The 1153433-nt window shown below is 36.2% G+C and overlaps 4 protein-coding genes, 2 non-coding genes and 1 pseudogene across 9 annotated transcripts; 3 read left to right on the top strand and 4 right to left on the bottom strand.

Moving 5' to 3' along the window:
• Positions 1 to 6787: 6787 nt before the first annotated feature.
• On the bottom strand, positions 6788 to 73774 carry IFIH1 (interferon induced with helicase C domain 1). 2 transcript variants are annotated; one of them, XM_053597772.1, is made up of 17 exons: positions 73484 to 73773; positions 72930 to 73261; positions 66023 to 66191; positions 60409 to 60555; positions 47392 to 47496; positions 41531 to 41751; positions 35604 to 35814; positions 34527 to 34744; positions 33266 to 33382; positions 31099 to 31222; positions 30302 to 30577; positions 29230 to 29489; positions 27508 to 27657; positions 24439 to 24600; positions 7778 to 7968; positions 7177 to 7267; positions 6788 to 7085 (listed from the first exon to the last, which is right to left on the bottom strand). In XM_053597772.1, exons 2-17 carry the CDS (start codon positions 73215 to 73217, stop codon positions 6906 to 6908), a joined length of 2910 nt encoding a protein of 969 aa, XP_053453747.1. In that variant the 5' UTR covers positions 73218 to 73261; positions 73484 to 73773; the 3' UTR covers positions 6788 to 6905. The 2 variants fall into 2 exon arrangements, with proteins under 2 accessions (XP_053453747.1, XP_053453746.1); XM_053597771.1 differs by having other exon boundaries at positions 72930 to 73774.
• A 24634-nt stretch (positions 73775 to 98408) lies between these two features.
• Positions 98409 to 122556, top strand: GCA (grancalcin). Of its 2 annotated transcripts, XM_053598071.1 has the most exons (8): positions 98409 to 98552; positions 101854 to 102027; positions 115328 to 115397; positions 116367 to 116410; positions 116687 to 116834; positions 121186 to 121299; positions 121628 to 121686; positions 122347 to 122556. In XM_053598071.1, exons 1-8 carry the CDS (start codon positions 98526 to 98528, stop codon positions 122371 to 122373), a joined length of 663 nt encoding a protein of 220 aa, XP_053454046.1. In that variant the 5' UTR covers positions 98409 to 98525; the 3' UTR covers positions 122374 to 122556. The 2 variants fall into 2 exon arrangements, with proteins under 2 accessions (XP_053454046.1, XP_053454047.1); XM_053598072.1 differs by lacking the exon at positions 101854 to 102027 and having other exon boundaries at positions 98414 to 98552.
• An 11011-nt stretch (positions 122557 to 133567) lies between these two features.
• KCNH7 (potassium voltage-gated channel subfamily H member 7) lies at positions 133568 to 675913 on the bottom strand. 2 transcript variants are annotated; one of them, XM_053597374.1, is made up of 16 exons: positions 675482 to 675913; positions 673586 to 673816; positions 324057 to 324212; positions 278791 to 279219; positions 274171 to 274191; positions 265839 to 266053; positions 219146 to 219571; positions 208385 to 208784; positions 190495 to 190694; positions 165303 to 165555; positions 161479 to 161684; positions 159207 to 159306; positions 148235 to 148489; positions 142589 to 142766; positions 135543 to 135735; positions 133568 to 134253 (listed from the first exon to the last, which is right to left on the bottom strand). In XM_053597374.1, exons 1-16 carry the CDS (start codon positions 675555 to 675557, stop codon positions 133987 to 133989), a joined length of 3606 nt encoding a protein of 1201 aa, XP_053453349.1. In that variant the 5' UTR covers positions 675558 to 675913; the 3' UTR covers positions 133568 to 133986. The 2 variants fall into 2 exon arrangements, with proteins under 2 accessions (XP_053453349.1, XP_053453350.1); XM_053597375.1 differs by lacking the exons at positions 133568 to 134253; positions 135543 to 135735; positions 142589 to 142766; ... (3 more) ...; positions 165303 to 165555; positions 274171 to 274191 and having other exon boundaries at positions 190411 to 190694.
• On the bottom strand, positions 453404 to 457417 carry LOC128590161 (importin subunit beta-1-like). The gene is given in 4 exon segments (XM_053597376.1): positions 453404 to 456545; positions 456548 to 456970; positions 456973 to 457032; positions 457035 to 457417. Coding segments are annotated over 4 exon segments (2607 nt in total). The 5' UTR covers positions 457117 to 457417; the 3' UTR covers positions 453404 to 454503.
• Positions 662079 to 662185, top strand: LOC128590921 (U6 spliceosomal RNA). Its single transcript, XR_008381383.1, has one exon. It is a non-coding gene; the product is annotated as a U6 spliceosomal RNA (small nuclear RNA).
• A 304429-nt stretch (positions 675914 to 980342) lies between the features above and the next one.
• Positions 980343 to 980467, top strand: LOC128590898 (uncharacterized; annotated as a pseudogene).
• Positions 980468 to 1014008: 33541 nt separating this feature from the next.
• On the bottom strand, positions 1014009 to 1014128 carry LOC128591064 (small nucleolar RNA SNORA32). The gene has a single exon (XR_008381500.1). It is a non-coding gene; the product is annotated as a small nucleolar RNA SNORA32 (small nucleolar RNA).
• Positions 1014129 to 1153433: the final 139305 nt, after the last annotated feature.

Raw genomic sequence — 1153433 nt, forward strand, 5'->3', positions numbered from 1 at the left:
TAATGCAATTCCTATTAAAGCTCCATTGTCAGACTTTAAAGATCTTGAAAAAATAATACTTCGTTTTATATGGAATCAGAAAAAAACCTCGAATAGCCAAAACATTACTGAGCAATAAAAACAAAGTAGGAGGAATCACACTACCAGACCTGAGACTGTACTATAAATCCATAGTGATCAAAACAGCATGGTGCTGGCACAAAAGCAGAGAAGTAGATGTCTGGAACAGAATAGAGAACCAAGAGATGGATCCAGCTACTTACCGTTATTTGATCTTTGACAAGCCAATTAAAAACATTCAGTGGGGAAAAGATTCCCTATTTAACAAATGGTGCTGGGTAAACTGGCTGGCAACCTGTAGAAGATTGAAACTGGACCCACACCTTTCACCATTAACTAAGATAGACTCTCACTGGATAAAAGATTTAAATTTAAAACATGAAACTATAAAAGTACTTGAAGAAAGTGCAGGGAAAACTCTTGAAGGAATCGGCCTGGGTGAATATTTTATGAGGAGGACTCCCCAGGCAATTGAAGCAGTATCAAAAATACACTACTGGGACCTGATCAAACTAAAAAGCTTCTGCACAGCCAAGAACATAGTAAGTAAAGCAAGCAGACGGCCCTCAGAATGGGAGAAAATATTTGCAGGTTATACCTCCCATAAAGGTCTAATAACCAGAATCCACAGAGAACTCAAACATATAAGCAAGAAAAGAACAAGTGATCCCATCTCAGGGTGGGCAAGGGACTTGAAGAGAAACTTCTCTAAAGAAGCCGGACGCAAGATCTACAAACACATGAAAAAAAGCTCATCATTCTTAATCATCAGAGAAATGCAAATCAAAACTACTCTGAGATATCACCTAAGCCAGTAAGAGTAGCCCACATAACAAAATCACAAAACCATAAATGTTGGCATGGATGTGGAGGAAATGCCCACTAATACGTTTCTTCTGGAAGGATGTTTGGAGAATACTTAGAGACCTAAAAATAGACCTGCCATTCAATCCTATAATTCCTTTACTAGGTTTATACCCAGAAGACCAAAAGTCACAATATAACAAAGACATCTGTACCAGAATGTTTATTGCAGCCCAATTTATAATTGCTAAGTCATGGAAGAAGCCCAAGTGCCCATCGACCCACCAATGGACTAACAAATTGTGGTACATGTATACCATGGAATACTATGCAGCCTTAAAGAAAGATGGAGACTTTACCTCTTTCATGTTTACATGGATGGAGCTGGAACATATTCTTCTTAGCAAAGTATCTCAGGAAAGGAAGTAAAAGTATCCAATGTACTCAGCCCTAGTATGAAGCTAAATTATAGCTTTCACATGAAGACTATAACCCAACTATAGCACAAGACTATGGGGAAAGGGCCAAGGAAGGGGAAGGGAGGGGGGAGGTTTTGGTGGAGGGAGAGTAATGGGTGGGGCCACATCTATGGTGCATCTTAGAATGGGTACAGGTGATTGCACTAATGTACACAGCTATGATTTAACAATAAAAAAATAAAATTATGAACTAATATATGGGGCTCACCACTGCCCACATTTTATCTTCAAATGAGATGCTTATACAATGATTAATTTCCTGTAAAGAGGAATTTGGTAATACTTTGTGTGAAAATTTCTAAAAATTATAAATATCTGCAGTGCTTTCTATTTTGTTTTTATTTTATAATCTATGACTTGAGAAAAAAACTTTAGAGATTTAGAAACAAATAAAATACAACATCATTTGTGCTGGACAAAAATTAGTACTGATATGCTATAACCCAGGTTTTCATTCTCTCTCACTCTCTTTCTCTTGTAGGTGATGACTGGGTCAGTAGAATAGCATATTACATTTTTCTGGAAGATTATCACAGGGTTTATTAAAATGGTGTTTTATATTTTTATAATAGACCTACTTAAGTACCCTAGCCACTTGATGAATAAATATTTATATTTATGTTGATACTTGTCTTTTTGATATGCCCATAGATGGTCTGACCATTGAATTCTGCTGGTAACTACTGAATAGTGTATGCATAGCAATAAAAGTTTATTACAGGTGCTATGTACTTCTTGGGAGAAGTCCTCTAGGCTAACCATTGATGGAAGTCAGGGGCAGAGGAACTCTGTATATATCCTACTTAAATCTTAAACATAGATTTAAAATTTACCATTATTTTGCTATACTTAGAACTGCAGCTACTGCAGCTGCTCCTGCTCTTCCAGCAACTCCTGCTACTGCACAATGTCTGACAATTAAGTTCACAAACTTGCCATCATGTCCTTACATTGGCAGCACTGTATAAACAATTCAGTAAGGTTTCATAACTTTGGTATATTGGTGTCTTGCAGTTGTGCTCGTATTATCATGTGGCAGTGTCTTGGTGAGTGGCATTTATTATTGCTTTTGCATGTTTTTTGCACTATCATTGAGATTGTTGGACCTTGAATTAGAGTAAACAAACATTTGTAAATTTCTTGTTAAACTTGGCAAGAGAGGAAGCAAAATGAGAGCCATGTTAGTCTAAATTTATGGGGATAATGCCATGAAGAAAAGGGCAGTCTACAAATGGATTAAACGTTTTCTGACAGGAAGGAAATCGTCATTGATGAAAAGCAGTCCGGGAAGCCAATAACGAGCAGAACTGATGACAACATTGCAAATTTTATCAAATTGCATGTTAGCAGTGTTGGCTACTGTGAGAAGCATAGAAGACCAGTAAACATCAATAGAGAATCAGGAAAATCTTAACTGAAAGTCTTGGCCAACAACTTATGCCTCTTGTATCAACTTACACAGCACTGTCCATGTGGGAGTTTTTAGACAGTAAATAAATAACTGTTATAACACCCTCCCTACTCACCTGATATGGCTCCCAGTGACTTTTTCTTTACCCAAATATAAAAGAAATATTAAAATGAAGACATTATGATAAAATTCAGGACATCAAGGGTAATACAGTGACAGCTTTGATGGCCATTCCAGGAAAAACAGTTCCAAAATTGCTTTGATGGGTGGACTAGGAGCTAGCAGCATCAGTGCATAGCTTCCCAAGGGGAGTATTTTGAAAGAGACCATGGTGATATTCAGTATGAAATATATAGCACCTTTTGTAGGATGAGTTCATGAGCTTAATTATCTAAATTTGTATTCTACACATTAACTCCTACAATGTGCTGATTACTATGTTCAATACAATATCCAAATATTTTCATGATATGGTATTTCAAGGTTGGTATTAATTCCCTATGGTTTTAGAAAGATTAAGTGACTTGCCCAAGTCACAAAGTTAGTAAGGATCCAAATTTAAGTCTGTCTCATTCCACCCTGTCCCCATTAAAACAAAGAGATAAACTCATGTATCAAGTAAGTCTAATTAAATAGAAACATGCAAACTGAAGAATGCAGAGACAGTTTACGGTCATTTCAAATTAACTTCATAACTCTTAGAAGTAAATAAAATAATTTTCTTGTTTTTATTTTATCATTATGACTCACATAATTGTTAACCAGAATGTGGAAGTGAGTGAATAACACTCTTCTTACATTTTGTCTCTATTCCAGTTTTGAAAATGTGAACTGAGTTAGATTCTGGAAAGTGATGTTTGAATTTCGACTTTGAAGACCATACTGGATATTGAGCTGGAGAACAACTGTTAATCATACACAAAGGCACACATTTGAAAAAGGATAAGAATGGCCACAGGAAACGGTAGCAAAAGTATTTGGTACAAAGTGTCAGCAATACCCCAATGAACAATTTACTTTGGAGTTGGACAATTTTATCACTCTCTATTGTTCCTCTCCATCAGCACATGTTTGTTTGAACCTCTTATGTCTTTTCTCCTCCCTCCTTTCTTCCAAGACAGGCTCTTGCTTTGTCACTCAGGCTGCAGTGTAGTGGTGCTATCATAGCTCACAGAAGCCTCTAACTCCTGGACTCAAGTGATCCTTCTGCCTCAGACTCCCAAGTAGCTAGGACTACAGGCATATCTAACTAAATTTTTATTTTATTTTATTTTTTAAATATCTAGTAGAGATGAGGTCTCATTGTGTTGCCATGTTGCTCAGGCTGGCTTGGCCTCAAACCCCTGGCCTCATGCAATCCTCTGGTCTCGGCTTCCCAAAGTGCTGGGATTACAGGCATGAACCACTGCCCACAGGAAGCCTCTTGCACCTTAAGCGCAAGAATGGAAAAGAGAAACTCCAATCTGCCTTGGCTTTATGTTCTACTGAAATGAACAAAATACCCCAAACTTTAATTTTCTAAAGCATAACTCTCCACTCAAGACTATACAATTGCAGTGAGGAAAATACCACTCTTAGGAGACAATAGCATGTTTCACTTTCAAATGTTACATATGACATGCACTGATCAATTCTTCTTTGGGGAACCATTTCTCAGGCGGGTTTCTCTTGCCTCAATGAATGCCTTACATTCAAGATATTCGCACAAACTTTAAACTACTGTATTTAATTTCAAATGATCTGAAATGATCTCAGACTTTGGGTTTATGCTTCATATTTCTTATCCACAAGTTCCGCCAATGGTCTGTTACCTCAGAAATGCTTGTTCTAAAATATCCTAACATTTTGGGGCCTGTTGAACCTACCTCCAGTAATATGACTCCAAGAGGGTACCTGTTGTGTGAGATGCTGACAATGTGCTTTTATAGACATAAGCTACATTCAAACGTGTGATGTATTCAGCAAGTATTTAGCTCATAGCTGCTGTCATTGCAAGTCATTAGACAAGGTCTTAAAATGAAATCAGCCTGGGAGCCCAGAAGCTTGGACTAAGAGAATGCTTTAGTTGTAAGAGACCTTTGATACCATTTAATCCAACCTCTCAGTTTCCAGGGGGAAGAAATAGAAGTTGCTCAAAGTCATCTAACCAGCTGAAGGTCTTATGGATGCCAAAACCTAGGCCTTCTAACTCCCAGGTTGATGTCTATGTGTCATGAGCATATTCTGTAAGGGACTCTGAAATAATCACACCGACCTGCTTAGTAATAATCACCTGAAATATTACAACAATTACAATTACTTTTTGAATAAAATGTATGCACCTGAAAAATGTATTATAAAACTTTAATTGAAAAAAGTTAGTGGAAAACAGAGATGAAAAAAACCTGATATTTGTTGACACCTCAAAAACAGTCTACATATGTTACAGTAGTACATTTAGCTATTTTATGCCTTTGCTTTCTTGCATAGTTTCCAAAACATTCTACAAGTCAGCTGGAGTTTTAAAAAGTATTTTAAGAAAACCACCATCTTCTTTTGTTCTCTTGCATATTCAAGATATCTGAATGGTTAATATTCATTTTTGCTTCAGTCTTATCAAAAGAAGGTTCAAAATTACTATAAGGTGAATTCAATTAACCTATTGAATTTGCAGAAGAATTTTCTTTTTACATCTTCCAACATTTTGTTTCTCCTCAGTCACAGGAAATAACTGTTGCTGTGGAGCAAACCATCTGTGAGAGCTGGTTAGTGTCGGTTATGATAAAATGGTCAGTTGCGTTTTTTTATCTCAATTATGTGGCTCTTCCATGTCAAAGACGCTGGTCTTCTATTGGGAGGATGCCCTGTAGTGCAGACTTCTGGCCTGTGTTCATCTCCAAATGATCACACTTCCTTCAAAAACACCAAAATGTCACAGCCACAGAGAGGTTGCTCTTCTGCCTGGGTCTGGGAAGGCGCAGCTACAGCATTTTCTCTTTAATAACACCCAGCAAGGTTCACAGGATGGTGAGCTTCTCTCCAGGGACACAGGTAATCTTGGAGGTATTCATATCTAGTCCGGATTTATTCACCACTCTGTCTTTAGGTAGTTTCTTGCATAACGTTGTTTGTGGAAGATAAGGCTAAGGAAGTATGCCTTAGATTAGATGAGGCTGCTTCTTAATCATACCATGTCTTTCAAGGTGCTTTGTGTTTTTTAAAGTGCTTTCCTATGGACACATATGTCATTTCATCACAAAGATTGGGCAAGCACTGTGGGAGGCAGAATTCTCAGATGCTCCTAAGATTCCCACCTGCTGGTGTGAGGCCCTGCATAATACCTACACCTTGAGTGTGGGCAGCACCCATGGATGTGATGGGATTGCCACTTCTGTGATTACAATGAAGTCATATAAGACTATCTGAGCAGACTTCAGAGAGAGATTCTCCTGCTGGCCTTGAAGAATTAACTATCTGTGCTGGGAAAGTGCCTTGAGCAGGCCCTATGGTAAGGGCGTTGAGGGGCTGAGAGAGACTGCCAGTGGACAGCCAGCAGGAAAACAGATGGGAGGAGACAAATCCTGCCAACAATCTCAGTGATCTCAGACACAGGTTCTTCTCCCAGTGCCTCTGGGTGAGAACACAGTCTGGCTGACACCTTGATTTTAGCATTGGGAGAACCTGAGCAGAGGAGCCTGCCAAGCCTTCTGACCTATAGAACATGCACTATAAAAAAAATGGGTATTGTTTTAAGCCACTAAACACGTGGCAGTTTCCTATGCAGCAATAGAAAATTAATAAAATGCGAAGGCAGACAGTATTATAACCATTTCAAGAATTAAGAGACTGGTTCAGAAAGAGGAACTGCTTTGCCCAGTTTTATTCTGAAAATTAGAATAGAACTATGATTGGTACCTTGGATTCTTATTACATTTCAGCATTCTTTCCACAGAACTATAATGTTCTTCACTAATGAGCATTATTGGTGGATTTCCTTTACCCCTGCCCACCAAAAAGATGGATAATTGCAAGCATAATATATTGTGTTCCTATACAGATTAAAGCAATGGTTTTATTAACTTGCCCATCACTTCTGTAGTATCATAAAACATTAGTCATAATCATGTCAAATACTAAATTGATAGTATTTTAAAAGAATCTTCATTCAAATGCTAATCTTCATCACTAAGCAAACAACACTGAGAGTAATCAAGATCGGGAAATCTTATAGGCAGTTCAGCCCACTTTTCGTATTGCTTCTTTGTTGGATTATTTTTGAAAGCCACTACAAAATTTCTTATTTTGAGGCAAGGCAAATCTAAGCCTTTGTGTACCATCATTGTTCCCCAAGCCTGGAAAACAAAAGAGAGAGGAAGAGGAAAAATTAAATGCATATCTAATAATCAAACATTCCTTTTAACCAAAGTAAAGGAATTTACTCACTTGGCCACATTTGCAGATAATCTCTTCATTTGTTTGATAGTCGGGAAACTTCTTTTTCAGTGCTTTGTTTTCTCTCATGATGTAGAGTTCCCTAAAATTATCAAGGAAAAAGAAACATCACTGAGAACCAGCAAAATACCATTATGCAGCCCTTGGGCTGTTGGACATGAGCTCATCCATATGCAGGCATTGTCCCACGCCTCATTCCTTCCCTCCCTCCAGCTTCCCGGGATCATCACAGCAAATTAGACAGATGTTCCCTTTCTACACACACCTCTTAAGGGGCACGTTGCCTTTTGTGACCTCTTTCAAGTCTGTTGGTTACTTTAACTTGACTCTAGTTCTTCAAAATTTTGAGAACAAATATGAGCACGCAGGAATTATGTGCCTTAGACCAACATGGCTTTGCTTCTTACCCTGCTCCTTTCCTACCTCAGGATTGTTCATTTAAAACTTAGACATTGGAAATGGGGATATAATATAAAAGGAGGGAAAATTGTGAAAAAGGATCTTATTTTTACTGTGTTTTGTAGAACATTTACAATACATCCTGCTGTAACTCTTGCAGAGAAATTTAAACGATGGGTTTTTCTGGACTCACTTGAATTCTGGTGTCATATTGACATGATGCATCTTCTCAATTATGTGGATATCTTCCCCAGAACAGGCTTCCACACCGCAGTTTTTGCAAAGGAAAGTTATCAGCGATGGGTTTTGCTTATAATGCTTTGCGATACTTCTCTTGATTTTCATTTTCTTTTCCATTATACTTTGCATCTGTAATTCCAAAATCTGCATATAGAAAGGAAAGATTAATGTTTCCCCCCACACACACAATTTCATCAAAGTCTCCTGAAATGTGGAAATCTTAGATAGTTGTGAAAATATACACTTTGTTCATGGTCTAGGAAATAAGAATAATGAGGCAATATAGTCCTAAAAGAATTTAGTATATAACTGTCCCCTGTAATCATGAAAATGTAGAACCCTCAGGTGTTCAAAAACCAGACCATTTAATCTAGAAAAGTTCTATTTTGAGAAAGTCCTTAGCAATATTCAATAACAACAACAACAAAAAAACTCTCCCTCTAGCACAGGCACTAGTTTTAATTCGGTCACATAAACAGGTCTAAACTTCCTTCCACACAGAATTTCTTTAAAGAAATCTACATCGCTATTATCCATAGTCTTCTTTAATTTTTGCTAAGCACGCCAGTTCCTTTAGCCTTTCTTCACACATATTTTCAGACCCTTTACCATCAGCCATTGAAATGTATGAAGGGATTGAGTATAATGCCCAGCAAGTCTTCTTAAAAATTAGAAAGCAAGTAAGTATACCTTTTTCCATTTCTGTCTCCTTATTTCCCTGCTAAAATGAGAACATGGAAGTTGAAATTATAAAACCCATCTTTGACCTTAAGAATCAAAGTCCAAGTATTCTCCAAACATCCTTCCAGAAGGAACTATTAGTGTGCATTCCCACCAGCAGTGTAGAAGTGTGCCCTTTTCTCCACATCCACGCCAACATCTCTGGTTTGGGGATTTTGTTATGTGGGCTAATCTTACTGGGGTTAGGTGATATCTCAAAGTAGTTTTTTTTTTTTTATTGTTGGGGATTCATTGAGGGTACAATAAGCCAGGTTACACTGATTGCAATTGTTAGGTAAAGTCCCTCTTGCAATCATGTCTTGCCCCCATAAAGTGTGACACACACCAAGGCCCCACCCACCTCCCTCCTTCCCTCTTTCTGTTTCCCCCCATAACCATAATTCTCATTAATTGTCCTCATATCAAAATTGAGTACATAGGATTCATGCTTCTCCATTCTTGTGATGCTTTACTAAGAATAATGTCTTCCGCCTCCATCCAGGTTAATATGAAGGATGTAAAGTCTCCATTTTTCTTAATGGCTGAATAGTATTCCATGGTGTACATATACCACAGCTTGTTAATCCATTCCTGGGTTGGTGGGCATTTAGGCTGTTTCCACATTTTGGCGATTGTAAATTGAGCTGCAATAAACAGTCTAGTACAAGTGTCCTTATGATAAAAGGATTTCTTTCCTTCTGGGTAGATGCCCAGTAATGGGATTGCAGGATCAAATGGGAGGTCTAGCTTGAGTGCTTTGAGGTTTCTCCATACTTCCTTCCAGAAAGGTTGTACTAGTTTGCAGTCCCACCAGCAGTGTAAAAGTGTTCCCTTCTCTCCACATCCACGCCAGCATCTGCAGTTTTGAGATTTTGTGATGTGGGCCATTCTCACTGGGGTTAGATGTTATCTCAGGGTTGTTTTGATTTGCATTTCTCTAATGTATAGAGATAATGAACATTTTTTCATGTGTTTCTTAGCCATTCGTCTGTCATCTTTAGAGAAAGTTCTATTCATGTCTCTTGCCCATTGATATAAGGGATTGTTGGCTTTTTTCATGTGGATTAATTTGAGTTCTCTATAGATCCTAGCTATCAAGCTTTTGTCTGATTGAAAATATGCAAATATCCTTTCCCATTGTGTAGGTTGTCTCTTTGCTTTGGTTATTGTCTCCTTAGCTGTACAGAAGCTTTTCAGTTTAATGAAGTCCCATTTGTTGATTTTTGTTGTTGTTGCAATTGCCATGGCAGTCTTCTTCATGAAGTCTTCCCCCAGGCCAATATCTTCCAGTGTTTTTCCTATGCTTTCTTGGAGGATTTTTATTGTTTCATGCCTTAAGTTTAAGTCCTTTATCCATCTTGAATCAATTTTTGTGAGTGGGGAAAGGTGTGGGTCCAGTTTCAGTCTTTTACATGTAGACATCCAGTTCTCCCAACACCATTTATTGAATAGGGAGTCTTTCCCCCAAGGTATGTTCTTGTTTGGTTCATCAAAGATTAGGTGGTTGTAAAATGTTAGTTTCATTTCTTGGTTTTCAATTCGATTCCAAGTGTCTATGTCTCTGTTTTTGTGCCAGTACCATGCTGTCTTGAGCACTATGGCTTTGTAGTACAGACTAAAATCTGGTATGCTGATGCCCCCAGCTTTATTTATGTTACAGAGAACTGCCTTAGCTATACGGGTTTTTTTCTGGTTCCATACAAAACGCAGAATCATTTTTTCCAAATCTTGAAAGTACGATGTTGGTATTTTGATAGGAATGGCATTGAATAGGTAGATTGCTTTGGGAAGTATAGACATTTCAACAATGTTGATTCTTCCAAGCCATGAGCATGGTATGTTCTTCCATTTGTTAATATCCTCTGCTATTTCCTTTCTGAGGAGTTCATAGTTTTCTTTATAGAGGTCCTTCACCTCCTTCATTAGGTATATTCCTAGGTATTTCATTTTCTTTGAGACTATGGTGAAGGGAGTTGTGTCCTTAATTAGCTTCTCATCTTGACTGTTATTGGCGTATACAAAGGCTACTGACTTGTGGACATTGATTTTATATCCTGAAACATTACTGTATTTTTTGATGACTTCTAGGAGTCTTGTGGTTGAGTCTTTGGGGTTCTCTAAGTATAAGATGATGTCGTCAGCAAAAAGGGAGAGTTTGACCTCCTCTGCTCCCATATGGATACGCTTTATTTCCTTGTCTTACCTAATTGTATTGGCTAGAACTTCCAGCACTACGTTGAATAGTAAAGGTGACAGAGGACAACCTTGTCTGGTTCCAGTTCTAAGAGGAAAAGCTTTGAGTTTTACTCCATTCAGTAAAATATTGGCTGTGGGTTTGTCATAGATAGCTTCAATCAGTTTTAGAAATGTGCCACCTATGCCTATACTCTTCAGTGTTCTAATTAGAAAAGGATGCTGGATTTTATCAAATGCTTTTTCTGCATCTATTGAGAGGATCATGTGATCTTTATTTTTGCCTCTGTTAATATGATGGATAACGTTTATAGACTTGTGTATGTTAAACCAGCCTTGCATCCCTGGGATGAAGCCTACTTGATCATGATGAATGACTTTTTTGATGATAAGCTGTAATCTATTGGCTAGGATTTTGTTGAGAATTTTTGTGTCTATGTTCATGAGTGAGATTGGTCTGAAATTCTCCTTTTTCTTTGGGTCTTTTCCTGGTTTTGGTATCAGGGTGATGTTTGCTTCATAGAATGTGTTGGGGAAGATCCCTTCTTCCTCAATTTTTTGGAATAATTTCTGCAGTACAGGAATAAGCTCTTCCTTGAAGGTTTGATAGAATTCTGGAGTGAAGCCATCTGGACCAGGGCATTTTTTGTTTGGAAGATTTTTTATTGTTTCTTTGATCTCAGTGCTTGAAATTGGTCTGTTCAGGAGCTCTATTTCTTCCTGGCTGAGTCTAGGGAGAGGGTGTGATTCCAAATATTGATCCATTTCTTTCACATTGTCAAATTTCTGGGCATAGAGTTTCTGGTAGTATTCAGAGATGATCTCTTGTATCTCTGTGGGATCAGTTGTTATTTCCCCTTTATCATATCCCATTGAGGTTACTAGAGATTTTACTTTTCTATTCCTCGTTAGTCTGGCCAATGGTTTATCTATTTTATTTATTTTTTCAAAAAACCAACTCCATGTTTCATTAATTTTCTGAATGATTCTTTTGTTTTCAATTTCATCGATCTCTGATTTGATTTTGGATATTTCTTTTCTTCTACTGAGTTAAGGCTTAGATTGTTCTTCTTTTTCCAATTCCATAAGATCTCTTGTGAGATTGTTGATGTGCCCTCTTTCTGTTTTTCGAATGTAGGAATCTAAAGCAATGAATTTTCCACTCAAAACTGCTTTTGCAGTATCCCACAGGTTTTGGTAGCTTGTGTCTTCATTGTTGTTATGCTCAAGGAAGTTAATGATTTCCTGTTTTATTTCTTCCTTCACCCATCTGCTATTCAACAGAAGATTGTTTAATTTCCATGCCTTTGGGTGGGGTCGAGCATTTTTGTTAGAGTTGAGTTCCACCTTTAGTGCCTTATGGTCTGAGAAGATACAAGGTAAAATTTCAATTCTTTTGATTCTGTTGATATTTGTTTTGTGTCCCAGGATATGATCAATTTTGGAGAATGTTCCATGGGGTGATGAGAAGAAAGTATATTCTTTATCTTTGGGATGGAGTGTTTTATATGCGTCTATCAAGCACAGTTGTTCTAGGGTCTCATTTAAGTCTCTTATATCCTTGTTTAATTTCTGTTTAGAGGATCTGTCCAGCTCTGTAAGAGGAGTGTTAAGGTCCCCTGTTATTATGGTATTATCAGATATCATATTGCTCAGACTCAGTAAGGTCTGTTTCAAGAATCTGGGAGCATTTAAATTGGGTGCATAGATATTTAGAATTGAAATGTCTTCTTGTTCTATTTTTCCCTTGACCAATATAAAGTGACCATCTTTGTCTTTTTTGACTTTAGTTGCTTTAAATCCACATGTATCTGAAAATAAGATTGCAACTCCTCTTTCCTTCTGAATGCCATTTGCCTGAAAAATTGTCTTCCAACCCTTGACTCGGAGCTTTAATTTGTCTTTTGAAGCCAGGTGTGTTTCTTGCAGACAGCAAATGGATGGCTTGTGTTTTTTAATCCAGTCAACCAATCTATGTCTCTTCAGTGGGGAATTCAAGCCATTAACATTTATTGAGATAATTGATAAGTGTGGTCGTATTCTATTCGTCTTATTTTGTGAGAGTCCATTGCTTAGTTTTATCTTTTGCATCAGTGTGGAGGTTTGGTTCTGTCCTTTAATTTCTGAGTTCTTACTTTGCTGCTGATCCATTGTGGTGGTCAGTGTGCAGAACAGGTTGAAGTATTTCCTGTAGAGGTGGTCTTATTGTGGCAAATTTCCTCAGTGTTTGTATATCCGTAAATGATTTGATTTCTCCGTCAATTTTGAAGCTTAGCTTAGCAGGGTACAGAATTCTGGGCTGGAAATTATTCTGTTTAAGTAGATTAAAGGTAGATGACCATTGTCTTCTTGCTTGGAAAGTTTCATTAGAGAAGTCTGCGGTCACTCTGATGGATTTGCCCCTGTAGGTCAACTGGCACTTACTCTTGGCAGCTTGCAGAATCTTTTCTTTTGTCTTGACTTTGGACAGGTTCATCACAATGTGTCTTGGAGAAGCTCGGTTAGAGTTGAGGCGACCTGGGGTCCGATATCCCTCTGAAAGCAGTGTGTCAGAATCTTTGGTGATATTTGGGAAATTTTCTTTTATAATATTCTCTACTATGGCTTCCATTCCCCTGGGGCATTCTTCTTTCCCTTCTGGGATTCCTATAACTCCGATGTTGGAACGCTTCATAAAGTCCCATAATTCTGACAGTGAACATTTTGCTTTCTCTCTCTTCTTTTCTGCCTCTTTTACTGTCTGAGTTATCTCAAGAACTTTGTCTTCTACCTCTGAAATTCTTTCTTCTGCATGGTCTAACCTGTTGCTGATACTTTCCATTACATCTTTAAGTTCCCTGATTGACTGTTTCATTTCCTTTAGCTCTGCTATATCCTTTTTATATTCATATCGTTCATCTCTGATTTTATTCTGTTTTTGGATTTCCTTTTGGTTATTTTCCACTTTATTAGCAGTTTCCTTCATTGTTTCCATCATTTCTTTCATTGTTTTCAACATGTGTATTCTAAATTCCCTTTCTGTCATTCCTAACATTTCTGTATAGGTGGAATCCTCTGCAGTAGCTACCTCATGGTCCCTTGGCGGGGTTGTTCTGGACTGGTGCTTCATGTTGCCTGGAGTTTTCTGCTGATTCTTCCTCATGGGTGATTTCTTTTATCTGTTTCCTTGCCCTAATTTTCCTTTCACTTCCTCTTGCTCTTTAAGTTCTCGTGCCTGTGGACCAAGGGGTACAGGACCAGAAGGGTGAGATGATTTAAGAGCAAAAAAGGGAATGAAAGGAAGGAGGACCGAGTGGTAAGAAAAAAAAAAAGAGAAAAATAGAGAAAGGAGAGGGGGTGGGTAAAAGGATATTGACAAAAAGAAGAGAGGCACAGAAAGAGGGAGACAGAGCAATATAGGTGTACAGTAGGGTACTTTGATACAACCTTAAAAAAAAAAACACCTTCTGGGGGTGCCCAGTTGGGTGGTTCCCTTGAGGTCAGCAGCTCTTTGCTAACCTGATCAGACACAGTATCCCACCTCCACCAAGTAGAGAGGAAAGACAAAAATGCTATAAATGAAACCAAAACAAGCAAACAGAAAACTTTGTGGGATAAAATTGGCTGGAAAAACCAAATAATAGCGGTAGAAACACTGACAAAAATGAAGTTCTAATAATTGAAATAGGCAGCAATGTGAAAGTATAATTAAACCAGAAAAATTGAGAAAGAAAAAGGATCTGTATGGAAAAGGTTGAACTTAGAAAACAAAACAACAATCCACAACATCAAAATAAAGAAAAAAAACAACCAAACCAAAAAAAAAAAAAAAACAAACACAACCAAAAACAAAGCAGTATGTATATGTTATTGAATATTGTCTGGGCAACACGTGGTCTTCTGGGGTATGAGATGTTAATCACAGTTCTGATATGACTGGAGGCTGCTAGTTTCTCAAACCCCAGCAGGTAGACACCCTAAATCTCTCTTCAGCCCACTTAAAAGGCACTTTGAACTTGTTCACTTACTGAGCAGAAGCTTTCTCAGGGAAGTGCTTGTCGCTGGAATCACTGCTGAAGTGGCTATCCACTTACCCTGTGTGTCAAAACTGGTCTCCCTCTGCCCCCGAGGGTTAGGGCTGCAAGGCGGCTCAGACCCCGCCCTTAGGCTCCTTGGTTGCTGGGTTACCAGCTCCCACCCAATTGCAGCTCTGCGACCCTGATGGCAGAGCTTGCCGGGGCAGAATGCTCACAATGTCTGCCTGTGACCCAGAGCCAAACACTATTAGCTCCGTCTGGCTCAGCGGCTCAAACTGGGGCCCTAGACAAAGGCCAAAGTTCTCCGCACTCCTGCTCAGGCTCTCCCCAAGGCAGTTCAGCTGAGTGCCAAGTCCAAAGACACCAAAACAGTTCACAGGTAAGGCCTTTCTGGTTTGCAGTCTCGCTGTTACTGAACTTACAGTTGCGGGCAGCTTTAGACGGATTGAACACACGCAACCACTTGCTGGTTTTCCACTGTTTTAGTCCTCCTCTTGAGGTGCAGAAGTCTCTCGCTGACTCCCTCTATCCTTGCAGGGGTGATGATAGGCAGATCCCACCAGCCAGAGATGCCTGGAGTCCTGTATCCCCAGACTCACGGTGCCCAGATGCAAGGAAGCTGTTACTCGGCTGCCATCTTGCTCCGCCTCCTCAAAGTAGTTTTGATTTGCATTTCTCTGATGATTAAGGATGATGAGCTTTTTTCTCATGTGTCTGTAGATCGTGCGTATGTCTTCTTTAGAGAAATTTCTCTTCAAGTCCCTTGCCCACCCTGAGATGGGATCATGTGTTCTTTTCTTGCTAATACGTTTGAGTTCTCTGTAGATTCTGGTTTTAGACCTTTATCAGAGGTATAACCTGCAAATATTTTCTCCCATTCGGAGGGCCGTCTGCTTGCTTTACTTACTATGTTCTTGGATGTGCAGAAGCTTTTTAGTTTGATCAGGTCCCAGTAGTGTATTTTTGATACTGCTTCAATTGCCTGGGGCGTCTTCCTCATAAAATATTCACCCAGGCCTAGTCCTTCAGGAATTTTCCCTGTACTTTCTTCAAGTATTTTTATAGTTTCATGTCTTAAGTTTAAATCTTTAATCCAATGAGAGTCTATCTTAGTTAATGGTGAAAGGTGTGGGTCCAGTTTCAGTATTCTACAGGGTTCTCTCTGGGAACTCAAGACAGCTTCTCTTCTGCAGAGGAATTTAGCAGGGTCAGAAACAAATTCCCACAAAGTTGTTCTGTTCTGTTAGTAACATCAACCAGGGGTGGGGCTGGAACTGAGTAAACACTCCCCAGCCTCTATCAAACACCCAAGGTTGTCAGGCCTCACTTCCCCCTGCTGGATAGAGGCAGAGCACAGCAGCCTGGCTGAGCAGAAATAGATTTCCTTGTGATTCAGGAAGGTGCAAAGACCTGGAGTATCTGTTCATTAGAGGCAACTGGATTGCCTCTAGTGAACCCTGCGGGGCTATCAGGGACTGGATGTGACAGAGGTGCAAGGTGGGGAATGAGGCATCAACCTTCCCAGACAAATCTATTTGCTGGGTGGGTCCTCCTGACTCCACGGAGCACTGGAGCAAGCCATATCTGAGTTGTCACCAGATCCCTGTGATCCGGGTGCCAAAGACCTTTTAAACTCTCCCACCTGAGACAGATGCTGACTGAGATAATTGATTTGGACCTTTTGAACTAAGCCAATCCCCGGGGACTATTCAAGTGGTGCCCTGGGTGTGTGGTTGTAGGAAGGTTTGTTCCTTTTCCAATTGTTGCCTATAGGGGGCAGGGTGACTTAATTGCTGGTATTTCTCCACAGCTGAGACTTCAACCCAGAGTAACTGTTTCACTAGGGTCAGACAGAGACCAGCTGAAAACAAGACAGAATCACTTAGCCCCACCACACAAAACAGGTCCCCAGTTTCTCAACCATAGCACTGTACGGGTCCTCAACAAAGCTTCAGGGGAAAAATCAAATGGTGTAAAACAATCCTGGGGCAGAATCAGTGGAAAAACTCTGGTAACATGAATAACCAGAATAGATCAACCCACCCACAAGGAAAGATATGGCAGATGTAACTGAAGATCTCATTCATAAACAGATGGCCAAGATGTCAGAAATTGAATTCAGAATTTGGATTGCAAACAAGATTAATAGAATGGAGGAAAATTTGGAATTAGAAATTCGAGGAGCAATTCAAAAGTCAGAATTAGAAATTCAAGGAGAAATTCAAAAATTGTCTCAAGAATTTAGCGAATTTAAAGACAAAACCACGAAAGATTCTGACATACTGAAGCAAGAATTTGCAGCCCTCCAAGATCTGAAAAATACAGTACAATCCCTCAGTAACAGAGTGGAGCAAGCAGAAAAAAGGATTTTTGACATTGATGACAAAGCCTTTGAACGCTTCCAAACTCTCAAAGAGGAAGAGAAATGGAGAGCAAAAACAGATCATTCTCTCATAGTGCTCTGAGATATTTCAAAGAAGGCTAATATCCACCTCATTGGAATCCTGAAACTGATGAAATGGCCCCTCGCTGGGCACAGAGGCCCTTCTCCATGAAATTATGAAAGAGAATTTTCCAGACATGCCAAGAGATTCCGAAATTCAGATAGCAGACAGTTTCAGAACCCCAGTATGACTCAAACCCAGTAAGATATCCCCTAGGCATATCATAATTAACTTCACTAAAGTTAATATGAAGGAGAAAATTCTGAAAGCAGCCAGGAGAAAGAAAACCATTACCTACAAAGGGAAGAATATTAGAATGACTGCAGATCTCTCTGCCGAATCTTTTCAAGCCAGAAGAGGGTGGTCATCGACTTTTAATCTCCTAAAGCAAAATAACTTTCAACCCTGATCCTGCATCCAGCTAAACTGAGTTTCATTTATGATGGAGAAATTAAATACTTTAATGACACTCATATGTTGATGAAATTTGCCCATAACCAAACCAGCTCTTCAGGATATTCTCAGACCTATCCTCCATAATGATCATCCCAATCCTCTACCACAAAAGAAAACTCACTCAGAAACTTTTGATCAAACTCCAACTTCCACACTGGCGAAAGGATTAAAAATGTCCACTGGACTTTCAAAAAACTCAATACCCCAAATTTTACCAGACTTATCAATATTCTCCATTAATGTGAACAGCTTAAACTGTCCTCTAAAGAGGCACAGGTTAGCTGACTGGATACAAAAACTCAGGCCAGATATTTGCTGCATACAAGAGTCACATCTTACCTTAGAAGATAAATATAGACTCAGGGTGAAAGGATCGTCATCCATATTTCAGGCAAATGGTAATCAGAAAAAAGCAGGTTGCAATTCTATTTGCAGACACAATAGGCTTTAAACCAACAAAAGTAAGGAAGGATAAGAATGCTCACTTCATATTTGTTAAGGTTAATACTCAATATGATGAGATTTCAATTATTAATATGTATGCACCCAACCAAAATGCTCCTCAATTTATAAGAGAAACTCTAACAGACATGAGCAACTTGATTTCCTCCAGCTCCATAATAGTTGGAGATTTCAACACTCCTTTGGCAGTCTTGGATCAATCCTCCAATAAGAAGTTGAGGAAAGAAATCTTAGATTTAAACCTAACGATCCAACATTTGGATTTAGCAGACAACTATAGAACATTTCATCCCAACAAAACTGAATACACATACTTCTCATCAGCCCACGGAACATACTCCGAAATCGATGACATCTTAGGTCACAAGTCTAAACTCAGTAAAGTTAAAGGGATAGAAATTATTCCTTGCATCTTCTTGGACCACCATGGAATAAAAGTTGAGCTCAGTAACAACCGGAATCTGCATACTCATACAAAAACATGGAAGTTAAATAACCTTATGCTGAATGATAGCTGGGTCAGAGATGAGATTAAGAAAGAAAATTGCCAAATTTTTGGAACAAAATGACAATGAAGATACAAATTATCAGAACCTCTGGGATACCGCAAAAGCAGTCCTAAGAGGGAAATTTATAGCACTGGAAGCCTTCCTCAAAAGAACGGAAAGAGAGGAAGTTAGCAACTTAATGGGACATCTCAAGCAACTGGAAAAGGAAGAACATTCCAACCCCAAACCCAGTAGAAGAAAAGAAATAACCAAAATTAGAGCAGAATTAAATGAAATTGAAAACAAGGGCGGCACCTGTGGCTCAAGGAGTGAGGCACTGACCCCATATACCGGGGATAGGGGGTTCAAGCCCAGCCCCAGCCAAATTGCAAAAAAAAAAGAATTATACAACAGATAAATAAATTAAAAAGTTTGTGGCTCAGTGAGCAGGGCGCCGGCCCCATATGCCGAGGGTGGCAGATTCAAACCCAGCCCCGGCCAAACTGCAACAAAAAAATTGCCGGGCATTGTGGCAGGCGCCTGTAGTCCCAGCTACTCGGGAGACTGAGGCAAGAGAATCGCGTAAGCCCAAGAGTTAGAGGTTGCTGTGAGCCGCGTGACGCCACAGCACTCTACCCAGGGCGGTACAGTGAGACTCTGTCTCTACAAAAAAAAAAAAAAGTTGGTTTTTATCAGTGTAACCTGGCTTATTATACCCTCAATGAATCCCCAACAATAAAAAAAAGAAAAAAAAAGTTGGTTTTTTGAAAAGGTCAATAAAATAGATAAACCTTTGGCTAACTTAACCAGGAAAAAAAGAGTAAAATCTCTAATCTCATCAATCAGAAATGACAAAGATGAAATAACAACAGACTCCTCAGAAATTCAAAAAATCCTTAATGAATATTACAAGAAACTTTATTCTCAGAAATATGAAAATCTGAAGGAAATTGACCAATACTTGGAAGCACGTCACCTTCTAAGATTTAGCCAGAATCAAGTGGAAATGTTGAACAGGCCCATATCAAGTTCTGAAATAGCATCAACCACACGAAACCTCCCTAAAAAGAAAGTTCTGAAATAGCATCAACCATACAAAACCTCCCTAAAAAGAAAAGCCCAGGACCAGATGGCTTCACGTCAGAGTTCTACCAAACCTTTAAAGAGGAATTAGTACCTATATTACTCAACCTGTTCCAAAAGGTAGAAAAAGAAGGAAGACTACCCAACACGTTCTAGAAGCAAACATCACCCTGATCCCCAAACCAGGAAAAGACCCAATACGAAAAGAAAATTGTACACCAATATCACTAATGAATATAGATGCAAAAATATTCAACAAGATTCTAACAAACAGAATCCAGCAACACACCAAACAAATTATACATCATGACCAACTCGGTTTTATCCCAGGGTCTCAAGGCTGGTTCAATATACGTAAATCTATAAGTATAATTCAGTTCATAAACAAATTGAAAAACAAAGACCATATTATTCTCTCAATTGATGCAGAAAAAGCTTTTGATAATATCCAGCATCCCTTCATGATCAGAACACTTAAGAAAATTGGTATAGAAGGGACATTTCTTAAACTGATAGAGGCCATCTACAGCAAACCCACAGCTAATATCGTATTGAATGGAGTTAAATTGAAATCATTTCCACTCAGATCAGGAACCAGACAAGGCTGCCCATTGTCTCCACTGCTGTTTAACATTGTAATGCAAGTTTTAGCCATCACAATTAGGGAAGAAAAGGTGATCAAGGGTATCCATATAGGGTCAGAAGAGATCAAACTTTCGCTCTTTGCAGATGACATGATTGTATACCTGGAAAACACCAGGGATTCTACTACAAAACTCTTGAGAAGTGATCAAGGAATACAGCAGCGTCTCAGGTTACAAAATCAACATTCATAAATTGGTAGCCTTTATATATACCAACAATTGTCAAGCTAAAAAACAGTTAAGGACTCTATTCCATTCACAGTAGTGCCAAAGAAGATGAAATATTTGGGAGTTTATCTAACAAAGGACATGAAAGATCTCTATAAAGAGAACTATGAAACTCTAAGAAAAGAAATAGCTGAAAATGTTAACAAATGGAAAAACATACCATGCTCATGGCTGGGAAGAATCAACATTGTTAAAATGTCCATACTACCCAAAGCAATATACAATTTTAATGCAATCCCTATTAAAGGTCCACTGTCATACTTTAAAGATCCTGAAAAAACAATACTTTGTTTTATATGGAATCAGAAAAAACCTTGAATAGCCAAGACATTACTCAGAAATAAAAACAAAGCAGGAGAAATCAAGCTACCAGACCTCAGACTATACTACAAATCGATAGCTATCAAAACAGCATGGTATTGGCACAAAAACAGAGAAGTAGATGTCTGGAACAGAGTAGAGAACCAAGAGAGGAATCCAGCTACTTACTGTTATTTGATCTTTGACAAGCCAATTAAAAACATTCAGTGGGGGAAAAGATTCCCTATTTAACAAATGGTGCTAGGTGAACTAGCTAGAAACCTGTAGAAAACTGAAACTGGACCCACACCTTTCACCATTAACTAAGATAGACTGTCACTGGATTAAAGATTTAAACTTATGACATGAAACTATAAAAATACTAGAAGAGAGTGCAAGGAAAACCCTTGAAGGAATCGGTCTGGGCAAGTATTTTATGAGGAGGACCCCCCAGGCTATTGAAGCAGCTTCAAAAATACACTATTGGGACCTGATCAAACTAAAAAACTTCTGCACAGCCAAGAACACAGTAAGTAAAGCAAGCAAACAGCCCTAAGAATGGAAGAAGATATTTTCACGTTATGTCTCCGACAAAGGTTTAATAACTAGAATCCACAGAGAACTCAAACATATAAGCAAGAAAAGAACAAGTGATTCCATCACAGGCTGGGCAAGGGACTTGAAGAGAAACTTCTCTGAAGAAGACAGGCACACGACCTACAGACATATGAAAAAATGCTCATCATCTTTAATCATCAGAGAAATGCAAATCAAAACTACTTTGAGATATCATCTAACTCCAGTAAGATTAGCCTATATCACAAAATCCTAAGACCAGAGATGTTGGTGTGGATGTGGAGAAAAGGGAACACTTCTACACTGCTGGTGGGAATGCAAATTAATACATTCCTTTTGGAAAGATGTTTGGAGAACACTTAGAGATCTAAAAGTAGATCTGCCATTCAATCCTATAATTCCTCTACTAGGCATATACCCAGAAGACCAAAAATCACATCATAACAAAGATATTTGTACCAGAATGTTTATTGCAGCCCTATTCATAATCACTAAGTCATGGAAAAAGCCCAAGTGCCCATAGATCCACAAATGGATTAATAAATTGTGGTATAAGTATACCGTGGAATATTATGCAGCCTTAAAGAAAGATGGAGACTTTACTTCTTTCATGTTTACATGGATGGAGCTGGAACATATTCTTCTTAGCAAAGTATCTCAAGAATGGAACATAAAGTAACTAATGTACTCAGCCCTACTATGAAACTAATTTATGGCTTTCACATGAAAGCTATAACCCAGTTATAACCCAAGAATAGGGGGAAAGGGGAAAGGGAGAGGGGCAGAAGGAGGGTGATTGGTGGGATTATACCTGCGGTGCATCTTACAAGGGTATATGTGAAACTTAGTAAATGTAGAATATAAATGTCTTAACACAATAACTAAGAAAATGCCAGGAAGACTATGTTAACCAGTGTGATGAAAATGTGTCAAACTGTCTATAAAACCAGTGTATGTGCCCCATGATTGCATTAATATACACAGCTATGATTTAATAAAAAAGAAAAGGTAATCTTTTAGGGGACTACATACATGTGGACAATTAAGAAATAAATACCTATAAGAGAGGCAGAAACATAATAAAATCGATTTCATTGTATAGGTATGTAATCAGGACATCAGAAGCTAAATGAATAGCTCTAAAATACTAACAGACTATGAAATAATTAGAAGGGCAGACAAAATAATCATAATATATGTATATGGGAGGCACAGTTATAGTCAACCTAAGCCCATATAAAATTTAATAATATAGCTAAACTTATTGAACCAGTGTTAAGGAAAATGTTTAAGATCCTCAACTTGCGGGTGGCACCTTTGGCTCAGTGAGTAGGGCGCCAGCCCCATATGCTGATGGTGGTGGGTTCAAACCCAGCCCCCGCCAAACTGTAACCAAAAAATAGCCGGGCATTGTGGCGGTCGCCTGTAGTTCCAGCTGCTTGGGAGGCTGAGGCAAGAGAATCGCGTAAGATCCTCAATTCGCTCCTTGAATTGTGATTTGATTTTAAGAAACTCTCTGTAATGTATAAACTCTATACGTGACATGGAGAAAAGATTTCATCGTATATGTCACTTCTCACCCATTTGTTAGAGGCTACTTGAAGATCATGTTGAGGATTCTGAAATCGGAAGAAAGGAGACATCCTCCTAGTAGTTGTGAACTGGTAGCAATGTTTGCTAGGGGCTTTGAACAGATTGCTGGGGGAATGTTCCCCACTTCATTGCCATTCCTGCTTCATCTGGAGTAGTTTCAGGAGGGCAGATCACTTATTCAAAGGAAACCTAAAAAGACAGTCCATTCTGGGGTCCCCAAAGAAACTACATTATTCGAAAGATTTTCTGGAAAAGTTTAACCCATAATCTCTAGAGATTGACCCAGAGTTTATGCCAAACAATAAGTCTTAAAACATCAGTCTTTGTAAACATCTACTTGTGAGGCAGTAACTTTCCAGTGGCATTATTTGGTGACAAAAGATTAATTTGATACTCCAAAATGTTTGCTTTGCATTGTATTAAAAGGGGTTTTAAAATAAAAGTTGGTGTAGAAACCTGGCCAGAAAACCCTGGAGTTGGTAATAGCAATGCACACCAATTTGAAAGCATCCCTTTCATGAAACTCTATTTAGGGGAGAGCCAATTCCAATGTTAAGAAACTAACATTCACACCCATATGCAAGGGTGTGAATTTTCTTCTAAATGGATTGTTTGCTATTATAGCAGTTACAGTCTTTAATTCAGTGGTATGGGGGATTTCCTGAAATACTGTAGAAATACATTCTTCCCTCACTGCATTCCTTCACACAACTCAAATAACCTCATGTTAGTAAACTGAGATGTTGCTATATGGCATATTTTGTATTTTCTCACAATTCACATTCAGCCTCAACGTCACTTCCTCCAAGGCACCTTCCTCAAACACCCAATCTAAAGTACCCACCTAGAGACTTATTTCATATCGTCCTATACTAATTCTCCAGCATTTATCTCTGTGTGATGCATTTCTTGCTTCTTTATTTTTTTTCTATTACTATTTCTCTTCTCCAAACCTCACACACTAGAATGTAAACTTCATACAGCAAGAAGTATCTGTGTTACTTGCCACCATGTTGGCTGTTTCCATAACACTGTGTGGCACACAACAGGTATTTCATAAATATTTCTGGAATAAAAATTGTGAACGTATATATGGATTGTATCAAACCAAAATTACTATGTTGTGTGGAACTGGTAAGTGATGCTCATCTTTCTGGATCAAGGCAGCCTAAAACTATGTTATTAAAGTTTATGGTTGGTTTCATTGGAATTAGTAGTGGCTCCCTGACAATCTCCTGCTCACCATGGATTGTGATTCTTCGTATATGAATGTGGACTAAGCACAGCTATTAAACTCAAACTGATAATTCAGCACAATTTCTGTCTGCAGACAGCCACAGAAATATCAATGGCAACCATATGCAGTCAGTTTTAAATGAAAACCAAATTCAGAAGTGGCCAAAAACAATACCTTGTGAGCATACTCTTCTGCTTTCATATTTTGAACATGGTCTATAGCTTTATACATCATCTTCTCTCGGAAAGCATTAACTGTCTCACGTTCAATAACTCCTGAACTACTAGGAGCAAGCAGAACATAGGTGCTCTCCTCAGCTCTGGCTCGACCACGGGCCTGAGAATGGAAAAAAGAAATAAAGTAAATGAAAAGTTATGACTTGCTACAGACTCTCCTGGTTTTGACCTGGAATGATATTCATTGCTCAGTATGGAATAATTTTGGTTGTCAAGCATGTCAGCCTTCAAAGAAGCTCCCCATACTCAGTAACGTTAGCTATTATCTCTTCAGTTCTTTGGAACTTAAAATGCCCTGTAATACAGAAGCAATGTATGAAGTTATTAAGTAAGAAATGTCCAATTTCCTTAAATACTAGGTTCGACAGTTGATATTTCTGACATTTCACTTTAACACTTCTTTTTTTTTGCTTTTCATTGTGAAGGTACAGCCTCATTCTTTCAAATGATGTTTGGGCACGTGATTGTCTTTGCAAAAAAAAAAAAAATTAGAGCAACTTTTTTGAAACCATTGATAAGTCAAAAATTTGTGTTATTTTTGAATATGAGTTGCATCCTGGAACAAGGCAGTGCAGATAGCTGAAATAGCAACGAAGTATTTGGGAAGGATGTGGCTAACAAATGCACAGGGACACTGATTTGGCTTTAGAAGTTCCGTTCTGTGATTTTAATCTTGAAAATGAGGCACATGAGCGACTTGAGACCAAGGTGGATAATGATGAGCTGAAAGCTATAGTGGAGGTGAATCTATCACAACCTACGGGCACCAAGGTTTGACACTACTATTCGAACAATATTGGACCATTTGAAACAAACTGGCAAGGTAAAGACGCTGGATAGATGGGATCTGCACAAAATCAGTGAGCCTCAGAAGAGAAGTTGTGTCTAAGCTTGCCTTTCTTTGCTGTCATAACATAAAGGTGAACAATTTCTACACCATATTTTTACGTGTGATGAAAATAAACTCTTTTTAACAATCGTAAGGGTTCAGTACTATGGCTGGACAACAAGGAAGTGCCAAAACATAGTCCAGAACGGAATATTCATCAAAAAAAACTAATGGTGTCTGTCGGCTATGTGAAACCTTATCAGTTGACTACAGCGGATGTCTAGGGCAGCCAATTGGATAAAATGATGAGGATGCTTGTGATTAAGCAGCTGAGACTGGTCAACAGAGACAGGACAATCCTTCCTCTTGTAAGACAACACTAGATCACGTTACACAAACAATGCTGCTCAAACTATAGAGGCTGGCCTTGGAAACTCTGTCATCCACAAAATTCACCAGACCGTGCAGCAATTGACTACTACTTCTTCCAGGCTTTGACCACTTCTTTCAAGGAAAAATATTCATTTCTCAGTAAACTGTGGAAAATGCCTTTCATGATTCCATTGCCCCTTACTCTTCAGGCATCTTTGCTACTGGGGTACACAGGCTACTGCTAAGAGGATACAACCGTCAGCAGTTTAGGTGCCTACTTTGATTAGTTGTATGTATTAAATGAGACAAAATAAACTAAATTTTTGATTTGAAACTGGACATTTTATATTTAAGGATCTAATACTAGAGTGATGGTGGTTAGGTCCATACCAGCCACCAAAGGCCTCAGTAGTATAGTACCATCCTGTCTACCATCTCGTCTCTAGAGCTTCTCTCTCAGACTATGAGAACCATGATCAATGCCTTGAACTGGGGTTCCCTCTTGTCTGGTAGAGGGTAGAAAGGATGAACGAGGAGAAGAAAAATCTCTGATCTTGACACCAGGGTTGGTAGATGAGCGTCTGTTTCTGGTACCCCACATTGGATTTGTAGTATATTTTCTCACAAAAACATGTTCAGTATGATGATAACTTCTTATAGGCCTCTTAATAAAGTGATATTCAGGTACATTTTGAGTAAAATAAACTTTTATGGCCTAACCCAAGAGCCTAACTATCAGATCTAATGTTATCCTCAAGGAAACATGCCTTCTGAGTGATAAACCACTGACTTACAGATGAACTGAAATAAAATTACTTCCTAATTTGAAGGCTGTCTGGTTATCTTAGTTTTCTATAACTCGCCTTCCACCCAAGGATGCAATTTAATGTGTATTTTTTAAAAAAAAAAAACTTTACTTAATTTTTTAAAAATAATATTATATCTATTAATCAGCATAACTTCTGTACATATGCAACAGAAAGTTACAATAATACCATTAACACAGGTGGGTGAGAGAAAAGGTGAAATTTAAATGGAAACTGGAGCATGGGACTCTTTTTTATTTTTCCCTTTGCAAATCCACTCTCACCCAACTTTTAATACTGAAAAATTTTAAAAAATGCAGACGAGTTGAAAAGAATAAAGGAGGAAAACGCAGAAACAGAAGGCTCCCTAAGGTTTGAGAACATTACTCTGTCAGACACTTGTGGGACCATGAGCTTCAGATCCCTGGTCCAGCCATGGGCTCATGGACATCCTAGGAATGAGGAGGCCTCTTTTGATTCTTTTTTTTGAGACAGAGTCTCAAGCTGGGTAGAGTTCCGTGGCATCATAGCTCACAGCAACCTCCAACTCTTGGGCTCAAGCAATCCTCTTGCTTCAGTTTTTCTATTTTTAGTAGAGACAGGGGTCTCACTTTTGCTCAGGCTGGTGCTCAAACTCGTGAGCTCAAGCATTCCACCTGCATCGGCCTCCCAGAGTGCTAGGATTACAGGTGTGAGCCAGCATGCCGGGTTTCTTTTGATTCTTAAAATGGGGCCAGCATCATGGTTCTGGAAAACCTTAGGACACAGACATAACTATCAAAGAACAGTTACTTAAAAATATAATAGTTATCTGTCTGGTTGTCACATGAATTACCAGCAATATCAAAGGGAGCTCTTTAAAATTCCTTTTTTAGCAGGGAAGGGGATCTATTTTTAAAACTAAAGAGGGTGTTTTTTGCTGTTTCGCTAAAACAAAACAATTAAAACAGGAACACAGAAATAAAAATGAACATCGTAAGTAGTGGTTACTTGAATGTACCTGGAGCATGGCTATTTCATTTGTGACGAGGCCATAACGGATGACAATATTACATTCTTTGATATCCAGCCCTTCTTCTGCCACTGTGGTAGCGATAAGCAGATTTATTTTTCCAGTGCGAAATTTACTAATGACTTCTTTTTGTTCATTCTGTAGAAACATTTTAATAAATTAAATTTTGTGATGCTAAACACATTAACATCTTCTAATTAGGAGAAGAAATAATAAATTGCAACTGGTCAGTGTAAATCAAAGGATTAGATCATACATAGATTTGCTGCCATCTGTTTTTGGCATTGAACAAAGACATAATGGTGAGACAACATTTGATTTCCAATCTGGGATTACCACACAATAATAAAAATATTTCCATCCTCCAGTCTGGAGGTGGGAAGACTATCATTGATGCCAAGGAAACAAATTGATGGGTGACTTGGGGAGAAGGAATGAAGAGCTGTCAGTTGAGAAGAAGATATGGCAATGGAATGCAAACATGGGATTTTTATTTTACTCCATTAACTTCAGAATCTTTAATATTCAGGGAATAAGATGCAGTGATGCTTTTATTATAGATTGTTGAGTTTTGATTCACAGAGAAAATGCACATTGTGTAATGTATTTGGTCACTTTAAGAATCATTCAAGCAAGGAAAGTATGGAATATTCCTGAAAGGACACTAGAAACTGCAAACTTTGGCTGCCCCCAGAGGGGAGCTGAAAGACAAGGCCAATAGTCATAACACTAAAGCTATATAACAGAAATGGAAAAACAGGATCCAAAATAAAAGAGTATAGATGCATTATTTGCAAAGATGAACACAGAGGCTATGAGACCAAATTTCAGTTTTGTTTGCAAGCTGCCTGGACACTAGGGCAAAAGGGAAAAAACACATGAAGTAAACCAGCTCTCATCAAAAAATAACGAAGCAAACTTGTTACTCAAGCAAAACAGAGCTTTCTCTGGCATTAATTTTAGTGACACTCTTAATGACTGAATATAGAAGGTATTCAAGAGTTATAGTGAACAATTTTAAGAGTTTTTTCCCAGCAAACGTTAAAATAGATTTCATTCGATCCACTGTCCTGAAAGATGGTAACCACAACAGAATTGAAGTATCCCCTTGTCCAGCAAGACTCCAGGTCAATATGATGCTAGCCTTCAGAAAAATATTTTATTTTAACAACACATCCTTATGTCATGCATGCTTATAATGTCTACAAGTGCCTTTTCTTCTCTACTGAGTGTTTTCCACTGTGTACACAATAAGTAGTATGAAGAAACAAAACAAAGAACAAAACAAAAATCCTTGCAAAGAAACAGAAAACCTCTCACAATCCCGAATCCCTTGCACATCAAATTCTTTACAGGTTTCATTCGATGCAAACATATTTGGCATCGTTCTAATTATAATGCACACATTTTTCTGGGGGATTGATTTTTCTACTTGATATTATATTGCAATGATTTCTCCACTTTGTATTAAGTTTAAATGTTGCTAATTCTTCTAAGTATGTCGGGGGAAAAAAATGACTCCTAAAACAATGCTTTACCTATGAATACCAGAGATTAGACTGCTATCAAACTGAAACTTTATTTCAAGAAAAAGTGTTTTATTCTGTAAATGTACTTGTGAATGGTGAGAGAATTGATGAAAAAAGACTAAAAATAATTTGAGAAGAGTAATAACGGCATGAGAAAAGAAGTCCAAAAGGTTGTCTGTACCTGTGTCATGGGCTTGAACTCACTGCTGTGCCCCGCTCCTATTAGATGGTGGGCTTTGACTCCCACTTCGGCAAATTTTTCATTTTCAGTAATCCACTGGGAAAGAGCAAATGCGCTCTGGCGTGTTTTTGTGAAGATTATTCCTCGTGCTGATTCCTCAGTGCTAGTATATTGTTCCATGATAGTATTTCTTAAATTGGTCAGCTTTTGATTTTCATGTTGGGGGTTTTTAGCTAGCATTTTCAACCTTTTATTGTTTTCTTTAAGAAATAATTGTAATGAAAAAAAAAAAATAAAAAAAAAAAAAAAGAAATAATTGTAATGGATATGTTAATTAGCTTGATTCAGTCATTCTACGAAGTATACATTATGAAAACATCATTTTGTACACTAAAAATATAAAGAATTTTTACATCAAAAAAATTAATTTTTTTTTGAAACAGAGTCTCACTCTGTCACCCCCCTGGTAGAGTGCTGTGGCATTGTAGCTCACAGCAACCTCGAACTCTTGGGCCTTAGTGATCTTCTTGCCTCAGCCTCCTGAGCAGCTGGGACCACAGGCACCTGCCACAATGCCCAGTTACTTTTTTAGAGACAGGGTCTCGCTCTTGCTCAGGCTGCTCTGAAACTCATGAGCTCAAGTAATCCACCCGCCTCAGCCTCCCAGAGTGCTAGGATTATAGGTGTGAGCCACTGCCCCTGCCCTAAATAAATTAATTTTTAAAAAATGATTAAAAAGAAGTAATTAGTTGAAGCTAGTAAAATATACAAATAATTATACCAGAAGTTTTATGTAATAATGAACTAAGATATGATCATCTATAGTTAATTGTGTGATATACACATCTAATAATCAGGATGGTTTAATAAATTCATTGCCATGATCTTGACAATAAAATTGAATGACCAGATGATTGATTGTGATCATACCCTTCTAATTTGTTCATATCAATTAGAAGTAGCTCCAATCTTATTAGGATTTCTTCTTTCAAAATGATATTTCTCCTTATGGAGAGATTATGACAAGCAGTTCATGTTGAAAAGGCAAATCATGAGATCAATTGAATCTTACCAAAAAATAAAGTTATAAGGAATCTATCTGTCTCATCCAGTTTCATGATTTTCTTTAAATTATCCCCATCTTCATCACCATCACAATCATCATTGTCAACACTTTCATCACTGTCTTCTTGGGCTGCAAACTTCTTTTCTTTTACATCATTATAAAAAGTTTCCAGGTGATTATATGCGTCAATCATTCGAATTGTGTCATTAATTTGTAGGGCCTCATTGTACTTCCTTAAATGCTCTGCACAAACACGGTCTTTCCGATTTCCTTCTCTTGCAGCTATGAAAAAATATATTATGTAAATGAAATAATGAGTTTATAGAGACCCCCAAAATTGTGCTGTGGACTACAATATATCTAGGATATTAACTTCATAACAGGCTTTACTTTGGTTCTGAAATGGGCAAGTTAAGGCTGAAAATGGGTCATGAGCTCTACAAGGGGACAACTTTTCCAGGTTCTAGACATGCTGCTTGAGCTTTGCCTCAGCAAGAACATGCAACTGACACACGGAGGAATGGCATGAAATTATATTAGTTGAGTTTGCCTTTGGAGACAGAGCTGTCAATATTTATCTTAATGCTATAAATGTAGAATCAATGAAAATCTTTGCAGATAAGGAAAAAAATGGATAAATTGAAACCTCTTCCTTTAGATATAAGAGCATGCTTATGTTTCTCCTTCCAGGGACATAAAAATTCTATTCGAGACCACATTTGCTTGAGGATATGTGATATAGTCTTCTAAAATCGTGGGATAAACATGGGATAAAATAAGTGTTTCATTACAACCCAAATTACCTCCTTTTTCCATATGGATTGCCCATTGTTCATAGGATTGAGTTCCAAAATCTGACATTGGACTCACTTGGCAGTAAGTTTGAATCTTTGTCATTATTTCTATAAGTTTCTCTTCAAATGGATCCTAAAAATAAAGTATATACTTGATCTTATCTATTTATATTGTTAAAGAAATAACATCTACATTTGTTAAAGTAATTTCCGTTATAATAAATTTGATTCAGAACCTTTGTTTAGATAAATTTAATATCTGATCACTTCTTTGTACATTTATTTTTGTCAGCTTCTCTTTTACTTCTCCCATTAAGCCACACTCACACCAATGGTACCAACGTACCCAAAGTAAAGTTAATGAAGGATATAAACCTTAAATGTTAAAGGTAATTAAAAAGAACACATATTGAATTAATGTGAGCTAATATTACCATTTTTAAGAAGGTTTACAGTTTTAATTAAGAAACGTTCCCCTTTGATTAACTGGTTTCAATATTATTTCTACCAAAATAAAAAGTTGAGGTAGAGGGGCGGCACCTGTGGCTCAAAGGAGTAGAGTACCGGCCCCATATTCCAGAGGTGGCGGGTTCAAACCTGGCCCCGGCCAAAAAAAAGTTGAGGTAGAGTTTGCAAAAAGCCAGACGCAAAAGAATGCATGCTGGGGCGGCACCTGTGTCTCAGTGGTTAGGTTGCTGGCTCCATATACTGAGAGTGGCAGGCTCAAACCCGGCCCTGCCAAACCCGGACCAGCCATACTGCAACAAAAAAATAGCCAGGCTTTGTGGCGGTGCCTGTAGTCCCCGCTACTCAGGAGGCCGAGGCAAGAGAATCGCCTAAGCCTACGAGTTGGAGGTTGCTGTGAGCTGTGTGACTCCACGGCACTCTCCGGAGGGTGACAAAGTGAGACTCTGTCTCTACAAAAAAAAAAAAAAAATAGAACGCATGCTGTATGATTCCATTTATATAAAGTCCCAAAGCGGTCAAAACTCATTTTGGATTTTCAAAATGGGGATAGTAGCTCTCCATGTGGGTGGGACTGCCACCTGCAAGGAGAATGAAGCTGAGGGGTGGGGAACCTGTGGTCTTCTGATATCAAGATCATTCTTTTTCAAGCACCGAAGGAGGCAAAAAAAAAAAAAAAAACACCTTTCATCTTCATCTTTCTTTGCTGCACCCCTTTCAATAAAAGAATCTTTTATATAAAATTTGGATTTAGTCAAAAGGCCACACACTTAAGGATCAGGAAGCCCACAGGTTCTCCATCCCTAGGAAATGTGATTTTTTTTAAACAATTGGGTAGAAATATGCATTTAAATTTATCGGATAAAAATGAATAAGGAACAACAAAGTGAAGGTAAATAAAGCATATTCAAATGTGCTAGTGCAGCTGGAATAAATAGTAATTTTTTTTCAGAATTTCAAAAGAAAAAGTATCTATGGCGGTTGGTCACTATCATTGGTTTAGTTTTGGCTACATTTCAAACACTGTATTAACTACTGCGGGTATCTCACATCATTTCATACCAGCAACATTATTTTCAGTGGTATTATTAAGTACATATGGCTAAAATTTACCAGGCTTTCTAGATTTTACAAACGACATAATTTACTGGTTATAATGTCCAAATTATCTCTGAGTTGATTTTTGTAATCAGTAAAAATATTCCTTAGAAAAATATTATTAAATTAAATATTTCACTTTTTTACTTTGGCAGCATCCTCCTAAGAAAGTAAATATGCAAATATGCAAAGTAGGTAGAATTCTCGTTATCATTGCCAATCGTAATTTGATAGTAACAAAATGGCTCTGTGGGATGTCAGAAAACAGAGCCTGGAATTCACTGAGAAATTACAAAAAGATAAAATGAACTGTCATAATCCCTCTAGTTTAGCTATACATCCCTTCCTACTCCCCACCCCTTCATGGCTGATTGTGTAGCCAAACAATTATAGAGATATTCTTCTTATAAATTAGAAAATGAAAAGAAGAATAGAGGAGAAAATTCACAGTAGTGTTTTGCTGCCTAACATTAAAAAAAAAAAAAAACCTATAACTTTTTTGCTAAAATTTTAAAACAATATTGCTTAGACAGTCAATATAAAATAGCCTTTGTCATCTTTTAATTGAGTATGGTATTGTCAATAAAATACATATGAAACATTCGGCACATACTTCCCTGGTATCATCTGCGATTGCAATCTTCTTGCATGGCTCCTTCATATGGTCTCGGAGTTGATCAAGATTTTCTTTCACAGTTTTAATAGTAAATGCATCAAGATTGGCACAAAGCTAGAAAAGAGACGTTTTTCAATATTCAGACAATTACTTTTCCCTTTCAATTGAGTCAGTGTAGAACTCTTTGTCATGTAAGAAATAAATAGCATGTAATTTATAGCATGAAATTTCATAAAAGTAAAACATAGCATTACTTGCTAAATATAGCATTTTAGTATTGTTTTACTATAGAACTCATTAAGCAATAAGCAATAATACCCCTATCCTGAAAAGGCGTTTCTAAATTAAGTTGGTGAATAATTCCAGAAAAGAAGTATATGTATTTTAATTCCTTAAATCCCACTTTCCAGGTGGTAAAACTCACATGGAAAGAGTATAGCAACTCACAGAGCTTTGAGATAACCATAGTATGTGAGGCATGAGGATCCTGGACATCCAAGGATCATATTACGGCCCCCAACATACATACAACATACAGGGAAGTGCAAAGCCGGGAGCAGGTTTAGTCCATATGCCTGGATTATGAGATTGGAGGTATTCCTTAATCCTAGTAATTAATTATATTTGGGAGCCAATAATGTCGTGTCTATTCTTTACGATTTCTACAGAATTCAACTTAAAGTAAGGGATTTACAGTTCAAATGCAATTGCCTTGGTGCCAACATACTTCTTGGGCTACTCTGCTTCTTCTACTTGAGGTCAATGGGAGCACCTTACGTGGTATTACCATTTTATGGCAGCTGACAACTTCACCTTTAATCAAGATCCTCATATGGATAGTTCCCATTTTATTTTAATTATCTGGATGCCTAGAATCACATGTAACAAAAAAGACACAAAAAACATGCAGTTTTGGAAGTCATATGTGAGAATTAGAAACGTTCAGAGTTTATACATGTTTCTGTGTCAAATAGATTGTTAAGTTTAGTTAGGGGTAGATGCTCAAAAGAAGGCATTCTGTGTATCTCAACTTTTCATTAATTATATTGCTTTCCATAATTTTTATGATATTTTGATATTTATTAAGACATATTACTGTTTTGTAGAAGACTGAATATACTAACTGCAGTAAAGCAAACAGATTTCACTTAATGGATGGTCATGGCACTTGAACTCAACTGTGCTAAGAAAGCCCAAGAAGTACTGGCATTTATTTTAGCTTTGCTTTTATTGGTTATACATAAAGTCAATGACTTACTTTTAAAATGTGTTCGTCGGCTTTGGCTTGCTTTGTGGCCCCTCCAACACCAGGTGAAGCTGTTAGTCCCAGTATCTGAGGCAGGGGAGCTGCTGGTTTGTTTTCTTTCACGAGTCTACAGTTTTTCAACTTCTGTTTCACATAACGCCTCATAATGTTGTTGTAGACTGCTTCTTTGTTGGTGTGATGACATTCATCAATGATAATGAGGGAAAAGTCTTAAAAGAAAATGCAAATAGTGAATTTGTCTATACCAGCAAAAGCCAGTGAGAGAAGTTACTTCACACTATTGAACTGAGCTGCTAGAGGGATGCCCTTTCTTGGGTAGGACGCAGGAGCAGCCCTCTTTCACTTTTCAGAAGGGAAATCTAACTAGGCACTTGTACACACAGAAATTCATGTATTCTAATCGTGAAACTATTTCTGTTAGATAATATTCTCATTTAACAGATGAGAGTCAGAAAATTTATAGAACTAAAAAGTGTTAGGGAAAAAAAAAAAAAGTGTTAGGGATGGAATTCATTCCCAGGCTTATACCAAAACAACGTCAGTATTACACTTTTGCTCTTTAATAAAATATTTAATTTTAGGTTTGTGAATTTTATTTTTATTACATCAAATAAAAATCACACTATTTAAAGAGGGATAATTTTGCCTGTTTTAACATTCCATTTAATTATTATAAATTATTTCTACTTATTTTTCTTTCTTCTTCCTTCTGATTCTATCTCTCCCCACATCTCCACCCCATAGATTAGAAAAGATTGCATTTTTATTCCATGGAGAAGAAGGCCAACCTAAAAAAGAACTTGTCAGAAGTAAAGAGAAAGTCCAATAAGTACTTGATTTAACAGTGGTATTTTTAAGCAGAATAAAATGATCTAATCAAAAGCTTTTTGTTTCCTCCAGGAAGTAGGAGGGATTTAAAGAAAGCTTCAAACAATGAAAAAAATTCTAAACCAAGGTTGATTTTTTTTAATCAGCATTTTAAAAATTATTTAACAAATACAGCCTCAGTTACTATCATTAATATTACTACTAATTTCTCTTTTTCTAAAAATAAACACTTTAACCAACCTGAAAACTGTACACCAGCATCTTCTTCATTTTCTGAGTTTAAAAGAGAATTTTCAAGGATTTGAGCTGTACTGATAATAACATCATGGGATTCGACAACTTCTGGAAATGATATCTTCATTTGGGTATCACCACTTAATCCAGTAACACGATACCATTTCTTCAAAAATGGTTTGAACTCTTTGAGGAAGAGCTGTTCAACTAATAGTACCTTAAAAATGTGAAGATTTAAAAAAAAGAAGAAGTACAGACAAAGTAAAAGGAATATTGATCAATAGCCTACTATGTGACAAGCATTAAAAAAGCTGTTTATATTATTAATATAGGCATGACAACCTATCCATCATTCCTTCCCATTTTTCTGTCAATAATAACTACTGCATATTTGTTAGTCTTAGATATTGTGTCTGTCACCCAAACACATTTAAAATACGGTTGCCAAGTTTGAAGAACTCAAGTTTCACTGACCACACAGACCAAGACTAAACAAAAAAACAAAAGAAATGAATAAAGCACAATGTAATAATGGTCCCCTAGAAACTCATACAAAGTGACAGTAAAGAATTTAAAAGGAATTTGAATCTAGTAATCCATGTGTCAGCGAAGAGAGAAGTGGAAAGTAGACTGCATAAGAAATATATTTTTAATTTGTAGAGCTATGGCCAGGCTATAAAGAGCAATGAATACCAAGTGGAGTATTTTACATTTGGTAGAATAGCTCACAGGACCTCTTCCTACAAGTTGTATTGTAGAGGTGATTTATTCCTGCTGTTTGTTTTGGGATCAGGCCAGAAACAACAAGCCCACAGGACAGGAAGAAGCGGGAAACTATAAAAGAGGAGTTACACAGCATGGACTGGACTGGGAGAAACTACGTGACCTGGAGGAGTGGACTGCTAGAATAGCTTTAGTGGCTGAGCAAGAACAAAAGAGCAAATAGGTTTGGCAAAAGAAGTGGAAACTTTGGTTCTTTTCAGCTGACTCTGTTATGTTGTAATGTCTGCCGAAGATGGCAGGGTTGACATTTCTGTGCTATACATTACTAGTCACTCAGAATAACTCCTGGATTATTCTGAATAATAGCCAGGCTATTTTGAAGGTCATCTCCTAGGAGGATTTATACATGGAGGCCCAGCGGTGTACAGTGAGTTAGCAGGAAGAGTTTCAAGAGCAAGTCTTAAAGAAGGTACATTATATTCTTCATTATGTCATTACCTGACATGGAAATCAGTGGTTTTCTTTCCATTCATCTGCAGGGTAACCATTATTCATCTTTTACTTGCTGGAAGCCCCACTTATGTATTAAATAAGGGATGGCTGATCCCTTTGGCTGAGGAGAACAGCTTAGGAAGAACACTGCTTTGCATTATTCTTTGGTAGAAATGATGAAGGCTTCTAAGAGTGGATGTGTGGAGAGGAAGGGAAGGAGTAAAATGGAATCCATGAATTCCAAGGGAACAAAGTGGACTTAAAATCAATAATCAAGATTGGAAAGTGAAAGAACATTACTACAGGGTGGAAAGAATAAAAAGAAACTTTTGTTTAGTGTTTTATGTTTTGCTTATTCTCCCCCCCCCCCCCCATGTAAAGTCTCTCAGGTCTATCTGTCACAAAATCACTTGAAAGATTTGGAAAAGAAAAGAAATCTACTCAAACCCTACTCAAAAACTCCTGAATCTAGGGACCATCTCTGGGGCAGACTCTTGAAACCTTCACTTTAATGAAGTCTCTCATGTGACAGTAAGGCTTTAAAATTTGAAAACCATGGATCTCCTTTCTTCCACAAATCCATTCCTGATTCATTTCACCAGAAGTATTCTTTCCATTCCACTTGGGCGAGACAGAGGGAATAATCTGAGATGGAAGTAAGAAGGACAGATTTTCCTTGAGAAAGGGCATAGAAATTAAATTTTGTGGGAAGAGATAGGAAGATGATGAAGAAAAAAAGTCAGCCCAGACACTTGTTTGTTGTGATCCTTGGACAAGGTCTGAATCTTCTCAATCATCTCAATTCCCAGGTTACTAAAATGAGGATAATGTCAGCCTATTACAGCAATGTGAAAGTTAAACAACACATTAGGAGTATTCAGAAAACCTCCTTGATATTTCATCTGTCTTTTTATTCTAAAAGTTAAGGTATTATGGAAAAGGAGGATCAGTTGACTTCGGAAGATTAAAAATGCAACTCTGATTCTTCTTGGCTGGATGACTGATCCCTGACAGGCCAGTTAAAGTCTTAGAGCCTCAGTTTTCTGATTCTAACAGGAGAATAAAAATGACTGCCTCATAAAATTGGCTGTGCAGATTTAATGAGATAATGTATCTGGAAGAGCTTTATAAAATATAATAAAATATTAATTATTATGTTATCAATATCCATCTCTCCCATCTCCCTTCTAGACTGTAGATTCCTTGAGGACAAGATCTACATTTCATTTTTCTTTAAATACACTCATGCTGAATGATTTAATTAAGAATCTCTGATATGGCAATGCAAAATTCTGCCCATAAAAGGTGAGTCAAAACCTTCCACAGAAGCAGCATCCTTTGATCTACAGAACAAAAAGTTGTCATAGGAGATAGCAGGTGTTGGAAATCCTGATACTTGTCACTCTGGGTGGTGTTGATTTCCTACTGAAGGACACAGGGAAAGCCAGATGCAAGTCTGACATGGCTAATTGGGAGGTGTGTGGTCCTCTTGGAGCCTTTTCCTGAGATGTGACAGCGTGTCTGCCAAGACTAATCAAACCCAACTGCTACCCACTCCTGCTGAATCATATGGGGCTGCATCACAGCATCTGAAGGAACCTGGGATTTATCTCTCATGATGTTGAAGCCCTAGATAGGAAATAAAAAGTCTGGGAACACAGGTGGTGTTTTCATTTCTCCCTGCATTGGAAGGCTATAACTTTGGAAAGGGCGGAGGAAGGGAGATGAAAGTAAATGGTGTTAGGAAACAGGATTTCCCTTTTCTAGATCAAGGGTTACAATACCTAGTGCTGTTGGGCTAAACATAGTATGCAAGTTATGTAGACTTTCTGGGCCAGAGGCTTTCTGACTCAATAAAAAAAAAAAAAAAAATTAAACCCGAAATTACTATAAATTTTTAAAAAATGGGATAATAAACAATTATGGCATAGGTGGAAGAAATAGTGGAGGGATTTCTAGTAATTCTGAGGAGAAAAACAACGGCGAAGCAGATCAGGAATTAGAATCGTGTCGTCCACACAACAATGCAGCAAATGTGAATGAGGATAAAGTAACATTTAAACACGGCCATAAATATGCATTCACAAGAATCACCTAGACCCAGTGGGATGAAAGAGTCCTGACTAGAACACAGCACTGAGAGGAGACAGAAATTATTGGAGAAGGAAGGTCCATTAGGCACATATAAAACCAGGAGACCTGAAACAACCAGCAGGAATATGTGAAGAGATAAACCTAAGTATTTGCATTTGGGCTCAAAATTAACAGAGAGAGAGAAAGAGGAGAGAGCGAGAGATCTGCTTTAATAGATTTTAAAATAAAAAGGAACTGAGAATTTTAAGTTTATGGCAAGGTCCAGATTAAGTCTGTGGCTGCTAAAGGCAAATCTAGTCATGAGATGAGAAGCATCACTTCTCATCTCTCCTACACTCCGGGCTGCTAAGATCCTATCTATTGTTTTCTGCCTAGCTCTGGATGCTGCGTTTTAAGAGGGTCCAAAGTGAATGTCTGGAAGAGTATGAGCACTAAGAAGGATGAAAGGTCAGGAAACCATGTTATACGAAGAACAGTTAAAAGAACAATGGACAAATCCCAGGGACAAAAAGAAAATTGGCTTGGGAGCCCCACGACGCTGCCTTCTCTATGTGAAGGGCTGTCGTGAGGAAAGAGAATTAGCACTTACTCTGTATAATTACCAAGGAAAGAATTCTACCCCTTAAGTGTGGGTTCCAGAGAAACAGATTTGGCTGAATATATCTAGGGCTTTCTAACACTGTCTATTGTTCAAAGAATGTCTGGGGCTGTCTTGTTAAAAGGGAGAACTCCTCGACATTGGAAGTCACCCATCTGAAGTGAGAGAGCCACTCTGTAAAGGAAGAAAGCTGAATCGTGAAGCCTCTTTCAATCTAATAGTCTGTGACCCTGTAATATAAAGGAAGTAGGTGAATCAAAAATAACTCCTAGGTTTTGAGGCTACATGCAGTGGAGGAGGAGGAGGCCTAACTATCAAAGAGCCAGATAGATGGGGAAGGAGAGCCCTTTGGGAGGGCAGATAGTGAGCTGAATTTGAGGGGATAACAATGGTCAAATGGTTTCAAAAACATCAGTTTAAGTAGCTTTGAATCCAATTAACTTTGTTCTTGTCTCTGGGCCTGATATGTAAGATCCTGCTCTCTGGTTAAGTTATTCAATTTCTTTAGTTATAAAGGTGAAGAGAGGGCCTGGGCAAAAGAGCTTATATTTAGGAATAGAAGCAAGAGTCATTTCTAGACCCTATAATCAGATTTAAACTTCAGAATAGAGTAGTCATTTTGGTTTACTTTACTGATGAGAACATTAAAGTTAAAGAAATTGCTGATTTGTCTAATTTTAAACTACTGGTTAGTAGAAATAGAAGTCAAACCTACCTTCTTGTAAATATAGTATCTTTTATAAAAGGAATACATGAAAGGCTATGAACAAATAAATTCTAATGTATTACCATTAGTAGCAAAATAAATAAAAGTGTTTTAATAATGGGGGTATAAACATGAAGAAGAGTTTCAAATACATATAGTATGTATCTGATAAGCATTAAAATTGTAATGTTCATTTTATACCAGTAACAAAAGATGAATATAAGTCACAATGAGCACATCTAGTAACTGCAGAAGTCAACATGCTTGAGTATTACAAATTTAATACAATTTTCCCTTCTTAAAATATGTAAATACATAATATACTGTATACATATTGAACATATTTTGTCATTTATTTAACTTGATAGAGATAAATCAAATATTCACTTAATTTTCTCTTTCTCTTCAAACAACAGTATATATATGCCGGATTAAGAGCACTTGCTGTCTTTGACTAAGGGTCAGCAGTTAAAGACTCTAAAAAACAAAGTTTGGTCCAAGATTCCTAGATTCCTAGATTTGGAGTCATTCAGGTTCACAGGCAATGATAAATTAGCCCCACTTAATCTTTAGCTTCTCTGTGCCACATTGAAAGAAGAGCTGTTGGTTTGGTGCCAACACCACAGTAGTTATGCCACCAGTCTCATACACGGAGGGTGTCAGGTTCGAACCCGACCTGGGCCAACTAAACAACTGCAACAAAAAAGTAGCCGGGCATTGTGGCGGGTACCTGTAGTCCCAGCTACTTGGGAGGCTGAGGCAAAAGAATCGCTTAAGCCCAAGAGTTTGAGGTTGCTGTGAGCTGTGACGCCACAGCACCCTACCCAGGGCAACAGCTTGAGATTCTGCCTCAAAAAAAAAAAAAAAAGAAAGAAAGAAAAAGAAAGAAAGAAGAGCTGTCTTGGGCCACACATTAAACACAGAAGTACTAAGGAAAGCTGATGAGCAAAAAAAAAGCATGGTGCACAATTTTTGTGATATCCGAAACAAACAACAGATAAGCAAAAAAGTCCTTGCACCATCTGTATGCAGCCCACAGGCTGCAGGTTGGGCTCCTTTGCCTAGCCTTCATACAATACGTAGTAGCTATTTGATGTAATGTTCTGGTTATATGGAAAAAATTCCATTTCAAGGCTTATCACTTACATATACCCAAATATTACATATTCTTAGAAAAGTAAAGGTTAAAAATAAAAGGCTTATTTTGATATTACTTCTAATTAAACTAAATCTGTGCAATTCATCGCTACAAATGTCATTCTATAAAAGCTTAAAAATAATAAAATGAAAATGAACAAATAATGTTATGTGTTTGAATACCTTATTGACAAGAACTATAACTTTTCCAGGAACAGATGCTTTTTTCTTCTTGTCCAAGTGATCCTTGGCAATGTAAACAGCCACTCTGGTTTTCCCACTCCCTGTAGGAAGGCATATGATAATATTCTTCCCTTCCAAGGCTGGTTGGGCAACTTCCATTTGGTAAGGTCTGAGCTGGAGTTCTGGCTCAGGGGATACTCTTGCTGTCACATTCTCTTCATCTGAAGGAAGTTAAAGAAGAAAAACAATAAAGGAGGCAACAAGATAATTAAGACTGGGAAGCCTGAAACTGAACATAGGCTTTCCACAGTTTAAATTCCTTTTCAAGAGTGGTCCAAAGCAATTCATTTTCTATTTTCTGTACCAGTCAGTGTCAGCTCTCCACATTTGCAGAATTCAACCCAAGCTCTTTACTATGGCAGTGCCTGAAGGATGAGGATGCAGGGTGAATGAATTAGCAGAATAGAGGACTGAGAGGGAGCTATATGGGGGGTGTTTTCACTGAGTGGGCCAAGCCAAGGGCATTTACAGATAGGGCGGTGGGTGTGCAGGATTGGCAGCAAGGGTGTCAGGCCACCAGACTTCTCACTTCTGTGAGCCTTGTCATATGCCTACTTGACGCTCTGAGGCCTCCCCCTACAAAATCAAGAGGAACTAGGAAAGTAAGAATCAATAGTCCTCCTTGTTCTGTCTTTCCCCTTATTTTTTATTATAAAGAAGGCATTACAGCTGATACCACTTTCCTTCATTTGTAAAAACTTTAACAACAAAATACCAAAAAGCATATATAAAATATACATGTGTAGAAGTAAATCCATGTATAATACCTATTGATCTGTCTATCTATTTTTCTCTCTCAGGTCCCTTGTCCCATTTGAAGCAACCAGGTTTTACAGAAATGATATTTAGGGAGTAGGTGAAAACCTTCTTCTTTTTGAGACAGAGTCTCACTCTGTTCCCAGGCTAGCATACCGTGGTGAGCTCACAGCAACCTCAAACTCCTGGGCTCAAACAATCCTCTGCCTTGGCCTGTTAAATAGCTGTGATCATAGATGTTCACCACCACACGGGGCTAACCTGGCTAATTTTTTCTATTTTATGTAGAGACGGAGAGTCTTGCTCTTGCTCAGACTTGTCTCAAACTCCTAAGCTCAAGAGTTCTTTTGCCTTGGCCTCCCAGAGGGCTAAGGTTATAGGGGTGAGCCACCATGCTTGGCCTCATAGTAACCTTTATGTGGTAGATATTTGTTAAAAGGTAAAAAATAACTTCAATGGTTTAACCTAAATTGTGACTAATTTTGCTATTTAATTTTGAATTATAATCATTATTACTTCTTTATGTGTATGTCTCTACGTATTTATACTGTTCCTGAAACCCAAAGCACTATATATTAAAAATATTTCTAATTAACATAGATTTTTAAAGTTAAACTACTGATAAAGTAGGTACTAACATACATTAATTATATGAACATTAAAATAAAATTATTATAACGTATCTTGATTTACAGATATATTGAGAAGTGACCATATTTATCCATATCAGCCAGGTGGGGAAGATCTAAAAATGCATAGTTTATAATGTGAAATGAAGTAAGATGACTATTACAACTATTTAAAAGCCCATCTTATGCTTTATATTATCACAAGAAAAAAATGAAATGACAGTGCTTATCAGTATTTCATCACACATGATATAGGTGTTCTTTCTCTTATCAATGATTGCAATAAAACTCAACTAACATAATCCCATTAACTTCAAAAAACTTGCTGATGGCTTCATTTCAGTGACTGGAAAATTCTATTTAAGTGGGTTTTACCTTGTTGTGATAGTACTATCTGGACAGGTAGGAAAATTCACACCAAATACCACTTAGAATCATCTATTAACCTGGCAGGAAATTTGCCTTCTGTATGGATGAGTAAAGACAGATGCGGTACATTTAAGCTGTCATTGGATCATCTGCTGATTCATTTAGTATGATTTTCATGAAAATCTCATTGAAGGTCACCAGCACTTAAAAAATACATTTACCAGTTTTCTTTCCGTGCTTATTTTGAATTCTACAGTATTTTAATAGTTCATCTTCTATTACGTTTTTGTAATGTTCAGATTTATTTAAGAACATTACCTGCTAAATGACTTCTATAGATTATCAATATCCTAACATTGTTACCTATATTAAGAGCATGCATCACCTAACTTTTCCAAAAGAGCCAGAATATTTGAATAGAAAGATGTACTTGAAACAACATCTACGAAGATGCAGGAATTTAATTTTGCTAAACTGATATTTGATCTAGAAAGTTGTTAAAAGATATCAATAAATTATCTTTGTTTAATTTCACTCTAGGTACAATTTTCTGTCGATTTTAAAAATAATAATAAAATGCTGCTTCCCTCATAATAGTTGCATATACTTTTTACTAATCATTTTCCCCTTTTGTTTTTCATACTTATTACTAGATCCTTGGGTAACATATATTTAAAAAGAGAAATAAAGCAATTTCCTAATTCTCTTCCCCTAGAATCTAGAGCCAAATGAGTAAAAAACTAAAATCACTCATGCGTATTAGATATTTATTGTACTAATACATTTAAGAAGAGTTAGAATTTCAAAGGGCTATTGTAGGTGTTACCGCTATTTAACTGGTATATAGTAGTTTATTCTGTAGACAGCACTGACCAGGCACCTATTATATGCCATGCACTCCCAAAAATACAGATGTTGCCCTTAAGACTTCACAGTCTAGGGCACTATCCTTGTCACTACAAGTATCTGACTAAATAGACAGGTGGCTCAATAATCTTTCATATTTTTGAGTCAAGACTAGGAAATTTGATGGGTGGTCTTAAGTTTAAAAGAGAAAAACCACAGAATGGATATGGAAAAAATCAGAATTGGATTTAATGTGAGAATAGCATCCAAAGAAAAAAAGCTGGGTGAGTGCTAAATATTCAGCCTGATTCTTGCCTTATCACATCCTCTGACATGGGGATGGAAGAATTTATCCACAGAAGCAATGAAAAGAGAATTTTCTCTTCTCTGCCACCAGAAGGAGAGAACCGGGCTGGTATCAATGAGCCAGGAGCCAATTTCTTTTATAAAAGAAATGTTTGGGTTTTTGTTTGTTTGTTTGTTTTGGCTCTCTCTCAATGGTGTAATCAGTTAAATGAAGATGCCATTTAAAATATGCACAGGCTTTGAATATCATTGCGCCCTCCCTCTATAGCAAATATTGATTGAACACCTTCAAATTATATTATTATATTAAATGGTCAAAAAAGAAAATCAAATATGGTTTAAATAATAATATTCTATTGGAACTACACCATGTGGCAAATTTCATTCTCACATTGATTTTGACAGCTGAGTTATTCTTGGAGAGAAAAGGTCTGTCACTGCATGTGTTTGAAATCGACAAAGTATTCCTTTACCTATAGTATGTAACCACAGAAAAATACACCATTCCAGCTGGACAAATATTAATAGGCGTTACCTCGAAATAGTACGAAAACACTTTCTACATATCAGGCCAAAGTGTATTGCCAAAAACATTGTCACTTTTTGAGAAGCGGTATATCTCTCTGAAAATGGGAAACAGACAAAAAAGCCTTTCATAATATAATTAGAATATGTATACTTCAAAAATACCAGTAATTATGTTTTATGTAACATTTTCAAAAGGGAACACAATGTGATTATATTGGGTCTTACTCATGATCCTAATAGCCCATTAATAAGACCTTCAAAGGAGGACAAAAAGTAAACCTCAAAGGTTAAAAATGTAATGGCAAATATTGTAATACTTTTCAGTGTCTCACTGTGTGCTATAGTTCATCAATTTATCTAAAATCTTTTCAATTGATTTCTATGTCACCTTTACACCATGTGCCTGAGAGTAAAAAATTTCATAATGTTATCATTTCAGAATTCAACTTTCCACTATGCAAATTCTTTCTCCTAAGACTCATCTAGAGTACTGACTCATCTAGAACTCAAGGTGTGTCTGTTGAAAATGTGTTTGTCTTCAAAAATGTATTTGCCTTTGAAAATGTATTTGCTTTTCAAAAGTAGGTTGAGTTCAGATTTATCGTGTCTTTCATGCCACATTGAGGACTAAAAATTAGCAAATACATTTGCTAACGGCTCTAAATAGGCAAAAATGCCCTGTACATAGAAGATACACATTAAATATTTATTGAATGAATGACGATTGTTGAAAAGCCCTTACTTAGACAAATAAAAATTAGGAGGATGTCCAAAAGCTTAAAACAACCCATAAAGATGTTAAATATTAGCTATAGTATATTTTGAGTCCAACATCGATAGCATGTCGTAGAAATGTTAATTATTAAATTTAACAATTTTATGACAGGGATAGGAAAAAACAAATACAATCTACAGAAACGAGCACATGGCAAGAACTTAATAAACACTGACTGTATTGAACAGAAAATGAATGAACCCTTTTAAAGTAAGATTAAAGTTACGACTGACATTTGGTGTATTGGGTTTTCTCAAACTAATTTGTTATAAGGAATTTAGGAGTATGATTGTGAAAAAAGGATATATAAATAAAAGACGTGGTACAATCAATTTGGAAAGCTTTTAGGACAGATGATCATCTTTATATAAACTATTTTATACTTTTAGGCCTATTGTAGATCTAAATTTTTGTAATTTTTCTGACAATGCAAAATAATCTGAATTATACAATACTTTCTCAGTGGAAACAACACAGTCTCAAATTAAGAATAAAGTAATCTGTTTCTTAATTTGTCAGTTTTCCACTGCTTCTTAGGTGGCTACATTGCAAGGCATTTTCTTTTTGTTTGTAATTTGTTAATTTTAATAATGAAATATTTCAAAAATATACACAAATATAGAAAGGTATAGACACCGAATAACTCATCACCCACACTTAAAGAAGTTAACAGTTTATAGCTCAGTAGTAATCATGAAAATACACATTCGAAGAACAGAAAGAAACAATTTGAAGTCAAATTGTCAAATTGACAAATTAGGAAGTCTGATGGCAGGAAGTATTAATAGAATTATGGGAACAGACATGCTGGTGAGATATACAACCAATATGGAGAGCAATTTGAGAAACACCTAATAAGGTTTTCAATTAGTGACCAAAATATTTTGCAAACTCTACTTCTATTCAAGAGATAGTCACACAAATTGAAGTGCTTTTAACTATATGTGTAATTTCTTTCTTTTTTTTTGAGACAGCGTCTCAAGCTGTTGCCTTGGGTAGAGTGCTGTGGCATCACAGCTCACAGCAACCTCCAACTCTTGGGCTTAAGCAATTATCTTGCCTCAGCCTCCCAAGTAGCTGGGACTATAGGTGCCCACCACAATGCTCAGCTATTTTTTGGTCGTAGTTGTATAATTTCTAGTTCTTCACTGTGAGGGGTACCCTTTTTATCTGCCATTATCTACAGAATCACATTCCTCTTATTGATAGTACTCATTTTTTTATTCAAAATACATTTTAAAAATATGGTTTGGGAAAAAATAAATGTACCAAATTGGACACAAAATTTAAATGCATTCAAATTAATTGAAACAGATTTCATAAATAAAATAAATGACATGACTCTATGGAATGTGGCATATGCCAGACCAAAAAGATGTGCACTGTATCAAAATTAGAGTTTGAATCTAAGACTTTTGTAAGTTGTACTCTTAAAGAAAGTGAATGGCAAAGTTCCAAAATGACTTCACTATAGAAAAGAATTGCTTTAATTACATAAATACATTAGGGAGGGTATGAACAGCCCCCATGCTTTCCACTATATGGCGTCTTATTTCACACTTTTTAAGGTTTACACAACAGTTAGGCAGTACCTGAATCACTTCCCATGGTGCCTGAATCACTGCCCATGTTGCTGTTATGTCCAAGACTTTCATCTAAGCAGCTGACACTTCCTTCTGCCAAACTTGTGTCTGATTCTGCAAAGGAAAACATTTTAAAATATTTTAAAAATATTTCTGAGAATAAACGTATTTTAACTGCACACCTCTACAGCACACAGTACATACAGTTCAATGCAAGTGGGGAAGGCACACCCAGACAATTATGAATAAAAGGTAAGAGTTTCTGGCAGGCTACATTAAAAAAAAATCCACTATGGATGAGCAGCTGCTGGGTAGGGAATCAAATACATATTACCTACTTAAAGTACCCTGTGTCTAATAGGAGACTAATGCAAATTCCTGAGGATTTATAACTTTGGTCATCTCTCTACATGGAAATTTTGCTCAAAAAAAGAATACCTAGGCCTGATAATGTCTTTAAACAGAGTGTATTGTATAGATACTATTGAACTATTTTCATGAAAAATGAAAGAGAATAAAGTATACAAAATTAACAAAGTGCATAGGCCTACTGATCAGTCATGAGAACAATTCAGTAATAAAAATAAATTTAAAATCTCTAAAAGAATTCGCTCAAAAAGAGTATCAATAAATGTTGGCATCACAGTTGTACTAGAAGCTTATGTGAGGTCGGAGATAAATGTTTTCTTCACTGTAATTAAACTAAGCTTCTACCAAAGAGTGATGGTAAGTATGAATGGAAAATGCAACCCTTCATTTGTCAATCCTGATTTTCTGCTTCCAGCATTCAATATTTATTCGTTTGGAACATCTTCTTTCCCTCAAAGGAAGAATTCCTTCCTTCTAGTCTGTTTCCAAAGGCTTCTGCAGTCTTATCCTCAACGACCTGAACTGTGGTTAAACTGATTAAAACAAACAAATGGTAGTTACCACTGTTGGCTTTGGAATCAGAAGGGCTTACGAGGTTTATTATTGACTTTTTCCTGAGCCTAAGTTCCTCTTATTTGACATGGAGCTAATGCCATTTATCTCACAAGATTCCATGCCAGTCAATAATATTAGATACAAAAAGCTGTTGGCACAGTAGCTTAATTTGTAGATTAGAAAATAAAATTAAAATCAAGTAGCTGGTTTATCATTAGGAAAGGAATTTCACTTAATGGTGTTCTTCTTTTAATTAATATTTCCTAATAGTATTTATACTTGTTATATAATTATTATTTCACATTAAAGCTTCTCGATATATTCATAAGTTATACTAAAGTAGCCTTTAGCTATGTTAAACTAGTCTGAGAGTGTGTGGCTGGTTACCTCAGTTGGTTAGAGTGTGGTCCTAATAAAAGTAATCGTAGTATCATATATTTAGGACTGGGAACAGAAGTGGAGGAAAAATAGACACACAGCATACTTTAATAAAACTTCTCTGAAAAGAGATGATCTACAACTGTTCAGAATTACAAGTATCTTCTTCTGAGCCAGTTAATTTTTTCAAGTCACATGTATGGAGGTATAATTTATATACTCCCAAATCACTCCTTTTGGGTATATATTAATACTTTGATGAGTTTGACAAATATATACAGATTTGTAACCATCACCACAATTAAGTTATTTCCATCACCTCAAAAGTCCCCGCAAGCCCTTTTGTAGTCAATCCCCTCTGCCATCCCCTGGCAACCGCCGATCTGGTTTCTGTCCCTGTAATTTTGCCTTTTCCAGAATGTTATATAAATGAATTCCTGCAATATTCAACCTGTATTGAGATTAATTTAAGATGTCTGAGATTCGTCCATGTTGTTATGCATAGCAGGAATTTGTTCCTTTTTACTGCTGACTAGTTTTCCTCTGAGAATCTGTTTATGACATTTCCCTTTGGATTTGAATAAGCTAGTTAGCTGGGGAGACAGAATGGAATTACAGCCAATGCCAATCAAGTACATAAGACATCTTTCTTTAAAAAGTAAAGAAAGCAGATGATAAATTTGTAGAAAAATCCTCAGCGGACATACATAACTGTTTAAGTATATTAGTACAACATAAATATACTAATGTGAAAATACTGTGCTTATCAGTTGTCAGAGATTAGCTCCAAAACTCAGATTTGAGGAGTCGCTAATGATCACACGGGAAAACCTGTATATCTCACTGAGAGCTTTTAAATATGGCACTTTGCAATTCCCACAGGTATGCCTTGTTAGAAGCTTAGAGGCGAGTGTGGGATAGAACTGTCAGAAGAGGAGCATTCTGGGCAGATGTACTGATGAAAAGAGAATATGATTCGTAAGGAAAAGGCAAGGTGTAAAACGAGATGAGGAAAATGTCATTGCAAGGATAATTCTACATCTAGAAATATAGGCCAAGATTTTTGAGGCATAAAAGTGAATTTTGACATACTTCTCATTTGTTGTTTTAAATGTTGCATGGCGAGCTGAAGAAAATAGCAAAAGTACTGAAAAATACTAAAACTGAAAAATGGCTCATTACATTTTCCACCAAGTGTAACAGAAATGAAAATGATATTTGACTTTCACTTCATTTTATAACCACTACTCATTAAGCCCGTGGTTGTCAACCTTCCTTATGCCGGGGCCCTTTAATACAGTTCCTGTGGGTCGCGACCCACAGGTTGAGAACCACTGGGTTAAGCCATAATCTTAAACTTACTTCATGTATATGTAAACTCAAGATTTTCCCAAAGCTTTGTTCTGCCATACTTAAGTTTTAAGAGAGCTATTTATGCAATATGCAAAAATAATATCTGAATAGTTTTAAAGTTGCTATCTCAAATGAGGTATTATTACTTAAGTTCATTATCTAGATTATTTTAATCTAACCAACAAATCCATAATGTATTAGGAAGACACTGAGCTCAGTTTTCACAGATGTAATGTCTACAACATCCTATGTGGTGTATAACAATAACACTTGTTATCGCCTCAAATCCAGTGAGAAACCAAGGCTCAGAGAGGTTAAAAGATTTACCCAAATCATACAGCTAGAACGGAACAGAGCTCCCATTTCTGAATCCAACTCCAGCCAGTGCTTTGTGCCCAACACCAAACATGGCTGATAATTCCTATGAAGATTTATAAACAGGCAATCCTGTCTCTATAATGTTAAGTGAAATGAAAGAAGTGGGGTTTTTTTAATAGCAACAGACATTTTTATTGCAATGTCAAATTTTCTATCAATCCTGAAAGAACTTACATTTTTAAGAAAAGAAGTAGAAAAATGATTTTACTTTGCTAACACTTCCAATTTCATTGATAGACTTTTATTAACTTTACATTTTAGCAACCACATTTATTTTTAAACTTTTTCTGCACACGAATAAAAAAGGAACACTTCTGTCCTTCTTGTACAAAATTAATTGCAATAATTCTGGAAGAGATTACTATTAAAATGAAAGTGAATATATAGAGCTCTGTTTCTTTGTCATTTTAGGGTATATAAATCTCTAGTTTCTCCACACAAAAATAATTTTGTTTCCTAGGCAGCAAATTTTTATGCATTTTGATATTTTTTTCTTTCATAGAAGTACAACTACTAAAGGAAATAAATTTAATAATAAAAGGAAATAATAGTATTTCCCATAACATGGAGAATGCCTTCCCCAGAGATTTGCCTCCTACATTAACTTTTAAAAAGCGCATTACACATATATAAAAAAGCATACTACACATTAACTTTCTAAAAAGCACATAACACGTACACACACAGTTGAGATCAAGAAAGTGCTTTTGGGATGCCAAAATTGAACTAACCTATTGAGTTTAAATGCCAAGAATTCCTGAAATTGTTTTATTTGGGATTATCTTGTTTCATTCTTTGTATTTTTTAAAGTATGTCAATCTGGGCTTAACTCCTGATGAATAAAGTCATGTGTTTATGATTTTAAAGTAGATCATGTAAAAAGGAGTCAATTGGAGGCGGGTGTTGCCATGAAAAGAATTTGTGTTTTGGAGCCCAACAGATTGGTCTCCAGATATCAACTCAGCCACTGCTGACAAGTGACTTAACCTCTTTTGAAAAAATAATATAAATAGCAGTTTCCTATTTATTGTGAGAATGATTCTATTATATAAAAAAAAATCTTGAAAAGAAACAAATCACAAATTATCATAAAATAGCTGTTTAAGGGGGCTTTGAATATTGGAGCTAAAATGTATAATAAGTTTAGTTAACTTTTTTATAGGTGTCATTTCCTCTAGGGAAAATATCAAAGCTAGCTATGAAACAGATTTAGAAAATGGTGGTAATTTCTAACTGTTAAAGAAAAGCAGTTATTCATATCAAACTCTACTGGAAGGAAAGGAAATTATAACCATCCAGTTAAGAGAGATAGGATTTTCTGTAATAATTCTGTAAACAGCGCAAAAAAGAACAGCTTTGCTTACAATGACAGAACGTGTCTAAGACCAGTCCACAGGCCATGGGGAAAAATTTTCCTCATTTTGCAATCACATCTTGAGTATTTTGCTAATAAGGCAGATATATTAACTGGAATCCAAGAATTTCATATTTAACATACTGTAGACCTTAAATACTTTAAAATATTTTTAAACCATTTAGAAACCAAAAATATTGAAGTTAAAAAAAAATTCAAACAAAAACCCTTCTTGGTGGAAAGCCTTTTTAGGTCTATTTCAATGTCAAGTCTGCCCTCTGCTGGAAAATGCTATTAGAACAAGTAGTGGACCAGTAGACAGGAATTGTTTATTCAAGGAGTTAAGCTTCGCCAGGTAAAATACAAACTGGACTTTACTTCTATTCCTACCAGGTAATATCCCTCCTATTTTCAGCTTAGAAACATTTCTCACCCCATAAAATATCTCTCCTTTATTTCCCCTCGCGTCAGTCTGTCAGACCTTCTCTTTCCCGAAAACTGGTTTTTGCATTATGGCCGGAAACGATGCACAGAGGAAAGGGCTCTGCGCACACTGAGAAAGGAACACGACTAACTGCTCCTGTTCTCTCCAGAGTTAGTGTTTACAAGGTCTAATTTCACCTGTTTATTCTACTTCTGACCTTGCGATGAATTTCAGCTTCACCTCTTTAGCTACCCCTCTCCCCCATCCAGTTTCATAATCCGCACAGCCTGGACTGTCCAAGCCCCGAGAATCTGAACCACACGTGCTGGGCCGCACACACCAGGACTGTGCGGGCTTCTCAGGTGGCTTTACTGCCATACTACTAACAATATCTATTTCCTTTTCTTTTGAAATAACAATCTTTTTCTGAGAGGAAATAGATTACTTTTATTTTCAGCTCTATGTATGTGGATACACACACACACACACACACACTCACATTTTGGTCTGTCAGATTTTGCTCTCTGTGCCAAGGAACATGTGTTCCCGCAGAATGGAGAGAAGCCACCTCCACCCACCTTGCATATTCTCTCCTGGATCCAAGCTTCTAGGAAATGAGTTCCCCAAAGAGAAAAATCACTCTCCTGGAGCCACGGGCCCACATGGCTATCCACGGAACTCTACTCCTGTTTATAGAATTTCTACTGCTGAAAATTTTCAGCCGGAATTAAATTTGAATTATGTGTGATGATGTTGGCTTAAATTGTGTCATCTATACCCTTTTGCCATCGGACTTGGATTCTACTATAGAAAGGCAGTTATTTAAGTGCAGAGTTGTGAGAATAACCACACCCACCAGAATGACCTACTCATTTGCTGCCGGTCCGTAATTCAGTCAGAAAGCCCCAGAGTCGGGTCAGTCATGGATAATAAGCCATATGGTCACATGGGGCGCAAGTCTTTGCATAACAAGATTGGGGTGGCAAAGTAGTCGGTGAATTGGAAACTTCTTCAGCTGGTAAACACCTTTCCGGAAAGGCTATGGCCGGTAAACAGAGGCAAGCAAGAAAGTATGGGGGGGATACATTTAAGGTATTCTGGTAAATGTTCAAAAATTATACTTTGGAGCAAGGGGAATATGATTTGAAAGTGTTTGCCAGTTTCCACGGTATAAATATTCCCACCCTGGCCAATTTCAAGCTCCCAGCATGATGTCACTGAGCGGAGCTGGGAAGGGATGTGCACACACGTATTACAAGCCAAGAAGAGCCGTCCCACTACCCCACTAGATATATTTCCCTAACTAAGGACCTTCCTACAAACATCATCCGAGATGAATATGCATTCATTGTGTTGCCGTTTCATAATTATTCAAATAATAAATGGTATCCTTCAGAAAAAATGTGTTTGTGTTAAGAAAAGCATTTTCAAAAAAATTACAGTGAGAGCAACCCATTCACTCTCGACCTCAGAAATCTTCAGTCACCACCCTTCTCTGCAAATATTCTCCTCTCACAGAACAGTGCCTCTCACCACGTTTTGAGCTTTCCTGTGTCTGTGCTTTTGCTCTTGGTGTTCATGCAGCCTGAAATGTGGCCTGCCACCTCTGTTTACAAATCCAGCATGGGACTGTTAGGGCGCTGTTGTAAATGTCTGGCCTTCTCCTCTGGTCAGCCTTCTCCCTCCCGGCTTCCTTCTTCTACCCTCATCCTTTAATATGTAGATCTTGTGTCTCTTTTGCTACAGAAAGATTATTGTTTCTCTTCGGAGGCATGTAACTCATTTTCATAAATTAGATTATAATAGGTTTTAGGGTGAGCACAGGCTTCAGGGCTTGGTCCTCCTATAATACTGTGTTACCTGACCTTCACCTCTCTATTCCCACTACTCTGGCTTCTAGTCCTCATTCATGTCCCAAAATAGTGAAGGCAAGGTCTAATACTCAAATTAAAATCATCGCTTTTGTTAAACACTGCTAAAAAGCTTTCAGTTTGCAGCTATAAATAAATGAACGTCATGGAAATAAATTCAGAATGTATTTATTAACTGCTCACTAGGGAGATTTCTTTCTGTCACAATACCTATGTCCTTTTCCCTGAAGTCTGTTAAACAGCAATCCTCCTACAACTATTATGCAATTATAAGTCATATAATTGACCCAGATAGCTCACGATAGGTTCCAAATAAAACACAAACCTATATAATCCTTAACTAGCATCAAGATTAACATCAGCATATCTATCTCTCTCTCTCCTCCCCCTCCCCCAGCTCAAATTAATATCTGCTTTTTTGGATTGCCTCAGCAGTACTGCTAGTTCTCAGCAATTAATTAAATCTAGAAAAATATAGAAATAATTCAAACCAATTCTGAAAGTGTGGTGATCATGATACCATAGTATTGTATGCTACTGTATCAATTATCTTTTCCACTTAGGTCTCAAATGCTATGGTATTTATTTCTAGAGATTCTAAAAATCTCTAGATTTCTAGAGGTTAGTGCTATAGAACATTATTCTGGTCCTCAAGTGCAAGGATAAATTTCGTGGCACTTTTACAGAAATTAGTATAGACCAAATCTAAGATTGGACTTTGGTCTATAAAAAGGCAAAACAAAACAACAACAAAAAAAAGTGCTGTAACAGATTGGGCCAGGGAGAAGAAGGCTGTTCTATAAAGGTCAATTTTTAAACCCCTCCTACAGAACATGATCTATGCAAAATATATCCACAATATATTCCAAAGCATAATGTCACCGGATAAACCTAAGGAGTGGAACATATGGGGGAATATGAAAAAGAAGGTATTAAAGTCTGAAAACAAGCAGGTTGGTAAGCTCATTAGCTGGGGTGGAATTTTAAAATCTTCACGTGAACGAATATATAAATCAAAATATACACATGCATCCATAGTCATGCGCACTGTATATTCACACATGGCACACTCTACAGTTACATTATAATCTTTCACACCGGAACAGTGAAATTCCATTCGCTTTATAAATGTGAAAGCGCCCTCTGCTGGCCAACCTATGGTATTTGCGTTTTCTAGTTTCACAGGGAAGCATGCTGAAGTTTACTTTTAAATCTAATTTCTTTCATTTCATTATACAGCATTAATTCCTAAAATAGCCTAATAAAAAGTTTAATGTAAAATAACTACCCCCTTGTTTTGACAAATCAACAGTAGCAATTAAAAATGTTTGTACATTGGGCGGTGCCTGTGGCTCAGTCGTTAAGACGCCGGCCCCATATACCGAGGGTGGCAGGTTCAAACCCGGCCCTGGCCAAACTGCAACCAAAAAATAGCCGGGCGTTGTGGTGGGCGCCTGTAGTCCCAGCTACTCGGGAGGCTGAGGCAAGAGAATCGCTTAAGCCCAGGAGTTGGAGGTTGCTGTGAGCTGTGTGAGGCCACGGCACTCTACAGAGGGCCATAAAGTGAGACTCTGTCTCTACAAAAAAAAAAAAAAAAAAAAGTTTGTACATCGATTTTACTATAAGCTTATAAAATTCAAATAATCCAGATAATTGTTTATTTTCTATAATTAAAAAATTTAAATAGAAGAAAATGAATGTAGGCTTTGCATCTCTTTGTTGTTTTCTAGGGATGTGTAGTCTAAACACCAAAGTTCTGCAATATCTTCGTGTTATAAGATGACCAGTGACTTGAAGCAGAATATAACATCCAGCATTAAATTCCTATTACTAGCTGGGGAACTGTCCCCACGCTATTTAGAAATCTGGCAAATCTGGAAAGTGGCAAATTAAAAATAAATAACTTTTTGGTATATTTTAATTAATAGCACTTTTTAATAGGAAGCAGTTGATTGTCAACAGAGGTGCTAGAAGGAAGGAAGAAGAAATACCTTGGACCCCTAAGTGTGCAGACGTGACAAAACCGCTCTCCACAGCTATTCACCTGAGAATTTGAATCTATCATCCTTAGGGTAAAAATGATATATATTTTAAATTAGTTTCAGGGTGGGCCATTGTTACTAATGGTAGATGTCTTAAGGAGTAAAAGTTGCTAAATATACATAAAGAATCTTCTCAGTAAAGCTATAAATAATTAACAGCATCTACATGTCTCAAGCCCACTGTGCCCTGAAAAATAACAATATTTTAGAAACTGATTTAGAAATAATTATTATAAAAGTCTAAATTTGAAATTAGAATTAATTTATCACATTTTTTTCTTTCTATACATAAGAAAATTCCTTTTTACAGAAGGTGTGCAGCTTAAGTAAGTTGTTTCTTGCAGTGCTACTTTGGCATCTGCCTGAAAGTTTAACCTAATACAATGGAATTCAAAATACCAATACTACATTATCAATATCAAAAACATACACAGAAAAAAATCAGACGAATGCCTAGTAAACACTATGGAATACCTTCTTCACATTTATTTTTAATTCTGTTAATTCTGTCAAAGAATGCCTGCATAGGTAAAACCTGTCTATCATAAATTGTGTGACAAAAACTTCAGTCAAAAGAACTCCCATAATTTCTCTGGGCTAAGGGTACTTTACAAATTACTCATGTCAGTAATTGCTAGTTCTTAAGAATGATAAGAAGATGAATACACTTGGGATGATCTGTAGTCTCTATCAACAGCAGTGTCTAAGGCACAGGCCTAAAGCAAAGGCACTACATTTCCATAAAAAAAGTTACCCTTTGTTAACGCCCCAGAAAGAACCAGAACATATTAGACTAACCCACTCTCAAATCTACCTGAGAAATCCAGGCATCATACAGATCCTGTGGACTAGAAAACTAGTAAAATGTTGTGGACTGGATGGGATCCTCAGACTTCCACACGGTTTGCTGCACTCGCACATGCTCTCAGACTGTAATATATTACTCCGTACTTTCCTTTAAAGCAGTGGCTGCAAGTGTAGCTGTATGCTTACTACTGTTTGTCTGGCTCCCCCATCAGTGGAAAGCTCCCTGAGGGCCAAAGTCATTTGTTATATTCCTGACTTATTCACACTACTGAACAAAGTGTCTGGCACATGATAGGAATTTGATAAATATTTGTTAAACGAAAAAAAAGAAAGGAAGAGAGGGAAGGAAGTTATACAAGAAGAGAAGAAGGGAGATAGATCGGAGGGAAGGAAACCTAACAGGAAAAAAACAAAATGTTTCTGTCCCTGAAGCCATTATTAAGATCCAGATTTTTTTCACGAGATGCATCTTTATGTTTTATATTAAGGAGTAAAAATAGAAAAACTTTTAAAACTTTTGCTTTTGATTTTTGCTCACTTTGAAACTCACAGTAGATTAACTATAAGCTAATGAGATGCATTAGGCTGGCAACCTTTGATGAAAAACCCTTATTTAAGATGCAAGATCACCTCCCAGCTTCACCTGTGTCTTCGGTTCTTTCTAGTAGGGATTTAAAAACTATGTGGTAACTCACAGAGATGTCAGATAGTGTATAAAGAAGGTTTATTAAAACATGAAAACTCAACATCTAAAATAGTGTATTTTGGCATGTCTACAGAAATTTCTGAAGGAAAGTGCAGCTGCTCAAATGAAAAAGAAATCCTCTAAAATTAAAGTTTAAAAGCTTTGATATTCTGTACATTAAAACCTTGCACTCAAATTGTGGTCCAGGACCAGAAAGGGGAGCATCACTTGAGCCTGTGAGAAAGGTGGACTCTCAGGCCTCTCTGAATATCTGCGGAATCATAATCTGCATATCAGTGAGACTCTCTCATCCTCATTGTTCCCTTGAACATTAAAGACTCAGAAGCATTACATTAAAAATAAAAAGGCAGGCCAGGCAAGGAGTGGTGGCCCATGCCTGTAATCCTAGCACTCTGGGAGGCTGGTGGATTCCTTGGGCTCAGGACTTGGAGACCAGCCTGAGCAAGAGTAAGACCGTGTTTCCCTGAAAATAGAGAAAACTAGCTGAGAGTTGTGGTGAATGCCTGTAATCCCAACTACTCAGGAGGCTGAGTTAGGAGACTCGCTTGAACCCCAGGAATTTGAGGTTATATGAACTGTGATGCAGAGCACTCTACCAAGAGCAACAGAGTTAGACTCTATCTATCTAGAGTCTATATAAAAAAACAAAAAATAAGACTAAAATAAAAAAAAATAAAAAGGCACCCAAAACAGGATAAAAAGCAAGTAAATTTAAAAAGTTAGTATTATTTATGACAAAGAATTGATATCCTATATATTTAGATAATTCATACAAACTAGCAAGAAGTTAAGTACCTTAATAGAAAAATGTTTTGTTAATTAGCAAGACAAGTGGAATAATCTTACAAAAAATTTTTTCAATGGAAATAAGAAATTCAAATAACAAAATACCATTTGTAATAGCAACCAAATTGGCAAATATTGAAAATAGTGATATTAGTTACTCTTGTAAGAGAGAATTCAGAGAAACAGGCATTCTCCCATACTGCTAGAGAACATGTAAATTGGTACAAGTTCCTGGAGTGAAATTTGACAGTAAGTATCAAATGTGTTAAAGTTATATAAATCATTTGACTAAGAAATTCTAATTATGTAATGTGTTTTTAAGATGCAAACTTCAACATAAGTACAGAGAGAGCTATTGAGGCATTATTCATGACAGTGGTAGAAATTTGGAAACATTCTAAATGTTCAGTGATTGGCTAATTATATTGCATTAAAATGATGAAACTATTATTCAGCCATTAAAAACCTTGCTATAAAAGAATATCTAATGAACACAGGAGAAATGCCATTATATATACACATTCAGGTATGTAAAATACCAGGAAGGACAAAAGCCCAAGTTAAGTGTTAACATCTAAACTGTGGGAACGTGGATGACTTCTTTGTGTATTTCTACGTTTTCCAAATTTCCTGCAATGCAACTCTATCACTTTTCTAAGTGGAATATAATAAACTTTGGATTGATGTAGAGTTAGTTTATACTGGCACACAAGAGCCAATTGCTAAATTTTCAGGAATCTTGTAAACCAAATGTTATGCACAGTCATTAAAAAAATCAAATCTTATAAACTGATAGCTAATTAAATTATATTTAAAAAGACAATGAATACTCAAAACTCACCACATCTTAATCATTTTGCTATATTTTACTATTATCTTTGATCTTGACACTATTCACATATATCACATCTTAATGGTAGAAATGCTATACAGTGACGCACTGTTGCACATCTTTGCCCAACTTTGGGTCCAGTGACCACATGTTGGAGCCTAAATGGAAATATTTACACCACAGATATGGACAAATGCTACATATCATGGCTTTTTTTTTTTCTGCAAAAAGCTACTTGTTACATTTATTAGCATTATCACAGATTTAAAGTGACTACTCATGAAAATAGAATGGAGAGAAAAGAAGAGGAAACTTCTCTCATGGGGAAAATAGTTAAATTAATTTTGTTCTTCTAGGGCTATTTCAGTACCAAAAAGGTGGGCATAGTGGTATTTAGTCCTCACATCAATAAGTTATTGCAATTCAAGCCAATCCCAGTGTAGCATCAGTTCATCTTCCTATTTACAGACTTAGTTTTGGTCTAAACCTGAGATACCCCAGTCTGCAAAACAAGAACAAAAGTAATGGCATTAATTTAGGTTTTTGGATGATTCAAACTGGTTAATGTATTTGAAAGTACTTTGAAAAGCATGAAATATAGGGTGCACTTACGATGTTTACCACATTACAATGAGGGTGGGTTCATTATAAAGCAAAATTAGAAGCAAATATGTTCAGATTTACACCTTCATACTGGATTAGTTCTAAAGAATTTTAGCCAAAGGACAATTATTTAAATTTAATTGTCCCTAAAAATATTGTTTTAACAAAAATGTTCATAAACCTTAATGCCTATGGGCAGTGCCTGTGACTCAGTGAGTAAGGGCGTCAGCCCCATATACCGAGGGTGGCGGGTTCAAACCTGGCCTGGGCTAAACTGCAACAAACAATAGCAGGGTGTTGTGGCAGGCACCTGTTAGTCCCAGCTACTCAGGAGGCTAAGACAAGAGGATTGCCTAAGCCCAAGAGCTGGAGGTTGCTGTGAGCTGTGACGCTACAGCAATCTACTGGGGGTGACAAAGTGAGACTCTGTCTCTACAAAAAAAAAAAAAAAACCTTAATGCCTAAATTTTCTCCCATTGATTAATAGAACATGATGTCATCATCGGTGTACTGGTTTATTTTTTGGAAGCAGTAATAGTGTATTAAAGTATGTATGTGCGTCAAGTACCTGAAATTACAAAAGAATCTGCAAAAGATGATTCTGAAGAATTATTCTCCATGCCCCAGGCCTCTTTCTCTGGACTTGGCTGATCTGAGGCTAAAGAAAGTGGCTCTTCAACTTCAGGACCACCTTCTTGGGATGAATTCTCCATCTCTGTGAATATAAGTATTAGAATGTCAACAATAGTACAATGCAAGTTTTTATACAATATATAAAAGTTATGGTTATTTTGAAAACAAACTTGGGTTCTCTCCAAAAGAGGTTATCTAGATATACTTAAATGCTGTGAAATCTAATTAAATTGCATTACAATGCAAGTTTTTGTATCACATAAATAGCTATTATTTTTATTATTTTACAAACAAAAGTGGGGGGCTCTAGTAGAGATTTGCTTTAATATATTTCAGCACTTTGACATTTTGAAAGGATTTGACCATGTTTTGTGTTATGACACAGTATTTTCACTTTTAATATGGAAATGATAGTAATTCTTTGTCATGGTCTAATTTTATTTAAGAAGACAATATAGTAAGTACTATACTAATCATAAGAAAAGGGATTTCTTATCTGACCATCACCTTTAGGAAGTAAGCCACTTATTCAGTGATACCAAGTTACATTTTAGGCTGAATTAATGAAAATGCAAATTTGGTAGTTTTCTTTAGCTTGTGCTCTTGCCATTTTGTTCCCTCACTGTGTGTTCCGCACGAGATGTACATCTGCTTTAATGTCAACCTAAATTCATGTATTCTGCATTTCTCAGGATTTTTTAAATTCAATGAAATATTCTATATTTTTCCTTTCTCCTTTCCTCCATTTCTCCCTTATGGCTTTTCTTCCTTCAACCAACCTGTATTGGGTGTTTTATTAAGGGCCTGTGTGTACTGGAAAAGAAAACAAGACTTTCTGTCCTTTTGTAGCTACAATCTGTCAGAAACAACTGATGTCTTAAAGAAAATTTTAAAATATCATTTTAGATTATCCCATCTTAAAAAATAAGGGGAAAACATGCCCAACTTTATATGGAGAGTTCCCTGAAGACAACTGGTTGTGACTTTGGGTAAGAAGCCACCTTGACAATGTTTGCAGCTAGATATTAAGTATTTTTGGATTAATTATTATAATACAGTAGTTAACAGTTTTGTGCTTTCCTTATAAGCACTTTTTACATACTAAATTGTTTCATCTTTAGAAAACATAGGTAATAAGTAATATTATTATCCCCATTTTACAGAAGGATAAATAAACTGAGGCAAGGGAGAGAAAGTACCTGGCCCAGGTCACACAACAGGGATGGAGCCGTGATGTGATGTGAGGAGCATCAGGACCCAGAGCCTGGGTTCCTGCAGGTCTCTGTTCATGCTGACATAGACCGGGTGGCTTAAACAACAGAAATATCTTTTCTCAAAGTTCTGGACACTAAGTTCAAGATCAAGATGCCAAAAGAGCCAATGACGGGGCTTTTTTTTTTGTTTTAACTTTATAGATGGTCACCATCTCACTGTGCCATCACATGATCATATTGCAAAAAATGCGAATGTTTTAAAAAAAAGTAAGGGAGAGAAATGTTCCTTTTCTTTCTTCCTTTTCTTCTAAGGCTATAATCCTACAGGATAAAAGTTTCACCCTTAAGACTTCATTTACTACTTGGGAGTCTGAGGCAAGGGACTGGCCTAAGCATAGGAGTTGGAGGTTGCTGTGAGCTGTGTGATGCCACAGCACTCTACTGTGGGTGATAAAGTGAAACTCTATCTCTACAAAAAAAAAAAAAAGACTTCATTTAATCTTAATTATCTCGTAACAACACTGTCTCCAGAGAGAGTCATATAAAGGTCCAAGATAAAAACTTTGGGTGGACACAATTACATCTACACCATTTCACTGTTGCGTCCCCCCATTCATATTCGCACTGCATGAAAATATACTCATTCCATCTCATCAGTCCACATATCTTAACTCATTAGAGTATCAACTTTAAAGTTAAAAGTCTCATCTAATTATTATCTAAATCACATAGGAATGAGACTCAAGTTGCAATTCATAAGGCAAATTCTCCACCAACTATTAACCTGTTAAACCAGCTGAATTGAGCATGACACAGTGGCTCACACCTATAATTCTAGCACTATGGGAGACTGAGGCAAGTAGATTGCCTGAACTCATGGTTTGGAGACCAGCTTGAGCAAGAGCTAGAACCCCGTCTCTAAAAATAGCCAGGCGTTGTAGTGGGAGCCTGTCCTCCTAGCTACTCAGGAGGCTGAGACAAGAGAATCACTTGAGCCCAAGAGTTTGAGGTTGCTGTGAGCTATGACATGACAGTACTCTACAAAGGATAACAAAGTGAGACTCTGTCTAAATAAATAAATAAACAAATAAATAAATAATAAATAAATAAAACAACCCAGCTGAATTATGTGCTTCCAAAATACCATGGTGGGATAGGCACAGGCTGGACCTCCTATTGCTAAAGGAAAAAATAGGAAAGAAGGAAAGGTGATAGGTCCTAGGCAGTCCAAAACCCAGTAAAACAAATTCCATCAGATCATAAGGATTAAAAATAATTTTCTTTAGTTTGATGCTCTGGCTTGCAGGCACACTGGAAAGGCAGCTTTACCGCCAGGGCATTGCAGGGCAGCCTCACTCCCGCTCACTTTCAGGGCCCTTCCACAGCTCTGTGAGGGTAGCCCCACCTCTGAGGCACTGGGCAGGGTCATCCTGCTCCACCAAAACCAGAGAGGCAGCCCCTCCCCAGAACCAAAAAGGAAACAGCCTTGCTGCAAGGGCCTATAGTGAGAGCAGAAGAGTTGATGATCTCTGAATTGCCTTTCAGGTTATACTTTTCTGTCTTTGAAAAATAGTACATGTTCACAGTCAAATAGCCTTGGGGTTGGGGTCTGCAGTCTAAGAAGTCCAATGAGCTTTTTTCATTCTGTCCTGCTTCCTCTGTTCCCTTCATCTTAAACTACACATGTGTTTGTTGGTATAATACTATATCTATTCCTGGCTTCTGCTGACATGGCAGATTAAGTCCATGAATTGCACCCATGATCAAATGGTTGTTCGGTCACACTCTCACTTTTTTAAAAACACTTTCTCATTGTTTGCAATATGAATTGGTTGAGAATTTTCCAAATTGTCAAATTCTGTTTTTTTAATTCAACAATTCCCCTTTTAATTATCCTTCCTCTTTTTTTTTTTTTTTTTTTTGCAGTTTTTGGCCGGGGCTGGGTTTGAACCTGCCACCTCAGGCATATGGGGCCAGTGCCCTACGCCTTTGAGCCACAGGTGCCACCCTCCTTCCTGTTTTGTATTTTACTATAAGCAGTCAAGAGAAACCAAGATGTTCCCCCAACCTGTTACTTAGAAATCTCCTCAGCCAAATATCCATTTTCATCACTTGCAAGATCTTCCGTCAAATTGTTTGCCATTTTATATCAAGAATCCCCTTTCTTCCAGTTTTCAATCAGTTTTTCTTCATTTCCTTTTGAGACTTTATAGGATCACCCTTAACATTCATATTTCTATCACTCACCTCAAAACTCTTCCAGGTTCCATTCACCACCCAGTTCTAAAAGCCACTTCCATAGGTTTAGATATTTGTTACAACAGCACCTCACTTTTTAGTACCAAAATTTGCATTAGTTAGTTTTGGTCACCAGAACAAAATTATAATGATTATAATGTTTATTATTAATTAACAGTTAACTTTTTATTTTTTTTACATATACTTTTTAAAATATACGATACTTGCTATAAAAAGAAAAATAAGGTGGCAGATTAAATTAGATCAAACCAGAGTGGCAAATAAAAGACAGATGTGTTGTTAATTCAACATTACGTGGAGATTTTGTTTTTCTTATACAATTTAGGCAGTCCTAGGTAAAATAAAAACATACGAATATTTCATGCTAATCTCAGTTTACAATGAAAAAAGAGAGTAAGAGTTTTTTGTTTTTTTTTTTAAACAAAACTACTTTACCCTAAACTTTGGGCCACAGCCCTCATTATATTATTTCTTAAGGCAGATAAAATTTAGCTAAATCTAGCATAGTTGGCCAAAAATCCCTTAAGGAATTCTACAAATTGGCTTAGCTACAGGAGTGCTCCTATCAACTATACAGTAATTAACCCAAATGACTTTTAGATCAGATGACTTAGGTAATTCTTTAATGAATAAGCTGGTTTAAAAATCACTAGTAAAATGAAAATATAAATGTCTTCAAACTTGTCAGGATACATTTTTGCCTGGGTTGATTTGTTAGACATTTTTATATTTATCTCTGCTAGGTCTTGAAGCAAAAAACTCAAAAACAGAATGATCTTTGTGTAACTATCTGATAAGGAGGACTAATTCAATATTATGATATTAATATAATAAAAGTAGCTATGTCTTTCTGGGGAATTGGCAAAATACCTGCCTATTTAACTTTAAGGTTCTTACTTAGATGAATACCCAATATTCACTATAAATGTGCTATAAAAGCGGGTAACATACAAATAATTTGAAACTAGCTTTGTCTAATATCTCAGTTTTCATAAGTAATCTAGGTAAATTGTTACAAATAAATATATCAGGTAAATGTAAATAGGATAAAACTTTATAAATGTACTTTTCATGTAATTGATAATTATAAAGTTATATTACGTTAAATTAATTAACAAATGTGCCTTAATTTCCAAATATAATAAAATATAAAAACTGAAACAAACTGGTGAACAAAAATAAATAAATAAATAAAACATACAATATTTGCTATAAAAAGAAAAATAAGGTGGCAGATTAAATTAGATTTATAAATATATATGTGAAAGAGCTATAAAATGTTATTTTATCGCTATATTGAATAATTTTGAAAACTCACATTAAGTAATGTTGATGTATGTTGGCAATTGCAGTCCTTTTATCAAATGCTTAATAAACTACCTAAAAATTTATTAAAATATCCAGAATACGCAGCAGAGTTGTAATACCACTAAAATATTTCCTCCATACTGATATATGTCTATTCAATGCTAAATTATCTTGATAAAAAATTTCAGGCAATCATCCTTTTCCAACATAAGATAGATAAACAAGGCTTGGCACCCTTTGCTCAGTGGTTAGGGTGCCGGCCACATACACCAGGGCTGGCGGGTTCGAACCCAGCCTAGGCCTGGTAAACGAAAGTGACGATTACAACAACAAAATAGCTGGGCATTGTGGCGGGCGCCTGTAGTCCCAGCTACTCGGGAGGCTGAGGCAAGAGAATCGCTTAAGCCCAGGAGTTGGAGGTTGCTGTAAGCTGTAACACCACAGCATTCTACTCAGGGTGACATAGTAAGATTCTGTCTCAAAAAAAAAAAAAAAAAAAAAAGACAAACAATACAGTGTTTGGACTAGAGGTCAACTGCCAATATACTAGCTGAGCTTGCCAAGTTGTGATCTTTGATAAGTTGATCTATTCATGGGCGTCAGTTTCCTCATTTGTAAAGGAGATAAAAGAGATGATTTATCAAATCCTTTCTACCCTTAAACTTTTGATTGTAAAAATCTTAATGTTTGGTATTTTGGCTATAAGTTTTAAAACTTTAAATCACTTGGCAAAATGTGCAAAATCTTCCTTAGTAAAATTAGAAATACCTGCATTGCTTTCTGAGCAATCAGTGCCTGTCAGTTTTTGGGCAAGGTTATCATTTCCTGTTTGACGAAGAATATTCAGGAATGTAGAAAACCAGTTCTCTTTCAGCACGATCCTTCTTAGTAGCTCCCTTACACCTGATTCATTTCCATTATTTTCTGCAGCAGATATCTATTTTAAGAGAAAAGTGGAATAGGTAAGATCAAACATCTTGTGAATAAATTTAAACAGAAATTATCTTTTAGGAAAATTGAACAATTAAACATGAGTATTAATAAAGGCTTATACACAAGTACTAAGGAAACAGCAATACTAACATTTCTGGATTCTACAGGGCAAAAGCAAAATCTGTGGACTGAGCATCCTTTTCAATTTTTTTTTTTTTTTTTTTTTGTAGAGACAGAGTCTCACTTTATGGCCCTCGGTAGAGTGCCGTGGCCTCACACAGCTCACAGCAACCTCCAACTCCTGGGCTTAAGCGATTCTCTTGCCTCAGCCTCCCCAGTAGCTGGGACTACAGGCGCCTGCCACAACGCCTGGCTATTTTTTGGTTGCAGTTTGGCCGGGGCTGGGTTTGAACCCGTCACCCTTGGTATATGGGGTCGGCGTCTTACCGACTGAGCTACAGGCGCCGCCCCCTTTTCAATATTTTAAAAGCTATTTTTCATTTGATTTGTTTGTGTTATCAGTGATTTTTTTTTCATTAGTGTTTCATAGTTTCCCTTCTAGAGATCTTTCACTTGTTGGGTAAGTATATTATTAAGTATATTTTATTTTCTTTGTAGTTATAGTGAATGATATTGAGTCTTGATTTGACTCTCAGCTTGACTGGGATTAGTATTTAGAAATGATTTGCGTACTTGATTTTAAAACTAAAGACTTTACCTCCCTGCCAATAGGTGATTTTAGTCCATCTCCCCCCACAGTATTTTCTAAAAAGATTATTGCTCATTTCTTACCTTTTCTCTAACTTTATTAATACCCTAATAGAAATCTTTGTCTTCTTTGGTGTTTATAACATCTTTATTATCACTTGCTATTTTAATAAGTAATTTCTATAAATGTAAGACTGGTTTCAGCAACTTCTTTTAACTCAATTGTTCTCAGTTTTTTTTTAAACCCTATCTTTTAATCAGCTTTAAACATATCTGACAGAAGTAATCAGAAAATATTTCTCTAATAAGAATGAGTGAGGGCTTGGTGCCCATAGCACAGTAGTTATAGCACCAGCCACATACACTGAGGCTGGCGAGTTGGAACCCAGCCTGGGCCAACTAAACAACAATGACAACTGCAACAACAACAACAGAAAAAATAGCCGGGCATTGTGGCTGGGTGCCTGTAGTCCCAGCTGCTTGGGAGGCTGAGGCAAGAGAATCACTTAAGTCTAAGAGTTTGTGGTTGCGGTGAGCTGTGACACCACAGCACTCTAGCAAGGGCACTGTAGTGACTCTGTCTCAAAAAGAAAAAAAAAAAGAATGAGTGAGGTACTGTAATGATATTTTTGTTAAAAACTCCAAAGCTTATTCTATTGACTAAATACTCTTCAATCTGTTAAGTTGATTTTTACTGTATAATCACATTTGTCAATCTTTTCTTGCCCTATTGAGTCCAGGCATTTGAGGATCATGTTATCATTTATCCTATAAGTATTCTTATTACTTAAATGTGTATCTACATATAATATCTATGCAATTTTAGCAGCCTCATCAAGATTTTGAATTTTTAATTAATCTTCCTGGTTTTGGTGCTAGAAAGTTTATCAATTCCATTTGAAACAATTATATAATTTTTTAAACTTAATCTGTTCTCCTTAAACAATGTAAAAATATTAGATCCCAACATATCTATAGAAATTCATGGTAGGCGAATATTTAGACTTGAGATTGCAACAAGCCATAAAATAATTCCCACTCTGCCCATTCCTCACTGGAAGTGTTCTCTGCACATGGAATTAAAAGTGGATGGATGTTTTCATGACTATGAAGTCTATAATTACCTAATTAATGCAATACAAAATAAAATGAATTTTTTAATAAAACAACTTAATGCTTTCATATTCTAAATTCTTAGATATGTTTTTTTTTTTTTTCCCCCAGTAGAAACCAGTGGATAAACCAATGGTATTTTCATAAAGCACTGGCTTAACAACACAATGGCACAGTTTAATAAAAAAGCTTTCTTCCCTTTGTAATAATCTTATATAAGTAGTTAAATATTACTATGATTTTTTAAATCAGTAGAGTTTAACTCTATGATAATAGTAAATTAAGAAGCAAAACTCATGTTAAAAACAGAGTTTTAAAAACATTCCAAGTTTCCCACAAGCACATTAATATCTTAACCAAGTAAGTATTAGTCACACTGACATAACTAATTTCTTATTTGTACTTTTTGTTTTTGCTAATAACGTTCCCATCCTTCCTGATTTTCCAGACAATACAACATGCTGGGAGAAACCAACTTGGGTACTCAACTTCATGTCGGGAGAACTGGACTCAAGTTTCCAACTGCATTAAGTCATGGTATCTCTGGTCCCTTAGGTAAATAAGTGTATGGTGTCCCCAGGACTATGGTTGTTTAATGCTTTGAACTATGTAGGGCTGAATCATGCACCTCTCTTCAGCTATCCAAATTGATGTTAAGACATTATGGAAGGCCAGGCATGGTGGCTCATGCCTGTGATCCTAGCACTCCAGGAGGCCAAAGTGAGTGGATTGCCTGAGCAATCAAGACTAGCCTGAGCAAGAGCAAGACTCCATCTCTAAAAAATTTTCAGTGGTGGGTACCTGTAGTCCCAGCTACTTGGGAGGCTGAGGCAAGAGGACTACATGAACACTCTACCAAGAGCAACAAAGTGAGACACTGTCTCAAAAAAAAGACATTATGGAAATGTTTGGATAATCATTTCTGCTCCAGAGGTTGTGATTATGTAAGTTTATGGATGTGCCCAGTTTTCAGAAAGCATCCTAAAAGATACAGGGCAGTAAAGGACACTCACTCATTGTTATTATTATAATGATCTCTAAAATGACTAATTTATCGCTGACTCTCTAATACAATGTTTTTCAACCTTTGTTATCACACAACACACTTAAACCTGTATTTAAACTTCTGTGGCATCCTTAAATTATGTTAATCAAAAAAGAGAGACTAAAAACAGAATACACTTGGGCAGCACCTGTGGCTCAAGGAGTAGAACATTGGCCCCATGTACCAGAGGTGGTGGGTTCAAACCCGGCCCTGGCCAATAAACTGCAAAAGAAAAAAAAAAAACAAAACAGAATATACTTTACCGTGCTTTGAACTTCTTTTGACAATAATTTAATTAATGCTCTTTAAAAGTTTTCGGTGCACCTCTAAGATCCTCTCATGGCACAACAGTTCAAAATCACTGCCCTTTTATTTAGAACAGTGCCTATAGCAGGCATTTTTAACCTGTTTGTCAGAAGAATGACACAGTGTCCGTGATTTGCTGTTAACTTTTGACCACTAGCATAGCTTCTTACAAAGATGCCAATCAATAAACTCAAACCAGGGTGGTAGCTGTGGCTCAGTGAGTAGGACGCAGGCCCCATATACAAAGGGTGGTGGGTTCAAACCCGCCCCCGGCCGAACTGCAACAAAAAAATAGCCTGGCATTGCGACGGGTGCCTATAGTCCCAGCTACTTGGGAGGCCAAGGCAAGAGAATCACCTAAGCCCAGGAGTTGGAGGTTGCTGTGAGATGTGACGCCTCGGCACTCTACTGAGGGCAACAAAGTTTATTACAAAAAATAAATAAATAAATTCAAACCAAATAAATGAATAAATTAATACATTACACAAGTTCTTTAGGCACTTGGCTGGACACAAAACTAAGTATAAAATCATTTTCAGAAGCTTTATTGTAATCAATGGCAAAGGAGATGAGAATGGGAATCTTAAATTAAAATACCAGATGAAATAGAAAATGTCTACTGGCAAATAGAAAAAGATGAAAATGAAAGATTATTTTCTAGAGATCCTGATTACTCAGTTAAATGCTATTTTAAGTTGTCAAAAAAGCAAATTTGGAGATATTATGCTTATTATCCATGTATTCTCCAATTCCTAGAAAGGTAATCCAATACTCATATATTTTCAATTCCTATTCCAGAAAACTATTTAGAAATAAATCCCAAATCAGCCAATTAATCAAATAATCAACACATGTTAAACATCAATCTTATACTTAGTCCTGACTAAATTCTGGGAGCTTAAAGATGCAAGACACAGTTTCTCCTTCAAATTGTTTTAATCTAGGGATTTTAAGAAGCAGATCTCAATTACAACATGGACTCTGAAACTTTAAATTTACAAGGAAATGCAACCAGATAAATGGTAATAAAAGTCAGCATTATCATCATATCAAATTAGCTTTTTACTATTTTTGCTCTTTTACAAATGCCATTTTTCATTTCATGTTGACTAAAATACCGCAAGAAGATAAATTATTGTGATACCAGTTTTCATGAGCGAACTAATCAAGGAGCTTAAATAATTTGCCCCAAAGTTACACAAAGAAAAAAGAGCAAAGATAGACCTCAAATCTGTGCCTTCCCCTTCTAAGTTCCTATGATTTTCCAATCATGCCTTGCTGCTGTAAGATAAACATTTCTTCAATGACCAACACATCACTATAGATTCTCTCATACATAGCGCTTCCTTTCCATCATCTGCCATAGCTTGTTTTTGGAACTGATAATATATGTAAAATGATGCAAATGTGAAATATTCTAGACTCTTACAGAGACACTATTGCTCCTTAGAAAATCTCAAATATGTAGTTCCCCAATCTTTCAGGGCCTCCTTTGAAATGTGAATCTGAGGGAGAATTTAGGCTGCGTTGGCCTTAATTGCTACCAGCACACAAAAGTCCCTTTACTCTGTATCTTCTTTGTGTCAAATCCTTTGCATTACTGCTAGCTGCCTCCAAGCTTGCCAGAATCAAGAACTTGGATAAAATCTAGCTGGCGGAAATTCAATCCAGGCAAGACAAAAGTGATGCTGATAGGCAGAAGTATTTAGAGTAAATAAGGAGAAGTGCTGTTTCGCTGGCAATCGGGACATCATACCCACCAAACATAAACAGCTTTGTGGTGTTACTGGACTCTGTTGCTTCTGGACTTCCTAACAGCTACTGTGGCTGGAAATGCCATCTTCCATCTCCAGCTGGCTTGAAGGCTGCATACTTTCTTCCAAATTAAGATTCTGCCACAGTGATGTACACATTTGTCATATCCAGCTGGACTACTATAATGCGTTCTAGCTGGTTCTCAATACACAAAACGACATAAACATTGCAGACAACAGTGTAAAGTAATTTACTTGTTGGGAAAACTGGCCATTGAAATTGGATGCATGTTTGGATCTTTAGACAAGGCCCTGTGGCTTTTAAGTTTACAAAAGATCATCAACTTGAGTCACTAAAGACCGAGTCACTGAAGACCAAGTCACATCAGCTATAGCCAATCAATCAAATGCCCAGAACTTTGTAGTGATGATATCAAATAACTGATTCATCAAAAAGAGAGAAAGAAAATGTCAAAATCATATAGACGAAGCCTTCCATTTACCTACATGTCTTTCAAAACACGACTTTCAACTTATAACCCTGAATAAGTCAGGTTCAAATAGGTCAGCACTTACATACTTCACAGTATGGATTTCCACTCATTGAGAAACAATTAACATCACATTAAGCGTAAAGTTATTTGTAAAATTTACCCTGTCAAAATGCCAACTTAACAAAAATCCACTATTCCTTCATTAATATGAAAAACTGCAACTAGCAACATGTTTTTTGTTGAACTTTCTCTAAATGTTGATTCCCAGAGAATATAGAAATTTGAATAAAGAAAAAAAGTGTGTGTGATTGTAATTTCCCCATTTGAACTAAGACTAAATGGCATAATATAAGGCAGAGATTGGAAACCTTTTTCTCCAAGGAGCAAAATAACAAATATTTTCAGCATTGCAGCCCATACCATCTCTGTCCAACTGCCCTTGGAGCAAAAAAAGCAGCCATAGACATTATGTGAGCATGACTGTGTTCCAATTCTTCATCAACACTGAATCCAATTGCAAAACCCATTGCAAGATGGATTTATTTAGCCCATGGGCCATAATTTTCTGATCCCACCTCCCATTGAACTACATTGAATAGGAGATGAAATAACACCATCAAGACCTCAATTCTGATCTCTGCTACTGTTCTTCCCGGGAGACCGTGAGCAAATTATTTAACCTGCCTCAGTTTCCTTATTTGTAAAATGCAGTTAACAACATTAGAACTCTCAGTGGGTTATTTCCAAGATGCACTGTAATAATACATTCAGAAAACGATACTAACTGCACAGAGTAAGTGTTCAATAAACACTACATATTCCTCTACATCACTATTCTAAAATAACTCTTCTTTTGTTTATTTCAGCTAAAGTATTAGAAAATTAGCTCCTTTTTGTTAACATTTCAAAATTATATTTGTAAGTGCTTCTTTTTTTTTTTTTTTTTTTTTTGTAGAGACAGAGTCTCACTGTACCGCCCTCAGGTAGAGTGCCGTGGCGTCACACGGCTCACAGCAACCTCTTAACTCTTGGGCTTACGCGATTCTCTTGCCTCAGCCTCCCGAGCAGCTGGGACTACAGGCGCCCGCCACAACGCCCGGCTATTTTTTGGTTGCAGTTTGGCCGGGGCTGGGTTTGAACCCGCCACCCTCGGCATATGGGGCTGGCGCCCTACTCACTGAGCCACAGGCGCCGCCCTAGATGTTCTCTTTTCAAAGAATGAGGGAGCCAGATTTGCCCAAAGACGTCAAACCACATTTAGAATGGGGCAAACGTACAAGCAACCTCGCTTTACAAAACTTGCCATGTGAACTGACACCTACCCGATTTCTGTCTTCAGGTGTCAACAGTTGCTTCTCCATGCATTTATCCAAGACATCGCTAACCAGCAGCTCCTCCACCAGAGTGGGCAGAAGGAGGGTCAGCAATTGGAGACATTCATCATGAGCGTTCTCGGATGATGGAGAGGGCAAGTCGGTGAGCTGAGGGTTCACGTAGCGGGCAGCTAAGGGGCTTCCGGCTCTCCTGAGAGCTTCTACAAATTCCTGAGTCCAACCAGGTTGCCAGACCTCCTTCTCCAAGGTGTTGAGAAGCAGTTCAACGGCGCGCATGTTCCCGGAGGTGACGACCACCCTCTGAATCTGCTCCTTCACGTCTGCAGACAGAAAGGTTAAGTAGTCCAGCACAGGCTCCACTTGGATGTACATTTTCAACCTAGGCCTGAAACATGCGATGAGATAGCGGAAACTAATGTCTTTAGAACACCCATTCGACATCTTTCCTTCTCAGAAGGGAGGATTCTCCCAGGTAGGTGGTCGGTCAGGTTGATGTCCGGGGAGTGGACGGGTGGAATGTGTGTGCTGCGCCCGCTGCTTACCTGGAGGAGCAGGGTCTGCTCACTGTATCTGACCGAGATGAGGCTGCCGCAGGGTCTCCCGGCCGAGCGCGGGGCTGCGGTCGCACCTGGACAAGAGGGCACCGAGCGCAGCGCGCGCGTCCCGGGAATGTAGCCGTGGCAGGTGCCACCTGGTGGGCGCGGTCCTTTGGACTCTGAGGTACGCGCAGGGGCCGGGGCGACACCTCTGACTCTCCGGTGGGAGCTGAGTCCAGCTGCAGGCCGGGAAGTTTTTATAGTTTTCCTGACTCTAGTTTCTGTTTCGATTCTCTTCCGGGGACTTAGCAATCCTAATCAGCTGGGCGGGGAGTGTGTTTGGTCTGGGAGGAGCCACCTTTTGGTCCGGGCTGGTGAGTAGAGGCCTTTGGTGGAAATGGAAAAGGAAAGCGAATTCTCTCTGGCACAAAGACATCAACGCTCTAGCAACGCTCTTTCCGCGGGTATTTTGTCTTCCCAGGGGGTTTCTGCCTCAACAATCGGACCCATCGTCGGCTACAACGTGCAGGGCGTGGAGACATGTGATCTGGGACTTCCCATGGAGAAGCTAAGAAATGCCACAGACCCCGACCTGCAGAGGAAGGAGTTACCCTCCGCTGGTGAGTGCAAGCAGGTCTGACTGACCCAGCCAGGGTCGTGAAGCTGAAAAGGACACGAGAGATAAAGCTAAGGAGGTATCTTTCCAGAGATGCGGAGAACCCCAGCAGGAGGTCACTCTGCACACTTTCTAAAATTAACCTTGACCCTGTGGGTTCCCAAGAACTAACTTGTTCCTCTGGGAATTTGGGGATGGGTATGCAAAGGTGAGCAATGATCAACACTTAACTTTATTACCTCATGCTTAGATTGCTGATATTTAGACAGCTTTGACCAGAACCGGGTGACAAGTGCAGAGGGGCTTCAACTACTCAGCTTAGGGGGAAGCCAAGACTGAAAGTTTCCTATCTCCCAGTATGTAAGTTCCTTAAATTCTGTAATATACAACTTTCCTTTAATAAAACAAAACAAAACAAAACAAAATCCTCAACAACTTATTTTTGATATAGTTGCCATTCTTTTCTTGGATTCAATACAGCAAGTTTTGGCTGAAGCAGCTAGGAACTTAATTAGCAACTAATGTACCAACTTGTAGTAAACATCAACATTTGTCTATGTCATGAGAGGAAAAAACATTCACACTGAAAAATGGCAGCTTCATTTCAGTACAGAAGCCACATAAATGTGAGTCTTTAAGTTTGCTACTTACTAAAAGCATTCTGCAGCCCTGGCTGATTGTGATGGTAAGCGTATAAGCAACATAATTGGAACTTCAAAGTCCAGAATTATACAAAGGATGGAGGGATCACTTAGGTTCTGAAAAAGATATATTTAGGAAAAGTAATCTGTTAGCAAAGAATATTTAATTGAGTCTGTACAAGCCAGGGGAACCAGGTGGTGCTTTGGACTGATAATACAAGTACAGAGTCTTGGTGAGTGTTTGCTGGGGGCATAGAGAATATGAGCACTTTATCACGTGGTATGTTATTTTATTCTCTGATTATATTTGTAGTTAGGCCTTTTTCTACTGCAAAGGATTGCAAGCTATTTGAAGAAGGGACACATTTTCATTGTAACTGGTACAAAACTCCCAACTAACAGGCCCTTGGTGATTTCTCTCCTGGGAGTTTTATCTGAGTGGACTCTAGTTGCTAACTTGACATTAGTATCAAATGTATAGTGGAAGTTGTTGAAGTAAATAGAGCCTTGGCCTTGCAGGTAGACCTGATTCACACTATTCTTCTGTTTCTTCATAGAACACAACTAATTTTTTTACTTAATTGGGAGAATTGACCTTGTGCCCAGATAGAAGAAAATCAAATTATATGTTTCCACAAAAATATTCAAATTATTAATTTTAGGTATTAGGTCTATGGAGATATATTTTAGAGGTATTGTATAAGCATACCCCAACCCTCAGCTGCCTGTGGGTTATATTCAACATGTTAAAGAATGGGCCACCAACCAGAAAATATTGTTTTCTGGCACCAGTCTTTCTGTCCTTTGGTTTCAAATACTGGGCAATGAGAAGGGAATTGCTGACTAAATAAGAAGAAACACTGTCATTTCATTAACACCACATAATTGCTGTCCTAGAAGAGGAAGGGTCAAATGTTTAGTATTTGACCAAACATGTTCAACTATTTGGCATTCAAATTATATCATACATCTTTCAGTCATTTAAAAAATATTGATTAAGTATCTATTAAAAGAAAAACACTATTGTAAGTATAGTTAATAAAATGAATAAAGATTGTGGCACCTGTGGCTCAGTGCGTAGGGTGCTGGCCTCATATCAAGGGTGGCAGGTTCAAACCCAGCCCTGGCCAAACTGCAACAAAAAAATAGCTGGGCGTTGTGGCGGGCGCCTGTAGTCCCAGCTGCTCCGGAGGCTGAGGCAGGAGAATCACGTAAGCCCAAGAGCTGGAGGTTGCTGTGAGTCCTGTGACATCATGGCACTCTACCCAGGACGGTAAAGTGAGACTCTGTCTCTACAAAAAAAAAAAAAAAAAGAATGAACAAAGATTCTATGTTTGCAGAGCTCACATTCTAATGAGAGTGGGAAGACAGATATTAAATAATAAGAAAGGAATACTGAATGTGCCAGGTGAAGATACATGCTAGGAAGGCCATGGTAAATCTAGATAATAATGTATGTTACAAGTTGATTTTCCAAGTATCACACTCATCTAACCCTCCTTGTTAGCATCACATTACACCCATCAATAACAATTTATATTTTTTCTCAAGTAAAAGAATTCTCTTGGATGAGGTCTGAGTGGTAGGGATTGAACACGGGTGGAGGTGTCTGAGAGAAAATAGAAAGGAACTTCTTAGGAACCTTCCATAATATTAACAGGACACTTTTTGGAGAAAATAAAGCAAGTCACACTCTCTCAAAATGTAACCATCTTTCTCCATTTATATCTGCATTCTGATAGTCTGTTTTTCATTTGGACAGCTGTTTTTTTTTGTGTGTGTGTGAAGTGTTTTTCTAAGAGGTTTCATTTCATCTTCTTCATTGTTTCTTAAATGTCAAGTTTCTGTTTTCTTTCTTCTTTGAAGTAGGAGAACCTACTGAATTATATCTTTTCCCATTGTTATGCAACTTTTCATTTGTGTTTTCTATATTTAAGAGGTACATTTGACTGGCTTAAAGAAAAAAACAAAGTGGTATAATCATAGCTGCCATTACAACTTAATGGCCATACGCAGCAATAATGTCTTTTTCAAAGAATAGTGCCAATAGATTTAGTTTAATCAGAAAATCCTGAAATTTCTCTGTTTGTTCATTTGCTTGCTGAATTTTATCAATAAAGAGCCTACTCTGTGTAATTTAAAGTACTAGATGGTCTTAATCTAGCAGTATAGAGCATGGTAAGCACAGGCTTTGGGTTCACCTCACAGTATTCCCTCTTAATTGCTCTGTGACTGGGAAAACTACATCAAATATATCAGTCATAAAATGAGAATGATTCCAGTGCTGTGTCATAAGGTTGTTTCTAAAGATGAATTGTAAAGCCCTAGCACCAGCCTGGTGTGTTCATATGCCCAATAAGGGACAGCATGCTTAGGCAAACAAGTCATCAAAAACTGCACAATTTAAAAAGGAAATGCCTTAGTTATGTTTATAAATGCTATATAATAGCTAGCCTTTTACCTGGGACTTTAATCAAGATCCTTTTATAAGAAACTGATAGGCTGGCGCCTGTGGCTCAGTCGGTAGGGCGCCGGCCCCATATGCGAGGGTGGCGGGTTCAAACTCGGCCCGGCCAAACTGCAACCAAAAAAATACCCGGGCGTTGTGGCGGGCGCCTGTAGTCCCACCTACTGGGGAGGCTGAGGCAAGAGAATCCCCTAAGCCCAGGAGTTGGAGGTTGCTGTGAGCTGTGTGAAGCCACGGCACTCTACCGAGGGCCATAAAGTGAGACTCTGTCTCTACATTAAAAAAAAAAGAAACTGATAGGCTGATTTAGCAGGAAAGTTCATTAAAGGATACTATGATAGTTTTATATTTCAAAAACATTAGCTGGCCCAGATTAGAAAAATAAATTCTGACTAAGTTTACTAGATCTTGATAACTATTCCCCAATTGCTTCTACCAATTCAAGTGCTGGTTTTAAGTGTGTACACATAGAAGCTTTTCTACATAACACACACAAAAATCACATCAATGGATAATTTTCCAAATATTCATTTTTCAAATGCTTCTTCCATAGTTTGTTGTTTCAAAAACACTTATTTGCACAAGTCTTTCTTAAAGTACTACTTTACCTTAAAGTCATAGGTCGTGCTTCTTTACTTAAAAATAAATGCTAAGAGCAAACTACAGTCATATGTAATTAGACTGCCTTTGCCCTTACTTTGCAATCAAGATTGACATTTACCTGATAGTCACATTGGGTTAGATGTCCTGGCCTGTGTCCATTCTGATTGAGGGATGCCTATTCTAATTGCTTATCACCCATTTCAAAGAAATTGTTTGAATATTTTTATTTCACCTCTGTTTATATTGTAACTCACAAAGCCTTCAAGTAGTAGTGATACTGGAATTTCGGGTTCTTGGTCGCAGCGAATTGACGAATAAATCAATGGACCACAGGATCAGTGGTAAGTCAGTATTTATTCACAGAAACAAAAATTACAACAACTTCAAAAATCAAACCTCCTGGCAGAGAGAACCCAGGAGGGGAACAAGCTCTCCTGCTCTCTTTTGGAGGTCTGCCTTTGGGCTCTCTGCTCAGGGGTTTATATAGTGGCAGTGGGGTTGTTCTGCTAGGGTGTGAGTCCTGTCAGTTATAGCCAGCTGTCCAATGAACTCTCAGGCCTTGGAAACTGACAGAAAATCCACCAGTCAGAAGTGGAGGAGGAGACAGCAAGGCGCCATCCATGAAACTGACCAGGCAGAAGTGCCTGTGGAGGAGACAGCATGGTGCCAGCATCTCCCCCGCAGGTGTCCAGCCCTTGTAGCAAGCTGGTTCCTGTTCCTCTGTCCCCAGGAGCATCAACACCTCCAGGGCTAAGGCAGCAGGTCATGGTGCTGCCTTGTCCTGCGTCAGTAGGGCTATAAAATGAGTTATTGGAATCAAAAATTGAGATTAATTGAACCAAACTTTTGAATTGCTAAATCACAAATGATTAAACTAAGATTCAATAAAAACAATGAAGTCTTGTCAATTAGAAAATAATTTTATGAACGCATCAGATTGTATAAATTATACCTAAAAATCTTCATTCATTCATCTGATTCCTTATTTTTTAGCTTCTGTTGTATTTTATGACATAGTTGTACATGTAAAAACTTTATAAATAAATATATACTTTCATTGGGGTTCACATCAAATACTTTCAATGATAGGGGTCAAAAAATTCTGATTTTTAATAAGTAAGGCAATGTCATAGGAGCTCAAGTCATTTTATTTGAGTACCAAAATAAAAAGACCCAAAGAATGCTCAAAAACTTGTTTTCCAGTAGCTTTACCTACCTAAATACACACTGACCTTGAAGAACATCCCCACTAGGAAGTAGCAAACCACCCTTTCTAAAGTGAGGCAGGTTACCATCTAAGAAGTTCTATTGTCTATCTTCAGGTTAGACCCACATAGAAAGACCTGCTAAATTATCCATTACCTCAGAGTCTCCATGATTGGAACATTAATGTCAGTTATTTTTCCTTTCAATCCCACTTGTGATTCTACTCTAGCTAGAGGTTAAAACTAGGGACTAGGGCCTTTGCTAGCCTAGAACCAACTAAAGATACAGTTGATTTTCTTTTCTTTTCTTTCTTTCCTTTTTCTTTCCTTCCTTTTTCTTTCTTTCTTCCTTTCCTTCCTTTTCTTTCTTTTCTTTCTTCCTTTCTTTCTTCTTGAATCTTATTATGTTGCCCTCGGTAGAGTGCCTCGGCGTCACAGCTCACAGCTTCCTCCAACTCTTGGGCTTAAGTGATTCTCTTGCCTCACCCTCCCAAGTAGCTGGGACTACAGGCGCCCACCACAACACCAAGCTATTTTTTTGTTGTTGTCGTTGCAGTTGTCATTGTTGTTTAGCATGCCCAGGCTGGGTTCAAACCCACCAGCCTTGGTGTATGTGGTCGGTGCTCTAACCACTGTACTACAGGCACCAAGTCTTGATTTTCATTTTTTGTGGTAATCATCTTATATAAAATCTTCATGAGCACTGAACTAGTGAATACTGAACCATTGTTTGTATAGGAAATGCAGGATTAGATTCCTTCTAGTCTCTGGTTACATTTTCATTGATCAATACATACCTTGTTTTGTGGGTATTTATGTTTAAAGACAACTTACTTAATACATACACTAGAGCCTCCATAGTTGAGCATCTCTCTACATTGACCATTTCCTTAAGTAGACCTAATTTTCATAGATTTTCACAGACCAGACATGCGCCACATGCACTTACCAGTGTAGTGTAGGTCTAGTTCCTTCTCAGTGTAGTGTAGTAGGCCTCGTTCCTTATGTTGACCACCTTTGTATGTTAACTGGTTTGTTACCGTCCTTTGGGTGGTTGAATTAAACAGGTTCTACTGTAGTAATTCAGAAACTAGCTTCTTCCATGTAGTAAACAAACCCACAGATATGTTGGTGCAGCATTTTTACACTAGTGGCTAGACTCATAGATAGATAGAGAAGATGCTGATACAAACGCAAGAACATGAAAAAATCAGGACAGCCAGAGCCAAGAATTTTACAACGAAAAGATTAGCTGAAGCCTTTCATCTCGCTGAAGCAGAATTTCCTAAGCTTGAGGAGAAAGATCTAACCTTAAGGGGTTCACAATGGTTTACCATGCAGTTAGTGAGAATAGCAGCTGCTACATGCCATTTATGATGACAAAAAGAGAAAGGCTGCGCAAACAACCCTACACACCTTTGTGAAGAAACTGACTTCAGTAGTAAGCTCCTCTCCTCCCCCAACAAATTCAAAACCCGATTCTCCAGCACCCACTTCATCCTCTCCAGCACTGTCTCTGTCATGATCTTCCTACCTCCCTGCCCTACCTTGAAAATGCCCCAGTAAGCAAGTCATTGATACAACATTAAGTGAGTGTTGTTAATATTAGTTTAATATTAGTTTTTGAAATTTCTCCTATCTCCTTTTCAAACTTCTTGTATGAAATTTTTATGTTCTGCTTGTTTTAATTTAAAAAAAGCACAATAGTTTCTCTAACTTTTTATTGAGAGTAACAGAGGTTATTATTATTATAGTATTACACTGTATTATTATTCCCACAGATGAGCCATTATAGTATTATTGTTATTACTATTATTATTCTGGTGTATTCACTGTTCAGGGATCTGAGGTGCACACCAATCCAACCTAAAGATGTTCTCAGGAACATATAGTTCCCTGGCCTAACCAAAAGAATTTGGAAACTGGATTATGCCTTGTAGACATATTCCTGAATCATTCATAATAATTCAGTTAGGCTAAAGCTATGCTATAAATGGACACTTAGTTTCAAAAATTTATTAAGGGACATGTTGTACTTTGGAACATTCATCTGCCAGATCCATTGAGCATTGTCATATAATTGCTCAGAACAAATCAGACCTAGTATGTATTATAAAATATATACCAGACAGTAGTACTTTGGACATTTCAGAGCATAAATGCCTAGCTAGTATTTGGCATTTGGACCACATATGAATTCAACTGAAAAGATAACCTAATGTTTATAAAATTAGAGAGACAATAGCAAGTGCAGGAAATCTGATTCAGAGTTACTTTGAAACATTATTTGCTTATCTAATGCCTATTACCTAGGCCTGAGGTGCCCAACCCCCTTAACATCCAGGCCCCAGAGCCCTACCTGCTCCCAAACCCCCAACCATGGAAAAATTGTCTTCCATGAAACTTAGGAATAGACCACACATTAGGAGGTGAATGACAGGCAATGGAGGGAAGCAGCTTCATCTGTATTTGTAGCTGTTCCTTATTGCTCAGATCACCACCTAAGCTACACTTCCCCCATCACCTAATGTCCATACAAAAATTGTTTTACATGAAACCCATCCATGCTGCCAAAAGTGATGGGAAACACTGACCTAGGCCTTTGGCAGTTCTTCAATGTACTGTTTCAGAAAAACAGTTTTTTCATTAAAAAACAAAACAAAAACAGTCTTGCTATATGGTTGTCTTATACTGTTAACCATAGTAAGTAACCATAGTTTCTTATACTGTTACCAATCATGAACAGGGAAGTCAGGGAGATTATCAGGAAATTCAACTTCCACACAGAAATAATGCATAGCTACTTTTATTACAGGCCTATGATGTTCTAGGTGACTAGTATTTAAACTGAGAGGACATTGTGTGACTTAGTAATACATCACTAAGAGGGTGATGGAGAGAGGCTCAGTGGGAAAGCTCTCGGCCCCATCCCAGCTCCAGAGATGAAATCTTTTGTTTTATATTTTGGAGTTATATATTTTTCGAAAGGTGTCTGAAAATCTCTGCTGAGAGATGAAAACATGATGAATGGAGAATTATTACAAAAATAGAAATATGTATTATTATCTTCCTAGACTACCTTATGTTTATTTGCACCCAACATACAGCAATATGAATTCACATGAAGCAGCTGCCTTTACCATCAGTTTCAAATAGAATCAAGTATTAGAAAAGTTGAGCAAGCTCTGCAACCTGTATACCATTTTTCTGATGGAGGGAAAGAGACTTCAATTATATTATGCTGCTACTGTTATAAAAGAAAGAATGGATGAAATGAAGTCAGTAAATGAATGAAAAGATGATTTTTTTTTACCAAAGTCACAAATTATACTACATTTTATAACATAAAATTTCACTGCATTATCAAATATATTTTCTGATTATTTCCAGAATAATTCATTTTTTCTCCTCTGAATTTTTAATTAATAGTGTGTGTGTATGTATGTTACATTTGCCTTTTTATTTGAGTATTTATGTTGAGGGTATATAGATTTAGCAATGCAAGGGTAGCTTGCATAGTCCTTCATCCTTAAACATTTTCAAAATTTTAGAATTTATTTATTAATTTTTTTTTTTTGAGACAGAGTCTCACTATGTCACCCTGGGTAGAGTGCTGTGGTATTACAGCTCACAGTAACCTCAAACTCTTGGGCTTAAGTGATTCTCTTGCCTCAGCCTCCCAACCAGCTGGGACTACAGGCACCCTCCATAAGGCCCGGCTATCAAAATTTTAGGATTTATTTATTAGCACAGATGATTTCTTGGCCCCATATGCCGGAGGTGGCAGGTTCAAACCCAGCCCCGGCCAAAACTGCAAAAAAAAAAAAAAAAAAAAAAAAATTAAGCACAGATGATTTCTTTCTTTCTTTCTTTCTTTCTTTAAAAACCTCAAGAGGGACATATTTATACTATATGACAGATTTTTCTCTATTTATAGAGTGGCCCAAATAATTTATTACCCCAAATAATCTGTTTAAACATTTTTCAAGATGAAGGATTTATGATTTAAATAGACCGACAAAAGTAAGTAAATAAGGCTGCATTCAAAGACTATGAGTGATATCTGCTAGACATGTTAGAAATGCTTTGTTTCAAGAACAGACTATTTACGTTCTCATAAATGTGCAGCATGCTGTTAATTAAGAATTAAAACTAATAACTAACACTTAATATTTATGGAACACTCACAAAAACATGTAGAGAAAACCTGAAACTTCAGAAAAGGACCTAGATATTGTCATTTCCATGCCATTCTCAGAAAGGTTGTGCGTGGGAAGGCACTCCTTGCTTCCTGCTTGAGGCTTCCCTGTGTCACTGCTCATAGATGGTGTTTCCTCTGCCGCCACCTTGTGGCATTTTAACTAACAAATCTTCACAGCACTGGAACAGATAAGCTGATTGATATCAATTAAACAAGTGTTTATATGCACAATGACAGTTTTTGAGGCAGTTAATAGAAAAGGGAGGTAACCTGTGTTTCTTAACGGGAAGATAAAAACCATGACTACAAAGACAGAGAAGGTAACTTTCTGATTCATTACCTGTATGGTCCAATCTTGGGGGGAAAAAGTCATTTAAAATTGAGCTGCTCAGAGCCTAGGGTAGTATTGAGACAGAATCAGAGGACAAGCAATGTAAACATCTTTGGCAAGGGATGGCATGTCATGTATTGAGGCTGTTTGTAGGTATATTTTTCATGATGATACCTACCTTACATTTCCCTGCAACTTCCTTTTGTGGTCCCATTTCATCCTGAGCTTACCTCTAAGCACAGCGCTCACCTCACTTTGCTGCAATTGCATTTTGACTTAACTGCCATTCCTAGTAAGCTGTGAGTTCGACAAGGACAGGCAATGTCTCTTCATTCTTTATTAATCTTATTATGTTCCCATACAGAGCCTGGCACATAGGAGGCATTCCACAAATATTTGGTGAACAAATATCAAATGTCTGCCATGTTCTAAGAGCTGAAATATTTTCTGGAGCTTTCTATATGTTGCCACATTTAATCTTCCCACCTCTATGAGTCTGTGAATGGACCTGATGTTGTGTATTGCTCAGTATTCATTCATTCTGTTTTTTGGTAAAACCGCTCCCAGATTTTCTCTTGGAGAAACCACTCCTCTCTCCATCTTTAAACCATCTTTAGGTGGGACCGACCCCTTTCCCAACTATAAGGCCGGACCTGGATTAATTTAAGCTAATCAACATATCCCATCCTCTAGTTGTAGTGATTAAGTAAGAGATAGGCATGTAACCTAATTAGAACCAGAGAGATGAAAATAGAAATTTCCTGTAGGTATTTATAACAGGGACTGTTGCTGGGTCAAGCATTGGGAGAGGGTCTTTCTCTATATCAGTGATTTTCAATCAGTGTGCCATGAGAATTTTTAAAGATCATTAATTATTTTTTAAAGAAGTCCAAAGCACAGCAAATATATGCTTTTCTTTACTCTTTTTATCAGCATAATTTAAGTATGCTACAAAAGGTTAACTATAGGTTCAAGTATGCTGTGAGATAAAAAAGGTTGAAAACACTGCTCTATGTCTTAAGAATGGGGGCAGAAGAGACAGCAGGCAAAATATGGATCCTTGGCAAAACTGTTGATGAAACCTAATCTGAAGCCAGTGCTGAACTTTGAGTTCCATATGCCAACAAATTCTTTTGTTTAGATATATTAAGTTGGATTTTCTACTACAACATAAAGAGGACTAATTGATCTTCTAATAGGGAATATATCCATTTTGCAAAGGAAAATTGATATTGAAAGTCCACACATTATGTTTGGCTGTGTCACACTGCTAACAAATGAACTTGTAACCCCTAAAATATTTATTCCAGTTTCTTCAAGAGTTAGTATGGATAATAGGGACTCGAACCAATTAATCTATTGTCTTGAGATCAGAGTGTGTGTGTGAATGAATAAAATCAGTATTAATACAATTAAAAACAGAGTTAATAAAGAGAAACTCTTGTGGCTCTGACATTGGTATTAATGTATTATCTATATGAAGTGGTTAGCTGATAGACAGTTTTCTATATGGACATTTTGTAAATATTAATAAGGGGAAATATAAAAATTTAAGATCCAAATATCAGCTGATTTTTTTCATTATTGAAATACTATGGTAGACTCATAAGCCTGGAACTACATATTGTGCTTAGTTATTATAATAGTTCAAGGCTGAATTCATAATCATTTAATTTCTCAATTTTGTATTGAAAGAGCTATATTTGAGGCACATGCCTTTCCAACAGAAATTAGTTTTGTTTCCTTCTAAGCACTTTTCAAGTGATGTTTAGATTCATTTAATATAAAGTACATAAAGATATTTTACATGGGAAATTTTACTTAACTATATGATCTTTCTTACTGTCAATGTTTTCCATGTCTCCACCCAGCCCTTTTTTGTACTTCCTTTTCAATTAATTATGTTTTTCATATCAGTAACTATCCTTTTCTTAGACAATTTATGAGCTAACTCTTGCCTCAAGAGTCTGTTGCTAGTAACATCCTCTTTTCTGCTCCCCACCTCCCTTTCCTTTCTTTCATCACTGCTCTTTGCACAATGGGTGTCTCAAGTCCTTACTGTAGTCATGGTGGCTGAAGAAGAACCTAGGTTTGTTTCTCTCTCTCTCTTCCCTATAGCCTAGTTGTTCAGTCAAATATTTTTATTTAATTAAAGATGGATTCATCATTCAATATAATTATTCTATAAATATTTACTTTATGCAATTTATCTGGACTTTCGATTCACCTTAAAGAAAAATTTCATGGTCCAGTCCCTGATTGAAGAGTTGTTAAATATGGGCAGGGTTTTGAAATTTGGAATTTCTTTTTCTTTAGTATGCTTGACACTTTCCACTTGCCTCTGAAGATCCACTCTTCACTCTTCTCTAAATTGCTGTGGCCTTGGAAGGCTGACCTTTGTGGACTGCATCAATGAACTCTCTTTTCCTCTGGCTTCTGATCAGATATAGCCAATGGAAGCTCTGGCAGGAACTCAAAAGTGGGAGAAGTGTGAGGATTTGGTATTGACTCCCTCAGCTACCCTTCATTCAGGTCATGGTACTTTCCACTGCTAATGGTCTCATGTTCGAGGCCCTCTCCATATAGGAACTCTCTCCAAGTTTCAGAACTTCTTCCTTGCCTTTTATCTTCTGCCTAAGGGGGTGGGTGGGTTATGGGGGCCCTCTGTTACTTGCACTGGGAAGCTACATCTGCCCTGTTTGGTATTTCCTACCAATGTCAACACCTTTGTAAATAGTGACTTTATTATAATCTTTTTTTGTTTTTTTATTATTATTATAATCTTTTAATTACTATATTTGAGTGCGCCATCTGCTCATTTTTTGGTGTAAGTGGCAGCAACTCAGAATCATAGCAAAAAGGCAGAAAATAAGGTAAGTGGGCAAAGTAAGTTGAGTTAAGCAGATCTTAAGAGGGGCATTAACTGAGCTCCTTAAACACACCCAGGTTGTTCCTGATACCATAACTGATCGTGGCTCCTCATCTACATTAGTATATATCACAATTCTTACCCTCCTTGGTACAAGGAGAGCACTGAGTGTTTAAGTTTTAACTTCAGTTTCTAATTTTGGATTACTCAACAATAAAGTGTCTTATAGCTTGATCCTTGGATTTTAAATAACAGAGCTCTAAGAATGGGACTTCATTAACTCATTCATTCATTAAAAATTACAGAAGCACTGGTGGTTGTCATTTTCTGAACATGAAAATTAATCAGGTCATATCTTATTTTAAAACTATTTTTCAACTGTTTTGATCTGTGTCTACACGGACAGTGTGACTAATTACTGCTTAAGTTTCCTCTTAAAATGTAATTGATGCTACTTTTTTTCATAAGATTATTGTGAAGGTCAAACATGATAATGTGCAAAATAGCTCTGAAAAGCATCATGTGCTATGTAAATAAATAGATGGCAATTTTTAAAACCAGGTCTTATTTGCACCAATAGTTTTATTAGGTTGGCGCAAAAGTAATTGAGGTTTTGGACCATGAATTAGAAATCATTATAGCACATCTTTATTAAAATCCTTTCCAATCCAATTTTTCTGCCACCTGCATATTCCCCAGCTCTTATTTGGTGCAGGAAAGATGTTTTGGAATATTTATAATGATCCTACATTTTAAAAGAAAAAAACATAAATATGAACTCATCTGATGATTTTATTATCTATTTTAGGTTACATAAAATAAGTAAAGTGTTTTGTTTATATTTTTTGAGTGTGATGCTTCTTTTTTTTTTAACTAAGCTGATTTTATTTAAGTTCAGTACAGCAATAAAAAGACAAAAAATGAATATAAAATGTGTCATGTGCTCTTTAGGTTATAGCACACATTTCTTTTAAACTGTACAGGAGTGTGATGCTTCTTAAAGCAATATCCAGGATCAAGTCCAGGTTTCTTCTTGTGTGTCTCACAGTAGAAAATGGTTTCTATCCTTCTACCTTTCTCATTTTTTTTCTGCAGCAAACTATGCAATCCTTCATTGATTTTTTTTGGCATTATAAAATGCATATTCCCATTTAGCCTTTCCTTAGTGTCAGAAGATGATGTTCTTGCCCTCTTTCTTGAATTTCTCTTCCTCACATTGCTTACAAGTTGAGTGATGAGATTTCTCCCATATAAAAAGTGTGTCTGCACTTTTTCTCCTCTCCTTCTTATCTAATGAGTAAATGGTGAGCTGTTCACAACTGCAATTTCCATCATCCAGAAGAATAATGTTTTCCACCATTCATGGGACCTCCTTGTAAATCCATAACATCCACAGCCCTGATCAGCACTGTCCACTATTCCCATAAACTCTGATAACAGTTGGTTTTGCAAACTGAACAGGCTGTTTCTTCCAATACCCAGAGGGCCAGAGAATGTACTCAGTATTGTCAGTAACTTCTTATGACTGAATGAGAGGCATATCATGTTCATATCACATTGATAGGCACATAATTCATATTCCTGAAGTTTCTCCTTTTCCAGATCACTTGGAAAATCCTTCCCGGGAGCCATAACTATTCCTGTTTTATGTATTTTCATTTATGTAATTCCCGAGCAAGTTGAGGGCTTGTGTAGAACCTGTCAGTGTGGATGTGACAGCATGAACCACTTAGAAGTGCTTGCAAAACTTGTACCAAATGTTAATCATTGTTCGAGATGTAAATGGAAAATCAGGATGAATAAGACTTTTCTGTTGTTAACTTTACATAATAGAGAATGTGAAAAAACACATAACTATTTTCTGAATCACACAGGCAAAAAATCTGCAGGCCCCACTTTGTGAGTTTCTTTGGATTGTAGCACTTGAATTGAATCCTTTCTTTGAAACCTACTGTTTTCTCATCTATAGCCTGTACATAAAGTTCTTTGCATTTATTGTCAACGTACTCACTAATATTCTTCACCTTGATCCGTCAGGTACACACACCCTTGAGCTGCAACAGGAGGAACTAAATGAAGCATCCAAAATATGTGGAAGGAAGGGAGATGAGAGAAAACAACCTGAAAGATGGGGTTTGTTCTGGCCAATCTTGGTAAAATAGTCAACCAACTGCACCCTCAAATTCAGTATTACACCAAAGAATGCCTTCATTTCTTCTGATGAAACATACTTCCATGAGTGCCACATTGAGTATTTTGTTAATGGAGTCACTTTCTATATTTTTTCCCTTGCAGATATGTTTGTTGCACTCACAATTTCACCAATAAGATCATCTAAGGAAAAAAGCTGGAAATATTCAAATTCAGTTTTCAGCTGAGCACTTTAGAGGAAGTATGAATCCCTCTTCTGTGACAGAGTACAGGAACTTTGTAAGATCACCATCACCACCACAGTAAATCTTTCAGCTACTCGTTACTGGCTGCACATCACTGTCACTTTCTTCATTATCACTTCAGATTCGCTGGAACTAATATCACTGCATACAAGAAGAGTTTCTTCATGCTCAACTTTCATAACGAAACTCTCCTTCAACCTCACTGTCCTCAAAAATCCATGTTGCAATAGTGTTACTTACATATTCCTTCTCCCTGCCATTTTCCTACAAGCACTTCCGCATGAATACAACACATGAGTGCCTGTTCATATCAAAACACATTGTAGGGGTGGATATCAAAACACATTGTAGGGGTGGAGCCTGTGGCTCAGTGAGTAGGGTGCCTGTCCCATATACCGAGGGTGGCGGGTTCAAACCCGGCCCCAGCCAAACTGCAACAAAAAAGTAGCCGGGCATTGTGGCAGGAGCCTGTAGTCCCAGCTACTCAGGAGGCTGAAGCAAGAGAATCACCTAAGCCCAAGAGCTGGAGGTTGCTTTGAGCTGTGATGCTACGGCACTCTACCGTGGGTGACAAAGTGAACTTTGTCTCTTAAAAAAAAAAAAAAAAAACCACATTGTAGGGGAAACTGAGCCCTGATCTTTAGCATAACACTCACTTCCTGCTTGACAGAGACCTGGAGAATCGTGAGAATAGCATGTGAGTTGTGTGCATGAAGGAGATCAGAAAACTGGTCTCCAAGGGAGAATATGTATGTGAGGTGTGGCAAAAATAATTACAGTAAAGATTCTCTAGGTTCCAAAGGTCTCTTGTTGCTGGAGGCAGAGGTTGTGCTCAAGGTCTGCGATTTTGCAAAAACAAAGGTGGATACATTCTATCTGACCTTCCCCATGTCCTCCCTAATCAGTGCTAATGTGGGCAAGCAGGTTTTGTCTACTTCTTCCTGTTTTATGGTAATAAACATGGACCCGAGGTTTACTGGAGAGGGCTCCTCCCGTAGTTCCTCAGTCTCCTTCACAGAGTGTGTCAAGCCTCTTCATTTCTCAAGCCGAGTCCCCCTCATCTGGTGATTCCAGACCCCTTCAACACATGGCCTGTCGAGACAGAAAGAATACAACCTATACTATCTGTTGGCTGGAGTCCGTACTACAGGAGGAAATGTGTCAGACAGGCCCCAACAGCAGAGCAGGTGAATAAATGTAACAACAACAAAAGTGGTGGACATCTTCCAACATTAGAGAGGAACAAGAAAAATCACTATGTTGGAGATCAGATCTGACACAGGATCTGAAAGGGTAAATCAAAATAGGCAACATTACAATCAACCCATTGTTGCCAAGGAGAAGTGAGCTTTTCCTTCCTGTTGTGTAAAAATCTATGCTGTAGGATTCCACAAACTTTTGGAAAGCATTTTCTGCATCCTGCTGGTTGTGGAAGTGTTCTCTCTGCAAGATGCTGAAATGTGTGAAGTGGTAGTTGGTTGGCGAGAGGTCAGATGTATGGCAATTGAGGGAAAACTTTGTAGCCCTGTTCGTTGGAGGCATTGGTTGTGCAAAGTACAGTGGAGTGTTGTTATGGAGGAGGACTGGGCTCTTTGTGCTGACCAATGCCAGCAGCAGGCATTGCAGTTCTTGGTACATTTCATTGATTTGCTGAGCATACTTGTCAGCTACAATGGTTTCTCTGGGATTCAGAAAACTGTAGAGATCAGTTCCGCAGCAGACCACCAAACAGTGACCTTGACCTTTTTTTTAGTGCCAATTTGGCTTCAGGAAGTGCTTTGGAGATTCTTCTCCATCCAGTCACCATGCTGATCATCACTGGTTGTCACATAAAATCCTCTCTTGACATCCACTCAAAATGTCACATACCACAATCCAATAGAGAAATGGTTCATTGTTGTTGCATAGAATAAGAGAAGACAACACTTGAAAACAATAATTGCTCTGATTTTTAGCTCAAGAGGCATCTGCTTATCAAGCTTTTTAACCTTTTCAATTTGCTTCAAATTCCCATTGACTGCAGAGGGGTCCATGTTGAGTTTTTCAGCAACTTCTCATGTAGTTGTCAAAGGATCAGCTTTGATGATTGCTCTCAATTGGTCTTTGTCAATTTTCTATGGCAGGCTGCTATGCTCCTTATCTTCAAGGGTCTCCTGTCCCTTGTAAAACTTTTTGAATGACCTACTGTATGTTTGTTAGCAGATTCTAGGCCGAATGCATTGTTGATGTTGTGAGTTGTCTCTGCTGCTTTAAAACCCATTTTGAACTCCTCTAAGAAAATCGGTCAAATTTGGTTTTTGTCTAATATTATTTCCATAGTCTAAAATAAATATAAAATAAATAGCAAGTAGTAAGTCATTAGCAAAAAAACATAAAGTCATAAATGTTCATTAAAATGTTGTCTAACATAGCCGTATCATTAAGAACACAGTCCAGTATCAAACAGCAAATTTCAACAATACAAAAACTGCAATTACCTTTGCACAAACTTACATAAGGTTTGGAGGGAAATCTTATTTCACACATATACAAAACTCCTCTGGATTAGTGTGGAAATTAGAATACCTCAGCTTTTAGCCAGTCCATAATTAATTTAAGAATTGAACTTCTTTTATGGTTTCAATGAAAATTATCTTTAATTTTTTGTAATAGGACTATGATGATTTAACTCATGTAAGCAAGTTACTAACCAAAGGGATAAGCACTGGCATAAAAGGATTCAATCAACATGTTTAACTTATTTTTTTCTTTCTTTTTTTTTTTTTTTGTAGAGACAGAGTCTCACTATTGCCCTCGGTAGGGTGCCGTGGCATCACACAGCTGAATAACATTCCATAGTATACATATAACACAGCTTACCAATCCATTCCTGGGTTGAAGGACATTTAGGCTGTTTCTACATTTTAGCGAGTATAAATTGGGCTGCGATAAACAGCCTAGTACAAGTGTCTTTATAATAAAAGGTATTTTTTCCTTCTGGGTAGATGCCCAGTAATGGGATTGCAGGATCAAATGGGAGGTCTAGCTTAAATTCTTTAAGTTTTCTCCATACTTCTATATGAATAATTTTTTGCATAAAATAAATAGAATCCCAAGATTAATCCAGTATGACAACATAATAGTGGACATAAGGATTAAGGGTCTCTTCTTTAACTTTCAGTTTTGCGTGCTGCTGTGGACTGAATTGTGTCCCTCCGCAAGTTTGCGTGCTGAAACCCTAACACTCAGTGGGTTGTTATTTGGAGATGAGGCCTTTAAGAGATTATTTGGTTCAGTTGAAGTCACGAGGGTGTGCGTCTCACGATAGGATTAGTGTAAGAAGAGACAAGAGCGAGCTTATGTCCTCTCCCTCTGTGTCCTCACATATTGAGCAAAGCCCACATGACAATGCTGGGAGAAGGCAGCTGTCTGAAACCAACCAGAAGGCCCTCCCCAGCCACCAGTCCCGTAGACACCTTGGTCTTGGGCTTCTGTATCCAGAACTACAAGAAATAAATTCCTGTTTAAGCCATCCAGCTCATGACAGTTTGTTATGGCAGCCTGAGCTGACTGAGACCTTTTGTATGTACTTTCTCAAGTGCTACATGGATTTAGAAGTTTGCAAAAATTATTCTGTATATGTAATGGCCTGTACCTTTAATATATCAGGTTAATGATGCTGAAGAGACATTAATTGATCAGGCTCCTTTCACTTTCTTTACTAACATTAGCAATTAGTTTTCATTTTAGGGACTTTTTTCTTTTTCTTTTTTTTTTTTTTTTTGTAGAGACAGAGTTTCACTTTATGGCCCTTGGTAGAGTGCCGTGGCGTCACACAGCTCACAGCAACCTCCAACTCCTGGGCTTAGGCGATTCTCCTGCCTCAGCCTCCCGAGTAGCTGGGACCACAGGCGCCCGCCACAACGCCTGGCCATTTTTTTGTTGCAGTTTGGCCGGGGCCGGGTATGAACCCGCCACCCTCGGTATATGGGGCCGGCGCCCTGCTCACTAAGCCACAGGCGCTGCCCCATTTTAGGGACATTTTTTAGGAGCGTCCCTTACCCCAGTAAATTCTTCACCACTTCTCAACAGTTGCAGCATGAGAATAACAAGGTTTTAAGGCCCATAGTTGGCGGACACCCTCACCAGGTAAGCTGTTCATTCCATGATGCCTCTTAGAGCAACAACATACCTGATATAGGTTGAATTTTGTTCTCCTATAGGCTCCCCTTGCTCCAAAGTCCCACAGGGTAAGTCTAATAGGTATCTCAAATTTACCATGTCCAGCATTGACACTTGATTTGGCCCAATCTCAGATGGCTCCTCCTCCTGACTTCACCAGGTCATTAAAGGGCAAATCCAAAACAGCAGTAAATCCTGCTGGCTGTATTTTAAAAATTGAACAATAATCTAACTACTTCTCACCATCTCAACTGCTATATTCTGTGTCCCCTCATCTGTAGAATATCAACAGATCCCCTTGGTTCTACACTAACTTCCTTCCCTCTATTGTCAACACAGCTGAAAGAGTGATCCTTTCTAAGTCATATCATGTCTCACGTAGGCTCCCAACTCTTCAGTGGCTCTCCATGTCACCCAGAGTATAGAAGAAAGTCCTTACAATGTTCTTTAAGGCCCCATATGATCTGCCCAAATGTTCCTGCTCTGTAACGGCCACTACTTCTTTCCCTCTGACTCAGTCTACTCCAGACTCACTAGCCTCTGTGCTCTTCAGACAGGTCAGACAGGCTCTGCTTTAGGGCCTTAGCCCTACTTCTTCCTGAAATACTCTTTGTACAGATATCTCCATATCTAACTTGCTCATGTCCTCGAGGTGTTTGTTCAAATCCAACCTCTCAATGAAGCTACATCAGTGCTCCATTTAGAACTGCAACCTACTCTGTCATTGCCCTATTCTTAACCTTGCTTTCATTTTCCTTTTTTCCCCAGTACCACTTTTCCCTTTCCAACATGCTATATATAATTTGCTCACTCATCTTCTTTACTTATTACTGTCTGTCTTCCCTGGTAGTGAGAAAGCTCACAAGGACATTCATTCCACCTCCCATTGATGTATTTTTCCCCCATCTAAAATCGTGTTACGTTTTATATGTTTGATAAATTATTGTTGAATAAATGAATTATTCTATCTAAATGAAATTTCTTAGTGAGTAAAATAAACGTCATTAATGTTGGCTTTCATTAGCTGGTATGTCTTATTTACAGTGTTTACTGCATGAATGATCAATATGATGGAAATTGGCTCTGGCTCTGTGACTGAAGTTTCCTGAGGAGCAGTAATATCTGTACTTTTGTGGGTCTCTACCCTATTCAAATAGTGGCAACAGATATGAAAGGAAACCAGAATTAATTAATTGTTTATTTTGTACTGGTCAGTGTACTGGTTAATTGGATATTCAAGCTTATGATAAGACAAAAATTCACCAATATTTGGAAGAAATTCCATAGGTAGATATAATCATATGAACTTCATGGTTATAAGAAAGCATGTATCCTGTATAGGAAAAGTAATTAGATTGACTAACATTGGTCAGAACAATGTATTTTTCTGGGCTGTTTCTCAGGTTATCTTTTCTACTGTAACTTTTTAACCTCTTTATATATTGAATTATAGTACTATGGTTGGCAGGAGGTATGGAAGGGGAAATGCATTATTTAGGAGACCAAATCTGCAACCAAACTTCCTGGGTTCTGATCTCAGCTTTGCTACTAACTACATAACTGTGGGTAGGTGAAATACAATTCTCCACTTATTGTTCACATTTGTAAAATGTGAAAATTAAACATATAAAAATTTTACTATATATTCTATATATATATATATCTGCAATAGGATTGTTTTGGGGAATACGACACACAGTTCCTACTGGATAGTACTTACTCTATAAATAGCTATTTTTATAGAATAATGAGGTATTTTATTAAAAGAAAAATGTATGATTTAAAATTATTTTTATATACTGTATTTTCATCAAATGCTACATTTATACAATATTGACTGAATCGTGGAGGCAAATTATCATTTCTATTATTTAAAAAAATTCTCCATGGCTCACTTGAATTTTTTTATATAACTTATAATTTGAAATATTAGCTGTAGGGAGAGAGATACTACATGCTGTGTTGTTCATGGCCCTCTGTATCTTCATGGTGGGCACTTTCCTGGGTAGTCCTTTCTTTAAGAAAGAGATATATCAGGGGCTCAGCGATTGACACAGTGGTTACAGTGTCAGCTACATACACCGGGGCTGGTGGGTTTGGCTGGTGGGTTCAAACCCAGCCGGGGCCAGCTAAACAATAATGACAACTGCAACAGAAAAACAGCTGGTGTTGTGGCAGGTGCCTGTAGTCCCAGCTACTTGGGAGGCTGAGGCCAGAGAATCACTTAAGCCCAAGAGTTTGAGGTTGCTGTGAGCTGTGACACCATAGCACTCTACCTAAGATGACATAGTGAGACTCTGTCTCAAAAAAAAAAAAAAAGATATGTCAGCAATTGTGAAGGATCTGATATTTTACTCAAGTACAAGCTAACATGTAGCCTATTACAGTTTCATAGAAGTTAGCAGAAGGCATGGGATTTCTAGGTCAGAGACAAGGGACTTCATTACTCAAAAGCCCAATAGGCAGCATGAATTTCATATTGCTATAGACTCCCCTTGCTCCAAAGTCCCACAAGGTAAAGTGGAACTTCGAGGGAGGTTCTGCACATGCTTTGAATTTGCTATCAGACAAGAGGAGCTCCATACTTAGAAAAGTCCTATCTTCTTCTTTTTTTTTTTCGAGACAGAGTCTCACTATGTCACCCTCCTTAGAGTAGCTCACAGCAACTTCAAACCCTTGGGCTTAAGTGATTCTCTTGCCTCAGCCTCCCAAGTAGCTGGGAATACAGGCATCTGCCGTAACACCTGGCTATTTTTCTGTTGTAGTTGTTGTTTAGCAGGTCTGGCTGGGTTTGAACATGCCAGCCCAGGTGATAACAGAATTTCATCTTCAGTAGGTTAGTGCCCTTGAAGAATGAATCCACGGACCACAGATCAGTGATAAGACAGGATTTATTTATACAATAGAATACAGAAACACCAGAGCTCCTGGCAGAGAGAAACAAACCAAGTTGGAGGAGGGTGGGGGGAGTTCCGTCTGTCTCAGTAGGCTCCTTGTCCAGGGGTATATATAATTGCATGGGATCCTCTGTAGCTACATTTAGCTGGGCTGGGTAGTTACATTTAGCGTGCACTGGGCCTCTGTAGTTACATTTAGCGGGGCTGGGTAGTTACATTTAGGGAGCACTGGCCCTCTTCAGTTACATTTAGCCTGGCTGAGTGGCAAATGAATGGCTACAGTCCTTTTCATTCCCAAGCCTAGGAAAGTTGGATGAAATTGACCAGGCCTAGGAAATGGGGCGAGGGTGGGGGGTTCCCTGTTCAGGCGCAAGTGCAAGGGGAGTGAAACCTACGGTGCTGGTGTCTTCCCAGCAGTTGTCTGGCCCCTCGGACTACTGGAGCCTCCTGGGGCGGGGAGGGGGGCCTGCCTACTCTCCAGACCGCTGGTTTCTCTGCTTGCTGCCATGTCACCAACACTGCCAAGGAGGAGGCAGCCGTATGCCCACCTCCCGCCCCTAGCTCCACCGAGCTGGCTGGGGCGCCCCCTGTCCAGCATCACCCTGTATGTGGCCAGCACCCTAACCACTGAGCCAAAAGTCTTGTGTTTTAAAAGGGCTGCTAAGCAAACCTAGCCAAACTTTGCCTTGGAGGGAAATTTATTAGGTGTGTAGAAATGCAAGAGACCCATGACTCCCAACATACACAAGTGCAATGTTATCAGCAAGCTTCTTTTGATGAAAAGAAGATGCACAAAAGTTTTGATCATAAGAGTTAGATTAACCCTGTAAATGTAAACACTCAAACTTTTCTAATCATTTCTTTGAATATGCATTCCATTGGAATGAAAGTTTGTTCTGCTTTCTAATGCTTTATCACTTGATGCCCTAAATAATCCTATGTTCTTTCCTCTTATCAAGCAGGTTTTCCCATTCCCCTCTATGTATTTATTTATGCCAACAATCTAACCTCATTGGCTAATGTATTTCTTACTGTATTAGAGGAACTAATGAACACTTTCTCAAGAGTAGCTTCTACATTAGCTTCTTTCTTTGCTTATTCCTGGTATATGTTTCACAAGATCCAGCAAGTTCCTCTCCGTAGTGTAGCTGAGCAATAGCTGCTCAGTTCTTCCAGGCTGATTTCCTCTGCTAATAGTTAGACCGTTTGGATAAAATTATTTTTAAGAAACACGTTAGCCTTTGTCTTCTTCAAGGATAACGTAATATCATCCTGGGGCCGAAGCGGTAACTCACGCCTGGAATCCTTGCACTCTGGAAGGTCCAGGTAGATGGGATCACCTGAGCTCACAGGTTCTAGACCAGCCTGAGTCAGAGCCAGAGCCAGACCTCATCTCTAAAAAATAGCAGGGCGTTGTGGTGGGCGCCTGTAGTTCAAGCTACTCGGGAAGTTAAGGCAAGAAAATCTCTTGAACCCATGGAGTTGGAGGTTGCTGTGAGTTATGACGCTAAGGCACTCTACCAGGGGGACAAAGTGAGACTCTGTATCAAAAAAATAAATAAAAATAAATCATCCTGGTATTTTTGTTTTTAAGTTGAAAACTAGAGCTGTCTTTTCCTTTTAAAAGCTCCAAAGCGCCAAAATTCATTTGAGTTCCAGAGAAAAGCATACTTGTCAATTGCTGTTAATTAATAAACCAAAGTAAATGAACATTTAACTTTTCACCGAAATGATAAAAACCACGCTGTTCCTCTCAGTATATTTAAGTAGGAGGCACCTCTTAATAGTTTGCCAAAAGGTTGAGTCATAATAAGGGTGTCAGATAACATGCAGATGCCTTCTATGTTATCAACTTGTGAACAAATAATTTTTTAGTGTAAGTACAGATCCTGTGCAATATTTGGGCCATAACTACACTTTAAAAATACTGTGTATTTGAAAATAAAATATAACTAGACAGCATGTATTTCGATTTACTGAACCTTAAAATTCACTTCACCATTTATCTACCAAAAAGACTGCAAATAACCTTTTAGTAAAATTTGTCGACCCCTGGGTTTTGGCCCATAAGCAATCCTCGGGGCATATGTCGACCCCTGGGTTTTGGCCCATAAGCACTCCTCGGGGCATAAGGGTGGTTACGTTTTCAAAGTTTTGATGCGACATCAACTCTACACAAAAATAATGTAATCATGCAAACTTTGAAATTCACACATGTGTTTTGTAAGAAATGGAAATAGCTAAACAAGGTCACAGGTTTGCCTCTTCGGGGTTTCTTGGAAGAAACGAAACTTAAAGGACTAGTTTACCACCGTGAAGACCCCAGCAGAAGTTACAGCGAAAGGGTTCTAAAGAGCTTAAAGGGAGAGCGCGCGAGAACTTGAGCAAGCCAATAAGAGCCCGAGGCCAGGCTCCGAGGTACGGGAGACGGCCAATCAGAGCCGAGAAGGATGGGACTAGCCTCAGGGAAGGGGAGGGCCGCAGTTCGGAGTGCTCAGAAGAGCAGTGCTCAGCCAATCATAACCGGGAAGGGTGTGGCTGGCCTATGCGAGGGGGCGGCCTTGGAGGACCGAACATCGAGGTTTGGGAGTCTTTCAGCTTCACCTGCTCCAGCGCCTGTGCTTTTCTCTCAGCCCGGCGGACGCGCTCGCTCCATTTGTCATGGCCTACCCGGGATATGGAGGAGGGGTGAGTCTTGGTCGCACCGCTGTGACCGTCGCCCTGGCGGGGTGTGGCGCGCGTGGGGGTGGTGCCCAGGTACCGGGTCCGCCCGCCCCGGCTTCTGCTTTCCGCGCCCGCGCCTGGTCCTGGGCGACACCGGGACTCCGCGGGATGTTGGGCTCCGGGCGGGGATCAAGCGCCACTAAGGCTGGGCTAAACGTGGAGCGGCAGGTGTTTCGGTCTTTGAGGGCCCCTAAGGATCGTCCGTGTGGACCCGAGGAAGTGATGTGTGTTTAGACATTGATTTCCCTGAAAGAAGGAACAAACTCCTTTTCTAGTTGTAGTAATCTTTTGTGGTCCAGCCTCTATCCGAGTCAGTTTTGCTGGAGATCCTCTATGGATTTTTTTAAGCACTACTTGTTTTTTTTGTTTGTTTGTTTGTTTTAGTTGTTACCGAATACGTTGATGTATTCTAAGCGTCTCCAAAACTTTACTCTTATATCAGAAGCAATCTGCTTTTCTATACTTTTTTTTAAATGTGAGAGGGTTACTATTTCTTAAATATTTACTCTTTATGTTGCATCACTTTTGGGAGTTGGAAGTTGTAAAAGAAGTATCCTGGTGGCTAGCCTCTTTTTTGTAGGAAAGGACCCAAACCTTTAGTGTTGGTGTCAGCGCTTTCCAAAGTGGGTGAGCAGACTTTGTGTTAACAAAATGGGAATGCGGAGAGATCCATTGGTGTGTGGGTAGAAGCCAGCATTTTGTATTTGTTTCTGTTTGTTTTTACCCAAAAAGAGAAAAGTGCTTTACTACTTTTAACATACAACATTTGCTTATGGTTGTGGTCTTCAAACGAGTTACACCTTATCTCTGGGAGTACGTGGGATTTTTTTTTTTTTTTTGTAAAGACAGAGTCTCACTGTACGGCCCTCGGGTAGAGTGCCATGAGGTTACACGGCTCACAGCAACCTCTAACTCTTGGGCTTACGCGATTCTCTTGCCTCAGCCTCCCGAGCAGCTGGGACTACAGGCGCCCGCCCACAACGCCCGGCTATTTTTTTGTTGCAGTTTGGCCGGGGCTGGGTTTGAACCCGCCACCCTCGGCATATGGGGCCGGCGCCCTACTCACTGAGCCTCAGGCGCCGCCCGGGATTGATTGATTGATTGATTTTAAGATAATGTAAATTGATTTGCTTGAAAATTTGCCTGAATTTCTCTGGCATCTGCCACTTTTTAAAGTCTACTCATCAGTTTGTAAATTTACTAAGTTCAAAGTGCCTAAGGAAGATAACGCCTCCTTCAAAGATTAGTCAAGATAGCATAAGTGCGTGAGGCTTTAAAAATTTGCTTACCTTCTATATATTTCAATTTGGTTGAAGCTTGCTTTAGAAATGTGTTTTTACTACTTTTGGGATGCTGTGAATTCAGATATATGGTAGAGTGGTTAAAGTAGTAAATTTTCATTCAGTAAAAGAATTTGCTACTTCCTTACCTACTTCCACTTTTATCAAAAAGTGCTGTATTTGATGGAGCGTTTCACAAGAGAATAAAGAAAACATCTATCTGTATGTGTTTTGAACATTTGTAATAAATACTGTTTTCTGTTTAAACATAAGCATCTCTTTTTGACTGGTTTCCTCATCATAAGTGACTGGAAAGAAAAGTACCATCAAATAGCTCAAGCAACTGATTTTTTTTTTTTTTTTTTTTTTTGCGACAGAGTCTCCTTTGTCACCCTCGTTAGAGTGCTGTAGCATCACAGTTCACAGCAACTTCAAACTGTTGGGCTTAAGCGATTCCCTTGCCTCCACCTCCCAAGCAGCTGGGACTGCTGGCGCCGGCCACAACGCCCGGCTATTTTTTTGTTGTAGTTACCATTGTTTGGCAGGCCCTGGCTGGTTTCCAACCTGCCAGCCCCTGTGTATGTGGCTGGCGCCCTAGCCGCTGAGCTACAGGCGCCAAACCAAGACTGATTTTTTAAAATGAATATACTTTTAAGGTACATTGGATAAAATTTAGGGGATAAAACTTCACATGATTTCCTTACTTGGAGTTAATGACATGGTTAAAACTTAGATAAATCCTATTAATTACAGTCAATCCGTACCTTTTTGTTTCTTTTATATCTTTTAATAAGATATAAAACATTAGCTGCTAGACCTATTTGTTTTGATAGTGTACTCGTATCCAATTAAGTAGGCAATTGATCTTTTAAAAGAAGCATTTCTGACAAATTTTTACTTTCTTTAATGTTTATCAAAATTATTTTATTTTTTACTAATTGTATACAAATAAAATTATAACTCAATCTTATTTTCTTTGTTTCTCACTTTGGTTACAGGAAATAAAATTTAAAATTTTATTTTATCTGTGTATTTTTTATTGAGCATGTGTTATCAGTATTTTCAAGCCTCTTCTGCTTCTAGACTCATAGAAATGCTGAGTAAAATACCATTCTAAGGTGTTAAAAGTGTGTGCCAAGTGTCAAAATGAAGAGAGAAAAAATAGCCATAGCAAGAAATAAATAAGTGTATAGCCTCTGAGGTCAGACTGTTTGAATACGTGGTCTACTACTTACTAGCTATTTGACCTTGATCAATACAGGAAACCTCTTAAAGTTTCAGGTCCTCAACCGCAAAATGAGGTAATACTTTGATACTTCAATTGTTATAAAATTCCTATGCCTAGAATTGTTGGAAAATCAAATAATAGTATTTAGAATAGTGCTTGAAATGGAAAAAGCCCTCAACAAATACTTATTATATACTACTTATAATCATTGTTATTCTTACTAGTTTTAAAGAGGACTGTGGTTGGAATTATCACTTCATTGATCTTTTCGTAGTCATCTTGCTTTTTTAAAAATAAATTTTTTCTGGTGGAGAGAGTGTTTCAGCTCTATTATTTTCCAATGATGGGTCGTAACTTCATTGTATTTACCATATAGTCTTCTAAGTTTGTGTCTTGAGGTTTATTTCATAGTTTTACTATAGGTAAAATCTTGCTATTTTTTGCTTTTTATTTATTTCAATGATGATGGTAAACACTTTTTAAAATTGTGCCTCCTGTTCACTTAGTATAAGTTTTTAGAGGCCGGAGATTTTTCTTTTTCTCTTATAATTCCTTTAATGCTGGATAACATGTTAATGAATTTAGTTATGTCTTAATGTAAATCATCTAGTGCTTTGTAGTTAAACCTTTTGTAATAGGTTTGAAAACTTTCAGTTAACTATTTTTATTTTCTACTTTTCAATGGACTTCTGATAACTTTAATAATGATAATAGGTGCTATTTATATTATTAACCTTCTCCTTTTACACTCCCATAGTTCGGAAATTTTAGCAGTCAAATGCCAGGAAAGCAGATGCCAATGGGATACCCACTGCCCGGAACAAGTGCAAGCATGCTTCCTGGTGGATACCCTGGATACCCAGCATATTCACACAGCTATCCCTCTGCTGGTGACCCCATGTGGACTTACTTCACTGCTATTGCTGGACAAGTGAGATGCTTAATTTATTGCACAAATAATAAGTTTAAAAAATTACTGTTATTTAAAATAAATGTTAACTGTTTTACTTAGTATATCATTGTAAATGTATATAAAATTTATATTTTAAACTTACTTAGACTAATTTTTTTCCTGAGATCAAAGATGAGGATTGTCATAATTATTCCGTTCTTAAAAGTCTATTAGGGCTCAGCACCTGTAGCTCAGCAGCTAGGGCACTGGCCACATACACTGGGGCTGGGGCTGGGGCTGGGCACCTGGCACTGGCCACATACACTGGCTGGCCAGACAACAATGACAACTATAACAAAAAAATAGCCGGGCGCTGTGGCTGGCACCTGTAGTCCCAGCTACTTGGAAGGCTAAGGCAAGAGAGTGGCTTAAGCCCAAGAGTTTGAGGTTGCTGTGAGCTGTGACACCATGGCACTCTATGGAGGGCGACATAATGAGACTCTATCTCAAAAAAAAAAAAAAAGTCTAATAGGCCAGGTGCTGTGCACACACCTGTAATCCTGGGAGGCTAAAGTGGGAAGATTGCTTGGGGCCAGGAGTTGAAGACCAGGCTGAGAAACATGACAAGACCCCATCTCTTTAAAAAGAAAAAAAAAAAAATAGATAAATTATCCAGGTGTGATGGTATACTCCTATAGTCCCAGTTACTTGGGAGGCTGCAGCAGGAGGATCACTTGAGCCTAGGAGTTTGAGGTTGCTGTAAGCTGTGATGCACTGCACTCTAGTCTGGGCAACAGAACAAAAAATCTTGTCGCTAAAAAAGTCTGTTAGTATGCTGATGTCTGCCATATTGTTGATTTGAATAAAAGAGGAAAATATTTTTTTTATAATGGGAAAATATGATTTTTTTCTTAGCTAGTATGCTTCCCTCACAGAATTTCTCCCGTAAGGTCCTCCCTTTATTAGTAATCAAATACTCCATCAAAACTCAATATTTTCTTCTTTTGAATTATTTTTTCTTGTCACTTAAATCTTTTTATTTCCTTTACTGTGTTTGACCTTTAGAAACATCCTGGTCTTATTGACTAACTGTTAATGCAAAGCTAAGTATATTTAATCTGAAGGTCATTGATGAGTATTGGAAATATGAGGGAGGTAAGAGATTTTTTGAAAATTGGTATTCCAAGGAACTATATTTTTTGTAGGCATCAATCCCATTAAAAAAAAGTCTTAGTTGGGCGGCGCCTGTGGCTCAGTCGGTAGGGCGCTGGCCCCATATGCCGAGGGTGGCGGGTTCAAACCCGCCCCGGCCAAACTGCAAAACCAAAAAATAGCCGGGCGTTGTGGCGGGCGCCTATAGTCCCAGCTACTCGGGAGGCTGAGGCAAGAGAATCGCTTAAGCCCAGGAGTTGGAGGTTGCTGTGAGCTGTGTGAGGCCATGGCACTCTACCAAGGGCCATAAAGTGAGACTCTGTCTCTACAAAAAAAAAAGTCTTAGTGAAGGGCAGCACCTGTGGCTCAAGGAGTAGGGCACTGACCCCATATGCCGGGGGTGGCAGGTTCAAACCCAGCCCCCGCCAAAAACTGCCAAAAAAGAAAAAAAGTCTTAGTTAAAACCTAAGTATATTAAACACTACAATGGGAAATCATTTCAAAACATTATACATTTGAGAGATTATATTTTTTCACACAGAAGTTATATCATTTATAGTAATACTGATTTTTATATGGCTGGTAAATTTTCTGAACAGACTATCAAAATAATCATGTTGGGGCTCGGTGCCTGTAGCTTAGCGGCTAGGGCACCAGCCACATACACCAGAGCTGGTGGGTTCAAACCCAGCTCAGACCTGCCAAACAACAATGTCAACTACAACCAAAAACTAGCCGGGTACTGTGGTGGGGTGCCTGTAGAGTCCTAGATACTTGGGAAGCTGAGGCAAGAGAATTGCTTAAGCCCAAGAGTTTTGAGGTTGCTGTGAGTTGTGATGCCATAGCACCTACTGAGGGCACCATAGTGAGACTCTATCTCAAAAAAAAAAAAATAAATAAATAATAAATCATGTTGGGTATTATTTTTAATTAAAAGTTAAAGGAAACATTATATGGATGACCTGGTATGTATTTGCGTGCTATTCATTTCTAATAAACTCAAAGAAATATTTAAAAGGCTGACTTTTTTATGACCTCCAGGAAAGTATGACTGCCAGTTCAGGTACATGAATTCTGTGGGTGAATTGTTAATGATGATATGTGATTACTGTGGTCAGTTGAAATTTTTCCTTTTTCTCACAGCAACCTCCAACTTGGGCTCAAGCGATCCTCTTGCCTCAGTTTTTCTATTTTTAGTAGAGATGGGGTTTCGCTTTTGCCCAGGCTGGTCTCAAACTTGTGAGCTCAAGCAATCCACTGCGCCCAGCCAAGTGAAGTTTTTTCTTTTGCTCCTACATAACTAACAATAAATTGGACAATTTATTCTTTTTAACACAATTTTATATATATTATTTTATGTGAAACTGCAAGTGAAATGAAGTAAATAGGGTATGTATTATACTCATTTGTGTGAGTTATTAGTTGGATTTGACATAAAAGAAGCATATGAGTAAATATTCAAGATCGGAAAGAATACAGTATTATAAGATAACAATTCTTTCCAAATTAATTAATAAAATATGTAGTATTGTATGAATCAAATTCCTAAAATTTTTTTTTTTTTTGGCACTTGCTGAAATAATATCAAAGTTAATCTGGTAGACTGGGTCATTGAGAATAAAAATTAAATCATAAATATAAATGAATAATAATTATAACAGTGTGGTCCTAATGAAAAATAAATATATCATACGGAGGAGCAGGTAGTCCAGAAACTTGCCCCTATAGCATTTTGCATGCATGGAGAAAGAATGGTTTCCTAAATTGACTATCTTGAAATGATTAATAATTTATTTAAAAATAAATTTATTCATTTTTTAGTGACATAGAATAGTTAATATATATATTGGGGTACATGTGATAATTTGATACATTCATCTAATCAAATCAGAGTAATTAGGATATCCATTATCTTAAATATTTATCTTTTCTTTGTATTAGGAACACTCAGATTATATGATTCTAGCTATTTTGAAATGTTCGATCAATTAATGTTAACTACGATCATCCCACTGATTTATTGAATACTGGGCCTTGTTTCTCCTATCTAAGTGTATATTTGTACCTGTCAATCAGCCTCTCTTCATGATTTCTTCTCCCTTACCTTTCTTGGCCTGTTTGGTATTAATTAATCTTCTTGTACCTGGATATATATATCTTTTTCAAATTTTGGAAAGTTCTTGTTATTATTTGTTTGAATAAGATTTATACCTCGTGGTCTTTTTTAGCTTTTTCTTGAACACCAGTAAGTCTTAGATTTGGTCTTTTGAAGTTCTTTTTTTTTTTTGTAGAGACAGAGTCTCACTTCATTGCCCTTGGTAGAGTGCTATGCCATTACAGCTCACAGCAACCTCCAGCTCCTGGGCTTAGGCGATTCTCCTGGGACCACAGGCGCCTGCCACAATGCCCGGCTATTTTTTGTTGCAGTTTGGCGGGGGCTGGGTTTGAACCCACCACCTCGGTATATGGGTCAGCGCCCTACTCACTGAGCCACAGGTGCTGCCCTTGAAGTTATTTTCTATATCTTATTAGGACATTGTTTCTTTTTATTCTTTTTTCTTCTCTGTGTATTTTTTTTCCCTTAAGTCATATACACATAGATCATGAATACATTTATGCATTTGTGGGGTACATTGTGTTGATTTTTTTGTACAATTTGGAGTGCTTACATCAAACTAATCAACAGTTTGTCTTTGAGATAATTGATGCTTTCCTCTGGTTGATCTATTCTATTAAAATCCTCTAATGAATTTTTCAGTTCAGGAAACAGTTACTGGTTACATAATTTTTTTTTTTTTTTTTTTTTTTTGTAGAGACAGAGTCTCACTGTACTGCCCTTGGGTAGAGTGCTGTGACGTCATACGGCTCACAGCAACCTCTAACTCTTGGGCTTACACGATTCTCTTGCCTTGGCTCAGTTGGTTACATAATTTTTAAACAGATTTCCACCTCATTGTTAAATTTTTCTGATAATTTTAATACTTATTTGTGTTATTTTGGAGATGACCAAGTTTCCTTAAAACTGGTATTATGAATTCTTGGTCAGAGAGCTCATATATCACTGTCTTGCTTCTTGCTAGGGTCGAGCACTGGTTTCTTGCTTTGGTGAGATCATGGTTCCCTGTTTGTTGTTGTTGCTTGTGAATTATGTCTGTGTCTTCACTTTGAAGGATCAGTTTTTTGTTTTGTTTTGTTTTTTGAGACAGTCTCACTTTTGTCACCGCAGTAGAGTGCAATGCTGTCATAGCTCACAACAACCTCAAACTCCTGGCTTAAGCGATTCTCTTGCCTTAGCCTCCCAAGTAGTTGGTGCCCTCTATGATGCCTGGCTATTTTTAGAGAGGGGGTATCGCTCTGGCTCATGCTGGTCTGGAACCTGTGAGCTCAGGCAGTTCACCCCCTTTGGCCTCCCAAGTGCTGGGATTACAGGAGTGAGCTATTGGGCCCAGTTGAAGGATTAGGGGTATTTTTGTTTTGTTTTGTTTTGTTTTTTTGCAGTTTTTGGCTGGGGCTGGGGCTGGGTTTGAACCCACCACCTCTGGCATAAGGGACTGGCACCCTACTCTTTTGAGCCACAGGCACCGCCCTGAATGATTAGTTTTTTATTCCTGTGCTCTCTGTCTAGTTTGTTTTGCTTATTATTGGGTTTGTTTGCATAGAAATTCTTTGTAATTTACCTGCTGAACTTTTTTTTTTTTTTTTTTTTTTTGCTGGGAGGTCACTTCTTCCTTTTCGCCACTAGATGGTGGGTTAAACCCAGGTTTGCCTCAGCTGTTGTATTGGGGCACTGCCTGTCCCAATGGGAGAGGTTCCAAAGGGGATACCCAGTAATGTGGAAAGCCCGGCTAGGAGTTCATGTCCAGAGAACTTGTGGGACATACCTTTTATTGCTGTTAAACAGCCACTCTGATTTGACATTTCTATTGAGTGAGTTATAGAGCGGAGTTTCTGGGGCTGGGAATGTTAATCCCCCCTCCTCTCTTTGTCTCTGGCTGTTTTCAAAGATATTTCTTCCTCTGCTACACATGAATGCTTCCTTCCTTACCAGGGGTCTCAAGATGGTGGAGAAGCAGTTTGTCCATGATCTCATGTTTTCCAGTATGAAAAATGAAAATCAGGGGAAATTTTCCTGATGCTTGGTGCTGGGCAGATTAGGAAAAATTTTACAAAGGGGTGGGCAAGATGTAGAGAATATTTTGTAAATAACTGTATTTTGCAAAATTTTATAATGAGTATTTTATAGATAGAAGTACATTTAGCTTCAATTTCCCATTTTTCCTACGTATGGCAACTTTATGGGCAACCTTTGGGATACCCTGTATTTCATTAATATGTTTAAAAATTTAGGGAGGAAAAACGAAAGCTTTTCTGTCTGTGGAATACAGCAGGTTTGGTGCCTGGAAGCTGTGGGCCAGAGAGGATTTGTAAAAAGAGATCTGTATGTAAATCACCTTGAGGAAGTTGGGGCAGAATATCAAAAAGGAGATTTGTAATTTGTGGATGGTTCTGGAAGAGGCTTGAAGGTAAAACATTAGGGAAAGGTAAATAAAACAGTAAAATGAAGGTCCAAATACCAGAGTAATGGACGGAGATAGAAATTTACTCTTGATTTTACTTATAGTCTACCTCTCTTTTATAATGGTCAAGAAGGATTTACTGAACTTAGAATGTTGGTAACATTTTTCATTCAGTATTCCTTTACTTGAGTAGTCACTATGTTACCAGAATTTCTTTCTTCAGTAGATCCTTGGTCTTGGGAATTCGAAGAATGAACCCACAGACCACAGATCAATCATAAGATAGGATTTTATTAGACAGAAAAGAATAGAGAAGGAGTAAAAAAAGCACCAGAGCTTCTGGCAAAGGAGAAGACCCAAGATGGAAGTCTCCTACATGGGCCCTTTGTCTAGGAGTATAGATTACATTTTGGCAAGAACTTCGTAGATGGAAAAAAACATCATTACAATTTAATAAGTATATTAACAAATGAATGAATGCAGTCCCTCCCCTGGGGCAAGGTTTTTAGGTCTTTGCAGTTTTTGTCTCAGGGAAGGGATTAGGGTGTGCTCCCTGCTCTAGGTGAAACCACCTAAGACTTTTCAGGCTGCTTTGTTCCTGACCTTGCTAGAGCCCAGAGGGTGTGGCCTGGAAAGGGCTGCCTGATTGTGCTCTAATTTCTGAGCTCACCTGGGGGAGGGCGGTTCCTATCCAGCCTTGAGTAGGAGAATCCTGTATCAACTAGGTCTTATGTGCTTTTATAGGAATAGAGGATAAGCACTGAATTATTATACAGGGTGTCTGTAAAGTTCATGTGCAATTTAAAATAGTTTCACAGGCTCAGCACCTGTGGCTCAAGGCTCAAGCGACTAACGCTCCAGCCACCTACACCTGAGCTGGCAGGTTCGAATCCAGCCTGGGTCTGCCAAAGAACAATGACGGCTGCAACCAAATTAAAAAAAAAAAGCTGCGCGGGTGGCGGGTGCCTGTAGTCCCAGCTATTTGGGGGGCAGAGGCAGGAGAATTGCTTGAGCCCAGGAGCTGGAGGTTGCTGTGAGCTGTGACAGCTTGAGGCTCTGTCTCAAAAAAAAAAAAAAAGCCAGGGGTGTTGTGGCAGGTGCATGTAATCCCAGCTACTTGGGAGGCTGAGGCCGGAGGAGGCGGGAGAATCGCTTGAGCCCAGGAGTTGGAGGTTGCTGTGAGCTCTGTGATGCCATGGCACTCTACCCAGGGTGACAGCTTGAGGCTCTGTCTCAAAAAATAATAATAATTATAATAAAATAAAATAGTTTTACACTGTAAATTGCACAGGAACTTTATGGACACCCTGGATGTGGCAACAATCTCTTTGATGGCCCTAATTCCATTTATAACCTCTTTCACTTTTCTTCTGTGGTGAATGTCGGAAAACTATAATACTCAACCATCTGACATAGTCATGTGCCATAGGACCAACCATTGATACCTATGTACAGTTTCTTTGGGATCCCTTTCTTTTCTAAATATGAAACATCTTGCTGGGAACAAGCAAGCCTAGGCTTATTTTGCTCCTTCATTCTCCTTGCCTGGAAAGGGGACTTGAGATGTGGAGGTACAGCAGCCTATGACTTTGAGGCAATAAACTTGAGATAAAGGCCTATGGATAGAGAATGTAGAATAACGTAAAGATTGATAGCTTCTTTAAGTTGTCTTATAGTCCTGTTCTGCCTAGCCCTGGACTTCTTGTATAGAACAATAAACTCTCATTGATTTCAGCCTCTTTAGTATTATTTTCTGTTTTTCCTCAGTTATAAGCAATCCTATTACATTCTTTTTGACATTCTTATTGTTAGAAATTCTTAAATGCCATAATACTAGAATAAGTTGGTTATCTCTATTTGCCTCCATTTTATAAAATTATAGTTTCAAACATGAAATGGTCATATAGATTTGGAGACTTTTTTACTTATTTATTATTTGATAGTTTCCTTAAATTTTCTAGTCTTGTGTTTTTGAATAACGAAACTTCTTGTCATATTCTCTCTTACCTGTCAAATAAGTATTAAGATTGGGACTATAGGCGCCCACCACAACACCCAGCTATTTTTTGTTGTGATTTGGCCAGGGCTGGGTTCAAACCCACCACCCTCGGCATATGGGCCGGCACCCTTCTCACTGAGCCATAGGCGCCACCCTTGTTTTTTGTTTTTTGAGACAATCTCACTATGTCATCCTTGGTAGAGTGCAGTCGCATCACAGTTCACAGCAACCTCAAACTCTTGGGCTTAAGTGATTCCCTTGCCTCAGCCTCCCAGTAGCTGGGACTACAGGCCCCCGCCACAACGCCTGGTATATTTTTGTTGTTGTTCTTATTGTTGTCATTGTTGTTTAGCAGGCCCTGGCCAGGTTGGAATGCACTGGCCTTAGTGCATGTAGCAGGTGCCCTAACCACTAAGCTACGGTGCCTTTCTTGTAAATACTGTGTCTAGTGCCTGGTAATATTCAGACGCTGACTTAGATCTCCCCAGTTGGGGATATCAGACACATGAGAAATGATAATAATACAGGGGAAGAAGTGCTAAAAGTGAATAGATAAAGATTATAACAACACCGAGAGTGTCTTCTGAACTTTGTACTTAATCTCTTTACCTAGAACAGTGTTGTCCACAGTAAATATAACGCAAACCCCAAATGCAAACTACATACATATTTTTAAAGTCTCAAGTAGCATATTTTAAAAAGTGAAAAGAAATACTGAAATTAATTTTAATAAAATATTTTATTTAACCCAGTATATAAAAAATACATTTCATTCAATGCAATCAACATAAAATTATTGTTTTTTACTTTTATTGTAACTAAATATTTGAAATCTAAGTATATTTTATTCTTACATAACAATTTAGACTAGCTACGTTTCAAGTGTTCCATAGAATATATGGCTAATGTATGGAATAGATGAAGTCTAGAACATTCTTCCCTCAGATGCCGGCGTAGCTTTCTCCTTTGCTTTCTTCAGATCTTTCTCAACTTTATCTCATCAATGAGGTTTTCTTCATAACATCTATGACATAGCGTTTGCCTCCTCACCCTCCTCTACAACGCTTGAATAAATGTTAGATCAGAGACTTTCTTTTTCTTGAGTGGATATTATTTATTCAGCTATCACTCTACATTTTTTTACATATTTATTGTAATGACTGCTCTATAAAATTATTTTTTTCTTATATGAATTTGTTCTAAAATGATTGACTTTTATTTTTTGAACATTCGATTTTCCCATCAACTATGGAATTCTGGTTTGTAAAGTTATTTTAGGTAGAGTTTTTGTTAATTTTCTCTTTCCCTCTTTCGGTTCCCTTCTATGTCATCTCTCCCTCTCCCCAAGCCACCCTTCACTGTCTGATGGTTTCGTGATCATTCCTACCTAGATTGTGTGTTCAGGACAGATTGCGTGATAGCTCGGGGCTTCTGCCCAATGTTGACATGGCAGTTCCCTTCGGCAAGTGAGGAGCAACTTAGTTTAACATTTAGGTTCTGCTTTCTAAGCCTTCTCAGCGGTGAGGTGTTTAAGCAGATGTTACCAGTATATTTTGTTAGTTTCATTTGGTCTGGTTTTGTTTCCTTTAAGTACAGAGCCCCATCCCACTGCCTGGATTTAAGCCACGAGACACATCCCAGTGTCACATGAAGTCCTCAGAAGCAAATTCTTCCCCTATTGCAGATCTGCTCTCCCTTTACTTCCTAGTTTTTGTTTTTACATAAGATACTCAAATACACTGTGGGCTTACAATTTCATGTAAATAATTTAGCTTCATATATTTTTAAAAGTAGAAACTGCTAATAAACCAAAATGGGCTTCTGGCATATTTAGAGAAATAAATACTTATTTTTTATTATTATTTTCTTTTAGTTGCCATTGAAGATCCACTAACCTAAACTCTTGGTATAAACCTTTAGGTGCTGTAATATTGCTAAATGTCTTAAGGTCAGGCTGGAGTAAGGCAAGTGGGAGGCTTGCCTTGGATGTAAAATTTAAGATGATTTTTAAAAACTCAGTATTCACTGAGACAAGTAGTACTCAGTGAATCCTGAGTACTATCACTCAGTATGTGACATTTTGAAAAATCAAAATTAATATAAAAATCAGTGATATCAGTATATTCAGTGTTTAAGTAAAGATAGGGTCTGACTCTGAGCTTGTACCCCTCACCTTGTTTGGCTCACATTGACATCAACTCCAATTAAGTTTGTAAAAAGGCCGTTCATCTTAGGTGATTCTTACACTTTGTAGCATATTAAAATATGGACCAGTTTCTTATCATATTTTAGTCTGGTTGTTTTTAGAAGGTAAACCCAAGTAATGAAGAGGAAGATTTTATATTTCAGTGATTTGACATTTATTTTAAAAGCTTTAAAAAAAAGGTGAAGGATTTATAAAAGATCAACATTTAAATTGCTCCGAGACCTTTTGTGGAGTTTCATGAAAAATTTCTTGAGTTTTACAGCTTTATAGCGTTTACTACTGAACTCTGATAAAATAAGAAACTTAGTTTTTCATATGAAAAATACACACTTTTTTTTTTTTTTTGTAGAGACAGAGTTTCACTTTATTGCCCTCAGTAGAGTGCCGTGGCGTCACACAGCTCACAGCAACCTCCAACTCCTGGGCTTAGACGATTCTCCTGCCTCAGCCTCCCGAGTAGCTGGGACTACAGGCACCTGCCACAATGCCCGGCTATTTTTTTGTTGCAGTTTGGCCGGGGCTGGGTTTGAACCTGCCACCCTCGGTATATGGGGCCGGCGCCCTGCTCACTGAGCCACAGGTGCCGCCCTTTTTTGTTTTTTTTTTTTGTTTTTGATACAGAGTCTCACTGTGTCACCCTTGGTAGAGTGCCATGATGTCACAGCTCACAGCAACCTCCAACTCTTGGGCTTAAGTGATTTTCTTGCCTCAGCTTCCCAAGTAGCTGGGACTACAGGCACCCACCATAACGCCCGGCTATTTGTTGTCGTCGTTGTTGTTGTTGTTTAGCAGGCCTGGTCCAGGTTCAAACCCGCCAGCCCCAGTGAAGACTGAGGCTGGTGCCCTAACCACTGAGTTACAGGCACCAAGCCATATTTACTTATGAAGCGTATGACAACACCTTGTACCTATTCCATGCAGAGTAGCCAGTAGAGGAAGCATGAGCCATTGCAGGTAAATGAGCAGGTGGAAATTTGACCCATGGGGTTTAAAGTTCTGTTTTATTTTATGGGAGAAGAGATGTAAGATGTGTTCATTAGTTTCTGTTCAGTTCAAAGAGAATTAGGGAAGACTCTAAAATGATTCTTAATATTCTTTATCTCAAGTTCATAATGACTTTTTTTGTGTATTCTTTGAGCTAGCAATTTTTTCAACTTTGCTTTTTCTGTAAACTTTTGTTCTTTCTCTACAAAAGAGCCTCTGTATCCTTCAAGGTTTCTTCTGTGTCTTTCTAGAAGTATAGAATTGAAAGAAAAGTTTGCCTTGAGCTAAGTGTATTGTATAAAATGTTACAGAAGAAGCTTATACTTGAGCAGAAAGTATCAGACCACTGTGCATGATTGATTTCCCTTCATTTTAAAGGGATTGGTCTAGTTTTAGTAAATCCAAATTTCTCTTTTCTAAAAAGTTTTAAGTTTGAGGCTGTTGTCTAAACAACGCATTATTATTATTATTATTATTATTTTATTTATTTATTTTTGTAGAGACAAGAGTCTCACTTTATGGCCCTCAGTAGAGTGCTGTGGCCTCACAGCTCACAGCAACCTCCAACTCCTGGGCTTAAGCGATTCTCTTGCCTCAGCCTCCCGAGTAGCTGGGACTACAGGCGCCCGCCACAACACCCGGCTATATTATTATTATTTTTAAGACAGTCTCACTTTGTCATCCTCAGTAGAGTGCTGTGGCATCACAGCTCACAGCAACCTCTAACTCCTGGGCTTATGCAATTCTCTTGCCTCAGCCTCCCAAGTAGCTGGGACTACAGGCGCCCGCCACGCCGGCTACTTTTTGTTGCCGTTTGGCCAGGCCAGGTTTGAACCTGCCACCCTTGGTACATGGGGATGGCGCCCTACCCACAGAGCCACAGGCACCACCCACAATGCATTAATTTTATAAATGAGAATAAAAGGGTAAAGCTTAGTAATTCTTATTAATTTAATCTTTAGATAGAATACCATTTCTGCACTTAAAGAGTAAAGAAAAAAATCATTTATAATCATATTACCTTCAGTGTACTAGAGGGCATTTTTAAATTAAAAAGAGGAAAAAAAAACATTTCCTACCTTTGCTTCCATTTTAAAAAATCCGTAAAAGATTATCTTTTAAAATCTAGTCTGACAACATCTGGCATTTGTGTTCATCATTTCATTGAGATGGATATTGACAGTGGCAGCTGTCAGACTTAATAGATAGGGTTGTGGATTTCTGCTTGGGACGAGTTAGAAGTGTATTCATAGTTTTTAAACGAGTCCTGAAATATAATAATGGTTTGAAATACTTGCTTTAGGACTTATAATATAGAGGTAGGTAATTGTTGGTTAAATAAAACATGCTAAAATATCCTTCTAAAATCTTTATAATTTAAGAAAAAAATGTCTAACTTATCCCTCAATCTAAAAATATGGCTACTTTTTTTAAAGTATAATTTTCTAAATGTAGAATTTGAAATTTAGTAAGAAGGTCTCAAAAATATATGTGACAGGGAAAGGAGCATTTAAAGGCTTTTCAGTAAGGAATACAGAAGGATGATTCTCCATATTTTTCTTTTTGTTTGTTTTGTTTTGTTTAGGAGGCCCAGGCCAGGTTCAAACCTGGCCATCCCTGGTGCACGAGGCCAGCGCTCTAACCACTGAGCTATGGGCGCCCAGCCTCTCAGTATTTTTTAATTCCTGTTAGACATTACAGTTTTTTTAAGAGGTTCCTTACCAAAGATGCATTAGAGTATGAGTGTTGGTAATATTTCTTCAAAGTAGTTTGCACAGGTATTCGTTTCTCGAGTTTCTTATGAAGAATATGTTTTAAATTTGCCTCCTTGACCTTCTTCATAGCTGCTGTTTAGCATTTATGCCATGAATGTGATATTTCCAAGTGAATTACTTTGTGTTTTTGTAGAAATCAGGATGCAGTACCAAAACATAAAGAGAATACTCAATCTATTTCATTTCCATGTGACATCTAGTTTGCATTAAAAAATTTATTTCCCATATTAAGTTCCAACAAGAATGAGCAAAAATTAGAAGAATAGCAACAAAATGCAGGGGTTTTCTGAAATATTGCTGAGGTGATGGTGGAGGGGGAAAAGATATTTTCCACTTCTAGTTAAAACTTTAGTATTCTTTATAAATCATCCAAAAGTGGCATGAGTGGGGAAGTTCAAGACTTGTGAACACATTTTAGGCATTTCTCTATTTTATATAGAGGTACAGTGACTTTCACAAGATAGTATTTTGAACTACCGGGGAATAGGGTGATTATGCTATTTTTCAGAAGTGGAAGACATTCATGTTGTATGATATTTTATAATTTGCTTTTGTTAATATTCTTACCTCTACACTTCTGTAGTTGATTATAGAGTAATATTTTAAAGAATGCGTATTTCCAGATGGGCCTAGAATAGTCATCTAACATTTGAATATGCTTTTATACAACTGAGCATTAAATCAGGTTACAATTATTTTTAAACAGGATGGTGAAGTGGATGCTGAAGAACTTCAGATATGTTTGACACAGTCTGGAATTAGTGGAACTTATTCTCGTGAGTTTGTTTTGCCTCCTGTGAAATTGGAGTAGGCAATTCATTTTCTAACTTCTTTATTCACATACTTAAAATGTTAAAGAAAGTATCACAGTTACACATTCACATAAAGAGTCAAGTACATCTATAAGATTTGTTATAAAAATCACTATTCATTGTATATTCATGTCTCCCCAACTCAAACTGTAGAGGAGACCTTTCTCAACTCTTTAGCTGATTCTTTTGAAATTTTCTTCTACATTTTAAGATAGCATGCTTTTATCATTAATGATTTTCAGTTTTAATGGTTATCAATTGATATCTTACTATTGAAGGTGAGGATTTAACTTTCTTTGAACTTTAAATTCACCCCATCCATGAACTCCACATGGAAATACTTCACACCTCCCATCTTTTCTATGTAGTTATATAGTCCTACCTAGTCCCTGAGGTAACAAACATCTGACTGACATCCGACTCACACTCATGAACGGATGCTATTGTAGGTAATAGGTAAATGTACCTGTTCTGACTTGCACACAAATTCAACTTAAGAGCAAACCTATAGAACCTATGTCATTCATAACCCAGGGACTGTCTGGAGTTTTGGTTAGGAATATCAGTCTTCGTTTTATTGTGCTATCTAAATGTTGTTCATAGCTGGTATTATGGTAAAGTATGATTACTTTTACTTTTCATTTAACCTTTTGCCTTTACTGAAGTTAATAATCATCAGATATTCTTTCTCATCATCCTGAAGCTTGTTAAATTACCTTAATCCCCTCACTAGTTATGAATACTTTGAAGATAATGATTTCTTTTAGTCATTTTTTAAACAATAAAGTAAGAATTCAATAAAAATTTGTTGATTGTGGTGCTTTGTGTGTTATGGGGATTTTTAAAAATTTTTTGTTTTGAAAATAGATATTGTAAATTTCAGGTAAATAAAATAGAGTAGACTGCATTTCAAATATTGAATATCTTTTACAGCCTTCAGTTTGGAAACCTGCAGAATTATGATTGCCATGTTGGATGTATCCTTGGATAAAAATTAAAAATACCAAAGTATAGAGTAATTGCTTTCTATCTATTAAGTCAGATTAGTTTTAAATAACCGTAGTAAACTAGTGTCTTTAAAAAGACTTTAAGATCCTGTTTGAATTCCTTATGTTTTTATTTTTACACAGTAATTTGTTCATAGGCTGAGTGTGATTAACTTCAGAGGCACACTTAAATTTTAGTCAATAATTGGGAGTTTTGAGTCAGATTTCTCAGGTTTCAAAATTTATTTTTGTTAATAAAACTATTAGAGAGATTACACCGGGAAAATGGGATTTAATGAATTCAAAGAGCTTTGGGCTGCTCTTAATGCCTGGAAGCAAAACTTCATGACCATTGATAACGACCAAAGCGGCACAGTAGAACATCATGAATTGGGTCACGCCATTGCTCTTATGGGTAAGAATATTAAAATTCTATAGACTACACAAAGCTCGTCTTTGTTCTTTGATTAATCTCATTTGCTTCAGTTTATTCAGTAATAAAAGGATATATTTTTTCACCAGCATTTCCCTAGTTTGGGTTCAAGATTATCAATTCAACAAAACCTATTTTAGTTATAATTTTTTCAAAAGATGGTGTTCCATACATGCATGTATTCTGACTTTCCTCTATTGAGTAAAATTAAATTCATTTCTCTAGTTGTTAGTACTCAACACTTTTATTGTGTTTCTTCATAACTTAGTGGGATCCACGTCTACTTGGGGAGCAAAAGCTTAATCAGTCACAGATCTCGATACAAGCTTTTCAGCAGTAAAAAAACATGTTTTGAGTTTTTCTTTTTTTTACTTGTATAGTACAGAAGACATAGACATAATAGGTACAAAAATACCTCACAATGGAAAATTTGCATTTTAGACTATTTTAAAGACTGTAACTTGGCCGGGCATGGTGGCGCATGTCTGTAACCCTAGCACTCTGGTAGGCCGAGGTGGGTGGACTGTTGGAGCTCAGGACTTTGAGACCAGCCTGAGCAAGAGCGAGACCCTGTCTGTACTAAAAGTAGACTAGCCTGGTGGTGTGGCTGAGTGCCAGTAGTCCCAACTACTTGGGAGGCTGAGGTAAGAGGATCACTTGAGCCCTAGAGTTTGAGGTTGTGATGAGCTGTGATGCCACAGCACTCTACCCAGGGTGACAGAGTGACACTTTTATCTCCAAAAAAGAAAAGTAACTTTATTTTCAACATGAGTCTGATAAGCTAATGTCCTTGGTGTACTTTCTTTCAAAATAAAAATATACAGTGGTGGTTAATTTGCTTACAGTTAATGCAATTTTAGGTAGCTTAATTGTTTTTACCCTTGTGATTTTAGTTACATGGATTTTTTTTTTTTTTTTTTTTTTAGACAAGAGTCTCAACCTGTGGCCTTGGGTAGAGTGCTGTGGCATCATAGCTCACAGCAACCTCCAATTTGGGCTCAAATGGTCCGCTTGCCTCAGTTTTTTTTTTCTGTTTTTTTTTTTTTTTTGTAGAGACAGAGTCTCACTTTATGGCCCTCCGTAGAGTGCCGTGGCCTCACCCAGCTCACAGCAACCTCCAACTCCTGGGCCCAAGCGATTCTCTTGCCTCAGCCTCCCGAGTAGCTGGGACTACAGGCGCCCGCCACAACGCCCGGCTATTTTTTTTTGGTTGCAGTTTGGCCGGGGCTGGGTTTGAACCCGCCACCTTCGGTATATGGGGCCGGCGCCCTACCGACTGAGCTACAGGTGCCGCCCTTTTTTTCTGTTTTTAGTAGGGACGGGGTCTCGCTTTTGTTCAGGTTGGTCTCGAACTTGTGAGCTCAAGCAATCCACCTGCCTCGGCCTCCCAGAGTGCTAGGATTATAGGCGTGAGTGAGCCACCACGCCCAGCCAGTTACATTGATTTTTTTTTTTTTTTTGAGACAGAGTCTTACTCTGTTGCCCTCAGTAGAGTACTATGGCGTCACAGCTCACAGTAACCTCAAACTCTTGGGCTTAAGGGATTCTCTTGCCTCAGCCTCCCAAGTGATTTTTATTTTAATACGATTTAATTTTTTTTTTTTTTTTTTCTAGAGACAGAGTCTCACTGTACCGCCCTCGTTAGAGTGCCGTGGCATCACACGGCTCACAGCAACCTCTAACTCTTGGGCTTACGCGATTCTCTTGTCTCAGCCTCCCAAGCAGCTGGGACTACAGGTGCCTGCCACAACGCCCGGCTATTTTTTTGTTGCAGTTTGGCCGGGGCTGGGTTTGAACCCGCCACCCTCGGCATATGGGGCCGGCGCCCTACTCACTGAGCCACAGGTGCCGCCCAATTTTTTTTTTTTTTTTTTTTTTTTTTTGAGACAGAATCTCACTTTGTCACCGTTGGTAGAGTGCTGTGGCATCATAGCTCACAGTAGCCCCAAACTCTTGGGCTTAAGAGATTCTCTTGCCTTAGCCTCCCAAGTAGGTAGGACTAAAGGCACCTGCCATAACACCCAGCTATTTTTTAGAGAGGAGGTCATGCTCTGGCTCAGGCTGGTCTCGAACCTGTGAACTCAGGCAATCTACCCGCCACAGCCTCCCATGTGCTGGGATTACAGGTGTGAGCCACCACGCCCGGCCAATTAACATTGATTTTTAACAAAATAACATTTGTATAAAAATCAGTTTTTTGAAAGTTAAAATCTGAACTCAACGCAAGTAGGTGTATCTCAAATTACAATTTGAAGAAGTTGAATTAATGAAATTTTTTTATTTTGTTTTACACTACTACAGGTAAGTAGTTAGGAAAAATCCTAGCCATATAAACATGTATAGTTCAGTTATAGATAGACCCTCACTGCCCAATGGATTAAACTTGATATTTCATTCAATCTAATGTTGGAAAAGTAACATAATCTTTTTGCAAAGAATTTAGATGGGCAGTTTAATGTAAAATGGATGTATCCCAGTTATTCAAACTTAAGATCTTTAGATATATTTACAAAAATTTAAATTATTGAGAATACTATGGGACGATCTTAGGAATTTTATTAACACAACATCTGAAGCAGAATTCTCTAAAAGGAAGTTCACAGTGTATTTGTATATAAACTACATTAGTTCACGTTTTACTACACACTAAATTGTACTTTGCTTTACTTCTAGCAAGTTTACTAAGTTACATTATAACTACACATACAATTTTCTCTTTTTGCATTTATTTTTCTTGTTTTTTACTGTTGAATGGATTAATGTTATTTGTCCAAATCTATGAATCAGAAATATATAGGTAATAATACTAGGTCAGTATTCTCCATAGTAAAGTGTACACGTGTCATTAAATGTCTAGGGCTATCTATAAAGGTGTAGAAAATACTAATTTATATTTCTATTATTTTTATCTCATTCTTTTTAAATTTCAGATTTTATGTGTAGTTTAAAATTAAATAAACCCTGAAACATGTATAGAACTTAAAACTAACTTAAAACATGTATACTGAAAGTGGATAATCAGAAACTTACTACTAATAAGTAAACATCAAAGAAATTTGGAGATGACATGTCTACAACAAGGAACCAAGGGAATTAGTGAAATAAGGAAGCTGTGGTTATAATTACAGTATGTGAAAAAATGGAATAAGGACTATAGGACAAAAAGGAATAACATTTTTCTATTCTTCTTTTGAATAAACCATATTAATCCTCAAATTGTCTTTAGTTATAAGAGACACTTTTGGGCGGCGCCTGTGGCTCAGTCGGTAGGGCGCCGGCCCCATATACCGAGGGTGGCGGGTTCAAACCCGGCCCCGGCCAAACTGCAACCAAAAAATAGCCGAGCGTCGTGGCGGGCGCCTGTAGTCCCAGCTACTCGGGAGGCTGAGGCAAGAGAATCGCTTAAGCCCAGGAGTTGGAGGTTGCTGTGAGCTGTGTGATGCCACGGCACTCTACCGAGGGCCATAAAGTGAGACTCTGTCTCTACAAAAAAAAAAAAAAAAAAAAGACACTTTGAAGTAATATATTCAGTAGGAAATATAGGACTCTATGAGAGCATATCACGGCTTGGTGCCTGTAGCTCAGCAGCTAGGGCACCAGCCACGTACACCAGAGCTGGCAGGTTCGAACCCGGCAGGGGCTGCCAAACAGCAGTGACAACTACAATCAAAAAATGGCCAGGTGTTGTGGCAGGAGCCTGTAGTCCCAGCTACTTGGGAGGCTGAGGCAAGAGCTTGAACCCAAGAGTTTGAGGTTTCTATAAGCTGTTACACCATGGCACTCTGCCAAGGGCAACAAAGTGAGACTCTGTCTCAAAAAAAAAAAAAAAATTTTTTTTTTTGTTTTCTTTTCTTTTTTTTTTTTTTTTTAGAGACAGAGTCTCACTTTATGGCCCTTGGTAGAGTGCCATGGCCTCACCCAGCTCACAGCAACCTCCAACTCCTGGGCCCAAGCGATTCTCTTGCCTCAGCCTCCCGAGTAGCTGGGACTACAGGCGCCCGCCACAACGCCCGGCTATTTTTTGGTTGCAGTTTTGGCGGGGCAGGGTTTGAACCAGCCACCCACGGTATATGGGGCCGGCGCCCTACCGACTGAGCCACAGGCGCCGCCCTTTTTTTTTCTTTTCTTTAGCTTAAGCTAGAATTGTGATAATTTGTGTGTCACGTAACAGTGTTAATGAAACCCTTGATCAGTTTCAACATTAATGTATTTTGTTTCTAATACATGTTTTTAGAATGTATTTTGAAAGTTTATTTTACAACTTCATTAATGAGAAAGCAATCTTGCAGTGTTACAGTATTTGGAGTTTTAATTTATCAATATCTTTTTTTAGGTTATAGATTGAGTCCTCAGACATTAACTGCTATTGTTAAACGTTATAGCAAGAATGGCAGAATCTTCTTTGATGATTATGTTGCTTGCTGTGTAAAGCTTCGAGCATTAACAGGTATTGACCATTTGAGGCTGGGTATAGTATTACATTATTATGAATAGTGCCGCTTATTATCCTTTTGCAAATTTAAAGTGTTTTTCTTTCCTTTTTTCATTATTAAATTTAATTAGTTTTGAGGCTTTAAAAATTTAGGAATACAAATAATGAAAAATTGTTCCATCTCAGTTTTGGCAATTTTTCTTCATATCTCCGTTACCTGGGATAGTAAAGCATTTAAGATTTAATTGAATGTGAAATTGTTAATTTTTTTGTATGTGGGGACTCCAAATATTTGAAACCTAATATTTTAAATTATAGTAAAAAGTAATTTCTTTGTTTTAAGATTTCTTTAGGAGAAGAGACCACTTACAGCAAGGGTTTGTGAATTTCATGTATGATGATGTAAGTATTCAGCTTCACATTTCAGATGCTTACATGTGTTCTAGAAATGTTCTTAGTTAATCAAAAAATATTGAGTGATTTCAGGTACCAGAACTAGAAATAATTTATTTTATAGACCATATTCTTTTTCTGTATTTCTTATATTAATGCAAATATAACATTAAGTATTGGCACAAATACCAAACCAATTTGATTTTATTTTCAATCTAAATATATTTTAAAATTTTATTAAAGGTGTTTTTGGCACTTGATCTTTTATATCATCTTTAAGAGCCCAAACTACCTTATTTTGATAAAGGGTAATTTACTTGTGGTGCTTTTCTCTAAGAGAGAGAAAATTTTAATCTGTGGCAGATTATGAAGCTGTTCATTTCTCATTTTAAATGGTTGTTATTAACCTCATTCTAGGTTTTTTTTTTTTAGTTGAAGCCATATTTTATGTATATTTTAGTGTTTCAATGTTTTTGATATGTGTATTGATGAAAGTTCTTTATCTTAGGTCAACATTACCCTAACAGTATGGATTGGCCTGAATTATAAACCTTAAAATTTCTTAAATAAATTTCCCATATTATGAAGATGCTTTTATGGACTATAATTAATTAAAAACAACTAAAAGCCATTTTATTGTTGTTGATGATAATTGCACTTATATATTAGTTTTTGCAGGGTACTATGGCAATTTGAATGTCTAGAATTCAAAAGCTGAAGAAATACTGTGAATTCTTCTGTTCGGAAGAAATGAACTGGACTATTTCAAATTAAAACTATTGGGGCTTTTCCATGTTTTTCCTGCCTGTTACACCTCTTCCCATTCTATGGGCTTTCACTGTGCTACATAGTTCAATAAAAGATTTTTTTTTTAATTTGGGATATTACTGCTTTTGGAAAGTCGTCATCTTACAAGTATCTGCATATTGTCATAAAATATCAGTATATGATTAATTGATATGAGTACTTCTTAGCTTTAATTATTAACAGTGTAAACCAGAGGAATGTACTTAAAAGATCGATTTTATAAGCTGTATTATGAAAGCCTATATAAAACTAATTTATATTTACCTGAAGGTTACAAATTATCCTTTAATGTTTTTTTGGTTGTTGGTATTTGAGGGTCAGTTAGAAAGGAAAGCCAGGATTTTGTGCCATGTTTGTATATTACAGTTTGTTCCTTGATCACATAATCGGAGATCAGAAACTTACTGTTCTTTGCCTGTGAAAAAAATGCAGTTCTGGTTTGTCCTTAGTTGAATCTGTAGTGAAGTAAGACTTCAGAAGGCATTGTTTTTCCTTATTTATGTTTTTGTAATTATGTATTTTTCTTCTGTATGTTTTACTGTCTTCGCTGAAAAAAAATCTTTTAAGAATAATAGCTTTTCAGTCTGCATTTTATTTCATTAGTAAAGACATAGTTAACTTAAAATGGCATCTTCCTCTAAATCTACATTTTTTTGAAAATAACATTTTTAATTTAACATTTAAATTTGTTACTTTTATGTTGTTTATATGTAATCTCAAGTGTTTACAAAGTTAAAAAATTAAGTACTCAACCATTCTACTTAAATGTTCAGAAATTTTGCATTTGAATTATTTGTGTTAGCTGGTGGCTTTGGCATTAGTAAAGCAATAACCATGTTGAATGAATTTGTGTAATGGGGAATGTTGAGCATGGTAGGCCCCACAGCAACATTTCTGAGTCAAATGTAGAGTTAAATCATCAGCTCCTTATTGTTTAAGGTCCCTGCCGTAAGATGTTGAAGAATTTAGCTGCTTTTTTTGTTTGTTTGTTTTTGAGACACAGTCTCACTTTGTCTCCCTCAGTAGAGTCTCCTTCAGCCTCCCAAGTAACTGGGACTACAGACACTCGCCACAATGCCCAGTTAGTTTTTTGTTTGTTTATTTAGGCTGGGGCTGTGTTTGAACCAACCAGCCCTGGAGCATGTGGCTGGCGCCCTAACCACTGCGCACCGGCACCCGAATTTAGCTTCTTCCTTAGAAATTACTCCAAGGTTTTCTTGAAGAAACTTAATAAACCACATATTAATATTTCTTACACTTCAACTGAAGTATCTTCTAGCCTAAAGGTGAATGATATAATTTTAGTGTGACTAGTGACCAAGATTTTTTTAAAGAAATCCTGTATTTTTTTTTTTTTTTTTTTGAGACAGAGTCTCACCTTGTCACCCTCAGTAAAGTGCTGTGGCGTCACAGCAACCTCAGACTCTTTGAGCTTAAGCGATTCTCTTGCCTCATCCTCCCAAGTAGCTGGGACTCTGGTGTAAAATCCCGTATTTCTTGATGGAGGACAGATGGCAGTATCTTGAAGAAAACATTTTATAAACTTACAGAATTTTAAATCAGCTTTCACTTTAAAAATTCCTGATTAGAAAGTAATATATATTCATTTTGACATTGATAATTTTAAATAACTTCCTGTCAAATTCACTTGCTAGTTTTATAAGAATGTGTGAATAAATAATACTATTTTGTCCTCTGGCTGGATTTTTTTTCATGAATATACATTTTGATAATTTGAGAAAACTAACTGAACTGTTTATAAAAACAGAATTCTATTAATAATTAGAAGTGGTGTAGGAAAAAGCAAATGCAAACACTCTGTGTCATTCTTGTCAAATAATGGTGATAATGTGACTCAGCAACTTGGAATCTTAACTCCAGATTTCAGGTGATCAAGCTACTGAACTACTCTGAGGTCAGTTATGATAATCTCCCTTACTTGGAGGCTTACAGTTGAGGTAAAACTTTAAAAATTACAAATGATATTATTCATATGTCACTGTCAGATGACATTTTGTATTAGAGTTCTTTTCACACTTCTCTAAATCAATTCTTTTTTGAAGATGTTCCTTTAGGAGGCCTATCAAGAAGGGAGTTTCCATGGCCAAACATGTTTAGAAATTTCCAACTTCTTAGAGTGAGCTTGATAATGTGTGTTAGTATGTGAAAGACTAAGGTTCATAAAATCATGTTTAATTTTATTTGACCCAGTGTTCTTCAGACTTTTTGACCACAAAACCCCTTTTCCTAGCAAAACTAGCATTCCTTGCTGAAGTAACTTAATTGTCAGGTAGTTCTTTGTTAGTTTACGTTAAATAGGCTATGCCTATTAGGCATAGAGAATATTTTGCCAGAATTTTTATACCGAAGCACAGTTTATCTTTTTGATGCTTTAAAATTGATGTAAACAGACATTTGTAAAGATTGAATAGTTTTATGATGACTATGACTGCAATATGAATATAGTGTGGTAGTTTATGTTGGTTAATTCATTCTTCAGTTTCCTTACAATGTAATTTATTGAATGATGTACACTTGTAATGTATAAGTGCTTTTATTTACACAGTAAACATGTTTCCATGTCATTTTGAGAATTTTTAATAAACATTCAAACAGCTTGCTGTAAAGTTTTGTATCATACAAAATTTGTTACATATACATTGTGAGATGCTTCGGTTCAAATAACAGTGCAGTAATTCACCTATACTGTGAAAGACTGCCATATGATTAAATGTCAGGTATTGCACTTCTGTTTTGAGTGGCAGTTTACACATTTTAAATTCTGTCAAGGTGAAATCAATACCGTGGGAATCTTAATTTGGTCCACCTTACATGTAATTTCAAGGACTGTTCATTTGACCCGTTTCACCATGCATCTAGGAAAAAGTAGTCAGCTCATGTTTTGTTTTGTTTTTTTCCAAAAATGCATTTTTCCTAGAAAAAATAGGGTTTACTAATGTAGGTTAAAATCTGTGCAATAAAAAATAACAAAAAAATCAATCTGTGAATAAGTAAAATATACAAATCAAGTTCATTTGTAATCTGTGGCATTACTGAACTGGACAAACAAATGCTATTTGTCAGAAACGTGCTTTTCTTTGTTCTTTTATGTTTGAGAAACTCATAAATGATATGTTTTCCTTGACTTTATAGAAATTTTCTTGGAAATTCATAGGAATAAATTTATAAATATCTGGTAAATTAAATCTCTTGAGTAAAATCCAAGACTTCTTTCAGGTTAGCATATTTTTTCTTTTAAACTCTAAAATGCTACCATTGTTGTTTTATAAAATAACTTTCATACTGTATTAAAGACCCTGATTTTTGCCTTAATTCCATCATTTACATCATGAATTAAACACTTTCAAATAAATACATAATGCTAAAGTATCATTGAAGAGTATGTCTAGAGTTTACATATAGTATTAGATGTAAATACCTAAAACTTTTGTTATTATAGTGACCAGTGTCGTCATAATTTAAGTGAATACTGCTTGGGAGAGCTGTAGTCTAGAATAAGGTCATAATGTCACATAAATCCATACATTAAACCCTTCCTGTAATGTAGAGTACTGACCATAATACTAGTTCCAGAAAAACATTGGGAAACTTATCAAAAATTTCTTTCTGACTACGAGCTCATTTGAATGCTGGGTAATCTGTGCTTTTTATCATTTCCTCCAATTGTTTTTTAAAATACATATTTTTAGACATAATAAAGAGTCTTAAATACTTAACATTTCTTTTATCCACGTAATACGCAGCCTGTGTGCTATTTCGCAAGTATTCAAGACTCAGGTGTGCTGCTCTGCATCTGAATATATAGTAGCTAGACATTGGCAACACTTCTGTATCACTGTTATGTGCCATACCTTTAGAGGATGAGTAGGGTTTTTGCCTGTGTTTTAGTTGTTTTTTCAGGTATACCCCCTTTCCTAACATCAGAGATATTGGCAATTGGGAAAGCCTACAGTGAGTGAGAATCGCTTTATAGCTGTGTCCAAAGACATATGCCAGGAATGATTAGTTCTTAATTCTGATACATTATGGGGGATCTCAATCTTTAAAACATAAATGTGTATGGATACATGCATACAGTCATTTGCATTTTAGTTGACTATATTATTCACATTTTATTTTGCTTTGATTACTGAAATTTCAAAGGATAACCTGAACAGTGCTAGTATGTTTCAGAAACATACCAATTAAAGATTCATGTGTTTTTGAAAGTTATAGGCCATTTTTAAATAATTTTAGGATTTGCTGAACTTTTAGATACATATTTAATTTCTCATAGATATCTAAATATAGTACCCTTAGATTTACCTTATAACGAGATCATTTATCTAGTGGCAAATTTAAAAATACTTAGGGTTTTCATACTTACTCTAATTTTCTAATTGGCTTCACTGACACCAATACAATTTTTCATTTATAACATCGGGAAATGTTCTCTTGCTTTTTTAAATCTTAGAAGTGAAGGATGGGAAGTATAAGTTCCTAAACAGACTATAAACAGTCCTTGGTTTAGTATATGCCACATTACCATCAACAAATTTTATTTAAAAGTTTTCTTTGAAAATTGTTTGATTTTTTTTTTTTTTTTCCCCCTTCAAATGGTAGAGAAGCAACTGGGGGAAAATTAAGAAAGTGAGAAACTTAGGCAAAAGAAAGTAGTATATGGATATTTTCCTTCTAAGTTAATAAAAGGAATTAAGCATGTTTTATAAACAGTTATTTTGCACGTAAGTTGAAGCCTGTTTAGCCATCAGAAATTTTAAGTAAGCAGTACAGGTATTAGTCAATAACTGTTGTGGTCTTGACAGGCAATAAGTCAACTGTTTTTATGTTTCTTTAATTTAATGCTTTTTACCACTCAGTCCAGCTTACTACTATCCTGATAGAACTCAGTAAAAACGTAGCACTGTTACAATTATGTGATTTCATGAAATACATCAGCACCACCATACCATACCTAGTACTGTACCTAGTAAAACGTTGGAAATAGTAGGCTTCTCTAGTAAAAGTATCCTAGCTAGCTAATGAGATTTACTTTCTTTTTCCCCAAAATAATTTTTTATAAATTCTTGAATTTTTCATGTATAAATAGATCAGAAATTATATGCTTCATTCTTAAATTATGTATATATACTATATTTTCAATACAACTTGTACATTTCTTTGAGCTACCAAAAGTTTGCAACCATTTTTACATGAAATTTACATTTTTTTTTATTTACAGTTATCGGTAGGTTATTGCAAAACTAGTTGTGCAAGTAGATTACACTGTCAATACCACATACCAATCTTTGAAGAAAATATTTGCTAAAAAATAAATATTTCTACACAGAATATTTCAAAAGCATCATGATTTCATGCTACATTATGTGCATAAAGACTAGGAAGTAGTATGTGTTTTGGTAGATTGTTTCATTTTGTTTAAAGCATTCCAAGGTACTACTTAGCCAGATGTGAGTGAGCTGCTATGTATCAGATGACTGACATTTTCAAGTGATTACACATGTTCTTTTTTTTTTTTGAAATATATTAAACTTTAACTGGCAAACATTCTGATACAATTTCCCATCAAAATTGTAGAATGCAAATGTCAGCTAAAAAGAGGTAATGCCCCTTCAACTGAAATCCATAGGTGCCTAAATCCATAGGAGATAAAAACTAGGGATTCTTCTTCCTCAATATTTTTGTCTTATATCTTTAACATTCAGAGGAAGGGTATCATACCATTTCACTGCTATTACAATTATAGTGGCATTTGAGGAGTCTACATAGGAGAGTTAATTAAAGGATTACTAATCCTTGAATTTTACTCCTAAATAAGGATGATAAAAATGGTGTCGAATTTTCTTACATACTCAGATTTAACACATCAATACAAAAATAATAACATCGAAACGCTAACATTTGTGATTATTTTCAATATAAAACAACATAAAAATGTACAAGAGGAAGTACAAAGAATATAGGTTAAACATAGTGCTTTGGAACCACAGGTGTACTAAATTATTTCACATCTTATACAAATTAACTAATTGAATTTACAGATGTCATGACTACAATTAGGGGTTCATCTTATTTTTGACATTAGCTTTTCAAATGATAACATTGCCACTTGTCAAAATAATATTTTCTTGGGAGCATTTGTATGCTAATTAAACTTGCTGTTCTCATTTAAAACCTTGATTATAATTGACAGGACAATAGAAATTGGTCAATTGATCGTATGGTTCTTTGTTCTTAACTTTGCATTTCTATAGATGTTTTATTCTATTTTAAATAACTTGTTAGTCATGCCTCTCAACTTTCACTTAATAGTTTATATAAATAAGCCTTGTAATTTCTTTTTATGTTTTTAATTATTAATAATTCAAGTCTTCCTGTGAATTTTTTGTATTTGATATTAAAGCAAAGTGTATTTGTACCACAAGAGCATATGATGAATTAATTTTTCTAAGTTTGGGCACTGAACATTCACAATACCTAATACTTTGCACTTAAGACATGACCTTTTAGTTTGTAAAAGTTTAACATCACTTCATTTTAAGTTAAGTGGAACCACAAGAAAATAGCTTTGAGTGAGAATACTTGAGTGAGAGTGAGGGAGGAGCTATTGCATACTTAGAAAACAACTGTAATGTAAATGTATAATTTTATGGATGTTGAACAAAGGCAACATTTGACTAATATTAGGATGCTGTAGCAGGGAAGCTTCCTGTTTAACAGTGGCATACTCCTGTTCTGAGAACTAGATCTTTGGGACGTATGTGAAAAACACTATAGGTTTTTGTTAACAGATTGTCAAAGTGGTGAGGGTTGGACAAAACAACGGTACAACTGTGCTAACCACCATAACACTTCTATCTGTGATAGTGCATAATCACACAATGATCTTACAGATTCATTGTGCTTTATGGTCTACAAAGCAATTCTACATGTATCTTTCAGAGGATCCTCAACACAACCCTTTATGTTATGTCAGATGTTACTTCCGTTTTTATGATTTTGGATACTGGGGCTTACTGAGAAAATGGAGAAGGTAGGATTTGAATTCAGGTTTACCACATTGAGTGCCTCGTCATTTCCACCATTGCACACAAGCACTTAGACCTGTATAATGTCTCTGTGCGATAAAGGAGTGGTCTGGGAGTCTTCATTGAATCTTTACACCTGTAAAATCCTATTTTCTGTAAATATAGAAGGTGAACTTACTTTCAAAATTGTATTTTGTAAATGTACTTTTCAAATATCCATCTGGGGACAATACACACACATATATCACAGATCTAAAGAGGGTCTTCCACAGTGAGCCAGCCATTAGTGAATACATTCTAGTAGTACTGAATTCCACAGGTTACCTTTGTGTACTTGGTATTTAACATCAATTCAGAATAGATACGTTTGTATAAAGTGATTTATACTCTCACTTTTATCACTGTGAATAGTATTACTTTAAAGCTATAAACCAAATAGTGCAAAATACAACTAAGATAAAACACAGCTACACTTAGCTTTTGCTGAATCAAAAAATTCAGTCTTGATAACACATATTTAGTTGGAGACACGGCACATTGTGCAATAGCTAAATTGTGGGAAATCCTGTTTTCCTGATTGTTTTTAATACTCTGTTCCTGAATGAGAAACAAAGAATCTAGCATTTTTGAGTACCTACTATATACCAGGCACTTTACTATATTTTATATCATTTCCTCCTCACGCATCTGTGAGTCAGAAAACATTCTCATTTTTACAGATTCAGGGAAAAGACTCAGGGAGTTCATTATCTTGCTTGGGGTCTCAAAGCCGTGAAGGAAAGAACTCTTTCTTGTGTTAGGGCAAGTCCTGATTGTAAAACATAAGCTTGCTTTTCTATGGTGATTCTCAAATTTTTAGTGCGCATAAGAATCAAGAAGGGCTTATTGGTCTCACCCCCAAAGTTTCTGATTTAGTAGATTGGGTGGGGCCCCAAAGTAGGCATTTCTTACCAGTTCCCAGGTGATGCTAGTACTCTTAGTTTGAGCACTAGGACCTCTTTCCTACATCATGCAGTCTTCCAAATGCATATTTGAACTCAGGATACACACATTTGTTTTACTATAAAAATATGATTAGAAACCTAATAACATTTGATTTTTTGGTAATTTATAAAAATGTTGGTTTGTAATGAAAAATCTATTTGTAAATAGATCTACTTTGGGTTTTAACCATGGACAAGCAATTTAAAGACTCCACTATTAAGTTACAACTTAGTCGATGTTGCAATTCATTTGCAAGGACTGATTTACTGAGTTCCTTTAAAAGAATGAGAAACATTCAGAGGAAAGATACTGTTGTTAAATAATAATTTTAGATACGCTGATAGGTCAATTAATTTTATCCTTAGAATATAAATAATGGGATTTGGATAAGGACATTGTTCTTCTAGGCATTTTGAAACCATTGCTAAAGATCAGTGGTCACAAAAAAACCTTATAAGCAACATATTAAACCTGACTGCAAACGCCAGATTTCCCTGGCCTAGTCCTTATCTTCTGACTAAAAGAGTGGTGAAGTTCAGCTCTGAGAACCAACATATTATAATGGACTTAAGAGATTATGTTGTCCCAGAGCTACCCTCTGCCTTCCCTTGTGGGTTCAATGAGTGATTATTAATTTAAAAACCCTGAAAGAACATTGCTTCAGCATTTTTTTTTTAGTTCTGGTTTTCTCAAGTAATTAAAGGATGTGATTCCCCTACAGGGTGAAATTCTAAGTCTTAAGTTTTTTAGCTCTTTGTCCAGCAATTAATAATAGCAGGAGATCATCTAATACAAACAAACTTCAGATTTTAGATGACATTTTATTTAGGCCAGGGGACCATATAACATTTTTATGAGGAGAGCAAAAGGTGTTAAGCTAGTGCTTTGATTTCCTATGAGGAAAGCATTTGCTATGCTGCAGTTACGATTGTCTGCAGCAGTTAGACCTGGCCCTCAGCAGGCTTCCTAGATGGAGGGGTTTCACAGTTGTTGCTGTAGCAAGTAGGGAGGGTGATGGTGCTTTCAGGCATTAGATCTTTGGCTAGGGCACGGGGATGAATTTTATACATCAGGATAATTGCTTTGGTCACCTATAAGTCAGTTTAACCATTGATTCTTCTGACATTTATGCCTGTGTCTTTATATTGCTTAGGCTCTTTTAAAGCTAATACCCTGGAGGAAGGAGCCTTCCTAATCCTGTCCAATTCTCTGAGAATTAAGATTTTAATATCAAGCAATTATTTTGTGTCAAGGAATTAAGAACGAAAAAAGGTTGTGTTGTGCTAGAATTTATACAAACTGGATGCTTGTGCACCATTCTCTATCTTTTCATTCCTTCATCCTCAGTTTTTGCTAAGAAGTATAAATGGAAAAAAAAAAGAAGTATAACTGGAAGCTTTATGTGGAAAGCTGAATTTTATGCATGTCATACCAAATGTTGCAGCTGAGGCATTCACTAATAAAACAATCAGATTTCAATTCCTCACCTGCCAAATTCTCTCTCCCTACAAATCAACAGCCTCTGGTGAATTCATTCTGAATGTTCCTGGAATTTAGGCTGGCAATCCTTGTGAAATTTGTTGCAGCTGCAAAAATGTGTCCCCATATGGAAATAAAATCCCTAAATAGTCCTCTGAATTTGAATTAGCCATTTATGGGACTCTCTCCCCTGCTGGGCACCCATTAAATGTTTGTTGAACAAGGAAGTGAAAGCATGAGTTAACTCCTGGATTTATATCTTCATGACCCTAAATGGTTTGGGAAGCTGGTTTTAATATTATTACACTTTTGTTGAATTGAGTGGCGCTTGAGCACTCATGTTTTGGTTTTTAAAAAATTAAGCAGGAATAAAAATATGACCAGGTTTACGGATTGCCTTCCACATAGATTATCAATGTATGTGACTGTTTAAAAATATTTAGGGAGCAATTTAAGGTCACTTTAATCACATCGTAAGGGGTGCAGTAGTTTTTTTAAATTTAAATAAATTGCTTGCATTTGAAGTTGATTTAATAGATTAAGAGATAAAGGGCAAAGCAATAGATTGTATTTCTATCCTGAAGGGATAAAAATTAACCCATTTAATAATGTGCACAGATAAAATGTTTCTTTAAAACAATATGTGAATGTAAGAATTACTAACAGACTAAGGAGCTTTCAATAAATTTTAAAATTTTTGTTGACAGGAAAAGGTAATAGATCAGTTCATAATTTTAAAATTGTACATGAAAAATAACTTTTTAATGAGAACTTGACTAATCAGCATCTTAAATTAACTTGTAATATTTTTCTTCACCCTAATTTTCTAAGAATTCCCTCTTTAAAAAAACAAAACCCTAACAGTTGAATTGATGACATTTTAATTGGAAGACACATTCCATTGTATCCTGGAGTCAATATTTTCCTCCCAACTGATACATGAAAGATTTGCACTTAATCTTTGATTAGCAAAAGTCTTTGAATAACTAAATAAAACTGAAATGTTACTGCTGGTTGTGCATTTCCATTGTAGGCATATGTTTTTCTACAGCTGGGAATTAAAACCATAGAACATATACTTAATGGAAGATGGAGATAGTTTTGCCCTGCAAACCCACTGAAATTGCACATTTTTTAAAAACTATGTGCCCCCTGTTTTGACCAATCCAAATCAGGATTGGTCTAAAATACGAATCAGAAGATAGCTGTAGAAATCAGTTTAACTTTATCAGTTCTTAAGGAGACCATGCCTTGCTCCCCAGGAAAAAAAGCAAAATGAGATAAACTTTTTTTTTTTAAACCTTCAAGGAAATGTGTCAGTGGGAAATATTTTAGATGGTTTATGAATGCAATTAGTGACAGTTTTATCTCGAAAGACATTTTGTTTTCATTAATGTTCACATATTTGGAGATGGCTTCCTATACTGTCGGGATTTTTATAGTTCTTAAACTTTGTATTTTATTTTTTTCATTGTTGAGGAAAGAATGTAATTAACTATAAACATCTCAATACAGAAGGATTTCTGTTCTCAAAAGTGACTAAGTTCCCTTTATTCCTCTTAAACTTCCACGAGTTGAGGATCATCTGAATCTGAGTTACATCCATGAACAGTTTTATTCCTTGGTTTCTATGTGCTTGGAAGGCATTTTCACAACAAAGTATGGTTTAGTAAAAGCAATAAATAGGAGTCTCCATGCAAGAGAAATTGGAGTTTCCTAACATGCACATGGTTTAAAAAATAAAAATAAAAAATAAGGTGCCTTGAGATGCTGGCAGTTTTAACATTTGGAACTAAAAGTTCTTAACATATATTTACATCCTAACTGCTTAATTTTACCTTACAAGCTTCAATTTAGGAAAATATACAGTACTTTTGCATATAATGGTACCTTGTGAGCCCCTGAGTCAAGTAGAGAGGATTTAAATACAAAAAGGAAAACAGCCATTAAAAGCACTTACATTGTATGTGGAATAAATAGTACAAAATGATTATTTCCCGGGAAGACCCGGATCAGAAACATGCCTATGAAGACCCAAGACTCCTACAGGGCTTAGGGATGAATCTGGCAAAGAAGGGTGCCTGATTGGATGAAGGGAAGTTTTTCTTTGCCGAGGATGAAGCTCTAAAGAGAGATCACTGTCTTGTTTTAAAAGTGAAGTCAAGTTGTCTTCCGAAGCTGTGTTCAGATGCACCCCACTTGAGAGGGATTCTTTGGATTTAAGTTTAGATTTTTCAAGGTCTAGAAATTCAGGACACTGACAGAAAGAAAAGAAAACAGGTTTTTATAATTCATCTTAATAGTCATTGAAAATTATACTCATGAAATCTGTATGTTTTTTCTTTCCCCATTAATCTGTATTAGTGGTATTAACTAACCATGGATGAGTCCAGATATTGCAGATCAGTTATTAGTTTAGATAATCCTAAACAACCATTCCAAAAACTTTTATCCTGAAGCTGGATTTTTAAGATCAAATTTTAAAAATACTATTTTACATTTAGTTTTCCAAGTAAGTTTTAATTCAAACTTAATATAAAACTGGGGAGAGAAATGTGATCACTTGATCAGTAAGGGATATAAGGAGAGAAGAAAAGAAAAAAAGAAAGGAAGCATAATCTGCTATTTCTGGTCAGATAATGCTATCTAAATCACAGCAAATTACTTGTTTTCACCTGTTTCCAAGCCATTGAAAACTAGTTAAAGACAAATTAATTTCTACTTTTAAATTTCAGAAGATCATATTTTTTTCTAGTATATTCTCTACTGTTAACTAATGTAGTTTCATTTCCCAAAATGTTTTGCATTAAATTTCCAAACATTTAAAAAAGTTTTATAAAACTATTCTAGAAATCCTTATTTAAATCATCCTTCATATGTCCAATTTGGTCATAATGTTTATGTAATTAAGACTACTGCCCAAAACAGAATTCCAAGGAAGCTAGACTAGTCATATTCACTAATTCTAAAAGGTCATCTTAAAGGGGTTTGAAGGCAGAATAAAGAACACTTTTTAATTCCTTCTCTTATGTGTAGCATCCAAATTAAAAAAAAAGAAAATTAGAGACCTCTGATGACAGGTGAGGCACAGTTCAGATCACTGGCCTGCCAGCATTTGAATCTCAACTCTAATCTGGCCAGAGTGCTTCTCTGCTTCCTTTCTCTCACAGACTTTGTCACTGCAGCAAATTACAGATTTTGGGGTTTTTTCTGAAGCACTTTTTGGATTCAGAACTATTCTTTCAAAGTTCTACTGTATATAAATGTAATATATTAATTCTGGATAAAAAGGATTTTTTTGAAAAAATTGCTAGCGTTTAAAATCATTCTTCTATGCTCATTGTTCTCAAATTTTAAATCAGCATAAGAATCAGTGGCGAGCTTGTTTAAAATGCAGATTCCAGGGTGCATTTCCAGAAATTTTAAGTAGAAACAGATTGAGGCAGAAATATGTATTTTCTAAAGTACTCCAGCTGATTCTGTTTCAGATGATCTCTGGAAACACACCCTGGGAGATGCCCTTGGTCGTACAATAGCTACACTCACTTTTGAGGATGGGCTGAAACTTCGATCAGTCTTGATAGATGCTGCAGGATGACTAGTTCTCATCAGGCGGAGGACAGGTCTCTGATACTCGGCTCCCGCAGTTACCATACTATAGGCTGGGGGGACCACCGCTGTTTGTTTCTGCAGCAACTGTAGGATGGTCTGGATGTCAGCTGTCATTTGAGATTCAAGTCTGCAGGACAGACAGAAGTAGGGAAAGACAGTCCTAAAATCATCCAAGATTGGAAGCAAGTTGTGAAAATTTCATCACTTCCAGCGTTAGAATTATTGCCCTGCTTTAAACAAGAAGGACAGGAGAGGGAGCACAGAGATTCTTTCCTGACTGATACTCGCTGTATCATAATAATGATCCTGATAAAGACCATTCCTTTTTCGGCTTATGTTAGGAATTAATAGAAAAGGAGACAAATGGAATGGACTTCACTTTTATTAGCCTTTATTGGTTTCAAAACATAACACACACTGAAAACTTACTGTTAATCAGTAATTGTCTTTGCTTTTTAATTAGCCCTTACTCAGTTTCTTTTAGTAACTGCGAACATATTTTTTAGTCTTTAAAAAATAGATTGGTAACATATTTCTTTCACAGTTGCAGCATCCCAGGATAATTTCTTACGTGTTTTAAATTTATATTATTATTTTACCTTGTCTCTTTCCTATTCAATATAAGTATTTTACATTATTCACTGTATTCTTTCTTTAATGATAAATGCTGTTAATTGCTAAACTTCTTTTTTACCTATAGGTTAGGGCCTTTGGTATTTAAGTCACAGATCAAAACTTAAAAATTCACTTGCTTCTCTGACCCATCTGGCCTACAAAATACTAGTCTGATCATTTTTTCCTCAAAATTCACAGGTCATCTACTGGCCTGTTAATTTCATTCTCTCATTTTAAATTAAAATTTAAGGAAAAATAACAAAATACTATTGGTCAGATTCCCTTTCTTTGTGAGTGTTAACAAGAGCACTAAATACATAGGGAATTTTGTGAACAAAAGAACAAAAAATTTGGACCATATGCCTCTTTAGAAAATTCTTCTAACTCTTCAATTATTTGTGCTGTTTTGCCTCTAAATAACAATGCAAAGAAAAAGTAAATCTTACCAAAATTTTAAAATTATAGAAATAATTTTGCTCAATTAAATACATGCCATATTTGTGGAATTTAAAGTAGAAAGAAATTAGTCTTTCATTTGCTAAAAAACATAGTAAACCTGGAAAACATGAGAGAGAAAAGATCATTTTTTTCTTTTTAGTTTTTGACATTAACACCGCAAGTCTTCCTCCTAAGAATCACAGTAACACATTATTCTCACAGATTTTCTGTAGTTAGTAAAGATAGTCATATAACTTAGTGCTTTCTAAACCAATGCCTATAAATTATACATGGCTTTGCAAACGTCATTTTTGCAAATGTCAAAGACACAAACTGAAAAGAGAAAATTCAAAATATTATCAACTGGTTTGTTTATCTACTTCTTACCTTAAGGTCTTATCTAATTTTTATGGTACCAACTAAACTGGGCAGACCCCTGGCTTTATTCTTACATTAGTTTTCTCCTTTTACTCTTTAAGACCTAGCTTAAATTTTATCTCTCCCTCAAAATCTTCCCTTATTTAACCTATTCATAATTTCTTTTCTCTCCGAGTCTACAGAAAAAATTTTACATCCAGACTTTATCAGACATATTTCTGTACAAATTTATCCCATCATTAAGAGCAGCATTTAGTTGTGGGTAGCTTACACAATGTTTATTACATTGAATGTTTAAAGGATTGAAATAAAACTTCATTCACAGAGGAAGTCAAGTCCCAGCAGAGTCAAAAATTACAATGTTTTTGAGTCCTGTAAAACCTTTTGTCAAGTACTGATTTCTCTGAGAAACAGGATGTCTTTATCAAGAGTTTTACCTATTTGAGTGGTCTCTATGAGGGAAAAATCTATTGGAAGCTGAGGCTTCAGCACCCATATGTCCAATAATTGCAATATGGTGCCAGAAGAGGGATTCTTAACCAACATCGTGCACAGGGGAAGTGCTCAGTACAGGGTGTGAACAGAGACTTTTTGTGTCAATATAACTTAGATAAGAGCATAGCAACTCTAATAATGACTTAGTTGTTTGTTCCTGAAAACTTTCCCTGGGAAGAATAAAACAACCAGTAAATAACTTTAGTCCTATGAAGAGGTTTGGGGGTCACCTGATGAGGGGGTCTTGGCACAAAGTCTATGTCGGGGGACTGAGGAACTCTGGGACGAGCTCTCCTGAGTAAACCTTGTGATCTGTATTGTCACAAAACGGGAAGAAGTAGATAAAAGCAGCTTGCCCAACACCAGCACTGATAAGGGAGGACGTGGGGAATGTCAGGTAGAATGTCTCCACCTTTGCTTTTGCAAAACCAGACCTTGAGCACAACCTCTGCCTCCAGCATCAAGAGACCTTTGGAATCTAGAGAATCTTTACCGTAAGTATTAGGCCTGGTATTGCCACACCTCACATGCACATTCTCCCTTGGAGGCCAGTTTTCTGGTCTGCACATACACAGCTCATATGCCATTCTCATGATGCTCCAGGTCTCTCAAGCAGGAAGTGAGTCTTATACTAATCAGGGCTCAGCTCAGTTTCCCCTACACTCTTAGTTCTTCAGGAAATTTCTACAGATTGACTCACTGAAGGCAGCAGTCTGCTCATCCGAACAAACTTATTAATCAAACTTTATCTATCAAGACTTGTTTTGAGATCCAGACTCACGGCATTAATCCTGAAGTAGTATATCATGAATTTTTCCCACTTCCAATCAACTTTCCACCTTGAAAGGCCTAGACTCCAAAGTCTTATAAATATTCTACTTCTCACTTCCCCTTATCAGATATCACTAGATTATGTGCAGAAGGGACTCTCCCTTCTTGCAATAACTTGGACTATTTAATTTTGTTTTATTAATTGGTGGTTTGATATCACGAGCAGTTCAACAAAGAAAAGAGTTAGTGAGAAGCTTCTTTACTATGCACAGGGTTGTATTTTCATGTTTTATGACTAGGGTTGGCTTAATTAGAAGGCACTCCTCTGAGATTGATTACCAGCTTTACTCAGGAGGAGTTACCGAAATTTAAAAGAAGTTCATCTTGGTTTTTAAAACAGAAAATAAGTTTGGGAACTTTTTTGTCAACATAGTTATAAACCTGTGTAAAACAAATATTCTATTCACTGTATCAGGCACAGAGTTGATAGAAAGGTGAGAGAACAGGGTGACGAATAAATATGAATCTGATCTCGCTGGCTGATTGGAGCTGACCTTTTAGGAAAAGTGTAGGAAGGGCATAAATTACACAAATAACTAAAACACTGCTCCATGCCATGCTCCAGGTGTACAGATAAATAGCTCTGAGTGTTCTGCAACAAAAGGAGTCATTACTAACAGTTATTTTCTAGGGACTTCCTACTGAAGGTGTGGTCCTTAGACCAGCAACATTGAGCTTTGCTGGTAGCTTGTTAGAATGTGGAATCTCTGCCAACTCCAGACCTACTGACTTAGAATACACATTTTAACAAGATCCCCAAGTGATTCAAATGCACATTAAAGTTTAAGGAGGATTGCTGTAGGATCAAGTGTTAATGATTTACCTAAATACATCAACCTGAAGGCATAAGATATAAATAGATAAGAACATTTCTAATGTAAACCTATAACCCTACGCATATTTTAGTCAGTTATTAAAGCAGAAAAGTCTCAGCAGAAAGGACCATTTGAGCCAGATCATCTATATTTGTTTTTATTGCATTGTGTACATGAATTGTGTATTTGAATGATACAAGGGCGGTAGGGACTCGTAGTTCTATATTTGAGCAAATGCTCAAAGGCAAACAGGGTAGACTCAACTCTAGAAAGTGTCCCAGGATCCTCACTCTGCAAAGTCTGAGTTGAGGTGCCCTGTTCAAACTTCCATACTTTTATTTTCTGGTATAAAGTGAAGAAAATATACTGCTAGAGATGGCAGTAGAGTAAAAATGTGATTTTGGATTTTAAATCAAAAATAAAGCTGAGTTAGGCAATAAAATGTCTGTAAAAATATCAGAGGTAATGAGAAGAAATTGTCAAAGGAGAAGTATTAATGGCAGCATCCACCTGAATACCCAGTGGAGAAGCTGGCCAAGAGAAGGCGATGTTTGTTCAGGAATAGGGCTGTGCAACGGGAATACATGTGCCCTGGGAAACTGTGTTCTCATACAGGGAAGTAAATGAAGGAAGACGCCTTTAAAGGGAAAATGAGAAGGATTACAGAACTGTTCTGCGATGACTATTTTTAGCTACAGAGATCAATAGCAAGAGTGACGCCAGTCTGAGGTCTGAGGCAGTTGCTGGGAAGTAGCCTTGCAGAAATATTTTTTGGTAAAGGTTGTGATGGCCTTTGTGTAAGGTTGTGTTTTTTGCACAATCTTTGTGATGGTTTTTGTTATCGGGAATATAAGCATGAGTACACCCTCGTCAGTAAACTTGCCCGGCTCTGTCTGTCAGGGTTTTTCTAACACAAATGACTGCATTTTGATTTTGACACCTTTCACAGTAGTAATTCAGAACGTCTTCAGAAAGCACACACAGATGCTGGGAGTACGTCAAAAGAGATTTAACCGCACCTATACGGTGGAAAAATTTAATATGATAATTACAATGTTCTAATGTAATAAAATAGCAATAATAATCATTATTACTATCGGGTGGTTGCAAGACAAATGGGCCTAGAGGAACATACCCTTAAAAGTGTAAACTTTTTAGCCTCTGGACATATCAGAAAACAGTATGACTTATCCCAGCAGCAATGGTTGGTACCCGTCTTAGAACAACAAGGGTATACTAAAAATCTCAATTTTAGTCCTGAAGAAAGGTCCAAACCAGGAAATTCATATAAATTAGGAGAATACACTCAAACAAACCAGTAATAGAAGTGAAGTTCATTGCTAATCAATTATGCCTAGCTACAAGTACATCTTTCATTTTGTAAAGTATATATGTATAGTCTCCACGTATATTGTTTTAATCCTTACAGCAGCCTTGCGGTAGGTATGAGTCAAAGGAGGAAACGGAGGCTAGAGAATTTTAAATGACTGGAACCAATAATCCTTTAAGTCGTTAAGTAGCAGAGTTAGGACTTTTACCTTGGCTATCCAATTTCAAGGACAGGGCTAGTACTATTCTACAGAAAGCATACCTGCCCCTGTCTTATCATTCACTCAGTTTTTCAACAACAGCAGCAAATGGCATGGACAAAAGGCATAAGCTATATTAAGCATAGATAGTAACCCGTAACTAATGTGTTACTGTAAGGGGAGGAACAACCTCAACCCCCCTTATGGCTGTGAAAGTTACTTAATGATTTAACTAGTTATCGGACAGTCACGTCCGCCAGCCCTCTCCTGGTTCCAGTGCCATGAAGGCCATCATGACCTGAGCTGAAGATAGAACAACAGATGGAAAATGTATAGTTTAGGATTGTGACAAACACTGGTAGGAGTCCTGCAGCTTGAGATAAGAGGATTTAATGATGTACAGCTAAAAATAGTAACTTTGGGGGAAGGTATAAGAACTCCGTAGATTTCTCTCAAAGTAAGACAGGCTTTGAGAACAATCTTCTTCCTGGGATTCTGAATCTTGAATAAAGGACAACTTGAACCTACATGGGTGTTTGAACTCCTGGTTCCGTCACCCGGTTTATATTTGGTGACTCATGGAACCAGCTCGGAGGTTTCTGGCATTGGTATCTCTTACTTGTAACTCTCTGGGGGGTTGGGACAGAGGGACCTCAAGAAATCTGCCTTGGAATCTAGGCAAATATCCAAATGAAACACAACTAAAGCAGCTGTATTATACTCAACTGTCAACATTTTTTTCTGAATCTTTTTGACTACTTAAAGAAATTATACAGACTCGGATGAAAGGGTTACCTCCTCTCTAAAACCAAAATTTAGTCCTCATATTTACCAAATGGTTAAGATCAAAGGTGAAAGAGAAATGAAGAGGATCTGGGATTTAACTCTGTACCATTTTCGATTCAATTCTAGACAAGTTGACTTGACTGAATCCACATTTAAATTACTTTGCTGGTATTTTTTTTTTTTTTTTTTGCAGTTTTTGGCCAGGGCTGGGTTTGAACCCGCCACCTCTGGCATCTGGGGCTGGTGCCCTACCCCTTTGAGCCACAGGCACCGCTCCACTTTGCTGGTATTTTTAAAATGACATAACACATAACTGAATTACTAGAAACATCCTAGTAAAAGGAGGGTGCTGAACAAGTGAAATATGAATTAATTTGAGAAAATAAAAGGAATTTTCTAAGGTAGCCAGTGCTAGTGAAATACTATATGGCAGTAAAGAAAAAATAGGATTTATGCTGCCAGCATTATGAAATATACCAAATAAATGCTCCTTGCAACACAAATTAATAATTCTGTCAAATTCTAGGGTGACGCCTGTGGCTCAAGGAGTAGGGCGCCAGTCCCATAGAGGTGGCGGGTTCAAACCCAGCCCTGGCCAAAAAAAAAAAAAAAAAAAAACCCCACAAATTCTAGTCTTAATTTCTTTGATCTTATTTTTTTTAGAGATGAGGTTTCACTGTCATCCAGGTTGGAGTGCAGTAGTTATCATAGCTCACTGCAACTTCAAACTCGGGCTCAGGGATCTGTCCTCATAGCTAGGAGTATAAGAGCACCCTCATACCTGCCTAACTTTTCTTTTCTTTTTTCTTTCTTTCTTTCTTTTTTTTTTTTTTGAGACAGCACCTTGCTGTGTTGCCCAGGCTGGTCTTGAACCCCTGGACTTAAGCTTTCCTCCTCCCTCAGCCTCCCAGAGTGCTAGGATTATAGGCATGCAGGCATAAGCCACTGCACCTGTCCCGAGTCTCATTTTAAATTAACAAGTGTATAGGGAAAACATGGGTTTATGGCAAGAGGATTTGCTGTTCAAAGGAGTAAGCCTGGACTGATCCAAGGTTTGGGTTATGTTTTCCTTTAGCCCCACTTCCGTTTATACCTGTTAAGTTGTTCTTGAAGCAGATCTAATCTTTGCTCCACTTCCCCGTAGGTGAGGTCACTTTCAGTTTCAGAGATCCCCCAGGCAGCTCGCTGAAGTGCTGAAGGACTGGACTCTTCAGGCCGCTCAGGCCGCGCCTGGGCATTTTCTCGTTCCCAGCTTTGCATGTCAGTGACATCTGTGGAAAACAGCAAGGTGGATGTCAGCTTCTCTGGGTGCTTCTCTGTATCAGTGACACCCAGATAGCCACGTGGAAAGCTGGAAGGGATCTCGGAGTGTAACCCAAGTGAGAGACAGAGAACCAAAGAGGGGCTGCAACCAACAGGTGGCAGATCTCACCCAAATGGTCTTACTGTGCCCCCACCCCGGTCCATTTCCATACAAATAAAAACAAGTAGGGGATCCTAAATCTTGATTAAATTTTGTCATCTTTTTGTTTGTGCTAAGAGAAGATATGGATATCTTCACATTGTCCTAACTAAAACAGATTAGAGACCAGTGAGTTTGTGCTTATATATTATGGAGACAATGTAATTTTTTGTTTGTACTGCTTTACCAAGAGGTTTTAAAATTTCTAGGGCTCTTTCCCACAAAATAATTTGCATGCTTTCCTACTGAAAGTGGGCACAAGAAGGAGCCTTCAGGAGAGTGCTGGTCTTCAGGGGGATTGGGTTAGACCAGACGTTCTCAACTTTCCTAATGCTACGGCCCATTAGTTCAGTTCCTGTGGGTCATGACCCACAGCTTGAGATCTGCTGGGTTAGACCAACCCCACTCAAACAGAGCGATAAAGCTGTGTATGATAAAGGATGAGAAGAGTCCATGAAAATCCTCTAGTCCTAAACTACCACCTCAAGTTTTTTGCTTCCTTCCTGTCCCTTCCACACTGTCCCCTTCTATGCTGTCCTTTAATATAATAACCCTCTGATTTTGAATATTTTACTATCAAACAAATTGCTTATCTGTTCAAGTCTACTTTTCAAATGTTCTACTAAGTGTCTCTTATGTGCCAGATGCTCTGCTAAATATGGACAAATCAAAAATGAAGGAGACATAGGCCTTGAACTTGAAGAATTCAGTCTAGCAGGATTGCAGTCATTTTTTAATATAGAGATTCATTTTCTGAACTTCTTTTAATTTACTGTTTTTCCTGCAAACTATATTTTCAAGCTGTCAATATTTGGGGACAAATGTATCCTGCTTTCTCCCTCATTTTTGTCATGTACTTTTGATGCTTTTCCTATGCTTTCTTTGCCTCTACAAAGTGATTAAGGGAAAACGAAACTTATGAAAAAATACCATTAGAATTGGGGGTTTATTTCAGAGAAAAAGAAAAAGAAACATTTTTTCCTCCCAGGGAGAGCTGGTAGGAAGGAAAGTATCTGAAGCTGGTCTGCATTTTCACATAGAAATAGATTTGAATTTTGGAAAGTGATTTTGGTTTGATAGAAAGGCTTAAAAAAAAACTTGACAAGAAGCTATGATTAAACACTGAGAAAAGTTATTATGTAAAGTTATGGAATTTACATCCTTGGCTATTTTAGAAAATTGGACAGAAAGTAACGGAATTGGGCAGGATTAGTTATGATTTTAGAAATGGAGAACAAGATCAACCATTGGCCTTCTCAGAGTTCCTTCCTTTCTTGCAGTTTCTCCAAAAGTACAATTATGAGGCTCAAATGCCTCGTCTTCTTCCAAGAAGAGGAAATTTCTGTATTCTTCATGGTTTTTCTCTTGCCCAATATTTATTATCATTAGTACACAGCAATTTCTCTAATGAGGTACCTACAATTTCTGCCTAAGTAGGGTGAGGCTGTTATAAAGGAATTAGCACTGCAGTCCACAACTTCTAGGGCTGCTCTGTGGCCTCTGAGGAACCAGGCTGTACAGCAGAAGGCGAGCAGTGGGAAGGTCAGTGGGCTAGTGCGGCTTCTGTATTTACAGCCGCTCCCCAACTTTGGTATCTGAGCTCCACCTCCTGTCAGATAAGCAGTAGCAGGAGGGTGAACCCTACTATAGGGTTAGAGTCTCACAGGTGGGTGAACCCTACTATAAACTGAGCATATGATAGCTCTAGCTCGTGTGCTCCTTATGAGAATCCAAGGCCTGAGGATCTGAAGTGGAGAGGTGATGTGCTTGAATCATTCCGAAACCACCTGTCACCCAGGCCTGTGGAAAAATTGTCTTCCATGAAACCAGTCCCTGGTGCCAAAAAGGTTGGGGACCCCTGAATAAGTATATTCAAAACAACATTTGAAAAACACAAAAACAGAGCTCCTTGTTCTGTGGAACCAGCTAACAGATCTTGGAGAGCTTGCTGTGAATTCCAGACAGGCTCTTTCTGGTATGGCTTCCTTACTCTATGGGATCCTTGTGTTTGGTTTCATTTTTTTAAAGTGACAGTTTATCATTTCTTTTGGTATTTTGCCAAATACAAACAAATGTAAATGATGGTGCTAGTTTTTTGAGATATTTATCAGCAGGTTTTCACTGAGAAGTATGATTTATTGTCCACAGACACTTGAACCTATTTAAAAAGTAAAATGATAATGTACTATCTTAGTAAACTAGATTTTCAACTTTGGACCAGAAATGCAACACAAATGTTCAGAATACATATATACGTGATTTGATGATATTGATGCTTGTTCTTGTCTAGTTTCCTGATAGCCAGTTAATGTAGGAAACACTTTTCAAGAAGATAACAAGAGCTAATAGGACCAAAGTTTCATGTTATACTGATGAATTTTGTGCCAAGAAAGCTTAGAGAATTTCTGCCTGTGTTTAAATGCTCTCTCATTTCCAAATCATGTAAAATGAATTGATTTTTAAATGACAATGGTGAATCTCATGCAATAAATTATAAAGGATTACATTTTTTCTTCAGGCTCAAGAAATAATGATTATCATAGTAAAAATGAATAAAATGTATACATAGATACAGAGGCTTTGATGATTATAATTTAGTCTTTTATTAAAATCTGGAAATATGTGATTAGCTTGTTTTAATGGCAATTTAAAAACTGATGAGTTCAAAGGGGGAAAATCTTGGTTAGTGGTCTTAATCAAATGAACGTCCTTGTAGACATTTTCTAAATATAGTTCAGAAAGACTTTGCACTTGGTTGCCTTGGAAAATGTTGCTATAGTTGCAAGACACATTTCTGGAAATGGATGAACAGAAAGTAAACTTTCACTTTGCTCTGAATACACAATTTTCCTAGAGTCAACTTTTGACCTCAATCTAAGTAGGATCAGAGTCTAATTTTTTTTTCCATTATATTTTCACCTAAATGTGCTTCTCTGTTGGATTCAGCATGAAAAATGCCAGGAATATGAGTGAGTGACATTTTCTATTGATGATGAAATGAAAATTTGTGGAGAATTAGTAGTTCAAACAGCAGCGGTTACAGTTATATCTTAAGTGCTATTCAAGTTTTTTTTTTTTGTAGAGACAGAGTCTCACTTTATGGCCCTTGTAGAGTGCTGTGGCCTCACACAGCTCACAGCAACCTCCAACTGCTGGGCTTAAGCGATTCTCTTGCCTCAGCCTCCCGAGAAGCTGGGACTACAGGCGCCCGCCACAACGCCCGGCTATTTTTTGGTTGCAGTTTGGCCGGGGCCGGGTTTGAACCCGCCACCCTCGGTATATGGGGCCGGCGCCTTACCGACTGAGCCACAGGCGCCGCCCGCTATTCAAGTTCTTGAACATTACACAGTACTTCATCTTTAAAAAGGGAATGAAATTTTTAGTGCGCAAAGTTCTAGAATTATCCATTGGTTAATGATATTAATTTAATAGGGTATTACATGCTTCACTGATTGAAGCTATTTGACATCATTTATGTTTATTCCATTGACATGCATATTTAGCTATACATTAAAGATAATTTTTAAATTTATATAGGGATTGCCTTGTATATTTTTAAAATTAAAAATTCATACATCTTATAATTGTTAAAAAATACTGTTTTTTTACTGTATATGAAAAATAGCTAATTAAAAATAATTGGAAGAAGTGACAAAGAAAAATGTATGATGACAAGCATGAGAATTCATTGTCAGTGAGAGTTATTATAAAGTCAAATAAAATCCCCAAAATATATTTTTAATAACTTGTCACTTGAAACTCTAAGACTCAAGAGGAAAACAACAACAGCACTTCTTGTTTTTTAAATCAGGCCTACATTTTGCTGACTTTTGGAGATAGTAGAGATGGTATAGCAAGCTCTTCAGAACTTCTGATTTTCGTGATACAACCTGTTTCTATTTTAGCACTTCTCAGAATCCATTTTCATAAATAACTAAAATGGGACATTTGGTAATCACATTTAATATTCCATTCTTCCATTGTGATAAATGAGGTACTATTTTCATTCACTTCATCAAGATTTTAGATTGTCCAGAGAACAGTTCATATATTCTTAGCTTACTTCAATGTGGGGTCATGGAAAAAGATGATTTTTACATGATGGGGAAAGCAACTCTGGAAAAATATAAAGCTTAAACACCTTAGATTCAATAAACCTTTTGTTGTTGGGTAGGATCCTGTGGAACGATGGTGATGATGATAGGTAATATTAGTTTACTCTGCCACAATTTTGCAATCCTGCTGGGCCAAGAGCACCCATCTTTCCTTGTTTTTGTTATATTCTTTTGATGTTTGGTATGCCTTTTTAATGTTTTTCATATATCCAGGTTATAGTAAATGATTAAAGTTTTGAAAAATGAAGTGTTAATGAGAAAATATTAAATAGAGTGGAGATTTTATTTCAGAGTAAGTAATTTACACATTATCTTGTTTAATAACCACAAACCTACTAGTTGAAGAGATAATATTTTTCTTATTTTAAAGATACACAGACTGAATTTTAGTGGATTTGGTGGAGTCAGTTACCCAAAGCCTTAATGGGAGCAAGGAATAGAGCTGAGCTTGGCACCCAAGCATCCTCACACACACCTTTTATTGCTACTATTTAATGGCTTGATCTATAGATGCTAAAATAATTGTTCTTTCAGGTGACAGGTCAAGTTTCCTGAGTTTTCTATTCTTTAGCATAATATCTGCATATAATCAAGGGTTATTAGCCAACTCATACATATTTTATACAATAAAACCCATACATTTGAGTATTTCTTTTGTAGGAATGTTCAATAAATGAATTAGATCAAGAACATACTGTATTTCAGGACATTTCTCCACTTTTTCTCATATTCCTAGAAAAATGAAATTCTCTTTGGCATGTATTATAGTGTGATAGCATTGACCTTCCTGTGGTAACACTGTAGGGTTGGGGTAAGGAATAGGTACAGTGGACGCATATAAAAATCAATTGGCTACCGTGCTGTTTCTCTTCCCACTGAGTCACTACGGACTTTCCCACAGTTTTCTACTTGGCATCATGTTAAGTCTGTTGGCCACAGAACCTCTCACACTATAATCGTTTGGAAATAGTTACTGCTTGTTTGACAATAGTGCAAACACTTCATAAATTGATCTGAGATCTGATCTATTTGCAGATATTTCATGAAATTTAAAAAGGTTAAATTCACATGTAACCGTTCATGATTCTTAATTTGTGAAAAGTCACTATTTTATAGTAGCCCTGAAGAGTGCCAACCTGCCTGATTCCTGATTCTTGATTACCTTTGCAAGAGTGACTTCTTTTATCTATGTGAATTCTTCTTGAGTTGGGCAGTGTTTCTTCAAAATTGAGCCCAGATGCTTTCCCCATTGTTGCAGGAGAAGAATCCACTATTCCTGAGAAGAGCGGTTTCTGTTCATCATCAATGGAGGAGATGAAAGATGATGATCTGCTTTTTTTCTCTTCAAAGTGTCTTTTGGAACTACAATAATGTCTTATGGTATCTGCAGAGTCTTCTGGATCATTTGTACTGTTTTCTTTGCCAAAATCTATAAAAAAGTTATTTTATAGCAAATAATCAAATGTGAGACTGTACACATATTATAATTCTATGTGCATATTGTCCTGTATCTATATATAAGTTACCTTTTTCCTATTGAAGATGTAGTTAGAGACTATTTTTTTTTTTTTAGAGACGTGGTCTCACTTTATCCCCCTTGGTAGAGTGCTGTGGCATCACAGCTCACAGCAACCTCCAACTGCTGGGCGTAGGCAATTCTCTTGCCTCAGCCTCCTGAGTAGCTGAGACTACAGGCGCCTGCCACAAGAGTTATTAGATTATCTTAATGAAATGAATTATACATTTCAAAATGAAAAGGATATTTACAATTGTAGTAATGTCTCAGGGGAAAAACTGCAGGACAACTTCCAAACTTATTTATACATGCTTGATAGTCATTCATATTTGTAGAATCTGTGCTCTCTTTAGGGAAATTAAAAAGACAAGGGAAAACGTGTCCCAATTTTAAAATATCAGCGTCATGTAGTTTATTATTCGTTTGCTTTAAACCTCCATAACCTATCATCTGTTGTATCTATTTACATATTGCAAAGTTCAAAATCAGAAGCCTCCTTGTTGTTCAGGTTGGCAGGATGAATTTCAACTGATAATGCTTGTACTGGCCTTGACATTCCAGGCAGTTTGGTCATGGAGCATATTACAAAATATATAAAGCTTAAATCCGGTAATTAAGGTAGGCTTTACCTAATTACATTAAAGCTGGTAGTGCATGTTGGCTGTTTTATGCTGAAATGTCAGGATAATTTCAGCCCTGAAGGTTGTGTTAGAACATATTTCAGTAGGAAAAACTCAAAGAGACAAATCCCAGAACTTGTTTCTATTAGTGTCCTGGGGAGACAGTATAATTCTCCATCTGGTTCCTGCTAATAACTAACCAGCAAAACTCCAGAAGGTATATTATTTTGTGGAGAATTGTTGGAGACAGTGTCCCTGGATCTACTCTACGCCTGGGTGTGCTTACTTGTTTATTTATAGAAGGCCAAATGAACCGATTGAAGGCCATTCCAGAGAAACTTCCAACTGTTTTTAAAAATTCCCATATGGCATAGAGAAATTCAACAAAGATTTTTTCCCTTTATATTTTTTAAAATCATAATTTAAAATATGAGAAGACAGAAAGCGGCCCAAGGTAAAAAACGGATAGAGTTTAAAAATCAGCTGTATGTGAAATTGTTATTGAAGAGTTTATGTTCTGTCAATTAAAGTTAAATCTAGCAAAAGCAGATTGCTTAATTTATTTTCTTTAAGATTTCACATTTGCTCAGTGATTTCATCATTAGTGGGAAAACCACAGAACTTTCCAATCTCCAGCATTCTAGACACCACTGATGACTCAGTGTTACCTCCATGTCTCCATTCAAGGGCTAATCTAACTGGTTAGAAATATTTACATCAGTTCTTCTTATAAAATCTGTTTTCTCCTCAGTGTCATTGGCATAGCCCTCCTTAAATTTCTAAACTTTATTCGCCTTCTTCTTCCTTACTTTCTTTGCCTTTAACTTCTTCTCCCCATAGCATTCTGAAAATTCACTCAATAGTCTTACCTTTTGAACCTATCATTTTATTCCTGAAAAAATAATAGTTACAAATTGTAAGCTAGTAAAAGTTACAAATTGTAAGCTAGTAAATATGATAAAAAAATTAATAAATTCCATTTTCTAAACTATAGTCTTATCTGCTTAGTGAATTGCATTGGTTTGTTCCTCCTCAACAAACCTTTTTATAGTCTCTAACTTGAGTATTGATGGGATTTAAATCAGCTCAGGCTTCTCGTTTCCCCCCAACTGTTTTTCTTTTAAACACTTTCATGGAGTCTTTCCCAGCAGAATCATTTGTTAACTGAATTAACTATAAATACATATTCCTTCAATGTAAGTCTGGGTAATGGGTACATGGACACTTGTAATGGAGGCTCAACAGAAATTAATAAACCATTTTGTGTCTTTGGCTTGAGAGGTCTTGGATGTTCTCTGTAGATTTTTAAATCCTTACACGCGTAGAATGTTCTGCTCCACCTACAGCTTCAGGGGGCTCAGTCTTATGTTAAATTATGGCTTGATTTTTAGTCTTTACGAATAAGACTCATCAGTTCACATAAAGTGTTAAGTGGAATTATAACTTAATTGATTTCCATTCAGGACAAGTATTCACAAAATTAGTTGAATGAGGAATCACTATTATTTAGTTTTATAGTAAAATGAAGCACATTTCTACTTATATATAAGATCTAAGTCCTTTAGGAAAAATTCGAAGTAAAAGCAGAATCAGGCAAATGAAGAAGAGAATGTTTGGTATCGTTAATTTTTTTTCAATTTGTAAGGAGAAAAACTCAACTTTATTTCTGTGTTTGCTGCTATTGTACTATCACCTTGATTGTATGATTCGGCCCCACTGAAACATTTTTCTATTCCATATTAGATAAATTAAAGCTTCATTTTCTGCCATATAGAATGAAAGTTGAAATGACAATCTATTTGTTGATGGAAAATGGAAAGTGTTCAGGTTTTGACTGGAAATTGGCTAAAGTGTTGATGTAATACCCACAATGAAATTGGGCAGCTGAAGTGCATTATATGATAATTAGCCTCCAGGTACTTCTAAATTTTGACGAACTGTTCCATTTTTGCCTCCTTCCAGTTAAGCTGAATTATTTGGTAGAAATTAAATACTAGTAGGTACTATTTTTTTCTGAATGCTATTTATAGTCTACATAGAAATAATTTTCTGAGAGCAGGAATCTGAGGGAGTTTTGCATTTTTCCCTTTGCTGAAAGTGAGACTGAATAACCATTTTTTGTCATCATTTTACAAAAAGGACATTGTTCCTGTTTATCTCCTCCCCTTTTCTCATAGGACATGATTTTAAAGCATTTGTGATTTGTCTCTGGGTTCAGAATAAGTTCAAGGCATAGAATAAAAGTGTACTGATGGAGTAGCTGACCCATTCAACTTAGGGATGATAATATAAAATGCTTCCACTTCAAAAAAACTTGGAACAAATATTTGTTCTCTATCTTTCATGGAGTGTTCTTTTCAAATTAATTATCATTTTTATTTGTCAGACTCAACAGGGAGACATAACCTTTGGTCAAAGAGAGTCATTTAAAGGTGCTCTCTCAGTGTTAGCGTTTTAGATTTCCCACTGATGACAATTTAGAGATAAGCTCAGTAATTTCCAGTATGATGTCTTAGAAAATGTGAGTCTTAAAATAAATTTCTTCATTTGAGATCAAGTACCTAAGGCCCTCTGTAGCTTTAAAGGCTATTGAATGGGGACTAAGTGGTTATTTTTCTATAAAAAAATAAGATTGAATGTCTTTAAAAATTAAAATAAAAAACAGGTGAATTTGGGGAAGTATTGATCAAAGAATACAAAGTTTCATATATGCAAAATGAATACATTCTGGAGTTCCTTTATACATAATTGGTATATACTTGAAAATTGCTAAGAAAGTAAATATTAACTATTGTCTACACATATACACACACAAAATTAACTGTGTAAGGTGAAGAAGTATGTTCATTACCTTAATTGTGGTAATCATTTCACAATATGTGCATATCAGTATAAATATAGTAAACCATAAATATCTATAACTTTTATTTTTAATTATACATATCACTAAAATGGATAAGAAAGAGTTAATCAGATGTGTTCCTGGGGAAGACATTCTAAAGAAATACCAAAATATAATATCTACATATTTAAATAATTAATTTAATAAAATTAGAATCAAATAATTATTTTATAAAAGTAAGTTTGCCAGTGCATGTATCTATCCTTTGGAAGGCAATGCAAAAACCACTAAACCAATATTACACAGAGATATTGTTTGAAATGCAAGTTATCATGAGCTCAAGACTCTTTTGCCCTATTTTCTAGAACACTGGATTTTTCTAGTTGAATATATATAGAAATCTCATTTTAATAAAAATTTATGGATAGAGAAATGTGTAAATTTCAGTTTCTCTATCCTTCTCTTAGGATGTATATATCTCTTTCTCTTCTCTACTCTTAGGATGTATATATTTCTTATTTGTTATCATTATGTATAGAACAACCTAAACCCAGTGAAAAGAACATGCTGAATGTTCTTTCTTTATTTCTATCCATTTAGTTGGTACAGGTACACCTTTAACAGTTTTAATTTTTTCCCCTTGTATTTATTATTGTTTTTTTATTTTTGTGCTTGGCAGTTTATTTTTCTTTAGAATCGAGTTTATTATCATAATCTTTTGCCAATAGTAATAGGGTTTTCTGAGCTCTGAGAATTGTTTTCTATGTGTTAGAATCAAGAGAGTAAAAATATTTCTAGATTAGGAAGGACAAGCTCAGCATTCTTTAACTTTCAGATCAAAGTCCATTTTGCTAAGAACATCTGTTTTCTTTCTGGGCAAGTGAATTTTCCAAGCACTAATTAATTGAGGCTACTGGACTACTTTGGTCTTGAATTTTACATTTTTGTAAAAATAATGGGAAAAAATATAGAGAAGGGATGGTCAGAAGACGTGGGTCAGACACTAGAGGTCTGATGAGGAATAAGGGTCAAAGGAACCTGCCATATCTGTGCCTTGAGGAGACTTTCTGCACTTGTGAGCTCAGGTGACCTCTTTCTTGTAGTTAAAAAAAGTACCAGATACATACTGATGGGATTTTTCTTAAAACGTATAACATCAGCAGTCCGTGACATGATATTTCACAATATTTGAGCAACTTCCAGCAATAAAACCAATTAAGAGTAAAAAGGTTCAGTTTTTCAAATTCTCTTTTTTTCTTCTCATTAAAAAAGTAAAACTAATTTATGTAGAGTTTGGTAGAAATCTTAATCCTTCCTGATATCTAGAAACTGTTACAAAAGTTGAAGAGGATAGGTATGTAGACGCTAACTACAATTTATAAGAAATCTCTGTTTACTCATTAACAAAGAAGAGTTTTCTCCAAAAAGCAGAGACAAACTTTCAAAAAGTGAAGTAGAAATAAAGATTAAAAAAAATCGTAGAAGCACCTACCACACAGTGGGTTCTCAGTAACAGTGGGCACCAAATCTACAGGTGATTGGTTTGGGTCTGCTACATTGCTGTCCTCATTGGATTATACAGTGCTGAAAAAAATCACTGGTCCCCCCCTAGGCAGCCCTACTACTTTGGTACTTTATTTTCTGACCATAGAAAGACTTGAGCAGATTGATCAGAAAAGCTCCATCAGCAAAAATACAAATCTGTGTATATGTGAATGATGGCACATGTAGATATGTACACACATATCTACATATTTTATAATCTATAGAGTATATATACATACGTGTATCTCCTATGTCATTATATATGCCCTTTTACTAATATATTCTATATATTATAAAATATATACAATATGCAATTTTAAAAGAATTATCATAACCATGACCCAACAGATCATTTTGGTACAACACACTGAGGTAAGCACAATGCAACTTTGATTTAAGTAGAAACTATTTTCTAGAATTTTCCTCATTTCCTTCTATTTTGACTAGCCATCTTTTTTGTTTTTTTGTAGAGACAGAGTCTCACTGTACCCTCGGGTAGAGTGCCGTGGCATCACACAGCTCACAGCAACCTCTAACTCTTGGGCTTACGCGATTCTCTTGCCTCAGCCTCCCAAGGAGCTGGGACTACAGGCGCCCACCACAACGCCAGGCTATTTTTTTTGTTGTTGTTGTAGTTTGTCCGCGGCTGGGTTTGAACCCGCCACCCCCGGCATATGGGGCTGGCGCCCTACTCACTGAGCCACAGGTGTCGCCCTTGACTAGCCTTTTTTTTTTTTTTTTTTGTAGAGACAGAGTCTCACTTTATGGCCCTCGGTAGAGTGCCGTGGCCTCGCACAGCTCACAGCAACCTCCAGCTCCTGGGCTTAAGCCATTCTCTTGCCTCAGCCTCCCGAGTAGCTGGAACTACAGGCGCCCGCCACAGCACCCGGCTATTTTTTTGTTGCAGTTTGGCCGGGGCTGGGTTTGAACCCGCCACCCTCGGCATATGGGGCCGGCGCCCTACTCACTGAGCCACAGGCGCCGCCTCCTTGACTAGCCATCTTAATAATGCTCATGGCCACTGACTAGGTCACAAGAAGGATCATTATCATTCCTCACTTTCTGTCACAAGTACATCTTACTTTCAGCTCCAGACCTGTGACACCTGTTCCTATGATGGTCCTAGTCATACTGGGAAGTCCTGGGCACCTCCATGATAGAATTTTGAGAAGGAAAGAGAAAAAGTCAGCTTGAAGATGCCTTCAAAATATATAAAGTGTCCTCAAATTTGTATCTGAACTCACACCTCTCTCCCCTGGGAAAATGGGGTTTTTCCTTAAGAAAAAAAAAAAGTGAAGTTCCAGAAAACTAACTACCTTTATCAACAAATGCAAATATGTTTAAGTATCTGTTTTGTTCAAATCAGCTTGCTAGAGTTTCTACAGGTCACTTTTTTTTTTTTTTTTTGTAGAGACAGAGTCTCACTGTACCGTCCTCGGGTAGAGTGCCGTGGCGTCACACGGCTCACAGCAACCTCTACTCTTGGGCTTACGCGATTCTCTTGCCTCAGCCTCCCCAGCAGCTGGGACTACAGGCGCCCGCCACAACGCCCGGCTATTTTTTTTTTTTATTGCAGTTTGGCCGGGGCTGGGTTTGAACTCGCCACCCTCGGCATATGGGGCCAGCGCCCTACTCACTGAGCCACAGGCGCTGCCCCAGGTCACTTCTTTTTTTTTTTTTTTTTTTTTTTTTGTAGAGACAGAGTCTCACTTTATGGCCCTCCGTAGAGTGCCGTGGCCTCACCCAGCTCACAGCAACCTCCAACTCCTGGGCCCAAGTGATTCTCTTGCCTCAGCCTCCCAAGTAGCTGGGACTACAGGCGCCCGCCACAACGCCCGGCTATTTTCAGGTCACTTCTTTTTAAAATATATCTTTTTGAATGTGAGCTCTTTAGCACCATGTGGTAGGCCTCATTGGAAAGAGGGTGTCAGACGGCTGATGGCTGAAGCCTGAAAAGTTCCAGTGTCCTGTTGAGTGGGCGCTGAGTGGCACTGCAGTATTCAACTTCTGTCTTCCTCCACATGGTCTTCCCTCTGCTTCCGGAGGCCTCTGCTGACCGATCCACAGACATCAGCACTGTGGATATCTCCTTCAAGGTTTCCTTTCTTATGAGCAGAACACTAACACTAAAATAAATAGTGCACTTTGCAGGAAGATTTCATTTTATGTATCCACATATTTAGTATCACTGATCCCTTGAAAGTTCTATTCTTTATACTTACATGTGTTTTTCTCCTAGATGTTAATTCCATGTCAAGAACAATAGAATGAATGGTCACCTTAAGAGCATTAGAATGGAGTGACAGGGACTAAATTGCTTTCAGCAAATTTTATACTTGCTTGAAAACATGCTGGAAGTCATAAATACTTTGGCAAAGGCTCTTAGGCTCTGGCTAACTGCAGTTAATTGTGTTTCACATTGAGCAACTCACAGTAACTCACTGGCACATCAGGAAACTTCAAAAACCACAGGCAGGAAAATCCTTTAACATCTATACTTTATATAAAATTGGTCTCATAAGCTAAGCCTGTGATTAAAGGAAACATTCGAAATCAACAGAAATGTTTAGTTGCATGAGCACAATATAAATTGTGACTTGCTCAGAGATTCTCATCAAGAGATTAAAAACATTAGATTTATCTTAAGAATGAGGAAAAGGAATAAGATTGAAAGATTTAATAAATCTTTAACTGTATGGAGGACATTTTTATATAGACAACATTGTTAACCTGTTCTTCATTTCCAGTGAGATAAAAATAAGAGATTAACTTCAGGATTTAGGGACTTAGATTAACTCTGGGGAAGAATAACTGAATGGCAGTGGTTCTGCTTTTAGAAAAAGAGAATAATGAAAGCCATTGTAGAAAAAATTATCAATTATCTATGAGTGGTTTATTGTTCTGCAATTGGCTAGAGAATTCAATCACCTGCCCAATTCAACAAATATTTATCAAAATTGTTTCTTAAAGGAATCCACAGTTCGGCAGAGAAAAAGGAAAAATACAGTAGTAACCACTGTACAGGGAAGATTTTGACAATAATGTAAGAAGTAAGTGTTTTGATAATTCATAAGAGAAAGAACATTAACATTTGGGATCAAGAAATAGTTTACATTTAACATATCTTGGAAATTGACCTTGATAAAGAAATGTAATTTTAGTGGATGAAACAGTGGTGTGTGTGTGTTTGATGTGTGTTTGAGGACAGGGAGGCAAATTCTAACTAAGAGAATGATATAAGCCAAAACATAGAAATAATTTACATTGTTTCCAAAGAGAGGGTAGTTTGGTTTACTTGAAATGTAGAGCAAAATAATGCTAGAAGATGATTTCCACTAGGGAGAGGATTCATAGAGAAGAGGAGAAGAGTCAAGAAAGGAACTTGAATTCAGAAGGCAAAAGGAGGAAGAGATCCAGAAGGAAGATGCTCCAATTCTATTTCACTCATTCGCTCAACCGATATTCGTTGAGCACCTGCTATGCAGCAGGTGATAAAGCTGCAGGGGACCAAATATTTCCCAGTTCTACGGAGTTTATGATCTCAAGGTAGATGACACTGATTAAATAATGATGCCAATAAACCTACAAGTACAAGTGAAGGGAATGTTGCAGAGGAAATGCTGACAGGGGAAGGAGAGGAGCGAATGGGGTTAGTTAAGGGAAAGATGATACAAAACCGAAGGGCTAGGTTTGGGAGATTGGAAGTCCTTAAAGGGCTTTGAATAGAGAGGGAAGGGGGGAGAGGGGTGGGGCCTTGGTGTGTGTCACACCTTCTGGGGGCAAGACATGATTGCAAGAGGGACTTTACCTAACAAATGCAATCATTGTAACCTGGCTTATTGTACCCTCAGTGAATCCCCAACAATAAAATAATAATAACAATAATAATAATAATAATAATAATCCCCACTGGTCCAGTGTGAAATAGATGAGAGAGGGGCAAGCTGCATGTGGAAAGGTGAGTTGGACGGCTGTTTCAGTATTCCAAATGGCAGATTATGGTAGCTCGGTCCAGAATTGCAGGTAAGGAGATATGAAGAAAAGTGAACCAAAGGGTGACCTAGTTTGAAGACTAGATGGAGATGTATTAGAGGTGGTGATATCAGGACTTGTTGCCAGAGTTGCTGGAGATCTTTGTAGGCGGTTGATGTCTGGATACCTGGCTTGGGGGGCACGACTTACAGAGGCATGGAAACTGAAGGAGAGACAGGTTTCCAGGGAGCACCCTGACTTCAATGATGTTGAGCTGCCTTTGAGATTTCAAGTAGATGGTTTACTAGACAGTTGGATATGTGGAATTAAAGCTCAGATGGTCTGGGATTAAGATGTATGTCTCCTAGGTGAGGGTATATGAAATGATGGCCATCAGTGAGATCACTTAGGGGAAGAGTATGATATAGAATGAGAAGAGGGCCTAGGATGATGCTTTGAGAAACCCTAAACTAAAACTGGCATAGAAGATAATGATCCTGAAATTATCTTCAGGGAAACAGTGGGAGTAGGAGAAAAACAGGAAGAGCAAAATGTCACAGATGCCAAGAAAAGAACATTCAAGAAAAATAGAGTTGGTTCATGGTGAAAGATGCTGCTATGAGGTTGAATAACATGGATCAGCACTGGGCAAGAGTGGAGGCTTCTTGGGGAAGGCCTTCTCCCACCTGCTCAGGCACAATTACGTGCACCTGCATCTGGGTGCACCAGATGAGTGTTATTCTTGTTATACCACTCCCTCCCCAGGTGTGTCCATCTCCCTCCCCAGGGAAGATAAGGGCCATTTTGCACAATTTATTCCTTAGAATATTGAGTAGCTCTTTAAAATGTGAAATGTTAAATCAATATTTGTTGAATATATAAGTAAAATACAGAGAACAGTCAGAGGGTCAGAAAAACCCAGAGAGGATAAGAAATAGAAAGTACCACAGAGTTTGAAAATGATGAGGACTAACAAACGTGGCCTTCATCCGCATCATATGCTCATGTGAGCTATGTGGGGTAACTGAGGTCTTGGCTTGAAATGAGAGCCCCTCTTTAAGAATACTCCTCTTAGAAATCTCAGATATACTCAGTCAACTGTTATTAACTGGTCTCCTTTTTAAAACCAATCCACTCTCTTTATCCATGATGTCCTTGTAGATACCAGATTGCTTTGTTGAATGACACTGTTAAGAGTTATCAATGAGAAACCAGAGACCAGATTATTAGCTACTGGAGAAAGTAGTAGAAAGTCCTCCTAGAGCCTGAATGAAATTTACTTTTGAAATCACAAATACGAGTTTTTTAATTAGACGAGCTAATAATCACATGATCTACATTTAGTATTTATTTAGAATGAGTCTCACTTTGTCACCTTCAGTAGAATACTATGACTTCATTGCTTTTAGCAACCTCAAACTCTTGGGCTCAAACAATTCTCTTGCCTCAGTCTCCCCAGTAGCTGGGACCACAGATGCCCTCCTTGATGCCCGGCTGTATTTAGAGATGAGGTCTTGTTTTTGCTCAGGCTGGTCTCAAACTTATGAGCTCAGGTGATCCACCTGCCTCGGCCTCCCAGAGTGGTAGGAGTATTTCAGATTGAACTCTACCTTTAACCCCTAGAAATGGAATGAATTACCTCTCTCTCCTTCACTTTCAAATGACAATTTCCTTCTTCGTAGTTTACAGTTGTCTCTTTCAGAATCATTCATGGACTGTGATCGTAGTAAGATATCAGCCTTTGTTAATGGAACATAAAAATAAAATGGAAGATTACCCAATTTGAATATAATGTGTTATCAGTAAACTACTTACTTCATATCATTTCAACCACCTTGTGACTCAATTATTAGGTTGCAGGCAAACAGCTTACAATACTTTGCTTAATGGTTATCTCTAAATTATAGAGCAGTCAGCTAGGATAATTCTAGTAGTTTCACCATCTGATGGGGAAATCATAGTTGTAAAAATCACTTATTAAAATATTTGATGTCATCATTTAGAGACAAAATATTCCTTTATTTGGCATGTGTTTTATGTAGCTTGGTAAAGTTAAAATAAAAAAAAAAAGTTGACTTTCAAACAACTCAAGTTTGAGCTATGGTAGGTCCACTTATTTGCAAATTTTCTTCTGCCTAAGAGAGCAAGACCCACCCAACTCTTCCTCCTCTTTCTCTGCTGTTCCTCCTCTTTCTCTGTTTGTTCCTCAGGAAAGACCTTTATGATGATCTACGTCCACTTAATGAATGGTAAATAGAGTTTCTCTTTCTTGGATTTTCCTAATAACATTTTCTGTTCTCTAGGTTACTTTACTATAAGAATAAAACATATAATATGTAAAACATTCAAAATATGTGTTAATCAACTGTTTATGTTATCAGTAGGGCTTCCATTCATTAGTAGACTAATAGTAGTTAAGCTTTCAGTGAGTCAAAAATTATATGTACATTATCGACTGTGCAGAGGTCAGTTCCCTTAACCTCCACATTGTTCAAGGGCCAACTGCAGCAATATTAAAAACTTTGTAGAATCTGTATTACTACGGAGAAAATTGTGTACACTAATTATAATTAGTGATGATACTTAAATGATAAGGTCATGATTACCAAGTTAAATTTCACAACAATAAATATAAGGTTGAAATCAATAAACACTATGCTTTGAACCCTTTAACAGTCTGTTTCTAGCTCCCCCTTCCTTCCTCTCAGATCACATATTATCAATCTCGTAAGTAAAAATGAAAGTTCCTGTTTCACTTATTTGGGTATGTACTAAATTTTTACATAAAGAAATTACCTGTTGTTTTTCAAAGCATTACTGAATTAAACCCATTATATATATTAAAAAAGCATACTCTAAATAACTGGAACCTTTTAGCCCCCTAAATATTTTGTCACTTTCCAGTGTTTTGTAAAGAAGCACTTATCTAAGCTGGTGCATCAGGATATTAAATGGCACTCCAGTGACCTTAAAAATTTCCCTTTCTCTCACAGGGCCTGGGAATGACACCAACTCCAGGGAATATTAAACCTTTTGCCTCCCCATTGACTTGGGGTCTTTTTTCCAAAGAATATATTAGCATAGAAATACACTAGCAAGTATCAAACACTAGTGTTTGATTTATGATAAAAAATTATTTAGACTTGGAGTGGTATTTGTAGATTTTGGGGTCTGGAGGAGGACATGGAGAAGGATTAACCTGGTAGTAAATTTTGGGGTACAAACACATGTTCTCTATCCACACAATAGTAGTGAGTCATAAAGACACATTTTCACAGGGGAAGAGTGAGAGGCACAGGGCTACACTCTCAAAACTCATTCTAGGTTAACATATATGTAGAATTATTTAAAATATTATTACTATTAGACCACATATTATTCATTCTACAGCACAAATGTTGAATTAATTGTAAAACCTGATAATTTACAATTCTGTGATTTGGAAATTATACATATCAAATAGGGACCTAAACTTGAAGGGTTAAATTTTCATTATTTTTGATAAGGCATTGATACCTAATGTGTATTACAAATAATAGCCATGAGAGTATTTTAATCTTTGTATAAGGGAAGATCTTTTAAGGGATTTTAAATAGCATAAAATCACCCATTTCTTACAAATAATTGGCACAATAGAAACCACAGTTATTTAAAATCAACTATGTCACGTAAGGGTCCTTAGAATCTGAAACCTAATTGACCTACTTAAAATTATTCAACATATTTGAAAGTAATTAGACTGAATTTCTTTCCCATAATTTAAACATGTCAATATTCACCTGACCCTTTTCAAATACACAGAATTGGTAAAGTTTTGCTAAAGTATTTTTCTTGGTTTTTCAGACATATATGTGCAATATAAGAGTAAAATAAAAATGTCAGAAATACAAAAATAAGCCAATAGCATATACCTTTGCACTTTCATGCCTTAGGTTGAAAGTCAACTCTAGGTTTGTTAGAAAGTGATCAGAAAACTCAGGATACATATCCAAAACCTCTAGCAAGTCTTCTCTCTGAATCTTGTGCAAGTCACAGTAAGTGAGAGCTCTGACATCTGCATTAGATTTTCCAGGTTTGGCATAAAGATGAACCATTTCTCCAAATATATCATTTTTTCCTAAAGAAGAGAAAAAAGTAAAGAAAAAAAAGAAATGGGGGAGGGAGTAAGAAACAGATTCGAAACTTAATGTTTTCCTTCTAAAAGTAAAAGGGAACCACTGACCAGTTGACCAATCTCTGAACCAAAGACTTCAAATGAAGCCAACACTTACTTGGGCAGAAAAGTTCTAGCAACTAGTTGACTGCCCCAGCCCACACTTGTTGAATGGAACTTTGCTTCTAAAGGTACTGGTCCTGGTGTAATCTTTTTCATTTTTTTGTTTTGGTTATTTGCTGAGCATCTAGACCGAAGCAAACATATCTACAGTCTGGTGTGCCCTACTTTGACAGCAAAGGGTCTTGCCATTGAGTATTTCAAAGGTACTTTCAGGTAGGTGTGTTCTGATTTTGTCAGTCTAAGAATATAGGAAAGGACAGAATCAGATTCGTGATCTTTCTGCCTCAGGATATTCTCTGGAGTGATGCGTGGCAATGGGTTATGGTAGAGCTTTCTTAACATTGAGAGGCTTGATGGAGCAATTTGAACACTTCTTGTGTCCTTTGATAACTACTTTTGAATTTGCCCTTAATGAATTTGTCCAATTGTTTAATAAATACATTTTCTCCAACATAATGTAGTCATGCTTTTCGTTATATGGCCTTTGTTCTGAAAGTCTGTCCTCCTTGTTTTCCTGCAGAACAGGGTATTCGTTCAGTGTCCTTCTGATGGGCCCTCCCCAAACCACTGCCCAGCCACATGCGACCTGCTTTTCAAGGTCTTGTTCAATGATCCAGATAAGGACAGCAACAACAGAAATGTTCACTGAGGACTTAGAGGTGTCAGGCCCTATGTTTAATGCGTAGGTGCATCATTTTATCCCTAAAATAACTTCATGAAAGAACTGTCGATTATTGTCCCAATTTTATGATTCAGAAAGACAATTAAAGGGAGGACTGATTGGGCCAAGTTTACCTCCTTCACTGAGTGAAGTGGAAGTGGGGAGAGAATAGCCAGAATCCTGTGCATTCTGACTCCAGAGTCAAAGCCCTCACACACTCTAGGCTGCATGTCTAATCTCCTCTCTGTATTTTCCCTGAATGGCCACTTAGATTTTTTTGTTTCTGACCATCAAAGCACCTATAGATTGTACCTGTGGTATATGTACTTAATAAATACAGATGAACTACCTGATGATACAACTTTTAAAGATTGTCAATGACAGTATAAAACACTACTCTGTTATATCTATCTTGAAGGTTCTGTTCCAATTTAGAAAACATTTCCTGCAAGTGTTATTTTAATTTTTGGCAGACAACTTAATGTATCTGAAACAATAAAGCTTAAATTAATAAGATAAATGCTATATTGTTTCTGTTTTAAATAAGAATAAATTGAGAGATATAAAATACTAAAATACAAGAAAAATTGACATTGGGGAGGATATATTAATTATATTTTAAATAAATAGTTACCAGTCTTTCAAAAACAGAACAAGTAATCATAATTTGTGAGGGATTTAGCAACTGACATACACAGGAATAGAGAGAGAAAAAGAAGATCTCTTTAAATGCTTCATATTGAATTTTATATAGATAGAAGGTTCTATATTCACATACACCCAATAGAACCTCTGTGACCACCCAAGGAATTGTAATAAATTAGTGAACATATAGAGGTTGTTAACATAAGGATCTAGGCCTACAGTACTGATATGTGACATGGACATGTGGTTCATGTCCAGTCTATGAAAATTAGGTCAGTGTAAGGAGGTAGTCATTGTAGGGAGGTGGTCAATTATGGAGGTTCTACTGTATTTAAAAGAAAAATCTCTGGATTAAATTAAGCATGGGCTTTGTATTTTAATTAGTTTACATGACTTTAAATGAGCAAGGAGTAAGCTAGTCCATGTGTATAGCTTAGAAATGCTCTAAAATTATTTTTTTATAAGCCACAAAGACTCATTGCCTTCCTTAAAGAAGCTAGGACTACCCAACTTGAAGATCATGAATGCAACGAAGCATGTTCCTTTTCTGGCAACATACCAGGGCAAACTGTCAAGCACAAATCTAAAACCTAACTGGATTGTGTGGTCTTCACACACTTGATCTTAGCCAAAAGGCCGAGAAACAATGGATTGTGTGGTTTTGAAATAATGTAGAATATGTGCTTATTCTTCACTTACTGAATTGAAAACTAAAATATACACCTTGATCAATTTGGGGGAATTTTAAAAGAAAATATAATCATAATAAAATTTCAAAGTTTATAGGAAATCATTCAAAACCTTCCATTCACGTGTTTGCGTTCTGTGCTATGCCATACACTGCTTCTACATAGCAGCCAGAAAAACAGACAAAAAAAAAAACAGCCAAAAAAACCCTGTTCTTTGGGAGTTAACAGTCGTATGTATGAACCTCAAAAGTCAACACACAGAAAATCATTTAATCACATGTCCATTATTTTAGTGGAGCTGGAGTTTACCCACAGAGAAAAAAAAGTTTCATAGATTCCAGGGTAGGTGTTACTGTGGGGAGAGTGAGGCTTAAATCTATCAGCTAGGTGGAAGGAGAGGAGAACTGACTGTTTCCTTGTTCTGCCCTGCTGTGCTAACATCCCAAAGAAATCCTATAAGTTCACATGGCCTACATTTATTTTAAGGGGACAGATTAAACGTAGACTTCTTTTTGCACCCAAACCCAATGAATTTATTGCTAATTTACCCCTATTCCTGGTTGTCACATTCATAGGTCTATACTGCCTAGTCAAGGACTCATATAATTCCATTTAATGGGGTACAGCAGGTAAAAGTGTACAGTGAATAAATAAAATTCATCTAAACAGAAACCCAGCTCATGATGGGGCACTGGTACACACTAGCAAGTATGTCTATAGCATATATGTTTTATTTTAAGGTGTTAAGGGGTCAAACATGAAGCTAAGAGTTTCTTTTCCCCTTCCTTCCTTCCTTCCTTCCTTCTTTCCTTCCTTCCTTTCTTCCTTCCTTCCTTCCTTCCTTTCTTCCTTCCTTTCTTCCTTCCTTTCTAACAGAGTTTCACTCTATTGCCCTGGATAGAGTGTTCTGGCATCATTATAGCTCACAGCAACTCAAACTCTTGGGCTAAGCAATTCTCTTGCCTCAGTCTCCTTAGTAGCTGGGACTATAGGTGCCAGCCGTGACATCTGGCTACTTTTTCTATTTTTAGTAGAGACGGGGTCTCCCTCTTGCTTAGGCTAGTTTCGAACTCCTGAGCACAAGTAATCCTCCCACCTTGGCTTCCCAGAGTGCTAGGCTTACAGGCATGAGCCACTGTGCCCGGCAAAGCTAAGAGCGTCTTGCATAAAAAAAGAAAATACTGACTATTTCCATATATTTGGCCTCCAATGTCTAAGTGCCTAAGAACTGAGGAGAATTATGGAAACATTTACACATCAGAGAAAAAGTGAGAAAGTCAAGAAAACATATTTTTGCAAGGTGAATTTGATTTGAATTGAATTTTAAGTAAAGCTTTCAAATTACTCACCAGTCTTAAACAGTCATCATAAATGAACAGATCTATCGTTTCCACTATCATTTTAAACTATGCACTGCAAGAGATAGTAACTGAATCTATAATAATTCAGTTATAAAATACTCACCCAGAATAGCCACCACAATGTCATCTTTCAGAATTTCGATGGAGCCTCTGGATAAGAAATAAAGAGCAGTGAGGACATCCCCACAGTGAACCAAGGTGTCTCCTGGAGGTGCATGGGTAGTCTTGAACTTCATTGCCAAAGCTCTAAGGCAACCTTTACTTGCCCCCCGAAAGGCTTTGCAATTTTGCAGCAAAGTCTGGTTGAGATGTAGACAAATGTCAGCTTGTAAGCATTCTGGGAAACCCTTTAGGACCTGGAGGAGAAAAATAAAGAGTTTCATACTACCAGAGCACTGGGTACCTTAAGTTGAAATACAGTCTATTTCTTGCTCACAGCACCACAAGTGTAGTTATTGTCATACAGTAGTTCCTACAGGGCTCTACCTCACCTACTTTAATGAATACTTGGTTTGCTAAACATGTCAGAATTTTTAACTCAAATACTTGTTCTCTGAATTAACTGCAGGCATTCAGACTCGACACAATCTGCCTCATTAAAATGTAATGCCCACTTTTCACACAGCTTCTCTTTCCCTGCATTATGCTATGTGGTATCATCCTAGGCACAGATATAATGCAATGTGACAATTAATAAGACATAACTAATGAGAGGCGGTACAACTAGAAAGACAATCAACCTTTTGAAGGAATCTCCAGTCAATTTAGATTGCCATCTCTGGAAGACATCTTAGTTATAATTAGTAAAAATGTTGATCCTAAAATAGCCATGGTATTTGTAAATGTCACACCAGAGAGCGCTCTTACCAATACAGTTAACTATATTTGGAATATGTATTTTTCAAATGCACATTATTAATACTAAATATTTTGATAAGTACTGAAAATAGGGAAAGGAAAGGAGAAGAGCAAACATACTTTACAAGTGTAGTTCAATATTCAGAAATGGAAATTGCACCAGTTTACAGTGCATGCATAAGTTTCTAAAGAGCTTCTGTTTTGACAACCTATTCAGGGGCTAATTTAAAACTTGGCAAATAGATTAAACAATAGCTTGTAACAACTGCAACTCAATTTGAATTGAATGAAATTTTATGTTATTTTTATAAAATTTTCAGTGTACAGTGGATCAAAGGCACTCAACTCTTGCTTCTCTGTGTCTTGCTATTTTGGGTGTTTTCTGTAGATTTTAATTTTTATGTTGACTTTGCCATGCCAGTACCAGTAGACTCATTTAAATTTTCTTTGGGGTGGAGGGAAAGAACATTAGATAGTGCAATTTATGGGGCAATAATGCAAGGGCAAAACTTTTGCCCTTGTTTTCTTCAATTTGATTATTATATTCTTTGGATCAACCTTGGTATGCTATCCAGTATAACTAAGAGTAAGCATGGATTATTTGTAAAGCAATTCAATGTATTTGGCCATAGAGAAACTTCAAATTAAGTCATGTTTGAATGAACTTACAATTATCACTATTTTAAATATTCGGGAAGCTACAAGGCTCCCGCTTCTGTAGGACAATTGTGTGGTGAAATTGGTCGGGCTGACTGTGGTATAATATGAAAGGATCAATAAGAGACCTATGGCACAGCAGACAAAACTTTTGTCCTTGTTTTCTTCACTGTATATAATCACCTGCAAAAATCAGTAGAGAGTGCTTTAGGAGAAAATCAATAAAATTGAATTCTGATCATGAATTTGCCACAGGTTGACTCTTGTGCAAGTCACTTCACTCATCTGTATTTCTTTGCCATAGAATGAAAACCTTCACAATTTTGAAAATAGCCATAATTTCAATAAGTTATCAATAAATAATGTGCCAATTGTCAGAAACTACTCATGCAGCCCCCTGCGGCTGTAGGGACTCATATTTTCATCTTAAAGATTCTGTAATACCTGGCTCATGTCTGAAAGAAATGAATCTCCCTCTATTATAAGTTCCTGGGCACAGCTTATCTGCAGTCTCTCCTGTCAATTGTAATTTTTAAGCTTGGCCTATGTGACTGGACTTCTGGCAGGTTCTCTGCTTGGACTGAGAACCTCTCCAATACGGTAACTTACAGCATTTGCATATTTCTGCCTCTGGGAGTTGAAGGTTGTTTTCCTACTCTTTGTTAGGACCCTCTATCAACTCATCATCTTCCATGAGACCAACTCTCTGTGTCATTGGTCTTTTCTACTGTTTAACCCATTGTATTGAATTCTTCGGCAAGTAATGTCAAATGAAACTGAGCTAAGTTTGGATACTGTTCTCCTAAATGAGGGATACATATACCCCAGTTTACTGGTCTCTACTTATAACTTTCTTTTTTTTATTTTTTATTTTTTTTTTTTTGTAGAGACAGAGTCTCACTTTATGGCCCTCAGTAGAGTGCTGTGGCCTCACACAGCTCACAGCAACCTCTAACTCCTGGGCTTAGGCGATTCTCTTGCCTCAGCCTCCCGAGTAGCTGGGACTACAGGCGCCCGCCACAACGCCCGGCTATCTACTTGTAACTTTCTTTACTGTGAAGTCCACCGTTGTGGTCTTAGCATAACTAACAAGTTACCCCATACATGCAGAGATGTATAGAGCTTTACCCCAAGTAACAAATTAGATATGCCTATCTTTCTCTTAAGGCGTAAATGGTACAAGAAGGCATTTTATATTTACATGAATAAGGGAGATATTGCTACCATTGTAGTAGTTGAAATGAGAGTAGTGAGCTTGGAGCTGTTATTTCTGGCATTTTCCCTGAAGCATCTCTGAGTAAAGCCTGGTTACAGAAGAGAAAATTGTGTGTGTGTGTGTGTGTGTGTGTGTCTGTGCATGTTGTGAGTTGTAAGACCGAGATGAAATAGAGATGGGCTTTTCCACTTCTTTGAGTGTGTTCTATGAGCTATGGAGTCAGACAGGCGTGAACCGAAGGACTAGCTCCATCATTTACTTGTTGTGACTTTGGTCAAGTTACTTAACTTTTCTGAGATTCGTTTTCTTCTTTTGTATAATCAAATTAATAATATCTACTTCATAGAGTTGTGATCACAACTAAATAGGATAATGTAAGCCATTTCATGCACAAAAGATTTTTAATATGCAATTGACTTCTGACTGCCTTTATTTTTTGGTCAGGCCTGTCTATTGTTTCTGAAGAATTGGTATGTTCTTTTTAGTTAGAGACAGAAAAGACTATTGTGTTTTCTCTTTGGTCTGCCTGGTAGGAAATTTTCTACTAAGTTTTGTGTTCTATTGCCTCTGCAGAGTTTAAATATTGTGTGTCTCTGTGTGTGTGATTTTATCATCAGTTTAAGAACTCTTTTTTCCTGCATCTCTCTTTAACTTGTTTCTTGTTTCTGTCTGGTTAAATGTTCAGGCTTACTAAATGTACCAAAGTTTTTACTCTGAGTTGCCTTAAATCCTTTTTGAAAGTATGCAGTTACTAAAATTAATTTATAATGTGTTCTCAGAAATTCAATAGTTTTGGAATCACCCACGAAGTTTAAAGGGCACTTAAGAAAATTTTCAATGTCATCAGTCCCCAGTGTCCTCAGTCCCCAGTGTTCATCCTACTAGATGGGACACACATTGCAAAGATTAACAAGTTGGAGGTGGCATAGAGCCTTTATTTTTATGTGGAGAAGATAGCTGGATGTTGGCATGAACTTGCCTAGATTAAAGAATTCTCATGTGGTGTTAGTGCTTCCTTAACATTCTTGTCAGCCACACAAATTATGCAAGTAAAATTCAATAAAGGTTAAGACTCAGTTGTTGAATTTCTTACTAGCTTAATAATTTGGATGTCCCAAATAGGGTAGCAATTTATGGTTATACCTAAGGAAAGGAATTTTAAATGGGAGAGTTAAAAGAGAGGTTAAGTGCAATGAAATACAGTTAGAAGTACATTGAAAAATGGGAAATAAGAGCTGAGTTTAAGTAGATATTTATCCATCCTCTTTATTGGTCCCAGCTATGTTGCTGTCTCTGCTTCCTACTCGTTGTACTATGTATTCCCCCCTCACCCCCCACAGCTCTGGTTCACCTGCTAAACTCCCTGAAATAGAATCTTCTCATTTTCCACTCAGTTATTGGCATTTTACCAGGCCTAGAAGATCTGGCTGTGCCAAGTGCACAAGTACAAACCAAGACACAAGCTGGTTTGGCGATTGTTACATTCATTTCCATTACACTAGACACAGCCTTCTTTTCTGTCAAGTCCTGAAACTGTAAAGGTGTATAACACCTTGCATTGTGCATCTAGAGCCATTGTTTTATTGAGTCAGTCTAATTTTAAATACCAAGAAGCATCACCAGAATCAGTTTTATGGTTTACAGCTTGGAATGGCAGTTTGCATTCTTTTAACAAATATTTATTAGGTATCTGTTATATGCCAAGCACTACGTGAAACATGAGGGCATAATGATGATTAAAGATGCTCTGAAAATATACCTTGCCTTTGAGCATTCCAAACACCAACTTAAAAAAAATTATAAGAATAGTCAGAATTCCCTACACTCCATTTTCCATGCCATATTTGGACATTTATAATGTACATTTATAATACTAATAGTTGTTCAAATGAACTCTCAAGGTAACAAGTAATTTGAAGCAAGTAAAAAGCTTTTATTTAATTTTTCTTACCCTGGTTGGTAGGAGGCTAGATTTTTAAAAGTTCTTAAAGTTTCAGAAAATTTTTTTCCAAGGCTGGTAACAATCCCTATGTTTATTAGGCTATAAGGTCACTTAACTATCTTATACCTACAAGATTAATTTCCCTTTACTTGAATTCATGTGAATAAGATTTTTGGGAACTTTAAAAGTCAAATTATAAGTTATAAATGAGAATTTTATTTTTTTTATTTTTTTTTTGTAGAGACAGGGTCTCACTTTATGGCCCTTGGTAGAGTGCCGTGGCCTCACACAGCTCACAGCAACCTCCAACTCCTGGGCTTAAGCGATTCTCTTGCCTCAGCCTCCCGAGCAGCTGGGACTACAGGCGCCTGCCACAACGCCCGGCTATTTTTTGGTTGCAGTTTGGCCGGGGCCGGGTTTGAACCCGCCACCCTCGGTATATGGGGCCGGCGGCATACCGACTGAGCCACAGGCGCCGCCCTATAAATGAGAATTTTAAAAATGAGTATGAAATGGTTTCTGAGATTGTTAAAACAAATCAACCCTATACTTCAGTTCTAGAAGACCCATAATTTAAAGATATCTGCACTTGAATGTTTATAGCAGCCCAAGTCAGAATTGCAAAGATTTGGAAACAACCCAAGTGCCCTTCAACACATGAATGGATAAATAAATTGTGGTCTATATACACCATGGAATACTATACAGGCATAAAACAGGTGGAGATTTTTGTATCTTTTGTGACAACTGAATGAATTTGGAGAATGGGAAAACAAGCATCACATGTACTCAATTCTAAATGGAAACTAGTAGATTAACAACTACCTGCCCACATGAAAGAAAACTCAATTGAAATCAATAAAGGGGGATGGGCCGAAGGGGGGTTCAGCAGGTTCTCACCCAGTGGGAACAATGCATGGGTCTACAGTATACTTCTGGGTGAAGGACACACTATAATTAGACTTTACCTTACAAATGCAAACAATGTAAGCTAATTGCATGTACCCTCATATTAATCTCAAAACAAAATAAAGTTACAAAAATAAAGACATTCAAGCACAAACAATCCAACAACAAAAGAAAATGGCATCATTAAATGAACGCTAATCTCACTTAATAAATCACCCATCACAGAGAAAAAAACAAAAATAACTATTGCACAACGGCTGTCATATATGATCAGACATTAACTCAGAAGTATTCAGACCTATGTTAAACTTCCCTAAAATGTACTTATGCTGACACAGACTTATGATATAAAATCACAACATTGTTGATAATTGTAATTACATAGTGTGTAAATTCAAATTTCCTCTGTTCTGACAGAGGAATGAATGCAAAATTTAGAAATGAATGGATGCTGACGTTCATACAAACCTGAAACTTCTGATTTAAGTTCTCATCAAAATAACATTAGTCTCATTCACTTTTTAAAGTAAATTCCTCAGTTTAAACTTAAAGATTTATACTAGTAAAACAACTTTAATATCTATTTTGTGAAGTGTGGCACAAGTGAAAAAGAAGTTGGCCCAAGCCTGTGACAGATCATAATTAAAGAAATATGTCCTGGGCTTTGGTCAGTGGAGTGTGAGCAAAGGAATATGTAGAAAAACTTCTAATTAATGAGGTTTTTTTTTTTCCTTTTTCTGATATGTCACTTTTCTATCACCTTTTAAGAAGAAAGGAGAGGTATTTATTCCCTCAATAAAATTTTGCCTGGCTGCTGATAGATAAATATTTCCAAATTAAGTTAAATATTCACAATATAATTGACAATAAATGATTACTCTTTCCTTAGAATTAAAGCACAAAATTGAATATTTCACGTTTCAAAGCCTGAATTGTACAAAACTTTCTCATGGTGAGTACACTTCCCAGATTCTATTTGAAAAAGTGTCAATAATTGAGCTTTTTTAAAAATCAAAATTCTCTCCAGACTCTTTAAATAAGGTTTTAAACCCCTGTATTTACTTTCTGAAAAAAATCAAACTGTTTTCTCCAATATTAATAGATACCTCATATAATATCCAGAGAGTATTGGAAGGTTGATCTATGTTGTAATGAATGGTTTTGGGGGAACATTCCCAAAGGCAGGCTGGATAAGGGACGTTTAGAAAGACAGTCTGAGTGTGGCAAATGGCTCCTCTAACAGATTAATCATATGGACAACTTTGGTAGCTGTGATAAGTGACATTAGGAAATTTTCTAGGGAAATTCTCTAAGTCATTAAATATACTTAAATCTTGAGAAATTAGGATTAATTAAAACACAAATTAACACTCCCCATGAAACACTAAACCTCAAGCTTGATTAGTAAATAGATAAGTAATATATTACATCTTAAGTCTCTACCCTAGATTGTAGCTTTAACATTTTATAGCATCTCCTGATTCTGATAGAATTATTGTTTTCAATGTTGTCGTTCAGCTTTTGACAAATCTTTAGCACATGTAAAATAGTAAATCTTACTTTTAGTTGTTTCTAATGTCTTAACGGGTTCTGTAATTTATAGGTCATTTCAGATTGTATTATTTCTATCATTTAGTCATCAAGAAATAGGGAGCACATACTTTTCTTGTTTCTTTGGTGATTACATAATACTGCATTTTTACCACTGATCATGATAAGAGGACTCTTTTAGTTGTTTTAACCATTGCCCTTGTCTGATGCCCAAATTGCTTCGTCATCTTCTTTCTTATTTTACCGTCACATGGCTGACAAAATAAGAAGCGATTTTATTGCATAAGGCCCTCATATCTGGCCAGATTGCTGACAAAGCAGACCATTATGGAATTAATGATTGTAGGGATATTTGTAAGCATTGGGAGAACAATTTTCTGCATGTAACTTTCCAATATTTAGCATGTGATTCATATCACCTTGGAAAAAAATATGGACAGAATGAAAGCTTTTCACATATAGACAACGTTGCAAATTCTCAACCAGTTTTGGTAATAGTAATTTTCCTTGAAAAATGAAACAGAAGCTTCCTGCTCTACATTTTCCCTTTCCTGCTCCTACAACTCTAGTTAACAGCATAGCTATAAGATTTGCTCACATGATTTCAGAAGAAAACTTAAACTTTATGCTGATCCAAGTTGTGTTAGGGCCAAGAATGGGCTGGGGTGTGGATGTGCAGGGAGAGGGAGTTTATTGCTTTTACACAGATGCCCTTGTTACCCTGGCTCTGGAGTCCTTCTGCTAATTCAGCAAGAGCCTGATTTAAAAAGGGTGCCTCAGGATTTCAGAAATGAGATCTCAGGGGAAACCATGGAACCCATTAGGGTTTCTAAGGGCAGCAGGAAGGATCTTCATCCATTTTCAGGACTTCCCCTCCTTCTCCCTGCTCAATTATTTGATAGAGCAGTGGGGGAAGGGGTGAACAGAATATAACCATAGCGAGTTCTGTAGGATGCTCTAAAGAAGTAGTTCTCCCCAGAAGGATTGATTGTGGATGACCCGAGCTTATTTACAAAGTAAGGGAAAGGGAGATATAGTCTGCCAGGTAATGAAAAGAGTGATATAAAATACCACTTTGTACTTAGAATATTACCTTGAACTTGAATCAAGTTTTATGGTTTTAAAAACATTTATCATGTGTCATATTTTAGAATCAAAAATTTTAATTGAATTTTCAACAGTATGTGAGGAATAAAGAGGAATATAGAGTGGTGATCATTTTTCAAATGTGAAAGCTGAGACAGTGCATTAAGACTCTTATTTGTGGAAGAACTAAGACTCTACACTTAGTCCAGTTTTCTTGCAACTGTTTGTGCTTGCCATACCTGTTTATTGAATTGGATTTCTAAAGTTACTAACAGAATAGCTATGGTGAGGTATAAAATATTTCCCATTCTTTTCATTTCTGATAAAGGATAGAAATCTAGCATAGATGGCCTTTTTATTCCTTCCCAAGTATTTATTCCTTAGAAATTTTAAGGCTGACAACAAAGCAATTGTTGATGGCTGCATTTTTTTTTTTTTTTTTTTAAGAAAATGAGGACAAGTGCAATGCCTATATTTGTGGCAGACTTTCTTGTTGTATGTGTGATATTCCACATTGCCAGTGCACAGGAATCAATCATTATCCAAAAAAACGACAAATCATATGGGTCTTTGATTACAAAATGCTGCCAAAGCTATTAGTTCAGTAAAATGAAGGTTATACTGAATGCCTTCTGAGGTCAGTTCTAACTGTCCAAAAGTCTTTTAGAGGAATGTGTTTCCTTGTTATGATTTTTTTTTAATTTCAAATCAATAGGAGTGCATAGAGTTTTATACTACACTGTTTTTAATACTAAGGCAAAGTTCAAGTTGTAGTTGAGCCCCTCACCCAGCAGGGCATGCTGAATACCCTCATATTGTGTGCATATAGGTGAGGTCCCACCAATTGCCCTTCCTTCTCCTAATAATCACCCAAATTTTGCAAAATAGTAGATTTTTTAAAAGAGTAAATATTCTCTTCCTCCATCTAACAAATTCCTCTCCTGTAAAATGTGTTGACTTTACCTAGCATTCTGAATGTTCCATGTACTTTTGTAACTGCCCATTTCTGCTTCTGCCTCTTGCATCATAAACCAGCTGTGTATGTTCTAAAACCTATTAATTCCAGCTATAATTGTTAGTGGAATTATGTAATTCAATCATATATAAGACATAAAAGAATGAAATTTTGTGTAAAGGAGAGCAGTACACCTTCTATATTATAAAAATATATTATATCCATATTATAAAAATAAAGCTGAATGCTTTGGAAAACATTTATAAAGGTGAACTATTAAAATTATCCTTTCTTTTTTTTTTTTTTTTGTAGAGACAGAGTCTCACTTTATGGCCCTCAGTAGAGTGCCGTGGCGTCACACAGCTCACAGCAACCTCCAACTCCTGGGCTTAAGCAATTCTCTTGCCTCAGCCTCCTGAGTAGTTGGGACTACAGGCGCCCACCACAACGCCCGGCTATTTTTTTTTTTTGGTTGCAGTTTGGCCGGGGCCGGGTTTGAACCCGCCACCCTCGGTATATGGGGCCGGCGCCTTACCGACTGAGCCACAGGCGCCGCCCACGTGAACTATTAAAATTAAATACAATTGAATTAGATGTGAGGTCTTACATGTCTGAAAATTAGATTTTCTTTTTAAAGACAGATTCTCTTCCTGTCACCCAGGCTAGAGTGCAATGATGTCATCATACCTCACTGCACCCTCAAGATCTTGGGTTCAAACAATCCTCTTGCCTCAGCCTCCCCAAAGTTAAAAATGTTAGAGTCCATGAACTTTGATTATAACCTAAAAATGTAAGACAAAATAATTTTAAAACGAACATAGAATTAGAAGTACATGGAAGTTAAGAACCATAGTCTACGATAACTTTTGGATAAAAGAAGAAATAATTTAGAATGTGATAAAATGAGAATATTTCATATCAAAACCCATGGAGGTACAGAAAACATGACTTCAGAGAAATGATATATTCTTAATGCCTTCATTTTAAAAAAGAAAGACTCAAACAACAAAAGACCGTAACACAAATGTTAAGAACTGTAGAACTATCAAAAAAATACAAAATAGAATCAATGAAGACACAAGTTCCCAAGACCTGTGGGACACTGCAAAAACAGTTCTATGAGGGAAATTTATCGCATTAGATGCCTACATCCAAAAAACAGAAAGAGAACAGTTGCACAACCTAATGAATTATCTTAAAGAAATGGAAAAGGAAGAGCAATCCAATCCCAAACTTAGCAGAGGAAAATAAATAAACAAAATTAAATCAGAAATAAATGAAATTGAAAATAAAAGAATCATTCAGGAAATTAATGAAACGAAAAGTTGGTTCTTTGAAAAGATAAATAAAATTGATAAACCATTGGCCAGATTAACCAGAAATAGAAAAGTAAAATCTTTAATAACTTCAATCAGAAACAAAAAGGGGAAAATAACAACTGGTTCCACAGAGATACAAGAGATTATTTCTGACTAGAACCAAAAACTTTATGCCTAGAAAATTGATAATGTGAATGAAATGGACCAATACCTGGAATCTCACCATTTTCCTACACTTAATCAGGAAGAAATAGATCTCTTGAACAGACCAACCTCTGCACTGAGGTTACAGAAACAATAAAAAAACTTCCAAGAAAAAAAAAAAAAGCCCAGGACCAGATGGATTCACATCAGAATTCTATCAAACCTTCAAAGATGAGCTTGCACCTATATTGCAGAACCTATTCCAAAACATTGAGAAGGAAGGAAGCTTTCCCAATACATTCTATGAAGCAAACATCACCTTGATTCCAAAACCAGGAAAGGACCCAACTAAAAAGGATAACTACAGAACAATTTTACTAATGAATATTGATGCAAAAATTTTTACTCAACAAAATCTTAGCTAATAGATTGTAGCTACATTAAAAAAATTAAACATCATGATCAAGTAGGCTTTTCCAAGGGATGCAAGGCTGGTTTAATACATGCAAATCCATAAATGTAATACACCGTATCAATAGAAGCAAAAACAAAGACCATATGATCCTCTAAATAGATGCAGAAAAAGCATTTGATAAAATTAAGCTCCCTTTTCTAATTACAACACTTAAGAACATGGGCACAGATGGCACATTTCATAAATTGATCAAAGCCATCTATGACAAACCCATAACTAATAATATACTGAATGGAGTAAGACTGAAAGCTTTTCCACTTAGAACTGGAACCAGACAAGGTTGTCCTCTATCACCACTACTATTCACCATAGTGCTGGAAGTTCTAGTCAATACAATCAGGCAAGAAAAGGAAATAAAGGGCATCCAAATGGGGGCAGAGGGAGTCAAACTCTCACTTTTTGCCAATGATATGATCTTATACTTAGAGAACACTAAAGACACAACCACAAGACTCCCAGAAGTAATAAAAAAAATACAGTAATATCTCAGGATACAACATCCACATCCACAAATCAGTAGTCATTGTATATGCCAATAACAACTAAGTTGAGAAGCAAATCAAGGACACAATTCCTTTTATAGTAGCTTTAAAGAAAATGAAATACTTAGGAATATACCTAACAAAAGAGGTGAAAGATATTTTCAAAGAGAATTATGAAACTCTAAAAAAAAGAAACTGCAGGGCGGTGCCTGTGGCTCAAGGAGTAGGGCGCTGGTCCCATATGCCGGAGGTGGTAGGTTCAAACTCAGCCCCGGCCCCCCCCCCAAAAAAAAAGAAATTGCAGAAGACACTAACAAATGGAAGAACATACCATACTCTTGGCTGGGAAGAATCAACATTGTCAAAATGTCTATTCTACCCAAAGCAATCTACAGATTCAAGCAATCCCCACTGAAGTGAGTATGTTCATATTTTGAAGAACTGAAAAAAATAGTACTTTGTTTTGTATCAAACCAGAAAAAAAACCTGTATAGTTAAGGCTATTCTTAGTAATAAAAACAGAGCTGGAGACATCAGCCTACCAGACTTCAGGCTATATTACAAATCCATGGTAATCCAATCAGCATGATATTGGCACAAAAATAGAGACATAGACATATGGAACAGAGTAGGAAACCAAGAGTTGAAACCAGTCTCTACTTGCCATCTAATCTTTGATAAACCTAAGAAAAGCATACAATGGGGAAAAGAATCCTCATTTAACAAATGGTGCTGGAAAAGCTGGATGACCACATGAAAAAGGCTAAAACTTGATCCACACCTTTCACCACTGACAAAAGTTGACTCAAGATGGATAAAAGACTTAAATATAAGACACAAAACAATAACAATCTTGGAATAAAGTGTGGGGAAAACTCTTGATGATGCTGGACTGGGGAAAGATTTTATGAAAAAGACCAGTGGCCGTCGCAACAACAACAAAAATTAACAAATGGGACTTAAAAAGCTTCTGCACAGCTAAGAACATAACAAATAAAGCAAAAAGACAACCTTCAGAATGGGAAAAGATAATTTGCAGGGTATGAATCCGACAAAGGGTTGATAACTAGAATCTACAGAGAACTCAAATTAAGCAACAAAAAAAGAGTAAACAATCCCATCTACAAGAGAGCAAGAGATAGGAACAGACCCTTCTCTGATAAAGACAAACAAAAGGCTAACAAACATTTGGAAAAATGCTCATCTTCCTTATTCATCAGAGAAATGCAAATCAAAACCACATTGAGATATCACCTATACTCCAGTGAGAATAACCCATATCAAGAAGTCTCAGAGCTGCAGATGCTGGTGTGGATATAGAGAGAAGGGAACACTTTTACACCACTGGTGGGACTGAAAACTAATGCAGCCTTTTTGGAAGAAAGTATGGAGAATTCGCAAAGAACTCAAATTAGACTTCCCATTTTATCCTGCAATCTAGGCTTCTACCCAGAAGAAAAAAAAATCATTTTATCATAAGAACATTTGCACTAGACTGTTTATTGCAGCTTAATTTATAATTGTCAAAATGTGGAAACAACCTAAATGCCCACAAACCCAGGAATGGATCAACAAGCTGTGGTAATAAGTATACCATGGAATAATAGGCAATTATTAAAAAAGATAGAGACTTTACATTTTTTGTATTAACCTGGATGGAAGTGGAACACATTCTTCTTAGTAAAGCATCACAAGAATGGAGAACCAAGAATCCAATGTATTCAATTCTAATATGAAGGCTATAGATGCTCTAATATAAGGTGGGGTGGGGGAAGGGAAGAGGGGAGGGGTAGAGGGGAGGTGGGAGCTGAATGGGGGGGTCATGGTGTATGGCACACTTCTTGGGGGTAAGATACAATTGTAAGAGGGACTTTACTTAACAAATGCAATCAGTGTAACCTATACCTTCAATGAACCCCAAACAATAAAAATAATCTGAATATAAGCTGCCAAATTTCAAAAAAAAAAAAAAATAATAAAAGAGAATCAATGAAGGCACTTGCTGAAAATGAATAGTAGGAATCACAAATAAATATAAGACATAATTCCTTAAAAAATGAATAAAGTATATACATCTTTTGAAGTTCTGCTGAAGGAAAGAAGATAAGGAGAGAAAAATATACAAATTTAGGAATGCGAAAGGAGGTGTACAAACTGATACAGAAAATACCAAATGTCTTATAGGAGAAACCTATGCGCAATTCTGTAAAAATTTGGAAAGCCTAGGTTAAATGGATGAATGCTTGAGAAAATAGAAATTACTAATAGTGACCAAGGAAGAAATAAAATTAAAAATTACCATAGTAAAAAGGTATTTAAAAGCCTAATACTAAAACTACCAGGAACAGATGGCTTTCCAACTGATTACTTCTAAACATTTAAAGAGCATATAACCATAGACCAATATTAATATAAAATAGAAGTGAAATTTTAAATAATTGACTAACCAATAAAATCAACAACCTATCAAAAATAATCTATCACCAACTAGAATTTATTTTAGGTATGCAAAGATATTTTAGAAGTCTTAATCTTAATGGTGGAGACATTTTCATTAAAATCGGCTATTATTGTTCAGAACTGTTTTGGGGATTTTATTGAAATAAAAAAATAGTTATTACAAAAAGGAAATGGCTTTTTCTCTTTTTGCTGATATGATTATATACTGAGAATACCCAAGAGTGAATCCTCAAGAAAACCCTCCCGCACACCAAACGAACCAAAACAAACTAAATTGAACCAAACCAAAGATAAAGATTTATCAGAATTTATTCAAGTGGTAGATAGAATATAAATAGTTTTACTCTATATTATCTATTAAATAGCTAAAAATGGAAACGTATAATATTTTTCACTTGAATAGGTTTTATAAAATTAATAAATAAATTTAACAATAAAGGTAAAAATTTCTAAGAAGAAAATTATGGATTTTATTGAAGGGGATCTTATTTTTTAAGATATAAACAAGTGGTTCCTTTGGCTTCATATTAGAATAGACAGAAAAATACTGACATTCAGACTTTTATATAAGCAATTCTGATTTAACTGTTGTAGGGTGGGTCTAATGTACAGAAATTTGTTTAAAATATTTTAGGCAATTTTAACGTGCGGCAAGGATGAGAACTTGATACTGAAATTCGAAAGTTATGGTAAAAATTAATACAAAATTTATAGAAACAGAAAGGGAAGAACAGGATAATCCATTCTCTGTCTTTCTTAAGGAATATCAGCAAAGAAAAGTGACCAGCTGATGACAAGCATTAATGATGTGCTACTGGCAGACACACCGAGGACATTTGCTAGTGGAGTAGCTCCCATTGCGGGGCATTTGCAGCAGGATGTATCTTGTCTAAATTGCTATGGCAATCAAATTTTCCTGGAACATGTCATATAAGCTATGTAACATCCAAAGTGTCTGCTTAAGTGTTAGATCATCATATGTGGTATATACCGTTTAGGGACTGCCCTAAATAAATCTGAGCCAGAATTCCTACTAACATGGCAAGGGAGGATCTCCATGTTTATGCCTCATGATAATTATGTTCTTGAAATTATTAAATATTAAATCTTGATAGCAGTTATGACTTCTCATTCTTGTGGGACAAATTTGATAATCTGATCTTTGTGTTATCTCAAAATCTCACCATAGAGTATGGCATATTTGAATTAAAATAGCATATATTTTATATGGAAAAACAAATGCTCTTAAATAGTATTTTTCTTTAAATAAGATTAGTAAGGGTGGGCCTATTTTATCAGATATTAAAAAGTGCTATAATGCCACCAAACACAAACCATTCTTATATTACCACAGAATGGACAAACACCACAGGAGCACACTGGACAGTCCAGAGAAGTATCCAAATTGTATTTGACAAGCTAATGGGTAACTTAGGTGGTATTTTAATTACATGACAAAATAATGGCTTATTTAGTAAATTCTACCATACTATTTTATACTCATGTGAAGAAAAAATAGATTTCAAATAGATTATGGAATTTTTCTTCTAATCATGTAAAAAAGTTATAAAAAAATCTAGAAAGCTTTATCTTAGCCAATGGTTCACTAGGACCTTTTTAAAACAGGAAAAGTTCTCTGAATTATATAATAAAAGTTGATTATATGACCATATTTAAGGAAGACAAAGACCTTTTAAACAAAACCAACATATTGCAAAGATATTAGGAACAAAAAGCAATTAAGATGGCAGATGAAGTATAATGTCTGTAATTTATAAAGATAATAAATACAATAATAAAGTAATAAGAGAAAGATAATTGAAAGTATGCAAAAATGCCATGAGTGGGCAATTCATTGAAGAAAAATATCCAAATGACACTATATGTGTGTGAAAGAAAAGGCTGCTTAAGTTCAAAAGTAGCTAGGACAATGTAATTAGAGAAACAACAAACTCTCACATATCCATTAAACTGGACAAAATTAAATAGAACCATAACACCCACTGCTAGTAAAGAGAAAGGAATGGAGTAACAACATTGTTGGTAGAAATGTGAATTATAAATATTTTTGATAAATAATCTTGCAATATTATTAAAATTTAAAAGTACACATCATCTTTAACTTGGAAATTTTTTATCTGGAAATTATTCATAAAAATAAAAGTATCAGTAAGAAACATATTTGTAAGGAGGTTTATTGTAGTATTGTTTGAAGTGGCATGAAATTAGAAACAATGAAAGCTCATCAGTGAGAGAAAAGCCTATTATTATACATATTATATGTAGCTATGTACTTTTATGTGTAGTATAATAATAGTATATGAAGTAAATTACTATAGCATGTTATATGGCATCAAAAGGAATGAATTAGAGTTGTATTAGCCAAGTAGGAGGTATTTTACATGATAACCAGTGAGCAACATCAGTTGTAGAAAATTTAGTGTTATTTTTATAAATTAATTTTTGCAACTACAGTAGAACATCTGTAAGTTGACCCCCCCAAAGGGCTATAACAAAATGGTCAACCGATGGAGGTGGTCAACATAAGGAACTAGGCCTACTGTGCTGTACGTACATCTGGTGCCTGTCCAGCCTATGAAAATTAGGTCAAATTAAGGAGGTGGTCGATATAGGAAGGTGGTCAATTGTGGCAGTTCTACCGTAAATGTGCACGGGTGTGTATCTGTATAAATATGTGCGTGTGTGTGTGCATACATGCAATATGAGTAAAATTATATTAGCATTGAGAAAGATGTGGCAGTTTATACATACAGATAATGGATAATGAGATAAGTAAAGTAGTGATGTGGAAAGGAAAGATAGGAATGGAGAAGTAAATTGAAGTGTAAAAATATCTTTTAAAAATCTTAAAAACATTGCACTGAAAGTGTCTGTCATAAAGCACATGTGATTTTATTTATGCAAATTTTTTGCATGTGAGAAAGAAAAGAAATTTTTTTATCTGAGGATTGAGAGCCCCTTTAAATTAGCAGGCCCAGAGAGGCAATGAGATGTGAGAGCATTCACAGGTCACTCCCTGACCCCTGAGCTAAGTAATTGTTTGCTACATAGACTCCAGATTGTCATCTCCAATAGCTATAAATTAACCCGACAATGCCATACACTGGTTGCTGTAACTCATGCCCTATAGTTCCATAACGCATAGCCAATCACTACTCGGTGTCATTTCTGGAAACCTCTCCTTACCCTTTTTCTAAGGAAAACCTTGATCCTCTCCGGTGTTCTCTAGAGCACGTCCCAGTGTTTCCGGAGCTTCACAGTTCACAACCTTGTTCTAGTAAACTCCCTATGTTAGTTTTGCTTCAGTTTCTTTCTTAGGTTGACATATCTATAATAACTGCATCACTACAGAAGATAGTTCCAAGCCTAAAAAATATTCTTATCAGGCTATGATAACTCTAAGAAGTGAAAAAGAATATATAAATGATATTCAACCACTGTGGTTATTTACTAAGATGCTATTACATTTGAGGGTTATTTCTGAGTGAAAAGATACATGGTAATTTTTAATTACCTTTAAATAATTTTTTATATACTGCTTGATAATCTACAATGATTCTATAATTTAAATGTGAAAAGGTTAGGTCCTTCAACTTTCCTTCAGTGATTGCTCAAATCATCTGTTTTCCTCTTTAAGAATGGCCAATATAAATGTCATCATCTCATTAGAACTACTGACTAGTGCTTAATAAGACATATTTTAAGAGACATTTATCGGTCCCAATTCTGGGTGTCTTAATGAGTGAGAATGAATGAAAGGGGAACATAGCAAAGTACTGACTTAAAATTCCATTTAAAGTTATTCTCATGTTTAAGAATGACAGGACACACATGATCTGTAACCACAGTCCTGTCAGTACATGTGAGAGAAGGCATCCCCTGTTTTTCTCTTCTCGATCCTATTATTCCCATGTTTCCATTCAGCCTTAACTCCAAGAAAGTCTCTATCTCTGATTATTTCACTCCATGCCGTGCTGTATACTTTCCTTTCTTTTCTTTTCTTTTTTACATTTTTTGGCTGGGGCCAAGTTTGAACCCGCCACCTCTGGTATATGGGGCCAGCGCCCTACTCCTTTGAGCCATAGGCACTGCCCTACTTTCCTTTCTTTTTTAGCAGTCCTGCTTATGAAATTTTGCAGCATATAGAAGTTTTCCTGGCATCATACCCCACTTTGTTTTCAGATACCCTGTCAAAGGGAATTGCTTTATTATAATGCTGTGATCTCCGTGCTGATGTTATCTGTTACATTTTAAGAATCGCTGATATATAAAGCAGATGAAATTAGTTAGACCCTGGGCTAAAGACCTCTTCTTGGAAAACACTGCTAAGACCTCACTGTCTAGTGTCTTGTGACTTACAGTACACTAAATGATGGCTAGAGATTTACCTCTCTGACTCAAATAAAAGACTTCTACCTATGTGGAATGAGCCTGGCTTCTCTTCCCACTGTGGTAGGTGTTCTGAACTACACACGTGTTTTAGTCTTGTGTGGGTTGCAGAGCATATTGATATAAGATTAACAGCAGGGAGGGTAGAATGAACCACAGCATACATGGAAATGATTTAGCATAGCTTTGGAGTGTTAATATATCATCAGTGGTGGTGGACCCCTCTGCAAGAAAGGTTCTTACCAGATATCCCTAGGTGAGTGTGGAGTTCTGGGGGAGTGGCTTACCTGGCCAATAGGAGCCTAGGATGCAAAATAAAAGAGGTTCTTTAGGATATATCTGACATGGAAAACGTGATGATTATTTATTTTTCCATCTACATTCATCCACATGGACAGCATTATGTCTAAACTAGAAAAACAAAATGTGTCTAAATGTTTTGAGCTACTGCTGCTTTAAGGCTATATGATAATTTGGGTGGAAGAACTCTTTCTGCTTATTTTCACCTTTAAAAGGAACAGCTAATAAATCTGACACATTGGGTGGAACATTTACATATCCATGTATAATACAAATTCCTTCCCCACTGGTTATGTTTTCCAATGAAAAAAATTGGACTTTTATTTCAGGGGAATTTGCAGATAGTTTGATTCCATTGTGTTCAAGAAATGTCAAGTTACTCTAGTATTTGAATTAAAAGAGACTTAAAATCATATTTCCAAAGAATATTTGGTAACTGAACTTTGGAGATTTCTATTTTTTATTATTGGCTTAACCTGTGTTGATTATTAGATGATCTGAAACCGAATTGAGGTAGGATTATTCCTGTGCTCCTACCATTCCAAAGAAAGTATTTGTAACATACATAAAAACTGCACTCTAGTTCTGTTCAAATAGGACCATTATTCAAGGAATTAGAAAACAACTTGAGCCATAATTTCCACCTGGCAAGAGAAACATTACTAACAATAAGTGGAGAAACTGAAGTGCAGAAGTTGTTCACCACTTAATAGTGGTGTTCCTGTGGACTGTTTGTGATAGGCAGAGCCCCGGGGCCGGTTGTCATTATTTCTCTGTGTTCTGGAATGGCTCTAAGTCAGACCCCACCATTGAAGAACTCACTTTGCATAGAAGCAGCATGATGCTTTCTTAATGATGGTTGGAGACCAGGATGAAGTGACCATCATCACTTGTGAAAGGATGAGCACGTACCATTTGTGACCTGAAAATACCAGACGCCTATCTTAAACTTCATATTGTTCATGTCAGGGGCATCAGATGGTTTATTGTTCTCCGTGGAATTTTGAAGAAATTTAGAGCAAGTAGCCTAGGAAGGGGAGGTGTAATTTGTCCTTCCTTATGTACCTATTGTTTAGGGACTGGCTATCATAGATGATCATGACAAGTCTGTGTGACAAGTCTCTGTGTTAAAAACTTCCTGCTAGTGAAAAATTTTACTACCTACCCAGTTTCTGCAGAGCCAGGCAATTCCTGTTAACTTATCAACATTCGGATGAAAACATCCTTTCAAGTGTATTGTACAAAACTGTTACTTGAATTCAACTCCTAAATGGTAGCTAGGTATTTATAGAAAACCAAAATGTGTCACCAATCCTGCAGGTCATTATCACTTAAATGAAGGGTTTTTCCAATATCTATTCCCCTTTTGAATGTGTGGAGGAATAGCCAGCTATGACAGCACCATATTTCTTAACTTTCAGGATGGCTGTATGATATGCTGATCAAAGTTTTCTCACTGATCATATTTATCAACTTCAGTAAATAAAGGATCATTAGGAAAAGGTAAAGGCATTAAAAACAACATGGAGAAGGCAAGTTATACTCTTTTGTAGATTTTACTTTTATATTTCTGATGGGATTTATTGTCACAGGATTATTTTTCTCTGAGTGGCTAAACTGAATATTCTGAAAGAGCTCGCTATTGTATTTTACTATGGTGTATTAAAATACTTCATGAACTAATATGAAGGTCTGGCACACATGAAGTTACTTAAGTGGTGTAGAGAATGGGCATAATGAAGTGTTTGATGGGGTATTGTTAGACTGTGGATGTAGAGATGTTGGTGTTAGTAATAGAGGCTATTCTGACAGATAACAGAGAACTAGAAACAGCTGTGCAAGTAAAGGAAGTGAAATTTTCATTAAGATACTCCTTAGCACATTAGCTCCAGGAAACAAGCATTTCTATTAAACAGTATACTATTCTTTCTTTAAAAAAAATTTTTTTTAAGAGACAGAGTCTTGCCCAGGCTGGAGTGCAGTAGCATGGTTGTAGGGCACGGTCATAGCTCCCTATATCCTAAAACTTCCTAGCTCAAGAAATCCTCCTGCCCCAACCTCCTGAGTTGTTTTTTAGAGACAGGGTCTCTAAAATTGTTTTTTAACCTCTAAAATTCAATTTCAACGTCTAAAATTGTTTTTTAGAGACAGGGTCTTGGTATGTTGCCTAGGCTGGCCTTGAACTCCTGGCCTCAAGCAATCCTCTCACTTCAGCCTCCTGAGTAGTTGGGATTACAAGCTACCATTCTTTATTATTCTGTTTTCCAGTTTGGCTTTTTTCATGGGTCTATTACAAGAGTATGCTGTGTCATTCAGACTCTCACTGTGACTCCAAGTATTTTTAGCCTATTAATCTGATCTTCTTGATTGAAATGTCCAAAAATTTTCTTCTTTGGCTCCACTCCTATCCTACACCTCCTCCTTTCTCAAGAATTAAGCAACTCCCTGCTTTATCTAAAGACTGGGCCATGTAATGCAAGTGCTGTCAAGTTTTCTCCTTTATTCTGCAAGGCTAATATCTTCACCCTTTCACTCTTCTTTCTTACCTGTCATTAAAACTTACTGATCCATTCCAGCAAGGAATATATACCTTTTCCTACGCTCTTATTCCAATTACTTTCAATATTTATCTCTAAAAATTTCCTCCATTAATACCCTAGGCTAAAAAGATACTGATGGCTCTCTTTTCTTCCTAAATTAAAGTTGTTTCTAGATTATTTGTCCAATTCTATGTGCATTCTGTGCCTCTACTCCTGTCCTCGTCTTTACCTGAAATGGTCTCCTTTGGTTCTATGCCATCAACAATTCTACCAGCCACCCAGTCCAGTGGTTTTTGAATAATATTCCATGCGAAACGAATGTTCCATAAAGGAGACTTAGAGCCCCCCCACACCACCACTGGGAGTGAGGGGTAGGCAGTAGTAGATTAGAATTTCTGTCCTCAAGTAGAAAATCTCCCATAATTATTCTGCACGCTTAGCATAGTTCTAGTGCTTTAAAAATACTGAAAAATGGCAAGTTTAATGAAATACAGACAGGTTAAGTGACTTTCCAAGATAAGCAGCAGACTGAGAGCCAGCTCTTGGGTCTTCTGAATCCCTATTCTGCATTGCTTTTCTATGACTCAGGCATGACTTGGTGGGATTGGGGGAAATACGTTCTCCATTAAATGTTCATACAGCCTTTACTTCCATGCCAATATAATATTAAATGATGGAGTGGTTTCTGTCCTAAATTGTTTATTTCCCTTCACCCAGAATGATCTATGGACTGTGGTCATCAGGGTCATTTAAGCCAGACTCTTCTGTGTGATGTGAGGCCCCTTTATTATTCTACATTGACACGGAAAATGACTCTCATTACCTTGATAGTATTGTAACTAAGGCAGTGTTAGTCAACTTTGGAAAATTTCAGACTGGGTCAGAGGTTGGTTTTGATTTGAAGACGTTCATTAAGATGAATGATCTTTAAGTTGCCAATAGGGCCAATCTGAGAAAGCATCTCCTCACTACTGCCTAGTCAAATTTTTGGATGTAGAAGGGAAAGTGTTTTCCAGAATTCACCCCTACAAATCTTTGAGATAATTTCTACTATTTCTAACTTTGAAATCAGACTCAATTGAACAAGTTCCTTTCCACTGGCTTCTTTATCCTGATGCTTTTCCTTTTGTACTTAGAACCATTTGGTTCAGTTGAAAGGGTATCCATAATCGTTCCCAGAATGCTTTAAATTCTGGAATATTCTGGCAATAGCTTTTTCACAAAAAGCAAAAGATGCAAAGACTAAGGAATATGCCCATTCTTTTTAGGTCAATTCTTTCTTATTTTTTGTGACCTATCAAACGTTTTTGGAACTAAAAAATAATTGTAGGTCAATTAATACAATGTGATTGAAAATCTTGTACTTCATTTGGACAAGGTTGAACAGTAAAAATGACCTGAGATGTTTCATGAGAAATTATATTTAAGGTTATACTTAAATGAAATAACATGGAATGCTAATGCAAAATATAACAGTTTGATGCCCTTTTATGTATTACAATACATAAATTTAACTAATTTTAAACTGTTAAAAATTATAATTTAATTGACAAAAAGGGACAAGACACAAGGGTTTTTAACAATGTGGTTTTGGAGGTAAAAATTCACTTTGGTTTTTTTATTTAACCTCTCAGTAGTCTAAGATTATAGTTTCTTTTCTCAAATCAACTTTGTTCTGTATATAGTGCTTAATAAGTAAGCATTTTCCATTTGCTGAGTTTTCAGAGTTATCTCGCACTTTGATTTTTTTTTTTTTACTCACTTTGCAGTCACAAAATGAGATATGTAGACAAACAAGAAGTTCGTGCAAAGTCAAGCTCTCAAAACCACATGCAAGACCGAGCGGCACATGGTTTAGAGCTCACACACTCCAGGGTCGTGTAATACAGGCATGCAGATGAGAGGAAAGGAAAGCACCTACATCATGAAAATAGAAAATGATGAAAAAGAATGACATTTTCTTTATGACAATCATCTAATGCAAACCGTATACCCATAATCTTTACCAGAGTTAGGATAGGGACAGAGAAGTGAATTTCTGTGGCGAGCGGGAAACTGTATAACTATTATCAGAGGTCAAGTTGTCATCAAAATTAAGGATTTCTATTCTGTACTTGGCCTCTTCCAGGTTATCTTCCCCAATTTCTTGCTTTGTATTTCCTGTGCTACATCATGCAAAATAGATCAGAACTAACATTGGAAATCACTTAACAAGCTCTAAACCTGACAGATGACAAGGGTATTCTCAACAATTTACACGAGAATTAAATTGGATATAAATACCTCCTGTTCTTACCGGTGGGTGTTGTGATTCCATTTATTAAGGTGTGAAGCAGACAGGAAAGAGATAAATCTTTCATAAATACATTGTAAATAGGCAAGTGGTATATAAACCAAACTTAAAGGTAATAGAGTCAAACAATGAAAGGTAAATAGTCACAAAATAGACTTTATCACAAAAATGGTCACAAAACTATAGTAATATGGAGAGGGGAGGTAAAATAATTGTTTTACTATTGTTATTGAAATAATCTGGCGGTATGGAACAACAAAATTGAGTGACACATGGTTGATTAAAAATTTTTGACACTGCTTCAACCAACCCAGCAGTAGAGATTTCCCCAACAGCTCTTGAATCCTGATACCTTTGTTAAACAATAATAGCGATGGAAATGTGTAAAAGTGATCAATATGTAGGTGATATAGTGACATTAAAGTGTTCCCTCTGGGAGATCAATTTATCAAATTAATTTTTCACAAAGAATTTTGGGATGATTAGAAATAACTCATGGAGTTTAGCTACAGTTTTATATGAAATGTGCTAATTAAATAATCTATTCAAATTCAAATTTTTATAAGGCATGTCCTTACTTCTCAGTCAAACAAATTACACACAGCTATGATAGACTTATCTGTATATAAATATGTCTTTCAAATTAGGCAATGTTTATAATGCTTTCTGCGCTATTAGTGCTAATTGTGAAATTGTCTTTCTGTTGGAATGTTACTGGTTACACACAAAAAAAATCAATCAAAATTATATAGGCTGACTTACACAAAAATTGTTTATGCAATTGACATAATTAAATGTGAGTGATTTTATTTTTGAGGAATTTTTAGAAACAGGGTCCTTGCCCAGTGGCAGAATAATCATATTTTTAATCATTTTTTCTATTGCTTTGTGCTACATCATGGAATTTAGATTTGTTGTATAATTTCTTTAGTAATCAGTCTCTATAGCCAAGTAGCAAGACAAAATAAGTGGGCAATCCTAATAATAAAAAGAGGTCTTTGAACCACATTCATTTTATTAGTTGTGTTGATTTTTGAGCCTTGACATAGGAGGTTATGACGAGTGATTTTTGATGTACAATTTGTATAAAAGGTAGGAAGGAATCCATATTTCCTCCTTGAAAGGAAAGATGAATTAAATCTGATTCAGTAACAGGGCACATAGTAAATTGTTCAAAACATTTTTTTTAAAGTTCTTAAAAGCACTGTGAAACTTCCTATCATAAAATGCTCATGACATATGGAAACTCCCTAACCTCTCCTACAAATTTTCACTTTCCTTTCTTTTCAAACGTGTTAACCTTGGATCACTGGGGGCATCATTGTTGTTACTGTTTAGTAGCCACTTCTTATTGCATGTGGGTCCTGCTATTTTGGGGAGTGCTGGCAACTAGATCATGTAGTGAAAGCCCACGTCCCAGGTAAAGCAATGTTCTCTCTAACCAGAAGTGGGAACTCTACCCCACACAGTTATATCAGTTTGCATCATGTTATAATGCCTTTGCCACACAGTATAACTAGGTATAGCACCATGCAATGCCATGAATCGAGAATGAGAGACTATCTCCAGGGGAGCAAATACACATCTGAGAGAAGAAAACAAAAGCAGGGGGGGTCAAAGCTGGTGAGACTGGCTTTTCCATTTTGGTTCTAGCTACAATGCCTGTGGGTGCTTCTGTTTTGGAAAACAAATACATACCATGTTCATGTCAATGCCATTGGTGTAAGTCCAGGCGTGTTGGAAGTATTCCTCAAGACGTTGCCTCAGAGGGTTGGGGATTTGGTGAAAGCGAATGAACTCTTTCACTCGCAGCATCTGCATGTGGTACCTGGCAGTTCCCGAGTATAGTCTTTGGATAATCGCAGACACATTCCCAAAAATGCTTGCATACATTAGTGCTGGAGTGGATAAAAAACAAAGTTACAGGGGAACACTACACGTGGGCATTTTATGCAGTATGTATTGTCAGAATAGTAAGCATGTAGATTTTGATTATCTCAGCCAGTGGTGAGGTTTTACCAATGGCTCCTGGGGAAAACAGAAGTTAAACCAATAGTGCTTTAAATTTTACAGTTTAAGCAGCAAAGGGAAGCTATTGAAATTCATTATGAATTCTAAATTAAAGTAAAAAGTCAAATAAGAGCTTATAAAATCAGCTTGTCCCTGAGAGCGTTGACTGGAGACAATGCATTTAAAGTAAACCATTTCATCTGTCATAAGCAGGCATGTCATTGGTCACCATGAATAAGCTTCCACACAAAACAATCTCACAAGGCAAAAACATCTTTTGAGGACTTGAAAACCACTTTTTGACTAGGAATATGAATATTAAACTTCTAAATTGTGGCTTATCTCTGCCTCTCAGTCTCAAACCTACCATTGCAGTAGTAAAAATCTATTTAAAATTTGAACATTACTTTGCACACATTGGATTTGTTAAGAGAATACCTAGTTCTTTTCAGAAACCCAGTTTCCTTAGAGTGTTAATTAGTATACAATTTTTAATCTATTCCAATTCATTTTCATCGTATCTTTGCATAAGAAACATATCTCTGGCCTAGAAAATGCATTTAGTTTTATTTTTGTGGGGAGAAAAGAATACATTTTTGTTCTTTCTCTGGGTAGAAACTGCTATGACATTCCTAGCTATATATAATATATTCAGTACTTAGAATATCCATATTAGTTCCTCTATGCTAAATCCTTATGATTTAAAATAAGCTCTTTAAACACTTTCTCTATTCTTTTTTTATATTTGTATTCAGTTTTTAATACTTCTAAAAAGAAATGATATGCTCTAAAAAGAAATGATATGCCAAAAGTCACATCATGCCAGGCTGTATGTGGTCTGTATATAGATCTTTGGATATCTGTCAGAAACTGAGAGATGGGGTTTAAAGCACTGGAACAGTAATAGACTAAGCAGTCTGGAAAAGTTGCAACAGTACCAAAAATGCTTGAAGTGTTTAATTATACTATCTTCAACCAATACTTTTTTTTCCCAAACACATTTCACAAACAATTGCCTCTATAAATTATTTAATTATTTTTAAAGTAGAGTTTGGCAAGGCTCAGGCTGTGTTTAAAATAATAATATTTTCCAGGGCATTTGCTTTCTTTTCTATCTTCTGTCTGCTTATCTCATCATGCGTGGTTACCATGGTAATTGTCTACCATAGATGTCCCAAATACAAGAATGTCCCAGGGAAAGTAGTCCCTTATTTTTATCTATTTGGGAGGATGAAAGTTGAACATGATGGTTAGTTTTATGTCAACTTGACTGGGCCCCAGGGTGCCCAGATATTTGGTAAAACATTACTTGAGGTGTGTCTGTGAGGGTGTTTCTGGATAAGATTCACATTAGGATCAGTAAACAAGAAGATAGTACTCTCTACTGTGAATGGACCATATCCAATCCATTGAAGGTGTAAATAGAACAAAAAGGTGGGTTAAGGGAGATTCAGTCTCTCTGCCTGTCTTTGAGCTACGACATCTGTCTTCCCCTGCCTTTCCACTTAGACTCAGACTCAGACTGTAACCACACCTGTGGGTCTCCTAGGTCTCCAGTTTGCTGTCAAGTCCCAAGTCCCATCTTGAGACTTTTCAGCTTTCATAGCCATGTGAGCTGTTTCCTTATAGTAAATCTATTTATATCTCTATCTATGAGATTAGACATTTAAATTCTTAAACTCGCCCTAGAAAAAGTGCTACATGCCTCATTGTTGAATATCACCTGAACTGATTCTCTATGGGGAGGTTCATGTGAGAAATATATTTTACTCATTCTAAATGTATTGTTGGAAATATTTATGTGTGCTATTATGTTTCCAAAGTACCTATCAAGTGCTCAGGAAGTAGATTCAATCACAGGGCACATAATCAATGTTGGTAATTTTACTTCAACACATAATTATGTGAAGGGAAAAGGTTGGGAAAAAATTCTTACTTGGTTTTTAATAAATACCGTGTTCTTATCTCTATATTTCCATCAAAATGAACCAAAATGTAAGTTTAGATCAGAAATAGTCAATTCCCACTCACTGTCAAGATGGCAAAAATAATCTTCACATGAGAGACTAATTGAAATATTTCACTTAGGAAATTCTGTGTTTCTAAATTTTAAAATTATAGTAAAGACATCAATTTTTTCCTATTTTTTGAAAAAGCAAATGGAGCTAAAGTTTGTAAGCTAGTAGGAAGAGTGAAATGATTATATCTTGTACACATTATTTAGTTTATGTCCAACTGGCAAAAACAATCAATCAAAAGCAAGTTGATAGGTTCTGGACATACAGGCATCTCTCCTCAACTCAATATTTTATTAACTTTATAACATGGGGAGTTCCGATTCCATAAATAAAATTGGTATGTCTTAAGACTTCCTTCAGCATACCATACTCCAAATCAAATATCCTAACCATACTAATACATTTTGTTGGTTGAAAAATATTAGCTGAAAATGTTGACAGAGCAAATACACTTGCTTTTCCATTACAAAAAGTTAAAAAAAGTAATTAAAAATAAATGTTATTGATGTATAATTTAAATGTGATAAAATGCATCCATTTTAAGTGTACAATTCGTTTGACAATCAAATGTAGACACCCCTGTAAACACAATCAAGGTACAGAACATTTCCCTATATCCAAAGTTTCCCTGTGTCTCCTGGTGCCTGTGCCTCTCACTTCAGACCTTAGATAACCACTGAGCTCCCTTATGACATTACAAATGAGTTTGCATTTTCTAGGATTTCATATAAATTGAATAATAAGGTACATATTCATTTGTGTCTGACTTCTTTGCTCAGAATAATGTTTTTTGGAATCATTCTGTTGGGTGTATCAGTAATTTGGTTTGTTTTCAATTGCTGACGATTTGCATCATATGGCTATACCACAGTTTGTTTTTCCCTTCTCCTGTTGGTGGAAATCTTGTTGGTTCTAATTTTTGGCTATTATAAATAAAACTGCCATGAACATTGTATGCTAGTCTTTATATGGGCACTTGTATATAAGTCATTTGCCTTTAAACACCTAAGTGTTTAAATTGCTGACTTGTGTGTTATGTTTAACTGTATAAGAAACTGCCAAACTGTTTTCCAAAGTTGTATCATTTTATATTCCCACCAGCCATGTATGAAAATACCAGTTGTTCCATATCCTGTCCAACATTTGATTTTGCCAGTCTTTAATTTTAACTGTTGTAGTGTGCATAATATCTCATTAGAGTTTTAATTTGCATTTGCCTGATGAATAATAACATCTTTCCATGTACTTATTGGCCATTCATAGATCCTCTTTTGTGAAATGTCTGTTCAAATATTTTGCTCATTTTTAAATTGAATTATCTTATTATTATGGAGTAGTAAGAACTAAATTACATATTATACATATATCCACATACAAATCTTTTTTAGATCTAAATATTGAACACATTTTCTTTGGTTTATTATCTGCCCATTCTTTTTCTGAATGGTGTTCTTTGAAGAGTAGAAGTTATCTATTTTGATGAAATCTAATTTATTAATTTTTGTTTTTAGCTCAGGATTATTTTTACTTGGGTAATTTGTATAATTCAAAGAATTTGTCCATTTCATGTAAAGTGTCAAGTTCATCATTTGTCATGATGTTCTTTTATTATCCTTTTAATATATGTAGCATTTGTAGTAATATCTTTTCTATCATTAAGAACATTGATAAGGAGGTGTGAGACCAAGATGGTGGCCAAGTAACAGCTTCCCTGCAACGGGGCACTGTGAGTCTGGGGAGATAAGACTCCAGGCATCTCTGGCTGGTGGGATCTGCCTATAATCATCCCTTTGAGGATACAGGGAGTCAGTGAGAGACTTTTGGACCCCAAGAGGAGGACAAAAACAGTGGAAAACTGGCAAGTGGTTGCGTGTATTTGATCAGTCTAATCCCGCCAGCTGCTGTAAGTACAGCAGCAGCAAGACTGCAAACAGGAAAGGCCTTACCTGTGAACTGTTTTGGTGTTTTTGGACTTGGCACTCAGTTGGACTGCCTTGGGGAGAGCTTGAACAGGAGTGTGGAGAACTTTGGGCATTGCCTAGGGCCCCAGACTGAGCCGCTGAGCCAGATGGAGCTAATAGTGTTCGGCTGTGGGCCGCAAGGAGCCATTGTGAGAACTGCCCTGGCAACCTCCACCCTCAGGGTCTCATAGCAGGGATCAGGTGGGAGCTAGTAACCTAGTGACTGAGCAGCCTAAAGTCGGGGACTGAGCCACCTTACAGCCTTAACCCTCAAGGGCAGAGTGAGATGGGTTTTGGCACACTGGATAAGTGGATAGCCACTTCAGCAGTGATCCCAGCGACAAGCACTTTCCTAGGAAAGCTTCTGCTTAGCCAAGTTTAGAAGTTTAAAGTGCCTTTTAATAGGGCTGAAGAGAGAGATAGGGTGTCCACCCTGTGGGGTTTGATAAATCAGTGGAGGCCTCCAGTCATATCAGCTTGTGATTAACATCTCATACCCCAGAAGACCACCTGTTGTCCAGACAATATTCAAAAAGATATATATACTGATTTGGTTTTGGGTTTATTTTTTTTTTGTTGTTGTTGTTTGTTTTTTGTTTATTTTGTTGTTGTTGTTGTTATATTATTTAATTTCAACCTTTTCCATACAGATTTTTTCTTTTCTTTTTTCTTTCCTTTCTTTCTCCATTTTTCTAGTTTAAATACAATTTTCCATTGCTGCCTTTTTCAATAATTAGAACTTCATTTTTGCTAGTGTTTCTACCCCTGTTATTTGGTTTTTCACCCAATTTTATCGTGCAAAGTTTTCTGTTTGCTTTTTTGGTTTGAATTATAGCATTTTTGTCTTTCCTCTCTACTTGGTGGAGGTGGGTTACTGTGTCCCATCAGGTTAGCAAAGAGCTGCTGACCACAAAGGAACCACCCAATTGGGCACCCCTAGAGGTTGAGTTTTTTAAAGATTGTATCAAAGTACCCTACTGTACACTTAAATTGCTTGTCTCCCTTTTTCTGTGCCTCTCTTCTTTTTGTCAATATTCCCTTTTACCCAACCCCACTCCTTTCTGTTTTCTTTTCTTTCTTTCTTTCTTCCCTTCTTCCCTTCTTTCTTTCTTTTTCTTTCTTTTATCCCTTCTTGCTCTTCAACCTTCTCATCCTTCTGGTCCTGTACCAAAAGGGTTCATCAAAACCATAGTCCATAGGCACAGGAACTTAAAGAGCAAGAGGAAGTGAAAAAAATTAGGGCAAGGAAACAGATAAAAGAAATTGCTCATGAGGAAGAATCAGCAGAAAACTCCAGGCAACATGAAGAACCAGTCCAGAACAATCCCTCCAACAGACCATGAGGTACCTACTGCAGAGGATTCCACCTATAAAGAAATGTTAGGAATGACAGAAAGGGAATTTAGAATACACATGATGAAAAAAATGAAGGAAATGATGGAAACAATGAAGGAAACTGCTAATAAAGTGGAAAATAACAAAAAGGAAATCCAAAAACAGAATCAAATAAGAGATGAATGATATGAAGGATATAGAAAGGATATAGCGGAGCTGAGAGAACTGAAGCAGTCAATTAGGGAACTTAAATATGCAATGGAAAGTATCAGCAACAGGTTAGACCATGCAGAAGAAAAAATTTCAGAGGTAGAAGACAAAGTTCTTGAGATAACTCAGATAGTAAAAGAGGCAGAAAGGAAGAGAGAGAAAGCAGAACATTCACTGTCAGACTTATGGGACTTTATGAAGCTCTCCACATACGAGTTATAAGAATCCCAGAAGGGGAAGAAGAATGCCCCAGAGGAATGGAAGCCATACTAGAGAATATTATAAATGAAAATTCCCAAAATATCACCAAAGATTCTGACACACTGCTTTCAGAGGGATATCGGACCCCAGGTCATCTCAACTCTAACTGAGCTTCTCCAAGAGATGTTGTGCTTCTCCAAGAGATGTTGTGATAACCTGTCCAAAGTTAAGACAAAAGAAAAAATTCTTCAAGCTGCCAGGAGTAAGCGCCAGTTGACCTACAGGGGCAAATCCATCAGAGTGACCGCAGACTTCTCTAATGAAACTTTCCAAGCAAGAAGACAATGGTCATCTACCTTTAATCTACTTAAACAGAACAATTCCCAGCCCAGAATTCTGTACCCTGCTAAGCTAAGCTTTAAAATTGACGGAGAAATCAAATCATTTACGGATATACAAACATTAACAAAATTCGCCACAACAAGACCACCTCTACAGGAAACACTTCAACCTGTTCTGCACACTGACCACCACAATGGATCAGCAGCAAAGTAAGAACTCAGAAATTAAAGGACAGAACCAAACCTCCATACGGATGCAAAAGATAAAACTAAGCAATGGACTCTCACAAAATAAGATAAATAGAATACTACCACACTTATCAATTATCTCAATAAATGTTAATGGCTTGAATTCCCCACTGAAGAGACATAGATTGGCTGACTGGATTAAAAAACACAAGCCATCCATTTGCTGTCTGCAAGAAACACACCTGGCTTCAAAAGACAAATTAAAACTCCAAGTCAAGGGTTGGAAGACAATTTTTCAGGCAAATGGAATTCAGAAGGAAAGAGGAGTTGCAATCTTATTTTCAGATACATATGGATGTAAAGCAACAAAAGTCAAAAAAGACAAAGATGGTCACTTTATATCAGTCAATGGAAAAATACAAGAGGATGTTTCAATTCTAAATATTTATGCACCCAAGTTAAATGTTCCCAGATTCTTGAAACAGACCTTACTCAGTCTGAGCAATATGATATCCGATAATACCATAATAACAGGGGACTTTAACACTCCTCTTACAGAGCTGGACAGATCCTCTAAACAGAAATTAAACAAAAATATAAGAGATTTAAATGAGACCCTAGAACAACTTTGCTTGATAAATGCATATAGAACACTCCATCCCAAAGATAAAGAATATACATTCTTCTCATCACCCCATGGAACATTCTCCAAAATAGATCATATCCTGGGACATAAAACAAATATCAACAGAATAAAAAGAATTAAAAATTTACCTTGTATCTTCTCAGACCATAAGGCACTAAAGGTAGAACTCAACTCTAACAAAAATGTTCAACCTCACACAAAGGCATGGAATTTAAACAACCTTCTGTTGAATAACAGATGGGTGCAGGAAGAAATAAAACAGGAAATCATTAACTTCCTTGAGCATAACAACAATGAAGACACAAGCTACCAAAATCTGTGGGATACAGCAAAAGCAGTTTTGAGAGGACAATTTATCGCTTTAGATGCCTACATTCGAAAAACAGAAAGAGAGCGCATCAACAAACTCACAAGCCATCCTATGGAATTGGAAAAAGAAGAACAATCTAAGCCTAAATCCAGTAGAAGAAAAGAAATATCCAAAATCATATCAGAGATCAATGAAATTGAAAACAAAAGAATCATTCAGAAAATTAATGAAAAAAGGAGTTGGTTTTTTGAAAAAATAAATAAAATAGATAAACCATTGGCCATACTAATGAGAAATAGAACAGTAAAATCTCTAGTAACCTCAATCAGAAATGATAAGGGGGAAATAACAACTGATCCCACAGAGATACAAGAGATCATGTTTGAATACTACCAGAAATTCTATGCCCAGAAATTTGACAATGTGAAGGAAATGGATCAATATTTGGAATCACACCCTCTCCCTAGACTTAGCCAGGAAGAAATAGAGTCCTGAACAGACCAATTTCAAGCACTGAGATTAGAGAAACAATAAAAAAGCTTCCAACCAAAAAATGCCCTGGTCCAGATGGCTTCACACCAGAATTCTATCAAACCTTCAAGGAAGAGCTTATTCCTGTACTGCAGAAATTATTCCAAAAAATTGAGGAAGAGGGAATCTTCCCCAACATGTTCTATGAAGCAAACATCATCCCAATACCAAAATCAGGAAAAGACCCAACCGAAAAGGAGAATTTCAGACCAATCTCATTCATGAATATAGATGCAAAAATTCTCAACAAAATCCTAGCCAATAGATTACAGCTTATCATCAAAAAAGTCATTCATCATGATCAAGTAGGTTTCATCCCAGGGACGCAAGGCTAGTTTAATATACGCAAGTCCATAAATGTTATCCATCTTATTAACAGAGGCAAAAATAAAGATCATATAATCCTCTCAATAGATGCAGAAAAAGCATTTGATAAAATCCAACATCCTTTTCTAATTAGAACACTGAAGAGTATAGGCATAGGTGGCACATTTCTAAAACTGATTGAAGCTATCTATGACAAACCCACAGCCAATATTTTACTGAATGGACTAAAACTGAAAGCTTTTCCTCTTAGAAGTAGAATCAGACTAGGCTGTCCTCTGTCACCTTTACTATTCAACATAGTGCTGGAAGTTCTAGCCAATACAATTAGGCAAGACAAGGAAATAAAGGGAATCTAAATGGGAGCAGAGGAGGTCAAACTCTCCCTCTTTGCTGATGACATGATGTTATACTTAGAGAATCCCAAAGACTCAACCACAAGACTCCTAGAAGTCATGAAAAATTCAGTAATGTTTTAGGATATAAAATCAATGTCCAAAAGTCAGTAGCCTTTGTATACGCCAATAACAGTGAAGATGAGAAGCTAATTAAGGATGCAACTCTCTTCACCATAGTTTCAAAGAAAATGAAATACCTGGGAATATACCTAACAAAGGAGGTGTAGGACCTCTATAAAAAAAAATTATGAAATCCTCAGAAAGGAAATAGCAGAGGATATCAACAAATGGAAGAACATACCATACTCATGGATGGGAAGAACCAACATTGTTAAAATGTCTATACTTCCCAAAAGCAATCAACCTATTCAATGCCATTCCTGTTAAAATACCAACATCGTACTTTCGAGAGTTGGAAAAAATGATTCTGCGTTTTGTATGGAACCAGAAAAAAATCCGTATAGCTAAGGCAGTTCTTAATAATAAAAATAAAGCTGGGGCATCACCATACCAGATTTTAGGCTGTACTACAAAGCCATAGTGGTCAAGACAGCATGGTACTGGCACAAAAACAGAGACATAGACACTTGGAATAGAATAGAAAACCAGGAAATGAAACTAACATCTTACAGCCACCTAATCTTTGATAAACCAAACAAGAACATACCTTGGGGGAAAGACTCCCTATTCAATAAATGGTGTTGGGAGAACTGGATGTCTACATGTAAAAGACTGAAACTGGACCCACACCTTTCCCCACTCACAAAAATTGATTCAAGATGGATAAAGGACTTAAATTTAAGGCATGAAACAGTAAAAATCCTCCAAGAAAGCATAGGAAAAACACTGGAAGATATTGGCCTGGGGAAAGACTTCATGAAGAAGACTGCCATGGCAATTGCAACAACAACAAAATAAACAAATGGGACTTCATTAAACTGAAAAGCTTCTGCACAGCTAAGGAGACAACAACCAAGCAAATAGACAACCTACATAATGGGAAAGGATATTTGCATATTTTGAATCAGACAAAAGCTTGATAACGAGGATCTATAGAGAACTCAAATTAATCCACATGAAAAAAGCCAACAATCCCATATATCAATGGGCAAGAGACATGAATAAAACCTTCTCTAAAGAAGACAGACAGAATGGCTAACAAACAGATGAAAAAATGTTCATCATCTCTATATGTTAGAGAAATGCAAATCAAAACCACCCTGAGATACCATCTAACCTCAGCGAAAATGGCCCACGTCACAAAAATCTCAAAACTGCAGATGCTGGCGTGGATGTGGGGAGAAGGGAACACTTTTACACTGCTGGTGGGACTGCAAACTAGTACAACCTTTCTGGAAGGAAGTATGGAGAAACCTCAAAGCACTCAAGCAAGACCTCCCATTTCATCCTGCAATCCCATTACTGGGCATCTACCCAGAAGGGAAAAAAATCCTTTTATCATAAGGACACTTGTACTAGACTGTTTATTGCAGCTCAATTTACAATCGCCAAAATGTGAAAATAGCCTAAACGCCCACCAACTCAGGAATGGATTAAGAAGCTGTGGTAGGGCGGCACCTGTGGCTCAGTGAGCAGGATGCCGGCCCCATATAATGAGGGTGGAGGGTTAAAACCCAGCCCCGGCCAAACTGCAACAAAAAAATAGCCGGCGTTGTGGCGGGTGCCTGTAGTCCCAGCTACTAGGGAGGCTGAGGCAGGAGAATCGCCTAAGCCCAGGAGTTGGAGGTTGCTGTGAGCTGTGTGACGCCACGGCACTCTACCGAGGGCAATAAAGTGAAACTCTGTCTCTACAAAAAAAAAAAAAAAAAAAAAAAAAAAAGAAGCTGTGGTATATGTATACCATGGAATACTATTCAACTATTTAAAAAAATGGAGACTTTACATCCTTTGTATTAACCTGGATGGAAGTAGAGGACATTATTCTTAGTAAAGCATCACAAGAATGGAGAAGCATGAATCCTATGTACTTAATTTTGATATGAGGAGAATTAACAACAATTAACGTCATGGTGAGGGTGGGGCAAGGGGAGAGCTGAGAGAGAAAAAGGAGGGGGGTGGGGAAAGGAAGAGCAGAGAGAGGGATGGAGGGAGGGGGGTGGAGCCTTGGTGTGTGCCACACCTTCTGGGAGCAAGACATGATTGCAAGAGGGACATTACCTAAAAAATGCAATCAGTGTAACCTGGCTTATTGTGCCTTCAATGAATCCCCAACAATAAAAAAAAAAAATCCTTTTAAAAGAAAAAAAAGAACATTGATAAGTTATGTCTTCTTTCTCTCTTTCAGTCTAGCTTATCAATTTTATCAATCTCTTACAGAGCTATAATTTATTTCCATTACTTTTTCTATTATTTTTTATTTTATTAATTTCTGCTCTTATAGATATTATTTCTTTTCTTTTAGTTATATTAGGTTTAATGTTCTTGTCTTTTACTGACTTCATAAAAATAGAAGCTTAAATCTTTGATTTTTAGATCTTTCTGCTTTTTAAATAAAAACATCAAAAGGTGGGCGGCACCTGTGGCTCAGTGAGCAGGGCACCGGCCCCATATACCAAGGGTGGCGGATTCAAACCCAGCCCCGGCCAAACTGCAACAAAAAAATAGCCGGGTGTTGTGGCGGGCGCCTGTAGTCCCAGCTACTCGGGAGGCTGAGGCAAGAGAATCGCCTAAGCCCAGGAGTTGGAGGTTGCTGTGAGCTGTGTGACGCCACGGCACTCTACTGAGGGCAATAAAGTGAAACTCTGTCTCTACAAAAAAAAAAAATCAAAAGGTATGAATTTCTTTCTAAAAATGTTAATGCCCAAAGGTACCTGCTATACATTTTGATGCATTTTATTTTCATTAATTAAAGTTTTTTTAATAATTTTCTATGTGATATCTTCTTTGAACCATGAGTTATTTAGAAGTGTGTTAATTTCCAAATACATGGAGATTTTTGCGCCTGTGGCTCAAGCAGCTAAGACGCCAGCCATGTACACCTGAGCTGGTGGGTTCGAATCCAGCCCGGGCCCACCACACAACAATGACAGCTGCAACCAAAAAATAGCCGGGTGTTGTGGCAGGTGCCTGTGGTCCCAGCTACTTGGGAGGTGGAGACAGGAGACTCGCTTGAGCCCAGGAGTTTGAGGTTGCTGTGAACTGTGATGCCACAGCACTCTACCCAGGGCAACAGCTTGAGGCTCTGTCTCAAAAAAAAAAAAAAAATATGTATCAATCTTTCTTTCCTTCCCTTCTCATCTACCTTATTTTGTTACTGGTTTCTGGTTTCTCTGTGATCAGGAAATACACCATAGCATTTCAATATTTTAAAATCTACTGAGACTTGTTTTGTGGCCCAGCCTGTCTTGGTGACTGTTCCATCCATATACATTTGAAAACAATGTACAGTTGCCCATATGTCAAGTTTAGCTTATAGTATTGTTCAAGTCTTCTATATCTCAGATTATTAATGTTTTTGTCTATTTATTCTATAAAACATTGACAGGAGAGTATTAAATTTGCAAACTATAATTATGTGTTTGTCTTATGAATTTGTTTATTTCTCCTTTTAATTAGGTTAGTTTTTGCATCACACACACTTCTGTAATTAAGTGCATACACATGTAGGACTGTTGTGTTTTTCTATTTTAGCTCTGGTAATAGTTCATGTCCTAAAGTCTACTTTGAAGTTAATACGCACTGCTCCTTAAATTTTCTCATGATTATAGTATGTATGAACATTTTCCCATATTTTTCTTGTGTCTTTATATTTATGTGTGTTTTCTTTAGATAGCATGTGGCTAAGCCTTGCTTTTAAAATATTGTTTGATAGGGCTGGCGCCTGTGGCTCAGTGAGTGGGGCGCCGGCCCCATATGCTGAGGGTGGCAGGTTCAAACCCAGCCCCGGCCAAACTGCAACAACAACAAAAAAATAGCCGGGCGTTGTGGCGGGCGCCTATAGTCCCAGCTGCTTGGGAGGCTGAGGCAAGAGAATAGCGTAAGCCCAAGAGTTAGAGGTTGCTGTGAGTGGTGTGGGGCCACGGCACTCTACCTGAGGGCGGTACAGTGAGACTCGGTCTCAAAAAAAAAAAAAAAAAAAAATATATATATATATATTGTTTGATAATATCTGCATTTCAGTGAGTGTTCAGATCATTTACATTTAATGTAATTATTGATACAGTTGGCTTTCAATCTACTATCTTGCTATTTGTTTTCTACATGTCTCTTTTTTCTTATTTCTTGCTATCTTTTGGATTTATTATTTTTTATTTTTGTATTTTGTCTTCCCTGCTCACTTCATGTATGATGTTGGAATCTTATAATGTTTCTTTTTCCCCTTCTCATTTTTCTATGTTATCATTATCATACTTTATCTGCATATGATAGAGAATTTACACATTAACTGAATTTATTTTTGCTAACAGCTTTCAAAAATATAAAAAGTGAAAAAATTATTTTTGAAGACATTTATAAATAAAGAAAAAGGCTTTTAAATTTACTCACATATTTACCATTTCTGCTCTTTTATTCTTTTGTGTTAATCCAAATTTTCATCTGGTATCATTTTCCCACAACCTGAATACTATTATCATTTCTTGTATGCTGCTTATGCTGAATTATGTGAGGTTTTGTCATTTTTGAAGTATAGTTTAATTAAACATAGATTTCTATGTTAACAGATTTGGTTTTTCTTTTAGCAAGTTAAGAGCTTTGTTCTGTTGTCTTTTTGCTAGTGGCTACTGAGACCTTATTAGTTTTCAGTAATTGGATTATGATGTGCCTTGATGTGTTTTACTCACATTTAATCTTAGGATTCACTGTGCTTCTTGTATTTGTGGTTTATAGTTTTAATGAATTTTGGAAAATTTTCAGTTGTTATTTTTCTGATTATTTTTTTTTCTGCTTGCCTCCACCATTTTTTGGGACTCCATATACATATTTGTTCAAATGCTTGGTATTGTCTGTTAGTTCCATTGTTTTTGCCAATTCTGGTTCCAGTTTATTTGATTGTTCTCCTGCTTACAGTTTACAGTTTCTTGTTTCTTACCATATCTATTAATTTTTAAATGGATGCTGGGCATTTCACAATTAACATTGTTCACAGGTGTATTTCTTTTTTTTTCTTTAAAAACATGTTAGATGTTCTCGTAGGGCTGAGGCACTTGCAGATCAGCTTGCACCTTTTGAGGCTTGTTTTTAAGCTCTGTTAGGGGAAGATCAACTCTAGTACCATACGGCACAATTTTTCTGAGATTTATTTCTACTGAATACTCTGGATGTCCAATAAGAGCTTTCTAATCTGCTGGCAGGAATTTGAAAATCTCCCACCTGTGGGATATCTGGAAATTGTTCAGCTTGCAGGACTTTGGGTATTTCTTTGCCATTTCACCTCACGCGTTTGTGATTTAGTATACATCAGAAGACTGAAAGGGAGACCTGTGTAGGTTTCTGGAGCTTTTCTTTTTTTTCTTTTTTTTTAGAGACAGAGTCTCACTTTGTCGCCCTCAGTAGAGTGCCATGGTGTTACGGCTCACAGCAACCTCCAGCTCTTGGGTTAAGGCAATTCTCTTGCCTCAGCCTCCCGAGTAGCTGGGACTACAGGGGCCTGCTACAATGCCCGGCTATTTTTGTTGTTGCAGTTTGGCCGGGCCGGGTTTGAACCCGCCGCCCTCAGTATATGGGGCCAGCACCCTACTCACTGAGCCAGAGGTGCCGCCCGGTTTCTGGAGCTTTTCTTTGCCAAAGCTGCCTCTTCTTGGTTGTCTGTTTTAAAAATTCTAGCACCTTAGCCTCCATGACCTCTGATTTTCTATTTTTTTTTTTTTTTTAACCCAGCAAGACTGTTTTGGTTGGCTTATCTTTCTCTTCACTGGTCCCTGTGATCCAGAAAGTACTCCCAGGTAGAAAGCCAAGGATAGTAACATGGACCCCATTCTGTTTTCATTCTTTTAGGGACCAAGCTCCCCCATTTATTTTCAAATGTCTGAAAACATTTGCTTTATATATTTTGTTCTGTTTTCTGTTTGTTGGTTTTATTTGTTTTCTATGGAAGAAGGGTAAAGTTTTAGAACTCCAGTAACTTTTTTTACATGCTCTAAAAATGAGAAATTCTCCCAAGATGTTTGTCAAGCAAGTAAGAGATGGAATACATTTGCCTTTGTTGATTGGGTTCTGTGTCACTTAAATTAAACACAGTATACATATTTATACTATTTGAATAAAAATATAAAATTATATTATATATTAGAGAACATAGATATAAATATATGAGCATAACTTACACTTACAGTTAATGACTGTATAACTTTCTTTTGTTTTTCATTTTGCATTATGTACACTTTTATTCTCTAAAAATAAATAAATAAACAAATAAAATAAATTAACTGATCACTGTTCTCCATATACATTCAGCAGTACAAAAACTGTCTTTGCAAATTGCAGCTTTTAAAAATATATCTATAGGCATTTGAGTTATTTGCATTTTGTTAGATGTTTTTTAAGATTTTATTTTTAGTTCCCTTGAATTATATTGCTGGAAGATGGATGGTTGATTGCCTTATTTCTACAATTTGGCTTAAATATTTTTTTTTAGACTAAAGATTACATTTAAAGAAGCTCAAGTATGATGAGAATGTTCAACCACTATAGTTATAATTAGCGTATATACAATCTTTTACATATTTTTGGTTGTTTTATTTTATTTTTCTGTTGAAATCAGGCTACTAATAGGTATGAGGAGTATGTGCTTAGTTTTAAAATATAGCAAACAGCTAAAACCAAATCATTTTCTAAAATAGTTGCCTCTAACTAGAAATAACATGCATGTGTACACTCATTTACATTAAATGGCTAAGCAAATATCAGGGGTATTCTCATTATTGCTACGTTTCGATTTTACACTTTTTCTTTCTTTATGGAATAATAGATTATGGTATAGTTCTCCAGGAATACCTATAAACTTTTTCTTGAGTGATATTAAGCTTTGCATAATATAATTTTGATTAAGATTTAAAGAACAAAGTCTTTTATTCAAATACATAATGTTATGTGGAATGTGAGTATATCTTATTATACCCTATTTCACTGGAGTATTTCCTCTCTTCTTTAGAGATCAAATTCTTCTGTAGCTATCATCTGCAGACCACATGTACTCTTAAAGAATCAATACAGATAGTCTAGCACTATATTTAAAAAAGAACGTAAGGAAGGAAGGAAGGAAACTGTCAGTGATTGCCTGACTTAAGGATTAGAGATTAGGTTTAAGCAAGTAGAGATTAGTGCAGGCCAGGTGTGGGGGCTCACACCTAGTATCTTTGCATTTTGGAAGGCCAAGGTGGGATTGCTTGAGGCTGGAAGTCCGAGACCAGGATAAGCAAGAGTGAGACTTCATCTTTACAAAAAATAGAAAAATTAGCCATGTATGGTGGTGTGTGCCTGTAGTCCTAGCTATTTGGGAGGCCAACGCAGGAGGATTGCTGGTGCCTAGGAGTTTGAGGTTGCAGGGAGGTATCAGCTATAATAAGGCTATTGTACTCTGTCCTAGGTGACAAAACGAGACCATGTCTCAAAAAAGAAAGAAATGTTATGGTTTACTAAGTCTAAAAGGTGAACTGGCTAAACTTCAGTGCATTTTAAAAACTCTTCCTTACAGAGAGTGGAAAGGAGGAAGGGGGTTGGGCCTTGGTGTGTGCCACACCTTTTGGGGGCAAGACATGATTGCAAGAGGGACTTTGCCTAACAAATGCAATCAGTGTAACCTGGCTTATTGTACCCTCAATGAGTCCCCAACAATAAAATAAATAAAAAAATTTAAAAAACCAAAAAAACAAAAAAATTCTTCTTTATAAACTCCAGGTTTCAAAAAACAGTCTCTGTTTTCTTAAAAGGCTTGTTTTTTCTGTATAATTGCTTAATTAAAGCATTTTTTCCCTATTCCTTCTTTGCTACCCATGCGCTAAAGTTAGTGACCACTAAAAAGTGTAATTACTAGCTGTAACCACAAAATGGTTGGGAGAGTGTTTGTTTTGAGAAACTCAGTCTTTCTGGAATGCGATTTCTACTTTTTTCTAGTAGGTTCCACTTTATTTTCTTCTGGGTACAATGGTTCTGTGTTTGTAGCTAAGACTTGGACTGTGTTAGTAGAATGTTAAGAATTATTTAAATATAATGTTATTTATTTATGCAAGTGTTACTAAAATAACACTAAAACATTAATATAAACATGAAGAGTACATTTTATATAATGTGGACAACAAACTGGGCGAATCTATTTAAGTTTCATAAATAGGGCTTATTTAAGCACATTTCATTAGTCAATATGTTGATATTTAAAAATAGCTATCAGGATTGATTTTCAACTTTCTATGCAATCTAAGGATGATGTTCTTTTTGAAGCTTTAAAAACCCATCATGTTTTTGCTAGTTATTGCCAAGCATAAGAAAGATGATCTTTGGTGGTTCCCCAGTGTGATTTTTTTTTTAATTCCAAAGATTATTCATTGTAAATGATGCTTTTACATTAGCTCATTACAGGGTAAAGGGTAATCATATAGGTCCAGGCATAACATCACAGGGAAAGAAATGTTTGGTCAATGACAGGGGAAAACTTATGTATATTATGTACAAGTATGTTTGTGTTGTATAAATACACACATCTTAAAGCTTAGCTGACATTATAATTGGCATGGTGATGTTTGTGATATACTATGTATTAGTTTCTATCTGTGTCTTTGTTTCTATATATTTATATCAATAGTATGAAATATAAGCTAATATTTCCTTTCTAATATAGCCACAGTTTGAAATAGAAAATATTTATTGGTAATAAATTACAGATACCTCTGTTATAGCAGTAAAAGTGAATTGCCAAGTTTCTATCAGAATCTTAAGACCCACATCACTCCCAATTTTATGCCCATTGATTCCTAGAGTTTGAAAGAACTTTCACTGTCTCTGCTTCACAGGGAGAATTAGGTTTGGTAGAATATAGCACCCACACATTATCTCCACAGGTTTCTGTAATTTTTCTTTGCCTTATGTTAAATGTGTTAGATATTTTAATTTCATGGTATTATTTTATCCTAATAGGTAACAGAAGAGAAATCTACTTACAGCCAATCAACATGACACAAATTGAAAAGATTTTCTCCGAATTGGTGTTAGGAGACACATTTCCGAATCCTACACTGGTTAAGCTGCTGAAGGTGAAATAAAGTGCTGTGACGTATTTGTCTTTAATGGATGGTCCAGAACTGGAGTCACTATCATTGTACCGTTTTCCAATTTGTTGTCCTAAGGAATCCAACCATCCGATCTTGTCAGTCAGATAGGGCCTTTCTACATTCCCAATCGCATACCAAATGCAAGCCAGCCAGTGAGCAATCAGGGCAAAAATGCACATTAAGAGCATTAGAACAGCAGCGCCGTATTCTGAATACCGATCCAGTTTCCTGGCCACTCGCACAAGACGAAGGAGCCGGGCCGTCTTCAGAAGACCGATTAATGTTGTGGTCTGGAGAAATAAATGTGCATGGTCAGAAACTATTGGTAAGCAACTCAAAGTATGTTCATTTGAAGCAAAGTAGGCAGAAACAGGTTAAAACAATATGGCAGCATTGAGGAGAACTATATTTGAATTAAGTATTAAGATTAGTTCCTTTTTTAAAAAACTATGTCTGCTTTGAACTAATATGCTATGGCATATTAATTCAGCGTCTAGGCATGCAAGACCCAAGGCATGGAGGAGCTGTCTTGTTTTACGCTCTACCTGCCTTGTTCCTACCTCATAGTCACTGATTTGATTTATACACTAACAAACATTTCAATATGGTGCTGTCTGCCTACCAAGAGCTGCACTCTGATGGTACAGTGTTGAACAAACAGACAAAGTCGCTTTTCAAAGAGAGGCAGTTATTTAGCAAAGTGTTCTCTCTGATGAAAATAAGATCTGCTATCCACTTGGGAGAGTTAAATATTTAAAAAACAAACAAATAGGGCGGCACCTGTGGCTCAGTTAGTAGGGTGCCGGCCCCATATACCGAGGGTGGAAGGTTCAAATCCAGCCCCGGGCCAAACAGCAACAAAAAATAGCTGGGTGTTGTGGTGGGCACCTATAGTCCCAGCTACTCGGGAGGCTGAGGCAAGAGAATCGCCTAACCCAGGAGGTGGATGTTGCTCTGAGCTGTGACGCCATGGCACTCTACCAAGGGCTACAGACTAAAACTCTGTCTCAAACAAACAAATAAACAAACAATAAAGTAATTTCAGAGAGAAAAGTGTGATGATTTGAAACAGAGTAATATCATAGAGAATATTTGGGGGCTGGGGTAGAGATCACTTTAGAAAGGAAGGGCAAGAAAGGGCTTGCTGAGGAGCTGACATTTGAGTTGAGAAAAACCTAAATAACGATGCAGAGCCAGTCACGCTCTTTCTTCCTCTAACTGGGGAAAACTTATTGGATGATTGCAGGCATGAACTAGGCACTATCTTTAAACGCATCTTTTCTTTTTCGGTTTCAAAATGTGCTAAATTGATAAACTGTTTCTTGATGACCCAATGATATTATAGATGCATTTTGCTTTGGGGTATGATGTATGTAACTAATTGCATGATTATTACTGACCAGGTATCTAATGATAGGATACTTTTATATAATAACAGGATACTTAACTGGTTATTTGGATTTGAAATCTGGCAAGTATAAATTACAAGTTCATTTCTTAAGTTTCCTAAATAATGTCAACCATAAGTACCATATAATTCACAGGGCTTATAATTATTCCATAGTTACATGGTGTTTACCGATCAATTATTGAGTAATTTTATCTGTTCATTGTTGCTACTTTTTTCACAATGTACCTCCAACTGTGTTAAGAACATTTATATCTTAATTGAAGAAATAGCACACAGAATAACTATTACACTATATATCTATTAATATTGATTTAATGAAAAAAGAAATATAAAAAAACTCCTTTCATTAAAATTTTATAATAAGTATCCTTTAGTTCCTTTTTTTAATGGCATAGTGGTCAAAAGGGAAGGGTGGCCTTCCAGTCTGTCCTGAGTTCTTCTCTGCAAGTATTGGAACCTTTTAGAAGTGAGAGGAACTTGGGTAATTGAGATGTGCTTATCCTAACAGGATTTCTTCTCGCTCAGTTTGGGATGTGCAGAGAGGTGAGTCTTCTCTGTTTCCCAAGATGAGTTACTATTTTACAACTTTTTTTTTTTTTTTTTGTAGAGACAGAGTCTCACTGTACTGCCCTTGGTAGAGTGCCGTGGCGTCACACGGCTCACAGCAACCTCTAACTCTCCGGCTTACGCGATTCTCTTGCCTCAGCCTCCCGAGTAGCTGGGACTACAGGCGCCCGCCACAACGCCCGGCTATTTTTTTTTTGTTGTTGTTGCAGTTTGGCCGGGGCCGGGTTTGAACCCGCCACCCTTGGCATATGGGGCCGGCGCCCTACTCACTGAGCCACAGGCGCCGCCCGAGTTACTATTTTACAAAGGGCAGTGAAGGAGATAGCGTTTGTTCTTCACAGGTTAAAAGTAGTTCTCTTCTCAATGAATAAATGAAGGATTTACATTCATATTAGGTGGTCCTGGGAGAGAAGCAAATTTTCCACTATTTTTTTTTTTTTTTATTGTTGGGGATTCATCGAGGGTACAATAAGCCAGGTTACACTGATTGCAATTGTTACGTAAAGGCCCTCTTGCAATCATGTCTTGCCCCCATAAAGTGTGACACACACCAAGGCCCACTCCCCTCCCTCCATCCCTCTTTCTGCTTCCCCCCCCATAACCTTAATTGTCATTAATTGTCCTCATATCAAAATTGAGTACATAGGATTCATGCTTCTCCATTCTTGTGATGCTTTACTAAGAATAATGTCTTCCACTTCCATCCAGGTTAATACGAAGGATGTAAAGCCTCCATTTTTTTTAATGGTTGAATAGTATTCCATGGCATACATATACCACAGCTTGTTAATCCATTCCTGGGTTGGTGGGCATTTAGGCTGTTTCCACATTTTGGCAACTGTAAATTGAGCTGCAATAAACAGTCTAGTACAAGTGTCCTTATGATAAAAGGATTTTTTTCCTTCTGGGTAGATGCCCAGTAATGGGATTGCAGGATCAAATGGGAGGTCTAGCTTGAGTGCTTTGAGGTTTCTCCATACTTCCTTCCAGAAAGGTTGTACTAGTTTGTAGTCCCCCCAGCAGTGTAAAAGTGTTCCCTTCTCTCCACATCCACGCCAGCATCTGCGGTAATTTTCCACTATTTTTATTACCAGTATTTTAGCTTAGCAGTTCTGTATTAGGACTTTGCTGTAGACAAATTTGTCTTTGAATCTTACCTCCAAATCAGAGCACCACTTTGGACAAACTATTCATTTAATTTCAAGCTTTCGATTTTTCATCTGTAAATGGGAATAATTACAGGGCTGTAGATAATACTCCCCCCAAAAAGGTAGCTTTCCATGTTCCTATGTTTACATTTTTGTTTCTATTACTAAGCAGAAACTTTATGCTGTGAAATGGGTTGATAAAGGGCTTTCACAGTTTTCAAATGTATTATGTACATATCTGGAACCACAAGTACAGGCTTTTCAACACTGGCCTCACACTCACTCTCCCCCTCCCCCAGGAAATAGCAGGGACTTTGAATGCCAAGAACTTCACCTAGGAACACTGACTGCTCAGGCTGTGACAGCAGGAATCGCTTGGGTTCAACGTTTCACCGTTTCTACATGGCTCAGTTTCCTGTGTTTTCTTTTTTCTTCCTAAGTCTGCTCTCTGTTTACTTGTACTGAGAAATCAGAAATATCTGAGGGTTGTTGTTCAAATCTTGTTTTTGGAACAAACTTTTTTTTTTGAATCTCAAAATACATGAAATATAATGAAAATCTCCAGCCAATCAAATGAAGTGAAAAACCTTCAAAACAAATGTGCTGTTTTTATAATATGTTATAATAATAAGTACTAACGACTTTGCTGGTTATGAAGATGGTAGAATAAAAATGATGTTAGGAAAAGAAAAGCAATGAAATCTGCTGTGCATGTGGCCCCCCTTTTGCCCTTCTTCCAAAGAAATCTCTGATGTTTCTTCTAAGATTCTATCAAAATGAAAATAAAACAGTTCTCCAAGCACATAAATCAATGTAACTTAACACAATAACACACAAATGAGATTTTCTGAAAAAGGTTTACCCAATGAACATTATTCTTGCAAAATAATTGCAGAAGTAGAAGAGAGATAAGGGGCAAGAGAAAAGGAGGATAAATTACTAGGCAATTGTATCTCTCAGTTGCATCACAAGGATGACTGGAGATCGACTTCAACAGTCAAAGCCATTCTCTTGTGCTTCTGTAACATGTACCCAAGCATAACTACACATGTAGTTTAGCAATGTAATAAATGCCTTGACCTTTGTTCTATTGTTGTCAAGTTGCTGCTAACACACTTGGATATGCTTTATTAGCTACAGTTGTGTGTAGCACATCCTGTAGATGATGTTCGGGATTGTAAGAACTCTTACCTTCTTATTACTTAAATATCTCTTTAAAGACTAAAAGTTTCTTACTTCAGATTACAGAAAAGTAAGAAGTGATTAAACCCAAATCTGAGAGAGAATAGACTAAAGAATTATCTATCTTCTCTTCCTGATTTGCTAGGACTGTTTATACCCATCATTTAGTTCCATGAGTCATCTGTGTATTACCTGTAAGCAAAAAATGGGACCAAGAAGTTAAGTACCTTATAATATTATGTTAACATCAGAAATTGACTGAATAGAAGTGTTTTCAGAATGCATGATTATCTCATAGCACATGTAAATTTATGTAATCTCCAGACATATTTTAGGAGCCTATCTTTTTGCAATTTTTGGAAATATCATGAATGAAACTGTCCACAAACTTGATTATAACAATTTTAAAAAACAGTAGAAGTAAAGAATTATCTGTTATATTATTTCTTGAGCTTTTCACTGGTATCAGAAAAATATTGTGTGCTTATTATTATCCTTGATAGGAACTAAAAAAAGCATGAAAGCTTACTAGATGGTAAAGTGTAATTGTCATTACAAAAATACAAACATATAATGATAATAAATAATGTATAAAAAGTGGTAAATCATTTTGCAGTAGACTGAAACAAGGAACTTTGTTTTTTAGTCCTGTCCATGAACTCTAGCAAAGGGGACACAATGGACTCTAACGAGTTAGGTCCCTACCTCGCCAGCACCCATGCCACTTGTAACTCAACTCATTTATTGTGATTGAATGGTATTTCCAATTCTTTTTGTCAAATGTCAAAGTAGAGAAAGTCTATTTAACATTTTATTTTTGATATATCTTGTCAATATTTTTAAATGTAAAATGAACTTCTTTCCAGAAATTCAATTATTCATATTTCTGACTGGCTGATGAATATCATCCAACTTCAAAACATTAAAAATGTATCTACATCCATAAAGTCTGGATACCATCTTATATTGAGGTAGAAATTGATTACCTTTATTAACAATGTAACTTTTAAACTAAATGTTATTTAAATATACATATTCTAAACAATTGAAATTATATAAATATGTTAGTTATTAGACTCAGACTCAAGAAGACTATAATTTTTTTGGTAGCTATTTTATAATTCTCTCTTAATGCCAGTGGAATTCTTTTAGAGGGCCTGAAATTAAAATAAGTAGTTTCTTATCAGTAAACAACTCTCTACTTAAAAATGAATTTATCTATAGTTAAACTGAGAAAGCCTCACTAATAAGGGAACATGCCACGTTCAATTTTTTTTAATTTGAAAAATAATTCTACTTTATTCCTAGTGAAGATTTATAAGAATATTACATTTCAAATACTTAATTTCAGAGGCATACTCTATACAACCTTCACCTATAGGTAAGTGATAAATGAGGAAAAATAAGTATACGATCTTTAGCTTCACTTACAGTGTTGATAAAATGAATTGTCATTGACACTTTATACTTAATCTATAGTCTTTCCTATACCGTTCTATCCTATTTGTCAAGAAATATTTGGGTATAAGGAAGGAAGTGGTAACACTTAGGAAGTAATAAATTCCATGACTCTACACTCATGTTTCATGAGCAATCATTTCAGCTAATTCTGTCTTAGCTCTGGCATTTGTATATGTCACTCAATGAATTACTTACCCAATAGAACTCAATAACACTGCAACAAATTCCTGGTTCTTTATTCAGTGTGACTCACTCTAATTCAATATTTTTAGGGACACTGATACAATCAGGGAGCTATAATTTGACTGGGTCTAGAAACTATAGAAATTACCTCGTTTGTCATTTCTTCATTCATACCAAACTTCTCAAAGTTTGCCTTTTAAAGAGGACATTATTTTAAAACCTCACTGTAAAACTCATTCCAGTATTTAACAACTTTTACTATCTAGGCACTTTTATTTTTACTTCATTTTATAATTAACATTTTTATTTTGCTGCCATTTGAACTCACTTTATCTTTCTTTATAGTAACATGAAAAAATCATCATCAAATAATTCTAAATAGTAGTAGGCAAATGTTATAGCAAATGAATAACTATGAATGTTATGTATTTTTTAAATAGGAATTTGACGTTTTCTGAGAAATATTTTACCCCAAATTTTGCCTTATGCCATCTCTTGCAAAATATAGTAAATCACCTATAAATGATAAACTTAAGGCAAATTAATTTATTCCACTGGGGATCCTGTGTCTCTTTCGTGTCATGTCCCTGATATTTGGAGGCATGACCACCAGCTCTGTATACATGCCAATGAAAATTTCTGCCTTAACTCTCAAGGGCTATCCAAGCAGAGAGACACAGCTACTTTATGTGTAGACACGTATATGCATGGATGCTTTTGAAATGTAATTTGCTATTTAATGTTGAACATAAGTGTATCTGATGTTTTAGGAATTCTCTTCCAGCAAACTAATGACATTTATTGTAAAGATCAGGTTCAAAAAAAAAAAAAAAAATAGGTGACCAGATGATCAGTGTTTCTGTACAAATGTCTGCTAAGGCTCTCCTCCTATCTTTCCTATTTCCCACAATTCATTTATCAGACTAATAGACAAAATTAATAGTGTGAGCCAGAAATTTCTCTTTTCCATTGGGATTTTCCCTGAAAGAACACTGTAGTTACTTATGTTTTCTAAGGCCTGTCTTTTTTTGCATTTAGGATTTGGGAAAAATAACAGTAAAGTATGCAAAAAGGAGGTCAATACAGCAAGTAATTAATCATAAGAATCCTGATTTCAGGGGAGGAAGAGGTTAATGAAGCTTGTAACTTAGCAGAGTTTTCTAGATGCTAACAGTTCACATCTTTAAAATTAAGATTTGCCACAGATAAGGTAAATATGGGAAAATTTGAGGCCGATCCAGGAGTTGATGTTCTGGAGACTGAGCTTGTAATATTGTTCCTTTATGTCAATGCTATTCAGGCAATTTGCCATGGGTGGCATGATGTTTGATGAGGCAAAAATGAGGAAATAGAGAATCTTTTCTGTTTCTCTGGATGGTGTAATCATAAAGAAGATATTAATGATATAGGCAAGGTCTATTATAATGCCAGTATTTTCTTCATCATGTTCTTAAGATTATAGAAGAGCTTTTGTCATTTCTAAGTGATTTGCATGTACTTAAGCTAGATAATTAAATGGTTCTTTAGAAAAATATTAGCAGTTATGTTATATGCTTTAGTAAAAATGTATATGCCAAGACATCCTCTTAGCATTTGTTTCATAGATAAAATAATTTAGGTACAAAATTCAAAACTGTTTTTTCATCTGGAGTTAAATGTAAATAAAAGTGTTACAGTAGCTTAACATTTAGGGAAATTGGCAAGGAAGACATTAATGTGTAATTGACACTGACAAAATTACTTTTCCTAAATTAATCCTTGATGCTGTAATAAGTAAAACAGACATTTTAGTTATTCAGTGAAAATTAAGTAATTTAATGACTTTTCTTGTGCTTCATTGAAAATCACTCCCTAACTTGTTTGTGTATTTCTGCACTTATTTTGTAGAAATATTTATGTATAAGCACATGAAAAGCCTTCCCTGGACTTCCTTGTTGTCTCAGAAATAGCTATTTGGTCTTGTGTATCTGAAGAGCAAAATCATTTCTGCTATTTAAAAAAAAAATGCAAATTTCAAGGCTTTACTTCAGACCTGCCAAATAGGAATCTTCAGACTCTTTTAAAAGGTCCACATAGATAATGGTGCATGGTCCTAACGTAGAAATACTGCTCCAAGCCTGCCTCTGCCATAATTATGTCTATTTTTGATTTAACAATCCTCATTTCTCTGTCTTTTACTCACAGATACATCTTCCTAGCTGCTCATGGGGTGCCTGACTTGTCTACATGCCGCTGGCACCTCAGTGAGTAACAGGCATCTTGAACTTAACATGGCCCAAGCAGGAATTTCTCCCCAACACACCTTTTTCTTCTCTGAATTTTCCTATCTGGATAAATACTTTAGTATCTATAAAAGTTGCTTAAGCAACCTCCCTTCCTTCTCCTCCCAACAAGGTTTCAACAAAAATAAACAAACAACAAAAATCTTAGAGCCAACCTTCACACTGCCTTTTCTCATACCTTCCATGTAATATTTAATCTACCAACAAGCACTGACAGCTCACCTCCAAAATACATCACAGGTTTCTCCACTGTTTATCATCTCTGTGGTCCAAGCTGTTGTGTTGTCTTCCATGAATTATATCAGTGGCTCTAAAATGGTTCCCCTGCTCCTAGCTGGGCTTGACTGTCCAGCCTGTGCAATCTTTCAACATGTCTATCAGAATGTCACTCCCATTCCAAGGACTCCCTTTGCAGCCAGAATAAACATGAAATCCCACACCTCTATGTGCTTTGGTCCCTGTCCTCTCATCTTAGCACGCCACCTTTTACTGTCACTCAGCTTGGCTGCTATTGGCTGTTTTTTGTTCCTCTAATATGGCAAACTTGTTCCCCAGTTGGGCCATTTTCAGTGTTTCCTTCTGCTCGAAATACTCTGCACTATGGTTCCACATGGCTGGTCTCCTCCGCCCCACCAACCCGGTCAAGTCTCAACTCAAATGGCACCTCCTTGTCAGCCTTTTCTAACCTCCGATCCAAAGTAGCCACCCATCTAAGTCATTCTGCCACATCCACCTCTTTGTTATTTCATCATCACCATCTCCTCTTCCTCAGTTCTCGAATGTAAGTTCCAGGAGAAGAAGAACTTAGTCAGATTTACTTCTGAATCTCCAAACCTAGGATAGTGCCTGCCTGTTTGAAGGATACTCAATAAATATTTGATGAATGAATAAAGTATTATACCACTAAATAGGAGCTGTGCAGAAGGTAGGCCTGAGTGCTACACTTAGCAATTCTGGGTTGTAGAGGCGCCATCTGTAAAACGTGCACAACAGCATTTTAACTCCTAAGTGGAAGACTGAAATAGATTATTTTTTGTGTTTCCTCTTCGTTCTAAGATCTACATTGGCCACAGTATTAGATTTGAATTTGGGGAAAATGCTTAAGTTATGTTCAGAATTTTACAGAGTATTTTTAAATCAATCTTTTAAGATTTAAAAGATTGAAACTTAAACTTTCTTGCATTCTGCCTCTAAATTTACGTATAAAAGCACTAGCTTTTGCTGTTGGTGTATATGTTTTAACTTTTGAAAGAGTGAAGTTTTATCCTGTTCTTTAGCAATATGAGTTTATGTCATGTAATAACCTGAATCTCCCGTTGTAAGACACTCAAAGATAAATATGAGTAGAGCAATATTTTATTTTTTAGTTAAAACCCAAAGTAAGTAGTATCCAACATTAAAAGTTCGACAAGTTTAATAGCAGCAGATTTTTTTTTGAATATTTTTCTAAGAGTTTCGCATGTATTATCTCATTAGAGCCTCAAATTTAAAACAAACAAACCTACAAACTCCTTGCATACCTTTTGTGAGGGGACTGTGGGAGAAATTCCTTCAAATCAAAGAACACTTTGAGAATCTGATTAAAGTTATGGACTCTCTATCTAGAAAATGCATTATACATACACTTCTCATATTCCTTAGTTTCCAACTGTATAGGTATTGGGGACACAGAAGTACATTCCAATCTGGATTTTATTTAACAGAAAGTTTTAGAACAAGACATTTCAGAAGGTGTCCTCTTCACAGAATTTGAACAAAAAACAAGTCTGTGTTCTTTCAAACCACAATATTAGATTAAGAAAAGAAAAGACATACGTAAATTTAGAAAGCTTTCTTTTTTTCTTTGAGACAGAGTCTCACTTGCTGCCTTTAGTATAGTGCCAGGGTGTCACAGCTCACAGCACCCTCAAACTCTTGGACTCAAGCAATTCTCTTGCCTCAGCCTCCCGAGTAGCTGGGTGCTCGCCGCAATGCCTGGCTATTTTTAGAGATGGAGTCTTGTTCTTGTTTAGGCTGGTCTTGAACTCCTGAGCTTAGGCAATCCAACTGCCTCAGCCTCCCAGTGTGCTAAGATTATAGGTGTGAGCCACTGCGCCCAACCTCAGCTTCGAAAGTTTTATAGCCATGAAATTATTATGTAGAGATTTTACATGCCAGGAATGCTGTGTGCTATATACCTCTTGTTACAAAGTTTAATTTTTTGGTTAAAGGATGGAGAGTGTTTTGCATCTCTTAGTAAAAAACAGAATTTGATTTGCCATGGCAAATTCATTTTATAGCATTTCAAATTGAAAATGAATTTCATCTGTGACATATAGGAAGCTTGCAAAGCAACCACTTTTTTTTTTTGAGGTTCAAATAGATTGACTTTCATAATTGCAATCGTTCAGAAAATAAGTTTGTTAAGCAGCTCTTACCTCATCAGAACCTGATCCAAAAATCAGCAAGTCAAAAGGAATTGCTGCAACCATGTCAATCAGGAACCAGCCTTTGAAGTAGTGTATTGCTATTTTGGCCGGATCACTTACCACTTCTTCATTCTGATTTACATATGTTGTTCTGAAGTTTATGAGAATGTCTATGATAAACATAATATCCACAATCAAGTCCACCACATTCAAGGGGCTACAAGAATAGCCACATTCTCGTCTTTTCTGTTCATCTCTGTCATTGAGGAGAAAGGCTGCAGAGTAGGGTGTGAATATAGCCGTGTATATGACCAACAGCAGGATAAGCCAGTCCCAGACTGCCTTGAAAGGGCTGTAGTGCAGTATCGTAAACTTGTTCATACGTGGTGTCTGCAGTTTGTATTCTGGCAAGACATCTGCGCCTAAAGAGAGAACCTGAATATAGAAAAGAAAACCAAATGTTACATTAAAATGCCATTATTAATTGGCAAACTTATACAAAGATGGTGTGGTAATTACAGCACTATCTATAAGAAAGGATTCATGTAATTTTGAAGTATGTATTAAAAACATACATACATTAAAAAAAAAAAAACATACATTTAAGCAAACCCATGTATACCGCTACAACACAGTATGTTTGGTTCAAGAAAATCACAATGGTTTTTCTTGGTAACTATAATTTTCACTGAAAAATAATAAATATTGTCACTGAGATATTGAGGAATAGTTACAGTTTCCTTTGGAACATAGTACTTCTCAGAAATAAAAATACATGGCTGTTTTTAGAAAATTATAAAATCAGTTTTTATATATGAGTCATGCAGTTTTCAAATCTAGAAAAGGACTAGGTGTAATGAATAGAAGCAATTTACTTAACATGGGGGGAGGGAAATGAGATTAAAATAAACACAAAAAGGCTTTTCCCTAAAAGGTTGAGAGAGTATTTTATATTCCGGGACACACAGACTTTCATCCAAACTTTATCATCACATTTAGAGAATTGTGAAAGAAAATGCTGTAAGGAGTTGTTTAGAATATTGACCTGGATGCAAATGTTGCAAGAGTCTTAGCCACCAAATAGTATTTAAACTCCAAGATTTATTCTACTTAATAAGGTAGTTGGTAAACTAACACAGTTCACCTTTTAAAGTCTTAATTTATCTGAAAAAATGAGAGCTAAACTTGACCTGTATCTCTAACAAGCAGAAAAGTCCATGATTTTGTGATTTCAGACCTAATTTCAAAAACAAAAATCAAAACAAAAAAGTCACCCAGCTATCCAGTAAATATAATCAGTCTTAATATATTCGTTTTAAAGAATTTAAAATTTGTAACAGTCCCACCAATGGCATATAGGGAGATATTTTTCAAAGGTAATGTGGGTTATAATTTTATACTCTGAATATCCCATCCATACACAACAAGTCTATTTAAAGTTAATTTCACTAAGAGTATTTTCTTAGACTAGGTTCTTCTAAGCACAGTTAACCAATCACTAGCTTTGCAGCCCAGATCCCAGGTAATGCCCCAGTGGTTAGTCAGAGAGTGTTGTTTCTGTTTTTGGTAATTCTATTCATGTTGGTTTTAACTTGAATATAATAATGAATTATGTCAGGCAAATGCAACTTTAAATCTTATATTTATTTATCATATATCATGCATTTTTATCTCCCTATAATAAGTTACCACCTTTATTTTAAAAAGGAGTTGAGAATTTAAATAACTCCAAATAAAATACAACATAACTTTTAAATATGACAAAAGAATTCAGCTAAAATAGGCAAAGCTGCTTTTAGATAACTGCTAAACTGATTTAACTAGCTTTGAAAAAAATGATAAAGAATGTGACCTATTTATTTAGCCCATAGTAAATTTGAACCAACTAGTTTATGGAAGAAATAAGATTTTATTTTAAAATATCATGAGAAATGATAGCTGCTAATTATTAGTAAGGGAGAAATCTGGAAAATAGTTATTTTATTATTTGTGAACTATTAAAAATCCAAGATATATACATATGTTAAGTATATGACTTTCAAAATCCATCATTTGACAAGTGAAGATTAATAGAACTCTGACTCCATTACACTTGGTACAGAAAGCTACCATATGAGATTTTGGTCTGGAATAAAGGGATCATCTCTTAACAAGTCATTATGCAATGTTGCTTTCTCAAAAACCAGGGACTACTCAGTATATAGAAAGTAAAATTCAAAACTTTATTTTGGCTTTCAGAGTCACCTAAAATATGAACCCATTCTATCTGCCCAGTCTCTTCTTTTATCAGATACCTCTGTATACCCAGTATACACCAGCGAAACAAAACTACAATTTTTGAGCTACCGAGACATTTCCAAATCCCTAAATCCACAAATTTTGCTCATAGAAAAGGGTATGTAGTCATTATAAAGGACAAAGGGGTAAAGACAGAGATGTTTGTGCTTGCTCACTGCTTATGTGACACGTTTCTGATAACCAACCTCTTATGTGGGGCAACTGGAATACCTCTCTTGGCAGCAGTATAAATTATTGTAGAAAGCATGCAGCACCTTGGAACTTCTCCTGAGATGTCAAAACTGTGGCTGGGCTTCTTTTTATCCCATATATTCCCATCTATATTTAACATTTAGATGACCACTGTATTAAGAGAGCTGGAGATTGAAATATGGGGAAGACACTGTGTCTGACATCATGGAGTTTGTGGTCTGTTGGGAGACAGATGTGCAGGAAAATGGGAGCTTTCCTGAGGACCCCTTAGCTTAGTGCCTGGGGTTGGTGGTGGCACTGATGGGAAGGAGGTCTTCATAGAGGAATTACAGCAAAAGATGGCCATTGGACTGAGACTTCGTGGAGGAGGGCACAGCTGGGGAATTCAGGAAGCTGGGAAGGGAAGGACATTACAGGTAGAGGAGACAGAATAAACAAGGGTAAGAAAGCATAAAATAAGTGTTGTGTGTTAAGGAATTATAAGCAGCCTTTATTTTGCTGAGGAATAAAATGCCAGGAAATCAAAGAGGTAGTGGTAGAAGATGGCAGTAGAGAGGGCCAGTATCAGGCTGCTGAAGGTTGAATGTGATATGAGAGGCATCTCAGGCCTTGTACTCAAGGCTAAGACTTCTCATACATGACTAATGTACGGATGCTTTTTAAAGAAAAAGTTAGTTATTGGAGAACCCTTATAAAGATCTATATTATTTGTTTTTAAAAATTTAGGCAAATATTGTTAAAAAATAAAACTAGGTTACAACTTCTTATGCTAACACCTCAGCTCTGTATGACCTCTGTGGATTAAATTGTGTACCCTAAAAAATATGTTGAAGTCCTAACCTGCAATTCCTAAGATGTGACCTCATTTGGAAATAGGGTTTTTGGAGTTGAGATGTGCTCATAGTTATTTAGGGTGGGCCTGAATCTAATAACCTGTGCCCCTACAAGAAGAGAGCAATTTGGATGCAGAGATGCAAAGACAATAATACATGACAATGTAGGCAGATACAGCTCTGAGCCAAGGAATGCCAAAGATTGCCCGCAGCCACCAGTGCTTGGAAGAGAGAGATGGGACAGGTCTCTCTACAGCTTATTGGAGAAACCAACTTTGCCATTGCCTTGATATTGGATTTGTAGCCCCCAGAATTGTGAGAGAACAAGTTTCTGTTGTTTTAAGACACCCGGTTTTGGTACTTTATTTTAGCAGCTCTAGAAAACCAATACAATGACAAAAAAAAAAAAAAAAAAAAGAATAAAATATTTACAAAACCAGTGAATTCAAACTATTGTTACTAGTTCCATACTTGACATTTCTGGGGTCAAAAACGATTGAACTTTGGCTGTTTTGTATGGTTTAATATAATAAGTAAAATATTTTTGTCTATTTTAACATCAATGCCTTCTTTGAAAAAGTATGTTGTCGAAAATAGTCTTACAAACGTCAAGGATATAATTGCTATGTCAAGATCGTGTAGCCTAATCCTTAATGCAAATTCTACCCCTACTTGGCTTCAAAAGCCAATTTAAACCGTGATACTTGATAACTATAAAAGCTGTTTAACTTTAGCTTTAGGGCATTATTTAGTTCTATATTAAGTGATACATTAATCAAATTATCTCTGGAACTGGGTTTAGAAAGGTAGTTCACTTGTTATTCTCCAATATATCTGTTAAAACAGAACCAGTGCAAGTTGATATGTACAACAATGGAGTGTTTTTTGACAATGTATTTGTAGCATTTTGATGGTCCCAAAAATGATGGTGTAAGTTATTTTGACTTTTGCATGACTATGCATGTATTCCATGATCACTCAATTGTCTCATGACTTGTACTATCCAAACAACTTCAAACACTTTATATGTACAGCATACTTCGGCAGCATGAGGTGCTATTGTAAATTCAAATGCAGTTATGGGTACTGAATCAGCTAAGTGGCAGTACTTTGTTATTAGGTTATCACAATAATGTTCCAGAAGATTCTTGTTTTAGGTTTTCACTAAGACTCAGAAATTTAAAAGATTTTCTAAGAGAACTTATGGCTCTTCGAGAATATTTCTTTCCATAGATATCAGTTTGAGAATTGCTAATTGGTACTAGACAGGGAAGTCAAGGTGGCCAAGCCTGGTTTTGGATGAATGTATCTGCAATGGAGTGGAGGAGAAATTGAAGATCAGAACCAGAGACTTACAGATGAGTTAGAACTTTACAGTCCAGGTGAGAGATAATGAAAGCCCATATTAGGGACCAGGTGGTAGAGATGGAGAGGAGGGAACAAGTTGGGGAAATAAATACGTCTCAAGGTATAAGGAAGAGAAAGTAGAGAAATACTTGATTATTTGTGGTTCCAATAATAATAAATCATATTAGAGCCAATTAAGTACTATAACTCTCTGAAGACTCGACTGTCTTTGAAATAAGGGAACGAGCACTAGACTTTAAATTTGAAGACCGGGGGTTAAAGCCCAGGTGTGATATTTCTGGCAAGTTATTTAATATCTTTTGATCTCAGTTTTTTCATCTACATGAAAAGATAGTAATCTTCCCCTAATTCACATATACAGAACCGTCACATCACATCAGATAATTTCTATAAAAGTAGCTGATAAAATGGGATATGTTTACATGCACATAAAATATTTTCATTATTTTTTAGAGTTCTAGGGTTACTTGTTTAAATCCTGCTTCTAACAAACCAACTATAACCAAAATATTTATAAACTGATTGGAGAAAGTTAAACATTGACGGGACATTTTTTTTTTTTTTTTTGTAGAGACAGAGTCTCACCTTATCGCCCTTGGTAGAGTGCCGTGGCATCACACAGCTCACAGAAACCTCCAAATCCTTGGGCTTAGGCAATTCTCTTGCCTCAGCCTCCCGAGTAGCTGGGACTACAGGCGCCCGCCACAACGCCCGGCTATTTTTTTGTTGCAGTTTGGCTGGGGCTGGGTTTGAACCCGCCACCCTCGGCATATGGGGCCAGCGCTCTACCCGCTGAGCCACAGGCGCCGCCCGGGACATTGTTAATATTAAGGGATTGTTTCAGTTATCTATTCCTTATAATAAACTAAGCTAAAACTTAGTTATTTAAAGGAGTTGTCATTTTATTTTTCATTAGTCTGTGGATCAGAAATTTAGGCCAAGTCTTGGTTAGGCAATTATTCTTCTCCACACAATGTCACTGGGGTCATTCAATGATATTGAGTTGATGGCTGAGCTTGTGTGGAGAATCAAAGAAAGTTTTATTTATATATCTGACATTTTGGTGAGCATAGCTAAAGGCTGGGCTCATCCAAGATGCTAGAATGACTTGGTCTCTCTTTCTCTCTATATATGAAGTTAGATAGATACGGTTCTCTTATGGTCTCTTCAGCAGAGTAGCAAGATGTCTTATGTGGAGGGTTAATAATCCCAAGAGAAGGGGAAATTTCAAGTCCTTTTCAGTCCACTACTGCAGCATTTCTGCCATATTTTACTGGCTGAAGCAGCACAGATCTGTAAAAGTAGAGGAATAGTCTCTACCTTTTGACAGAGAACTACATGTATATCAAAGGGAAGGAGTCAATGATGGTAATCTTGGAGAAAAACTATCACAGAAATTATTGAAAATTATTATTGTTAGATGTGATAATGATATTGTAGTTATATGGTCTTTTTAAAAAAATATAGTCCTTACTTTGTCAGAGTAGAGAATGAAATATTTATGAATCAGATGTTATAGTATTTCAGCTTTGCATCAGTACAATCCAAAGTCAGGGGAAGGGAGAGAGAGATCTAATTGTTGGCTGTCTATTCATTTTCATCAAAAATTAGATGGTGGATAGATGCTATTCTCACTATTTTTAATATATGCTTAAATTTTTCCATTATAAACAGTTTTTTTTAATTTTTTTTTTTGTAGAGACAGAGTCTCACTTTATGGCCCTCGGTAGAGTGCCGTGGCCTCACACAGCTCACAGGCCATGGCACTCTACCGAGGGCCATAAAGTGAGACTCTGTCTCTACAAAAAAGAGACAGAGTCTCTCCAATTCCTGGGCTTAAGCGATTCTCTTGCCTCAGCCTCCCGAGCAGCTGGGACTACAGGCGCCCGCCATAACGCCTGGCTATTTTTTGGTTGCAGTTTGGCACCCGCCACCCTCGGTATATGGGGCCGGCGCCTTACTGACTGAGCCACAGGCGCCGCCCATAATTTTTTTATTTTTTTCATTATAAACAGTTTAAAAAAAATTCTAGAGTCTCATCCAGAAATGTCTAAGATGTTGGAGGATGGACTATCTGATAGAAAAAAAGAACAAGCTCTACATCATAGGTTCTTACCCCATTGGAATTGTGTTGCTCCTTATTAGGCATGTTTGGAATTTTGTCACATAGTACAATATTTTTTTTTTTTTGCTCTCAAAACATCATATTCATGTTATGTTGATCCATATTGTCATATAGACTTCACACAACCCCAACTTTTCCCAGCCATGAACTCTGACACTAAGTTTCCATTAGATTGGTGGCTGTGACAAATCGCATTCCAAGAAGATAGCTGGGCTAACTGCAGACATCCATTCCTCTGAGTGTATTCTTAGCTACATTGCCTCATCAACTTAGATTAAAATATAGTCACATTTCAGAGGCTCATCACATTAGGCCTCTTCCTGAAATACTTTTCTTTTGTTAGAGTTTCATATTAAACCTTCAAGCTTTCATTCTGGTTTGAATATCCTGTAGCATTTTTTCTCAACAAAGTTACCACTATATTCAATGTTTATATTGTTTAATTTCATTTTTGTAAATATTTGCATTATATGTTCCTTTTAGAATTCATTTCCAGAAAGTGATTAATCTCTCTCAAGGAATCAAAAAGTTTCATCTTTTTTTGCTTATAAAAATGACAATATTGGGTGGCACCTGTGGCTCAAGGAGTAGGGTGCCAGTCCCATATGCCAGAGGTGGCGGGTTCAAACCTAGCCCTGGCCAAAAACAAAACAAACAAAAAAAAAATGACAATATTATTTTGTTATTCCCTCTTTTGTTACAGAAAACCGAGTTCAAAATTATAATTTCCCGTTACTTTGTTTGAATTGTTCTATTTCCACTGTAATGGTCCAAACGCAAATATATCTTTTATAACGTGAACGTGTATCTTTTTGGAAATAGGCTACATGTATAAATGTTGAATCACAAATAAATTAAGATTACTCATAACAGTGCCTTGGAGCCATCCTTGTTGGAAATGAAATGTTGGCTAGGTAAATGTTTTAACAACGTGAACAGGATTCTAATAGGTGAATAATCAAAAAAGAGAAAAGCTGCTGCAGTCTTACCTTTCCTTAAGAGAGCCAACTTCTCCCACACATTGGAGATATAACATACTTTAGAAAGATAAATCATGATCAATTGAACTATGATAGGAATTTTCTTTTATGACAGAAAGAAACCAAGGGTTGGGGGGGAATCCCTCCTGTATAAAAAAGGGAAACTCCACAGTCTCTAGAAAGACATGCCTATTTTCTCTTTCCCCAAACTACTAATTAAATATACAGCTTCTTACAGCCTAAAATATGGTTTTCTTTACCAAATGCATTTTTTCTTCTTGCTAGCACATTGCTATTTGTTTAACCTCGTACAGTTAAGAGTTATATAAAACCAAAATCTTTATGTGAAACAGCACTATTTATTCAATGAAGATCTACTGTGAAAATTTTGTGTGAACACCAGAATTAATAATTACTCTTCTCTTCTGAAAAGTGCAATAGGGAACGATTAAGCCTTCCAAAAGATTATACAGTGCTTTTGGAAGCTGTTAAACGCCATGCTGAGGTGTTGGTAGAGACTGCTCATCTGTTATTTATCCTTTGCTGGGGACTTGCTCTTAACTAATAGGCTAGCTGTATTTTAATCTATCAGAAAGCGTACACAGTAACAAAATGAATCAGGTAGATTATGTAGCATCAGAAAGATTTAAACTGCCTGGGCTTTTCAGCACATGATTTGAGAAACATAGCCCCACCTGAGTCATGATCACTGAAACAAGCATCCTCACAGAAGGTTACCTGGATACTCAATGATGAAAAAGAATCACACAGTAGATCAGAACTGTCACATAGGAAGTTTTTTTTTTTATTGAATGGAATATTAAAATTAGTAGAATGACCTCAGCATTCTTTTTTTTCACAATTTTTTTTTATTGCTTCAGGTTCATGGAGGGTATAAAGAATTGGGGTACACTGTTTGCATTTGTTAGGTGAAGTACCTCTTATAAGTGTGTCCTGCCCCCAAGAGGTGTGCCATACATCGTAACCCAGCACTCTTTATTCAAGTAATTTTCTGAGGCTTTCCTGAAAATAGATATTTGTGCCTGTGTGCCTGTGTGTGCATGTGTATGTGTGTGCGCATGTGTGCCTGTGTGTGTACATATGTGTGTGATATGTGTGTGTACAGGACTAGGGATGACTGCATGATTTTGTAAAAATTAGAGTCATTTAGGTTCAGATTCAGCCAAATGTAAGGTTTAGTGTTTTATTTTGTATGGCCTAATATGCTAATATGAAAAATAACTCTGTCTTAAAAAATACCTGACTCTTAGAATATGAGAGAAATAGATCGGATGATATCTTAAACACTTGTAATACTTATAATTACTTCAAATACATGCATATTAAAAATACAGATTCTTCTAGAGCCATAACCTAGTGACATCTAAGCCCACTGCCAGCTAGACAGCATGTGTTGGTTTTGTACCTGCAGCTCCTAGGCTCCTCGGCTGATGTGAGGAGTTGGTAGCACCACCTTGTAGCTGACACCAGAGGCTCTCTGGCCTGATGTTTGCTTCTTTGCCTCCTCTCACCTTTCTCATGGAAACTACCAATGCTCCAGACTAATCTGTCTACTTCCTTTGTCTTTGTTTTAAAGTTGATTTAATTCAGTTAAAAAAAAGAAAAAGAAAGAAAGAATTCAAGGGAGGGAACACTTAGCATTAGTTCATGAGTGAGGCTTTTTGTTTTTAAAACCTAAAGTGCAAGTGACTGAGGAACAGGCTTAGAGATGGGCCTGGAAAATAAACATTTGGCCAGGACAGTTTGAAGTAGAGGCATCAGGGCCTACAGGAGGAGGTATTTGGCAGGCAGCTGGAGGGTCTGGGATGGAGCTCCGGAGGGGGTGGAGCTAAAGATTTTATCTAGAGATTTTATGCAGAGGCAGCGGCTGAAGTTCTGGAAAGAGGGTTCATTTTCCAAAACAGTGTAATGAGAGAGGGAATAGTACGTACCTAAAATTGTTTTTGTAAGGGCATCTTTGAAGCTTAAAAAGAAAGAAGAAATAGAAATAGGTAGAAAACTCATGAGAGAAAAGATTATGATGGAGACAGCTATTGTGTACCAAAATTTCCTGTTCTTCTTTTCATGCAGTTGAGTTGTCGCTAGAATGTGTCTGCCTAGTTGAGAGCTATTTATCTTTCTTAGCCTAGTCTGCAACTAGTTTTGATCATGTGTCTGATGAATAGCACTTCTTGGCTAAAGCTTCTAATACGTAGGTGCATCTTTCCTTTATCTTTTCCTTGCACCTTATGAAGTCAGATGCATCTAAGGCTTCAGGTCTTTATTCTCAAGGGATGTTGGGGCCTCTAAATGTAGAAAACCTGGGTCACCCTATTAAGAAATAGTGTTAGCAATGAATAGCATGTCAATGTGTAAAAGATGGATAAAGACACAGCTAACGCCAGCCCAAATGTTAACCAGCTCACCCACCAGTTTGGTAGCCTTTGCAAGCGTGGGGAGAATAGAGGAAGTACAAAGAGGAGGGCAGGGGGGATGGGTGGAGGGAGGGTAATCGGTGGGACCTCACCTACTGTGTATACTGCAAATGTACATGTCAAATATGTTAAAAGTAGACTATAAATATCTAATCACAACAATTGAATAAGTGAGGTGAATGATATGTTGACCAGTTTGATGTGAACATTTTAGATTGTATATAGAGTCAGCACATTATACCCCATAATTGTAGTAATGTACAGTTATGATCTAATAGAAAAGGAACAAACAAAACCAGAGAAAGAGATATGCTTCTGCTCACTTTGCTCAACCGAGCTCTTTTTGTGTGAGTGGCCCCCAAATCACTGCCACCAAACCAAAGGGATGCTCCCTGGGGAAATGATGTGTTTTCTACAATACTTCCTTTCCTGGGGCAGGAGAAGATCAAACTCACTGAGACGGCAGACACCAGTGAGGCCTGGGAAAGAGGCCAAACTGCCTTTACAATAAGGTTAATAGATGACACCATGACTGCCAAGGGATTGCCCGTTCACCTCTTCATGGATTCTCTTTTAGGATAAAGAGGATCCTTAATACTAAGTGCCTTTCATGTTTGTCACCCTGGGCCCAGTATTAAATTATGACATTCAATTCTCCCAATAGCTTTTTGAAATAAGCATTATTATCCCCATTTTAAACGAATGAATAAACTGGCTCAGAGAGGCTAAATCATTTACCTGATGTCTCAGAGCCAACTGTAGCATTATCAGCCATCACATTAGCTAATTTTATTGAATGCCTATTATTTACTGAAGGCTTGATGGGCATTATCCCATTTAAATTTCATAAATTTATAATATGTACATTTATTGTAGGTTGAATTGTGTCCTTTCCAGAAAGTATGCTCAAGTCCTAACCCTTGGGATCTGTGAATGTGACCTTAAGAAACCGAGTCTTTGCGGAGATCTTGTACATAAGATGAGGTCATACTATATTTGGGTGGGCTCTAGTCCAGTGTACATGGTGTCTTCATGAAGAAGAAGAGATGGACACACAGAAAAAATGGCAAATAACAGACAGATTTGAGTGATGTGTCCGCAAACCAAGGAATACTGTGATTTCCAACAACACCAGAAGCTAAGAGATTGGTATGGAATGTATTTTCCATTAAATCCTTCAGAGAGAAAGAGAGAGAGAGAGAGAGAATATGAATATGGCTCTGGTGACACATCAATTTTGAACTTACAGCCTCCAGAACTATTAGCTAATAAATATCTGATGTTTTAGGCCACTGTATAGTGATATGTTATGGACATGCAAAGAAACTAACACAGGGCTATTATTTATTCTACATTACGGATGTAAAAACGGAGGTCACCTAATGTCCTAAGGCTGGTTGGTTCCATAGAGCCTGTGTTCTTATACAACAGCTTACTGAACTTGTTTTTTGGTAGGAAAAAAAACCTGTGTTTTCTTTCTATATATACTGTTTGAAGAAGAAGAAGGAATTATTGAAAAGGGCGTATGTGAATGTTTTCAAAATACTTTTAATAAAGTCTTAATTGCCTATAAAAACATGGTGAATAAAGAGAATTGTGAAGAACCACTTTTTGGCAAGAGCCTCCATGCTGCTCATTTGGTTAGACACACATGTGAAGGGCATGGGAAGGCCAGAACAGAAGTGCTAGACAGCTATGTATGGGTATCAAAAATAAAGAGAGTCTACCCAAATTAGAATTCTGTAATATGTCAAATATTTCTGAATAGACCAGGCTCTAGACTGGAAGGTTCCTTGTAACTCTGCCATACTAATTTTTAATCTCCTTGAATATAGTTCCCTTAGCAACAAAATGAAGATGACAATATCTACCTCAGAGGCATCTGTGAACAAAGTAAGGTAACAAAGGTATGAAGTTTCACACATACTCCCTCTCCTACCACAAGCACCCAAGAAGTGATTACAATTACCATAATTATAATTATAGGCATATTGAACTAAAATAGCTCAAAATTAAATTACAAATAATGTTATTGAATGGCCTCAGTTTTCTGGTGAGGCCTGTGGAAAAACCCAATTGTGAATAGATAGATACTGAAGAAGATAGATGGCTAGGCCCACGGTCATGTGGGTTTGCCAGTAAGATAAACATGTTTCTTTGTGAGCATCTCAGTTACAATATATTGCTTTGTGGACCATGTCTGAAGTGTCGATTTAGGGAAACAACTATTTATCAAAAGCCCTCAAACAAATTGAAAGAAAACAAGTTTAAGTAAGTAATAGAATGTGTCCCCATAAAAGCAAGTATTGTGAACTAGAGAATATTTAGTTGAGGTAGCTGGAACACCTGTCATAAATTCAATAGAACATCTGATGGGTGGGGAGAGGAAAGTAATGCTTTTGAGTATTTTCAGAAGTTGCATGAATTTTTCCATTTTGCTGCAAGTAATGAAAGAGTATTTCTTGAAAATGAATTCAGTAAGTACTTATGGAAGCTTTGTCCATTTTAAAATTCGAGTGTACTTTCTAAGGATCCTGTAGAAATGATACATGTAGTAAAATAAGATCAGTATAGATTATCTCTAAGATTCTGAAATTAGTTTTCCTAACTCACACAGCCTGTTTAAACAATTACACTAAATTTTGTGGGATTTTACTTTGTTTGCATCATTTACAGTCCACAGATTAATGTATCTGAAGGGAATGAGTTAGAAACACTATCCATGAGAATTCAGGATCATGGGGAAAGAGAGATGTGTGAGCATGGGTGCTGTGCTGGCAAGCACGTCGGGATCTATCCATATTGTCCTGGGATGTATGGGGGAGCTTTCGTGAAATCCCTGAAATTGTTCAAGATGATTTAGAGCAGGTGTTCCTGTTTCTTTCTTAGGGAATATGTGTTCATGTCTTTTATTGGATTCTCAGTCATCTATGACCTGCAAAAAGTTATACACCTACTTAGGCCATGGACTTTAGAATTCTGAATCTAAATTCCTTTCCTTCCAGAGAGGAATCCAGAATCCTCTCTGAATCCTTTGGAACCACAAACAACAAATTTATAATCATCAGGTGTGTGGAGGGCGGGGAAGAGAGAGACAGAGACAGAGAGAGAGGCAATTAACTAAGAGTAGGAAATCAAGAGAAGATGAAGCCTGGAGCCCTGGAGTAGCACTAGCAGGGAATGTGCTCAGAGTCACAGTGAAGGGGACGATTCTCCGTTATTGACAGAGATTTTCTGTGTAGAGAGCATTTACAAGGAGTTTGGTCCATTAATCTTCACACTTGGACTTCATGATGGATTTGTTAATTAGCCTGATTTGGTTATTCCACAATGTACAGATGTGTTGAAACATCTTATTGTATCCTATAAATATATGCAATTTATATTTGTCAATTAAAAATACAATTTTTTTTCTTAAAAAAGGAGAATAGCAGTTTCTCATTCCTGCTAAATCTTCCCATCAGGGATGGACTAAATTCATTTACTAAATAGCCTTAGCAAATGTGACATCCCTGTAAATTTGTAGCTGATGAGTCTTATTTGGTTGGGTCATGTCTGATGGGCAGGAGTCAGTTACAAACCGTGAAACCTGCCTCTAACTGCAGGAATCTACTCAAGTCATTTCCTTGGCTAACAGGTTCTTAGAAATTTTTCATTTGCCTCCTAGACTTGCTTTTTCTGGAGTTCTGACAAACTTCATTCGGGACACAGAAGAGCAAGGAATAGAAAGTGCCAGACTATCTTTAGGCCAATTTAATACAACCCTAAGAAATTTAAAAAGGTGGCTTCCACAGAAAAGGTGTTAAATAATCTATTTTTATTTTTTTATTCCTCCCTCTCTCCTTCCTTCCTTCCCTCCCTCTTTTCCTTTCTTCCTTGCTTCTATCCATAGTAAAAAGTTTTAACAGAAATCAAACTTCTGCTAAAAGGAAGTATGAGTTAAGTTATACAGTGGTTTACTAGATTCTAAGCTGCTGATGGCCTGAATAATGCTGTTTATGTTTTCTGTTCTCCAAATTACCCATGTCCATTGTTGCCCAGGTCCAAATATTCAATACAGTAAACAGCACCAAGTACTCAATATATATTTTCTGTTAGATGATTAACATGTGACATATGATTTAAGGGGAATGAAGTTGGTATGGGAGAAATTACTTTTTGGTGTTTAAAATTTGAAAGGTCCTTTGAAAAATGTCTTGTGAGGACTCAGAAATGCAGTACTTCCTAAATATTGTACAGGTAACTCAGTTAGTAAAAATCTGAATACCCCTTCCATGTTCAAATAATAACAAAAACAAAACAAACAACAATTTGAAAAGGTTAAAAAGATAATTCAACTTCAAAAAAATTATTGGACAAATCTATATAATAAGAAAAAATTTAAAAAATGATATTAGATTTTAACTACATTATATGAGAAAACAAAGCAAGTATTTTACTGAAACCCCATATGAATTTTGGAGTAAATCTGAGACTGATACCATCACAGTCAAGAAAGAATTATATCTAAATGTTGGCTAGACGTATCAATGAAATAGCTATCTTTTTTGTTAATCAACTGTCAATCAAAGTCTTTTAGTAGTTAATATCTCTGAAAGTCATGCTGAGGACTCTTGATCTAGTTCATTCAAGAAAATCACTTATCATAATAGTACTGATAACACAAAGATATTCCAGAAAAAAAGAGAGGAGGGGGAAAGAGAGGATGGAAGGGGGGAGAGGCATGGAGGGAGGGTATTTGGTGGGATCTCACCTCATGTACACAATGCGAGGGTACATTTCAAAACAACTAAGAGTATATTATAAATGTCTTACCACAAAAATAAGTAAGTGAGGTGACAGTTACGTTAATTAGTTTGATTTCAGTATTCCATATTGTATACCAAATTATCACATTGTACCCCATAAATGTACACAGTTATGATTTAATAAAAATTAAGTAAAAAAAGAGAAAATCACTTTTAATCTTTTAAGTAACTTTAAACCAATAAATACCATGAATCATCTGAAATACATGAAAAGAAATATTAATAAACATGGCATTCTGGCTTATTTGGAAGACTCACTGTAGAAGCACAATTTTGCACCCAAGATTCATTAGTTTCCTATTTTTGTGCACATCTCAAAGGGATATCTTTCTAGGAGGTAATTTTTCTTGATTCTAAATGGTCCTAAATTCCATTTTGGCTGATATTATACTTTATATCTCATGAGAAATTCTTTTAGCTTTGGCATTTTAAAAAAAACTGCTAAGCTTTTTGAAGACTATCCATGTCTCCTGGGGAGAGGCATGGATCTAATAATTCCTAACTGAAACAAAAAGTGTTATGCAAGTGACAAAGAACAAATGGAAATCAAGCCAGTTTGTGCCTCCTGATGACAAGTATCACTTTTTTCTGTAACGTTTAGCCTAATAAATGTGTCATAATGTAATCACGTCCACGCTCAAATCTTGATTTCTTTATCCTTACAGCATTTACATCTAACTGTTAGATAAAATATGCCAGCTTTTCCAAATATAGCTAAAAACTGCTACTTCCTCTCTTGTTAGATATATATGAATAACAAAAGACATGTATTGTTTCCTTGGAGACCTCTTATCAATTTTAACATGGTAAATGGGAGCAATGTCATTTAATGTAGCTCATTTCATAAATAATTCTTCATATTAATTTTTCTCTATTGATAAATTTGTTTAAGCCTTTCATCTGTAGAATACAGAATGGACATTCTATACTTGTTTCCCTCTTAAATGGTGGTTCCCCAACTCTTAGATTTGATAAATTAAAAAAAATTAAAATTAAAAAAGAAATAGGCATTCCATAGGGTTGCCAAGATCTTATTTAATCAATTATGTATGTTGGGAGGAGCAAATATCTTTCTCTATCATGATTATTTTTAAGAAGATTGTTAAGATAAAAAATTGGCAAGGGCAAACTCTTAGGATAAAAGACAATCATTTTAAATAAGTAAACTCAGCTTTATGTAAACCTTATTGTTTCATTCCACTCATTTTGTCATGGACAATATATATTACCAGTGTCACCAGAAAGCATTGCTCTACCAATTACAGTATGAGAGAATTGTGAAACAAATTATCTCAGTTATAAAATATGTGGATTGAACTAAGTAATCAGATTGTCCACTCCAGCCTGGTACCCTGAGTTACTCGAGGTTATTGCACTTTGTGTACTGTAAATTTTTCCACTAATCAAGAGAAGTTACAGTGTTTGGTGATATTGAATTCAAGCTCTAGGGTGAAAGGAAATTTCTTATGTAAATATTTTATTATTTTATTTATTTATTTATTTTTTTTACTGGCTTTTTTTTTTTTATTGTTGGGGATTCATTGAGGGTACAATAAGCCAGGTTATACTGATTGCAATTGTTAGGTAAAGTCCCTCTTGCAATCATGTCTTGCCACCATTATGTAAATATTTTAAATTTACTGAGATTTCAAATATATAAATATATATTCTTAAAATATATATATATGTATATATATGTCCTATACATTCATTCTATAGCCACTTGCTGTGGCAGTGCAGGACTTAATAGCGGCAGGCCTCTGAATATAAAGATTTCTGCCTGAGTGTATTTTGTGATTAACCCAACTGTGCTACAATAAAAGGTGCCTCAGATCAATCATTTTGGTTACAAAGATATTGTTCTGTGCAGCGTCAATTCAGCGAGTCCTGAAGAGTACTGGTGAGCATTGCATTCCTGCTGAGGATATAGGCAAGATCTGAGATCTGACTGTGGTTAACCACATATGTTAATATTATACATTTACAGCAAAATCCGCTATCACGTAAATATGCATCCACTTGTGCAGTCAGACTTTCCCTCATCCAAATTTTATCTTTTTCTCTATGATTTTTTTAAGTAGCTGTGGATCTAAAGGAGGAATCTATTTTTTAAAATGATAGACTGGTCACTATTAATTACTTTTCAAATTTATTATCAATAGTTCATATTATAGAGTGTTCCTTTGAACTAAACCCAACCTCTGAAGATAATCAGAATTTACCTAGTGCTGCATGAAATCAAATTTAACATCTTGTTAGTGGAGAACCTTCTCTGACCTCTCTTTGTTTAATCAACTGCATCTACTTCCTTGCCACTTTTAACTTAGTGTTAGGAGATAATCTTATAATTTTGTTCCAAATAAATCTGTAAGTTTAATTCATAGATCAATGTCGGCATGCTGGCTAGAATCTGAAAATAACAAAAGACAATGTAGGTTACATTGCCAGGCACTACTGTAGCATGAAAAATAACTTAGAAGATACCAAAAACACATTTCTGTGACATGTTATATTTCTTATAGATTTGGAATGATTCATTCTCCAGTAAAGCAAGTGTCAGCTTAGACTGTCATCTTGTGTAGTTTCACTTCACTGATAACCTAGTTTGGTTCCTCGTTTCATTTGAGAAGAAGTAATGGGCTTTAAGTGACTGTACTCAGCTATAATACTCAAATTTATCTAATTGCCAATAAATTTTAGAACAACTTAACTGGATGGTAACATTATTAATACGTTGCTGTGGAAGGAGGAGAAGTAATTTAAATATATTAAGCATCAAACTGAATAGTAGTGAATGATTAAGACAGAAGGAATTGCCAGTGAAGAGATACTTCATTTCAGAGTTTGCTTGTATCGGTTCTTGAGGGAAAGAGTGGATTACCATAACTAGTATGTCATTTCCAAATAATTCCGTGTGACTACAGGATATATTTTAGTTCCTCCCTATGGCAGTGGAAGGCTTTGTTCTGAGAATTCACAAGATAGTAGGAAAAAACCATACAGCCTAAAGGAGTCTACTCTGACTGAGACCTGGAAAGCTGTGTGCTGGCTGCCTATTTTTAGAGAAGAGTTCAGTCAGCAGAAGTTACCTTGTTGCTGAGAAGCTGAAGTGGTTCTTTTACCAAAGGTGGGGAAATCAATATGTCAACTGAATTCTAAATGTAACTCACCACGCTCACTGGGCTGGTGAAGTTGTACATTTATGTGCTAGGACCTGCGTGACTTACTCTTTTTTGGGCTGTCATAACAAAATGCCATAGACTGGGTGGTGGCTTATGAAAAATAAAATAGCAGGGCGGCGCCTGTGGCTCAGTCGGTAAGGCACCAGCCCCATATACAGAGGGTGGCGGTTCAAACCCGGCCCCGGCTGAACTGCAACCAAAAAATAGCCGGGCATTGTGGCGGGCGCCTGTAGTCTCAGCTACTCGGGAGGCTGAGGCAAGAGAATTGCTTAAGCCCAGGAGTTGGAGGTTGCTGTGAGCTGTGTGATGCATGGCACTTTACCGAGGGCCGTAAAGTGAGACTCTGTCTCTACAAAAAAAAAAAAAAAAGAAAAAGAAAATAGCAACTTATTTCTTACAGTTCTGAGGCTGGGCAGTCCAAGATGAAGACACCACCAGACTCTGTCTGGTGAGGGCTGATTTCTGGTTCACAGAAGGCACACATCTTTAGGTGACGGAAGAGGCAAGGCAGATCCCAGGGTCCCCTTTTCTAGGGACACTCATCCCATTCCTCATGACTCTTGCACTTGTAACCTAATTACCTCCCAAAGGCACCATGTCCCAATACCACCATATCAGTGAGTGGTTCCCTTCATGAATTTAGCAGGGACACTAACATCAGACCATAGCCCCAGATCTCGTCGGGTTTGTGATGCTCACTCTCCTGGGCCCTGTCCATTTGGGAGTAGCCACCCCAGCCTGGTTCCACTTTATTGTGTTGGACATCTGTTTATCTTAACTTGGAGGAGTCTGATTACTGGCCACCTGACACACTCAAAGTTCCAATTAGAGCAGACAAATTCAGCAGCAAACTTGAAGCTCTTGAAGCATTAAAGTAATTGGGACACTAAAATATAAATAAGAATCCCAACACAATCTGACCTTACGGCTTTATACATGTACTAAGAAATATAGTTTTTAAGCCAGCATAAATGAAATTTGCAGGTGATCTCTTTTCTAGGTAGCTACCACAACTCATGCAAGGTTATCGACAGAAATCTTGGCAGAAGGATTTAATTGTCTTCTATTTCTTTACCTTAGGCAAGCTATTTTTTATTTCATATATGTGAAAAGTTAATGTGGCACATAATGGCGAAATACTATTATGAAATTGTATGTTGTATTGAAAAAGTAAAGTCTTACCAACTCATACAAGCCAACAGTGTTGAACTAAAGCCTATTTTGTTTTCTTTTGCCAGTGTGAGAGTGCAATAGTGTCCTCATGGCTCATTGTAACCTCAAACTCCTGGGCTTTCCACAGTCTTACCTCAGCTTCTGGAGTAGCTAGGACTGTAGGCAGTATGCCACCAGGCATCGGTGATTCTTAAATTTTTTTTTGTAGACCCAAGGTAGCACTGCGTTGCTCAGGTTGGTCTTGAATGCCTGGCCTCAAGCAGTTCTCTTGCTTTGGCCTCTCAGTGTGCTAGGATTATAGGAATGAGCCCCTGCTCTTCATTACAAAAGCCTATTAATAGCTAAATCTTCAGGGAACATTGGCAGGTCAACAACTGTGCTTTGGATCCTGAGACACGAGAGTGGAAAAAAGAGCATTCTAGGTGCTTTTGAGCTGACCTGGTCGGTGAATTCACAAACCAAAAATATTCACAAAATATTCACAGTGTACTAAGGGCTAAGTAAGCAGGATTAATTTACTTCTAAGGATGCTTGATAAGAGTATCAGTGGAGTGAAATTTAAGGGGTAAGTGATTCTTGTTTTTGTTTTTCAGTTGAAAATAAGATGCTTTTCAGAAAGGGGATGCAACACTAACAAAGCTTGGAGAAATGTTGGTGGAACCATTCAGTGAGATGAAGGGTAGGGTCCTAACCCCTTTTTATACATAAGGACTACCTAGGAACTTTGTCACAAGGCTGATTTCTTGCTCTTTGCCCTCTTAGATGGAGCCCAAGAATCTGACTTTTAACAAGCATCTAAAGTGAATTCAATGCCATTGGCCTCCTGTGTATATATTTGCGTGTTTGTGTGTGTGTGTGCGCGTTTGTATGGGCATGCATGCTTGTGTGTGTGCTCAGCGTGTGTGTATGTTTGTGTGTGCATGTGTATGAAAGCAGGCAGAGGAAGGAGGCTTAGAAAGGGTGTAGGTAAAAAAGGTCTCTGGGAAGCAGATTCTGTGGAGTTTTAAATGCCTGTCTGCAGTTTGGATTTGTGAAATGAAGCAGTTATTATGAATTTACAGACTTCAAAACTCTAAATAACAGGCAGTCAGTGAAAGAAATAGTGACCTTTATCTAAATTATGTCTTAGGAACTGCAAGTGAAGAGGAGAACACTCTTTGTTCTAAATAACTCTAGTTTGGGCAGCCAGCTTTTCAAAGCCAACTTGAGACATCTTTATGGAACCAGGACCTAGGGTAAAGGGATTAATAACTGGGTTTCAGAAACAGGATCAAGAAATATGCCCGACCTGGCTTATTGTACCCTCAATGAATCCCCAACAGTAAAAAAAAAAAAAAAAAGGTAAAGTGAAAAAAAAAAAAGAAATATGCCCAACAATTAAGCTGTCTAATTTATCCTGGAAAAAGTGCTACATTCCTCACCTTTGAAGTACTCTCCTTGGGAAGCTATGCACTGACCCCAGCACCCAGTCCACCCTTCAAAGCAATTTTGACACTTTTTTTTTTTTTCTGGAATGGCTATCAGAGCTGTCATAATATGAAGCTGACAATTAAGTTTGTGAACTCATCATAGTAAATTGCTGCGTACCTCATTGCTGAACATCAGTTTGGCCACCAGGTGGCCCAAGGAGAGTACTTTGAAGGTGACCATATTGATATTCAGCTATGACGTTTATAGCACTTTTTCTAGGATGAATTCCTCAACTTAATTGTCTTATCTCATAAGGAAGAAGATTGCATCAGAAATCTCTCAGATAAACAATTTATTAATCATTCAGCTCACATTTATTTAGGACATATTATATGCCTGGCATGGATGTAGGCTGTATGGATATAGAAATAAAGATTCATTCTTTCTTTTAAAGAGCTCACATTTTAATAGGGGCCATAGACAAATGAGCAGATTGACAACACAGCGTGGGAAACACCATGTAAAGTTAGGCATGGGAACTGAGGGAGAGGAAGAGGGCCACTTAGGTCAGAATTGTGTGTGTGTGTCTAAAATCTTTCCACAGGATCATCTTTATAAGGATGAATGGGAGTTGTTCAGATAAAAGAGTGTGACGGAACGGAAAGGCTTTCCTGGCAAGGGAAGTAGCCTTGTAAGGCGTCAAAATTGGCTCAGCACTGTAGGTTGCCATGGCTGGCCGGTATGGTGTGAAATGGCTGCAGATTAAATGGCAACGTTTTAAAAACAACCTATCCTTATGGAGGCCTTTCTATTTACCATGCACTGTGCCAAAAGCTACACAAGATTAACTCATTAAATTCTCATAATAATCCTATGAAGTAGGCATTATTACTGTTTCATGTTTCCAGGAAGAAATTGATGCTGCATAAGGTTAACAAACTTGCCTGGGGAAATAAAACTGAAAACCTGTAGAGCCAGGATTAGAAGCCAGGCAACTTGGCTTTAGAGCTTAAGACATTAAAGATCATTTAATACTGTCTTTATGCACTGTCTATAGAGGGTCATAAGAAGAAGGTTAGATAGTCTCCTGAGGATAGTTGTTAGCAGTTGTGAAATGACATGATTAGATTTGCAGTTTTTAAGGAATTCTTTGCCATAGCAAAGATAGTTTGATTGGAGTGGATAAAAATGGAAAGTTCTGAAACTTTTTAGAAGTGGTTGTTATAATTCTAGACAAAAATGCCAAGGTCGTGAATTAGGATGGTCCCTTCATGTGGTAGGCAGTCTTTGGGCTGGTCTTCAGTGGTGTCTGCCTCCTGGGACTCACGTCTTTATATCATCCCTTCCTCTGAGTGTGGGCTGGACCTACTGACTTGCTTCTGATGGATGAAGTATAGCAGAAGCAGTGAAATGCCACTCCTAATACAAAGAATGTCCCCAAATTTGCCCATGTAGGGGAAATGGGAAATTGTAGCCAAACATACCTCTATTTACAGGTAGCATTTTGTATTCATTACAAAATTTTACAAAGAAGTGGTCAACACATAGAGAGTAATTTGTGACTGTAAAATTTTGTAATTAGTATTTTATAAATAAAGGCACATTTAGCTACCATTTCCCTGTGTATGGCAACTTTATGGGTAGCTTTTGGGACACCGTGTAGTCATAAAAAGACTGTGGCTTCCATCTCTGTGAACTCTCTCCCTCTATGTTGCTTGCTGCTCTGGAGAAAGCCACCTACCACGGTTTGGGGCAGCCACAGTGGAAAGCTCACATGAGTAAGCTCAGAAGAAAATCCTCTGGGGCCAGTCAGCAGCCTAGTGGGCAGGCGTGGGAGCAGAGTCTTTCCCAGGAGAGCCTGGAGGTGACTGTGGCCACCACTGACTGAAACCTTCTTTCAGCCTTGTGAGAGACCAGGTGCAGAACCACCCAGCTAAGCCTCTCTTTGACTTATAACCCACAGAAACTGTGAGACAATACATGCTTGTTGTTTTCAGACAGGAAGATTTAGGTTAATTTGTTACTCAGCAATAGATAAATAATATGTCGCAAACTCTCACCCTACCATCATACATGCTACAAGCCCCTGAAGACACTTGGCATAGACATGGCAGGTTGACACTGTTTAAGAGGCCATTTGTATCCCAAATACCACTTACAAGAATTTTTCCAGGAGAGTATTACTATCTCTAATTGACAATAAAGGCTTACTGCCTTCAAATGGCCTCATAATAATATGTTTTCTCACAACATATATTTTTCGTATTTTTAAAATAGTTTGGGAAGATCAGCTACTGAACTCTACATCGCCTAGTGTGGCATGAGGCCAGTGCTTGCATTCCCAGGCCCCACCCAGATTGTCCCTCACTCCAGATATGATGCCAGCTCTTTCCCCCATGTTTGTGGGGATATAAGAAACCACAAGTCTTACAATATAGTCGGCATTGTACCACGTACAGTACAGCCAAGTAACTGATGAGTTACATACAGCAAATGCTTTTTGATAAAGATGAGATTATTATGCACGCCTACAGCTGAATTTGGCAAATTTATAGGATATTTATACCCCTTAAATAACCACCTTTCACTATGTATTATCACCCAACTAGTTGACAAAGAAGAGGGCAAATTTAAAATGGAGTCCTTGAAGGCCCCCACCCACCTGTGATGCGAACTTTCTCAGCCTCATGAGTCATGGCTGCATGCATACAGTTGGCTCAGATGAGCTGGCACCCTTGAAACTGCAGCAGCTGCACTAAACAATTACAAAGCTCTAACTGAGAAAATTTCCCATGGGGGACAAAGAGCCAGCTGGGCTTTGCTGGTGCTTGTCTGGTGGACGTTTGTTAGTTTTTATGAACACTGAAACTCCCAGGGCAGCAATCAATGGGTGAGATAATTCAACCCAGAAGACATTAACCCAAAAAACCACGACTGGAGAAGACCCTTTGTGGGGTGCCCTTTGTGCCGTCAGGAAAGCCCAGTGTCAAGACTTGTCCTGCACATGTAGAAATCAGACAAGGCCTCCTGAAGACTGGCGTCTTAGTGAAGGAGTCTGCTGCCCATTAATGAAATTGATTCTATCTATCCTCAGCAGTTTTTGGAGAAACTTGTTGAAATAATGTCCTTAAGTTTCTGTCAAAATCACACTGAGAATTGTTAAGTCATGGAAGAACCCCAAGTGCCCATCGACCCACGAATGGATTATAGCTTTCACATGAGGGCTATAACCCAACTATAGCACATGACTATGAGGAAAAGGCCAAGGAAGGGGAAGGGAGAGGGGAGGTTATGGTGGAGGGAGGGTGATGGGTGGGGCCATACCTACGGTGCATCTTAGAATGGGTAGAGGTGAAACTTACTAAAGGCAGAATAAAAATGTCTACATACAATAACTAAGAAAATGCCATGAAGGCTACGTTGAACAGTTTGATGAGAATATTTCAGATTGTATATGAAACCAGCACATTGTACCCCTTAATTGCACTAATGTACACAGCTATGATTTAAGAATAAAAAAAAAATAAAAATCACACTGAGACTTTATATATAAAGCAAATTTTGAGTGTAAAGATGGATGCAGAAACAGAATTGAGTCTTAGGGCAGATTTTATATTTTAATGTAATATATATTTAAAATAAAACTTATGAATCAAACCAATGAAGAATTTTCTTATTAGTTAATTTTAAATTATTTCCATTTTACTAAGTTATGTATCATTTGCTCTATCCTTAATATTATAGGCTCATTAGTATACATTATTAAGTAAACTTCAAAATATTTTTAAATGTAACTAAACTTGAGATAATCAATAAAACAGAGGTTAATCCTTATTATCATCTTTCATAAATAATAATAGTACATCAAGTGTCATTTCCTTATGAGGTGAAGAAAGAATACCTTTCCAGGGAATATTTGCAAATGTGAACCTTCAAAAAATAAGATCCTATTTTTAACTCTAGTAGAAACACAACAATGTAAACTTTTATATTATAGTGATAAAAATGTGCACTAGTCAGGAGCAAAAGCTTGCAGCCTGGGGTATCAAATTTATTCATGTTTCAGTTACCTCAGAAATTAGGAAATAGGATGGCTAAGCCTTAAGCTAGGCATGTAAACCTTACCATTCAGAAGCACTTATTTAAACTGATTTTTCAGAAGTTTCCTAACTGCAGTAAGAAGAACAAGCATGAAAGAGAAGTGTTAAGTTCTCACCCAGCACTAAGGAACAATTAAAGGCAGCATCTTTAATTGTTGTTTGTTGAATGTTTATGATCATCCCTAACATTCTGCAGATATTCCTGCCATGGTATCTCTTTACCCACCAGCATGGACTCATCGAGGAAGGTGATAAAGCCCTGTGCGCATGTGAGCCAAGTGCACCGCGCTCAACATGCCTCAGAGGGTGGAGGCTCAGGCAGGGCTGGGGAGGGGAGAGAAGAGGGGGGCCCAGAAGTCAAGCAGAGATCCAGAGCTTGTGGAGGTCGAAGCTGCCTGGCAGCTTCATCAGCAGCCTGTCCCTTTGGCACCCTTTCCAGTTCTGTCTCCCTGGGCAAGCTGGCTTGAGCAAAAAAGTCAGCAGGGTCTTTCCTGTGGGCTTCAGAGACAGAACAGAGAAGGAGGGATTTTAAATGTTGGAAGTTGTACCTTTCCCCCCCCACCCCCCAGCAGGCAGGCCCTAAAAAAAGCAGCCTCTCATTTCTGTCTTCACAGGGAATAATACTGATGCACATCAGAAACAAAAATATTATGAACTCTACAAAAAGTATTTTGTTCTATTGCCTTCTTATTTTCAGTCTTCTGTTACTGGATGAGATGCTATTCTTTTAGCACTCTGGGAGGCCCAGGTGGGTGGATTGCTTGAATTCAGGAGTTTGAGAATAACCTGAGCAAGAGTGAGACCCTGTCTTTATAAAAGTAGCTGGGCGTTGTGACAGGCACTGGTAGTCCCAGCTACTCTGGAGGCTGAGGCAATGGGATTGCTTGAGCCCAAGAGTTTGAGGTTGCTGTAAGCTATTATGCCATGGCATTCTACCCAAGGCAACAAAGTAAGACTTTGTCTCAAGACACCATGACACTCTACTCTCAAAAAAAAAAAAAAGTCAAATACCATAATTGATTTGGGAGGGGACATGGTAGAATTCTCAGCCTGCCTTGCCTCTTCAAATATCTGCCTGACTTTCCTATATAGCCTTCTATCCATTCACCTATCCACACACCCACCTGACACTTATGCAGTGCCTGCAAAATGTAACAGACACTGGGAAAATTGTGAGAAACAAAAAAGCCACAGTCTCTGTCTTCATGGAGCTTTTACACTAGTGGGCATGAACAAATAAATATTTCATCATCAATGTGTAATATGAAGTTATAGAAGAGAATAAATATAATTAAAGAAGTAATATGTATAATAGAAGATAATAGGCAGTATGAGAGTGTGAAACAGGGTGTCTTTAACTTTGCTTAAGGAAGGTATCCTTTGTGGTGAAGTGGGCTAGGTAGAGTAGAAGTATGTGGGGGTGAGATTAGGCATTGGTAAAGCTCATTAGGCAGGGCCTTGGAAAGGTCTCCCTACCCTGGATGAAATGCCTTGAGGCTTCCAGCCTTTCCCTTGATCTAGGTTTCTCCTGCAAGAAATTATGTTCATCTCCCACGACCAGTTCCATATACTCCATTTCTTTCTACTTAATTGTTCCTTATAGTACTACAGACCATTAGAGGTGGAAGTTTGCCAGTGGACTGTCCAGCCAGTGTCTGTGATGATCTGCTTCTAAGGTCAGAAAACATTAGGTGTTACTTCAGTGGTGAGAATCTTATCGATTTAATCAACTTGGATACACTGTTTTAATAGTAATAAGAATGAATTATAATTAGCACCTTGACTCTTCTAAAGTAATCCTGGAAGGTGTTTTGTTGGTTTTTAATCTCTTAGGCTAAGTATTTCGTTTATTCATTTTGCAAATTCTCTCCTCCCCTCCACCACAACCCACTTCAGGGAACACACAAAGCTATTTCAAACCAAGTCTTCATATGAATTGATGCAAATTCAAAATTAAAAATTCTGAGTGAATGAAATGTTGAAGGTTTTATGTGATGTATTCTTATTTTTCCCATCTTCTTGTCCAATATGAAGTCACAGATTCATGATTCATTGAAGTTTCTGGTGCTAATTTAATTTCAAACCACCTGCTTGCCTTCTGTGTAAGGTAAGCCCTCAGGCAGTTAAAGCTCCTGACCTACTTCAGAGTTTCCTTTATGTTCTGGAATGTATCCCATTATAGAGAGCAGGTTAAAGTCTAGAACAGGTTCTTAATCATTGTGACTCCCCGGGCTTTCCTGGTGCTTTTGAGAAAAGGAAGCAGAACAGACACAAATAAAACATATGAGGACGTTTTATTTTAAAAGCTTCGGGTCTGTTCACAGAAATCATGAAGGAGGGGACGGGGTACAATATGACACTAAATTTAGGTCAGCGGGAATGACTCAATTATTAGAAAATTCTACTTCTGACTGATAGAACGAACCCAGGTAAGGGGAATGGGGAAAATGATGATTCAAAGGCTTCTTTTAGATTATCTAAAAAGTAATTCAATACCTTGAATTTATGTCTTATATTTATTGATAAACTGAATGCAAATTATTTTTTAAAACTAATGGTAATTATTTATTACTAAATAATAATAATTAACAATAAATAAAATGCTGATAAATAATAATACCTCTGGGTATTGATCAAAAGTTTTATGTTACAGGAATAACAGAGTTTGGATTTCTGGTGAAACAGAAGGCTTGCAAACTTTATTAATTTTTATAGATTCTAAGAAAACATGTATGTTTATTGATAAGAACAAATGATCAGTAGCCAAAACGTAATTCAAAACTCAACTGAATGAGAATTTACTTAGCTTTGACCATTTGAATAAATGAAGATAGCTATTTTGTTCCTTGTTTACATTTTAAAGATTAGAAATGAAATCTATATTATGCTCTTGAGATAAATAAGCACTCAAGGAGTATTTATTTGAGGAAATGCAATAGATAATGTTTCCTAAGACAGACACAGCAAAATTAAATCCAAGAGGCAACATTAAGAAATGTGTGTGCATGTGTGTTGTAATGATTTATGACTGAAATATGGAGTGAACTCAGATGTCAAGAACTGAATAAAAATAGTATTTTTACCTACGTGGGTATGCTTTTGAGGAGACATTGCCAGGAGTACCTCCTACTACTGTTTTTTTTATTTCACTAATCTCTAATTTTTAGTCTTTATTAGAAAGGAAATACGTGCAGGTTGATCCTCAAGATAAGAGACAGAATTATTTTAATTTCTACTTCATGACAATGTCATCTTAGATTTTATTTGAAGATTTTACACATATGCCTAATATTCTGTGAAGAGCAATTCTGCCAAGTGGAACATCATTCCTTAAGAGTTCAATGAAGCTCTTTTAAGACATCAGGAAAGGAAAGAAAATCTCAAATGAAGTTCAGATTAGTTAATATAAGAATTCTGCTGTTTTTAAATCTATGTATTAATGAAATATTACTATTGTAAGACCTCTTTAAGTTGACCACTCAAGGAACTGTACCAGACTGGTCAATATAGAAAGATGGTCAACCTAAGGAACTAGACCTTAGTACATGTGGTGCATGTCCAGTGTATGAAAATTAGGTCAACCTATGCAGGTAATCCATGCAGGGAGGTGGTTGACTATGGAGGTTCCACTGTATTTTAAATAGATACCTATGGTATATTCATGTCTCATGGTTTTCCTCACCAAATCCCAAATGGTTCTGTCTACAGTGAACACAGGAAGCCCTACTACATTCATGAATTCATTTTGAATCACAACTAATTCTCCCTTTTCAGGAGAAGGCTGTTTTAATGAGTCCCTAACTCTTTCTGAAGGTGAAGAAAGGAAAATGATTATGCAGTAAAGCTGGGTGGTATCTGAAGAAGATGTAGTGGTGGGGAGTTTGGGAGGATGTGAATACACCCGGAAGGTCTGCTGTTACAACATCTCTTCTTTCTCCTGCTGTCCCTTTACCTCTCTCCTACATGTTTCATCAATAAAAGATTCATTTGAATTTTAATGAGTTTCTCCTTCAAGATGCAAATATATCCCTGTGATAACAAAACTCTGCTTTTCTTGCACCTTTCTTTTATTACAGGAGATAATCTGATCAAATTAGCAGCATTCAGAAAACACAGATTTTTATTACAATGAAAAGAACTGGGGGGGGGTTATTTTTAAACGAACTCTACTTATAATCCTGTGTATTACTTTAGAACATTGGGTAGTCTATCGGATAGTCATCCATGACACAAAGGGAGCATTGTGAAGTGGAAAGCAAATTTGCAAGATTGGTTTAGTTTATAGAGTTAATAAGTGTAAGGGATTAGGGAAAAGGGGTAGGAAAAGAAGGGTGATTCAGAAGTGGAAAGCTCATGTTCCTCTTCCTACAGTTGCCTCTGGGACTTTGTCACCTCAAATCACTTGCTTGACAATCTCCTTCTGCTGACTGCCTTGCACCCTCACTGCCCTGTATCCACCTGGCTAACATCCTCTATCTTCTCACAATCCTTCACGTTTCCCTGGAGCCATCTCTTCCTCTGACTCCTCTAGACAGGGTAGACTTTGTCAGTATAGCAGACTTTTACAGTACAGATTTTGTCACACTCTGATGTGTGGTCTGTTACTCTTTCCATGGGCCCGCCCGCCTATGGAAAGATGTGTTACTGTTATAACCAGAGCATCTGATATAGTGTTCTGTTCAGAACAGGTGCTCCATAAATATCTGGAGAGTGAGAGAATTATTCGCAGTTTTGCCTTGGAACTGACACTAAACATTTATTGATTGTCAACAAAAATAAAGATATTATGTGTACTTTACAAATTAGGAATCTAAGGCAAAGAAGGATAAACAATGCAACCAAGAACATGGGCAGTGAGAGGGGCTAGAATTTGAATGGAGGTGATATTCTCTTATGTGCATTTTCTCCTTTAGGAGTTAATGAAATAAGAGTCTCAGCCTCTTACAGTTCAGTCCAGGCTGGGCTTATCTAACACACTCTATCCAAAACTGTGTCTCCCCATCATTTTTTACCTCTTTCTTTACAAGTAGAATGGAAAGGACAAAAACAGAGTATATAAAAGGAGAAGTAGAATTAGCTTTCATTTATCTTATTTGATTTGCCTGGAACTTGGTAAGAACATAAGAAATGTCATATGAATGGATACATGAGGTTTTTATTTCCTCTCATCTAAGAAGTATTATCAGAAGTTAGAAACTTGTATTGTGAGAGCCAGAAGTGTACTATATGCACTAAATAAAATGTGGATCTTATTTAACCTGATTACCAATTGATGAGTGAACACTGTTAGTTACTTTGAGAAATATTTTAAAAAGATACTATGATTTTTCTCTCAAGGCATAGTTAAAAAGATAAAATAAACTCATTATAAAGACACAAGCATGCGCACATATTTATCTATCTACCTGCTTATTATCATTATCATATAGCCATCTATTAAGAGAGGCAAAGCAGTGTAAAAAAACTTGTTTAGTTGTATAATATAAAAAATAGACTGTGTGCCTTTAGAGTTTAAGAATGGAAGGAGTTCATGCAAGCTGGGAAGGCTGACAAATTTACCAGGAGATGATGTGGATCTCAGACATGGAAGGCTTTGAAATATAAAAAGAAGATGACACAGCATCATTGCTAGTCTAGGAATCACTGCAAGCAAACCTGTAGGTCTTAGCATGAACGGACAAGGGATTTTTTTTTTTTTTTTTTGAGACAGAGCTCAAGCTGTTGCCCTGGGTAGAGTGCCATGGTATCATGGCTCATAGCAACCTCCAGCTCCTGGGCTTAAGTGATTCTCTTGCCTCAGTCTCCCAAGTAGCTGGGACTACAGGTGCCCTCCACAACGTCTGGGTATTTTTGGGGTTGTAGTTGTCATTGTTGTTTGGTGGTCCCGGGCTGGATTCAAACCCGCCAGTTCTGGTATATGTGGCTGGCGCCTTAGCTGCTTGAGCTACAGGCGGCGACCCAGGACAAGGGATCTTAAGGAGGCGCTTTGACCAGAGCAGAGATTATGTACTGATAAGGAGTGAGAATATAGAGACAGGGAAGGTAGAAAGAGCTCATGAGGAAATATTCAAATATCTTTGTTCTCTCTCTCTGCATGTGTGTGTGTATTTTCCATGAAGATAGGAGGACATGATTCCAATGGATATATTAAAATTAGTTCATGTGGGTGATAGTGCAACAAAGGAATTAACCTATTAAAATAAAAGGTTTTCTAAGATTTGGGAATAACTGTTGCAAACAACACCAGTACCTTGAAGTTTGCTGTTTGAACCAGAATCAAAGTGGGCAGCAAGTTGCTCAGGTTAAACATTAAGTTAAAGCAAGAGAAGAGAATGATATTATTGATGTCTGCTACTTCCAACAGTGATAGAACCTTGGGACGCTTAAAATATTGCAGAGTAGGCTCTTGTAATATTTATAGATTGATCAAGAGTCTTTTCTTCCTCTGCGAGATAGATACACCAAACAAAAAAAGAAAATAGAAAAAAGAAAAGGTTCCACCACAAACCTTAAATTTAAAGTCTATCCTGGATGTTTTCTGTAACACAAACTGAATATCAGATGTCAACTGAATATAATTATGTGACAGCTTAGCAAGATACTTTTTATTGTTGTAACTGAATGCTACTGGAATTATTGTTCACCAATAATTGTGTACTGAATTTATTTTAAACGGCTGAGGATGGGTGAGGATAAGGAATTAACTCCAAGGAAATAAAAGTAGAATACAGAATAAATAGCAAAGTATATTCCTTACCTCATTATATTCTGAAATATTATTCTTGAAATTAATAAATTTTCAAATAGCCAATTTAATATTCCATATGAATAGGAAACAGAGGTCTGCATATTAAAATAATGATAGGAAATAATTTTTAAATTTTACCTTAAACCACTAACATAGGTTTTAACATATGACGTTATAACCTCTTCGAAGAACTGTTGAGAGGGAGCCATACTAGTTAAATCAAGTTTCACGTTATTTCTTCCATCCATGGAGCATGTATTTCTGTATTTTCTTTTTAAATGAATTTTAATTTCACACAGAATTAAAAGTGAGATGCTGCAATGTGGAATTACCATTCTTGGCAACATTTAAGGATCCTATTTTTCAATGATAAAAATAATTTCCTAAGGAACAGAAGTTCACTGTTTTCTTTGTTTCCTTTTTTATGCACTTGAATATTGTATCTCTTGACAATTAATATCAATTCTACATTTATACATGTTGGCACAAAAGAAGCATCAGATTCTTTTTCTGAGAAGTGAGTAATAAGTATCTAAAGTTTAGTTGCTATGTTAAAAAATTAAGTTTGTTTTCCTACAGTGTTAATTTTCTGTCTTTTTCTTCAGTCAGATAGTAGAGGGTTCATCTTCTAAAAAGACCTATTTGAGTATTTGGTTTTAACTAGTTGTGGAAACTCACTTCTGCAGGTACCTCTGCTTGTACATCTTGAGGCATTTATCTTGTAGAGAAGAGGATCAGGGCTAGGAGGAGTCAGGTGAAGAGGCTGTTGGAATTCTGGCAGTCTGCCAGCTTAGATAAAAAAGTGAGGATACAGAAGTTAAAATGGCCTTGCATTCAAACCGAAGTACCAAATGTAAAGAGCACTTGACCTAGAGTTCAGGAATTGGCTTTTTGGTCTTAGCTGTGTAGTTAACAATTTGTGAGACTCTGTAAACCTCACTTAATTCAACACTCACTATAAACAGGACTTGATGACTAGAATCAATGAAAAAAGTCTAAGCAGGCTCAGCACCCATAGCTCAATGGTTAGGGTGCTGGCCACGTGCACTTGGGCTAGTGGGTTCGAAGCTGGCCCAGGCCTGCTAAACAACAATGACAACAACAACAACAACAGAAAATAGCCAGGTGTTGTGGCGGGTACCTTTTGTACCAGCTTTTTGGGAGGCTGAGGCAAGAGAACTGCTTAAGCCCAAGAGTTTGAGGTTGCTATGAGCTGTGATGCCATATCACTCTACTGAAGGCAACTTAGTGAGAGTATGTCTCAAAACAACAAAAAGAAAAGTCTAAGCAGTTTTGGTAAAGGGAGGCACAGAACAAATAACAGAACTAGACTAAATTTATTTAGGGTGTCCGATGTATGTGAATAAATCAAGTCTTTCAACACACACTCATATTCTTATGAGAAAGCTGAAATACGAAATCACTTTGGGGTAGTGTTTGGGTCTCAATTCTCTGTCTCTTTGAGCCCCATTCTCCTCTTGGCACCTACTATGTTGAAAAGCACAAGTTTCAAAACTATTTAGACATTTACATTAAATCAGTCTATATTTGGTGAAGACAACTTCATATTTTTCCTACAAAGTTTCATAGTCATAACACAGTGAAGAAACCAGAGACCACAATTGTCAGCATGAGTCCTAATTTATCCATACATAATTCTTTTGATGACAGGTATAATATCATAGCATGGTGCTATAGTTTGTATGTTTGTACCCCTCAAACTCATGTTGAAATTTGATTCTCAGTCTTGGAGGGGTGGCCTAATAAGTGCTGTTTGGGTCCTGGTGGATAAGTGACTACTTGCTACTATACATATAACAATGGGTCAGTTCCCGCTCTCCCAGTTCCCTTGAGTGCCAGTTGTTAAAAAGAGCCTGGCCCGCCCACCAACCCAGGAATGGATTAACAAGCTGTGGTATATGTATACCATGGAATACTATTCAGCCATTAAAAAAAATGGAGACTTTACATCCTTCGTATTAACCTGGATGGACGTGGAAGACATTATTCTTAGTAAAGCATCACAAGAATGGAGAAGCATGAATCCTATGTACTCAATTTTGATATGCGGACAATTAATGACAATTATGGTTATGGGGGGGAACAGAAAGAGGGAAGGAGGGAGGTGGGTGGGGCCTTGGTGTGTGTCACACTTTATGGGGGCAAGACATGATTGCAAGAGGGACTTTGCCTAACAATTGCAATCAGTGTAACCTGGCTTATTGTACCCTCAATGAATTCCCAACAATAATAAAAAAAAAAAAACAACATTGCCCTTATACTGCAAACAGGATTTACTAGGAAAGAAAAAAAAAAAAAGAGCCTGGCCCCTCCCCCTTGTCTCCTCTGACGTCTGTGGCCCCACCCACACTGGCTCCCCTTCCCCTTCCATCCCAAGTGAAAGCAGCTTGTGGCCTTTGCAGATACACATGCCTACCCTTGAACTTTTCTAGATAGCAGGACCTTAAGCCCCCAAATCCAGTTTTCCTTGTAAATTAGGCAGCTCAGGTATTCCTTTACAACAGGTATTCCTTTAAGTTCTCTTAAATGGAGATTACTCCTTAGAGCGTTTGTATACTAATTTAACTTGACAGTAGTTGCCCTGTGGACTTTGTAGCTAACCCCTGAGAGCAATACCAAATGGGCTAAGACACATGAAAAGGAAATAATATCTATTAAATATGTGTCTCTGTTGCTTTTCTTGACCTTGAATAAACAAAAATTTAAAGACTTAGAATGGAACAAAACTACCCTAGAGATGAGATTTGATCAAACTTCCTTTTGTCCCATTTTTTTCTGTTCTCTACCTTAGCTTCAAAGATTGGTTTCAAAATGCAGACAAATTTGGGGGAATCTGTGTTAGAAACGTATTCAGAATCTTTAAATAACTAATCAGAAGTCCGGGTTTAGGGGTTATTTCAATTCATTATAACTATCTAAATATTAAATACGATAATGATATCTCTTTTTAATACTCAGTAAATTTATGCTTTAGTTTTTACTACTTTCAAGTAATAGGTTGTAGAGAGTAGCAAGAAGTAATATTTGTTATTTGGAAAATATTTTTTCTTCAGGTAACTTTATACGAACTCTCTTACTTGCAGTGTTCATTTACTAGAATTAAAGAGGGCTCTCTGCTCATGAGGTGTTATTAATTTATTTCTAAAGAAGGAAATACAGGCAGAGGAGAGGAGAGGTTTTTACTTAAAACACAAAGTGGGTTGTAGGATTTGATGATGGTAAAAGGAAGAGAGAGAGAGTGCATGAGAGGTAATAGAATAATCAATTTTAAAAGTAATTCAGGTGCCTTCAGGTAAGAAAATTTAAGGTCCTGAAATCTCTACTTTCCAATACAAACCCATGAATATAACTATGGTCATAATTTACAAATGACATTTTATCACCATGAAACAGGATTGTACAGCTAAACTGACAGCTGCCAGTCAATCAAGAAAGAGCAGTAAAGTATTTCTTCCCATTACATTCCTTTTTTCTCTTTTAGCTCAGATCACTCAATGTCACTGAGCTTTTTTTTTCCATGACCTGAAAATTAAGACTCTGTTTCTGATAATAGTATTCGAATTTGTCAGCTTGACTCTTCACTTCCAATGTGAGAAGGATCAACAGGAACCAAGAACTAGACCTGTCTGCAGACTGTTGTCATTTTTTTCCCTGCCACATCAGAAAAAACTGGGAGACCGAAAGAAAAGAGAGGCGCCGGGGAAGTATGGAATAACGTGGGTTTGTGACCTGGTTCTCCTCATACCACAAGCCACTTCACCTCTGCCCTGGCCATTAAAGGGATATCCACCACCAATGTCAGGTCACTGGGACAAGGGGACAGTCAAAGAGGGTTCTCCATTTCAACTCTGCCATTAAAATGCAGCAGAAAGTCTGCTTTAACTACAGTCCTTTCAGAAAGGAAATTTGGACACTTTAGTTTTTTTCTCCATTACCCTGCATCCCACATTTTCCTTCTTTTTACCTAATGATTCTAAAGCAGCAGGCATTAAAACACAGGTGTATTTGTAATAGATACACTTAAAACAGAAAGGGAAAAAATAGATGGTATTTTCTTCAGTTTCCGATGCGAAGTTTTGTATTTGGTACATGGTTGGAAAAGAAACCTAAATAGGATTTATTAAAACAAGGAGGAAAAATATATTCCTATTACACACGTTATCCATCTGGTCACTATTACCCTATGCCAGTTGTTCTCAACCTTCCTAATGCTGCAACCCTTTAATACATACAGTCCCTGTGGGTTGCGACCCACAGGTTGAGAACCACTGCCCCATATCAATCGAAAACTCTTTTTAAAAAGAGTTTTAAAATTTCTAACACATTCATGTTTGAGTTGAACATACAATTCTTACAGTTATCTGTGAACAACTATTTTGTCTAGACCTTTATTTCCTAAAGAATCCCCCCCATAGGTGTATGCCTCCCTCTGAATATCACTAGTATTTTATATAAACAAACAATTAAAAGTGGGTGCTATCATTAAAAAAGTTTGAAAATTAGTGGATAAAGCAAAGTTTTATTTAATTCAAGACTTCTTAAAACCTTTAATGTGTTAAATTTTTATGTTAGTTTCTAGAAGGGATACTACTTGAATAATGAAAAAAATAACAACTTTTTTCAAGGTAAACCTTGTGAGACTAGTGTTTAGAAAAAGATACTTGATAGTACTCTGGCCTTGGCCAGTTCTCTTGGAGGCTATTTCTTAGAGAGTTTATATACTAATTTAACATGACAGTAGTGGCCCTGTGGACTCTGTAGCTAATCCCTGAGAGTAAGCTTGCTTCTCTAGTATGACGGCTTAAATAACAATTAACATCTTTTCATTTTTAACAAAAATGTTGTAATTAAAACATCACAAGAATGTATAACTAAACTATTTAATTCATTAAAAATCTTCAGAATGAGATACAACTTATAATAACAATTGAAAAAATATAAAACCCAGTTTTATACTAGATTCTTTTTTCAACTTATTTAACCGTAGAATGAAAGGACTGGGCTATGTCCCTGTTTTCCAAGTTCTGTGACCTTAATAATGTGGCAGCACAGGTCACAATGGGATGGAGATGGTTAAAAATCCAGGAACATCAGGTTCTATTGAAACTTACTGAAATTCAAAAGCAGAGGAGAGAGAAAGAGTGTGTGTCCTCTAAGATTTCATTGGTCGGGAAACTTTAAGAAACTATGGGGAAGATGATATCTAAGTTTCCTTTGAGTTTTAAAATTCTGTGAAGATTAACTGCTTTTTAATGAACTCTTTAGACACAATTGAGTTTTAGAGGGCTTATTATCTAACTGCATATTTTTCCATTATAAATGAGATCGCAAAATATAGAGAAGTAGAGCTACAGGCGAAAATATATTACTCCCAATCTTACCGCCCAGATAGCCAGTGAGATCTCTCACTTAATTTTGTTTCAATTTTTTATTTAGATTTCTTTTTCTAAATAAGATCTCATGGTTGAATTCACTTCCTAACTCAAGGCCTTAGGCTGCTTGGGTATATAAAAATGTCATGTCTGCCACAGAATTTTTATGTGTGATAACAATCCTTTGCCTAATTCTCGTCCTGTAAAACATGAAATATTTACTGTTTCAGCCTGTTCTCATTAGGTAACTTGTCTTGTCACAATCCCTAGGCCATGAGGGCACATGAGCAAAGGATCTTTCTCCCTGTCCCCCTACCCCATTACTTTCTGTCCTGGATCTCATCACACCAACAGGGGGAGAAAGAACTGAGCCATCTTGGCAACAGATAGTCACAATCTTCACATGCCTCAGTTGTCATAGCAACCAGGCTGTAGCTATGTACTCCAAGAGAAATTATTTTTACCGGTCTTTTCTGACCACTCCTATTTTACTTCTTCACTTTAAGCATTGTATTTTCAACCTGGTTTCTCTGGCTGACAAAACTTTTAAAGGAGTCAATATATTTTTAACTCACTTCATCTTAAAATGTGTGATAAACATACAAAACCAAACAATTATACATGAATGCTTCCCCTGTAAGTTATGACTTAAAAGCTACCAGGGAGGCCAGGTGTGGTGGATCATGCCTGCAATCCCAGCACTCTGGGAGATCAAGGCAGGTGGATTGCTTGAGCTCAGGAGTTTTAGACCAGCCTGAGCATGAATGAGACCCCTTGTCTAAAAAATAGCAGGGCCTTGTGGTGGGTGCCTGTAGGCCCAGCTGCTTGGGAGGCTGAAGCAAGAGGACTGCTTGAGCCCAAGAGTTTGAGGTTGCTGTGAGCTGTGACACCATGGCACTCTACCAAAGGAGACAAAGTGAGACTCTGTCTTAAAATAAATAAATAAATAAATACATACATAAATAAAAGCTACCAGAGTTTTTTCTTGCTATGTTATTCCTTCATCATCTAGAACATGAAATATGATTTTTGTGCTAACTGAGGTAATTTTTAACATAAATAAAATTATGTTTTAATTTGGAACAGTGATAAATATTAATATGCTTATTTCATTTAATATGTACATAGCATAAAACCTGCTTTCATCGGATAATTGCTACTCAAATGTCCATAGTTACTTTTTATCTTTCCTCATCACTGACTTGATCAATTATAAAATATATTTATTTGACCAGAGAAGGCTAGGAAACATAATCCAGGAACTCGAAGCTCAAAGCGTTATCTTTACTCAAAGGCCCCTGAAAGCAGCAATAAATTTTTTTCCATCAGCCATCGCACCTAGCAGTTTGACTTACATTTAGTAAATACTCGCAAACACTAAATCTGCAATTACCCTGATGAATGTGGTTTACTACTAATTGCGGCACCCAGATATGTTGTTTTTCACTTCAATTTGCAAGTATAGACAGAGTTTATAGACGAAACCCAGAATGTGGGAAAAACAATGGATGGAAATTGCTGCTTTGCTGAACCAAGTTTGATGCTATTCTATAAATAACAGTAAGATAATAGATGCCAAACTAATGTCATATTAAATTGAAAGTGTTCAGAGACAATTTTGTATTCCCACATTGCATTTCAAATTCAATTTGGAATTTTGTGATTTATTACTATTTCTGGCAATTCAAGATGAGCAGTACAGTTTTATTGAGGTTTGCATGATATTTAAATTAGCTTAGATACAAAATGAAGTTTAAGGAAACATACTAATCATACTGTGGAAGTATTATGAATTTTGTTGATTTTTCACTCTTGAAATTATAAAAAACAAGTCTTTATAAAAATAATTGGTGAAAATTAGTGTTTTTAGTTAGGTGTTAATTTTTAATTTATTACATTATTACCAACAAATATTGCTATATGTAAAATCACTTTTGGCCTGTAATTGTGTCTGGAAAACTTTCTAAATCAGGAAGTCTTATTTAATCCTGTCATTGAAGAAAAGTCACTTTTATTCTTGTCATTGAAGAAAATTTAGGACTAAATTATCCAGTTTGAGGGAAACTATGGAACATGCTAAGATATTTTATACTATTAAGCCTGAGGTGATAGTTTCAAACACTAGCTAATAAAATAAAATCAGTATTATTTCTCCATTAACATGTCTTCATTACAAATCCATCTTCATTCCTGAAAAAATACAAAATTATAAATACTTGTTTTGAATTTCTGTCAAAAATAAGTATAAATTGACTCACTGAATAACAATGATGAGACAGTGACCGTGTTTACAATGAACAAAGTTCAGTAGACAATAAAAGACCATAGTCTTTTGCTCTTGTTTTGTCAGCCTTTTCAGTGTAATTTTGCTTTTCCTGTAACTCAGTGGCACACTACCACCAAAAACAAAAATCCTGCTATTCTCTTTTAAAATTAGCACAAGTTTAACATAAACTTAAATAGGAAATAACGGCAACAGGGAAGCTCACCTGTCAAGGGTGATGTTGACAGGCTTTTTGAAGAGTTTGAGAAGCTTTGGAGAAAATCTACCACATTTTCTTCCTATTTCTACAGCCTCACTTCTCCTATTAATTACTACTAAACACTTAGACTGTGATACTGGTGATATACTCAAATGATACAAATTCTTCCAACCACCATGCTAACTGCTGAGGAAATAGGGAAACAGCAGAACCTCAAAGAGGGTATATTTTAGAAACCAAGAATTTCACTTTTGTAGTCAGATGACCTCGATTTTAAGGGTATTTCCACCATTTACTATATGCTGCTTCTCACTGAGCTCAGTTCCTCCTCTATGAAGTGGGATGATGTGAATAGTACCAACTTATGGGGCTATCATATAGACTGAAATTAATACCACATAGCACAAAGCCTGGCCCCTAGGAAATGCTCAATAACAGTTAGAAATTATTATATTTACAACAATTCTATTTTCATTTCAAAGGTATACTTACATGAATCCTAAATATTGGGAATCTATTTTGGCTTTAAAGTCTACACAGATGTCTACATAGATTGTATAACCTTTTAAACATTCACTAATTTCTTTATTGTGACCTATGTCTCTTTATGCTTACACCTAAACTCATCTTCTTGAGCATTCTCCCTAGTAAAACTATAGGAAAATTATACTTGAGGTCTAATAGTAAATGTCTTTCTTATCTTCTGTTCTCCAGATTAAAGTCTGTTGGCTCATTTAGATTCCATTATATATCTTATTTTATGACAATCTCAAATTGGGTTTACATTGAATTAATGACATATTCCTCTTAAGTAATGCAGGCCAGCTTGCAATATTTGACCAATACTAAGTTTAAAGGGAATGTAAACTACTCTTACTTTCATAATATGCAGAATTTATTACATTAGCAGTTGTAAATGCTATTATCATATACTGTCCATACGGTGGCTCTCAAAGTAATTTAGAGTGCCTTACATACGATATTAGGTTTTATACTTTCATGTCTCTAGAACTTACCCAGGACATAATGTGAGATTTTTCTTTTTTTTTTTTTCATAATGTGTATGTGTGTGTGTGTGTGTGTGTGTGTGTGTGTGTGTGTGAGAGAGAGAGAGATATTGACGCTGTTAATCTGAATGCCTATCTGGAACTTTGCAATGGGCCACTGTTGTTTGATTCACTTTTCTTAGAGCCTCCCTTCTTCTCCTCCATTTTTCTGATGCAGTTGTCAGAGAAGGGCTATACTTCTTCCATTACCAGGATGACTATGGACTCCAACTTGGTCAATCAGAGTCCTCTTTCTCTGAGAATGACATGGACCCTGGAAGAGAGAAGGCCCTCTCACCAGATCACTGACTATGAGCATTAGTTGATGCCAGGGGGTGGAAGGAACTTGCTTCCATCAGGTGGGGAGTGAAGTTAATACCGAAGACAGTGTCACTGAGAGGGAGAGAGAATGTCATCACTTGTACAAAAAAATGAATTGGCCCCAAAGCAGATCCGCCATTATACTTTTTAGTAATGTGACCCAATAAACTGCCCCTTCTTCTTTGATTGTTTGCTCAAGGTGGTTCGAGTTGAGCTTGTTACTTGAATTCTGTTACAGCATTGATGGATATAGTCACACATGACTAGACACTAATAGGATCTGGAGAGCCATCTTCTTAAACTCTTCTGATACTCATGCTTGTTTAGGGAGAGTGATCTAACACCAAACTTGTCAAAGCTGAACATGACAATAAAAAGATAATTTCATCTCCAAAATTAGTATTACATGTGAACTAGAACTAGCCTAAGGAATTACAAAATCATACAAGAGCACAAAATCTGGGTTTACCTTTATTTAAAAGAAGACAGATACAGCTAGGCATTTGATTCTCAACTGAGAACTGCAGTTGTATAGAAGATAAAGCAGACTTTTTGTTCTCTCCACTTTTTCTTACAATTCATTGTTTACATTCCACCATTCTGCTAGAATTTGGTAGAAATGAGCAGCCAAGGCCATGCCTCCAAGAGATGTACATTACTGCACATTAGTCTATAACAGCTACGTTACAACCAAGGAAACACACACACACACTTCTTCTGAGAATTATTTTCTATTTCCTCCAAATAGAGAAGGTCATATGGAATATGGCCTAAAAAGCTGATGCATCCCAGAAATTTGACCCATTAGGATCAATAAAAGAGGTCTGTGAACCCAAAATAACAGCAAGAATTGAAATTTTCCATAATGGAACAATCTATAAAGCAGGCATTAGTTTGGGGGATTTTTGACTAAAAATTTACTTTTTCTTAATTCTACCCAATACTCTCAATGTTTCATATGTGAATCTTTTAAAATTCCCATGATGTGTCATATACTATGCTAGGCACTATTGATATAAACACCTAATGCTTCATCCACTCATCACTATCTAAAGTTACCCCCACTCCAGAGTCTTATTTCTAAGCTTGGAAACTTCTCAAATTTCAAAGTTAACATAATAGTTTATATTCCCCAACCACTACCCTAAACTCTCAACACAGATTAGGTTTCCTTCCCTAGCCTCCTTTGCACCCTACTTTCACCCATAGTATAATACTTCATATTGCCCTGTAATGCTTATGTACTGTTCTTTTCTGTCTTCCTGACTTCTCAAAGGCAGAAAATTTGCCTATTAACTATGAATTCCCATTATCTAGCACTGTATATACTAGCTTACAATTAATGCTTGTTGAATGAATAAACAAAAACATGAACAATGAGTGAATGACAACATGGTACCTACTATAAGAAACTCACTCTCACTGGGGCTGGGGAGGCAGATAACTGGCCAATTCTAATTCAATGTTTAATAGAGATAAGATCCAAATGCTGAGACACAACAACGTGAGCAGAGATACATTGTTCCTTTCATTTAGGCTTTTTCTATCATTTGTACACTGAGGAGTGTTTAAAATGTATTGTTGAATGATCTATGAACAAACATTGACTTTTTTTGAAGAAAGGATTGTCATGCAAATCTATTACATGCATAAAACAATATCATTCAATTAAGAAAATACTGCTGGTTGCCTACAGCAAATAAGTCTAAAATTTGCCAACACAGAAAATCTCTACTTAGGTCTAACAAAGGCAATATACAAAGGACAGTAGTATTTGGATTATTACCAAGTTGCTTTTAGTAATAAGAAGTAGTGAGTATAAAAATTCCAGAGGTAGGCTCAGCACCTGTAGCACAGTGGTTATGGTGCCAACCACATACACCGAGGCTGGTGGGGTCGAACCCAGCCTGGGCCAGCTAAAGCAACAATGACAACTGCAACAAAAAATAGCCTGGGATGTGGCAGGTTCCTGTAGTCTCAGGTACTTGGGAGGCAGAGGCAAGAGAGTAAGCCCAAGAGTTTGAGGTTGCTGTGAGCTGTGAAGCCACAGCACTCTACTGAGGGCAACATTTTGAGACTCTGTCTCAAAACAAACAAACAAACAAAAAAATTCCAGAAGTAGCTATGATAAAGAAACTTCACAAAAATGAAATGAGAAAAGACTTATATAGGAAAGCCCTGCTTTCAAGTAGTTAAACGATCTTTCTAAAGGGTACATCTCCAGGAGGAATTTCTCAAAATTTTATTTCCACATTGTTTGGTTTGACATGTGGACAATTGGTTTACTTGTTACTGAGAACTAAAGGGGGCTATAAGAAAAGGTAGGGTATTCCTACCTACCTCTCCCCACCACCAAAGTTTCTTGTGTTAGCCTTCATCTAGTTCCTCCTCCACATTTCTGGCCAGGACCATAAAAGCATAGGTGATTTACCTGTCTCCAAAATTTCCTTCCAGTCATTGTATTTTTCACATTGCATAAAAAACTGATCCTTTATAAAGCATAGTAGAATTATAATCTTCTAAAACCCTATAAAAGTCTTTTGTCTGTATTATAACTCTCCAATTTGGGTACTTTTGACAATGAGAGGTGAGTACTCCACAATTGGGGAAAAGTAAGAGAAGTTATAGGGAAAGTGGGCCTCAGATTTACTCAGTGGCAGTAATTATCTCAGTCCTTTGGGCTGCTGTAATAAAACACATCAACTAGGTAGCTTATAAACAATCAAAATTTACTGTTCACAGTTCTGGCAGCTGGGAAGTCCAAGATGGAGGTGTCAAGCAGAGTTAATGTCTGATGAGGGCCTGCTTCCTTATTCACAGACAACCATCTTTTTGTTGTATCTTCACATGGCAGAGGGGGCCATGGAGCTCTCCCTAGTCTCTTTTATAAGGGCACTAATCCCATTCATGAGAGCACCACCCTGATGACCTACTCATTTCCCTAAAGCCCCATTTCCGAATACCATCACAGTAAGCAATTAGGGTTCAAACAACAAATTTTGGTGGGGACACATTCAGTCTATAGCAGTAGTTTAAAACATTTTTTTAAATGTTAAAACAAATATTATAATACAGGTGGACATAAAGTTCATGTGCAATTTACTATGTTAAACTATTTTAAATTGCACACAAACTTTATGTCCACCCTTTATTAAGAAGCTAAATGTAAAATTCACAGGGCTTTTAAAGATAAGGTGTCTGGTTGTAAAAGGATGAGAAGCTTTTGATAAAAGCTATTGCATTTTACTCAGAACCAAGACATTTACATGAAAAGGTGGTAAAAAATCCTCTAGATTGGAAAGTTTCCAGACTAGCCTATCATTGGCCCATGAAAGCACTTGTTCTAAGAAGACATATGGACTTTTGTGTGTCCATAACTTTGTTCTTGTGGTTTTGCTACCTGGAATTCTTATCCCTTTCCTTGGTCAACTCCTCCATTCATTCATACATTCCTTCAATCATACATTCATCATTCAGCAAAAACTTGATTTTGTCCATTCTGTCACGTGTTCCACTAGGCCCTGGGGATACAGGGGTAAAGGGATCCTGCATAGATGGTGAGGAGCGTGGTAAGAGTCATATAAGAACATGAATGAATATAATGATGGCTGACATTGCTTGTTATATATGTGTGTGTGTGTGTGTGTGTGTGTGTACATGAAGAACATGTTTCTGTTCTATTTAATTCCTGTATCAACTTGGAGAATGTATTCTGCCATGCCTGAAATTCGTCTCAATGTCACACAATAAGTGGCACTTCTCTCCATGGCAGACAATGAATGACTTAGCCAGAATTAAAATACAAGCCAGTTTGATTCTCATTTATGCTTTTAAATATTACTTAACTATCCAGTTTGGTGAGTTTCTAGATGCAACTTAAGTGTCTTATCCTGATAACTCTTTTTCTTCTCTGATAACTCTCCTTCAAAGCATAATTATTTTCTCCCTATTGTGTGTGCCTATATTGTTTATTAACATTCATTTCCTTATGGCTATTTACATATGAGTTTCCTATGCCACTAAGCTGAGAAAGCCCCCAGAGCAGGTGCCGTCTCAGATTCATGTGGGTGTCAGCCTCTCCTGGCACAGTGGATGTAGGGTTGGGTGGCCCCTCTAGTTGGTCAAGTGTCTGAAAGCTTTGGCCAAATAACACTTGGCTGCCCACAGGCCTTAATGTGTGTTTTGTTCCATATTGTTCAGTCTAAAGAATTTAAAGCATTTTTTAATGTATCAACTTTTAGAAATTAAGATTTTAATTTGAATTCTAGATTTTTAGCTTCTTTTCTCAAAATGGAAGTTTTAGAACTATTCACCATTCAAGCATCTCTGCCTGACTACAGTTGGCTGGAGCTGAGTGGCGGCTGTCTGCTTTGGAGGGGCCTGCACTCTGCAATTTGCTACAGTCCCTACTACTCCCACTGGGCTACTCTGTCACCTTCGCTCACTTATGCTGCTTCCAGCACCCAGATGCTAATATTTCTAATTTCTCTTTTGTTTCTTCTTAAGTCTCTTAGTTTCTGTGTATCCACATAATGATTAGTATCTCTTAAAAACCAATTTTTTTAGGTAAAATTAATTGCAAATAAAATTCAGAGCTCTCAAAATGATGTTAATACAACATGCATAAGAATAGATTACTACCATGATTGCATTAATGTACACAGCTATGATTTAATAATAATAAAAAAATCTAAAAAAAAGAATAGATTGCTACCCATATTTACCAATATTATACCATTTTACAAAATATAAGTAAAGAAAAGTAAAATGCAAAGAGTAGAAAGCCCCATTACTAAATAAACATTAAACTACATGAGGGGAATGCTCTCAGGAATGGCGCATTTAATTTCTCATCTCAAATAAATATTGACTATGCAGTTTTATTTACATCTTATTCACGGTATTTCCATTGCTATTGCAGCTTACATGTAAGAGGTTATTAAAGAAAAAAACAGAACTATTGTGTTTATAGTGATTACAATTACAGGAAAACTTTATTAATTTAAAATCTCCAGTGCTTAGGATAGAGATTGGGGTCAAGTTTGCCTTTACGTTGTGAACAGTTTATGCAAAGATTTGCTAAGCAAATATACTAAGTAAATTGTTTGAAAAAGAACTGCTTACTTGACAAATTTGAGAGTCACGAATTCCCAACAATGTAAGCGCCTTGTAAGCAAAAGCTAGGTACTGCTTAGTTTGGTACTTTGATATAAGAAGTAAAAATCATTTTTATCTATTCTTTGAAGCATAACTCTGCTCTACAGTAATTTTTTTACCCTTGTTCAATTGCAGTATTTATCTGAAAACAATAAGCTAGTGTTCCTGTAAAATGCATTGTTTCTCTCTGACTTTTCATCATCCCAGACAGCTTGTTTCTTTGAGTCAACTGAATGAGACCTGACTCTCTTAGTCGAGTGAAGAAAAAGAGACCACAGTTAAGAATGCATCCCAAATAGTCCCTACAGCTTCAATAGACACATCCATTATATTTAAAAAATGCTTTACTGATGCAGGAGTTGGCACAAAACAGCAAATGTCCAAACATGATGAATAGCAGGTTAACAACCTCTGCAGCAATGGGGGACAGCAATAACAAGTAAGCCCAATTTGCTTAGTCTTGGAACAGATAAATTCACAGAATACAGCTTTCTTAATCTGCTACATTAGAGTCACTTAATATCTCAAGATAATTAGGAGCACAAAAGTGCTTACGCTACTGGATAGTCACTTAAAGAAAAAGGGTGTGTTTTACGGTGCAGAAAACAACCTCAAAAACAGTTGAAATTGATAGGAAAATTGTGTCCTACCTGGGTTACTTTTTCTGTCACATTGTGTGTTCGATCTTTAACTTTGGGTGCAATAATAGTTTTATCTGAAGAAGGAGGAGATGTGTTCTTTTTCTCAGTTTTGACATCTGAAAAATTCAGAGTGAGCTGTGGAATCTTGTTAATGGTGCTGTATTTGTTGAGGTTTGAATCTGACGTAGATCCCAGGAGGCTTGACTTGATATGATTAAAAGGCCCTAAAAAAATTGGAAAGTATTTGTAAGAGTAATTATAAGAAGAAATGAAGAAAGAAATGCTTTTGAATGCTCTGCTAAAGATCCATGACCAATGTGACCCTGAGGCAGGTGTACCTATATGCAGCTGGCTGATAACTGAACACAGGGCTTATGGTCACCTCCTGCCACAGGGAGTGGCATGTGTGTATCCATTGATAACACTGGGTCCTCTGTATGTACCCAGAGAGGGAATGGCAGCCTTAGCTTGGCTTCATTTATCAAAGACTGGAATAAAAGTAAAAACTCCCTGTTATTGGTCCACTTCTACCTTCAAAGTTTCTCAGGAATTTAATTTTATAATGTGGGAATTATCCAAACAGGAACTTACCTATGGTGAAAAATCATTCTGGCCATGCAATTTTTGAATAAGTTTTTTACCCTGTTCCATTTTGTGTTAACTGTGCTGTGTCACTGAGAAGTGATAAGCCAACTAGCTTCTTCACATGCTTCTGCTACCTATGTGAGATGCTCCACAGAGCTACAAGAATTAAGCTCAGAGGAAGGAATTACAGATAAAGCTGAGAAGGGCACAAGGCCATTTGTGTGTGTGTGTGTGTGTGTGCATGTGTCCAAGTGTATACACTCTATTAAAAACTCTAGAATTCTGTATTAGATTTAAAAACTTTTCTTTCTTTTGCTTATTTTATTTAGATGAAAGACTGACTGCTCTCCAAGAAAAGTTGCTATAAAACCATACAAGAAGAATGCTCTGGGAAAGATAACTTACAATAGAAGTGCTCACAGCTAGGTAACAGGACAAATCTGAGGCTGGTCGAATCTGGTCACTTCTCACATTCCTTTCCTACAAAGATTATTTGGCAAAGTGGCGATATTTCTGGTTCTCTTGTTGAGGATGAGGAGAGTGACTAGATGCGCCTTCTTTTGAGGCAAATCTCTATCATCTTTTGCTTATGCAGAATCAGGAATGCTCCAAGGAGTTTTGTGTGCAATGGGCGATATTACTTATAATATTATTTAGCTCTTGAAAATTATTATCAAGAAGAATTATGCAAAAATCTAGAGCCTGATATACAGTCATAGTCTTTGTGTATCAGAGAGTGGTTAAAACGTACAAATTGTATGGATGAAACTGTTAGCACATTTTGCCTTACGTTTTTTCTCTGTTCAGAGTGAAATTAACACATTTTAGGGATCAAAATGTATTTTAAGCACTAGGCAAGGTATAAGCATTTTAAAATTAGATTTATAGATTGTGTATTTTGGACCACAACATTCAGTCAACTCAGGTCAAAGATGATGCTAAGAAAACAATAGCCATCATTTTGTGTGTATTATAGGGACAAGTCATACACTATATGTTTATGAAAGTTTACATTTGTTTATTGTAAAGGTTTGAAGTAATTTTAAGAAAAATTTCATGTATTTAATAAATTCCATGTTTCTTGAGTTGCTGTTGTGTTCATTCCCCTAGTTGTATCGTAACCAAGTCTTTCTAGGTGAAAAATATCATGAAGCTCTCTGGGTATTTTACTTTATTTTTATTTTATCTTTATTTTATTATATAAGAATTTGAAGTTCTTATTTGGCATATAGTCCTCACTCTCTTTTTAATTCATCCAAGTGTGGCAACAAGAGCCAAAAGTGGCACCAAATTTATCTAGTCTTCATATAGGTCTCTGATAGAAACCCTATTTTCTAGGTCTTTGTGGAAGATTTTACCCTACACCAGTGATTTATTATAATAACATATAGCAGGTAGTGTTTCACTTTTTGAAGTATTCTATGGTCATGTTCCAGGCCTATATCTTAATATTTAAAATTTTTAAATTAGGTGAGGACTTTAAACTTCTTAGATAGTGCCTTTCTTCCAACTCTAATGTCATATTTCACTTCTTAGGTAATTTAGCTGCATGCCAGGATACTGGCAAGAGATTATAGATGGAGCTCAGGTACATAGTTTGACTATACTTTAACCCTTAAGTCCATCGTTCAATTCCATTTCTATATCATCCTTCTCTATGTTGGATATCTGTAGAAAATTGTCAACAGCGTTGTTTAAATCTTGGGTAAAAACTTGAATCATCTGTGTTGTTAATAGAAAGACACTGTTAATACATTTCAGTTGTCCTTGTGACCAGTTCCAATTAACTACACTGAATTGGCTCCACTTACAAGCACAGTCTCAACTTTGGCAGTGCTTCCCCCTAGGGGACATCTGTGGACATTTCTTACAGGCACAACAATGGGAGCATTAGAATGCTGTGTTTTCTCACATGGAAAAATTGTACCGTATGTCCAATAGCATTCATATTGGTAAAATAATGTTTATAATGATCTGAATCTTGAACCTGTTTTATATGATTTTAATATACATTGAAATTTCTAGAGCTACAACTACCATGTAGAGGGAAGATTATACCTTTGTTTTGTTCAGAATTTTATCAAAATTTGTTCACCATTTTGGAAATTTATGTTACTTAGAGCTACACTCTTTGAAGCATTTGAATGGCTAATACAAATTCAGAGTTCAGGTTACAATCTGTGTCTGTAGTTGTCATGTGCAATAAGTATACTAAGAGATTTGAGTCTTCTTTATCAGCGTTGAGGTCAAATGTTATTAAATTTGCAGGAAATTACAGGAATCACACTAAAAATCATTAATAAAATGCTTTCAAAAATATTTTATGTTATCCTCCTATATACGTGAAATGATATGTGAGGCAATGAAAAGAAATTTATGTGTTAAAAATGAAACACTTGAAATTATTTACTTGTCTTGAGGCTACCTGTTTGTTTTCAATCTCATTCTAATAACACCCTAGAGATCTCCCCCAATTTTATAATGTCTTGATTGTCATTTCCTCTTGCAATTCATCATCTATCTCCCATTCCTTAAGAAGGTATATGGTTTTCAAGGTTCCTTTTAAGTATTAGAGGATGATTATATGACCTGACATCTTGTGGGATTTCTTTCTTCTGTACAATTCATCAGCATTGCATTTTATCACATAGGGTATTCTTTTGAACTGTTTTTTTGCAAAATTTTTTTTCATCTAGGGTATTGTTTAGACACAAGAGCCAGCTAGTCTGTGAGAAAATTATACTTTCTCATTTTTGAAGTTTCTCTTGATATATTATTAATAATTTAATTTGGACTATTTCTCACTTTTAAAATTTATGCATAAATAAATCTCATTTATTATTGACTCCAGTAGTGGTTTTTATTTTGTTGTCCATTTATACTCCTGCTCTGTTATTTTATCTGGTACCTATATAAAATGTGTTCTAATGTATTTAATACTTTTAACGCCAAATTGTCTTCGTATGTCTAATTATTGCATTGTGTCTTTTAGTGTAGTAATATTTGAACACATATTGAAATAAATATCATTTTATTACAAACTGCTTTCCTTTTATTTTTCCTTTATATAACAGTTAGAGAATCATGTTGCTATTTTAGAATAGTAAAACGATCTCTGAATTTAATTTTAAGATAGTAAAATGAGTCTAACAAAATATTTGTTAAAACAAGTGATATTACATTTGATGTGGTTGAGAATCCGAAATTTCAGATTCTTCCCCAGAATTTGAAACTTTATTGTAGTCACTATCAACAACTCTTATTTACTGGTGGAAAAACCTTCTATGATGCTATTCTATTCTGTTTTCTTTATAGGCTCTTAATCTTAATGAGTTAATCTAGATTTTCTTTTAAATCTACACAATTAATGAATTCAGCAAAACTTAAAATATTACTGAAAATAATTTATGCATGCTCCTTAGATAAGACATTTACAATTTAGTTCAGATATATATGCAGAAGGCTTTTTGAGTCTGCAAGATGACCACTATAAGTTTAGGTTCTTATAAACCCTTCTAAATGGCCAACCTTTTAAGTAATGTAGGCATTAACAATACCTTATTTCACCACTGTAAACCTAAGCAGACAGACTATGAGACCAAAAGGAAATAAGAACCAAGGACTAGAAGTCAGAATACAGGGTTTCCTACTGCCTAGGCCTATATTCAGAGGCCTTGGTTGAGGATTTAAAGGTGAAAGGTGGCCTCACTGAGAGTGATCATGAACAGATGGGATTAAGGATTCTAATGAAAGAAAGAATAACCTGGAAAACAAAGTAAATGAATTTAAAGAAAAGAAATGGGCAGAAATAAAGGGAAAAATATATTCAATAGAAAGGAATGTAAAACTGAAAAGTATATATAGGAGGAGGACTTTAGAGAAGTAATTGCAAGATGGATGACCAGATTAAAGTTTTCAGTATTTAAGGAGAAGATGGAAAACAGGTGACCAAGTAGACTAAACCAACAGTTGAGTACAGCTTTAATGTATTACAAGTGTCTGATTAAATAGAAAGTAGGCTAGTTTCCAGCTACAAATGAATACCCTACATTTAGATGTCAGGCTAGAGACTAAAGAAACAACGGGGAGGAATTTTAGATTAAAGATATTTAAATTTTATATGATAAGGCTATTTAAATTTATCATGAATTATGAGGCTAATTAAATTTATCATGAATAAAAGAGAATATGTTCTTTTATAGATGGTGCTGGAAATACAGCTAAGGACATCTGATAGAATTTTAAAAAAAATAATGCTATCTTTTAAAAAATCATTGTTCTTGAGAGCCAAATGAAATAGAAAAGAAGGAAATCAAAAGAACTAAGGGTGTGAGGTTGTTTTTCAATGATTGTATCTTTGTGCAGTATTTCTTAGGGGATTGAGTTTATTTGGTGAAAGTTTAATAATTGCCAATTGCTGAAGCACTTTAACATTAAAGAAAATGCAAATGCAGTGCTTAGTAATAAAATTTCGTCAAAGAACACTGCCAGTAAGCATAACACAACCAGTTTAACACTTAGATATATCAGAAGTAATCCTATTTGTATTAAATATCTACATTGTCTGTTTCAGTATGTGATATATCATTTATAGAAAAAAAATTATCACCATTGAAAATCAATTTTCAAATCTTTATAAGACCATGAAATAGTGGATAATGGCCAACATAGCTTATGAGAAACAAGTTGTATCAGATGAATTTATTACCATTTTTCTTATGGTTTTGTTTCTAACTCTCATGATTCTTAGATGAGTTGGCAACTGAACATACCAATGTCAGAGGGCTGGGGGGTTACTGGAAGCAATAAGGAGGCAGAAGTGATAGAGAGGCAAAATTGTATTAATAACTCGTTTATTAAATGGAGAAAGTGGCATAAATTTTTATTGATGACTTGGAAAGCAGAATAGGCCGAAAAGACTAAGTTTGAGGTGAAAATTAGTTTATGAGTGATTGAGGTAGGATTAGATACTCCTCTCACATATTAGAGAAGTTGCTAAAATTATACACATAGAATAGGCTACTTATTTGAAATAACTTTTCCACTCTTTGATAATGGATTACACTTTATAAAAAGAACTCTCAAGTGTTATTTTAAGAGAGTACTAAGTTTAGTAAAGGGGAAATATGGATTCTAAGAAAGAAGATTAAGTGGAAATTCTTGAGTTTTAGAAGAAAAGATTGAGTACCAATTTACTGTCTTTTTACTGTGATATTACATTAAGATTAGCGATAGCCAGCTACTATCTCTGTCCACTGAAGATAGATGAAGGGAAAGAAAATTACATTTCAGCTAGAATGACTTAGGATAGCTCTTTGTGTAACAGGCACTAAAACAGACTTCCCCCCAAAGTTAAAGAATGGCCTCCTCTGGAGATAAAGATGCATGTAGCACCTGTGCAAGGGACTTAGCCAACACTACACCTGAAGAGAATAAATCAGATAAACTTGAAGCTCTTCCAAAAGCATTCCTAAATTAGTTATCTTATTTTGGTAAGGAAACAATTTTTTGGTTGAATTAGGTATTGAAATAATTAATTGTAATTATGCATTTTGCACACAAAGCAGCATAGAAATATTTTATTTTTTAATCTGTCATTTAATCTGGTTTAGAAGCCAAGCCAAAAATATTTTGAAAGTACACTTAATGTCTTGTCATGTATTATTGAGCATATTAATTGCTCTGTGAAAATCTTAAAAGAGGCCAATACTTAAACTTTAATAGTGTTCAAAACCAGAAAAATACTGAAACTCTGGAGGGCATATTAACATGAAATTATATTGTTTGTATTTTTTTCTCCAATCTGGGGATACAATTTCACAAATATTAACATCTATAAACTTTCTACAATGATTTAGAGATTCTTAATTCCAAATTCTGACTTTGATGATTCCACATATTATATACTTAGAATTGTGATTGCAAAATTGATGTGTAATCTGAAATGCATATAAGAAATACAGAATATCTTGAAGGCTGGGCAAGGTGGCTCACGCCTGTAATCCTAGCACTGTGGGAGGCTGGGGCAGGTGGAATACCTCAGCTCACGGGTTCAAGACCAGCCCAAGCAAGAGCAAGACCCTGTCTCTAAAAAATAGCTGGGTATTGTGACAGGTGCCTGTACTCCCAGCTACCTGGGAGGCTGAGGCAAGAGAATCACTTGAGCCCAAGAGTTTGAGGTTGCTGTGAGCTGTGAAGCCACAGCACTCTAATGAGGGTGACATAATGGGACTCTGTCTCAAAAAAAAGGGGGGGGCTTGAGAAAAAGTTATTAGAGATTAAATGGATTAGTTTATGAGACTCAAATTGAAATAGTTTGACAAATATGTGAACTACTAGTTTGGAAGATAGGCAAGTCAAATTTTCTATTTATTGAGAAAAGATTAGATTCATTTCCCTTTGGAAAAAAAGTCACTGGAAAAGTAATGTCTACTAATTTACTAGTTGTTAAATCCTAAAGCTAGTTGGAAAGAGCCATCTGTATCCTGTTTCTTGAGGTTACACTCTGACTATGTCAACACAAGTCACCACCCACTAATTTATTCCTTTTGGAAATCATGGTGGAATAGAAAAGAAAAAGAAAAAGAAAAAGAATAAAAATGAATAATCACGTAGATAAAAAAAAAATCCCAGCTCACTATAAGGGTTTACTTGCATAGACCTTATCTGAAATGTTTACCAAAAACATTGGGATTTTGGGGTTGTTGGGTGAGGTTAGAAGGGAATTGCCATAATTTCCTTTATTTTCAAATTATTCCGAGGCTGCGACCAGAAAACATCTTTAGTTTCTAGAGTCATTAATTAATAACCATTGTCAGCTCCAAATTTGTCAGTAGCAACTGAGAAATCAATATACAAAACTACACAGTGGTCAGAGTACCAGTGACACACAAAGAGGCTCAAACAGTGAATTCTAAGTACTGACGGTTACTGGTGGAGACGTAGTCATGCAACACACATGCACAAATGCATCACCCGCACCATTTGCACACCCACAGCAGCATGCACGGCCTATGTGAAAAGACCAAGCCAAACAGCTTTCAATTTGCTGAGAATAACATGGGATTCTTATATGATCCTTGTCTATCTACTGGATACAGTAGAAAACAGTGAGTATCCAATTTTTAGCCCAATCCAAATTTATCTAGAGTATTGCCCTGTTAGGCATTACTCTATGATAGCTCTCGGTCATGCCCATGATTTCAGAAAAACACAATTAAAATGACTGAAATATAATATAGGAAAATAGAAAATGACTATCATGCATGGACAGTTTACTACCACATTAAGCTGAAGACCATACCCCCTGCCATCCAGGAACGTGAAACTAGTTTTAAGGAAACAAAAGAGGAACAAGTGAAGTGATGCTGTCGTGTAGCACTTTGCTTATTTTATTTAATCTTGTACTCAAAAGTTTTTGTTTTCCTGAAATAGGCTTATGTGCCTCTTTCACAGTGGAATATATTTAGCTTGATATTTGTTTCTTTCAAAATGACTTAAACATTTAGGAAGTGTTCATTGTCAACCTAGGCTTATACTTCTTGCAGGAAAAAGTTTATAATTATTTTGGTGACACAGCTGTGAAAGGAACAATGTCTCCAGCAAAATCAAGCCATGATGTCTCCACCAGGCACCTGGACTAGCTAAGGGCAGCATGAAGATGTGGCATTGAACAGGGCATTCAGCAGGCAAGTTGACATGCCGAGTAAAGGGGCGTGTTGAGCATCAGATGGTGAAATTTCAGTTTGTACATTACCTTTGACATTGCGACCATTGTCTGTTTTGAGCGTATAAGGATAAAAAAAAAGAGAGAAATATAAAAAGAAGACTAAAATTATATTGTGTATACATTGGTTTACCTCTGTAAAAACAATCAGAGAAAACAGGACATAATGTTCGAAAATTTAGCTTTACTTGAGATTAACATCGTATACCCTTCAACGAAGTAAAATGCATTTAACTAAAATGGTAACTGCCATAACAAACATTCTTGTTTAAATATGTGAAACATTTATCTCCATTTTAATAGATTCCAAGGTGCAGATTTTTATGATTATGTCAGTTTAGATAAAGACATCCCCAGGTGCCAGCAGTTGTGACAAAAATTTTCAACCTTGTCAGAAGCCAATTTTAGCATCTCCTGAACATCATTTAGCGTATACTCAAAGGAAGACTACAGCATTTTGCATGATAAGTGATTTTAAGTGTAATTTATCTGAGTATGTTAATAAGGAAAATGTTTCTAAGATAACAGTTTACCTTGATAAATTAACTTGCATTAGTAATCACAATTTTATTAACTACCCCCCTCCCAATGTTATTCACTATATATTTTGAAAATAGCAAATATAACTCAAATAGTCATTCTTAGGCAAAAGTAATTGCATTAAGTCAGTGAAAGATTTGACTTTTTAAAAAGAATGTGAACATTTTGAATTTATGCTATACTCAGATGTAATCAGTGTAATACCTAGGATATTTAGGACATTTATTTATAGTCAAATTGGCTGTTTTCAAATCTTAGAGTGCTTTCCAATTTGAGATTAGCAATCTAAATATTGTATACTTCCTGCTAACAAAATATGCAGTATCAGCTTTGAATCATACAAGCTTAAAATGAAGGTCATAATCTTATCAAAATCATTCATTTCATCCATTATTTGAAAAATATGTTCAAGATTTTATTGACATCTATGCTAACACTGTGCACATTTAAACCTTAAGATATAGCATAATTGTTTTAAAGCTTACAAACGGAGTAGTTCCAATAATGTGGTATACTGATTTGTTAGAATAGACATTGCCTTGGACGGAGATTCACAAATAAAATTGTGGCCTTAGACAACAACTCTCTCCCCTCTTTGAAAGAATCACAAAAAGCAAATAAAGATAGTGGAAGAGTTCTTGATTACATGGAATTAAGGTTTTCATCAGAAGTGGGGTCCAAAAATTTCTTGTATATATGAAACATGTATCTCTATTTAAATATATTTCATGTAAAATAACAACTGTGTGCAAGCCATTATAAGTTATAACTGTATTCACCAAACCTAGAAATTATATAAAAGATTTACTATTTCAAAAACTAACAAAAAGCTACCTTGTACAGTTAATGCTCCTGTGACAGTCTAAAGTGAGTAGGTGGTGTGTACTGGTATTAGCTGAGGTTTGCTTGTTATTCCTCCATGACAATATAAGTGCAGAAATTAAAAAGTATGCAGAATCTTTCATAGCAGTTTGATAGAGTAATTACAGGTTTGTTCAATCTAATAATAAAATAATTGGGGTTTACATATTGTATGTGCATTCTTTAAAAATCTTATTTTACTAATAGTGAATTTTTATTGCACTTACATTTTATTACATTTACAAATGTATTAGGGAAAGATTAGAAAAACATTCTGGTCCATCACAGATGGTTTGAAAAATACAGTTCTAATATACTTAATGAAAATGAGGATTAAATGGGACTATGGTGTAAAATATTATGCACCAGTAAGAAGTTAGTCTGTCTGAGGTTGCAACAATCTGAATTCAAAATATGGTGCTTATGGGATTTAATCAGTTAACCAGTTATATGAATTCATAAAACTAAAATTTGTTTTAAAAGTTTTCCTTTATCAATGGTTTCATTTAAAAATATACCAAATTATGTAGTTTTAGGAAGTGTAGTTTCTTCTGGCTCATCAGTGATTTTTGTAGCTAAAATTGCTCTAAATCTGAAGCACAAAATACCCTCTAAATTTATCAATTTATAGTCACACATTGACTATAGCATCTGCAAGAAAGTCATACTTGTTCTGAAAATAGCTTAGTTTGGGTGGGGGAGAAAAACTGAGGATAATTTTAGCACAGAGTGTTATGCATAGTACCTGTACTGAGAACTCCAAAAGCATTAAATCATTGTTCCCATAATTGTATCAGTAACTGTACACAAAATGGAGGGCACATAAATTGAAAGCAATGAAGTTAAATCATGAAATCTGATCTGAACTGTTCAGCATCACTGTTAAAACACAGGCTAAGTCTGTCTGATGCACTGATTATTAAATCAGTTTGATTTTCAAATTTATTGTTTCTGAATGTTATTTTACTGTTGCCTTTGGAACATGGGTTTTCTCTGAGAAGTCAATCTCTGAACAGTTGCTAAAAATGACCACACTAACAGGACTGACTAAAACATATGTTGTTCGTTTGAATTACCACTTTGGGTTTATTGTTGGTGCCTATCCATAAGAACCACTGATCAAAGATGGAATTATAGAGGTTTTTATCCTGTCAGGAAATATTGATCCTGCCATTACTTAGTGGTATGCAGCAGTTTTCAACCTTCCTAATGCTGCGACCCTTTAATACAGTTCCTCATGTTCCAATTATTTTCATTGGCAACAAAAGTAATTTTATGGTTGGGAGTCACCACAACATGAGGAACTGTATTAAAGGGTCACGGCATTAGGAAGGTTGAGAACCACTGGCATAGGGCCTTAGATAAATATGTAGTTTTGGAACTGGCCATGACTTTATGAGCCTTTTGACCTTATTTGGCCTGTAGATTAAAATGAATGTGCTCGGAGCACTTGTATCTGTTTCGGAGATATTGATTTATTTTTCTTTGAAGTTTTTCCTGCCAACTCTTTCACCTGTTCTGCCTTCTTTACTTCATTGTGCCCTTTAGATAAATAAAGAATCTTCACATGATCCAATCCTAATACTTTGCATGATTTTGGAATATAATTCATGACCACAGTCTTTTCAATGTCACATCACCATTTATCAGGTATCCACCGTGAAGCAGACAATTGTGCAGGACCCTGGGGGGCTTCTAGGAGCCATATGAGCTCTTCTCCACAAGAGCTCCTAGGCAAAGAGCTCACAGCAACGTAATCATTTGCATGCATATCTAACAAGAATGAAAGACATATAATATGTATTAAATATAGTGTGTTATAAGTGCTATACTACATGCAAATATTGCTTTGCACACTCGGGTCTGGAATCAGTTAATTCTTCTGGTTGGGGAGGGAAATGATCCCTCCAGCTGAGTAGTAGTGTGAGGAGGGATAAAGTGGAGAAGAGTATTCCAGACAGAACATAGCAATGAACCAAGTAAACATAAGATACATTTCCTGGAAGAGACAAATTAAATCTGTGCAAGTGTAGAATAGAATATGTATACAAAAGGGGAAGGAGTCTTGATAGGGCCAGAAATGAAGCTTGAGAGATAACTGTGATCCGCTGACAAATTTGCCTAGTTCCTATACTAAGGATTTATGTTTAAAAAGAAATCTAGCCTAAGCATGACAGCTGGCTTCTCAAGAACACAAATCTACATGAGTCAGGAAAATGGACCAAGATATTCATGCAGGGTCCTCTGCTTCTCAGACCCCCTGAAGAAAGCTCAGTGACTCAACAGATCCCTCCTGTGGCAAAACATGGAGGGCAGAAATCAGAGAGAAAATTATTGTGTGGAATTGATTGCAAACTCTGGAGACAGTCCTGGGATTGAAGCCAGACTCTGACACTAACTAGCTCTGCAACCTTGGGCTTCTTGTTTAACATTGCTAAACCCCAGTTTCCTCATAGATAAAATGGGGCTTGAAAATAGTTCCTAACTTACAGAGTTGTTATGAAAATTAGATGATAGTCAGTATGTGTCAAGCACTTATATTGCCTCAACATAGTAAATAATATTATCTATTATTGTATTAATTATCAATTATTTCTGCCATTGCTTTTTAAGAATCCCTACTTTCCCTACTGGTTCATATAAGTATGTGAACATGAAGAGGCCAGAGAGAAACAGATAAATCCTAACTTCACTTTTCAAGTTAGTTTTAGTTACAATCAGGAATTACAGGGTTCCCCCCTGCTTAGATTTTTCCCTTCCTTCTACCTGTTCTGCACTTGTCAGCTGTAACTTCCTGATCACTCAGTACATCATAATGCATACACTACATCCCTTTGGAAAGAGTTGGTCAGTGCAATAGTCCTGTGTTGGCACACTTTTTCCTTCCTGTGGCTTGATCACTTGTTAAATGCAACAAAATTTATTGTGTTTGAGATGATAGTGTTCATCACCTAAATACATTTTGAAATAAACATTAATTAGTTAACACTCCATGAGGTAGGCAGATAATAATTATCATAGTATTTCACAAACACAGATAAAGATGCCAGAAGAAATCAAATTACTCACTGGAGTTCAAAGAGGAAATTAGTAAGAACTCTGAATGTGGGACTCACATTTTTAATAGCTTTTAATTACATTTTTTTCCCTAAGGCATAAAGATTAATGTTGACATTAAAAACAATATGGAAATAACATTTTATTACCCATCAATTTATGTTTCCCAATTAAAAAAAAATTCAAACATACCTTCACTGGCATGCCGGTCTCTAAATATGTTCTTGGGGTGGACATTGAATCCTTCTATGTCATGAACTGAAGATGCTCTCCGTATACTACAAAGGCTTTCCTTTGATCTGGAATGGGTAAGCTGGGAGCCTGATTGTAGCATGTCAGGGTAGAGTCGGTCCCATTGCCTTTTGGGGGAGGAATGATCAAGAGGTCCAGATATATTCACCAAGGGAGAACATTTGCTGGGCTGTATCAATGCTTTTGTATCATCTGCTTCAGAGGGGCTGCAGCTTTCTTTTGTAGGAGACTTAAAGTGCTTCATGGCTACTGAATCATCACTGTGTTTAGAGGAATCAATTACTACCATATCAGGGTCTTCTTGTGGTAAGGATTGCTTTCTGTAAGTTAGAACTCTGAGACCAGGGAATTTGAACCCAAAAAGTTTTCCTACAAATGGAGACAGGAAAGACCATTATTATAAAACAAAAGATACATTCCATAACAAAAACAAACAAACATTATTTACTCATATTTAAGCACCAGCAAAAAGAATTATTAATCAATACTTTATTAAGTCATCTGAAGTTGGAATGAGGTAGGTATTGTGGAAAACTCTGAGACCCATATGACATATTATAAAAGTAGTGAGAAAATATTAAAATAATTTTTGTGTGTTTCTAATGATTAGATATACTCCAACAATAAAAAAGCATTATTTATATGACAGAAAATTTTCAGTTTTAATAAACTAAATGCACATATCCAAAATTCATCCACCTTCCCAGGAAATTTAAAGGATGAACACACTTTAGATAGGAAAAGAAGGGACAGAGCATCATATGCAAGGGACAGACACAAGAATGAATACAGTGCCTGCATGTGGGAGGGCTAGGGAGAGTTAATGTAGTAACAGTATGAGGGGTAGTGCAGAGCAAGATGGTGGATTGGAGACATTTCCTTGTTGACTACATATGTTGAGACAGGGGTAAGTAGTATTTAGCCATTTCTGGCTTGGGGGAATATGCACAGAAACATCACTCTGGGGGCATAGTGAAGCAGCAGGAGACTTCAGGAGCCAACCAGGAGGTCAAGAACTAAGGATCACCAATGCGGAAGCCAGGTGCTTGGCATGGGCAGAGGCTGGCCAGTCAGCCAGATCTCCCACAGACATCTGGGGATGGGAAAAGATTGTCCTGCAATATTTTGATTTTGGACTTGGCTGCTCCCTGGAGTAGCAAGTAGATTCAAACAGTGCAAAGCAGCTGGATCGAATGCTCAGTGGGATGGTTCTCCCATTGACTTGGCTGTTGTCAGGGGAATGCCACTATGGGAAGATTGCTTGTGTGGGAGGATCAGTCTGCAGGGTCCTAGTGCACAGCAGCTCTGGAGGGCCTGCTAGACTCAACTGGCCATGTGAGGAGTGAGATGAGTGGTGAGTGAGAGGACTGCACCCCCCCAGGAGAGCTGCTTTGTTGTCAGGAAATATTGTCTGGCTTCCTGGGAAGTCTGGTGAGAGCTTTGGGACCCCAGTTCCCTTGGGACTGAATGCTGACAAAGTGAACAGGCCTGGATGGAGGGCAAAGAAATCAGGAAGACAAGATTCAGTCCTCTTTGCAACTGGAGAGTTGTTCCCAACCCCAATCATATACAGAAAATCCAGCATGTGTTCTCCATCTCTTAACTATAGCACCACCTGGTGTCCAGGCAATATATTGCAATACACACATACGCACACATTATTTTACATTTCTTGCTTTCTTTTTTCAAAATTTCCCTTAGTTTTTTTCTTTGCCTTTTCACCTCTTTTGTTTCTGTTGGTTTTTATATTTAGTGTTTTTCTTGGTTTGGTTGTATTTTTATTTTTTCATTTTTACTTTCTTCAATAGCAAGGGATCTTCCATTTTTGTTACATTTTTTTTCAGCCTCTCCTTCTTTCTTTCCTTTTTATTTCTCTCTTTTTACCCTCTTTTGGTAGAGATTTTTCTACTTTTTGCAGCTTTCCCACATAAATTTCTCAAAACAGCTAGGCTATCCCTTATTGTTCTCTTCATTATCTCATACAATTATATTTTTATTTTTTAATCTATTTTTATTATTTTTTCATTTTTTTCCTCTTCTCTGAGGGCTGGGGGGAGTCAAAGCATTGGTCTGGCTGAGGGGGTCACAGGACTGGTCCTGACTCAGGAGGCTATGAGCTCACGATCTTGGGTGTCCTTCTAGCTTTAGCCTTTGGAAAGAAGGTATTAGTGTTTCCCCACTGTGAAAGATCCCCACAGAAGTGGAATCTTGCTTTTTCCCAGGTTTGTAAGAAGCTCTCGACATATAGGGACCTGCCCAATCTGGCTCCCCAAAGTCCTAGAACTCCTGGTGTGGGTAAAACACCCCTCTAAACACCACCATTTCTCCAGTTTCTCCCTCTCTCACTATTATTTTTTCTCATTTTCTTCAATTATTTACTTACACTCCCCTTTCCCTTATTTTTCTTCTTCTTTTCTTTCTCCTTTGTTGCTCTTCATCCTTATTTTCCTTTTAGCCTTATATCAAAAGGCCACTTCAACACCTAAGCTCTGAGACAAGGTAATTTAAAGTGAACTAGGTAATGAGAAGGAAAAAGTAGAGGAAGAAAGTGAACAAGAAGAAAACACACATGAGGAGGAACCAGCAGAAAAATTCTGGAAACACACACAAAAAAAACAGAATAGAGCAACCACATAAGGAATCTTGAGATAGCTACTGCAGAGGATTCTATCTATAAAGAATTAGTGGAAATAATAGAAAGGGAATTTAAAATATGGATGGCAAAACAAAAAAGGGAATTGATGAGAAAGTGAAAAACACAACCAAAAAAATGGATGAAAGATATGAAGAATGTAGAAAGGATATATAGCGGAGCTTAAGGAACTAAAGAAGTCAATCAGGGAACTTGAAGATGTAGAAAGTATTAATTAGAGCATGGAGGAGAAAGAATCACAGAACTAGAGTATAAAGCTCTTGAGCTAAATCAGGCAGTTAAAAAGGTGGAAAAGAAGAAGATTATGGGACTTAATGAAACATTCAAAGTATGAATTATAGGTATTCCTGACAGGGAAGAAGAATATCCCAAAGGAATGGAGGATATAATAAATGAAAACTTCCCAAGTAAAAATTCTATAACACTCCTTTTAGAGGGATAATGAACCCCAGGTTTTCTCAGCACAAATAGATCATCTCCAAGATATAATGAATTGTAATGAATCTGTCCAAAGTCAAGATGAAAGAGAAAATTCTGCAAGCAGCCAATTGGAGTAAGCACCAATTGATCTATAATGGCAGATCCATCAGGTGACAATGGAATCCTCTACTGAAACTTTCCAAGACAAAAGATAGGGGGCAGCTGCCTTCAACCTTCTTAAACAAAGTAATTTTCAGGTCAGTATACTGTACCTGCTAAAATAACCTCCCAAATTGATGGAGAAATCAAATCTTTTACTGTTATGTAAACAGTGATAAAATTTGCCACAACAAGACCAGCTTTACAGGAAATACTAGGACCTATTTTCCACACTGACCATCGCAATGGACCACTAGCAAAGTAAACGCACACAAACTAAAGGACAAAACCTAGGTTCCACAATGGCTCAAAGATAAAAATAAGCAACAGATCTTAACAAAATAAGATGATGAGAGCTCCACCACACTTATCAGTTTTCTCAATAAATGTTAATGGCTTGAATTCTCCACTGAAGAAGCAAAGGATGGCTAATTAGATAAAAAACACACAATCCATCCATATGCTGTCTCCATATGCTGTCTCCACCTAACATGAGGTGAGATAAAACAAGACTAAGGCTAAAGAATTGGAAAACAATATTTCAGATAAATGGAATCCAGAAGAAAGGAAGGATCACAATCTTATTTTCAGATACAATGGATTTAAAGTAACTAAAGTAAAAAAAAAGACAAAGATGGACACTTCATACTGATCAAGGAAACAGTTTCAATTCTAAATATTTATGCACCCACTTCATACTTGTCAACAGAACATTTCAGTTATAAATTATTTATGCACCTAACTTAAATGCTCCCAAATTTATAAAACAGACATTGATTGGTTTAAGCAACATGAAACCCTATAACACCTTAATAGCTGCGGACTTCAACACCCCTCTGAAACAAATGAATAGATCCTCAAAATAGAAACTAAACAAATAAACAAGGGATTTAAATGCAACCCTAGAACGGATGGACATAATAAATATACACAGAACAACCATCCCAAACCTAAGGAATATACATTCTACTTGTCAGCCCATGGAAAACAATCCAAAATAGATCATATCCTATGTCAGAAATCAAACCTCAGCAAAATTAAAAGAATTGAAATTAGACGATGTATCTTCTCAGATCAAAAGGCAATAAAGGTGGAACTCAACTTTAACAAAAATTTTCATCCCTACACAAAGGCATGGAAATTAAACAACCTTATGTTAAATGACAGTGGGTTTAAGGAAGAGCTAAAAGAGGAAAGTATTAAATTCCTCAAACATAACAACATGAAACTACAAGTTACCAAAACCTGTGGGATACTATAAAAGCAGTCCTGGGAGGTATATTTATCACATTAGATGACTACATCCAAAACAGAAAAAAAGCACATCAACAATCTAATGAATCATCTAAAAGAAATGGAAAAGGAAGAGCAATCCAATCCCAAATTCAGCAGAAGAAGAGAAATAACAAAAACTACATCAGAAATAAACTGATAACAAAAGAATCATTCAAAAAATTAATGAAACAAAAACTTGGTTCTATGAAAAGATAAATAAGATCAATAAACCTTTGGCCAGATTAATTAGAAACAGAAAAGTAAAACCTCTAATAACCTTAATCAAAAATGAATAAGGAGAAATATCTTGGATACAACTGAGATATAAAAGATTATCTCTGACTCTTACAAAAGATACTCTATGCCCAGAAATTCAAACATTTGAAGGAAATGGACCAACTCCTGGAATCACACCATCTCCTTAGACTTAACCAGAAAGAAATAGATATCTTTAATAGATCAATTTCAAGCACTGAGATCACAGAAACAATAAAAAAATCTTCCAACAACAACAACAACAACAACAACAACAAAAAGCCCGGAACCAGATGGCTTCACACCAGAATTCTATAAAACCTTCAAATGTGAGCTTGTATCTATACTGCAGAACCAATTCTGAAACACTGAGAAGGAAGGAACCTTCTCTAACATGTTCTATGAAACAAACATCACCCTGACACAAAGAAAGGACCCAAGTATAAAGGAGAACTACAGACAAATTTCACTAATGAATATTGATGCAAAAATAATCAAATCTTAGCCAATATTACAGCTACATATTAAAAACATTAAACATTACGATCAAGTAGGCTTCATCACAGGGATGCAAGGCTGATTTCACATAGGTAAATCCATCATATCAATAGAAGCAAAAACAAAACCATATGCTTCTCTCAAAAGACGTAGAAAAATAATTTGATAAAATTCAGCTTCCTTTTCTAACAAGAACACTTAAGAATATAGGTATTGATAGCACATTTCTTAAAATGATTGAAGCTGTCTATGACAAATCCACAGCTAATGTCATACTGAATGAAGTAAAGGTGAAAGTTTATCCACTTAGAACAGAAATCAGACAAGGATATCCTCCATCACCACTACTTTTCAACATAGTGCTGGAAGTTCTAGCTAATGCAATCAGGTAAGAGATGGCTATAAAGGGCATCCAAATGGGGGCAGAGAAGATCAAACTCTTGCTCTTTGCCTGTGGTATAATCTCACACTTAGAGAACCCCAAGAGTCCACCACAAGACTCCTGGAAGTGATCAAGGAATATAGTAATTTCTCAGGGTATAAAATAAATGTCCACAAATCAGTAGCCTTTTTATACACCAGTAACAGTCATATTGAGGAGCTAATAAAGGATACAATTCCCTTCACAGTAGCTTCAAAGAAAATAGTATACCTAACAAAAGAGGTGAAGGACCTCTACAAAGAGAATTATGAAATCCTAAGTATAGTAGAAAACATCAACAAATGAAAGAACATACTAAGCTCTTGGCTGGGAGGAATCGACATTGTTAAAATATCTATATTACCCAAAGCAATCTACAGATGTGGTGCATTCTTCATTAAAATACCAACATCCATACTTTATAGTGGAAAGTGGAAAAAATAGGACTTAGTTTCATACAGAAGCAGTAAAAACCCATATATCCAAAGCCATTTTTAGTAATAAAACAAAGCAAGGTTTGTTTTATTAAAGGTTATCATTTTAGGTTATATTACAAATCCACAGTGATCAGAACAGCATTGTACTGGCACAAAAGTAGAGACATAGAAATACACAACCAAATAGGAAGCCAAGAGATGAAACTAGTCTCTTACACCCCTCTGATCTTTAATAAACCAAACAAAAGTATACAGTGAGGAAAAGAACCCCTATTCAATAAATGGTGCTGGGAGAACTGGATAACCACATGTAAAAGACTGAAATTGGACCCTCAATTTTCACAAAAATTGACTCAAGATGGATAAAGATTTAAATCTAAGACATGAAACAATAAAAATCCTAGAAGAAAGTGTGCAAAAACCCCTTGAGGATGTCAGCCTGGGCAAAGATCCCGTGAAGAAGACTTCAGTGGCAATTGCAACAACAGCAAAAATAAACAAATGAGACTTAAGTAAACTGAAAAGCTTTTGCAGAGCTAAGGACACAACAATGAAAGCAAATAGACAACCTTCACAATGGGAAAAGACATTTGTATCTTACAAATCTGACAAAAGCTTGATAACTAAGATCTATAGAGAACTAAAATTAATCAACAACAAAAAAAGCAAACAATCCCATCTATCATTGAGTAAGAGTCATGAACAGAACCTTCTCGGAGGAAGACAGATGAATGGCTACCAAACATATGAAAAAAATGCTCATGGTCTCTAATCATAAGAGAAGTGCAAATCAAAACCACCCTGAGACATTACTTAACCCCAGTGAGAATAGCCCACATCACAAAATCCCAGGTTTGCAGATGCTGGCCTCGGTGTGGAGAGAGAGGGACACTTTTACACTGTTGATGTGACTATAAACTAATACATCCACTTGGGAAAGAAGTATGGAGAATCCTCAAAGAACTAAAATTAGAACTCCCATTTGAGCTCTCAATCCCATTAATAGGCATCTGCCCAGAAGAAAAAAATAATAATTTTATCATAAAGACATATGTACTGGATTGTTTATCACAGTTCAATTTACAGTCACCAAAATGTGGAAATAACCCAAATGTCCATCAACTCAGAAATGAATTAAAAAGCTGTGGTATATGTATACTATGGAATACTATTTGGCTGTGAAAAAGATGATGACTTTATATTTTTTGTATTAACCTGGATGGAAATGAAACACATTCTTCTTAGTAAAGTATCATAAGAATGGAAAAGCAAGTATCCAATATACTCAATTTTATTATGAAGCCAGTAGATGATGTAACACATGCCCACATAGGAGAAAAACTTAATTCTATTTAGGTCGTGGGGAAAGGGAACCAGATTAGGTGGAGAGGAGGGGAGACTGGTGTGCTTCCACTTAAAGAGCACAAGGTAGGGGTGTATGACACACTTTTGGGGTATGAGATACAACTATAAGAGGGACTCTACGTAAAAAATTTAAAAATTGTGACCTGGTTGTTTGTACCCTCATAATAACCTGAATAATAATAATAAAAAAAAGCCCATGCCCTACTGAAAATTAAAAAGAAGTGTATGAGGGAAGAAAGTGATGTGAGGTGAGAAAAAGTGGGGTCAGCTGTGTATAAACAGTTACTCATTTCATCTGGAATTCTTAAATGCTTTTGGTTTTAAAGAGAGATGGATTTTGAAGTTAAAACTGTCTTTGTCTTTTTAAAAAAAAATTTTGTGTTGTTCCAAAGTCTGAGAATGTGGCATTAAATGGTATACATATCTCATAGTGCATGCTGCACAGAATGCAACTAAATATAATCATTAAAGGGCAGATATTAAAAACGGAAATACTAGCCAATGAATGTAAACATTAAAATGTTAGCTAAATAAACTCATTAGTAGCAAAAACACAAACTAAAACAAGAGGATATTATTTTTTTCATTTAGCAGTAAATGAAAAAAAGCAAAACATCTAGTGTTGGCAAAGAATATTGGCAGGCATTCTGGTGCTTTTCTGGTGGGATTACAAACTCTTTGGAAAGTCATCTTAAAATATCTATTAAAATGAAAATATGTACACTTTTGATTTGTCTGCACAGACAGGATAGTACAAAGACATAAAAGCTATAAACAATATGAAATTCCATTAAGAGAGTGGCTGAATAAATTATGGCATTTTTATACTTTGGAATCTTAGGATATTCTTTTAAAAACTAGAATATGTATATTCTTTGATGGAAGGTTGTGTAAATGTAATGTTAAGAAGCAAAGTTCATTTTCATTAAAAACAACAAAATTTTATTTATTAGTTCATACATACAAGTTGTATGGCAGTGGAGAAACCTGTGGCAGAACACAGTCCAAACTTTTAATATTGGTGAGTTCAGAATACATTTGGAAGTAGGACGTATAATGTATGGTATTCTTCTTTATATCTCTATGGTTTGTTACATCAAACATCATCAAGCATGCATTCCTTATGAATAAAAAAACTTAATAAGTTAAGTTTTAATTTATTAAACTTCAGGCAATAGGATGCTAGTGATTTTTTTTTACATTTGTACCATAATTGTTCATCCTTAGAAAATAATTTTTATCTGTTGAAATTCATGTTGTTTATGAAGACTATTGCTTTATTGTCATTGTGCCCACCTTCCTCACTCCTCCAAATTTCCTCACTGAGAAGAAGACAAAACTATCTCTATTCTGCAGTGTCATTGCTCCTCCTTGCTTTCTAGAATCCAGGCCATAAGGACTTTGATTTCCTCTGCAGGAAGAATTCAGATTCAGGACTTTCTTTTGTTTGATCCTTTTTACTCTGTTTACTGACCTCATCCTTTAGGATTTAGCTGCAAAGTTATTTCTTTTGGGAAGCTTTTTCTTTTTACCAAGTCAGTTAAGCACCCTCTTCATAGCTTTCACCCCGGTAATAATTATACACTTGTTGATTTTCTCATTAACATTTCTCTCTACCACTGGACTGTAGGCCTCATAGGGTGAGGCCCCTATTTTGTTCACTATTGAGCCCCAGCCCTAGCAGAGGCCTGATCGTGGTAGCTGAATTTTCACAAATAGATTCTAACCTGAAATGATAATGTACTCAATTTTGACTTTTGATAAGCTAGAATATTTAACTGCTCTGGTCATGATAATTAGAGAATCTTAACCTCTTGGAATTGTATTGCTCCATATATACCAAAAATAATGGACTAAGCAGAACTCAATGGCTCATGAAAAAGATGGACTCTCTAACATGGCCCACGCACATGAGGTCTAACAATTAAGTTCATGAACTTGCCATCATGTGCTCATGTTGCCAGCACTGTATAAACCACTTGGTAAGGTTGCATAACTTTGGTATATCAGTGTCTCAGAGTTGTGTTCGTGTTGAAGTCTGGTGGTGTCTTGCTGAGCAGTGCTCATTATTGTTGTTGCACGTATTTGCGTGCTGTCACTAGAATGCTACAGCTTGAATTGCAGCAATCATTCATAAATTTCTTGTTAAACTTGGCAAAAGTGGAAGTAAAATCAGGAACCTATTAGTTTAAGTTTATGGGGATAATACCATAAGGAAAATGGCAGTGTACAAATGGATTAAACAGTTTTATGAGGGGAGAGAAAGTGTCACTGATGAAGAGAGGTCAGGACAGCCAGTAATGGGCAAAACTGACAGAAACATTGCAAAAATTCACCAAATTGTGTATTAAAATCATTGGCTGACTGTAAGAAGCATAGCAGACCTATAAACATAGATTAAACAGGAAAATCTTGGCCAACAACTCATGGCTCTTGCATCATGACAATGCACCAGCTCACACAACATTGTCTGTGAGGGAGTTTTTAGCTGGCAAACAAACAACTGTGTTGGAACACCTTCCCTACTCATCTGCTCTGGCCCCAATAACTTTTTTGTTTACCTGAAGATAAAAGAAGTACTGACAGGAAGACATTCTGATGACATTCAGGACATCAAGGGTAATATGACAACTTTGATGGGCATTCCAGAAAGAGTTCCAAAATTGCTTTGAAGGGTGGAGTAGGCCCTGGCGTAACTAGTTACGGTGCATAACTTTCCTAGGGGAATACGTCAAAGGTGATCATAGTGATTTTCAGCAATTAAATGTGTAGCACTTTTTCCTAGCACAAGTCCATGAACTTAATTGTCAGACCTCATATACCTGATATGACTCAGTTATACAATATCTGTTACGAAAAATTTAGAATTAAGCAGACTAATTATTGTAACCTTTCATTTATGGTCTAGCCATTAAAAGTGTTAAACACATATAATTAAAATAGAATTTATTCCTCTGGCAAAAGACATGACAATATACAGCCAAACCCCAAATAATTTGACATTAAACTCTGGATTAATAAAACAAAGATGAGAGCAACCAATCTACATAAATAACGCTAAGTAACAATGCATCATGATAACTGTTTTGCAAGCATTCTTACATATTTCTGCTAATGACTTTTATATGCTCAAGTAAATTGCCAAGTTAAAAATCGGTGAACTGCATCAAAGCCATTTGATTAGTTTTAATGACATGAAATTGAGTTTTAAAGCAATTTACAAATCAATTGTGCAAGCTTATTACAACGCACTGAAGGTCAATGCCTACTTTTATTCATTCATCGTTTACCTTCCCCGCCTTCTTTAAAAACAATTCACTGGCTTTCTGAAATTAATAACCACACAAGGCATTTACTTTGCTCTATAGTTTAGTCGTATCCAATGTGGTACAGATGGTCTTTTCTGCATCACTAGGTTAATATGACCATGTTATATTGTATTACAGATTTAGTTGTCTAACTGTAGTTCATCTGGAAAGAATACACTCTGAGAATTTTCCTCCATGCTAGTACTTTTAGGCATGGAGTATAAAACATGGATGAGTATTCTTTTATGGATTTTAACACCGAAAAAAATCTTTTTGAGTTAAGGCTTCAGATTTTTACTATATTCACTATAATTGGATAAATAAAATAGATATCATTTAACCTATCTACTAAAATACTCATAAATCTGAAATGAGAGAAACAGAATAAGGTTTTTCATATATTTTCTATATTCTCATAAGGAATTAAGAGTATTGATAAGCTACTTACACAAATGCACCACTTTCATCCAAGGAGGCATATATTTGCTAACATACATGGATTTATAATTCACTAACACTATAATGCACTTCTTAGGCCATGTCACTTTTGTGGAAGCTGCTGAATATGAATTTAGAAGCTGCATCTTCATGTAGCCTGTGTCATATTTAACCAGAGCTTTTTAGTTTTCAACCAAGAAGACGAAGATATTTCCATCATTCTTCTCATTGAAAAATCCAGAATTATCGCTCCAATTTATATGCAAAGATGTTAAATATGTGGCCAAAGTCAAATAGGAAATCACCATAAAGTAAGACTAAAACAGTGGTTTCCTTGATTTAATTTCAGTTTTACCCAAGGTTTGGTGTTTCTTGGATCATAAATATTTACATGAGAATCTAATGAAAATACCGGTTCTCACCTCTAAATAAATGCATATGAATGCACACACACAGTTGTGCTTATGATTTTAGAGGTCAAATAACTCACTCTCCCTCCTCTGATCAAAGTCCTTCCACACTGATCTCTCCTAGTATCCCCTGGGATCAGTCAATTCTTGATATTCCTTTCAATTTAAATTTCTGTGCTTACAAAGCTTTAATGGGGAGTACTCACGGAAAATGTAACTATAAAAAGGGCAAGACTGGGAAGAAGTTAAACTGCTATTCACATGCAGCTGAAGCTTCTGCCACTCCTGGAAGCTCTGGAGCTGGGCTACCCCTTTACAATTCTGCCAAGTTCAAGCCAGGGTATCTGACCTTTTTATCCCTGTATTAGCCAGCCCCTGGCTACAGCCACCCCAATGGAAAGGCCGTAACCTTGGGTAAGGCAATCCCTTGTCTGTGACAACAATATCCAGGGAGGGGCAGAGGTTTGTATCCTCAAAAGTAGATATTGCCAGCAGCTGGGCTGTCCCAGCCCTGAGGAAGGTATCTTGGCTCAACACCACAGTGTCCAGTACAGACTGGGAGAAATAGCCACTCTGGTATGAAAAATTATGATCTGAATTAAGTCTACTATCAGTTGTTATTACACAAAGTAAAGATGTGTAAATTAATATCAAAGTACCTTTCTAAAGTCAGAATACTTACAAGGCTGATACATAAATTGACAGCAGTAAAATCAGTGTCAGAATTTTCTCCAGCCAGATAACCTTGGATGTACAAAGAAACAAGATTTTAATCCCTGAGTCAGAGAGAGGAAAAGATCAAGTTTGATGGGAAAAATAAGAAAGATGATTGATACAACTGCCTTTTCTTTAGGGAGAAAATTTTCATAAAGACACTAAGAGGACAAGAGTCTTGCCTATTACTACAAACAGAAGGAGGTATGTGATGCTGCCTGTGAACTGCTAGAACAACCCAAGGGATTGCCAACCAAGGCTGTCATTAGCATTTAGCCTAGGAAAAAGTTACACTCAATGTGAACTCAATACTAACCCAGTGGTACCCTGATGGGTGGATAACTGGGCAGTATAGCCAGCATAGTCCTGGTGTTAGTGATAACAGGAAATCACGAGGGGTTCCACTGCCCTAGTAAACCTGAAGCTAATTAAGGGGCCTTTTAAAGGAGCAGATGTGATCAATAATGACTTGAAAGACTAAGAATCCGAGATAGTTCCTAGGGCCATAAATACCGGAGAAAAAGCAAGACCTTACAATATGGCAGTAAGTGTAGGACCAAATTGGAGTCTGGAGGTAATACATGACGAAAGGGGCTGTCAGTGCTGCAGTGAGGCCTGAGGACAATCACTGGAGATGCTGCAGCAACAGAGGACTTCTGCAAACATGTTGACAGATGTTGATGATATCTGAGACACACTGCTTATGACTTGCTGATCATCACAAGAGCAAGGAAGCAGAAAACATAGATTTGGATAAGAGAGACAAGACAGATGACAGGACAAAGTGGTGGACTGCTCAGGGTTAAAATCCCTCACTGAGGGGAGACTGGGAATTAAAGCAAACACATCAGTATTATATACACCTAATTAGGTTTCTTTGCATTTAAAATAATTGCTTAATGAATCAATGCATGAATTACCCCTACTGTTATTTTGTTTCTCCTGAATTGATCTCTTCCTTTTCTAACTAAATCTTGAAGAGTTCATTTAAGTCTTGTGAAAGTGATGTCTGAATCTGGACTCATCCTGGATAATCATATAGTTATTACATTGACCTGGACTCTCTTGATGGAATGTGAAACACAAATGGGACAGACACCAGTTACTGAAATGCTTTGTAAATAGAGACTGTTCCTGATTTGTGTTTTGTTAAGTAACAAAATCTTCAAAATTGAGGGCCCTTTTGGTTTGGATATGCCAATTTGAGCATTTATTAATAATCATTGTTAATGGAGAGACAATGCATATTTTTTTCAACTACTGGCAATTTTCTTTTCTTTTCTTCTTCTTCTTTTTTTTTTTTTTGAGACAGAGTCTCATTATGTCACCCTTGGTAGAGTGCCATGGCGTCACAGCTCACAGCAACCTCAAACTCTTGGGCTTCCAGCAGTTCTCAACCTGTGGGTCACAACTCCTTTGTAACAATGAAAATACATCACAGCCTTAGGAAGGTTAAGAACCACTGGAAGCAATTCTCTTGCCTCAGCCTCCCAAGTAGCTGGGGACTACAGGTGCCTTTCACAAAGCTCAGCTATTTTCATTGTTGTTGTTGCAGCTGTCATTCTTTGGCGGGCCTGGGCCAGGTTTGAACCCACCAGACCCAGTGTATGTGGCTGGCGCCCTAGCTGTTGAGCTACAGATACCGAGCCCTAGCAATTTTCTTAATCCTAGAAATATACTATTTCTCCAAATCCTAGGGGGAGACATGACATAAACTTTATTGTAAATATGACTTAACTTTGCCCAGATTTCTTTTTGCAACAACCAAATTTAAGCTTTTTTTACACCAAATTTAAACTTTAAAAAGAGGAAATTCTCAAACGCAAGATAATAATCAACATTAGTTACATTATAAAACCTTTAATTAAATTCATCTGAAGAATAGATTGTTTCTATAGTGATGCTTACTGAGTGGGAAACTATATTATTATGGCAGCTTTTCATCTTTGAATTAAAGAATGACTTTCAGGTTCAGTGGAGAATAGCAAAAACATCATGAAAAGCTCTTTTATAAACCAGCTACCAGAATACAGAAAATTTATTTGTTCTTTAGTTTGAGGCCTAAAACTTACAGACAAATTTGAGAAAGCAATGTATCTGTTGAGGTAAATGTGTATTTTATGTGTCAATTATCCAAAGTATTAAATCCAAAACATATAAGTACATTTTTAGCTGCTTAAATTAACTAGATAACTGCCTATATTTTCAGCTATATTTTGGCAGTGCCCATAGCACAATGCTTACAGCACCAGCCACATAAACCTCAAGGCTGGTGGGTTCGAACCAAGCCCGGGCCAGCTAAACAACAATGACAGTTGTAACAAAAAAACAGCCGGACTGGGCTCAGCGCCCATAGCACAGCTACTTGGAAGACTGAGGCAAGAGAATCGCTTAAGCCCAAGAGTTTGAGGTTGCTGTGAGCTGCAATGCCCTGGCACCCTACTGAGGGCCACACAGTGAGAGTCTGTAAATTCAAATTTTTATTTTTGTAAGCCTAAAAGGAAAATTGTCTTTGATTTGGAGAGTGTAATTTTAGTCTTTTCAAAGATAACGCAATCTCTTTTATGGCACGTAAGATTAAATGGAAAAGTTCACTTCTAGCAACATATCAAACAAATTATACATCATGACCAAGTTGGTTTTATCCCAGGGTCTCAAGGCTGGTTCAATATACGTAAATCTATAAATGTAATTCAGCACATAAACAAATTAAAAAACAAAGACCATATGATTCTCTCAATTGATGCAGAAAAAGCTTTTGATAATATCCAGCATCCCTTCATGATCAGAACACTCAAGAAAATTGGTCTAGAAGGGACTTTTCTTAAACTGATAGAGGCTATCTACAGCAAACCCACAGCCAATATCATATTGAATGGAGTTAAATTGGAATCATTTCCACTCAGATCAGGAACCAGACAAGGCTGCCCATTGTCTCCATTGCTTTTCAACATTGTAATGGAAGTTTTAGCCACCGCAATTAGGGAAGAAGAGGCGATCAAGGGTATCCGTATAGGGTCAGAAGAGATCAAACTCTCGCTCTTCGCAGATGATATGATTGTGTATCTGGAAAACACTAGGGACTCTACTACAAAACTCCTAGAAGTGATCAAGGAATACAGCAGCGTCTCAGGTTACAAAATCAACATTCATAAATCGGTAGCCTTTATATACACCAACAACAGTCAAATTGAAAAAGCAGTTAAGGACTCTATCCCATTCACAGTAGTGCCAAAGAAGATGAAATATTTGGGAATTTACCTAACAAAAGACGTGAAAGATCTCTATAAAGAGAACTATGAAACTCTAAGAAAAGAAATAGCTGAAAATGTTAACAAATGGAAAAACATACCATGCTCATGGCTAGGAAGAATCAACATTATCAAAATGTCCATACTACCCAAAGCAATATATAATTTCAACGCACTCCCTATTAAAGCTCCACTGTCATATTTTAAAGATCTTGAAAAAACATTACTTCGTTTTATATGGAGTCAGAAAAAACCTCGAATAGCCAAGACATTACTCAGAAATAAAAACAAAACAGGAGGAATCACACTACCAGACCTCAGACTTTACTACAAATCGATAGTGATCAAAACAGCATGGTATTGGCACAAAAACAGAGAAGTAGATATCTGGAACAGAATAGAGAACCAAGAGATGAATCCAGCTACTTACCGCTATTTGATTTTTGACAAGCCAATTAAAAACATTCAGTGGGGAAAAGATTCCCTATTTAACAAATGGTGCTGGGTGAACTGGCTGGCAACCTGCAGAAGACTGAAATTGGACCCACACCTTTCACCATTAACTAAGATAGACTCTCATTGGATTAAAGATTTAAACTTAAGACATGAAACTATAAAAATACTAGAGGAGAATGCAGGGAAAACCCTTGAAGAAATTGGTCTGGGTGAGTATTTCATGAGGAGAACCCCCCGGGCAATTGAAGCAGCTTCAAAAATACACTACTGGGACTTGATCAAACTAAAAAGCTTCTGCACAGCTAAGAACATAGTAAGCAGAGCAAGCAGACAGCCCTCAGAATGGGAGAAGATATTTGCAGGGTATATCTCTGACAAAGGTTTAATAACCAGAATCCACAGAGAACTCAAACGCATCAGCAAGAAAAAAACAAGGGATCCCATTGCAGGCTGGGCAAGGGATTTGAAGAGAAACTTCTCTGAAGAAGACAGGCACACGGCCTTCAGACATATGAAAAAATGCTCATCATCTTTAATCATCAGAGAAATGCAAATCAAAACTACTTTGAGATATCTTCTAACTCCAATGAGACTAACCTATATCACAAAATCTCAAGACCAGAGACGTTGGCGTGGATGCGGAGAAAAGGGAACACTTCTGCACTGCTGGTGGGAATGCAAATTAATACATTCCTTTTGGAAAGATATATGGAGAACACTCAGAGATCTAAAAATAGATCTGCCATTCAATCCTGTAATTCCTCTGCTGGGCATATACCCAGAAGACCAAAAATCACAACATAACAAAGATATTTGTACCAGAATGTTTATTGCAGCCCAATTCATAATAGCTAAGTCATGGAAAAAGCCAAAGTGCCCATCGATCCACGAATGGATTAATAAATTGTGGTATATGTATACCATGGAATACTATGCAGCCTTAAAGAAAGATGGAGACTTTACCTCTTTCATGTTTACATGGATGGAGCTGGAACATATTCTTCTTAGTAAAGTATCCCAAGAATGGAAGAAAAAATACCCAATGTACACAGCCCTACTATGAAACTAATTTGGGACTCTCACATGAAAGCTATAACCCAGCTACAACTTAACAATAGGGGGAAGTGGGAAAGGGGGGGGTGGGTAGAGGGAGGGGAATCGGTGGGATCACACCTGTGGTGCATATTACAGGGGTATTTGCGAAACTTGGTAAATGTAGAATGTAAATGTTTTGGCACAGTAACTGAGATAACGCCAGAAAGGCTATGTTAACCACTGTGATAAAAATGTGTCAAATGGTTTGTGAAGTGAGTGTATGATGCCCCATAATCATATCATTGTATACGGTTATGATTTAATAAAAAAAAAAATAATAAAAAAAAAGAAAAGTTCACTTCTGAAAATTACTGTGCGAATAAGATAGTATAGAAATTTATATTTATATTATTATATTCTTTATATTTAGTCTCACTTAAAATCTAGTTTTTATAGTTTTATCCAAACATTAATTAAGTTAGCCCATGGACTTCAAACTTTTGTGGGAATCAGAATGACCTTCATAATTTATTAAAAGGGATTGCTGAATTTCTGTTTTTCTATATTTGTGATTCTGATGTAAGGCCCAAGAACTTGCATTTCAAACATGTTGGAAGCTGATGGTCTCACACTTTGTCACTGACTTAGGCAATCCGAGTAATGCTCATTCGGCAGGAAAAAAATAACTGTTCAATGGGAAAATTATTTGTTTATGTATTCTAGAAATATATATTAGATACTTACTACTTGCAAATATTAGAAATACATGAAAGAAAATACAATCCCCCTGCTATCAAGTGTCTCCTGAACAGTGTGGGCTGTTTATTCTCAGTGGAATGAGTGTCAGGGAAAGAAGTCAGTGGTTTACTGGTGAGAGAGAGGCCCCCCAGTAAAGACAGACTCTGAAGGAATGGAGGAGGGCACAGGCCGAAGTGGAGATGGAAGCATCTATTAGGATCTGAACTTCATCAGTGAGTGAGATGTGTTTGCCCAGGGTGGGTTGATTTAGGAATTTTTCCTGCCCGAGGCCCTTCCTCCCTTATTTGAGGCTTAAGAAGTGAGGTTATTTGTGAGGGAACAAAAGAATGAATTTGAGGTCAGTCATGAGAAGCCCAGAAAAGTTTGACAAAACTTGCTAAGAGAAAAGGCTGAAGGATTTGAGGAAAAATGTATATAGTATATAGTTTTGATATGCAGTATAGTCATTCATTAACTGGGTAAAATTCATTCTATTTCTGAGAATAAAGAAAAATGAACTCAGGCCTATTTCCTGCTAGGAAATGTCTAAATTTCAGTGAAATGTAAATACTTCATGTATTTTTTGACAGTGATAGTAATAGTAAATTATTAGTAAACAGAAACTATTTAGTAATTTATACATTACTTAATATAAATAAAAATATTTTAAATTGATAAGAGGAGTGAAAATGTTATTAGTTAAATGTATTTGGAGATAGAAATTTAAGGTCAACTTTTATAGAGGCTAAAACTGACTTTAGTTTAAAACAATATAAAAATAGAATGCATTTATTTTCTGTTTGGATGTATATTGCTATGTTGAGGTTTCGATTTCATTTAGGTTCTCCTAATATCCTCATGAAATGCTTAGACTGGAGTCTCTCTGGTAATCTGTAATGCAAGAAAAAAAGAAATGTTTAAAAAGTTAAAATGTGTGTATGTGTATATACATGTGCAAACCAGAGTGTGAGACTAGACTTATGTTATACAATAGAAGAAATGTAAAATTCAAACATACTTTGCAATAATTTGAAATGAAACTTAAAAAATATTTTATTTAAAACATTCAAAGTGGGCTCAACGCCCGTTGCACAGTAGTTACGGTGCCAGCCACATACACCTAACCAACAATAACAACAACAAAAAATAGCCTGGCATTGTCATGGGCACCTGTAGTTCCAGCTACTGGGGAGGCTAAGGCAAGAGAATTGCTTAAAGCCCAAGAGTTTGAGCTTGCTGTGAGCTGTGATGCCACAGCACTCTACCAAGGATGACATAGTGACACTCTGTCTTAAATAAATAAATAACATTCAAAATGAAAACCTCTTATATGTGAAGATAAGTAACTCAGACATTAGTAAATGTAAACCAGAACACTTAATTTGTCTTCCATGTTGTACAAATTTTCTAGAACCAAATAGTAGAGAAGAAAAAAGAGGACACATTTTTTTTTTTCTATTGCTATCTGCTCCTTTAGATGTGTCCCCTTATAGTTGGTCAAAAAAAATACAATTTTCTCTTCCACTTTGTATCATTTCCATTTTTTGGACTGCAGAATTTTTTATAAAAAACCATCAATGAATAAAGAGCTTAATTATATCTTTTATTTGTTATTTATGGCTATTATGTGCAATTAATGGGCTCAATATTTATCAATTTGTAGCTTCATTCCAGGGGACATAAGTCATCTATCTGTTACTGATTCTCTATCTTATACAGAGAATAAATTTGTGAAAAATTAGGTCTTCCCAAAGAAAGCTGCTCATGTTTTTGGAGTAGTGTTCCTGACCCTGAAACTAGATACTTGTACTAAGAAATGATTCCCACTCTCTTGAATATAAGTCTCTGGGTTTCCAGAATTGACTCAGCCTGATATATCATAATCTCTTTTTATAATCCATCTTTTCCATTGTGTATGTAGCTCCTTTTCTTTTCTGTAATCTTCTCAATCTAATTCTTCATTTTTTCTTGACCTATGTTTCTTGTGTTGTCACTTCACATTTTTTCCTTTATTTTTTCTACTTTTCAGGAAAGGAAGTTAAATTTAGAGAAACCCACATCTTTTCTAACAAACAATATCTCTTTACTCATTATTATTTAAATTCTACAACTGTGGGATATGCATTCACAGACACACACACACACACACACACACACTAACGTACACACACATTCTTACATAATTACAAACATCTTAGATGAAAGATTAAGAATTAGTTAAATGGAAAAATGGAAGTGTCAGTTTAAAATTTTGCCTCTATGAGTGCCATCATAAATATTTTTGTAACCACACTTCTATTTCAGACCATTTTAAGTGATACAAAAGCTTGCGTTTGGATTGTAGGTTTTGAAGTAATGATATTACTATTTTGAAGGTAAAGATGTATCTGGTAAAATAAATGCATCAGAATTTGATTTTCTTTTCTTTCTTTCTTCTTTTTTTATTTTATTTTAATTTTTTTGTGGTTATCTCTAGAACAACAATGCTTGGAAGAGCCAATATAATTATTTTACACTGGTAGTAAAATTATAGTTCAAGTAAAAAAAATCAGTGACTTTTTCCAAATGTGGGTAATAATATGAAGTGGAAATTGAATAGTATTAGAAGCTACCTAGCATAATTTGTCTCTGTTTAACTTTTCTGCTTGATTTAACAATCAATTCTTAAAAAAACTGACACCAAGTAAAGAGAAATCTAGACCAATATACACGTTATAGATAATGGGCTTTGTAATGCTCTGGAAACAATTTTATCTGCTTAGTTGTACTCTCTCCAGTGATTCTCTGTATGAGTGACAGCTGCATTGTAGGGAAACCATTCATGTTCACAAAATAAGGAGCAGAATTTCTATTGCATTTGTTATGGCTAATACATTAAATGCTATTTTAATCACAACATAAAGTTGCATAGATTGTGTATTATATCCTGACAGCTACTGCATAGATTATCTTTTATTCAGGAAATGGAGGTTTCAAATCTTCATTGGTATTTCAGTTTTAAGTGTAGACATTATTATTCTTTTAAAATTCCCCTTCTTTGCCATGCTGCTGAAACACCCCTAAGTTCTTCAGTTCTATCCAATTTGATGGACCATGAAAGAAAACTGTTCCATGGGAACAATGAAGAATTTGAGAAGACAACAAAGAAACTAAACTAGGCATCCCCACCAAATTACCATAGTAATATTCATGACATAAATAGAGGCTGACATTAGCTAAATTGTACTCCCAGGAATCATTCAATAACGACCAAATTATTCAGCGGAAAATAGAATAAAATTGAAGTAGTCATCAACTCAAGGTGTAAGATTTTGAGATAAGAATAGTTTTTTAGGCCGGGACCGTGATCAGCACCCTCCTACCTCCAGAAGAGCTGCGCTGGGATCCATGATTGGCACCCTCTGGGACCTCCAGAAGAGCTGCACCAGGACCCATGATTGGTACCCTCCTGGACCTCTGGAAGAGCTGCATTGGGACAAGCGATCAGCACCCTCCCAGACGTCTGGAAGAGCTATGCCGGAACCCATGATCGGCACCCTCCCGGTAAGAGCTGCTGGGACCCTCCTGGACCTCTGGAAGAGCTGCGTCCTCTGGACCCCGGTAACAGCTATGCAGGGACCTGCTACCCCACCTGCTGGGTCTCCCCACACCCTGACCAGGAACTCCAGGAGCCACACAACCCCGTGTCCTTCCTCCTGTACCCTCCCTGCCTCCACACCACTTGCTGTCTGGCCAGGGACTCTGGCAGCTGCATGCCCTCCGGAGCCCTCCCTGCCTCTGTGCAGAGCCCTTCTCCTGGCCAGAGACTGCTAGAGCCTTGGGCCCTCTGTGCTAAAGTCACTGGGTGCCAGGCACTCCCAGAACTGTTACACCATCCCCTGCCCTGTTGCTGGATCCAGGGGTGTCACATTCTGGAGCTGCTCCCACAACCAGAACTCCCTGGCTGGGGCAACCCCAGAAGAGCTACACAGGGTCACTCCCTACAAAGATCCAGCAACAATAGAGTGATTTCCCTGGGTCTAATCTCGGAGAGACACCACCCCAACTCTGAGGATGGTCAGAGGCAACAGTGAAAAACAATCATGACATGAAATCAAAGGAAAAACTCTGGCAATATGAAATAATCAGAGTAGATCAAGTCCCCCAAGGAACAATGGGGCAGACACACCACAAGATCCCATGCACAAACAAATAGCTGAGAAGTCAGAAATCAAATTCAGAATCTGGATAGCAAATAAGATCAAATTAGAATTCCAAGCAGTAACCCTAAAGATGTCTCAAGAATTCAACAAATTCAAAGACCAAATGACCAAAGATTTTGACACATTGAGACAAGAAGTTGCAGCCCTCAAGATCTGAGAAACATAGTAGAATCCCTCAGTAACAGAATGGAGCAAGCAGAAGAAAGGATTTCTGACATTGAAGACAAAGCTTTTGAATGCTCCCAAACTCTCAGAGAGGAAGAGAAATGGAGGGCAAAAACAGGTCACTTTCTCAGAGAGCTCTGGGATAATTAGAAGAAAACCAATATTTGTCTTATAGGGATTTCCGAAAGTGATGAAGGGGCTTCACAAGGCACAGAGTCTCTTCTCTATGAGGTAATGAATGAAAACTTTCCAGACATACCAAGAGATTCCGAAATTCAGATAGCAGACAGTTTCAGAACACCAGCACGACTCAACCTGAATAAGACATCTCCCAGACACATCATAATCAATTTCACTAAAGTTAAAATGAAGGAGAAAATTCTGAAAGCAGCCAGATGAAAGAAAACCATCACTTACAAGGGGAAGAATATTAGAATAACTACAGATCTCTCTGTTGAAACCTTTCAAGCTAGAGGAGGATGCTCATAGACTTTTAATCTCCTAAAACACAATAACCTTCAACCCAGGATTCTGTACTGAGCTAAACTGAGTTTCATTTATGATGGAGAAATTAAATACTTTAACTACATTCACATGTTGAAGAACTTTGCCACAACTAAATCAGCTCTCAAGGATATTCTCAGACCTATCCTCCATAAAGACCAGCATAATCCTCCACCACAGAATTAAACCCACCCAAAAAATCTTGATCAAATTCCAACTTCCACAGTTGCAAAAGGATTAAAAATGTCCACTGGACTCTCAAAAGGCTTATCAATATTCTCAATTGATGTGAATGGTTTAAATTGTCTTCTAAAGAGGCACAGGTTGGCTGACTGGATACAAAAACTCAAGCCAGATATCTGCTGCATACAAGAATCTCATCTTGGGTGGCGCCTGTGGCTCAGTCGGCAAGGCGCCGGCCCCATATACTGAGAGTGGCGGGTTCAAACCTGGCCCCAGCTGAACTGCAACAAAAAAATACCCAGGCATTGTGGTGGGCGCCTGTAGTCCCAGCTTCTTGGGAGGCTGAGGCAAGAGAATCGCTTAAGCCCAGGAGTTGGAGGTTGCTGTGAGCTGTGTGATGCCACGGCACTCTACTGAGGGCAATAAAGTGAGACTTTAAAAAAAAAAAAGAATCTCATCTTACATTAAAAGACAAATATAGACTCAAGGTGAAGGGATGGTCATCTATACTCCAGCAAATGGAAAGCAGAAAAAAGCAGGCATTGCAATCCTATTTGCAGATGCAATAGGCTTTAAACCAACTGAAATAAGGAAGGATAAGGATGGACATTTCATATTTATTAAAGGTAATACTCAATATAATGAGCTAAGCAAAGAAATCTTAGATTTAAACATAACCATTCAACATCTGGATTTAACAGACATCTACAGAACATTTCATCCCAACAAAACTGAATACACATTCTTCTCATCAGCCCACGGAACATACTCCAAAATCAACCACATCCTGGGCCACAAATCTAACCTCAGCAAATTTCAAAAAATAGAAATGATCCCTTGTATCTTCTCAGACCATCACGGAATAAAAGTTGAACTCAATAACAACAGGAATCTGCATACCTATACAAGAACATGGAAGCTAAATAACCTTATGCTGAAGGATAGATGGGTTATAGATGAGATTAAGAAGGAAATTACCAAATTTTTGAAACAAAACAATAATGAAGACATGAATTATCAGAACCTCTGGAATACTGCAAAGGCAGTCCTAAGAGTGAAATTTATAGCAATGCAAGCCTTCCTCAAGAAAATGGAAAGAGAGGAAGTTAATAACTTAATGGTACATCTCAAGCAACTGGAGAAGGAAGAACATTCCAACCCCAAACCCAGCAGAAGAAAAGAAATAACCAAAATCAGAGCAGAATTAAATGAAATTGAAAACAAAAGAATTATACAACAGATGGATAAATCCAAAAGTTGGTTTTTTGAAAGGATCAATAACATAGATAAACCTTTGGCCAACCTAACCAGGAAAAAAAGGAGTAAAATCTCTAATTTCATCAATCAGAAATGGTAAAGATGAAATAACAACGGACCCCTCAGAAATTAAAAAAATCCTTAACGAATATTATAAGAAACTTTACTCTCAGAAATATGAACATCTGAAAGAAATTAACCAATACCCGGAAGTACACCACCTGCCAAGACTTAGCCAGAATGAAGTGGAAATGTTGAACAGGCCCATATCAAATTCTGAAATAGCATCAACTATACAAAAACTTCCTAAAAAGAAAATCCCAGGACCAGATGGCTTTATGTCAGAATTCTACCATACCTTTAAAGAAGAACTAGTAGCTATATTACTAAACCGCTTCCAAAATATAGAAAAAGAAGGAATACTACCCAACACATTCTACGAAGTAAACATCACCTTGATCCTTAAACCAGGGAAAGACCCAACAAGAAAAGAAAATTATAGACCAATATCACTAATGAATACTGATGCAAAAATACTCAATAAGATCCTAAGAAACAGAATCCAACAACACATCAAAAAAATTATACACCATGATAAAGTGGGATTTATCACACACTCTCAAGGCTGGTTCAATATACGTAAATCTATAAATGTAATTCAGCACATAAAGAAACTAAAAAATAAAAACCATATGATTCTCTCAATTGATGCAGAAAAAGCTTTTGATAATATCCAGCATCCCTTCATGATCAGAACACTTAAGAAAATTGTTATAGAAGGGACATTTCTTAAACTAATAGAGGCCATCTACAGCAAACCCACAGCCAATATTGTATTGAATGGAGTTAAATTGAAATCATTTCCACTTAGATCTGGAACCAGGCAAGGTTGTCCATTGTCTCCATTGCTCTTTAACATTGTAATGGAAGTTTTAGCCATTGCAATTAGGGAAGAAAAGGCGATCAAGGGTATCCACATAGAGTCAGAAGAGATCAAACTTTCACTCTTTGCAGATGAAATGATTGTATATGTGGAAAACACTAGGGATTCTACTACAAAACTTTTAGAAGTGATCAAGAAATACAGCAATGTCTCAGGCTACAAAATCAACACCCATATATCTGTAGGGTTTATATGTACCAAGAATAGCCAAGCCGAAAAAACAGTCAAGGACTCTATTCCTTTCACAGTAGTGCCAAAGAAGATGAGATATTTGGGAGTTTATCTAACAAAGGACCTGAAAGATCTCTATAAAGAGAACTATGAAACTTTAAGAAAAGAAGTAGCTGAAGATGTTAACAAATGGAAAAACATACCTTGCTCATGACTGAGAAGAATCAACATCGTTAAAATGTCTATACTACCGGGCGGTGCCTGTGGCTCAGTCGGTAAGGCGCCGGCCCCATATACCGAGGGTGGCGGGTTCAAACCCGGCCCCGGCCAAACTGCAACCAAAAAATAGCCGGGCGTTGTGGCGGGCGCCTGTAGTCCCAGCTACTCGGGAGGCTGAGGCAAGAGAATCGCTTAAGCCCAGGAGTTGGAGGTTGCTGTGAGCTGTGCGAGGCCACGGCACTCTACCGAGGGCCATAAGGTGAGACTCTGTCTCTACAAAAAAAAAAAAAAAAAATGTCTATACTACCCAAAGCAATATATAATTTTAATGCAATTCCTATCAAAGCTCCATTGTCATATTTTAAAGATCTTGAAAAAAAATACTTCACTTTATACGGAATCAGAAAAAACTTTGAATAGCCAAAACATTACTCATAAATAAAAACAAAGCAGGAGGAATCACGCTACCAGACCTGGGAGTATACTACTAATTGATAGTAATCAAAACTGGCACAAAAACAGAGAAGTAGATGTCTGCAACAGAATAGAGAAGCAAGAGATGTATCCAGCTACTTACAGTTATTTGATCTTTGACAAGCCAATTAAAAACATTCGGTGGGGAAAATATTCCCTATTTAACAAATGGTGCTGGGTGAACTGGCTGGCAATCTGTTAAAGACTGAAATTGGACCCACACCTTTCACCATTATCTAAAATAGACTCTCACTGGATAAAAGATTTAAATTTAAGACATGAAACTATAAAAATACTTGAAGAAAGTGCAGGGAAAACTCTTGAAGGAATCAGCCTGGGTGAATATTTTATGAGGAGAACTCCCCAGGCAATTGAAGCAGTATCAAAAATACACTACTGGGACCTGATCAAATTAAAAAGCTTCTGCACACTGATCAATACAATTTCTTCCATCACTCTCATCCTCTCTTCCTGACTTCCTTCTCTTCTATTCTTCAAGTTTTTTTCAGTTACTCCTCCTTCCCTTTTTTTTCTTTTTCTTCTCTTTTAGTCTCCTTCTTTTTTCCTCTTTCTTTATTCTCCTCTTGTTTCTGCCTGTTCATTCTTTACCTTTCTCTTTCTTTTGGCCTCATACCAAGAGGTCTCTTCATCACCTAAATTCTGAGACAAGGTAATTTGAAGCAAATGATGGAGTCAGAAGAAAAAAAGAGCACAAGAGGTGAACAAGAAGAAAGCACACATGAGAAGGAACCAATAGAAAAATTCAGGCAGCCTGAAAAAACAAAATAGAGCAATTCCTCCAAGGGACCATGAGGCAGCTTTTACAGAAGACTCCTCCTATAAAGAATTAACGGATTTCACTGAAATGGAATTTGAAATATGGATGATTAAGACAATAAAGAGAATAGATAAGAAAATAGAAAGACAGAACTGAAAGTTGGATGAGAAATATAGAACATAGAAAGGATATGATGGAGCTTAAGGAAATGAATGGGGCAATCGGGGAATAGAAAGATGCAGTGGAGAGTGTCAAAAATAGATTAGACCCTGGAGAAGAAAGAACCTCAGAGCTAGAGGATATAGTGTTCTGAGTTAACCCAGGTAGTTACAGAGGCAGAAAAAAGGAGAGAGAAAGCAGAGCATGCACTTAGAGATCTACAAAATGCTATGAAGCATTCACACATATGAATAATAGAAATACATGAAGGGGAAGAAGATTGTCCCAAAGGTATGGAAGCCCTACTGGAAACTACCATAATGTAAACTTCCCAAGTTTTACTAAAGATCCCGCCACACTCCTTTCAGATACATAGCAAACCTCAAGGCATCTCAACTTTAACAGAGCTTCTTCAATACACATTGTAATGAACCTGTCCAAAGTCAAGATGAAGGAGAAAATTCTGCAAGCAGCTAGGACTAAGCACCAACTGACCTATGGGGGCAGAGCCATTAGGATGACAGCAGACTTTTCTTTTTTTTTTTTCCTGGATGAAAATTTACTTTTATTTAAAAATGTTTATTGTTAGCATATGATCATTAATGTAATAGATATTAAGTACACAATATTTGCAAACTACAGAATAAAAGCACTGAGATAAAAATAAAAACCACTAAAATTCCACCAGAAAAATAATCAATGCAAAAAAAAAAAAAGCTTCTGCACAGCCAAGAACATAGTAAGTAAAGCAAAGAGACAGCCTTCAGAATGGGAGAAAATATTTGCAGGTTATACCTTTGATAAAGGTCTAATCACCAGAATCCACAGAGAACTCAAACGTATTAGCAAGAAAAGAACAAGTGATCCCATCTCAGGGTGGGCAAAGGACTTGAAGAGAAACTTCTCTAAAGAAGACAGAAGCATGACCTACAGACACATGAAAAAAAGCTCATCATCCTTAATCATAAAAGAAATGCAAATCAAAACTACTTTGAGATATCACCTAACTCCAGTAAGAGTAGCCCACATAACAAAATCCCAAAATCAGAGATGTTGGCGTGCATGCGGAGAAAAGGGCACACTTCTACACTGCTGGTGGGAATGCACACTAATACGTTTCTTTTGGAAGGATGTTTGGAGAATACTTACAGACCTAAAAATAGACCCGCCATTCAATCCTATAATTCCTTTACTAGGTATATACCCAGAAGACCAAAAGTCACAATATAACAAAGACATCTGTAGCAGAATATTTATTGTAGCCCAATGAATAATTGCAAAGTAATGGAAGAAGCCAAGTGCCCATCGACCCACGAATAAACTAGCAAATTGTGGTACATGTATACCATGGAATATTAAGCAGCCTTAAAGAAAGATGGAGACTTTACCTCTTTCATGCTTACATGGATGGAGCTGGAACATATTCTTCTTAGCAAAGTATCTCAAGAATGGAAGAAAAAGTATCCAATGTACTCAGCCCTACTATGAAGCTAATTTATAGCTTTCATATGAAGGCTATAACCCAACTATATCACAAAAATATGGGGAAAGGGCCAAGAGAGGGGCAGGAAGGGGGGAAGTCAGAGTGGAGGGAGAGTAATGGTTGGGTCCACACCTACGGTGCATCTTAGAATGGGTACAGGCGAAACCTACTAAATGCAGAATACAAATATCTACACAGAATAACGAAGATAATGCCATGAAGTCTACATTTGATGAGAATATTTCAGATTATATATGAAACCAGCACATTGTGCCCCTTGATTGCACAAATGTGCACAGCTATGATTTAACAATAAAAAAAATAAAAAAGAATATTTTTTAGAATAGTTCAATTTTGTTTCTAATGTCACCTGGAAGATGAATGAACTGGTGACTCTGATAGAGTTTATCCCAAGTGTGATATTGTTCAGGGTAAAGCATAAGAATACTGGAATGATATGACATTTTTATATTAGACCCAAGATTGTTTTAATAGAAGATTGGACTATCATTTAGACATACCTGAGGAAGTAATTGATACTATAAAAGATTATTGGCTGATGTATGTGTCATTTAGTATTATACTTAGTTTTACAAAATAGGCATTTGGGAACATATTTTTTACTTTATGTATCTTTCAATACCTAAATTTATATATAATATAACAATTTTTTTCAAAAATTAACATTTTGTGACAAGACTTCCAGCTTCCTATGGATAATGACAAGTATCTAAATTCCATTTTCCTCATGAATCCTCCCAAATCTGTAGAGATCAATAAGAAGAGGTATGCAAATAAAAGTAACCATAAACCACTCCACTCATAAAGAAACTTCACGAACTTCAGTAGGTGGGGAAATAAACATCTGAGACAAGCAAAATTAGCTCAAGAGATCACACTGCAATAGAAAATTAAACAGAAACCAAATGAAAAAAATGTGTACTGAATTCTCCTTGGAATGATAGAGCACATACCAGAGAGTCTCACACCAAATGAGAAATACTGAGAGCAGATCTGTGATATGAATGGTTAGACCACTAGTTACTGGAGAGACAACAGACAGGGCTTAAAAAGTGCCCAAGACCCCAGACACGAAAATCACTTACAAAGGACAGTCAGGTTGGCATCAAACTCCTGATCAGCAACAGTTGATGCAAGAAAATAGAACAACATCCACAGATTTCCAAAGCAATGAAATGTGGGCCATGTTATATCTACCTAGGATTTCCACTGTTATATCTCCACTATGTTATATCTACCTAGGATTTCCTTCAAATGTCAAGGATAAAGGAAAACAGTATTGAAATCTGGAAGAAAATTTTTAGAAAACTCTTCTAAGTATTGCCTAGGCAAAGAATTTATGAAAAAGAGCCCAATGGCAAACACAGCAACAACAAAAATTAAAAAAATGGACTTGATTAAATTAAAATGCTTCTGCACAGCTAAGGAAATAATCAACAGAGCAAATAGACAACCTACAAAATGAGAGGACAAAGATATATGTGTGTGTGTGTGTCTATCTCTCTCTCTCTCTCTCTCTCTATATATATATATATATATATACATTTTATTATGCATTAATATGAAGGTATATACAATTAGGTCACATTGTTTGCATTTGTAAGGTAAAGTTGAAAGTCTGAGTTGTAGTTGAGTCCCGTACCCAGGAAGTATACCATTTTGTACTTGTTTCCTACATTGTACCCAATAGGTGGGAACTAATCAAGCTCCCTCCCACTCCCCACTTCTTGAATTTCATTGCATTTTTCTCTTGACTAGGCCTGTATTTAGTGGGTCTACTATTTTCAGATTACTACTGAGTACATGGATATTTGCTTTAGCATTCTTGAGATACCTTACATCGGAGAATGTTCTCCAAATCCATTCATCCATCCCTTTGTAGATTCTAATAACCAGAACTCAAGAAAATCAGCAAGATAAAAAACAAACAGCTCTATTAAAAAGTAGAAATGACATGAATATAAACTTTTCAAAAGAAGATAGACAAACAGCCAATAAACATACAAAAAATTCTCAACATTACTAATCATCAGGAAAATGCAAATTAAAACCACAATGAGATATCACTTTATCCCTATCAGAATGGCTTTTAGTAAAAAGTCTAAAAACAATAGAAGCTGGTGTAGATACAGAGAGAAAGGAATATTTAAGCACTGTGGTGGACTACAAATTAATACAATGTCTATGGAAAACAGTATGAAGATTCCTCAAAGAAGTATAAGTAAGCCTAGCATTTGATTCAGCAATCACAATTATGAATTATGTGGTAGTAAACATTTGAGTGCAAGTGTCATTAAGATAAAATGACTTCATAAAGACAGACACTTGCATTCAAATGTTTACTACCACATAATTCCCACTGTAAAGATACAGAATCAACCCAAGTGCCCATTAGTTTTTATGAGTGGATTAACAAAATATGCTGATATATGTATGAGGTCTGTCAATAAAGTCCATAAACTCATCCTAGAAAAAGTGCTACATACCTCATTGCTGAAAATCACTAAGGTCACCTTTGAAGTATTCCTCTTGGGGGAAGTTATGTACTTATGCCAGTGTCTAGTTCACCATTCAAACAATTTTAGAACTCCTTTTCTGGAATGACTATCAGAGCTGTCATTGTATGATGTCTGACAATTAAGTCTGTGAATTTGCCACCATGCACTTACATTGGCAGCATTGTACAAACAACTCAGTAAGGTTTCACAACTTTGGTATATAAGGGTTCATAGCTGTGTTCGTGTCAGTGTGTGGTGGTGTCTTGTTGAGTGGAGTACATTATGTTGTTGCTTGTTTTGGTGCCATAGGACAAGAACTCTGTTTTCTTTTATAATTTTGTTTTTATAAATTTTACAAATCTCCATACCCATTCTTAATAAATATAAGTCAATGGCAACTACTTTAAAATTATAAAGCACATATAACTCAACCCACATGCCACCATTTTAATCAATAAGAAATAATGTTGGCATTCACACAAATTCAGGGCCCCAACTAGGTAAGGTAATATGTTAATATTGCATATTAAACATGTAATAATTATAAAGAACAATATAAAAAAATCTGTTTTATATAATAGAATATTTGAAAAATTCATGAGAGTCAACATAAAAACCATCCAAACTAACACAATTCATTAAGAAGGTTGGATGGGGGAGGCGGAGCAAGATGGCAGCCGAGTAACAGCTTCCTTGCATCTGGGCACCGTGAGTCTGGGGAGATAGGACTCCAGGCATCTCTGGCTGGTGGGATCTGCCTATCATCACCCTGAGAGGATACAGGGAGTCAGCGAGAGACTTCTGGACCCCAAGAGGAGGACTAAAACAGTGGAAAACCGGCAAGTGGTCACGTGTGTTCAATCCGTCTAAACCCGCCCTCAACTTCCACAGGCACGAGAACTGAAAGAGCAAGAGGAAGTGAAAGGAAAATTAGGGCAAGGAAACAGATAAAAGAAATCACTCATGAGGAAGAATCAGCATAAAACTCCAGTCAACATGAAGAACCAGTCCAGAACAACCCCGCCAAGGGACCATGAGGTAGCTACTGCAGAGGATTCCACCTATACAGAAATGTTAGGAATGACAGAAAGGGAATTTAGAATACACATGTTGAAAACAATGAAAGAAATGATGGAAACAATGAAGGAAACTGCTAATAAAGTGGAAATTAACCAAAAGGAAATTCAAAAACAGAATCAAATAAGAGATGAACGATATGAAGAATATAAAAAGGATATAGCATGTCAATTAAGGTTATGGGGGGGAAGCAGAAAGAGGGATGGAGGGAGGGGGATGGGGCCTTAGTGTGTGTCACACTTTATGGGGGCAAGACATGATTGTAAGAGGGACTTTACCTAACAATTGCAATCAGTGTAACTGGCTTATTGTACCCTCAATGAATCCCCAACAATAAAAAAAAAAAAAAAAGGATATAGCAGAGCTGAAGGAAATGAAACAGTCAATCAGGGAACTTAAAGACGCAATGGAAAGTATCAGCAACAGGTTAGACCATGCAGAAGAAAGAATTTCAGAGGTAGAAGACAAAGTTTTTGAGATAACTCAGATAGTAAAAGAGGCAGAAAAGAAGAGAGAGAAAGCAGAACGTTCACTGTCAGAATTATGGGACTTTATGAAGCGTTCCAACATACGAGTTATAGGAATTCCAGAAGGGGAAGAAGAATGCCCCAGAGGAATGGAAGCCATACTAGAGAATATTATAAAAGAAAATTTCCCAAATATCACCAAAGATTCTGACACTCTGCTTTCAGAGGGCTATCGGACCCCAGGTCGCCTCAACTCTAACCGAGCTTCTCCAAGACACATTGTGATGAACCTGTCCAAAGTCAAGACAAAAGAAAAGATTCTGCAAGCTGCCAGGAGTAAGCGCCAGTTGACCTACAGGGGCAAATCCATCAGAGTGACCGCAGACTTCTCTAATGAAACTTTCCAAGCAAGAAGACAATGGTCATCTACCTTTAATCTACTTAAACAGAACAATTTTCAGCCCAGAATTCTGTACCCTGCTAAGCTAAGCTTCAAAATTGATGGAGAAATCAAATCATTTACGGATATACAAACATTGAGGAAATTCGCCACAACAAGACCAGCTCTACAGGAAATACTTCAACCTGTTCTGCACACTGACCACCACAATGGATCAGCAGCAAAGTAAGAACTCAGAAATTAAAGGACAGAACCTAACCTCCACACTGTTGCAAAAGATAAAACTAAGCAATGGACTCTCACCAAATAAGACGAATAGAATACTACCACACTTATCAATTATCTCCATAAATGTTAATGGCTTGAATTCCCCACTGAAGAGACATAGATTGGCTGACTGGATTAAAAAACACAAGCCATCCATTTGCTGTCTGCAAGAAACAAACCTGGCTTCAAAAGACAAATTAAAGCTCCGAGTCAAGGGTTGGAAGACAATTTTTCAGGCAAAAGGAATTCAGAAGAAAAGAGGAGTTGCAATCTTATTTTCAGATACATGTGGATTTAAAGCAACTAAAGTCAAAAAAGACAAAGATGGTCACTTTATATTGGTCAAGGGAAAACTACAACAAGAAGACATTTCAATTCTAAATATTTATGCACCCAAATTAAATGCTCCCAGATTCTTGAAGCAGACCTTACTCAGTCTGAGCAATATGATATCTGATAATACCATCATAACAGGGGACTTTAACACACCTCTTACAGAGCTGGACAGATCCTCTAAACAGAAATTAAACAAAGATATAAGAGATTTAAATGAGACCCTAGAACAACTATGCTTGATAGACGCATATAGAACACTCCACCCCAAAGACAAAGAATATACATTCTTCTCATCACCCCATGGAACATTCTCCAAAATTGATCATATCCTGGGACACAAAACAAATATCAACAGAATCAAAAGAATTGAAATTTTACCTTGTATCTTTTCAGACCATAAGGCACTAAAGGTGGAACTCAACTCTAACAAAAATGCTCGACCCCACCCAAAGGCATGGAAATTAAACAATCTTCTGTTGAATAACAGATGGGTGCAGGAAGAAATAAAACAGGAAATCATTAACTTCCTTGAGCATAACAACAATGAAGACACAAGCTACCAAAACCTGTGGGATACTGCAAAAGCAGTTTTGAGAGGAAAATTCATCGCTTTAGATGCCTACTTTCGAAAAACAGAAAGAGAGCACATCAACAATCTCACAAGAGATCTTATGGAATTGGAAAAAGAAGAACAATCTAAGCCTAAAGTCAGTAGAAGAAAAGAAATATCCAAAATCAAATCAGAGATCAATGAAATTGAAAACAAAAGAATCATTCAGAAAATTAATGAAAAAAGGAGTTGGTTTTTTCAAAAAATAAATAAAATAGATAAACCATTGGCCAGACTAACGAGGAATAGAAAAGTAAAATCTCTAGTAACATCAATCAGAAATGATAAAGGGGAAATAACAACTGATCCCACAGAGATACAAGAGATCATCTCTGAATACTACCAGAAACTCTATGGCCAGAAATTTGACAATGTGAAGGAAATGGATCAATATTTGGAATCACACCCTCTCCCTAGACTTAGCCAGGAAGAAATAGAGTCCTGAACAGACCAATTTCAAGCACCGAGATCAAAGAAACAATAAAAAAGCTTCCAACTAAAAAATGCCCTGGTCCAGATGGCTTCACTCCAGAATTCTATCAAACCTTCAAGGAAGAGCTTATTCCTGTACTGCAGAAATTATTCCAAAAAACTGAGGAAGAAGGAATCTTCCCCAACACATTCTATGAAGCAAACATCACCCTGATACCAAAACCAGGAAAAGACCCAAACAAAAAGGAGAATTTCAGACCAATCTCACTCATGAATATAGATGGAAAAATTCTCAACAAAATCCTAGCCAATAGATTACAGCTTATCATCAAAAAAGTCATTCATCATGATCAAGTAGGCTTCATCCCAGGGATGCAAGGCTGGTTTAACATACGCAAGTCTATAAACATTATCCACCATATTAACAGAGGCAAAAATAAAGATCACATGATCCTCTGAATAGATGCAGAAAAAGCATTTGATAAAATCCAGCATCCTTTTCTAATTAGAACACTAAAGAGTATAGGCATAGCTGGCACATTTCTAAAACTGATTGAAGCTATCTATGACAAACCCACAGCCAATATTTTACTGAATGGAGTAAAACTCAAAGCTTTTCCTCTTAGAACTGGAACTAGACAAGGTTGTCCTCTGTCACCTTTACTATTCAACGTAGTGCTGGAAGTTCTAGCCAATACAATTAGGCAAGACAAGGAAATAAAGGGAATCCAAATGGGAACAGAGGAGGTCAAACTCTCCCTCTTTGCTGACGACATGATCTTATACTTAGAGAACCCCAAAGACTCAACCACAAGACTCCTAGAAGTCATCAAAAAATACAGTAATGTTTCAGGATATAAAATCAGTGTCCACAAGTCAGTAGCCTTTGTATACACCAATAACAGTCAAGATGAGAAGCTAATTAAGGACACAACTCCCTTCACCATAGTCTAAAAGAAAATGAAATACCTAGGAATATACCTTACGAAGGAGGTGAAGGACCTCTATAAAGAAAACTATGAAATCCTCAGAAAGGAAATAGCAGAGGATATTAACAAATGAAAGAACATACCATGCTCATGGATGGGAAGAATCAACATTGTTAAAATGTCTATACTTCCCAAAGCAATCTACCTATTCAATGCCATTCCTATCAAAGTACCTACATCGTACTTTCAAGATTTGGAAAAAATGATTCTGCGTTTTGTATGGAACCGGAAAAAACCCCGTATAGCTAAGGCAGTTCTTAGTAACAAAAATAAAGCTGGGGGCATCAGCATACCAGATTTTAGTCTGTACTACAAAGCCATAGTGCTCAAGACAGCACAGTACTGGCACAAAAACAGAGACATAGACACTTGGAATCGAATTGAACACCAAGAAATGAAACTAACATCTTACAACCACCTAATCTTTGATAAACCAAACAAGAACTTACCTTTGGGGAAAGACTCCCTATTCAATAAATGGTGTTGGGAGAACTGGATGTCTACATGTAAAAGACTGAAACTGGACCCACACCTTTCCCCACTCACAGAAATTGACTCAAGATGGATAAAGGACTTAAATTTAAGGCATGAAACAATAAAAATTCTCCAAGAAAGCATAGGAAAAACACTGGAAGATATTGGCCTGGGGGAAGACTTCATGAAGAAGACTGCCATGGCAATTGCAACAACAACAAAAATAAACAAATGGGACTTCATTAAACTGAAAAGCTTCTGTACAGCTAAGGAGACAATAACCAAAGCAAAGAGACAACCTACACAATGGGAAAGGATATTTGCATATTTTCAATCAGACAAAAGCTTGATAACCAGGATCTATAGAGAACTCAAATTAATCCACATGAAAAAAGCCAACAATCCCTTATATCAATGGGCAACAGACATGAATAGAACTTTCTCTAAAGACGACAGACGAATGGCTAACAAACACATGAAAAAATGTTCATCATCTCTATATATTAGAGGATTGCAAATCAAAACATCCCTGAGATATCAGCTAACCCCAGTGAGAATGGCCCACATCACAAAATCTCAAAACTGCAGATGCTGGCGTGGATGTGGAGAGAAGGGAATACTTTTACACTGCTGGTGGGACTGCAAACTAGTACAACCCTTCTGGAAGGAAGTATGGAGAAACCTCAAAGCACTCAACCTAGACCTCCCATTCGATCCTGCAATCCCATTACTGGGCATCTACCCAGAAGGAAAAAAATCCTTTTATCATAAGGACACTTGTACTAGGCTGTTTACTGCAGCTCAATTTACAATCGCGTAAATGTGGAAACAGCCTAAATGCCCACCAACCCAGGAATGGATTAACAAGCTGTGGTATATGTATACCATGGAATACTATTCAGCCATTAAAAAAAATGGAGACTTTACATCCTTCGTATTAACCTGGATGGAAGTGGAAGACATTATTCTTAGTAAAGCATCACAAGAATGGAGAAGCATGAATCCTATGTACTCAATCTTGATATGAGGACAATTAATGACAATTAAGGTTATGGGGGGGGAAGCAGAAAGAGGGATGGAGGGAGGGGGGTGGGGCCTTAGTGTGTGTCACACTTTATGGGGGCAAGACATGATTGCAAGAGGGACTTTACCTAACAATTGTAATCAGTGTAACTGGCTTATTGTACCCTCAATGAATCCCCAACAATAAAAAAAAAAAAAAGTCATTCATCATGATCAAGTAGGCTTCATCCCAGGGATGCAAGGCTGGTTTAACATATGCAAGTCTATAAGTTATCCACCATATTAACAGAGGCAAAAATAAAGATCACATGATCCTCTGAATAGATGCAGAAAAAGCATTTGATAAAATCCAGCATCCTTTCCTAATTAGAACACTGAGGAATATAGGCATAGCTGGCACATTTCTAAAACTGATTGAAGCTATCTATGACAAACCCACAGCCAATATTTTACTGAATGGAGTAAAACTGAAAGCTTTTCTTCTTAGAACTGGAACTAGACAAGGTTGTCCTCTGTCACCTTTACTATTCAACGTAGTGCTGGAAGTTCTAGCCAATACAATTAGGCAAGACAAGGAAATAAAGGGAATCCAAATGGGAACAGAGGAGGTCAAACTCTCCCTTTTTGCTGACGACATGATCTTATACTTAGAGAACCCCAAAGACTCAACCACAAGACTCCTAGAAGTCATCAAAAAATACAGTAATGTTTCAGGATATAAAATCAATGTCCACAAGTCAGTAGCCTTTGTGTACACCAATAACAGTCAAGATGAGAAGCTAATTAAGGACACAACTCCCTTCACCATAGTTTCAAAGAAAATGAAATACCTAGGAGTATACCTAACGAAGGAGGTGAAGGACCTCTATAAAGAAAACTATGAAATCCTCAGAAAGGAAATAGCAGAGGATATTAACAAATGGAAGAACATACCATGCTCATGGATGGGAAGAATCAACATTGTTAAAATGTCTATACTTCCCAAAGCAATCTACCTATTCAATGCCATTCCTATCAAAATACCAACATCGTACTTTCAAGATTTGGAAAAAATGATTCTGCATTTTGTATGGAACCGGAAAAAACCCCGTATAGCTAAGGCAGTTCTCTGTAACAAAAATAAAGCTGGGGGCATCAGCGTACCAGATTTTAGTCTGTACTACAAAGCCATAGTGCTCAAGACAGCATAGTACTGGCACAAAAACAGAGACATAGACACTTGGAATCGAATTGAAAACCAAGAAATGAAACTAACATTTTACAACCACCTAATCTTTGATAAACCAAACAAGAACATACCTTGGGGGAAAGACTCCCTATTCAATAAATGGTGTTGGGAGAACTGGATGTCTACATGTAAAAGACTGAAACTGGACCCACACCTTTCCCCACTCACAAAAATTGATTCAAGATGGATAAAGACTTAAATTTAAGGCATGAAACAATAAAAATTCTCCAAGAAAGCATAGGAAAAACACTGGAAGATATTGGCCTGGGGGAAGACTTCATGAAGAAGACTGCCATGGCAATTGCAACAACAACAAAAATAAACAAATGGGACTTCACTAAACTGAAAAGCTTCTGTACAGCTAAGGAGGCAATAACCAAAGCAAAGAGACAACCTACACAATGGGAAAGGATATTTGCATATTTTCAATCAGACAAAAACTTGATAATAGGATCTATAGAGAACTCAAATTAATCCACATGAAAAAAGCCAACAATCCCATATATCAATGGGCAAGAGACATGAATAGAACTTTCTCTAAAGACGACAGACGAATGGCTAACAAACACATGAAAAATGTTGATCATCTCTATATATTAGAGGATTGCAAATCAAAACAACCCTGAGATATCATCTAACTCCAGTGAGAATGGCCCACATCACAAAATCTCAAAACTGCAGATGCTGGCGTGGATGTGGAGAGAAGGGAACACTTTGACACTGCTGGTGGGACTGCAAACTAGTACAACCTTTCTGGAAGGAAGTATGGAGAAACCTCAAAGCACTCAAGCTAGACCTCCCATTTGATCCTGCAATCCCATTACTGGGCATCTACCCAGAAGGAACGAAATCCTTTTATCATAAGGACACTTGTACTAGACTGTTTATTGCAGCTCAATTTACAATCGCCAAAATGTGGAAACAGCCTAAATGCCCACCAACCCAGGAATGGATTAACAAGCTGTGGTATATGTATACCATGGAATACTATTCAGCCATTAAAAAAAATGGAGACTTTACATCCTTCGTATTAACCTGGATGGACGTGGAAGACATTATTCTTAGTAAAGCATCACAAGAATGGAGAAGCATGAATCCTATGTACTCAATTTTGATATGAGGACAATTAATGACAATTATGGTTAAGGGAGGGAACAGAAAGAGGGAAGGAGGGAGGGGGGTGGGGCCTTGGTGTGTGTCACACTTTATGGGGGCAAGACATGATTGCAAGAGGGACTTTACCTAACAATTGCAATCAGTGTAACCTGGCTTATTGTACCCTCAATGAATCCCCAACAATAAAAAAAAAAAAAAAGAAGAAAAAAATAAATATATAAATTCAACTTTTGGGTTAAAAAAAAAAAAGACTTTTGGAAGAAAGATTCCTTCAAAAGTTGAGTTTAAATAAGTTGGAGAAGACATGCTCTGATGGAAATTAAGAGAAACCATTGCCAGGTGAAGAATTATCACAAAATAGCATGGATTAAGATGAAAGGTATTCTCCACAACAGATGAGGAAATAGGAAGAATCAGGAATGTCATCCACAAATGACAGCTATCTGTTGCTCTTCAGCATCTCTCAACTGAGTCTCAGTAACTAAGCAGCTAACATATCTCCTTCCAAGCACCATGACACTGGTATACCTTGACAGATCAGGACTTAGTCACATGTGGAGGTTCAACAGCTATCCTCAGCTCGTCCCTGGAGAAGAAAGCATAAGAAAAATATACTTAAAAATAGAATACATGGCTGGGCAGCCCCTGTGGCTCAAACGAGTAGGGCACCAGCCCCATATACCGGAGGTGGCAGGTTAAAACCTGGCCCCAGTCAAAAACTGCAAAAAAAAAAAAAAAAAAAAAAAAAAAATATATATATATATATATATAAAATACATGGCTTTGTGTGCAATGTATCAGGGTCAGACTGGACATGCAGGAAACTGAAATGATTAGCCTAGCCTTGGTCATGAACTGCTTTGGACTTCATTTTTCTTAGAGGTGAAGGACCGCCATCTTGAAAGCTTCAGAGCCTCTTAACATTTTCTTCAGAATATAGACTGGAAAAACTGACCACCTTAATGGTCTGTTTCTTTCAACCACTTTTTTTTTCCAGTTATATTTTTTAATAAAATTCATTTTTCTAGGGTTAAAAAAAAAAAAGAAGGTTGGATGAAAAATTAACATATGTAGAAAAAAAGAATTGTCTTTATAAGAAGACAGAACAAAGGAGAAGATTCCATACATAATAGCAGCAACAACAAAAAGTTAAGTGCCAAAAAGCGAAGAGAACAAATGAGGAAAATTTTGAAACACACCAGAAAGACATAAAGATTGGACTAAAAAATTATGATACACACCATATTCTTGGATAGAATGAGCATCACAAAGACAGTTAATCTCAAATTAATCAAAAAAAATAATATGAATCCAATAACAAATATTAAAAGGGTTTTTATGAATCTAGAAAAGTTTATGAAGTTCATACAGAAAATTATTAAGAAATAATACCAAAACAGGCCAGGTGTGGTGGCTCATGCCTGTAATCCTAGTATTCTGGGAGGTCTAGGTGGGTGGATTGTCTGAGCTCAGGAATTTGAGACCAGCCTAAACCAGAGTGAGACTTCATCTCTAAGAACTAGCTGGGCTTGGACTCCGCGCCTGTAGCACAGTGGTTAGGGTACCAGCCACATATACTGAGCTTGGTCGGTTCGAAAGGACCCTGGCCAGCTAAGGAACAACTGTAACAAAAAATAGCCAGACATTGTGGTGGGTGCCTGTAGTCCCAGTTATTTGGGAGGCAAGAGAATTGCTTAAGCCCAAGAGTTTGAGGTTGCTGTGAGCTGTAAAACCACATCACTCTACCGAGGGTGACATAGTGAAATTCTGTCTCAGAAAACAAACAAAAAACAACCAGCTGGGCTTTGTGCTGGGCACATGTAGTCCCAGTACTTGGGAGCCTGAGGCCAAAGAGTTTAAGGTTGCTGTGAGCTATGAGGTCCGGGCACTCTTCCATGCATGACCAAGTAAGACTCTGTCTCACCAAAAAAAAAAGAAAGAAAGAAATAACCCACCCCCCAAATTATTATTATTCAAAAGGGAGCATATTATATCAGATTAATTGTATATGTAAAATGGCATGATTCTAAAGAATAAATAGATCAACAGAACAGAATAGAAGTCTAGAAATAGACTCATGCTAATAAGGAAGTTGACTATGTAGTGAAAGTTGTATCTCAAATTACTGGCAAAAGATGACTTTTTAATAAATGATTTCAGAGCAATGATAGCATTGATAAAAAGATAAATTAACTGTCTACCTTATACTATAGGCCAACAAAAATTCAAATGGAACAGAGGTTTTAAAAGAAATTATACAAGTTCTAAGAAAAAAGTGCATTAATTTACAACCTAGGATTGGTGAAAACTTTTTAATTATAACTTGAAACCTCCGAAAAAAACAAAGAAAACAGTCGATAAATTTAGTCACATTACAGAACAAAACAAAACTCTTCTGCACAACAAAAATCATGAAAAAAATAAAAGACAATTATTTTCTGGGGAAGCTATTCACAATTTATTTTACAAATTGATAATATAGGAAAAAGAAACAACAGAAAACATGTATGAAAAATGGACAACTCACAGAACAAGTTCATGTACAATTGCTATTCAATTAATATTCAATTAATAGCTATTCAATTGCTATTTAAAATTGCACATGAACTTTATGGCCACCTTGTATATGAACTTTGCACTATAATAAGAAAAACATAAACTAAAACTAATTGAGGCATTATATTTCACATCTATCATAATGACAAAATTAAGAAGATTGACTCGGACCCATTCTGTGACATGGATTTCAGGGGGGAAAAAGACAAAGACTATAGTCCTCAGCCCCCAGGCCACAGATCCCAGTACAGCAGGAGGGGAGCCCAGGGTGAGTGAGCAAAGCTTCATCTGTATTTAGAGCCACTCTTCATCACTTGCATCACCACCTGAGCCCCACTTCTGTCAGATCAGAGTGACAGGTTTGATAGGAGCATGAACCCTACTGTGAACTGTGCACATGAGGGATCTGGGTTGTGTGCTTCTGTGAGAATCTTATGCCTGGTGATCTGAGATGGAGCTGAGCCTGTGATGGTAGTGATAGGGAGTGGCTGCAAATACTGATTGTCATTAGCAGAGAGGCCTGACTGCACAGAGACCATAATAATTCAAGTGTGTGCAGACTCAGATCAAAACCCCACCAGTGAGTAGCAAGTGACAATTAAGCTGTATCAGTGTCACACTTTACAGTGGCAAGTGAGTTGAAGTACTTTAAGGATACTGCTGCTTCTGGTGGAAGGCTTTAAGTCAGAATCCAACATTTATTTTCATTTGTGCATAGCCTGCCGATTATTTTATTTACCACTTTCATCTGTGTCTCTTTCCCACACTGCACATTTTCCCAGTCACAGTTTTGGTAAGCCCACAAGCGAATCCTAGCAAAAGTGAGTACAAAATGAATGTCACTGGAGAGCTTCTTTGAAAGCAGTAAAGACTCCATAATGAGATAGCAGAAGACTCTAAGACTGCCAACAAAATGAAAGCTGCATTAAAAAAAAAAAAATACCAAGAGTCCTAATTAGATTACAGGGTCATTGAAACAGGTGACTAACATTCTTCAAGCCCACTTTGTATAATATGTGGTGACTGGCTAGCCATTGACATCAGGAAACATCCAAAACTGCTTCTCCACATGGAGACCAAGCACCCTTCATTAAAACTCTTTGGAGTTTTTCAAAAGAACAAAACATGAACATGGAGAACAGAAGCAATTACTGAAGGCCACTGCTTCATCAAATTTGTCTGCACTGAGAGCATGATTCTTAGCAGCTAACCACATGGCTAAAGATAAGAAGCCCTTTACAATTGGTGGAGAGTTGACCCTGCCTGTTGCTAAGGACATTTGCTGTGAACTTTCAGGAGAGGGTGCAGTTCAAAAGGTGGTACATGTTCTTTTGGCTAACACCATATCTAGACAAATTGATGAAAGAACAGAGGATATCGAGGCACAATTGTTACAGAAGATTAATGAGTCACTGTGATATACAATCCAGGCTGACCAGTCTACTGGTGTTGACAAGGCAAAAATGCTTGTTTTTATGTGATACATTTTTCAGGAGGATGTGCATGAGGATATGTTATATGTATTTCTGTCGATAACCAACACCACAGTGGCAGAACTATTCAAGTCTTTGAATTATTACTTATCAGGAAAATGGAATTCTTCATTTTGTCTAAACATATGCACTGACAGAGTGGCTGCCATGACTGGACAGCTTTCTGGTTTTACTATGCGGGTCAAAGAGATCACATCTGAATGTGAGTCTACACACTGTGTCATCCATAGACAAATGCTGGCTAGCCAAAAAATTTCAGCTAAATTAAACTATGTTTTGCAGGACATGATTAAAATTATCAACCACATTATCAACCACATTAAAGACAGCAACATTCAAGTACATGCCCTCAGCTCACATCAGTTTGTGTAGCTCTGTGAGGAGACTGAGGCAGAAGCACACATATCTTCTCTTTTTATGAAGGTAGATCACTAGCCAGGGGTTTTTAATTACAAGAGATGCTCCAGAGATTTCTTTTAGAGAAACAGTCATCATTGGCAGCACATTTCAGTGAAAAAACTTGCTTCCTTGTGTGACATATTCAACCTGCTCAACTTACTGTCACTTCAGGAAAGATGATAACTGTGTTCAAGTTGGCAGATAAAATGGTCACATTAAAACAAAACTGGAATTACGGGGATGGTAAGTAAACACTGGGATAGATTTTTGACATATTTCCAGCATTAGCAGAGATTTTAAAAGAGACTGAATGAGGGTCTTCTTTCTCACAGCTTTGCATAATCACCTATTTCAGTTTTCAAAAGAGACTGAGCCTTACATCTCAACCACAAAAGACCCCTGAACTGGGAAGGGATGGATTTGTAAGCCATTTGTGAATAAGCCATGTGAATCACCTTTGTCCGTGTTAGAAGAGGATCAACTGTTTGAGATTGCAAATGATGGTGGCCTTAAAAGTATGTTTGAAACAATTTCAAATCTTCGTATGCTCTAAATAAATGTCAAGGCAGAATATCCTGAGAGTGCCACAAAAGCACTGAAAAGCCTGCTTTTGTTTACAACATTCTATCTTTGTGAAGCAGGGTTTTTTGCAGAGACAGCAACCAAAACAGATTGTGGTGTAGAGTGGACATGAGCAACACACTTTGGGTGTCATTGACTCCTGTCACCCCTAGATGGAAATGTGTAGTTGAAGGAAAACAAGCTCAGGGCTCCCACTGATTGTACACTAGGTGAGTTGTGTAATTATGTCATTATATATTACAACGTTATAATAGATAGAAATAAAGCACACAATAAATGTAATTTCCTTGAATCATCTCAAAACCTTCTCCCACTCCACCCTGTCCTAGTCCATAGAAAAATTATCTTCCATGAAACTGGTAACTGGTCCCTGGTGCCAAACAGGTTGGGACCTCTGGCTAATATATTGTTGGTGGAAGTGTAAAATGATATAAAATGTAAAAACTATATGGAGGTGAATTTGGCATTGTCTGAAAAGTTTACATATGCATTTACCTTTTGATGTAGGAATACCACTTATTGGACTATGAAGATATTTTATCCAAGAATTCATATACACATATGAAAATACATATGCACAATTCATTCCAGCATTATGTGTAATAGCCAAAGTCTGGAAACTAATTCAATGTCTATCAGTAGGGGATGGGTTGAAAAACTATGGTATATCCAAGGCAAATGGCTTCTAAAGCAGCCAATAGTTCTATCATGTACCAAAGGGTAACATCACCTGTGCCTTCCTTATATAAAACCATTTTACTTCAAATGTAAACACATTTTGAGAAATGAATCAAAATGAAAAGCACATTAAAATTTCTACAGTAACAGATTACCAAGAGCATTGCATACATGTTGGCTTTTACTTACGGTTTATAGTTTTGACTGGTAATATTGGGTTTACCCTCTCTGGGGAGGCTGCATTTTTATCATCAGTCACATATTCAAAATTAATGATGAACATCATTGCCACACCTTCTTGATTTTTCACTGGAATTATGTGAGTGTTGCAAATAAAAGTAGATCCTAAGGAGATGGAAATGGAGTATTAGTCAGAAATATACCTTTATTTTGAACTATCAGTGATATTAAAACTGAAATGTACTCCATAAAGAATTTTCTATTGTAAATGGTCATGGAAATTCAATAAAAATAATTTGATTTTTTTAATTCACAGTTTATTGCATACATATTTACTTAAAATATGCATAAATTTTGACAGAAAGATTTTATAGGCAAATTCAGTTATTACTACATTATAGAAAAACAGAAATATGAAATCCCATTTGCTTTCATACTCTTCCATATAATAATTCATATTTTAAATAATATATATTCTTTAACTTCCTTGAAATAATTCTTACCCGTTCCTTATATTTTTTGATTAAATCTAAATCTATTAAAATACATCTATATACACAATGAAGATATCTCATTTTGTATGGTCTTGATTTTAGCAATAAACAAATTTAATCTGTTGGAAAACAAGAACGAATTTTTTTTAGATTATTGTGTTAATTTGATACATTCAACCTGAACCATGATATTCTTAGAGAAGCAAAATTATATAGATAATAAGATATATTTCATAATAGTCATCTGCAAAGGAAATGAGCAAAGGAATGACTCAGTTTGTAATCAATCACCGAGATCTAGTCTCCAGCAGAATCCACAATTTGATGAGCTTAATCGAAGCCTTAAGAAGATGGGACAAAGACCCTGAAGACATTCACACCCAGGTTTATCAGGAATCTGTTCTAATATTATAGATGGGAAGTGTTTTTGCATCGTGGTATCTTTACCTAGATCAGCCATCAGCCTGTCAACTGAGTTGAAATCTATTCAAATAAAGGATTAAGATATTAAAAAAAAAATAAAGAAAAGAAACACAAAGATTCAAGATTTGAGAACTTGATTCTAACTGACTCCTTGGAGCTGACTTCTAGAATTCTCTTAAAGCAACTGGCTCAAATCTTTACCCTCTATGTATTTTCTTTAGTCATGGTAATGAAAATTTCACAGGCTAGAGATTTGTTTGAGCTACAAATAAAGTATTATACTTTTAAAATGTAAAACTTCAGAAAGTGTTCTTAATCATTTAGCAAGTAGTGACTTCTTTCTTTTTCAACAATTAGCTGAGACCATCCTGAATCTAGAGGAGAGTGATAAATAGGCAATAACAGGTTGGGAGCAAGGTTGGGCTGGCACCAAACTTCAGGAGATGTGAACAAGTGCCAGGACACTTGGAGGCTAAGACTAGGGGCACTGGCAAACAGCTGAAAGATGTAGTTGGGAGCCCCCTCCATCAGCAAAAGTTATGGATACAAGTATTCCAAAATGGTGGCCTATGTAAGCACAATTAAAAACAAATAAGTATGAGAAAATCTTTTCTTTCTTCTGATCCTGAATCATGACTCCTGCTCTCAGTGCTGAGAATAAAGGTTATTATTGATATTGCTATATATCGATGACGTCACAGGGAAGGCCTTTGAGAATGGGCCTAGAGACCTAATTATTCATGAAATTGTTTCCATGAGTAAACATGTTCTAATTTCCAAATAACTGATTTACAAATACAATTTTAGAACATAGACTAAGTTGGGAAAGCATATGTGCTAGTTATAATTCAGACTTTCAAATGCGATAGCCTCTCAAATTTGAAATGTAGAGGACTTTATTAATAACGAACTTCATATTTTCTATAAATGTGGTGATAGTTTTACAGATGCTTGAAAATATGCTTTTGGAATGGCGTGCCTTACTTTCAGTTTTTCATTATATCTTCTTTATTTATGGTAAATGTTTTTATTATTAGTTGCATCAGAAAAACTTGTATTATAGGTATTTGCTGATGGACAATTTTATTAGAGTCAGAGACGATCATCTCTTCTAGAAAAGCAATCTCTGATGTCAGAATGGGAGACAATTAAACAAGATATTTCACTTTGTAATTTATTTTTTGCAAACATCCCAATTTCACATTTTCTGTGGATGTGGCAATGGTTTTATAGATGTTAGAAAATATGCTTTAGGAAAGGCCTGATGAACGTTCATTTTTCAGCTTTATCTTCAATTCATGTAATGAAATAGTTAGCTAGAGCACTTGTCATAGTTTCCATGGTAACAAAAGGGGATGACTTTAGTAAACAGAAAATAAACAATTTAAGACTGTTCCATTAGAACTAAAAATAGCAGTGCTTCAGGCCAGGCATCACAATACACACTGGTTAAACAGGGAGTCTGAGGAGATGCTAGAAATAGCCATTATGTACTTACTTTCCTAACGAACCAAAATACATGTTGATTTTACCACTTAAAATGACATTTCCTGGATCATTTAGAATATCGTTGTGAATCTGTAGATTTGTTACTGGGCAGTTTTCAAATCTTTCAACATTTGGAGTATACTGTTGATTGTAAAAAAAATTTAAAACACCAGTTTTTGTTATATTAATCAGTAAAAGATATGGGGATGGAGATCTAATAGGTTTGTAACAGAATTAGAGTAATTTTGCTTTCAGTTGTGAGGGGCGGCATCATGTCTTCCAATATAAATGCTTATAAAGTTACTGTCTGGTACCAAAAATCATAAAATTATAGTGTTTTAGAAAAAAGTTCAGCAGTGACTCCACAGTATATTAAGTTAGTGTAATTAACCTGGTATTTATTGCCCATGCTTTTTGTATGTTTCTTTTGAGCAACATATCTCCTGTCAAGTCAGCTGAAGACTCATGTTTGCATGCTTTTTCTTTTTTAGTTTGGTGATTTAATATCTCTATCAATCTTGCCTAGTCTTCTGAAAGGCAGAAAATGAAAGGGGATACATGGAATGTAGAAGAGGCAAGTAGAATAAATTTGATAGAGTAAAAACATTTTAGCTACACAAACTCCAAGCTCTGTGAAGGTGCTACTTTTGTAAAGTGACATTATTCTAAGAAGTTATCACCATGTGTTTCTAAATACCTTTTTGAATGCAACATGTACAGCAAAAGCAACGGTGACATAATCTAGTAAGTACTAACCTAGCAATGAAGAAAAAGCAGACATTTAATCATGTAGAAATAATAGAGCGAAATAAATCTAGAAAAAGTTCAGATCTTATTAACATAAGTATTATACTCCAAATAAATGTGATAAATAAAATGAATCTTATATTCAAATGAAATTAATAGTGTTAAGCAGCTGTTTGTTTACAATAACATCCATTACTTATAAAATAATACATGCAATTATACCAATATTAGTTAGACTCAGGTTCATTTCCATATTTTGTCATCTGAGTGAAGATATTCCTAAGGTGGGAAGGGTTGTTTTGAAGGAACAGTGCTCATTTTAATAAGATTTCTAGAATGTGTAATTTTTAACTAGAGCCATTCGACAAGCAAACTCAAGGTAATCTGAATAATTACAAACATTATTCCTTTATTATTAATAGTGGCATACACCTAGTTATTTTAAAATAATATGCCAGAGTGTGACCCTGTCTCTGAAAAAGCACATGCCTAGACTCCCCCTTTTGAGCCACTTTACATGTGTTTTATTCTTCAGACTGTGGTTTGCGGGCACAGGGCAGCCTGCGCTCCCAGGAACAGTGTAGAAGCTAATGTGAGTTAGCAGTGTGGTGTTTGTGAGGTAGAGTAAAGGAGGGAGAGCACAGAAGGTCAAAGGAGAAGCCATCAGAACCACTCTGTGAAAAAGGCCCAGGCATGGATCTGAAACTTTTCTCTGAGTTAGACAGGAGAGTGTTGGAGAGTTCTATGCTGAAGGTTGACATGATTTGACTTAAAACTGTCCCTTTAATGTGACTGTGAAGAACAGTTTGCAGGGTGGGGGACTAGAATGAAGCAGGGAGGCCAGTTAGGAAAACATTTCAATAGTCCAGCTTGGCCACAAGAATGGTTTGGACCAAGCGGATGTTGCTGAAGGTGATAAGAAGGGTTCTGCTTGGGATGTTTTGACGGTACAGTCTTCTCTGATTTCCCTACTCTTCCTGCCTTACCGTCTAACAATTTATTATAGATATGGTTCCTCAGTTTACTTGTCTGTATACTAGGGATAATCTATATTTCATAGAATTATGCTGGAATTTGAATGAGTTCATACCTGTGTACTAGGGTATTTGATTAGGATTTTCTGTCACTATTTTCACTGATATGAAATGCTAATATGATAGACTTAATGAAACTACAGTGAGAATGACCCTCTTCCACTCCCTACATGTAAATTGACAAAGAAAAACTACAGAACTTTTAAGTCAACAATGCAAAAAGCCAGGCAGTACACAGGAGAGTGGTGTGAGGGGTCTGGGGAACCCATTTTTTGAAAAGGACTGGCAGACTGCTGTGGATTTCCCTTCCTCCCACCTTTATGAACTGCCTTCATCCAAGGCTGGGACTAATGAGAGGACTTTAAGGGTCGGTCCACCCAAAGACCTTTGAAATGTGCTTTCTGCAGTTGGACGACACACAGGATGCTATCTAAATGCTAACGTGGATGAACAAATGGCCATTATGGGACCTCAACCCTGCAGATACAAAGGGATAGAAAAAATGACCTCTCCACTTCCACAAAGCCAGGGAATCATGATTGGGACAGGCTTTTGTGCCAGTGTCAGTGGAAGGGCTGCAAGGTGGCCCCCTGACCTGAGTGTCTGACCACGAGCCATCACAAGGTCCTTCCAGGATAGGAGACAGAGGGACTCCAGAGGGAGAGTCAGGCCCTACTCCATCTGCTGATGGGGGACAAGGAAGGAAAGAGCCAGGAACCTGGGGCAAAGGGAAAGCATTGAGGGAAGGGTTCTGCAAGGAGCAGGGTCTAGGCAGGAGCTCTGAAGATCCCTCTCAAGTGCCCAGGGAAGACAGCGTCAACTCTGCCTCTATTCTAGAAGCAGAGAGGGCAACCAGGCCAGCCAGGTAAGAAGTGGCCTGTTCCACACCTTCTTCCCTCTCACCTTCCTCCTGGAGTGGTGCAGATAGCAACCAGACAGAGAAGAGGGAAGACAGTAAAGGGAAGAAAGTCAAGGCCTGTTTCCCATTGCAGTCTGACCTGGAGCAGTCTGGGAATTAAAACTTTAGGAATAACACTGCCTTTCGCAATGGAAAATTAATAGAAGGCTTTATTACCCGAGAGTGACCCAACAAAGGAAGATGTGCTACATCACCTCCTGAAACCAGTGGTCAATTAGTCCCAGTGGACAAAGTTTATGGGATGGTGAAAAACAAAAATAAGCTGCATTTTGATTACAGTGTAAGTTTCACACTGTTCAGTAGAACTCTTACATGCCTAAAGCTCTCAGAATAGTACTAAGCATGGAGTGAAACTCAGTAATGTGAGCTATTATTTATGCCCTTTGCTTGAAGGTCTCCAGAAGAGTAAGTTATCTCTCAAGCCAACCTATGTAATTGCCTCCAACCCTCTATCATTCTTGGAATCACAGGCTATACTGTTTATTCATATTTTGGGGCATAAAGAAGATGTTATTCTCTGAGCCGATGGGTTTAGTGAATGTCTGGGAGTTTTTATTTCCTTCTTTGTAGTAGATTGAGGGCCCTTTGAAGATTAAAAAATATCAATAGTAACCTGCCTTAGAAGAAAAACATAACCCAGCAACTCAGGACACAAAGGCCTCATCAAAGAGGCAGCACTGTTCAACTTGAATTGAAAGGCTTATTAGAAAAACAAAAGGGATCGGTTCACCTCTTAGAAGGAGACAGTTACCTAAGGGGAAGCATAATTTATACTGGGTTTTCTGTATATAATGTTCCTTTTTCTTTCTGTCTTTCACCACCTCTTCCATCTTCTACTCTCTCTAGGCTTCCAAGGTAAAATAGAATGAATTCCCTCCTATGCAGGAAGAGCATCCTGAGAAATATTGATTTTTTAATAGAACTATTAATGATATAAATGATTACTATTGCCAGGAGAATTTTTTACAGGGGGGTGAAAAACAATAATTGACCCAAGATGAAATCTACTATAACCTCTATGAAGAAAAAAATGCAGTATTTCAGTTGTGTAGATAATACTTTCCAGATACCTCTTAATTCATATTATACAAATAACTGTCTGCTGACATCCATAGTGGATGTCAGACAAGTTCTGATCCAAGAACAAGTCAGGATCATGATGGAGTCCTGGAGCAGGAATAGACACATTTCTATGAAAGGAGAGTTTGCCTGACATCATTTATCCTTTTGCTTATTTTTTAACAATTACTGGGTATAATGTATGTGTATAACAAATACTGTGTAATATGACAAGTAAACACAACAGACACTTAATCCTCACTCATAATCCACTTCCAGATTCATTATAAGGTTTTTAGAATAATACAACAGTAAAAATTTTCCATGTTATACTATGTTTACAACTCAACCATAAGCTTTCCAAAGGCGAGATGTTATCATTTTCTCCACGTAGGCCTCTACACATAATGGGAGTGCAGTAAATCCTTTGACTCCTCCTTGACAGATCCCAGAAAGCTTTCCCCAAGATCCACAAGGAACACTTGTGACTTCGTAGGCAATAGCCTGTAGTTTTAAAAAGATGGACTTTGGAGTCAGAGAGATACCTGGTTTCCAAACTTAACAAGTTATTTAGCTTCTTTGCTAAATAAACAATAGCATTTTAAATTTTGAGCACTGTATGAGAGGATATCTTTGGAGTACAATGCCTAGCTCATAGTAGGTACTTAATAAATGGTAGCTCAAAGGAAGGCAATATTTTAATATGTGGTAGGTATAGAAACCGAGTATGTTCAAAGAGTTATTCTTGTAAAAGACCAGGAAATGTTGCACCTAAGTTTTTAAGGCTGAGTAGGAAGAAATTGGTAATGAAGAAAATTCTATGGAGAAGAAACACATGCAAAATTCAAATAAATTTCACCTTAACAGCTGATTATTCAGAACCCAGAAGGCACTAGGGCCTTAGCAGGGAACAAGACAGATGGAAATCCTTGCCATCCTGTAGTTTAAAATCTGGTGGAGGTGAGAGAGACAGAACAAATAAATAAATTACATAGTAGAGTAAATACTGATAGCATCACAGAATGTCATCGAGAAAGGAAGGAAAGGGGATAGTGAGGAGGAAAGTTTGTAACTGAGCAGAATGAGAAAAGGTCTTGCTGAAGATGCCAGGAAAGAATTGAGAAAAATGAGCAATGAGTCATGAGGATGTCTGGGGAAAAGGGGAACAACACATGGAAAGACCCTGTTATGGACTCATCTATGTCTCCCTGGATTTCATAACTTCTGATGTGACTACATTTTAAGATAGGACCTTTAAGGAAGTAAATAAGGTTAAATGAGCTCATAAGGGTGGAACTGTAATCACACAGGACTTAGTCTTCATAAGAAAAAACACAGGAGTGCATAGGCACAGAAGAAAGGCTGTGTGAGGACCCAGCAAGAAGGCAGCCCTCTGCAGGCTGGGAAGAGAGGCCTCCCCAGGTACCACCCTGGCACCTGATCTTGCACTTCCAGCTTCCAGAAGTATGAGGAAAAAATAATCTGTTGTTTAAGCCACAAAGCCTGTGGTATTTACTTAAGGCAACCCCCACAGACTATGACAGGCTCTGAGGCTGAAGCATGCCAAGGCAGGAGATGAGTGAGACAAAACATATTAAACTGAGGGAAGGTAGATTGGATCCAGGCTGGTAACAGAGCTGGGGTGTGGGGAGGCTGGGGGAAGAAGGAGTGCCTTATTGCATTGTAATGACTTGGACTGACAATGAGAAGCCACTGGCTGGATCGTGCAGGCACCTATTTTCAAACGATGCTCTTGGTTGAAGTAAAGACATAGATGTGTGAGATACCTATGTTAGTTTGTTAAGTAACTTGGTTTCAACAGAGTACTAGCACTTAGAATGTATAGTATTCAGTGTGGAGTGATCATGTCCTGATAGTCTTTTATGCTCTTGAAATTCAGTTTTTTTGTGCTAAGGATAGAGGGAACTATTTTAAGTATGGAAATGTGTTCAGAAGTATTTTACAGTACAGAGTACTTACACATGGACTATGTTGGGTACTAGTGATGTCTTAGGAACAGAACTATGTTCAAAAGATTAAGGAGGTTTTTTTTATTTTAGAGACAGAGGCACAATTAGAAGAGTAGTTAATAATTCTTACACAAAATCACATCAACAAGAATAAATGGAATAGCTAGTTTTTGTGTCCACGTATATTCTGTTTAGCCTGATAAGAGTGGGTTCAACTTCACGGCTTATGGGAGGCCTCTGACCATCAATAGAAGGCTTGTTCATTTCTCTCATTTTTTTCTAATCACCTTGTTAAGACTAAAGGAGACTATTGAAAACAAATAGGTGGAACTCATGTGAACTAATAAAAATGCTTTATACAGAAGCATTATGAACAAAAGGACTGAGCTGGCAAAAAGCTGGCAGTGGACTAATAATACCTGAGCTCTGAAGAAACATCCTTGCCATCGAAATCACTAATATATATAGATTTAATATACAATCACCAACATAACTAAATTATAATAAGCATGAACATATTTATATTATTAATACAGCTGATGAAGTAATAATGGGACTAGAAATTATCCTTTCATAATTTCCAGGACAGATTATATATATTTGCTTGTTATTTGAAAAACAAAACAAAGAGATAATTTAATTTAGACAAACCTAATTGTCATTTTCATGTTCCCCTGTGTGGTAGTATTGGCAGTGTCTGAGGTGCTGATGAAATGAATGATTCATCTTTAATTATTTAAAATGATTTTAAATGTTCAGACATTCAGAAGACGGCAAGGCAGTGCCATGGAGTAGTAAATTTCTTGGATGTGTAGCTCTGTGTAGCCTTTAGAACTGGACAGATGCGATTCTATCTAGTCAATGAATAACCCTGGGTAGTTACTTAATCTCTCCAAAACTCAGATTCCTTATCTGTAAAATGAAGGAAGAGAGAGTCCCCTACCTCATAGTGTAGCTGGGAAGGGAAATAAGATAACACATGTAAAGCACTTAGCAAGGAAGCTGGGAGATAGGGTGTGAGCAGTAAATGGTGTTCTTATTACTAAGTGGGGTAGGAAAAACCAGTTTCTAGAGCTGAAATAGTGGATAACTTCCAAAGATGCAATGATGCAATTGAATTATTTAACTCTTAAGGAATGTGAGAGGGACTCATCAGGTTAACCCACTTGTCTTCAGTTCAGAAGGTGGCAATCTGAGCATGGATGGAGACTTAGCAGAAGAAAGCCTTTCTTATCAAGGAAAGCCTAAAATATGTCTCCTCAACTTTTCAGTGAGGAGGAGACCCTTGGTTTATTTCCTGTGTTCTCCTGTCCCTGTGGATTGTCTCATTGCCTTTGAAAAGTACACTGTGTACCAGGTATCCTTGGTGACAGAGGAGCTTGACTTCCCTGGGCAAGCTTCATGGTCAGTAGAACTGGAAATGTAGTGGAAATGTGTGAAAAAATCTTTATTTATTGATTTGCTCCAGGTTCCATGGTCAGGATTTGAAAGCACATTTTCGAAAGAAAGGTAATGCCAACAGATAATATTTATAGGTGCCAGCCCAGTAAAGGACTTTATGTGACTTACTATCCTTTGCATTCTCATAAAAACTTAATGACGATGAATCCACCATTAGCCCATCATGCAGATGTAAAGCGAGCCAGGCATACAAGTCTCTTCTGTCACTTGGTCCTGGGGCACGTGGTGCCCTTTCTGTGATGAAGACAGATGTTTGAGGTCCAATTCCTTCATTATGTCAAGATTTTAAATTCCACGATTTTTGAATCAGGTGAATTCTAAGAGATTTTTATAAGCAATGGCCTAAAAATTAAAACTTTCCCATCTCTTTCCCTTAGTCTTTCTCCTTTTTGCAGCACTCCTGGCTTAGGCAGATTTCCTTTCTCCTGCCAACTGGGAGACAGGAAGGCACAATACTCCTGCCCAGCCTGTCCCCAACCTCATAGTTCATTTTAATCTATTCTGTCTGATACTAGCTCATGACCATTTCTCATTTACCCTCCTTTTATTTTTTCAATCAGTTTAGAGCTTTTTAAGCTGATATTCCTAAGAATAGGGGTGCTGTATTCTGCTTCCTGGGTCCCTATTCCTTCAACTGCATAATTAAATAATCAATCAGGCTATGTATTCTGAGTGTCTTCTATACAGCATGTGTTTCTCATAAGAAAACTTTGTCTCAGAGAAGCTTCTGAAGCAAGTAGCAGAACCAGGCTTGGAACTCAGACTTGTTCAGCCTTCACTCTTTCTCTTGTATCAAACAGTGAACTGTTAATAGATGTTTCTAGAAAGGGCTTGATGTCTTTAATCCAATTTAGGAAATGCCCTCCTCTAGGAGAATCATAGTGCACATTAGTGTAATAGAGGTTTTGAGAAATTCTGGGAAAAAAAAGTAAATGTACTTTGTTCAAAGTAGTAGTTTACAAATTTCTTTCACTCTGAGGTCCTATTACAGAGAAATTTGTGATAACTTCCAGTTGCTTGGAATGTCATTGACAAACATTGAATTATGTCATGCTCCCTCCCTGTTTCAAAGACACCCTTCTGAGAGAGAGGAAAGTAAATATCATAGGTCACCTAGTTGCTTATTGGAGAGGGACAAGCCACAGGGGAAAAAGGGCTGAACCAGGAAAGAAAAGGAATGCCAAAGGTCACTGTCACCTATTTGTTATATTTTGCTTGGTGTTGGTTCTGGTCTGAGCCCTCAAAAATTTGATCTGTATCTTGTAGCAACGGTGTCCTTATAAGCTTGTTCTGAGTATAAAAGTTATTGCTAAGTAAAATATGACAGAGTTTTTCATATCCTAGGACCAGTGCATGCTACTTGCCAGATCGGGTCTTCAAACATAAAAGCCTTAATTCAAAAATCCCTTAATATTCTGCACCAGAAATTTTATAAGATAACTCTGACTTGTTTAAGGAAATTTTTTGACAGTGTTTCCTCAGGAGTCATTCCTCTGCCTTTCAAACTATGGGTCTATATGAATTTATAATTATTTGTTGACTATCCATCCTTTCCATTGACATATTCTATGTTAACATTTCTGCTCAGGTGTGAGGTTCTTTTCATACTTGTAAACTTGATTACTGAGAAAAGCAAGTTCAGCTCCTTTTTTGTATTTGATAAACCATGAATAAATTAGCTGGTGATTGAAATTAGAAAGAAAAATTCTTACACATTGTCTGACTCATAAATAAGATGCAGTCTTTTAAGATGCACAATGAGGATTACCTCCTTCTCAGCTCAGATTTTTGTTTAATTTTGGGACTTTCTGGACTAAGTGAGTGTAATAGGAGATATAAGTGTTAGAACAAATTGAGGCCGATTCACAATGTTGCACTCAGTCTCCAGGCAAACCAAGTCTCCACTTATGATCAGGAATTTTGTGACAATTTTTAATACCTTGTGTTTTTTGATACTCAAGGAAATATTTGATTATTTGGCTCAGTTTTTTTTTTCACAAGACATATTAATATTCCCAAGCCTCAAATGTACTTAAAGCAAGCCCTCTAAACTGGGCTTTAGAGGGCACTTTACCCCCACTAAAGTGCCATTTGTTCCATCAAATTGCATTATTACTGAACCAGCTGACTCAAAATACCAGCAGATCTGCACGTTGTCATGGTATGTGCACATGATTGTCAAGGTCAAAACGCAGTGAGAATCCTGGGGCCAGGCACCCACTGGAGGCCATGGTAGCCGAGGCTGTGCGTGGCTCCATGCACGGCATGCTCAGTTCGTGTCTGTGTAATTGATGAGAGGAACCAGACATTTTGCTCTAACTGTTGTTTTCTACTCTGGAGCATGGACAAAGTTATAAATAATGTGCATCTATTTTCATACCTACAAATGAGTCAAATATATTCTAAACTAATAAAATTTAATAAGAACATGTTGGGTACCTACTGCGTACAAGGTACTATACCAAAAATTGTAGGTGTTACAAACATAACTAAAAACAGGGATTTTTTTATCCCCCCAAACAAACAAACAAAAAGAATCCACTCATGGAATAGTGATGGAGTATCTGGGGAGAAGGCAGATGATTCCTCTCTGAGATATGGCAGATTTCATGAAGGAAGCATCATTGAAGCTTGGTCTTCCGTGACTGTGATAGGAAGAAATCAGGAGGAGCAGCTCCCCAGGACTAGGGAAAGTATGAGCACTGAAGAAATGTGGAGACTCCAGGGCAGAGCAAGCATGTAAGGGCAACCTATTTAATTGCTTACATGCCTCATATTTCTGATTTTGATAATAGTTCTTTTTTTTTTTGAAACAGAGTGCACCCTGAGTGGAGTGCTGTGGTCTCATCACAGTTCACAGCAACCTCAAACTCTTGGGCTTGAGGGCTCCACTTGCCTTAGTCCTGAGTAGCTGAGACTACTGGTGCCCACCACAACACCTGGTTAGGGGTTTTTTTCCACCTATTTTTAGTAGGGAGGAGGTTTCACTCTTGCTCAGGCTGGTCTCAAACTCCTGAGCACACGGAATCCACCTGCCTCAGCCTCCCAGAGTGTGCTAGGATTACAGGCGTGAGTGACAGCACCTGGCCAATAGCTACCTTTTATTACACCATTGCCCTATGCCAGTTATTACTCTGACTCCTTCACAAGCTTTACGTCCTTTGCATAAAACCTTAAAGAAGTGTGTACACGAAACATCCTCATTTTATAGAAGTAGGTCTTGAGACATGAAAAGAACAAGTAACTCCCCCGGTCACATAGCTAGTCTATGGGAGAATCAGTATTCTGATCTAGATGGCCTAACATAGGCCAATGGCTTCACACAACCCAGTGAGGCCTTTGCTTTCACCCAGACACAGGTGGTATGAATGACCTCAGTCGCATGGGCTCTGTATCCTTCCACAGTCTGATACATCTTCAGGGTTCTCTATTGCGTTCAACATAGGAAAGGCACATTTTAAAATAACCACAAATCATTGGAAGTGGCTCAGACCTCTTCTGAAAGTCCTCTGCCAGGGGCATAGAGACCTTATTGAGGTGAAAATTAGTCTTGTTAGGTATGTCAGGGACTATAGTGATAAAAGCAGGAAAAGGTGACAGCAAAGGTATTTCTCGAGGTACCTCAGGTCTTCCTTCCTCTCACAAAAATTCCTATTCTGTTGAAACATTATAACTTGGATTTTTTATTTATATATTTTTTAATATCAACAAAAAGGATGTCCTAGAAAACTAGTGGCAATAGGGCATTTTCTTCCAGAAGAAAGAGCCCTGTTGGTCCAGATTTATTGGGGAACACCCTTCTCCCAGGCTGTGACACCAGGCCTTGGGGCATATGGCTACTACAGATGTTCCCTGTTCCCTAAGGCTGCCAGAGACGCCAGCTCCAGCAGGTGCCTGACAGCAGCATTGCTTTGCCGTGGCTCACTTTGCCCTGCATGTGGTTTTCCAAAGGTGGCTGCACAGCAAGAGGGAAAGCTGTTTCATTTCAAATTCCCATGGACCACATTTACTGTTACTTTTATGTTCTACCAGTATTGAATTCATGACCTAGCCTAGTGCCTTTGGAAATAATAGGGTAATGAGTACTACAGTCCTGCTCTACACTGAGACCACAGATTTGTTCACATAGCAGTATACACTTATTTGAGTGGCAAGATGTATTTACTCTCTGTGTCCACGAGAAGCTGTGTGTGTAGCCGATAAGCCTGCAGCCTCTGCACAAGATTGTCAGGGGTTGATTCCTGAGTCTGCCGTTTTCTATTGTTTGATCTTAAAATAAGGGACTTAACTGCTCTGAGAGTCAGATTTTCCCATTTGTAAAATGGAATTATTGCGAAGATTAAATGATCCAGTATCTATAAAAAGCTTAAAACATTGCCTTATATATTAGAAAAAGTGTGAGTTATTGTCATAAATGAAACATCAAAGAATAATTTTGAGTTCTATAGCCAGCAAGTCATTGACTAAAAGACAGGTCCCAATCTTTCTGTTTAATTTGGGAGGAGGCGATAATGTGCTTATAGTTTGCCCATTTCCCTTGTGATCTTTTTACTCCCTACTGGGGTGTCCCACCTGCAACCCACAGGCTGCACGCAGATTATTTGAGGACTGTTTATTTATCTGTGATGTCAGACATTGCAAAAAGTATATATGGATATTTTCTTTTGCTCCTCAGCTTTCATTAGTGTTAGTGTATTTACTGTGTAGCCCAAGATAACTCTAATTCCTCCAATGTGCAGCAGAAAAGAAAAAAGGTTAGGCACCCCTGGACCCTATGTTCCCTATGTCTGGTCCATTAGCTTGTAGATATAGTTGCTTCTCTAGAACTTACCTCTAGCCTGAGTATCATCCCTTATGAAAATTTTCCTGTCCACAGATTTATCTAAGAGTCTTGCTTAAGCACTTCCTGACTTCAGAGATACATGGGGCTTAATTTTGAGATAAGAGAATAAATAGGAGCTCTGGGCATGAGATTTTTTTTCTTAATAGGAAATCTCTGTTCCTCTGCATTTACCCATAACTAGAATAAGTTGGATATAAAAGCTGGGGTTAATGCCATCAGCTGAAGGTTAAGCTGTAGCTTCTCTAAACAGATTTCATTGAAACACCAATGGCTCATTATTTTTGCCTGGTGACTTTGAAGCTGATCAGTGAATGTGTCAACATGTTACCTCTCACAGGTAAGCTGGAATTCATTTCATAAGAACTTCCTGGATATAAAGTCCTGTATCAGAGAAGTTTCTCTAAAGATGGAAATTTCAGGCACTAGAGGAAGCTACCGGGAGAGACTTTTAGATGTCAATGGTGACTTTTTTCACTCCTCAAATATTAAGGCAAAACTGAAAAAAATTAGAATGAAAATACTAGTGAGATTACAACAGACAATAAAACTGCCAGCATAGGTGACCGATCATGTATCATATTTGAGAAGAAAGGGATTATAATAAAAATTTTGAGATGAAAAGAATTAATTTTCTAGATTCTCTTCTCTTATCATCATTATAAATTTCTAGGGACAAAGAAAGCGGGTATGATAATAACATAGCATCAATGTTAATAAAAACAAGGAAGGAACCCACATTTGATCATCTAGTAACATCACTGGAAAAACACAGTAAGAAGGGCCTGCATCAACATTTCCATTGAAGAAAGAGACTGACTTTATTTCCCTGATGTTTTTTTTTTTTTAAGTGCTGCTGTTACTAGGAACTGCACCTGAGAAGCAATAAGTATTTCAAAGTCTCTGTGAGGATTTTATGGAAGGCTTCCAGAGAGGTGAAATCAAGTTGTATCTTAATGGGGAATGCATAAATATTTCCAAATAAATTTCCAAAATGGTATGGAATGCTTGGCAAAATACAAGGACATTGAATGGTATTTTAGAGTATGGGTTTAGGAAAAATAATGGAATAATGTCATATGTTGCCCCTAAGTTGCAACCTCTCTAAGAAGGAATTGATGGTGATATAACTACATTAGTATTTCTGTTGGGTTGCCTCAGTTTGCCCTTCCTGCTTCTCAGAATAGAGAGAAGCTGCTGCAAGGATTTCCTCATTCTGTAACTTCCAATTGGGTTTCAGCCAGTGGAGATTTCCAGCAAGAAATTGGAGTGAGGGAGGAGAGTGATGCTGGAATATTTATTCCCCAGACTCCAACCCTATGGGATTTCGGTGGGTTGGTTGCATCTTTCACTAACGTTTATAGTTTCGGTTAGTGCTTGACACATAGCTGTGTCTCAGGGTCTGAGTAACAATCATTCCTTCTGCTTCCCCCTTCTAAAGGTTTGCCTCTGTTACTAATCCTGGGATATAACATCATTCCTTGTTGCTTCTCTTAAACCCTATCTGAATTTGTGTAAATAGGAGGATTTTCATTAAAATTTGAGTGTTTCAAATTGCTTAAATCCTAAGTCATACAGGATAAAAGTTATTAGCAAGGAAAGCAAATGGAATCTTGGTAAGTAGATATTTTGTATTTTAAGAATCAAAATGTAGCAAAATACTAAGATAATGAGAATCAGCTGGATATGTTAGACAAGGCTAAAAGAACCTACAGAATTAGGCCAGATAATAATAATGTGGTACTACATTTGTCCCCATAAAGATTGGCAGGAATCTTAATCAGGACAAAATGTGAGTGTCAGATATTTGTGTAAGATAAATCACTTTCCAAAATTTAATTCCTCTAGAACTTCAAAGGAGATGAAATATAATAGACTTAGTTTTGTGCAGTGGTCAAGAAGAATGATAAATTGCTAAATGAGTAATTTGCCATGATCAACTCCAACATTTCAGTGAAAGTGAGGGGAACTAAAAAATATTCATCTGAAGAGGCGTGCTAATGATAGAAAACAAAGCAAAAAAGCAACAAAAACTGACAGAAGATTTAAAACAAATTTAAAAAATTATTCATTAATACCTCCTAGGAAATCTCAAAGTCATTTAAAAGCATCACAATGTACAAATATTTCCAAACAAGTAATTTGACTATAAGTTACACATGATGGAGTAGCAAAATTATGCACATGAATGAGAAAAGCAAATAAAAAATTAAGACTTTTTTCACAATGAAGAAATTGTGAAAGAGAATCAGGGGACCTAGTAAGAGTTGAAGGTTAAAAGTAAAAATTAAGCTGAAAATAATTTGAAGAGCACATGAAATAGCCACTAGTTAACATGTTGAGTTATTGCAAGATTAAAAAATGAAACAAAGAGATGAACTTAGAAAAACATTTGATCACTGAAGATATACTTGTGGTAGAAAAGAAAACTCATTCTATTAGATATGGGAGAATTTTAGAATGAAGTTATGTAAGTGGAATGCATTTAATGTACTGGACAAACACAATATAAATAAATCACTTCCTGTAATCAATATTTAAAGTATTCAAGGTATAGTGCTACTGCCCCAAGTATGTAATTTATTTTTAATGGTCAATGCTGTGTTCATGTGATTCCTGTAATAAGCATTTGAGAGAGAACAGATTACAGAAGCACTTCCATACCAGGCAAGCTATTGGCATTAATAATAAATTGTTAGGGTACTAAAGCCCATTGATGTGTTGGTAGAAAAGTAACATTTTTCTGTAACGCAAAGACCTGTCTGTTTCCTCTGTTGGAGACTTCTATGTTTAAACAAAAGCCAAGTAGAATCAAAATGAAAATAAAAGAGAAATAAAATAAAGGACAAATATTGTTAGCTGACCACTCTGAGTTTAACATTATGGTAAGAATTTTAATACATTCATTAAATATGTTCTAGGGGTGTAAATTATTATCTCAGTTTTACAGAGAAAACACATTAAAGGGCTCCATAACTACCTTGCTAACTGGCTAAAGTCTAATTGCTGTTACATGGAATTCAGACACTTGCCCAGGTCTGCCTGGGTCTTAGTGCCCTGTTTATTTTACTAATTCATTTAGACTTTCTGAGAATTTTAAATAAATATTTACTAGAGATTTTAGATGGCTTTAAAATTAAATGACAGGTTGATTTGGATAACGTTTTACAAAGAGGAGGATGCAATTCAAAAATTTTAAAAAGAAATATGGAAATAATTGCCCATTTCTCTTCCTAGAAATCGTGAATAGCTTTTGTGAGGCAGAAATCCAGAATAGTGAAACTGTGACTGTGACAATGGTGAAATTAGATCCCACAATTAGTCGACATTATATAGCATGCTGACTTTAAGAAAAGGAGATTATCCAGGTTTGCTTAGTGTATTCACATGTGACTTTCAAAGTAGAGATTTTTCTCTGGTTGGTCACGGAAGAAGTCAAATGTGTTCTTGCTCTCCTGGAAGAAAGCAAACATCCACGTTTGCACTGCTGATGAGAAGGGAGGTCACTGGGAACTGAATGCAGTGCCACATGGAGGGAAGTGGGGACACAGGAAATGAATTGTGCCATTATCTGTTGTATCTGGAAGGGGACCTACTACCAGATGAGAACTGCTGGCCTGGGGTGACAGCTTGATTTGAGCCTCATAAGACTCCAAGTGGAGAACCTAGCCATTACACTGCCCAGAATTCTGATTTACAGAATTGTGAGCAAATAAATGAGCGTTGTCCAAAGCTGCTAATTTGTGAAATTTTATCATTCGGCAATAGGAAACTAATACCTAACAAAAACTACTTCTGGAATCTGTCTAATCTGACATTTTAATAAGAGTACAGGGAATTGAATGGAAAGATTATAGGAGTTTATGCATATAATATAAATCTGATCTGTGGTGATACAGGGCGTAGAGGTTAAGATCCATTGACTGTATGCAATGGCAGAAGTTTCAGTGTGGGCCGTAGGCAAGGCATTTTGGGAAGAATTAATCCAGATTATATTTGCAAGATGGATTGGTCTCAACCAGCAGTTACGATTTATTAAAGAGCTACAGGGGTATTTTCATTGTTCCCTGTAGACATCAGCTTAACATCCTACTGTAGAGAAGACCAAAAGAATTCCCAAGCATCCTCAGGAAAGGTGTTTGAACCTAACTGGAAATAAAATGTCTACATACAATAACTAAGAAAATGCCATGAAGGCTATGTTGAACAGTTTGATGAGAATATTTCAGATTGTATATGAAACCAGCACATTGTACCCTTTGATTGCACTAATGTACACAGCTATGATTTAACAATAAAAAAAATGAAAAAAAAAATAAATAAAAGGTTGGGAAATAAATAAGCTAATCATCTCCCTGAGTAATGTGAAAGCTAACCCTTTTCACTAGACCTCAGGAAAGATGTAAGTGAAAGGCAAGGTCCTCACATGAGCAACTAACATGAGCCACAGGCCAGACTTGATTAGGATGTACATTTTGCAAATATGTTCTTTACCTGCAGAATTAAATATCATGTTCATAAAAAATAAGTAATCAAAGGACTGAATAGAGGGTCCATTGGCAGCAGTCTCAGAATCTATTTATTGGCTGGATTTTTTTTTTTATTAAATCATAACTGTATACATTGATATGATTATGGGGCATCATACACTCGCTTCATAGACCATTTGACACATTTTCATCACAATGGTTAACATAGCCTTCCTGGCATTATCTCAGTTACTGTGCCAAAATATTTACATTCTACATTTACCAAGTTTCGCAAATACCCCTGTAAGATGCACCACAGGTATGATCCCACCGATCCCCCTTCCTCTACCCACCACCCCCCTCCCTCCCCTCCCTTTCCGACTTCCCCCTATTGTTAGGTTGTAACTGGGTTATAGCTTTCATGTGAGAGCCCCAAATTAGTTTCATAGTAGGGCTGAGTACATTGGGTACTTTTTCTTCCATTCTTGAGATACTTTACTAAGAAGAGTATGTTCCAGCTCCATCCATGTAAACATGAAAGAGGTAAAGTCTCCATCTTTCTTTAAGGCTGCATAATATTCCATGGTGTACATATACCACAATTTATTAATCCATTCGGGATCGATGGACACTTGGGCTTCTTCCATGACTTAGCAATTATGAATTGGGCTGCAATAAACATTCTGGTACAAATATCTTTGTTATGTTGTGATTTTTGGTCTTCTGGGCATATGCCCAGCAGAGGAATTACAGGATTGAATGGCAGATCTATTTTTAGACCTCTGAGTGTTCTCCATATATCTTTCCAAAAGGAATGTATTAATTTGCATTCCCACCAGCAGTGCAGAAATGTTCCCTTTTCTCCACATCCACACCAACATCTCTGGTCTTGAGATTTTGTGATATAGGCTAGTCTCACTGGAGTTAGATGATATCTCAAAGTAGTTTTGATATGCATTTCTCTGATGATTAAAGAGGATGAGCATTTTTTCATATGTCTGAAGTCCACGCGCCTGTCTTCTTCAGAGAAGTTTCTCTTCAAATCCCTTGCCCAGCCTGCGATGGGATCCCTTGTTTTTTTCTTGCTGATGCGTTTGAGTTCTCTGTGGATTCTGGTTATTAAACCTTTGTCAGAGATATACCCTGCAAAGATCTTCTCCCATTCTGAGGGCTGTTTGTTTGCTTTACTTACTGTGTTATTGGCTGTGCAGAAGCTTTTTAGTTTGATCAAGTCCCAGTAGTGTATTTTTGAAGCTGTTTCAATTGCCCAGGGGGTTCTCCTCATAAAATACTTGCCCAGACCAATTTCTTCAAGGGTTTTCCCTGCACTCTCCTCTAGTATTTTTATAGTTTCATGTCTTAAGTTTAAATCTTTAATCCAATGAGAGTCTATCTTAGTTAATGGTGAAAGGTGTGGGTCCAATTTCAGTCTTCTGCAGGTTGCCAGCCAGTTCAGCCAGCAACATTTGTTAAATAGGGAATCGTTTCCCCACTGAATGTTTTTAATTGGCTTGTCAAAGATCAAATAGCGGTAAGTAGCTGGATTCATCTCTTGGTTCTCTATTCTGTTCCAGATATCTACTTCTCTGTTTTTGTGCCAATACCATGTTGTTTTGATCACTATCGATTTTAGTAAAGTCTGAGGTCTGGTAGTGTGATTCCTCCTGTTTTGTTTTTATTTCTGAGTAATGTCTTGGCTATTCGAGGTTTTTTCTGATTCCATATAAAATGAAGTATTGTTTTTTCAAGATCTTTAAAATATGACAGTGGAGCTTTAATAGGGAGTGCGTTGAAATTATATATTGCTTTGGGTAGTATGGACATTTTGATAATGTTGATTCTTCCCAGCCATGAGCATGGTATGTTTTTCCATTTGTTAACATTTTCAGCTATTTCTTTTCTTAGAGTTTCATAGTTCTCTTTATAGAGATCTTTAACGTCTTTTGTTAGGTAAATTCCCAAACATTTCATCTTCTTTGGCACTACTGTGAATGGGATAGAGTCCTTAACTGCTTTCAACTTGACTGTTGTTGGTGTATATAAAGGCTACCGATTTATGGATGTTGATTTTGTAACCTGAGATGCTGCTGTATTCCTTGATCACTTCTAGGAGTTTTTTAGTAGAGTCCCTAGTGTTTTCCAGATACACAATCATATCATCTGCGAAGAGCGAAAGTTTGATCTCTTCTGACCCTATATGGATACCCTTGATCGCCTTTTCTTCCCTAATTGTGGTGGCTAAAACTTCCATTACAATGTTGAAAAGCAATGGAGACAATGGGCAGCCTTGTCTGGTTCCTGATCTGAGTGGAAATGATTCCAATTTAACTCCATTCAATGTGATATTGGCTGTGGGTTTGCTGTAGATGGCCTCTATCAGTTTAAGAAAAGTCCCTTCTAGACCAATTTTCTTGAGTGTTCTGATCATGAAGGGATGCTGGATATTATCAAAAGCTTTTTCTGCATCAATTGAGAGAATCATATGGTTTTTGTTTTTTAATTTGTTTATGTGCTGAATGACATTTATAGATTTATGTATATTGAAAAAGCCTTGAGACCCTGGGATAAAACCAACTTGGTCATGATGTATAATTTGTTTGATGTGTTGCTGGATTCTGTTTGTTAGGATATTGTTGAATATTTTTGCATCTATATTCATTAGTGATATTGGTCTATAATTTTCTTTACTTGTTGGGTCTTTTCCTGGTTTGGGGATCAGGGTGATGTTTGCTTCATAGAACGTGTTGGGTAGTCTTCCTTCTTTTTCAACCTTTTAGGTTGAATAATATAGGTACTAATTCCTCTTTAAAGGTTTGGTAGAATTCTGACGTAAAACCATCTGGTCCTGGGCTTTTCTTTTTAGGGAGGTTTTGTATAGTTGATGCTATTTCTGAACTTGATATGGGTCTGTTCAACATTTCCACTTGATTCTGGCTAAGTCTTGGAAGGTGGCGTGCTTCCAAGTATCGGTCAATTTCCTTCAGATTTTCATATTTCTGAGAATAAAGTTTCTTGTAATATTCATGAAGGATTTTTTGGATTTCTGACGAGACTGTTGTTATTTCGTGTTTGTTGTTTCTGATTGATGATATTAGAGATTTTACTCTTTTTTTTCTGATTAGGTTGGCCAGAGGTTTATCTATTTTGTTGACCTTTTCAAAAAACCAGCTTTTTGATTTATTGATCTGTTGTATTATTCTTTTGTTTTGAATTTCATTTAATTCTGCTCTAATTTTGGTTATTTCTTTTCTTCTACTGGGTTTGGGGTTGGAATGTTCTTCATTTTCCAGTTGCTTGAGATGTCCCATTAAGTTGTTAACTTCCTCTCTTTCCGTTCTCTTGAGGAAGGCTTGCAGTGCTATAAATTTCCCTCTTAGAACTGCTTTTGTGGTTTCCCAGAGGTTCTGATAGTTTGTGTCTTCATTGTCATTTTGTTCCAAAAAATTGGCAATTTCTTTCTTAATCTCATCTCTGACCCAGCTATCATTCAGCATAAGGTTATTTAACTTCCATGTTTTTGTATGAGTATGCAGATTCCTGTTGTTACTCAATTCAAGTTTTATTCCATGATGGTCCGAGAAGATGCAAGGAATAATTTCTATTCCTTTAAATTTACTGAGTTTAGACTTGTGACCTAAAATGTGGTCAATTTTGGAGTATGTTCCATGGGCTGATGAGAAGTATGTGTATTCAGTTTTGTTGGGATGAAATGTTCTGTAGATGTCTGCTAAATCTAAACATTGGATGGTTAGGTTTAAATCTAAGAATTCTTTGCTCAGCTTATGGCTGGAGGATTGATCCAACACTGCCAAAGGAGTGTTGAAATCTCTGACGATTATGGAGCTGGAGGAAATCAAGTTGCTCATATCTGTTAGAGTTCTCTTATAAATTGAGGTGCATTCTGGTTGGGTGCATAGATATTAATAATTGAGACTCATCATATTGAGTATTACCCTTAACAAATGTGAAGTGACCATTCTTGTCCTTCCTTACTTTTGATGGTTTAAAGCCTACCGTATCTGCAAATAAAATTGCAACACCTGCTTTTTTCTGATTACCATTTGCCTGAAATATGGATGACCATCCTTTCACCCTGAGTCTGTATTTGTCTTTTAAGTTAAGATGTGACTCTTGTATGCAACAAATATCTGGCTTGAGTTTTTGTATCCAGTCAGCTAACCTATGCCTCTTTAGAGGACAGTTTAAAAGCCATTCACATTAATGGAGAGTATTGATAAGTCTGGTGGAATTTTGGGTATGGAGTTTTTCAAAGGTCCAGTGGACATTTTTAATCCTTTCGCCAGTGTGGAAGTTGGAGTTTGATCCGAAGTTTCTGAGTGAGTTTACTTTTGTGGTATAGGATTGGGTTGGTCATTGTGGAGGATAGGTCTGAGAATATCCTGAAGAGCTGGTTTACTTATGGCAAATTTTTTCAACATATGAATGTCATTGAAGTATTTAATTTCTCCATCATAAATGAAAGTCAGTTTAGTTGGATACAAGATCCTGGGTTGAAAGTTATTTTGCTTTAGGAGATTAAAAGTTGATGACCAGCCTCTTCTGGCTTGAAAAGTTTCAGCAGAGAGATCTGCAGTTATTCTAATATTCTTTCCTTTGTACGTAATAGTTCTCTTTCGCCGGGCTGCTTTGAGAATTTTCTCTTTCATGTTAACTTTAGTGAAGCTAATTATGATATGCCTGAGGGATGACTTATTGGGGTTGAATCGTGCTGGGGTTCTGAAGCTGTCTGCTCTCTGAATTTCAGATTCTCTAGGCATGTCTGGAAAATTTTCTTTCATAATTTCATGCAGAAGGGCCTCTGTGCCCTTCGAGGCCACTTCATTATTCTCAGAAATCCCAATTATTCGTATATTGCTTTCCTTTGAATTATCTGAGAGTTCTCTGAGTGAGTGATCTGTTTTTGCTCTCCATTTCTCTTCCTCTTTGAGAGATTGGGAGCATTCGAAGACTTTATCTTCAATGTCAGAAATCCTTTCTTCTGCTTGCTCCATTCTGTTGCTGAGGGATTCTACTGTATTTTTCATATCTTTGAGGGCTGTAAATTCTTGCTTCAGTGTGTCTAAGTCTTTGGTGGTTTTGTCTTTAAACTTGTTAAATTCTTGAGACAACTTTTGAATTTCTCCTCGAATTCCTAATTCCATTTTATTAATCTTGTCTGCAATCCAAATTCTGAATTCGATTTCTGACATCTCAGCCAGTTGTTTATGAATGGGATCTTCAATCACATCTGCCGTATCTTTTCTTGGGGGTGTTGATCTATTCTGGTTATTCATGTTACCAGAGTTTTTCCACTGATTCCACCCCATGGTTATTTTACTCCCTTTGCTTTTTCCCCTGGGGCTTTATCGAGGGCCCGTACAGTGTTGTGGCCTGAGAAACTGGGGCCCTGTCTTGTGTGGTGGGGCTAAGTGGTTCTGTCTTGTTGTCAGCTGGTTTCTGTTTGATCCTATTGTAATGTTTACTCTGGCTTGAAGTCTCAGCTGTGTGGAAAAACCAGCAATTAAGTCACCCCACCCGCCCACCTCTGGCACCAGTTGGAAAAGGAAAATCAAACCTTCCTACAACCGCATACCCAGAGCACTGCCTGAAAAGTCCTCAGTCTATTAGTTCAGTTCAAAAGGTACAAATTGATTGTCTCAATCGGCACCTGTCTCGGGTGGGAGAGTTCAAGAGGTCTCTGGGAACTGGATCACAGGGGTCTGGTGACTCCTCTGATATGGCTTACTCCAGTGCTGTGTGGAGTCAGGAGGAGCCACCTAGCAAATAGATCAGTCTGGGAAGGTTGATGTCTCCTTCCCCACTTTGCCCCTCCGTCGGACCCAGTCACTGGTATCTCTGCAGATGGCTAACCCAGTTGCCAGTAGTGAACAGATACTCCAGGGATTTGCACCTGCTTGAATTGCAAGGAAGTCTGCCAGGCCCCTGCAGTCTGCTGCTATCTAGCAGGAGGAGATGGGGCCTGAAATCTTTGAGTGCTTGATGCAGGTGGTGGGAGGGAGGTGTTCATTCAGGCTTAGCCCTGTCTCTGACTGATGTTGCTAACAGAACAGAACAGAACAGACAACTTTGCGGGGTTCTGTCTCTGTTTCTGCTAAAATCACCTACAGAAGACGGGGTGTTCTGAGTTCAAACGTCTTTGCTACTGGAGGTTTGTGTCCGATTACCTCTCTGTGTCGGCCCTGCCTGGAAGCTTCCCAGGTTTCTGAGCAGTGTCAGGCAAATCCTTTGCTCACTGGTGGTCTCCTCTAGTTGCCCAGGGAGACAGGGGGTGTGGCTTCAGAATATCCAGAAGTGAGCCATTTTGCTGTTAAAGAAAAAACGGCTGTTGATTTGCCTCCAGGAATTGCCACTCTGGTGTGGGCACCCAGCTGACCCTTTTCTCCTCTGTCTTGTGCCCCAGAGTCAGCACTGAGCAGCCGCAGTTTATGCTCTGTCCACACCCCTCGAGAGATCTCCCAAGAATCCAGACTCCTGGGGGGCAGGACCCCAGATCCCCAAGTGAGAGTGAGGGGAAGCTAGAGTTTCATTCAGTTTTATGCCTGGCCGTATTGTTGCCCAGGGAGGGCTGCTGCACCGCACCACAGGGAAGTGCCGCCAAGGCGTGACTCTCCCTCAGCCGAGTGCCCTCTCCTCACTCGCGTGTCCCAGAGTCAGAGCTGACCAGTCGCGGCTTGGGCACTGTGCACTCCCCTCGAGAAATCACCCAAGAATCCGAATTCCTGAGGGACAGGCCCCCAGACCCCGAGTGAGAGTGAGGGGGAGTGCTGAGAGCTCAGCGGGGAAGCTAGAGCTTCATTCAGTTTTATGCCTGGCCATATTGATGCACAGGGAGGGCTGCTGCACCGCACTGCAGGGAAGTGCCGCTGAGGCATGACTCCTCCTCAGCCCGGTGCCCTCTCCACACTCGCGTGCCTCGGAGTCAGCGCTAACCAGTTGCAGCTCAGGGACTGTCCACTCCCCTTGAGAAATCACCCAAGAATCCGAACTCCTGGGGGATAGGCCTCCAGACCTCAGTGAGTGGGAGGGGAGTGTTGGGGATTCAGGGTTGTCGGCAAAGGATTTTTAAAGTTTTATACAGTTTTATGCCTGGCAGGAGAACGCCACGGCACCCTAGTAGGGGAGGTAGGTCCAGTTTTTAGAAGGTCTCTTCCGTGGAGTGTAGCGGGAGGGCCTTTAATTTCTGCCCGTTTGTTTAATTGTGGGGCTCTTGAGCCGGTCTCATGAGGGAGGGGGCTCCCATCGCTTGGTGGTGGATTTTGTACCTTTTGTTTGTGTCCTTGAGATCACAGCTTGCCTCAGCGGTGTTGATGTGCGTTCTTCAAACTTCTCTCTTGGCGTGGCTCAAATCCACCAGGATACTTACTAAATTCCTGTCCCTTAACTCTCCTTCTGGACTGGAGCCTCTGTTGAAAGCTGGCTTCAGTCCGCCATCTTATCTCTGGCTGGATGTTTTTCTTTTGCTTTTCTAATGTTTCTTTCTATGTCTTATAGTTAGATAAGTGTGATACTCCTGACCTTCACCGCGCTCGTGGGGAGAAAAATGTGCTTTATCTGGTTGGCGAAATATAAACAATATATTGGAAATTCTTAACTCATCTTCTCCTTTTTACCTTTTGAGAATAACTGTGATCAATGAGAGTACATTTTCTCATCTGCATGTCTCTAACAAGGTACGTAAGGCTGTTTTGTTCCGGGATTCAGTAAAACTCAACAGATTATATATAAACCATGAAATCTACCCTTAGCCTTTTTTTTTTTTTAGTAATAAAGGTAAAAATTTGATCCAGAAAATTTTGTCATAGTTTAAAACTAGTTAAAACCTTGATGTGTTTAAAGCTTGGAGGTCAGAAATCCAAAATGGGGTGGTAGGGCTACCTTCTGTCTGGGGTCTCTGGAGATGAACCCGTTTCCTTGCCTTTTCCAGCTTCTACAGGTCACCAATGTTCCTTGGCTCATGGTGCCTTCCTCCATCTTCCAGCAAGCAATGTAGCATCTTCATCTCTCTCCCTCTGATCCCAGCTCTGTCAATCATCTTCTTTCCTATCGGGGCTTTTGGGGTCATATCCTTTTTATCACTGACTGTGACCCTCCTACCTCCATGTTATAAGGACTCTGGTGATTATATTGGGTCCACATGTATAAACCAGGATAATATCCTCTGCCCAAGATCCTTAACTTAATCACATCTCCAGTGTTGCTTGTTCCATGTAAGGTAACATATTCGCAGGTTCTGAGGCTTAGGGTATGGATTTCTTCCCAGGATTCAGCCTATCACATGGAATCTACTTTATTTATATATCTTTGTCTATAGAAAGAGAATACTTCATATAACATTGAGAATTCAAAAACTTCTGTTAAGACATTTTATATGTATATCCAAATGATTTCATGTAAAATTTGTGCAAAAATTGCCAAAACATCTAGCAGTTGTTGGTGGGGTCTGACGCTTATCAAATGGAGGAGCTTCATCTTTCTTTCCTCTCTCTCATTCAAGACACCTTCTTTTGGCTCTACCAATACTAGCGTTCAAAAAATCCTGCCTTAGGGGATTGAAGAGGAGGCAGGACAGGCAGGTTGGTCCTATTGTGGGAATTTACTTGAGGTTACACTGATTAAATAAATCTTACTTTCTTTGACATTTTACCCTTTAGATCAGTTTGAAGGTAAGTGCCAATCTCTATTTCACTCAGTTTCATAGTACCTATGATTTGGTATCTTTTACCTGAATCTGTCTTCAGATATGCATATGTATTTGGAATTAATACTTAGAATTCAATTAAATTTTTAACTGACATAATAAAATTGAAAAAGAAAAACCAAAACAGAGGCTGAGCTTAATATGAATGTTGACACTCAGAATTTTGGACTAAATTGTTTAGGAGTCCTAATCCAGATAATATTATGAGATTTTTAGGTCTTAACATTTTTCTGCTTCTTGTGGTCTTTTTACGTAGATTACAGCCTCTTAGTGTCTATAAAGATTTAGCATCAGCAGAGCACTTGTCCTATGATCATAAGCACAAATATTCTGATCTATATGAGCACAAGTCTCCATAGATTTTAGCGGAATCATTTTTCCAGTTTTCTTGTTTATAAGTTCCTGTGTGTAAGATAATTTTCAAAGTAAGGATGTTCATTACAGTATTTTACATACTAGTTAACATTGTCCTAAGGAAACCAAATAGCACCCTAGACATTTTTCATATATATTTCATCACTAATAAATCAGGACACAATGTGATGGCAAAAATGAATAAAATATATTTCTATATATTTTTATAAAACTATGTCCACATTATATGAAAAAGAGTTCAAAAATTGGCTTGAATGTCAAGCATCTATAATTCTGTATATTCTTGTTAAAGATGTATACATGTGATTATGAGTGCTTAGACTAGAATCTGGAAGGAAACGTGCTTATTCATCAAGCTGTTACTAATTCAAACTAAAATTTATTGTATACTTACTATATTCCAGACTTTGTTCTACATGTTTTATGCTTATCTTTTGTACAATCCCACTGCAAGCTTATAAAGTATTATTACTATCTTGATTTTAGAGAAGCAACAGAATTACAGGGAGATAAAATAACTTGCTGATGACACCTGCTTGTGTAGCTTTAGATTTGGATGTTCAGAGGACTCTTACCTCTACTTAGTTCATGGCTAATGCTGGAATTTTCAATAATTAGTGTGTATCACTTTTATAATTGTATAAAGAAGAAATAAGTTTTTCATTTGGGAAAAAAAATGATCCTCACAAAAGAGGAAATCAGTTGCAAATGCCTGGCTGCAATTAACTGGCATTATTATTTGAAGTGTAAGAGAAATCATATTTGATACTCTGAGTCTTTAAAACCCATTACTTTTTAAAATAAATTAAAACTAGATTTCCAATCCTCACACGAATAAATAATTGAATAGAAACTTATATTTTTAGTCTTGACATGCAAATTCCATCTTTTCCTAAGAATTGATTTCCATAGGAAGCTGCAAAACATGGAAAAATTATCCTCATTTTAAAATTTGTTTATAGAATTTTAAGAACACATGGCATTGATATGATGAAACCACTGGAGGAATTTGTTTAAATACCAGGTTGGCTTTCGTCAAATTGTGTTAATAAAATCATAGGAAGAAACAGACGACAATTATATTTGGGAAAGTCATGCAGCATTTCATTATTATTGATTATTCTGATTATTGATTAACACTCCAACACTTAGAGGCTCAAAATAATTATTTATTATTATCTCCAATGTTGCAGGCTAAGTTCTGAGCTGGGTAGCTCTAGATTACCCAGGTTCTTCCATGTTTTTGCAGTTAGATTTTGGCTGTAGCTGCAATCAGAGGAAAGCGGCACTGGGTGGTGAATGCACTCACAAGGCTGGCAGTTGTAGCTGGAAGATGATTGAAAGCTCGGCTTACATTATTGACTGGAATACTTATCATTTCAGCCTTCTTCAACTGGCTTTGGCTTCTCAGAGAATGATGCCTAACTTTCTAGAAGAAGTATACAAAAAATGAGTGTTTGATTGCAAGCTTTCCAGGAGGTAGGAAGTAGAAAATGTTGGGCCAGTTAAGAACTAAATCCAGAATGAGCACGGCATCACTTCTTCCATATTCTCTTAGTCAAAGAGTCCTGAGGTTCCACTCATATTTAGGGGGCACAGAAACAAATTTCCTCTCTTGAGGGAGCAGTGGCAAGAGATGGGAGACAGGGGTGATGTTGCTACAGCTGTCTTTGGAAAAGTCAACCTGCTAGGATTGATCAAAAAGCAATATCCACCTGATCTTCGCAAAATATTTTTGCATAGTTACTTTAAAAAGTTAACAGTGTCATGCCTTAATAAGGCATGAAACAATAAAAATCCTCAAAGAAAGCATAGGAAAAACACTGGAAGATACTGGCCTGGGGAAAGACTTCATGAAGAAGACTGCCATGGCAATTGCAACAACAACAAAAATAAACAAATGGGACTTCATTAAACTGAAAAGCTTCTGTACAGCTAAGGAGACAATAACCAAAGCAAAGAGACAACCTACACAATGGGAAAGGATATTTGCATATTTTCAATCAGACAAAAGCTTGATAACTAGGATCTATAGAGAACTCAAATTAATCCACATGAAAAAAGCCAACAATCCCATGTATCAATGGGCAAGAGACATGAATAGAACCTTCTCTAAAGATGACAGACGAATGGCTAACAAACACATGAAAAAATGTTCATCATCTCTATATATTAGAGAAATGCAAATCAAAACAACCCTGAGATATCATCTAACCCCAGTGAATGGCCCACATCACAAAATCTCAAAACTGCAGATGCTGGCGTGGATGTGGAGAGAAGGGAACACTTTTACACTGCTGGTGGGACTGCAAACTAGTACAACCTTTCTGGAAGGAAGTATGGAGAAACCTCAAAGCACTCAAGCTAGACCTCCCATTTGATCCTGCAATCCCATTACTGGGCATCTACCCAGAAGGAAAAAAATCCTTTTATCATAAGGACACTTGTACTAGACTGTTTATTGCAGCTCAATTTACAATCGCCAAAATGTGGAAACAGCCTAAATGCCCACCAACCCAGGAATGGATTAACAAGCTGTGGTATATGTATACCATGGAATACTATTCAGCCATTAAAAAAATGGAGACTTGGCAGAGCCTGTGGCTCAGTTGGTAAGGTGTCGGCCCCATATGCCGAGGGTGGCGGGTTCAAACCCGGCCCCGGCCAAACTGCAACCAAAAAATAGCCGGGTGTTGTGGCGGGCACCTGTAGTCCCAGCTACTCGGGAGGCTGAGGCAAGAGAATCGCTTAAGCCTTGGAGTTGGAGGTTGCTGTGAGCTGTGTGAGGCCTCGGCACTCTACCGAGGGCCATAAAGTGAGACTCTGTCTCTACCAAAAAAAAAAAATGGAGACTTTACATCCTTCTTATTAACCTGGATGCAAGTGGAAGACATTATTCTTAGTAAAGCATCACAAGAATGGAGAAGCATGAATCCTATGTACTCAATTTTGATATGAGGACAATTAATGACAATTAAGGTTATGGGGCAGGGAGCAGAAAGAGGGACGGAGTGAGGGGGGTGGGGCCTTGGTGTGTGTCACACTTTATGGGGGCAAGACATGATTGCAAGAGGGACTTTACCTAACAATTGCAATCAGTGTAACCTGGCTTATTGTACCCTCAATGAATCCCCAACAATAAAAAAAAAAAAAAAAGTTAACTGTGTATTTAATAGGGAAAGATTACATTTCTAAAGAAGCCTGCTTATCACACATGATCTCTTCCCAAGCGATAATAATTATGAGTAATGCTGATGTCATTTTACATTTCTGACAGTCTCTTTTTCTATATCAGTTTCTTTTTCTTTTTCATTTGATTGTTGGTGATTGAAGAATGGAGATTTACAGAGTGGAGAGTAAAAATGGCAGTAAGGAGTGAGTCCATGGAGAAAAATTTTTGATTTAATTATAAGAGAAGTTTGCCAATAATTGTTGTTAATCTTTAGACTTCATTAACAAAAGAAGATAATCCTTTGCATATAATTGTGGTAATATCATGTATGTGTGCCCTGTGGTTAATAAAGCCCTTTCATATATATATATATTACCTGATTTGAAACTGCTTAAAACTTACTTTATAGGTCAGGAAATGGAGGGATAAGTCAGCTAAGTGAAATCCTTAAAGGCACAGAGCTAGTCATGGTGATCAAAATGCAGGTCATTTGTCATCAAAACCCGGTATACCCTTTGTATCACTTTGGTAGGCTTTTATTGCCCAAACTGAAAATCAGGTGAAGAAAGAAGGAGAAGCGGCAGTGGGTAAAACCAAAGGCTAGCTATGTAATTTGGGGCAAGTTACTTGATATTTTAATGTGGAAGAGAAATAAAATGGGGATGATAATAATGATACCTGCTTTGTGTAATTATTGAGAAGTTTAATGAGAAAGTATAATAAAGTTTAAGGGAGTGTTTTATAGGGGTCACTTCATACTCTTATGATGGAATTATCACTATCAACTATCATTATGTTAAAAATGATGTGATGCAGTAGAAAAAGTATCGAATTAGTGAGATCTAGTTTTTGCTTTTCAATGCAATTGATAAAAATATCTACAAATTTGTTTTAGGCAAAATTCATTAAATTTAGACTCTTCAATTAATAGATGTAGAATCTGAGGCCAGGGAGTTTAAGGAACTAGACTCCAGAATAATAGACGATTTCTAAAGAGCTTTTAATTACAAGGCCATGTCCAAAGAGCACTTATCAAAGAATTCTAATGAATCATGTGGAGAAAAAACAGTGTGAGAGTCAGATGTGATCAATAGCAGGAAGATTAGTGATAAAAGTGCTGAATTATGCCAGAAACTGCTTAAAGTGCTCTGAACATCCACTATTAATCCCAACCCCAAAATTGCTATTTGCAAATAATATTTCACATTGGAAAGTTTAAAAGCAAGGAAAAAGTTTATACAAAATCTGATCTTCCTCTTAATTTACAATTTCTATGACTTCGCAACATGCCACCAAGATATCCATGACCATTTTATAATATTATGTCCAAGTTGCTTGATTGGTTCTTTTGAGTCATTGCCATTATCAGTCTTCATTGTAACTCCTTTAAGATTGAAGCTGTAGTTGTGAATATAGAAAGTGACAAGAAAACAAATGAGACCAATGAATGGATACATGCATATCTTATATCAATGAAGTAAGGTAGCCCATAAAAATGTGTCTGCATGGACTGTCTGTAGTTGAGCTATTGTTGCGTCTATGTAGACATTGGGCAGTTTTAGGGTCTGGCTGTCTTCATGAAGCAGATGTGTCATGTATGATATGTAAGAGATGGAGTTCTGAATTACTAAAACACATTTACGATGTATAGCTGTATCACAGAAATTTATAGCTTAACAAAACAGGGTGGAACTTGTTGTCATATTTAGAAATAACACCTACTAAACCATAACATTAGTTACAGTTTTCTAAAATATTTATTTGCTAACATATAAACTTGACCTACATGTTTATTTGTGATAAAGTTGTCTCTCTTTGGGAGTAAACTCCTAAAAGTAGTGAGGATGCCAACTATAAAACAAATTTTGCATCACAGCTAGCCAGAACATCATGTTCCCTGAATTCAATGAAGTTAATGTTAAATTGCATTCCTACAAAATTTGCAAAATGGGGAACCAAGTTTTTCACTGTTTGAAAGTCACCATTTTGTTTCTAGTCCTTATCTTAAACATTGTTATTATTATTAAATTTTAAGCCTTTTTAATTTTGTGAAGGCAAAAAAATGGAAACCTAATAAACACATGTATATGTAAAAATAACAAAAATAATAAAAATAAAATAAAGTCACCATTTCAAACTTTCTTATGAATGTAAGTTCTGGTCTTAGAGATACTCATACTGAAAATCTCTTTTTCTTTCTCTGCCAGAAACTTCTAATTCCTAACTTCTAATTTTAACATGAGAAGAAGGAACAAAAGTAGCACATCATCTGGACTTGAAGAGAATTCAGGGAAGAGGAGAGGCCATATAGCCAGGTTGAGGATATCTGGACATTAGAGCTGGGTGGCCAGCAGCCAAGGGTAAAAATGGGAAGGAAGGACAGGAAAGAATGTGTCACGCCTAGCTCTGTTTAACTTTTCTGTATGAAAGTACTTCTGGAGTATTCAAAGTTAAATTCTTTATTGTCTTCAAACCAGTGAAGTCAGTCAAGTATGAAAAAGAATTAGGCTGTTTTTAGAACCTATAGTTTTAATGTCTATACCATTCTTCGGATGCCGAAACTGAAGGAACACCAGATAAAACTAATGTGCTGTATATTCAAAAAGTATATATTCACCAGATAAAACTAATGTGCCTTCATGAGCTGTATATCCAAAATAGAAATAATTGTATTTCTCCAAATAATGTGTGCTTTAAAAATATTGCAAAGGTACAGAGGATTAGGTTTAAATTCTTTAAAGGGCGACTATTTAGGCAATAGCTCATTCCATAATTCACTTTTCTTGACATAATTAAGTATTAGGGACTTCGTTACATTATGTTAGTGTCTACAAGGGTATCTGACATTAAAATGGTATAATTCTTTCTTTTTTAAATTTCAGATTAATATGAGGTTACAAAGGTTAGGTTAACTTGTTTTGTATTTGTTAGGTAAAGTTCAAGTTGTAGTTGAGCCCTTCACCCAGGGCATTGTGTTGTATACCCTTCCATTATACCCATTAGGTAAGAGTTTACCAATCCCCCTTACCATCTCATTCTCTTCCGTCTCCTCCCCCTCACTTAAATTTAATTGTGTTTTTTTTCTAGTGTAGGTGTGTGGTTTTTTATTTATTGGTCTCCTATTAGTATTGAATACATTAGATATTTGCTTTTCCATTTTTGTGATACTTTACTAAGAACAATATTCTTCAACTTCATCCAGGTAAATATAAAAGATGTGTAAAATCTCTTATCTTTTTTCTGGCTGAACAGTATTCATGGTATACAAGCACCACAGTTTATTAATCCATTCATGTGTTGATGGGCCCTTGGGTGATTCCACATCTTAGCAACTGTGAACTGACCCACCATGAACATTCCAGTTTGTATGTCCTTATGGTAAAATGATATTTTTTCTTCTAGGAGATACCTAGTAATGGGATTGCGGGATCAAATGGAAAGATTACTTTCAGCTCTTTGAGGATTCTCCTTAAGGTCTGTATTAGTTTGCAATCCCACTAGCGGTGTAAGAGTGTTTGCTTCTCTCCACATCCAGCATCTACAGCTTAAGGACTTGGTAAAGGGCTATTCTCACGGGGATTAAGTGATATCTCAGGGTGTGTCTGATCTGTATTTCTCTGGTAACTAGGGATGATGAGCACCTTTTTCACGTGTTTGCTGCCCTTTCTTTCGTCTGTCTTCCTCAAAGATGTTCTTTTCATGTCTCTTGCCCACACGTAGATGGGATTGCTTGTTCTTTTCTTGTTGATTAGTTTTAATATAGATTAAATATAGATTCTCAATATCAGCCCTTTGTCAGATTCACAGTGGGCAAATATCTTCTCCCATTCTGATGGCTGTCTGTTTGCTTTAGTTGTTGTGCCCTTAGCTGTGCAGAAGATTTTTAGGTTGATCATATACCATTTATTTATTTTTAGTATTGCTGCAATTGCCAGGGGTTTTTTCTTTACAAAAATCTTTTCCCAGGCAGATATCAACAAGAGTTTTTCCCCTTTCTTCTAGAATTTTTTATCATTTAATGTCTTAAATTTAAAACATAGTAAATGCAATCAGTGTAACCTGGTTTCTTGTACCCTCAATGAATCCCCCAAAATTAAAAAATAAAAATAAAAAACATGGTGTTGGAAGACAGGTTTGCCACATGTAGGAAACTAAAATAGGACAAACTAAAACTGGACCTGCACCACTCACCACTTATAAAAATTGACTCTCACTGGGTAAAAAGAATAATAATAATTATTTTTTTTGTTAAGCAGGCCAAGGCTGGGCTCAAGGCTGGGTGCAGGCCAAGGCTGCACCTCTGGCGCAGAAGACCAGCACTCTAACCACTGAGCTACAGGCATCCAACCAAAAGGAATAATTCTTATATGGGACTATGGTAGCCAGACAATCTCATATTAAAAACATAGATATGAAATAACCTTGTTTTTTTTTTTTTTTTTACTATCTGGAAATGCTGTTTTCATTAACTGTTGTATTTTATGGTATGAAATGCTGTTTTCATTAACTATTGTATTTTATGGTATGAAAATTTTGCTCAGATTTTTCTGAGCTCTATAATTTTTATTTACATTCTAGAAGACCATCATTATACATATAATTTATATTGAACATTCATGATATAAAACATGTCTATTTCCCTTTCTCTTTTCCTTCAAATACTTTAGTTTTATTTATTTATTTTGATGTGGCTGTTGCTTTTGCTATGAAGCAGAAGTAGTAGCTATCATTGTTACTGAGAAAAATTAGCAATTCATTTTCTCTGAAAGTTTTTTTAAATGTTTAAGCGAAAATGAAAACTTTTCCTTTTCCTCGCAATATACAAAATTTGATTCCAATTTTGAATACAATTTATGAGTGATTTACAATATGCATAATTTTATTAAAGCATTGCCCATATAGTTAAAAATGTAGGTAACTGAGACAAGTTTTAGTTGTAAGAACATGGGCTGACTGCTGCTCCTATATGTACACATACCACTGAGTAAACACTGTGCATCTCCTTCATATAAGGGGTGGGCACCCTATCTTGTGTTCTGAAGCAGCTGTTCAGTGGCTTTGGGGTGAGTCCAGGCTGCGATAGTAAAGGTAAAGAATAAGAGAGTGGGCGTTTGTGCTGTTAGCAACCCAGGAAAATGCGGTAGGTCCTTAGCTTACATGTTAAAACATGGGAGATGGAATTATCTTTTCCCTGCTCACTTGTACCTGGGCTTTGAAGAAGTCAAGGGTGTTGGCAGGACGTGGGGGGAGAATGGCTTCTATGAAAGAGAAGTAGGTTCCTAGATAACCCCAAATGGGATGGGATCTCTGTGTTACCTTCTTTGTCCTGCCCATGTTTCCATTCCTGGCCTTTTTGCAAGGACTTATTTAATGTGCTAGCACACACTCAGTCCTCCTAGAGTCCATCTTTTGAGTTGGGTGTCCACCCATGAGCCACAGAGCCCTGTGTGTCAGTGACAGCAGAGAAGCATGCTCTGGTGGAGAGCCTATCTCTATTGCCACGGTTTGGAGGATGGGGTTAAGGTCTTGGTCTTTCTTCAAACTATCTTTTAGCTGACTCAGAAACACAAGGTCACTTTTCAAAGGGTAACTATTTTCAACACTTATAATTTAAGTGACTGCTGTTAAATGAAAGATGGCATATTCACTGAGTTTAAATGTGCTGTGATAAGCACCTCCCAGGCAGGGACAACTGCCAAGGGCTTGAGTTTGAGCTCTGCCACTTACTAAGAAAACTGCTTTCTTCATCTGAGCACTTAAGTTAATACCAGCTCCCTTATAGGTTGTTTTCAGCATGAAATCATATAATGACCTATATGCAAAAGTGCAAGAAACATAGGTGGGAACATCTAGTAGTTAACAAGTGATAACAGTTTTAATATATGCAAGCAGTTGTATTTTCACTTATATTGTTTTTCTCGATTAACATATATGGGAATTTACATACACACACACACACACATCCTGCTCAGGGGTGGTTTTATTGCTTAAAATATGAAGTGATTAGTTTTTTCTAGCTAATAATAAATCTAGGGCAAAAGGGTATATCAGATAAAGAATGCCTTTGCAAAGATGCTTTTTCTTGTGATCTTGAATGGCCAAACATAACTGCTAACCTACTACTCTTTAAAAAAAAAAAAAGTGAAAAGTGAGTTCAAAATTTATAAAAGTGTGCTAAAAACAATAACAGAGCATGTTGGCTATAGGGTGAAAGCAGGTAATTAGAGTCCCGAAATAAAATCCTATGAGACAGTAAGAAGCGACTTCATGGCCCTTTGTCCTTGTGGTTACAGACAGTGTCTGAATCTGACAATCTGTCAACTTACAATCAACCTTAACTTTTAGTTCTTTCTTTTCCTCTGCAACATCATTTTGAACCTGGTTTGTACAACAATGATTTATTGTGGGAGTGTTTGAGAAATGTATTTTCCCAGTACAACTCATAGCTATTTTTATCAGAGATTTAAAAGTTATTATCTAGAATAAAGTCTTCTTTGGGCATTCATTCTGTAATTGCGATAAACCAGAGCAATTCAAAACTTTTCTTCCAAAAGTTAAAACACGTATGTTTTTTCTTCTACATACTTCTTCCCACATACAATTTACCTTAAATTATTACCACATATAATTCATTTTTTTAAAGCCACTGCTCCTTTGATCCTGTTTTTCCATTTCTATTTCCATCCCTCCATTATTATTTTATATAAAAAAATATTTCTTGCTAGTGACCCTGGGTAGCATCGCTAGAACCTATGTATTTTCTACCTGATTTACAGGTATGAACCAGAGAGTTTAAATGAGTTGACCATGTTTAAGGAATCAGGCAGAGATTTCATAGGTGCTGAATTTCAGTTAAAAGCATTAGTGCAGTCGGTGAAAGAGAATGTTACACTTGTAGAATTCTTCTCAATGAATTTTCTTAACTTTGCCGACACGAAGCAGGCCATGTACCCCTGAGGAAATTGAAGTCCAGAGAGGTGAAAGAGAATTCACTAACCCTTAAAATTGGTTATACAATTGATCTATTTTGTTTTTCTTTCTTGGAGAATCTTAGGAAAATTCTCTGTGATAAATTTAAAAAGACATTTATACAGGTTATTTTCCCTTACTACACATTAAAGGATATTTTATGCATGACCTTGATCACTAATTCTTCATAACATTAAGGATGAGGAGGATTATTGGTTTAGGATTAAGGAAGTACAACATAATATTTTCTGTATCTGTAAAATTATTACATAATTCTACTTCTGAGGTTCATTAAAGGCCAGATCCTATTCTGTTCACTTTTGGCATCCTCAGGTCGATATATCTTCTTCTGCATCAAACTGCTTATTCCATATTTCATTAGCTTGGAAAATCATAATAGCTTTCTATAGTTCTTCCAAAACTCCAATCAGTTAAAATAATTCTAGCGGTAGGCTAGATATGTTATGGGGGGCCATTTCTATTTTTGAAGGCCCATTTAGCTCAGAGGTGGATTAGTAATGGTATATCCCCTTAACCTCCAGAGTAATTTGTTTTTATGTCCTCAGATTGGAATCATGCCCTGACTATTTATATTTCATACCAACAAGTGAGGGCTTCAGTATGTCCATCTGCTTGGCTGGCAAAATGCCTGCCGCCATATCTGAATATTGGTCCTAAAAGTGAGTAATGATTTTCAACCTCCTTTAGCTAACACGCTATGCTTATTTTCTATACAGTGTTTAGACTACAATAACATAAAATATTTATGATCACCACTTAAGCAATATGTGCAAATAAATTATTTTGTTTGAAGAAAGGAACTAATTAGTCCTAGGAAATATTTCCATTTACGTAAGTTAGATAATATAGGCTATTTAAATAAATTCTAATTATTTAGTATCTAATCTCTGTGCATATATTTTACACATAAATATGGGGAAAATTAGTAACACACAAAACTAAAAAATGATGATATAATTGTATGGTAAAATAAGAAGAAAAGGAAAAAGTCAGCATTATATAGCTGTATGAAAAAATTCCAACACGTCCCATTAAATAGTCATTTGCGAAATGTTAGTTTATTTATCCTAAAACTATAGGGTAGAGACTTGTTTCGTGATTAAAATATGCTAGGATGTGGCAAATCTGAAGTCAGTTCTTTGTCTCCCACAATCATTACAAAGAATGTTGCATTGTATTTATAAATTTCACCATCTGAAGAGTTTTCTTGATATACTTCAGTTTGGGAGCAGGATTGTACTAATACCTTCCTGAAAGTCTGCTTGCATTCGAATATTAACTTCTTTGAGGCATGTGACCTGAGAGTAATTAATGAGCCTTCTGTCCCTCTGTTTCTTAATCTCTAAGACACAGTGATGACAAAGGGTTTTTATGGGGATAAATAAAATAATGTCTATAAAGTACTTTGTATTCTAAATACTTGGTATTAGCTTATTACTTGATGTCTTAGGATATTTACAAGTTACTTTCATCTATCTGGGAACCATGCTCTGCCACACTGATGCTCATAGTGGAGGACTAAAAGTTTTTACACACATCACCCTTTTGGGGAATCTACTGGCATCAACCTATCTTCCTCAGAAAGGTTATCTGTTATTTTTATTAACAATAACATTGTTATTGTTATTAAATTTTAAGTCTTTTTAATTTTGTGAAGGCAAAAAAATGGAAACCTAATTACTACATGTATATGTAAAAATGAAAATTAAAAAAAGGTTATCTGTTATTGTTATTCTGTGCTTTCCTTTTTTTATCATCTTTCATGAAGTTTATAAGCCTTTTAGACAGAACACTTGTATGGGTTTAATATCTTTTCTAAAATGTGTTTTTCTGTAAGCATGATCACTTTGTCTCAGTCTAATTTTATTTAGGGGTAGCATATTTTCAGACTTACAGGTGCTCAATAAATGCTTTGTAGCCATTTTCAGCTCATTTATTTATAACAGGGCTGGAATGAGTCTCAGCTGACCAACTCAGTTTCATATGACCTATTCTGTAGTCACAAACTAACTGCCTGAAATGAAAGAGTTGCTTTGAAAATATGATCATTAAATACAAACAAAGAAAAAAAGAGTTCTCAATTTATAGCCTCATGTAAGCAACATTTTATTCATTGATTTATTATTTATTTAATCAGGAAACACTTATGGATGACCTAGTAAGGATCAAACTTATTAAGTATGTAGTAAAGATCAGGGTTTTTTGCCTGAAGCTACAAATCCAAATAAGACAGTAACAGGCATTGAAGGTCTTCCATTCTGATGAGCAAAGACAATGGTCAGGGAGAGATCAAGATCAGTAAACATCTAAGTATAATTTTTTCAGGAGATATTAGATAATTATATACTGAACATGGGGGTACCCAAAGGAAAGGTGAGTGGGTGCCAGGGTAGCTTAGTCTGGAAAGAATATTAGGATTTGGCCAGCTAGGAGGGTTCAGGTATTCAGGGTTCAGGATAAAGTTGACTGATGACATATCAGTAGTATAATTTATCAGGGAAGAAAGGGGGTATATTAGTATACCTGTATTTGGCATGAACTCAACACATTCAAGAAAAGATGATAATTGAAAAATTAAGAAGATATCAAATATATGAGTTTCCTCTGAAGTCAACATTATAATAAACATGAATGTCCATCCCTTAGGAGGACAAAGATGGCAATTATAAAATTATCACTTAGCTAATACGACACTCTAAATTAACTCTATACATTCTGTAGGAAAAATGATCATTTTCTAATAAAAATCAAAATTTACAAAGAGTTAGAAATAAAGAAGACACTTCTTTATCTTGTTTTCTTCCTGCCTTCCTTTCAGAGTAGCTCCAAAAGCCTTGAGGGAAGGCTAAGCAAGGTAGGTATCCACACAAAAATGGGGGACTGGAGTGCAGTAAAAGTGAGAATAGTAGATGTTACCACTATCATACACGCTAATAGTTGGTATCCTCGCTAGGAAGTGAGCTTCCTGAGGGCGAGTCACTCTCAGTTCGTTTTCTTTCCCCACAGCAAAAATAAATAAATAAGGCTTAAATGAAGCACCAAGTGATTATGGTAGGAAATGCTATAAATTGTACAATTATAAGTTCTGTATATTGATTTGTATTATTCATCTCTCTTCTCTAGAATGCAAGCTCTATAAGAGCAAGTATATATATATATATGTATTTTTTTTGTCTTTTGATTTTTTTTTTTTTATTGTTGGAAATTCTTTGAGGGTACAATAAACCACGTTACAATGATTGCATTTGTTAGGCAAAATCCCTCTTGCAATCCTGTCTTGCCCCCAAAAGGTGTGGCACACACCAAGGCCCCACCCTCCTCCCTCCTTCCCTCTCTGTGCTCTTCCTTTCCCCACCCCTTCCTCCTTCTTTCTCTCTCTGCTTTCCCCTTCCCCCACCCCCATCATGACCTTAATTGTCATTAATTGTCCTCATATCAAAATTGAGTACATAGGATTCATGCTTCTCCATTCTTGTGATGTTTTATTAAGAATAATGTCTTCCACTTCCATCCAGGTTAATACAAAAGATGTAAAGTCTCCTTTTTTTAAAATAGCTGAATAGTATTCCATGGTGGACATATACCACAGCTTGTTAATCCATTCCTGTTTCCACATTTTGGCGATTGTAAATTGAGCTGCAATAAACAGTCTAGTGCAAGTGTCCTTATGATAAAAGGATTTTTTTCTTCTGGGTGGATGCCCGGTAATGGGATTGCCGGATCAAATGGGAGGTCTAGCTTGAGTTCGTTGAGGTTTCTCCATACTTCCTTCCAGAAAGGTTGTACTAGTTTGCAGTCCCACCAGCAGTGTAAAAGTGTTCCCTTCTCTCCACATCCACACCAGCATTTGCAGTTTTGAGATTTTTGTGATGTGGGCCATTCTCGCTGGGGTTAGACGGTATCTCAGGGTGATTTTGATTTTCATTTCTCTAATAGATAGGGATGATGGACATTTTTTAATATGTTTGTTAGCCATTTGTCTGTCTTCTTTAGAGAAGGTTCTATTCATGTCTCTCGCCCACTGATATATGGGATTGTTGGCTTTTTTCATGTGGATTAATTTGAGTTCTCTATAGATCCTAGTTATCAAGCTTTGGTCTGATTCAAAATATGCAAATATCCTTTTCCATTGTGTAGGTAAGAGCAAGTATATTTTAATTTTATCCATTGCCTGGAATAGTGTCTGGCACATAGTAAGTGCTCAATAAAGAATTTTCAAATTAAAATTTTAAAAAATTATATAAACAGTACAAATATATGTATAAAACACTAGGTCATTTATTGTAAGATCTTAAAGGTGTTAAATTAAGTAGATCTATGCCCGAGATAATAATTTTTCAGTCAATGATGGACCACACATATGACAGTGGTTCATAAGATTATAATTCCATATTTTACTGTGCCTTTTCTATGCTTAGATATGTTTTGGTACACAAGTACTTACCATTGTATTACAACTGCTTATAGCATGCAGTACAGTGACATGCTGTATAGGTTTGTGGTGTAGGAGCTGCATCATTGGTGTAACTATATTTGTTCTCACAAGCACAAATTCACCTAATGATTTATTCTCAGACCATCTCCTCATGTTAAGTGATGTTGGACCACTATTATAATTTCTATTTCTAGTTAATTAAATAACATGGAAATAGCCTAATGAGGCAAAGTTTAGTGACATTTTCATAGGCATTTTTGTTTGTTAAAAATTTACTGTCAGGAGCATCACAAGAATGGAGAAGCATGAACCCTATGTACTCAATCTTGATATGAGGACAATTAATGACAATTAAGGTTATGGGGGGGGGGAAGCAAAAAGAGGGAGGGAGGGGGATGGGGCTTTAGTGTGTGCCACACTTTATGGGGACAAGACATGATTGCAATAGGGACTTTACCTAACAATTGCAATCAGTGTAACTGGCTTAGTGTACCCTCAATGAATCCCCAACAATAAAAAAAAAAAAAAAAAATTTACTGTCAGGTTATGTGACCAGTGGAGTCAATGTTTTGGTGAACTATACACAAATGGATGAAGTTAGAGATATTAGGTAGAGTAGAAATAAAAAGGAAATCTAAAGATATATAAGCAATATGCAAAAGAAAGAAGTCTAGATGAAAAAAATGTAAAATTTTAAAATATTTTTATGAAAATTATTGTAAATAGAAGTTAAACGTGAAAAGAGCTGAACCAATGTAAGAGATACTTTAAACATCTTTTTTTGCTTTACATAGTATATCTATATTTTTCTCAGATATTGCACATATACATACAAATACATGACACAAATAATGATTAAAAAGCCATGACTTTGGGTGCTGAAAAAAATTGTCATGAAATCACAAATAAAGCCTAATATTTTTCAGATTTCATCTCAATATATCCAGGAACTAATTTCCCCCAAGAAACATGAAATGAGAAGGAAAAACTTATGCAAATTAACTTAAATAGATTACATAGGGTCATATATAGGAAGGTCAAAATGGAAATTGTGATAGGAAATGAAGGAATCATCAAATCAAGCTATAACTGGGTATGAGCCCCTCAAGGGTAAGAACAGTAGCCCATTCTTCTTCTTTTTTTTTTATTGTTGGGGATTCATTGAGGGTACAATAAGCCAGGTTATACTGATTGCAATTGTTAGGTAACATCCCTCTTGCAATCATGTCTTGCCCCCATAGTAGCCCATTCTTCTTTACTGTGACAACATTTGGCCTTTCAAGGCCTGAAAAATAGAGAAACTATTACATACTTTCTGAAGAAGTAAATATAAGAATAGAATAAATGAAAGTTTCAATGTAGTAAAAATGCTATTAATACCATAATTATAAGTAAAGGGCAGGCATAAATATTTAAACTAAAATACCTTAGAAAATAGCATACTACCCAATTATATTGCTTGGGAACCTACAAAAACTCATTTATTAGTTACATGTCCACAGATTCATTCTAAAATATTTATTATTTCAATATATCTGTAGAGAATGTAATTATTTCCTTCAGCTCACCAGGTGCAAGTATTCTGCCACCTTTTATTTTGTGCTTACACTGCAAATCTAAGATTAGCAAGATTATTCTAGGATCTGCTTTGGAAAAACTGTCTGACATGTTATTGTGTTTAATAAAGTATACTTGACTGTTTTATAGAAATATTGTTATACATTTAATTGGCAGGGAACTTCCAATATTCAACTTTTTAAGGAAAATGCAAAGATATATTTGGATCATAGTTAAATATACATGCAAGTACATATAGTCACTAGAAAAAAAAATGCCTGTGAGGACAAGTTGCTATACAAATCATGAATATGCTATAAAAAGAGCAGAATAAGCACATTTGTAAATCATAACTTTTTTACTTATTCAAATTACCGGCAAATCTTTTACTCTTAGTTGGCAATTTTTTTTAAGAATATGTCATTTGTATTAAATACTGGTATTTAGTTAACTTAAATCACAGAATTAACTTAATATCCATTGAATAAAATCTGGACAACATGAATATATTTTGCATCTGTAAGGTGTAGATATTTACATTTCTCATTGGACACTACAAAGCACATACTGTACATTGAAGGTTAATAAGCATGAATGTTAAATATAATGTAAATATGACTACTTGAGAGAGATGGAGCTACGTTTTGCCTTTTCATTAGCCATTTTTCAAGTTGACAGAACAGCCTGTCTCAATTCATTATTTGAGGGCTTTACTGGTCTCTTCTTAACTTCATCATTTTAAAGAAGTCTTAATTTGTCCTTTGTAAAAAAAAGATTAAGGCACAAAAACTGGATCATATACCTGTTAGAGAGTTTGCTCAGTAGAATTGTAATAGTTCCTTTATTATGGCTTCTTGATCCAGTTATGTACTTGAATGTAAGCTATTTATTTAATAGAATGTAATGACTTTCTAAAGTCATGTAGAGCAAAGTACTCTTTTTGGATTTTCATTTAAGCATTCAATGCTATGAATGCCATCTGAACTTCTCATTAGAGCAGTCCTTGGATACCACAGTAGTATTTATCCCTTGGAGTTCTAGAATAGAAATGTAGAGCATTCTTATTCTAAGGAACCTGTGAGCTCCTCTTGCCACATTGCACATGGCAAGAGCAAAGCTGGGTGGAGGCAGGAAAGCCACAGCCAGTCCCAGGAGCTCCATGACTGAAAGGCTGTCTTTGGAGACTCAGTTCCCAATTCTTCCCTTTACATAGTATCACCATGTTGGGTTTTCAAAAATAAAATATTAACTATTCTTTTTTTCTCATTATTAGATATATGTATTTCAAGGAGATGACTAAATGCTCAGGTAGTGGAGAATGGTCAATATTTTCTGGTCTATCCTTGGCATGTAGTATGTATCAAATACTAGAGGCAGTGTTGGGTATTTGAGGACTTTATTCCCTCAATGTTGTAGTAATTATAGAAAAATTACAGTACTCTTCCCAGGCTTTGCCTCTGTGTAGTCCCAACCCCCTCTTCTCTAGTGAGGTCACTTGGCAGCCCTGCAGAGCCAGAATACAGAACTGGGAATCTGACCCTGCATGGGAGGGTTTTCAGTGTGTAAAGCCTTCTATTTGGGGACACAAGATCAAATCACATCTGCTGCTAGTTTGCCCTTGACCTTGGAAATCAAGTAGAATAACTGGCCTTCTGCTTTATTCCTCAGTTTTGGTGCTCTTCCCACATTCCCTCTACTTCTGCTTTCGTGTTTGAACCCAGCCTTGGGACTTGCTCCTCTAGGATAATCTCCCACGAGGGATTTCAATCCGACTTTATCTACTGCGTGGAACTTAGTTACTTGTACACAGATTTGCCCGAGGCTCAGTGTCTATCTGCCTGCCAAGAATTCTGGACACTATGCTTTGCTGCCAGTGGAGTTCCCTTCTTGACCTGTTGGAGCTCCTGATTCCAGATGCTGTCCTGCACGGCAGACTCTTGCCTACTGCCACGTTCCTGAGTGTTATATCCTACTATGTTTTAGTTCTACTTGCACCAAGAGTTTGCTTTTGACACCATAGAGATGGACTTTCTCAAGGAATAAAAAGCATTTCAGATTCTGGCCACTATTATCTGCTCAATTCTTCTGCAAGTAACTGCATTGCCAGACTATATCTCAATGACATGTCGAAATACTTTCTATGCCATTTTTTAATCAAGAGCATTTATTTGTGAATTAACTATATTTCACCTTGAAACAAAGGAGATTACATTTGTTAGTTGAAACATAACACTATATCTCAATGACATGTCCAAATACTTTCTATGCCATTTTTTAATCAAGAGCATCTATTTGTGAATTAACTATATTTCACCTTGAAACAAAGGAGATTACAGTTGTTAGTTGAAACATAAATAACTATACTCATAAAAATTTAACATATACCCTTAAACACACCAAATCACTACTTCAGTTTAAAAAATTCAAAATTTCTCTGTTCATCATATAACTGTAAAATTAATTTAAACCAAACGATTATTTTTGCAGTACTTGAAACATTATGAATGATCTTTCAGACAGCTGACTCACTTGAAGGAAATGGGGTTTTGCCATGCATAAACAACTTCGAGAACCACATAATTTGAGATTGATTTAAAATTGAACCCATGAGTTTTGAAAGAAGTCTGGGTTTGGCAAAAGTGCATTTTTTTTTTTTTAATAGCAACACCCATTCTTTGCATAAAGAGAGATTGTGGCTGCACACCAAGTAACAGGTATTTACTTTTAATTGATACAAAGAATTCAAATTCTCTCACAGAATTAACATTTGGCTTGTTAAACTTTTTTCTCTAACACCATGGAAGACTAAGGGTTAAGAATTCTTGATGCAAAGGGCAGGAATAAACCCCCTCTTTGTAACTTTGCCTGTCATATCATCTATCTTGTTTTCATTTTTACGTCTGTAAAACTGAGGGTTTGAGAAGAGTGAGCAGAAAGGAGATGAAATGTCTTCTAATTCTAAAATGCTGAGATTTAAGAAGTCAGGGAAATGCTTCAAATGGGACCTGTTCCTTAGTGGAACCTTTTCCTTAAAAGCAGGAAACCTGGAGCAGTTAGTGAAATTAGGCACTCCTTCCTTTTATCTAGTCTTAATGTTTTCTCTCACTTAAATTTATTTTTCCTCAATAATGTGCCTCTTTACCTTCCTCCCCTAAGTCCACCACAACCACAAAAATATTTCTAGTGTTTTGAGTTTTCTTTTTCTTTGGTTTATTTGATTTTGCCTGTTTACAAGAGGATACAAAGAACAAAAGTGGCGAAACACAAATTTTTAATATTAGCAGCGACTATAATGATGATAAAACAGTACTGTAAATGAGAGAAAGTTAAGAGAAAGAGTTGAAGAGATAAGAGGTGAGAAGAGAAATGAAAGGTAAGTTTTTCATTGGATCTGGTAGAACTAGGATGAATAGAATCTCTTTCAACTAGGATAATTTATTATGAACTCGTCCTGTAATTTCTGTACTCACTCTCCCTCACATAAGGCTACGTCAAATCATTAATATCTTTTTACTTTTTCATTGGTTGGGGAAGAAGGCAGGGGACTCACACATTGAGGAACATGAAGAAGTTTCACAGTTTGCTACTCTGGAAACTTTTATTCTGGGCTCTGGCCTAAAATGGGGGAGTCTTGAATCAAAAGCCTTGAATTTTGGGCTCTGAGCTCTGGACCCACCTTCCTCATTCTGTGATTTTTCGTTGAACTTTAGCGAGGGCACATAACATCATTTCAGTTACTTTTCTATAAAGAAGAGAATATAACCTGTTCCTTTCCGAATAGTCAGACCAAGTTAGATAGAAAGATTCAAGGGAAAGTATGTTATAAACTGCAAATTTCTATGTCAACACAAAATAACTTTATTTTTTCTCCAAAGAGTGGACTTGCTTAATACTCATTAATTTAGGACACTTTTATTCAAAGCCTGTTGTTTAGAGTAATTTTCTACAAGTTCCACATTAAATAAATGGAAAAAAGTATATACAGGGTGTCCATAAAGTTTGTGTGCAATTTAAAATTACACACAAACTTTATGGACACCCTATATTTATGTATTCACCCAGGTGCTTCCCACACAGACATTATCATTTCTATTTTACAGTTGAAGAAATAGAGCCTAATGCAATTAAGTTACCTGCCCAAGGCCACATAGCTCCTAATGGTTGAGCTGAGATACGATTCTAAGTCTGACTAATTCCAAAATCCACAAGTCGTAGGTTCCAGGGATTGTTGAGACAAGTCCCCATGCTACAAAGGGGCCTGTAGTGATCTGGGACATTCTCCACAAAAAAATGATTGCACTGTGTCTCCAAAGCGTGGCCTTCACTGGCTACTCTCTTCTCCAGTTCTTTTCACTCATTTATTTGGTGCCGACTCAGAGTCCCCATGAGTACTGAATGGTATCAAGGCAATGAATGGATCAGGACAAAAAGCTGACACTTAAGATAAGGGTAGGCTAGAGGTGAGTCCCTGTCAAGATGAACATGGCTTTTATTTTGTTGCCTAGGGCTTAGTTTGTAACCTTTCCCCCCCCAGGCCTTTTTCTTCTTTTGATGTCTCCTTAATAGAATTGATTCTCTTTATTTTTTATTTATTTATTGATTTTTGTAGAGACAGAGTTTCACTTTATAGCCCTCGGTAGAGTGCCATGGCATCACACAACTCACAGCAACCTCCAACTCCTGGGCTGAAGCGATTCTCTTGCCTCAGCCTCCTGAGTAGCTGGGACTACAGGCGCCCGCCACAACGCCCAGCTATTTTTTGGTTTGCAGTTCAGCTGGGGCTGGGTTTGAACCCGCCACCCTTGGTATATGGGGCAGGCGCCTTACGGACTGAGCCACAGGGGCCGCCCAGTAGAATTGATTCTCATAAGGCATCTGTCTTTATTATTTTTTATATGTATTTTTGTTTTTATTAAATTATAACTGTGTAGATGGATGCATTTATGGGGTTCAGTGTACTGATTTGATATACAATGTGAAATGCTTACATTGAACTGATTAACACATCTATCACAATTATATTTGTTTCTTAATAGTTTTGAAATGTACCATTGCATTATGCACAATAGGTGAGATCCCCCAAAATACCCTTCCTCCAGCTGTCCTCCACCTCCCCTCCCTTTTCTCCCCTCTTCCTTTCTACTCTTCCTGTGAAATTCAGTTGTTATGCCCTGGGAATATTTTTTATCTCCAAGTCAGAGTGAAATAATATGTCTCTGGATAGAAGAAGTAGAAGCGGTCTTTGGAGTGATGTGTGTGCATGCACGCCCATGTGTTCACTCATTTATTCAGTGGTCTTCAAAATATCAGGTCCTCGTAAGACAAAAGGAAGCAAAACAGACATAGTTCTTGATGTCATAGAGCTTAACATCAAGTAAGGAAAACAATGAGCAAGTAATTATAAATAAAAGGTGATGAATACTATGATAGGAAGGCCTGAGAATGGGCTGACCTTGCCAGTCTAGGAGTTCATGTTTGCCTGCCTGTGTTGTGTGTCTGTGTGTGACTTTTAGAAGATGGGACAGGAGAGGCGACCTTCAACACTAACTGAGACTATAGCAAAGGGAAAGAGGGAAAGCATCATTTATTAAAAATAACATTTTTAGCATAAAGATATCTACTAAGCCAGGCATTTAACATAAATTAATTCGGGGTGTTTAAATATTTATATTTATGTTTCCTTTAAGCTTTCAAAAGAATTTCCAGATATATATTGCCAGTCCTTACTATGTCCTGGTAAAGTAGGCATGACGTGGTATTATTCCTGCTTCACAGAGAGAGGTCAATGCTGCAGCTAATTCATGACAAACAAGTTGGTGACAAAGGCAATGCTTCTGAACCCCAGATTTAGGCCCATTATTATAGGATGGGTAACTCAGTGCCCAACAAGGAACCCAGGAAGGGCTGAAGGTTAGTTAGATGACAGTGAAAAGAGAAATTGGAATACCTCACCCATTTTTGTGTTTTTCCTGGGGTGGGGCTGACCTCAGGGAAGCACCTATAGGGTCATGCTCATTCACACATGGGAACTGAAGGTCGAGATATAGCCAGTGACAAACAGAAAAGGGGAAAGTACTTCCTGAGTGTGGAAGTGGGACCTATTTCCCTTGATAAGCATCCTTTACTATCATTGCAAAACAAATGGACTTCCTATGAGGAAAATCATACCAAATTTGTTATTATTATTATTTTTAGTTCTATTAAAAATTAGTTTTCATTCAGGTTTATGAAGTTTTTTTATATATGGCAAGATAAACAATTTCATGTTATGTCTACCTGTCTACTGAAACACCTTACAGTTAGAATGATTGGGTAATAATTCTCTTTAGTAGTGAAATCTAGGCTGAGAATAAAAATATATTTCAGGTCTTTTTCTTTTTCTCAGCTCAATTAAGAGGCTATGAAGGCTGTGTGAATTCTTAAGAGTCATATAAATAATTTGAACAGTGAGACAGATACTTTTTATTTGTGCTGACTGAGGAGGGAATGAGGCCGGAAGAAGAGATTTCGCTGCCTTTGAACACTAAGCTCATCTCTCCTGGGAATAAAGATTACTTTAAACTAGTCCCTTGGCTCCCTTGTAGGTTTGAGCCATTCTGTAGCCCCTCAGGGGAAATAGAAAAGGAGCATCGGTCTCTAAATGCAGGTTTTTTCAACTTTAGTTCCTGTAAAGGGAGATGCAACTTTTCTTGGCTGATGGAAGTACATGGAAAGAACTATTGCAATCACACTTCCAAGGAGATACCGTCATTCCTGCTCTTCTGCTATGTCAACATGAAAGTTCTGTTTTCCCCAGTTTCAGTGAGCAGCTTGGAGACTCTTTAATCTCCCTAGTGTCTGACATACCAGTTACAGCCCAGAAGTCTATAGGGCTTCTCATCCTTGGTGCAGTAAAACAGTCGGGGAGCAAGCTCAGGGATGTTGGCAGATAAACTGCCCTTGCAGCAGTAGCAAAGGGGGAGAGAGAAAGGTAACATTTATCCCACAGGGTGGGCACCTCTGAAATGCAACAAGCTTTTCTAAAAGTCTGTATATCTTATAATGGTACAAGAAGTAGTCGGTTTAATGAGGAATCCTAGCCAAGACAGACATACAGAGTATAGATTAATTAAAAATATAAAACATGTAAGCACTTTCAACTTGTACAAATAATGAACACATTGAATCCCATAATGGCATAAATGTATTTATGATCTATGTATAAATGACAATATTAATAAAAAAACAAATAAAAAATATAAAACATTTTTCTTCAGAAAGGAGGGAAATTGGAATGGTGGGGGGAAAAAGATATTCAGAGAAATGATTTTTTATTTGTGAAATATTCTGATAATGCTTTTAAGATGAACCCTAATGGAAAAGAAAAACTTGATTTCTTGGATTAAAATGATGGAAATAATAATAATACCTTTCACAAACCAGCACGGGGAAGTGGAACAAACCAGAGTGGAAGTGGCAGGGATTGAGAAAAATTCAACGCAAGTGAAGACGCAGAGACGAAAGATGGGATTGGGAGGTCTGACTGAGCTGATGGCTGCAGCCAGCACCAAAGCACAAAATCAGCTTTATTGTATAGTACCTTGACAGGGTTGTCTATGGGGAAGTAGCATAGACAAAAGACATATCTTTGGTCCTACAGTATGTAAGAAAATGTAAATGACTTTAATAAAGACAAAGCATCCTGTTAATGGTTTAACTCAACTTTGTTAACATATGGTAAGAAGTGAAAAGGGAAAGATCACAAGGATCTCTGCATAGTTCTTAAAAATTAACTAGAGAAAGAGCTGTGTGACTTCTGGCAGGGGAGCAAGAAGAAAGAAATATGGTTGTTTTGGGAAAGGAGGAGAAGCAGTTGGGGGTTCATTCCCTGAGGGTTCCCCAGACTGTGGGGGCCCTGCCTCCTCACAGCCAGCTCTCCAAGAATACCCTCTGAAGGGGCACTACAGGACATGGCAACACCTTGAAGTCTTCACCTTCATTCAAAGCAGGCTTGACTATAGATCAGATTACATATACTCCAGGCTATATTTATACTTTCTTGCAAATATCCATTGAATACAACTCTGTGACCTTTCCTGGCTTGTGCTATAGGCATCATATCTCAAAGTCAGGAAGGTCTTTCTAGGTTATAACTGAACTCTGGCAGTGCTAACTTGTTCACATTATTTATGGTTCACAGTCAATGTCCATCACTTAGCAATGGCATAAATTGGTTTTCAGACAGAACAGAAGAAAACAAAACAACTACCGAGAGCCTACAAAATGATAAGTTAGATCCAGTGTCTGTCTTTCAGGAAGAAATATTTCATGAGCGATTTTTTTAAAGAAAGAAATGAGTGTAAATAAAAGCTAAAACATGTCAAGAAGTCAAGAAGTGAATGTTGGGCTCACTATAAGAGTATGAACAAGGGATGCTTCCATAAAACGGGGTTCCATACTAAGTTATCCTATTCCGTTTCTTTTGATCACAGGCCAGTACATTCTATTGCATTAAATTTAATTCATATCAGTTTTGTAGGATGCAACTCAACATTTTAAAATTATAAGATTTTCATGTATTTCTGTAGAAAAGAGATTCCCTCTGGATACAATGAATATCCTGGAAAATCAATGAATGACTTGGGTTAAGAGAAAGAGGGCTGGCCATTGGAGATGCTATGGGAGAACCTCTTTTAGGAGAGGCTGAGAAAATTGCTGGGTTTGGGGTAGAAAGCAGATCTCCATGGGAACAGAGGAGCTTGTAGGCAGAAACATCCAAGATTCCTATATGTACATATAGAAATGGTCTCAAGATGTCAAAATGTATGGGTGATGTTATAGAGAAAGGAGAGAGTGAAATGAATTTTAAAAATAGTAGGTGTTTTTTATATTATCTGTGTACAGTGAGAGTCATGTGTACTAATATTGCTTCACTATAATTAAAGCTCAGGGAGAAAAATTCTATATACCAACATGATTTTTCCAAGTTTTGAAAAATGGCGGTGGCCATGATGGATAATGCACAAGCTTCAAGCAAGTGAAACGTGGTAAATCTCTGGATATCTTCCTGGTTTCCAAGCCCAAGAATTTCCATTTTGAGTCAAAATAATTGTAGTTTCTCTCTTTATTTGTGAGAGATTAAAGTCAATCGGCAGATGAACTCAAACTTTAAAAACTGGGGTATTTTATTCAACCTCAAGCATAGCATACTGCACAACTTACTTTGCTAATGATTGCACTTCTGTATCCATAAGTGATGGAAAAGTATATAATAAATCAAACAATAATGGATAGCTATTTTCAGAACTGCATGAGATATATGAATGACTGAACAATACAACAATCACTACTATAACAGCTGAGCAAAAATAGAGTCATTGTTTTATTATATCCATTAACTGAAGTATTTGGGGCACATTTTTTTGGAAGTGAGAGCTTATTTTTTTTACCTTATTTCAAGAAGAGGCATTGCAGGTCATATCCCCTGCTTGTCCTTTCTACCCGTGGAAAATTTCCTTGTTTGACTGCAACTCTTTTAGGGTGTGTTCAAAAAGTGTATTTAAATGCAGACTTTTCTCTAAGATGCAAACTTTGTTTTCATATAATATTATCTTGCTAGGCTACTAGTCTGATTAAAAATTAATATTTATTTTGTTGAGTAATATATTCACTGTTGGGAAAAAGTATAACATCAAGTTTAAGGAGCAAAATGACAATGTAATGTCATATACACATATCTTAATTAATTGAAACTTGGTTTGATTTACAACTAAGAAAACTTCAGTGATCCAGAGATATGCCTCAAGCTCTTAGCTCAAAAGGGACCCAACCATCAAACGAAATGAGAAACAGTGATGAGATATTCATAGTCAAAGATAAATTGCTGAGCTAGAATCTTTCCCACTCTCCCTAGGGTTTGTCAGTGTCTGCAGGATGTCCTGGGGAGATCTCTACCTACCAGTCAGTGTGTAAAGCAAAATGGGCTGGATAAACTGAAGGGCAATATAGACAGGGCTGGATAAGCAAGGCTGCACAAATACTTCCCTTTGCAGTTTGAGATTTAAAGAAAGGTAATTCTAAAGGTCAAGATGGTTCCTGCTGGAATAGAATATAAGATTCTATTTGGATTTAGCTATTTGGTTTGGGATAATGTTAGGCTGGAGATTTGCTGCTCCCAAACATTGATCACAACCTTCCATTCTTTCTTAGGATTGAACCGGGTCTTCTGGAGTCCTATATTAAAATATAAATAAACCCAGGAGGCATTATCTCATTTTCTCTTTTAGTATGTGATCCTCTAGCATTTAATTGTTTGGTAGCAAGGAGTAGCAAGGTTAAAACACAAAATAATCACTATAGGACTGGCAGAAAGTTTTCTTAGAGAAACAACTCTATTTTATAACTTGGTTGAGACTTTCTGCCCTTTTACTTGTGGGATAAAGGCCAGGAACAGATAGCACCTTTACTCTGCAATATAATTTTTCGTGACTCAGCTTTGAAGCCAGCTCAGCTGAAGGGGGTCTGGCTTAGTCACGGGGTTTATTCCTGGGCTTGTCTACTGCTTCGGCCCTGTGAGACAACTGATCTGGAAACCTGGGTGCAGATAAGGTCACCTCTTCCTAGGTTTAGAATACAGTATTTCATATGATAACAAATCTGTTCTAACAATTAAGCTGGAAGGAAGGAACCTGATTCTGACTCTAATTAGCTGTGTGATCTTCCATAACATAGGAATCCTCTCAAATCTCACTTTCTTCCTTAAGTCAAGAAGAATTGACCAGATTTTTCTATGACCATTGACTTGGATATTAGGTGACACCTATATCTAGAAGATGAAAAAAGTAACAACTCAATGAGAGTTTGGTATAGTTTGGTATAATTTCTTGCTCATAAATCTTCCCACGCTGAGTAGCATTTTAAATGTTGTATTTTAGTGGCTTAGTAAGGGTGAGATATTTTAAATCTATTTTTAGCATAAACAATGGAGATGACTTCTGTGGTAAATGCCAAATTTCAAAACTGCCTCCCTGGTTATATTTTTAAAGTTTTAGAACACCCCAACTCTTTGAAACAAGGCTGCTTGATTAATAGCTGTAAACGGTTTGTAATTAGTTACAATATATTTAGGGCAATTTTTATTTACCAGAATCAACAGATCCTTCAGGTAGGTGGCCAGATGGTATGTAGCAAAGAGGCTGGTTATTTGTTATAAAGAGACAATACAGATTTCCTATACTAAAAGACAGGGATTTTCATCATGATTTCTGTGAAGGGGAAAATTTAGACATACATTCATGAGCATGTACAAGTAGTAAAAATTGTTCTTCCTGAGGCACAGCAGAATAACACAGTCATATATTAAGTCTTAACTACATTTTCCACAGAGTAATTTTGTCGGTGTAACAAAGCTTAAAAAGCTCTAAACTTTCACCCTGTTATTCTTGTTCTAGCATGATGTTAAACAAAGTCTCCCAACTACAATTAATGCAACTATTTTTAAATAAGCAAAGAAAAAAAACTCATGAACCCTCTAGTGTTGACCTAAAATACTTCTACTGTAATAGTATGTGAAATATATGAGCACATAAAATCCAGAATTTAAAACATGCTCACATTTATAATCTAAATGCATATTCAAATTTAATACAATAAAACAACACAATGAAAATGAATAACAATAATTTAATACAATGATTGGCGTTGTCTTGCTGAAATAAACTTTAGGGATTAGAATAGGGCACTAATGTCTTCATAAAGCTGTCATTAAGAAAGAACAAAGCATAGCACACTGGCCACTGATTCAGATTCTTTTGCAATAATGACAACCCTGTGGGTTGATAGCATGTCCTCTGAAACCACCAGGAAATGCAGGATTTAAAGTCTTTCAGACATTTGAAAAGGCAGTGTCTAATAATCAAATACATTAATATCTTTGCATCAAAGTATGTCTAATAATAAAATACATTAATATCGTTGCATCAAAATATATGAATATATAAATTTCACATTAAAAGAGATGAACTTGTAGGTCAAGTTTTGCATTTAAAATTACTGTATTTATAATTATTATGTTTTCATTTAAAAATATTAAGGGGGTGCAAATCTGCAAATCTTTTTGTTATATGAATAGTGTTTATTGCACCGTATAGGAAAGTTTTTATCACGCATTCCTCATTTAACTTCCCCCTTCTTGATTTCCAATGTTCTTCACGTCTCTTTGTGTCTGTGGGTACTCATTGTTTAGCTTTCACATATTAGTGAGAAGATGTGGTGTTTGTTTTTCATTCCTGGGATACTTCACTTAGGATAATGGTCTCCAGTTCAATCTATGTTGCTGCAAAAAACATTATTTCATTCCTTTGGATGGCTGACTGGTACTCCATGGGTGTGTATGTGTGTATATACACATGTATATAGTATACACATTTTCTTTATTCACTTATAAATTGCTGGGCACATAGATTGATTCCAAAACTTTGCAATTGTAAATTGTGCTGTGATAAACATCTGAGGGCAAGTGGGTTTTTTTTGTTGTTTGTTCTTTTGAGACAGAGTCTCACTTTGTTGCCCTCAGTAGAGTGCCCTGACATCTCACAGCAAACTCAGACTCTTAGGCTAAAGTGATTCTCTTGCCTCAGCCTCCCAAGTAGCTGGGACTATAGGTGCCCACCACAGTGCCCAGCTATTTTTTTAGAGACAGGTTCTTGCTCTTACTCAGGTTGGTATCGAATCCATGAGCTCAGGCTATCTACGCTCCTGGGCCTCCCAGAGTGCTAGGGTTACAGGTGTAAGCCACAGGTTTTTGTTTTTTTAAATGAAAATTGTCATTTCTATTGGATAGACACTGAGTTGTGGTATTGCTGAATTAAATAGATCTACTTTTATTTCTTTGAAGAAACTGCACATCATTTTCTATAGTTGTACTAATACGCAATTCCAACAATGGATACAAGTCCCTTTTTCTCTGCATCCATGACAGCATCTATTATTTTTAGCTTTTTAGTAATAGCCATCCTGACAGACACAAAGTGGGATCTCATTATGGTCTTAATTTGCATTTTCCTTAAGATTAGGGATGCTGAACATTTTTTGATGTGTTTTGCCTATTTGTCTGCCTTCCTTTGAAAAAAATCTGTTCAAAAAAAAGAACATAAAAAAAAGAAAAAAATCTGTTCAGCTCTTTTGTCAATGATATAATTTTTTTTTCTGTAGATTTGCTTGTTTTGCTATTGCTTTGACTATTTGCCTCTTTCTTTGGTTTCAATTTTTTTTCTAGATTTGTGAAATATGATGTTGGTCGGGATTGTGTTAAATCTGTAAATCATTTGGGGCAGCATGGAAGTTTTAACAATGTTGATTTTTCTCATCAATGAGCACGTGATGTTTTTCTATTCATTTACGTCATCTGTCATCTGTGATTTCTTTTTATCAGTGATTTGTAATTCTCCCTGTAGAGCTCTTTCACCTCCTTGGTCAAGTAGATTCCTAAGTATATTACTTTCTTTTTAGATATTGTGAATGGCAATAGTCCTTGATTTGATTCTCCTCTTGACTGTTATTAGTATATAGAAATACTACTGATTTGTGTATATTGATTTTATAACCTTAACTTTACTGAATTTATTTACCAACTCTAAGAGTCTTTTGGTGGAGTCTTTGTGTTTTCTAGATACATATACAAGATTGTGTCATTGGCAAACAGGGATAGTTTGACCTCTTCTTTCCCTAATTGGATATCCTTTATTTTTCCTCTTGCCGGATTGCTCTGGCTGGGATTTCAGTACTACGTTCAGTAGAAGTGGTGCCCTTTGTCTTGTTCCAGTTTCACATTTCCCTTATTCAATATGATGTTGTCTATCAGGTTGTCATACATGTCTTTTATAATTTTGAGGTATGTTTCTTCTATACCTAGTTTGTTGAGAGTTTTTATCATGAAGGGATGCTGGATTTTGTTGAATGCTTTTGCTGCATCTATTGAGATGATCGTCTGGTCTTTGTTTTCCCTTCCATTTATGTAATTATGTGTTGAGCAATCCTTTCATCCCCAGAATGAAACTCATTTCCTCATGGTGAATTACCTTTTTGATGTGCTGTTGAATTTAGCTTGTTAGAATTATGTTGAGAATTTTTGCATCTATCTTCAAATAAATACTGGTCTGTAGTTTTCTCTGTTCTGCCCTTTCCTCGCTGTGGTATCAGGATGATACTGGCTTTGTACAATGAGTTAGAGAGGATTCCCTACTTCTCAACATTATGGAATAATTTCTCTGGTTACATGCTAGTTCTTCTTCGCAGGTCTGATAGAATTTGGCTGTTAATATGTCTGTTCCAGGGCTTTTTTATACTGCAAAATTTTTGTGTTATTGCTCCAATCTCTCTGCTCATTATTGGTCTATTCGGGATTTCTATAATATGTCTTTCTAATTCAAGCTTGAGAGGTTGTGTCTTTCCAGGAATTTTCCATTTCCTCTAGGTTTTCTAGTTTGTGTCCATAGAGGTTTTGTATTATTCACAGTTAATATATCCCAGAGCACATAAATCTCAGAATATTTGTATTTCTCTGTTATCAGTTGTAATTTCTCCTTTTTCATTTCTTTCTCTCTCTCTCTCTTTTTTTTTTTTTTTGTAGAGACAGAGCCTCACTTTATCACCCTCAGAAATGCTGTGGCATCACACAGCTCACAGCAACTTCCAACTCCTGGGCTTAGGCGATTCTCTTGCCTCAGCTTCCCGAGTAGCTGGGACTGTAGGTGCCCACCACAACATGCAACTATCTTTATTATTATTAAATCATAGCTGTGTACATTAATGTGATCGTGGGGCACCATACACTGGTTCTATAGACCATTTGACATATTTTCATCACACTGGTTAACATGGCCTTCCTGACATTTTCTTAGTTATTGTGTTAAGACAATTATATTCTACATTTACTAAGTTTCACATGTACCCTTGTAAGAGGCACCATAGGTGTAATCCCACCAATCACTCTCCCTCCGCCCATTCTCCCCCCTCCCTCCCCTCTCTCTCCCCCTTCCCCATATTCTTAGGTTATAACTGGGTTATAGCTTTCATATGAAAGCCATAAATTAGTTTCATAGTAGGGCTGAGTACATTGGATACTTTTGCTTCCATTCTTGAGATACTTTACTAAGAAGAATATGTTCCAGCTCCATCCATGTAAACATGAAAGAGGTAAAGTCTCCATCTTTCTTTAAGGCTGCATAATATTCCATGGTGTACATATACCACAATTTATTAATCCATTTGTGGATCGATGGGCACTTGAGCTTTTTTCATGACTTAGCAATTATGAATTGGGCTGCAATAAACATTCTGGTACAAATATCTTTGTTATAATGTGATTTTTGGTCTTCTGGGTATATACCTAGTAGAGGAATTATAGGATTGAATGGCAGGTCTATTTTTAGATCTCTAAGTGTTCTCCAAACATCTTTCCAAAAGGAATGTATTAATTTGCATTCCCACCAGCAGTGTAGAAGTGTTCCCTTTTCTCCACATCCACGCCAACATCGCTGGTCTTGGGATTTTGTTATATGGGGCTAATCTTACTGGAGTTAGATGATATCTCAAAGTAGTTTTGATTTGCATTTCTTTGATGATTAAGGATGATGAGCATTTTTTCATATGTCTGTAGACCATGGACGCAACTATCTTTTTTTTTTTTTTTTTGTTGTTGTTGTTGTTGCAGTTTGGTCAAGGCTAGGTTTGAACCTGCCACCCATGGTATATGGGGCTGGCCCCCTACCTACTGAGCCACAGGAGCTGCACTCTGTTTTCATTTCTGATTGAGTTCATTTAAGTCCTTCTATTTCTGGTTAATTTGATTAGTAGTGTATTAATTTTGTTTATCTTTTCAAAGAGTCAACTTTGTTAAATTCAATCCTTTGTATTATTATTATTTTTTTTTGGCTTCTATTTTTTCAGTTCTTTTCTGACTATTGTTATTTCTTTTCCTATTCTAGGTTTAGGTTTGGTTTGATTTTTTTCTACCTCTTCGAGATGTGACATTAGATCATTAATTTGTGATCTTTCTGTCTTTTTGACTTAAACATTTTACCTGTAGCACTGATTTTCCTGTACTCCACAGATTTTGAAAGTTTGTGTCCTTTTGTTGTTAAGTTCAAGAAAGTCTTTTCACTTCTATCTTAATTTCATTACTGACTAAAATATCATTCAGTAGCAGGTTGTTTAATTTTCATGACTTTGTGTATATTTGAGAGATTCTCTTGGAACTGATTTCTAGTTTTATTCCACTATGGTGTGAGAAAATACATATCATGATTTTGGATTTTTCTGAATTTGCTGAAACTTTTTTTGTGACCAAAAGTAAGATGAATCTTGGAAAATGTCCCATGTGCTGATGAGAAGAATGTATATTCTGTAGTTTCAGGGTAGAATCTTTTGTAAATCTCTGTTAGGTCCATTTATTTTAGAGCCCCATTTAATTCCAATATTTCTTTGTTGATCTTCTGCTTTGATGAGCTGTCCAGATTTGTCAATAGTGTGCTAAAGTCTCTGGAAATTATGATGACTGTTTGGTACTGTTTATTTCTTTGCTTATATCAGATATAATTTGTTTTATGAATCTTGGAGTTATGTTAGGTGCATATATATGTCATCTTGCTGAACTGGTCCCTTCATCACTGTTGATTAAATTCTATTTTATCTAATAGGATAATGGCTACACCTGCTCACTTTTCTTTTGGTTTTCATTTTCAAGGAGTATTTTTTCCCCCATTTTTTACATGAAGTCTGTGTGAATCTTTGTGAGTCATGTGGGTTTCTTGAAGACACCATATAATTGAGTTGCATTTTTTTCATCCATTCAGCCAATCTGTGCCTTTAAATTGGAGTACTGAGATCATTCACTTTTAGGGTTAGTATTGATATGTGGGATACTTTTATGTTCATGATGTTGATACCTTGTTGTTTTTCCTCATTTGCTGTTTTATAGGAGCTGTGGGCTTTGACTTTCATGTTTTTACCCTGGTGGGTATCTATTGTTCTGTTTCATGTATGGTGCATTTTTGAGCATTTCCTGGAGGGCAAGTTTAGTAGTGACAAATTCCCTTAGTGTTTGCTTGTTTGAGAAAGTCTTTGTTTTTCTATCATTGAGGCAACTTAGTTTCGCAGGATACAAAAGTCTTGGCTGACAGTTGTTCTGTTTAAGAATTAAATGGGGCCCCCATGCTCTCTGTCTTGTAAGCTCTCTGCTGAGAAGTCAGTTGTTAGCCTGATGGGTTTTCCTTAGTAGAGTCATTGTTGCTTTCATCTTGCAGCATGCAGGATTTTCTCTTTCACTTGATTACTATGTGTCTTGGAGATGTCAGGTTTGCTATGAATCTTTCCAGTGTGTGATGACTACCTTGGATATCTGAATCTCTGATGATACTAGGAAAATTTTCCTCATAATCCTCTCAAATATGTTTTCCATGCTTTTTTACTTTTCTTCTCCCTCAGAGATACCTGTAAATCTTATATTGGCTCATTTTACATAGTCTATTAGTTCTCTGAGTAAACAAATGTTCATTCTTCTTTATTCTTTTCTCTGAATCTTTGACTGACTTAGTTAGTTTGAAAGCCTGTATTCAAAGTCTCAAATTCTTTCCTCTCCTTTGTCTAGTTTATTGTTGAAGCTTTGTGCTATATTTTGGAATTTCCTAAATGACATTTTAATTTCTTTAAGTTCTCTTATATCTTACCTTTTTTTGTCTCTTTTGTGACATTTTCATTTTTTAAAAATTTATGTGCTGAAATAATTTTTGACTTCCTTATGTTGGTTTGCAATTTAATGATCAATTCAGTTTATTTCATTTGCCATTCACATTCTGAATTAGTTTCTGACATTTCAACAATTTACATCTGATTGGAGTCTATTGCTGTAGATATTTTGCATTCCTTTGGGGATGTCTAACCAGCTTGTTTTTAAATGTTGCCAGAATTCTTTAGCTGGTGTTGCCTCATTTCATACCTCTTCTCTCATCTCAGAGCAGATAGGTTGTGGTGTACCTGATATCTTTTGCTAGGAAGTTTCCCACTTAGTAAGAAGAAGGAGAGGTCCCTAGATGGCACATTGTGTCCTACTCAAGAAGACTGACCCAGAAAGAGAGGGACAGATGAACTGAGAGCCCATTAATGCAGTTGTTCTGTATTATCCCATTCTCATGTGGTTGTCATAGTCCATGCCAGGGCTAGAAGATCTTTTCATGGAGTGGTATTTGCTTCCCAGTTAACTGTTGGAAGCTCAGATTGGGAGCTGGGTGAATCCCTCTCCACTGAGGCAGGCATTTGAGCCATTGTTCTGCCTGAGTTTGCCCAAGGTGGTGGCAGTGGCATGTGTGCAAGGCTACCTAGGTGGTGGCTGTTGGTATTAGTGATTCATTCATTCACTCCACCTAAGGATAATAGTACATGGAAGGGTGCAACTTGTGGTTAGCAGATCCATGGTATTGTGTTGGATGGCAGATGTGGTACTGGGCATTTAGGTGGGCTCTTGAGAGTGGGGCTGCCAGTCAGCATGCAAGATCCTGTGGCTGGGCAGCTGGGCAGTCCCCATGCAGGTCTCAGGCATTTTTCATTTGAATCCCCTGGGGGCACGTGGCTCCCAGTCACAGGGCGCACCGTCCCCAGTCAGTCAGGGGTGATATGGAGGTCACTGCAGCAAAGCTGATCCCTGGACCAATGCTCAGAATGGCATTGGTTGTAGTGACCTGGGAATAGAAGCCAGTGTTTCCCTGCTGTGCCTGCTTTCTATGACAATGATACAGCAATGTTTCCAAGCATCTTTCTGATTAGTATGGAGGCTTGCACAGGTATTGGGGTCCCCCTCGTATCTTAAGTCACAGTGTCTGCAGAGGGAGCGTGAAGGCCAAGCATTCTTTCCTCTGACCCTTCATCATTAAAGCTTCTCCAAGTATTTTCCAATCTTGCCTAGTGGATCATCCCATGTCCTTCACTTTGATTGTACTTTGTCACTTCTTTGATGATTTACATTGCTCTCTACAAGAAAGTCTATCTGTAGATGAGTATTGACTAGCAATGTTTGATCTTCTCCTTAACAGTGGCAAGCACAGTCTAATTCTGATCTGCCACCTTGGCCAAATTCCCTTCCTGCATTTATAATTGTGCTTACTTTATTACTTAAATGTCTACTACATTTAGAAGCTATTTACTATATTTATTTACATATATGGAGCAATATCTCCATTGAATAAAATGCAATGAAACATCTACAACTTTAAAAAATGTAGTTTACCTAAAAACTTACTTTTTCCAAACTGGGATACATTTAATTAGGTTATAGATTGTTATTCTAATATTAAAGAGACTTGGGAAGAAAATTAAATTTAAATTGATCTTTTTCTAATGATTGATCTAGCATTTCTACAATCTCTTTTACTACATGACTAAATGATAGTTTCCACCTAATATAAGCAGGCATAATTGGATAAATGATTAAATTTTCAAAACATAGATGAAGGATTAAATAATGCCTAGTTTTCTGTGCTATATTTCATTGACTCAAACTTAGAGCAAGAATTTTCAGCAACATTGGTAAATTAGTATTAAGGCAAATTAGAATTATGTTGGAGTTAATGATTTTGACAAATCTTGCTTTTACTTATTTAAAAGAAATAGCTCTCTATATTATAGAGAAATACAACAAATGTGTGAATTCATAAAGCCATAAAATTAATCTAGGACCTCACAATACTTTAAAAAGTTTATCAAAACCTAAAAAGAATTTGCACATAATAAAAGTTTTCCTTTAGAAAAAAATTTAAATTTTAAGATTTTATTCCTACATACAATAGAACTTCTGTAAGTTGACCATGCAAGGAACTATAATAAACCAGTCAACATACAGAAATGGTCAACATAAGGAAATATACCTAATGTACTGGTAAGTATGTGTGGTGCATGTATGATCTATGAAAATCAGGTCAACTTAAGGAGGTGGTCAATGTAGGGAGGTAGTCAGCTATGGAATGTCTATTGTTTTCTTGATGAGATCACTATTAATTCATCAAGATATTAATCCTCTTTTAATTTGATGATTGTAGGAGATTACAAATACAATCATAAATTCCTCTTGTTCTTATATGCTGTGCCCAGCAATGGGTGGAGTCTCTTTCCTACCCCACTTCCCTGGAATCTGGGCTGCCCTTGCAAATTGCTTTGACTAATAGAATGTCCAGGCATTTACACTGTGTAACTTTTGAGACGAGACAAATGGTCAAAGATCTTATAACTTGTATTTTGCCCTTTTGGAACAAAAAAAAAATAAAAGCTTTGAGAGTACCAAATTCTGAAGAAGTTTAGGATAATGAACCATATCCAATCTTCCCAACTGAGTCCTCAGACCTGAGAGTGAAGCCATTGTAGGCATCCCATTTCCAGTCTGATGAGTGTATCTGATGAGTACAGGCCTATCAGTGATGCCAGATGAGTCCAGTCCAAGGAGTTACCCAGATGAGCTGACATCAAATTGCAGGATCATGGGCAAATAAATGAATTTTCTTTTAAACCACTAAATTGATGATAGCAGAAATGCCTGAATAACTGATGTAATAGTAATAGTTTCTTTTCTGTCTCTATTTCCCCTCCTAGAAATAGAATGTCATGCTTTGATATCAATACCCAACAAAATTTTACGTTTAATATGAAATAATAAATAGTGTGATAAGGATGGGTTTTTTTGTTTGTTTGTTTGTTTTTCCAGGTAGTGGGTTGTTTTTTCTTTCTTTTTCTTTTTTTTTTTTTTTTTTTATTGTTGGGGATTCATTGAGGGTACAATAAGCCAGGTTACACTGATTGCATTTGTTAGGTAAAGTCCCTCTTGCAATCGTGTCTTGCCCCCAGAAGGTGTGGCACGCACCAAGGAAGGATGGATTTTTTAGTACAAATAATTTTCATCATGTATGAAAAACCTTTAAAATTTAAAAATGAAAATAAGAAACATTTGTATCAACTTTACATAGAAAGTTATATGTACTATACCTCTTTTTGCATACTTCAATGTTTTTCATACTTCCATCATCATCACCACCAAAATTTAGTCAAGATCCCATGTCCAATTTAAGCTCTGATTCATACACAGCACAAATAAATTATTTTCTTACTGAATGAATGAATACCTTCGTGTCCTTCCATCTCCAATTCTACTGCTTTCATGTTACTTGTAAGCAAAACTGACAGTATTAAATGATTTCAACATACAAATCCTGTCATGACAGTTTCTACCTATAATTTATTCATTTATTTCTGCTTGCTTATTATGTTATTTGCTTCAAATTTATGAGGAGTCTGTAGTCTGATTAGAAAACTAGAATAGGTGTTATCAAACACTTGGACTACATCTTTTAGTTGGGTAGATTGTTTAAGATCTAGATATTTTTCTGGGAAATTGTCATGGGGATATTGGACCCAAAAAAATCTTTTAAAATACAGTGTAATAAGTTTCTTTTACAATATATACTTCTCTCTAGTCCCTATGACATGCACTCACAATAACTGCCTAGATCTTTTATAAGATTCCTGTGGAAAAACTAATACAGAGTCCATATTATAGATATTGCTAAAGTTTTTTTAATATCAATTCCATTGTGAAGGCTTTGTTTTCACAGAATTAAAAAAATTAAGAATGAGATAGTAGAAGCAGCAGCAAAAATATTTTATGCTTAGTTACACACACACGCACGTGCACACACACACATATATACATACTGTGTCATCCAAACCCTTTCTGTGTTCTTAAGAGTCTATTTATGTAATTTCTTTGTACCATTTTTGTCTAGAAAAGACAGTAGCATGTACAATGATAAGTAGCAAATAAATAAACATATATCCTTTTTTGCACTGCAGTGAGTGATTCTATCTAAGGAGCAGTCAAACATTTACTTCTTGCCACAATATATGTCATCTTTCATTTTCTTTGCTTTGTATCTATAAGATGCCAAATTTATTTAGCTCTGTCTTTATGTTTTCTCACATCTTATGAACACATAATGAGTCAGTATATATACGAATATAGGATGACACAGCTGAGATATATACAAGTTCTACTGCATATACCAAAAAGGGCATTTCCCAGGAAACAACCTTATATCTGTAATTGCTGTCAATAAAAGAAAGCCAGTCATGCGATAGAACAGCAACGACGGTAGCACTGGCAATTCGTGCTTCTTCCTCCCACAGCTCCTGCATTGAACTAGTTGTTAAAAGACCATGGAATGTTGACAACTAAGGCAATGTCACATATATATTACATGAACAGAGCCAAAGACATTGACAACTTGATTCCTAACCTTCCCACCTCTGAATATTACCCACATTATAAAACTTGGAAGAAAAGTTAAGAAAAAGATTAAGAAACAAAACAAATCTGAATTTAGTTATTTTTCTGAGAAAAAGGATAATCTATTTTGATAGTATCTTCATCTTCCAAATAAGCTTGATTTGATATGAAACTTAACTTCATTATCAGATTTAATGTAAAGATCCACAATGTATATTAATTTGTTACTTTGATTAATTGATTAATATTTTATCATTATTATTAACATGTTACTATTCATATGGTAGTCTCCATATTCCTCTCAAAAACAAAAGTTTGTTGGGTGTTTTTCAGATCAATATATTTATCATATGTTTATTAATTTCTTGTTGAAATCAATTAAAGTTGTCTCTATTAGTCCAGTATTTGGTGTATTCTAGATTTATTTCACCAATAATGAGGATTGTCAGCTAACCTGTCTACACTCCTGCCTCTCCGTCCAGGTGATCACTGGCAGCTGTAACTCTACAGCTGGGTCGTTAATGTCAAAGGTAGAGTTTGGCTAACCAGGAGTCAGGTGATGGGCCATTTGATTTTTCACTCTTCCTCACTCCAATCACATTTTCATGAGTTCACAACCTGGATAGTTAATTTGGCTCCCAAAATTTGGTCTAAATTCTTCACTTTTAAATCTGAAATAAAGATGTTATTCCTGCATACCCTTCATGGCTGGTGGACATAGATGCAATATGGATTCTGAGGAGAGAATGGAAATGTGGTTGTGGCACCCTGGAGCTTTCTGGGCCAAATGACTCTCAGTGGTGTTCATAAACTGTGTGAATCAGGAGAGTAGTGTGAAAGGTCCAGAAAGCTGGCCTCACTATCTATTGAACAAAACTCTGCTTCTGAAAGAGGTGATTGTTTCAGTGTTTAACAAGAGGTAGAGAATGGAACATTCTTCTTGGTATCTTAGATGTATTACCAGGATCATAGGATTAAGGGGTGTGTGTGTGTGTGTGTGTGTGTGTGTGTGAGAGAGAGAGAGAGAGAGAGAGAGAGAGAGAGAGAGAGAGAGAGAGAGAGAGAGAGAGAGAGAGAGAGAGATTCATTACAAGATTAGTTGAAGGTGGTCCATAAAGTTCTTGTGTAATTTAAAACAGTTAACATAGTATTTTGCACATGAACTTTATATCCACCCTGTATTTATTTTTTATTTTTTGAGACAGAGTCTTGATCTGTCACTTGGGTTAGAGTGCCATGACATCAGCCTAACTCACAGCAACCTCCTGGGTTCAAGCAATCCTCCTTCCTCAGCCTCCTAAGTAGCTGGGACTATAGGCACCCACCACAACACCTGGCTACTTTTTCTATTTTTAATACAGACAGGGTCTTGCTCTTGCTGGTCTTGAACTCCTGGCCTCAAATGATCCTTCTGCTTGAGCCACTCAGAGTGTTAAGGTTGCAGGCATGAGACACTAATCTGGCTACTAAATCATATTTTCAACAAATAGAACAAACAGGGAACTCTCAAACATTGCGTTTTAAAGAAACAGACAGACCTGGAAAAATTTTTCATTCCAGATTTTCCAAGTGCATTTTGTAGAGAACAATATCTTATATGGATAAATACCTCATGCATAATCATGGGTTTATAAAAGGGGTTGGAAAGTTTGTTCTCCCCCTTTCTCATTGGAGCATCTCTTCTCTTATGTTTTTTTTATATTAGAGATTTGGATTCCACCTACGATTCTGTCTGAGGAACGATTCTTATGACAAAACATGTTTGAACTATGGATGTAACATAAGAAGACACTAAATTTTCACATTTTATACTCGGGGAATTTTAATATAAAAGTGACAAGTGATGATAATTACTAAGTGCCATTGCTGACAAGACTTCTATCATTTAGCTGTGGTATATTCATGAGCATATGTGTTCTCTCAAATGGGCAGCATGTTCCTATTCAAGTCTTTGCATATGAACATAAGAACCTAAACACTGAGGAACGGATGGAGGAAAATAAAATCCAGAACAAAGAAAACCATGTGCGTGATGTGGAAAGAGAGATTAGCTTCATTCAGTGCAGAAGGCATTAGGTAAGTGACAAAACTTCACATAGGCACTAACTGAGTAGCACTGGATGGAAGTTGGGAGCCGAGGAGGGAAAGAAGTTATTCAATTATAGAACATGGAAGCAACTGGGAAAAAATGGCTTTGAGAGTTTTTATGTAGAAATACACTTCAAGATAGTTTTATTCCACCTAAATTAAGGAGGTTTAGAAAATTCCCAGCCACAGCATGGCAGGAAAGAAGACATCTTGTACTGAGGCGTTTATCCTAGTGCATTTGAGTGGGAGGAGAGCCACCTCTCTTGAAGTTCTGGCAAGTGAAAACACTGCAAATAGGAAAGAGCTAGAGCAAATATTTTAAAAACTTAAATTGGAGACAGAAACAGAAAAGCCATTGAGATCCACATTTCAGCTCTAACAAAGGAAAGAGACTAGAGTGATAGGGATCTTAATGAATCATGCCAAACTTGACCTGAACTAGAAAGTGACAGAGAAGCATATTACAGGGTACCTAGAGCCAGAAAATAGCAAAGGAAAACAAATGGTAGGCCATGATCTCTAGTATTCCTCATGCTTGGGATAAGTACTGTAGAGAGATGTTTTATCTTTTTCCCAAATTATCAGCACGAATTCCCCTGTCTAATCTATCAGCAGCAAGTCTTCAAGGTAAGAGCTCAAAAACATGCATATATGTACCAAATTCTTTTATCAATCTCCATTACCTTGGTGACTACTGTTTATAGTCTGGATGACTGATCCTCACTTCTGTTCTTCTCTTCTTTTAACCTATTTCTATGCACATCTGAGAAAGTAATTTTTAATATGTAAATCAGAGCACACAAAGTCTTCCAATGGCTTCCCAATAAACTAAGAATAAAATTCAAACTCCTGATCATAACTTATAAACATCATTGTCTGATCTTTGCCTATCATTGAACTCGTCTATAGAACTTACAATTTTAACCACAATAAATTTTCTGTTCCTGGAATGTGCACAGCCTTACCTCCTGCTTTTGGGCATTTGTTGATTCCTTTTTGTGACCTCATTTTCCCAGCTCCTTAATGGCTGACTCTCTCTCTACCTTCAGGCTTCAGCTAAACAAAAGCTTCTTGACCAATTCATCTCCCTCAACTAGGTTATTTTATTTATACACCACCTGACTTATTATCTATATCACATTCTCTGAAATTGTGCATTTCTTTTATTTTTAAATTTTTCTTTTTCTTTCTTTGTTTTTGTGTATCTCTTCACACTATAAGGTAATTTTAACAAGGCAAGGACTTCCCTGCACATTTGTCTCCACAGACCTTACAACGTGCCCAGCATACTACAGGAATATAAGAAGAGCTGAATAATTATTTTTTTAAATTTAAATTGTTAGTATCTTCTAGTCACTTATAACTGTTCCTATTTCAGAATTCCAACTTTACAAAAGTAACTGTCCCCCCCCCCCCGGAATTAAACAGCTACATATTTTGTGGAAGATACAAAAAGAATTGCAAATACCATTCAAGGGATAAAAAGAAACAGCAAGTACCTTCTTCATAGTGGTGCAGCCAACGTGCCGCTGCTGTCAGGGGGCTGAACAGCTGACTCCTGGTGAGTCATTAGGTGACTTTGGTCACATAGTTTCATCATGTCACTATGCCAAAAATGGGTAGCTGTAGGTATCTGACTGTCATAAAAAGTCTATACATATTTTTACCATAAAAATTAAAATTATGGATCATTTGGAACATTTTCTTCATATTTTATAAGTAGAAAAGAATTTTTATTTTTGAAATCTAACCCATATTGTTGATTTTTTTCATACTCAATTAAGAATCAAAACACATGTTCTTCTTGTTCACACTCCTTTTTCTTCTCATTGATTATCTTAAGGCAGTCCATTAACTTTCTAAGAAACGTGTTTAAAGATTTGTGAATATTGTAGTGGTGAAAGTCTCCTGCATAGTTGATAGAATTTCAATCCACTTTTAATTTTTCCTTCTACTAAATTGATCAAAAGAAAAGAAAGAAAAAGGAAGGAGATGAGGGGCAATTTTTTATTCCACTTAACAAAAATACTGTAGAGAAACAGTTAAGAATAGTATGCTAAGTTGGTTGGGTGATTCAAGTCTCCCACAGCTGAAAGGTTACTTAATTCAGAGTTGTGCTGAGTTTCCAATCTATTCCTAGTCTCCTGACAGACAAAGGTTTCACCCACAATCTGCAATCAGCGCTAGAATTATATTAAGGAAAAGAGGCTGATGCGATTGTTAAGTATGTCATCAAGAAAAGGGGTGGAAGCCTTCAGAGCCAGGGAGGACATTGTTAAGTATTGGAGGGTCTAGGCCAGGGGTCCTCAAACTGTGGCCCTCAGGCCACATGAGGCGGTGTGATTGTATTTGTTCCTATTTTGTTTTTTTACTTCAAAATAAGATATGTGCAGTGTGCATAGGAATTTGTTCATAGTTTTGTTTTTTTTTTTTAAACTATAGTCCGGCTCACCAAAGGTCTGAGGGACAGTGAATTGGCCCCCTGTTTAAAAAGTTTGAGGACACCTGGTCTAGGCTAATAAATATAGTCCCTAGATGTGGGGGAGGGGGGAGAAAGAGAAAATAATGAGCACACGCATTTTATCAGGGCTTTCACACTACTATTCTTACCACAAAACCTGGAGTGCTTTGAGGAAAATGGACTTTTGGCTGTAGACAATGGGCAAGCTTATAAATTTAGCAGCATCAACAGGTGTCAGGATTTAGATAATCTGACTCAAAGGAGTCACATGAAAGAGGCAAACTTGGCTGCAACTAATATTTACAATCTCACCCTGCAGCAGTTCTTAGAGCCGTTTCTTATTTACTGGATAATTTAATATTACTTTATTTGTATGTTTGTGTTATTATGTGATATATAAAGTTTTTATTTTACAACTCCTGTTTATTGAGTATACTGGCAAAGCTTTGCCTTGTCAGTTTACTTAGTTTCGGTTGAGTTGGCCGAGTGCACAAATAGAAACATTTCTCTCTTCTTGATATCAAAATATTGGTGTATTTTTTATCTTATTAACTAATTTACATTAAAAGCATAATGCAGCATTTTGAAAATGAAATAAGAGTGTCTGCATCCTGTATCCATTTTGTCAGTTTAGACAGATACAACCACTTTTATTTAAATCATTTAATTTACTAATAACCAACCACCTGTTACATTTTTTTTTATCTTTTTTTTATTAAATCATAGCTGTGTACATTGATATATTCATGGGGCATCATTCACTAGCTTCACAGACTGTTTACCAAGTTTCACATATACCCTTGTAAGATGCACCGCTGGTGTAATCCCACCAATCCCCTTCCCTCTACTCACCTCCCCCCTCCCTCCCCTCCCTTTCCTCCTTCCCCCTATTCTTAGCCACCCAAGTTACATTTTAAAGGAACTATATGATTCAGATCCCTGTAAAGGGCTAAGGAGTAAATATTTTAGGCCTTGGGGGCCCCACAAGGTCTCTATCACTACATTATCTTTTTTCTTTGGCAAAGCTTTAAAAATGTTTGCAAGTTTCTTAGTCCCAGCTGCAGGGCTGTAAGCTGGATATGGCCCATGGGCCTTAATTTCCTGATTCCTAGCATAAGTAATAAAAATTGCATTTAAGAATTTGCTTTGCTTTTATCAAATAGGTCTACTGTTCCTCATATGTATAATGGGGATAATAATATAAACTGACAGAATTGACAGGGATTCTGTACTCTTAAGGAGATGGCTTATTTGGAGAATAGGGATATTAAATATTCCCAACTATTCACGGTTAGCATAGGCAATCTTAATCTAGTTCTATCTAATCTTAGGAACAACGTGATGCAATTTAGCATTGGTAGGAAGAAAAATTTTTTTGCTTCCATAAAAGGCAGCCTATATAATTATGAAATGTCATCTTCAATATTGTTTTTTGGTTATTTAAATTGAAATAGCTTGGGCAGGGATAAAAATTGCTATTTCTTACATTGGATGATAGGGTTTTGCATCTCTTATTCCCTGCTTTTAGGCCAAATCTTCAGCTTTGATTACTAATAACAACAATAGAGCCATGTGCCTGTTTGACCTTTTGTATCTTGTAAAGGTCATTGCTAAATAAAAATGAAGATGATTTCTATACCTTTTTTGTTTCTACAGGTTGAGAAGCCCTAATACAAAAATGCTAAATCTTAAATGTTCCAAAATATGAAACTTTTTCAGCGCTGACATGACACTTAAAGAAAATGCTCATGGAAGCATTGTGGATTTCAGATTTTCAGATTAGGAATGTTCAACCACTAAGTATATAATGTGTATATTCCAAAATCCAAAAAAGTCTGAATTTCAAATCCCAAGCATTTCAGATAATAAATACTCAATCTTTAATAATACTGTCAAAGATTCAAACTTATAACCTACAAAAGAGAGCTGAATCAAAATACCTTCAAAACAGAACAATTTATAAATTAATTGACTCAATAGATCCATGAAGAAGCACTCAGATATTACCCACTTTCATTCAGATGTCCTCCTTTTACTGCTTTCTTTTCTGTCTTGCAGTTGACTAGCTAATCCTATTTATATAGAATGAAGGTAGGAATATGACATTAGTAGCATTTTGTGCAGGATTCTTTTGCCTTCTGACTTCTATCTATGATATTCTCTCCACTCCTGGGCTTAAGAAATCCTCCTGCCTTGGCCTCCCAAGTAGTTGGGACTACAGGAACAGTCCACCACACCTAAGTAGTTGGGACTACAGGAACAGTCCACCACACCTGGCTAGATTTTCTTATTTATTTATTTATTATTTTTTTTAAAAGATGAGGTCTTGCTCTGTTGCTCAGGCTCATCTCAAACTCCTGGTCTCAAGTGATTTTTCCACTTTGTCCTCCCAAAGTGCTGGCATTACAGATGTGAGTCACTGTGCCTAGCTTAGTAGCAGTGTTCTCTGGTTGTACAACATAGTTCCAAATTAGACCTTTCAAATTAAACTTGCAATTTGGTGAAGATCTTGAGAATTTAGGGGAAGGACAAGTACATCCATCTAAGTGTCTTTCACAAGAACATACTAGTTAACCTCATAGACGGGTTAGTGAATATTCCTTTCTGAACCACTGCCTTTATACAATCACTTAAACCAATTTTAGTCTTTGTTAGTCTCTGTCTTTCTCTCCCTCTCTTTCTTTCCCAAATCCTTCTCTCCCTACAATACCAAGTTTCTTAGAAAAGGAAAGCTTCAAGTTGGATGCAAGGAAAAGGAATATAGCCAATCCAAATTAATATTTTGAAAAATTTAGAAGAGGAAAAAATACATCCAAATTCATTTTAAAAGGCCAGCATTACCCTGACACCAAAACCAGAGAAGGACAGTATAAGAAAAGAGAACTACAGCCAATATCACTAAAAAATTGAGTTCCAAAAATGCTTAAGAAAATACAGGCAGCCCTTCATATCCATGGGTTCCACATTGTAGAATTCAGTGAACTTTGAAATTAATAATGATAAAAAAAAAAGGACGGCTACCTTTGTACTGAACATATACAGACTTTTTCCCTTGTCATTATTCCCTAAATACCACCACATAGCTATTTACATAGAATTTACATTGCATTAGACATTATAAGTAATAGAGATGATTAAAAGCATATGGGAAGGTATGTGTAGGTTATACGTAAAAATACTATACCATTTTTGTGTATAAAAGACTTGAGCATCATAACTTTTGATATCTGTGAAGGTTATGGAACCAAATTCCCATGGATACTAAGGGATGACATTAGAAAGTCATATTCATCAGTAAATCAAAAAGATCTTTCATTATTATCAAGTGGAATTTATCCCAAGAATGCAAAAATGGTTCAACATAAGCTAATCAATAAATGTGATTCATTGTATTAATAGCATGAAGGACAAAAAACATATAATCATGGCAATAGATGCAGAAAAAGTAATTGACAAAACTTGACATCATTTCATGATAAAACTCTTAAAATATAGGCAAGAAGGAATATTCCTCAACATGATAAAGGTCACACATGACAAGTCCACAGCTGACATCATACTTAATGGTCAAAGTTGAAAGCTTTCTCTCTAAAATCTGAAACAAGACAAAGATCCTCACCATTTTTATTCAACATGGTACTGGAAGTCCTGGCTAAAGCAATTAGTCATGCAAAAGAAATATAAGTCATCTAAACAGAAAGGGAAGACATGTTATTTTCTCTGTTTGCTGATAATACGATCTAATATATGTTGAAAATGCTAAAGACTGTGAGCAGGCTGTGAGCAGGGAATTATGCCTATAATCTAGTACTCTGGGAGGCTAAGACGGGTGAATTGCTTGAGCTCAGGAGTTTGAGGCCAACCTCAGAAATAGTGAGACCTCATCTCTACTTAAATTGGACAAAATCTTATGGGGCATTGTTGTGGGCTCCTGTGGTCATAATTACTGGGAGCTGAGGCAGGAGGATTGCTTAAGCCCTACAGTTTGAGGTTGCTGTAAGCTATGATAATGCCTTGGCACCCAATCCCAGTGCAACAGAGTGAGACTCTGTCTCAAAAAACAAAACAAAAATCAAAGGAAACAAACAAACAGAAAGAATTTCCCCCCCAAACTACTAAAACAAATAAAGTTTCAGTAAAATTATAGGTAATAAAATTAACATAAAAAATCAGTAGCATTTCTATATATTAGTTGTGAACTATCTGAAAAACACATTAAGAAATAGTCTTCAATAGCACAAAATAAAATACTTAGGAATAAATGTAACCATCGAAGCTATATTTGACTAGTATCTGTATACTAAAACTATAAAAGATTGATGAAGGAAACTGAAGCTAAGAAATATAAGTAGAAAAATACCCTGTGTTCATGGATTGGAAGAATTAATATTGTTAAAATGTTCTTCCTAGCCAAAGCAATCTATAGAGTTAATGTAATCTCTACCAAAATCCAATGCCATTCTTCACAGAAATAGAAAAAGCATTTCTAAAATCCTTATGGAACCACAAAATACTAGGACTAACCAAGCAAAAGGAACAAAGATGAAAGCTTTGCAATGCCTGGTTTCAAAATATATTACAAAGCTATTGTACTCAAAACAGAATGGTGCTGGCATAAAAACGGACAGAAAAACAAATGGGATAGAATTGAAAGCCCAGAAATAAACCCATAAATCTATGGTCAATTTATTTTTGACAAAGGTGCCAAGAAAACACAATGAAGGAAGGAAGGATAGTCTCTTCAATAAATGGCATTGAAAAACTGGCTATACAACTGCAGAAGAATCAAATTGGACTGCTATCTCACTCTGTATCCAAGAACCAAGTCAAAATGGATTAAGAATGAAAATGCAAAATAAGAAACTATAAAATGATTAGAAAAAAACATAATATGAAAAGTTATCCAACTTTGATCTGAGCAATGATTTCTTTCCTAAGACCCCCAAAACCCAGGAAACAAAAGCAAAAATAAACAAATGGGATTACACTAACCTAAAGAGCTTAAACACAGCAAAGGTGACAATTATAGTGTTAAGAGACACAAATGGAATGAGAGTAAACTTTACATCTGATAATGGTTACTATCCAAAATATATAAGGAACTCAGAAAACATTAGCAAGAAAACAAATAAAAAAATTAAAAAATGTGCAAAAGACTTGGGCACAAATTACTCAAAGGAAGACATATAAGTGACCATCAGTTACATTAAAAAATGCTCAACATCACTAAGCACCAGAGAAATTAAAACCTCAATGAGATAATACCTCACACCTGTTGAAATGGCTATTATTAAAAAGACATAATATAAATGTTGGTGAGGATGTGGAGGAAAGAGAACCCTTGTACACAGTTAGTCAGAATATAAATTAGTACATCAATTTTGGAAAACAGTCTGGAGATTCTTCAAAAAACCTCTTAGAAATAGAGCTACCATATGATCCAGCAATCCCACTTCTGGGTATATAGCCAAAGGAGCTGAAATCAGTATGTCGTAGAGATATCTGTGCTCTCATTTTCACTGCAGCCCTCATCACAACAGTCAACAGCCAAGATGCAGAAACAGTGTAAGTGCTCATCAACAGACAAACAGTATTATATGTGCATATATTCACAAGAGAATACTCTTTGGCCTTTAAAAAGAACAAAATTCTGTCATTTGTGACAATATTGATAAATCTAGATGACATAATTCAGGCAAGAAAGACAAGTATGACATGATCTCCCTTATACATGGAATCTAAAAAGTCAAAATCATAGAAGCAGAGGGCAGAATATTGGTTACTAGAGCTGGGGAGGGGTTAGGCCATTGTGTGGGGAAAGGAGAAATGTTGGTCAAAGAGTACAAAGTTTCATATGGGAGGAGTAAGTTGTAGTGATCTATTGTACAGCCAGGTGAATATGGTTGATAATAACGTTTAAAAATTGCCAAAAGAGTGGATTTTAAATGTTCTCATCACAAATCACCAGTATGTGAGATGATGATGTTCATTAGCATAATTTTCTCACTCCTTAATGTCTAAGTATCAAAGCACCACACTGGGCCTGGCACAGTGTCTCACACCTGTAATCCTAGCACTCTGGGAGGCCAACGCGGGTGGATTGAGCTCAGGAGTTCGAGAATCCTGAGCAAGAGTGAGACCCTGTCTCTACTGAAAGTAGAAAAATTAGCCGGGCATTAGTATAAGGCACCTGTAGTCCCAGCTACTCTGGAGTCTGAGGCAAGAGGATCACCTGAGTCCAAGAGATTGAGATTGTTGTGAGCTAAGATGACGTCATGACACTCTATGGAGTTAGACTCTGTCTGAAACAAAACAAACAAAACAAAACAAAAAAACCAACCCCCCACTGCATGTATTCCATAAATATATATAATTATTATTTATCAATTAAAAATAAAAGTAAAATTAAATAATATTTTGCAAAATTCACTTTAATAATGGATACATGGAAGAATTTTTTGAATATCCATTGAATCGAGTATGTAAATTGTGAATTCTAGGTATGAGAGTCCCAATATTCTCAGCTAATCTACATTTTTGTTCACCCTGTACCTGTATTTATTCTCTTTTGTTTAATCTCTTTTTGTCACTCTCATGCTTTGGATACATCTTATAATTCAGGCATAAAATTTTCTCTTGTTATAAAGGAGAAGCTTCTGAAGCTCCATGGTACAGGTATAAATTACAGTATTCTGAATCTATGTGGGTGCTGAAGAGACTTTTGGATAATTACTTTGGGAAGTTACCATCTACTTTTCACTTTGTTTGTAAACTAGGCTATAATAGCAGGTGGAATCTTGTAAAAAAAAAAAAAAAGCAAAAATTTTTTTTTTTTTTTTTTTTTGCAGTTTTTGGCCGGGAATGGGTTTGAACCCACCACCTCCAGCATATGGGGCCGGCGCCCTACTCCTTTGAGCCACAGGCACCGCCCAAAAAAGCAAAATTTTGCAGGATTAAGAACACAAGTGAGAAAAATTCCTTTACTTACATGAAGACTTGTTTAAAGGGTAAGTATGATAGAAGCTACAGATATCCACCTTATCAAATAGTCGATAAAAATTCTTTTAGTATTACATGTGGAAACAACAGTTATGTCTGAATTTTTAAGAAAAGCCATCTTTAAAAATCATAGTAGCAGCTATAAACTACCATCTGGAATATGTGTTTTATGTACATTTAAACAAATTTTAACCTTCTAATACAGAATGATATAGTCAATTTAAAAAATGTTACTTTACACTGAAGAGTACTGTGTGATTACTACCCCAGGTTTTGTAATTATTAAAGGCAAAATTGTTTATTAGGATGAGGTCAAAACTTCTTTCAAGCATTAAAGATCTCACACCAGTTTTTCTTGTTTTACACAACAGAGATTTTAGGTGGTATCAGCATTTTTAAGGAATGTCACATTTTCTTTGTGATGGATATATGAAATAATATTCAAGACTTTAGATTTTATGAAATGGTTTTGTTAGAAATTTTGAGAGAATTTTATAATTTCATAACGCTGAAACAATAACTTTGTAATCATTTACTTTGAAAGTTTATGTGCTTCAAACTATTCTCAGAAATTAGCCTTTTTTCACAGAAGGAAATTAAAACTCTGTACATAAATATCAGCTCATTACAAGTTGACAGAATCCTAGATCTTCTGCACCACTGGATGGAGCAAAAAGCTGAAGTTAATAGCCTGGATCAATCCGACCTCTGTGAAATAATGGTATGAAATCAGCGTTTATTTCACGCAAGATCTTTTGTCTTCATTTATGACCAAAATTTTTTGTGATGTTATTTAATATGTTTGCTCTTTCTTAATCGTTGGACACTGAACAGCTTTGCACTCCCCAAATTTCCAAATACTTTTACTAATATTTCCTAACTTTTTCTACTTTCTACCTTTGTGATAATTTATTATTTCCATCTCAAGTCTCTGATTTTTGAGGCCTTCCGAACCTTTCTCATTTATATATTCTCATAAATAAATTGGAAATATTACTTAATGATTAATATACTTTTTAATTTGCTCATTAATAAAATTATATAGCATATTTAATAAAATGTTATACAGTTAATGAAATACATAACTGTATTTCATATTGTACAAAATAGAATTAGCTAACTTGCTAATAAAACCATGTGGACCAAAGTACAGCTGATGATTCATTAGTAATAACCAGCGTGCTGTGCGACTCATCCATTTCAAACTTGAATTTGTGCAATTGCAGATTTCTTTCGTATGTTGTTGAACAGTTGATTGTAGGGAACTCAGTTTCATTTGCTTGTAATCATTTTTCAAACAGTCAATGTCACTTTTAATTCTAATTTTGTCTTCCAAGGTGCTCACCCATCCTGATGATGTGATGCACTTGGCAAACTTAATGACCACTCTCTTCAATGTGTAATCAATCACATACTGAGATATTAAAAGCACCCAGGACTGATCTCTGCAGAATATTACCTGTTACAAGCTTAGGGGCAATGGTTCTAGATTATGTTATTTTTAAATTCTGATGATTGTCTTCTTCTTCACAGGAGGGCTTAGAGAAAGACAAATACAAAGCTCCCTGACTTAAGAAAGCAGATCTAGGAAAGTGATCACCAGTAGGTCTGGTATCTTCCCTTAGTACACTTCACAAATTATGGCCTCTACCTTGACTTTCACTCAGGAAGAAATCAGATAATTGGGGATGGACAGTTTGGCTCTGCCACAGTTTTACTGTACTTGTGATTTTCAAGGCACCAGCAAGTTGCTCAGTATTGCCAGAAAACTTTGTCTGTATGGAAAATATCAGTTTCAGTGACAAGTGCATCGATAAGCTAATACTTACGTGTAGAGGTAGAAATGTAAAGAAGTGAGCCTTTCAAAGGCAGCTTGTACTAAACAGATCTGTTTATGTATTTGGGTTCAGAAACTCGGCATATGGAGCAAATAACATTAATATATGTTAATTTTCCTGCTTGTGTGGATTAACATATCCAGCAAGAGGAGCTCCATATCCATTTTATAGATGGAATAGTTAATCTATCTGCAAATAGCTCTGGATCCCTATTTTTTTAAATAGTAAAATGGAAATTTGGAGTAGACTAGATATAGGAGGTAGTTTTTCTCCGGAGGACCAATTGATTGGAAGTGGTTGCCCTAAATGATCTATTGAAAATTATGAGATAGAGTCTGTGCTTCATAGAAAAGAACACTCCATCGAGTAGGCATCTCCTCTATGGGAAAGGCAGAAGCAGAGAATGCATATGTGATTTATTATCTTTGCACTAGATTATTTTTAAAGTCCTCTTTTGCTCTAAGATTCAACAACAACTTAGCTAAAAGGAAAGGGAAAAAAAGGATAACTCATATTGTTAATATCGATACCTCTGGGAGAGCAGTATGTAGGTGGAGTTCTCTTTCACTATCTAGTTGGGGAAGAATACCTGTGCTCAAAATGCTCTAGTAAAAGTCTGTGACATACTGGTGGCCAGTGGTTTGCAGATAACAGGGCAAATGTTATCAGTTGACTGGAGATTCCTTCATTTAAGATGAGGTTTTGAATTGATCCCTTGAGGTTCTAGGCATTCCATTTTAATTTCTTTTATCAAACAATTGTTTGACTATATTATATCATTGAGTATATTAACTTCCTACTTTTTTTAAAATACTTTTTTCTCTTGTTTGGTTACTTTGGTGTTTTTAATATGTCTCAGATATAAATTCTGTATCAGGGCACAAATGACCTTTAATGATCTTGCCATTATTCTATTTTTGTTTAAATGTCACATTCCCTAACAAACTGTAAAATTAATCTCTTTAACATTTTGCTTGGACCACCAATGGTAAAATTAATTCTAAACTGTCTTTTTTAAGTTAATAATTCATACTGTTATCTGAGTAATATCATTATATTCTCTGCTAAGGTTGTTCAAAGTTAAAAATTTTATAACTTTATCTTCTGACGTTTCATTAAATATTGTAAACACTTGCTTTAGATGCCTTCCTTTCATTCGTTAAAACATGGACTGCACTTTATGTTTCCTGATAACCTTTTCATGACATGTACCTCATTAACCTTTATAAAGAATGAACATTTTGTAGCGTTTTTGAATTAATATTCTTTGACAAATGGATTAATGTCCATTTAAAAAGAAAAGTGAGAATTATTTAGTTGTGAGTTTTAAAAAACATTAATCGCAAAATGTTATAAAGCAGACAAAAAATGTTTAATGGTCCCAAGACTCACTGGGACAAGAACTGGAACTTGTGGTGTCCCTGTGGATGTGAGGATTGTAGCAGGGGTTGGGGGTGGGCCCAGGACTGGGGAAGGCACGCAAAGGAAGATCTATCACGATATTTTGGGGAAAAATGAAATTTCATTCTGTTTTACTGCCTCTTTCTGGGGATGTGAGGAACAAGGCTCAGTGCATGTGTTTGGTTAGAGATAATAAGTTAGAGGCCTAGAAAGAAATTTTCAACAGGGATCACCAGGAAGACAGCCAAACCCTGACAGATGAGATGATAGAAAGGGTCTGCAGCTTACAGGCCCTGATGAACCAGAAGGCTGTTTACCAAGTTTACCCAAGGAAGCCTGAGGCAAGGAAGCTGGTAAGAAAATCCAAACCTCGTTTGAAAATGCACCAAGATCTGTAGTTTTGGGATTTTGTGATGTGGGCTACTCTTACTGGAGTTAGATGGTATCTCAGAGTAGTTTTGGTTTGCATTTCTCTTATGATTAAAGATGATGAGCATTTTTTTGGTGGTGGGTTGATAGAAGCAGGGATAGTAGGGGGACCACACCTATGGAGCACATTGCAAGTAAAAGTGGACGTATCAGGTGTAGAACGCAAATGTCTTAATGCTGTAATTGGGTAAATGAAGTGAAAGCTATGTTGATTAGTAGGATGCAAGCACTCCAATTTGTACAAATAACACATCGAATCCCATAATGGCATATATGTATTTATGATCTATGTACAAATGACTTAATAAAAAAAAAAAAAAAGAAAATGCACCATGGTTAGAGATCTGAGGAGGGTGATAAATATTACACTCTCTCCACAGCCTACAGAACTCTAAATGTCTTGGCCTCTGGGTACTTTTTTTTCTGCCGGGGCTGGGTTTGAACCTGCCACCTCCGGCATATGAGACCGGCGCCCTACTCCTTGAGCCACAGGCACCACCCTGCCTCTGGGTACTTTTTAAACTTTATTTCTATCCTTCTCCTCACTCCCGGAAACCTGGCCTCCTCTCTGTTCCTAAACACTGCCAGCACACTGCTGATAGCCTGGGCCTTTGTGCTTCTGATTCAGGTCTCTGTCAACACTCTCTTCTTCAAAAAGAGCCTCCCTGACCACTTCATCTAAAATATTACAATGCTAGCTAACTCATTATTCTGAATTGTTTTCTTTATAACTCCTATGACCATTTCACATTATATCGAATTATTGCTTTTTATCAATCAATGAACAAGAAGGCCAGAAAGAGGGACATAAGCAATGAAGGTAAAAGCCAACCACATCAAAAGCTCAATGAAATGTCATGAAATGAAGACCTTAAGTCACCCTGTCAGAAGTAAGACACTGTAAGGAGGAGAATCTGGGTTTCCTTTTTTGCAGGGTTCCCGCAGAATGGCATTGGGTTTAGTCTGGAACCACATTAGGGTTTGACTAATGTATCATCAGGACATATTCTGAGAATCAAACAAATAGAGTTTAGGAGTTTGTGATTGAGTTTCAGTGTCAACCCTGTGATTTTTGAGGTGAAAAGTCTTGCTATTTCTTAAATTTCCATTTTATTCCTAGACTTGTTATCTGTTTTAAAGATTGTTTTTGTTTCCATATAAATATTGTACTTTTATTACACAGACAAATATTACTGTTGTATGTTTTCAAAGTTTTAAGGAAAGGTGCAAAAAGTGGTTGCGAAAACACGATTCTCACAAACTTCAAGAACGATAACAAAATCAAGATGTTTAAAAATCCAGAGATATTATTATACACACTTCCATTTGTGAAAAAAACAAACTGTCAACTTTTAGAAAATATTCTACCTACTTCAGATCACTTCTGCTTCCTATTATCTGTGTGATATACCCTTAAATTCTGTCCTCAGTCTATCCTCTCCCTAGAATGAAAAGATTTGGTACCAAAATTCATAGGCAAATTTATAATCCCTTAATAATCTATACTAGTTCTATATTTTAAAATTACATCAGAACATTTTCAGTGTGGCTTTCATTTCTCATAAATGGTAGATAGTCTAACACCTAATAGTATTTAAATATACACCTTAAAATAAAATCTTATTCTATAACATTCTGCAATCTAAATATTAAGGAAACTCGATGTTTTAATTCTTCTTTTATTGACATGAAAATATGTTAGTATTTCACATTAAAAACACATTAAAAAATGGAGGGTTGCTATGAGGTAACTTAGGCAGCCAGTGACCAATAGAAAAAGGGCAAAGGTGACTAGGGGTGCAGAGAGTCCAATGAAAGAGTTACAATTTCAAATGAAGAGAGAGAGGAAATTTATATCTCTACACTGCCCTGTGTCTCAGTCTTTCTCACCACTTCTCAGTCATGAGAAATTCACTTCCAAGTCTCCTTGGAAATGCTCTAAGCATTCTCTTTGTTCCTAAATAAAATTTCTTCGTTTTATTGAAAAAAAATGGAGGGTTTATGAAATTGGCTAGAGAAAGTTCTATTTTATGCTAGGGATTCTTTTCTAAATTAGATTGTTTTAGGAAGAAAACATACATTGTCCTTAGGGGTGGCTGTTGGCCTCATTTCTTTAGGAAATTAAGAAATTTATATTGCTTTATGATTATGTTGCTTCTTGGATGAAAAGGAAGATTGTAAGAAACAGCGTGTACATTCTAGAAAATTTGTTCTTTGGTTCAGTAGTGGTCTGAAAACTGTAATAGTTTTCCATTTGGAGAATGGGCATAGATTACCCATTAATGGCATAATCTAATGGCATAGATTACCCATACATCATTACCATTATATTAGTTTATCCCACCCAATCCTATGATTTCTAAGAACCCTTAGGTGTCAAAGATTCCCTATTCAATTCTTAAGCTCTGATTTCTCTCTCACGCTTCTACTTTCATATAAGTCTGCCTATTCTATGCATACTTCACACATGGTATATCAAAAACTGAACTCTCTGTTTCCCCCCTAAACCCTTCTTCTTTCTGTATTTCCTATTTTGATGGAAATGCTCTTAGCTACACAGCAAATAAAGCCAGAAATAGGGGAGCTAATCTGTAGGCATTCCTTTCCCTCAATTTCACCTCACCTCATATCTTTTTGACATTTTGATTTTACTTTCTCTAAATCTCTCATATCCATTCCCTGCTATTTCTTTTTCAGGGTAGGGTCTTAGTTGAGATTTTCTTGTGTTAGATAAAAAGAAAAAAATAATCCTATTGACTTGTGAAACAAGAACAATCTACGTCCAAGAGAAGAAAGGAAATACTCCGGCAAAATTTTGATATTAAGAACTGAGCTTGGGGACTAGTATATGCAATTATCTACTGTTGAACAGCTAAAAATATTTTTTTATCACTCTGTATTCACAAATAGCAGTACATGGGGGAAATGACTTAAAATGCTTATTAATCATTTCATAAATGAGTCCTAAAATTTCATCAATGAGATTATAAAACATAGGGTTTATTGATGATCAATTCTTTTTCCCCCCCCCACAGGAAAGTATAAAAGTATCTGTTTTTATATAAAACTTAAATAAGAATTGTGAAGTGGAAATGCATATCAGAAGCTTTATTGGGAGAGGCTGAAAATGTGCAAAAATGCCAATCTTTCCTCACCCAGGAAGGCTGAAATGAATGGAGCTCAACACAGTTGTTCCACATACCTAAATTACTACTAGGTTTCTTGAGCTGAGCATGGAAAAGCAAGCTACAGCAGCATTAATTACTGTCATGGACTACATTCCAGGTTAGTTCACCTTTAGAGAAACAGATTAATTTTGCTTTTCAATTTAGCTTGCTCTGTAGCTATGACAAGATAAATCATTTTGGAGAAGATTTGTTAAATCTGATTAGAATTCTTCTTTTAGCAGCTATCAGACTTGTAATGGCGGGTAGCCAGCAATAAGCAGACACATAGAGGGTTACAACTAAAAACTTTGGGAAAGGAATACAGAATGCATTTTTATTTTTTAAATTACTAGGAAAAAGTCAAACTTCCACTCTTCTGAAGGATTTTTCTTGTTTTGATTTCTAGATGCCTGGAAGGTGATAGATGTGAGCACTAAAATTCTGCTTTAATGTGAATTTCACAACTATCATTTCTCTGATGGAAAATATTCTACTAAATATAAGAAGACATTCTGGTTGCTTAAAGTTTCATTTTTCAGGGTTGACCCTTTCTCCTTGAAAGCTTGCACAATCTTGAATACTGAGCTTGATAATTTCCTTTCCTTGGTAATGAAATAGACCCCTGACAAAGTTGGCAAAAACATTTCCACAACTTCTAAAGTTTTAAAATTTAATTTGCCAAGACTTTTTATACTTCTCTGTTAGCATATTGGTGGATGTACTGCATGCCTTCTTAGTAAAATCCATACATATACAGGGTGGACATAAAATTCAAGTTCAATTTAAAGTAGTTTAACACAGTAAGTTGCAGATGAACTTTGTATCCACCCTGTATGTGTGTTATTTATTATATGTACAATAAATCATTTATTAATTTTATTGATCAGATTATAATTTATTATTTATAATATACATTCACTTTGTATATAGGTAATAAATACAGTAGAACCTTCATAGTTGACCACCTCCCTACCTTGACCATCTCTTTAAGTTGACCTAATTTTCATAGACTAGACATATACTATATGTACTAAAGCCTAATTCCTTATATTGACCACCTGTGTATGTTGACCAGTTTGTTATAATCTCTTTGGTAGTCCTTACAGAGACTCTACTGTATATTTATTGTATTTTAGTTGTTCTATAAAAATTATACAGTAGAACCAATGTAAGTTGACCACCCAAGGGAGTGCAACAAACTGGTCAATATATAGAGGTGGTCAACATTGGGAACTAGGCCTACTATACTAATATGTATATGTGACACATGTCTGGTCTATGAAAATTAGGTCAACTTAAGGAAGTGGTGAATGTAGGGAGGTGGTCAGCTACAAAGGTTTTACAAAAGGTATTTTGTTCCGGATAGATTTTATAAACCTAATGGCTGACAACATAGAGAAAGATGATCCCTTTGTGTATAAAAAAACTCCCTTTAAATTCTATTGTTAATCATTTTTTTCTCTGGAATACAATTTCTTTTTCACATGCTTTCAACTGCTACTAAGTAATATGGTTGAACATGTAGCCTGGGAGAGAGAAAGAGTATTAATAAATGAAAGAAAACTGAAGATGTACAAATCTTCAGTGAGAAGGCCACCTTTGGAATTCAAAAGTAAAAGCCAAGCTTTTTTTTTTTTTTTTGGAGACAGTCTTACTCTGTGAGCCCTCGGTACAGTGCTGTGGTGTCACAGCTCACAGCAACCTCAACTCTTGGGCTTAAGTGATTCTCTTGCTTCAGCCTCCTGAGTAGCTGGGACTATAGGAGCCTGCCACAACACCTGACTATTTTTTGGTTATAGTTGTCATTATTATTTGGCAGGCCCGGGATGGGTTCAAACTCACCAGGTCCAGTGTATGTGGTAGGCACCCTAGCTGCTGAGCTATAGGCACCAAGTCTAAAGGCCAAGTTTAAAGTAAACCAACCAACCAATAAACTAGAACTGAATTAAAAATAATTGTATTAATAAAAATTCATTGAGTTTACTAACAGGAAATGAAAAGTTGATTAATTTTTAAGTATTCGTTCAGTTACAAGGTGACATTTACTATTATCATTTTAAAAATTATTTTATTCGGAGGCGGAGCAAGATGGCAGCCGAGAAACAGCTTCCTTGCATCTGGGCACCGTGAATCTGGGAAGATAGGACTCCAGGCATCTCTGGCTGGTGGGAACTGCCTAGCATCACTCCTATGAGGATACAGGGAGTCAGCAAGAGACTTCTAGATCCCAAGAGGAGGACTAAAACAGTGGAAAACCGGCAAGTGGTCGTGTGTGTTCAATCCGTCTAAACCCGCCCACAACTGTAAGTTCAGTAGCAGCGAGACTGCAAACCAGAAAGGCCCTACCTGTGAACTGTTTTGATGTCCTTGGACTTGGCACTGAGTTGAACTGCCCTGGGGAAGGCCTGAGCAGGAGTGCGGAGAACTTTGGCCGTTGTCTAGGGCCCCAGTCTGAGCCGCTGAGCCAGACGGAGCTAATAGTGTTTGGCGGTGGGTCACACGGAACCATTGCCAGTGATCTGCCCTGGCAAGCTCCGCCCTCAGGGTCTCAGAGCTAGAAACGGGTGGGAGCTTGTAACCCAGCAACCAAGTAGCCTAAGGGTGGGGTCTGAGCCGCCTTGCAGCCCTAACCCTCAGGGGCAGAGTGAGACCGGTTTTGGCACACTGGGTAAGTGGATAGCAACTGCAGCAGTGATTCCAGCGAGAAAGCTGGGAAAGCTTCTGTACAGCAAGTTTACAAGTTCAAAGTGCCTTTTAAGTGGGCTGAAGAGAGATTTAGGGAGTCTACCTGCTGAGGTTTGAGAAATCAGCAGCCTCCAGTCGTATCAGAATTGTGACTAACATCTCATACCCCAGAAGACCACGTGTTGCCCAGACAATATTCAATAACATATACAAACTGCTTTGTTTTTGGTTGTGTATTTTTTTCTTTTTTTTTGTTTGTTTGGTTTTTTTTTGTTTATTTTGACGTTGTTGATGTTCTTTTGTTTTTTAATTTCAATCTTTTCCATACAGATCCCTTTTTCTTTCTCAATTTTTCTAGTTTAATTATAATTTCCCATTGCTGCCTTTTTTAATAATTACAACTTCATTTTTGCTAGTGTTTCTACCCCTATCATTTGGTTTTTCACGGTATCCCCGTGGTTTTTACGGTATCCCTGTAAAGTTTTCTGTTTGCTTGTTTTGGTTTGATTTATAGCATTTTTGTCTTTCCTTTCTACTTGGTGGAGGTGGGGTACTGTGTCTGATCAGGTTAGCAAAGAGCTGCTGACCTCAAGGGAACCACCCAACTGGGCATTCCAAGAAGGTGGGGTTTTTTAAGGTTGTGTCAAAGTACCCTACTATACACCTATATTGCCCTGTCTCCCTCTTTCTGTACCTCTCTTCTTTTTGTCAATGTTCCTTATCCCCACCCCCTCTCCTTTCTCTATCTTTCTTTTTTTTCTTATCACTCGGTCCTCCTTTCATTCATCCCTTTTTTGCTCCTCAACCTTCTCACCCTTCTGGTCCTGTAAACCTTAGTCCACAGGCACAAGAACTTAAAGAGCAAGAGGAAGTGAAAGGAAAATTAGGGCAAGGAAACAGATAAAAGAAATCACTCATGAGGAAGAATCAACAGAAAACTCCAGGCAACATGAAGAACCAGTCCAGAACCACCCCGCCAAGGGACCATGAGGTAGCTACTGCAGAGGATTCCACCTATACAGAAATGTTAGGAATGACAGAAAGGGAATTTAGAATACACATGTTGGAAACAATGAAAGAAATGATGGAAACAATGAAGGAAACTGCTAATAAAGTGGAAAATAACCAAAAGGAAATCCAAAAACAGAATCAAATCAGAGATGAACGATATGAAGAATATAAAAAGGATATAGCAGAGCTGAAGGAAATGAAACAGTCAATCAGGGAACTTAAAGATGTAATGGAAAGTATCAGCAACAGGTTAGACCATGCAGAAGAAAGAATTTCAGAGGTAGAAGACAAAGTTTTTGAGATAACTCAGATAGTAAAAGAGGCAGAAAAGAAGAGAGAGAAAGCAGAACGTTCACTGTCAGAATTATGGGACTTTATGAAGCGTTCCAACATACGAGTTATAGGAATTCCAGAAGGGGAAGAAGAATGCCCCAGAGGAATGGAAGTCATACTAGAGAATATTATAAAAGAAAATTTCCCAAATATGACCAAAGATTCTGACACACTGCTTTCAGAGGGATATCGGACCCCAGATCGCCTCAACTCTAACCGAGCTTCTCCAAGACACATTGTGATGAACCTGTCCAAAGTCAAGACAAAAGAAAAGATTCTGCAAGCTGGCAGGAGTAAGCGCCAGTTGACCTACAGGGGCAAATCCATCAGAGTGACCGCAGACGTCTCTAATGAAACTTTCCAAGCAAGAAGACAATTGTCATCTACCTTTAATCTACTTAAACAGAACAATTTTCAGCCCAGAATTCTGTACCCTGCTAAGCTAAGCTTCAAAATTGACGGAGAAATCAAATCATTTATGGATATACAAATATTGAGGAAATTCGCCACAACAAGACCAGCTCTACAGGAAATACTTCAACCTGTTCTGCACACTGACCACCACAATGGATCAGCAGCAAACTAAGAACTCAGAAATCAAAGGACAGAACCTAACCTCCACACTGATGCAAAAGATAAAACTAAGCAATGGACTCTCACCAAATAAGACGAATAGAATACTACCACACTTATCAATTATCTCCATAAATGTTAATGGCTTGAATTCCCCACTGAAGAGACATAGATTGGCTGAGTGGATTAAAAAACACAAGCCATCCATTTGCTGTCTGCAAGAAACACGCCTGGCTTCAAAAGACAAATTAAAGCTCCGAGTCAAGGGTTGGAAGACAATTTTTCAGGCAAATGGAATTCAGAAGAAAAGAGGAGTTGCAATCTTATTTTCAGATACATGTGGATTTAAAGCAACTAAAGTCAAAAAAGACAAAGATGGTCACTTTATATCGGTCAAGGGAAAAGTACAACAAGAAGACATTTCAATTCTAAATATTTATGCACCCAATTTAAATGCTCCCAGATTCTTGAAGCAGACCTTACTCAGTCTGAGCAATATGATATCTGATAATACCATCATAACAGGGGACTTTAACACACCTCTTACAGAGCTGGACAGATCCTCTAAACAGAAATTAAACAGAGATATAAGAGATTTAAATGAGACCCTAGAACAACTGTGCTTGATAGACGCATATAGAACACTCCACCCCAAAGATAAAGAACATACATTCTTCTCATCACCCCATGGAACATTCTCCAAAATTGATCATATCCTGGGACACAAAACAAATATCAACAGAATCAAAAGAATTGAAATTTTACCTTGTATCTTATCAGACCATAAGGCACTAAAGGTGGAACTCAACTCTAACAAAAATGCTCGATCCCACCCAAAGGCATGGAAATTAAACAATCTTCTGTTGCATAACAGATGGGTGCAGGAAGAAATAAAACAGGAAATCATTAACTTCCTTGAGCATAACAACAATGAAGACACAAGCTACCAAAACCTGCGGATACTGCAAAAGCAGTTTTGTGAGGAAAATTCATCGCTTTAGATGCCTACATTCGAAAAACAGAAAGAGAGCACATCAACAATCTCACAAGAGATCTTATGGAATTGGAAAAAGAAGAACAATCTAAGCCTAAAGTCAGTAGAAGAAAAGAAATATCCAAAATTAAATCAGAGATCAATGAAATTGAAAACAAAAGAATCATTCAGAAAATTAATGAAACAAGGAGTTGGTTTTTTGAAAAAATAAATAAAATAGATAAACCATTGGCCACACTAACTAGAAATAGAAAAGTAAAATCTCTAGTAACCTCAATTAGAAATGATAAAGGGGAAATAACAACTGATCCCATAGAGATACAAGAGATCATCTCTGAATACTACCAGAAACTCTATGCCCAGAAATTTGACAATGTGAAGGAAATGGATCAATATTTGGAACACACCCTCTCCCTAGACTTAGCCAGGAAGAAATAGAGCTCCTGAACAGACCAATTTCAAGCACTGAGATCAAAGAAACAATAAAAAAGCTTCCAACTAAAAAATGCCCTGGTCCAGATGGCTTCACTCCAGAATTCTATCAAACCTTCAAGGAAGAGCTTATTCCTGTACTGCAGAAATTATTCCAAAAAACTGAGGAAGAAGGAATCTTCCCCAACACATTCTATGAAGCAAACATCACCCTGATACCAAAACCAGGAAAAGACCCAACCAAAAAGGAGAATTTCAGACCAATCTCACTCATGAATATAGATGGAAAAATTCTCAACAAAATCTTAGCCAATAGATTACAGCTTATCATCAAAAAAGTCATTCATCATGATCAAGTAGGCTTCATCCCAGGGATGCAAGGCTGGTTTAACATACGCAAGTCCATAAATGTTATCCACCATATTAACAGAGGCAAAAATAAAGATCACATGATCCTCTCAATAGATGCAGAAAAAGCATTTGATAAAATCCAGCATCCTTTTCTAATTAGAACACTGAAGAGTATAGGCATAGCTGGCACATTTCTAAAACTGATTGAAGCTATCTATGACAAACCCACAGCCAATATTTTACTGAATGGAGTAAAACTCAAAGCTTTTCCTCTTAGAACTGGAACCAGACAAGGTTGTCCTCTGTCACCTTTACTATTCAACATAGTGCTGGAAGTTCTAGCCAATACAATTAGGCAAGACAAGGAACTAAAGGGAATCCAAATGGGAGCAGAGGAGTTCAAACTCTCCCTCTTTGCTGACGACATGATCTTATACTTAGAGAACCCCAAAGACTCAACCACAAGACGCCTAGAAGTCATCAAAAAATACAGTAATGTTTCAGGATATAAAATCAATGTCCACAAGTCAGTAGCCTTTGTATACACCAATAACAGTCAAGATGAGAAGCTAATTAAGGACACAACTCCCTTCACCATAGTTTCAAAGAAAATGAAATACCTAGGAATATACCTTACGAAGGAGGTGAAGGACCTCTGTAAAGAAAACTATGAAATCCTCAGAAAGGAAATAGCAGAGGATATTAGCAAATGGAAGAACATACCATGCTCATGGATGGGAAGAATCAACATTGTTAAAATGTCTATACTTCCCAAAGCAATCCACCTATTCAATGCCATTCCTATCAAAGTACCTACATCGTACTTTCAAGATTTGGAAAAAATGATTCTGGAAAAATCGGAACCGGAAAAAACCCCGTATAGCTAAGGCAGTTCTTAGTAACAAAAATAAAGCTGGGGGCATCAGCATACCAGATTTTAGTCTGTACTACAAAGCCATAGTGCTCAAGACAGCATGGTACTGGCACAAAAACAGAGACATAGACACTTGGAATCGAATTGAACACCAAGAAATGAAACTAACATCTTACAACCACCTAATCTTCGATAAACCAAACAAGAACTTACCTTGGGGGAAAGACTCCCTATTCAATAAATGGTGTTGGGAGAACTGGATGTCTACATGTAAAAGACTGAAACTGGACCCACACCTTTCCCCACTCACAAAAATTGATTCAAGATAGATAAAGGACTTAAACTTAAGGCATGAAACAATAAAAATCCTCCAAGAAAGCATAGGAAAAACACTGGAAGATATTGGCCTGGGGAAAGACTTCATGAAGAAGACTGCCATGGCAATTGCAACAACAACAAAAATAAACAAATGGGACTTCATTAAACTGAAAAGCTTCTGTACAGCTAAGGAGACAATAACCAAATCAAAGAGACAACCCACACAATGGGAAAGGATATTTGCATATTTTCAATCAGACAAAAGCTTGATAACCAGGATCTATAGAGAAGTCAAATTAATCCACATGAAAAAAGCCAACAATCCCTTATATCAATGGGCAAGAGACATGAATAGAACTTTCTCTAAAGACGACAGACGAATGGCTAACAAACACATGAAAAAATGTTCATCATCTGTATATATTAGAGAAATGCAAATCAAAACATCCCTGAGATATCAGCTAACCCCAGTGAGAATGGCCCACATCTCAAAATCTCAAAACTGCAGATGCTGGTGTGGATGTGGAGAGAAGGGAACACTTTTACACTGCTGGTGGGACTGCAAACTAGTACAACCTTTCTGGAAGGAAGTATGGGGAAACCTCAAAGCACTCAAGCTAGACCTCCCATTTGATCCTGCAATCCCATTACTGGGCATCTACCCAGAAGGAAAAAAATCCTTTTATCATAAGGACACTTGTACTAGACTGTTTATTGCAGCTCAATTTACAATCGCCAAAATGTGGAAACAGCCTAAATGCTCACCAACCCAGGAATGGATTAACAAGCTGTGGTATATGTATACCATGGAATACTATTCAGCCATTAAAAAAAATGGAGACTTTACATCCTTCATATTAACCTGGATGGAAGTGGAAGACATTATTCTTAATAAAGCATCACAAGAATGGAGAAGTATGAATCCTATGTACTCAATCTTGATATGAGGACAATTAATGACAATTAAGGTTATGGGGGGGGAAGCAGAAAGAGGGATGGAGGGAGGGGGGTGGGGCCTTAGTGTGTGTCACACTTTATGGGGGCAAGACGTGATTGCAAGAGGGACTTTATCTAACAATTGTAATCAGTGTAACTGGCTTATTGTACCCTCAATGAATCCCCAACAATAAAAAAAAAAAAAATGAAGAACAAAAAATTATTTTATTCAACTGAATTTTTAAATGAGCACTTTAATTCTAAATTCTCTTCAATTAACTGGAAAGGGACTAAAACAAGGATAAAAACAGTTAATGGAAGCTACACAACCAGCTTATATATGTGAAAATTATTCCACTTCATTATTAATCCTATCAGTGTGAATTCGAGATGATTGTCTTCTACCGATGATAAGAAAGATGAACACCTCATGCTGCTGAGGATTTCAATCTTACACGCTTTAGCCCAAATTGGTTAAAAAAAAAGAACAAAATAATAGTCCAGAGAAGAAACATGGTAAGATCATCTTAAAAGTTATACATTTTGATTTGGTAATTCTCCTAGAAATCTATTTTCTTAAAATTAGAGCCACAAAGAAATACAAAAATAAACATATCAAAGAAATTATGAAGTATTACCTCGTGTTTTATTTGTATCACATAGAAATTAATGAATAATAATTAAGCTATATGACATAATTATCTTTATTAATAATATGTCAATATCATTAGTCACATACTTAAGTTGAATAAAAGTTCTAAACACTTAAGAGTTCACACAATTTGGTTTCTGGACACACAATAGTTAATATTCTATCTTTATGTATTAAGTAAAAAAATACATAACTTTACAATACTAGGTGTTTTTTTTTTTTTTTTTTTTTTTGCAGACTGGTGGTATTTTTTCCTTTTAATTAAAGGCTACACATAAACAGCAGAGAAGAAAGATCAGTGCATGCATCAGCTGCACCAGGTAGGCATGGCAGTGACAGTGTAATCATGTCCTGCCTGAACGTGGCAGTGCAAGAAGAAATCATGCGAATGGTCACTGTGCACGGGACTGACTGAGACAGGATGGAACTGGTAACACTTATAGGGGAGGTTATGAAATGTGGAAAGGAGCCCTAACGACCTTATAATAGATAAACAGTCTTAAAATACCATTAAGACAGTAAATAAATTTCTTATGTCATTACTAGGTTTATAAAAAAAAATAACACTTTGGCCTCTTCCAAATCTAGCGAATTCAGCCAGCTTGAAGATGAATATAATTACAGAATTACAACAATATGAACTCTCCTGCCTTCTATATGTGTTAGTGTAGCTAATTTTGAGTAACCCCATTTATTCAAACTCTGAAGCCATGGCATTTTATTTACCTTACACAATTGGAAATTCATTTATTATTTTCTGTGGCATCTCCTGAACAGTAGATGACTGTGTTGTTTTAGATTGTAATTTTTTTTTTTTTTTTTGAGACAGAGTCTCACTCAGTCATCCTGGGTAGAGTGCTGTGACATCATAGCTCACAGCAATCTCAAACTCTTGGGCTTGAGCAATCCTTTTGCCTCAGCCTACTCAGTAGGTAGGAATATAGGCACCTACTGAGTAGGCTGAGGCAAAAGGATTGCTCAAGCCCAAGAGTTTGGGTAATCCTTTTTTTTTTTTTTAATTAGAGAAGGAGTCTCTCTTTTGCTGAGGATGGTCTCAGCAAGTTCCTCTTCAGGAACTCTTGAATTCAAGTAGTCCGCCTGTCTCAGCCTCCCGAGGGCTAGGATTACATGAGTGAGCCACTGTGCCTGGTCTTGTTTTGTTATTTGGACATTCTCCACCCTGTCTGAAATACTCCGAGTTGCCTGAAAAGGTGGTGCCTTTACTAACTTCTGGACCTTTACAAGTGCTCAGATCATTACCTTCCTGTGATTCAATTTGCTCATGGTTCTACCAAATATATACAATGCCCACACACGTATGAACAAACATAAGCACACTTTTCAAGAGTCAGATGAGACATCACTTTTTCTATGAAGACATTTCTGCATTCCTCTGCAGGAGGTGGTTGGTTACTCTTCCTACATAATCCCAAAATATCCTCTTCATTCCCCATATGGCCTGTTGTATTTGTTTACTTCATCTGTAAGTGAAGTCCCATGGGGCTCTTTTATCATTTCTGCATAAATGAATAAATGAATGGCTTTTTCAAACTATTTGTCTTTTCCTGCATGTTGGTCTCAAACACTTAGTAATGAGGTGATAGGGTCATTGGGGCTAGGGAGTGTATCTATCTATCTATCTATCTATCTATCTATCTATCTATCTATCTATCTATATTTTAAATATTTTTAATATTAATATAATTTTTTTTAGTCTACCACCACTCAATATTTCATGCATAAAGAATTTTTAATACTTACTTATAGGATTTTTTTAAGGCCTGTATCAGATTTTTCCTTTGCATTGTTGTCCTCATATGAAGTCACAGAATTTATCTCTGGAAGGGTCCTTAGAGATCATTTAGTCCAACCTTTTCATTGATATTTCCTTTGGATTTTACTGTGACGGTATTTTAGGTATTTTGGCCCAGAGGCAAGATGAATTAGTTAAGGGAGAAAGTGCTAAGAGTGCATAAATGAAGTTAAGGCAAACTTTTTTGCTGCCTTTTCCTTCTTTTTGAAGGGAGATTTGGCAGCAAGTAGAAGAAAGGGAGGGATACTGGAGGGATACAAAAGAGATTCTGACATTAATGGTGACTCTGGAAGAGTCAAGGATTTGAATTAGTGGAGGGGAAGTGTCTAACAGAGACTAGGGGGAATTGGTGTAGGGCTGGAACTGGTCAGCTGGGAGATAATGACGGGGAAGAGTCCGAATCCAGATCTAACTCAGTCTAATTCAGGCTCAAAAGTGGGGCATCTCTAGGAAGTTTCAGATTCTAAGTCTCTTTAACAGAATAGAGAACTCAGGAAAGATTCTACTTACTATGTGTCTCTTTCTCTCCCCAGCACTTTTATATAACAAAGATGGGTGAAACTGAACCTCAGAATGAGCTGGAAAAGGGAAATAGTCACATATCACATGAAAGTTGGAAATAAGGTCAAGAGAGTGTGGCATATTTGTTCAATGCCATACTGGGGTGTTATCCTTAACTTTTTGAAAAGTATATTATAGCAATGTAACTTGAGAGGTAATACAGCCTAGGTAAGCAAACTTCCCCTGATGGCTTAGAGGGGCATTTATGATTTTATTTTATGTTCCATAGTTCCTTCAGGGAACAGCTAAATGAGTTCATTTCTCCACCTAGGTCTGACTGTCAAGAAACATTTCCTCCATGGGGTCTTGTTCTCTCAAAGCCTAGGACTCAGGAATCTTGTCCCAATTCACTACATGCTATTTTGCTGTTCTGCTTTTGGGCCAGAAGTGAAAAGATAAAAGTTGTTAGAGAATTGTTTTTATATGTGCATTATTGAAGACAAGCAAATATTTTTATAATTTTATTAACTTCCATGTAACCCATTATTTATTAAAATATCTTCCAATTTCCTAGCCCTGGTTTTCTGCTGACATTATGAAAGCAAAGTTATAATCTACATTATACGAGGATAGCCCTAAGACTGAGGACTTAGCTATTTTTATCTGCATTTATCTTGTGTATGATAAGGTACTAAAATGATAATAGGTTTAATATTCTGAAAATTAGTAATGTGTTTTTTTCTCTTGCCTTGCTGAGTACTGGATGTTTTACCTTACTTTCCCCAATGTAGGAAGAAAGGAACATGGTGAAAGTTGGGATTTGTTAAAGAACATACTCAATGACATACCCAAAATGGTTTCTTTTGGGAGACAAACCCTTGAAAACCAGGCTCAGTGAAGATACAGGTTATTGGGAAAAATGGGAAGATGTGTCAGTTCAGTGAGGCAAGGAGGACTCCAGATTGATCCTATACGGATGCAGAAGAACCCACACTATCCCTCCCCAGTTAAAGGCTCAGCATATGAGTATAAACTTGTAGGCATAGAAAATAAATTCAGGAAGGTCATAAAGTTTAACTTTTCTAAGCCATTTTCAGTCACAGTTGGTATGGGTATGTGCTTGAGAGCCAGGGGCCCACCATGGGGCCTGCTGTGACGGTGCTGGGTTAAATTGCCAGGCAGAGGCACAAATAGAAATAATGCAACGACACGGTATCCCCTAACCAAAGTCAAAAGTGATAAGATCATCTTGAGTTACAGGCCTTATTCATTATCTAAGAGTTCTAGCAGGACGAGCTACAATGAAGTGAACAAGAGATCTCATTCCGTGACATAAGTAGCCAGATAGCATCATGTTTTGAGACTTTGACTTTTGCCCTCAATACAAGTTTGTGTAAGACACACTGCTCTCTGATACTCAGGAACATTCTAAGGGTGAACTGAGAAAGGCATAATGAGCTCAGAAAGATGAAATACTAAGAGGTGGTTTCCTAAACAGAGTGGACATTAAAGGGATGAATCAAAGCAGTAGGTCTAAAAAAGAATGGAATGGATTAGGCATTAAATTACTGTTAGAAGATTAAGAAATACATGAAGCTGGGAGGAAAGACAGCTTTAGTAACGGGGGAAAAGAGGGTTTTTGTTCTGTTTTGTCTTAGGTTTCTTTTGCACATTTGAGCACATTTTTAAGTTAAACCTGCAATTTTACCTCACGGCAACGCATGACAGTAGATATATTGAGAAAAAGTAGCACCATTTCTTCCCGAGACACTTAGAAATGAGTGGAAATCTAGATATTACTGCTGAATTCCTATCCCATCTAGATATTATGTCTGACTCCTATCCCATCTTTGTCGGTCAGTGGGGTGGGATAGTCAGGTGATGCTTCACAAAAGGGGTAGAAATTTAATTGAGTCTTAATTTATAGCTAGGGCTTAGGAAAACAGAGAATACCATTGAGGGAAGGGTAGATGCTTGGAACAGAGTTGTGCAGCCAGAATCACACAGAGTATGACTAATATGAATGATAACACTTCATGCCTATTTTCAGCATTATGGCATATCAAGCAATTTGGAAAGCCCTATGGATACAAAAGACCTAGAAACATTGTGTAAAAATACAGCAAATATTCCTTTCAGACTCAGAAGTGAACTTCCAAAAATGGATGAGACATAAGCAGGAATCAAAATTCATAGTTACATAGTAGAAGGTGATGTAGATTTCAGGCATGCTTTGCAAGGCTTTCCCAATCTTTAAAACTAAGAGGGCTGAATATTAATGGTGATACATGCTTAGAACAGAGGGCACCACATAAAGTCAAGATCCATAAAAGATCAGTACTTTGGTCAAAGGCAGACTTGAACAAACAAGTAAACTCATCTGTTCTAACCTGGGCTTGAGTAGGAAAAATGTCTCCTCTAAAAATTTATGCACTTTAGCCTATATTCACAAGGGTTTAAAACTTAAATTTTCCCTCTCTGGTGGTCTAGGAGACCACAAATAGTAAATTACCCTAAGTAATTGATATTGACTGAAATTATACAGGAATGTCTCCCAAAAGGATAGGACACTTCTCAGGATCCCCAGAGATAAAGCCCTGCTAAACATGAATTCAAAGTCACAATTACAAAATACATAAAGAATAATCAGCAAAGAGCTTACAGATACCAAATAATTTAGTTACTGAATATATATGTACAATCATGCATTTAAGATGTTGAGAGAAAAACAGGTTGAAACATGGAAAAGAATAATATATTTTTAAATATAATCATAATTGTAAAAAGTATGTGTAGAAATAAAAAATAATAATGATTAAAACTGAAAATTCAATGGCAATCTTAAATAACAGGCTACACCAGAGCATAGCTGAAAAAATAATATGTGTTTAAATAATTACCCTGAATTTAGTATGAGACACAACATGAAATATAATACAGAGTTTAAGGGGCTTGAGGACAGAATGAGAAGATTTAATATGTATTTAATTAGCTTCCAGTAAAAACAATTCTATATAATGAGAAAAAGTAAGAGAGGAAATAGTTGTAGATATTTTCCACAATTGAAAAGCATGGATACTCAGATTGATGGAGGCTAATAAAACTCAATCGAGTAAATAAAAAGGAGTCTACAGCTAGACATATTATGTCACATGAGACTGCAGAATGCTAAGCACAGAAAGAACATTTCAAAAGCAGACATAGAGAAAGGAAGATTTTCTCCAAAGGGCTATGATTAGAGAGACTGTAAACATTTCAACAGCATCAATAGAAATCATAAGACAATAGAATAACCTTCAATATGTGAAAAGAAAAAGTTGCCACATAGAATTCTGTTCAAGGGGAAGAACACATTTTAATCAAAACAACACTAAAAATTTGCCTTAACAAACCCTTAGTAAAAATCCTCTCAAGCACATAAAATTTTTCAGTTACTACGAATAAAATTATTCCAGAAGCCTGTTGTTGTAGCCTATTATTTAAGCTTGCCACTGGATTATAAATTTTGTCATTACTTTTTATAAGTCTTATTTAAAATTATAACTCACTTTCAAAAATATAATGTTCTTTTCTATGTTTCGACCTATTTTCTTTTTCTGCAAGATGAGGTCTTCCTATGTTGAGCAGGCTGGTTTCAAACTCTTGGCCTCAAGGGATCATCCTATCTTCCAAGCAGCTAGGATGATAGGGGTAAATCACCACACCCAGCATCAACTTTGTTTTTGTTACGATGCTACTCAAAAGGTATTGAAGCAAAAACTGGTTAAAACTTAGGTGATGCATGCCTGTAGTTCCAGTTACTCAGGAGGCTGAGGGAGAAGGGTCACTTGAGCCCCAGAGTTTGAAGTTGTAGTAAACTATTGTGATGCCACTGCACTCTACCCAGGGTGATGGAAAGAGACTCTCTCTCAAGAAAATTATGGGTTGTATAAAGCAACAATAACTATTAATTTTAGGGCAAAAAATGAGACATAACAAATCTACTAGATTAAAAATATATATAAGAGGGGAGAGGGTGATTGTAGATAAGGATGCATGCTAAAATTTTGAAGGATTGATAACAGAACAGAAATAGAGTGAATTCAATTGTAGAGGGACAGTGAAATAGGAACTTGAATAATCCCTCCTCCAAGATAACATTTGTTTGTTTATTTTTTTAAAAAACAAGTATAGATGAAGCCAAGTAAATAGAGCACAAAGAAACTGGGACTCTTATCCATTTTGAATGGTAATCTAAATCTGCACTGCTATTTTGAAGAATAATAGTCTATCTCTTAAATATTAAGTTGTTCATAACTCATGACAAAATAATTATTTTCCAAGATATATAGGGCTGAGCAGTACTTCTATGGCTGTTTATGTTTTCAAAACTTTAAAACTGTTTAATGTACTGTAAACTGATAATTTTGCAAAATAAATCATCACATGCCTAAATGATGTAGCAAAGTGAAATGCTATAAGAGATTTTTTTGGCTCCGCACCTGTAGCACAGTGGTTACAGTGCCAGCCACATACACCAAGTGTGGCAGGTTTGAACCCGGCCTGGGCCAGCTAAACAACTGCAACAAAAAAATAGCCAGGCATTGTGGCTGGTGCCTATAGTTCCAGCTATTTCGGAGGCTAAGGCAAGAGACTCTCTTAAGCCCAAGAGTTTGAGGTTGCTGTGAGCTGTGACAACACAGCACTGTACTGAGGGCGACAGAGTGAGACTTTGTCTCCAAACAAACAAACAAGCATCTTAACAGAGGATTGCAGAAAAAGCAACAAAAGAAAAGCCTGGATTTTCTATTAATAATGATGAGTTTTTGGGCCGGGTGCAGTGGCTCACACTTATAATCCTAGCACTCTGGGAGGCTGCAGCCAGTGGATTGCCTGAGTTCACATGTTGGAGAGAGACCTTGTCTCTAAAAATAGCTGGGCATTGTGGCTGGTGCCTGTAGTCCCAGCTACTTGGGAGGCTGAGGCAAGAGAATCTCTTAAGCCCAAGAGTTTGAGGTTGCTGTGAGCTGTGACACCACAGGCACTCTACCGAGGGCGACATCATGAAACTCTGTCTCAAAAAAAAAAAAAAAGTTTTCATATGCTTACTCTGTGGTGATTGTATTTACTTCATCATAGATAACTAACAATTCATGGATTGTCACTGGTCCACAAACCACACTTTGTGTGGCATCACTCTGTCAAAAGACTAAAACACATGCAAAGGAGAAGATGCTCAAATAATCACGGTAGCACTGTTTATAATAGCAAACAAAACACAAATTAGCTAAATGACTCTCAACTGATGAATAGCTAAATAGTGAAATATTCATACATATGATATATTTAGTGATATTAATGAACTAAGATTACATATACCAAGGCCGGTAAATATTAAAAGCTGAGTATTGAGCACAAAATGTAATTTTCAGAAAAATGCACGTCATATGAAAGTATAACACAAAATGATTACTTTTTTTAAAGGAATAAATATATTTGTAGCAAACATAATAGGAGTAATAAGCACCAAATTTAGGATGCTTAACTACTTGTAGCTGTGGGAAGAGAAGAAAATTTATTGGATAGGGCTCTTGAACTATATTTGTATTATTAAACTTCTTTAGCTGAGTAGCAGGTTGAACTGTGTTGATTATGTCATCATCTATTTTTGTATGTTTAAAACATCTCATGATTTAAAAAAAAGATAAATTCACAAAATAGTTAACAGCTTAGAACTGTAATAATCATTCAGATCTGCTATTCTCCAACACAGTTGGATTTTGTTTGATATTCTTTATAGAACTTCAAATTGTGTGTTGTTAATATCTCAAGTCAGCATAAGTATACTACCTGTGATTTTTGTTGCCTCATACTCCTTTCCCTAAAACCTCCTCCATATGGGGCGGCGCCTGTGGCTCAGTCGGTAAGGTGCCAGCGCCATATACTGAGGGCAGCGGGTTCAAACCCGCCCCGGCTGAACTGCAACCAAAAAATAGCTGGGCGTTGTGGCGGGCGCCTGTAGTCTCAGCTACTCAGGACGCTGAGGCAAGAGAATAGCTTAAGCCCAGGAGTTGGAGGTTGCTGTGAGCTGTGTGATGCCATGGCATTCTACCGAGGGCCATAAAGTGAGACTCTGTCTCTACCAAAAAAAAAAAAAAAACCTCCTCTATATGAAGCACATCTTTTCCAGGTACCCGTGTATAGGGAGCCTTAGCCAATTAGAGGAGGTTTCATAAACATTGTAATAAGCATGGATCGTGGTGGTGCCTCCCACATTCTGAACCAAGATTAACTACTAAGTGCTTTTCATTTTCATATTCCACACTTCAAACATTGCCTATATACATGTTAATTATAAACAAACAATTGCTATACTCTGACTATTTATATAATGGAAAAGGCATTTAATTAATAATTAAAATCTAGCGAGGATTGTCTCAGTGGTCAGGGCGACTTGTGCATTCTTTGTTATATTCTCTTGTGGTTTAAAAATTTATTGAGGTTCTCAAATGTTAGGTAGCAGCACAAATAGTCCTACCTTAAGAATCATATTACACTCTACACACAGAGAAAGGAGTGCCTATTGTACTTTTAATGATAATTGTTTAATCATTTATGCAACACTTTCTCAATGCAGAATAACTTAGAGTCATTTTATTTATTGTTAAAGTAGTAAAACAAGAAGGTTATTAAACTCTCCCATTGTTTTACTGTATTTTTTTTTCTTTTTATGATTGTGATCAGCAAAAAATCCTAGCTCTATGAGATTGTTTATGAATGTAATTATAATTGTGAATACACATAAAAAGTGTACTAATAACTCATACTTTGAGTACACTGGTAAGAAAAGTACAACTTTTCTCTTGGACTTCTTATAAGTTTGTTTTCAAGTAATTAATAAAATGATGACATATTTTACACTTAACTGGAAGTGACTAAATTAGTGATAGAAAAATTGCTGCAATAATTTTCTAATAGTATGGTTTTCTAAACTTTCCTACAACCTAAACTGTTGCTGGAGTAGAAATGAGGCATATTTCTTTAAAAATGCCAAAGATTATGATTGAGTACAGGTTACGACAGGCCTATCATTGATTTTTTCCACATTAATTTGATCTCCATTTCCAAAGTTCAATTTATGACTCATTGGATGAAGGAGTGAAATTCAATTCCATCTGACTCATGTACTGAACATATGTTTCTTCCATGTTAGCTTTTGTGAAGTTTGAGAACATGGCCCTCCTCAATTGAATACTTGGCTGTGGGGAGAGACAAGACTTTGGAATACTAAATTTTTTTTTTAATTTTTTATTATTTAGTTTTGTAAAGTAGTTTCAATTGTTTTTCTAGGATGCACCATAGGTGTGGCTGCACCCATTACCCTCCCCCTACCTTCACCTCCCCCCTCCCTTACCCTTCCTTGGCCCTTTCCTCATAGTCTTGTGCTATAGTTGGGTTATAGTCTTCATGTGAAAGCTATAATTTAGCTTCATAGTAGGGCTGAGTGCATTGGATAATTTTTCTTAGATTCCTGAGATACTTTGCTAAGAAGAATGTGTTCCAGCTCCATCCATGTAAACATGAAAGAGGTAAAGTCTCCATCTTTCTTTAAGGCTGCATAATATTCCATGGTATACATGTACCACAATTTGCTAGTCCATTTGTGGGTTGATGGGCACTTGGGCTTCTTCCATGAATTAGCAATTATGAATTGGGCTGCAATAAACATTCCGGTACACATGTCTTTGTTACATTGTGATTTTTGGTCTTCTGGGTATAAACCTGGTAAAGGAATTACAGGCTTGAATGGCAGGTCTATTTTTAGGTCTCAAAGTATTCTCCAAATATCCTTCCAGAAGGAATGTAATAGTGTGCATTCCCACTAGCTGTGTAGAAGTGTGCCCCTTTCTCCACATTCACGCCAACATCTCTGGTTTTGGGATTTTGTTATGTGGGCTACTTTTACTGGGGTTAGGTGATATCTCAAAGTAGTTTTGATTTTCATTTGTATGATGATTAAGGATGATGAGCTTTTTTTCATGTGTTTGTAGATCGTGCGTCTGTCTTCTTTAGAGAAGTTTCTCTTCAAGTCCCTTGCGCACCCTGAGATGGGATCACATGTTCTTTTCCTGCTAATATGTTTGAGTTCTCTGTGGATTCTGGTTATTAGACGTTTATCGGAGGTATAACCTGCAAATATTTTCTCCCGTTCTGAGGGCTGTCTGCTTGCTTTACTGTTCTGGGCTGTGCAGAAGCTTTTTAGTTTGAGCAGGTCCCAGTAGTGTATTTTTGATACTGCTTCAATTGCCTGGGGAGTCCTCCTCATAAAATATTCACCCAGGCTGATTCCTTCAAGAGTTTTCCCTGCACTTTCTTCAAGTATTTTTATAGTTTCATGTCTTAAGTTTAAATCTTGTATCCAGTGAGAGTTTATCTTAGTTAATGGTGAAAGATGTGGGTCCAGTTTCAATCTTCTATAGGTTGCCAGCCAGTTCACCCAGCACCATTTGTTAAATAGGGAATCTTTTCCCCACTGAATGTTTTTAATTGGCTTGTCAAAGATCAAATAATGGTAAGTAGCTGGATTCATCTTTTGGTTCTCTATTCTGTTGCATACATCTACTTCTCTGTTTTTGTGCTAATACCATGCTGTTTTGATCACTATCGATTTGTAGTACAGTCTTGGGTCTCGTAGGGTGATTCCTCCTGCTGTGTTTTTATTGCTGAGTAATGTTTTGGCTTTACGAGGTTTTTTCTGATTCCATATAAAACGAAGCATTATTTTTTCAAGATCTTTAAAATATGACAATGGAGCTTTAATAGGAATTGCATTAAAATTATATATTGCTTTGGGTAGTATAGACATTTTAACTATGTTGATTCTTCCCAGCCATGAGCATGTTATGTTTTTCCATTTGTTAACATCTTCAGCTATTTCTTTTCTTAAAGTTTCATAGTTCTCATTGTAGAGATCGTTCACATCCTTTGTTAGGTATACTCCCAAATATTTCATCTTCTTTGGCACTACTGTGAAGGAATAGAGTCCTTGACTGTTTTTTCGGCTTGGTTATTGTTGGTATATTTAAAGGCTATAGATTTATGGGTGTTGATTTTGTAGCCTGAGACACTGCTATATTCCTTGATCACTTCTAAAAGTTTTGTGGTAGAGTCCCTAGCGTTTTCCAGATATATGATCATGTCGTCTGCAAAGAGTGAAAGTTTGATCTCTTCTGACCCCATGAGGATACCCTTGATCGCCTTTTCTTCCCTGATTGCAATGGCTAAAACTTCCATTACAATGTTAAAGAGCAATGGAGACAATGGGCAACCTTGCCTGGTTCTTGATCTAAGTGGAAATGATTTCAATTTAACTCCATTCAATACGATAATTGGCTGTGGGTTTGCTGTAGATGGCCTCTATTAGTTTAAGAAATGTCTCTTCTATACTAATTTTCTTAAGTGCTCTGATCATGAAGGGATGCTGGATATTATCAAAAGCTATTTATGCATCAATTGAAAGAATCATATGGTCCTTATTTTTTAGTTTGTTTGTGTGCTGAATTACATTTATAGATTTATGTATATTGAACCAGCCTTGAGACCCTGGGATAAATCCCACTTGGTCATGGTGTATAATTTTTTTGATGTGTTGTTGGATTCTGTTTGTTAGGATCTTATTGAGTATTTTAGCATCAATATTCATATTGGTCTATAATTTTCTTTTCTTGTTGGATCTTTCCCTGGTTTGGGGATCAAGGTGATGTTAGCTTTGTAGAATGTGTTGGGTAATATTCCTTCTTTTTCTATATTTTGGAAGAGGTTTAGTAATATAGGTACTAGTTCTTCTTTAAAGGTTTGGTAGAATTCTGACATAAAGCCATCTGGTCCTGGGCTTTTCCTTTTCGGGAGATTTTGTATAGTTGATGCTATTTCAGAATTTGATATAGGCCTGTTCAACATTTCCACTTCATTCTAGCTAAGTCTTCATAGGTGGTGTACTTCCAGGTATTGGTCGATTTCTTTTAGATTTTCATAGTTGTGAGAGTAGAGTTTCTTGTAGTATTAGTTAAGGATTTTTTGAATTTCTGAGGGGTCTGTTATTATTTCATTGCTACCATTTCTGATTGATGAAATTAGAGATTTTACTCTTTTTTTCCCGGTTAGGTTGGCCAAAGGTTTATCTATTTTATTGATCTTTTCAAAAAACCAACTTTTGGATTTATTGATCTGTTGTATAATTCTTTTGTTTTCAATTTCATTTAATTCTGCTCTGATTTTGGTTATTTCTTTTCTTCTGCTGGGTTTAGGGTTGGAGTGTTCTTCCTTCTCCAGTTGCTTGAGATGTCCCATTAAGTTATTAACTTCCTCTCTTTCCGTTTTCTTGAGAAAGGCTTGCAGTGCTATAAATTTCCCTCTTAGGACTGCCTTTGCAGTATCCCAGAGGTTCTGGTAATTCATGTCTTGATTGTTGTTTTGTTCTGAAAATTTGGTGATTGCTTCTTAATCTCGTCTATAACCTATCTATCCTTCAGCATAAGGTTGTGTAGCTTCCACATTTTTTTATGGGTATGTAGGTTCCTGTTGTTATTGAGTTCAACTTTTATTCCATGATGGTCTGAGAAGATGCCAGAAATAATTTCTATTTTTTTAAAATTTGCTGAGGTTAGGTTTGTGGCCTAGGATGTGGTCAATTTTGGAGTATGTTCCATGGGCTGATGAGAAAAATGTGTATTCAGTTTTGTTGGGATGAAATGTTCTGTAGATGTCTGTTAAGTCCAGATGTTGAATGGTTAAGTTTAAATCTAATATTTCTTTGCTTAGCTGCTTTTTGGAGGATCTATCCAGCACTGCTAAAGGGGTGTTAAAATCTCCAACTACTATGGAACTGGAGAAAATCAAGTTGCTCATGTCTGTTAGAGTTTCTCTTATAAACTGAGGTGCGTTCTGGTTGGGTGCATAAATATTAATAATTGAAATCACATCATATTGAGTATTACCTTTAACAAATATGAAGTGTCCATCCTTATCCTCACTTATTTCGGTTGGTTTAAAGCCTATTGGGTCTGTGAATAGGATTGCAATGCCTGCTTTTTTCTGTTTTCCATTTGCCTGGAATATAGATGACCATCCCTTTACCTTGTGTCTGTGTTTGTCTTTTAATGTAAGATGAGATTCTTGTATGCATCAGATATCTGGCTTGAGTTTTGTATCCAGTTTTGTATCCAGTCAGCCAAACTGTGCCTCCTTAGAGGACAATTTAAACCATTCACATTAATTGAGTATATGGACAAGTCTTTTGAGAGTCCGGTGGTCATTTTTAATCCTTTTGAGACTTTGGTAGTTGGAATTTGATCAAAATTTTCTGTGTGGGTTTACTTTTGTGGTGGAGGATTATGCTGGTCTTTATGGAGGACAGGTCTGAGAATATTCTGGAGAGCTGGTTTAGTTATGGCAAATTTCTTCAACATGTGAATGTCATTAAAGTATTTAATTTCTCCATCATAAATGAAACTCAGTTTAGCTGGGTACAGGATCCTGGGTTGAAATTTATTTTGTTATAGGAGATTAAAAGTCATTGACCTTCCTCTTCTAGCTTGGAAAGTTTCAGCAGAGAGATTTGCAGTTATTCTATTATTCTTGCCCTTGTCGGTGATGGTTTTCTTTCATCTGGCTGCTTTCAGAATTTTCTCCTTCATATTTATGTTAGTAAAATTGATTGTGATGTGTCTGGGGGATGTCATATTTGGGTTGAGTCATGCTGGAGTTCTGAAACTGTCTGCTATCTGAATTTCAGAATCTCTTGGCATGTCTGGAAAGTTCTCCTTCATAATCTCATGGAGAAGAGACTCTGTGCCTTGTGAAGCCACTTCCTCACTTTCGGGGATCCCTATAAGACAAATATTGGTTTTCTTCAAATTATCCCAGAGCTCTCTGAGAAAGTGACCTGTTTTTGCCCTCCATTTCTCTTCCTCTCTGAGAGTTGGGGAGCGTTTGAAATCATTGTCTTCAATGTCAGAAATCCGTTCTTCTGCTTGCTCCATTCTGTTACTGAGGGATTCTACTGTGTTTCTCAGATCTTTGAGGGCTGCAACTTCTTGTCTCAATGTGTGAAAATCTTTGGTCATTTGGTCTTTGAAATCATTGAATTCTTGAGATATCTTTTGGGTTACTGCTTGGAATTCTAATTTGATCTTATTTGCTATCCAGATTCTGAATTCGATTTCTGACATCTCAGCTATTTGTTTGTGCATGGGATCTTGTGCTGTGTCTGCCCCATTGATCTCTGGGAGTGTTGATCTACTCTGATTATTATATTGACAGAGTTTTTCTGTTGATTTTGCCTCATGATTGCTTTTCACCATTGCCTCTGGCTGTCCTGAGAGTTGGAGAGGTGTCTCTCCAATGTTAGACCCCAGCGGGATCACTCTATTGTTGCTGGATCTTTGTAGGGAATGACCCTGTGTCTTTCCTCTGGGGCTGCCCCAGCCAGGGCGTTCTGGTTGCAGAAGCAGCTCCGGAGTGTGACACACCCAGATCCAGCAACAGGGCGGGAGGTGGTACGCACGGTTCTGGGAGTGCCTGGCACCTAGTGACTTTGGCACAGACAGCCCAAGGTTCCAGCAGTCTCTGGCCAGGAGAAGGGCTCTGCGCAGTGGCAAGGAGGGCTCCGGAGGGCACGCAGCTACCAGGGTCCCTGGCCAGATGAGCGGGTCAGTGTGGAGGAAGGGAGGGTACAGGAGGGAGGACGCAGGGTTGCGCGGCTCCTGCAGTTCCTTGTCAGGGTATGTGGAGGCCTGGTGGGCAGGGGTCGTTGGTCAGGGTCATAGCGCAGCTCTTATGGATGTCTGGGCAATGCTAAGCCCAAGAGTTTGAGGTTGCTATGAGGTGTGACACCATGGCACTCTACCCAGGGCAACAGCCTGAGGGTCCAGTGTGCCAAAACCAGTCTCACTCTGCCCCTGAGGGTTAAGGCTGTAGGGCAGCTTAGTCCCTGCCTTTAGGCTGCTCACTTGATAGGTTACTTGCTCCTGCCCTATCCTTGCTCTGGGACCCTCAGGGCACAGCTTGCCAGGGAAGTTCTCTCACAATGGCTCCCTGTGGCCCACAGCCAAATACTATTAGCTCTGTCCAGCTCAGCGGCTCAGTCTGGGGCCCTAGACAATTCCCAACGTTCTCTGCACTCCTGTTCAGGCTCTCCCGAAGGCAGTTCAACTGAGTGTCAAGTCCAAAAACACTGAAACAGTTCACAGGTAAGGCCTTTTCCATTTGCAGTCTCACTGCAGCTTGTACTTATGACTGCCGGTGGGATTAGGTCGATCGAACACATACAACCACTTGCCAGTTTTCCACTGTTTTTGTCCTCCTCTTGGGGTCCAGAAGTCCCTTGCTGACTCCATGTATCCTCAAAGGGATGATTTTAGGCAGATCCCACCAGCCAGAGATGCCTGGAGTCTTATCTCTCCAGACACACTGTGCCTTGTTGCAGGGAAGCTGTTACTTGGTCGCCATCTTGCTCCTGCTCCCCCAAGAATGTATTATTTATGTAATAAAAAGAAAAGAACCTGTTTTTTAAAGCCATCCCTAAAGATCACATGCAAGAGGCTTTGGAGTACTAAATCTTTTATGTGAAAAATAGATAAAACAGCCAACATGTCACATTATATCTTGTGGCACAGACAAGCTAGACTTTAGAAAACTTGGAAGTTTTCTTCATGTATCACTAACTAGTTGAATGACTTTAACTTAGTATCACTTTTAACTTCCTTGGGTCTTGGTTTCCTCATCTGTAAAATGAGGATTGCACCATGTTACATCATCAATTGTCTCAGACTATTGTTCCTTACATAGGATTTGTCACTGACCTCATCCTGACCTTCTTTACACCAGGTTAAAACTTGGGTTGGGTAGCAAGATGAAAAGAAGTAGCTTAGAATTGCAAATTCTATAAAGGTCATTAGAGTTGACCTCCATCTTGAGATTTCTCCTTAACACAGGGAAAAAATATAATAATAGAATACGTATAGATTTATATTATAGTGAAAATTTATTTCTGCTTAGAAAGGTACTCTAACTCCCTCCAATGCCTTTTATTTTCCTGCTTAAAACTATAGAGATCAATTCTAAGGAGGAAAATTCAGTAGTTCTGTAATCCCATTTATGTCCACAGTATCACACATGACACAAACATGCTTACATAGAATTTTAAGTGTATAGAAAAAAATCACTAGTTAAAAAAACAACTCAACCACTGATTTAAAAATAAAACTACATCTGCCTGGCACAGTGGCTCATGCCTGTAAACTTAGCACTCTGGGGGCTGAGGTAGGCAGATTTTCTGAGCTCAGGAGTTTGAGACCAGCCTGAGCAAGAGGGAGACCCCATTTCTAAAAATACCCAGGTGCTGTGGCAGCCTATAGTCCCAGCTACATGGGAGGCTGAGGCAAGAGGAGCACTTTTGCCCAAGAGTTTGAGGTTGTTGTAAGCTATGATGCCATGGCACTCTACCAAGGGCAACAAAGTGAGACTCTGTCACCAATAAATAAATAAAACTACATTTACTTGGCAAAATTATATTATCTTACTTTTGAAACTTTGACCATTTTAAATGGTTACCTTTGGGTTCAAAATTCTTTTGTATCTTATTATTTGTGGTCTGTACACATTTACAGATTTATGGCTGCAGATGTTACTGGATTGATGGAGCAAGTGAGTCTTCATTCAACCTAACTGAATTAGCTTATTAAATGTCTCTGATTTTCTACTGTATGCACTAGAGGTGTGGAAAACTTTCCAGTGCAACAAAACAATTTTAAGATACACTATCATATCGAATAATTAAATGGGGGATGCGAAGGTAGATAAGCTAGATTAGACAGTATTAGACCCAATAGCATTGCCATAGCTTATTGACATATTTATTCATGCATGTTTAATTTATTCTTTCAGAAAACATATGCTAAAATTCTGGCATGGGTGAATCACACTTCTAGGCTCTGTTATGAATAAAGAGATGAAATGAAAAAAGTTGCTGTCTTTAAAGAAATTGTCTTGGATAGTTCTGTTGAATGTTGAGTTCATCTGTCTAGCCATTCATTTATTCATTTATTTATTCAATTACTCTTCATCAAGGAAATATAAAGTTATTAATTAATAAGTTACACACTTTAAGAAATATGATATACTTCAAGATTATATCCCAAAGAAATAAAAAAGTCCTGAAAAAATCTTATTAAGAGGGTGAGTACAAGGTCAGAAAACATCAAAATTTCATTAATGGGGTAGATTCAAGACAAAAGACCAAGGGGAATATTGGAAAGTTCATTGACAGGCTTTTAATTCTTAAAATAATTTTCTCTAAAATGGAACAACAAGCTGAATTAGTCTGTGGTTCAAGACTCAATTCTTCTAAAAAATTCCTTTGCCCTCGTCTCCCTCTAGAAAAACCTCCAAAATCAATGCCAGATGACAGCTGATCTATTAATATTTCCTCTGTGACAAGACAACCTGAAAACAAACGAAGACAATTATATCCTTCTCCCAAAGGGATTCTTATTATAGAAAAGCCAACATATATCCCTATCATTAGTAAAATAATTCTCCATTGGCTTAAGTATTTGCTGACAAATATTTTGTATGCTGTTGCAAAATCATCTCCTGATCCTGGAAACTACTTCACAGTAATTAAACTCATCTTGTCCCATAGACCTTGTTCCAGAACATATCGCTTGGAAATCTAATTTGTTGTTACTTAGTATTTAACTTCTGTTTTTATACATTACTTTTTTTTATTTTTTTATTTTTTAATTTCAGTGTGCTTGTTCATTCTTCTTTGTTCGAAGTACTCCTTTTTTGTTGATTTTCTTCTTTCTCCTGCAGTGCTGGCTGTTTTTGATGTTGTTGGTAGAGACGGGGTCTTACTCTGGCTGACTGCTGCTCATATGGGTTTTGAATCTCTGAGCTCAGGCAATCCACCCGCCTCAGCCTCCCACAGTGCTGGGACTACAGGGGTGAGCCACCACGCCCGGCCTATACATTACTTTTTAAAGGATATAAAGAATTTGTGCAAATATCAAGATTAAGTATAATGCTTATTAACCTTTAAGATTTGGGGATTTTACCATGACTTGTTCTAAGGAAACTGCTGAACAACAGAGACCTAAGTCCAAAGGACTGGGACTAGGAGATCCATGGCCAGTCCTCCTCAGATGCACTATACAGATAACATCTCTATGAGAGAGCATTCACGTGTGTGTGTGTATAAATATGGTCGAACCTTCATAATTGACAACCTCTCTACATTAACCATGTCCTTAAACTGACCTAATTTTCATAAACTAGACATTCACCACATGTACAGATCAGTACAGTATGCCTAGTTCCTTATGTTGATCAGTTTATTATAGTCCCTTGGGTATACTTACAGAGGTTCTATTGTATACACAGCGCATACGTGTGTGTGTATTAACATATTATCTCTTTAATTCTATCGTGAAGATGTTTGAAGGTCCCTTTTAGAGATTTGAATGCCCAGAAATTTTAAAATCCATGCCAAATCACCTATATACTGGTGATTTCAACTTTGGATTTCTTGTTTCTTTAGGCCAGCAGTTCTCAACCTGTGGGTCGCAACCCCTTTGTAACAATGAAAATACATCACGTCATTAGGAAGGTTGAGAACCACTGCTTTGGACCTTTACCTGTTGAACATTAGAACATGTTGTAACTTCATTGGCCTGGTTGAAAATAATATTTTAGATAGTGAACTTCTTACTTTTTAAAAATATTTTTTCTTCCGATATTTTATCCTTGTTATTTACAAAAACATTTCCAAATTCCCTCAGATGAATTAATTGATTTACTTATTTTGAAAGACAGGTTCTTGCTCTGTCACTCCAGTGCAGTGGTGAGAATACTGCTCACTGTTACCTTGAACTCCTGGGCTCAAGTGATCTTCCTGTTTCGTCTCAGTAGCTGAAACTGCAGGCGTACACCACCTGGTAATTCTTCTTTTCTCCCCTCCCTCCCTTCCTTTTTCCTTCCTTCTGAAACAATGTTTTGCTATGGTGCCCAGTATGGTATCCACATGCTGGCCTCAATCCTCCAGCCTTGGTCTTCCAAAGTGCTGGGATTATAGGAACATGATCCATTATGCTCAGCCAAAGTCCCTCAAATTTAAAACTAACATCTATTTTTAAGATCTTTTATCCCTCATATTTTATTTTAAGCCATTTGAAAATTCATTACTCCTTTATGAGGACTCATGGATTCTCCTGCTTATTTGTCTCCTAATCACTGAATAACAGTTCAGGTCTTTACAAATAGGAGAGCCTCTTTAATGGTTTTTCTTCTATCCCTTTTGCAGGTGCCAAGAAATCATGAAATAATCTTCCTATTACAGAGCTTCTGTCACCATAATTCTTTTGCTCAATAATACGGGCTATCTCTAATAGCTAGCATAAGCATGACAGATCATCCTAACTAGGACATATTTGAGAAATGGAAATTCTATTATTATTATGCTTAGGCAAAAGGCATTAGTTAGGACTGCTCTCATAAATGGAGATATATGGTTCCTTCAAACATAAAATAACCCAAACTTTCCCTCACTTACAAATGCTTCTACCAAATTACCTTCTCCCATGCTTTCTTCCATTTCATGCTTTTTAAAAAGTGTGCGTATAAACTATTTTGGTTAAGCAACTTTAGTTGCCTTCACAGAACATTGCTAGTTTTGACCCTTGTGCCTTCTACAGAGGCAATTCTGTACTTTTATTGTGTGATTTCTTGTTTTTCCTATGCTTCATAACCTGGGAGTAATCATCTTTAAAATCAGAGAATATGAAAGAGTGAACCATGGCATGGAGGATACTAAAGATGTACCCCAGCTGGCGAAAATCTTCTAGCCAAGTAAAGAGCCATAACATGCTGACATGCATCGCAACTGAGAGGACTCCTTTGCTCTGCCATGCTTGACAACCTCACTCGCTTTGTGTTCCCAGTCTGGAGAAGAAGAAGAGGCCCTGAAACTTTTGACAGATATTTTCAGCCTATGTATATTTCTCTGGGATTTTGAAAAAATTTATGCTTGAAACATTTTTCTAATTATGTCTTTCTAATTAAGACAATGCCTTAATACATTGTCATAATAATTGACAATTATTATATACTAATTTTCTCTGTGGCTGAATAAAAAAATACACAAGATTTTTATGTACATACATATTTAATTCTCATTCCTCAAATAACTTTAGTAAGTACAGCTTTAGCACTTCTTGTGTATATGTATAGAAGAAAAGATTAAGTATTATTAGCTGGTTTTAAACTGCACCAGAGGCTGAATTTTTATGTAAAACTTTATTTCACATCAGAGGTTCTTCTAAATGCAAAGTAGCTGTTGACTTTCATTTTAGCAAAATTGAAGTAATTTATTTAGTTACATTTGTTAAAGAATCTGTTTGTATTATTACATTTTTTCTATGAGAAAAGTAGTCAAAATACCAAAAGATAACATTGCTATTAAGGGGTATTTTCCTTTTGCCACTTCATATGTGTGTCTTTTAAAAGAATATTCAGTCTAATTTCTCTCTTGATATATAGTTTGCTGTTCTATTTTTGCAAAATAAGAACATTCTGTTCTATTCATTCTCCCACTTACTTTTAGAAACTGCAGAAAGGCTTAAATTAAACTCCTAAAAATTAACTGCCATTCTCATGCATAGTTATCAAATATACAATACTCCTGTGTTGGCTGCTCAGAGGAGTTGTGCCTTGCTGATGAACATGATCAGCTCTGCATTCATATAAAGTATCATGGGAGGGAGTATCGAGACTGGGTCAGTTCCAGCCCTTTATATGATGATACTTTGCTTGTGGGACAGGGAGGGAAAAGGGAAAGCCTATTAGCCACTTGACCACAGTGGGATATATGGAAGAGAATGGGTTCTTTGGGTTTAACATAATTATTTTTATTAATTCTTTTAATGGAAATAAACAAAGTGACATTAAACAGGTCCCTCAAGGCTGGCAAAGTCAAATGAGTTTAAACTAGTTTCTTAACCAGTGATTTTAGTTAAAAGCTATGTGCCAAAGGAAACTTCAGTGTCTCTCTTGGTTTCAATTTTGTCCTTTATTGGGGATAGAATGAAAGAAGGAATTGATCTCCAAGTTTTCTTCTAAATCTAGGTCTAGAATTTTGTCTCTTAACGTCTAGACTCTTGGAATGCAGTGTTAAATTTCCTAATTTATATTAATGTATGTGCCACTGAGAGGCCAGTTGTAACTGGCCGTAAAATCTGGTAGTAAATCTCTTAAGAATAAAAGTCCTGATTACAGATGCTCAGAGAATCAAAGCTATTATGGGATTTGACTAGGAAATAAATAAGGAATACTGACATAGAATTTGTCCTTTGAGTCCTGGCTTTGCCTCTCGTTATTCTGCTTCATGCATGTTTGTGTCTGTTCTATAGATTTCTATTCTGTAAAACAAATAAGCATCAGGAGAGTATTCTATATTCTTATCCTATGATTCCAATTAGTCCAAAGATGAAAAAGAGTAAGTAAATTTCTATTTCAAAAATCCTGCATTATTCCTGGTTGAGAAGGGTAGAAAACAATATGTTGTGGTGGAGTTTTTGTGCTTGAAAAAAATCCTTCACATTCTAAGTCACAAGGTGATTTGTGAAAACTGCGTGGATTATCTAGCTCTGAATTATGTTGTCCACATGTAGTGATTCTACTAGGACATGGTGATTTTCAATAATGTTAACTTGGAAAAGTTGGAGATATCTTCCTATACTTCTAGGTTTTCTTATAGGTAAATATTTGTGAATTGCTTACAGCTTTACTTTATTAATAATTTTCTGAAATATTTGTATTTCACTGAACTAGTTTCCTTAGATGTACTGTGTATTATAATCTGTCTGTTGTTACCCACCTTTTTTTTTTTAAGTCTAAAATGGTTGCAGATTAACAATTTTCATATGACTTAACCTAATGGTATAAATTTATAGTTGGGTAAGATTTAAATTACACATTTTCTTATTAAAGGATCTTCTAATTCAATAAAAATAAACTGGTTTGACTGTAGAACTGCTTGTCAGATGTGTCCTGCTAATATTGTGGACACACACTGAAAAACAATGTAGTAAATCAAATTGTTCTTAATCAGTCCTGGTGCAAAGATCAAGAAAAGGGATTCCAGAGTTAGACTGCTTGTGTTCAAAGCCCAGTTCTGTGAACTATTTATGTCATCTTGTACAAGTCAGGTAATCTCTCTGTATCTCAGTTTCCTATAAAATGGGGACAATACTACTTTATGGGATTAAGATAAATATTAAGTGAGTTAACATTCATAAAATTATCTGAACAATGAATTCCCCTAGTTTACACAAGTGTTAGCCAATATCGTTATCTTTTGACCTAATAATTTGAGGAATCTTTGAAATGCACTAGAGTAGTCTTTACGGTTTCACTTTCCTCACTCTCAGCTTGCTTTTAGCCTTGGTCAACCTAGGTATAAAGAGCTTAAATGGAAAATATCAGAAATAGCCAATTAGAACATTTTAAATTGCATCCCATTTGGGGAGTGTGATGAAATCTCATGCCATCCCACTCTGTCCTGCCTGGGATGTGAATCACCCCTTTGTCCCAGGTATCCACACTGTATACACTTCCCCATCCACCTGCTACTCCCGGATGTCATCTGCTCTTGACATTCAACCATCAACATTGTCATTCCTCAATGATTTAGGATCAACCAAAGCAGATGATCCTTCTTTTGATGCAGAAAGTCAACAGTAGCCTAATGCTACATCACAATGCTTACATCTGTCATCTCATTTCATCTCATTATGCAATCCTTTTATCATCTCACATCATCACAAGAAGGTGAGTACAGTACAATAAACTATTTTGAAATGGAAGAGACCATATTCACATATTTTTTATTATAGTATATTCTCACAATTGTCCTATTTTTTAGTTATTATTAACCTTTTACTGTGTCTAGTTTATAAGTTAAACTTTATCATAGTTACGTATGTATAAGGAGAAAAACAGTATACATAGAGTATGGTGCTATCCATAGTTTCAGGTATCCATGGAGGGTCTTGGAACATAGTCACTGTGGATAAGGGGGATTACAGTATAACACATGAATTAAGAGTAAGAGCTATAGGATCAGATGACCCATTTATATCTATTTTTCTATTTGAATAAGGCAAACAATGTCAGTAAATGTATAGTGTAAGACCTGGTATACTACCACTTGCTCCTAGGTAATGCCCTTTTACTTACATATTCTGACCACTCTAAATTTCCAAGGTTCTATATTAAAATTCTGATGTTCTGAAATTCATTAGACAGTCCTTATGTAGGTTAGCTGTATCATCTGTGACTTTATGGGTGGCTATCATACACATCTTTCCAGAATGAGAAATGGAATCATTTTTAGTAACTCCTTATGTGATGGCCTAGGTATCTCCTTTACCAATTTCTAAAGTTTTCTCTTAATCTCTAATTCCATTGTCAGTTGTGCAATAATTTCTATCACCCCACAAAAGGAAATTTCAGATGGTTCTAAGTAGCATAGTGAGTAAATGTGTAGACTTAACTCTGACTGTGTGGGTCCAAATCATTGCTCTGTTACCAGTCCCATGCCCTGGGGCAATACGCTTAATCCCTTGGGGACTTTGATTTTTTCATTGACAAAAGAAGAGGGGGGAAGAGTGAGTGCCTCACAGAGTTTTGTGATGATTAAATGAATCAATACAGATAAAGCACTTAGAACTTCACCTAGAATGTTATAGGTCTTCAACAAATACTGCCTGTAATTCTATTATTATTTCTTCACTTTCGGTAAGTAGGAGCTAGTAGGGGGTAAAGAACTAGTGGAAGATGAAGAATTTTAGATGTACCACTGTGCTGCTTTAGGCAAAGTAGCAGGATCCTCTTTTAAAGCAAAAGATGCTTTATTGTTATTATTGGATTAAAAAAATTAAATTGGGTAACCAAAATGAAAAAGATGAATGTTGGAATCTTTACAACCCCATTCTACCTTATAGGGCTTTGTTACTAGCTTTCTATTGAATAATACTCCATTATGCATTTAGAATAACTGGTAGAAAGAGCTACAGGGGTGGGGATTACATTGGATAATTCATATTGGAAAGAGAAAAAAATAATAAAATGATATCCTAATAAAAGGATATAGACCAAGTTGTGTGTGAGGTAAGAGAAGAGGAGGCCCTTTGGTCACTTGGGGAAAAAGATTTCGAAGAAGCCTTGCTATGGGAGTCTTAGCATGTATATATATCTTGCTGATCAAGTCAAATTCATTTGAATGTTCTGTTGCCACAGAGCTAGGACTGAGAGGCAGCCTCCTTATATTGTATTTCAACTAGGGGGTCATTGTTGTTAACTGAGTAGTAGTGTGGTTGTGGGGAAACTTTTGTTTACATTAATATGTGATTGTTTAGCTAAATTTTCGAGAAATATATGTTTTTACATATGCAGTTTCAGTTGCACTCAAATACAAAAGGCTAACTGTGTGGGAAACAATACCATACTACCACACAGTTCTCACCTTTTCTCACCTTTACAGAAAACTCGTGTGTGTGTGTGTGGGGGGGGGTATGTTGGTATGGTTGGCATTTATTGATTCCAGCCTTGTCCTAACCCTCCATGCAATAAATACTACCATATTCCCACTGCCCTCATCTCTTGCCCCAAGAGTTATGATATTCCTATGTTTTCAGCTATTCATGAAACTTGAGGTCCAATGTATATGTTGGTCCCCATGTTTGGAATGAACTACTGCAAGGGAAGATTCTCTCTGGAAATAAAGGTTGTATGGTGTTGTTTCCCCTAGAAGATGGCTGGGTCAAGGCTGACTTGCCCAACTTGCCAGTGGGCTGCTGAATAAGAAAAATACCTGATGCAGAGGCTCTGTGGTGTTCTCATGTACCTATGCTTCCATTGAGTCACTGACACACGAGACCGTGATTGAGGCATTCTGATGGAAACTAAGATAATCACATAATAAGGAGTTGGTGGAAGTGACTGGACACCAGTGGAGAAGTTACCAACTTGTAATATGTGCTCTCACTGGTGGACTCCATTTCCTAGCCCTGCCCTTGCAGTCAGATGAAATGTAATTACGGGGCCTGGTGGAGTTTAGAATCTTCCATGAGCCAGGAGGAAGAGGAAAAGGATGCTTAAAAGCAATGCGTGGTATGCTGAAGTACCCTGGCACACACCAGCTCTTATGAGATGATTATGCTCAGCTTTTCTCAGCACCACATGCAGTGATGTCATGCTGCTAACTTGGCACTGGCTATGGAGGGAAATTAGCCAATGCTATGTATCAGAGATTGTCTTTACTGCAGATATGGTTATTAAATGTTTCTAGCACCACCCTTTACAGTGAGTCTTTAGAGACAGGACACTGAATTATGAATAGTAACAGAGATAATAATACTAGAATCTGAATTCACTCAAGATAGGCTAACTTGGAAATGAATGAAGAATTTTCAAATGGACTGATTTTACTGAAGTAAAATATGTTACCCTTTCAGTTTTTAAGAGAAAGAAAATACACAGTGATGACAACATCTAATTTCTGATCATAGAGTTAATTACCAAAATGGCATTAACATGAAGGTCAATGGAATTGAGGCATTCAAGAAAGTATAAGATTTGGGGCCTACAAAGATCATCATGTAGACATGAAAATAATTTAAAATGATCTTAACAATTCAGATATGTATGAAACTGAGTTAAGTTTTGCAGACATTTAATTGAAGTCTCTATGGGGACATATGTGCAAGTAATAAGCAAAATCCATAGGATATGTGAGGACATTTTTTGCTTATTTGTGGTGTCAGATATCACGAGAAGTATACACGAATATTTATTGCTAATCAGCTTTTGTTAGCGTTTGTGAATTTAAAGTGCAGCCCAAGACAACTCTTCTTTTTCCATTGTACAGCAAACAAACAAACAAAAACATTGGACACCCCTGACTAGAGCTTAGGGGAGCATCAGCATTCAAGATGCAATTCTGGGAATTATTTTCACTGTTATGCCAGCTGAGGATATGGAACTAGATGAGATTATCTAGGAAAATATATTGAGTTAGAGGAGAGAAGTATGCTAAGGGCAAGACCTTCAGTAATGTTTATAACTAAGAGATGAAGGAGGAAGAAGAATCAAAAAGAACATTATCAAGAGACATGAATAAAAAGATACAATAAAAATGAAGAAAATCCAATGTAAACACAGCTAAAGGTAAAGATACTGGCTTTGGCTATTAGAATTTTTGTTCCTAAGAAGATAGTTATTTCAGGCAGTGTGTTAAGGTTGGACAATAAAATTACTGAATACTGACTATCCTTTTGTGAGAAGATTGATAGATGGCGTCAAAGTAAAAGGAATGAAAAAGGAATTATTAAACATAGATTGGCAATATTAGTGTAGTTAATAGACCCTAAGCAGTATAAAATTTGGGCCAGCTGGGGAAAATAGCATCCATGGGAAAATAACCTTCCAAAAATAAGGTCTCCTGTCATGGGTTGAGCTGGACCAAAGTTTTAATGTTTTTGAATGGAGATGATATAAAGTGGGCAGGGAGCCTATAAGCAACCCTGTCTTGGCATTCTGCCAGCCTAATCTCCCAGATCAGGTTCCAGGTAGCAGGGAGCATTCTGGCATGGTTGCTCTGGATCTGAAGATACCTGTCTGCTCCAAGATCTAGAACGAACACTACTAGGCAGTGTCAACTGCAGCTGGACTTGGACAGAGTGAGGTTTCATAGCTGGATTCAAAAACACCAGGCTGGCAGGCCGAGCAGGTTTGTCCTGGTATTCATTTATCTCCAAAGACTACATTTTAGGTAATTGAACATTGTAGGTTGCCACATACTTACAATGCTGGTACAGGTTTCTACTGCATGTTTACCTGGTGGGAACTTGTACGATGAAAAGCTTGCCCTCTACTGCGAGTGCCACTGTAGTATGACATTTTTTATTTCTGTATATTGAAGAAACTTGCATTTTCCTCTTATCTCTGGGTATCTTTCTATTAAACCACTTCTCATTGTGATGGTCGTATATAATAGAAGAAGTTAAGATATAACATGTCCATCATATCTTTTTAGAAGCTGGTCTACAAATTCCCCCCAGATAAATGGTTTCGCATAAAAATTTGGAGAAAAATTGTGTCTGAACTGTTTTTTATGACTGGATAGACTCTGTTTCTAAAAATTCAGTATAAAGTTGAATTAAATTTATAAGATATTATTTTTAATTTATAAGATTTTAAAAAATGTATTGAATTCTTTATAGGAAAATCTATAAGGAAAAATGTTACTTTTTAAATCACAGAATAGTGTGAGTCTATTTCAGTGATATCTGAGTTGGTAAATATAATAAACAAAAAGTATCTGAAACATTAAGAAAAAACATTTTTATAAAGTAGCTATAAGAAACAACATTAGATTGCAATGAATTACAAAAAGAATCAAATTAATAGTTCATTGAGAAGAGAGAATTTGTAGTCAGAGAGAGTGGAAAAATTAACAGAAGATTAAGAAGAACATAAATATGGTTTGACAAAAGAAAAATGAAAGCAAGGCATGACAAATAATCATGTTTTAAAATGTCATTAGTTAAATAACAATCTTAAGAATTATTATTATTATTTTTTTTTTTGGTAAAAACATTGAGCAGAGTTTTTCATTCTATTTTCTACTACAATGCTCCACCCATTTTTTCAGGCATCTATTCTAGCCAAAAATTGTAATATCCTTTTATCCAATTGAATGGCCTGGGGTGGGGAGAAGTTTGGAAATGGGAAGAAAAAAATATTCAAAAATCTGATGAAGACTATCCATCAGAAATTCATGTAAAAACAAACAAAATCATGCTTAATGCTTAACTATTAGAAACATTCCCGCAGTAAATTTGAGAGATAAGACTGCTATTCAAAATGATATGTAGGACATACCCATTTACAGAAAAGGAAGATAAGTAAGTGAAGGTGCAAATATTGGAGAGGAAGGGACAAAGCTACTAATATTAACAGATGATAAGATAATCTAATAGACAAATCCATATGAATCAACTGAAAAACATTGAAGGTAATAAAATTAGTCAGCAAGATGGTAAATTCACTAAACTCAATAGCTTTTCTATAAAGCAGGAACATACAATTAGAAAATTTAATGGGAAAAGAATATCATTTGTAATAGCAATCCTATGTTGGTTCCCTATCAGGAGTTAAAAAGGAATGTTTGATGCCTGTAGACAGGAAGAAAACTGTAAGTTTACTGAATGTGTGTGCTAAAAATAACATAACAGAGAAGCATATCAAATTCTAGTAGTCAAAAACCTCATTTTTTAGAATGTCAATTTTCCTTAAATTAATCTAGGAATTAAAAAATTATCATCAAATTCTCAACATTACCTTTATAGAAATTATTAAGTCTAAAATTCACATGGCAAAGGAAATATTCAATAATAGAAGGAAACTTTCAATAAAGAACAATGTCCCAGAAGAGATTAAAATAAAAATCTATAGTAATTAAAACAGGGAGATTGGCTGAGGAGTTCATAATAGATTAGTGGAAAGGAATGGATTCCAGCAAAAGACCTATGAATAAGTATTAATATATCTTAAACAAATGGCATTTAAAAATCTTCAGAAAGGGTAGACTATTCACTAATGGTGTTGCAATAATTAGCTAACCATTTAAAACCAAATAAATATAGATCATTTTTAATGTCCGATGCTAGCAAATAAATTTATGTAGATTAAAAACACAAATACTAGTTTAAAATACAAGAATAGTAGAACATATTTATTATCAGATAGATAGAGGAAATCGAAAAAGTGAAAGACTTTCTAAGTAAAAGGAAAACCCAGAAGTCATAGAGGCAAAATCTGATAGATTTGGCTAAATAAAAATTTTTAAAAACTTCCCTAACAAAATATTTTGGAGAAATAAAATTCAAAGCATTTTGGAAATTCAAAGTGTATTTGGAAAAATACTTGCAAATTTCATATTGGAAAGAAATTAAGATAACATTTACAAACTATAAAACTGTATAAGACTACATATATATATGAACCCTTTTTATTTTTAAGCTACCATTTATTGAGCATTTTACTATAATTTAGGTAATGCATTAATGTTTTAAACATTTTGAAATTTGTCATGTTAGCCCTGTGAGGTATCTATTATTTCAAATTTTCATTTTCAAGATAAGAAAAATAGATTTGGTTGAAGTAATCAGTCTAAGTTTGCAAAGTTAGATGTGCCCCATCCAGCATTTAAACCATAGGTTTTAGGTGAAAAATTCTTAACTGCAAGCAATCTATGAATTTGACTGTGCTTTTGGAATTTTTTCACAGTTCATGGTTTATAAGTTTATTCCTATAATTATATAATTATAGTTTTATAATATAATAAAATTCCTATAATTTAGGATAAAAAGTTGAAAGATTTTATAGACATAATTATTAGTTGTTAGCTCTGCCATTTACTTTTCACAATATTCAGTCTATTAGTATCCATTAATACAACCTTTTAATCTATCTAGTACTCATTTTTGATATACAGTAAGAGTTGAGATGCACAAGTGACTTTTTTTTTTCCATTGAAGTGACCCTTTTTCTATGTTAACTCTTTTTACTGGGGGCCATTTTGAACTCATTCATTTTATTCCCCTTACTATGGTCTATTCTTATACCTTTATTACACTGATTTACTTACTGAAGTTCTGTAATTTGTTTTGTTTTATTATTTATTTATTTATTATTATTATAATTATTTTTTGAGACACAGTCTTACTCTTTTGCCCTGGGTAGAGTGCTGTGGCATCATAGCTCACAGCAACCTCAAACTGTTGGGCTTGAGCAATCCTCTTGTCTCAGACTCTTGAGTAGCTGGGACTACAGGTCCCTACCACACACCCAGCTAATTTTTCTATTTTTAGAAGAGACAGGGTCTCACTCTTGCACAGACTGATCTTGTACTCCTGAGGATTATAGGAGTGAGTCATGCACCTGGCCTGTAATTTGTTTTCATATGTGATAAAGTATTATTCTTGCATTATTCTTATTTTTCAAAGAATTCCTGGAAATTCTCCACAAACCACTGATTTTTTAAAAAGGATCTTGCTTCTTTCCAACATTTAATTTTTATTATAGGAATAAGGCATTTTTTTGCATTAACTCAAAACTACACATATATTTGATAATTTATACATTTATATATATTTGATCATTTGTTTGCATAGATCCTTCCAATTTATTGTTGAATATTTTTTAGACTACCTATTGTTTGTCTATGTGATAACTGATTTGTGTGGGAGATGAATGCTGCTACCATTAATCATGTGTTTTCTATCTATCGTATCTTCTATCTATAGCAATTGCTATGTACTAGAAGAACTTTGTTTTCCTTTAGCATAGCAGTAAAGACTGTGTTTTTATATCATTCAATTTCAATAATCATGTTAAGGCACTGATAAGTACCATATTCTGTTCTGGGGGTATGAAAATACAGGTAAGACAGGTCTGTGTGTTTAGTAGTCTACACTATGTACAGCTGTAGAAAGAGTTAATGTGAGGTAGATAAGTCAGGAAGGAAAGGCATTGAAAGTCAGTAAGGGAAGACTTACTTATATATTAGTAAAGCATCACGAGAATGGAGAAGCATGAATCCTATGTATTCGATTTTGATAGGAGGACAATTAATGACCTAGTACACGGTGGGGGTTGGGGGAAGGGGAGAGCAGAGAGAGAGAGAAGGAGGGAGGGGGTGGGGTCTTGGTGTGTGACACACCTTTTGGGGACAAGACACAATTGTAGGAGGGACGTTACCTAACAAATGCAATCAGTGTAACCTGGTTTCTTGTACCCTCAATGAATCCCCAACCAAAAAAAAAAAAAAAAGACTTAATAGTCAATATTCACTAACTTGAAATATAAGACTCTTTTCTTTGGGTTTCTTACTAAACAAAAGATGATAAATTGGGAATGGAGATAGATAATAGTCAGTAGTCAAATAGTAGTAAAATAGATGGGTAGAAAACCAGCATCTTGTGTTCCCTTTACTCTTTCATAAAATTTAGCACCACACTATTTAACATGTTGTTACTTAACTTCACTTTTAAATTAATTAAAATTAAATAAATTTAGGGTGGCGCCTGTGGCTCAGTGAGTAGGGCGCCAGCCCCATATGCCGAGGGTGGCAGGTTCAAACCCAGCCCCGGCCAAACTGCAACCAAAAAATAGCCGGGCGTTGTGGCGGGCGCCTGTAGTCCCAGCTGCTCGGGAGGCTGAGGCAAGAGAATCGCGTAAGCCCAAGAGTTAAGAGGTTGCTGTGAGCCGTGTGACGCCACGGCACTGTACCCGAGGGCGGTACAGTGAGACTCTGTCTCTACAAAAAAAAATAAAAAAAAAAAAATTAAATAAATTTAATAATGTAATTGCTCATTTACACCAGTTATATGTCAGCTGCTTAATAGCTCTACTATTGGACAGTGCAAAAAAGTTATGTCACTACAGAAATCTCTTTTGAATGGTGCTGATTTAGCACTTATAACCCAGAGGTCATATTCTGAAGTTACTTTATAATTTCATTTCCTCAGCAAATATTTAATGTATGCCAGGATACGAGCTAGATATCAGGACATAAAAATAGGTAAAACAGTTTCTTAAGTTTTTAAAAATCCAGTGGCAGACAAAGGCAATGAAGTTGCCGTTCTCGGGCATAACAATAATGATGATAATGACAGGTCCCCAAGATATTATTGTTCTTTTCCCATTCTCTTTCCCTGCACAATTGTTTCCAAATTGATCTGGGGTGCTCTGAATTTTCTATTGCCTCATGAATCTGAGTTTAATCCTGATTTTTACCTTTAAAGTTTTGCAAATCTTACTGCTGATTTTACACCCACCCACACAGGCCCAGAACTGCTGCTATAACAGCACAAATCTGAATCATAATTTTTGCTAATTCTTTTTGGAAAATAACTATGTCTGGAGTGATCTATTCACCTCTTCTTTGTGTTTGTTGCCTAGTGAAAAAAAGGAAGCCTTGACCCAGAATTTTCCCCATTTTATCTTGCACGAAACGACCACTGAAAAACTATCAGCAAAACAGGTCAGTTCTTTGCTATTAAAGAGCATTTGAAATTTTTCACTTAAGAGAAGCTGTTAGAAAATCCTGTTGTTTTCTCATACAAGAAGGCTCAATTTCCCTATGAATTTTTATGCATAAGCTAGAGGGGTTTTGGAAACATCTTGCTGCCAGAAAAAGCTATCAAATATTCTCCCCGAGTGTTCTCTCTTTATCAGCAGTTAATACAAATAATTCTGTTTCTCATTTTACAAAATACAATAAAAACTCACTTTACTTTTCCTGGAAGAGCCATGTCCATTAGAGCTTCTTTTTTCTGCACAAACTCTGTTTCAGGTAGTTTAGAATTTATGTGTAAAGTGTTTTCTTTTTAAGTTGATGTTCAGTAGTATTTATTCAGCACTTTTTTTTTCTATTTGGTAATAAGAAGATTTTATGGGGTGGTGTTATTTCATGGAGATAGCCTAAGATTAGCACCATCAAATAAGGGGCAAATTAGATTTCAGAAACAGAAACAGAAAAAAAAAATTCAATGTATCTAAAACATTCATCTTCTTCTGAGAAAAGATATGTCACTGAATGTTGTCCAGCTTTTACCTGGATCATTCTCTCTGATTGTAAGACAGTCATTACAAATATCGTTAACCAGAGAGTTAATAGTGTGTTGATTACTGCTTCCTACCAGTTGCTGGATCATCATAGGGTTTTCCTAATCCATTCAAATTCACCCTTGGCTAGTTTCTCGTGGGAGTGAGACTCTCTCTCTGTTTCATCTCCCTCTCCCCCTCTTTCTCCATCTTCATCTCTATCTCTCCTTTTCCACTGTCCAAATAAAAATTTTCTCTTTGTTTCCAGACCTGGATGATTCAAGGCACCAGGATTTTAATTCCAAACAAAAGACTAAAAATGAAAGTTCATTGACGTGACACCATCATCACATATTACATGTCATTATCACAAGTCCATTTTTGATAAACTGGCCATAGTCAATGGTTTTTAGGTTTTTTCTTTCCCATGCAAATGGAAGCAATATATTCCATTGACATAGATGGAAACAACCAATCTCACTGGATTTGCCTATAAATTCCTTGAGGGTATAAAACAAAGCTATTCATTCTGTTTTCCACCAATGGCTCCAATCTTGTATTTTGTTTTGTGAGGCCAGCATGATATATATTACTGAGTAACAGAGCTTGTTTTTTCTTCTGTTGTTTAACTCTCAGCCCTTCATCTTTCCTCTTTTTCTCCATCTAATCTAAGGCCATCTGGCTGCCTACCTTTCCTAGCCCTTCTGTTATTTTTAATTATGGAACCTTATAGGAAGTGTCCATTTTTAGAGAATTAATTAGGGACTCAATCAAGAAGACTTAACATTGGGCTATTCTTTCTTCTTTACATTTCATAAGCATTTCTCTTGCAACGTGCCAGGTAGGTGTCCACTTTCCAGACTATTCTTGGATCAACTTGTATGAGTGGAACTAACAACTCTGGCATTTCTAAGTGGCCATTTGACTAGTTAGAAAGCTGACGTGCTATCAACTGACATGTTGGTCAAAGGATACAAAATTTCAGTTATAAAGATGGAATAAGTTTAAAAAATCTAATGGACATAGGGTTGACTATAGTTAGTAACAAGATATTGTATACTTGAAAATGCTGGGAGTAATTTTTTTAAGTGATCTCACCCTAAAAAGATATAAGAATGTGAGGCAATACATACAATAATTAGCTTATTAGCCACTCCACAATGTGTACACATATCAAACAAACATCATGCTGCTTATCATAAATATATACAATTATTACTTTAAAAAAACAGAACAAAAAAGTAAAGTGAATTTGTTAATCTCCATCCAATGTTGGGGAAGCAAGGAAGAGATGGTTGTGATTTATTGGCCTCTTTAGATTCAGACAATAATGTGCTCGTTTACATGTGAGTTGATGAAAAGTTCTAGTGTGTAACCTCTCTTAATGCTCATATCTGCCTTGGTAGCCCAATGTGATATAAATCCAATGTTTTAACTCAAAGGGATTACTGTGACGGAAACAATCTAGGCCAATGGAAGGCCTGCAGAGGAGTATTTTTTTTTTTTTAATAGGATGCATCTCCCAAGTTTATTATTGAAAAAGAAGCACAATTGGTGGGAGTACACCTGCGGTGCATCTTACAAGTGTATATGTGAAACTTAGTAAATGTAGAATGTAAATTTCTTAACACAATAACTAAGAAAATGCCAGGAAGGCTATGTTAACCAGTATGATGAAAATGTGTCAAACGGTCTATAAAACCAGTGTATGATGCCCCAAGATTGCATTAAGGTACACAGCTATGATTTAATAATAAAAAAAAAAAAGAAAAAAAGAAAAAGAAGCACATCCTAGCTATGGTACTAGCTATACTAGTACTTGGCTAGTTTCTTCTTTATGTTGAGGTCTGAAGTGATAGTCCCAATACGTTATGGAAACAGCTCCTGAAAATTTCTAACTTTACTTTTACACAACAGGGATTATGCTGTAAAAGTGTGAATGGTCAGAGACAAATCACAGGAAGCCAAAAAAGTCACAGGAGGTACATAAATTTATATTCTGCATTAAATTGGTATTTTGGGGAAGGAGTTTATACCTATCATCACCTCGATTTTCTCTACTGATTTTAAGTCCACTTTTCAAATGTTGATTTGAAAATCAAGGTGAGGTCCCTTTAAATTCATTGTATTTGGGGTACTTTTAACAGAAAATATTAATGGCTTAAGCTTATAACAAAATAAGTTTCTGCATTTTGAAAGCAGAAGAGCAATTTTCTTTTCTTTTTTTTTTTTCAGTTTCCAAATGGTTATTTTATCAGATTGTTTGAACATTAAATTTATCCTTGTTTGCAATCCAAAATAGTTACCTGAAGTTTGCTGTTTTTTTCCTCTCTGTGTGTATGTATTTACTTTTATTGTATATGTTTTCTAAATTCTTTGGCACAATTTTCTGGGGGCGTTCAGACTGCCACAATACTAAGTCAGGAGAGAGCTTTTCTCTTGTGCTGCCAATTCTGAGCATTTAAATTTTGGTTTGGGTTGTGACTTTCTTGTTTTTGAAGTCTGCATTCTTTATTTGTAACAATTGTACTTTTATTTTTCTATAACCTCTAACTCCAGAGTTTTCTTTTTCTCCCCCCTTCCCCCACTTCTACATTCACAGTTGAACCATATTATTAGGAAAGGCGCCTTGATGAAAAGATCAGGATAGGAGCTCTGAACATTCGTCAGTGTTTTCCCTAGAATAATTAACAAAACAAAACAAAACCTAAAGAGCATCTTTCCTTTTTTTTTCTGGGTTTTTTTTTTTTTTTTTACATCTCTTGTGCTGCATCGGTAGACAGAACTTCAGTTAGTTTTATGAAATGCAACATCTAACCCCTTGTTTTCTGGGGAAAAGAAACTGCAATGACTTGAAGTTGAGAATGTGGATACCACCTCACTCACACACATTCATTCTCAGACTTTAAAAAAAACCCGCACCCTCCTTCTAGCCAGCAAGCATACAGTACCGTATGGCAAAGGTACAGCAAAGGGGGGCTGGAGACCCAGGCTCCATCTTTCTCCTCAGTAGCAAAGGCAAGGCTGCCTTTTACAACAAAGCACCACAGCTGAACCCAGTCCCTCCTTCTCTCCCAAAACCAGTCATTCCACTCGGCACCGGCCAAAAGACAGAAAAGCTAGTTCTAGCCTCTCCTGGGAAGAGATAGCTTTCTTTCTTTTTTAATAAGCAAGTAAATCCACTGTTTTTCTCTTTTCAAGATGGCCGATGTTATGGTTTTCTATGAAGTCAGTGCTTACTTAGCTCACTAACAGTGCTGCTGTTGGTGGCTGCGGCTGCTGCTGTGGCAGGATTTTCAGTGTGGTGTGTTTTCAAGCTTCACTCACTCATCCTCTCATTCCCAAACATTCAGCATTCGTGCACACTCCTCACTTCCGGGTTTTCAAAAGATTGCAGATTTCCAGGGGGGTCCTCAGGTTATCATCCCAATGGTAACAGATCAAGATTGGTTCTTCAGTTTCCTCAGTTCTTTTGTTGCCCATGTAGCAAGGGTTTCTACCTTGTTAGTCTTTGATCTCCGTCCTTCAGTTAACAATTCATGGATCATTGGCCTAGCTTCTACTAATTTCAGTACATCCTTCCCAAATGCTGTACATAAGTCCCCTATTAGTCCAGCAGCACAAGCTACTACTCCATCTGTATGATCTTCATCTCCAGCAATGTGGTCAATGAAAGACAGAATAAATTCTACTCGGGGTTGTACCAGCATCACATCCGGGTGTACATTCTCCTGATCCCCCTTCAATCCCTGGACGATTCCGGTATAGGCTTCCAAGCAGCCTTCCCTTAGCTCATTCAGATAATCCACCATGTCATAGTCTGACTTGTCCACCTGGGCTTGGGAGGCCTGCTGGAGAGTATTCAATACAACCTCTAAGTATTTTTTAAACTCTCCACCAATAGCAAGGGCAATATCACCAAACACTGACAGAATCTGTGGCTTCACAGACCTGTGTACATTCTCATTCCCCAAGTTCTCTAGCAGTAGCTGCATCACCTCATCACAGAAAGGTATGATGTTGGATTGCAGGGCACGGCATAAGTCTCCTACTAAGCCCACAGCTGCCAAACAAACCTGGTACTCAGCATATTTTTTCAATCCAATGCCCAAGAAGGGTTTAAAGGCCTCCATGTACTTGAGGAATTCACCACCCAACACTTCCACCAGTGTGCTGACTGCCATCAGGGCATCTTCTTGCACTCCCCCAGACCCAGCTGTGCTTTGGAACATCCTTAACAGGGAGGCCATGACCACATCAGAGATTTTCAAAGCATCTTGATGTTGCACTTTCCTAAGAACATTCTGAAGAGTTGCGCAGAGTAAAGACTGAAGGTCATTGAACTGGATCCTATCAGATGTACTCTGGATATGTGACTCCATCTGAAGCACCTGTTGTAGTCGCTCCATGATGACCAAAGTAGTTTTTTGAACTGCAGGGTAACAATCCTTAGCACTGTTTTTCACAATTTCCATTAGAGATTCATATGCAGAACTCCTCAGGTTGTTCTGGTGTCCATCAGGTCTATCTGTGGTCTCCAGGAGCTTCTGAACTATGAGTTCAAATGAAGAAGTAGCTGGTTCTTCCTGATCATCAGCAACATCTGCAGCTTCATAAGCAGCTTCAGACAGACTGGAAAAAGCCCAGCACACATTAGAAGCCACTCTGGGTTCAGCACTGAGGCCCTCAATCAGACACTGCAGCAGGGGTGTCAATTAGACATCATTGATGGCAGCTTCAGGGAGCAGTTCACAAATTCTGCCTACAGTCCAAGCAGTTGTATCTCGAACAACTATGCTGGGGTCTTTCATTAATTCTATTAGGGTGGGCATAGCCTGTATAACTAGTGGTTTGAGCTGATTGGGCTCTGGTCCTTCCAAGATACATCCAAAAGCCATCACTGCTGCATCTCGGAATCGCCAATCTGGGTTCTTGATGTGTTCTTTAATGAAAGGGAGGACATGTGGGACAATATCATCTTCACAGCAGGTGGCCAAAAGCATGAGGCACACCCCTGCTGCTTTGCAGGGGTTCCAGTCATTATAATCATCATTTTCATCCTGTTTAGTTAGTGTCTGTGTGAGGATTGGAACCAAATATTGTAGTGCTCCCTTGGCATAAAACTTGCTAGTGTGCTCAGGGGGCCGTCCTTGTTCTGCTGCCTCTGAGGCTTCAATGGCCAAATCCATTTCCTCATCACAAACGTTGGACCAGAATTCTATCCCTTGCAGGGCTACTTCATCAATGTCACTTTTCATTGCTTCAAATGTGATTGCAAAAAGAGCAGGACCCATATATGTCTCCATATACTGATAATATAAGGACATTATCTTCACCAGATTCTGTAAAGCAGCCACTCGTACCCTTGTATCTGGACACTGTGTGGCTTCACAGACCACCTGCATAATAAAGTGCCTTTCAGACTCTTTATCAAAGTTTGCTTTGGTGAACTCCAGTGAGTTCAGGAGTGCATTAGTAGCGCTAGCTTCGCATTATTACTAGGCTCTTCTTTTCTCATCCCCTGGATTATGGCAGTCAGAATCTCATTGGATTTATCCTGTAGCCGCTCTGGGTCTATATCTTGGCAAATGTAACCGATAGCTTCCAGCGTTGACTCTTTCATGTGCTCTGTGCTGTGGGGATTTGTGACATTGGCCACCAACTGAGGAATGAGTTCTGGCCAATGGTTTACTGGGATCTCTGCACAAGCAATACCAGCCACACCCTGTGAGGCAGAACTAGGCCGGTAAGTTTCTGTGCCCAAAGTCTGTAAAACATAGTTCTTGACTTCCTGTCGAGCATTAGCATCAATAGCAAGCCATCTCTGCTGATACTGTGCCTTGATATCTGGATCTTTAGATGTCAAAGAGTTCTTGATTTGTAGGCCCGCTGCAACTCGGGCAACCTAGTTCCTGGATTTGCCAGCACTCTGGACAGTTCCACAAGGAAAGTGGGCAGGTTCTCTACGCCGCACGCTCCAGGAACTTCTGTGCCGCTTCCAGCTCCACCCGATCGGGAGACACAGTCTTCTCGAGGATGGTGATCAGCTCCATGGCGGAGGTGGCGGTGGCGACTCCTCCTAAGACGATGGTCCGGCCTTTCGGGCGGCGGCTCAAACTGGGGATGGGGGTTGGGGGTCGGGTGGGAAGGGAGGGTGGGGTGGGGGCGGGGGTCACCACCAGCCCATTCACTGGCTCCCTCTGGGCAGTCGCTCCAGCTCCCCTTCCTCCCCTCTCTCCTTCCTTTCTCCCTCCTAATGTGCTGCTGGCGGCGCGGCAGCTGCGCCTCTGGCGGCGGGGGAGGGACCCCGGGGGCAGCTCAGAGCGCGGCAGGTGCTCGGGTGGCGGAGGGAGAAAAAAGAGAAGAGCAATTTTCTAACATCGTTACTGAATCTCAATACATAAGGTGTCACATCACTAACTCTAAGAAGCATGAATTTTAAGAGTAACCTGCACTAAGACCAACAAAAATCAAAGCCAAAAGAAGAGTGAATAAGCATATTTGATGATGCTCAGCAATGTCTATTAGCAAAATAGGTCTATTCCCAAAGAATGTGAAGTTTCTTTGTGCAAACATTTATTCCCTGGCTGGAAATCCAATTCAGATCTATAAGTACAAATCAGTGTATAATTGAAAGGATGCCAAACTAAAGGCAGTTCTAAATTTGGACCGACTAATCAAAGAAGAAATCTTTGGGAACAAAGGTTGTTTAAGCCAAGCTAAATCAGACTTTTTCAATCTTGATACTTACAACATTTGGGCATTATTAACAATTCCTTGCTATAATGGAAGCTGTCATGTGCATTGTAGGCTATCTAGCAGCATCCTTGGCCTCTACCTACTGCATACCAATAGCACAACCCTCTCCACCACCAGTTGCAGCAAATAAAATGTCTCCTGACATTGCCAAGTATTCCTTGGAATTGGAGCAAGATCGTCCTTTTCCTTCCAATGAGAACAATAGATCAAAATGAATTATTGTAGAAAAATCTTCCATTTGACACTATTTCATCAACTAGTATTAGTGATAATAGCTAAAATTTAAATTCACCAGGTGCTAATTATTTTGCTTGTATCTCATATAATTTTCACAGTTCTATAATTAGAAACTTTTATTATCAATTCTTTAAAAACATTTAATTTAATTTTATTAAATAAATGAATGAATGTATTATATCATTAGGCAGATGAAGAAACTGTGGTTTAGAGGGGTTAAGAAACTTGCCCAGGTTAATACTGCTAGGAATGGATAGAATGAAAAATTAAATCTAGTTTTACTTTCAAATCCCATGGATATAACCATTACATAACCATATATTAGTATAGTCTTGACTTGTCATGGAAAAAAAAAAGATACTACAAAGTGACATAATAGCTAATTATAATGCTAAGATTTAAATATCTAAGATAGAACAAGTCAAAAATGTCTATTCTCACACTATTGTACTTCTGGTAGAATTGCAATCTAATACAATCTCTATGGAAAGAAGTATAGAGAATCCTCAAAACACTAAAAGTTGACCTCCATTTGATCCTGCCATCCCATTACTAAGTATCTACTGAGAAGAAAAAAAATCATTTTAACACAAGGACATTTGCATAGAATGTTTATTTCACCAGAATTCACAATTGCCAAGATGTGGAAACAACCCAAGTGCCAATTGACCCATGAATGGATTAACCAACTGTGTTATATGTATACCAAAGAGTATTATTCAGCTATAAGAAAAGATGGAGACTTTACATCTTTTGTATTTACCTACATGGAGTTGAAACACAGTCTTCTTTTTTTTTTTTTTTTGTTTTTGTAGAGACAGAGTCTCACTTTATGGCCCTTGGTAGAGTGCCGTGGCCTCACACAGCTCACAGCAACCTCCAACTCCTGGGCTTAAGCGATTCTCTTGCCTCAGCCTCCCGAGTAGCTGGGACTACAGGCGCCCGCCACAACGCCCGGCTATTTTTTGGTTGCAGTTTGACCGGGGGCCGGGTTTGAACCCGCCACCTTCGGTATATGGGGCTGGTGCCTTACCGACTGAGCCACAGGCGCCTCCCGAAACACAGTCTTCTTAGTAAAGTTTCACAAGAATACAAAAACAAGTATCCAAGGTACTCAATATTATTATGAAACCAATATATACACAACTACACACTCTCACAAAAGAAAAACACAAGGAGAAGAGGGAAAGGAGAAAGGGGAGAATGGAGGGTGACTGGCAGGATTCTCACCTAATGTGCACAATGTGAGGGTATTCAGCACATCCCTTGGTGAAGGTCTCAACTACAACCTGAACTTAACCTTAGAAATGAAAACAATGTGACCTAAACATTTGTACTGGATTAAGATAAATATACAAAAATAAATTATATTTCTATATGCTAACAATGAACCAAAATTAAAGATGCAATGTTGTTTCTAATTACCCCCAAAGGCATAAATCTAACAGACATGTATAAAACATTATGCTAGAAATATGCAATGCTGAGGAAAGAAATCAAAGATTTAAATAAATGAAGAAATATACTGAGTTCATAGAATGAAGATTCAATAGCAAAATTTCAATTTTTCTCAAATTGGTATACAGGTTAAACACAATTCTTATCAAGATCCCAACAAGATATTTTTTATGTAGATATAGACAACATTATTTGAAAATTTATATAGAAAGGAAAAAGAAGAATAACAGTTTTAGAACAATTTTGAAAAAGAATAATAAAATGGAAAGAACCAGCCAATGTGACTTCAAGACTTACTATGTACGTAGATATAGCAATGAAGATTGTGTGGGACTAATGGAAGCATAAATGCATAAATCAATAGAACAGAAAAGAGAAACTCGAAATAGACCTGCACAAACATGTCTGACTGATATTTCACAAAGGCACAAAAGCAAGTCAATGGAGGAAAGTTAACATTTTCAATAAATGGGGTTGAAGCCACTGGACATCCTATCCATGGGGAAAAATAGAAAAAAAAAAAAACTTGACCCAAGCTTCAAACCTTATTCAAAAATTTTCAAAATGGGGCTGGACGTAGTGACTCATACCTATAATCCTAGCATTCTGGGAGGCCGAGGCAACTGGATCACCTGCGCTCAGGTTCAAGACCAGCCTGAGCCAGAGTGAGACCTTGTCTCTGAAAATAGCTGGGCGATGTGGTGGGTGCCTGTAATCCCACTACTTGGAGGCTGAAGCAAGAGAATCACGTAAACCCAATAGTTTGAGGTTGCTATGAGCTGTGGTGCCACAGCATTCTACTGAAGGTGACAAAGTGAGATTCTGTCAAAAAAGAAAAATTTTTTTTTCAATATGTATCATAGGGCAAAATGCACAATGTAAATTTACAAAACTTAAAAAAAAGAGAGAAAATTTTCAGGATCTAGAATAGACAGTAACTCTTACACTGACACCAAAAATGTGATGCATAAAAATAACAAGAATTGATCTTCATCAAAATCGACAGTGATTATTATGCATTTGTTAAGTAGATAAAAAAGACAAGTTACAGTGTGGGAGAAAATATTTTCAATGACATATCTGATGAAGAACTAGTATTTGGAATATATAAAAAACTCTCAAAGCTCACTAGTAGAAAAATCAAACAACCCAATTGGAAAATAGAATGTATGAAGAGATGTTTCACTGAAGAGAACACACAGGTGGCAAAATAATCACATGAAAAAAATATTAAACCTCAATAGATAATATGGAAATGAAAATTAAACCACACTATCTATCAAAATGGCTAAAATAAAAAAATATTGGCAAAACTAAATGCTGGTGAAGATTTAGAGAAATTGGGTTACTCGGACATTGCTATGGGAAGGTAAAATGATACAGCCACTCTGGAAAGCAATTTGGTAGTTTCCCCAAACATATAACCGTCATATAACTCACCAATTGACCTCCTGGAACTTGTGTTCACATAAAACCTATATATGAATGTTTATAGCTGTTTAATTTAAAATAACCTAAACCCATACATAACAGAGATACTCTTCAATGGATGAATGAGGAAACAAACTGTGGTACATGTGTACTGTGCAATAAAAATAAAACAAAAAAAACCTGTTGATACATGCAAAAATCTAAATAAATAACCAGGGAAATATGCTAAGTAGTAAAAGCCAATATGAAAAGATTACATACTGTATAATTCCTTTTATATATCATTCTTGAAGTGACAAAATTATAGAAGTGGAGAAGAGGTTAGAGGTCAGATATTAAGGGTTAGGCAGTGATTATAAAGGCAACCTAATTGTAATGAAAATGTTTTTTATCTTGACTGCATCAATGCAAATATCCTGGCTGCTATCTTGTAGCATAATTTTGTATGTTACCATTGGAAGAAATTGGTAAAGGGTACATGGAACCTCTCTATATTATTTCTGGCAATTATCTCAGAATAAGAAGCTTAATTTAAAATATGACATAGAAAAATATCAGACTTTCTGGGGCATTTTAGATAAGTTGAATAATTGGAATACCTTTTTTTTTTTTTAAACCATTTCACAGTTTTAATGAAGTGCAAACGATTATTTTCTCTTATTTGCTCATAAAGATGAAAAACAATGATGGTCACTCTGAGGAAGTGAAGCTGAAGGTTCCTCAGCCCAATACATTCCAATAGATAGCTATGGAGCGAGGGAGTTTTTGCCTTGGTTAAATTCACTATTGCAAGCCTTACTTCTTTTCTTTTATTTATTTATTTATTTTTTATTAAATCATAGCTGTGTACATTAGTATGATCATGGGGCACCATACACTTGGTTCATAGACTGTTTGACACATTTTCATCACACTAGTTAACATAGCTTTCGTGGCATTTTCTTAATTATTTTGCTAAGACCTTTGTGAATCCTAGTAAATGTGGAATGTAAAGGTCTTACTTGTTTTCTTATCTCAACTATTCTACGCAGGCTTCCTGTAAACTTCACAGTGATGGCTGAAAACAAGACTCTTAAGCCACTTATTTGCATGTACAACTCAGTTAAAATATTAACCATGGCAATAAATATGTACTGATAATTCTCTGTTTGTAAAGCACTGAGCTGAAACACAGTACCTTTTAAATTATTGTCTTGTCATTTAATTTTTATTCTATTTAATTTTCAATTGTACATGCTTTTTTTTAAATTAACAAATAGATTGTACAGCACTTGAAGTTAATTCATGTCTCTGTACCTTGTCTGTGTATCCACCATGCCCTGTGCAGTAGGCATGTGGCACATATTTCTAAGTCACTTAACTGAAAAATTCTCAATTTAGCTATTTATAGTACTTTCTCAGGCAAAGGCATAGCATACATTGTGGGCTGTAGAAGGAATCCATTATTGTCAATATTTGAATGATTCATGCAGGATCATTTTGCTGCTATAATGCTTCTTTCATTTGGATTACACTGTGGTGACTCCTAGGAGAAAGAGAGTTTCGGGTAGCAGAAACACCTGCACATGTCTGCTGGAAGCTACAGATGTGCTTTAAGGCTGCAGTGACACTTGCCTAACTTAAAATTCACATCAGCATGCAGCTGTGGTCTTGCTATTCTTGTAGATAACAGGGAGGGTGGAGATAGCACTAAGTAACTAGAAAAGCACTAAGAAATGTACCAGAGATTTCTGTGTTTATTTATGCAATGAAACAATTTAACAAGGCAAAACATACTGGTCAAATTATGGGCATTTGGGAAAGTGTAAGATGAAAGAATGCATATGGTTTGAAAATTTTAAAAACACTTTATGGAGTGCAATGGAGATAAAATAGAAATATTTATGCAATTAAAATTTGAAACTGTACTCAGACCAAGCTATTACTTACAGAAACTCTGACTTAATAGAATTTCTTCCTTTGAAATATTTTAATGACTCTAAAAACTGCCCTCCCAGTGATTTCATGGTGATTTTTATCCAATAATGCTAAGTAAGCTCACCTTTCAAACTTGTTGAACCAATCAGAGCTGCAGGCTAGCTCAAAGCATCCCTAATTAATGATCATTCAGATTATCAATTTTGTTTTAGATAGCATTCTGAGCAATTTATTAGAATTTATTTGCAAAACAATCTCTCAGAATATGCTGTTCCACCATAATTACACAGTATATTATGTGGAACATAATATTAGGGAAAGCATATGTAAAATTTTATGGCTAGAAGGAAATTAATTTACATGATGAAAAAAGTAAAATGGATTTAATTATTTCAAGAAAAATGATTAACAAAGCAGATTGATACAATACTAGATAAGATGTGTCTGGACCTTTAAAAATAGTGACTCTGACATTCAGAGGATTAAAGCAACACGGGACGTTCTAGCTAATTCTGCAGGGGGCATATAGTATGGTTCTTTAGTTTATGGACTTGGAATCACCACAATATGGCTTTTTTTCCTATCTATGGCATATTTCTTTCTTGTCTGCTTTTCATATTCCCCTATCATCTGTGTAGGGCTAAAGGAAGTCCTTTTGGGCAACTTTGGGAAAAACAGACTTGAGAAAAATGACTGCACAGTGTATGTGCTATTTACAATGACTCACTAAGTATCAACAAACAGCCTTTTGCTCTAAAAGGAAATTAGCAAGTAAGGAGTCATTTAAATGACAGGAAATTAAATGATGGTGTGTCCTTTTAGTACATTAAAGTACATTTAGTACATTAACATTTTCTTTTTCTAGTAAAGTTGTCCACAGAAATAAAATAGTTAACAGTGACTAATGATTCCAGAACAAGACCCACTGGCTTTAAATGCTGAATCTATTCTTTTTTTTTTTTTTTCCTTTTATTTCCCTTGGAGTCTATCATGGTATACCTACAGGGTATCCCAACAGTCACCATACAAAGGGAAAATGGGAAATTGTAGCTGTATGTGCCTTTATTTACAAAATTTTCATTACAAAATTTTAGACACCAATTGGTTTCCCCTCAGGTCCTATTTTTTCTTTCATTATTTTAATTGATCTCTGAAAATCTTTAAACATCCTTACAGCAAAAGAAAACTACACTCAATGCATTATGGCTTTAGTAAATTTCAACTACTGCTAAAGATATAGAATGTCTGTTTGAGCTGTGGTATTTAACCCTAGAAAATAACAATCCTATAACTATAACTTAGTCTATATAAATACACACACACCTGTGTACGTTAATTTTTAAAAACATTACCATTTTGCTTACTTATATTTTACTAGTATCCCTCTACAATTAGTAAAACTTTCTTGCTCTGTTTTAGCAAAACTCAGTGTATGTTTGAGAAAAATTATATTTAAAAAGATCTCCATGGCATTATCTTTTTATGCCTCTGCTTGATTGACTTTATGTTGATTGATGCATTATTATAATGTGCAATTTTTAAGGAAAAAAGTTACCACAGGCTATAGATACAACTCTGTTCCAACATCATTTACAAATTTGTGGCAGAGGTCATTTGTAAATTTAATACGGGTTGAACTCTTTCATTTCTTTATTGTCTCTGTAACTGTAAAAGGAAAACTGGAAAACGAACGTAGATTTTCTGAGGCCATAAGCCATGTATCTTTCTCACCTTCTTTTCTAGAGATTGACTACCCTTCCAAATAGGATTTAAGTCAATTCATTATTTTTCATTATGTACTAAACATAACCAGAATATGCAAAAATATCCATCTCTTCTAGTTCTGTGTCCTCTCTCCCAAATGAAGACACACTGAGAGTTTCTGGTAACCACCTAGGAAGTAGACGTTTTCCTGGGAAACTTCACATTGCTACTCAGTGAAAGAATTTGAACTTCTTGTGTGACACATCTCTTAACCCATATGAGTCATCACCTTTTTCTCAGGTTGATAAGCCAATGACAGTTATTTGCCTATCTAATTCTAGAAAGGCACAAAAAAAGTGGCTTCTAAACATCATGAAAGCTCTAGGGCTTAATAAAAAATATTCACACTGTGTTCAAAGTAGACAAGGACTAGTTTTGTCAGCTGAATGCTTATAGCTAAACATGTCACATTTGGCGGTTTCAAGTCGTGACAAATAAAAGGGAAGTCCAAACAAGCTCTTCATACTTGAAAACTTACTTATTCATGTTTTATCCTTATGGATAGAGATGAGAATGTCCACATAGGAGAGAATAAAAGGTTTTATTAAAATTCAACACAACAACAACAACAAAAAAGTTCAACACAATCACATATGCTTCACACTACCACAAAAAGGGATAGACTTATCTGGTATATAATGCATTTCATAAGACCCCACAAATAACCTGTTTTTCTCTATTCCACCACTTTTCCTATTTGTTTACTGCTTTGCTGTATATATTTTCCATTTGTTTCTGATCCATACTATGGAATGTCCCTTCCCTTGAATAATGTTTGCTCTCAATTCCAAAACCTAGAATGTGATAAGATATTTCTCATGTGATGGTGTTATGTTATATGAAACAGTTGATCTCAAGGTAAGGAGTTTATTCAATGGCCTTAGTCTAAGGACATGAGCCTAGCCAGAGCTATTAAGTAAGAGACAGAGATAAAGGGCAAACAAATCAGAAAATGGAAGGTCAAAATATTCCCGTTTGCTGGAATTGATACATAAACTTATAAATTTCTAGGTTACAAAATTAATATATACAAATTAGTAGCATTTTTATATTCTAATAACAATCAAACTGAGAAACAAATAAAAATCTACATTTATAAGAGCTGCCAAAATAAGCAAATAAAATACCTAGAAATATATATAACTAAGGAAGTGAATGATCTCTATAAGGAAAACTGAAAAGCACTGATGAAATAAATCATTGATAACACAAACAAATAGAAAAACATCTCATGCTCATGGATTGGAAGAATCAATATTATGAAAATGTCCATATTACCCTGAGTGATTTATAGATTCAATGGACTTACAGCTATAATTCAAGCATTATAAAAGTAATCCATGTAACTAAAAATATATGTATCTTTTAATATTTTGAGATTTTAAAAAAGTACACAAAAGATATGAAGAGAGATTTTTTAAAAATAGAAACACAAATGTCCAGCAGGGAAATGGAAATTAAAACCATAGTGAGACATGACCTCACACCTATCAGAATGGTCATTGTTAAAAAGTAAAAAAATTCCCCAAAAACCAATGGAGCAAGATGGCAGATTAGAGATATCTTCTTGATGACCACTCTCTGACAGGCTGGGAAAACCTGCCCTGAGTCATTAACTCTTGGGGCACAGAGAAACCGCAGGAGACTCTAGGAGCCAACATGAGGTCTGGAGTTGAGAAGGACCAACACAGGGGGCAGGTGCTGGGTACAGGCAGAGGTTGACTGGTAACCCTCCTATGGAGGACTGGAGGTCAGAAAGGGTTGCCCCGTGGTTTTTGGTTTTGGACTTGAATGTTCTCTGGACTGCCTTGGAGGGGCTTGGATGAGTAAGAGAACTCAAGTAGCATCAGCTGCTAGTGCTTGAGTACCAGGTGGGAGGAAGCTCCCATCAGCGTGGCTATGGAAACGCCACCATTGTGCAGGAGAAATAGTTCACGGAGTCCTAGTGCACAGCTGGTTATGGTTTGCCAGCTGAGCTCAGGCAGCCATCCTTGGGGTGAGTTGAGCACTTTGTTATCAGGGGCACTGTTTAAAAGGTCAAGATGTGCCACCTGAGAGATCTGATGAGAGCTTTGGCATCCTAATCCCATGGGAACTGAGTGCTGGTAAAAGGATGAGATCCTGATTAGGAGCAAATAGGTCAGAAGAACAAGTCTCAGTTTCCTCTGAAACTGAAGACTGGCTTCTGGCCCTCAATATTATGCAGTGAAAACAGCATGTTGTCTATCTCTGAACATCACAGCAATATATTGCAATTTATATACGTGTGTGTGTGTACACAGTCACACACATTATTTCTTTTTCTTTTTTTTTTCCCCAATTTTTTCCTCAGTTTTTTCTTTTTTGTTGCTGCTATTGTTATTTCTTGTTTGGTTTGGTTTGGGTATGTTTTTATTTTTTCACTTTTACTTTCTTCAACAGCAAAGACTCCTCCATTTTCGTTATGGTTTTTCAACCTCTTTTGTTCTCTATTTCATTTTTATTTCTCTCCACTTTTCTCTCCTTTGGTGATATTTTTCTACTTTTGTCATCTTATCCACATGAATTTCTCATACAACTAGGATATGCCTTTTTTTACTTCAGTTTATATATACCATTATATTTTTAATTTTGTTACCTTTGTTTTTTTAATTGTTTTTTTCTTTTCTCTGAGGGCTAGGGATCATGGCATTGGTATAACTAGAATTTTATGACAATGGTCTGGCTCAAGGAGGCCAGGAGTTCATAGTCTAGGATGTCCCTTTCGCTTGGTCTTTGGAAAGATGGTATTGGTAGGTCCTCACTGCAACATACTACTGATTTTTTTCTATATTTGATAGAAATGGGGTCTTGTTTTTACCCTGGTTGGTAAGAAGATCTGACTTTAAGGGACCCCACCTACGTAGGCTCCCCAAAAGCCTGGAGTATTGGTTGTGGATCAAGGACCCCTGCTTTATACCACCATTTCTCTTGTCTCTCCCTTTCCTTCTTTTAGTCCTTGTTCTGTCCTTTTCTTCCAACTCATTCCACTCACCCCCTTAATTTTCTATATATTTTTCTTTCCTTTCTCTCTTCTTGCTCTTTATTCTTTGCTTCCTTTTGATCTTATACCTAAGGCCACTTATACCTAAAGGCCACTTCAGCACCTAAGCTCAAAGGCAAGGAAATTTAAAAATTAAGAAGGCAGTGAGAGGAAAAAGTAGGGGAAAAGAAGCGGACAAGAAGAAAATATACATTTTCTTGGAGAAACAAGCAGAAAAAAATCTGGCAACATGAAAATTCAGAATAATGCAAACCTTCCAAGGACTCCTACCCACTGCAGAGGATTACTCATATATAGATTTAGTTTAAAATACAGAAAAGGAATTTAAAATATGGGTGGAAAAGGCAATAAAGAAAATAAATGAGAAAGTGGAAAAACAGAACCAAAAAATGGATGAAAGATATGAAGTATATACAAACGATAAGGTGGAGCTTAAGGAATTAAAGGAGTCAACCAGGGACTAAAAGATGCAGTAGAAAGTATCAATAACAGATTAGAACAGAGAAGGATTTCATAAATTGAGTATAAAGCTCTTTTGCTAACACAGGTAGTTAAAGAGGCATACAAAAAGAGACAGAAAGCAGAATAGTTTCTCAGAGAATTATGGGACTTCATGAAGCATTAAAACATATAAATTATAGGTAACTCTGAAGGGGAAAAAGAATGTCCCAAAGGAATAGAAGCCCCAGTGGAGACTATGATACATGAAAACTTCTCAAGTTTCACTAAAGATTCCAAAACACTTCTTTTAGAGGCATATCAAACCCTGGGTTGTCTCAACACAAGCAGAGCATCTCTAAGATACACTGTAATGAATCTGTCCAAAGTTAAGGCAAAAGAAAATTCTGCAAGCAACCAGGAGTAAGCTCCAATTGACCTACAGGGGCAGAACTATCAGGGTGACAATGGACTTTTCAGCTGAAAGTTTCCATGTCAGAAGAGAATGGGAATCTACATTTAACCTTCTTGAACAAAACAATTTTTGGCCCAGAATTATGTATCCTGCTAAACTAAGCATCAGAAATCTATGGAGAAACCAAATCTTTTACTGACATGTAAACATTGAGGAAATTCACCACAATAATACCAGCTCTACAGGAAGTACTCAGATTTATTTCACACATTGACCATCACAATAGACCACCAGTAAAGTAAACACCCAGAAACTAAAAGACAAAACCTAACTTCCACAATGGAACAAAGGATAAAAGTACCCAAAGGACTTTCACAAAATAAGATGAATAGACCTCCACACTTAATAGTTCTCTCAATTAATATAAATGGCTTGAATTCCCCACTGAAGAGGCATAGATTGGCTGATTGGGTAAAAAAGAACAAGCCATGTATACGTTGTCTCCAGGAAAAACACCTAATGTCAAAGGAAAAAACAAGACTCAAGGTGAAGGGTTGGAAGGCAATATTTCAGGCAAATGGAAATCAGAAGAAAGGAGGGGTTGCAAACTTATTTTCAGGTATCAGTAGATTTAAAGCAACTAAAGTTAAGAAAGATAAAGATGACCAATTCATACTGGTTAAGGGAATAATACAACAAGAGGATATTTCAATTCTAAATATTTGTACACTTAATTGAAAAGCTCCCAGTCTGAGCAGTATGATAAAGAACCAACTTTTTCTTTCATTAACCTCTATGCTATTATAGGTATTATTCTGTAATAACATAATGGCTAGTACTTTAACACCCCTCTGACAGAAATGGACAGATCCTCTATAAACAGAAACTAAAGGTACAAGGAACCTAGAACAAATGGGCTTAATAGACATATATATACAAAACTCACCATCCCAAAGCTAAGGAATATACATTCTTCTCATCATCCCATGGAACATTCTCCAAAATAGGCCATATCCTAAGATACAAATTAAACCTCAACAAAATTAAAAGAATTGAAATAATACTGTGTATCTTCTCAGACCATAAGGCAATAAAGGTGAAACTCAGCTCCAACAAAAGTTTTCACTCCCACACAAAGGCATGGAAATTAAACAACCTTATGTTGAATGACAGTTGAGTGTAGTTTTCTTTTGCTGTAAGGATGTTTAAACAATTAATGAGATCAGGCAAGAGAAGGATATAAAGGGCATCCAAATGGGGGCAGAGTAGATCAAACTATCACTCTTTGCAGATGGATATGATCTTATCCTTAGGCAACCCCAGATTCAACCACAGAACTCTTGGGTGTGATCAAGGAATACAGTAACTTCTCAGGGTATAAAATCAATGTCTACAAATCAGTAGCCTTCGTATACACCAATAATAGCCAAATTGAGAAGCTTTTCAAGGACACAATTCCCTTGGCTGTAGCTTCAAAGAAAATGAAATACCTAGGAATATATCTAACAAAAGAGGTGAAGGACCTCATAAAGAAAATTACAAAACCCTAAGAAAAGAAATAGCCCAAGACATTAACAAATGAAAGAACTTCCCATGGTCTTGGCTGGGAAGAATCAACATTAACAAAATGTTTATTCCACCTAAAGCAATCTACTGATTCAATGCAATCCTCTTTAAAATACCAACGTCATATTTTGAAACACTGGAAAAAATAATTCTTCATTTCATATGGAACCAGAAAAAAAACTCTCTGTATAGCCAACGCAATTCTCAGTTATAAAAACCAACTTGGAGGCATCACTCTATTAGACATCAGGTTATATTACACGTCTACAGTATTCAAAGCAGCATGGTATTGGCACAAAAAAAAGAGTCAACAGAATAGAAAACCAAGAAATGAAACCAGTTTCTACTTGCATCTGATCTTTGCTAAACCAAACAAAAAGCATACAATGTGTAAAATAATTCCTACTCAATAAATGGTGCTGGGAGAACAGGATAATCATATTTAAAAGACTGAAACTGGACTCGCATGTTTCACCACTTTACAAAAATTGTCTCGAGATGGATAAAAGATTTAAATCTAAGACATGAAACAATAAAAATCCTAGAAGAAACATATGCACTTATATGTTTATGGCAGGGCAATTCACAATTGCAGAGATATGGAATCAATTTAAGAAACCATCAACTGATGAGTCAATAAAGAAATACATATAGGTACACACACATACTATGGAATACTACTCAGCTATAAAAAAAGAATGAATAAAGTCTTTTTCAATAACTTGGATGAAAATGGAAGCCATTATCCTAAGTATCTCAGAAGTGAAAAAATATATACTGCATGTGCTCACTTATAAGTGTGAGCTAAATGATGGGTAAGCATTGTCATACAGGGTGGTGTTAATGGACTTTGGAGACTCTGGGGGAAGGGTCAAAAATTACCTATTGGAGACTCTGGAGGAAGGATTAAAAATTACTTATTTTCTGTAATTTACAATACAGAAAGCCCTAACATCATCACTATACAAACCCATATATCAAAAAACCACTTGTACCTCCCTCAGTCTATTGACTTTTTTTTCAAATCAAGGAAATACCAAAAATAAGAAAACAGAAAGCTTCCTCCAATTGGTGGCTGAAGGTAAAGCAGGGAGATTTCAAATACAGAAGGACTTGATGAGCTGCACTCTTACAGACAGAGATGACCATGACAGAAGGAAATTGGGTGATCTCTAGGAGCAGAATGCTGTCCCCAGATGAGAGGTGCCAAAGCAAGGTGGACTTGAGACCTACAACTGCAAGAGACTTGATTCTACCAACAACGTGAACGAGCTTAGAAGAGGAATCTTCTCCAAATCCTCCAGATAAAGTTCACCTGGGTGACATCTTGATTTCAGATGATCTCATAAGAGACCTTGAACAGAAAATCCAGCTGAGTCTATCCAAGGTTCTAACCTATACAACTGTGAGATAAATGGGTGTTGTTGTAATGTGCTAAGTTTGTGGTTTATTACCTAGCAATAGTAGTCAAATACATATCTAGAAAAAGAAAATGATAGATATTTGTTTATGTTTCCACCCAATGGCACCTGGGGCCTGCTAGTTAGTTAAGCACCTCATGGCCCAAACTGCTCACAGACTTACAGCTCCTCAATATTGCTTCAGCTTCCTAAACTTTCTTATCACCCAATATTCTGACATGTTTGTGTGTGTTGGTGTATGTTCAAGTGTGTTTTATAGGGATGCTTATACTTAACTGTACATACAGTAAATGGCAGCTAACTCCTATTACATAAGGCTTTTAAAATATGTTTGATGACCTTTAGAAAAAAAAAGAAACTTTGGATGTCATTCCTTAATTTGTGTATTTGTGTGACTACATTTACAGATGCTTTGTGTTTACATCCTTTTATGATTTGTGCTCCAAAAACCATAAACACTTTGGGAATAATAACTATCTTACATGTATTGTCACATCCCCAGTTATCCTATAGTAGGCACTAAGCAAACAATTGTTAAATGAATGATGTTCATAAGGAGCAGTAAATGAAAAAGGTTAGAATGCAGAATCTTGAATCAGATTCCAGACAGCATAATATTGATTTATACTAAGTAATCTGTAAATGTTACCAAATGTCCATCAATCCATGAGTGGATTCATAAATTGTATATGTACATCATGAAGTACTACTCAGCCATTAAAAGTGTGAATTAATACCTCTTGTATTAATGGGGATGGAATTGGAGACCATTCTTCTAAGCGAAGTATCATATGAATGGAAAAACAAACATCACATGTACTCACTGTTAAATTGGAACTATTCAATCAATACTTATGTGAACATAAGGAAATTACATTCATCAGAAATCAAGCAGGTGGAAGAGGGGGATGAGTAGATTCACAATGGTACAATGCACACTATCTGGTGATACACATACTTATAAATTTGACCCAAATGTTATAAAACAAGTTATGTAATGAAAGGATTTCTACCCCATAGTATTCTGAAATTAAAAAAAAAATGTTTAAAAAATAAATGGTACCGGGCGGCGCCTGTAGCTCAGTCAGTAAGGCGCTGGCCCCATATACCGAGGGTGGTGGGTTCAAACCCGGCCCCGGCCAAACTGCAACCAAAAAATAGCCGGGCGTTGTGGTGGGAGCCTGTAGTCCCAGCTGCTCGGGAGGCTGAGGCAAGAGAATCGCTTAAGCCCAGGAGTTGGAGGTTGCTGTGAGCTGTGTGAGGCCACGGCACTCTACAGAGGGCCATAAAGTGAGACTCTGTCTCTACAAAAAAAAAAAAATAAATAAATGGTACCAATAATTTACCTGCAGTGTTTTCCATTAACTAAACTTTGCCACATCATGTTAATAAGTCCTCCACGCTCTAGCCTACGTGTTTCCAGTTTTATCTCCATCTACTTCCTCCCATGCCTATTCACGTTCCAGTAAGATGCATCTCTGTGCTTTTGCTCATGCTTTTCTCGTATCTGAACATTCTTTTTTTCCTCAATCAATGCCTTACTTTAAATCAGAGGTTAATAAACTATGGCCTGTAACCAAACCCATCTTTTGGCCTTCTTTTTGTCCATCCTACAAACTAAAAAAGGGTTTTATGTTTTTAAATATTTTCATTTTAAATGGTCATATGGTATAAGTTCCTATAATAGTCTCAATTTTGCCTGTTGGGCTCATAGATCCTTAAATATTTACTATCTGCACCCTTGTAAAAATAAGTTTGCTTACCCTTGCTTTAAGTCCATTTTAAATACCACTTTGTCCATTTATCTTCCCTAAATTCTTTCAGTTGAGGGGAAAGAGTCTTCTTTTAAATCTTCAGTGGATTGCTTATAATCTTTTTAAATGTTTCATATTGCTTTACTTATGTCTACATATAAAATGCTTGGATATGCTTCTCTTGGTTTTGGTCAGATATTATTTTCACATGTCATTCTTAACAATGAACAATTAAACATATAGGAACTACCCGAATATCATAAGTGTTACTTTATATATGCTAATATTTTTAGGTTACAGGTAGTGAGTGAGTGTTTATAAAACCTATGCATATCTGACTTTTATTTACTCAGTTTTGTTAAAACCAGACCTAGAATTTCAGTACATACTATTGATATGTTTTACTTATTTGGCATTTAATAGTATAAAATATTTTCATTTATCAGTGTTTAATGATTTTGAGTACTTTTGAGAATATATAAATCTGCTATTTAAAGTCTCAAAAATGTAAAAATAACTGAACTATATGAAAGAACTCCGAAGAAGAAATGCTGACTATACAGTAGAAGGAATCCATACAGGCAATAATACTAAAATCCTTGCTGGGTGGTGAAGATGGATGAGAACATTGAAAAAGGTGTAGGCTGGGTGAGTATGAGACTAGTGAAACTCTTTAATATTGATCAAATAAAAGAACTGGATACCAATAATCAACAAATTATTAACAGCAAAGAAGCCCCTAGGATGGAAGTTAACATTGCAACTAAAGAGATGTTAGAAATTAGAGTCAAACACTTCAAATAAATGCATGCAGCACTGTAATCAAATAGAAGAGAATCTAAATAATAGAGCAGTTAAGAAATGGAGATTTGCATTGGTGTCACCTATATTCATTCAGTTCCTGGAGACAAGCTATATGGGTTTTATACACAAAGCTAGCTAAATAAACTGTTTTAATATTTTCTTAGTAACTGTTAAGATCTGCTGCAAAAGTATTTATTACAACAGGGTCAGTAAGTGTTAGAGTTATTTGCTCAGCTGACTCCTTTGCTAGGATTTTTAGGTTTTCATTAGGCAGATATTATGTATTATTTGTCTATGTACCTATCTATATTGTTTTTGTATAAAATAGATATTCAAATATGTTTTAATGAATGCAAGATTAAAAAATTAGTTAATGAATTTTGAATGAACTTCTTACCACTCTTATTCTGTAACTGAGATATGTGTGTCCTATAGGTAAGTAGGGCATTAAAAATGTCACATAGTGCTTCTTTCCAGACCTTCAATTTTGTTTAAAAATTTGGTGGGGAAAAACACAGAAAGAAAATAATTACATATTGTGATGTAATATAAAACATTTGTGTTAAATTTTAAGTTAATAAACAATATTTCCAAGAAAGTTATGATCAAGCGAGGAACTTTTTTGTTACACAAAGTCCTGACTTTGCCAATAATTAGAAGTGTGACCTTTGGCAGAATATTTTATGTAAACTTTATTTTCCTGTTCTGTTAAATGGGTGTAATAATAGTATATAATACAAAACATCATAAAAAATAGAAGATACAGTATTGCAGAAGACTTAGTATAATGTCTGTCTAGCATTAAACAAAAATTCCCTGATGAGAAGTGAGTGGTCATTTTAAATAAGCTGCTAATAAATATTGGCATTTGATTTATTATAGAAATGTGTGGTTTCCTTATAGCAGCCCTCTTTTCACATAATGTTGATGAATGCTTAACAGCATTTGAGATGACTCCAGCATTAGCTGACCTACTTATTAGGAATAGATCTCCAATAATCTGGCCCTTATGGAGATTTTGTTTTCCTGGACTGAGGAAATTACATAATTATATAGAATGTTTTCAATTATCTTAAAGCATATAATCCTTAAAGTAGTTAATTGGTTATTTTTCCACAATTTATCCTTTCTAGCACATTATAAATGTCTCAAATCCACAGGAAAAATAATGTAATAAATGAATTTTTCAAAATGTGTTTGTAATTTGAATATTATTAATAATCATTATTTTGATGCCCTCTATGTAAGACAAGGTACAAAAAAGATAGTGCAATTTTAGTCTGTGTTTCCCAAAATTTTGTGGCCACATAAATAATGATCACAGGACCCCTGTGTTCTGTTGTATCCAATGCAACCAGAACCAGATTATTATAGTCTCTCATTTTTGATATAGCTTTTTAGAACTGAAAGTGATAAAAATAGAATCTTCGAAGAAAGAAGCAACAAGATTTAAAGTTTGAGGAAAAGTTCATGTAAGAAAGGATGAAAGAATTAAGAATTCAGGAGAGAAGATTCTCAAAGAGCCATGAGGACTATACTCTGAGTTGAAAGATGATCATAGAAGAGAGAAAAGAATTAGTGGCAGGGGTCCTCAAACTGTGACCTGCGGGCCACATGAGGCGGTGTGATTGTATTTGTTCCCCTTTTATTTTTTTACTTCAAAATAAGATATGTGCAGTGTGCATAGGAATTTTTTCATAGTTTTTTTTTTTTAAACTGTAGTCTGGCCCTCCAACAGTCTGAGGGACAGTGAACTGGCCCCCTGTTTAAAAAGTTTGAAGACCTCTGAAGGGTAGAATAAAGATCAAAAATGAAATTTTGTGATATGGGCCATTCTCACTGGTATCTCATGGTGGTTCTGATTTGCATTTCTCTAATATGTAGGGATGATGAACATTTTTTCATATGTTTGTTAGCCATTCGTCTGTCTTCTTTAGAGAAGGTTCTATTCATGTCTCTTGCCCATTGATATAAGGGATTGTTGGCTTTTTTCATGTGGATTAATTTGAGTTCTCTATAGATCCTAGTTATCAAGCTTTTGTCTTATTGAAAATATGCAAATATCCTTTCCCATTGTGTAGGTTGTCTCTTTGCTTTGGTTGTTGTCTCCTTGGCTGTACAGAAGCTTTTCAGTTTAATGAAGTCCCATTTGTTTATTTTTGTTGTTGTTGCAATTGCCATGGCAGTCTTCTTCATGAAGTCTTTCCCCAGGCCAATATCTTCCAGTGTTTTTCCTATGCTTTCTTGGAGGATTTTTATTGTTTCATGCCTTAAGTTTAAGTCCTTTATCCATCTTGAATCAATTCTTGTGAGTGGGGAAAGGTGTGGGTCCAGTTTCAGTCTTTGACATGTGGATATCCAGTCCTCCCAACACCATTTATTGAATAGGAAGTCTTTCCCCCAAGGTATGTTCTTGTTTGGTTTATTGAAGATTAGGTGGTTGTAAGATGTTAGTTTCATTTCTTGGTTTTCTATTTGATTCCAACTGTCTAAGTCCCTATTTTTGTGCCAGTACCATGCTGTTTTGACCACTATGGCTTTGTAGTACAGCCTAAAATCTGGTATGCTGATGCCCCCGGCTTTATTTTTATTACTAAGAACTGCCTTAGCTATACGGGTTTTTTTCTGGTTCCATACAAAACGCAGAATCATTTTTTCTAAATCTTGAAAGTACGATGTTGGTATTTTGATAGGAATGGCATTGAATAGGTAGATTGCTTTGGGAAGTATAGACATTTTAACAATGTTGATTCTGCCCATCCATGAGATGGTGTGTTCTTCCATTTGTTAAAATCCTCTGAGGATTTCATAATTTTCTTTATAGAGGTCCTTCATCTCCTTCATTAGGTATATTCCTAGGTATTTCATTTTCTTTGAAACTACGGTGAAGGGAGTTGTGTCCTTAGTTAGCTTCTCATCTTCACTGTTATTGGCATATACAAGGGCTAGTGACTTGTGGACATTGATTTTATATCCTGAAACATTACTGTATTTTTTGATGACTTCTAGGAGTCTTGTGGTTGAGTCTTTGGGATTCTCTAAGTATAAGATCATGTCATCTACAGATGCCAGCATGGATGTGGAGAGAAGGGAACACTTTTACACTGCTGGTGGGACTGCAAACTAGTACAACCTTTCTGGAAGGAAGTATGGAGAAACCTCAAAGCACTCAAGCTAGACCTCCCATTTCATCCTGAAATCCCATTACTGGGCATCTACCCAGAAGGAAAAAAATCCTTTTATCATAAGGACACTTGTACTAGACTGTTTATTGCAGCTCAATTTACAATCACCAAAATGTGGAAACAGCCTAAATGTCCACCAACCCAGGAATGGATTAACAAGCTGTGGTATATGTATATCATGGAATACTATTCAGCTATTAAAAAAAAATGGAGACTTTACATCCTTCATATTAACCTGGATGGATGTGGAAGAGATTATTCTTAGTAAAGCATCACAAGAATGGAGAACATTGATTCTATGTACTCAATTTTGATATGAGGACACTTAATGATAATTAAGATCATGGGGGGGAAGGAAAAGCAGAGAGAGGGAAGGAGGGAGAGGGGTGGGGCCTTGGTGTGTGCCACACCTTCTGGGGGCAAGACTTGATTGCAAGAGGGACTTTACCTAACAAATGCAATCATTGTAACCTGGCTTATTGTACCCTCAATGAATCCCTGACAATAAAAAAAAAAAAGAAAATTTAAAATTAAAAATAATAATAATAAAAAAATAAATTATCCAGTGTCCTAGATCAAAAAAAAAAAAAAGACCAAAAATGAAGTTACAAACAGTTTTGTCTAAAAATGAAATGGATAACTTGAAGGCAATTTGGGACTCCTGGTCATGGTTGGGTTCCAGCAGATGCCAGATGACCACCTATCTTCTGTATTAAGTTGCTGCTTTGTTGGGATGATGTGCTGCTAAAGACATTATAATTTTTTGTAGTCTCTGATTTAGTAGTTCCAGAACATTAGGCAATTGAATTTCATTTCTTTTTGGGCTTGATTATCTTGGATCTATAAAATAAATAAGAGTTGGAGGGAAAGTGGCCTTAATATTTGAGAATCCTTTCTAAATATTATAATTCTGCATTGATTATTTTGCAAATTTAATGTAATGAAAGTATATATTTAACCACTTTTAAAGTAATAGTTTTGAATTTACATCATTATTCAACCCCTCAACCTGTTTTAACATAATTCTGTCAGTATTAACAGTGTCCACTCTCTGAAGTTGAAAAACAAGTATATTAAAATTAAAATTTTATTGAGCCAGAATACATGTTTTTATCATGAGCATTTTTTTCTTCATTACTGATTATATGGTTTTATTTGAGATTAATAATGAAAAAAATAGCACTTAACAAAATTTTTCACAGCAGATACTCTACATTGCTGTTAGGACTTCCAGTTAGGTTATGTCAGGTAATGAAACACATTAGTAGTAGGTAATAATAAAAGCAATAAATACAAGTTCATGTTTCAGGAAGATGGAATTTCATTAAGACTCTAGTTCCACTATCAATTATTAAATAAATTCACCTGAGTATTTTCTTCCCCTAACCTATTAAAGACAAAACCTGCTCAGAGGAAGAGCATGTTCTTTGTTATGCATGAGTAGATTTTGAAATAACAAATGCCAGAGCCTTTTTTGGTATGCTGAAGATTTCTGTAAGACTATAGCTGAATAGTTATGTCACAGGCTTTCGTTTTGAGAAAAATTCAAATTTATACAATGGTATAAATTGAAATTTATACAAATTTTATTAGAGAATAAAAGTATACCAGACAATTTGAAAATGATTTTTTACTTTTAGTGTTGGTAATATCAATTGTCTAATACTATTGTTCAGTCAATGAATTTTTTATATTCACTTATTATTTTGAAGTCATTTAAATATTAACTCTCTCCTAAGAAGTCACATTTCCTGTGCATAATAGTACTGCTTGCGTTTTCTCATTCTGGGTACTGACTCTTAGAGATTTCTCTTGAGAACTCAATAAGACAAAGACAGAACTCGAGAAGAGATCCTAAAAATAAATGGGTCTTGACCTCACATTTCTGCATTGAAAGTCTTCTGTGATGATCTGTTGCCATCATATACTTATATCAAAGAGAGAGAGAGACAGACAGACAAGGTGGAATTTTCAGAGGTTATTTTTAACTTAGAACATTTAAGTTAAAGGAAATTCTGCCATCTTTCTTTGTTAGGTCAGCAACAAACATAATTAAACATAGCTGCATTTGCATTCACATACACAATCAAACAGCAATAACAATATTTTGTTGAAGTGACACTGGGTTACTCAACAGCATGTTTACTCATATAAGATACTTAATATATTCCTAATGTATTGGTCCTTTAAGAAAAGCCAACAATACAGTAAAGAGTAAAGAAAGGAAAATAATTGCTCCCACTTTCATGTTTGTACTACACTTACACAAACCATAGAGTTTGACCTTTGGCATATTGGATGATATGCCAAACACAGTGATATGTTTGGCTCATCACTACTGTAAATCTTCATTTTCATTGTGAGCTCTCAGGGCACAAGGGAATTATCTTATATTTTTTTGATCTCTAAGCAGAAAGTAGAATGGTGGTTACCAGATTTTGGAAAGAAATGAGGGGAAGGATTAGATGTTAGTCAAAGGATACAAAATTTCAGCTAGACAGGAGGAATAAATTCAAGATCTGCTGTACAACAAGGTGACTATAGTCAATAACAAAATTATTGCATCTTTGAAAATTGCTAAGAGTAGATTTTAAGTGTTTTCACTAGAAAAAGTGGTAAGTATATGAGGTAATGCATATGTTAAATAGCTTTAGATAGCCATTCAGCAATGTATGTATATTTTAAAATATCTTATACGTGATAAATGTGTATAATTTTACTTGTCAATTAAAATAATGAATTGATTAAATAAAAAGTTTATTATTATCCTTTTCAAAGTAATTAAGAAATAAATATTTTTCAAATGTAATGATAGAATTTTAGTATTTTTAAAGCACCAAGACAGGAAGTTATGCTCATGATTTGCAAAATGAGGATAACAATCTCTAGCTCATAGGGTTATTGTGACTTTTTAAGATATTCTATATAAATTCTTAGCATAGTTCCTGATAAGTAGATAACCCTCAAAAATATTTTTCTTTACTACTGATAATAACAATAGCATTGTTATTTACACCAGATAGTTGATGAGGATGTTGTTTATCTCATAGAAACAACTTCCTCATCAACTATCTGGTGTAAATAACAATGTAATAAATAGTAAAAGATACAACTATATACATCTACTATCATTTCAAGTGGTAACCCTCTGTGGCAAGTCCTTCAAAGAGTAATCTATTATGCTATATATAAATTTTATAAACCATGAATGTCAAATATATGTTAAATGTCAATACTTGAAATTTGACAGATCTGTCTTTTGTTAATACAGTCTAGGAAGTCTAAAATAATGCCTGTTTTGTTTCTAATCAATACCTTCAGAGAAAGAGAAGCACAAACAATAAATCCACTGACTTGTTCTGCGCAAACTTTGCGTCAATCTTTTTTCTTTTTTTTTTTTTTTTTGAGACAGTCTCACTTTGTTGCCCTCAGTACAGTGCTGTGGCGTCGCAGCTCACAGCAACCTCCAAATCCTGGGCTTAGGTGATTCTCTTGTCTCAGCCTCCCGAGTACCTGGGACTACAGGCGGCCAGCCAGATATATTGTGCTGCAGTTTGGCTGGGGCCAGGTTTGAACCTGCCACCCTCGGTATATGGGGCCGGTGCCCCACCCACTGAGCCATAGGCACCGCCCTCAGTGTCAATCTTTTAACAAACATTCTCTAAAACGTCTATATTGACTATAATATAGTCAATGTGGACCCATAAAATTGTGTATTATACTACACACACACACACACACACACACACACACACACAAAGTATATGAGGGGTGGAGGTCTAGAGATTTGTCTCTGGAGTTTTGCTGTCTGCTGCTCTTCTTGATTAGCTTCCTCCTGCCTTCTTACCTATCATTTGTATAAGGAAAGGAATTATTAACTATATACGGAATATGTAGAAAGGTGAAATGGCAATACTTCCCTTTAATTCAATGATGAAGAAGGAAAGATGAGTCTAACAGCAGCTTATTTCTAAAAGACTGTGTTCCAGGGCCTGATACTGGATGCTGCATTTTGCTCAATGTATTTCGTGATATGGTAGAAAACTAGTAAATGAACATAGTGCATCACTGATGAAGTTTGTGAGATATTTATTTTGAAGCATCAAAAAAAGGGTAAAAAAAATAAAGGAAAAATACAGTGAAATGTTTGGTTAGCTTTAGCTTAAAAGAAATACTGAATATTAGAAATGATTAATCATCAAACTTTACAGTTTTAAACTCAAATGACCACAGGTAAGGAAAATGAGAAATGGTGGGGACCATGGCAATCTGGAGAGCCTGGTGTCCTCTCTAAAGGTATAGGCAGTTCTAGCAGATTGCTTCCAGAAAATTGAACACTTACATGAAACTGCCATTTTTAACAGACTTATTATTTAGAGCAGTTTTTCATAACTAAATTGAGCAGAATTTACAGAGAGTTCCCATATACCATCCCTCCCATCATACAAGCAATGTCTCCCACACTAGACTGTCACAACAATTAAAGTTGCGAACCTACATCATCATCCAAAGTTTACTATGGGGTTCATTCTCAGTGCTGTATACTCTATGGGCTTCAAAAAACATAAATAATGACATTTATCCACCAGTATGGTTTCATACAGAATGATTTCACTGTGCTAAGCACCCTATATTCTCTTCCTGTTTATTCTCCCTCTTTTCTGATCCTACTGCAACAACTGATCATTTTTACTGTCTCCATAGTTTTTCTTTTTTTGTCTTTTCTTTTTTTGGCGATAGTCTCACTTTGTTGACGTCATTTCTCACAATAGCCTCTAACTCTTAGGCTCAAGTGATTCTCTTGCCTCAGCCTCCTGAGTAGTTGGGACTACAGGTGACTTCCACAGTGGTCAGTATTTTTCAAGATGGGGTCTTGTTTTTGCTCAAGCTGGTCTCCAATTCTTGAGCTCAAGCAATCCACCCACCATGGCCTCCCAGAGTGCTAGGATTAAAGGACTGAGCCACTGCACCCGGCTTCCATAGATTTTCCTTTTCCAGAATGCCATATAGTTTGAATTTTATATTATATAGCCCTTTCAGACTGGCTTTCTCACTCAATTATATGCATTTAATTGTCCTCTTAAACCATTTACTTTCATTGTATACCTTTGCTCCTTTATCAAAAAATGCTGACTATATTCACACAGGTCCAGTTCTGGGATCTCTATTATATTCCATTGATTGCTTTGCTTGTTCTTTTGCCAATACCTCACTATCTCGATTATTGTAGCTTTATATTGAGTCCTAAAATGGGTAGTGTCAGTCTTCCAAATTTGTTCTTCTCCATCAGTACTGTGCTGGATATTTGTGGTCTTTTACCTCTTCATATAAACTTTAGTATAAGTTTGTTATTATCTACAAAATAAGGATCTTGATTGAGATAGTATGGGTTCCATAGATCAAGTTGGAAATCCTTTCTCTCTATGAACTTGGGATATCTCTCCATTTATTTGCACTTCTTTGATTTTTCTATGAGTTTGTCAGTCTTTTTATATAAATATTATACATATTTTGTTAGATTTACAACTAAGTATTTCATTTTGGGAGATGCTAACATCAATAGTTTTGTGTTTTAAATTTCAAATTCCAATTGCTTATTCCTGGTATATGGGAAAGTGATTAACTTTTGTATATTAACCTTGTACTTTGTAACCTTGCTATAATTGCTTATTAGTTCCAGAAAGTTTTTTTTTTTTTTTTTGTAGAGACAGAGTCTCACTTTATGGCCCTCTGTAGAGTGCTGTGGCCTCACATAGCTCACAGCAACCTCCAACTCCTGGGCTTAAGCGATTCTCTTGCCTCAGCCTCCTGAGCAGCTGGGACTACAGGTGCCCACCACAACGCCCGGCTAGTTCCAGAAAGTTTTTAAAGTTAATTCTTTTGAATGCTATTCACAGAAAGCCATACTATCTGCAAAGACAGTTTTATTCCTTCTTTTGCAATTTTGTAGCTTTAATTTCCTTTTCTTATCTTGTATTAGCTAGGATTTCCAGTACATCTTCAAAAGGAAGGGTGAAAGGAGAAATCCTTGCCTTGTTCCTGATTTTAGAGGGGACAGCTACTCGATTCTTACAATTAAATATGATGTTAGCTGTACCTTTTTTTATAGATGAATGATGTAAAATTGAATTTTTTTGACTGAGAACTGGAACCAGACAAGGATGTCCACTATCACCACTGTTATTCAACATAGTTTTGGAAGTTCTGGCCAATGCAATCAGGCAAGGGAAGGATATAAAGGGCATCCAAATGGGGCCAGAGGGCCTCTGCAACTCTCCCTCTTTGCTGATGATATGATCTTATACTTAGAAAACCCTAGGGCCTCAACTACAAAACTCCTGGAAGTCATTAGGAAATATCTTAATGTCTCAGGATATAAAATCAGTGTCCACAAATCATAACCTTTGTATATGCCAATAACAGCCAAGTTGAGAAGAGAATCATGGACACAATGCCCTTCACAGTAGCTTTAAAGAAAATGAAATACTTAGGAATATACCTAACAAAAGAGGTGAAAGATCTTTTCAAAGAGAATTATGAAACCCTAAGAAAAGAAATTGCAGAAGACATTAACAAATGGAAGAACACACCCTGCTCTTGGCTGAGAAGAATCAACATTGTCAAAATGTCTGTTCTACCCAAAGCAATCTATAAATTCAGTGCAATTCCCATTAAAATACCAACATTATATTTTGAAGAACTGGAAAAAAATAAGACTTCATTTTGTATGGAACCAGATAAAACCCATGTAGCTAAGGTTATTCTTAGTAGTAAAAAGAAAGTCAGAGGCATCACCCTACCAGACTTAAGGCTGTATTACAAGTCCATATGAATCAAAATAACATGGTATTGGCACAAAAATAGAGACATAGACATATGGAACAGAATAGAAAACCAAGAGATGAAAGTTGTTTCTACTGCCATCTGATCTGGGGAAAAGAATCCCTACTCAATAAATAGTGCTGGGAGAACTGGATAACCATATGCAAAAGACTGAAACTCAACCCACACTTTTCACCCCTTAAAAAATTGACTTAAGATGGATAAGAAACGTAACTCTAAGACACAAAACAATAACAATCTTAGAGAAAGTGTGGGGGAAACTCTTGATAATGTTGGACTGTGGAAAGATTTTATGGCAAAGATTTCAGTGGCCATCGCAACAACAAAAATTAATAAGTGGGACTTAATGAAGCTAAAAAGTTTCTGTACAGCTTAGGACACAACAAGTAAACCAAAAAGACAACCTTCAGAATGGGAAAAGATATTTTCAGGGTCTCACCCTGAGAAAGGGTTAATAACTAGAATCTATGGAGAACTCAAATTAATCAACAGGAAAAGAGTAAACAATCCCATGTACTTCTGGGCAAGGAATATCAACAGAACCTTCTCTGATGAAGACAGACGAATGGCTAACAAACATTTGAAAAAATGCTCATTATCCCTCATTGTCAGAGAAATGAAAATAAAAGCCACCCTGAGGTTTCGCCTAACCCCAGTGAGAATGGCTCCCATCACAAAGCACCAAAGCTGCAGATGCTGGCATGGATGCACAGAGAAGGCAACACTTTTACACTGCTGGTGGGATGCAAACTAATACCACCTTTTTGGAGGGAAGTATGGAGAATCCACAATCCACAAATAACTCAAATTAGACCTTCCATTTGATCCTGCAATGCCATTAGTAGCCATCTGCTGAGAAGGAAGAAAATCCTTTTTATCATAAGGACATTTGGACTAGACTGTTTATCACAGCTCAATTTACACTCACTAAAACATGAAACAGTTTAAATGCCCACCAACCCAGGAATGGATTAAGAGGCTGTGGTATATGTATACTATAGAATACTATTCAGCCATTAAAAAGATGGAGATTTTACATCTTTTGTAATAACCTGGATGGAGGTGGAACACATTCTTCTTAGTAAAGTATCACAAGAATGGAGAAGTAAGAATCCAGTGTACTCAATTCTTATATGAACATTAGTAGATGATTAGTACAAGGTTGGGGGTAGGGGAATGAGGGATGGAAGAGGGGCAGAGGGAGAGGGTTGGAGGGTCATGATATATGGCACACCTCTAGGGGGTAGGGCACAATTACAAGAGGCACTTTACCTAACAACAGCAATCATCGTAATCTAATTCTTCACCCTTAATGAATCCCAAACAATAATAATTAAAAAAGAAGATCAGATGGCAAATAAATAAATAAATATTTAAAAAATAAATTGACAAAAAAAAGAAACAGCTTTGGTTTCATTGATTTTCTCCATTCATTTCTATTTCCAATTGCATTTATTTCTAATTATTATTAGAAATAATAATTATTATTTTTATTATTTTGAATAAAAAATTTATTTTTATTAAAATAATAAAAATAAAAATTATTATAAATGATAATTTTTAAATTTATTATTCTAATAATTATTATTATTTCTTTCTTATAATTATTTTTATTATTTCTTTCCTTGGGCTTACTTTGGATTTATTTTTTTCTTCCTTTCTAGTTTCCTAAAATGGAAATTTGGATTGTCAATTTTAGATATTTCTTGTTTTCTAGTACATGCATTCAGTGCTGTAAATTTCCCCTAAGTACTGTATTATCTGCATTCCACAAATTTTTACAAGTTCTGGTTTCATTTCTACTTAGGTCAAGCTGTTTTTAATTTCCCTTGACTTCTTTGACAAGAAGTCAAAGGATATTATTTAGAAATATGCTGTTTAACCTTCAATACTTAGAAATTTTTCAGTTATCTTTTCTCTTATTAACTTCTAGTGTAATACCATGGTGACTTTAGAGCATATATTATATGATTTCAAATTTTTTAAGGTGTTCTTCATGGTCTAGAATGTGGTCTATCTTGGTGAATATTTCATGTGGGCTTGAGAAGAATATATATTCTCTTTTTGAGTGGAGTATTCTATAGATGCCATCTATATCTAATTGATTGATATTGAGTTCAACTATATGCTTACTGATTTAATGCCTGCTAGATTTGTTCAAAAACTCCTAATTTTTCAGTTTAGAAATTGATTCAGTTATGTTTTACATAGTGGTAAGCCAAATAAATACATGTGTTGTGAGATATTATAGTGTAGACTTTAACACCATTTTTCAAATTGCATATGTAGAAATAAATACCAAGAGAAGGTAAAATATCTGTGTATCATATAATTATTTCATGGTGGGACTGAGACAAGGAGTTAATTCATCAGACACTAGCAGACCCCAGTCTTGTCTCCTCCAGGCCAGGCCTCCTAATGATTGTCAACAAAAAGTTCTATTACAATAAGATCGTACTTTATTTGGCAAGGAATTTATTTGTCTTATGGAGATTTTTTAAAGACTTACTATTATTTTTAAGAATACCACAAATTAAAATAATTCTCAACATGCCAATTTTACAAAAGAAGTTACCACATATTAATAACTGGTCTTTTAAATAAGAACTTGGAAAGATAGAAAATTCAGTATGGAGAAAAATAATAGCGAGAAAAAGAAGGTTTATAAAAGATAAAACAGATGTTTAACAGAAACTTGGTTATGATATCCTTAGCAAAATACATCGAAGAAATCAATATAATTGGGAATCTTTATTTTTCTGATATTATTTGTATTTATGAAAATAAAAAATCACTATACAAGGCCACATAGTTAAGTTCACGAACTCACCCTAGAAAAAGTGCTACATATCTAATTGCTGAATATTGCTATAGTCACCTTGAAAGTATTCCCCATGGGAAGATACATATCAACGCCAGCACCTAGCCCACTCTTCAAAGCACTTTTTCTAGGATTAGTTCATGAACTTAACTGCCAGTCCTTATAGGATGACAGCTCTGATGGCCATTCCAGAAAAACAGTTTCAAAATTGCTTTGCAGGATGGACTAGGCACTGGCATCAGTGCATAGCTTCCTAAGGAGGGTACTTTGAAGGTCCTGTAGTGATATTCAGCAATGAGATATGCGGCACTTTTTCTAGGATGAGTTTGCAAACTTAATTACCCTCATATAATAATAGAAGATTATTTATCCAGAAGTCTAAGTCTAAACATTTCCACACATCTAAATAATGAATTTCTGGGTAACCTAGGAGTTTCAACTGTGATTTTGGAGGCTCAGTCTCTGTGGTAGCTGTGAATTATAATGGAGCAAAAATGTCTCTGTAGGAAACTATTTTAGGGAATGAAAATCCCATAAATTTTATGGAAAAAAGATTGCATAATACTGAGAAGATACTCCAGATTTAGAAAGGAAATGAGAAGCAAGAGTGATCTAGTGACACTGACAGATGTTTCCAAGGAACCATTGCGTCATCTCTCTTTTGGTGTCTGTAGATGTTATAACAGGTCCTGATGCTAAGTGGTTTTGGTTCTAGAAAAGTAGCAATTTCAAACTTTTATATTATTGTTGTGTGATATATTTCTCAGTTGCATTAAACTTCTGATTTTTCATGTAATATTGACAACTGAATAAAATACATTCTTCATTCAACACCCTTATACACACATGGTATTATGATATATACATATATACGTATATATAAACACATATACCTATACATATACAAATATATAAAATATATCTCTATATATACACACACACATACTATATACCTATTTTCAATAAGCTTCATTAAGGCAAAGCACATTGAAGACAGAACTTAAAATACAAATCAATTAAATTATATGGTCTCTTTATGTAAATAAAGCACATGTTTATGCTGTGTGCAAAAAGTCTTTGACTACTGTGTTCATTTGGAGTTAACAGAGACAGTCTCTTTCCTGTTTCAGAGCCTTTGCACATCTTCTATCTGACTGAATGTACTTTGTCTCTTCACAGCTAGTTCCTTCAGAGATCCTCTCTGACCATCCTTCTTGCCTTGCTCTCAATAAAACTCCCTCCTTTCTTTATAGCTCTTATTTTCTTGCTTGTTTAAAATCTGTTCCTCCTAAAAGTGCATAAACTCCATTAGAACAAGCACAATGGATGTTTATTCACTAGGATGTTAACAAAATGCCTAGCCAGTATTAGGTACACAATAAATATTTGTTCTGAGAATAAGTAAATGACATAGTATCTAAAACATTATATTAGAGACCAAAGACATGGTTCTTCTTTGTCCTCTGGTACCTTTATATCTATTAATATATAAGCAATTTATATAACTTGTCTTGGTCTTCATTTCCACTTATAACAGTAAAATTCCTCTTCCATGGCAGTTATGAGGATGAAAGAAAATGGATGAAAAGTGCAAGAGCATTACAGGCACTCAGTAGATAATAGTATTAATATTACGGTTTTATGGCCTTGGGTAAGTCATAGCCTTTGGAGCTGCCATTTACTTGCCTATAAAATCAATAAATAAGTTATTGTGAAATTAAAATATGATTTCTATAGCTTCTGTACTTAGCACAGAATAGACACACAGCAGATGTTTGTTGAATGTGCACTTTCAGAAAACATACTTGTATCTGTAATAGTGATTCTAAGATTTGTATATTTTAATATGTTTGAGAAAAATTTACATTTGTAGAAGTTTTTCTTGTTATAGTTCCAATAATGTATCAATGTCCTTTTCACATTTAGTTTTATTCTAGGATCTGTTTTGATGATCATTCTTGATGATTTGCTAATGATAACAAATTTAACTTGAATTTCTCTTTTTCTCCTTCCTCTCAGAGTAATACATAATTTTGATTATCAGTAAATTCTCCTTTTTAATAGAGTGCTGATTAGTTTGGTTTTCCAGAAAACCATCATTAACTTTCTCCCCTCTCTGAGAATGTTCAAGAGAATTCAATGATCAGTTGTCAGAGTAAATAGAAATTGAAATGCAAATCTAAACATTTAACCTGTGTAGGGGAGAGCTTTCTGAATAAGCTTCATCAAATCCTAATATCAGCTATTGAGAATAAGTGCTATCAGACAGACAATATAATAATATAAAGTGATGAGATGGCTTGGATGTCTTAACATTGGATTGAAATATCAGTGTAAAATACATATTACATTAAATTGAGCTGTGTAAATGGTTTTGAATATCAAAGAAAGATAAAACAGAGCAATTTAAAATATAATAGCTTCTAAGGATTTTGTTAAGAATCACTGCCCTGCTGCAAACCCCATTACAAATCTGTACTATTCTCTGCTCACTGTTATTAATTTTATCTGACTTCATCTACTCATTGTTGTCAACTCTACCTTACAAGACGGTGTTAATATTATACTATAGCTTCCTCTCTGCAAATTCTCCACATTGGTTCCTCTGTCTAAGGTCATGAGTCCCTGTTTAGTTGCCACCTTTTCTCTCAGTTCATTCCTTTCTCTTTCCATGTCATTCCCCCTCCTTTTTTTGCCAAATTTTCTTCAATCACTTTTTCTTCCTGTTTTGAATTCCAAAAAACCCTCTACATATCTTACAAATGCTATCGACTCTTTCTCTAGAGGAGTGCTTATGTGCACATATAATCTATTTAACATTCAATTTTTAGGGGATTCTTGGAGTTTGAAAAATGCCAGGTGAATAACACCTGTTTTAGCAATCTCCTTCTGAGTCTCAAAGCAGCAGCTGCAGTTACTGGGTTTACTGAATGACTGTTAACACACCAGATACTGTGCTGGATGTGCTCTTTTCTTTGTAAAACTTACTAGCCCCATTTCATAGATGATAGAATCAGATGGTAAAGAAGTTAAATAATTTGCCAAAAGGTATAAATTAGTTTCTCATGAAATTAGAATGTGAATCCAAATCTAATTCCAAATGCACCCTGTTCTCAATGCACAGTACCTCATGATGCTTCATGAGAAAAGGAAGGACACACAGAGAAAACAATGGAACTGTAAGAGACCACAGGTAATAAAGTGGGGTTTGTGTAGGTAATTAGTTATTTCAAATATGGTGTATAGAATCTTTTTATATAAAAGTGTTAGGAAGTGATGAGCAATATTGTTTTCAGCTGGTATACAGTAGACTATATATCCTGGGTTAAATATTTAAACAGAATTTGCCAGTAAAAAAATAGTCAGCTTTAAGTTCATATCAGCTATGATTATCTCAAAAAGTTTTGAGGAAGTTTCTGGAAAAGTTTTATGAACAAGGTAAAAGGGCAAGGGCTTTGGGTTTTGCTTGCAATTTTGATATGTATTCCAATCTCCTAAATTCCTTATTTCTTCCCATAAAATCTGTAGCAATTGATTTTAAAGAGTCTTGAAAAAAAAACTTAGATTACACAATTTATGCTAGATTATAATTTGCATTCTTTCATTTTCTTATTCCTTTTGAATGTAAAAATGAGCAAAGTCCTCATTTTTATTATATGTTATCAAATACATCTAAAATTATAATAAAGTATTTTTGTTATCTATAAATAACAGTTTATCTACAGCTGAAATGTTTTTAACTTACTTAGACTCTAAGAATAAGAACACAAAATTTTAAATGCAGGCCACTGATAATGTTTATTATTCATGTATTCTGATAAAAAAGTTATGTTTGACACCCCAAAAGATGAAATTATTGGAAAAACTGAATTTGTTATTTTTTTGAAATAAAGTTCTTTTTCTATTATCCCTCTAAAACATTGATGAAAGTAAAGAAAAATAATTTAAATGCTCATTAAACTGCTACAAGGTAGGAAAGGGAGCCTCTTTTACCTACTCTCTTGTCTAAGCAACTTACTTTTAGATTGTTACTATTCTTATATGTTACTATTCTTATCTTTTTTCTGTTTCTCTCTCTATGTACAATTATCCAATGATTTCAATAATCAAGTGTTTTGCTACTTGGATCTTCTCTCTTGATTAATGTTAAAACTTCAAATTAATTAAAATAGAACACTCGGGTAGTCCTCTTCACTTGTTTGCACTTTTTTTCCACTAACTAGCTCCCTTATTCTCTCTTAATCTCATCAAATTTGCTACCTCAAAGCTTTCCTGAAAATGGATATTGAAATCAGTATTTCTCACAGCATGGCACACATATAACACTAACGGTATATATATAAAAAGTATATAGAAAATTATTATTATTATTTTTTTTTTTTGTAGAGACAGAGTGTCACTTTATTGCCCTCGGTAGAGTGCCGTGGCCTCACACGGCTCACAGCAACCTCCAACTCCTGGGCTTAGGCGATTCTCCTGCCTCAGCCTCCCGAGCAGCTGGGACTACAGGCGCCTGCCACAACGCCCGGCTATTTTTTGGTTGCAGTTTGGCCGGGGCTGGGTTTGAACCCGCCACCCTCGGCATATGGGGCCGGCGCCCTGCTCACTGAGCCACAGGCGCTGCCCAGAAAATTATTTTTATAGTGTTTTTATTTTAGTATAGATTAAGGAAATAGCTAGAATTACCACATTGAACACTTCCTTTCATGAAAATTATTGCTTAGGAAGAGTTTTAGAAATTTGGGTCTTCCATTACCCTGTGCTCCTAGGGGGCAACTAACCTTAACCCAAATGTGAAGGTGAGTTGTCCCTTGGTTTTCAATCACTTCTGTATGCTCTGATTTTCAGCTTTATATTTCTGTCTACCTTCAGCAGCAGTAGAAGCTCTGTCTCCTCAGATTCTCTCACATCTTATGGATCATCACCTTCCAAATCTACCAAATGCTGTATACAATTCCTGACAAATCCTAGCCCTCAACCCTCTCCAATGGTTTCATAAACCATTCCACAATACCTTTGGGAATTCTCATTGCCTCTAAAGGATACATCTCTCCATTTTCAAACTCTTCTGTGATTTGCTTTACCTCCTTACTCTTTCTCTCTCCTGGGAATATTGTTTCTAGGCTATATTCAAATAGAACCCAGGTTTGTTTGATTTTTTTCCTTTCCTCCTATGCCTCGTGTGCCTTTAGGACCTAAACTATAGCAGATGTCCTCTTTGCTGGTTACTGCTCCTTCCTCCTTCAGAAACCTCATTCTTTTAAAACACATAAAACTTTACCATATTTTACCTACTGTATTTTTGCCTGTCCACTAACTTCCAGATAACTTTCTATCATTTATCGATGATGTCAGCAACTAGCTCCTGACTTCTTCAGTGTTCTTGGAGAATTCTAAAGTCTACCCTAATTCTTGCCTTTTAGTTCATCTGGTCCTTAACGACAGTGATATTTTCTGTTTTGTTTTGTTATTTTTTATTTTATTAAATCATAGCTGTGTACATTAATGCGATCATGGGGTACCATACACTGGTTTTATAGACCATTTGACACATTTTCATCACACTGGTTAACATAGCCTTCCTGGCATTTTCTTAGTTATTGTGTTAAGACATTTACATTCTACATTTACTAAGTTTCACATGTACCCCTGTAAGATGCACCGCAGGTGTAATCCCACCAATTACCCTCCCTCCGCCCTCCCTCCCCTCACTCTCCCCCTTCCCCATATTCTTAGGTTATAACTGGGTTATAGCTTTCATATGAAAGCCATAAATTAATTTCACAGTAGGGCTGAGAATATTGGATACTTTTTCTTCATTCTTGAGATACTTTACTAAGAAGAATATGTTCCAGCTCCATCCATGTAAACATGACTTTGATCTTCAGTTATTGTCAACCAAACCCTCCAATAATCTCCAATACATACAAAAAAATCTCATTCAATATCTACCCATAATTTTTAAAACAGAACTTAGCAACTTAGAAAATGAAGAAAAGTCCTTAATGCTATCTGCAAAAATACAAAAACAACAAAAATATCCATCCATAAAATTCTTTACATATTGTTTTAAGTGATAAAATATTGCAAATTTAATCTTGAAAGTTGGAAACAAGAAAACAAGGTCCACAATGACTATTTCTAGTACACATTACCTAACACACACAGCAAGGCAAGAAAACAGCAACAAAAACAAACAAACAAAAAAAAAACGTAGAAAGATTGGAAAGGAAGATTTTCAGATAACAGACATGTATGCAAACAGAGTTCCAAAGAATGTTCTGATAAATTTTTAGAATTAATAAGAATTTAGAAGGTTTGTTGAATACTAATTAATATAAAAATCAATTGCATTTATATATGTCAGAAAAAAGGGTGTTAGGGAATGTAGCAAAAATAGTAGCAACAAAATGATTAAGTATCAAGATATAATCTAATATGAAATAGATATAACCTTTATGGAGAATAATTTTAAACTTTAATGAAAGGCATTTAGGAAGACCTGAATAAATGGAACAATATCCATGTTGGACAGGAAAAGTCAAATATATTTAAGTTGCTACTTCTCCCCTAAATGTAACCACAGAATCCACATAAGTGCTATAAAAATCATAAGTGTTCCTTGTGTAATTTAAAAAATGGATTTTAAATTTTTATAGAAATACAAAAGCCTAAGTATGGCTTGAACACTAATGAAACAAAGAATAAATCTGGGGTATCTATCCAATAGATATCAATATTTATTTCAACACTACATGACAGGCAAATAAAACAATTTAGGAGAAGAGAGATCACCAAAACATGACCACACATAACAAAAATTTCTTGAGAACAAAAAAGTGGACAATATTTATATATACTTCAAAGTATATTCAAAAATCAATTTTAGTTGGATTGAAGCCAAATGTGAAAGGCAAGCTATAAAACTTTTAGAAGATAATCTGAAAATTATCTTTATGATCTTACAATTAGTAAGGATTTATTAACCAACAAACACATCAAGACATTAATCAGAAAAAATATTGATCAATATGATCACATTATAATATAGGATTTGAGTTCATCAAAAAACAATGTAAGAAATTTAAAAACATAAACTACAAGTTGAGAAAAGATATTTTCAATAAATACTAAAAAGGTATTAGATTATAGAATATATAATGGACTCCTTCAAATAAATAAGACTACAATAATCTAGTAAAAATAGGTAGAAATAAGCAGATATTTAACATAGTAGGATACTCCGTATGTTAAATTGTATTACACAATGTTATAGATAAATATATTAAAATAGTAAGAGATGGCTAATATAATTATTAATTAATGAAATGTAAATCAAAGCTACAAATGGGTTAGTATTTTATCTTGATCAAGTAGATAAAAATTAAGAAGTCAGATATCACCAACTATCAAACATATATGGATCTATGGAAAGCCTACAGATTCCTACAGAAAGTAAATTGTCACAACTACTGGGAAAAATAATATTAAATTTTCTAAGAAAATAAAAACATTCAGGATTTTTTGCACCGCAAAATCAAACTAGAGAAATAAATGTGCATTAAAAGAATGTTGGATAAATAAATGGTAGTATATTCACAAAGATATTTCACTAAAAAAGGAATGCACTATTGACACGTGCATCAATACAAGACAAATCTAAAAGTTATAATTTGAGTGGAATGTATTCATGTGAATGTAAAATGTAGTATATTTCCACTGAAATGAAATTCACAAACACTTGAAATATAACAATACATAGCTTACCTGTATCTGATAATTTTAAAGAAAATGAAAGGAGTGATAAACAGAAACATATAATACCAGTAGGGAGGAGAGGACACTCTTAAGTTGGCTTCAAATGCTCTACTTCTATACCTGAGTAGTGGATCCTTGCATTTATTTTATTATTATTACCTGTAATTTATAAGTTAAAATAATATTTTATACGTGTGAATTATTTTATTAAAATAATACAAATAATCAAAGTTTTATATAGCAACAAATGAAGGTGTTATGCAGTCTTAAAATTACTAGTATTTATCAATCAATTAAGATTTTGTGAAGTTGATATATACAGGTTTAGTACCAGGATTCAACTACTACATTAAATACATGGATGATATTGCTTCAAAATGAGAAATATGAAGGACTGCATGGACAAAGATGAGTTGATAAATCAGTGCTTAATTTTGTATTTAACTCCCATGTCCTTTTCTAAACACACTCTTCAAACTGTAAATTAACTTGAATCCCTAAAAGCAGACACAATGTCTGCTTGAAAATACCTATTTCTACTAAAATGCTGTCTTCCATTCAGGTAGGAAGATTTACCTCCCAACCACTTGCAAGAAACCATGTTAGCATATAGAAAAGGTTCTTAAGATTTTGAAGATAACAACAATAGGTATCAAGTAAGCTATTAGGAAATCTCATTGAAGTTATCTTTGAATCTGTTTGTCTTAAATAGGCAGCAATGTTACAGTAAAATTTGCATGTCTCCTGTTCCTATCTGAAATAGTTATAGACTTCTGAGCACTTATGACTCAGGACCTAGGAAGCCAAGCAATGGAAACACCCAACATTCTGATATGTCTGTTTCTAGTGACATTGTGAAATCACAACAGTACCTAAAGAGAGATGGAATACAAAGGGCCAATTGAACTTTCACTAGCAAGCAAGACACTTTCAGTTTTTATTTCTCTGTTGAGAAAATATATAACTGCCACAGCTGACACACTCTGGAGATTCTGAGGTAATTTTTACTGAAATGTACAAGAAAGTGTTGCTAATAGAGTACCTTGGAGGGCTTCAGTGATTATGGGTTTAAACTGCTATCATGGGTTTAAACTTCGAAATAAAATTGAAGTCTTCTGATGTAACCTCACAGAAAATTTCTTCCTATTCTGTGCTACTGCAAAAAGCTCCATTTTTGTGAAAGAATCATACTCACTTTCTTGTTTTATGTGTTTAATTCTTTTCTGGGAAAAATTATTCATGCCTAGAAAGTTTGCAAGGATATAATTTATGAAAAAAATTGCTAACTTTGCTTTAGGACAGGAAATTAATTTATATCTGAATGTAGAAAATTTTCTAAAATATTACTATCTAGCACAAAATAGTAGTAATTATTATTATTATTTTTTTAATTTAAGGAGGTTTATTCTGAGCCAAATTTAAGGACCATGACCTGGAGCCCCACCCAGGAAGCCTTGAGCCTTGCCATACAGTGGTGGGGTTAGTTTGGTTTTATACATTTGAAGGAGACAGAGATTATAGGTGAGATCATAAGTCAATATGTGGAAAACATTCATTGGTTTGGCCCAAAAAGGTGGGACATCTCCAAGTGGGAGCTTACAAGTTATAGCTGGGTTTAAAGATTCTTTAGCTGACAATTGGCTAAAACTTAGGCTCTTTCTATAAGACCAGGAGTCAGTGAAAAGAAATGCTTACAATAAAGGGTCTGTTGATATTGATAAAAATAATTATGTTAATTAAATAATTAATCAACAAAATAATTATTAATAAATTAACAAAATAATTATTATTTTCTTTTTATTAATGTCACAATTAAACCCTTGTTTTATTGTGTCAAGCAACTTGGTTAACTGAATGTAAAAATGTTAGTTTAAATGACTGAAATCTTTGCAAATCCTTGGTGCTAGTGAATTTTTACAGATTGAACAACAGAAAATTCAGAGGTCTGACAATGCATATCTAAAAATGTTTATTTGTTGGTCATTAATTAGTTCATTAATTCATACTCATTTTTCCAAGGTCATCACATTAATATTTAATATTTTATTAAAGGGTATCACACAGAAGGGGCAGCAAACTGCGGTGGACAATCTAATGAATCTTTACAAAATAAACATATACATTTTACCAACACTTAAATTAGTAAACAGATTAGTAACCCTGCAGTTGCATCCTTTATACCCTATTCAAGAAATGAGAGTGTCTGGACACTCTTTTGTGCCTGGTTCTTTTCTTCAACATTGTATTTGAGAGTCATTCATGTTGTTGCAAGGAGCTATAATTTGCTTATTCTTATTGCTGTGTAATATTCCACAGTTCACCACAACATGTGAATTCATTCTACTCCTCTTAAGCTTATGTGCAGGTTCCAATTTGGGATAGTTATGAACAATGTTTAGGTCAACATTCTTGTACATTTATTTTGGCAAGCATAGCATGTATTTCAGTGGGATTACTGAGTCATAGGGTCCAAATGTAATTAGGTTAGTAGATTCTGTCAAACATTTTTCTAATCTGCCTTTATCAATTTATAGGCACATACGTCAGTTATGGGAGTTCTAGTTGCTTCACATTCCCACTAACATTTGATATTTTAATTTGCTTTTTTTCTGATAAATATCTCTTCATGTATTGGCTATTTGGATAGCCTTCTTTTTAACTGTCTTTTTAGTAGAAGAACTAATACACGCCCACACAAGAGAGAAACACTCAATTTAATTCAATTTGGGGGAGGGAGAAGGAGAGAGAAGAATGTGGTGAGATGGGTGGGGAAGGGATTGGTGTACTCCCACCTAATGGGCACAATTTAAGGGTACATGGCATACTTGCTGGGTGTAGGACACAACTACAACAAGGACCTTACCTAACAAACTCAAATATTATAATCTAATTATTTGTACCCTCATATTAATCTGAAATAAAAAAATAAAGTGTGTGTTTAAGTTTTCCTGCATTTTTTCCATTGTATTGCCATTCAGTTATTTTGAGGATAAATCAAGACATTATTAAATGGAAGGATTTTTTCAACATTTTTATCAATTAATGTATGTATATATACATATGTGTTTATATTCAGTGTGCAGATATATGTATAAATGTATACAAAATTTTGGAAGCATCCGCTTTCTAGATCGAATGAAGGCTCTGAGTTTTACTAATGTGACATTTTTCTTAACAACTTTTCTTTTGTGAAAGTAAGAGACTATACATATAAATTCCCCAGGAGACAATGTGACATGTTGAACCAGCTCAGTAAATGATAGTTACTCGTATTATAATTATATTTAATTGACTTGAGTTTAAAGCATTAAGAACATTGCTCAGGAATGATGATATCCCTGAACAAGATGGAGCTCAAAATCTAGCCGACTAAAGGAAAAAATGATAACTGATCAAAGATTTTCTTCAAAAAATATTTCCTCAAAATTCAAATATCCTTTGTCTAATAAACATCCCCTTCTGGTAGCTCCACACAAAAGGGAAGAAGGAGCAATGTATAATCTGGAAGGCTGGCAGCATGAAGATTATGGCTTTGTCAGCTGTATTACACTGCACATCAAATTCAAATGAGTCAGAGGGGGCTTTGTCTATGTGGATTTTGTTTTAGAGCCTCTCAGAGTCAGAAACTTTTTTAACCCTTAAGGTTAACAGATTTAGGATATATATGGTCTTCAAATCAGTTGGGTGACCTAATTTCCTCTTGATCTCAGGCAAGGAACACTTTCAAAGTTCTTATGATATTTTCCTAGCAAGTATTAAGCACATTTAGGGAATGGTCTTAATATTTTCTTACATAAAATGTTTACTCATACAAGAGTGAGAAAAGTCTGCGACCTTGATATTGAATGAAAATGGTAATTACATATGCACGCTACAATTGACCAAAGATTTTGAAGTGGATACAATAGTCACTAGATGCCTTTGCAGGACATTTGAATCTAGGAGTTTTACATTCCCACATGGACTTTGAGAAATGTAAACATATACTGAAGCAAAATTTTAAATAACAGGTCACGGGTGTTAAATTGGAAAAAGCAGAGTGTGTACTATACTGGAGTGCAAAATTTCAGAAAAAGAGTGATTCTTGTTAGCCCTTGTATCTGAAAGACTAACTCTTTTTAGCCTTTCAGATATAAAGAGAAGAGTGGAGCTCCGTGAATAAGATTGGCAAGCGGCAGTTTCCCCAAATATTCTAGCAGTTCTGCTTGTATAGTTCTCAGAGTAGAAAAAACATTATCATTTAGTCATATCTCCAGTCATCCCAGAAAACTGTTCAGCAATTAAAATTTTGATATTTTCACATTTGCATGTGTAGGCTGATATGCTTGTGCATAGTTAATGTATTAGTGTGCACTTGGTGCATGATTGAGATATACTGTTGTAATTTAAATTATTTCCATGTTATGCTTTGGGGAAGGGGGATTATTAAAGCTTAAAAGACTCCGAGAATTAAGACCATCATTCTGTGTTAACGCATCCCTGATGTGCTAATTACTGAAGCACTCTGAGCAGTTGCTTGAAATATAGTGCAATTTAGAGAGTTAAATACAGAATAACAACATCAAATTATGCATTTTCTTGTTTTTCTATTATAAATCTCACATTCTAATTTTCATTTATATCATTATTTTTGTTTTTTATACATTTAGTAACCAAAAATTCATATGAAAATAATTCACAGTGTTGCTTTTAATTATCTTTCTTTCAGGGTAAAAACCCAGGCAGGGTTCTGGTTTGTGTTAACTGAAGTATTATGCCTAATTTATTTCTACACTCCACATTTCTGAAATATCTTCCTGAATTTGATTAATTTGATTTTGAAAATCACTTTTTAAAACTTATTTGAGAACATTTAAAGTTCATGATTTCATTGGCATTTGTATGATTTAAGACTATAGAAAATTAAAGTTTTGTTTTACAAAAGTAGAAAATATGTCATATTTAAATGAACTGTGGAATTGAAGTCAATAAAAAAACTAGCATATTTCTAGATAAAGAATGGCAGTGCACAGCTAATTGACACTATAAAATTTTAATATTTTATGCTGATTCACTTTGATCAAAGTGGAAAAGGAGGGAAGTTTCACTAGAATTGCACCATGGTTATTCCTAGAGCAAAGTGTAAGGCAGGATGATGAACACATAGTGGGCCACTCCTCCCTCTAGTAATATTCAAAGCAGTTAGGAAGTCTTGAGAAGGAAAAGAAGGCAGGGAGGACATGCTGAGGAGCAACATACAGTCTGACATCTGAGACAGCAGAAAGAGAAGAGAGTCACAAAGCCAGAGTGGGAGAATAGGAGAGATAAAAGGAGATATGTTTACATCACGTGTAGACAACACAGGAGAAACTACTATGCTTTTACCCATAGCACCAACTGGATGTCCATGAAATCTGTGAATATGTAAATAATCAGCCCCTAGTCCGTCTGATCACCCATTTATTAGATATACATTGAGCCCCGGGAACTGGGGATTACCACCGTAAGACACATCTGTGTTCTTGTGTCTACTCTCATGAAGCTTACAATCTAATGGGAGACTGCCATAATATCAACAGATATACAAATAACTGTCATTACAATTTTGATCCTTCTATGAAGGTGAAGTTCTGTATGCCAGGATCTTAGATCTGGTAGAGGAGACCAGGAAAAACAGTGTGGAAGAGTGGTTAAGAGCCTGAGATGAAATCAGAGTTCTGGTTTGGGTTCATTTATTACTCATGTGGCTTTTGGTTATTAAACTCTCTAAGATTTCATTTCTTTACTTTTAAATGAATACAATATTAGCATCCACTTTATAAATTTCTGTAAAAATTGAAGAGATAGTAGGGCAGCCCCTATGGCTCAAAGGAGTAGGGTGCCGGCCCCATATACCGGAGGTGGTGGGTTCAAATCCAGCCCTGGCCAAAAACTGCAAAAAAAAAAAAGAAGAAGAAGAGGGCCTGAGAGTTATGATCAGGAAAGACCATACATAGGGCTTTACTATTGGTATTAGTGTGCTTCATGGCTGATGGTCATCATGCTGATATATATATCACGTGTATCCTTTTGTATTTATTGAACTCTTTATACTTAATCTTTTTACAAAAGTTAAGGAATGTAGGATATCTTTAGTCTTTATCTCTGTGGTATAGGATTATGGATGATTATAAATATAATTTATTTATATTCATTATTTATATTATATTTATTTATTTATAAAATAAATTTATATTTATTATTTATGTTATATATGATTATTATAGTCAACAAACAGTATCTATTTTTTTAAATAGAGAGACAAAAAAAAATATATTGAGGAACAATAAACACAAAAGGCTTATACCAGAGTACATCAGTGAAGAGTGTATTCATCAAGAATGAGCTTGGCCCATATGGGGAACTTGAAAGTGGTATGGCTGACCTTGAACAACACTAGAAAGAAACACAGGTAAGGCTGGAAAATAGGAAGAATGCCCCCTTGGACAGTGAAGTTTAGATGGAGTAGCATTTAAAGAATAGAAAGATGGTTGTAAGTAAGCACTGAATTGATTAGTATTAATCATCAGGTAAGAGCTGTCCAAAGAAAAAGTTCAAGCATTGGTGGTACGCTGGTGAGTATAGCTTCCTTTCAAAGAAGAGGTTCAGGTCAACACAAATTTGTAGAAATGCATGGTTCTCTAACTTTTTCTAATGAAGGAGCCCATTAGAGTCATTTTTAAAAAACACTATGTTCTTTATAAGGATTGTTATTAGAATATATTATGTATGAGCAATGTTTCAAAGGAGTAATGTGAGGAAATCACTGAGAAATGAAAACTGGACTCTAATTGGGTATCTTGAGAAACATAAACTGCTCCTCTTTTTAGTGAATATTAGCAAGTCGGTCATTCAGTCTCTACTTCTGCCCTTATTGGTATTTGGGTTGACAACAAGCTGGGCTCCATAGTACTGCCTATGTTATGAACATGCCGCACACAACTCTTTTTTAGGAGCCTTTAGGAAGAAGGATGAAGGTAGTGCCTTGAATGGGACATGAGGGAGATTTCAGGTTTATGGGGCTATTCTTTTTTTGATCTAGCTGATGATTATGTGGGGTGTTTATTTTGAGATAATTCAGAAAGCCAAATGCTTATAACTTGTGCACTTTTCTCTCCATATATCTCAATAATACATAATTTAAGAGAAAAATAGAAAGGTACAGACTTCCCTTTCAGCCCTACCCCCAAACTGATGCTTTAGTCTTCAACATCATATTCATGCTTCTCATGTGGGATGATCTGGGGGGAAAAAACAAAAAAACAAAAAACCCACCTCACTCTATTAGTGTTGCTCATTGAAATGTTACTGGTATTATAGTTTGGTGCAGATGTAAAATTGGATTTTATAATTATATGTGTGCCAGAAGCATAACATAAGCTTGCAACTAATTTTAAGTGTATACATGTTTGAATAATATAAAAATGGTTCATGTCAAAACTTGGGACCTGTGATCATTTCTTTTTTTTTTTTTTAACCTTAAAAGGAGTTCTAATATATTTAACTTGATTTAGTACATTTGAGAGAGTGTGAATTAGAAAACAAAAGACACAGAGATAAAAAAAGTTCTGAAAATCTTATCTTTTTGGCACTTATCATTTACTTATTGTTAGTAGGAAATTATTTTTTTCTGTATCTTTTCAAAAGTAATTTCTGTATTCAGGGAATGGTTGGAATGAATTTGTACCCATGATTTGTTCACAAAGGTAAAGTCATAAAATTATTTTTGACCCTACTAAATAATGGGCCAGATATTAGAATACAGTATGTAACAAGGGTGCACAAAGATTCCTTTCCTTCTAATCCAGTGTATATCCAATCATTATAAAAAATACTTAGCTGAGTGCTCATAGGTACCAGGTAGTATTCCCAGCAACAGGAGTTAGGAATGGTAATACATATATGTGGTGTGTATCAGCACTGGAAACCTATCATTGTAAGAACTGATTTATTAATAAGTCTAGTTGCTGAGAGAGAGAGATGATATAAAAATTAGGGAACTTGTGTAACAAAATAGCACTTATCTTTAGTGTACCATGGTAATAGTTTAGATAATCTGCATTTCAAAACTTGAGGCAACAGCTGTACATTGATAAAGCGACATTTGGTTGCTTTTCAGGAGACACAGGAATTATAAGATATGGAAAGAATGCCCAACAAAATATTATTCACGGTTATTCTGTGTGTGGGTTATGCATGATTTTACTTTCTTCTTCTTTATGCTTTTTGTAACTTATACTTTTAAATAAAGAGAAATTAATTGCTTATGTAATCAGCGGAAAAACAGAAAATTATAAACTACAGACCTTGAAACTAAGTTTAAGAATAGATAAACATGACAGTATCTGCAATGATCAATATGTCAACATTTAAATATAACCCCAGAGATTCATCATTTCCTGAATGCACAGGAAAAACCCAAACAATAAATTATTTCTTGATCAATACAATACAACTTAAGAAGAAAGACTTTCTTACACAGTGTCTGGCCCTGAATTTGGATTGTAAAATATACAGAAGTATAGTCTTTTTTGTTATTTCTTCTCAAGAGCATGGATCCAAAATTAGGCACAGAAGGTGATGGTGAAATAGAAACTGCTGAAGTATACAGGTAAAACTTGAAGCACTGTTGGTAGCAGAAAGCATAATCAGAAATGGTTTTCCAGCTAACTGAACCAGAACTATCTATAGAAGGGCATGACAGGGTGATGATGTCTATTTATTTACTGAGAGACACAGTATATTTTAGTATGTAGAGATTTATATTCCTCTTTGTGTAGCAAAGCAGAACACCAATATTCTTAAATGTACATTTCCACTTAGCATTCCAATAAAGCACACAATTCCCTATTGTGAGAGTACAGATATTCTTGATATTAATTTAAAATATTTAGAACTCTGAGTCAAAAATTCCTTACTAGAAAAAAATTCTCACATAGAAATTATGGCATTTTTGAGATAGAAATAACCATTAAATTTATCACACATAATTTCCCAATGTTTGAGATGCAGGCATTCACATAGAGAACTTAGTTCGTTCACCCAAAGTTACCTAAAAAACAAATGGCAGCATTCACTTTTTGAGTTTGTTCTCCTGATTTCCAGCCTAGTGTCTTTCTGCTGATTCTTAAACATTCAATCTCTTCACAAATACTATTTCAACAACTTACTCTTTTATTTCACTTTTTATTTGTACATCAAAAGATATAATCTGTCCTCCAGCATCTTATTGACAGCAACTCAAGCTTTCAATATATAATAATATATACTCCAGCATGTGCAAATTCACAAATGTGAGACAAAGAGAAAGCACGTCTAATAAGAGTCACAGGGTTACATTAGGAAACTAATTTGCTAAAATAGAAAGACCTTTCCTACATGTATAAATTAATTTAGACATCATATTTCTCTAACTCAATCATAGCATTTTGTAGTATTAACAGGTAATTTTTTAGTACAGCTAAGTGGTTAGGATGTTATTAAGCAACATGAAAAGATATTATTAGACCATAGTTTCAGGGACCTTCACATCTTATTTAGGAGACAGTACAATCAGAAAATTTGTATAGTATAACATCCAAGAAAAGCCCAACTGAATACATTATAGTGACAAGTATTATAGCACGAAGATGACTTGTTCTGAATGCTCAGACAAAAAGAGTAGGATTACTGGGAATGGCTCTGTGATGAAGCTGGGATTGAGGTGGTGCTAGAGACTGGCAGATAGATTTTCTAGATGGAAACGTATATTAGCAAGAAAATGGATGGAAGGGAGTAAACATTGAGAGGACATTCTACATGGGAGGGCAGTGATCGAAGTGCCTGTACGAACAGATATTTCAGACGTACCAGTCAAAGTAAAATGAGTTCAGAGTAGGAAGGGAGGGTACATCTGAGAAGCTGTCCGAGTTATTCAGGAAGGAATGAGCCAGGGCCTGGCCCACAGAACAGAAAGAAAGGAACAGAACTAACAATCAGAGATAAGAGAAATCAGACAGGATATGAAAACAATTCATTTACCCAAACCCTAAAAAGGACTGACTGTCACTCATCCGGTCAGGGAAGATAGAACAAAGCAGAAAAATGCAATAAAATAGATATCTTGTGCTAACACGAGAATCAGCTCAACTAATCTTGACCCATTTCTTTCTTAATCAGATGAATGCTAACCTAACCACAGATGAATAAAACAACTGTAGGTGAACAGGCGTTCTTTAATATTTCTGCCCAGATGATAAGCTAGCTTTAATGAAATAAGTTACCTGGGTCAAGGAGATTGAGACATAAATTGAGAAAGTGTATTTATTTACTATGGGAAAGTGTTCAGCGTATGATAGGGCAATGGCTTTACTCTCTGATGGGCATAAAAATTAACTTATAGGATTTTGCTCTAACCATATATACTCTTTTACAGCAGAGGAGTTAAACACCAATTTCTTCACAGCAATCTCCCAATTTCAAAAGCCCAAACTTTAAAACATGTTTGCTTTCTTCTTTAGATTGGTGTTAAAAACACAATATCCAGTGGGTAACTTCTCTGCCAAGCAAAACATAACGATTCATTTTCAATCCTGAGTTTCTGCTAATATTATCTCCCTGGTACGAGAATAATTTTCATTATCCAGGGTTAGTGAATGCAAAGTAAGATATATTCTGTTTGTGGCCAGAGATAATGTTAACATGACCAACCTTGGCTAGTAAGTAATGCTATAGATGTGTGTCATGGTTTGGTCGGGAGAAGTACCCAGTGAGACAATATGAATGGTGCTTTGAAATACTCATTTCACAAAAGATGCAAATCAATCCAAGCTTTAGAGAGGTCTTAGGTCTGGCAGGAGCTCATCTAAATATCTGAACAAAGTTACGTGCCTTAAGAAAAGTGTTCTCTATTTGTCTTCTTTGAAATGTTTGCTTAATCACTTCTGTAATTGCATATATTCTTCAAAATTATTTGTTGTTTTGAATGTGCCCACTTCTTTCAGGCTTTAAAGTTTTATAGACAAACCTACCTAAGCCAAAAACTTATTAAGCGTCACCAGTCTGCCTGGCATGTAAGCTGCCCCAGAGGAGCTTTCAACAACTGCTTCCTTGGACACAATTTTTTGTTCACCTGAATACTCCAAATCCCCCGAAAGCCCACGTTCATACGGGATAGTGTTATTTGTAGAGGAGAGTATCTCTGTCAGAGAGTAGTTATGGCTGCTAGCTGTGCCCAGGTTTGTTTCTCTAGATTTATCAAGAGTATCATGAAAAGTAAGAAAACAAAAAGTTAGCATTTGTCTCTCTTTCCTTAGTAATGACAATGCCCATTAGGAAGAATACAGCTGATATCAACCTCAGCCTTGAAACTGACTCTGACTGATCAACTTGGATCATATTCTAGAGGGTACTATGTTCACATCCAACACTCTCATTTCCAAAACCTTGATGTTTTTCATTGCCATGCAGTAATGAAGGAAGTATGCTCAGTGCCTGTGGTCTAATGCACCTGGCTTATGCTAGCTTTTACTACTTAATACTGGCTACCAAGAATGGATTTTCAGAACTTTGGGGAGAAAGAGCTTAAACATAACTAATATTAATCATTAAATCATACAAATTTACAATTATATTTTTGAAAAGGTAACACATTTAAAACTTACATTTCTGAAGTATTTTGTTACATTTCATTATGATCTATGCTTTCAGGCTACTTATGCCTTCTAAATCTGTACCATATATATAGTTTAATAGACAATAATGTGTTGTTTTTTTTCCCCAATTCTGCACTCAGCGGTATGACATTGGTAGCTTTGGATCAGTTGGAAATATTTACACCACAAAAACTGGCAAATTCTGCAAATGTGGAGTTCCCCTACCCACTAGAAAATTGCTTATTAAACATTTACCAGTACACACTAAAAGACTCACTATTTTGAGAGCAGAGCCATTGGTCAAGATAAAGAATATCTTAATTTAAATGTTATCTTTTCCTGTGTGAATATCAGCAGACTGATTTTCTCTTACAAGAGAACACTCAAAGGATGAGTTTCTAAGTAAAATGGCCCAGGAGAATTTCTAGTAAATAGAAACTATGTGTGTGCACAATCTCAAGTCTTATATCAAGCATTTCATCAAGAAAATTTTAATTAAAGCATATTTCACTGCATGGGGAACAATTATAAAGCAAATTTACCAGTAATAATTTATAATATGTAAGACCAATATTAAAGTTTTGAGAATAAAATAAAATCTAATTAAGCAATTAGGAAGATTATAGTTCCAAACAAGCTATTTTCATTACCTAGATAGGAATTTAAGGCTAACTCCATTCAAGACATTTCATTTAAAGTCAGTTGACATGTTTTACAATGGAATTATCATATATCAAATAACCAGTTTAATTCATCTTTTTGCTGTTAAGAATTTTAAACACGTGGATGAAGTCAACTCGGGAATAAACATGGACTGTTTCCTATATTTATTCTTGAACATATGTTCAGTTTACTTTCGTTAAATTTAGGTTTAAGAAACAAATTCACGAATTCCAGTTTTTCACTAATAATGTTCTACTGACAACTCAAAAATTGCACAGTTGTGCCTTGGGTCCAGTGTGCTCCCGTGTCCTTCCCAGCTGGGTACAGGAGACTGCATATAGAGATTCCTTAGCTTCAACAAATAGGGAACAGAAGAGTCTAAGATTTGCAATCTTATGGCTAGCACACGAGAACAAATAGTCTCTTTTTGTCTAATCAGAAATCATAATTTTGCAATCTGCTCTCAAGGTGTGTATACAACACTATGCACCCCATATTCACACTGAACTCTGTCCCAGATTCAAACCACTCAATGACTCCTAGAGTCAGCTCTGCATAGAAATCCCTATGGAATAGGGATTTTAAATAGAATTTTCTGCTCCCATGTCATTATCTCTTTAGTTACTAAACTCTCCTCTACCCACTTTTTACCTTTTGTGTCTCTGCTGTGTACACTGCTTTTTTATGTGTACAAATGCTTTTGTTACATGGATAACTTTTATAATGTTTATTTCACCTCCTGACTGATGTTCCTTGTACAAGATAGGTAAGTTTTTACCACTCCCTTCCTTACTCTTCTCTCTTTCTTGATTTCCAAATACCTTTATAGCTCTCTGTGCCCATCAATTAATGCCAAATTATTAGAGACTATATGTAGTTTTTGTTTTTCCATTCCTGAGATACTTCATGTAGGAAAATGGTCTCCAGTTCCATCCAAATTGCCTCTAAAAATGATTTTATTTATTTATTTTTTGAGACAGAGTCTCATATGTCACCCTCGGTAGAGTGCTGTGGCATCACAGCTCACAGCAACCTCAAACTCTTGGGCTTAAGCAATTCTCTTGCCTCAGCCTCCCAAGTAGCTGGGACTACAGACATCTGCCACAATGCCCAGCTATATATTATTTTTGTTTTTTCAATTGTCATTGTTGTTTAGCTGGCCCAGGCTGGGTTCGAACCTGCCAGGCTCAATGAATGTGGCTGGTGCTGTAACCTGTGCTACAGAGGCTCAGCTGATATTTTATTCCTTTTCATGGTTGAGTAATAATGGTGCATACATATGCCATATTTTCTTAGTCCACTAATGAATTGAGGAGCACTTAGATTGATTTCACATATCTGTGATTGTGAACTGTGTCCCAATAAACATTCAAGTGCATATGTCTTTTTTTTTGAGACAGTCTGTGCCCTAAGTAGAGTTCCATGTCATAGCTCACAGCAACCTCAAACTCCTGTGTTCAAGCTATTCTCATGCCTCAGCTTTCCCAGTAGCTGGGACTATAGGTGCCTGCCACAACACCCAGTTAGGTTTCTTATTTTTAGTAGAGACAGAGTCTACTTGCTCAGGCTGATCTTGAACTCCCGAGCTCAAGATATCCACCTAGCTCAGCCTCCCATAGTTCTGGGATTACAAGCATGAGCCACTGAGCTGCACCAGATTTCTTTTTGATAAAATGACTTCTTTTGCTTGTGTAGATACCAATAGTGGGATTGCTGGATCAAATGATAAGTCTGTATTCATTTATTTCCATAAATAAATAGAGTAATTTCCATACTGTTTTCTATAGAGATTGTACTATACATGATTCACCTCATAAACAGACAGAGAAACAAGGACCAGATGATCATCTCAACAGATCCAGAAAAAGCAATTTACAAAATCCAGCATGGGTTTTATGATAAAAACCCTCAACTAACTAGGCATAGAAGGAGAATACCTCAAAATTAGAAAAGTCATATATGACAAAATCACACTGACATTATACTGAATGGAGGAGAAAAAAAAGTAGAAAGCATTCCCCTTAAAAAGTGGTACAGAACAAGGGGCCCACTATCACCACTTCTATTTAACACAGTACTGGAAGTCTTAGCAAAAGCAATTAGGCAAGGGAAAGAAATAAAAAGTATCCAAATTGGGAAGGAAGAGGTCAAACCATCACTTTTTGCTGACGATATGATCTTTTATCTAGAAAATCCAAAAATTTCCTAGAATTGATAAACAAATTGAGCAAAGTCCCAGGTTACAAAATCAATGTACACAAACCGATAGCATTTTTATACGCTACTAACAAGTTGAAAATCAGAGCAAACACTCAACACCATTCACAAAATAAAAATAAAATGCTTAAGAATATACTTAACAACGGAGGTGAAAATCTCTACAAGGAGAACGATGAAACCCTTATGAAAGAAGTCAGAGATGACACAAACCAACAGAAAAACATCATGTGGTCATGGATGAGTAGAATCAACATTGCTAAAACTTCCATAATGACATGAGTGATTTCCAGAATAAAAACAAGCAACCCCATTAAAAAGTGAGCAAAACACACAAACAGAGGTTTTTAAAAGAAAATAGACAAATGGCCAAGAGACAAATAAAGAAATGCTCAACATTACTAATCATCAGGGAGAGGCTACTTAAACCATAATGAGGTGTAACCTTACCCTGGCAAGAATGGCCATTATTAAAAAGTCAAGAAACAATAGATGCTGGGTGGATGCAGAGAAAAAAGAATGTTTATACACTGTTGGTGGAACTGCAAATTATAGATGCACTATTTGATCTAAAACTGAATGATTTTAGAGCCCCCATTTCATAGAGAACATGTATAAATATTTTGGTGTATCTTTTAGATAAAAAATATCAGAGGAGAATGAGGAGGCTAAGGAGTATGAAGAAGGTAACATTGCTACCTAATCCACAAGCAAGTACTCTATGAAGGAACTTCAACTTCTATAGGAGTTGTATGAATTCAACAAGAGGATGGTGGAGGAAAGGAAACAATGTCATACAGTAGAACTTGCTCAATACCATCTTCTCAAATAATTGGAATATTAACTGCGCCTTTATTCAGGGAGAGAAAATGTACACATTAAGTTCACTTTTGATTTCCATAGAGGAAGCTCATTGCGTATTCCATCTTCAGCACTGTCTCATTTGCTACAATTTTCCTAGTTGGCTGCCTGCATGCCTGTTAGGTAGATAATAGGTCAATTCCAATTACCTTTTCTCCTATTTCTCATGGCTCATAGAGATACCCGGGGATTTGCCTGCTTCCTAGACACAGATTTTATCCATCAATGATAGAGACGGACTATTAAATTCAATACCACTAACAACAAACAAATATTAAATCTCTCTCAATATTAAATTTGAGATTAAATGAATATATTTTATCTATAATACAAATCATGTGGATATGCCAAATTCAGAGAGAAGGTGCAGTGGAGGTTTCCTCTGGATTGCTTTGAATTCTTTTATTTTTCTAAGACCATTGTTATAATTTAACTTCCTCGACTACATTCTTATTTATTTCTTTTTAAGTTTTATATGTTGTTTGTTATTGTTGTTTGTCAATAGTTAAAATGTTTTCCTAACTTGTGGAGAACTTTATTTAAGCAAAGTCTTTTTTCTTTAATTTCAGAATATTATAGGAGTACACTCTGAATTTGATTTGAGAAATGATCAAAGAGACATTGTACACCAGGTAGGGTAAGAGTGATTCTCACAAGTTCTATTCTCTCATGTACATTTTTACAGCAGCAAACTCTCAAAAATTATGAATTATGAAAAATATAACTTTCTTTTGGAGACAGAGTCTCACTTTGGTTGTTGTTGGTAGAGTTCCCTGGTGTCATAGTTCACAGCAACTTCAAATTCTTAGGCTCAAGCAATCCTCTTGCTTCAGCCTCCCAAGTAGCTGGGAATACAGGTTTCTGACATAATGCTCAGCTAAGACTACTTGTACAATTAATAATTTAATAATTACCTCCAAAAATACCTATTAATTTGCAGACAATATCAGATTTTTTGAGTCAAACATTGCTGTTCTATTACTTTTTCTACCAATTAATTTTTAAATGATGACACCAGTCATTTGAAAGATTTTGAAAAAAATCCAGCTTTTGAGGAAGATGTCAAACACCAATGTCCTTGAGGCTAAGATTTTATAATAGACTCTCGATCGCTTAAGGAAAAAAAAAACATATTTTTCCCCTGTGATTTTTACTGCTGCTGACTTATTGGAACTATGATATGATCAATTTTGTTTAGTTCTGCAAATATGATAGCTTGCATCTACTTATCAAGAACACCATGACATTGGCCTTGCTTAATGGAAATCAATGTTTATGCAGACAGCATTAGATTTCTTAATCTGAGTTATACCATGCGTACAATGAATTTTGGGTATGAGAATCCATGTCAGACTTGACTAAACAAAATCTCTTGGTATATGCACACACACACACACACACCCCTAGGCACACTACTGCATCTGAAATGTCGAAGTGTTTGACTACTTAAATAAAAAAAAAAAAATAGTATACTAAATTAGTCTATGTGACAGCAAGAACGAGATTGTTTACTATTATATATATTTTTTACTGACAAACCCAGGAGGTACAAGGAAGTCTCTAGATAAGACACATTTGGAGTTTATTTTGACACAGCCATACTGTACAGGACAAAAGCAGTGCTCGAGGTGAGCTAGTAAGGGATGAGAAAAGTTCACATTTGTGCCTTATTTTCCATCATCAGAAAAGGAAACAAATATTCGTGTTCAAGAATTGGGGGCCATGTGGGAGACCTAAGAAACCACTCACAGTAAATGTAACCCAATAAAAGTAAACACCATAAGGTGGCTGGCATGCTGAGAGTTATTCAGCAAGAGAAAGTGTGAAAGAGAAAGACAGACACTGAGACTGGAATCCTGGCATTTCGATGAAACTTTTAGTCTAGAAGAAAAAACCAGAAAAATGAAGGTAAAACCACACAGTCATTTATTATGTTCAGTTTGTCAAAAGCTAAATGATTTGGGTTATATCAACATCTACATGGTAAGAATGCTGAGTAGTCCACATAAGGACGCTGAATACATAAACGGACAAATATGTTTTTGGAGGAAGAGATTCTCTTTATGATTCATGTCTATGAACTACTTGATAGGGGTCTTTTATTTGTTAAAATTGCTCATTGTAAAACACCTCACTGAGCTCTTTGGCTTAGAGCTCATTCTTGATTTCAAAGGAGCTCTTGTGTAAATTGACCACACACACACACACATGACCACAGCCTATACACATACCTCTGTAATACCTAGAAATAGCCTGGAAGATAAAAAAGTTATTCTTTAAAAAAAAAATTAAGTGGCTAGATTTTCAAGGTGAGTATGGTCAATAACATTAATTCAACAGTTTTCAGCTTTAGCATGAGATTTGTGTTTCCTCCAGGCCAGTTTTCATCATACATCAGATGAATGTCATATGTTAAGGAAGTATTAAAGACAAATAAGGTAACATGGAAGAATTAGGCCATGTTCAAACAGCATCAGGTCAGTGGAAGGTCATTTTCAATGTGCAATGAGTAATGGCATAAGCACATACTGGTACATCTGGTTGCAAATCAGAGTAGTTGAAGAGATAAGCCACCAACATATAGTGGCAGGTAGCGGGGGTTACACTCCTCAGGATAGACTGGCGATGGGTCTGTCAGGAAGAAAGTTGGCCAAGGGGCAGGAGCTTGTGAGGATAAGAAAACAAGGCACAAAGATATTGCAAAAGAAGATGATGTATCTTATTTAGTGACTGAAAAAGGACAATTTCTGCTTCTCTGAAAAATATTAGGCGATATAACCTGAAAACAAATATTAAGCCTATTCTGTGTTAACAAATATAGAAATAAGGGAAGACTGGCTGCTATCTCAGAGGAGATTACAGATAACAAGGAGTCAATTAAGACATTATGGGTAGAAGAAACAGTATTCTATTGTTAATTTTGAATGGTGTAATGACTTTATAATTTAATGAAATAAAGTCTATGAGGATTAATGAGATAGGGCTTTAAAAGTCCTTTGCAGAAAGGTGTTATACAAGTCTAAAGTCTAGCTATTATCGAGTATCTGCATATTTTAATAATATATGTTCTCATTCTGAAAACATACTTGAAGAACTATAATTAATCACCACAGTTTTAACTCTCTTATCATTCAGTAATTTACACAGTGCAAGTATTATGAAGAACTCTCATTAGCACTTCAGAACTTGGGAAATAATGAACATCCTTCTGTAGCTTGGAGGCTGGGCTTTTACAATTAATATAGTAGAGAAAAGGCATCTGATGTCATTGAGAAAGATATCTACAATAGATTATTAACACATGAACTCAGAACTCAGATTTGTCCCTGTACTGTAACAATTCAGTTTTCAACAGGGTTATTTTACTTTGGCAGAGAAGCGATGGGCATTCCTAGATCTTTGTAGTATTAATCACTCAGAGAACCAACTGATATGTGTGTGTGTGTGTGTGTGTGTGTGTGTGTGTGTCTGTGTGCTCCTTTCAAGAGGAATCTGGCCTCTTATGTTTCTTTAAGTCCCTCACTCAAGAATCTGAGGTGATGTTATAGCACCTACCCTCTCAGAATAAGTATGGACAATCAAAGTCTTTATTCTTAGTTCATGCTCTTTTAAGAAATATCCTGACCCAAGAATGGAGGACACACTTTGGCAGAATTTTTAAGAGGAAACAGGAAGCAAAAGCACAACTCCCACCCAGAAGATTGCCTGGACCACAACTCTCAGCTCTCTTAGATTTAAAAGGAACCTATAATTATTAAAGTCATTATTTTCTTGATTAGTGGAGAATATTTTTGCTAAATCTAGCTATCTTTACCTTCTAATATTTTTGATAATAAAGATATTTAAAAGAGTCAAATGTCAAGTTTTTCCTAAGGTAGAAATGTGGGCATCTGTTGTTTGGGTTATCTGTATAAATCATTGATTTTCTTTTTGAAGTTAACTAGAGTATTGGTATGTCTCTAGTTCATAATAACTAGTTATTGGATTTGGGAGGATGGCAATGGCTATAGCAGGAGCAGCACAGTCTTCTAATTTCTCTGAATCTCTATAAAAATAAATAGACTAACACAATAGCAAAACCAAAAACCTATGAACAACATTTACAGCAACACTAGGTGACAAGAAATTTCCATGAACCCCAAAATGCAAGGTTCAAAGGACAAATCCCTGCCAGCCACAGGGTTATATTAGAGTTTTTAGGAAAAAGCACAGGGAGGGAAATCATAGGGCACCTGATGGTCCTCAGAATCCCAAAACGATCCAGAACTTTTCACTGGGTGGCACAGTGTGCAAGCTTGAGAATAGCTGTCAGATATGGGTGTGGTTTTGCCCAGTTACAATGGTTAGTAGTGTAAGAGATCCAAGCCGAGTATGTTTTCCAGACACAAGAAACAGCAATGGTATAGGCTGAATGACTTTTAAAAAGGCACGTCAGGGACCTACACTAAGGAAAAATTGTTGGAGGAGATTGAAATACAACTGGATATTGACAATGCAGATTAAAGAGAGTAAAGACCTGCATAAAAGTGGAGTAAGGGAACAAACAATTCCATGACCTGGAAAACAAGCTACTTTATATTTGGGGTCCCTTCAAGAAAATAACAAAAAGGAGCTCTGAGTAGTAAGAAAAGTTAGCACCCCACCTCTTCCTAAAAATTCAGAAGTAGCAATTGCATGCAAGCAAATGTTCACGTAAGCTTTTCTTAAGGAATCTACTAGTCTAGTCAAATGACTAAAAGTGCTATGTGATCATTACACATACGCTTACTTGTAGAACTAAGACTAAAGGAGAGTTAAAAGAGCCAGACAGCAAAGAATGCCTGTTCAGAAAATGGAGATAGGCTGTTATTTAAAGATAAGGGAAACTGGATAAATAAATGTGAAATATATTTTATAAATATTTTTAGGAATTATTAGTAGAGTAAGTTATGTTGATTGTTATTCTGAGGCTGATACATGTGCATTGTGGTATAAAGTAAATAGATAACTGTAGGTTGTAATTCTATCAACTCCTGAATCCTCCAGGGCTAGAACTTTCACTGTGGAAGATAATTAAGATTAAATAATAATAAAATAATAGCAAATCTTTGAATCCTAATATAAATTGGAAGTATTAGTAGAAATGCATGATGTAATTTATTTTACAGATGTGTTTCCTAGTGCTGTCTATTGAAGTCTGGAGACAATGACGAACACACCATCAACGAACACCACTTCCACTCAAGTTGTGGCCTTAAAACTCTCTTTCCCACAAAAAGAAACTAGGTCTTCTTCAAGAAAAGACTGACTCCAGGTCTGGGGCAAGTACAATTTAAAGGAGTCTAAGAATTCTTGTCATACCAGATATTGGAGAAGCTAGCAGCAACTAGTTGGATCACGTTAAAAAGACTCAGGAGCCAGAGTAAAGATATTTCCTCTGCCAGATGGGACTACTTGAGCTGCAAAGAGAATAATAACCACAAACAATTGAAGACCTTCACATAAGTTTAAATTTATGAACTCATAATTTTATTTTAAAAATCCAGTTTGGCTTTGAAGGATAATGGTAAACCAATTTATTTTACCATGAAAACTGGTAAGCAAGTAGAAAGAAATGAGTGTTTAGTTATTGTTCTTTCAATTTATTTAACCTTTCTTTATGAACTCTACCATTGGCTGGCCAATTGTAGACGGGAGAGTCTCTTTATAAAACTACTTCAGTGAATTAATGAAAAATAAATGCTAGAAGTTTGTAACAACCAATAAATTGAAGGTTCTATATTTTGATCAAAAATGAATGGTAACATGACAGAAGATAGGCCACTAGACATATGTACCTCCTGTGGAAAAAAATAACACCACCATCCACAGTCTTACCAAAAGAGTGACCCTGATCCAGTATATACACACATATGCCAACTTGTAGGGAATTCAGAGGGCAAAGAATCATATTGCACTGCACCGTGAGTATGCAATCAGTAAAATACAGACTGTAGGAACTCTACAGGTCAAATATCCTGAGCATTCATGCAAATAATCTATAAGAAAACCAAGGAGTGAGGAAGAACTTATAGATTGAATGAGATTTAAACACACTTATAATTGAAAAGAAATGGCAAAGCAAAATAAACAATAGTGTCTAAGTATATACCATTGGATGATAAATCTAAAAATAAAATTTAAGAATTCATGATATTAAAGTCAGGGCAATGTTAACTTTGAGGATAGGGAAGGGAGGGACTGATTTTGGTACAGGGTGTGGAAAGACCTTCTGGGAAAGGTGATATAGTTACATTACTTAACCAAGGTGTGTAATTAGAATATCTTTCTTCTGATAACTCAACTCCTAATGCTATGCACATACATTTGTTTTGTGTGATTTTCTGTAAATGTGCTTTATTTTATAATAAAATGTTATAAAGTAAAAATAATAATAACCACTTATCTATTGCTAAAATGATTTAATGAGTCAAAAACTTGTTTCATTTTAGCTAACTTGCTTCATCTTATATTTGTATAATATCCTGTTTTAATCTCTTACATCTCACTTCCTAATTTGGAAAATAACTTCATATTATTTGTCTCAGTCTCCAAGAAATAAGAATATTCATTTTTCCCAGGTAGACTGCAAACAATCTGTGAGATTTTAGAATTCCTAAAATTAATGTCAGTCATTATTCTCATAATTTTCAGAACACCTAGAAATTAGAATCAAAGCTCACATACTTGGTACAGGTGAATTAAAATTCACAAATTCTAGATTATTTCTTCTCTAATTCCCTCTCCTCAATCTGTGAGCCCCTAATTCTTCTGTTTTTACTTCAGATCCATAAAACATTTAATTTCTGCAAGATTATATTTTATATGTATTAGTGGAATACTACACATATCAATGAGACAATGCAGTATCATTGCCGCTGGTTGGAAATGATGTGTATCCTAGTACATAAGATTATGGCTTCAAAGCCATGACAACTTGTACAACTAGATCTCCCCTTCAATTTTTCCTTCTGCCTGTGACTCTTTTCTTTCTATCAGTGTAGGTATGTTTTGTTTTATAGGATAACTACAGTCTACGTCCTTTTTACTTTCACTGCGTATGTTTTTCTTAAGCTATCAGTATGCCATATTTTTTTAAAGCTTTTATACCTCACATGATTCCCATTCCTTTTATAGTAGCTACAAATTAGAGATCCTTAAGAATGAACTATGTTTGAGTAAAACTCAAAGAATCGAATATTAGTTTACTAGTATCAAGTCAAAAAAGCCTGAACTTCAATTCTAGGTTCTGCATTTACTTAGGGGAAAAATTGTTTTAAGTCCCATGAACCTCAATTCTTCATCTGTAAAAGGGGCACCTTAAGGTGTGTATCATATCACTTCCATGAAGGAAATGCACCGTAAATAGTACATTTTAGATACTCCCTAAGAGATCATTACCTTAATTAACCGTTAAGTATTATTTTCCCAAGCTATATTTTATGTCAGAATAGATTTAATTCTGAAATATAGGAACATTTTCTTAGGTCAGGTGTATTAGCCAGTGGTCAAGTGTATTAGCGGTTTTTTTTTTAAAAAAACTGAGAAATAAAAACTGAGAGAAATAAAAAATATATATTCATTTCTAATGAACATAGTAGAACATAGTATTTTTGAAATCTGTATACATAATGTACATTGTGGAATGGCAAAATAGAGCTAATTAATATATGTATTACCTCCTAGGCTTATCTTTTTTTGCAGTGAGACAGCTTAAAATTTATTCTCAGCAATTTTCAAGAATACAATACATTGTTATTAACTCTAGTCATCATGTTGTACAACATTGTACAACAGATCTCTTGAACTTATTTCTTCTAACTGAAATTTTTTTGTCTTTTGACCAACATCTCCCCAACCATCCCTACCCTCAGATCCCTGGTGACGACAATTCTACATTCTGCTTTTATGAGTTCAAGTCTTTTTGATTCCACATATAAGTGAGATCAAGCGTACATGTGACTTCCCATGCTTGGCTTATTTCACTTTACATGGTGTTCTTCAGGTTCACCCATGTTGTCACAAATGATAGTATTTGCTTCTTTTAATGGCTGAATAGTAGTCTATTGTGAGCATGTGCAGTTTTAAACTTCTTCCTATATTCATGCCTCTGTAAATTCATTTTGCTCAAAGATAGTAGAAATGTATTAGATATGCATAGAGTAACCTACAACCCACACTAGATATCTAAGTAATGAGTGGTTTTCTTTTCTACAGATTTAAACTCTTTTCAAACGTTTATATTTTTTAAAAGGTAGTACATTTGTAATCTACTTGAAATTTGATAGTGTCTTTTATTTGCTTTTAACTTAGCAAAGGCTGAGCAATGAATAGTCAATAACCACCTCTAACAATTTAAAAGACAATGTTCTCTGCTTCTGGTGAATACAGCTTCCTTTCTCATTACTTCCTCAGAAAATGGGAGCTTGCCCTTTGAACAGCATACACAGGGTACATTCATCTTTAAAACTATGCCCTCCTTCTGACCTCCATTGCCTGTTTTCTGAAGTAAATAAATAATAGGGGAAAGAAAGGAAGACAAATAACATGACCTAGAAAATAAAGAACAGAGAAGACATATAAATATATTTTCCTTAAAAACAGTCGTGATACCTTGTGACTAAGAACGGTCTTTCAAATTGACATCTACCTCTGTACTATGATTCTGGGGACAACAAAAAGAAGTTCAAACTTGATAAATCTTCATGCATTTTCTTTCCTTTTCAAAAAAATTTTTGAGAGTTTCCAATTAATACACAAAACCATGAAAAAATAAGTCTATCAAGAGTTGAGACTGACTACTTTGTCACTGGAGCAAGTACTGTGCTGGTGGGAGTGGTACGCGTGGATGGGCACAAGAGTGGGAGGGAATAGAAAAGCCATTTTGAATATCACTGTGGAAAAAGACCAAAGCAAATACTTTTCACCCATTAACAATTTTCCTGTGGAACTGTGAAATGCTATTCTGAACCCTTGCTCATGCTGCAAACTGACCAAACTTGTGAGTAGAAAGGAGATCCCCTTGGGCCAGCTTCGCCGCTTTTCTTTCTTCAAAACAAATTTATTTTTAGTGGGAAACTTTCTACTCTATAAGGACCATGATTTGAAATACATATTTCTGGTGAGCATGGTAAAAGAAAAAGGGCTGAATTAAATATGACAGGACTGTTATCCCTTGCTCCGCTAGACAACTTCATAATTCTCCATGTAAAAATGTAAATGGTTGCAAGAATTCCCTTCTTTTAAAAAATCTATTACTTTATGACTGTCAGCATATTTGAAAAATAAAGATCATTTCCAACTTCTTTGAAACTAACAGAATCTGTTTCTTAGTGATTGTGTCAGAGGTTTAAAAACTGTTGCTCTCAGTTTTTTCCTTAACATTTAAGAATCTGTTTCTTTTTAGAGTCTGTCAAAAGCTTTTAACAAATTGGAAGATGGTTGCTCATTCAGTTAGATTTTTTTTTTTTTTCCTGGATGAACATGATACAACAAATCTGTTTTGGGTGTCTTCAAAATCAGAGTTTTGGCTTATTAGAATAGTTAAATATTGGTTGCTCTCTTTAAGGCTTTGGGGTTGTTCTTTAGAGATGGAATTATTCTTGTGTTGGCCCTGTGTGCCAGGGAACTGGTTTCATAACTAACTGCACAAAAAGTTCTACACATAATCAGATGCTTAGTTAGGAATGACAATCATGTTGCACTCCAGCCTCTTCAGAACCATTATTGTACAGTCAATGAATTGCTACTAAGAACATTGTCAAATACAATGGTTTTAAACAAGCCCTTGGGGAGAAGAAAAAGTAAGTCATTTTGGATATTGTCCATAAATAAATAATAAATAATTAGGACACTCTCACTCTTGTGGTTTGGTTCTTATTTATAGTTTATCTAGAGTAATCCACTATTTTTTTTTTTTTTTTTTACTGTGGAACATGCATAGTAAACTTTTGCTAGTGTATATCATTGGAGTTACCTGGAGAATTATTATATTTAGCAAATAAATTTATATTTTACGAGTCGATTTTATGTCTTAGGAATTCTCATTAAATGCTTATAGACCATTTCCAAAACTTTACACAAGTTCAAATCCATTTATACAGTATTTTCATCTTTTATAAATAATTTTACTTACTATCCCAAGTGTCCAGAAAATAATGAAGTTGACAGAAGGGACCACCTATGCCAGATTACCTACAAATGGTTATTTTGGGGGCAGGTAACACATTGTCTTTAAAATTATAATTTTATAACCCCTCTACATACCTCCAAAGGCCAGGAGCTAGACAATTTAAAATGAGACTTAAAGGTTAGGATTTAACCTCATAATCATTTGAGATAAAATTAAAAATTATGTCTTGGTGCTCATCAGCACTGTATACTTCAACTGATTTCAATTTTCTACAGTGCATTGCATGGACAAAAAAAATGTTATTTTCAAAAATGTTAGGTCCTTTCTCAAGTAAAACAAGAAGAGTGAGGAATTTCATCCAATGTGAGTCAAAACATTCAACCCATTATAATCATTGTTATTACTGACTGTGATAATCACAATATTCTCTTTAGAAATCAAAGTTAGATCTCTATTCAACATCTCCTTCCTTTGTGCCAAAATGTTGAAAATATGACTCTATTACCTCATATTATGCCTAGATTAGCCACAGTAGTAAAATAAGTTGTATGGTATCAATTTGTTCTGTCAAATAAATGACACATTGCCAGGTAGAGACATCTGGCTCCCATCTGGAATACAAGGCTTTATCATTTTACTATGATCAATGAAACACTGTGCCTCAAATGATATTACTCATCATTTGCTTAAATTGCTTAAAAATATTTTTAAAATAATTGCAACAATTATCTCATGATGATCTGTCAAATAGTTAGTGCACTGTAGATATGATAGGCATGAACTCAAGACATGTGTTCCAATATTTTAAGAAAAAGAAGTCAAACTCACAGTTAAATTATCATCCATGCATTTGAAAGAGTGTATCTCTAATTCTCTCGCACACAGTACTGGTCCTTGGCATAAACTGACCTCTATGGCTGTAGTACCTGATAAAAGTACTAACTCTAGCTTTTATCAGATTAGTTTCTTATTTATTTATTTAAATATTTTTCTTTATGTCAATAGATTTAGGGGGTCCAAGTGATTTTTTTGATATGTGGATCAATTGTATAATCATGAAATCAGGGAGTTTAGGGTACCTGTCACTCAAATAGTATATGTTACACCTGACAGATAATTTTTGATCCCTCAACCCCTTTCCACTTTCTGCCCATCTCCAAAGTCTATAATACCACTCTGCATGACCTTGTATACCCATTATTTAACTCCCATTTATAAATGAGTACATGCAGTATTTGTTTCTTCTGTTCCTGATAAACTTCACTTAGGATTTTGGCTTCCAGCTCTATTCAAGTTGCTGAAGAAGACATTATTTCATTCTTTTTTTTTTTTTATGGCAGACTAGTATTCTGCGATATCTATATACCACATTTTCTTATCCACTAATCAGTTGATGGGTATTTAGGTTAATTCCGGATCTTTGCAATTCTGAATTGTGGTGCTATAAACATATGAGTGCATATATCTTTTGGATATAATCACTTCTTCTCCTTTGGATAGATACCAAGTAGTGAGGAATTTCTGTACTGTTTTCTACAGAGGTTATACTAATTGGCAATCCCTCCAACAGTGTTCTTTTTCCACTGCATCCATGCCAACATCTATTGCATTTTGACTTCTTAATAGTCATTTTGACAAAGATAAGGTTTTAATTTGCATTATGGTTTTAATTTGCATTTCTCTAATGATTAGTGATGTTGGGCATTTTTTTTCATGTTTGTTGACCATCTGTATATCTTCTTTTGAAAAATGTCTGTTCATGTCCTTCGCCCACTTTTTAATGTTTGTTGTTGTTTTCTTGCTGATTTGTGTTCCTTGTAGATTCTGGGTATTAGTTCTTTGCCAGATGTATAGTTTGCAAATATTTTCTCCTATATTGTATTTTATCTATTCTCTCTGCTGGTTATTTCTTCTTCTGTGAAGAAACTATTTAGTTTAATTCAGTCGTCTCATTTATTTATTATTAATTTTGTTATCTTCGCTTTTGGGAGTCTTAGCCATAAGTTATTTGCTTAGGTCAATGTACAGAGAGTTTTTCCTAAATTTGCTTTTAGCCTTTTTATGGTGTCACATCATTTCCAGAACATAATCAGGTTAGTTTCTCCTTTGTCCTGTAACCTCTCACTTTGAGTTTTCCTCCTTCAGGTAGGCATTTTTAATCCTGTCTGGTCATAGTAATTGTAAATCTCTATATGTTCTCTTTCTTCCTAATTAGTCTAAATGCTTTTTGAGGAATTGTGTTTGATATGTCTTTAGAAATATAGGACTCCCCACATGCACTAGATCTTGTTAGGAACTCAATAAGGGCTTTGTAAAGAATACTGTGGTAGTAGTTCAGGAAGGCTGCAGGACCCAGATTATCACCAGGGTTGTGTGAATGTTTTTTTAATTCTGGCTGTGATATACATTTTAAAAATGGGCAGTTTTGATATTTAACTCCGTGCAGTAGTTTTAAGTAGGTAATAATAACTAATAATAGATGTAGTATGCACTATGAAATATTTCATTTCATCCCCCCAATGACCCATTAAGTGCCTACCATTAAATATATCTACTTTTTATTTGAAACACCTAAATTACAGAGAGCTTAGTTAATATATCCAAGGTCAAATGGCTAGTGAACCATTAGAACTAGATTTAGGATTCAAATTCAATCAGCATAATAATGTCAAGATCTGATCTCTTAATCTTTTCATTTTACTTCCTCACAGGGACAGAGTCACATCACTCCAAGGATTTTAGCACATACACTTTAGATAATACAATTGTCAGAAATATGAAATGTCAGAGGAAGAAATGGTTTGGTGAATGTATAACATTGCTATCATTATTTTATAATACATGTTTGCAGTTCGATAAAATACCAATTTCAAATGACATCTATATTTAAACCCTGAGGACATCAAACATTACATATAATTCCTACATGATAGCTAATCTTTTTTTAAGGAGAGGGTATTTTCTAACTTATAAAAGAAATAAAGAAGGATACAACTTAAATTTAAGTACTGCACAATTCGGCCTAGAACTAACATTGACTTTTTCTAGACAGGCATTACCTGTCACTATAGTCATCATGATAGTAGAAGAATAACAGAAGCCATCTAAAGTACTGACTCAATTATTTTATGGCCAGATTTTCTAGCATTTTTAAGATACCACATACAATCTTAACAAAGTGACAGAAACAGTAGAAGGTTATTTAATCAAGCAGTCTACCTGCCAACTATTCAAAAATTGTATGTGGGTTTCTTGGAAAAGAGCAAAGAGAGGAATAATAGAAAGCATTTTTTTTTTTTTCCTTTTTTTTTTTTTTTTATTGTTGGGGATTCATTGAGGGTACAATAAGCCAGTTACACTGATTGCAATTGTTAGGTAAAGTCCCTCTTGCAATCATGTCTTGCCCCCATAAAGTGTGACACACACTAAGGCCCCACCCCCCTCCCTCCATCCCTCTTTCTGCACCCCCCCATAACCTTAATTCTCATTAATTGTCCTCATATCAAGATTGAGTACATAGGATTCATGCTTCTCCATTCTTGTGATGCTTTACTAAGAATAATGTCTTCCACTTCCATCCAGGTTAATACGAAGGATGTAAAGTCTCCATTTTTTTTAATGGCTGAATAGTATTCCATGGTATACATATACCACAGCTTGTTAATCCATTCCTGGGTTGGTGGGCATTTAGGCTGTTTCCACTAGAAAGCATTTTTTAACATGGAAAATCAGAAAGGTACAAAATTTTAGTTTACAGTAATACTGTGATTTCTGCTATTCAAGTATATTTTAGAGAATTATAGTGAAAACTATAATTTTAGCAATAACTATATGAGAGCTTTTCATAAAAGGCCTAAGTAATTTTTCTCAGAGTAGAAGTATTAGTTTGTGATATCCTGTTATGCCTCCCTAGACACTGAAATTATGCTTGACCTCAACTAAATCACAAAGTATTTCCTGTGTTTTATCTCCCTTAGAGAAATGTACCCATTTCCAGGGTGGGCAGGTGTTGATAGATTTGAAAATTAAAAGGTACAAAATAATGGCAAAGCATTATTGTTATTTTAATATATTCAGCAACAAGAACAAAATAGTCAATTAGAGAAGCAATTCAATTATTGACATCTCAGGGAAAGACACTGTGTACATTATTTTCTCTCCTATGAATTTAAACTGACTTGGAGAAATTATAGCCTGTATTTTATGAATTGTATGTTTTGGTTTAAGGTAAAATTAAGGGTCAAAATTTTAGATGGTTTTGTCTTCTGGGAATGTTATTTTAAAATACGTATTCAAAATTTCACAGCCTTACCCAGTTATAGTGTGTCTTTTCAGTCCCAGAAGACAGGCAAAGGGCCCTACTGGGCAATAGGAGAACCAATTTCTTTCAACCTCCTTTCCCAGATTCCCTGCCGGTTGAAGCTGGGTGTTAGCCAGATGTCTCCAAAATCCTGACACCCCCCACCCCACACTTGGCATCTCTAGTGATTAAGGCAAAATGGATTTATGGCCAGGCAGAGTATGCAAAGATATCAGAAACTGTGTGAATATTTTTTCCTTTACTTTCTTAAACAAATTATGATCTGAAGTAGCATTAGAGATTAGGAAGAAGAGGTTCAGGAGAATTACAATGAAGAGTCTGATGTTTGAAATCCATGTTCTGACAAAATCAAGATGGCTATAACATAAAATAAATGAGTTTAAATTTCTTAGTACTTTTAAAGAGTTTTTTATGAACTGGGGACAACTTCTTGTAAACTATAATTCATTCCTGTTCCTTTTACAAAGTCCATTATTATGAAAATCATTGAATCATGTTAGAAGAAAAACATTAATGTTAAATATTTCATAACAATCAGGAAATGTGTTCCAAGTTAATCTAATAGCTAAAGAATGATGTCCATGTTATGGAATTTATATGCAGACACATTGCATATTCTGTCACAGGTTGTATAAGAACCATGGGCACATTCTTTAACCTATTTCTTAGTCTATAGATCAGACATAATATTTAATTAAGTGAAATCAGGTATGTAATGGGTATATTTAAAAAGTACCAACTTTAGGCAACTAGCAGCTATAAAGGCAAGTTTATCAACACTAGGGGCCTATTCACACTTTATTTGTATATTCTGAGCTTATAGGAAAACCATAATGTTATACAACATTTACCCTTCATGAGCATTGAAATTATAATGTGGATTCAAGCTCACTAGGAAATTATATCTGGACATGGCTCTTTCGTGTCTCCTCTCATGTAAATCTACTATGATGTAAATTGTGAAAATGTGCTAAGTTGGTCTTTGCGGGTAAGTCTAATTAAGAATAGCCATCATTATCCTTGGGCTAATAAGGTGGACTATGCTCTGTTACAAATGACTGGTACAGCCCAACTCCACAGTTTCAGATTTTTTATTAGCTTTTGCCTATATTGGTGTGAGGATTCAGCAGAAACTTGGTATTTAGTAAAGAAGTCTTATCAATGAATTTTGGGAACCAAATGGGAAAAGACCTTAAAATGCATTAAAAATAAGTTAAAACACTCTAAACCAACTGTCAGCCGGTGCTCCCAGCTGGAGTATTCATGATGTAATAAAATTAGAATGTTGGAAAGAAAACACCCTCTAAACAAATGTACTTGATTTAAAAGTCAGACTTTTCATTTCAAAATTCCTGATATTTCAGATGAGCTTCTGCTGTGTATGCCCACAGAGGTACACTTTTGAGTCACAGAAGAGTGCTCTGCTAAATGTAAAATCTTTTGTGCTCCATTACACAAAGGCAGAAGGACATAGGGAGCTTGGCTGGAGACCACGGGCTTTGTTGCAGTTAGGATGGTTTAGCTAACCTAGTAAACCCTGGAAACATATAATCAAAGTTCCCTTCTTAACATAGAGAAACCTTAAGAAACTAAGAAATTCTCTAAAAAAGAAAGAAAACTAGAGAAAACCATCATCTTCATAAAAATGGCTTTAATAATTAGATGATGATATCAATGATGATGTCTCTGTTAATAAGAACAATTTTTATGTACTGGATGTCTGTTATGTACTTTTTGTGTATTAATTGATCCTCATAAAAGCCTTCTGGTAGGTACCCTTTTATCCCTATTTTACAGATGAGAAGACTGAAGTTTTACAGGTATTGGGTAACCTGCCAAGGTCATAGCTACCATATGGCAGAGCTCTGTAGGAAATCTGATATGCCTCACTACAAACTTTTTACCCTTAATCATCAAGAGTGTTCAAACTCCTCTGAAAAATATACTCTCTGATATCTCTGTAATGTATTTTTATTTTAGAAGCTTTCAGAGGTTTTGGTAAACAATTTGCCTCTAATTGCCTTCAGCTCCAGGGAAGTCATGTCACCCACCTCTGAAATGCAGCTGCCTATAGTAGGGAAAGGGATTGGAATAATCCTTGTTCACATAGAAAATAAAAACTGTTTAAAATTACCTTTCATACTTAAAAAGGCAATAACTACAGCCAGAGGTTTGTTTGGTCATTTAAATCAACACTTTATTTCTTACAATGTGTGTTACTGAGACCTTTAATGAGCACAGTTGGAGTGGGGAGCTTTCTATTTCTGAATGCCAAGAGACATCTCCAGTTTCATGGTGTTCCCTAACAGCACAGTGGAATATGCACTTGCTGGAGCCCAAGGACACAACTTATTAACACACTTTTGACAGCCCATTTTTTTCCCCCAAGAGGTTTCGCATTCAAAAAAATGTAATTTCTTGTCCTTGCATTTGGAAATCAGAGGAAGACAATCGTATAGAACATTTATTGAGTCCATTTTTGTTTAAGTTTTTGTTCAAATAGTGGCTATGGGTTTGAGCTTATGTTCAGAAATATTTGATAGTCCTTTAGTTTTAATCAAGAAAACACATAATTCACAATTTTTAATGTTTTTTCAAAACTTACAATCATTAACCTTTAAGGGAAATAGCATTGGCATCAGTTGATAATGGTCTAATTTAGATATCATTCTACTTAAAACTGGAAGATGGAATTTAGTCTTTACCATAAACTACACAGCTAGCAGTCAATTGTCATCTGACAAAAAGTAACTGAAATGATTTTAAATATGTTATAAAAGAAAGACTTCTTTTTCAATGTCATCATTTATGTCATTTAATTCTATTGAAAAGACTTGGATCAATTACACCTATTTTGTGTCAAAAGAACAAAGATGTTGTCTGTGAGTGATACAACCACAAAAATGCTTAAACCCTACTATAAAGAAGATGATATTCAATGAAAGGATGTAGTGCACGTGTGTAAACAGCAGTAACCTAAGGAAATATGTATGAGGTGAGGGTAGGGTGGGATAAAGTGAAAGTGGGAAACGGACATGACCTGACACATCTGACACCCTCTCCTACCACTACTCTCTTCCCACTCACACAGCTCTGGCCAGACATTCTGGTGGTTTCTAGAACAATTCTTCAGTCTCAGTGCCTTTGCATTTGTTTTCTTTTCTGCCCAAATATCCATGAGGCTTACTCTTTCATTTAAACATTCTTCAAATGTTTAAAGAGGCAAATCTTCCCTCTTTGCCCTGTTTAAAATTACAACCTCCCCAACCACTTCCCATTTCCCCTCCCTACTTTTTTTCTTCTTAGCTCTTATTTTCAAACATAGTATAATATTATACTATTTATTTAATATGTGATATATCATTTCTCTCTCATCATGCAAGTCTCACAGGGGAAAATATTTTTATTTTGTTTACTATCGATTTACCAGAGTTTGTAATAGTTCTTAGCATATACTAGGCACTCAGCAACAGATTATTGAATGAATATGTGAAATATTGACTAGGTTAAGCAGGTAGTCTTCAAGATAAAGGAATTAAAAACTTGAGTTAGTAGCTAAGTATTATCAAGGTCCAGAGAAAGTCATGGTTTATTAAAACTCAGTTTGATTTAAATGTATTTGTAGTCCAGGGAATATAAGATAGGGACCAGAGAAAGGAAAAAAAAAAAAGAAGAAGAAACATGAGAGCATTGAGGATCAAAGTCTTGAGAGAATTGAAAGACAGGGGCCTACTGTCATAAGTCCAACAGTTAGCTTTCTATCTAGGAGAACACCTCACCCTTCAAGACGGGATCAAAGGAAGGAGAGAGACAGGTGAGAATAAAGAGACACTTTGAACTGTGAGAAGAGTGAAGCTGAGGAAGCTCATCTTGTCCAAGACCATTTACTAAAATTCAGGGATCAAAGAGGAGAATCTGGAAGCTTTTGAGAGAGTAAAGGATTAGAATAGTTTTTCAATGGAGTGGCCAAGAGAACTGCTAAAGATGAGTAGAATGGTTAAGACTAGTGAAAACATAACTGTAAATATGCGATGTACACCAATAGAGGAATTGATCTTATATACACTCCCTGTCATCCTTGCAAAATACCAGAGAAAGTCCACTATGGGTGTTGTTTAGGTCTAGGGACAGAGAATATCAGATGGACAGGTGGAATAACTACAAAGTAGGAAGAGTGACGATATCTTCAGAATCACCTAATGTTGTTTTCAACACATGGTATGAAATCATATGGTAGACACTAAGTAAATGGTTCCTCTTATTTTGTTGTTGCTACTATTAAAAGAATCATGTAGAAGAAAGAATCAAGATTAGATGGCATGACAAAGCAGTGCAGCCACAGTCTAGTGACGCTCATTATCAAAGTTGTGTGCACCCCTAATATTCCCTAAGGTTCCAAGTTTTTCATATATAAAATGGGAATAATATTAACAACTATCATATAGGTTTATTGTGATGATTAAATATAGCTCATTCTTGTCTTGGAGAAGAAAATCTGAAGAGTGATTAAATGAAAGATAATCTACAGGTATCAAAAATAGTAGCTCATCATAAGCACCATACAAGTGTTGGCTTTGAAAAAAATGTGCTGGTGAAGTGTTGAGAATCTATGGGTCCTGAAGTGGATACAGACCCCTTGTTATTGATGATAGTCTGAGAAAAATCACTAAAAACCGAACCTCTCAAGCCAGTGTGTGTTTGCATTTTCTCTATCCTCTAAAAACAGCTGAGAAATAAGATGGGTGGCCATCTATGACAGGGGTTCACTAATGTAGACGTTATAAATTTCTCATGTAGTTCATATGAGTCCCCTGTAGCTATATCTTACCTTTACAGAATAAACAATGAAATTCTAAACTTGAAAGTCAAGGTTCACGACATTATGTTTCTGACTTCTCTTTACTCCACCCTAACAGATCTCTTTATACTTCTCCCAACAGCCAAAGGCATACCTTATCTCTAAGCTGTTGTTATTCTTAGTGCCTGTGTTCACATGATACCTTTTCCCTGTCCTACTGGCCATGATTCCTCCACTAGTTCCCTACTCATGCCCTTCCCGAGTGCTTCTCTGTCTTCCCCAACCTTCAGAGATAACTTTCCACTCTGACTGCTTGTCCTCTACCCTTGCAGACTGCTTGGTACCTACCATGTGCCCCCAAATGCAACTGAAATGAGGGCATGCAGTTGGTCATTCAGCAGTGGATGGTGAAGAGATGAGAGTGGCTACTGAGGGGAACTTACCCATGTACACATGCATGATCACCAAAAAAGAAAGATAATGAGAATAAAAAGAGAATAGACATGTGGAAATACATTAGTTTCCAGGATGACAGCCAAGAATTTGCCAATCATGTGAACAGAGATGGTCAAATGTTAAAATAGCTTTGCTCTGTAAGTCATGTGAACTAAATTTGACACCCCAAATTACCTCCAAGACTCAAGAGAGGCTTTGAAAGCCAGTTGCTCAGAATTAGCCAGATAAATCCCTTATAGATTCCAAAGCACTAAAATGAGTACATGGCCTGCCATAGTAATTTGGAACAGAAACAAAGCTAAGCAGTAAACCACACACACACATATGTATATGTATGTGATAAAATTAGGTGAACTTATTTCTAGATTTTTTTGATCAAGATTCAGGATAAGTTCAGAACATTCTATTTTTGTTTCCACTGATTTGCTAATGCCTCCAGCCTGTTGTTAGTTTGATACCAATCCCATGGAGAAGCTGAGTGTGCTATGCAGTAGAACTGCGAAATGAGTCACTAGAAACCAATGTTTACACACACACAGAAAGTACAAGCAAGTTAGCTATAGTATCCATTAATAGTTCAGAGAAGACACATTCCAATTAGAGCATTTTGTAAGACAGGGATCACAGACTCAAAAGCCTTCAGGGCAGGTGGCACGTGTGAGTGCAATGGGAAGACAGCAGGTACATAACCCACGCCCTCCGTAAAGATGCGACGCGTGTCAGGGACTCTGACTAATGTTGGCGAGAACTGCCCATTAGGAGCTGCTGTTAACTTAGCTTTGGCAGATTTTTGTTGTTTGTGAATGTAAGTCTAGTATAATCAGATCTTCCAGGTTTTCAGCAGAAGCTCGAAACCTTAACATTCTAATGTGAAATTTATAGATTTTAAAAGCTGATTCAAATTCTTCTAAAATATCATAGGTCAAACACAACACAGATCGTATGACCTACAAGCCACCATTTTCCAATCTTTGCATTGGGTTCATATGATGACCCTCTTCAGTGTCACTTCAATTCAATAACCACAGAAAAAATTTACCTATAAGATGTTAAAAAATAGCTATTATATTTTTAAAATATATTTCCTTTGGCTAGAAAAGAAATCCTTATCTATAAATAACAGGGAAGGCTTTGAAATGATATGTGAAAACCACGAGGGGCAGGAGTTATTAAGGGGAAATGTAGATTACATATATTCTTGCCTCTATTTTATTCAGTGCATGCCCTCTGGGCTGAAAATATTCCTAGAGCAATAATCTAGATGTCATTGCCAGGTCTTCTGCATCAGCAGAGATTTTGAAAGGCATTGTATTTTTAGAACTCTTGCAGAAAATGCTGTTGCCACCATTAATCTATTAGTCTCTGGCTTTGCCAGGAAGGCACTTGAAAATAGTCTCTCAGCAGCAGCACCTTGATGAAGTATAAATGGGAGAAATAGCTGGTCCTTTGGGAAACAGGTTATACATTTAAAAGGTTTCTGCAACATGTGTTGCTCCACACAAGTCACAAAATACTGCCCTGCCCCCACCTACATCTTGCATTTTCGGTAACAGATTTCAAAAGGAATGTAGCTCATATTCTTTTCAATATAAGAATAACTTCTGAGCTATTCTGTGCTCATACAACCTCTCAGGACCTTTCCCTAATGCTCAAAAGTCATGTCTCTCTTCAACAGTTAACATAACTCAAAAGTTGGAAAGGGTAAAATATGCTCTGAACTTAGAAGTCAGACAGCCAGAGTAACTTCTGAATGCTTCACACAGGAAATGTTTTCTTGTTCCTATAAAAGGAGGAGGACACAGCAGAAGCCTCAGTTCCTGCAGCGAAGGAGGTTTACAATAGCTATTACCTCCAGAAGGAGAGGAGAAAGAAAAAAAAAGGGAAAGGGAATGGACAGACAACAACCCAAAAATGCAACTGTGAATAAATATGAAAGGCTAAAGATGGAGGAGATAACAAAAGAAGGGTAGTTTCCCAGCCCTCTCTTCCCATCTGTCTGTCTCTGTTTCATTGTTGTGCATTTAGGATGCTGCATTTTCTCTTCAAAGCTTCACAATGAGCCCTGAGTGCTCTGATCAAAGCATGCTTTGCCTTCATGCAGAAAACTCTTTACACAGCACTTACAGTGACTCAATTTTGGACTGTAGGGTGTCTGTTCCCATCATATTTTTAGCCAGTGAATTCTTGGCATCTTTAGAATTAAAAACAAAGTGAAAATTTTTAATGTCAGCTGAACAAAAGCAGATTTTTGAAAATCACAGATGAATTTTCCTGGGCCGCAAACTCTTCCCTGCCATTCTAAGTACACCTGTCCGCGTTCTTTGTGAGAATGACTCTGTTTTACTTTATTATCAGTCTCTAAAGCCCATTTTCACCCCATTTGATAAAGAAGTTCTCTGGAACTGGCAGAGGGCTCTACAGAAGTCCTAGTCCTCACCCTGCTCCACTCAACTCTCCCACTGCCTGTTCCTGAACAAAAAAACTGCCTTCCCACTGCATAAGAGGAGAGTGGTTGAGGTAGAGTTACTCATCTAAACTCCAAATGGCTTAAAACTGAGAGTTTGAAATATATAGCTCTCAGAATGGTTTTCAAACAAAGGAGTGTGAAGAGGGCGAAGATTCTATAAACAAACCATTCTCAAAATGTTTCTGAAAAGGGTTAATTTATGCTGTCTAAAATATCCATAGTGCCATCTCATAGGGCCAAAATGCTGCATTTGCAGCAACTTGTCTGCTATCTGTTTTCAGGGCAGACAATCTAGATGACCATTTTAAAGGTGTAGAAGGTAATTTCAGCTTTCACTTTTCAAACATCATTTGTCAGAGAAGTTCACTGAAGTTTACTAGGCAAAAGGTAGTCCCTATTTTATGTGACTGTGAAATGCCAGTTGTTGGAAGATGTAGCCACCTGGCTATAATCACTCTCTTTTGTGGTCTTGTGGAAGAAAAGATGTGCATAGAATTCAAAGAACTGATTCAGGATTTAGGGATAACAATTCCTTATAATAGGAGAAAGATATAGATAAGGTACTAACTGCAAAAGAAGAAAGGGATGCTTATCAAAGGCATCCATGTAACGAAACATTTATACCCCTTTAAATTATTGAAATAAAATAATGGATTGACTCATAAAAGAGGGGGCATGAGAGAGAGAGAGAGAGAAGAGGGAATATAAATTTCTTGTTCACTTTTGAAACAGAAAGAGCAAGTGACTGGGAAGGGAAACTCAGAGACAAAGAAGTGCTAAGAAAACTGCCAGTGAGCCAAAAAGTCCCTGCTAGACAGAGGTTAGCGGCTAGTAGCTGTGGGCAAAATTGATAGTATTTTGATCCCACACTGCACTGAATATCAAGAACTTTATGTTAGCATTGTGAAAATACTAATTCTAAGATAATAAATGGGAGTGAATTAAAAAGGGACTTTATAATCAAGTGTGGGGATTCAAGCAGAATTATAAAAAAAAAATCACTCATGCTAGTTTAGTGACACCATCATAAAATCAAAGATATGACATCTGAAAGCAGTTAAAAAATGAAAGGTAGTGTATGCAACATAATGTTATACTCGAATGCAGGTTTTAAATGACACATTTATTTGACTTAATGAAAACTCATATATTTAACTTTTCAAATAAGGATGACATTGAAAATGTGAACTAATCATCTAAGGAACAATACCCAATGTTATCATTTAGCATTATTGTAATAATTACAGTCAGGATATCTGAGTTCCATGCCAGGATGTTCTTTTTACTAGTTATCCTCATTGCTGATGGTTCACGTCTAGTCTGAACCTAAAAAGTTAGGCTGGAGTCAGTAGGGTTCAGTTTGGGGGTTCTTCTTTTGCTGCTTCTGGTAGGTGGGATGACCAACAGAAGTTTCCACAATCGAACTTTTCCTCTAGGGGAACTTTGCAAGGAAAAACTAGTCACTGAGGTTTATACCATTTCACTGTTAAGACCTGAGCAGTGAAGACACTGTGAAAGGTCAGCCATCTGGAGTGAGTGACTTTTTTTTTTTTTATTGTTGGGGATTCATTGAGGGTACAATAAGCCAGGTTACACTGATTGCAATTGTTAGGTAAAGTCCCTCTTGCAATCATGTCTTGCCCCCATAAAGTGTGACACACACCAAGGCCCCACCCCCCTCCCTCCTTCCCTCTTTCTGTTCCCCCCCCATAACCATAATTGTCATTAATTGTCCTCATATCAAAATTGAGTACATAGGATTCATGCTTCTCCATTCTTGTGACGCTTTACTAAGAATAATGTCTTCCACGTCCATCCAGGTTAATATGAAGGATGTAAAGTCTCCATTTTTTTTTAATGGCTGAATAGTATTCCATGGTATACGTATACCACAGCTTGTTAATCCATTCCTGGGTTGGTGGGCATTTAGGCTGTTTCCACATTTTGGCGATTGTAAATTGAGCTGCAATAAACAGTCTAGTACAAGTGTCCTTATGATAAAAGGATTTTCTTTGATAAACCAAACAAGAACATACCTTGGGGGAAAGACTCCCTATTCAATAAATGGTGTTGGGAGAACTGGATGTCTACATGTAAAAGACTGAAACTGGACCCACAACTTTCCCCACTCACAAAAATTGATTCAAGATGGATAAAGGACTTAAATTTAAGGCACGAAACAATAAAAATCCTCCAAGAAAGCATAGGAAAAGCACTGGAAGATATTGGCCTGGGGAAAGACTTCATGAAGAAGACTGCCATGGCAATTGCAACAACAACAAAAATAAACAAATGGGACTTCATTAAACTGAAAAGCTTCTGTACAGCTAAGGAGACAATAACCAAAGCAGAGACAACCTACACAATGGGAAAGGATATTTGCATATTTTCAATCAGACAAAAGCTTGATAACTAGGATCTATAGAGAACTCAAATTAATCCACATGAAAAAAGCCAACAATCCCAGACATCAATGGGCAAGAGACATGAATAGAACTTTCTCTAAAGACGACAGACGAATGGCTAACAAACACATGAAAAAATGTTCATCATCTCTATATATTAGAGAAATGCAAATCAAAACAACCCTGAGATATCATCTAACCCCAGTGAGAATGGCCCACATCACAAAATCTCAAAACTGCAGATGCTGGCGTGGATGTGGAGAGAAGGGAACACTTTTACACTGCTGGTGGGACTGCAAACTAGTACAACCTTTCTGGAAGGAAGTATGGAGAAACCTCAAAGCCCTCAAGCTAGACCTCCCATTTGATCCTGCAATCCCATTACTGGGCATCTACCCAGAAGGAAAGAAATCCTTTTATCATATGGAGTGAGTGACTTTTAAAGAGGGGTATCAAACCGGCAAAGGTGGAGTCAAGTTTGAATAATCCTCGCCTGCTCCAAACCTTGTGCTCTCTCTTCTGTATAAATTTACAGGATAAAATGGCCTGGATATTAGACAAATAACTTTTGAAAAAGAATTGCTAGATAATGAATTCTTCACTTATTAAGAAGCCCTAAATAAACAACAATATAAAACACTTTAGTATAGCTTGTAATTATGGTACTGTATTAGCTGGCTAGAGTTTCATTACAATACTGTAGAAATGTAATAATACTCAGCAATCTAGGAAACCCAGAGATGAAAGAGCACATAGAAATTAACTTCTGTTTTATAGACAAGATTACTGAGAATCAGAGAAGATATCATCTGTTTGAAAGTCACAGAATACAAAAGTAAATTTTTACACTCCCAAACCTAAGTCATTGCCTTTTTTATTTTTGAGAAAACACGCTTTTTATAGAATAAATATCAGTCATTTTAGTGGACTTCAAGTAAACTTAGGCCATTAATTTTTGGCAGGGTTTGCTTTGTGTGCTCACAGGAAACCATGAACTGACCCAGCTATGTTTCAATAAAGGCTGTGGCCAATCACAACTTTAAGAAGTTCATTTTAACAATAGATGAGATAATATGATAGAAAAGGACTAAAAATATAGAAATCCACTATTTTAGACCGATCTTATCTAAGTGGTTATTCTACTTTGAAAGTGTTATGATAAGAAGTATAGCAGGAGGGACGGAGGGAGGGGGGTGGGGCCTTGGTGTGTGTCACACTTTATGGGGGCAAGACATGATTGCAAGAGGGACTTTACCTAACAATTACAATCAGTGTAACCTGGCTTATTGTACCCTCAATGAATCCCCAACAATAACAACAAAAAAAAAAAGAAGTATAGCAGAAGAAAAATGAGGATTAATGAAATTACTTTAAATTTGTTTTAAATTTATGAAGGTTTACTGAAGAAATATCCCCCCAACTACACACCTGTGTGTGCACTCACACATATATAGAAGATTTGGTCCCAGAAAAAAAGATTTACACCACAAAAATATCAGTCACTCCAAATTAATCTATAAGTTTGACAACATTTAGTCAAAAAAAAAATATATATATATACACATATATTTTTTAAAAAACACAGTCTCACTCCACCCCCTGGGCTGGATTGCAATGGTGTTATCAGAGCTCACTGCACCTCAGACACCTGGAATCAAGTGATCGCTGTGCCTCAGCCTCCCCAAAAGCTGGGACTACGGTTGCCTGCCACTGGATAATTTTTCTATGTTTTGTAGAGATGAAGGCTCACTCTTGGCTTTGGCTAGCCTCAAACCCCTAAGCTCAAGCAATTCTCCCACTTCGGTCTCTCATAGTGCTAGGATTACAGGCATGAGCCGCCACACCTGGCTCTAAAAATACTTTTTAAATTTCAACTAATTTTTATTTTTAATTAAACTTTATATTTTGAGGTCATTATGATCTCACATGAAGTCATAAGAAATAATACCAAGATCTTGTGTACCTTTCACATAATTTTCCTTATAGGTAACAACTTACAAAACTATATAGTACACTATCACACTTAGGATGCAAACATTGACACGGTCAGCCCAGAGCAAGCTGCCTTCAGTACAATCTTATATATTGTTCTTTATAGCCATGCTGGCTTCTCTCCTACTCACATCTACTTCCTTATCCCCAGAAAACATTAATTTGTTTTCCATTTCTACAATTTTGTCATTCCAAGAATTTCATATAAATGAATTCATATGGTGTGTAACCTTTTGGGATTGAGCTTTTTTATTCAACATAAATTTTCTGGACCTCAACCAATTTTTGAATGACTAGTCCACCCTTTTTATTGCTGAGTAATATTCTATATTATGGATGTACCACACTCTTGTTTAACTATTCATCTCTGGAGGACCTCTGGGTTGTTTTCAGTTTGGGGCTATTATTAATAAGGCTGTTATGAAATTCCTGATTGAGTTTGTATGAAGATAAGTCTTTATTTCTTTGGACTAAATCCCTAGGAGTACAATTGCTGAGTCATGTGGCAGTAGCATATTTAGTTTTTAAAATAAACTGGTAAAGTATTTACTAGAGTGGCTGTGCCAATTTACAGTCACACTAAGAATGTATGAGTGATACACTTGCTTTGCATTCTTGTCAACATTTGGCATCATTATTTTTATAAAAATGGTCATTTTCAAATGTGTTTTAAAATGTTTCATTGTGGTTTTAATTTTCTTTCCTTAACAGTTAATGATGTTGAAAGAGAAGAAGAACATTTACGAATATTAACATCAATTTAAATTAGTTTTATAAATGATTATGTTTTTGGTAAAGAACATACACACACAAACACACACACACACTCACAGACATAACATTCCCAGAAGAGATTTATAACATAAAAATGTTTCTTCAAATTCATGTACAAATTTAACACAATTCCAATAATAATCCCTCCAAAATAATTTTTCTAACTAGATAAAATTATATAAACTGTATCTGGAAGTGTAATAGGCTAAGAATAAACAAGAACATTTTGTTAAGGAGCAGCAATGCATAGTAAATTTCCCTAAAATATATTTAATGTTTATTAAATATATGATGCTATAATATATGTAATATATTTCTTTTTAATGTAAAATTATTAAAGGAATGTCATACAGATTCAAGATAATTCAAAGAAACAGAATAAAAGTACAAAACAGATCTAAACACTTTTTATATGTTCAACTTTTGAAAGAGATTATACTTTAGTTTAGTGATATGATAAAGTCTGGCTTTGGGGGGGAAATTAAAGCGAGATTCCCATTTTTACCATGAAATGAAATAAAATTCAGAGGAACTACAAAATTTAGTGTAAAAATAAGTCATAAAATACAATCAAACATTTGCCACAATATTGAATCACTGGGAACAGCTCCATTAATTAATATATATTGACCTAGAAGGGTATTCTGTAATATTTTCTTATGTTTATATTTCTGTTTTTCAATTTCATTTAATAAACATGTAATATTTTTGTGGTTATGAAAAATGCATTAAAATTATTGAAGCTGTATTTCTATAACCTTGGGCAGAAATGCTCATTTAAAGGTAAGCAGCTAACCTGAATGTAAATAGATCAACCATTGCAGAGAGGTCTTGGAGAAAGAAGTTCATGGAAACCTCTAAGCATTAGATAGAGCAAGAAGGTTAAAGATCTTTACGATTTCATCATTTAATATGTGTAAAGATACTCAATAATTCTTTTTAGGAGGAAACAATTTCACGTCTCCATTTTCCTTCTTTATCTACTATTTCAGCATTGGTAGCCCTACGAAGTGCTGCACATGTTATGTTATTTAATTGCCGCAGGGAGGAGGTGGGGTTACTCCTATTCCCATTTGACAGGTGGGAATCCAAAACATAGAGAAGTCAGGTAAATTGCACACAAATAATAATCAAGGAAGCTACTATGTAAACGCAGAAAATCTAACTCCAGGGATTGTGCCATTAATTACTTTCCTGTATACCACTCCGAGGAGGAGTCCCCATCTCTCACCACCAGTCCTGCTCACTGCTATTCAGCCCCAGTGGCACCTTGTTGTTCCTCAAAGTCCTCAGGATCTTTGCACTTGGTAAGAAAACATTCCACTGCAATTGATATGCAATCATTTGTCAGCTTCTCAAAGAGGAATTTCTGATGATATTGATTAAACCTGCGTTCCCCAACACATTCACATCTCGCCTCATTTTCCTCATAGCTCTTCTCACTATCTGATCTTCTATTGTTCATCTAGGTGTTTATTGTCAGTTCCCTCCACTGCAAGGTAAGCAGCTATTTTGTTCCTGGCTGTATTCCTAACACTTGAATGAATGGATGAATGAGATACTTGCTGCTTACGAAAAGGAATTCAGTATCTAAAAGGACAACAATTATAAAAATGATCCTCAGAGAATGAAATCCATTAGATGACAACCAGAAGAAGCTCTAGAAACTCTGGGGACCAATATTTGATTTTAAAATCCCATGACACATTTAACTAAGTTTATAGTGTGACGAAGAAGCAATGTGACGTTTTAATATAGAAGGCTATAACTTCCAAGTAGTGTTTCCAGGTCAAAATTAACCTATTGGCAGGCAGTGCATTGACTTCAATGACCATCACTGTCCAAACATGTTTCTTGCAAAAATCCTTAATAATTATCTTCAGGACATGTGAAAATTTAACATTAATATATTCAGCAATGGATATATTTTATCTATTTGACAGTGTACTTGGCTTTGGAAATAGCCAGAAGTCATTTAAAGCCCATAGTGGGGAATGTTGTATGAACAAAGCAGATCTTATAAATTTTTCATCAAAAAAGTCAGGGGACTAGAGCATAATGAGACTCTTCCTTTCACTGATTGCTCATAAAGCATCTCTTAAAGAACTTATGATTTTTGCTGATATAAAGGTTATACAGTATTCAATTTAAAAATAATTTACCTCTTTCATGTTTACATGGATGGGCTGGAACATATTCTTCTTAGTAAAGTATCTCAAGAATGGAAGAAAAATATCCAATGTACTCAGCCCTACTCTGAAACTAATTTATGGCTTTCATATGAAAGCTATAACCCAGTTATAACCTAAGAATAGGGGGAAGGGGGAAAGGAAGAGGAGGGAGGGGGGAGGTGGGCGGAGGGAGGGTGATTGGTGGGATTACACCTGCGGTGCATCTTACGAGGGTATATGTGAAACTTAGTAAATGTAGAATGTAAATGTCTTAACACAATAACTAAGAAAACGCCAGGAAGCTATGTTAACCAGTGTGATGAAAATGTGTCAAACGGTCTATAAACCATTGTATGGTGCCCCCCCCAAAATAATAAAATACACAATACTTTGATATAAATCCCATATAGTCTGTTGATTCCCACAGAATGCTTTTGTTGAGTTTTGCTGAATCTTGGTATCCTTCAGCAAAACATGGTTGCAACTGATGAGTGTAGTTCTGACTGGAATTAGTCGATATTTTCAATTAAGTCCCTGGGTAAGTGAAAGTGAAGCACTTTCACTGATAACATGTAGGAGCTTCACTTGTTTGTCTTTGACATGAGTCCTTTGTTGAATTGGTAACCGTCTGTGAATACTAGAAGACTACTTCCTCAAGTTTTGTGCTCTTTTCAACATAATTGCTAGAGGCTGTATAGATTTTTGTACATAATCTGCATTATTAGTATTTTCTCTATCTCTTTCTTAAGTTTAGACAACCTACACAACTATAATAAATCGAGTCCTGAGTTACAGTCCTTGCCTATTTCTGAGGTATAAATACTGACACCATGACCTGTTGCAAACTACCAGCAGGACCTGCAGGATAAACTGGGAAGAAAAACACAGCAGCAAGCCGTGCTGTGGTACTCGTACCTCTCAGACCAGAGATGCACATGACCACAGAGCGTAGATGATAGTAAGATGGAGTAAACTCATTAGGAAGTGATGAATGTTGGGGATTTATTAACTTTGATTTTAATGTAATTTTAATTGTAAGTCTGTGCATGTTAATTTTTAATACTGGCTGTCACTTAAACTGGTATGCATTTTTAACAGTAGTTTTAAATGATTTTTAACAACTTACAGAAATTCTAAAGATTTAAAAGTCTGCTCTTATAAATCAGTCAACCTGATGCCAGCATACCACTACATGTGGGGAAACACAAGAAAAAAAGAAGCTGCCTTTTCTTATTTACCCCGATATTTACATAAGCTCAACATGCTAAAAATCATAGATGCTAAGATTTTTTTCCTAGTCACATTATAGTATTTCTTTTTCCTGAGGTCATTCCCTCTCCTCAGCTATCCAATACTACTTGATCTCAAAGCACAGTAGGGAGGGTAAGAAAAATTGGGTGAAATCATGCATGGTTATTCTTATTTTTGGTTGTCTTAAGCCAATAGATGTTACTGGTTAAGTACAATAATATGTTTTCATTATTTTGTGCTTCAAATGCTCTGAAAAGAAAAGAAATTTATGCTAAATTTAAATAAACTTGAAGCCTTGGAATTTTACTTGTGGAAGTTAAAAGATTTCAATTATCATAAAGAGGAAGAGTTAAGAATTTTCAAATAATTATCTAATTTCTTTAAAAAAGAAAATAATAGCAATGTTTAATGTTTGATGAAATAAAATTGGTAGTGGGATAACTTTATATCCTACAAAGTAATTAAGTACACAATTAAAACATAAGAAAAAGTAAATGTAACCACATTAAAATCTTTACAGAAAAAAATACTCAATAGTGAACACTTTCTTTCATTTTTGCTCTTTATAAGTTTCTACTCATGACATTCTTATTGATGATAAAGGTCAGTATTCAACTGCTCAGCAGTTCATATTGCCAGTGTAATAGCTGATCCTAACATGGGAACATAAGCACATAAACTAAAATAACTATATAAACACCATTTACTAAGTAAAGCAGAATTATTGAAAAAGAGAATATAAGGCATTATAATAAGCATAGTAAATATAGGCCAGTATTTTAAGGAATATTTAATGAGAGAGTAGAAATAAGAGGCCATTAAAAAGATCTAAGAATAACTTGAGGAATAAAAAATGTAATGGGTGAAATGCATATTAATGCATAATAGCTGAACAGTGCAAGATGGATGAAGCCAAATAATAAATTACTGAAGAGGAAGATCAAATTGTCATACTAGAATAGAAGGCAGAAGAAGACAATAAGGAAATAGTAGATTTAACAGAAAAGCTAAGAGATATCTGCTGAGAAATCCACTGATATCCTTATAAGAATTTCTTTGTATGGAACAAGTCATTTTCCTCCTGCGGCTTTCAAAATCATTGGTCTTTCAACAATTTAATAATATCATGCCTCAATATTGACTTTTTGAGTTTGTCTTATTTGGGATCTGTTGGATGGTCTGGATCTGGATGTCTATTTTCTTCTGCAAATTTGGGAAGTTTTCAGCTATTATTACTTTGAATAAGTTACTTTGAATATATATATATATATATATTTGGCCCTTTCTTTCACTTTGTTCTGAAACTCCTATATATGTATAGGTGGTTCACTGACAGTGTTGTGTAAGTTCATCAAGCTTTCTTAAATTTTTCCTATTCTTCTTTGTCTTTTTTGTTGTTGTTGTTGTTCCTTTGAATGAGAAATTCTCAGGGTTCTGTCTTCAAATTTTCTTTTTCTTGTGTTTTATCTAGTCTACCTTTGAATCCATCTAGTGAATTTTTCAGTTCAATTATTTTATTTTTTAGAACCAAAAATTCTCTTTGGTGTATTTTTACATATTGCATTGCTGTGAAAATTCTCATTTTGTTCAGGCTAATCTCAGTGCCCTGGTGACTCCATTGAGCAGCTTTATGAAAGATATTTTGAATTCTCTGCCGAGTAATTCATATATCTCCATTTCATTTGGGTTGGATTTTGGAGATTTATCTTGTTTCTATGTTTAGACAATAATTTCTCTGTTTCTTCATTTTCCTTAAGTAAGCTGTTACTTACACATCAAAAAAGACAGTCACTTCTCCCAATCTTCATGATCCCTTACAAGGAAACCCTCCACCAACCTGCGCAGGCAGAAATTCTGGGGGCCTCTCAAATTTTCTCTGTGCCTGTTTCCTCTCTGCAGTTGTGCATGTAAATTGCCAATTGGAGGGATGCACTTTGGCAGATGAATATATTTTTTAAATGTGGTATATAAATACAATGAAATATTATTCAAGCATAAAAAGAAGCAATTCCTGCCACATGTGATAAGATGGATGAAACTTTGAATGTATCCCTCACCAATTGGAGGGAGGGAATTTACTGTATTATTTTTGCTAAATTTAACTTTAATCTAGAAACTTTTCTAACCTGTTATACAAATTTGATTGTTAATTATATTGCTTTTTCTATGAATTATGCTATTTACAATTCCTAATTTTAATCACCTTTAAAATAATTATATCTCCATTTCTTTTTGACCTACATATCTAGAAGAGAACTGTCTATATATTTAAAGGACAAATATAATAGTATAGTTACAGTATAGTTACAGTTATAAAAATATAAAGTCAGAGAATGTCTTTTGACCCAGGGGTGGTGAAGGAGTCCTTACAAGTAATATAGAGTATATAAAAGCACATTACTTCTGTATTGCTGGTGTCAGAACCATGAAAGCTACCATCATAACTAAACCATACAGTTCCAAATATAGACTCTTGTCATGTTTTCCTAGGAAGATATATTGGATAATGATTTAGTTTAAAAACTTTCTAATATATAGGTTATGGATTTGAGAGATGTGTTAGAGCAAATCAGAAACTTTGGAGTAATAGGTAATAATAGAGCATGATAACTTCAGCTTGTCTAATATCTTTCTAGTTTAGAAAAAATAGTTAACTGTCTACAGCTGCAAACATAATTGAAACCACTGTGTGTGTGTGTGTGTATGCACATGTGCTACATAGTATTAAAGATGAATACAGTAATCCCCCCTTATCCATGGCAGATATATTCCCGGAATCCCAGTGGAGACATGAAACCATGGATGTACTAACTAAACTATTTATACAATGTTTGTTCCTATACATACAGACATACGACAAAGTTTAATTTATAAATTAGGTACAGTAAAAGGTTAACAATAACAATAAAACAATTGTAACAACATAATGTAATAATAATTATGTGAATATGGTCTATCTCCTTCTTTCATTCAAAATATTGTATGAATATATACTCTTCTATTTTGGGACCAGAGTTGGCCACAGGTAACTCAAACAATGGAAAGCAAAGCAACAGTGAAAGGGGACTACTCTGTAGCCAAAAAGATATTGTACTAATTGACTGAGTCAGCGGAAAGAGTTACTTTCTTAAACCCCATGTTAACATCCCTGAAAAATGCTCTTTTTTTTCATGACTCACTGAAAGTGTGTTTTATTTTTGGAATGTCTTCTAAAAAGCTAAGGTCACATCAGCCAACAGCTTGCTGATGAACATTTCTGTAATTTGAAAAAAAGAGCTCATAAACCCAATTTTAGCCATAACTATTGTTTTCTCAATTCAATTGTGTTTAGGAAGACTATTTCAAACATTTTTGATAACGTGATAATCTTTAGTTAGAACTTTGAACTTAAATAATGCAAACACAAATTTGTTATTGTCTTCCATACCTTCACATTATAGCTTCCTTTTACATTTATGATTAGAGAAAACTGAATAGAAATACTTCATATGGCCAACACTAAGCTCACATAATTATCAACTCATGGGGAATGTTTCATTTACATCATCATCCACATTCCCTAAGCATCACATTATTTCGTAGCAAATTCCAAATAACACTTATCGTTTCATCTGCATATATTTTAGCATGTACTTCTAAAAGAATATATTCTTTCAAAACAAACACATAACCAATGCCATTATCATGCTTTTAAATGTTAGCAATATTTCTTAATATCATTAAATGTCCAATCAATATACTAATTCCCTTGATTTTTCAACTATTTGTTTTAATTGAGACATTATTCCCCTCATTACACTTAAGGTACATGTCTCATCTCTTTTGATCGATAGGTTTTAACCTATACATCTTAATCATTAATTTTAATCTGCACACTGGGTGTCCCATCTATTTTTGTTTCATTTTGTACATTTATTTTTTAACTGGGCCATTCTTTTCCTGTGTAGTTTTTTCACAGTTTGGGTTTTACTAATTGTATTTCATGATAGCAAATCAGTCACGCAGTATTTCTCTTTATTTACCAGTTTTCAAAATAATAAGTAGGTTATATTGAACTATAGCAATGAATTTTTAAAAAAAGAATTATTATAAACTCATATTTAAACTTATTTCCAGGGTTTGAATCTATGGAGGTTAATATTGTTTTTCACACTCAAATGGCACCATCTTTGCTTAGTGGACGCCTTTTCAATTGGCTTCAGTATCTTTTGGACATTCTCTTAGTGGCTTTAATAATTTCTTTACTTTCAGATATTACATTCTGGGCTCTTTGTACATTTCCAACTCTCTAGACCTGAGTGAAATCAGATATTTTCCCAAAGAATAGTGGCTCATTTTAATAGAAAGTGTTACATTGGGACTATAATTTGGGGAGAGGGTTATCACCGCTGCTGAGTCAGTTCGTATTTTTAGGACTTGCTTTTCAGTAGACAGAAAAGGGGATTTGTTACAGATAAAACCATCATGAGATCATACATATACATTCAAATTTAGTACTACAGAGTTTTCACTTAATCTTATCTATTTCTTTATTCTTCTACACCAAAAATCCTAGTTTCCAATGACAATTTAATTGGTTATATGTATTCTAATGCAGCACACACACAAAATCCTTGGCATAGCAATACTAATGGTACCAACAAAAAAATCTGCTTATTTAAAACAACTTAAGTTTTTTAAATTAATATAGTTTATCTTAGGACACAGCATACTAGGGATATACAGCAAAATTATTTGTATTTTTTAAAAAATTAACTTTAATGAATTATAATTGGCTTGCAGAAATATTGACCCTTTCGTTATAATTTAGACAAAGGTATGAACTCCACCTAATCAACATAAAGACTGTTTCTATTACTATACAATTTTCTCTGTATGTCTTTGTAGTTGGTATCTTTCTACCCCAAGCCCATCCACAGACCCAGGCTTGTATTGACTGTTTTGCGTTCTGATGCTATAGTTTTACTTTCATAAGAATTCCATATATTAATACATAGGATAATATTGTGTGTACTCTTTTTCTCTAGTATTTATTTTCCCTAAGTATAATGTTTTGGGATTCATCCAAGCTGCTAGGGTCTCCATTAGCAGCCGAGCAGTATTCTATTTTACGGATATAGCACTACATGCTGCTTATTCTCTTGTTTATAAGAGAATTGTAAACCTGGCCTGTTTATAAGTTTTTGGCTACTAACAAATTTACTATAAACATTCTTATATGTATTTTTGTGAGCAAATATGTTTACTTTTCTCTTGGAAAAATACTGAGGAGAGGAATTTATTAGTCATACAGTAAGTGAACGTCCAATTAAAAATAACTGCCATTATTTCTTATTTCCCTCAGGAATATATGAGACATCAAGCTGACCCCTCCAATACTTGTAATTATCAGTTATCTTTCTTAACTTTAGGTATTCTGGAAAATATATAGTGGTGTACCACTGTTTTAATCTGCATTTCTCTAAAGACTAATGATCTTAAAATATTTTTTATGTGCCGTTTTGTCATTTGTATATCCTTTTCGGAGAAACATTTCTACAAAGTTTTTGTCAGTTTTTAAATGAAATTTTTGAATTGCAAGTGTTTTTTACATTTTCTTTAGATATTCTGGGTTCAGGTCTTTTTATCAGAAATGTGTTTTGCAGACATGTTCTCCCAGTGGGTGACTTGCCTTTTTATTTTCTTGAGAGTGTCTTTCAGAAAGCAAAAGTTTAAAATTTTGATAAAGCCCATTATCAAATTTTTATTTTATAGCTCATGCTTTTCTTGGTTGGTCCCACCTTGTGCATCTTTACTTAATCAAAATGTATGAAGATTTTCTTAAACAATTTCTTCTAAGATTTTATACTTTTGCCCGTTAAATTTTGGTCAACAATCTACTTTAGTTCATTTTTGTATATGGTGTGAAGTATGGCTCTAGATTTTATTTTGTTTTTATACAAGTATCTAATTATCACAATGCTATTTGTTTAAAAGAGTAACCTTCCTTGATTGAATTATTTTGGCATCTTTGTGCACAATTTACCCTATATGTGTAAGTCTGTCTTGAAATTCTTTGAATTCATCTTTTTGGGTTTTGATGTGGATTGTTTAGAACCCATAGCTCAAATTGGGGGCAATAGACATGCTAGCAATATTTCATCTTCCAATTCTTTGTAGTTTTTGGTAAGCAGTTCTTGTACATATTTGGCTAAATTTACCCACAACTATTTCATACTGTTCATGCTAGAATTTTAATTTTTGTTTAATCCTAGTATTAAGAAATTCAGTTGATTTTTTTTTTGGAAATTGTTCTTGGTTTCAACAAATTGTCTAATCTTACATAGTAGCTCTGATAATTTGTTTATCAGCTGTATATATAATCTTACTTCTTTCTTTTCAAATCTACGTACTTTTTATTTCTCTTCTATGTAAAGTAATGAAATCCTTGTCCCCACCCCCGCCCCCCCAGCATTTTTTGAATTTGAGCAAAAACATTCAGTCTACATCATTAAGTATGATGTTATTTATGTGTTACTCTTTAAGATATCCTAATATTTGAGAATTTACTATTTCATACTGTTCATGCTAGAATTTTAATTTTTGTTTAATCCTAGTATTAAGAAAATCAGTTGATTTTTTTTTGGAAATTGATCTTGGTTTCAACAAATTGTCTAATCTTACATAGTAGCTCTGATAAATTTTTTATCTGCTGTATATATAATCTTCTTTCTTTTCAAATCTATGTACTTTTTATTTCTCTTCTATGTAAAGTAATGAAATCCTTGTCCCTGCCCCCCCCACCCAGCATTTTTTGAATTTGGGCAAAAGCATTCAGTCCACATCATTAAGTATGATGTTATTTATGTGTTACTCTTTAAGATATCCTAATATTTGAGAAATTACTGTTTAATTAACACTTTCCTATCAATATGGTTAATGTTCCATTGTTTGATTTTTATTTCAGGTGTATATTGAATTATTTTGTAAAATGTTTTTTTCTGCATCTACTGAGATGATCATTAGGTTTTAGTTTTTAACAATAAAATAAATTGTAATTTATTAGACATAGAGTAAGGAATTGAAAATTTAAAAATAGAACTGGAAAATTTCAACAGGTTGATCTTTTAAAAGGAGCTAAATATAATATGTGGAAATTATTTCACAGTCAGTAAAGAAAGGGAAGGAAATACTTAAAGAATCACTTAAACATTATATACAGCATATCCAAGTTAGAATACTAGATAACTTTGAATACAATGAGATGGAAATTATGAAAGAGAAATTGAGAACCATGGATTCAAAACATATTTAATAAGATAGAATGGAGAAGAGCCAATATTGAAAATGATTATAGACTTACCGTTTTCCAAAATATTTGAAAAACACAAATTCTCAGTTTTAAAAGACCAGCAAGTACCAAGCAAATTCTTAAAAAATATACACTTAGATTATTTGTTATAAAGTGTTATTCCTTAAATGGAAATGAAAGAAATAACCCATGCAAAGTAGGGAAGTGGATAAAAGAAGAAAATAATCTCAAAACAGGGAAGAAATAAATCTAAGTACATGAGAAATCATAATAAATTTAAGTTTACTTATTTAAGAAAAAATTAACAAAGCTTGTACCTACCTAACTTTGAAATTGTCTTATGTGCTATTCAAAAAAACACACAAATAACTTAAGTATATAAAAAAATGTAAATGAATGGAAAAATATCTCTCAGGCTTGTGCTAATCAAAAGGAAATAATGAGTATGTTGATAGCAACATCAGATAAAATTTATCTTTAGGAAAATAATAAGAGAGTGAAAAGGAGTCAATACAAAAGGAATAATTTGCAAAATTGTAAGTCTGAACATAAATACAATTATTACCAGGGCCTCAAAATATATAAAGCTAACATTGGCAGAAAAAATTAGCAAATAGACTACCAAAACTTTAACAATTTTATTAATGTATCAATAATAATAATTTATTTGCAAAAATTTACTATTTACAAGATAATTGACTATTATAAGAAACATCTGTTACTGCTAAAGAATTCGTGATGTACAAATTGTATTCATTAATCTCATGTAATTAAAGTGGAAATAATAATATAAAATTAATTAGAAAAATACATTTGGAAATTTTACAAAATACAGCTGCTTTGCAACAGCTCATGGGCAAAGATTCATATCTGAAATTAGAAAATTCCAAATACATTTAAATATAACTAAATATTATAGAAAATTAAATACTACATACCACATCATGTAGAGGGTAGCTACAGTGATAGTAATAGGAAAATTTATAGCTATAAATTCTTGTATCAGAAAATTATAAACATTAATTATACTTGCAACTCAAGAAGTGAAAAAAGAACTAGAGAAAATCAAATAAAATTTTAAAAAATGGATTAAACAATTAAAAAGAATAAAAGAGAATAAAATTAGAATATCTAACAGTTAATTTGACCAACTGCTAACTCTTTGAAAAACATAATAGCATCTGTCATATGATCAAGGAAACTAGGGAAGGCATAAATAATACTAGAAATGAAGGACTCAACACTAAAGACAAGTGATATAGGAAATCATTAAAAAATACTTTAATCCATATGTCATTTAAATTTGAATATGACTAACAACAATAAAGACCTAAATAACTAATCATAATTAAAACAGCTGAAATGATGGGTTAAAAATGTTTCATTTCTCTCCAAATATACTCCCTCCAAAATCTGCTGATCAAATCCACTTGATTTTACAGATAATTTCAACCAACGGCAGAGACTAAAAATAAAGAAGGAAACTTACAGATTCATCTTATCACTTTGGTATAAACCTGATACCAAAACATGATCAAGACAGCTGGAAAGAGGAAGAAAATATGTTCCAAAATCATACAAGAACACAGAGTAAAAAAAAGTCTTAAACAAAATTAAGTACAATTTAAGCTGGGACAACTGGTTATAAAAACAAAAAAAGAAAGAAGGAAGGAAGGATGACAGGTGAGTGGGCAGGTTAAACTAAAATTAGTTCTACCATTACACTGTATACAAAATAGAATTGCAGTGAATTATTGAGCTAATGAAAGAGGAAAGCAAGAGGACCATATAGAAACCTGCAGCAGTCTTTCCTCCCCAGAAACACCAGATTCAACAACTATGCACACAATTAAGCACTTTAAGAAGAACAAAAAATCAGGTGAGCAATCATACTACCTGGTTTTGACGTTATATCAAGGAAAGAGGCACTGAGGAGAGCAGAAAAGACAATCTTGCATTATTGCCTGTGCCACACCTCCCCCAGCCCTGGCAGTTCTGCACTAGTTTGCTCAGAGGAGAAAGAATTTGTGTTCCCGGGGAGGGCTTTGCATTGAAACTCAGGGCCCTCCTGGCACAGGAGACCTCAGAAGAGGACGAAATTCTGCTGGTGTCCACAGAAGTAGCATTATGACCAGCCTGGCCAGAGGGAATTCCTCCACCCTCAAAACACAATTTCAGGCTAGCCCCACCATCATCTGAGAAAAAGCATCTGGGAGCCTAAATTAAAGTCCTAAGGTAGTCAGGTCACAAAGGGCTGCAGTTCTTGGGCAATTCTTATAGCTGTACAAGATCAGAGGCTACAGAGTTGGGGTGCACGGGACCCAGGAAACAAAAGCCATGGTGGCCAAGGCAATGCTTGTGTCACCTCCCCTAATTGCAAGTAGGATGGCTTGGCTCAGTGAGCATCTTCTAACACTTGTGGAAAAGAAAGGGAAGAGCTCAGAAAACTTGAGTACAACCTTGGGCATAGTAAAATAAACTACTAAGCAGACTCCTGAAGCCCCTCAGTCTTGGATTTAGTTCCACGATGCCCCGGGCTTCAAGAAAACATTCTGCCTTGAAGGGAAAGACCCAGTCCTGGCAGGACCACCTGCTAACTAAAGAGCTCTTGGGCTTTGAATGTACCTCAGAGGTGGCCAGGCAAAATCCACCCATGTTTGGATGAGCCACCCATGGGCTGGCTTCAGGGGTGACCAGGCACTAGTGGCCATAAGGGAGTACCCACGTCACTCCTTCCCCAACTGCAGAAGGCCAGCAAATGGACTAAGGGAAAGGAATGAATGACTTTGTTTGGTAATCCAGGGAATTCTCCCATATCTTACCCAAATCCACCAAGGCAGTAACACTGAGTCTGCAAGAGTCAAAGCATTACTGGGCAGGGAGCATCCCCAGCACAGACATGACTGCACTGGCCAAAGACTTAAATCACAGCACTCAATTCCCTTAGAATATCTGAAAAGACTTCTCAAGAAGGATGGGTTCAAATAAGCCCAGACTATGGAAATTAAAATAAATACCTAACTCTTTAATTACCAGACATTGACAAATATCCATAATCCTCAAGAACAACCAAGAAAATGTGGTTTCATGAAATGAACTAAATTAGGTACCAGTGTCCAGTCCTGGAGTGATGGAGACATGTGACCTTTCAGACCAAGAACTCAACATAGCTGTTTTGAAAAAGCTCAATGAATTTCAAAACATAGAGAAGAAATTCAGAGACTTATCAAAGACATTTAATAAAGAGATTGAGGGGAGGGAGGTGGGAGGTGGGTGGAGAGAGGGTGATTTGGTGGGATTACACCTGCGGTGCATCTTACAAGGGTATATGTGAAACTTAGTAAATGTAGAATGTAAATGTCTTAACACAATAACTAAGAAAATGCCAGGAAGGCTATGTTAACCAGTATGATGAAAATGTGTCAAACGGTCTACAAAACCAGTGTATGGTGCCCCACGATCATATTAATGTACACAGCTATGATTTAATAATTAAAAAAAGAGAAAAAAAGAAACATTTTTAAAAATAAGCAGAAATTCTGGAGCTTAAGAATTTAACTGAAAACTGAGAAATGCGTCAGAGTCTCTCAACAGCAGAACTGAACAAGAAGAACAGAGAACTAGGGAGCTTGAAGACAGGCTATTGGAAATACACGTTCAGAAGAGAAAAAAGAATAAAAGAATAAATAAAAATGATGCACTCCCATAAGATCTAGAAAACAGCTTCAAATGGGAAATCTAAAAGTTATTGGTCTTAAAGAGGAAGTAGAGAGAGAGTGGGACAGAAAATTAATTTTAAAGCAATAATAACAGGGAATTTCCTAAACCTAGAAAAAGATATATGTATCAATATTCAGGAACAAGAAGGTCATAGAACACCAGGCAGATTTAACTCAAACATGACCACCTTTAGGTATTTTATAAACAAGCTCCCCAAAATTATACACATAGAAAAGGTCTAAGGAAGCAAGGAAAAAAAAAAAAAAAAACCATAAAGGAGCTCCAATATATCTGGCGGCAGACCTCTCTGTGGAAACCTTTCAGGCCAGGAGAGAATGGCATGACATTCAAAATGCTGAAGGAAGAAACCTTAGCCTTAGAATGTCATAGTCTCAAAAATAGCCTTCAAACATAAAAGACAAACAAAGACTTTTCCATACAAACAAAAGCGGAGGGACTTTATCAACACTAAATCTGTCCTATAAGAAATGCTAAAAGGAATTTTTAAATCTGAAAAAAAAAAAAAGGAAGGACTTACTAAGAAATTATCTGAAGGTGTAAAATTCACTGGTCACAGCACATACACAAATGTAGAATACTCTGTTGCTGGAATTGTGATGTATAAACCACTTATATCTTGAGTAACAACAGTAAAAGAGAGATAGATAATATAAAAAGATAGAGGAACATAAGAAAAGGTTAAAAAATGAGGGGTGACCCCAGAGCAAACTGAATTTGCTATGTGGTATACTGATATCCCTAGAAAGACAATAACCCCATTTATAACAGAAGGAATACCTAAACAAGTTAAAGAAAAAGGCATTAATAATAATTTTGCAATATATACAGACATGTCTTTTTATATTTTTATTTTTAATAATTAGAAGATTTCCATGTAGAAATACATATTTCTAAAAAGTTACTTCTATGCATTTCATATTTTGTGTTGTCATGTTAACTTTAATTCTTTAATTGTTAGTGGTATACAATGGATATTTGTATATTGAACTTTAATCCAAAAAATAGAGGGGTGATGGAGTTAAATTGTAGAATTTCTATTAAATTTCTCTTTTCTTGTTTATTTTTTTGTTTATAAGCATAGTTATGTGTAAAATAATTTCTTATAAAATGTTTTTTGCAAGCCTCGTTGTAACTGCAAATCACAAAACCTACAAGTACACAAAAAATAAAAAGCAAGAAATTAAAAAATACTGCCAGAGAAAATCACTTTTATCAAAGGAAGAGAGGAAGGAAGGAAGGAAGGAAGGAAGAGAGGATCACAAAAGAACCAGAAATCAAATAATAATATGGCAGTAGTGAGTATTATCAGTAATATTAATAACACTGAATGTGAATGAACTAAACTCTCCATTCAAGACACAAAGTAGCTGAATGGATGAAAAAATGAAGAGCCAACTAATGTTGCAAACAAACCCACTTCACCTATAAAGACATAGACTGAAAATTCAGGGATGAAAAAAGATATTCCAAGTAAATGAAAACTCAAAACAAGCAGGAGTGGCAATATTCTATTATCTCAAGGCAAAACCTGTAAAAAAGAGACAAACTGTCATTATATAATGATAAAAGGGTAAATTCAGCAATAGGATCTAACAATTCTTAAATATATACACACTCAGCACTGGAATACTCATACATATATAGCAAATATTCTCAAAGCTAACGAGAGAGAGAGACAAACAGACAGACAGACAGACACTAATATAGTAATTGTTGGGGACCTGAACACTCCTGCTTTCAGCATTGGACAGATGATCCAGACAGAAAATCAACAAAAGAAACATTAAACTTAATCTGCTCTATAGATCAAATGGACCTAATAGGTATTTACAGAATGTTTCATCTGATAGCTGAAAAACACGCATTCTTCTCTTCAGCTCATGGATTATTCTCAAGGATAGACAATATGCTAGGCCACAAAACAAGTCCCAAAAATTTCAAAAAAATTGAAATCATACCAAGTATTTTCTCTAAACACAATGGGAGAACACTAGCAATCAGTAACAATGGAAATCAGTAACAATAATTGTTTTTTGATTTGCAGTTACCATAAGGCTTGAAAAAAACATTTTATAGCAATCAGTAACAATCAGAAACTTTATAATCACATGGAAATTAAGCAATATTCTTCTGAATGACCAGTGAGTAAATGAAGAGATTAAGAAGGAAATTTAATATTTCTTGAAACAAATGAACATGAAAACACAAGATATCAAAACCTATGGGATACAGCAAAATCAGTGAGAGGCAAGTTTGTAGCAATAAATGCCTACGTTAAAAAAGGAGAAACATTTCAAATAAACAACATAATGATGCATCTCAAAGAATGAGAAAAGCAAGACAAAACCAAACCCAAAGTTAGTGGGAAAAAAAGAAAATAAAGATCAGAGCAGAAAGAAACACAATTAAAACAAACAAAAAAAAAAATTACAAAAGATCAAGAAACAAAATGTTGCTTAAAAAAATAAACAAAATCAACACATTTTTGGCTGGACTAAGAAAAAAAAGAGAGAAGACTGAGATAAATAAAATCTGGGATGAAAAAGAGGCATTACAGCTGATAGTGCAGAAATCCAAGGGATCTTTAGATACTACCATGAGCAACCATATGCCAATGAATTGGAAAAACTGGAAGAAATGGATAAATTCCTAGCCACGTATAACCTACCAAGATTGAACAAGGAAGAAATCTAAAGCCAAAATAAGCCAATTCCAAGTAACAAAAATTGAGCAGTAATAAAAATTCTCCAATCAAAGGAAAGCTCAAGACCTATTCATTGGCTTCAGTGCTGAATATTACCAAGCATTCAAAGAAGAACTAATATCAATCCTACTTAAACTCTTCTTCTTCTTTTTTTTAATTAAATCATAGCTGTGTACATTAATGAACTCATGGGGTACAATGTGCTAGTTTTATATATAATTTGAAATATTTTCATCAAACTGGTTAAACTATTCTAATAAATCACGGAGGAGAATATACTCCCCAACTCATTCTATAAGATCTATATTACCTTGATGACAAAACCAGATAAAGATACAGGCAAAAGAGAAAACTATAGAACAGTATCTCTGATGAACATTGATGCAAAAATCCTCAACAAAATACTAGCAAACAGAATTTAATAACATGTTAAAAAGATTATTCATCATGATCAAGTGGGATTCATCCCAGGGATGAATTTCAAGAATTTCTGTAATATGTAAGGAGCTCCCACAACCTGATAGGAAAAAATACAATAATCTGATTAAAAAATGGGAACGAGATCTGAATAGACATTTTTCAGAAAAAGGACATATTATGCATATGGCCGACAGGTATGTGAAAAAATGCTCAACATCATTAGTAATCAAAGAAATGCAAATCAAAACTACAATGAGACATCATCTCACCCCTGTTAAATTAGCTTTTATGATAAGACAGGCAACAATTTATGCTGGTAAGGATGTGGAGAAAGGGGAGCCCTCATATACTGTTTATAGAAATGTAAATTAGTGCAACCACTATGGAAAACAGTATGAGCTATGGAAGTTCCTCAAAAACCTATAACTAGAACTATTTTCTATTGGGCATATCCAACTATTGGGCATATATCCTAAGGAAGGGAATTCAGTATATCGAAAAGATGTCTTAACTCCCATGTTTCTTATGGTATTATTCACAATAGCCAAGATTTGAAATCAATGTAAATGTCTATGAATGAATGACTGGATAAAGATATTGTGGTACAAATACACAATGGAATATTATATAGCGATAAAAAGAATGAAACCCTGCTTTTGCAACAATGTGGATGGAATATTATGTTAAGTAAAATAAGCCTAGAATAGAAAGAGAAATCTCATGTATTCTCATTCATACACGTATATAAGGAGCTAAATATTAAAAACTATTTATCTCCTGCAGACAGAGAGTAGAATGATGGTTACCAGAGTCTGCAAAGTTTCGTGGCAAGGTGGGGAGGGGAAATAATGTTGAGACCGTTGATGGGTGCAAAAATAATAGTCAGATAGATAGATGAACAGTATGTATTTCAACAAAGTGACTATAATTATCAATAATTTAGGGTATACCTTAAAATAACTAAATGTGTGGAACTGAAATGTTGCTAACATAAAATAATGATAAACACCTGAGGTGATGGATACCCCAATTACCCTGATCTGATTAATTCACTTATATCCCTGTACAAAAACATTACTTGTACCCTATAAATATATTAATATATAACTATTATGTACCCACAAATATGAATAAAATAAAAATTATAACAAAAATTTGAGAGAAAAACCTTTATTAGCTCAGAACAAAAAAGGCTTCTTAAATAAGATACCAAAAAAAGTTAAATATTAAAGCTTATGGTAGGTGTAGGGATGTCAATTATATTACTTTCTATGTTTGAAATCTTTAATAATTTCAGCAATATAAAGAGATGAAACCTATGTGTTCAACTACTGACAGCTGACAGGTAAAGTTGGCAGATTAATGCACTTGAGTTTTCTGCTAAATACTGAATAAGATAAAGGTAAGCAGCTATAGAAAGTAGGCAGATGTCAAGGGGCAGACTGGGCACATCTCACTGTCCTCTGCAGTAATAGGGCCAGCACTGCTGCTGAGGTGGTGCAGAGAGCAAGATGCACTAGGAAAAGCAGATTTTAGGGCCATACATGGGGAGTATGTGTGAAATCGATGGAGATTTTCTTCTCCTTTTTCTGTAGCAAGCTATTCTCCTGAGACGGTATTAGAAGGGAAAGGGACATTGAACTGATGGTGTTACAGCCTCTAATGCAGGCTGTGGCAGGAGATGCCGGCAATGATCCAGGACCTTTGAAACCAATGGTTTGAAACAGACAAAGTAAGTTAAGGAAGTGCTCAATATAAACACATATTCTATTCTCTTATATCTTTCCTCAAAGGATATATTCCCTTATATTTAATGCCATCATGTGAAGTGTTTCACATTCATTCAGTTACTAATTAACGATAAAAGTGAATGTTTTTAAAGTCATATACATGTATTAGGGATCTGGTAGGTAGAACTAAATCGAATGCCAGGGACAATGGAAGGAAACCAGAACTGGTAATCTGATGGCCTGCATTTCCAATTATAAGGTGTGTTTATTGTGTTTATTATTGCCCTCAAACGTTTTAGTTGGGCAGTCTGCTTTAAAACACTTGAATTCATTGATGATAGTGGGAAATATAAATATTTTATATAAAGTTCCAGCCCCTCAACTAGTCTCGAAAATTTGGCATATTTTGCAACAGTGAGAGTCTCTTCCTTTGAGGCTTGGTATAGTTTTACACTACAAATGGTATTAGAGTTTAGGAGGGGTGGGGCCTACCTAGAAGTTGGGCTTGACTATGGGAGCTCTGAACTGACACAGTCATCAACCCCAGCTTCTTTTGAAAAAACAGATTTGGCAACTAGGTGGCCAATCCTGTATGGAAGCAAGCACCTGAGCTCAGCAGCTAGCTGTCAATCATTCCCACATCCTCTATTATCTGTATACTGTCTTCTTTAAACCCATTACTTATGCCCACTTAGACAGCATTATTATTCAAAGCATTTCTTAGTCCTTCCTATTCAAGATTACTTCACCCTAACACATTGACATCAGGATTGGACACGTAACTTGCTTTGGGCAATGAACTGGGACATAACACCACTTCTAAGCAGAAGGTTTGAGAACCATCATGTGGCTTTGCCTTCTGTATTTTTCCCTCAGCCAAGAAATCAGAATTTCCCTGTAAGGGGGCTGATTCTGTAGTCTCCTCCCCAAATGAAGATGATGTGGAGCAGAGATCAAACAAACTCATGATGTGTGTGTAGCACGAGCAGAAAGTGATTGTTATAGTGAACCTCAGAAACATTGGTGTCATTCCCTATCATAGCTAACACAGCCTAACTTTTTACTTTCTTCAGCCATTTTATTTTGCCAAACATCATCAACTATCTTCTACCTGGCAAAAAGGAAGGAGCATTTGATCCAGTGATCTAAATCTGATTTTTTGAGAGAGACAAGATGGTGGACTGAAGCCAGCTTTCAACAGAGGATCCCGTCCAGAAGGAGAGTTAAGGGACAGGAATTTAGTAAGTATCCTGGTGGACTTGAGCCTCACCAAGAGAGAAGGTTGAAGAACGCACATCAACACCGCTGAGGCAAGCTGTGATCACAAGGACGCAAACAAAAGAACCTCACTTCTGGATATTCTGAGGCCACACCCCCTGTCTCCCTGGGCAACCAGAGGAGGCCACCTGTGAGTGGGGGATTTCCTGACACTGCTCACAAACCCGGGAAGCTTCTAGGGCGGGGCTGACCCAGAGAGGTGATCGGACTCAAACCTCCAACAGCAAAGACGTTTGAACTCAAAACAGCTCGTCTTCTATAGGCGATTGCGACAGGAACAGAGACAGAACCCCGCAAAGTTGTCTGTTCTATTCTGTTCTGTTAGCAGCATCCATCAGGGACGGGGCTAAGCCTGAGTGAACACCTCCCTCCCATCACCTGCATCAAACACTCAAAGATGTCAGGCCCCATCTCCTCCTGCTAGATAGCGGCAGTCTGCAGGGGCCTGGCAGACTTCCTTGCGATTCAGGCAGGTGCAAACCCCTGGAGTGTCTGTTCACTGCAGGCAACTGGGTTAGCCATCTGCAGAGATACCAGTGACTGGGTCCGACAGAGGGGCAAAGTGGGGAAGGAGACGTCAACCTTCCTAGACTGCTCTGTTTGCTGGGTGGCTCCTCCTGACTCCACGCTGCACTGGGGTGAGCCGTGTCAGAGGAGTCACCAGGCCCCTGTGATCCAGTTCCCAGAGACCTCTTGAACTCTCTCACCCGAGACAAGTGCCAATTGAGACAGTTGATTTGGACCTTTTGAACTGGGCTAATAGACTGAGGACTTTTCAGGCGGTGCCCTGGGTGTACGGTTGTAGGAAGGTTGATTCTCCTTTTCCAACTGGGGCCAGAGGTGGACAGGCGGGGTGACTTAATTGCTGATTTTTCCACAAAGCTGAGACGTCAAGCCAGAGTAGAAGTTGCAATAGGATCGAACAGAAACCAGCTGAAAACAAGACAGAACCACTTTGCTCCACCACACCAGACAGGGCCCCAGTTTCTCAGGGCACAACACTGTACGGGCCCTCGATAAAACCCCAGGGGAAAAACCAAAGGGAGTAAAATAACCATGGGGCGGAATCAGCGGAAAAACTCTGGTAACATGAATAACCAGAATAGATCAACCCCCCCAAGAAAAGATACGGCAGATGTGATTGAAGATCCCATTCATAAACAACTGGCTGAGATGTCAGAAATCGAATTCAGAATTTGGATTGCAGACAAGATTAATAAAATGGAATTAGGAATCTGAGGAGAAATTCAAAAATTGTCTCAAGAATTTAACGAATTTAAAGACAAAACCACCAAAGACTTAGACACACTGAAGCAAGAACTTACAGCCCTCAAAGATATGAAAAATACTGTAGAATCCCTCAGTAACAGAATTGAGCAAGCAGAAGAAAGGATTTCTGACATTGAAGATAAAGTCTTCGAACGCTCCCAATCTCTCAAAGAGGAAGAGAAATGGAGAGCAAAAACGGATCACTCACTCAGAGAACTCTCAGATAATTCGAAAAAAAGCAACATAAGGATTATAGGGATTTCTGAGAATGATGAAGTGGCCTCCAAGGGCAGAGGCCCTTCTGCATGAAATTATGAAAGAAAATTTTCCAGACATGCCTAGAGAATCTGAAATTCAGATAGCAGACAGCTTCAGAACCCCAGCACGATTCAACCCCAATAGGTCATCCCCCAGACATATCATAATTAGCTTCACTAAATTTAACATGAAAGAGAAGATTCTGAAAGCAGCCCAGCGAAAGAAAACTATAACGTACAAAGGTAAGAATATTAGAATAACTGCAGATCTCTCTGCTGAAACTTTTCAAGCCAGAAGAGGCTGGTCACCAACTTTTAATCTCCTAAAGCAAAAAAACTTTCAACCCCGGATCTTGTATCCAGCTAAACTGAGTTTCATCTATGATGGAGAAATTAAATACTTCAATGACATTCATATGTTGAAAAAATTTGCCATAAGTAAACCAGCTCTTCAGGATATTCTCAGACCTATCCTCCACAATGACCAACCCAATCCTATACCACAAAAGTAAACTCACTCAGAAACTTCGGATCAAACTCCAACTTCCACACTGGCGAAAGGATTAAAAATGTCCACTGGACCTTTGAAAAACTCCATACCCAAAATTCCACCAGACTTATCAATACTCTCCATCAATGTGAATGGCTTAAACTGTCCTCTAAAGAGGCATAGATTAGCTGACTGGATACAAAAACTCAAGCCAGATATTTGTTGCATACAAGAGTCACATCTCAACTTAAAAGACAAATACAGACTCAGGGTGAAAGGATGGTCATCCATATTTCAGGCAAATGGTAATCAGAAAAAAGCAGGTGTTGCAATTTTATTTGCAGATACAGTAGGCTTTAAACCATCAAAAGTAAGGAAGGACAAGAATGGTCACTTCATATTTGTTAAGGGTAAGACTCAATATGATGAGATCTCAATTATTAATATCTATGCACCCAACCAGAATGCACCTCAATTTATAAGAGAAACTCTAACAGACATGAGTAACTTGATTTCCTCCAGCTCCATAATCGTCGGAGATTTCAACACTCCTTTGGCAGTGTTGGATCGAACCTCCAACAAGAAGCTGAGCAAAGAAATCTTAGATTTAAACCTAACCATCCAATATTTAGATTTAGCAGACATCTACAGAACATTTCATCCCAACAAAACTGAATACACATACTTCTCATCAGCCCACGGAACTTACTCCAAAATTGACCACATTTTAGGTCACAAGTCTAACCTCAGTAAATTTAAAGGAATAGAAATTATTCCATGCATCTTCTCGGACCATCATGGAATAAAACTTGAATTGAGTAACAACAGGAATCTGCATACCCATACAAAAACATGGAAGTTAAATAACCTTATGCTGAATGATAGCTGGGTCAGAGATGAGATTAAGAAAGAAATCGCCAATTTTTTGGAACAAAACAACAATGAAGACACAAACTATCAGAACCTCTGGGACACCGCAAAGGCAGTTCTAAGAGGGAAATTTATAGCACTGCAAGCCTTCCTCAAGAGAACGGAAAGAGAGGAAGTTAACTTAATGGGACATCTCACGCAACTGGAAAAGGAAGAACATTCCAACCCCAAACCCAGTAGAAGAAAAGAAATAACCAAAATTAGAGCAGAATTAAATGAAATTGAAAACAAAAGAATAATACAACAGATCAATAAATCAAAAAGCTGGTTTTTTGAAAAGGTCAATAAAATAGATAAACCTCTGGCCAACCTAATCAGGAAAAAAAGAGTAAAATCTCTAATATCATCAATCAGAAACAACAAAGACAAAATAACCACAGACTCATCAGAAATCCAAAAAATCCTTAATGAATATTACAAGAAACTTTATTCTCAGAAATATGAAAATCTGAAGGAAATAGACCGATACTTGGAAGCGCGCCACCTTCCAAGACTTAACCAGAATCAAGTAGAAATGTTGAACAGACACATATCAAGTTCAGAAATAGCATCAACTATACAAAACCTCCCTAAAAAGAAAAGCCCGGGACCAGATGGTTTCATGTCAGAATTCTACCAAACCTTTAAAGAGGAATTAGTACCTATATTACTCAACCTGTTCCAAAATGTAGAAAAAGAAGGAAGACTACCCAACATGTTCTATGAAGCAAACATCACCCTGATCCCCAAACCAGGAAAAGACCCAACAAGAAAAGAAAATTATAGACCAATATCACTAATGAATATAGATGCAAAAATATTCAACAAGATCCTAACAAACAGAATCCAGCAACACATCAAACAAATTATACATCATGACCAAGTTGGTTTTATCCCAGGGTCTCAAGGCTGGTTCAATATACGTAAATCTATAAATGTAATTCAGCACATAAACAAATTAAAAAACAAAGACCATATGATTCTCTCAATTGATGCAGAAAAAGCTTTTGATAATATCCAGCATCCCTTCATGATCAGAACACTCAAGAACATTGGTCTAGAAGGGACTTTTCTTAAACTGATAGAGGCTATCTACAGCAAACCCACAGCCAATATCATATTGAATGGAGTTAAATTGGAATCATTTCCACTCAGATCAGGAACCAGACAAGGCTGCCCATTGTCTCCATTGCTTTTCAACATTGTAATGGAAGTTTTAGCCACCGCAATTAGGGAAGAAAAGGCGATCAAGGGTATCCATATAGGGTCAGAAGAGATCAAACTTTCGCTCTTCGCAGATGATATGATTGTGTATCTGGAAAACACTAGGAACTCTACTACAAAACTCCTAGAAGTGATCAAGGAATACAGCAGTGTCTCAGGTTACAAAATCAACATTCATAAATCGGTAGCCTTTATATACACCAACAACAGTCAAATTGAAAAAGCAGTTAAGGACTCTATCCCATTCACAGTAGTGCCAAAGAAGATGAAATATTTGGGAATTTACCTAACAAAAGACGTGAAAGATCTCTATAAAGAGAACTATGAAACTCTGAGAAAAGAAATAGCTGAAAATGTTAACAAATGGAAAAACATACCATGCTCATGGCTGGGAAGAATCAACATTATCAAAATGTCCATACTACCCAAAGCAATATATAATTTCAACACACTCCCTATTAAAGCTCCACTGTCATATTTTAAAGATCTTGAAAAAAACATTACTTCATTTTATATGGAATCAGAAAAAACCTCGAATAGCCAAGACATTACTCAGAAATAAAAACAAAACAGGAGGAACCACACTACCAGACCTCAGACTTTACTACAAATCGATAGTGATCAAAACAGCATGGTATTGGCACAAAAGCAGAGAAGTTGATGTCTGGAACAGAATAGAGAACCAAGAGATGAATCCAGCTACTTACCGCTATTTGATTTTTGACAAGCCAATTAAAAACATGCAGTGGGGAAAAGATTCCCTATTTAACAAATGGTGCTGGGTGAACTGGCTGGCAACCTGCAGAAGACTGAAATTGGACCCACACCTTTCACCATTAACTAAGATAGACTCTCATTGGATTAAAGATTTAAACTTAAGACATGAAACTATAAAAATACTAGAGGAGAATGCAGGGAAAACCCTTGAAGAAATTGGTCTGGGTGAGTATTTCATGAGGAGAACCCCCCGGGCAATTGAAGCAGCTTCAAAAATTCACTACTGGGACTTGATCAAACTAAAAAGCTTCTGCACAGCTAAGAACACAGTAAGCAAAGCAAGCAGACAGCCCTCAGAATGGGAGAAGATATTTGCAGGGTATATCTCTGACAAAGGTTTAATAACCAGAATCCACAGAGAACTCAAACGCATCAGCAAGAAAAAAACAAGGGATCCCATCGCAGGCTGGGCAAGGGATTTGAAGAGAAACTTCTCTGAAGAAGACAGGCGCACGGCCTTCGGACATATCAAAAAATGCTCATCATCTTTAATCATCAGAGAAATGCAAATCAAAACTACCTTGAGATATCATCTAACTCCAATGAGACTAGCCTATATCACAAAATCTCAAGACCAGAGATGTTGGCGTGGATGCGGAGAAAAGGGAACACTTCTGCACTGCTGGTGAGAATGCAAATTAATACATTCCTTTTGGAAAGATATATGGAGAACACTCAGAGATCTAAAAATAGATCTGCCATTCAATCCTGTAATTCCTCTGCTGGGCATATACCCAGAAGACCAAAAATCACAACATAGCAAAGATATTTGTACCAGAATGTTTATTGCAGCCCAATTCATAATAGGTAAGTCATGGAAAAGGCCCAAGTGCCCATCGATCCACGAATGGATTAATAAATTGTGGTATATGTATACCATGGAATACTATGCAGCCTTAAAGAAAGATGGAGACTTTACCTCTTTCATGTTTACATGGATGGAGCTGGAACGTATTATTCTTAGTAAAGTATCTCAAGAATGGAAGAAAAAGTGCCCAATGTACACAGCCCTACTATGAAACTAATTTGGGACTCTCACATGAAAGCTATAACCCAGCTACGACTTAACAATAGGGGGAAGTGGGAAAGGCGGTGGGTGGGTAGAGGGAGGGGGATCGGTGGGATCACACCTGTGGTGCACATTACAGGGGTATTTGCGAAACTTGGTAAATGTAGAATGTAAATGTTTTGGCACAGTAACTGAGATAACGCCGGAAAGGCTGTGTTAACCACTGTGATAAAAATGTGTCAAATGGTTTATGAAGCAAGTGTATGATACCCCATGATCGTATCAATGTATACAGTTATGATTTAATAAAAAAATAAAATAAAATAAATAAAAATAAATAAATCTGATTTTTTTTTTTAGGAAGGGGAGTATATAAAGAAAGGTAGAAATATCCATTTGTTATATAAAATGACATAAATAATTCCTCCTTAGTTTTATCTAGAGTGAAAGGGATGTAAATTAATAGTATTTGAAATCCCACCATGTGCTACACATTTTTTTATACTTCATCTCATTTAAAACTTTCAGCATTACTTAAATGTGGAGCTACTGCTCTTCTTGGTTTGCAAATAAGCAAATTGAGCTCAGAAACTTAGATAACTGGCATTGTCTGTGTTTGAATACACCACACACATTTTAGTCCAAAGCTTATATTCCTTTTCTTAAGAAGCTTATGTCATTGTTAAAATGTGGATTCTAGAAAGTCTTATTCATAAGGCTCTGTATAATAACATGGTAGCATTTTTGAGTTGAGATAGTAATTTCTTTATGAATCTGTGACATCCTATGATAAAATGTATTTTTTTCTCCTAGGATATAGGAAAATGAGATAAATAAAAAGTATGTTTTCTCTTTTTTGGTAATGTTCCTTACTTTCCTTAAAGAAAGTCTAAATAATTTAAAAGACTATCCTTTGTTTTCAGATTATGACCTTTATATTTTTATGACAAAATGAGAAATGATAGTGATCACAGATATTGATTTTATGTAAAGTCTTCATATGTAAACATTAAGGCAACCTGGAATTCATCCTCATTTTTGTTATTATTGCAATTTTCCAGCCCATGTATGATAGCATGCACTTTAAACAAATACATTGTTTCTCCTACTCTCCCCCCACCACCTCGTGATTCCTCTTTAACCTGAAAACCCTTCCCCTTGAGAAAGCTTGATATGTAGCAACGCTTGCCTCTTCCCGGGAAGATGTTTAAACAGAAATTGAGTGTTTTGTGTTTCAGAATGGATTTTTTTAACTCATGGCATAAATCATGTAAGAGCAATTTTCTTGTTAAATTTTAAAACCATAACTTTAAATATCAAAAGCCAGAGCTCAGTAAGACTCAACATATAAGATTTATATCATAAAGCATAATCGTAGAAAAACATATGATTAGTTGATTTTTCTTACCATTCCTTTTAAAACTGTCAAATAAAAATAGAGACTAGAGAGACTTAAAGGAAAGGAGTCTCAAACAAAAGCCACAGATTTAGGTGTTGATGGAAGTCTTAAGAAAGGATATGTGAACCCTGTTTCTTACATGGCTTTGCAGCTAAGACTCATGTTTGGGGATTTAAAGGTCAACAAGACCTGTGCCTCAATCTCTGGGAGATGGCAAGCCTTACAGCAAGTCTCACATGGCATCAAACAGCAAGAAATGGCTGTGACATGTCTAGACTTGCCAGGCTGGTAGAGAGCCCACCAGTCATTTCATACCCTACTGTGCCATTCTTGAGGAGGACTCTGTCAGCCCAGAGCAGGGCCTATCCATCGTGGTAGGATAAGGGAATGCTAAATCCCTTTCCTGGGCCAGTGACTTGACCATGGAAGGAAAAGACATTGTGGGTAATGACCTTTGGAATTGATGTTGATGATTAGTCATAATAATAATAAATATAATAAATAAACTAGTGCAAACCTGGCAGAGAGTGAAGACTCAAAACAGGTTTTTCTACCTGAGTCCATTGACCAGGTCCCAAGGAGAAGGGAAGGTACTCCATATTGATCAAAAATCCTGGTCGGACCAAGACACCTTGAACACAATGAACAGACCAGGTCCCAAGGAGAAGGGAAGATACCTCACATTGATCAAAAATCCTGGTGGGACCAAGACACCTTGAACACAATGAATAGTTTTCTGAGTAGAATTCGATCCCATGATCAAAATTAATTTCAATTATAGAAAAATAATGAAATTAAAGTTATTTTTTACTTGTATCATTTTAAGAATTCTGAGCTTTTTACCTTTACACATGACCTCCAAAAATCTGAGAACCTATGGATTTTGATGCCTGTTTCTTTGTGATCCCCAGCAAGTATGATTTACATCAGAACACAGGAAGAGTGTTCTGTGTAAGAAATAAATCCTGACTTGCCCTTATAAAGTGAACGTGAGAGGTTATAGATTGAGAAGGGTGTTGATGATGGAAATTACCCAGAAGATAAGTGTTTCATTGGTGGCTAGTGGACATTTACATAGCTCATCCACCGCTGGTGATGTAATGTCCTTCAGTAACAGGAAGGGCTATTATTTCTGAGGTAACCAAAGTCATAGAAGGAGAAACAGGTGCTAGACAGTCATGATTGATCAGAGGAAGGTGGGAACCTTGAAGAAATACCCTAAGAAATTAAGGAATGACAGCAGAGGTATTGGGGCTTTATAAAGAAAATGAGCCCAGAGCAAGGGTCACTCCTATAAGACTTCCTAGGATTTCTTTTATTTCTCCAGGCCTTAATTATCTTTATTGTGGTTTCCCACAATGTCTGGCAATTAAATAAGTTTATAAAAAAAAAAAGACTCATGCTTTTCTTCTGAGGATTCAGAAACTAAAGTAGCTTTGCTGAGGAGGTATATCCTTTTCATGACCTAGTTATGTGCACAGACCCAGTTATCTAACAAAAACCAAAACCAAACAAACAAAAGTATTATAGTTCTGAAAAGAAGACACCCCAAACTCTAGCTTGGGGAGAAATAGGCTCAGAAAAGATCTAGAATTTGATCTTCTGCTTGCTTTTAAGAGGACCAGGTACACAACAGCCCTGTGAAGCATGAAACACATTTTCAGTTCTTGACAGATTTATACCTTGAACGTGAATGCCCAGGGAGGTGGAACTTTGAAATAGATTTTTAATTATCTTGAAATTGTTTTACAAGAAAAACGTAATCTTTTATGAAACATGACCTTTGTTTGGGGCCACCAAAATTTGGAAATTTACACAGCTCATCCACCGCAGGTGATGTATGCATGTATGAAACAAATATCCCCGCATTATCTGTGGGCGTGACCGAGTGGCATCTGATGAAGTAAGCTGACTAAATGACTATTATGCTTTCTTTAATTCCATCTAAGGCCTCTGCAAAAAAAAAAAAAAAAAAAGGATAGTGCCAAGCACCTCCGGTGGTTGTCTTCCTGGTCTGTATGAGTTAGCTTTCTCTGCCTTGAGCTACATGGGGACCCAGAGGAGTAGTTGAGGGCTTGAGAGCTCTAAAAGGAACAGCTGCTAAAGGATTTGGAGAGGAGCCTGCTGATGTTCATAGAGGAGAAGAGGGAGAGCAGCCTTGTGATAGCACAATCCAGGGGAGCTTATAGAGCAGGAAGGAGGAAATGACACCTGATGACCAGGGCAAAGTGAAAGTGGGAGTATTCCAAGTATTCCCAGAAGTGTATGAGGGAGGTGTCAAGGCTCTGCCATCATTCAGATGACAGATAAAATATAGACATTTGAGCTACATATATTAAATTATGTGAAACCTTTTATAGGGAAAATATGCTCAAAGATCAAAATAAGGCTGTCAAAATCACATACTCTGTTTGTGGAAAATTAAATTAGTGACTGATAGAAAGGACATCATCAAAGAAAAAATATTAATACTCAAAGAAAATCACAAACACACTCTAAAACTTTCCTGAATCCAAAAAACATTTTTCTCCATCCACCAGAACTGCCTCTCCTATTTGGAGGTAAAGCAAATTGAAGATAGGAATGATAGAACGTGGCTTTTGAAAATAGTTATTTGAAAAAATAGTTTTACTTCTTTCTTGCTACAGTGAGATACAATCATTTTATGATAAATTTCTATTCAAAATTTTAATCTTGAAGGCTATTAGCCAAGTTGTTGATCATGTTTGGCTGATGTGTGTGTATACATGCATGTAAATGTATGCACATATATACACACAATGTATCATTACTCTTTATTTGCAAAGGCCCTGTGCCCTCTAACACCTGTTGAGTGAGGTCTTAATGAGCCTTTCTTGCTGACTACCATGTGGTCTGTCTACTGGAGTTCTTCAGCACCGAGCATCAAAGCCCTTGTACATTAAGAAGATTATCACTTTACCTTGACATTTTTCCAAGGACAAATTTGCCTTCATGGTTTTTATTTGATCAAGGTTCTCCAGAATTCTGATGAAAGCTCTCACTCATTCAGGAGGCCTGAGAACTCTATAGCTTCATGCTCAGTGCTGCCTAATCTGACTTTGTACTTCCTAGAAAATGAGAAACTTAAAGGAAACACTGGAACCAAGTTGATGTCAATAGAAAACATTGGAAGGAGTTAGAAAGTATTATGAGTGAAAGCCACAGTGAGCCATGGGCTCCTTGCAGGCACAGCAACCACTGACAAAGTTGGTAGCTCAGCTGGCCTCCTACCAACACCTGATGGAGTGGGTGGTGATGATGACCTGCTTTGGAGGATGAAAGGAGAAGTGTGTTTGGGTCTGCAGGTGAGGTTCATGTTCATAAGTATATCCATGAAAGAGAGAGACACACAATACAGAAGACTTATTACAGTCATACCTTGCTCAACAACTTTGATGATGCTTCAACAGAGATCAAATTTGAATCCCAAGACTAGTGTCTTTAGCCTTTCAATTTCATGGCAGTTCATGGTCCTTTTTATTAATTTCTGGCTGGATCTTCAGCAGTGACCTTCTGGCCCTACATAAGGGCATGCCTTCTGTTACCAGCCTCTCAAAATTTCTTCTATTTCTGCCTTCATAACTTTGCTTTGGTCCCTCATCTGCAATCTTCTTTCCTCTTTCTGTTACCTTTTCAGGCTGTGCCAAATAACCAGAAATGCTATGCCTCTAATGAACAGTGTGCCCTTGGAAAGCGCATTTCTGGACTTTCTGAATTTGGTAGATTTCTATATGTGGGGGTTTGTCATCAACTCAAGGGCTTGGATGTTTTTTTTTTTCTTTCTTTCTTTCTCTCTCTCTTTTTTTTTTTTTTGTTCTCTGTGAGTCTTCATTCAGAATCTTACACATGTATTTCACTCTGTAGTTAGAAATATGTGAGGCTTGCTTAATTGACTATCCCTATCCAGGTACAAGTAAACCTGGTCTTCTCAAGTAAAAATTCAAGCAATGCTTTGGAGAGGTGTGGTTGGTTTAATACCATAGCATACTGATGCACTAGATTACACATATTGACATATTTTATTCTTATATTAAGTTAAAATGCAAATAATCTTAATAAGCAATATATTTTTTCTAAGAATTATGTATACATATTTTAAATATAATTGTTATATATTTATGTTGTTCCAAACAATGTTACATACCAAATACTCTATTAAATATTATATATTAGATGTTATATGCTTGTGCTGTACATTCTATATTTTATCCATCCATCAACACCATTTTGCTAACATGCCCATAGTTTTTTATAATTCTATTTTAGTCAACAGTTTAAAAATTGATTTCAGGTTTTAAGTTTCAACTATTAAGTACAAAAGTACCAACTTTCATAAATATCTAATGTATCCCTTTTAAGAAATGTAATACAGTTCAAAACCCCAAAATAATGATAGTTTACATTTATGTAGTGCTTTATAAGACATATTATTAGAATCCTTTAGAAAATATCCTTTCATTTTTATCAAGCAATGTAAGATACATATTATATTCTAAAACTTTCTAAATCTTAAAAAGTCCTATTTTCTTATACTTAATACAATTTATTTTCTCTGAAGCAATCATGTTGCCTGTGAATACATTTATGAATGCAGAGCATGTTCAGATTTTTTTTATGCTTTGTTTTGAAAATATATTCATTTTATCACTCGGTATAGGAAATCAGTGTTGAAAAGATTGCACAGAGAATTCCAAATGGTGCCTTTAAAGATAGGAGATGGTGTAAAGTCCAAATTAGACATTAAAAGTTCTGAATCTGAAAGCTACATCTCCAGATATTTGTTTTGCTGATTCTACTATAGACACAGCATGAAGGAATGAAAGCCCACAGAACCAAGGATGGCATGGATAGTCAAGATCCAGGTAACTTGACAATGATCTGGAGCAATAAATGTGGAAGAATGGCATTAGGGATATATTTAATTTATCTTTTATTCATATATCATTTTTCCTCTTTGATTCTACATGAGTTAAAAGAACGTTTATGAAATGGGTTTCCTCTCACTTCATTTCTATATTTTTCTTTTTGTTTCTTTTCAAATTATAAAATGGAAAATTAATTTTTCTTGTTTTATTTGTTTTTACTTATTTTTTTGAGGCAGGGTCTCTCTCTCTCTCTTCCGGCCTGAGATACAGCAGCATGATCATAGCTCACTACAACCTCCAACTCTGGGCTCAAGTGATCCTCCTGCCTCAACTTCCAGAATAACTAGGACTACAGGTGCTCACTACCATCCATGACTATTTTTATTATTATTACTTTTTGTAGAGGCAAGGTTTTGCTACATTGCCCAGGCTAGTCTTAAACTATTGGCCTCAAGCAATCCTCTCACCTTGGCCTCCCACACTGTAGGAGGCTATAGCCAGTAGCTACCATGCCAGCCTGATTTGTCTTGTTTTTAGAAGTTAAATGTTAACTTAAATCTATGGTTGAAAAAAAATTGGTATATTTTAGTCCATTTTGATTTCAATCTACTGTTTTGCACATTATGCTTTTCCTATTTCATTCCTTCAATTCAAAAAATTGAATCCTTTGTATTTTCTTCATTTCTTTTTTTTCTGGAGAATTCAAATGTTTTAAATATTGACTCAGAGAAAACCAAAGAATGTTTTAGGTAAGTTATCTGCTTAGGTAAAAATCAACTTAGTATATGATTAAAACAGTATAGATGTTTTCATTTTAAGTCTATTCCTTTTACTCTATATTCTAGGTTTATCTTGCTTCTACTGAAGAGAAGTACAGAGAGATAGATAGATCAGGAGACCTCCCTATGATTGATGGTACACTTGAAGTTTAGCAAAGACACGTATCTCATTTGTGACATATGTTAATGGATCTTCCAACAAGAATTAAAGACATGCTCCAATTACCACAGGGAGTGGGAGTTCTTTTATCAGGATACAAAGTACAAGAGATTAAGAAATGTCTCAGAGGTAATACCTTCAGGTACTACATGAATAGGAGTGTTATTCTTTACTTTCGGCAATCTGACTCAAATGCTGGAGATCGAGCAGAAACTCTGGTTGCCTGTCATATTTGGGGCCTAGGCTTTCTTTCCTTCAGTGATGATCTTGCTAGTTACTGCTTCTTCCTATTTCCTTGATTGCCACTGTCAACCTATTTCCCTCCCCTTAGTTCCTACATAGCTCTATATGATACAGTCTACCATCTGCATCTTGCTCTGTAACTGGTTACCATGGTAACTTACGACAAGTGGGTGGCCAGAAGTGAGAGCCTTTTTGTATATCATTTTTAGCATTTTGGATTTTATATTTTGTGCATTTATGTTAAAAAATTAATAAATTGTTAACTTCAAAGAAGCTCTGGAGAGAGAAATTTCTAAGTGATAACATCATTAAGGGAAAAGGGAAAAAATAAATAGAAAAATGAGAAAAAAATGAATGCGTTTAAGATTTTAAAAGGAAGACAAACCAGAGGCTATTTTCAAATTCAACTTGGTATCAGATAACATGGATGTTATCATAGGAAAATTGAGAAAATGACAGAAGACTAACTCATTAACATGAGTAAAACTTAGCTAAGAACTAGAATCCAAATACAGGCTTGCTAAACGTGGAATATTGGATCAATCATATTTCTTGTTTTTAAAAAAAGTGGTATGTAACATGTGTTAATGGAGTGGCCCTATAAACCAATAAACATTACTGGAAGACAGAATTTCAGTCAAAAAATGACAGCCGAAATAAAAAGAGGAAAGGCTGATTGTAAGAAGTCCTTAGAATTTAAATTATGCCACTTTAGATTGCCAGTTCCTGGGTCATTCATAAAAACTTTAATCACAGGACAAGAACTGTGGCCTATTATTAAGAAATTCATCTACAAAGAAATAAAATTTCTTCATATATTGGACTAGTGGGTGAAAAAGGAAGATCCAACTTCACAAAATTACTTAGTAAACATCATCCTCATGTAAGTTCTGGTAAAATGGATTTGTTTCAAGATATTTTATAGACACAAAGGGGAGAACCATTTTTTTAGTTCAAATTCCATATAATGCTTGGATTCACCATGCCCTGAAAATGTTGACTCAGAAATCTTTAGAGAAATAGAGTAGTTAAGAGAGAGGAAAGAAATCATCTTTATAAACATATCCATTGGTGAGATTGTAAAAAAATCTGACAAACATGTCTGACTACTTAAATCCCAAGTCATAGAAGTTTCATAAGGCCACAAAGATCCACCTTAGTAAATGTCCTAGTATAAGTCTCAGAATACTCAGTGTCAAGAAAAACTTGGCAATATTTTTATGGTGGACATTAAACAAATGTTAATTTTTGACATTAGTTTCTCTAAGGTATGTAGCTACTGCCAATAAAACCTTTTAAGATTAAACAATAATTTTTCTCCATTGCTCTGTTATTTTCACTTGTATTTAATATAATTAAGTTCTCCCCAGGCCAACAAACTTCCCTACCAGGCAGGTATTCCCAATTCCTCCTATGTCTCATCAGCACATTCTCATTAGTTCTACTGACCATCTCATTCTACACATATAGTTTCATTCTGATTTATAGAACTTTCAATTACCACTTTAAACTGTGATTCCAGAAATGAGATTGATGTGTAAGTTCTACTGATATTCAGACCCTGCTTACCCTTTTGGCCAGTTCTCACACAGAAGTAACCACTTTGTGAAAGTAATCAGAGATTACCAATCTTGCTGATTAGATTTTACCTACTACTTTTGGACCTGCGGGTAGCCAAAATACTCAATGATGCTTTGTCCCTGGAAGGCATTAAACCACTACGACTTGAGAATATCCTTGTATCACTCCTTGACTTCATGTGAACTTGACTAGCAGAGCTTTTAGCCCACTATAAAGAGAGAGAGCATACAGAAGGTCTTGTCAACAGTCACGAAATACGAAGCAATTTGACAGTCATTTGTCAGTTCAATCTCAGTTCTGCTTTAAGCTTCATTTACCTTAAATAGGATAACCTCCCTGGATTCATCATCCACTGTATTTGACCCACCTTTAATAACTGCAGTTTGACAAAATAAGCATGTCTCTATTTATAGGCTTTAAAAAAACAACAACAAAAAACTCATTATTTAGAGTAAATAAATGACTAAGAACTTCAGGTGGGATATTTAGGAAGTGATGTAGGTTAAGCCTTCTAGTCTAGATTTTTCTGTAGTTTGAAAATAAAATTCCTACAAGGTAATTTCCATAAAAACTTGCTATAAGCAAGAGCTAGTCTGTATGACATCTATTGCCTTTCTTTAAGAGACTATTCTATGAGAGATGGATATTCTCCCCAGAAGGTATTTTTTAAGAGGCTAACTTGATACTAAATACAGTAGCATAAAGAATACACGGCAGTACAACATTTTCTATTTCTTGAAGTGTTTTTGTTTCATCATAATTCAAGAAGACTAAAATGAAAAAATAATAGCCAGTACATATTTTTATTCTAAGCATGTATTAGAGAAAACAGTTCTATAATTATCTATCAGATTTTTGTTGTTGTTGTTGCAGTTTTTGGCTGGGGCTGCGTTTGAACCCACCACCTCTGGTATATGGGGCCGGCACCCTATTCCTTTGAGCCACAGGCACTGCCCTATCAGATTTTTTCCTATGAAAAATACTTTTTGCTTTTTCCAAGTAAAAAAAAAGTCTTAAGGAATAGTTTAGTGTGTGTTTTTCTTTTAAAATACAAAATCTGCTACTTCCCAGCTCAGCTAAGACATTAATACTTGGAACTGAGGTAACTTAATAAAGATTGTTACTTTGGGGTATGCAGAATTTGCAAAATGAATCTCATAAACTTACTGGATTATAAACCTAAGATAAAATATTGCTGTTTTAGTTGCTAGATCTGAATATCTTTAAAAACAAGCACATAATTATTTTCCTTTAATCTCCTTTTCTTTAGATATGTTGTTTTTATTTTTAAGCTGGAACTTCAAAATAAATATAGAAACTAATATTGCTGGAAAATAGCTTTAATAATTGTAAAACTCACTGTGCATTTCAGTAGAATCATTCTTAATAATGCTACAGCAAAATTTATGATCTTCGAGTAGTGATTTGTCATTTTGTCCTGTAAAAGGATGACTGATTTGGACAGTAGTGTTATCAGTGTTAATATACAAAAAAAATTGAGGTAGAGGTCAGAAAGTATTTTTATCTTTAAAATATTTATAGCGAAGTCAGCATTAGTTCCTCCGGGTTCTTATCCCTGGAGGTTTTTTGTTTTTGAGATCCTGACTTAAATAAACTCCAAACTCCTATCATACTGCCAAACTTTATATAGTTTTTGCCTGAAATAATAAATCAAATTTGAAATGCATTCCAGATTTGTTCAAAACCCTAATTTCATGAAATCACAAAGATCCTGAAACTTTAATGAAACCTGCTATAAACTTAAGCAGGTACGGAAATCAGATAAAATGCCAACAAAGCCACACAGTCAAAATGGAGCAAACTATTAGTAAATCATGTTTGCTCATTTTTATTTCCGTAAAGCAACATAATAGGGATAACACAGATAATTAGCAGAGGAAATTTAAATAAAACATTTTAAACATTTAAAACTTAAGTTGTCCCGGAAGCCTCTCCACATAGTTACGATAAAATAAACGAAGGGGAAAAAATAGCAAAAAAAAATTTTTTTTCGTATTTCCTGGATTACCATGAAGGAAATAATCCTGTCATCAGTCATGGATAATTAAAAATCTAGTTTTTTTCCGCCTACAAGGAAGTGAGAATGGAGACAAAGGGGTAGCAAAGAAAAAAAATGTTTAAAAATTCTTAATCATTTTGTTAGATAAAAATAGAGAAACTGCCTATGAAAATATACTTAATGCATTTGTTTTCAGAAATTTAAACTTTAACTCCAGACTGTAGCGGACTAGTATTCCATTGAGTGGAGGAAGAACTGGATGATGTGATAAGGAAAGTCTTAAAAATATGATAGCAAAAAATAAAAAAAGCCATCTGGTGTGAATAGCAATTAAATGAGTAAGAAAACTGTGAATCTTAAAAAGAAACTTTATCTAAATGGGGGTTAGATTTTGAGGATTTAACAACATTGAGAGTTCAAAATAACAAGAGAAAGCATCAAAACTTCATCCATTAGCATTGAAAAGGATAAAAGCCAGTATCTCACAGTTCCAAGAGTGTTCAACAGCAAGTACACACAAGGTCACACAATTCAGTTTGTGAACTCATCCTGGAAAAAGTGCTACATACCTCAAAGCTGAACATTACTATGGTCACCTTCAAAGTACTCCCTTTGGGAAGCTATGCACCAACTCCATAGCTTAGTCCACTCTTCAAACCATTTTTTTCTAGGATGAGTTCTTGATCTTAATTGTCAATGCTCATGACAGCTCTTGATGGCCATTCCAAAAAAAAGAGTTCCAGAATTGCTTTGAAGGGTGGCATAGGTGGTGGCATCAGTGCAGTTTCCCAAGGGGCATACTGCCAAGGCGGTTACAGTAATAGCCAGCAACGAGGTATGTAGTAGCACTTTTTCTAGGCGAGTTCACAAACTTAATTGTCAGACCTCATATTATATACTTTAAGTACTGAGAACAGAGTACTTATTTTTTTATTGCTTCTTACTGATGTGTTTTTAAAAGTGTTGTTTATACATTATAGTTGGGTGTAAGTTGAACAGCTGGGATTCTGTGGAGTGACGGCAAATGTGTGGGCAGAACTGAACTCAATATCCTACACAAAAGGCTAGTTCAGCAAGGTGCATTGGGTTGCTAATTGAAATCACTCTGCCAGTTAAACTGAATTTATAGGCTTTTCAGAAAAAAGGAGCACACAACACTGATGGAAAACTACCAAAACAAAGCAGGTGGTTTGAGGTTTGTGACTTCTATTATAGAATGGCATTCTTGTTATTCATATGCAGTCAATATTTGTGTGATTCATCTTTGAAAGAAGCAGTGCTTTATATAATGACCTAGTGTCCCATTAAAAACTACTTACATTATTGCCTACCTCAGCCCAAAGAAAAGATGCAGTAATTGATAGAGCATGTCTACCTTACCTATGAACGAATACTTATTCTGATTTTTTTCTTTCCTTTCTTGACAGCCCCACTATAGTTCAGAGATAATGTGGTTCAAGGTGTGGCTTAAAAGGCCCATCAAAGACATGATCCTTGAAATGATGATCTTTGGAGATCAACAGCAAACATGTTATTTTGAAGTCTTTACAAGACACTAAACATGGTCTGTGTAGACTTGCTCAAAGAAAATGTAAATGCCTTTATTGCTTAGTCTGCAGAGAAATCCTACAAGATGCTCAAAATTCAAAAGAGGACTCGTCATACCACAGGGTTTTGTTATGGCTTCTGTGAAATGTATCTTAAATGTCATCACTGCAGCTTCTAGACTTCATATGCTACCCATTGATACCCAGGTTGACCTTTTTTCATGTTTCATATGTTTTTCAGCAAGAACAATAGTTCTTTTCTTGCCTCAGTTTTTATGCCATTCCATGGATTGATTTAATTCTTCATTTTTCAGTGCCAAGTCAAGCTGTTTAATGAACTTTTTTATGTGTATGTGGAATATTAAATGCCTATGCCAAGGCACTGAAGATGAAATGAAAATAGAAGACTCTTCATGCATAAAGATTATTTAAATGTAGTAGTCTCATTGATTCAGCTCATCCAGCTGGCTAAACAGACATTCTCTTCCTTCCTCATAATTCTGTTTTTCTTCCAAAATTTAAGTTTGCCAGACAGAGTATAATAAATCTTGTGATATTAGTTTATAAGTGGCTGTTTTCTTCTGCCTTATTTTCAAAGGACTCCTGAAAATAATGGAGCTATCACCATTAGCAAAGGAAAAATGACACGAACAAAGCCATACTTAACAAAGCCAAGTCTAGCCTACATCTCTTGATCTTTTTTCCTCTTTCCTTTCTTTCTTCCTTTTTTCCTTCCTTACTTCCTTCATTTCTTCACTTTCTTTCTCTTTTGACTGGAGATCTACCTAATTAGGATTTTTGATCACCTTGTTTTGAAACACACGGCACTAACTGTTGAGAAGCATGAGAATGGGATACAAAGCAGATACAGATGTTATTCATTCATTCAACAGCTATTTCTGGAGCACATTCTGTCTATTGGGTTCTATTCTATGTTCATAGGATATATCAGTGACAAAAATAAAAATTTCTGTTCTTGTGAGTTTTTTGTTTTAGTAAGAAACATGAACAACATAATAAACATTAATATAAATGTAAATTATGTAACGTATGAAAATTACATACATTGTGAAAGTAAAACATTCAGCAGACTAAGAAGCCCTGAAGTATGGGGATAACAAGGATGTGTGGGAGAAGCAAATCATAAATTTAAATAGTAAACCTTGATAAGAAGCTGACGTTTGAGCACTTTACAGAAGGTAGCCAGTCATCAAGTTAGCCAATCTCCAAAACACTTGAATTATAGTTAGGCAAGAAGTACACAGAGAAACCAAACATGTCAGGAAATACTAAAAAGCAAGATGTCGCAAAAGGCAAACTCCTAGAAAATAGTGGTGCTAATGAAGAGCATAGAAGTGATTAGAATGTAAAGATGATAATAAGGATTGAATGAAGGAAGGAGACGTTCCTGCATTGGAGGAACGTATGAAGGTATAAAGAAATTCTGTGAAAGAAATGAATCACTTGGAAAAAAATATTCAGAATGGGTCTTCGAAGCATTTCAAATATGAAACTTACACTGGGGATTTATATGCGCCTAGGAAGTTTAATAAGATTAATTGAAAGGAATGACAGCTTGGGATTCAACCCATCAACCTGGAGGAGATATGAATGAAAACTTTAAAATCTTTAACAATAGAAGATCAGCCTATGCAAAGCCCACGAGTCAACAGAACACACAGGGACATAAGCTTCAAGGTGGTACCACATCGAGAAGGTGGTAAGAGGCTGTAATCTACAGAGAATGTTAGCTTTGCTGCACTGTGGATGGAAATACAGAAAGTATGGAGAATGCACTAGAACTTAACTTTTAATCTCACAGGGTAAAAAAAAAATTCACGTGAGAAAATACTGGATAGATTTTAGCATAGACCGTATAATAAAAGAAATACAAGATTTAGAAATTCTGAGTGACTTAAAAATAAAAAAATGTTATTGGTTTGGACAAGCTTCATGTTATAGTGAATAAAATGGTTACAGAAGTCAGGTAATTTACATAACCAATAAAATGATAAAACATTTTCAAAGTTAAGATTATATTGTTGAATAAATTTATATGATGTACTTCTACTAAAGATAATTTAGAGTTATACAAAAAATACATTAAGCCATTTATAAAAGTGAAAGGCAGGTTAATAGATGCATTTAACACTGTAAGACAGTTGGATTTATGTAATTTCATCAGTATTTAAATTTTATTTGACTCTGATTTGGGGGGGTATATGGAAGAATGTATCACCTTGGAACTGTTTTTGTAAAGTTCTCACACATGGGCAAAAAGTTATGCTTCTCAATATTTATATGGAAAACATGCTAAATTTAAAAAAGACTCACTCAAAATCTTTACCGCTTTTTTCTCATGTTATTATAAATTTGTATTCTCAATTGTTCTTTGTATCATGAGATTGGAGATACAATAACCCAATGTACTCAGTTCTAATATGAAGCCAGTAGATGATCTAATACATACCCACATAAGAGAAAAACTCAATTCAAGGTGAGAGGCAGGACAACAAAGGGAAGGGACAGGGGAGGAGAGAGAGGGTTGGGAGTTACAGTTTATGGCACACCCTCTTGAGGGCAGGATATAATTATAAGAGGAACTTTACCTAACAAATGCAAACAGTATAAACTAATCCTCAATGAACCGAAAACAATAAGTAAAAACCAAATTTTAACTGGCTTTTTTTGCTTTCTTCTCTGAATTTGCCAAGACTTAGTTTCTATACTCAATTTCCAGGCCAAGTTAAAAAGCAAGCAAACAAGCAACCAGCCACCACCAACAACAACTGGAGCACGACTCTATCCCAGCGCTCTTCTACGGAAGCAGTATGGTCTCAGAACAGTCAGTTAACATGGCACTCAGGCCTGTCAGATTCTGGATAGCTCAGGTTTCTTATCCTACATAATACTACCTTTAAACTTTCTTGTAAGAAAAAGGCACTCATACTTTCCAGAGAATGAATTAAAATAGAAACAGAAGTCCATGTTGTGCTTTATATAGCAACATTACTTTCCGCCGAAGTATCTTATTATTATATATTGTTCTACTAGGGAAATATTGTATAAAACAAGTAGAAGAAATTAGAGAAGTAATGTGCTAATTTACATTGTTCTATTTATCTTAAACTCTCCTCTAGCTTTCCTCCTTTAGTCTCTTTTATGCCATAATTTATATTTTCTACATCTCAGTAAATCTTACTAATGGTTATATTAACCTAAGATGAAGGTTGATATTGCAAATAATTCGTTATATAAAATATTACCTCAAATATGTTGAAAAGGAAGTACCTCTATAACCCACTGAATTTTCAGCAGAAAGAAACTATGTTGTTTAATGCTAAAATAAAATGCCAAATCTCTCTAAGAGCAAACCAATCAATATCTAACTACCCAGAATCATGGAAAACACAGAGAAGAATTTACAAGAAGAAAATAGACTTTGTTTTTTTCAAGTATTTGCTTGCTTTCTAGTAAGTAGCTTCCATCTTCTAAAAAACAAGTCAGCTATGTCCTATTTTGTCTAATGGTTTCTGCTTTTTAATTTTTAAATGAAAGTGACTTTTCAGATAAAAATATAGGGTTAAAAATATAAGCAGAAATTACCTAAATAATTTTTCTGAGTTCAGGCAGAATTATACTTTGACATTTTCTTAGATCAGAGATTTTTAGCTATAGTTCAGGAAGTCTAGTAACTTGGAGGAGAAAGTTTTCATCTCAGTGGCATTAAAATTTTTGCCACTTTGGGCTGGGCGTGGTGCCTCATGCCTGTACTCTTAGCACTTTGGGAAGCTGAGATGGGTGGATTGCTTGACCTCAGAAGTTCAAGACCAGCCTAAGCAAGAGTGAGACCCTATCTCTAAAAATAGCTGGGCTTGGGCGGCTCCTGTGGCTGAACGGAGTAGGGTGAGCCATCTACCGGAGGTTACGGGTTCAAACCCAGCCCCAGCCAAAAACTGCAAAAAAAAAAAAAAAAGCTGGGCTTCTGACAGTGCCCTGTATTCCCAGCTACTCAGGAGGCTGAGGAAGGGGGAATCTCTTGAGCCTGAGCTTGAGGTAGCTATGAGAAATGATTCCATCGCACTCTACTGAGCCTCACTTTCACCAACAAAGTGAAATTCTGCCTCAAAAAAAAAAAAAAAATTCTACCAGTTTACTGCTAGAAGAAAACTATCTTTAGATACTTCCACATCAACTACAATATTGCAGATACCGTAAACATTATTTACATGTCACTTCTTTGAAATCATCACTTCAGGTCTTAGTTGATGTGTTATTGAAGAAGCCTACATTTATATGCCAAAAACATAATCTCCGTTTTGAAAGTCATTTTAAAAACATTAGTTTCCTATGAATTTTATTTTATAAATTTGAAAAATTATTCCAAGGTGGGCTTCAAAGACTTCTCCAGAATGTCAAAGAGGCATGTGGCACAATAGAAGATTAAGAACTCCTGACTAATAATGATCCATCCCAGTTTAATTTTGAAAGAAAAATTTTAAAGTTTATCAAGAATGCATTTAACCAATAAGTGCAACCCTAAATTTTCAGTGCTCCTAATTGAGTCCTGATCTTTGTTTCTCTCTTTCTTCTTTGCTCATTGTGAGGATGGATGGCATCTATTGGGAATGTTCTAACATTTACTCTCCTGGGTCATCCCAAATAGTCCTAATTCTATTTTTTGTTGCTTTCATTTGGCCTGGTTAAATGTGAAAAATGCTCACATTTCAGGTTTCTTCAACACAGTGTTCTGTCATAGTCAGTTTCTATATTGGCAACATACATTCTAATTTCATAGAAACCCATGAATATTAGTAATATTAGTAAGCCAGTCCATTCAGGTCCTCCCCAAAATCTGCATCTCAAGTAAAGAATATGAACAGACAGCAAAGAGATTTAAACACTGGGTGTTCTATTCTACCCTAACAGTGGTGCTACACTAAATGCCTCCTCACATTGAGTCAGCAAATGCCTAATATTCTTTCAGTAATTTCCTTCTTATTTATGTTAGTTGGAGTCAATTCTGTTAAAACTAAAAACATTAATTCTATACTATTTCAGCTGGCATCATAGAGAAATTGCTGCCGATGGGACTACTGCATTTAATAATTTTTAAATTAGTTTGTAACAAGCTGCTCACGCTTCTTTGCTAATAAGATTTCCTAGATGAATGCTTTTGGGTTTAAGTATTATTGCTCCTTCCTGTTTAGATTCTCTTTTTACTCTCTCTTCCTATTAAAAGCTTAACAAACTCATATAGTTGTCATTTTCGTCATGAATACAAAGCCATTTTGAATAGGATAAAATGCTATCCAAATACAAGAGAATAATAATGATAGATGTTTATGTATTAAATGACAATATTATTTATCACTCTCAGTATAATATCCTTAGAAATAGTCTTTCATTTCCCAGACTGTGTAATACCAAACTAGCACAATGACTGTCATAAAAATAAAGGAAGAATTTGAGAAGGAAGTAACTGAAAATAAGGAAGGGAGAAGGGATTGTTGCAATAAACCAAGAGGCAGCAGACTTAAGGCATATAAGGGTAGCATAAATGAGAACAGGAAAACAGAAAGAGAAGGAAAAAGAAAGATATCACATAGAAGGAATCAATAACTTTGGAAAATGATTTCATAAGGGATGTGGAAGACATAGAAATTATTGAAAAAAGTTGAGATTTCTATTAAAACTGATATTAGCGGATGAGCAAGTAAACAACATGAGGGAAAGAAGTTAAAATAATTACAGCAGTTTTCAACATAAAGAGAGATTGAGATACTAGCAGAATTCCCATGTGGCGGTATCTAGGTAACATGTAAAAGATCAGGGCTGGGTCTATAAATTCATAAATTACACAAACAAATGCAATTGTTGAAATGCTAGCCCAGGAGTAGGTCCAGGGACAGAACTTTGGGGAATTCACATTGACATTTAAAAGATTACCTGGTTTGAGGGATAGCTAGAGGAAAGACAGCTGGAAAAGACTGAAAGAGATTTTCACAACAGTCAAACCAAGAGAAATTAATTTCTTCATATGCAAAAGAATAAAATGGCAAAGAAAAAAATAAGGCTATGATGAAGCCACTGAATTCAGCACTTAGCAAACTTTTACAGATTGTTTGAAAATCAGTTTTGATTGAATCCTAACAAAAATCACTTTGGAAGCAATTAACTATGGCCCAAGAATTGCCTGGCCATTGGCTCTAGACTGGGCTGGAAACCTACTACTGTGCTCATATCTAATACCTGCCACAATATGTCTTTTCAGGAAGGCAAAGTCTCTTGCTTTATAGACTTATTTCTGTTTAATGTTCTCTAACTTTTTTCCCATAGAAAAATAGCAATAAAATTTATCACTTTTTCCAAAAGAATTTATTTCTTTTGTTTAGAACAAAGGATATTTCCTATACACTTGATGTCAAAGTAAGCATTTATTACATAATATAATAAAACCCCAAAGTTTACTAACTCACTTTATTATAGTTTGTTGACTTGTGCAGTGTCTCTCAGGAGCATTTAGTTAGGACTCTGTGTAACATTATTAATGTAGATTTTGATTTAAAAGAGAGAACCAAGCTATGCACAGCTGATTTTCAACAAAGCAGACAAAACATAACACTGGGGAAAGGATGCCCTATTCAATAAATGGTTCTGGGAAAACTAGATAGCCACATCCAGAAGAATGGAACAGTATCCCTATGTCTTGCCATATTAAAAAAAAACTTAAGAGATATTAAAGACTTAAATGCAATAATTGAAGCAATAAAATTATAGAAGAAAATGTAGATAAAATGCTTAGGCAAGATTGCACATCTAAATGGCAATATAGGTGTAACAGATAAATGAGGGAGAGTTACAGTAAAAAGGTTTCCATATGGAAAGGGAAAAAATGTATAGAATAAATAGACAATCTACAAAGGGGAGAGAAAATATTTGTGGACCACACATCCAATAAAAGACTAATATCCAAAATCTACACAGAACACAGTAAGAAAAAGATAAATCAGCAAGAAAAAAACCAAACACCCCATTCAAAGGTGGGCAGAAGACATGAACAGAGTCTTTTCAAAATAAAATAGTTAATGGGCAACAAACACATGAAAAAATGCTCTACATCACTAATCATGGGAGAAATTAAAACCACAATGAGATATCACCTTCCCCCATCATAATTTCACTCTATCCACATTGACAGCTATTATTTTTAGCTGTCAATGTGGATAGAGTGAAAAAGAAATGCTCATACAGTACGGGTGCAACTTTAAGTTAGTATAACTGTTATGAAAACAACATGAAGGTTCCTCAAAGAACTAAAAATAGACCTAGCATTCGATCCATCAGTCCCATTACTGGGTATCTATCCAAAGGAAAATAATTCTTTCTATCAAAAAGACACCTGGACCTGAATGTGTAGCACATCACAATGCACAATTTCAAATGTATGAGATCAACCTAACTGCCCATACATCAAAGAGAGGATAAAGAAAATGTTGTAAATACACATCATGTCATACTTCTCAGCCATAAAAAGGAATGAAATGCCTTACATAGCAACTGGAGAACATTATCCTAAGTGAAGTATCCCAGAATGGAAAAACCCCACAGCTGAACTATTAACTAAACTGAATTGAGGTGTTTAGAGGACTTGCTTTAAAGAAAATTGAACTTATCTGGAGGGTGTTTATACAGATTTACTTTTTGATAATGCAAATTCAAATACAAACATTAACTAAATTTTTAACTAAATAATCACAAAATTTAAATTAATAGGGCCTGAATCAATATCAATGTTTTAAAGCCCAACTTAGTCATCAAACATAACCAGGGGTAAAATTAGTTCCTTTTTACCCTTCACTGTGGAATTTACTTTCTACAATTTGGGAAGTTGTGAGGGAAAAAAAAAATTCTTTGTTTCAGAATATTTTTTTCTATGTTTAATTTTAGTGTGTATATTTCATTTTTAGATTATTATTTTTTATTTGAATCTGTAAAGCTGTTATAAAATGTGGAATAAATTATTGAGGTAATCATCTGCTGTTTTACCATTTCCTTCTGGTGCCAACTAAAATTAAAATGGGAATATCAGTGTTTAGAGATTTAAATGTTAGGCATGATTGAAATAGCATCATTTGAAAGAAAGGCTCACACACAAATTTCTCAGCATGTATTGAAAAGGCAGCTGATTTTAATGACTACCCTTCAGGTTCCTCAATTAGTCTATTTAATGCATTTCCCCCCCCCCTTACAAAAGTGCAGTTATAATCAGACCTTTGATGAAATGATGCAGCTTTATTGCTAAAATTTAAATGTGGTGAGAAATATAAAACAAAACAAAATCTTCCTAAAATGATTATAGAATTAGCCACTTCTCCCCACACCCTCCACACAAAAAAGTTATATCCTTAGAAACTTTTGACCACACATATCTCAGTTACCAAATTTAAGTAAAATAAAGGAACTTCAGTGCAGATATAATTTTTTTTGGGGGGGGATTACAATCATGTTACAGAGAAGGGTGTGAAAGGATTTTCACCACCTATCTTGGGAACATATGATGTCAGGCCCTAGATTGATCACAAAGTAGTTACTAGAGCATACATGTCTAGGACAAGTAAATAGAAGCTGAAGATCCTGCTTCTTGAGACAATTATGCCAAGTTATCCAGTTTCTCTCATAATTTAATGACCCTACCATTGAGTGCCACACTTGATGGGAGCAACCACTGAATGCACGTGAGGCCCTGCCATGCAGCACCAGTGTAATATTCCTTACTCTCAATAAGCTCACTTATTGAGAGTAAGGAATAAGCTTACTGTACTTGGGCAGTAAGCTCACTGTACTTGGGCACAAAAATAGTCAGAACAATAAGCAAAACTGGAGATTTAAACCTAAACCTGGTTTAACACCAGGAGAAATGAAAAAATAGCCATCTTTTCTCCATGGGATCTGTTGTAACCTGAAACATAGTAAGAGCTGAATAAATATTGAATTAACTACAACAAAAAAACATTTAATGAGTTTGTTTTAGGAAACATGGAACATAGGACTGGAACAAAGAGGAAAGTCCGAGAAAGTTCCCTGGACAGGTGACAGTTCCCTGGATGGGTGACAATTCCCTGAGGTTCTATGTAGACAAACAAGCAGAATTCAGAACAAGAATTCAGAACAAGCAGCCAGCTTATAGTAATTGGAGGATATATTGTTTAGTCAAAGTGAAAAACCAATCATTTCTAAATAAATAGAAGGCAAAATTTTTGAAGAAACTCTGTAGCTTTAAAAAATAACTTTATTTTAGTTGGTTTTTGAAATATATATCCATAGTTGTGTTAATGCTTTAGAAACCAATATATAATCAAGCAATTCTGATAAAACATTAAATTTAGTAGGAATTATTTCCTATACCAAAGCCTTTACCATTAAATCCACTTATAGGTTTACCATGTATACTTAAAATGTGAGTCAATTTATAGAAGTTTCCATAAAAATTAAAAGCAAATAAGCAATAAAACTTTATTGCCTTTTAGCTAAGCATTGAACTCTCATGATTTTCCATGCATAGGAGGAAATTTAAGGGTCCCATTATAAATGCATTCCAAGACCAAGGGAATATGAAGGAAAAATTAGTTATATGAGGAAACAAAAGATGACACAAAGAATCATCAAATATTACACTATAATAGGATAGTCCGATAAAAATTTCTCATTAAAAAATGACCTGAGAAATTTTTGCCTCCTCAAGAAAGGAAAGGTAGGTTCCACTCCTTCCCAGATAGAGGAGCTATGGGCTGGATCTGGACTTCTTTTAGATCATTATATGGTACCCTACACAGGAGGGAGAATCATTATATGGTACCCATTATATGGTACCCTGAAAGGATCATTATATGGTACCCTACACAGGAGGGAGAATAAAGACCTTCATCTTCCTGGATTAGAAGGTAAGTGGTCCCATCCAGAGATATAAATTAATTGTCCTGTTAATGGTGGAGACCTGCAACCTTGTCGCACACACAGGTCCTAGAAAGTGGTGTGTTCCCTGAGGAGGGGTAGCTATATGATATCATTGGACTGTGGGGAGAACAGCCCAACCTGGCACAGCAGGAGCAGACTTGACAGAAAAGGGTCATCTTTCACGTAGACCTCCATCACAAGTCAAGGTGCATTTTCAGAGGTGACAGTCGATTAACCAATCAAGGCTTCTCAGCCCAATTTCTTGAACTATATAAGTCGTGGGTGCACTATAACTCAAGAGGATTAAAGACATATTAAATAATTTCTCTTGGATTTATTACTAAAGTAGTTGGAAAGAAGTTGCAAGCCAGGTTTGATTGGATTAAGGACTAAAATAAAGGGAGGAAGAAAAGTAGAGAAAGGGGGGAGAAAGGGAAGAAGCAAGAAAAGAAAAGAAAAAGAGTGGAGAAGTAAAGCTTCTAGAACTTTTAAAAATAGAGAATTTTGAAATGATTCAAACTTGTTACAAATTTGTCAGTAATTATTTTCTAGATGATAATAGGTATTTTGTTTCCATTTATCTTCCTGAATTTTGCTATTAAGATTGCCTAAACTAGGCTTCAGAGTCTCACCAATTACAACGGTTCATCCGTGCAAAGTTTTCAATCAATATCTAGTAACATGTGTTTACTGAAAATGAGAAATAATAAAGTAGCTTAAGGGGAAAGTGCCTTAGTATTTTCACTATGTTAATCAATTGTGTGGTGTATAGCAGATAATTTGTTAATGTTATAAATTAGTTTATGAAAGCTAATAGAATATTGACTTATTATCAGCAACACTTGGATATAGTTGAGAATCATGGCACAGTAGTGGAAATCTAAAACAGGGGCTGCAAACATGTTCCAGTTTAAGTACCATCTGACAAAATTTTGAAAAGTTTTTTTTCTCAAATTCACACATAATACTCTGTTCTGTATTAAAGAGGAAATAAGTTCCCCCAAACCACTGTTCAGTAAATATTTTAAATTACTTTATATTTTTATTAAACTCAACAACTACTTCTTATATTTAAAGAAATTCACCATGTGTGCAAGACGTGCTATTTATTCAGTCCTCAGATAATGCTATTTCTCCTGTGGAGTTAAGAGGAGCAGGCAATAGTTCTGCATCCCTTTAACGTTTGTGACCCTTAGGTTTGAAAGGTACAATCACTTAGTTACCTTCAATAGTGCGAAATATTACCTTATTACCTTCAATAGTTTGATTTTAGATGAAGTGACAGTAACAATCCTTTCCTCATTATTCCTCTAAATAGTATGTTCTGAGCCATATACTAGTATTCTTAATGTGATTAAAAGTAGTGAATCATTTGTGTTTAAAACCCAATTACACCAGAAATGTTTAGTGTCTGGTATGCATACAAATAAGCTCAGCTTCAATATTTTATTTCCTTGCAGCATCTGCTCAACAAGGATTTTCCCTTTTAAATATATGCTTTATTGAATACCTAAATAAGGTCTTTTGAACAGCACATTTAAAATGTCTCTAGATTTGCATTCTTACAAAACTTCCTTAGAAAGATCAGCACAGAATATTACTCTTTCACTTATGAACAATACATTCTTTACATGTAGAATAGCAACTAATTACAATTTCTGTATCATTCTAGTTACTTGGCTGTGATCTCTGAGTTTATGAACGCCTTATAAAAGTTTTCTATGCTTACATCCAATTGACACATAGAGCAAAAATAAGCTTATTTTTGTTACTCTGAAAACATTGACAGCATAATTATCTTTAGACCATATGATATTTATTGAATATCCACATTTTTTCTTCATCTGCATTTACAGCTACGGTTATACCAGGATCTATATCAGGGGTTTAATTAGAAACCTTCTCCAGTGAGCTTAAATGAAGGAAGTGCTATTGTAGGCAGACAAGTATTTAGGATCTCTGTGGTGGCATCTATTGCTTGGCCTGCTCAGCAAACTTTCCACCTCTTGCCTTGCAAATGTCCCTCTCTTTCTGACTTCAAACTTGTTGTTCCAAAGTCCCTGTTTTCTTACAGTCTGAACGTATGATTGAATAATTGGAGACTTACTCAAGTTGTTTTAAAAAAATAACACATTTGCTGGGTTCAGACATTCTTCTAAGCATTTTAAACCTTTTACAATAACTCTATCATTATTCTTTGCATGTGATAGGTAAAGAAACTATAGGTTGGAGTCACTGTCCAAGTCTTGGTGTAAATAAATAATATAGAGTTGTTATCTGAGTTCAGGCAGTCTGATTTTCTTTCTTTCTTTCCTTTTTTTATTTTTTTTGAGACAAAGTCTCAAGCTGTCACCCTGGGTAGAGTGTTGTGGCATCACAGCTCACAGCAACCTCAAACCTTTGGGTTTAAGCAATTCTCTTGCCTCAGCCTCCCAAGTAGCTGCGACTACAGGCACGTGCCATACGTGCAGCTTTTTTTTGGCTGCAACTTCATTGTTGCTTAGCAGGCTGGGTCTGTGTTCGAACCTGCCACCTTAGGTGTATCTGGCCAGCGCCCTGCCGACTGAACTACAGGCACTGCTGTGGACAGTCTGATTTTAATCTGGAAATACTTTACCATTAATTTTTAACACTTTGAGGAAATTTGCCTGAGAATCTGAGATGAGATGCATCTTTTTTTTTTTTTTTTGAGACAGAGTCTTTCTTTGTCGTGCTTGGTAGAGTGCCGTAGCATCACAGCTCACAGCAACCTCAAATTCTTCGACTCAAGTGATTCTCTTGCTTCAGCCTCCTGAGTATCTGGGACTACAGGTGCCCACCACAATGCCCGACTATATTTTTAAAGACAAGTGTTCACTCTGGCTCAGGCTGGTCTCAATCCTTCAGTTCAGGCAATCCACCTGCCTCGGCCTCCCAGAGTGCTAGGATTATAGGTGTGAGCCACAGCGCCCAGGCTTATCTCTCTCTTTTTTTATGAGGTGCATCATTTTAGGAGAAATACAGACATGGGATGAAGGAAGAGTTGGTGGCAGCATTTGAGTCCAGGTTGAGTTGCTTCTGAGTCATAGAGTTTAATTGTTTAAAATTTCTTTAATACTGACAGCATCTTCCATTCTCCCAGTAAGTCTCACCTTTTTCCCTCTTTAAACTTATTTGAGTTGCTAAAACTTCAAGGAAGGGAAAGATAAGAGAAGAGAGTCCCTCAGGGAGGAGTAACAGAATTAAGAAGCCAAAATCCAGTGTTGCTCTTTTTCTCAAAAGCAAAAAGCTCCCTTTCTTTCTGTTTCCCTCTGTCTTCTCTCTGTCTTGTCTTTCAATCCATTTTCTTTTCTCTAACTATTCATTTTCTTCTCCCTGGCTAGAGCTTTTCTTTTCTCTTTTCCAGGGCTGTTTTTTTGTTTGTTTATGGTTTTACTCAATGTATAATTCCTTCTAAATGGATCTAGAAATAATTTATATACATAAATGGGTCCTTGTTATAAAATCTGAGCAGTAAATTCCTTTAGCTAATGAAGGTCTTTTGGAGGGGAAGGACTAAGGTGGATGAAGGAGATGTGTAGAGAAGTTAACCTTTAGGAGGAGTGAGGACAAAGGAAGTAGCTTTGAAACCCACCTTGGCCTAATCACCAGATGAAGAATTTAGGAAGAGTCTGCCATAGTACAAACTGGGGGCTGAGGGAGCACGGATCCTTTTAACACTTTCACACACCACTCATTAAAACCTTCTCTAAATGTCTTAGGAGTTAGTGTTTTGAAAGCTTGAGTGCCTCTAAGGGAAAGTCTGAAAAAAGCTTGCAGAGGCCCTGAGAATTGAATGTTGGTCATAGTCTCATTAGCCTTATGCTCAATTTTCTATCATGATTACACTCACGCCTGATCTATCCACCTTGTAAAAATGTTGTGAGACATAATATTATATGGGTAATGTGAATGTGATTAGAAAACTATAAAGGTCTAGGTAGACATGAGAAATGTGAGTCTTACCCTATGTTTTATCCAAAATAAGCAATCAATATAGTCTATGTATTTAAGAAACCATTATTTCGGCATTTTTTTTTAACTTTTATGAGGGGAAAGAAGAACATTCAGCCATTAAAATGGAGGTTCACCAGGCTTCTTGGAAGCATTTTATTATGCGATGCACAGGGTAGTAATGATGAGAGCCATCACTGTTATTATGATTCTTTCCTCTTTTCAATTTGTATCCACCTTTCTGCAAGTAGTTTAGCAACCATGTCCTAGGATTCCATCCAACTGATTCATTTCTTAAATTTCTATACCTTTTCCTGAATGTTCAAATTGACTTTCATAAAATAATGTATTTTCTTAAGTCAGGAATGATGGTTCCCTGAGCACCATTCTGAGTCCTCAATAAACATGACAATTATTACTTCTGAATCATTTTAAAATCATTCAGCTGATGAGTTGTTTGAACCAAGAAGTCCTACATCCTATTCATTGTTATATCAAGTACTTTTATGCCATTTTGCTTCCCACTTCTGATATACTCAGTAGATATAATTTGTTAATTATAAATAACACTCATATACTCTTGACTTTATTTATTTATTTTTATTTTTTTATTGTTAAATCATAGCTGTGTACATTTGTGCAATCAAGGGGTACATGTACTGGTTTCATATACAATCTGAAATATTCTCATCAAACTGTTCAACGTCTCCTTCATGGCATTTTCTTAGTTATTATATGTAGACATTTGTATTCTGCATTTAATAGGTTTCGCCTGTACCCTGCTCTTGACTTTTAATATCTGAAACTGTAAATGACTTGCTGAAAGTTATACAGTGAGCTTCTTTCTGGTTTTTTCACCATGTAGATATGAAAATTTCCAAAAATTAGAAAGAGCCTGATGCATCAGAAAACAGTAAATATTCAACTGAATTGTGGAAGGGAAAAAAATGGGGCATTACATATTGGTTTAATAACATGAATGACCAGGGGCAAAGAGAGAGCTAGTAATTTTACTTAAGTTAAATGGAATAACTGGTGGAAAAATCAACCTACAAAAAAGCATTCTCAGTGGGAGTGTTTATACTACTTGTACTTACTGATTCATTCATTCATTACATGTTTGGTGTCTACTGTGTATCAACTACTATAGTAGCCTCTGGAGATAAAAAGAATTAGCTTTTTTTGCCATAAGCAATGTGACAAATACTATAAGGGAACAATGATAAATTTAATAAAGATGCTATATAAAGGTACATGTGTTATGTGTGTGAAATATTTTGTATGAGATTTTTTTCCCCTGCCTGAAGGAAAGATTTTGTATTAGACGACAGTGTTGGTAAACTCCCTTTCTAGAATTTCTTGCCTTCCAAATACTTGGCTTTCCCTTGCTTATATTTTTTCATATAAGAAATGGGTAAATTTTATCCACTTAAAATAATAATATATTATCACAATTGTAAGATTCCTTAAGTTTTCAAGTCAGAGTGCTACCCATCAGGAACTGGAAATTTAATAGTTGATGTGATTCTCTGAAAGTCTAATTTTGTAAAAGAAAAGTACAAGAGCCAGTGATGCTCTGATTTTATGGCTTGCCTGACCACAGAAATTCAAAGCACAGGGTGGCAATATGTTATATAAATATGAAGAAGGAAAACATTTCCATGGTAACTTTCCTTCTCCATGTAGGCTTCTTACAATATTTTATAATTATATATATATATATATATATATTTTCCCTATTGTTTAAATGTTGATAAAATTGATCAAACCTAGTCTAAAACAGCGAGATTATTCTGATATTATTAGAAACGACAAGAAACACAAAATGATAAATGCTTTTAAAAATGATATACAGAATAGACTTATTTTTCCAGTAGACCTCTGCCCAAGCATAAATAACCACTCCCTTTACAAATACCAACTACTAAAAGCCAGATTAAAACTGATAGCCAGGGAATAAGCAATATAGGCTTAGATATAGATGACTAAAAAATCAATTCATGAAATATTTTTAAAAAGCTAAAGACATTTGTAAAAATGCCCAATGTAAACATAAATATGTTTAAGCAGATGCATTTTAACTTTAAATTTATTTCCCCAAATCCATGATAGTTTAGCATGTTATGAAGCATAATACATAAGCTTATACTAGCCAAAATAAATTTACTCTAAATAGGCAGAGAGCTCAGCCAACATATTTTGGTTAGTGCACATATTTTTTAAGCTGTTATATTTTTAAATTGTTAGACATATATAACCATACAAACACCAGAGCTATAAAAAATTCAAAAGTATTAAAATGTCACAATAATGGCATGAATATTTACACTTTTATTTATTATATATAACTGGGAAAAAGATAAGGAAGGAGGGAAAAGAACACAGGAGAGCAAACAATAAAAGTTCTGGCTACAACCAATGCCAACATCAATGATAAGTTTGCTTTTCAGAGCAGAAAGTAGAAGAGAATTTTTGAAAGCCTCAACAGACCTCAATTCAGGGTACAGGAATAGGAAAATGACATTAAGATATAAGTTCCAAAGCCCCAGTAATAGACGATACTTGCTTAAAGCCTGGTATATGTACAAGTTCAAAAAGTACATACCTATATAAGCGACTTCTTTCCTAAATATTAAATAACCATCAGCTAACTTCTGAAATTATTTTGAGGAATTAGAACTTTGACACGAATGAGTGCCCAAGCTCTGAATCATGCTTCTGCTACAATTTTTCTTGAGAAGGTTCAATCCTTTTAAGTCTATAGGCTTCTAATATACAACAGCTCTACTGTTCTGTGTGCTTATGGGTTATTTTCATAGTGACTGGAGCACATGTATCCCACTTGGTTGATATTGCTCTTCTCCTAACAATGGGTATTTGTTAAGGTAACTAAAATATTTATTGAATTCTGTAGAGGCTAAGACTAAAACTGAGAAGTGGTCATATTACTCTCTTTCAAGGAGCTGGGTCAATACATAATGAAGAACAAATATGTGATAAAAATACAATAAATGAAAAAATTCTACTTCACCTTGATGACAAAACTGTCCTTTTGTTCTTTTATATGTTTTGCTTCTAATAATCTTTTCTCCCGTCTTCCACTTAGACTATTTAAAAAAGGTAATACTTTTTTGCTTTCCTATGTCTTCTTTTTTTTATAAAAGCTTTCCCTTGTGTGTGTGTGTGTGTGTGTGTTTGACATAAAAGGCTAGAAGGCTTGAAATTACCTGTGCCCTTTACTGATAGGAAAAATCTTATTTGCACATGTGCCTTGCCAGGGAAGAAAAGTTTATGTAAAAGAAAAAACAAAAATCTAAATATAAGCAAAGTTGACTAAATTTTTTTAAAAACCTGGTCACAAGTAAAAGGAAGGTATATTACATGGAAATGGATCCCTTTTGTTAACATTTTAAGTCTGTCTAGTACCCCTTATAATCAGGTTTTCTGTTACATCAAAATATGTTCCAAGTTTTAAATCACTGGCTTAAAAACTAATTTAAGTACCTAAATTATTCATTTAAAAATTAATATGGGAATAGAAGCAATTAGTAAATTGAAGGCCAACTACTAAAAGACATATAAAAGTAAATTAAATATATTTTGGATACATTAGTCAAAACCCAGCCTTGGAGGAAGATTAAAATAGGAGTAAGACAACTAAAATTTTAACTATTTGCAACAAATTTTCTGAAGCTGGGTTTAATTTTGATAAACCGTGCTTGCATATTCTACCATATGGGGGAAAAAAACAGCAACAATGAATATCTAGCATCCCCCATTTCCCTCTGAAATCAAAACTGCCCTGTCTTTCATCCAATTCAAGAATCAGCAAAGTCCACAGACTTCATTTGCTGATGTCACATTTAGCTCATAAACATGGATATAGGCATCAGAGGAAAACTGAAAAGAAAGACAAGGGTGGAAGACACATTATCACTTCATCAAAGAATGAATGAGAGAGGCCAGCAGTATTTTTTAAAGGAGGAAGAAAAACGTTAGGAACTCAGGAACCAGGTGCCCCATAAGATTCTGCAGCCTTTTCATAAGCTTTGGCTAGAAGCAAGTCTTCCAGCTCTTGCAAAGTGTGGGTATAGACTGCAGTTTTCACTCTGGTTCCCCATGTGCAGTCAAATCACCAAGTACCATCTTTGTCCAAGGGCGGTCTGCACTAGTGCACAAAAGAATAAGAGGGAGGGGTAAAGAGGAGAGGTTGGCTAGTGTTAAAGGGAGAGCTTTTCCACAGGGTTCTATGGTTGCTATAGTAACAGCTTCTTTTGTTTGTACATATCTAGAACAGCTGCTTCCTTTTGGTTTCTGGTGGCAGGGATACTATGAAGGTAACTGAGAGGGAAAGAAGCACCCCTGTGACCAGAGAAAACAGTTTCCATAGTCAGATTATTCTTCTTTAACTGGATTTCACTTTATACTAGGGTTAAATGTGTTTTTTCAATGTTAGTGGTAACAAGCTCTTTTAAAAGATGGTGAATTCCAACAAGAAAGGACCTAGGTGCATTGTGATCTGCGTGACATATTGTGCTAACCTGAACAGCAGACCTCCAACTCTTGTGCCTTTAAGACTTGAAACATTCTATTTTATTTCTACCTGGTAGGAATGCAAACTGTATTGCAAGTTCCCTAAAAGGTATTTTTCTCAACAGGAAAAATGCCCTTCTAAAATGCCCACAAATCTCTGTATACCTTTCCAAGCACTAATTAATTCCTCTAATTAGAGCTTTTTCTGGCTGCAACCATTTACAAAGTTGAATTGCTCCATACAAACATGTTTAATGAATATTCATCAACTAATAATATTCACTGAATTAACAGTCCTGTTGCCCACAAACTGCTGTTGCAACCAGCCTATTATAGCCTTCTAAAGACCTTACTAAAGAAAGGCCATCTCCAAGGAAATGGCAGAGAAAAATATATTCTAAAATTTATTCTAAAGAACAAATGCTTTACCAGTTACATTTCATACACTACAGTTTATGCATGTGTGTATGTATATACATACATAGTGTTTTTATAATATATTCCATCATGTATATATAGGTACTGTATGTAATGAAATACAGGTTTAAATGTGTATGCATGCATATACCTACAAATATCTAAGTAACATGGAATAAAACAGAAACTTAAGGGGTTAAAAATATTTAAGCAAAGCATTAAAAATGATATCTGTAAGCCAAATAGTCAAATTTTGTGAATATACAAACTTAGGATGCAAATAAGCAAAGCAGAAGGCACAGCTTTCCTTATAAACAAATAAACATTGAATGGAGGTGTATTATTGTGTTTTTAACCTTTTGAGATTTAGAAAAAGTGCATCATGAAAGCAAAACGACACTCTTATTTTAAAATTAAAATTTATTCATTATTTTTTCAACTAGGGACTTTTAATCTTAGAATTTTTAATTATCCCTAAAACAATTTGTTGGATTCATTTGGCAACTGCAGCTATGTACAGGTGCTACATGTTAAGAGCTACTTCATAGCAATTTGCTTACATATTTGCCTGAGATTACTCAAAATAATCCACTTACATTATCTCTTTACTTCCTAAAATCTGAATGAGTCAATTTTGATTGATTCAAAAACAGTAGACATGTTTAGATTATTTAATTAAAATACAGAGTTCCTGGACATTGCTATTGATTTCATATATTCATATTTATTTTATTTATTTATATAATGACAGTTTCAAGTCCAAACTTTTTTTTTTTACTAACCCTAGTTAATTATAAATTACAAAAGGTGAAATTTAGATTCCAACTGTTACAATTTTTTTGCTTTCTGACTTCATGTTTTCGGCAAACTACTCACTTTGAGCATCCTTTATACAAACGGCAAGACAATGTTATCAGTATCTTTTGGATGCATTTTTGAGAAAATCAATTAAGATAAAAAACATACAAATTCATGCTGAAACTGCAACTATCACATAATTCTTTTGCAATAATGTAAATATGACATATATATACCATGGAAAGGTAATCACTTATTTTTTGCCTAATGAATCTTATTTTCACCTCTTCTCCTCCTTTTATTTCTTGTGTATTATTAATCTGGTTATGACAAATATGAAATATACTCTTGATTTTTTTCAAGATCTAGACCTGAATTTCCTAATATTTGCAACTGAAGTCCTTTTACTTATCTGAAATGTGTTGTATCCAACTCTAAACAATTTATCACATCTTTCAAATTTCTTCTCCCTGTCATATTTCCAGTGAAGGCATTACCTGTTTCCCAGTTCCTAAGGTCCAAGTATCTTGGTGTTACTTTTTCCTCATATCCAGGTGATTGTTAAGTATTACAAACTTACAACTGGGGACAGTCTCATAGATTTGAATTCTCATTTCCATTCCTATTCATCTCTGGTGGAAATTGTGAATTCTTATTCAGACTATTGCCAAGTCTCCCAGTCTCCAATTTCATCAACATTCTGTGAATCAATTCTTTTCTTAGAACACAAATATACTGAAATATTTGATGGTTTCTGTCTTCTAACTGCAATGGTAACACCTCTTAGCCTGGCCTTCAGGGCATTTTATAATCAAAATCCAGTCTACATGTTATTGATATTTTCATTGCTTTTACATAATGAAATTTCTTATGATTCCTTAATGTTATTCATGTATATACAAGCTGTTTTTTTGTGAGTCAGTGATTACTGTTTCCCTTACCTGTGTTGCTTTCCTCAATGCCCATTTTAAGACATCAAATGTTATTTATTTCATAAAGTTTTCCTCAATTCCTTCCTTATGTATTAAGGTAGATTGTGCTAGTCTTGCCTTTGGAATTCACATTTGGCTTTGCACCATTCTTACTTTTGTATATTTCTGGTTGTCTTAAGTAGATTTTGAATATATCACTTATCAACTTAGCATTTACTATAGAAACTAGTGTAATAAACTGTAATATATATTTTAAATAAAATTTTCTTATAAATTTAAGCAATTCATACATGATTGCCTATAAGTTCTGATATACCAATAAAGAAAGTCTCAGAGAGAAACCAAAATTTTTTCTAATATTTTATCTGATCTCATACTTTTGTATCTTCAGAATACCTCTATCTGAATATTTTACTAATAGCTTTAAATTATTAGTATAATGCTACACAGTTCACAAATAAAATTATTGATGAGTATACCTAATTAGTAGTAATTGCTCTTTAAATGAAATGTGCAAGAAAAAAATATTACCCCTTTTTCTTCCTAAAGGCAGAAGATGCCTGAGATGGTGGTATTTATCTGTAGACTACTGAAGTTGCCATCTTAATAGGTAAACCTAGGGGTGAGGTAGAAAAGCATAAAGACAAGAAGAGCCTGGGTCCTCCATGTCATACCTGAACTGTTGAATTACCATCCTGGATCTGTTCTATCTCCAGATATTTTTTACACAAGATGATGAATCCCTGTTGTATTAGCCTCTTTTAATCAGGCTTTCTGTTAACTCCAGGCCAAAACAATTGTATACAATGACACAGGAATTCAGAGAAATGAGTGGCTGATAGACTGTGAGACAGACAGAGATAGACTCCCTCAGGACAAGAGAGGGAGTCACCTACAGGGTAGAGTAATGGTGATTTTCCATTCTCTTATTTGGTAAGCTATCCTTCTGTTGGTTAGTCATTTCCATGGACCTTTAACTATACCTCTACTTTATTTGAGTTAGCAAATGGATTTTAGATTATTTTATCCAAACCATTTGTAAAAAGGCCAACATATATTATCACTTTCAAGCTCTATGACAAAAACTCTGTAAGTTAAATATTAATATTTCCTTCATGTTAGAAATGAGAAAACTAGATATGAGAAAACTGAGGATTACAACAAGTCTTAGCTGTTAATCTAAGGGAGGTCTGAACTTAACCTCAGATTTTCCAACAAAATCAACTGTTCTTTTTCAACACACTGTCTTTCCAATTGCATTCACTTCCTAGCCTTACTATAGTCTTCATTTGTAATGTGTCCCGTAACATCAATTATAACACTTCTTTCACTTCATAAAAATAAAATATTTTTCTAACCCTTTTTCCCTTTTTTTTTCTCTAATTCAGTATTGTGTATTTTTCTCTTCTTGGAGTATGTATTATGTCTTCCATTTTCTCTCCCTTTCCGAGGGACACAAGTATTAGGTGACTACCAGAGCAGCCAGCTCAGATATACTCGGAAACACATTGATCGACTTTAAACTTAAGATACTGAAAGCCCCATTTGGTCACATGGAATCAATAGTGGAGGTCAATTAGGACTACAATTAAACTAAATATAACTTTAGCTTTTGTATCTCTGGCATTTTGTCTCCTCTCTCTCCTACTTCAACAAATTCATTGCACTAAACATTCATTAAGTGTGGGTAAAATACCATTCCTGCCTTTGAGAAGCTTATCCAGTGGGAAGCCTGTACACCTGGAAGAAAAAAGAAGAAAAGCAAAAGCACCAGTTTCCACTCTTCCTGTAAACATGCATGGCTAACCTAATCCTTCCCTCTGAAGCTTTTTACTCATCTTTGGTTAAATAACTGACTTTTTGGAGTTTCACCTCAACTGGATCATCTCACTCTGATCATTACAGTGACCTTTTATATACATTTTACATAATTTTATTTGTTTAATTTTTGTATCACATCAGAGTTATTCCTTGAGTAAAGCATGGCTGTGTTTCCCTCAACTAGATGATTGTTTGCAACAGTCAAACGGTATCTGTCATCCAATACCAAAGGAAGAAAGTCCTTGAAAGCAGACAATAGGAAGCCTTCCTAAAAATACAAATGTGTCCAAAGTCAATATTTTGTACTCACGAAACTGGGAATTTCTCAAATAAAAGATTCACAAATTTATGAAAGTTATTTTACCTTATCAACCTGAAGTAAATTGTTGATAAGTGAGAATGAAAGAAAAGAAAACAAAAATTGTGTTAACTTATGACTCACAAACAAAATAAAATATCAAGAAAACAAAACAAATAAAAACACACTAAAGCAAAAATAAAAACAAAGCATAGAAATCAGTTTTTATACCTATGAAATAACCCTTCATTTTGTAGGTAGAATTAAACTTTAGCTTATCATTGCAAAACAATGCCTAAGACAAACCACTTCTGAGCAATATCAGTATTTCAATTAATGTTTACAGACTTATTATTATCTATTCTGATTTTGATAATAAAATGACAGTAACTAATTTCTTCTAAAAATACAAACACAAAAATTTTTATCACTGCTTTCACAAACTAATAATTCATTGTCTACACTCAAACTTTGCTAGCTTAGAGCACTTTTTTCATTATAAAATCTTTTAAAAAATAAATTTGAAGTGTTATTTTAATGGAACTTCAAAGCTCCTATGTCATGGTTTACTGATTTCCTTTTTTTTCTTTTTTTGAGAGTAAGTTCAAGGAATATACCATGAAATACAAATCTAAGAAAAATTAGTGTACAGCCTTTCTGATAAGGAAATGTTGTGAACTTCTTTCAATTTCATCATTGGAAATCATTAAAATACTTTTTTATTTTATTTTCATTTTACTTTTAAATTTGTATCTTTTAAATTTAAATTTGTTGTCTACCCTCTTTATTCTCTTTTTTTTATTAAATCATAACTGTATACATTGATATGATCTCTTTATTCTCTTTTATCTCACTGAGTTTATCTTTTGCTTTTCTAAATGATCAGCAAAACATAGATCAGACATGGATAGATCTTTTATCTTCCACAGGGAAGGGATAGAGGGAAGGAACTGGATAGAAGGATTAATCTCAGAGCAGCCTACCCAAAGAATTTCATTCTGGGAGAGGGATTATCAGAATGGTAGTCTTTGCTACTTCTTTCACAACTCTTATTCTAGATGTAGGGTGCGTAGCCTACTTTTTGTTGTTGTTGTTTGTTTTTTTTTTTTTTTGAGACAGAGTCACACTCTGTCGCCCTGGGCAGAGTATCGTGAGGTCATAGCTCACAGCAACTCTTGGGCTCAAGAGATCCTTTTGCCTCCTCTCCAAAGTACCTGGGATTGTAGGCACCCACCACAATGCCTGGCTAGTTTTTCTATTTTTGATGGAGGTCTTGCTCTTGCTCAAGCTGGTCTCGACCTCCTGAGTCAAGCAATTCACCTGCCTCACCCTCCCAAAGTGCTAAGATTACAAATGTGAGCCACTTCATCCCACTCTCAGATTTCCTATACTGCAGAGCCACAAGATTTACTGTCAAATATACCAAGAGCATTGGTAACGACGTCATTGGTAACAAGATCTTGCGTTGCCAACAAGAATGGATGCGTTCATGGTGGTGAGAAGTAGGGCAGCAAAGAAACTCCTTTAACTATACACCCAATGGAAAGATAATGTCTTTATATATAACAAAAAGAAAATTTTTGTTATAGAAAATTCTGAATGCTAACACATATATGTATATATATAAACATAAATTAAAAAAGTAAAAGATAGTGTATAATTCTACTACCTTGAATAATTACTACCAATATTTGGGCTCATTTCTTTTGAGTCTCCTCTTGTTTATGAATGTGTATGTGTCTATACCTGTCTGTATCTTTGTATAATTTTATAGGCATTACTTAAAAGGAATTGAACAATATTAATTTTCTGTAAACATTTTAATAGTAGTGCAATATTTTATACATTCAATCTATAATTTAACATTTTCCTATTGTTGATCATTTAATGATTACAGGGCCTTAATTTGTATAATTATAACAGTGATGAGGACCATTGTACATATATCTCTGTGAGCTTTTGAAATAATTTTCTTAGAATATAATTTTTTAAAAAAGATTGAATGAACATTATTTTAAAGCCCTTAATATATGTATATCACCATATTGTTAGCTAGAAATATGCTGCTCTTCCATATTATATCTCCTCTTTATATCAAGGAGTATTATCATTTTGTAACAAATTAACTGGTCTATTTTTAAAAAGTCTGATTGTGTTAATATTTTTATTAATAGTGAGTCTAATAATAATTTAAACTCTATTGTATTTTTCATTTCATTATATTGTTTTTGTATTTTACGTAATGTGTCTGGTTTGGGAAATATATATTGATGTTGAGACTTATCTAAGTTGCACAAAAGGCTTTTATCTTATTGTCTATGGTGTTTCTCTTTGTTATCCTTTAGGAGGAATTGATAGCTTGTGCTTTAGAATTATAGGATAGAAATTGAGTATAAATGGCTTCTATAAAAAAGTAGTTACATGTAAGAGTCAGATGGATATAGATAAAATTGATACTCAATGTAAAAAATGGACAAGAAAAATGAAAAAAAATAAGGCAAAGAATGTGGAGATGTATAACCAGAGAGAGAAAAGAAAAGGGAGAAACATGATAGAATTTTAGGACCAAGGTGATAATAACTCTCTGGCCAGCCATTTGCACTGTGTGTCAGGAAACTTTGATTCCTTAGTGTCCGTTAGGTTGGTGCTGTAAAACTCAATTCCTTTATATTTTTAATAACTCCTGCAAAGTTCTAAAATACCAGTAGTGGTGTAAGTGAATAAAGACATGCTTTGTATTGTCTGAAAAAAAGCACACGATGAGAGTGGGTTTAGCATCATTCTAAGTAGTTGGGATGCTATTGTCCAAAAGCCAAGGGACACGCCTCGGCTCTGGTCTTGATGAGTTTTGTAAACTTGGGCACTTTGTTTATCTTCTTATAAAACTTCTGATTTTCTTATAAGACTACTGCAAAGATTACACACTAAACACATGGAATACGCACCAAACAATTTTTAGCTCTTGATAAACACTTAACACGCATTGATTTTCGATTATTAGTAAAGCTGTGAATATATTATAAATTTACTAAAGTACCTTATAAATTTAGTGTTTTCTCATTTATTCAGCAGATATTTGTTGAGCACATATCACATTTCACATCCTTGTGAGGTGCTAGCACTATAACTGATCCCTTCCAGAAACCTGCTCTACGTGTAGTCCCTGGAGGGGAGGCTTCATATAGGAATCACGTGCACATAAACCGTGTTTTCCTCTGCAAGTCCAGTGAAGCCAATCATTGGTTAATACAAATGATGTGGCCCAAATCAGTCTCTCTCTGGGAAATGTACTTAAAATAGTGTAAGACTGATCTGGTTCTCCTTAGGTGTTGAGCTAAAAGGATACATTGATTCAAAGATTGCATTTTGGGCCCAGTACAAGCAGAAAATGGTGGTGGGGACAGGGAAAAAGAGAGGAAGGAGGTGAGCAGAGGAGAGAGAAAGAGGAAGGGGAGTGAAAGGAAAGAAAAAAAGAAGAGAGGAGGGGAAATGGGAAAGAGAAGAAAGGACAGAACTGGAGATCATGCAGCCTCTGAAAGATAAAGTGGCTCAGTCCAGGACTTTGTGTTTCCTAATTTCCTTTCCACTGGGATCTGACTGTGCTCATTTCATAATCTTAGATGGCAATGGTATTTACTCTCACATTCTAATCATATCTTCTATCCTCCCACTCCTATTTTGACCTGATACACTCAGGTGTATTTCTGTTTCTCATTCCTCAGAGAGCTTTAACCAAAGCAATGCACAACAGATGAACACGAAGTAACTACCTGGCTTGGGAAGAGACTGGTCATAGGACCTGCTAGTCTACCAAAAGTTTCCTATTTAAACCCTCTAATGACTGTTATTCCTTCTTCTCTTTTTTCCTGTTCTCCTTCCTGTATTGCTAGAATTATTATTTGTATCTAAAAGTACCTGCTCATCATCTCAAACCACTACATACAAGCAGAGTGACTTATCAAGAGGAATTCCCAAAGGAGTGTTCCAAAACTCCTAAAAGGGGTTACTGGAATTTTTAGGATCATTCTGTTGTTTACTTAGCAACTATAGTCATCCCTTGGTATCTGTAGGGAATGGCTGCAGGACCTCTAAGAATACCAAAATCCACAGATGCTCAACTCCTCATATAATATGGTATAGTATTTACAAATAACCTACCCACATCCTCCTATGTACTTTAAATCATCTTTACATTACTTATCATACCTAATGAAACACAAATGTTATGAATATAGTTATTACACTGTATTGTTTGGGAATGTCAAGAAAAAAAGGTCTATACATATTCAGGACAGACAGAATCACTCCACCCCACCCCCAACCCCCTCATCGCCCCAGTGTCTTCTATTCATGGTTGGTCACATCCATGGATGCAGAATACTGGGTACAGAGGGCCAACTGCACTCTACCAGTGTCAGTAAAAGGTGAGAGAAAACACTGAAGTTGAGGAGACCAATGCATGCAGAACATGTCTTTAGAGGCTAAGCACTATGCTAAATACTTTACACACATTATCTGTATTACATTATCTTACCAATAGCCTGATAGCGAGTTAACAGAGCTAAGATTTCAACCAGAGTTAAAATACCTGTCTGCTCAAATTTATGAGAGGATGACATAGGGAAAAGAGTAGTAGGTACTTTATTTGTCCCTCGTGTGAAACTAGGAAGACTAGTGATATGAATTAACAGTGATTGCATTATCATATTGAATGTGATATTAAGTTGAAGCAGATTTTATTTTTCTTTCTTTCTTTTTATTTTTGAGAAGAGTCTCACTTGATTGCCCTTGGTAGAGTTCTGTGGTATCATCATTGCTCACTGCAAACTTAAACTCTTAGTCTCAAGAGATCTTCTTGCCTCAGTCTCCCATGTAATTGGGCCTACAAGTGCCCACCAGAATGCCCAGCTAGTTTTTCTATTTTTAGTAGAGACAGGGTCTCACTCTTGTTCAGGCATGTCTTAAACACCTGAGCTAAAAATTCCACCCTCCTTTGCCTCTGAGTGTGCCAGGATTACAGGTGTGAGCTACCGTGTGCAGTCTTGAAGCCATTTCTACATTATTTCTAAGACTAGTTATCATTGTTTTTTAAAAAATGACTAACTTTAGTCTATATAGTGACCCTTTTGGCATATATCATCTAATGAATTATTACATATAAATCTAATGTTTATATTAAGATTGTAAACTAACAAAGAATTTAGTAGTAAGTTTAAACCAATTGCCAATTGCTTAAAAAGATAAACCAAAATGAATTAATGACAGCAATATAGATATACAGTAAGTCTATGAATGCTCAGTGAACCACCAGAATACCCATCAAGGTGAAATTACATTATAAACTAAATGATGTTTGCATGAGGAAGAAAAGATTAGCTGTAAAATAAATATGCAGGTGGTGTGTTAAAACATAAAAATTCAGGATAACTGAGAGAACCTGAAGTAGAAGGAATATATGTCAAAGTAAAAACCTGAAAAGAAGGCTAAAAAATAAGATTTCTAAGGGAACCTGATGTCAAAATGTATTTGGATAAACATTTGGTCCTCTGCTCCAGAATAACTGATCCTGGAGCATTTAGCCTACTCTAATTCTACTCACAAATGTTTAACTGTAAGAAATATTTTGAAGAATGAACTGATGTTACGATAATGTTCATTTCCTACTTTTATAGTTTCCTGGACTAGCATTCTCAGCCTTTCTTTCCTACCCTAAGTGGAAAGTCTGAGGTTCAATTTAGTGAGAAGTATTATAAGGCTCATTTACTTGTATCTTAGCCTAATATGTTAAACCCAGATTTTACTAGTAATAAAATTGACCCAGCTATCTGACCACTGCATCTAATTCTCAGTTTGTACTCAAATCAAGTAGAAAACTCCTAAAAGTTCAACAGCGAAAATTAATTACATGGTTTGAAGTGTGTTTTCGTGTGTAAATAAAATCTAAAAAGTATTTAAAGCGTACATTATGGCCTTTCATGCTCGCATAAGACCTCTTTGTTGACATTTACATTTAAAAGAAGCTGTTTAGTTTTATTTGATTTTGATTTTGGTATTCATGATAATATGCAAAAATAATGTAGAATGATCAACAAAGGTTAAAGTAGGAGAAATTGTCTGCAGGAATTCTTCAGTGAGGTAGATAGCTCTAGAAAGACAAATGGTGAAGTTGAAGTATTTATTGAGAATAAATGCAAATGTGAAGTTGGAACATTAATTTTTCAGAAGAGAATAATCTGATCACATCCTATAGTTCTACTAAAATTAGGCTAACTACAACAAATAATTCTGTAATGCTAATGAATCATTTTAATTTATTCTTCAGTGCCAAGGAAATTGATGTTATGCTAGAAAGTTTCCTACTTGGGCATGTACATGACAAATTGTCTGTCTATTAAGGAAGTATAAAAAAAGGTTATTGAATAATAAGAAATAGGACAAAGTCAAGCTAAAGGTTCACTTTTGATGCAAATGAAAATTAAATATATGTGCAATATAATACTCATAATGATGTCCTAATTTCCATAGCATTTTGAAATATAACAACTTAATGTAAAATAAAAAATAGCTTGTAGTTGTAACAATTAACTAACATGTCCTAAGCACAATGCTAAATATATGACATCTCATTTTGACATAATCAAAACCTTTACTAGGTTTACAAGGGCAAATATCGTTATCCTATTTTACAGACAATAAAACAAGAGTCTGGAAAACATTTCCATTTTATCAATCGCAAACATGTACAAATGGGAGACCAGGAAATCAAACTGGGTGACTGGGTCTGAAGTTAACTTTCTTTCTACTATGCCACATTAAATGTGCTACAGATTTGGGCGGTGCCGTGGCTCAAAGGAATAGGGCGCCGGCCCCATATGCTGAAGGTGGCGGGTTCAAACCCAGCCCCAGCCATAAACTGCAAAAAAAAAAAAAAGCTACAGATTTCTAAAATAAAATTCTCCATCTTGCCCTAAGCTGACTTTCTATTCTGACTTTCCTGTTTCTGACTTGTTCACCCATGCTGCCCGGACCAGCCTTGGTGTTCTCCCACAATCCCCTAAGTCCCGACTCCACATCTAGACTTTCCTGGCTATTCTGACCTTGGCAAGCTTCCCATTGCTTCTTTCCTGGAATAGTAGCATACTTGGCTGTAAATTCATTCTGCATGCACAACCACATTAATCTTGTTTATACGTATGCCATTCCATATGCCCTACAACATCCATTTCATTTTTCTAACAACATTCAGCAACTCTATTTTTTCTAGTAAGATAGGCACAGGCAAACTTTCTCTGTAAAGGGCCACCTAGGAAATACCTCAGGTTGTGTGGCCCCTACAGTCTCTGATGCAACTATTCAACTCCATCAGGTTAAGTGCAGATACAGAGTAGGCAACATGTAAATGAATTGGTTGTATTCCAATAACAGGTTATTTAGCTATAGTCTGTCAACATATAGTATAGAATAAACTAAAAATAAAACCTTGCACTTGTTCTTCAAAGCCCTCAATAGTGTGTGCTCACATGCACTCACGCTCTCTCTGTCTCTCTCTCCTTCCCTCTCTTTGCATTATTTGAAAATGAAACATTTAATCCACAAAATCAAATACATAGCTTGTTGTCCCTACACCATAGCTTTCCTTTCACGGTCAATTTTCTTGAAAGAATTGTGTACACAATATGTTTGTTTCCTCTCTGGCCTTGTTTTCACTCATACAAATCACATTTTGCAATATTGTTTGTTTTGTCAACATCCATGTTGTACAGGTGTTGTGTCCCAAAAGCCACATCACCCCTACAGTCACCACACACAGGGATAATGGGAAATTGTACCTAAATGTATCTTTATTTACAAAATATTCATTACAAAATTTTACAAACAGGTGGCCAACATGTAGAGAATGTTTTGTAAATATTTTGTAAAATTTTATAATGAATATTCTGCAAATGAATGTACATGTAGCTACAATTTCCCATTTTCCCTAAGTATGATGATTTTAGGGGCAGCTTTTGGGACATGCTGTAGTCACAGATGTTTGTAGTTAGACAGAACTGGGTTCATATACCAATTGACCTATTTAGCATCTCTGATTCTAGGTCTTTTCCTCTGCAAAATGAGTATAAAATATTACTGATGTTGTGAAGATTGAAATGAACAACTGTGTAAAATGTAAGAAAGCATAGCAACAAATAGTTAAAGGTGATAATAAATGTTAGCTCCCCCTGTTCTCTCACTAAATAGCCATCAATTAACAAATCTAATGTGATAGTTTATGGGCTTTGTTTCCACTTGATTTTTTTGATTTGACAATGTTGACCACTCTTTCCTCTGATTCTTTGCTCTCTCATCTTAGACAACAATATTTTTATTATTTTACCGTCTATCACTCTGACTGCTCTCCCTCTGTCCTTTTGGTCAGCTCCCTTTTCTCTGCTTACCCTATAGGTCCTTCAGCTCAGGGTGGGCTTTGCTCTTGATTTTCTCAAGTCTTGACTCCTTGCCATGTACATGTCAACCATCACCTCCCAGAGGGGCTCCTGTGATCACTTCCTCCAAGTTTGTCTTACAATCAATTTTTCTCTCATAAACCTATTTTAATCTCTGCATACACCTCGTAACTAACTGCTATTTTCTTCTGTTTTTTTTATGTTTCTGTCTTTTTATCTCCCTCCACTAAAATGTAAACTTCAACCAACCCTTCATCACCATTTCTCCAGTGCTTAGAACACCATGTGACACACAGAAGGAGCTGAAAAAGCATTAATATAATTGAATTGTATCAACATCTTGACATTACCTAGGGTTCTACCATCACCTCACATCTCTTCTCACCACATAAGATCTCCCAGAGCAAAACCATCTGTTCTCAAAACTTCAAGTACATAAACTATTCTGTTCATGAGCTGATCTTTCCCCACTCCCTCAAAAGCCTAACTTCCTCTTCGACTCACTTGTTTTCTTCCTCAAGGGAAATTTTTCTAAATTACAAATCAGAATTCCTAAAATCTTGGATTAAAACCCTTCAGTGGTTCCTAATTGCTTACAAAGCAGGATGCAGACTCTTTACAAGCTTGTCAGCTAAGTCTATCCCTTGTATAACTTTCAGTGTTATTTCTTACCACTTCTCTAAATAACAGTTCAATAAACTTTCCTTGAGTTCCTTTTTGTGAAAACAAAGAAGGGAAATACAGATTACTTCCTCCCCATAAAAGGAGGCTTTGAGAAAAAATTTACCTTAAAGGACCATAAATCAAAGGAAAAGAAAACCATTTCTCCTTTTGGCAGTCCAATTTCTTTCCTAGAACTGATCTCAAGACTCTATATGTATAATTGTTCATTAAATCTTTATTCCAACAAAATTAATATTATGTTATTTATCCAATAAAAAAACTGGTATTTAGGTTTCTTAGGGTCAAGGATTTTTACCTGTTTTATACACTCCTGTTTGTCCAGGATCTTAAAATGTAGTAGGTACATGGGAAATTTTATGAGTAAATGGAGAATTAATTTTATTTAGCAAATGTAGAATTAATATTTTTTTGAGGAAATGGAGAATCAAGAAAGCTTATTAAATTGTCAAATAACATAATCAACAAGCAGCATCTTGGGTTAGCAGTTAGTTCTAAATCCAAATCCTGTACTTTCCCATCATTCTACACATTAGGGGCAGGACTGTGTAAATATTTTCATCTCCTTATTGTCAGCATGTGCACAGAACCTGGGAAAGGTAGGTAAGTAGGAAATACTCTTTCTTTTCTTTTTTTTTTTTTTTTTTGAGACAAAGTCTGACTTTGTCACCCTTAGTAGAGTACTGGAGCATCACAGCTCACAGCAACCTCAAACTCTTGGTCACCAGTGATCCTCTGGTCTCAGCCTCCCAAGTAGCTGGGACTACAGGCACCTGCCACAATACCAGGCTATTTTTAGAGATGGCATCTCGCTCTGGCTCAGGCTGGTCCTGAACTGCTGAGCTCAGGCAATACACCCTCCTTGGCCTCCCAAAGTGCTAGAATTACAGGCACAAGCCACCTGGCTCCAAGAAACATTCTTGAATAAATAATCTCACAAGATTCTCCCTATATGCAATAGATATCAAAAGATATATTTTATAACATGATTTAAAATATTTATTTCAACATTATTGAATCACAGAAAAAGAGCTTAAGTAAGTAAGTGGACACAATTCACATATGCCCCATTGTAAAACTTATATTTTGGATATTCATATTTCAAATTAAACTATGGTCTGTCAGACATCACTACCTAAAATGATATTCTGAAATAGAACTGATCCATGCGTATGATAGTAAATTTATCTGTGAGGTTGTGTGTATTCACTGTTTGGTTAAATTTGGACTCATTGAGTTCACATACCTTAGTGAAAGAAGCTGAATATTTTTTCCCCTTCCGGGAGGTTCAGTTTCATGAGTCATTCATATGAACCTGTAGGGAAACTGGAAAACTATGTTTTCGTCTCCATTACTTATATCAACTCTTTAAATATGCAATTCACTTTGTTTCATTTTACTGACAAAGTTTATGGAGAACATTTTTTTTTAAAGACATACATTGAATTTAGAATCAGAGAATAAAGAGCATTTAAGCAATCTTAAAAAAGTCATATCCACACATACAATATGGTATTTTTTCTCTTAACATTATCAGTGTAGGGACTGAGTGTAATGTGTACTTCTTGATATAATAACTTCTGAATAGAGGCTCACGTATTGTTTTCCACTTCTTAATCCGAACGCCATTTCATTTTACCCTCCCTCCAGTCACTCACTTCTATTATAACCACATCTGAACTGTCTTGCCTTCATAAGGCAACCTGGTGGTAGACACCATCTGAGCCAACCATGCTCTCTCCTGGTCTTCTTCTCAGAGAAATTTTGCTCAATTCATGTCATTGTCCTCCTTAGTTTTGCTTTAAATAATCTCTTTCTCACACATGCTCTGATATTCTTATAAATTCTCTTTTAGTTCCCCTTCTCAATTGTCTTGATTTCCTCAAGATACATGTTCATTTTTCTCCTTCACTCTGTTGCAATTTTGAGTTTAAATAAAAACCTACCACTGTGAGTTGGTATATCAAGAATGCTAATGGTGCAACTGTATCAAAGGAGGTAGAAAAAACAAATTTAAATGATTGCCCTGCAAATTCTTTGGCTAAGAAACAGCAAGGATAATTCTCCCTGTCTCACTTTCTTGTTTCCAGAAAAGCAATTCCCTTCCCCGGGAGCTAACAATAGTTAGTAGTAATACACAGACACATGACAGAAACATCATCTTCAGTTGTTGCATCTGTAGCTGTGCAGAAGCTTTTTAGCTTTATCATGTTCCATTTATTTATTTTTGGTTTCTACAATTGCCAAGGGGGTCTTCATAAAATCTATTCTCAGGCCAATTCTGTCAAGAATTTTTCCCACACTTTCTTCTAAAATTTTTATTGTTTTGTGGCTTAAATTTAAATCTTTTATCCAGCAAGAGTCAATTTTTGTCAATGGTGAGAGGTGCAGGTTCAATTTCAGTTTTCTACATATGGCTAGCCAGTTCTCCCAGCATCATTTATTAAATAGGGATTCTTTTCCCCAGTGTATGCTTTTGTATGGTTTATCAAAGATCATCTAAAGCAAACAGCCAGCCTTCAAAATGGGAAAAGATATTTGCATGCTACGAATCTGACAACTAGATTCTTGATAACTAGAATCTACAGAGAACTCAATCACCAAGAAAAGAGCAAACAACCCCATTTATAAATGGGCAAGAGACTTGAACAGAACCTTCTCTGAAGAAGACAGATGAATGGCCAACAAACACATGAAAAAGTGCTCATAATCTCTAATCATCAGAGAAATAAAAATCAAAACCACCCTGTGATATCACCTAACCCCAGTGAGAATAGTCCACGTCGCAAAATCCCAAAGCTGAAGATGCTGGCATTGATGTGAAGAGAAGGGAACACTTGTACTGCTGGTGGGATTGCAAACTAATACTACCTCTATAAAAAAATTATGGAGAATTCTCATAGAACTAAAAGTAGACCTTCCATTTGATCCCATGATTTCAACACTAGGTATCTACACAGAAGCAAAAAATAATTTTACTATAAGGACATTTGCACTAGAATGTTTATTGCAGCCCAATTCAGTCACTAGTATGCAGAAGCAACCCAAGTGCCCATCAACTCATGAATGGATTAACAAAGCATGGTTTATGTATACCATGGAGTACTATTCAGCCAAAAATAGATGGATACTTTAAATCTTTTGTATTACCTGGTGTTGAAACACATTCTTCTTTTTTTTTTTTTTTGTAGAGACAGAGTCTCACTTTATGGCCCTCGGTAGAGTGCCGTGGCCTCACACAGCTCACAGTAACCTCCAACTCCTGGGCTTAAGCGATTCTCTTGCCTCAGCCTCCCGAGTAGCTGGGACTACAGGCACCTGCCACAATGCCCGGCTATTTTTGGTTGCAGTTTGGCCAGGGCCGGGTTTGAACCCGCCACCCTCGGTATATGGGGCCGGCGCCTTACCGACTGAGCCACAGGCGCCGCCCGAAACACATTCTTCTTAGTAAAGTAACACAAGAATGGAAAAGCAAGTATCCAAGGTAGGCAGTACTAATATGAAACCAAAATATTAACAAATACACACCCAAAAGGAAGAACAACGTAAATATATTCTAGTCAGGGGGTGGAGTGAGGAGGGAAAGAAAAAGTGGAAGGAGGGAGGGTGACTGGCAAATTCTCATTTAATGTGCATGATGTAAGGGTATACAGCACGCCCTTTGGGTGAATGGTTCGACTACAACGTAAACTTTATCAGAAACAAAAACAACGTAACCTAAGCATTTGTACCCTTATATCATCTGAAACTAAAAAAAAAAGCAATATCATCTTCCTTCACAAAAAAATTATAGCTTATTGTTCAGATGGTTCTGCATCTTGTTTCACTTGCACGATAACACACGTGTATCTTAGTAATGTCCTCAGGTAAGGACACAAACAGCTGCCTCATCCTTTTTTAAGTGCTGCATTGTAGTTTTCTGTATGATTGTGCTTTCATTTATGCAATAAGTTCTCCAGTGAAGGATATTCTCTAATATTTTTCTAGCATAAAAATATGCACTGAATAAGACTGTGCCAGTGCTAGGGTGCAGTTGTGCCCTATCTGGAAATAGAATCATTGTGTCCTAATGGTAGGGGCAGACAATATTAGCATTTTGAGGTGAAATAAAGATAACAAACCAGTACCTTCAGTTTTATGACAATGTCCAAACACAACTTTCAAGCTACATAATTTTTTTTTAATGTACCATCTTAAGTTTTCTTAAACTAATTTTTTCTGAAGCATAGAGAAACGGGGCCCCTATTTCTACTTCTACTCTTATATAAAGTTACCCATACAATAGCTTACAACTTTGAGGATAGGATATATTTGTAAGTATGGGATTTCTTAACAGTAGATATTATTTCAGCTAATTAATAAATGAAAAATCTTATAAATGCTCAATTTGAAAACTGCATTGCTTAGAAGTAATAGGATTTGTTTCCATTTAATGTTGGAATAACACTGTAATAGCTTTAATAAACTGGTGAAATTATGTCCTATGTTCAATCACCATCATTGTTTAATTAGTTTAAGAGACAATTCAATGGAGATTATACCATATATTCATATATCCAAACATGGCTATTTATAAACACAATCTATATTTTATAGACTCAGAATTTTATAGCTAAAACACAGATTAAAGATACATGGTTTAAGTGTCTCATTATATTTTTGAGGAAACTGAGAACCAGAGATATGAGGTACTATACGCAAGGTATATATTTACCTTTATGAATAATGGTATTGATAGTAGCATGGTTTAATATGCATGAGTTTTTCAGCATAGTGCTAAACATTTTATGTGTACTAGATTATCTAATTTTCAGAAAGGCCTTATTTGATAGAATTTATTATTACTAATTATTATTATTCAGATCAATAGATGAAGCTAAGGGAAATAAAAAAAAAACTGGCTACATCAGCTGCAGTAAGCAATAAGGCCAGAGATTGAATTTTGTTCATTTATTAACATTAATTACCATGCTTATTAAACTCCCCTATGTTTATTCACTAAACCCATATGCTTATTAGCTCTCATAATTTATGCATATTCAGATGACCTATGAAAATATGAACAACTAAAGTTAGTGGAATAAATTAAGAAGATAAAAATTAGAATTAAAGTGGAAAAAAATGGAAGTATTCATAGAAGGGAAGACAGTAGTGTCATAAAGTAAGTAAAAGTGTCAGAGGATTTCATTGTTCATATTTTTCTAAAGTACTTTTTGAGCAAAGAGTCCTTAAAGATTAGTATCTACACAGTGAAATGTAAGAAATCTAGATACTTGGATTTGACTATACTTGTTGTTTAAGTGTCTAAACTCATGCCTTAAGATTGCAGGAGGATCACTTAAAGTAACCAATGCTGGGTTCAAAAGAAGAAGTATCTTAATATGGCTGAGCATATTTTCTTTTTATGACTGGCTGTTTCAATACCTTGAATGATAAAAATTACATAACTTGATAAATTCAACAAATATTCCTCATATTGCTGCCCTCAGGATCAATGAAATGAAAATTGGAATGAATAGCTGACTAGAATTTAGGTTTTAAATGGCATTTAAAATTAGACCTTGAAGTTATAACATAAAATCTATGCAGAGTCTTGACCAACTAATTTGTGACTCTCTTTCATTGATTATATTCAATAAATATTTGTGAGATTACCACGGGCTTGCCCACTAATTGTGTGCCAGGCATAGCAGTCAACGAAACAGTCAAAACTTTCTGCCCTTACTGAGCTTACATCCTGTACATTCTAGAGTGAGAGAAAAGATATACACATATACTTACATATATACATACACACAAACACATGTGTATATACACACAGAGATAATAAGAGGGTCAATGGAAAAATAAATAAGGGAAAAATGAGTATCAGGACACAGTTTTAATGACTATAAAATAGTCATGGAAAGCTTTTCTGATACTTGAAGAAAGATCAAAAAGAGGTGATGAAATTAGTCGTGTGCCTATTTTTGCAGGAAGGCATTCCAGGAACAGCAGTCCACAGGTACTAAGGAAGAGCATGTCTGACATTTTCAAGGAAAAATGAGGGGGGCCACGTGGCTGGTGCTGAGGGAGGGAGAAAAAAGAAAGCTGCGATTTAAGATCAGAGACAAAATGAAGAGGTTGATATTCAAAACATCTTAGATCATTGTAAGGACTTCGTGGCTTTAACAATGAGAAAAAATAAAAGACAGAACTACTAAAGAGATCTAACAAAGAAGGGAAAATATCCAAGAAGCAAGAAAAGCAGTGATTCTATGTTTCTGTTACATTATTCCAACAACAGGAGAAAGTTAAATACTTGGAAAAGAAAGTGTCACACCCACACCACGGCCATCAATGAAACAGGCATGTATTGTGGACTGTGTAGTGGTTTCCACTGTACATCTGGTTAACCTGGAATTTTGTGTCTGCAAACCCCCTTCCTTGTATTTTTGTCAGAATGAGTTGGCCAAAAGAGGCAATCTGGGAAGTGAAAGTAGAGCAGTTAAGTAGTCATCAGTCTCTGCGGGGCATCACAGTCAGCTGCTATGAGGGACCAGTGCAGAGGTACTGGTGGGTCCTAGTTTGCCCTAACTATTCTCTGCTATGTATCCAGCATCTTCCTGCTATCCAACAGTGGCCAGGGCCACCACCAAGTGCTTCGCTGTGGAGCCACAAAGTTAACCACATATCAGAAGCAATAGTTTCTTATAGATTTCTACACAAGCTTTCCTTGGCAGATCCACCTGGTAAATGGAAGTGCTGGGCTTCTCAGATTGTCTCTGTACTGATCCAACTATTATTTCCAAGTTTCATTGTTATGGCTCCTTACACAATTATGTAAGATCTAATTTCTATAATGAATTCCTTATCCATGATGCTCATTAGTGACTCTCCCCTGCCTGGATCTGTCTGAAACAGTCCATTTGTAGAAAAAAATTCCATTTGCTTCAACTTTTGATAAACTTGGCAAATATTGCGAAAATTGCAAAACAAAACTACATCCTTTGGAGGACGTGTTTGGCTCAGGCCAACAATGTTTTGAGATGTTTTTAGGAAGGCTTTTCTGTAGCAGACGGAAAGTAGTTTTATAGCTTGATCCAAGGTTTAAGAATAACATTTAATCCCAATTTTTGCTTCCGAATGCTGTCAATTTGGAAAATGAGAGCAGATGTTGACAGAGATATATTTGCCAGTCTGATGCCTCAGCAAACACTCTCTGAAGGAAAGACAATGTGACACTTGAGTGAATCACTATTCTTTCTTAAATTTATTTTGCACTTCTTTTAGCAGTTATCTTCTAAAGATGACATCTCTAAAATGAAGAATAAAAAGGGATGTTGCCATGAAAACTCACCGTAGTTTCCATACTTTTATACCCCAGCTTTGAACAAAAAAACTCACATTAAAGACAATATTTCTGAATGTTTTGGTTTGAAATATAAATAAATGCATGCTTTATCTACCGATAATTCCTCACTTTAGGGTTTCTCCTTTCTAAAAGTATTGAGTTCATTCTAGTTGCGGTTCAACGTGCTAAGCACTGGCACACCTGTATAAAACAAATGTCAATATCCTTTGAATAAAACAAGTTGTGAGGAATTCTTGTGAATTTTATTTAAGGAAAACTCCTTATTAATCTGGATTTACATTGTTTTCTATAATCTATTATTTGGATTTTGTGAAATACATACTGTCTATACAAGAGTGGTAGGCATCTTCAGTAAATTAAAGATTAAAAAAAGACTGATGTTACTCAGTGCTATTGTTTCAAAATCAGCAATGATTTATTAAGGTCACACGAGGTATTTGTTAGTGATTTCATGTTATATTATTTTATTCAATTCTCCTGATTATCCTCTGGGCTTATTTTATAGAAGATGGAGTCTCCAAAAGTTTAAACAATTTTCCAACGGTCCTCAAGCCAGTGAGTGGCACAGCTACGATGTTGACCTGGCATACTGCCTACCAGCTGGTGTTTCTTCTTTTAACCTCTCTAATGTTAGATATAGAAATAATAATACAAACCCCAACATTCTATTTATTTCTCATCTAACCCTAGCTGCTAACGCAAACATGAGAACTGCAAAATTAACTTGTTAGGTGGTTTTATGTTAAATTTTTAGTTTACTAATATTCCTAATTTTCAAGTAGTGGAAAGAGCTTAAGCCAGAGAACTCCAGATTTGAGATCCAATGCTTGTAAACTTGGCAAATTTGGGAAAATTTGTCCTCATCCGCAAATACACTGTATAGCAAGATTTACCCTCAGGATTCCAGTAAAGACCAAATGTAGTAAGATATTAATAAACGTTAGAGTTCTCTGCTTTGTCAAAGGTCTTGCAAAGTAGTGCTATTTTGGATACAATATTTTTTGGGTAATTTCAACACATATTTAAGAATGAAGACATGGGTGGCGCCTGTGGCTCAGTGAGTAGGGCGCCGGCCCCATATGCCAAGGGTGGTGGGTTCAAACCCAGCCCCCGCCAAACTGCAACAAAAAAATAGCCGGGCGTTGTGGCGGGCACCTGTAGTCCCAGCTGCTCGGGAGGCTGAGGCAAGAGAATCGCGTAAGCCCAAGAGTTAGAGGTTGCTGTGAGCCGTGTGACACCACGGCACTCTACCCGAGGGAGGTACAGTGAGACTCTGTCTCTACAAAAAAAAAAAAAAGAATGAAGACATGATTGACAAAATTATTCCATGTTATCCACAGCACTGTTTCAGAAGCATTTAATATTTAGGATAGAATTAAGTCTGGACAAGTAGGAGCATTATTACTTTTTAATGACTGTCTAATCTCCACAGCAATTACATCCAGCCCGTGAAGTGGAGAGACAGGCAATGAGAGAAGGGGAGAGGTGATATAGTTTGGAGAGAGCCATAATTTCTTAATCTTCTGACAACTGGAACTCTCAATCTACCAGTAAGAGCTGTTTGTCATGATCTCAGTAAAGATGGGCCCTACCATTCAAAGATAAGCCTGTACTATTTTATAATTCTTAAATCTACTTTAAAATGTTGTTATATATATGTATAGTTCACTTTTGAAAGAAAGTATTAGCTTATCACAAAAGAGGGTAAATCAAGAGACATCAGTCTTTTTGACTTCTGTGAATCACATTTAGTTAGAGATAAATTTACCAGTTAGCAATGTCTGTTCTCAAGATAGTTTTAAGTATAACCATACGATAAAGCTCTACTTTTCTATTCACTTCTTTCTGTTCTATCATTTTAGCTTGCTCATAGTATACGGGTGTTTTATTATTCTGACCACTAATTTTACATCAGAAGTTTTACAACATTTCTCTGACTTTACAGATTTACAGTGATTTGCTATTTTTTTTAGATGTCCCAACTTACTTAATTGGATTTTTTCTTCAGTCACTCAAATCTAACTTGCCTTAAATTTTCAAGTAAATGAATTACAAAAGAAGACTTTCTGTGTTTTAAAGTTTATTTTCTTCTGGTTACCATTTCTATTCTTTATTCAGAGTGCATGTGGATGTTTTGTGTGTATGTGTGGATAGGGTAGATTTTTGTTTTATTGCTTTTGCTTGCTTGCTGTTTTAGGTTGCTTTGGGTTTCTTGGGGGCAACTTTCTTGAGAAAGAGCCTCGACGAATGTTACTTAGAATCTCCTGAGAATGGGCACCAAGCTATGACTATACAACTCTTATTGGACTCTTTTTTCCCCCAATTATTTAATGACTTCCCCTTTTAATGGTTCTGAAAACCCAAGGAACACTTATGATGTGGCAGGCATGATTCTATGAGCTTGACAAACACCAACTCTTTCTTACTACAACTCCATTATGTAGGCACTATTACCCTCATTCAAAAAACAAGAAAACTGGCACAGAGGTAAGTCATTTGTCCAAGACCACACAATGAATAAGTCACAAAACCAGAAATTGAATGTGAAAATGTAGCTTTTAGAGCTTGTGCTTACGTTAAAAACCAAAATAAATACAAAAATCCACATGATGGCACAGCTTGTGTTTGAATAAATGTTGGTGTAATATCTTTGAAAAGTTTAAGTGTATTTAAAATAAAGTATTTTTGAATTATGTTTTCAATTTAAGAAAACATTCTAAATACAGGGTGCCCATAGAATTCTTGTGCAATTTAAAATATTAAACTATTAAACTATTTACAATTGCACATGAACTTTATGGACTTCCTGTATAAGCTATTGTCCAACATAAGTACACTTAAATGGATCAAAGATGACCCGTGTTAATTTTGGGAATTATCCACATGCTCAACACTTAAGCTGCATGATTTATTAATAAAAATAAACAAATAAGAAGGAGTATGGCATTAGCAAGATGTCACGATAGAAGTGCTTCTCCCCCCACCAAAAAAAAAAAAAAAACCAATTCGGACAATCATATAGGTCTTTGCAAAGGTATCCATGAAAATACCTTCACAAATTCTAAGGAAGCCAAATGAGGGATTACAGCACTTAAGTGAAGCAAAAAAATAAGAAAACATTCATTGAAGAGGATAGGAAGGACAGCTTTATATTCCTGCATGAGTATTCCCCCAAATTCACACAGCACAATAAGAAGAGAGATACCTTCTTTACCTTCTTGCTAGATGAAGGACAATGAAGTGAGCAAGGACGTCACAGTGCATCCCAGCACCAGGCCCTCAGTAAACCGTCATGTCAAACAGGCCTTGTGGACCAGGGGCAATGCCTGTCTCAATGCCCTGGGATATTGACTGGTATCCATGGACTCAGACATCAGGCCACTGCCCACAGATCCAAGAACCAGGCCTTCTTCCCAGATTCATGCTCCAGGCCCACCTTAGTGTCAAGCCAGGTCTTGTGGCCTCAGGCTCCAGGTTGGCCCTATAGACCCAGGCTCTCAGGTGGCCCCTATGGCTCCAGGACCCAGGCTCACCCCTGTGGTCCTAGGCACCAGGCCAGCATCTATGGATTTAGGCTTCAGGCTGGTCCTCATATGCCCTCATAGGCAGGACAAAATTATGAGAGGGACTTTATCTAACAAATGCAAACAGTGTAACCTAATTCTTTGAACCCTCAATTAACCTGAAACAATAAGAAAGAAAGAACAAAATTACTTTAAATGTAAATAAATGAACTTCCCAATCAAAGACCTAGAATGGCTATATGAATTGGAAAAAAAAAAAAGACTCAACTATTTGCTGCCTAAAACAGGTCAAAAGTAAAGAGATGGAAAAGAATGCTCTATGAAAATAGTAACCAAAAAAGGTTGGGGTAGCTATACTTAGACAAAATATACATAAGCCTAAAACTTTCGCAAGAGACAGAGAACATCATTATATAATGATAAAGGGGTCAATTCATCAAGGGGATATAACAATGTAAATATATATGAATACAACTTTGGAGCACCAAAATATATAAAACAAATAATAACAGAACCAAAGAAAGAAATACCAATACAATGATAATAGAAAACTTCAATACCATACTTTCAATAATGGACAGATCATGCAACCAACAACAAAAAATATCAATACGGAAAAATTACACTTGAACTACTCTATAGGCCAAATGGCCCTAACAGACAAATAGGGAAAATTCCATCCAGTCACACCAGAAGACAGACACATTCTTCTTGATCACATGGAATATTCTCCTCAAGATATATTGTATATGTATTAGGCCATAAAACAAATCTTCACACATTAAAAAAGAGTGAAATCATATCAGGTTTCTTCCCTGACCAGATGGTATGAAATTAGAAATCAATAACCAGAAAGAAAATAGAAAAATTCAGAAATATGTGGAAATTAACAACATACTTCTAAATAGCCAACAGATCAAGAAGAAAGCACAAAATTAAAATTTAAAAACTCTTGAGGGAAACAAGAATGAAAATATAACATATCCAAATTTCTGAGATGTAGGAAAACTAGTTCTAAGTGGGAATTTTATAGTGATGAACATCTACATTAAAAAAAATCTAATAAACAACCTAAATTTACATCCCAAGGAACTAGAAAATGGACAAAGTAAGTCCAATAGTAATATAAGAAATGAAACAAAAGTTATTAGAACAGAAATACATGAAATAGAGACTATAAAGACAATAAAAAAGATCAATGCAACCAGGAGTTTGTTTTTCAGAAAGATAAATGAAATTCCCAAAACTAACTAAATTTAATGTAATCTAGATCAAACGTACAGCCAACTTAATATTGTATTGCCAACTTAAAATTAGCTAAAAAAGCAGTTTTTACCTAGATTAACTTTTATTAAAAAAAGTTATAAAAAAGCTAATTTTATTAGTCCAAAGTCTAATTAAGTCTATTTTATTTTTAAATAAAATGAGAAATGAAAGAGGAGACATAACTGCTGATATCACAGAATGACAAAGGATCACAGGAGGTTTTTATATGCCATTATCTACCAACTTGGATAACTTGGAAGAAAGTAATACATTCCTAGACAGATACATCAGCCATGATTAAATCATGAAAATATAGAAACTTTGAACAGATGAAAACAAAGGAAGGAGGTTCAAGCAGTTGTCTTCCATCAAAGATAAACACAAGAATTAATGGCTTCACTGGTGAATTCCATTAAACATTTGGAAGAGAATTAACTCAAATCCTTACAAACTCTTCTGAAATAATTAAAGGAAACATTTCCAAACTCATTTTATAAGGCTGGCACTATCCTGATACTAAAACCAGACAAGGACACTACAAATAAACAAAATTATAAGACAATACCTCTGATGAACATAGGTGCAGAAATTCTTAACAAAATACTAGCAAACTGAATTGAGCAGCACGCTGAGATCATACATCACAGACTAGTGAGATTCATCCCCAAGATACAGGGATGGATCAAAATACATAAATAAAAAAATGAAATAGAGACTTAACAAAGAGACTTAACAAAGCAGAGGATAAAAAATCATATAATCATTTCAATAATGCATAAAAAGTATTTGACAGAATTCAACATTATTCATGATAAGAACTGTCAACAAATTAGGTATAGAAAGTCAATAACCCCAACATAACAAAAGCCATATATAACAAATCCACACTTAATATTATACTCAATGGTGTCTAAAATTAGAAACAACAGAGGGATGGCACCTGTGACTCAGTGGGTAGGGAACCGGCCCCATATACCAAGAGTGGCGGGTTTGAACCTGGCTCTAACCAAGTTGAAGCAAAAAAATAGCTGGGTGTTGTGGCGGGCACCTGTAGTCCCAGTTACTTGGGAAGCTAAAGCAAGAGAATCGCCTAACCCCAAGAGCTATAGGTTGTTGTGAGCTGGGACGCAATGGCCCTCTATTGAGGACAACAAAGGGAGTCTCTGTCTCTAATAAAAAAGAAAGAAACAACAACAGAAATGCCCACTGTCACTACTTCTTTTCAGCATAGTACTGAAAGTCTGAGCCAGAGATATTAGGCAAGAAAAAGAAATAAAAGGCATTCAAATAAAAAGGGAAGGAGCTAAATCATGACAGTCTTATGTAAAGAACATCCTAAAAACTCCACCAAACAATTCCATTAATAATATGGTGCATATTGCCAGGGTATATGTCAAATCTATTAAGAGTAGAGTATAAATGTCTTAACACAACAATTAAGTGAGGTGAAGGCTATGTTAACCAGTTTGATGTAAGCATTCCAAGCATTCCATATAAAATCAGCACACTGTACCACATAAATGCATTAATGTGAGCAGTTATGATTTAATAAAAAATGTTAAAAAAATTAATAAACAAATTTAGTAAATTTCAGAATTAAAAAGATCAACATACCAAAATCAATTTCATTTCTTTACATAAACTAATAACAAACTACCCATAAATGAAATTAAGAAAACAGTCTCATAATAGCATCAAACAATATGCTTGGTAATAAATTTAATGAAGGAAATGAAATATTTATATACTAGAAATTACAAAGCATTGATGAACTAAATTAAAGCAGATAAAGATAAATGGAACAATACTGCATTTTTATGGATTTAAAGGAGTTAATATTGTTAAAATGTCCACACTACTCAAAACCTTCTACAGGCTCAAAGTAATTCGTATCTAAAAAAGACAAATTCATAGAAGCAGAAAACTACAATAGTGGTTTCCAGGGGCTAGCAGTTGGGGTAAAGGGGATGATCTTGGTCAAAACGGAGAAAGTTTTAATTATGCAGGAGGAATAGGTTCTGTATCTAACACATGGCATGGTTAACAACACTCAATGCATGTGTACTGAAATTTACTATGAGAGTACACCTCAAATGCTCTCACCACACATACAAAAAGGTAACTATGTAAGATAATAGATATGTTAATTATCTAAATTGTGATGATCATTTCACAATGTATACATATATCAACACATCATGCTGCACGCTTTCAATATTTGCAATGTTTGTCAATTATTCCTCAAGAAAGCTGGAAAAATAAATACATAAAGTTACTAGTTTCTCATTCAGAATTTTTGCAAGAATATTTTCAAACCTATTTGATAAGTATTTGATAATTTATGGGCCAGAAACTAACTCATCTGTATCATATAATGCTTTGATAAGCATTTGAGCATTTGATAATTTATGTACCAGGAACTAACTCAGCTGAATCATTTACCTCCTATCGGAGCAGACAATCTACTGCCTGTTCTTGCCCATAAGCAACAGATGTGCCACAGATGGCATTACTTTTACTTCCTAAAACAACTCTACTCAGCCTTGAGCTAGAAAAAGATTCTGAAAACATTGGAGAAACTATTAGCGCTGCGGTTTCTGTACACTCACTGTGGTACCTAAACATTAACTGACAGAATAACCTATGCAAATATGTAATAATTACTGTCCCTATATGTAATATTTACTTCTCTTTTTATCTCATACCTATGTTCTTCAGTACACTTAGACTTTTAAGCCTATTATTGTCCACGTGAGCAAAAAGTCTCAGAGAGGTTTCACTTGATTGAATTGCCAGAAGCTGCCTGGTTAACTAGGCTTATTAAGACAATTTTTTCCTAGAAGAATTTAACATGGAAAAATGACCTTAATAATATGTGTAAAAACACATTAATTTTATTTCCTGATGTCTTTCAATTTTAATAAATCTAAAAGTTCTGACATACAACCTTGAAGAATACACATACCAAAGCTATTGAAATTACTCTAAGTATTGTTTTTTCTTTTTAGTAATTCATTGCACTCTTAACTATCTTGCCCAGTTGGTCAGTAATTAAGAATATGCTTTAGTTTCTAATATCAGTAAAATGAATAAGTAACCACAAAATCTATATTCTTAGACAGTTAACTCATTTGATAGATTCAAAGTGACTCCCTAATTACCTGTATATTCAAGTTCACTTTCCACATTGTCAATAATTTAATGTTATTGTTATAAGATCCAATAATTAGAAAACATAACTTCTATTAAAATCTTTTTATCATCGTCAAATTCAGTAGACAAATTGGAATAAATTCTTTAAAAATTTATACTTTCAGGAGTTTGATGGTGAAAGGGTAGAAAGAAGGGTAAGGAAGGAGCGGGCAGCAACAAATGAGGAATCCAGATGACATTGGTGGTGTTCAAATTTCTTTTAGGGTTATATCCTTTCTCAAAGGACATCCAATTTGGATGAAGATCCTCTGGTTGGAGCAGGACTATTTCTGTCCCGGGGGTACCCACTTTTGGCTCCTGGCAGTTCTTCAGCACCATACTCAGGACCCACACTTTGATGTTCACTATTGACTCTGAAAACCTACAATTCCAAATGAGAAGAATGTGGAGGAGTCTGTGAAGGAGGTCCTTGCCTACATTCAGTTTCTGACTCTTAAATTTCCACTAGTCATGCTGAGCTGCATCATGCAACCTTCTCTGGATGTCAGAGATCATTTCTCTTCATCTTATCTTAAGCTACACCCAACATAGGAATGTGCATATAGGATCCAAGAAATAAGATAATTGTGAGCACATTTCTCTGGTCCCATTTCTATAGTCAGAGAGGAAAGTACCTTGTGTCCTTCCAAGAGCAAATCTAAGAACACAGGGTTGTGGGCTTTCCTTGACACAATCACAGGCAGATGTACTTTACTCTCATGAAGTAACGGGAGAAAGAGAAGAGAAGGACGCCACTGCAGATATACACATCTGAAGACAAGTAAAACCAGGCCCAAGGAACAAATGAGCAAGAAAGCTAAAATTCTAGAATAAGTTTGTTGTATACCAATAATACCTACGTCATGTTTAAGCAAACATCATTTTTACATACCATGCATTACCACCTCTCCCCAAAAAGCATAAGCACTAGGATCACAGAGGCCTGAGTCTGAATTTCATGTCTATCATGGAACAGCTGCATGACATTGATAAAATTGTCTCATTTTTCTTACCTGTAAAACATACATAACAATCTGAATCTCAAGGATTTCTTGACAAGATTGAATGTGACAATGTATGTATGTAAGGGGTGAGGACAAAACCCAGCGCCTAGCCAGCTGCCAGCCAACACTGTTTATAAGAAGAACTTCCCAATGAAACTGAAGGAGTCAGTTACTATGGGGACTATAAAATTCTATCCTTTGAATGGCTCAGCCATGGCCTCAGGTACGTTTTAGTGAGCTCAAGTACTTTATTAATGAGCAAGTTTAGAGGTTCTCTGCTCATGTACTTCAGGTGGTATAATTGTTCTGAGGTCATGCACTGCCCACCTTGTCTTAGAGAATACAAAATATATCATTATGCAGTTTTAATCAGGAAAATATTGCAGAGGACAAGTACTATCTGTGGTTCCTTAGCAACAGCAGCTGTGCATAACATCTCCTGTATTATGCTTAGCGTGGTGCCTATATAAACATTTAATAACTCACAGCTCCTATGTACTAACAACTACAGGGTATCTGTAAGAGAGCTGTAGCTTCAAAAAATATGCAGTAATCACATTTGATAGTTATTTCTTGGGTCTTTTTTTAAAATCCTGTTTTTGTTTAATCTTGCTTTAATTTTAAATTTCTGTATCTTTTGGGGTATAGTGTTTCAACAGAAGAGAAGGGCTAAGAAAAACTCCTCTTTAGAACAGATTTAACATCTTCCCAATTAAAGAGGTAGGCTTCCACCTCTGAGATAAGTGCATGAGGATACAGAAATATTTAAGACACAAGTCCACCTAGAAGGATTACAATCTAATTGGAGGATGCTGGAGCAATGTGCATAGCACATAATTTATTCCCGTTATAAGGTACAATGTGGTAAATCCTCATCTATTGGGTCTACAGAAGTTTGAAAAATTCTAAGCTCTCATAGCCTGTGGTCAGCAATGACTGCAAGCTTTATTTTTATTATTTATTTTATTTTATTTTATTTGCAGTTTTTGGCTGGGGCCAGATTTGAACCCACCACCTCTGGTATCTGGGACCGGCACCCTACTCACTGAGCCACAGGCACCACCCAATGACTGCAGTCTTTTGGTCCAAACTTGGGTTTGGTATTAGAAATCTTCTCAATATGGTGCTCCGTCAAGCCAACAATGTTTATTCAGAGTCAATAATCTAATTAGTATCTCTGAATTATTATATTGGTGTTTCTTGCTAAAAAATATGTTACCTAAGAGAACTGATCCATTCATTAGATAGCTATTAGGAAATTAACATTTCTGATTTGAACAGAAAGATCTAACATTACTCAGTAGAAAACAAGAGTTGTCAGAGGGATGAAAAACTCACATATCTTCAGGGGACAAGTTGTTATTATAAATGAGTGTAATAGTCTAGATGTGAAAATTAGGACTAGTAGGACCTAGGGGTATTATAGAACACAGACAAATTTTAAAATTCTAAGCAAGGCATAACCACAATAAATGAATTGCTGGAATATTTATGGCTCATGGTTTGCAAACCCCTAATCTATGACATTAATGTTAAAGGTATAAAAATGAGGTTGTCCTTGCAGGTCTTAAAACACCATATATATCAACATGGTGGACAGGACTAATCTGCTGGGTACCCTGGGAGATTCATAAGCACCAGAAGCAAGTTCTCCATTCTGCCTTACGCAGGCCTGACAAAACCAAGGCTCCTAACTACAAGCACAGGACAAGTCTTAGCTCTGGACATCCAGCAAAGGTGAGAGGAATATAGCAGATATTCATGTGAAGTAATCAAATGTACAACATTAAGTAAATAGATTTTGAATGGTGGCATTTGCTGTTTATAGTAGCCCATTTCTAAATTAAAAGGAAGACAATTTCTAATCTTTTTTCACACTTGTTACAATTAAGAAAAGTGTGGATAATGACAAGAACAGTAATAGTTTCTGCAATGTGAGTTCAAGCCATCTTTAAAGAAATATACATTTCTCTGCTTTCAGTAAGTGAAAAACTAAGACTAAAATATATCCTGTGTCTCATAAACACTGTGTATAGACATGGATCACTTATACCACGTTCCCATTTTCCTTAGTAGAAACTTCCTTCCTAAAAGCATAGTATTTTAAGAAGAAAATAAAAATAGTTGGTCCTAAGGCTTTTTAAATTTATATTATTTTTCCTTGTGAATTTGCTGTATCAGAGAATTGCTGAAGGAAGGATTATGGAGTTAATACTTTAGAAAAAGAATTCAAATGAGAAAATTTTTGCCAAGGCCTTGGCCTGCATTATAAGTGGTGTTAATATGGTAGGATCCATAAGAGATACACATGAATTTTAGAATAATACATACAGATGTTTCAAAATCTACACTACACATTCTACATATTGTATGACATAATCTTAAACAAACTTTTAAGACTCACTTTCTAAGAATTCTGATATTTTCCTTGTCCAGGGATATTGGCAACAGACCTACTCCACATACACTATTGGTGACATCTTTGCTCAAACCAAAATATATATAAATATTGGCCAGCAATATATATTGAATGCCTTATATCTGTATTTACACTTCTGTAAAAAGCATAAGCAGTATAAATAAATCAACTTTTCAAACATTTTTTAAAATATTGTTTTAAAAGTATGTCATTTTGGGCTGGGCACAGTGTCTCAGGCCTGTAATTTGAAATGCCAAGACTGAGGCCAGGAGTTTCAAACCAACCTGGGCAGCATAGCTAGACCCTGTCTCAAAAAATAAATGAATAAATAAATAAATAAATAAATAAGTCAGGTATGGTGGTGGGAGCCTTCAGTCCCAAATACTTAAGAAGCTCAGGCAGGAAGACAGCTTGAGCCCCAGAGTTTGAAGTTGTAGTGAACTATGATGAGGCCACTGCCCTCCAGCCTGGGTGACAAAGAGATACCCCTTCTTCCAAAAATCCTTTTAAGATTCAGAAATAGAAAAATGTCCCATGGAATGTGTTAATAGAAGAGCTATAATATAATTTTTATATTAACTATTTTCCTATACCAAATATGTAATAGGTACCAGATACTATCCTATGAAGGAAAATCAGTCCCAAGTATAAAGAGTTCTCAATTTAATAAGGAAGACACAAAATAAGCAGTTAATCATAAAGTTGTTGTGAGAGTTTGGAAATGCTGTTTAATCTAACCCACCATGCAATTTGCGTCTATTGCTTACTCTGCAACACACTTAGACAAACTCTAACTGTCCATGTGGGATTAATACTAATACATTATTGATTTGCATTACTTTAAAAAAAATTCGTCCCTAATCATCAATGGAGGACTCCTGTATCTTAAACTGGTTAGATGATAATAATAATAATAATGATAATAAAAAACAACTGTCTCTAATTCATCAAAAATACACCTGAAAGAAGTGAGGACAGGAAAAGATATTTGGAAAGATGTTCTTGCTAAAAATTATCACTTTTTCTTCAAAATATAACAGTGAGTTGACTTTGAATGCTTTGTTATTGGTTTTTATTGATGGATTCTATAAGAAAGGACCCCAACCATATGATTCTCTCAATCGATGCAGAAAAAGCTTTTGATAATATCCAGCATCCCTTCATGATCAGAACACTCAAGAAAATCGGTATAGAAGGGACATTTCTTAAACTGATAGAGACCATCTACAGCAAACCAACAGCCAATATCATATTGAATGGAGTCAAATTGGGATCATTTCCACTCAGATCAGGAACCAGACAAGGCTGCCCATTGTCTCCATTGCTTTTTAACATTGTAATGGAAGTTTTAGCCACTGCAATTAGGGAAGAAAAGGCGATCAAGGGTATCCATATAGGGTCAGAAGAGATCAAACTTTCACTCTTCGCAGATGATATGATTGTATATCTGGAAAACACTAGGGACTCTACTACAAAACTCTTAGAACTGATCAAGGAATACAGCAGCGTCTCAGGTTACAAAATCAACATTCATAAATCGGTAGCCTTTATATATACCAACAATAGTCAAGTTGAAAAAACAGTTAAGGACTCTACCCCATTCACAGTAGTGCCAAAGAAGATGAAATATTTGGGAATTTATCTAACAAAGGACGTGAAAGATCTCTATAAAGAGAACTATGAAACTCTAAGAAAAGAAATAGCTGAAAATATTAACAAATGGAAAAACATACCATGCTCATGGCTGGGAAGAATCAACATTGTCAAAATGTCCATACTACCCAAAGCAGTATATAATTTCAATGTAATCCCTATTAAAGCTCCACTGTCATACTTTAAAGATCTTGAAAAAATAATACTTTGTTTATATGGAATCAGAAAAAACCTTGAATAGCCAAGACATTACTCAGAAATAAAAACAAAGCAGGAGGAATTATGCTACCAGACCTCAGACTATACTACAAATCGACAGTGATCAAAACAGCATGGTATTGGCACAAAAACAGAGAAGTAGATATCTGGAACAGAATAGAGAACCAAGAGATGAACCCAGCTACTTACCGTCATTTAATCTTTGACAAGCCAATTAAAAACATCCAGTGGGGAAAAGATTCCCTATTTAACAAATGGTGCTGGGTGAACTGCCTGGCAACCTGTAGAAGACTGAAACCGGACCCACACCTTTCACCCTTAACTAAGATAGACTCTCACTGGATTAAAGATTTAAACTTAAGACATGAAACTATAAAAATACTAGAGGAGAGTGCAGGGAAAACCCTTGAAGAAATCGGTCTGGGCAAGTATTTTATGAGGAGGACCCCCCAGGCAATTGAAGCAGCTTCAAAAATACACTACTTGGACTTGATCAAACTAAAAAGCTTCTGCACAGCCAAGAACACAGTAAGTAAAGCAAGCAAACAGCCCTCAGAATGGGAGAAGATATTTGCAGGTTATGTCTCCGACAAAGGTTTAATAACCAGAATCCACAGAGAACTCAAACGCATTAGCAAGAATAGAACAAGGGATCCCATTGCAGGCTGGGCAAGGAACTTGAAGAGAAACTTCTCTGAAGAAGACAGGCGCGTGGACTTCAGACATATGAAAAAATGCTCATCATCTTTAATCATCAGAGAAATGCAAATCAAAACTACTTTGAGATACCATCTAACTCCAGTGAGACTAGCCTATATCACAAAATCCCAAGACCAGAGATGTTGGTGCGGATGTGGAGAAAAGGGAACACTTTGGCACTGCTGGTGGGAATGCAAATTAATACATTCCTTTTGGAAAGAGATATGGAGAACACTTAGAGATCTAAAAATAGATCTGCCATTCAATCCTGTAATCCCTCTACTGGACATATACCCAGAAGACCAAAAATCACATCATAACAAAGATATTTGTACCAGAATGTTTATTGCAGCCCAATTCATAATTGCTAAGTCATGGAAGAAGCCCAAGTGTCCATCGATCCGTAATGGATTAATAAATTGTGGTATATGTACACCATGGAATATTATGCAGCCTTAAAGAAAGATGGAGACTTTACCTCTTTCATGTTTACATGGATGGAGCTGGAACATACTCTTCTTAGTAAAGTATCTCAAGAATGGAAGAAAAAGTACCCAATGTACTCAGCCCTACTATGAAACTAATTTAGGGTTTTCACATGAAAGCTATAACCCAGTTACAATCTAAGAATAGGAAGAAGGGGGAAAGGGAGGGGAGGGAGGGGGGAGGTGGGTAGAGGGAAGGGAATTGTTGGGATTACACCAGCGGTGCATCTTACAAGGGTATATGTGAAACTTGGTAAACAGTCTGTGAAGCTAGTGAATGATGCCCCATGAATATATCAATGTACACAGCTATGATTTAATAAAAAAAAAAAAAAATGACCCCACTTGCCAGGTATGCTGTTTAAACAGAGTCAGTTATTAGTCTATCACCAAAACCATCTGTGTGAAGTCACATCTGAAAAGTATCTGTTTTTTAAGTACTAAAGAAAGCTTTGCTTTTTCTTAGAAACAGATGTTTTCTTCTTTTTAAATGGCCCTTTCTATATTTTCTTTTTTAAAGAATTGCCATTTTATTTTATTTATGCAGTTTTTGGCCAGGGCCAGGTTTGAACATGCTACCTCCAGTATATGGGGTTGGTGCCCTACTCCTTGAGCCACATACGCTGCCCCCCTTTCTATATTTTCTTTAAGCTGTTGAGAAATTCAGTGCCAAATTTTTCATATATATATAAATAAATAACTGTATATTATATATAAAGAGATATATATGAAAAATATATATATTATCTCGATTGTGAGGTCTATATACCATCTATATATTATGTTCAGTTTTTGAGTTCTATATAGTCTATATATTGTGTTTAATTTTTTCTCCCTGTTTTCTAATTTTTATTTCTTCCTTTTTAAATTGTTTGAAAAATATTTTACTATTGAATTGCATATATCTTTGCTAAAGCAGTTACATACTCATTGTGGATGACATGGAGAATAGGTAATAATCAGTAAATTAATATTTTTAAAGATGAGGTGAACATTGAAATTATCAATCATTGTAAGTCAGATCTTAAATTTTTAGAAGACTATTTTGTGTGTCATTGTAGTTATCAGTAATTCTTCTTTATCAAATTCTGTTCAAAGCATACCTTACATAGTTAGAATTTATCTAAAGTCAGATTTAAAAGGATACAAATCATCACTCTCACACCCTTTTTGTCCTAGGACATTTTGATGCTAAAAGGACATGAAGGGCCGAATTTCAAACAATTTGCAAATTATACCAAAGCACAAATATAACTGGGACAAACTTCTGTCATGTAAAAGGACATTTTCATTTTTGGTAAAACAATTTGCGCACCTAGATCTCATTTCAAAGCCTTGGAAAGTCCAAGATATTATCAATTATACATTTGTCTTTTCTACCAGTGTAAGAGAGGGGGCTTTGCGTGATAAAGCATGTTGCTTCATACACAATGATTATCCACTGAGAATGGATGAGAGGGCAACTCAAAGTCTAAGAATACAAGAAAATATAAATATACATACTTTACTGTTTATAAGAGCAATTGATTTCTCATTAACTTGCCATTGCCACTGGCAGATGAGGGCATCCACTGTACCTTCCAAAACAGAAATAAGAGCTGATGGTGAGAGAACTTAAACCAGTTTAGAAAAGTGACCTGGTGCAACAAAGTAGAAAATAAAAGTCAGCAGCCTTTGCAAGGTGTTTTTTTGTTTGTTTTTTTGTTTGTTTTTTTGTGGTGGGGGAGGTCATTTTACTAAATGTTTTGTACAATGTCAATATTTTTTAATTTTGATTGAGCTCATTATTACCATTTACGTTAATTTGTTTGTTTCGTTCACTCATCATCTGCATCTTAAAAAGTTTGATTAAAAGTGTTTAACCTCAGCATCATCAAGTGCTAATTCTAAATATTCCATTAAATGCCTTTTGAAGTGTTTAGCCCATTTGTTACAATAGAAAATATTATTTCTTTATTGCCCAATCATAATGGACCAATGCATTATGGGTTCAAATTACCATGTAAATTACTAAGTTTTAAGAAGGCGTTAGTTATGCACATGAACAGGAACATCATTTGTTAACACTGACGAAGAGAAAATCTTCTATGGTTTTTGTTACTCCTATACTTGAGATTATATAATACTATAATCAATCAATATTGACATGAATGGCCAATGCCAGTGAACAAGGCCTTTGATTCTCTTACAGTGTTGAAAGCTCTCCACAGAAATCCTACCTTTAAAGTACTGAAAGCAATCTTGTGTTTCGTAGGTTTGTCCTGTTTATTTTTAATTTTTTGTTGTTGGGTAGTGTTGTAGGGTCTGTTCAAGGTTACGGTAGCTAGCAGATATCTCTTGCTAGTTTTTCTCTCCTTCTAAAACAGAAAAATCTACTCAAATGCAACATGCATATATTGACTTTCTATTTCACATTTGTATAAAAAATGTATGTTTTATTTCTTTTAAATCCATGTTAACATTTTATGCAAGGACAGAGAAAAGTGTTGCCCATTTTAAGAGAAGAAAAAAATATCTTCCTGTATTTAGAACTAATTTGAAGGGGATAGACACGTTTGGAAAACAAGTGCATATTTTATAAAGTAGAATAAAACCATTCTGAAAATAAACAGGAAGAAAAGGTAACAGTGGAAATTTAAAATATGAAAAAGAAAAGCTTCTGTCTTTTTAAGTTAAATATTTTCCTTCTTAATGTAAATATTTAAATATTTGGGCTGCTGAAATTAACAGCAGGAATAGCAAATCTCCACAGTGAGATTTTATTTTTATTTTTAATTTACACAAGCAAAATATGCAATGACAAAAATTAGTAGGATTCTGAAATAATTTCTTGAAGCACCACTTCTTTTTCTTAACAAGAATGTCATATCCAAAATAATTCAGCACCATAAAATGTTACATAATCATTTGACATTTCTCAAAAGGCAACACAATCATTTTTCATCACAAATGGATGAAGCATAGTGGGATGACTTAAGCTAATACATTATCCCATTCAGCAATTCTTCTGTGCACATAATGAACAGTAAAAGCACTGCGGTGGATTAGAGTTTCTTGTATCACAATAAAACAAGAGTTGTTCAAGGATGCTAAGCAATAAACTCCATTAAGAAGTCAATTAACAACTAAACCTAAAACAAGGATAGTCCTTATATAGAGGTCTTCCTGCATGCTAATGATTTAATGTAAGAAGATTTTGGAAGAGGGAGATCCGCTTGTGCTTTAACAAGTTCCTTCCAGCCTCAGTGCTTCTTTATAGGTCGTTATTCACTAATTACCTGTGGACTTACTGAAATCTCAGCCTATTAACGACAGCAAATTTTATTCATTATTTAGCAAGAATGTTATACGCGCCATCACAGTGGTTTGCAAACTTTAATGTCAAACTGAATCACCTGGGAAGCTTAAACCACAGACGTCTGGATCCTGTCCCCAAAATTTCTGATCAGTGGCCTATAGAATTCACATTTGTATTAAATTGGCACGTGATGCTAATGCCACTGGTTCTGGAACTACTTTGAGAACTCCTCTACAGGCAGTCCCCAGGTTACCAATGAGATAGGTTCTACAAGTTTGTTCTTAAGTTGAATTTGTATGAAAGTTGGAACACATTTATTATCTCCAATCTTCTCCATTCATAAGTGCAACTTGTACATAAGCCAGATGTTTGCAGCTCAGGGACAGCCTGTATTATTTTAATAACTTTCTAATTTCTTTTCTAATGAATGAAAGATAGTATCATTAAAGTTCCCCAATACTCAAGTAGAGTAAGAAACCCTAAGGTATTATTGATTGGATAAGCTGTTCTTAACACTCTTGCTGAAAGACAGTTCTATATACTAGTTTCTAAACTCTAAAGCAGCTTTTGTATTAGATACTTTAGGAACAGTTAACTTTTGTTTCTTTCTGCCACAAGCTATTCTTCTCTCGTAGGTCATATTCTTAGGCCAGCCTGACTTATCTGGACTATCTTAACTAAGAGTGATTTTCCTTCAGCCATCTCTCCATATGAGCACCATCCCTTAAAAATGGTCGTATGCCAAAATATAATTTTAATTTTCTAGTATGGCAAAAAAATTAAAACAGATAAAATAAATTGTAACAATATATTTTACTTAATCCATATATCCAAATGAATAGCATTGCAACATGTAACAATATAAAACAAAGTATTTTACAGTTTTGTACTAAATCTTTGAAATACAGTATTAATTGTATTTTTAAAAAGCACCTCAGTTCAGAAGCCTGATTTTCAGAGGTTTAAATTAAAAGGTCCAGCAAAAATAATAGTTTAACAGAAAATATTTTATGCTGTTTCATATTTTTAATGTAAATTTATTTTAATCAGGTTAATAGGAAACAAAAACAGTATTCTTTCAGTCATACTATTCTGGTATTCAAGAATCTCTTGGCTGCATATGGGTAGGTGGCCACCATAAAAGAAGCCCAGCTCAGCATTTAACTATAGCATAAATACATGTACTTTCATAGGAGACCTTGGAAGGCCTAGGCACAGGTGATCACGTCAGAGAAATTCTTAAGCATCCAAAATATCTCAAGATTCACTGAATGCAACAAAGGAAGAACTTGATGCTTTAAAGAGAAGCAAAACTTAGCATGTGCCATCACCAAGACGGAAGAGGAAGGACCTCATCCTCACTGAAAATGTCTTTTGTTCAATAACAAAACACAACCCAAAGTAGAAGTTTTAATGATCCCATAGAAAGCACTATTTAATTGTATATATTATTCTTAATTTCCCAAAGATTTCTATTTTGAGATCTAAATGCCATGTTAACTCTAGTATGAATAATTCTTGCCATTCAAACACCATTGGTGAGGTGGTATTTATAAATTTATTTTAATCTTCTTTATAGACTCCTTCAGAGGAATATTTGAATTACTGAAAATGCATTGCAATCTAGGTCAATTTCCATGATTGAGGAATTTTATTTAATTAAACTTTTTTTTTATTGTTTGGGGGTTCATGAGGGTGCAAAGAATTAGGTTAGGGTGGCACCTGTGGCTCAAAGGAGTAGGGCGCCGGTGCCATATACCGGAGGTGGCTGGTTCAAACCCAGTCCCGGCCAAAAACTGCAAACGAAAAAAGAAGAAAGAAGAAAGAAGAAAGAAGAAGGAAGGAAGAAGGAAGAAGGAAGAAGAAGAAGAAGAAAGAAGAATTAGGTTATACTACTTGCATTTGTTAGGTAAATTATCTCTTATACTTATTATGGTGTCCACCCCTAAGAGGTGTGCCATACACAGTAAAACCCCATGCCCTTCTCTCCTCCCCTCTCTCCACCTGGAATCGATTTGAGTTTTTCTCTTATGTGGGTATATGAAGCCAATAGATAATCTAATTAAACTAATTTTAAAAATAAATAAAGGGAAAAATAGAAATTTAAAAATAATTCTGGATGAATGGTCATAAAACTAATAGTGTTTATGATACAGGCACTTTTACTGATCTACTTCTGTGAGATATTTTAATTATACTGCACTATTGTATTTAATTCTCTACTCAGAGGGTAATCATCACTATTTTACAGATGAAGAATGTGACATTTAGAGTATATAATCTCCCCAAGGTCATACAGCTCGTAAATGATCCATTTTTGCCTGTAGAGAAGCCTAAACTCTTTCTACGGTACCATGAGATAATATTTCACTTTGCAAAGACCATTATTCACAGGGCAATAACCTCTAGGCAAAATCACTGGCATATATTATATTTCATTTTAATCAGAGAACCATCTTTGAAATCTTAGTTACTACAAAAAAGTTTTTACTTTGATATATAATTTATAATATAATATTTAGAGTAACAAGGAAACAGCTCAATTTACTGAAACTTGGAGTTTGTTTGAAACTTCACATCCCTTGCCTTATGTTTGCATTTTCTGCTTGCAGGATCCATAAACTATAAATGTTAGGTATACTAACTCTGATCAACATTATATGCCTGCATGCCTCCAATTATTTCAAAACACTGCAAGGTATTTTCCTTCAAAATATTTTAAAATCAAAGTAATCTAATATCATTTTGGAAAATGTTATCTTGTACCATCAGTAAAATTAGAATTATGTATTTCTATGAATGTAAGAATAGTTGATTAGTAAATAGCAAAGTATACTCCTACCTAAATTCATAAACATAAAATTTTCTGATTCACTGCCTCAAAGAGTTATTCTGATGTATAAAATCATTCTAAACAAATGTTAATTAACTCAATTTTAGAAATAACTGCTGTTTTCCCATACATCATCCTGAATGGGGGGGTGCTTCTGGATGAAGATATTATAATAAAATGCTGTTTAGAAGTCACGATTTATTGAGTTCTCAAAACATGCTCTGCTCTGTAGTACCAGAAGACAGTAAGTGCTCTGCCTTGTAGCTGACACACATTGTTACTAGAGTTCATACACTTCCTTATCTCTGTAAGTTGTAGGTAGAGAGCAGGAAATTAAAAAAGGATCTTCATTATAGTTAATAAAAAAGGAAATGGTTTGGCTTTCTAGCCTTCAAGTTCTTCAAATAAATGTTACAATTGCATCATGGTTTAGGGCACTCTCTTGAAGTCAGCAGTGGAGGAAGTATTAGTAGTCTGAGACAATAAAAGTTGTCTTAATCAAGCAATGATCACATGGTATTCTATTAAGCATTCACACCACTACCAGTACTAGAAGTTTGAATAAAATCTGTGCTTTCAGTAAAACTGAAGTTGTGCCAATAAAAGCCTTTTTTTTAAAGAAATGAGGTCAAAACAGGAAATTTTATTTCTTTTTCTTTCTTTTTTTATTAAATCGTAGCTGTGTACATTAATGCAATTATGGGGTACAATGTGCCGGTTTTATATACAATTTGAAACACTTTCACCAAACTGGTTAACATAGCCTTCACCGCATTTTCTTAGTTATTGAGTTAAGATATCTATATCCTACACTTAGTAGATTTAACATGTACTGGGATCTGATCAAACTAAAAAGCTTCTGCACAGCCAAGAACACAGTAAGTAAAGCAAGCAGACAGCCCTCAGAATGGGAGAAGATATTTGCAGGTTATGTCTCTGACAAAGGTTTAATAACCAGAATCCACAGACAACTTAAATATATTGGCAAGAAAAGAAGAAGTGATCCCATCTCAGTGTGGGCAAGGGACTTGAAGAGAAGCTTCTCTGAAGAAAACAGGCGCATGGCCTACAGACACATGAAAAAATGCTCATCATCTTTAATCATCAGAGAAATGCAAATCAAAACCACCTTGAAATAGCATCTAACTCCAGTAAGAATAGCCCACATCACAAAATCCCAAGACAAGAGATGTTGGCATGGATGTGGAGAAAAGGAAACACTGCTGCAGTGTTGGTGGGAATGCAAATTAATACATTCCTTTTGGAAAGATGTTTGGAGATCACTTAGGGATTTAAAAATAGACCTGCTGTTCAATCCTGCAATTCCTCCACTAGTTGTATATCCAGAAGACCAAAGATCACTTTATAACAAAGATATTTGCACCAGAAAGTTCATTGCAGCCAATTCATAACTGCTAAGTCATGGAAGAAGCCTAAGTGCCCACTGACCCACAAATGGATCAATAAATTGTGGTATATGTACACCATGGAATATTATGCAGCCTTAAAAAAGATGGAGACTTTACCTCTTTTATGTTTACATGGATGGATCTGGAACATATTCTTCTTAGCAAAGTCAAGAATGGAAGAAAAGTATCCAATGTACTCAACCTTACTATGAACCCATTTTACAAAACAGGAAATTTTAAAGTAATAATTAATAATTAAATTAACTCTTAAACTAAAAGAACTATAAACCAGGCAGTATTTTCATGTATTATTATGTAGATTACTATATTATCTATGTGTTTAAAAATATGTAGGAAACCATTAACAATAGGAATTATAGTAACAGAAATAGAAACTATTATATAAATGTAATGGATGAATATCAGACAACAGCTCTCATGCAAAAAGAAAAAAATAAATAAAACAAAAAACTTCTAAAAATATTTACCTCTAGGGTTAATTTTAACAGGAAGTGGAAATTCTGAAACAAGTTTGTAGCTTATTTATATTTGAAAAACTTTAAGTCTTACAATCCCTGGCAAACTTAAAAATAGAAAAGACATGAAGTAAAACAGTGATTTTTAAGTAGTTTACGTAAGTAGTACAATGAACCTTGAAACTATGCACTATTCCTTTTCTTTCCATCCATTCAACTGTTCTTTCTTTTTAAAAAACATTCAATGAACTCCTAGTACAGAGATCGGTTCCATCACTTTGTGGATATTGAAATCTGTGAATAATCAAGTTCCTTATATAAAATGGCATGGTATTTGCATGTTAATATACTTTAAATGAGCTCTAAATTATTTATAAAACCTAATACAATATAAATGATATGTAAATAGTTGATATATAGTATATTTTATTTGTAAAATTTTGTATTGTTTCAGGTTCATTGAGGGTACAAAGAATTAGGTTACAATATTTGCATTTGTTAGGTAAAGTCCCTCTTATAATTGTGTCCCTCCCCTAAGAAGTGTGCCATAAACCATAACATCATACAACTTAAGTGGAGCACCCCCATCCCCAACCTCCTCCCCTCTCCCTGCTCTCTCATTCCCCAATGCCCTCATCTTGAATTGATTTGAGTTTTTCTTTTATGTGGGTATGTATTAGATTATCTACTGGCTTCATATTCGAATCAAGTACATTGGAGTCTTGCCTCTCCATTCTTGTGAGACTTTACTAAGAAGAATGTATTCCAACTCTATCCAGATTAAAATTGTTTTATTTTTATTTTTTTGTGTGCTTTTGATCTCTGTTGGTTGGATTCATGGATGGAGAACCTGGGATCCAGAGTGCTGACTGTATATTATCAGGCACTGTCCAAGGCTCTGGATCCATGATGACAGTCTTTACCCTACAAAGCTATTAGTATGGAGGGAACTCACCAGCAGTTGGTTAAAAGCAGTTAATCTTTGTGGAGCAGAACTGGGTTTCAAAGGGACATAGGAAAGAAAGACCCTTATTTGTTACTATGCAGTATGTAATCTACTTAAGTTTTATTTTAATTTTTATCAATTTTAAAACAATTTATCAATTCAGAAACTGCCAATCCACATGTTAAGACTGGGTCAAGAAGAAACCTAACAAGGAAGTACAATTTTAACAGATTTTTAAAGTGTGACTTACCATCTTAATACTCTGTCTAGCTAACTTCCATTTTGGAATGTACCGTATATACACATGTGCTCGTGTATACTTACATGTGTGTGAATATTTATTATATAAACATACATACTATACAAATGCACCTAAAATTTTTAAAATCCTAAACGCATTTTTCATAAGGGAATTTTAGAATTAGTTTTCTGTTCCTTTTCTTTTTTTTTTCTTTTCTTGAGACAGCGTCTCACTTTATCGCGGTCGGTAGAGTACTATGGTGTCACAGCTGACAGCAACCTCCAACTCCTGGGCTTAGGCGATTCTCTTGCCCCAACCTACCAAGTAGCTTGGACTACAGGCATCTGCCACAATGCCCAGCTATTTTTTTGTTGTTGCAATTTGGCCGGGGCTGGTTTTGAACCCGCCACCCTTGGTATATGGGGCCTGTGCCCTACCCACTGAGCCACAGGTGCCACCCTAGTTTTCTGTTCCTAAGGATAAGCAGCTACACTAGAAAATAACAGGGAGAAGGGTTCCAGGTGGTGAAACAAAGGCAGCAGCTAGCTGAATTTTGGCTGAGTATCCCGTAAACTTCTTTTAACCAACTGCTGGTGAATTCCCTCCATTCTAAAAGTCATCATGTTAGACCTAACTTGGATGGTCAGTGTTTGCTCTGCAAGGCTCAGCACTTGAAGGGAGAGGAATGGTCTGTATACATTAGTGATTACTCATATCTGCTGATAGATTTTTCTAGACTATTGACAATCAAATTCTATGGACAGAATTCTGAGTCAAGATTTAGGGAGCCATTTTTAAAACCATTTCATCAACCAAAAGATGGTTTAATTTAAGCTGACATATACATTTTTAATTTTTTTTTTCTGATTGACTCAAGAAAAGCGTAGGGACAGTTGCTAGGTAAATTTTTTCTTTAACTTTCTTCTATAATATGGTTTAATAATGATATACTTCTGCATCACTATATGTAGCTAATTTTATATAGTCAATGACATAATCATCAATAAATAATTTTTCAGCTTCTTGCATCTTCTGATATAAATTTATTAAGAACTAAATTTTTAGAAGGTGCTATTCCTTTTGATTTGCAACACTAAGAAATGTTGGAATGACATTTCAGAAATTCTTGTTCTGTCTCTTCCTAGAACAAGATAAAAGCTTTACCGCACTGAAGGTAAAGCTTTATTTAGTACTTTTAATTCCTATAATAACTATTATATCATTGTTCATTTTAGTAAGAAACAAATGTCAGACTTGTATATCAGAAATAAATTTTGCTAGAGATATTTTTGGGTGCATAATAAGACCATTGAATCTTGTAAGAATTAAAGTTTTATAAAAGCACCTTTCATTTAGGATAAAGATGGCCCAGGTCTAAAGTGTTATTTCACATAAACATTTCTAGATATTCTGAAGGTAGTCGTTATGTAAACAAAAGATAATTTTCAAATTTTCCATACTAATAAGAAAAGCAGCCATACTCTGCAGCTAGAATAACATTAAGCTATTTATTTGACTCTATGTTTTTTTCTAATTTTTGATTGATACAGATTCGTAGATTGCAGAATTCTTTTCTAGATCATATATTCTCACCCATTCTTAATATAATATACATTAATAATCTAATAGCATCTGTAATCCATCTATGTGATATTCATGTTATAATCAAATACACCGATACCAATAGAGGTTATGCCTTTATCATACTAAACAAATGTATTATGCTGGTGACATACCTTGGAAGTACAGAGAAAAGTGGTCAAGTAAATCAAAATACAGATTGGTTGTCAGCAGAAACCATGTCAGCAATTTGTCATCACATAATAGGATACATGTACCACATATAATAGAAACTAAATGAAATAGAAATGAGAAATATTTTTTGCTGCATTTGTCTTGAGGGTAGAGGTCAGCTAATATTAACAGGAAAGTCATATTTATATTCGTATTTGCTCTTCTGCGTCCTCATTACATTACGCCAACTAACTGATGCTAGGTAATTTATGCCAGAAAGTACCCCTCTTGGGAGATTTGGTGAGTAAAAAACTATTTTTTTAATTTAAAATGCTTAACAGATATGATTTTATGTGTGTCACTTTCCTTTTAATCTGCATATATCACAGTGAAGAACACTGAAAATGAATTTAAATTTAGTTCTAAAATCTGATGCAATATGTGCCTCTAAAACTTAGTGTCCTAGTTTATCTTAAAATACAAAACCTTCCCTTCACAGATTAAAAAAAAGCACAATATAATTTGTGTAAAAAAAAAAAAAAAAAGCACACCCCCCCCATGAGGAGTTAGCTTAAAACATTTCCTTTTTTATTTCAGAAACTTTTTTTTTTTTGTATTTTTAAGTAGCACATTTTTTTAACCAATTTAATTTGGTATGATGAACCTTCAGAGCTGGTGGCAGCAAATCTTATGATGAATGACTCTGTTGAAAAGTAAATACACAGTAATATAGATCATAGTTTTGTATCTCTTTGCTCTGTAGAGCAGGGGTCCTCAAACTTTTTAAACAGGGGGCCAGTTCACTGTCTTTCAGACCATTGAAGGGCCAGACTATAGTTAAAAAAAAAAAAAAAAACTATTAACAAATTCCTGTGCACACTGTACATATCTTATTTTGAAGTAAAAAAACAAATACAATCACACCGCCTCATGTGGCCCGAGGGCTTAGTTTGAGGACCCCAGCATCTAAGAGTATTGGAGCCCTATGCTGAGTGCTACAAAGGAAGACAGGAACCCAAAGGTATGCTTATGTTCTCCCTTATTCCAATAGACTTTACTTCAAACATACAATTTTTTTAATGTGTCTAGCAGGTAACTGGCATAATCATAAAAATATAGCAAGTAATGGAGAAAGGATTGTATTTGAAAATCCTATGAACAAATAGACAGAAAACCAAACAAGATTATAAAAAATGTATGTGCCAAGGACGGCATATTACACAACATGCCATCCTATTCTACAAGCCATCTAGTTTCACCCTTTTTGGCAATTTTCTGAAAATTCTAGGGTTCTAGGGTTCATATTTTGTGACTAAAAAAGAGTTGTTAAGGATTTTTCCCAAGATCATATAACTTGTAAATGGTAAAGTTAAGAATTTGCACATAGGCATCAGGAAAGAAGTTCTTCTCATATTATCATATAAAAAATTCAACAGTTTGTAAAATTAATTAAGTACTCTATCAATTAAAAAGAACACACTTTCCTTGTTTTGTTCATTTAAAATACTACAGGAAACATAGTGATATTCTTAATGAGTTTACAAACTAGATAGAAAAGATAAAATTTACTATCATAAACCATTACAAAATCAGCAGACAATTATGAATCATCTTGTATGGGGTAATTTAGAAATGTCCTATTACAGAAATTAGGGATTTTTAAGAGCTAAAGCTGGCAAGAAAGTCTTCATGTTTAGAAGAGACTTGAGCTGAAGACATGAGTGATAATCCAGACAACAGCATATGCATGCTGATATAAATATAAGGGATAGACTCTTCTGTAGGATAGAATAGAAAATGAGAGTAAATTGCATGTAATTCGTGTGAATATTGTTTTAGGAGACTTGTTTCCATTGTGTGTGTGTATAGCACAGTGTGTGTGGAGGTGCACACACATGCTAAACTACAACGGAAAGTACTTCTTTTCTAGGCATGATTAGAAACATTTCAGAAATATCAGGATGCTTGGTGGAGGCGGTCTGTGGAAGATCTGGACATTTTACATAGCACCAGAGAGTTTCTACAGGAGGCAGAAAGACATAGGAGGCTTTTAAATATTTGGAGGAAAAGGAACATAGTGAAAACAAGGTCAAGGTGAGCTAGACTGGCAGCAAAATTGAAGAGATAAAGAGACTGTTTGGGGCATGGCCAACGAGAAGCCTGTTGCAGTAATCTAGTGATCTAGTAATACACTAATCTAGTGTAGTAATCTGGCCTGTTGCAGTCATCTCATGAGGTGACAGGAATCACGATTAAGGGTTATGGATGGAAAGAATGAGAAAGGAGAGACTGGCATTTCAAAGGAAAAATACCGACTGAAGAACGAAAGAAGGCAAGGAACAATCAGAAGGAACATGAACATCCCGATCAAGCATGCCAAGAGGAAGGATGCTTTGCAGAGATCAGTTTCAGGTGAATATTATCTCAAGGAGAAGATCAAAAGTCATAGTGAAGACATCCTTGGTGACTTCTGAGAGTTCAATTTTACTAAGATGGGCAGAGTTCAAAGATATCTGGGACTCAAGGATGGGGAGAGGAAATGCCGAGAGAAGAGAGGAATAAATCATTTAAGAATTTTTACATGGAAAATAGGAGAGTGAAATCAGAGTAACCAATGAGAAGATAATAAGTCTCCTCTCTATCCTCTCTCAGAAATTTAGAAAATTCACATTCAAAGGCAGACAGGGCAGAGGCTGTGGAGACAGAGAATTGAAAATGCTGAAGGTGAGAGGATAGGTCATAAACTATCACAGTGTGTATATTTAACATAAGGTTGCTTTTATCTCCAGAAGCCAGACAGGACTAGGAATAATTGACCCATGCTAGCCTTCAATTGAAAAAAAGGAACGACAATCATGGATAAAAATTAAAGCCAAAGCAAACCTACAGCCAATATCGTATTGAATGGAGTTAAATCAAAACCATTTCCACTCAGATCAGGAACTAAGCAAGATTGCCCATTGTCTCCACTGCTCTTTAACATTGTAATAGAAGTTTTAGCCATCGCAATTAGGGAAGAAAAGGCTATCCAGGGTATCCATATAGGGTCAGAAGAGATCAAACTTTCACTCTTCGCAGATGATATGATTGTATATCTGGAAAACACCAGGGATTCTACTACAAAACTCTTAGAAATGATCAAGGAATACTGCAATGTCTCAGGATATAAAATCAACACCCATAAATCTGTAGCCTTTATATATACCAACAATAGTCAAGCTGAAAAAACAATCAAGGACTCTATTCCATTTACAGTAGCGCCAAAGAAGATGAAATATTTGGGAGCTTATCTGACAAAGAACGTGAAAGATCTCTATAAAGAGTACTATGAAACTCTAAGAAAAGAAATAGCTGAAGATGTTAACAAATGGAAAAACATACCATGCTCATGGCTGGGAAAAATCAACATTGTCAAAATGTCTATACCACCCAAAGCAACATACAATTTTAATGCAATCCCTATTAAAAGCTCCATTTTCATACTTAAAAGATCTCGAAAAAATAATACATCATTTTTTATGGAGTCAGAAAAAACTTCGAATAGCCAAGACATTACTCAGAAATAAATACAGGAGGAATTACACTACTAGACCTCAGACTATACCATAAATCAATAGTGATCAAAACAGCATGGTACTGGCACAAAAACAAAGAGGTAGATGTAAGGAACAGAATAGAGAACCAAGAAATGAACCCAGCTACCTACTGTTATTTGATATTTCACAAGCCAATTAAAAACATTCAATGGGGAAAATATTCCCTATTTAACAAATGGTTCTGGGTGAACTGGCTGGCGACCTGTAGAAGACTGAAACTGGATGCACACCTTTCACCTTTAACTCAGATAGACTCTCACTGGATTAAAGATTTAAACTTAAGACATGAAACTATAAAAATACTAGAAGAAAGCGCAGGGAAAACTCTTGAAGGAATAGGCCTGGGCGAATATTTTATGAGGAGGACCTCCCGGGCAATTGAAGCAGCATCAAAAATACACTACTGGGACCTGATGAAACTAAAAAACTTCTGCACAGCCAAGAACACAGTAAGTAGAGCAAGCAGACAGCCCTCAGAGTGGGAGAAAATATTTGCAGGATATGTCTCTGACAAAAGTTTAATAACCAGAAACTACAGTGAACTCAAACTTATTAGCAAGAAAAGAACAAGAGATCCCATCTCAGACTGGGCAAGGGACTTGAAGAGAAACTTCTCTGAAGAAGACAGGTGCATGGCCTACAGACACATGAAAAAATGCTCATCATCCTTAACCATCAGAGAAATGCAAATCAAAACTACTTTCAGATATCATCTGACTCCAGTAAGATTAGCCCATATCACAAAATCCCAAGACCAGAGATGTTGGCGTGGATGTGGAGAAAAGGGAACATTTCTGCACTGCTGGTGGGAATGCAAACTAATACAGTCCTTTTGGAAAGATATTTGGAGAACACTTAGAGATCTAAAAATAGATCTGCCATTCAATCCTATAATTCCTCTAGTAGGTATATATCCAGAAGACCAAAAATCACATTATAACAAAGATATTTGTATCAGAATCTTTATTGCAGCCCAATTCATAATTGCTAAGTCATGGAAAAAACCCATGTGCCCATAGACTCATGAATGGATTAATAAATTGTGGTATTTGTACACCATGGAATATTATGCAGCTGTAAAGAAAGATGTAGATTATACCTCTTTCATGTTTACGTGGATGGAGCTGGAACATATTCTTCTTAGCAAGGTATCCAAAGAATGGAAGAAAAAGTACCAAATGTACTCAGCCCTACTAGGAAACTTAATTTATAGCTTTCATACGAAGGCTATAACCTAATCTCAGTACAAGAATATGGAGAATGGGGCAAGGAAGGGTAAAGGAGGGGAAGGAAGGGTGGAGGGAGGGTGATTGGTGGGTCCACACCTAGGGTGCATCTTGGAAGGGTGCAGGTGAAGTTTACTAAGTGTAAAGTGTAAGGGTTTGAACACAATAATTAAGAAAATGCCATGAAGGCTATGTTAACCAGTTTGGTGAAAATATTTCAGACTGTATATGGAACCAGCACATTGTACCTCATGATTGCATTATTGTACACAGCTATGATTTAATTAAAAAAATAATAATTAAAAAAAATTAATGCCAAATTTTCACTCTTCTGATCTGCCCGACAGTCCTCCTGGATCACATACAGTGTTCTCTGCCTTGTGTGCACAATGGTGGCCTCACTGACAGTAAGGAGGAAAGCTTTATTAGAGGGGCTGTAAACTATCCAGCTGCCATCAGGAGTGATTGGTGAGGCTCATTAAAACTTGGGTAAACTTCTAAATCTCTAGATCAGCACTTTATCCTACCATTCATTCTCTATCAATTGTTGGGGGCGATAGCTATGAAAGCACAGAGGAATTTATTACCTATCCACTATCAGCCACTGCTCACACTTTACACAAGATTCACTTTGATTTCTCTTCAGTCTGTCATTAAGAAAATTTGATTTTAATATTTTTATGCTCCTTTATTTGTTTACATACTAGAAATGCCAGAAATATTTAATAAACCATGCCCTAGCATCATTTAGAACTAGAAGAATGAGAGTTGTAGCAAATTGTCTTATAAGTAATATCACCACTCTCTTTCAAGATAACTCACTAACTTCTGAAGTTCATTTATTAAGAAACTTGTAAGAGGACATGATAGAATCATTCACAAAAATGCCTAACTGCTTTCCTGTGAATAGCTAACACAGACAAACTTAGCTGAACTATAACAATTTCTTTATAGTAAAAAAAGAAAAAAAAATTGTGAATAATTCCATGAATACATTCTTTATTAAAACAATATAATTTCTTTTTCTTTTCTTTTTTTTTTTGAGACAGTCTCATTTTCTTGCCCTGGTAGAGCACTGTGGCATCATAGCTCACAACAACCTCAAACTCTTGGACTCAAGCAATCCTCTTGCTTCAGCCTCCCAAGTAACTGGCTGGGAATATAGGTACCTGCCACAATGCCTGGCTATTTTTAGAGATGGTGTCTCACTCTTGCTCTGGCTGGTCTTGAACTTCTGAGTTCAAGCCATCCACCCACCTCAGCCTCCCAGAGTTCTAGGATTATAAGCCACCTCAACTACCTAAAACAATAGAATTTTAAATACAGAAAGAAGTCGAAAGATGTGGGTCCTCATTCTGATTCCAAGTGACCTTGGACAATTGCTTGGCTTTGGTTTCTGCAGTTATAAAGTAAAGGCTGTGGAAAGAAACAAGAAAGGGATGGAAGCAGGGAGGGAGGCAAAAGAGGCAGGGAGACAGGCAGGCATGCGGGAAGCTGGCTAGTTAGGCAGCATCACAGGGGCAGCTCTCTGGGCCAGAAGCCATTGGCACACTTCCCAGAAAGCATAATAGATGATCCCAGTCCCTCATCATCTTAAAATTTTGTGATTCTACAGCATTTCATCTCTAGATAATATTGTTTTAAATTGACTCAAGGGTGGAAATGCTATTATTATCATTATTATCTTGTTTTCCACGGGGCTTAATCTAGTTACTTCATCAAAGAGACAAGGTGAGGAAGGCAAAATAGGCCTCAAGTATCAGCTTCTACTTGTGGAAAAGTAAATCTGTTGTTTGGAACAAAGACCTGTTATCTATAGAGTGGGAGTGCTTTCATCTATGTAACTGTCAATATATGGCTCTCACACAATAAGATGTAATGAATTCTAGTGCTTCTGCCTTTGTTCCAGACTATTAGAGTGTCCTGCTATTCATTATTCATCACTCTTGCCTTAGCTCCAAATAGAACAGAAAACAGATCTAAGGAAGAAATTCTTCACACTGAAAAATTCATCCTTCTAGGATCAGGGTGTCTAGTCTCAGATAACCCTCTTGAACTTACATTTGCCAGAGATTTCATCGGCATGTTTTCTTTGGAAGAGACGAAACACCAGTTTTTTTAAATTTTTATTCTTTTTTCTTCTATTATTCCCTCTAAGACTTGAAAAAGTTTTCCTATCCCACTCAGTCTCCACTACAGATGTTTATTTCTTTGTACTTCACAGTCTTCCTTTCTTATATTTAAATCTTTCTCCATTTTATTTCCACCTCTGCATCCTGTTTCCAGTTTTTTGCTGCCTCCAATAATTGAGCAGCAAATATGAAAGCCATATATTATTTTTTACAGAATAAGTAACCTCTTCAAATATTTCATATTTAAAGACCATAGATCCTAATCCAATGTTCACTACACCTATAATTAAAGAAGAAAATATTATCTCACCCTCCAACTTATTTTTATTAATCATTCTTGTGAAGCTTATAAACAGAGGAAGAGAATTATCAAGATTAAGCTTTCTGTTGGAACTAGTAAAACTTTAAAGATCCCAAATGGATACCAGTAATCAGAATGATAATATTATTAATAAAAATTGAGACACATAATTTTTCCCAAGAAGGATAAAATGTGTTTGATAACCTTTATCACATAATAAAATAATTCGTATGCAGTTCAAGCTTTGATTAGGATAAGTGCTGGCCTGAATTCTGTCATTAGAAAAAATCTTATGAAGTAGTGCACTAGATTTGAGATGTGGCTTTGGATTGATTTGGAAGCCATTAATCATATAGAAGAATAAAAGGAAAGAAAACACACGAGACTTGAGTCAGAGTGTCCTGACGGGCTATGCATACAGGAAAGCAACAGGGGCACACACCATCCTTGGTGCCCTTTGTGTCAGTCAATAAAATGTTGCTTCCTTCTCAAACATACTCGTCTCATCTCTAGCAGCCACAAATTAACTTTTCCTTTAAAACATAATTTATATTTTTGGGGCGGGACACAATTATATGAGGGATTTTACCTAACGAATTCAATCAGTGTAACCTGGTTCTTTGTACCCTCAATGAATCCCCAACGATAAATAAGTAAAAATTTAAACAAATAAAAATAACAATTATAAAGCCAGCCAATACCATCTCTTGGGGATCCCAATTTCACTATACATTTAAACATGTTTTCTTTCCGTCACAAAGAAAGTTCTAGATTTCAAGATTGTGGTAAGAGGAGATGCATCTGATCGCATGAATAGCACACAGATATATCTTTGGAATTGTACAATTAGATTTTCTTTCAAAATTATTCTCCAGACTAAAAACTCTTAGATAGGGCTCGGCACCTATAGCTCAAGTGGCTAGGGCGCCAGCCACATACACCAAGGCTGGCAGTTCGTATCCAGTCCAGGCCCGCCAAACAACAATGACAACTATAACCAAATAATAGCCGGGCATTATGGTGGGCACCTATAGTCCCAGTTGCTTGGAAGGCTGAGGCAGGAGGATGTAAAAGCCCAAGAGTTTGAGGTTGCTGTGAGCTTTGATGCCATGCGACTGTACCCAGGGCAACAGCTTGAGACTCTGTCTCAAGAAAACAAAAACAAACAAAAAAACCCCTCTTAGGTAGAAATCTGTCCTATATTCCTACCATTCTTGTTTTCTTTTTTGACAAACTTTATTTTGGATTAGTAGAACTCCTTGTATCTGCATCAAATAACAATTGGCTCTCATTAAAATGGTCATTTCTGTCCTTTCCCATAATGGAACCTTGAAAACTACAAAGAGAAATCAATAGAAAATACCCTCCCCTGAGGAGTTCACAGGTTATTGAAGATTCATTTGCCATTTAAGAATAAAAAAATGCCCTCGAACAAAACTGAGATTTTTCTACTAATGTAGAAGTGAATTAAATGCAATTGGTTTAGATACAGTTTTTTGTTTGTTTGTTTGTTTGTTTGTTTGTATGCAGTTTTTGGCCGGGGCTGGGTTTGAACCCGCCACCTCCAGCATATGGGGGCCGGCACCCTACTCCTTTGAGCCACAGGTGCCTCCCTGTGAGTTTCTATATTATGAAAATAAAACCTGACTGATATATTGGCATATTTCTAGTATCTCTCAACTTTGAAAAATAAAGAAAGATAGAGTTACGTACTGTGATTTTTAGTGCTATCATAAATATTCAACCAACAGAATATAAATATAAGCTAATTCCCCTACATATAAAAGTAAATGCCTAGAATTTAAAAAAATATATTTCCTTTGATGCAATTATTTAAGTCTCATAGAAGTCTCTGTCCTGATTGTGTGGTGATTGAAGACATAGTCTGACTCTGAAAGTAAAAAGTGATTTTATTAAAGTGAGGGAAAATTGTACAGCGAAATGAAAATTTTTGTAATTTGTTGAGCTTGGACCATGCCAGACTCAAATATCAACACCTCAATTGATATAAAGAATGTGCCCATCACTCCTCAAAATTCCTGTGTATTTCTTTTCCAGTCAATCAATTCTTAATTCCCCTGTGCTATAGGCAGCTACTGTTTGATTTCTATCACCATAGTTCAGTATTTGCTAACCTTGAGCTTTATTTATTTGGAAATAAGCAGTGTGTATTTTTTTCAGCTTTTTTTGCTCAACCTGTTTTAGGGATTATTCATGCTTTATATATATACATATACACATATATATGTATACACACACACATATATCAACAGTTTATTATTGTCCTTTGCTAATTGCTGTACTATTGTGTGGCTATATCACAACTTATTTATATGTACCCCTATTTATAGACTTTGGAGTTTGTTTCAGATTTGAGCTTTTATAACTAAAAATTGCTATTTCACACAAATCATTTTGTGAACATATATTTTAATTTTTTAGATAGAGACCTGAAAGAAGAATTGCTGGATTGAAAGGTACGTGCACCTTTAACTTTATAATGAAACAAGGGTCTATACCATTAATATTTCATGATCCCACTGGCAATGTATAAGAATTCAGTTGCTCCACATCCTTACTAACATTTAGTGTTCTCGATTGGTTCAATTTTAGCTATTCCAGTGGGTGTAATGGCATCTCATTTTGGTTTTGAATTGCATTTCCATATCCATGTACTTACTGGCCATTGTGTATCTTTGTTGTGTGAAGTGCCTACACACATCTCTCACACGTTTTATCTGGGACATTTCTCTTTTCATTACTGATCATACACACGCATGCATATAAATATAACCCTATATGTAGGCATATAGCTAGATTATATATGTATATGTGCACTCATAGAATACATTAAATATATTAAATATTTTAATATTATAATTAATATATAATACAATAAATATATTAAATATTTTCTCTCAGTCTGTGTGAGTTTTCATTTCTGAATGGGATGTTTTGAAGTGCATAAGTTTTTAAGTTGGATGATATTCAATTCATTATTTTTTATTCTTATGGTTAGTGCCCTTTGCATCCTTTCTTAGGAATCTTTACCACTCAAAGTTACAAAGATATTTTTCTGTTTATTTCTGGAAAGTTTACAATTTCACCTTTTATGTTTAGGTTTATAACAAAAATCAAATTACTTTTTATGCATAGTACAATGTAGGGAGCACGATTCATTTCTTCCTGTAAGTTTTTCTAGTTAATCTAGTTCATTTGTCGGAAAGACTTGCTTTTCTCTATTGAATTATCTTTATGCCTTTATGGAAAAGCAATTAACTGTATATATGAGGACCTATTTATGGATTATTCTTTTCTATTGATCTATTTATCTGTACTTATACTGATACCACAATGTCATGAAAACAGTAATTTTGTAATAATTCTTAAAATCAGGTTGTTTGGGTCATCAAATTTTATTCCTTTCCATCATTGGCATATTTTAGGTTCTTTACATTTTCATTCATATTTTTGATCAGCTTGTATTTTAAGTCTTCCCTTAATTTTGGCTATGATGCAGACAAATTTGAAAAGACTAGACATTGTTATGATATTGAGTCTTCTGAGTAATTTATAGAATATATCTCTTCTTTACTTACTCTTTAATTCTCTTAAATTATGTATTTATGATTATTCTTTGTATTTATGACTATTTTATTGTAGAAGTCTTTCACGATTCTGTTAAATTTATTCTATTGGTGTTATTTACAGAATATTGTTAAAATCCATTTTCCAATTTTTTGTCAAAACACATAAAGTAGCATAAAAAGTGATCAAATTTAGCATCACCAATTATAGGACAAGCTGACACCAGGTGCACCTAGTGATGCTAGAATCAGGACACAACATCGCTTATATGTTGATCATTACAAAAATCTACAACTTAAATCAATCATGAAGATACATCAAACAAATCCATAGTGAACATTCTACAAAACAACAAGCCTGTCTTCTTACAGAATATTAATGCGGCAAAAACCAAGAAAGGTTGAGGAAGTGATCCCAATTAAGGGAAACTACAGAGACATACCAAGCTGCAATGCATGAGACTGTTTTAAACCCTAAAATATTAAAAACAAATGATTTAAAGGACAATATGAGAACAATTGGCAAAATTTCAAATTAGAGTACATTAGATAATTTTATTCTATCAATGTCAAAATTCCTAAATTTGATAATTAAGCTGTAGTTACATAAAATAGTTTCCTGATTATTAGGAGATGAAATATTGAAGTAGTTAAGGATAGAGAGTCCCGATCTCTCCAAATTAATTCAAACATCTCAGCAAAATTAATAGATGCAAAATAGCAATGTGCTTAAACACACATCATACAGACAAATGTTGGAGGAGGTAAAGCAAATGCAGCAAATTGTGAATAGTAGGAGAAGGTATGTGAAGGTTGTAGGAGAGTTTGTGGTAAGATATTAGCAACTCTTCCGTATGTCTGTTTTTCTAAAGAGTAATTTCAATTAAAGTAATCATAGCAAAGTTAGATATATGGAACATTCCTTCCTGTAATTTAGCAAGGCTCATGCTAATTCGTTCGCCATTTGAAAGACAGGCATAAATGTTGCTTTTGAATTGCCAAAGATTTCTAAAATCTCTGGCTCATTATGCTTTGGAGGCAGGACAATGTTTCCCCAGAACACCGAGTTGAAGGGAAATGCAGGATGGTGGACAAGAAGAAATGACTCCCAAAGTAAGAATTTCGTGTGCTGCTCTATTTTATGACTAACTTTTCACAAAGACTGAATTAAAATAATGCCAACTGGAAGCCTGCTTGTTGGATTTTGTCCCCTCCTCATCTTAGTTAATTAAAAAGAAAAAAAAATTCTCAGCCGAAAATATATATGACTGCCCAAATAATGTAATTTCCATGTTCACGTATCCTATAAATTCTGTAATGTCTTTATTCAGGTATTTCTTTATGTTAAACACTTTTATTTAGCAAAGACAAAATGAAAGGAACATTGTAATTCAACCAGAAAATAGGCAGATAAGTGGGGAGGATGTAATTTCTTATACCTCCATTTATTTTGCCAACATTCTTCCAGTTCTATTTCTTCAAGTACAATGGTCTCAACCAGATGGGGTAATTTAAAAGAAAAGTCAGTTGAATGTGGAAGGGAAGGAGTAATTTATATTTACTGTAGTTCACAGGATTGTTACCCTCCCTTTTTGGATTGTAACATTGCAAAAGTTAATTTTGTTTACAAATCAAATTTTCACAAAGATGATTTCCTTAATGTTTGTATTTGATCTGCAAAAATACAAACAATGTGAGAATACTGTCTGTACCATTTCATTTAATTTTCCTCTGAAAAACAATTCAGGGTCTTGCTTCTCAATTTTGATTTTTTGTTATTTGAATGTTCTTGAAATTTGAAAAGATCAATCTATATTTAACTCGTGAGTACTAATACATTTACTTTATGTTGCAAATGTGAATTAAGTTTTACTGTTTTTATTAACACTACTGTTACTATCGTTCTGCTTTAATTCTATCAACCCTAACTTTTCTGGGATGTTCCTCCTACTTAAACCATTCATCCTTTTGATAACAAATTTTACGTGCAATGCAAAGCTAATTTATTACAGGATTACAAATAAACCAACACATTTAACAAAGGCCTGACGGAAAAGCCACAAAAGAAAAACAGTGGCTGTGCACATATCTTTGTTCACACGCACCCACACTTTAAAAGATTCCAAGATAAAGATCCTTTTGAAAGTCAAAGATATCCTAAAGGATTGTTAGCATTCAACAATGAACTCAATTATTTTACCTCTTTAGTCCATTGCTGTTCTCAAGACTCACTATGGTTCACAAAATGGTTAAGGTTAATTCCCTTTACTAAGAACCTTCAACTGGTATTTACAGAGGAATTCATTTGCAGTCTTATTTCGAAGAGGTCAGCAGGTGCATTGTATTCTTTAGAGGATTTCTGACTCATTTCTCCAGATTGCAAGATATTGTCTTTGACTACACAGTAAGCATTTTAGGCATTGCAAGAATGAGTGGCTACATTTTTAAACTCGCCAGTTTGGAAAGCCTAAAAAATGTTCATGAAAAGTCTGTACTATAAAACGTTTTACATTTTGAAAACTCTGATACACAATGCCAGATAGGTTGTATTTAGAACGTCCATACATCCAGTTTGACTGCGACAATCTTGAATAACTTCCCCCATTCACTTGAAAAAGAATCCTACTTTGTACCAAAATTTATTTTGGGCATGTGGATGTCTACTTGTTCCAGCACCATTTGTTGAAAGAACTTATGCTTTAAAAATTAAATCAAAATAGATCTTAGAACTAAATGTAAAACACAAAATTATAAAATTTCTGGTAGATAATACAGATAGTCCTTGAAGTACAAAAGAATTATGTTCCTATAAGCCCCTCATAAGTTTCAAATATTGTAAGTCAAAAATGCATTTAATACACTTGTTCTACTGAACATCATAACTTAGGCTAGTCCACCATAAATGTGTTCAGAGCACTTACATTAGCCTATACCTGCACAAAATTATCTAATACAAAGCCTATTTTATAACAACATGTTGAATGACTCATGTAATTTATTGAATACTGTACTGAAAATAAAAAACGGAAGGATTGTAAAGGTACTCCAAATGTGGTTTCTACTGATTAAATATTGCTTTCACACTGTCACAAAGTCAAAAATATTTTAAGTTGAAATATCATAAGTTCAAACGGTCTATAAAACCAGTGTATGGTGCACCATGATCGCATTAATGTACACAGCTATGATTTAATAAAAAAAGAAATATCATAAGTTGTATGGAAGAAAATGTAGAGAACCATTGCTTTGATGATGAATTTTTAGACTTAATGCCAAAAATATGATCTATGAAAAAAATAAATTGAAATTTATTAAAATTAAAAACATCTGCTTCATGAAAGACATTGTTAAAAGAATGATAAAATCAAGCTATAGACTAGGATAAAATATGTGTATAATAAAAGAACTCTTAAATAAATGATATGGTCACTTTAGCTATGGTGCCTGGATTTGGATATTTACATCAACTTATTTTCTCAAGTAAATAGGCTTCAATTATTTCCACAACTTTGCTTTCAACAAAACATATTTTAGTTCTGGGCCAAGTGCCTTGGCTCACATCTGTAATCCTAACACTCTGGGAGGCTGAGGCAGGGTTTTGCTTGAGCCCAAGAGTTCGAAACCAGCCTCAATAAGAGTTAGACCAGACCCTATCTCTACTAAAAATAGAAAAACTAGCTGGGTGTGTTGGTGCACACTTCTAGTCCCAGCCACTCGGGAGGCTGAGGCAGGAATATTGCTTGAACCCAAGAGTCTGAGGTTGCTGTGATCAACAATGACACCATGATACTCTACCCAGGGTGACAGAGTGAGACAATGTCTCAAAAAAAAAAAAATTATCTTGTTTCTCACTAAATACTAAGGGAAAGAGAGACGGACTGAGCTTGTTCTTCACTGTGTGAATTGAAGAACTTTAGGTGTCAACAGTCTGGTTTTTGGAATATCATTATTGGAATTATTTGTAATGTAGCTGAAAGACAGTTGTGCACAGAGAAATCGTAAGAGTCCAAGTTTCCCAAATTGCTGATATTTTCAGGGTAACCACACCTAAAATGAGTTTTGGCAATCAAAATTAAAAATAAATTAAATTGTCCAGATTCAGACTGAGGTCTTATTCTCTGGGACAAAGTTCCTGGTAATTTTTCATTTTAGATTTTCAAGATACTTTTTTTTTTTTACTCACTGAAGTCAAAATTTGTTTCGCAATTTTTATTCAGCCACACATGAAGTTGCAAATTTCCTTTAAAGCACAACACTTAGTGTGCAAATCAACTTAATATGTATTCTTAAGCCAATTCCTTTTCACATATTTTTTCTTTTCATATTACTTTATTTGACCCTAATACATGTATTGTAGTTTCTAGGTACCAACTATGTTTTTATAAATATAATCTCATTTAGTTTCTATCACAGTAATAGTTGCCATTTAACTGATGAAGAACTGAGGACAGGGCGGTAGAATAACTTGTGGAGGATCCTGAAGTGCAGTGTTCAGGATTTGGCCCTGGGCTCTAGTGTCCATGATCTGAACCACTTTATGAAATAGGCAGGAGATTCCTTCCACTTTATTAAAGAAGTAACTCACAGATCAAATGCTAGCTTAGTTAAAAGAATTAGCTTAATGTTTTAATTCACTCATTTATTTAAAGAAACTGTTGAGCAGTTACTCCATGCAAGGTATTGTGGGAGACGGGTAAATTTAAATTATTTCTAAAATCCTTTAGGGGACATGTAATCAGATTACAGTAGGTACTAAACCCGTGCACGAAAAACAGGGATTTTAATACCTATTGCTTCCAAAGGAGAGTAAGATGGAGGCGCCTGTGGCACAAACCTCTTGTACTGGACAGCAGGAGGCAGGTGTTTGTCTAGTTGCATTTATAGAAAGAAGATTAGAGGCACCCAAATTTAAAATGTTTAAATGCCTAAACTCCAGAAACAATTGACCATTTCCATCTGGATGCGACTTAACTCTACATGTGTTAGGTGTACTTCCATGAACAGGAGGTGAGGCGACACAGCAGAGTTCTCTCAGTCTCTGAAAGAGGACAATCTGTGCTCAGGGGCTAGCTCTTCTGTACTACTTGCATCTCCTTGAGGCAGGCACTAAACATCATTTTTCAATATGGGCAGCGAGAACAATAAAACATCTATTTCCTCAGGTGCTGAAGAAGTGAAAAAATGAAGATTTTAGAAGAACACAGGCACTTTGTAAGTACTCAATAAATGACAGTTATTACCAATATTATCCAAACTGCTCAAACATGCTCTATTATTTAATCATTTCCAATTATAGAAGTGCACATAAGTTGCCACAAATAATTTAGCTAGCTCAATCTTGGAACTCATTAGCAAGATGCTAGTGTGCATAAATATACATAATAAACAAAAATGAACAAAAAGAACAAAACTCCAGGATCTGATTTGTCACTTGATTTATGGTTAAAGTGCGCAGATGAGAAGGGGATGATTATTCCTTTTCTGGAACAATGGGATTGTGAACAGGCAGGACCTGCTAGTATCATAATGCAGTCGTTTATACTTTGATAATAAAGTAAATTCTTAAAAAAAGTTTCTAGTCTTTTATATAGTTTGTATTTCTGGGAATCTTTAACAGAAATGAGCATATAAACCTCTGCTGGAATGCAAATAAGATGTCTGAGATTTTTCTTTCTTTTTTCCAGGTATTCTATCACACGGCTAAAGAAGTTAAAAGAGCAAGTTTCACCTTCATTCTTTATGCTTTAATTTTAAAATTCTAAAGTCTAAAAATTCTAAGTCTTCTCTTCTTGGGAAAAAATATTAAAATGCTATCAGTGATTTTTCAATTCCCATATAAGAAATACCTATGAATATTCTTTTGTCTATTTTTTTATATTTGAGTGACATTGTTGTAGCTCTATCAACATTGAGTTTATTATCTAAATATTGAAGAAAAAGTAAAAATGCTAATATAAAATTCTTACTTGGTAAAGATTTAGAGACTGTAATCTATATTCCTTGCATTTCAAAAAAAATTGGTAATAAGAACATTTTGGAATAAATTATTCTTCAGAAGGAAATCATCATTGAGGTTATTGGCATCGTTGAAAGAGCCAGTAATTAAGAAAATGTTGTATAACTCACACTATGCACACATTGCCGTGAATATATTTAAAATAATGAGTGTTGGTGGGTATGAAATTTCAGTAGGATACCTTATGTTCACTCTGGAAACGTGAACTGCAAAGAAATGAGTCCTGTGATTTTAAAAACACAAGTGAATAGATACTGGCTAATAGGACTGTTAAGGTTGTGTATCATTAGTCATATTTTTGTGTAGTTCTTCATTGGGGAACAAATTCTGAGAACGGCAATCTGGGAATCCATAAATCCTATTGAGCCTTGGTTAAGTGACATTCATTATAAAGAACACCTGGAGGGATGACTGGAGAATTGAGTCACACACAGACAGATCAGATTACCTGAGCTCTGCGTGTCTTGGTTAAGCAAGGCAGCCTGGGAAAAGAATGATCTTTCCCTGCAGACATTTCAATAGTATTATACCAGCTACAGTTAGTGGTTTAGCTAATACCGTGTTATGTTCCTCCTGCTTACGTATTTCCTCACATGTAATGTATAATATTGAGTACTTGTTGCCATTCATGGTGTTCAAGTAAATTTCACTTGTCTTACATGATATTTTAGCAGAATATTTATAATAAGTGTGCTACCTTTCAATATCATCACTTTGCATCTGAGCAAAACTATTAAAATGCCTACAGTTGGGCGGTACCTGTGGCTCAGTGAGTGGGGCGCCGGCCCCATATACCAAGGGTGGTGGGTTCAAACCCAGCCCCTGCCAAACTGCAACAAAAAAATAGCCGGGCGTTGTGGCGGGCGCCTGTAGTCCCAGCTACTCAGGAGGCTGAGGCAAGAGAATCATGTAAGCCCAAGAGCTGGAGGTTGCTGTGAGCTGTGTGATGCCATGGCACTCTACCGAGGGCGGTAAAGTGAGACTCTGTCTCCACAAAAAAAAAAAAAAAAATGCCTACAGTTAGGGCAGTGCCTGTGGCTCAAAGGGTTAGGGCGCTGGTCCCATATGCCGGAGGTGGCGGGTTCAAACCCAGCCCCAGCCAAAACCACCACCAAAAAAAAAAAAAATAATAATAATAATAAAATAAAATGCCTACAGTTAAATGAAAACTAATGAACAAAAACTCTTATCGCAAATCACAATTTTCATTATAGTTTTATAGGTGACAAAAAATATTAAAAATAATTTAAAACCCCACTTATCTCATAAAGAAAGGAGAAAAATTTCAAACTATGCCTGATCTTTTAAATACTAAGTTATTTAAATAGTAAGTAATTATTACCAGTTTCTCCACCGGGGTCTTGGAAAACTGCCACCAAATTACGAAACAAAAATATGAATGTGAAGAGCAGAACTAGAAGAGTGACCCTTATGTGGGGTGAGGTACCCTGCTAGGGCAATCAGCTTTTCAAGAGATTCCCATTACTTCCTAGGTTTGGAAATATTCAAAACTGGTTTCTTTAATTAGGAAAATAAATTGACTCAAATATGTTTTTTAATAAAGAGTTTGAATTAAATTTAGTGATCAGACAATAAATTACTATTCTTATTGAGTAAATAAAATTTTTAAGGAATGACACATTTTATTAGACATTTAATATGTGTAATTAAGTCCACTACCTTTTTAAGTATAATTTGACATGAGGTATCAAAATCTTTTTAAGATACTTTTAAGATACATACTATTTAATTCAGTAATTATACTTCTAGGAGCATATATTACAGAAAAATACAGTGCAAGTGGTCAAGTTGGGTGTACAGATTCTTGCTATGTTTTTAGAATTGTTAAAAGCTGGAAGCAGTAAAGTGTTGATAAGAGGATATTATTGGTAATATCCTGTGGATATTGGTATAATTTATGCACTGTTCATGTAAAGGTATTATACAATCATTAAAACTATTACATGTTCAAAATAAATTTATAAGTGAGGACAACAAACTACAGTTTGGTATACACAGTGCTATCCTGGTCTTATTAAAAAAATTCTGCGTTCATGCCTGCTTGCACGCAAGTGTGTTTGTGTAGAAAAATTATACATGGAATACCCGCCACCATTTTAACATTGGATACCTGTTAGTTTCAAGATTATAGGTCTTTTTTTTTCTACCTCCTCTCTGTACTTTCTAATTTTTCAATAGTGAAGTCGGAGATAGAATGAGAGGAGAGATGTGAAGTCCTTGCTGAGGTGGTGAAATCCTGTATCAGGATGTGACTGACAACGCGTCTTCTGATACCATACAGTCCTTACAATCTCAATCTATGATTCAGGGATTAGGCAAAAGAATTAAGTGTGCTGGGAGACCACGTAAGTATGTGGCTGTATTCAATGTGTATAAAAAGATAGCAAAAAAAAATCAGAATAATTGCCAGGTTTCATAACTATTTTATCATATGTATCTAACTGAGGAGATCAGAGGGCTGGTATATATTATTAAAAGAACATGTAGACAAATTCTTTTTATTAAACCTGTGGACACCCCATTGGTGTGAGCTGACTGCGTGGGGATCAGGGATCTTTCTGGACACTTCTGACCATTCGCCTTTCTTTTTCTGGGTTAACCAAGAAAGATTGTAGTTGTATGTCTTTTGGGGGTTATAGGTTGTTACCATCAGAATAAACTGCACTATAATATATAAACCATATGACAGCAAGTTATTTTTTCTCAGTTAATAAACAATGTAAGTTGTTAATTTTTGCAACTCTCATAGGAAGTAAAATGACCAGCATGCGATTTTGAATGAATGGATGGATGAGACCTTTCCAGACCCTGTTGTCTTGCAGATATTTTCCTCTGTAAATTGGCATGTACTTTTTCTTGCTCTCCTGCCCATTTCTTCTGTTTTTAAATAAGTGTCTTAACAAGTCCCTTCAAAATCCTAAGCATCAAGTGGAAGAAAGTGACATAGAAACTACTATGACACAATTTCATAAATATTTCAATAAAGACAAGGGAAAAAATGTTAGGAAGTATGGAAACGTCGGAGAGATTTAGAATAGACCTGAGAGAGGAGCTGAGATTGAGGCTGTATAGAAATTTTCTCAGATATGTAAGAGTATAGATGAAGGGTACTGGGAAAGGACACAAAGGCTATCTCAGGAAGAATGAACCCAGTGAACAAAGGGAAGAGTCCTGAGGGTGGTGGCCTTTGGGAGAATCTCAGAGACACAAAATAATAGGATGTGTAGCAGGAACTGAGCCTGTCTTTGGCCCAAGATGCAGAAAACTGGAGGTGTTTCAAATAAGCCAGAGACTTTCCACACAAGTAAATGTATGATATTCCTTTTAAATACTAACAGTGAGTGTTGTAAATTACAAAATCTTTCCTAGAAAAAAAGTTTGGTTGAAGAAAGGAGAGAGGGAAGGGACAAGATACAATCCCCTGCTCCTGATTCACACAACTGTATCAATCTGCTTCCTTACATGCTGGACAAAGATTAGGCCATTAGTAGCTAAGGGACCCTTAATGAAAACATCCCCCAAATCCAACTTGACAATAAAATTTATACTCCAAAACCAGGTCGCTTTTAAGAGTAAAAGAGAATATTATGAATAATTATGCAGTTAACAAGCATATACTAACTACCCTCACTCTACCTTGCTTGATATTCATTTTGATTGATAAAGTAGTGTTTAAAATGCAAAATATGTAGGGCAAACCTTGCTATATTTCCTCATGTGAATTAAAATAATCAAACTTATACCTTGTTTAATCAATAGAATCTATGACTAAGAACTAGGATTAGCACATACAGGATGGAGTAGGTGAGATGTAAAAAGTGTACTATTCAGAAGAAACATTGCAGAGTTGGTAAACAGACCAATCTAGATGTAAACATCATTCCCACCTTGTCCTGTGATCATTAGTTCTTTACATAACTTCTCTGAACCTCAGTTTAACTAATCTCTAAATTGGATAGTATCTTCCCCCAAAGCAATCATGAAAATCAGATAAAACAATTTATTGTCCATGGACTTATCACCATGAGAATTAAAAACTGAAAAGCAGTGCTCGCTTCGGCAGCACATATACTAAAATTGGAACGATACAGAGAAGATTAGCATGGCCCCTGTGCAAGGATGACACGCAAATTCGTGAAGCGTTCCATATTTTTAAGAAATAGACCTCCTGAACAGACCAATTTCAAGCACTGAGATCAAAGAAACAATAAAAAAGCTTCCAACTAAAAAATGCCCTGGTCCAGATGGCTTCACTCCAGAATTCTATCAAACCTTCAAGGAAGAGCTTATTCCTGTACTGCAGAAATTATTCCAAAAAACTGAGGAAGAAGGAATCTTCCCCAACACATTCTATGAAGCAAACATCACCCTGATACCAAAACCAGGAAAAGACCCAAACAAAAAGGAGAATTTCAGACCAATCTCACTCATGAATATAGATGCAAAAATTCTCAACAAAATCCTAGCCAATAGATTACAGCTTATCATCAAAAAAGTCATTCATCATGATCAAGTAGGCTTCATCCCAGGGATGCAAGTCTGGTTTAACATACGCAAGTCCATAAACGTTATCCACCATATTAACAGAGGCAAAAATAAAGATCACATGATCCTCTCAATAGATGCAGAAAAAGCATTTGATAAAATCCAGCATCCTTTCCTAATTAGAACACTGAAGAGTATAGGCATAGGTGGCACATTTCTAAAACTGATTGAAGCTATCTATGACAAACCCACAGCCAATATTTTACTGAATGGAGTAAAACTCAAAGCTTTTCCTCTTAGAACTGGAACCAGACAAGGTTGTCCTCTGTCACCTTTACTATTCAACATAGTGCTGGAAGTTCTAGCCAATACAATTAGGCAAGACAAGGAAATAAAGGGAATCCAAATGGGAGCAGAGGAGGTCAAACTCTCCCTCTTTGCTGATGACATGATCTTATACTTAGAGAACCCCAAAGACTCAACCACAAGACTCCTAGAAGTCATCAAAAAATACAGTAATATTTCAGGATGTAAAATCAATGTCCACAAGTCAGTAGCCTTTGTATACACCAATAACAGTCAAGATGAGAAGCTAATTAAGGACACAACTCCCTTCACCATAGTTTCAAAGAAAATGAAATACCTAGCAATATACCTAACGAAGGAAGTGAAGGACCTCTATAAAGAAAACTATGAACTCCTCAGAAAGGAAATAGCAGAGGATATTAACAAATGGAAGAACATACCATGCTCATGGATGGGAAGAATCAACATTGTTAAAATGTCTATACTTCCCAAAGCAACCTACCTATTCAATGCCATTCCTATCAAAGTACCTACATCGTACTTTCAAAATTTGGAAAAAATGATTCTGCGTTTTGTATGGAACCAGAAAAAACCCCATATAGCTAAGGCAGTTCTTAGTAACAAAAATAAAGCTGGGGGCATCAGCATACCAGATTTTAGTCTGTACTACAAAGCCATAGTGCTCAAGACAGCATGGTACTGGCACAAAAACAGAGACATAGACACTTGGAATCGAATTGAACACCAAGAAATGAAACTAACATCTTACAACCACCTAATCTTTGATAAACCAAACAAGAACTTACCTTGGGGGAAAGACTCCCTATTCAATAAATGGTGTTGGGAGAACTGGATGTCTACATGTAAAAGACTGAAACTGGACCCACACTTTTCCCCACTCACAAAAATTGATTCAAGATGGATAAAGGACTTAAATTTAAGGCATGAAACAATAAAAATCCTCCAAGAAAGCATAGGAAAAACACTGGAAGATATTGGCCTGGGGGAAGACTTCATGAAGAAGACTGCCATGGCAATTGCAACAACAACAAAAATAAACAAATGGGACTTCATTAAACTGAAAAGCTCTGTACAGCTAAGGACACAATAACCAAAGCAAAGAGACAACCTACACAATGGGAAAGGATATTTGCATATTTTCAATCAGACAAAAGCTTGATAACCAGGATCTATAGAGAACTCAAATTAATCCACATGAAAAAAGCCAACAATCCCCTATATCAATGGGCAAGAGACATGAATAGAACTTTCTCTAAAGACGACAGACGAATGGCTAACAAACACATGAAAAAATGTTCATCATCTCTATATATTAGAGAAATGCAAATCAAAACAACCCTGAGATATCATCTAACCCCAGTGAGAATGGCCCACATCACAAAATCTCAAAACTGCAGATGCTGGCGTGGATGTGGAGAGAAGGGAACACTTTGACACTGCTGGTGGGACTGCAAACTAGTACAACCTTTCTGGAAGGAAGTGTGGAGAAACCTCAAAGCCCTCAACCTAGACCTCCCATTTGATCCTGCAATCCCATTACTGGGCATCTACCCAGAAGGAAAAAAATCCTTTTATCATAAGGACACTTGTACTAGACTGTTTATTGCAGCTCAATTTACCATTGCCAAAATGTGGAAACAGCCTAAATGCCCACCAACCCAGGAATGGATTAACAAGCTGTGGTATATGTATACCATGGAATATTATTCAGCCATTAAAAAATATGGAGACTTTACATCCTTCGTATTAACCTGGATGGAAGTGGAAGACATTATTCTTAGTAAAGCATCACAAAAATGGAGAAGCATGAATCCTATGTACTCAATTTTGATATGAGGACAATTAATGACAATTAAGGTTATGGGGGGGGAGCAGAAAGAGGGATGGAGGGAGGAGGGTGGGGCCTTAGTGTGTGTCACACTTTATGGGGGCAGGACATGATTGCAAGAGGGACTTTACCTAACAATTGCAATCAGTGTAACTGGCTTATTGTACCCTCAATGAATCCCCAACAATAAAAAAATAAAATGAAAAAAAAAAAAAACTGAAAAGTACATCCACTGAGTATAAACATCTGAATAAATGTACAGCTAAAGATCAACTGGTTAATATTAAAGAAATCATGTGTCATATATGTGACATTTTACCAAAACCAAAAGAAATTATAACTAATTTAGCTAACAGTGGTAAACAGAAACTTAAAAGATATTCATACAACATACAAGGTTGTATACCTTTAGTGTTAATTTTGTTAGAGTGATATGATCCTAATTAGTATATAAATATCTGAAGGCTGTGATTTCAATATTTCTAATACAAATAGCTTTTTGTCTGCAAATACCATGTTTAGTTTTGCCAATATGTTGTATGTTATTTGTTCTTTCTTGCTTATCATGAAATCACCACTAACTTTATTACTCTTATATTTTTGTCATCACATCCATTGCCTTGGGCCGCTGATACAGATTTCACTGAATAAAAAAAGAAGGGTGTTTTGAGGCTGGCAGATAAAAGGCTGCATGATGGTCAATAGACATTCCGAGTTGTCTTGAACCTGGCAGCTGTTACATGTTTCTCAAAACCAATATTTCAAAACAAAGTGGAAAAATTAAGGTCCTATCACAATAAGTAAGGAATGAGAAATAAAAATAATCCTTATGATAGAGGGACGAAGGAAACAACTACACAGAAACAGAGAAAAGAAAAGAAACTTGCAGTAGTGGGAGCGCCTCTGCTGTAACAGTGTGTTCTAACTGGGAAAAAACACAGGTGAACAAAAGCTTCTTGGCTAAGGGAGCCTTGCATGTCCCACCTGGTGCGGTCTAGTTTGAGATCATTTTACAAATGGAGACAATTGAGGGCAGAAACATAACTCACAGTCTTGTCTCACTCCTCCCTCAAATTCCTGCCCACGAAGCACCAGTCACAGCTGTTTTTACCTGTTTTCTGAGTAAAAAGTAGTGTGAGACATTCTACAAAACAGTGAGAACCAGGTAAAGGGCAAGTGTGCAAACAAGCAGACCTTCTTTAACTAGGGAAAGGTCACAGGACAAGGGATGCCTTAGCCACAATTTCAACTATCACAAAAAGAGCACTCTACTTCTTTTAGTCAGAAAAAAGGAAGGGGAGGATTTCATGGAATGTTCAGTAAAGGCAATAGGAGCCTGGCACTCTGCTTTCTCATCCGCCTGAGACAAGTGGAAATTTAACTTTTTTGATTGTTCAGTAATAGTATGTGTTCCTTCACTATTGTAATTAATGTCTGACTGCCACCTGTTTCTATTGCTCCTTGGTAGCTCAGTACTTTTGCGAAATGCAGACCACAGAGTAAAGAGAGAGAAAACGTTTGAATAATGCATATTTTTTCTATTGTAAGTAGATTAACTTTATGATTTCAAATTTTACATGGTCATAATTGTGTAAACCTGAGATTAAGCTTCATTATTGATTAAGAATTTTCAAGAAAACACTGAAGGATAGTATGATGACATTAAATACACAAATTATAATACTATCGAGTAACTGTGTCAAACAGAGCAATAATCAAGTTAGAAAATAACTGAAGAAAAGTTTGTTTTTGTCCATTACAGATTGTTAGAGACACGAGTGAAGCATTTATGGGGTTGTGGCTGAGTGACACTGGAATAACTGGTTAATAATTCCTCATTAGTAGCTTCTCTTAATTCCTAATTGAATATTTTTTCTAGATATTTGTATAGATAATTATGGTGATTTAACATTTTAGATTATTAAACAAAGAATATGGCCATTGATAACATTAAGGTGAAAATTGTTCTTATTTTAGAAGTGTTCTTAGCAAAATTTAAAAAGTCAAAACATCACATTCTTCCTATTACTCACTTTTCCCTGGATCTCCTGATGCCAATCTGTTTGATGTTTCCTCAAATCTATGGTACTATTTCTCATCCTCTCTTCATTAAATACACCCAGGCACTGTCTGTCCCATGTATTGTAGACACAGAAATTAATAAGATGTGGTATTTTCTCTGAGCAAGCTAAAAATAGATAAAATTAAATACAAAAATATGTAATAATATGCAGCACACTACAGATGCTACCCTGGAGTCCAGAACCAAGGGCTATAGGGACAGAGAGGTACAGACAGTGGGGCATTAGGGGGACATTATAGAGAAGTTTTTGATCCATCTTTAGAAGGATGATGATAGTTTCTTGAGGGTGAGAAGCTGAGGAAAGGGCATTCCATTCCCAGAGCCTCTAAACTATTTATTATAGGCAAAGACTTTTAAAGGATAAACAGACTCTACTGAAATAAAAATGCATGGCTTCTATGAGAAACTCTGAACAGTTAAGTAGGACTGGAAGATAACGATTTGTAGGAGAAGTGGCATTGGCAATTTGACTGATTTTTGTTAAATACATTATAGACAGGTAACCATACCAGAAATAAGGCTATGTACATTATTGTATGTAATGCATTTAATCAGTCTAACAAAGTGGATGCTATTCTCCAAATATATATCAGAGAAGGAAACTGACAAACCAAGAAGGTAAATTTGGTCAATTTCACCTAGCTCGTTTCATGCCTAGGATTCTTTTTTTTTTGTAGAGACAGAGTCTCACTTTATGGCCTTCAGTAGAGTGCCATGGCCTCACTATGCCTAGGATTCTAGATCATCAGATCCTCTAAACATACCTGCTACAATTTGAATGTGTATGTCCCTCCAGAATTCATACGTTGGAACTTAAAACTCAAGGTGACAGTATTAAAAGGTGGGTGTTTTAGGGGAAGTGATTGAGCCATGAATGCTCCATTCACCTGAAGAGGTGTCCAGTGCTGCCTGCCCCTGTTTGCCCTTCTACCTTCCGCCACCTGAGGACACAACAACACGAACCCATTGCCGTGGTGGAAGCAGACAACAAGGCTTCCCCAGACAAAGAACCCACTGGTACCTTAATCTTGGACTTCCCAGTTCCCAGAACGGTGAGAAACAAATTCCTATTGTTTACAAATTACTCAGTCTAAGGTATTTTGTTATACCATCAGGAAGAGACTAAGATAATGCCTACTTGAAAATTTAAGTGAATTAAATTCTGAAGGCCACCAAATATCTGACAAGAGTCCAAAACTTTATCCTGAGAACTTTACAAGTGACAGTAGGTTTTTAAGCTTAGGTATAACATAGATGCCCTGGGCATCAGGGAGACAAAGTTGTTGGGCCCAGATTCCACCGTGTAGAAGCCACGTGAGATGTGGCAAATTAATCTCTCTGGTCTCAGTTATCTTTTCATAAAATGGGGAAAATAAGAATATGTATTTTATGAAATTATTGTACCCATTATTTTATACAGAAAATTTACTTACAGTGATTCTTGGCTCTACTAAGTCAACAATGTAAGAAATTCATGCTTCAGAAATAGCTCTCTGTAGAGAGTGCGTTGGAGAAGGAGATTCCAATACTTTGGAGAAGGGTACAGCAGTCTTTAATCAGGGTACTTTAAAGGGGGTGGAGGAGGGGGGTAGCCTGAGAAATATTTCAGATGTAAAAACTGAAAGGATTTGGTGATCAACTTGGGAGGAGCAGAAGAGAGAAAAACAGAAAATGATACCAAGGCTCTAGTTTAGATGCCCAGGTAAAAGGATTTCTCAGTGCTTCATACTTCAACTGCTACTTCCCTGTGACTCAACTATCCCAAGACTTTCCTTCTGGCTGGCTACCAACAATGGATTCAGTGACTGTTTATGAAAGAAAAAAGTAGATGATATTCTCCAAGTATATGCCAGAAGAAGGCCAGTTCCTCCGAGCAAGCCTATCTAGGACTATCGTCCTTAATTGACCTGTTATCAAGCACCTTGGATGTGAAAATAACTGAGCAGTCATCTCTCAAGTTGGCCAACAACATGGCTTCTTGTTGGCACTAGAACTTCATAAATGTATGGTGTTGGTGGGTGGTAAAAAAAAAAAACAAAACTGATGGATAGAGCTGATCCACAATTTTAGGACGTTTTGTTTCACTTTGGACAATATTGAAATAAAGTTTTCAAATTGTGGGGAGGAGTGTTTCTTGAGAATGCATATTTTCAGATATAATTGATCACATTTGAATTTTACATAATATCCAAAGTCCATGGGATGTTATAAAACTTGTGAGTGGAAAAAATGAATTTTTGGATGATAGTTGTTACAATATCCTACTGAAGAGAACATGAAAACATATAAACAGAAAGATAAAATGAATACTCAAGTAAATTCTAGACAAGATACTTCCTGGAAATCTTTCTTAGTGCTTAAATTACATACATATAAAATATATTTCTGTCCTTGTCTAAAATACTACCATCTGTACCTCTTCTATATAATCTAAGAATTAGGAGTGCTGAATATTTTTCATGGCATATAATATATAAAGCTATTATGAGGTTTATGTTTATAATGTTACCATTTAAACTAAACTGGATTGCTTCTTTGACAAATTATTATTGTGTATACATGACTAAAGGTGACAGGAGATACACCTAAGTAAGTTCATTTTAAAGTTGTGGAATAGAGGAGGAAAGGTACTTATAAATTTTATAAGTTCTTCATACATGTAAAAGCTTCTTTATTTCATAGTCCATATATTCATTTTCAAAAAAAATTATTGAAAATATCTGAGGTTTAGAAGGTAGAAATGAACATTAGTCACGCTCTCATACAAATGTCCTGAGAGCAGCAACTGGATTGAATCCTTTTTTGCATCTTTTCCTATTGTTTTTCTAGTGCCTAATACATTACATCAGACTAGAGAGATGTGGCTCTCAATATCAAACTTCTCCTTTTCTCACAAAAACACAGCACCTTCTAGAAGGTATGGCTGCATAATTTTCAGACACGGTAGATTCATTGTTTATCAGACCAACACCTCTTCTGAGTTAGCTGAATCAAACACTGCTTCAAAAACTTTCACTGTCTGTATTAGACAAAGACTTCCTTCAGTCCCTTCTGATTCTCTGTTCAGGGGTCCTCAAACTGAGGCCCATGGGCCACATGAAGTGGTGTGATTGTATTTGTTCCCATTTTGTTTTTTACTTCAAAATAAGATATGTGCAGTGTGCATAGGAATTTGTTCATAGTGTTTTTTTTTTTTAAACTATAGTCTGGCCCTCCAACAGTCTGAGGGACAGTGAATTGGCCCCCTGTTTAAAAAGTTTGAGGACGCCTGCTCTAGTTCTTTAAATGCAACAGGAAGATACGAAAGGTAGCTCTCCACATATCTGGCTTGATAACAAACTTGCCATTACACTGTGTCCAAAACCACAGTGACTAAAACACAGGAATGCTCTGACCTCTAAAAATCATACATTTGAAGCCTTGCTTTCCTTCTGAATAAAGACCTTTATTTCTCCCGGAGAAATTTAAAGATTTTAAAATGCTTGATAATTTAAGATAAAAGTAATATATCTAAATATGCCTAAAGGGGGTTAGCACTTCAGCCACTTCACTCCATTTCATGACATAGTCCAAAGCAGATGAACAATAAACTTAGAAAAGGCCATCTAAACTATTTTTCTTGTTTCCTTTCTATTCCCATCATTTACAAAACTGAACCAGTTAATAGCTGAATTGTTTGCTATTTCTCAATCACTATTGCTAAAACCGTATTTTTAAAGTGAATGTATTATGCTATCAAAATACATGCCCATCCTTATATAAGCCTCGGCATAATTATAGTTTTGTGTAATTAGAATTTTATGTCAAAAAATTTACAGCTTCATCACCTCAAGCAATATTTTACAGCTGCCAAGAATGATTTATGCAATAATGACTTAAACTGTAAAATAGAATCCTCAAAGGAGGAGCTGAAAATAGTCCTATTGCAAATAACTAGTTTAAAAAAAATAATATTCTGGTAAACTGCAAGTCTGGGTGCAGCCAGCACAATCACACAGAGGAGCATGGGAGGAAGTGTTGCTTCCCAGTGGTGACCATGCAGCACTGTGCACTGTGTCACTGTAAACTCACTGCGTAGATCATGGACCCAAAGTGCTTAGTTAGCCTCTGGGCCACGCTGGAGAACAAGTTTCAGAAATAATGCCTGGCTAATATATTTGCTATTCTAGTAAAAGCGAATGGAAAAACTGGAAACAGAATATCTCAACTTTTGGTTAATTTGCTCATTGTACTTATTAGATCACTCTTCATATTCCTGTGAAATGGCAAAAATAAAAGAATAAGTAAAGAAGGCATTTATTGTATACAATTAAGAAATCAAGTAACTCTCAAAAGTAAACGGAGCTCAATGATAAACAATTAAAGAAATATGGAGAAATGAACCTATCAAAATATTGGAGATTTTTCACCTTGCCTGCTTTTATAAATGTAGAATGGCTGGCAGTTCTCTAAGAGGCAAGACTATCAAAGCTTTTGAACTTCAAAAGCTCTGAGTTATTTTGCAGTTGCCTTATGAATAAAACCAATACCCTCTGAAGATTCCATTAGAGGTATCCGAACTAGCAGCAAAAACAAGGTTTATTACCATCCAAGCAAACAAGTATGACTGTGTCTTTGCAATATAAAAAGGTCATTCAAATTTATATTTTTGCCTATGGAAAAAAAAAAAAAAAAGAAGACAAGGCTTGCCCCATCACCTCATATTCCCCAGGTAAATTAAAGCAAAATAGGCAGTTTGTTGTTAACTCTAAAGATATCCAAGTCTTTGAGTCACATCTGAAAATGTAGTTAATAGAAACAAAATTGTCAACAAAGGTTAAAGGTTTATACCTAAACGAGTTTGCAAATAAATATTCCTCTTCCAAATATAGGGGACTTTTGATTCAGATAACTAAGTAAATTGCTCAGATAGAAATATTTGTTAGTACATTAGTCAATGTACTAACATCTTCAGTGCAGAAAGTTTAACAATAATGATTATGATTCCATATTAAATTGATTTTTAAAGGTGTTTTGCCATCATTTTATATACTCACATTGTACAAGTTTCAAAACATCGCCACTGTACTCTCAGTATAATAGATAACAACTTCTATTTGAAAACATTCTGAGAAATATATTTAGTATCTAAGTTATTTAGGCAGTCCAGATTAAATTTATACTTAAACACTGTAAGTTGCAAAAAAAGGTGAAATGTTCTAGAAAACAAAATGAACAAAGATGGACCAACAATTCCTGAAGTAACCACAATATAGATTGTGTTGACATTATAACAAATATTCAGATAAGAAAAAATGTCAGACATTCAAATTGTTCCAAAAGTCCAGATTGTTGACATCAAATACACAGAAGAGAGAAGTTGCATTTGAGTAGTGAGAGTCTCGGTCCAATAAATATTTCCAAGACAGCAGAGCAATTAGGCTATTTCTAGTATGCCAACTCAACTGATTGAAAAGCGGGGGGAAGAATGTGAAGAACTTTAAAAACAATCTCTGTGTTATTTGATAATCATATAGTTTCTTTCATTCCAGATTAATAAAAAATTATACAAACCTACTTTTCCAGTAATGCTTTGTTATACATACTCAACTCAGGTTCCAAATTAAGTAAAATCCAGTAATTAAGAATTACACGTTTTTATCACGAAATGTTTAATTATAAGAAAATAAGAGTAAGCATTAAACCTTTCCCCTGCTGTATTTATTTCTCTATTTATTTCTCACCAAATGATAAGTCATTATATGATATAGGCCATAGCATATCACATATTTTCCAAAAACTTAAAGGTTTTCTAAAAATCCGAAAAAGTACCACTCTGCCTCACTAATTTCTGTTAAAGAGAATAAAAATAAATACATGTTGATGTAATATAAACAAAATTAATTATAACATTAATTTTAAAAATAATTTTACCTTTAAGTGCTAAATTGTCAAATAGCATTAAATGTGCACATGTGAGAATGTATACACCTTAAAATGGGTATATCTGAGTATTCGTCCACATGGGTTCATACACATACATTCCATGTATTTAAGGCATGCAGGTCCATTAAATTTATATATTTTTGGAGAACCATTATAAGTCTATTATTGTTTTTATAGCAATAAAACACACCTTGAAGAAGAAGGTGTGTCCTTGAAATTAAGGTATGACTATAAGTTTTAAATGCTAGTTTTGCTATACCTTTATAAATGAATACTAAACTCCACAGTGTCATGGTTCCTTTTCTACACTTCTTATTTTAGGACACAACTTAAATACATGAACAATCTTTGTTATTTGAACATACATAGTTTAACTGGACTAATTTTAGAAGTTCCTATTTACCATCCTTAATCTTACCATAAAAAGGAGCAAAAGAAACAAGAGAATTTTTGCCTATCAAATAAAACTAAAGCCAATAAACACCTATAATAGTTTTGGTTTCAGGTATATAGTTTTCAATAAGACTTTGCTTTGTGTTTTCAAGTTCAAGCAAATGCAACTTTGTATTTCTCTCCTAACAAATACGTATCAACATAAGCAGTAAATTAGTAGTCTTTAAATGATCTCTTAGAGAGAAGAGTGTGTAAGAGTGACGTACAGCATTTTGTCCTGAGTGATAATAAGTTACTGTACTTCTGAAGAATTCAAGAAGAGTATCCTTATTCAAAGAAGAAGTTGTTTCTACTATACCACAAATAAAAATATCTATAATCCTTGGGTACCAAAAAAATAAAAACAAAGCATATTTCTATAACTAAATACTTGGAGAGTCTCTGTCTATGAACTTTAAATAATCAAAATTTCTTTTCAATGGACTAAAAAATCCTGAAATAGATAAACTTTACCATTTTTGTGGTAGTAGGTGACCTCCACTTTCCTCTCTTCTGACCCCAGCAATGCCTGGGCAATTTGGGCAATATCATGTCTCTTGGTCTCAGGCCCGTGGAGAAAGTCACAGGTGCATGGCTTCTGCATGACATCTGGCCTGGAGAAACCAGTCATCTCACAGAACCCATCATTGCAATAGATGATGGCACAGTTCTGCACTCTGGCATTTGCAATGATAAATTTTTTGTCTGTAATAAGAAGAAAGGAAGGCATCTTTTGAAAAGCTTCCATACTATTCTGGTTAAGAATTCTGAAGCAATTTGTTGCATAAGAAGTGTGAAGTGTAGGTGCTTCCCCAAATTACTAATTGCCCTGGCTTTTATGAGAAAAAGGAAATACAAACCCCCCACAAACTTTAAATATGAGCTTAACAGTTCTAAGTAACTTTAACAAAAAGTACTAAGATACCACTCTTCACATTGCAAGAATATAATTTCTCAAATAGTCTAGTTTTCAATCACTGCAACTCCCACGGGTCCCAGTGGACACTCAGATAAGCAGCTGGCCCATTGATATTTCCAGAATGCCACTTAATTTTAACGTAAATGATACAAAATCAAAACAATGAAACAGCCTTTAGTTTGTCAGATTCCTTACTTCAACCTTCGCCCTTAGAATACAACTTTCTCAAAGTAGTTATTATTTGGCTGTTCTAAATCATATTACATCATGTTTTTTAAAAAAGACAACTAACTTTAACAATGAAACTACTTTCCATTCATTAGCAGTTCAACAATGCAAAGGTCACCTTTCCAGAATATATGTTTATCAAAAGAAAACTATTTATACACGAACACTCACACACAGAGTAAATATCATGTTAAAACCTTTTCACTTTTACTTTGGGAGAAACTTGAATTTTTGTAGATGAGTTAATATAAAGAGCTTATCAATTTTGATAAAAGACTATATTTACTACTTCTAGAAAAAATATGAAGCAGAATACACAAGTTTATTTTGCACACCAGGTACAAGACATTCACATCACTAAGGGCAGTGCTGAAACAATGGCAAAACACATGACATAAACGTGTTAACATTGTTCCAGAAAAGATGAAATATTAATTAACAAGTATATGAATTTAAATTAATATATTTATTTAACAACAATTCAGTCCTCGTATTTAGTACACATGAGAACATCAAATTTCCCTGCCTTCAGTACATGTGGGATTTGCTCATTACACTTCAGTTTTCAAATTTCTATATGGAAAAATTAAGGAGATAATCAAAGGACAGAAATATTCTTTTGAATAATGAGCCATTTTCACTGGGAACCAGCACAGATGATATACTGCATTCCCAAATTAATCTTGCTTGGGATATATTTGCATTGATTCAATACAAAGTTTAGCTTCAATAAACTAACAGCAAGGAAGCATCTCCTTCACGCCACAGCCCAGCAATTTAACCAAGGTAAAATACAGTCTGCATGGCTGTGTACATCGCTACTACCATTTACATTTTCTTGATGGAATAGGTTTGGTCTGCTCTGCTCCCGACTTTCAAAAAGTCTACGGTAAAACAGCCTCAAAATGTAAAGCCAGGTTATACTAGCACGTTCCCTTTAAGATAGTAGAATAGTAGGACATTAAGTAGCAAGGCAGATAATGGAGCAGTGGGAGAGGAGGATCAAATTGCCTCCTATAATGGAAACCATAATCTAAAATGTAAATCAAAATTAGTATCGGAAGGCGAACACTGCCGCTGCCATTGGCACCTCCTGGCTGGGTTCACAGCCTCCTAACTTGACCAGCCCGGAGTTGCCGGTCTCCCCAGCCTGTCAGCGGAAGACGCCAAGCGCTCTACTGAAGCAGAAAGCGAGGGAGAGAAAAAAGAACAAATGAACTTACTTTGCCCTTCGAATTTCCGTATGATAGTCCCCAGAAACGTATTCTGTGGTGCCACATGCCCCCTGCGCACAGGCATGGTGACCCGGTCTTCTGAGGAGCGCTCCCCGAGCTCCGGAGTTCTCCCGGGATCGCTCCTCCGCTAGAGCCCAGGCCCGCGCGCGAGCCGCTCTCTGTGGCAGAGCATCCTCTTTGGAAACCAGGATCCTCTTCCCATTAGCACCACTTCTAGACACCCGCTGTCCCCCGCGGAGCCTAGTCCCTTCCCCTCACCTCCCGGAGGGGCCTCCGCTGGACTGCCGCGGGCGCGAGGGTTTGGGGGTGGGGAGAGGGAAGAAGGCGGGGTGAGGGGAGGTGGCGGGAGAGGGAAGCGGGCGGGCGCGGAGGGGGTGGGGCGGGAAGGGGGCGGGGAGTCACAAGGCCGATCGATCTGTTTCTCTTCTCCCAAACAGCGCCAATTTCCCAGTGCAAATGGGCTTAACCTGGCAGTTGCCCAGAGCCGCGAGGAGGGCTGGGGGTGGGGTGGGGGACTGAGGGGGATGGAAGACTTCTGCGGCTTTTGTAGAAAGGGGAGAAAGAAAAGGAGCCTGGGGTTGGGGGGCGGGGTGACGTTTCTATCCCCGCCCTATCCCCCTACACACACACACGCGCGCGCACACGCGGGCACACGCACAAACACACACTCCCTTTATCCCGGGAGCCTGGGCCCCGCCACAGCTCGGCTTACTCAAGCGTGCCTTAGCGGAAGCTAGCCAAGAAATCTCCAAAACTGAGTGACACACAGCTACGCTGGGAAAATGATCTCCACAGCCACCAGCCACAGGGCTCGGTCCCTGAGCTCCTCACGCTGCAGTAGCTGAAGCAACCTTAGCTGCAAAGGAAAGACAGGTGGGAAAACAGTCCCTCAGAAGGAATATTTGGAAGCTCTGTTGGCGCTCAGGAGGTTGAAGATCGAGGATGAGCCACTTAAGGAGTGGAGTTTAGCCTCAGAGCGCAGCTCGGATCCCTGGGCTGAGCGAGGGTGGGCGCCGAAGCCCGAACTCAACTGGCACGCGGGTCCCTGAGCCGCGCTGAGCGGCGCCCGGGAAGAGCCAAGCGGCCGGCGCGCGCGGGGGATCACGCCCAGATCCACCGCTCGAGCCCCCGTGGGGCTGCAGTGCTGGGGAGTGATCGGGTATCCAGCTTCTAGAGGCTGCGAGGAAGACGGGAAAGCCAGAAGATGAGAAGACTGTGCGAGTCACTTGCACAAAACAAGGAAAGAGTTTGAAATGGGCGAGGCTGGGCGCCAGGGGGAAGGAACAAAAGGTGGGTGGAGCTAAGAGTTGTCAGCCTTCGTGTGACCTCCCGTGCGGCTCATTCCTGAACCCGCTGACCACATCATTCTGTTCCCCTGTATCGTTTATAAGAGATCCTCTGGTTTAGGGTAGAAAGGGTGCAGGGGTCCTCTTCGTTTTTGGTTCTCAGAGGCTGCCAACGTGGGAATCTCCAGGTATACACACACTTTTCTGTCGAAATTGTCTTTCTGGAGACTTAGGAAAACAAACGTGACAAGCCATGCAAGGAAAACGTGTTTTCAAAGTTGTTTTTCTAGTTTTTCTTGCTCATTTTCCGCTTGTTGTCTCCGCTTTTAACCCTCCCCGTGCCCTTGTTCTAAATGGAATTTGCCACCACTTCAGCTTACAGAAGTAGAACAGGACAAATCTCACTAAGCGTCCAGAGACCCCCAACAAAACCTGTCATCGCATGATACAATTTTGGGTGTACCTACAGCCCGTTAACCTGCTTCACTGGTGCCTTGAGTCGGAAGAGTTTACATTTGCTCAGTTGTAGCTTTAAATCTGAAGTGAAATAATGAGGGTAGAACCAAGAAGGGCTGAGAAGTAGGATTCATTTAGGAAAATGAATCATGTGGATTGTAATAAATAATAAGGAAAAACATACAACTTTTATTTTATGTTCCCAAAATGTAAATAAAAAATTTTAAAAATCCAACCAAAAACAAAGACCTAAGCAATTCTTACTTTTTTTCTATCAAAATCATGCAAGTGAATCAAATGGAAGACATTGCCTTGGAATGTGGAATTTTACAATTAGTTTTACTAAGAGGGACTTTACCTAACAATTGCAATCAGTGTAACTGGCTTATTGTACCCTCAATGAATCCCCAACAATAAAAAAAAAAAAAAGAAGCAATCTATGACAATGCTTAGGCTCTTATGGTAACCTGAGGTTTCCTGAGTCCGTACAGTTGCTTCTGTCATAATATAAAAAGGCAAAATTCTCCAAAGTGCGGCTTAATTTTTTTCTCTTTCTTTCTTTTTTTTTTTTTCTTTATAGGTAAATCGTTGTGTAATTCTGTTCTCTAAAGGCAGCTTGGTTTGCAAGACGAGAGTTCCTCTCCCAGGTGCTGAATATGTAGAGCTATCCATGGTTCTGACTCAGCTCTGCCTTTAGCAAATGCTCTCTGCCTATAACCAACCACAGACAATAGAACTGCAAACTCAGGCAAATGGCCCTAGTATGTCCACATCCACCACTCTTTATTGAATGCCCACAGAAACACACAGTGCTACTTGCACCTCATTTCTATGACACTTTTCTTCTTAATGAGACCCAAGTTCATTTTTCTTCCAAGTGCAACAAAAACTACAAAGAAAACTGAACAAATTGCATAGCGTGTGTATTTTTAATTAAAGTTTCAAGTATAAAGTAATTTTTATTTCACAGCATAATAATAAAACAGTAGGTTATAGCTAATACTTTTTTTTTAAATCACATATAAACAGTGAATTAATATTACCTTAAGGTAGTAGGCACTTCCAAATACAGTTTGAAACACAAAGTTTATGTTCATAGGACAAGATCTATTGATATACAGAAGGAAAATGTGAGCCTGGAAACCCTTGAATTCCACTTTCTTCAAGAGGGAAAGATATTTTCCCATCCCTGAAGTATCTTCTCTTTCTCTACAACTTTCAGAGTGGTTTCTATTTGCTTGGGTTAGTTAATTAAACATGAACTGGCTAAAGTTCCATTGTCCATGTTATGTATGAGTAAGTTCTGAGAAGTTCACATTTTTTCCAAATTCATTTAGCTCTAAGATTTGTTCTACCGAGGATTCAGTGTAAAATCATGGGACATTTTGTAACCTATATATTGCAAACGATTGATCTGAGAAGAAGATTAAAGGTATCCTGTTTCTAGATCACCCTAGTAATTGTGTTCATGTATTATACATTGAAACAGTGGAGACAAGTACATTAATTTATGTTCAGCCAATAATAGAATAAAATCACAGGATTGTAATCATGGCTACTTTCTGACTGGAAAATTATTCTTCTCCCCATCCTCACCCTCTACAAAAGCTAACTTGATCTTTTCTCTTGAGACCAGGTTTAATAAGTTGTTAGTATTTTTGGAACTTTTTGGAAGTCCAAATATTGAACAAAGCCCATATGTTCAACTGTTGAAATCCTGCGCAGCTTAATACTCAATGTAATCTGCATATAGACAAGGATAAAAAACAGATTGATACATTCCTAAAAGTACTAAATTATCCATATTACCTTAAATTAAGTCACATAGTATTTAGATACGTTAAATCTGTTAAATAATGCCTACCACATAATGAATTTTACACATATATTATTCTGCATACAATTCACAGAATTTCTGGAATGCAACTTAAGAAACTGGCATTAGATATCATTCGAGCATCATATATTATTGCTTGAATCTTTAAGGCAACAGTACCAACCATCACTGTGAGATATTTAGGTGACATTAATGAATTTATAGAGAATAGAAAGTTTTAAAGATTAAATTAAAATGTGTATTGTTTTCTTCACATTTTTGAAATAATATGGAATATAAATCAATAAAATTGAAGTTTTCCCCAATTTAACAAAACTAGTTAAAGAATGGAGGACCACAGTGCAGCATTTTAATGGCTATTTTAGTGAAGTCTTCTATGGGGATCCTGGACATTATCCTATTAAATGGGTCACATTTACCTGAAGAAACATCTCACCTTACAGTTACAAGCCACACAGATTCTGGTTCATATTATTGTGTGCAATTCTAGAATTTCACAAGAGGCAGAAATTTGGAAGTGATCTATTAAAACAATAATATTTATGTATATTCTGGAAAAATGGAAAGTACAGGGAAATAACTGGATTCTAACATGAAATTGCCATCTGAAGAAGAAAATAATGAAAATAGTTAAGATATTTTGTTCATAGCTTTCTTTCTAAAATCAATATAATAATCTCCAACTTCAGTGTTGTGTGAAGAATAAGTATGAAAACAAATATATAGTGCTTAGCACAAAATCATATATAGTGATTATTTAAATAAACTCTTGACCTACAGCCTAAACACTCTACATTTTAAAAATCAGTAAATTAGGCTCCGTGACTGTGGCTCAGTGAATAGGGCACCTGCCACATACACCAATGCTGGCAGGTTCGAGGCTGGCCTAGGCCTGATAAACAACAATGACAACTGCAGCCAAAAAATATCCGGGCATTGTGGTGGGCACCTGTAGTCCCAGCTACTCAGGAGGTAGAGGCGAGAGAATAATTTCAGCCCAAGAGTTTGAGGTTCCTGTGAGCTGTGACACCACGGCACTCTGTCAAGGGTGACAGTGAGACTCTGTCTCAAAAAAAAAAAAAAATCAGTAAATTAGTAATTTTAACATCTAAGATTTAACTAATTCAGACTAAGGTTATGCTATTGGGGTGTGTGTGTACGTGTGTGTGTATTTGGGGAATGAGAAGGAAGGTATAGAATGGAGTAGGTGAATCCTGTTAATTCATGTCATTTATAATAATACTAGTGACTGCTTTTAAAATATTAACATAATCATATATGGTTGGAAAATTGAATAATCCTTTATAAAATTTAGACACTTTGTGATAATGTCCTTTATTTGTTACTTTTAATACATGGTTATTGTTTACTTTACCTCAGGTACCTTCATGATAATATAGGGTTATTTTTTATCCAAGTGATTAATACTTAGCTAATTTTACTGATGATATGTAAATCTTACTATAAGAATAAAGTCTTCTCTGTGAAAAATTAAGTGTTCTCAGTCCCTTCCCTAAAGTATACCTATTCCTGTAGAAAACAATCTGGTCACATGTGTATTATTAATATTATTCATTACTAATGGACATATGCGATAGGTAGTGACCTAACTAAACTATTTCAATCAATTTTTTTTTTTTATTGTTGGGGATTCATTGAGGGTACAATAAGCCAGGTTACACTGATTGCAATTGTTAGGTAAAGTCCTTCTTGCAATCATGTCTTGCCCCATAAAGTGTGACACACACCAAGGCCCCACCCCCCTCCCTCTGTCCCTCTTTCTTCTCCCCCCCCCATAAACTTAATTGTCATTAATTGTCCTCATATAAAAATTGAGTACATAGGATTCATGCTTCTTCATTCTTGTGATGCTTTAGTAAGAATAATGTCTTGCACTTCCATCCAGGTTAATACAAAGGATGTAAAGTCTCCATTTTTTTAATGGCTGAATAGTATTCCATGGTATACATATACCACAGCTTGTTAATCCATTCCTGGGTTGGTGGGCATTTAGGCTGTTTCCACATTTTGGCGATTGTAAATTGAGCTGCAATGAACAGTCTAGTACAAGTGTCCTTATGATAAAAGGATTTTTTTCCTTCTGGGTAGATGCCCAGTAATGGGATTGCAGGATCAAATGGGAAGTCTAGGTTGAGTGCTTTGAGGTTTCTCCATGCTTCCTTCCAAAAAGGTTGTATTAGTTTGCAGTCCCACCAGCAGTGTAAAAGTGTTCCCTTCTCTCCACATCCACACCAGCATCTACAGTTTTGAGATTTTGAGATGTGGGCCATTCTCACTGGGGTTACATGATATCTCAGGGTTGTTTTGATTTGCATTTCTCTAATATATAGAGATGATGAACATTTTTTCATGTGTTTGTTAGCCATTCATCTGTCATCTTTAGAGAAGGTTCTATTCATGTCTCTTGCCCATTGATATATAGGATTGTTGGCTTTTTTCATGTGGATTAATTTGAGTTCTCTATAGATTCTAGTTATCAAGCTTTTGTCTGATTGAAAATATGCAAATATTCTTTCCCGTTGTGTAGGTTGTCTCTTTGCTTTGGTCATTGTCTCCTTAGCTGTACAGAAGATTTTCAGTTTAATGAAGTCCCATTTGTTTGTTTTTGTTGTTGTTGCAATTGCCATGGCAGTCTTCTTCATGAAGTCTTTCCCCAGGCCAATATCTTCCAGGGCTTTTCCTAAGCTTTCTTGGAGGATTTTTATTGTTTCATGCCTTAAATTTAAGTCCTTTATCCATCTAGAATCAATTTTTGTGAGTGGTGAAAGGTGTGGGTCCAGTTTCAGTCTTTTACATGTAGACATCCAGTTCTCCCAACACCATTTGTTGAATAGAGAGTCTTTCCCCAAGGTATGTTCTTGTTTGGTTTATCGAAGATTAGGTGGTTGTAAGATGTTAGTTTCATTTCTTGGTTTTCAATTCGATTCCAAGTGTCTATGTCTCTGTTTTCGTGCCAGTACCATGCTGTCTTGACCACTATGGCTTTGTAGTACAGACTAAAATCTGGTATGCTGATGCCCCCAGCTTTATTTTTGTTACAGAGAACTGCCTTAGCTATACGGGGTTTTTTCCGGTTCCATACAAAACGCAGAATCATTTTTCCAAATCTTGAAAGTACGATGTTGGTATTTTGATAGGAATGGCATTGAATAGGTAGATTGCTTTGGGAAGTAAAGTGTTATAGACATTTTAACAATATTGATTCTTCCCATCCATGAGCATGGTATGTTCTTCCATTTGTTAATATCCTCTGCTATTTCCTTTCTGAGGATTTCATAGTTTTCTGTATAGAGGTCCTTCAAATCCTTCCTTAGATATATTCATAGGTATTTCATTTTCTTTGAGACTATAGTGAAGGGAGTTGTGTCCTTAAATAGCTTCTCATCTTGACTGTTATTGGTGTATACAAAGGCTACTGACTTGTGGACATTGATTTTACATCCTGAAACATTACTGTATTTTTTCATGACTTCTAGGAGTCTTGTGGTTGAGTCTTTGGGGTTCTCTAAGTATAAGATCATGTCATCAGCAAAGAGGCAGAGTTTGACCTCCTCTGCTACCATTTGGATTCCCTTTATTTCCTTGTCTTGCCTAATTGTATTGGCTAGAACTTCCAGCACTACATTGAATAGTAAAGGTGACAGAGGACAACCTTGTCTGGTTCCAGTTCTAAGAGGAAAAGCTTTGAGTTTTACTCCATTCAGTAAAATATTGGCTGTGGGTTTGTCATAGAAAGCTTCAATCAGTTTTAGCAATGTACTACCTATGGCTATACTCTTCAGTGTTTTAATTAGAAAAGGATGCTGGATTTTATCAAATGCTTTTTCTGCATCTATTGAGAGGATCATGTGATCTTTATTTTTGCCTCTGTTAATATGGTGGATAACATTTACGGACCTGCAAATGTTAAACCAGCCTTGCATCCCTGGGATGAAGCCTGCTTGATCATGATGAATGACTTTTTTGATGATAAGCTGTAATCTATTGGCTAGGATTCTGTTGAGGATTTTTGCATCTATATTCAGGAGTGAGATTGGTCTGAAATTCTCCTTTTTGTTTGGGTCTTTTCCTGGTTTTGGTATCAGGGTGATGTTTGCTTCATAGAATGTGTTGGGGAAGATTCCTTCTTCCTCAATTTTTTGGAATAATTTCTGCAGTACAGGAATAAGCTCTTCCTTGAAGGTTTGATAGAATTCTGGAGTGAAGCCATCTGGACCAGGGCATTTTTTGGTTGGAAGATTTTTTATTGTTTCTTTGATCTCAGGGCTTGAAATTGGTCTGTTCAGGAGCTCTATTTCTTCCTGGCTGAGTCTAGGGAGAGGTTGTGATTCCAAATATTGATCCATTTCTTTCACATTGTCAAATATCTGGGCATAGAGTTTCTGGTAGTATTCAGAGATGATCTCTTGTATCTCTGTGGGATCAGTTGTTATTTCCCCTTTATCATTTCTGATTGAGGTTACTATAGATTTTACTTTTCTATTCCTCGTTAGTCTGGCCAATGGTTTATCTATTTTATTTATTTTTTCAAAAAACCAACTCCTTGTTTCATTAATTTTCTGAATTATTCTTTTGTTTTCAATTTCATTGATCTCTGATTTGATTTTGGATATTTCTTTTCTTCTACTGAGTTTAGGCTTAGATTGTTCTTCTTTCTCCAATTCCATAAGATCTCTTGTGAGATTGTTGATGTGCTCTCTTTCTGTTTATCGAATGTACGCATCTAAAGCGATGAATTTTCCTCTCAAAACTGCTTTTGCAGTATCCCACAGGTTTTGGTAGCTTGTGTCTTCATTGTTGTTATGCTCAAGGAAGTTCATGATTTCCTGTTTTATTTCTTCCTGCACCCATCTGTTATTCAACAGAAGATTGTTTAATTTCCATGTCATTGGGTGTGGTCGAGCATTTTTGTTAGAGTTGAGTTCCACCTTTAGTGCCTTATGGTCTGAGAAGATACAAGGTAAAATTTCAATTTTTTGATTCTGTTGATATTTGTTTTGTGTCCCAGGATATGATCAATTTTGGAGAATGTTCCATGGGGTGATCAGAAGAATGTATATTCTTTATCTTTGGGGTGGAGTGTTGTATATGCGTCTGTCAAGCACAGTTGTTCTAGGGTCTCATTTAAATCTCTTATATCTTTGTTTAATTTCTGTTTAGAGGATCTGTCCAGCTCTGTAAGAGGAGTGTTAAAGTCCCCTGTTATTATGGTATTATCAGATATCATATTGCTCAGACTCAGTAAGGTCTGTTTCAAGAATCTGGGAGCATTTAAATTGGGTGCATAGATATTTAGAATTGAAATGTCTTCCTGTTGTATTTTTCCCTTGACCAATATAAAGTGACCATCTTTGTCTTTTTTGACTTTAGTTGCTTTAAATCCACATGTATCTGAAAAGAACATTGCAACTCCTCTTTTCTTCTGAATGCCATTTGCCTGAAAAATTGTCTTCCAACACTTGACTCGGAGCTTTAATTTGTCTTTTGAAGCCATGTGTGTCTTGCAGACAGCAAATAGATGGCTTGTGTTTTTTAATCCAGTCAACCAGTCTATGTCTCTTCAGTGGGGAATTCAAGCCCTTAACATTTATTGAGATAATTGATAAGTGTGGTAGTATTCTATTCGTCTTATTTGGTGAGAGTCCATTGCTTAGTTTTATCTTTTGCATCAGTGTGGAGGTTAGGTACTGTCCTTTAATTTCTGAGTTCTTACTTTGCTGCTGATCCATTGTGGTGGTCAGTGTGCAGAACAGGTTGAAGTATTTCCTGTAGAGCTGGTCTTGTTGTGGCGAATTTCCTCAATGTTTGTATATCCATAAATGATTTGATTTTCCATCAAGTTTTAAGCTTAGCTTAGCAGGGTACAGAATTCTGGGCTGGAAATTATTCTGTTTAAGTAGATTAAAGGTAGATGACCAGTGTCTTCTTGCTTGGAAAGTTTCATTAGAGAAGTCTGCGGTCACTCTGATGGATTTGCCCCTGTAGGTCAACTGGCGCTTACTCCTGGCAACTTGCAGAATCTTTTCTTTTGTCTTGACTTTGGACAGGTTCATCACAATGTGTCTTGGAGAAGCTCGGTTAGAGTTGAGGCGACCTGGGGTCCGATATCCCTTTGAAAGCAGTGTGTCAGAATCTTTGGTGATATTTGGGAAATTTTCATTTATAATATTCTCTAGTATGGCTTCCATTCCTCTGGGGCATTCTTCTTCCCCTTCTGGAATTCCTATAACTCGTATGTTGGAACGCTTCATAAAGTCCCATAATTCTGACAGTGAACGTTCTGCTTTCTCTCTCTTCTTTTCTGCCTCCTTTACTATCTGAGTTATCTCAAGAACTTTGTCTTCGACCTCTGAAATTCTTTCTTCTGCACGGTCTAACCTGTTGCTGATACTTTCCATTGCATCTTTAAGTTCCCTAATTGACTGTTTCAGTTCCTTCAACTCTGCTATATCCTTTTTATATTCTTCATATCGTTCATCTCTTATTTGATTCTGTTTTTGGATTTCCTTTTGGTTATTTTCCACTTTATTAGCTGTTTCCTCTCAAATGATTGTTTCCATCATTTCTTTCATTGTTTTCAACATGTGTATTCTAAATTCCCTTTCTGTCATTCCTAACATTTCTTCATAGGTGGAATCATCTGCAGTAGCTACTTCATGGTCCCTTGGCGGGGTTGTTCTGGACTGGTTCTTCATGTTGCCTGGAGTTTTCTGCTGATTCTTCATCATGAGTGATTTCTTTTATCTGTTTCATTGCCCTTATTTTCCTTTCACTTCCTCTTGCTCTTTAAGTTCTCGTGCCTGTGGACTAAGGGTTACAGGACCAGAGGGGTGAGAAGGTTGAAGAGCAAAAAAGGGATGAAAGAAGGAGGACCGAGTGATAAGAAATAAAAAGAAAAATAGAGAAAGGAGAGGGGGTGGGTAAAAGGAATATTGACCTAAAGAAGAGAGGCACTGAAAGAGGGAGACAGCAATATAGGTGTACAGTAGGGTACTTTGACACAACCTTAAAAAAAACCCACCTTCTGGGGGTGCCCAATTGGGTGGTTCCCTTGAGGTCAGCAGCTCTTTGCTAACCTGATCAGACACAGTACCCCACCTACACCCAGCAGAGAGGAAAGGCAAAAATGCTATAAATCAAACCAAAACAAGCAAACAGAAAATTTTATGGGATAAAATTGGGTGAAAAACCAAATAATAGCAGTAGAGACAGTAGCAAAAATGAAGTTCTAATTATTAAAAAAGGTAACAATGGGAAATTATAATTCAACTAGAAAAATTGAGAAAGAAAAAAGATCTGTATGGAAAAGGTTGAAATTATAAAAGAAAACAGCATCAACAACATCAAAATAAAAAACAAACAAACAAACAAAAAAAAAAAACAACACAACCAAAAACAAAGCAGTATGTATATGTTGTTGAATATTGTCTGGGGAACACGTGGTCTTCTGGGGTATGAGATGTTAATCACAGTTCTGATACGACTGGAGGCTGCTGCTTTCTCAAACCCCAGCAGGTAGACACCCTAAATCTCTCTTCAGCCCACTTAAAAGGCACTTTGAAGTTGTAAACTTGCTGAGCAGAAGCCTTCCCAGGAAAATGCTTGTCACTAGAATCAATGCTGAAGTGGCTATCCACTTACCCAGTGTGACAAAACCGGTCTCACTCTGCCCCTGAGGGTTAGGACTGCAAGGCGGCTCAGACCCCACCCTTAGGCTACTCGGTGCTGGGTTACCAGCTCCCACCCCATTCTGGCTCTGGTACCCTGAGGGTGGAGCTTGCTGGGGCAGATCTCTCACAATGGCTCCCTGTGGCCCACAGCCAAACACTATTAGCTCCATCTGGCTCAGCGGCTCAGACTGGGGCCCTAGACAACTGCCAAAGTTCTCCGCATTCCCACTCAGGCTCTCCCCAAGGCAGTTCAACTGAGTGCCAAGTCCAAAGACACCAAAACAGTTCACAGGTAAAGCCTTTCTGGTTTGCAGTCTCACTGCTACTGAACTTAACAGTTGCAGGCAGGTTTAGACCGATTGAACACACGTGACCACTTGCCGGTTTTCCACTGTTTTAGTCCTCCTCTTGGGGTCCAGAAGTCTCTCGCTGACTCCCTGTATCCTCACAGGGGTGATGATAGGCAGATCCCACCAGCCAGAGATGCCTGGAGTCCTATCTCCCTGGACTCACGGTGCCCAGATGGAAGGAAGCTGTTACTCGGCTGCCATCTTGCTCTCCTGTATATACTACACTCAAAGTCTCCATCTTTTTTAAGGCTGCATAATATTCCAAGGTGTACCACAATTTATTAATACATTCATGGGTCGATGGGCACTTGGGCTTCTTCCATGACTTGGCAATTATGAATTGTGTTTCAATAAACATTCTGGTGCAAATATCTTTGTTATAATGTGATTTTTGGTCCTCTGGATATATACCTAATGGAGGAATTGAAGGATCGAATGGCAGGTCTATTTTTAGATCCCTAAGTGATCTCTGAACATCTTTCTGATGTTTGCATTCCCATCAGCAGTGCAGAAGTGTTCCCTTTTCTGCACATCCAGGCCAACATCTATGGTTTTGGAATTTTGTGATGTTGGCTAATCTTACTGGAGTTAGATGATATGTCAAAGTGGTTTTGATTTGCATTTCTCTGATGATTAAGGATGATTAGCATTTTTTTTCATATGTCTGTAGGGCATATGCCTATCTTCTTCAAAGCGGTTCCTCTTCAAGTCCATTGCCCAAACTGAGATGGGATCATTTGTTCTTTTCTTGTTAATACATTTGCATTCTCTGTGGATTCTGGTTATTAAACCTTTATCAGAGACATAACATGCAAATATCTTCTCCCATTCGGAGGGCTGTCTGCTTGCTTTACTTACTGTGTTCTTGGCTGTGCAGAAGCTTTTTAGTTTGATCAGGTCCCAGTAGTGTATTTTTGGTGTTACTTTAATTGCCCTTGGAGTCCTCCTCGTAAAATATTTTCCCAGGCTGATTTCTTCAAGTGTTTTCCCTGTACTTTCTTCCAGTATTTTTATACTTTCATGTCTTAAGTTTAAATCTTTAATCCAGTGAGAGTCTATCTTAGTTAATGGTGAGAGGTGTGGGTCCAGTTTCAGTCTTCTATGGGTCACCTGCCAGTTCACCCAGAACCATTCGTTAAATAGAGAGTCTTTTTCCCATTGAATGTTTTTAATTGGCTTATCAAAGATCAAATGGTAAGTAGCTGGGTTCATCTCTTGGTTCTTTTTTTTTTTTTTTTTTTTAATTTTTTTATTGAATCATAAGTGTATACAATGATATGATTATGGGGCATCATACACTCACTTCATAAACCATTTGACACATTTTTATCCCAGTGGTTAACATAGCCTTTCCGGCGTTATCTCAGTTACTGTGCCAAAACATTTATATTCTACATTTACCAAGTTTCGCAAATACCCCTGTAATATGCACCACAGGTGTGATCCCACCGATTCCCCTCCCTCTACCCACCCCCCCCTTTCCCACTTCCCCCTATTGTTAAGTTGTATTAGGGTTATAGCTTTCATGTGAGAGTCCCAAATTAGTTTCATAGTAGGGCTGTGTACATTGGATATTTTTTCTTCCATTCTTGGGATACTTTACTAAGAAGAATATGTTCCAGCTCCATCCATGTAAACATGAAAGAGGTAAAGTCTCCATCTTTCTTTAAGGCTGCATAGTATTCCATGGTATACATATACCACAATTTATTAATCCATTCGTGGATCGATGGGCACTTCGGCTTTTTCCATGACTTAGCAATTATGAATTGGGCTGCAATAAACATTCTGGTACAAATATCTTTGTTATGTTGTGATTTTTGGTCTTCTGGGTATATGCCCAGCAGAGGAATTACAGGATTGAATGGCAGATCTATTTTTAGATCTCTGAGTGTTCTCCATATATCCCTCCAAAAGGAATGTATTAATTTGCATTCCCACCAGCAGTGCAGAAGTGTTCCCTTTTCTCCGCATCCACGCCAACATCTCTGGTCTTGAGATTTTGTGATATAGGCTAGTCTCATTGGAGTTAGATGATATCTCAAAGTAGTTTTGATTTGCATTTCTCTGATGATTAAAGATGATGAGCATTTTTTCATATGTCTGAAGGCCGTGCGCCTGTCTTCTTCAGAGAAGTTTCTCTTCAAATCCCTTGCCCAGCCTGCGATGGGATCCCTTGTTTTTTTCTTGCTGATGCGTTTGAGTTCTCTGTGGATTCTGGTTATTAAACCTTTGTCAGAGTTATACCCTGCAAATATCTTCTCCCATTCTGAGGGCTGTCTGCTTGCTCTGCTTACTGTGTTCTTAGCTGTGCAGAAGCTTTTTAGTTTGATCAAGTCCCAGTAGTGTATTTTTGAAGCTGCTTCAATTGCCCGGGGGGTTCTCCTCATGAAATACTCACCCAGACCAATTTCTTCAAGGGTTTTCCCTGCATTCTCCTCTAGTATTTTTATAGTTTCATGTCTTAAGTTTAAATCTTTAATCCAATGAGAGTCTATCTTAGTTAATGGTGAAAGGTGTGGGTCTAATTTCAGTCTTCTGCAGGTTGCCAGCCAGTTCACCCAGCACCATTTGTTAAATAGGGAATCTTTTCCCCACTGAATGTTTTTAATTGGCTTGTCAAAAATCAAATAGCGGTAAGTAGCTGGATTCATCTCTTGGTTCTCTATTCTATTCCAGATATCTACTTCTCTGTTTTTGTGCCAATACCATGCTGTTTTGATCACTATCGATTTGTAGTAAAGTCTGAGGTCTGGTAGTGTGATTCCTCCTGTTTTGTTTTTATTTCTGAGTAATGTCTTGGCTATTCGAGGTTTTTTCTGATTCCATATAAAACGAAGTAATGTTTTTTCAAGATCTTTAAAATATGACAGTGGAGCTTTAATAGGGAGTGCGTTGAAAGTATATATTGCTTTGGGTAGTATGGACATTTTGATAATGTTGATTCTTCCTAGCCATGAGCATGGTATGTTTTTCCATTTGTTAACATTTTCAGCTATTTCTTTTCTTAGAGTTTCATAGTTCTCTTTATAGAGATCTTTCACGTCTTTTGTTAGGTAAATTCCCAAATATTTCATCTTCTTTGGCACTACTGTGAATGGGATAGAGTCCTTAACTGCTTTTTCAATTTGACTGTTGTTGGTGTATATAAAGGCTACCGATTTATGAATGTTGATTTTGTAACCTGAGACGCTGCTGTATTCCTTGATCACTTCTAGGAGTTTTGTAGTAGAGTCCCTAGTGTTTTCCAGATACACAATCATATCATCTGCGAAGAGCGAGAGTTTGATCTCTTCTGACCCTATATGGATACCCTTGATCGCCTTTTCTTCCCTAATTGCGGTGGCTAAAACTTCCATTACAATGTTGAAAAGCAATGGAGACAATGGGCAGCCTTGTCTGGTTCCTGATCTGAGTGGAAATGATTCCAATTTAACTCCATTCAATATGATATTGGCTGTGGGTTTGCTGTAGATAGCCTCTATCAGTTTAAGAAAAGTCCCTTCTAGACCAATTTTCTTGAGTGTTCTGATCATGAAGGGATGCTGGATATTATCAAAAGCTTTTTCTGCATCAATTGAGAGAATCATATGGTCTTTGTTTTTTAATTTGTTTATGTGCTGAATTACATTTATAGATTTACGTATATTGAACCAGCCTTGAGACCCTGGGATAAAACCAACTTGGTCATGGTGTATAATTTGTTTGATGTGTTGCTGGATTCTGTTTGTTAGGATCTTGTTGAATATTTTTGCATCTATATTCATTAGTGATATTGGTCTATAATTTTCTTTTCTTGTTGGGTCTTTTCCTGGTTTGGGGATCAGGGTGATATTTGCTTCATAGAACGTGTTGGGTAGTCTTCCTTCTTTTTCTACATTTTGGAACAGGTTGAGTAATATAGGTACTAATTCCTCTTTAAAGGTTTGGTAGAATTCTGACGTGAAACCATCTGGTCCCGGGCTTTTCTTTTTAGGGAGGTTTTGTATAGTTGATGCTATTTCTGAACTTGATATGGGTCTGTTCAACATTTCCACTTGATTCTGGTTAAGTCTTGGAAGGTGGCGTGCTTCCAAGTATCGGTCTATTTCCTTCAGATTTTCATATTTCTGAGAATAAAGTTTCTTGTAATATTCATTAAGGATTTTTTGGATTTCTGATGAGTCTGTGGTTATTTTGTCTTTGTTGTTTCTGATTGATGATATTAGAGATTTTACTCTTTTTTTCCTGATTAGGTTGGCCAGAGGTTTATCTATTTTATTGACCTTTTCAAAAAACCAGCTTTTTGATTTATTGATCTGTTGTATTATTCTTTTGTTTTCAATTTCATTTAATTCTGCTCTAATTTTGGTTATTTCTTTTCTTCTACTGGGTTTGGGGTTGGAATGTTCTTCCTTTTCCAGTTGCGTGAGATGTCCCATTAAGTTGTTAACTTCCTCTCTTTCCGTTCTCTTGAGGAAGGCTTGCAGTGCTATAAATTTCCCTCTTAGAACTGCCTTTGCAGTGTCCCAGAGGTTCTGATAGTTTGTGTCTTCATTGTCATTTTGTTCCAAAAAATTGGTGATTTCTTTCTTAATCTCATCTCTGACCCAGCTATCATTCAGCATAAGGTTATTTAACTTCCATGTTTTTGTATGGGTATGCAGATTCCTGTTGTTACTCAATTCAAGTTTTATTCCATGATGGTCCGAGAAGATGCATGGAATAATTTCTATTCCTTTAAATTTACTGAGGTTAGACTTGTGACCTAAAATGTGATCAATTTTGGAGTAAGTTCCGTGGGCTGATGAGAAGTATGTGTATTCAGTTTTGTTGGGATGAAATGTTCTGTAGATGTCTGCTAAATCTAAATACTGGATGGTTAGGTTTAAATCTAAGATTTCTTTGCTCAGCTTCTTTCTGGAGGATCGATCCAACACTGCCAAGGGAGTGTTGAAATCTCCAACGATTATGGAGCTGGAGGAAATCAAGTTACTCATGTCTGTTAGAGTTTCTCTTATAAATTGAGGTGCATTCTGGTTGGGTGCATAGATATTAATAATTGAGATCTCGTCATATTGAGTATTACCCTTAACAAATATGAAGTGACCATTCTTGTCCTTCCTTACTTTTGATGGTTTAAAGCCTACTGTATCTGCAAATAAAATTGCAACACCTGCTTTTTTCTGATTACCATTTGCCTGAAATATGGATGACCATCCTTTCACCCTGAGTCTGTATTTGTCTTTTAAGTTGAGATGTGACTCTTGTATGCAACAAATATCTGGCTTAAGTTTTTGTATCCAGTCAGCTAACCTATGCCTCTTTAGAGGACAGTTTAAGCCATTCACATTGATGGAGAGTAAGGATAAGTCTGGTGGAATTTTGGGTATCGAGTTTTTCAAAGGTCCAGTGGACATTTTTAATCCTTTCGCCAGTGTGGAAGTTGGAGTTTGATCCGAAGTTTCTGAGTGAGTTTACTTTTGTGGTATAGGATTGGGTTGGTCATTGTGGAGGATAGGTCTGAGAACATCCTGAAGAGCTGGTTTACTTATGGCAAATTTTTTCAACATATGAATGTCATTGAAGTATTTAATTTCTCCATCATAGATGAAACTCAGTTTAGCTGGATACAAGATCCTGGGTTGAAAGTTTTTTTGCTTTAGGAGATTAAAAGTTGATGACCAGCCTCTTCTTGCTTGAAAAGTTTCAGCAGAGAGATCTGCAGTTATTCTAATATTCTTACCTTTGTACGTTATAGTTTTCTTTCGCCGGGCTGCTTTGAGAATCTTCTCTTTCATGTTAACTTTAGTGAAGCTAATTATGATATGTCTGGGAGATGGCTTTTTGGGGTTGAATCGTGCTGGGGTTCTGAAGCTGTCTGCTATCTGAATTTCAGATTCTCTAGGCATGTCTGGAAAATTTTCTTTCATAATTTCATGTAGAAGGGCCTCTGTGCCCTTGGCTGCCACGTCATCAGCCTCCGAAATTCCTATAACCCTTATGTTATTTTTTTTCGAATTATCTGAGAGCTCTCTGAGTGAGTGATCCGTTTTTGCTCTCCATTTCTCTTCCTCTTTGAGAGATTGGGAGCGTTCGAAGACTTTATCTTCAATGTCAGAAATCCTTTCTTCTGCTTGCTCCATTCTGTTACTGAGGGATTCTACTGTATTTTTCATATCTTTGAGGGCTGTAATTTCTTGTTTCAGTGTGTCTAAGTCTTTGGTGGTTTTGTCTTTAAATTCGTTAAATTCTTGAGACAGTTTTTGAATTTCTCCTCGAATTCCTAATTCCATTTTATTAATCTTGTCTGCAAACCAAATTCTGAATTCAACTTCTGACATCTCAGCCAGTTGTTTATGAATGGGATCTTCAATCACATCTGCCGTATCTTTTCTTGGGGGGGTTGATCTATTCTGGTTATTCATGTTACCAGAGTTTTTCCGCTGATTCCGCCCCATGGTTTACTCCCTTTGGTTTTTCCCCTGGGGTTTTATCGAGGGCCCGTACAGTGTTGTGGCCTGAGAAACTGGGGCCCTGTCTGGTGTGGTGGAGCAAAGTGGTTCTGTCTTGTTTTCAGCTGGTTTCTGTTCGATCCTATTGCAACTTCTACTCTGGCTTGAAGTCTCAGCTGTGTGGAAAAATCAGCAATTAAGTCACCCCGCCTGCCCACCTCTGGCCCCAGTTGGAAAAGGAGAATGAAACCTTCCTACAATCGCACACCCAGGGCACCACCTGAAAAGTCCTCAGTCTATTAGCCCAGTTCAAAAGGTCCGAATCAACTGTCTCAATCGGCACTTGTCTCAGGTGGAAGGGTTCAAGAGGTCTCTGGGAACTGGATCACAGGGGCCTGGTGACTCCTCTGAGACAGCTCACCCCAGTGCAGCGTGGAGTCAGGAGGAGCCACCCCGCAAACAGACCAGTCTGGGAAGGTTGACGTCTCCTTCCCCACTTTGCCCCTCCGTCGGACCCAGTCACTGGTATCTCTGCAGATGGCTAACCCAGTTGCCTGCAGTGAACAGACACTCCAGGGGTTTGCACCTGCCTGAATCGCGAGGAAGTCTGCCAGGCCCCCGCAGACTGCCACTATCTAGCAGGAGGAGATGGGGCCTGACATCTTTGAGTGTTTGATGCAGGTGATGGGAAGGAGGTGTTCACTCAGGCTTAGCCCCGTCCCTGATGGATGCTGCTAACAGAACAGAACAGAACAGACAACTTTGTGAGGTTCTGTCTCTGTTCCTGTCGTCGCCTACAGGAGACGGGCTGTTTTGAGTTCAAACGTCTTTGCTGCTGGAGAATTGCGTCTGAACACCTCTCTGGGTCGGCCCCGCCCTGGAGGCTTCTGGGTTTGTGAGCCGTGACACCGGTGGCCTCCTCTGGTTGCCCAGGGAGACAGGGGGTGTGGCCTCAGAATATCCAGAAGTGAGCGTTCTGCCGTTAAAGAAAAAACGGCTGTTGATCTACCTCCAGGGAACTGCTGCTCTGGTGTGGGCACTCAGGCGACCCTTTTCTCCTCTGTCCCGCGCCCCAGAGTCAGCACTGAGCGGCCGCAGTTTGTGCTGGGTCCACACCCCTTAAGAGATCCCCCAAGAATCAGAACTCTTGGGGGATGGGCCCCCAGACCCGGATTGGGAGTGGGGCGGGGGGAAGCTAGAGTTTCATTCAGTTTCACGCAATACTACGGTCCGGGGAGGGCTCCTGCACTGCACCGCAGGGAAGTGCCGCCAAGGCTTGATTTTCCCTCAGCAGAGTGCCCTCTCCTCGCTCACGTATCCCAGAGTCAGCGCTGACCTGACGCAGCTCAGGCACTGTGCACTCCCCTCGAGAAATCACCCAAGGAGCCGAACTCCGGAGGGATAGGCCCTCAGACCCCGAGTGAGAGTAGGGGTTCTCAGCTCTCAGCGGGGAGGCCAGAGTCTGATTCAGTCTTGGGCCCCGTATGCCCGGGGAGGGTTGCTGTACTGCACCGCAGGGAAGTGCCGCCAAGGCTTGATTTTCCCTCAGCAGAGTGCCCTCTCCTCGCTCACGTATCCCAGAGTCAGCGCTGACCTGACGCAGCTCAGGCACTGTGCACTCCCCTCGAGAAATCACCCAAGGAGCCGAACTCTGGAGGGATAGGCCCTCAGACCCCGAGTGAGAGTAGGGGCTCTCAGCTCTCAGCGGGGAGGCCAGAGTCTGATTCAGTCTTGTGCCCGGGGAGGGCTCTTGCACTGCACTGCAGGGAAGTGCCGCCAAGGCTTGATTTCCCCTCAGCGGAGTGCCCTCTCCTCGCTCACGTATCCCAGAGTCAGCGCTGACCTGACGCAGCTCAGGCACTGTGCACTCCCCTCGAGAAATCACCCAAGGAGCCGAACTCCTGGGGGATAGGCCCTCAGACCCCGAGTGAGAGTAGGGGTTCTCAGCTCTCAGCGGGGAGGCCAGAGTCTGATTCAGTCTTGGGTCCCCGTATGCCCGGGGAGGGTTGGTGCACTGCACCGCAGGGAAGTGCCGCGAGGCGTGACTCCCCCTCAGCCCGGTGCCCTCTCCTCACTCGGCGCGCCTCAGAGTCAATGCTGACCAGTCGCAACTCGGGGACTGTCCACTCCCCTTGAGAAATCACCCAAGGATCCGAAGTCCTGGGGGACAGGCCTCCAGACCTCAGTGGGCGGGAGGGGAGCGCCGGGGATTCAGGGTTGCCGGCAAAGGATTCCCAAAGTTTTATTCAGCCCTATGTCCGGCAGGAGAACGCCACGGCACCCCAGTAGGGGAGGTAGGTCCAGTTTTTAGAAGGTCTCTCCCTGGAGTGTAGTGGGAGGGCCTTTAATTTCTGCCCGCTTGTTCAATTGTGGGGCTCCAGAGCCGGTCTCATGGGGGAGGGGGACTCCCGTCCGCTTGGTGGTGGATTTTGTACCTTTTGTTTGCGTCCTTGTGATCACAACTTGCCTCAGCGGTGTTGATGTGCGTTCTTCAGCCTTCTCTCTTGGTGAGGCTCAAGTCCACCAGGATACTTACTAAATTCCTGTCCCTTAACTCTCCTTCTGGACGGGAGCCTTTGTTGAAAGCTGGCTTCAGTCCGCCATCTTGTCTCCCTCCTCCTCTCTTGGTTCTTTATTCTGTTCCCTACATCTACCTCTCTGTTTTTGTGCCAGTACCATGCTGTTTTTATCACTATCTATTTATAGTACAATATGAGGTCTGGTAGTGTGATTCCTCCTGATTTGCTTTTATTTCTGAGTAATGTTTTGGCTATTTGAGTTTTTTTTTTGATTCCATATAAAGCAAAGTATTATAAAGTATGACAGTGGTGCTTTCATAGGGATTGCATATTGCTTTGGGCAGTATGGACATTTTAACAATGTTGATTCTTTCCAGCCATGAGCATGGTATGTTTTTCCATTTGTTAAAATCTTCATCTATTTCTTAGAGTTTTGTAGTTCTCTTTATAGAGATCTTTCATGTCCTTTGTTAGGTAAACTCCCAAATGTTTCATCTTCTTTGGCACTATTGTAAAAGGAATAGAGTCCTTGACTGCTTTTTTGGCTTGACTATTGTTGGTATATATAAAGGCTACAGATTTGGGAGTATTGATTTTACAGCCTGAGATGTTGCTGTATTTCTTGATCACTTCTAAGAATTTTGTAGTTGAATCCCTAGGGTTTTCCAGATATACAATCATATCATCTGAGAAGAGTGAAAGTTTAATCTCCTCTGACCCTATATGGATACCCTTGATTGCCTTTTCTTACCTGATTGCAATGGCTAAGACTTCCATTACAATGTTTAAAAGAGTGGAAACAATAGGCAACCTTGCCTGGTTCCTGATCTGAGTGGAAATGATTTCAATTTAATGCCATTCAATACAATATTGACCGTGGGTTTGGTGTAGATGGCCTCTATCAGTTTAAGAAATGTCACTTCCATACCAATTTTCTTAAGTGTTCTGATTATGAAATGATGCTGGATATTATCAAAATCTTTTTATGCATCAATTGAGAGAATCATATGGTCTTTGTTTTTTTATTTTGTTTATGTGATGAATTATATTTATAGATTTACATATATCGAAACAGCCTTGAGACACTGGGATAAAACCCACTTGGGTCATGGTATATAATTTGTTTGATGTGTTGCTGGATTCTATTTGCTAGGATCTTCTTGAATATTTTTGCATCAATATTCATTTGAGATATTGGGCTATACTTTCCTTTTTTTGTTGGGTCTTTTCCTGGTTTGGGGATAAAGGTGATGTTTGCTTCATAGAATGTGTTGGGTAGTATTCCTTCTTTTTCTATATTTTGGGAAAGGCTGAGTAATATAGGTACTAGTTCCTCTTTAAAGGTTTTGTAGAATTCTAACGTGAACCCATCTGGTCCCGAACTTTTGTTTTTGGGGAGATTTTGGATAGTTGATGCTATTTCAGAACTTGATATAGGCCTGTTCAACTTTTCCACTTCATTCTGGCTAAGTCTTAGAAGGTGGCATACTTCCAAGTATTGGTCTATTTCCTTCAGATTTTCATATTTTTGAGAATAGAGTTTCTTGTACTATTCCTTAAGGATTTTTTGAGTTTCTGAGGAATCTGTTGTTATTTCATCTTTGTCATTTCTGATTGAAGAAATTAGAGATTTTACTCTTTTATTCCTATTTAGGTTAGCCAAAGGTTTATCTATGTTTTTTTTTTTTTTTTTCAATTTTTGGCCATGGCTGGGTTTGAACACACGACCTCCAGTATATGGGGCCAGTGCCCTACTCCTTGAGCCACAGGTGACACCAAGTTTATATATTTCATTGACCTTTTTAAAAAACCAACATTTTGATTTATTCATCTGTTGTATAATCCTTTTTGTTTTTTCAATTTTATTTAATTCTGCTCTAATTTTGGTTATTTCTTTTCTTCTGCTGGGTTTGGGATTGGAATGTTCTTCCTTTTCCAGATGCTTGAGATGCTCCCATTAAGTTATTAACTTCCTCTCTTGCTGTTGTCTTGAGGAAGGCTTGCAATGCTATAAATTTCCCTCTTAAGACTGCTTTTGTGGTATCCCACAGGTTCTGGTAATTTGTGTCTTCATTATCATTTTGTTCTAAAAATTTGGTAATTTCCTTCTTAATCTCAATGTAGCCCTTTTCTAGGATGAGTTTATGAACTTAATAGTCCAAATGCATATATGTTTCCACAAGGTGCAAAGACGAAAAATGTTAGACTAATGGATATAACAAATTAATTAATTTGAATGATTATGAATGAATATACCAACTCATATAAGTTTAAGGTCTACAGATATAAAAGAAGTTTCATATACTCTCTTAACCTTAAAAAAGCTGTATTTAACCACATGATCATTTTGACAAATGTGCTAAATTACTTCTTAACTTTAGTAAATAAATACCTTTCTAAAAGTCTTACCAATATACTCTCTCAACACTTTACCTAGAATATCTCTGTAACTTTTTATTTTAACAAACTTAAATTTATAAGATTTTAAAATTGATTGAAATAGGCGCTTCCTGGCAAGATGGCAGCCGAGTAACAGCTTTCTTGCATCTGGCACCATGAGTCTGGGGAGATAGAACTCCAGGCATCTCTGGCTGGTGGGATCTGCCTATCATCACCCCTGAGCGGATATAGGGAGTCAGCAAGAAACTTCTGGACCCCAAGAGGAGGACTAAAACAGTGGAAAACCGGCAATTGGTCGCGTGTGTTTAATTGGTCTAAACCCGCCCGCAACTGTAAGTTCAGTAGCAGCGAGACTGCAAAACAGAAAGGCCTTATCTGTGAACTATTTTGGTGTCTTTGGACTTGGCACTCAGTTGAACTGCCTTGGGGAGAGCCTGAGCGGGAGTGCAGAGAACTTTGGCCTCTGTCTAGGGCCCCAGTCTGAGCCGCTGAGCCAGCGGAGCTAATCGTGTTTGGCGTTGGGTCACAGGGAGCCATTGTGAGCGATCTGCCCCGGCAAGCTCCACCCTCAGGGTCCCAGAGCTAGAATGGGGTGGGAGCTGGTAACCCAGCGACCAAGTACCCTAAGGGTGGGGTCTGAGCCACCTTGCAACCCTAACCCACATGAGCAGAGTGAGACCAGTTTTGGCACACTGGGTAAGTGGATAGCCACTTCAGCAGTGATTCCAGCAACAAGCACTTTCCTGGGAAAGCTTCTGCTCATCAAGTGAACAAGTTCAAAGTGCCTTTTAAGTGGGCTGAAGAGAGATTTATGGTGTCTAATTGCTGGGGTTTGAGAAAGCATCAGCCTCCAGTCGTATCAGAACTGTGATTAACATCTCATACCCCAGAAGACCACGTGTTGCCCAGACAATATTCAATAACATATACATACTGCTTTGTTTTTGGATGTGTTTTTTTTTTTTTTTTTTTTGGTTTGGTTGTTTTTTTTGTTTGTTTATTTTGATGTTGTGGATTGTTGTTTTGTTTTTTAAGTTCAACCTTTTCCATACAGATCCTTTATCTTTCTCAATTTTTCTAGTTGAATTATAATTTTCCATTGCTGTCTTGTTCAATAATTAGAACTTCATTTTTGCTAGTGTTTCTACTGCTATTATTTGGTTTTTCACCCAATTTTATCCCGTAAAGTTTTCTGTTTGCTTGTTTTGGTTTGATTTATAGCATTTTTGTCTTTCCTCTCTACTGGGTGTAGGTGGGGTACTGTGTCTGATCAGGTTAGCAAAGAGCTGCTGACCTCAAGGGAACCACCCAACTGGGCACCCCCAGAAGGTGGGTTTTTTTTTAAGGTTGTGTCAAAGTACACTACTGTACACCTATACTGTTCTGTCTCCCTCTTTCTGTGCCTCTCTTCTTTTAGTCAATATTCCTTTTACCCACCCCCTCTCCTTTCTCTATTTTTCTTTTTTTTCTTATCACTCGGTCCTCCTTTCTTTCACCCCTTTTTTGCTCTTCAATCTTCTCACCCCTCTGGTCCTGTAACCCTTAGTACACAGGCATGAGAACTTAAAGAGCAAGAGGAAGTAAAAGGAAAATTAGGGCAAGGAAGTAAAAGGAAAATTTCTTCAAAAGAAACCACTCATGATGAAGAATCACCAGAAAACTCCAGGCAACATGAAGAACCAGTCCAGAACAACCCTGCCAAGGGACCATGAGGTAGCTACTGCAGATGATTCCACCTTTGAAGAAATGCTAGGAATGACAGAAATCGAATTTAGAATACACATGTTGCAAACAATAAAAGAAATGATGGAAACAATGAAGGAAACTGCTAATAAAGTGGAAAATAACCAAAAGGAAATCCAAAAACAGAATCAAATAAGAGATGAATGATATGAAGAATATAAAAAGGATATAGCAGAGCTGAAGGAACTGAAACAGTCAATTAAGGAACTTAAAGATGCAATGGAAAGTATCAGCAACAGGTTAGACCGTGCAGAAGAAAGAATTTCAGAGGTAGAAGACAAAGTTCTTGAGATAACTCAGATAGTAAAAGAGGCAGAAAAGAAGAGAGAGAAAGCAGAACGTTCACTGTCAGAATTATGGGACTTTATGAAGTGTTCCAACATACGAGTTATAGGAATCCCAGAAGGGGAAGAAGAATGCCCCAGAGGAATGGAAGCCATACTAGAGAATATTATAAATGAAAATTTCCCAAATATCACCAAAGATTCTGACACACTGCTTTCAAAGGGATATCGGACCCCAGGTCACCTCAACTCTAACCGAGCTTCTCCAAGACACATTGTGATGAACCTGTCCAAAGTCAAGACAAAAGAAAAGATTCTGCAAGTTGCCAGGAGTAAGCGCCAGTTGACCTACAGGGGCAAATCCATCAGAGTGACCGCAGACTTCTCTAATGAAACTTTCCAAGCAAGAAGACACTGGTAATCTACCTTTAATCTACTTAAACAGAATAATTTCCAGCCCAGAATTCTGTACCCTGCTAAGCTAAGCTTAAAACTTGATGGAAAAATCAAATCATTTATGGATATACAAACATTGAGGAAATTCGCCACAACAAGACCAGCTCTACAGGAAATACTTCAACCTGTTCTGCACACTGACCACCACAATGGATCAGCAGCAAAGTAAGAACTCAGAAATTAAAGGACAGTACCTAACCTCCACACTGATGCAAAAGATAAAACTAAGCAATGGACTCTCACCAAATAAGACGAATAGAATACTACCACACTTATCAATTATCTCAATAAATGTTAAGGGCTTGAATTCCCCAGTGAAGAGACATAGATTGGTTGACTGGATTAAAAAACACAAGCCATCCATTTGCTGTCTGCAAGAAACACACCTGGCTTCAAAAGACAAACTAAAGCTCTGAGTCAAGGGTTGGAAGACAATTTTTCAGGCAAATGGCATTCAGAAGAAAAGAGGAGTTGCAATGTTATTTTCAGATTCATGTGGATTTAAAGCAACTAAAGTAAAAAAAGACAAAGATGGTCACTTTATATTGGTCAAGGGAAAAATACAACAAGAAGATGTTTCAATTTTATATATTTATGCACCCAATTTAAATGCTTCCAGATTCTTGAAACAGACCTTACTGAGTCTGAGCAATATGATATCTGATAATACCATAATAACAGGGGACTTTAACACTCCTCTTACAGAGCTGGACAGATCCTCTAAACAGAAATTAAACAAAGATATAAGAGATTTAAATGAGACCCTAGAACAACTGTGCTTGATAGACGCATATAGAACACTCCATCCCATAGATAAAGAATATACATTCTTCTGATCACCCAATGGAACATTCTCCAAAATTGATCATATGCTGGGACACAAAACAAATATCAACAGAATCAAAAGAATTGAAATGTTGCCTTGTATCTTCTCAGACCATAAGGCACTAAAGGTGGAACACAACTCTAACAAAAATGCTCGACCCCACACAAAGGCATGGAAATTAAACAATCTTCTGTTGAATAACAGATGGGTGCAGGAAGAAATAAAACAGGAAATCATTAACTTCCTTGAGCATAACAACAATGAAGACACAAGCTACCAAAACCTGTGGGATACTGTAAAAGCAGTTTTGATAGGAAAATTCATCGCTTTAGATGCCTACATTCGAAAAACAGAAAGAGAGCGCATCAACAATCTCACTAGCCATCTTGTGGATTTGGAAAAAGAAGAACATCTAAGCTTAAACTCAGTAGAAGAAAAGAAACATCCAAAATCAAATCAGAGAGCAATGAAATTGAAAACAAAAGAATCATTCAGAAAACTAATGAAACAAGGAGTTGGTTTTTTGAAAAAATAAATAAAATAGATAAACCATTGGCCAGGCTAACAAGAAATAGAAAAGTAAAATCTCTGGTAACCTCAATCAGAAATGATAAAGGGGAAATAACAACTGATCCCACAGAGATACAAGAGATCATCTATGAATACTACCAGAAACTCTATGCCCAGAAATTTGACAATGTGAAGGAAATGGATCAATATTTGGAATCACAACCTCTCCCTAGACTTAACCAGGAAGAAATTGAGCTCCTGAACAGACCAATTTCAAGCACTGTGATCAAAGAAACAATAAAAAATCTTCCAACCAAAAAATGCCCTGGTCCACATGGCTTCACACCAGAATTCTATCAAACCTTCAAGGAAGAGCTTATTCCTGTACTGCAGAAATTATTCCAAAAATTGAGGAAGAAGGAATCTTCCCCAACACATTCTATGAAGCAAACATCACCCTGATACTAAAACCAGGAAAAGACCCCAACAAAAAGGAGAATTTCAGACCAATCTCACTCATGAATATACATGTAAAAATTCTCAAGAAAATCCTAGCCAATAGATTACAGCTTATCATCAAAAAGTCATTCATCATGATCAAGTAAGCTTCATCCCAGGGATGCAAGGCTGGTTTAACATTTGCAGGTCCGTAAATGTTATCCACCATATTAACAGAGGGAAAAATAAAGATCACATGATCCTCTCAATAGATGCAGAAAAAGCATTTGATAAAATCCAGCATCCTTTTATAATTAGAGCACTGAAGAGTATAGGCATAGGTGGCACATTTCTAAAACTGATTAAAGCTATCTATGACAAACCCACAGCCAATATTTTACTGAATGGAGTAAAACTGAAAGCTTTTCCTCTTAGAACTGGAACCAGACAAGGTTGTCCTCTGTCACCTTTAGTATTCAACATGGTGCTGGAAGTTCTAGCCAATACAATTAGGCAAGACAAGGAAATAAAGGGAATCCAAATGGGAGCAGAGGAGGTCAAACTCTGCCTCTTTGCTGATGACATGGTCTTCTACTTAGAGAACCCCAAAGATTCAACCACAAGACTCCTAGAGTCATCAAAAAATACAATAATGTTTCAGGATACAAAAATCAATGTCCACAAGTCAGTAGCCTTTGTATACACCAATAACAGTCAAGATGAGAAGCTAATTAAGGACCCAACTCTCTTCAGCATAGTTTCAAAGAAAATGAAATATCTAGGAATATACCTAACAAAGGAGGTGAAGGATCTCTATAAAGAAAATTATGAAATCCTCAGAAAGGAATAGCAGAGGATATTAACAAATGGAAGAACATACCATGCTCATGGATGGGAAGAATCAACATTGTTAAAATGTCTATACTTCCCAAAGCAACCTACCTATTCAAGGCCATTCCTATCAAAATACCAACATCATACTTTCAAGATTTGGAGAAAATGATTCTGCGTTTTGTATGGAACCGGAAAAAACCCCGTATAGCTAAGGTAGTCCTTAGTAATAAAAATAAAGCTGGAAGCATCAGCATACCAGATTTTAGTCTGTACTACAAAGCCATAGTGGTCAAGACAGTGTGGTACTGGCACAAAAACAGAGACATAGACACTTGGAATCGAATTGAAAACCAAGAAATGAAACTAACATCTTACAACCACCAAATCTTCGATAAACCAAACAAGAACATACCTTGGGGGAAAGACTCCCTATTCAATAAATGGTGTTGGGAGAACTGGATGTCTACATGTAAAAGACTGAAACTGGACCCACACCTTTCCCCACTCACAAAAATCGATTCAAGATGGATGAAGGACTTAAATTTAAGGCATGAAACAATAAAAATCCTCCAAGAAAGCATAGGAAAAACACTGGAAGATATTGGCCTGGGGAAAGACTTCATGAACAAGACTGCCATGGCAATTGCAGCAACAACAAAAATAAACAAATGGGACTTCATTAAACTGAAAAGCTTCTGTACAGCTAAGGAGACAATAACCAAAGCAAAGAGACAACCTACACATTGGGAAAGAATATTTGCATATTTTCAATCAGACAAAAGCTTGGTAACTAGGATCTATAGAGAACTCAAATTAATCCACATGAAAAAAGCCAACAATCCCATATATCAATGGGCAAGAGACATGAATAGAACCTTCTCTAAAGATGACAGACGAATGGCTAACAAACACATGAAAAAATGCTCATCATCTCTATATTAGAGAAATGCAATTCAAAACAACACTGAGATATCATCTAACCCCAGTGATAATGGCCCACATCACGAAATCTCAAAACTGCAGATGCTGGCATGGATGTGGAGAGAAGGGAACACTTTGACACTGCTGGTGGGACTGCAAACTAGTACAACCTTTCTGGAAGGAAGTATGGAGAAACCTCAAAGCACTCAAGCTGGACCTCCCATTTGATCCTGGAATCCCATTACTGGGCATCTACCCAGAAGGAAAAAAATCCTTTTATCATAAGGACACTTGTACTAGACTGTTTATTGCAGCTCAATTTACAATTGCGAAAAAGTGGAAACAGCCTAAATGCCCAGCAACCCAGGAATGGATTAACAGGCTGTGGTATATGTATACCATGGAATACTACTCAGCCTTTAAAAAAAATGGATACTTTACATACTTCATATTAACCTGGCTGGAAGTGGAAGACATTTTTCTTAGTAAAGCATCACAAGAATGGTGAAGCATGAATCCTATGTACTCATTTTTGATATGAGGGCAATTAATGATAATTAAGGTTATGGGGGGGAGGAAAAGCAGAAAGAGGGACGGAGGGAGGGTGGTGGGACTTTGGTGTGTGTCACTCTTTATGGGGGCAAGACATGATTGCAAGAGGGACTTTGCCTAACAATTGCAATCAATGTAACCTGGCTTATTGTACCCTCAATGAATCCCCAACAATAAAAAAAAAAAAACAAAAAAAAACAGTGTAGTATAAAAAAAAAAAAGATGGAGACTTTACCTCTTTCATGTTTACATGGATGGAACTGAAGCATATTCTTTTAGCAAAGTATGTCAAGAATGTAAGAAAAAGTGTCCAGAATACTCATCCCTACTATGAAACTAATTTATAAGCATCCATACTTCCAAATGAAAGTTATAACCCAACTATAGCACAAGAACAAGAGGAAAGAGGAGAAGGAGGGGAGGGGAGAGGTGAAGATGGGTGGAGGAAGGTAATTGGTGGGAACACACCTACTGTGCATTTTACAAGGGCACATGTTAAATCTACTAAGGATAGAATATAAATATCTTAACACAATAACTAAGAAAATGTGGTGAAGGCTATGTTAACACATTTGATGAAAATATTTCAAATTGTATATAAAACTAACACATTGTACCCCATAACTGCATTAATTTACACAGCTATGATTTAATAAAAAAAAAAAAAGAAAGAAAGAAAAGTGCTACATGCCTCATTGCTGAATATCACTATAGTCACCTTCAAGGTACTACCCTTAGGAAACTATGCACAAATACCAGTACCTAGTCCACCTTTCAAATCAAATTTTTTTTTTTATTAAATCATAGCTGTGTACATTGATATGATCATGGGGCATCATTCACTAACTTTACAGACCGTTTACCAAGTCAAATCAATTTTGAAACTCTTTTCCTGGGATTGCCGTAAAAGATGTCATTATATAGTCTGACAATTAAATTCTCTAACTCATCCTAGAAAAGGTGATTTGTGCATATATATTAGAGTTATACTAAATTGCATTGCTTCATTTCTGGGAGCAATATACTTCAGTTATTTTAAAGAATATGATGGTTCAATTACTTGTACCAGTGGACAGGTTTTATTTTATGTACTATGGAAAGTCCATGTTTAATATGTAAGCAAATAGGTACAAAGTAATGAGATTTTCCCCCAAATTGAAATAATTTGAAAGCCATAATTTTGTCTACAACATATGTTCAGAATAAAGTAGTGGGGTCAGAGTTTAACTTCTCACTTCTAACAACTATGTAATTGAACAACATATAGAAAGCAGTGGTGTTCCCATATAGAATTGCCTTGTTTTTGTTTTCAATTGTTCTGAAAAAATTGGATATACATCTGTCTAAGAATGAAACCAGGTTCCTATTTCTCACTATACACAAAAATCAAATCAAAATGTATGAAAGACTTAAATGTAAGACCTGAAACTATGAAACTACTAGAAGAAATCCTTGGGGAAATGCCTTTGGATAGTGGTCTGAGCAAAGATACCTTAAGTGAGTCCTCAAATGCACAGACAATTGAAAATCTAAGAAGAATGTCTTCCACTTCCATCCAGGTTAATACAAAGGATGTAAAGTCTCCATTTTTTTTTTAATGGCTGAATAGTATTCCATGGTATACATGTACCGAAGACATTATTCTTAGTAAAGCATCACAAGAATGGAGAAGCATGAATCCTATGTACTCAATTTTGATATGAGGACAATTAATGACAATTAAGGTTATGGGGGGGGCAGAAAGAGGGACGGAGGGAGGGGGGTGGGGCCTTGGTGTGTGTCACACTTTGTGGGGGCAGGGCATGATTGCAAGAGGGACTTTACCTAACAATTGCAATCAGTGTAACCTGGCTTATTGTACCCTCAGTGAATCCCCAACATTAAAAAAAAAAAATTAAATTAAATTTAAAAAAAAAGAAAATCTAACAATTCTGTATCAATAAAAGAACAAATTGCTTTTGTTTTTGTTTTGTTACTATTTCAAAAGCATTGCCAAATTTTACTGTACTAGCAATATTGCTAGTATAACACTAGACTACTTCATGAAAAAGGGATAAAAATAAAATTTACCCTATGATTACCCCAGATTACTGGCTAACAAGAAGTTTTACTCCATAGGGTATAGATTCAGAACCAAAGCTCAATGGACTGAGTTATGAAGATAAATTCCTGGAGAGAAGGGAGCTAGAAAGAGGGGACCAATTATCTTCACAGGGGTCAGTCTGTCTGACTACTAATTTGAACAAGTATGTGAGGAAACCACTCAAGACTAGGAAAAGAAACTGAGGGAAAAATTGTCAAAACCGTTAGCAAAGCTCACACAGAACTGGAAATAGTTGCTATTCCCAGCACCTAAAGTGAAAAACCTAGTAATATTTAGGGCAATGGCTAGGATCGCCAGAAACATATTGCATTAATAGATGGATGTAATTGTACCTTAAATAGAGGCTGCTATACTAAACTCAGAAGCAAATCTCAAAAGGCTTATACTGATATGCTAATTTTGTCCCAGGAAAAGGCCAACAATATATAAATGCCACAAACACATAATAATAAATAATAAATACCACGTGAAACATAATTTAAAATGTTCAGCATCCAAGCAAACACTATCAGACATACAAAAGGCAGGAAAGCATAAACTGTAACCAGAAAAAAATCAATCAATAGGAACAGGCCACAAAGGACATAGAGTACTTAGAATTAGAAGACAAGGACGTTGGGAGGTTACCAACAAATATGCCACATATGTACAAAAGGGTAGAGGAAAACATAAATGTGATGAAGAAAAAATGGAAGATTAAAAAATCCAAATAAAACTTGCAGATATGATATTAGAAATGGCCAAAAGCAATGAGCAATACTGGATACATGGCAATAGAGTCTTCAAAATAAAACACAGAGAGACATAGGCTGGCCAATTAAAGAAGGATAGCATTTTTGTCCTGTGGGACAACTTCAAGTGGTCTAACAAACCTATAATTGGGTTCCTAGGGGTGATGTTAAATATTTTTTAAATTTAATAAAATATTTGAATTCATTGAAAAGTTGGAGCATGTCAGCCTAAAATAAAGACCAGCTTCTTGTCTACAAGACATTCATTTAAACTAAAAAGATATAAATAGGGTTAAAGTCAAGTTATGCAAATAATTATAACATGCAAACTCTATTTAAAAACAAAATTAGAGTTACTGTATTAATATCAGACAAAGTAGGTTTTAGGACAAGAACAAATATCAGGAATAATCAAGGACATTTCATAATGACAGACATTAATCTATTAAGAGTATATGGCAATCTTATATGTATAGTACTTGTAGTGGAGTTTTAACATGTGAATCAATAACTAATAGAAGTTACATAGACATATAATAAATATTATTAGGCCATAAAAATGAGATACCATAAAATACCTACTACATGAGACTGAGCATTGAGCCTATTATGGTAAATGTAAGAACCCATGTGCTGTACATATGTTTCGCCTAGGAGCAATAGACTATATCATACAGCCTGGGGGCGTAAGAGGTTATAGCATCTAGGTTTGGGTAAGCACATTCCCAGATAGTCACAGAGTAATGAACCACCTAATTATACATTTCTCAGATTGTATCTCCATTATTAAATGACACATGGCTGTGCTTATAAAACCTACTACATTAAACTTCAAAGGATAAATTTTATGGCACATAAATTATATCTTATTAGAAATATTATTTAAAAATTTTAAATACAAATTTATAGATGTGAAAGGAGAAATTGACAAATCCATCATGTAGTTAGAAAATCTAACAATTCTATATCAAAAAAAAAAAAAGAAAAACGGATACACTGGTCAGATTCAATGGGAGCAACTCTAGACACATTCCTGACATTACTGGTGATGAAACTTGGATTTATCAGTTCGATCAAGAGAATAAGCATTGGTTGACAGTGTGGATTATTTTTCCTGATGAAAATCCTGCAACAAAAGTCAAGCTGTCCCTGAAATGTCAGAAAGAAAATGGTGGCAACCTCTTCTGCAACAGTAGTCATGTCACAACCAATCCTGTGGAGGAGCAAAGGACTGTTAACTTCTCAGTAGTACAAAACGGTATTCCTGCCAAAAGTGTTTGGGAAGCTTCAGGAACAGCAGCCAAGGACAGGACTGTGGGGAACCATCTTGCACCATGACAATGTGTATGCCCACACAGCCAACATCACCATTTAGTTCATGGTGTCCACAAAGGTTAAATTTATGATTTGTTCATCTCCAAATCCTGACCTGGCCCCATGTAATTATTTACTGTTCCTTACAGTGAAAAATCACATGCATGGAAAAAGGTTCTCCAGACCTGAAGAAGCTGTTTACACCTATAAAAGTGAACAGCACTTGAAGAAAATGAGTGGAAAGGGTGTTTTCAAAAATGGTTTACAAGAATGCAAAAGTGCATAGAATGTCATGGCAATGATTTTCAGAAAATGTAGTCATCAAAATGATTTTACACTTCTTAATCTCTATGTATCTCAAAACTTTCAGTGTTCCTTATATATACCTATATATAATATTAACAGTTGCCAAAGAAATATAATTATATTCAAATTATTGAATATTAATTGTAATATTAATTTATCATTTAAAAAAACCTTTAGTTAATAAGCTAGGAATGTCAGGGAATTTTCTTAATGTTTCAAATAGCACCTGTGAAAACACTCTTTCAAAATCATATTTAAGAGTAAAAAACTATCCCGTTTTCCCGAAAATAAGACATCCTCTGAAAATAAGATCTACTTACAGGAAAGATAAGACATCCCCTGAAAATAAGACCTAGCGCATCTTTGGGAGCACACCTTAAAATAAGACACTGTCTTATTTTTGGGGAAACAGGGTAAATGAATTATTTTTTCTCTAAGATCAGGAACCAGGCACACACAACTTTTCTTTAACCTTCCATTGGAGGTTGTGGCCAGTATAAGAAGGTAGGAAAAATAAACAAAAGATTTACAGATTGAAAATTAAAAAGTAAAACTATCTTTATTACCAGACTAAATAATTATTTGATGGAAAATCCTCACATATTCATAAAAACACTTTATAACTAATAATTGAGTTTGTCAAGCTTGTAATATATAAGGAGAATTTTAAAAATCAGTGGTATTTTCACAGCTAGCAATGAATATTTGGAAATACAATTTTAAATACAACACAATTTAAAATAGTTTAAAAGTATAGAATACATAGTATACAAGTATAGAATACAAGTATAGGAATATGTGTAAAAAATAAATTAAAAGTATGCACCAAGTATTAATAAACAGTGCCAGAGAAATTAGAGACATAAATAAAAGAAAAGACATATCATATTCATAGAACAAAATACTTACTATTGACAAAATGACAATTTTCCTTAAATTAACCTATGTATTCAATGCAATCACAATAAAAAAATCCCCAAATATTTATTAACGAAATGAACAAGCCAATTGTAAAATTTATCAGAAACTCATAAAAGTAAAATAACCAAAAAAAAATTATCAAAGATTAAGGAAAATATTTGTAATGCATATAGACAGTAAAGGACCTTTCTATATCCAGAATAGAAGCCTTCTTGAAAGTAATGAGAAAACAAAAATTGATTAAAATTTTTAATATATTATTATATATTACTATTATATATAACTATTATATATATTACTATTATATATACTAATATAATATATTATATATATTACTATTTAATATATTTAAATAGACACTATACTAAAGAAGATTTACTAAGAGTAGATTTTAAGAGCTCTCATGAAAGGAAGAAAGAGAAAGAGAGGAATGAAGGAAAGGAAGGAGGGAGAAAAGGAAGGAGAGAAATCAGAATGTGCAGTGATGTCAATTAGCTTGATCATGGTGATTATTTTATAATGTATGTATATAACTCAAAACATCAAGTTATACACCTTAAATATGCATGATTCCTTTATTTCAATAAGGCTGAAAAATAAGAATATATAAAGATGGCAATATGTACTTGAAAATATGGTCAACATTTTTAGTCATTAGAAAAGCACAAGTCAAAACCACAAATCACTACCACTTTATGCCCAAATGAATGACTAAAATTTTTTTGAATATGTTTGAAAATACCAAGTGTTGATGAAACTATGGAAGAGCTAAACTCTCATACGTTGCTATAGTAGTTATAAAAAATGATACAGCCCCTATTGAAAAGAATTTTCCTATAAAATTATAATGTTTCTTATAAACACTTATAAAGGCAAGCATGTATTTTATCATATGATCCAGCATATGTCTACACAAAGACTTATGTGTTACCTTTTATAGAAGTTTTATTCATAATAGCCCCAAATTGGAAATTACCCAGATGTTCAACAAGTAGTGAGTGAATAGAAGAATTGTACTTTATTCACACAACTGAACACTGCTCAGGAATGAAATGGAGTAAGCTACATTGGTACATTCAACAATATCTAAAGCATTATGCTAAATAAAAGAAATCACGAAGAATGCAACTGTGTGATTCATTTAAATAATATTCCTTGGTAGGGAATGCTTTTAACAAAGAGGTTTGCTCTGTGAAATTTGGATTCCGTTGAGTGGCTGCACTTACGGATCTGGAGGGCCACACCATGACTTTGAGGCTACAGGTTGCCCATCCCTGAATGTAAAGAGGATAGAGGAAACATTTCGGGATAAGGGGAGCATTTTATGTCAGAATTGTGGTGGTTATTTTTATATACTCATAGAAATGAAATTGAAAACAGGAACTCTATTGAAGTTTTAAAACACATAAATTTCTTCCTATAAATAAAAGTTTATATATGTATTAAACCTAATAGAATATGTAGTATATAGATTCAATTTTTGTTGGATGAGTTGCTGAGTAATCTGAAGATAATTGTGTAACAAATTTAGTAACAAATTAACAGTGTATATTTGATATATTGTCAATAATGAGTTATTCACATCTTGAAAAGAAAACACTGAATTGGAATTGAGGGGAAATAACATGTATAATAGTTATAGATTGCAAATTAACCATTGAATCAACATAGATTCTCTTTATTAAAGAAAGAAATACACACATTGTGTTATTACCTTAGATTAAATTGTTATGCTAAGATAGTATATTTACTTTATCATCCTTCACTCTACTTCTTGGGTCTAAATTTTAAGATTTCAGACATCTGTCATATCATTGCTGAATTATCAAATAGTCTCCTAAATTCTTTCCCTGTTTTCTGAACATTATCACTCTAAACCATCTTACTGATTCATGTCACATTCATATTCTTAAAAATATCACATTTTAATTGTGCTCATATTAAACACTTTTAATAGTTTTTTATTACTTCTTGAATAAAAATCTAAGTTCTGTTTAGTATTTAAAGTCTCTACAATTCTACCTTTCATTTATTCATCCTCACCTCCCACTACAACCCTAAAGTTTTACTTTCATTTACAGTCCAAAGCCAAACATGGTCCCTTGATATTAGTGTTTTGTATTTTCTCCATCTCCACCTCATCTCTCCACATGTAACTCAAATCTCCACATGTAACTCAAATCTTTATACTCTTCAGGCTTCTCTAATCATTTTTTAACTCAGCTCCTCACCCCAGGTGTATTTACTCTTTACACATTAGGGCAATTTATTTGCATTGCTATAGAATACTTTGAAACTCTTTTAATGTTTATAACATATGAGGTATATAGTTTTATTTTTCATGCTGTACAGATGTGAAACTAAAGTTTAAAATGTTAAGAAACATAACCAAGATAGCATTACTAGTATATAGCAAAGCTATGATAAGGTACATAAAAGTATGGATCTTGTTTTATAATAATTTGATAATTTCTGCAACTCCTGGTATAATTTTAACATTAAATATGTGCTCAACATTGTGATATTATTGAGTAAAGGTTACTAGATGCATCTTTTATTTTGAAGGGGGCATTCTAGTTTGCATTTGAATGGTTTTACAACATGTTGAAGTACTTCTGACAAAATTATGGGGCTGCTTTATGAAGGCCTATTTGTGAGAGAGCTCGAGAAGCCTTTTGGGAAAACATTCAACTTAGATGTAAAAGCATAAAAGTTTATTTAGTAATAAAAATTTTATCATTAAAGGATACATAAATGTTTCAGGCTACCATATGAAAGTCAAAGACTAGGGTCTTAGAATAAGGCAACTTAGAATTTTTTTCAATATTAACTTCTTACTGACATTAGAAACTATTTAAAAAAGAGTTGTTTAGAAAACTTTATTTTGAGATTGTTGTAGGTCCACATGCAGTTGTAAGAAAAAAATACATAGCAATGTCGTAGACATTCACCCAATTTCTCCTAAAGTATTCTATTCATAACTATAATACAGAATGTGGTCAATAGAAAGTATAGTAAAAAAAAAAAAAAGAAAGTATAGTAAAAGGGGGCAGTGCCTGTGGCTCAAAGGAGTAGGGCCCCGGCCCCATATACCGCAGGTGATGGGTTCAAACCCAGCCCCAGCCAAAAACTGCAAAAAAAAAAAAAAAAAGAAAAAAAGTATAGTAAAAGGGTCAGGTATCTCTTGGGGTTTGGGGGTTCCCAACACCACCCTTAGGTTTGTTGATCACTAGAAGGATTCACAGAACCCATTATGTTGTTATACTCAACTGTTACAGTTTTTACAGTGAAAGAATACACATTAAAATGGGCAAAGGGAAAAGGCCCATTGATGAAGTTAAGGAGAACCAAGTGCAAGCTTCCAGATGCCACCTGCCACGAAGACACAGGAAATAGGCTAAATTTTCCCAGAAAGGGTGTGTTATCACAAATATTGTGAAATATTGTCAGCCAGAAAAGCTTACCCAAGGATTTGTGATGAAGGTTTTATTGGAGATCAGTAAGACAAGTATGCAGTGCCAATGTGACTAACCTTAGCAACTCAGGCTCCAGTGCCCCAAATGTCAAAAATCTACCATTGCTCACAACCTCACCCACACAAAAACACTCTTATCAGGAAAGATGTTTCAAAGCCTCAGACATCAATTTCCAGGAGCTGAGCCAAGGGACAGTCCTGAGGAGAGAACTTTCTTGGGAAAATGTAGGATTTGAGAAATCCAGGCAGTAATCTCTTGTTCTTGACCAGTCCAAGTTCTCTTCCTAATGATGTTGCTTATGACAATATTATGACTATTCTTGAAAGAAAAGCAATTGAGATCTGCGGAGAGAGAGAGAAATTCTTAGTTGTGATGTAATATAGCACAGTGTATCACAGAGGAGAAGGGGTTTATTGGCAGTACCATATACCTGAAATGATCTTGGAAAGTTAGCATAGAGGGCAGAAACAGAAAATCGTGCACAAGCCTCATTATTCCAATCCTTGCATCTGTCTCCATAGCCCTCTGTGTGATTTTTTTCACACGTTTTGGATCTCTTTCTTCCTTGTAGATACACATCTGGTTCCTTAGAGACCATGCACTATTTATTTCAATATTCCTAATATTGGGCTTGCCATTTGGCACATATTAGTGTCAGTCAACGTTGATATAAGAAAGAAGGAACGCATACAGAGTGAATATACAAATGAATGGATGGACAGAAAGCGAGATGGATGAAAGGAAGAACGAGAAATAAGCAGAAAGGATTATTGAAAGGGTGTCAGGACAGATAAGGAAGAAGGAGGAAAGATAGGAGGAAATAGGAATGGAAGAAAGAAAAGACGAGAAAAAAGAAAGAAAGGAGGGGAGAAAGAAATCAAGGAAAGAAAAGAGAAAGAGTGATGGGGAGAAATGGAGAAAGAGAGAAGGAGAAAGAAAAGGTAAAGATAGAGTGAAAAAAAGGAGTGAAAAAGAGGGCCTCATGGAAAGAAGGAAAGAGTAAAAAGGGAAAGAGAAAGGGAAGGAGCAAAGAATTATAGTAGACATGAGCCCACCATAGCCTTTCTGGAAAATGGCCATCCCTACTATGGTACAATCCAATAACCTTTTAAAACAGTATCCCCAAATCCACATCAACACTCCCCTCCCACATAACATGAAAGAACTATCTAATTTCCATTAAAAATCTATTTCTATATAAACATAGACACATTTCATTCAGATTGATTACAACCATAGCATATGCTTGGTACTGTAAAGGTGTCTAGAAATAATATATGACAAATGTATATCCATTTTAATGACATTATAAAGAAGTATAAATATGCATATATATAAATATGCACTTTTGGCAATATAAAATCAATTCCATCTTGAAATCACTGAATGGAAATATATGTTTGCAGTTAAATGGCTTATGCTTGACTATAAATCAAAGATAATCATACTCACAGTGGTGGTTACTGATGGACTTAAACATGCACGGCCTAGGCATCAATATTTGTTTTAGTGTCTTTTCCTCTTCATCCTTTTCTGCACTGACTTTAAAGGGATTTTAAAGGGAACTTCCTGCTTACCGAGTGTGACGGGTGGAACAAGGACTGTGTTGTCTCTCTCAGCTTAGTTTCATAGCTATGAAAATTGAAATTGAAAGGAAATTTGCTTTAGGTCAGAAAATGAGTTCAGTTCAGTTCATTTCCCAGCCTTGTAACTAATACATGAATCTTATGCCCTTCCTAATTGCTAAAACATACACCCTCTTCCAAATCTGTTAAATTTCTAAATTTGATAACTAATTTGAATGTTTCTTTTTAACCAGCACTGCATATCTAAGCCATACTGCATATTCCAGCATGTTTTAGCAATAGTTTACAGCACTTTGGATCTTAAAATTCTTTGAGATGCTTTTGCCTAATGTGGACGTATTTAATCTTTTCAAAGATAAATTTCCATTTCTCGTTCTCTAATTCATCCTAACTGAATATTCTGTCTCTTCTTGGACAAAACATAACTATAAAACAGTACCACACTGTTAATAATTTTATTTCAAGCCTTCTGCCTTATATTCTTTTCTGAATACTGTTAATGTATTTCATAAAGAGTTAATCTAAATAACAAAACTGGGATGTCTGTCCTCCGTTGAATTAGTCATTAATGTTGTTAGATCAAGATAGAATTTAGCCTTGGAAATAATTCCCACCGACTACATGGATTCTTCCTACTGTATTTTTGAAGATTTAATTTCTTGCCATTTTTATTTGAATTATTATTTCACAGCATGTCACATAGCAGCAAATAATACTGGATCGCTTTCCCTGGCAGATCATTTCTTACTGTCATTTTTCATTATGCTATCAACTACAGTCTAAAAAATGAATGCAGGTCAGAAATTTCTCTTTCAATCCTTTTCATTTTTGTTTCATGATATTTTGTCATGCACCATTATGGGCCAAAATGGGGTTTCTTCTACCTAATCGTGGCAGACACTACATTGTAAAATATACCGAGAATAAGACTAAGAGAAAAGAGACATTATACAGAGAGGAATCCTTTACAATAAATACTTGTTTAAATCATCCATGAAAGGAACCACCTTGGGCATCATTTTGTTCACTATGTTAAGTTTCTGTGATAATCATTCAGGATAGTTATAGAATCTGGCACCTTTAACAAGGACTTTTAACATCAGTGTCTGTATTAAACCATGTAACACTGGCATTCTCCTATGGAAAATCAGTTTATCTCATTGGCTTTGGCATTGAAACAAAATTAGTAAGTGGTAGAGGAGGCAGTTCCTTTCATGGTGTGATTGGAATAGTAGCTGTAGGATTGTACTTGGCTGTGAGCAACAGAAAACTATACTAACATGCTTGACTCAGAAGTCTGTCAGTCTTGTGGCATAAAAAAGCCTCTGTTCATCCTGGGAAGGACAGCTTAAACATATGCTAGTAGAGATATAGAGTTGTTCCACCTTGTGCTTTACTGTTTTTCTCATGTTTATTTCATCCTATCTGCAAAATAGCCACTGCACTTCTAATCAGTATTCTGGGTAAAATGAGTTAAGGCAAGAAAAAAAAAAAAGAAGAGGCAAAAGAGCAGGGAAGTGTATACCAACTGCATCTGTCTCTTTTTTAACTCAGAAAAATCTTTATATTCTCTGAAAACATTCCTTCATGACTGCTTGATCAGAAATGTATATCAGGACCACCCTCGACTGGAAAAGAGCAAGGAAGATACTTTGGCAACTTTTTATTTGCTGAAATTCTATCATACAGTCTTTTTCCTTCCTTTCAAATTCAAAAGTCTCAAGAAAATATATACATGCTCAGTCTGTGAAAAATCCTCATTCTATGCTCTTTTTCACAAGACCCCCTCCAATTCTTTGACAGTAAAATTTCTGTAAGATATTTAGTAACCCAATATTCTATTAAATTTTCAATATTTAAAATAAAAAAAAATCAATTGCTAATAGCAAAATTTTAGGGATATAGTAGGAAATCATTTAGAGGAAATTCTATCTTTCTGTGGTCCCTCAAATTGTATTACCTCCCCCCAACAGGACTACCTTTCACTTAGATTATGATTTCTAAATAGTTTTTCTTTTTTTCAGTCTCTCTATGTCATACCAGGTTAACATAATGATTCACACTATTATTCTCACCCAAATTTAGTGTCAAATGTTAATCAGCAAAGAGTCTACCACACGGTGGCTCAATTGATAGGAACAATATTTTTGCTGCTTTTTCAATCATTTCATGAACCAAACATGATTGTATATAGTCCATGATTCTCTATTCAGAAAACATAACTATAATTTTGGAAAAGGAGAATACAACACAGCTACCAGTACAAATGTTTTGACCATCTGTAATTGTACATAAACCTCTTTTGTTGTTAAGCTTCATAGATTTAAGGGCCGTTACGTTTTCAGTGAATAAAGATCCAATTAAAGTTATAAAACATTTGCATATCCCTATGGCAAGTTGTTTGAAAAGAAGAACTGGGTTGCTATATCACTATAATTTAATTTAAGTTGTAATTTTTACAAAGCTGTGTGTTCTAAAAAATAGTTTTCTCTACTTCCACCTCTTTGTTTTTATAATGTTATTTAGTAGAGAGAAAATTCTTAACTACGTTATTTGGGAAAGAGTAGTTTATAAATGTGCAGAGATTATTCATAGGAAAACTTTGTGTTTTAGACCATTAGACATGCAGCATTATGTTTCAAAATACAAATAATTTTTGTTGTTGTTGTTGCAGTTTGGCAGGGTCCAGGTTTGAACCCACCACCCAAGGTATATGCCATCAGTGCCGTACCCACTGAGTAGAAGCACCACCCCCAAAAAATACAAATAAGATTTTAAGCATTTGAAGAGACTTGATTAAAACAGAGTAATAGTGTTATAATAACATATGTGCTACATGCAAATATATATCTTAACATCTTTACATTTTACAAGCATACATCTATGTGAACGGAGAAACAAATAGACTTTATTTAGCTTAATGTAGTTACTATCATCATTAAAATTTACATTATGCTTTTGGACATTCAAGGGGAAAAGGCAAATGTAATTTGTTATGTAATTTTTTTTGTTTGATACATAATTTACTATTTCAAGGGAAACTGATATTTTGGGGTGTTAAATTTAAAAATTAGTATATTATATGTTTATTTGCCTTGGAAACACATACAAATGGCTATAGAAATAAAAAATAAGAAACTGCGGACTAAAGATAAGGAAGTAAATATTTGAAGGATTAATTGATTTTTTATTAGTGGAGGGCAAAGATTTTATAATTTGTTTAACAGATGCTGTTTCATATGTCATCAGCCTCTTTTATTAATTGTATTTAATTATTTCAAATTGTTGATCTTTAAACCTATATCTGCTTTTGAGAAATGCAACCAAATGTAAGTATTCTGGCTGCAAATAACATAAATATCTTCAGCTACACTAGAAAGAAAGTGCTCTTGGAAATTTTCTCTTAGTCCTTTGCTAATGAGCAAAACCAAATGTTTATTTATCCACACAAAATCTTGGATGGCCAAGGACCCCGGTACTTTCTAATATCTGGTCTTCTGTTGTGCTATTTTCTCTTCCAAAAATGTTGTCCTCTCCCATCTTAGAAAAAGAAACAAAACAAACAAAGCCTCATTCTACAGGGATCATCTTCAATATTTGTTACTTCCCCTGAAGCATTTCTTGTTTATGTACAGTTGGTGTCTTCTAAAATTCCAATGTGTGGGAGACTCGGAATTTCATTTCACCTTGAGTTATGGTTCTCTTTTACCCATATTTCTTTTAGAATTGAATCAGAAACTTCTTAAGAATATTTTCTATTTCCTACATATATCCCCTGCCACAGTACCTAATATAATCCTATCTATGTAGTCAATGTACAATAATAATAGGCTAACTGAAAATAAAATGATAATTCATGCCTATACCTACAATCTGGTCTACTAAGATTCATTCCAAGTCCTTAGGTTCTTTTAATTCTGCATGTTGAATATTTTGAATAATAAATATCTACTCACCTTGGGTATCTTGATGAACAAGGTTTGGGGAAACTTACAGGGAAATGGAGAGCTAATTGGATTAGGTAAAAGTAGCTAACAGATACTCATTACAGCAACAAAAATTTGTACTTTGCAATAGAAACTAAATTCATGCAGTTCTCATATTTAACATTTGATAAACTTTATGATCTCTGTTAGAGCCCTTGGTCTATCATGGAAATACCTAATGATTATGTTGAGCATTAAAGTTGAATGATTTAGTATTTAATTTTCCCAGGCCCCTAACCCCATAAATAGTGCATGGGGTTAACTAAGATGGGGAAGTTAGCTGAAAGCTAGAGTACTTTGCATCCGTGGGATTTATTCGTGTGAAAGTGCATAAGTAAAGTTTCAGACTTTATTTATGGATACAAATCTGTACATGTTCACCTAGCATTAAGCAAACACAATGGAGATTTACACAAACATGTACTAGCATTTTAAACCAAAAAATGACTACATTTATTTTTACATTAAAATTTTAAAATTCCACATGTAACTTTTAAAGAAATTTATCTATTACCTTTTTTGTCTCAAGTTGCCATTGGAAATCAATAAACTATTTAGATGATGGATTTGGTCATGAGATTTGGAATCTATTTGAGTGATTGTTTCATATAACAAAGTATTTTACGGCTTTGTTATATATGCTTGGTATATAATGTGTAATCTTCATGAAGTGGGCTTTTAAAAATTTGTTTATTTTGTTTTCCCCTATATCCTTAGGACTTAAAGAAGAGTGCTTATCACACAGTACATGTTAATGAATATTTATTTAATTAACTAGCATAATCGGATCTCTTCTTTTTCTTATATTACATTGAATATAGTTAACAAATGTTTATAAAGTGTATCCTTGTATAGTATTCACATAGTCGTGCCAGGACCTATGAGTGCAATGAATGATACTTAAGTTCTTATTCTGTCACTATGAATCCATTCTCCAATATTTTCCTCCTGTTCATTGCCACAGGCAGCTGAAGCACGTGGTCAACGTAAACAGGACTCTCTTGCTCTATGTTTCTGATTGAGTTCATCAATGAGAGTCCTAACTAGAAAGTGAGACCAAAGTATTTATTCTCTTACAGGATTGTGTAGAGCTAGTTATATCTCCCACACAATGGTCAATGCCCCTCTCAAGTTGAGTAGACATTACTGTCTCTCCTTCTGAGTTATGATATCTATGGCTTCCTTATTGTGTGTTATTCCTAGGAATGACATGAACTTGATACTATCTCCAAGCTTTTTCACAATCCCTATACCCAATATATACCAACATCTTTGTAAATTGTCCATTTGTAAATGAAATGAATCCTACTCAAATTATTCTACTTCGTGCATGCTGTATATTCTTGTTTAAGACTCTGACTGATTTAGCTTCAACCCTACCTGGGGAAACAAGATTAGCACATATTAGTAAACAGATTATGATGAAAAGCTATACACATATGTCACATTATATAATATGGTCTATTGATATTATAGAAATTATGAGAAGAGGATATTTGGTAAAGGCTTACGTTCTCTAAGAAAGGCTTTTGTGGAGAAGGATGGACTTCAATTTATGTTTGAAGAATGGATAAAATTTGGACAAGGCAACCTGTTCAACCTCCAGGCAAAAGGATAGAAGGGTATTAAAATATACAATCATTCAAGGGACAATGGGAAAAATTAAAAGGCTAAAATCAATCCATTGGTAGTGTTAATTTTCTTCTCTAGAGAATCTATTTCTCTGCCTCTTTCAGTTTATGTGAGCCACTTGCGTTCATTGGCTCATGGTCTCATTACTTCTTCAAAACCAACACAGTTGATTCCCAGTTGGTCATAGTGTATAATCCTTCTAATGTGCTGCTGAATTGATTTCTTAGCATTTATTTTGGGGGAATTTTTGTATCAGTATTCATCAGGAATATTGGTTTGTAGCTTCCTTCTAGCATCTTTGGCTTTGGATCAGAGTAAAGTAACCTCATAAAATGAGTTTGGAAGTGTTCCATTCTCTTCAATGTATTATAAGAGCTTGAGAAGTATTCATATTAATGTTTAAATGTTTTGTGTAACTCTCCAATAAAGCCATATACTCCTAGCTTTCCTTTGTTTGGAGGTTCACTCTCTTGAACTTTTAAAGAATTCTGTGATGACCCTGGGCACTCCTTGATAATCCAGAATAATTTCTCAAGATCACCTAAGTTGCAACTTTAATTCTGTCTACAATCTTAATAACCTTTGTGATGATCATTAATTTCATATAATTGCCATAGTAAATGATTAAAACAACAGGAATTTCTTTTCCCACAGTTTAGGAGGCCAAACTTTGAATCAGGGTGTTGGCTGCATTAGTTCCCTCCGGAGGCCCTGAGGGAAATGTCTTCCCAGATCTCTCCTCTAGCTGCTGGTGGTTGTTGGCACACCTTGATCTCCTTTGGCTTATAGTTACTTCACTCCATTCTCTGGCTTCATCTTCATATCACCTTACCCTATGTCACTGTGCATCCTTTTCTCTTTTATAAGGATGCTTTCAGTGAATTTAGGGTCAAGTCTAATCTAATATCTCATCTTGAGGCTTACCTTAATTACATATGCAAGGATCTTCTTTAAAAATAAGGTTACATTTTGAGATTCTAAGTGGAGATGAATTTTAAGGGGAATACTGTGTAATCAACTTTACCATATAAACTAACATTTTCACAGCTCCCGAGGACTATGATAGAGACAGTTTTGGAGGTTTTATTCTGCCTACTACTCTCATCGTTTCTCTCTTGTTAATGGCCAGAGATATAAACTTATGAAGGGGTTCTATAGCAGAGTTCTGAGACCACAGCTCTTACAGCTCATGTGTAGTCTCTACCCTGCTTCTGTCTCATTCATAATGTAAAACTTCTATCTTGTGATGGATCTGTGCTGGATGCACTGGATTTTATGCCTTGGTGGGTGTGATACAACTCCGATCAAGATGAGCTGCATGCTTGTTTAGAGATGGCACTCTATCTCTACCAAGGCACACCATGTCTGACAGTTCAGTGCAAAAACTTGCCTCTGTGTGCTTATGTTGGCAGCACTGTAACAACTTTGGTCAAGTTTCATAACCTAGGTATATCGGTATCTCACAGCTGTGTTCCTGTTGACATGTTGTGGTGTCTTGCTGAGTGGTATTTATTATTGTTGTTGCCTGTTTTTGTATGCTATATGACAACAGCTCTAATCACAATTCCAGAAAAAGAGTTCCAAAATTGCTTTGAAGGGTGGACTAGGCACTGGCATTGGTGCATAGCTTCCCAAGGGGAATCCTTTGAAAGTGACCATAATGATATTCAGCAATGAGGTATATAGCAATTTTCTAGAGTGAGTTTATGTCAGACTTTTTAGTATTATATCATGGATGTTTTTCAATTGTTTTATACTTTTCTGAAGTATGTGTCATGGATTTTTTGCAGAACTTCAGGGCTCTATATGGTAATTTTCCTGTAGAGCTTATCATGAGCCCTTACGAGATATTTTTTTCTCATCACAGATACTTCTACTATCAGAGGGTCTGCTGTATCATATGTCCAAAGTGTCAGATGCTCATGTGCTGTGTCACAGCTCCCAATGTACCTTTCAACCTTTATGCATTTTATTTGAACAATTGACATCATTAATACAGCAGACCAAATGTCATGTGGAATATCCAAGTGCTTCAAGTCCCTTGGGACTATGTTATGACAAAGATTGAGAGAATTAACATAACTTTTGTGAAAGATGATAAACCTATATTTTATCCATCCCAAGTAAATGTGAACTATTTCTGGTTCCCATACCCTATAGACATAAAAAAAATGCATTTACCAGTTATTGCTGTAAATTTGAAACAATGTTAATCTGTTCTAGTTAAGGTCCTTATGGCACTACAGTTGCAAATAGGCTTCTAATTGGTCAAGTTTGAAGTAGTTTACTGTATCATCCTGAATTTGTCTTGATTGTATAGATCAGATTGATAAAGTTAAATGGATATATAATGGTGGCCATTATTCTTGCTTCCTTTAGATTTTTTAAAGGTGACACTGAATCTCTGTCATTCTTTCTGGGATGGATAGTTCTTTGATTCTTTATTTTATTTTATTTTTTTTCATGTCAGAATTTTACCAAACCTTTATTTTTTTATTTTTTTTTTATTAAATCATAACTGTATACATTGATATGATAATGGGGCATCATACACTAGCTTCATAAACCATTTGACACATTTTTATCACAGTGGTTAACATAGCCTTTCCGGCGTTATCTCAGTTACTGTGCCAAAACATTTACATTCTACATTTACCAAGTTTCGCAAATACCCCTGTAAGATGAACCACAGGTGTGATCCCACCGATCCCCCTCCCTCTACCCACCCCCCCTCCCTTTCCCACTTCCCCCTATTGTTAAGTTGTAGCTGGGTTATAGCTTTCATGTGAGAGTCCCAAATTAGTTTCATAGTAGGGCTGTGTACACTGGGTACTTTTTCTTCCATTCTTGAGATACTTTACTAAGAAGAATATGTTCCAGCTCCATCCATGTAAACATGAAAGAGGTAAAGTCTCCATCTTTCTTTAAGGCTGCATAGTATTCCATGGTATACATATACCACAATTTATTAATCCATTCGTGGATCGATGGGCACTTGGGCTTTTTCCATGACTTAGCTATTATGAATTGGGCTGCAATAAACATTCTGGTACAAATATCTTTGTTATGTTGTGATTTTTGGTCTTCTGGGTATATGCCCAGCAGAGGAATTACAGGATTGAATGGCAGATCTATTTTTAGATCTCTGAGTGTTCTCCATATATCTTTCCAAAAGGAATGTATTAATTTGCATTCCCACCAGCAGTGCAGAAGTGTTCCCTTTTCTCCACATCCACGCCAACATCTCTGGTCTTGAGATTTTGTGATATAGGCTAGTCTCATTGGAGTTAGATGATATCTCAAAGTAGTTTTGATTTGCATTTCTCTGATGATTAAAGATGATGAGCATTTTTTCATATGTCTGAAGGCCGTGCGCCTGTCTTCTTCAGAGAAGTTTCTCTTCAAATCCCTTGCCCAGCCTGTGATGGGATCCCTTGTTTTTTTCTTGCTGATGCGTTTGAATTCTCTGTGGATTCTGGTTATTAAACCTTTGTCAGAGATATACCCTGCAAATATCTTCTCCCCTTCTGAGGGCTGTCTGCTTGCTTTGCTTACTATGTTCTTAGCTGTGCAGAAGCTTTTTAGTTTGATCAAGTCCCAGTAGTGTATTTTTGAAGCTGCTTCAATTGCCCGGGGGGTTCTCCTCATGAAATACTCACCCAGACCAATTTCTTCAAGGGTTTTCCCTGCATTCTCCTCTAGTATTTTTATAGTTTCATGTCTTAAGTTTAAATCTTTAATCCAATCAGAGTCTATCTTAGTTAATGGTGAAAGGTGTGGGTCCAATTTCAGTCTTCTGCAAGTTGCCAGCCAGTTCACCCAGCACCATTTGTTAAATAGGGAATCTTTTCCCCACTGAATGTTTTTAATTGGCTTGTCAAAAATCAAATAGTGGTAAGTAGCTGGATTCATCTCTTGGTTCTCTATTCTGTTCCAGATATCTACTTCTCTGTTTTTGTGCCAATACCATGCTGTTTTGATCACTATCGATTTGTAGTAAAGTCTGAGGTCTGGTAGTGTGATTCCTCCTGTTTTGTTTTTATTTCTGAGTAATGTCTTGGCTATTTAATATCCAGCATCCCTTCATGATCAGAACACTCAAGAAAATTGGTCTAGAAGGCACTTTTCTTAAACTGATAGAGGCCATCTACAGCAAACCCACAGCCAATATCATATTGAATGGAGTTAAATTGGAATCATTTCCACTCAGATCAGGAACCAGACAAGGCTGCCCGTTGTCTCCATTGCTTTTCAACATTGTAATGGAAGTTTTAGCCACCGCAATTAGGGAAGAAAAGGCGATCAAGGGTATCCATATAGGGTCAGAAGAGATCAAACTTTCGCTCTTCGCAGATGATATGATTGTGTATCTGGAAAACACTAGGGACTCTACTACAAAACTCCTAGAAGTGATCAAGGAATACAGCAGCGTTTCAGGTTACAAAATCAACATTCATAAATCGGTAGCCTTTATATACACCAACAACAGTCAAGTTGAAAAAACAGTTAAGGACTCTATCCCATTCACAGTAGTGCCAAAGAAGATGAAATATTTGGGAATTTACCTAACAAAAGATGTGAAAGATCTCTATAAAGAGAACTATGAAACTAAGAAAAGAAATAGCTGAAAATGTTAACAAATGGAAAAACATACCATGCTCATGGCTGGGAAGAATCAACATTATCAAAATGTCCATACTACCCAAAGCAATATATAATTTCAACGCACTCCCTGTTAAAGCTCCACTGTCATATTTTAAAGATCTTGAAAAACATTACTTCGTTTTATATTGATTCTTTATTTTGGAAAAAGAGGGGTGTTGGCAGATTCAACAGCTTCTACTTTGAATTCCCACATATAACAGCTCTTGCACCCCACAGACCAAGAAAACAGTGTTATCTGTGATTGCTTTGTAAACTATCATGTGATGTGCTTTATAAATATGCTCAGAAACCCAGAAAATGGTACCCAGTTCATTCTGTGGCCCCAGATGATCCACTATAAGCTGGGTCTGGGTCAGGATGCTATAGCTGATTCTCAGTATTCACGTCTGCAGATTGAACCAATCACAGATGAAAAATATTCATGAAAAAATGGATGCTTGAATCTCTTCTGCACATGTACAGACTTTTTCTTGTCATTATTACCTAAGCAATACAGTATAGCAGCTACTTACATATAATTTATAAAGTATTTGCTATTACAAATAATCTAGAGATGATTTAATATATGCAGAGTCTGTGTGTAGGTTATATACAAATAGTATACAATTTTATATAGAGGACTTGAGCATCCATAAATTTTCACATCCCTTGGAGGTCCTGGAAGCAATACTCCATGGATTCTGAGTGATGACTGTCTTTACTACCTGCCCACACATAAACTCCTACCCTAATTAGAGGTCCATGATGATGCTTTAGGCCCCTGGGTATCAATGTCAACTTTGAACCTCTGTTCCAAAGTTCCCGAAATGTTTCAGAATACCTCTTTTTTCCAAAAATGGTAACTTGAATTAATTTATACATGTCTCTTTGAAAAGGAGTTAGAGAATATTTGCTATATGTATTTGCATTACTGAGTCCTGGGTCATGAGGACCCAGATTTTCTTCCAGTCAATGGATTAGGTCTTTGAAAACAAGTTGAGGTGCCAAAACTAGGTAAGGTATAGTGATTTATATTCACACATAGCAAAGCTGTTTTCAGTCTCCTGGACATTCATTCTCATATAAAGCAATGTTTCTGTTAGCTCCCTCTCTATTGTTTGTCTCCATAGCTTTCTTTGTGTCAGTTCCCTCAACCGTCACAACAACTTTTGGATGCTCTAAAAGACATGCCTAAGAATGTTCATAGGAGTCTTGTGCATCATATTTTCAAACTAAAATAATCCAAATATATATTTAGGGCAAATAGTTAAGTAAATTATGGTGTATTAACAAAATGTACCATCAATAGTAAATGAACTACAAGTATAGAAAATCATATGAATTAATCCCACAAATAATGTAAATTGAAAGAGATTGAACTCAAAAGAACACCTATTTTATAGTTTTATTTATACAAAATTTATGTATATTTATAAATATTATAAATATTTCAATAATCAGTCAGACAGAACCAATTCTTGTGTTAATAAATACATGATTAGTTAATCCATAAAAGAAAGTAAAGGATTATTTACCAGAGAATGCAGTGTACTGTATACCTTTAGCAGGAGAGATGGAAAGGATGAGAAGTGACAGGAAGTGGCTCCGGGTTCTAACAATTTTCTACTATCTTGACCTGTTATGGTGTTAACATGGATGTTGATATTTCCCTGTTATAAATCATGGGACTATACAAACACATTTAGTGCATTTTCTTTGAAGGTTTCCCAGTAGAAAGGTAAATATGTATTCATAATTAAGTTAAAGGAATATCACTCCTGACATTTTCAAGTAAAGATGATTGTGTTCAATTTTCAAATTCCATTTTCTATTAAAAAGGCTTAACCACTTCGAAACTGTTTGACATCAGCAATTGGGTATATGCAATGCTTATTTTAAAATCTTAGATCACAATATACACGTGGGGGCACACAATAATGTGCTTTCTGTTTAGAGACACTCCTTAACTTACAATGAAGTTACAGCCTTATAAGCTCATCATATAATGAAGAGATCATAAGTTCAAAAAACATTTAAATACACCTAACCTACCAAACATCGTAGCTTCATCTAGCCAACTTAAACATGCTCAGGACGCTTATAGTAGCCTATAGTTGAGCAAAATCATCTAACACGAAGCTTACTTTTTAATAAGACATTGAATAGATCATGCAATTTATTGAATTACGAACTGAAAAACAATGATTGTGTGGGCAAAGTGTGGTTTCTACTGAATGCATATTGCTTTAGCACCATCATAAAGTTGAAAAATTATTAAATTAACTACTATAAGCTGGAGATCATCCTTATGTTAAAACCAATTTATGGGCATAAAAATTGGATTTTTACTTGTTCCAGCCTATACATCTTTTTCTACAATTTCAGTTTTTAAAAAGATGAAACACTGATTTGATAACTGATTTTCTTATAGAAAAGAGATATTAAGAAATATCTATGGCTTTTAAAAAGAGAGTATTTTCCTCTTGTTATTTACAGCTTTATTTCAGACTATAAATTGTTGTAATTCCAAGGTGCATAAAAATGGTAATTTAAAATTTTTGTTTTTCTTTCTGCCCTTCATGCAGTGTGAAAGAAAAAAAACCTGTGGTGGTGGTGATAAAGGTCAATGCTGAATGTAAGAAAGGCAATGGATTTAGAGTCAAGGCAATCGTGACTAAGGATGCCAAAGGAATCCATTCTGATGCCTACTCATTCTGATAATCTCCCTTTTTCAACTGTTAGCTCAAGGGTTTATACACCATTTTTTAAATTAAATAGTAAACCCATCTTCTATTTTAGAATGGCCAATGAATAACAGAGAGGGAAGAATATCAGAAGAGAAGAAGATGAATAACCCAATTGTTTTGGTTAGTGCCAGGAAACCTGGAGAGCTACAGTTTGTTACAATTTGCTCACACCTTGCAGATGCCAGCCCCCCTAGTGTCTGGAAAACAGCAGGAAAAGTGTCTTTTCTTACTACTGTTCAAAGAGGTGACTCTCAAACTCAGCTGTGAATTTTAGTTGGCACAGCCCAAACACTGGGAATTTTAAAAATACCAAGGCATATATAAGTTTTAAAATGCCATTGGTAATGCCAATAGGCATTTGTTTCAGATCTAATAAACATCTCAGAGGAAGGACTCTATGACTGAATGAAAGGAAAAGAAAAGTGTCAAGTGAAAAGTAGCTGCCATTCCATGAGCAATGAAAGAATGTCAACATAGAGGATGTGCATAAAGATCTAGACAAAAGTCTAGACAAAAGTTGAAGTAAGCTTTTACAAACAGCATGTAAACTTGGATCCAGGGACTCATTTGCATGGATAAATAGGTTTATGCATCATTGAAATTAATTAATGCATTCATTAATAGATTAGATTTCTGAGATATAACACTTGCTAGATTAGTAGATGTCTTAGCATTGTTGATGTGCATGGTAAATGTGTATTTAACTTCTATTCTAACATATTTTTGAAAAACACACATAAAATATTTTCTATCTCTTAAATATTTGAGCTTTCAAAGCTTCCACATTCAGAATTGGCAGGCAAAGTTAATACTTATATTTTCAAAATCCATATGGCTTTCCTGAAGCCAAGTATGGAATTAACTCCACCTGAGTCACATGAACTGAGTGAGAGAGGGTAGTTCCTAAGAAAACTACTATTAGAATGGATGGATGGATGGATTTTAAAATGGATGGATGGATGGATGGATTTTAAAATGAATGGATGGATGGATTGTTGGGTGGGTGGATGGATGGATGGATGGATTATTGGATGGATGGTTGCTGATCTGGCCTTAGTAACACATTTTCTTCTTTCCCTTCCTCCCTCTGCCTCTTCCTTCCTTCCTTCCTTCTTTCTCTTCCTTCCTTCCTTCTTTTCTTCCTCCCTTTCTTCCTTGCATTTTTACAACTATTTATGAAATGATTAACATCTGACCTGTTCTAAATGCTAGAATATATATTAATGAACAAACATAGTCCATAACTAGGAGATGAAGCTAGTGGCAAGATAATTGAAAAGGAGAATAACAAGTGACTGTAGAGGCATCCAGGGGTACAATGAAAGCAATTAAGAAGAGGATTTGGATATCTGCATATGATGTTTGAGTGGATTTTCTGGCAAGGTAAAATTTGAAACATTTAAATGTCTACATACAACAACTAAGAAAATGCCACGCAAAGGCTACGTTGAACAGTTCGATGAGATTATTTCAGATTGTATACGAAACCAGCACATTGTACCCCTTGATTGCACTAATGTACATAGCTATGATTTAACAATAAAAAATAATAATAATTAAAAAATATATATATCATAAAAAATGGAATAAAGTCTTTATCAAAATATGTATTAGAATATTTAAGGTGTGATTAGGAGAATGAGGCAGTTAGGTAAATACCTATCAATTTGGTATGATTTTTTGTCTGCAGATAAGTGATAGGAGAAGCTGGGAAGTCATTACCAGGCCATATGGGAGACCTGAGAAGTAGTTTGGGTCTTACAGTAATGACTATCACAAGATTTTGGAGAGGTAAAGAAGAAGAAATGAGTGTTGTTACAAAACTATAGGAGAGGGAATAAGAAGGAAAAATAGAAAGTTCAGCAAACCAGTGAAAGAATACTAATAAGGAGACTTTTGAAGTCATATAAAGTCCTGCATGAGGGTCACAACAGTGGAGATGAGAAAAGAGAATAGACTTGAGACATGAGATGAGGAGACCACAGAGGCTGAAAGAAAACAGGAAAGAATAGTAAAGAGACCATGAGTATGGCTAGTTGAGAAAAAAAGAAGTAAAATTTTAGCTGGGCGGAGAGTTAGAGCATTATGACTAAAAGGTGTGTATTGAATTAAATTCCAGTTTAATGGAATAATAAGGATAAAAGAGGAAGGTTGCAGTGAACTGAGGTGCTAATGGGAAATGAGGAAGTGGAGATTTTCAAAGCCATAATCAGGAAGGTAAGAAGAGACACACAAGGTTTGAAAATTAAGTTTGCAAATTCATCCTAGAAAAAGTGCTACATACTTCATTCCTGAATATCATTATAGTCACCTTTGAAGTGCTCCCTTTGGCCATCTGGTGACTGAAGCGATTGATATCCAGCAATGAGGTATGTAGCACTTTTTCTAGGATTAGCTTATGCACTTAATTGTCAGACCTTGTATGATGACAGCTCTAATAGCCATTCCAGAAAAAGAGTCCAAAATTGCTTTGAAGAGTGGACTAGTTGCTGGCATCAGTGCATAGTTTCCCAAGAGGAGTACCTCAAAGGTGACTGTAGTGATATTTAGCAACAAGGTATGTAGTATTTTTCTAGGGTGAGTTTGGGAACGTAATTGTCCAAACTCACAATATAATAGCTGAAAACAGGAGTGAGGTGACCTAATAATTTTTTGTAAGATGGAAGAAATTATAGCACGTAAAAATCCCTAGGGGAAAGAGCCCCTGTGCTGAGAGAGGTTAAAGATCTATAAGCCGTATATAAAGCAACACTGAAGAGATAGTTTTGATTTTAAGCACTCTCTCAATTTGCACACTTTTCCTCTTTCACTTCTCCTCATTGTACTATAAACCACAGCCTTCTAGCTAAGAAAGAAATTTCCTGCACGCTTTCAGAAACATGCTATAAGTAACAGCTATTACTTCTTAATTTTATTCTTTAGCCACTGTACCAACTTTTGGATCAGAAGGCAAATATCTGTGATAAGGCATCATATTGGGGTGTGCGTGTGTGTGTGTTTCTTAATTTTTCTTTTTCCTTTTTTAAACAAACTTTTGTACCCTAGAATAAGGAGAAATGGCTTAATGAATCTATGGTCCCCTATTCCTAAGGTAACTAGTAAGATATTAACGGAAAAAGCCCAAGTGCCCATTGATCCACGAATGGATTAATAAATTGTGGTATATGTACACCATGGAATACTATGCAGCCTTAAAAAAGATGGAGACTTTACCTCTTTCATGTTTACATGGATGGAGCTGGAACATATTCTTCTTAGTAAAGTGTCTCAAGAATGGAAGAAAAAGTACCCAATGTACTCACCCTTATAATGAAACTAATGTAGGACCTTCACATGAAAGCTATAACCCAGTTACAACCTAAGAATAGGGAGAAGGGGGAAAGGGAGGGGAGGGAGGGGGGAGGTAGGTGGAGAGAGGGGGATTAATGGGATTAAAACTGTGGTGCATCTTACAAGGGTATATGTGAATCCTAGTAAATGTGGAATGTAAAGGTCTTAGCAAAATAACTAAGAAAATGCTATGAAAGCTATGTTAACTAGTGTAATGAAAATGTGTCAAACGATCTATGAACCAAGTGTATGGTGCCCCATGATCATATTAATGTACACAGCTATGATTTAATAAAAATTTAAAAAAAGAAAAAAAAAAAAGAATTTGACAGTGGCATTACTGGCATAAGTTTCCTCACCCAACCATAACTTAGTAAACCAGGTCATAAGTGTCCTTTCTCATAATAGTCATAATAGCAAAGGCAAATGTAAATAACACCAGGGAGATGGATCCACATATGGTGTGTGATTTGATTTTTCTTTAATTTCTTTATGGGAAAAGTAATTTGATAGCAACTGGTGCTATGAAGGTGCAGACGGTGAGTTTCAGGCAGATCTTATTACCTGTAGCGACGGAGTCCAGCTTGCCTGCGACAGCTGTGATTGGCCTCCTCTGGCCTCTTTGGAGCTGGGGTAAAAACATTGCCTCTGGATCCTTGGCATTTTTGCAGAAAGAATGGATTGGTGCATTTTTTATTTATTACTTGTGACAGGAAACCGAGAGAGGAAGCACTGGCTTCAATCAGGAGAGACAGCAATTCTGGAAGAAAGTCTTATCTCCCAGGAGAATGAGTAGCCATAAAGGTGTGCATTATTCAAAGATCATTTTGTAGTTGTGTCAAACATTTGGCAGGAGTCAAGTGATAAAATTCTTTTAATTGGTCAGTTAAATGTCCACACCAGCTGCAGTTATTTCAAATGCTTCTGTGAATATAAAGCAAATCTGTGAACACATGGCACCTCTAAAGCCTGCTTTCCCCCAAAGTCTTCTTTTCCTGGCATGGGAACTTAATTAAAATGGAACAAGCTGACCGGTTTATTGCCCTTTAAGGCCAGCCTTTGCTATCAGATCTGAGAGTTCTGACAGCTTTTCATGGATGATTCTGGCTCTCAAATAAGGTCTCTACAAGTAAGAATGGATTAGATTAATTTTTTTTTTTTGCCCTTGATTCACACCTTACTTTGTAAAAACTGAAACAGTAATTTTTATGCCAATATAAAAGGTTAAGTTTCATTTTCAGCCTCCCTTCTCCCTTGGATTCTAGAGAAGAGAACATGAAAAGTACTCGTTTATGAAAGAGAGATTATTCTCTTTCAGTTTTTGTCGGGTTGGAGGGAAGGCCTCGGTGATCATTCTCAACAAGACTCAAAATTTTGCAATTTACTCCCAAGAGTTAGTGTACTTTTCTGTGGGGAAACCTTTGTACTGTCACATCAGAGACTTGAGTACAACTTTTTCTCTTCCAAAGTTAAAAGTTTCTGTTGCCCAAAGTCTTTTCTCTAATTGTATGTATGAATTTTAAAGTATAAAATCTAGACCACTAAATAATGACTTTGCTCATTTTAATTTTCTGGAATCAGTTTGATGTTTAATTCCATTAATATCTGCTTAATATTTAATAAGGGATTCAGTAGGTACATGGCACTCTCATAAGCTCCCATCCCGGTGAATGTACAAATATTGACCTATTTACCAACTGCTAGGTAAGTAGACCCTAGCAGAAGACACAAAAGAAATATGTCATTTTTCGAAATGAAGCCTTCTCCCAGCAGAATGTCTTGGTTTAGTAGTCTAGCATAATTAGTAGAAGTGTGGGAGGGGAATGTTTAAGCCTATGAAAGAAAAAGAAATCTAAAAACTAGGAATCCTTTCATAACTCATACTGGTATAGTTAGGTATAATTCCAATTCAATTTAGTTAACTTCAATTAATGAAGTTATTCTTTATCTGTTGTGTGGTTGATAGTAGCTGCAATAGGTACTGTGAATTTGAATGTTAGCATAAATGTCCAGCTGAAACAGATGAAAAATCTACCATTTGGGAAGGGTAATTTAAAACCCAACTTTATATTAACTATCAGCCAGCCAATGACCTGCCAGAGTTTTGGGGTTACAGGGTCCAAGAAGTGAATGCTATGTCACTCTAAAATTCATTTGTACAGCTCCTGAAATTTGAATCTGAAGAGCTGTTAAATACAAATGGGAAAAATACACAAGAGAGGCACAAGAGGGACTCTAGTGGTCTCAGCTACTTTTCTAGTCACACAACTAGGAATATTGCAGGAAGGCACTCCCTAAGGACATGGGTCATATCCTATTTACCTTTATTTCAAAATTCTATTGCATATATGCACTTTTTACACAAACTAAAAATTTTAAATAAATGAACAGTTGACAGAGTAATTAAATGAATTGGTTGATTTGATAACAGTAGACTGTAAGCTCCTAAAATCAGATAATTCCTTTTAAATCCCCATAACTTTAGCAAGCTACTTAAGCTCTCTAAAGCACCAGTTTATCATCTGTAAATGAGAATAAACTATACCACTCCTATGGCATTGTCATGAGATTTAAATGAGAGAATATGACTCAATCATTTGAACTGTACCTGACACATACACACTGATCTAGGATCAATTTTTCCGCATATGAATCTTGTTAATTGTGGCTTACCATACTGTTACTTGGAGAATTTTTTTAAAATGGCCAGTTCTACCTCCAAAGATTTGAAGTAACTTTTAATGTGAGGCACAAACATCTCTTTTTAAAAAAAGCTTCTCTAAGGCGATCCAGGTGATTATAATGTGAAGCCTGGGCAGAAAAATCACAATTGGAGGAGAAACACTCACAGACATACACTTTATCCTTAAAAGTATTAATAATTCACTAAAAGCAAATAAGCATTTTATGAATTCCATGTATTTCTGAGGTGTTACAATGAAGTACTCTCTTCTCTTGCAGATTTGTTCACTTTCTGTCTGAGTGTTTTGTTCACTACAACTATAGAGATCTCTAGTCAGTCTTCTGGTGGTTCATTTTTTTTCTAAAGATCAATTCTGAGTAAGAATTGAGTTCTCTCATCTCTTTGTTGTGGAATCATAGAAGAGTCATAGCTTGACAATTCAGTCCTTGATGACTCAGGTTCCTAAACACTGTATCTTTTTACTTTATTCATTTTCTCATTAGCCTGGAGATATAGTATATTATGTTTTAGAAAGTCAATTTCCTTGTCTAACTTATAGACCATCCGCTATAATGTTTGAATTCCTGTGATACTTAACGACTGTGATCTGAGTGTGCAGTCTTATTATACCTTCCTAGCCTGAGGCTATGGTAAATCTTTCACTGTGTTCCATAACTCCAGTGGTTTGTTAAACACCATCTTCTGAAAATTATATCATAACTTAAATGCACAAGTGAAATTTTCTTTGTTTAGGAAATAGTGATGCAGAAAATAATTATCTCCAAATTTATGTTTCATTAAATTCTATTATTTAACATATTTGCTTAAAATAAGTGTACTTGTTTCGAAGAGTTATAAATATACTACAAAATATGCACTATGTTAATATTTTCATAGAAATATAAAGATTATTGGTTTGCTACCATTGATGTGGAAAAAATATAAAGTTACAGTAACCCTTTTCTGGATTTTCTTTTTTTCTTTTTTTTTTTTTTTGAGACAAAGTCTCACTTTATCTCCCTCGGTAGTGTGCTGTAGTGTCACAGCTCACAGCAACCTCCAACTCCTAGGTGTAGGCAATTCTCTTGCCTCAACCTCCCGAGTAGCTGGGACTACAGGCTCCCACCATGAAGCCTGGCAATCTTTTGTTGAAGTTTGGCTGGGTCTGGTTTCAAACCCACCACCCTCCGTATATGGGGCCAGCACCCTACTCACTGAGCCATAGGCACTGCCCTAACTCTTTTCTGGATTTTCAAAAGCAGTTATACCTATTTTATAAGATTCTCTTATGTCTGTTATATAAATGTTCCCCTTTAAATCTGAAACTCTTTTTCTAAAATATTCAGACAATCCCTGAATAGTTGTCTTTTCTTCTACAAGAACTCTTTCCCTTATTTTTGCTATCTTTCCCTTACTATCTTAGGGAGATTCTGGCCTCATCATTTTACTGTAAAGTGGTTACTAGGTGACATTTACAGTTTTTCTCTAGGCCATTTATTGTTCTCCCTAACATTTCTTTTCTTAGACACTGAAGTGGTCAGAATCTCTTGGCATTTAACAGTGTATTCTCACTTCTGAGTCCTGGCCACTTCACTTGGCTGCAGAGATATAAGTTACATAGCTTGATTTTGTTTATGTGCTCAGGGCCTTTATGCTTCACTTCATTAAAATACACACACACACACACACACACACACACACATTCCATGTCCAGGAGTGACCATTTATACAAGACTGAATTTTTATTTGCTGTATTGTGCAATTTCTTCTCTTCCATACATGTATTAGCTAGACGTATTCAGTATGGTACAGCTGTGAGTTTTATTTACTTGTTCAATTAAACCTCTTAAACAGTGCTAGGAATAAGATAGCTCCTCATGAACTGGCTGTATGGGATCAAACTATAATTATTGTGACTTTAAATAATTGAATTGCATTTGCAAAAATTTATACCTGCTTCTCATTAGGTGTGAATATGGCAGCAAAATAGTCATTGCTAGGTACCAAATAGAACTATGGAGTAGCCTTGGAATTTAAGAATGATGTCTGGCAGTACTTTTCAGGTAATACGTTGTAAGTTCAGTTTACCAGAAAGGACATGTCTTCAGTCTAAGTCTACTGATCCCTAAGAATCTTGTTAGCTTCATATTTTTGTCTTAATGATAATAACTATTTTTATATGTACTATATGACAGGAATTGTGTTAGGAGCTTTGCATAAATTAACTCTAATCTTCTTATGAAACTGAAGAGGAGTGTGTTATAATTCTAATTTTTCAGCTGAAGTCATGCCACACATCTAGTAAAACCCAAGGTGAAGCTCCTTGGCTCTATCACATTGCCTCAGAGAATCTGTTCAGAAGCACACCAAATTCCTCTAGGGATATTAGATTTTGGTGGACATTCACAAAACAAGGAAGAATTGTTCCATTATTGTTGGGATGTAGTTAAAAAAAGCTTTGGTGTTGGAACCAGAATTTCTAGGTTCAGTAAGTCCTTTGGCTAAATTATGTTTTTATTTTCTTATTCTTGAAGTAGGGATAATTTGTCCTACTTTCCTCACTCTTTCTCTCACAATGGATTTGAGAGCCAGATGCAGGAGAACATATGAAGAAACTTTGTAAAAATGTAAAGTACAAATTTAGTACTAAATATATAACATGCACTCAATTAATTCAAGGATAGAAATACATTATAGTATGCATGAATAACTTAAATAGGATATCAATGTTATATAGACACATATGCACAACTTTGACATATGCAGAAATCTAAAATGAGAAGTTCCTCAAATAGAAAAAGTAGATGACAGAAGTCAACACTATTACTCCATGAGATTCATTCACTAAATGCATAATGAATTAGGAAGATTTGAACAGCAAAAGACAAAGTGATATTCAGTATTATCATTGTCTTAAATACCTATTATTTTGGTGGATACAGTGAAATTTCTGTATTTTTAAAAATACTACCCAACACCTATGTTTTTATGTCATGAAGAAAAGAAGAATATAAATAGAGCAACTAGAAATAAAGACCACACTCTTAAGATAAAAATAGAGATTTTATTCTTGGGAATTTTAATCTGAAAATAACTTAAATCACAAAGGGAGGTCATGAGTTATATCTACTTGATTTCAGATGTGTTTATTACAGTATGTTTTAAAAGAATAGGATGCTTGATTTCCTTTATGTGACAAGAGTAAAGCCATAGAGAAAGAAGTTTAAAAACTTTTTAAAACTTTAAAAAAAAGTTTATACTTGAAATTTAAAAATTACTTAAGTATTCCAAAGTTATACTTTAATTAAGTGCATCTTTTTAGCAGCTTACTATTTTCATAGTTTCTTCAATAAAAATATTGATTATTCATTGACAATTGTATTCCTGACAGTTTCTTAGGGAAACTATCTATACCATTTATTGAAAAAGCCAAGTCTGACATATGGAAAATGCTTCTACTGGGGGTTTTTGAAAAAAAGTCTGGGAACATGTGATTTTTATGCTGAGGGAAATGACTTTCATCTGATCTGTCATCCCTTTGCTTTGCTGCCTTTTCTATACTCTCGCCACCAGGTGGCAGTGGGACAACACAAAAGGTTACCATGTAATGTCTCACATTTTAGTATGAAACAGTAAAAAACAAACAAACAAAAAAGACTAAGTATATTACTGTTATTAATCATCAAGGACTAAGTTGTTAATAGGAGGATGCTCGGGTAATATAGGAAATGCTAATCAATGCATTGTATATACAGCAACAAGCAGAAATACATGTGTCAACACATGGAAAAGCATGACAAGATAATTAACTCCTTTTTAGAGAGTAGAATCATTATCAGTGAACACAATGGAACTTATTTACAATGGTTGCATATAGTGTTCAAAAGAGTAAAGCACTATTGAAATTACATCAGAAATAGCAAGAAATTAATGACTATCAAAACTGTTGCAATAATACTCAGAGCTAATAAGAATTTTTAGATCAACGATTGAGACTTGTAAAGATTCCAGATACTCAGGAAGATATGTAGGAGATTTGTTTGTCTAAACATGGGCACTTTTGATAATGTGGATGCACGAATTAATAACGTATTATGACTGATACCAGGACTGTCCTAAGTAAACAGGAATAATGATAAACCTACAGATACAGAACTAAAGAAAGGTTAATTTATTGCCTCTCCAAGCTCAACTGTACATGTGTACACACACACACACATGTGCACACACACACACATACATGTAGAAAGAGAGAAGGAGAGATAAAATATACAAAGATTTCAATTCCATAATTCCATAGTCTTTCTAGTCATGGGACATATTCAAGTCATATGAGAATTTGCTTCTTGTGTAATATGTTTTTTCTCCCCATTCACCTTGTAACTTCTCCTTTTTTCTGCATATCTCAGCTCAATCTCCACTTTTCTTTTTAAAAGGAGAAATTTTTTTTATTTGGCCTTCTCAGATTAGGCCAAATATTCCTATTATAGACTGTTTATTGCACTATGTTTCTTTAGTCCCTATCATTATATTTTAAACTCCACATGATAGAAAATAATTCTAATTTTGGTCAACATCTATTTCTCTACCCTCATTTGCATGAATATACGTGTGTGAGTGTGTGTGTGTATATATATTTATATGTCAAATAACTGCATATAACAAATTATAACAGTTTGTTTAAAAACGACCCCCCACCCACAACAAAATGTATCTGATCAATGACTGTTGTTAATAGTTCAAGGTGAAAAACTTCAATTCCCTTTCCATTTCTACTTAGTTAAATTTTGCCAAACTTCTTTGTTAGGATAAAAATATCATTTTGACCCAAAAAATATTTAGAAGTAAATAATTATTTATGATTTCTAAAAATTAGAAGCACTTGGCTTTAGTAATGAAGGTGACCTTATATGCAAAAATATTCATATTATACACAGCAACTGTTTCATTTTCATATGGTGCTAACTTTGAAGTTCTTAATGTGAAGTCCAAAGCTAGGCGTTAGTGCCTTGCTGCTCTCTCTGAAATTATATAATAATTTTATGTTTGTATGCATATGTGTACTTTTTAAACTAAAAGAGTATAAATTTTAACTAATTTTTAAGCTACAATTCTATAAAAGCATACAGTAGAATTATAATTAGAGGAGAAAATGTTACCATAGTTCTCATTCAATTAAACTGTCTCAAGTAATACTGATTGTTTCTGTGGTCTTTCTGTTGTTATTTTTTAAAGTTCAAAGACAAGACAGGCAAAAACATGCATTTTTTTGAACATCGAGAAAATTTGAAATATTTTATTGCTATTAAAAAGCCTTTAAACTTTGCAAAATCAAACTATGAGAAGAAAAATTGCCTTAGTTTTAGAACCAGCTGCAAAAAACACATTTATACAGATTTATTAACTTTAAAAGGGGAATAATTTGATACAAAATACAGATTATATTCAGTTAACTTTTTCTTCACTTGTAGTTAAAAAGAATAATAATAAAGTCTTATATATCCCTATTAATCTTCTGCTCAGTTGTTCTATCCGTTAATAAATGTGCACTTTAAAGCTTCCAGCTATTATTATCGAATTGTCAATTTATTCCTCCAATTCTGTCAGTTTTTGCTTTATGTATTTTGAAGCTCAGTTGTGTGGTGCATACATATTTATAATTGTTATATATTTCTAATGGATTGACTCTTTATCCTTATTCCATTTTTTCCTAGTAATATTCTTTGTCTCAAAAATGTTAAATATTTTGTCTCATATTAGTATATCTATGGTAACTGTGTTAAGGTCACTGTTTGCTGATATAACTTTTTGTATTTTTTTACATTCCTTACATTTACTTTTTAAAATCCAAAATGTGACTCTTATAAATATTACAGTAGAACCTACACAGTCAATCACCTCCCTTCACCTCCTCAAGTTGACTTAATTTTTGTAGACTGTATATGAGCACATGCACAATCAGTACAGAAGGCTGGATCCTCATGATGTTGACCACCTCCATATATTGAGCTGCTTGCTACAGTCCCTTGAGTGATCAACTTACATAGGTTCTACTGTATAGTGTATGGTACTGCTGATAAATCTAATCTCTCAAATTTTTTGCATTTTGATTGCATTATTTATTCCTTTCACATTTAAAATTATTATTCATATGTTGGATTTATATCTGCCATTTAAATTTTGTTTTCTATGTATCTCATATCTATTTGTTCTTCTATTCTTATTTTACTGTTTCCTTTTGTATCAAGTGAATATTTTGTAATGTAAAATTTTACTTCCTTTAAATATTTTATACTATATTTAGCAATTATTTCTTTAGGGCTTACCATACCCATCCTATTAGGATTTATTTCAGATATATAATAACATATTTCCACTGACATATAAAACGGTTACTCCCATATATCTCTATTCCCTCTTTCTCATTTGGTGCTGCTATTGTCATATGTATTGTCTCTATATATGTTGCAATGCATTTTTATAATTGCTACTCAATATAATTTCATGTTTTTTAAAGACATTGAGATATAAAAGAAGATCATGTATGTATTTCAGAGTTTATCATTCATATTCTTATGTAACATTTCTGATTCCCCTAGTTTGTACCTAGGGATTTAAGTTACCTTCTTATATATTTTCATCATTCCCATCTCCTCCCTGTGCATTTATTGTCAAGTATATTATGTTTCAATGTTACAGATACAGCAATTTTATGCATATTATTTGTGCAATTGCTTTTAAAATTAGTTAATAGAATAAAGGAGGAGAAATACACATTTTTACTACATAGTTATCCTGGGCTCACAGTGGTTTTAAAAGACTTTTCTTTAGCTATCACTTTTCCTGATTTTTCTGTTAAACTGTCTCTTTCTGTTGGAGTCATACTAGCTATTAGGTACCACTAATTGCCAGGTGATTGTTCTATTGTTTTAAATAATATCCGTGGGCACAAACTCCTCCACAGTCTGATCTAATTAAATCCAGGTCCCTTTGCAGAAGTGAAAGAGTAGGGGTTGTTTGTTTGTTTGTTGTTTCAGACAGAGTCTGACTCTGTTGCCCAGGCTAGAGCAGAACCTACATAGTCAGTGATGCAGTAGCATCATCACAGTGCACCACAAACTCCTGGACTCAAGCAGTCTACCTACCTTAGCTTCCTGAGTAGCTGGGACAACAGGCATGTACCTCGGTAATTTTTTTCTTTTTTTAGTAGAGATGAGGTCTGACTGTTGCTCAAGCTGGTCTGGAACTCCTGACCTCAAGTGATCCTCCTGCTTCAGCCACCCAAAGTGCTAGAATTATAGGTGTGAGCTACTATGCTTAGCAGGAATGGCTTTGGAAGCCAGCCATTGAAGATTTTTTCTTACCCTAGTAGGGCTCTTCTTAACTGTCCCTTTTCCTGGTTCTCTCTGGTTAACTAGCTAGCTTACAGATGAGCAATTATGGAGCTACTATCCTGTATTTTATTGTTTACTACAAAAATCTACATTGCTTTCAAGAGTGACCCTAGATTTGAACTTTTACATATGCTGTTTCAAATAAATTCACTTTTTTTGAGGAGAACTTTAGAGTACTCCATTCTCATGGCTTGTCTCTTTCTGCAAGCAAAATCTCTGTAGTGGGTATGGGAATAGTGGTTTGCTTCACTAGACTGGGCTGAGAGTCTCTGATTTACTTGACTTTCCTCTCCCAACATGGAATACCTATCCAGTGAGTAAGCCAGATGAGAGTGACTGGGATGTCAGGATCCTGAGAGGACTCTGGTTGGAGGAAGGGAATCCCTAACTTCCTGTTCACACTTATCAGAAATTTGGCCTCTGCAACTCAGATGGAAGCAAGGGATGAAGAACGTGTCCCTCCTGGAGAGGTATGATCCTCTCTCCTGATGTTTAGGAAGTAGGAGAAAGGGAGACTCCACCTTTCTGGACACAGTCACACATAGCAGAGCTTCTGTCAAACTAAAGTGGGTTTAGAGAGGGAACCCTCTAAAGTTGTGGATCAAATTCTGTAGACTCTCACTGTTCTTCCTGAGGTTTAGTAGATTTTCTGGAATAAATATAAATTCATTTTCCATGCCCTGAGTATGATTTTCAAAGTTTTTTTTTTTTTTTAATTTGGTCTTAAAAAAGTAAATGTGATCTATTATGTTTGTTTAGGTGGGAATGACTCCATGTAGCTCCACAACTGCCTTTCCAGAAGTGGAACTATCTTTCTCTGTGTTCTTCATTTTGAACAATGGTCTGTCTTTAAGTTCACTAATTCTTTTATTTTATCTGCAGTATATAATATGCTAGTTAGTCCAACTGTTGGATTTTTCTTTTTTAATATTATTGTTTTAAGTTGTAGAATTCCTCTTTTTTCCTTATAATTTCCACTTATCTGCTAAGAGTACTTATCTTCTCACTTGAGTTAGCTTTTCTCTTTAAGTCCCCACCCACATTACAAAGTTCTTGTCCAAATTATAATATATGTATATATATGGATCATCTCCTAGTTTCTATTGAGCTTTTCTTTTTTTTTTCTTGTCATATTTTTCTGCTTCTTTATGTGCTTAGTATTTTTGAAATGTAATGTTGGAGATTGTAGGTTGTCTGTTTAGGCAGCTTGAATAGTGTTACTACATTGTCTTCTGTTATATTGTCTCCTAGATAAGTTGCAGTGTTTTGCTCTGGCATATAAATAAATTTGAGAGATTCAAATTTCCTTTTGTTTTTTGTTTTAGGGCTATTCCAGTTTTTCTCTTAGTCCTTTCCTCTGGTCCTTACTTATAAAGTGGAACCCTTCTGGGGTCTCAAATGAATGCTCAAGAGACCTCACTGAGGTATCTTTGTTTTGGCTGAATTAGAATTTCAGCAGCCTCAGCTTTGTGTGATCTCTGACAGTTACATTCAGGTTTCATTTACACAACATCTGCTCTCTCTGAGGCTGAGTAGAGTATTGTCCGACACATGCACAACCCAGCTCTCACCTAGAACCACAGGAGAATCACTGGCGGGGTTCTGTGCTCATCCTGCATTGCTCCTTTTTTTCCATTGCCCTATTCCACAAATTCCAGATGCTTCAGTGAGTCTAAACTCAGATCTTTTTCTCTCCAACTTAATAGGACTTCTGTGCTCTTCTTGGGCTCATCTTCCCTGTGCTGTGGTTCAGAAAGTCCTTCTAGGAAGAAAGTGAGAATAACTTGGGCCCAATTTGTGTATTTTTCCTCTCTGAAGGATCATAGTACTGCACTCATTGAGAATTAATGCCTCACTGAGTAGATTCTTATATTTTGTCCAGTTTTGTATTGGGCAGAAGGGTAAGTCTAGTACCAGTTATTAATACTTCTTCATGGCAAGAAGCACAAGTTTTAAGCCCAAGTACCCATCAACCCCAAATGGATTAATAAATTGTGGTATATGTACACCATGGAGTATTATGCAGCCTTAAAGAAAGATTGAGACTTTACCTCTTTCATGTTTACATGGATGGACCTGGAACATATTCTTCTTAGCAAAGTATCTCAAGAATGGAAGAAAAAGTATCCAATGTATTCGGGCCTACTATGAAACCACTTTATAGCTTTCATTTAAAAAAGCCCAAGAAGAAGGGGAAAGGGGAGATGAAGGGGAGGGGAGGGATGAGGATAGGTGGAGGGAGGTAATCGGTGGGACCACACCTATGGTGGTGCATCTTATAAGGGTACATGTAAAATTTACTAAGTGTAGAATATAAATATCTTAACACAGTAACTAAGAAAATGCCGTGAAGGCTATGTTAACCAGTTTGATGAAAATATTTCAAATTATATATAAAACCAGCATATTGTACCCCATGATTGCATTATTGTACACAGCTATGATTTAATTTAAAAAAAAGGATTAGATTTTTTAAAAGACTCTGTTCAAGTTCTGAGAAGAGTACCCATAGAAAATTTGTCATCATACTTTTGGGCGGCGCCTGTGGCTCAGTCGGTAGGGCGCCGGCCCCATATGCCGAGGGTGGCGGGTTCAAACCCAGCCCCGGCCAAACTGCAACAAAAAATAAAAATAGCTGGGCGTTGTGGCGGACGCCTGTAGTCCCAGCTACTCGGGAGGCTGAGGCAAGAGAATCGCTTAAGCCCAGGAGTTGGAGGTTGCTGTGAGTTGTGTGAGGCCACGGCACTTTACCGAGGGCCATAAGGTGAGACTCTGTCTCTACAAAAAAAAAAAAAAAAAAAGAAAATTTGTCATCATACTTTTGAATACTCTAATTTTATTACTTTATATATTATAGAAATAAAACTATTAGGATGAAACAGTTCAGTTTTCATTCTAACAAGAAGATGTCTAAAGTCAAGACCTCAGGAAAGAAAACCCGCTGGTATACCACACCTCCGTGTAAAAAAAAATTCCACAGCTGCTGGGGGCGAAAAGTACCCACAGCATATGGACTACATATGGGATCTTGTTGCCATATTGTCAGGGATGTCTGAAGGGATTAAGTTGAGTTATATGGAACTCACACTAGAAGAAATGTTCTAAAGTTTCACCAAGGTGCTAGCTGATAGCAGAGATTCCTATATTCTCTGGGGAATAAATACAAAATGAAAATAAATTCTGTAAAATAAATTCTTCTGTAGATTCATGCTTGAGAGTCCATCTTCTTGATTAGTTACCATCAATTGTCCAGTGGGGATTACATTTTTTACCCAAGGTTCCTCCATATAAAGAAATAGTTCAACCAACTAGCCAATTCCTCAAAGCAAAATCATGAGTCATTCTTGACTTTTTTCCCTTCACTGACGTCCTGCTTCTAAGCCAGCTCATGCTGCTGACTACCTCCAAATATATCCTAAATCCTTCTATGTTTCTAAGTCTATTGTCATTTCCCAATATGCTATCATCTCTTATATAGACTAATGCATTATTTCCTCGTGAACCTTGGTACTTCCTCTCTTGACTCCTACAATCCATTTACTACAAAGCAGCCAGAGTAATATTTCTAAAAAGTTAATTATGTCATACTCTGATGTAAAGCCTTCTGGTGTTTTTGAATTTTGTTTAGAACAAATCAAGCTCTCTACCAGAGCCTATGAAGCCATTGAATCCTGTTCCACCTACTCCCTTGATTTCTTCTCTCGTCACACTTCCCCTCACTCATTGTACAATGCACTTTTGTTTGTGTGTGTCTCTCATTGTCAAGCCGAGTAAACTCATTCCTACTTTGGAGCCTCTTCATTTGTTGTCTTCTCTGCCTCTCTGGCAGAGTATTCCAGAATGTTCTTCTCTCTAATTTAATTTTGTTTTTTACAAAGCTGATTGTATGAGGGTTTTGGTTTTGGTTTTGGTCTCTCTCTCTCTCTCTCTTTCTCTCTTTCTCTCTTTCTCTCTTTCTCTCTTTCTCTCTTTCTTTCTTTCTTTCTTTCTTTCTTTCTTTCTTTCTTTCTTTCTTTCTTTCTTTCTTTCTCTTCTGCCATAACCACCATGGATATAGTGGCTTAAAACAATATGAACTTATTATCTTATAGTTCATAGGTCAGAAGGCTGATATAGTTCAGTCCATCTGACTAAAATCCTAAAATCGAGGCACTGGCCAGGTTATTGAAAAAATTCAGCTATTCAGTTGAGGGCCCATCTTCTTATTGGCAATGAAACTGAGAGGCATTCTCAGCAGTGAGGGTCTACTGCTTGCTCAACTCCTGACCTTCTCCTCCATCTTCAAAGCCATGAATGATATGTGGATGCTTTGTTATGTCTCATCTCTCTGACTTACTCTTAGCCTTCTTAAGAGTTCATCTGATTATAATAGACCCATCTAAATATTTAGGATTTCTGTTCTCACAAAGATTGAATTTCAGTAAAGCAAGATAATACATAAGCAAATAGATGGGCTCTGTGGCTCATACCTGTAATCCCAGCACTTGGAGGTGAAGGTGGGTGGATTGCCTGAGCTCACAGGTTCAAGATCAGCCTAAGCCAGAGTGAGACCTTGTCTCTAAAAAAGCCACATGTTGTGGTGGGCACCTGTAGTTCCAGCTACTCAAGAGGTGTGGCCTGAGGCAAAAGAACTGCTTGAACCCAGGAGTTTGAGGTTGTTGTGAGCTATGATTCCAGGGCACTCTACCAGGGTGACAAAAGTGAGAATCTGTCTAAAAAATAAATAAATAAGGAAATAAATGATATAACATATTTCAGATTTAATCACATTTGTAAAGTCCCTTTAGCTATGTAGGGTAATATATTTATAGATTTCGGGGATTAGTCCATGTGTTTCTTTGGGGCAAAGTAATTTTTCCTACTATGTTGGTTCATTCTCAGCATTTGGATTTCTAAAGAAGAGTCACATCCTTACTGAAACCATTTCACCCACATCACCAATTGTTCTTTACTACATTACTATAGTATATTTCTTTCAAAGTATATGTAACTCTCTGAAATATGTGACATCACTTATTTGTATGTATCATTTATTCATATCTAATCCTGTTGGAATGTAACGTTAGAGAAGTATTTTGCTTGTTCACTTTCTTATGCCCTGCACCCCAAACAGAACTTGGCATACAGAATATATCAGTAAATCATTTTGAATGAATGAATGAATGAATGATTTTAATTACTTATCATTATTCAAAACTCCATAATTGCTTTGCAGGAAATAATCTCTTGATGCTAACTCTTGATAGGTTATACTATGAAATATATTACTATATTTTCTTTTGGCTCAAATACATATTTTGTTCTTTCTTCTTATACAATTGAGTCTGTATTAATTGACAAGATTTTTGCATTTTTTTTTTACTCCTATACCAAAACAGAACTGGTAAATGTGATGTTTTAATTACTGTTACAGTACTATCTAACGCCTTTCCTACCAAAACCATTTAAAACTTGCTATCCTGGTCACAACTTCACATCCAGTTTCTAAAATAATTTTAGGTTCTTAGATTTAAAAGTCACTAAGTCAATGTAAAATATTATCTTTCACAATCTTAGCTAGAAGTAGTCTCAAAATTGCTATAATAACTCACATAAATATAAAAGTATATCAAATATGCCTAAAAAGAATCAGTTCCTGTTAGTCAGAAAGGTTGACATTATTTCCTTTACTGTAATAGCTTGAAATATACTGTATCTCGGCATAAAAATAACTTTTCTTCTTACAAGTTGGTATACTTGCTGTGGACTGACTTGTGTACCCCCAAAATTCATATGTTGACACCCTAATTCCTGATGTGATGGGGCCTTGAGATGGTTACTAGGTTAGATGAGGTCATGAGGGTTGGGTCCTCATGATGGGACTAGGGCTCTTCTAAGAAGAAACTGCAGAGAGCTCGTTCACTCCTCTCTCCACTGCATGAGCACACAGTGAGAAGGTAGATGCTTACAAGGCAGGAAGAGACACCTCTCCACATATAGACCCAACTGGCACTCTGGTCTCCACTTCTAGCCTCCAGAACTGTGAGAAAATAAATTTCTATTGTTTAACAGATGGTGCAGATGCAGAGAGAAAGGAACTCTTATACACTGTTGGTAGGACTGCAGCCTAGTACAACCTCTACGGAAATTGTATGGAAATATCTCAAAGAACTTAAAGTAGATGTACCATTTGATACAGAAATCCCACTGCTGGGTATATACTCAAAGGAAAAAGGGTCATTGCATTAAAAGGACACCTGTTTATAGCAACACAATTGCAAAGATGTGGAACCAACCCAAGTACCCACCAATACATTAATGGATTAATAAAATGTGGTATATGCATACTATGGAGTACTACTTAGCCATAAAAAATTGTGATCTAGTATCCTTTTGGAGAACCTAGAGGGAACTGAAAACCACTATTCTAAGTAAAGCATCACAAGAATGGAGAAACAAACACATGCACTCGATACCAAATTGGAACTAATTGATCAACACTTAAGTGAACATATGGAAGTAAATTTTGATGAAAATCAAGATGGAGGGAGGAACAAACGGGTAAATTCACATCTTTGGGGTATAGAGCACACTATCTGGGTGAGGGGCACATTTACGTGTACAACTTTGACTCAATCTCTACAAAGCACAGTATGTAAACAAAACATCAGTGCCCCCTAACATTCTTGGAAAAAAAGAAAAGAAAAGAAAAGAAATTTCTGCTCAATCTGTGATATTTTGTTATGGCAACCCAAACTAATACAATTTTTGAATTTTTTATTTAAAAGTGTACTCCAAGACACTTTTTTTTTTGGTAAATAAAAACCTAGGGCCCACGAAGGTAAGAACACAGCTCCTTTTTATGTAAGAAGTTACTGAAAAAATAAGAACCATAATCCTGGAGTACCAGTTTCCAGTCTACCATTTTTTCTCCTACACTCAGCTGCTTCCATTCAAACATGGTGAGTTGCAAAACCTTGCCTGTTATTGATTTAAGACAAAGGCAAAAACAGTTCAGGTTTAATTCTTAAAGTGGCACGAGTGTTGGGAGAGTTACTGAATGATCTTTGTTCTTAATAAGTAATGATTTTCACCTTCTAAATGTAACTCATTAAAAACTCAAAACCTGCCATTCAATCCTATAATTCCTCTACTAGGTATAAACCCAGAAGACCAAAAATCACACTATAACAAAGATATTTGTACCGGAATGTTTATTGCAGCCCAATTCATAATTGCAAAGTCATGGAAAAAGCCCAAGTGCCCATTGATCCACCAATGGATTAATAAATTGTGGTATATGTACACCATGGAATATTATGCAGCCCTAAAGAAAGATGGAGACTTTACCTCTTTCATGTTTACATGGATGGAGCTGGAACATACTCTTCTTAGTAAAGTATCTCAAGAATGGAAGAAAAAGTATCCAATGTACTCAGCCCTACTATGAAACTAATTTATGGCTTTCACATGAAAGCTATAACCCAGTTATAACCTAAAAATATGGGGAAGGGGGAGAGGGAGGGGAGGGAGGGGGGAAAGATTGGGGGAGGGAGGGTGATTGGTGGGATTACACCTGAGGTGCATCTTACAAGGGTATATGTGAAACTTAGTAAGTAGAATATAAATGTCTTAACACAATAACTAAGAAAATGCCAGGAAGGCTATGTTAACCAATGTGATGAAAATGTGTCAAACGGTCTATAAAACCAGTGTATGGTGCCCCATGATCATATTAATGTACACAGCTATGATTTAATAATAAAAAATAAAATAAAGCATATACCACATAAACAAAAAATAAATAACTAAATAAATAAAAATAAATAAAAACTCAAAACCCAGAAATTTCTAGATTGTAATTGCAACGTTAGGACTTGTTAGCAACATCCACAATAATTACAGGACCAACTCATTTCATGAATATAATTATCTGGTCTCTGTTCTTCTAACCTGATCTGCGTGCACTCATCACTGCAGGTGAGGTCCACAGAGCGGGCTGAGGCAGGGAGCCAATTTGTCCATGTCCAGGCTTGACCAGGTTGTTGCTGAGCTATCACATAATAGCCCTGCATTCAGACACACACACAAACCCAGCTGGCTGAATTACATGGAACAAGCAAGGAAACAAGCACAGTGATGATTAAAAAAAAAAAAAAATGAGGAATTGATTCAATTCAGTGTTGAATTAAAGTCCACTGGTGGCTTCAGCATATATAAAGTGGTTTTATTTGTTTTCTTTTAATTAAAATGTATATCAAATTCTGATCTATTTATATGTAAGTAACAAAACAATCTTGAGTATTAAGATTTCCCTCCGAATGGAGAAAAGTTTTAGCATAATAATTACTCTTCTTTTTGAAATTCTATTCTCCTTTTATTTATTGCAACTGTCTCTAATTTTTCTCCCAAGATCCTGCCCTTTATTGCTTGGTTTCTTTTTCTGTCGTTTCGAGCTCATTAAAATGCTCTTGGCCCAGAAGGTACTGACAGCCTCTTCTTGTTCTATGTGGTTTTCTTGGGCAAGCACAATTAATATAGCTGAGAATAGCACCCATAAACTGTTTTTCCCAAACCTTGTCTCATCTATCTTCTTTCTATGCTCTCAGTTTTCATCAGGGGCCTAACCAGCAAGCCAACAGTCTAAGATCCATATTTTAAAGCTATCTTGAACCCCTTGCTATGGGTTGAATTATGTTCCCACAAAAGATATATTGAAATCCTCACTCCTAATACCTCAAAATGTGACTTTATTTGCAAACAGAGTCTTTGTAGATGTAATCAAGTTAAGATGAAGTCATTAGAGTGGGACATATGACTGATGTCCTTATAAAAAGGAAGAAATTTAGACAGAGGTACAGGGAGAATGCTATGTAATGTCAGAGACAGATGGATTGATGCAGCTGCAAAATAAGGAATGCCAGAGATTGATAGCCAACAGAAGCCAGGAAGATGCAAAGAAAGTTTCTCTCCAGAGTCTCATAGGAGAAAGGGAGAATGGCCCATCTAACATGTTGCCTTCAGACTTGCACATACCCAAACTGTCACAAAATAAACATCTGGTGTTTTAAGGCATCCAGTTTGTGGAACTTTATCATAGCAGGTCTAGGAAATAAATATGCTCTCCCATTTCACAGCTTCTCTCTCCTACATGTAATTGATCACCAAATCTCATGAAGCATGCATTTATCTCACTATAAACAGATCAGGAAGGGATTTTCTGATGCTACCATTAATTACAAACAATTTTTAAACCATCAGATTTATTATGTACCATACAATGGCAAAAGAAGCAAAATAAGTGAAAGGGAAAAATTGCAGATATTTCACAACAGTAAAGCTCTTGATTGGTTATAAATATCCCTTCTCCACTTTTACCAATGTTTAAGTACATACAAGGTAGTAATTGTATGATGGTAATATTTTGTAATTACATCTCAAATCATTTATGCTGGTTGGGTTAGGCATTTAATAGTTCATAGGCAGGAAGCAGAAATTACTAATTTCTTGAAAGTTCTTTGAGATCCAAAATTGTAAACTTTTAGTTGTTAGTTAAATACCTTAGGTGTTAAAGGAAGTATATATACTTTATACCTTTTAATTCTGCTGTTTGAAAAGCTTAATGATATAACAAAATAGGCTATTCATGGAAGTATATACATACATAGTTCTGGATAAATGTGAAAAATGAAAACTGGCGACCTGTAGAAGACTGAAACTGGAACCACACCTTTCACCTTTAATAAAAATAGATTCTCACTGGATAAAGGATTCAAAATTAAGACATGAAATTATAAAAATACTAGAAGGCAGTGGAGGAAAAACATTTGAAGAAATCGGCCTGGGAGACTATTTTATGAGGCAGATCCCCCAGGCAATTGAAGCAACACCAAAAATACATTACTGGGATCTGATGAAACTAAAAATCTTCTGCACAGCCAAGAACATAGTACATAAAGCAAGCAGACAGCCCTCAGAATAGGAGAAGATATTTGCATGTTATGTCTCTGATAAAGGTTTAATAACCAGAATCCACAGAGAACTCAAACATATTAGCAAGAAAAGAATAAGTGATCCCATATCAGTGTAAAGCAAGAGATTTAATAGAGACTTTTCTGAAGAAGACAGGGGCATGGCCTACAGACACATGAAAAAGAATGCTTATCATCAGAGAAATGCAAATCAAAACCACCTTGAGATATCATCTAACTTCAGTAAGAATAGCCCACATCACAAAATCCCAAAACTATAGATGTTGGCGTGGATGTGGAGAAAAGGGAACACTTCTGCCCTGTTTTGGTAGGAATGCAAACTAATGCGTTCCTTTTGGAAAGATATTTAGAGATAACTTAGGGATCTAAAAATAGACCTGCCGTTCAATCCTGCAGTTCCTCTACTGAGCATATATCCAGAAGACCAAAAAACACTTTATAACAAAGATATTCTCACCAGAAAGTTCATTGCAGCCAATTCATAATTGCTAAGTCATGGAAAAAGCCCAAGTGCCCATCGACCCATGAATGGATTAATAAATTGTGGTAAATATACACCATGGAATATTATGCAGCCTTAAAAAAGATGGAGACTTTACCTCTTTATGTTTACATGGATAGAGCTGGAACATATTCTTCTTAGTAAGTATCTCAAGAATGGAAGAAATAGTACCCAATGCATTCAGCTCTACTATGAAACCAATATATAATTACCCACACTTCCATATGAAAACTATAACCCAACTTCAGCCCAAGATGAAGGGGAAAGAAGAAGGGGAGGGGAGGGTGGAAGGATGGGTGGAGGGGAAGGGTAATTGGTCAGACCACACCTATGGTGCATTTTACAAGGGTACATGTCAAATCTACTAAGTTTAGAGTATAAACGCCTTAACACAATAGTTAAGAAAGTGCGGTGAAGGCTATGTTAACCAGTTTGTTGTATTTAAAATTGTTTATAAACCCAGCACATTGTATCCCATAAATGCATTATTGTACATAGCTATGATTTAATAAAAAAATTAAAAAAAATAAAATTCAAAGCTAGGTCCCAGTTTGTCAGTAGTAAATGACATTGAAATATGAAATTGTTGGTCGAAAAATGTCAAGCCTACCTGGAAATGCAACTATAATTCTCACTTAAGTTTCAGATAATGCCTTAGGTGACTTTCATCCAGAGGCAGCTTTAAGATAATGCAAATGCTATTGTGGTCAGATTTGAGATCTTGCTTGAAATGATCTGAATCAGGAGTGTTTATTCTAATGACTCGCTCAAATCAGTTGCAATGAATGATTTACTTATCAAAAAATATGTCAATCTACTTACATAGTCCAGCAAGAAAATAAAATTGTAAACAAGGTACACAAAGTCCCTGGTCTCTTGGAAATTATATTTTGATGGGGGTCCAAGTTAAAGGGCATAGATTAGTTAGGAAGGGGTGGAATAGGAGAATGAGAAGGGGATGCTATGAGGGGCTTCAACTTCAATAGAACGGCTCATTTGGATCTTTGGGACTCAGTAACTAGAATATGAGACTATATTCCAGATGATCTAGAAAGGATGCCGATAAAGAAGAGAAAGTCCTGGAAATTTAGTCCTGGTAAACTTAGCTGTCCCAAAATTATACCCAAGGTCTGACTTTGCCTTTCTTCTCCTGGTAGGATAATTGTGAGACTAGCATAAATTACTTATTGATCATAACACATGATCCCTATTTATAAGGGTTTTATATAAAAAACTAAAAAACAAAAACTCAAAATGTGTAATGTGATTTTTTTTCTTAAAAGCCAGGTGTGAAGAATAATACATTTCAATTAGTTGACCTAGTGCCCTTCTTTCAGTGTTTGTACCTGCAGACTCAGTTTAATATTCCAGTTAAGATAAGAGACAAAAATCATAGAAATCAGAGCAGCAATGGATAAACATATTGCACTGCCAGTGACAGGAATTGCTGCCAGGCCTCCACAGATAGTTCTGTATTTTGACTGGTCTTCCTAGTAGTGATGATGTATCACACAGCTGCACCCTTCCCCAACTTTCAGGTTGGAGTGAGTGGAGTTAGTGGATAGCCAGGGAGCAGCCAGCCTAGGTAACCCTCAACCTAGTCAAGGAATGGCAATTTGTTGATTATGTATCTTACATGCAACACAACCTGGTAGTTTCATCTGAAATAGGAGGCTGAAATCAATGGATATTGTTTCCACATGGGAAATAAACTTTGTTTTACCTGCCTCAGTAATTAGAACACGGATTTCCAGTTCCATTCCATAGGTTTTAAGCCAATCTGCCAGTCATGCCTCAAGGGTCTCTGCTAGGGACTGTGCGTATTTACATAGCACTTGCTTGCTACTCTGGAAGAACTTTTGAATTAAATATAAATAAAACTCAACAAAATAAAATCAAGTAATGTGCAATTCGATTTACAGCGAACAACTTGGGCTGGAAAATGAAGAAAGAGAAAAGAAGAAACCAAAGTTATGCTAATAAGTAGCTGTGAAGGTTTGTTTCTCTATTCATCTTGCCTATCCTTGTGCTCCTTTCTCTAATTGAGTCAATGCAGTAAAATCACACTTTGAATTTGCAGCACAGTATTTTTAAAATTAGGCCCTTCAATTGGGACAAATTAAAGCTTCCACAAAGCAAGTCAATAATTCACCAACTTTTCCATAATATGCTGAATGTCATAATTCAAACATGGTCAGGCATTTATCTTCATGCATTTATGTTTGAACCAGATTTCCTTGTTTGCTATAACTTTCCATGGTTCCTTGGCTTGAACTGATAAAGAAAATTATAGAATAGAGAGAGAACAATATTTATTTTTCTTTTTTCTCTTAAATTTTTTTATTAAATCATAATGCAAATACATATTGCATATTGGAAATAGTAAAAATAAATTTAAAAAGTACTTTATGTGAAATGAAGAGACTCAAGATAGAGACTTCTATCTCTTCTAAGAAGCTACTCTGGAAATTTTAATAACAATTACAATTTATGGTTACAGTATATATTCATATATAGGATATTTATTATAATTACTATTAACTTATCATTTATTGGAGTAATAGTATTTTGAAACTAAAAAGGACCCTAGGACTAGCTTATGTAATTTTCTGAATTCTCCAGATGAAACAGCAAAAGCCTAGAAAAGAACAAATTCTTGCCAGTACTTGAACACAGAACTCCTGACTCTAGGCAACTAACTTCACAATGTTGCCAGTACTTGAACTCTAGTCAATTAACTTTTCAAGACAGCACAGATTTGCCAGCAAGAAACAAACAACTCCATTAAAAAGTGAGCAAAAGACATGAACAGAAGTTTCTTAAAAGCAAACAAATTTATTTATTTAAACAAAGAAATGCTCAACATCACTAAGCATCAAGGAAATGCAAGTTAAAACCACTCAGAATGGCCATTACTAAAAAGTCAAAAACAAACCAACACAAAGATGCTGGCATTGATGCAGAGAGAAAGGAATGCTTGTACAGTGTCAGTGGGACTGCAAATCAGTACAAGCTCTGTGGAAAACAGTATGGAGACTCCTCAAAGAAATAAATGTAGACTTACCATTTGACCCAGCAATCCTACTATTGGGTATCTATCCAAAGGAAAAAAAGTCATTTATACAAAAGGACACCTGAACTTGAATGTTTGTTGCAGCACAATTCACATTTGTAAAGATGTGGATCCAACCTAAGTGCCCATTGATTCATGAGCGCATTAAGAAAAAATGGTATATGTAGACCATGCAATACTACTGAGCCATAAAAAGGAATAAAATCATGTCTTTCACAATAATTTGGATGGAATTAGAGACCATTATCATAAGTGAAGTATCTCAGGAATATAAAAACAAATACAATCAGCTAGTTGTAATAATTGGGAGCTAATCAGTGGGCACACACAGGCACAAAGAAATGTAAAGACCACAGGCAAACAACAAGGGGGAAGGGGCAAAAACATAACTTATGCGTTATAAGATATCCATGTAACAAAAAACATTTGTATCCCCTGAATATTTTGAAATAAAATTTTACAAAAGTCAGCATAGATTTGTGCCACATATGATTTTTGGGGTTGGGGCTGACATTCATTAAACATTAGCCCCACATCAGTAACTAGACAAGGCACAGGGTGTGCATCACCATTTATCATCTACCAAATGAGTTATTTATCTTATCCAAGCTTCTGTGCACACTTCAGGATAACAATTAAATAACTATTGACTTTCATTTTTTAAAAAATGCAAAGAAAAAAATACATAAGAAATAATCTTTCTGTGGTCTTGCTTATGTCCATGGATCTTTTCCACTTTCACTACCTAATTTAAATGTAGGCTATTCATATCATACTTGCATTATCTCAGTGGTCTCTTTACTGATAGTCTTGTTTATAGTGACTCTTCAAGTTATCTCATACAACAAAATGAAGTATTAACCTGGTTCTAAGAACTTGTTTGTGTCACTATTTTCCCTTGACATAAATAAATACTTCACACTGCTTTCAGAATAAAGTAAAAATTCCTAAGGCTGAAATTCAAAGCATTCTACTGCCTAACACAAACTTTGTTTATAACTTCATTACTTACTGTTCTCCAATTGGTGTATTGCTATAGTCTGTCTGATCTATTCAATATCTCTTAAATATCTCTTGCTCATTTATTTATCCCTAGGATTCAATTCCCATATCTGAAACACATTTTACCCCTTCACTGATCTAAATTTCATCTATTTTCACAGTTTTTCTCAATGCTCATGGCTCCTTGGATCTCTTTTACATTCTGCCAATTGACAATTGTTTTAATTCCTTCTGAATTCCCATCTTCACACACGACTTTCAAATATAACTATATCAAAATTACCTGTAATGCTTATAAAATGCACATCTCTGTGCCCCATTCTAGTTATTCTGATTCATTAAATCAGTATTGAGTCCATAGAATTTGCATTTTTAACAAGAACCACAGGTAGTCCACAGATGGATCTGTGATTGCACTTTTAGAAACACTAAAGAGCAGTTATTATTTGGTTTACTTATTTGAATCTTAATTCCACACTCATTTACAGTTTGCATATTTCCTATTTGCCTCTTGGAGTACCACATTAGGGTCATAAATTAATTGAGGATAAGGTCAAAATTTACTCTGTTTTTTTCTTTATAGTCCTTAGCATGTATTGCATAGAGCTGGTGCCCAGTTAAAGGCACTTTAATTATAGAAACGAAATAGGCTTATTACTAAATTATCTGAAATTATTTATGCATTTATTTATTTATATACTTAATATCTTTTCCTTTCTATAGAATATAATCTTTATGAAAGTAGGACTTTACCTTAGTCACATCTAAATCCCAATGGTACCTAAAACTAATTTTATGCTCAATAAGTTGTGTTTCAAGAAATGGGTAAATAGGATGGATGAGTGTCTTTCATACTTAAATGATTATTCTCTTCTAGTCACATTTTAAAAACAATAGTAAGAACTATGTACATTATTTTCTCATTGTTTTTCTTTCCATTTTCAATTTTTTTTTTTTTTTTTTTTTTTTTTGGTTTTTGGCCAGGGCTGGGTTTGAACCCACCACCTCCGGCATATGGGACTGGCGCCCTACTCCTTGAGCCACAGGCACCACCCTCCGTTTTTAATTTAAAAGATATCCCTTTGGCTGAACTGTATCACATCAGGTAGTAGATGCTATGATGTGTCATTCAGATCATCTTTCAGCTGTTTAGAGGAGGCCTTCAGATGTCAGTTCTTCTTAAGAGTTGTCTTGGCTGGAGAATATTGCTTCATTCAACTTCACGCTTCCCTCTGCAGTGGTTTTCAACCTTCCTAATGCTTCCTAATGCTGTGACCCTTTAATACAGTTCCTCATGTTGTGGTGACCACCAACCATAAAATTATTTTCATTGTTACTTCGTAACTGTAATTTTGCTACTGTTATGAATTGTAATGTAAATATCTGATATGCTTGTATGTGTCTGGGGCTAGTTTCTAAGTATACTGGTCAAGTCAAAAGGTCAAAGAAGCCCCACTCAGGGTTATGAAGATAGTTAATAGAAATAAAATATAGCATCCCAAGTACAATAATAGAAAAGTAGCCATAAGGAGGAGTGTCCAACCTGGCAACCTGGGACCCACATGGAATATGCTGATTTGGTGAGGAATTTTTTTTGCTTATCTGTGGTTTTAGATATCATAAAAAGTATGGACAGACTCTTTTTTTTTTTGCTACTATGCTTTCCTTAGTATGTGTATATTAATGTGTGGTTCCAAACAACTCTTATCTTTCTAATGTCTGGCAGAGAAAATAAAAGATTGGAGACCTTGCATATATTATTCAATCTTAAAATCAAAAATAAATCATCAGAGGGCTAACAGTTAGGGCAGATATACTGTAAAATGTCTAGATGCCTTACTCCATTTATATGCCAGAGCCAGATTTGGAACTTAAATCCACCGAGTGTAGAAAAGTCTGGGTCACCAGGGGAAAGAACCTACAAAGCCACAACAATTGCACATGGCTGTAATTAATTACTAAGTCCTTTCCCAAAGAGACTTTCAGGGACTTACCAAGGTAATTAGGGTAGGGAAAGAGGAATATTCAAACATTTCAAGGAGTGTTGAACACAAAGCTGTAATGATGTGATACCCTAAGTCCCCCAAAATATTCTACCCCTCCTATTGTGATAGAATCATATGAGAATCTATGATAAAAGAAATCCTGACCCAGGTACAGTTCACAGTGGGTCCGCTAAATTTATAGAATTGCCTAGCTGTCATTTCTAGTGTCCCCAAATACATAATGGCTAGATTTGCCAGTTGGCACCATCCCATACATTGGGTCCTTGGCTTGTAGAATAGGGGCCTTTTAAAGCCACAGGGCAAACTCTGAACCCTCTCTATCTATACCTCTAGCCAAGAGAGTAAATAAAATACAATATCTCATTCTTAGGAAGTGACAGAAGTTAGCATCACTCTTATAAGCCTGAAAGATGTAAGGGTAATAATTATCATAATGTCTCTGTTTAATTCACCAGTATTTTCCCTGTTAAGCAAAACAAAACAAAACAGAACTGATAAATACTGGAGGATAGAATAGATTACTGTAAGCTCAAGAAAACAGTAGCCCCAATTATTGCTACTGTGCCAGATGTAGTGTATTTGCTATAATGGATTAAAATGGATTTAGGAACTTGGTAAGTGGCCATCGATTTGATCTGGCGAATGTTTTCCTTTTTATCTTTATCAGAAAAAAGGAACAGACAACAGAACATATTTATGGTTTTGCTTGAGGGCTCTGGTAGCTATTGTGAGCTCTGTCATACACAGTTTGAAGAAATCCAGACTCTGGAGATCTCACAGAGTATCATAATGCTCCTGTGACACAATGTTCATCCTTTACACAAATATTAAGGTCAAGTTACTACTATTTCCCATTGGTTGGAATAGGAAAGGAAGAGATGGTCAGTAATAAGTCTCTTATTTCTTCCTTTCTGTTTATACTAGAAATTTCAAGACTAATCATTTTGATATTGAATCAAATTTACTTACCTAAAATTTCTAGACATATTTATCATTTATTTTAAAAAATAATTTCCATCCTCACAACTCTCACTGATACAGACACATCTTTATTTAAAATGGTTCTGAAAAAGCCTCAGCTTAAGGTGTTGATGACAAGATGACCAACGAGAGGCATCAGAGCATCCTGGAAGAAAGATAGGAATTCTGATAAAGGAGTGAGAAGAGACACAGAGCAGGCACAGATCATAAAGAGAGATGCCAGAACCTGCTGGGATCTCACAGAGGAAAATTGTGAAGCAGGGAATGTAGAAGATAAAGGAAAAAAGATATTGGTGAGGGTCAAATCTAGAAAGGCTCCCAGCCCAGTTAATGGGTGAGGGAGGAATCCCTCTCACCCTTCCACAAGCACTCCGCGACTGGCAGGCTACTGAGTTTCTTGGAGGCTTTTCCACCTCCCCAAGGCTAGGCCTGGTGGCAAACAAGTACAGGGGAAGAACTTGCATGATCTGAGCTTGGATGCTCTGTATTGGGCTTCCCTAAAAGGAGGATGTCACAAGAGGCCAGAAAACTGGCTTTCTTCCATTCAGAGGCTTCCTTCCCTGCCCCTCACTTGCCCACTGCAAGCAGGAAAGCAGTTTAGGCCAAAAATTTAGACAGCACTCCCCGCCCCACCCAGCAGGTGCATGCTAGAGGCTGAGGCTTTCACAGGCAGTGGGACCCCCCTCTTTCCTCTGGGGCTTGCAGTGGGCCCCAGTGTGGGATTGAGAAACTCCCTGCCTAGTGGCATTTCGTGAATTTTCACACCAGCTGGTCGGACAAGCAGGCTGGACTTTGTGCCCCTGTAACCTGCCCCCACCACACCATCTCAAGGTTGCTGGGGGCACAGCAAGGAGGTCTGTGAGTGGGATATGCCCATATATATATTTTAAAAAGCACATGTATACACAGATATGGACATGTGTAATGTTTTATATAGATTTTATATACATTAACTATACATAAACATACAGTTAACTCTTGAATAACACAAGGGTTAGGGCTGCTAACCCCCCATGCAGTTGAAAACCCCCATATAAGAAACTTAATAGCCTCCTGTTGACTGGAAGCCTCACTGATAACACAGTCAAATAACCCATAGATTGTATATGTATTATACACTGTATTGTTATGATAAAGTAAGCTAGAGGAAAAATGTTATTTAGAAAACCATAAGAAAGGGAACATATATTTTCTATCTATTAAGTGGAAGTGGATCATCATAAGAGTCTTCACCCTACTCACTTCATGTTCAGTAAGAGGCAGACAAGGGGTTGGTCTCATTTCAGGGGTGGCAGAGGTGGAAGAAAATCCATATATAAGGGGATTCACAAATTCAAACCCTTACTGGTCAAGGGTCAGCTGAATATATGGACATATGATTGACAGATGACAAATCAATTGATCTATCGATAGACAGCAGCCTCTGACTTTCTGTAACTGGCCACCTGGCATTAGTTAAGTCTGGTGTTGCTATGAGCTGTCCTGCCACAAATAGGCCTTCATTTTTCTTGCTGAACATAAACAATTTCACAGAACATCAGCATCAGACAAGGCCACTCTGTGACCATGATTAAGCAAGATAAATCAAAACCACAACGTAATCACATCTAAGAGCAAACAAATCATGAATATTTTTCAATCCACAAAATGACCTCTCTCATCTGCCTAAAAAGTGTGACTGCTGCTTCCTTATCAATTATAGCTTTAACCTCCATCAAATGTTCTCTCCTTCTAGATAAGATTTACTGAGACACTCAGTTATAGGATCACTTCACTTCTTGAGAGCATACAATCCTAACCAAAGCCCTATTTATGTAAACTTCTCTGAATCAAACCCTTTTACTGAGAAGCTGCTTTATGGTTCCCTGCTACAAGTAATAAACCCAGCTTCTTAAGCTGCAGATGTTCCTGGTGCTTTATGGAGGCATTATATAGCACATATGTTAGACATTTGAAAATGATCCAGAAGAAATTAAAAACACTGGAAAAAAAAAAGTCATTCATCTTTGCCATTTAGAAACTTTAATTACATAGGATTAAATTGTTTTTCTTATGGTCCACATATTTTATTTGCTTCTACAGTAAATAAGAGTATTTAAAAGATGATTTAAGAATTAAAGGAGAGTATACTTAACTATGGTAATGGAAGTGAATGGATTGGCCAATATTAGTAATCTCGATGCTGCAAAAAAATCAGGATACAGAAGACAGAAGTTGAGACATGAAAGGGGGACAAATAAGATGGGGAGAGTCAGTAGGTTAATAAGTGCCTCGTCTTTCAAAGGGGAGAATCGCTAGATATTGTTAAAAGTTGATGAAAGAAGAAGCACAAGCTTAAAAATAAAGTTTAATGTTAAAATTTCTACATGAAAATCTAGAGATAAATCAGTAAAAAATGTACAATTTGTGGCAGGAGAGTGGGAGACAGTCTAATTGCACTTAATTCTCCAACTTCGACTTCAGACAGTAGCAGAAGCTTGGCAATAGTCTAAGACTATTTCCTCTGTGCTAATGATGGAGCTTGAAATACACATGGCATGGACAGTTGGGAAGGGAAGATGAATAGGAAGTGGGAGAGCACAGGGGCACCTGGATGTATGAGCCAGAGGTGGCTATAACCTAGGAGGACAGAGGGGAACTGTCTCCAACCTTGATGAAATAGCTGCCCTGCAGGAGCTTTGTCAGTTAAACATACCTTGGCCCAAGAGTCACAGAAATTGAATGAGGATCAGGGAAGGTGAGGCAGTTGCAGGCCTGGCTACTATCTCCTCCACCCCGATAGTATCTCTAACTCAATAAAGTGACCAGCAGATAAGTAACACTATGCATGAGTTACAAAGTGCCTTGTTTGACATGACTATAAAGACAAAATAGCTGCTGCTTCATTCTTGCCCTCCAAATTTCTTGTCAAAATATTTCTTTCTTCCTACCTTAACCAGAAACATGTAGACAATTTTGAGAAAAGCAATTTAATCTAGCCAAGTTGGCATCTTTAAAAGCTATCAACTATAGTGATACTTTTATTTATTGTTTTTATTAAATCATAAACACATAGATTGTGTATACATTAATGCATTTATGGGGTACAATGTGCTGATTTCATATAGATGTAAAACTAGTCATGAGTAACTTCCTAGTCTCTGTTATCTAGGTCTTTTCTAATTCCTAGCCTAAGAAGTCCCTAGGGGCCCTCCCCAGATATGGCCCATCTATGCTTATGCTAAATAGTCAAAGGCAGTCCCTTAACCCACCCTTATCTCCAACTGCACCTCAGTGCACCAGACCTCAACAAGGCTCCCAGATGTAACACAGTACCCCACAGGGTTCCTGGATGAATGAATGGCTTTACATTGATTTAAATCACATTCAAATGTGAAGCGCTGGTAACAATGCAGAAGGCAATGTGGAATGGCAGAGGCAACAGAAGAGATAGTCTCTGGGGCTCACCACCTGTCTGAATTTTGGCTCCATTACTCTGGTCTTGGTAAATTACTTAGCCTTTTTCTGAGCTTTTGCTCCCTCTTATCTTAAATTTGATTAATACTATTATAGATCACAGGGTAGTTTTAAGAATAAATATCTGTTAAAATGCTTGCTACTTAGCAGTCACTAAACAGATATACCCTTCTGCTAACCCTTGAAACCCAACAAAAGGCCTTTGACCTCTTGACCCAATATGAAACTAAGTGAAAATTTCAGCCATCAAGCATGTGACAACGTTACCTTTGGCAGTGGTCCCTGGGTAGCCACATCAACCTAGTGTAGGAGTATGAAACTCTACTTCCTCTAAAATATATGATATACATTATATATTTATAGCCCTCTTACCTCTTCATGTATTCCTTTGCTTTTGAATCCACAGGCTCACTAATGAGTAGCAAATTTTGTTTTTCTTCAAGAGCAAACACAACATGGAAGAAGTGGGAGGCAGCTGATAACAGTGAGGGAAAAAAATCAGTGGTGTTGAGAGGCAGCAGGGACAAGGACAGATATTTTTCTAATATATATAGGTCATTATTAAGTCATGGGCTGCCAGTAAAAATTTAGCACTAGTCAATTTTCAGTAGGCTCCAACCCAAGAGACTATGCCGTGTGACATGACACTGTTAAAATTGTTGCCTGGTGTAGTCTCTTTCCTAGAAACACTGTAGGAATAAAGAAGAAAATAGATTGAGAGCAATAGGCACTTAGAAACCATTTGAAAAATTCTTATTCAGGTACTCATTTGCCAGCATCCTATTTATGGCATTAACCTGTTAGATTTTTTTCTCATACTTGGTGGTGATTTGTTCTGCCTTCCCCAGCATCACAAAATTGCCATAGTCTTTGCTTTCCTCTCTTGATTTCTTATGAATTTAGCTCTTTATTCTATTTTTACCCTTTTTGCTTTCCTACTGGAATGGCGGCCTCCTATGTGGTCAAATGTTGGTGATAGGAAGTAAGAGAAGATTTTTTTATTATTATTATTTCAGGTTATTGTGAGGATATAAACAATCAGGTCACAATTTTTGGATTTGTTAAGTAGAGTCCCTCTTGTTGTGTCCCACACTCCAAAGCTATGCCTGTGTACTTTAAGTGGGAGCAACCGAGCCCCACCTCCAGTCTCCCCTCCTCAGTTTCCCTCCCTCCAACTTGAATAGAATTAATTTTTTCTCCTATATGGGTGTGTGATAGATTGTCTACTGGCTTCGTAATAAAATTGAGTACATTGCATACTTGCTTTTCCATTCTTGTGATACTTCACTAAGAAGAATGTGTTTCAACTCCATCTGGGTTAATGCAAAAGATGTAAAGGCACCATTTTTTATAGCTGAATAGTATTCTATGGTACACATATACCACAGTTTGTTAATCTATTCCTGAACTGACGGACATTTAGGCTGTTTCTGCATCTCGGCAATTGCAAATTGAGCTGTGATAAACATCTAGTACAAATGTCTTGAGGATTCTGTGTGGGAAGATATTAACATTCTCAAATTTTGATTTACTTCATAAAGTTTTTCAGAAAAAAATCATCTGTTTGTTCTTTGTTGTGAAGCCTTCCAAATACTTTTAGAAATCTCCACGTATGCTAGCACTTTCAGATACTCAAAATTAAAAACATGAATTAAAGAGTAAGCATTTATTAGATTGGCTATTTAAATATTACTGATATCTACCTTGCAATGCTGAATTTACAACTTAAAACACCATTCACATTTCACTAATACTGATATATTTAGTTCAAGTTAAAATTCTTCAGTGTCAACAGTGTAATTTCCATCTGGTAGCTCACTTATTTTAGATGATAAGAATTTAAATCTAATGCAAATGATCACTTATTTTAGATGATAAGAATTTAAATCTAATGCAATTGCTCCTCTGTTCAAGTACTAACAACATGTCTTAAACTCTAATTCTGTTCCTAGGGGTTAAAAAATGAGTCATATTTAAATATCGTTTTACAAATTCTTTACCACACATGACTTTTTCCCTTCTAAAAGTCACTATATAATTTATGCCTTTCACATCAGAAATTGACACTAATGATGGTAGATGCTGTCCACATTTGTAGCCATGCCTAAAAGGTCCAAGTGTGACTGCCATTCTTACCTACACAGCTCCCATACAAAGCTGGGCTCTCTGAGTATTCTACCCAATAGACCCTGTGCTCAGAATGTCAAAGCATCCTCATGTCTTTCAAAGTGAGATAGAAAAAGACAGAGGAAGAGAAACAGAGAGAACACCATTGTTTAGTGTCTTTTAGACCCAAGAACAAAATGCAGCTTTGACTCACTGTGTGTGATACTGACTCACTGCTGTGAGACTGGCTATGTTTCAGGCATTTAGTTGTGGAACTCCTGCCTTGCCCTGAAATTTTGAAAATGATCCCAGGTAAGGCTGATGAAACAGCTGTGTAAGTGTGGTTTGTTAGCTGTAGCAGGTGCAAGTCTGGCATGTGTTTTTAAAAAACATCTACAAATTGCTTTGTGAAAAGTAGTATTTGAACGTCAGGGACTTTTGAACATACTTTACAAATGGAAAATGTGTTATAAACACAAGTGTCTATTAAAAATGGGAGATTTGTACAAAATCTGGCAGTAAACAATAAAATTTCCCCAATATTTAGGGAATCCCAATTGAACAGAGGAAAGCAGAATTGTTCCAAGATTAGCATTTAACAAATGTTCTGGACTTAAAGGTAGTTTTTTGGGTTTGAGACAAGTTGCTGCTGAGCTAGAGGCCTCATTGTATCCCTGATGTTGGAGTTGATCCTAAGTGACTATTATGTTTTCCACATCCCAGTATGCTTTGCTTCATTTAAACTCCATTCATAAAAAACCCTAAAGGTGGCATCTTTCTTTTTCTGCACGTTAATTCATTAACATACTCTTTTTCCCCCATCCACATTACAAAGCAAAACTAGTTTATGTACTTTCTTTACATTGCAGCCATGTCAGCCAGTGAATCTATGTTACCAGTTACCTACCATGAATGTGCAAAGTGCATTTAACACTATCATTATCTTTATATCTTATCATTCTAGAGCATTTCAAAGTACTATGCAGAAACACTAAAATTAAAAAAAAAGAACAACAGTGCATTCAAACATCTGGAAGTTTAAAATTAGACGTAAGATCCAGTTAAAAGAAATACAATTCTGCTTGATCTTCAAATTATAAATATCATTTGCATAACAAGAGATATAAAATCCACACCTTCTCAGTGGTTTCCTCACAAAAATCACTTAGACATTGAATATCCACTCACTCTAGGCTGGATGAAAGAAAATGCATTTACTAGTAACAATGTTTATACAAAAGCAGGGTTAAACAGAGAGCAAGCAACTGCAGTGATGCACCGCATAATGATTCATACTGACATTTTGGTCAGTGACAGAGCACCTATGTGAGGATGATCCCACAGGATTATATTGGCTGAAAAATTCCTGTCACCTAGTAATGTCTGTGTGATTTTGATCCTGTGTAGGCCTAGGGTATAATCCTGTCCATTTGTTTTAGTTTTTAACAAAAAATTTAAAAAGTTTAGAAAGTTAAAAAAAATAGAAGATAGCTTATGGAATAAGAATATAAAGAAAATATTTTTCTATAGCTGTACAATGTCTTTTGCTTAAGCTAAATGCTACAAAAGAAACAAAAAGTTAAAAGAAAACGTTTAGAAGGAATACAAGTTACACAAAGCTAAGATTAATTTGTTATTGAAGAAAGGAATTTGCAAAATAAATTTTGTGTAGTCTAGGGGTACCGTGTTTATAAACTCTATGGTAGGGGACAGTAATGGCCTAGGCCTTTGCATTCAGTCACCACTCCTTCCCTGACTCACCTAGAGCAACTTTTAGTTCTACAAGCTCCATTCATGTAAGTCCCCCATATAGGTGAACCATTTTTTTTTTTTTTAAGAACCACATACATTTATTATCTCACAGTTTCTGTGGGTCCTTTGCAATAAAGATAGGAGTAGAGGTCTCATCTGAGATTCAAGGACTTCTTCCAAGCTCATTCAAGTTGTAGGTGAACCGTTTTTAATTTTTTGTACCATATTTTTACTGTACTTTTTAATGTTTAAATATGTTTCATTACACAAATACTTGCTATGGTGTTACAATTACCAATGGTACTCAGTACACTAATGTTCTGTATAGGTTTGTAGCCCTGGAGCAACAGGCTGCACTATACAACTTGGGAAGGTAGCAGGCTACACCATCTAAGTTCATATAGGTACTGTCTGTGATCGCATGATGATTAATTCACCTAATGTCTCATTTTCTAGGACATACCTGTCATTATGTGACACATAGCTGTAATTAGTGCTTGTGGTTGAGAATGGAGAAGCTGTTCAAGGGCAGGTAAACAAAGGCCACCTTTAAATTATAGCTGAATATTGAAGTCCTTAAGAAGCAGTTTGGTTTTCAATCTATTACTTCTTTAGCGTTATTTACACTTTATTAGTATTTCTTAGTTAAAGGGAAGCAACGTAAGTGAATTCCTAGTATGTGTGGGTACTCATGCTAGGAATTCAACTCAACTCAAGATGAATTTGAAAAGCTCTTGACCCAATATTCTGACTTGGTGCCCTAAAGGGAAAAATTTGTCTCCAAGTATTATAGTCTTCAGGAATTTGAGTCTACCTGGAAAATTCATATTTGTATGATAATAGCTAAATTCTTCTGGGAGCATGCGAGAATATCCCAAACTTTACTTCGATCTTAATGCTTAATGGCTTAATTTGAATTAGTTATTTCAAGATGTTTACAAATTATTATAGTATGTTGAAGATACTATCTTCGATTTATTTTCTTATCTTTCAACAATCTTTATGTTCTTTCATCATGAAAATGTAATGTTTGCCGCATAATAGTGAACATGTTCTAGAAAAGTTAATGCTTTATGGAAATGTGAATAGAGGAGATCTCAGGTGCAGGTTACGTGTGAACATGAGACTGTGTGCGGGGAGTGTGTTTGTTTGTGTCTGTGTTCAAGTCCATGTAGGTCCTTTAGAATCACTCCCACTTTGGAAGCATTGCTTAGGGTGTTTCCTGAACATTAATTATAGCCCTTCCCCAAAGGTGGAGGGGTACTCTGAAGCACTCCAGAAAATAGGTGGACAAAACAAACTCTAGAAAAATTAATTTTCACTCACCAAACCTAGCCTGTTTTTTTATGAAGGGTATTAGGTCTTTCTCTATTTTTATCAGGAAGTGAAGATGCTGGCAGACCTGAAGTATACTTTTATGATATTTTAGCACATAGAGTCAATCAATGTCTTAAAGTCTCTCTTTTTTTGTTTTCTCATGATATTTAAACTCTGTTGGATTCTTAAATACAAGTGAATGTATTCTGTATGGACTCAACAATGCAGGTATGTAAGGAACAATGTACAATGTCTTCTGTTCTCTAAATTTAGACCTTTGGTTTCTCCATATCCTGTGTACCAACCTCAAAAACCTATTTTCAGTTTAGTGTGGAAAATACTCTTCTTAATATCATTTTATTTAGAAATACTGTATGTATATAAATACATATACAGATATGTATATGCATTTTAATTGTAAATATTTTTTCTGCATATTATTATCTTTCAACCTCTTTAAAAACCTTTCTGGCTAGGACTAACCAACAGCAGCTAGCCAACTTCTAAAGATGGCAAAGAGCCTGGCCAGGAGTGTGTCTCTGACATATAAACTGGCCATGAGAGGCTTCCTCATCTGGTCTGTATACCCTGGTATATAATATTCATCTTCCTTAATTATTCAAGGCTAGGTACCTAGCAACTTGAGACCACCTCTATGGTCAAATCCCACCAGAATTATTCAAATCAACTAATCCTAGACTGTTCTCCCTTCTCTCTCCTGCTTTTTCTGGGGAAAGTTCAATCAAGACAGCAGCCTCAACCTTGTCTGACCTCTCGTCTTCTGCTATCCTGACTGTGTCCCTCAACTGAAAGCCTTATTTCCTCTCAGGTGTGTCTCCTTACTCTACTTTCTCCTCTGAGCTTTGGTAACAGAGCCCACTCTTTGGATTTAGAGAGTATAACCACTGCACTGCTTCCAGTGTTTGGTTATTCAGATAGCTCTTGTGGCCTCCACATGCATGGATTATAGTTTAAAAATGCTCCCTTTGTGGATAAGCCTTATTCAATCATGGCTGGTCTGTTTTCTTGGGACTCTGACTGATAATTACCCAATGTTCAGTTTATTTTCAATATTTTTGACGCAATGAACATTCTCATATATATGTTCTTAAATACTGGTGCTTTTATGCCTATAAAATACTAGCTAAAAGTAGTAATGCTCACTCAAAAGTTAAGTTTATTTGTAATGTTTATAGATATTTCCAGATAACTTTCTATAAGATTTGAAGCAATTCATGCTTCTGTTAGCTCTTTAATTATTTAAGTGTTTGATAGACTTTTAACAAGCATTTTTAAGTGCTTAGCATGTCAGAGTCTGAACACAAGACTTAATAACTCTTAATTCATGTGGTCCGTATATGAAGTTTCCTATGTGCTATCATTTTATGTTATTAATCTCATAATATCTCCACTTCTATGTGTTAAAAATGGTATCTCAACATTTAAATTGGCATTTATTTGGCTGTTAGTGAGGATATTTATTTATCTATCATCTATCTTAAGTAATTACATTTCCTCTTTAGTGAATTGTCTATCATATATTTTGTCTTTCTATTGGACGTTTAAATCAGTGCGACAAATTAGATTGAGAGAATTTGGGTGAACAGTTAGAATCCACAAATATTTAACAGCATTTAAAATAGACTACAATTCAAATGAAATAATTCTGTAAACACAATGAGAAATCCTATACTATCCACTATACTAAGATGCATGCTTCTTCTTTTTTTTTTTTTGCATAAGTTTACACAATATATTTTAAAGGAAAATAAAAAATCTTCTCATAAAAGATTCCCTGAGAATCAGCACAAATTTGGGCATATAATCCTTAAGCAAGCATTTGATTCATATCTAACAAAGTCCTTTTAGCAAAACACACCCAAACCATGAGAAAAAACACAAGATCATAAATGAAACTGAAGTTGACATGCAGGGAACTAAAATACCAGCAAGTTAATTTCTGTTCTTCTTTTGATTTTTGCCTTTCTCCAATTTTTTTTTTTTTTATTAAATCATAGCTGTGTACATTGATATGATCATGGGGCATCATTCACTAGCTTCACAGACCGTTTACCAAGTTTCACATATACCCTTGTAAGATGCACCGCTGGTGTAATCCCACCAATCCCCTTCCCTCTACCCACCTCCCCCCCCTTTCCCCCTTCCCCCTATTCTTAGCTTGTAATTGGGTTAAGGCTTTCATGTGAAAACCCTAAATTAGTCTTATAGTAGGGCTGAGTACATTGGGTACTTTCTCTTCCATTCTTGAGATACTTTACTAAGAAGAATATGTTCCAGGTCCATCCATGTCAACATGAAAGAGGTAAAGTCTCCATCTTTCTTTAAGGCTGCATAATATTCCATGGTGTACATATACCACAATTTATTAATCCATTCGTGGATCGATGGGCACCTGGGCTTCTTCCATGACTTAGCAATTATGAATTGGGCTGCAATAAACATTCTGGTACAAATATCTTTGTTATAGTGTGATTTTTGGTCTTCTGGGTATATGCCCAGTAGAGGAATTACAGGATTGAATGGCAGATCTATTTTTAGATCTCTAAGTGTTCTCCATATCTCTTTCCAAAAGGAATGTATTAATTTGCATTCCCACCAGCAGTGCAAAAGTGTTCCCTTTTCTCCACATCTGCACCAACATCTCTGGTCTTGGGATTTTGTGATATAGGCTAGTCTCACTGGAGTTAGATGGTATCTCAAAGTAGTTTTGATTTGCATTTCTCTGATGATTAAAGATGATGAGCATTTTTTCATATGTCTGAAGGCCACATGCCTGTCTTCTTCAGAGAAGTTTCTCTTCAAATCCCTTGCCCAGCCTGTGATGGGATCCCTTGTTCTATTCTTGCTAATGTGTTTGAGTTCTCTGTGGATTCTGGTTATTAAACCTTTGTCGGAGACATAACCTGCAAATATCTTCTCCCATTCTGAGGGCTGTTTGCTTGCTTTACTTACTGTGTTCTTGGCTGTGCAAAAGCTTTTTAGTTTGATCAAGTCCCAGTAGTGTATTTTTGAAGCTGCTTCAATTGGCCGGGGGGTCCTCCTCATAAAATACTCGCCCATTCCGATTTCTTCAAGGGTTTTCCCTGCACTCTCCTCTAGTATTTTTATAGTTTCATGTCTTAAGTTTAAATCTTTGATCCAGTGAGAGTCTATCTTAGTTAATGGTGAAAGGTGTGGGTCCACTTTCAGTTTTTTACAGGTTGCCAGCCAGTTCACCCAGCACCATTTGTTAAATAGGGAATCTTTTCCCCCACTGAATGTTTTTAATTGGCTTGTCAAAGATTAAATAACGGTGAGTAGCTGGATTCATCTCTTGATTCTCTATTCTATTCCAGACATCTACCTCTCTGTTTTTGTGCCAATACCATGCTGTTTTGATCACTATTGATTTGTAGTATAGTCTGAGGTCTGGTAGCGTAATTCCTCCTGCTTTGTTTTTATTTCTGAGTAATGTCTTGGCTATTCGAGGTTTTTTCTGATTCCATATAAAACGAAGTATTGTTTTTTCGAGATCTTTAAAGTATGACAGTGGAGCTTTAATAGGGATTGCATTGAAATTACATATTGCTTTGGGTAGTATAGACATTTTAACTATGTTGATTCTTCCCAGCCATGAGCATGGTATGTTTTTCGATTTGTTAATATTTTCAGCTATTTCTTTTCCTAGAGTTTCATAGTTCTCTTTATAGAGATCTTTCACGTCCTTTGTTAGATAAATTCCCAAATATTTCATCTTCTTTGGCACTACTGTGAATGGGATAGAGTCCTTAACTGTTTTTTCAACTTGAATGTTGTTGGTATATATAAAGGCTACCGATTTGTGAATGTTGATTTTGTAACCTGAGACGCTGCTGTATTCCTTGATCACTTCTTTGTAGTAGAGTCCCTAGTGTTTTCCAGATATCCTATCATATCATCCGCGAAGAGTGAAAGTTTGATCTCTTCTGACCCTATATGGATACCCTTGATCGCCTTTTCTTCCCTAATTGCAGTAGCTAAAACTTCCATTACAATGTTAAAAAGCAATGGAGACAATGGGCAGCCTTGTCTGGTTCCTGATCTGAGTGGAAATGATTCAAATTTAACTCCATTCAATATGATATTGGCTGTTGGTTTGCTGTAGATGGTCTCTATCAGTTTAAGAAATGTCCCTTCTATACCAATTTTCTTGAGTGTTCTGATCATGAAGGGATGCTGGATATTATCAAAAGCTTTTTCTGCATCGATTGAGAGAATCATATGGTCTTTGTTTTTTAATTTGTTTATGTGCTGGATTGCATTTATAGATTTATGTATATTGAACTAGCCTTGAGATCCTTGGATAAAACAGGATTGGTCATGATGTATAATTTGTTTGATGTGTTGCTGGATTCTGTTTGTTAGGGTCTTGTTGAATATTTTTGCATCTATATTCATTAGTGATATCGGTCTATAATTTTCTTTTCTTGTTGGGTCTTTCCCTGGTTTGGGGATCAGGGTGATGTTTGCTTCATAGAACGTGTTGGGTAGTCTTCCTTCTTTTTCTACCTTTTGGAACAGGTTAAGTAATATAGGTACTAATTCCTCTTTAAAGGTTTGGTAGAATTCAGACGTGAAACCATCTGGTCCTGGGCTTTTCTTTTTAGGGAGGTTTTGTATGGTTGATGCTATTTCCAAACTTGATATGGGCCTGTTCAACATTTCCACTTGATTCTGGCTAAGTCTTGGAAGGTGGCGTGCTTCCAAGTATTGGTCAATTTCCTTCAGATTTTCATATTTCTGAGAATAAAGTTTCTTGTAATATTCCTTAAGGATTTTTTGGAATTCTGAGGAGTCTGTTGTTATTTCATCTTTGTTGTTTCTGATTGATGAGATTAGAGATTTTACTCTTTTTTTCCTGATTAGGTTGGCCAAAGGTTTATCTATTTTATTGACCTTTTCGGAAAACCAGCTTTTTGATTTATTGATCTGTTGTATTATTCTTTTGTTTTCAATTTCATTTAATTCTGCTCTAATTTTGGTTATTTCTTTTCTTCTACTGGGTTTGGGGTTGGAATATTCTTCCTATTCCAGTTGCTTGAGATGTCCCATTAAGTTGTTAACTTCCTCTCTTTCTGTTCTCTTGAGGAAGGCTTGCAGTGCTATAAATTTCCCTCTTAGAACTGCCTTTGCGGTGTCCCAGAGGTTCTGATGGTTCGTGTCTTCATTGTTGTTTTGTTCCAAAAAATTGGCGATTTCTTTCTTAATCTCATCTCTGACCCAGCTATCATTCAGCATAAGGTTATTAAATTCCATGTTTTCTATGAGTATGCAGATTCCTGTTGATACTCAGCTCAAGTTTTATTCCATGGTGGTCCGAGAAGATGCATGGAATAATTTCTATTCCTTTAAATTTACTGAGGTTAGACTTGTGACCTAAGATGTGATCGATTTTGGAGTAAGTTCCATGGGCTGATGAGAAGTATGTATATTCAGTTTTGTTGGGATGAAATGTTCTGTAGATGTCGGCTAAATCCAAATGTTGGATGGTTAGGTTTAAATCTAAGATTTCTTTGCCTAGCTTCTTGTTGTAGGATCGATCCAACACTGCCAAAGGAGTGTTGAAATCTCCGACTATTATGGAGCTGGAGGAAATCAAGTTGCTCATGTCTGTTAGAGTTTCTCTTATAAATTGAGGTGCATTCTGGTTGGGTACATAGATATTAATAATTGATATCTCATCATAGTGAGTATTACCCTTAACAAATATGAAGTGACCGTTCTTGTTCTTCCTTACTTTTGTTGGTTTAAAGCCTATTGTATGTGCAAATAAAATTGCAACACCTGCTTTTTTCTGATTACCATTTGCCTGAAATATGGACGACCATCCTTTCACCCTGAGTCTGTATTTGTCTTTTAGGTTAAGATGTGACTCTTGTATGCAACAGATATCTGGCCTGAGTTTTTGTATCCAGTCAGCTAACCTATGCCTCTTTAGAGGACAGTTTAAGCCGTTCACATTAATGGAGAATATTGATAAGTCTGGTGAAGTTTTGGGTATCGAGTTTTTCAAAAGTCCAGTGGCCATTTTTAATCCTTTCGCCAGTGTGGAAATTGGAGTTCGATCCGAAGTTTCTGAGTGAGTTTACTTTTGTGGTATAGGATTGGGTTTGTCATTATGGAGGATAGGTCTGAGAATATCCTGAAGAGCTGGTTTTGTTAAGGCAAATTTCTTCAACATATGAATGTCATTAAAGTATTTAATTTCTCCATCATAAATGAAACTCAGTTTAGCTGGATACAAGATCTGGGGTTGAAAGTTATTTTGCTTTAGGAGATTAAAAGTCGGTGACACCCTCTTCTGGCTTGAAAAGTTTCAGCAGAGAGATCTGCAGTCATTCTAATATTCTTCCCTTTGAAGGCAATGGTTTTCTTTCTCCTGGTATTTTGAGGATTTTCTCCTTCATATTAACTTTAGTGAAGTTAATTATGATATGCCTGGGGGATGTCTTATTGGGGTTGAGTCGTGCTGGGGTTCTGAAGCTTTCCGCTATCTGAATTTCAAAATCTCTAGGCATGTCTGGAAAATTCTCTTTCATAATTTCATGCAGAAGGGCCTCTGTGCCCAGCGAGGCCACTTCATCTGTTTCTGGAACTCCTATGATTCGGATATTCGCCTTCTTTGAATTATCCCAGAGCTCTCTGAGTGAGTGATCCGTTTTTATTCTCCATTTCTCTTCCTCTTTGAGAGTTTGGGAGTGTTCAAAGGCTTTATCTTCGATGTCAGAAATCCTTTCTTCTGCCTGCTCCATTCTGTTACTGAGGGATTCTACTGTATTTTTCATATCTTTGAGGGCTGCAAATTCTTGCTTCAGTGTGTCTAAGTCTTTCGTGGTTTTGTCTTTAAATTCGTTAAATTCTTGAGACAACTTTTGAATTTCTCCTTGAATTCCTAATTCCACTTTGTTAATCTTGTCTGCAATCCAAATTCTGAATTCGATTTCTGACATCTCAGCCAGTTGTTTATGAATGGGATCTTCAATTGCATCTGCCATATCTTTCCTTGGGGGGGGGGGTTGATCTATTCTGGTTATTCATGTTACCAGAGTTTTTCCGCTGATTCCACTCCATGGTTGTTTTACTCCCTCTGATTTTTTCCCGTGGGGCTTTGTCGAGGGCCCGTACAGTGTTGTGGCCTGAGAAACTGGGGCCCTGTCTGGTGTGGTGGGGCTAAATTGTTCTGCCTTGTTTTCAGCTGGTTTCTGTTCCACCCTAGTGAAACAGATACTTTGGATTGAAGTCTCAGCTGTGGAGAAATATAGCAATTAAGTCACCCCGCCCCCCACCGGCAAACAATTGGAAAAGAAAAATCAAACCTTCCTACTACCATTCACCCAGGGCACCACCTGATTTGTCCTCCGGTGATTGGTTCAGTTTAAAAAGTCCAAATCAATTGTCTCAGTCTGCACCTGTCTCGGGTGAGAGAGTTTAAGAGGTCTCTGGGAACTGGATCACAGGGGTCTGGTGACTACTCTGGTGTGGCTTGCTCCAGTGCTGTGTGGAGTCAGGAGAAGCCACCCAGCCTATAAATCAGTCTGGGAAGGTTGCTGCCTCCCTCCCCACGTTGCACCACTTCACACCCAGTCACTGATAGCCCTGCAGTTGGCTGACCGAGTTGCCTGTAGTGAATCGGTACTCCAGGAGTTTGTACCTGCCTGAATCACAAGGAAGTCTGCCAGGCTGCTGCGCTCTGCCTCTCTCCAGCAGGAGGAGGTGAGACCTGACAACCTTGGGCACTAGATGAAGTTTGAGGGGTTTTCACTCAGGTCCAGTCTCACCCCTGATTAATGTTGCTGACAGAGCAGAACAGAACAACTCTGCGTTTCCCCTGCAGAAGAGAAGCTGAATTGAGTTCCAAATCAGTTTGTGTTTGCTCTTGTATTGTCTATAGGCTAACAATCCCCTGAGGTCCAGGTGCATCTTATGTTTAGTAAAGCGGACCTGTGGGTCAGCCCCGCCCGGGGAGTATCCCTGGTTTGTAAGTTTATGTTGCCTCAGGCAAACTCAGAGTCTCTGGTTGCCCAGGGAGACAGGGGGTGTGGCTTCAGAATATTCTGTAGTGAGCCGTATTGCTAGCAAAAGAGGGCTGCTGCCTTATGGCTCAGGCAACCGCTGCTCTGGTGTAGCTCCCCTCCGGCCAATCATCCTCTCTCCACTCCATACCGCAGAGTCTGCACGGACAGGCTGCAGCCCAGCACTGTCCACACCCCTCGAGCAATCGCCCAAGAGTCCAGACCCCAAGGGGACAGGCCTCCAGACCCTGGAGCGAGAGCAGAGGGGAGCCTGGGGAGTGCTGGAAGCCTGGGGTTACGGGCAGAGAACACACACAGCTTTACACAGTTTTATGCCTGGCCGCATTATCACCAAAAGACGGCTGTCGCACTGTGCCTCAGGGAACTGCCACCCTGGTGCAGTTCCCTCTCCGCCGACCAACCGGGACTGGCCTCCAGACCCCTGTGTGAGCGAAGGAGAGCACTGGGAGCTCAGAACTCCAGGCAGAGACCACACACAGTTTATACAGCTTTATGCCTGGCAGGAGGACGCTGTGGCACCCCAGTAGGGGAGGTAGGTCCGGTTTTTAAAGGGTCTCTCCCGTGGAGTGTAGTGGGAGGACCTTTGAACTCTGCCCAGTTGTTTGTGGGGCACTCTGAGCCGTTCTCAGGGGGGAGGGGACTCCTGTCCACTTGGTGATGGATTTTGTACCTTTTGTTTGTATCCTTGTGGTCACAGCTCGCCTCAGCGGGGTTGATGTGCGTTCTACAACCTTCTCTCTTAGTGCAGCTCGAATCCACCAGGTTACTTGCTGAATTTTTGTCCTTTAACTCTCCTTCTGAATGGGAGCCTCTGTGGAAAGCTGGCTTCAGTCAGCCATCTTGTCTCCTCCCCCCAGATGCATGCTTCTATTCACGTATCCACAGCCAGTACTTAGACAGTAGAGTATAATCAGAAGAAAGGAGCTAGGTTTCAGTTATACAATGTGAGATGTTTAAAATTGAGAGACTGTAAAAATAATTTATTTCTCCAAAAAGTCACATATAAGATAACAAATTATGGTTGATAGGTGTCTAGAATGTGTAAACATGCCTTGATCATATTTAAAAAGACCTTGGAAAAAATTGCGTAAGAACTTAGTTTCCTGGCAACATAGCAGATCAGTGACATTCAAGTGAAAAGAATCTTATATTAACAGAGCAGAAGATTTTAACTATTTATCTGTTTTTTATTCCTAAAACTTGGAAAATAAAACAGCAAAGTTGAGCAGATCAAATGAGACAATGAGGGTTCAAGTGCTAGAAAACTGATCCAGTATAGAAAGGTAAGACGTTGCTTTAGGAAAACGAGGTCTAGGACTCAGGTGCTCTGGCTTTCCTACTCCAGGCTCTTTGTGGTGACCAAACTCCATGAAATCCTGACCACAGGCATTTTGTATAGACCCTAGATGACTTAGGCAAAGGCATGAAAAATAACTCTTCTGGTGGTGTTTAGTTTCCATGAACCCAGAAATCCTCAAATTTATACATAACTAACTTTTCTTTTTTCTTTACTCAGAGTTCAACAACAGAGGTAATAGTCAAAACAAGCATCTAATACTTTTAGCTAAAAGCTGCCAGATGAGAAATAATTCCCTTCAAGTGGAAAACCCAAGTCTGTGTGTTTGCTCACACACCAACTATATTGTGTTTTTTCTCTCACATTCACCCACTACCCCTCGCATTCACCCACTACCCCTCATAAAGCACTTAAATGATGAAAGTGTAAAACCTCCAACCCTGCTAAGAAAAAGTTTTATTAAGCAAATATGGGTGATAGTAATACAAGGACACATCATACATTTCATGACAAATGCAAAAAGTTGTTCTCAGTAACAAATATCATGATAGTTCAGACCATGCTGTTATTTTCGAATGCTTAAACTAGAAAGTGGTCAGTTTTTCGTTATATATGTACTCTAATATATGGCTCTGATTTTTTAACTTAAAAAATCAATGACTTGCATTTTTCTACTGTAATTTCTAAAGACTGAAATTTACAAATTAAAAATATGTGTAGTTCAACTACACAAAGGAATTGCCATCTTAGCTATGGAAGATCAAAAGCATTTTAAGGTAAAATATTGATGGTATGTACATTCTATCCAGTGCATGAAGGGTATTTCACTTACTATGTTTACTTATAAAAGCTGTTTTAGTTCCAGTGTTGGGTGAGATGGAATAAGCATATTCCCACTGAATGCACCTAAAATCTCTGGGTAGAATGAACGGAGATGATCTCTGAGAATTCTGGAAAATAAGTGAGGGTGGGAAAAGGAAACCAAAATTTAATGTACAGACAAATTTTATTTTTCTTCTGGAAGTTCCCAGGCTGATTTCAAAAGAAGGTTGAGACTGGAAAATCACTGCAGAAAAGCCTCTGGTTCTCATCTGAGAAGTGGGGGAAAAAAAAAATCCTGATAGGTCAGAGAGATGAAGAAATATCTTGTGTTTTGTTTTATTCGTTCTCTTCTGTTCCAAATGCAGGTATTAACATAGCAATGGGGGAAGCAATGGCATTGACAGTTGGACTGGAACCTAAACTCTAAGGCAGGTGAACCCAATTCTCTGTTCCTTGGTACTTTGTTACCAAGAATGTGGACAGAATCATCCCTCTGTGCTCACTTTTGGTACTCTTTTTCCCATCTCTTCATCCTCTAATCACATGATCACAAAGGTAATCACAGTCATTGAAAGTGTGCAACAGAATGGGGAAAATAAAATGCTGGCTTTCTAACCAGAGTGCGTGGAGCAGGGATATGCCAAGTCTCACAGAGCATTTTAGACAGAATGAATAAACATCAAGGGGGTTATTCTGGGAATGCAGGGTTGGCTTAATATTCAAATGTTGATTGAAAATCAAATAATAAAAAACAAATGATACTATCAATTGATGCAAAAATTTTTGATAAATTTAACCTCTACTCAGGATCAAAAATCTCAGGCAACTAGGGATAGCAATAGACATCTTTTAACTGATAACAATAATCTTTGCAAAACCACACAAAAGTAGTGTCAGGCTAACTGGTGGGAGATTGAACACTTTTGCCATAAGATCAGGAATAAGGCAAGGACATACAAATTTGGACAATTAAGTTTGTGAACTCATACTAGAAAAAGTGCTACATACCTCACTGCTGAATATCACTATGGTCACCAGATGGCCAAGGAGAGTTCTTAGAAGGTAACTGTAGTGATTGATACTCAGTAATGTGGTAAGTAGCACATTTTCTAGGATGAGTTCATGGACTTAACTGTCAGACCTTGTATGACAGCTCTGATGGGCATTCCAGACAAAGAGCTCCAAAATTTCTCTGAAGGGTGTACTAGGCACAAGCATTGGTGCCGAGCTTTCCAAGAGGAATGCCTCAAAGGTAATGATATTCAGCAATGAGGTTATGTAGCACTTTTTCCAGTATGAGTCCAAGCACTTAATTATTCCACCTCATATATTCTAACCATTTCTATACAGAAACAGAGTGGATAAATCTACATTTTCAGAAGTGCAAGCAAAAGTAAATAAAGCCAGTTCATTGGTAAGAAAGAATCAAATTATTTCAATTTGCAGATGATGATCATGTATGTAAAACAGCTGAAGAAATTTATGAACAAAGAGACTTCTAGAACTAGTAAGTGACCTTAGCAAGTTATAGAACATAAGAAAAAATCTTATGCAGAAATACTTTCTTTTCAGTTATATGTATTTATAAAAACTGAAACAAAAATGTATAGTAAGAAAGAATTGAACATGTTCTAACTTAATTTGATGGTTTCTTCAAGAGAGTAGCACCTGAACCTCAACTGAGTAGTCTTCAGTGCTCTTTGGGATTTGGGGAATCAACCAATACTTAAATTCACTACATATATATGTTACTGTGGTGATATTTTCAATGTGTCAGTGTGGTAATTTGTAGGTTTCAATAAAACACCGATTGTTTTGTTGGTGTGAACATATTATGTCTATGTGATTAAAATCCATAACCAGTTAATTTGAAGTAATGAAGATTATTTTATCTTTTTTTTGGACTTGCAGCAGCAACAATTTCTTTGGCTGACAATAGGGTTTCTTCTGAAGGGCATGATGTGGCAGGGAGACGCAGCGCGGAGAGTGTGGTGCAGTGGGTGTCTGCCTTAGTCCTGTCTGGCTGTTGTACGCTTGGTGGCTCAACAACAACAGAAATTTATTTCTTACGTGTCTGGAGGCCGGGAAATCCAAGACCAAGCTGCTAACAGATTCAGTGCCTGATGAGGGCTTGCTGTGTTGTCACAGAGCAGAAAGAGCTCCCTCCACTCCTCCACTTCCTCCTTCCATTATAAGGGCACTAATCCCACTTACAAAAAGCTCATGACTTAATCACGTCCCAAAGTCCCTACCTCCAAATACCATCACACTTGGAGATTCGGTTTCAACATATAAATTTAGTGGGAACACAAATAATCTATTGCAGGGATCCAGAACTCAGTTCTAGTCTGTTAATTTGTGTGAGTTCAGAAAAGCCACTTCACTATCTGAGCCTCAGGGCTCCCATGATCCGTTAGTGATCGGGTTGGGCGAGTGGTCTCCAGAGCTCCTCCCATCTGTGATATCTGCAGAGAGTGGCAAGCATTTGTAAGCCTTCATTGACACAAATAACCAGAGACACCAGATTTTAGCAGCAGGGGAAAGAGTACGCATCTTCCCAGATAACTCTTTGTTGTGGGGGGCTGTCCTGCACAGCATGGGATGTTCAGCAGCATCCTTATTCTCCACCTAAAATATAAAAAGGAAAAAAGATGAAAAGGCCTAAAATACACAGAGTAGCAAATGGTTAGTAAAGACAAACGTAAAAACAGATATTGGCTAAAGAATATAAGCCCGTGGAAAGAAGGAAATACTAACCATTGTAAGTACAAGATGAGGGAGAGCCTCAGATGGCAAGAGGCCTCCTCAGAGGAAGTAGCACTTCAGTTAAGCTTTAAAGGACAATCTGAAGTTAGATGATGTAGGAACAGAAAGCCACAGGGAAAGGCAGGGAGTTCAGAAACGTAGATCTTAATGGATAAAGTACAGAGAGACAGAGCAGGCAGAGACTAGTAGAGAATGGCAGGGGCTGTGTGGAATAGAAAGAACTCTAACATTCCTTGAGCCTGGCAACCATATCTGCAAACTTTCCCCATCCCCTCTGCAGTGTTGACTCTGGGGGATCATACAGGACTAGCTATTGGTTTAGGGATGAGAATTTGAGGAAGGAGGAAAAGATGCTACAGCAAGAACCAGATGGATGGGGGTGGAACCGTGAGCTTTGCTGGAAATACATGAGGTCCCCTCTGCAGATGATTGTCTAAAAACGGAGATCATTTTAGATCATTCAGGTGAGCTTGATTCAATCAGTCACAAGAGATTAAAAGCAGAGCTGAATCTTTGCTAAAGAAGACGTTCTGTGGGCAGCAGCTTCACCTGTGCGTGGGAGCACCAGACTGCCCTTCCTGGTCTCCATCCTACAAACTTCCAGTCCTTAAAATGGTGTATGCCAGTTTCTTGCAATAAATCTATTAATTTATAGGTCTATTGATTCTGTTTCTCTGGTTTAACCTTGGCTTGTACCAATACCTGGATTAGGGTTCCAAACAACACATTAACCAGTGAAATAGAGTTTGAGATTACCAAATTGTGTTTACTACCCTCCATAAAAATATTGAGACACCTTAGGAAGTAATTAAAACCAGAAACTACATTTCATTGCTAGAAGGCATGCTTTCAATTTTGTGAATATTTAACATCAATAATTTCTTTTCAGCTATAGAATCTTGCTTGTTTTCATGCTTGATACTTTGAATGTTCACATAAAAGTGTGTATATTATAAATACACATGTGTAAATTCATATTAATCAGAGGACTCCTTTATTCACAACCCTTAGCACTTAAAAATATATGATGGAAATTTGTTTTTAAGTCAAGGAAAATAGAAAACTATGTCATATGCTACCTTTCAAAAGCAAAGTATGGCATTCCCTTTCCCCAGCCAACTCCATCATATAATCAGAAGCTTGAGAAGATGCTTAATTTTGTTCATAAGCTATTCTCCAGGAAAGGTTTAGCCAGAAATACCTTAGGGGTTTCCTTGGAAGTTTGTAAAATAATTTTATTTATGAAAATATCATAATCATGCCTCAAATCCTATTATGTTACAAGTGGCAATGTCACTTAGCCGGTTCAGAATTAACTTTTTCTAAACACCTAATAATGTATAGCAGAACATTCTAATGAATTTTCCCTTCTGTTGTCCCAAGCCTATTTCTGATATTAAATTAACTTCATTTTACACAGGATTAAAAAAAATAAAAAACTTTTCATTATAAGTTCCAAACTTTTCATCACATTTCCAAAAGTCACATCCAGGTTAAATAGCCTATCTAACTCATAGATCAAAGGCAATTTTTTAATTTCATACTTAAAGCCTTACGGTTCAGATGGATAAATCCAGTCTATGACTATGAGGGGAATATGGTGGCAAGGCTCCTGTCTCACTGAGTTTTCTTTGTATTAGCTCTGAGCAAGATTTTATGATGCAAGCAAAAAAAATTTTCTCCTGCCTTAAACCTCATGGGCCATATTTCTGATATGGTGTAGTGATGACATTTGATCGGGATTTTAAGCTCTAGTGTTTTCATTACAGAGCTAAAAAAACAGCCTTGCGATCAATGCTGAGGACCCTGAGTGAGTGGTATGAATAAATCATGTGGCGGTGTATTGACAAATGTACAGTACTAAATATACAGCATTGAATATCAAGGTATTGTGGCTAGATTTTCAAATACCATTGCTAGAATATTATTAGTACTGTTATAAGGTATTTTCCAAAGTAAGAGTCATTTTATTAACATTAGTAACTGTGTCCTTCAATGATGTGCTGCAGGGGACTAGCCTATTGCCTTTGGGGCCCAGAGAGATAGTTACCTAAACTGAAAAAGTAAAATTGATTAGTAGCATAGTGAACTTTTTTCACTCACCATGAAGCTTGAGGGATTTTAAGTATAGCCAGAAGCAGAATACTCAGCTGAACAACTGAACAGTCAGATGCACTGAAATAAATTTGATGTTGCTATCAGAGGCAACTGAATTTTAGTTTGTCTTTTTTTATCGTACCCTCAATTTTCGGAGGAAGGAAAGCACTGGAGAGGTCTATAAAATATAGTTTCTAAGTAGTCAAAGAGCCACTGCTTTCAAACATTATTAGCTTTTGATCCATGCAAACTATAGCTATTAAAATCTTTTAAAATCACAGATGATAGCAGTGAGATGAAACTTCTAAGCATCAAAATCCATTCTCCCCTGGGCCTCTACCCATATCTAAACTATTTAAATCAATGGAAATGTTCTTTTATTTTGGGGACTCATGAGCACTTTGCAAGTATTTATTTTTGAGAACTACATCACAGGAGGGCAGTAGTGTCAGGAATTTATTGAAAGTAGATATCTCTTCCCAGTCAGGCACAGTGTCCCAGAGGAGTCGGGCTTGAATAGAATCTTAAAGCACTGATAGGAATTGGGGAAGCAGAGGAGATTAAAAATTACCGTTTCCTTTAGCACAGTGGTCACAAACTTAATATTCTTAGTGCCTCAGGCTGTGTATTTTATACAATGGGGAATATTGAAAGCTTTGGCTAAATAAAGAATACATTCCCTCCTTGCTGGCAGTCCAAATCAAAGCGAAGAACCGTATGTGGAGACTTCTAAGTAGAATGGAGTAATTTTCAATAAGCTAACATTCCCCACGTGAACACCTGGGAAAAACCAGATAAATTATAAAAATTATGTTTTTTAAGATGTCAGAGAGCTGTGAATACAAAGATAAGAGAAACTAAATTTTTAGAAAAATTTCAGAAAAACATCCATAATTGAGCTCAGGATTTGTAGTTTTCTTTTCCCTGGGAGTTACAATTTTGAGTTTGATCTAGAGCTTGAAAATCTGAGACGTTACATTAAAATGCAAAATGACCTTTATTTCTTACCATTCCACATGACACAAGAGTTACAAAAATACACATCCTGGCACATCCTGCTGTGGTTTTTCTCACCAATCTCGTTCAGTTCCGCAGGTTATTAGTCTTATGTTCCAAAGTTTCAAGAGCCAGGAGGGTTTTCAATGTCACTGGTGCAACACAAAAGTTAGGGCATGAGTGCCTTGGCCATGTTGCTGACTGTCCATCTAAGAGAACAAAACCTAAAAGAACTCCACCTGTGCACTGGAAATAGAGCAGCACAAGGCCTACATTTCTGTCTGGAAAATAGTAAAGTAATTAGGAAAGAATTATTTATCCTGGATAATATGGCTTGAAGGTCCAGCCTTATAAATCTTAAATCTACCACATTTTCTAAGTAGTATAGATTGGCTAGTTACACCTTCAGCTAAAGGTTTATGACAACTCAAAATCACTTTTGCTTTTCTTTTCTTCTGTTTGTATCTTAAATCTTACATATGCATTCCTTATTTGAAGCAAATGTAAAGGGAATGTAGTATTCGCACCTGGATTGCACTATTTCTACATTACATTACAATACACCAAGATGCAGAAAGACTTTAAAATAGTGGAATTTATAGAGATGTTGATATCTTCTTTGGGTGATGAGAAAGGGAATATTCAACCTATTTTTGGCTGCTTTTTAAGAGTTTAAAAAGAATTCTCCTTCAAGTAGCCTTCCTCTCACATTACCCTGTGTTCAACATCCTGAGAACATTGTAATTAACTTGTGTCACTGTTATGTGTGACTTTGGTATCAGTGTAGTTTCTAAGACACTAAAATGAGTTTTGTGTTGAAATAACCAAATAGTCCCCACGCTACTATATTAGGCAAGCAGCTCTGCCAAGAACACCAAGAAATGCAGCAGAAGAGCCAGCACCAACACACCTGTCCTGAGGCCATCAGTTGAGTTGTATTCGGCAATTTTTTGTAGCTCCAAAGCAGTTCATGAATTTGATATGTTAGGAATGAATGCAATTACGATGGGATGTTTGACAATTTGGAGGAACTGCTTATGAAATAGTAAATAATTAATTGTGGAGTATAAAACTAAATATAATGGTGTCTCCCAACTCTGTGTATGTGTGTGTGTGTGTGTGTGGATGGGTGGGTCGGTATGTGCATGCACATAGGGGAAGGGTGATTGGGAAGGCTGCAGAGAAAATGAAATATTTAAGAATTTTATTTTTTTATCAGACTGTTATTCATTAAGGTGTTTCTGCTTACACCGCACAAGATAAATCTTGTGAACATGGGTACTTTTCTAGCAGTCTTATTTATAGAAAAAATAAACAATTTGCAATTTTAAAAGATATATTTGAATAAAAAATTAAATAAAAACTACGTTCTGTTGAAGCAGTCTACAGACAGATACATACAGGAATGTCTCATTTTTGCATGTGCATAGTATGTTCATATTTCTTTTTTATTATAACTACCTTTATCAATCACTAATTTGTATGTATATAATTGGTTATCTTCTTTGCATACATCTCATAACAATCATGACTGATACACATTTTCATCCCATTTCAAGAGTGAGACAGTAGTTTGTTAAGTAACTTGCCGTGGAGCACTCAGCCTGGGATAGCTGAACTGGCATTGGACTCGGGTAGGTCTAACTCCACTGTACTATAATATATCCCCACCTCATTGCTAGCTCTCCAATGCACTAGTGGTCATAAAAATTAAATACTGAATGGCTGTTTTTCTTTGCTCTTCTTTACCTTATTTCATTAGTACTCTATCTCTACACCATTAAATGAAGCTAGAGCATATTTCATTCTAAGGTTAGATCATAATTAGTTAATTTTAACCATGTAATTTTTCATAAATGTTTATTACTCAATTAAAATGTTTATTGATGGCTATCCTGTGTGAAATGTTGTCTTCCCTTAACTATGTTTATAAACATATCTTTGAGTTTTGTTCATTTATTTCTTTCAGTTAAATTCCTGAAAGTAGAATTATTGGTATAAAGAAAGGGGTGGATAGTCACTATATTAAAGGTTAAGAATTTGTAATTAATTAATTTATTTTTTCTCGACAAATTGTATTTTTTAAGGTCATCATGGCAGATAGAAATTTTACAAAATTCAAATTATTGCCAGAAAGCTTGAACTTTATTATTAGTAGTAAACAATTGTCAACTTGGATGTGTTAAAAATGCAAAAATCCACCAATGTAATTAACCATAATAACAGAATAAATGTGAAAAATTGTCTATGTGCAAAGAAAGCATTTGAAATTAACTGTGAACAAATTTGGAATAGAGGTTCCTAAATTTGACAAATGGCATCTATGAAAAGCCGAAGATTAAAAAAAAAAAAAGCAACCAGCTAACATCATAGTTGATGACAAAAGACTGAATGCTTTCCATGTTTCCATTTTGGGTTGGGAGTAAGGCAAGGATTTTTATTATTTATTTTTAATGGACACATAATTATTGTGCACACTTTTGAGGTACAACATGATGCTTTGAGCCTATGTACTACATACACTTGTGTAATGATCAAAGTAGGGTAACTAGCATATTCATCACCTTAAACATTTCTTATTTCTTTGTGGTGGAAGTATGAAAAACCCTCTTCTCTAGCTATTTTGAGATATACAATATCTTATTGTTGATTATAGTCATTTACTGTGCATCAGAAAAAATAGAACTTATTCTTCCTTTCTAATTAGAAGTTTTGTTATTTATAATGCAACCATATGTTTACATCTGTAGTAGAAGACTACCAATTTCTTCACAGCCTCACTAACATAGGATATTATAGCACTTTAAAAGGTATTTTGTTTGCATTTTATATTACATAAGTTATATACTTTTTATACATATGTCCATTGGCCATTTTAATTTTATTCCCACTTTATATTTATGACCTTTGTATAATTTTATAGCAAGCACATTGGCTGTTTGCTCATTTGATGAAATGATTTTAAAAATCATTTCATAAAATGTTCAAACAAGAATACACAAGAATGTTTTGAAAAAGCAAAAAGAACAATGGGAAAATTTGTTCTTTTACATATGCAAAATACCACAACTAATGCTTTAATCGAAATTCAACAATTTATTCCACTTTTGATTTTTGGAGCAGTAAAATTTCCAATTCAATAACACTTATTCCAACACTCAATATAGTCAATTTTGTCTCATTTTATATGTTTTGTTATAAATATATAATATTAGTTTATTCCATTTGTAAATGGAACATATTTCATTGTATTTTGTAAGTATTGACACTTTTCACTAGATAATTTGTCGTGTGAATTTATTTGTGACATATTATTTTGTTTTTCATATGTATATACAGTAGAACCTCTGTAAGTTGACCACCCAATGGACTGGTCAACACACAAAGGTGGTCAACATAAGGAATTAGGTCTACTGTACTGATACGTACATGTGGTGCATGTCCAGTCTATGAAAATTAGGTCAACTTAAGGAAGTGGTCAATGTAGGGAGGTGGTCAGTTAGGAGGTTCTACTGCATTTATATATTTTTATGGACTTAATCTTTTTTCTCATGTTTTGTCAAAACTATATGGTATAAGCTAAATATAACTAATAGTACTAAGAAAAGGATAAAAGAAAACAAAAGAAAGAGGGCAAAGAAAGAAAAAGAGAAAATGGAAAATATATAAGCAAGCAGGGTCATTTTTGTCATTTGAGAATTGCATTAAGAATTGTAGATTGTCTTTGTCTTGTCACCTAGAAAGGAATGAACGCTGAGAATCTCTCTGGACACTTACATTTAGTCATACCAGTTATAGAAATCCTTGGCCACCTAACCCTAATATTTGTATTTGTGGCATTGCACCTTTTTAAATCAAAGGACTCTTCTTTTATATACTTGATATTTGGAACCGCAAGGCTATCCCTCTTCTTGTAGCATACCTTTCACCAGCTTCTGTGCTTCTGCTATAATGTATCTTTATTGGGCAGTTTGCCCCTTACTCAAGTCAAACATTTCACTAACTTTCTATTTTTCATTCTGATTAAAGTGTATTAATAAGGCTATGTGGTATTTTGTCATCAGCACCTTGGAACTAAGATTTTTGTTGTCACTCATAAAGTTCAAAATAATCACCCAACTGGATTTAGTTATTTTCTATTAACTATTAATTTAGCTTACATGTATGTAAATTCATTGTACATTTTTACTATGATGTTCAAATCACTTTCCTTATACTACCTAGAAGCCAGTCTGAACTTTAGAAATATTTGAAAAAACAGAAAATTGGAACACAATTTTGTGATAAAAATAATCACTAAATAATTCTTACTTACATGTATTTCGTAGTTTAAGGACTCATCAAATAAATAATATTCAATAAACTCTAAATCTTATTAAACCACTAAACCCAAATAGGGTACCATTAACTACCAGACGCTCTGTGAACCAAAAAAGAAGAATTCTCAGTGTAGTTTTTGTTTATTCAACTAAGAAATCCTCAGAAGAGATGCATTTTTGCAGGGGTGGGGAGTAATACATTAATCTCTTAGAGGCTTTTTTAAATTGCACCTGTTTATCCCCAGAAAGTCTGGTACACATTCTTCTATTTTTCTTCTAAATGTTCCCAACCAACCTAACTACTTTGCAAGAATTGCTACCACTACCATTTCCTACCATCCACCCATAGAAGAAAAATTAGAATAGTATTAGATATGGTCAGCGTTAGATATGGTAGTTAAATTTAAGCTGAGACTCCTAAGGCTTTTATAATATTTTTCACAAATCATAATTATTCACAAACATATCTTTTCTTTCCTATGGAGGGGGGAATCTTTTTAGTTGCATTTTGTATGATCCTTTTATGTACTTTTCCAACTGTCTTGTCAATGACAATCACTTAAAATACAAAGTGAGTGAATGAAGGTAAACGGTAACACTGAGCTGAGTTGTCAGTTTGAGTTGCAGAAAATTTTCTTTTTCTGTGAGCATATAAATGTTTTACTTAATGTCCAAAGAAATTTTTCTTTTACTTACCCTCTGTAGTAACTTACCTATGAAGCTCTGCAAAACTTACAAAAGGCCATTAACTTCAAGTAAAATTTTTGGACCGTATAAATCCAAATCTCCGAATTCCCAGGTGTATCCCAGGGATTGGAATTCAAGAAATTCACAATAATCTGGAGTAATTTTAAGAACAAAATTTAGATCACAGAAGTGCTTAAAGACATTTAAATGGAAGTTGACACATGTTCCCATCCCATCCAATTTGTAAAAAGTCCAGTTGTCCACTTATAAGCTTCCACGTCAACGTTCCTTTGAGAATGTTGGCCTGGCTTGAACGTCACCTCCTCATGCCCTGCACTGGAGTTCCGCCAGGCTCACACCAACAGGCCCTCAAGTGGCAGTGGCTCTGCTCCACCAGTGCTGCCTCTGCTACCACCTCCAGTCATGGGCATCATGGCCACCTGGGCTGTGGTGCCTGAAGAGGGAGACAAGCCATCTCTGCCCTCAGCTTCTCACTTTCAGCCTGACTATAAGGCAGAAGTGTCCCTTTAGTCCCCAGCTTCTCTTCCTGAGAGGTAGGATTAAGGGGTGTGGCTAAGGGGGAGAGGAGAAACCAAATAATGGCTAGGGACTGTTCAAGGTAGGGACAAATAGTAATGAGCCCTAGTGACCTTACAATCAGCTTGACTCATTGGTCCCATTAGCTTATAATTAAAATTGCAAATTTCAACCCTCCATGTGTTCTTGGGAAGGTTCCAGAGAAGATGCATGCATATTAAGAAGTTTTGTCAAAGGTCATTGGGGGGTGGGGGGGAAGGAAAAGCGGAGAGAGGGAAGGATGGACAGGGGTGGGGCCTTGGTGTGTGCCTCACCTTCTGGGAGCAAGACATGATTGCAAGAGGGACTTTACCTAACAAATGCAATCAGTGTAACCTGGCTTATTGTACCCTCAATGAATCCCCAACAATGAAAAAAAAAAAAAAAAAGAAAGAAAGAAAAAAAAAAGAAGTTTTGTTATATAACTCCAACCTGGCTGTTACCCCAAAAGAAGGAGACAACAGCCAATCCTGTGGGGCTAAACTAGACAACTTAGTGTGTTCAGACGTGGAGTCTCTTCTCCACTTAGGAAGGACCTGTCTTGCTCTTCCAGACGTATTCTCCTTATAGTTTATTTGCCTTTGTTCTACAATATATGTATATATATGGTCATGATTACTTTGCACTTGTAATCATTCCTTTATCTGGTTGGCACCAGTGCTCATTCCTGGCACTGGAGCCAAGATCCAGGCAACATCCACTTCCAGAGGGACCTAGCAAGAAGACCTATTTGACTTTCTGCTAGGCTTCTAGATTTTTTGGAGAGCAGTGAAGTTAGATTTCTGCTCAGTATTATCGCACTTAGCATAGTGTAGGAAAACAATGTCTAGAGAACTCCAAGAATGTTACAACTAGGGCAACAAAGGAAAAGATGGAAGCCAGAAGTCATGTTAGAGAAATATAGACACCAAGGTATCAGTGAATATTTAAGACATGGGCAGATGGGAAGTGAATTGAAAAGCAAATCTGTAGGGAGAAAAGACAGATTGAATACGCAGAGCGTTAGTTTAAGATATATGGGGGTTAGTCCATGTGTATATTGTTCATTTGATCATATTAGGTTGATATCTCAGCAAGGGACAAGGTTACTGGGCAGCTAATAAGTGAAAATTGGGGAAATCGGACACAAGTAGATATTGACCCATGGTCACAGAAGTACATGAGCTTTGAGCCAGGTACCTGTAAACCTGTCCAATTTTCCCACCTTCTCTAGTCCTGCTTTCATTGTGACAGTTTAATAAAAGTAAATAGAAGCCATTTGTCTGTCTTCTTTTGAAAAACTTCCGTTCATGTCTTTTCCCCACTTTGTAATGGAGATGTTTTCTTCTTGCTGATTTTTTTTAGAGTTCTATATAGATTCTGGGTATTAGCTCTTTGTTGGAATAAAGTTTACAAATATTTTCAACCATTCTTCAGGTCTGTTTCCTCCATTGATCATTCCCTTTGCTGTGCAGAAGCTTCCTTTCCATCTCGTAGGGCCAGTGAAAGCATATCAAGTAGCAGTAAATAGTAAACAATGAAGGAAAGTGGCTATTAACTTTTAAGAGGCTTGTGGGGACATGACAAAGGCTTGGGGCCTGTGCAGGGGAAATGCTGTTGTGTTAGAACCAGTAGTGACAAGAAAATGATTTCTCTGTGAGTATTTTACTTTTCCAGTCTGACTTGTCCTTTATAAGCACAGAAATGTTCTTTAATCTGACATAGAATAAAACCGACTGGGGTCAGTCACAAAAGTGGTTTAATAATCACAATTCTGTGGATCCTGAAATATTGGTCATCTTGAAAATTCCTTATCATTCATCTTTGTTCAATCATAGAGGTATCATAGATTAGAGGTGCAACTGTTCTAGTTTTTTAAATAGAATACAATGTAATTAGCCTCTGGTGCCCATCTACAGACCCCCCTGAGGAGGCTGCTGTTTCCCTACCCCCCGTGTAATGCATCTCAAATTCTCCTCCTGCTAAGATCTACAGTGCTGTTTCCTAGATGCTACTTCTCTATTTCCATGTAACAATTGATTTTTTTGAGATAAATAACATCAAGCCATTTCAGCCCCTAGTCTTCCTCATTGCTGTGTTTCACAGCTGTGTTGTCCATGCATTTCTCATTCATGGGAGATTTTAATGCCTGCTGTCTTCTTTTCATTCCAATCCCTTCATCATCGTGGGAGATATCTACTCTCCAAAGATCACTCATCTAAATGCTTAGCCTCTTAGTATTTTAATCTCAACTCCAATTACTTTCACATTCTGTCCATTTTAGCTAATGTATCTTGAATATAATACAAGAAAGAAAGAAGAAACTTCACAAAACAGCACAAATTATATCTTTGTGGTTGTCATCTCCAAATGAGTCCTGAATGCCGCTAGAAAATACTTGTATAATTTGTCGATAACTTAATGTTTCTCAACATTTCCAGTAAATTGGAAAGTAAGCTATTCTGGCCTCCACCCCTCCTCATGGCAAGGATTTCACTCTTTTAAATGTTTGATTTAAATATCTGTCTCCATCCCAGCTGATGGTCTGACAGAGTCAGCAGAAGACATCAGATAAGCATTCTCATTTCCTATAGGTACCACCGAACTTGTAGAATTCCCTGCACTGATCTTTTTCCTCATTTACTTTTTAAAATAAAAGTGGTGTCTTTTCTGTTGCTTATGGTGAATTTCGCCATTTGGTCTTGATCTGATTCTCTTCTGACTCTTCAGGTTTACACATTTTTTTCTTTTTCTTAGACTAGATATTAACATGTTATAATTTTTAATATTTCCATGCTTAAAAAATTATCCCTTGAAATGTATTCCCAGGAGTTTGTCTTCATCTTCCCTATTTACAGTCAAGTTATCCACCAGGCTCCCTGTACTTACCGTTTCTGATTTCTTCCTACTCCTCAATCCGTAACAACTTGGCTTTAGCATTTTCAGCTCCACTGATGTTCACACAGAGCACTGATACTTCCCATTTCTCATTTTTACCTTGTTGATTTCACAAAGGACATGCGACATAATAGATTCCTCCCTCTCATATGAAAAGTGGTTCTTTCTTTGGCATTCATGTACCACATTTTCGTGTTTTTTCTTCTACCTTCTACCTTTCTGGTTGTTACACAGTAATTCTCTTTTAATTAATTCACACGTATATATATCTAATATATATATTAGATATACATATATAGTATTCCTATGGCATATATAGCATTTCTATGATGTTAAGGATCCTCTGAGTACCGTACATTTTGGTCTCACTTTAAGAAATGAGACCTACAGCCTCTAGACCATCTTCTCCCAAACATAGTCTAATACTCTCCTCTACACACTCTGATTTATTCACTGAACTGAAAGTCTATTGTGGGGACCTCCAAACGTGCTGATTTTTCCACGTTGATTATCTCTGCTTTTACTTAACTTCTACTTATTGAACACATCTCAGATGAGATCTAAAATCCTTTGGAAAGCTTTACCTCACTAAATCCCTGTCAGAGGTGCCACCAAGTTCCACCATTCCCCTTTCTTCTCCCTTACAATTGTGTGTTTAAATTGTTTGCTTTTCTATTTTTCCCGCAGGACAGTACAAGCTCCTATAATGTAGAGAACCTATGTCCTCTCACAGCACTGCACCAGACCCATACCCGGTTTACTGTAGGCATTTATTTGTTAATGAATATTTGTTAAACTGGATGAATCAATACATTGTATTATAAATATACATTCAGGTGAATTTCATTTTAAGCCCTGAAAGAATTCAAGAATAAATTAATGAATAGGTCATTTGTAAGCACTTTCAAAATAAAGTGGTGATGATCAGAAGGTGTCATGGGGTCACAAAAAACAAGTCATATCTTGTTGGATATGAAAAATTGGATTTTCTCTGGAAGATAAGAATGGCCTAGATGGAGTGCCTAGGGTTTCTCTTTGGAAATTCTTTGCTTTTAACTTATCTAACAATCTAAGCATTATAATTTCTTATATCATTGTGGGCAAGATGGTGAGATAAGCTAAAATATAAAATACCAGGAACAGTGATGTTTCTAATAGGTATCTGGTGTAGCAGAATTAGCACTTGGCTTTGCCTTGATTACTAATTTTACAAATGCCTTGCGTAAGTACATAGAAGAGTTTTGTTTTGTTTTGTAGTAGGACATATAGAATGAAATACTTGCAAAGCCTTCAAACAGACTCTGGGTGATAATTTCTGTCAGGGATATCCTTGTCAGAGAAGGTATTTCTATCCTGAATGGGAGGTTGGCTATATAATTTCCAAAGTCTTTTCCAATTTTGTGAAGTATTATCATCTCAGGATGTGCTGGATATGTCTGTATAATCATAGAATGTTCTACAAAGAACAAATTACAGAGGATATCTCTAACAAAAAATAAAAGCTAAGTGTAGTACCTTGAGTACATGGGGCTTTTCAAAGAATGCAGAATGAAAAGGATAACAATAAATGTTGTGCCATTATTGACAAGAGATCTTCAGGCCTTACTGAAGAGATGGACTCCTCCAAATTTCATGCACTCTAGGTGATAAAGTTGGGTTTTTCAACTATTATCTATGTATAGAACTTACTTAGAAAATTTCTATTATATGAAAAATCTAGATGTATAATGAATTTTTTTCTTTAGATTTTCATATTGTTTTAAGAACTTTTGAAGTTTTTTGTTGTTATTGCTTTTGCCACCTTCAAAGCTGATCTGTCTGTGCACTGTCACCTTAAGAACCAACAAACCAAATGAAACTTTTATATGGTCAAATTCATAACCTCTGCGTTTTCAAAATCCTTTTAAATGTTAATGAATCTGCATTGCTGTAGAGTTTAATGTTATTTTCCGTCTTCAGTACAGACGGAGGGCTCTTTCCCTGTCAGATATGATTTGGAAAGGACATCAGAGGCCAAGGAACATTGTTGGCTTGGATAAGTTCCACAAATGAAAAGGCCTAATTGAGAGGATTGCCTAAATTTTGGTAGGCACTATATGAGTGAAATGCTGTTTCCAAATGGTGTTTGAATAATTTTATCTAAATAAGAAGCTTTTGTGGTTTGACTTTTGTGACCCATTAAGCAGTAAATTGTCACGCATTTCAACTGAGCTATTGTTTCACCAAACTGACTCATTGAGACTTCTGATTACAGCGGAAGGATCGAAGTACTAAAGTTAATAAGTAGTTGACACTTTCTTTTTTCAGTTATTTCTTTAGAAAAACTATTGCCTCGGACATTTTCTTTCTTTCTCCACTGCCAAGACTCACATTCAGATCTTATTGCCTTTCATCTGCTCTACTGTGTGGACTTTACAATGGGTATTCAGTCCTCCAATTTCTCTCCTTTCCAATCCATTCTACATGAACTATAAGTTATTTTTTTCAAGTACTATTTTGATCACAAATAATTACTTTCTGTAAAAGGAAGGTGAGTCCCCATTGTTCACAAAATAAAACCCAAAGTCCTAGCTATGTGTTCAAATACTTAACCCATCTGTCTATGTCAAAATCCTACTCTCATAAAATAAATTATAATTGAAATTATCTTAATATACTATCCTTAAGTGTTTCATGACAGAATACAGCTTCCCTGGAATGTTACCTTGTACTCATACCTATTCGTGAATTTTTTCTCCTTCAGATTTCCCTAGCTCTTCTGATTGAAGGGAGTTGTACCTTCTCAGGATTCTTAAAGCCATTATTATCCAACCAACTCATCAATGAATAATTAATCTTCTGCAATCTTGTGCCAGCTCTTCTAATTATTATATTTGAAATTTATTTTAATATTTTTATATCTTTCTTATCTTTACTATTTCTTATCGTTTGTTATAGGAAGGGGAATACCTTAATGTCGTCTCTTATATCTAGCACAGTGTCGGCAATTATCTTCTTTGCCTTACGTCTCATTAAACTTCAAATAACTACAGCTAAAATTCATATATTTCCACTTGTAATATCAACCATCTCATCCTTTCTTTAAACTCCAACTTGAGGGATACTCATGTGGTTCTTAGTCTGAGAAGACAGAAGCCAAATTCATTAGTTCAGTATTGTCAATTCATTTTGAAAAGTATCTTCCTAATCATTCAGTTCTTTTCTAATACCAGTGTTCTTTTCTTTTTGCAGGAAGCCAAGCTTATATCCCACTAAGAACCACTGTTCATTTCTCTTGTCATTCTAATCAGATATCGATAGTTTTCCTACTTCTACCTCCATCACTGACTCCTTCTGGCCTCTTTTAAAACTGACTGTCCACTTCAACATGCCTGCCTGATTTTGTCAGGTTTTCCATATACTGACTAGTTTTGCTAACTATTTCCAAGCCCTTATTCTTACAATGTCTTTCATATATTAGATGTTCCATAAATGTTATTTGATTTCATCAAATCGTGGGTTTTGATATCTTTCTGTAAAGCCTGAATGATAAACAACACATGCATACTAAGGTAATCTGACCTCTGTTTTTGATATTCTGTGATTTGAAGCTGGTGGCTGAAAATTGAGCAAAGGTTATGGCCATACTTCCCAATTATTGCATTCTAAGTAATTATTATCCTTCCAGTTTAATCTCTTGTTTTCCTTTTTTCTGTTACGTTCTGCTTAAGAATATTTCTTAAAAAAAACAACAACAGTATTTCTTTTGCTTCTCCTTAGCCATTTTCTACTTGATTTCCTTATTTTTCTCACCAACAACACAAAGACTTTTATGAGGAAAACATTGGTTTAAAAGTTACATTTTATGGTATATGTTTTATAATTTTAAATTGTGAAGTGCACTAATTCTGAAATCTAATAACCTTGTATGTTATCTTCAGAAGTACTCACTTCTGATTATATTCTTCACTTCTGATATATATTCTTCCTGATTATAAATAATGCATTTTTCAGGACTCAATTATAAGAGGGACTTTACCTAACAAATGCAAGCCATGTAATCAGGTTCTTTGTATCCTTAATGATTCCCCAACAATAAAAACAAATAAATAAATAATGCATTTTGCAAGTGACCTTAAGTCTTGCAGTTCATAGAGTCATTCAGTACGCTGATGTTGCTCTGTCACTGAAGGTATTAAGAAATAGTTTGTATAATTCTAGAAAGAGATGTTGTAGAAGGAATTCTAGAACCAAATACTGGTTAAACTAGATCACGGGCTTATCCTGGATACACATCAAAATCACCTGAGAGTATTTTTTAATGTTCTAGCATATTTAAGTTCCACCTTAGTCAATAATTCTTGCAGATGGCACATGAGAGTATGTGTATGTGTGTGTTGTGTGAGTGTATCTCAGTGTATTCAATTGTGAAGTCAGAGTTCAGAAACAGTGAAGTTAATTAGTGATGTTGAAGTTCAATTTCAGTTTCAAACCGTGCTATATTATAATTTTCAATTAAAAATGTTTGTCAACACTAATCTTTGTAATCTAATATAGTCTATAAGTTGTATTAAAGCCTGTTATTAGCACTTAGAATTAAGTTGGCCATTAAAAGAAAAATAGTAACATTTAATTTAGCCAGTCCTCTCAGGACAGTAAGAACTACTAGATTGAAAGGATTGTTTTTCAATTTTAGTGAACTAGTAAAAGTCACATTATTTTTTCAAAACAAGATTCTATTGGTACTGAGAAACTTATTTAGAATTTAGATCTGGCAGGTATTATTGTTCCTTAACATTAAGAGGTTAGTCTCTCTTTGGTCTTTGGAACCATTAACAGAGAAAAGCACTTCAATTGGATAAGCATTCACTGTGCTTCTTCTAGTTGTCCAGGATTTTACAAAGTCTGATATAAATTTAGAGAAGCGTTTGACCCATTTACATTGTCAAGAAATTTGTTGGGAAGAGTAGAGAGCCAACATTTACATTCACAAAGCAATTGTGGGACTATGAGAGAAACTAAAGTGATTAAATAAAACCTAAGGCTAGCATGAGTATGTGTGTTATAAAATGACTCATCAGGAAGAGAAGGCACCAAAATTCAAAGGAACTAAGGTCTGAACAAATCAGATGAAAAGAGATGGGGTCTTGGAAAATATGATGGCTTAGAGAGAAACTAAGAAAATGAGAGGGGGAAAAAAAAGCAAAAGAAAGAAGTAGTCAATAAAACTGTCTATTTTGTGAATATCTTCATCATTGGCAAAACATCCGTAAGAATATCATGTTCTGACATACTAATACGTGTGTAAACGGTTAGAGAACCGTTTTAATTTCAGCCTTGGTTGAAGTCCTTTATGTGTTAGGTGTGACCTCAAAATAAGTGTGCGAGATCATAGATGTTTTTCACCCATCCATTTTTATAATATTTCCCACTACATTTGTTACTATTGTGATAGAGTAGAAGTGGTAAATCAGGAGTCCCACATTCCAGCCTTCAACTCATCTATTGAGTGACCTGGACTAATTATTTCTCTGTGTCTCAGCTTTGGCATCTGCAAAATGAATATGACAGTATCGTTGATTGAAAGTATATAATACATTCAATTATGTTTAGGTAATGTATGTGTTATGAGGATTAACTTAGATAACACACATATTATGAAATTGACACTATCATTATCACACCATAAGCATTGACTGAACGATGGCTGTTGTTATTGCTTTTATTATTATTTCATAGACTTTCATGGATGTATTGTTTCTAAATAAACAGAAGCGCTTTAAAATTAGACCTGTGGACTCATAGAACAACAGGAGAAGTTCCAAACTGGCATACTTTGAAAGCAAGGACCTCCTAGTCATCTTCATGTAGCTGCTCAGGATTTTAATGCCATAGGCTCATCATGCAAACTGTCCAAAGTAGGAAGTCATTTTTTTCCAAGAGGCTAAGAGAAATGTATTGTGCACTCCAGGTTTTTTCCATTCATTTGCTCAAAGATAAGCAGCAAGCTATTACACTCTTATGGGCTGTCTTCAGACACTATTTCTGGTCACCACTTGTGGGAATGCTTTATGAGATGTCAGCATGTGTGAGAAGAGATAGCCTGGTTTGTCATGGGCCGATAGGCTGCATTCTGCTACAAACCGATGGCTTGCTCTTTTATCACTGTCACAGGCTTATTTAACGAGCTGTGACTCTGGGGTTCATCACAAAGAAAACTGTCATCCCCAGACACGTGTCCTGAACATCCTTTCATCTTCCAGGCCGGTAGGATCTGTCATGTGATATCAGGCAGACCAGCAACTCCAGATGGACCCTGCGGCTTCAGCCGTGTAACAAGAAAGATTTGTCTCGGCACAGACCCAGCGTTTACACCTTTGATTAGATTATGTGGATGGGAAAAACATATGTAAGCTTTTAAGTTGTGTATGCTGATAATATATCACAAATATCACTTGAAAGAAAATGGTACAACCAGTTGGGTCTAGGTGATAATTATTTATCATGGTGTTATTCTGAGTAACAGATAAATCAATTAAGATTAATTTGCTCTACCTTCCCTCTGTCTTAAGAAACTGTTCTCATCACTAGGTATTAATCACATGTACTTTTTTGAAGCAACTTTATAGATTTAATTGTTTCTAATCTTTCAAAATTTTTAACAATCGGTTAACACTTGGGGGACATATAGAAATTGTGTAGAAATTCTGCAAGTATTGGCTCTTGTATATAAATGTTAATTAAGAAATATCCAGAATCCAAACAGAAAATTCATGAACATTTCTGAAGGAGCTCTGTGGCCCAGAGTTGAGGAAGTTTCTTAAGTTACAACCTTTCTACAACAGCTTGTAAAACAAATATTAGCAATGGAAACTGGGCCTATCCTGCTGACGTCAGTACATTACCTGACCTGGGGAAAAATTGTTAATGCTGTATCTGTGACTCGGCAGATGAGATGAAACTGTTTTGGGGACATTAAAGTATAAATTTTTCATAGTGCCCTCATGGGGATGATTTTAAACTAAAATACTGTAAAGTCTCAATTGTTTGGTTTCACTGATGATTTCTGCCTTTTTCTTCTCTTTAAATTTTCATATTTTGTAAAGTTCCCTCTTATGGAGTATAGTCTTATCTTTTTGCTGCTTTGTTTTCTTAATAAATGTATATTTAAAGTTGGAATCTTGGCTGTGAAATTTTAAATGTTATGGTTAAGGAACCCATTGGTCAAAAGCATGTTCAACATCCTTAAGAAAGGGTAAGATAATTAATCTGAAAAAAAGTTTTTATTAAAAAGTGAGTATGTAGTTACTGATCACAGAGCAAGAGGGTGGACTCAGGGCTATCACAATGACTGGACACTGCACGAAGTTGCCAGATGAGATTCTGAGTGGGGACTCAGATCTAGCCAGTTCTCAGCTTGCTGAGAAGCAGGCCGACGGGGGTGTATTTCCCAAAATAGAAGCCTTTCCTGACTGATTGCCAAGATACTATATATATCTGCCCAAAGATACCAGACAGGTTAGCAGAGGTGTCAGGTGAACTGAAGTAGATATGGAACAAACAAAATGTCTGTTTATATAAAATAATTGCCTCCTGTATATTCCCACAACTTTGGAAGTGAAAGTAGTCCAAATATGACAGAAAGTCAACTTAAATTATCCTTTAAGTACTAAAACAATGCATAGTACATGTGTAAATTTTTTAAATGTCTCAATTTCTTTATAGAATTTTAAGTTTTCTTGTGAAATCTGTACATTGGCTAAGATAAGGTTTGATCCTTCTTGGTATTCCCTCACCTTGAATACATGGGAAGTACCTTACCTAATCAGGTTCAAATATTTATTTTAATCAATAAATCTATCTCTGTAAATTCTAATTTATCTTGAAAGAAATGTTATTAGCCTTGGTCATGACTATGTTTCAGATGTGGCATTCCTTGTTTGGGCAAGTCAGAGTTTCAATGTTCGGATAACCAAAACTTCTTCAAATATGATGGTGAATATAGTTTTTCTACTTAATGAAAGGAATATATAGAAAAGAATATTTTGGGAGAACTTTGAGTTGTAATCTAAACTTGTTTAATGGCTTCTTAGTCATCTTGGGAAAATAATTTAACTATTCTATGCCAAATTAAATGTCAACAGTGGAAGTATTTGTGATTTTCTCCATTAATAACAATGCATGCAGTGTATTCACTTTAAAAAATTTGTATATAAAGATCAAATGTTCAACAATTTTAGACTTAAAAATAATGTCCATATACAAATCTACTTATTAAATGCAATATACCATTTAAAACAGAAAAAGTTGTGAGCCAGAAGAGCTTAATTTTCTATGAATTAATTTTCTATCTTGATTCTAGGTGACCTTAAAAAGGAAATCACATAGAATGTAAAGGGAAAGCTGAGGAATGTATATAGGTTGGATATCCCTCATTCAAAATGCTAGGGGCCTGAAATATTTTGGATATCAGATTTTTTAGGTTTTAGAATATTTGCTCATACATCATAGGCATAAGTCTAAAAACAAAATTCGTTTATTTTTTCATATTCAATATCTTGCAGACATAGCTGAAAGAGAATTTTTCACAATATTTTTTATAATTTTGTATATGTAACAAAATGTTGACTATGTTTTAACTCCAATCCCTTTTGTTAGATGAGATATGGAAGTTTCCACTATTGCCTCACTGGTGATCAAATAGTTTTGGACTTTGGAGCATTTGGATTTTGGATTTTTAGATTAGGGACACTCAACTTGTGGATACATAGGACTCCTATATTTTAACATTCACATGTAATTAATCTCATGGTCAATTGAAATCCATTAATTCAATGGAAAAAAAAATCAACTGCTCTTTTTTCATTCAAGTGACCAAAGTAAAATCTTTGAATTTAAATCGAATAGTAAATAACAAGTATTAAGTTCTTCACACTTAAAATATCCATGTTTTTGCATATTCAGAAGCACCTAGCAAAATGTGAGCCAAGCTCCATTCTCACACAGAATCTATTGCATTCAGAATATCTGTTAAAATGAGGAATCTTACTTGGTATAAATTTCTTTCACTTTGTGGGGTTTTTTGTTTGCTTGCTTGTTTTTGGAACTGGCTTTCACTCTGTTGCTTAGGCTGGAATGTAGTGGCCTAATCATAGCTCACTGTAACCTCAAACTCCTGAGCGCAAATGTTTCTCCTGTCTCAGTCTCCTCATTAGCTCAGACTATAGGCATACATCAATCAGCACTCCTGGCTGATTCTTTCTTTTTTTTGCAATTTTTGGCCGGGGCTAGGTTCGAACCTGCCACCTCTGGCATATGGGGCCAGCACCCTACTCCTTTGAGCTACAGGTGCCGCCCTAATTGTTTCATTTTTTTATAGATGAGTTTTCACTACGTTGTCCATGCTGGCCTCCAACTCCTAAACTCAAACCACCCTCCCGTCTTGACCTACCAAAGTACTGAGATTACAGGCATAAATCAGCATGTCTAGCTAATTTTTTCCACTATGGTTTACTATCATGGTACAAGCAAGTACATTAGAACCAGTGAAAGCTGACCATGAAATGGACTATAACTGTTCAACCTATGGAGGTGGTCAGCATAAAGAACTAAGCTTCCTGTACTAATACCTATATGTGGTACATGTCTCGTATATGAAAATTAGGTCAACTTGAGGTGGTCAATGCAAGGAGATCATCAACTATGGAAGTTCTACTCCAGTGCAATTACTATCTAAAAGAAAGAAGCAAATGACCAAGTACATGTAGCTTCCAATAAGAATGAGCAATTATCTAGTGCCTCTCAAGTTTTACAGTCAGTGTAGCTTATATAAATCAGAGGAGCTTATATCTCACTGCTTACTGTAATCCAGGCTGGGTGAAAGCCAGGTCAACACTTACGAATCCATATACTACATTTAAGGCAGTTCTTTCCTATGCTTCATGTGTCTTTGAATTCTTATGATGTCCTTTAGCTAACAGCTCTGGGTTTGAGATATCATCAAGGGACTAGCACAAATTAGATGTTCCCTACATATTTATTGAATTGACTTATCAGAGTTTAGGTTATTTATCATTCAGGGCATTGCCTGGAGATCAGGCTGATCTAGTAACCTACAATGATTATAGCAATCCTTCACCCTATAGAAACTCTAATAGGAACTGGGCGGCGCCTGTGGCTCAGTCAGTAAGGCACCAGCCCCATATACCGAGGGTGACGGGTTCAAACCCGACCCTGGCCAAACTGCAACCAAAAAATAGCCGGGCGTTGTGGCAGGCGCCTATAGTCCCAGCTACTTGGGAGACTGAGGCAAGAGAATCGCTTAAGCCCAGGAGTTGGAGGTTGCTGTGAGCTGTGGGAGGCCACAGCACACTCTACTGAGGGCCATAAAGTGAGACTCTGTCTCTACAAAAAAAAAAAAAAAAAAAAATAGGAACTCTAATTTTTTTGAAAATCAAAAAAAAGAGGTGTTTTATTGCAATATAGTAGAATTTCTTATTTTGCCTTTGCATAGCACTGTCTATCCTGAGGCTGTAGGTAAAAGGTCAATACCTGGCTCATACTTTCTAGGCTTTAAATAGAAGTACTATATATTCTTTGAAATTAGATAACATATTGGTTTTATTTCCAAAGAGTAAGTTGTAAGGGCTTTGGTGGCCAATTTTTTTATTTACCTTCTTGAATTCAAGTCATTAGAGGGTAAATTAGATAAGAGCAAAAATCAAAATTGCTGGAGAACTATCTTGGAAAGCTTTTATGAACACCAGCTAGTCCTAGTTGGGACTGTGCAGTAGCATTGTTATACAGTATTTGTCTTCTACTGAGAGATTACGCAAGATTTTTCAGCTCATTAATGTAACTCTATCATATTGACCACATTATGGACAAAGAAATAAATTCCATATACTGTTTTCATATTGTCAACAAGTTCCCCAATACTTTTATAGGATGTTATTTTTACTAAAATATTAATTTTAAATATTAAATTTAAAAATATTAAATTTAATTTGTGATGACTTGTTACAACGAAAATCCCTGGCAAGTTTACATCACAGTTAACAAACACTAATCTGAAATAATATGAATCAAAGAAATTTGGATGGTAATCATTCTTCTCTAAACTCCAAAGATGTGTGGCCTCTGTAAACTGAGATCAAACCAGGAACAGTCACAAGGGGTGCAGGAGCAGCCCGAGGACACAAATAACAGCTTTGCTTTCAAAAGTTAGAGAGGTGAAGTAATATTTTCTATTGAGTTTAGAGTTTGTTCAGTAAGTTATGAAAAATTCTGTAGTTTGGTCTAGGGGAAATAGAAAAAAATGTTTTTTTTTTTATTATTAAATCATAGCTGTATACATTAATGCAATCATGGGGCATCATGCACTGGTTTTATATACAATTTGTAATATTTTCATCAAACTGGTTAACATAGCCTTCCTGGCATTTTCTTAGTTATTGTGTTAAGACATTTATATTCTACTTTAATAAGTTTCACATGTACCCTTGTAAGATGCACCTGTAGGTGTGGTCCCACCAATGAACCTCCCTCCACCCACCCATCCTCCCTGTTCCCCTCCCCTCCCTTTCCACTTTCCCCATATTCTTAGGTTATAATTGAGTTATAGTTTTCATATAAAAACTATAAATTAGTTTCATAGTAGGGCTGAGTATGTTGGATACTTTCTCTTCCATTCTTGAGATACTTTACTAAGAAGAATATGTTCCAGCTCCATCCATGTAAACATGAAAGAGGTAAAGTCTCCATCTTTCTTTAAGGCTGCATAATATTCCAAGGTGTACATATACCACAATTTATTAATCCATTTGTGGGTCGATGTACACTTGGGCTTCTTCCATGATTTAGCAATTATGAATTAGGCTATAATAAACATTCCGGTACAAATATCTTTGTTATGATGTGATTTTTGGTCTTCTGGTATATACCTAGTAGAGGAATTGTAGGATCGAAGGGAAAGATCCCTATAAAGAGAACTATGAAACTCTAAGAAAAGAAATAGCTGAAGATGTTAACAAATGGAAAAATATACTATGTTCATGGCTAGGAAGAATCAACATTGTTAAAATGTCCATACTACCCAAAGCAATATACAATTTTAATGCAATCCCTCTTAAAGCTCTACTGTCATACTTTAAAGATCTCAAAAAAATAATACTTGGTTTTATATAGAATCAGAACAAACCTCCAATAGCTAAGACATTACTCAAAAAGAAAATCAAAGCAGAAGGAATCACGCTACCAGACCTCAGACTATACTATAAATTGATAGTGATCAAAACAGCACGGTATTGGCACAAAGACAGAGAGGTAGATGTATGGAACAGAATAGACAACCAAGAGATGAAGCCAGATACTTATGGTTATTTGATCTTAGACAAGCCAATTAAAAACACTCAGTGGGGAAAAGATTCCCTATTTAGCAAGTGGTGCTGGGTGAACTGGCTGGCGACCTGTACAAGACTGAAACTGGACCCATGCCTTTCACCATTAACTCAGATAGACTCTCATTGGATTAAATATTTAAACTTAAGACACGAAACTGTAAAAACACTAGAAGAAAGTGGAGGGGAAACTCTTGAAGAAATCAGCCTGGGTGAATATTTTATGAGGAGGACCCCCAGGGCAATTGAAGCAGCATCAAAAATACACTACTGAGACCTGATCAAACTAAAAAGCTTCTGTACAGCCAAGAACACAGTGAGTAAAGCAAGCAGACAGCACTCAGAATGGCAGAAGATATTTGCAGGTTATGTCTCTGACAAAGGTTTTATAACCAGAATCCACAGAGAACTCAAATGTATTAGCAAGAAAAGAACAAATGATCCCATCTCAGTGTGGGCAAGGGACTTGAAGAGAAACTGCTCTGAAGAAGATAGGTGTACGTCCTACAGACATGAAAAGATGCTCATCATCCTTAATCATCAGAGAAATGCAAATCAAAACTACTTTGAGATATCACCTAACTCCAATAAAATTAGCCCACATCACAAAATCCCAAGACCAGAGATGTTGGCGTGGATGTGGAGAAAAGGGAACACTTCTACACTGCTGGTGGGAAAGCAAACTAATACGTTCCTTTTGGAAAGATGTTTGGAGAACACTTAAGAGATCAAAAACAGAAAAATATTTTTTAATCATAATTTTTATTCTTTTTTTTTTTGTAGAGGTGTCTCACTTTATGGCCCTCGGTAAAGTGCTGTGGCATCACAGCTCACAGCAACCTCCAACTCCTGGGCTTAAGCGATTCTCCTGCCTCAGCCTCCTGAGTAGCTGGGACTACAGGCGCCCGCCACAACACCCGGCTAAATTTTTATTCTTTTCTGCTTTCAATTTTCAAGATCAAGTCTGGAATTCTGGCTCCCATTTCAAATTACACAAGCTTATATCTACTATAAAGAAACAATAGTTGATTTATATAGGAAGCACCTTTGTGCGAGCTGTTGTGCATGGGCATGTTTGTTCTGCTTTCCCAGCACAATAGCTATTTGAATATTTTATAGCTATTCCAAATTGAGTTGATTCACTGACATCTGTCTCAGCTGGCAAGCATTTTGTGTGCACCTCGTCTATGTTTTCTGAACTCACACATCTTTTATTACTCCTTGAAGATTAGTAATGCAAAGATGAATAATTAGCCACCTCATTTACCTATTTTGTGGTAGTCATCCTTGGATGCCACATTTTATTTGGGAAAACTTTAATGAGAGCATCAACAACAACAATTTATAAAACACCTCAAAAACAGAATCTATGATGGAATACATAATGACAAGCCAAAAAGAACGTGTGCTCACAGACAGACCCACACATACACACACATGCCCTAAACTGGAAAGCTTCCTAGGAAAAGTCAAGTCGTGGTGGAAGGATGTGTGAGGAAGGGATGGAGCTTGGCATGGTGAAGTTAATCGGGAGGTAAAACATTTTAAATCCCCTAAAATAATATTCAGATAGTAAAGGGAAATTTGCTTGCCTATGTTGCTTGAAAAGATGTGCACAGGATGAAATTGATGTTAATAGTGTTCTAAGTCAGGGTTGAACTATCAGTTATTTGCAATGCACCTACCTGGGTTTAATCAAACCACCATCATGAGTCCTCTTTTCAGGAGACTCATAATTCCTCCCACCTCCAACCATAGATGTAGTGGAATGTTTGCAAGGTTCAGAGGTTAGAAATCAGCAGCTTCTGATTCTTGTTTCAGATTGGACACTGCCGGATTATGTGACCTCAGATAAGTTATTTAACCAAACTGTGTTTAGTTTTCTTCTTTATCAGCAGAAAAATTTCTTCTTTATCAGAGAAAATATTTTGAGATTCAAATCATGTGGAAACTACTTTAAAACTACATGAAATGTAGTAAAAATTGCAAATTGTAAATACAACTATATAGAGATGTAGGCATACACAGACTGTGAAGAATGTATAATTCATTAATCAGAATTTTCATCATGCCTTTGTGTTTGAGTTTATGTGTGTAAGATAATTGAAGTGTACTTAAGTCTTGAAGTATTTATAATAATCGTTAATTAAATGAGGGTATAAACTATACATTTTAGTATGGAACAGTCATATGAAAGGATAAGTGTACTTCCATTTATTTTATTATTCAATCTATGATAAACATTCTGAGCAAGTTTTCTTTTTAATTTCACAAAAATAGAAATAAAGCAAGAACATCAAGATAAATAACTCATTTTTGTTTCTCTCATAAAAGGTCAAAGAAATTAAACTTTCAGAGCAGTATCCGGGAAGCAATTATAAGGTTACTTTTAAATAAAAATAATGACAAGCTGGAATAGAGAGAGAACAGTTATTATAGAGAATTAGATTATATAGGCTGAAAACTCTTTTTAGTCACACACAAACTGTGGTTTTTCACATAAGTAAAGTTTTCCATCAAAGCAATAAAACCTATCTTTAACAAATGGTCAAAAAATTATTTTTTTTTTATAAATCTCTGGCAAACTGGCATATGGGTGAAATGGGAGATTTTGTCTATTTAATTGTATGTGTTTGTGTATATATGTGCATATGCAGAAGGGTAGAATTATGGTGGCATATCTAAGCAATAAGGAAATGAATTTATTTTTCCCCTTTGAATTCTTTTCAAATCAACTATAGTAGGTGCAGGGGAAACAAAGCAAAACAAAATAGATAAATATTATTTTGTGTGTCCATTTATGACTGAGTTCTGGATCTAAAGTGAATGATAATAATGGCTAGATATCAGCTAACTATAACATGCACATTTTATGTCTGTAACATGTGTCCATACACATTTGGTGTCAAAGTCATTATTTTTTTACTAGTAAGATAAATTTCTTCCTAGAGTTGTCTAGGCCCTTGTTAACCCACTGTTTATCCTTGTTAATCAAATTTACCACCTGGAACAGATTTATGTCATCAATATATATTTGTTGACTCTGGAAATAATGGAATAAGGAAGGAAGGAAGAAGGAAAGAAGGAAAGAAGAAGGAAGGAAGGAAAGGAAGTCAGGTAGAAAGTACAAAGGAGTGGAGCTGGAGGGGGGGAAGAGGGAGGAAAGAAAGGTGAGAAGTAAATAATGTTAAAACACTATATATAGCCCATCATAAAAGAAATATTTAAGATTTATGGCTAACTGTAGTAAACAGACAAATATTTTATTTTTTTAGTAGACATATATTTTAGTGTCAGCTCAGAGATTTCTGACCTCACTTAGACTGCCAGTGATTTGAAAGTATTCATTCTGATATAATCAATTTATTACAATAAAATCAGTCATGTAGCTATTTTTGTGCTTAGCTTCTATCAAACAAAGACAAGTATAAAAAAAGTTACTCCTAGCAGCCTAATATTAAAAAACAGTTTTTTGAATGTTTCCTTTGGGTCAGTAAATGTTCAGTCCAATGGTGTCTATCTCAGAAGAACAAACACCCCTCAAGCATTTCAAGATCCTGTGTTGACAAAGAACCTGTCAGGTTTTTTTGCTTCTTAAGACAGAGAAGTGCATAAAGATATATTTATAACAATTTGGAGATTTTTTGCAAACCCAATGTCAAAAAAAATGCTCACATTAAACAGAACAGCTCAGTTCTGCAGCATGTTGGTGAACTGAATTTTTTATTACATCCAAAAGCTACATCATCCTCTGGGAATGGAGTCCACCTACACCTTTTGACATGTATAACATGGTTTCATATTTTAAAGCATTCACTATTACTTCAGTATTGTTATTTTATTTATAGCTTCAATACTCTAAGAAGATAAAATTTGTATGCTGAATTCAAACAACTTTTTAAGGACGATTTTATTCTTCATGAATAGCTACTTCATTAATCTACTGAGCTATCATGGGAATATTCACCATATATAATATTCACCAGTATACACAACTATACTCTATATAGTTAAAGAATATCAAGAATAATATCATTAATTACCTATCAAGAATAATATCATTTAATTTTGGTCTCAATGCTTGAATGATGTGAAGTCACCTCAGGAATATGTTGTATTTTGTAGAGATAAATAATTCACTTCTCTTTAACTACAAAATTCCATCTTACTACGAAGGTGCTGGTGTGTTTTGGCTGTTGTGTTTTGTTTTATCTTCCAATTCTGACTTGTCTCTCTTTAAATTTGGGTTGCCAGAAGAGACAGGTGGTGCATGAAGGTTACTTAAAACAGTGCCAATTTTAGCTCTGCAGCAAACATGGGTCAAATCAAGTGGAAACCAATGCCAGGGTAGGAGAAAGTAAGAGAGCTAGAAATGGGCATGATCTTTTCCCATCCTTTGGGTGCATTTGAACAATCTTAACCCTTTCTCGTATTTGGCTGGATTAGCAATAGAGATTTATAAAATTTAGATTAACAGATTGTATCATTGATTTATTCTGTGCAAGACATTGCAATGTAATATCTCATTTAAACTTCACAACATCCCTGTGTGGTAGCTATTATTGTACATACTTTATACATGAGGTATCTGAGGACTAGAGAAGTGAAGTGACCTACCCACTTTGCATGTAGCTAAAAAAATGACAAAACTCAACTATAAATCAGTAGTTAGATCAGTGATTTTCAACGAGGGACAACTCTACCTTCCAGAGAGCATATGGTAAAGTCCAGAGGAGGCTTTATAATTTTCACCATTGAGAAATAGATATTACTGGCATTTGAAATGTAGTAGGCAGGGATACTTGTAAACATCCTCCAGCACACAGGAAAACTCCCCCCAAAATACTTTTCCAGCTCAAAATGTACGTAGTACTGAGCTTGACAAATCCTGAAATAGAGGTGTTCAAACTCAGCCTGTTTTCTCCTTAATTCACCACTATTTTATCCTCTGGGGCTAATAATAAACCCATCAAAGCAATATTATGAAACATAGTATTTGAGATATTGTGCAGATACACAAATAGTGGTGGGTTTGCCTGGGACTCAAAACGGAAATTTTAAAGTGGAAAACTATTACATAATCATTGATACAATACATTTTTTAATCGCCCAGCCCAGTCTTGGAAGAGACAGAATTGAGCAATTAAAATTCAGCTCTTGCTCTCAAGTGACAAGAGAACACGTGTGTGCATGTATGTATATTGTATGCGTATATGGATATATATCTATATGTGTATGTATAAATAGGTAAAGATATAAGAAAATTAACTATATAGATAGCACAGGCAGAGTGCAAGCATGAAGTACATAATAAAAAAATGCTAACATTTAAAAAATAATTCCATGCACAGGTGTACCTGTGAATTACATCTTCAATTTACAATGAAGAACCCGAAGTTCAGAAAGCTTAACTTTTTTTGTTCACTTTTTAGCAGCAATGTACAGTTGTAGAGCTGCTATAAACCCAGGTGTCTGTCTCTAGAGTCTGCTGTTACTGAGTAGGTGATGCCTGTACTGCTATAGGCTTCACCAGGAACTCATAAGAAAGGCAATTCTCTGGTAAGTCTACACTGACTCATGGTGAGATTATAGGAAGGAGAGACCTTGATACATTCAGAGAAGTGGGGAGGCACTTATAATGAGAAAGACTAGGGGAAGGAAAGGTGTTTGTACATTTGGGAGACACTGGCTACAGTGGACATTACATAGGGACCTAGTAGGCAAGGGTATCTAAAATATGTGGTGTGTGCTCAGCAGGTAATCTCACTCCTATTTCAATGAAAAGTTAAAGTTTCTTGCTTGTAACCTACCTTGTCTTCATTTCACTATACCTCACGACTTTAATATTGTTTCCCATTTGTTTGTTCCCACCTAGCAAAGCTGATCCCTCTGTGTACACTGTGGATCAGCAATTCCCCGATGTTATCATGCATGGGAACCAGATAAAGAGCATTCAGATACACGTGGGCTTCATTTTGCAGCTCACTTTTAAGATTCCGTCTCCTCCTCCTTCCTCTGAAATCTTATTCTATAAAGGGTTAGTCCTCTGTAGAGTACAGTTTCCATGAGGGTGGAGATTGCATTGAGTTTATTGTATACTCAGAGATGAACATAGTGCTAAGTAGAAAAAATATTGTTAAATAAATCTGTGTCAAAATAACATATTTTCTTTTTTTCTATGAGCACCTTCCAGGCTGCCTACAAACACATTTGAGTCTCCCTGTTCAAACAAAAGTTTTCCTTTGATATCACTACCATCTTAAGTTCCTGGACTAAATCATGTTAAGACTGAGTTTTTATTGCCATAAAATAGGTTACAAAAATGCCAGAACTTTTGGATTTTAAAATTGCATCAAATGTCTATGAAACCTGCACAGTGTATTGGTTTCACCATTTAAAAGTTGTATATTTGGGGAAATTTTCTCTTTGTGCATTTGTTTCTATAAAATTATTATAGTAGTAATATATACATCATAGGGTTATTATACGGAAAAATTGTGTTATAGGTGAAAGTGTTTTACACAGAATAAGCATCCAGCACAGAGTGAGTGCTCTGTAAAAGTAAGCTACTAAACTATTTTGTTTTGTTTTTTTTTTTATATAAATAGGCCCTCCAAGAAATAGAGTACTAATGACAAAAAAAAAAAAACCTTCCCAGAGAGACTGGGGTGCCATGTGAGGAACTGTAGTTTGAGGAGTGATCCACCTCCTTGTACAATGGCAACTAAGAGTAAGGATGTTATTTTTCTTTTTCTTTTTTTTTTTTTTTTTTGTGGTTTTTTTTGGCCGGGGCTGGGTTTGAACCCGCCACCTCTGGCATATGGGACCGGCGCCCTACTCCTTGAGCCACAGGCGCCGCCCAGGATGTTATTTTTCAAAAATTATGTGCTGAGTTGGACCAGGGGGGGAAAAAATCAGGCAATTGAAAGTCAAGTCAAAGAGAGAGCAAAGAGCATTCAGTGTTTCCAAACCCTGATAGTTGAACAGTAATCAAGAGAGGAAAATAGAGTATAAAATGAAGATACTAGCAGAAAAGAGTAAGAAAATGTGTAAAAGCAAAGCACCAAAGTTAAAGACAAGGAACTTCTTTCTAAAGTGTCTTAAAAGAACCTCAGTTTGAAAAAATGTGCTTTGTTTCTAAAATATTTCTGAAGCTTACCCACTCAGAATCGAATATGTACTAAGCATCTCCTCTATGTCAGTCATCTCACGAATCATTTCCTTGACATGATGGACATCAGTAAATTAGGTAGTATTAACCCAATTTTTACATATAAAGAAACAAGGCTTAAAGGTTAAATAAAATCATTAGTAGTTGGTGGGGCTAAGATTGAAATTGAGAGCTAGCTATTTTAGCTTTAGATATTTGACTATCTCCCATAATAAAAGGAAAAAAATATTCTAAAGTAAATATACTTGGCATAATAATTTCATATTTGTACTTCTTTACCTTCCTAGAAAAAACTTCACAGAGAGTACTATATGAAGGTTTGAAAATTAAGCTCGTGAACTCATCCTAGATAAAGTGCTACATACCTCATTCCTGAATATCACTACAGCTGCCTTTGAAGTACTACCTTTGGGAAGCTATGCACTCATGCCAGCGCCTTGTCCACCCTTCCAAACAATTTTGGAACTCTTTTACCGGAATGGCTATCAAAGTTCTCATAGTATTATACTTGATTTCCTGAACGTTATAAATAGATCTTCATTTCAGTATTTCCTTTATCTTCAGGTAAAGAAAAAAGTAACTGGGGGCCAGATCAACTGAGTAGGGAGGATGTTCCAATACAGTTATTTGTTTACCAGATAAAAACTCCCTCACAGACAGAGTCATATGAGCTGGTGTATTGTCATAGTATAAGAGCCATGAATTGTTGACCTAGATTTTCAGTTAAGATTTTCCTGTTTCTCTATCAATGTTTACTTGGTTTTATATGCTTCTCATGGTTAGCCAGTTATTTTGACATACAATTTAATGAAATTTTGTAGCGTTTTCATCAGTTCTGCTCACTACTGGCTACCCTGAATTCTCTTCATCAGTGATGGTTTCTCTCTTCTCAGAAAAACATTTAATCCATTTGTACATTGCCCTTTTCTTCATGGAATTAATCCCCATAAACCTGGAATAACATGTTCTTCATTTCACTTCACTCTTGCAAAGTTTAACAAGAAATTTACAAATGTTCATTCATTGTTCTAATTCAAGCTCCAAAATTCTCCCAACAGCACACACAAAAAACACAACAATAATGAAACCTACTCAGCAAGACACCACCACACATCAACAGAAACACACCTGTGAGATGCTGATATACCAAGGTTGTGAAAGCTAGGTTCATGCCTAGTTTACTAACTTACTGAGTGTTTGTACAGTGTTGCCAACATAAGTGCACAATGGCAAGCTTTTGAACTCAATTTTCAGAACTTGTATACATCTGCTTATTCTATTTCTTGCCTTTATTTAGTTTCTAGTCTATTATGTTCTTACTTTCACCCATAGAACCCCTCTGACTGCTCTTAATAATGTAAAATAGATCTTCTATATGTCCCTCTCCAATGGACATTTTTGCTCCCACATTTTATTTAACTTTCCAACAGCAATCAGCATAGCTTACTATTTTCTCCTTCAGAAAATATTTTCCTCCATTGTGGTGCATGATGACATGGTATTCCTCACAGCTCTTTCTAATTGCCCCTTCCTATTTTCATGCCTAGCTTCGTCTCCTTTAGCCAACTTTAATGTTGGAGCTCTTCAGGACAAAGTTCCAGGACCTCTTTGATTCTCACTCTTTGCTTATTCCTTAGCAATAGTGTTACCCATTCCCATGGTTGTAATCACTATTATTAGTATTTAAAATTTTTCTTTGTAAGACCTACATTTCTTTCTCATGGCCTACTAGATATCTTCATTTGAATATTTTATAAGTCTTTTAAATTCTTCATGCCCAAGATGGGACTCATCATCTTATTCCCACATCTCCTTCTGTTTCTGTTCTTCTGTTATATTCGAAGTCACCATTTCATCTTCATCATTGAAGTAATGTTCTAACTGGTGTCTTTGCCTTCTTGATGGTGTGTTACTGCCTCACAGGTCAATGATGAAATTTTTCTAACATTAATTGGACTTCTGAATTAAAATTAGAACTACATTAAATGAAAAGAAAAGAACAATGGTATTTCACTATTTTAAAAAACTATTGTCCTGGTCTCACCTTTTCCAATACAATAAATAAATTTCTAGGGCACAAAGAGCTCAATATAATACCTTTGAATTTACTTCTTTTCTATAATTTTTAAAACAAATAGCTCAATATTTTTTCGTGTTATTCATTCAACAAATATTTATTGATCAATACTAGATGCACGATTTTATGATAGGTGCTGAGAATGATGAACATAGTAAACATACTCTTTGCTTTCATAAAGTTTGCATACTAAAGGTAGAAACAGCCAACACTTAAAATAATATATAGAATGCCATACACTGCTGTAAGAAAACCAAAATATACTATGATGTGTTATATGAGAAAAGATGGTGAATTTTTCTATTGTGCTTGGAAACATCTTTAAGAAAGAATGTTTCACAAGGGCCAGTCAGGCAAATATCAAAAAGAAGAGCATTCCAAAAAGAGGGAATATTATGTGCAAACATTATGATATGGGGGGAAAATAATCTACTTGTAGAACAAAAAACCTGCAAAATTGCAGTGGCATGTGATAATAAGCATTTATTTTTTATATGTCTATGCATTGGCTGGAGTGGCTCTGCTGATCTTCTCATGGTGATGGCAGATGGGCAATGGGATAAAAAGGACATGGTGTGCCTAGCCCAGGAAGGCTGGAAGATACATGAAACAAAGCCACATGGCTGACTGGCAGAACTTCGGTTTGAAGCAAAGCTGCCCAGCTGAGTCTACCTAGGTCAATCAAACCCTAGACATGGATATATGAACAAACTCAGCCAAGATCAGCAGAGCAACTCTAGCCAACCTACAGACAAGTAAGGAACAAATGCTTATTACTGGATGCCACTGTGATTTTGTAGTTGTTTATGTCTCAGAATGAGCTGGCCAATATTGTTGCCAAGGTAGGCAAGACCAAATGAGGCATCAAAGAAAATTGCAGAATGTCCTGATTAGCCAGAATGGAGATCATATTACAGTGGCTAGGGGGATAAAGAAAAAAACAGCAATTAAATGCGATATTATTAAAGCCAAGACAGAAAAGTGATTCATAAAAAAGGGAGTGTTCAATTATGACAACCTAAGTCTAATAAGTGAAATAAGACCTATGAAATGTCCATTGGATTTGAAAAACCTTTGTGACTATGCAAAGACAATTAATTTGAATACGAAGGAAAACTCCAAATGGATTGGATAAAGAGCAAATGTGAGACTAAGGAGTGGAGATTTTACCTATGGAGAACTCTTGCCTCACAAAATATACACACATTTGCTCTCCATTTTCTATAGGACAAATCTTTCCCCCAGCATATAATATGGGAATTATTTTCTAGCCCTAGTACTTGAATTTAAATTCAGCAGTACTTCTAAATTTCTTAAGGAATCTAAGTAGTTTCTTAAGAAGCTATTGTTCACTGCCAAACAAAACATTTTAAATTTTAAACAGATATTCAGAGAAAGTTATATTAAAATACCGTATTATATAGAAAATATACTGTAAATAATAAGTCAGAATGTGTATACATGTTAGTATTGCTAATTCAATTTGTATAACAATGAGGAAAGCTTGATATACATATCACCTATGTACCTTTAACAAAGTATTCATTTAGATCATTTTTATAATGTTATAGAAGAAAGAGAAAATTTATCACATGGAAAAAAAGCAGAAAATGAAAAATTAGGATCTTCAGAGATAAGTGAAACTATATATGGGGGAAACAATCCTCAGTAAAAATCTCTGTAGACAGATGTTTAAATTTATTTAAGGCCAATAGAAGTGAGACGTAGTTTAAACTCAGAGAGACAATTCTTGACCAAAATGGTAACCACACATCTGTTCCATCACAGTGAACAACACAAATCTAAGAAGGATTTATATCCTGTATCTAATAGGCCATTAGCATATAGCACATTCAAATTGAAAAAACAAACAGAACAAAATATGTCTTGTTCTCATAAAACTTCCAAGAATAACACTGAATACAATTACAAATATTTTTGATGTGTGGGAATACATACAATAACGTGCCAAAGCACACCCAGGCAGTTAGTGACATTTTTTGCTTTGGAGCACAAATTTTTCATATTTCTGCCAAAACAATGAATCTTTTTAGGATGGCACATCTCCAATTTGATAGCTATTTTATCAGCCTACATGCTAAAAAGGTAGATTTTTAAGCCATTAAAAATCATAGACAAACCCATAACTGATACTTAATAAATGAAGGATGCACTAATAATTGAAAAAAAAAAACAAAAAACCTAATCCCTGCATGCAGCAACCAAAGATATCATGTACCCAACTACCAAGATACACGAGAACAAAAACAGAGATCTGATGGTGAGAGATCTAAGAGGGAGTGTTAGAAGATAAATATTTATAGGGCTAGACTGAAAATGCCCTGGGCAGAATAATAATTTGATATCCTTTTCAATTGATATTCTTTATGTATTTGTCAACATTTATTTAGTGAGGTTAGAATAAGCATCTTTTAGAAGTAGTTTGTTTGTTTTCCATTTGGAGGATTGGTCTGATATAGTGAGAGTGAAACCAATTTAAAATTAATAATTTTTATGGAGAGACAGGAGATTATAAACACTATTTTTCCCTGTTTGTGGCAAGCATGGATTTGTACTATTTGAATTTCTCTTTAAGAAAATTTGCAGCAGAAGACATAGATAACTGAGTGTTAATGCACTTTTGATCTTACACGACAGCTATTCCATGGCTGTACTTCCCTGAAACTGCCTGAAGCAGTGAGTGATGACAGCAGAAGTAACAGAGCCAAGCCATTTCTGTCTGACATGGGACTCCTCCAGAAAACCTTTTCTGAAGACTCTACATTATCTTAGATAAGATTTTCTATTGTACTGTAGTCTGATGCCCTTCCAAACCATTCCTGTTATCTTCCTTTTCTCCTTCTATATATGTAAGCCTGCCCTCAGAAAATAGGACAAGAAATAGATTAAATCATATGGAATGGACAAAAATATTCATTTTACTGTTTTGCCTCTGGGTTATATGAACTCTCCAACTATCTTTCGTAATATAGTCTGAAGAGAGACACCTTTGGGACATTCTGCAGAGCATGATATATTCTTGATGATCATTGACATTATCATTTCATTGTGGATATCGTGGTGATCAAGACACAGTGAACATAGAGAGATTAGCATATTGGAGGGTTTGGTAAGACATATGTACTGAATGAATAGAGATTGATCCCTGTGAAGACTGAGAGATTCAGAGACTTTCCATTTGTTTAAAAATGTTAGAGAATCCATGGTCAAGAGTATGTCAAGTTATTCATTCCAGGGAAAGAGACAAATTGCTGCAATTTACATCCACTATTACAAACAAGGAAACATAGAAGTTTCTAGACCTCTTCAAGTTCTGGAGTCAACACATTTCACCCCTAGGACTTACTGCTCCAGCTTACAAACTGTGTGATGTGGAAGATGGCCTTGATGGTATCCCAACTAGGAAATAGCACCACTGAAGGTGCAGATTGTTTCTAGGTCATAATATCTGTGATATTGGAGGTATGAGTGGTGGGGAAAGATTCAATGTGGAGTTTCTGACAAGCCCAAGTTACTCACAATACAGACTTAATGACATTCTGGAACAAATCCATGCCATTCATAGTGGATGATAGTGTGTTTTTAAGGAAACGGTTTCTATCATGGTCTCTGTTAAGAGAGAAATGTTTGACTATTGACTCTGCCAGATGACTGTGTGCTTAGAACTGCCTGTCATCAGATGGCTCCCTGTGGACTAATTATCTTATAAAAGTAAACAGGCCTGGCATCAGTCCTCAGATGAAAATGGGACCTCTAGTAACAAGCTTGAGGAGGAGCAGAATGCACAAGTAAGGTGCATGCGCCCATAGCCCAGCCTTGCCATACCATTCTACAGCTCTCTCCTGTGGTCTTATGGAAGTGGGGGAGGCATTGAGGAAAGAGCTCAAGCTTTGTTTACTACTGAGCCAGCATTGCATATGGTGGAAGCTAAAAAAAAAAAAAAAAAAAAATGATGGCTGCACTGCAGTATAGCCAATCTCAAGAATGGCTTTGGAAAGCAGTGGGAAGGGAAAATCTTTCTAAAGAGTGTAGCTGAGAGGAATCTACTATATTATCCAATTCTCATGGAAGGAGAAGTCACCCAGTCCTCATGTCATCATCTACCAAATAAGAGGCACTGAGCAACCTTAAAGACAAAATGACTTGACTAGTTGATATTTGCTAGTTTTTTTTTTAATTTTTTATTTTTGGTAGAGACAGAGTCTCAGCTTACCGCCCTCAGTACAGTGCTGTGGCGTCACACAGCTCACAGCAACCTCCAACTCCTGGGCTTAGGTGATTCTCTTGCCTTAGCTTCCCAAGTAGCTGTGACTACAGGTGCTGGCCACAATGCCTGGCTATTTTTTTTGTTGTTGTTGCAGTTTGGCCGGGGCCAGATTTGAACCTGCCACTCTCAGTATATGGGGCCAGCGCCCTATCCACTAAGCCACAGGTGCCGCCCAAACATTCACTAGGTTTTATCATTGGTCATTCCTCGTTGGTCAGCATAATACACAAATTAACAGAATAGCCATTGTGGCAGAGGTGTAGTTTACTCACAGGTCTGCTTGCAAAAGTCATTCTAGCTGCGGCTGCACCTGAACTTCCAACAAACATATCAGCAGCAATGACCAACAATGATACACCAATATGAGGCTATTCCTCAAAAGCCAACTGGCCATTTAATGTAAAGTTAACTGTGCTCCTTCTATTCTGAAGTGTCAGTGACTTGTCTTCATCCAGGTATGATTTTGCCTTTCCTATCTACAGAACCTCAGCTAGCAAAACTATCCATTGGCTTAAAGAATACCTGATCCATAGGCATTAAATTCTATACAATGTAGTATCAAAACAAAGGACCACTTTCACAGCAGAGAATATGCAAGAGTGGGCCCACAACAAAGTGATCCACCAGTTATATCACATCTGCAACATCCAGAAAAGCTGGTCTTCTATAATCTTGGGTGGCCTACTAAAGTCAGAGCTCGAGTGCCTGCAGAGAAGTAATATTCTGTAAGGATGTAGTATCATCATTCATGTTTCAAGATATGCACTAAATCAGAGACCTCTGTGTGGTTCTGTATTCCCCCAAAAGATCAATACTTTGGTGTGGTAGCAGAAGTAGACCTGCTGTCCATCTCCCTTGACACTGAGTTTGGAAATTGTGTTTTTTCCCTGCAGGGTTAGAAAACATAGTCTACCAAAAATGTACTCTTGGGACACAGCAAACACTACATTGAACTGAAAACTACAGCTGCCACCATGATTCTTTGAATTCCTTGTGAGCACTGGCCAGCAGAAAAATCATTGTCATATTCTCCAAGAGTAATTAGCCCCTTCAGTAAGAGGTAGAGAGGTTTCTGCAAGATGGCAGCATCTTACTCAACTTAAGCTGCTGTATCAAAATACCATAGACTAGGTAGCTTAAAAAACAGAAATCTATTCATTTTCTCACAGTTCTTTAACCTAGATTCCCAAGATAGGTAAGGCAATCATACGTTTGAATTCTGGTAGGGCCTTCTTCCTGATTTGCTGATGGCCACCTTCTCACTGTGTGCTCACATAGCCTGTCTTGGGAGAGGCTTGGAGAGAAGAAAGACATTTTACTCTCCCTCTGTTATAAGACTACCAAAACCATTAGTGTGAGATCTTACTCTTATAACCTCAGTTAGCCTTAATTGCCACCCCTAAAATTCCTGTCTCCAAATATAGTTACATTGGTGTTTATGGGCTTCAACATAGAATTAGGAGAGGAGATAGCAGGTGATGAGGAAGAATGCTTGTGAAACCCAGCTGATCCTACTTACAACTGAAATGGAGCAATGGAGCAATACTGCCTTGGGAAGCTAGGGATGTCCAACTTTTAAAACTTGATTCTAAAATAGGGAAAATCTAAAAATATCGTATTAACATTTAATGAAATATGATTGGAGAATCACACCTAATAGGAATAGAACACTGATCCTTTACCTATCCAATTATAGAATATTCATGCTAGCATTTTGTATACGGTTTGCAATAAATGTCTCACTTATTTTCTTGTAATAGAATTTAATTCAGTTAATATCCAGTTATGGGCCCTCATCTGCTCTGCTGGTCACAAATAGGTATTCAATTATTTTGGAAGTTTCTATTTTGTTTTTTGTTTTTCCCGGATTAGGTTAAATCTCCTACTTTTCTTTTGAGAATGGACCTGATAAATTACAAGATGAATTATCCATCTACGAATGACCTTTGATGTTTTGCCTTTATAGTAACTTTCTCATAACTCCAAGTAGATAAGCCCACATGCCCTTCAGGTGTCACATAGTAAACATATACATTTGAAAAAGGAGCTTAAATCCAGGATGCATGGGTTACTACAAAGGGGGATGCTGGTCATATACAATGGCCAATCAATGACACAACACTAAAAACGAAATCAGTGCAATTACGGGTCACCTCACAGATCCTCAGCACTTACTTGAAGAACAAGGACATTTTCTACTTGCTAGAGTTTGGGCAGTATTGATTTTTTTTCTTCTAAAATGTTTATTGATTTTGATATTTGCAGAACATAAAGCATTAATGTGTGGGCTGAGTATGTCTTATCTCTAAAATACTCAATTTCTTAAAAGCCACAGCTGTTAAAAAATAGATAACAGAAAATACCATGTACTTGTCATACCACAGGATGATGGGGAAACTCAAAGATATTTTGAGTATAATAAATTCCAAAAGTTCAATATCTTTCAGAGGAAAAATAGTTATTATAATCTATGTAAAGCATGCAAGGTTTAAATCTATTCAAATTGTTCTTTGAAAAGGAAAAAAATCTGTTTTAGATGAAAATCATCAATTTCTAAATTCATATCATTAATGCTTATGAATGTTAAGCAAATCATCAGAACTTCTGAACTTAGGCTGAGAAAAAGAATAATGTTGTATAGCCAATATGAGTTGTCCACAAATTCAAGTTTGTAAGAGATAGTCCTCTCTTTGTTTTCTTTTAATCTAATTAAATTCAATGATGGTTAATGATTAACTCTCATTTAGTTGAGAAACAATAGCTCATTTATTTTTGGTATTTCCTCTATTCCAGAGAGCTACATATTATGAAATGCCAGGATTCTTATACAATGCATTTGGGGGCAGCCCCCTGCTTTTTGGCTCATGCTGGTTACCACAGAAACACCTATTTTTTCTGGTCTCCTGAAGTCCTTAGGATCCACCATCCCAGTAGAAAGTGGGATATAGGGATAGATGCTAGGTGGCCTCTGCCTCAAATGGGAAGGTAAATAATAAAGAAAGTTCACCTGTTGTTGCCACAGTGTATGGAAACAATGAAACAGACAGACATGTGGAAAGTGTAGAAACATCAGGTACTCATGTTCCTTGCTTTCTGTCTGTCAAGGTGGTAAATCACAGGTGTGAAAAACAGAATTGGAAAAATACCCTCCAAGGGGTGAGGACTATAGTCCATTGACACTAGTGGCATATTTTCCTATGAAGGCCCAAATTTCTACATATAGCTCTAGGTAGAGCGACATTTATTACGATGTGGCAGTATTGCCTAGCATGACAGAAGGTGCTTAGAAAATCTTTTGAAATGCTTCTGGTTCCCAAGGCCTGTATAAATCACTGGTGATCCAAGTGTCTCTGTGTGTCTTGCTTGGAAAGCCACATAGAAACTGAGAAGGTTGGTGACTTTTCAGAGGCCTGGATCAAGACAAAGTAGCCTCCAAGTCAGAGCATTTTCTACTCAAGGAGTTGAATCCTTTAATAGAGTTCGATGGCTGAATAGGACCAATCTCACCTTGGCAATCTAACCACATCACAGCATTTGCCATGGAGCATCCAAAGTCACCATGTGGGTCAAAGGCCCTACCTTTATTCATTTTCCTCAGAAACAAGTCACATAAGCGCCCTAGTTTTATTTTATCTAGAAAGTATCTAGGAAAGAATTGGGGAGGGGAGGAGATTATCTTCAAGATTTGTTTTGACCTGAAAGAAACAGATTAAAATATAAGATTGGGTTGTGTTTACTAGACTGAACTAAATTTATTTAGAATTTTTTTCTGAAATAAATAAATGCGGTGCATTAGTAAAATAAATAAATACATAGATAAATAAAATAAATGGATGTGGTGCATTAATTTCAATATAGTAGATATAATTAGTGGTAGGATATTTTAAAGAAGGTGAAATAATAAGAAATAAATAAGATATTTTTCTGGGAACATATGAGCATAAAGTATAAATTTGTGATTCTGTCAACAATAACATGAAAACTCCAGGATGTAGCAGTGACATTGAGTGATTAGGCAGGATAAAGCCAAATTATTTATAGATAAATTGTTTGTTTGTTTGGCCTTCTCCTCTCTTGGCCACTTACTACTGAAGGGAATGCTTTGGCTCCTCTGGTTAATATAATTCATACTAATCTAGAACATTTCCAATAACAGGTTCAAATGTTACCCATTCCAAAAGTATTTGCATTTACTAGTGAATATCTCCAAAGTATAGGTTCACTAGCCAGATAATGAATGTTTAATTTACTGGAAGAATTGTGAGTGCTTGCTTAATATTCACAGTAAAAATTACTAGCATTTATAGAGCATTTACTCTGTACCATACACAGAACTAGAAACCTTTGCATGCATTTTATTGATGGGTTTTTGAATATATAGAAATGCAGTAGGAATAAGATATTTTGGAGTAGACTGCCTCTTTTTTTCAACTCATCTCACTGGATGGTGATGAATTTCAATATAGTTTTCTCTGCTTTAGGTAGGCACATTCATGCCAAGTTTGTGAATAGAACCAGTTAGTTGATGAGAACTGTGTTTTTCAGCCATGCAGCTACCTGAATGACAAAGAAAAATAAGTGTAATGAAACTTTTGTCAAGTATAAATTCAAGTACCTCTTCTAAGCCATTCAACCCTCTGTGAAAGAAAAGACGTCATTGCACAATTAATGAGATGATTTTATTCAGGTTATTGCAATAAAGAAAATGTTCATTAATAAAAAAAAATATTTATATAGAATCAGGTAAACAAGAAAGTCACCATCAAGTCTTATGGGAGTGATGAAGGGCAGAGATGAGTCAGATCTGAGTCACTGAGGAAGGATGGGGGTGAAAGGAAGTCTTTTTTTGGAACATGAGAAAGCAAGAAGGTCCTTTGTGGTTATGTCAGCTATTTCTCAAAAGACAAAATGGTGAGAATATTTCAAAACCAAAATGGTAGGAGGATTTCTCTGCTGTCTTCTGTGGCACACAGCTCAGAAAAAGATTAACATTATCAGTTTCTTCATACTGATGACAAAAATATGGGGAAAAATAGTATAATACAGTGTAAGTTTATGATGTTTCCCCCAAAGTCCTTTAAATCTTAATTAAATTGATCAACCAATAGGACATTCTGTCAGTAATGGGGCTTTGTCTTTCAAGCAGAACATAAAAATTTCAAATGGTTTTTCTTTTCTTTTCTTTCTTTTTTTTTTTTTTTTTATAGAGTCTCACTCTGTTGCCCTGGCTAGAGTGAGTTGGCTTCAGCCTATCTCAGAAAAACATCAAACTCCTGGGCTCAGGTGGTCCTCTTGCCTTAGGCTCACCAGTAGCTGGGATTACAAGAGCCCATGAAGATGCTTGATTAATGTTTCTATTTTTCTAGAGACAATGTCTCACTTTTCTCAGGCTGGTCTCAAAATTCTGTGCTCAAGTGATCCTCCTTCCTGGGCCTCCCAAAAAGCTAGGATTACAGGTGTGAGCCACCTGGTTGTCCTCAAATGGCATTTTTGATATAGAAAGTTCCTCTTGTCACTGATTTAACTTTAACACTAAGCTAAAACTATAGAGAAAAAGTATAGCATAATATAAATAAAAACAAGGATGTAAAAGAGAATGGAGATTCAAATTCAAGGGAAGAATTTAAAGAAAAGCTAAAAAGAAGAAATAAAGGTAGAGAATCAGGTATGAATCCATTGCTAGAGAGAGATTCTCCCTTATTTTGTTCCATACTCTTCTATATTAAGTAATCCCTATTGGATTAGTAGTAGCCTCATTCTTCAATGTGCAAAAAGAAAAGAAATAGAGTGCATACGTATGTCAGAATACTCTCCTAAAGAATGAAAAGGAAGATAATAACATAGCATAAAACTCTATTGAAACTTAAAAAAATTTCAAAACAACTGTCTCACTGTATAGACATTTCATTAACTGACATAGTGTCACTTTTCAAATTTTTAGCGCAGGATTTCTCACAAATGATGTTCTGGCCCTCTTCCTAATTGCACAAATGCAAACACCTGCCATTATATTGCGGCTAATTAGCAATTAGAAAAACAATTAAATTAGTTTGGCTTCCCTACTGTGTTCATAAAATTCTTCAAAGACAGCACAAATGTTTAATTACTGACAGCAAGCTCAATACTGTGTATCTTAGCAGAGGTGAAGATCCACCAGAATGAATCCATTGTGAAAGACAGTGCAATAGAGTGAGGAGACCTTATGTCTCCCTTCAGCCTTTCCTGTCTTCTCTCCTTTCCAGCATTTCCTACATGAAGTCTTAATCTCAAGGTATTCATTTTTTCATTTTTTTCTTCTCTTTAATATTGTCTGTACCTGCTCAGCCTTAGTTTTTTCTCTTTTAGCAGTAAGCCAGATAGGCCTTGGTTTGAGTGAGCTGTGTGAACTGGGAAAAATTACTGAAACTTTCCTGTTTTCTTACTTATATTGAGGAAACAGCAACTATTGCATATGGTTATTGTGAAGATAAGTAAGAGATCATATAAAAAAGGTGTCTATGAGTGACAGCATGTGGACACTTGGAAAACACTGTTCAAGACTTCTTTCTTTTCTCTGTTCCTTTCTTCCTTCTATGATACCTTAAGTTTTAGGGTCCAGTCCCGTGACGAATGTTAAGATTGTTTGTCTCTTCTAAATTGGCCAGAATCCTAATGGATGAGATTTTATTTCATTGTTTCTTCACTAATGATTGATAATCAGTTGATGCCATGATTATCACCATTCCTTGCTGTGACTACCTATGTCAATGTCCAAGTCATCACCCCCACTAATCCTTAAGAGCCTCCTACTGGGGACTTAATTTTCAGGGTCATTTTAGATACTTTACGTGTATTATGTACTGTGTTTTTATGCCATGTTTGTAGATCTCCTAATGTACTTGTTCTTCTTATCTTTTTATAGCAATTGCTGCAGTTTCTATCCTCCTACACCAGCTCACAAATGCTAAGAATCAACTCAGTCTTCCACACTGTGGTCCTTTCTGTGTATTGAGTACAATAAGACTTAGTTTATTTATAATGATGGCTGCCAAAATAGTAGGAAAAATTCTGCCCTTTACAGCACCCAACCATCTTCAAGTTTTGCTCAGAGGCCATTACTTACCACTCAGGGCCTCTTCCACCCAATGACTTGTGTCTAGTTTTTCCTACTATGACACCATTAGCATTTTTCCCCACCTGCCTTCACTTTTACCTTCTGTGTCTCAATTCAAATGTCACTCCTCAGAAAAGTCTTTTCTGAATTCTTTCTAAAGTGTTTCCCCCTCAGTCTTTCTTCCTCTCAGCACCCTGGTTGTTACCTACATAAAACTTATCACAATCTGTATTTATCTTGCTTATTATATTTGTTCATTCATTTAATTGATCATAGTTTTATCCTAAATTAAGATGCATGCTCCATGAGGACAGAAATGTATTATCTCAATTTTTTCCCCCAATTAGAATTTGAGACACGTAATGGGAAGTAAGGAGTTTATGTAAGAGATGATCCCAGGAAACACAAAAGCAAAATGGGCAAACAATTCCATCTATTACAGGGCAGGAGATACAAACAGAATCTTCTCCAAAGAAGACAGACAAATGGCTAACAAACATATGAATAAAAGTTCATCATCCCTATTCATCAGAGAAATGCAAATCAAAACCACCCTGAGATATTACCTAACCCAGTGAGAATAGCCCACATTACAGTCCCAAAGCTGCGATGGTGGCATGGATGTGTAGAGAAGGGAATACTGTTATGCTACAAACTTCTACAGTCTGTTTGAAAAGAAGTATGGAAAATCCCCAAAGAACTCAAAATAGACCTTCCATTTGATCTCTCAATCCCACTACTAGGCAGAAGAAAAAAAATCATTTTATCATAAGGACATTTGAACTAGATTGTTTATCACGGCTGAATTTACAATGACCAAGATGTGAAAGCAACCTAAATGCCCATCAACCCAGGAATGGATTAACAAGCTGTATATGTACACCATGGAATATACTATTCAGCCATAAAGACGATGGAGACTTTACATCTTTTGTATTAACCTGGATGGAGTTGAAACACATTCTTCTTAGTAAGATATCACAAGAATGGAAAAGCATGTATGCAATGTACTTACTACTAATATGAAGCCACTAGACAATTGGATATACTCCCACACAAGAGAAAAGCTCAGTTCAATTCAAGTTGGGGGCCGGGGAAGGAGAAAAAAGGAAGACCGGAAGGGGTAGGGGAATTACTTTGTTCCCCTAATGGGCACAATGTAAAGGTATAAGGCACACCTCTTGGGTGTGGGACACAACTACAACAGGGAACTGTTGTAGGGAGCATTGTAACCTAATTGTTTGTTCCCTCATATAAATCTGAAATAAAAAAAATAGTGAGATGGGGAAGACACAACAGCCAATTAATGGGTCTGTTAATAAGAAAATTACTGTTTGGCCAGTTGGGTTTCAATTCCTCTGGGGAGCCTCTGCGAAACAGAATATAGAAGGCACCGAAATAATGTGGCAAATGTGTTCCAAAAAAAAAAAAAAAAAAAATCACCACTATACAAAATCAGGTAATAAAAACCCCACAGAGGTGGGTGGATTACCTGAGCTCACAGGTTCAAGACCAGCCTGAGCCAGAGAGAGAGACCTTGTCTCTAAAAATAGTTGGGCATTGTGATGGGTGCCTTTAGTCCCAAATACTTGGGAGACTGAGGCAAGAGAATCGCTTGAGCCCAGGAGTTTGTGGTTGCTGTGAGCTATGATTGATGCCACAGCACTCCACCAAGGGTGACAAAGTGAGAGTCTGTCGAGAAAAAAAAAGACCTACAGGGTTTATGGGGGAAAATGTAATTGGGACAGAACACTCAACAACAATATCAGTAACACATAAAAGAGATACAATCTTTAGAAATGGTAGTACCATTTCATGTATGATGATTTTAAGAAATACATACAATCTACAATAAATATGGTCCTGTTGTTTGCTTGTGGAAGGGCCTGATGGAAGGGTTACTGTTTGTGAATTATTGCAAAGTGGTGTAAGAAGAGTTAGGTAAAAGTTGATAGACGGTTGCAATGCTGTAACACCTGGTGCAGCGGTTGGTAGCTCAGGACATATGCAGTGACTGAGGTCACTAGCAGACATTTGAGATGTGTGGAGTTTTCTTCTTGTTTTTATTTTTAGGTTTTTGCTATTTTTTTTTTTTTTTGCATTTTATGTAGCTTTGGTCAGTTTGTGCTATTTTCTTTATTCATCTAGATCAGGGATTATCACACTTTTCCTGAAAAAGATCTAATAGCAAATATTTTCAGTATTGCAGGACATATAGACTCTGTCACAGTCACAGAAAAGAGGTAAAAAATGGAAAGGTCTGTGCTCCAATAAAACCTTATTTACAAATCAGTAAGCCAGGGTTTTTCTGATCCCTAATTTAGTGCTTCTTATGGAAGAAATCATACATAAGCAAACACAAAATTCGGTTTACACTTAAATTTTTTCTTAGTATCTAGTATCCTGAAACTAATTCACATTTTCAAAACAAGCATTATAAGAGAACTGGCTGTACCTCAGAATTTCCCCACTGAAGTGATTTCTCCTTAGAATGCTGAATTACCAGCACTTCTGGCTGCCTGTTGTGTGAAATAAACAACTTCCTGAGTCATAGAGAAGGCCTAAAATGTAGATGGAGAAGCAAAGTACTTAGGGAGAAAGCTGTAAGTACCCACAGAAATTGTCTTCTAAGGCTAGAGGCTGAAGTTATACAGGATATGGCATCACCTGCATCTAGTCCCCTTGTTTGTGCTCCTCACTGCTGCATCCTCAGTGCCGAGGGTGCATTACATACCTGAAATAAATGACTTATTTTGACGAAGAGGTCCACGAACTGAGGCAACCAGGAATAAAGCCAGCCTGATCCGTGTAATTGAGACTTTTGCTTCACTTGGTCAGACTTGGTAAAATTCTCTAGAATGCTTCATTTTCGTGGCTACAGTAATGCTGAATCTTCACAATTTCTTCAACTCTCTTTTCTGCCTTCCTGTATTCTACCAAGACCTCTTTTTACTCTTTTAGTCAATTTGTCAAGTTAGCATATTTATTCTACTTCTAAAAACTTGATGTAAATTTTTCAACGCAATTATCAAGTGATCCTACATTTCTAGCCCTCTAACAAAATATATTCTATATTCATTTTAACTTAACCTAATAAATATCTCTGCTTTAACATAAAAGATTTTCCACTTAATAACAGCAATGGCTCTGACCTGTAGGTGGTAATGCAGATTTCACAGTGAGAGCAATTGATACTCCAAAAGAAAAAGAATATGGTTACTATTAGAACTTTGGTTTTGTTATGGATGGAACTGGGCCCCTACAGAATTCATGTATTAAAGCTCTAGTCCCTAATATGACTTTATTTGCAGATAGAGCCCTTACGGAGGTAAAGTTAAATGTGGTCATAAGAGAGGGGTCCTAATCCAATAGTTCCATTTTCTCTCTCTCCCCACTCCCTTGCCCACCCTGTGTATGCTCCATACACAGAGGAAAGGCGAGGACAGAGAAGGTGGCTGTCAGAAGAACAGGGAAAGAGGCATCACCAGGGACCAACAGTGCTGGCTTTGATCTTGACTTCCAGCCTATAGAACAGTTAAAAGATAAATTTCTGTTGTGTAAGCCACCCAGTCTGGAGTATTTTGTCATGGCAGCTTGAGCAGATGAATTCATATTTTGGTACCAGAGATGGAATGCTGCTGTAACAAATACCTAAAAATGTGGAAGTGGCTTTGAAACTAATTGAATGATGGGTAGAGCCTGAAAGAGTTTTCAGATATATACTAGGACAATCCTAGATTGCCTTGAAGGAATAGTTTGTAGAATTACAGATGTTGAAGGCTCAGGAGGAAAAGAGGAGAGCTGTAGAGAAAGCGTCTATCATCTTAGAGGAAACATATATTATCACAAATAGAATGTTGAAACATAAATATTAAGGATGTTTTTGGCAAGGCCTCAGAATTTCTTATTGGAAACTGTTGGAAGATCCATTTGTCTTATGTAGTGGTAAGAATCTTAGGTGAATAATGTTCTAGTGTTTTCTGAAAGGAAGAACTTATGAGTGAGGACATTGGATATTTATCAGAAGAGATTTCTAAACAAAATGTTGAGGTTGTGGCCTGCTTTCTTTTATACCTTATAGTAAAATAGAAGAAGAATGAGAGGTATTGAAGGAATTTTTAAGTAAAAAGAAATCAGAACTCAAAGACTTGGAAAATTCTTAGCTTATCCATATTGCAAAAACAATAAAATGAATTTTCTGGAGGAAACACCAGGGGCATGCCTGTACTATCACTCCATAAAAATAATATTTATAGATTTAATCAGCATTTCAGCTGAAGCCAGCCATTGAGATGGGATTATACCAACAGAAACACTGACAGCTGGAAGTTTAAGGGACAGAGAAAATGAGATAGAATGAAGAAAGACTTCATTCAGTCAGAATTCCAGGATTCTACAGTTTCAGGCAATCAAACTATCCGACATATTCCTTCTAAAGATGAGAATAACCTCAAAGACAATTCAGAATTATCAGACCTACCATTCCTACCACAGACAGAAAGGACAAGATGGCTTCCTGCTGGGTTTCACTGGGCCCAGATGCTACCCCTCAGTGCTTCTGGGGCAGGTCAACCCACCCAGCTGAGGGCCATGGGGATGATATTGCCACCCAGTGGGCACAGGGGGCAGAGCACTCAACCACAGAGGATTAGTCTCAAGTCTTAAGATCTAATACATTTTTTTCATGCTAGGTTTTAAATTTCTTTTGTACCCTTCATCTCTTCCTTCCTTCTAATTTCTCCCTTTTGGAACAGATATGTTTATACTATGCCTGTACTATCATTGTATTTGGAAGCATACATATTACCTGGTTTCACAGCTTCATGATGATAGTTAGATGAGACTTTGGACTTGGAGTTGATAGTGATGTAGGTTAAGACTTTGGAGGTTATTGGGAGGCAGTGAATGTATTTTGCATGTGAGAAGGACATAAATTTTAGAGGGTCAGACGAAAAAATGTTATGGGCTGAATCATGTCCCTCAAAAAATATATGTTGCAGTCTTAACTCCCCAGTGCGACTATATTTTGAGATAGCACCTTTAAGAAGGTGGATAATGTTACACGAGGTCATAAGGGTAAGCCCCTTGGTCAATGAGGATTAGTGTAATTAGAAGAAGAGGAAGGAAAAGACGCCAGAGATGTTTCTCTTCTATCTCTGTCATCTCTATCTCTCTATATCCCCTCTGTGGTCACGCAGAGAATTGGTAATGTGAGGACATCACAAGAAGGCAGGCATCTGTCAGCCAGTGCAGGCACAGCCAGAAGCCAAGTCATCTGCAGGTGGTCTATTTCACCAGAAATCAACCCTGCTGTTACCCTGATCTTGGATTCTAGCCTCATGAACAGTGAGAAAAAAAATTTATGTTGTCTAAGCCACCAAGTCTGGGTATATTGTATGGCAATCTAAGTAGACTAGTGAAGGGGTATTTAGTATCAGGGAGAAAAACACAGGTATAGAAAGATTCCTAAAATAATAAAACTTTTTTTAAGAGCTGTCAGAAGCAACCGTGAACCCAAGCAGAATAATTCAATGAACATTTATTAAGCCCTGAATCAAGCAGGCAGTTTAATCAATAGTCATTGCCTATTGCTCTACCACCACCACTTCTGCTTTAATCCCAGCGTAACAGGTCTCCTAACAGAGATATACAGGTTGTCCTAGAAGGCACCATACATGGGGAAACTTGCCCAATAGATATCTTGAAATGCATTCACCATGAATGGTAGAGAAGACTTTGTGCTTGTGTAAAAGGAGGTGACCTGGCTCAGCACCCATAGCACAGTGGTTATGGCGCCAGCCATGTACACTGAGGGTGGCAGGTTCAAACCCAGCCTGGGCCAGCTAAACAACAATGACAATTGCAACAAAAAAATAGCTGGCATTGTGCCTGTAGGGAGGCTGAGGCAAGAGAATTGCTTAAGACCAAGAGTTTGAGGTTGCTGTGAGCTGTGACACCATGACACTCTAGCAAGGACAACATAGTGAGACTCTGTCTCAAAAGCAAAACAAAACAAACAAACAAACAAAAAACAAGAAAGAGGTGACCAACACATACAGAATATTTTCCAAATATTTGTAAAATTTTGCAATGAATATTTATAAATAAATGTACATTTAACTAAAATTTCCCATTTTCTTCTTCATATGGTGACTTTAGGAGACAGCCTGTAGAAATAGGAAAAAATAGCAAGAACATCTCAGAATGTTTGAGTCGATTTTATCACGTGATTTTTTTCACAAGGAACTGTATAACAGAGACAAATTTATCCTAAAGGAGGATCGTCTGAAGGGAGAAAGTGAAGAAAATACTGTCTTGAGAAAGAAGCTTTGTCTATAACAATCCTTCTAATTATACAGAGTCCTTTCATGTCATGATTCTCAGAGTTTATAAAACCAATTTCTCTATCTTCCAACTGCAGTTATTGCCTTCAGAGAATTAGGAGGTACATGATTTTGCAGAAAATATAATTGCTGAGAGTGAGACCTAAGCCTGTTATGAGGTTCTCTCATTAGGCAGTCTCAACCAAAGAAAATGAACAAATTTTATTAAAAAGGAAATATGATTAATGATTACTGGATTCAAGGCGAGTCAATTAAACAAAAGGTTAGGTGTGGGAAGAACACGGAATTCAGTGTAGTCAGGATCTCGGTGGTAGTTATTTACCCAGTATGCTTACATTATAGAAAACTGCTAAGTTTTTGAGGAGACTGTATTGGTATAAAGGAACTTAATGACTTGGCAGCAACCAATGAATGTTTAATCCCAAATCCACCAATTTAAGAGCAGTAGGATGGACCCATGCAGTCATTGCGGGAGCCGAGCTGCGCAGCTGCTGGTCCGTGACCTAGGAGCTAGGAGTATAATGTGAGGGTTAAAAGTCCCTGGCTTCGGAGGGGGAGCAAGATGGCAACCGAGTAACAGCTTCCTTGCATCTGGGCACCGTGAGTCTGGGGAGATAGGACTCTAAGCATCTCTGGCTGGTGGGATATGCCTATCATCACCCCTGCGAGGATACAGGGAGTCAGTAAGAGACTTCTGGACCCCAAGAGGAGGACTAAAACAGTGGAAAATCGGCAAGTGGTCACGTGTGTTCAATCCGTCTAAACCCGCCCGCAACTGTAAGTTCAGTAGCAGCGAGACTGCAAACCAGAAAGGCCTTACCTGTGAACTATTTTGGTGCCTTTGGACTTGGCACTCAGTTGAACTGCCTTGGGGAGAGCCTGAGCGGGAGTGCAGAGAACTTTGGCCGTTGTCTAGGGACCCAGTCTGAGCCGCTGAGCCAGACGGAGCTAATAGTGTTTGGCTGTGGGTCACAGGGAGTCATTGTGAGCGATCTGCCCGGCAAGCTCCGCCCTAAGGGTCGCAGAGCTAGAATTGGGTGGGAGCTGGTAACCCAGCGACCAAGTAGCCTAAGGCGGGGTATGAGCCGCCTTGCAGCCCTAACCCTCAGGGGCAGAGTGAGACCAGTTTTGGCACACTGTGTAAGTGGATAGCCACTTCAGCAGTGACTCCAGCGACAAGCACTTTCCTGGGAAAGCTTCTGCTCAGCAAGTGAACAAGTTCAAAGTGCCTTTTAAGTGGGCTGAAGAGAGATTTAGGGTGTCTACCTGCTGGGGTTTGAGAAATCAGCAGCCTCCAGTCGTATCAGAACTGTGATTAACATCTCATACCCCAGAAGACCACGTGTTGCCCAGACAATATTCAATAACATATACATACTGCTTTGTTTTTGGTTGTGTTTTTTTTTTTTTTTCAGTTTGGTTGTTTTTTTTGTTTACTTTGATTTGTTGATGTTGTTTTGTTTTTTAAGTTCAACCTTTTCCATACAGATCTTATTTCTTTCTCAATTTTTCTAGTTTAATTATAATGTCCCATTGCTGCCTTTTTCAATAATTAGAACTTCATTTTTCCATTTTTCCTAGTGTTTCTACCGCTATTATTTGGTTTTCCACCCAATTTTATCCCACAAAGTTTTCTGTTTGCTTGTTTTGGTTTGATTTATATCATTTTTGTCTTTCCTCTCTACTTGGTGGAGGTGGGGTACTGTATCTGATCAGGTTAGCAAAGAGCTACTGACCTCAAGGGAACCACCCAACTGGGAACCCCCAGAAGGTGGGGTTTTTTTTAAGGTTGTGTCAAAGTACCCTACTGTACACCTACATTGCTCTGCCTCCCTCTTTCTGTGCCTCTCTTCTTTTTGTCAATATTCCTTTTACCCACCCCCTCTCCTTTATCTATTTTTCTTTGTTTTTCTTACCACTTGGTCCTCCTTTCTTTCATCCCGGTTTTGCTCTTCAACCTTCTCACCCTTCTGGCCCTGTAACCCTTAGTCCACAGGCACGAGAACTTAAAGAGCAAGAGGAAGTGAAAGGAAAATTAGGGCAAGGAAACAGATAAAAGAAATCACTCATGAGGAAGAATCAGCAGAAAACTCCAGACAACATGAAGAACCAGTCCAGAACAACCCTGCCAAGGGACCATGAGGTAGCTACTGCAGATGATTCCAAGTATAAAGAAATGTTAGGAATGACAGAAAGGGAATTTAGAATACACATGTTGAAAACAATGAAAGAAATGATGGAAACAATGAAGGAAACTGCTAATAAAGTAGAAAATAACCAAAAGGAAATCCAAAAACAGAATCAAATAAGAGATGAACGATATGAGGAATATAAAAAGGATATAGCAGAGCTGAAGGAAATGAAACAGTCAATCAGGGAACTTAAAGATGCAATGGAAAGTATCAGCAACAGGTTAGACCATGCAGAAGAAAGAATTTCAGAGGTAGAAGACAAAGTTCTTGAGATAACTCAGACAGTAAAAGAGGCAGAAAAGAAGAGAGAGAAAGCAGAACGGTCACTGTCAGAATTATGGGACTTTATGAAGCATTCCAACATACGAGTTATAGGAATTCCAGAAGGGGAAGAAGAATGTCCCAGAGGAATGGAAGTCATACTAGAGAATATTATAAAAGAAAATTTCCCAAATATCACCAAAGATTCTGACACACTGCTTTCAGAGGGATATCGGACCCCAGGTCGCCTCAACTCTAACCGAGCTTCCCCAAGACACATTGTGATGAACCTGTCCAAAGTCAAGACAAAAGAAAAGATTCTGCAAGCTGCCAGGAGTAAGCGCCAGTTGATCTACAGGGGCAAATCCATCAGAGTGACCGCAGACTTCTCTAATGAAACTTTCCAAGCAAGAAGACAATGGTCATCTACCTTTAATATACTTAAACACAACAATTTCCAGCCCAGAATTCTGTACCCTGCTAAGCTAAGCTTCAAAATTGACGGAGAAATCAAATCATTTATGCATATACAAACATTGAGGAAATTCGCCACAACAAGACCAGCTCTACAGGAAATACTTCAACCTGTTCTGCACTGACCACCACAATGGATCAGCAGCAAAGTAAGAACTCAGAAATTAAAGGACAGAACCTAACCTCCACACTGATGCAAAAGATAAAACTAAGCAATGGAAACTAAACAATCTTCTGTTGAATAACAGATGGGTGCAGGAAGAAATAAAACAGGAAATCATTAACTTCCTTGAGCATAACGACAATGAAGACACAAGCTACCAAAACCTGTGGGATACTGCAAAAGCAGTTTTGAGAGGAAAATTCATCGCTTTAGATGCCTACATTCGAAAAACAGAAAGAGAGCACATCAACAATCTCACAAGAGATCTTATGGAATTGGAAAAAGAAGAACAATCTAAGCCTAAACTCTGTAGAAGAAAAGAAATATCCAAAATCAAATCAGAGATCAATGAAATTGATAACCAAAGGATCATTCAGAAAATTAATGAAACAAGGAGTTGGTTTTTTGAAAAAATAAATAAAATAGATAAACCACTGGCCAGACTAACGAGGAATAGAAAAGTAAAATCTCTAGTAACCTCAATCAGAAATGATAAAGGGGAAATAACAACTGATCCCACAGAGATAAAAGAGATCATCTCTGAATACTACCACAAACTCTATGCCCAGAAATTTGACAATGTGAAAGAAATGGATCAATATTTGGAATCACACCCTCTCCCTAGACTCAGCCAGGAAGAAATAGAGCTCCTGAACAGACCAATTTCAAGCCCTGAGATCAAAGAAACAATAAAAAATCTTCCAACCAAAAAATGCCCTGGTCCAGATGGCTTCACTCCAGAATTCTATCAAACCTTCAAGGAAGAGCTTATTCCTGTACTGCAGAAATTATTCCAAAAAATTGAGGAAGAAGGAATCTTCCCCAACACATTCTATGAAGCAAACATCACCCTGATACCAAAACCAGGAAAAGACCCAAACAAAAAGGAGAATTTCAGACCAATCTCACTCATGAATATAGACACAAAAATTCTCAACAAAATCCTAGCCAATAAATTACAGCTTATCATCAAAAAAGTCATTCATCATGATCAAGCAGGCTTCATCCCAGGGATGCAAGGCTGGTTTAACATTCACAAGTCTATAAACGTTATCCACGATATTAACAGAGTCAAAAATAAAGATCACATGATCCTCTCAATAGATGCAGAAAAAGCATTTGATAAAATCCAGCATCCTTTTCTAATTAGAACACTGAAGAGTACAGGTATAGGTGGCACATTTCTAAAACTTATTGAAGCTATCTATGACAAACCCACGCCAATATTTTACTGAATGGAGTAAAACTGAAAGCTTTTCCTCTTAGAACTGGAACCAGACAAGGTTGTCCTCTGTCACCTTTACTATTCAACGTAGTGCTGGAAGTTCTAGCCAATACAATTAGGCAAGACAAGGAAATAAAGGGAATCCAAATGGGAGCAGAGGAGGTCAAACTCTCCCTCTTTGCTGACGACATGATCTTATACTTAGAGAACCCCAAAGACTCAACCACAAGACTCCTAGAAGTCATCAAAAAATACAGTAATGTTTCAGGATATAAAATCAATGTCCACAAGTCAGTAGCCTTTGTGTACACCAATAACAGTCAAGATGAGAAGCTAATTAAGGACACAACTCCCTTCACCATAGTTTCAAAGAAAATGAAATACCTAGGAATATACCTAACGAAGGAGGTGAAGGACCTCTATAAAGAAAAGTATGAAATCCTGAGAAAGGAAATAGCAGAGGATATTAACAAATGGAAGAACATACCATGCTCATGGATGGGAAGAATCAACATTGTTAAAATGTCTATACTTCCCAAAGCAATTTACCTATTCAATGCCATTCCTATCAAAATACCAACATCGTACTTTCTGCATTTTGTATGGAACTGGAAAAAACCCCCTATAGCTAAGGCAGTTCTTTGTAACAAAAATAAAGCTGGGGGCATCAGCATACCAGATTTTAGTCTGTACTACAAAGCCATAGTGCTCAAGTCAGCATGGTACTGGCACAAAAACAGAGACATAGACACTTGGAATCGAATTGAAAACCAAGAAATGAAACTAACATCTTACAACCACCTAATCTTTGATAAACCAAACAAGAACATACCTTGGGGGAAGGACTCCCTATTCAATAAATGGTGTTGGGAGAACTGGATGTCTACATGTAAAAGACTGAAACTGGACCCACACCTTTCCCCACTCACAAAAATTGATTCAAGATGGATAAAGGACTTAAATTTAAGGCATGAAACAATAAAAATCCTCAAAGAAAGCATAGGAAAAACACTGGAAGATATTGGCCTGAGGAAAGACTTCATGAAGAAGACTGCCATGGCAATTGCAACAACAACAAAAATAAACAAATGGGACTGCATTAAACTGAAAAGCTTCTGTACAGCCAAGGAGACAATAACCAAAGCAAAGGGACAATCTACACAATGGGAAAGGATATTTGCGTATTTTCAATCAGACAAAAGCTTGATAACTAGGATCTATAGAGAACTCAAATTAATCCACATGAAAAAAGCCAACAATCCCGTATATCAATGGGCAAGAGACATGAATAGAACTTTCTCTAAAGATGACAGACGATGGGGCGGTGCCTGTGGCTCAGTGTGTAGGGCGCCAGCCGCATATGCCGAAGGTGGTGGGTTCAGACCCAGCCCCGGCCAAACTGCAACAAAAAAAAAAAAAAAAGATGACAGACGAATGGCTAACAAACACACGAAAAAATGTTCATCATCTCTATATATTAGAGAAATGCAAATCAAAACAACCCTGAGATATCATCTAACCCCAGTGAGAATGGCCCACATCACAAAATCTCAAAACTGCAGATGCTGGCATGGATGTGGAGAGAAGGGAACACTTTTACACTGCTGGTGGGACTGCAAACTAGTACAACCTTTCTGGAAGGAAGTATGGAGAAACCTCAAAGCACTCAAGCTGGACCTCCCATTTGATCCTGCGATCCCATTACTGGGCATCTACCCAGAAGGAAAAAAATCCTGTTATCATAAGGACACTTGTACTAGACGGTTTATTGCAGCTCAATTTACAATCGCCAAAATGTGGAAACAGCCTAAATGCCCACCAACCCAGGAATGGATTAACAAGCTGTGGTATATGTATACCATGGAATACTATTCAGCCATTAAAAAAAATGGAGACTTTACATCCTTCGTATTAACCTGGATGGACGTGGAAGACATTATTCTTAGTAAAGCATCACAAGAATGGAGAAGCATGAATCCTATGTACTCAATTTTGATATGAGGACAATTAATGACAATTAAGGTTATGGGGGGGAAGCAGAAAGAGGGACAGAGGGAGGGGGGCGGGGCCTTGGTGTGTGTCACACTTTATGGGGGCAAGACATGATTGCAAGAGGGACTTTACCTAACAATTGCAATCAGTGTAACCTGGCTTATTGTACCCTCAATGAATCTCCAACAACAAAAATAAATAAATAAATACATAAAAAAAAAGAGCAGTAGGATGTGGACTACTAAGGCAGTGTAAACATAGGAAAAGTCCATCTCTGTTGTGTTTCTTCTGTTTTACTTTCTCGAAATCAGAACTAATATCTCTTGATTGGCCAACAATGATGCCTATTCCACCAGCAGACAGGGACTCTTAGTTATTTCTATCTAGCAGTAAATGCATGCTATGGAGAACAGACTGCTGCACTTCTTATTCTATTCTCTTTCAAAAACAGAAAACTGATGTCCTTGTAATAGGTATCATATTTCTTTTCTACCATTTTGTATCATGAGTTTGGGAGGTGGATAACTAAAGACCACAGGTGCCTCACACACCTGAAATGTGCTGTTCACAGCTGCCTCCCCTGTACCAGGGTCTGGCCTCTTATGCTTTGCTTTTGTTCTTGTACATCAGAAAAAAATTTTAATACCCATCACATTGTATACCATCATCAAGGCTGTTACTTAAGAAAGAGGAATTGCTTTTTACTCCGGGGAAGGAAGATCCTTTATATTACTTAATTGTTATAAAGTATACATAGCAAAAAGTAAACAATTTTAAAGTGTACAATTTCATGGCATTTAGTGTGACTGAAATGCTGTCCAACCATCACCATTATCTAGTTCCAAAACATTTTCATTACCCTTATAGAAAACCCTATCGTACCCTCACTCTTCTGTGCTCCCTGCCCCGTACTAAACAGCTAATAGTCTGCTTTTTTTCTCTGTGGATTTGGCTATTTGGAATATATCAGAATTTCCTTTTATTGTGTTGTTTCCCCCTAAAATCCACTCAGCTAATTGTCTTATTATTATTATATTATTATCTTTTATAATAAAAAGATAATAATATAATAATAATAAGACTTTATTATTTCTCAGTGATCTTTCAATATTACTACTGCAATCATTTTAGGTACCATGACGTGTACCCATGCCAGCCACCAAATGGAGTTAGTAAATGCTATATATGTCCTGACTGCTTCACTGACCAGCTGTTCTCCCATATCCCTTTCCTTGGGCCTCCCTGTTCTCTGCAACAAAACAATATTAAATTTAGGCCAATTAATAACATGTACAATGGCTTCTAGGTTTTGGAGAGAAAGAAGAGTCTCACATCAATCACTTTAAAAGTTACAAATGCTTAAGCTTAGTGAGAAAGCCATGTCAAAATCCAAGGTAGGCTGAAAATTAGGGTTCTTGCACAATACAGTCAGCCTGGTTGTGAATGCAAAGGAAAAGTTCCTGAAGGAAATTAAAAGTGCTACTCCAGTGAACACATGGATAATAATAAAGTGAAACAGAATATTGCTGATAGGGGGAAAGTTTTAGTGGTCTGGAGAGAAGATCAAATCAGCTGCAACATTCCCTTGAGCCAAAGCCTAATTCAGAGCAAGGTCCTAACTCTGTTCCATTCTATGATTGCTGATAGAGGTGAGGAAGCTGGAAAAAAAAAAAAGTTTGAAATAGCCGGGCGTTGTGGCGGGCGCCTGTAGTTCCAGCTACTCGGGAGGCTGAGGCAAGAGAATCGCTTAAGCCCAGGAGTTGAAGGTTGCTGTGAGCTGTCTGATACCACGGCACTCTACCGAGGGCCATAAAGTGAAACTCTGTATCTACAAAAAAAAAAAAAAAAAAAAGTTTGAAGCTGGAGGAGGTTGGTTCAGGAGGTTTAAGGAAAGAAGCTGTCTTCGAAACATAAAAGTACAAAGTGAAGCAGCAAGTGCTGATGTAGAAGCTGCAGCAAGTTATTCAGAAGATCTATCTAAGAACACTAAGAAAGCTGAGGCAACCCTCAACTGTAAGAAGATGGCATCTGGATTTTTATAGCTTGACAGGAGACATCATGCCCGGCTTCAAAGTTTCAAAGACCAGGCTGAATCTCTTACTGGGGCTAATGAAGCTGATGACTTTAAGTTAAAGCCAATACTCATTTACACATCTGAAAATCTTAGGGCCAAAGAGAATTATGCTAAATCCACTCTGCCTGTGCTCTATAAATGGAACAACAAAGTGTAGATCACAGTACACCTGTTGACAGTCTGGTTTACTGAATATTTTAAGCCCACTGTTGAAACCTACTGCTGAGGAAAAAGGATTACTTTCAAAATACTACTGCTCATTGACAAGGCACTTAGTAACCCAAGAACTCTGATGGAGAGGTACAAAGACACTGATGTTGTTTTCATATTTAACACATTATCCATTCTGCAGCCCATGGATCAAGGAGTAATCTTGACTTTGAAGTCTTATTATTTAAGAAATACATTTTGTAACCCTATGCTTCTCAGAGATAGTGATTCTTATGATGAATCTGAGCAAAGAAAATAAAAAACCTTCTGGAAAGGATTCACCATTCTAGATGTCATTACATTTATGGGAGGTAAATATACTAATACTAATGGCAACATGGAACAGCTTGATTCCAACCCTCATGAATGATTTGAGTAGTTTAAGAATTTGGTGGAAGAAGTAACTGCCTATGTAGTGGAAATAGCAAGAGAACTAGAAATAGAAGTGGAAAGTAAAAATGTGAGTAAATTGCTACAATCTCATAATAAAACTTGAATGGACAAGGATCTGCTTCTTATGCATGAACAAAGAAAGTTGTTTCTTGAGAGGAATCTACTGGTGGAGATGCTGTGAACATTTTGAAATGACAACAAAGTACTTATAATATTACATAAACTTAACTGATAAAGCAATGCAAGGGTTTGAAAGGACTGGCTCTAATTTTGAAAGAAGTTGTACTGTGAGTAAAATGCTATCAAGCTGCAGAAGCAGAAATCTTTCATGAGAGGAAGAGTCAATCAATATGGCAACCTTCACTGTTGCCTTATTTCGGAAATCACATAGCCACTCCAACCTTCAGCAACCCCCTTCCTACTTAGTTAGCAGCGGTTGAGAGGAAGCAAGACCGGTCACCAACAGAAAGATTACATCTTGCCGAAGACTCAGATAATAGTTATTTTGCAATAAAGCATTTTTAAATTAAGGTCCATACTTTTTTAGGCACAATGCTATTGCATATTTAATAGACTGTAGTGTAAAGTATAGCATAACATTTTTTAAATGTTTTAGATTCCTTGCTAGATTAACCAGAAATAAAAGAGAAACAACCCAAATAAGATCAGTCAGAAATAAAACAGGAGATGTTACAACTGATAACACAGAAATACAAAATATGATCCATAAATACTATGAACAAAGTCTCTGTGCACATAAATAGAAAACATGGGGGAAATGGACAAATTTCTAGAAACACACAACCTTTCAAGACAGGAAAAAAATGAAAAGCTTGAACAGACCAATAATGAACAGCCAGATTGAAGCAGTTATTAAAAAAAAAAAAATCTCCCAACAACACAAAAAAGCCCTGGACCAGAAGAATTCACAGCAGCATTTTACCAAAAGAGCAGGTACAAATACTGTAGAAATTATTCCATAACATCAAGGAGAGAATAGTCCTTTATTCCTTCTATGAAGCCAGTATCACCCTGATGCAAAAGCCAGGAAAAGACACAACAAACAAAAAAAACTGAAATTCATAAACACAGAGATGTGGAATCAACTAGGCACCCATCAAATCATGAAAGAATTAAGAAAATTTGGTAAATATATATGTATATATCATGGAGATTCCACAAAAAGGAACAAATTAATTTCTTTTGCAGCAATTAGGATGGAACAGCAGACTATTATCCTAAGTGTAGTGTGTCAGAAATTGAAAAACAAGCATCATATATCTTCTCTAATAGTTTGGAACTGATTGATGAGCATGAAGAGAAATAAAAGTCATTGGAAATCAAGAAGAAAAGGGGAAGGAAGAGTGGGTAAAAATCTACCTAATAGGTATAATAAATACTCTTTATGAGGTAAGCACAGTAATAACCTTGACTTAAGCAGCACAAAAGCTATCCATATAACAAAAACAAAAAAATTTCAATTTAGTATATTGAAATAATAAAAAATTACAGAACAAGCTCAATAAAAAATATTTGTTAGATGCTAAAAACTTTTTCACAGAAATGAAGAGAATATTGAGTATTGGATGAAGGAAAATTGAAAAAGTAAAAAGCTGAAGAGTGGTCTAAGAAATCCAACATCTGAATGATTGAGATACCAAAAAGGTAACAATATAAAATAAGGTAAAAATGATTACATAAATATAAAGAATAGTTTGCATAACTCAGATTCATGCTGCAAGAGTGACAGAGACACTGAGTGCCTAGAACAGTGAATGAAATGACACACAAAATTATGACATGAACATTAAGGAAATCTGTGAAATGAAAGACCTAAATGAATGATAAGGGGGAAAAGTATATATATATATATATATATCAGTAATAAGTGTCTATCAGTCATATCAGGAATTCAGAATGACACCAGACCTCTTAACAACAGAATATAAAAGACTGTGATAGATACATAAGTTCAAAATTTTTAGAAAAAAATTTATTTCAGAATTCTTCAACCAGCAAATGTATCATTTAAGTGTGTGTCGATACTAAACTCATTTTTGATGTTCAAGATGCACAAAATTCAGTTTTTATGCTCCATTTCTTATTGTAAGAGGTGCATTTGAAGTATTTAGAAAGAGGAAGAGATGAGAACCAAGGCAGAGAAAGTCACATGCAGGAATGAGATGGAGGGCAGCAGAAGTTGATGGGAAGGCAGATCCTAAGAGGATGGCTCAAGGTAGACTTTAAAAGCATCCAGCATATTGGAGCAGGGCAGGAGGCTCCAGAGAGGCATCTCCAAGAGCACAAAATTGAAAGAAAATACAATATACTGTGTTTGAAGACAGAGAATTTTTAACTAAGTCAAAAATAAATTTAAATTGGTGATAGCAGTATATAGTTGTAAATTTCTGGAAAACACTATTTGCAGAAAAAGAAATATGAAGGCTCAGATATGAGAATATTCAGACAATCATAATAAAGCCCTTAAACATTTTATCTAACCAATAATTATGGATTCATTGTCTTAAAGCAACGTGGCAATAAGAAGAGGAAGGGGAATATGTTTATTATGGAGGGGACAAAAAATATTTATTTATATAGTGAATATATTGTAAATAATTCAAAAAACAAAATCTTGATAAGCTGCAGTATAAACACAATTAAATATTTGAAAATAACTACTGATAGGAAAATACTAAAGGAATTCTAGATGGATTATTTTTGGGAAAAAGAATGAGGATGGAGCTGGTGGTAAAAACTGTTTTTTCTCTTAGATGCCTTGTAAAACTACTTTATTTTTATATTATGTGTAAAACAAAAATTAAGTAAAAACATTGAAAAAAAAAGCTATTATGAATAGCTAAGAAATGTTTCTAGAAAAGAATATGACGAGGGGATGCTCACCCAGATTTGTTAAACACACATTAAAAAGTTATAACAATCATGAATGTGATATAGCAGTTAAGAATTGGAAAACATATAACAAAAGCAACATATATGGTCCACCTACACACACACATATACAAACAAGCACACGCATACACAAATGCAGATATCAAATGGAAAAAAATGACATTTAGGTAATTGGATATTTGTGAAAAATATTCAATTATTTTCAATTATTTCAATTATTCAAAAATATTCAATTAGGGGAATAACTGTGGTAGGCCAGGTTTGACATGCAATTGTGGATAAGTCACAAAGGCAGATTTTAAAGGTAAATTTTGCATTCAGAAATCAAAGAAACAGTCCCAATTAACAGTCAGGTATTAATGAGGTAAATTAGGGAATGAAAACTTGATTTGAAACCAACAAGATGTTACTGGTGTTAACAAGTCCTAAGGGGGATGAGATAAAGCCAGGTCTCATCCCCCCCAAAGGGGGATGAGGTAAAGGCCTCATTACCTCACTTTTGAAAAAAGAGTGTTAAGGATTTCAAACAGATTTGAACACATAGAGCACATCAAAATAAAAATCACATGTGTGAAGACAAATTTAAAAAATAAATAATAAGATGTTTGATAAAATTTTGATTAATATTTAGCTGATCTCTCATAATTAAAAGAACGTCTAAGCCTCTATGCAATGAAAAAAGTCACCAAGTACTAATAAATTCTGCTCTTTAAGTAAAATTTCTATATATTTCTCTTGATGCACATTATAGATAAAATGAAAGAAAAACCAGATGAACATTTGCAATCAATATGTCAAAGGTTCATACGCATCTAATATTTAAAGAGGTCAGATTGATTGCAACAAATGAAGTGTTACACATAATAATCAGAGAAAGGCAATATGCATAAGCAAAAATATTATAGAAAAGAAAACATGAATGGCCATTAGATGCTGGGGCAACTATTTAGATTCAGTAGTAATAAGAATGTACATTTTATCATTTCAATAAATCTTACCACTCATAGCTGGTCAGAAATTGAGAAGACATTCACTCTTACATACTTCTGGGAAGTCCACGTTTTACAAAAAACTCAGAACTATTACATTTCAGAACATCTATCAAGAGTATGTGCATTGTTGATAACCTTTTCAATCTAATTTCTAAGAATTTATTTGTGAGATAATTAAAAATGTAGACCTTTTATGTAAAATATGCTTAGTGGAGTATTACACCGACTAGCTCAAATTGGCAAAAATCCAAGTGTTAGGATTGAAAAAATGTTTAAAAACATTGTAGCAGAATAATATTAAAAATTAATAATTATAAGGTAATCCTTTTATAAGATTTTTAAAGACATAATTTAATATGTAAAAAGTGAGATACAAAATATATTTTAATCAAAGAGACAATAAGAGTTGATATGGATGTAGTGAAATTGAAAGCCTTTTGCACTGTTAATGGGTAGGAAATATTACAACTAATTTGGAAGAGTTTGGAAGTTCCTCAAAAAGTTAGTCATAAATTTACCACATGACCAAGCAATTACACTTTCAAGGATATAAAACAGACTTTAAAACATACAACTACACAAGAGCTTATACATGAATATTAACAGCATTACTCTTAATAACCCCAAAGTGGAAACAACCCCTATCCCCATCAACTGATGAATGGATAGACAAATGGGTTTCAGCCATAAAACGGAAGTATTTATACATGTTACCACGTGAACGATTCTTGAAAACAATACACTAAGTGAAAGAAGCCAAACACAAATGGCTGCATATTTCATAATTCCATTTATATAAATGAAAAGGCAAAGCCTGAGACAGATCATGGTCATTGTTAGGAGCTGGTGGAAGAGGAGAATAAATAGCGACAACCCATGGACATAGGTTTCATTTCAGGTTGAGGAAAATGTTGTGGAGTTAGGCCACGGTGATGGTGATACAACTTTGTAAACATACTGAGAACTATTGAATTTCATATTAAACCTTTAAAGGAGTGAATTTTGTCTTATTCACTTAATATATATTAAAAAAGTGAAAATATATATTTAAATACTAATTTCAATTATGTAAAATATATGCATAAACATACAAAGTAGAAAAAAATATTATAATAGCATTCCAAATTGTTAGTGCTGGATGTGGACATTTCTAGATCTTAGAATTTTGTATTATCTCATGGTTATTTTTTCATGGTTTCATATTTTCCAAATTCTCTATAAAGAACAAAGATCTCTGGCGTCAGATAAACTCAAGTCAGAAATATGCTAACTATTAAGTTTGTAATCTTGGGCAAGGTTCATGATTCCTTGGAACCTCAACTCCTTACCAATAAAATTAGGATAATTATGTTATATACTGCAAAGAGTTGTAAACCTTAATTGTGATATTAATTGAGATATACATACATGTACATACACATACATATCTGAAGTATATGAAGGGGATAGAAACAAAACTAAAGTAGAAATTACAAATAAAGGTAAAGGCAGATTTATTTCAGGAGGGATCAACAAAATACAAAAGTCACTAGGTATGTTAATCAAGAAAACAGTAGGCAAAAGATAAATATAGAACATTTAAAATAACCAGTTGGGGCAACTTATTCACAACATCTTCTGTTGTATTGGAAACTTCCTATCTTCTATAAACTATTGCTTTTGCTTAAAAAAAAAAATAAAAAGCATTTTGCTTTAATTTTATAACCTCATATGATAAAAATGTGATAACAGGATTAGATGTTTACTAAGAAACTATCTTATTCCAAGGTTCTGTGATTCTAAGGTGGTTATGATATAAATTATAATATCTCATTATAAATAAGTATATATTTTAAAATGTGGGCTTAATACAAAATAGTAAAGAGAGGAATTAACCATTAATCAATAGCTGTAGAGGCCTGGGTGTTGGGACACAGTGGCAAGGCCAGGAATTTTGGGTGTTTAAGCCTTCCCCTAGAGGACAAAATTTGGAAACTGGAGAAGAAACTACTTGAGTAAAAAATATCACAACTAATATTTTCCATGCTCATCTTATGTCACTTTGGAAAAGTAGCCTTTGGAAACAGCTTCTGTGAACAGTAGAGAAAGACCGACCCCCCGCCCCTTCCCACACACACACATTATATTTCCCATTTCTTTTCATCGAGCCTGTTAGTGAAAGATACTTTTATTTCCCTAATCCTGGATTCCATTAGGAAATTTCTTTTTCTAAGCATACTGTTCACTTCCTTGGTCATTGGAAGTTTAGATGATTTGTGTGATTGGCAAACTTGAGGCAATTTACCAGGCATGCTCAGCTCACCGCTGCCTTCTTCCTCTTGAGTGCAAGCTGTCTGCTGCAGAGATACTTAGTGCGAGACTGGGGAGACTGCTCCAAGAGCACTGCCTCTTGGGATGATGACCAGGCCTAATGGTCCATAATTTTAAGTTCAACAAAATCAGGTAATAAAATATGTCTTTTGATAGTGTATAATTTTTAGCTTGTCCTTTGCCTTTTGTCTTTAATTCTCAGAAGTCTACTATGACATGTAGAAATATCATAGAAACATATATTAGTTAATTTTTAAATTACAATCAAAAGTGTCTAAGAAAAGCACAGACTTGCTCATGAGACGAGTTTCTTGTTCTTGTAGGTAGTCAAACAGAAGCTAAATGAATGATTACTTGGTAGGGATGACAATAACTTCTAACTCACTCAAATTATTTCGCATTTGATCCTGCAATGCTATTACTAGGCACCTACCCAGAAGAAAGAAAATCCTTTCTTCATAAGGACATTTGCACTAGACTGTTTATTGCAACTCAATTTATAATCACCAAAATGTGGAAACTGCCTAAATATCCACCAATCCAGGAATGGATCAACAAGCTATGGTATAGGTATATCATGCCACTATTATGCAGCCATTAAAAAGATGGAGACTTTATATCTTTTATATTAACCAGGATGGAGGTGAAACACATTCTTCTTAGTAAAGCATTGCAAGGATAGAGAAGTAAGAATCCACTGTACTGTATTCAATATGAAGGCAGCAAATGAGCTAATACAAGGGGGGTGTTAGGGGAGTGAGCAAGTGGGGAGAAGGAAGGAGGACAGGGAATGGGAGTAACAGTGTATGGCACACCTCTTCAGGGTAGGACACAATTATAAGAGGACTTTATCTAACAAAGCCTCAGTGTAACCTAATTCTTTGTACCTTCAAGGAATCTCAAACAATAAAAAATAAATAAGTAAATAAATAACTTCTAACTCAATGTTTAATAGATACCCTGATCTCTTTCTGTCTTTCCCATTTTTTAAATTTGTTATAAATATTTCAGCATTTTTCTTAATCATTATTTAGCAATAATAAATAATTATTAACATCTATCAAGCAAACACTACTCAGAAGTTTTTTTCTTTTGATAATTTTCAGTTCGAGAAAATGCTTTCCTAATATACATGCCAGTTTAGTCTTTGCCTTACACACTAAAAACTTTTACTTTATTTAGAACCATTTTATATCTGTTACCTGAATGTTTCACTCTCTCCTTTATGAGATGGTTATATCACCCAGGAATAATTTATTTTAAAGTGTAACTACAATTATGGGCTCATAGACTCATATTGTAAGAAAAGCATACATTGTGCAAATCAATTGTGCCTTGCTCTATGTGTACATTAATGTTGGAAAACGTACAGAAATAGTGCTGTTATTCCTAGTTTCTTGACCACTAATCCATCAGTCTCTTCTCTTGAGAGGGAATAGACCCTTGACATCCTACGCAACATAGCACAGTTAGAAAGCATTGCCAATAGAGCCAATCTGGCCTGTAAATTACTCCTGTAATCTAATTGCAGAAGTATACACCACCATGCCAAACATCTAGTGTATTTTGAAAAAAAGATCTGCTGTGTCACTGCCTGTAACATATGAGGCCTCTTGAATGTTTCAACAAATTTAGAGGATTTTTGTTTGTTTGTTTTTTTGTTTGTTTGTTTTTGTAGAGACAGAGTCTCACTTTATGGCCCTTAGTAGAGTGCCATGGCATCACAGCCCACAGCAACCTCCAACTCCTGGGCTGAAGCAATTCTCTTGCCTCAGCCTCCCGAGTAGCTGGGACTACAGGCGAAATTTAGAGGATTTTAACAAGATCATGGATGTGACTCTGACTCTGGCAAGTAGCACTTTGCCAAGTAGATTACAACAAATGGCGTGCACCTGCCCGTGCTCGGTAACTATGAATTGAATAAATTTCACCCAATTAAATCTAAGGAAGCTACAGCTTGAAAATTTTCATATTATTATATGTTGCATTTGTATAAGTTTTTTTAATCACTGTATAAATGCAAGTCAAAATTAAGCAACTATTATGAGATAGAGAAGCAACAGGAATAGGTAATATAATTAAGTCATATTCAATCAAATTTTGCTGTTACTTAGTCTTAGTGATGCAATTTCTATTTTAGCACAATTGTTTTTAGGTGTCTTACATTTATAGCGTCCATGAGTTAACCCCAAAATACAAAACAAAATTAATGAGTCATTCACATCCATAGCTGAATATAAGAGCCAAACATAACCATGATACTAAATCCAACATACTGTAATAAGAATCCAATCACAGGGCGGTGCCTGCGGCTCAAGGAGTAGAGCGCTGGTCCCATATGCCGGAAGTGGTGGGTTTAAACCTAGCCCCGGCCAAACCCCCCTCCCCCCAAAAAAGAATCCAATAACATACAATTTATTGAAAGATGGAAATATATTTATCAGAAGCAGCAGTGAGGAGAATAAATATTAAGAAGGATAAGGAATAATATAACAACTCCCTCCCCCAAAGCACATACACACTTTACTCAATGGATGTTCTTCTCTCTCTCTCTCATCAGCGGGTGTCAAAGAATACAAGAAAATCCAATAGACTCTACCTGATTGACAAGCAGGGGAAATATTTGACAATAAACAGGATTTGAAAAGAAAACTTCTACCTTAGTGAAAGAAGGCAAATGCTGAACACCTACCAGAGAGTGGCGTAAATTAAAAAGAAGGCTGCTAGCAAAATAAATTATTTATAAAATTGAAATGATAGGCTGAAAGATTAGAGGGGGCAAGAGGAGAGTGAAAAAGAAGAAAGAAGGAGAGAGGGAGAGAGAGAAAAAGAGAGAAGGCAAGAACATGTGATATAGAGATAAGAAAAATATGCACACGTATGAGCATTATATGTAAAATAAATATTAATCAGTACTCATTCTTGTCTTCACAAGGAAAATGCATAATGGAGCCACGTAGAGAGATAACATCCAAATCTTTGATAAAATTGGGCAATGTTGAAAAGCTCTTAGCCAGTTACCATTTTAAGTTATTTGTTAGTATTTTAAATATATTATTTTTAGGCCAGTGTTTAGAATCTGCAAGGATGCTTTTTAAATAGTATTTACATATTTAAGATAAGAATCTTAAAAACTGAAAACTGTTAAGAAGAAAAAAATAAAGGAAAAAATAAAAAATTCAAACAAAATTTTATGTATAACCAATAAACAACTTTGTTTTTTTCTTATAGATCATATGTTGAAACTTGAATTGCGTATTTGCGGTCTATTTGGAAAACAAAGTCAGGGTGTAAAATAAAATGCAGGGCTTCCATTCATTTACAAGCACAATAAGAAAGGAAAGGCTTAAGAACAAAGGCTTAAGCTTAGGAAATAGAAAAGATAGGCCACTATGTGGACCTAGTTGGGAAATTCAGTGTTTAGGCTGAAGTGCTCATTATTTCATTCTTTGAACATAAATGTAGGCCTATTTAATTCATTCTTCTATAAAAAATTATAATGATATTTGTAAGGAGGACTTAATTTTGGTTTCTAAAATCATGTATTGAAGTAAGTCAGAGAAAATTGCCCTGAAATCACATGAGTACAAATTTGCTTTAGGAAATCAAGCTTCCTTAGTCAAGGTGAACTGCTGATTACTCTATTATCAGTTAAAGCTTTTTGCAAGAATTATGCATACTTTAAGGAGACTTTTAAAAGAGAGCAGAAAATGACATCTGTTAGCACCAATGGTTTCTCATGAACATCCCCTAAACACATTCTTACGTAGCTTGTAGCTTTGCAAGTGCAGATGCACACAGATCACTGCCAGACATTTCATTATTGATTGAATAATTCCATCAGTCAGAGAGAGAAAATCATATTTTTCACAGAATCTGATGAAAACATTTAAAAGCTTTCTGTTATTTATTCCTCCTTTGAAGTCTTAGATACAGTAAATGAAACGATTCCAGGTACATTAGAATTTGCAAATTTTATGTGAGACTTAGTCAAAAAATTAGTCTCTAGAATAATATTATAAAGGCAAATTTTACATTCATTTGACTATTTTGTTTTTTTATCAACTTATTTTATATTTTATTTAAATTAATATTTGTTCAAGTAAAAACAAAACCAGATTCCTGAATTTCAAAAAACTATTGGAAGGCACTTTATGCCTATCATCTAAGAAATTATCCGAGAGCTATTATTTCCATTTTCTTCCATCATCTTATCTTTATCTAGTTGGTAATTTTTTTCCTTGATCACAAATATAAATGGAGAGAATTTCGGTTTCGGTATAGTGGAGTAGTGTTTATTGTTATAACATAACCCTCCTCTGAAGGACAATAATGAGTTTTGAAAAAAAAATTTAAAAAATAGCTATTTGAAGACATGCAAGGTCAAATAAATATAGGCACAAAATTAAGAGGCATTAATTATTAAAAGTGAGTTTCACATTTCTACTAAAACACACAGTAGTCTAAATAGTATTAGTGATTCAAGTCAAGCAGAAGACCAAAGTCTCAGGCACAGTTGCTGAAAATTAAGGGCAAAATTCTGGAAAGTAAGAGGATCCAAAAGGATAGCCCCCAAATCTGTATGTAATCACCGTTAACCACTGGCCATTTCTTAAACTATACCATGCATGATGATATCATTTTACACTAATGATAATAGTGTAAAACATCAAGCAGAAGACTGAATCAGCTAAGCAGATCAGATCCCTCCTAATAAAATGTAAAACTAGGTTCCCATAGATGAAGGCTAATGACCAATAATTTGTCTGAAAAATAAAAATCAACACTCTTTAGAGAAAGTAAACGGAATCCAAATCTACAAAATGTCATCTACCTTGTCTACTACACAATAAAAGCTACTAAATAGAAGAAATTGAGGCAGAAGGAATCTGTATTTCAGAAAAAAAAAATCAATGAAAAATACTGAGAGATGACCCAGATATTGGGATTTCCATGTAAGGACTTTATAGCATCTATCAAAAGACATATTCAAGGATCAAAACAAAAATACAATCCAAATGTGTAGCTATATGAAGGATATCAGCAGAGAAATGGGGAATATTAAAAAAATAAACAAATTGACATTTAAGAATTTAGAATCACAATATCAAAAACAATACACTGAAATTGATCATTAGATTTTTTAGAGATTAAAGAAAGTATCCATGTTAGTGGAGAGTATTCAACAGAAGCTACATAATCTGAAAAACAGAGAGAACAAATAAGAAGAAAACAAAAGAACTTCAGTTATATGTGCAATAAAATCAAGTGGTCTACCTTGTGTAATTGCAATTCCAAAAGGACTGCAGAGAGAAAAAGAGGCATAAAGAGTATTTGATGATATACAAATTTCAAACTTTGTTGCAAAACATAAAATGCAAAGAGCTCAGTAAATACAAGACAGGAAAATACAAAACCCCATCTAGGTACATATCTTAAAAACACTAAGGAAAGGGAATGGTGCAAGATGGCCCAAAGGAAACCTGCTGCAATTGTCTCTGTGCGTGAACAGCAAATTCAATAACCATTTATGCAAACAAGCACCTTCAGAAGGACCAGAAATGAGGGGAGTGGCTGCCTCATTTAATAGCTAGTGGCTTTAACATTGTATCAAGAGAGGAGGCACCGAAGAGGGCAGAAAAGACAATCTTGTGTCCCCAACATCCCCAATCCCTGGGCACTGCTGTAATAGCTCATATAGTGGAGAGAGAATCTGTGTGCCCATGGGAGGGTAAAGTAACTGCGGGACTTTGCAGGGCTGCCTTGGCACAGGGAAACACAGCAGAGAAAGGAATTCAGCCAGTGTTCATGAAGGGAACATTTAGATTAGCTTGGCTAGAGGGAAACCCTCTACCCCAAAAGCTAAGTTTCTGTTCACCCCACCACCAACTGACAAAAAGCCCGGGACCTGAGTTAAATTTGTAAGGCAGTCGAGCCAACCTGTTGAGACAGTGCTTCTGTCCCTCTTTCCCCCAAATCTTGGCAGTGCAGGTCAGGGGCCATCTTCTTTCTCATGGGGAAAGGAGAGAAAAGAATTCAGAGAAATTTGTTTTGCAACTTGGGCACCAGCTTAGCGACAGTAAAATAGAGTACGGAGCAAACTCCAGAAGACTGAGTACAGGCCTTTGTTCCTGGAGGCTTTTCCAGACCTGCCCTAGACCAGAAGGAAACCAGCTGACCTGAAGGGTATGACCCGGTCCTAAAAGGATTTACCACCTGCTGACTAAAGTGCCCTCAGCCTTTCAATAAACAATAGAGGTATCCAGGCAACAGTCTCCATTGGCTTTGGGTGACAGTAGGCTGGCTTCAGGAGGGACCTGGTCCTAGTCCCCAAGGAAGTGCCCTCATCACTCCTCCCCCAACTCTACTAACCCGGCACAGAGAAGGAGGGAAGAGAAAGAGAGACTTTGGCAATTCAGGGAATTCTCCCGTATCTTATCCAAATGTACCGAGACAGTAACACTAGGAGTCTGCAAGAGTCACAGCATTGCTTGGCTTGGGTCACCCCCAGTGCTGATATCACTATAGTGAATGTAAGTTTACAAAACTCAATTCCCTTTGAATATCTGAAAAGCCTTCTCAAGAAGGAGGGGCTCAACCCATCCCAGACTATGAAGATTAAAATAAATATCTAACTCTTTAATGCCCAGACATCAGCAAATATCCACAAGAATCAAGAACATCCAAAAAACAGGACCTCACCATATGAACTAAATAAGGTACCAAAGTCCCATCCTGGAGTGATGGAGATATATGACCTTTCAGAAAAAGAATTCAAACTATATGTAGCAGTCCTGAAGAAGTTCAGTGAACTTCAGGACAATACAGAAAAGGAATTCAGAAACCTATCAGGAACATTTAACAAAAAAGACTAAAATAGAAAAAAAAAAAACAAAAATTCTAGGCTTAAGCTTCAGTTGACTAATTAGTGCATCAGAGTCCCTTAATAGCAGACTTGACCAAGCATAAGAAAAAAATTGTGAGGTTGGGCGATGTCTTTGGCTCAAAGGAGTAGGGCGCCGGCCCCATAAGCTGGAGGCGGCGGGTTCAAACCCAGCCCTGGCCAAAAACTGCAAAAAAAAAAAAAAAATTGTGAGGTTAAAGGCAAGCTGTTTGAGAATGTATAGAAGAGAAAAAAGAAAAATTAATAAGAAAGAATAAAGTATGCCTACCAGATCTAGAAAATAGCCTCTGAAGGGCAAACCAAGAGTTACTGGTCTTTAAGAGGAGGTAGAAAGGCTGGAGTAGAAAATTTATTCAGAAAAATAATACCAGAGAACTTTCCAAACCGAAGATAAGATAGAAATATTCAGGTACTAGAAAGTTATAAGGTCACCAAGCAGATTCAACCAAAACATAACTACCTAAAGGCATTTAATAATCAAGCCCCCAAAGGTCACAGATAAAGGAAAGATCCTAAGGACAGCAATTATAAATAGAAAGATACATACAAAGGAGCTGATTCATCTGGCAGCAGACTTCCCAGTGGAAACCTTGTATACTGGAATCGAGTGGCATGACATACTCAAAGTGCCGAAATCTTAATCCTAGAATATTATATGCCACGAAATTGTACTTCAAACATCAAAAAGAAATACTTTCCCAGAAAAGCAAAATCTGAGTGATTTTGTCAACACCTAACCTGTACTATAACACATGCTAAAGGGATTATTCAATCTGAAAGAAAAAGACATTAATGAACAGTAAGAAGTCATCTAAAAATATACAGACAACTGGTAAGAATAATCACACAAATACAGATCCCCATTGCTGTAACTGCAGGGTGTAAACCACTTACATCTTGAGTAAGCAGACTAAAACACCAACCTCTCATAATAACTGCAACAAGTTTTTGAGCAATAGATAACATTAAAAGATAGGTATGGAATCAAAAGTGAAAAAGAGGGAAGGGATAAAGTGAAAGGGAAGAATTTCTGTTAGATTTGTCTTTTCTTGTTTGGAAGCAGAGTTGTCATGTGTTCAAAATAATTGATTATGAAATTATTTTGTAAGGCTTACGATAACTTCAACAAGAAAACCCTCCAGTAGAAATACAAAGAAACAAAAAGCAAGACATTAAAACATAGTTCTAAAGAAAATCGCTTTTAACAAAGCAAAGAACCTAACCCAACATGTTCTGTGAAGTAAACATCACTGTGATACCAAAACCAGGAAAGGACCCAAATAAAAAGGAGAACTATAGACTAATTTCACTAATGACTATCAATGCAAAAATACTCAATAAAATCTTAGCCAATAGATTATAGCTATACATTAAAAAAAATCATGTATCACAATCAAATAGGCTTCATCCCAGGGATGCAAGATTAGTTTAACACATGCAAATTCATAAATTTAATTCATCGTAACAAAAGAAGCAAAACCAAAGACTATATGATCCTCTCAATAGAAGCAGAAAAAGCATTTGATGAAATTCAGCATCTTCTTCTAACAAGAACGCTTAAGAAAATAGCGGCACATTTCTTAAACTGACTGAAGCCATCTACGACAAACCCACAGGTAATATCATACTGAATGAAAGCTTTTCCACTCAGAACTGGAACCAGACAAGGATGCCCACTATTGCCACTACTATTCAACATAGTTCTGGAAGTTCTAGCCAATGCAATCAGTCAGGAGAAGGATATAAAGGGCATCCAAAGGGGGCCCTTTTATGTTCTTTTATGTTTACCTATATGGAGTTGGAACATACTCTTCTTAGTAAAATATCTTAAGAATAGAAGAAAAGGTATCCAATGTATTCAATACTATTATAAAACCAATATGGAAATATTTACACATTCATAAGTATGATAAAACACAAAGATAGTCCAGAAAGAAAAGTGGGGGCGGGGAGGGCGAGTGGAGGGAGGGTATTTGGTGGGATCTCACCTAATGTACACAATGCAAGGATACATTTCAAAACAACCAAGAGCATATTATAAATGTCTTACCACAAAAATAAGTAAGTGAGGTGATGGTTATGTTAATTAGTTTGATTTAAGCATTCCACTTTGTATATCAAATCATCACATTGCACCCCGTAAATGTATACAGTTATGATTTAATAAAAATTTGGATAAAAAGTACCTTTAGGGCGGTGCCTGTGGCTCAAAGGAGTAGAGCACTGGCCCCATATGCTGAAGGTAGCGGGTTCAAACCCAGCCCTGGCCAAAAACTGCAAAAAAAAAAAAAAAACCCAAAACAAAAAAAAAATACCTTTAAAGAAAAATTAAAACAACATGTGGATTATTGAGATTGAACAAGCTGTATGTATAACCTGGTGGTATCACATACCAGAGAGAATACCTGGAATTTAGAGACACTGTCTATGGAGAAAACTGGCACCCACAAGGCATATACAGAGATAACATTTCCTGCATAACTTTGTCATAAGAAATATATTTTTGTCTATAATACATATTTCCCAGTGGCACATGGGCAACTAGCACACAGTGGCATGATATACTTGATAAATAAAATAACATCTACTAGCAGATCAAAGAGAGCTTCAGGGGGAAAAAGAACTGGCTTAGGAATATTCTAATAAACAGAATTTGATTTAAGAGAGTTCTAAAAGTAAAAATAACTTCTTGCCTGAAAGTGGTTTAAGAGTATTATAATCTGTGAAAAAGACACAATATTGCAAGATGTTGTTTCTGCTAATACAATTTTAACTAAATAGGTTTTAGGAACAAAGTTAAGACAACATGCCCAAACACAACAGTGAACAAATACTTTATATTCTAACACAGGCATGAGTCTTAGACATATTACTGTAAATGGAAGCAAAAATGGGCTATCCCTAATACACTACTGCAGAGGCACCGGTAGTCTATTCATGAAAAACATGTGAATCCTCCCATTAATATGTGTCCAAATGAGGAGTATATTTTACATCAATTCTTTTTAATAAATTTGGCAAAATCAATAGATCATAATATGACAACCCAATTGCACAATTTGCAAATACAGAAAAAATATTAAATATTACATGAATCTCCCAAAAGAAAGTTGAGGCCTCTTTAAGAGATATCTTCCATTTAAAACTTATTTTTATTTAATTCTGGGTGATAAAGAAAGGTATCTTCCTACAGGACACAAGAAATTTCAAATATTCACTTTTGCGATACAGACTGCAATTTATAATATTGTACATAATAATATTGGCACATGGGAAATATCAATAATTAATACTGGTAAAAGCAACAAAAATATTACCATCATAATTTCTAATTTATTTTATAATTATATTTTTAATATTCATAAAATCCCATAATTTGGTGCAATACTAAGATCGTTATTAAAGTCATTTGATAAATGGCAATGAATGACATAATAATGGAGACAAAATTGATGAAATACACTGGGGCATTGAATTAATATTTGCTTAAGAGGGGTAGATACGATAGTTCATACCTGTAATCTTAGCACTCTGCTCAAGGTGGGGTGATTGCTTGAACTCAGGAGTTTAAAACTAGCTTGACCTAGAGCGAGACTCTGTTTCTAAAATAAAAATAGAAAAATTAGCCAGGTCTGATGGTCCACACCTGTAGGCACAGCTAGTCAGAAGGCTGAGGCAGAGGGATTGCTTGAATCTAAGAGTTTGAAATTACAGTGAGATGTGATACCAGTGCACTGTAGCTGGGGCAACTGAGCAAGCTTGTGTCAAAAAAAATAAATAAATAAATAAAATAAATAAATAAATAAAAAATCAGGAGGTAATCACAGTGAGAAATGATGGGCCACAGGGAACTTAATTTCATTAATAATGAGTTAATTATTTATTATAATAAATAAGCTTATACTTTAACTAAAGTAAGCAAAAATTTAAGATAATTATTAAGTTGGTACAAAAATTTGATAAAATTTCCACAAGAATTGTATGCTAGCATATTTGTTTTTTTAAATCAACTCTTACATCTCATCGGTAATTAGAAATGTTTCATATAGACATTTTCCTATTGTCAGTATTTAAGCTATTATAACAGGGCAGATGTAACAGGACCCATCCATTGTTAAAGGGCTTGATCAAAGGTTATATGGGTGGTATACATAGTTTAGGTTCATTTCAGCTGGTCTGAATTGACATCATGCTCAACTTTGGAGCTATCAAGGAATGCTCAGGAATCTATTAGTCAAAGATAAATGACGTTCTATAACCACGGGCCTGTGATTTGTTTCAGACCAGGATTTAATAGTCTGACAGCATCATTTAGAAGTAATAATTGAATTCACAATTTGCAACTATCGAGGTTCCAATAGTTATGATTGATTACGTAATTAGAATAGATCTACAAACCCCTTACTCTAAAAAAAACCTTCACCATGAATAAATTTTAGGATTTCTGGTACTGAGGTGATTTGCTTTTAGGCAGACTTGTAATCGTTTCAGACCTTCAACAACAAAAGCTGTCTTGTGAGTATAAATTGTTTGAGCTCTGTGACCCATTTGCAACAGTTGAACAACAAAGTTGATTAATACGTAATTAACATAATAGGAGATTTCAATACCATTTTTTCAATTACTGAAAGAACAAATAAAAGATGAATTAAAGAACACTATCAACTTTGCCAAACTGACATTTTAAATACATTTCTCCATTATAGATGAATAGAGATTCATTTAAAGTACATAGAACACTCATCAAGGCTGAGTTCCGTGGCTCGTGTCTGTAATCATAGCACTCTGGGAGGCTGAGGCAGGTGGTATCAGGTGAGCTCAGTGAACTCACTCTTTCTCAGGCTGAGTTTGACACTAGCCTGAGAAAGAGCGAGGCCCCATCTCTACTAAAAAAACACACACACAAAAATAGAAAACCTAGCTGGGACTTGTGGTGGGTGCCTGTAGCCCCAGTTCCCTGGGAGGCTAACGCAAGAGAATCGCTCAAGCCCAGAAGTTTAAGATTGTTGTGAGCTATGATGCCATAGCACTCTACCCAGGGCAAGAGAGTGCAACTCTGTCTCAAAAAAAAAAAGAACATTCATCAAAGTAGAATATATTCTACATAAAAAATGAAAACAAATTTTAAAAGATTGAATACAATGTTATCCAAATAAAACAGAATTAAATAAGAGAAAGACAGGTAGAAAATTCTTGAATATTTGAAAATTAAAGAACACACTTTGAGAAACCCCATAGTTAAAAGATAAATTACAAGGCAAATTATAAAATATTTTGAAGTGAATGAAAAAGAAAATACCATATATAAAAATTTGAGCTATGCAGTTAAAGCATTGCCTGCAGAGAATTTTATAGCATTGTTAAATGATCCCTTTAGAAAAGAAGAAAAGTCTCAAAGCAGTGATTTAAACTTTCAACTTAAAAATTAGGAGAAAAAAACTAATGCAAAGTAAATAGAGGGAAAGAAATAACTATTTAAATAAAATGAATGAATTATAAGATGAAGTAGAAAATAAACAAGTAGAGAAAAATCAACAAATTCTAAAGTTGGTTGCTTGAAATGATCAATAAATTGGTAAGCATCTAACTAGATTCATTAGAAAAATATAAATAATCAATATGAAATTAGGGATATCACCATACTCATTAAGTGATATTAAGAGGAATATTATGCCAATAAATTTCACTACATACATGAAATGTACAGATTCTTCGAAAAGTATAAATTGCTAAAACTAAATGAAAAAGAAATAGAAAAGCTTAGTAGCCTTTTATTGTTAAATAAAACTAAATTCATAATTAAAAATTTTCCAAGAAAGAAATCTCCAAGCCTAGGTAATACATTTTATCAATATTTGAAAGAATAAATGACACCAATTTTACACTAGCTATTTCAGAAAGCAGAAAAGAACATTTCTGAGGTCATTTTATAGAGCCATCATTACTTTTATTTCAAGATTGGACAAATGTATTCAAAGAAAATAAAACTACAACCCAATGTACCTCATAAACATAAACTCAAAAAATGTTCACAAAATGATAGAAAATTTATTGCATCAATATATGAAAGAGATAATACAATGAGACCTAGTAGAATTAATCCTAGAAGTGCAAGATGAATTATAAATCTGAAAACCAACCAATGTATTTCCCCTAGCAGACAATGAAAAACAAGACCTGATCATATTAGCAGATGCAGAAAAGGCATACCAAAAAATTCAGTATGTATTCATGATAAAATCTCTTAGCAAATAAAGAAGAAAAAATTCTTGAACCTGTTAAAGGAATTTACTTATAATCTACACCTAGCATTGTACTTTACAATACAGTCTCTTAAGACTGGAAACAAGGAAATTAGGTCCACTCTCACCACTATTATTTAATAAAATGCTAGGAGCCTAGCCAGTGAAATAAGTCGAGGAATGTAATAAAAGCCATCCAGATTAGAAAGAAAGAAGCTGTATATATTTGTTAAAACTCATTGAATTATATGCTTAAAATTATTAAATGTTTTTACATAAATTGTGACCCAATAAAATGGACTTTAAAAATAAATTACTAATACATCCAACAACATAAATATATCTCTTAAATATTATATTGAACAAATTAAATCAGACTCAAACCAATAAATACTCTATGATTTTATTCATATGATGTTCAAGAAAAGACAAATTATCTAGAGTTATAAAAATATAAATCAGACAGAGGTTGTCTATGGAGATGTTGGTTGACTAGAATCTTAACCAGAGTATTTTCCAGGTGATGAAATTATCTGTATGTCTATTGGTGTGCTGGTTACCATAAAGTATACATTTACTATTACATCAAAATGTATACTACGGAATTAAAAATTGTTTTATGTAAATTTACTTCCATAAGAAAGAAAGAATCATTTTTCCTATTGGGACCCACACTAAAACTGGATAATTTGGCACTGTCTTATGGTTTCATACCATGCCATTTATGTCTGGAGTTATTAAAACATTCCACTGTTTTGTGGTTTGTACTTTCCAAATGTTATGAATAGAAAATCACCTAATGAACATGCTTGACCAAAAATCTACCACTTCCAAACTCCCTATTTATTCTATTAGTAAAATTGATGTGCGTGTGCCTGAGGTCATCTCTTTCTAAATTTTCCTGACCCCAGAGTAGCCTCCGTTGTGAACAAGGCACATTTGATTTAAAAACAAGAAAAATTTTCAGAGATGTTCTTTCTGCATTATTCTATTAAGGTGCCAAACTTTCAGACCCTCTATCTACTATGCAAACTTTGCATATAAATTGGGTCTCCCCTTAAAATTTTTAATTACATATGCAAAGCGTTTCTGTTTAACACATCTACTGTAAATTCTCTTTACAATGTAAATATTTTTTATTCTTCAATTCTTTGATAGTTTAAAAATAGAGGATTACCTTTATAAAGATGTTAGCATTGGCAATTATGTTAATTCATACTTTAAGTTGCGTAAGAAACACAGATCAAAGTGGTATAAGCAAAAAAGATAATGTATTGACTTACCTAACAGAAAAGTATATAGTATAGTTTTAGACACTGATAACAGCTCTTTAAATCTCCATCTGCAATTCCCAGATCTGCTGGTTTTATTTCCAACCCAGTGGCCCACAGAAGTTTGATGCCAGAATCTCAGTAGTTAATTGAACCTTACATCCTTCATATTAACCTGGATGGAAGTAGAAGACATTATTCTTAGTAAAGCATCACAAGAATGGAGAAGCATGAATCCTATGTACTCAATTTTTATATGAGGACAATTAATGACAATTAAGGTTATGGGGGGGAAGCAGAAAGAGGGATGGAGGGAGGGGGCAAGACATAATTGCAGGAGGGACTTTACCTAACAATTGCAATCAGTGTAACCTGGCTTATTGTACCCTCAATGAATCCCCAACAATAAAAAAAAAGAAGAAAAAAATAATAATAATAAAATGTAAAAAAAAAAAAAAAAAAGAGAAAGAAAAAAGTTCAATAGCAGTTTCTATTTCTCAGTAGTTTCAGCAAAATTTCCTGAAACAGCTTGGGTAAATCTATGAACTAATTACCGTGGACAAGTAAAAAGAATTTTATTCTTGGCCAAGGAGTGATCATATGCTCATCCTTGGAACTGCAGTATGGTCAATATGCCCCAACCACACGAACTGAGTTAGAAAGCTATGATTTTCAAACTGTGAATCGATATTCTTGTGAGAAAATTTGGAGATTTGAGTCTAGACAGTCCTCAAATATAACAACAACAAAAAAAAATGGAAAACCAACAAACAAAATCTAGCCTAGGCAGTATTGAACAAGGTGCTTAAATAAATCCTTTACACAGAGTTGTTTAAGAAATGTTTTCATTGAACTACAGTGTTTTAAAGCTTACTTTTTTGTCTAAAGCCATGTTGTTCTTAAAGATGGAAAGGTTTCTCTCAAAATTACCAAATCTTGCTAAACTTTAGATAATTATTTTGGTATAGATTTTTAAGGGAAAGCTGTAAAATTCCTCTCCTAATTTGTCTTCTTCCATATTTTTCTTTTACTGATAGTAATCAGTGCCAAAGCTATTTCAGAGGCTTTCTTCATTCCAGTAAGGCTTTGGAGGGCAGGGTTGAAATAAAACCATAAAGGAGTCCTCATATATCCTTAAAAGATCACTGATTTAAGACTTACTCACACAGCATGGGCTGTAGGTTATTTCATATAAAAATAGGAAAACAGATTGTGCTGAATCATGTACATGGTCTGTTCGTGAACTTTTCATTATCAAAAATAAAGATTTGCCAGAATGCTGGCCAGAATTAGGAATACAATGGAACTGAGATTTTCTCTCTGTAAAGCTAGGTTAACCACTTTGATACCTAATTATCTGGCTTCATTATCACAAAACTTCTATTGACCAGGTCAATAATTTAAAAATCAATAGTAAAGAACATTGGGACTTTGAAATCAGAATTCTGACAGTCCAAATTATTGAGATCCCCATGAAGTTTCTTTTCCCTTGACACTGAGTTTCTTATTACCTTACCTTCAAGTGTTAATTGGGCTTGACTTAAACTTACCATAGCAGCAATAGTGTTCCCAGAACTGGGCATCTGATGAAAGTCTGGCTAATGAGAGTTTAATCCAACTATTGGCAGGAAAAGAGTAAAAGCCTTTCTTTTTTCCTGTAGGACTAGAAGGAAATACAGAATGGGGTCAACAATGCTGCATTAGGTGAAAATATAGAGAGGAAATACCAGGTCCTTACTTGAGTGCCAAGATCAATCCTTACTTGAAGCAATTCTTGTTATGGGAGCATTTATTTACAATACTAGTTACACCAGCCTTGCTAATTAAACTACTTATTATGAGAGCAGGAGCCAATAAATTGTCTTTGTTGTTTAGATTTAGCTACTTTTTGTGACTTCCAACTGAAAATATTCTAAGATTTAGGGTACATATTAAAAAATAATGACAATAAATTATTAATACTCTTAATAAAAATTGAGATTAAAGCAACATCGAAGATAAAATTCTTAACAATATGTCAGGGAACCATGGTTTGCAAATAATAAGCTGTGAAATTTGTCTGGGTTTTTAGTTGTTTTTAGCTCTAACATGGCACTAAAATTCTGTCCATTTTTGAGGCTTAAATAACATAACATACATAAAAAGACTTCCTGATAGCTAAAGAATCATCAAAACTCAATGTAACGTGGTGTTGGGGCTAATGAAAGGGTGATGCCAATGTTGTAAGAGCATCCTAGACCATTAGTTTTGTCTGACAACTAATCACACTTAGTTTATACTCAGGGTGGATAAATTTAGGCCATGTCTCCATTGACAAGACAAAGCTTAAAATGAGGTCATTTCCCCAGGTAATTCAGATAGCAAATTCACCTGCTCAGGGAATGACCTGATTCCCCCTGATTCACTGGTCAGTTGCCTCAAATGGGTGCTTTGCTCAATGAGCGTGGGGTTACCACTGTATCCTGCCCAGGGAGGAAGAGGGGCTCAGCACATTCTGTTCCCTGACCTTCTCTCTCTCTAGGTTTCCAGACCTCTGATGATCTATGTTGTCCCACATCATCTTTTAATATGAAGAAGATGAAAGAAAATATGAAAACCAACTAAGTTTTTTTTTTAATCTGATACTGAACCACAGAAATTTCTAAAATTTTACCTAGATACAGCATATATAAACATATTGCTTACAATTACTGAGCTAAAGTTCACCAAGAGTGATTATTCAGATTTCCGAGTTATGTCTCCACACCCAGAGATCCCTTTTCAGGAGGTCTGAGACAGAGGTCACAAAGATGCAGTTGTGATATGCCTCCCAGGTGACTTTTAGGCACATGAAATCTCTTGAGAAACATTGACACAAGTCAGGTCTTGTGTTTTTCCATCCCTTGCTAACTAATTATTTGATCTTTATAGATAATTCTAAAGGCACAGAAAGACAAACTCTCATGTACTCACATGTGGGAGCTAAAAATAAAAACAATTGAAGACACGGAGATAAAGTATAGAATGATGGTTACCAGATGCTGGGAAGAGTAGCAGGGAGGTGGGGTGGAGGAAAAGTGGGGATGGCTATTGAGTGCAAAAATACAGTTAAATAGAACAAAAATGATTTAATATTTGATGATATAACAGGGTAACTATAGTCAACAATAATTTGAAATTGTTTAAAAAAACCAAAAAAGACAGATTGGGGGGGCAGAGATAAGATGGCTGACTGAAGCAAGCTTTCCACAGAGGCTCCCATCCAGAAGGAGAGTTAAAGGACAGAAATTTAGCAAGTAACATGGTGGATTAGAGCTGCACCAAGAGAGAAGGTTGAAGAACACACATCAATCCCGCTGAGGTGAGCCGCAACTCCAAGGATATAAACAAATCCATCCCAAGCAAATGGGAGTCCCCTCCCCCATGAGAACAGCTCGGAGTGCTCCACAAACAAAAGAGTAGAGTTCAAAGGTCCTCCCACTACACTCCACGGGAGAGACCCTCTAAAAACTGGACCTACCTCCTCTACTAGGGTGCCATGGTGTTCTCCTGCCAGGCATAAAACTGTATAAAACTGTACATATTCTCTACCTGCAATTCTGAGCTCCTAGCACTTCCCTCCACTCTCACTCTGAGGTCTAGAGGCCTGTCCCCCAGGAGTCCAGATTCTTGGGTGATTTCTCAAGGAGTGTGAACAGGGCCTAGACTGCAGCTGGTCAGTGCTGATTCTGCGGCATGGGAGTGAGGAGAGGACGGTTGGCTGTGAGGGAACCACACGGGAGCAGCAGTGCCCTGAGGTGCAGAGCAGCAGTTGTTCTTGGCAACAATAGGGCTCACTCCCAGATATTCCAAAGCCACACCCCCTATCTCCCTGGGCAACCAGAGGAGGCTGGGCATCTTCTCAGGTGGCAACCACCATGGAACAGATCTGGGACGGAAATGCAGGCCCCATGAGTAAAGGGTTTGCCTGAGGTGGTACCGGCCTGGGTAGAGTGCGAGGACTAGAAAATGCCCAGGCAGAGCCGGGAAATTCCCAGGGCAGGGCTGACACAGAGGAACGCTTTACTGAGCCTAAGATGCACTGGCCCTCAGGGGATCGTCAGCCTATAGACAAAGGAAGGCAGGAGGCTAGAACTGACAGCTAACCGAATACAAACCTGCAGAAGCAAAGACAGGGCCTGAGGTGCAGACTCTGGGAACTCAAAACAGCTTCTCTTCTGCAGGGGAATTTAGCAGGGACAGAGACAAATTCCTGCAAAGTTGTTCTGTTCTGTTCTGTCAGTAACATATCAGGGGCGGGGCTGGAACTGAGTGAACACCCCGCAGCCTCCATCAAGCACCCCAGGTTGTCAGGCCTCACCTCCCCCTGTTGGATAGAAGCAGAGCACAGTGGCCTGGCTGAGCAGAAATAGATTTCCTTGTGATTCAGGCAGGTACAAACCCCTGGAGTATCTGTTCACTAGAGGCAACTGGGTCACAGCCCCATGGGGCAATCAGGGACTGGGTGTGACAGAGGTACAAGGTGGGGAAGGAGGCATCAACCTTCCCAGAATAATCTATTTGCTGGGTGAGTACTGCTGACTTAACAGAGCACCGGGCAAGTCATATCTGAGTTGTCACCAGACCCCTGCAATCCAGTTGCCAGTGACTTTTTAAACTCTCCCACCTGAGACAGGTGCTGACTGAGACAATTGATTTGGAGCTTTTGAACTGAGCCAATCCCCCGAGGACTATTCAGGTGGTTCCCTGGGTGTGTGGTTGTAGGACAGTTTGATTTTCCTTTTCCAATTGTTGCCTGTGGGGGCAGGGGTGACTTAATTGCTGGTATTTCTCCACAGCTGAGACTTCAACCCAGAATAACTGTTTCACTAGGGTCAGACAGAGACCAGCTGAAAACAAGACAGAACCACTTAGTCCCACCACGCCAAAAAGGTCATCCCCAGTTTCTCAGGCCATAGTACTGTATGAGTCCTTGACAAAACTCCAGGGGAAAAATCAAATGATGTAAAATAATCATGGGTTGAATCAGCTGAAAAACTCTGGTAACATGCATAAACAGAATAGATCAACCCCCCCCCCCCAAGGAAAGATATGGCAGATGTAACTGAAGATACTGTTCATAAACAGCTGGCCGAGATGTCAGAAATTGAATTCAGATTTGGATTGCAAACAAGATTAATAGAATGGAGGGAAATTTGGAATTAGAAATTCGAGGAGCAATTCAAAAGTTGGAATTAGAAATTTGAGGAGAAATTCAAAAGTTGTCTCAAGAATTTAATGAATTAAAAGACAAAACCACCAAAGATTTTAATGCACCGAAGCAAGGATTTGCAGCCCTCAAAGATCTGAAAAATACAGTAGAATCCCTCACTAACAGAGTGGAGCAAGCAGAAGAAAGGATTTCTGACATTGAAGACAAAGCTTTTGAACACGCTGAAACTGTCAAAGAGGAAGAGAAATGGAGAGCAAAAACAGATTGTTCTCTCAGAGAGCTCTGGGATAACTCAAGGAAGGCTAATATCCACCTCATTGGAATCCCTGAAAGTGATGAAGTGGCCTCACATGGCACAGAGGCCCTTCTCCATGAAATTATGAAAGAGAATTTTTCAGACATGCCAAGAGATTCTGAAATTCAGATACCAGACAGTTTCAGAACCCCAGCATGACTCAGTCCAAATAAGACATCCCCCAGGCATATCATAATTAACTTCACTAAAGTTAATATGAAGGAGAAAATTTTGAAAGCAGCCAGATGTAAGAAATCCATTACCTACAAAGGGAAGAATATTAGAATCACTGCAGATCTCTCTGCTGAAACTTTTCAAGCCAGAAGAGGGTGGTCATCGACTTTTAATCTCCTAAATCAAAATAACTTTCAACCCTGGATCCTGCATCCACCTAAACTGAGTTTAATTTATGATGGAGAAATTAAATACTTTAATGACATTCATATGTTGAAGAAATTTGCCATAACCAAACCAGCTCTTCAGGATATTCTAAGAACTATCCTCCATAATGACCAGCCCAATCCTTTACCACAAAAGTAAACTCACTCAGAAACTTTTGATCAAACTCCAACTTCCACAGAGGTGAAAGGATTAAAAATGTCCACTGGACTTTTGAACAACTCGATACCCAAAATTTTACCAGACTTAACAATATTCTCCGTTAATGTGAATGGCTTAAACTGTCCTCTAAAGAGGCACAGGTTAGCTGACTGGATAAAAAAACTCAGGCCAGATATTTGTTGTATACGAAAGTCACATTTTACCTTAAAAGATAAATATAGACTTAGGGTGAAAGGATGGTCGTCCATATTTCTGGCAAATGGTAATCAGAAAAAAGTAGGTGTTGCAATTCTATTTTCAGACACAATATGCTTTAAACCAACAAAAGTAAGAAAGGATAAGAATGGTCACTTCATATTTGTTAAGGGTAATACTCAATATGATGAGATTTCAATTATTAATATTTATGCACCCAACCAGAATGCACCTCAATTTATAAGAGAAACTCTGACAGACCCGAGCAACTTGATTTCCTCCAGCTCCATAATAGTTGGAGATTTCAACACTCTTTTTGCAGTGTTGGATAGATCCTCCAATAAGAAGCTGAGTAAAGAAATTTTAGAGTTAAACCTAAGCATCCAACATTTGGATTTAGCAGACATCTACAGAATATTTCATCCCAACAAAACTGAATACACATACTTCTCATCAGCCCACGGAACATACTGCAAAATCGATCACATTTTAGGTCACAAGTCTAACCTCGGTAAATTTAAAGAATAGAAATTATTTCTCGCATCTTCTCAGACCACCATGGAATAAAAGTTGAGCTCAGTAACAACAGGAATCTGCATACTCATATAAAAACATGGGAGTTAAATAACCTTATGCTGAATGATAGCTCGGTCAGAGATGAGATTACGAAGGAAATTGCCAAATTTTTGGAATAAAACAACAATGAAGACATGAATTATCAGAACCTCTGGGATACCACAGAGGGAGTCCTAAGAGGGAAATTCATACCACTGCAAGCTTCCTCAAGAGAATGGAAAGAGAGGAAGTTAACAACTTAATGGAATGGAACATCTCAAGCAACTCAAAAGGAAGTGCATTCCAACCCCAAACCCAGTAGAAGAAAAGACATAACCAAAATTAGAGCAGAATTAAATGATATTGAAAACAAAAGAATTATACAACAGATCAATAAATCAAAAAGTTGGTTTTTTGAAAAGGTTAATAAAATAGATAAACCTTTGGCTAACCTAACCAGGAAAAAAAGAGTAAAATCTCTAATTTCATCAATCAAAAATGACAAAGATGAAATCACAACAGACTCCTCAGAAATTAAAAAAATCCTTTATGAATATTATAAGAAACTTTTTCTCAGAAATATGAAAATCTGAAGGAAATTGACCAAGACTTAGCCAGAATCAAGTGGAAATGTTGAATAGGCCAATATCAAGTTCTGAAATAGTATCAACCATACAGAATCTCCCTAAAAAGAAAAGCCCGGGACCAGATGGCTTCATTTCAGAATTCTACCAAAACTTTAAAGAGGATCTAGTACCTATATTACTCAACCTGTTCCAAAATGTAGAAAAAGAAGGAAGACTACCCAACACGTTCTATGAAGCAAACATCACCCTGATCCCCAAACCAGGAAAAGAACCAACAAGAAAAGAAATTATAGACCAATATCACTAATGAATATAGATGCAAAAATATTCAACAAGATCCTAAACAACAGAATCCAGCAACACATCAAGTAAATTATACATCATGACCAAGTCAGTTTTATCCCAGTGTCTCAAGGCCGGTTCAATATATGTATAATCTATAATTCAGCACATAAAGAAATTAAAAAACAAAGACTATATGATTCTCTCAATTGATGCAGAAAAAGCTTTTGATAATATCCAGCATCCCTTCATGACCAGAACACTTAAGAAAATTGGTATAGAAGGGACATTTCTTAAACTGATAGAGGCCATCTACAGCAAACTCACAGCCAATATCATATTGAATGGAGTTAATTTGAAATAATTTCCACTCAGATCAGGAACCAGACAAGGCTGCCCATTGTCTCCACTGCTCTTTAACATTGCAATGGAAGTTTTAGCCATTGCAATTAGGGAAGAAAAGGCGATCAAGGGTATCCATATAGGGTCAGAAGAGATCAAACTTTCGCTCTTCATAGATGATATGATTGTATATCTGGAAAACACCAGGGATTCTACTACAAAACTCTTAGAAGTGATAGAGGAATACAGCAGCGTCTCAGGTTACAAACTAACATTCATAAATCGGTAGCCTTTATATATACCAACAACAGTCAAGCTGAAAAAGCAGGTAAGGACTCTATTCCATTCACATGAGTGCCAAAGAAGATAAAATATTTGGGAGTTTATCTAGCAAAGGATGTGAAAGATCTCTAAAAGAGAACTATGAAACTCTAAGAAAAGAAGTAGCTAAAAATGTTAACAAATGGAAAAACATACCATGCTCATGGCTGGGAAGAATCAACATTGTTAAAATGTCCATACTACCCAAAGCAATATATAATTTTAATGCAATCCCTATTAAAGCTCTACTGTCATACTTTAAGGATCTTGAAAAAATAATACTTCGTTTTATATGGAATCACAAAAAACCTTGAATAGCCAAGATATTACTCAGAAATAAAAACAAAGCAGGAGGAATCACGCCACCAGATCACACTATACTATAAAGTAATAGTGATCAAAACATTATGGTACTGGCACAAAAGCAGAGAAGTAGATGTCTGGAACAGAATAGAGAACCAAGAAATGAACCCAGCTACTTACCATTATTTGATCTTTGAAAAGCCAATCAAAAACATTCAGTGGGGAAAAGATTCCTTATTTAACAAATGGTGCTGGATGAACTGTCTGGCAACCTGTAGAAGACTGAACTGGACCCACACCTTTCACCATTAACTAAGATGGACTCTCACTGGATTAAAGATTTAAACTTAAGACATGAAACTATAAAAATACTAGAGGAGAATGCAGGGAAAACCCTTGAAGAAATTGGTCTGGGTGAGTATTTCATGAGGAGAACCCCCCGGGCAATTGAAGCAGCTTCAAAAATACACTACTGGGACCTGATCAAAGTAAAAAGCTTCTGCACAGCCAAGAACACAGTAAGTAAAGCAAGCAAACAGTCCTCAGAATGGGAGAAGTTATTTTCAGATTATGTCTCCCACAAACGTTTAATAACCCGAATCCACAGAGAGCTCAAGTGTATAAGCAAGAAAAGAACAAGTGATCCAATTGCAGGCTGGGTAAGGGACTTGAAGAGAAACTTCTCTGATGAAGACAGGCACATGGCCTACAGACATATGAAAAAATGTTCATCATCTTTAATCATCAGAGAAATGCAAATCAAAACTACTTTGAGATATCATCTAACTCCAGTAGTATTAGCCCATATCACAAAATCCCAAGACTAGAAATGTTGGTGTGGATGTGGAGAAAAGGGAACACGTCTACACTGTTGGTGGGAATGCAAATTTATAAATTCCTTTTGGAAAGATGTTTGGAGAACACTTAGAGATCTAAAAATAGATCTGCCTTTCAATCCTATAATTCCTCTACTAGGTATATACCTAGAAGACCAAAAATCACATGGTAACAAAGATATTTGTATCAGAGTGTTTATTGCAGCCCAATTCCGTAGCCATGGAAAAAGCCCAAGTGCCCATCGATCCATGAATGGATTAAGAAATTGTGGTATATGTACACCACGGAATATTATGCAGCCTTAAAAAAGATGGAGACTTTACCTCTTTCATGTTTACATGGATGTAGCTGGAACATATTCTTCTTAGTAAAGTATCTCAAGGATGGAAGAAAAAGTATCCAATGTACTCAGCCCTACTATGAAGCTAATTTATGGCTTTCACCTGAAAGCTATAACCCAGTTATAGCCTAAGAATAGGGGGAAGGAGGAGAGGAAGGGGAGGGAGGGGGGAGGATCGGTGGAGGGAGGATGATTGGTGGGATTACACCTATGGTGCATCTTACAAGAGTATATGTGAAACTTAGTAAGTGTAGAATATAAATGTCTTAACACAATAACTAAGAAAATGCCAGGAAGGCTATGTTAACCAGTGTCATGAAAATATGTCAAACGGTCTATAAAAACCAGTGTATGGAGCCCCATGATCACATTAATGTACACAGCTATGATTTAATAAACAAAAAAACCCCCAAAACCAAAAAAAGTGAAATTGGAATATTTCTAACACAAAGAAATAACAAATGCTTCAGGTGATGGCTACCTCAATCATCCTGATCAGATCATTGTACAATATTTGCATGGATCGAAATATCACAAGTATCCATCCTCAAAATACAGGGCCTATTTGTATTGCACTTAGAAATACAAAAAAGTCGGGGGGAAGTAAATTTGATTATATCATGAAATAGTCATAGAAGAAAGTTCAAGTAGTTTTCCATCACAAACAAACTTTATTACAGGCAATTAGGGCTCTACTATAATGGCCATGGAGGAAAATAATCAAGTACTTTAAGCTATACATTAAATTAGTATTTCCTACATTCCCTTATTATGAAGGGGATGTTGGTCAATGGAACATAATGGTGTAATGAACACCATTACATTAGTCCTGTTTTTAAAATAGCAGATCCCAGTCACTTAGCCTCTGAGGTAACTCATCCAAGTTTTTGGTGGAAATTTTTAGCACGGGCATATTGTACATGCATGGCACCAGGTTATTTTGGCAAAATTACATCAGATTAAAGATCCGCTGAGACATCCTGTAAATCTAGATAAAACAGCTCCCAATATCTGCAACTGTCAATGACAGAACTCCAAATGCTCACAGTCTGCATAGCAGCAATAACTTATATAACTGTCTACCTATAGCTAGATTTTTGGCAAAGCACTACAGATAAGTGAGAATGTATCCAAACACTGTAAACTAGATGTGTAAAAGGTAGGAGGGAAACATGAAAGCAAATAGAAACATTATCAACTGAATAAAAAACATTCTGCTTCCACATATATCCATTCTAAAAGAAAGAATAATGGAGCAAAGGAAGGAAGGAGAAAGAAAACAAATGAAACATTCCAGGTGTAAAATAATATTATTAATACCATATTTCCGTTTGCAGAAAAACATGTACAAGTAATTTTACTATATTTATAGGAACAAACTTTAATTTGGGATAACAAAAACTGCAGCTCTCAAATAGATATTTTGCCAATATCAAAGTTTTATTATGTGAGTGAAACCCTTTGAATCTTACATAAAATTACAAGTACTGTCTGATTTCTTTGTGGGTGAGAATAATTCCATAATAAGGAGCAATGGGTTTGCACTATTTCCTCAGAGATCCCAGGACTAGAGATCAATTGATCCCTCGTCTGCCCATGGAGTTAACACCTTCTATTTCTTTCTTTCTTTCTTTCTTTTTTTTTTTTATTAAATCATAGCTGTGTACATTAATGTGATCATGGGGTACCATACACTAGAGGCGGGCAGAGGGAGGGGGATTGGTGGGATTACACCTGCAGTGCATCTTACAAGGGTATATGTGAAACTTTCTATTTCTAGCTATTTTTCCAGCCCTAAGGGGACAATTGGGAGGGGAAGCTCAGAACAGGTTCACTTTGAAGGAAGTTTAGTTCGGATTTAGTAGACTCAGCAAGCACATGCAAATGGTGCACCTACTCTGTGAGAGCCTATAGTAAAGCACCTACTCTGTGAGAGAGTAAAAAGACAATAGGGTGAGACACCGTCCTTGTTACGAAGAAATTACAATTTGGTGATGGAACTCTCCTTTGCCGTACTCCACCTTAGGTTGACCTGATTCTAATTCTTTGTGTGCTAAGACTTAGAGGATGTTCCCTTTTTGATAATCAGTCTTCCAAGGCTTTGTTTTTTTAGAATAAGAATTGCCATCCTTTAACTACAATTTTTAAGAAAGTCATCCTTCACTGTTTGTAATACTTAACCTTCCCTTACAGTTTGACTTCTGTTCCTACCATTTCACTGAAATTACTTTTGTTAATGTCCTCACTTATAAATGCTATTAGGTATTTTTAGGGTTTACTTGAATAAAACTCTGTAGGGTATTTTACATCACTGTTTGATTCATGCATTTAAAATTTATTGAGTGTCCACTAAGGAACAGACACTCAGACCAGAGGGTGCTGAGGATTATTGGTGAACCAGGCCGGCAAGTACCTTGCTCTCATGGAACTGACATTTTAAGTAAACCCTGAGGTTGGATATTCATACAACTCCTTAGCGTCAGTGAAGGTAAAAACTGTATGTTTGGTTTTTCTTCCACATCTCTGACCTTCCCTGTTCAGTTTCCTGTATTTTTACTTTGTATTCGATTCATTAATATTCTTTCCATGGTTTTTCCCTCAGATGATTTTTATATTTTCTCTTCATTCTCTCCTAATATAATTTTATCCATTCTACTACCATGTATCAATCATGAGTAAATTTCCAAATCCAGCCCTGAAATTTCGTTGAGCCTGAGACTTTCACATCTCTGCTGGATAGCTACCTTTGACTTCGTGCCTTAAAGAACCTCCAAATTAACATTCCCAAGGCTTAACTCATCCTATTGCTCTGCTCCACTTCCTAATTTCTCCTGTATTCTCTATCTTATCCGGTAAAAGTATTAATCACTCACCCTCAATTCTTTACTATCTTAGGGTTGTTCTTCATCTCCTACATGCAAGTAATCATAAGAAAGAGGAAATGTAATCTTTACTATGTTTTGAATTCTTTCCTACTTATTTTTTCATCTCTTTTGCAGAATATGCAAAGCTTGGACATTTCCATCCTGAACCATGGTATCACTTTCCAAATGGGACTCAGTGTCTCAAATTCATCTCCCACACAGCATCTATATTAATTTCTCTGCTTACAACTCTTCAATACTCCCTATCAACAAAAAGTCAGGAAAACATTTTGACACACAGTATTTACCAAATCTTTGTTCAACCGGACTGATCTATATCTGATAAATTATTTTTGCCTGCAACATAAATATTTTTCAGTAAACAGAGCACATACCGATGCAGAGTAAAACAATAATGTGACAAAATGCAGTACAAGATTACTAAATAACCACAGGCTCTACTTATAAATTCTGAAGATTGAATTGTGAGAGGAATAAAAAGTAATAATAGCATCAGTTTTTTAGTGAGAGTCCCAAAACATGAAAATTTTTAGGCAAACCAAATTTATGATGTTTCACTCTTATACTAGAAGCAGTTTACTTAAAAAAAGAATTTGTGATTTTCCAAAGCTTATTGTAAAGAGGCTCATATTTTTATAGGCAGAATTCTTTATCAATTAAAATAAAGAATCTTTGGAATTGGTTCTGGATATAAAATGTTCTCAAATAAATATTCTTTCATTAATATTCTAGAAAATAAATGGTAATTTTACAAGTTTTACTAGTATGTAAGCTTACCAGCTACTTACTACTAGGTGCTTGTTTTCTATATGAATATTGACAATGACAAATCACAGAATTTATTAGATAATTCAAATCCAAAATCATAAGCTCATTTATGGCTTCTCCTTTGAGATAGCCAGCTTCCCTCTCATCCTTGTATACTAAAGATCGAGTTAGATGTTTATAGAAATTACCCCTTCATTTGCCCCTATGTTCATTTGTCCCCAGTTTCTTCAGACTCAAATCCCTGCTTTTTCTAGTGCCAATTTTTGAGTAAGTGGGTTAGGTATCTTTTTTACATGTTCTCTATGTGACAAAACTGTGTGAACATTTTGTCATTCTGTTAATACTATCAATAACTGATGTATACACTTAATGTATAAAGATGGGTTATTAAAAAAGTCAACAAATTTGACAATTAAGATTGTCTTATTGAGTTCTAGAGGTTATAAAAAATCATATTCCTTGCCTTCAGCACATTAATATTACCTTCAGAAGTAATAATGTGGCCTGTATGACACTTGAGGCCAGCATGGTCCTTTCATAGGGTAGAAATCACAAAGAGTTGTTTATTTAATACAGCGTTTTGAATAACATTCCCAGTATGCATAATTCTGCATTCTTAATGAAATCAGATCTTCTCATAATACACAGACATGAACACCATTTCAGAGGAATCCTGTGAACATTTCCTTGCTGTTTTAAACACGTGTGTGTGTGTGTGTGTGAGTGTGTGTGTGTTAGGCTATTTTCTGGTTCCAAACAAAGTGTAAAATTTTTTTTCCTATATCTGTGAAATATTATGTTGGTATTTTGATGAAGATAGCACTAAATCTGAAAATCGCTTTGGGTAGCATGGAGATTTTCACAATGCTGATTCTCCTGATCCATCAGCATATGTTTTTCCATTTGTTTGTATCATCTGTTATTTCTTTTCTCAGTATTTCATAGTTCTTTTTACAGAGATCTTTCCCCTCCTGTTATCAGTGTACAGAAATGCCACCAATTTGGGTACATTGATCTTATAGGCTGAGACTTTGTTGAAGTTACTTATCAATTCCAGGAGTCTCTTGGTAGAGTCTTGGGGGTTTCCAGACATAAGATAATATCATCAGCAAAAAGCTACAGTTTGGCCTTCCCTTTCTCAATTTGGATACACTTTATTTCTTTGTGTTGCCTGATTGCTCTGGCTAGAACTTCCACCACTATGTTGCTTAGAGGTGGTGACACTTACCTAGTTCTAGTTCCTGCTGGGTATACTTTCAACTTTTCTAAATTCACTATGATGTTGGCTATGGGTTTTTCATAAAGGGCTTTTTATCATTTTGAGATATGTTCATCCTATGCCCAATTTGTTGAGGGTTTTTATAATGAAAAGGTGCTGAACTTTGTCAAATGCTTTTTCTGCATCTATTGAGATGATTGCACAAAATTGTCATCTAAAATTTCTCCTTCTTTCTGATGTGGTCTAACACCTAGTGTCTCTGGCTAGCCATCTTGTCTACCACCCCAAGTATGTAGAAAAGAATATAGCTAACAGTCTCGAGATACTTTTATGACATCTGAACTTTGCTTTATAATCTTTTTATTATATAATTTTCCTTAAATAAAACAAGTACATTATTTGATAAGAAAATCTTTATTGTAAGCACTTGCTAATGTGATGCTCCATAGCTTTGACGTATTATTACTTGTCAAATTCAGAAAAAAAAAAAAAAAAAAAAAACTCAGTATCAATTTCTTCAGCACTTCTGGATTTAAGAGAGTATCTGATTTTTTTACATTAAATCTTAAAACATAGTATTAATTTAATATTTCTTTGCCCATAGCAGTACTTCTTACTTGCTGTCCTAATGCATAGATTTGAGGCATTTTGACTATAATGGGTGTTCTGTCAATGTATTCAGTCAGGAGTCACAAGCCTGAAGGAAAGTTTCCTTGCTACTTTAGAATTTTCCCCCAAACAGAGAAGGATTTAATGCTAGAGCCAAGATGGGACTCAGGTGCTCTTACTGACACTGTGACATTACCAAAGTCTGTCGTGTTAGCTCTCTTCACTTTTAACTACTGTTATTTTCTCAATGTTCCCTTTAGGAAAAGGCTGGGGACCATGTTGTAGGAAGGCTGCATCTGTTCAGTTCTGCTGACACCTCCCCTCTTGTCAGATTCATGTGACAGGCTTAGTTGAATATTTATCTGTGACTAATAGAGACCTCTTTTCTCAACTCCAATTGACTCACTGCATTTTGAAAAGGCAGTGATATTGACATCCCAGTTACCACCTCTGGGAGTGCTTCTCAAGCTAGAAATAAGAGTGTCTGCTGCTCTGTTTGTGTTAGACGTACCTGTGTGGAAAATGTCATCAAAGAAGCAAAGGCCTTCATTTTCTAGCTTTTTCAGACACATGTAGCACCTTATTTTTTGCTACTCCCCTGGCAAATTAAAACAGAACCTATCTCCCATCCATATATACAGTGTGCTGCCATACTTCCAAACCCTGTTCAAGGTTTCCTCTGTCAAGAATCTCTTTGTTCATATATTCATAGTTTACTGATCCTTCAAGATTCAAATCAAATGTCATTTCATCCACAGTGCCTTCCCTGAGCTCTACCCCCAAACAGCATATGGTATTTCTATTTTTGGAGTGCCACAGAACTTTATCTCTACTTCTGCTATAAAATAGACATTTTATACTTTGCTCAAACCATTATTATTATTATTGTCACAATATAGATAACTATAAAAGTTTTCTATTTTTATATCCCCTTTGCATGATAGTTAAGTTAGTCCAATTATGTATTCTTGAAAATTGTAAGTTAGATTTGTGGTCACAAACTTCCAGACTGATACAGGTGTGTGACCTGCTAGAAACTGGTCTGTATAGGAGGAGGTAAGTGGTGGGAAAACTAGCAGAAACTTCATCTGTATTTACAGCCATTCCCCATGAGTTGTGTCACTGCCTGAGAACTGCCTTTTGTCAGATCAGCAGCCACGTTGCATTCTCCTGTGAGCGCGAACCCTCCTGTAAACTCACATGCAAAGGATCTAGATTGGGCACCCCGACTGAGAATCTAATGCCTGATGATCTGAGGTAGAAGTGAAGCAGGGGTGCTAGTGCTGGGACCATTTAAAAGCAGGAAAACAAGCTCCAGCTCCAGCTGATTCTTTGTTATGGTGATTTGTATAATCTTTTCATCATATATTACAAGGTAATAATAACAGAAAGTACACAATAAATGAAGTGTTCTTGAATCATCCACAAACCATCTTCCCCACCCCCAGGCTATGAAAAATTGTCTTCTGTGAAATTGGTCCCTTCTGCCAAAAAGGTTGGGACGGCTGATGATTATCGCAACTGCTGAAGTTTAACTTTCCCAGATAGCAGGTCATAATACTGAACACTTAATGTTCATCGTCTCATTTTATCCTTATAGCTGTTTTATAAATATTTTGATTATTCTCATTCTTTTTTTATTTTTTGTAGAGACAGAGTCTCACTTTATCGCCCTTGGTAGAGTGCCGTGGCATCACACAGCTCACAGCAACCTCCAACTCCTGGGCTTAGGTGATTCTCTTGCCTCAGCCTCCAGAGTAGTGGGGACTACAGGCACCTGCCACAACACCTGGCTATTTTTGTTCTTGTTGCAGTTTGGCCGGGGCCAGGTTTGTACCCACCACCCTCAGCATATGAGGCCGGCACCCTACCCACTGAATCACGGGTGCTGCCAGATTATTCTCATTCTTAAAAAAGAAGGATATTGGATGCCAAAAATTTAAGTATCTTTACAGAATATGCTTATTTATCCAATGGCACAGTAAGAATCCAGAGCTCAGTCTCCGAACCACTACATCATATGTCTCTACGTTGTATACCTCTTAAATTAGTTGATGAATTCCACAGAATATATATATATATTTATATACATATATATATACTTTTATTTTTTTTTTTTGAGACAGAGTCTAAAGCTGACACCCTTTAGAGGTCCCGTGGCATCATACCTCACAGCAACCACCAACTCTTGAGCTCAAGTGAGCCTCTTGCCTCAGTTTTTCTATTTTTAGTAGACACAGGGTCTTGCTCTTACTCAGGCTGGTGGTGAACTTCTGAGCTTAAGCAATCCACCCACCTTGGGCTCCCAGAGTGCTAGGATTATAGGTGTGAGCCACTGCACCAGTCCTATAAATATATTTTTTGAAGTAATGTTTATTTTAGTAAGAGTCAAGACGTTTTTCATGTAATTAACAAAAGCCTGTCTGATGTAGCTAATATAATACAGAATTTGGAAAGGCTAACCACAGTAAAATCACAGGGCACTAGATAAATTGCAGACTCCTGAGCAGCTCCCTGCACCTACAGAATCAATTGATAGAGTCTGAGTTACAAATTCCAGGATGAAGCTGACACATTAAATTTTGTGATGCTCTGGTTGAAACAAAAACACAGGGCATTTTCTTCTTTTTCTATTATGACGTATCCTGTGGGGGAGGTTGACCTCTCCTGGGTGTGAGTCCCTCCTTGCTGATCTCAGGCTTTCTCCTTGTGGGCTATGACGTGGCTGCTCTGATGTGTGGCCCACACCTGGCATCTCTTGTCACTCTGTTGTGCAGGGCCTGCAATTCATCATGCACAGTCCGGTCCAGATTCTGCACTCACACTTGTAAAGAGGTAGGTCTAATGAAAACAGAAACTGAAATAGAATTATAAATTTATGTCATCTTCTTTTTTAACCAAAACCTTTGAAAACCAAAGGTTAACAAATTTAACAAATTTTTATTTCACCTTTCTTTCCACCCTCTTACCACTACTGAATAGATATATTCATGTGAAATAAAACGCCAAGAAAATGATAGCAGAGATGTGTAGTTGCAGCAAAGAAAAATGGTCCTCTACATATTGGACTGATAATCAATAATCATAGTAAATTCCTTCCGTTCTCCTCCTTAGAGGGTCTCCTGGGGTAAGGCAATGATTCATGATATTAGTTGGCATCATAATTGCCTAAAGAGCTAGTTAAAAATGTAATTGACCAATCCCTGGAAATCCCAATATAGTAAATTTGGGGTAAAGTTTGAGCAAGTACGATTTTAGCATGTTCTGCAGCTAATTATGATGTACTGTTAAGCAACTTAAGAGCCTCTTTACAAAGCAACAATAATGACTGGTCACAACATCTCTAAGTTTTTGCTAATTGGCACATGTACAGGATTAGGTTAGGACAGAAATCGATTCTCTGATTTTGAAGAATATATTACCAGACTAAGCCAGTGAATTGCTTGGGTTTTGTTTTAATTTTTAACAATTTTTTACCTAATCAGTTAGTCATTTAGTCACTTCATGATATTTAACTTTCCACCTTTGTTGTATAGACATCTTTTGTCAGTTTAGAAAAATCTATAATATAGGAATCCTGCTTTTTTTCTTTTTTTCTCTCTAAATTTGTAGTCTATATTTTCCAAATAGGCCATTCCTCATACAGTAGGTCAAATGGTGTAGGTGCAGGCTTTTCAGATGTGTCTTGTGCTGTGAAAAGTAAACACGGTGCTGTGCCTTCCTTGGGGATCATATTGGATTTTCAAATGGCACTCATGCATTGATCAGCTGTCTCAAAGATTTCAGCAGGGACAGAATCCTGAGTGTAAAGAATTATCAGTATTGAAAAGTTACTTACATTCAGCAAGAAGAGAATTGTGATTTTCAATTTGTATATTCCCATGATGTGTATTGAACACCTGAGCAATGAAGCAAATCAAATTGTACATACTCAGCATGCTGGCCACCAGGCGTGTAATCCTTCAGGGTAAACAATGGCAAAAGTTTAAAATGGTGTCCCAGAGCAACACAAATAAATAACTAACTGCCAATCTCCTTAAGAGTGGCAAAAATACTTCCATGGTGATATACTTGAGCTTGGTTTCTAAGATAATTTTCCAATAACCATTCAACTTTGGCAGATATTAATGACACATTTTTACCAATATGAAAGTCTGGAATTTAGAACAAAAACAATCTTGTTAAAATGGAAGCATGGTAACTGATGAACAAAGAAAATTATGTCAAATAGAACTGCACAACTTTTGCCTTTCTATAAAGATTTTAGAATCAAGTTTATCGCTATTGATGAAATGGCTTTCTGGAATTTAGATTGGGAATGCATTGAATCTATAGATAAATTTGGGAGAAATGCTACCTTTATTATATTGAGTTTTCTAATTGGTGAACACACAGTATCCCTCCATTCATTTATGTCATCTATAATTCCTTTCATCAGATTTTTATAGTTTCTCCCATGTAAATTCTCGACACATTTTGTTAGATTTATGCCTGTGTTTGATTTTTTCGATGCTATTGTACATGGTATTTTTAAAATTTTAAGCTCCAGTTCTCTATTAACGGTTCATAGGAAAACACTTGACTTTTATATCTGACCTTGTATCTTACTACCCACTATACTCATTTATTTGCTCCAGTAGGTTTCTTAAAAAACAACAGAAGATTCTTTGGTAAATTCTTCATAGATAATCATTATGTCTGAAAATAAAAGCAGTTTTATTTACTTCCATTAATTCTGTATACTCTTTATTTTTACATGTCTTGTTGCACTACCTATGCTTTCCAGTATGTGTGGTATATGAGCGGTGAAAGAGGACATTTTTGACTATTTAATTTTAATTTTTATGATTGTCATTTAGCTTAAATTCTGACATAGTCCAGAAAATATAAATGCATATCACTTTTTATTTATAATGAATATAATTCTTTTTGGTTAGGAAAGATTTTTAGGAAAGATTCTACTTTGTTCTAGTAATTACACTTATATTTATGTCTATTGTAGTGCCTGAAATTAAATAATCTTGTCCTATATAGTGGATCAGTTCTGAATGATGTTCATTGACATAATTACCTTTTTCAAATTTTTCCTTCTCTTCTATTTTTATTTTATTATTTTATGATTTTTATTTTGTTGTTCTTGTTGATCAATTAGTTCCAATTTAATAGTGAGTACAAGCAGTGTTTATTCTCCATTCTTGTGAAACGTCACTTACAAGCATCGTCCCCAGTTCCATCCAGATTGTTACAAAAGGTATTAGTTCAGTGACTTTTTTATGATTGAATAGTACTTATGGTATACCACATTTCATTAATCCAGTCATGTATTGATAGGCACTTGGGTTGGTTCCACATCTTTGTGATTGTGAATTGTGTTGTTATAAACATTTGAGTGCACGTATCTTTTTGAAAAAAAAAATGATTTTCCCCCTCTTTGGGTAAATACCTGATAGTGGAATCTTTAATTAAATTCTTTCTATTTTATCAGAACATGTAACATTTATATACTATTCTCTCATCCACTTTTCTTCCTTTTAGCATCTGATTTACAATTAAATATATTAAATAATCATTAGCAGTCCACTTACCAGGGCTTCTATAGTATGTTTGGTTAAACTCATCCTTTAGGAGATCCCTCATGAATGACCCACGTATGTAGACAACATGCCTTGGGTTCTCGCATGGTTGAAACTGTTTGTCTGTAGGTCTGATTCTTTGAGGACAGCATCTTGGGATATAAAAATCCTGGCTAACTTTTCATTTGTTAAGTATTTTGAAAGTGCTATTCTGCTGTTGCTTGTATGGTATGTTGCTCTTGAGAAGGCTCATACAAGACTAATATTCTTCCTATTGTAGGTAATTTGATTGTTCTGTTTAGAAGAACTGGTGATATTTTTTTCTTGAAAAATATAACAGTTTCACTAAAATATTTCTCAGTCATTTCTTTTGGGTCATTTCTCAGACACAAGGTAGGTCCTCTTAGAATGCAGAAATAGGGTGCTCCTGTGGCTCAAAGGAGTAGGGCACTGGCCCCATATGCCTGAAGTGGTGGATTCAAACCCAGCCCCACCCAAAACTGAAAAAAAAAAAAAAAAAGAATGCAGACATAATCATCTAATTTCCAGATAGTTTTCTGGGCTTATACATTTAAATATTCCATTCTGTTTGATTTTCTTTTCTAGAAACTTAATTATACAAAGAGCAGATTTTTGTTTAAGTCCAACAATATAAAAATTTATTTTATTTTATTTTTTTATTAAATCATAGCTGTGTACATTAATGCGGTCATGGGGCACCATACACTGCTTTTATAGACCGTTTGACATATTTTCATCACACTGGTTAACATGGCCTTCCTGGCATTTTCTTATTGTGTTAAGACATTTACATTCTACATTTATAAGTTTCACATATACCCTTCTAAGATGCATCACAGGGGTAACCCCACCAATGGCCCTCCCTCCGCCCACCTGCCCCCTCTCTCCCCTCCTTTAACCCCTTCCCCCTATTCTTGGGTTATAACTGGGTTATAGCTTTCATATGAAAGCCATAAATTAGTTTCATAGTAGGGCTGAGTACATTGGATACTTTTTCTTCCATTCTTGAGATACTTTACTAAAAAGAATATGTTCTAGCTCAATCCATGTAAACATGAAAGAGGTAAAGTCTCCATCTTTCTTTAAGGCTGCATAATATTCCATGGTGTACATATACCACAATTTATTAATCCATTCGTAGATGGATGGGCACTTGGGCTTTTTCCATGACTTAGCAATTATGAATTGGGCTGCAATAAACATTCTGGTACAAACATATTTGTTATGATGTGATTTTTGGTCTTCTGGGTATATGCCTAGTAGAGCAATTATAGGATTGAATGGCAGGTCTATTTTTAGATCTCTAAGTGTTCTCCAAACATCTTTCCAAAAGGAATGCATTAATTTGCATTCCCACTAGCAGTGTAAAGTGTTCCCTTTTCTCCACATCCACGCCAACATCTCTGGTCTTGGGATTTTGTGATATAGGCTAATCTTACTAGAGTTAGATGATATCTCAAAGTAGTTTTGATTTGCATTTCTCTGATGATTAAAGATGATGAGCATTTTTTCATATGTCTGTAGGCCACGCACCTGTCTTCTTCAGAGAAGTTTCTCTTCAAATCCCTTGCCCAGCCTGCAATGGGATCACTTGTTCTTTTCTTGCTTATACGTTTGAGTTCTCTGTGGATTCTGGTTATTAAAGCTTTGTCGGAGATATAACCAGAAAATATCTTCTCCCATTCTGAGGGCTGTCTGCTTGCTTTACTTACTGTGTTATTGGCTGTGCAGAAGCTTTTTAGTTTGATCAAGTCCCAGTAGTGTATTTTTGAAGCTGCTTCAATTGCCTGAGGGGTCCTCCTCATAAAAAAGAGCAGATTTTTAATCTTGTCTGTCTTTCATCTAATTTCTTCCCCAAAATTTTATTCTTTTTTAAAAATCTCAAATTTACTCTTTTAATTGTTTTCCTACTTTTACACAATACCCTTTATTTTAGAGGGTGTCCCAAAGTCACCATACACAGGGAAAAGTGGAGATTGTAGCCAAATATACTTTTATTACCAAAATATTCACTATAAAATTTTAGAAAGAGGTAGCCAACACATAGAGAATATTTTGTAAATATTTTGTAAAATTTTATAATGAATATTTTGTAAATAAATATTTATAATATTTATAATATCCCATTTTTCTTATGTATGACAACTTTTGAGACATGCTGTATTTTTATTCTAATCCTTGCCCTCTTAATATCTTTTAATTTCTTTATTTCCTTATTGATTTGGACTTCTTTAAGTTGTTTTCTGAAATTATGACCCTTACTACATTTCTTTCTGTGTTTGGGTTTTTTTTTCCTGTTAGGTTTCTAAATTTCTGATTCAATGCATTTTAAAAAATATAACTAAATGTGTGTTCAAAACTATCTAATTCAGATGGAAGTGTTTGCTAGTATTCTGCTTCCTGATATTTTTAAAAGAATATTTATCCTGTACATAGTTTCATTTGGATTTTCTATTTATTTTGCATAGTACTTTTATGGTGAATAATTTTCTTAATCCAGAGCCTTTTGTTGACAATTTCTTAGGTCACGAATTTTGCACACTGCTACCAGTATAATAAATGCATCTTTAAAAGTTGAACGTGTTGGTGATGGCAGTGATGGTGGTAGGGAGAGGAGAGATGGCATGTCATGTTTGTCTTTTGTTTCTGTGAGATCCTTAAGTTTTAATTTTTCCTTTTCCTTTTTTCTTTTTACTGCTACCTCTTCCCTATCTGAGAATCTATATTTCAGATTCCCCCCTGCTCAGAAGCAATGCTATCCAAAGGCTAATTCCTCGAGATCTGCTTACCTTCAAGCTCTATTTTAGAAGCTGATGGTTAGAAGTACCAATTTCTAGACTTTTGCTTAGCATTTTGGTAACCTGTTGTAATTCCTTCCTTTTTTCTTGGTTGCAGTTTGGCTGAGGCTGGGTTTGAACCTACTGTCCTCAGTATATGGGGTCGGTGCCCTACTCACTGAGCCACAGGTGCCAGCCTGTAATTCCCGTTAATAAAAGTGATTTTGGTGTCTTCTATCTACATACGCTATTCCAGTCTTCATTTCAGCTTTTAAGTTTCTGCTCCCTTATTCTTCGTACCTGGAGGCTTTTGCCAGTCATGAGAGTGAGAGCTTTTTAGAATTTGTTTTTTATTTCTGTACTTACAAGTAATTAGAAGTTTATGGCATTTTTTGTCCCCTAGTAATGTCTAATGCATGGATGACTGCAATTTTATTTATAGTCACGGTTCATATTGTAGTTTTATAGAAGATGGTGTGAACAGATTCAGAGTTGGGTGCTCTTTGTTATGCTCCATACATAGACAATTGCTCAGGAAAGATTTAAAGCAAGAAAATGGCAGTTTTACAAGATAAATAAAAGCTCTACTATTGTATTAAGAGGGTGGAATTAGAGATGTGGCAATAATTGTTCAGGTTGATAAAGTGACTCATAAGAATAGCAGTAGAATGATAAAGTTAGGATGGATTCAAATTGTGCCCAAAGTAATTTCTTCAGTAACTTTGGTCTCTATTTAAAAGTACTGTTATTTATGGAGTAAATAACAAAATAATCAGTTCATGAATTAAGATAATCTGATACCAGTGAGCAATAAAGATTCTACTGGGCACTGACCATGGGGGAAATTCTGAAAGGCACACTACTGAAAACTATTTGTTATAATGTAATCACCTCAATTCACTGTGCCACATTTTCACACAGTATTCTCATTTTTAAGTAGATGTTTTTGGTTTTTCTTTAATTCACTTAATTTGGTTTCCTGAATTGTTTTAAATTTGGATAAAATTTAATTATTATACCACTTAAAAGACATAAGGCATAGAGGAGTTTTGCTACTGGCAAAGTGAACTAGTTTGTGTTAAGCAAAGATTTATATTATCTACAACCGACGTAAATCATTTGAGGAACTGAAATAACCTACTAGAGCTGTTGTAACTGTTATGATGTTAAGAAGCGTTAAATTCTTGATATAGCATATAGCACATTGTAACTACTCTATAAATACTGGGTATGCTTGGGAAATGATCTGTGCTAACTTTTATTTTGTTTGCACAGCTCTTCTTCTAATAGAAGAAATTGAAAAAAAAAAGTATTTTTGTAGGTCATTTCTATCTGACTGTGGTCAATAACACCAAAAATATCTTGAGAACTTTTCCATTTTTAGAATCTAAAGTCTAAAACAGAGAATTTTCCTGAAGTGGTCATGCTTTTTTTTAAAAGCAAGGACTACTATTATGAATATGGATTATGACCAAAGAAGAAGGTAAGGATTTAGTACAAAAGAACGTGAAAAATGCTTCTAAATTGCATGTCTTTTATAATAACTTCTACTCCAATTTCTTAGTGATATATTTCTCTTTTTTTTTGGTCTTTTATTTATTTATTTATTTATTTTATTGTTTCCATAATTTATTTTTTATTAAGTCATATACATGAGATCATGAATACATTTATGCATATGTGGAGTACAATGTGTTGATTTTTTTTTTTTTTTATTGTTGGGGATTCATTGAGGGTACAATAAGCCAGGTTACACTGATTGCAATTGTTAGGTAAAGTCCCTCTTGCAATCATGTCTTGCCCCCAGAAGGTGTGGCACACACCAAAGCCCCACCCCCATCCCTCCGTCCCTCTTTCTCCTTTTCCTCCCCCCCATAACCTTAATTGTCATTAATTGTCCTCATATCAAAATTGAGTACATAGGATTCAAGCTTCTCCATTCTTGTGATGCTTTACTAAGAATAAGGTCTTCCACTTCCATCCAGGTTAATACGAAGGATGTAAAGTCTCCATTTTTTTTATAGCTGAATAGTATTCCATGGTATACATATACCACAGCTTGTTAATCCATTCCTGGGTTGGTGGGCATTTAGGCTGTTTCCACATTTTGGCAATTGTAAATTGAGCTGCAATAAACAGTCTAGTACAAGTGTCCTTATGATAAAAGGATTTCTTTCCTTCTGGGTAGATGCCCAGTAATGGGATTGCAGGATCAAATGCGAGGTCTAGCTTGAGTGCTTTGAGGTTTCTTTCTCCATACTTCCTTCCAGAAAGGTTGTACTAGTTTGCAGTCCCACCAGCAGTGTAAAAGAGTTCCCTTCTCTCCACATCCACGCCAGCATCTACGGTTTTGACATTTTGTGATGTGGGCCATTCTCACTGGGGTTAGATGATCTCTCAGGGTTGTTTTGATTTGCATTTCTCTAATATATAGAGATGATGAACATTTTTTCATGTGTTTGTTAGCCATTCATCTGTCATCTTTAGAGAAAGTTCTATTCATGTCTCTTGCCCATTGATATATGGGATTGTTGGCTTTTTTCATGTGGATTAATTTGAGTTCTCTATAGATCCTAGTTATCAAGCTTTTGTCTGATTGAAAATATGCAAATATTCTTTCCCATTGTGTAGGTTGTCTCTTTGCTTTGGTTATTTTCTCGTTAGCTGTACAGAAGCTTTTCAGTTTAAGGAAGTCCCATTTGTTTATTTTTGTTGTTGTTGCAATTGCCATGGCAGTCTTCTTCATGAAGTCTTTCCCCAGGCCAATATCTTCCAGAGTTTTTCTTATGCTTTCTTTGAGGATGTTTATTGTTTCATGCCTTAAATTTAAGTCCTTTATCCAACTTGAATCAATTTTTGTGAGTGGGGAAAGGTGTGGGTCCAGTTTCAGTCTTTTACATGTAGACATCCAGTTCTCCCAAAACCATTTATTGAATAGGGAGTCTTTCCCCCAAGGTATGTTCTTGTTTGGTTTATCGAAGATTAGGTGGTTGTAAGATGTTGCCGCACCCCCGGCATCAAGCCGTGGCGGGATGGCTCTGTCCGCGTTGTAAAAACTGTGGTAAGGCGGTGGGTGCTCTTCGGAGCGTTGCCCCCAGTCCCCCTGGTTTGCGACAGCAGCGCATAAGTTGCCTAGCATGCCTTTTAGTGAACGTAGGAAGTCATGAGGTGCGGCATAAAAGCCTAAGAAACTTTTGCCCTGAAACCTGTCTGTTCAGTTGAATGACTGATTATTGCCTGATTGTTTTGAGAAACTAAGAATAAACACAGTGACTTACTGATCCACAATTAAACACAGCAAGTATGGCTGTGCCGGACTCAGTGGCTCCAAGAGAGCCTGTACAACAGCACGTCCCCACCATAAATGTCAGTGAATTGAAATAGTACATCGAGAGAATGCAGACACGGCAAACAGGATGTTCCAACATGACACCTCCAGCAGTAGAACTTTACTTAGAAAAATGTCTTACTTCACTAATTTTCATATGTAACACAAATCAATAGAGTAGTTTAATGCCTAACAAGCAATTAACTATAAATCAAAATATAGTTACTAATTAGAGTAAAAATATATAGAAGTAGTCAAACATTATACATAAAAGAATATGTTCAGCTGTTTTTAAGAGAGATCATAAGAAACTGAGACCAATTAAAGAACTAAGAGAAGTTACAAGCCTTGACATTCCTAGATAAGAAGAAGCAACCAGGTGTTACTAATGAAACCACTTCTTTAGAACAAAAACCTTAAAAATATACAGTACATCAAAAGAATATCCACCCACCCTTTCCCCCTATCTCTAACCTTGTCTTTCCTAACCTCACTTTCAATATAGTTTAGTTTTCATACAATATCCTTTTATTTCTCATGTTTCCTTCACACTTTAATCACTTATATGATTCATAATAAACCTCTAATCATAACAACTATATATAATCATGAAACTAAAACTATGAAAGAAAGTAGTGTTATATATTAAAAAACACATTTCAACTTTAGATAAAAGGAGCTAAGAAGTAACTGCTGCTTATCAGCTACCTCACAGCTGCCATTTGTTCCCCCTTGCAGGCAAAACACTGTGAAAGATAGATGGTTGAATGCCTGCGTTTGTAAGACAAGATAAGAACTTGTGACCATCTGCAAGTCATAAAAATGTCTTTTGTGATTTGTAATGCTTTGTCAAAAATGTATAAAAGACACTCTTAAAAATCAGTAAAGTTACAGCTACTTTGTAGTCTGTCAAAAACCATCCTGCGTCGACCTTTTCAATCAACCTGTAACGTTCCGCCCTGAAAAGCCCTCAGACTGAGACTCATTCGACTGGCGGTCCGCGACAGCTGGCGCCCGAACAGGGACCTGAAGGACAGGTGATCTTTCTTTTTCTTTCTTTCCTCTCTTTTCAGATTGAAGGCGACTCTCACCAGGGAGCTCGAGTCCCGCCGGTAAAGGCTGACCGGTTAAGTGTGAGTAATCAACAGGTACCATGAGGCACGCATTGATCAAAGAGGAACGTATATTCAGTGTCATGTTACAGCATTTGTTAGTTAAAAATGGGTTCAATGTGTCCCTCAAACGGTTGGAGGAGCTTATACATTTTCTTATTAAGCAAGGTGCGGAGGAGCCGTACCAAGACTTTATTTCAAGGCTGGAAGAAACCATTAACAGAATGCTCCCCCCGTCTGAGGGCACATCACTGTTGCTCAAACAGTTAGAAGCATGCATGGATGCCTCACCAGCTATAGCCCAGGGTATGGCTTATGCTGCAGCAATGCAAGGGCAGAAATTTAGCTCATATGTGAAAAACTCCTTCAATAAAGGAGGCAAGGGGCCAACAGCTCCTACTAACACTTGCTACAATTGTGGCAAGCCAGGACGCATGCAGAAGGACTGTAAACAGTCCCATGCCAATAAGCCGAGGGGGGACCCACCCGGCTTATGCCCTCGCTGTAAGAAGGGCAGACATTGGAAAAATAAGTGTAAATCAAAATTTCATAAGGATGGAACCCCCTTGAATGACAAGGGTGACACTGATCCTGAGGATCAGGACGTACGGAGATCAAAAAACTAGTAAAAGGGGCATTCTCCCAGCCCAGGCCCCAAGGGAGAGCAGGCTGTAGCTTGTAAAACACAGCCTTTATCTACTTTGAATCCTCAAGCCCCTGAATTTACTATTCATGACCTTTCACGGGGCGCTCCTGGAAGTGCAGGTTTAAATTTAGCAAGTGAAAAGAATGTCTTATTATCCAAATGGGACGGTGTTACTTTAATCCCCACTGCAGTAAAAGGGCAGCTTTTGCCGGGGACAGTTGGAATTATAATTGGGAGAAGTTCAAATTATACTAAAAACTTTGAAGTTATTCCAGGAGTAGTTAACTCAGATTCAAAAAAGACAACGCAGAAGAAGACGCCAGCGGCTGCTGCAAGATCTCACCCGCCGCTTGGAGAAAATGAAAGTACACTCGCCGATAGCAAACAAAACCACCGGCACCCGGCACATTTCCACTGACTCCAAGACGACTGAAAAGACCCAGCGGGGAAGGAAGCTGAGGGCCCCCCTGCCCTTCGTGGGGCGGGCCTGCCTCCCAAGTGTTACAGCCCCCAGACAACAGCACTGGCGGAATCCCAAGGGTGAAGTTTAAAACCTTTATTATTGACTCTTTGCCACTAGTAATTTATATAAATAAGAAAAATATTTTTACAAACTGAATCTTTGTCAACGGATAAAATTCTTGTCTTTTAAACCTTCTAATTATCAGTTTAGCTGAGTGAATAAGTAACTTCATGGTAAACTGGAATCCTGTTTGATGGAAAGTGAGTTTTTGAGAGTAAGAGAAATTAAACAGAAAGGAGAATGGCATTGTATAAAGAAAGAATCTTGTGTGATAAATTTTGTCCTGAAACAGAATAGTTATGTAAGAAAGTAAAAGGCAGAACAAAAGTTCAAGAAAGTTTAGAATGTTTGTAGATGGTCTGTGCAAGTTAAATGAAGCTCATAAAAGAGAATTTGTGAAAGAATTTACATGTGATCCAGTTAACTATGTATTTCCTTTAAAATCTTTTAACTTGTAAAAATAACCAATTGTATTGCTTCTTCTGGTATATTTCATGTAAATAATAGATTGCTGAATGTTATGTTAATTGTAAAAAAACCTTCATATGTAATGTTACCTGTTAATTTACAGAATAATCCTTGGTATGATAACTCTGCCTTACAAGTTTTACATACTGTTAATGAATTAATTAGACCTAAGAGATTTATAACAACATTAATTTTAGGAATTTTAGCTTTAATTTCTATAGTCACTACATTTGCAGTGGCTACAACTGCCTTGGTACAAAAAATACATACGACTCACTTTGTTAACTCTTTAAGCAGTAACATTACTCTCGCCTTAATGACTCAAGCCAGCATAGATAATAAACTTGAAGCAAAACTTAACATCTTAGAAGAAGTAGTTTTAGCTCTAGGACAAGATATAAAGTTCATACAACATAAACTTCAAACTAGATGTCACTCTGCTTTTCCAGCTATCTGTGTCACTCCTCTACCTTATAACCTCTCCACCTCTTGGGACAAAACAAAGGCACATTTGCAAGGTGTGTGGAAGGATAATGATATTACACATGACTTACATACTCTCCAAAAGGATATCACTGCCATCAGTGAAGCTCATCTACCTAGTACATCTCTCGATGCTCTGGCTCAATCACTCTCTGACAATCTTAAGTCTTTAAATCCTATATCTTGGATTCAGTACATTGTGTTTATTGTTATTATTGGATGCCTGATATTCTGTGTTGTTTTACTGTTACCATGTCTTCTTCGTTGTGTCTTTTCCTCCTTAAAGGCTGTTCGCCAAGACCTCTTTGAACTACGTTTCATTAACAAAAAAGGGGGAAATGCCGCACCCCCGGCATCAAGCCGTGGCGGGATGGCTCTGTCCGCGTTGTAAAAACTGTGGTAAGGCGGTGGGTGCTCTTCGGAGCGTTGCCCCCAGTCCCCCTGGTTTGCGACAGCAGCGCATAAGTTGCCTAGCATGCCTTTTAGTGAACGTAGGAAGTCATGAGGTGCGGCATAAAAGCCTAAGAAACTTTTGCCCTGAAACCTGTCTGTTCAGTTGAATGACTGATTATTGCCTGATTGTTTTGAGAAACTAAGAATAAACACAGTGACTTACTGATCCACAATTAAACACAGCAAGTATGGCTGTGCCGGACTCAGTGGCTCCAAGAGAGCCTGTACAACAGCACGTCCCCACCATAAATGTCAGTGAATTGAAATAGTACATCGAGAGAATGCAGACACGGCAAACAGGATGTTCCAACATGACACCTCCAGCAGTAGAACTTTACTTAGAAAAATGTCTTACTTCACTAATTTTCATATGTAACACAAATCAATAGAGTAGTTTAATGCCTAACAAGCAATTAACTATAAATCAAAATATAGTTACTAATTAGAGTAAAAATATATAGAAGTAGTCAAACATTATACATAAAAGAATATGTTCAGCTGTTTTTAAGAGAGATCATAAGAAACTGAGACCAATTAAAGAACTAAGAGAAGTTACAAGCCTTGACATTCCTAGATAAGAAGAAGCAACCAGGTGTTACTAATGAAACCACTTCTTTAGAACAAAAACCTTAAAAATATACAGTACATCAAAAGAATATCCACCCACCCTTTCCCCCTATCTCTAACCTTGTCTTTCCTAACCTCACTTTCAATATAGTTTAGTTTTCATACAATATCCTTTTATTTCTCATGTTTCCTTCACACTTTAATCACTTATATGATTCATAATAAACCTCTAATCATAACAACTATATATAATCATGAAACTAAAACTATGAAAGAAAGTAGTGTTATATATTAAAAAACACATTTCAACTTTAGATAAAAGGAGCTAAGAAGTAACTGCTGCTTATCAGCTACCTCACAGCTGCCATTTGTTCCCCCTTGCAGGCAAAACACTGTGAAAGATAGATGGTTGAATGCCTGCGTTTGTAAGACAAGATAAGAACTTGTGACCATCTGCAAGTCATAAAAATGTCTTTTGTGATTTGTAATGCTTTGTCAAAAATGTATAAAAGACACTCTTAAAAATCAGTAAAGTTACAGCTACTTTGTAGTCTGTCAAAAACCATCCTGCGTCGACCTTTTCAATCAACCTGTAACGTTCCGCCCTGAAAAGCCCTCAGACTGAGACTCATTCGACTGGCGGTCCGCGACAAGATGTTAGTTTCATTTCTTCGTTTTCAATTCTATTACAAGTGTCTATGTCTGTTTTTGTGCCAGTACCATGCTGTCTTGACCACTATGGCATGCTGATGCCCCCAGCTTTATTTTTATTACTAAGAACTGCCTTAGCTATACGGGGTTTTTTCCGGTTCCATACAAAACGCAGAATAATTTTCTCCAAATCTTGAAAGTACGATGTTGGTATTTTGATAGGAATGGCATTGAATAGGTAGATTGCTTTGGGAAGTATAGACATTTTAACAATATTGATTCTTCCCATCCATGAGCATGGCATGTTCTTCCATTAGTTGATATCCTCTGCTATTCCCTTTCTGAGGATTTCATAGTTTTCTTTATAGAGGTCCTTCACATCCTTCGTAAGGTATATTGCTAGGTATTTCATTTTCTTTGAAACTATGGTGAAGGGAGTTGTGTCCTTAATTAGCTTCTCATCTTGACTGTTATTGGTGTATACAAAGGCTACTGACTTGTGGACATTGATTTTATATCCTGAAACATTACTGTATTTTTTGATGACTTCTAGGAGTCTTGTGGTTGAGTCTTTGGAGTTGTGTAAATATAAGATCATGTCATCAGCAAAGAGGGAGAGTTTGACCTGCTCTGCTCCCATTTGGATTCCCTTTATTTCCTTGTCTTGCCTAATTGTATTGGCTAGAACTTCCAGCACTATGTTGAATAGTAAAGGTGACAGAGGACAACCTTGTCTGGTTCCAGTTCTAAGAGGAAAAGCTTTCAGTTTTACTCCATTCAGTAAAATATTGGCTATGGGTTTGTCATAGATAGCTTCAATCAGTTTTAGAAATGTGCCACCTATGCCTAACTCTTCAGTGTTCTAATTAGAAAAGAATGCTAGATTTTATCAAATGCTTTTTCTGCATCTATTGAGAGGATCATGTGATCTTTATTTTTGCCTCTGTTAATATGGTGGATAACGTTTATGGACTTGCATATGTTAAACCAGCCTTGCATCCCTGGGATGAAGGCTACTTGATCATGATGAATGACTTTTTTGATGATAAGCTGTAATCTATTGGCTAGGATTTTGTTGAGAATTTTTGCATCTATATTCATTAGTGAGATTGGTCTGAAATTCTCCTTTTTGGTTGGGTCTTTTCCTGGTTTTGGTATCAGAGTGATTGCTTCATAGAATGCGTTGGGGAGGATTCCTTCTTCCTCAATTTTTTGGAATAATTTCTGCAGTACAGGATTAAGGTCTTCCTTGAAGGTTTGATAGAATTCTGGTGTGAAGCCATCTGGACCAGGGCATTGTTTGGTTGGACGATTTTTTATTGTTTCTTTGATCAGTGCTTGAAGTTGTTCTGTTCAGGAGCTCTATTTCTTCCTGGCTAAGTCTAGGGAGAGGGTGTGATTCCAAATATTGATCCATTTCCTTCACATTGTCATATTTCTGGGCATAGAGTTTCTGGTAGTATTCAGAGATTATCTCTTGTATCTCTGTGGGATCAGTTGTATTTCCCCTTTATCATTTCTGGTTGAGGTTACTAGAGATTTTACTTTTCTATTTCTAGTTAGTCTGGCCAATGGTTTATCTATTTTATTTTTTTTTTTTCAAAAAACCAACTCCTTGTTTCATTAATTTTCTGAATGATTCTTTTGTTTTCAATTTCATTGATTTCTGATTTGATTTTGGAGATTTCTTTTCTTCTACTGAGTTTAGGCTTTTCTGATTTGATTTTGGAGATTTCTTTTCTTCTACTGAGTTTAGATTGTTCTTCTTTTTCCAATTCCATAAAATGGCTTGTGAGATTGTTGATGTATTCCCTATCTGTTTTTCGAATGTAGGCATCTAAAGCGATGAATTTTCCTCTCAAAACTGCTTTTGCAGTATCCCACAGGTTTTGGTAGCTTGTGTCTTCATTGTTGTTATGCTCAAGGAAGTTAATGATTTCCTGTTTTATTTCTTCCTGCACCCATCTGTTATTCAACAGAGGATTGTTTAATTTCCATGCCTTGTGTGGGGTCGAGCATTTTTGTTAGAGTTGAGTTCCACCTTTAGTGCCTTATGGTCTGAAAAGATACAAGGTAAAATTTCAATTCTTTTGATTCTGTTGGTATTTGTTTTGTGTCCCAGGATATGATCAATTTTGGAGAATGTTCCATGGGGTGATGAGAAGAATGTATATTCTTTATCTTTGGGATGGAGTGTTCTATATGTGTCTATCAAGCACAGTTGTTCTAGGGTCTCATTTAAATCTCTTATATCTTTGTTTAATTTCTGTTTAGAGGATCTGTCCAGCTCTGTAAGAGGAGTGTTAAAGTCTCCTGTTATTAGGGTATTATCAGACATCATATTGCTCAGACTGAGTAAGGTCTGTTTCAAGAATCTGGGAGCATTTAAATTGGGTGCATAAATATTTAGAATTGAAACATCTTCTTGTTGTATTTTTCTCTTGACCAATATAAAGTGACCATCTTTGTCTTTTTTGACTTTAGTTGCTTTAAATCCACATGTATCTGAAAATAAGATTGCAACTCCTCTTTTCTTCTGAATGCCATTTGCCTGAAAAATTGTCTTCCAACACTTGACTCGGAGCTTAATTTGTCTTTTGAAGCCAGGTGTGTTTCTTGCAGACAGCAAATGGATGGCTTGTGTTTTTTAATCCAGTCAGCCAATCTATGTCTCTTCAGTGGGGAATTCAAGCCATTAACATTTATTGATATCATTGATAAGTGTGGTAGTATTCTATTCATCTTATTTTGTGAGAGTCCATTGCTTAGTTTCATCTTTTGCATCAGTGTGGAGGTTAGGTTCTGTCCTTTAATTTCTGAGTTCTTACTTTGCTGCTGATCCATTGTGATGGTCAGTGTGCAGAACAGGTTGAAGTATTTCCTGTAGAGCTGGTCTTGTTGTGGCGAATTTCCTCAATGTTTGTATATCCATAAATGATTTGATTTTTCCATCAATTTTGAAGCTTAGCTTAGCAGGGTACAGAATTCTGGGCTGGAAATTATTCTGTTTAAGTAGATTAAAGGTAGATGACCATTGTCTTCTTGCTTGGAAAGTTTCATTAGAGAAGTCTGCGGTCACTCTGATGGATTTGCCCCTGTAGGTCAACTGGCGCTTACTCCTGGCAGCTTGCAGAATCTTTTCTTTTGTCTTGACTTTGGACAGGTTCATCACAATGTGTCTTGGAGAAGCTTGGTTAGAGTTGAGGCGACCTGGAGTCCAATATCCCTCTGAAAGCAGTATGTCAGAATCTTTGGTGATATTTGGGAAATTTTCTTTTATAATATTCTCTAGTATGGCTTCCATTCCTCTGGGGCATTCTTCTTCCCCTTCTGGAATTCCTATAACTCGTATGTTGGAATGCTTCATAAAGTCCCATAATTCTGACAGTGACCGTCTGCTTTCTCTCTCTTCTTTTCTGCCTCTTTTACTATCTGATTTATCTCAAGAACTTTGTCTTCTACCTCTGAAATTCTTTCTTCTGCATGGTCTAACCTGTTGCTGATACTTTCCATTGCATCTTTACGTTTCAGTTCCTTCAGCTCTGCTATATCCTTTTTATATTCTTCATATCATTCATCTCTTATTTGATTCTGTTTTTGGATTTCCTTTTAGTTATTTTCCACTTTATTAGCAGTTTCCTTCATTGTTTCCATCATTTCTTTCATTGTTTTCCTCATGTGTATTTTAAATTCCCTTTCTGTCATTCCTAACATTTGTTTATAGGTTGAATCATCTACAGTAGCTACCGCATGGTCCCTTGGCGGGGTTGCTCTGTACTGGTTCTTCATGTTTCCTGGAGTTTTCTGCTGATTCTTACTCATGAGTGATTTCTTTTATCTGTTTCCTTGCCGTAATTTTCCTTTCACTTCCTATTGCTTTTTAAGTTCTCATCACTGTGGAATAAAGGTTAGATGAGTCCTTTTGGTACAGGACCAGAAGGGTGAGAAGGTTGAAGAGCAAGAAAGGGATGAAAGAATGGAGGACCGAGTGATAAGAAAAAAAAAATACAGAAAATAGAGGGGGTGGGTAAAAGGAATATTGACAAAAAGAAGAGAGGTACAGAAAGAGGGAGACAGAGCAATATAGGTGTACAGTAGGGTACTTTGACACAACCTTAAAAAAAAACCACCTTCTGGTGGTGCCCAGTTGGGTGGTTCCCTTGAGGTCAGCAGCTCTTTGCTAACCTGATCAGACACAGTACCCCACCTCCACCAAGTAGAGAGGAAAGAGAAAAATGCTATACATCAAACCAAAAGACTCAAACAGATAACTTTACAGGATAATATTGGGTGAAAAACCAAGTAATAGTAGAAACAGTAGCAGAAATGAAGTTCTAGTTATTAAAAAAGGCAGCAATGTGAAATTATAATTAAACTAGAAAAATTGAGAAAGAAAAAGGATCTATACAGAGAAGGTTGAAATTAAAAAGCAAAAGAACATCAACAACATCAAAATAAACAAAAAAACAACCAAACCAAAAAAAAAAAAAAGAAAGAAAACAAACAAAAGCAAAGAAAAAAACACAACCAAAAACAAAGCAGTATGTATATGTTGTTGAACATTGTCTGGGCAACACATGATCTTCTGGGGTATGAGATGTTAATCACAGTTCTGATACGACTGGAGGCTGCTGATTTCTCAAACCCCAGCAGGTAGACACCCTAAATCTCTCTTCAGCCCACTTAAAAGGCACTTTGAAGTTGTAAACTTGCTGAGCAGAAACTTTCCCAGGAAAGTGCTTGTCGCTGGAATCACTGCTGAAGTGGCTATCCACTTACCCAGTGTGCCGAAACTGGTCTCACTCTGCCCCTGAGGGTTAGGGCTGCAAGGCAGCTCAGACCCAACCCTTAGTCTACTCGCTGGGTTACCTGCTCCCACCTGATTCTAGCTCTGCAACCCTGAGGGCTGATCTTGCCGGGGCAGATTGCTCACAATGGCTCCCTGTGGCCCACAGCCAAACTCTATTAGCTCCGTCTGGCTTAGCGGCTCAGACTGGAGCCCCAGACAATGGCCAAAGTTCTCTGCATTCCTGCTCAGGCTCTCCCCAAGACAGTTCAACTGAGTGCCAAGTCCAAAGACACCAAAACAGTTCACAGGTAAGGCCTTTTCGGTTTGCAGTCTCGCTGCTACTGAACTTACAGTTGCGGGTGGGTTTAGACCTATTGAACACATGCGACCACTTCCCAGTTTTCCACTGTTTTAGTCCTCCTCTTGGGGTCCAGAAGTCTCTCGCTTACTCTCTGTATCCTCACAGGGGTGATGATAGGCAGATCCCACCAGCCAGAGATGCCTGTAGTGCTATCTCCCCGGACTCACGGTGCCCAGATGCAAGGAAGCTGTTACTCGGCTGCCATCTTGCTCTGCTCTCACAATCACTTTTAATGGCTTCATACTGGACCTTTGCCAATAAACCCTGTCGAGTTTCAGTTCTGGATTAAAATTTCCTGTGTAGAATGTGTGTGCATGATCCTCACTCAGTGATCCTGATCTATTAGACACACGGAAGAATGTAATAAACTAGGTGAGAAGCTTGGACTTTAGATTCTCTCTTTTCTTCTTCTCACTTCCTGCCTGGAAAGCCCCCAAATAAAAGATCTTATGTATCTGTTAAAAGGTAATGAGTAGAAACTAATGGAATCAGAGATAAAATGAACAGAAAGAACTAGAAGCTGTCAACTCTGAGGCACCCCAGAAGCTGGGTCTAAGAGGAAAAGCCTTTTGTGCCAAGTTTAATTTTAATATGCTCCAATTAGAGAAATGCCCATTTTATAGGTCCCCCCCAGGGAAGAATGCCGTTACTTTCTGAACATACACATTCTGAGAGATAATAATGGAAATATTAATAGAAACAAAAAAAAAGAGAGAGAGAGAGAGAAAGATACACAAGGGCAATGTTTCTTTGGGTGGCAGTCTGGCTTTGGACCCCCATCTACTCCTGTCTGGCAGAACAGGATGCGGGCCATGGAAGGCGACATCCCACTCTTTCACTTACATGAGTATATTTGTAAACCCTTGTGCAAGTACCAGGACTAAGAATGTTTATCTGTGGTACTGAAACATAGACCTTACAAGCTTGTTCTTACCAAGGGAGAAATAAAAAGAACATCACCTTCTGCTTTCTACCTCCATTAAACTCTTATAAACTCATCCATGAATACCCAAACCTGCTCTCTCGCTTGCCAGAGAAAGTAGGGAGCTGTATAGGGAGAGTAAGCACAGCCTACTGTGCACGGAACCCAATTTTCATCAGTTACAGCACTGAACATGGCTCACACATTTGTAAGTACTTTATAACATCTATGAGGGAGCTCTAGACTTTTAGTGAAAAAGGTAATAAATACTAAAAAGAAGTAGAAATTGTATATTCTCAGCTAAATGCTTTGGTAGTTACTGTTTTGTAAGTGATGGGGTGCTAAATATAGATGAGTTCAGATCATTATTCTGTGCAATACGCAAATTTTACAAAGTCCCTGCAATGGAAAACAAAAGCAAGTGGATCATATGACAAACAAATCATATTTGTTTCTAAAATAAAACCATATAAAGGCATATTCAGTAAAACCTCCTTACAAAGGTTACCATAAAAAGTTATTGCTACATTTTATAATCCATTTTTTAAAAACTTAACATGAGATCTGTTTTTATTGAAGGGATGTTTAACTATTGGCTTTATGTTTGACTCTTTATAGTCGATGTAGCTTAGATCACCAGCTCAATTTAACCTTGAGTTTAGAGGTAGAGCACATAAGAACATTGCTTAATGTCCTCAATCACCAATTTCCTTGCACTTTAGGGGAAAAAAAAAAAAAAACCAGAAGAGGAGGTGGGTGGCAACAGATGCTACTTAGAATTCCACTTGGGCTATTTTAAGATTTAAATCCTTTATAGTCTGAATTTATGATTAATTTTCTATTCATGTGGTGTGATATTGTTGTAGTTGAGAAACAGAAGTTTGGCCAACAAATGTGCAGAGTAAACTACATATTCGTTTTGAATATGGCTTTAATTAAACAGCTTTGGATAAATTGCCCGACATTGCTTTTCTTCATCTAAGATGAAATTAATTCCTGCTTTACTTTCTTACCATACTGTCATAAGAATTCTAAATGTATCTACAATACTTTTATGGAAACATTTTGTCTAAAGCCATCGTAATAAAAAGTGAAATGTAGAGGTCAAAATGATCCTGACTACCATAAAAATAATCACCAAGTTAATTAATTAGGACACATAATCAGGTGCTGAAAAGCCATTTGCTTTTATTAGGATTATTATGAGGCCATAGAGCTAACGAGATTTCAGTCGCTAATACAAACTAGTAACTTTTTTAAAAGGTCAGTGCCGCTCAAATATAGAAGGAAAAATGTGAGCAGAGTTTTAAAAAGGCAAAAAAGTCATGTTCAACATATGCCAAATGTGTAAAAAATAGGGAAAACCACAGAGTTGAGATAGAAACATTTTTTTCAGTAATCTCTTTAATACATTATTTGAGAGATAATAGCAAATATCTAATTAGCTCTTATTTATCTTTTTTTATGTACACTTTATTTTATAGAGCAGTCTTAGGTTCACAGCAAAATTAAGTGAAAGGTAAAGACATTTCCCATATATTCCCTATGTATAGGAATTCCCTGCTCCTATGTATACATAATCTTCCCCATCATTGATATCCCCACCAGAGTGGTGCTGTCGTTACAGCTGATGAACCTGCATTGGCACATTATCACCCAGAGTCCATAGTTTACCATAGGGTACACTCTTGGTATACAGTCTATGGGTTTGAACAAATTTATAATGACATATCCACAATCAGAGTATCATCCAGAGTAGATTCACTGAACTAAAATTCTTCTGCAGTCCACCTATTCATTATCTGACAAATGCTAATCTTTTTTCACCTCCATAGTTTTGCCTTCCTCAGAATGTCACACAGCTAGACTCATATAACATCTAATTTTTTCCACTGGATCCTTCCATACAGTAATATGCATTTAGGTTCCTTCATGTCTTTTCGTGGGTTGATAACTTACTGATTTTCTTTTTTTTTTTTTGGCTGGGGCTGGGTTTGAACCCACCACCTCTGGCATATGGGACCGGCACCCTGCTCCTTGAGCCACAGGTGCCGCCCAAGTTGATAACTTACTGATTTTCACCATTGAATAATAATCCATTGTCCAGGTATACCTTTTTTTTTTTCCAATTCACCTACTAAAGGACACCTTGTTTACATCCAAGTTTTGACATTTATGAATAAAGTTGCTATAAATATTCACATACAGCTTTTTGTGTAGATGGACTTTTTCAAATATTTAGCATAGATAACAAGGAGCATGACTGCTGGATGATATAGTAAGAGCATGCTTAGTTTTATAAGAGACTGACAAACCGTCTTCTGAAGTGTCTATCCTGTCTTGGATTCACACCACCATAAAGGAGACACCCTGATGCTTCACATCTTCGCAAGCATTTGGTGCAATCAGTGCTGAATTTTGGCCATTCTAACTGGTGTGCAGTGGTATCTCATTGCATTTTATTTGCATTTGCCTGATAACAATAATGTGGAGCATCTTTTTATGTGCTGTATTTGCCATCTCTGTATTTTGAAGGGGGTCAAGTGTCTGTTAAGATCTCCAGCCAATTTTTAAATAGTGGTATTTGTGTTCTTATTATTGACCCTTTTTATTGCTGGGGATTCATTGAAGGCACAAAGAACCAGAAATACTATATACGTACTGGATGGGAAAGTGCGTGAGAACAAGAAAATCTGATGAATGGAATCATAATTATGTGATGACAAGTTAATAAAGGGTCTTTTCTTGGCAGATGACTATGGATATACAGGCCCTGTTGGATTAAAAGGCTTCAATAGCTTCAGATACACATCAATCAGGGTGTTAGAAGTATTATATGGTAAAAGTAAGTAAGTGTAGGAAGAGTCAAAAAATGAAAATTAATTTGGATCAGATGAAATAAAAAAAAATTTATTTGCAACTTTGAGATGTAAGTTTGGGGGAGGAAATTTCAGTGGGTATTTATAAAAAAATACTTGGAAATTCAACAATTGGGTCTCCAGAGTGTTCTGCATACACAGACTTGGCAATACAGGCTCATAATAGAGAAAAGCAAGATCACCTACTGATGTCAGCTCTAATTTGGCATATCTAATTAATAATTATTTTTGCAGCTACTTTGTGTCAGGATCCATGCAAGTCTCTGGATATAATATGAACATATTGAATTTAATCTTTTTGTCTTTCCCTAGGCTGTTCTTGTTTCCTGGGATGTTCTTTCTTTTGTCTTAACCTTTTCAGCAGTAACAAATTGTATGATTATATAAAGTGTGAATTTAATTCTACAGATTGTTATCTACAGGAACTCTATTTTATTTCTATAATTCTGCTAATTTTTATTTCACCTATTTGAATAATCTGTATGAACTTCTAATTTCAGTAGTTCTTTCATAACTTGGGATTGTGTCCCAATTCTTGAAGTTAATATACTGATCAAGGGCATAAGTGAGGGACTGGAATATTGGGTATTTAGCTATTGCCTATAAGAAATCAACTTCCAAACATCTTTCCAAAAGGAATGTATTACTTTGCATTCCCACCAGCAGTGTAGAAGTGTTCCCTTTTCTCCACATCCACACCAACATCTCTAGTTTTGGGATTTTGTGATATGGGATGTTTGGAGAACACTTAGAGAAAAGTATCCAATGTACTCAGCCCTACTATGAAACTAATTTAGGGTTTTCACATGAAAGCTATAACCCAGTTACAACCTAAGAATAGGGAGAAGGGGGAAAGGGAGGGGAGTAAGTGGGGAGGTGGGTAGAGGGAAGGGGATTGGTGGGATTACACCAGCGGTGCATCTTACAAGGGTATATGTGAAACTTGGTAAACGGTCTGTGAAGCTAGTGAATGATGCCCCATGATCATATCAATGTACACAGCTATGATTTAATAAAAAAAAAAAAAAAAGAAAGAAAGAAAAAAATACTAATGAAAAAAGTGAACCACAAGGGCAAGTAAAATTTCCAAAATATATATTGAACAATGTAACTTGAAGCATAAAATGGTCCTCATTTCCAGTATCAGAAAAATATACACAAAGCTCCATGGTCAGATGGTTTTTGGTCTTTAAACTGAATTATTATTTATGTACCGAAGTTAGCTAAGTTAATAATTATTCTCTGTCACCAGCTATAAACAAATACTCTTAAAATAAAAATAAGCTTTTCACTGTGAACTGTTTAATATTCATTTTTAAGTTTAGTTTTATCATATTATTTGTATGGAAGTTTATTTCTTTTTTTATTATGATTTAATCATAGCTGTGTACATTAATGCAATCATCGGGCACCATACACTGGATTTATGGACCATTTGACACATTTTCATCACTCTGGTTAACATAGCCTTCCTGGCATTTTCTTTGTTATTGTGTTAAGACATTTACATTCTACATTTACTAAGTTTCACATATACCCTTGTAAGATGCACCGCTGGTGTAATCCCACCAATCACCCTCCCTCTTGCCCCCCTCCCTTTACCCCTCCCTCCTATTCTTAGGTTGTAACTGGGTTATAGCTTTCATGTGAAAGCCATAAATTAGTTTCATAGTAGGGCTGAGTACATTGGATACTTTTTCTTCCATTCTTGAGATACTTTACTAAGAAGAATATGTTCCAGCTCCATCCATGTAAACATCAAAGAGGTAAAGTCTCCATCTTTCTTTAAGGCAGCATGATATTCCATGGTGTACATATACCACAATTTATTAATCCATTTGTGGATGGATGCACACTTGGGCTTTTTCCATGACTTAGCAATTATGAATTGGGCTGCAATAAACATTCTGGTATAAATATCTTTGTTATGATGTGATTTTGGTCTTCTGGGTATATGCCTAGTAGAGGAATTATAGGACTGAATGGCAGATCTATTTTTAGATTGCTAAGTGTTCTCCATATCTCTTTCCAAAAGGAATGTATTAATTTGCATTCCCACCAGCAGTGCAAAAGTGTTCCCTTTTCTCCACATCTGCACCAACATCTCTGGTCTTGGGATTTTGTGATATAGGCTAGTCTCACTGGAGTTAGATGGTATCTCAAAGTAGTTTTGATTTGCATTTCTCTGATGATTAAAGATGATGAGCATTTTTTCATATGTCTGAAGGCCGCACAGCTGTCTTCTCCAGAGAAGTTTCTCTTCAAATCCCTTGCCCAGCCTGTGATGGGATCCCTTGTTCTATTCTTGCTAATGCGTTTGAGTTCTCTGTGGATTCTGGTTATTAAACCTTTGTCGGAGACATAACCTGCAAATATCTTCTCCCATTCTGAGGGCTGTTTGCTTGCTTCACTTACTGTGTTCTTGGCTGTGCAGAAGCTTTTTAGTTTGATCAAGTCCCAGTAGTGTATTTTTGAAGCTGCTTCAATTGCCCGGGGGGTCCTCCTCATAAAATACTCGCCCATCCCGATTTCTTCAAGGGTTTTCCCTGCACTCTCCTCTAGTATTTTTATAGTTTCATGTCTTAAGTTTAAATCTTTGATCTATAGATGTCTGCTAAATCCAAATGTTGGATGGTTAGGTTTAAATCTAAGATTTCTTTGCCCAGCTTCTTGTTGTAGGATTGATCCAACACTGCCAAAGGAGTGTTGAAATCTCCGACTATTATGGAGCTAGAGGAAATCAAGTTGCTCATGTCTGTTAGAGAGTTTCTCTTATAAATTGAGGTGCATTCTGGTTGGGTACATAGATATTAATAATTGAGATCTCATCATAGTGAGTATTACCCTTAACAAATATGAAGTGACCGTTCTTGTCCTTCCTTACTTTTGTTGGTTTAAAGCCTATTGTATCTGCAAATAAAATTGCAACACCTGCTTTTTTCTGATTACCATTTGCCTGAAATATGGATGACCATCCTTTCACCCTGAGTCTGTATTTGCCTTTTAGGTTAAGATGTGACTCTTGTATGCAACAGATATCTGGCCTGAGTTTTTGTATCCAGTCAGCTAACCTATGCCTCTTTACAGGACAGTTTAAGCCGTTCACATTAATGGAGAATATTGATAAGTCTGGTGAAGTTTTGGGTATCGAGTTTTTCAAAAGTCCAGTGGCCATTTTTAATCCTTTTGCCAGTGTGGAAATTGGAGTTTGATCCAACGTTTCTGAGTGAGTTTACTTTTGTGGTATAGGATTGGGTTGGTCATTATGGAGGATAGGTCTGAGAATATCCTGAAGAGCTGGTTTGGTTATGGCAAATTTCATCAACATATGAATGTCATTAAAGTATTTAATTTCTCCATCATAAATGATGTTTTCCTAAGATGAATGAACCCTATGCATTCTGAAAAGACAGAGGAGACTCAGAAGAATCAAAGTAGAATTATAACTTCAGCTCTATATTTAGCCAAGATTCATTTTTCTCAAAATGACATATAAAGTAAAACTCTAAATATTTGATGAATGACAAACATACAGATTCTCTTTTATAAATTACAACTGACAATATTTGCTTTTTAGAACTTTTTAATGCAAATACTGCATATATTAATGTAGAGCGAATAACGTGGTGTTGCTTTATGCTGTATATGATTTTCAATTTTTTTGAACTCTTAAAACTTTTGTTTTATCTAGAACAGTGGTTTCCAGACTCTGTTCATAGCCTGTTAGTAACTGGGATACACAGCAGAAGGTAAAAGGCCAGGAGAGGGAAGCTTCATCTCTATTTACAGCTGCTCACACTGGTTGCATCACTGCCTGGGCTCTTTCTCTGGTCAGATGAGTGGTGGCATTAGATTCTCATAGGAGTGTGAACTCTATGGGTAACTGCACATGCCAGGGGTCTAGGTTGTGGCTCCTTATGAGAATCTAATGCCTGATGATCTGAGGTGGAGCTGAGGATATAAGACACACACTTTGGGAGTCACTGTCTCCCATCACCCGCAGATTGGACCAGGTAGTTGTGGGAAGACAAGCTCAAGGCTCTCACTAATTCTGCCTTGTGGAGAGTTGCATAATTATTTCATTATATGTTACAAGGTAATAATAATAAAAATAAAGTGCACAATAATGTAATGTGCTTTAATTATGCTAAAATAATCCTCCCCTCCCCTACTCCATAGAAAAATTGTCTTCTGTGAAACCAGTCCCAGGTGGCAAAAAGGTAGAGGACTGCTGATCTAGAATCCCAAACCATAAAATTCCTCCCACCTTATTTACATAATAATCATGCAAAATGAATTACTTAGTAAAGATTTTTATGCTATTTTAACACTTTGTAACATACATTCAAAATGAAGAATAAAAGTATGTCCTAACCATGCTCAGTTTTAGAATATCTTATTGCAATTGTCAACACAAGAAAATAAATTTGCTTAACATCTACCTGATTAAGATACAATATTCACAAATGAGTATTTGTGTGGAATTTTTAAAAGGAAAGAAAATATGGCAGTGATGAGGTTTGGAAACTTACACGAACAATTATATGTAAAATGTTTTAGAAATTAGTGACATTGGTGGGATACCTATTAGTAACACAGTGTAGAGTTTAATACAAGGTGAAAATAAACAGATCAGGTTATTGTAGTGAAATGGAAAGCAAAGGAGAACTACAAGAATTTGGTAGCTAGACAGGTCTCCCAAAAGAAGACTAATACCATCGTTATATGCCAAATTATTTGGTTAATTAAAGTAACCCGCAAATCAACTTTTTATTTGTTCTTTAGAAGTGATACATATTTCTTATATAAAGCAAGCTAATAACAGCACTGAGCTAAAATAAAAAAGTGAATACTAAAAGAGAATGAAAAAAGTACTGATATTCCTTACAAACATAAATGTAAAGATCCTAGATAAATTATTATAAATTTGAGTCCAACAGATTGTTTGTAACCAAGTAAGATTTATCCTAAAATGGAAAGATAGGTCAATGTTAGGGAAACTATAAGTAATTAAATTTTTCCAATGAGAAATCTATAGTATTTTTTTTTTAATGGAAGGTCAGAAGTAGAAAGAAACTGTTTTAAATTAATGAAGTGCTGTCTTTTAAAAAATAAGAGAGGCCCATATGCTAAATGGCAAAAACAAAATTGTATAGTATCATACGAAAAAAAAAAAGGTTGATGATTATTGGAACTGAGGTGAGACAACTATGGGTGGTTTTTCCACCCTAAGAAAAAAATTGCTGCAATGAAGAAAGTATTAAGAATGTTAAAAACTACAAAGAACTAGTGAGAAATGCTGGTATTTCTCCTCCTTGTGCTGAAGTAGAGATCATCAACAGAGCTCCCGGATAAATTTAGACACATTATGGTAGGGAAGGCCTATGTCCCACTTCATGTGAAGAGACCCGATAGGAGGCAAGTGTCCTCTCAGTTCCACATGATGCCACAGGGGAAGAGTGAAAATGGCTACCTGGACATGTTTAAGCAAACAGACCTATCACAAACCCCAAATCCCCATGGATCCCAGTTCACATAGGTGTGAACAAGCATGTTCCCATGTGGCTGAGAGTGGATTGATTCCAAGTAGCAATGAACGTCAGCAGCCTGGAGTATGACCTAATACTGGGACCAGGAGCATCTGAGCAGATTTTATATGCAGGAGGAATGGCCAAGGACCAGCGTCTCTGCACAGATGTCAGGATGTCATAGGTGATGATGTTATGAAAGCCCTTGGAACTTAAAGGTATCCCTGAGCCAATTGAAAAATGCCTGAATAGACTGAGTCTGCCTTGAATTTGTGAAAACAAGCTTTCCATTACCGAGAAAATAAGGACACATGAGAAGTTCAGGTTAAAATGTACTCAGCCCTACTATGAAACTAATTTATGGCTTTCACAGGAAAGCTATAACCCAGTTGCAACCTAAGAATAGGGTGAAGGGAGAAAGGGAGGGTAGGGAGGGAGGAAGGGGTGGAGGGAAGATGATTGGTGGGATTACACCTGTGGTGCATCTTACAAGGGTATATGTGAAACTTAGTAAATGTAAAATGTAAATGTCTTAACACAATAACTAAGAAAATGCCAGGAAGGCTGTGTTAACCAGTGTGATGAAAATGTGTCAAACGGTCTATAAAACCAGTGTATGGTGCCCCATGATCGCATTAATGTACACAGCCATGATTTAATAAAAAAATTAATGTTTAAGTAATATAATTTGGTCAAAATTAATTTATGTGGAAAAAAAAAAAAAAGTACAGAAGACATTTTTTTCTCCACAACACAGGTGGTGACCCATTTCAAAGACTAATATGTACTGTTTATATTTGTCCCTATTTCTGTATCTAAATTTATATTCAGAGCATTAATTTATCTTCATCAATAATTACATACACACACAAATAGAAAAATATCTTAAAGAGCATATAACAAATTAACTCTGGAAGAGTGTATGGGACCTACAACTTTTTGCTGCTTTTTTTTTTTTTTATCATTGGAGGATTTGAAAAGAGAATGAAAATTCATGTTTGAACTTTTAAGGAAATTAATTAAAAAGACAATTTTTCAAGTTTATATAATATACATTATTCATGAGTTTAAGAATAAGTGGATTTTATAATTAAAAATTAGTGTTCGGATGAGATATTTTTAATTGAATATTTATTAACCAGTTTGAAAAGCAGTAGGTTTTCCAAGTAAGTATCCTTTACAATAATCATGAATATCTCTGACTGTAATGGATATAATAGCTTTGAGAAAGACCTCTATTTGGGTTATCAGAGTTCTGCTTTGTGTATTCAAATCAGAGTGAGACTTAAAGCAGTGCTGCTCAAGTTTTAGTATTTGATTCTTTTAAAAATTCAGATTCTAATTTAGTATGTCTGGGGAAAGACTTGATATCTAACAAGCTCTTGGATGTTATTTGCTGCTAAAGACTCTTAAAAACTATCAACAAAATACTCAAAATATTAAAAATTAAAATGTTAATTATTTATCTACATTAATTAAAAATTAAAACAAACTGATAGATTTATGTTGACAAATGTCCAGGAAATTAGATGTTGCTATTTTCATCTGAGTATTTTCCCTAGTATTGGAATGTCTAAATGACCACTGAATCATGTTATATCAAAGATCATCTGACTGTCTTGGTAGGTTTCATCCAAGGACCATTAGCTCCAACTAAGTGAAACAGACAGTTGTTTGGAAGGGAGTAAAGTAGCTTACAGAATTTAAAGGAAAAATGAATCACTGAGCTTAGAAATGCCAGGTTCAAGGCAGTTCTCCAGATCTGGAAGGAAGCAACTGACAATCTCTTCTGGGACCATGGAAGATCTTTTTGTCACTGTTCACACTTCCAGTTTCAAGGTGAGAGTATCTATTGACCCTAGCTTTGATCTGCCAAATTAAAACGAGAGTGCTGTTAACAGTAGACAAAAAAAGAGACCATGAGTGGTAAAATAACAGATCTCTAAACTGTCATGATAAACAGAAAAATCAATTTACCAAGTAACAGGAAAAGTAACTAGACCAAAGTACTGCTAGTCATTTCATAAATGCCCCAAACTTGCAGGGGTATCCAACTTTTTTTCTTTTCTACTGTGCATTGAAAGAGTAAGAATTGTCTTGGGCAACACATCAAATACAAAAACACTAATGAAATCTGATGAACCCCCTCTCTCCCCGTAAAGCATTTCCTTATTTGAAGCAAAGAGTGTAAAGGGTAATAGGCAATAGTTACCAAAGAGAAATAAGAGTCTACACACCCTGAGGTTTTGAGATAACCTAGGAATTCAAACATTCTTCACTTTCTTCTTAGAATCTACATATAAAAGTTGCCAGATTTAGATTTGGGGAAGGAAAAAAGAGAATTTTTAAGAGAAACTATTTAATAGTTTAGTCTGCACTAAAAGCTCTCAGAAAAGGAAATGCTAAATACTTGTGGGTTCTCTTTTTCCACATTAAGCCTGTGTAAATTTCCTACCACTTGTGGGTTCTCCTTTTCCATATTGAGCCAAGGTAAATTTCCTACCACTTGAGTGAAGAACTGGGCACTTTTCTCTTAAAAATAGATTTTAAGTGAATATTAAGATTATTGATTTTATGCAGCTTCTAGAAAAACAAATGACCATGTAAATAAAAATAGCTGACAATGTCAACTTAAAATTCATTGATTTGTATTTCAATTGTTTTTACCTGTACTTAATAAATAGTGAGATTACTAGTGTAATTAATATAGTTAATGAAGCATATTTCTAAATAAAATTGGGTGCAAGCTTAATATTTTTAAGGTTTATCTTTCTCCAGCAACTTACGTTATGCTTTTGTATAAAGAGTCAATTAAGAAGTATCTGTTATGTATTTCTTAGACTTCTGGCTAATTTTCATTTTTTGTTACTGGATTTCTCTATATTACCATTAGGTTTTTTTTTTGTATTCCATTATTCTAGCTTTGTAGTAAAACAAAAAATAGTATATAAACAAACCCTGAAGCACATCATAAATAATATTGGATAAATCTTTTTATAAAATAAAAAGTAAATTTATTTTGTAATATATCCAAATACATTGTAACATATGAAAAATAACACAAAATTGCTTGAGTAAGGTCAAAGACTTTGAGAATTTGATTAATATTTTATTCTTTTGTGTGGAAGATATATTGTTTAGGGACTTAGATTTAGTATAAAATATTAATATTAGCAAGATCACAACACATGAATACATCTATGAAATTAAAGTATGTATTTATGGAACTAATTGTCATGTGCCACTAGTTAACTGCGAAATAATTTGATTGTCACTGAAAAATATAAATATAGCCATTAGTATCTTATATAAAATTTTGCCATGTGAAAAGTGAAATGCAACAAAGGATAAAGTATTACACTAAGTTTGAAGGGCAATTAAAAAATATTAGCACTAACACTGGAAGAAAATACGTACATATTATACCCTTCCTTTCCTTTTGTTGCATAATTATAATCTCCAAATTCAAAAGAGCCCACAGGTTCAAATAAAATCCCATGTCATTCCTAAGAAATATTTTAAAGAAAAAATAACATTTTGGCTTTACCTTTATAAATAATTCTTAAAACTTAAAAAGTTTTGAAGTATTAAAAAATCTTGCAGAAAATACACATAAATACTACAAGCAAATCATCAAATAAAACCCTTCCAAATCAGGTGGGTTTACCAAAACTCTTAGTACTTTAATTAAGCCAAGACTCAAAGTTATTATCAATTTGGTCTAGATATTTTGAATAATAAAATATGAAACAGTAGAATTTTGCATGAGATCCTAGAATATTAAAAATAATAAAAAAGAATATTTAGTCCTGTGAAAAGTGATTTACAGTCACCTGCCTTGCTACCACTGTAACTTGGGAACTGTGTGAATGTTGCAATATGGAGAATATACAGTTTAGTTGTGTTTGTAAGGGTGCAAAGTAAAAATCAATGGTACTATAATTTGTGGTTATTAGGTTCCATTTCTAATTATCAATAACTGGGTAATAAATTAAGCATTGATACTTATTTGAACATGAGAGCACTATATCTGCTACATGGTACACAGATATATAAGCCTTGGTTGGTTTTCACTTTAATTAAATTTAACCTGTTTCTCATTATCACAGTAACTCTGAAGGATAGTGGGATGGGGGTGATCAACTTTGCCACAAAATGAACAAAAGGTTGCAAGTGTCCAACAGCTTTTCAATATACCTCACAATGGTAAAGGAGAAAGCATCAGGTTAAAATGTTACCAGTTTTCAATGCAAACAAGAAATGTGAAATGAACTGTTGTGCTTGATAGCATTTCAGGTATTAAAAGTATTCTGTCAATAAATAAGCATAAAAGGCTTTTGAAAAGTTTTTCAGCATAAAAATAGACAAGAACCCACAGCAATTTTGTTAAAAAGTGTCATTGTGGCATCTTTTAGGAGTCTCTTCACAAATACACTCAATTACCTAAATATCATCTTAAATCCTACTTTGGCCGTTTTTTTTCCTTATAAAGTACTAAAATCATAAAGAGGAAAGTACATTGAAAGAGGCTAAATAGCACTTTTAGACATGTAGGTAAATTCAAATACCTCTTTTGCTCTGAATCTTAATCTAATTCTACTATTTTTTTGAATTCTGATTATGTGCCAGCCAGTGTTATACGGATTTAATAGGCATCTCATTTCTTTTCACTATAATACTATATGGTAACTATGATTTTGTCCATTTTTAAAATGAGAAAAATTTTAAAAGAATTATTAGTTTGTCCATGGCTGCAAAGCTATTTATTCAGCAACATGCCTGGAGTAGTAGCTCAGATATGTTCATTCCAGAACTTACTTAGTTTACACTTGTGTCTCATTGCAACATTTACTCAATTTCTAGTGACCTTGATATTTTGAGAACATACTTCAAAATGCTATTATTTGTAGAAAAGGGCAGTGTTCTCCTGGCTTTTCGAATTAGTTGTTTGTTCTTGGGGAAAAAGTCATTTTTATTTTCAGAAAGTATTTAAAAAACAATATCTTCTTTGCCTACTTTTCAGAGATGTTGTAGGAAATGAAGGAGTTAATATATGGGAGAACATGTTAAATGTTGTAAGGTGTTATGAAAATTTATTGCGTAATTGCTATATACTATCAGTATACTATACAATAAACTCAGAAGCCTTCCTTGAAATTCCAAGGCTTTGGGGGAAGTGTGAGTACATGAAGGTATATGGCAATCCTAAGTGTTATACTGAGGAGTGAGGATTCTCACAGGCTCAGCTATTCCTGCATAGGAGCTTTGAAATAGTTTTATACTGCCGTTAGCTTTCTTGAGGCACCTATTTCTGGGCTCATTATACACAGACAACGTGATAAATTACAATGACCTAAAAACTGATGTTTCTGGATGTCACCTCCTGGAAGCTGTTATGCTTCCAGGTGACATCCAGGGGCAGTTTTTATATCTCAAGTATCCCCTAGAGTGGGACATGCAAACTCAAACACTCAAGTGACATGCAGAACACACCAGCTGCAGGGATTACACTGATGTAAGCTTTAGCTCATTTCTGACATTAGGGAATGCGGGACTACTATTTCTAGGTCTTCTCATTTCTAAGAGATGGCAGGAATTGAATTTTTGAGGGAAACACTCCTATTTTTTAAATGTTAGAAACTAACTCAAATTGAAACAAGACAAGCTGGCTGAATATGTAATTCTATTTGTGGGATTTCATTTTGCTGTTTCCCGATTCATAATCTCTAAATCAGACTTCTGTGGTATATTCTTCATGCTATTTTCTATAAAATACTGTCTCATTATCATTTGATACTTAGTATCGTGTATTTTTTCTAATTGAAGGCAAACGTGAAGTACTTTTTCAAGAAAGCATAGTTAAGCAGCTATTCTGAGTCACTATTGTCAAAGGAATCCCTTATTTCTGGTTCCAGTAGAAATATCAGGCTTTATATTCTGGCCCAGCTTTTAGGTTGTGTACTAAACATAGGCTGCCTCTGTCTCTCTGCTGCACCTGCTGACTGTGTATGGATATAGCTGAAATTTGCATGTCAAAAGAGCAGGTGCTTTGCTGGGAAGAGCTCCAATTAAACACAAGACCTAGAGAAGCTCAAGAGTACTTGACCATTGCTGTGGTGGAGGGTGACACTTATTTTCACAAGCTTCTGTAATAAATCCAGACACTCTCTGACAATTATGTAGACCCAATATCTATGCACAGTGGGATCTTCCTGCTAAATCCTGGCACAGGGCCAACTTCTCTCCAAATCCCTGGTGCAAGGTGACTCCTATTACAGTAGAAGTAATACTGCATGCTTCTGTTGAGTGACTTTGTAAAAAAAGGGGGTGGAAAGAAAATAAAGAATTTGAAACACATTGGAGCCCTTAGATATAAAGCCATATTGCAAATCCAAAGTGTTGGTGGAACTGGGTGTGGTTTCTCCCTGTAATCCCAGCACTTAGGGAAACTGAAGTTGGAAGATCTCTTGAGACCAGGAGTTCCAGGTGGTCCTGGATAATATAGTGAGACCTTGTCCCTCAAACAAATAAGAAAAATTAGCTGGGTGTGATGCCATGTGCCTCTAGTTTCAGGTACCCGAAAGGCTGAGATGGGAGTGTCACTTGAGCCTAGGAGTTGGAGGCTGCAAGGAGCTATGATTGTGTCACTACACTTCAGCCTGGGCAATACAGCAAGACATTGTTTCTAAAAAGAAATTTAAAAATTAAAAATGAAATAAAATTAAATAAAAATTCAAAGTGTTAGTATCAGATGATAAAACAGTGTTAAGGAACCTTCCTACTCTCTTCTCTGGCTCTAAGATAGCTGCTCTAACTCTATGCCACACACTCAACTTTTCATTCATAGGTTTCATGAAGAGAGTGAGACAAGTTCCAGAGGAATTCGGATTAACATCTCTGTGACATTTCTCTGTAGGAATGGGAGAGAAAGAAAAAAAAGAAGAAGGAAGAAGGAAGAAGAAGAAGAAGAAGGAGAAGAAGAAGGAGAAGAAGAAGAAAAACAGAAATATATATAGTCTCTTAAACCCATGGTCATCTCTATTAATTTTCTAATTTTCACCTTGGAACGTCCTTGCAGATTTTATTATGCCTCTTTGAGGCCCCTTGAAGGGTTCTTGATACTGTATTAATTACAAAGATATCACTGGTGTTGTTGAAGTTTCAAAAAATTAGGGCAGCATCCTAACATCTGCTATGCTTAAAGTTTATTTCTGAAGGTTAAGCTACCTTGATCAGTTTTGGCAAGGGTCACTTTTAATGTAGATTGGCAATTCAAAGCTGGAAACTATGAGCACTCCCTGACTTTCAAGGGGAAGTTCAAATTGACTTGGAAGATGACACACTTTTCAAAATCTAATCTATTTATCTCTTAGTAAATACAAAACCTGACTCTAGTTGGGAACCATCATTTCCTTCAAAGAATGGGGAAAACTAAATACCTACCCAAATAAAATGCCTAAAGGTAAATACTATTTTATCATCAGGAAGTTATGGATTAAAACATGTTTGCAATGTATTTTTTCTGGCTTTTTAATATATATTGCCAACTTGAAAAATTTAGTTTCCTATTGATGCAGGCTTAGCAGAAGGCAGTAAAGCAATTCTGTTATAATCTTTTGTATATCTGTGTTTAAACTAAGGACACATGATTGTCAGATTTTAATTCCATTTTGGGAAAAAGACATCAAGTGGCTTAAAGATAACTATCAAACTTTGAGAGTCAAATGTACAAATTATTAATAGATCAATGCTACTGCTTTTAATTCCTACACTGAAAACTCAATATCTTTACCAAGTAAAATTTCCTTTCAAGGTGTCTTGGAAAAATAGGTATGAACCATTTTAAGTTCTATTTTTGTTAGTGTGTCAGCTCTGTTTATAACTCAAATCTATATTTTAACTCTTAACATAGGAACCAAGGGAGCATGAAACCTAGAATAAATTCTCCAAGGTACTTCTAGGTCATACCAGGATGTCAATAATGCACTCTTGGTTTGGATTCAGTATTTTTTTCTTACAAGCTTTAATAGAACCCTTTTATTATGTACTCAAAGAACATTATTGTAGTTTATAGAAATATTTGTTTATATCACATATAAAAATATACTCATATTTCCCAAAGTATGTTTGTGAAGCACTATTTCTATCATGAGATGCTAAGAGCAAAAGAAAAAGGAATTAAAGAGAATTTACAATGCATATTACTACATTCTGAGAAGTCTTGCAATGAATTATGTTCTTTACCAATTACTAACGTTACATCACAAATTATGTGACTGCATTTTGAGTGTGTGTATGGTGTGACATGGAATCATTGACTTATATTTGGTGAAAACTGAAGGACAAATAATTGTTTATTTGATGGAAATGATGTAGGTAAAATAGTGTTTTCTAAACTCTTGAAATATGAGTAGAAGTTCAGGATCAACATGTAAAAGATTTTGCATTCATGCATTTGTCTAAAAGTTCTCAAATATATCTAGTAAAGGAAAGAGGGGAGTAAGATTTGTTTTCTTTGTAGGGAATTGAAATACTAAAAATAAAGGATATAAAAGTGCGCAAGGCAATCCATGTATATAAATAACACCTTCTTAGAGAGAAAAGGTTGAAGAAAATCATGTTTAAAATAGAGACCCTTTAATATTGTGTCACTGGATAGTGTATTTAAGGACACTAAAATAATTTATAGGCATTATATTTTCCAGTGGGGGATGAAGTAGGATAAAATATAAGAAGAAAACAGAAGTATATCAAGAAGGATTGAAAGAAAATTTTAAAGACCGGGAAAGTAAGGGAGCAGTGCTTGGAAGGAAAAGACAGAGTGAGACAGGATGATATGGAGGCCTGGGATAGTAAGCAGTTTCTGTGTATACAAACTGCTATGGTTATGAACTACAAAACACTTGAGCTATGAACTTGGGGAGAAAACCTTCCACCAGATTCCTTTGAAATATGAATTGTCTGGTCAAACTTTATTTGCAGATCTTCATTTGCTCTTTGTCCTAATTCTCAAAGAAAATCTTTGAATGTGGCAGATACAAAAAGCCCAGGAGGAAAAAAATTATATTTTTGTGTTTCCCAGAAAATGGCCAGAGAACTCCAAAATCAAGATAAAGAAAAGAATCTTATTACTGGAGAACTCTAGAATAAAAAATAAAACAGAAAGGGAAAAAACTGAACAGTGGCAATAAAGGAAGCTAGAACAAGAGTCGCCCAAGAAACAGGAATGGGTTAGAGGAATGAGTTTTGAGAAGAGGCCCTACCCTGGAGTCCGTATTTATCCATATCCTCTCTAAAACATTCTGGCTCTTCACTGGCAGAGCAATGTGTGATGGCATTTGAAATTCAGGCAGTACCATTTATTAGACTTGTAATTTTAGGAAAATTCTCTAAATTCTCAGTGCCTCCATTTTCTCAACTCTTACATAAGGATACTAATATCTAGCAAATGCGGCTGGTCTCCTAGTAAATATTAATACCTACCAAATTATGTTTGCTTATCTCTGTTTCACAGACTATAAGTCTTTTCCCCATCTATCCTTGCATTAACATTTCGTATATGCCATCATAATGGAGCTTTCCTCTTACCTTCTCCGAACTACAAAAATCTTTTTCTTTTCTTCTATCGTGTATATTACATTAGCTAGCACCGACTGCACATGTGTCTGCATCTTGACTTGCCTTATTGGTGTAAATCTTCTGTCTTCAACTAGTGTGCGTAATTGTGGATCCTGGGCCCCGACCCATTCAGGGAGGCTGAATGACTTAAACAAAGGAAGCCCAGGTGATGGGCCATCCCAACCTCCTCATCTGCCCCACCCCTCCACACTGGCAGGGCAGAGCATGACTGAGATCATGTGGACCACTAGGGAAGGCTGCCCTACTGTACCTGACAATGCATATCATATCTCCAAGTTAATTGTCCTGTGTTTGCACTTGTATTATCATTTGGGGGGCAGAGAATTTCCCAACCTGTGGCCAACAGAGCCTTGGCACTTAAGCTTCCTGAATATACTATGTTTCTTTGTCCTCCAGTTTCATTCTTTGCTATTGGTTCACATTATTGAGAGGCTTTAAAGACTTTTTTTTTGAAACAGAGCTTCAAGCTGTCACCCTGGGTAAAGGGCTGTGGCATCAACAGCTCACAGCAACCTCCAACTCCTGGGCTCAATTGATTCTCCTGCCTCTGCCTCCCAAGTAGCTGGGACTACAGGCACCTGCCACAACGCCCAGCTATTTTTTGGTTGCAGCCGTCATTGTTGTTTGACAGGTCCGGGCTGGATTCGAACCCACCAGCTCAGGTTTATGTGGCTGGCGTCTTAGCCACTTGAGCCACAGGTGCTGAGCCAAGAGGCTTTAAAGACCTTTAATCAGCAGATCAACTATCAACTAATCTGCAAATGACTTCCAAGTTAGCTTGAGTGCTGTCTATTGCTGGGGTCCTGCCCCAGGAGCAGGATCCTTTAAGACCTGTGGAACCGGCAGGGATCAACTGGGGGAAAGTGAAAGTAAAAGCAGAGAGAGATAAAAAGGACACACAGAATAGAATTTTGAAGGGTGAGCACCTAGGACCACCCCTCCTTGGGGGGCTTCAGAAAGTGGCTCTGAGTGCTTGTTCCACACAGCTTTTATTGAAGGCTATTTTCTCATTTAGCCAAGAGATTAAGCTAAGAAAGGGAGAAAAAACATCAGCAGTTTCTATATAAAAATGTAAGAGTAAGCATGCTAGTTCTTACTCTATCTATAATCATCATGTTAACAGGCTGGGAAGCCTTGAGAAATCTGGAACCTGAGCCTTGTGTGGGGGCAGCCTCCTGTCTGTGGTCACGCACACAGATTACTTGGGGGAGGTTAGACCCCTCTAGTTTCTCTGTGGGGCAGACATGGTGGCATCAGTTCTTCTGTGAAGAATTGGTGGAAAAGAATTTTCCCCTTATCTCTTCCCAGAGGCAATTCCTTTGATGGTTAGGGTATAAGCCCTCCTGCTCATATCTCAGGTCTTGAGCTGTCCCCCTGGATCTCTGCCCTGGCCATTATTCAAATCCCCCCACTGAGTATTTGCTTTTGGAAGGTTGTTGACTGTTGACTGGGCAGGGTCTGCCTGGTTAATGTTCTTTCCCAGACCTTGCACACAGCCTCTGCTACAACCATTGTTCTTCAGAGTGCTTACAGACCCAGCAGGGGTGTTTGCAAGCTGTATCCCCTATAGGCCAGGCTTCCAGAAAAAGCAGAAGCTGCCCAGACAAGTAATTCCATTGTTAGTTTAAAAATGAGCTAGCTAAATTGTTTTTATTCTATCTAGCTCAGCTTATTTCTTTGTTTTTCCACTTTTCTGGAGGTGTTTTCCCTTGACAAGAATGGGGTCTTTGGTCCCCATTCTTCCTGCAGTCTGTTCCTTGGAATGTGCAGTACAAGTGAGGAGTAAAAATAACTGGGAGAAGATTCTTAAACCACAATTTCCTGTCAAGGGCGGTTAAAGGTAAAATATAAGAACTTTCTGCCTATTTTATTCACTAGTACTCAACTAACTTAAAATATATTATATTTATACAGTTAAAAAAATGTTAAAGTTATGTGGACATAATAGAAGGTCACTGCTTTGGACTAAACTCTTGCACTAAGCCCAACAGACAAAACCAAGGTGGAGATACTGGTGCTGAACTAAATGCCACATCAGCAAACTGAAACTCTACGGAAGCAGATAGATCCCAAACCAGACCATATTTTCTCTAAAATGAGAGATTCTTGTCTACTTGAGTCAGCATAAGGACGTCTCTACTTTAATGTTAACTAATCATTTTCTTTTTCCTATCATTCTGGAAGTTTTATTTCCACCTTATAAAACCACTGTGAACTAAAAATAAAATTTTAAGCCTTCCACTAACTGAACAAATCTCTCTTGGCCAAAGGGACCCCAAATAAACCTAAAACAGAGTTTCTTCAGAGTGCTTACTGACCCAGTAATGCGTGATGGGATAGGAGTTGGAACATGCTTCATTTACTCCTCCCTAGCTAGTGGCCATCAGACTTTATTTCCTAAGAGCCAAACCAGCATTCTTTCCTGATAAAAGAGCATCAACCTTGAAGGTGTTTTAACATCTGCAGAACATGTGCAGAGGGGCTTTTGTGTCCTTGTTTTACCTTTTTGACATAGACGTCAGCCATTGTTAAATTGGACCCCGCAAAAGGAGAGAAAGCCCCATTACACAGGCTTACACTTATCTTTTTATAAATGTTCATGACTTCACCTATAGCTCATCAAATATGTATATTTAACCACCCACTCAGTATAAAATCTTTTTGTCCTTCTCTTGAAACATGTTCCTTGCTTTTCAGCCTGCCAGAGTGACCACCACAGCCTAAAAACCTTTAAAGACAAATAAAGTTCTTCTTTTCCAAATAATATATATTTTTTCCAGTTAATGCCACTTTTTTGCTATTTCCCAGTAGGAGTTTTCTATTTTGTATATGTAAAATGGAGGTTTCTGTGATTCGTGAATCATGAATAAAAGCCAATTAGATCTATAATTAAACTTGTTATAATGTTGTCTTTTGACAGTTCTGGTGACCCACAAAAAGACTCTGATAACAACTTCCAAGACCCCATGTGGAACATTAGAGAAGTCTCCTGGCTTCCTCCCAGAACCCTGGGGTCTGTAAGCTTCTCTTGGGAACAGCTCTTGGGAGTTGGCTTGGTTCTTTTCACATTGAGCCCCCAGATTATAATTTTGGCTTTCAAATCCAGGGTTACTTTGAGCTGTGACAGAACAAATCAGTGTTCCTGGTTATGCCAACTGATATGTTAATTAGGTGCACCTAGGTGTGCTAACCAATCCAAGCCCTGAGGTTCCACAGTGACTCAATAGCCAATTATATGTGCTGCATGGTTTATTGAAAGGCTTTCACACGCTACCAGTCATGCAATTAATATTCAACTCAAAGGCAGAAAAAAAAAAAAAACAGGGGGTGAGGGTATGCAATGAATGACAGCAATGGCTCGAGAAACCAGTGCACAGGGAGATGAGACAAATGGGTCTGGGTGGAAGGTTGCTGCCTCTTGAGGTCAGAGGCTAAGGCTGTCAAGACAGGAGAAGGATCCAAAGTAGAGAGGCACAGCCTCCAAAGGCATCTTGAACAAGACTGGGTCCTCACTGCTTTAAATTTCCTCCGCAGATGGGTTTGTTCTCATTATCTCAGACACCTTTTCCTTTCCATCAATTCATTTCAGGTCTCAGGTGGTACCAAGACAAAGCAGGGTATTATTACCTCAGTCCATTATATTTATGTTTATTGCTTTGAGGGGTCAGGCGAACAACTTTACTTTGGGCTTAATATGACTTGACATGAATTAATACATTTTTGAGACATTAAGATCACAAATAATTATGACATGCCAATGATGTTAGAGTCAGTACCAAAGATTAGTTTGTGCTAGGAGAAAGCATATGACCTTTTGGTTTTGTGGTGGATGACAAGCCACAGCATGGAGCTGCAGTTTTAGATATAACTGCAATGGTTGCAATAAAGTAGATACTACTTACGGGAGCATGAACTCCAGCCTTTAGACTTTGCAGGAATTTGGGATCTATCCTCCTTGCTCTTGCATCCTTAGGGAGAGAGAAATCATTGGCTAAGTTGGTAGAGGGGAACACAGGGTCAAATGCACAACTGAATGGTCAATAGTTTGTGCATTTTAGAGTTATTAGAGCAACCTATCAACAAAAAATAAGACGACCAAGAGAGGACAATCTAGACACAGATCAGGATGGCGACCACCAGCCTCAAGAGATGTCCATGCCAGCAGGCACGTGAGGAAGTATTACATGACCCAGTCCTATAGTGTTTCCTTCTCGGCTTTTTATCTGGACTCTGGAGACCTAAGATTCAACATAAAAGAACTAGGTACTCCACCATCTAGGTGTGCTTGCCTTGCCTTTGATATGGGTAAATATTAGGCCCTGGAAGAAGCAAATACTTATAAAAATGGTAAAATCTTACTAAAGATAATATAGAATAACAATGGCCATCATGTGGAACATTCCAGATGAACAACACATTCCAGATAAACAACACTTTAATAAGCACTTTTAAAAAGGAGGACTCCCAAATTAGGCCACCCGTGGATGCCCGTTAATGTACAGAAACATCTAAAAAAGTTTAAACAAATAAATTGTGTTGCTTTCTTTAGAAGAATCTACAAAAGAAAAATGAAAAGCTTAAGTCAATAACTGTTTAAAAAATTAAATCATTTAACCTTTCACATAGTTATTATTCACCCAAAAGGTAACAAGAAATCTAGATGAAGTGCTTTTAAAATTTAGCATCTCAGGTCAAGCAGATTTGCTTCTTTTCCAGAGCTATGAATGCTGAGTCCAGGCATAGAAACTGCTTTCCTAGCTCTATTTGTTAATGGGCTCTTCCCTGAACTCAGAATCCAGTTCAGGAATAAGAACGAAATTGAAGGGCCACCTAGCTAGGTAAATTTGTCTCCAAAATATGACTTTGTGGCATGTAGCAGTTATTTTGAATAGACTTCTGAATTGTCTTTCAGGCTGATCTATGTACTTCTTTGTAAAGACCTATAGTGAATTCCTGTAATGTTTTATTGCCTTGTCATTAATTTTGAAACTTCCTTTTGTGTCTCAACTGACATACTTGAACTTAGTTTTCCTCTTGGTCGGGGATCTCTGAGACATTGTGTGTCTTGATAGACCCATCAGGACAGGGTTAGAGTTTATAGTCATGCTCCAGTCAGAAACCTCAAGAACAAATTAGAGGACAGTGCATCAAATTCAGTTTTAACAGAAATTAATGTTCTGTCCATCCAGATGAGCTTTGGAGTCATTCATACTTAATATTTAATCCACAGCTTCAATAAAATTTATTTCTAATAACGTGCAACATGCCCTAAGCTCTCTCTGAGGAAAAAGTTGCATTCTTTTTCCATGACTTTGAGATACAATTTTTCACATAAGTGTCATCGTTTTAGAAGTATAAAGTTAGAGTTACCTAGCTAGCAATTGCTTTAGGCAATGATACAGATAACTGAAAGATCAATAATCTGAAAGGGGGAGAGAAACTACTTAAAATTAGGCAAAAAAAGTCTCTTAAATGAGAATAAGATTTGCTCTTGCCTGTATTTATGTATGTCTAAATATGTATGTTTAAATATGCATGTGTGTTATGTATATGTGATATTTTTCTACTCCAGATCACATTGCCAAATATATAAAGATTTCTATTTAGTTGGCTTAGAAGAGAAAAGAAAGTGCTTAAATAAGTCATCTATTTTCTCAGACAAATAGAAACTAACTTAAATACCTTTCAGTGCATGTGATCTTACGTAATCTTTGGTAAATAAAGCTAGTTCTAAAATTGTTGGCAAAATCCAAACAAGAATGTGTTCAAAGTTGTCACCATTAATTATAATGCAAACATACTTTTTTAAACCTAGATTTTCTAGGTAAACAAGCTTTTTCTCTCCTAGAATGTAGAAGATCAGAAAGGCACAAACCCAACTTAAGAGCAGAATGCACAATGAATATAAATTGTTTGATACGTCAGTGATCAAACAAAAGGGGGGGGGACCTTATGTTTAGCTTTTTAGTTTCTTTCCTTTAATATTTTTGGTACTTGCCTTATTTGTCCAAAAATAAACTAAGGTGATGGCTATCCTTGTTTTTCATGAGTGATTCAAACATAAGTTTGCAGACCTAGTAAATTAGGTGAATGTACATAGGATATGTATTCATAAATAAAGTTTCTTTATAGTTTTAAAATTATCTTTCAATAACTTTAAACTTTAAAGTTATGTTAAACTAAGTAATAGATGTCTAAATCATTTCTAAGTAATTTAAAATACTAAAACATTAGTAGCTGAGTATAAGTTTAATATACATGTATTTTAGCATCCTGATTTTATATGGTATAGAGGAGCTAAATATATTCAAGTCTGTTCATAAACATGAAAAATTTGTTATGAGGAAATAGGTTTCTAAAAATGAAATGGCACTCATCCACAAAATGCTAATATAAAGAGTTCAAAATTTCTTGTTTCTTTGGTTCTCAGTAGAAACTAAGTTGCTAAAAAATAAAAAAACTTACTACTAGAAATGATAAGGCAAATAACAAAAGAAACAACTCCTCATGTGGGAAAAGTAAGTTGTACTCTTGATAAGTAAACCTTACTTGAGAGATGCATTTTTATTAAGGGAAAAAGCAGATGATTGATTATTTCAATATGAAAAGGAGGAAAAGTATATAACAAGTAACTGAAGAGATATAAAAATGTTGTAGAAGTTTTATGGAAGATAAATCTTGTCGGGGGAATTATTTTGTGATCAAGTTGGCTAAAATTTTATTATTTATAAGTTTTCCTAATACCGAAAGTAGACTGATGCAAAACTAGAATTTGGACCTGTTTAAAAAAAGAAAAAAGATTTTGTTTTTTTAAGAGTATTGATCTGCTCTAAAAAAGAAATAGTGAAAGGTATTAGGTATTTGGTCTAGCAAACAAAGATACTATGTTTTATCAACATGATTCACTGTGTTTCACATTGTCTTTTTTATAACTCTGATCACTTACAAAAGTTGAGTTTTCTCCACCAAAGAACTAAGGTTTTGTCTATAACTATGTAACTTTCTGTATTTGCCTTCTGAAGTGTTTTAATTATCATTCTGGCTAAATGAATGACTACTATTTAACAGTAACCTGTGACCCTATTTTGATCAAGGATTTTAAACATTTGACATTTTTGACAAATTTCCCAAATTCAAATTCTAAATTGTAAAAGAGAGATAGTAAGATAACTAGGCTTATTTGATATGTTAAATTATATGAGATCTATTTTCAAATAATAACTGATGCTAAGCCTTCTTTAATTATATTTATGGATATGTTATTGATTTGAGTATTTCAAAATTTGTATGGGATTCCTAGAAATCAACTGTTATCAGGCATAATTTTAATTATGATGTTAAAATGATATATACCATAAAAATAATCAACTTTCCTTGTCAATTGTTTATTGAATTCTCATCAATTTCTAACCATGGCAACGCTAAGCCTTTGTCATCCACAGTTATTGTTGTGATTCTTCTCTTAAAAACATTTTCCATGAGCTACAGTCTAAAGTTGCTCCGTGTTAAAGGAGATGCATGGAAATGATTCTGACAAGTAGTTTGAAATACAGGTTTCTTATAATGTTAAGAAAGTTGGACTGGGTAGGAATCTCCAAAGCTCAGAAGAGACTGATGGGATTGTGAAACTGCTAACCAAGATCAAAATCAAGAAGAACAAAAAATAATTACATGGGACTAATAGAACTGATGAGAACATGTTTTAATTATTTTGATTGAAAATTTTGCCATTTCTTAAAGTATTTTTTCCAGACTTAAGGAAACTTTTTGTAGGCTATCTATAGTTTATAGCAATTTGACATAATATACTTTTATGAACAAAAATTTAAGCATTTACTTTTTTTTACAACCAGATCCCTCCAGAATTTACAAACCATTCATGAGTATTCTAACTTTAATGTTAATACAGTTATTTGCCTAAGTTCAGTAAGAATCATCTCTCTTTATAGTAAGATAAAGTTGGAAATATTTGGTGATATTGGCAAGGCTTTGATTAGGATGTTATATTTGAAAGTGTGCATAGAATGTATCTATAGATACTGCAGCGAAAGTGCAAAGTCTACCTTGTTTTGGATTTCTAGAATCAAGAGATTTTTAGAGATTCTTTTTGAAAGTTCCAACAAAACACACTTAAATCTTGCTGCACTTATACAAGTTTGATGAGACTATACTTTATTTGGCAGTAAGTTAGTCTTACTTTGATTATCTTTGGTAGAAATGAGAATGACTATAGAGAGGGAAATTAGATTTCGGAAGAAAAAATGATAGTACACCCATTATTAGATTGTTGCCCGGTCATTATTTTTGACTTTTAAAAATCTACCTAAAGGCTGGACTGGATCCTGAACTCTTTTAGGTTCCTCCAACAAAAACTTTTCAGTTCCTAAGCCATATAAACTGGAGCTGGACAATTCAATGTAATTTTGAGACAAGCCTCATGTCTAATGTGTAGGCCACTCAGAATGTTCACCAAAATGCCCAATGCCATTACCAGAGACATTCAAACCGCAAACTAGGATGAAAAGTTAATAATCTCATGCCATGGACAACTTTTCCCAAGATGCCCAAATAAGACTCTGCATCATAATGAGCATCTTGCCCTTCTATATTTCTCTTGGCATATTCCTACCTCTTTTGCTTGACAGGATAATGCTATAATGAGAATTGCACAATCGGCAGCCTCTGCAGGTGACTTGACAGTGTTGGATCTTCACATAATGTAAGGGATCCTTTAGTCCACCTAATCCTTAACTTTAGCAACATACCTAAAGCCTTGTTCAAATAGGACTAGTGTTCCCATCTATAGAGCTAAACTTTTTTTTTTTTTAGTATAACAAAAAGAAAACTGACTTAAGAACAAAAAGAAAGCTTAGAGCACTTACAAAGAGAGTTGGAAGTGGGTCCTTCTCAAGAATGAGAAGAGGTGAGAGAGACCAAGATGCAATGACAAGACAGAGATATAAATACCTCTTCCTCTCTGTTTGAAATCATTGCAAACTCTTTCATTGGCCTTTCTGTACCTCCAAGCATTATTACCCCTTTCTATTGGTGGTTGATTATTGTCCTTTTCTATTAGTCATTGGTTACCGAGGTTACCTTATGCCCACATTCTTTTCCCTTTTTTGGTGAGAACTGCTGCATGATGAATGATCCTATGGGCCCTCCAGACTTCCTTATTCAGCAGGCCAATTTGAAGCCCCTTTCTTTGTGTCTCTTCTCATTACCCCCCTGCTGAGATACAGTTCTGAGTTCTTGAAGGGAAAAATGGGCAATGACCCAATCAGGCTTCTTCCTGTTGTCAAAAAGAGGAACCTCAGGTTCTGTACTCTAAAGGAGTTTCTGGGGATCAGAAGTTTCTGTCCACCTTGTCAATGAATTCCATTGATATTTTTTGGAATTTCTGTGTCACCATTATTTTAGCATGAAACAATTGGAGCTGGCAACATCCTCCGTGACCCACAGCTTCTCTTGTTTTATTTTGTTAACAGGATCAGTTGAAAAGCCTGGGCCCCATCAATCCAAAGGTGAGTATTCATTCATTCTGATCATTCATTGTCATCTCCTTGGTCACTTTCTTAGGACAGTCACAGATCTGGTGTCCCAGGGCACCACAGTGGAAGCAGGTAGGGTAATACCCTATCTCCCCTGCCATCTGACTTAGGCCACTTTGGGTGGCATCCTCTCTTCAGATGGCCTGATTTGTCTTAGTTTAAACATGTCTGGCCAGATTTCACACTGCCACCTGAGGGCAGTGGTCTCCTTTGCTTGTCTCATACTGGACCATGGACCATGGGGATTGGCTGTGATTGCAGCTCCTAGCAACTTAGCATTTTGGTTTTACTTACTTTACTCTTCCAGGTTCAAACAGTTATGGAACACTGTGGTGGCCAGGTTTAGTAATTCTTTTGAGTTGAGTCCCAATGCCTTACTCTGGAGTTTACTATAGTTTTCAGTAAGGAAAATGCAATTTTCCCTCTACATTTGGTCATCTCACAGGCCAGAGTAAAAGTGGACAGATAGGTTCCACAGTATTCTGTGAACTCCCCATGGATCCTCCCTGCTCTAGAGCTAAACATTTAAAACTTCTTCTCTTTTCTTGTTCAAATTTAATCTAGCCTTGAGATGCTACATAATAGAATTGCTACCTACTACCTGAATAGGAAGGAGTCTGTTGCAATTGCTAGCACTTCTTACTGCACATAGATAAATACATCAAGTATTGTAGAATTTCAGTTGCAAAAATTAACACATAAGCTACTGGGTTAAGACAGGTAGTGTCTTAATCTGACTATTCTTTAATGTATTAATTATAGTTGGTTTGGTTCAAGGACACCCCTGCTGAGGAATATCCTTCAAACTCTTTGAAGTATCCTCCTGATAATCATAATGGTATTTTCCCTAGTATACTCTATTTTATAAAAAGTTTTAAATGTTTGCATGAAGCCATCTATGAAGTGTCAAACAGTCTTTCTTCAGCTGGAATAATAAAAACTCAAAGAAATGAATGATCATGAAGGTACTATAAGGTATGAATAACTTGAGCCCAAAAAGCCAAATTTATGGTAACTAGCAAGAGTGCTAAGGGCCTAAGTTTTGGTCAAATCCATTACAATGTTAAAAAGCAGTGGAGACAATGGGCAACCTTGCCTGGTTCCTGATCTGAGTGGAATTCAATTTAATGCCATCAACACAATATTAGCTGTGGGTTTGCTGTAGAAGGCCTCTATCAGTTTAAGAACTATCCCTTCAGGCGGCACCTGTGGTTCAGTCAGTAAGGCGCCGGCCCCATATACCGAGGGTGGCGGGTTCAAACCCAGCCCCGGCCAAACTGCAACCAAAAAAAAAAAAAAATAGCCGGGCGTTGTGGCAGGAGCCTGTAGTCCCAGCTACTCGGGAGGCTGAGGCAAGAGAATTGCCTTAAGCCCAGGAATTGGAGGTTGCTGTGAGCTGTGTGAGGCCACGGCACTCTATCGAGGGCCATAAAGTGAGACTCTGTCTCTACAAAAAAAAAAAAAAAAAAAGAACTATCCCTTCTATACTTATCTTCTTAAGTGTTCTGATCATGAAGGGATGCAAGATATTATCAAAAGCTTTTGCTGCATCAAGTGAGAAAATCATATGGTCTTTGTTTTTTATTTTGTTTATGTGATGAATTATATTTATAGATTTACGTATATTGAACAAGCCTTGAGACCCTGGGATAAAACCCACTTGGTCATGGTGTATAATTTGTTTGATGTGTTGCTGGATTCTGTTTGCTAGGATCTTATTGAATATTTTTGCATCAATATTCATTAGAGATATTGGTCTATAATTTTCCTTTCCTATTGAGTCTTTTCCTGGTTTGGGGATCAAGGTGATGTTTGCTTCATAAAATGTGTTGGGTAGTCCTCCTTCTTTTTCTATATTTTGGAAAATGTTAAGTATTATAGGTACTAGTTCCTTTTTAAATGTTTGGTAGAATTCTGATGTGAAGCCATCTGGTCCTGGACTTTTCTTTTGAGGGAGATTTTGTATAGTTGATGCTATTTCAGAGCTTGATATAGGCCTGTGCAACATTTCCACTTCATCTGGCTAAGTCTTGGAAGGTGGCATGCTTCCAAGTATTGGTCTATTTCTTCAGATTTTTGTATTTCTGAGAATAGAGTTTCTTGTAATATTCATTAAGGATTTTGTATTTCTGAAGAGTCTGTAGTTATTTTGTTTTTGTCATTTCTGATTGATGAGATTAGAGATTTTACTATTTTGTTCCTTGTTAGGTTAGCCAAAGGTTTATCTATTTTATTGACCTTTTCAAAAAACCAAATTTTTGATTTGTTGATCTGTTGTATAATCCTTTTTTTTTCTTTTTTTTTATTAAATCATAACTGTATACATTGATATGATCATGGGGCATCATACACTCACTTCATAGACCATTTGACACATTTTTATCACAATGGTTAACATAGCCTTTCCGGCATTATCTCAGTTACTGTGCCAAACCATTTACATTCTACATTTACCAAGTTTCGCAAATACCCCTGTAAGATGCACCACAAGTGTGATCCCACCGATCCCCCTCCCTCTATCCACCACCCCCTCCCTTTCCCACTTCCCCCTATTGTTAGGTTGTAACTGGGTTATACCTTTCATGTGAGAGCCCCAAATTAGTTTCATAGTAGGGCTGAGTACATTGGGTACTTTTTCTTCCATTCTTGAGACACTTTACTAAGAAGAATATGTTCCAGCTCCATCCATGTAAACATGAAAGAGGTAAAGTCTCCATCTTTCTTTAAGGCTGCATAGTATTCCATGGTGTACATATACCACAATTTATTAATCCATTCGTGGATCGATGGGCACTTGGGCTTTTTCCATGACTTAGCAATTATGAATTGGGCTGCAATAAACATTCTGGTACAAATATCTTTGTTATGTTGTGATTTTTGGTCTTCTGGGTATATGCCCCGCAGAGGGATTACAGGATTGAACGGCAGATCTATTTTTAGATCTCTGAGTGTTCTCCATATATCTTTCCAAAAGGAATGTATTAATTTGCATTCCCACCAGCAGTGCAGAAGTGTTCCCTTTTCTCTGCATCCACGCCAACATCTCTGGTCTTGAGATTTTGTGATATAGGCTAGTCTCAGTGGAGTTAGATGATATCTCAAAGTAGTTTTGATCTGCATTTCTCTGATGATTAAAGATGATGAGCATTTTTTCATATGTCTGAAGGCCGTGTGCCTGTCTTCTTCAGAGAAGTTTCTCTTCAAATCCCTTGCCCAGCCTGCGATGGGATCCCTTGTTTTTTTCTTGCTGATGCGTTTGAGTTCTCTGTGGATTCTGGTTATTAAACCTTTGTCAGAGATATACCCTGCAAATATCTTCTCCCATTCTGAGGGCTGTTTGTTTGCTTTACTTACAGTGTTCTTAGCTGTGCAGAAGCTTTTTAGTTTGATCAAGTCCCAGTGTATTTTTGTATTTAGTGTATTTTTGAAGCTGCTTCAATGGCCCGGGGGGTTCTCCTCATGAAATACCCACCCAGACCAATTTCTTCAAGGGTTTTCCCTGCATTCTCCTCTAGTATTTTTATAGTTTCATGTCTTAAGTTTAAATCTTTAATCCAATGAGAGTCTATCTTAGTTAATGGTGAAAGGTGTGGGTCCAATTTCAGTCTTCTGGAAGTTGCCAGCCAGTTCACCCAGCACCATTTGTTAAATAGGGAATCTTTTCCCCACTGAATGTTTTTAATTGGCTTGTCAAAAATCAAATAGCGGTAAGTAGCTGGATTCATCTCTTGGTTCTCTATTCTGTTCCAGATATCTACTTCTCTGTTTTTGTGCCAATACCATGCTGTTTTGATCACTATTGATTTGTAGTAAAGTCTGAGGTCTGGTAGTGTGATTCCTCCTGTTTTGTTTTTACTTCTGAGTAATGTCTTGGCTATTCAAGGTTTTTTCTGATTCCATATAAAACGAAGTATTGTTTTTTCAAGATCTTTAAAATATGACAGTGGAACTTTAATAGGGAGTGCGTTGAAATTATATATTGCTTTGGGTAGTATGGACATTTTGATAATGTTGATTCTTCCCAGCCATGAGCATGGTATGTTTTTCCATTTGTTAACATTTTCAGCTATTTCTTTTCTTAGAGTTTCGTAGTTCTCTTTATAGAGATCTTTCACGTCTTTTGTTAGGTAAATTCCCAAATATAATCCTTTTGTTTTTAATGTCATTAAATTCTGCTCTAATTTTGGTAATTTCTTTTCATCTGCTGGGTTATGGATGGGAATGTTCTTCCTTTTTCAGTTGCTTGAGATGTCCCATTAAGTTGTTAACTCCTTCTCTTTCTGCTTTCTTGAGGAAGGCTTGCAGTGCTATAAATTTCCCTCTTAGACTGCCTTTGTGGTATCCCAGAGGTGTTAGTAATTCATGTCTTCATTATTTTTTTGTTCCCAAAATTTGGTAATTTCCTTCTTAATCTCATCTCTGACCTAGCTATCATTCAGCATAAGGTTGTTTAGTTTCTGTGTTTTTGTGTGAGTAAGCAGATTCCTGTTTTTACAGAGTCCAACTTTTATTCCATTATGGTCCAAGAAGATGCAAGGAATAATTTCTATTCTTTTCAATTTGCTGAGGTTAGACTTGTGACCTAAGATGTGATCAATTTTGGAGAATGTTTCATGGACTGATGAGAAGAATGTGTATTCAGTTTTGTTAGAATGGAATGTTCTGTAGATATCTGTTCCATCCTATTGTTGACTGGCTACGTTTAAGTCTAAAATTTCTTGGCTTAGTTTCTTATTGGAGGATCTATCCAACAGTGCCAAAGGGGTGTTAAAATCTCTGACTGTTATGGTGCTGGAGGAAATCAAGTTGCTCAGTTGACTGTTAGAATCTCTCTTATAAACTGAGGTGCATTCTGATTGGGTGCATAAATGCTAATAATTGAAATCTTATCATGTTCAGTGTTACCCTTAACAAATAGAAGTGACCATCCTTACCTTTTCTTACTTTTGTTGGTTTAAAACCTATTGCAACATCTGCTTTTTTTTTATTTCCATTTGCCTGAATTATAGATGACCATCCCTTCACCCTGAGTCTATATTTATCTTTTAAGGTAAGATGAGATTCTTTTGTGCAGCAGATATCTGGCCTGAGTTTGTGTATCCAGTCAGCCGACCTGAGCCTCTTTAGAGGACAACTTAAGCCTTTCACACTAATTGAAAATATTGATAAGCCTGGTAGTGTTTTTCAAAGTCCAGTGGACATTTTTTCAAAAGTTTTTCAGAAGTCCAGTGGACATTTTTTTTATTAAATCATAGCTGTGTACATTAATGCAGTCATAGGGTACAATATGCTGGTTTTATATACAATTTGAAATATTTTCATTAAACTGGTTAACATAGCCTTCATAGCATTTTCTTAGTTATAGCGTTAAGACATTTATATTCTACATTTAGTAAGTTTCACATGTACCCTTATAAGATGCACCATAGATGTGGTACCACTAATTGTTATTCCTTTCACCACTGTAGAAGTTAGAGTTTGATGACCACTCTCTTGTATCTTGAAAAGTTTCAGCAGAGAGATCTGTGGTCATTCTAATATTCTTCCCCTTGTTAGTTATGCTTTTTTTTTTTTTTTTAACCTTTGGCTGCTTGCAGGACTTTCTCCTTCATAGTAACTTTGGCAGTTCTGAAACTGTCTGCTATGTGAATTTCAGAATCTCTTGCCATGTTTGGGGAGTTCTCCATGATTATCTCTTGAAGTAGAGCAATCTGTTCCTTTTGAAGCCACTTCATCGCCTTCAGGAATTTCTATAAGGTGAATATTAGTTTTCTTCGAATTGTCCCAGAGCTCTCTGAGAGAATGATCCATTTTTGCTCTTGACTTCTCTTCCTCTTTGAGCATTTGGGAGCATTCAAAAGCTTTGTCTTCAAAGTCAGAATTCCTTTCTTCTGCCTCCTCCATTGTTACTGAGGGATTCTACCGTACTTGCCTCAATGTGGCAAAATCTTTGGTAATTTTGTCTTTAATCCAAATTCTAAATTTTATTTCTGACATCTCAGTCATTTGTTTATGAATGGAATCTTCTGGTGTGTCCACCTTGTCATTCCTTGGGGAAGTTGGTCTACTCTGATTATTCATGTTGCCAGAGTTTTTCTGATGATTCCGCACCATTATTATTTTTCACCATTTGGCTAGAGTAGAAGATAAGGTGGAATTGGGTTGGGGGCTCTTGGAATAGTGATTAACCAGCCCTTTGCCCAAGAGCTGGGATTGATGACTGTAGGTTTTCTCCTACAGCTTTGCAAAGGACCTGTACAGTACTACAGCCTGAGAACTGGGGACCTGCTTGGTGTGGTGGGCCTAAGTGGCTCTGTCTTGTTTTCAGCTGGTCTCTGTCCAATCCTAGTGAATCAGTAACTTTGGATTGAAGTCTCAGCTATTGTTTGTTTCCTTGGGATCACATCTTGCCTCATCAGGGGCAATGTGCACTCTTCAATCTTCTCTCTTGGCTCTACTCCAAACCATCAGCTTACGTGCTAAACTTCTGTCCGTTAGCTCTCCTTCTGGTCCTTTAGCTCTCCTTCTGGAGCCTCTGTTTAAAGCTGGCTCCAGTCGGCCATCTTACCTCCTCCTCCCAGTTTCTTTTTTTCAATTGTTCTGTTTTCTTGTTATCACCTTGTAAAACCCACTGTTCTGCTATTGCCTAGTGGAAGCTTTCAATCTATTTTGTAGAATGGAAGCTTCTCTGATTCATAAGTTATGAATAAAAACCAAATAGACCCTGTAAATAAATTTGTTGTAATTCTGCATTTTGACAGTTGAAACAACTCAGTTTTTGCAGAATTTAACTAAAAGCTGTTATTTTATTTTTTTAAATTTCTTTCCAACAGATCTGAAATATGAAGGAAAGATCTTATATCTTCCTTAATCTGATTAAAAAGAAAGAGAAAAGTATTGTCTGAGAGCACTAAGAGATACACTTTCAGAGTTTGTGCCTGAAGGTATTAAAGATACAATTAGTGTTGCACTCAACCATTTCCAGAGTTTCTAGTTTTGTTGCTTTGCTAGTTTTATTGTACCACAAATAATTACCACTATTTAAATTTCCTTTCCAGCACCCAAGAACAAAATGCATATTAACAAATGAACAAAGAAATCTATGGCGGTAAGGTTAACTTTTCATTTTAGTTATGTAAGATCTATTTCTTCATTGCTTCTCATAAAGGAGGAGGTTTTAAAAAATCTCCAGAAATGTTCACATGACTGGTTTGTGGTGAGATGACTTTAATCTACTTCATTTTATAATCATAAGAATCCTGAAAGTACATGCAGCTCTGGAATACATATATGCACATCATCCAACATGATGAGTCTGCTTGAGTAGATGGGAATTAAAAATCTTAATTTATTTTTTGTCTTCATTTTCTCTCTTCTGAGAGATGAGTTAGATGAAAGCATTAGGTCAAATGTAAGGCTTTTACTCATGCAATTAAACATTATGTAATGGTGTGATCTTCTTTTAGTGCATGTGGAAAGCACTAGTAATAAAATTGCGACTTTCTTCTCATAGGCAACCAACCCAATTTCTGAGCAATTCTTCTATCCATTTCATCTTTAAAATTATTTTGATTCTGAACAGCCTTCTATTTTTTGTGTTTAAGGTCTATTAAAGAAAAAACATTGTCATGTGTTTATATGAGATTGGACAATTAAGTTCATAAACTTTGAAGGTGTTTTTCTAGATTGAGTTCACAAACTTGATTGTCCAATCTCATGATATATATATATATATATACAGTAGAACCTCCATTGTTGACCACCTCCCTACATTGACCACCTCCTTAGGTCGACCTAATTTTCATAGACTGCACATGCACCACATGTAGTTATCAGTACAGTAGGCCTACTTCCTTATGTTGACCACCTCTCTATGCTGACCAGTTTGTTACAATCCCTTGGGTAGTCAATTTACAGAGATTTTACTGTATGTGCATTTTATGGTAAGAGCATGCAAGTGCTCCCTGGCATCTTGGACAAATTTTTCACTCATTCTGGAATTCTATAGTAAACTGATGTTGTTTCAGGTCCTCTCTCTTATGTTTCAAAGTAATAATGAATAATCATTCTCTGATCTCAAGTCTAGGCCAGTAACATAGACTGGGCAAGCTATTCTTTTCCCCAAGTTGTACATGATTTCTTAATGATTGTCAAAGACAACTTATCCAAAAATTTCATACAATTATCTGGCACATTAACAAAGCAGGAAAAGTGTGATTTTCTGCCCATTGATCCTATGTTCTTATACACATGTCTACCTTGTTTCTGCAGACATGAAAAAATGCACAGGTTTACCTCCTTCCAATATATTAGATATTTAATCCAAGACAATATTGCCAAAAATTTCCTAGGTAATTTTTTGTTCCAGTTATTACATGCAAATATTCTCATCTCTGTCAGTGTGAAAATACAATTCAATACTAGTACATGTGCTTTATTTTTCTAATCTCCTTATCAATAATATTTGTTCAATTGAGAACCAGAAATAGCATAAGAATTAGAAGTAAAAAGAAACCTTTCTTACAGTTTATCATCTTTATAAAATAATGAATACAGGGTTTCCAAACAAATTCTTGGCATTAACAAAGCATAATTTTCAGATTTTTGTTGTTGTTAGTGGTGGTGGTGTGGGGAGTTTGTGTGTGGGTTTTTTTCTTCTAATTGGTTTAAAAGAACCAATTCTTGGAAATTCTTTTTTTTTTTTGGTTTAAACCCACCAGTTCTGTCATATGGGGCCGGTACCCTACTCCTTTGAGCCACAGGCACCGTCCAATTCTTGGAAATTCTTAATGGGTTCTTTAAAAATATGCCAGGAACACTTAATTGTATCTTGAAGTTTAAAGAAAGTAATATATAAGATTACCATTTGTGTAATCTAAAATCAATTTATAAGTGTCGATAAGTACTTTAACATTTTAAGATGAGTTCACGACATCTGACAAATCTGAAACAAGTATGTTTTGTCATGTGTAATTTTATAATATCCCTGGTCACCAGATGATATGTATTGTATTATTTAATTTGGTAGTCATCCCATCTCTATTCAATGCAATATCAACATATTTCCATTTTAAACTTATTACAATTTCCTTTATTTATATTTATATTTACATTATATTTGAAGGGACTGTTCTTTTATCTGTGACACTCTTCATGTACAATGACCATTCAAAATTATCACTTTTTTTTTCTAAATATTTGAAGGGACTATTCTTTTTATCTGTGGTTCTTTTAGTATAAAATGACCAATTTGAAATAATATTAGCATGGACCAGTTAACATAGACTAAAATCAGCTTGTGTGATATATAGGGAATTTTAAAGATGTCACAATGTGACATCTAAATTATAGCACTGTAATAATTTGGTTTACGTCTTATTAACATATCCTCAAATCATTGCTTAGAACAAATAAACCAAATAAGATACAAGATACTTAGAAGATGGTAACAATTTTATCATTTCAGGCAAGAGAAACAACTTTCTTTTTCTTACAGTTTTGAATTTCTTTTGAAACAGAGTTTCACTATGCTACCCTTGGTAGATTGCCATGGCATCACAGCTCACAGCAACCTCAAACTCTTGGGCTGTTGTTTAGCTGGCCCGGACCAGGTTCAAACCCATCAACTTCGGTGTAAGCTACTGACTACTAAATAACAAACTGTTAGCCAAAAGGTGTGAACTATTCCTCAGGTGATTCTGATATGATTGTTTAGCAATCACTTCTCTAGATAATTTAATTTTTCTCATTTGCTGCTTGACTAAATTCTAATTTGATTTTTATTGTTGTATAAATGGTTTGAGTTTTTGTCTTTTTTAAAGGTATATTATTTTGAAGAAGGTGGGTTACAACTAATTATAATTAAATGTGTTTACCTTGACTAGATAGATCTCATCGTATTAAGACCTAGTTCATACTTTGATCCCTATTCTGTAACTGTATACTATCCCCCTAACTTTCACCTGGAGCCTCATAAATATAATATGTTATTTATAACCAGAGAGCACACACTAAGACATTTGTAATGATTAGGGAAAATCCATAATTACTGATGAAGCTCTCATGCTCAGAGAACACGAGCTACTTAATTGGAGGTTTATGATTTCTATTTTCTGAATACTACTCTAAAGTCTTACCATGTCCACAACTCATATACATTAATATTTTCTTACAAATTTCCTTAAATTGACTCACTTTCTTTTTTTTTTTTGTAGAGACAGAGTCTCACTTTACTGCCCTCTGTAGAGTGCCGTGGCATCACACAGCTCACAGCAACCTCCAGCTCTTGGGCTTATGTGATTCTCTTGCCTCAGCCTCCCAAGCAGCAGGGACCACAGGCGCCTGCCACAACACCCGGCTATTTTTTTGTTGTTGCAGTTTGGCCAGGGCTGGGTTTGAACCCACCATCCTCGGCATATGGGGCCGGCGCCCTACTCACTGAGCCACAGGCACCGCCCAATTGACTTACTTTCTAAACTCAAATAAACTCAAATGCTTTCACTACTGTGAAAAAAAAAAAGTTAAATTGCCATAATAGAAGACAAATTCTAAGTACATGTAAAAAAATAATACTTCTAACCTAGATACTGCTGTCTTATAATTTAGGCTGTAAGCCTGGGGCTAGCTTTGTCTTTGTTTAAAAATGTGATTTGCAAGTAATGAGAAGCGTCAAATGTATACAGCTCATATCAAAGTGTGCCTCAAATAATTCATGGTCATGGTCAGACTTGAACATTCTTTTTGTATATTAAAGTGCCTCACAATCTGAATCAGGAAGGACAGTAAAATTACATTCGCTAATTCACTATATGGAAAAATAAATTCAGGAAAACAGATATATTGACAATTGCTCATTGGATTTAGGATTATAATCCAAAATTAATTTCTTTCTTTTTTTTTTTTTTAGACAAGTCTCACGCAGTTGCACTGGGTAGGAAGTCTTGGCGTCATACCTCACAGCAACCTGAAACTCCTGAGCTCAAGCGATCCTTTTGCCTCAGCCTCCCAAGTAACTAGCTGGGACTATAGCAACCTCCACAATGCCCAGCTAGTTTTTCCATTTTTAGTAAAGATGGGGTCTTGCTTTGCTTAGGCTGCTCTCAAACTCCTGAGGTCAAGCAACCCACCCTCCTTGGCCTCCCAGATTGCTAGGATTACAGGCGTGAGCTACTGTGCCTGGCCATAATCCAAATTTCTAATGTTTACTATCACTAATCCTTTGGGTCACAATGGGAAAAAAATAAAGTGGTAATCAATTTCTGGCTATAAAGATGAAGTATAAAGCCTGAAAAACTTCCTGTTTAAACCCCCACAGAAATTCTTAATAAAATAGTAGAAATATAATTATAAATGACTAAACTTTTGAAAAATAAAAACAAAATCCTAAAGGGTAGAAATTAAATGAGGAAAAGAATATTCAGAAGTTATGGTAAACCAAAACTGCACTGTAACTGCTCTCATGATAGAATAAAAATAAGGCCTGTGCCTTGCAGTATGATGAATTGTAACACAGACATTTGCTTGAAACTATAAACCCCTCATAGGCTACTCCCTCATTCAGGACATACTAGAAAAAATATTTCCTGCAGCAATTAAAATGACAAGGAAATTTTTCCTCACACAGATTATACCCAGAAGAAAAACATTCTGCTGCTTGAGAATTCATAACCAGAGGTGTCTTAATGCAGTTTTAGACCTGAATTTACACTACTCGTGAGTCCCAGGATACAACACAATAAATAAAAACTTAGTATGGCTTTGGTTATCTGGCAGTATCAAACACAAATTATGTTTAGAAGTATGTTCCTCTACTCAATCTCATGGAAGTTCAATAAAGAATAATTGAGTGTGAGCTCATAACCCCAAATAATGAAATACAAAGACACAAGTCAACATAAGTAAGAGTCAACAGAAACAGCAGAATTTGTTCTATACGTACTTCCAATTACACAAGAATCAGACAGAGCATGTAAAATAATGTGTTTAAAATTGAGTGAAACTTGAAAGCATCAACAATAAATGAGAGACTTTTAAAAAGTAGGCAACTAGGGTGGCGCCTGTGGCTCAAGGAGTAGGGCGCCGGTCTCATATGCTGGAGGTGGTGGGTTCAAACCCAGCCCCGGCCAAAAAAAAAAAAAAGAAAGTAGGCAACTATTAAAAGCAATAAAACAAAAAATAAATGTAAAAAGAATATCTATAGACATATTAACAGAAATTACTGGATCATCTAGATCAGTTGCAAACACACTGAAGATAAAGGATATTAATCTGAAGCAAAGGAATATAAAATAAAGGGTTTTAAGTGGATTAAAATTACAATATGACGTACATTTCTTTTGCAGAATTCTAGAAAGAGGAAACAAAATGCTAGAGAGAAAATACTTGAAGACACATTAGCTAAAGATTTTCAGTAACTAAAGACATAAATTCTTAGGTTTGGAAATCCTAACAAAGGGTTTGGGGTTTTTTTCCTTTAAGATAGATAAGATAAGTAGGAGTATATCAAGCACATTTCATTGACTTATAAAAACCAATATAGTGTGTAGACAATCTTACTTTGAATACATAATCCAAGAGGGAACATAGAAGTTTAACAGAAAAGTAACAATTAATAAAAACTAGATAGAGGAAAGAAAATAGAATCCTGATTGGTTAGGAATGACCTAGAACAGTAAGTGTCCTGAATATGAAGAAGGTGACTGACAGTCTTTCTGGGGTTCACTTTCCCACTGGGGGTTGAATAATCCAGGCCACCTGAGCTCTGTAACTAACTTACAGAAGATTGGGAAGGCTAAGAAGGCACTGCTTCTTGGATATACCCTGAATCCACATTCATTTAGAAACCTAAGCAGATACAGCAAGATGCCATTCTTGATCATAGCTTTTAATAGACTGTGCACAGTCCTGCAAACATTGGTGCCAGTTAAAGGCATTAGGGAAACGTGGGCTGCTGGTTGTGGAATTGGGGGTGCGACAAAGTGGTGGGGATAAGCTCCAGTAACAAGGAATAAGAAGTAAGTATAGCAGGGGCTCGGTTGCCAGCGGTGGAAGTGAACACTCCCCAGGACTTGAGTGGGATGGGAGTTGCCAAGAAGATTTGATGTTGAGCTAGTTAGGAGCTCTAATGGCTTAGAGTTGAGTTGCAGGAAAAGAACCAACTTCCAGATTTGATGGAACAGCTGAATTGGCTGCAACAGCTGGGACTGAAAAGAAAGCCCCGAGGGACTGGGACATGAAAGAAATACAAGTCTCTCACCAGCTGGCCAAGGCTGTGGCTACTGGCCCCAAACTGCCCTTGGAAGGACCTCAGTACAGTAGCTGCCAATTACCCAAGAATTCCACCAGGGTCTTGGGGATAGCCTACCCTTTGCCCATCAAATCTGGTATATGCACTTGCCATCAGGGGTCTGAGTGCAAGCTTGTCCATTCCTCCCAGATTTACCCCTTCCTCTCCTAGAAAGAATACAGGATCTAAATTCTGGGGGTTGCATAACCCAATCCACCACTTAGAGTACCCAAGCACACCTTTCAGGGAACTGATGTTGGGCATAAAATCTTTACCACTACCACCTCACTAGGTCTTATCTACAAGTACCACCTGCTTGCTAGTCAGTTCACACAGACCATTTCCACCATTGCCAACACAAATGCATAGCAGTTAGGACCCAGAAGAGCATCTCACCAATGCTACTGCCATTGCCCACACCACACCAGCTGCTCAGGGGCTCAAAGAGACCACTCACCCACCCAGTACATCACTACTACTACTGGCATAATAGAAAGCTATCCAGAGGTCCAAGAATAAACCTTGTTGGAACCATCAACAAGGATGCCAATATACACTGCCTCAAGGCACAAAGACAGATATGCTTAGCCTAACACTACAACCACTAAAACCTGAAGATAGACTCATCTAGCAATTCCAGTCCTTAGCACAATGTTATCAAAACCTCTAGTAATAACCATACCCTAACACATCGAGGAAGCCACAGATACCCTGAATACTATTTATAGACAAAGAAATCGCTCCAAGAGTTTACTATTGCAAAACCAAAGTACCCTTCCAACATATATCCTACTCACAACTTCAAGAAAATGTCCCTCCCCATCGCCTACAAAATGTATGTAAATACAAAAATAGAAAGACATGACTGTTACACCAGATATGCAAAAATCCACATAAAGGCACCAGAATCACAAAAAAGCAAAGTAATACCACGTACGACATCTCAAAGGAACATAATAATTCTCTAGCAATAGATCTTAATGAAAAAGAAATTCTTGAAATCCAATTTAAAATATTGATTCTAAAGAAGAGATGATTCTAAAGACGAGATGGAAAGGACATCTAACTATCAATATAATAACTCAGAAAACTATTGCAAATATGAATGAGAATTTTACTATGGAAAGAGATTTCTGACAAAGGAAATAAAAATGAAATTCTGGGATTGAAAATTTCATTGAAGACAATAAAAAATATATTCAGGAAATAATAGACTAGACTAAGCAAAAAAAGGAATCGCAGAACTTTAAGGCTAGTTTTTAAAAATAATCCAGGAAAACAAAACCAAGGAAAAATAATAAACAAAGCCTTAGAAACCTTATGACCTATTTTATGAATTGTCAGTGCCTCTGAGGATGAAGAGAGACCAAAATGTTTAGAAAATTTATTTTTCAAAACAGTACATGAAAACTTGACTGTCTATAGTCAAAGATTAAATTCTAAAAATTTCATGAGAAAAGCATTTAATCATCTAAAAAGCCCAATCAGTCTTACAGAAAACTTTTCAGTAGAAATCAGATAGACCAGAAGAGAATGGTACAATATATTCAAAAGTACTAAAGGAGGAAAAACCGTAAGCTAATAATTTTTCATTAGCCAAGATTAACCTTTATTCATGAAGGAGAAATAGTCTTTTCCCAAATAAGCACATGCTAAGAACCTTTGTCACCACTGGATTAGCTCTACAAGAAATGCTCAAGGATCCTCTAAACTTGGGAAAGAAAGGACAACATTTACTATTTTGAAAATACACAACAGTATAAAATTTACTGGAAAAGCAGTCACACAAAGGAGGAAGGAATCAAATGGCACAAAACATCAATGACAGAGGAAAAGGAACAAAAATTTATAAAACAACTAGAAAACCATTAACTATGTGATAAATTTTGCATACAAATATTAACTTTGACCATAATGTATTAAATGTTCCACTTGAAATATAAAGATTTGATGACTGGATTAAAAAAAGTGATCCAACTATCACTGCTAACAAGAACCTCACCTAACCTATAAAGACACACATAGTTTAAAAATAAAGTCCTGAAAAAAGATAATCTACACAACAAGAACCAAAAGTGAACAAAAGTTGTTATACTTACATCAGATAAAACAGACTGTAGTCAAAAACAGTAAAAAATGACAAAGTAGGTTATTACATGAGAAAAGAACAAATTCAGCAAGAGAATTTAATTCTAAACAGATGCATTCAACTGAAACTCTGAAACTTATAAAACAAATATTACTAAATTAAAAGGGAGACAGTGGTACAATATTACTATGGGACTTCAACACCCACTCATGGAATTAGAAGGATCAGATAGAAAGATAACAAAGAAACATTAGACTTCAGTTGAACTTAAGAACCAATGAACCTAACAGATGTTTACAGAATATTTCACCTAACAATTGCAAATTACACTCTCTTCATCAGCAGATAAAGCATTCTCTAAGAGATACCACATGTTAGGAAACAAAACAAGTCTCCAGAAATTTTTAAAACTCAAACCTGTATCACATATCTTCTTAGGTCCAAGAGGAATAAAGCTAGAAATCAATACCAAGGGGAACTTCAGAATATACAGCAATGCATAAATATTAAATGACATGTTCCTGAATGAAGACTGGGTCAATGAAGTAAGCAATATAAAAAGAATTTGAAAAAATATAAATGGTAATACAATACATGAAAAGCTATGAGAGACAGCAAAAATAGTCCTAAGAGGGATATATATATAGTATTAAATGCTTACATCAAAAAAGTAGAAAGATTACAAATTAACAATGTAATGACAGACCCCAAAAAACTAGAAAAAAATGAACCTAACCCAAATTAGTAGTAGAAAGGAAATAACAAATATTAGAGCAGAACTAAATGAAATAGAGACTTCCTGGGGCAGGGGTTCACACCTGCAATCCTAGCACTCTGGGAGGCCAAAGCCGGTGGAGGCCTGAGCTCAGGAGTTTGAGACCAGCCTGAGGAAGAGCGAGATCCTGTCTCTAGTAAAAATACAAAAACTTGCTGGGCATTGTGGGAGCTACCTATAATCACAGCTACTCGGGAGGCTGAAGCAAGGGGATCTCTTGAACCCAAGAGTTTGAGGTTGCTGTGAGCTATGATGCCACGGCATGCTACTCATGGCACAGTGTAAGACTCTGTTAAATAAATAAATACACAAATAAATAAATAATTCAAAAATGCAAAGGATTAACAAAGTGAAAAGTTCTTCAAAAAGACAAAAAAAATGATAAAATGTTAACTGGATGACGAAAAGAGGAGAAAATACCTACATAAACAAAACCAGAAATGAAAAGGAAACATCCCATTTCTGTGACACCACAGAAATACAAAAGATCATTAGAGATTATTATGAACTGCTATACACTCACAAACTTCTTTATAAAACCTGGAGAAAATGGATAAAACCTCTGAAAATTTAACCAAGAAAAAAATCACAAACCTGAATAAACTAATAACAAATAGAGAGATTGAATCAGTGATTTAAAAAAGAATTCTAACAAAGAAAAGCCCAGGACCAGATGGATTCATAGCCAAATTCTACCAAATGTACAAATAAACAACAATACAAATAAATACCAATCCTTTTTAAACTGTTCCAGAAAATCTAAGAGGAGAGAATTTGTTCTATGTCATTCTATGAGGCCAGTATCATCCTCATACCAAAACCACATCAGGACACAACTAAAAAAGAAAATTACATACCAATATCCCTGATGAATATAGATGCAAAAATCCTCCACAAAATACTAGCAAACAAAATCCAATTGTACATCAAGAAAGATAATACATCATAATCAAATGGGCATTATACCAAGGATACAAGGATGGTTCAGCATATGCTAATCAATAAATATGATACATCACAAAAACAAAATATAATACATCACAAAAATATGATACACAACAACAAAAAAAAGAATTAAGGACAAAAACCATATTGTTATCTCAATATATGCAAAGAAAGCATTTGATAAAATTTAGTATCACTTTAAGTTAAAAGTACTAAACAAACAAGGCATAAAAGAAACATATCTCAAAATAACAAAAGCTGCATATGATGAACACATAGCCAAGCGTAATATTATACTGAATGAGGGAAAGTCGAGTTTTTTGTCTAACAACTGGAATAAGATAAGGTTGCCTACTTTCATTATTCTTTTCCAATATAGTACTAGAAGTCTTAGAGCAATCAGGCAAGAGAAAAACATAAAAGGCTCCAAATTTGAAAAGAGAAAGTCAGATTATCCATGTTTGCTAATGATTTGATCTTATACCTAGAAAAACCTAGATTCCACAAAACTCTTAAATTTGATAAATTAATTAGGTAACAGGTAAATCAAAACAAAATCTAACTACAAAATCAGTATCATTTTTATTCAGCAATAACAATCTAGGTGAGAACCAAATCAATAAAGCAATCTCATTTATAATAACTACAAAACCCCCCAAACCCTAAGAATACATTTAACTAAAGTGGTGAAATATCTCTGGAAGAAAAACTACAAAACACTGGTAAAAGAAATTGCAGATGGGGCGGCGCCTGTGGCTCAGTCGGTGGGGCGCCGGCCCCATGTACTGAGGGTGGCGGGTTCGGGCCCGGCCCCGGCCAAACTGCAACAAAAAAATAGCCGGGCGTTGTGGTGGGCGCCTGTAGTCCCAGCTACTCGGGAGGCTGAGGCAAGAGAATCGCTTAAGCCCAGGAGTTGGAGGTTGCTGTGAGCTGTGTGATGCCACGGCACTCTACCGAGGGCGATAAAGTGAGACTCTGTCTCTACAAAAAAAGAAAGAAAAGAAAAGAAATTGCAGATGGGCGGTGCCTGTAGCTCAACAGAGTAGGGCGCTGGTCCCATATGCTGAAGGTGGCGGGTTCAAACCCAGCCCCAGCCAAAAACTGCAAAAAAAAAAAAAAGAAATTGCAGATGAAACAAATAGAAAAACATCCATGCTGGTGGACTGGAGGAATCAATATTCTTAAAATGACCATGGACCCCCAAACAATCTACATATTCAATGCAATATGTATCAAATTGCCAATGTCATTTATCACAGAATTGGGAAAAAATCCTAAAATTAATATAGAACCAAATAGAGCCTAAGTAGTTAAAGCCATCCTGTGCAGAAAGAAAACCTGGAGGTATCACATTATCTGACTTCAAATTATATTACAAAGTAATAGTAACCAAATAGCATGATACTGGTATAAAAATAGACGCATAAATCAAAAGAACAGAATACAGAATTCAATGATAAAGCCACCTATTTACAGTAATATTTACAGAATTCAGCGATAAAGCCACTGATCTTTGACAGTTGTTATTATTAACTGATCTTTGACAAAGCCAATGAGAACATACATTGGGAAAAAGATACCCTCTTCAATAAATGGTGCTGGGGAAATTGGATGATTTCAGAATGAAACTCTACCCTTATCTCTCATCATATACAAAACTCAGCATGGACTAAAGATTTTAATGTAAGATCCCAAACTATAAAAATGCTAGAAGAAAACCTAGGAAAAACTTCTCTGGACATTGGTCTAGGCAAAGAATTTATGACTAAGACCGCCAATACATAGGCAAGAAAAACAAAAATAGACAAATGGGACTTAAACCAAAAAAAGTTCTCCGCAACAAAAGAAATAACATGATGAACATACAACCAGCAGAAACAGAGAAAGTGTTTGCTAACTGTTCATCTAAAAGTGGGCAACCAGCTGAGTGAAGTGGCTCACACCTTTAATCCCAGCGCTTTGGGAGGCCAAGGCAGGAGGAGGAACTTCTGAGGCAGCGAATTCAAGATCAACTTGGGGGTGGTGCCTGTGGCTCAGTGAGTAGGGCACCGGCCCCATATACCGAGGGTAGTGGGTTCAAACCCGGCCTCGGCCAAACTGCAACCAAAAAATAGCCGGGCATTTTGTCAGGTGCCTGTAGTCCCAGCTGCTTGGGGGGCTGAGATAAGAGAATCTCGTAAGCCCAAGAGTTGGAGGTTGCTGTAAGCCGAGTGACGTCATGGCACTCTATCTAGGGAGGTAAAATGAGACTCTGTCTCTACAAAAAAAAAAAAAAAAACAAGATCAACTTGGACAACATAGCACCCTGAGGTCTACGTTTTGACTCTGTTTTATGTGCTGAAGGAAATAATTTGCCTCTGTCTTCATCAGCTGCAGTGCCAGAGCTTTCCCTGTTGGCCATTTCAACAACTGCTGAAGAGTAAAATTATTTCAGCCTTGAAACTTACTGATGTTTAGAATCCCACAGCCTATTTTTTGGTGGAAAATTCTACTACATATATAGTACAGCTGTATACAACAAGGTAGAGAGTATTTAGCTACTTTTGATTTTATTGGAGATAGTAATTCAAATTATGAGAAGAAATTTATTTTTACACTTTAACATTTGGTCTCTTGCTGATTTATGGCTGGAGCTGTGAAACCAATGAGCATATACACCTATTTCCTCTTAATTATTTTTCACCAAAGAGCAGCGATAGTGAATACCTCAGATAATTCTCATCCCAAAGTTCAGGATTTATCCTTCAGACTAAGGAAAAAATGAGGGGAAAATGGAGTGTGAGGAACTGGGCCTCTTCCTAAAACTTAAGAAGTGGGTTCAAATCAATTTCAGAAAGTAGTGACAATGCCAGTTTTCATCATCCCACTCTAAAAAATTCCAGTGTAATTCATATTCCCTGGGTATGTAAATCAATTTGACAAACTGTTTTCAAGGAGTAAGAGTGGCAGGCATAAACAAAAAATTGGAGATTCAAAATCAGGACCGTCTGCCAATTTCATGGGCTGAATTATGATTAGAGTCTGGTAGAACTTTTTTCCCAGATTATCAAAACTCCATTGTTAGATCATTTTGGGTCACGAAGAAACAGAATTAGCACCAGAGCATTTTGAACAGAGACATATATTTAAACAGAATCTATTAAAGGAAGTGTTGACCTTTGGTACCAATGGAAATAATACCAACGGAATCATGCTTGTTTACAAGCTGCTATATAAAATATTTGGCAAAGCAGGAAAGCAGTCATCTCCACAACTCATGAGACTCTTCTGTCTAAATGCCTCTTTCCTTTCATCCATTAGCCTTTTCCAACCTCCTTGTTGCAGAGGAAGGAAAACCATAAATAATGACAAGATACGAAAAAGGACAACCTAAAAATAAAGTTTCTTGAAATACAAAGAAGCATGTGATATGCAGAATTTCAGCCTGGATATAATACTGAATGAATTAGGTCCTCATGAAGAAAGTCTTCTTATAAAAATATATGTGACAATTTCACATGCAGATAATGAAAAAATGAGAAAGGCCAAAGAGAAGGAAGAGGGACTGCCCTTTGGCAGCCAGCCAGCCCCCACTGCAGTGAACCTCTGTGGCAGCCAAAGGTGACGCAGCAATAATTAATTCACCCAAGTTTATGGGGCAGAACTGACTTATGCTAGAGGGGTATGACACATATGCCTGAAGAAAATACAGGGACAGTAGAGTTACTTTCTGATTCTCTCATGATTAATTAAATTAAATTTTAAAAATATATACATATATTACTGCTTAAATCCTGTCTCACTGGCTGCCTGAACACAAGTAGAGATTCCCACTTTGCATTTCCTGTAATATGCTAGAAGAGTGTGTTGTTTACACATAGAATACAGAAAGAGATGGTTTTAATGTCTAAATAGTTTCAAAGTAAATGTGTTGAGTGCATAGTGAAAGTAAGCTCTTACTGTAAAGTAGCTATTGAGTACTTTAAAGAGGTTTTTTTTTTTTGTCTTTTTGAGGGGAATTATAGATCTGGAGTGTGATTGATTAGTGCATAAGTTTGCACATATGATATCAAAGAAATGCTGCTTATGTAGTCTCCAGGGAAATACGAAAGTTCTCTATGGAATGAAGTAGTTCAGCATTACTCAGAGGGAGAGTCCATGAGTACTGCATACTGAGGGATAAGGAGATAGAACCTCATTTCAGAAGCTGGAAAACTCACTGTGGCAGAACGATACCAGAAATGAGAGAGGGACCTATCAGCGCCAGCTCTGGGGTGAGTGGGATCTTCAGTGCATGAATCCAGTCTAAAATTGAGTCTTAAAGCTTATCTTTGCCAGTTCACTTTGTTTCTGTGCAGTCCCAAAGCTGCCTCAAACCATCTAAATTAAGAACTTTTTCCTTTTTTTTAATAGAAGTAGCCCAGCGCAAAGCCCAATACAGCCATTCTTTTCCCCCCAGAATATGTATATTACAGGTGTACACATATTTTGATTACAAAATTGCTCTTGCACCATTTGATTCAAAGTTATAAGTGTGCATTTCACCCAAAAAGTGTGCATTGTACCAGTTAGGTGTCAATTTAGCCAATCCCACCTGCTTCCTCCCACCTACTTGATTTCTATTGAATTTTACTTTGATACATGGTGAGTATTGATGGAATAGTTTCCATTTAGCATTGAGTATACATGGTGTTTGTTTTTCCATTCTTGTGATACTTCACTTAGAAGAATGGTCTCTAATTCCATCCAGGTTGTTACAAAAGATACCAGACCACCTTTTTTATGGCTAGGCAGTACACTGGTGTACACGTATATCACATTGTATTAATCCATTCATGTGACGATGGGCACTTGGGTTGTTTCCACATCTTTGCAATTGTGAATTTTGTTGCTACAAACATTTGTGTGCCAAGTGTCTTTTTGATAAAATGACTTTCTTTTTTCCTTTGGGTAAATAACTAGTAGTGGGATTGTAGGATCAAATGGTAGGCCTACTTTTGGTTCTACGCTACTTTCCATAAAGGTTGTACTAGTTTGCAAATCCCCCCAACAGTGTATCAGAGTTCCTTTTTCTGCACATCCAAGCCAGCACTTGTTGTTTTGGGTTTTTCTGAAAAGAGCCATTCTCACTGGAATTAGGTGATATCTCATTGTATTTGTATTTCCCAAATGATTAGAGATGTTGAGCATGGATATTCTTATGGGTATTCTACCCACATTCTTATCGGAGATGTTTAGCTAATAAGCCCCAGTCTCTTGATATTTCACACAGAAAACCAAGCAAGTCAAATATAAGTATGGTATGACTGTTGGCTTTATTTCATAAATAGGCATTTCTTAGGTTTTAAATTATTTGTCTAATTAGAGCACCCTTTCATTTACAAGCACATGTATCAAGAACTAGGAAACATATACTTCCTGAAAAAGTGAACTTAAGCTTAAAACATTGTTGCTTAAACAATCCAGAAAATAATTAAATCCGTGCAAGTTTAGATCCATATCACAGGGCAGTATTGTGCCTATAAAACCAATTTTCTAGCATAATGTTCAAGGATATTGTGAAATGACATTGTATTATGTGAATGAACATAGTAAAAAGTTTGAAACAATATACAATGCAATATTAAGAAGAATTCTCATGAGAAAGAGATTTATGGTAGCTTTAAATTTATTCTTTATATTCATTTGTACTTTCCAAAGTGATTATTTTAATATCATTGTGAGTTATCTTATACATGTTATGTTTTATACTTACGCTTCAGCAAAACTAATTATGTTTTCATGAGTTTCACATAAAATGTATTCTATTGTCAATAATGCCAAAGTAGACCACTTTTCCTGAGTCATTTAAGTTTTTAGATGATTCATTTAAAGTAATACTAATTTATATAAATTTTGTTTGGCTGAAGTCAGAAAGAAGGTTATATTTAAAGCATCCTTCTTTTTCCATAATGCTATTTAACTTTAATTTTTTTTGAATCTGTGGTCCAATTAGGATGACAAATTGTGTTCAGTTGGTATAGCTCTTTGGTTGTATATAATTTATTCTATTAAAAATTTTTTTTCTTAAATCATAAACACATAGATCATGTATACATTTATCCTCCACTTTTATAATTTTTCATAGCATTGGTATTTTTAACATCTTGTGACAATTGTTTTACAAAATATCTTTCAATATTGATTTTCTGATTATTTTCTTTTTATTAGATTCAAGTTCACATTTTTGGCAGCAAAAACATACAAGTGATGCTGCCTCTTTCTCAATATATCACATTGGGAGGTTAAGTTGGAGTGCCCAATTTTTGGTGATGCCAAACTTGATTCCTTGATCAATGTGGCATCTGCCAGATTTTGTCATTTTTTTTTAATTTCATCATTTTTGAAGCATGTTTTCCTCTTTGAAATTAATATGTAACCAGTGGAGCAGCATCTTAAGAACTTGTAAAACCATGTTCCACAATAATCTTTCATGCAATAGTTTCATCATTAGTGATTCTTTCTTGAATGAATTATTACTATGATGATCATGCTGTAATTCTATCAGTCCTATATTTTCAGATTGGTATTCTTTAAAAAAACAAAACAAAAACTCTATCTTTTCTACTACCATAAATTTTAAAAATGTATCTACATAAAATTATGGATTATTTTTTATTCAATGGGTTATAAATGCATACGTATTATTATCCATTTTGATACTCAAATTGAGTCAAATTTGACGCAGTAACCACCCTTTAAGCTAGCTCCTGGGTCCTTTTCATGTCTCCTTCTGTTTTGTAATATATTTTTACCTTCTGTTGGTTGTGTTCCTAACTTGTACTTTCCCTGTCCCACCTCCAATCGTTTCTCTAGGAAGCATTGGTTATTTTTAATGAGGAATAAATATTAAAAAAAATAAAAGATCTGAGCACTTTATAGCCAGTGGAATTCTGGGTCCTGTAAATGAACATTGTTATGAAATTCATATAATGATAGACAGAAATTGAGTCTTTTTTTTTTCTTTTTGCAGTTTTTATCGGGGCCAGGTTTGAACCCGCCATCCCCCAGTATATGGGGCCGGTGCCCTACTCCTTGAGCCACAGGCGCCGCCCAGAAATCAAGTCTTTTTATTTTTTATTTTTTTTTCATGTAACCAAACATTTATTTATACCCCTATAATATTCTTTTTTTTTTTTTTATTAAATCATAGCTGTGTACATTGATACGATCATGGGGCATCATTGACTAGCTTCACAGACCATTTACCAAGTTTCACATATACCCTTGTAAGATGCACCACTGGTGTAATCCTACCAATCCCCTTCCCTCTACCCACCCCCACCTCCTTCTCCTCCGTTTCCCCCTTCCCCCTATTCTTAGGTTGTAACTGGGTTATAGCTTTCATGTGAAAGCCATAAATTAGTTTCATAGTAGGGCTGAGTACATTGGGTACTTTTTCTTCCATTCTTGAGACACTTTACTAAGAAGAATATGTTCCAGCTCCATCCATATAAACATGAAAGAGGTAAAGTCTCCATCTTTCCTTAAGGCTGCATAATATTCCATGGTGTACATATACCACAATTTATTAATCCATTCGTGGATCCATGGGCACTTGGGCTTCTTCCATGACTTAGCAATTATGAATTGGGCTGCAATAAACATTCTGGTACAAATATCTTTGTTATGATGTGATTTTTGGTCTTCTGGGTATATGCCCAGTAGAGGGATTACAGGATTAAATGGCAGATCTATTTTTAGATCTCTAAGTGTTTTCCATATCTCTTTCCAAAAGGAATGTATTAATTTGCATTCCCACCAGCAGTGCAAAAGTGTTCCCTTTTCTCCACATCCGCGCCAACATCTCTGGTCTTGGGATTTTGTGATATAGGCTAGTCTCACTGGAGTTAGATGGTATCTCAAAGTAGTTTTGATTTGCATTTCTCTGATGATTAAAGATGATGAGCATTTTTTCATATGTCTGAAGGTTGCGCGCCTGTCTTCTTCAGAGATTTAAACTTAAGACATGAAACTATGAAAATACTAGAGGAGAGTGCAGTATTGAAGAAATCGGTCTGGGTGAGTATTTTATGAGGAGGATCCCCCCAGGCATTTGAAGCAGCTTCAAAAATACACTACTGGGACTTGATCAAACTAAAAAGCTTCTGCACAGCCAACCACAAAGTAACTAAAGCAAGCAAAAAGCCCTCAGAATGGGAGAAGATATTTTCAGGTTATGTCTCCGACAAAGGTTTAATAACCAGAATCCACAGAGAACTCAAACGCATTAGCAAGAATAGAACAAGGGATCCCATCACAGGCTGGGCAAGGGATTTGAAGAGAATCAAGTCTTTTTAAACAGGAAACTATACAGTTGGTCGTCCATATGCTCAGGTTCTGTATCTGTGGATTTAACTAAGCATCAAGAAAAAATATTCAAAAAATACACCAATCAAAAAAATAGAAAAAACACAATACAATGATTTACATTACATTGTGTTAAGTACTATAATTAATTTAGAGATGTTTTAAAGTATATGAGAGGATATGAGTGTGTTATTTGTAAATGTCATACCATTTTATGTATGAGAGTTAAGCATCCATGGATTTTGTTATCTTCAGGAGTCTTGGAACCCACCTTCTCCTGTGAATATCAGGGGATGACTATACTGATAGCTCTAATACAAATCCCACCAAGAGGTTCTTTCTCTCCATCTCTGTTTCACTTCCCCCACAATGAGAATCTAGTTCTCAATAGCATCAGTATGTTTCACTCTTTGCACAATCGTACAATACATTCCTACCACTAATAACATCAAGCCCGCTGTGTAATGTTAAGGATATCTCTGTATTTTTTCTTCTTGTTTTGTCTTTTTTTTAATAGTATAGCCCATTGAGAATGCCTACCAGAGTACTACCTTCAAAAGTAGATAAATTCTGCTTTAAAGTAAGTGGATTAATTCTTCTATGTGATAATGTTATCAAAATTACAGTAATATATCTTTGTGTCTATTTTTCATGTTTTTATTTGCTTCTTTGCATCCCCTTTGAGTCAATTTATTTTAAAATAATTTATTTTAAATTATTTGTAAATAATTTACATATTATTTACAAAGTTCCAAAATAAAAACATAAATTAGAAGTGTCCCACACTCAATTTTTTTCTTTCCACTCAATTCCCACTGCTTCCTCTGTGTAACCACTTGTTTTATTATCTGGCTGATACTTTCTGTATTTCTATTTTTTTTTTAAAAAATAAGAACTTTAATATATACATGTAAACACATATTTTATGCCCCTTTTACACTTAAACAAAAGATTGGTTTTTAGTACATTTTTCCACCTTGTTTTTACCACTTCACAATATATCCCATAGATCATGCAATTTTAATTTATAGAGATCATCCTCATTTGTATTACATAGTTGCCTAGTCGTTCATTTGTATATGTTTAGCATAGTTTATTAAACCAATTTCTTCTCTTTTTTTTTGTTTTTGTGGTTTTTGGCCGGGGCTGGGTTTGAACCCGCCACCTCCGGCATATGGGACCGGCACCCTACTCCTTGAGCCACAGGTGCTGCCCTAAACCAATTTCTTATAAATGAGAATTTTGTTCTGTAAATTTTGCTATTAGAACTTTTGCTGCAATGCATATAAAGATATCTGAATTTTGCTTTGTTTGCTTTTCTTGGAGATTTTCTTTAACAACATATCACAAAAAGCAGTATTATTGGGTTAGTGAGTAATTTCAGGTGTAATTTTTTTTTTTTTTAACTTCTGGAAGTTTCTTCACAATGGTTTTATGTTTTTGTATTCCATCAGCAACATATTCCACCTCAGCCCCAGGCGTGTTGCCAAGCTCTTGAGTTTTTGCCAGTCTGACAGATAAGAAATGATATCTGGGAGTGAATTTGTTTTACCTTTCTCTTTTTATGAGTGAAGTTGAGCATCATTTAATGAGTTGAAATACCAATTGTTTAATTTCTGTAGGAAATCTTTATTCATGTCGTTTGCTCATTTTTCTAAGTTTTTATATTTTCTTCTTGTTTTCTAAAAGTCCATCATACACTAGGGATAAAATAGATTAATAATGTGTTGATTTATAACATGTGATGCAGATATTTTCGCCTATATTTTGAAAAGTTTCCTTTTTGACTTGTTTATGGTGATTTTATGTTGTACAATATTTATTTATTTTTATTGAGTTGAAGTTGTTGATCATTTTCTTGTCTCTCAACTTTGACACATAATCTATATCAAAAGAAAAAAATTGTTTTATAAAGGGCAAAACCCATATAATAACCTTTTTTGCTGTAAGTGCTTTTTTATTCACATCTCAAAGTGCCAAAATGGTCATTTTAGCCAAATAAATTTCTTCCTGATCAATATTTATAAAGATACATTTTTACTAAAAGTGGTAACCCTCTCATTCTCCACAAGTCACCCATAATGAATCCAGAAAAGTAGTATTAAAGCTAACTACAATCTAGAGTGAAGACAGCAAATTTACATCTCCTGCCTGATCACACAATGTGTGTATGGGCATGTGTCTGTGTGTGTGTGTGTATCCCATGTAGGTTTATCTTTGCCCCTAGTTTTGGAACATTTAGTCCAAACAAATGATTTAAGTTTAAAAAGCTTTTGGAAATATATCAGAAATGTCTAAGTCTTTTGGAAGTCGATTTAAATTTGCTCTTGTCATTTTGCCAATGTCTCAGTTCCTTTAACTTATTTCTTACCCTAAAAACAAAAATGACCAAGTGTCTTATATTAAATGCTTTAATATTTTCAAGTGTTAAATTACTTAGCTTGTCATTTTAACCAAAATTATATAATTTTGCAGATATATTTAGCTCTACAATTTTATGGCCAGAGATTCTAGTCCCAGGATCCTTCTAAGTCCATCCATTCTTTTGGAAAGTTTCTTTTGGAAAGAATCTCTGCTTCTGGGTGCTTCTATCTGTCTGTATCTAACACCTCAATCAAAGAGTGCTATTTTTCTTCCCAGTAATGGGAGAAGTAAGAATGCAATTGTGTAAGGGCCTATGATAACACATAGAGTGCAATATATTGGGAAAAAATCTGTACTAGACATCAAGAGAGTAAAGATATTGTTGTGGTTCTGTCATTAATTATGTCTTAGGAACTTGAACAGTCTATTTTTGATCTACAACGCCTACATTTGTGAAATCCGAGAATTGTGATTAATCAAGTATTTTCTAAATTGGAAACTTCACAATTATGTGATTTCTCACCCTCCTCAGGAAGCTTCTCTCTTCACACTTCTTTTGTCTGCATTATCTGATCTCCCTCAATTATCCACAATTCCTGAATTCATAATTTCAATTTATTTTTTCATTAAAACTTTTTCCTTTGATTCTCTCAAAAGGCCACAGAAATACTTTAACATGAAAACAAATTTCCACGTTGTAGGTTGTATTTTGCTAGCCAGCTTGTATCATCTACTGCCTTAGTCCATTGAGGTGCAATACCAAAGTACTATACATCAAGTAGCTTTCCAAGAACAGAAATTTATTTATGTATTTATTGGGGGACAAAGTCTTGCTCTGTTACCCAGGCAGGGGTGCCATGGCGTCAGCGTAGCTCACAGCAACCTCAAACTCCTGGGTTCAAGCAAGCCTCGCCTCAGCCTCCCAAGTACCGGAGACTACAGGCACCTGTGAAAAATTTATATCTTATAATGCTCTGGAAGTTGAGGAGTCTAAGATCATGAAACCATCAGGCTCAGTGCCAGGGTTGTGGAGCTACATTGTTGAAGATGATGACTTCTCAGTGTGTCCTCACATGGTGAATAGCCAAGCAACTCTCTGGGGCCACTTTTATATGACCACTAATGCTATTCATGAGGGCTGTGCCTAATCACCTCTCAAAGGACCTCAACCCCTAATACCATCACTTTGGAGGTTAGGATTTCAACATGATTTTGGAGGGACACAAACATTCAACATCCTTTCAGAACAAACTTTTCTATGTCAGCTACCCAAATTTTGTCATTTCTTTTTAAGAATGTATGTGTTGCCAAGGGTAGGAAGGCACAAAGAAGTATGGAATAGCATTTGGAACCCTGATGACTTAAAAAGATGCTATGATAAAGTCTTTCGATCACCTTTGGGGCAGAGAATATGTGCAATCTGACATACTAAATCTGGAGATATTTAACATCACCACCAGTCTAGTATACTTCCTTCCAATGCTTTGGAGCTAGTAGAGAGCTAGTATTCTGCTCTGTAACATGGCTCCCGTTAGTGGAGCTTTCCTTCTGTTCCAATGACTTTAGTGGTCATTCTAGCCATAGGTTTAAAATGATCCTACTTTTAGTGTTACCGTATACTCAGCCCTAATTTTTCAGAAAGGCCCACCAATACAAATTTTTGAACAATAGTACTTGGGTAAATGCACTTTATCAGTACACCAATTTGTAAAAGGCAACTTCCTGTAACTTTATCAAAACATGCAATAATAGAAAAATAATTTAACTAAATGGTCTTTAAGGCTCTTTAAACCCAAAGAAACTGACTACACTGATATACATATGTCTTTTGTACTCTCTTAAGGGAAGCATATGTATAAATCCTGTAATATGTCTAAATTTGGCTCTGACAATTTAACCAGATGCCTCCTTTCACTACCCTCCACACATATTTTCAATACAGTAAAGCTTGAAACTGGAGAAGATTTCAATTTTAACTTGTTTTATACTTTAATTCTCCATCTTGTATATTTCTAAGAGCAGTAATAAAAGATCTGGGATAAACCAGACATTTGTTTGGTGTATCAAAAGTGACCTGCTTTTCAATACAAATAGATTTGTAGAAATTACACCTCTGTGAAATTATTTCTTATTTTAACTTGGCTTTATATATGTGCAAAAGTTTGGAAATGTACATACATATGTATATATAACATATCTATCTGTATCTATATTGAGCTGTGGCAGTATAAAAGGGATTTCAAATCTAGGAATATAGTTTCCTAGTAACAAGAATCACATATATGTTTTTTAAGAAGCTCTCTCTACAATCATATGCCTTCAGCTTTATTAGCAAAGCAAGAGCTCTTCAGAAGCAGCTTCAATTTCTTCACAGGACATCTAAGAATCAAAGTGATGTTGTAATTGTATAAAAGAGGAAGAAACCAAATAGACACTCAAGCAGCAGATTTCATTAGGTCTCATTAAATTCAAAAAATCACATGGAAGGAAACTTCCATAATAATGATATTATTTATTATTAACAAAAATAAAGAATGCTGCACATTGTTTAGTGCTTGAGAGGCTGGTATTTTATTTTCAGAACAGGACATTTAAAAAGAATAGTTTAATTTCAAAGTGGTATTAAATAAATGGTACTTACAGATAAAAGACTGAATGATACTCATCTCCCATTTTATCCAGAGGATAATCAACAGTCAATTTAGGTCTAGGCTCTGAAGATAAAAGACTGTTGGCAAGGAATTTTTAAATTCCTTGCCCTCAGGCCTTATGCAAAACATTGTAAGTTAAGACAAATAGATTTAAGTCTACTGTTTGCTTTAAAAATTGTGCTTATTTGATTTTTTCCTACAAATTTGCCCTACTTATAAGTGCACATGAATTAATTAAGCTTGAAGCTGGTCAATTTATAAAAATATAAACATAATAATAGAGAACAATGAACCAGAACTTCTTTAACTATGGTAAGCATGAAGCCTGGAACATTTAGTAGATTGAGGATGCCCAAATTCTACTCCAAACTGTACCAATCTATGTTATTGCTACATGTTGATTAAATTCTTTCCAAATTTTATATTCTCATGGTACTCTCAAGGGGGCCATGTCGCGGACTGCCAGTCGATGGGCCTCAGTCTGAGGGTGCTCAGGGCGAACGGTACAGGTTGATTGAAAGGTCGACGCAGGATGAATTGACAGACTGCCACACAAAGCAGCTGCACTTTATTGATTTTTAAGTCTGGTATTTATACATTTTCTTTCCAGGGTTAAAACAATGTAATCATTACTTTGCTTATGCTTGTGAATTATCTTTGTGTCTCCAATTATCTTTGTGTCTCCATATGTGGTTTATCATGCACTATATGTTTTCAAGGTTTTTCTTTTTGGAGGGAGGTGGTTTATTTTTTCAAGGTTTTTGTTCTAGGGAAGTGGTTTCATTAGTAACACCTGGTTGCTTCCCCTTATCTAGGAATGTCAAGATTTGTGACTTCTCTTAGTTCTGTAATTGGTCTCAGTTTCTTATGATCTCTTTTAAGAACAGCTGAACATATTCTTTTATGTATAATGCTTGACTACTTCTATATATTTTTACTCTAATTAGTAACTATATTTTGATTCATTGTTTGTTAAACATTAAACTACTTTATTGATTTGTGTTACATATGAAAATTAGTGAAGTAAGATGTTTTTCTAAGTAAAGTTTTACTGCAGAAGGTGTCATGTTGGAACATCTTGTTTGCCGTGCCTGCATTGTCTCAAGTCACTGACATTTATGGTAGGGACGTGCTGTTGTGTAGGCTCTCTTGGAGCCACTGAGTTCAGCACAGCTATACTTGCTGTGTTTAATTGTGGATCAGTAAGTCACTGTGTTTATTCTTAGTTTCCCAAGACAATCAGGCAATAATCAGGCATCCAACTGAACAGACAGGTTTCAGAGCAAAGGTTTTTTAGGCTTTTATGCCGCACCTCGTGAGTCATTACGTTCAAACAAAGGCATGCTAGGCAACTTATGCGCTGCTGTCGCAAACCAGGGGGGCTGGGGGTTTCGCTCCGGGGAGCACATACCACCTACTCACGCATTTTATAATGCGGACAGCGCCACTTCACCCCGGCTAGATGCCGGGGGTGCGGCAGGGCCAAGCTCAAATTCTAAAGTATCACCAAAAAAAACCCCAGGTTACTTTGTGTTACCTCAAGGTTAACTCAAAGTATTTGCCTTGCACCAAAAAGAACATTTAGATCCAAAACAGAATGAGATGGGACTTAATTAGCAAGATTGCTATGGATTAGTGGAAATGAAGTTTTACCAGGAAGCAAAATATCTGTGTCTAGGATCTGGCTTTATCACCTGCTATCTGTGTTTTATTTGGAAAATCACTACAGCCTCTTTAAGATTCTAATTTGTAACCTCTTACATAAAATGATGCTGAGGTGCTACCTCAAAAAGTGGTTAAGAAATTAAATTGGGTAAAAGTATGTGAATTTTGTTTGCACAGCATAGAGTATTTTGTGAAGGTGAGGTGTCCTTAGGTGTCAGCATCTACGTTGAATAAAAATATAGGTCTTTTCCCAATACATGTAGTGTTGCAAATCAATGTAAGCAATTTAAGTTATAGAGCCACAATGCAAGAGTACCATCAATCAACATTACAGAACATATTAGCAACTTCAGTAAATACTTGGATAAAGGTGACTAGAGATTCCTGATTGTCATGATATGCTTTTCCATTCGTTTGTGTCATCTGTGAATCCTTTCCTCAGTGTTTCATAGTTCTTTTTGTGGATCTTTCACTTCCTTGGGTAGTATGTTCCTAGGTATTTTATTTTCTCTTATATTGTGAGTGATATTGAATGAGCGATATTGAGTTTTGGTTCGACTCCCCTACCTTGACTGTTATTGGCATATAGGAATTCTACTGATTTTTGTACATTGGTTTTATAACTGAGACTTCGCTGTTTCTAATTGTCAATTCCAGGAATCTCTTGGTGGCATCTTTGGGGTTTTCTAGATCTAAGATCATTATCATTGGCAAAGAGATAGTTTGACCTTCTCTTTCCTGATTTGAGTATCCATTACTTTTTTCTCTTGCCTGATTGCTCTATCTGGAATGTCCAGCACTATGTTGAATATATGTGCTGACAGTGAGGGAAAATACTTTCAACTATTCCCCACTCAATAGGATGTTCACTGTAAGTCTATCATATATGGCTTTCAAATTTTTAAGATATGTTTTCCTTCTGTGCCTAATATTTTGTGGCTTTCTCATGAAAGTGTGCTAAATTTTGTGGAATGCTTTTTCTGCATCTATTGAGATGATCATATGTTCTTTGTTTTTCCTTTCTGCTTCAGTTAATATGGTGAATTACATTTATTTATTTATATTTGTTAAACCATCCTTGCATACCTGGGATAAAACTTACTTGGTCATGGTGGATAATTTTCTTGATGTGCTATTGAATTTGGCTTGCTAAGATTGTATTGAGAATGTTTGCGGGCGGTGCCTGTGGCTCAAGGAGTAGGGCGCTGGTCCCATATGCCCTAGGTGACGGGTTCAAACCCAGCCCGGGCCAAAAATCACAAAAAAAAAAAAAAAGAGAATGTTTGCATATATATTCATAAGAGATACTGTTTATTTGTTATGTCCTTTTGCTGCTTGGCATCAAGCTAATATTAGCTTTGTACAATGAGTTGGGAAGGAGTCTCTCTTCAATGTTATGGAGTAATTTCTGCAATATGGGTACCAGCTCTTCTTTGTAGGCCTGGAAAAGTTTGGCTGTGAGTCCGTCTGTTCTAGGGCTTTTTGATGTTGGAAATTTATTATTACTACTTCAGTCTTGCTGCTTATTGGTCTGTTCAGGAGTCCTATGTCTTTCTGACTAGGTCTTGGGAGATCATGAGTTTCCAGGAATTTATCAATTTCTTCTATGCTTTTGAGTTTATGTGCCAAAGATTTTCCTAGTATTCATAGAGGATATTTTGTATTTCTGTGGTATCAGTTGTAATATCTCCTTTTCTGATTGAGTTTATTTGGGTCCTTTCTCTTTTATTCCTGGTTAATCTAGAAAGAGGCCTATCAGTCTTGTTTATTGGTGCAAAGAGAATTTTTGTTTCATTGATTCTTTGTAATTCTTTTTGTCTGTTTGTTTTCTATTTCATTTAGTTTTGCTTTGACCTTATTTATTCATTATGTTCTGCTGGCTTAGGGTTTAGTTTGTGCTTCCTCTTCTAGTCCCTTGAGATGATTCATTAGATTGTTGGTTTGTGATCTTTCTGTCTTTTTGATGTAGGCATTTAAGGCTATGAATTATGCCCTTAGACGTGCATTTGTTGAATCACACAGAATTTAATAGCTTGTGCCTGCTTTGTTTTTCAGTTTGAAGAATCTTTTGATTTCTGTCTTAATTTCATTATTTACCCAATAATTGTTCAATAGCATATTTTTTCATTTCCATGAATATGTGTAGAAATGAGTTTTTTTCTTACAGTTCAATTTTAGTTTTCTTCCACTGTGGTCTAAAATGATACATGGCATGATTTTATTATTTGAAATTGTTGAGACATGTTTTGTGGCCTAAAATATGATCAATCTTGAAGAATGTTCCATATGCTGATGAAAAGAAAGTATATTTAATAGTTTGGGGGTAAAATGTTCTGTAAATGTCTGTTGGGTCCATTTCTACTAGAGGTCTGTTTGAGTTTAGTGTTTCCTTATTTTTCTTTCTCCGGTCCCTTCTCTCCCTTTCTTTTCTTTTTCTTTTTCTCTTTCTCTCTTTCTCTCTTTCTCTCTTTCTTTCTTTCTTTCTTTTCTTTCTTTTCTTTTTGGCTTGGGAGATCTGTTATTTCTGTAAGTGGGATCCTAAAGTCCTCAGCAATTATGATGATTCTCTTTATCTCTTTGCTTAGGTCTAGTATAGTTTGCTTTAAGAATCTGGGTACTCTTGTGTTAGGTGCATAAATATCTACCATTGGAATTGCTCCTTTTCACGGTATATGACATTCTTTTTCAATCTTTATTATTATTGACTTGAAGTCATTTTTTTTTTTTTTTGAGACAGTGTCTCACTCTGTCACCCTGGGTAGTGTGCCATGGCATCATAGCTCACAGCTATCTCAGACTCTTGGGCTTAAGTGATTCTCTTGTCTCAGCCTCCCAAGTAGCTGGACTTATAGGCACCTGCCACAATGCCCAGCTATTTTATCTTTTTTTTTCTTTGTAGAGACAGTTTCACTTTGTCACCCTTGGTAGAGTGCTGTGGCATCATAGCTCACAACCTCCAGCTCTTGGGCTTAGGTGATTCTCTTGCTTCAGCCTCCTGAGTAGCTGGGACTACAGGTGCTCACCTCAATCCCCTGCTATTATTTTGTTGCAGTTTGGGTGGAGCTGGGTTCAAACCCATCACCCTTGGTATATGGGGCTGGTGCCCTACTCACTGAGCCACAGGTGCTGCCCCTAGTTTATCTATTTTTTTTTTTTTATTGTTGGGGATTCATTGAGGGTACAGTAAGCCAGTTACACTGATTGCAATTGTTAGGTAAAGTCCCTCTTGCAATCATGTCTTGCCCCCATAAAGTGTGACACACACTAAGGCCCCACCCCCCTCCCTAAATAGTTTATCTATTTTTAATAGAGACAGGGTCTCGCTCTTGCTTAGAGTAGTCTTAAACTCCTGAGCTCAAGCAATCCACCCATCTTGGCTTCCATAGTGTTTAGATTATAGCTGTGAGCCTCCACACCCAGCATTCAATTTTATCTGATCCTCTGTACTCAATTTTGATATGAGGACAATTAATGACAATTAAGATTACGGGGGAGGGAAGGAAAAGCAGGGAGAGGGAAGGAAGGAGGGGGGCAGGGCCTTGGTGCGTGCCACACCTTCTGGGGGCAAGACATGATTGCAAGAGGGACTTTACCTAACAAATGCAATCAGTATAACCTGGCTTATTGTACCCTCAATGAATCCCCAACAATAAAAAAAAAAAAAAGAAAAAAGAAAAAGAAAATGGCTATACTTGCTTTCTTTTGGTTCCCATTTGTGTGGAATATTTTTTCCATTCCTTCACCTTGAGTCCAGTCATTCTGGGCTGTATATTTTTCTTGGAGACAATAGATGCTTATGTTATACTTTTTTATACATCCATCCAGCTTGTGTCTCTTGAATTGGGCAAACTGTTCATGTTGGTTGATATAATTGATACATGGGATGCTGCTCTGTTGGTTAATTACGTATTGCTTTGGTTTACCTCTTGTTATATTCTTTTACAGGAGCTCTGAGTTTTAGCTTTTAGTTAGTTTTATACTGGTTGGTATCTATTATGCTGATCTATGTTTAACATGGTTCTGAGTATTTCCTACAGGGTAGATCTGGTCTTGACAAATTCCCTCAGTGTTTCCTTATCTGGAAAAGTCTATTTCTCCTTCCTATATGAAACTTACTTTTGCAGGATACAAAATACTAGGCCAGCAGTTGTTGTCTTTAAGAAGACTGAAGTTGTGGCCCCAATCCCTTCAAGCATGTAAGTTTTCTGTTGAGAAGTCTGCAATGGGTTTTTCTGTGTGAGTTCCTTCATGTTTTTGCCTCATGACTCACAGAGTTTCACTTTCATGTTGACTTTGGTCACTCTAATGACTATGTGTCTTAGTGATAGCCTCTCTGCAATGAATCTTCCAGGTTTTTGTTTAGCCCTTGTACCTAGATGTTTAAATCTATAATAAGACCAGTAAAGTTTTTCTCAATTATTCCCTGAAATAGGTTTTCTAGCCCTTGTGTGTTTTCTTATTCACCCTCAGAGATTCCTATTATTCAGCCATTTTACTTATTCTCATATTTCCTGTAGGCTTTGTTCATTCTTCTTAATTCTGTTCTGTATTTTTTTTTTAGAGACAGAGTCTCACTTTGTTGCCCTTGGTAGAGTGCTTTGGCATTACAGCTCACAGTAACCTCCAGCTCTTGGGTTTAGGCAATTCTTTTGCCTCAGCCTCCCTAGTAGCTGGGACCAAAGATTCCTGCCACAACATCTGGCTATTTTTTGTTGCAGTTTGGCTGGCCGGGACTGGGTTCAAACCCACCACCCTCGGTATATGGGACTGGCACCCTACTGAATGAGCCACAGGTGCTCCCCTCTGTTCTGTATTTTTAACGAACTGATTTAATTCAAAAGAATTGTCTGCAAGCTCTGAGATTATTTCTTCTCTGTACTCTACTCTTACAATTTTCCACTGTTTTTCTTTCTTTAAATAAATTTTTCATTTACAGTTCTATTTGGTTTTTTAAAATATGTAAATCTCTTTGATGTAATTTTAATTCATTTCCTGAATTATTTGTCTGATTCATTTGAGTTTCTCTTACATTTTCTCATGGATTTTATTGAGCTTTCTTATAATCCATATTTGGAATTCTTTATCTATCATTCAAATATTTTTATTTTGGTTGATATCCTTTGCTCAGGATTTCCTTTGGTGAGTGTCTTCTTGGCATAGAAAAAAAATGTCAGAATAACTCTTCTAGATACCGGCTTAAACAAAGAATGAAGATGATCCCAATAGCAATCCCAGCAACAATAAAAATGAATTAATGGACTAAATTAAATTAAAAAGCTTCTGCATAGTTAAGAAATAATCAACAGAGCAAATGGACAAACTACATAATGGGAGAAAATATTTGCAAGCTGTACATTTGATAAAGTGATAATAAACAGAATCTACAAAGACCTCAAGCAAATTGTCAAGTAAAAAACCAACAATCTCATTAAAAAGGTGGGCAAAAGACATGAACAGAAGCTTTTCAAATGAAGATACACAAATGACCTGCAAATACATGAAGAAATGCTCAATGTCACTAATCATCAGGGAAATGTGAATTAAAACCATAATGAAATACCACTTTACCCCAGTTAGAACACCTTTTATTTAAAAAATCCCAAAGCTGTCATGGAACAGAGAAAAAGGAATGCTTCTACAGTGTTGGTGGGATGGCAAATTAGTACAGTCTCTATGGAAAACAGTATGGAGATTCCTCAAAGACCTAAAAATAGCTCCACCATTTGATACAGCATTCTCATTAGTGTCTATTTACCCAAAGAAAAAGAAGTCAATTTATAAAAAAGATACCTGTACTCAATTCACAATTGCAGCACCATTCACACTTGCAAAGATGTGGAATCAACTCCATTCCCCAACAATTCTTGACTGATTAAAAAAATGTGGTATATGTATACTGTGGAATAGTACTTAGCCATGGTGAAAAATGAATTAAGGCCTTTTGCAGTACTTTGAATTGAACTGAAGACTAAAAAATACCATATATACTCACTATTAAATTAGAACTAACCAATGAGCACACATGTGCACAAAGGGTTGTAAAAATCAGTGGAAATCAAGCAGCGGGAAGAGGGGAGGAGGAAATGGGTTAAAAACTTGTAAATGGCTACAATGAACACTAGCTGGGTGATGGGCATTTTATAACCCTGACTCAAGCATAACAAATACAATCCATGTAATCTGTAACCAAAAACATTTGCACCCCATAATATTTTGAAATTATAAATAAAATAATAAAAAAAGAAGCCAGACATGTTAAAAAAACAATGAAAAATAACTAAAAATATTTCATATGGGAAAACAAATCATAACATTATTTAAAAGTTTTATTTACACTCAAATGTTTTTATATATGATGGGTTTACCAGACATAACTGAGGACAACTGAGAATTTAACAAATGTAGAGATCAGAACACCAAAATCAGGAGAAATAATTTACAGAGTAGACATTAGATTTTTATGATTTCTTGTGATGCCTGAGATATGCTATGGACTAAAATTCTTACCGGAAATTTTGTTCTAATGTGAGATTTACATGATTTATAAGAGAATATTAACTATGTTGCTTCCTTAGAGTTTCCTTTGAGAAGTTGACTTATTAACTGATTATTTTTATTCCTAACTTCTTAGCTGTAATTGTTATAAGAGAGCCTATTCTAACCTGGCCACAATCTTGTTTGTTCTACATGCCAAAAATTGCTAATAGAAATTTTTAAAACCATCTTGCTTTATATAAATCATATTTTTTTAAACAGCAAATAACACAAATAGTGGTAAATTTAAGTAGCAGTGAGAATTTTATAGATGAAGCTTTTGACTGGAGTTTTATAGGTAGTATCCTGTTCTCTAAATGTCTATTTAATATGGTACTTCTTTTTCATCATTCATTTATTCATTCAATTATTCAATCACTGAGTAATAATCATATGTTTATTAAAGTCCTCCTACAGGTCAGAAATTGTTTTAGGTGCTATGAATGTAATGTAACATGATGCGCATGATCCTCCAAACCACATGTTTAGAGTCTAGAGAGTAATATGGATAAATAAACAAATAGCTAAATATTGTATGAGAAAAGTAGGTATTATGGAACATTTATGCCCTTAACAGAATACTTTGTTAGGAACAGTTTCTTAGGACAAAAGGTTAATTACATTGAAACCAAATGATTGAGTAGGATTAGTCGAGTAAAAAGAAAATAGAATGGTTTTATGTGGAAGGATAATCATGTATGAGGAACTAAAAGCAAGAGATAGGTTTGAAATTCAACTAAAAATATTTCTAATTTCTGGAAGCAAATATTTTATTGAGTGAATTGTGAAAGAAGAGACTCTACTGGTATGCAGAACCTGGGCCATAAAACCCCCTGTAAAACACAGAAAGAGATCTGAGACTTATCTTAAGCTTAATCTATATCCACTGGAGAATTTTAAATAATAATATGATGTAATCAGTTTTGTACTTTTAAAAGACCACTTCACTTAAATTTCAGGCAGAGATAGGAGATCTTAATTAAAAGATAATTCCATAAGCTATATGAAAGAAATCTATAGCCTGGATATATGTGATGGCAAAGCAAGCAAAGAGAACAGGATGATTTCCATAAATTGTGCACTGGATGAGACAATGATAGAGAAAATATTGTAGATAGCATGCTAGCCATTATTTATGTGAGGATGAAGGGTTTTTGCCTAAATTATTGTGTAATTTTAATGAAAATTTTAAGAATAAATTTTTAAGCATAAAAAGTGTGAAGAGTTATAACAAAAGTACATATTTATGTGACCACTACCAACTGAGATGGAATGTTTTCATCATCCCAATGAGTTTTTTCATGCTAATTTCTAGTCAAACCCTGTGTCTCAAAAGTAACGGTTATCCTGACTTCAATACAGTTTAGTTTTATTTGTTCTTGACTTCATATAAATTGAATTATATATTATGCAGACTTCTACATTTGGCTTTTTTCATTTAGCAAAATTATTCTGAGAATTACCAATATTATTGAGTTTATTAGTAGTTTTCATGATGAATAGTATTTTACTCGTTACATTTGTTAATCCATTCTCTTGTGGTTAGATATTTCGATTGACTTCAATATTTGTGCACTATGGTGAAAAAAAATACTGCTAATAAACATTTTTGTACCAATCTTTTATCTTGGATAAGAGAAATATGTAGAAGAGTAGTTACTGTGTGAAAGACAAGATGAGATAATGCTAATTTTGATAATGCTAATTTTTTTAAAAAATATATGTCATTTTACTGTATATGAAAGTTCTACTTGCTTCAAATCCTCTTCAACACTTGGCTTTATTGTAGTGATTCCCGTGGGTGGGAATTAGTACTACCAACATAGTTTAAAATGTCACTAGGGATAACTAATAATATTAAACATATTATAATATGATTATTTTCCATTTCTATATCTTCTTGCATAAGTTATTATAAAGCTCTTGCTATTTTTTACTGAAATATTTCTGATATTAGTGATGTGTAAGTTTTACAATTTTCATTTCTCTGGTGAGATCTAATATTTTTTACAAGCATGATTTATTTCTTTAATGTTACTTATCATAACCAATTTAAAACCTTATTTGACTGCTTTTTGCTTGAGTAAGAATTATGGTTCTATATTTATGTGTGCCTAGTAATTTTGGATTGTATACTGGGCATAAAAAATTATATATTGTAAAAAAATATATATATTGTAGACATTCTGGATTGTAGAGATTCTGGATTCTGCTCTATTTTCTTCAAAATATTTACATTTTTTAATTTAATCAATTTTAATAATTAACTTGGCTTGTAATAAGTTGACTTATAAACTGCTTATTCTTAACAAGGTAACATTTATTTCTGTAGGAGAGTCTTATTCTATTTATGCGAAGACAGCACTGGCTTTAATCTGCTCACCTTTCATTTGTTCAATATGTCAGAAATTGTTAGTAGAAATTGAATGGGCTTAAATTCAAAGCTCTATCTTCTCTAACATGCATGACAGCTGAAATCCATGTGCAGGTCCTTTTGTTACAGCTGTGCTATTTGCAGTCTCTCTTATCAGCCTCATTCAGTGACGAGCCTCATATCTGATCAGAGGTGAGGTACGTACAATTTGGGGATGCCACTATCTAACCTCAGTTGTTCTGATTGTCTGTATCTTTACCCTCTATTTCTTTGTGCCTATAAGGCAAAAGATTTTTTTTATCCATGTCCAGCTGCCTCTGGGGTGTAAAGTCTAACCTTTATTTAGGAGTAAAGCTGTGAAAAACAGGAAATCTTATCACCAGTTTTCTGTCTGCCATTAATAACTCAGTATCTTCAGGTAAAGTTTTTGTTTGTTTGTTTGATTGATTTTTTTATGTAGAATTTATTGTTATTTTCAAAAGTGTTGATTCAATAGAAGCTAGCAATGACCAAATAGGGAAATGGCAGGCTTGGTTTTAAGCTTTGCGAGAGAAGATTTTTTTTTTCTTCTGTCCTAAGGAAAATCTATTAGCCTAGATTTTATCTAGTAACCATAGTTGTTACTCCTAAAGTGTGGCTTTTCCAGAATTTCAAGATTGAGGTGCTTATCAAGTGATGCTGCCTTGTCAGGATTTCAGCTTTTTCTACCCTAAAGTGGGCAATAGGCAAAATCTCTATTTGTCTTTTACCTGTTTTATTTTGTATTTGTTTCACTCGAGCTTTGTACAGTTCTAGAATAATCCATGTTTCCAAGGAGCTTATGTACTTATTGGGGCTTACCATTTTGTGGCTCCCTCCTTTTGAAAATTTCCACTCTTAATTTTCAACCATTTCTGAAGCATTGCCTTCTAATCTCTCACTTCTCTAAACACATAACTTCAGATTTCTACTTCAGTCTATGACACCAGGACTCTGGAGTGCCTTCAAAGGAAAAGCCCTATAAATGGGGATCTCATTCAGTGTGTTTCTCTTCTTTCAAGAACTGAATCTTTTCCATTTCTCCTTGAATTTTTTTTTTTTCATTTTTCAGGGCCATCACACAGTTATTTTATGTATATTTCCACAATTTGTAATTGTCTCCTGGAAGGTTAGTCTGAGATAAGCCGTTCATGAAAATGGAATTCATTTCCTTTGTCCTTAAGGTAGGATAGAATTAAGTATATTTAAAGTGATGATGAGAAAGAGATAGGAAGAAATAAGTAAGAAAGATACACGATAATGGGATTGAAAAGGAACTGAAACTAGAAAAGAGCACCTGAAGGGGAGGAAGGAATAAGTGAACTAATGAGTTTTCTATGGTGTACAAGAAGGGATTCTTTTACAATTTTAAAGAGAATGAATGAATAATATTGAACAAGTTGAGTTTGTAAAAATGGATGGCAGAAACGATAACAATCAAAATTTTAGTCTATACTACTTAATGAGTACCTGCTGTGCATGAGTACTATTTAATGACACTATTCTGTGTACTTAAAATGCATTATTTTACTTAATCCTCTCACTATTTCAGTGAAGAAAATTTATTATTATTATCATAATCATTGTAAAGAAGCCAAAACTCATTCTGAAAGGATAATTTCCCTGTTCAAGATCATATACTAAACACAGTAGTACAGTGATTAAATATGGTTCTGATTCCAGTGTTCATGCTCTGAACTAGTGTGATTCACAAGTGATTGCCTGATGGCTTTTTTTTTGAAGGCCTAGAGTTAATGCTGAAAATAAAGGGCAGATACAAATGACTAATATCTGAGAATAGAAAAATGGCATATCTAAAGAATGGAAAAAAGTACCAAAGTAAAGAATCACAAAAACATTTGTAGGCAATGTTAAACTTTCTATTGCAGGTAGAGATCAGAAGTGTGACAATTTTCATTTGTGTCATTTTTTTCATTAAAGCCATTAGCATGTTAATCATAGTTATTTGAAATTTCTATTCTGCTAATACCAAAATCTCTGCCATATCTGAGTCTAGGTCTGGTGTTTGCTTTATTTCTTTTACGCTCTTCCTCACCTATTGGTACACCTTATAATTTTTTTCACTGAACTTTGGATCAAATATTGAGTGATAGGAACCAATGTAAGTAGACTTTTAGTGAGTAGTGTTATGTTTATCTGGACTGTTTTATTCATGTTGTGGCTATAGGTGGCAGAGGTTTCATTTTCTTCTAGTCTCCATAGTGGATTTTTTTTTTTTCAATCTTGTTGTAATTTGGTTTCCCTAGTAATTCCTTCTTAAAAAGAGTCTGTGTCTTACAACTCTTTTAGATGTAATCCACTGCTATTAAATTAGATCCCTGACAGTATGTAAGATATTGAGGAAAGAAAGCATTCCATAATACTATAATTAAATCTCTATTTTGAGGAACAGAGATCTCCTTCCTCAACTTTCACAATGAAAACCTGCTGGTGTTCCTGAAAGTAAAGCAATAAAAATGTGGAAACCTCCTTACAACTGGGTCCCCAGGAGTTTTAACTCTAAAGCTAGTCTACGCTCAGCCTCTGGCATTTTACCAACTGCTGTTTGGCAGCAACTTTTGCTTTATGATAAATTGTGATTCTCTGTATACACCTATATCATACACTCTTTTGGAGGCACTTATTTGCCCCAGTTCTCTGAGAGATCTGAAAAAAGTTGTTCGTTTTCAATTCTTTAGCATTTTTGTTGTTGTTTTTGTAAGGAGAAAAGTGATGACTATTAAGCTCTTTACATGTCAGAGTGGAAAACTGTTTTTAATGAAAGAGAAATGGTCATCTGAGAGTGTCTATGTATGAAGAGTGGCCCCATTTTCTGATTTTGAATGTCATGAGAAGTTAAGGACACCCAATATTACCTCTTCATGATCTGACTCAGGATAGAGAAACTGAGGATGTTAGAGAACTCAGAAGAATTGATACTTAATGAATCCATATACCACCTCTTAAATATTAGTTGTCTCAAGTGAACATCTGGCAAGTATTAAATTACCATTAATTTATGATTAAATTCTGTACAAATTTCTGAAGTGCCATTATTCCATGTAATTAGAGAGATAATTTTATGCTTTAGATAGCAGATGTACAGACAGTAGAATTGGTGCTCCATGGAGAAAATGTTAATGTATGACTTGTCTAAAAAGGCCATCCTATGTGGAAAGAGTGGACACACATACACACATATTGAGATATCAGGAAAAATGTTTATATGGTTGAATTGCCTCTCAATTTTTATTTATTGTGGCAAGTGAGCATGAAGCTAATTAATTTAATATACACACACATACATATTTAATGTTATGTGTATTTTTAATTTTAAAACAAAGAACATACACACACATATACATATAGATTCTACTCTAATATTTTATAGATATTAGGTTTCTCTAGAGATTCTAATCCAGCTAGCATATCAGAGTACCAGTTGAAATTTCTTTAATTACTCATATTACCCCATACTCTGGGGGGAGGGGAGGTTTTGGTGCCCTACACTAATGAAATCATTTCTGACACTAGTTAGCCAAAAATTGAAGCTCCTTTTCAAGTCATAACTACGTCGTTACAGTGAACACTCATAAAACATATAGACAAAGGTAAAAATAATGCTCACATTTACAGAGCCACACATTGTAATCTCTTACACATAAACTCTTGTGGTGCTTTATCCCACTAAAATCCTTACAACAATCTTTGATGATAGTCATTACTGTCGCTACTTTAAAAACAGAAAAACGAAGATATAGATGACATGGTTGCAGGCATTTTAGAGTTTGACATCCAAATACATTTTCTAAAAATTGAATGAAAGGTTAAAAGATAAGGTTTTGATCAGTTTTCCAGTAAGATCAAAGTAGCGTGTCACTGTGATCAAAGAAAACCACTAAAAACTAAAATATGATACACCTCCACCCTTGTAAGCATGTCCATGAGGACAGTATGTATTGTGCCTAAAAATGCAGACTGTAAATTTTACTGACCTATTCTTGAATTCTAATTCTGCCTGCCCTTGCTTCAAAACCTTGGCCATATTACTTAAACTCTGGAAGTCTCTATTTTCTTAATTGTCAAGTAGAAGTTAAATTTTGACTAAAGCATCCTCTATACTTTGAATTCTTTCATAGTAAACACAACCTAACTAGTATATGAACAATCTAAAAACTAATTTAAGAATATATTCTTATAACAAGTAGCTATGTTTCAGCTAATCACAGCAGCGAAGCTTCAACCAATCATAGGATGCCAACTCATCAAACCACATCCATGTAAGGCAAATGCGGAGCTGTAAGCAATCAAGCTGTTTCTGAATATCACTTCCTTTTTCTGACTGTAAATATTGTCCCACCATATTACTGGCTAGAGCTTTCTGAACCTCTCCTTGTTCCAAACGATGTATAATTAATAAATCACACTTTGTTCCAATGAACTCTGCTACGTTTAATTTGTCTAAAATTTTTCTTTTAACAAGGGAATACCAATCTATTTTCTTATTTGTCAGAGTTAATAGGATGAAAGTGAAAATTAATGTATATAAGGTGCTGTTCATATACGAAAATTTGATAAATAGAAGTTATTAATATTATTGATATATATTTTTGAAAGAAATACTTCCTTTAGTCTCCACACTTGATGAATGTGCTATTTATATATGTTTCACTTCCTTTTAATCATTATTTGATACATATTGGAAATTACTTACAAATAAGTTAGACAAAGAAAAATGTTATATCATTTCTCAAATTGATCTCTTACAGTGTGTCCTTAAGTACTATGAAATAAAGAAAAACTAAAATTGTTCAATTTGTTACTCAATGTTTTTTTCTCTTAATGTTTATTAAATCATAACTGTGTATATTAATGCATTTATGGAGTACAATGTGTTGATTTTATATACAATTTGGAATGTTTACATCAAACAGGTTAACATAGCCTTCACCTCACTTACTTGCTGTGTTAAGACTTTTATACTCTACTCTTACTAGATTTGCTTTTTATCTCAACAATTCAACACTACCTAGCATTTAGAAACAAGCTGCAAAAGTGTTATAGATTAGGATGTCTTAAAGCTAATTTTTTTGCTAATTTTTTATTCAAATGAGGTGATTGCTTTGATTTTGTGTATGCAAAGAATTAAGTTTCTGTTATAAGCATTTGTTTTTCAAATTGAAGAAAAAGTAGTTTATTTATAAAACATTTATCATCTTAATTGTGTTCACTAATATTGTCTAAAATGTAAGCTTAAAATATTTTAACCTGAGCTACAAAATTAAACAATGATAAAAATGATTGCTAAATTACTAAGCAATGATGTAAAAATTACTCAAAATATTAAATAAACTCTGACTCATCTACTTTATCTGTATTGAGTTAATATTCATTTTCTTCATTTCATGCTATAATATAGACAAATTATAATATGTTATAAAAGCATGAACTCTCTACTAAATATAATTAATAACAAAAGTTAAAGCTATTTTCTTTCATCTCTGAATCAAAAATCCCAATTCAATACAAATGACTTTTTTATTTTATTTTATTTATTTATTTATTTTTATTGTTAAATCATAGCTGTGTACATTAGTGCAATCAAGGGGTACAATGTGCTGGTTTCACATACAATCTGAAATACTCTCATCAAACTGTTCAACATAGCCTTCATGGCATTTTCTTAGTTATTGTATGTAGACATTTGTATTCTGCCTTTAGTAAGTTTCACCTGTACCCATTCTAAGATGCACCATAGGTGTGGCCCCACCCATTACCCTCCCTCCACCCTAACCTCTCCCTTCCCTTCGCTCATAGTCTTGTGCTATAGTTGGGTTATAGCCTTCATGTGAAAGCTATAATTTAGCTTCATAGTAGGGCTGAGTACATTGGATACTTTTTCTTCCATTCCTGAGATATTTTGCTAAGAAGAATATGTTCTAGCTCTGTACCCAGCTAAAATGAGTTTCATTTATGATGGAGAAATTAAATACTTCAATGACATTCACATGTTGAAGAAATTTGCCATAACTAAACCAGCACTCAGGATATTCTCAGATCTATCCTCCAAAAAGAACAGAGTAATCCTCCACCACAAAAGTAAACTCACCCAGAAAATTTTGATCAAATTTCAACTTCCACAGTCGCAAAAGGATTAAAAATGTCCACCAGACTCTCAAAAGCCTTATCAATATTCTCAATTAATGCAAATAGTTTAAATTGTCCTCTAAAGAGGCACAGGTTGGCTGACTGGTTACAAAAACTCAAGCCAGATATCTGCTGCATACGAGAATCGCATCTTACATTAAAAGACAAATATAGACTCAAAGTGAAGGGATGGTCATCTATACTCAGGCAAATGGAAAGCAGAAAAAAGCAGGAGTTGCAATCCTATTCACAGACACAATAGGCTTTAAACCAACCAAAATAAGGAAGGATAAGGATGGATACTTCATATTTGTTAAAGGTAATACTCAATATGATGAGATTTCAATTATTAATATTTATGCACCCAAAAAGAACACACCTCAATTTATAAGAGAAACTCTGACAGACATGAGCAACTTGATTTCCTCCAATTCCATAGTAGTTGGAGATTTTAACACCCCTTTAGCAGTGTTGGATAGATCCTCCAAAAAGAAGCTAAGCAAAGAAATTTTAGATTTAAACTTACCCATTCAACACCTGGACGTAACAGACATCTATAGAACATTTCATCCCAACAAAACTGAATACACATTCTTCTCATCAGCCCATGGAACATACTCCAAAATCGACCACATCTTAGGCCATAAATCTAACCTCAGCAAATTTGAAAAAATAGAAATTATTCCTTGCATCTTCTCAGACCATCGTGGAATAAAAGTTGAACTCAATAACAACAGGAACCTGCATACCCATATAAAAACATGGAAGCTAAACAACCTTATGCTGAAGGATAGATGGGTTATAGACGAGATTAAGAAGGAAATCACCAAATTTTTGGAACAAAACAACAATCAAGACATGAATTACCAGAACCTCTGGGATACTACAAAGGCAGTCCTAAAAGAGAAATTTATAGCACTGCAAGCCTTCCTCAAGAAAATGGAAAGAGAGGAAGTTAATAACTTAATGGTACATCTCAAGCAACTGGAGAAGGAAGAACATTCCAACACTAAACCCAGCAGAAGAAAAGAAATAACCAAAATCAGAGCAGAATTAAATGAAATTGAAAACAAAAGAATTATACAACAGATCAATAAATCCAAAAGTTGGTTTTTTAAAAAGACCAATAAAACAGATAAACCTTTGGCCAACCTAACCAGGAAAAAAAGAGTAAAATTTCTAATTTCATCAATCAGAAATGGTAACAATGAAATAACAACATACTCCTCAGAAATTCAAAAAATCCTTAACGAATACTACAAGAAACTCTACCCTCAGAAATATAAAAATCTGAAAGAAATCAACCAATACCTGGAAGTATGCCACCTACCAACACTTAGCCAGAATGAAGTGGAAATATTGAACAGGCCTATATCAAGTTCTGAAATAGCATCAACTATACAAAATCTCCCTAAAAAATAAAGCCCAGGAACAGATGGCTTCACATCAGAATTCTACCAAACCTATAATGAAGAACTAGTACCTATATTACTAAACCTCTTTCAAAATATAGAAAAAGAAGGAATATTACCCAACACATTCTATGAGGCAAAAATTGCCTTGATCCCCAAACCAGGGAAAGACCCAACAAGAAAAGAAAATTATAGACCAATAGAACTAATGAATATTGATGCTAAAATGCTCAAAATGATCCTAACAAACAGAATCCAACAACACATCAAAAAAATTATACACCACGACCAAGTGGGATTTATCCCAGGGTCTCAAGGCTGGTTCAATATACGTAAATCTATAAATGTAATTCAGCACATAAATAAATTAAAAAAGAAGAACCATATGATTCTTTCAATTGATGCAGAAAAGCTTTTGACAATATCCAGCATCCCTTCATGATCAGATCACTTAAGAAAATTGGTATAGAAGGGACATTTCTTAAACTAATAGAGGCCATCTACAGCAAACCCACAGCCAATATGGTATTGAAAGGAGTTAAATTGAAATCATTTCCACTTAGCTCAGGAACCAGGCAAGGTTGCCCATTGTCTCCATTGCTCTTTAACATTGTAATAGAAGTTTAAGCCATTGCAATTAGGATGTAAAAGCGATCAAGGGTATCCACATAGGGTCAGAAGAGATCGAACTTTCACTCTTCACAGATGATATGATCATACATCTGGAAAACGCTAGGGATTATACTACAAAACTTTTAGAAGTGATCAAGGAATATAGCAATGTCTCAGGCTACAAAATCAACACCCATAAATCTGTAGCCTTTATATATATCAACAATAACCAAACCGAAAAAACAGTCAAGGACTCTATTCCTTTCACAGTAGTGCCAAAGAAGATGAAATAATTGGAAGTATACCTAACAAAAAACGTGAATGATCTCTACAAAGAGAACTATGAAACTTTAAGAAAAGAAATAGCTGAAGATGTTAACAAATGAAAAAACATACTATGCTCATGGCTGGGAAGAATCAACATTCTTAAAATGTCTATACTACCCAAATCCCATTACTGGGCATCTACCCAGAAGGAAAAAAATCCTTTTATCATAAGGACACTTGTACTAGACTGTTTATTGCAGCTCAATTTACAATCGTCAAAATGTGGAAACAGCCTAAATGCCCACCAACCCAGGAATGGATTAACAAGCTGTGGTATATGTATACCATGGAATACTACTCAGCTATTAAAAAAAAAATGGAGACTTTACATCCTTCATATTAACCTGGATGAAAGTGGAAGACATTATTCTTCGTAAAGCATCACAAGAATGTAGAAGCATGAATCCTGTGTACTCAATTTTGATATGAGGACAATTAATGACAATTAAGGTTATGGGGGGGAAGCAGAAAGAGGGACGGAGGGAGGGGGGTGGGGCTTTGGTGTGTGTCACACTTTATGGGGGCAAGACATGATTGCAAGAGGGACTTTACCTAACAATTGCAATCAGTGTAACATGGCTTATTGTACCCTCATGAATCCCCAACAATAAAAAAAAAAAATTATTAAAAAAAAAGTCTATACTACCCAAAGCAATATATAATTTTAATGCAATTCCTATTAAAGCTCCATTGTCATATTTTAAAGATCTTGAAAAAATAATACTTCATTTTATATGGAATCATAAAAAACCTCAAATAGCCAAAACATTACTCAGCAATAAAAACACAACAGAACAAATCAAGCTACCAGACCTGAGACTGTACTATAAATTGATAGTAATCAAAACATCATTGTATTAGCACAAAAACAGAGAAGTAGATGTCTGAAACAGAATAGAGATCCAAGAGATGAATCCAGCTACTTACCATTATTTGATCTTTGACAAGCCAATTCAAAATATTCACTGGGGAAAAGATTCCCTCTTTAACAAATGGTGCTGGGTGAACTGGCTGGCAACCTGCAGAAGACTGAACCTGGACCCACACCTTTCACCATTAAGTAAGATAGACTGTCACTGGATAAAAGATTTAAACTTAAGACATGAAACTATAAAAATACTTGAAGAAAGTGCAGGGAAAACTCTTGAAGGAATCAGCCTGGGTGAATATTTTATAAGGAGGACTCCCCAGGCAATTGAAGCAGTATCAAAAATACACTACTGGGACCTGATCAAACTAAAAAACTTCTGCACAGCCAAGAACATAGTAAGTAAAGCAAGCAGACAGCCCTCAGAATGGGAGAAAATATTTGCAGGTTATACCTCTGATAAAGGTCTATTAACCAGAATCCACAGAGAACTCAAACGTATTAGGAAGAAAAGAACATGCGATTCCATCTCAGAGTAGGCAAGGGACTTGAAGAGAAACTTCTCTAAAGAAGACAGACACACAATCTACAAACACATGAAAAAAAGCTCATCATCCTTAATCATCAGAGAAATGCAAATAAAAACTACTTTGAGATATCACCTAACCCCAGTAAGAGTTGCCCACATAACAAAATCCCAAAACCAGAGATGTTTGCGTGGATGTGGAGAAAAGGGCACACTTCTACACTGCTGGTGGGAATACACACTAATATGTTTCTTCTGGAAGGATGTTTGGAGAATACTTAGAGACCTAAAAATAGATCTGCCATTCGATCCTATAAGTCATTTAGTAGGTTTACACCCAGAAGACCAAAGATCACAATATAACAAAGACATCTGTATCAGAATGTTTATTGCAGCCCAATTCATAATTGCAAGTCATGGAAGAAGCCCAAGTGCCCATCAACCCAGGAATGGACTAACAAATGACTTTTAATGTAAAGGATAAAGAACTGAGGAGAGTAAAATGAATCAGCCATCTGACTTTAAAAACTTAATTATTTCTTAGACCCAACTGGAAAATAGTTTTAGTTAAAAATAGTTAATTACCTTATATTTCTCAGTGTAATCAATAAACATAATTTATCAATGTGATTTTAATATAATAGGTCAGATTTTAAGCTATTTAATTAAATTGTATCACATACATAGTCTGAACAATTTATTTCTTTAGCTACAATTGGATAAGAGCTTTACTTCAAAATGTATTGTTACCTTAACGCTTCACAGCATAATCTAAATATGTCTTCCAAAATTAGTTTTGGAAGGTAAACTTCATTACAAGAAGAATTATTTAAAATCTTTGAATTTAGATTCTTCTTATATTAAATTATTATATTTCTTGCCTGTTTTTGGATAGTTTTCTAAATCAGGTTAAAAAGAGATATGATGAAAATATTTTGCCAGTATCATAGTGAAAATCTAGAAGAAAATGTGGTAACTATAGCAACAGACAGTATAAATTAGAAGAGTGTTTTCTCCTTTGATTGGTCAGAAGAAGCAGTCTGTACAGTTAAGCAAAAACCAATGGCAACAACAAATACATATATATCAGCATCTACTGTGTGTAGGACACACACTGAATGCTAGCTGCCAATCTAGTTAAGGAAAGGAAACACATGTGACTTGATTGAAGAAAGCATACTGAAAAGCAAGGGGATAAAAGGTAATAAATGTATAAAGACAAATTTGAGAATACTTTGAAAATAGAAATTAACATTTATTGAATGTGCTCTAGGATTCAGCATACACCTGTGTCCTTGAATTCATGACACATTTCAATTCATTGATTAGGCAGCAGACGCCCAAATGCTTAAGCTGGTATCGTATCAGGCATAATATCTGGACGCAGGTAATATCCATCATTCTCTAATTTTCTGTAGTTAATTTTATCACTCATTCAAAGTGATGGTTAATTTCTCTACTCAATGGTTTCTGTAATTTCCTTTGCAACTATAACCAACATGTGGGAATACATTTTATGATAATGTAATATCTTACACTTTGTCAAAATTTCCTTGTAGATTTAGTGTCCATGGATAATTCATGCCTAAACTAACCTTTGTATGATTATATCGTTTATATGCAAGTGTATGTGGTTGCAAAATGACGATGTGTTAACATTGGCATTCTTTCCCCATTTTCTGATCAGCTCTTCTATCAAGATCTTTTCCCTGTAGAGCCACATCCCATATTAGTACATGTGAGAGTTGTACAAAAGGAACTTATTGTAAATAAGTGGAGAGTAAATAGAAGAGAAAAGAATCAGGAAAGAAATGAGACCTGAGATGCATTTAAAATTAGGGCAAAAGAAGAAATATAAGAGACCTAAAATTAACAGATATGATACCAGGATGATTAGAGGAGCTTTGAATTAGTGACTCACAGGGTCCACACCACAAGAGATGTTCACAAGGTCAAGTTTAGTCAACAAACTAAAATATAGTTCACAAGTCCAGGCAAATCAAAAATGTTATGAGAGGTGGCAATAAATGGAGTTTTGGAAATGTTAAGCAAGCATTTTTCAGAATAGTGAACTCAGATTTAAAGTTGCAAAGGTTAAAGTAGAATGAAAACTCTGGACTGTTGACATGTTTTCAGTGAAATAGATAAAATTTAATAAGGTCTGGTATATAGCAGCAAAGGAAGGATTCATCGAGGTTTGGTTTTTTGTTGTTTGAGACAAGACAAAAAATACTATGTATTAAAGTAGGAGAAGGAGTGACTCAAATAACAGCTGAGAGTTGGGTACAGAGTTGGATTCCTCAGGTGTCAGGAAATGACAGAATCAAAAGTAACTTACCTTTGTGCAACGGCAGTATCATATAGCCAGTGAGGTTTATCTGAAGTGTGATTATTGCTAATTAAAATTTTTCCCAATATCGAACCTTGATGACTTGGCAATTTTTGATAGTCTCTACAGAGACTGAATAATAACAAAAAGAAACTTAAAAAAAAAAGATAACTTCTTGATTATGGATTACAAAGATCAGTGCATCTTCCCTTGCAATTATTTTTCTGAAAATAAGAAATTAGGTGGTTAAGGAGAATCAATCCAAGAGGCTCCATCCTTTTGATGTAGCCCAAGGTGATCCCATACACCAATAGCCTGTGTATGGAATAAGTGAACCTGGAAATAAGACAAAGGATGTAATTACTTTCAGGGTTTCAGGAATAAAATAGCGAATAGGAGAGCTACTGCCTGAGTTGGTCCCTGTACTGTGAGAAGTCTACATAGCATCTCTCTCCCTCTGGGATTTCTTTGTGACCCAGAAAGAGGACAGAAAAAGCAAGTATGGATACTTTTTCTTCCATTCTTGAGATACTTTACTAAGAAGAATATGTTCCAGCTCCATCCATGTAAAAATGAAAGAGGTAGCGTCTCCATTTTTTAAGGCTGCATAATATTCCATGGTGTACATATACCACAATTTATTAATCTATTCATGGGTCGATGGGCACCTGGGCTTCTTCCATGACTTAACAATTACAAATTGGGCTGAAATAATATTCTGGTACAAGTATCTTTGTTATAATGTGATTTTTGGTCTTCTAGGTATATACCTAGTAGAGGAATTGTAGGATCGGATGGCAGGTCTATTTTTAGATCCCTAAGTGTTCTCAGCCTTACTATGAAACCAATTTATAGCTTTCATATGAAAGCTATAACCCAATTATAGCCCAAGAAGAAGGGGAAAGGGTAGTGGGGGAGGATGGGAGAGGGAGGGTAATTGGTGGGACCACACCTATGGTGCATCTTACAAGGGTATGTGTGAAATTTACTAAGTGTAGAATATAAGTGTCTTAACACAATAATTAAGGCGGCGCCTGTGGCTCAGTCGGTAAGGCGCCAGCCCCATATACCGAGGGTGGTGGGTTCAAACCCGGCCCCGGCCAAACTGCAACCAAAAAAAAATAGCCAGGTGTTGTGGCAGGCGCCTGTAGTCCCAGCTACTTGGGAGGCTGAGGCAAGAGAATCGCTTAAGCCCAGGAGTTGGAGGTTGCTGTGAGCTGTGTGAGGCCACGGCACTCTACCGAGGGCCATAAAGTGAGACTCTGTCTCTACAAAAAAAAAAAAAAAGAAAATGCCGCGAAGGCTATGTTAACCAGATTGATGAAAATATTTCAAATTGTATATAAAACCAGTACATTGTACCCCATGATTGCAAAATGTACACAGCTATGATTAAAAAAAAAAAAAGAAAGAAAAAGGAAGTATGAGCTTAGAAGGCCAAGGATTTAGGAAAAATAGTGTGAAAACAGCAATCAAATACATGAACATGATTTCAGTCTTACGATGAAGTCTCAGTTACCCAAAAACAGGTAATTAGGGAATTCAGATAATTGGAAATATAAGACAGTTCCTACTATTTATGTAGTTAGGAATGTAAGTGGCTTTTTGCATTTGGTGTGTGTGTTTATACAGAGAGAGAGGAGAGATTTGAGTATAGCTGCGTAGGCATATGTGGCTATATAAACAGCTAGATATGGTATTTTTCTGAAATTGCACTCATATGCAGGACTGCTGCATATTACATGAGATTATTAGTTTTAAGTATAAAGACTTGAGAGTCAAGGATTCTTACAGCCATTCACCTTATCTTCACATTCTTCTCTTCTCTGCCAATCTTTTATTAATCCTCCATCTAGAAGAACTGCAGGAGCACCACTGCTATCAACTGGAGTTCATGAACTTCTGCCCAGAACATTTCCTACTTTGTAGCAGAAATAATGAAACTGGGATGGTTAACATACTGTCTAATACTGAGAGCTAGAGTTGAGTGATACTTCAGATGGTAATTGGTTTCAGGAAGACTTTGATTCACTAAAGATTTGTTATGTGCCAGTCCCCCTTTATCTGCAGTTTTGTTTTTCACCCCTTCAGTTACTTTAGGCAACTAATATCTGAAAACAACAATGGAAAATTTCAGAAATAAACAATTCCTAATTTTAAATTGCACACCAAAATTTTGTACCATCCTGCCTCATCCCATCCAGGACAAAAGTCATCCCTTTGTGCAGCCTATCTACTTAACACCACCAACCTGTTATCATTTGGTAGCCATCTCAGTTATTGAACAGAAGAAATACAGAATATATAGGGTTTGGTGCTATCTGTGGTTTCAGGCACTCAATGGGGGGTCTTGGAACATATTCCCATTGATAAAGGGAAACTACTGTGCAGTAATGGTTGGCATTACCTCATGGGAAATAGTAACTTACTATTATTTAAATATGTCACTCAAAGTTCACGTGTTGGAAACTAAACGCCCAACACCATTACTGAGATGTAGCACCTTTTAAGAGGTGATTAGGTCCACAGGGCTCTGCTCTCATGAATGAATTAATGTAGTTATTGAGGGAGTGAGTTTTTTATTATGAAAGAGGATTTGTTACAAAAGTGAGTTTGGCCCTCTCCTGTGCTCCCTCTGCCAACAGGATTCTTCCACAATGATGTCATAAGAAGAAGGCCCTTACCAGTTCAGCCCTTAAACTTGCACTTCCCAGCCTCTGTAATTGTGAGACAAATACATTTCTGTCCACCGTTAATTACTATCTCCAGTATTCTGTTGTAAAGTCCAAAGTGCATTAAGACATAGCCCATTAATTTCATTCATAAGTTAGGGGAAAATAAATTAAAATTTCAGCTAAACAGAGAAACTTTGAACATTTTCACATATTTTGAAAGGCACATTTTAATAGGCTAAATTGAGAATTATTTTATCTATTAAAAGAATTAGAATATTTATATAAAGAACATTTATTTATTTTTCTTTTTACAGACCAAATATGGTATTTATATATGATGATTAGGACATTTAAAAAAATCTTCAATGTAAAATATAGTAATTTAAGTTGAAATACATTTGAAACTATAGCTATTCTGTAAATATTAGCATTTAAAAGTTGATTCTTGGGTATACTGGAGAAAGAGCATGAAAAATCTAGAGTTTGAAAGTCAAACTATCATCTTCACCAAATGTAGGAGAATAATATTGGTCCTGTAGAGTTGACTATAATTCATTAAAAGTACCTAATGTAAGCAGCATTCCTTCGTCTTACCCCTCATTACAAAGACTAGAATAATGTCAAATCAGAACACGAGTGATATCTCAGATTCTAAAAATCTAAAAACAGCAGAGTCAGAATTGATGAAAGAGTATTTGCATACCATCTAGTGGTTGATTTCAAAAATAGCAAAGTATTTTTCAAAAATTTTTTGTTTAAAGGGAAATAGTGTTTATATTTGGCCTAAATATAATCTGAAAAATCTGTCATTTCACATGTTTAAAAAAGAAGATGAGGAGTGGTTTTGTTTACTTCTGACATGCTACCATCACCTAAAAATAATTATTTCATTCTTGTCTGATTTGTGAAAGATATAAAATACTGTGACTTTATAGTAGCACATCATTTTTGTCCAATGTTTATTTTTGCTCTTGAGTCCTACTGTGATATTAAAATAAAATGTCTTTATGCTTAATATAAAAATATAATTAAATAAACATCATCATTGGCAGTGCCTGTGGCTCAGTGAATAGGACGCCAGCCCCACCTACCAAGGGTGGCGGGTTCAAACCCAGCCCCAGATAAACTGCAACAAAAAATAGCCATGAGTTGTGGTGGGTGCCTGTAGTCCAAGCTACTTGGGAGGCTGAGGCAAAAGAATAGCCTAAGCCCAGGAGTTGGAGGTTGCTGTGAGCTGTGATGCCACAGCACTCTACCGAGGGCAATAAATTGAGACTATCTCTAAAAAAAAATAAAATAAACAAATAAAAATAAACATCATCATTATCATTTGTGGACAAGAAAATAAATCAGCCAAAGCGTTTATACTATTTCCAGAGATCAGGATCATGTCTAAAATCAAAACCTTGCCCTACCAATTTCCTCTGCAACACATGAATGAAGACAGCAGCTGAAGGACCAGCTCTCCAAAGTTTCATGAATAATGTCAGAATGTAAGTTGATCATACAACTTATCTCCATATTTTTTGGGGAAAAAATAAGTTAACTGATAGTTATTCAAATACAGAATTAGGAGTTTGTAAATTTATCTTCTTCTTAGATTAACTTGAGTCAGAAGTGTTCCGGGCATAGGCAGCATTGTGGCTGTCCTTCCTAAAGCCAGTAGCGTATAAAGTGCCAGCAGAACAAGCAAAAGGCAATGTTTCTTGATTAATGTAGAATGTGTGGTAGGAGGGGGTGCCTGTGGCAGTGTGGCTGTGATGAACAATGCTACATGTGTTCTGCTGCCTGAGAAAAGTCAAAGGGGACGAGAACTCCAAGTACATTCACTTGGAATGCATCATGCTAAGAAAGGCAAGCTGAATTTTATGATAAAAATAGAATAGAGCACATTAGTAGAATCCTCAGTTGGGGGCCTACAAAATTGAAAGGGAAACTGCCTTAAAGCTGAATCTGTGCTGGGAAAAGTGGCAGGGCAGAAGGTGTTTTCATTTTTTCTGCTCAGAGCTCTAATTATGGGATTGGAAAGAACATAACACTTGAATATGGTCTTGAAACTTTGTGATATGGCTTGTGAGCAGTTGAAACTTGGGCTCCATTGATTCTGGCTTCTTTCAAAGTTGAAAGCATGTGGTATTTCTTTCTTATGGTGCTTTGATTCAACTATTAGCCTTTGGAGGTTATATTGGTATATAATAGAATTCCTTCCTAATATAGAGCCAATAGAGAAATTTAGGTTACTTAAAATCAAAGACCTGTAGGTCTCAATGTTTTATGTTGGGCTTACCCTAAGAAAGTGGAGTTTGATCAAGTTGACTGATGAGGAAAAGGAAAAGAAAAATAGAAAGCTGTGATTGAAACAAGGGGCTGTATACAACTGCCTTATTTTGGAAGTGACCCCAGCGAAGAAAAGTAAAAGATGACAAAAAAATGAAAATGAAAAGAAAGTCATTCAAAAGTGTGTTCTTGAGATGGTCACTACTGTAGGCAACTATAATGCAGAATTCATTTCAGAATTTCCCACCTGAAGGACACACATACACACACACAGAGGCATTTTTACCCCATCAGTGGAGGCTGACTCTTTATAATTTAGGGTATAAGAAAACCAGATAAATTTATACTACAGCAGCTCAATTATGCAGAAAAAGTAAGAGATGGAAAAAGATCTCCATGCATTAAAACAACCCAGAGGAGTGATTTTCCCAATGCTCAGTGGTCTTAAGGAGGCTTCCCTCAATCTCTATTCACACTTTTTAAGATGACTCCTTTCCATACTAGACATTCGTGAAATTGTGGAAAGAACTGGGCAACTGTGCATATCTATATTATTTGATTTCCTTTTTTGTTCTCCTAACCAATGATACATTTTGAATAGTTTCATGAATGAAGACATTGAGACCAAATTCTACCACAACATTACTTCATGTCATTAGCTAACTATTTGCCCTGAGTCTGGTTTTTTTATCAGATTGTGGAGATCTTATAAGAAGTAAAATATATGAAAGCACTTTTCAAATTGGAAAGTACTTTTTCAAATAAATGTAAGTATGCTCTTATGCCATTTCAGCTTTATGGTATCTAATGTTTCTCTTGGTGCACAAGAATTTTCTGAAAATTACAATAAAGGAATCCTTTAAATCTTTCTCCTGATAGATATAATTTAGACAGATAATTTAGGGCTTCTTAAATTTTGATAATACTTTTTTGCTCCCACTGCGTTCCAACATTATTCACTATACAATAAAAATAATACATAAACCATGGCCTGTCTTGATGGAGGTTGCTCTTATCTTCTAGAACCAAGCATTCAGGGGCCATTTGGGGGGTTTCCTTGGCATTGAATCTGGCTGTGTGACAGACTGAAAAACTCTTCTCAACACCCACAGTGCTGAACATTCCACATTCTAAATATGTAGCTGGAAAACATCCCAGATTGTGCATCTGCCTCTCTAATTTACACCTCCAAAGATGAGGGTGAGCAAGGAAGAAGTGAGAAGCTTTAATGAACTAGTTGGAGCCTTTGCATGTGCTGTGGGAAACATCCCAGCAGAGGGGCTGGATAAAAGAGAGTATGTGAACATTCCAGTTCAGGGGTGTCCAGTACATTCCAATGGCCACTTTGCCAGGAGGGACTAGCATCCCTCCCACTCCTTTTCGTCTTCTATCAGCCCTTCCAAGATACCTTCTGGGTTCCAAATTCACTCAATCCCTCCACTCAGTCTGCGTTCACAATGCTGGTCCTAGTGTGCTTGGGAACTGCTTTTATTAGCACTTATTTGTCCTTCTTCCTCATACTGCAGATCCTACGTAACTAAAAACTATGTTTTCATTGGGATCAAATACTTGCCATAAAAATAAAACTACGAAGACACTAAAATCTGCTGACAAGAACATATAAATTCTAAGTTGGCTGTAGTGAAAGAGGAACAAAGCTTATGTAAAGTGACCTACCGACTGTTCAGTCCTAATTAATGGTGCCTCTCAGCAGGCCATTCTTGCAGTCTATGTTGTGAAAGTAATAATCTGTTGTTTATGCTTTAGGGAAGGACTTTTGATTATAATTAAACTTAAGATAACTCTTAAGATAGCATTTTCCAGATCAGCATAGCCTGTTATTCTTTCTTTGTCCATATGTTAAATGCCCCTTCATTTTTTCAGGGATTCTTAACCAGAGGTCCATGGGCCTGAGACAGACAATGGATAGAATTCAATGTACTTGTGAGAGAGAATGAGAATCAAATTATATCTTCACTTTTACTGTCCCTTAACTGAAATTTACCATGTCTTTCAAAATTCAACCTCGGCTGCAAACCTTACTATTATTATCGGAATCTCCGTCTTCATCACCAACAGAAATCACAGATATTTTTATTACAGGTTTTTACTTTTACAGATATCTCATAAATGTTTAGGTTCATTTATTTGAGTTAGGATGATTATATGAGCCATCACTATATCTTGTTATTTAATGTATTAATAAAGAAACACATATATTTGCAGATAAAAATTTTATTTTATAGATAATGATATTTCCTTACAGTTCATTTTAGTTATATTTCTACACATTTATTTTATACATTAAAGTTATTGTTGTGAAATGTTTGTCAGACTACCAAGGGGACTGAATGAAAAATATGCTAAGAACTCCTATTAGGCACCAAACTTCACTGCTCTGTGAAGCCTCCATAACTTTTCCAGGGACAGCTCAAAATGCTAGTCTTTATGCATTCCTTAAACTTAATCTACAAATTGTGATTGACACTTACCATATCCAATCATGTGCCTTGCTCCTCCTCTAGACTGTGAGCTCCTGGAGGGCAGAAATGCTCTTTCTAGCAAAAGGGCTCCAGCATAAGTGCTCTAGAGCTAAAATGCTTGGCGTCCAGACCCCAGATGACTCACTTCACCTCAGTTAGGACATCTAGCCCCAGATTTATCAGTTATTAATAGTGTGATACTGGACAATTTCCCTCAGCTTCCTCAACTATGAAATGAAGATAATAATAAAAGCTACTTTCTATGTTTAAGGTTTATAGGAGTAAAGCACTTAGTAGTAGCACCTGGGAGAAAGTAAGCACTTAATAAATGTGAGCAATCATTATCTTTAACCTTATCATTATGATCATCATCATCAGCAACATCTTTATTAGTGTTGGTTGTGGAAGATGTAGTAGAAAAACTAAAATCTTTTGCAACATCAGAGGCCACCACAGTACTGCCTGGCACATGAGAAGCACTGTTGAATACGTGAAATAATGAATAAAATTATTTTTTTCTTTAAGATAATTAATTAGTATAAATCTCTACTCTAAATCTGACATTATAAGCCCTGTACATAAAATTATAAATCAACCAATCAACAGGCAGAATCTCAGCTGTATGTTCCATGCCATGCTATGTGATCCCAGATTCTTTTACAACTCTAAGGAATTTATAGTATTGCAGGTATAGGGAAAAAAACAAAACACCTCTATACACAGATATATGAGATGAATAACATGTGAAAGTACAAAGTCTGTTGAGATGCTACCTTAAGGAAATGGATGAGCTGATTCTTTAGGGAGAAGCTTGAACATGTCAGTCCAGCATTGTCAAATTACATTACCATGACTCTCCTCCCAGTCTCACTCCCTGAGAGCACTATCTTCTTCTCCATTCATTTCATAAGCATTACTGCTTCCCATCTTGCCCGTGGAATTGTCTCCCCTCCTTGAGGAACATACAGTGTGAAGAGAAAGAAAAGAGATAACTTGTGGAAAGGTGTTATATAGAAGAGAACAAAAGGGAAAAGGGTTATAGAGAAAATGCCTTGGGAAAAGGATATATTCAGATTTTGTGGTCAATTATGAGAAGACACTGTTACTAGACTCACCATATCATCTTAATTAGTTTAGTTCAAAAGTTTTGTTTTCTTCCTGTTTTATCACTATCTTTATAATCCACAACTACTTAACTATCATTTGGAAAAATCAGGATCTGAAATTTCTCCTCTGTAGAATAGTTTAGACCAGATGATCTCTACATTTCTTTCTGTTACAAAGTTCAAGTTTATTTATATCTCTTTGTTATTTCTGTATTTCTGTACTATTTATGATTTCCTAATTTATTGTACCTTCTATATAATGATGCTTCAGTTTTCTCTTTTTAATGTAGATATAACATTTATATCATTTACTTGTCTGTATAAAAATGAATGATTATAAATGTGTTACGTTGGGTATGTTAGTTTGACGTGTTACTTAGACTCTGAATTTTTTTTTTAATCTTTTTCATTTCCTAAAACAAATTTCTTTGGATAATTTTAATCTCAAATTAGGTAAAGATAAGAAAGTATTTTATACTGATAGAGAAGCTCTCCACTGAACCTTCCTGGCAACAGTCAAAACTGCAGCATAATCTCTGTTTATGAAGCCAGCAGACGATCTAATACATACCCTCATAAGAGAAAAATTCAAAATCAATTCAAAGTGGGGAGGAGGCAGAGCATGATGGTGGATGGGAAGGATATTTAGCTCAACTCTCCTAGCACATCAGGTGACAGTGAGTGGGCTAGATTATTCCCGGTGTGGAATTTTGGTGTGGAGTGCCAGTTTGAGGTGTGCAGCGAGGTGGTGGATTGCTAGACTTGGAGTGTAATTTGGAGCTGCAGAGATTGCTGGGCCCCAGGCTGAAGCAGCTGTGGGAGGCAGCCAGTGCAACCAGCCCTACAATGGAGGATTGCAGTTTCCAATTTGTGGGGAAACTAGGTATTGTGTGGAAAGATTGGTGAAGTGTGGACTCCCCAGCCGAATTAGGCAGCCAGAGTGCGGTGCCATCTGGTGCGGCACCACCACAGTTAGGCATTGGGAGAGACACTCAGACAGGAAAGATCCTGGATAGGAAGAAGCCCTTGTTTTGGAATTTGGGAGATGGTGGTCATCACAGGCACCTTTCCACATGGGCCAGGCACAGCAATTTGAATGTCACCCACAGACAGTCATCCTACACTCAGAACTGGCCCAGGATATCCTGCACCTCACGGAAACTGTTGCAGGGAGAATTTGAGAAACTGCTGTGAAGATTTTTTGATATCAGTTCAACAGGGTCTAGGCACCAAGTGGGTAATCAGGCAACATCAAGAACAATTTAAGCCAGGAGACAGGTATAAGCCTGGGAACCACTCACAGTGCCACCTGGTGTCCAGGAAGTATATTGCAACATAAATATATTCCTATTAAAGTAGATCCCTAAGGCATATAAATAGTCGTATGTTTACATATATATTGATAAATAGTTTTGTTGCATTTTTTGCTCTGTTTACTCATTCTTTTTGCTTTTTATTCCTTTTTCTTTTCTTGTGGGAGTTATTGTTAAATCTTTTTTTTTGAGACAGAGTCTCACTGTGTTGTCCTCAGTGGAGTGCTGTTACATCACAGCTCATGGCAACCTCTAACTCTCTTGGGCTGAGTGGTTCTCTTGCCTCAGCCTCCCAGGTGGCTGGGGCTCAGTCACCCGCCATAGTACATGGCTGTTTTTTGGTTGTGGTCATGATTGTTGTTTGGCAGGCCCTGGGCCGGGTTGGAGCCCACCAGCTCTTGTAGGTTTGGCTGGTTCCCTGGCCACCGGACTATGGGTACTGAGCCCACCCTTTCCTCTTATGGTTGCTGAGATTGCTCACATCAGGCTATTTGAGTTTTTTTCTGTTTTTGTTTTTGATTGTTTGTGTGTCTGTTTGTGTGTTTGTGTGTCTGATTGTGTTTTTGTTTGTTTGTTTTGTTTCAATGTGTCTTGTGTTCTGCTAAAACCTTGGGTTGGATATTTTCCCTAACTCCAATTTTTACATTCAACAAGAGCAAAATGATACCCAACTGAAGCCAGCTTTCAATAGAAGCTCCTGTCCAGAAGGAGAGATAATGGCCAGAAAGAACCCAACAAAGCTGAAGGGTTGTAGCCAAGCTGAGAGAAGAGATTGATAATTGCACATCTTCTCTGCTGAGGCAAGCTGCAATGCCAAGGAAACAAATTTCAGGTACAGAACCCATCCTAAAGAGGACACATGTCCATCCCCTCCTCCAAGAGAGTTGCTTGCTTGCTTGCTTGCTGTGAGATCTCTATTAGTGAGCAGTGAACTGAGGTCCTCTTCTCTCACTGCACGGGAACAAATTGCTGTAAACTGGGAGTCCTTCTCCAGAGAGTCCCTGCTGTGAGCCTGGGCATTCCCTTGTCTGGCATAAAGGGTGAACAAATATTTTCCCTGCCACTTTGAGCTCCCAGTCCACCCTTCCCCCTGGGCTGGCAGTCTGGAAACCCAATCCCCGAAGAGACCAGAACATTCATAGTTCTTTATTAAGACTGGGCATTGCATGGTCTGAGGTAGCACAGCTACACTGTACCTGTGAATCCAGTAACAGTGCAGTAATGCACAGGGGGAAAGGTGGCTGGCTTGGCTCAGAGAAAGAACAACTCAGCTTCAGGTGGAGTCTTGGGTCTCTGTATGACAGGTGGAGGCTCAGGAACCACTGAGGCATGGTAACCTGAGTAGAGACACCTTCCACTTAGTAGCAGCATTAATACAGTGATCCTGCCGGGGTCAAATTTCAGAGAGATACACATCCCCAATTCTGTGGACTGCCAGAGGGAGCTAGATCTCACATTGCAAGGACAGCAAGCAGAGCACCTGGGGCATGGTCTCTGAGGGCAAAAAATCATTTGCTATTTGTTAACCTCTGGTTTAGAATGAGCTCAGGTGGAATACTCCCCAGTTTCCATTGAGCACCCAAGGTAATCAGACTTCAACTCCCCCACTCAGCTGGTGGCAGAGTGTGGCCACTTGGCCAATGAGGCATTGACTTCCCTCTGACTCTAGCAGGCCCAAATCCCTGGCACATTTGGTCATTGCAGGGAATTGGGCCTTGGACCACAGCCCCAGAGACTACCAGTGCCTGGGTGTGACAGAGGTGCAAGGTGGGGAAGGAGGCACCAGCCTCCCCAGACCTTGCTTTGCTGGGGTAGACCTTTCTGACTCCACAGAGCACCAGAGTGAATTACACTTGAACTGCCAGTGGACCCCTGTGACATAGATACTGAAGATCTTTTGAACTTTCCCACCTGATCAGTGTTTGTATTGACTAGTATAATTGGTTTGGAACTCTTGACCTGGGCCCATCACCTGCAGACCCACCAAGGTTGGACCCTGGTTGTGTTGTTGTGGAAGTGAGGAATTCTCCCCTTACAGTTGTCACCTGTGGAGGGGCGGGGAGTCTTAGTTGCTTATATATCTCTACAGCTGAGATTTCAGCCCAAAGCCATTGATTCACTAGGATTGGACAGACATTAGCTGAATACAGGTCAGAGCCATCTAGCCCCACCACACCAAGTGGGTCCCCAGAATTTCAGGCTGTAGTACTGAATGGGACCTTTGTAAAGCTCTAAGGGAAAAGCCACAATCACCAGTCCCAGTTCTTTGATAAAGGGCTGGTTAATTACAAATCCTAAAGACCTCAATTCAGTTTTACCTTGCCAGCTTCTCTAGCCAAATGGTGAAAAATAATCTTGGGGCAGAATTAGCAGAAAAACTCTGGCAACATGAATAATCAGAGTAGATCAACTCCCCCAAGGAATGACAAAGGAGACAAAACAGAAGATCCTATTCATAAACAAATGGCTGAGATGTCAGAAATTGAATTCAGAATTGGATTTCAAATAAGATTAACAGAATGGAGGCAAAGATGGAATTAGAAATTCAAGGAGCAATTCAAAAGTTGTCTCAAGAATTCAATGAATTCAAAGACAAAAATCACCAAAGATTTTGACATGTTGAGGCAAGAACTTGCAGCCCTCAAAATTTGAGAAATACAGTAGAATCCCTTAGTAACAGAATGGAGCAGGCGAAAGAAAGGATCTCTAATATTGAACACAAAGCTTTTAAATGCTCCCAAATGCTCAAAGAGGAAGAGAAGTGGAGAGCAAAAGCAGATCATTCCCTGAGAGAATTGTGGGAACACTCCAAAAGAGCAAACATTCACCTCATAGGAGTTCCTGAAGGAGAAGAAGATGGTCTGAAAGGTAAAGATACTCTACTCTAAGAGGTAATTGATGAAAACTTCCCAAGCATGGCAAAAGATACTGAAATTCAGATAGCAGATAGTTTCAGAAACACAGCACAACTCAACTCAAATAAAGCATCTTCTACACACATTGTAATTAACTTCACCAAAGTTAATATAAAGGAGAAAATCCTGCAAGCAGCCAGAACTAAGAAAATCATAACCTACAAGGGGAGGAATATTAGAATGACTGCAGATCTCTCTGCTGAAACTTTTCAAACCTGAAGAGGATGGTCATCGACATTCAATCTCCTAAAACAAAACAACTTTCAGCCCAGAATCCTGTATCCAGCTAATTTGAGCTTCATTTATGATGGAGAAGTTAAATACTTTAATGACATATGTTGAAGAAATTTGCCATAACCAAACCAGCCCTTCAGGATATCTTCAGACCCATCTTCCATAATGACCAGCACAATGTTCTACCACCAAAGTAAACTCACTCTGAAATTCTTAACCAAAACCCAATTTCCACAGTGGTGAAAAGATTCAAAATGTCCACTGGACTTTTGAAAAACTTTACCAGGCTTATCAATACTCTCAATTAATATGAACAGCTTAAACTGTCCTCTTAAGAGGCATAGGTTGGCTGACTGGAAATAAAAACTCAGGCCAGATATCTGCTGCATACAAGAATCTCATCTTAAAGGACAAATATAGACTCAGGGTGAAGGGATGGACATCTGTAATCCAGGTAAATGGAAATCAGAAAAAAGCAGGGGTGGCAATTTTATTTGCAGGTACACTAGGCTTTAAACCAACAAAAAGTAAGGAAAGACAAGGATGGTCACTTCTTATTCATTAAGAGAAACACTCAATATGATAAGATGTTAATTATTAACACTTATGTGCCCAACCAGAATGCTCCTCAATTTATATGGGAGACCCTAACAGACGAGCAACTTAATATCTTCCAGCACCATAATAGTTGGAGATTTTAACACCCCTTTGGCAGTGTTGGATAGATCCTCCAATAAGAAACTAAGCAAAAAAATTTTAGACTTAAACTTCACCATAAAACAATTGAATTTAACAGACATCTACAAAACATTTCATCCTAACAAAACTGAATACACATTCATCTCATAAGCCCATGGGACATCCTCCAAAATTGATCACATCTTAGATCACAAGTCTAACCTCAGCAAATTTAAAAGTATAGAAATTATTCCTTGTATTTTCTTAGATCATCATGCAATAAAAGTTGAACTCACCAATAATAGATATCTGCACACTCATACAAAGACATGAAAATTAATAATCTTACGCTGAATGATAGCTGGGTCATAGAGGATATTAAAAAGGAAATTGCCAAATTTTTGGAACAAAACAATAATGAAAACACAAATTATCAGAACCTGTGGGATATTGCAAACGCAGTCCTAAGAGGGAAACGTATAGCATTGCAAGTCTTTGTCAAAAGGATGGAAAGACAGGAAGTCAATAACTTAATGGGACATCTTAAGCAACTGGAAAAGGAAGAACATTCCAACCCCAAACTCAGCAGAAGAAAAGAAATAACTAAAATTAGAGCATAATTAAATGAAATTGAAAATAAGAATTATTCAAAAGATCAGTAATGAAAAAGTTTTTTTTGAAAAAAATCCACAAAATTGATAAACCTTTGGCCAACCTAACCAAAAATAGAAAATTAAAGTCCCCAATATCATCAATCAGAAATGACAAAGGCAAAATAACAACAGACACCTCAGACATTAAAGAATCCTTAATGAATACTACAAAAAGCTTTACTCTCAGAAATATGGAAATCTGAATGAAATTGACCAATATTTGGAAGCATGCCAACTTCCTAGACTTAAAGAGATTTGGAAATCCTCAACAGACCTATATCAAGTACTGAAATAGAATTAACTATACAAAATCTCCCAAAAAAGAAAAATCCGGGACCAGAAGGCTTCACATCAGAATTCTACCAAACCTTTAACTAGTACCTATATTACTTAAACCTTTTCCAAAACATTGAAAAAGAAGGAATAATTCCCAACACATTCTATGAAGCAAATATCACCCTGATCCCCAAACTAGGAAAAGACCCAACAAGCAAAGAAAACTATAGAGCAACATCTTTAATAAACATAGATGGAAAAATACTCAATAAGATCCTAGCAAACAGAATCCAGCAACACATCAAACAAATTATACTCCATGACCAAGTGGGTTTTATCCCAGGGTCTTAAGGTTCATTCATATAAGTAAATCTATAAATATAATACATCACATAAACAAACTAAAAAACAAAGAGCATATGATTCTCTCAATAGATGCAGAAAAAGCTTTTGACAATATCCAACATCCTTTCATGATCAGAACACTTAAGAAAATAGGTATAGAGGGCGGCCCCTGAGGCTCAAGGAGTAGAGCGCTGGCCCCATATGCTGGAGGTGGCAGGTTCAAACCTGGCCCTGGCCAAAAACTGCAAAAACAAAAGAAAACAACAAAAAAAAAAATTGAAAATAGGTATGGGGGGGCATTTCTTGAACTGATAGAGGCCATCTAAAGGAAATCTATAGCCAATATCATATCAAATGGAGTAAAATTGAAAACATTTCCACTCAGATCAGGAATCAGGCAAGGTTGCCCATTGTCTCCACTGCTTTTTAACATTGTAATGGACGTCTTAGCCATCGTAATCAGGCAAGAGAAGGTGATCAATAGAAGGTATACAAATAGGGTCAGAGGAGATCAAACTTTCACTCATGGCAGATGATAAGATTTTATACCTGGAAAACCCCAGGGATTCAACCACAAAACTCTCGGAAGTGATCAAGGGATACAGTAGCGTCTCAGGATACAAAATCAATACTCACAAGTCAATAGCTTTTATATATACCAATAATAGTCAAACCGAAAAAACAGTTAAGGACTCTATTCCCTTTACAGTTGTGGCAAAGAAGATGAAATATTTGGGAAATTACATAACAAAGGACATGAAAATCTCTATAAAGAGAATTATGAAATTCTGAGAAAATAAATAGCTGAAGATGAGTGGCAACTGTGGCTTAAAGGAGTAGGGCACCAGCCCCATATACTGGAGGTGGTGAGTTCAAACCTGGCCCCAGCCAAAAACTGAAAGAAAAAAAAAAAAAAAGAAAGAAAGAAATAGCTGAAGATGTTAATGAATCATGAACAACGTACCATGCTCATGGCTAGGCAGAATTAACATTGTTAAGACGTCCATATTACCCAAAGCAATTTACAAATTTAATGCAATCCCTACCAAAGCACCACCATCATACTTTAAACATCTGGAAAAAATAGTACTTCATTTTATATGGAACCAGAAAAAAACTCAAATAGCCAAGACATTACTCAGAAATAAAAACAAATCAGGAGGAATCATGCTACCAGACTTTAAACTATACTATAAATCTACAGTGATCAAAACAGCATGGTATTGGCACAGAATTAGAGAGGTAAGTGTACGGAACAGAATAGAGAACTAAGAGATGAACCCAGACACTTATCATCATTTGATCTTTGATGAGCCCATAAAAAATATAAATTGGGGGAAAGATTCCCTATTTAACAAATGGTGCTGGGTGAATTGGCTGACAATTTATAGAAGACTGAAACTGGACCCACACCTTTCACCATAAACAAAAATTGACTCCCACTGAATAAAAGATTTAAACTTAAGACATGGAACTATAAAGATACTTGGAGAGAGTGCAGGAGAAACACTTGAAGAAATTGGCCTGGGAGAATACTTTATGAGGAGGACCCCTTGGGCAATTGAAGCAACACAAAAATACATTATTGGGATCTGATCAAAATGAAAAGCTTCTGCACAGTCAAGAACACAGTAAGTAAAGCAAGCAGACAGCCCTCAGAATTGGAGAGGATATATGCAGGTTATGCTTCTGACAAAGGTTTGGTAACCAGAATCCACAGAGAACTCAAACTTATTAATAAGAAAAGAACAAATAATCCTATTTCATGTGGGCAAGGGACTTGAACTGAAGCTTCTCTGAAGATAATAGGTGCATGGTCTACAGATACATGAAAAAATGCTCATCAGCTTTAATCATCAGAGAAATGCAAATCAAAACCACTTTGAGAGGTCATCTAACTCCAGTAAGAGCTGCTCACATAACAAAATCCCAAAACTACAGATGTTGGTATGGATGTGGAGAAAAGGGAACATTTCTGAACTGCTGGTGGGAGTGCAAGCTAATACATCCTTTTTGGAAAGAAGTATGGAGAATACTCAGGGATCTAAAAGTAAACCTGCTATTTGATCCTGCAATTCCTCTACTAAGTGTATATCCAAAAGAGCAAAAATCACTTTATAACAAAGATATTTGCAGTAGATTGTTCATTGCAGCTCAATTCGTAATAGCCAAGTCATGGAAGAAGCCCAAGTGCCCATCACCCATAAATGGATTAATAAACTGTGTATATGTATACCATGGAATATTATGCAGCCTTAAAAAAGATGGAGACTTTACCTCTTTTACATTTATATGGATGGAGCTGGAACACATCCTATTTAGTAAAGTATCTCAAGAATGGAAGAAAAAATATCCAGTGTATACTCAGTACTATTATGAAACCAATTTATAATCACTCACACTTTCATGTGAAGAATAGATCACAACTATGGCTGAATATGAAGGAGGATGGAGGGGAGGATTGGGAGGGAGGTCAGATCGAGGGAGGGTGAATGGTGGGATCACACCTATGGTGCCTAATGCAAGAGTACATGTCGGATCTATTAGTATAGAGTATAAATGTCTTAACACAAAATTAAGTAAATGAGATGAGGTATATATTAACCAGTGTGATGTAAGCATTCCTAATTCTATATGAAATCAGCACATTGTACCCCATAAATGCATTAATGTATACATTATCTATGTGTTTATGATTTAATAAAAACAAATTCAAAGTGGGGGTAGGGGAACAAGGGAATAGGGAAAGGGTAATGGTCTATGACACACCTCTTGAGGGTGGGACACAATTATAAGAGGGACTTTATCTGACAAATGTAACCAGTGTAACCTAATTCTTTATACCCTCTATGAAACTGAAACAATAAAAAAAGACATAAAGTGAAAAAGCAACAACAGAGTTCACAAACACCTACTTAACAATTACTGAAATTTTAAGAATGACTTACATCAATTTGATCACTATTTCTGTTTTACAAATACCACATTTTATTTATTTTTGATACATACATATACATTTTCTGATATCTTTTCAGCTAGTCTCTTGACAGATGTGAGCATTATGCTGTTGCTTGCAGCTGTACAGTGTCAGATGTGCATAAAAGAGATTACAACCTAATCTGAGTTATTAGCCCTGGAAAAATCACTTGAAGTTTATATTCATATTCATACTCTCAAAAGTCATTTAAAATGTCCTTTTAAAGTTTCACTGTAATTAAGTTATGAAACGAAAAGAATATTGAAATACAACTATGAGATTTAAATAGTCATCCTTGGGAAAAAAGACTATATTTCTATATTTTCCTGTGAAGGAACAACCAAGAGATTTTCAGAACTTCAAAATTTGAGATACTCACAGATAAATAAAGTTGTGTTTCATTTTCTCATTGAGACATATCCAAAATATTTGCTTGTCACATACTAGGAAATGCAATTAAAGACAGTAGACATTGCCAAATTTCTCTAATTAGATCACAGAATTCTCAAAGAACTCATGATCTTTTCTGTGCATAACAAGGAATATCAATCAGGTGACAAATTTCCAGCTTTCCAAGTTTGATTTTCAGGAGGTTCTGTGTGACACTCAGTGCTTCAATGGAGATATTCAATAAAGAAAAGAAATGAACTTCAAATTTAACCAAATAAGAAATGGAGAAATATTGTTTCAAATATGCCACAAATTTAAACTGCCTATGCTAAAGCTATTAAAGATATTTAATTCCAAAACATCACTTTTAAGATGAGATGCTTCATTTGATGCTATTTATTAATTAGCAATATGCATTAATAATAGCATTTATTAATGTTCTTACCACCTTGTATCATTTTAAAACATAAGTCACATAAAAATGTATATAATTTCTTTCCCAAATATATAAGTATGTTTGCATTAAAAGTGAATTTAAGATTTTTTTTTGCACAGGAAAATTTTCTCAAATATTCATGCAAAAGATTTCTAGTTACAACTAATCCATACTTTTTAATGGTTTCTATAGACAATTCACCTGAATCAGCTAAAAAATAAGCTTAACATAAAGTGCTACAACACAGTTATTATTCTCTATAGTATTGCTAGCCACCTTCAGATGCTTGAACAAATCATTTACAAAAGATCCAAGGCACTGGTTCTCAAAGTATGGTTCCTCAAACAGCACTGGTATCACCTGGGAACTTGACAGAAATACAAATTCTTGAGGTCCATCCCAGACTTTCTATATTAGAAACTCTGAGGGTAAGGCCCATCAACCTGCATTTTAACAAAACCTTCAGGTGTATCTGATGCTAAAATTCGAGAACCAGTTATCTAAGAAAAAACTATAAAGTGATCTGTATTTTTTAATGGTATTTTATAGTAAGATTAAAATAACAAACATTCACAAAAGCTTTCAGAATTGAGCTTGATAGAAAGAAAATACCCAAATAGCACCCTCAAAAACAAGCCTTTGAAAAGGTATATTAAAACTAAAGATGATGAAAGGGCATCATCTTGTAGGGAAAAAAACTTACAACTGCATCCCCAGGGTGATTAAAATGCATCTTTATTTTAGAATGTGAAGGTTAAAACTTTGATGCTTCTATTAAAGAAAAAAGTGCTATTCTGGGCTAGAAATAAGTATTAAGTATCAACCGTGGTTATATATTTAATATGGTGTTTTTCTGTAGAAAATCTAATAATAAATTAAAGATATGCTATAATAGATGATATGCTAGAACTGATGAAATGTGATAGGAATTAAAATGCAACAAATGTATAATGAACTTATATAGATAAGACTTCTCAGAGACTTTGATGTTAATAAAGCTCATCATGAAGTCCCAAAAGCTTCAAGGAGTATTATTGATTTTTAAATTTTGACCATGGGGCCCATTTGTTTACAGAGAATCTTGGTCGAACACTTGTTTCATTGCATTTACATTTGTAAATTTGTTTAGATAAATAAATAATAGATTTATTATGGGTCCTAAAAAGGAGGTATGGCTACCAGAGACTGGGGTAAGTCACTTTCCTAATACCTAAGCTTTCTGGTCCGACTTCAGATAGAACAAAGATCATTGGTGTTTTTGTCAGAAACAAATTTTTTAACTAGATAGAAAAGCGACTAATTCCATTTGTCTTATTAAATTTGTTCTTAAACGATGGGATTCATCAGAAACTTTTCTGAGAACTTGCTACTCTGAATGAGGTGTCCTACAGTAGTAAAGGATAAACTTTGTTAGCAGGTACAGTATATGAATGCCTGCAGTCTGCCTCAATCATTTATCTCCAGTAGCCCCAAGAAAGGTGAACTTATCCCATGGGCTGGACCCCAAATCCTCATTATTTCTCTAGTTCTACTGAATTGCAATGTCTTAGTTAATAAAATGCTCATTCACTAGTTAGTAAAATAAACTAATTTTACTTAAATACCCTAAGTATTGTAGCAGGAAGGTCATAAAATATTTTTCACTCTACTTATATGATTAATCAAATAGAAAGTGCGAATTATATAAGATATTTAGACCTGGTGTAGTGACTCAAGCCAGTAATTTTAGCACTTTGGAAGGCTGAGAGGCTGAGATGGGAGGATAGCTTGAAGTCAGGAGTTTGAGACTATATAGCAAAACAATGTCTCTATCAAAAATAGAAAAATTAGCTGGGTACAGTGGTGCCTGCCTGCAGTCCCAGCTACTTGGGAGGCTGAGCCAAGAGGATCATTTGAGCCCAGAAGTTTGAGGTTTCCGTGAGCTATGATGACACCATGGAACTCTCTGCCCAGGCAGCAGAGTAAGACCCTGTCTAAAATAATAATAATTACTATGATTATCATTATTATAGGATATTTCAATCCTTTAATGAATATCTCATCACTGTCACCACCAAACAAAACAAATCTTGGAAACATATGTTTGATGATGTTTTAGATGATAAAGGTTGAACTTAATGCTATCACATTTACAGAAAAAAAGTTTTATTTATGAAACCAAATTTCATGGCATTACAATGACATCCAGTGGCTTCCTCTTTAAATAATATATACTTAGATAGTTTATGCATCTCAAATAATGAGTAATTTAATTTTCTCCTAAAATTTGTTCTCTGTGCATTTCAGGCTCTTATATAATAAATCTATACTTTCAAAGGTCACCCCAGCAGAAAGATAAAGTTTGAGTAAGAAAAATTGTATAGTGAGCAAATTATTCCCAGCCTCTTTCTGACTCAACAGTGAATTTACCCTAAGGGATGAATATGACAATATAGTTTAATTTCCTCATTTTTAGTTCTCCTTGAGGCTACTCTTCCTTGTGGACACCTAACGAGAACTTCAGAAGAACTTATTCTATGCTCTTTTAATTTCATTTATACTGGTCAATTATTTACCTGTGACTCAGTCTCAGTTTAGATCCAAGGTATTTTCCATATAGTTATCTATTGCTGCCAAAAAATACTCTCAGAAAGCCTTCAGAGAGCCTTAACTTCTCTGCCCTCAAAGAATATATTTTTAATTTTTTTTTCTATTTAGAGGATTTTAAGGGGCTACCTTAGCAACTGGGGCAATGTACATATTCTGCTGGGATTTCGTTAGTCTGACTTTTTATAGCAATGCAATGTTAACAGAGTGCAAAAATGTGGGCACATGTCTTTATAGAGCAAACTTTCAATCTAGGTCAAACATGTTTCTTGGAGACATTTTAATTTATGACCTCACAGTTTTTCCATATCATGATCCATGTTTTTAATAATTCCAAATAAATCTTACCTCTTTTATAAATGAAGATGAGATGTAGGAAAATAACAGGATGACAGAAGAGTTAGAAATCGTAGTCTTTGATAAAATGTCAAGAGTTGAACAATTTATTGGGGAAAAATATTTTCAATGATAAATAAAATACATGCTTATTAATCATGTGACTCTGAGAGTAAAAAAATAAAGTTCAAATTCTTGTATAATTTTAATGAGTCTGTGAGACTACGAGATAACGATCATGAACTAATTAATGAAGGGAAGGGGGTTAGTTATATTTTACCTATTTTCAAGCATTTTACAAGATAATATACAACATGTTATATACACATATTTTATACATATATCAATCGTGCAATATAACCTGGCATAATGCTTGAGGAAAAGAAAATGTTTTTAACTATGTCATTTTGTTCTATAGAAAAGATTATTCCATTTTAAAGCACAGATTGGTGATAATATTTCAATTGTTATGCTATTTGAAGTGCTATGATATCCTCTCTATCTACTATTGTTGGGAAATGCAGTATTCTCTACTAATAAATTTTAAAGTTGAATTTTGATTACTAAGTGCCGAAATATGAAATGTGTGTGTGTGTTCCTGTGGCCATAGGGCCACGTGTGGCCTTCTGGGTTCTTAAGTGCAGACTTTTGACTGAATCCAAATTTTACAGAACAATGAGGGAGTTTCATTTTTGTTATTGATTTTCACTTCTCTCAGCCTGCCAACAGCAATGTCTCTCTCTTTAGTTTCCCAATTCATCATGTTAGCCTGGTATGGACTGAAAGATAAGAATAACTCTGATCAAATTTTCTATAAATTTCATGACTATTTGTTAAGCATAATTTTTGTGCACAGTAATGTATCATTCACAGATTACTAAGGTGTCTAGGATGTAGGTGGGCAAAATGTAGCCTCCATTTTCAGACTTTTCTGGATTATATTTCCCAAGATGTTGATTTCAATTATTTCTCTCTCCCTTGCCTCACTCTCTCCTTATATATGTAGCAGGTGTGTGTGTGTGTGTGTGTGTGTGTATCTTCATGTCTAGCTTCATTTCCTTTCACAGAATCATATTTAATTCCATTGTTTTACCTATTTTTTCCATATGAAAGAATATAAAAATTTGAGCTCTTATCACCAGCTCAAAGATGGTCAATAAACATAATTTTTTGAGTTAACTAGATGATTCCAACCTGAGAACCTCCCAAATTATTGTCTTTTTTATAAATACTAATTGTTTTGGTTATTAACAAATCATGCTAATTAGCTGAAAAGATCTCAGAATACTTTTTAAATTTATTCTCTACCTCAGCTTTCACAACTAATAAAGACTTGTGGATGCACCTCCCTAATATCTGCACATGAACGTGAATGCCACGCTTATTCCCTAGCTCACATATATTCCTTTCCTTTTTATTCACAATAAGATTTTTTATACCTGGACAACTAGTAGAGATAGCAAAATTGGCTAAGGCATCACAGCTGCTAGGGTTCAGAGCTTGGGCCATTACTCCACACTGCCTCAATTTTAAATATTCCAGTACCTCAGAGCTCTTTTACATTTTTTCTTTGTTCACATCTATCTATTTAGAAAGTTGGACTTCGTCATTCTGTGACTTCTGGATGGGCTCCTTATAACTAATGGAATTTCATAAGAAAATGTGCCATTCATGTACATATATGTAAAATGTAAAATTTAGCATATCAGCTGATAAATTGCTGCATCCAGATTGTGAGAAGTGAGTTGCCTATATTTCCATTTAAAATTCTGCTCTGAGATTTGTGTACTCAACTGGCAAAAGAAGGAAATATTATTCGTATATACTGCTATTCATGTAATAGTGTACTGACCCTTCTTAAGCTAACTTTTATCTATTTTTCCACTCTTGATCTATCTTGAAATTCCTATACACTACATATAATTAGAGTGTTGTCTCCAGTTCTATTTTTTCAGAATTGCCATCATCCACATATATTTTATCTCTACTCCAAGGATAAGTTCTTCTTTTATATGAATGCATATTGTTGTTAAATAATATTATACTTACAGAAAAGTACACCTATCATTACTGTGTATAGTTTGAAGAGTAAGTCCCAAGTTGCCAGCGATGTAACCAATTTGTATGGCAAAAACTAGAATACCCTGTTTCCCCGAAAATAAGACATCCTCCAAAAATAAGACCTACTTACGGGAAAGATAAGACGTCCCTGAAAATATGACCTAGCGAATCTTTGGAAGCACACCTTAAAATAAGACACTGTCTTATTTTCCGGGAAACAGGGTATTACTAGCATCCTGGAATCTTCTTTCATGTCACCTCCAATTACTGTTAGCTCTGTTGTTGCCTAAGTTAACTATGATGCTGACATCTAACCTCATAATTTAGTTTTGCCTGTTTTTGACCTTCCTATAAATGAAATCATACAGAATGTATTTTTGGCTTTGACTTCTTTTGCTCAACATTGTATTTGTGACATTCATCTATACCATTTTGTGTAGCAATAGTTCACTTATTTTCACTACTTCACATAGTTTTAGTACATGAATTATATATCCATTCTAAAGTAGATAAACCTTTAGATTGTTCCAAATTTTTAACTTGAACATGCCTTTCATCTTTTATTAAATATATACATAAATACACACATATATTATATATGTGCATTTTACAGAAATATGTGCTTATATATGCATTTCCATGGTTATATGCCTTGGAGTGAATTGTTGAGTCATAGAGTAGGGATATGTTCAACATTACAATATAAATATGTGTATATATATATATGTAAATATGTATACATATATACATACACAATTCATGACTATTTGGATTTCTCTTAAGTGCCTGTTCAAGTCTCTTGCCCATTTTAATATTGGATTTATGTCTTTTTATTTTGGGTTTGTAGCTGCTTTTTATCTATTATTTGATAAAATCTTTGTCAATTATAACTTTTATCAATCTCTGGCTTGATAAAAGTTTTATTTTTGTCAAAAGAAATTTTACTTTTCTCATTTTTTTTCACCTTGCAGAACTGAAAAATCCATGCCAACTAAATAGAAAATTCCCATTTTTCCTTACCCTCTATCCCCTGGCAACCACCCTCCTACTTTCTCTGTCTATGTATAAGACTATTCTATGTATTTCATATAAATGGAATTATAGAGTATTTGGCTTTTTATGACTGGCTGATTTCACTTAGTCTAATGTTATCAAAGTTCATCTATAATGTAGAATGTGTCAGAATTTGCTTCCTTTTTAAAATCAAATAATATTTCATTGTATTTATGCATTACATTTTGTTTATCCATTGATCCATCAGTGGACATTTGAGTGCTTCTATAAATATTTTTTAAATATTTGCACACAAAATCATACATTCAGCAAAGCATTTTTATTTTATTTAATCCTCATAGCTTTTTTTTTCTTTTCATATTACACTAGCTAGGTTTTCTAGTACTACAATTAGAGTAAAAGTGATGATATAACATAATCATTCCCAATATTAGTGTGAAAATTATGGTGTTCTAGGACTTTATAATTAATCTTTATAACATTAAGGAAGTGATTGATAGCTTTGTGAGGACAGTTTTCCTGTGTGCCTTCAAGTCTCCACTTTAGCATACCTTGCAGGTCTGTTTTAAAGGAGCCGTGAGCTTTAACTTTCATGTGTTTTTATACTGGCAGGTACAGTATGTTCCTGCATAGTGTACTTTTAACCATTTCCTGTGGGACAGATCTAGTAATGAAAAATTCCCTTAGTGTGTGTTTGCTTGTGTGGGAAAGACTATATTTCTCCTTCTTTTTTGAAACTTAGTTTTTCAGAAAAAAAATTACTTATTGGCAGTCTTCTTGACTTAAAATGGGACTCCAATCTCTTCAACACTATAAGGTCTCTGCTAAGAGCTCTGCTGTTAGTCTGATGGGATTCTTTATGTTAGTTAGTTTTTGATTCTTTCTTGTAGCCTGTAAAATTTTCTCTTCACTTTGACTTTAGCCAGACTGATGACTCCATGTCTTAGTGACATCCAACTTGGTATGAATCTTCCAGGTATTCTGTGACCATCTTGTATCTGGATATCAGTATCTGCTGATACCAGGGAAGTTTTCCTCATTCCCTCAAATAGGTTTTAGCATGCTTTTTCTTTCATTTTTCTTCCTCAGGGATGCCTTTGATTTTTACATTGACTAATTTTACAGAGAAACATATTTGTCTAAGTGATTGTTTATTCTTTTTTAAAATTTTTTTGCATTTTTTAATAGCAGGAATAATTTGAAAGCCTTGTCTTCAAGCTCTGAAACCCTCCTTCTGCTCAGTTTAGTCTGTTGTTAAAGATTTCTGATGTATTTTAAAATTCTCTAAATAATCCTTTCATTTCTTTAAGTTCAATTACATCATTTTTTATGTTATCTATCTCTTAAGAGAATTTTTCATTATTATTTATTTATTTATTTTGGTTTCTTGGTGTTGGTTTTCAACTTTCTAATTAGTCACATTCATCTTATTTGACATCCATATTCTGAATTTGATATCTGACTTTTTTTTTTTTTTGCAGTTTTTGGCCAGGGCTGGGTTTGAACCTGCCACCTCTGGCATATGGGGCTGGCACCCTACTCTTCTAAGCCACAGGCACCACCCATGATATCTGACATTTTAACCATTTTGTTTATGTTGGGGTACAGACTTACTACATATTGTGATTCTGTCACGACATGGGAGTTGTCAAAATAGCATGCTTTATCAGGTTTCCAGAGTTTGTATGCTGGTTCCTTCTCACTGAATCCTTTTCTCTCATCGCAAGACAGATAAGTTTGTAGTGTACCTGTTCTCTGCTTCGGACTACCCTACTTAGTGTTGGTGAAGAGGTCCCTGAATGTGCACTTGTGTTCTACTCTGGATGATTGACCCAGCAGGAGAGGGGTGAATACAATGAAAGTCTGTAATGCAGCTGTTCTCCTGAGTCATTCTATTCTTCTGTGGTTATCACAGTCTAAGCCAGTATTGGGGCAGAGTAGGGGGAGGGGGATATCTTCATGCAGAGTAGTGTGTTGGCTCTCAGGCTGCTATTGGAAGCTCAGGAGGGCACTGGGTGTATCCCTGCTCACGGGGGTGAGTGGCATGGGAAGTTGTCTCTGCCCAGATCTCCTCATGGTGTTAGCAGTTGCAACTGGATGAGGCTAATCAGACAATGGCCTGGGTGCCAATCACTCAGCCCAAGTCCGAGTATAGTGGTAGCATGTGATGGGGTCAACTGAGGCTGGGGCCAGCTGAGGATAGTGGCTTGCATGATGGTCAAGACTATGAAGGCATATGGCACACAACGGGGTATGACCTCAATGGCAGGGCAGTGCCTGTGGGTGTGTCTGCTAAGATACACAGCATGCAAGGAGCTGAGGCTGTAGCAGCTGGGTGGCAACCAGTGTGTAGAGAAGTGGCAACTCCTCTGGGCCACAGAGGCATGAGGTATGCTGTGGATAGGTTGTGGTGAGTAGAGCTTTCTCTCCATAGAACACTAGTGCTAGCAGCTGCTATGGTGCTACTCAGGTGGCAGTGGTAGACTATCTAGATGATGGTGGTGTGTGCTGGAAGCCACAGACCAGTGCTCTGCTTGGATGCCCAGGTGGCTGGGTCACACAGTACCCAGTTATGGGGTATGCAAGAGCACCTATCCTCATCTTCCCTCCTGGTCCTTCCATCACAGGAGTGATGGGGAGGTGGCTTCTGTGGGGCCAATTCCCGTGCAGTCTGGACACTTAAGCTGAGAAATCAAAATGGCATCAGATGTAATAACCTTGGATCAGCAGACAGTGGGACTCTGCTGTGCCTGTTCTTTGGTGCAATGCTGCTGCACAGTCTCTATGCAGCTTCCTAATCATGCTGGAGGTCTGCTGTGGTAAGGGGTTCCCCTTCCATCGTGGGTTATAGTGTCTTCAAGGGCAGCATGAACCTCAGGGTCTCTCCTTGTACCGTTCTCCCATGTGGATGTTTCCCCAGGTATCATCCAATCTTGCCAAGCAAATCACTCTACCTCCCTATCCTTCACATTAGATGTCTCCAGTTGCTTTTCTGATAATTCACAGTGCTGTCTCAAAAACAATCCATTTATAGGTGAATACATACTTACAACTTGTAACCCTTTCCTTGAAAGCAACATGTGCATGTGTGAGCAGCTTCTAGTCAGACTTTTGGCTTTTCCCCTCTTTTTATTTTTTACTTTTTTTAATGTGGAGGAAAGAAAGAATATATTTTAAATAATAAAATCCAGTGATAATAAAAAAGATTCATTTTATTTTTATAAAAGCAAACAAACCAAAACTCTGTATATATGAATATACTAACAAGTATACAAATATTAGTATGGGCCTGGGATAAATATAAATGCTAATAACATCAGTTCAACTATGAATGTATAAAGGAGGAAAGTAATTAGGGGATGATCACAGATTATTTATACTTCCTCATATTATTGCACATGTCATTACTAACATTGGATGTGACTGGACTTAGTGTTCCACTTAAAGGTATAAAGCAGCCGAATGAATAAAAAACCTCAACCGAGGTATATGCTGTCTCCAAGAAACCCATCTAAATCACAAGGACTCACATAGTTTCAAGGTATAGGGATAGAAAAAATATTCCACACAAATGGAAATCACAAGTGAGCAGGAATAGCTATTCTCATAACAGATAAAATAAACTTTAAATAGACAATGCTTATAAAAGACAGAGATAGTTGTCTACATAGTGATAAAAGTAGCAATTCAATAAGATATAGCAATACTAAATATATATTCACCTAACTCAGGAGCTCCAGATTCATAGAACAAATTTTACTAGATCTAAGAAAAGAAAGATACAGCAGCATTCTAAGAGCCAGGGACTTCAAAACTGTACCAACAGAACAGAATATATCATTAAGGCAGACAATCAACAAACATTGGACTTAAGTGAGACTCTAGAACAAATGAAACTAACATATATTTACAGGACATTCTATCCCGAAACTGCAGAATATACAGTCTTCTCATTAGCACCCGGGAGATCTTTCACTATTCATCATATGTTAAGCCACAAAACAAGTCTCAGAAAATTTAGAAAAGTTAAAATCATACCATGCATCTTCTTAGGCCACAGTGGAATAAAACTAGAAATCAATTCCAAGAGGAAATCTCAAATTTACACAAAGTCATGGCAATTAAATAATATGCAACTGAAAGATCCATAAGTCAATGACAAAATGAACATGGAAACCAAAAGATTTTTCGAACCGAACAACAAAGAGGACATAAGCTTCTGAAATATATGTTAAACAAAGCAATTTAAATGCTTACATCAAAAATATAGAAAAGGTCAGCAATGGTGACTCACTCCTATAATCCCATCACATTGGGAGGCTGAGGCAGGAGAATTACTTGAGGTTTGAGACCAGAGTGAACAAGAGTGAGACCCTATCTCAACAAAGTATAAAAAATTAGCCAGGTATGGTGGTGCATGCCTCTAGTTCCAGCTGCTCAGGAGGCAGAGGCAAGACAATTGCTTGAACCTAGATGTTTGTGGTTGCAGTGAACTATAGACTTCAGCCTGGATGACAGAGTGACATTCTGCCTCAAAAAAAAAAAGAAAGAAAAGTTCTCAAATTAACAACTGAGTATTCCAACTTAGTCAAATGGAAAAAGAAAAACAAACTCAACTAAAAGCTAGCAGAAGAAAAGAAATGACAATGATCAGAGAAGAACTAAAAGAAATGGAAACAAACAAGCAAACTGCCCCCCAAATGCAAAGGATCAAAGAAATGTACAGTTGTTTATTTTAAAGTTAGACATGATTGATTGACCCTTGAATAATCAGAAATAGAAAAGAAAGGACTCAAATAAGCTATATCAGAAATTTTTAAAGTGAAGCATTACAACTGATATCACAAAAATACAAAATACCATTTGTGACTAATACTAGACCTCTTCTCATATGAACTAGAAAATTTAGAGGAAATAGAAATATTTCTATTCTATTAGAATAGATATCTAAAAATAGATATTCTGAACAGAAACAATGGTAGCATGATGGAAACACTGATAAAGAATTTCTCAACAACATCAAGAAACCTAGACCAGATAGATTCACAGCTGAATTCTACCAGACTTACAAGAAGAACCAGCATGAATTTTACCAAAGATTTTGCATAAATTGAGGAGGGACTCCTCCCTAACGCAGTCTATGAAGCTACTATCACTTCAATACCCGTAGTAGGAAAGAACACAACCAAAAAAGAAAGCTACAGCCCAATGTCCTTGTGAACATAGATGGAAAAAGTCTCAAAAAAATATTAGCAAATAAAAATCAACAGCACATCAAAAAATTTTCACCTTTTTTGCAAAGTGATGTTTGGTCTTTTGGATATACTCCTAAAAGAGGAATTACAGGATCAAACAGCAGATTTAAATCTCTGAGTGTTCTCCAAACTTCTTTCCAAAAGGAATGTATTAGCCTGCATTCCCACCAACAGTGCAGAAATGTTCCCTTTTCTCCACATCCACATCAATATCTGTAGTTTTGGGATTTTGTTATGTGGGCTACTCTTACTGGAGTTAGATGGTATCTCAAAGTGGTTTTGATTGCATTTCTCTGATGATTAAAGATGATGAGCATTTTGAGGAGGGGGAAGCTTTGATAGAGGAAGAGTAAATGGTGGGACCACACCTATGGAGCATATTGCAAGGGACAAGTCAAATCTATCAAGTATAGAACATAAATGTCTTAACACAATAATCACGTAAATCAGGCAAAAGCTATATTAATTACTTTGATGTAATCACTCCAAATTGCATAAAAAAATCAACACATTATACCCCACATATGCATAAATGTATTCATAATCTATTTGTATATGACTTAAAAAAATATTCACCATGATCACGTAGGTTTAATCCCATGGATACAATGATGGTTCAATATATGCAGATAAATAAATGTGATTCGTCACATAAACAGAAGCAAAAGCAAAGAATACATGATTATCTCAATAGATGTAGAAAAAGCATTTAATAAAATACAGCCCATCTTCATGATTAAAACCCTTGACAGTTTAAATATACAAGGAACATATTTTGTAATAGTAAAACATATTATAAACCTATGGCCAATATCATACTGAATGTGGAAAAGTTGAAAGCATCTCCCCTAAGATCAAGGAACAAGATCAAGGTTGCCAATGTCACCACTTATGTTCAGCATAGCTAGTACTAGAAGTCGTAGCCAGAGCAATCATATGAAAGTCAGAAATAAATAATGGGTATCTAAATCAGGAAGGAAGGAGGCCAAATTATCCCTATTTGCCAACAATATGATCTTGTATCTAGAAAACCCTAAAGAGAGCACCAAAAGACTCCTAGAATTGATAAATAAATTCAGTAAATTTCAGGTTACAAAATCAATGTACATGAATGAGTAGCATTTATGTATATTAATAACAGTCAAACTGAGTAAAATCAAGAACTTAACACATTTTAAAGTAGCTTCAAAGAAAATAATATACATAGAAACATATACGAGTTGAAAGATCTCTACACGGAGAACTACAAAACACTGATGAAAGAAATTATAGCTGACACAAGTGGAGAAACATTCATGCTCTTGAATTGGAAGAATCATCATTGTTAAAATGTCCACACTGCCCAAGTGATTTCTGTAACTGTTACAAAACTACCATCACATACCAATGTCAGTTTTTACAAATCTAGAAAATATAATCCTAAATTTCATATGGAACAAAAAAGAGCCTAAATAGCCAAAGCAATCTTAAGCAAAAGAAAAACTGCAAAAGCATCATATTACCTCATTCAAATTATACTATGAGGATCTAGTAACAAAACAGCATGGTATAATATAAAGCTAGAAATGAACCAATGGAACAGAACAGAGAACCCAGAAATAAAACCATATAGCTACAGCCAACTGATTTTCACAAAGCACTCAAAAACATACACTTAGGAAAGGATCCCCTATTCAATAATTTATACTGGGAAAATTAGACAGCCACATTCAGAAAAATGAAACAGGATCCCTCTCTTTCACCATATATAAAAATTAACTCAAAATAAATAGAAGACTTAAATGTTAGACCTGACATCATAAAAATTCTAGAAGAGATCATAGGAAAAACTCTTCTAAACATTGAAGCAGGCAAAAAATTTATGACCAAGACTCAAAAAGTAAATACAGCAAAAACAAAAATAAATACCTATACTTATTAAACTTAAAACATTTATGCACAGCAAGGGAAGTATTCAGCAGAGTAAATAGACAACCTACATAATGGGAGAAAACAAATATTTGTAAAGTATACAACTGACAGAGTGCTAATATCCAAAATCTATTAAGAACTAAAAGCAATCAGCAAGAAAAAAGCAAATAACACCATTAAAAAGTGGAAAAAGAACATGGACAGATTTTTTTCAAAAGGTTAGATAATTGCCAATAAATATATGAAAAATATGCTCAGCATCACTAATCATAAGGACATGTAAATTAAAACTACAATGAGATACCACCATTCCCCTACCAAATCATCAGTTTAAAAAATTAAGAAACAGTACATGTTGACATGGATATAGTAAAAAAGGAACATGTACGTACTATTGAAGGGACAGTACATTAGTATAACCTCTATAGAAGACAGTGTTGAGAGTCCTCAGTGAACTAAAGGTAGGCCTACCATTCAATTCAGCAATCATCTAGCAATCCCACTACTGAGTATCAAAAAGACAATTGCACAAAAATGTTCATTGCAGAACAATTTGAAATTACAAAGATAAGTAATCAACCTGAGGGCCCATAATTTAATGAGTGGGTAAAATAAATGTGAATAAATGTGGTACTTATATATCATGGAGTGCTTCTCAGTCATAAAAATGTCTTTTGCTGCAATTTGAATGAAACTGGAGATTATCCCAAGTAAAGTGTCTCAAGAATGGAAAAGCAAACAGCACATGTACTTACTAATAAGTAGGAACTAAACAATGAGTACACAAGGTCATAAAGTAGTAGAAAAGACTTTGGAAACTAATAAGAGAGAAGGAGGGAAGGAGGAAGATGGATAAAACTTACCTATCAGGTAAAATGTACACTATCATGGTTACAGACACACCAGAAAGCCCCAACTTCAGCTTTGTATATCTTCTCCATGTAGCAAAAACACCTGTGCCTTCTTAATGTTGTGGGGAAAAGCTGATTTTTTTTCATCATTCTTAACATTATATAATATAAATGATACAAATTTCAACGCTTATACCAACCAACCATGCTGTGTGTTGCTTAGATAATGTAAAATTTTTATTTAGGCTTGTATTACTATCTTTCCTCATAATATTTTTCCTACTTAAATATCAAAGAGTTTTAAGAATTTATTTCAAAACCATAGTCATTTTAGATAGGGAGTTAAGTTGATTGATTTAATGCTTGCAAAATTTTTCTTTCCTATTGGTCACTATCTACTTGAAATCTTTGCTCTGTTTCAATTGTCATTTAATTAAAATAATCCTCTGAGTTTTTGCTTCTACTAGAGTAGATTGGCACTATAATTTCTTTTTTTTTTTTTTAAAGTTGTTTTTTTTTTTATTATGGCAGTAGGAGAAATTAATAAATTTTTATTCGAGGAATTTCACATGTGATTCTCCTTCTGCTGTCCATCTCAATGGCTGGAGTCACCGAAGATTTACCTTCAAGACAGCCCTTTTTAATGAACAGATCCTCAATCCACATTTGTCCTGTTAGCCCTACATAATAACAAAAGTTTATATCTCCAAAGATGATCATATAAAACAAGCCTCCCTTAGCTCCACAAACCACCTATTTATTAGCTGTCCTGAACAGTTAGCAAGAGATCCAGGCATGCACTGTTTGTCAGGAACAATCACAGTTGCTTGCTTTGTATTTCCACTTGGACAGTGTCACATGCAGGCAACGGAGGGAAAACCAGTCTAATAAAGGGTTAATACAATGTCCCCAGTAGGTTGAGTGCTACCAAAGTAGCAGATAGAAAACCTAGTGGAAGTTTTTTTATGGTCATGTCCACAGCAATTGAGAAACTGCATTCTAAAAGCCTTGGTAATGACCATTATGGCACTATAATTTCTGAATCATTGTTCATCCCCTAGTCCTCCTTTTCTAGAATGTCATATTGCATTACCCTCGGAAAGAACCTCAGAGGATGTGGAAATCAGAGGTCTGTGCTCAAACTATTCCTTTGCTCTCACTCTTTGCATTCATTTATGGACATGACCAATGTGTGCATTCATCACTGCCATAATACTCAAGGAAATTTATAATTTGTTCAATTTAATTATAACTTCAACATTGAGAGATATTTCCCTTTTATGATCCATTTCCTGAACAATCCTATTGCCTAATTAGAGATGCTTATAAATAGGGCCTCCTCTAGGGCGAGCAGGGCAGCAGGTGAATACTTTATGCAGGGCCTGATTTAAAAATGTATTATATTTATGGGCTTATGAAAGGTACAGTGATTGATTATAAAGATTCTTTTTAATTGCACACAGAACTGAGGCACTTATCTACTTATTTATTGTCCAGTCAGCACATATGAAGATTCTTGGTAATGTTCAAGCACCAGCTCCTTCTCTTTAGGTTCATGAATAATTTTGTGAAGATGTCCTAGGTTGTTAAATGACTGTTGCAGGCTACTTTCATGTTTCCTACTTTCAGAAAAAAGAAAGCAATGTTGTTGTTAATCACAATATTGTGGCTTTTGGGAACCTGTTTGTATTGAAATGCTATCTCTCCCTTTGCCCCCGCAATCATGGCAATACCATTGACTTAACGCTGGTTACGTTGTTATTTATGAAAATGCATCACTCATTATGCTGCACATGAATACTAGTTTTCAATAGTTTCTATATAAAAAGTGTAACTGAGTGTCATTGACAAGTGTCCAAGACATGCAGGAAACTATAATTAATAATTGACTTTCCAGTCATGTTAAATTTCCTATTGGGATTATATTACATAAACTGCACATCCTTCATGTACATATTTTTTGTAACACAGAAGGCTACAAGGACTGCGTTCCATGAATATGATGTTTCCCAATGCTGACTACATGATGGCCTTGCCCAGAAGGCCAAAAACAGGGAAAATCGTCAATAGTCCCTATGAAGAATTAAAAGAACATTCCATTTGCACAATGAATATCCATCCTTGACTATCAGAGCTTAGGACTAAACCAGAAGACATGACGGCACCGGCTGATGAAGGCAAAAGACACCTTTTGAGTTCATTGACATTACAAAGTAATAGCCTTGAATGCCTTCCTCAGGACCACCTGGCTAGTAGTACAGAACCAGGGGAGCAGGTGGGTGATAGTCATAAACTTTAAATATAAGCATATAGATTTTTTGAAAGTGAGATGACAAAAAAGATATAACATGTGCATAACAATCAAAAGGAGATAGTGTAACTATATTAATTAAAATCAAAGTATACCTTAAGACAAGGAAGAATTACTAGAGATAAAAGGGACATTTCATAATGATAAACAGTAAATTCAGTGGGAAAATGCAGCAATAATAAATGTGTAATCACCTATTAAAATATCTTTAAAAAATATTTGAACTATATGATTGCAAGTAAAATATATGATTATGCAGTCACCACTTAATTCACTCATAATGTTTTTAAAACATTGTGCTAATTTGACCTTTTAAGTATTTGAAAAGCCCAGTACTTGCTACCCACCTCCCTACCAGTCTATTTTCCCATTTCTTGAAGCGGGAATTTCTGACTTAAAAGAACACATTTCACTTTGAGGCTATTGAGTGCAATTCATATAATTGCCACCAGATGGTAGTGGTTATCTGCTTTAAGTGCATACTGAGCAATAAAATTTCACAGACCTAAGAATCAAACAAAGGTATGGAGAAACTAACCACTTGTTCTTTAACACCATAACCTGGTCCCTGTGCTGTAGAATATTTAACAAATATTTTAAGTACATAATACATATCAATATATGAAGAATCAAGAAGGGATAAAATTCTTGCCTTCAAGGAAATTAGGAACACTAGAGAAACATACTGAGAAATCTACAGGAAATGACAATATTGTGTGGCAAGAGCATGGGAGAAGAAGTGGAGGATTTATGTACTCATTTAACATACAAATCTGATCCTACTTAGGTCAAGGAAAGCTTTCTGGAAGGCATAGTTCTCTATATTATAAGACTACCACCACCTGACGGAAGCTATGACTGCAAACAGAAGCATCAAAGAAAACTAAAGAATGGTAAGAGTTAGCTGGAAAATACATATAAGATACAGAGAGAGAGAGAGAGAGAGAGAGAGAGATATTCCAAAAAGAGAAGTGGTATATGCAAAACCCTAGAGTTTGTGGAGTGTGTATATTTGTGTGTGTGTGTGTGAGAGAGAGAGAGAGTGCATGCAATAGAGAAGGCAATAGAGATTGAGAAAGACTAAGGCTTAATGCAGAAAAGTAAAACGCTCAAAAATAGTTTGAGTTATGTGAAAATATAACCTGGAGTCATATTTACATTAAGCATAAAAGTGCCAGGTCCAGACTGGTTTCCAAGTACTCTTTACCAAATGTTTAAAGAACAATAAGCAATAATACTTATTATTTCTTATTAACTTGTCCCAGCAAAAAGCAGGTGAAAAAATGCTAGAGTATCTTATTTCATACAACTAGTAAAATCCTATTACAAAATTAAATGTAATTTTCAAAAAAAGCTTAAAGTGTTAGCACTTACGGCTTCCATTCTGGCATGTACAAACTTACAAGTCACCCCTCTAGCCTAATAAGTAAAAAGCTGAACAAACTAAAAACAAAAACAACTCTTCCTATATCCGTCAGAAAAATATCACGGAGCAAACCACTGCCTCGGAAATTGGAGAGAGGAACAGGCAGATGTAGACAATTACAATGTAACAGCCACAAATAGAAGCCTCCCTTAGAATAACTACTGGGCTAGAAAACCTAAACTGTAAGTTGCTGGAGGCCTGATGGGGAAAGCCTGAGACATAAAAGCTCCCAAAGGTCTCTACCATGGGAAGGTTGGAAAGGACATACTTTTATGAGTTTTAACTCCAGGATCTCTACCAGGTTTTCACTATGAATATTAGAGAAAAATTCCCTTGGGCTCCTAGGAGGAGGAGGGGAAAAACAACCACTTTGAAATATCTCAGAGCTTTCTTTTCTTAACAAGGCCTGCCCTCCGGAGTGACTATATTACCAAAGCCTGGCCAGTTGGGGCTTTGTCAGAGCTGAACCAACAGGGGAATAAAAAATACCCAACTTCACCCCTAGCAGCCATTCTGTGCTACCCAAGGGGGTGAGACAAACAAACTTAAAGCACTTGTGAAATTCATAGGCAAGGGCTTACTAAAGGACTGAGACTCAACCACAGGACTGGAGTATGCTTCCCCTTGCCCCACACCTGACTGGTTACATCACTAAAGGTCTTTTTACACAGTTTTGTTTTTTTTTTAACCCAACACATCATGCCTGTCTTTTGACAAAATCTAAAGGCATGCTTAAAGGCAAAAAACACAGTTTGAAGAAGCAGGACAAACATCAGAACCAGACCTGGATATGGAAGTGATGCTGGAATTATCACACTGAGAAATAAAGCAAGTATGACGAATATACTAAGGGCTCTGATGGACTAAGTAGACAGTCTCCACCAGATGAGTGGCATAGGCAGAGAGAGAGAGAAATTCTAAAAAAGAATGAAAAGATAAATACTAGCGATCAGAAAAACTATAACAGAAATGAAGAATGCTTTTGATGGGCTCATTCATAGACTGGACAAGGCTAAAAAGAGAGTCTCTGAGCTTGAGGAAATGACAATAAAACTTTTAAAACTGAAAAAAAAATGAAAAAAGAATGGAAGCAAACATCCAAGAACTGGGGACAACTAAAAAATGGAGTTGGAAATGCACATAGCGAAATGCCAGAAAGAGAAGGAAAAGAATGGAACGGAAGAAATACATGAAACAATCACAATAATGCATTGCTTAGCAACATGGATACATCCTGGGAAATGCATACTTAGGAGATGCCATCATTGTGAGAACATCATAGAGTATACATTTCACAAACCTCAGTGGTAGAGCTTAACTACACACACACACAGGCTGTATGGTATATTTAGCCTATTTTTTCTCTGCTACAAACCTGTACAGTGGGCTACCATACTGCATACTGTAGGCAATTATAGCACAATGGTAAGTATGTGAGTATCTAAACGTATCTCCACATAGGAAAGATACAGTAAAAACAAAAAAGTTAAAGAAGGTACTACCTGTGTAGGGCATTTCTCATGCATGAAGTCTGCAGAGAAGCTGCCCTGAGTCAGTCACTGAGTAGATACTAAATGTGGAGGACTAAAGGCCTTCCTTTACACTGCTGTGAAATTTATAAACAGTGTACAAATCAGGCTAGTCCAAATTTGTTAAAATTGTTTTCTTTCTTGAATAATAAATTAACCTTAGCTTACTGTAATTTTTTAACTTTACAAGCTTTTTAACACTGTTCAAACTTTTGTGATAACTCTTAGCTTTAAACACAAACAACAATGTACGTCAGTACAAAAAATATTTTCTTTGTATCTCTTCTTTGTAAGTTCTTTTTAATAATTTTAAAATTGTTTATTTCTGTTTTTTACCTTTTAAACTTTTTTGTTTTAATAAAGACACAAACACACACATCAGCCTGCACAGGGTCAGGATCATCAGTATCACTGTCTTCCACCTCCACATCTAGTTTAGCTTGAAGGTCTTGGGGCCACAACACCCATGAAGCTGTTACCTCTAGTGACAGCAACGCTTTCTTCTGGATGCCAGCCTGCCAGAGGCTGTTTCACAGTTACTGTATTTTGCTGTATATAATGTGCACTTTTTGCCCACATTTTTCAGGGAAAAATAAGCATGTACATTATAGATGAATAGTACAGCTTGGGAGCAGAGAGTCCAGCAGACCTCCTGGAGCTACCACGCCCTCTTGCCTGGATCCCTCCGGAGCACAGGGTTCCAGTCCAGGAGGATCTGGAATTCAGTGGGTGTGGGCACTGCCTTGGCTCAGTGTGGCAACTAGGTGAAGGGATGGCAGTGGGGCTGGTGGGGCTGGCAAGGCAGGCTGCAATCAGGCAGGCAAAGCCTGAGGCCAAAGGCTCTAGGCCTGCCGGGCAGAGAGGGGACCAGGAGTCCCTCGCAAGTCCCTGAAAGGTTCCCCACTCTCCCTAGCTGCCTGCAGGGTAAGCAGCCTCAAAGGCACCTGCCTCACTGGCCAAGCAGATGGCTATCTGAGCCTTGCCCTTGAGGTGAGAAGAGAAGAGAAGGGCTCCTGGGAGGGAGGGAAAGGGCAGCTTTCACAGAGAGAGCAGCCGCAGGAAGGCAGTGCGAATGTAACCTTTATGAGGGGAGTTAGGCCTCCCCAGATGTGTCTCTTCTGGCTGAGAGCTGGCCACTTTCTTGAGGGACGTTTTCCTGAAAGTTTGGGCCAAAAATGTTTGTGCAAAAATGCAGTGACATTTTTGTTTATAATACAAGGCGTGCATGCTAAAATAACTATAAAAATATATGTAATAAATATGTAAATGAGTAACAAAATTGTTTATTATCATGTATTATTATGTACTATACATAATTGTATGTGCTATACTTTATACAACTGGCAACATAGTAGTTTTGTTTACACCAGCCTCAACACAAACAAGTGTCCTGTGCTACATTATGAAGGCCACCTCACCAGACGATAGGAATTTTTTAGGTTCTTTATAATCTAAGGGACCACCATCACACATGCAGTCACTGAACAAAGTGTCCTCATGCAGCCCATGTGTATGTTTTTTTCCCCACTTCCTCATTCTGCAACTCAAATCCTTATCTTTTATGCATCACCACTATTCTAATCAAATAATTTGGTTAATCTAATCAATCTAATTTGTTTTTATCTGACAAATTCCGTGACTGTTTTTAAATGTTTTATTGAAGTATTTCATATTCATCTTCATATTTTATTTATTAAAAAGCATCTCACCTTTTTCAGGTTTGAAAAAGATCCTATTCTAGTGTGTGAATTGATGTAATGAACATTTTCTCAAGGAAATACGAGATATTTAGTGGTCAATAAAGTGATTATTTACTTTATCCACTGACTTTAATACAAAGAATAAAGATTTAATTTGGGATTCTTTTAAAAAACATGTCAAAAGAATTATCTGTCAATCACGTTATCTATTCACTCTCAGATTATCTGTCAATCACGTTATCTATTCTTATGTGCACATCAACTGTGACGTCATCAGCTGTGATGCCATGGCACTCTATAGTCTTTGTGCTTTCTGTATTTTTACAGTAAAAATGTAAATTATAACACAACATAACAAATAGAATTGCCAATGATTTAAGGAAGAAGAGGGTTAGTTAGCTAACAACAACAACAACAACAAAGTCTTCATAGTACCATGAACTTGACAGGAAGCAAGTAAGGAGATTCTGACAACAGTACTCAGTGACACATTTTCCAGTCCTGTTTTCCTAAAATAAGTGTTTATTTGAATATAAGAAATTAAAGAACAGCAAAGTTACCTAAAGAGTTTAGAAAATAAACAGTTCAGATCCTACAGCCAGTAAATTAAATCACATTTTACATTTCTTTAAAAGAATAGAACCCTTCTGATTCAGTTTATTGGATTAGAATTGGCACTGGAATTTACCTGGGCCTTGCAGATTATCTGTCAATCACGTTATCTATTCTTATGTGCACATCAACTTTGCAAAGAAATTTCCTCTTACTCAGTCCTGGAGAGGCCACTCTGAATACCAACACCTAATTCCTACCCCCTAGGGAATTAGTGAGGGATGTGTTTGGAATTTCCAATATATTTATTGTTTTGTTTTTACTGGGATACATACTCACACACCTACATCTACAATGTTTCAAGTATGTACCTACCTAGAACAGCTACAATACCAACTATACATAAATACATAACTGAGTAGGGTATTCATGTCAGAGACACAACCTAAAGATTTGGGAGATGAGGGAGGAAAATTTCTCAGAGTCTGCAACCTCCAGGTTGCATCCATTCCCCTTCTTTTTCTTTCTTGACTGAATATACTAAAAAGTCTTATTATTAAACACGTAATTAACATCTCATCATTCTAATACCATGAATTGTAATAAAATGAGCATTTATAAAATGTCAATAAAGATAGGGAACTCTAGGAAAGAAATTCCATCAGTAAGGAGATTAGAACACAAACTACATACTAAAACACAAAAAATTTTCAGGTATATGATAAGACCAGCAAATTTTTAAGTGCATCCATGTGGTTAGTCACTGTCTTGAATGCAAGTGAATTTCTTGGTCTGCCCATCTGGCTCCTTCAGGTTCTGTTGAATGGGAGGGGTCTTAGCCTCAATGTTCCTTGCCTGTACATCCTGGAAGGAGTGGGGCACTTTAAGCTATTAGCAATCTTTGTATTTTTTTTTTTTTTTTTACACCAAGCATAGAAAATATTTGTTTTGGGGGAGGACGCTATCTCTGATGATAAAACTTGAAACTTATCTACATAAATTTAGAAAGCACTTGATTTTATTGAGGGAATTCTTTTGGCTATAAGCCTGTGTCAGAGATGTTGTTTTGAGCAGCTTCTCCTGGGATTCTCCCATCATTAAGAAAAACTAGAGCTGGACGACACTTTCTAAATTTGTCACTTGGGAGCAACCAGACTTTGTTTTATTTTTCTGTTTTCGATGGATGTTGCCTCAGTGTTTGATTGAAAAACATGTTTGTGAGCTTCCCCTATTTCCTAATATCTAAAATTTTGCTTAAGTTTTATGATGCATTATAAATTACAAGCCAAGACTCACAATGGTAGAATGCATGGTGTTTATTAGGGACAGTTTATGGTATATTATAATTTGCGTCCATGCAAACCTATGTTTTGTTTAATTTTCAACAATTTTTTCTTTAATCCATATCCAGTCTTTAACTCTAATATGTTTATTATGTGATCTATAGATAACATTTATTTCCAACAGAATATAAGCACCATGAGGATAGTGATTGGATCTGGGCAAATACTATGCGTCTAATATCATTTGACCTTCCCACCAACAGTTGTTGTTACTAACATTTGGTTAAAGATAATTTCTAATTTTTTGCCAGTATGAAAACAGTATTCTTGTTTTCTCTGATTAACAATGAGTCTGAGCGTCTCTTCAAATACCTGTTACCAGCTCGTTGCCTGTAGCCCAGTGGCTAGAGTGCCAGCCACATACACCAGAGCTGGCAGGTTCAAATCCAGCCTGGGCCTTTCAAATAACAATGACAACTACAACCGAAAAATAGCCAGGCATTGTGGCAGGTGCCTGTAGTCCCAACTACATGGGAGGCTGAGGCAAGAGAATCACTTAAGCCCAAGAGTTAGAGGTTACTGTGAGCTGTGACGCCATGGCACTCTATTCTGGGTGACAGCTTGGGACTGTCTCAAAAAAAAAAAAAAAAGCCTGTTAACCACCCAGGCCTTCACTTCAGCAAATTACTTTTTGTATCTCTTCCTTAATTTTTTTTGCGAGATTCTCTTAATTTTCTAGTTGATTTGAGAATTTGTTTACATATGCCAAACATTAATAGCCTGCTGATTTGGGGTATTTCAAACATCGTTTCTTAATCACTACGAGTTTTTATTTCTTTAATTATTATTATTATTTATTTATTTTTTTTTTTTTTGTAAAAACAGAGTCTCACTTTATCACCCTCGGTAGAGTGCCGTGGTGTCACATAGCTCACAGCAACCTCCAACTCCTGGGCTTAGGCGATTCTCTTGCCTCAGCCTCCTGAGTAGCTGGGACCACACACTATTTTGTTGTTGTTGTTGTTGCAGTTTGCCCGGGACCAAGTTTGAACCCACCACCCTCGGTATATGAGGCCGCCCTATCCAATGAGCCACAGGCACCGCCCAGTTTGTATTTCTTTTAAAAGGGATTATTTTAATGTAGTCAAATCCCTTACTTTTCCCATTATATTTTCTGTTTTCAGGTATTATTTGAGACATTCTAATTATCTACATAATTAGAAGATTATTCCAAATATGATTTCAATAGCTTTATAGTTTTGCCTTTTAAATTTAAGTTGTTAGTTCATTTGGAGTTTTTTCAGTGGTGTAAATTAAGCATCTCAAACCACTTTTCTCCAGTTGTAAGAAAAATTTCTATCATTATCCACAAGCAAATTGAGCTTTGCTTCAGTTATATGCATTGCTGTGTCTTTCATGTGGCAATTTAAATGTCTATTTCTCAATGTGGATCTACTCAGGAAATCTCTTTTCTATTTCACTGGTTATTTTACAGGTTCTTCTCAAGAACAACACTGCATGTATTTATGGATGTTTTATGTTCGTTCAATATGAAGTACAATTTCTTTCATTTCACTCTTCTTTTTCAAAATTGTTTCATCAACTCTTGGATTCATATTTCTATATTCATTTTGGAATCTTGATTCTGTGATTAAGATCTTCTAAAATGCACCAAAATTTTAACTGAGATTGTATTGCATGCATATAAATTAATTCTGGGGAAATATTGTTATAAATTTTTCCATTCATCATTATAGGGCATTTTATGTTTTTGAGTTTTTATATCTCCTTGTAGAAAGAATAATGAACCTCCAAATATGTCCAAGTTCTAATCACTGGAACTTGTGAATTTGTAACATTATATGGCAAAGGTAATTTGCAGATTTGATTAAGTTAAGGACTTTGAGATGGAGAAATTTTCCTGAACTATCTGGATGGGCAGAAATTATTCACCTTAGTCTTCTTTTCTGTAGGTCTAATTTTCCTTCCTTGTCATGTCCTTTTTTTTATGTATATTCACTAAAGTCTATAGTTCATTGACTTATTTCGTTTTTACCTAATGTCCTTTTTCTGTTATGGGATTCCACATTGCATTTATTTGTCACGTTTCAGTTTCCTTTTGGCTGTGACAGTTTCTCACAACTCTCTTATTGATGACAATCCTGAAGGCTCTTATTGATGACAATCCTGAAGGATATATTATAGGATATTCACTATCAGAATTTTATTTTTTCTCATGATTAGACTGGGGCTGTGGGTTTGGGGGGAAAAGATCACAGAAGTTAAGTGCCACTTTTATCACATTATATAAGGGCACACATCAACATGACTAGTGAATATAGATGTTGACCTTGATCACCTGACTGATTCGTCAGGTCTCTTCACTGTATGCAGGGGTGCCCAATGTGGAGCCTATGAGCTGACTGCTGATTATTTGAGGATTGCTTTTCTTAAGTGTGATGTCGTATATCTTAAAAAGCATGAAAGACCTATTTTCTGTTCATAAACTTGCATTAGTATTTTTTCATTCAATGTGTGACCCAAGGCAACGCTCATTCTTCCATTTTGCTTCAGAGAATAAAAAAGATTGGACACCCTTGTGTGTGAAATAATTCTTTCCTCCTTTGTCACATGTACTCTTTGAAACGAAGTCATGGTGTTTAGCGCACACTTAAGGAGTAAGGATTTGTATTCCACTTCCTTGGAAAGTAGCTACACAATTTGTTAGAATTATTCTTCATAGGACATCTGTCTTGTCTGCCTTGTTTATTTATTTACTTATTAAATCATTCATTTATATTAACATTTAATCATGAATATTTATTTAAGCTTTTGGTTATAATCCATTTTATTTATTTTTTTTGTTGTTTAAAATTATTTTAGCTTTACCCATTGGGCTTTTTCCAGTTGGATCCTGTGCCTATTTAATTTACCCTCATCAATGGGAGAGCTTTTGTTATTGTTGCTTGTTTTTGTCCCGGTACTTTTATTTCTTTCTGATTCTGCAAGATGCTCCAGAATAATCTTGTATACATCCCACCCTTGTCCATTTCCCCAAGGAACTTCAGTTTCTATTATTGGAGAATGGTATTAAAAAACAAGATTTGGGCTCTCGGTTTGTCTGTTGCTACTGGGGTGTCATTTCTTTCAACTCTCTCACCTGACAGAGCAAAGAATTATACGTCTGTATACTAACTTATATATATACACATATTTGTAAATGTGTAGATAGAGATATATAGACATGATTGGAGCCCATAAAACTAAAGACAAAGGTACTCCACATTAATACTATGCTCTAGTTGATAAAGTTGTTTCCCATAGGAGTACAGGTTAATGGGGGTACTGCTATACAAGGGATATAGAAATTGTACAGTTTAGTAAAAAAGTAGTGAATGGCAGAAATGAGATTTCTCATTGTTTATAGATTAACAAGGGTATTATATAGTAACAAGCTGATTTTCAAGACATTGTATTTTCTTTTTTTCTTATTTCTTTGGATTTATTTTCTTCCTCCTTTTAAATATTTCTGAGTTAAATATTTAGTTTGTATTTTTTACTCTTCTTCATTTTCTGCTATATTCGAAGCTTTATTTTTCTAAAAATACTGCTTTACCTACAATCCAGACATTTTGGCTGTAAGTCATTATTTCCTTTAAAACTTCTTTCTAATTCTAAGGATATTCTTTTTTTAAGAAAAAAGTTTCAAATATATTGACTCTTGCTCTATTTTTCACAGAGAACCAAGTTGCAGGGGTGTGGTTCATCCACACCACCTGCTAACCTTGAATGTATTCATTTGAAATGCAGCTTATCTGAGTCTTGGCAGCACACCTTATGTTCTCTCAGGATGTGAGAGTGTAGGAGGTCTCTAAGGAGCTGCTGCGAGGCCACCTCCCACTTACCTCTTTATCTCCTGTGAAAGGCTATTGTGAGACACTTGCTCTTCATCTCCTGGGTCTGATGACTTATGAGGGTTTCTGTCCCACCTCCTTGAGAATAGAACTGTAGAATATAAAACCACTTAGCTGTAGTGTAGTCCTGCTTCTTGGCAGAATGGTATCCCACACTCACATTGCTTCACTATCCTTTCTAGTGTGTTGAACAGGAACCAAGTTAGCTGGCACTTTATGCTTCTCCTTTTTTGCTATCTATGTAAACACAATGGCTCTTTGTATCTTTACCAGCTGAAATTGTCAGGCTTTGCCTTGTCTTGTTTTGTGAGCCTTAATATCCTCTTTCAAATTTAATGTTTAGTATAAAATTCATTTTTGTCAACATTCTGTGTATGCTCCATATATATCTCTCTGTGTGTATGTATGTACAGAGAGCGTCTAATGTAATGATTTTCTGTAGGCATTAATTTGAATTTATTATGCTCCAGTGTTTTTCATTTCTCCCATATCTTTGCTTATTTTTGTCTATTTTATCAATCTTAGCATGATATGGAGTACATTAAAATCCCCTACTGAATTTATTGCTCCCTATGTTTCTGTCAGGTGTTCCGTCAGATTTTGCTTTATATATTTTGAGGGTAAGATATTATTTATATCTACATTCATAATTTTTTAGGTATTGTTCACATTTTTTTTCTTCTACTTGTATACTATGCTTCTTTGTTCCTTTTCTGAAATGTTGCTTTGTTTGGGTGATTATTTGCTTTTTCTTAATTTCAGAATAAGGAAAAATATCAAAGGAGTACATGTACCTGTTTAAAGAACTTAGTCTTTAATAAGGAAAGATAAACTTCTTTCTTGATTCCTCTTCATCTTTACCTTTCACTATCATGAAGCAAAAACTTTAAACTATGTCAGCTATTTCTTCTGGTATTTACTTTTAGAATTCTATACAACCATTTTATTTGGGAATTTATTATAGGAATATGAGAATTCAGCTCTCCTACAAAACTCTAAGACCTATCCCCCACCAAACATAAAACATGTATTTCCTTCCTGAATTTCTCTATTGTCTCCTAAAATCTTCAATTTGCATTCTATAGATTCATCTACATTTTAATGATATAACTGACATCTAATATATGAAGCTAGTTGCTGTTACATTCCCTTTTTCACAATGTATTTATTCTGCAGTTAACACTTGTTTTGTTTTTGTTTATTGTTCTATGCTTCTCTAAGATAACCTGAAATTCTGTCAGAAAGAATTGAAAGTCTCATCTGAATACACAAAAGTAAATTCACTTTTCTAATAGTTTTATTTATTTCCTTTTTGGAGTCTTCCTCTCCAGAGCTAGATGCCCTCAGTACAGCTTTCTTCCAAATCCCTCTTTAAACATCTTCCAGAAAGTTACCATTCCTCTCTCCTTTCTCTTGCACTGGGTTTCAGATTTCTCTATTTATTTTTTTAGTGATATGATTATCTATTTCTGTAAAACAAGCTGTTCCTAAAACAGTGGCCTAAAATAAATATTCTATATTTTGAAGGTCAGAGTTAGTGATGGGGATGTTTAAGGGATTTGTCTGTGATGCACCCAGTGACATATGGAATGGCTTGGGCTTAAGGTTTTACTTTCAAAATGTCTTTTTCATTCACATATTTATCACGTCAATGTTCTTGGCCTTCCCAAGAACTTCACATAGTTTACCAATTTTCACTGTCTTTTCCTAAGGCTCAGTTTCTTCACAGAATGGTAGTCTCAGTACTTTTTAAATGACAAGTAGTTTCTGAAGTGGCAGCTGCCAGGTCACATAAGAGTTATTTGTGCAGCTGGCTTGCTTCGTATGTACAATATCTGTTAGTCCAAGAGCTTACCAAATTGAAGTGGGCCCAGGGGTAGACTCTGACTTTTTTTTTTTGTAGAGAGAAATCTCACTTTATCACTCTTGGTAGAGTGCTGTGGTGTCACAGCTCACAGCAACCTCCAACTCCTGGGCTTAAGCAATTCTCTTACCTCAGCTTCCCGAGTAGCTGGGACTACAGGTGCCCACCACAACGCCTGGCTATTTTTTGGTTGTAGTTGTCATTGTTTGGCAAGCCTGGGCTAGATTCGAACCCACCAGCTCTGGTGTATGTGGCTGGCACCTTAGCCGCTTGAGCAACAGGTGCCACCAACTCTGACTGTAGATGAAGGAATGCTAACTTCACATTACAGAGAGTATATGAGATTGGAGACTTCACAGTGACATGCTTTGGAAAATTTGAAATGTATAGTTTATTTTCTCAATTTTATGGAAGATAGTCTCTGGTAACTTCTAAGTAAAGGTATAGGGAAAGTAGAAATTTTGAGGGTTTTTTAAAAAAATCACACTTTATCTCAAAATTAATTTATCCTAATGTTGATGATAATTTGGCTAGGTATAGAATTATAAGCTGAGCATCATTTGCCCTTAATATTTTAAAGACATTAGTATTATTTCTGCTATTTCCTGTGCTGCTCTTGAGATGTACTATGCTACATGATTTCTGATTATTTTATGTAAACTTTTTTCCAGATAGATTTATATTTTTGTTATCTTTTGTTCTAAATTTTATGATGATGAGAATTTAGGTCTTAATGTTCTCCAAATTTGCTTCATTGACCTGGATCATTCATGGTCATGTTACTGGAATTTCTCTGCCCAGTCCTTAGTCTCAGGAAATTGAAGAATAAATTCACGGACCACCATGAGTAAGCAAAAAGGACAGATTTTATTACAGATAAGAGGAGAAGGAAAACAAAGCCTACAACACAGTGGAGGGATCCTAAGGGGTTTGCCAATTTTGGCTTTCTGTCTAGGGGTTTATTTGTCATTTCTCCTTCCTTGCAGGTGGGGGGGACTTTGGGAAAATTGAATATGTAGAAAATATGTCACAATCATTTGCATCAGAGGCCTGTCGCAGAAGTTAATTTTAAAACTGCCATTGTGTAGGCATGTGGCCTTGTTTGAGGTATTCTGCCCCTCCCAGGGGGTAGCAATTTAGATGGAACATTGATAAACTCATTTACAAGCCTGCTTAGGCCTAGAAAATGGAGTCCATGTCCTGTCCTAGATGAAAGGGACCTGCGTTAATTCTTCCTCTGAAGGAAAGCTCTAACTGACATCAGGGGAAAAGGTAGACAACCAATCTTGACTGCTCACTGCTGGACAGGGGCAAAGATAAAAGGGGGGACATTTAGGGGTCCTGCAGAGGAGGAGAATCCACTGATCCATGGTAAGTATGGATTGATTGTGTTTTGAATAGAAATAATTGTTATGAGCATTAATTTTGTGGTACTAGGGGAACAATAATTACAGCATGTAGTACAAAGAGACATAAAATTGGAGTTACATTGGATACAACCACATACAAATAATACTAAAGTGAGAATAATTCCCACACCAATAACTAAGGCTCTGAACCAATGTAAAGTAGGTAACCAAGAAAATAATTAACATCTAAACCGAAAAGCCTTCTCTTCAGGTAATATCATGAAGTACATTTTATACTTGTTTTAAATTGTATTCTATTAATTGGGAGTTGTCTAATAGGTGGAAACAGCAAATTCCTTTAAATTCTGCATACGTATGATTATTTCTTAAGAGTAAATAAGCAATGGTTGCTCAGGTTTCTAAGACTGCCTCCTGGACTTGTCCTAGGTCTATGCTTAAGGTGCTAATAGCTCGTGAAGTAGTATTTAAAGCTTTTACCATGAGCTTTTTACTGTGAGGTTGACTAACCTCAACATGTAGTTCTATTGCCATGACTGGCATTACAAATAAGGATAAGGAAATATATTTTTTTCTGGGCTGAATAGATGAATATCACTCTGGCAATCTCCTGGGAGATTAAGACCTCAGGCTTTTCAAGTTCAGGTGTCATTTGGGGCCTGTGCTCTGAGACAAGCAAGGAGTTATTCTCCCCAGAGAGTAGTCTCCCTGCCCCTTGCCCTCAGTGGCATTAAAAGCTTGGTGTCCACACAGCAAAAACCACTCCTTAGGAAATTTAGTATGTGCATTGGCATAAAATATGGTAGTTGCCTCATGACACTGGAATAAGTTATTAGTTAAATTAACACAGGAGAGGGGGCATGTTAGGTAATTGCCCCAGGGAAAGCCCCTTCCTGCTTTCGACAGACCAAGACTAAGACTAGCTGTCTCACGCTTAAAGTTACAGCTACTTTCTAAGCACAGGGAGTTGCCTTCTGAATAACAGGGAGTTGCCTACTAAACATCTCCCAGCAGCAAAACTTACTTCATCTCCCTGTCCCAAATAACTGTTGAAAATGTCAAACTTATGGCCTGCTCCTAACAGCTCTTCCCTCCAGAGGAGTAACTCCTTATTGGCTATTCTACCATCCCGTCACCATTCTAAGACTTCCCCTAACCCAACTTATATAAGAGTGCGCTTTTTTTTTTTGGTTCCCTCTCTTTTCTCTCTTCCTTGGTGCTGCTCTGCAGCATCCCTCCCTCACCAATAAAGACTTTTCGTACAAGCCTTGGTGGTCTGTGAGATCTCTGCCCGTCCAGTGCCACCCTTTCAGGGCATCCTGAGATCTTTACACAGTCTTCTCCTGGTGTAACTATTTTAAAGCATATGGAAACTATGTCCCTTTCCTTCGTCTGTCTTGTTGGTCTCCACCCATACAAATCCTGATAAGTGAGATTCTCTTGAATGTGTCAGAGTTTCTGATCAATTCTCACGAAGTATAACCCCCTACTAAATAAGACATAAATACCTGTTCTACATAAGTTCCTCCTGGTAGACAAATATCAGACACATTCATGACATCTTTAGCCAAGTAGTCCAAACATTCTCATCTCATCGAAAAGGTACTATATCTTGTCCCTTTTCCCAAATTCCCAGAGTCAAAAAATTTATGAAGTGGAGAATTTTTTTTATCTACATGTTTTTATCTGTCATCTTTTTATCTACATCTTTGTGTCACCAACTGGTTTTGTCAACCAAATGTGGAATACTGGTATATCAGTTCTGTCACTTTTTTTGGCAAGTAGGGTATGACTCAGGGCTGATGAGTCCAGGTCTTAGGTTCAGCCAGTTTTAACTCTGGTGGGAGAGGCAAAAAGTAAGATCTGATATGAACAAGTTAAGGGTATTTGTGTTCTTTTTGTTGAGAGTCAGGGGTTCCAGTTCCCCTAATCCAGTTGTCCTGGTTCAACTACTCAGCTGAGCTAGGAAGGTCAACTAAAGTTGTCAAAAGCAAAAGTGAGCGGAAGCTGCAAGTAAAACTGGAACAGCACAGGCAGTATGGATAGAAAGCAAAAGTAAACTACGCAAGTTTCATAGTAACAAACAGATTTTATTTAGGAAGAACAAAGAGAAAGCTTAGAGTACCTCCAAAGAGCGTTGGAAGCTGTTCCCTTGCATAAAGGAGAAAAGGTGAGAGAGAGGGAGACACAAAGGTCTGCAGGGGTTTACGTACTTTCTTCATTTGAAGTTGGCTGCAAGTCTTTCATTGGCCTCTCCACGGCTCCAGCTGTATTGTCCTTTTCTATTGGTCGTTGGTTACCTAGGTTACCTCCCAACCACATTCTTTTGGGCGCTCCAGACTTCCTGGTTCTGCAGGCCAGGTTTCCCTCCCCATCCCTTCTGTCTGCTTTCTTAGTGTCCCTTCACTTTTCACCTGTCCTTCAGTAGCCTATTCTTTAGGGTTAATATCTGTCTTTAATAGGGAAAGACATAAGGTAGGATGCTGTCCCATGTTCATATAAATTGTTCTTCATGCTTCAGTCAGTCTATCCCTTCTTTATAGTGGAGTAGGACTTTTAGGCAAGGTTAGAAAGGCTTCAGAAATAGCCAATTTCCCCAACTATAAGAGTTGAAAGGAGAATTTGGTCTTGTTTGGGGCTTTCCTCCCCTCTTGGGGAGTGGTAGTTTAAATGGAACATTGATCAGATTTATTTAGGAGCCTCAGGTGAAAGGGGACCTGCGTCAGTCCCATTTCTCACGGAGACACATATCCTTTAGTTAAAGGGTATTCTATTGTTTTTTCATAATTTCCTTGCTAGATTATAATACATTTTAGCATACTTGCCAACATTTGTTTTTCTTTCTTATGTGAATATTCAATTTCCCAACACAATTTATTTTGAAAAGCCTACTTCTCCCCCTGTAGGAAGGAGCCAAGGTCTGTGGCTCCCTGAAGGTTTGCTGAAAATTACTGATATCAGTCAGCTTGTTCAACAGGAGAAATGGCATGCAAATTTATTTAACATGTATATATAGGAGACCTCAGAATGAAAACTCACCACCACCACCACCCCCTGAATTGGGTACCAAAGTTTATGCCATTTTAGGTTAAAGAAAATGTAGGTTAAGGCAAGGCCCAAAGAGAAGAGACTAGCCTAATAATTGTGATCTTGTTATGTAGATAAAATCTCACAGGTAGCAACTCTCAGAGAGAATAGATGGTAAATGTTTCTTTCAGATCTTTTAGGTGTCAGACTCAGTTAATCTTTACAAGGAAAAACCTGCCTCTATAGATGCAAATTTTCTCCCATAAAAGGCAGATGAGCAGGAGTTTTGTTTGCTGGCCCTCTGGAAGCAATCTCAAAATATGTCAATATATTTGGGGGTAAAATGTTTTTTATTTCCTTCATTCCACTACTTTGCAAAGTTATTTTTTCCAATCATTAACGTATTTCTCTGCTCCATTTTGTTCTATTGATCATTTAACAATCCTTGCAAAAATTTCAGAATTATTTTTGTTGGGTTTCACATTAGATTTGTTGGATTTCACCTGTTAAGTTTCTCAGACAGTTGTCTGTCTCCTAAAATGTTTGGGTGCTCAGTTCTTGAAGGACCCTGGGTCAAAAAATGACTAGACACCCCAAAGTAAGGCAAGTATGAAACAAAGTTTATTGAGGAAGAGAAAGATAGGTTTACAACATAACAGCAAGACATAGGCTTACAGACCAAGATACATTCAACATAGATAGTGAACAGGCCTCCACTGCCAGAACAAGTAGGCAAAAAGGCAAAAAGGCAAGGATTATGGTCAGTGGTTCTCTTTTATACTGCCTGGCTCAAGCCTACCTCTTGGTTCAGAGGTCACCTTGGAATCAGAGTGTCTTACTGTGCAGGTGGACCTCCCATAAGCTTTTCTGAGAACTCATGGCAGGTGGACCACATGATAATTCGTTTTAAGTCTTCTCTAGGTCACCTTCAAGATTCTATTATACCTGTTGTTAGGCTAGGGTGTCATCTATATCCTTTTGCAATTAGGATGGTAAGTGTTCTGATTGGTAGACTGGTAGGGTGATCCTTCCTCCCCAGATGTGAGCAGTTTCACAGGTAGCAGCTCCCAGATTAATTGCAAATTAATGTGTTTTTGTTCTTGACTTCTGTTTTTTTTAAACTTCTTAAATTGCTAAGATTCTAGAACAACAATTCTGTTAGCATGTGTCCTTCTCTTATTCTTGATGTTTAGGGACAACCTTTCAATAAATCATCATTATTTATAATATTAATTGATATTAATTAAGCATTATAATGAATTCTAATTTATATAATTATATAACATAATTTAATTATGTTAATTATGATATTTTTAAAAGCTGTAACTTCCTTAATCTGACCCTTTCGCATTCTTTGCCTGCTAAAAACTTTTATTATACATGGGTGTCAAATATTATTAAATGTACATTCCTTGTCTGTATTTCTTGCCTGCTAAAATATTTTATTATAAATGGGTATCAAATATTAATAAATGTACTCTGCATCTGTAGAGATGGTCATATAATTTTCCCCTGTTTTACTGATAATGTTGATTTTCATTCATTTTATCCCCAAACACTATTTTAGTTGCCTTTATACAAGTTTTGACATGTCATAATTTTAATTTAACTTCAAAATATTGTCTAATTCTAATTTCATTTCAAAATACATTGACTGAATATTTGATATGAAATTATTTTGAGCGTTATGTGAGATACAGATATTATTACATTGTACAAAATTTCTTACATTTTAGTGACACATTCTGAAATAAGTACAGACGAAATGAGGTGATGCTAAGAATTTGCTTTTAAATAACATGAGAGAAGTGAAAAATAAAATTTTAGTTAAACCCTAACCTTAACTACACCTTTCTTATATAGACATACTAAACCTGTCATTGATTATTAGTTCATAGTACTAATAAAGTAAAGAAGACTAAGACTGGCCATTAAAATGGGCCAGTTTGTGTGCATATGTGTATGGCATATATTCTCAGACATGTACTCACATGTATACACAAAATAAGAAATAGAATGAGTATGGGTTTATAACACCTTAACTCCATTTAGGGTTATATGTTAAGTTTTCAAGGGTTTATTTTCTTCATTTATAAAAAGGTTATAAACCTTTATTGAATTATTCAAATTAAAAGAGACACTGTGCCTGAAGTTTTGACAGTATTTTTGGCACATAATACATACCCAATAAAATTGGTATTTAATTTACCACCAAGTAGATTATAAGGTTGGCTTCAGGTAAAAACATCAGGGAAAAGGGGTTCTCTTTTGTTGATTATGAAGAAATCCCAGTAACCTGTAACTCTCTTCAGAATGTATATAATAAAGTTTGAATACAAACCTGTTAGATGTGAGATATTTGCTAGTATAGATTTGCCATACTAAAGAGTCTCTTTTCAGAAAACATTTAGGTTTAGTTAAATACATATTTAACTATATTGAAAAATCACAGGAAATCCCTTAATCCCTTTAATTTTATAAAAATAGGGAATTGAACTAAAAAGTGTACTCCACCCTTTCTACTTAATGACAAAGGAGTGAGGTTGGGGAGGGGATAAGCCCTTGGGAGGTGCACTCCATTTTCTGTTGCTGTCCCCAATTGCCAACGAAACAGCAAAAGTGGTTGTGTGAGTGCATAGATTTTAAAGAATTCAAATATCCTACTGAAGCTTATAAAAACATGTTTGGAGATGAAGAGCTCAAGAAATTTCTCTCCCAAATATGACTCTTTGGTATAGAGTATTTTGAATTAAAAGCCCTCAGAGATCAACAGGCCTAGGAAGGTGCTTTGCCTCCATCTGCATAAAACCAGACAAACCCATAAAAGAGCAATTAACTTTCCTTTTCTTCCCTATTATCTCAATATATTATAGGAAAGAAGATTAGGAATGCAACTAGACCTGACCTAAATCATTATTAAATATAATATCTGTCTCTCAGGTTAATTTAATTCTCAAAGAGAATCATTGACAAGTCAACCTATTTCCCTCCATCCATTCATCCTCCCTAGTAACTATATATTGCCCCTAATCAGAAATTCCCATATTCCTCATCTCTCTCCTCCAGAATAAGAGTATATAAATTTCCGGATCCCATTGGGATGTTAGGTAATCACTCTGTGATTCTCCATGTGTACATAGTGAATAAATCTCTTACTTTTATGTATGTGCTTGATTGTGAGTTGATATTTTCTGTGAATCTTTTGCAGTGACAGGGAAGTTTCCCCTTTCCCCCCCATAGATGCATATTCATATTTAACATAAGTGATCCTTTTATTTATGTGCTTGGGATTTCATTGATTCTCTTCTTTTTACCTAAAGCTTGAATTTTATTTCACTCAGGGACCAAACTGGCCTTGGGAATATGGTACAGTGTTTGAAAATAACCATGTTTTAGAGATGACAATTTAGAGGTCATTTAGTCCACACAGTTACAATTACAAGTGAGGAAACCCAAGTTGCACATTGAGTAACAACTCATCATCAAATTATTAAAAAGGGGAAGTCATCACTACTATAAAATTATAGCTGGAAAATTTAAGAGTTGGATTTGACTTTTTTTTTTTTTTCTGAGACAGAGTCTCAATATGTCACCCTCAGTAGGGTACGGTGGCATCACAGCTCACAGCAACCTCAAACTCTTGGTTTTAAGCAATTCTCTTGCCTCAGCCTCCCAAACAGCTGGGACTACAGGTGCCCGCCACAATGCCTGGCTATTTTTGTTGTTGTAGTTGTAGTTGTCATTGTTATTTAGCAGGCCTAGGCCAGTTTTGAACCCGCCAGCTCTGGTGTATGTGGCCAGTGCCCTAACCACTATGGTGCCAAGTCTGGATTTGGCCTTTGAAATTGCCTGGTTTTCCCCTCTCATTTTGTGGCTAAAATAACTACAATCCAGAGAAGATAAAGCAGCCCTGGGATCTGAAATCACACTACTCACCAGCAGGCCACAGCTCTTCTTGCTGTGCTATGTGGCACTATTGTTTCAGATTTATCTGTGACACAATGCTTTTAGTTGGGAAATATAATTACTGTGACATAGCACACAACATAACTGTAATTATAACCACTGATAACCACAATTGTTTTATTATTGTTATTGTTTTAGAGAATGAAATAGTATTTTACTCAAATATTTCAACTAAAGAGCTGTTTCGACCCTAATATTTGCTGGCGAAGTGTATTTTCCTTTTTGGGCAACCTCTTTGTATTTCTGTTTTCACCTCACTCTTCCTTCAAAAACAAAAATTCCATTATATTGTTACCATGGAAATTGCTCTCTTTCCCATCAAATTTCTCAGTCATTTGAAGCTATTTTTTCATGAGCTATATTCTGGGCATCTTTAATTCTTAAGGGAGGTCCTACCAAACTTAAGTGTTTACATTGAATTCCTATTTTTCTGTTTCCATCTAATTAATGTATTTTGCTCACACTAAAAGCATACCACACCCACAGAATCCTGATTTTAACTGAATTTCATTCATTACACACCTTCTCCTATAGATGTCCCTATACACCATGTATTAAAACAAGCACTTAGAAATGCCTTTTGCTCAACAAATACATTTTCTGACAAAACTATATTTCATTAAGCCTCATCAGATTATGACTATGTTTCTCTGTGGTTTCACATATCACAAAGTCTAGGTTGACACTCTAGAAAATTTGCAATCACATTAACAAAACAAATGACCTGCGCTGAGATCCTCACTGTCTAAGTAACATATGCAATGTCCTTTATCTTGATGCTGTGCCAGAAGGCCAAATTAGAAAATGGAGAAAATATAGTAAGTGGAATGCGACTCTTTTACAAGAACTGATTGGATTATTTCACATTAGCCAGGAATGGAAGCAGTGGTCTCATGATTTTGTGGCATACAGTGATTGTCCTATGGATTTCAGTAACACATTCAAGAAAATGACTTCTGTGTAAAGTTGATGAGAGGTACATTCAAGATCTCATTTAGACATTTTATTGTATGAGTGAGAACTGAGTCTTACAGGTGATAAATGGCAATATAGGCAGAACTAAGGTTTCCATATCGCAAGTGTTTTAATATATATTAATTTCTAATATATACATATATTAGAAATGTAGAACTAAGCTGATTAGCTTAATTAGGAAACCTAAAGCAGCCAGGGAATACATATTCAGAACAAGCCATGTACAGCCATTATATTGACAACCCAAGCATAATAATATCTACCATTTACTGAGTACCTTATGTGACAATTATACATGATTTGTCTTGCATAAACTCACAAGTATATTACAAGTTGTCTATTTTTCTTTCTTTCTTTCTTTTTTTTTTTTGTGTGTGTTTTTTTGAGACAGAGTCTCACTTTGTTGCCCTGGATAGAGTGCTGTGGCATCATAGCTCACAGCAACCTCAAACTCAAACTCCTAGGTGTGAGAAATCCTCTTGCTCCCCCCCTCGCCCCTCTCCCCAGTAGCTGGCACTGACAATAGATGCTGGCCACAAAGCAGGGCTAGTTTTTTCAATTTTAAAGGCACTCACCACCATACTCAGGTGGTTTTCAATTTTGAAGAGACGAGTCTCTCTCTTGGTCAGGCTGGTCTGGAACTCCTGAGGTCAGGCAATCCACCCTCCTCAGCCTCCCAGAGTGTGAGCCACCATGCCTGGCCTCTTATCTAGGTTCTTTAATGCTTCACAGATAACACTAGACCTGGGAGAGGTACCAGGCACAAAGGGAAAATTATACATACATACATATATACATATATATATACAAACACACACACAGAAACATATATGCACACAAGTCTGTCAATTATGTCTCTCTGTATTTTATCTACATACAATTTTATATAAAATATAATGAGTAAACTCCATAATAATTCTAGAATTTTGACGTTGATTGTAGAAAGGAAGTCAAAAATTTATTAACAAGCATTTTAACCTGTAATTTCTCTATTGGCTTTAGAAATGAAACATTCTTGAAAAAAACAAAGAAAAGAAAAGAAAAGTAAGATTTATCCCTAAATAACAAACTTGTAAAAGTGTTTATTCTTCAGTGAAGGATCATAATGAAGATGGGGGAAGGTAACACCAATCTTAAAGTCCTATGTTTATTCTTCTCTAAAGAAAAGGGTGATTCTGGAGACTGAACAAAAGCTAAAGTTGATCAACAGGGTGAAAGTTAACAACAACAAATGAGTTGCAAAATGCCAGTTTTAAATGAGCCATCTCAGTTACGTAGAGTAAGTTTAGTATACCAAAAATCACTAAAAGACATAATGGTTAACACCATTTCAAGCTACTTTTTGAAAAATAGTGCCTTTTCATACCACTGTGTTACCCTGAGCAAATTAGCAAATGTGTGTGGGCCTTAGTTGCCTTATCTGTAAAGTGAGAGTAAGAAACAATCTTATCATTATCCTTCCTTTCAGCCTTCACAAATAAGAACGTTAAACAGTGTTAGTGCTATAGTTTAATGTTAAAAATACCCCCACTACTTGTTTGTTTATTTAAGTAATCACCTTTCTTTAGTTTAACTCCCTAAAGCAATTGCTCCCTACTCCCTTTGAAGTATTGTTTTGAAAGATTTGCAAATATTGTGAGGGGAGGCTATTGTTAGGGCTACTTCATCAGGAACTACCACAGCACTGAAACAAAGGGAGGATTAAAGACAATTCAAAAGCTCAGGGAAAGTTCTATTCCATTGAGATGCTAATATAGCCTCAGAACACACCAAAGGAAAACCATTCAACTGCTTTGCTTAATTCTGGGTCTGCTGATTGTAGAGCCCTGAGTAGGTCCATCAATTTTTTTTTCCTCCTCTCTAAAATGCTAATTGCATATATCTCATAAAATTGACCTGATGAGAGGAGGACTTAGAATAGTGTTGTGTGATCACCCCATCATTATCTTAAATAAATATCAATATTATTGCTAGTTTGTTCATCCTTTACTTGCTCATCTGCATGAGGTGCTATTTTTTAAAGTCATCTTTGATATCTAATTACGGTGATCTCATTTTGTCCTAGTCTGTTTTGATTTTTGTTTTGTTTTGAGTCATAATCTCTAGCAGATGAGATTTTCAAAAATTTCAAGACCCATGGAAATACATTCAAGGAAAGGATGCTATAGTTGATTAATGTAATTCTGAAGCTTATATAGCTTTTAAAAAATTTTTATTTTGTGCCACCAATATGTATTAATTTTAATCTAGGTCAGTTTGCCAAACTCCACAGTTAAAGAACTATGCTGAATTAATCCAAATATTGTCTAGAAACACAAGTCCCTCTCAAGGGGGCATAGTGAAATTCTCTGCTGCCTTTATATCACTGTAAAGTGATACTTACTGTATATCTCTAGTTTTTCTTCTCCCTCTTCCCTTTCTCTTCTCCTTCCTGTTCTCTATCAAAGGCTATCGCCACATCTGAGTCAAAGGCTATGCCATAATCTGAGCCACTTCCTCCAAGGACAAATTAGGTGGCTGCTTCTGTTTAATTTCTGAAGTAACAAAACAAAACAAAACCGAACCAAACAAACAAACAAAAACAACCTTTGTCCCCACCTAAGTAAATTTCTGTTCCTTCTCCTAATGAAATTCCAGGATTAGAAATCCATTTCTCTGAGTAAATCAATAACGTCTCTAGGCAATCTCTTTCAAAATGAAGATACTCAAGGGAGTGTTCATCATTAAGCTCTTAACACCTCTGTTTGAAGGATTTTCATCCGCTTTTTCCCACTATGAAAGGACAGCTTGACCCCAAGCCAGCTTGCCTTATGTGGGACTATGCAGACACCCAGGATAAGGGGGAAAAGGAGTGGGGGCGAGGGAGAGAGAGCGAGAATTGGCTTCAGAGAGGCAGGGAGTGACAGATTTGAGTACATTTTAGACACTCCAGAGTGGCCCTTTTAGGTACAGAAGAGCACATCTTTTCTATTTAAAGTTGCCCCTGAGATGCAAAGTATAGAACAGGATAAGAGTTAGGGCGTACAGATTGTCCCCACCAGATGCCCTAACATAAGTCCTGGCAGCATGAGTTGGTGGTGAGTGAGGTATTGGGGACAGTTGGGGACAGTTATGAAGACAGAAACAGTGGCTGAGTGCTGAACTATCTATATTAGAACCATATTGAGGGAGATGGCTGGTCAGAAAACAGGGGCATCCAGTTTCCTAAAACCAAATCCCACCTCCAATGCAGGTAGGAGACACAAAGAGAGGAACGTTTTAGCAACTATGTGTGGACATCATTTTTAGAAACCGACAGCAGAGCAGGTGCTACACAAACTACAGTAGCTACTCAGAATGCTGACTCCTCACACCGGGAGGGGACGCGTAAAGAAATAGCGATATTTCTATCTCAAAGTCTGTATCCCTTTCCTTCGTGCTACAAAATTTACTTTGTTCTCAAGTTTTCACAGAAACAAGGTGGAAATTCTGACTTTATAGTTTCTAGGAGACAACTGTTTATTGTCCACTTGCTTCTGCTCCAAGATTCCCAAGCTGTTTACAGGGGCACAAGCACAGATAACGAGGCACTCTGCCTTTCCCTTTGATCTTCATCAACCATGCAAATCAGCATTCTCTCAGTTTCCCAGGACCTGAAGCCCAGCTAAGATAACTAGAGGCTTGAAGGACAGTGCATCTGCCCTCTTTTCCATTGTGTTCTTGGTTGTTTTTCCTGAGAACTTTCAAAGAAGACTGTATTAGCTGCTGACAGATTCCTATATTTTCTAAGCTGAAGCAGCTCGGAGAAATAAAGTTGGGCAAAATTAGAAAGCACCAATGTAAATTGACTTCAGTTTGGTGATAATTCTCTCAAATCTATAGATTATGAATTATTTTTCACATTTGTCCTAAGTTTAAACATCTTCAGCCCTTCTTTAGGGCATTGCAATTTAAAACATATCAAAATTTGACCTCCAAGAGTAACTATTTACAACATTTATGCACAAATTCTGCAGAATTTTCGCAGAAGATTTGCAGGGGGTTACCAGATCTGTAGTCCATTTCTGATTATTCTTAAGAGTCTTTTCCCCCAAAACCTCATTGATTAAGATTTCAGAAATCGCCTGTGAGCCCAGGGTTTATTCTTTTTTGTATAGGTGAATACTTCCTCTTCTGAGCATAATCTCAGTCTAATTACCTTGAGGGAGTAATGTCCAAGAGGCCCTGCCTCTGGGCAAATGAAACACCATGGAGGTTACAGTACAATGAACCTGTCTTGTCAAAGCATAACAGAACTGGAGTGGTATTATTTGATGATATCTTGATTATTTGATGATATCTCGTATACAATTGTATTTTAATACTGTGCCCAATCTCTACCCACTTCTAATTTTGTTACAGATGTCTCTAATTCATGCTATTGTCAATATATTTTTAAAATGCTGTCTGAGAATGAATAATGCAATATTCCCAAGCCATGTTTAAGCAAATAGTCTTTAATTCTGACCCTGAGATAGTTAAAATATTCAAAGTTAAAGTGATTCTCATTTTTCTTCTACATTGGGAAAAATTTGAGCAAGGGAATTATTAACCAGAGATTTTTTTAGGTCATCTTATTTTTTTTGGAACTCTTTTTAGAGATGATAAGGGGCAATAAATAAAATAAAATTTCCCCTAATCACTAAGTCTAAACCATGACTTAAAAATAACAAAAAAAATTTTCTACTTTTGTCTATGGAAAACACTCATTCAGACAGAAAGAAAATGGGTAGTTTTTTTATATCACCAGTCTGCCAATGTGTTTCTTAACTCTCTGAAGTTGGTAGAACCAGATAAGCACAATATTCTTTTCTCCAGTTTATAGCTGGAAGTAAAACTGAGGTTCGAGATGACATGACCTGCTCAAGGACATACTGCCTGTAATTGTTGTAGGTGGACTTCAGTGCTGGTGTACATCTCCGAAGTTTCTGGTGAGTAGGTAAATGCTGTTTCATTTATAGAATGTGAATATTCTTCAGAAGAAAGATGCCTCATGTTCAGTTGTTCCCTATGGGTAAACTGCTATCTTACAATGCTTATAATACTGTCATGCTTTTATCCTCTGGTTGGGAGGCCAAAAAGTATTATTTTATCCCTTATAAAATGAGAGAGAGTACCCAGGAACTGTAGTATTCCTGAGTCATGACACAGGGCCTGCCATGACCTTTCAGTGAACTTGAGCCTATGCAGCAGGTTGGGGAGCCCCAGAGTAGTCAGGTGACCACATTGCCATCTGCAGTTCTGGACTGGTCATCTGGCCAGTCCTGACCTTTCAGAACATGATCCAGTGAAATCCAAACCCTGAGAGCGGCTGGCAGGCAAAATCTGCTCCTCAATGTCAGTTTCACTGCTGAGTTGCTTAATTGTCCACTACAACTTGTACAGGGCCCATTAGGCTCAGGTCATGAACCTCCCATTTAGCCTTAAAGGATAATCAAATTCCATCTGATTGGAAATACTTTTGTCTCAGTTGTATTTCCTTCATAATTATAAATACCTAACACTTTAGTGACATAAGCTTTAATAAAATAGTATCTCTTTATAAGACTGACTTTAAGAGACTTATACCTACTGTGAAAGTTGTACCATCAAGAGAATATAATTTTATTAAAAATCATCCCCAAACCACGTAATAATGATACATGTTACAATGGTGTTTCAGTATATTGCTATAATGGATTGTAATGCTTTATTCTCTGGCGACTTTTTAGATCTTCTTCCAACTCATGTACCTTGAAAGTTTACCAGGACTTTACTCAATGACTGATCATTCATTCATTCATTCATTCACCAAAAACTTACTGAGCATCTGCCAGGTGTTACACTGTGCTGTGCAGTAGGGTAACAAAGATGAGTAAGACCCTGTTCACAATGAACTTGTAACCTAGCTGGAATAAAGAGACATAAAGGTATAGTTATGAGACAATCTGGGAAAGAAAAGTCTGTTTATGAATATTGGATTACAGAGTTGGTGCTGAAGATGTAAGGGCTTCATGCCTTTAGAAGTAAAAAGCAGTGAGCACGGTGGCTCACACCTGTAATCCTAGCACTCTGCGAGGCTGAGGTGGGTGGATTGCCTGAGTTCAGGAGTTCAAGACCAGCCTGAGCTAGAGCAAGACCCCCCCACCCCATGTCTACTGAAAATAGAAAATCTAGCCAGATGTTATGGCAGGCACCTATAGTCCCAGCTACTTTGGAGGCTGAGGCAAGAGATTCACTTGAGCCCAGGAGTCTGAGGTTGCTGTGAACTGTGATGCCATGACACTCAACCTCAGGTTGACTGACTGAAATTCTGAATTAAAAAAAAAAAAAAAGAAGAAGAAGAAGAAGTAAAAAGCTAAGGAGGGCTTAGAACATGTTGAATTTCAGCTATCAATAAGTAAGTGACTAGAAGGCAAATGGGTCTCAGCAGTAAAGTAAGCTAGTGCTACATGGGTTGGAATGAGCTTTGTATAAGCAGTAATTAAGACCATGGATGTCTGTGACAGAAAGAAAAGAAGTTCAAGAAAACCACGGCGGAAAAACTTCATTTAAAGCTTTTAGAAGAAATTAAAAAGAGAAAGAATGAAAGAAGAGCCCCAACAGCACCTCAACATTGCCACTAAGGGAGGCAAGAGTTTGAAACGTAGTAAAATGTTGTGACAACAGCATAGTACTGAATACCTAACAGTATTAACATTAACCAGAAGCCATACAAATTGAGAATTAGTTGGTCTTGATTTAAAGTTGGATAGCTTGTATTTGCAGTTCGATTTAGTACTAATTAGTTTTTGGTACAGAAGCAGTATCTTATTCAGTCCATATCTCAGCTGCCCCAAATCTAAAACAAAGATAGGATATGAAAGTCATCTCCCTTTTCATGAGCTATCTACCTATGAGATAAAAGGAATTTCTTAAAAAAGCTAATGTGTAAATTTAATATGTATCATTGTTCTAAGTGGTTCACATCTATTTATAAAATTAAGACTATTAGAAGTGAAAACCTTTATCTAAATAGCCAGCAATTATTTAATTATAAGACAGTCCATAATTTATATATATGTACATAATGTGTTCTTTTAAAATGTGTACACATAACTCTAAGGTAATTCTCAAAAGAGGTGATTAGTCTATTGTGTCACAGGATATTATATTATTAATAATACACCGATGAATGAAAATTGTCCAGTTAATGTGGTCAGTAGAGACACAAACTTAGAGTCAAGATTCATTGGCTCTATTTTGAGCTTCTGCTACTGACTCTGAGCTTTCAGAAGTCACATATTCTTCAAAATAATACTGATCCCTCACAAGGGTACAGGATTTTAAAATCAGATCATTTAAAGTTTCAAAGATCTTCAGAAGCAGCAGAATTTTTTTTTTTTTAAATTAGCAAAGAATCTTACAAGTTTTCTAAAGTGTTTGTCAGGTCTGTTCTATTACGCACCCATAGAAGATCTTTGAAAATATTTTACAGTTAGGGAGAGGAATTTTGAAAATAAACTTACTAAATAAGCCATGAATTAAAACATCATGACATGATCTCATTTGCAGAAAAACTAGGATCTAAAGTAGGCGTTTAAAGAAGAGTTCTAGTAGAAAGTAATAAAATATGTAACAAGTATGTGTTAACATATATGCACACATTAAATGAAAACTTTTGTAAAATATCAAACTGAAGTTATTTTAATGTTAAGACAAATTGAAATATCAGGTAATGTCTGTTTTCAAAGTAAATCAAGACAGAGTATATAGTACTTGAATGACAGACAAATTCCCTATGAAGGCTGCCAATTAGAGTCTTGTATGGGCGGGCTAAGGCTCCAGGAGTTTTCATTTTACTTCTGTTTCTCTGTTGGAGTTCCTTTCAAGCTGTCAGAGGTTGGGAAGAACCTGGGCTTTTTTTTTTTTTTTTTTTTTTTAAATACCTTTCATTTTCCTACATGAAGTCAAGTTTTGAAAATTTAAACATAGTAAAACTCCATGGGATATGACATGATTCAGTTAACGATTTGACTGTGTAATGATCCACAACCAACAAGAGATTAAGATAGAAAAGATGGTATTACTAATAAAAAAAATTCCAGTGTAAGGTATGGACGGCCAAAGGATGCCATCTCTCTCTTAAGATTAGCTGCATTGGTATTTCTTAAAATTCCTTCAAAGGAAATGAAGAATAATAATGCTGTGATTTATATTAGGGGTTGTTACCAAGAACACCAATACATACCAAAGTTAAAAATTTCTCTCTCTCTACATAAAGACACATAAATATGGAATTATAGGTGATATAGGATTTTTATTAATATATGTTGTGTATACATATATATATGTATGTATGTATATTGGTGTTTGTTTAGGATTTCTTTTTTTTTTTTTTTTTGTAGAGACAGAGTCTCACTGTACCGCCCTCGGGTAGAGTGCCATGGTGTCACTCGGCTCACAGCAACCTCTAACTCTTGGGCTTATGCGATTCTCTTGCCTCAGCCTCCCGAGCAGCTGGGACTACAGGCGCCTGCCACAACGCCCGGCTATTTTTTTGTTGCAGTTTGGCTGGGGCTGGGTTTGAACCTGCCACTCTCGGCATATGGGGCTGGCGCCCTACTCACTGAGCCACAGGCACCGCCCTGTTTAGGATTTCTTAAGCAATCAATACCTCTCCTAAATTTTATATTGTTCATTCCTTTTTGTTATTTTTATTTATATTTTATAGATAAACAAGTAGAGATTTTAGGTTTTACAGTTTGATGATAATCCTGTGAGAAGGAAGTGGATCCTCATGTCTCCAATCGGCAGCATGCAGACGGGCCTGCCTGCTCTCATCACTTTTTCTTGTAGGGCCTCTCCTGTTCTCTCTTACTTACCTTATGCCCTACATTTCCATCCTCAACCCTATTTCCCCCTGAATCAATAAGAATTTACATAAGTATCATTAGTATATCAGAACCTACTGAGGGAGTTTGGTAAGAAAAGACAAGGACTATTGTCCAAGAACACATACTTACTTACAAGACTGTCATTACAAGGTTAGCACTATTGATATCAGTAAGAAATTGAAATAACTTACATTCTCCTGTAGGGGTTGGGTTAAACAATGGTACAACCATGAAGTGGAATACCACTCAGTTTTTATAGGGAAGTCTTTTAATACGAGAAGTGTGAAGACTAGTATATATAGTATGCTACCTATAATATTATATATAAAGTACTATATATAGGACTCATATATATATAGTACATTAAAGGGGCTGAAAATACCAAATCACATTAAAATTTTCTTACATTTGCCTAAATAAACTAGAAGAATGAGAAATATAAAGTCATCACTTATGAGAGTAGATGGGGATGGGACAATAGTGAGACCTCTTGTTATATATTTTTATTTTTGAGCCACATGAATGTGTTGCCTTTTAATAAAAATGCAGAGTAGCACTCAACAAATATTTTTTGAATGAATAAATGACTGAATAACTCAGAAGACCCAAAGCTTGTTAGTTAAGCTGACAAATTAAAATAGCATATATAATTTCCCTAGCTATTGCCACTCTTCTATGATTTTTTGCTTCTTTAAAACTCAATGGACCAAGTTCTCATTAAAACACACAATTTATTCAAAATCTCATCTTGTTCTGAAGTGTTTTTTATATGAATGCTTTATTTGTATTCACTAAATAGATTTTAAGCAATCCTGAAGTGGAGATGATCGCATGTGTTTATTTTTATTCTTTCTTCAATATCTCATATAAGGCCATGATCATAGCTAATGTTCAATAAATCATCAACTTCCATAAATTCTGCTAATGTGTCATATAAGTGATGCTTATTATGGGACATAAAATTTAGATATCTTTTATCTTCATTTAAATTAATTGAGTCATATCATTTTACAATGATATGAGTCCTGGTGATATGTCATATATTCAGAAATAGTGGCTTTGGCTGTGTTCCAGGTTATGATAAATCTCTAGGTTCCTTGAAATGACCAATTTGAGTACATAGAGATGATTAATAGTGCTTTGCTGTCCCTCAAACTTTATACTATTATTGCTGATCTTCTTTCAGAGTAATATGCTTTTATTTTCCTTTGTTTTTCATGCAAGGACTTTGAGATATTTCCCCATCACCTGGAAGCACCATTCCACTACTTACAGTGGCCAAAAATAAACTACTAAATACCAAAAACCATATCTGATCTGTTGGCTAACTACTTTTGGCTCGTTATTAAAGTTCCTTTCTAGCATAAGATATAGTGTTTACATTATGAAAAGTTTCTGGATTTCTATTTAAATTTCTCTACCTTTTCACCTCTCCTAGAGTTTTTTTCTTTCCTTAGGATTGAGGCTCAGGACAATACCTCACAATGTGGATTCTTTTTCTACTTGCTTATTGGAAAATAGTTGTTTTTATTTTTATATTTTTAAATTCTGGTTCTTGATCATAAAGAGAGATGCACACAGTATTTGCCTTTAATCAGAGTAATTTTAAGCAAATATAAAGGCACTAAATAATAAATACATAGTGAGTTTTCTACTTTTAAATGATATGTAATGGATAATTGTATATAATACAGTTAGTCATTAACAAAAATTATTATTTGAAACATTGTTTATCTCCCCTGATTTAAGTTAAAGCCCTGACTAATTATTGCTGTCTGAGGATGAATAATATCTATAATAATATTTGTTAAATAAATGAAAGTGGAAAAAGATATTTGGTCTAGTGACTGCTAAGAATATGTTTGCAGATATTTGGGGAGTAAAGCTCCAAAATGCTTTATGAAGAGACAAAGTTTAAGAAATGTATGAGATTTTGAAAGCATATGACAACAGAAAAGACGTAATGGCCATTCTCTATAGGGTGGTCTCCAAGTTCACATAGCTAGTTAAATGCATCATGCTGAAAAATTCAGTGGAGCCAAAAAAGAGAAAAGTGTGATTTAGAGGGCACAGATAAGAACTGGATCTAAAATAGAGAACAAAAAGTTGAAGCCCACAAATGTGTTTCATTTAGTTTGCATTGAATTGGTTCCAACTCTTACAAATTGGAGATTTCACATAAGATTCCTATTTTCATCTTCATTTTACAAAGCACAGGGCAACCCTGGGAAGCTTCCCCTTCTGGCAACAACCACTACAGCTAATTAAAGGCTACCTACTTTGCATGGGGCATGCTCTCTAGAGCTCCCCTTAATTCCTACTTGGGCATTTTTTTTTTTAATTTAAGTTAACTTGTATGGGCCGTGTACACACTTGAGTTTGTACGTCCTGATTAAAAAGACTTTATCTTTCATCAGCTTGATGGTACCAGTATATCTTTTTCTGTCTAGATCTATATGTCTTCTGAGCTAGGATAGTAAGTAATATCCAAACCAGGATAACCATCATTAACACCAGGAGAGCTTATTAAAAATGTGGACTTCAGTCATCTCCTTTCCATAGGTTTAGGAGGGAGCATGAGAGACATTTAACACATGTCCAGATGATTCTAATGAATCTAGTCTCTAACGGGCTTTGTAAATCGCTGAATGGAGATAGAGCAGCAGGTACGTTTAGTCAATTCTTGAGAGTGAGGAACTGAGCCTAAGCTGTTTCTAATTTATTCACAATTGTGACTTTAATAGCTTTGGCTCCTTGCCAGTGATCCTGGGAATCTGGAGTTATCCCATTGGGTGCTTTGGTGATGGATGTTATATGAATTCTGAATATAAATTTAAAGAAGCTTTATTATCATTTTTTAAAATAGCTTTCTTGTGTGTACCCAAAAGCAAATATCAGAGGAGAACTGTATCATTGTAATTAACCATCACTGTCTATTAAGTCTCTATCATTAAGAATTTTCAAGATGGAGGATATCAAGTCTAAATCGTCCAGATGAGAGAAAATTAAGGCCCAAGGAATTAAATGATTGATTCAGGGTCACACAATTCAGTAGTGGCAGAGTCGGCATAAAACTCCAATATTCTAGTTTTTCGATCTTTTTTCCATTACAGTGATTTCCACCCCAGTACAAAGGATGGGTTATGGGATATATGAGAGTTGTCCAGAAAGCATCCAGCAATATATGTACCTATTTTTCATATTACACAGCAGGTTACTTTTCAGACACCCCTCATACACTCTAAGAGGTCAGTATTGTTTAGGTTGGATTGAGTTCAGGGTTACAGTGGTAAGGATAACAGGTGCTAAAAAGGCATTCTGTCACCTCCCCTGACTTCCAGTCATGAGAAGAACTTAGTCTGCAATTTAGTAATTGAAATTACTTTTACTTCTTTTACTAACTAAAAGTATGAATTTAAGACCTGTACATATTAGAGAACAAAATATGTATTATTAATTTTTTCAGTAAGGGATAAAGCAAATACCAAAATGATTAGGACCAATTTACAAGGACAAAGGCAATTCTCTTACTAAACTAGAAATACATTTAGACACAAAGTGATGGAGTAATGTACCATTCCCTGTGAGCCACCAGATGTCACTGTTATTGTCATTATGTATCGCCATGTAGTAGGGTTATTAGAGATTTTAGCTTCAACCAATATTAACAATTATCTGTTCATGATCATTGTGTTATCTTGCGAAACGTTTTTAATATTTTATAAGGCACATTTGATTATTGCTTTTCATAACTAGTAATGTATAGAAAGAAAATAAAATAAAGAAATAAGAAGGATTGTCCATCACCTGCAAATATGAACCTCAGTGTGATCACTTCAGAAATGAAAAATACCTTGTGAAAGTCCAATCCATCTCCACAATCCAACAGTTCTAAAAACTATCTATTTGTCAGAATTGGACCTCTAAAGTGATAAATTATACAATCATTAATTAAGTTAAATTTGATTCATTGTATTTTAGAAGCCAGCAACTACAATTTGCAGGAGTTCAAGTGGGTACTAGAAGGAATAAATATAAATATCAAATGAGAGTACTTTTCAAGGTCTTGAAAGCCTATTGCACATATGAAAGCTAAGTTAAGGTAAAATGGAAAAACCTGAAAATAGAGGGGAAGGAGTATGTGCCATTTAAGTCAGAGATTGAAAAATTATAGCTTTCTTTTCTTGTTTTCTTTTAGGAGGAGAAGACAAGAAGAAAGATATACAAAAAAAGACACCTGGATACATCAGAACATTGTGCATTCAGGCAACAGCGTGACTAAAGAGCAAATATTATAGTAAGTAGAAGTAGGACTTGGGTCTGGGAGGGTAAGTTAGATCTAATTAATAAGGTATTTTTGAATGGACATATTTTTTCTTTAATTTTTAATAATTTTAACATTTTAAGAACAATAAAATAATGTTAATAATTTTTAAGGAGAGTCGTATGATCTACTATTTTGTAACTACTGGTCACATGACTATAGACATGTAGATTGGAAATTTTGGAAACTAAAGTTAGAGAACACCTTTAGAAGGTTCTAGAAAAGCCCTGGGTAGGGGGGAAAGAAAGAGAAAACAAAATACAGAAAATGGATTCCAGTGAGAGTTTTGGAGGCTCTGGAATTAATCTTATAAATTTTGGCCTTTTTTAAAGTTTTGTCACTAGCCTTTTTGGGGAAGGACTTTTAGGAAGATGACTAAATTCTGTCAGTGGTGGGGTGAGGTTGAGGTGTCATTTTCTTTTTCAATTAAAAAAAATACCAGCTACTTATAGGATCTTAAGTCCTCTAAATATTTATATAATTATTAATAATATTATTAAAATACTATAGTTTCAAAACATGTAATGTTGTTCTATAAAGGTAGTATTAGCATACTGTAAAGCTTATAAACTATAGATGCTAAGAATCAATTAGAAACAGGATTCAAATGTAAATAAGAAAGTTAGTGGATCAACATGAAAGCTTAGGACAATACTGAAATATCTTTTTCCTCAAAATCTATCTCCAGCTGTCCTGCCACAATGTTGAAGTACCCACTTCCCAGCCCACTAAAGATTTGGTCCCTTAATTAAGGTATTACATTTCTAGGATTGCATTCATCCATGCAACAAACATTGATTGCTCACCATTTGTCACGATTCTACATGTTCTTGGGGATACAAAGACAAATGAAATGAGATCCCTGTGTTCAAGGACCTCATAGCTTTATGATAGAGATAGACATGGAAATAGTTTTAATGCAACTTGAAGTATATCCCTACTGCTTTGGGAACACAAAGGGAGAACTTACTTTGTCTGGAAGTAGGAGGAAGTAGGGAAAGGGAGCCCAAGAAAAGTGTGCTTGGAAAGTCTGAAAAAATAAAATCCTCAGGACTAGGCCTGGGCTGGTGAGCTGCCACCCTGTTGATTAAAGCGTGAGGTAGGGTCATAGGAAACTATTAAAGGAGCCTGTTAATTTGTTGCTGAAATGGACAAGGTAGTGTGACTCTCAGTTTCCCTGAGAAAGTCCCAGCTTTTAATTAATGCCTTCCTTTCAATTAAAAAATGTGCTAGTTTGAACATTAATTTTACTTACATGATAAAGCACAAAAATAAAATTACAGTAAAAACATCTATGAACCAATTGTCATCAAGACTAGTATGACTGGGCTGGGTGCCGTGGCTCACGCCAGTAATCTCAGCACTTGGGAGGCTGAGGCAGGTGGGTTGCCTAAAGTCACAGGTTCAAGACCAGCCTGAGCAAGAACGAGACCCTGTCCCTAAAAACAGCTGGGTGTTGTGGCTGGCGCCTATAGTCCCAGCTACTTGGGAGGCTGAGGCTAAAGAATCACTTGAGCCCAAGAGTTTGATGTTGCTGTGAGCTATGATGCCACAGCACTCTACCAAGAGTGACAAAGTGAGACTCTGTTAAAAAAAAAAAAAAAAAGACTAGCAGGACTTGCAGAGCTAAGGAACAGTTACAGTGGCAGGATAGGGAAGGAGTCAGTGGTTAGGCAAGCTGAACAAAGTAGAATCAAGTTACTACCACAAGGTATCGCTCACCTGAAGCATGAAGGAAGTGATGGCTTATTTGTCTGTGGTATGTGGGAAGCGGGGGGGAGAAGGAGATTAGGAAGTAAGAGAGCACAGCATTTAAGTGGAGAGTGTTGGGAAAGCATGAAAGGCCTTTTATGTCTTACTAAGGACTGTAAACTAATGGCTAATATTCTTCCTATGTCTCCTTTGCATATTGTACTAACCACACGATAAAGAATAAGCCCCATAATACTTACAACCATGTGGTAGTCATTACAGATGTTCACTGAATATTTCAGATTCTTGAACTCTTGGACACTTAGTGAGATGTCCCTTTTGGCTTCCTGGTGTTTAGTAGGGTCATATGACCAAGACAGCTAAGAGCTTGTAAACAGAAGTATGGTTGTTCCTGGTGGGCTTGAGACTCCAGACTCACTTTCCTCTCTGTCTCAGCAACTGGAAATCTTCTCTCCGGTGGTCATGCCATCAATCTGGGCTGTGAAGGTAGAATAAAACATCATGGAGCAGAGCCCTCCAATGAAATTTAATGGACATGTAACATGAGCAAGAAAAGTCAGTGGTTTCAAGCCTTTGAGATTTGGGGGTGGTGGTTGTTATAGCAACACAGTCTAGCCTTATCCGTATTGACAAATGACATATCATTTTTATATACCTATTACCAATGAGGGAACTGAATGAGTCCTATGACCCAATACCACTTTTGTGAATTAGAAGAAATTTAACTTACCTAAGGTTACAGACTTGGTAAGTAGATGTGCCAAGATTGGCACCCAGGAACTCTGAACAGATGAAAACCTGCAGATGTCACTGCTCTACAACATGAAATCTGAAACACTTAAGCCTTAATCCCGTTTCTTCCAAATGACTCATAATTCTGATCATATACTTTCCCCTTTTGTTTCCATCCTTAAATTACTTACATCATTACATCCCCTTCACACAGCACATTTTATAAAGAGTCCAAGAGCAAGCAAAAAGGAAAAAGCAAATTTAGGATATTTGCTTGTTTTTCTTTACTCAGAAGTGAAGCTCAGACCTCTATTAGGCAAAATGTAGCAGGAACACACCATGAGCATTATCTGCAGTTAGACCACAAGGAACAAATCGTGCACCTAAAACAAGGATGAGCACTAAACACGGTAGGTAAATGTAGGAAACAGAAAGTTATATAGCAATGTCATTTATTAGAATAAATGCACATAAAACAACATGAATTTGACAAGAATACCATATAATCAAAAGCTAAAGCTCCACATTCAAATGGTTGCCACTTCCGGGAGTGGTAAGTGGAGTTGAGGAACAGTGATAATAACGAATTTACAAAACTGAACAAATGAACAACCAACAATTCACCAAAATGGAGAATTTACATATACCAGGGATGATAATGTGTTGTGAACTAATATGAATAGTACAACTTTGTTTCAATCTCATGTGTAAAAACAAAAGCAAAAACAAAACTTCACAAAATCTGGAAGGTTTGTTTTCAAACAATAATCATTTTGGAATAACTTCCAAGGAGCACACTTTTTGAAAAACGTAAAATGTGTATAAAGAACAAGATTCATGGATATACAGAGTGAGGAATGCTGAATATACTAACTTTTGGCAAATGCAAATTACCTATGCAACTACCCAAACCAGCTAGGACCCTCCAAAAAGCAGAAAGATCTCCACAGAAACCCTTAATTACTCTACTCACAGGAACATCCGTTCCTTCTACCTTAATGCGTCATTTAGATCCCTACTTACCTTTCTTTAGATGTCAAATATTTGTAGCTTATGAATAGGGTTTGTAGGATCAAGCAAACTTAAACACTGGGGACTGCCAGTTACCATCAGATTCATCTCAATGGCATTGGGGAGGTTTTGCTCCAAGGTGACATGAAAACTGCGGCAGGAGCTGTGTCTCAAGCTGTTTGTCCAGCCAGACCTGGAGATTTGGGAGGCTGGTACCTGCTTTTATTTATTCACATGGAGCGTTACTGAATACAGATGCCAACGCTGACTGTGAGTTAAAGAGAAGAGACGACAAGAGCTTAGGCTTAACCTACAGGGGACCTGAGGAATAAAGAGCCCCAGAGTCCAGTGTGAAGAAGAAAGAAAGGGGAGGAAGAAAAGAGACGGAGAGATCAGGCTAATGAACCATTTCCTGAAGTCACTGGAAACAGGGAAGTGGTGCCTCAGAGAGCAAGACCATGCCCAAACAAAGCAGGGATAAAGGGGATCAGCCACACTGTCACCAAATTCGCAAGAGTTCAAAAACCAGCAATCCAAAATCTGCAGGGAGAAAGAAATACTCCTGCAGGACCGTCCACTATCATTGTCATTAAGACGAGAACATGACAGTAAACACACTGCACACACACCTACGCCAAACACACACGCATATATTTTTGATGCTCACTTCGAGAAATATGAGCATAGATTGTATTTTATTGGGTGGTAACATTCTCTTTCTTTGTAAAGAAGAGTCAGGTTATATATTCTTATTTCTATGATAGGAAAAAGCTGAAAATGATGAAATGCTTTAAACTATTTATAAAAGAGTTAATAATAATAATACCAGAAGGTTATTGAGACCCCTCTTTTCTGGAAATGATGAAGAATTAAGTTACGGAAAATGCCAGGCTTAGAAGTTACCTCAGGAGAGCAGAAACTGAAAGGAACCTGAACAGTACAAGTAAAAAAGGTCTATTATATATTTCCTGGAAGTGTGAAGTAAATAGATGCCTTCCCCAGCAGCCAGCTGACACATTACTTCCTGTGGTAATTTTGATTATTGCAAATTGCCAATATACTACAAGTAATTTTAATGAATGGAACCGCATCATTTTGTCATATTTGATTTGTAAGCAAATGCTGCTATTTCTTTTTTACAAATACAGCATTAAGACTGAGTAAATTACCTTCTTCCAGTTACATTGTATAGTAAAACAAATTGACCATTTGACTCCCCAGACTATTACTCCACAAAGCATGACTCATGGGAGAAATAAAATAAAACTTACTCTTTCTTTCTTTCTTTTCTTTTTTCTTTTTTTATTAAATCATAGCTGGGTACATCAATATGATAATGGGGCACCATACACTTGTTTCATAGAATATTTGACACATTTTCATCTCATTAGTTGACAGAGCCCTCCTGGCATTTTCCTAGTTACTTTGCCAAGACATTTACATTCCACATTTGCCAAGGCTTACATGTACCCTTGTAAGATGCACCACAGGCGTGATCCTTTCAATCCCCCTCCCTCTACCCCTCTCCCCCCTCCCTCCCCACGCTTCCCCCCTTCCCCCTCTTCTTAGGTTGTAACTTGGTTATAGCTTTCATGTGAAGGTCCTAAGTTAGTTTCATAGTAGGGGTGAATACATTGGATATTTTTTCTTCCATTCTTGAGACACTTTACTGAGAAGAATATGTTCCAGCTCCATCCATGTAAACATGAAAGAGGTAAAGTCTCCATCTTTCTTCAAGGCTGCATAGTATTCCATGGTGTACATATATCACAATTTGTTAATCCATTCGTGGATTGATGGGCACTTGGGTTTCTTCCATGACTTAGCAATTATCAATAGGGCTGCAATAAAGATTCTGGTAGAAATATCTTTGTTATGATGTGGTTTTTGGTCTTCTGGGTATATGCCCAGCAGAGGAATTACAGGATTGAATGGCAGATCTATTTTTAGATCTCTAAGTGTTCTCCATATATCTTTCGAAAAGGAATGTATTAGTTTGCATTCCCACCAGCACTGCAAAAGTGTTCCCTTTTCTCCACATCCACGCCAACATCTCTGGTCTTGAGATTTTGTGATATAGGCTAGTCTCACTGGAGTTAGAAGATATTTGCTGGTTATGTCTCTGACAAAGGTTTAATAACCAGAATCCACAGAGAACTCAAACGCATTAGCAAGAAAAGAACAAGGGATACCATCACAGGCTGGGCAAGAGAATTGAAAAGAAACTTCTCCGAAGAAGACAGGTGAGTGGCCTTCAGACATATGAAAAAATGCTCATCATCTTTAATCATCAGAGAAATGCAAATCAAAACTACTTTGAGATATCTTTCTCTCTTTTCTTTCTCTCTCTCTTTCTTTCTTTCTTTTCTTTCTTTCATCTTTCTTGTTCTTTCTTTCCCTTCTCTCTTTCTCCTTCCTTCCTTCCCTCCCTCCCTCTTCTTTCTTTTATTCTCTTTTTCCTTTTATAAATTATTTCTCAAAGGACAATCAAACATTCAGCAAGCCAAGAATAACACATTTTATTGTATAAATTAGAATTAGAATATTCTGTCTTAGATCTCTCCTAATACCAAAAAGCATATTCCAAATACACACAACATTGCATTGTTGATATCTCACATAAGTGTACTGGGAGACATGATAAAAGTAGCAGACCCAGGAATATAGAGGGAAGGAGTATTTTAGTTTGATGTAGTAAATACACAATAGCAATTTACAAGGCCTCACAACATGGATTTTCACCTTCTATACTGCAGCATGTTTTTCTAAATTCCTATTTGATTTTACTTTGTTTACTCATTTTTATAAAAGAAGTTTTATACAGCCACCCATTTTTTATAACCGCCTAATAATGTTTACTGTTTTATCATTATATTCAAAGATTCAGCTCACTTCCTAATTGATACTCCCATTATGATTGCAGTAGTATCTTGACAGGGCAGGGAGTCAGTATGAGTTGAGTAAGTGAGGAAATAAATGAAATGCACTGGGTGCTATTTTGGGGACAACTATTCTTTACTAGCAAGATACTGTTGGAGTAATAATCTAGCATATTAACTAGATTATTAAAGTTCTGCCATGAAGTATTATTCATAAAATATAGTTGTAATTTTGGAGGAAGAGAGCAGTAAGAAATAGTGGAAAAACCATGGACCATAGAGTCATAAAATGTATGTTTAAATTCAGGTTTACTTTCTCTAACCTCTTAGGCAACTTATAGAATTTCTCTGAGTTTCAGGTTTTTCTATAAAATAGGGGTAAGAAAATATGTCTCACTGGGTTGTAATAGGAATTAGAAATAATATATGAAAGATGCCTGGGCTGTGTACATAGAAGCTACCAAATTAATGATAACTATTATCATTATTATTGTTATTAGCAATTTTTCACAACACTGATTTATTAATGTGCCTTTTCATTTTCTAATTTAATGATATCAGATATTATTAAACGTTTAAACGGTAGGCAGTAAAAAAAAAGTTCATTTTCCTAAGATATAGGGATTCTTTTTGCCTCCAAAGTATAAAGGTTCTTATGATGTACTTCAACTTCTGTCCTTGATTATCTCCTCACTTTCATCTGTGAATTCTATCTTTGTATATATTAATTATTATAATACAATTTATAGAAAATGGAATGATTATTTGTAAAAGGCAGAAATGAGTACCTGAAACTTGATTCCAGGCGCTAGGCATTTCTATATGAAGCTGTGGATAGAAAGACTATTTTCAAATCTTGAAATAGTATCAGAAATTGATTTTGAAAGCCATTGGAACCCAGGGGTGTAGGTAGAAAAAGCCATTGTCTGTGTTGTAGGTTATGATGTTCTGACACCTACAAGCATCTGACTTGGCAGTCTTTCTCTCTCTCTCTTTTTTTTTTTTTAAGTGGTGCTTAAAAGTGTCGGTATGGAACATAAGTAGATAATGCAAATATGTTACCGACCCTTACCAATGACTGCAATTATGCAAATTTTAAAACCGTCATCTTTTATAATTAGGTGTAGTGGACTTGTGTAGTTAAGTTGTCCACTGGCTAGCTCGGACTCTAATCTGTTGAACAGCTTTCCCTCTAAAAATAGTGCAATTTAAATAGACAAAAATATTCATTCTGCAAAGGAATGACAATGTTTGTGATGAAAAGGAAAGACATGACATCCTGAATAATTGTTAGTGACAAATTCCTTGTTTGTCACTTAGAAAATGTATTTTTATAAAGAGCTGAAATTCTTTAACAATAATTAAGCATATTGTTGAATCAGTCATATGAGTATGAAATTTTAATTATTGTATTCAAACTCTTTGGAAATTATTAGTATTATTTTTGAGACAGAGTCTTACTCTGTTACCTGGACTAGAGTGCAGTGGTGTCATCATAGCTCACCGCAACCTCAAACTCCTGGCCTTAAGGAATCCTCCTGCTACGGCCTCCCTAAATGCTAAGATTACTGGCCTGAGCCAACACATCCAGTCTTAGAAAAAAAAAATTTTTTTGACTTGGATGCTAGAAGGAAAGATGGCTGCCTGTAGTAAAATTTGCATAGAAACTAAAATTATCTTTATTAGGTAGATAATTTACTTGTAGTTAAATACTATTGAATACTGAATCTCATTAGCCACAGTACTGGGAATATAGAATGCACAATTCTATTATCAGCACATCCCATAACGATCTGAAATAGTTTTCAGTAGAATTATACATAGGTTATATATAAATTATAGCTACACTTAAATATGTTAAAATTTAAATATAATTATAAATACATAAACATTATATATACATATATATGACATATATATATATATAAAACCTAACACACCAAACCTTTTGTTTAATTACAATAAAAAAGACTCCAGATATATGTTGGTATGTCTAAATTTTGAATTAAAAATTATACTGACTTGAACAAGTTAAATCTGAAGGATTTTAGTTTTATTACAGTGATAGGCCTAGTATCTTGATAGACAATACTCTAAATAAATTACATATGCTATGTTTATTTTCTAATTTAATGCCATGCTATATTAAGGACATAAAGGTCATTCAACAGGAGGAAAAGCAAAACTACAAAGAGGCAACTGAAGCTTATTTTACTTTAAATGAATCAGTCATTGAAACGAGGGTAGGGAAAAAACAAAAGTCAAAGCGGCGTTGACTTTCTAAGTGGAAAACGTACTCAGTGCAAAGCTTCCAAAGACACGTAGGCCTTGAGTAAATTTTGGATAGTAGCTTTAGAAATAGGGCTTGTATTTTATTTTCTAATCATTTTCCCTAAGCATCTTATCTACTGGCTCTCCAGGGATTAAGGGAAGGTGATCCAATTTGACTGGTGTTAAGAAATAGTAATCACCTGTTAGTTCAAATAATAAAGATTAGTTGTAATAAAAAGACTTTCTAAAGTTAGATTTTTATCAGTTTCTGTTTTCTAGTCCCCAAACTGTGAATTCACAAAATTTGTCTATTAAAATACGAGCAATGTCTGTCTATTGTAAAAATAGGTATAAAAATATAGAAACTGCTCAATACAAATTAACTGCAATGTAATAATGGAATGTGGATACCTTAGACATGTAACTATTTGATTAAAATTACTTCCTAACAAGAAGCTTTGTTTCTGCCCCTAGATGCAGTACAGACCCTGTCTGTTCCCGACACCTCTTTCCGTGCTGCCAATGATTGACCACAATTTAGTAAGGTGAAAAATGCGCTAATTCGCAAGAATGAACAACAACAAAAAATTGAAAGTGTACAAGAATTATTTTAAAACATTTATTTCCGTCAAACTTCATTAATTTAATTAACGAATTTGCAATCAGGACAAAATAACTCCATACTTACTTCTTTGTAAGTCTTTTGGCAAGAGGAAAATTCATCTTGAAAACAAAACGGAATAACCAGATCATCAACACAAGGTGGCGCTGTGGACCAGTCTCTTAGGACTAAGTTTGTGGTTTAGTATTCTCTCTTATTTCTCTCAGACTGATTTATATAATTCAGCCCTCTTAATTTTGTGTCTAATTTTTTCATACAAATATAGTCATAAGATTAAGAATAATTTTCTTAATTTAAAGAAAAATGCAAATTTGGAGCTCACAACAGATATTTTTTATGTAATTGGTAAGCAACCTCTATGCAGCGGTACTGTATTGACAATGTATGTACATATATTGTCCCCATTTTTCTCTGAGGATATATATTCTTTCATTATCTCAGGAACAGACGACTCCTCTCCAGTGACACGGCCATCTCCCTACTCTGATCTGCCTAGAATCTGATTTTATGCTGCTTTCATCACTTACAGAGTTATAAGGATTTTTTTTTTTTTTTAGAGACAGAGTCTCACTTTGTTGCCCTCCCTAGAGTGTAGTGGTGTCACAGCTCACAGCAACCTCCAGCTCTTGGGCTTAGGCGATTCTCTTGCATCAGCCTCCCAAGTAGCTGGGACTACAGGCGCCCGCCACAACACTGGCTATTTTTTGTTGCCGTTTAGCTGGGGATGAGTTTGAACCCTCTCCATCCTCGGTTTATGGGGCTGGTGCCCTAGTCGCTGAGCCACAAGCACCGCCCCTAAGGATCTTTTCATGTAAAGACCATTTTCATGTTGCTGTTACTTCTATCAAGTATTTTCATTCAGTCAAGCATCTTCAGTGGACATCCTGCTATGTATTAATTTAAAACTAAATTTTTAGCATAGTATTTAACTCCAGCACTATCTTAATTCCAAGACACACAAAATCACAGCTTCTTTTTCTAATACATACACCCAAGCAAGTCTCATTTTCTAATATTTTAAAATATTGTGAGAATATCTATCAGTAGCAAGGCCCTTTTCCTAACATTTATAGTGTCACACCTCTTCTGAAACTATTGCTCACTGTAGTCAATCGGTTTCTTTAAATTGCTTCACAAAGCTCATCTTCTTGAAGAAGACTAAACCCATGTTCCTCCAGCACACAAGCCTACATATTGTGGCGCATGTATAAACACTATGCTTAAGGGAAATCTTCAGAAAATACTTAATGATATATTATTATTTACAAGGCATGGTTTACAATTGGTGGGTTCCATTTCTCTTCTCTTAAGAATATCATTATAGCATTACTATTTTGGGCTTCCTGATCATTTCCAGTATATGGTGTGATACATGTATTTGGTACTTGATACAACTTCAGGGAATGAATGCAGACGCCCAATTCTTCTCATAGCTTAAGACTGTTGGTACTGATAAATATATACACACACATACCACACACATGTAAACATGTATGCATATATGATATATGAGCAACAATTTTTCTAAAATCTTGAAATACAGACTGACGTGAATAAAGGTATGCATATTATGCAAGCTTTAAAGGTAGTGTATTTACAGTTAAAGTGTCAATATTGTTATTTAACATTTGTTGAGGTTCCTAATCATGACCAGTGTTCAACAAAATACAGAATTACGTAAAAACCTAGTGGAGAAAGCTTTCCAATTTCATTTCAGCTGTTCAAACAATGAGGACAGCAACCAAAGATAATAGTTCATCTACTAACTATGAAGTATTTAAGAACATGCACACTGAAGTTTATATACAGTAAAACCTTCACAGTTGACTACTTCCCTACATCGACAACCTCTTTAAGTTGACCTAATTTTCATAGATCAGACATGCACCACATGTACACATCAGCACAGTAGGTGTAGTTACTTACTTTGAAACCTCTGTATGTTGACCAGTTTGTTACAGTCCCTTGGGTAGTCAACATACAAAGGTTCTACGATATAATAAACTGCATAATTAACACATATATGCGTAAAAAGTTTTGGATATAAATTTTTAATATTATGTATAAAAAAGTCAGATATCTATGATAGGGTTTCTCTAAAAATAGTTATAGGTAGCACATATTACAGAAAATGATATTTGAAGTTCGATATTTTATAAAGAAAGTTTGTGAATCAATATATGAGGATGTCATTGAAATGTTACCCCAAGTTACAAGTACTAGGAAAGTTCTAGATTTTTGTTGCTGCTATTATTTTTGTCTATTTTTTTAATAATGGATTTTTATAGCGTGCGATTTATAAATTGTAATCAAACAATTACTGTCTCACTTTTTAAAGTGATCTATAGTAAACTTAAAAATAATAATGGCATCTAACACACTGGTAGACTTTAATCCCTGAAATAAAAAGTCAACCTGTGTTTGACTCCTTTAAAAAAAAATTATAAAGATAAAAGATAACTTAGACAATATTCAATACTAACATTGATGATGATTATTTCTGACTCATTTGCCTTTTCCAAATAAACTTTGGAAGAACACACATAAAAGGTGTTTTTCTTTCTTCTTAGTGAGAATTCTACATTCCCAAATAAACAGCATGCAATTTAGGTTGGCTGATTTTGAAGTTCAGTATGATATCATGTAATGTAATGTAATCTAACGTAACGTAACATAACGTAATATATACCATATGCTATTCATTTACAGCAAACCTGAAATTATGAAAATAGGTGTGGCAATGCATGTACCCAAAGCAGTGGTTATGTATTGAGCTACTGAAGAGAGGAGTGGTTGTATACACATACTCTGGAATCCGCCTGCTTGGGTTTGAATCCCACCTTCGCCTTTTACTGCTGTGTGATCCTGAGAAAATTGCTACTGGCTCTGTAGTAATATCAATGTCTATTTGATAGTTACTGTAAAGGTCATATAAAGTGATTCTGTGAAATGCCTTGCTGCTGGCTAGTGTCTGGTTCACAGTGAGTGCTACAAAAGTCTGTGTGAAAACAAAGAGCCCCTCCCCCCCAAACTCCTACACAATGTAGTCATCTCTTTATTTTCATGTTTTTTTTTTATTGTTTCTTTTTCTTAAAGTCTGTTTAGTAGAAAAGATATCCAACTTTGAAGACTTTCAGAAAGTGGACCTCTCCTTTTATATGTCTATATTAATCACCTAACGTATTTTAGGTCTTGCTGTTTTTTTATTGTCTTGGTTTCTAAAACTTTTACCTTTTTTAGTCATTTAGCCACTTTTATAATGTGTGTTGAGTTTTCTGCTTAGGATATTTTATCTTTTCCTGTTTCTACACTTAGTTTTAAGTGGAAAGTTAAATTCTACTGTAATTTCATTGAAAAGGCAGATCACATTAGCATGTATTTTAGTATAAAAAATTTAGTAAATGTTAATTTAAATATTTAAATATTTAATTACTTCAGTTCAATATTAAATATTCAATTTTAAATATTTAAAGCAATAAATTGGATTATGTTTAACTAAAACAGTCATTAATTTGGAATATTTTTATTCTTTTTTTTTAAGTGTTAAATCATAGCTGTGTACATTAGTGCAATCAAGGGTGTAGGATAATATGTGGAAATAAACATATCCTACGTCATGTTCGTTCACGTCTCCAGTCACACAACAAAGGGGTACAATGTGCTGGTTTCATATACAATCTGAAATATTCTCATCAAACTGTTCAACGTAGCCTTCATGGCATTTTCTTAGTTATTGTGTGTAGACATTTGCATTCTGCCTTTAATAAGTTTCGCATGTACCCATTCTAAGATGCACCGTAGGTGTGGCCACACCCATTACCCTCCCACCACCCTATCCTCCCCTTCCTTAGCCCTTTCCTCATAGTCTTGTGCTATAGTTGGGTGATAGCCTTCATGAGAAAGCTATAATTTAGCTTCATAGTAAGGCTGAGTACATTGGATACTTTTTCTTCCATTTCTGAGATACTTTGCTAAGAGGAATATGTTCCAGCTCCATCCATGTAAACATGAAAGAAGTAAAGTCTCCATCTTTCTTGAAGGCTGCATAATATTCCATGATATATATGTACCACAATTTGCTAGTCCATTTGTGGGTCGATGGGCACTTGGGCTTCTTCCATGACTTAGCGATTATGAATTGAGCTCCAGTAAACATTCTGGTACAGATGCCTTTGTTATATTGTGATTTTTGGTCTTCTGGGTATAAACCTAGTAAAGGAATTATAGAATCGAGTGGCAGGTCTATTTTTAGGTCTCTGAGTATTCTCCAAACATCCTTCCAGAAGGAACGTATTAGTGTGCATTCCCACCAGCAGTGTAGAAGTGTGCCCTTTTCACCACATCCAGCCAACATCTCTGGTTTTGGGATTTTGTTATGTGGGCTACTCTTACTGGGGTTAGGTGATATCTCAAAGTAGTTTTGATTTGCATTTCTCTGATCATTAAGGATGATGAGCTTTTTTTCATGTGTTTGTAGATCATGCATCTGTCTTCTTTAGAGAAGTTTCTCTTCAAATCCCTTGCCCACCCTGATATGGGATCACGTGTTCTTTTCTTGCTAATACATTTGAGTTCTGTATGGATTCTGGTTATTAGACCTTTATCGGAGGTATAATCTGCAAATATTTTCTCCCATTCTGAGGGCCGTCTGCTTGCTTAACTTACTAAGTTCTTGGCTGTGCAGAAGCTTTTTAGTTTGATCAGGTGCCAGTAGTGTATTTTTGATACTGCTTCAATTGCCTGGGGAGACCTCCTCATAAAATATTCACCCAGGCCGATTCCTTCAAGAGTTTTCCCTGCACTTTCTTCAAGTATTTTTATAGTTTCATGTCTTCAGTTTAAATCTTTAATCCAGTGAGAGTCTATCTTAGTTAATGGTGAAAGGTGTGGGTCCAGTTTCAATCTTCTACAGGTTGCCAGCTAGTTCACCCAGCATCATTTGTTAAATAGGGAATCTTTTCCCCACTGAATGTTTTGAATTGGCTTGTCAAAAATCAAATAATGGTAAGTAGCTGGATTCATCTCTTGGTTCTCTATTCTGTTCTGGACATCTACTTCTCTGTTTTTGTGCCAATACCATGCTGTTTTGATCACTATTGATTTATAGTACAGTCTCAGGTCTGGTAGCGTGATTCCTCCTGCTTTGTTTTTATTTCTGAGTAATGTTTTGGCTATTCAAGATTTTTTTCTGATTCCATATAAAACAAAGTATTATTTTGTTCAAGATCTTTAAAATATGACAATGGAGCTTTAATAAGAATTGCATTAAAATTATATATTGCTTTGGGTAGTATAGACATTTTAACAACGTTGATTCTTCCCAGCCATGAGCATGGTATGTTTTTCCATTTGTTAACATCTTCAGCTATTTCTTTTCTTAAAGTTTCATAGTTCTCTTTGTAGAGATCTTTCATGTCTTTTGTTAGGTATACTCCCAAATATTTCATCTTCTTTGGCACTACTGTGAAAGGAATAGAGTCCTTGACTGTTTTTTCGGCTTGGTTATTGTTGGTATATGTAAAGGCTACAGATTTATGAGTATTGATTTTGTAGCCTGAGACATTGCTCTATTCCTTAATCACTTCTAAAAGTTTTGTAGTAAAATCCCTAGGATTTTCCAGATATATGATCATGTCATCTGTGAAGAGTAAAAGTTTGATCTCTTCTGACCCTATGTGGATAGCCTTGATCTCCTTTTCATTCCTAATTACAATGGCTAAAACTTCCATTGCAATGTTAAAGAGCAGTGGAGACAATGGGCAACCTTGCCTGGTTCCTGATCTAAGTTGAAATGATTTCAATTTAACTCCATTCAATATGATATTGGCTGTGGGTTTGCTATAGATGGCCTCTAGTAGTTTAATAAATGTCCCTTCTATACCAATTTTCTTAAGTGTTCTGATCATGAAGGTATGCTGAATATTATCAAAAGATTTTCTGCATCAATTGAGAGAATCATATGGTCCTTATTTTTTAGTTTATGTGCTGAATTACATTTATAGATTTACATGTATTGAACTAACCTTGAGACCCTGGGATAAATCCCACTTGGTTGTGGTGTATAATTTTTTTGATGTGTTGTTGGATTCTGTTTGTTAGGATTTTATTGAGTATTTTAGCATCAATATTCATTAGTGATTTTGGTCTATAATTTTCTTTTCTTGGGTCTTTCCCTGGTTTGGGGATCAAGGTGATGTTTGCTTCATAGAATGTGTTGGGTAATATTCCTTCTTTTTCTATATTTTGGAAGAGGTTTAGTAATATAGGTACTAGTTCTTCTTTAAAGGTTTGGTAGAATTCTGGCGTAAAGCCATCTGGTCCTGGGCTTTTCTTTTTAGGGAGATTTTGTATAGTTGATGCTATTTCAGAACTTGATATAGGCCTGTTCAACATTTCCACTTCATTCTCGCTAAGTCTTGGTAGGTGGCGTACTTCCAGTTAATGTTCGATTTCTTTCAGATTTTCATATTTTTGAGAGTAGAGTTTCTTGTAGTATTCGTTAAGGATTTTTTGAATTTCTGAGGGGTCTGTTGTTATTTCATGGTTACCATTTCTGATTGATGAAATTAGAGATTTTACTCTTTTTTTCCTGGTTAGGTTGGCCAAAGGTTTATCTATTTCATTGATCTTTTCAAAAAACCAACTTTTGGATTTATTGATCTGTTGTATAATTCTTTTGTTTTTAATTTCTTTTAATTCTGCACTGATTTTGGTTATTTTTTTTCTGCTTTGTTTGGGGTTGGAGTGTTCTTCCTTCTCCAGTTGCTTGAGATGTCCCATTAAGTTATAAATTTCCTCTCTTTCTGTGTTCTCGAGGAAGGCTTTCAGTGCTATAAATTTCCCTCTTAGGACTGCCTTTGTAGTATCCCAGAGGTTCTGGTAATTTGTGTCTTGATTGCTGTTTTGTTCCAAAAATTTGATGATTCCTTTCTTAATCTCATCTATAACCCATCTATCCTTCAGCATAAGGTTGTTTAGCTTCCATGTTTTTGAATGGAATTCAACGAATTCAAAGAGCAAATGACCAAAGATTTTGACATATTGAGACAAGAAGTTGCAGCCCTCAAAGATCTGAGAAACACAGTAGAATCCCTCAGTAACAGAATGGAGCAAGCAGAAGAAAGGATTTCTGACAGTGAAGACAAAGCTTTCAAATGCTCCCAAACTCCGAAAGAGGAAGAGAAATGGAGGGCAAAAACAGATCACTCTCTCACAGAGCTCTTGGATAATTAGAAGAAAACCAATATTCATCTTATAGGGATCCCGAAAGTGGCGAAGTGGCTTCACAAGGCACAGAGTCTCTTCTCCATGAGATTATGAAGGAGAACTTTCCAGACATGCCAAGAGATTCTGAAATTCAGATAGCAGACAGTTTCAGAACTCCAGCACGACTCAACCCAAATAAGACATCCCCCAGACACATCATAATCAGTTGGTGGGCATTTAGGCTGTTTCCACATTTTGGCGATTGTAAATTGAGCTGCAATAAACAGTCTAGTGCAAGTGTCCTGATGGTGAAAGGATTTTTTTCTTCTGGGTAGATGCCCAGTAATGGGATTGCAGGATCAAAAGAGAGGTCTAGTTTGAGTTCTTTGAGGGTTCACCCAGCAATGTAAAAGTGTTCCCTTCTATCCACATGCACACCAGCATCTGCTTTTTTGAGATTTTGTGAAATGGCCATTCTTGCTGGGGTTAGATGATATCTCAGGGTGGTTTTGATTTGCATTTCTCTAATATTTAGGGACAATGAGCATTTCTTCATATGTTTGTTAACCATTTGTCTGTCTTCTTTAGAGAAGGTCCTATTCATCTCTCTTTTCCAGTGATATAGGGATTGTTGTCTCTTTTTATGTTGATTAATTTGAGTTCTCTGTAGATCCTATTCATCAAGGTTTTGTCTGATTCAAAATATGCAAATATCTTTTCCCACTGGGTAGGTTGTCTATTTGCTTTGGTTGTTGTCTCCTTAGCTGTACAGAAGCTTTTAAGTTTAATTAAGTCCCATTTGTTTATTTTTATTATTGTTGCAATTGCCATGGACATCTTCCTCAAAAAGTCTTTCCCATGACCCATAGCTTCAAGTGTTTTCCCCACACTTTCTTTGAAGAGTTTTAATGTTTCATGTCTTAGATAGGTTATTTATCCATCTTGAATCAATTTTTGTGAGTGGAGAAAGGTGCGTGTCCAGTTTCAGTCTTTTACATGTGGCTATCCAGTTCTCCTAGCACCATTTATTGAATAGGGATTGTTTCCCCCAGTGTATGTTCTGGGTATATAATAAAATACAATTTTATTATCTTTAGTCCTTCTGTTGTACATTAGGTGCATAAACCTACATATCTGCTATTTGGTGTCCTTTGACCTACATCTCCTGATTTCTTTCCAGCCCTCTTCATGGTAACACTGCTTCATTTGCTATCTTTGTGTTATACACCTAGGGAACATAAAGGTCATGTGCAATTTACTATGTAAACTATTCTAAATTGCACACAAACTTTATGTCCACCGTGTCACTGTGCGTGTGTGTGTGTGTGGTAAGTGAGATCATGAAACATTTTTTTTTTTCTGTATCTGGCCTTTTTCATTTAGCATAATGTTCTCCAGATACATCCATGTTGTGGCAAGTGGCAGGATCTTCTTTTTATGGTTGAATAGTATTTCTTTGTGTATATACAGTACATTTCCTTTATCCATTCATCTGCTGAGGGACATTTAGGTTGTTTCATTATCTTGGCTGTTGTGAATAATACTGCCATGAACACGGGAGTGGACACATCTTTATGAGATGACGATTTAATACCCTTTGGGTAGATAGCTAGGAGAGGGATTAATGAATCATATGGTAGTTCTATTTGTAATTTCTTAAGGAACTTCCATACGAATTTCTACAATAGCTGTACCAATTTACCTTCCTACAACAATGCACCAGTGTTCCCTTTCATCTGCACTCTCTCCAATATTTGTTATCTCTTGTCTTTTTAATAATAACCAAAGATATTTCATAGTGGTTTTTATTTGCATTTCTCTGATGATTAGTGAAGTTGAGCACTTTTTCATATACTTGGTGGCTACTTGAATCTCTTGTGGAGAAATATCTGTTCAGGTCCTTTGCCAATTTTTTAAATAAGGTTATTTGTTTTTCTGCTGCTGAAGTGTAAGAGTGCTTTATAAATTTTGGATATTAACTCTTTACCAGATGGGTGGTTTGCAATTTTTTTTCCTATCTGTAGGCTGCCTTTTCATCTTGAATATGGTTTCCTTTATTATTCAGAAGCTTTTTAGTTTGATTTTGTCTCATTTATTCATTTTTGCTTATATAATCTAGGGTTTTGGTGTGATAGCCAAAATAACATTGCCAATAACAATGTTGAGGAGCTTTTCCTTTATGTTTTCTTCTGAGAGCTTTAGGACATCAGGTCTTAAATTTAGGTCTTTTATGCATATGGAGTTGATTTTTGTTTGTGATAAAAGACAAGCACTCAATTTCATTCTTTTAGAGGTGGAAATCCAATTTTTCTAGAACCATGTATTGAAGAGACTATTCTTCTCCCCATTGTTTTCTCCTGGTGCCCTTGTTGAAAACTTGCTGACCATATAGGCTAGGATTTATTCTGCTCCATTGGTTTGTGTTTCTGTTCCTGCTTAATGCCAGTGTCATGCTGTTTTGATTGCTATAACTTTGAAATATCACTTTAAGCTGGGAAGTATGATGTCTCCAACTTTATTTTTCTTTCTTAGTATTATTGCTTTAGTTATTCACTTTTTGTGTGTGTATTCTTTTATGTCAATTTTAGGACTGTTTTTCTATATCTGTGAAGAATTCTGTTGGAATTTCAGTGAGGATTGTATTGAATCTATGTATCTGCTTCAAGTAGTTTGGGCATTTTAACATGTTAACTCTTGCCATTCATAACTGTGGGATATCTTTCCATTTATTTGTGTCTTCTTCAATTTCTTCCATTCATATTTTATAGTTTTCAGTGTGCAAACCTTTCAGCTGCTTAAATATTTTCCAAGATTTCTTTGATGCTATTATAAACTAGATTGTTTTCTTGATTTCTTTTGAAGCTAAGTCATTATTTGTGTATAGAAATGTTTTTTGTATGTTGATTTTGTACCCTGTAACTTTACTGTATTTATTTATACATATTAATTCTAGTACTGTGTTCGTGTGTGTATTATAGAATCTTAGGGATTTTCCATATAGGATTATGTCCTCAGCAAATAGAGATAATTGATCATTTTACTTCTTTCTTTCTGATGGGAATACCTTTAATTTCTTTTTCTTATCTGATTTATTTTGCTAGTATTTCCAATAGTATGTTGAATAGAAGTTGCAAGAGTGGGCATCCTTGCCTTACCCCATCCTAGTAGGAAAGCTTTTGGTTGTTCCCCTTTGATTATGGTGTTGTCTGTGGGTTTTCATAAGTTTCCTTTATTATGTCAAGGAACTTTCCTTCTATATATAAACTGTTGGGTCTTTTTATTAAGAAAAGATATTGAATTTTGTCAAATGCTTTTTCTGCATCAATTGAGGTAATGATGTGGTTTTTATCTTTTATGCTGTTAATGTGATGTGTCCCATTGATTGATTTGCATGTATTAGCCTTGCATGCCAGAGAGAAATCTCACCTGGTCATAATGTATAATCTTTCTGAAGTGTTATTGAATTAGGTTTGTTGATATTTTATTGAAAGTTTTTACATCAATGTTCTTTAGTGATGTTGGACTATAGTTTTCTTTTCCTATGGTGTTTTTGTCTGTCTTAGATACCAAGATGGTATTGTTCTTGTAAAATAAACTTAAAAGTATTCTCTCAAGCTCTATCTTTTGGAAGAGTTTTAAGAAGTATTGGTAATAATTTCTTTTGGAATGTTTGATAGAATTCAGCCATGAAGCCATCTGTTTCTTGGCTTTTCTTTGTTAGACGGTTTGTTATTGTTAGAAGGGTTTGAATTCCTCTTCTGTCTCTTTGTTATTTGTTCAAACTTTCTATTTCTTCCTGATTAAATCTTGGTGAGCAGTATTTTTCTGGGAATTTCTTCATTTCCCTACATTATTGAATATGTTGGCATGTAATTATTCATAATAATCTCTTAGGATGATATTTTTATTTCTACGGTATCTGTTGTAATGTCTTTCATTTTTTGTTTTATTTATTTATCTCTTTTTTCTTAGTCTAACTAGGGGTTTGTTGATTTTATTTATCTTTTCAAAGAATCAACTTTTAGTTATATTGATTTCTCCCATGGTTTTTCTATTCTCTATTTAATTTATTTCTATTATTTCCTACCCTCTGCTAACCTTGGGTTTAGTTTTTCTTTTGCAAGGTCTTTAAGGCTTAATGTTAAGCTATTTACTTGAGATCTTATTTTTTAATGTAAGTATTTATTGCTATAAAATTTTCTCTTAAAACTGCTTTTGCTGTATCCCATATGTTTGGATATGTTGTGTTTTCATTGTCATTTACCTTAAGATATTTTTTAACTTTACCTTTTTTATTTTTTAATTTCAGACTATTATGAGGATACAAATGTTTTGATTACATGGATTGTTTTTGTACTGCTTCAGTCAAAGTTATAAGTGTGCTGATCACCAAGATATGGTACATGTTACCTGGCAGGCATGCTTTCATCCATCCCCTCTTCCCCCTGCTTAATTTCTATTGAATTTTACTTTCATCTGTGCACATGAGTACTTAGTTCCAGTGTTATAGTGAGTTAACTGTGGTGGTTGTTTTTCCATTCTTGCAATTCTTTACTGAAGATAATGGTCTCCGGCTCCATATAGATTGTGTCCAAAGTGTTAACCTATCTTTTCATGGCTAAGTACTACCCCATGATATACAAATACCACATTTTATGAATTCCTTCATGAATTGATGGGTGCTTGGGTTTATTCCACATTTTTATGCTTGTGAATGTGCTACAATAAATATATTCTAGTTCAAGTGTCTTTTTGATGAAATGACTTTTTTTCCCTTTGGATAAATACCTACTAGTGAGATTGCTAGATCAAAAGGTAAGTTTAATCTTAGTTCTTTGTGGAATTTCTGTACTATTTTCCATAAAGGTTGGACTAGATTGCAGTCCCACCAATATTGTGTAAGTGTTTCTTTCTCTCTGCAGCCACACCAGCATCTATTGTTTAGGGACTTTTTAATAAAAGCCATTCTGAGTGGAGTTACACCTAACTCCATTGTACTTTCGATATGCATTTCTCTGATGATTAGTGATGTAGAGCAATTTTTCATATGTTTATTGGCCATTAGTCTATCTTCTTTTGAAAAATTTCTGTTTATGTTTTTTTTTTTAAGAGATAGAGTCTCATTATGTTGCCCTCAGTAGTGTGCCATGGTGTCACAGCTCACAGCAACCTCCAGCTCTTGGGCTTAGGTGATTCTCTTGCCTCAGCCTCCTTAGTAGCTACAGGTGCCTGCCACAATATCCGGCTATTTTTTGTTGCAGTTTGGCTGGGGCTGGGATCGAACCTGCCACCCTTGGTATATGGGGCCAGTGCCTTACTTACTGAGCCACAGGTGCCACCATTTTGCCCGCTTTTTAATGAGGTTGTTTGATAATTTTCTCGCTGATTTGCTTGAGTTCTTTGTAGACTCTCATTATTAGCCCCTTATCAGATGTACAGAATGCAAATATTTTCTACTATTCTGAAGGTTGTCTATTTTCTCTGTGGGACTTAAGAAGGAAATAATGGATGAGGAAAACAAATGGAGAAACATATGTTCAGGGACTAGTGGAATTAATATTGTTAAAATGTACATATTACCCAAAGTGATTTACAGATTCAATGCAATCCCCATCAAAATACAATGTCATTTTCACAGATCTAAAAAAATTCTACTCTTCATCTGGAACCAGAAAAAAAACCTGAATAGCCAAAGCAGACTTAAGCAGAAGGAAAAAATCTTGTGACATCGCTTTATCAAACATTAAACTACATTTCAGGCTATAGTAACCAAAATGGTATGGTACTGGCACAAAAATAGAGACATAGACCAAAGTAACAGAACAGAGAACCTAAATATAAAACCATCTACATATTGCCATCTGATCTTTGAGAAAGTAGACAGCAATATACACCGGGAAAGAGAATCCGTATTCAATAAATGGTGCTGGGGAAATTGGATAGCCACATACATAAGACTGAAACAGAATCCTTATCTCTCACTCAATAAAGTTGATTCAAAATGAATTACAGAATAAAATCTAAGAAACCATAAGAATTCTAGAAGAAAATATTGGCAAAACTCTTGTAGCTATTGACCTAGGCAATGAATTTCTGAAGAAGGCTCAAAGGAAAATCACAACAACAAATAAGTAAATAAATAAATGAGGCCTGGTTAAATTTAAAAAGCTTCCAAATAGCCAAGGAAATAATTTCCCTTTTAATTTATTCTTTGACCAATTGGTTGTTCAGGACCATGTTTAATTTCCACATATTTTCCCAAACATATCTAATTGGGATCTCTTATTAATTTCTAATATCAATACTTGGTATAATTCCAATCTTCTTGAATTGGTTGAGGCTTGTTTTGTGGCCAACATATGGTATATTCTAGAGAATAGTCTGTGTGCACTAAGAATTGCTGTATACAAAGTTTTGTATATGTTTATTAGGTCCTTTTGGTTTAAAGTGCAGTTTAAGGGGGGGGAGGAGACAAGATGGCTGACTGAATCCAGCTTTCCACAGAGGCTCCCATCAAGAAGAAGAGTTAAAGGACAAAAATTTAGCAAGTAACCTGGTGGATTTGAGCTGCACTAAGAGAGAGAGTTGAAGAACGCACGTCAACCCCACTGAGGCAAGCTGTGACCACAAGGATACAAACAAAAGGTACAATATCCATCACCAAGAGGATGGGAGTCCCCTTCCCTATGAGAATGGCTCGGAGCACCCCACAAACAATCGGGCAGAGTTCAAAGGTCCTCCCACTACACTCCACGGGAGAGACCCTCTAAAAACTGGACCTACCTCCCTTACTAGGTTGCCATGGCATTCTCCTGCCAGGCATAAGACTGTGTGGAACTGTGTGTATTCTCTGCCTGCAACTCTAAGCTCCCAGCACTCCCCTCCACTCACACTGAGGTCTAGAGGCCAGTCCCCCAGGAGTTCAGAGTCTTGGGTGATTTCTCGAGGGGTATGGATGGTGCCTGGACTGCAGCTGGTTGGCGCTGGCTCTGGGGCATGGGAGCAAGGAGAAAATGCTCGGCTGAGAGGGAACTGCACTGGAGCAGTGGTCCCCTGAGGCACAGTGCAGCAGCTGTCTTTTGGTGATAAAAGGGCCAGGAATAAAACTGTGTAAAACTGTATATATTCTCTACCCACAACCCTGGGCTCCCAGCACTCTCCTCCGCTCTCACTCTAAGGTCTGGAGGCCTGTCCCCCCAGGAGTCCAGGCTCTTGGGTGATTTCTTGGGGGGTGTGTACAGTGCCTGGGCTACAGCCAGTAAGTGCTGGCTCTGGGGCACATGAGTGAGGAGAGGATGGTCGGCTGAGAGGGAGCTGCACCGGAGTGGCAGTTCCCAAAGCACAGTGTGAGCCATCTTTTGGTGACAACACGGCCAGGCATAAAACTGGGTGGAACTGTGTCTATTCTCTGCCTGCAGCCCTGGGCTCCCAACGCTCCCCTCCTCTCTCTCTCTGAGATCTGGAGGCCTGTCCCCCAGGAGTCCAGACTCTTGGGCAATTACTCGAGGGGTGAGGACATTGCCGGGCTGTAGCTGGTCATTGCAGACTCTGGGGCATGGGAGCAGGGAGAGGATGGTTGACTGGAAGGAAGCCGCACCGGAGCAATGGTTCCCTGAGGCATAAAACAGCAGCCCTCTTTTGGCAGCAATACAGCTCACTACCGGATATCCTGAAGCCACACCCCCATCTCTCTGGGCAACCAGAGACCATGAGTAAAGGATTTGCCTGAGGCAAAACCCATTTGCAAACCGGGGGGGAAACTCCCAGGGCGGGGCTGACCAGAGGTCCGCTTTACTGAGCCTAAGACGGACCTGGCCCTCAGGGGATTGTCAGCCTAGACAAAGAAAAGCACCAGGACAGAACTGACAGCTAACTGAATACAAGAGCAAAGACAAGCTGGTTTGGAACTCAATTCAGCTTCCCTTCTGCAGGGGAACCGCAAAGTTGTTCTGTTCTGTTCTGTTCTGTCAGTAACATGAATCAGGGGCGAGACTAGACCTGAGTGAAAACCCCCCAACCTTCATCAAGTGCCTGAGGTTGTCAGGCCTCACCTCCTCCTGCTAGAGAGAGGCAGAGCACAGTGGCCTGGCAGACTTCCTTGTGATTCAGGCAGGTGCAAACTCCTGGAGTATCGGTTCACTACAGGCAACTGGGTACGCCAACTGCAGGACTATCAGTGACTGGGTGTGACAGTGGTGCAAGGTGGGGAAGGAGGTATCAAACTTCCCAGACTGATCTATTGGCTGGGTGGCGCCTCCTGAATCCACATAGCACTGGAGCAAGCCACATCAGAGTAGTCACCAGACCCCTGTGATCCAGTTCCCAGAGACCTCTTAAACTCTCTCACCTGAGACAGGTGCAGACTGAGACAATTGATTTGGACCTTTTGAACTGAGCCAATCACCTGAGGACAAATCAGGTGGTGCCCTGGGTGCGCAGTTGTAGGAAGGTTTGATTTTCCTTTTCCAATTGTTGCCTGTGGTGGACAGGGTGACTTAATTGCTGATATTTCTCCACAGCTGAGACTTCAATCCAAAGTATCTGTTTCACTAGGGTGGAACAGAAACCAGCTGAAAACAAGACAGAACCACTTAGCTTCACCACACCAGACATGGTCCCAGTTTCTCAACACTGTATGGCCCTCGACAAAGTCCCAGGGGAAAAATCAAAGGGAGTAAAACAACCATGGGGTGGAATCAGCGGAAAAACTCTGGTAAAATGAATAACCAGAATAGATCAACCCCCCCCCCCCAAGGAAACATATGGCAGATGTAATGAAGATCCCATTCATAAACAACTGGCTGAGATGTCAAAAATCAAATTCAGAATTTGGATTGCAGACAAGATTAATAAAGTGGAATTAGGAATTCAAGGAGAAATTCAAAAGTTGTCTCAAGAATTTAATGAATTTAAAGACAAAACCACCAAAGACTTAGACACACTGAAGCAAGAATTTGCAGCCCTCAAAGATCTGAAAAACACAGTAGAATCCCTCAGTAATAGAGTGGAGCAAGCAGAAGAAAGGATTTCTGACATTGAAGACAAAGCCTTTGAACGCTCCCAAACTCTCACAGAGGAAGAGAAATGGAGAGCACAAACAGATCATTCTCTCAGAGAGCTCTGGGATAATTCGAAGAAGGTCAATATCTGACTCATTGGAGTCCCTGAAACTCATGAAGTCACCTCGCTAGGCACAGAGGCCCTTCTCCATGAAATTATGAAAGAGAATTTTTCAGACATGCCTAGAAATTCTGAAATTCAGATAGCAGACAGCTTCAGAACCCCAGCATGACTCAATCCCAGTAAGACTTCCCCCAGGCATATCATAATTACCTTCACTAAAGTTGATATGAAGGAGAAAATTCTCGAAGCAGCCAGATGAAAGAAAGCCATTACACACAAAGGGAAGAAGATTAGAATGACTGCAGATCTCTTTGCTGAAACTTTTCAAGCCAGAAGAGGTTGGTCATCAACTTTTAATCTCCTAAAGCAAAATAACTTTCAACCCTGGATCCTGTATACAGCCAAACTGAGTTTCATTTATGATGGAGAAATTAAATACTTTAATGACATTCAAATGTTGAAGAAATTTGCCATAACCAAACCAGCTCTTCAGAACATTCTCAGACCTATCCTCCATAATGACCAACTGAATCCTCCACCACAAAAGTAAACTCACTCAGAAACTTTTGAGTTTTCCAACTTCCACACTGGCGAAAGGATTAAAAATGTCCACTGGATTTTTGAAAAATTAAATACCCAAAATTTTACCAGACTTATCAATATTCTCCATTAATGTGAACGGCTTAAACTGTCCTCTAAGGAGGCATAGGTTAGCTGACTGGATACAAAAACTCAGGCCAGATATTTGTTGCATATGAGAATCGCATCTAACTTAAAAGACAAACATAGACTCAGGGTGAAAGGATGGTCATCCATATTTCAGGCAAATGGTAATCAGAAAAAAGCAGGTGTTGCAATTATATTTGCAGATACAATAGGCTTTAAATCAACAGAAGTAAGGAAGGACAAGAATGGTCACTTCATATTTGTTAAGGGTAATACTCAATATGATGAGATTTCACTTATTTATATCTATGCACCCAACCAGAATGCACCTCAATGTATAAGAGAAACAGTAACAGACATGAGCAACTTGATTTCCTCCAGCTCCATAATAGTCAGAGATTACAAAACTCCTTTGGCAGTGTTGGATCGAACCTCCAATAAGAAGCTGAGCAAAGAAATCTTAGATTTAAATCTAACCATCCAACATCTGGATTTAGCAGACATCTACAGAACATTTCATCCCAAAAAAACTGAGTACACATACTTCTCCTCAGCCCACAGAACATACTCCAAAATCAATCACATCCTAGTTCACAAGTCTAACCTCAGTAAATTTAAAGAAATAGAAATTATTCCATGCATCTTCTCAGACCACCATGGAATAAAAGTTGAGCTCAGTAACAACAGGAATATGAAAACTCATACAAAAACATGGAAGTTAAATAACTTTATGCTGAATGATAGCTGGGTCAGCGATGAGATCAAGAAGGAAATTGCCAAATTTATGAAACAAATTGACAATGAAGACACGAATTATCAGAACCTCTGCGATACTGCAAAAGCAGTCCTAAGAGGGAAATTTATAGCACTGCAGGCCTTCCTCAAAAGAATGGAAAGAGAGGAAGTTAACAACTTAATGGGACTTCTAAAGCAACTGGAAAAGGAAGAACATTCAAACCCAAAACCAAGTAGAAGAAAAGAAATAACTAAAATTAGAGCCGAATTAAATGAAATTGAAACAAAATAATTATACAATAGATCAATAAATCAAAAAGTTGGTTTTTTGAAATGATCAATAAAATAGTTAAACCATTGGCCAACCTAATCAGGAAAAAAATAGTAAAATCTCTAATCTCATCAATCAGAAATGACAAAGATGAAATAACAACAGACCCCTCTGAAATTCAAAAAATCCTCAATGAATACTACAAGAAAATTTATTCTCAGAAATATGAAAATCTGAAGGAAATTGACCAATTTCCTTGACGCACGTCACCTTCCGAGACTTAGCCAGAATCAAGTGGAAATGTTGAAAAGGCCCATGTCAAGTTCTGAAATAGTATCAACCATACAAAACCTCCCCAAAAAGAAAAGCCCAGGACCAGATGGTTTCGCATCAGAATTCTACCAAACCTTTAAAGAGCAATTAGTACCTGTATTACTCAACCTGTTCCAAAAGTTAGAAAAAGAAGGAAGACTACCCAATACGTTCTATGAAGCAAACATCACCCTGTTCCCTCAACCAGGAAAAGGCACAACAAAAAAAGAAAATTATAGACTAATATCTATATGAATTAGTCTACTATTAGTATTAGTCTAATACTACTAATGAATATAGATGCAAAAATATTCAACAAAATCCTAACAAACAGAATCCAGCAACACATCAAAAAAAATTATACATAATGACCAAGTCAGTTTTATCCCAGGGACTCAAGGCTGGCTCAATATCCATAGATCTATAAGCATAATTCAGCACATTAACAAATTAAAAAACAAAAACCAGATGATTCTCTCAATTGATGCAGAAAAAGCTTTTGATAATATCCAGCATCCCTTCATGATCAGAACACTTAAGAAAATTGGTATAGAAGGGACATTTCTCAAACCAATTGAGGCCATCTACAGCAAACCCACAGCCAAGATCGTATTGAATGGAGTTAAATCGAAATCATTTCCACTCAGATCAGGAACCAGACAAGGCTGCCCATTGTCTCCATTGCTTTTTAACATTGTAATGGAAGTTTTAGCCATTGCAATTAGGGAAGAAAAGGGGATCAAAAGTATCCATATAGGGTCAGAACGATCAAACTTTCACTCTTCGCAGATGATATGATTGTATATCTGGAAAACATTAGAGATTCTACTACAAAACTCTTAGAAGTGATCAAGGAATACAGCAACGTCTCAGGTTACAAAATCAACATTCATAAATCGGTAGCCTTTATATATACCAACAATAGTCAAGTTGAAAAAACAGTTAAGGACTCTATTCCACTCACAGTAGTGCCAAAGAAGATAAAATATTTGGAAGTTTATTTAACAAAGGACGTGAAAGATCTCTATAAAGAGAACTATGAAACTCTAAGAAAAGAAATAGCTGAAAATATTAACAAATGGAAAAACATACCATGCTCATGGCTGGGAAGAATCAACATTGTTAAAATGTCCATACTACCCAAAGCAATATATAATTTCAATGCAATCCCTATTAAAGCTCCACTGTCATACTTGAAAGATCTTGAAAAAACAATACTTTATTTTATATTTAATCAGAAAAAACCTCAAATAGACAAGACATTACTCAGAAATAAAAACAAAGCAGGAGGAATCACGCTACCAGATCTCAGACTATTCTACAAATCAATAGTGATCAAAACAGCATGGTATTGGCACAAAAACAGAGAAGTGGATGTCTGGAACAGAATAGAGAACCAAGGGATGAATCCAGCTACTTACCATTATTTGATCTTTGACAAGCCAATTAAAAACATTCAGTGAGGAAAAAATTCCCTATTTAACAAATGGTGCTGGGTGAACTGGCTGGCAACCTGCAGAAGACTAAAATTGGACCCATGCCTTTCACCATTAACTGAGATAGACTCTCACTGCATTAAAGATTTAAACTTAAGACATGAAACTATAAAAATACTTGAAGAGAATGCAAGGAAAACCCTTGAAGAAATCGGTCTGGGTGAGTATTTTATGAGGAGGACCCCCCCCCAGGCAATTGAAACAGCTTCAAAAATACAGTATTGAGACCTGATCAAACTAAAAAGCTTCTGCACAGCCAAGAACACAGTAAGTAAAGCAAGCAAATGGCCCTCAGAATGGGAGAAGATATTTGCAGGTTATGTCTCCAACAAAGGTTTGATAACCAGAATCTACAGAGAACTCAAACATATAAGCAAAAAAAGAACAAGTGATCCCATCACAGGCTGGGCAAGGGATCTGAGGAGAATTCTCTGAAGAAGACAGGCACACGGCCTAAAGACTTATGGAAAAATGCTCATCATCTTTAATCATCAGAGAAATGCAAATCAAAACTACTTTGAGATATCATCTAACTCCCATAAGATTAGCCTATATCACAAAATCCGAAGACCAGAGATGTTGGTGTGGATGTGGAGAAAAGGGAACACTTCTACACTGCTGGTGGGAATGCAAATTAATACATTCCCTTTGGTAAGATGTATGGAGGACACTTAGAGATCTAAAAATAGATCTGCCATTCAATCCTATAATTCCTCTACTAGGCATATACCCAGAAGACCAAAAATCTCACCATAACAAAGATATTTGTACCAGAATGTTTATTGCAGCCCTAGTCATATTTGCTAAATCATGGAAAAAAACCAAGTGCCCATCAATCCACGAGTGGATTATTAAATTGTGGTATATGTACACCATGGAATATTATGCAGCCTTAAAGAAAGATGGAGACTTTACCTCTTTCATGTTTACGTGGATGGAGCTGGAGCATATTCTTCTTACTAAAGTATCTCAAGAATGGAAGAAAAAGTATCCAATGTACTCAGTCCTACTATGAAACTAATTTATGGCTTTCATATGAAAGGTATAACCCAGTTATAACCTAAGAATAGGGGGAAGGGGGAAAGAGAGGGGAGGGAGGGGGGATGGGGGCAGAGGGAGGGAGATTAGTGGGACTACACCTGCGGTGCATCTTACAAGGGTATATGTGAAACTTAGTAAATGTGGAATGTAAATGTCTTAGCACAATAACTAAGAAAATGCCAGGAAGGCTATGTTAACCAGAGTGATGAAAAGGTGTCAAACGGTCTATGAAACTAGAGTATGGTGCCCCATGATCACATTAATGTACACAGCTATGATTTAATTAAAAAAAAAAGTGCAGTTTAAGTTCAGTATTTCCTTGTCACTATTTAAGGGCATTTTTGAATGTAAAAATATAATTTCACTTTCCCATGCTTAGGCTCAATCTTTAAAATTTTCTAAAAATATAATTATTGTGGCATAAAATTCCTACTTAGAATCCTGGTACATTCTAAAACTTACCAAATTTATTTTTCAAATTTTTATAATGGTAGAACAGGTTTGAGCTGAAGAGAAAAAGAAAAAAAGCCTTTGAGGTATGAATGTGGTTCAACACATCCTTATTAAAATATCTTTAGCATATGGACAACAAATAATGTTTCTTTTCTCAATGTAACAAAAACTTATTTTATGCATTATAATCACTGCTATTCTGTTCAAAGAAGCAACTAATAAGGACGATAAGTATTTCAAACACTGAGATAAATAAGATTACCTTTGTATGGTTTCATTTTGATCTAACATTCTTAGTACTATCTTTTCGAAAGATTAAGCTCCACAATAAAGCTATTCCTACTCGGTCCTTTGTTCATAGTGTTATCTGAATTTCACATTTTAAAAACAACAATGGCACTTTTGGCTTATTATCTGCCAAAAACCATACCTGTCAAACAACTATACAAACAAAAGGACTCAATTGCTATTCAGTCTTCATATTACAAAAACAAATAATGTAATCTAATCATGTATATACTTTCATATTAATCTGGAAAAGGAAAGAAAAAGCAACCAACTACACAAACCAGTGACATTCTCCTCTGACATGCTTAGATTCTTAATAAAGTTTCTTTTATAATAAAGTCAATAAAACTTGGTTTATAATACTAAACTAAATACTCAATCTTAGATTAATTATAATTATAAACGGGCTATTAAAATGACAGGAACATTCAATTAATAAAAATAATAAATTAGTCATATCTAGTCTTCCAATTCTTTTTCAGGCAACTCATAATGTTTGCTTCATCTATTATTACTTAGTTGCTAAGAATTTTCTTTGATTCAACCCTTGTTAAAGGGTAAGTAGCCAGACTCATAGAGCAAGGGGATCGCATCAGGACAGCACACTGCTCTTCACAGTCAGCCCAGGGTGATGAAGGATACTGAGGGACTTGGTGGATCATACCATACGAAGTTACTGAGAGGGAGTAAGAGTGGCAATGATGTGTCCTCAGTCCACAATAGCGCAGCTAACTGATTGGCTGTCTTTACCACTCTGTCCTATTTTTCTAGGCCCTCTCCTCAGATGAGCCAATTTACCCACCGGGATGAATAGATATCTAGCTAACAACTGTTCTTGTATCTAACTCAGTCATAATTAAACCCTTAATGGCAATCATGAAAATCTCCTTATCACTGGTTAGGTAATTGCAGACACAGAGAATGAAAGCTTAACTATAATTGTGGGTCTTGTTGCCAGCTGAATATTGAAATGTGTTAGTATTGTGATTACTTAATGTCCCAATGTGGCTTGTAGCCAGTGCTTAAAGTACACTCTAGAAAACTGTAACAAAAAGCATAAACAAAGCTTAATTCTCTAACAGCATCTTAATTCTGCTTACACAGAAAATATAGAAGCTCTGCTATTCTGAAATTAAGCCATGTTATAGAGTAGTTCCATATATAAACTAAATTTCAATTGAAGATAAAGTATCAGGGTCACTTAGCTGGAAATAAAATCATCTGGTTATATAACCTGGATCTTGCTTTCCACAGTAACTTTCACTGTAGTGTATCTTTAAAAATAAAAACAAAACTGTTAAGTAGAGTATTGGTTAACTGTTCTCGTTGATGAAACAATGGCCTAAACAACCATCACTTATTCTGGCTCATGGGCTTGATACCCTTGGCTCTAAGAATTAAATTGAGTCAAACTCCATTACATATTTTTGTCATTCTTTTAGAATAGTGTATTACTGGGGCATGCTTTTTTCTTGGAGAATGCAGAAGTGCAATGGTGAGCCCAATTGCAAACGCACATTTCAAGTTCTTGCTTGTATCACGTCTACTAAAATACTTTAGCCAAAATAGGTCATATAGCTAATCCCAAAGTCAAGGGATGGAGAAACACACTCTGCCTTCAGTTGAAGGAATTCTGAAGTTACGTAGGAAAAGAGTATGGACTCGGGGAAGGGTGAAGAATTAGAACAAATAACTATCTGTTACAAGGATTATATCAGTGTGTTTTCAAGTCATGTCTCTATAACTCTTGAGTTTTTGAAAACTCCTCCCCTATGGGCAGAGTTACAAAATTCCTACCCAGCCATGAACCAGGGAATTCATATGTTAATCTTTTTTATGGACAATTCTCAATTTACTATGGACCAATCCTCCATTTTTTAGGTTCACTATGGTAAAAATAAATAATAAATGTACTCTTTAAAAAACAAAAAAGTAAGTTGTTAGTGTGTGTGTGTGAACATGAATACTATGAACTATAGAACTACCAATAATTGTTATATAGTGTCTCTGGCAATATACAACTACTTCTCCTGACCAAATATATAACTAGTTCCAAGGAGTAATATCACCCACCTCTGCTCTTATATAGTAGAGAAATAGAGTAGAAGTCATTGTAAAGAGAAAGAAAGGTGAACTTGAATTTCTTCTGATTCCAGAAATGTAATAATATCTGATCAATTACATGTAGAAGGAAGTTATAGGGAAGTTGGAGATGGGACTGTATCTTGGTTGTACTCTATTCTGCTCTAATATTGCAGTAGAAGTGAATTAAGTTAAAAAAAAACACTTGATAGTAACAGACAGTTTTTAGCAAACACTAAATGTCCTTTTTTTGTCAGATAAATTATAGGATCATGGTGGAACTGTACAGTTGTGTTCCTCTTCTTCCTGGGAATACATCTGGAATACTCTCCTCAGCCTCTACTAAGGTTGGCTTGATAGTGTGATGTATTCCTGGTTAATGGATTGTGAGATCAGCTTATAATGTATTACTTTGGGGCAAAGTCACTTTAGAATATGTGTGTTTTTCTTTTCCAATATAGCCACATAATGAATAAGAGAACAAAGCCCTAAAATATGATTGAGCTACATGGAGGAAAAGGGTCTGTGAAGCAGAACTCTGTGCCAACCATATCAATATTGATATTTGAAAAATAACTCTTTATTAATTCAAAATCCTGGGGATTTACAGTAGTTTCTTATAATAATTAAGATATACTGAACATAAGGCAAAATTATGCCAACAGTGGGATACTAATGTAAAATATACAGAAATATTAAGTAATAGGCTTAGTGGCTAGGCCACTTTTACTGAAGAACCAATTAATATTGGGGGCTGGTAGGGGAAAGGGTCATTATGTAGCTGAACTGGTAAAACCGCTAGAATATAGACATTGTACCTTTAATCAGGTAGCTCTAGAAAAGTTGTTTAGAAAGAAGGGCAATATTAGTGTGTGGTAGATGACTATTGGCAACTTTGGCAAGAAATTAAATGAAGTAGGTCAGCTATAGAAATAATTGGTAGGTTTACAAACAAATGAAAGTAAGCTCACAAAGATTAGAAGTTCTGGAACCCATTACTAAACATCATGTTGTAAAAGAGAGGTTTGCAAAAGACTGAGCAATAAAGACTTAGGGACAAAGTCTCAGTGGGGACAGCAATCCAGCCAGGGCAAAGATGCGGATCTTGTTCCCAATAGCCTCAAGTCAGCATAGTTAACTTGAGGCAAAGAATCAGGAGAGAGAAAGAAGCAAGAAATATATCAGGCTTTGGAGTTGTCTAGGAAGAAATAGGGTTGCCAGCACATGGATTTGATTAGAAGCAAATAGATCTTGTGCCTACTATATTTTTGCAAAACTGTCAAGGAAACTATGAAGCCAGGTTAAGCAGGGCTTTGGTTGTTCAAGCTGCAAAGCTAGTTTGGGGCCCCAAGATTAGTCTGTTAGAAGCAGTTTGCAAAAACTGTACAGGCTTCTAGAAGGACACATAATCAATGGCCTATTCAGGGGTGGTTGTAGAAAATAATTGGCAAAGAATAAATGCCCCAAGTCAGAGAAAAGGGACACCAAAGACAATGGGCAATGAGTCCCTTCCAGAGAACAGCATCCAAGACTAATCAGAATACCACATTCTCAACTATCAGGGCAAGTGGCTTTCAGAATGCCTGCCTCTTGGGTATAGGAGAAGTGAGACATATGCCTTTTTAGTTCAAACAGAAGAGGGCCACACTGGACTCATGGAGAACACACATCATGTGGTAATGTAGGCTTAGCACAGGATACACTGATTGGAGTGAGTGTTCCGCCTTGGGGAAAGTGGTGTGTTGAGAGAAGGAGACAGTGTTTCATAGTCAGGATGGCTGACTGTGGCATAGATGCTTGTACTCATCTCCAACTGTGTTTTCTTTCTGAGCACATTACTAGACAATGTTTCCTGAGTCCTTTGCAGTTTTTTAGAACTATGTAACTGAGGCTGAAGATAAGTGAGTAGTGGTATATCACCTCCAGAATTAAGTGGTTAAGAGTGAATGTGCAGTAAGTAATGCAAGCAAACAGCCCACAGAATGGGAGAAGATATTTGCTGGTTATGTCTCTGACAAAGGTTTAATAACCAGAATCCACAGAGAACTCAAACGCATTAGCAAGAAAAGAACAAGGGATACCATCACAGGCTAGGCAAGAGACTTGAAAAGAAACTTCTCTGAAGAAGACCGGCGAGCGGCCTTCAGACATATGAAAAAATGCTCATCATCTTTAATCATCAGAGAAATGCAAATCAAAACTACTTTGAGATATCATCTAACTCCAGTGAGACTAGCCTATATCACAAAATCTCAAGACCAGAGATGTTGGCGTGGATGTGGAGAAAAGGGAACACTTTTGCAGTGCTGGTGGGAATGCAAACTAATACATTCCTTTTGGAAAGATATATGAAGAACACTTAGAGATCTAAAAATAGATCTGCCATTCAATCCTGTAATTCCTCTGCTGGGCATATACCCAGAAGACCAAAACCCACATTATAACAAAGATATTTCTACCAGAATCTTTATTGCAGCCCTATTCATAATTGTTAAGTCATGGAAGAAACCCAAGTGCCCATCGATCCACAAATGGATTAAAAAATTGTGATATATGTACACCATGGAATACTATGCAGCCTTGAAGAAAGGTGGAGACTTTACCTCTTTCATGTTTACATGGATGGAGCTGGAACATATTCTTCTCAGTAAAGTGTCTCAAGAATGGAAGAAAAAATATCCAATGTATTCACCCCTACTATGATACTAACTTAGGACCTTCACATGAAAGCTATAACCAAGTTACAACCTAAGAACGGGGGGAAGGGGGAAAGCGTGGGGAGGGAGGGGGGAGGTGGGTAGAGGGAGGGAGATTGAAAGGATCACGCCTGTGGTGCATCTTACAAGGGTACATGTGAGCCTTGGCAAATGTGTAAATGTCTTGGCAAAGTAACTAGGAAAATGCCAGGAAGGCTATGTCAACTAATGAGATGAAAATGTGTCAAATATTCTATGAAACAAGTGTATGGTGCCCCATGATCATATTGATGTACACAGCTATGATTTAATAAAAAAATAAAAAAAAAAAAGTGAATGTGCCTTCTCCCTCATTTCTTTCCTCATCCACATTGTTAAATGGAGAAGAGAATGAGGCCCTAGGAGGTTTTGGATACATAGATGACAAGGATCCTGAGTCTGTCATTGACAGTGTAAGGCAAAGTCCTGCCTTCTAACTGCCACCCTCTACCAATCCACACTGAATGATGATATGGAAGAACAATGAGCTTTTATGGGGGCAAGACATGACTGCAAGAGGGACTTTGCCTAACAATTGCAATCAATGTAACCTGGCTTATTGTACCCTCAATGAATCCCTAACAATAAAAAAAAAAAAAGATACCAAGAATCTGGGTTTTATTTTTGTTATAATAGTTGGCATATCTTCCATAAGTGATCTTTAATGTTTATACATCATTAGTATAAAATTATTTTTATACTTTAGGTTGATATCTGTAAAATTATAAATACTAATCAAACATTGAATTTTATTTTAAACTAATTTTTTTTGCATTAAATCCATTTGTCAGCATACTACTAGTAGTGTTCATTTTGTAAGTTTCCTTTTTCTGTTGAGTTAATTTCTGTATACTGGAGGTCCATGTAAAATATGATAAGAACAGTGGAGTTATGTTGCTAAAAACTGAATTAATCAGGTCTAGGATTCTTCTTTTATATGTGCACTGCCCAATACCGTTCCACTTGTAATCATGTAGTTTTCTTATATGGCACCATATTTTTTAAAAATGCGTAACAATTTTCCTTCATTTTGTAGAGTATATCTTTACCTAGAAAAGGAATGCTAAAATGAGAGGAAGAATGGTTGTTAAACTAAGATGTTATTCCTAAGTATCCTGTGGGCATACAAAAATTATTTTTAATAACATATGCTCATTGAATTCACAATTGCAATGGAACTCATTGACCATTCTAATGCCTTATCTAGTAAAACCTCTTCATTATTCAAATAAGGAAACTGAGCCTTAGAGCAGTGAATTAATTTTCTCAGGTTCACAGATGTAGAAAATCAAGAGACAGGCCTAGGAGCCAGATCTCCTAATACCTAACCCACAGTTCTTTCCACCACAACAAATTTCAATGCACTAAATATTATACTTCAGACAAACTTGGATATTAGGGGGGTTTGTGAGTTATGATGATAATATTCTTCTCAGATTAATGTGTTTTATAAAAATCCATCAAAACCCCAAAATATAATTTTGAATCTTATAAACTTTATTAAAAGGATTAAATGTAAGAAAATCCACCAAAACCCCAAAGTATAATTTTGAATATTTTTTTTAATGTTTAACTTCTTTTTTATTTCTATTTATTGTATTTGTCTTTTTTTTGTTGTTGTTAAATCATAGCTGTGTACATTAGTGCAATCAAGGGGTAAAATGTGCTGGTTTCATATACAATTTGAAATATTCTCATCAAACTGTTCAACGTAACCTTCATGGCATTTTCTTAGTTATTGTACATAGACATTTGTATTCTGCATTTAGTAAGTTTTGCCTGTACCCATTCTAAGATGCACGTAGGTGTGGCCCCACCCATTACCCTCCCTCCACCCTAACCTCACCCCCTCCCTTCCTCTTTCTTGGCCCTTTCCCCATAGTCTTGTGCTATAGTTGGGTTATAGCCTTCATGTGAAAGCTATAATTTAGCTTCATAGTAGGGCTGAGTACATTGGATACTTTTTCTTCCATTCCTGAGATACTTTGATAAGAAGAATATGTTCCAGCTCCATCCATGTAAACATGAAAGAAGTAAAGTCTCCATCTTTCTTGAAGGCTGCATAATATTCCATGGTATATGTGTACCACAATTTGCTAGTCCATTTGTGGGTCGATGGGCACTTGGGCTTCTTCCATGATTAGCGATTATGAATTGGGCTGCAATAAACATTCTGGTACAGATGTCTTTGTTATATTGTGGTTTTTGGTCTTCTGAGTATAAACCTAGTAAAGGAATTATAGGATCGAGTGGCAGGTCTATTTTTAGGTCTCTGAGTATTCTCCAAACATCCTTCCAGAAGGAACGTATTAGTGTGCATTCCCACCAGCAGTGTAGAAGTGTGCCCTTTTCTCCACATCCACGCCAACATCTCTGGTTTTGGGATTTTGTTATGTGGGCTACTCTTACTGGGGTTAGGTGATATCTCAAAGTAGTTTTGATTTGCATTTCACTGATGATTAAGGATGATGAGCTTTTTTTCATGTGTTTGCAGATCATGCATCTGTCTTCTTTAGAGAAGTTTCTCTTCAAATCCCTTACCCATCCTGAGATGGGATCACGTGTTCTTTTCTTGCTAATATGTTTGAGTTCTCTATGGATTCTGGTTATTAGACCTTTATTGGAGGTATAATCTGCAAATATTTTCTCCCATTCTGAGGGCTGTCTGCTTGCTTAACTTACTATGTTCTTGGCTGTGCAGAAGCTTTTTAGTTTGATCAGGTGCCAGTAGTGTGTTTTTGATACTGCTTCAATTGCCTGGGGAGTCCTCCTCATAAAATATTCACCCAGGCCGATTCCTTCAAGAGTTTTCCCCGCACTTTCTTCAAGTATTTTTATAGTTTCATGTCTTAAGGTTAAATCTTTTATCCAGTGAGAGTCTATCTTAGTTAATGGTGAAAGATGTGGGTCCAGTTTCAATCTTCTACGGGTTGCCAGCCAGTTCACCCAGCACCATTTGTTAAATAGGGAATCTTTTCCCCACTGAATATTTTTAATTGGATTGTCAAAGATCAAATAATGATAAGTAGCTGTATTCATCTCTTGGTTCTCTATTCTGTTCCGGACATCTACTTCTCTGTTTTTGTGCCAGTGCCATGCTGTTTTGATCACTATCGATTTATAGTACAGTCTCAGGTCTGGTAGCATGATTCCTCCTACTTTGTTTTTATTTCTGAGTAATGTTTTGGCTATTCAAGGTTTTTTCTGATTCCATATAAAACGAAGTATTATTTTTTCAAGATCTTTAAAATATGAAAATGGAGCTTTAATAGGAATCTCATTAAAATTATATATTGCTTTGGGTAGTACAGACATTTTAACAATGTTGATTCTTCCCAGCCACAAGCATGGTATGTTTTTCCATTTGTTAACATCTTCAGCTATTTCTTTTCTTAAAGTTTCGTAGTTCTCTTTGTAGAGATCTTTCATGTCCTTTGTTAGGTACACTCCCAAATATTTCATCTTCTCTGGCACTACTGTGAAAGGAATAGAGTTCTTAACTGTTATTTTGGCTTGGTTATTGTTGGTATATATAAAGGCCACAGATTCATGCGTATTGATTTTGTAGCCTGATACACTGCTATATTCCTTGATCACTTCTAAAAGTTTTGTAGTAGAATCCCCAGTGTTTTCCACATGTATGATATGTCATCTGTGAAGAGTGAAAGTTTGATCTCTTCTGACCCAATGTGGATACACTCGATCACCTTTCCTCCCTAATTGTGGTGGCTAAAACTTCCATTACAATGTTAAAGAGCAATGGAGACAATGGGCAACCTTGCCTGGTTCCTGATCTAAGTGGAAATGATTTCAATTTAACTCCATTCAATACGATATTGGCTGTGGGTTTGCTATAGATGGCCTCTATTAGTATAAGAAATGTCCCTTCTATACCAATTTTCTTAAGTGTTCTGATCATGAAGGGATGCTGGATATTATCAAAAGCTTTTTCTGCATCAATTGAGAGAATCATATGGTCCTTATTTTTTAGTTTGTTTATGTGCTGAATTACATTTATAGATTTACATATATTGAACCAGCCTTGAGATCCTGGGATAAATCCCACTTGGTCGTGGTGTATAATTTTTTTGATGTGTTGTTGGATTCTGTTTGTTAGAATCTTTTTGAGTATTTTAGCATCAATATTCATTAGTGATATTGGTCTATAATTTTCTTTTCTGGTTGGGTCTTTCCCTGGTTTGGGGATCAAGGTGATGTTTGCTTCTTAGGATGCGTTGGGTAATATTCCTTCTTTTTCTGTATTTTGGAAGAGGTTTAGTAATATATGTACTAGTTCTTCTTTAAAGGTTTGGTATAATTCTGGTGTAAAGCCATCTGGTCCTGGGCTTTTCTTTTTAGGGAGATTTTGTATAGTTGATGCTATTTCAGAACTTGATATAGGCCTGTTCAACATTTCCACTTCATTCTGGCTAAGTCTTGGTAGGTGGCGTACTTCCAGGTATTGGTCGATTGCTTTCAGATTTTCATATTTCTGAGAGTAGAGTTTCTCATAGTATTTGTTAAGGATTTTTTGAATTTCTGAGGGTCTGTTGTTATTTCTTTTTTTTTTAATTTTTTTTTTATTTTTGGGGATTCATTGAGGGTACAATAAGCCAGGTTACACTGATTACAATTGTTAGGTAAAGTCCCTCTTGCAATCATGTCTTGCCCCCATAAAGTGTGACACACACCAAGGCCCCCCGTCCATCTTTCTGCTTTCCCCCCCCCATATAACCTTGTCATTAATTGTCCTCATATCAAAATTGAGTACATAGGATTCATGCTTCTCCATTCTTGTGATGCTTTACTAAGAATAATGTCTTCCACTTCCATCCAGGTTAATACAAAGGATGTAAAGTCTCCACAAACACATGAAAAAATGTTCATCATCTCTATATATTAGAGAAATGCAAATCAAAACAACCCTGAGATATCATCTAACCCCAGTGAGAATGGCCCACATCACAAAATCTCAAAACTGCAGTTGCTGGCATGGATGTGGAGAGAAGGGAACACTTTTACACTGCAGGTGGGACTGCAAACTAGTACAACCTTTCTGGAAGGAAGTATGGAGAAACCTCAAAGCACTCAAACTAGGCCTCCCATTTGGTCTGTTATTATTTCATCGTTACCATTTCTGATTGATGAAATTAGAGATTTTACTCTTTTTTTCCTGGTTAGTTTGGCCAAAGGTTTATCTATTTTATTGATATTTTCAAAAAACCAACTTTTGAATTTATTGATCTGTTCTATAATTCTTTTGTTTTTAATTTATTTTAATTCTGCTCTGAGATTGGTTATTTCTTCTCTTCTGCTGGGTTTGGAGTTGGAATGTTCTGCTGGGTTTGGAGTTGCTGGATCATGGTAGGGAGTGACCCCGGTTAGTTCTTCTGGGGCTGCCCTAGCCAGGGAGTTCTGGTTGTGGAAGCAGCTCTAGAGTGTGACACACCCTGATCCAGCAACAGGGTGGGAGGTAGTGTGCACAGTTCTGGGAGTGTCTGGTGCCCAGTAACTTTGTCACAGAGAGCCCATGGCTCCAGCAATCTCTGGGCAGGAGAAGGGCTCTGCACAGAGGCAGGGAGGGCTCCGGAGGGCACACGGCTACCAGGGTCCCTGGTCAGATGAGTGGGCCAGTGTGGAGGCAGGTAGGGTACAGGAGGGAGGACACAGGGTTGCATGGCTCCTGCAGTTCCTGGTCAGGGCATGCGAAAGCCTGGTGTGCATGGGTCGCGGGTCGGGGGTTGTAGTGCAGGTCTTATGGAGGTACGGGCGGCGCTAAGCCCAGGAGTTTGAGGTTGCTATGAGCTGTGATGCCACAGTACTCTACCCAGAGCAATAGCCCGAGGCTTCCATGTGCCAAAGCCGGTCTCACTCTGCCCCTGAGGGTTAAGGCTGTAAGGCAGCTCAGTCTCCACCTTTAGGCTGCTCAAGCACTAGGTTACTAGCTCCCACCCGATCCTTGCTCTGCAGCCCTGATGGCAGAGCTTGCTGGGGCAGTTCTTTCACAATGGCTCCCTGCGGCCCAAAGCCCAGCACTATTAACTCCGTCTGGCTCAGCAGCTCAGTTGGGGCCATAGACAATGCCCAAATTTCTTCGCACTCCTGCTCAAGCTCTACAAACACCAAATCAGTTCACAGGTGCCAAGTCTACAAACACCGAATTAGTTCACAGGTAAGGCCTTTCCAGTTTGCAGTCTCACTGCTGTTTGTACTTACAGCTGCTGGTGGGATTAGGTCGATCAAACACACACAACCACTTTCCAGTTTTCCACTGTTTTTATCCTCCTCTTAGGGTCCAGAAGTCCCTTGCTGACTCCCTGTATCCTCCAAGGGATGATTATAGGCAGATCCCAACAGCCAGAGATGCCTAGAGTCTTAACTCCCCAGACTCACCTCCCTTGCAGGGAAGCTGTTACTCCTATAATTTTGAATCTTATAAACTTTAATAAAAGAATTAAATGGTAAGAAAAATGGAGAAAAAGAAGACTATCCTAATAATAGGTTATTTGCCACTCAAGATTTTAAACCTTAACATAAAATTAGATAATTAAAACAATGTGGTAATGATATTAGAGCAAACATAAGGTTCAATGAGATAGAATCAAATTGTCCAAAAACAGACCTGCAGATGAGTTTTGTGTATTGTGAGAGATGGCAAATAAATCAGACAAAATAAGCAGTCTGATGATTCTCCATAAGCAAGTCTGCCCAAGATCGAGGCGTTTCTTTCCCAGGCAATAGACAACATCAATGAGGGGGAGAAAATAACCTCCACCAAATCTCACATTCAAAGCCTCTTTGTTTACAAGCAGTACAAGTTAAACTCTTTGATTTTGTTAAAAGCTAGAAAAAACTTTGGTTTTACTGTACTGAAGAGTTAAGCATTTTGGTGAGATGTTACCACAGACCCACAGATGAAGCCTCTGTCTACTGTGATAGAGGTTAATGTAAAAGGATCGGAATACTTTCTCCCCTACCTCCAAAGAATTGCCAAAAGTAAAGGTACAATAAAGCCTACTTCCTAGTCCCTCCATAGGTATTCTGAAAATTTTATCTCACGTCAAGTCCAACAGCCCATAAAGGGAATTCATCCTTAATTTGTGTAAGTCTTCTTTTTTTGTAAGAAGATAAAGAAATTAGAGCAGAAATATCAATGGCTTTTAGAACATAGTAAACAATCTTCTATTTATGCAAATAGCATAAAAAGCAAATAACTTGGAAAAATATTTACCAATGCTTTAGGTTAATAGGCAAAATAAAGGGTTCATATACAAAAATTTCACATAAAATCAAAAAGAAAAATAAAAAACCTAGTGGTGAGTGAAGAAAAGATATGAGTGAGTAATTCACAAATGAGTAAATATGAATGTTCTAATGTTACACAAAAGAGTATAAATAGAAGGTAACAAAACATTCGAAATAAGAATTTAAATTTTAATTTTAATTGAAACATTTGACCCATTCATTCCCATTTTAGAAACCATTCTACAGTAAAAAATTTTCTTTTAAAGAATAAGAAGATTTTCATATGTGACAGAATTACTATTAAAGTTGAAATTTTAAGTTGATTCAGATTGAAATCAACTCTAATTAATGTAGGAGAAATGTTAAGTATATGACAATGAAATATTATATGACTCTTAAAATGAAGATTAGAAAGATTTTTAAAGTATTGGAATATTTATACAATAATAGTACAGGTAGAAGTTAGAAAAATTATGTATCAATATCTCAATTCTATAAAAGTAAATATGTGGGAAAGAAAACAACATGAAAATATCTGCCGGACATAAGAAAGTCAGTATTACCGAATGCTGTAATTAATTATGAATAGTGGTAATTTCTTTTCTATGCTTTCTAAATTTTCAAAATTTACATTTATATCCTCAATAATCAGAAAATTTTAATGTTTACTTTCCCACACACAGCTTTTCACGTAAATATTATTACAGAATTGGCTCAGCACCTATAGCTCAAGTGACTAAGGCGCCAGCCACATATACCAGAGCTGGTGGGTTTGAATCCAGCCCAGGCCTTCCAAACGACGACAACTACAACAAAAAAATAGCTTGGCGTTGTGGCAGGCACCTATAATCCCAGTTACTTGGGCGGCTGAGGCAAAAGAATCACTTAAGCCCAAGAGTTTGAGGTTGTTGTGAGCTGTGACGCCATGGCACTCTACCTAGGGCAACAGCTTGAGACTCTGTCTCAAAAAAGAAAAAAAGTATTATTATAGAATTAAAATCTCCTTCCCCAAATAACAACTTGATGTAACTATATTTTCCTAGACATTCTATTTTTAAAAAATTATTAGAGAGATACTGCAAAACTTTACAAATGATTTTTTAAACAAAAGATTCCTTTTATAATTAACATCTTTTTTTCTAGTTGAACATTCATTAAAATAGTGTCAATTTCCTCTTCCTTACTGAAATTTAAAATTTGAATATTGTAGTTTGTCAAAGCATATAGCTCAGAATACTCAGTGTTTTAATATCCCGTATTATCTAAATCCAGTTACAGCCACACAGAGGATTTGAAACATACGTTTGTTGAGTCCCTATTGGTCTGTTTGATTTTTACCATATTGTTTTGAAAGAGTAAAGACAACTATATCCACATCTTTCTCAGGTTAGAAAATTCATGTGCAAAACCTCTAAATTGCATTTAAAATCCACAATAAAATATAATCCTCACCTCATCTATATAAGAGGGTAGGTAGAAAGAAACAAAGAAAATTTTCAAAGTGATATTTACAAAACTTTCAATAACCAACATACATGTAATATTATTTCTAAGACTTCTTGTAAGACATTTGAAGCAGTAGGAATTCCAAAGTGTATATACAATCTCAAGGCAGTTATCTTTTATAAAATGTACTATGGTTATTAAGATCATTTATACAAATTGAAGTTTTAAAAACTACATAGCATGGAAAATAATTTGGTGCAATGTTATCTGTTACTCTGATGAAATTAAAAAGGTTTTTTCTCTTGCTAGGTTAAACTGAAATATTTGTTCTTAATTGCAAGACTTCACAGAGCTTTTTATAAGCTAATATGCATCCTAAATCTTACTCAAATTTAAATTATTATTCTTATTCCAAACCCTCATTTTTAAGAATTGCCTTAACATAGTGTTCCTCAAAACACACTTTGGGAAATACTTGTTCTAACAATCCTTTCATTACCACTTTTAATGTAAGAATTTCCCCCCAAAATCTGTACATTGTCTCTGTAATATGATTGCAAGTGATCTAAGCTAGTGGTATCTACTCCCCCAAATGACTATAAATACGTATGGTGCTAGTTTTGTCTCATTTGAGGAAATGATGAAGAGCAAAATAGATGCCTGATTTGAAACATCTTTCAAAATACAACCATAACCACACAGCCAGGTATCCTGTGAACTGGACAATTATTTAAATAACAATATCTCTAGAAAACCAAGATGTCCCCTCAGCACATGTCCATCCTCCCTCCCTGCTTTAATCCACAGGATGCCAACTAGTCATCCTCTCCCTCTGCATCTAGCTCTCCTGCTGACACTTGTGAACTGACTCTCATTATTCTCCTCTCTATTGAGGCATTTTCTTAACCCTGAGTTCTGCAACCCCATAGTTTCTGCTTACTGCTTCCTTTCTGTGTCTTGCTCAGCAACTTTACCACCCCTCCATTGTCTTCAGCCTTCCTTTGAATGTCCCATTCAAACCTCACAAAAGAGATGAAAATCTGATGGGGACCGCCAGTCTCATTCATTTTTAGGCAGCCACGACGGTAACAGTGCTCTCTCCAGGACAACGTACACTCTGCTGGCCAGATTCTATGTGGGTGCCTTTGTGTCCAGCACATACTCTGGGAGCAATTGTATGTGGTAAGAGTGGTGACACCACCTGCATGGATGAACCCCCCTACCCCCTGAGAGAATGAAGGAATAGCAGGCACGTTGCACTAAGGACTCTCCAAGGAAAACTGCAACACCAGCAGGTAACTTAGGATGTCCTCTCCTATTATTGTTTACTTTTTCTTTTATATGGCATGTAGTGTACCCTTAACATTCAATGTTTTTATTTGCATATTTTTGTGAGGAATTTAAAAAAGTCCCTGCCTCAATTTGTATAGAGTATTAATAAATGTTTAAAGGAAGAATAAGCACAGTAGATGAGATTGTCACCAAAACCTCAGTAAAAAATGTAAAACTCTGCAGGAGAAGTTAAAGCTATCTCTAAAGCATACCCAGTTGTGGGCTCATTTGAGCCATGAAATGTGATGAGCAACTAGTTGCTTTATTAAGTAGTCTTATTAACAAGGCATGAGGTCTTATACCTCCAGTAGTACTTTTGCTGCTGTCTTGGTGATGTAGAAAGGTGCATCTGGGATTTAGTAAAGACAATCGTTTCTTTCCTTAATCCTTACAGAAGAGTCAACTAGAGATGTTAAGGCTGAGAAGATGCATTACCCTCCAACACAAGACATCAGTACTGAAATGGGTTGGGTACCGTCTAAGGCCAAGACAATGACAAGCAGGGAATGCAAAAAAAGGCTGTGCTCTGTCATCAATAGTTTGAATGCTCGAGAGAGGTCAAGACCTATAAGATTAGCCCCTTCTTCTCTCACACAAAAATTGAAAGGCTAGTTTAAACTGTGCTTTTATAATAGCACTATAAAGTAAGGTCATTCTTCTATGTATGCCAATAAGAACATTCACATCTGCAGCAATTTGTGCTATGGTAAGCCATAAAAGCAAAAGAAAGAGCACTTGGTTATATATATTCTTAGGGAATCCAAGAATCAATGAATTACGGAAGTCACTGAGTGAGCAAGAACACATCTTGAAAAAATATCCCTGGCATTGGAATCATGTTAACTGAGTTACTTCTCCAGCTCAATTTGTACCACTGGTGGCAATATTTCCTCTGAGGGTGCTGGTGATGGATAAATGTGACGGACAATAGTAAGCAAAAGAAGACTTCTCTTCCAGTGGCATCAGTGAGATGCCTCTATGGTGCTGGTGCTCACAGGTTCTGTGTCATGTAAGCCTAGCAAGTCCACAGAGACTTTGCCTTTAATGCCTATGGATTACATGCATGCTGATGTCAATTTAAAAGGTAAAGGTTCACATCAGTCTACCATCATCATCAATCTAAATGAAATCAATATTCACCAGTAATGCCAAATAAATGTTAAAAAAACTAAGGAACTAGAAATCCAATTGCAATAACTCTATCAAATTTGGTGACTCATTTTTACATTAACCAATGGGAGAATGTTCTTGGATATTACCCAAAGCATGTAATGCTTCTCAATATCAAGCCTACTTAGAAATATTCTGCATTTGTGACATTCAACACTTTCAGTGCTTAAATTAACTGGTTTATTTCCAGATGCCAAGGCTTCTTATGCATATGCTTAGAAGGAATGCTAGAAAAAAATTATTTTTATTTTTTTATATTAATTTATTTATTTCTTATTAAATCATAGCTATGTACATTAATGTGATCATGGGGCACCACACCCTGGTTTCATAGACAATTTGAAAATTTCTTTCAATATGTAAGAAGGAGTTTTCCACATACTTATTTAAGACATAAAGAATCTTTAATAAGTATCTTTGGCTTAAGACAACTAACCTGAAATGGCTTCCACCTAAGAAATTCTGAGAGGTCTTTTAGTAGCCTAATAGGTCAATTACTCTCATTACATCTGGACATAACAGGGAGGAGCAAAGTTTGCAAAAGAAGCAAAAAAGGGACCATTTCAAATTGTTTTCCAGATGTTCCCTATAAAGTAAGTCAGCAACTTCAGCATAAACCCAAGCTCAACAGGTAGGAAAAGCACAGAACAATTCAGAACAAGCAGCATTGTTCTCTGGGATAATAATCTTTAAAGAAAGTCAAAGCAGTTCTGAATGAATCTTAAAGAGAAAAAAAAAAGTCCAGTAATCAGAAAAGAGGGTTGTGGTTCACTGGTTCTATCTCAAAGGATGCAGGAAACTGGGAGGGACAACCACTTTCCACACTCCACAGGCCACACGGCAACTTGGCAGATAAAGAAAAGTCCCCAGGGCTAGTGACTGGTCAATTATGAATTGTAATTCGACTGTCTCTACAGTTGCCAGAGAAACCATCTTGGGAACTGTGGTACCTTTTGAGACATGACTAAAGAATGGCCATGGCTGATTAGAATACAGTGCCAAGAGAGTGTTTGATCCATGGCTACACAGTGCAATGCAGGCTATTCCTTGCAATTTACCAACTGTTTGATCAGTATGAAGGAGAGCAAAAGCATGTGGTCATGTCAGCACACTGCAGCTCCCCAGTCCACAGCTGGTTTATATGGTGTTAAACTGAAAAACGGATACTTCAGAGATATGAACCTGCCACATTTCAAGGATACGACATCCGTTGAGAACAAAAATGTGAAAGCAAAACAATTCTATAAAGCAGGTAAACACCTTGACAAATATGAAGGCTTTCAATAATGTCAAACTGTTTTAAAAATGTCCACTTTGCCACCCCTCTCCAGATACTTAATGCTTCCTAACAGAAGAATAGAATAAATACAGGAGAGAAATCAATACTCTGCACGTCCAAATTGTTCCAGCCTGCCACTGCAATCAAACTTTCTTCTTTTTCCCTGCAAAGAGCTCAGAGGCAGTCTCCTAGTTCAAGGATGAAATAGTTACACTGCTCCTTCTCTAAATATAAATACAGATAACAGAAACATTAATTTCCTGAAAATATTGAGCTGAAGAATTATTTTTAGCTGTGTTTTCAGCAGCTGTTTTCTCTAGCTATATGGAATGATTCTTTCATAAACAAACTTGTTAGTAAAGCCCCCTTATAATTGGCAACTTTTTAATACTAAGTAATCGGTTAAGAAGACCTTTTCTCATGATTTAATTAGAAATAATTTAATATACACTTTAAAAAGAATTATTTTACATGATTTCTAATATTCATGAAAGCTGTTAAATTAGCAGCCCTGGAAGCCGGAACCTTCCCTTTAGCCACAAAGTCTATACAGCCAGAAAAGCTTTCTGCAGAACCTTGGAAATGATCATAAAGACGCCGTAGTCTCCACAGCCCACTGACAAAGGCAGGAGAGTTATAACAGGTCCAGTTTGGGCAATAGTTTGGCATTTGTTCAGAGAGAACACACCTGTCCAGAATGAGGGGACTCCATTAATTCATTTATGAGAGATTTCTCATTAGCATCTGATATCAACTAATCTTCTGAAGAGACTGGGGGACTCCTTCTTCAACCTCCTTTCCAAGGCACTGATATTTTCCACTGTGCTTGCCTCTCCTGCACTTTAAAAAGATTTCATTAAAATCAAGCTGGGTTCTTTTTCTCTCTTTGACGATCAGTGCTTCTTAGTATAGTTATCAAGGCCTTTATCCTCAGACATCCTTGAAGTCCTCGGATGGTTCTTTCCCAGAATGCTCAGGAATTTGACAGCTGGCTCCACAAGGCAGGAACTTCCAAAGGCAATATTCACGATTGGATGGCCCAAAACTGTTAGTCTTTTAAAAATAATTACTTAATATTCAATGATTTCTAACAATGTATGTCAAAGGGAATGGTGAAAATATCAGCACTTTGATCTTTTTTTTTTTGTAGAGACAGAGTCTCACTTTACCGCCTTCAGTAGAGTGCCATGATGTCACAGGACTCACAGCAACCTCTAGCTCTTGGGCTTCAGCCATTCTCCTGCCTCAGCCTCCTGAACAGCTGGGACTACAGGCGCTAGCCACAACACCCGGCTATTAGCACTTTGATTTTTTTAAATATAAATCAACACACAAGAATTTATTTCTAAAAATTGAATTACATTCTAGTAATTTAATGTATAAGGACTCAAGTTGCTACTTTTGCCATCAAGATTTTTGGGGTGAGTTTTTAAAAATGTCATTTTTCCTAAGTATTTACTTATTTTGAAGACAAAGCACAAGAAAGCTATTTTAGCAAGCTTAATGTAATAGGAATACAAATATGTATATTATTAGCTAAATTCAACAACCTTTATTCTGCTTCTGGGGTCATATATGGCATATAAAATTTGGAGGTCATAAGACAAAAAATAAATTCCAATATTTATGAAAAATATTACACATTATGTTTTCTTATTAACTTTATTGAGTTAAAGGTTTGAATGTTTTAATTTTGCTTTATGGTATTTTTCATTGGAAACTCTTTTTTTTTTCTTTTGCCAGAAAAGCACATGGAGATTTATTACTTGATTGGATTTTTTTTAATGAGTCTATTACATGATTCTATATAGTCTTATTTCTCCAAGAAAATCAAATGCAATTGAGAGAAATATGTTGAACTGATTTGCTCTGTTGTTGACCTATACCCACAAGAATTTTTCTGATATACACATCAAGATTCTAGATGCCAGGAATCATTCCTGTTTAAATATTTATAGTCAAGTATTTATTTGGGTGGTGTCGTCTTCCCCCCTTTACATAGAGAAGTTTTATATGCCTTTTACAGGGAGAATGATAATGATAATAATTGATTCAAGACTTAGGACATTTAGTTTCATAAATATTGAATCACAAATACTTTGATGTCCACTACATTGGCTGCAATTGTTTCTGCTTGCCTGCATTGGTTGCCTCTAAGTATTACTATTGGGGTTGGGGCAGAGGGTTGCTTTCCTCTGAAGTATTTCTTCTTGGCTTGCAGACGATTGCCTCCTCCCTCTGTCTTTACATGGTTTTCCTTCTGCATGTTTCTGTGCCAAAATTTCTCTTTTTTTTTGTAGAGACAGAGTCTCACTTTATGGCCCTTGGTAGAGTGCCGTGACCTCACACAGCTCACAGCAACCTCCAACTCCTGGGCTTAAGCGATTCTCTTGCCTCAGCCTCCCGAGTAGCTGGGACTACAGGCACCCGCCACAATGCCCGGCTATTTTTTGGTTGCAGTTTGGTCGGGGCTGGGTTTGAACCCGCCACCCTCAGTATATGGGGCTGGTGCCTTACCGACTGAGCCACAGGCGCCGCCCCAAAATTTCTCTTTTTGTATGGACTCCAGTCACATTGACTTAAAGCCCATCCGAAAACCTCCCTTCAACTTACATGCCTTTGTAAAGACTCTTTCTCCAAATACAGTCACATCCTGAGGTAGATATGGTTAGGACTTCAACATGTGAATTTTTATGAGATACAATTCAACTCATAACAGGTATCATTTGAAACTCTTGAAATATATCAGGTATCTCCAGCTATTTAAGGACATCTAAAGCTTTAGACTCCACCAGTTATTACCAAGTGACCTGTCGTGTAATCATTTTAATCCTTATAATTACCTTGTTTCTTTGTACTCTGTCAATATATCATTCAATTGGAGACTGTGAGATTGTTCATTAAGATTGCTACATGAATTTCTAAATAATTTTCAGAGTGAAAAGTTATAGTGCACAAAGGTGCTAAATGTATCTTGTGAGGAATTTATTGTAATAGTTTAGAGATTCAAAAAATATTCTGAAAATACACTGGATTCTTTACAGAGTCAATATGAGTATTAGACTTATTTATTTTCTGTATTTCCCAAGAGAAATAATTCATATGTATAAAAACAGAAAGCACAGAGAAATTAAGAATATTTCTGTTATTAGTGTTCTGGTATTAATGATGAAATATGTCTTAGGCAGCAAGTTCTGAAGACTTCATGCCCTTCTTCTAAAATGGATCTCAGCAAAGACATATCTAGTTAAGTTGAAGTTTCAGTTGATCTATCGTACTGATTTTAAGACAAAGGTAAGGCAGGAGGGGAAAGGAAAATCAGCTCTTCTGCATTCGAGGAAGCAGACAGCCAGAAAAGGGCTTTCCCTTCAGTCTTCAAGTATCCACACCTTGCAATATTCTACTTTTCCACAGAGACACTTGTGGGACTCAGTAGAGGCATGAAATCTAATCTCCAATTTTTAGGTCCCACACTGTCCTTCTGAAGATGCTTCTTTTTTTCCACAAATGAAGCAGTTGTAAGCTATTAGAACTCAGAATTTCCCCCTATGAAAGAAATCATCCTACTATAACTTGTAAAGTCCTTAGATCACTGAAATAAAGAGCTCAAACTTAATTTTTCATTAACATAAGATTTTATTTTGCATATAATTTTACAAAAAAAATGTAAGCTTTGGGAGAAGAGAATAAATTTAACCTGCTCATTGGGCCAACCTAAAATTCTTTTTTCTCAATCTTTACCCATTTTACATAAACTACATTCCATGTAGCAGCAGGACGGATCTAAAATCAGCATGTATGTCAAATAGGAGAATATTCACATAGAGTAATTTATACAGGGAGCCAATTTAAACACCTCATTTAAATTTTATGGAAATAGTCTTGCTTGTCCAGCAACTGGCTGTGGAAAAGGTTAGCAGGAGCTTATTTTCTGGCTCCTAATTTTTTCTCTCTCTCTCTTCGACACTGTCTTAATATCTAGCCTTGAGCACTCTTCTATGCAACCAAAACACAAAACAAAAATAATTTTCAGACTTAGGTAACTCCTTCAAGCTAATGTATTTCCCTTGCAAGCTGATTTCCCTTTGCTGAGGCAGAGGTGTTCTCATATACCTTCAAGCCAACTTGTAGGCTGTTAGCTCACACTGCTGCTCCCTGTCCGTGTTCACTATCTATTAGGAATTCAGGCTGCTGGGTGCACAGATACAAGTTGGGCACCAAAGCTCTCATCATAGTAAAGAAAAAACATGAATTTATACCTGCTTATCTTAAATGTTATTTAGCTCAAAGAAATCTGAGTCACATTGATGCACAAGGGACAAAAAAGCCTTTAGTTTCAGCTAAGCCACTTCAATGTGCCTGTTCTATAGTTGATTTCATAGCTTAAAAATAACTGATAATTTTCCTCCTCTTATCTTTAAATGTTTCTTTTTCCCATAGATCTTTGGACTGGTCTTTCCAAATCCCTAAAATAGTGGTAAAACCTAAAGCCTACTTAATGACTAACTTTAATAAAGCAGAAGGCAATTTCTGATTTGCCCTACACAGATCTTAACGAACAGTAGTGTGCAGAGGAGAGGCAGATAGTTAGCATTTGGCTATTAGGAAAATGGAAGTGGGAAGTCCTTTTGACTCTTGAGACTCAATCAAAAATGCAACTCAGTGCTGAATGTGAAAACTATAGCCAGGTCATCCCCGTGTTGTAATAAGGAAGTCTTTATATTCTGATGACCATGATGTGAAGCCTTGTTTGTACTTGGGTTTCCTTGCAACATTTTCACAGTTCACCTTATTAAACAATTGGGTCACCTTTCACTTTACACCCACTTTCTCCAGACCACAGTTTTGATCATAGATTTATAGATCATTTAATACAGGTGACAGTTATTTCACCAACTGTTAGCTACTGCTAACAGTTCAGGAACAAGCCCAGCAGGATGATGAAAAGAATCAAGACACAGTGCCTACCCGACTGTCACAACAACAGGAAGAAACATCTGTTGCCCAGAATAGTCAGTGGAAAGGACACCAGCAATGGTGGACCTGATTCTGCACACTTTCCAGAGTAGCTGCCCTTCCCCCACTTCCCACCTCTGGCTCAAGAGACAAACCAAGGAACACCATCAAACATCACAGAGCACAAATTAGAAAGTTATTTTGTCAGAAACAACCTGGTGGAATCATCAGTCTCAATGAGAGGATGTTTTTCCTGAAAATTGAAAAAAAAAATTCTTGGGGAATATATATATAGAGAACAAAGTAAAATGTATTTGCCTTACCAAAAGACAAATTTAATTTAAAAGCATAAATCTTTGTTTCTTGGAATCCACATTCACAGTGGAAATGAAAAAATAAAACCTCTTTTGTTTTATGTTTATTTGTTATCTCTTGTTACATATTCATCCATTCATTTTCATCATCTCTTCATTTTCAACACTGGTTCCTATCTTGGTGATATCCTGAAGACTAAACTAAAATTTAGTGTGCAAAGTGTCTTGAATGGGACTCAGAACAAAATAAATAATTTGCAAGTGTCAACATTTTCTTATTCTAAAGAGCAAGGAATAAATTCCTATAAACTTGAAATAAATAGGACTGTATTGGAAGGAGCAAACTTCCTGGCAATATAGTAGGTATCAGTACCAAATAGATTGGACTTCCAGGATTTGCTGAGGAGTTAGAATGGATTCTCTCAGAAAATGTTACGGATAGTGTTGAAGATTCTATCCAGCCCACAAAATCATTACCTTTTATTAGTTTGAAATAGTATAATCTTTCAGGGATAGACAGAAATAAATTTGGCTTTGATGATATATTTTTTAATGTATCACTGAATAAGAAATAATATTAGCATCATGTACCTTTAATGTTGATTCTTGAATAAAGCTGCAAGTTTAATTAAGGACAAAAGCTTTCTGTAAATACTTTGTTAGGAAAAAATTTAAGAACTTTGAGGGTAGATTATGTTTTTTCCCAGTTTTAATGATGACCGATTATTCTCATTTTATGTATTTCTTTTCCTTTGATTTAAACTTGTATTTTTGTTTTCTCAAAAAAAGGAAAAAAATAAGTGGTATTAAAAAAATGAATAGTATCGGGCGGCACCTGTGGCTCAGTGAGTAGGGCGCCGGCCCCATATGCCGAGGGTGGCGGGTTCAAACCCAGCCCCGGCCAAACTGCAACAACAACAAAAAAAAATAGCCGGGCGTTGTGGTGGGCGCCTGCAGTCCCAGCTGCTCGGGAGGCTGAGGCAAGAGAATCGCGTAAGCCCAAGAGTTAGAGGTTGCTGTGAGCTGTGTGACACCATGGCACTCTACCCGAGGGTGGTACAGTGAGACTCTGTCTCTACAAAAAAAAAAAAATGAATAGTATCTTAATTTCATATAGAAATCATTCCTATTTAGTTTTGTAATCCTAGTTCTCTTAACATTCAGCTCGAGAGAGAGATGTGTATATATAATTTATGTATACGTATTATATAACATGTATGTCACAGATAAAGATGTAATGCATGTTTATACATGCATTCATATACATACACATATTGTCCCTGAGTCCTTTGCAAAGTAAGTGAATTAAAGAATGAGGAAAAAAAAAAAAAAGAAAGTGGAGTGAAAGCTTTTCCTCTGGTATGCAGAATCAGAACAAAAGACAATAGAGAAGAAAAATAAGCTAAAATTATATGAGTTCTCAATTGTGAAAGACTGAGAAACACGAAGGAAAGAAATGTTAAGGAATTGCTGTTGGGTCAGGGTGCCATGCACTGAACAACAGATAGTGCCATGGGCTCCCAGCTGTTTCAAAGTTCTGTCAGTTATGAACATTTGTAACTGCAGGTAACACTTTGCTCACTTCACAAGGACTTAAACCAGTGCTTCTTAAATTTTAATGTGCATACAAATCACCCCGATACCTTGCAAAGTCCTGTTTAGTAGCTCTGGGTTGGATCTTGAAATTTTGCAATTTTTACAACTCCTTCATGATGCTGATGATGACTATACTTTGAGCAGCAAGTGTTTTAGACATGTTGTGTTATTTAGCATTAATGTTTGTTATTGATGGGATGAAATATTTGGAGGCAGGTTATCCAATGCTTAGTTCGTGAGTTCAGTGTCATCATCAAGAACCTAGATGGAAGAAAAAGTATCCAATGTACTCAGCTCTACTATGAAGCTAAATTATAGCTTTCACATGAATGTTATAACCCAACTATAGCACAAGACTATGGGGAAAGGGCCAAAGAAGGGGAAAGGGGGGCCGAGGTTATGGTGGAGAGAGGGTAATGGGTGGGGCCACACCTACAGTGCATCTTAGAATGGGTACAGGCAAAACTTACTAAATGCAGAATACAAATGCCTACATACAGTGACTAAGTAAATGCCATAAAGGCTACGTTGAACAGTTTGATGAGAATATTTCAGATTGTATACGAAACCAGCACATTGTACCCCTTGATTGCACTAATGTACACAGCTATGATTTAACAATAAAAATAAAGTAATTTAAAAAATAGTAAAATAAAATTAAAAAGAACCTACAGTCTTTTTAACCTTCTGTTTTAATATTTCAGCATTGTTAAAGACATCTTACCCCATGAGCACACATGGCTGCTGCAGCTCTAATCATGTTTTTTTACATCAATTATATGCAAAGATAGGAAGTAGAGTGACATAATAGAGAGCAATACACTAGTGTCTCTTCTTTTTTTTTTATTATTGGGGATTCATTGAGGGTACACAGAACCAGGTTACGTTGATTTTGTTAGATAAGGACCCTCTTCTAATGTCTCTTCTTTTATCAGAGAAGAAAACTTACCTCAGTAGGCTTACAGCATATGCCCTCGAATAGCCAGATTTACCTAATTAGCCAGAAATGGGTAATACAGACCAGTTCCTACCACAAGAACAGTTGAGAAAGCACAGAGGTAGACTCTAGAGTGAATAATAGACATGAAAGAAGAGAGTTGAGGATGTCTGTTAGGTTGGCAATAAACAAATCATCTATAGGAGATTTTGTTTTAATTGCCACCTCTATGGGGTAGATTTTCTAAACCTGAGTGGAGGAAAGGAAGGGAGGTAGAAAACATTAACTGATTGATTCATTTAACAAGTTTCCATTAGTCCATTCTTCATATTTCAAAAAATGTCTGTTGCTCATTTCTGGTGACTGATGATTTAAAATCTGCTATTTTAGGTGTCTAGTACAGCAGCTCATGCCTGCAATCCTAGCACTTTAGGAGTCAAAGACAGGTGGATAGTTTGAGCTCAGGAGTTCCAGACTAACCCCTCAGCAAGAGTGAGACCCCATTTCTATAAATAGATAGGCATAGTGGCAGGCACTTGTAGTCCCAGCTTTTCAGGAGGCTGAGACAAGAGGATCACTTGAGCCCGAGAGTTTGAGTTTGCTGTGAGCTATGACACCATGGAACTCTACCTAGGGTGACAAAGTGAGACTCTGCCTCAAAAAAAATCAGTTATTCTAAATTGCAATGTTTTGTGCAGTGGAAGTATAAATGAGGTTTACTTAAAATAAGTAAATATTCCTGTTTTAGTCAACAGGTGTTTATTCCTCTCCGTTAGTCTGTCAGTGTGCTTTCCTAGCTCATCCATTTGACATAGCTGTACGTTGAGAATAGGAGCTATTTAATAGTTTGTTTGTTCACAAAACACATAGCAAAAATTAAATCAAAGGCATGGTGAGTGTACAGTTGTTCGAATAAACAGAACAGATGGTTACAACAAATTAATTGTTATGTCAGTTGACTTCAATTTTTTAAGTATTTGTTGAGGGAAATACACAATGCTGCAAATAATCTATTTAATGTTCAATAATTAATTACACAAAATGGAAACTACAAAGAGAATGACTTCATAAATGATTAATATTTTAATTGACCTTTATTTATTTTATGATTTTTTGGGGGGACAGAGTCTCACTGTGTCATCCTGGGTGGAGTGCCATGCATTGTCATAGCTCACAGCAACCTCCAACTCCTGGGCTCAAGCAATCCTCTTGCCTCAGCCTTCTAAGTAGCTGGGACTACAGGCATCCACCATGATACCCTGCTAGTTTTTCTATTTTTAGTAGAGAGGAGGTCTTTCTCTGTCTCAGACTAGTGTGGAACTCCTGAGCTCAGACAATCCACCTATCTTGTCCTCCCAAAGTGTTTGGATCACATTTGTGAGCTACAGCACCCTAGCCAATGATTAATATTTTAAAGAAGTACTTAGTATAAAGAAAACATTGAAAAACTCTAGAAAAAACTAAAATTGACAGATCTTAGCAAAATTTCAATTTGCACATAAATAGCTCATTTAACATCTTTCTTTTTATCTTTTTTATTATTATTAAATCATAGCTATGTACATTAATGCGATCACAGGGCACCATGCACTGGTTTTGTAAACCGTTTGTGAAGAGAAACTTCTCTGAAGAAGACAGGCGCACCGCCTACAGATATATGAAAAAATGCTCATCATCGTTAATCATCAGAGAAATGCAAATCAAAACTACTTTGAGATATCATCTAACTCCAGTAAGATTAGCCCATATCACAAAATCCCAAGACCAGAGATGTTGGCGTGGATCTTTTTATGTTTTTTTATTTCAAAATATTATGAGGTACAAATGATTTTGGTTACATGTATTGATTTCATATGCTTGCATCAGGGTTCTAAGTGTACTCATCATGTAGATAGTGTTCATTGTAACTGTTAGGTAGGTTTTAACGAATGCCTTCCTATCCCTTGTCTTCTACTTGATTTCCACTGAGTTTTACTTCTTTATATGCACATGTACCCATCAGCTATTCCCACTTTAATAGTGAGTAGGTGTAGTGTTTATTTTTCATTATTTGGATACTTGCTTAGGATTATGGTTTCTGGTTCCATTTAAATTGTTGCAAAAGGCCTTAATTCATTTTTCTTTATGGCTCAGTAGTATTCCATAGTATATATATATATATATATATATATATATACCACATTTTCTTTGGGGCACTTGAATTTATTCTACCTCTTTACAATTGTGTATTGTGCTATACTAAACATTTGAGTTCAGGTAATATTTTAATTAAAAGATCTCTTTTTGTGTGGTTAAATACCCAGTAGTATTTAACTCTATCACATAGTAGGTCTACTGATTGCTGTATAACATGGTAGGTCTACTGTTAATTATTTGAGGAATCTCCATACTATTTTCCATAGAGGTAGTATGAATTTGCAGCCTCACCAACAGTGCATAAGCATTGTCTTCTTTCTCGATCCACATCATCTATTATATTTGGACTTTTTAATAAAAGCCAATCTAACTAGTGTAAGATAGTATTTCTTAATGGTTTTAATTTGCATTTCTGAGTAATGTCTTGGCTAATTGAGGTTTTTTTTCTGATTCCATTTAAAACAAAGTATTATTTTTTCCATATCTTTAAAGCATGATGGTAGTGTCTTAATAGGGATTGGTTTAAATATACCAATTTAAAATGGTATATTGCTTTGGGTAGTATGGACATTTTAACAATGTCGATACTACCCAGCCATGAGCATGGTATGTTTTTCCATTTGTTAACATCTTCAGCTATTTCCTTTCTCAGTGTTTCATAGTTATCTTTATAGAGATCTTTCTTGTCCTTTGTTAGGTAAACTCCCAAATATTTCATCTTCTTAGGCACAACTATAAAAGCAATAGAGTCCTTGACTGTTTTTTTCAGTTTGACTATTGTTGGCATATATAAAAGCTACTGATCTGTGAGTATTGATTTTGTAACCTGAGATGCTGATGTACTTCTTGATCACTTCTAAGAGTTTTATAGTTGAGTTCCTGGGGTTTTCCAGATATACAATCATATCATCTGCGAAGAGTGAAAGTTTGATCTCCTCTGATCCTATTTAGATACCCTTGATCGCCTTCTCTTGATGTATCTCTGATGCGATGGCTAAGACTTCCATTACAATATTAAAAAGCAGTAGAGACAATGGGCAACCTTGCCTGGTTCCTGATGTAAGTGGAAAAGTTTTTAATTTTACTCCATTCATACAATATTGGCTGTGGGTTTGCTGCAGATGGCCTCTATAAGAAATGTCCCTTCTATACCTATTTCCAAGAACCCAGTACGTAAAGCAAGTAGACAGCCCCCAGAATGGGAGAAGATATTTGCGGGTTATGTCTCTGAGAAAGGTTTGATAACAAGAATCCACAGAGAACTTAAATGTATTAGCAAGAAAAGAACAAGTGATCCTATCCCTTTGTGGGCAAGAGACTTGAATAGAAACTTCTCTGAAAATGATAAGCACCTGGCTTACAGACACATGAAAAAATGCTCATCATCCTTAATCATCAGAGAAATGCAAATCAAAATCACCTTGAGATATCATCTAACTCCAGTGAGATTAGCCCACATCACAAAATCCCAAAACTATAGATGTTGGCACAAATGTGGAGAAAAGGGAACACTTCTGCACTGGTGGTGCGAATGCAAACTAGTATGTCCCTTCTGGAAAGAAGTTTGAAGATCACTTAGGGTTCTAGGAATAGACCTGCCATTCAATCCTGAAATTCCTCTACTAGGTATATATTCGGAAGACCAAAAATCACTTTATAACAGATATTTGCACCAGAATGTTTATTGCCACCCAATTCATAATTGCTAAGTCCTGGAAGAAGCCCAAGTGCCCATGGACCCATGAATGGATTAATAAATTGTGGTATATGTACACCATGGAATATTATGCTGCCTTAAAAAAGATGGAGATTTTACCTCTTTTATGTTTACATGGATGGAGCTGGAACATATTCTTCTTAGTAAAATATCTCAAGAATGGAAGAAAAGGTATCCAATGTACTCCTCTCTACTATGAAACCAATATATTATCACCCACACTTCCATATGAGAGCTATAACCCAACTCCAGCCCAAGATGAAGCAGAAAGAAGAAGAGAGGAAAGGAGAAGGGGGAGAATGGGTGAAGGGAGGGTAATTGGTGGGACCACACCTATGGTGCATTTTGCAAGGGTACATATCAAATCTACTAAGTGTAGAGTATAAAGGTCTTAACACAATAATTAAGAAAGTGTGATGAAGGCTGTTAACCACTTTGTTCTAAATATTTCAAATTGCAAATAAAACCAGCACATTGTACCCCATAAATGCATTATTATACACAGCTATGATTTAATAAAAAATTTCATTTCCCTGATATTTAGTGACATTGAGTATTTTTTATATGTTGGCCACTTGTCTATTTTCTTTTGAAAAGCTTCTGTTGATGTCTTATGTCCACTTTTTAATAGGGCAGTTGATATTTTCCTTGCTGATTTGCTTGAATTATTATAGATTCTTGTTACTATTCTTTATCAGATGTATAGCTTACAAATATTTTATCCCATTATATAGGTTCATTTGTCTATTTGTTCATTTGATTACTTCCCTTAGCTATGCAAAACTGTTTAATTTAATCAAGTCCCATTTATTTATTTTTGTTGCTGCTGTGATTGCCATTGGGGTTATCTTTATAAATTCTTTCCCTAGGTTGATATCTAAACGAGTTTTTCCAAATATTTTACAATGGAATTTTTAAGTTTTATGCTTTAAATGTAAATCTTTCATCCATCTTGAATTGAGTGGTGACAGATATACTCTTTGATTCTGCATGTGATTATTCAACTTTTTAAGTACCATTTATTGACTAGGGCTTCATTTCCCCCATTTACATTCCTTTCAGCTTTGTTAAAAATCAGTTAGCTTGGGGGTGGAGACAAGATGGCTGACTGAAGCCAGCTTTCCACAGAGGTTCCCATCCAGAAGGAGAGATAAAGGACAGAAATTTAGCAAGTACCTGGTGGATTAGAGCTGCACCAAAAAAGAAGGTTGAAGAACGCACATCAACCCCGCTGAGGTGAGCTATGACTCCAAGGATACAAACAAAAGGTACAAAATCCATCACCAAGAGGATGGGATCCCCTCCCCCATGAGAATGGCTCAGAGTGCCCCACAAACAAACGAGCAGAGTTCAAAGGTCCTCCTATTATACTCCATGGGAGAGAGCCTCTAAAAACTGGACCTACCTTCCTAGTAGGGTGCCACGGCATTCTCCTGCCAGGCATAAAACTGTATAAAACTGTATATATTCTCTACCTGCAATTCTGAGCTCCCAGCACTCCTCTCCACTCTCACTCTGAGGTCTGGAGGCCTGTCCCCCAAGAGTCCAGATTCTTGGGTAATTTCTCGAGGGGTGTGGACAGGGCCTAGACTGCAGCTGGTCAGTGATGATTCTGCGGGATGTGAGTGAGGAGAGGATGGTCGGCTGAGAGGGAACCACACTGGAGCGGTGGTGCCCCAAGGTGCAGATCAGCAGCTGTTTTTTGGGCAACAATAGGGCTCATTCCCAGATATTCCAAAGCCACACCCCTGTCTTTCTAGGCAACCAGATGAGGCTGGTCATCTTCTCAGGTGGCAACCAATGCAGAACAGATCTGGGACGGAAACGCAGGCCCCATGAGTAAAGGGTTTGCCTGAGGCGGTACCGGCCTAGGTGGAGCGTGGGGACTAGAAAATGCACACACAAAGCCAGGAGATTCCCAGGGCAGGGCTGACCCAGAGAACCACTTTACTGAGCCTAAGACACACCCAGCCCTCAGGAAATCGTCAGCCTATAGACAAAGGAAGGCAGGAGGCTAGAACTGACAACTAACTGTACTGTGAATACAAACCTGCAGCAGCAAAGACAGGGCCTGAGGTGCAGGTTCTGGGAACTCAAAGCAGCTTCTCTTATGCAGGGGGATTTAACAGGGACAGAAATAAATTCCCACAAAGTTGTTCTGTTCTGTCAGTAACATCAAGCAGGGGCAGGGCTAAAACTGAGTGAACACCCCCAGCCTCCATCAAGCACCCATGTTTGTCAGGCATCACCTCCCCCTGCTGGATAGAGGCAGAGATCAGTGCCCTGGATGAGAAGATATAGATTTCCTTGTGATTTTGGCAGGTGCAACACACTGGAGTATCTGTTCACTAGAGGCAACTGGGTCACAGCCCTGCGGGGCTATCAGTGACTGGGTGTGAAAGAGGTGCAAGGTGGGGAAGGAGGCATCAACCTTCCCAGACTAAACTATTTGCTGGATGGGTACTCCTGATTTCACAGAGCACTGGAGCAAGTCATATTTGAGTTGTCAGCAGACCCCTGCAATTAAGCTGCCAGAGACCATTTAAACTCTCCCTATGAGACAGGTGATGACTGAGACAATTGATTTGGAACTTTTGAACTGAGCCAATCACCCAAGGACTATCCAAGTGGTGCCCGGGTGTGTGCTGGTAGGAAGGTTTGTTTTTCCTTTTCCAATTGTTGCCTGTGGGGTGTGGGGTGACTTACTTGCTGGTATTTCTCCACAGCTGAGACTTCAACCCAGAAAAACTGTTTCACTAGGGTAGGACAAAGACCAGCTGAAAACAAGACAGAACCACTTAGCCCCACCATACCAAACAGGTCCCCAGTTTCTCAGGTCATAGCACTGTACGGGTCCTTGACAAAGCTCCAGGGGAAAATTCAAACAGTGTAAAATAATCATGGGGTGGAATCAGTGAAAAAACTCTGGCAACATGAATAACCAGAAAAGATCACGCCCCCCAAGGAAAGATATGGCAGATGTAACTGAACATCCCATTCATAAAAAGCTGGCTGAGATGTCAGAAATCAAATTCAGAATTTGGATTGCAAACAAGATTAATAGAATGGAGGAAAATTTGGAATTAGAAATTCAAGGAGCAATTCAAGGAGAAATTCAAAAGTTGTCTCAAGAATTTAACGAATTTAAAAACAAAACCACCAAAGATTTTGATGCACTGAAGCAAGAATTTGCAGCCCTCAAAGATCTGAAAAATACAGTAGAATCCCTCAGGAACAGAGTGGAGCAAGCAGAAGAATGGATTTCTGACATTGAAGACAAAGACATTGAACACTCTCAAACTCTCAAAGAGGAAGAGAAATGGAGAGTAAAATGGTTCATTCTCTCAGAGAGCTCTGGGATAATTTGAAGAAGACTAATATCGGCCTCATTGGAATCCCTGAAAGTGATGAAGTGGCCTCGCATGGCACAGAGGCCCTTCTCCGTGAAATTATGAAAGAGAATTTCCAGACATGCCAAGAGATTCTGAAATTCAGAGAGCACAGTTTCAGAACCCCAGCACAACTCAATCCAAATAAGACATCCCCCAGGCATATCATAATTAACTTCACTAAAGTTAATATGAAGGAGAAAATTCTGAAAGCAGCCAGACTTAAAAAATCCATTACCTTCAAAGGGAAGAATATTAGAATGACTGCAGATCTCTCTGCTGAAACTTTTCAAGCCAGAAGAGAGTGGTCATTGACTTTTAATCTCCTAAAGCAAAATAACTTTCAACCCCAGATCCTGTATCCAGCCAAACTGAGTTTCATTTATGATGGAGAAATTAAATACTTTAATGACATTCATATGTTGAAGAAATTTGCCATAACCAAACCAGCTCTTCAGGGTATTCTCAGACCTATCCTCCATAATGACCAGCCAAATCCTCTACCACTAAAGTAAACTCACTCAGAAACTTTTGATCCAACTCCAACTTCTGCAGTGGTAAAAGGATTGAAAATGTCCACTGGACTTTTGAAAAACTCGATACCCAATATTTTACCAGATTTATCAATATTCTCCATTAATGTGAATGGCTTAAACTGTCCTCTAAAGAGGCATAGGTTAGCTGACTGGGTACATAAACTCAGGCCAGATATTTGCTGCATACAAGAATCACATCTTACCTTAAAAGATAAATATAGACTCAGGGTGAAAAGATGGTCATCCATATTTCAGGCAAATGGTAATCAGTAAAAAGCAGATGCTGCAATTCTATTTGCAGACACAATAGGCTTCAAACCAACAAAAGTAAGGAAGGATAAGAATGGTCCCTTCATATTTGTTCAGGTAATACTCAATATGATGACATTTCAGTTATTAATATCTATGTACCCAACCAGAATGTGCCTCAATTTATAAGAGAAACTCTAACAGACATGAGCAACTTGATTTCCTCCAGTTTTATAATAGTTGGAGATTTCATCACTCCTCTAGCGGTGTTGGATAGATCCTCCAATAAGAAGCTGAGCAAAGAAATCTTGGATTTAAACCTAACCATCCAACATTTGGATTTAGCAGACATCTACAGAACATTTCATCCCAACAAAACTGAATACACATACTTCTCATCAGCCCATGGAACATACTCCAAAATCGATCACATCTTAGGTCACAAGTCTAGCCTCACTAAATTTAAAGGAATAGAAATTATTCCTTGTATCCTCTCAGACTACCATGGAATAAAAGTTGAGCTCAGTAACAACAGGAATCTGCATACTCATACAAAAACATGGAAGTTAAATAACTTTATGCTGAATGATAGCTGGGTCAGAGATGAGATTAAGAAGGAAATTGTCAAATTTTTGGAACAAAATGACAATGAAGACACAAATTATCAGAAGCTCTGCGATACCACAAAGACAGTCCTAAGAGGGAAATTTATAGCACTGCAAGCCTTCCTCAAGAGAAAGGAAAGAGAGGAAGTTAACAACTTAATGGGTCATCACAAGCAACTGGAAAAGGAAGAACATTCCAACCCCAAACCCAGTAGAAGAAAATAAATAACCGAAATTAGAGCAGAATTAAATGAAATTGAAAACAAAAGAATTATACAACTGATCAATAAATCAAAAAGTTGGTTTTTTGAAAAGATCAATAAAATAGATAAACCTTTGGCTAACCTAACCAGGAAAAAGAGAGTAAAATGTCTAATTTTATCAATCAGAAATGACAAAGATGAAATAACAACAGACTCCTCAGAAATTCAAAAAATCCTTAATGAATATTACAAGAAAATTTATTCTCAGCAATATGAAAAGCTGAAGGAAATTGACCAATACTTGGAAGCACGTCACCTTCTAAAACTTAGCCAGAATCAAGTGGAAATGTTGAACAGGCCCATATCAAGTTCTGAAATAGCATCAACTATACAAAACCTCCCTAAAAAGAAGAGCTTAGGACCAGATGGCTTCACGTCAGAATTCTACCAAACCTTTGAAGAGGAACTAGTACCTATATCACTCAACCTGTTCCAAAATGTAGAAAAAGAAGGAAGACTACCCAACACATTCTATGAAGCAAACATCACCCTGATCCCCAAACCAGGAAAAGACCCAACTAGAAAAGAAAATTATAGATCAATATCACTAATGAATATAGATGCAAAAATATTCAACAAGATCCTAACAAACAGAATCCAGCAACACATCAAACAAATTATACATCACGATCAAGTCAGTTTTATCCCAGGGTCTCAAGGCTGGTTCATTATATGTAAAACTATAAGTATAATTCAGCGCATAAACAAATTATAAACCAAAGACCATATGATTCTCTCAATTGATGCATAAAAAGCTTTTGATAATATCTATCATCCCTTCATGATCAGACCACTTAAGAAAATTGGTATAGAAGAGACATTTCTTAAACTGATAGAGGCCATCTACAGCAATCATATCTGATTGAGTTTACTTGGTTCTTTTCTATTCCTGTTTAATCTACCAAGATGTTTATCAATTCTGTTTACTTATTCAATGAACCAAATTTTGTTTTGTTGACACTTTGTATGGTGTTTTTCCATTTTATTTCATTTAGTCCTGCTCTGAATTTAGTTATAGTAGAACTTCTATAAGTTGACCACCCAAGGAATTGTAACAAACTGGTCAACATACAGAAGTGGTCAACATAAGGAACTACTATATTGATGTGTACTTGTATTTGACTTTCTTATAAAGCTTTTATTAGAGAACATCATACAAAATCATACATAATCAATGCAGTAAAATCACACATATACTGTGATAAAAAATCACTACATTTACTTTTTTTCTCATAGTTTTATTATTCCTCCTGAAAAAAGAGTCAATCTTGATCAGCTCCTTATTCTTATTATAAACATAAGTGGAGAAAGCACTCTCAACACTGGCTACACCCCTGAGCATACCTGGACTTTTTTCCAGAGCAAATGAATTCAACTGCATTATGCAATGTCTGACTACCTCTTTTTTGGAGCCTCCAAATTTTCTGTGTCATCATCACTGGCTTTTTTCAGGGCATCATCTGCTTCTTGCACTTTTACGCTGATCTGTACTTTGGTCAACATTGCTTAGAAAATTTCTGCTTGGGCAGGTTCATTACATGTTGCCACCTCATTATTTATTGCAACAAAACCTTCAAAATTTAATTCTTCAAATTCTGCCATGGGAGATGGACTACCTGATAGTGCCAAAACATTATGTTCTTGGGTTGTGACAAATTCAACCTCTTCAAACACTTCTATGTTATTTCTGGCTGAACTTTATTCCAAGCAGAAATGATCCAGATGGCAGCATCTAGAGCAGGTGTCCTCAAACTTTTTAAACAGGGGGCCAATTCACTGTTCCTCAGAACATTGGAGGGCTGGACTATAGTTTAAAAAAAAAAACTATGAACAAATTCCTATGCACACTGCACATACCTTATTTTGAAGTAAAAAACAAAACGGGAACAAACACAATTCACACTGCTTCATGTGGCCCACGGGCTGCAGTTTGAGGATGCCTGATCTAGAGGATTAACTGATGCTGCAGATTAATTTACTTCCACAACAAGACCACGTTCTTTGTGTTCTAGGAATAATCCACTGCAGGAGCTGGACTCAGTAGTGCATTTTAAAAGTTTTTGATGATGCTTTGCTCAAGAGGTTGAATTTTTGAGGTCATGTTTGGAGGTAAAAATTTCAGAATCACATTTGTGAGATGATTCATTTGTGGGTGACCAGGACAGTTGTCTACTATCAATAGAATAGACTGCTTCTTCTTTTCCACTTCTTAGTTGATACCGTTTACCTACTTGTCAAATAGGGCACCATTCATCAAAGAGCATTTGGTTGATTTCCAGGTCATGAGAAGGTCTTCAGGCTTCAGGTTCCTGAACATGACTGGCTTTGCTGATTTACTAATCAACAACGACTTTCATTTCTCTTCAGTTGAACTAGTGCAAAACAGAACTGTGAAACTTTCTTTGGAAAATTTTCCACTCTTACATGGGTCACTCTTCATGATGAAGTACCTGTCAAGCATCTTCTTGAAATGAGTCTGCACTTGTCAGCATTAAAGATGTCATTACCTTTGAAGCCTCTGGTGAAGTTTGGGAATTTTTTGAGAAACTCTTTCACAACTTCTACCATAACCTCATTCAATTCACCACACAAGACTTTCTGGGGGAATCTTGTGTTGTAGTTTAAATTTCTCCAGCCAGCCACATGATGCTTGGAAATCTGTCATCCAGAATTCTATGTGAATTTTTTTCAATTTCTTTGACATCAGCCTGGAGACTTGGCCTTTAATTGCCTTTATTTGTCTGAACCAGATTAATGTGACTTCACTGCTGAGGGAAGTTTTTCTCCTTTTCCATCTATAGGTTTTCCTTATCATATCTTTCTAAGAACTCATGTTTACATTTTGGGTTGTTGCTAACTGTGGTCTTGCTAACATCAGAATGTTCTGCCATCTCTCTTTGCCTGCAGCTTTCCAGAAAATGTGAAAAATCAACCTTTTCTTTCGATGTCAGCACTTTGCATTCTTTCCTTCGGGCCATTGTTTCTTTCCTGATTAAACGTAAAATTTTTCAGCAATTGTAGAATGTATCTACAGTTTAGACCAGTCCTTTACATTGAAATAAATTTTCCATGGCATATGATAAACAATAGGACGTTAGGTTTAATCTATCATGTAATAATAATAAAACATTTAAAAAGTACTTATACTGGGCAGCGCCTGTGGCTCAGTTGGTAAGGCGCCGGCCCCATATACCGAGGGTGGTGAGTTCAAACCCGGCCCTGACTGAACTGCACCCAAAAAATAGCTGGGCATTGTGGCAAGTGCCTGTAGTCCAAGCTACTCGGGAGGCTGAGGCAAGAGAATTGCTTAAGCCCAGGAATTGGAGGTTGCTGTGAGCTGTGTGATGCCATGGCACTCTACTGAGGGCCATAAAGCGAGACTCTGTCTCTACAAAAACAAAAAACAACAACAACAACAAAAAAGTACTTATACCAAAGAAAAAGTAATACAACAAAGGAGCAAAGCCCACCACACCTTCTACCTCTTGGTGTAGAATGGGCTCAGTTGATCAAGTTATAGAGGGTAAATTAATATTGTGGGTCACAATCCAAGTGGTCAAGATCCAACTCACAAGGTGGTCAATATGTAGAGGTCAGTCTTCCACTGAGTACATGTGGTGCATGTCCAGTCTATGAAAATTATGTCAATGTAAGGAGATGGTCAATGTAGGGAGCTGGTGAATTATGGATATTCTACTGTATTTTCTTTTGCTGGTTTTGGGTTTAGTTATTCCTAATTTCTAGTTCTGTGAGAAGTGTCACTAGATTATTAATTTATGATCTTTCTTTTTTTTATTGTAGGCATTTAGGGATACAAATTTTCCTCTTAGGACTGCTTCGGCTGAATCCCATGGATTTTGATAGCTTGTGTCCCCTTTGTCATTTAGTTTGAGGAATCTTTTGATTGCCATATTAATCTCATTATTTACCCAATAATTGTTCAGGAGTAAGTTGTTTAATTTCCATGAATTTGTGTAGAAGTGAGTGTTTTTCTGGAGTTCATTTCTAGTTTTATGCTACTGAGGTCTGAGAAGGTACATAAAAATAACTTCAAGTATCATTTCATACATAAGATACAAGATACAGAAGTATGTCTACAAGTATAATTTTGATGTTTTTGAATTTGTTGAGATGTGTTATGGCCTAAGATATGATCAATCTTGGAGAATGTTCTATGTGTCGATTAAAAGTATATATTCAGTAGTTTTGGGGTAAAATATTCTATAAATGTCTGTTAGGCCCAATTTTCTAAAACTCAATTGAATCCTGTGTTTCTCTATTTTCTACTTAGATGATCCATCCGGTTCTGTCAGTGTGGTGCCAATGTACCCAGGAATTGTGATGTTGTTGTTTATTTCTTTGCTTAGATCTTGTAGGGTTTGCTTTATGAATTTGTGTGCTTCTGTGTCAGTTGCATCAATATTTAGATTTATTATGTATTCTTGTTAAATTGTTCCCAAATGATGCCAAATTAAGCTGAAATAATCACTTTCTTTGTCATTCACTTTTGTTCATTTGAAATCAATCTTATCTAATACGAGAATGTCTACCTCTGTTTTCTTTGGCTTCCACTTGCATGAAATATTTTTTCCATCCCTTCTCCTGTATAGGTCTGTATAGGTCCTGATGTGCTAGAGGTGTTCTTTGGAAACAGCAGACATTTGGTCCCTATTTTTTCATGCTTTCAGCCTCCCTGTTTCTCTCAAGCAGGCCATTCAGACCACTTATGTTGATAGAATTGTTGGGCAGTTACTTATTTTTTTTTTTTTTTTTTGGTGTCTATTGTTCTGATCTATGTATAAGACAGTTCTTAATATTTCCTGCAGGGCAGGTCTGTTCTTGACAAATTTCCTCAGTGTTTGCTTGTCTGGAGAAGTCTTTATTTCTCCTTCATATATGAAACTTACTTTGGCAGGTTATAAAATTCTGGGTTGGTCCCAATCCCTCTGGTTACAAGGCCATAGTTGAGAAGTCTGCAGTCAGCCTGACATGTTTTCCTTTGTGAGTTCCTTCGTTTATTTGCCTCATGTTTACAAGAGTTCTTCCTTCATGTTGACTTTGGCCAGTCTGATGACTATGTGTCTTGGTGATTGCCTCTTCATAATCAATCTCATAGCTGTCTGTTGAGTCTTGTACTTGGGTGTCAAAATTTCTAGCAAGATTTTTCTCATTTATTCCCTCAAACAGGTTTTCCAGCCCTGTGCATTTTCTTCTTCATCCTCAGGGATGTCTATGATTCTTATATTTGGCCATTTTATTTTGTACCATATTTCTAGTAGGCTTTGCTCATTTCTCTTAATTCTCAGTTTTCATTTTTGATCAGCTGAGTTAATGGAAAGGAATTGTGTTCAAGCTCTGAAAGTCTTTCTTCTGCCCCATCTAGATTATTCTTAAAATTTTCTACAGTATTTTCTATTTTCTCAAATAAATTTTTTATTTCCAGAACTTTTATGTATCTTTTTAATATGTTGATCTCTTTTGTGAATTTTTCAATCATTTCCTGAGTTGTTTTTCTGTTTTTGTTTTTGTTTTTAATTGCTCTTCCATTTTTCTTCAATTTCATTGAACTTCCTTATAATCCATACTTGGAAATCTTTGTCATTTCTGTACTTTCATTTTGGTGGTCTCCATTGTTAGAGACCTGGTGTTGCTTTTTGGTGGTATCCTTCCACTATGATTTTTCATATGTGTGGAGTTCATTCACTGATTCTTTATCGTCTTGGGCAGCTGTCAATTAATATTGTTGGATTTTCTTTTATTTAGATGGGGCTTTTCCCCCTCTCCTTGTAAGGGTATGGCTATAACATATAGAAGTTCTAGAAGAATGGCTGAAATTAAGTCTCCATTAAACTAGTTCTATGAGAGGCTGTGATGAGCTGAACCCTTTGCTAAGCACAGATTGCCATTCTTCTAGAATTACAGAATTATGAAAAAGGGGCCATGGTAAACCATTCACTGCTCTTATGCCTCTGTGTTGAATCTCTATACTTGACCACCTCCCTATATTGACCCACCTTCATAATTTGACCTAATTTTCATAGACTAGACATGCACCTCATGTATATATCAGTACAGTAGGCCTAGTTTTGTATATTGACCATCTGCATATGTTGACCAATTTATTATAGTCCCTTGAGTTGTCAAATTATAGAGGTTCTACTGTATGTTGCTTTCAGGTGGAATAATCTAAACTGTAAAGACTGAGGGCACAGTAGTAAGACTGTCTTTTCTCAGATGCCAATTGCAAATTTAAGAAGTTTCTTGCACCTTTTCAGTTTGAATAATTTCCTGGAAGTATTCAGAGAATAAACTGAGAGCTAATCTGCTCATGTTTATAGTTTATTAGATGGAAAGAATACAAATTAGGAATAGCCAAGGAAATTTTGCATAGGGCAGAGTCAAGGAGATTCCAAATTCTAAGCTTCTGTTGTCTTCAGGACATGTTACCTTTCCAGCACCTATGAGTGATAATATGCACAGCATATTACAAACCCAGAAAATTCACCCTAGCTTTAGTGTGCAGAGCTTTCCTTGGGACCTCATTGTGCAAGCATGATTGATTAATTGTCTATGGTGATTAAACTGTTTCTAGCACACCCTTCCCAGAGACTAATCTCACATCACATGGTCTGAGAGGCTCATTGTGAGGTACCTCATTAGCATAAAGTATCAGGCGGGGCCCAAGAGCCCTGTCATAAATAATCCAGACACTCCTATCACTTAGAGAATTGCAAAGATTTAGAGATTGCTTCCTAGAAGCTAGGAAAATTGTCAGATATCTTTTTTGGCAAGCCCAAATTCTTTACTAGACATTTTCACTCACATTTCATTGGCCAAAGTGAGTTGAAGAATCATGAAATGTTTAGCACTGAAGGAATTCTAACTTTCCCACAGGAAAGAAAAAAAATTTTGTGAATAGTGATAATGCAAAATATCACTTCAGTGACCATAACCACACTTTAGTTAATGTCTTTTTAAGAGACATTTTGATATAAATGAATTTGTAGAAAACGTTTTAAAAAGTGGTCTTGGGTTTCACATAGAACCGTTATCTATAGAGTGATTAAGAGAAGTTACAAATCTTGTGACCAAACTTCTAGGCATAAGCAAGTATAGGGAAACAGGCTAAGGGACAACAGCTGGCTAATTCTTAGCTATAGCTATATCTCATAAAGTTTAGGCCTCTATCAGAGCTTGAAGTGCTTTGCTTTAATTGGTATGTGGTCAAATAATATAGAAGGGATGAAATAATTAGCAAATTACCACAGGCAACCATTATACTAATAATTTATTATGAATGAATAATTAATGAATGTTAAAATAATTGGGAAAAAATTAGATGTGAAACAGATTACTTACATAGTCTCACAGTTTATCCCCACAATATACTTGTTAATTATAAATAGAATGATTTCTTTGGAAAGACATAATAGACGCCACCTGAACCAAGTGATTACCATTAAATAATATGGCAATTGGCATTATATGCCTTTTAATAGGATGCACTAAAGACAAATACCACTTCTTTGGTATTACTATCAAAGTTTATAATCTGAGTATAGCCATAGGGAAATATCAGACAAACCCAAATTAAAGGCTTTCCTAATCCCTTAAAAAATGCATAAGTTAAAATGTCAATGTTTTTATAGCATAAAGGTATACTATACCTCCCAAAATACGCTGTTCCATGAAATCAATGAGAAAAATGTAAAAAAAGTGAAAGTAATTTTTCCAAACTCTATAAATTAAAGTCTTACAACAATAATGAGGAGCTTTTATTTAAAAAAGTGAGAGAGCTGAATCTCAATAAGAATAGCAAACTATAGGGGGAGGGGCAAGATGGCCGACTGGAAACAGCTTCTGAAAGAGGCTCCTATCTAAAAGGAAAGATAACATCCAGAAACAGCCCAATTAAGATGAAGACTGGGAACCCAGCCGAGAGAGAAATGATAACTGCAGGTCACCTCTGCTGAGACAAACTGCGACTCCAAGAAACCAACCTTCAGGTACCAAATTCATCTGAAAGGAAAGTGTCCATCCCCTCCCCCAAAAAAGCTGTTTTTGTTGTTGTTGTTGTTTGTTTTTCTGTCTCCTTTCTTTTTTTCTCTATGTTTGCTCCTGCGGGTTTTCTACAGGCAAGCGGTGAACTGTGGACCTCTTGTCTCACCGTACGGGTGAGAGCTGTAGGAAGTGGGGACTACTTCCTCAGAGATACCCTGCTGTGACTCTGAACACTCTCTTGCTAGGCAGAAAAATTGAACTAAAGTCTTCCCTGACATTCTGAACTCCCAGTACACTCGTCCCCTCTTACCTGATGAACCAGAAGCCTAACCCCTACTGAGACTGAGGGAGGAGGTCCTTGAGCAGTGCACCACTGTCTGCCGGACAAAGTGCCACCCTGCAAGAGGCTCCAGGAGCTGTGACAAGCCTTCCCCTTATCCCCCTCAGGGACTCTGCCAACAACCACATGGCCCCGTGCCCCATGCCCACCCTGGCCAGGGCCTTGGCCGGCAACTGCATGGCCCTGCCCCCCATGGCGGCTGGGCCTCTGCACTCCTGCCCCAGCCAGGGACTCTGCTGGCAACAGTGTGGCTTCACACCAGCTCCCCACGGACCTCCACCCTCCCTGGCCAGGAACCCGCGTCATCCCTCCCATACTCTCTTTGCCTCTGCACCGGCCCCGCCTGTCTGGGAAGGGACTCTGGAAGCCCAGCAACCCATGCCGTCCCTCTGGATCCCTCCCTGACTCTGCATGGAACCCTCCTCCTGGCCAGAGACTGCTGAGAGCCCTGGGTTCTCTGTGCCAAAGTCACTGGGTGCCAGCGACACTCAGAACCATATGCACCATCCTCTGCCCTGTTGCTGAATCTGGGTGTGCCACACTCCAGAGCTGCTCCCACAGCCAGAACTCCCTGGCTGGGGCAGTCCCAGAGGAGCTACACGGGGTCACTCCCTACAAAGATCTAGCAACAACAGAGTGATCCTGCTGGGGTCTAATCTTGGAGAGACACCTCCACAACACTGAGGACAGTCAGAGGAAATGGTGAAAAACAATAATGGGGCGGAATCAATGGAAAAACTCCAGCAATATGAATAATCACAGTAGATCAACTCCCCTAAGGAAAAACAAAGCAGACACAGCACAAGATCCCAGGCATAAACAAATGGCTGAGATGTCAGAAATCAAATTCAGAATCTGGATATCAAATTAGATTGAATTAGAATTTCAAGCACCAATCCAAAAGATATCTCAAGAATTCAATGAATTCAAAGACAAAATGATCAAAGATTTTGACACGTTGAGACAAGAAGTTGCAGCCCTCAAAGATCTGAGAAATACAGTAGAATCCCACAGTAACAGAATGGAGCAAGCAGAAGAAAGAATTTCTGACACTGAAGACAAAGCTTTCTAATTCTCCCAAACTTTCAAAGAGGAAGAGAAATGGAGGGCAAAAACCGATCACTTTCTCAAAGAGCTCTGGGATAATTTGAAGAAAACCAATATTCGCCTTTTAGCAGAGACCCTCAAAAATTTTAAACAGGGGGCCAGTTCACTGTCCCTCAGACCGTTGGAGGGTGAGACTACAGTTCAAAAAGAAGAAACTGTGAACAAATTCCTATGCACCCTGCACATATCCTATTTTGAAGTAAAAAAAATAACAAAACAGTAACAAATACAATCATACCGCCTCATTTGGCCCGTGTGACATAGTTTGAGGACCCCTGCCTTATAGGGATCCCAGAAAGCAATGAAGTGGCTTCACAAGGCACAGATTCTCTCCTTCATGAGATTACGAAAGAGAACTTTGTAGACATGGCAAGAGATTCTGAAATTCAGATAGCAGACAGTTTCAGAGCTCCAGCAAGGCTCAATCCAAATAAGACACGTCCCAGACACATCATAATCAATTTCACTAAAGTTAATATGAAGGAGAAAATCCTGAAAGCAGGCATATGAAAGAAAACCATAACCTACAAGGGGAAGAATATTAGAATAACTGCAGATCTCTTTGCTGAAACTGTTCAAGGTAGAAGAGGATAGTCATCGACTTTTAATCTCCTAAAACAAAATAACTTTCAACCCAGGATCCTGTATCCAGCTAAAACTGAGTTTCATTTATGATGGAGACATAAAATACTTTAATGACATTCACATGTTGAAGAAATTTGCCATAACTAAACCAGTTCTCCAGGATATTCTCAGACCTATCCTCCATAATGACCAGCATAATCCTCCACAACAAAACTAAACTCACCCAGAAACTTTTGATCAAATTCCAACTTCCACAGTTGCAAAAGGATTAAAAATGTCCACTGGACTCTTTTCAATTGATAAGGCTTATCAATATTCTCAATTAATGTGAATGGTTTAAATTGTCCTCTAAAGAGGCACGGGTTGGCTGACTGGATACAAAAACTCAAGCCAGATATCTGCTGCATACAAGAATCACATCTTACATTAAAAGATAAATTTAGACTCAATGTGAAGGGATGGTCATCTATATTCCAGGCTAATGGAAATCAGAAAAAAGCAGTTCTTCCAATCCTATTTGCAGATACAATAGGCTTTAAACAAACCAAAATAAGGAAGGATAAGGATGGACACTTCATATTTGTTAAAGGTAATACTCAATATGATGAGATTTCAATTATTAATATTTATGCACCCAAATAGAATGTGCCTCAATTTATAAGAGAAACTCTAACAGACATGGGCAACTTGATTTCCTCCAGTTCCATAGTAGTCGGAGATTTTAACACCCATTTAGCAGTGCTGTATAGATCCTCCAAAAAAGAAGCTAAACAAAGAAATTTTAGACTTAAACTTAACCATTCAACATCTGGATTTAACAGACATCTACAGAACATTTCATACCAACAAAACTCAATACACATTCTTCCCATCAGCCCACAGAACATACTCCAAAATTGATCACATCTTAGCTCACAAGTCTAACCTCAGCAAATTTTAAAAAATAGAAATTATTTCTTGCATCTTCTCAGACCATCATGGAATAAAAGTTGAACTCAATAACAACAGGAACCTGCATACTCATACAAAAACATCGAAGGTAAACAACCTTATCCTGATGGATAGATGGGTCATAGATGACTTAAGAAGGAAATTGCCAAATTTTTGGAACAAAATGACAATGAAGACATGAATGATCAGAACCTCTGGGATACTGCAAAGGCAGTCCTAAGAGGGAAATTTATGGCACTCCAAACCTTCTTCAAAAAAATGGAAAGATAGGAAGTTAACAATTTAATGGGACATCTCAAGCAACTGGAGAAGGAAAAACATTCCAACCCCTAAACCAGCAGAAGAAAGGAAATAACCAAAATTAGAGCTGAGGACTGAGAGACAAGATGGCGGACTGAAGCCAGCTTTCAACAAAGGCTCCCGTCCAGAAGGAGAGTTAAGGGACAGGAATTTAGTAAGTATCCTGGTGGACTTGAGCCTCACCAAGAGAGAAGGCTGAAGAACGCACATCAACACCGCTGAGGCAAGTTGTGATCACAAGGACGCAAACAAAAGGTACAAAATCCACCACCAAGCGGACGGGAGTCCCCCTCCCCCATGAGACCGGCTCTGTAGCCCCACAATTGAACAAGTGGGCAGTAATTAAAGCCCCTCCCACTACACTCCACGGGAGAGACCTTCTAAAAACTGGACCTACCTCCCCTACTGGGGTGCCGTGGCGTTCTCCTGCCGGACATAGGGCTGAATAAAACTTTGGGAATCCTTTGCCGGCAACCCTGAATCCCCGGCGCTCCCCTCCCGCCCACTGAGGTCTGGAGGCCTGTCCCCCAGGACTTCGGATCCTTGGGTGATTTCTCAAGGGGAGTGGACAGTCCCCGAGTTGCGTCTGGTCAGCATTGACTCTGAGGCGCGCCGAGTGAGGAGAGGGCACCGGGCTGAGGGGGAGTCACGCCTCGCGGCACTTCCCTGCGGTGCAGTGCACCAACCCTCCCCGGGCATACGGGGCCCAAGACTGAATCAGACTCTGGCCTCCCCGCTGAGAGCTGAGAACCCCTACTCTCACTCGGGGTCTGAGGGCCTATCCCCCAGGAGTTCGGCTCCTTGGGTGATTTCTCGAGGGGAGTGCACAGTGCCTGAGCTGCGTCAGGTCAGCGCTGACTCTGGGATACGTGAGCGAGGAGAGGGCACTCCGCTGAGGGGAAATCAAGCCTTGGCGGCACTTCCCTGCAGTGCAGTGCAGGAGCCCTCCCCAGCACAAGACTGAATAAGACTCTGGCCTCCCCGCTGAGAGCTGAGAGCCCCTACTCTCACTCGGGGTCTGAGGGCCTATCCCTCCGGAGTTCGGCTCCTTGGGTGATTTCTCGAGGGGAGTGCACAGTGCCGGAGCTGCGTCAGGTCAGCGCTGACTCTGGGATACGTGAGCGAGGAGAGGGCACTCCGCTGAGGGGAAATCAAGCCTTGGCGGCACTTCCCTGCGGTGCAGTGCAGGAGCCCTCCCCGGACCGTAGTATTGCGTGAAACTGAATGAAACTCTAGCTTCCCCCCGCCCCACTCCCAATCCGGGTCTGGGCGCCCATCCCCCAAGAGTTCTGATTCTTGGGGGATCTCTTAAGGGGTGTGGACCCAGCACAAACTGCGGCCGCTCAGTGCTGACTCTGGGGCGCGGGACAGAGGAGAAAAGGGTCGCCTGAGTGCCCACACCAGAGCAGCAGTTCCCTGGAGGTAGATCAACAGCCGTTTTTTCTTTAACGGCAGAACGCTCACTTCTGGATATTCTGAGGCCACACCCCCTGTCTCCCTGGGCAACCAGAGGAGGCCACCTGTGTCACGACTCACAAACCCTGAAGCCTCCAGGGCGGGGCCGACCCAGAGAGGTGTTCAGACGCAATTCTCCAGCAGCAAAGACGTTTGAACTCAAAACAGCCCGTCTCCTGTAGGCGACGACAGGAACAGAGACAGAACCTCACAAAGTTGTCTGTTCTGTTCTGTTCTGTTAGCAGCATCCATCAGGGACGGGGCTAAGCCTGAGTGAACACCTCCTTCCCATCACCTGCATCAAACACTCAAAGATGTCAGGCCCCATCTCCTCCTGCTAGATAGCGGCAGTCCGCGGGGGCCTGGCAGACTTCCTCGCGATTCAGGCAGGTGCAAACCCCTGGAGTGTCTGTTCACTGCAGGCAACGGGGTTAGCCATCTGCAGAGATACCAGTGACTGGGTCCGACGGAGGGGCAAAGTGGGGAAGGAGACGTCAACCTTCCCAGACTGCTCTGTTTGCGGGGTGGCTCCTCCTGACTCCACGCTGCACTGGAGTGAGCTGTCTCAGAGGAGTCACCAGGCCCCTGTGATCCAGTTCCCAGAGACCTCTTGAACCCTTCCACCTGAGACAAGTGCCGATTGAGACAGTTGATTCGGACCTTTTGAACTGGGCTAATAGACTGAGGACTTTTCAGGTGGTGCCCTGGGTGTGCGATTGTAGGAAGGTTTGATTCTCCTTTTCCAACTGGGGCCAGAGGTGGGCAGGCGGGGTGACTTAATTGCTGATTTTTCCACACAGCTGAGACTTCAAGCCAGAGTAGAAGTTGCAATAGGATAGAACAGAAACCAGCTGAAAACAAGACAGAACCACTTTGCTCCACCACACCAGACAGGGCCCCAGTTTCTCAGGCCACAACACTGTACGGGCCCTCGATAAAACCCCAGGGGAAAAACCAAAGGGAGTAAACCATGGGGCGGAATCAGCGGAAAAACTCTGGTAACATGAATAACCAGAATAGATCAACCCCCCCAAGAAAAGATACGGCAGATGTGATTGAAGATCCCATTCATAAACAACTGGCTGAGATGTCAGAAGTCGAATTCAGAATTTGGTTTGCAGACAAGATTAATAAAATGGAATTAGGAATTCGTGGAGAAATTCAAAAACTGTCTCAAGAATTTAACGAATTTAAAGACAAAACCACCAAAGACTTAGACACACTGAAACAAGAACTTACAGCCCTCAAAGATATGAAAAATACAGTAGAATCCCTCAGTAACAGAATGGAGCAAGCAGAAGAAAGGATTTCTGACATTGAAGATAAAGTCTTCGAACGCTCCCAGTCTCTCAAAGAGGAAGAGAAATGGAGAGCAAAAACGGATCACTCACTCAGAGAGCTCTCAGATAATTCGAAAAAACATAACATAAGGGTTATAGGAATTTCGGAGGCTGATGACGTGGCAGCCAAGGGCACAGAGGCCCTTCTACATGAAATTATGAAAGAAAATTTTCCAGACATGCCTAGAGAATCTGAAATTCAGATAGCAGACAGCTTCAGAACCCCAGCACGATTCAACCCCAATAAGCCATCTCCCAGACATATCATAATTAGCTTCACTAAAGTTAACATGAAAGAGAAGATTCTCAAAGCAGCCCGGCGAAAGAAAACTATAACGTACAAAGGTAAGAATATTAGAATAACTGCAGATCTCTCTGCTGAAACTTTTCAAGCAAGAAGAGGCTGGTCATCAACTTTTAATCTCCTAAAGCAAAAAAACTTTCAACCCAGGATCTTGTATCCAGCTAAACTGAGTTTCATCTATGATGGAGAAATTAAATACTTCAATGACATTCATATGTTGAAAAAATTTGCCATAAGTAAACCAGCTCTTCAGGATGTTCTCAGACCTATCCTCCACAATGACCAACCCAATCCTATACCACAAAAGTAAACTCACTCAGAAACTTCGGATCAAACTCCAACTTCCACACTGGCGAAAGGATTAAAAATGTCCACTGGACCTTTGAAAAACTCGATACCCAAAATTCCACCAGACTTATCCTTACTCTCCATCAATGTGAATGGCTTAAACTGTCCTCTAAAGAGGCATAGGTTAGCTGACTGGATACAAAAACTTAAGCCAGATATTTGTTGCATACAAGAGTCACATCTCAACTTAAAAGACAAATACAGACTCAGGGTGAAAGGATGGTCATCCATATTTCAGGCAAATGGTAATCAGAAAAAAGCAGGTGTTGCAATTTTATTTGCAGATACAGTAGGCTTTAAACCATCAAAAGTAAGGAAGGACAAGAATGGTCACTTCATATTTGTTAAGGGTAATACTCAATATGACGAGATCTCAATTATTAATATCTATGCACCCAACCAGAATGCACCTCAATTTATAAGAGAAACTCTAACAGACATGAGTAACTTGATTTCCTCCAGCTCCATAATTGTTGGAGATTTCAACACTCCCTTGGCAGTGTTGGATCGATCCTCCAGAAAGAAGCTGAGCAAAGAAATCTTAGATTTAAACCTAACCATCCAATATTTAGATTTAGCAGACATCTACAGAACATTTCATCCCAACAAAACTGAATACACATACTTCTCATCAGCCCACGGAACTTACTCCAAAATTGATCACATTTTAGGTCACAAGTCTAACCTCAGTAAATTTAAAGGAATAGAAATTATTCCGTGCATCTTCTCGGACCATCATGGAATAAAACTTGAATTGAGTAACAACAGGAATCTGCATACCCATACAAAAACATGGAAGTTAAATAACCTTATGCTGAATGATAGCTGGGTCAGAGATGAGATTAAGAAAGAAATCACCAATTTTTTGGAACAAAATGACAATGAAGACACAAGCTATCAGAACCTCTGGGACACTGCAAAGGCAGTTCTAAGAGGGAAATTTATAGCACTGCAAGCCTTCCTCAAGAGAACGGAAAGAGAGGAAGTTAACAACTTAATGGGACATCTCACGCAACTGGAAAAGGAAGAACATTCCAACCCCAAACCCAGTAGAAGAAAAGAAATAACCAAAATTAGAGCAGAATTAAATGAAATTGAAAACAAAAGAATAATACAACAGATCAATAAATCAAAAAGCTGGTTTTTTGAAAAGGTCAATAAAATAGATAAACCTCTGGCCAACCTAATCAGGAAAAAAAGAGTAAAATCTCTAATATCATCAATCAGAAACAACAAAGACAAAATAACCACAGACTCATCAGAAATCCAAAAAATCCTTAATGAATATTACAAGAAACTTTATTCTCAGAAATATGAAAATCTGAAGGAAATAGACCGATACTTGGAAGCACGCCACCTTCCAAGACTTAACCAGAATCAAGTGGAAATGTTGAACAGACCCATATCAAGTTCAGAAATAGCATCAACTATACAAAACCTCCCTAAAAAGAAAAGCCCGGGACCAGATGGTTTCACGTCAGAATTCTACCAAACCTTTAAAGAGGAATTAGTACCTATATTACTCAACCTGTTCCAAAATGTAGAAAAAGAAGGAAGACTACCCAACACGTTCTATGAAGCAAATATCACCCTGATCCCCAAACCAGGAAAAGACCCAACAAGAAAAGAAAATTATAGACCAATATCACTAATGAATATAGATGCAAAAATATTCAACAAGATCCTAACAAACAGAATCCAGCAACACATCAAACAAATTATACATCATGACCAAGTTGGTTTTATCCCAGGGTCTCAAGGCTGGTTCAATATACGTAAATCTATAAATGTAATTCAGCACATAAACAAATTAAAAAACAAAGACCATATGATTCTCTCAATTGATGCAGAAAAAGCTTTTGATAATATCCAGCATCCCTTCATGATCAGAACACTCAAGAAAATTGGTCTAGAAGGGACTTTTCTTAAACTGATAGAGGCTATCTACAGCAAACCCACAGCCAATATCATATTGAATGGAGTTAAATTGGAATCATTTCCACTCAGATCAGGAACCAGACAAGGCTGCCCATTGTCTCCATTGCTTTTCAACATTGTAATGGAAGTTTTAGCCACCGCAATTAGGGAAGAAAAGGCGATCAAGGGTATCCATATAGGGTCAGAAGAGATCAAACTCTCGCTCTTCGCAGATGATATGATTGTGTATCTGGAAAACACTAGGGACTCTACTACAAAACTCCTAGAAGTGATCAAGGAATACAGCAGCGTCTCAGGTTACAAAATCAACATTCATAAATCGGTAGCCTTTATATACACCAACAACAGTCAAATTGAAAAAGCAGTTAAGGACTCTATCCCATTCACAGTAGTGCCAAAGAAGATGAAATATTTGGGAATTTACCTAACAAAAGACGTGAAAGATCTCTATAAAGAGAACTATGAAACTCTAAGAAAAGAAATAGCTGAAAATGTTAACAAATGGAAAAACATACCATGCTCATGGCTAGGAAGAATCAACATTATCAAAATGTCCATACTACCCAAAGCAATATATACTTTCAACGCACTCCCTATTAAAGCTCCACTGTCATATTTTAAAGATCTTGAAAAAACATTACTTCGTTTTATATGGAATCAGAAAAAACCTCGAATAGCCAAGACATTACTCAGAAATAAAAACAAAACAGGAGGAATCACACTACCAGACCTCAGACTTTACTACAAATCGATAGTGATCAAAACAGCATTGTATTGGCACAAAAACAGAGAAGTAGATATCTGGAATAGAATAGAGAACCAAGAGATGAATCCAGCTACTTACCGCTATTTGATTTTTGACAAGCCAATTAAAAACATTCAGTGGGGAAAAGATTCCCTATTTAACAAATGGTGCTGGGTGAACTGGCTGGCAACCTGCAGAAGACTGAAATTAGACCCACACCTTTCACCATTAACTAAGATAGACTCTCATTGGATTAAAGATTTAAACTTAAGACATGAAACTATAAAAATACTAGAGGAGAATGCAGGGAAAACCCTTGAAGAAATTGGTCTGGGTGAGTATTTCATGAGGAGAACCCCCCGGGCAATTGGAGCAGCTTCAAAAATACACTACTGGGACTTGATCAAACTAAAAAGCTTCTGCACAGCTAAGAACACAGTAAGCAGAGTAAGCAGACAGCCCTCAGAATGGGAGAAGATATTTGCAGGGTATAACTCTGACAAAGGTTTAATAACCAGAATCCACAGAGAACTCAAACGCATCAGCAAGAAAAAAACAAGGGATCCCATCGCAGGCTGGGCAAGGGATTTGAAGAGAAACTTCTCTGAAGAAGACAGGCGCACGGCCTTCAGACATATGAAAAAATGCTCATCATCTTTAATCATCAGAGAAATGCAAATCAAAACTACTTTGAGATATCATCTAACTCCAATGAGACTAGCCTATATCACAAAATCTCAAGACCAGAGATGTTGGCGTGGATGCGGAGAAAAGGGAACACTTCTGCACTGCTGGTGGGAATGCAAATTAATACATTCCTTTTGGAGGGATATATGGAGAACACTCAGAGATCTAAAAATAGATCTGCCATTCAATCCTGTAATTCCTCTGCTGGGCATATACCCAGAAGACCAAAAATCACAACATAACAAAGATATTTGTACCAGAATGTTTATTGCAGCCCAATTCATAATTGCTAAGTCATGGAAAAAGCCGAAGTGCCCATCGATCCACGAATGGATTAATAAATTGTGGTATATGTATACCATGGAATACTATGCAGCCTTAAAGAAAGATGGAGACTTTACCTCTTTCATGTTTACATGGATGGAGCTGGAACATATTCTTCTTAGTAAAGTATCCCAAGAATGGAAGAAAAAATATCCAATGTACACAGCCCTACTATGAAACTAATTTGGGACTCTCACATGAAAGCTATAACCCAGCTACAACTTAACAATAGGGGGAAGTGGGAAAGGGGGGGGTGGGTAGAGGGAGGGGAATCGGTGGGATCACACCTGTGGTGCATATTACAGGGGTATTTGCGAAACTTGGTAAATGTAGAATATAAATGTTTTGGCACAGTAACTGAGATAACGCCGGAAAGGCTATGTTAACCACTGGGATAAAAATGTGTCAAATGGTTTATGAAGTGAGTGTATGATGCCCCATAATCATATCATTGTATACACTTATGATTTAATAAAAAAATTAAAAAAAAAAAAAAACAAAAAAAAACAAAATTAGAGCTGAATTACATGAAATTGAAAACAAAAGAATCATACAACAGATCAATAAATCAAAAAGTTGGATTTTGAAAAGGTCAATAAAATAGATAAAACTTTGGCTAACCTAACCAGGAAAAAAAGAGTAAAGTCTCTAATTTCAAAAATCAGAAATGGTAAAGATGAAATAACAACAGACTCCTCAGAAATTCAAAAAATCCTTAGCGAATATTACAAGAAACCTTATTCTCAGAAATATGAAAATCTGAAGGAAATTAACCAATACTTGGAACCATGCCACCTCCCAAGACTTAGCCAGAATGAAGTGGAAATGTTGAACAAGCCTATATCAAGTTCTGAAATACCATCAACTATACAAAATCTCCCTAAAAAGAAAAGCCCGGGACCAGATGGCTTCACATCAGAATTCTACCAAACCTTTAAAGAAGAACTAGTACCTATGTTACTAAACCTCTTCCAAAGTATAGAAAAATAAGGAATACTACCCAACACATTTTATGAAGCAAACATCACCCTGATTCCTAAACCAGGGAAAGACCCAACACGAAAAGAAAATTATAGACCAATATCACTAATGAATATTGATGCTAAAATACTCAATAAGATCCTAACAAACAGAATCCAACAACACATCAAAAAAATTATACACCACAACCAAGTGGGATTTATCCAAAGGTCTCAAGGCTGGTTCAATATACGTAAATCTATAAATGTAATTCAGCACATAAACAAACTAAAAAATAAGGACCATATGATTCTCTCAATCGATGCAGAAAATGCTTTTGATAATATCCATCATCGCTTCATGATCAGAACACTTAAGAAAATTGGTATAGAAGGGACATTTCTTAGACTAATAGAGGGCATCTACAGCAAACCCACAGCCAATATCGTACTGAATGGAGTTTAATTGAAATAATTTCCACTTAGATCAGGAACCAGCCAAGGTTGCCCATTGTCTCCATTACTCTTTAACATTGCAATGGAAGTTTTAGTCATTGCAATTAGGGAATAAAAGGTGATCAAGTGTATCCACATAGGATCAGAAGAGATCAAATTTTCACTGTTCACAGATGATATGATTATATATCTGGAAAACACCAGGGATTCTACCACAAAATTCATAGAAGTGATCAAGGAATACAGCAGTGTCTCAGGCTTCAAAATCAACATCCATAATATGTAGCCTTTATATATACCAACAATAGCCAAGCCAAAAAAACAGTCAAGGCCTCTATTCCTTTCACAGTAATGCCAAAGAAGATGAAATATTTGGGAGTTTGCCTAGCAATGGACATGAAAGATCTCTATAAAGAGAACTATGAATCTTTAAGAAAAGAAATAGCTGAAGATGCTAACAAATGGAAAACCATGCCATGCTCTTGGCTGGGAAGAATCAACATTGTTAAAATGTCTATACTACTCAAAGCAATATATAATTTTAATGAAATTCCTATTAAATCTCCATTGTCATATTTTAAAGATCTCAAAAAATAATACTTAGTTTTATATGGAATCAAAAAAAAAACTCCAATAGCCAAGACATTACTCAGAAATAAAAACAAAGCAGGAGGAATCATGCTACTAGACTTCAGACTATACTATATAAATCGATAGTGATCAAAACAGTATGGTACTGGCACAAAAACAGAGAAGTAGATGTCTGGAACAGAATAGAGAACCAAGAGATTAATCCAGCTACTTACCATTATTTGATCTTTGATAAGCCAATTAAAAACATTCAGTGGGGAAAAAACTCCCTATTTAACAAATGGTGCTTGGTGAATTGGCTGGTGACCTGTGGAAGACTGCAACTGGACCCACACCTTTCACCATTAACTAAGATAGACTCTCACTGGATAAAAGATTTAACCTTAAGACATTAAACTATAAAAATACTAGAAGAAAGTGCAGGGAAACTCTTAAAGGAATCGGCCTGGGTGAATATTTTATGAGGAGGACTCCCCAGGCAATTGAAGCAGTATCTAAAATACACTACTGGGACCTGATCAAACTAAAAAGCTTCGGCACAGCCAAGAACATAAGTATAGCAAGCAGACAGCCCTCAGAATGGAAGAAAATATTTGTAGGCTATACCTCTGACAAAGGTTTAATAACCAGAATCCACAGAGAACTCAAACGTATTAGCAAGAAAAGAACAAGTGATCCCATCTCAGTGTGGGAAAAGAACTTGAAGAGAAACTTCTCTAAAGAAGACAGGTGCACTGCCTTCAGACACATGTAAAAAATGCTCATCATCCTTAATCATCAGAGAGATGCAAATCAAAACTACTTTGAGGTACATGTAACTCCAGTAAGAGTTAGCCCACATAACAAAATCCCAAAACCAGAGATGTTGGCATGGATGTGGAGAAAAGGGCACACTTCTCTACTGCTGGTGGGAATGCACACTATGTTCCTTTTGGAAGGATGTTTGGAGAATACTCAGAGATCTAAAAATAGATCTGCCATTTGATCCTATAATTCCTTTACTAGGTATATACCCAGAAGACCAAAAATCACAATATAACAAAAACATCTGTACCAGAATGTTTATTGCAGCCCAATTCATAATTGCTTAGTCATGGAAGAAGCCCAAGTGCCCATTGACTCACAAATAGATTAATAAATTGTGGTACATGTATACCATGGAATATTATGCAGCCTTAAAGAAAGATGGAGACTTTACCTCTTTCATGTTTACATGGATGGAGCTGGAACATATTCTTCTTAGTAAAGTACCTCAAGAATGGAAGAAAAAGTATCCAATGTACTCAGCCTTACTATGAAGCTAATTTATAGCTTTCATATGAAGGCTATAACCCGACTATAGCACAAGAATATGGGAAAGGGGCCAAGGGAGTGGAGGGAACTCGGGAGTTTGGGGTGGAGGGAGGGTAATTGGTGGGGCCACACCTGTGGTGTATCTTAGAATGGGTACATGTGAAATTTACTAAATGCAGAATACAAATGTCTTCATACAATAACTAAGAAAATGCCATGAAGGCTATGTTAAACAGTTTGGTGAAAATATTTCAGATTGTATATTAAACCAGCACAGTGTACCCCTTGACTGCACTTATATGATTTAATTAAACACATACACAGCTGTGATTTAATTTAAAAAAAAAAAACTGGCTCCCAATAGGTATCTATAACCATAATTCTATTACCAGTAAGAGATGAAATCTATGCTAGTCCCCTGAGTTGAGAAATGCTTTGTCATACTAGCTATGATCTACCAACAGTTTTAACCATGCCTTGAATCATACTGAGATTCTCCAGCCCTCAAAGTTATTTGTTTATATCCTGTGTTAACTGAAATCTATTTTTAACCTATTTACTGATCCTTGGTCTTTCCTAACTACTGTCACTAGGACATAGGAGCATGTAATGCCTTGAATCTTAAGGGTATCGGTAAATAACAAAATACTTTTTACTGTATATAAAATGGATAAAACAATGAACAATAAACCTAGATTGTAGAAATCTCAAAAAAAAAAAAAAAAGGATAGCAAACTATGATATTTTAACTTCACATAGCTTCATCCTCCTTTCTCTACCCTCTGGTAGTCTTAAATTTGCAATCATAATAGCCATGAAAACTAGTAATCTGACAGCTCCTAAAGGGAGCAGAATTGGTCCTCAAAAGTCCAATTCATAGAGAAGTGTCTTTATTTAACCTGTCTAGTAGTTCCCTGAGACCCTCACTTGCACAGCCTGTCTTTACTTGACCCGACTCAGAATTTTCTCACTGCAAACCATTTTTTTTACTTAAGCATTTTAGAAAACCCATCAGCAGCCCTTGTTAAACATTGTAGCTGCCACAGGTGGTAACAATAGTTGGGGCCATCAAAAACTTGGCAATGTCTTCTACATAGGAAAAGAACAAAAGACATTTCCCTGTCCCTCCTAACTACTGCCAGAGGCAGGGATGCAGGTCTCGGTTTCCAAAAAGAATTTTAAAGAGACAGACAACATTTTTGCCATTTTTTTCATTCCCCACTTTTGGTTTGAGACTTTCATATCTGTGGGAGGAGAGGTGACATGCTCTTTAGCTATTGGGGCTAGTGCCAGACAAACCAGCATGAGCGGCAAGGTAGACCTTCCATGTGGGCAGAGATGACAGTTTTGTCTTCAGCAGAGCTGGGACATTAACTGTAGGTAGATGACAATAGGTCCTCCCCTTTAAAAGCTCTTGGTTTCTGCTTGTGTTCAGAAAAAGTCAGTATTTGGGGATGAATGCCCTTTGTTTTTCTGCCTTTGTTGGCAAAGTAATAAAATTCCCTTTACTATTTCTCAAAAAAGAAAAAAAATTTGACAAAGCACTTAAAAAATACACATTGAGATGTTCATAGAAAACTTTGAAAAACACCAACATATTACTGAGAATCTGGAAAGTGATGTGCATGGGCAAGGCTGCAATCACACCTGGGCAACCTGAGTAGGTTCTAATCTCTCACTTATGGCTAACCTTGATGTTCTGAGAAACCAGAATGAAGTCTGATGTAAAGTTAAAGGAATATTTGAACTCCTTGCTGAGAGCTTTCTCAGTTCAAGGCAAAGAAAATGTCTGTCCAATCATTTGGACCATTCAATACTGAAATGAGACTTCAGTAGCCACACATAATAAAAATAAAGACTTCCTGGAATTTGTTCAGGAAAACTAAACTAATAAATAGCAACAGAAGTGGCAATATCAATCACAAACAAGAAGAAAACATCCTGGAGCGGAGATGTCTGGTTTTCAGATTTGCCACATTAAATTATATAAAATACCCAATGTGATGATTCTGTGTTTTTTATGGTACCAGAAAAAAACCCATTTAGCTAAGGCAGTTCTTGGTAATAAAAATAAAATAAAAATAAATAAAAAATAAAATCTTCATCATACCAGATTTTAGGCTGTACTACAAAGCCATAGTGGTCAAAACAGCATGGTACTGGTACAAAAATAGAGACATAGACATTTGGAATTGAATAGAAAACCAGGAAATGAAACTAACATCTTACAACCACCTAATCTTCGATAAACCTAACAAGATCCTATCTCAGCGGAAAGACTTTCTATTCAACAAATGGTGCTGAGAGAACTGGATATCCACCTGTAAAAGACTGAAACTGGACCCACACCTTTCTCCACTCACAAAAATTGATTCCAGGTGTATAAAGGACTTAAATTTAAGGCATGAAACAATACAAATCCTCAATGAAAGCATAGGGAAATCTCTGGAAGATATTGGCCTGGGGAAAGACTTCATGAAGAAGACTGTCCTGGCAATTGCACTAACAACAAAAATAAACAAATGGGACTTAATTAAACTGAAAAGCTTCTGTACAGCTAAGGAGACAACAACCAGAGCAAATAGACAACCTATACAATGGAAAAGGATATTTGCATATTTTGAATCATACAAAAGCTTGATAACTAGAATCTATAGAGAACTCAAACTAGTCCACATAGAAAAAGCCAACAATTCCATATATCAATGGGCAAGAGACATGAATAGAACCTTCTCTAAAGAAGACAGATGAATGGCTTACAAACATATGAAAAAATGCTCATCATCCCTATTTAGTAGAGAAATGCAAATCAAAACAACCCTGAGATACCATCTAACCCCAGTGAGAATGGCCCACATCACAAAATCTCAAAACTGCAGATGCTGGCGTGGATGTGGAGAGAAGGGAACACTTTCACACTGCTGGTGGGACTGCAAATAGTTCAACCTTTTTGGATGGAAGTATGGAGAAATCTCAAAGCACTCAAGCTAGACCTCCCTTTTGATCCTGCAATCCCATTACTGGGCATCTACCCAGAAGGAAAAAAGTCCTTTTATCATAAGGATACTTGCACTAGACTGTTTATTGCAGCTCAATTTATAATCGCCAAAATGTGGAAACAGCCTAAATGCCCACCAACCCAGGAATGGATTAACAAACAAGCTGGTATATGTACACCATGGAATACAATTCAGCCATTAAAAAAATGGAGACTTTACATCCTTTGTATTAACCTGGATGGAAGTGGAAGACATTATTCTTAGTAAAGCATCACAAGAATGGAGAAGCATGAATCCTATGAACTCAATTTTGATATGAGGACAATTAATGACAATGAAGGTCACAGTGGGCATGGGGGAAGGGGAGAGCAGAGAGAGAAAGGAGGGAGGGGTGGGGAAAGGAAGAACAGAGAGGGGGAAGGAAGGAGGGAGGGGATGGGGCCTTGGTGTGTGCCACACCTTTTGGAGGCAAGAGACCATTGTAAGTGGGACTTTACCTAACAAATGCAATCAGTGTAACCTGGTTTCTTGTACCCTCAATGAATCCCCAACAATTAAAAAAAAAAAAAAACTTACATGTACCTGGAAAAAAAATACCCAATTTAACAAAAACATCACTAGATATGAAACATGAAAGTTTAGTTCATTCACAATAAGAAGACCATCAGTTGAAACTGTCCTTGAGGAAGTCCAGACATTGGAATTACTAAACAAATACTTTAAATAATTTATTATAAATATGTTTTAGCTTTCATATGAAAGCCATAAATCAGTTTCATAGCAGGGCTGAGTACTTTGGATACTTTTTCTTCCATTCTTGAGATACTCACCAAGAAGAATATGTTCCAGCTCCATCCTTGTAAACATGAAAGAGGTAAAGTCTCCATCTTTCTTTAAAGCTGAATAATATTCCATGGTGTACATATACTACAGTTTATTAATCCAGCTGTAACCTAAGAATATGGGGAAGGGAAAGAGGAGACGATGGGCAGAGGGAGGGCAATTGGTGGGATTACACCTGCAGTGCATCTTACCAGGGTACACGTGAAACTCAGTAAATGTAGAATATAATTGTCTTAACACAATAAGAAAATGCCAAGAAGGCTTTGCCAACTAGTGTGATGACAATTTGTAAAACTGTGTATAAAACCAGTGTATGGTGCCCCATGATCGCATTAATGTACATAACTATGATTTAATAATAAAAAATAAAATAAAATAAAATAAATGTTTTAAAAAACTAATGAAAACTAACTCTAGAGAACTAAGGGAAATGTTAACAGTGGGTTACAAAATAGAGACTATCAGTAAAGAAACAGAAGTAATAAAAAAATACAGAAACGTATATAACTTAAATGTTTTAACACAATAACTAAGAAAAAGCCAGAAACGCTTGGTCAAGTGAGATTATCCAGTCTGAGAAACATATACAAAAAAAAAAAGTTATGATGTGATTTTTGGTCTTCTGGGTATATGCCCAGTAGAGGGATTACAGGATTGAATAGCAGATCTATTTTTAGATCTCTAAGTGTTCTCCATATCTCTTTCCAAAAGGAATGTATTAATTTGCATTCCCACCAGCAGTGCAAAAGTGTTCCCTTTTCTCCACATCCGCTCCAACATCTCTGGTTTTGGGATTTTGTGATATAGGCTAATCTTACTGCAGTTAGATGATATCTCAAAGTAGTTTTGATTTGCATTTCTCTGATGATTAAAGATGATGAGCATTTTTTCATATGTCTGAAGGCCACACACCTGTCTTCTTCAGAGAAGTTTCTCTTCAAATCCCTTGCCCAGCCTGCGATGGGATCCTTCGTTCTTTTCTTGCTAATGCATTTGAGTTCTCTGTGGATTCTGGTTATTAAACCTTTGTCGGAGACATAACCTGCAAATATCTTCTCCCATTCTGAGGGCTGTTTGCTTGCTTTACTTACTGTGTTCTTGGCTGTGCAGAAGCTTTTTAGTTTGATCAAGTCCAAGTAGTGTATTTTTGAAGCTGCTTCAATTGCCCGGGGGGTCCTCCTCATAAAATACTCACCCAGACCGATTTCTTCAGGGTTTTCCCTGCACTCTCCTCTAGTATTTTTGTAGTTTCATGACTTAAGTTTAAATTTTTAATCCAGTGAGGGTCTATCTTAGTTAATGGTGAAAGGTGTGGGTCTAGTTTCAGTCTTCTACAGGTTGCCAGCCAGTTCACCCAGCACCATTTGTTAAATAGGGAATCTTTTCCCCACTGAATGTTTTTAATTGGCTTGTCAAAGATTAAATAACAGTAAGTAGCTGGATTCATCTCTTGGTTCTCTATTCTGTTCCAGACATCTACTTCTCTGTTTTTGTGCTAATACCATGCTGTTTTGATCACTATCGATTTGTAGTATAGTCTGAGGTCTGGTAGTGTAATTCCTCCTGCTTTGTTTTTATTTCTGAGTAATGTCTTGGATATTCGAGGTTTTTTCTGATTCCATATAAAATGAAGTATTGTTTTTTCAAGATCTTTAAAGTATGACAGTGGAGCTTTAATAGGGATTGTGTTGGAATTATATATTGCTTTGGGTAGTATGGACATTTTAAAAATGTTGATTTTTCCCAACCATGAGCCTGGTATGTTTATTGCAGCCGTATTCATAATTGCTAAGTCATGGAAAAAGCCCAAGTGCCCCATTGATCCACAAATGGATTAATAAATTGTGGTATATGTACACCATGGAATATTATGCAGCCTTAAAGAAAGATGGAGACTTTACCTCTTTCATGTTTAGACGGATGGAGCTGGAACATATTCTTCCTCGTAAAGTATCTCAAGAATCGAAGAAAAAGTACCCAATGTACTCATTCCTACTATGAAACTAATTTAGGGCTTTCACATGAAAGCTATAACCCAGTTACAATCTAAGAATAGGGGGAAGGGGGAAAGGGAGGGGAGGGAGGGGGAAGGTGGGTAGAGGGAGGGGGATTGGTGGGACTACACCTGCGTGCATCTTACAAGGGTATATGTGAAACTTGGTGAATGTGGAATGTAAGTGTCTTCGCACAGCAACTGAGAGAATGCCAGGAAGGCTATGTTAACCAGTGTGATGAAAATGTGTCAAACGGTCTGTGAAGCTAGTGAATGATGCCCCATGATCATATGAATGTACATAGCTATGATTTAATAAATAAATAAACAAATAAAAAATAAAGATCAGAGGGTGAATAATGTGTAGCTGAGATAGTAACTTTTGGAGAGGGCATAAGAACTCTGTGAAACAAAGAAAGGTAGCCTTTGAGAAGGATCTCCCTGTCTTCCTGGGGTTCTGAATCTTAGTAATAAAGAACTACTGTAACCCCTGCCCCCCCAAAAGTTGAAAAAACGCTCAGAAATGTATGTGATGCCATTGAGTATAGACACATATACATGAAAGCACTCTCAGAAGGAGAAAAAAGAGCAGAACCTGCAAAAACAATAGTTGAATGAATAGGGCAGAAAATTTCCCAAATTTAATGAAAAACATGCAGCTACAGATACAAGATCTCAATGGAATTTCAATAAGATCAAAATAAATAGACAAGTAGATACATTATAATCAAACTGTCAAAATTCATAGCAAAGGTAGAATCTAGATGCAGCAAGAAAGAGGTACCTCCCGAACACAAGTGGTCCTTGGGAAGATTAAAAAGAAATTTTTCATCAGAAACCTTAGTCATCAGACACTGGGAAATACTGTATTTAAAGTGGTGAAAGAAAAGTCAGTAAGCAAATATTTCTATATCCAATAAAACTATTCTATAAATGAAAAAATAAATTAAGACATTCTCAGATAAATTTTCCACCATCAGACTTAATAACTAAGTGAAAATTAAAGGGAAATAAAATGTTGAGATTCAACATATTAGAAAGCACATTGAGTACATGTAAAGAAATACAGATTGAAAGTAAATATAACTATGTGGGTGGTCACAGACATTATACACATAATTTTTCTGTAACTTGTTTCTTCCATCTGATTCAAAAGGCAATTACATAAAGTAATAATTATAAAACAGTGTTGATGAGCTTAGAATGTATAAAGTCATAGTATGTATGACAATATTAACATAAAGTGAAAGGAACAAAGTTATATGAGGCTAAAATTTTTGTATACTATTGAAATTAAGTTATTAATTGTGCTAACTAGTAGTAAATTAATATGTTAATTGTAGTCCTAAGATAATCACTAAGAAAATGACCAACAATACACAATAAAAGAAATTACTGAGAAATTTAAAAAGTACTCTAAAAAATATTTATTTGACCCAAAAGAGGGCAGAATTAGAGGAACAGAGGAAGAGAAAGACAACAAAATAGAAAACAAATAACAAAATGGCAGAAGTAAATTCTACCTCTTTAGTATTACATTAAATGTAAACAGATTAAACACTCAAAAGTCACATTGGTAGAATGGACTTTTTTTACAAAAAGAGATTCAATTATATGTTGTCAAGAAGAAATACACTTTAGATTCAAAGAAACAAATGTGTCAAAGTAAAAAGAGATAAAATGTGTTTCATGCAAACTGTTACCAATACATAGCAATTGTGGTTATATTAATATTAGGTAACATAGATTTAAGCAAAAAATTATTATAAGATATAAAAAAGGATTATTTTAATTGATTAAAATGAATTAATTTTTAATTAAAATAAAATTAATTATTTTTAGTTAATTAAAGGATCAACTTGTCAAGAATATGAGGTCTGACAATTAAGTTTTTCAATTCCTCCTAGAAAAAAGACTTCAAAGTTTGTACCAGGCACTGCTATTGGTGCAGTTTCCCAAGGGGAGTACTTGGAAGGTGACCATAGAGACATTCACCAATGAGGTGTGTAGCACTTTTTCTAGGTTGAGTTCATGAACTTAAATGTCAGACCTTATAAGTCCATTAAAACCCCAAAGTGGATTGGTGGCTGCCAGGGGATGCAGGTAGGAAAAAAAATGAGGATTAACTTCTTGATGGGTAATTATAGCCTCAAATTCTGCACTTTTGAAAGTAATGTGATATTCATGCCAGGACAATGATTAAGTACATCAGAGTCACCAGAATGAGACCATGGCTACTCATGAAAAGAACTTTTATTGCATATTTTCACTCACATATGGGAGCTAAAAAAGGTAATCATATGTAGGTAGAAAGTGCAATGATAGATACCCAGGAAGGGCTTGCAGGTGGGAGGAAAGTGTGAAGAGAGGTTGGTTAAAGAGTGCAAACATAAAGTTAGATAGAAGGAATAAGTCCAAATGTTTGTTAGCAGAGTAGAGAGACTATGGTTAACAACAATATATTGTACATTTCAAAATAGCCAAAAGAGAGGACTTGAAATGTAGATGTATAGAAATGACTAATACTTATGTGATGAACACTCTAAATACCCTGGCTTGACTATTACACATTCTACACCTGTAACAAAAGTTCACACGTACACCATAAATGGGGTACAGAAGTATGTGTAAGTATGAAGTATCAAGAGTAACAAAAATATGACACCTGACTTAAAAGACTGTTCTAATGGGTAACCTTTATTCTGCACTCCTCAGCAACCTGGCAAGAACATTCTCAGAACTGCACAGTAGTTCAAGTTTCTTTCTACCTGTTCATTCTTTTTCTCTCTTCTTTCTAAGGTATAAAACCTAAATTTGAAGTCTCTCTTTGTCTTTCCCTGTTCCTTTTCCCTTTATTCTCCACAGCCTTTCCCCCTAAATAAATCTCTGTGTATCTATTACCATCTTGCCGGCTTCTCAGAGGACCTGTACTGACAAAGATAAACAGGGATTAGCTGTAGAAACAGGCGGTTTATTGGGAGAACACGTTGTCCCTGGTGCAAAGTGTTGACCTAGTTACTGAATATTTTATTGCAGTTTTTTTTTTTTTTTTGGCCAGGGCCGGGTTTAAACCCACCATCTCTGGTGTGTGGGGCTGGTGTCCTACTCCTTGAGCCACAGGTGCCGCCCCCCAGTTAATGAATATGTTATTATTAGTGAACTAGGAAAATGTGCCAGTGGAGGGCAAACACTTATTGGTACAATGATTCGCACTTTTAGAAAATAAGAGCAAAGTAAATCCTACAAAGACAATGGAATAAAACGGATATTAGTAAGTTTTATTTGTCTTGTGCCCAGAGATAACAGGAGAGGGCTAACAAACTTTTAAAAGCAAAAACAGTCTAGAGCAAGCGTCCTCAAACTGCGGCCCACGGGCCACATGAAGCGGTATGAATTGTATTTGTTCCCATTTTGTTTTTTACTTCAAAATAAGATATGTGCAGTGTGCATAGGAATTTGTTCATAGTTTTTTTTTTAAACTATAGTCCGGCTCTCCAGTGGTCTGAGGGACAGTGAATTGGCCCCCTGTTTAAAAAGTTTGAGGATGCCTGGTCTAGAGGGAAAATATAGTAACATAGAAAGACACCCTTATTTCCTACAGTGGTAAATTGGATACAGCTGAGGCTCAAACTCAGGCTCTGACAGAGTAGCAGAGCTCAGAAGATATTTAAATATTCTGTCAAGGCAAGCCTATTTTGCTAAGGTAAGAGTCTAGATTTGAAAAACCTGAGACCCTCCAATATAAAATGGTGACATCTGGGTGGATGTTCCTGAGGTTTTGGGTCTACAATCCCTCTGAATTCTTAAAAGAGTTTTTGGAAGTGACACAATCATCTGGAGTAAGTCAGAATTTGCCCCATGCTGAAAGAATATGCAAAAGAGGTGTCCTACTAAAGAATTGCTTCACCTCACTTGGCTTTCAGGTTAATAACTGGGGTTAAGTCTCAGTATAATTAACTTTGAACTTGCTGGTCTTCATTAGGAAGGGAAGAGTTCATAGCCTAAAGTCCCCACAAGAATTAGCAAACTTGTATTCCCAGTAGCTAGGGAAATAGCTCTGGAGGTGGATCTTGAGGAGGCTTGATCAAGGATCTAGAATATAAGATTGAATAGGCAAGATGTCATTGAGTAGGGAGAGGACTTTCTTGATAAAAGAGAAAACCTCAGAAGATAAGGCCTATTTGCTGCTTGAATGCCTCTTAGAAGTTCAAAGAATGTGATAACCCTTACAGCGTGAAATGGAAATACTTGGGTTGCTCTGAGGGCTGATGGAACTAGAGAAGCTTGAATAGAAGGTTTATCAGAGGCTTACATTCCACTGGAGGACCTAGAGGACACATCATTCATTAAGGCCATCAGAAATACACTGTTTAGAAGGGAAGTTCCATGTTGATTCTCCCTATAGGCCCATGGCTGTTGGCAGTAAAGGTAATCACAGAGCCAGGTTCATTAACCTCCATGCTGAGAATGGTGCCCTGAGGTAATAGAGGCCAGGTGGTGGTGCTTAACCATCAGAAACCAGGGCCTTCTGTTGTCCTAACAACAGGGATGTTTAGAGAGGCAGCCAAGGAAGCTGGGCCCATAGGAGTTGTGGAAGCAGTTTTTAGTGCCTGGCACTACCAGGGACAAAATAGATAGACAATGAGGATGCTTCTTGATATCTACAACTAGAAGAAGGAATGAATTAAGGTGAAGGATCCTAAGGGAAGTTGCTCAATAAAGTCAATACTACTTGCTCAGATCCAAGAACTGAACTGGAGGCCCATTCGGATTTGATCCCATTGAGAAGAAGCGGCCAGTTATCTAGGAGGTAAGATATTATAAAACCATGGCAAGTGTGCCTGCTAAGAATTACCCAGTCCTTTCAGTAATAAAGCTTTATGTGGGAAAGGGGAATACATATTTATTTTGAAACTATTTAGCATAGTATCTAAGTTGGCATTAATGTCCCTAAACTGACGGCTTCATCATGGCTGCCATCTTAGATTCAGGTTTATGGGAGATAGAAAAATAATGGGGTTTTAGCCAAAGATAGCTTACATCTGACCCAATAGTTCTGGACAATGGCCCTTAACATTTTTAAAAAATATTATGGTAGAAAGTATGGGATTACAATATCAGTAGAACTACACTTTTCATTATAAGGCATTGGATCCAGAGAGAGAAGCACAGAGGCTAAGCCCTTAGTCATACTGAATAAGGGTGAAGATAGTTCTTACAGAAGAATGGTAGCTCTGCTTAGGCAAGACTATGACTATTTTGTTCACCAACTTAAGGCATCCCTCCAGTTTTGCTGTTGTCACGGTTTTGGACTATATGATTACTAAAGTTGAGGTCATTGTAGTCAAAATGGGCAAAACCTGCTAATTTACATACCTGAGTCTAAAGAGCTACTTGGGAGGCTGAGCCAAGAGGATAACTTGAACCCAAGAGTTTGAGGTTGCTGTGAGCTTTGACACCATGCCTCTCCTGTTTTAAGGGCTACTGTCTAACAGAGGAAACTAAAAACAGAGCAATGCTATTGACATCCCATTGAAAATAAATCCTTTGTTTGGCCTATAAATACCATCTCATCCTGCTTATCCAGACGACAATCAGAACCATCCCAAATACAGCATTGATGAGATCACTTTCTGTATGTTCTTCATTTATTGCTATCAATGTCTGAATAGACTATAAGATGGTAGAAGGTAGGCTCTGGGCTCTTGTGAATACAGGTTAAAACTCTATTACAATTTCACAGACAAACATTCCACTTATACATGCAAAAACAGAAATACATCTTTTAAAATTTTTGAGTGGTTTTAATCATAAAATCTCTCTCTCTTTGCTGCAGAAAATAATGTCACGTACGGCAACAATATCACTTGGCATACCTCTGCACCATGGTTTGTTCTTAGTGTTTCCTAAGCTCTATACCTGTCCTTCTTAGGACACTGGAAATTTAAACTTTGCAAACACTCAATAATTTTAATGCTATCTTGACATTGTGCATGTTTTTCTTTTAGCTTTGAATATCTCCCCAGTCTTCTTCAGTTTTTAGGTTCCTGCTCATCTTCCAAACTCAAACTTCCAAAGCAGAGGTCTCCAACCTGTGGCTGATGGGCCATGAGCTGATTTTGTAAGGACTTTCTATGCTTATCTGTGGTGTCAGATATCATGAAAAGTAAGCACAGACCTTCTGATGCTCATCAGCTTTCCTCAGTGTTTGGGTATTGAATGTGTGGCTCAAGACAACCCTTATTCTCCTAATGTGCAACAGAGAAATAAAAAGTTTGAACAAGATATGGGCTGAAAAAACCCATAATTATGCAACTGCTTTCTTCCAAATATCAATAGTACTTTGCTTATATATTGATCATAGTAATTAATACATTGACTTACACTGAAGTTAATAACATACAAATCTGTTTCCTAGTAGTTTTTTTATTTATATTAAATGAATGCTAGATGGCACGTCTTGAGAGCAGAGATTTTAATCTTACCTGATTTTGTGACTGTCTGAACTCCTAGTTCATAAGACCATGAACTCTTTGTTTATTTTTGCAGTATTGCCACCTTACACATTGCATTATTGATTAGAATGATAATATCTATTACTATATACTGAACAATTATTAATATCATGTATACTAGACATTTTGGCTATCTTATTTCAATGAAGTCTTTAAAAACAATAGACTTAGAGGGTGGCGCCTATGGCTCAAAGGAGTAGGGCACCAGCTCCATATGCCAGAGGTGGTGGGTTCAAACCCAGCCCCGGCCAAAAACTGCAAAAAAATAAAAAACAAAAAATAGACTTAGGCTGGTAATTACTGTTTCTTTAATAGGTAAGGAAAGTGAGTCTAGAAAGGATAAATTTTTCTAACTTTGCATAGGAATTCAGTGTCAAAACTTAGATTTGAATCCAGATCTATTTGAAAAAAAAAAGGCTGTGTTTTTAAATAGTATGTGCATACTCTCAAAAAGCAGGTCCTCAGAAAATGGTGAGTTTGTATGAATGCAAATGTATCTGCTGAGCATTTGAGAAATGATAATTTGCTATTAAAAAATTATGAATTATGAATGATTATGAGGAATAAAGCACTACTTTTTGTGCTAATGAGGATAGAAGAAATAACCAATTCCATCTAGATTTACTAGAACTTATTACACAAATAATCAATTTTCAAAACCAAAACCTTTTTCTCATAAACTAGAAATACTGAATCTTAATGATTTCTTGACTTTGGGATTCCTTTAAGACAATATTCTAAATATTCAGTTGGAAATAAGAGTGAGACAAAAAGATGATAATGAAGGAATTGGGAAGCAGTAGTTAAACTGTTAGAAAATAGGCTACGCGATCCATATAAAGACCTCTTATCCAAAGGCAGAAAAACCACTCAAGGATTACATTAAGTAATAGGGTTAAGATGAATATGGTCTGAAAAAATTGAGTATCTTCTAATAACTGTAAGTACGTGAGTTTCTAAAATGCCATACATAATACCCATGAAATTATGTTGCATAATGTAATAACACGTTATGCTACCATTAATGCATTATAACTATGTCATTTGTAAGGCTAATTTTTTTGTGTAAAACCACTTAACTACATAAAATTGAAAATAATGATTATTGTAACTCCTTTCACTTTTCATCTTTAGAAGTTCAGGATTAAATACTCCATATGCAGTTATTTTATGGTGATGTGTATTTTTATGGAGTGGTCATATAGTGTTCTGAGTAATAATTGCCTTAAAATTTCCAAATACATAAATCATAAGATCTTTTCACATCTTATCATTATGAGAAGTCAAGGTAAATCACTTAACACCTACTTAACAACGCACATAAAGTTGAACATTGAATTTGGATCAAATTTAAAAAGAAAACTCTAAGTTTTAAGACAAAGCTTTGTGTTAAAAAAAAAATAGGGCCACTGTTTCTAACATAAAGACTGTTTTTCTTAGATATATTTATTTCTTTCAAATACTGATATTCATAAATATTTTAAATCTTTTTATTGAACCAATTTATTATGTGAGAAATCTTCACTTAGATTGTTGAGAGTCCTTTAAAAGAAAGAAGAGGGAAAGGAGCTTGAGTTTTATGACCTAGGCACTGTATTTTATATGCAGATATATCCAAATCCATGATAGTATTTTGTCCTGTTTTGAAAATAAAGAGACAAACTCAGAGAGGTAACAAACTGCTTAGTGTCACAGAGCTAACAGGTAACCAAGAGAGATTCCAAACTATCATCCAAAATGTTTTCATTTAACTTTACCTGAGCATTTACTAGGTATCAGGCCTGGCAATGGAGGCTCAAAATTACAAAGATGTTTAAGATACAGTTTCTGGTATCATAGTGAAGAGAGACAAGTAAACACTTGAAATATAATGTGATAAGTAGCGTAAAGGATCCATTTTTAACGCACCACAGGAGTTTAATGTATAAAATCTTCCTGTAACATGGACATCATGACCAGGAGAACAATATATTTTGGGGAGTAAGGAAAGAATATCTGCAAATTTATTTAAACTTGTCCTTGTAGGTTTTTATTTACCTGATATTCTTCCTCTTCTCCCTTCTAGATTATAGCTATTTAGGCTTGGATATATGATAGAAGTTATTCCCCATAAGCAAAGAAACCTAACTGTGTGACTAATAAGTGCATATAATACAGTTCTCAATCAAAAAAAATAATTTTAAATTAAAAAAATTCCATTATTTGCCTTCAATATGTAAAGGCTAGTGATAGAGTGTTCAATTGCAGATTAGGTAGAAGAATGTCTAATCACGATTGGATCTGATAAATAATACTCTTCCCCTTCTCATCGTATTGATTTTTCCAAATCTCCACCACCAAGACTTCATGCATCTTTTGTATCAGGGCTTTCCCTGTGTATGAAATTTATTGATGACCCATGACAATATTTGTCAAAATAATAACTATAGTATAAATCCTTAAAACTGTTTATTGGTGTATTCTTTTCATGGATTTAAGGTAGAGGCTATTCTCTTTTCTATTATAATTGTCATTTCTTTTTTTTTTTTTTTAATTGTTGTTGGGGATTCATTGAGGGTACAATAAGCCAGGTTACACTGATTGCATTTGTTAGGTAAAGTCCCTCTTGCAATCATGTCTTGCCCCGAGAAGGTGTCACACACACCAAGGCCCCATCCCTCTCCCTCCTTCCTTCTCTCTGCATTTCATTCTTGTTTTCTCATGTTTCTGACCATTTATTAACCCCATTCTACTTTTCTCTTTATTTCTTTTCTTATTCTTTCTTTGGGGTTTTATTCTTATTTTTTTATTTTTATTTTTATTTTTTGCATTGGAGCTGGCAATGTTTCCCAATTATTATCAGCTGCAAATTTAATTAGCATGCTGTTTATTTCTTCTTCCAGATAATTAATATAGTTGTTAGAGAAAACTTGGATGAACACCAAGCACCCCACCAGACAGCTCCCCTAAGTCAGATGATCTGTCATTTATAATTACCTTTTTCTTATGGTCTTTAAGCAAATTTTCAGTGCTCATTCCAGAGATAAATTAATTTGGAGGGAAATACTTTAAGAAACACACCAACTGTCTCCTAGTCCATTCTTAGTGCTTGGATTCTGTAAAATACTTATATTTTATTACTCATGCCAAAGCTATACTATTGAAATTGAACATTTAAGCACTAGGAGAGCTAAGTCTGAAAGTTCTCAATGAGAGATCATGGTCTCAATAAACATTTAAGACAAAGCTCTAATTGCATTATTTATGAATTAAATGAGAACATGAAAGAGGCATTTACTTTTCACCTTTTGTACCACTGATTTCCCATTTCACTTAACTTAATGAAATTACTGGCTGATTTCAACTTTTATTAATCACTTTCAGGCATATAATATGTTACACAGTAATATATTTAAAAAGGATTAAATTTTTGCCAAAATTGAACAATGGTTTTAAGAAAGTTCTACGTTTACACCAGTTTAAGAGTTTTCAAGTGTAAAACTTTTATTACTAACCCAAAATTGTCTCATAATTTTAAACCTGCAAAGGCAATGCATCCAAATTTAAATATTTCTATGTTTCGGGGGTTATATTTTAATATATATAATGATCCTCTTATTGTATGTTTTATCATCTTTGAATCCAACAACCATAGCATTTTAACACTAGAAGCTACACAAAATAATATTTAATAAAATTTCCTCATTTCTTAGGTTAAAATAAACATTGAACTTAGAAATGGTAACTAGTCTAGATTGGCCCCTTTTAAAGAAAAATCAAAATTTTAGAGATTCAGATCTCTTAAGGATAGAGATTTAAAATTTGTCATGTTCTGAATGTGTTGATTATGGCAGCAATCCAGAAGACCATTGTGTATATACTGTGTGGACTAAGTAATTGACTTATGTATTTTTTCAGGAGCCAAGAAGACTTCACCATCAGAAGATGGTAATGTAAATGAACAGCATTAATATAATTAGATTGTTATAGCACAACAAATCTATAGAACATGGAGTTATGGACTGCCTGTTCAATTACTGGAAACAGACAGATGTGCCAATGATCATCTGTCATAGTTATATTCTTGCTAAAGGTACTTATTAATAGAAGAAAAGTTCCAGGAACTGTAGAATGAGGGCCTATAAAGAATCTTAAAAGTCAATAACCCCTTCTTGTGTCAAATCACAATAGGCAAGTAAACATAATTTAGAGGTTTTAGCTAAGTTTTCTCTTGTCGTAACTCACTAAGCAATTATGGTTACTTAAGTATTCATAACGAGCTAAAATGTTTCCAAAGGAAATAGCTTTGATCATCTATTGTTAAATTTAATACACTGTGTTCAAAATGCATCTTTT

Source organism: Nycticebus coucang, chromosome 7, assembly GCF_027406575.1.
Source record: "Nycticebus coucang isolate mNycCou1 chromosome 7, mNycCou1.pri, whole genome shotgun sequence".
In the NCBI taxonomy this organism is placed as follows: domain Eukaryota; kingdom Metazoa; phylum Chordata; class Mammalia; order Primates; family Lorisidae; genus Nycticebus; species Nycticebus coucang.

Bases quoted from the DNA above. Each gene is read 5' to 3' on its own strand.
- KCNH7 (XM_053597374.1), bottom strand. From the start codon at position 675,557: ATGCCTGTGCGCAGGGGGCATGTGGCACCACAGAATACGTTTCTGGGG. The intron at 274,192-278,790 runs GTATGTTTGAAT...CGCTCAAAACAG, and splicing joins AGACCGGCATGCCAGTGAAG to ACAATGGTCGCAATGTCAAA. The intron at 190,695-208,384 runs GTAAGTAGATTT...TATCCACTCCAG, and splicing joins TTGTGTCATGTTGATTGGCT to CACTAATGTATGCAAGCATT.
- GCA (XM_053598071.1), top strand. From the start codon at position 98,526: ATGGCCTACCCGGGATATGGAGGAGGG. The intron at 98,553-101,853 runs GTGAGTCTTGGT...ACACTCCCATAG, and splicing joins ACCCGGGATATGGAGGAGGG to TTCGGAAATTTTAGCAGTCA. The intron at 116,835-121,185 runs GTAAGAATATTA...ATCTTTTTTTAG, and splicing joins TCACGCCATTGCTCTTATGG to GTTATAGATTGAGTCCTCAG.
- IFIH1 (XM_053597771.1), bottom strand. From the start codon at position 73,382: ATGTCGAATGGGTGTTCTAAAGACATTAGTTTCCGCTATCTCATCGCA. The intron at 33,383-34,526 runs GTAAGTCATTGA...TCTCTTTTCTAG, and splicing joins CCGACGAACACATTTTAAAA to CTTTGTGCCAATCTTGATGC. The intron at 7,268-7,777 runs GTGAGTCCAGAA...TGATAATTTTAG, and splicing joins AATATGACACCAGAATTCAA to GGAACTCTACATCATGAGAG.